This window comes from Bos indicus, chromosome 23 (genome assembly GCF_029378745.1).
Source record: "Bos indicus isolate NIAB-ARS_2022 breed Sahiwal x Tharparkar chromosome 23, NIAB-ARS_B.indTharparkar_mat_pri_1.0, whole genome shotgun sequence".
Taxonomy (NCBI): domain Eukaryota; kingdom Metazoa; phylum Chordata; class Mammalia; order Artiodactyla; family Bovidae; genus Bos; species Bos indicus.
Genome location: NC_091782.1, coordinates 13041009 through 14058552, shown reverse-complemented (window position 1 = coordinate 14058552; position 1017544 = coordinate 13041009). Strand labels below are relative to the sequence as shown.

At 42.3% G+C, this 1017544-nt stretch overlaps 4 protein-coding genes, 1 long non-coding RNA gene, 1 other non-coding gene and 1 pseudogene across 12 annotated transcripts; 5 read left to right on the top strand and 2 right to left on the bottom strand.

The window, feature by feature from the left end:
* The first annotated feature begins 38658 nt into the window (after positions 1-38658).
* Positions 38659-64467, top strand: GLO1 (glyoxalase I). Its single transcript, XM_019986041.2, has 6 exons — positions 38659-38837; positions 55117-55199; positions 57811-57951; positions 58776-58843; positions 59745-59834; positions 63010-64467. Exons 1-6 carry the CDS (start codon positions 38754-38756, stop codon positions 63096-63098), a joined length of 555 nt encoding a protein of 184 aa, XP_019841600.2. The 5' UTR covers positions 38659-38753; the 3' UTR covers positions 63099-64467.
* Positions 64468-76301: 11834 nt separating this feature from the next.
* Positions 76302-85628, bottom strand: LOC139178802 (uncharacterized). The gene is made up of 2 exons (XR_011563263.1): positions 85264-85628; positions 76302-79549 (listed from the first exon to the last, which is right to left on the bottom strand). It is a non-coding gene; the product is annotated as an uncharacterized lncRNA (long non-coding RNA).
* Positions 85629-85780: 152 nt separating this feature from the next.
* Positions 85781-500043, top strand: BTBD9 (BTB domain containing 9). Of its 5 annotated transcripts, XM_070777439.1 has the most exons (14): positions 85781-85919; positions 89785-89905; positions 122393-122604; positions 127036-127399; positions 129323-129587; positions 136432-136651; positions 142466-142585; positions 183426-183559; positions 187737-187839; positions 349476-349585; positions 395022-395211; positions 424346-424453; positions 477577-477655; positions 496424-500043. In XM_070777439.1, the coding sequence occupies exons 3-14, from the start codon at positions 122420-122422 to the stop codon at positions 496616-496618; spliced, it is 2073 nt and encodes a 690-aa protein (XP_070633540.1). In that variant the 5' UTR covers positions 85781-85919; positions 89785-89905; positions 122393-122419; the 3' UTR covers positions 496619-500043. The 5 variants fall into 5 exon arrangements, with proteins under 5 accessions (XP_070633540.1, XP_019841184.1, XP_070633539.1 ...); XM_019985625.2 differs by lacking the exon at positions 89785-89905 and having other exon boundaries at positions 85790-85919; XM_070777438.1 differs by lacking the exons at positions 85781-85919; positions 89785-89905 and adding an exon at positions 86127-86262.
* On the top strand, positions 136702-139854 carry LOC109576968 (SIN3-HDAC complex-associated factor pseudogene; annotated as a pseudogene).
* A 2662-nt stretch (positions 500044-502705) lies between the features above and the next one.
* On the bottom strand, positions 502706-830891 carry ZFAND3 (zinc finger AN1-type containing 3). Of its 2 annotated transcripts, XM_019985979.2 has the most exons (6): positions 830695-830887; positions 723689-723729; positions 582622-582804; positions 555948-556013; positions 530374-530541; positions 502706-504893 (listed from the first exon to the last, which is right to left on the bottom strand). In XM_019985979.2, exons 1-6 carry the CDS (start codon positions 830763-830765, stop codon positions 504739-504741), a joined length of 684 nt encoding a protein of 227 aa, XP_019841538.2. In that variant the 5' UTR covers positions 830766-830887; the 3' UTR covers positions 502706-504738. The 2 variants fall into 2 exon arrangements, with proteins under 2 accessions (XP_019841538.2, XP_070633542.1); XM_070777441.1 differs by lacking the exon at positions 555948-556013 and having other exon boundaries at positions 830695-830891.
* On the top strand, positions 799127-799208 carry TRNAL-CAA (transfer RNA leucine (anticodon CAA)). Its single transcript has one exon. It is a non-coding gene; the product is annotated as a tRNA-Leu (tRNA).
* A 118029-nt stretch (positions 830892-948920) lies between the features above and the next one.
* On the top strand, positions 948921-1014124 carry MDGA1 (MAM domain containing glycosylphosphatidylinositol anchor 1). 2 transcript variants are annotated; one of them, XM_019986373.2, is made up of 17 exons: positions 948922-949940; positions 983359-983498; positions 988373-988547; positions 989918-990114; positions 990867-990999; positions 991206-991475; positions 993457-993786; positions 996734-997030; positions 998062-998346; positions 999949-1000100; positions 1001120-1001297; positions 1001550-1001573; positions 1002574-1002726; positions 1006400-1006534; positions 1012486-1012616; positions 1012787-1012895; positions 1013768-1014124. In XM_019986373.2, the coding sequence occupies exons 1-17, from the start codon at positions 949874-949876 to the stop codon at positions 1013857-1013859; spliced, it is 2868 nt and encodes a 955-aa protein (XP_019841932.2). In that variant the 5' UTR covers positions 948922-949873; the 3' UTR covers positions 1013860-1014124. The 2 variants fall into 2 exon arrangements, with proteins under 2 accessions (XP_070634005.1, XP_019841932.2); XM_070777904.1 differs by lacking the exon at positions 1001550-1001573 and having other exon boundaries at positions 948921-949940.
* Positions 1014125-1017544: the final 3420 nt, after the last annotated feature.

The following is a 1017544-nucleotide window of genomic DNA, read 5'->3' as shown; positions in this document are numbered from 1 at the left end:
AGACACAGAGATTACCTATAACCTGCACTGACATCTGCCCTCTCCAGGTTTTCCAAAGCACCCATAAACAGCTGAAATTTTCTTTGATATACTACTTTGGTCTACTCCAGAACAGAAAGACACACACTGACCTTTCAGCTGCCAGCCAACCTGGTGACCCACCCACATCCAAGATGTACAAATTAGAACTCAAACTGTCTGAAGTTTTTGCTTAATTTTTTTCTCATCTCTCTCTCTCCTCTCCTATAATCCTGGTTTTTGTCTTTGATCTTTGGCCACAGTCTAAAGTCTGGGCTTCCCTGGTGGCCCAGACGGTAAAGAATTTGCTTGCAATGCAGGAGATCAGGGATCCATCCCTGGGTTAGGAAGACCCCCTGAAGAAGGGAATGGCAACCCACTCCAATATTCCTACCTGGGAAATCCTATGGAGAGAGGAGCCTGGTGGGCTACAGACCATGGGGTCGCAAAGAGTCTGACACAACTGAGTGACTAACATACACACACACACACACACACACACACACACACACACAATCTAAGGTCTAGCTTCTTCACACTAGAGGAAATTTGCTTAGGCAGTGACTATTTAGATGCCTGTGAATTACTATTGGACACAACAAAGATATACAATACCCAGGGGTTGTGTGTGCATTACAATCTTACACTTGAAACTGGCCTCTAGGAGTCAGCTGTGCTATCTATAATACGTCAAGATCAAGTATGATGATACATACTAGTGAAGACATATCAACTACCTGTCACTCTGCTCAAATTTATGCTTCTGAATTCTACAAAATAATTCATTTTACTTGGTAAGATACTCTCAAAGGGTATCAACAAGGTATTGTCTAGTTTCTGAAACCAAAGCAAAATTTAATTTCAATAAATGGTAAAGTCTGTGCACTGATTGAGTTCAGTGGGGCTGGAGAGCATCTCTATAGGTAATCAGTACTCTTTCTAGAGACACACAGTAATTTAAGCCAGTATAGAGATACCATTATGTAAGCCATGAAAGAAAGGCTAAAATTCAAATATATTTTGCTTTAAAAATCAAGGAAGGATTCAATAAATCTTGAGGTTCCCATCTAAAAATTACTACTATTTCTTAAGAGTTGGTACAGATTAAATTTTCAGAAAATTTTATTATTTAAATATTCCAGATAGTTAAGATTCATGACACATAATTTTAGAACTAGAAAATAAAGTTAGAAATCATCTAGTTTAATTTTCCCTTTTTAGTGATAATGAAACTAAGATCCAAATTTGTTTTTATATAAGTTTAAATAAGTTTTCCAAATTTGCTGGCATATTGAGTGCAGCACTTTCATAGCATCATCTTTCAGGATTTGAAATAGCTCAACTGGAATTCCATCACCTCCACTAGCTTTGTTCGTAGTGATGCTTTCTAAGGCCCACTTGACTTCACATTCCAGGATGTCTGGCTCTAGGTCAGTGATCACACCATCGTGATTATCTGGGATGTGAAGATCTTTTTTGTACAGTTCTTCTGTGTATTCTTGCCACCTCTTCTTGATATCTTCTGCTTCTGTTAGGTCCATACCATTTCTGTCCTTTATCGAGCCCATCTTTGCATGAAATATTCCCTTGGTGTCTCTAATTTTCTTGAAGAGATCTCTAGTCGTTCCCATTCTGTTGTTTTCCTCTATTTCTTTGCATTGATCGCTGAGGAAGGCTTTCTTATCTCTTCTTGCTATTATTTGGAACTCTGCATTCAGATGCTTACATCTTTCCTTTTCTCCTTTCCTTTTCGCTACTCTTCTTTTCACAGCTATTTGCAGCCGTGAAGAGATACCCCACGCCCAAGGTAAGAGAAACCCAAGTAAGACAGTAGGTGTTGCAAGAGGGCATCAGAGGGCAGACACACTGAAAGCATACTCACAGAAAACTAGTCAATCTAATCACACTAGGACCACAGCCTTGTCTAACTCAATGAAACTAAGCCATGCCCATGGGGCAACCCAAGACGGGCGGGTCATGGTGGAGAGATCTGATAGAATGTGGTCCACTGGAGAAGGGAATGGCAAAGCACTTCAGTATTCTTGCCTTGAGAACCCCATGAACAGTATGAAAAGGCAAAATGATAGGATACTGAAAGAGGAACTCCCCAGATCAGTAGGTGCCCAATATGCTACTGGAGATCAGTGGAGAAATAACTCCAGAAAGAATGAAGGGATGGAGCCAAAGCAAAAACAATACCCAGCTGTGGATGTGACTGGTGATAGAAGCAAGGCCCGATGCTGTAAAGAGCAATATCGCATAGGAACCTGGAATGTCAGGTCCATGAATCAAGGCAAATTAGAAGTGGTCAAACAAGAGATGGCAAGAGTGAATGTCGACATTCTAGGAATCAGCGAACTCAAATGGACTGGAATGGGTGAATTTAACTCAGATGACCATTATATCTACTACTGCGGGCAGGAATCCCTCAGAAGAAATGGAGTAGCCATCATGGTCAACAAAAGAGTCTGAAATGCAGTACTTGGATGCAATCTCAAAAACGACAGAATGATCTCTGTTTGTTTCCAAGGCAAAGCATTCAATATCGCACTAATCCAAGTTTATGCCCCAACCAGTAATGCTGAAGAAGCTGAAGTTGAACGGTGCTATGAAGATCTACAAGACCTTTTAGAACTAACACCCAGAAAAGATGTCCTTTTCATTATAGGGGACTGGAATGCAAAAGTAGGAAGTCAAGAAACACCTGGAGTAACAGGCAAATTTGGCCTTGGAATACGGAATGAAGCAGGGCAAAGACTAATAGAGTTTTGCCGAGAAAATGCACTGGTCATAACAAACACCCTCTTCCAACAACACATGAGAAGACTCTACACATCGACATCACCAGATGGTCAACAACGAAATCAGATTGATTATATTCTTTGCAGCCAAAGATGGAGAAGCTCTATACAGTCAACAAAAACAAGACCAGGAGCTGACTGTGGCTCAGATCATGAATTCCTTATTACCAAATTCAGACTTAAATTGAAGAAAGTAGGGAAAACCACTAGACCATTAAGTTATGACCTAAATCAAATCTCTTATGACTATACAGTGGAAGTGAGAAATAGATTTAAGGGCCTAGATCTGATAGATATAGTGCCTGAAGAACTATGGAATGAGGTTCATGACATGGTACAGGAGACAGGGATCAAGACCATCCCCATGGAAAAGAAATAATAATCATAATCTAGACATAAAAAATGGAGTTGGGCTGACATTGAGGACCTGGTCTCAGACACATCCCCGAACCACTGAGAACTTGAATTTTCTCTGACTTGTATAAAAGTGAAGGACACCCCCAACCATCTTCAAAACAGCACCTGCTGGCAGCTGCAACCTTATAGTCTCAAGGTTTCCTCTTGTACTTAACTATGCAACCATTTCAGATCCCAACAAATCCTTACTTAACAAGCACCCTTACTTCTTGCCAGTTTCAACTATTATTCTTGATAAACCATTCATGTAATTTAACTGTAAACTTGTGATTTTTGCCTTTTTAAGCCTCCTTCATTTTGGAGTCCTGCATAACACAATTCAAGTGCTTTTTGAATCTGTGTCTCTCAGGCTGCAGTCCTAACAAACCCCAAATAAACAACTTTTAATTTCAATCAGGCCTCTGTTTCTCAAATTTTGGTTAACATAGCATGTCTGTGCGTGCGTGCGTATGTGTGTGTGTGTGTGTGTGTGTCTACATACACATATGTAGTTCTATACTATGCATGCATGCATGCTAAGCAGCTTCAGTCATGTCCGACTATTTGCGACCCTATAGACCATAGCCTGCCAGGCTCCTCTGTCCATGGGATTCTCTGGCAAGAATACTGGAGTGGGTTGCCAGTGGGTTGCCATGCACTCCTCCAGGGGATCTTCTTGACCTACAGTTCAAACCCAAGTCTCTTGCATCTCCTGCATTGGCAGGTGAGTTCTTTACCACTAGCACCACCGGGGAAGCCCAATACATAGCACATGCATACATATTTTGAACATTTTTTCTAACACTAGTAAACTCAATTTATTTCAGTCTTTCAACACTTATTTTCTGCTAAGATGATAGGTTTAACTTCTTTTAAAAAGAAAATGACCAGGGAGAACAAGATGGCAGAGGACTAGGTGGACACGGAGTACATCTCTCTCCTCGGATACATCAGGAATACACCTCAGACACAAAAGTGCATGCAGAACACCAGCTGAGAGCGGACAGGAGTACCTGACCAGCAGAAAAGAACATATAGACCCACGCAAAACTCGGTAAGACAGAGGAACTAGGGGGAAAGACAGGAGTGTTAGTAGGACTGGACCTGCCCACAAAGGGTGGAGGAACTGAATCAGGGGTTCCATCCCCACACTGGGACAATTGTCTGAGTCAGAGTAGAAACACTTAAGGCTGAGACTGCAACAGCTGCTCTGTGGCAGCCTAAATGCAATGAGAATCAGACAGTCCTTGCTGCAGCCACACGTACCCCAGACAGGGATGTAGATCCCCTGGAAAGTGCAGCAGCTGGGAGCTGGAGTTTAGGGATTGTGGAGCAATCCCAAGGTGAGGGCTGCCGTTGATGGCTGAGAGACAGATCGAGGGGATGTGAGGGAGGAGATTGTGGTGGGAAGTGCCTATGGAGGAAAGCCAGGCAGCCAAGGAAGCAAGGCGATACTGCTGAGTCACGTATAGCGGGTGAAGCCATCGCCATAGCCTCTATCCCCCTACACGCCAGCATTGGCAGCTGAACAGTAGAGAGGCTGGCCCATCAAATGCCTGACACACTGAACTACAGACCCAGATCTCACCCAGGGTGCCCCTTTAAGTGCCTGATGGGCCAATCTACAGAGTAGGACCCCAGCCAGAAGGGCCCCTCAATGTGCCTGACATGTGGAACAACAGAGAAGGACCCCAGTCAAGGGAGCTTGCTAAGTGCCTGAAAGGGCAGAGCTACAAAGAAAGCTTGGCCAAAGAAGCCTTCTGATCACCAGCTACAAGAGGCTCGAAAAAAGACTCTGATAGGGCCATAACTCCTGCGGCGGAGGCAGTCCGTGTCCCTGCACACTTGGTGCCGCCAGGGTCCCCTCAAGCCAAGCAGCTGCGCCACCTTCAGGCTCAACTCTCACTGGGGCAGAGCTGCCACAGGCAAAAATAGTCTTGCGTCTATGCTCGCAGGGTTGCTTTGGTAGTGTCCAACTCTTTGTGACCCTGTAGACTGTAGCCAGGCACGCTTCTCTGGCAGGGAGGAGGGTTCTCCAGGCAAGAACACTGGAGCATATTAGCCAATACTAGTTGCCACACCCTTCTAGAGCACTATATTTCCTGCTGCCCTAGCCACCAACTACCCTGAGTACCCGGTGCTGCCAGAACCCCTGCGACCTGCTCCACCTCCACACCTGACCCTCACAGGGGCAAACCCAAGTCCTCCAGGGCAGCCTCAGGAGTAAACCCCAATGGACGACCCACACGCAGAGGTGGAAATAAAACCACAATTGAAACCCAGGAGCAGTGTGACTAAGGAAGAAGACCCCAAACCTTCCCATCAGCCACACAAGCTGCAGATTAAATCCACACGATCAACTAGGCAGACTCTGTGTCTATGGAATATATAAAAGGTCATGGAGAGCTCCCACAAAAGAAAATACACTAGTTCCGATAGCTGCGGACACTGGAGACAAGAACACTCAGGAGTAGAACCAGATTAGAATCTGAGCTGCCCCCACAGCAGGTCCGGAGATCAGCACAGTGCTGGAGGGCATCCTAGGGAGGCAAGGTGAATTGTGACTACCAGCAAGGGAAAGGACTCTGACAGCAGTGACTCAAGAAAAACATTTATTATTCTTATGTTTTGACTTGTTCTGTAGATTCTTTTGGATTTTTTTTTTTTTCCCATCTGTTGTAATTGTCAGTTTTACTGGCTCTATGAAGTCTAATTAAACTTTTGAGCTTTATTTCCTTTTATTCTCAGTCACATTTTTTTATTGTTGTCATAAACCCCTGCCTCTATGTTGGGCTTTTGCAATTCTAGGGAATTTTCCTTTTTTTTTAATTTTAATTTTTAATTTTTTAAACCTATTATTATTTTTTCTACATTTATTCCTTTGTTTGCTTTTCCTACTGTTCTTTTCCCCTTGCAGTTAATCTTTAATGTATATAAAACTGCATCTACCTCTGTTTAACTTTACATATCTATTCTTTCTTTCCTTTCCTCTCAGCATATTTGTTAGTTTTATTTTCATTGTTTTATTCTCCAGTTGGCACCTTACTTTAGTTTTGTTTTTCCAGTTTGTGCTATAGTTAGATTTGTTCTGATAGATATAATTTTTGGTTTCCTTTGTGTGCTGGATCAATCTATTGTACTTTATTTTCGTTGGACTGTTTGGATTTTGCTTATGGGTGTGTATGTATATGTGTATATTCAGTCACACTTTTTATTGTTGTTATAAACCTCTGCGTCTACGTTGGGCTTTTGCAGTTCTATGGAGTTTTTTGCCTTTTTTCTTTCTTCTTCTGCTTTTCTCTCTTCTCTTTTTTATAATTTTAACTTTTAATTTTTTAAAACCTATTATATTTTTTCTACATTTATTCCTTTGTTTGCCTTTCCTACTGTTCTTTTCTCCTTGCAGTTAATATTCAATGTATATAAACCTTCTTCATCTACTTCTATTTAACTTTGCATATCTATTCTTTCTTTCTTTCCTTTCTTTATTTTCCTCTCAACATATTTGTTAGTTTTGTTTTCAATGCTTTATTCCCCACTTGGCACCTTGCTTTAGTTATGTTTTCACTTTACGCTTTAGTTAGTTTTGTTCTTAACTGGTAAATATAATTTTTGATTTCCTTTGTTTGCTGGGTCAATCTATTGTACTTTACTTGTGTTGGACTGTTTTGACTTTGCTCATGGGTGTATATCTGTATATTCCATTATTTTAATTATTATCTGCTTGATTTTGTAACTGTCATTTGTCTGGGGTTCATCTTTGGTTTCTAGTTTTTGGATATTTGATTTAATCTCACTTAATGCCATAACAAACCACTTGTGAAGTCTTCATTCCTGACCAGAGATCAAGCCCTGAGCCTTTGGAGTGGGAGCATTGACTGCAAGACCCTAGACTACCAGAGAACTAACCCTAGGGAGTATCAAATAGTGAGAACTACACAAATGAAACCACTTGAATACAACACCAGGCATCACCCAACCAATAGTAGCACCCTGTGCAGGACGCCTCATCTAAACAAGAAACAAAACAAAAATACAAACCCAATCAGCAGCAGACAGGATTACCACCTCACTCAGCCTTGCCCATGAGAGGAGGAAAAACAAACAAACAAAATCTCAGCACAAATCTCACTCTATAAGCTTACACAAACCACTGGACCAACCTTAGGAGGGCAGAAACCAAATGGAAGAAATAACTCAACCTTGAAGCCTGGGAAAAGGAGACCTCAAACACAATAAGTTAAAAAAAAATAATGAAAAGGAAGAGAAATACTACACAAAAGAAGGAACAAACTAGAAACAGAGAAGTCCAAATAAATGAAGTGAAAATAGGCAAACTACCTGAAAAAGAATTCAAAATTATAATAGTAAAGATGATCAAAAACCTTGAAAACAAAATAAAGAAAATGCAAGAATCAATTAACAAAGACCTAGAAGAATTAAAGAATAAACACACAGAGATAAACAGCACAATTACTGAAATTAAAAATACTCTAGAAGGAATCAATAGCAGAATGTCTGAAGCAGAAGAATGAATCAGTGAGCTGGAAGATAAAATGGTGGAAATAACTTCCAAAGAGCAGGATAAAGTAAAAAGAATGAAAAGAACTGAGGATAGTCTCAGAGACCTCTGGGACAATACCAAATGCACCAACATTTTAATTATAGGGCTCCCAGAAAAAGAAGAGAAAAAGAAAGGGTTTGAGAAAATTTTTGAAGAGATTATAGTTGAAAATTTCCTCAACATGGAAAAGGAAATAGTCTATCAAGTCCAAGAGGCACAAAGAGTCCTATACAGGATAAACCCAAGGAGAAACACGCCAAGACACATACTACTCAAACTAACAAAGACTAAACACAAAGAAAGAATATTAAAAGCAGCAAGGGAGAAGCAACAAGTAACATACAAGGGAAACCCCATATGCTTAAGAGCTGATCTTTCACCAGAAACTCTGCAAGCAGAAGGGAATGGCAGGGTATATTTAAAGTACTGAAAGGGAAAAATCTACAACCAAGATTACCTGACAAGGGTCTCATTCAAAATTGATGGAGAAATAAAAAGCTTTCCAGACAAGCAAAAGTTAAGAGAATTCAGAACCACCAAACCCGCTTTACAACAAATGTTAAAGGGATTTATATAGTCAAGAAATACAAGAGAAGGAAAAAAGATCCGAAAAATCAACCCCAAACAATTAAGATAATGGCAATAGGAACATATATATCAATAATTACTTTAAATGTAAATGGATGAAATGCTGCAACAAAAGACACAGGCTGGCTGAATGGATACAAAAACAAGACCCATATATATGCTGTCTGCAAGAAACCCACTTCAGACCTAAAGGCACATATAGACTGAAAGTGAGAAGATGGAAAATATATTCCATGCAAATAGGAAGCAAAAGAAAGCTGGAGTAGCAATCCTCATATCAGACAAAATAGACCATAAAAATAAAGATCACAAGAGATAAGGAAGGACACTACATAATGATCAAGGGATCAATCCAAGAGGAAGATGTAACAATTGTAAATATCTATGATCCCAACATAGGAGCACCTCAATACATAAGATAAACACTAACAGACATAAAAGGAGAAACTGACAGTAAGACAATAATAGTAGGAGACTTTCACACCCCACTCATACCAATGGACAGATCATCAAAACAGAAAATTAATTCGGAAACACAAGTTTTAAATGATACATTAGATGAGATGGATCTCATTGATATCTTCAGGGCATTCTATCCAAACACAGAAGAATACAACTTCTTCTCAAGTGCACACGGAACATTCTCCAGGATAGACCACATCCTGGGTCACAAATCAAACCTCAGTAAATTTAAGAAAACTGAAATCATATCAGCATCTTCTCTGACCACAATGCTATGAGAATAGATATCAATTACAAGAAAAAAACTGTAAGAAACACAAACACATGGAGATTAAACATGTTTCTAAATAACCAACAGGTTACTGAAGAAATCAAAAGGAAAATCAAAAAATTTCTAGAAACAAATGACAATGAAAACACGACAACTCAAAACCTATGGGATGTAGCAAAAGCAGTTCTAAGAGGGAAGCGTATAGCAATACTATCCCAACTCAAGAAACAAGAAAAACATCAAATAGACAATCTAACTGGAAAAAGAAGAACCAAAAAAACCCAAAATTAGTAGAAGGAAATAAATCATAAAGATCTGAGCAGAAATAAGTGAAAAAGAAATGAAAGAAACAATAGTAAAGATTAATAAAGCTAAAAGCTGGTTGTTTGAGAAGATAAAATTGATAAACCCGTTAGCCTGACTCATCAAGAACAAAAGAGAGAAGAATCAAATCAACAAAATTAGAAATGAAAAAGGAGAGGTTACAACAGACAATGCAGAAATACAAAGGATTATAAGAGACTATTATGAACAACCTAATGCAATAAAATGGATACCCTGGAAGAAACGGATAGATTCTTAAATAAGTTCAATCTTCCAAGACTGAACCAGGAAGAAATAGAAATTATGAACAACCCAATTACAAGCACTGAAATTGAAGCTATTATCAAAAATCTGCCAAAAAACAAAAGCCCAGGACCAGATGGCTTCACAGGAGAATTCTAACAAACATTTAGAGAAGAGCTAATGCCTATCCTTCTAAAACTCTTTCAAAAAATTGCAGAGGAAGGAATATTTCCAATCTTATTCTATGAGGCCACCATCACCAATACCAAAATCAGATAAAGACAACACAAAAAAGAAAACTACAGGCCAATATCACTGATGAACATAGATGAAAAAATTCTCAACAAAATTTTAGCAAACAGAATTCAGCAACACATCAAAAAGCTCATACACCATGATCAAGTTCAGTTTATTCCAGGGAGCAAGCATTCTTCAATATATGCAAATCAATCAACTGTGATACACCATATCAATAAAACCATATGATCACCTCAATAAATGCAGAAAAAGCCTTTGACAAAACTCAGCACCCATTTATGATTAAAACTCTTCTGTACACAGAAAATTACAAGACAATGATGAAAGCAATCAAAGATGACATAAACAGATGGAGAGATATTCCATGTTCCTGGGTAGGAAGAATCAATATTGTGAAAATGACTATACTACCAAATACAATCTACAGATTCAATGTCATCCCTATCAAATTACCAATGGCATTTTTCACAGAACTAGAACAAAAAATTTCACAATTCATATGGAAACACAAAAGACCTCAAATAGCCAAAGCAGTCTTGAGAAAGAAGAATAGAGCTGGAGGAATCAACCTTCCTGACTTCAGATTATACTACAAAGCTACAGTCATCAAGACAGTATGGTACTGGCACAAAAACAGAAATACAGACCAATGGAACAAGATAGAAAGCCCAGAAATAAACCCATGCACTTATAGGTACCTTATTTTTTACAAAGGAGGCAAGAATATACAATGGCACAAAGACAGCCTCTTCAATAAATGATGTTGGGAAAACTGGACAGTTACATGTAAAAGAATGAAATTAAAACACTTCCTGACACCATACACAAAGATAAACTCAAAATGGATTAAATACCTAAATGTAAGACCAGAAACTATAAAACTCTTAGAGGAAAACATAGGCAGAACACTTGATGACATAAATCAAAGCAAGATCCTCTATGGCGTACCTTCTGGAGTAACAGAAATAAGAAAAAGTAAACAAGTGGGACCTGATTAAACTTAAAAGCTTTTGCACTGCAAAGGAAACCATAAGTGAGGTGAAAAGACAACCCTCAGAATGAGAGAAAATACTAGCAAATGAAACAACTGACAAAGGATTAATTTCCAAAATATACAATCAGCTCATACAACTCAATGCCAGAAAAACAAACAACCCAATCAAAAAGTGGGGAAAAGACCTAAACAGACATTTATCTAAAGAAGACATACAGATGACTAACGAACACATGAAAAGATGTTCAACATCGTTCGTTATTAGAATGAATTTTTAGAGCAAATCAAAACTACAATGAGATATCATCTCACACGGATCAGAATGGCCCTCATCAGAAAGTTTACAAACAATAAATGCTGGAATGGGTGTGGAGAAAAGGGAAAACTCTTGCACTGTTGGTGGGAATGTAAATTGATACAGCCACTGTGGAAGACAGTATGGAGATTCCTTAAAAAAAACTAGGAATAAAACCACCATATGATCCAGCAATCCCACTCCTAGGCATATACCCTGAGGAAACTGAAATTGAAAAAGACACATGTATCCCATTGTTCATTGCAGCACTGTTTACAATAGCTAGAACATGGAAGCAACCTAGATGTCCATCGACAGATGAATGGATAAAGAAGTTGTGGTACATACACACAATGAAATATTACTCAGCCATAAAAAGGAATGCATTTGAGTCAGTTCTAATGAGGTGGATAAACCTAGAACCTATTATACAGAGTGAAATGAGTCAGAAAGAGATAAATATTGTATTCTAACACACATATACAGAATCTAGAAAATGGCACTGAAGAATTTATTTACAGGGCAGCAGTGGAGAAACAGACATAGATAATAGATTTATGGACATGGGGAGAGGGGAGGAGAGGGTGAGGTGTATGAAAAGAGTAACATGGAAACTTATATTACCATATGTAAAATGGATAGCCAACAGGAATTTGCTGTATGGCTCAGGAAACTCAAATAGGGGCTCTGTATCAACCTAGAGGAGTGGGATGGGGAAGGGGATGGGAGGGTGGTTCAAAAGGGAGGGGATTTTGTATACCTATGGCTGATTCATGTTGAGGTTTGACAGAAAACAACAATATTCTGTAAAACAATTATCCTTCAATAAAAAAATAAATTAAAAAGGAAAAAATGAATTAAGACCTCATAATAGGAAAAGGTTAAAAATAAAAATAAATAAATGACAATTTCTGGTGGGAGTTTAAAACAGTACAACCGCCATGGAAAAAACAGTTTGGCAGTTCTTCAAAATCGAAATATAAAATTACCATATAACCGAGTAACTCCACTCCTCGGTGGAATTCTACTAGTAATTCTACCCAAGAGAATAACATATGTGCACACAAAAAACTGTACCCAAATGTTCACAGCAACATTATTCATAATAGCCAAAAAGTTAAAACAATCCAAATGTTTGATCAGATGATGAATGGATAAACAAAATGTGGTACAGTAACATACTAAAATATCATTCAGGAAAGAAAGAAAGGACTTTATATGCTGCAACGTAGATGAACCTTGAAAGCATCACACCAAGTGAAAGAAGCCAGGCCACATTTTGTTTGAGTCTATTTACATAAAATATAAGTAGAGAAGAATATCCAGAAAAGGCAAACCCATAGAGACTAAGTAGTTAAGCAGTTGCCAGGAGGTGAGGGAAAGAATTGAAACTAACTGCTAACAGGCATGAGATTTTTTTAATGGATGATAGAAATGTTCTGGAATTATATAGTGGCTATGGCAGCACAAATCAGTGAATATAATAGAAACTACTGAAGACTACATTTTAACCTAGTGAACTTTATCTTACATGAAGTATATCTCAATTTTAAAATGTTATTAATATTTTAAAAATAACACTAAACAGGATAAGCACTGCACTAAGAAAATGACCAATTTTTGTTGCCCGTTTATCAAGAGGTCTTAGTTTGTGAAAATCCTCCTCAAACCTACAAAGGGGGGAAAAAAGCATTTTGATACTAGATACTAGAGAAAGATAAAAATACTAGAGAAAGGTAGAAGAACCAGTATAGGTATTGAGGAACCACATCAACTGAAGGCACCAGCTTTGCCCCCTTGCTCACCTATTTGTAATCTTGCAATGAAAGGATATTAAACACTAAAAACACTTAAGTTAGTCCTGAACACACCACCAGTTAGGTTAAACAATATCTATAACTAAGGGTCAGGCTAAATCAATAGGCTTAGAGAAGGAAAACTGAAAGCAAATAAAAAGGAAAGAAAGCTGAGAGGAAGACAAATAGTGTGCAAAGAAAACAACAACAACAAAAAAACACCCCAAATTTTCTCTCTCCTTTTCTGTGCCACAGCTACAGCTGCCATTCAAAGTGGTATGAGTAACTCAACCATGTCCAGGGCTATGATATTCACTCTGGGACAGAAAACAAGACAAGACCCTTGTCCTCCAAAATTCACAATCTTATTGGGGAGATAAAGTAGTCTTTGCAAATTAACCAACAGTGTAAATTTGTGACATTCTACTGGAAAAAGAAATTAGAAAAGGAAAAAAATTATGGTGGAAAAAATAGACAAAAACGATGTCATGCAGGATTTGGACGTAAGTTGGCCTTGAAGGAGAAGGATTCAGTTAGAAGCAAAAAGAAAAAAATCTAGAGAAAGAAGTAGAATGATAAAGACCTAGAGGGCTGGGACAGGGGGTCTGTGGGAAGGAGGCTCAAGAGAAAGGGGACATATGTCTACATATAGGTGATTCACTTTGTTGAACAGCAAAAACTAACACAACATTGTAAAGCAATTATACTTTAATAATAAAAAAATTTAAGTTTAAAAAGACATAAATTCATGTTGATGTATGGCAGAAAGCATCACAATATTGTAATTATCCTCCATTTAATAATAAAATTTTAATTTTTTTAAAAAAGAAACTACCAAAACAAAATAGAAGTAAAAAGGTAAAGCCATGAAAAAAGTATGAAGAGGGGGTGAATCTAGTTGGGAAAAAATGCTTAGAATAATGCCATATTGTATTTATTCTCCCAAAAGATCACAAATTGCGAGGACTCAGAATCAGTTACATAAATAATAAAATGCGGGTTTTATACAAGCACTGATTCCTAATGTCAACAGTTTACGCAACAGGCTCAGTTCTACTCAGAGCTTTTTTCCTAGCACTCCTAGGTCATACTTGAAAATCTCCTAACTAAGAATTCCCCCAGCTTATCATAAAATACACTGGAAGAAGTCACCATGAGTTACTCTGATCCTATGGTAATCTAATAAACAATAGTCTGTAGCCTCAATTCAGGTAAACATTTAAATATAACATTTCCACCTCTGTGTGTCTCCTTACCTCAGTTTCCTCGGGATTTATGTGAAGCTGTTTAGGGAAGGGAAAAAATAGCATTTAAATTCTGAAACTTATTAGAATACTCCTCTCAGAATACATGTTTTATGTAAAGAGTTCAATTTGTTCTCTATGAATTGAGTGCTGGCATATATATTTCAAGTTAAGGACAGGATAAACTCTTATTTTGTGAACATAAAGAGTGTTTATGGCCAGTAGTTTGTACACATTGACAATCAGGAAAGTGATAACCAGGAATTAATCACTACTATGACTGAGAAACAAGTAAATTCTAAATAATTTGTTATAGTTTACATTTTTAAAGAAAATCATACATCTGAGACACTCAAAATAAATAAATAAATTACCAGTGCCATTTTGGGGAGATTTTGCTTAGGGAAGCTGTAGAATTCTTGCTCTAATGAAATCATTTGAGTTGCTTTTTCTATGTGGTTTCCAAATGTCAAATCATATATGGTGTGTAATGAACTCTAAATAAAAAATATCAGCTTTACCATTTCCAAAGACTGCTGCAGTTATTTCATTGTAACTAAGAAAATGTACAACTGTTTTATATAGAAATTCCTAAAAACTGCAGCAAAAATTTTAATAGATTACACAGTTAAAATAGAAAAAAATTTTAGTAAATATGTTAGCTTACTATATATACACATTCATATCTTTGTATGTATACAACATGTTTGCAAAAGTAAAAAGAAGCAAAAAAACAAACACACTTCTTGGAAACAACCAAAATGTTCCTTAATAAAAGGACCCATTAATTGTACTGTAATACTCTATTCAATAAAGTTTTAATTTGACATTAGCAATAAAATAGAGGTAAAGCTATATATATTTAGAAACATTTCAAATTCATTACATGGAAAAAATAAATTTTTTGAAGTATATGTATGCATATGCATAATAGTTCATCTATTCTAAGATGCTCACTTTAAGAAAGTTTAATTGGCAACCTTTTTTCCTTTCCTCACATTTTTTTCCTTTATGTTTTTACATATAGTATGGAATTTCCATTTATGTAATTGCATAAAATTATAATCAGTAGTAGTTTAGATTTGATAAAAATACATTAAAACTTTCTGGGAAAGACACAATGAATTATGAACGATTACCTTGAGTGAGAAAGGCTGGATGAAAGAAGTAGAGGAAGAGCTGTGCTTTTCAATTTGAGAACTTAATGGTTTTTTTGAAAATTATAATCATGTGTATATTTTACTTGTGTTCTATGTGTCTGTATCATATACTATAACACAAATAATTTTTCTCCTATATATCTTAAGACTTAAAATTTGGAACCTAAATTTCCTTCTAAATTTTAGGATTTAGCGCGACTACTTCTGCAGTGGAAGGGCAGGTCTTTACTCCAAGTAAAGATGCTTTGCTGGCTGTAAGAGCACAGAGGGAGTGCAGGATAAACACCTTTTCATCTTCTCCTGCTCGTCCTTCCTTGTCCTCCTCCCCAGACAACTTGATGCCACACGCAATCATTCGAAATTTCCACCACCCCTTCTCTTGAAGTTCAATCCTGGAGGTTCACTGAACCTCCACAAAGGCATCCCTGGTCATTTGCAGGAGCAAGTTGCCATTTCAACCACACCCCTTTCTCTTGTGCGCATCTCTGTAACCCTATCCCTTCCCCATTACCAAGGGTCTCGGCGTGCTTGGTCCCTATGGCTAAGTACACAACCGAGAGGCCCCTCCAAAGAAAAGTGCACAACGGAAGAGGTGTGGGGGAGATGACAGACTGCCAAAAACGCACAGGGTGGTCAGTACGTCAGGAAAAGCTGAATGAATAAGAGAACTGACACAGACTAGCAGGGAAACTTCTGGAAAAAAACCTGACAGAGATGACTTTGACTTGGGTCTCTAGAGCCGTCAGTAAAGGGTGGGAAAGAAAGTGAAAGGCTCTCAGTCGTGTCGGACTCTTTGTGACCCCATGGGCTGTAGCCCGCCAGGCTCCTCTGTCCATGGAATTCTCCATGCAAGAATACTGGAGTGGGTAGAAGTGTCAAATTTAGTGGTGAGATTTTCGTGGTGCAGAGGAGTGGGGAGGAGACGGGAGGAGAAGACAAGCCTGAAGGGATAGACATTTTGTTGGTCTTACTTTTGAATTCTTAAAAGCGGGAGTGTGCTGTGGAATCTCTCAGACGTCCAGCGGAAGATAACTGGGATCGGCCAGGGCATGGGGCTCAGCTGGGGGCTGTAGCGGGGTGGGAACCGGGGAGGCTGGGAGGTGGGCGCAGAGCGAGGCGAGTCGGCCGGGCCTCCGCCGGGCGGGGAACCGGGTCTCCACGCGTCCCTGAGGACGCCGCGCCGCTCAGCTCAGCTGCGCCAGGAGCTGCTCCAGCTCAGCCTCCGCGGCCACCGAGGCTCGGCCGTTGGGAGCCCGAGGCCTGCTCGCTCCCCGGCGCCCGCGCGCGGTTCTGCCGGCGTGGCTCCACGCGGGGCGCGGGGGGTCGTCCGGGCGGCGGGCGCAGGGAGAAGGGCTTCCCCACCCCACCCCCACGAGCTCACAGGCTGCGGGGGACACTCACCGCGCGAGCCCGGAACTTAAAACCTTGTTTAGGCGCTCTCCAGCCACGGAGAGCAGTTGCCTAGAGATGGAATGTTTGAAGGGTGTGGAATATTTGGGCGGATTCCAGGGGCTCTGAGGGGATTGACAGAAAGTTTTTCTGTGACATTTACGTTTTCTGAAGCTACTCCGTGTCTAACTGCTGCTGCTACTGCTAAGTCACTTCAGTCGTGTCCGACTCTGTGTGACCCCATAGACCCACCAGGCTTCCCCGTCCCTGGGATTCTCCAGGCAAGAACACTGGAGTGGGTTGCCATTTCCTTCTCCAATGCATGAAAGTGAAAAGTGAAAGTGAAGTCGCTCAGTCGTGTCCTACTCTGTGCGACCCCATGGACTGCCCCTACCAGGCTCCTCCGTCCATGGGATTTTCCAGGCAAGAGTACTGGAATGGGGTGCCATTGCCTTCTCCCCGTGTCTCACTGCTGCTGCTGCTGCTACTGCTGCTAAGTCGCTTCAGTCGTATCCAACTCTGTGCGACCCAATGGACGGCAGCCCACCAGGATTCCCCGTCCCTGGGATTCTCCAGGCAAGAACACTGGAGTGGGTTGCCATTTTCTTCTCCAATGCACGAAAGTGAAGAGTGAAAGTGAAGTCGCTCAGTCGTGTCCGACCCTCAGCGACCCCATGGACTGCAGCCTTCCAGGCTCCTCCGTCCATGCGATTTTCCAGGCAAGAGTACTGGAGTGGGGTGCCATTGTCTGAGAGCATTAAATGTTTTCTTTTGAATTTGTTTGCTCAAACACCTATAACTGGTAATACAGAGAGTAGGAAGACAAGAAAACGGACTAGTTTTCAAAGTTTACCATACCCCTCCTACCCACCCCACCTCCCCGCCCCACCGCCTTTTCTGGTTCATTTCTGCTTTTCCAGGTGAAGTGGCATAATGGGTATCCATTTTAATTAGGTGTTCAAGTCAATCTTTGAATGTAGAGCAGATGGAACTAAAATGAGGACTGGAAGATCCGTTAAATGAAACAAGTAAAATTAAATAAGCCATGGTCTATGCAAATGAAGAAATACTGCAGGAGAAATATAAAAGAGTTACAAAAGTTACTAGAATTTTCGTACCCAGAGAGTGTGAGTTTTAATAGACTGGCATATTTATTTCTAGTTTTATTTTCATCTACTTATGTGAAAATATTTTTGTGGGATCGTGTTCTCCATATAGTTTTGGGTCCTGCTTTTTATCTCTAAATTTTGACTTTCAAGGATTTTCATGTATTTTAACAGTCCTTTACCAGTCCTTAGGGCTTGCCTGGTAGCTCAGGTGGTAAAGAATCTGCCTGCAATTTTGGAGACCAGGGTTCGATCCCTGGGTTGGGAAGATTCCCTGGAGAAGAGAATGGCAACCCACTCCAGTATTCTTGCCTGGAGAATTCCATGGACAAAGGAGCCTGGCGGGCTACAGTCGGGGTTGCAGAGTCACTCAGACACAGCTGAGTGACTAACATACACCAGTCCTTAAGAATATAATTTTAATAGTCTGTCTAATATTTTATTGAATTGTTGCATCACAACTTTTTTCAATAAGTTCACTTACAATTAGCACACACACAAAAAAAAAGAAAGGAAAGGAATACTTCAGTCATCATACAGTATGAGGCAGTCCACATGGCCCACAGGGTGCCTGCCCACCTCGCTGGGAGAGCTAAACTGCAAGACCTAACTGTCCTTTGACCCTGAGCTGTTTCTTTAGCTAGTGTGTAGGCAATTAAGCAACCCATGCAGCAACCACGGTATGAGTGAGGAGCAACTGCTTACTTCCCTGGGGAGGGGTACTAGCTTGTTTACTGCTTGCCACAGAAGATGCTAAGCGTTTAGTTCTGGAGTCTTAGCTGTCTCACAGTCCACTGCCTGTGATCTCAGAGAGAATGCAGTAAGCAATCCTGAAGAGAGATCTTAGTTCTCTGCCCAAGAAGTGGACCTGGGTAGCTGGGGTGAAAACCAGGAATCCTCACCACTAGTCCACCAGGGCCTAGAGGCTAGAGACAAAGTACCCCTGGCTCTTACCTGCATTGAAAGCAAGAATGTTTTAAGGAGGTAAAATCTGTAAAAACAGGTAAAAAGTTTATTATTAACAGACACAGCATAACATTTGGGGGAGCACACAGAAAAACAGTTTGTTTATTTAAGACAGAAACAAGACAGAAATAAACACCTGGAGAGGAGTGTGGGCATCTTGATTGAGGAGTATAGAAGTCAGAAGTTAGGCATAAATATACACCCAGAAAGAAAGAGTATGGGTGTCCTCTCTAGTGAGGAGGAGCACAGTAAGGAGGTGATTTAAATCACTTATATAGGACAGTTCATCCAGCTCTGTGTTTATCTTTGGCCAATTATCCTGTTTCTTTTTTTACACCTGATCTGTCCTGTAATCCTCCCCAAGATGCCTGCAGAACTTTTGTTAATATAAATTCTACTGCAGAGGCCTGTGGGTGCATGTCCACACATATTATGGAGTGGCATCTTCTCCCTTTTTGACTCCCAAGGAGTCTTTCTACACACATGAAAACTGGGAAGTTTTTCTTGACCTCAGGCGTGGTTGTCTTCTCTCTTTATTCCAGCAGATTAAACTAACTTTGTCCTGGGAGTGTCTAGGTGAGAACAGAGCTTCAATTTTACTCCACTTGGCAAACACCAGCTGTCCAGCCCAGGGGCCCATCTATCTCCAACCTCACCTGCATCTGGGCTGATACTGTTACCCAGCACTGGCCTCCTGTGTGATGCTTCTATCATTTGTTGGGCCGTAATAAAGGGTCTCTCTCTGATCCATCCTCGCTTCATCATCTATTTTTGACACCTATGGAGTTATGGCAGATTTAATCCTTGCCATCTTCCCAGTCAGAGGTATAGCTATATTTGGATGTAGTCAGAAATAAGTTACAGAATACCATATTCTTTAAAGAACCTTAAATATATCTATCGGAGAAGGCAATGGCAACCCACTCCAGTACTCTTGCCTGGCAAATCCCATGGGCGGAGGAGCCTGGTAGGCTGCAGTCCATGGTGTCGCTAGGAGTCTGACACGACTGAGCGACTTCACTTTCACTTTTCACTTTCATGCATTGGAGAAGGAAATGGCAACCCACTCCAGTGTTCTTGCCTGGAGAATCCCAGGGACAGGGCAGCCTGGCGGGCTGCCGTCTATGGGGTCGCACAGAGTCGGACACGACTGAAGCGACTTAGCAGCAGCAGCAAATATATCTATATGCCTTAAACTACAAATTCCTCTTTTGAAAATATATTCTAAAGAAATAAAACTAAACATGGACAGAGTTTTTGTTCCAAAGATGTAGACTGCAGCATTAGGTTTGTTAGTATTGCAGTCCGTGCAAAAGTTTCATTAACTCTGGCAGAAAACTAGGTTCACAGAAAACTACCAAATGATAACATTCCTGAGGATGCCTGAGATATGGGGAAAGTATAGTTTCCATAGTTTTCTTTAGACTTAATAGAAAGAAAACACCATGTAGTACATATTAAAACATTGAATGGTTAGACTGCCGAAGACCCTGAGAATTAAACGTCCCTGAAAATACAAGGAGGGAATGTATACAAAAACACTTAGCACAGTAGTACACAGTAATGGCTTCATCAGTGCCAGTTCTTAGTGTTAGGATATGTAGTAAAGAAAAAAAATTACTGAACTGGAAATTTGAGGACCTGAATTTTAGGCCTGGGACTGTGCTACCCAATTACTCAACTAATTACTTCTGAAAGTCGGATTGTGAAATTGCTATAGTCCTGAGTGTCCTCATTTATAAAATGAAATGTGGGAGATGAGATGATCTCTAAGTTCCCTTCCTGTTCCAAAAAATCCTAAGTCCATGATGTTTGCTTTCACGCCTCCTCCTCCTCCTCCAGGGGATGATACTATTGACAGAAAGAAAAACATCAAGACAACCAACTGGAAATATCTAGATGTTGCAAGGAGCATGCAATTAAAGTACACAGCTTATCAATATTTGTTGTTAATAATTGTCCTACCACAGCCACTTGTTCTTATTATCAAATAATAATTTAGATAGTCAGTCATTCAAGTAAAATATCTTGAATATATATATCTCAAGTAATTATCCACAGTTCATTTGTAGAGCATTTCTTCCAGGATTATTGGTTTATGGCTGAAACAGCACACCTATATTCTGTTTAGTTGTCCATTTTATTTAATAAAAAGACAAAAAAAAAGAATTGCATTTGGAACTTAGGCAACAAGTAAAACAATGTTCATTAAGGACAATTAACTCTACCATAAAATTATTTTAAATATATACTCTGAGTAAATTTCCTAATCTTAATTTTACTAACAAAAACAACAAAAAAGTTATGTGTGCCTTGAAGTGGGTTGAATTATGTCCCCCTAAAGTATGTCCAGTAGTCATGTATGGATGTGAGAGTTTTTTCCAGTAGTCATATGTGGATATGAAAGTTGGACCATAAAGAAAGCTGAGCGCTGAAGAATTGATGCTTTTGAACTGTGGTGTTGGAGAAGACTCTTGAGAGTTCCTTGGACTGCAAGGAGATCCAACCAGTACATCCTATAGGAGATCAGTCCTTAATGTTCATTGGAAGGACTGATGCTGAAGTTGAAACTCTAATACTTTGGCCACCTCATGCAAAGAGCTGACTCATTGGAAAAGACCCTGATGGTGGGAAAGATTGAAGGCAGGAGGAGAAGGGGACATCAGAGGATGAGATGGTTGGATGGCATCACCGACTCAATGGACATAAGTTTGAGCAAGCTCCAGGAGATGGTGATGGACAAGGAAGCTTGGCATGCTACAGTCCATAGGGTCACAAAGGATCAGACACAACTGAGCGAGGAAGTGACTGAACTGAATACGTTATACCCTTGTGTGCATGCTCAGTCACTTCAGTCATGTCTGACTCTTTGTGAGCCTAGGCACTGTAACCTGTCAGGCTCCTCTGTCCATGGGGATTCTCCAGGAAGAATACTGGAGTGGGTTGCCATGCCCTCCTCCAGGGGATCTTTCTGACTCAGGGATCGAACCCAGGTCTCCTGCATTGCAGGCAGAATTTTTTATCATCCGGGCCACCAGGGAAGGCCCATTATATTCACACGGAGTTTAAAACTTGGCAAAAATTGTATTGGTCATGTGCATTCCTTTGCAACTTTTAATTATTTAATTTCTGTTTGTGAGATTTATCAGTGTTAGAATATGTTCCTCAGACATCTTCACTTATGTATATTATTCCATTGTATGAAAATAACACAATTTATTTTCTCACAGTTGGACATTTAGGTTTTATCAATCTTTTTTTCTATTCAAATCTTGTCCCTATACTTAGAGGGTAAGCACAATGATCTTCTGCATATATACTTAGTAGGACACACTGTCTTTACCTTCTTGTTTTTAGCCGCTAAGTTGTGTCTGATCCATTTGCGACTCCTTGAACTGTAGCCCACCAGGCTCCTCTGTCCGTGGGATTTCCCAGATAAGAATTCTGGAGGGGGTTGCCATTTCCTTCTCCAGGGAATCTTCCTGATCCAGGAATAGAACCTGTGTCTCCTGCTTGGCAGATAGATTCTTTACTAATGAGCCACCAGGAAAGCCCCTAATCTTACATACCTCAGTGGAAATGCTACCTCTCAGGGAAAACTTCACTGATTCCTTCAAGAAGATCCTGTCCTCTACTAAATATACTCATTCATTTCAGTCACTCAATCGTGTCCAACTCTTTGTGACCCCACTGACTGCAGCATGCCAGGCTTCCCTATCCATCACCAACTCCTAGAGCTTGCTCAAACTCATGTCCACTGAGGCAGTGATGTCATCCAACCATCTCATCCTCTGTCATCCCCTTCCCCTCCTGCCTTCAATCTTTCCCACCATCAAGGTCTTTTCCAATGAGTCAGCTCTTTGCATCAGGCGGCCAAAGTATTGGAGTTTCAGCTTCAACATCAGTCCTTCCAATGAATGTTGAGGACTAATTTCCTTTAGGATGGACTGTTTGTATCATTTTTCAGGCCAAGGGACTCTCAAGAGTCTTATCCAACACTTCAGTTCAAAAGCATCAATTCTTTGGTGCTCAGCTTTCTTTATGGTTCAACTCTCACATCCATACATGACTACTGGAAAAACCATAGCTTTGACTAGACAGATCTTTGTTAGTAAAGTAATGTCTCTGCTCTATAATAGGCTGTCTAGTTTTGTAGCACCCAATTTATATTAAATCATTCCTTGATCTAATTTCAATGAAAATTTATCATTTAATTAGAAATCTATCTTCAGTGTTTAAAAACTGTTAATATGAGAATTCAATAAAACCAAAAATAAACAAATGGGACCCTAATTAAACTTAAAAGCCTTTGCACAACGAAGGAAACTATAAGCAAGGTGAAAAGACAGCCTTCAGGATAGGAGAAAATAATAGCAAATTAAGCAACTGACAAAGAACTAATCTCCAAAATATACAAGCAGCTCATACAGCTCAATACCAGAAACATAAACAAACCAATCAAAAAATGGGCCAAAAAACTAAACAGATATTTCTCCAAAGAAGACATGCTGCTAAATTGCTTCAGTCATGTCCGACTCTGTGCGACCCCATAGACAGCAGCCCACCAGGCTCTGCCGTCCCTGGGATTCTCCAGGCAAGAACACTGGAGGGGGTTGCCATTTCCTTCTCCATTTCGTGAAAGTGAAAAATGAAAGTGAAGTCGCTCAGTCGCGACCGACTCATGGGGACCCCATGGACTGTAGCCCACCAGGCTCCTCCATCCATGGGATTTTCTAGGCAAGAGTACTGGAGTGGCTTGCCATTGCCTTCTCCAAAAGAAGACATACAGATGGCTAACAAACACTTGAAAAGATGCCCAACATCACTCATTATCAGAGAAACACAAAAAAAACCCACAGTGAGGTACCATCTAACACTGGTCAGAATGGCTGCTACAAAAAGTCTACAAATAGTAAATGCTGGAGTGGATATGGAGAAAAGGGAACCTTCTTACACCGTTAATGGGAATGCAAACTAGTACAGCCACTATGGAGAACAGTGTGGAGATTCCTTAAAAAACTGGAAATACAACTGCCATCAGTTCAGTTCAGTCACTCAGTCGTGTCCGACTCTTTGTGACCCCATGAATTGCAGCACGCCAGGCCTCCCTGTCCATCACCAACTCCCGGAATTCACTCAAACTCACGTCCATTGAGTCGGTGATGCCATCCAGCCATCTCATCCTCTGTCGTCCCCTTCTCCTCCTGCCCCCAATCCCTCCCAACATCAGAGTCTTTTCCAATGAGTCAACTTTTCCCATGAGGTGGCCAAAGTACTGGAGTTTCAGCTTTAGCATCATTCCTTCCAAAGAAAACCCAGGGCTGATCTCCTTCAGAATGGAGTGGTTGGATCTCCTTGCAGTCCAAGGGACTCTCAAGAGTCTTCTCCAACACCACAGTTCAAAAGCAGCAATTCTTCAGCACTCAGCCTTCTTCACAGTCCAACTCTCACATCCATACATGACCACAGGAAAAACCATAGCCTTGACTAGACGAACCTTTGTTGGCAAAGTAATGTCTCTGCTTTTGAATATGCTATCTAGGTTGCTCATAACTTTCCTTCCAAGGAGTAAGCATCTTTTAATTTCATGGCTGCAGTCACCATCTGCAGTGATTTTGGAGCCCAAAAAATAAAGTCTGACATTGTTTCCACTGTTTCCCCACCTATTTCCCATGAAGTGATGGGACCAGATGCCATGATCTTCGTTTTCTGAATGTTGAGCTTTAAGCCAACTTTTTCACTCTCCTCTTTCACTTTCATCATGAGGCTTTTTAGTTCCTTTTCACTTTCTGCCATATGGGTGGTGTCATCTGCGTATCTGAGGTTATTGATATTTCTCCCGGCAATCTTGATTCCAGCTTGTGTTTCTTCCAGTCCAGCGTTGCTCATGATGTACTCTGCATATAAGTTAAATAAGCAGGGTGACAATATACAGCCTTGATGTATTCCTTTTCCTATTTGGAACCAGTCTGTTGTTCCATGTCCAGTTCTAGCTATTGCTTCCTGACCTGCATATAGGTTTCTCAAGAGGCCATACAACACAGCAATCCCACTGCTGGGCTTAGGAAACCAGAATTGAAAGAGACACATGTACTCCAGTGTTCATTGCAACACTGTTTACAATAGCTAGGACATGGAAGCAACCTGGATATCCATCGGCAGATGAGTGGATAAGGAAGTTGTGGTATATATACACAATGTAATGTTATTCAGCTATTGAAAAGAACACATTTGAGTCAGTTCTAATGAGGTGGATGAAACTGGAGCCTATTATACAGCGTGAAGTCAGAAAGAAAACACCAATACAGTATATTAAAGATGGTATCAATGACCCTATATGCAAGATAGCAAAAGAGAACAGACTTTTGGACTCTGTGGGAAAAGGCAAGGGTGGGATGATTTGAGAGAACAGCACTGAAACATGTATATTACTCTACGTGAAATAGATGACCAGTCCAAGTTTGATGTATGAAACAGGGCACTCAAAGCTGATGCACTGGGACAACCCAGAAGGATGAGATGGGGAGGGAGGTGGGAGCGGGGTTCAGAAGGGGGGTTCGGGATGGAGGGACACATGTACACCCATGGCTGATTCTTGTCAGTGTATGGCAAAAGCCACCACAATATCGTAAAGTAATTAGCCTCCAATTAAAATAAATTAATCAATTTTTAAAAAAAGAATATGAGAATTCTGTTAGATGGCTGCTTGCAATATTACTATGCAAAAAATCATCAGTCTTCCTAGTCACAACCATAACCTATTTGAAATATGATAAAAGAATGTTTTACATTGCTATCACAAAACCGTAAACATCTTTTGTCTGCCCAGCCCTCCTTCCTTTGGGTTTGGGGAATTTCTCCTGTCCTGTGATTCTGGAGGACACTGGTCTCAGAGCCCTGCGGGGATATGCATGTGAAAACTAGATTAGCTAGACTCTCGGCAAGACTGTAAATCTTGAATGGAGACACACAAAGATAAAAGGGGATTTGAGCAAATCGGTCTACTGATGAATCCAGAGAAACTATCCTGAATCCATGGAAAGTCTTTATTCCTATTTCTCCCAAGACCTGATTGTTCAACTAGTTCTAAATTTTGTGAACTACCCAAATGTCTGAATGTTTTGTTCACTTTAGATACTGTCCAATTGTTTTCCAAATGTTTATAATAATTTTGGTTTCCACCAGCAAACATTGCTCCTCATTCACAACAACACTTGATACTGATAGACAACAAAATTTAAAATTTTTCTCAATCAGAAGAATATGAAAGAAACTTCATTTTTATATTTAATTGCATTTCCCTGTTTTCCAGCAAGTTAGAGCATTTTTTTATATGCTTATTAGCTATTTGTGTTTTGTCTTTTGTAAGGTGCTTATTTTTCTCTTTTGACAGTTTTTCTATTGAGTTACCTTTCTCTCATGATTTGTAAGGGTTTTTACATGTTATGGATACTGATCCTTTGTTGGCTATGTGTGTTTCCCCTACTTTCTCCCACTTTGTGGTTTGTCTTTTTCCTTTTTTAATGGTGTGCTTTAGTGAGAATATTTTTTCTTTTATATTTTGTGCTTTTACATCTCATTAAGAAATTCCTACCATGAATTTATAAAGCAGTTCTCTGATATCTTATTCTTTACATGTTTAAGTTTTGCCTTTTCACTTTTATATCTTTAATACAGTTGGACTTCTGTTTTTCTTTATGGTATGAAATGGAGAAAATTACTTTATTCATATGGATAAATGAGAGTGTTCCAGCACAGTTCATTGAAAAAGTCATCCTTTACCCACTGATCTGCAGTATTAGCTCTGATCTAAATCAAATTTTCATGTGCATGCATGTGTGTGTTAGCTGTGTATCACTGCATAACAAATTACTCCAAAACTTTAGCAGCTAATAAACAACAAAAATTTATTATCTCATAGTTTCTGTAGGTTAGGAATCTGGGAGTGGACTAACCAGGTAGTTCTGGCTCAAGATTTCTCACAAAATCAAAGTTAAGGAGTCACCTGGGGCAGCAGTCATCTCAAAGTTCCCTAGGAGAGAACTTCCAAGCTCACTTACATGGTTGTTGGCAAGTCTCAGGTCCTGACTGGCTATTCACGGGAACATCAATTCCTTGTTACCTGGGTGTCTCTATAATGCTGCTCGCAACGTGGCAGCTTAACTTACCCTCTTAGTAGAGATTGGAGAAAAAGAGAGAGAGAGAGAGATCCCAAGACAAGAATCACAGTTGTTACATAGTATAACTCGGAAGTTACAGCCCATCACTTCTGCCATATTCTCTTTCTTAGAAGTGAGTCACCAAACTTATATTCAAAGGGAGGGGCTAACTCAAGAGCATAAATACCAGGAGTTGGGGATTACTGGAGTTGTTTTAGAGCTGCTTGCCAGAGATTCCATTTATTGATCTATACCAGTGCCATCATCGTATTGTTTTCCTGTACATTTATTTATTTATTCATTTCCTTGGCTGCATCAGGTCTTGGTTGCAGCACTCAGAATCTTCACTGTGGCATGTGGGGTCTTCCGTTGCAGCTCCAGAGCTCCTCTAGCTGTGGTGTGCAAGCTCCAGGCCTCCTGGGCTCGGTAGTTGTGGCCTATGGGCTTAGTTGCCCCAATGCATGTGGGCTCTCAGTTCCTCGAACAGGGATCAAACCTGTGTCCCTGCGTTGGAAGGTGGATTCTTGACCACTGGACCACCAAGCAAGTCCCTTACTCTTGTTATCTAGATAGGTAGGTTTCCCTACTTTTTTTTTTTTTTTGGCCTTGCCAAATGGCTTGGGAAATCTCAGTTCCTCGGCCCAGGCCACAGCAGTGAAAGCGCTGAATCGTAACCACTAGGCCACTAGGATACTCCCCTTATTTATTCTTCAAATGTGTCTTGTCTATCTGGGGTTCTAAAATTAGAATCTACAATTGGCTTATTCAATTCATTGAAAAACCTATCAGGATTTTAATTGGAATTGAATTACATTAATGTATTAATTTATAAAGGAAAAAGCATTTAATGATATTGGGTCTTCCTATCCATTTATATGGTTTATCTCTCATATATTCTGGGAAATTCACCAGAGGGGTTAGAGGAAAAACAGTTTGGAATGTCTTTTCAATAAAATATTTCAGACAAATTTATTTCATCTGGATTTCCTATGCAAAAATTTACTGGTAATACACAGTGTGTTGAAGGTCTTGCCTCAATCCCTGGGTTTAGCAGCTTTAAGGTCTAAGTACTCCATGTCTAAGTACTGTAATTCTAGTACAATGAGTTTTTACTCAATATTCCCCGGTAAGTTAGTACCAAGTGTGAAGGAAAGCTACACGGCTCAAAATAGCCTGGAGTTAAAAGTCCCCTCCAGGTCCTCCCCACCATTCTATACAGAATAAAGAACTTTCTCTCCCAAAGAAAGGAATGAACATTAAGATTGATTATGTTCAGCTCCCAGCCAATCCCAGTCTCCAGCCAGTCTCAGGAATTCCTTGCCCCAGTTGTTGAAAGCTAACTAATCAAAATAATCTTGAGGAAAAACACACCCCCTCAAAACAATGTATCTCCGTATATATATGTTTTCTATATATACCTGTTCTTTTCTTGACCTAGCGCAGCAGTTCACAGTCTGACTGCTGCCCCTTCTCGCCTCATTAAAGGTGATCTGTTCCTGTAGAGTATCGGTCTTGTCCTTTCTCCAAACCTCACCTTCTCCAGTTCCTTTACCTTACAATTTTGGTGGCAAAACCCAGGAGGTTGAGGTTCCTTCTCATTCTCCACGGCCAGCTCTTTGGAGGGTGGAAACCTGCCAAGCTCACTTTCCCGCCTGGGCTTTCAAGATCTCCTCTAGAGGATGCCCTGTGCCTTCGTGAGCCATACAAGCCCTGTGTAAGGGCTTTATTGGTTTTCCACATACCCCAAGGAATATTGGCCTCTCTCTCTCCCTCTTCCTCTTTTCTCTACACTCTCTTTTTTGAGAGACTGACCAACTCCAGGACAGAGGCCTTTTGCCATTCAACCTCCCTCCATCCACCACGAATTCACGCCTGACCCAGTAGCCCAGGTAAGCTCAGATGGTATTCTAGGGCGCCATAGACTATCCTCCTTTCTGAGTTCCCGGGGAATCCTCCAGCCAAAAGGCCCTCTGGAGAGGGACTTGGGGGATGCCCTTCCCTCCTTCAGAGTCTCTCTCTCTTCCTTTGCCCAGTCGAAGGATTAGGTGATGAACTTTTCTCTCGACCGGACAGTTGCTAGCCATTTGCTATGGGGTCAAGCCAATCTGTCCCGCGGGACTCTCCCTTGGCCTGCGTAAAATGAAACCTCAAACCTCTACTCTTGACTAATCTCAAGGGTCATAAACTCAAGTCACTTTGTACTCAAATTTGGCCTCAGTACAAATTGGATAACCAAAACCGCTGGCCTGAGTTTGGGATTTTCTATTTTAATATTTTATCAGATATTACTAACTTCATCAAACAGAATGGCAAATGTTCAGAGGTCCCCTGTATTCAAGACTTCTGGAACCTTAGAAGCCGTCCTTCTCTCTGCAAGGACTGTTCTACCTATCAAACCTCCTGTTTTCTCTCCCCCTCCACTACAAAAGAATCCAAATCTAAAGACCTTAAAAGGCCCCCTAAACCCTCAGCTCCTGATTTCAACCCAGCGGTTGAGCCTCCTTCCTACCGCCCCGGAGATGAGGCTTCCAGAGACAAGACCTCACCCTCTAGCCCTTCTTCCTCCAAATTGGGAAGCAATGACCCCCCAAAACCCCAAAAGAGATTTCCACTCCCCCTCCATTGACCGGGTCCCGAAGCAAACACATGTTTCTACTCAGAGAAGAAGCAGGACCAGAGGGCCTACACGGGTTCATGTGCCTTTCTCAATTTCCGATATGAGCCAAACTGAAGAAAAATTGGGATCTTTTTCAGAAAATCCTACTAGATATAGAAAGGAATTCTTCTGCCTTACACAAGCATATCATTTAATCTGGAATGATCTTTATTACATCCTAAATGCCACTTTAACCCCTGATGAAAAGGAACAGATATGGCAGGCAGCCGGAACTCATGCTGATCAGCTCCATAACCAAGATAGGACTAATCCAGTGGCTGATGATGCACTTCCTTTAACTGAGCCACGGTGGACATATCAAGCTGGCAATGCCGGTGTCTGGTACCTACATCATACGATCACTTGTTTACTAAAAGGAATGCTAAAAACTCTCACATTCATGTGAACTACGATAAGATTAGAGAAGCTACTCAAGAAAAGGATGAAAACCCTGCCCTTTTTCTTTCACAGCTTACTGAAGCAGTCCAGACCCCCGCCGGACTCCTATACTTACACGTCCAGTTCATAAGTTAGTCAGCCCCTGATATTCACCAAAAACCCTGAACCCCCTCAGCAAGATCTCCTAGAAATAGCCTTTAAAGTTTTCAATAATAGAGAGGAAGAAGCGAAAAGGGAAAAAGAAAATGAAAGAAAGGCCAAATATGCTTTATTCGCTACAGCTAGCCAAGAAAAAAATTCAATCCCTTTGGCCCATCAACCTTGGCCCACCTGTATGGGACCTAACCCTCCAGGCCCCTGCTTCAGATGCAACCAAATGGGACACTGGGCTAAGTCCTGCCCAAACCCCCGGCCACCCACCAAACCCTGCCCCACCCGCAAAGAATGGGGCCAGTGGAAAATGGATTGTCCTTGGGCACTACCTACCAAATCTCGGGGTCCACCTCAGGCCCAACAACAATGGGCCGGGAACCAGACTCTGGGGGGCCCTGACACCCCAGACCATGGTTCATCAGATGAGCTGAGAGACGATCCAACTGTGCCTAAATTATTCCAGTGACAGAGCCCAAGCTCCAGACCCCAAGTGTGCCCCATATGGACAGACTCGGAGCTTCAGGTAATTGGCATAGTGACCAGACACGAAGTCTCGTTCATAATAGACACTGCAAGTGAAAGTGAAGTCGCTCAGTCATGTCCAACTCTTTGCGACCCCGTGGACTATAACCTACCAGGCTCCTCTCTCCATGGTCTCCAGGCAAAAATACTGGAGTGGGTTGCCATTTCCTTCTCCAGGGGATCTTCCCAACCCAGGGATCGAACCCTGGTCTCCCACATTGCAGACAGACGCTTTAACCTCTGAGTCACCAGGGAAGACCTGTAATAGACACTGGAGCGGCCTTTTCACTTTTAACCTCCTCTCAGGGCCCTCTCCAACCTTCAGAAGTGGCCATCAAAGGGGTCTCATGAAAAGGTCCTTTTTCATCCCAAAATAACCCCTCCTCTCCTTTGTTCTTTTGGCAAAACAACATTAACACATTCTTTTATAATAGTTCCTCAATGCCTAATGGCATTAATGGGATGTGATCTTCTCGATAAGCTGCAAACTTCTTTAAATCTCCCATTCTTAGATCTCACATCAATTCTTTGCATCCAAATGGCACCCGAACCTTTGGCCAGCCCTCACTCCCAAAACCTGCTCCCTGATCTTCCCCCAATAGATCCTCAGGTTTGGGACACCGAAGCCCCATCAGTAGCTCAGCACCATTCCCTGTACAGGTTTTTCTTAAGAATCCCTCTCAGGTCACAACCCAAACTCAGTATACCCTGACTACAGAACCCCGACAAGGACTTAAACCAATAATCTCCCGACTGCCCAAAGCCGGCCTTTTGTGGCCTATCTCTTCACCTCATAATACCCCCATGCTGCTGCTGCTGCTAAGTCGCTTCAGTTGTGTCCAACTCTGTGCGGCCCCATAGACGGCAGCACACCAGGCTCCCCTGTCCCTGGGATTCTCCAGGCAAGAACACTGTAGTGGGTTGCCATTTCCTTCTCCAATGCGTGAAAGTGAAATCGCTCAGTCGTGTCCGACTCCTAGCGACCCCATGGACTGCAGCCTACCAGGCTCCTCTGTCCATAGGATTTTCCAGGCAAGAGTACTGGAGTGGGGTGCCATTGCCTTCTCCGATAATACTCCCATACTGGCAGTCAAAAAGGTACCCCACTCCTGGTGTCTAGTCCAAGATCTTCGCAGGATCAATGAGGCCGTAATAGCCGTACACCCCGTGGTCACCAATCCCTACACCCTTCTCTCACATATTCCCCCGACACACTCTATTTCACAGTGTTAGACCTCAAAGGTGCTTTCTTTACTATACCTCTACACCTCTCCTCACAGCCCCTATCTGCCTTTACCTGGACGGATCCAACCACATATCAATCTCAACAATTAACTTGGACCGTTTTGCCACAAGGGTTTAGAGATAGCCCTCATTTTTTGGGTCAAGCCCTTCAAAGAGACCTACAAACTTTAGACCTAGGCTCTACTACCTTACTTCAATATGTAGACGATTTATTGTAATGTAGTTCCTCTCACCATAACTGCCTAGTCCACACTGCGATGGTATTAAATGCCCCAGCAACTGGGGCTACAGAGCCTGTCTCTCCAAGGCACAAATCGCTTCCACCACTGTCCTTTACATGGGATTGTGACATGGCCCTATCTCCTTTTATAATAATATAGCAGATCACGAAGCAAAGAGGCAGGCCGCCTCTGTTAGTCCTGTCTTTACTATAGCCCAAATTGACAAGCCTAACATCCGCACATTACTTTCATATTTACATTCCCTTTTCCACCCCTCTGCAAAAGTACTTAAGACTTTACTTTAGAACTTTATTGAGCTGACTAAAGATAATGTGGCTTATTTAAATAATCTCACCCAAACTTGTATCACTTGTCAGAGGACAAACCCTGATTCTAACATTCGCTCTCCCCCCTCCTTTCCCCACCCACCAAATTTGCGGGCATCTTCCTGCACAAGACTGGCAAGTAGATTTCACCTACATGCCACCCGCAAAAAGGATTAAATTCCTCCTAGTCTTTGTAGATACATTTTCTGGATAGATTGAAGCTTTCCCAGCTACTAACAAACAAGCCCCTACTGTGACTCACCTTATTCTTACTGAAATTCTCCCTAGGTTTGGAATGCCCTCCTCCCTCCTGTCTGACAACAGCCCGAGTTCACATCCCAAATCACCCAAAATATTGCACAAACCCTTCAAGTTCCTTAGAGGTTTCACATTCCTCATCATCCCCGGTCCTCAGGTAAGGTTGAGAGAGCCAATCAAATCTTAAAAGAAACTCTAACCAAATTAACAATTGAACTTCATCAAGATTGGACTAAACTCCTTCCTTTAGCCCTCTTAAAGGTCCGGGCCTTACCGAAAAAACCTCTAAATATCAGTCCATTCAAGGCCATGTATGGGAGGCTCATAGTACCTTTAGGATTCCCCTACTCCCATGACGGTCCCAAACTACCATCCCACCTTCCTTTTCCCTTACTTGCCCAGATACAAGATGCCCTTTGGCAACATATGGATAACCTACTCCCTTGACCACATCCCAATCTCCTGTACCCATCCCTCCAAATAGGAGAAAAGTCTATATGACAGTTCAGTTCCACTCAGATCTAACCCCAAAATGGCAAGGACCCTACAAGGTAATTCTGCTGACCCCTACTGCTGCAAAATTAAATGAAATCACCCTTTGGGTGCACATTACTTGACTAAAAAAGATTATGCAGCCCAATGATGAGAATGCTTATGACTAATACTAATACAAGTTCCTCACAGAGGCCCTACAGCTCTAAAGTTCTCCCAGCTTCCACTGGCCCCAACTGATGACGGATGAACCTATCGGTTTCACAGCTACAATTATTTCTGGAACACCTCCTGGCAGATATCTGGGTTGCGAGTCCTCAAGGATCCACGTTCAAACACGTTGAAGATTACATCTTCACCCTGTGGCTGCAGGAAACCTTTTATAACTTTTACCCTTTTGAAATCCAATTCTTCTCCACAGTAGTCTATCATATATTCACTTCCCCAAATGTTGCTTGACATCTTCTTTTTATCTTCTCTCTTTCCTCTGACCCAAGAACTCTTTCAAAATCCTCACCTCAACTATCTATTCCAGACCCTTAATTTAACCCATACTCTCCTCAATGCATCTAACCAACAATTGGCTAAAGACTGCTGGATATGTCTATCTATAACTCCTCTGGGAGATTCAGCCCTCTCCACATCCATCCTTGACTGGACCACTGATAACATATCCCTACACCACTCATACTGTGGAGAGCCTTTATATGTCTCAAATCTTAAATATCTTCACACTAATGATCAAATCTGAAATTCGGACAAACTTAGAATCTTTACTCACTGACCTTCCCTCCTACAATGGAAAACCTCCAATAGGAGGCCCTATCACCCAGAGAGTAACACTATTATGACCAGCTCCTTTTTGCATATCTAGAAATTCCAGAAATATCTCATATGACCAACCCGTGGGCATAATCCCTAAATCCATGTGTAATCATACCTCCACTTTACTCTTTGCCACTGGAAAAGCTATATATAATGTTTCTGGTCCTACAGGACACTCTTTAACCTTTACAGGACAGTTTCCCTCAGCATATTCCTCCACTTCTCCCATTGTTGGGGCCACCTTAGTGGGTTCCCTGACTGTTCTTGAACGAATGATCAAACCCCCACTACCTGACTCCTCTTCGCCATCAACTTCTGCTGTTGTATTGTCAAAGTCAAGTGAAGTTGCTCAGTCTGGTCCAACTCTTTGCGACCCCATGGACTTCAGCCTCCCAGGCTCCTCTGTCTATGGGATTTTTCCAGGCAAGAGTACTGGAGTGGGTTGCCGTTTCCTTCTTCGGGTTGTATTGTGACACCTGGCCGTTTTTCTTGTGTGGGGCGTCTGCATATCTCTGTTTACTACTAATTGGACTGGAACCTGCACCCTGGTATACTCCAGTCCAAACATTTTTATAGCCCCCAATGATCAATCCCTACCCATTCCTCTCATTCACAAACGAATGAAACGAACCATCATTTCATTCCTCTCTTAGTGGGACTAGGAATAGCAGCTAGAATTGGAACAAGAACTGCTGGCCTAACCACCTCCATCCAAAGCTACCATGCACTATCTAAAGACCTATCAGACAGCCTCCAGGAAATAGCCCAAGGTCTAATAACTATCCAGTTCAGTTCAGTTCAGTTCAGTTGCTCAGTCGTGTCTGACTCTTTGCGACCCCATGAATTGCAGCACGCCAGGCCTCCCTGTCCATCACCATCTCCCGGAGTTCACTCAGACTCACGTCCATCAAGTCAGTAATGCCATCCAGCCATCTCATCCTCTGTCTCCCCTTCTCCTCCTGCCCCCAATCCCCCCCAGCATCAGAGTCTTTTCCAATGAGTCAACTCTTCTCATGAGGTGGCCAAAGTACTGGAGTTTCAGCTTTAGCATCATTCCTTCCAAAGAACACCCAGAGCTGATCTCCTTCAGAATGGACTGGTTGGATCTCCTTGCAGTCCAAGGGACTCTCAAGAGTCTTCTCCAACACCACAGTTCAAAAGCAGCAATTCTTCCGTGCTCAGCTTTCTTCACAGTCCAACTCTCACATCCATACATGACCACAGGAAAAACCATAGCCTTGACTAGACGGACCTTTGTTGGCAAAGTAATGTCTCTGCTTTTGAATATGCTATCTAGGTTGCTCATAACTTTCCTTCCAAGGAGTAAGCATCTTTTAATTTCATGGCTGCAGTCACCATCTGCAGTGATTTTGGAGCCCAAAAAAATGAAGTCTGACACTGTTTCCACTGTTTCCCCATCTATTTCCCATGAAGTGATGGGACCAGATGCCATGATCTTCATTTTCTGAATGCTGAGCTTTAAGCCAACTTTTTCACTCTCCTCTTTCACCTTCATCAAGAGGGTTTTTAGTTCCTCTTCACTTTCTGCCATAAGGGTGGTGTCATCTGCATCTCTGAGGTTATTGATATTTCTCCTGGCAATCTTGATTCCAGCTTGTGCTTCTTCCAGCCCAGCATTTCTCATGATGTACTCTGCTGCTGCTAAGTTGCTTCAGTCGTGTCCGACTCTGTGCCACCCCAGAGACGGCAGCTCACCAGGCTCCCCCATCCCTGGGATTATCCAGGCAAGAACACTGGATTGGGTTGCCAGTGCCAGAAGGATTGGGTTCCTTCTCCAATGCATGAAAATGAAAAGTGAAAGTGAAGTCATTCAGTCATGTCTGACGCTTAACGACCCCATGGACTGAAGCCTACCAGGCTCCTCCATCCATGGGATTTTCCAGGCAAGAGTACTGGAGTAGGGTGCCATTGCCTTCTCCAGATGTACTCTGTATATAAGTTAAATAAGCTGGGTGACAATATACAGCCTTGACGTACTCCTTTTCCTATTTGGAACCAGTCTGTTGTTCCATGTCCAGTTCTAACTGTTGCTTCCTGACCTGCATACAGATTTCTCAAGAGGCAGGTCAGGTGGTCTGGTATTCCCATCTCTTTCAGGATTTTCCACAGTTTATTGTGATCCACACAGTCAAAGGCTTTGGTATAGTCAATAAAGCAGAAATAGATGTTTTTCTGGAACTCTCTTGCTTTTTCAATGATCCAGTGGATGTTGGCAATTTGATCTCTGGTTCCTCTGCCTTTTCTAAAACCATTCTGCCCCTTCTTGGACCATGCATATTCATTATGCTCCTATTCACATTTGGATCTTATTTGCTTAATCTTTTCAAGGGATTCCTCCAGGACCGAATCCGAGTCATTTCTCAAGATCAAGTCAAGACTGTTGCTTGACTGTCTGCTCGAGACCTTGGCAGCTAGAATAGAAAATCAACACTCAGGGCCTTAGACTTCCTTCCTCCCAGACCACAAACCCCCGACCCTTATTTACGAGCACGAAAAAGCCCTGAACATTAACAACATCCATCTCTCTTTCTCTTTTTATATATTCCTTAAGGGTCTGGAATGAAGGAAAGCTACATGGCTCAAAATAGCCTGGAGTTAAAACTCCCCTCCAGGTCCTCCCCACCATTCTATACAGAATAAAGAACTTTCTCCCCCGAAGAAAGAAATGAACATTAAGATTGATTACGTTCAGCTCCCAGTCAATCCCAGTCTCCAGCCAGTCTCAGGAATTCCTTGCCCCAGTTGTTGAAAGGTAACTAATCAAAATAATCTTGAGGAAAAACACACCCCCTCAAAAGAATGTATCTCTGCATATATATGTTTTCTATATATACCTGCTCTTTTCTTGACCTAGCGCAGCAGTTCACTGGTCTGACTGCTGCCCCTTCTCGCCTCATTAAAAGTGATCTGTTCTCATTAAAAGTGATTAAAAGACTTATAGAGTATCGGTCTCGTCCTTTCTCCAAACCTCGCCTTCTCTAATTCCTTTACCTTACGAGGTGTGCACAAAATTTATTTTGAAATTCTTATCCTGCCCGCCTTTTTGCAGTGGGCATCTATGCTTCAGTTTGCACAGGATGATAAAGAATCTGGCTGCAATGTGTGAGACCTGGGTTTAATCCCGGACTTGGGACAATCCTCTGGAGAAGGGAATGGCTACCCACTTCAGTATTCTTGCCTGGAGAATTCCATGGACAGAGGAGCCTGGTGGGCTACACTCTATGGGGCTGCAGAGAGTGGACATGACTGAGCAACTAACACTTTCACACTTTTCTTCCTATATGAGCAGCATCTCTTTCCTTTGGGAGAACTGCTTCACCCCCCAACTCCAACCTGTTGGTTCTAACCCAGGCTGTCAGTCACAGTGCCCTGACCATAGGAGTAAGTACAGGTCCTAATCTAGGCCAATCATAGGCTCCTCTCTGGATTTTATCAAAATCAGAATTCAGGGAAGAGGTTCCCTCTCTCTCTGGTGAGAGGCTGAGAGTTCCAGGTTTCTAGACTAGTGGAGCAGGTGTATGGAACAAAATGAAGCTGAGATGAGAAATGGAGACATCTTGGTGGTGGCCAGGTGCATGGTACTAGGTGCCTCCCTGCCCTGCTTGTTTGATTTGGTGAGTAAGTTAGTTTCTATTTTGCCCAACTCCCTGCAATCCAAATTCCTGACATCCATCTGTTATCTTTTTGCTAATTTAGAAAGACCCTGCTCTTCACTTAGAAACTCTTGTCAAATCTCATGCCTCATTCATTTATTAACATAAAGTCCTTTTCTAAATTATTTTTACACTGGTCATGATCATTTAGTCTTAACAACATGAAGTATTTATCAACAATCTATTATGTGCCAGTCACCAAAACACAGTGATGACTAAGTCGTCCAATGAACATAATTAAAATACATGCCTTAGCAAAATCAACATAAAAGACAATGAAAGTCATGGACATTTAGATAAGTAGTGAAACCGTAACTTAAATCGTATTTGATCCTCACCAAAATCCATCAAGGAAGCTCAGAGAAACGTCAGTAATTATTCCAGGCTCCTAGAACTAATAAATAGTGGAGCCAAAACTCGAAACCTAGGTTTTTCACTAAGTCAGAGTTGCTTTAATTATCCTCTGCTGGTTAAACTGAGAAAATCGTTTTGGGTCCTTATAATTTAAAAATTATAGCTCCCAATTCTCTTTTCATCAGATTCCTATCTCCTACCACGTGGCAGCCTTGAGGTATGGGTGATTATTAAACTTTAATAGTTAAATGGAAACAAAATTAGGTTATCAAGCGACATAGAGAAACCGCACTTTCTTCGGGCCGATTTGGGTTTGGTTTTTTTTTTTTTTTTTTAAGACCACACGCAGGCCTCCACCATACGCAAAGCACCTTGGGAATTGTAGTCTTGGGCGTAGAGCGCTGTGGGCGGAGGAACTGGGACCCAATCAGCAGAAAGCCAACTTCCTTTCCAGCAAGCGAGTGGCTGGAAGTCAGCGGCGCCCGCCCCTGGGCGCAGTCGCGCCGGCGCTGGTGAAAAGCGCTTAGGAGCCGGCGGAGTGTGGGTACGTCTTGCATTCCCGGGGACAGTCGTCCGTGATACAGCAGTGCGGCCATGGCAGAACCACAGCCCGCGTCCGGCGGCCTCACCGACGAGGCTGCCCTCAGCTGTTGCTCCGACCCGGACCCCAGCACCAAGGTGGGCACAGAACCTAATTTTCCCGAGTCGGGGCCCCCTCTGCGTGGCGCGGCTGGGGCCCCCAGAGGGAGCAGTTCCCGGGCTCAACGAGGCCCGGCTTGGGCTGGATGATTCGAACTCTGGACTTGAACCTCATCCGGCCACCGCTGCCCTTCCGCCCGCCTTGGACGGATCGGAGTGGGCTGTCCCAACAGGAGATCAGAGAAAGCATCCGTTTCTTTTAAGTTGTTTGAAAGACTGTGACCCTGCTTGCTCTACCTTGTTTGACTTGGGACAGTTACCTGAAACGTTGGCTCAGTCAGGATCAGAGTCCTTGTCTGTGGGTTGTGAGTGTTCCCCAGGTCAATAGCCCTGGCGGGTAAGAGCAGTTTCAGAACTCAAGTCTTGGTCGAAAGTTTCTACGTGCCGCCGGATCCTCCCAGCCTGGATGATTTTTCTTTATTTTTTCTTTTAAAAAAATTATTTATTTTTATCGATTTGCGGCGTGTCTTAGATGTGGCAGGCGAACTCCTAGTTGTGGCGTGTGGGATCTAGTTCTCTGACAAGGGATCCATTGGGAGCTTCTTATGTTGAGAGTGCAGAATCTTAGCCACTGGACCACCAGGGAAGACCCTGTCATTTTTCTGTAACTGCCCTGGCCCCGGGTTTAACTCCTCCAAACCAATCTGATGGCTCCTGACTTTAACCGCGCCCAGAATTTCGCTTTAGGTTGGCCTTTACAGTTGTTAACAGCTTTACTCCTCTGCTTGGGCTTAGTGCCCCATGGGAGGAATGTTAGAATCCTGGAGCTTAGGTCCAAAGAGAATCATGGAAATTCCTTCACTGATCCTCTTATTGCAGCTGAGACCCATTGAGAGGAATAACTGGTTGCATAGGAAGGCTTTTCAGCTTGCTTAACGTGTTTGTACTGAGAGTCAGTTGTAACTCACTCAGGTGTGGTGCCTACAGGCCTTATCAAGTTCAGACAGGGCAGCCACTCCGGGGTTTGCTCCAGCATACTCAACACTGTCTGCAAATGCCTTTGTATGCATTCATTTGACTGGATAAGCTCTAATTCCTTGAAGATTGAGTGTGTGCTTTGTACAGACCTTTAAGACCAGTTGCTGACTTTATTCCCTGCTTGCTTTTTACATTCAGGGTGAAGAGTCAAACACTTCTAATTGCTAAAGCCTTTGACTACCACCTGATAATACTTAGCTTAGGAAAAATGTTAGTCACTGCAAGACTAAGGGGGAAGAAATAAATATATACATTTCCTCTCACACTTATCTTATTTTTACACTCTTTAATGTTAAATACCTTGTTATTTCACATAATACCGATTGAGTTATTCAGTGTAAATTAATTTCCCAGATAATTGGACATTTTATATACTGGACTATTAAAAAAAAAAGATTCCAAAGAGAGCTTGATGAAATTGATTGAATACAATCCCTGTGATCTTAATTTATGCATTCTTAATTTAAGTAGATTTCTCTTGATTTGAAGGAATTATTTTTGGGAATTAGTCATTTTCGCTCTTGAGGTGCCATATGGGGGACATAAAATGGACTGTGTAATAGTACTAGTAGCTGGTATGTGTGGAGTTGTGCCAGACCCTGGTTTGTTAAGTGCGTGTGCTTAGTTGCTCAGTCCTGTCCAACTCTTTGAGACCCCATGGACTGTAGCCCACCAGACTCCTCTGTCCATGGGATTCTCAAGGCAAGAATACTGGAGTGGATTGCCATTCCTTCTCCATTGTTAAGTACATTACTTCATTTAATCCTCACAACTGTGCGAGGAAGCATACTCATTTCCATGTTACATATAAGTAGACAATGGCACAGTGGTGCTGAGTAATTTGCCTAGGGAGAGCCCACACTCTAGTCTCCACCCTGTTCTGCTTCTAGATACTGACTATAGTGTTTTGAAACTTGACTCAAAGAAGGCGTAAATTCAATGATCATTGATCATCTGATATATGTAAAGAGCATGATAGGTACCTTGGGGGATATTGAAATAAACAAAAAAGTGAAGTTCCTTCCTGCACCAAACATACACCAACTATAACATAAGGTGGAACTGGGATTATATATATTGGAATTATAAAGCACTGTGGGAGCACAGAAGATAGAGATTTTAAAGGGTGGCATCTCTTGTTGTTCAGTCACCAAGTCGTGTCTGACTCTTTCTGACCCCATGGACTACTGCACACCAGGCTTCCTTATCCTCTGCTATCTCCCAGAGTTTGCCCAAATTCATGTCCATTAAGTTGTTGATGCTATCTAGTTATCTTATCCTCTGCCACACACTTCTCCTTTGCATTCAGTCTTTCCCAGCATCAAGGTCTTTTCCAGAGTCAGCTCCTCCCATCACGTGGCCAAAGTATTGGAGCATGAGCTTCAGCATTAATCCTTCCAATGAATATTCAGGATTGGTTTCCTTTAGCACTGACTGATTTGATCTCCTTGCTGTCCAAGGAACTCTCATGTCTTCTCCAGCACCACAGTTTGAAAACATCAATTCTTCAACACTCAGCCTTCTTTATAGTCCAACTCTCACAGCCTTATGTGACTACTATGGAAAAACCACAGCTTTGACTATACAGAACTTTGTTGGCAAAGTGATGTCTCTGCTATTTAATATGATATCTAGGTTTGTGGCACTAGTGGCAAAGAACCCACCTGCCAGTGCAGGAATCATAAAAAGACACAGGTTCATTCCCTGGGTCGGGAAGGTGCCCTGCAGAAGGGCATGGCATCCCACTCCAGTATTCTTGCATGGAGAATCCCATGGACAGAGGAGCCTGGCGGGCTACTGTCCATAGGGTTGTAAAGAGTTGGACATGTTGAAGTGACTTAGCATGCATTAGGTTTGTCATAGCTTTCCTTCCAAGGAAATGTCTTAATTTCATGGCTGCAGTCACTGTCCAGAGTGATTTTGGAGCCCAAGAAAATAAAATCTGTCACTGCTTCCACTTTGTCACCTTCTATTTGCCGAGAAGTAAGAAAGCTGATTGCCGAAGATTTGATGCTTTTGAACTGTGGTATTGGACAAGACTCTTGAGAGTCCCTTGGACTGCAAGGAGATCCAACCAGTCCATTCTAAAGGAGATCAGCCCTGGGTGTTCTTTGGAAGGAATGATGCTAAAGCTGAAACTCCAGTACTTTGGCCACCTCATGCAGAGTTGACTCATTGGAAAAGACTCTGATGCTGGGAGGGATTGGGGGCAGGAGGAGAAGGGGACGACAGAGGATGAGATGGCTGGATGGCATCACCGACTCGATGGACGTGAGTCTGAGTGAACTCCGGGAGTTGGTGATGGACAGGGAGGTCTGGCGTGCTGTGATTCATGGGGTCACAAAGAGTCGGACACGACTGAGTGACTGAACTGAACTGAACTGATGGGACCAGATGCCATAATGTTAGTTTTTGAACGTTGAGTTTCAAGCCAGCTTTTTCACTCTCCTCTTTTTCATCCTCATCAAGAAGTTCTTTAGTTCTTTTTCACTTTCTGCCACTAGAATGGTATCATCTGCATATCTGAGTTTGTTAATATTTCTCCCAGCAATCTTGATTCCAACTTGGGATTCATCTATCCTGGCATTTGACATGATGTTCTGCATATAAGTTAACGAGGCAGAGTGACAACATACAGCCTTGTTGTACTCCTTTCCCAATTTGGAACCAGTCTGTTGTTCCATGTCCCATTCTAACTGTTGCTTCTTGACCCACACACGGGTTCCCCAGGAGTCAGGTAAGGTGGTCTGGTATTTCCATCTCTAAGAATTTTCCACAGATTTTTGTGATCCACATAGTGAAAGGCTTCAGTATAGTCAATGAAGCAGAAGTGGATGGATTTTTTTTTTTGAATTCTCTTGCTTTTTCCATGATCCAACGATTGTTGGCAATTTGATCTCTGGTTTCTCTGCCTTTTCTAAACCCAGCTGGTACATCTCAGAGTTCTTGGGGGTACTGCTTAATCCTATCTTGAAGGATTTTGAGCATAACTTTGCTAGCATGTGAAATGAGCGCAATTGTATGGTGGTTTGAACATTCTTTGGCATTGCCCTTCTTGGGGATTGGAATGAAAACTCACCTTTTCCAGTTCTGTGGCCACTGCTGAGTTTTCCAGATTTGCTGACATTTTGAGTGCATCATTTTAACAGCATCATCTTTTCGGATTTGTAATAGCTCAGCTAGAGTTCCACTGCTGCCACCTGCTTTGTTTGTTATATGCCTCCTAAGGCCCACTTGACTTCACACTCTGGGATGTCATGCTGCAGGTCAGTAGCGTCTATAGTATGATATGTAATCAGAGTATTTGGAGGCTGAAGACCTACGTTTGAATCCCTAATTCTATCATTGGCCATAATGATCTTAGCAGGACACTTGGGCCGAGTTTGTAAAAGCAGCTGCTATAAGGATAAAATGTATCTATGATCTCTAAACTATGAAAAGCAATACAATTCAAGGTTGTATTTTAACTGTGGATATCAGGGAGTGAGTCAAGAAGAAGGTGGGGGTGAGCCTAGACCTTGAAAGATAGATGGGATCCCAACATCACATAGGAGATGGTTGCATGGGAAGGCTTCTAGGTGGAGGAGACATCTGAGCAAAACTGTGGTGAGGTGGCAGAAAGATGCAGTGTGAAACGTGTTCTGGAGAAATGAGTTATGTGTTTTTGGTTCAAGTTATTTAAGCAGTGGTAGAGAAGACTGCAATGGTAGGTTGAAGCCAGATCTTGGAGAGAGCCTGGAGTGTCACTTCTAAGAAAATTGGATTTCATGTAGTTAATGGGGAACCACTGAGGGATTCAAATCATTTTATAGAATAGATTGGAGAGATCTAAGCCTAGAGATGATGAGGACACCTAAAAGGTGAGAAAAGTGATGAGGACCTGGTTTGGAAAGGAGAAAGTGGTAGAAGGTCAACTTGTTTGTTGATCATTTGCATCTTTGTCATAGAGGCAGATCAAAGAATATACAGCTACACCACATCCCGGGCAGACTTACTAACTTGCTTCAAAAAGCCAATGCTGCTATCCCCAAATAGTGATCTCCTGACATTCTGTTTACTGTCTCTGTCAGTCCTCTTTGATACAGTTACTTGATGTCCCTTCCCATCTGAGTGGTAGATGAGGAGGTCAGGGAATACTTTTAGTGTTGGTGACTCTTCAGTTTAGTTCAGTCGCTCAGTCATTTCCGACTCTTTGCGACCCCATAGACTGCAGCATGCCAGGCCTCCCTGTCCATCACCAACTCCCGAAGTTTACTCAAACTCATGTCCATTGAGTCAGTGATGCCATCCAACCATCTCATCCTCTGTCATTCCCTTGTTTTCCCGCCTTCAATCTTACCCAGCATCAGGGTCTTTTCCAATGAATCAGTTCTTTTTATCAGATGGCCAAAGTATTGGAGTTTCAGCTTCAACATCAGTCCTTCCAATGAATATTCAGGACTGATTTCCTTTAGGATGGACTGGTTGGATCTCCTTACAGTCCAAGGGACTCTCAAGAGTATACTCCAGCACCACAGTTAGAAAGCATCAGTTCTTCGGTGCTCCGCTTTCTATATAGTCCAACTCTCAAATCCATACATGACTAATGGAAAAACCATAGCTTTGACTAGACAGACCTTTGTTGGCAAAGTAATGGCTCTGCTTTTTACTATGCTGTCTAGGTTGGTCATAGCTTTTTTTCCAAGGAGCAAGCGTCTTTTAATTTCATGGCTGCAGTCACCATCTGCAGTGATTTTGGAGCCCCCCAAAATAAAGTCTCTCATTGTTTCCATTGTTTCCCCATCTATTTGCCATGAAGTGGTGGGACCGGATGCCGTGATCTTAGTTTCCTGAATGTTGAATTTTAAGCTAACTTTTTCACTCTCCTCTTTCACTTTCACCAAGAGGCTCTTTAGTTCTTCTTCACTTTCTGCCATAAGGGTGGTGTCATCCGTATACCTGAGGTTATTGATATTTCTCCTGGCAGTCTTGATTCCAGCTTGTGCTTTATCCAGCCCAGCATTTCTCATGATGTATTCTGCATATAAAGTTAAATAAGCAGGATGACAATATACAGCCTTGACGTACTCCTTTCCTGATTTGGAACCAGTCTGTTGTTCCATGTCCAGTTCTAACTGTTGCTTCCTGACCTGCATACAGATTTCTCAAGAGGCAGGTCAGGTGGTCTGGTATTCCTATCTCTTTAAGAGTTTTCCAGTTTGTTGTGATCCACACAGTCAAAGACTTTGGCATAGTCAATAAAGCAAAAGTAGATGTTTTTCTGGAACTCTTGTTGCTTTTTCGATGATCCAACGGATGTTGGCAATTTGATCTCTGGTTCCTCTGCCTTTTCTAAATCCAACTTGAACATCAGGAAGTTCACGGTTCATGTAGTGTTGAAGCCTGACTTGGAGAATTTTGAGCATTGCTTTACTAGCATGTGAGATGAGTGCAATTGTGCAGTAGTTTGAGCATTCTTTGGCATTGCCTTTCTTTTGGATTGGAATGAAAACTGACCTTTTCTAGTCCTGTGGCCACTGCTGAGTTTTCCAAATTTGCTGGCATATTGAGTGCAGCACTTTGACAGCATCATCTTTTAGGATTTGAAATAGCTCAAATGAAATTCCATCACCTCCACTAGCTTTGTTTGTAGTGATGCTTCCTAAGGCCCACTTGACTTTGCAATCCAGGATGTCTGGCTCTAGGTGAGTGATCATACCATCATGATTATCTGAGTCATGAAGATCTTTTTTGCATAGTTTGTATTCTTGCCACCTCTTCTTAATATCTTCTGCTTCTGTTAGGTCCATACCATTTCTGTTCTTTATTGAGCCCATCTTTGCATGAAATGTGTCCTTTGTATCTCTAATTCTCTTGAAGAGATCTCTAGTCTTTCCCACTCTATTGTTTTCCTCTGTTTCTTTGCATTGATCACTGAGGAAGGCTTGCTTATGTCTCCTTGCTATTCTTTAGAACTCAGCACTCAAATGGGTATATCTTTCCTTTTCTCCTTTGCCTTTTGCTTCTCTTCTTTTCACAGCTATTTGTAACACACCCTCAGACAGCCACTTTGCCTTTTTTGCTTTTCTTTTTCTTGGGGATGGTCTTTATCCCTGTCTCCTGTACAATGTCATGAACCTCCGTCCATAGTTCTTCAGGCACTCTGCCTATCAGATCTAATCCCTTGAATCTATTTGTCACTTCCACTGTATAATCTTAAGGGCTTTGATTTAGGTCATACCTGAATGGTCTAGTGGTTTTGCCTACTTTCTTTAAGTCTGAATTTTGCAATAAGGAGTTCATGATCTGAGCCACAGTCAGCTCCTGGTCTTGTTTTTGCTGACTGTATAGAGCTTCTCCATCTTTGGCTGCAAAGAATTTAATCAATCTGATTTCGGTATTGACCGTCTGGGGATGTCCATGTGTAGAGTCTTCTCTTGTGTTGTTGGAAGAGCGTGTTTGCTATGACCAGTGCTTTCTCTTGGCAAAACTTTATTAGCCTTTGCCCTGCTTCATTCTGTACTCCAAGGCCAAATTTGCCTGTTACTCCAGGTAGCTCTTGACTTCCTACTTTTTCATTCTAGTCCCCTAGTCCCCTATAATGAAAAGGATACCTTTTTTGGGTGTTAGTTCTAGAAGGTCTTGTAGGTCTTCATAGAACTGTTCAACTTCAGCTTCTTCAGCATTACTGGTCGGGGCATAAACTTGGATTACTGTGATATTAAATGGTTTGCTTTGGAAACGAACAGAGATCATTCTGTCATTTTTGAGATTGCATCCAAGTACTGCATTTCAGACTGTTTGTTGACTGTGATGGCTACTCCATTTCTTCTAAGGGATTCTTGCCCACATAATCTCCTGTTTGACCACTTCCAATTTACCATGTTTCATGGACCTAAAATTCCAGGTTCCTATGCGATATTGTTCTTTACAGCATTGGACTTTACTTCCATCACCAGTCATATCCTCAACTGGGTGTTGTGTTTGCTTTGGTTCTGTCTCTTCATTCTTTCTGGAGTTATTTCTCCCTTGATCTCCAGTGGCATATTGGGCACCTGCCAACCTGGAGAGTTCATCTTTCAGTGTCCGAACTTTTTGCTTTTTCTTACTGTTCATGGGGTTCTTTAGACAAGCATACTGGTGACATTTATGTTGGGTTTTACCGAATACAAAGGAGGTAGCTAGGTAGAATTGGGTGCAGGGATTGAGGGAAGAAAAATGGAAAGGAAAGAATAAGGACAGTGGCTAGATGGATGAATGACTTTTCTCAGCAGAGAGAACTGTAGTTTATATAAAAGCACAGTGAAAATAGAGAACCGATGCAGGGACTTGCAAGTATACAATGAGACTGAAGTTATAAGGCAGTGGAGTTAATGGTGAGGTACACAAAGCAGTCACTGGGATTCTCAGAGAAAATATGAACATTCCCACTTGGTTCGTTTTTCTCATCCTGCGAAGATTTTTGTTTGGCAAATACATTTTTAATATATTTGGTTTTTTTAGTATATTTCTGTGTATAATTTTAAAAAGATATATATATATATACACACACACACTTATGGTGGGTGCATGCTCTTTTTTTTTTTAAACTGCTAAGAGTATGAAATCAGAACCATTTAAGATGACCAGTTTAGTGGAGTAATGACAAAAGATGAAGTTAGAGAAGTATGCAACAACTGTATGCGCTTGCTTTGGGGATTTTCTTCTTAAAGCTGTAAGGCACCATTGAAATTCTGATCTTTAACCCAGAAATGACACAACTGGGTTTTTATTATAGAAAGCTCAGTCTGGTAGCGTTCTCAGAATTCTGGATTGCATCACTCTGGATTGCATTTGGGTTTGAACTGTGGTGTTGGAGAAGACTCTTGAGAGTCCCTTGGACTGCAAGGAGATCCCACCAGTCCATTCTGAAGGCGATCAACCCAGGGATTTCCTCGGAAGGACTGATGCTAAAGCTGAAACTCCAGTCCTTTGGCCACCTCATGCAAAGAATTGACTCATTGGAAAAGACTCTGATGCTGGGAGGGATTGGGGGCAGGAGGAGAAGGGGACGACAGAGGATGAGATGGCTGGATGGCATCACTGACTCAATGGACGTGAGTCTGAGTGAACTCCGGGAGTTGGTGATGGACAGGGAGGCCTGGCATGCTGCGATTCATGGGGTCGCAAAGAGTCGGACACGACTGAGCGACTGAACTGAACTGAAGCTCACAAGAAGCAGACAGACCTGGGAGGCTTCTTTTTTTTTTTTTTTTTTTTATGTGGATCACTTTCAAAGTCTATTGATTTTGTTACAATGTTGCTTCTGTGTTTATGTTTTGGTTCTTTTGGCGGCATGGCTTGTGGGGTCCTAGCTTCCCACCCAGGAATCAAACCGCACCACCTGCACTGGAAAGCCAGCTCCTGACCAACGTGACCAGCAGGGAAGCCCTCCAGGGAGGTTTGGACACTCGCTCAGGCAGGAAGTAGTGAAGACATGAGCAAGGTAGTAGTGATCATTGGAGAGGCAAGGACAAAGATTCCAGAGGGACTTGAGCAGTCAGGTTGATCCAATCCAACGCTTGGATTGGGTTACAGAAGGAGTGGCAGAAAGAAACTAGGAACTAGGAAGATTTGTCCATATGTCTGACTTGGGCTAACAAGGGATTCTAGAGACATTCCCTGAGGGGGATGTATTAATAGTAGGAGTGTTTATCTGGGCTGTGATTAATTTGATATTTGACTCAGGTGGAAATGAGTAGACAGATGGAGATGTAAATCCAGAGCTGAGGTTAGAGGTATGGGCTGGGGAATACAGACTTGGGAATCAAAAGCAATAGTTGGTAGTACAAATTCTGGGGTATATTTTATAATAATAACAACAAGAGCAATAGTAAGTAGAGTAACTTACTCTGAGACAGTACTCTGCTAAGCACTTACATGCATTTTCCCATTTATTTTCCAACTCAGCCCTAAGAGCTGAAAACCATTATTATTTCCATTCTAAACATGTGAAAACTGATGTTCAAGAAAAGTAATGATTTACTCAGGGTAACAGAGAGAGCCAGCATTTGAATCACATTGCCTCTGAAGAATTATTAATATTTCTTTCCTACTTGTGTATGTTTTTCTCCCTTTGCATGAGATTTGAAAGGCCTCATGATACTGAGGGCTTCCAGGATATTCCTGTTTCTTTTATTTGTTGTAAGAGTAGTCGGGTGCAGGTATGTTTACAAATACCATAGGTAATTTTTAAAATAAAACTAATTTCCTTTGTGTCTCCTACCTGTTTTTGTCTTCCTTATTTATAGGTCAAGTATACTTGCAGTATGTTGTTAGCTGTTGAGTGGGAAGAAGGAAAGAACCACATGAAATCGATTTAGATAGGACAATAAGTGTAGAGGAAGTGGCTGAATTATTTTCTGGAACAACTGTTATTCTCTGACATAGGTTGAATCAGAGAAGTAATAGTAGGAAAAAGATAGTAAAAAAAAAAATGTATCATAGCATAGTATATCAACCATGTGCTCCAGCTGTCACATAGTAAATAGTCTTCCCCTCAAATACACTTCTTTTTCCAAAATGAACTTTCACAGAAGGCAATTGCAATTTTTTTTTTAAGTCAGGAAAAAGCAAAACTTTATCCATTTCTAATTCATAGGAGATGTGACACCTAGGGGTTAAAAAGTTAGGCTTTTTTTCCTTGATAAGAATCTGACCTTTAGTTATCTCTAGCTCTCTTTCCTCGGAGAAGGCAATGGCACCCCACTCCAGTACTCTTGCCTGGAAAATCATATGGACGGAGGAGCCTGGTAGGCTCCAGTCCATGGGGTTGCTAAGAGTCGGAAATGACTAAGCGACTTCACTTTGACTTTTCACTTTTATGCATTGGAGAAGGAAATGGCAACCCACTCCAGTGTTCTTGCCTGGAGAATCCCAGGGACGGGGGAGCCTGGTGGGCTGCCATCTATGGGGTTGCACAGAGTCGGACATGACTGAAGCGACTTAGCAGCAGCAGCAGCAGCAGCAGCAGCTCTCTTTCCTACGAAAATGCTATTTGCTACTTGGCAATATTGCTTTCAGTAGAAATAACTTGACTGGAAGGTTGCATCTGCAAAGGGAGAATTATAAATATCTAATATAGCTTTGGGTATGCCTGAATTCAGTGACTCTTATCACTGTCCCATGTGAAAATTCTGAAAGCTGTGCCTGTGGAGTTGCTACTAGAGATAGTGGTACACAGGGCTTCGACACCAGGGTGATCCTGCCCTAACGTGGATCTTCTCCCTGCACCCGAGCTGTATAGATTCTTTTCCAAACTCTTGCTGAAGAGAGACACCTAACACCACTCTGTTGGTAAACTGTGTTTTCCTGACGGATAGCCTCCTAGCCTATAGTTGTCTTGTGACTCTGAATGCTTAGTTGAACCTGAAGAAGACCTTTTGCTGGGGGTAATGCATCACATTTGAAAATTCATTGGGAGAGAGAGTTGATAGGCTCCATGGAGAGTTGGCCTCACTGTTATTAAGACGAGAACACACAGTTCAGACAAGTATAAAAATTTCTGAAAGTTTAGCTAATGCAAGATTGAAACTTTTATCCTGAGGTTGCACCTATTCAGTCACATCTTCAGGATCCACTTCTAATTTTAGTTCTCTTGTTATTTCCACCACATCTGCAGTTATTTCCTCCACTGCAGCCTTGAACTTCTCAAAGTCATCCGTGAGGGTTGCAATCAGCTTCTTCCAAACTCCTATTAATGTTGATACTGTGACCTCTTCCCATGAATCATGAATGTTCCAAATGGCATCTAGAATGGTGAAGCCTTTCCAGAAGTTTTTCAATTTACTTTGCCCAAATTCATTAGCGGAATCATCATCTATGACAGCTATAGCCTTACAAAATATATTTCTTAAAGAATAAGTCTTGGGAATCAGAATTACTCCTTGATGTATGGACTGCAAGAATGGATATTGTGTTAGCAGGCATGGAAACAAAATTAATCTCATTGTTCACCTCCGTCAGAGCTCTTAGATGGCCAAGTGCATTTTGAATGAATGTATTAAAGGAATCTTATTTTTTTTCTGAGCAGTAAGTCTCAACTGTGGGCTTAAAATATTCAGTAAACGATGTTGTAAGCAGATACGCTATCATCCAGGCTTTATTGTTCATTTATAAAGACCACAGGCAGAGGAGATTCAGCATGATTCTTAACAACCCTAGGATTTTCAGAATGGTAATGAGCATTGGCTTCAACTTAAAGTGACTAGCTGTTTTTGCTCCTATAAGAGAATGAGCCTATCCTTTGAAGCTTCGAAGGCACTGACTTTTCTCCAATTGTGAACGTCCTAGATGGCATCTTCTTCCAATAGAAAGCTGTTTCATCTACATTGAAAGTCTGTTTAGTGCAGCCACCTTCGTTCATTATCTTAGTTAGATCTTCTGGATAACTCACTGCAGCTTCTACATCAGCACTTGCTACTTTACCTTGCACTTTTATGTTATGCAACTAGCTTCTTTACTTAAACTTCATTAACCAACCACTGATAGCTTCAGACTTTGCTTCTGTAGCTTCCTCACCTCTCTCTGCCCTCTAGAATGGGAGAGAGAGCCTTCTCTGGATGAGGCTTTGGCTTGAAGGAATGTTGACTGGTTTGATCTTCTATCCAGATCTCTAAAACTTTCTCCATATCAGGAATAAGGCTGTTTTACTTTCTTATCATTTGTGTATTCACCGGAGTGCACTATTAACTTCGTTAAAGAGCTTTTTCTTTGTCTTCACAACTTGGCTAACTTGGTGCAGGAGGCCTAGCTTTCAGTCTGTCTTAGGTTTTGAAACACCTTCCTCGCTCAGCTTAATCATTTCTAGCTTTTGATTTAAAATACGAGACATGGAATTCTTCCTTTCATTTGAACTCTTAGAGACCATTGCACAGTTATTAATTGATCTAATTTCAGTATTGTGTCTCAGGGAATAGGGAAGCCTGAGGATGGGGAGAGAGATGGGGCAGTGGTCTGTCAGTGGAGTAGTCAGAACACACACAATGTTTTTCAATTAAGTTTGTCATCTAATGTGGATGTGGTTCATGGCACCCCAAAACAATCACAATAATAGCATCAAAGATCATTGATCACAGATCATCATAACAAATGTAATGAAAAGTTTGAAGTATTGTGAGAATTACCAAAATGTGATCAGGGATACAAAGTGAGCAAATGCTGTTGGAAAAGTATCACTGATAGACTTGTTGGACACAGGATTGTTGCAGACCTTCAATTTGGGGGAAAAAAACAACCAGTATCTGTGAACTACAACAAAGTGATGTGCAATGAAACAAGATATGCTTATATAAAACAAAAATAGGAAGACTCTGCAAAGCAGAGAGAAGAAGGCAGACTGGGTAGGGACTTTGAAACCCTAGGAACCTCATGGCAGTAAGTTTCCTGGGTTTTCTCTCTGCCTCATATAGCCCAGACTTAGAGCTAAAGGCTTAGTGATCTGGAAATGCCAATGGATGCACACACAAAAAAGCCGAATGAATGCTTACTTTCTCTACCCACAGGACCAGGAAATACACAGTATTTCCTGATAAGTCAGAAAACTTTTAGACAACAAGTGCTCTACTACAACCAAATCCCATAGAGAAAACAGTGGCCTCAGCCACACCTGTGCCAGCAGAGGCTGAGTGGGGAGTTTAGTCTTCCAGCCAACTGGCTATAATAAGGTGCTCAACCTCCCCGTGCTACGGTAGCATCAGAGAAGACTAGGGAGCGATGATTTCGTCTTGCCAGGCAGTAACAGTCTTTCCCCTCGTGCTGTTATCAGTGGAGAAACACGGAAAACCTAGCATTCTGCCCCGGCCCAGCAGTGGAAATATTTTAAGACAGTTATAAATCAGAGAGAGGAAAGGGATATAAGGAGAGATAAGGTTTCTACACTTCACTCAAACCATTTTATGATGATGCCAAATGCTGTGTAAGTTACAACTGATATAGATCAGTGGAAAAGAGTAGAACCCAGAAATAAACTCACTAATAAAAACCCAACAAATTTTTCACAGAGATGCAAAAGTAATTCAGTGGAGAAAGGATAGATTTTTTGAACAAATAGTGCTGGAGCCATTGGACATTCGTAAAACGTGAAGCCCTACGTTCATGTCTTATACCAAAAAAAAAAAATCTTATACCTTGATCCTTTGGTTCATTCCCGGCTCTGCTTTTTATAGTTTTGTCAGGATTATATTGTAGGCACATAGTACATGTACTAGAAACATCCCTGATTGGACCTTTAACGTTTTTGCACAGTAGTTTTAAATTAATTAAATTTGGAAATTGCCCTCTCCCACTCCTGCAAAAGACTGATTATTTCTATTATTCTTTCTTTTTGTAAGGCAGAGGAGCAAATCTTTGTTGCTTAGCAGTTAACCGAGAAAGCCTGAAACTTTTTGAGCATAAAAGACATCTTTTACTGTTCTGAATTTAGAGCATAATAAGGGAAAGACATCCCTGGGGGCTCAGTTGTAAAGAATCCACCTGCAATGCAGGCAATGAGGATTCTATCCCCAAGTTGGGAAGATCCCCTGGAGAAGGAGATGGCAACCCACTCTAGTATTCTTGCCTGGGAAATCCCAAAGACAGAGGAGCCTGTCAGGCTGTAGTCCATGAGGCTGCAAAGGTTGGACACGACTTAGCAACTGAACACCCAAAGGGAGAGACAAAGTTAAAAACTGTCCCATGAGATAAGACATCAACTTTTAGGCACAAGTCTTTTTTTAGACACAAGATATATTTATTTCAAACAATATTTTAGAACAATAGTAATAAACAGTGATTTTTAGTAACTTTTAAAGAAACTTTTTTCCAAAATCATTTGAGTGTTTATCAGAAGTAACAGAGTGGTTTAACATTCTGTTACAGAGAGTTAACAGAATGTTTTGGTGATAAAAAGAAAACTGTTACCTGAGCATAGAATAACTAAATCATTTTATAAAAAGCAAACACTGCTTGTTTTTTTAAATACCATCCAAATAATACTTTGGCAGCAAAGGATTTATATGCCTTTACTTTTATGAATAAATCCATTAACATTGAATGTATTTGTTAATCTTTTTGCCATATATAGACTTTTTTTTAAGGTTAAATGATTTTGGAATTTATATTACTCTGTGTTTTCTTAGAAATAATGTATTTATCTTATTAAGTCTTCTCAATCAGAAAAGTGGTGTATCTTTCCATTTTCTAAACTGTTTTTGCCATCTTTATTGAGATAAAATTGACATATAACATGTATGTCATAATATCGTATGTATGTCCACATACTTCTAAAACAGCATTTTAAATGTCTTCATATATTCTATTATGCCTGTGTTAAAGCAGGAGATGCAGGTTCAATCCCTGGGTCGGGAAGATCCCCTAGAGAAGGAAATGGCAACCCACTCCAATATTTTTGCCTGGGAAAACCCATGGACAGAGTAGCCTGGTGGGCTACAGTCCATGGGATTGCAGAGAGTCTAACACGACTTCACTACTAAGCAACAACAACTAGTTTATCTAACTATTTCTTCATTGTTAGAGGCAGTTTAGCAAGGTGGTTGAAAGCAAGGACTTTGGAACCAAACTGTTTGGACTGAGGTTTTTTTTTTTCTCTGCCAGTTACTTTCTCAATAGTAAAATGGGGATGGTATAATATATACATTATATATATATATAATATATATATCATAAGGAGGGTTGTTATGAAGATCATATAAGTTAATTTCTGTAAATCATTTAGAACAGTATTTGGCACACAGTTACTTTGTAAATGCGGTGATGAATGTCTTTATACATAAATCTTTGTCAAAGTTTCTAATTATTTCCTTAGATAGATTTTTAGAAGGGCAATATCTTGATCAATGAGTATGAACTCTTTAGGATTCTTGAGATCCAGATTGCTGCTTAAAAAGATTTTAGGATAGAATAGAAATAGGGATAGGATAAACAGGGTTGTTGAACTTGTTTTACAGAACTTGGCACGAAATCTATAGAAAAAAAAATTTTTTAAACCCAACTCTTTGACCGAGCTACACAAATTTCAGCATAGCTTTTATGGACTGAACAGAAGCAATAATAAAGCCATGATGGACTAAGGGATTGCCATAGTGGGCTGTTGGTATCTTGTTACAGAAAGCAAAGCTAATGTTGGTAACAAGTAGTAAAAATTAAAGGTGTTTAATACATGGACAGGGAGGCCTGGCGTGCTGCAATTCATGGGGTCGCAAAGAGTCAGACACGACTGAGTGACTGAACTGAATTGAACTGAATACATACTGTTTCCCCTTAGGATTTTCTCTTGCAGCAGACCATGTTGCGAATTAAGGATCCTAAGAAGTCACTGGATTTTTATACGAGAATTCTTGGAATGACGTAAGTAAACTGTTGGTACCTGTGATGTTTAAATACATAGCTTTGCAAATATAGGCAATGTTTTCAGATCTATTTTAAAAATAGATTAAAGTTTGCTTCAAAGGTCACAAAAGTGCTTTTGGCCAGGAGTCTGGGACTAGGCTCCCAGCCAGGTTCACTGGGCAGCAAGACACCAGTGCTTGCATTTTCTCTAACTCCCTTTTCACTGAGAGCTGCCAGTTAAATCCTTAACGTGCCCAGACCATTTTGATGTTATGGCCACTCTTAGCCTCTTGTTTTCTTCAGAAAAGATATAGCTATAAAGACACATTATTTAGAAAATTTAGTGAGTTTACCTAAAGTTGACCATCTGTCCCATTTTATAGGATATGTTCTCTTTTTCCAAATAAGTAATATTCACTGATTTGATACCTTTAACATATTTGCTTTTCTTGATTTGTTTCCCTAAATAATATGAGGGTTTTTATTTATTTCTGGTAGTATAGAGAGTAAAATAATCTTTAATTTACTGCCTAGATAACCTTCATTGACATTAAGAGAAAACGTCAAGTAATACAGTATATGTCTATATTTAGAAAATCTGACTGCTTCCGAGAAATACAAAGTGAAAAATGACAGCCTCCCTCTCCTAGTTCTCTTCAAAGATAACGGCTGTTAACAGTTGCTTGTCATTCTTTCCAGAAAAAGTGGTTTTGCGCATAGCTCAGTCAGTAAAGATTCTGCCTGCAATGCAGGAGACCTGGGTTGGATTCCTGGGTTGGGAAGATCCCCTGGAGAAGGAAATGGCAACCCACTCCAGTGTACTTGCCTGGAGAATCCCATGGAAAGAGGAGCCTGGCAGTCTGCAGTTCATGGGGTCATAAGAGTCGGACACGACTTAGCTACTAACGCACCATGACATATTTAAAGGACGTAATGAAACAAATGTATTGAACGTCTGCTATTTGCCAGGCCCTTTATATGTTCTTTCATTCAGTCTTCACAAAAGGCTTATGAAATAGCTTATATTTCCATTTTACATGGAAAGGAAGAAACCAAAGCTTAAAGGCATTAACTTACGGCACCAAATCCCACAGTGGGAACATGGCAGAGCTGGAATTTGAATCCAGGTCCAAACAACTCCAGTGTTGACACTATTTTTAAAGAGCCCCAAATAGAGTACTCAGATGGTGAAGAATCTGCCTGCAATGCAGGAGACCTGGGTTCGATCCCTGGGTTGGGAAGATCCCCTGGAGAAGGAAATGGCAATCCATTCCAGTATTCTTTTTTTTTTTTTTTTTAAACGTATATCTTCATTTTATTTGCCTGGAGAATTTCATGGACAGAGGAGGCTGGTGGCTACAGTCCATGGGGTTGCAAAGAGTCCGACATGCCTGAGCGACTAACACAAGAGTACAGCTTGATGTTCTAGTGAAAGATAATGCTGTGCTGAGAAGAGCAGTGTAAAACACGTTCAAATGCTCCATTTGACTGGTCTGTAAGAGCTTAGGCAGTCTGCTTTGGTAGGTGCAGAGCGAGTTTTTTGTGATTGGAGTATTTGAATTGTATGACACTTCATCATAAACATGTTTGAGTAAGAGCTATTTGTGATGAGTCAGTGGGTAGATCTTAGTGGGCTAAGGCATATTACATAGCAGTAATAAGTAGAAGATTTGGAACAGAACTCTAGAAACTTTTTATTTGCTATGCTTCAGTCATTCCCTCTTATTGGTGTTGAATGAAGTCATTTTTGAGCATTTAATCCTCCGTAATCTAAAGAAAACTATACTGTGTGTATCCTCATTTCACCCTACTCCTTGCGAAATAACGTCACACTCTAAGTTCATTTTAGAAGCCACAGCTTTGTTGAATCTTCTTCAGAACCTCAGGATGCGGAATTCATGCACTTCCTCTCACAGTCTCTCCTTTTCCACTGCTCTTTTCAACCTACAAAAGAAACTTAAGTCTTCTCTATTGTAGGATAATTGTCGCTCTCTGCTCTCTTGCGGTCCATCCCATCATTAGGACTGTCTGTACAGATAGATCCCACTTGCTCACCTCCCATTCTCCAGCCTCTGCTGTGCGTGCTGGTGAAACTGCCCTCACAGGACCTTTCTGTATCTACTCACTTCTCCTCAAACTTAATCCTGTCTGACCTTTCTGCAGTATTTGGTACTGTCAACCACTTTATTATGGACATTCATGTCTTCTGTGCTGTTAATCTGCCCTCTCTTAACACCTGTCCTCACCTTATCTTCCTAGGAGTTTTGGCACAGTAACTGAATGCCATATATCCTAAAGGTGTGAGACATTATATTTTCCACTGAAAAACAAAATTTTCTTTTGAAGATATCTTTTGACACTTATCCAGGTATCATAAATCCAGCTAATTTTCATTGTATTTGAAGAACTGATGAATTACAAGTTTACATTTAATTTTTTTAAATTTCACTGATATTTACAGATAAGTTTTTTAATTAGACTTTTTTATTGATTTTTCCTTGCTTTTTCTATTAAAACAGCCTCACTGTGTACTGTTCTTATTCTCAGTAGAACTCGAATATCGTCATGTTGATTTTAGTATTAATCGACTTTTCTTGTAAGTTGAGTCAGGCTTGTTATTTAATTTCAGACTACTCCAGAAACTTGATTTCCCCACTATGAAATTTTCACTCTATTTCTTGGCTTATGAGGATAAAAATGACATCCCAAAAGATAAAGATGAAAAAGTAGCGTGGGTATTCTCCAGAAAAGCTACACTTGAACTGACACAGTAAGTATGAGTCTTTATTTTGTTTATATATTCTACATTTTTTGGAAGCTTTTTTTTTTTTTTTTAAACTTTTCCCCCTTACTTACCAGCTTAATTCAAACTGGGTCTTATCTAACCACTTTCCATTTGTAACAATATCTTTGAGTATTTTTTCATGGATCTTTATATTGTTCTTATGGTGCAAGTAGGGCAAATGAGATCATTTGCAGAGAATGTAATAATGAAATGGCAAGATGTTTGTCAAAATGTAGCTAATGAATGTTTGGATACTACAGCTGAGATTGTCATAGGCATTCTCCTTTCTGTTTTATTCTGTATGCTGTTTTTGTGCAGTCTTTAAAAATAAACAAAACAGATTTGTTTCAGGGTGTGCTATTTCATGTGTCTCCTGAATCAGAACAGCTCTGGAGTCAGACAGACCTGGCCTGAGTCTTGCCTCTGATGACAGCTCTGTGATCAAGTTATACCACCTCCCTAAGTGGCAGTCTCATTTGTAAAATGGAGATGCTCAGATCTAACCCATGCAGCTGTTTTGAGGGCTTCATGAAATATAAAGTCCATAGCACAATGAATGGTAGTTGCTATTATTATCATTTTTATTCTTATCCAGATGCCTAGTTTTATTGTCTCCTTAGTCTAGTTCATCATTCTTTGCCTGTTTGCTCTTTCTGTTGTTGAAAACTTAACGTGTACAGTAGCAGAGATTAGACCAAGTGTATTAAGTAGCATATATACATGGAAAGATTTCAAAGATTGTTGCAGCTTTCTTTTCAGAATTTCTATTCTCCAGGTCACTTAGAATTATGTTTTCTCTCCATCTGTAGCAATTGGGGCACGGAAGATGATGAGACCCAGAGTTACCACAGTGGCAATTCAGACCCTCGAGGATTTGGTATGTTTGCCTATTTGTGTGTAATACACTTTTATGGTTTTGTGATTTTGCATTGGGTACCTATTTATGATTGTAAGCAATCTAAAACATTAATTTTTAGATTTTTGTTAGTATGGCTATTTTTATTTCCACATGTAAGTTGTGTCCAACTCTTGGTGAAGCTATATACCCTGTGGAATTAGACAGAGGATTAATTCCTCTGTCTGTGGAATTCTCCAGGCAAGAATACTGGAGTGGGTAACCATTCCCTTCTCCAGGGCATCTTCCTAACCCAAGGATTGAACTTGTGTCTCCTGCATTACAGGTGGATTCTTTACCATCTGAGCCACCAGGGAATCCTAATTTTATTTAGGAATATAATTTCATCATGTCAATCTAAACTTTACACTTATTCTCTCACCATGGTTTCATTTTTCAGTCTCAGTACTGTATTTCCAGTAGACTTTTAAATTAAAGAACAAAACCAAAAATGATGGTTAATAATAATCCTAATTTCTGCTAGTATACACTTCTGCCTTAATCTAAAATCTCTCAATCAAATGCCAGGATTATCAGTTTAAATGGACTGGTATATAGTCATTATCAACAATTAGCTTATTAAGCATGAATAAATGGATATTGTTTTTTTAAGTAGGTTATTAACAGATTGAACTCTTTATGAGCAAATATTGGGCTTATGTCAAATAATTTATAATTTAGAGCAACTAATTATTATACCCAGCCACTTAGATTCTTGTTCTTTAATATTTTATAGGTTTTGAACCAACTTGATTCAGTCTGTTTACAGATGCCTTGTGTTTTGAAATTAACTAGTTTTGGAAGCCACTTGTGGCACATGGATACCCTGTTGTAATTTTTCCTTCTTTCTCTCTGCCTTGTTTTGGGGGCGGTTTTACCTAAGGTCACATTGGAATTGCTGTTCCTGATGTTCATGGTGCTTGTAAAAGATTTGAAGAACTGGGAATCAAATTTGTGAAGAAACCTGATGATGGTGAGTCTGCTACTTGTTTTCTTCAGGCCTCTCTTTAGTTCTGTGACATTTACTAAGCACTCACAGAGGGTCCTGTTGTAGTTAAACCTTTTGGTTGCAAGTGACTTTGAATCCTACTCCAACCAGCTTAAGGAAAGAGAAATGATTGGAAGCACACTGAGTTACCTTAGGAAACCGAAAGGCAAACTCGAGGGTGGCTTCACATGGGACTAATTGCAGGATCTGGAGAGCCGCCAAAGACCGAGGCCGCCTCTCCACCCCTCAACCCTGCCCATTTCTCAGTGACCACCAGCTTTTACTATCTCAGGTCTATCTAGCCACCCAAAAACTAAGTTCCTTAAAGTCTGTTTCTTCTGCTCTTAATGTAACTACAGCAAGTCTGTTCAGTTCATAATTATTTGGTTTTTCTTTTTCATCCTTTTACAACTTTGGCATGTCCTTATGATTTAGGTATGTCTCTTGACAATAGTATGTATCTGGATTTTGTTGGATTTACATGTATTATAATTATTTTATTTAGATCTATTTTTGCCATCCCATTTTATTTTTAAAATTTTTAATTTGGAATATTTCACTGTTTCATTTCCATCTTTTTTTTTTTTTTTTTTAAATTCCAATTAGGAGATTTGATATCCAAAAATCATCCTCCCCAGTAAAACAAGAACTTGCTCCCTTCTACCTCCATTATCTTACTATACCCAGGCTGGGATAGTATTGATTTATTTTTCTTTTTTCTTTGGCTTGTTTTTTTAAGATAATAAATATGTAAAGGTATATATTTTTTTCTCCATATATCTCTTGCTGTAACATCTTTTGGATTTTTCTGTCCCTTTATTAAGTACCTCAACCAAAACTGCTTTCAAAGGGTTTGTGAGGCAGAACTCTTGAGGCATTCCATATACCCCAGAACCTCACCTTTATATATATATAAATGACAGTTTTGTTGTCTATAAACCTTAGGTTTATTTTCCTTCAGTCTTGAAAATACAACTCTGTTGTCTTATTTTTCCCATCCAGTGTTGCTGCTGAAAAATCTGCTGATTTGTGTTCCTTTGTTTATTTTCTTCTGTTTTGTCCTAGAAGCTTTTTATATTTGTTTTCTTTGTCCTTGACTTCCTTCTGGGGATTTCTTCAAACTGGCATACTAATTAGCTAATTTTTCCTCAGATGTATCTGTTCTTATATTCGTCTTTTGTATTCTCATCTATTGTATTATTTCACCTATTATAATTTTGATTTCTAATTTTTGCTGACTTCCTTTTATATTGCGCAGCTGGTAAAGAATCCATCTGCAGTGCAGGAGACCCCAGTTCAATTCCTGGGTCTGGAAGATCCCATGGAGAACAGATAGGCTACCCGCTCCAGTATTCTTGGGCTCCGTTGGTGGCTCAGACAGTAAAGAATATGCCTGCAGTGCAGGAGACCTGGGTTCATTTCCTGAGTTGGGAAGATCCCCTGGAAAAGGGAATGGCTACCCAGTCCAATATTCTTGCCTGGAGAATTCCATGGACAGAGGAGCCTGGAAGGCTACAGTCCATGGGGTCACAAAAAGTCGGACACGACTGAGCAACTTTCACTTCACTTCATTATAATTTTGATTTCTAATTTTTGCTGACTTTCTTTAATATTTTCTTATTCTTATTTCATATTGGTTATATTTAATATTCCTCATTGTTTTTACATATTTCAATAGTTCTTGGTCTATCAATCTCATATTTGTTCTTCAGTTAGAATTTATAATCCATTGTTTGTTTTATAGTTATATTCCTCAAATTCTTATTATTTTGGTCTCAGAGATTTGGGTGGGTTTGTTTTTATTTTTTTACTGAAACTATTAGCTATTCCAACCATCAGTTCAGTTCAGTCGCTCAGTTGTTTCTGACTCTTTGTGACCCCATGAACCGCAGCACGCCAGGCCTCCCTGTCCATTACCAACTCCAGGAGTCCACCCAAACCCATGTCCATTGAGTCGGTGATGCCATCCAACCATCTCATCCTCTGTCATCCCCTTCTCCTCCTGCCATCAGGCAATGTGAGTGGGGGAAGACCAGACCTTGGTTCTTAAAATTCCAAGTGATATCAGGGACATGTGCAGGGCAGAGAGAGAAAATAAGAGTTAAGACAAATACTTCACATTCTGTAGTCATATCCTTTTCCCCCTTTGTCCCTGATGTAGTATTTGTAGGAGACGCTCCTGGCATTGTTTTTCCCTAACTCTGGTTGTGTGGCACGTGTAACCTCTGGGAGATGAGTTGCTCCCCACCTGTTTTTCTGCCCTTACCTACCCCCGAGGACATCTGAACCAGTCGTTCGAACCTCCCGCACTGTGGGAGTAGGTGCTGAGGCCCAAGGCACTGGGAGAAGCAAGAGCCAAACTAGTAAAACTCCTTGTTTATTCTCCCACAGCCACGATGGCCTGCCTTGTGGTCTGGCCACAAGTACCCCTTCCACACAAAGTGGGTTAAAATAGTCACCACCTCACCCCTACCATTTCTCTCCCCAACTGTCACATCAGAGGCATCATACTTTTCTCCCCCCCATTTTTTATCTGTGTTCCTCTGAGGCTGATCTTGAGGAGAGGAGCCAGAGATAAAAGTCAAACTAATTCAGCATCTTGGTACCAAAATAAATTTCTGAGGTCACACTTTTTCCATTTAGGCAAACAACTCTACTCCTAGACCTGTTACCCTCTCAGTCCCAGTCATGAGGTCCTGGGAGAAAGAATCTGATTGGCACAGCTTGGGTTACACAGAATAGTGTATGACCAAGCATCTGGGTCCCTTGGCTGGCTAGATGCGCCATGCTACCGGCTCTCTTGAGCATCTGCTGTCGTTTTCCTCTTTAAAATAAGGCAGTTTCTGTGACTACTCAACTAGCTGCATGAAGTTACATTGTGCAGGTGCAGTAGTTACCTGATACCTACAAGATACAGCCAGTCCCACTGTTTATTTCAGGAGAGTTGGTTTACAGCTATGTGTAGAAGATAAAATGTGTCATTCTGAAACTCGTGCATCTGGGCCACACCAATAGATTTTTTGAAGTTAAAACTATAAACGAAATAATGTAATTAACTAAAATGTAAAATAAAATTTGAATTAATAAACATTATTTTAAATTTATATATATATATATTTTTTTAGGTCTCTCAAATAATGAAAATTATTTTGTTTTACAGGTAAAATGAAAGGCCTGGCATTTATTCAAGATCCTGATGGTTACTGGATTGAAATTTTGAATCCCAACACAATGATAACTATTATTTAGTTCTGTGAGAATGCTGATTTGAAATTTCAGTGGAGACATTGTAGAAGGTAAAACAGGAAATCATGTGATTCAAGATATTCAGATAACAGAAGCATCCAGGACTGATGGATCCTTGTCCCAACTCAGATTATTCTTAAATCTCTCTCCCTTTACTCTTTCAGCTGTTTCCCCCTAACTGTTGTTCAGTCATCCTAGTTTTAATGTAGTGCCTTGTCTTATGTCCTTGAATCTAGTTGTATAACTTTACTTTTTTAGGCAATAATTAGAACAGTTCCCTTCAGAGGCTGCATTTGCCTTCCATCTCCTGAAGAGATACAAGTCTACAAGTCTGCCTTTGAACCATCATTTAAAATATAAAAAAACACTGAACATGTTTTTGTTATGGTTACCTTCTGGGGTTTCAGTTCCTCCGAAGTAACTTTTCACAATGAGAAGTTAAAAACCCTGAACAAAAATGAAGCTTCACGTATATTTCAAATAGTATAAAGTTTATTTTACAAAAGAGAAGTGACTCTCGGGAGAAATTTAGAATCATGCTGACACAGATGCAGATAGAAATACTAATTTCTTCTTTACAGAGTACTCTGAAAGTTCAAGGACTAGCCTCTTTGGGGATGGGGAGGAGGATGGGAATATTATATACTGGTTATGCAGACACAAACTAGACTGTCACATACTTTATCTCACTTAATCCTCCACAGTGTCCTGTGAGATAGAAAGCAGACTAACATGCAAAATCAGTGAATCCAAGGCAATATAAATAGGCTCAAGTACTCAAGATCTCATCATCGTCATCACTTTTAGTATTTAGCTGTACCTCACAACATCTCCTTCATTAGTCTTCTTTGTAAAAGCCTTCAGTGAGGTTGAGCATTGCCTTCTCGGCTTTGGAGGCTTGAGTACCATGGTGAGGAAGAAGCAGTGGAGGAAGTCAGGAGCACACAGCTGCTCTGGGAATGCCCGGCCATCCCTGTGCAAGTGGTGCTTGTGTTACTTATGAAAAGCCCCTACCCCAAGGTCTTCCGCATGGCAGCGATCATGTAGGATATGTTACGTTCAGTGATAACATAACTTAGTTATCAGAAGTCAGCTCAGTGATCTTCCTTGCCATGACTGATATTTGATGGGTTTTTAAAACCAAACTGATGTTGAGTATTTCTTACGGCACAGATAATAAGAACATCCAGTTTATGGCTTAACTCCATTTAGATTTTTTTTTTTTGCATGCGGACACTATTGGAAGACCTTTGGATAGGTCTTACGCTGTTAGAAGCATTTTATATTTCCTTTTTGGATGGAATGGGTTTATGTGAGCTATTTGAACAAGTGGCAATACTCAGACTGAAATAAAATTTTAGATAAGACTATGCTTAATTTGTACACTTCTATTCTGTACATTCTTTCTTAAAAAAAAAAAAGAAAAGAAAAACTGCCCTTGAGGAGTACTGCAAGGATTTGAAGGGGCTTGCAGACTCATCAAGAACTGGGAATAGTTTGTAATTCTCTACATCCAGCAAAGCACACAGTTTCTATGAATAATGAAGAGTGAGGAAGATGAGAAGAGGAAAGGAGATAAGGATGAAGGATTTTGATAGAAAAAGTGCAGAGAAGAAAGCCGAAATGTCAGAAGTGAGTTGTGGTTAAGCAATGCTAGTACATTTTGGGTTAATGGGTTATTAGATTCATAAATAAGCCTCCCCTAGTGGGAGGGTTATTAGATTCATAAATTTAATCATTTAAACCGTATTCCCACAGAAAGAAGCCTTCTCTGCCTGCTAAGTAAAACTTGCCAAAAAGATAGCCCTTGCTTATTCTCGAAGTTCATCCTTAGATGTGTTGAAAAATATGTGTTGTATCACCAGGCTTTGCTAGGGATTAGGACAGCTCACTTCTAGATTAATTTACCTGAGCAGTGGTGACATGAAAGGATGAATTCGAGCACAAGAAATGTTGCTTTCCATGATTGGACAGCAAGACTGTATAGCTCACTGTCAATGTAAAATAAATCAGTCTCTCAGGAACCCTCCACACCTAAGCCTGGGACTCAGTTATAACTCAGATGGTCTGAACAGGAGCTGCTGGCTGAGAGAAAATCACTTAGAGCTTTCCCATGTAGCATTCTCACCAGGATTGGGTACTGTGTGTATAACTATTCCTCAGCAACACAACTGCTTGTGAAGAGGTCTGTATCAGTAGACGTGCATACTGCTGACAATAAGAAAAGACCCAACTCTGTTGGATGTAACACACACTTTAGAGGTTCTGCAATGGGTTGAGAGAGGGTTCAGAAATAACAAGTATCGTGGTTTTCTCCTATCTTTCCCAGCAATTTGGGGAGGGGAGAATAATACTTGCGATAAAAAAAACCCCGACTATGATTCCAGGTGTCATTGTATAAACAATGTTCAGTGAAAGAAAATAACCTTTTCTTCTTGGAGTCTGTAACGAGTGTAAAACCTTTCTCAAAGCTCATCAACAGAATCCTCTTCATGTCTCAAAACTGGGATCAGGTCACTCGCCTGGCTCTGATGATCGGCAGAGGGAATGAGGCCATTCTGATTTGGACTGGTCATATTTATCTGAGTTACCTGCCTTAAGGTGGACACTGCATCAAAACTGGGACTTTCAGAATGCAGGAGCAAATGGGGGCTTCTGAAGAGGCAAACAGAAACTGCAATAGGGTGATATTAAATATTCAGAACTTGGTGCAAGGGTGCTCATAGAAATCATAAGGCATTTTCTGCCCTCGAAGAACTTGTTCTGAGATTACGGTTCTCAACTATATCAGACTTAGCAGATCCTCATTAAAACATGGGAACATTTATAACATCTATTACACCACTATCCTGAAACAAAATTCATATATAATGTAAACCTATATACACAATTTCAGAAAGGATTAAGCCAATGCCTTTATTGTAATAAAAAATAAGTCAATTTGTGATAAAATGTGCATTTCAGTATGTAAATGCCCATATACTACCACACTAAGAAACAATGGAGTAGTCAAGTGCTTTCTCTTACGTATACAAGTGTGTGTGTGCTCAGTTGCTCAGTCGTGTCCTCCTCTGCAGCCCCATGGACTATAGCCCACCAGCTCCTCTATCCATGAAATTTTCCAGGCGATAATACTGGAGTGGGTTACCATTTCCTACTCCAGGGGATCTTCCCAACCCAGGGATGGAACCCGTGTCTCTTGCATCTCCTGCATTGGCAGGTGGATTCTTTACCACTACTGTATAGAAGAAGTAAAATTGTTTAATAGTGCACTGGTAACTCTACTGGTACTTTAGAGGCTGAATTCATGACTCCTGTAGAGTTCTGTTACAACTTTTAAATGCATATTGATAACAGGTATGTTTTATTGGTCACTCAAATTGAGTGATGGTAACTGTTGGAAACATCATTTTCCAAAATGGTGATCAATTCTTGTGGAAGTTTTGAATAAAAGAATAATATTCCTTCTGTTTATGAGATAGTTTTGTCTCTAGTGAATATTAAGATTAGGTATACAAGTAAGTAGAAATTCTAGGCTCAGATGATAAAAGAAGGTGTTATAATTTTTTAGTTGACGTGTGTAAGTTTAAGGTGTGTAGTATGATTTGATATTTATGTTTGCAGTATTACCACCACAGGCTTAGCTGACACTTCTATTGTCACATAATTACCTCTTCTTTTTTGTGATGGGAATAATTAAGATCTAGCCTCTGCCTAAAAATAAACAAGGAAAAAAAAAAGCTGCAAGAAAACACAAACACTGAGGCTGAACAATATGCTACTCAATAACCAGTGAGTCACTAAAGAAATCAAAGAGGAAGACATTGGAGACAAGTGAAAATGGAAACAACGATCTAACAGCAAAAGCAGTTCTAAGAGGGAAGTTTATGGTGATACAAGCCAGCCCACCTCAGGAAACTAGAACTCTTGGTCTTAACCTTACACCTAGAAGAATTAGAAAAAAGAACAAGCAAAACCATCCTTGGCTAGCACTTCTGCTGGTATAGGTGGAAAACGGTGGAGTGACCCATACTGTCACCTCTGAGAGGTCTGGGCACCTGGACAACGTGTCCTTTTCAGACCAGCCAGGGTTGCTGCACTTGTCCATTTACCCTTAAACCTGGGCATGCGGATACCAACAGGCACCTAAGCGGGTCACAGGGATGCTAAGGAGCAGTACTCCGGCTGCTCCCATTGTGCAGCAGCAGCCCTACTTCGTAATGATAAGGGTCACTAACACCAGAATGCTGATGATGATTCTTGCCCGAAGTAACAGGGCATCAGCCACAACTTAAAATTAATGGGATTAATCCCAAAGCAATCTATAGATTCAATGAAAAACCTATCAAAATTTTAATGACTTTTTTTTTTCAGAAATAGAAAAATTCAAACTAAAATTCACATGGAATCTCAAGGGAACCCAAATAACCAAAACAGTCTTGAAAAAGAAGATTAAAATTGGAGGACTCACACATTGTGATTTCAAAACTTACCACAAAGCTTCAGTAATCAAAACAGCATGGTACTGGCATGAAGACAGACATACAGACCAATGGGTTTGTTCCTGGGCACTGAGCCTCACACATATGTTCAGATTTTTGATGAGGATACCAAGACCATTCAATGGGGAAAGGAAAATGTTTTCAACAAATATGCTGGTAAAACTGAGTATCCACACAAAAGAGGGAAGTGTAGTGTAGGTGGATCTTTATCTCACACCGTCTGTAAAAATTAACTCAAAATGAATCAAAGGTCTAAATGTAAAAGCTGGAAGTATAAAACTCATAGAAGAAAACATGAGAAAAGGCTGCATGACCTTGGATTTAGCAACAATGTCTTAGCTATGACACCAAGAAACACAGGCAACAAAAGGAAAAAAGTCAACAAATTGTACCTCACTAAAATTTAAAACATTTAAATTTAAAATTTAAAGGATGCTATCAACAGTGTAAAGGCAACCCACAGAATGGGAAAACATACTTGCAAATCATATGTCTGATATAACATTCAGAATATATAAAGAACTACATGCAACAATAACAAAAACAACCCAGTTTTTAAATGAGCAGAGAATTGCAAGTCAAAACGGCAGTGAGATACCATCCATACCCAGCCATACCATAAGATGCCTGTTGTTTACTGGCTAAGTTGTGTCTGACTCTTTCGATGCCATGGACTGTAGCCCGCCAGGCCCCTCTGTCCATGGAATTTCACAAGCAAGAATTCCTGAGTGAGTTGCCATTTCTTTCTCCAAGGGATCTTCCCAACCCAGGGATTGAACCTGAGTCTCCTGCATTGGCAGGTGAATTCTTTACCGCTGAGCCACCAGGGAAGTATGTAAAAACAAAAACAAAAAATAACAAATGTTTTAGGGAAAGCCTGAATATTTACATTTTGGATTAATACTTTTATTACAAGTAACTTCATTTGTACATGCAATTTATCCGAATAGGTCACTAGTTATCATATTTACATCCTATAAATGTTAACATTATGGATTAATATGAAGGTGAAAGTTGCTCAGTCATGTCCGATGCTTTGCAACCCCATGGACTAAACAATCCATGGAATTCTCCAGGCCAGGATACTGAGTGGGTGGCCTTTCCCTTCTTCAGTGGATCTTCCCAACCCGGGGATCAAACCCAGGTCTCCCGCATTGTAGGTGGATTCTTTACCAACAGAGCTATCAGGGAAGCCCCAATATAATATATCCTATAAGAATTTAGAAGCTTTTTTTCCCTACTAAATCAGAGTCAGGAATGAACACTGAGCTTTCAGGCTCTGCAGGTGATTTTTATGTGTCATTGAGTAAATAAAAATCAGTTTTAAAGATGTTTGGGAGTTCCCTGGTGGCCTTGTGGTTAGGATTCTGGCTTTCACGGCCACGGCCCAGGTATTGCTGGCGGGAATGTAAACCAGTGCAGCTGCTGTGGAAAACAGTAGGGCAGTTCTTCCAAAAATTAAACAACTACCATATGTTCAGCAATTCAACTTTTGGATATATACCCAAAAGATCTGAAAACAGAGACTCAAACTGATACTTGTACACCAAGGCTTGTTAGCAGCCTTATTCATGTAGCCAAAAAGTGGATGAGTTTGAGCAGACTCTAGGAGACAGTGAAGGACAGGGAAGCCTGGTATGCTTCAGTCCATGGGGTCGCAGAGTTGGACATGACTGAGCGATTGAACAACAAAAGGTAGAAACAACCCAAATGTCCACTGATGGATGAATAAGTAAAATGTGATATAGGCATACAATGGAATGTTATTCAGCCTTGAAAAGGAACGAAATTCTGAAACATGCTACAACATGGATGAACCTTGAAGACACTGGGCTAAGTCAGACAAAAAGATAAATACAGTATGATTCCACTTACATGAGATACCTGCTGCTGCTACTGCTGCTAAGTCGCTTCAGTCGTGTCCGACTCTGTGTGACCCCATAGACAGCAGCCCACGAGGCTCCGCTATCCCTGGGATTCTCCACGCAAGAGCACTGGAGTGGGTTGCCATTTCCTTCTCCAGTGCATGAAGGAGAAAAATGAAAGTGAAGTCACTCAGTCATGTTCGACTCTAGGAACCCCATGGACTGCAGCCTACCAGGCTCCTCTGTCCATGGGATTTTCCAGGCAAGAGTACTGGAGTGGGGTGCCATTGCCTTCTCCATATGAGATACCTAGATATGAGATACCTAGAATAGTTAAATTCACAGAGACTGAAAGAATGGTGGTTTCCAAGGACTGGTGGGTAGAACAAATGGGGAGTGATTGTTTAATAGATGGAGAGTTTGGGAAGAAGGAAAAGTTTTGGAGATGGATGATGGTGATGGTTTTACAACAATGGAAATGCACATAAAGCCATTGAACTGTATACTTTAAAAATGGTTAAAAGGAAAGACTTTGTTTTCATATATTTTACCACAATAAAAGAAATTAATGTGTGCTCTGGTGAAAGTGTCTCACTTTTTAGAAGAATGACCTCTAGACAAGCAGAACCTGGAGTTATCCAAGTGAATAACTGGGAGCAATGATGGTAAGGGGCTGCTCATATTTCCCCCCTTGGTTCCTGAACCCATATGATACCTATTGGGAATAGAGCACTGGTAATGATATTGACAGGGTATATCATGTGTCCTGGCAGTTGGCATCTCATCATTACAGGGTATCATCTCCAAGCTGGTACCTCAGCTGCACCTTCAGAAGACCATTTCATCACTCTCAGAGCAGCATCTTCTGATGGTGCAGCAGGTGACAGGTCCAGTGGACCCATGGTCATGTGCCTGCTGCCGCACTTGCTGTGCTCTAAAACGGGCCCCTTGGGCTGCCATCACCAGGAGAAGGACATGCTGCAGAGAACCATTGACCTTCCAGCAGGGATCTTAGGATGGGACAGTTAGAGCAGAGACAGTGTCATCCCAGGTGTTCCACAGCCTGAAGCAGAGTGATCTGCTTACACAGCTGATCTCTGTAAGCTAGAAATAAATCCTGATTGTATGCGACTGAGACTTTCTGCATGTGTGTTACACAGAATTTTGTGGCAAAAGCTGATTGACACACTTTTCTCTATCCTCCCTAAATTTCTTTATCTTTTTCTTTGTTCTAACTTCTTAACTGGAATGATTGGTTTGCTTATTGAAACTATTTTTAAAGCTCAAAGGTGCATTTTAAAATGTTATTTTTTCCCTCAGAATTGTTTTGGCAGCATGCCCCACAGTTTTTGCTATGTAGGCTCTCATTGTTATTACTTTGCTATCTTTTGATGTTGATTTTGTGTCCAGTGAATGTGAACTGTATTGTTCCTTTTTGAAATTTACTATAATTTGTGAAAAAGCATGTGCTTGATTTTGTGAATATTCCTTGGACAAGAACAGTATCTTCTGTTGTGGGATATTCAGTTCAGTTCAGTTCAGTCAGTCAGTCGTGTCCGACTCTGCGACCCCATGAACTGCAGCATGCCAGGCCTCCCTGTCCATCACCAACTCCCGAAGTCCACCCAAACCAATGTCCATTGAATCAGTGATGCCATCCAACCATCTTATCCTCCGTCGTCCCCTTCTCCTCCTGCCCTTAATCTTTCGCAGCATCAGGGTCTTTTCAAATGAGTCAGCTCTTCACATCAGGTGGCCGAAGTATTGGAGTTTCAGCTTCAACATCAGTCCTTCCAATGAACACCCAGGACTGATCTCCTTTAGGATGGACTGGTTGGATCTCCTTGCAGTCCAAGGGACTCTCAAGTCTTCTCCAACACCACAGTTCAAAAGCATCAATTCTTTGGCACTCAGCCTTCTTCACAGTCCAACTCTCACATCCATACATGACCACAGGAAAAACCATAGCCTTGACTAGATGGACTTTTGTTGACAAAGTAATGTCTCTGCTTTTGAATATGTTATCTAGGTTGGTCATAACTTTCCTTCCAAGGAGTAAGCATCTTTTAATTTCATGGCTGCAGTCACCATCTGCAGTGATTTTGGAGCCCAGAAAAATAAAGTCTGACACTGTTTCCACATCTATTTGCCATGAAGTGATGGGACCGGATGCCATGATCTTAGTTTTCTGAATGTTGAGCTTTAAGCCAACTTTAAAGTTCTGTTTAAAACTGTTGTGATCAAACTCAGTGAGTTTCAACTAAAAATCCTCCATAGCAGCTGTTGTCTGTTCCTCTTCTTCCCCTTCTTCTCCATCTTCTCCCCACTCCTACTCCCCCTTTCTGAATTCCATTATAGGAAAATTAATATTGCTACCTCTCCTTTCTGTTTGCATTTACCTGAAATTTTTGCTCTTCTCTGTTTTTTCCCCAAAATTTTCAATTTTATTATTTTTAGCAAGTCAAACAAAGTATATACAAAAACATCTCTTTCCCCAGCCACATCCATTTGAAAGAAACTTGTGTTAAAAAGTTGGTGATCCAAAAAAAACACAAACAAACAAACAAAAAAAAACAAAAACAACAAAAAAAGTTGGTGATATTTATCCTTCAACCTTAGTCTCTCTGAGTTCATAAATCTGTATAAATACGTTGTGGTAGGCCAAATAACGGCCCTCAACATGTCCAGATACTAATCTCTGGAGCCTGTGAATGTCACCTTATATGGGAAAAGGGTCACAGTACCGGTGATTCAGTTAGGAATCTTGAGATGAGGTTATCTTGGATTATCTGATGTGCCCTAAATGCAACCATATATGTCCTAAGAAGGAGACTGATAGAGATTTAATACAAAAGCAAGAAAGGTCATGTGAAAATGACTGTGGGGATTGGTGTGATGTGACTGTAAGCCAAGGAATGCTGTCTGCCACCAGAAGTGGAAAATATAAGGAACATTTTCCTCTAACTATTCAAGTGAGTGTGGCTCTACCCAGATGTTGATTTTAACTCAGCAACACTGATTTTGGACTTCTGGCCTCCAGAAGTCTAGAGAATTCAATAAACGTGTACTGTTTTAAGCCGTCTTTCTGCTGCTGTAATTTTTACAGCAGCTGCTGCTAAGTCACTTCAGTCATGTCTGACTCTGTGCGACCCCATAGTCGGCAGCCCACCAGGCTCCCCCATCCCTGGGATTCTCCAGGAATAACACTGGAGTGGGTTTTCACAGTAGCAATAGAATGCTAATATGTAAGTTTAAAATTTCCCCCTTTTTAATATTTTTTATAAATATAACATCATACTCTTATGGTGCTCTAGAACTTTCTATCCCTCTTAATAATAAATCAATTATATAAAAATAATGTATAATTATATCTTCAAAGGTCATTATCTATAGATGCCATTCTTTTTAATAACCAAGTAATAGTCCATAGTATGCTCAGTGGTAAAGAATCTGCCTGCCAATGCAGGAGACGTAGGTTCAATCCCTGGATTGGGGTGATCCCCTGGAGAAGGAAATAATAATCCTCTTCAGTATTTTTGCTTGGGAAATCCCATGGACAAAGGAACCTGGTGGGCTACAGTCTGTGAGGTCACAAAGGGTTGCATACAACTTAGCGATCAAAAAACAACAACAGTCCATAGTATAGATGTTTTATAATTCATTTAAACATTCTAGACTTTCTAGTTTCCAGTTTCCCATTGTAAATAGTGCTGCTGAGGGGAGAGGACAGTAGACTCCTATGAGGATCTATAGATAAGTATTAAATTTTAATAGAAGTCAACAGTTTTACTTCCCAGGAAGGTTGTAACACTTCCCATCTGATTTGAATTTTCCTTTTTATAAGTGACGATGACTGTTTTTTTCATATTTTTTGGCAATTTGTATTTCCTATTTTATGCAATGCTTGTTTAGTTCCTTTGCTTCTGTTTCCTTTGGATTATTTTCCTTAACTCATGTGTCATAAGTTTTAGAAATATTTCTTGTCTTTTGACTGAACTGTGATTTTTACTCCCCTTTCATGATATTGGGAGAGAATTCTCCCCATTCTTGCCCACTCACATCTAAAGAAGCCTGAGAACCTAAAATACTCTCCTCTCTATGCCTTAATCAAGAAATCACCTGTAAGTTCCTCTGGCATTTTAGAACATATATTTCTCCCTTATCTCTCATTCTAAATTTATCGTCTGCCTGATGGATCTCAACGGCTTCATCTGCATAGACACTGAAAGAATAAATATACTATCAGTTAGTATGGGTGAGGTTACACTGCAGAAACAAATGATCCCCCAAATCTCAGTAGCTTACAAGATTTATTTCTCCCTCACACTGCATATCCACTGATTCTCTCAGCCTCAGCTAATGATGCAGCTGCACAACAGGCAAGTCCTGGTGTCAGTGGAATAAATGCCTTCTCCAAGAGCTGCCTTTATTGAGAGATACACAAGGGGGCTTTCAGGCAACCACCAGACTGAACATTCTTCTCCCCGGATTCAGAAAGAGGCACGTTTCCTTCAAGGCCACTGGCTTCCTAGTCTTTCTCTGGCATGGTAACATCATACACAGATGTGTCTCTGTGTCTCTGTCATAATGCCCTACATTAGCCTCTAATGAAAGAATCTTAAGCCTCGGATAAGATCTGTTTCAGGAAGAAGAGAAGGATGTTTAATCCTCTCTGCAGGATCAAACATCCAAGTAATTAAGGATGTTCGTCCAGAAAACACTAACTCAGCATTCTGTTCTTGGTCATTTTACCTTGGCTTCTTTCTCCAAACCAAGGAATTTTCCCCCAAAGTTCATCCTAGTCCTTTATGTCTTTGCCATTCACCACCCTGCTGTGTGTTTCTGGAGGTCACACCTCGCTTGTAGTTTGATCACCGTGTTTCCTTTACCATCACGGGGTAATCATTAGTGCTGCTCACAAGTGTCTGGTTCTCCTCTCCTCTGGTCACATAGTAGGATGCATGTCCAGACTTCCTTAAGGTTTGGTTCTGTGACTAATTCTGGCATGAATTGTCAGTAGAAGTGGTGACTGTCACTGTGAGGGTAAAGAATTTAATTGCCAGTGTAAGCCTTATGTTTCGGGGTTATTTTTTGCTGTTGTATAGGATAGCGTATCTTGACTGAAACTACCACATACCTTTTTAGGTATTTAAAATATACATGACAAATTAGAGGCATTTAAAATAATACAAGTCTTCAGATACATAATGGGTAGAAAATGCTCCGTAAGTCAAGGTACAAGTGTGGTCCCAACACTCTTGTCGCTCTAACTCAAATTTAAATTGTTTCAAGCGCCCAGATGCCAATTAGGTAGGAAGTTCAGAATCACTCTGTTGAGCTATTCCCACTTACCCAGGTTGGTTTTTCTCAATGTAGTTTATACACCCTCTGTATCAAATCACCTGGGTTGTTTGTTAAAAATAGACTCCCACATTACCCGTCAAACCAGAATCTGGCAGGACTCAATGTGCCCCCAAGTCATTCTTTTTATTTATCGGTTGCACTGGGTCTTGGTTGCTGCATGCAGGCTTTCTCTAGTTGCAGCAAGAGGGGGCCACACTCTGATTGCAGTGCATGGGCTCCCCATGGTGGTGGCTTCTCTTGTTGCCGAGCGTGGGCTCACATGGGCTTCATCAGTTGTGGTGTGTGGGCTCAGTAGTTGGGGCGCATTGGCCTTAGTTGCCCTGTGGTATACAGGATGTTAGTTCCCGGACCAGGGATCAAGCCAGTGTTCCCTGCATTGGCAGGCCGATTCTTACCCACTGGACTACCAGGGAAGTCCCTCCAAGTCATTCTTATGCATACTTCACACATGATCTTTCTTAGGCTGAAATCACCTTGCTCTACCTCATGGTTCCCACACAACTTCTAGAGCAGCATTATCCAATAGGACCTTCTTCATTGAGAGAAATGTACTTTCCACGTACTGTCCAATATAGTAACCACTAGCCTCACTCAGCTCCTCAGGTGTGACTAGTATGACTGAGGAACTGATTTTTTAATTCAACTTAAATAGCCACACATAGCTAGAAGCTACCATATTAGACAGCACAGTTCTGGACTGTTAGCCCTTGAGAGCAGGAACTGTATCTTCAGTCTCTGCATCTTCTTTGTTCATGACACAGAATAACCCAGTAAAGAAAAACTGAAATACGGCTACACTACTCCCATTTATTTTTTGAGGTTCCTGGTATATTAAGAAAAGAAATGCCAAAACAGGATTACAGAAGTGTTTTCTGGACATTCTAAGTCTTTACTTACAAAGCAGCTTTATTGTCCTTTCTCAAGATAAACACAGGATTAAAATATTAAATCATAGACACATTGGTGTCTGAGAACAATACCTAATAGTCATGGGGGTACTCAATTACCTTTCTACCTTTGATTTAGCAAATATAAAAGATGTATTAAGACAATGATGAATCTTGCTTAGGATCTTTCCATGTACCTTCAGTTGAAGTGTATGTGTACAAATATGAACACCAGTGTATACAAACCAGATCACTAATACATTAGATAGAAAAGGGTTTAAAACAAAGAATATGCTTTAGATATAGGGCAGCTAGTTCTTTACCTCATGGCCTACTAGAACACCGTACTGAGAGAGGCTATGAGAAAAGTGTTTGGAGATTTTGGGACTTGAAGTATCTCATTTATGATTGTCAGTCATTAATCTATCTGTTAATACCTCCCTCAAAAGAACAAAAGCAGAGTTAAAAGTGACATTCTTTAGATTTACAATAATATTAAAACTTCTTTGAAAATAATTTATTGTTCTGGTTATTTAGTTAGTGTAAAACCCTGGACACGTTATAAATAAAATATTCTTATCAGCATGGAAGGGTTCATGGTTTTTATTTATTTTTTATTGGAGGGTGATTGCTTTACAATGGTCTATTGGTTTCTGCTAGACAACAACATGAATCAGCCATAAGTATACATACATCCCTTCCCTCTACAGGAAAGCTAAGCTTCCCTCTAGATGGGGGCTCCCCACCGCCCCCATCCCACCCCTCCAGGTTATCACAGAGACCAGGCTGAGCTCCCTTTGTTGTACAGCAGCTCCCCACTAGTTATCTGTTTTACACATGGTAGTACACATATGTCAATGCTCCTCTCTCAGTTAGTCCCACCCTCTCCTCCCCCTGCTGTGCCCACAAGTCCGTTCTCTATGTCTGCATCTCTATTCCTGCCCTGAAAACATGTTTATAAGCACCATTTTTCTAGATGCCATATATATGCGTTAATATATGATATTTGTTTTTCTATTTCTGACTTCCCTCTGTATAACAGGCTCTGAAAGTGAAAGTGAAGTCGCTCAGTTGTGTCCGACTCTTTGCAACCGGTGGACTGTAGCCTACCAGGCTCCTCTGTTTATGGGATTCTCCAGGCAAGAGTACTGGAGTGGGTTGCCATTTCCTTCTCCAGGGGATCTTCCCGACCCAGGGATTGAACCCTGGTTTCTCGCATTGCAGGCAGACGCTTTAACCTCTGAGCCACCAGAGAAGCCCCTAACAGGCTCTAGATTCTTCCTAATTCAAAAAGACACGTGTACCTCCGTGTTCACTGCAGCACTGTTTATAATAGCCAGGACATGGAAGCAACCTACATATCCATTGACAGATGAATGAATAAAGAAGATGTAGTGCATACATACAATGGAATATTACTCAGCATAAAAAGGAACAAATTTGGGTCCATAAGTTTTAACTCTTGTCTGAAGTAAGGATTCAGTTCAGTTCAGTCGCTCAGTCATGTCCGACTCTCGGTGACCCCATGGACTGCAGTACACCAGAGTTCCCTGTCCATCACCAACTCCCGGAGCTTACTCAAACTCATGTCCATTGAATCGGTGATGCCATCCAACCATCTAAAAGGTAGTCATTATTAAGCATAAGTATCACTCATTTCCCTAGCTTTTCCATGATCAACCTGAGTTGCCCAGTGCGATTATACACACAGTCCAGAAAATTACAGATAAATCTGAGTAAGAGAAAACCCAAATTTAAATAGAAGATAAGGACCAGGGAATAAATTAGAACACAGATGCGTAGGCCACAGTTCCTATGCAAGCACTAAAGCTGGGCTAAGAATGGACTTGGAGCTTCATGACAGCGAAAGTTATCTAGTTATCTAGTTACATTACCTGCTTGACTGTGAGGAAAACACATCACTTACTCAAGGGTAACCAGCATTTCCTGACACTTGGCTCTGAAAGAAAATTCTCCTGTGGGGTTTTCCATAAGGAACATAAATGACTGAGTGCACAATAGCTCTGCAGCAAATGCAACAGTGTGCTTTGTAGACCTGTTTCTTTTAGAATTCCTTAATGTGTGTAGAAGCCACAGTATTCAAAAGATAAGTCAATAAAACACTCCTGGTAAGGGGGTGAGAAATATTTCTGTGTGTATGAGCTCAGGACAACATGGTCAGGGATGCAGTTTTCCGATGGACCAGCATTTGACTAAAAGCAAATACATATTGTTCAGTAATCTGATCAGCAGATGGTGGGTGGGTGACAGCCTTTTGTGAACAGTGAGTCATCCCCTTGAGATTCTCACCTAAATAGGAACATTCCTCTCTTCATGGGGGTGGACAGAGGGAGCACCTGAAAACAGTCTAGAATTTTCTTTAAAAAACACACAAAAAATACAAACCCAGTTCTTCAAAATAAGAAGAATGAAGTATTCAAGTTTGTGAAGTTCCATCTAACAGGGCAGAGGGTCTGCAAACTCACAGACAAGTCATTTGTTTTTTAACCCATGTTCACATTAGTTACCACTATTAAGAGATGAATAAATTAAAAACCTGGCAACCCAAGATGTTCACATACCACTCAGCAACAATCTGCTGGCTGCGGGTAGAGCGTTTGCCCACTCTTTAGGCATCTGAACTGTTGGAGGATGAAGATTTGGGTTGAAAAATTTTCAAATAAGAAATTATCAGCTGCTCACTCTGGCTACAGAAAAATCTGAATAATACTCCCATGAACTGTATGGCTTTTAGCAAAGTATCAATAACTGGTCAGTAAATCTACCTGGAAGAATTCCTTGTAAAACACACCTTTAAGTAAAGAAATGAATCTGGAATTGAGTTACTGGATCTAAGTCAGTTAAATTGCAAGACATGTACCAAAATACCTATTTTCGTTTTAGAATAAGTGATCTTCATCCATTTCTGATAAATGCTAAACCACAAAATCAGCTATACATTAAAGTTAATTATAATAAAATATCAGCATTAAGGAAGACGACTGACTTCTTATCTCTAAAGCAAGGCAGAATATTTTCAAATAATCCAAAAGTGGTTTCAAGTTATTTAGATATGTTAAAAATAAGGAGGGTCACAACTTGCCTGTTTTATGCTACTTGAAATACTTTCTGATTTGTCTGAACACCAATTCTATTGATCTGGACTTTCGAGGTCACAGAAGTCCTGGTTTCATAGGGACTAGGATTCTACATGGAGAAGGCGATGGCACCCCACTCCAGCACTCTTGCCTGGAAAATCCCATGGACAGAGGAGCCTGGAAGGCTGAAGTCCATGGGGTTGCTGAGGGTCAGACACGACTGAGCGACTTCACTTTCACTTTTCACTTTCATGCACTGGAGAAGTAAATGGCAACCCACTCCAGTGTTCTTGCCTGGAGAATCCCAGGGACGGGGGAGGCTGGTGGGCTGCCGTCTATGGGGTCGCACAGAGTCGGACACGACTAAAGCAACTTAGCAGCAGCAGCAGCAGCAGCAGCAGCAGCAGGATTCAACACTGAATTCATGGAAGTTAATCTGAAACTACTTCTTGTCCACAGATTCAAAGTCTGAGAAAGCATGCCAAGATGCAACCTTTCTTTTAAAAACAAGGTTTACTTTTTCTAATTATAAAACAAATGTATAATATCAATAATCTAGAAAATGCAGAAGAATTTAGATTTCCCCTAGCTTTTAATTTTGAAAAATTTCAAACCAACAGAATGTAGACATGCAAGCCAAGAGTCCTTCCAGTTACTAATGCTGAGCCACAAATTTCTCAGAGCTTCTTGGCAGTCAGAGTGAAATGAGGAAACAGCCAGTTATGTAACACACATCACCTATAATCAGAAAACATATCAGTTACTCAAGGGTAGTCAACTCTTTCATGGCATTTGGCTGAGAGTGAAAAATTCTCTTATGGTCTTTTAATGAGGGATACACAGCAATATCACACACAATAAGCCAATAATTACTGCACTAGAGAGTTCTTTAAAGTATGTCTAGAACCTCTCAATGTTAGCAGAGGATGCATGGTATGAAGGAAGGCAGCAATCTAGGGGTTAAGAGCATGGACTCTAGAACCCAGCTATCTAAGTTTGCATCCGTCTCCATCACCATTGTGTTACCTTGAGTAAATTACTTAATCTTTCTATGCCTTAGTGTCCTGAATTATAAAGCACTGTGATTAATAATATCACCTGCCTCAAAGGGTTATTATGAAGCTTAAGTGAATTAATGCCCAGAACTACCTAAAACTGTACCTGGTCCATAGGAAGCCAGGTCATCAGTATTACAGTAAATGCTAAAATAAAGGAGTGCATAGTATGTAATAGTGTGCTTCCTGGTGGCTCAGTGGTGAAGAATCTGCCTGCCAATGCAGGAAATGTGGATTTGATCCCTGGGTCAGGAAGATCCCCTGGAATAGGAAATGGCAACGCACTCCAGTATTCTTGCCTGGGAAATCCCATGGACAGAGGAGCCTGGTGGGTTACAGTCCATGCGGTCACAAAGAGTCAGACACAACGCAACAACCAAACAACATCACCATGATGTAACAGTACAGAGAAAGGACACTTAGACTAAATAATGGCCGGAGGGAAGGTTTCCTAAAGAGAGGATGCCTGGTCTATTACATAACTGCTGTTAGCAAGACCTTGGCCCAGTTACTTAAACTTTGTATCCTTATCTGCTAAAACAGAGATATAATATCGGTTTTGATACAATAAGCTGAAGTTTGTGATATAAATGAGATAGTATAGAGGATTAGATGAGCAAATGGAACAGAGTGTGGCATGTATAACAGATAAATATTTTCACTTAAATCTGGTGGGAAAGTAAATAAATTACTCTTGCATTCAATTTTTACACATGTCCGTTTCTCCAATTAAATGGTATACTTAAGTTCAGAAGTAATTGTATATAAGTATTCATTCCAATCACAACAAAGCTATCTAGAAGTAATGTTAAATGATAAGTGGTGGATTAGCACAATTCCTCTTTCTTTTTTTTAAAATCACCATGGAAATGTCTTATGGTTCTGGTTATGTCATTTCTGAGGCACACTGTCCACCTGAGAGTAGGTAAATGTAACACCTTGATTTCCATTTGGCAAAAATGATTGCTCCCTCATCTGTATTACTTTATATATCCCTCATTTCACTTCATACAGAATTCTAATATAGTATGTAGTATACTGTGTCATGACCCAGATAATCACGATGGTGTGATCACTCACCTAGAGCCAGACACCCTGGAATGTGAAGTCAAGTGGGCCTTAGAAAGCATCACTACGAACAAAGCTAGTGGAGGTGATGGAATTCAAGTTGAGCTATTTCAAATCCTGAAAGATGATGCTGTGAAAGTGCTGCACTCAATATGCCAGCAAATTTGGGAAACTCAGCAGTGGCCACAGGACTGGAAAAGGTCAGTTTTCATTCCAATCCCAAAGAAAGGCAATGCCAAAGAATGCTCGAACTACCTCACAATTGCACTCATCTCACACGCTAGTAAAGTAATGCTTAAAATTCTCCAAGCCAGGCTTCAGCAATATGTGAGCCATGAACTTCCTGATGTTCAAGCTGGTTTTAGAAAAGGTAGAGGAACAAGAGATCAAATTGCCAACATCCGCTGGATCATGGAAAAAGCAAGAGAGTTCCAGAAAAACATCTATTTCTGCTTTATTGACTATACCAAAGCCTTTGACTGTGTGGATCACAATAAACTGTGGAAAATTCTGAAAGAGATAGGAATACCAGACCACTTGACCTGCCTCTTGAGAAACCTATATGCAGGTCAGGAAGCAACAGTTAGAACTGGACATGGAACAACAGACTGGTTCCAAACAGGAAAAGGAGTACGTCAAGGCTGTATATTGTCACCCTGCTTATTTAACTTATATGAAGAGTACATCACAAGAAACGCTGGGCTGGAGGCAGCACAAGCTGGAATCAAGATTGCCGGGAGAAATATCAATAACCTCAGATATGCAGATGACACCACCCTTATGGCAGAAAGTAAACAGGAACTAAAAAGCCTCTTGATGAAAGTGAAAGAGGAGAGTGAAAAAGTTGGCTTAAAGCTCAACATTCAGAAAACGAAGATCATGGCATCCGGTCCCATCACTTCATGATAAATAGATGGGGAAACAGTGGAAATAGCGTCAGACTTTATTTTGGGAGCTCCAAAATCACTGCAGATGGTGACTGCAGCCATGAAATTAAAAGACGCTTGCTCCTTGGAAGGAAAGTTATGACCAACCTAGATAGCATATTGAAAAGCAGAGACATTACTTTGCCAACAAAGGTCCATCTAGTCAAGGCTATGGTTTTTCCTGTGGTCATGTATGGATGTGAGAGTTGGACTGTGAAGAAAGCTGAGAACTGCAAGAATTGATGCTTTTGAACTGTAGTGTTGGAGAAGACTCTTGACAGTCCCTTGGACTGCAAGATCATCCAACCAGTCCATTCTAAAGGAGATCAGCCCTGGGTGTTCTTTGGAAGGACTGATGCTAAAGCTGAAACTCCAATACTTTGGCCACCTCATGCGAAGAGTTGACTCACTGGAAAAGACCCTGATGCTGGGAGTGATTGGGGGCAGGAGAAGGGGATGACAAAGGAGGAGATGGCTGGATGGCATCACCGACTTGATGCACCTGAGTTTGGGTGAACTCCGGGAGTTGGTGATGGACAGGGAGGCCTGGCATGCTGTGATTCATGGGGTCGCAAAGAGTCAGACACGACTGAGTGACTCAACTGAACTGAACTGACTGATACTGTGTTAGAGTCACAGTTCATTCAATTTATACCTTGATTTGTTTAAAAAAGAACTATGGCAATTAGTTACCTACTTTTATGTTTATCTTCCTTCCAAAACTGTGAGTTTCTTGAGTAACCGTATCATATCCATATCCATAGTTTCTGGCCATAAGCTGAAACATAACATACTGATTCTCACTGTGTGGTGAAATGAGGATTTGAAGTGTGCTGTTATAAGGAAATGAGTCTAATATAAAGTTAAGGGGACTGTGGGAATCTATATGAAGATCATAGACATCTCCTTTGGTAGATGGGAAACCAAAGTGTGGAAGAGTTAAGTGATTTGCCAAAGGTTACTTAGCTAGTTAGTGGCCAGAACCAAGATTGGAATCTCAAACTCCCATCAACTAGTCCAGATGGCAACCCACTCTACTGACCTGCCTTTCAGACCCCAACAATTTAGTACATATCTCTACTACCTCACTCAGCTGCAGTTGTTGCTCACCAATCACTCTTGTGTTGCTGATCCAGTCAGCGCTTTCCAGCCCTTCACATGTTTGCCCTATTTGTGGTCTCTGACTCTGCTGAGACCATCTTGCAATTCTTTCCCACCTGGGCTTCAGAGGCACTACTACACTCACCTAGTTCTTTTCTCTCTCTGGCCATTCTTCTTCAGACTTTGTGCGCTTCCGTTCATCTGCCACAGCCTTAGTGCTTCCCGGGGATCTGTCCTTGGTCCTCTTTATCGTTTCTTCTGTGTTTTGATTGATCTCATCCACACCCCGTACTCATATTACCAAATTATAAATTAACGTCCTCTAAATCTATTTTAACTCAACTTGTCTCCTCACTCACAAATCTGTGTAATTTGACTGTTGATTGGATGTTTATTTCCCTCTGGATGTGAAGGTTCCCTCCATTATGTCACAGTCACATTGCAGTCATCTCTGAAAGAACCTAATCAATTGCATTCTTTAAATGAAAGAGAATGTGGCAGGGGACCAGCTATCATCTTTATTATGGAATGTATTCATTTACTATTGCTGTTGTATCAAGTTACTACAGAGTTGGTGGCTTAAAACAACACAAATTTATTATCTTACAGTTCTGGATATCAGAAATCTAAAAATCAAGGCATTGGGAGGGCTCTGTTCTCTCTGAGGGCTCTGAGGAAGAATCTTTCCTGGCCTCTTCCAGCTTCCAGAGGTCGCCTGCATTCCTTGGCTCCATCTTAAAAGCCGGCAGTGCAGATTCTTATCATCCTTCTCTCTGACCTCTGCTTCCATCATCATCTCTCAATCTCTGACTCTGACCCTCCTGCCTCCAGTCCAGCCAGATAATCCAAGATGATCTCCCCATCACAAGATCCTTAATTTAACCCACCTGCAGGACTTCCCTGGGTGGTCCAGTGGTTAAGACTTCAAGCCCCCAGTGCAGGGGGAGCAGGTTTAATCCCTGGGAACTAAATCCTGTGCGATGTGTGGTGCAGCCAAAACAAACAAACAAACAAAAACCCAAACCAAAATAGCAAAACAAACAAAAACCAACTTAAAAAAAAAAAAAAAAAGCAAACAAAACCCTTCAAAGTCTCTTTTGGCACGAAAGGTAACATTCACAGGTTCTGGAGATAAGGGCATGAAAATCTTTCAGGACCTGTAATTCTGTATACTACAACTGAAAAAACTGATATTGAATATTACCTGTGGACAGAGAGCTTCCTAATGCTAAACTCTCGAATTACATAGGCTTATTAACTCTGCAGCTCTGGACCAAGCACCCTCAACCCACCCCCAGGCTCTACTCCTGATGGATCAGAGTAGAACACAAAGATAGTTCCCTGATGGATGCTTTCCTTTAACAGGGGGGTGAAAAATGGATGGGCTACACATATTCAGTTTCTCCTTTTAAATTCACCAATCAGGAAGTCACTGCTCCAGCGAGGAGTGAGCTAAGGCAGGTGCAGTGACATCTGTTAATAAAATATGTAATATGTGTATGAGTGTAGAATGTTTCCCCAACAAACATGCTCATTTTTTAATACCATCATTGTGCGTGCGTGCATGCTAAGTCACTTCAGTCGTGTCGGACTCTTTGTGACCCTATACACCATAGCCTGCTAGGCTCCTGGAGAATCCCACAAAATACATCATCATATCCCACAAATCTGATCTTCCTACTGGCGGTGTCATCAGCATTATATGATTTCCTGGATTACAAACTGGTGGATGACCCAGACTCAGTTTTCTTCGCTTCCTGTTAAATGTTTCCACTACCTACCCCAGACATTCTAGAAACTTGGCCTAGTCATTTATCCCTCAGTCAGTGCTGTCAATGCTACCACCTTAACAGTGCTCACATCTGTCCCTTCCTTTACATTCCCTCTGCCAAAGCTTTGGTTAAGGCTCTGATCACTTCTTATCTGGGGTACAGCAATGGCCTCATAACTGATCTCCCTGCCTCAAGTCTACTTTCACTTCCATACCTTTACTCAGGAAGCTTCCTTTGGCTGGAATTATGTCCTTTCTAGTCACTCTCTCCAAAGCCCCACACCCCGGACCTCCAGTAAGCCCAAGGGTTAAGCAGAACTGACAGTCCAACATTCCTGATCAGACTTGACACTACGTTTCCCTGACTCCACAGTCTATGCTCTTAACTGCTCTTGCTTGACTGCCTTCCTTATAACAAAGATACTTTAAAGTCTAGTGACCTTTATACTTTAAAACGCACTTTTGCATACATTATTTTGTTTTAGCTGCACAATTCTACAACGTAGGTAAGACAGGTATTGTTATCCTCACTTATAAAACGAAGAAACAAGAGTCGGAGGAATTCAAGGCCGGGTCCATCGCACGTTGCTGTGGAGTTAACGAGTGTCACTAGGCATTCTTTCACATTAACCTGCACTCAGCCCCAAAGGTCCCGGTTCCTGGAAAAGCCTTCCTGCACTTCGCAGAAGGAGCCGATGGGATCCGCTCCAGACGGGACAGCAGTCTGGAGACCCTGCCGTCTCCCCTACAGGCGCCCGGGCGATCACGACTGGGACCTCCCCGTGTGTAGTGACGCGATCGGTGACGCCATACAGTGACGTAAAGTGACGTAACTCACCGGGAGCCAGGTGCCGGCAGGGCAGCCACACCCTGGAGCCCTTTGATCCGGAGGGCAGCGTGTCGGGCGGCTGCGGGAAAACCGCAAAAGCCGCGGGACGCGACCTCCCGGCCCTGAACCGGTGTAACCTGCCGGCCCGCCGCCGATCGGTTGCTACGTGACGCAAGCGCGCAGAGGCGCGTGCGCGGCCACGGCGGTGTGCGTGAAAGCGGACGCGCGCCGCGGTGGCGGCGGCGGCGAGGACGGCGGCGACGGCAGCGGCCGAGGGGGCGGTGGTTACGAGGAGGGTGCGGAGCGGGCGGAAGAGGCGCCCGTGCGGGCCGTGAGGTCGCAGAGGAGCATCGTGGGGGTGAGTAGCCGGGGCCTCGCGGGGGAGGTGGGGCCCGGCCGCACCTGCTGCGCGGGCCCGGGGCGCGGGGACGCGCGCCCCTCCGCGCTCCTCAGCCGCCTACTCCGGGGGGCGGGGAGGGAGCGCCGACGGGGGCTGACGAGGGTCAGTTCCTGGGCGCCGGCGCTCCGGAAACCGGCCGCCTGCGGCCGGCGGAGACTTCAGTTCTGGAAGCGTCTGGGGCGTCTGGAGTTCCTCAGGGCGGCCCTGCCAGGCTCCCGGGCCGAGGAATCTGAAGCCCGAGAAGTCCGGCTCCCTGAGCAGCCTCACATCCTGCCTGAGACGAGGCTGCGCGAAACCGAAGGCGAGGAGGAACGGGGAACGCAGTGGTTGGGGCTCGGATAAGTTGGGCCCTGCTGGGGCCCCTCAACGCCCCTGCCCTGGCCGGGCTCCAAGGAGGAGCCGGTTGTTATGGAGAGTGTTGTGTGAATCAGTGCCCGCGCGCCGCGTCAGACACACCCACGACCGGGGGCAGGAGATCTGTCACTGTGGAGAGGGGGCGGGCAACTTGTTGCCTGGTGTTTCCAACTTCAGGAGTTGTGTGCACGTGTTTGATGCACGCTGAAAGCCTTGTCGGCGCTTAGCATTTTATCACGCTGTTGCTACAGATTTTGAGGCCAAGGGGTGGATAGACATCCTTAGTTCTTCCTCCAAATACTCAAATCAGCTGTTTTATTTCCCTAACCCATGTTGTACTTCTGTCATTATTAGGGCCAAGTAACTGTGGAGGCGCTGCCTTTTATTTTCTTTAAAAGAAGTACAGGCTTGGTATTTACTAGGCAGAAAACACAGATTCTGTTCAGCGTGTGGGCTGGAAATGTTGATGGTCGGATAAGCCTGATAGGGTACAGCTTAACATCAGCCCAGTGCTTTCTTAGTGCCTTGGACTCTCTCGCCTAGTGACCATGCTCAGGAGAAAGTATTGGAGGTAGGAAGTCAGTCTTTTCTGATCGTTGATGAAGGCAGTGCCTAGAAACGGTGGAAAGGTAGGCTGTACTGAAATTTAATCATGATTTGTGCAAGAAAATTGACAATAACTTGTAACTTCTCATTCAGTTCGAAAAGTCTATGATTCAGTTTCACAACTGAGGATCTGTAATGTTTATTACTTGAGGTTCTTATATCTTGGAGCCAGGGATAGATAACCTTGCTCTGTAGCACTTCAAGTACTGAGACTTCAATATTTCTTGTGCTCTGGACAGTAATAGCTTTTAGGACAGAATCACATTTGTTTGCTTCAGGGCCGTGTCTCCAGCACCTGCAAAAGTGCTTGCCACAGAGTAGACACAGTAGATATTTATTATATGCGACACTGTGGATAAGTCGTTTATCAGTGCTTAGCAAGCGTTTAGCTCAGTCCTTCAAGTAGTTAATACATATGCTGCCTGTGCCCAGTATTATGCTATATGTGGGAGGAGGATTGTGGGATTAACAAATGACATTGAAAGACCTGGCTTTTTCCCCTTAAGAGTGAAAACAGTATTGCTGGGAAAATAAAGCACATAGAAAATAATTATGAAACTAGATGAGGCAGTCTGTAAACAGGTGCTCTGTGAGGTACTATACTTTAAGTACAGTACAAACTTAGAAAAGATTGATTTCATCTTTGGAAAAAGTGGAAACTGTCTTTTAGAGATAAGTCATATGTTTGAGAAAATAGTGTGAATTTGGTCACTGGGGGAATATATTGCAGCGACTTACATGTCCCTTGATAGGGGATAATTGGAGAGAGAAGGTTTAGCAGGTTCAGGAGGGAAAGTGTTAAGACTCAGGCAGGCTTATCAGCATCCCACTGATAAACAGAGCCTGCTTCCTGGGAGGGATGGGAGTTGTGTTACTCAGAGTAGACTCTTAGACAAGAATAAGTGTTATCCTTATTTAAAATGCAAAGATATTATGGTTGAACCAAAAGCAGGTATACCTCTGATTTCAGTACTAATCTGAATAAATGCCTCACTACTGTGCGCTTATCTTATGTATTTAGTCAGCAGTGCATGCCCTCATTTCTAAAATCTGCCTGATGTGCTGGGGCCGTTGTATTGGAAATGTACTGAAATGATGTACCCAAAGCAATTATCCAGCTACTCTCCGTGATACAGTTTTCCTTGGGATTATCTCTTATAGCGGTCTGTGATGTTTGTAGTCCTGCTGATCCTGTAAAATATACAAATCATGTTAGCTGGGAAAGGAGTCTATTTGAAGGATACTCAAAAATATTGACAAAAAGATTTTGAGAAAATTGCAGATGCTGCTGCTAAATATTGAACCTTCACTCTTTATCTTTTGTTGTAATGTGAGCTTTCTTTTGAGTGTTGCATAAACCTGAACTTGAATTGCTAACCTGTGTAATGTTGCAACACCAAATGTTGCATTATTTAACAACTCAGCAAATATTTATTGGGTACTGGCTATGGCTGGGCACTGTGTTGGGTGCAGGGACAGTGAAGAAAGCACAGTATCCCTGAGATATCAAGTGTTCATCAGAGGAGACAGACACTAACCATGACATGTTACATAAGAGCTCACTATTTTTGGAATAAATAAAATGCTGAAGGAATAGATTACTTTGGCTGGGGAAATAAATCAATAGAGTCAGGGAAAACTTTAAAAATGATGGAACTTAGCCCTGAAGGTTAATTAGTATTTTGCCACACGGAAAAGGAAAAACAATCATTCCAGGCAGAGGGGAAAGTATAAGCAAAATTGCCAAAGATTAAAATTAAGTGGGAAAACTTTGAGTTCTTTTTTGTAGGCTTCTTGTATGGCAGAAGTGATGAGACAGGAAAGTTATGGTTGGAGCCAAATCATGAGGAAGTCTTTTATTCTAAAAAGCCTAGACCTGCCAGCACTACTCCTGTGTTGGCGATAAGAGAATGGTGGAAGGTAGAACAATCAGATCAGAAAGTTAAGTGGCAGTTCGTGTGCGGAGTTGCTTTAGAGTGGAGAGGCAGGGAAACCAATTAGGATGTAGGTGAGAGGTGCCCATATCTTGAAGAGGGACAGTGGGAATGGACAGCTTGTAAAGATATTTTAGATGTTAAAATCTCTGAATGTTATGGACAGCTAGAAGTGAGAGAGAGTGAGAAGTCAAAAGTGGCACTGATGATTATGAGGGCATTAGATTAGAAAACATAGGAGGAGGAACAGATTTACAATGGAGGGAAGAAATGATGGCATGTTAATTTTAAGGCCCCTGTGTGGAGTTTAGAGAGGTCCATTAGCTAACTGGAAGTTCTACTCCAGAGTTTATCAGACTTTAGAAGTAATTGTCATGTAACTGACGGACTCCAAGGCTACTATGTAGTAGCATTCTAGGACTTAATATAGTTAGTCTTTGGAGTTAGGAAAACCCAAAGTCAAATCTCTTATGCCTCTGTTGGTTAGATTGAGTAACCTTAGACAATTTATTTAGCATCTCTAAACCTATGGGGTTTTTTTTCCCCTGAAAAGTGGGGTTAATAATACTTAAAAGAATTGTTGTGGCAATTAAGATAATATGTACACAACAGGACAGTGCTTGGACGATAAATGCTTAATAAATGACAGCTGTTGCTGTTAGTTGTTGTAATAGTTACAGCTGCAGAGATAGTGGAAGAAGATAATCCTACCCAGAAAAGTTGAGAATGAGAACTGGAAAGAACATGGAGTGGAACTTCTGGATGGTTTCTCAAACTTGAGCATTCATCAGAAATACCTGGAGGCTTTGGTAAAATACAGATTTCTTAGTGTCCCACCTCCACAGTTTCTGATTCAGTAAGTCTGGCAGGGGCTCTTGAATTTGCATTTTGAATAAGTTCTCATGTGTTGCTAATGTTGTTATTCCCAGGACTGCACTTGGAGAACCACTGACTCAGAGGATTGGTGAAGGAAGAGAGGCCAGCTGAGAGGCTAACGAATAGATTGAGGTTGATGGAGAATTCAGAGAAAGTTTAGAGCAAAATAAGGAAGTAAGAGCCTGGAGAACCACCATTCTGCTTTCCAGTTCCATGAACTTCAACTCATTCTTATTTCTGTTTCATCCAGAATTTGGTATAATGCTTGGCACATAACATTGTTTGAACGAACCTTTGAAGCTTCTTAACAATGTCCTTATGGGTGATTGCAAGTACTAACGTTCCTTCATCCTCTTATATCTCTGCATGGTCACTGAGAAGATACTGTTTCTAATTTTATAGACACACATAAACACAATAACTGCAGAAAATTTCTTTCAGATAGCTGAGGCATAACTAGGTGCTTTTGACTCTGAATTAGATGCCCCCGCCCTCTTTTAAATGTCAGAGAGCCCAGTTAGCAAAATAATTGTCAATAACAAGTGCCAAGACTCTGCTCAATGTTACATGGCATCCTGGAGGGGAGGGGAGTTTGGGGGAGAATGGATACAAGATATGCACGGCTGAGCTCCCATCGCTGTTCACCTGAAACTGTCACAACATTGTTAATCAGCTATACCCCAATACAAAATAAAAATTTTATTTTAAAAAGTCTGAACATTCTGTCTTAAAAAAATGCCAGGATTACAATCTGTATCTTTTATTAGGTACTTTGAAGGTTTATAGAGTAAGAAAATAATATACTTTGTGTACCTGGGATGTTTACAAGAGGATGGGAAAAATGGGCAAAACTCAAAGGAAAGAAACAGAATGAGATAAAATCACAGAAATGTGGATGGAGGGGAGCAGGAACATAAGGACTTCTTTCTTCTCTGCTGATGTACTTTGGGTCTTACATGTCTCATATACTCATATAGCACAAATGTTAGTGCTAATATCATAGATGTTAGTCCTACATCTATGATAGGAAGTTATAAGGGAGTTCGTCTGTATTTGTTGTTGTCGTTCAGTTGCTCACTTGTGTCCAATTCTTTGGGACCCCATGAGCTATACTGTGCCAGGCTTCCCTGTCCTCCATCTCCCGGAGTTTGCTCAAACTCATGTCCATTGAGTTGGTGATGGTGTCTAGCCATCTCATCCTCTGTTGTCCCCTTCTCCTTCTGCCTGCAGTCTTTTCCAGCATCATGGTCTTTTCTAGTGACTCGGCTCTTCGCATCAGGTGGCCAAAGTATTGGAGCTTTAGCAGCAGTACTTCCAGTATTCAGGGTAGATTTCCTTTGATTGACTGGTTTGATCTCCTCGCTGTCCAAGGGACTCGCAAGAGTCTCCTCCAACACCACAATTCGAAAGCATCAATTCTTCAGTGCTTAGCCTTCTTTATGGTCCAACTCTCACATCCATACATGACTACTGGAAAAAATATAGCTTTGGCTATATGGAACTTTGTTGGCAAAATGATGTCTCTGCTTTTGAATATGTTGTCTAGGTTTGTTACAGCTTTTCTTCCAGGGTACAAGTGTCTTTTAATTTCATGGCTGCAGTCACCATTCATAGTGATTTTGGAGCCCAAGAAAATAAAGTCTGTCACTGTTTCCACTGTTTCCCCATCTATTTGCCATGAAGTGATGGGACCGGATACCATGATCTTCATTTTTTTAATATTGAGTTCCAAGCCAGCTTTTTCACTCTCCTCTTTCACTTTCATTAAGAATCTCTTTAGTTCCTCTTCACTTTCTGCCATTAGCATGGTGTCATCTGCATATCTGAGCTTATTGATATTTCTCCCGGCAATCTTGATTCCAGCTTGTGCTTCATCCAGCTTGGCATTTCGCATGATGTACTCTGCATGTAAGTTAAATAAGCAGGGTGACAATATACAGCCTTGATGTACTCCTTTCCCAATTTTGAACCAGTTCATTGTCCCACGTCTGGTTCTAACTGTTGCTTGACCTGCATACGGTTTCTCAGGAGGCAGGTAAGGTGGTCTGGTGTTCCCATCTGCATTCCAAGATATGCAGATGATACCACCCTAATGGCAGAAAGTGAAGAAGAACTAGAGCCTCTTGATGAGATGGTTGAATGGCATCACCGACTCAATGGAGATGAATTTGAGCAAACTCTGAGAGGTAGTGAAGGATAGGGAAGCCTGGCGTGCTGCAGTCCATGGGGTCACAAAGAGTCGGACATGACTGAGCGACTAAACAACAACAAATCTGCATGTCTGAAGTTGTTGATATTTCTCCTAACAATCTTGATTGCAACTTGTGATTCATCCAGCCCAGCATTTCGCCTGGTGTACTCTGCACAGAAGTTAAATATACAGGGTGACAGTATACAGCCTTGCTATACTACTTTCTTAATTTCGAACCAGTCAGTTGTTCCATGTGTGGTTCTAACTGTTGCTTCTTGATCTGCATACAGGTTTCTCAGGAAGCAGGTAAGGCGGTCTGGTATTTCCATCTCTTTAATAATTTTCTAAAGTTTACTGTGATCCACACAGTCAAAGGCTTTAACATAGTCAATGAAGCAGAAGTAGATGTTTTTCTGGAATGCTCTTGATTCTTCTATGATCCAACAGATGTTGGCAATTTGATCTCTGGTTCCTCTATGTTTTCTAAATCTATCTATACATCTGGAAGTTCTCAGTTCACGTACTATTGAACTCTAGCTTGAAGGATTTTGAGCATTACCTTGCTAGCATGTGAAATGAGTGCAATTGTATGGTAGTTTGAACGTTCTTTGACATTGCCCTTCTTTGGGATTGGAATGAAAACTGCTATATAAGGAAATCAGACAATAGTTGTGCAAAGATATAAACACATTGAAAAGAGATTTCAGGAGTTAAATTGTAGCTAGACCTGTTAGCTACTCAGCATGCTTCATTTGGCTCTTGTTCACTCAGTTTATTCTTTCTACTAACATTTGTTCATTAAGTATATACTATGTGCCAGAAACTGTGCAGAGTGCTGCTACTGCTGCTGCTAAGTCGCTTCAGTCGTGTCCGACTCTGTGCGACCCCATAGACAACAGCCCACCAGGCTCCCCCGTCCCTGGGATTCTCCAGGCAAGAACACTGGAGTGGGTTGCCACCTCCCTCTCCAATGCATGAAAGTGAAAAGTGAAAGTGAACTCCCTCAGTCATGTCTGACTCTTAGCAACCCCATGGACTGCAGTCCACCAGGCTCCTCCATCCATGAGATTTTCCAGGCAAGAGTACTGGAGTGGGGTGCCATTGCCTTCTACACATAGAGAAATGCTCATTGCTCTGGTTATCCAACACTGGCTTTAGTTAGGGATCTGGTGGCTCAACGGTAAAGAATCTGCCTGCAATGTGGGAGACTTGGGTTTGATCCCTTAGTTGGGAAGAACCCCTGGAGGAGGAAATGGCAACCCACTCCAGTATTCTTGCCTGGAGAATCCCATGGACAGAGGAGCCTGGCAGGCTACAGTCCACAGAGTCACAAAAAGTCCGACATGACTGAAGTGACTTGTCAGGGCATGATATACACCTTGTGATATACACCTTGTGATGCCTGAATTTTACAATCTTAAGACTATATTGTTATGAGTAGACATCAAGAATATTCATTGGAAGGACTGATGCTGAAGCAGAAACTCCAGTACTTTTGCTGCTGCTGCTGCTAAGTCGCTTCAGTCGTGTCCGACTCTGTGCGACCCCATAGATGGCAGCCCACCAGGCTCCCCCGTCCCTGGGATTCTCCAGGCAAGAACACTAAGATTGAGGGCAAGAGGAGAAGGGGCTGACAGAGGATGAGATGGTTGGATGGCATCACTGGGTCAATGGACATGAGTCTGAGCAAACTCCAGGAGATAGTGAAGGACAGGGAAGCCTGGCGAGCTGCAGTCCATGGGATTGCAAAGAGTTGGATGTGACTGAGTGACTGAACAACAGCAAATATTAATATGAGTAGACATTGAGGACTTGAAGATAAATTTTTTCAGCCCTATGTATGTATACTAGAGCCATGAGAGAGTATAGAGATATACAGAACATTTTTTAAAATTTGATTTATTTTTACTTTTGGCTGCACTGGGTTTCACTGCTTTGTGCGAGCTTTCTGTAGTTGCAGTGAATGGGACTACTGCTGTAGTGCGCCGGCTTTTCTGCGGTGGCCTCTCCCATTGTGGAGCATGGGCTCTGTGCACGGGCTTCAGTAGTTCCAGCACACGGGCTTAGTAGTTGCAGCGTGCAGGCTCTAGGGCATGCAGATGTCAGTGGTTTTGGCACAAGGTCTCATTAGTTGTGGCTCTTGGGCTCTTGAGTGCTGGCTCAGTAGTGTGGTGCTCGGGATTGGTTGCTCTGCGCCATGTGGAATTTTCCCAGAGCAGGGATTGAACGTGCGTTCCCTGCCTTGGCAGGCAGATTCTTATCCACTGTGCCACCCAGGAAGTCCAGAAATTTTTTTTAAGCAATCAAAGAATATATAATTTGGTAGAGGAGAAAAACATATTTCTCTCGGTTCATGAACTGAGAACTTCCAGATGTTCAAGCTAGATTTAGAAAAGGCAGAAGAACCAGAGATCAAATTGCTAACGTCTGTTGGATCATTGAAAATGCAAGAGAATACCAGAAAAACATCTGCTTCGTTGACTATGTTAAAGCCTTTGACTGTGTGGATTATAACAAACTGAAAAATTTTTAGAGATAGGACTACCAGACCACCTTACCTGCCTCCTGAGAAACCTGTATGCAGGTCAAGAAGGAACAGTTAGAACCAGACATGGAACAACAGACTGGTTCAAAATTGGGTAAGGAGTACGTCAAGGCTGTATATTGTCACCCTGCTTATTTAACTTATATGCAGAGTACATCATGCGAAATGCCAGGCTGGGTGAAGCACAAGCTGGAATCAAGATTGCTGGGAGAAATATCAATAAGCTCAGATATGCAGATGACACCATGCTAATGGCAGAAAGTGAAGAGGAACTAAAGAGATTCTTAATGAAAGTGAAAGAGGAGAGTGAAAAAGCTGGCTTGAAACTCAACATTCAAAAAATGACTAGTGGCATTCGGTCCCATCAAGTGAGTGAAAGTTGCTCAGTCGTGTCTGACTCTTTGCGACCACATGGACTATACAATCCATACAATTCTCTAGGTCAGAAAACTGGAGTGGGTAGCCTTTCCTTTCTCCAGGGGATCTTCCCAACCCAGGGATCGAACTCAGGTCTCCCGCATTGCGAGCGGATTCTTTACCAGTTGAGCCACAAGGGAAGTTGTCGGTCCTATCACTTCATGGCAAATAGATGGGGAAACAGTGGAAACACTGACAGACTTTATTTTCTTGGACTCCAAAATCACTGTAGATGGTGACTGTGGCCATGAAATTAAAAGGCATTCATTGGAAGAAAAACAATGACAAACCTAGACAGCATATTCAAAAGCAGAGACATTACTTTGTCAACAAAGGTCTGTCTAGTTTTTTCAGTTTTTCCAGTAGTCATGTATGGATGTGAGAGTTGGACCATAAAGAAGGCTGAGTGCCAAAGAATTGATGCTTTTGAACTGTGGTGTTGGAGAAGACTCTTAAGAGTCCCTTAGACTGCAAGGAGATCCAACCAGTCCACCCTAAAGAAGATCAGTCCTGGGTGTTCATTGGTAGGACTGATGTTGAAGCTGAAACTCCAATGCTTTGTCCACCTGATGGGAAGAACTGACTCATTGGAAAAGACCCTGATGTTGGGCAAGCTTGAAGACAGGAGGAGAAGGGGACGACAGAGCACGAGATGGTTGGATGGCATCACAGACTCAATAGACATGAGTTTAAGCAAGCTCCCTGTACCTCCCTGGTGGCTCAGATGGTAAAGTGTCTGCCTACAATGTGGGAGACCTGGGTTCAGTCCCTGGGTCGGGAAGATCTGGAGAAGGAAATGGTAATCCACTCCAGTATTCTTGCCTGGAAAATCCCATGGATGGAAGAGCCTGGTAGGCTACAGTCCATGGGGTTGCAAAGAGTCGGACACGACTAAGCGACTGAACAACAAAATAGAATATGATATGTTAAATAAATATTGGTCACAGTCTAGGTTCTCTAATATTTGAACACCTGAGTGTTCAGTTTCGATTTCAGCTTGTAAGCTTTTATAATATTCCAGAAATTATAGCGTGTCATAAATCCTCATTAATCTCCTGGGCTGCCTTTTGGGTCTTATGTGATACAGGAAATATTCTGGCAGTCTGTGTCCTCGTTTTCTTGGTTTGGAAATATAGTTGCTGCTGCTGCTGTTGCTGCTGCTGCTAAGTCACTTCAGTTGTGTCCGACTCTGTGCGACCCCATAGACAGCAGCCCACCAGGCTCCCCCGTTCCTGGGGTTCTCCAGGCAAGAACACTGGAGTGGGTTGCCATTTCCTTCTCCAATGCATGAAACTGAAAAGTGAAAGTGAAGTTGCTCAGTCATGTCCGACTCTTAGTGACCCCATGGACTGCAGCCCACCAGGCTCCTCTGTCCATGGGATTTTCCAGGCAAGAGTACTGGAGTGGGGTACCATTGCCTTCTCCGTTGGAAATATAATGCATATAAGCAAAAGCAGTTAGCCACTGTTTATCAAGTGGCTGCATTATGCTAGGCCTTTTCTACTCATAATAAAACCTTGTAAATTGGATATTATCCTCATTTTATTAATTAGGCAGCTGAGTTTCAGAATGGGGAGAACAGTTTGCCTGTGTTTGTGACCAGTGAGGTGCGACAAGTCTGCTGCCCCATGCTTGGTCTCCACAGCCGTGCTCTTCAGCACCATCAGCGTGGGGCCCTAGCATGGAAATATCTAGATGAAGAAATCCAATCTTGTGTCTGCTGATTTGGGAGAAGTTGTTTGAGAAGTAAGACTTTTAATAACTGCCTGAATGATTGAAGCAATTTGATAATATTGTTAAAAATGGAGAAGAAAAGGAGGTAGACAATTAAAGACCCCCATGCAGATTTTCCTGTGAAGACATGCTATATTTAACCCAAAAGTTTTTGGTTGACTGACAGGTTATTTTACATAAACATTCAGATTTCCCATTCTCTATGCATAGGTTCAGTCTTCTGGAGGAAGAGTTGTACTTTTCCAAGCTAATGACATTTAAAGTAAATTCAGAACTCCTTTTTTATCACTTAGTGAAAAATGTCTTGGTGCTTCACCCCAAATTGAAGTTTCTCAGCTAATCCTCTTTCTTTCCACACCACTTATTCCTTTCACCCACTCAAGTGTTTGTTTTTTAAATCTATTTACAAGTTAGATACTTGTGTATATATTCTACTTCTGGTTTGATGTTCTTACTCTGATACCTTTTGAGTCCAATTTTATACATTCCTGGGAATCGTGACTATAATTATCTTTGTAAAGCATAGTTGATTTCCACTAATTTCATAATAAACTTTTAAATAAAATTAAACTTATAAAAATGGACAAATATTAAACCCTGTATTTGTTATCTATTGTTATGTGACAAATTGGGGCTTCCCTGGTGGCTAAGCTGTAAAGAATCTGCCTGCAGTACAGGAGATGCAGGTTTGATCCCTGGGTCTGGAAGGCCCCGAGGAGGAGGAAATGGCAACACACGCCAGTATTTGTGCCTGAAAAATCCCAAGTATTCATGCCTGAAAAATTCCACGGAGAGAGGAGCCTGGGGTTGCAGAGTTGGACAGGACTGAAGCGACTAAACGTGGCATGACCTGTAACAAATTACCTCTAAATTTAGCAGCTTAAAAGGACAAATATTTCTTATCTAACAGTACCTTTGGGTGAGAAATTTAGCTGGGTGGATTCTGACTCAATTGTAGACATTCTGTGACAGGTCATCTAAAGACCTGAATGGGGCTGGAGGATCTGCCTCCATGATGGCTGCAGCCTCAGGTCTTTGTAGGGCTGCTTGATTATCCTCACAGCATGTCAGCTGACTTTACCCAGAGCAAGATGATACAAGAGGAAAGACATGCCTTATATACCCTATCTTGACGACACACTGCCACAAAATTCTCTTGAAGTGGGTCACTGAGTCCAACCCACATTCAAAGAAAGCCTTTTAGGCTCCACTGTTTTGGGGAGGATGTCAAAAAGTTTGTAGACATGTTTTGAAACAACCATGAATCTGTCATATGAAGTCGTTTTCTCAGCTGAAATTGATTACCTTTGTTGAAGCACATGCTATAGTCTTTCTGACTTGTGTATTCACAGTATTTTCTGGAAGGATGCTTTGGAGAAAAGGTAGTAGTTTTTGAAATGTGAAGCAAGGTTTTATAAATTAAGTTTCGTTGGTGATTTTTCTTGTTTTTTTCCTCAATTTCTTTTTTTTTAAGTTAATTTATTTATTTGACTGTGCTGCATCTTAGTTGTGGGCATGTGGAATCTAATTCCCTGACCAGGGGTTGAACCCAGGCCCCCTGCATTGGGAGCGTGGAGCCTTAGCACTGGACCACCAAGGAAGTCCCTACAGTAGCCATTGACTTTCAGAAGCCCTTCCTGGCCTTTCAGCTTAGGAATTGCCCTACGTGAAGCTGGGGGCTGCTGCTTGGGCAGACCCAGGCCTCATGGGCATAAGGAGTAGGCAGCAAGGTGACCCATCTGTATCATCCAGAACTGAGCTGGCACCATTGTGCCCCAGACCAGGACACTGTCCCCTGCCCACTGTTGGATATTTTTAAAAATTTTGCATCTTATTAGCTTTATTTCTAACATAGCTGGAATCTCTTCCAATTAAGAGGTTATTAATGGCTTTGATAAGAATGGTTTCAGTGGAGCAGTGGGCTGCTAATGAGACTTCAGTGGATTCAGGAGTGAAATTCAGGTTAGGAAGAGGTGACCACGGGTAAAGATAATCTTATGAAAAGTTTGAGTAAATACTGGAAAAGGAATTAGAAACTATGTGTAAAGTACTGTATTGAAAAACTGACGTAAGTCCCTGGTGGTGCCGCAGATGGGAATCCACCTGGCGGTGCAGTAGACGTGGGTTTGATCCCTGGTCTGGGGAGATTCCACATGCTGCGGGCAGCTAAAACCTGTGCACCACCACTACTGAAGCCCATACCCAGAGCCTGTGCTCCGCCCCAAGAGAGTGAGCAGTCTGTGCACCACGACTAGAGAGTAGCCTCTGCTCACGGCAACTAGAGAAAGCCCGTGTGCAGCAACAAAGACCCAGCGCAACCAAAAAAATAAACAGTTTTCAAAAAACTGGCCTATATGCTGTCCACCTTGGCTAAGCTGATACGGGCTCAGTCCAACAAGTTGAAAGTATTTTAAACCGTTGAGGGGTATAGGCTTAACACCTGAGGCTTGGAGTCAGCTGCTTCCTGTAGCCTCCTAGTGAGTACTTCTGTTCCTGAATGAAATAGTTTGCTCTAATTTGTATATCAATGCAGTATACCTGTCAGAAGATCATCACCAAATGTATATCATCCTAAATGATGTTTTGGTTAAAAAAAATAAAAAATGTGATAGGGGAAATTGGTGGAGGAAACCCAGGGCAAGAAAATGATAGTTATGGTATCACGTGTCAAGCATATACTGTGTCCTTCATGTATTTTATTATTTCACTGCATTTTCGTAACCACCCTATCAGGGCTGTGGTTATCCCCATTTTCTGACTGAGGAGATTTAGAACCCATAGCCTTATCTCCCCTTACCTTATCCTAGTTTCTGCCACTGATCGCTGTAAGCTTGGACAGGTTTCTCCGTTTCCTCATTTGTAAAAAACCATGGTTATGATCCTTAAGTCCTTTCTAGCTCTAGGTTCCTGGGATTCTGTAAATAGTTACTAAATAGTGTTGCTATTGTGTATGAAAAAAGGCTATTCAGGGTATTTCCCCCCTCAGTGAATTAATAACTTAGTGGTAACACGGTCCGGTTGTCCAGACTAAATAATTTATTTTCCCATCACACAGTGTGTACCCATTATGTATGTGGCCTTAGAAGGCTACTGTAAAATAAATCAAGTAAATGGGCTCGGTGACAGGTTCTCCATCAGTTGTTACTAGCCCTGGGCACAGAGGCACAGAGCTACCTGCGAGACTGTGTGATGATTTTAAAGTGTGTTATAGGTTAAGTACTAAGTATTTTTATTAATTTAGAAAGTACTTTGGCATGTGGCCTTTAAAAATTACATTATTATGTTATCATAAATCTTGATTAAGGCAACAAAATGTATTTACTATGGCCAGCTTCACAGCTGGGGTGAAATATTTTATAGTGTGTATAATGAGCCTCTAGATGATGGTGATTATCTGTTCACATGTAAAAAACGAGAGTTGGGAAATTAATTAGAAGCTTTAAAAGTCTATTTAAGTGTGAAAATTAATTTCGAGTAACAGTATCACGTGCCCAGTGAGTACTAAATAATTGAGGAGGAGGAGGGATAAAAGGAAATTATGAGGCTTTCAAACCTTCTTAAGTTCATTTTGGGAAAAGGTTAGAACAACGATATTATGCTATTGTGATTTTCAGAGACATCCTTTACAACATGATGTGTAAAGAAACAAAATTAGCAAGCAATAAGCATTTTAAGATTAAATATTCTAATTTTGAATCAGTGTGTTCTAGATACAGTGTCCTGGCAAGCAGAGGCTACGGTTATGGACTCTCTTCTCAGAAGGCATTATGAAAATTTATAGGGACAGTTTGGTTTTCTAATTTGGTTGAAATGCATATTATTTTATTATAAATTATTTAAAAATCTCTCCCTTATAGCTAATGTATTTTTTATAAGTAGTAGGTTCTCAGTCTATGAATTTTATTACAGAACAGTAGGCAATATAGCAAAATTTTTGTTATAAAAAGTGGGTGTGGAGTCTGATAGGGTTGATGGCCACTGCATTCGTTTTCTGTTGATGTGTCACACACTTACAGCTTGAAACTGCAGCCCCTCATGATAATTTCTGTAGGTCAGAAGTCCAGGCATGGGATAGCTATGTTCTCTGCTCTGGGTCTTACCAGGCTGAATTTGAGGGGACTGCAGGGGCTGTGGTCTCATCTGAGATTTGGGGTCCTCCACCAGGCTCTTTGGTTGTTAGCAGAATGACTGAGGTCCTCATTTTCTTACTGGGGGTCCCTCTCAGCTCCTAGAGGCCACTTTCAGGTCTAACTTCAGGGCCCTCTCACAACCTGACAACTTCTTCAAAGCCAGCAGGAGAACTCTCCAGTTGACTGAGTGTCTCATATAAGGTTGCCTGATTACAGGATTGGCTATAACTATGCCAAAGCCCTCTGGCCTGAGGGAGCTTATCATGTGCCAAGGAACATTAGGGAAATGACTGTGGAGTCAGAAGGGAGCCAGACTCCACAAGCCTCGAAGGCCTAGTTAAGTGTTTTTCCTTCTCTTATGTTAAGAGACTTGGGAAGCCACTGAAGGTATTTAAGTGGGGATGAGAGTCATGGAGGGGTTGAGGTAAAGAGTTCATAATCAGTTTTAGAATGTGACATTCAGTCTGGTTGCTGTATGGGGACAGTTTGGAGTAAAAACAGAGAGATGGGTTAGAAAGATAGTCTGAGTGAGAGACAGGGGTGGTGTGGACTAGAATGAAAGTTGCCAAGAAGTAAATGAGTTTGAGAGCTCATTTAGGAGGTAAAATTAAAAGGCTTGCTGATAAATTAGGTATGGGAGGTAAGGTTGAAGTAGATGTCATTCTGGTTTCCATAATTGGGTTCACAGAGCTGGGGAACATTGTAGGGCAGGTTTTTTAGTGGCAGAAAGATGTAGGGAGGACAAAGTGAATTTTGAAGTACTTTTGAGGTAACCAAGTAGAGAAACTAGGCAATGGGATGTTGAGATCTGGAATTCAGGGGAGAGAGCTGTTAATATCTATATGGCCTTTTTTGGTTAATTTTGAGGGCTTAAACATGCTAGAAACTGTATTAGCTACTGGGAATATAAAGAGGACTAAGACATTAATTCAGTATTTTTTGCATGAATTCACGTTATTACTCTCTGGAAGTTTGCTTACCAATAAGACAAATCACTAACGAGATCACTGGATGCTGTTGATGGGGCAGTGATGGAGGAAAACAAGCTGATATCAAAGCACATAAAAGAGACACCTGACGAAGATGGGCAGTATCAGTGGAGGCTGTTGCTGAAGGGTGTGAGGTCTGTTTCTGAACCTCGAAAGAGCAGGCGAATTTAGCCAGATGAGGAGAATATAAGAATTTCCAGTAGTAAAAGCTTGGTTGTATGAGAGAAGACAATGAAATCTCAGGAGATCCCTGGTTTTCACTATAGGCTGGACAAGTGGTGGTAAGGCAGTGTCTGTGCTTAAGTTCTAAAGGAGATCAGCCCTGGGTGTTCTTTGGAAGGAATGATGCTAAAACTGAAACTCCAGTACTTTGGCCACCTCATGCAAAGAGTTGACTCATTGGAAAAGACTCTGATGCTGGGAGGGATTGGGGGCAGGAGGAGAAGGGGACGACAGAGGATGAGATGGCTGGATGGCATCACTGACTCGATGGACGTGAGTCTGAGTGAACTCCGGGAGATGGTGATGGACAGGGAGGCCTGGCGTGCTGCGATTCATGGGGTTACAAAGAGTCGGACACAACTGAGTGACTAAACTGGACTTCTGATGTAGCTGGTTTTGCTCTGCAGCCATTTTGAAAAGAGAGAAGAGTGTTCAATAGTTGAAACAGACTTCAGAGAACTTTAATCCTTTCTTCTCATTTACGAGTGAGGTTACCAACTTTGCTGATACCAAACTGCTGCAGTAGTGGCCATGCCCTCTTAACTGTGTGTTTCCATGTCCTCTGACATACTCATGTGGAAGAAAGCGTACTGGAAATACTCAGATGCTGCCTCTGAGTAGTGTGGGTCTCCATGGGTGCTGTGTCTTTGGAAGAGAAACGCGAAATTCTCTCTGGACTGTCTGTGTTTGTGCCCTCTTTCCATTTTTTTATCCACTTGTCTCTCCTTTTCCCCCTCATGTATTAGTGAATAATAATAATAGTATAGTGGAGTGATAATAGTGGTTAATACTGAACATTTATTATGTGTCAGGCACCATAGTAATTGTTTTACCTTACTTAATTCTACCAGCAGTCCTGTAAGATACAGTACTTTGGTACCACCACATTTTATAGAAGAAAACATGGAGGCTTAGAAAAACAAGGCTTAGAAACCCACTGTGTCAAGGGTTATACAGTAATAAGTGGTGGTGCCAAGATTTGAATTCAGGCAGTGTGACTCTGGTTAGTTTTTACTGCCTTTTCTAATACAATTTATAAGGAGTTCTGCCAGAAGAAACATGATGGGAGCTACAGATGCAAGCTATGTTTGTAATTGAAACTTTTTAGTAGCCATGATGAAGGAAAGAAAAACAGGTCAAATTAATTTAGAGATACTTTTATTAAGCCCAGTATATCTAAAATATTGTCATTTCAACATCTCAGTGTGAAAAAATAAGGAAGATGTTTTCATAAGTCTTTGAAATACAGTGTTTATTTTATAGCATGTCTCAACTTGGACTCCATGAATTCAAGGAAGGGTTCAGTGATTAGCTACCATTTTGGCCAGTGTAACTCCAAGGGGGCAGGAGAGTGCATGAAAATTCTGTCATGCTGAGTGGAGCCAGAGAGAGAGAGAGCCTGCTGAAAAATCTGCAGATGAAACCAGTGAAGAAGGCAGAGTGGTAATTCCTGGGTCTTATCCAGCAAGCAGGGGCAAGTGGAGAAGAATTTTCTCTCCTATCGCCCTGAAGCTAAATGAGGTATCTTTTTTTTCTTCCCACATTGAGACTCAGCATTTTTGTATAGTGTTATGGGTAGTTTCCATAGTGGTCTGATCCTTAAGCACTTTTGGGAATAAAGATGCATTTGTGACTGGCCACAAGATATTGGAATGTTGTTTCTATGGGAAAGGTTTAAGAATTCTAAAACTTTTACATTACTTGTTTTTGGAATGTCATCTTCTGTTAATTGTGAAAGGGGTAAGATTGGAGAACAAACTGTGGTGATCACTGCTGTGTGATCGCTTTAAGTTACAGGTGTTACAGCACAGGAGAAAAGTAATTAGCTCTTCAAGTTTGTATTTATGGGTAATGCTCATCACCTGTTATTTTCTCGCCCATAGCTAGGCTATGCCCAATTGCTTGTTGAGTTGAATATTAGCTGAGAAGCAAATATACCTGGAACTGAGTTGTGTGAATCATTTCCTTTGTGAACTTTTCATTCTTAAACACTTGCTTTCCCTCAGTCCTTCCCCTTAGATCTAAATCAACACAGGCTTATCCCAACAAACTAAATAATATTGGCATGTAGAAAGAACAGCCCTATCCTTCCTCTGGAGAAGGCAGTGGCAACCCACTCCAGTACTCTTGCCTGGAAAATCCCATGGGCGGAGGAGCCTGGTAGGCTGCAGTCCATGGGGTCGAGAAGAGTCGGACACGACTGAGCGACTTCACTTTCACTTTTCACTTTCGTGCATTGGAGGAGGAAATGGCAACCCACTCCAGTGTTCTTGCCTGGAGAATCCCAGGGATGGGGGAGCCTGGTGGGCTGCTGTCTACGGGATCGCACAGAGTCGGACACGACTGAAGCGACTTAGCAGCAGCAGCAGCATCCTTCCTCTGTTCTGAGAATGCAGACCTGTGCACTAAAAAGCACGTCAGCCAGTGTTTTATGTTTTTGTGGATGGAAAAATAAAATAGTGATATAGCAAAGAATTTTTACCAGAATGTTAACTCTCAAGACTATACTGTTTGTTAATGCTTGTTTACATTCTTGAAGTATCTATAGAGTTCACAACTGAAAAACCATAAATCACAAGACACTTAGGAAGAGAACACCAAAAAAGGTGCTGCATAATAATTGTTTTAAGTTTTAAAATACTTGAAAAATATGAGAAACATCATGCAAAGTGTGATACAGGAATATAGCCTTGATTAGCAAAGTGGAAATTTGTAAACCAAATACCTGCTAAATATTAGAGGGAGGCAGAACGTCTTAATGAAAAGATTTGGTTGTAAACTGTTGAGAGAGATTTTTAAGATGAGCACATGTATTTTTATAATCAGTTCCTGAGAGCGACATGGAGTCCCAAATCTGTGTCTCCAACCTGTGCTTGGATCATTTCATTCCAGTGTGATATTTGTTTGTTGAATACTGTCCTTGTGGGATGCGACAAAGACCTCGTCACTGCCCTCCAGGATTTCGTTTTGGCTTATTTTAGCTATTAAAAATCTCTTATTTACTAAAAATCTGTTCCATCAATGTTTGCTCTTTTCTTCTCAAATTACCTCTCAGAAAAGTACAGCAGGTCAGAGATAATCTATATCAGTGTTTTCATCCTTTTGTTTGGTGGTGGAGGGTGGGGGGGAGGCTTCCTTTAGATAAACAGGTATTTCATCACTTTTTAAAGGTTCCACTTCTTAAAACTTTTTGAAATATTTAAATAAAAGATAAATCGATTCTTATTTTAAAAGAAGGAAATACCACAACAATGTAAAGCTGTTGTACTCCAATAATAAAAAAAAGGCTACTCTCCAGAAGTGCATTGAGTTTAAACATAAACCTTCCCATTTATTCCCTTCCATCCCCTAACTCCTACCCCCTCCTGCGAGGTTACTTACTGCTGTTAATAGTTGGTGTGTGGCCTTGCAGTTCTTTTTTCCATGTGTATTTAATTCATTCAGTAGATATTTCAGTGCCTTCTTAAATGTATACATACACTTACATATGTTTAGGTAGTTGAATCCTATTGAACTAAAGCCTGTCCTCTTTACTTACTGTGTTTTGGAGCTCTGGTCAGAGCTTTTGATCTCTTCCCTTCTTATTAATGGCTGTATTGTATGAATGCATTGCAATTTATCACCCTTCCCCTCACCTGTCTGCTATTGCAAGCAATGCTGAATTAAATATTCTAGAAGCACAGTTGCTGGATTATAGGAAATATATATTTAAAAATTTGACAGATTGTGCTAAGCTAACCTCTAAAAAGCTGAACCAGTTTATACTTCCAACAGTCACATGAGGTCACTGATCCTCCATATATGATTTAGTTATATAGAGATTTAGAACTTGAAGGGACAACAGAACGTGGCCTAACTCCAGCCACGCCTTTTCTAAGATAGAAGATGAATCTCAGAGACTTGAAATGATTTGCCCAGATCTTACCCCGCAGAACCGTGTCCCAGTCTCCGATCTGTGTTCCCCTGAAGGCCTCCTAGTTTAGATAGATTTCATAGTGCGAGATCTACCGTACTGTTTGTGTGTTTCTGTTTCTTTTCTGTTGGTACTCAAAGCACACTTCGTTTTCAGTGTCACATTTTCTGATAACACCCCGAGATTCTTGCCTTTGCCATCTTGTCTACATGGAACATCTTGTATTTAATATCCTTAAAAAGCTGCCTTCTTCCATTATTTAAATCCCTCCTCCTCCACAGGGTGTATGGGTTACTTTAGATTTACCCATAGGCATAGCACAGCACAGGAAGTATTTTACGAACGTTCCTTATCAGCAGCTGACGCCACCCTGTTAGCCAAGTAAAACATAAGCTTCTTTTATAAACTTGGAGGAGGAAATAGATTGCAGGCATTTGTGTACTGCAGGATTTCTGCTACATTTGATCATTTTATGTTTGTCAGATAATATGATGGCATTAAACTGAATGAACTGCATCTTAACATAAGTTTTATTAATTACTGTTTATTTTTTCTTTTAGAAATACCAATAAGAAAGTAGTCTATTTATATAAAGTATAACTGGCATCTCTTCCTCTTGTGTTAATATAGTTAGTTCTAATTACATTCCTAAACATGTCTGCATTGGAGGCTTGCTCTCTTGCAAAGGCATGGCCCTGGTAGCTTTTCTTGATGGGCTATGAAAATTTGTGTCAGTGACATCCCAAGTTGGTACTGTGGTTGAGCTGGTCACATACCAAGATTATGACTTTAGGTAAAGAATCAACTGATGGAATTCTAAGAAACAGAGAACAGCCTTGATGCATATTTTGATGACGATAAAAGAGGTAGAATTCAGTATTAAATGTGAATTAAATTTGGCCTGTGAATATTGTTCAGAACTGAGAATAGCAGTCTAATCATAAGCTCATCAATTATTCAGTAGCACCTTGGGGGTATTAGTGCACAGAATACAGAAGACCTATCCACTACCCTTTAGAGTTTTTGTTCTAAGACAGAAAGGGAGAAGCATGCGTTCTTTTTTAATGCACTTTATTCTTCCACAGTGCGGGTGAATTTTATATGTGCACATACAGGCAGGCCCCATGGTTGTATATTCACAGGGGTTTGTGGAAGATCTGGGGTGGGATTAAGTTTGGATCATGAAAAGATGACAGTTTTACAGGAAAAGTCCATTTTTTCTCTAATTGTAAGAGATGTGGATTTCTTGAACTCTTTGCCTAAAATTTTTGTTCCTAAAATGAGTCATTTTCTTGATACATGCTATTCATCCCCTTATTCTGTGTATACACTATAAATTTGGCTTTGGCTGTAGAAGGGCTTCCCTGGTGGCCCAGCTGGTAAAGAATCCGCCTGCAATGTGGGAGACCTGGGTTCAATCCCTGGGTTGGGAAGGTCTGCTGGAGAAGGGAATGGCTACCTACTCCAGTATTCTGGCCAGGAGAATTCCATGGACTGTATGGTCCATGGGGTCACAAAGAGTTGGACGGGACTGAGTGACTTTCACTTTCACTTGGCCTAAGCCATAGATTTGGGTCAGTGGGTCTTATTTTGGACAGTAACTACTAGACTACATGAGGATATTTGTCTCTGAGTTTTATTCTTTCTTTTCATTGCAGTAGAGAATGGTATGTTGGAGGAACAAAGACAATGCTCATAAAACCAAAGGGAAGGGATTATATGTAGTGGTGGGGGGCGGGGCGGCAAAAGGAAGACTAGTATAATTTGTGAACATGTCCTTTAGATTATGTGCTAGAATGGCAACAAATAAATTTGTAAATCAAGATTTTTAGTGGACTAATTTCTCAGTTGATTTTTTTTTTATTTCAGTTTTCTCAGAAGATAGCCAAGATAGCAGGGTTTAACAAACTGCATCAAAGTATGCACAGAAGAACATTTTTATAACATCTACAAATGAAAAGCCAATTTCCTTTACCCAGACAATAATCCAAATGTTCACAGTAGCTTCACTACAAGGAAATTAAATTGTTGCAATTGATGATTCCACTGCTTTAATGGGAGTTCATGCTATAATAACCTTTATTAATTAGGAAAATATCATATAATTTAAATCTGGGCCAGAATATTACAGACCCATAAGATGCCACTGAAGAAATTAAAGAGAAATGGCTGTCCTATATTTTCAAATATTATTACAACTAATAACCTCTGTACTCATCATGACTTTTTCATTGTTTTTTTTGGGCTCTTGGTGCATATATTTTTCTGTTCCTAGTGTACAGTTCATATAATTTTCAATAGACTTGAGATCAGTAAGGCTGATAACCCCCAAAAGGATAATTATATAAACTCTGAGATCTATAAATGATAGCCAGTTGCAGTCTGTGACTTGTCATTTCCATCTTACAGAGGGTTGTCTTACAGGGTGTTACACAGTGGCACAGACAAGAGCTGAGAGACTGAGGGTTAGGTTGGTGACTGAATAATGTAGGTCTTTGGGTAGTAGGTTAATGAAATCTGGTGGTGAGTTTCTGTACCTTTAATCCCTTTCTGAAGCATAAACTCAAGAAGGTACTCCGTAGGGAAGAAAGAAGAAACAAGCTTCAATATTTGGGGAAATATAATAATATTAATAGAATGAAACTCACTTGGGTCACTTGTTATTTTGTTTTAGGATACCTGATATGAATGCTTTTGTTTGAAGGTATTTGGGAAAGATTGTTTTAATTAGAGACTGGATTTAGAGAACTGAAGTACTAAGTAGAAAATAAAAATAATACTGCAAATTACTGTGTATATTGGGCCATATTTGCTTTGGGAGTCTCAGATATTTTGTGATTGAATAAAAGAGTAGCTTCTCGCAGCCACCCCAGAATTAGATGTCATTGCCAAACTGAGCCAGGAGCATTGCCCAGTCAAGGAAAATGCTTCTTAAAATATGGCCCAAGGTTACTGGTAGGCCTTGATGAGAAAATACTGGCAAATGTCAGGAGATCTCATAGTCTTTCATGTATATATCCTTTGGCGCCTTGTTAGTGACCATACAAGGGAAGCATTAAGAATATGCACAATGTGGCATTCATAAATCCATGTTAGCATAATACAGGAGTTCATAAAAGATTCTGATTTGGTGTTCTACTAAGAAGTCTAACTTAAGCAGTCTGTAGCAGCATTATTCGGAGAAGGCAATGGCACCCCACTCCAGCACTCTTGCCTGGAAAATCCCATGGACAGAGGAGCCTGGTAGGCTGCAGTCCATGGGGTTGTGAAGAGTTGGACACGACTGAGCGACTTCCCTTTCACTTTTCACTTTCATGCATTGGAGAAGGAAATGGCAACCCACTCCAGTGTTCTTGCCTGGAGAATCCCAGGGGCGGCGGAGCCTGGTGGGCTGCCGTCTCTGGGGTCGCACAGAGTCGGACACGACTGAAGTGACTTAGCAGCAGCAGCAGCAGCATTATAGAACTCCTATTCCACATGTGAACATGCATAAGTTAGAATTATTTTATATTTTTGTAAACATACATATCACTGTTATGTTGAGTTGGTTGTGTTTTTCAAGTTGTTTCTGTTCTTCCTTTATAAATTACTGTTTAATCTTGTCATTATCAGTTTAATTTGTTACAAGTTGTTTAGCTAGTTACCTACAGTGTATATTGATGCATATTTGTGTTAATAATATTCTTGATCTGTAATTTTTCAGTAGAGTTTTAAAACATTGTAGGTAAAAAAGTTGGATTGAAAAATGACACTGCCTTTTTTTTTTTTTTTTTTTTTTAAACACCATGGCATATTTTACCTGGTCTGAATAGAGTGTATTTAAAAAAAAAAAATTGAGAACTGCTGGTCTGAGGAGCTAATTAGCAGGTCTAGTAGTCAGTAGTCTGATTTCTTCAGTATTACTACAGCATAGCTCTAATAAGTTCAGAACTTTGACAGACTTTGGTTTAAAAATGCGATTTATTGTCTGTGTCCTTGGACTTGTTGTCTAATCTTGTTTGTCCTTCAATTTTTCCTGTCTGTTAAATAAAAGAACAGTATGTGCTTAATCCAGTTGTTTGAATACTGGGTAGGATGGTGTGTGTAAAATGCTAAGGACTCTGCCTAGCTTATACATAAGTCCTCAATAATAGTAACCATTATTATTTGTTATTGTGCTTGTTGTTCAGTCCTGTCCTACTTTTTTGTGACCACATTGACTGTAACCAGCCAGGCTCCTCTGTCCTTGGGATTTCCCCAGCAAGAATACTGGAGAGGTTGCCATTTCCTTTTCTAAGGGATCTTCCCCACCCAGGGATGGAACCTATATCTCCTGCATTGCAGGTAGATGTTTTTCTTTTTAACCACTGAGCTACCTGGTATAGATAACCATTATTATTAGGTAAGAAGTACTTTCTGTGTCTCTTGGAAGAAAAGTTATGACCAACCTAGATAGCATATTGAAAAGCAGAGACATTAGTTTGCCAACAGAGGTCCGTCTAGTCAAGGCTGTGGTTTTTCTAGTGGTCATGTACTGATGTGAGAGTTGGACTATGAAGAAAGCTGAGCGCCGAAGAATTGATGCTTTTGAACTGTGGTATTGGAGAAGACTCTTGAGAGTTCCTTGGACTGCAGGGAGATCCAACCAGTCCATTTTAAAGGAGATCAGCCCTGGGTGTTCTTTGGAAGGAATGATGCTAAAGCTGAAACTCCAGTACTTTGGCCACCGCATGCGAAGAGTTGACTCATTGGAAAAGACTCTGATGCTGGGAGGGATTGGGGGCAGGAGGAAAAGGGGACGACAGAGGATGAGATGGCTGGATGGCATCACTGACTCCATGGATGTGAGTTTGAGTGAACTCCAGGAGATGGTGATGGACAGGGAGGCCTGGCGTGCTGCGGTTCATGGGGTCGCAAAGAGTCGGACACGGCTGAGAGACTGAACTGAGCTGAGTGACTGAACTGAACTGAACTGATCTTGCTGTGTCCCTACTGCAAAATTTGTTACTATTTAATAGATTGTTACTTTGTTTTAAGTTTCTGCCTTTATAATATATACATATATCAGAGTATACTTGATTTACTATATGTTGTGTTAGTTTCAGGTGTACGCAAAGTGATTTAGCTGTATATTTACATATATTTATTATTTTTCAGATTCTTTACCCTATAGGTTATTACAGAATATGGAGTAGGGTTCCCTGTGCTATGCAATAGGTCCTTGTCGGTTATCTATTTTATGTATAGTAGTGTGTATATGTTAATCTCAAGTTCCTAATTTATCTCTTCTCCCTCACATTTCTGCTTTGATAACCATAAGTTTGTTTTCAAAATCTGTGAGTCTTTTTGTAAATAGGTTCATTTGTATCATTTTTAAAAATTAAATTCCACATGAATGATATCAGATGATATTTGTCTTTCTCTGACTTACTTCACTTAGTATGATAATCTCTAGGTCCACCCATGTTGCTGCAAATGGCATTATTTTGTTCTTTTTTATGGCTGAATAATACTCCCTTGTATATATATGTACCACATCTTCTTTATACATTCGTCTGTCAGTGGACATTTGGTTGCTTCCAGGTCTTGACTATTGAAAATAGTGCTTCAGTGAACTTTGGGATGCATGTATCTTTTTGAAGTATGGTTTTCTCCAGATATATGCCCAGTAGTGGGATTGCTGGATCATTTGGTAGTTCTGTTTTTAGTTTTTCCTTTATTTTTAAGGAACCTCTGTACTGTTCTCCCAGGTGGTTGTACCAATTTGCATTGCCACCAACAGTGTAGGAGGGTTCTCTTTTCTCTACCCACTCTCTAGCATTTATTGTTTGTAGACTTTTTGATGATGGTCATTCTGACTGATGTGAGGTTATGCCTCACTGTAGTTTTCATTTGCATTTCTCTAAAAATTAATGATGTTGAACATCTGTTCATATACTTGGGCCATCTGTATGTCTTTGGAGAAATGCCTATTTAGATCTTCTGTACTTTTTTTTAGATTGAGTTGTTTTTTGACAAAGAGCTGCATGAGCTGCTTATATAGTTTGGAGGTTAATCCCTTGTTGGTTGCTTCGTTTACAGATATGTTCTCCTAGTCTGTTGGTTGTCTTTTTTTTGTTTATGATTTCCTTTGCTCTGCAAAAGCTATAAAGTTTAATTAGGTCCCATTTGTTTATTTCTGTTTTCACTTTCATTACTCTGAAAGGTAAATCAAAAAAGATATTGCTACCATTTATGTCAAAGAGTGTTCTGCCTGTGTTTTCCTCTAAGAGTTGTGTAGTGTCCAGCCTTAACATTTAGGTCTTTGATCAATTTTGAGTATATTTTTGTGTATGATGTTAGAGAATTTGCTAATTTCATTCTTTTACGTGTAACTGTCCAGTTTTTCAAGCACTGCTTATCTTATTGAAGAGACCACCTTTTCTCCATTGTATATTCTTGCCTCTTTTGTCATAAATTAATTGACCTTAGGTGCATGGGTTTATTTCTGGGCTTTCTATGCTGTTTCATTGATCTATATTTCTGTTTTTACTCCAGTACTGTACTGTTTTGGTTACTGTAGCTTTGTAGTATAGTCTGAAGTCATTTTAATGCCTTTATTATGAAAATTTGTTGTTAATAATAGAATATGTTGCAAATGATCTCACCAATTTCAAAATTGAGGGTTACTTTTATTGAAATATATTTGACATCTAACTGTAAATTCAAGATGTACATGTTGATTTGCTACATTTATTTATTATAATATGATTGCCATGATACAATAATCAGGACCTCTATCATGTTACGTAATTATTTCTTTTTAGTGGTTAGAATAATTAAGCTTTCGTTTCTTAGCAAGTTTGACTATAATACAACGTTGCTGTCTATGTTCACTATGCTGTGTATTAGCTCTCTGGGACTTACTGGGGGACGAGTCACCTTATAAAATCTGACTACTAGGAGTAGAGTTGTCCTAATGGCTGTTTTCTTGTTGTCTGCTTGTGTTGGCAATGTTATATTATCTTCAACCAGTGGTTTCCTTGTAGGAACCTTTTAAAATTCACTTGTCATTTTGTAAGCAATAACTTAAACTATATAATTTTTGGTAAATTCAAGTAGCAGGCCCAGGCAAACCTGATATTTCCCTTGAACAAAGGAGGACAATTCCTTTTAGCTCATTTTTCTAGGTTAAAAATATATATCGTTAAAAGTGTTAAGAGGGGCTTCCCAGGTACCTTAGTGGATAAAGAATCCATCTGTAATGCAGGAGATGCAGGCAGATGTGAGTTCAGTCCCTGGGTCAGGAAGATCCCCTAGAAGAGGGTATGACACCCACTCTAGTATTCCTCCCTGGAGAATCCCGTGGACAGAGGAGCCTGGTGGACTACAGTCCATAGGGTTGCAAAGAGTGGGACATGACTCAAGTGACTGAGCACTCATGCAAGTGTTAAGATTTTTTCCCCCAAATTTCTATGATTTGTATTCTACTCTCCTAGGATGTGAATACCCCATTTTGAAAACAATTAGCTAATTATTTGAATATTAACTCTTATTCTGATACAAGAGTATAACAATTTTTTGTATATGTTTTGGTACAGTATCTATGGAAGACAACTGTCTTTGACTTTCTACAAATCATAAACTCATGGCTAGTTCTAGTGTTGACTTGACTTCTCATCTAGTCCTACTTTCCTCAGTGGACAGTGAGTTCTTCAAAGGTGCAACTTTCTTTTATTAATCTTTGTGTTTGTATCACCTAGCACTTGTAGCGGAGAAGGCAATGGCACCCCACTCCAGTACTCTTGCCTGGAAAATCCCATGGACGGAGGAGCCTGGTGGGCTGCAGTACATTTGGTCGCTAGCAGTCGGATACGACTGAGCAACTTCACTTTGACTTTTCACTTTCATGCATTGGAGGAGGAAACGGCAACCCACTCCAGTGTTCTTGCCTGGAGAATCCCAGGGACGGGGGAGCCTGGTGGGCTGCCGTCTATGGGGTCACACAGAGTCGGACACGACTGAAGCGGCTTAGCAGCAGCACTTGTAGTGAGAGATCAATAAATCTCTTGTGGAATGAATTATATATAGCTCCGGAAACTAGTTTGTCCTTTGACAAACAAGTGGTAAATACATGTGGTAATTGGTAAATGGAATTACATACACTCTCCATAAAATGATCTCATCAAATATTTTATGATACAGTTCCTTAGTGTTCCAAGCTGAGAGTATCTATAAATATTTATTTACACATATATAAAATCATAGAGTGACAAGAATTTGGAGCTGGACTGGATGTTAAAAATCATTTAATTTTTCCCAAAGAAAGACATTTCAGGAATCCCAAGACAAGAAAATGCCCATGAACTCCAGTCATATTTCTCACTGTAGCACTTTACTGCCTGATGATGCTGCTCTTCTGCAAGGTTTTAAAATGGATCTGCAGAATATCAGAATCAAGGTTACACCTACCGTATTGTCAGTCTACACCTGTTTATTCAAACTGTTGTATGACAAGGGTAGAGTATATATCAAAAGAAGTGGGGCATCCTTCCCATGAGAAAGTAGAATGTGATTTTTTGTGAGTGTTTTAAGATGCAGCAGGACATCATTTATCTCCCCAAGCGATATTAATTTAAAGTTTAAGGATTACTACTTCAAATTATACACCACATGGGTACTAAGTGCAGAAAGAAATTGCTAAACCATATGCTTGTAAATACCATCTCTTTCCTCAAGAGAAAAATCATTTATATTTTGCAATTAAAGAACAGGTCTCTTTTCTCATAAAGTTCTTTCAGTCAAGAAATACATGGGGCACAGAGGGCTTCCCAGGGGAGATTTATACAGCGGTTCAAGGACTCTGGTGTCTCCACCTGGAACTTTGGTCTTTGTCTATTTCCTGATTAGACTCTGGAGAGTAAACTTCAAGTTCAAAAATTATAGTAAACCCTTGTGAAAGAAAAGTTTGTAAACAGTTCTGTTGTAAGTGACTTGAAGTAACGAAGTTGATATTTAGGTCAGTTTGGTTTTTTCACAATTATAACATTACAGCATTGTGAACTACATATGGTGCTCTTGCCTTATTGATGGATGTTGTTTCCTGTTTCAGTGAGAACAAATGCATGTGGGTTTTTTATTGCATAATAAATGGTCAATAACCCTGAGAATTTTAATACTGCAGCTTTAGCAGTTTTTTTAAAAAAATTCTGATGTGTTTGAATCCAGGAAAGTTTAACCAACCACACACACAAAATTGGATAGTTTCTATACCACCACCCCTGGTAAATGAATTCATATGAAGTCTCAGAACTCTCAACTAGTAACTGATTATGATATCACGAATGGTACCATTTCCTCTCTTAGAGTAAGTCTCTGTTCCCCTTGCCTGCCTACTCGTCTCTTTCCTCTTACCTTGAAGGAACAGCTTGAATGAATAGATTACCCTTGCTCTATTCCTGTGAACGTCAGCAAGTTTAGACTCTGGGACTGTCAACTGGAGCAAATTTCAGACCACTTTGTTTACATCCAAGAAAATATGCTGTAAATTGAGAAAAGTCATACTGAAAATCTCTTAAGGTGAAGATGTTTATAGTAGGCTATGCTACCCAGGTATCTGATATTCATTACTTTTTGCCTGTCTTAGTGTAAATGAACTTTTTGTCCTTGACTTCAAATTGTTAATTATTTTTTACTTGTAGTGTAATATATAATCCCTCTGTTTACCATTCTGTCTTAATCACTAAGTCAGGTACTACTGGATGTGGCAAATTAAAGCACTTGCTGTCTTATACAAAAACCAGTTTAATTTGTGATTTTAGTGGCCAAAGTTATTGAAATATTTGTGTATAGTTTTATTACAATAGAACATGCTTGTTATAAAAATTTTAAACATTACAGAAATAGATATTATGCTGTGTAAATTTTTTCCCATAGCCCAGTGGTTAATCCATTGGGTTAACCCTTGTTAACAATTTGGTGTGTGCTTTTTATGTGTTTAACAAAATAAGGTTATATTATTGTTTTGCAGCTTGCCTTTTTGCATGTAAACATATATTTAAGATTTTTCAATGTCAATAAGGTATTTAACTTTATTTTTTAAAATCATTGTACAATATTCCATTGTATAGGCTTATCATTGTTTATCCAGTTCCCATTAAATGGGCATTTAAGGTTTTTTTTTTTACTGTTACAGAAAGTGCTGAAGTTAACATTCTTATGTAATTAGTTTTGTGCTCTTGTGTGAATATCCAGCTTATTTTTTCAAAATGGCTAGCCAACATTTTTTATTGAAAAAATTTATATTTTCTCCCACTGAATTGAGTTAGTGCATTTACACACACACACACACACGCACGCACGCACGCACGCACACTATACTGTGTCTGTTGTTGTTACCGTTCACTTGCTAAGCGGTGTCTGACTCTGCAACCCCGCAGACTGTAGCGTGTCAGGCTCCTCTGTCTTTCTGCTGTCTCCCTGAGTTTGCTCAAAGTCATGGCCATTGAGTCGGTGATCCTGTCTTAACCATCTCATCCTCTGCTTCCCCCTTCTCCTTTTGCCTTCAGTCTTTCCCAGCATACGGAATACCTGTGTATATTTGGGTTTATTTCTGGACTAATGTTTTAATGTTTAATTTTATGTTTAAATTTAATGTTTAATGTTTTAATGACGTTGCTTAATTGTTCTAATGAATGATTTGCTTTCTCATCCAGTACCCTGGCCTCCTTTTGTTGCTCTTCTTTTTTAGAGTATATGTGAAATCACATATTTATTCTTTCAGATAAACTTCTTTACCCAAATTTACTTTAAAAACTTAGTTGTGGTTCTGATCATTATTACTTTTAATTCCTGTATTAATTAGAACATTCTCTCAGCTTTAAAAATCTCTTGATAAATATAAAATTCTCATTTTTCCTTCTCAGTTTACTAATACGTATGCCCATTTGTCAAATTATTTTTAACTGTATCCCTACCAAGAACATTTTGGTGAATTTTGTTTTCTGCTGCTAAAGCTTTGTTTTTGTTAACAATATGAGGGACAATAAAATATCAAATATTCTTTTCTATAGGGTGATTTAGAGATGATTGGTATCTTTACAACATCTCCAAACACTGTATGTCTTTTCACTTATTTTTCTTAAATCCCTCAGAAGAGTTTTATAACTTCTTTACATGTTCTATGAGTTTATTCCTAGATATTGCAGTTATAGATTGCAGAGCTTTCCCTTCATATTTTCTATCTGGTTGTTTTGGACATGAAAGGAATACTGTATATTTTCATATACAGTCAACTACTGAACAATACAATGGTTGGGGTGCCTACCCTCCACACAGTTGAAAATTCAAATGTAATTAGCCTTCCATGTGTGAGGTTCCTCTGTATCCTCTGCTCCTATCCATCTGAGGATCCACAGTTGTGGCTCATGTAGTACTGTGGCATTTGCTATTGAAAAAATCCAAGTATAGATGGACTCATGCAGTTTAAACCCATGTTTAGGGGTCAACTATAATAATTTATGTGATCACCTTAGTGAACCTTGCTTATTTTCTCATTTTTTTTCAGTTAATTCTCATGGATTTTTTTCATGTAGGCAATGAGATTATCAGCAAATAATGATTACTTTGCTTGTTTGTTTCCTAATTCATTTACCTTTAACTTTCTTAATTGCATTGTCTTTTGCCTCTGAAAAATGTTAATAATGGTGAATAGATATCCTTGTCTTATTTCCAAACTTTCTAGGGATGTTTTTAGTGTTTTTATTATTAATAGTTTCTTATATCTATTATCCCTGGAGAAGGCAATGGCTACCCACTCCAGTATTCTAACCTGGAGAGTCCCATGGACAGAGGAGCCTGGCGGGCTACAGTCCATGGGGTCACAAAGAGTCAGACATGACTGAATGACTAAACACACATATCTATTATAGTTAGGATGTGTGTGTATAAAGTTAAGAAAGTATTCATTTATCCCTATTCAATGAAAACTTTTAAAAATAAACTTCTTAATGATTGTTTAAAAAGGGATTTTAGCTTTTATTGAGCTAATACATGATTTTTTCCCCTTTAATCTTTTGATGACAGTTATTTTTGCTAATATTCATATCTTTCTTGGAATTGGCCAACTTTGTCCTGGCTCCTTTTGCTTAATTCTGTTTTCCAATATTATACATAGGAATTTTTCATTTTTACTAATTTCTGAGTGTGTGATGTGATCACGTCTTCATGTCAGGGTTAAATTGGCTTATAAGAAGAAGTAGAAAACTCATGTGCACAGGAATAGTTTAAATAACACTGTAATCATCTGATCCTTAAAGTTTTGAAGAAACCTGTCCATGAAACGGTTTGGATCTAGCGTATGGAGGTCAGGGGTTAGGGATTCATTTAGGCAGATGGGGTAGGTTATTTACTTAGTATCCCTCTCTCCTATCCAAATCTAAGGTTAAATCAGTATATCAGATAGGTTTTTAGGCTCCTTATTTTCAGTGCTTATCTATATCAACATCTCTCATTTAGCGCCCTGAGTACTGAGTCTCTAGGAAGCTTCTCGGTGGGCAATGTGCTGTCACAACTTCCTGGGGGAATTTAGCACATTCAGTATAACTCCATTGGGAGAGGGGCCTTGAAAGTTTGCGTCTAGTTTCCCCCAGACTTTGCCATATGTACTTTTTCAAAACCTTTGCTGATTTTGCTTTTTTTTTTTTGCTGTAATAAATCACAGTCATGAGTCCATCCATATGCTGAGTCATGAGAGTCATTTCATATGACAGGACAAAACAGTGGTATTAAAATGTGGTGGCAGAGTTCTAAAATACAACTTTAAAAAAATGTACTATAACTTTGTCTTTACAGGTATGGAAATAATCTCATAGAAGTTAGAACACTTGTCAAAGACCACATATGTTGTTAGTAGCAGAATAAGTATTAGCATTAAAGTATAAGAAATATTTCAGTAAATAGTTTTACTCCATGAGCTTTAATTTTTTTTTCTTTATTTATCAAATTTAAATTGATGTTTTAAAAATGCTAACTTTATTGATATGTGGCTTTTAAAACATGTTTTTTTTTAATGGTAAGTGGGTGGCCCCAAGCTGTCACTTCATGGATAAGCTAGGGCATTGGGTGAAAATATTTTCTGCATACAAGCTATAGCACTGGTAACTGGGTTAGCATCATTTGCTTCTTTGCAGTAAGATTAAAAATGGGATCATTTCCTAAATAAATTTTCTTAGCAGAAAATTTGTTTGCAATTTATGTACCTGAGAAGGGATGTTAACCTAGAACAGTAGAGTCTAAATAAATGACTTTTCTAGGCTGAGCATTAGAATCACTTCAGAATAGTGGCCAACTGCATCAGAATTTCTAGTGGGTGGAGCCCAAGCATCTTTGTGTTTTAAGCTCCTCAGTGATTCCTGTTGTGGCAAGCTTCATTGAGAATCACTGGTCTAATTAAAATTATTTCTGTATGCCAATGAAAATTATTATTTTGTTAAAATTTCTTTACTAAGTCTGTTTCATATACACGACAATCTTTGCTTCATGCCTCCAGTTGGAAAAGCATAATTAGAATGTAAATTTAGTAAAAGGAAATTTTGCGTATTAAGTACAAATCTGGAGAACTTACTAAAATAGATATTTATATATGTAGTATTAAAGTTTATTATGTATCAGTTGAGGAATTATAAATTGACCTTTGAGCTAGTTAACCAAGAATCTATCATTGTCCATCAGGAGTCATTAGTTAATCATTTGAGTCTCACGGATAACCTAGATAAAATTTTAAGATAATATACCAGAGAACATATTCATTGGGTATGTACATGGCATCCTTTCTGGTAGAGAAAACATCTATTTTGTTTGGAGTCATGTTGACTATGCCAACATGTTGACTGTTGGATCACAATAAACTGTGGAAAATTCTGAAAGAGATGGGAATATCAGACCACCTGATCTGCCTCTTGAGAAATGTATATGCAGGTCAGGAAGCAACAGTTAGAACTGGACATGGAACAACAGACTGGTTCCAAATAGGAAAAAGAGTTCATCAAGGCTGTATATTGTCATCCAGTACTTTGGCCACCTGATGCGAAGAGTTGACTCATTGGAAAAGACTCATGCTGGGAGGGATTGGGGGCAGGAGGAGAAGGGGACGACAGAGGATGAGATGGCTGGATGGCATCACTGACTCGATGGACGTGAGTCTGAGTGAACTCCAGGAGTTGGTGATGGACAGGGAGGCCTGGTGTGCTGCGATTCATGGGGTCTCAAAGAGTCAGACACGACTGAGCAACTGATCTGATCTGATCATCATTGAACTATTGGATAGTGTTGTGACAGTTCTTGTTGAGGAGAATGGAATTTTGAAATCAGGTACCAGTGAGTTTTAGAATGTCATGACTGACATAGGAAATACTCGTGCTATTTATTTTGAACATTGCTTGGATAACCAAGCCAGAAATCAAAGCAAAGAACAAAAAGAATATGATCCTTTATGTAGAATATAGTCAGTCCTTGATCATTTCTTAGAGCAGGGATGGCAAACTATAATCTGAGGGTTAAATCCAGCCCTTCTCTGTAAATAATTTTATTGGAGCAAAGCCATGTTCATTCATTTACTTGCTGTCTATGGCTACTCATGATAGGGTTGAATGGTTGTGATAGAGGCTATATGGCGGGCAAAGCCTAAAGTACTCTCTGACCCTTTGCAAAAAGTTTGCCAACTTCTATGTTAGACTGTTGTATCACATATTAAGGGATTGAATTTCACATGTTCTGGGGACACTCCTAAATGGATCCTTTTAAGCCAAATTTGGTCCTAAAAACAGAGGTGACTGGAGATGATCCACTCTCTAAGGCTTTCAAATGCAGGTTGCGGTTGAGGGAGAGGGATTTGCCCTGAGAATGAGTATGCTGCTAGCCCTCTGATAGTCCTACCAGGGGCCAGGAGCTTCTTTTACTTCTCTGAAGGTGTTTCCTTGCCTAACTCAGCCTCCGTATTCCTCTACATCACATTCCTTGTTGCTGTCCCCTCGGTTGGGGGTGGGCATGGAGTAGCGGGTAACTGGGGAAACTGGACTGTGAGGGTATTCCACTACAGTCTCTGGAGATAAAGACAATTTTTTCACATAGCTTGTTTTATCTTTTAGTTTTAAAAATATTTTTATGTATTTTTGGCCGTGCTGGGTCTTCGATGCTGTGTGGGCTTTTTTCTAGCTGCAGTGAGTGGGGCTACTCTCCAGTTGTGCTCGGGCTTCTCATTGTGGTGGCTTCTCTTGGTGCAGGGCACAGGCTCTAGGGCACGTGTGCTTCAGGAGTTGTGGTGCTTGGGCTCTAGAGCACAGGCTCAGTAGTCGTGGGCACGGGCTCAAGTTGCCCTGTGGCAAGTGGGATCTTCCAGGACCAGGGATCGAATAAGCGTCTCCCACATTGGCAGGTGGATTCTTTACCTCTAAGCCACCAGGAAAGCATCACATACCGTGTTGACAATGAACCTCCATGTGGACGTGTGAAGGTTAGGAGTGGCTTAACCTTTAATCCTGGTGCAAGCAGAGAATTCAAGAAGGTGTGGAGAGGGTCTAGTGGAGACAGAATATCTGACTCAATTCTAGTTTCAGGTACAACACCTCTGAGCTGTCAACCACATCGTCACCTCAGACACCTGCACGCTAGTGAGGGCTTTCATCCACTTGCTGGGTTACTTACATCTGGGAAGTACTACCTGCAAGTACAGTAGATATTTAAGAATATAACCATTTTTAGCTTTCGAAGATAATTACTCCCCTTTCTAATATGTAAAGCTGTTAATCAAGTTTTAAGCTTTTGATTTTCAGTTGCATTTGTAGGAAAGAAAAGCAAGGAAGTGAGATTAAATGTAATGATGTTGTGATAAACACAGGCTACCTGCTTATCAGGGATAAAAGTTTGAACTGAAGTTACAGTCTTCAGAAAAGTACTGGAGTTTTTCTTTCTTAGAGGGAGATTAGGTGCTTACTACAAGCTTCCATTAATAAATGTCCATTTATTTTTGTGACTTCAGAAGATTACAATCTTTTAATAAAATACTTAAGATGGTTTCAGATCAAAACTTCTGTAATTAATTGAAATTGGATTTAGTTTATTCTTTTTGTGATTTAGGTCTAGATCTATGCCTGAATGAGTTTTCCACTGGGTCTAGCTAGTTATACCACCTTAGTAAATAAAGCTATGCTAAAAGAGGAACTCTTCTGGTTGTTGATTTTCTTTTTCCTGAGATACTGAGAAATAAGGGACCTAAACACAGTTTGAACACAGTTTTCTAGATTGTGATGGATCCAAGTGCTGTTAATGTTTGAAGATCCTGAGTTCTAGTGTGATAAGGTGGTGAGGATAGTGGAGTTAATGGAAATAGGCTGAACTACTTCCCAGAATAGATGGGTTAATAGAGATACCAATGATGATGATAAAATTGCTCTGTTTTGTGATTTTTTAGGAAATACATTTTTACCTGTCTGTGTTTATAGTATGTGGTTTTTGAAGTATACTCCCCGCCTCTCACTAACTCTCATCCCTTCTTTATATAATAGATCAACGACTATCACCTATTCTACAAGATGAGTAACAGCCACCCTCTTCGCCCCTTTACTGCAGTGGGGGAGATTGACCATGTGCACATTTTGTCTGAACATATTGGTGCCTTGTTGATTGGGGAAGAATATGGCGACGTCACATTCGTTGTGGAAAAGAAACGTTTTCCTGCCCACAGGGTAATTTTAGCAGCAAGGTGCCAATATTTTCGGTAAGTGTATATTACTTTTTGAAGATACAAGTCACTTGTAGAAAACACTGGTATTTTCCACTCTATGAAAAATATGTAACAAAACATAACAAATTCTAGCAGTCATTCAGTTGAACATCTATAAGCGTTTCATCTTTGTTGACTTTTTGTTATATTTTTGAAAATACCTTTTCCTTTCAGGAGTCATCATCATAGGGTTGAAAGGCTTCTCAGGCTGGACTGTACCCCATCAACCATTTTCCAGGTTCTCAACAATATTTCTCAGGCTGAGTCTTTTTTTCCCTTACCCTCTCCTCACAGTTTATGACTAATGGAACTTAAACTGATTTATTGGCCGACAGGCCTCTTGTTGTATAGGCAGAATGACCTTTGGACTTGCCAATGAACATGTATACCTCTTAGTTTAAGATGACTGAGGTCCAGGACCTGTATGTAACCAAACAGATCTATCTCTGAGACATGTAATTTGACAACCGCCAAGTAAAGGAAACTTAAATATTTACTCAGATCAAGTTTCATAGTTATATTAGCGCTAAAACTGAACAAAATGTTAATTTATGTAGAAAGCATACTTGTACTTATACGTAGCTATTGTATGTTACTTAGACCCCTAATTTCCAGGGTTATAAATATTAAACAGGTCTAATTACTCTCTGTGTTACCTACTGTTAGTTAATAGGGAATCATTACTGAATTATTGACTAATAATATATCCTTGAAAAAATCTGTAGAGTCCATATCCGTGAAATCATGGATTTGCCTGTGAAACTTGATATCTAAAAATTGAGATGTGGAAGGCATGAAGAAAATTTCACTTACCTTCTAGTGAAAACTACAGTCTGATATTATTATGATTATAATTAATTGAGAAGCAAAACCTACACCTGGAGTCACACACATTGTAGTAGACTATGTTTCTTGGGAATATTTACTATTTAGATAGAACTCTTACTATAGTGCTTTATAAACATGTTTAGAACATTCTATCTTGTACATATAAAATGCCAACATAGAGGCAGCCAGGAGCTTAGAGACAAGAGGAATTTGTTAAGAGTTCTACCTAACATCTCCTATTGAGGTGAGGCAGCTCGCCTTGGTCTGGTCATTATTTTTACCAGTCTGTCCTCTGTATACTTTTGTTTTCCCTTTTCTTTCTTCCATTTGTTACTGTTAAAGTGTCTTATGAGAGTCCAGTCTTTATTAAGTTAGAACTTTTCAGCCTTAGGTTTAGTATTTATTACTATTATATATCTTTCCTCTTTCAAAAGAATTTGAGACAACTGTATCTGGGTATCTTTTAGGTGATCAGTATATTCTTAAAAGAAATTCAAGTGTCCTTAGACATTTGAAGAGCATGTTGAATGAATGGAATATACTCCCCTCACTTACTGACCTTGTTCTTGCTGTCTCTTTGTGGGTATTGGACCTTTATAATATCTGGTGGCTCACTAGGCTAAACTCAGTCATTACCAATGCCAGTTTAGACTGATTCTCATTGCTGATACTGTTCTTGTGCAAAGGAAGGTTAACTGTTAGCCGTCTGGAGAGGCCTTATGAGTGTGGTCATCAGATCAGATCAGATCAGTCGCTCAGTCGTGTCTGACTCTGCGACCCCATGAATCGCAGCATGCCAGGCCTCCCTGTCCATCACCAGCTCCCGGAGTTCACTCAGACTCACGTCCATCGAGTCAGTGATGCCATCTAGCCATCTCATCCTCTGTCGTCCCCTTCTCCTCTTGCCCCCAGTCCCTCCCAGCATCAGAGTCTTTTCTAATGAGTCAACTCTTCGCATGAGGTGGCCAGAGTACTGGAGTTTCAGCTTCAGCATCATGCCTTCCAAAGAAATCCCAGGGCTGATCTCCTTCAGAATGGACTGGTTGGATCTCCTTGCAGTCCAAGGGACTCTCAAGAGTCTTCTCCAACACCACAGTTCAAAAGCATCAATTCTTCGGCGCTCAGCCTTCTTCACAGTCCAACTCTCACATCCATACATGACCACAGGAAAAACCATAGCCTTGACTAGCCGGACCTTTGTTGGCAAAGTAATGTCTCTGCTTTTGAATATGCTATCTAGGTTGGTCATAACTTTCCTTCCAAGGAGTAAGCATCTTTTAATTTCATGGCTGCAGTCACCATCTGCAGTGATTTTGGAGCCCAGAAAAATAAAGTCTGACATTGTTTCCACTGTTTCCCCATCTATTTCCCATGAAGTGATGGGACCGGATGCCATGATCTTAGTTTTCTGAATGTTGAGCTTTAAGCCAACTTTTTCACTCTCCACTTTCACTTTCATCAAGAGGCTTTTGAGTTCCTCTTCACTTTCTGCCATAAGGGTGGTGTCATCTGCATATCTGAGGTTATTGATATTTTTCCCGGCAATCTTGATTCCAGCTTGTGTTTCTTCCAGTCCAGCGTTTCTCATGATGGTACTCTGCATATAAGTTAAATAAACAGGGTGACAATATACAGCCTTGACGTACTCCTTTTCCTATTTGGAACCAGTCTGTTGTTCCATGTCCAGTTCTAACTGTTGCTTCCTGACCTGCATACAAATTTCTCAAGAGGCAGATCATAGAGCCTATCAATTTCCAGATAAGGACAAGCTAACTGTACCAGAGGGAACCTTCCACAATTTGGGGGTTCATATTTAAGACTTCCCAGGAGTCCTTGTCAAAACCACTTTTAAAGCATTGAGAGTTCAAGTAAGTACCATGGATCACACTGGAGTGAGAATAGGTCTTGGCAAGATCTCCCCAGGAAGGTGTTCTTCATTCTGGTAATAGTAACTTTAAGGTCATTGATTGGATGTACTCTGGATTAATGGAAACCTTCACAAGTGTTTTTAGGCAGAGTATAACCCAGTGAAGAAGTATGCTCAAAATGTTCATGAATCTTTTGGTGGGTAGTTTCAGCTGTTTCTTTGAGGCAAACAAGAATGTCCTGTCCTGCTTGTCCGGGGGAGGGTGGGAGGAGTTCTAGGCAAGTGTGAGGGGACACTTTGAAATGCTAATCCTGCCCTGAGAATCACAGGAGTTGAGGGGGTCTCTCTTTGCTCCTTATTCTCTTGCTCTCTCTTTTTCACATTTTCTTTCTCACCCATTTCATTACTCTTCCTTTTCTGCACTCTTTCTTTGTTCTTTGCTGATGGACTGGAAGCTTTAATTGGTTCATATTATTTCCCCTAGAGTAATAGAGGTAGAAGTTCAAATTTATTACCTGACTGGATTGTCTGCTTTTTTATTATTTAGATGAACAGATAAACAATAATGTGGGGATTTTGTTTTAATCTGAAAAATACTGAAAGACAAAATAGAAAAGTCAGATCATCTGTAATCCCATCATGAATTTCATTTTTAATTTATAAACTGACAAATGAAGACCCTTTCCTCCCAGACATCTTTTTCCATTCCCTAGAGACAACCACTGTTAACAGTTTAATATGTATTTCTTCTCAATATAAATAGATGTATCTATATATACCTTTGTGCATACAAATCTAAGTATGTGGTATACACTTTTTTCCTATGCTACACATAAGGATTGCAACCTGACTTACCGACTATATCTTTCCAAGACAGTATATATTATTCTCCCTTGATCTTTCTAATGGCTGCATAGAATGTATATATCATAGTTTTTTCCAACCATGTTCCACTTAATGGACATTTAAGATTTTTTCCATTGTTTCAAGATATCTTGTTATACATTTATCTTTATCTTGCTGTGTTATTGAATCCTAAAAGTGAGATTACTCAGCTAAAGGGTATGCACATTTTAGATTTGAATAGATATTACTTAAATTCTTTTCCAAAAAGGGGTCTTCATTTATACTCTTAAAATAGTGCACGAGAAAACCTCTTTCCCCCCTAGAGTAATAAAGGTAGAAATTCAAATTTATTACCTGACTGGATTGTCTGGTTTTTTTTTTATTATTTAGATGAACAGATAAGCAATAATGTGGGGATTTTGTTTTAATCTTAAAAATACTGAAAGTATTAACAGGTTTCTAATTTCTGCCAGTCTGACGGGAAGAATAGCGCCTGATTATATTTAATTGTTTTCATCTGATTATATCTTTTCCTATGGAGCTTTACTTTTTTAAACTACCTTCTTGACCTTTAACAGGTTTATATTGATTTCACTGTTCCTCTCAAAAGAGCACTTTCATTTTTCTAATTAATAAATGTTTATTTTATTTCTTGAGCTCTTAAGATTATTCATTAGTTGTGTATAGAATTAATTCAAAATAGTTTTAAAATTATTTCTCTTGCTTTAGAGCTCTATTTTAAGTGATTACTATGTATTTCTTCACCTGAATGTTTGTCACTAAACACATTTATGTTTTTTTATTATGTTGATAACCTTTATTTCATAATTTTGTAGCAAATCCTACTTGAAGTTTTCCTTATGCGTTTCTCCTCTGATGTGCAGAGCATTACTGTATGGTGGAATGCGAGAATCTCAGCCTGAAGCCGAAATCCCTCTTGAAGACACCACTGCAGAAGCATTCACAATGCTGCTTAAATACATCTACACTGGGCGGGCGACGCTGACAGATGAGAAGGAGGAGGTGCTGCTGGACTTTTTGAGCCTGGCTCATAAATACGGATTTCCGGAGCTGGAGGATTCCACCTCTGAGTACCTCTGCACCATACTTAACATTCAGAACGTCTGTATGACTTTTGATGTTGCCAGTCTCTACTCACTTCCCAAGTTAACTTGCATGTGCTGCATGTTTATGGACAGAAATGCTCAGGAGGTACTCTCAAGCGAAGGCTTCCTCTCCCTTTCTAAGGTGTGTCATTGTCTCCAAGTAATTTACAGGCAATATGCATTGTTTTATTTATATCTATAGAGAAGAAATATAGCAGTGAACTAAGAATAAAAAGAAAAGCTATTAGTGTGGAAGAGGTGGTCTGTCTAGCCATCTGCTTCTGACTGCTGAGACTCTAGATCACATAAGAGGGAGGCAGATCGCTGCTGCTTTCTTTTAAGGTTCTTCTGGTAAGTTCTGTGTGCAAGAGACTGCCGCTGGGTGGTGGTTCTCAGTGTAATGATGTCAAATTGACTATCTTTTGGTGTTGCATACTGTTTTTTGGTTTTGTATCAGTATTTCTCTGACAGAGAGTGCAACTGATGATTCCTTATTTATGAGGGGGGAAGTTCATAAAGGAGATAATGATGTATTGTTGTTCAGTTGCTGAGTCATGTCTGACTCTTTGTGACCCCATGAACTGCAGCACGCCAGGCTTACCTGTCCTTCACTGTCTCCTGCAATTTGCACAGACTCATGTCCATTGGGAGAAGGCAATGGCACCCCATTCCAGTACTCTTGCCTGGAAAATCCCATGGACGGAGGAGCCTGGTAGGCTGCAGTCCATGGGATCGCTAAGAGTCGGACACGACTGAGTGACTTCCCTTTCACTTTTCACTTTCCTGCATTGGAGAAGGAAATGGCAACCCACTCCAGTGTTCTTGCCTGGAGAATCCCAGGGATGGGGGAGGCTGGTGGGCCGCCGTCTATGGGGTCGCACGCAACCCACTCCAGTGTTCTTGCCTGGAGAATCCCAGGGATGGGGGAGGCTGGTGGGCTGCCGTCTATGGGGTCGCACAGAGTCGGACACGACTGAAGTGACTTAGCAGCATGTCCATTGACATGAGTGATGCCATCCAACCATGTTGTTTCCTTTTCCTCCTTCCCTTCATCTTTCTCAGTATCAGGGTCTTTTCTAATGAGTTGGCTCTTGGCATCACGTGGCCGAAGTATTGGAGGTTCAGCATCAGGCCTTCCAATGAATATTCAGGGTTGGTTTCCTTTAGGATTGACTGGTTTGATCTTGCAGTCCAAGGGACTCTCAAGAATCTTCTCTAGCACCACAGTTCAAAAGCATCAATTCTTTAGTGCTCAGCCTTCTTATGGTCTTTAAGTCACTGTTTTTTGTTTGTTTGTTTTCCTCTTTTGGCCCAGAATTCACTATTGTGCAATGTTTTATTTATTTATTTTTTAATTTTATTTTATTTTTAAACTTTACATAATTGTATTAGTTTTGCCAAATATCAAAATGAATCCGCCACAGGTATATATGTGCAATGTTTTATACCATATAATAGCTAGAGTAAAACTTTTTCCCCAGTCTTCCTTTGAACCCTGGTGGTTGTCTTTCCTTTCCCTTTCTGTGTCGCTCCTAGAACCTGAATATTTTGAATGGGAAAACCTATTTGGAAAGCTACGCGTCTTGTTCTGTGTGTAACTATGATTTTTACTTAGTTTTTAGAGGCAAGGATCATATAGAGTTACACCAGTGTTGCTGGAAGTCATTTTAGGAATATGAGAACCGAAAGTATGGTAGAGCAGTAATACTGTGGAACAAAAGATTTTGAATTTTAAATAGTTAGATGTATCTTACTGACTTAGAGAAGTAAATTCTGCTAAAGAATGTGTACAGAGCAACAGCTTCTCACATTGCCATTTTTCTTGTTATTTTATTAAAGATAGGTGCACATGTGTTGAGAAGACTAGGTACAAGATGCCTATAGCTGTTCACACAGCCATAATGGGCAAGAGTATATGGCACAAAGAATAAGGAAAGAAGATGGCCAAGAAGAGTTAATTGCTTAAATATAAGTGATACTTGCAGTTCAGTAAAGTTTTACTTATTGATCATACACATGGTTGAGCTCCATAATAACTGGAATTTTTCCTTTTTATCCTTTTCAGACAGCACTTTTAAACATCGTATTAAGAGATTCATTTGCAGCTCCTGAAAAAGATATTTTCCTAGCCTTGTTAAATTGGTGTAAGCATAATTCAAATGAGAATCATGCTGAAATCATGCAGGCTGTGCGTTTGCCTCTGATGAGCCTCACTGAACTTCTGAATGTCGTGAGGCCTTCGGGACTGTTGTCTCCTGATGCCATCCTGGATGCTATTAAAGTTCGATCAGAGAGCCGGGACATGGACCTCAATTATAGAGGCATGCTCAGTAAGTACCTGTTTATGCCAATCTCACCAAAAAGTTTTGTTTGTATCCTATGACAGTCTCAGCGACAAAACTCTAGCTACCAAATCGTAGTTCAGGTGTACATGTGTCAGTCTAAGAACATAGCGCTCTGCTTCCTGTGGATTGCCTTTCCTGTCCTTCTCCTGCTAACTCCTCCTAATATTGCTTAGCCTTTGTAGACCACAAAATATGTATTTCTTGCCATTTCTGGACAAACTTCTCTAGTGCTCCCTAGAATGTCAAAAATTTTATACTTTTTGTGAGAAGTTTCTTCTCATGTTAAGATCTTTCCTTCTTTCCTCCATCAAATCAGTACCGAATACATGCTATATACTTATTATTTCAGGTACCACAAACATGGAGATTCTAAATATTAATAACAGTAATAATGGCTAACATTTATATAGCATTTCCAATACTTACATGGTGTTTTTCTTAAAAATAATAGCAGTGAACACAACATTTAAAACAAACATTTCTCAACATTCAACACACTTGAGTAGTCTGTAGCAGATGCTTGATAAATTAATGCAAGAAGAACTAACTAGAAGCAGTGGAAACATATTACTGCTTTATGGAAGGCAGTCAAAGCTGGTGATAAAAGATTTGAAACTTGGGCTAGAGTATAGAGAAAGAAGTGAAAATCTAAAGTCTGAGACTTGGAGAAGACCTTTGGCCAGGGGTCCAAAGGTAGAGAAGGAAGAATTAAAGGTAGGAAGAAAACTGGGGTAGAGTTACAGAACAGAGAGCGTTTCTAGGGAGAAGGGTGGTCAGTGGTATCTGGTGGTGCTGGGAGGACAAGAAGAAGAAGAATTGAAAGAAAATTTTTGGATATCAATTGTGTGGATATAAATTGGTAGTAGTCTGGACAGAAGCTTAACTGTACAGAGAATTTACTATATTGAAAATATAGTAAATACCATGTATGACGGACCCGGTGTGTATGTTGGAGTAAAGGGAGTAGAGAAATAGTATGGTAGCTAGAGGGAACAGGCCAGGAAAGATCGCGTAAGAAATTAGAGGTGCTGGAAAATGGTACTGGTTAAGGGTCAGCCTTTGATAAAGGGTGGGAGGAGGGAGAGGGGAGAAGTAACAAGTGGAGTAATATAGTTTTAGCCTTTGTAAATCTTCGTTGTTGGATCCTTTCTTACATAAGCTCCTTTTTCCCCCTTCTTGTCCTAGTTTTGACTGAGGTGTTGATAGGACCCCAGGCCCAGTTTCATTATTGCCGCAGGTAGACTTGGGACATGGCTGCAGAAGTGAGGAGATGCTTTGGGCGTTTCATGTAGTTTCTGGAAGCCTGGAATTGACCAGCTGGTCAATATAGGTGTCAGACCTGGGTTACAACAGGCCCATGAAATTACCAAGAAAGGGGGTGATCAACCAGTTGAGGAGCGTTCAGTTTCAAAATGATATACTGCTTATAAATGTTAAATTCTTCATTTTGGAATAATTCAGTGGGAGCTCAAGGAGGAGATTATACAAAGGCTTAGGAATCTTCTAACTTATAAACTTGAAAAATGACTAAGTAGCAGACTTTTTTTCTGACTTTTTCATTATATGAATAGTAAAATTAATAATAGAAATACTGAGCATTTCACTTTCCTCTCAGACCCTAAAATATAGGATAGTTATTTTCTAAGTAAATGTTATTCAAACATTCATATTATTTTTTAAAAATCCAGTTTCTTCACTGTTTGGTGAAAAGAGGTCTAAAAATTCAGATTTGTTCCTGAGCTGATGGTCCAGAAAGACAGTTCTGCTTGTTTTGAAATCATTGTTGAGATTTGTTTGTTTCTTTGTTCTTCCCTGGGTATAGGTTTGGAGTCTTCGGGGACTTCCCATGAAACATTGAGAGGTTCTATCCTGGGACTAGGGAATTAGTATCTAGGGGCACAAATACTAACTCCTTTTTAGTTCATTAATATTGGTTACTGCATGGTTTAATGCTTACAGTTACATATCAAATTAAAGCAATTTCCACCCACCCCTTAAAAAAAAAGAGGATCCAAAGGATTTTTTTTTAACTTACCAGGGGTCTGTCTTTTTGAGAATGTGCTATAGATGTAGTTGTGTTCATATATAATGATGAGCATCAGTCTATATATCTGCAGAAAGGAAATTAACTTTCTAATTAATTTTTTTCCTTAGAATATTTAAACTACTTGTGCTCAGACCATTCCTTAAGTTTTGTCCTAGCTGTGGAACTGTTTCTTCCTCGAAAGTTAGTGCTTTTTCTCTTCCGACTGAGTTATACTTTGTGTATCTCAGGTTTTAGGCTTTGGGAAACAGAACAGTAATTTCTTGTTTCTTCATGCTTATAACACATAGCACATCACAACTTCTGTCCTTAAGATGTTTTTTATTGGCTAAAAGTCGATGTGCTTTCTTGGCCTGCTAATTTATAGTATAGGTTTATGTTTGGGTGTGTGTGTGTTTAAATCTGTGCTGTAGGTACGTGGTACCACACACCTATTCCCATAGTTTTGAATAACTAGACTGAGGGGGCTTGCTACTGTGAAACTAATTGCTGCTTTTCTTACCTACATTCTTACTCAGAGTGAGCTTCTTGAGGACTGTAATTATATTTTTCCTCCTGTCTTTTCCCAGCACCTAGCACAGTGTCTGAATCTAGACTTTTCCAAATTAATGAATGACTGAATCCATCAGTTGTTTCTAAACTAGAATTTAAAATTTGTCTCATCTATCACATAAAGACAGTAATAACAATGAAACGTTAATATTTTGAAAATTCTTTGACTCTGTTAGTATTGCCTTCCCAATTGTAGTTTTCAGTATCTTCGTCTGTAAACTAGGGGTTCACGAGTCATCTACTGAGGTTCCTCCACAGATGCATTTCATGTCTGATATGCAGTCTTGTCTCCAATAGATGGTGCGCTGCTGGAGGGCTGTGGGGCTGAGTCCAGCACAGTGAATAGCACACAGAAAGCAGCTTAGAAATTTATTTTTCCTTTAAATTAATTGGACTATGATTCCTTTCAGTTCTTGAGTGTTTTCATTCTGTGATCTTTGTAAGTAACTTGCCTAGAGTTAGAGGGAAATCATGCCTGAGCTAGAACCAAAGTGCTCATCTGACTCATGAGGCTAGTACTCGTTGACAGGCTCCTGCCTGGGTTATTTTCTGTTTCTGTTTTGTGGTGTGTTTGAATATAAGTACTGTTAGATGTGGAGACAGGCCTGCAGGAAGTGCAGATAATGAGGAAGGTTAAGGTAAGGAATGATCAGGAAAGTCATCTGTAATGCTTCGCTTGCTGGCAGGGAGGGTCCATACATTCTTCCAGGAAGTCAAGTTGGGGAGTAGAGTATGATTTAGGGGACAGAACTGGGTAAAGAGATTGCAGGGGGAAGAGAAGTAAATGTGGATCCAAATGATCCATCAAGGGTTAACAGCCATCTCAGCCTAGATGCAACAGAGAGTTCAATAAAGGATAGTTAAGAACATGAAGCAGTTAAAGAAAAACACACAAGATAATTAACCCAGCACCATTCAGATTTTGGCACTGTGTAGCTAGGGGCTGGTCCTGCTCCATTTCTTCTTAGTTTTTCTTTCTAATAATTGGCTTTTTTTCTGCCTAACTGTGGAACTTTAGAGTTTCATTTTCTTTCCTTAGTATTTGTAAAATGCATCAAAAATCAGAAATGTAAAGGTAACAATTATTGTTGTCTACTGTCTTATTTAATCTCTACCACCCTATTTTTTTGAGAGCTCTTTTATCTACTGATAGACAGATAATAGACAGTATTTGTGGCTTGAATTATTTTGTTATGACTTCAACTTTTTTTGGTGATCATTTTCCCTTTTAAATTCATCATTTAACCATGGATTCTGGGGAAAAAAATAATTGGAGTTGTATTTTTAATCCTGTGAGACACTTGGATTATAGTTACCATGAGAGAATTTCCATTTTTGTAAATGTTCCCAATTTTGAAGGGAAAGATACTCACAGGGAATCTATATCAAGAAAGTTAGATAAGTTCTCAAGTCCTCTTGAAATAAACTTCAAAAGAGAACTTAGAATTGTGGTCGAAATTTTATTTCCATTTTAGACATTCAGCTACGGTCACTCAAAACTCTTGTGCCTCATATGTTATTCTTTGCTTGATAAATTTTAGAAGTGAAAAAGCTTATGTTTAGAGAAAATCGAAGGATAGCAGCAGGCTCTACATCTGAAAGCTTGAGTGACCCTTCTTTGTCTTGGTCTTGACTAGTGGTGTCAGAGCTGGAGGATATGCTTCCAGTGGTCAGCCGCAGCAGACTTTGAACACCCACATTCTGTACCCAGCAGTAAGGGAACAAAAGTTTGTTTTTACCAAGTAATGACACATCACTGATAACCTGAAAATCACAAATTTGAAGCCTTTTTTTGCTTGCTTTATAAAATGCTTTATCTCAAGATTGGAGGCCTCAACTTCTCTCTGTTTGGTTCACTGAGGGACCCCCAGTGCCTCAATGGTACAGAATGGGTCCTTAGTAAATGTTTTTTGACTAATTAAATGCTTATATTTATGTAGTACCTTAGTATATATTTGCAGTATAATTTTTAGCTCTGTGGGTGGGTTGGGTAAAATTACTATTGGTTTTAGATGAGAAAACAGATTCAGAGAGACTAAGAGACCTCATCAAGGATAATAAGTGGTAGAGCCTGAGTCTCAAACTTAGATTTTCTCATTTTAAGTCCAACTTAAAAACAACAACAACAACAAAGTTTTATCAGACTGTTCTTTCTTTTGGGACTTAAGTAACCTTAGAAGGAGGAGCTAGTAAGGGGGGAAAATATGGTCTTCCCATGAGAAACCCTTTACGATGGTAGTAGCAGGGCAGGGGCCCTGGTAACAGACCACCTGTGTTCTAATAACACCTCTGCTCCTTGCTAACTGTATAGCCTTGGGCAACAAAGTCCACCTAACCCTTCTCTGTCTCCACTTCCCCATCTGCGAAATGAATGTAATAGGAGTCCTACACTCAAAGGATTACTATGAGAACTAGGTCAAAGGAATTGATAACATTTGTTAGATAACAAAAAATAAATGTGAACACTATGTGTGATTTCCATGAGCTAATAGAACGTTTTTGTTGTTCAGTCATTAAGTTGTGTCCAACTCTTTGTGACCCCATGGATTGCAGCATACCAGGCTCCTCTGTCCTCCACTAATAGAATTTAGTAAGTTATAAACTGAAACTGTCTCTTGGACAGGGAGATCAAACCAGTCAATACTAAGGGAGCTCAACCCTGAATATTCACTGGAAAGACTGATGCTGAAGCTCCAGTATTTTGGTCATCTGATGCAAACAGATGACTCCTTGGAACAGTCCCTGATGCTGGGAAAGATTGAGGACAGAAGGAGAAGAGGGCATTAGAGGATGAGATGGCTGGATGGCAGCACCGATGCAATGAACATGAACTTGGGCAAACTCATGGTGAGGGACAGGGAGGCCTGGCATGCTGCAGTCCATGGGGTCACAGAGAGTCAGACACGACTGGGCGACTGAACAACAACAAACTGAAACTGAGCACATAAGCCTCTGGTGGTAAGAAGTTGATCATGACTAGGTTTTATTTTCATTTGGTTTGGTTTCTGAGTTGCCTTAGTCTTTTGCAGGTTAACTAAATTTAACCCAAACCCTATTTTTCAGCTGCATTTTTTATCAGCTGGAGCCACTCTCTTGACCTGTCTTCATTTGAAAAAAAAAGTTTTTAAATCTGCATTTTCCTAGAAATCTGCAATGATAAATTGCTCCTTTTCCCTGAGAGCCTAATTATAGCTCATACTTTTACCTAGTCAGATATGTATATTCTGTGAGAATTCAGCATTTATTTATACCATCTGTAAACTTGGCCAGTGCTCTTATTGTGTGCTTTTTTACACATGTTTTGTAAAAATAATGGCAGTTTTGTAAAAATATTGGCAGATTTTTAAGTTTAGTCTGTGCTTTGCAAAGCTCTTTTCATTTAATTCTTAAACCAGAACACCTGTGGAATAGATGATGCCCTATTGAGAAACCGAAGTTCAGAGAATGTAACTTCCCCAAAGTGACACATGTGGTTAAAGGTGGCAGCATTATTTAAACCCTGACTTCAAAGCTCAAGATCTTAACATCTATTTTATGTTGCCTATTATGACTCCATGGAGAGAGTGTCAGTATTAGAATGTTAGTACCTGGAAGACAAGTTTCCAGATCTGTGAAGCAAAATTCGCATAGAGAACTTCAGAGTCTTAGGAACAATTGACTCTTAGTACATCTAGTGTTGGAGAGGGGAAGAGGAGGGTTAGTTATAATCATAATATTAATTTTGATGACAGACTGAATTTTTATTTTTACAAGTGTATCTTCTTTTAAACATATTCTTGTTTTTTAAATAATTGATTCAGCACGTCCTTGTATGACCAACAGCTCTGCTGTATTGGAAATTTTCTCTGTTTTGTCAGAAATTGGACCTATCTGCTTTTATATTTTGTGCTCAGCCCAGGTGGCAGGTATAGGTCATTTCACATGCTATTTTTGTCAAGTAGATATTAAAGCTTCTAATAGAATGAATTCAGAGCTGATTTGTTTGTCCTAGAACATAATTTTTCCTAGTATTTACCACTTTTTCTTAGTCATAACTAGTCCCAGGCACTTAGTGGCTACAGTGGTGTCATTAAATTTCAACTGTGATGGTATCTTACACCTCACAGACATTCCATATCTCCTCTCTCTCATTAAATGCATATACTCGAATCATCTAGAATTTTAATCTTTCCCCCCAAAAAAGGAAAATTTAATAAGTAACTGTTAACCTTGCTTTTTCTATTTTTCACTTAGTACCAGAAGAAAACATTGCAACTATGAAGTATGGAGCCCAGGTTGTGAAAGGGGAGCTGAAGTCTGCCTTATTAGATGGTGACACTCAGAATTATGATTTGGATCATGGATTTTCTAGGCACCCAATTGATGATGACTGTCGTTCTGGCATTGAGATTAAGCTAGGTCAGCCGTCCATTATCAATCATATACGGATCCTCCTGTGGGACCGAGATAGCCGGTAAGTCATTAGCATGACTTGGAGAGATACTGACATGTTTGACTGAGATGGCCTAATTTTGTGGTCATCAGCTTTGGTTTTACAAATTTGATGTTTTATATCCTTGTCATCATTTTACTGTTTCTCTTGAAGTTCAGTTTTAGGGAAAGAATTAAGTACATTTCTTTAAAACAACATTTTTTGTTTCTTTTCTGCATATGAAAGTAATGAACACGTGTTTATTGTGGAAAACATAGAAAATACAGAAAAGCACAAAGAAAATAAAAATTACTAGCAATCTCACTGCCTATTATTAATCTTTGTACTAGTCTAACTAGCATTTTTTTAATGCAGTGATATAAACACACATAAGCACAGACAAAACAGAAACCTGTAAAACCACACATAGTTTTATAAAATAAAGGTCAGATATACAAAAATTAACTTTGCTTTTTAATAAAAACATTGTGAATATTCTATGCTTTTAAAATGTTACTTAGATCCTTCTAGACAAGGCAGTTGAGGAGGAGGGAGCGATTGAAGGGAGGATTCACTTGGCGTGCACTGTGCCCCTCGGGAATGTTATTGCGCGTGGAACGGCTGCTTTTGGAAGGCTATTGCCCAGAAGAAAAGATGTTTGGTCTTCACAAGCCAAAGATGTACCGAAGTATAGAGGGCTGCTGTATTTGCAGAGCTAAATCCTCCAGTTCTCGATTCACTGACAGTAAACGCTATGAAAAGGATTTCCAGAGCTGTTTTGGGTTACATGAGACTCATTCAGGAGATATCTGTAATGCCTGTGTCCTGCTTGTGAAAAGATGGAAGAAATTGCCAGCAGGATCAAAAAAAAACTGGAATCATGTGGTAGATGCAAGGGCAGGACCCAGTCTAAAGACTACACTGAAACCAAAGAAAGTGAAAACTCTATCTGGAAACAGGATAAAAAGTAACCAGATCAGTAAACTGCAGAAGGAATTTAAGCGCCACAATTCTGATGCTCACAGTACAACCTCAAGTGCCTCTCCAGCTCAGTCTCCCTGTTACAGTAACCAGTCAGATGATGGCTCAGATACAGAGATGGCTTCTGGCTCCAACAGAACGCCAGTGTTTTCCTTTTTAGATCTCACATACTGGAAAAGACAGAAAATATGCTGTGGCATTATCTATAAAGGCCGCTTTGGGGAAGTCCTCATCGACACACATCTATTCAAGCCTTGCTGCAGCAATAAGAAAGCAGCTGCTGAGAAGCCGGAGGAGCAGGGGCCAGAGCCTCTGCCTATCTCCACTCAGGAGTGGTGACTAAGCTTTATGCAGAAGGGGAGCAAAAACGATTTAAATTTTGGAAAACAAAGCAACAAAATGACCCTCCTATTTTTAATTTGGATACCTGCTATTCTGCCAAAAGATGGATTTGTAGAATAGTTTCGAATGGGTTATTTTTCCTCCAGTTCCACAAACTCTGAAGCCAGTGAAGCTTACTACGAGATAAAAAAGAAGTGTACATAATATTTAAGATGCTGAGTATTTCATAGGAAAGCTGAATGCTGCTGTAAAGTGCTCTTTAAGTCTTTTTTAAAAATCCCCTTCTAATGAATGAAATTAGGGGAATTTTCAGGGGACAGAGATGGGATTTGTTGTATGATAAACGTATGTAGTTTTAGTCTTTCTATTTTGAGAAGCAGTGGTTGGGGCATTTTTTAAGATGGCTGGCTACACTTGTTTTCCTTCATTATAATAAATTTGTCATAACTCAGTAAACATGGACTTGCCCCTAGAGGTGGTGGTTAATAACTGAAATATTAAGGTCTTGCCAAGGTTCTGGTGATTCAAACCTGTACTACTGAATATTAAGCAGGACAGACAGCTCTCTGGTGTGAGTATCTTGAAGGAGTAATTTCTAATATGCAGAGGTAACTTGACTGTATTTGTTGCATCCTGTGTCACCTCCCTCCATATTGGTATTTGATACAGATTTTAATTTATATGAAACTTAAAAAGCAGAATCAAAACTTAAAGCAGAATCAAAGTTCCTCTTGGGGAAATGTCAAGTCTTTAGGATAAGCAATCCTACATGAATAGTACCAAAGCATTACCACTTGGTAGAGAACATTCTCTATTAAAAATGTTATATTATCTGAAAAATAACAATGTGCAAGTCTTTGGATGGCACATGAGAAAAACAAAGGTTAATGCTTCTTGGGGCACATTTCTTAGAGGGCTTGCAAGCGTGTAAATAATTTGTTTATGTTACGTGACTGGTGACTTCACTGAAAATCTGCACAATTCAGTTTTAGCTCTGGATTACTTCAGTTGACCTTTGTGAAGGTTTTATCTATGTAGAATGGTTGTTTGACTTGTTTTAACCTGTTAGGGTTTTGGGATTTTGGGTTTTTTTTTTTCATTCTATATTAAAGTAAAATTCTACTAAAAGAAAAGAGGTGTGTGTGAATGCTGAGTGGGTTGGTTTTGGTTTGGCTTCCTTTAGTCAGGCTTTCTGAACATTGAGGTATTAGATGATACATCCTAAATGTGGAGCTCTTCCATTCTGAAACCTTCATTAAAAGCCTTTTACTTGAACCCAAACCAAAGTACTATCTATTGCCTCTTTTCTAAAAGTACAGGAAAAATATATCACCTGTTTTCATAACGAGGAAGCATCGTTTGCCTCCCTGGTAAAACATGACTCAGTACTTATTTTTAAAACTGGATTTTAAAGATTGGATAGTATACATAACAAGAGAGTGAGCCACTTTTTATGGGCACCCTATAGTTTTATAGTTCTTAATCAAAACTTAAAGTTTTCTATTTCTTCCTTTGGGAAAAAACTACAAGCCACCATATGCACAGACTACACAGTGAGTTGGCTCAGTGCTCCCGCAGACTTTGAGGTGTATTACAAGAACCCCAGCCATTATCATCTTCCTCCTGAGTTATTTTGAAATTTTGTTTTGTACATTTTGGCTGCAGTATAGGTGGTAGAATATACTATAATATGGATCATCTCTACTTCTGTATTTATTTATTTATTACTAGACCTCAACCACAGTCTTCTTTCCCCCTTCCACCTCTCTTTGCCTGTAGGATGTACTGTATGTAGTCATGCACTTTGTATTAATATATTAGAAATCTACAAATCTGTTTTGTACTTTTTATACTGTTGGATACTTATAATCAAAACTTTTACTAGGGTATTGAATAAATTTAGTCTTATTAGAAAAAAAAAATGTTACTTAAAAAAAAATTTTTTTTAGGGACTTCCCTGGTTTTCCAGTGGCTAGGACTCTGAGCTCCCAATGCAGGGGACCTGGGTTCAATCTCTGGTCAGGGAACTAGATCCCACATGTTGCCACTATGAGTTGACATGTCACACTGAAGATCCTACATCCTGCAACAGAGATTGAAGACCCTGTTTGCTGCAGCTAAGATCCAGCGCAGCCAAAATAAATACAAAATTTTATTGAAGTATAGTTTATTTACAATATTGTTTTTAATTTCTGCTGTATAGCACAGTGATTCAGTTTTTTATATATATATACACACACACACACACACACACACACGTTTTTTTATATTCTTTTCCATTATGGTTTATCATAGGATATTGAATATAATTCCCTGTGCTATACAGTAGGTCCTTGTTTATCCATGTAAAATGTTACTTTTAATGATTGTTTGGTATTTTCTACCATTTGGGTTACCACTATTTATTTACTTGACTGATTACTTTTAGATATTATAAAAACTTTAAAAATCTATTTTATACTATGGATAAAAAAAAAATTGTCTTTTAGTGTGTATAAATATCATTATCAAAACAAAACTGTGAAAAAGATTTGGTGGGGTCCAGCCTAGAAACCCACCAGTTTCAAAAGTTGACCTTTCTTTCTAGCCACTCTGATTTTCACCCACTGTGGTGTCTGGGTTCAGCCATGATGGCAGAAATACCAGAGCAGTAGGGTGACTAAGAACTGAATGGTCTCCCTCATTACTGCTTACCTTTAACCTACACCCTACATACCTGGATACTGGTGTGCAGTCTCTGAGGCCCTGCTTGTGTTTTTTACGTCTAGGCAAGAAGGGCTTAATAGTAAGGATGATGAAACCCTGCAGATCTTGCTGGTTAATTCATTTTTCTTGTTAGCACCACTGACCACCACACTGGGCTTTCAGGCCATTTGAACCAAGTGTGAGGGAAGCTTTATGAAGGGAGAGCCAGCATTTCCCATGTGTGTGGATGTTGGAGGTTATCTCTTGGTTGTCTGTTCCCTTTATATTAAGAATATATTTCCTGATATGTATCTTATTGGATATAATATGTTTGTTTGGCAAAATGGAACACATTCATGTATTATTTCCATGAGTCTCTGATTAATAATAGTAGTAGGCAGTGTTCTAGAAGTTTTACATATATTCATTCATTTAACTAATGATGAAATTAGTATAAAAATAATAAAAAGGTTAGCACATTTGAAAGTAGTTACCATCATTTCCAAGATGTTAAATATTTATAGGCGACTTTGTTTTACTATGTGCGTTACATTCACAGGGGACTTAACTTTACCATGTACCAGTTGTTATCTCACAGAAGTTGTTATCATTCTAAGCAAAGGTGAAAAATTCAGAATCTTAAGCCAAAAAGATTCTGACATGTGTTGTAAAATTATATCCTACATTGCTGATAACCCAGAGAGGTTCAATAAAAGGTTATAACCAGTTTGAGACTGAGCGATAAAATGAATGGGAGTGAGGGGACAGCAGAAAATGAGGGGATGACACAAAATAAGCTGACCTTTTCTGGTCACAACTGTTGGTTGCAGGCTGACATTTATGGTCACCTAAATCTTCTGAGATTGTTCCTGTTGATATTACAGTACAAGTAATAACTGCATCTCAAATTTAAATTTGGCTTATGACAGGGGAATATAGATTTGTTCAGGATGGGACCAGCATGTAATGGTCCAGGGTAGCTGACCAGGGGAGGATGATAGGCTGTTTTCATTACTGGCAGATTATTAGCTGCCAAATTTTAAGTTGTATGGAAAAGAAACACGTAATATCTCTTCACCCATGTCATTTATTGTTCTTCAGGCTGCGTTTGTGTGTGGGAGGGATCAGGAGATAAGCTGGCCTCCGTGAGGAAATATTCAGAGTTGCCTTTCCTCCTGAGAGAGTAGGGCTGAGCACCCAGGCCGATGAAGGCAGAAGGAGAAAACACCCTTCTCTATTTTCTGTCCTCTCTCTGTCATGGCTTTAATAATCTGCTAATATGGTGTGTGCAGGGCATCCTGGTCCTGTTATGTCTTCTATACCTGATAACATGCCAAGCTCCATGCTAGACCCTGAATATATGCAGATAAATATGGCATGGTACATGTTCTTAAGCAACTTGAGACTTTCCCTCGTGGCTCAGCGATAGAGAATCTCCCTGCGATGCAGGAGACTCAGGTTCAGTCCCTTTGTCAGGAAGATCCTCTGAAGAGGGAAATGGCAACCCACTCCAGTATTCTTGCCTGGGAAATCCTATGGACAGAGGAGCCTGGTGAGCTACAGTCCATGAGTCACAAAAGAGTTGGGCATGACTTAGTGACTAAGCAACATGTTCTTAAGCAGCTTGAGACCTAATAAGGCAGACAGACATGCAAAGAGATAACTTCAATACATATTGTAAATGCTGTATTAGGGGGATCTATACAAATTTCATCATCAGGATTTGGTCGTCGTTCAGAAAACCTAATTCATGAGTAGTGTATTTTTTGTACCTTTTAACATTTTATTAAAATACCACTTGTTATTTTAATATCCTTTTTTTTCTGCCTTTTTCCTTTTGATTCATAGGTCTTATTCATACTTCATTGAAGTGTCAATGGATGAACTTGACTGGATCAGAGTGATTGATCATTCGCAGTATTTGTGTCGTTCCTGGCAAAAGTTATATTTTCCAGCCCGTGTCTGCAGGTAGTTCTCATGGCTTATAAATGATATTGACGTTTGTCTAAAGAGATACGAATGTTGAGAAACAGATTTTGTTTTCTGTCTCACAGAAGAAAAGTTTTTCAGGGTATCAGCTACCAAATGCATTCCAACTAAAACACTTAGGGAAACTGGAAAATTAAACATCTTAATATTTATAGTGTACTGTGAAACTGTTTTGTACCATGTTTATGTAGTAGACCTGTAAATGGATAAGAAGGGACACTGAGATGTGGAAATGCTTTTTAAATTCCGTTCTATACCTTGAAAGCAGAGCTATTGTTAGTGGGTGCATTCTTTCCACAAAAGCCAGGAGAGATATTTTTGGAGGCTTCCCTGGCAGTCCTCAGGGCCAGGAGATTTTTGGACACCATTGAGTATGTTCTGAATATCTTTGTTCTTTTTCTAGGTCAGTGAATATCAGTGGGATTTGACAGAGCAGGTGTTTCTAAGTGGGGTTGTGTTTGGGGCAAAGGAAGCTGAGCTGGTGGGGCTCTAGACTCACACCCTTCCTTCAACCAGAGCACCTTAAGTATTATTGTTGTTACATATTTTAGCTCCATGTAAGTTTGTTTTTTAAAAAGTATTGATAAACTATTCTAATGTTTCATATTCTTACTTTAGGTATAAGCCATCTTTAAAGCTTTCTTTCTGAAATTCTGTAAAACCAGGATGAATGATGAATTGAGGAGTTGGGAAAAGCGGTTAAAGACCCCTGAAATTCTGTTGTTGTTTTTTTCTGTTGTGCTTTTCCCCTTGGAAATCGCCCTTCATATATCACCCTAACTCAAGAGATCAAAGGCAGAAAGTGATTGGTTTGTTTGGTTAGGTGTGACAAGAGAAGGGAAGGGATATGGTGGGTATAAGCCAGGGAGCATGTGGAGCACGCCTCCTTACCCCCAACCCTAACTCCCCTCCACACCCTTACTCATGTTCCTGACTGACATCCAGTGTGGCTGAGTTGGGGCAGATGGGGCTGGCCCCACAGCATTTACTGTCTTGGTCAGAAGATACCCTTATACTTATTTAACGCATGATCTAACAGTATCAGGCTGAATTCTTATTCCCACCACAGGAACACCACCTTTCAGCCTCTGTTACTGTAACAAATGTTGCCTACATTTTTTTTTGGGTATGACCAGACACATTATTGTTACCCAGGAATCCTCTTGTGTGGAAATGAAGAAAATCAATTTCATTTCCCCAAAGAGGAAGTAAAGTGTCTCAGGTCTGGCAGTTGCTCTTTTATCAGAGGGGTTTTGAATGTATTAAAATGAGAAGGACAAGAAATTGAGTGAAGATTCTGTGTCTCAGAACTGCCTAGGGATACTTTGAGAGTGACGGAGGTGCCCCGAAGTGGAGAACGGAATTGAGTCTGCATCAACTCACATTATTATGGTTGTATCAGGTTAAAAAATAAGCAGTGTAACAACCAGAATGTCTGATGTGGTCCAAAGACTGTGTTTGTATTTAATTTGAAACCCTAGAAACATGACTTCCAGGATGAATTGTTGTGCCTGTGATACCAGCTATGACAAAGGCCACGTGCTTTACTCACCTGAAAACTCCTGCCTTGTGGAGGGAGACATGTGCCCTCAGTCATGATCTGCGGCTTTTAGAGAATGTAATTCTCTTGTTCACTAGTGGACATTATTTATACTCCCTTTTCCTTATTTTGTCTCTTCTGTGTGGCCTTGCCTTTGTTGTTGGTTTTGTGTGCTGTAGAGCCTGGCCGTATTCGTGATGCTAATTTTTGTCCTGTTACAGCCAGCTCCCAATGCTGGTAGAGAAAACCTGAGCAAAGGTGGTGTTAGAGATAGTGATAACAAGAAAAGGAGGGAGTCCTGTATGCATTTTAGTGAGAAAAATATTTTAATATTTATAACCACTTTAACTTATCATATATTTTAAAATATTTATTTATTTATTCATTTGGCTGTGCCGAGTCTTGGTTGCGGCATGTGGGATCTTCAGTTGCAGCATGTGGGATCCAAGTCCCTGAGCAGGGATCAAACCTGGGCCCCCTGCATTGGGAATGCAGCGTCTTAGCCGGTGAGCTACCAGGGAAGTCCTCTTACTTATCATATTACTAGATTCCGTCATAAGCTCTGCCTTTTGTGATAGTTTGGAATTTTGGTAGTATTTTAAAATGAACTTAGTGAGCCCCTATTGATTATCCAAAGATGCCTTGTGCTTGGTGTTTCTTATCTTCACAATCATTTATTGACTACCTAAGCAATGTTCTAAATACACTTCTTGCAGAGACTTTACTGGGCACATATACATTCTTTATTTCTTTAGCAGGTAAGTGTTCAGTTTGCATTATGTTAGTTAATTTGCACATTTGTATGTCACCTTTGTTCTTCAGCGTCCTTTACATGTTTGTCTTATTTCTGATACCAAATTATAAGCTCTTGGGAGTAAGGAGTATGGATTCTAATCTTTTAGTATTCTTGTATGGTATTCAGGCTATGTAGATATGCAGTAGGTACTCTTGTATGCTGTAGGTACTCTGTAAATGCTAGCACGAGTTTAGGGTCAAGGCACTGACCAGGTAACGACAAGAGATTAATTCAGTATTAATATGTATATATTTTCATTGGTGTTTTTTACCCATGTCTTTGTTAAAGTGTATATCTGTGCTGGAAAACTATGGATTGATAAACGCTGTGACAGCAGTGTAAGAAAGTGGTCTGCTCTTTCTTTCTGGGCCCTTTTCAGGAATGCATGGTTGGGTTAAGTGGACTGCTCAATGTAGCCAAAAGCTTAGACTAAGCACAGCCCCCCTAGCCCCCAGCTGGAGATGAAGAAAAGTGACTTGTCAGTTCTCCTACAGTTTTCCATATAGTTCAGTTCAGTTCAGTCACTGAGTTGTGTCTGCCTCTTTGTGACCCCATGGACTGCAGCACTCCAGACCTCCCTGTCTGTCACCAACCCTCAGAGCTTGCTCAAACTCACGTCCATCGAGTCGGTGATGCCATCCAACCATCTCATCCTCTGTCATCCCCTTCTCCTTCTGCCTTTCAATCTTGCCCAGCATCAGGGTCTTTTCAAATGATTCAGGTCTTTGCATCAGGTGGCCAAAGTATTGGAATTTCAGCTTCAACATCAGTCCTTCCAATGAACACTCAGGACTGGTCTCCTTTAGGATGAACAGGTTGGATCTTCTTGCAGTCCAAGGGACTCTCAAGAGTCTTCTCCAACACCACAGTTCAAAAGCATTAATTCTTTGGCACTCAGCCTTCTTTATAGTCCAACTCTCACATCCATACATGACTACTGGAAAAACCATAGCCTTGACTAGACAGACCTTTGTTGGCAAAGTAATGTCTCTGGTTTTTAATATGCTGTCTAGGTTTGTCATAGCTTTTCTTCCTAGGAGCAAGTATATTTTAATTTCATGGCTGCAGTCACCATCTGCATTGATTTTGGAGCCCCAAAAAAGTCAGTCACTGTTTCCATTGTTTCCCCATCTATTTCCCATGAAGTGATGGGGCCAGATGCCATGATCTTAGTTTTCTGAATGTTGTATTTTAAGCCAACTTTTTCACTCTCCTCTTTCATTTTCATCAAGAGGCTCTTTAGTTCCTCTTCACTTTCTGCCATAAGGGTGGTGGTATCATCTGCCTGTCTGAGGTTATTGATAGTTTTCCCGGCAATCTTGATTCTATCTTGTGCTTCATCCAGCCCAGCATTTTGCATGATGTACTCTGCATATAAGTTAAAAAAGCAGGGTGACAATATACAGCCCTGACGTACTCCTTTACCGATTTGGAACCAGTCCATTGTTCCCTGTCCGGTTCTAACTGTTGCTTCTTCACCTGCATACAGATTTCTCAGGAGGCAGGTAAGGTGGTCTGGTATTCCCATCTCTTTAAGAATTTTCCACAGTTTGTTGTGATCCACACGGTCAAAAGCTTTGGCATAGTCTATAAAGCAGAAGTAGATGTTTTTCTGGAATTCTCTTGCTTTTTCTATGATCCAGCAGATGTTGCCAATTTGGTGTCTGGCTCCTCTGCCTTTTCTAAATCCAGCTTGAACATCTGGAAGTTCTCGGTTCACGTACTATCATTACTTTGCTAGCATGTGAGATGAGTGCAATTGTGCGGTAGTTTGAGCATTCTTTGGCTCTGCCGTTCTTTGGGATTGAAATGAAAACTGACCTTTTGCAGTCCTGTGGCCACTGCTGAGTTTTCCAAATTTGCTGGCATATTGAGTGCAGCACTGTAACAGCATCATCTTTTAGGATTTGAACCAGCTCAGCTGGAATTCCATCACCTCCACTAGCTTTGTTCGCAGTGATGCTTCCTAAGGCCCACTTGACCGCTCACTCCAGGATGTCTGGTTCTAGGTGAGTGATCACACCATCGTGGTTATCTGGGTCAGGAAGGTCTTTTTTATACAGTTCTTCTGTGTACTTTTGCCACCTCTTCTTAATATTTTCTGCTTCTGTTAGGTCCATACCGTTTCTGTCTTTTATTGTGCCCACCTTTGCATGCAATTTTACCTGATATCTCTAATTTTCTTGAAGAGATCTCTAGTCTTTTCCATTCTATTGTTTTCCTCTGTTTCTTTGCACTGATTGCTGAGGAAGGCTTTCTTATCTCTCCTTGCTATTCACTGGAACTCTCCATTCAGATGGATATATCTTTCTTTTTCTCCTTTGCCTTTTGCTTCTCTTCTTTTCTCAGCTATTTGTAAGGCCTCCTCAGACAACCATTTTGCCTTTTTGCATTTTTTTTTTTCTTGGAGATGGTTATGATCACACCCTCCTGTACCATGTTATGAACCTCCGTCCATAGTTCTTCAGGCACTGTGTCTTATCTGTTTTATATGGTACTCAGAACCATCTTCTATCTTATCAGCTTTGTCTTTTTCAGGAAAAGACAATTTCTGCCATACCCATAAATTTCCCTGCCTTCACATTGTCTTCTTGGCTTTCTAGGAAACTCTTCAAGCCCTTGCTTAGAGTTTTTAAATGGTGGAGCCTGGAACTGAACAAAAAACACTAGTAAAAAGTGGAAATACTGAGTGCCCTGGAGATGCTTTAAAATTTTTTTTCTGGCTATTTCTCAACATGGTGCTAGTATGTTGGCAGCTGTGTAATGTTGCTGAAATATGAGAAGACTTGAAAACATGGATGTGAATGTGTGTAGCGGTAGCCTGCATATGGCTGGTAGCTAGAATTACTAGAGCCATCTTGGTGTAAAACCTGAGAGTTGAAGGAGAAGAATAGTTGGCTTGAAAGCCAAGTTCTTAACAATTTACCTGTTGAGAGAGGACAGGAAAGAATGGGTGGCAGATAGGTTTCCTGCTGGAGCTGATAAGAGAAGTGAGAGGAGAATGCAGAGGAGCCAGAAAGGGTATTGAACAGGGTGCAACCTGACAGTTCAGAACATGACACAGGAGGGTTGAACTCAGTTAACACTAAACTGGGCTTCTTTCTTCCTTTCCTTTTGTTTTTAATTATCAAAATGGAAATGTCATTTTATGACATTTTAATTATTAAATTGTAATATAGTGTTAGTTGCTCAGTTGTGTCTAATTCTTTGCAACCCCATTGACTGTAGCCCACTAGGCTCCTCGACCATGGAATTCTTCAGGCAAGAATACTGGAGTGGGTAGCCGTCCCCTTCTCTTTGACCTTCCCGACCCAGGGATCGAACCTGCATCTCTTGCAGGTGGATTCTTTACTGTCTGAGCCACTGGAGAAGCCCAAATTATAGTATAGTATACATTTCAAATACTGATAAAGCCTGCCCTCTGGTAAGGCTGTACTCAGTTTCTACCAATAGCACATAGAAATGCCCCTTCTCTGAACCCTCACCAATGCAGGCATTGTCAACATTTGCCAATGTGATTTAAGGTTTGTAAAAAAAATTGCCTTATTTTAATTTGGATTACCTTTCTCATCAGTAAAGTAGGATATCTTATAGTACTTGACATTGATTATTTCTCATTTATAAGAAGCCTGTTTTTGTCTTCTGTATATTTTTCTTCCAGTGTGATTATCTTTTTGTTTTTGGCTTGTGAGAACTTTATGTTGATATATGCATCTTGATATATATGTATAATATAATGTATATGTGTGGTATATATATTTATACTTATTTGTATATGTATGTTTTATATGATTATACTTTGGCTATCATGTATGGCACCCCACTCCAGTACTCTTGCCTGGAGAGTCCCATGGATGGAGGAGCCTGGTGGGCTGCAGTCCATGGGGTCGCTAGAGTCGAACACGACTGAGCGACCTCGCTTTCACTTTTCACTTTCATGCATTGAAGAAGGAAATGGCAACCCACTCCAGTGTTCTTGCCTGGAGAATCTCAGGGATGGGGGAGCCTGGTGGCTGCCGTCTGTGGGGTCACACAGAGTCGGACACGACTGAAGTGACTTAGCATAGCATCATGTATTGTATATTTTATTATTTTTTACTATTTTATTAGTACTTTTTATCACATGGAATTTTATGTTTAAAAAAAGTAATCAAATCTGTCCCATCTTTTTTATGGTTTCTGGTAATCTGATATTATGTTTAGAAGGGTGTTCCTCACTCCGGCATTAGAATGTTATATTTTTAGAAGTTTTTCTACTTGTTATTTTTATCCTTATATCTAAATATTTAGTCCAGCCAGAATATTTTTCATGTGTATTTTCAGATAGGGAAAGTCAGCTGACTAAGACCATTTATTCAATAATTGTTCTTACCTCACTGGTATGAACATCCATATTTGTCATGTGCTAAATTCTAACATATACTCTACTCTGTTCATTGATTTCTTTGACTGCTAATGAAAGTGTTTTAATCATTGTGGTTTTCCCTTCCTTCCTTTTTCTTCTTCTCTTAGAACTAGAGATAATAATGTGTCAAATGTGTCATGGAAAAAAGGGTGTCGCAGAGCATCTGCTGGCCTTGTCTCTTAGTCTCACTGGTCACAGTAGAGGTCACAAATGATGAAAAACATCTCACTAGAATGGTTCTGCTTTCACATACAAGAAGACATTTAGGTGTGTTTCACCAGCTAAAAAAATAGATTTTTCTTTATTTATTCTTCTGTATATTCAACCATTACTTACTCATTTCACAAATAACCTCCTACTTTGGGCTATGCATTGTATTAGGAACTGAGGCCATAACACTGAAGAAGACTGCCAAGGTTTCTACTCTCATACAATTTGGGAGGAACAGATATATACTGTAAGAAAACATCTGGTAATTTTAAGTGTTGTTAAAATGGTACTGTGATGGTGACCAGGGTCGAGGAAGTGAGTGGTTATTTAAAATAGGAGATCGTTGAAAGCCCGAGAGGGGAGCTGGGTGTTTCAAGCAGAGATTTAAGAGGATGATATTCTCTGGTCTTTGTTGTAGATATTTGGGCTTTCTTTGGTGTACACTGAATGTTATTCAGGAGTAACTGGTCTACTGTAGGAGGCCTCATTAGATGAATACTAAAACTGTGCTGCTTCTTGGTTTAGGGCACTTTAATCTCTTTTATTGCTACCATACATTCCGAGTCCCCTCTCATCCCTGCCATCATTAGATGCAGCGTAATTTTTTCTACCCATTTTCATTAGATTGTAGTACCTAACAGTGCTATAGATCTACAAGACATAAAACAAATTAGAAAATAAACATTGCTATTTATGGAAGCATCCTTTCCCTACCATACTAGCATTGTACAAAAGCATGTGCGTCTTCCATTTTTTCTCTCTTGTTCTCCCCCAACCTCATACCTGGCCACTGATGTATTTATTTACTTTTAAAGGCAGACACATTTACATTAATCAGTGGTTCTCATCAGGATGCTTTATAATCATACCTAGAATTATGCTGAGCCTTTATTTATATGATTCATGTCTTCAGAATTCAAGAAATGCCTTATCCAGATGTAAAGGAAGAAGGAACAGTTTTAGTTTTTACAAGTAATCATTTTAGTTCATACTTTAATAATACTTTAGTTTGAATTGTACCTCCACCTACAACTTTGATATCATAGTTGGACTAATACAGAGTGACCTGTAAGCAGAGGAATGTTCTAAGAGCGCAAAGCAGAATGTAGCCACATGGTGTCACTAAATCATAACAGTTTTACTTGGGGCTGAAGAGAGATTAAAATTGCTTTTTAAAAAAACCATATTTAAATATAAATTGTTCTGAAGTCTGTGATTTGTGAAATAACATGTGAAGCTATTTGTACTGTTTAAGTCTTTCTACTCATGTGGAGCATTAATTATGCCTGAAGTCCGCAGAGGTACGTTCAGGTGCTAGCCAGCCCTTGACTTGTCATCTGCCAAGTATAGCAGATATGTGGGCTTCTGTAGTACAGCTATTCAGTTTCATACAAATAAGTTCTTTTTTTATCTTCCTTTCAAATTTTGAAATAAATAGAAGAATAACTCAAAGGAAATAGATCCATTAAATATTTATAAGGAATCAGGGAGCACAAGAAAGGAGGAGTGAAGAAAAGAGAGAGAGGGTTACAAGACCTCAGAGGAGAGACAGGAGGAGAACAGTCTAACATTTATTGTGTGTCTGTTGTGGGCCAGACACATACTGCTCCTTTATATGATTCTCGTGATAGCTCGAGGAGAGGAACACCACTAACTACCTTAATTATACAAATGCGGAAACTGAGCCTCAAAAGAAGGTGCAGGCCTGTTGGATTACTGTTAGCATCACAGTCCAACATTACCTGTGGACTGAGGTGAAGAAGTGGCCCTGCTTAAGGGTAGGGGGAAACATGGAGCCCTGGACAAGCTCCTGCTGCCTCTTTGGCAGGAGCAGTGTCCGGGAGTGCTGGAATAGAGGGCCTGGGGTGGCCACACTCTGCTCATGCCGGCCATAGTCCCCGTCGTGACAAGGGTACTGAGGAGGAGGAGGAGGCAGAACAATTTCCTCTTTTAAAATGCCCCAAAGGGAGTGTGGCAATCCTTTATGTGTGTTTTGTCAGTTTTTCAATAGACCTTTGAATTTTCCTGCCCCTTAGTTCTCCATGAGATGATTTTAGGCTTTATTATTATGGAGTGCAGCTGACGTTCTTAACTCTTGATTTGTTTTGCTTCAGCTGTGTTTAGAAACAAGTTTTGTATATTACAGAATTTCTCTTCACAAGATCTTTTTACATCTTGAATTGCTTCTTTTTTAGTTGATGAATTTTATGTTATTTTCACTTAGGATCCTCTTATTAGGCCAAAAATATTTTCCACTGTGTTTTGTATTCAGTAAGACCTTTGAGACATGGCTATTTGTGCTTAAGTTTTTCAATTGAATCTAGGCTTTTTGTTTTTGTTTTATTTAGTTTAAAGGATAATAACATGTTGAGCTGCTTTTGTGTATAGTGGAGGAGTTGAAACATGAGAAAATAGAACAGGAAAATACAAAATTTTCCTTTGAATTTTATCTTATAATTTTAGAGTATATATTAGCATCTTTTGATAAGTGTGAGATGATGTTAATAACACCAATGACCTGTCATTACTGCCGCAAACAGCCATTGTCTGTTTTTTATTCTGGAAGGGCAAGAACTATATTTGGTAGTAGTACAGTTGCTTCCCAAGCAATTTCAGGATTAAGTTCAGATAGTACCTCCCTAGTTGATCATTAAACATCTTTTTTTCCCCTTGTTTTCCCTCTGCTTGTTGTACTGTGCTTAGTCGCTCAGTTGTGTCTGACTCTCTGCGACCCCATGGACTATAACAGCCCGCCAGGCTCCTCTGTCCATGGGGATTCTCCAGGCAAGAGTACTCGAGTGGGTTGCCATGCCCTCTTCCAGGGGATCATCCCAACCCAGGGATTGAACTCAGGTCTTCCACATTGCAGGTGGATTCTTTACCATGTGAGCCACCAGGGAAGTCATTCTCTTTCCTTAATTATACTCTGTTACTTATAGGACTTACTCATCAGACATTCATCCAAGGAACAGATATTTATTGAATGCCTGTTGTATTGCAGGCACTTAGTTTAGGTTCCAGCATAAAAGGATGAACAGGACACAGTTGCTGCTCTCACAAACTTCATGATATAATAAGAGTGACAACTTTCTAATGATGGATAAAGTAAAATGTCATTGGTACAATAATAGGTGTGTGTGTGTGTGTGTATATATATATATGTTATTCTAGAACATAGTCATGGGAGGTCCTACAGAAGAGAGAATATGGACAAAGGGATCAAGAGATTGAGCAGGAAAAAGTATGGGAGAAAGGATGCTCTTTGTTCTTTTGCCAAAGGCAGAGTCTGCAGTGGACTTGGTCAAATCTAAACTCTTCACCCATAGCTCTGCATCACAGGGCCCTTCTGCTTCTCTTGCTGCTTTTTGGTTCTTAGTATAAATTCCGATTTTGGTCTCACCAGTCAAAATCATCTATTTAATGGGAGTTCCTTGGCAGTCCAGTGGTTTGGACTCTGAACTTTCACTGTTGAGGGCCTGGGCTCAGTCCCTGGTTGGGGAACTAATATCCCACAAGTCATGCAGTAAGGCCAAAAAAAAAATTATGAATGTGCCATCTCCTTATGTGAATGTGCCATCTGCTTCTGCCTTCTACCTGTGTCCCTAAGCTCAGAGACTATACATGACTGACACTTCTCTTCTCATGTGACCCTGTATAACTGTTTCAGGTATCTGGGACTTTCATTTAGTTTTGTTTTGTTTTTAATTTCTTTCAACAATACTAGAAGATTCCCTATGAAGAACCATAAACTAGATTAATTTTCACAAAGAATATTCAGAGAATAGTAAAAATTCCCAAGAAGTAAAGGAAAAAGAATCCCTCTTTTGGAGCCAGGATTTGAGTCAGTGTGTCTTTTGCTTAGAAAAATAAGGCACTTTTGTAGGTACTTTGTGTTGGGTATATGCTGTCTATAAGGAAATTGACATGAGTATACCAGTTCTCCAATTCGAGATCTCCTTTTGGAATATACTGGGTTTGGCCAGAAAGTTCGTTTGTTTGTAAAAACCTGAACAAACCTTTTGGCCAGCCCAGTATTTTGGCACTGTACTTTCCCCGCACTTATTTATGGGACTTAGGAAATCCTGAATCAGGAACGCAGGTATTGAACTGTTGCACATGGGACTGGGGGTCTGTCAAGGAGAAAACAAGGAAGGAATAGAAGACAAAGTCATCTGGGACTTTAAGTCTCCTTTATATGAGCCAGGTGCCTCCTGCATAGGAAACAGAGGCAAAGGGGAGCTATAGAAATGAGAGCTGCTGCTGCTGCTAAGTCGCTTCAGTCGTGTCCGACTCTGTGCGATCCCAGAGACGGCAGCCCACCAGGCTCCCCCATCCCTGGGATTCTCCAGGCAAGAACACTGCAGTGGGTTGCCATTTCCTTCTCCAATGCATGAAAGTGAAAAGTCAAAGTGAAGTCGCTCAGTCGTGTCCGACTCTTAGCGACCCCATGGACTGCAGCCTACCAGGCTCCTCTGTCGGGATTTTCCAGGCAAGAGTACTGGAGTGGGGTGCCATTGCCTTCTCCGAGAAATGAGAGCAGAACCCCAGTAATTAATGGAAATGGTGGGGAAAGTGGTTCTAGGACCTCCATCCCAGTGTCTGGAGTGAATGAGGAAATAATGAACTTTCACTTACTTTTCTTTTTGAAGTTCAAGAAGAAGGAAGGACTGCTAGGCCTTAGAGGTTAAAAACAAACAAACATGGACATGAGCTTATTTGTGAATTACATAGTCATTTTCCAATCCTATTTACTTTGGAAATGGTAATCTAAAGAAGATACTGGTTAAGTAGTTAATAATTCTCTCAGTGGAGAATTAGCCCTATATATATTTAAATTTTACTCCACATTGCCTAGCATTGATTGCTCTGACCTTTCATAACATTTATAGCTTGAGTCACCCAATTTTGCCATTAATTACATAGTAGATCTTATATGCCCCTCTAATTTTTTTTTATGGTTCCTGGACCTCACTGTATATTCCTTTGGTAGTGTTTCCTTATCAGATATCTTGTTGAATCCCTTTAGCCCTCTAACATCCCTGAATTTAGGTGGGTGGAAAATAGTCCTTTTTTTTCTGGAGAAATCCTTTTAACATTTTTTCCCCAGTATTAGAAGGAGATACTAGGAAATGAAAATATTTTGTTCTTTTTGCAGAAAATATGCTTAAAGAGAACTGTATGTACATGTCCCATGGTTAATAAAATCATCAGAGCTTTTTCATTCGTCATCATAAATGGTACAGGTTCTCTGGATCAGGGTGCTTTCTGTGGATACAAGGTTAGCTCAAGGGACACTGGACCAGAAGTGAAACCAGATTGCTTGTCGGCTGCCAGAAATTCTGGGCAGAGTGCCAGACTTGGTTCACCTTTAAAAATTCATCTCCCAGTATGAAAATAGAGGGCTTGATCCCTGCAAGGAATAGTGGTAGCATGAATACTTGGACTTCCTTTGGCCCAAAGTACTTTCATTGATGCTAGGAAAGGTGGGGGGACTGATTGGTGTGGACCAGCAGCTTTGACCTCATTTAAGAGCTGCAATATTTTCTCTAGCAGCCTTACTTCATTATGTTTCAAATTATAATTTCATAAGTTAATAATTGTACTTCCAAATAATATGGGTCATATATACACATTGAATGTGTTCTGCCTGATAGGAAGCTGTAGGTTTAACTTCTAATAGTCATAGAAATTCTATGCACATTATGAAGCTATTAGGATGTAACAGCTGTTTTAGTTCATTTCACCCTGCAAAAGAAATGTGATGCAGGCTAAAATGATCAGTAATTATGTATTTTGAAAGCTAAACCTCCAGTTACAGAAAGAGCTAATTTACACATTAGATACTGATAAAACTACAGTAAGCTGTGAGTTTCAAAGTTAGTGTTATCTCCTGCCTAGGACTATGAAAGAGAATCTGTACCCAAAGACAGTTTTTTCCTCTTTGAAATGCTCTTTTACATTGCCTATTGTAATTTTGAAGTTGCAAATCAACTGTAATGAAGAACTGCTTGATATCTTTCTAAAGAAAAAAATTAGAGGAATGTTAGAGGGAGTAGGATTTAGAAGGATTTCATTTTATTTCTGTTGATCAGGGCCTACCATCTGCCTTCCATTTAATGTTGTAGAAGCATGCATGCGTTTCCCAGTTCTGAACAGATGATGTGCATGATTTGTTGAGATATATGTGTATTCTGGATGTGTGTGTGTATATATACCTACAGTGCTTAAAATCACACTTGAAGTGTAAAACAGATAATGAGTCTCCATTTTGGGCTAATTTGCATATTCATCTCTTATACACAAAACAAAAGTCTACAATGATACTGATTTTCTTTTCTACTTTAGAATCAGCACTAACCAGCTGTCAACAAATATTTTGATTGAACAGTCTTCTTTATTGGGGAATTTTGGGGCACGTTCTTTATATAAACACATTGTTTTCTTTGATATCAAGGGACTTATTTTCAGTATGATTCATAGATGCATCACACTGGTAAGCTGTCATGCACAAAAATATATTTTTCTCTGTAAACTTCCTTTTTACCATTGATTTCTCTAGGGCAAAAATATGGCTCAGAACAGAATATTCTACCTCAGGATATTTGCCTGTAATAAAGGTGGTAAATAAATGTATAGGCCTGCTTTAAGTAAACTGAAAAATTTAAAGTAAAAGCTTCACAAACTGGACTTTTCCAGGAGATTCCTAAAGATAACTTAATAGTTCCTGTTATACATCTAAGACGTGATTGGACTACAGAAATTTTGTTTGTATTTTGACATGTATTCTAGTCTTTCTTCTGTGTGTAACCATACATAAATGTTATTTATAAAAATGGTATCATGTAGCACATATTATTTTGAAACCTTGCACATATGTATATTCATTGTGGCTATTGTTCCATGTCCAGAGAAGGCAATGGCACCCACTGCAGTACTCTTGCCTGGAAAATCCCATGGACGGAGGAGCCTGGTAGGCTGCAGTCCATGGGGTCGCTAAGAGTCGGACACAACTGAGCGACTTCACTTTGACTTTTCACTTCCATGCATTGGAGAAGGAAATGGCAACCCACTCCAGTGTTCTTGCCTGGAGAATCCCAAGGACGGGGGAGCCTGGTGGGCTGCCGTCTCTGGAGTCGTACAGAGTCGGACACGACTGAAGTGACTTAGCATAGCATAGTATTGTTCCATGTCAGGACATAAATATCTGCTTTATTCTTTTTAACAATAGCACAGTATTCTAAAAATACTATTGTTTACCTAAGTAGTACACTATTGAGGGACTGTAAGAATTTTTTTGGTTTTACTATTATAGAATAATATAGTCTCTGCATGCATATTTGATTATGTCTTCACATAAGCAGAGTCAGAAGATATTACCATCTTAAAATATGACACATACTGTTAAATGCCATACAAAGCATTATACAAGTTTATTTTGACCAGTAGTTTGATAATACCTATTTCCCTACATCTTTGTCAACAACAAGTATTATTATTTTAAAGTTTTTTTTATCAAACTGACAAGTAAATGATAGTCTCACATTTATTTTAAACAACTGTGCATCTGTTTGACAAGTATACATATTTTCATAGAAAAGATGAGATTTGAGTTGATCTGAAAGTGAAGTCGCTCAGTCGTGTCTGACTCTTTGCGACTCCATGGACTGTCACCTACCAGGCTCCTCAGGCGACAGTCCCTGGAGTTTTTCAGGCATGAGTACTGGAATGGGTTGCCATTTTGTTCTCCAGGGGATCTTCCCGACCCAGGGATTGAACCTGGGTCTCCCGCATTGCAGGCAGATGCTTTACCATCTGAGCCACAGGGAAGCCTGAAAGGATGAGTTTTATTAATTTTTTTCCTCTGGCTGCAGTGAGCAGGGTCTACTGTTTTTTGTGATGCACGGGCTTCTCATTGTGGTGGCGTCTCTTGTTGCCGAGCACAGGCTCCAGGCATGCAGGCTCAGTAGTTGTGGAGCATGGGCTTACTTGCTCTGAGGCATGTGGAATCTTCCTGGACCAGGGATTGAGTCTATGTCCCTGCATTGGCAGGTGGATTCTTAAACACTCTGCCGCCAAGAAAGTCCCATGAGTTGAGTTTTGATTGGGTACTTTTAGAGGATTTTTCTCATGACATCATCTGGGAAAGTGATTCTCAGTCAGGGGTGATTTTTGTTCCTCAGAGGAACAAAAATTTGGTGATGTCTGGAGACATTTTTCTGGAATAAAAATGGAAATAGTGACAGAAACAGATCTTGGGCTCCACAATCACTGCAGATGGTGAGGACAGTCATGAAATTAAAAAGACACTTGCTCCTTGGAAGAAAAGCTATGACCAACCTAGACAGCATATTAAATAAAAAGCAGAGACATCACTTTGCCAACAAAGGTCTGTCTAGTCAAAGCTATGGTTTTTCCAGTGGTCATGTATGGTTGTGAGAGTTGGACCGTAAAGAAAGCTGAGCACTGAAGAACTGATGCTTTTGAACTGTGGTGTTGCAGAAGACTCTTGAGAGTCCCTTGGACTGCAAGGAGATCCATCCAGTCCATCTTAAAGAAAATCAGTCCTGAGTATTCATTGGTAGGACTGATGCTGAAGCTGAAGCTCCAATACTTTGGCCACCTGATGCAAAGAACTGACTCATTGGAAAAGACCCTGATGCTGGGCAAGATTGAAGGCAGGAGGAGAAGGGGACAACAGAGGATGAGATGGTTGGATGGCGTCACTGACTCAATGGACATGAGTTGGGGCAAGCTCTGAGGGTTCATGATGGACAGGGAAGCCTGGCGGGCTGCATGCAGTCCATGGGCTCACAAAGAGTTGGACACAACTGAGCGACTGAGCTGACTGACTGTCCAGTATTCTTGCCTGGAAAATCCTGTGGACAGAGGAACCTGGCGGACTCCAGTTCATAGGGTCTCAAAGAATTGGACGTTACTGAGCTGCTGCTGGCATTGATAGCCTGTCAGGGTCCTCTGTCCATGGTATTCTTCGGGCAAGAATACTGGAGTGTGTTGTCATTCCCCTCCCCAGGGGATCTTCCCAACCCAGGGATCAAACCTGGGTTTCCTGCATTGCAGGCAGATTCTTTACCATCTGAACCACCAGAGAAGCCCAGGATAAAGTCAAGGATGCTGCTAAACATCAGCCTCCTACAGCAAAGAGTTATCCAGCTGAAAATGTCAGTAGTGCCAAGGGTGAGAAACCCTGATTTAAGAGAAGGATGTAGTAATTTTATATGTGAAGAGGGCTTGAATTAGGTTGTTTTTGGTTAAAATGGAGAAAAAGAATCACTGTGAAAGACATTTAAAAGGAAAAACAGTCAAATTGATGCCTGATTGGATACAGAGAGGGAAAATAAGAAATTGAGTCACAAAGTTTAGAAGCTAGATGGCTGGGATGTGGGATGGCATTAGTGGAGAGAAGTTGTGAGAGAGCCAGTTTGAACTAGTTACAGAATTGTTACTTAAGAAGTAAATGGTGACACTCTGCTATTTCATCTATTTTGCTTTCATATAGTGAGATTTTTATTTTACACTTGGTGCCAGGATTGTTTTGGATTTTTGAATTAAAAAATCACTAACTAGTACCAAACATTTCGTTGCAAACAATTTCTTCTTTCTGGAATGTGCTTCTTTCATCTGTCCTACTATTTTGTCCTTTTCTAAAGTGCTATTTCCTCCAGGAAATCTTCTTTGATCTCTCCAAATGAAATAAAAATACTTTTTCTTTATTTATTCAAAAAATACTTACCAAGTGCCTGCTATGTGCTAGGTAGGCAATGTGCTAGGTATGGAACTGCAGTGGAAAGCTTTAAGCACATGTCCTCTTCCCTTATGGAGTTTAAAGCATAATAGGAGAGTCAGATATTAAAATAATTACAAGTAAAGGAAGAACCATAGGTTATAATATTAAAAAATGCAAAGAAGGAAAAATACAAGTGAGCATTAGTGCCAAAGCATAATAATACAGTTTCAACTGGATAGCCAGGGAAGATCTTTTAGGGAGGTGATGTTTAAGTAAAGATCGGAGCGATGACTAGGAATTAATCAGATAAAGGCTAGAGGGGGATGAGAGAAAAGTAATTGGAGCAGAGACAAATAGAAAACCATTGAGGAGAGAAATACCTTGGTCTGAATAAGGATATGAAAAGAAGTTCGTATGGCTGAAGAGCAGTGGTGAGATAGAGGGGAAGGTGGGTAATGACCAGATTGTTTAGGCCTGGAGGACCTTATTAAAGAGGTTGATCTCTGGGTTAAGGTGGATGGTACTAAAGGCAGGGAGATGAGTAGGAGGACTTTGTTATAGTTCAGGAGGTAAGGTGGTTACTTGTATAAGGATGGTGCCAGGAGAATTAGAGGAGTGGATGAATTTAAGATATGTTCTTCAGCTTGTGAGACTTCCAAGGAGTGATGTATAGATGCAGGCTTGGAACTAAAAAGGAGGTCTGGATTGGAAATAGAGACATGAGAGTTGTTTTAGAGGATGGTATTTGAAGTTGCGGGTGGAGTTGCTTACATTCAAATGAGATAGAATGTAGTTGTATGAAGAAGAAGAAAAGAGGACCTCGAACTGAGTTCAAGGTGCTCTTGAATTTGATCAAGTAGAAGTCAACAAAGTAAATGGGGAAGGAGCAGCCAGAAAGAGAAGGACAAGCAGGAAAGTGTGGTTTCAAGAAGGAGGGGACAGGTCAGTAATGCCAGATGTTGCTGCAAGACCAAGTGGATGAGGAATGGAAAGTATTGATTGGCCTTGGCAGCATGGAGTGCAGTGTTTACCTTAGAGATAGCAGTTTTACTGACATAGTATGATGCAGTAGGGGCAGAAACCAGATTAGTATTGTAATTTATAGTAAAATTGAAAATGCATATATGCGTTCTAGCAGCAATCATCTTTTTGGTAAAATTTATTCAGAGGAAGGGTGTACATAGGACACTTAGTGCAGAGTTGTCTGTAAATTTTAAAAGTTGTAAACTACTAAAATGTCCATCAAAAGGGGAGTTCAGTAAAATTAGAAATTAAAATCCTTCTATGAATTATCCTAGAAGGATTTCCATAAAAATTGTTAGATGAAAACGTGATTCAGATAATGCTTTTTTTTTTGTCAGTAAACTACTGTATATACATAGATATGTAAATATATAAATGTTTATATGAATTTGTATGAGTATAGAGAATGGTATGGAAGGATGCACATCAAACTTTAATATTGATTATTCAGGAAAATGAAGTTGGAGTAAGGAAAGTAGAAAGATACTGTTAAATTTTTATTTTTGTTATACTTGCTGTAACGCCATTTTTTTAAAATTAAAAAGAGGATTGAGGATTGAACTTTTTAAAGAAGAACTCCAGGACATGAGGAAATGGAGAAAGAATATTGAGTAACTTAAGAAACTTTGCTGGGAAGGTATATAAAGATACAGGATGGTGTGTTTAAGAATGAGAGGTGCTAAAGCTTGTTTAAATGTTGAGTAAAAGGATCCAGGAGAGAGAAATTGAAGAGGCAGAGAAGAAGATGGTCTGTGAAATGGGACACCTTAATTATGTGTGATGGGAGGAAAGAAAAAAGACTAATCTGGTTTCATACTGTGAGTGCTAGTGCGGTGGCTTCTGTTTTCTTTAGGATGAATGGAACAGAGTCTGAGAGTGAGAGGGAAGTTGAGAGTCTGAATAGAGTGGAGAAAAGTGGGAACTAGGTGTTTCAGCAGTGGTAGAGTAAGCTTTATAGGGAAATAGTGTGTCATGCGAGGTCTGCTTGACTGCTTGTTTGAGATTGGGCAGCATGATTCCATCTGCCTTGTTGTGTGGTTTTCTCTGGTCCAGTTCAGTTTCTTAGGTTCAGAGAAGTAAGTAGTCGAGGAGTAGGTGGGAGTTTGGCTAGTCCAGTGCATTGGAAGATGGGAGGGGCGGCAGGAAAGTGGAGAGGATTTGCAAAGACCTAAAAGAATAGTCTACAGGTAATTACCCCTGGGACACTAGTTATAATTGCCCACATCCAGGTACCGTTTTCTGTTTTTGTCTTATGTTGACTGCACTGCCTTGACCACCACTGCCTGGTGGGCTGTAGTTTGTAGGGTCGAAGAGAGCCAGATGTGACTGAACATGTGAGTGGGCACATACCCATGCATGTGCATGCGCGCGCGCACACACACTACCCCTCTTTTGCCGTGACGTTAACTATGAACAAGATGTAGCTATTTTCTAGTTTTCTTATGTCTCTTGAAAACAGATCCTGGGGCTTATCTTTAAATATAAAACTTATGTAAACCTGTGTGTGTGCCCAGAATCTGGAAAGAAAGCAAACTAAGAAAAAGCAGTAGGTTTAATTGAAGCTGAGAATGTGACCCAGATGGTTCCTGTTGCCAATGCCCACATCATACCTAGAAAGATGGTGTGTTTTTTTTGCAAACTTTTCTATAGATTGGTCAATTGAGAGATTATTTTGAACCTTGTCATTGGACAGTACTCTTTATTTGACTGTTATCTCATTGGTTTTTATCAGTTTGTTATTTATGTTGTCATTTTAGAGAAGACATGATCAATAGATGTGACATCTTAGGAACAGATCTCAGGAATGTGTTTTATGGCTATCATAACAAAAGAATCCCCTGCAGAATCTGAGTCTGAAGGACTCTGACTTACATATTGATCTTTGGAGGTTTGTAGTTTTTTTTTTCAAATACAAATTGTAGATGTCTTCTTTTTAAAATTACCTCAGAAGTGTTGGCGATCAGATGGCTGCCTTCTGAGTACTGAGTGCTTTTACATAAAATTTTTTATGTCCTTAAACAACTTAAAGAAAAAATTAAATTCTTAAAACATCTCTTGGAGATAGGTTTGATTATTCTCATTTTACAGAGCCTCAGAAAGGTTAAAACGTGCTTTTCCAAAGATCTCAAAACCAGAAAGGCCTAGAATTCTAGCTAGATATGTCTAGCTTTAAAAACAGTTATATCATATCATATAATGTCACTGAGAAAGAACTCATGCATGTATCTAAATAACGTCTTCCCTCTTACTTTGTAAGGCTTAGCAAATATGTGCTTGGGGCTGGGACCTCACTGTTTCTGAGAAGCCTTATTTATCATACTGCCTTTATCAAGTGTTTCTGACAAAGTCCACATGATGATACCCTAACCTTGTCTTTGTAGACAGCTAGAGCCTCGTCAGAGACTTTTTGGAGGCTATATACTGTCATGCTGTCAAATGCCTGGAAAAAGAAGGGAAGTTACTGTTTATTAGCTTAGATATGGTTTACAGCACAGATAATACCCACAGTTTTCCACACACTTTTAAATATTTCATTTGGTCTTATTTGGAAGCTAAGCATTTATTGCCCAGCTATTGTATTTCACAAATGAGGAAAGTGAGACTTGGATAGCGTAATGAACTTATAATTACACAACATCTGGGATTGAAGTCCAAGTCTGTTTGACTCTAAAGTTTTGTGCTTTTTTTAAAACACACAGTGCTCTATTTTCCATCTCTGCTTATCATCTTGTGGCATTATCTTTATTTTTTTGTGAGGTTTCAAAGATATTTAAAAATTGTTTTATTCTGGACTTCAGGATTCTGAAGTAATAGCTCTTACTGAAGGGTGATAAAAATACATACACATACACTTTATAGGATAAGGAAAATATTCATATGTTACATATTTTTTAATCTTATAAAAACACTTAGTACCCTCAGTACATCTAGATTCTGGCAGCTGCCAGATATACATTTGGATGCTTAAATTGATAAGTCAAGATTTTAATTTTGCTGCTATGGTTAGTGAATGGTGTCAGATTAAACATATTTCCAGAGAGTGAGATGCATCCTGGTATCATTTTATACAGTCTGTTTATGCTGTAAATACAGGGTATGCAGACAGGCAATATTAAAATGTTAGGATGTGCTTCTAGTCCCCTGAGAAACGTTTCTAGTTCCTAAAGACATTTCTGTGATGGCCGTGGCCCTTCATATATGGGATGCCCTTGTTATCTGAATATTTTTTATTTCATGCTGTGTAGTCACAAAGATTGCATAGGGAAACAGAAGTTACCATAATGTAAAAATATTTGCTGATTAATTGTCCACATGTAAATTTAGTTCCCACTCAAACACTCATCCTGGATAAATACTATCCCTTGCCCATCCTGTTAGTTATAATGTGTCACCGATTGTTGAAAAGATGTAAAATTATTGTATTCAACTGCAAAGTCAATGGCAGATTTTGCAAAAATTCTGGAGATAAAAATTTAATGAAACCAAGAAAAGTGATGTCAAAGAACTATTGCCAAACTTGCAGGCAGAGCCGGTGGCATTGCAGTTCTGACAGCATTAGCCAGTGAACAACTGAGGTAGAGAAAATCCACCAGAATAATGACTTGTTATTTCAAAAGAAGGATCTGATTATTAAAATTAGAGGAAATTTGATGATGTCCAGGTATTTTTGGAAGAATATCTCTCACTGTAATTGTGCTAGTGCTAATTAGATAAATAGTGTATCTGGTGTCAGATCAGTATTACTCATCTGCTACTGCTGCTGCTTTAGTATTACAATAGTTGCATTTATTATTCAAATATTATTAAATTGAAGATAAAATACACTAATATTTGATATTTCAATTTTTTACCTTAATGGAAACATTTTTCCCCCCACATTCACTATGAGACTTTGTTCCCTATTGTAAGTGAATAGATTAACAGTCCTTTTCAGATAATTGTTATCCTCACATAATGAGACCCTTCTGTGATGGTTATATACTTTATGTATTTGTATGTTGTTCCTTTTAGTTATGCTGTTAGTGAGCAGCAGTTACAAAAGCTGTTGTGGTGAGTTAGCTGTGGGATTGACTCATCCTGAGTAATATTGTCTTTTAACCAGTAATTCAAAGAAACAGAACTCAGGTGAGCAGTTGTCTCTTCTAGCAGAATGGCCAACAAGCAGGTTACATTTCTATCTTGGAGAAAGGATTTCAGGTCACTCATTGAATCGAAAAGCATTACATAAATAAAAACTTCCAGTTAGGAGTGGTTTAGGGGAATGCAGTAGTATTGTTTTTGAAGTCTTTTTTTTTTTTCTGTTCAGTAACATTGCCCATAGCTTTAATGTTCCTCAGATTTGAAGATGAATACATTTTGCAGCTTCCTAATCCATTTGAAAAGGAAAATGTGCTTGTAATAACTTTACCAGCCTTAATTTGGCCCACTGGTAAACTTGGCAGGTTCAGCTGCAACAGCCAGAATGGAATCTAATGTCCTCTCTGGCTGCTTTCACCACAGCCAAGGTTCTAGATGCCCATTATTTCTGGAGATGATGTTCCTTTTAATCTTGGAGTCTGTGGAATACCCCAAGGTAGTGTCAGTGTCAGAGAATTAAGTATTTTCTGGGTTCTGAAACATGTAAACAACATGTATTAGTTTAAATTATAATGCATAGTTGGTTTTCTGGTAACCTCTAACAACATGCAGAATCAGGTTGGTTTTTTTTTTTTTTTTTTTGAGACCTATAAAGTAATGATACCTTACAGCCATTCTTCAAATAGAGCTCATTCATTATGACCCCCATTTACATTCCTGCTTCCCTTGAACTTAGGCCAGAATATTTATCTGTGCAATTTAAGTAGCAACATGTTAGTTAAGTGTTTGATTTAAAGTAGCTGGCATTTCAATTTATTTTTCCTTTATTGGGAAATTTCTTCCCTTTGAAGAGGGGTTGAATTAGTCTTTGTGTGGTTTAGATAAGTTACTTGATCTGGGGACAAAACGTTGCAGGATTTGTGGAGTTGTCTATGGTACCTGTGTGAGAGACACGTCATGAATCTCTTAATAGTTGTGAAATTGCTTTTCGTGAAATGTCTGACGTGTGACTGGCTCCTTCTCCTCCTTTTTATGGCAAATCATGTAGCTCATATATCATGCCACCCATAAATCTCAATTCATATTTGTCCAAGGATTTTACTCTGAGATTCACCTTCTTAGAGCTGAAAAGGTTCAATACCAAATGGTTTCTTTTTATTAGTATGATTAAGAATGTATTTTCATCAAACTATACCATCTGTTACAAAGAGAAAACAGGTAGATACATTGATATATTCTCCTCATTTTTTTTCTTCTTAACCTCCATCCAGTTAGCTTATAAGTATAAATCTCTTAGATCGAGTTATTTAGAAAATAAAAAAATTTATGTATTGAAAGGCTGGCTCCTTCAAAGCAGAATTTAGCCTTCTTTTCGTCCCACATATAGTTCGTATTCTATCACATATATAGTAATGTTTCAGAAAATGTGTTGAAGTTATCTGTAACTACAATGTTATATGTAATATAAAATTACAGAAATATATTATCTGGTTGAAATTACATTTAGCAGACTGAATAATTGATGGTTTCTCATTCCGGGTCCAGTGCCTGGCCCAGAGTTGGCATTCAGTGACTGTTTGTTGACTTAGCTCATTAATTAATTGATTGATTCTTGGGGTAATTTAGTCTGATGACTAAATGAGATTTATGAACAGTCATGTAACCTTTATTATGATAATGTATTTTAATAATCCTGCAAGAACAGAATTTGAAGCACGTTTCTTTTGTAGTAAGTTTACAGTATTTATAAGGGTATGAAATATTTTTAAACACAATTTTAAAAACTACTATTTGTTTATTCTTAAGTATTTATTTACTTATTTGGCTGCACTGGGTCTTAGTTGCAGCATGTGAACTTTTAGTTGTGGCATGTGGGAAGTATTCCCTGACCAGGGATCAAACCCAGGTGCTCTGCATTGGGAGCACAGAGTCTTAGCCACTGGACCATCAGGAAAGCCCCTAAAATTTGCTATTTAAACTTCTATTAGTTTTGCTTTTTTTTTTTTTTTTTTCGTTCTTTCCAGTGAAGCTCATGGGTGATATTCTTCCTGCCTAGATCTCTTTGTTTTTAAGTGACCCTTCAAGTTTACGTATGTATAATCCAGGAGGTCTTTTGAAGTTCCTTCCGGTTCTTGCAGTTTAGGAAAGAGTGCTCAACCCGCACCACACCCCCACCCTCCCCGCCCCAGTTCTATGGTCTTGAAGAGTCCAAAACTTCTGTGCTATTTGGGAAATCTGAGTCCCAGGACTTAATTCTTTATAGCTCCTGTGCCTCTCATTTCTTTTCTTCTTATGTGCTAATTTTGTATTATATCATGGTGTTCCAGATATAAAACTCAAGACAGTTTCCAGTTCCTCCAGAAGAGTCCTTTCCAACAGGAGCTTTAGAGACTAATGTGGACTTCCAGGAGAGAGAACAAAGGGCTTAACATTATCCATCCCATTATCAATGCCTTAAAAAATCTGTATTGGACATTATTTTTCATTTATTCACTGACACATATGTAACAAGCCAGGCACTGGGTAGTCAGAGGTGAGTGAAAAATAGACAGGTTCTTGTTTTCATGGGCTGAAGATCCCCCAGAGAAGGAAGCGGCAACCCACTTGCCTGGAAAATTCCATGGACAGAGGAGCCTGGCAGGCTATAGTTCATGGGGTTGCAAAGAGTCGGACACAGCTGAGCAACAGAGTGCACGCATAGATCAGTAGGGGTGCCAGGTAATCACGCAGGCATACAAATTGATGTAGAATTCTAACTGTGATAAGTGCTATGTAAAAGAGGTACACAGTCCTGGAGAACATTTAATGGAGAGCTTTGACCTTTGGGGGGATGGGGGTGGGTGAAGATTAGAAGGAATCATGTGGCCAAGTAGGGTGTAGGAGTGAGGAGTGAGAGGCACAGGTGAGTTTCTAGAGTCTCTTCTCCACAGGGCTGCCATCTATATTTCCTTTTGGTCACTTCTGTCTCTAGGAGCCCAGTCTGGTTGGCTGTCTTCTCCTCCAGGATTTTCCCTTAGAACTTCCAAGTTCTTCTCCCTCTCTTAGGCAGAGAACTTCTGTTAATCTTCAGATCCTATTAAAAACTGGAATAATTTTTATACATTAACACTCCATGTTCCTGCCAAGATTTCACCTCTATCTAGATCAAGGGAACTATTCTTTTTTAAAAAATTTATTTTTTTTAATTGAAGGATAATTGCTTTACAGAATTTTGTTGGTTTCTGCTAACCATCAACATGAATCAACCAATCAACATATGCAACCAATACATACATACTGTCCCTCTTGAACCTCCCTCCCATCTCCCTCCTCATCCCACCACTCTAGGTTGTTATAGAGCCCCAGTTTGAGTTTAGATCGAGGGAACTGTTCTTAAACTATATGCTGGCAGCTTCATTATTCATTCATTTTTTCATTCATTCAGCAAATATTTACTGGACACCTGTCCTCTGAAAGCAAGAGAACTTTACCCCGCCTGACTGATGCTGGAGCATTGCCCTTCCCTTTGAAACTTTTCCAGACTAGTTTGAACAACCTGAGCATTGTAAGCATTGAGGATTCAGCAAAGTGCAGATTGCACAAAAATGTCTATCTTAATGGAGATAATGTTCTAATGGGGAGAGACAGACAATAAAATAAATAAAGCAGGGAGGAGGGACTAGGATATTTATGGGGTGGGATTTGCAAATTCAAACAGGCGAGGCCTCATTATACAGGTGACAGCTAAGTAATGACCTGAAGAAGATTAGGGAACGAACCAGTGTGGTTGGAGTGCTCATGGCTGAAGGAATGATAACTGACCCCGACATGGGGACATGCCTGGTGTGCTCCACAGATGGGAAAGAGGCCCCTCGAACTGTAGCAGAATGGAAAGTAGTCTGTGGATCTGATCCCACAGACTACTTGGAGTGAGCTTGGAGTGAGATGGGGGAGCCATTGGAGGGTGGTGAGCTGAGCAGTCCTGTGATCTGATTGATCTAACTGCTGGGTGGAGTGTAGGCTGAAGAGGCATGAGCATAGAAAACAGAATGGAGGCGAAAGGTGGTGGCAGTCTCTTGGGTGAGAGTGGAAGTGGTGAAGTGAGGGGAAATGCTGGAGGTTCTGATATATTTGAAGGGAGAGCTAATGGCATTGGCTGGAAGATATGCATGGGATAAGAAAGGAGTCACAGGTGGCACCAAGGTTTTTGGCCTGAAGAACTAAAAGGATGGAATTGCAGTGACTGAGATAGGAGGACTGTGCAAGATAGGTTTTAGAGTAGCTCTAAAACATTTTAGATATGAGATGCCTATTAGATGTCTTGAGTGGAAATGCTGAAGAGGCAGTTGAATATGTGTCTGAAGTCTAAGGTAGAAATCCTGGCCAGATATATAAAATTAGGAGTTACCAGCATGAGATGTGTCTCAAAGCTGTGAGACTGGATGAAAGCCCAGTGTTGAGGCTGAGGTTAGGAGAAGGGTCTGGTACCCCAGACCAAGGAGGAGCTGCCAGTGATGGGGGAGCAAAGTCAGGGGAAGGTGGTGACTCGGAAGCCAAGGAATAGAGTGACCCATTGTGTGGTGCTGCCAAGGGTTCATGTTTGATCAGGCCTGATAATTGACAGTTTAGCAACATGGAGATCGTGAATGCCCTTGTGGAGCAGTTTTAGATGAGTGGTGGGGTGGAAACCTGATTGGATTAGGTCAAGAGAGAAGGAAGAATTGGAAACAGGATATATCAACATTTTTGAGAAGCTTAGCTGTGAAAGAAAGAAGTAGGGCAGTGGTTGCCTACTTTCTGGAGGCTTCCCTACACAGTCACTTCTGGTATCTGTCTGGGGAAGTTACTTTTGCAGAAACCTACTTATTACCATTAAGGTTTTTTCCCTCCTGACAGCTGTCATTTTGAGTTGCTTTCCTTCTTTGCTCTGACAGTGCCTAAGTTAGGACGTACTAAAATCTTGCTTTCTTTCTGATCCTCAAATATGATGCAAAAATATTGAGCCAGCCTCTGTTTGAGAACACAGATACTGTCCTCCACAGCAGGTTAACAGGAGGGTGAGTTTGGAGACACAACATTTCCTAAGACTTGAGGCAGGCAATGCTGTGTGCACAAAGAAGGATAGCTCATATTTATTGAGTGCTTCCTCTGTGGCAGCACAGTCTGCGTGTTTTACATCATTATCCATTTAACTGTAATAGCTACTTGGGGTGATAGAGCTTCATAAAGAAAATCTTACAGGTAAATAACTGGGATTTGTGACAACCCTCTTAGTATTGTGTTTTATCTTACCACCTTTGATAGCTCATTGGAATATCCATGGATGTTTTATGAATGACTATGAAGTGCCAGGCACATTTATGGAACCAGGCATTAAAAGGAGTCACATTGTAGGTTGCTTTTAAAAAAATATTATGAACTTCCGGTTGAGAAGATAGCTTTTTTTTTTTTTTTCCTTAACTGAAAGGCTAGATTTTGGGAAAAACAGCCCAATCCAATGAAAATCCTCCAAAAGATCTTAATCCTTAGAATTTACACATCCCTTTCACACATGGGTTCTGTTGTCCTTTTCTGCAGTTATTGATTTTTCCTGGTGCCTTTTCTATAACGTCTGCCTGGCCATATCCATTCCTTATGGATTTATTGCTCATCTTTTTACCCTGCTCTCTTTAGAGGAATACTATGTCAAACTTTTATCCCTTCCATCAGATTACAACAATTTAAAGGTAGATTGTGCTCCTGGCCTAAACATGTTGACAATGACCCTTAACAATATTTGAATTATGGTTTGGTTTTCAGGTAAGCATTTTAGTTGACTGTTTTCCTTTTATGTGTGGACCTTGCTTCTTTTCTCATCTACATATCTCTAGGGAAAGATAAATGCCTGAATTGGGCAAAAAAGAAATTTTGCTTTGAAATTGCTCTTTTTTAAGATGTCATCTAGGAATGCACTATTTAAAAAATTTTGAACTTTATAGGCACATTTTCAAAGAAGAAGGAAAATACTTTAAAAAAATGTGTTGGCAAAACCTGAAAAGAAAGCTCTTAAAAAAGGACTCCAGCCTGACAAGAGGAAAGGAAGAAATGATTACTGATGATTTCAATTTCCAGTAAATTACAAAGCATACATAATAGGCTTCGAAGAGAGATGATTCCTGTGGCATACTTCATGATGCCTTTACAGATAAGTGTGTAAATGAAAGGGAAATTAATTGTTTCAGCCTGGCAAATCTATACCATTTTGGTGGAGTGAAAATGAATGAAATCACTTCTGTCACTCTTTACTAAAAATAACACATGTTTTGATGTGTTTCTAAAGCAGTGTACTTATAGATTTGCTACAAGGAAACTTAATACTGAATCAGAGGTAACTAAATAATTATCAGAAAGTAAGAGGGATAATAGTATTTCATATAATTTATACTACAAAATTTGGAAATTACCTGTGGCTAGGAATGATTTTTTAAACTCCTTAGAACTCCCCCCCCATAATATTATTAATAAAACAAAAAGTCCTTGTCATTAGGAGCTTATATTCTGGAGAAGGAGATTGATAATAAACAGTTACATAGATAATTGTATCATTTAAGTTGTCACATGGTAAGGGCAGTGAAGGAAAAGATATCTTACCTGAGGAAATAATGTTTAATTTGACCCTTGAGGAATGACAGGGGGTCTTGCCTGGAAAATCACATGGATGGAAGGGCCTGGTGGGCTGCAGTCCATGGGGTCGCTAAGAGTCGGACACGACTGAGCGACTGCACTTTCACTCTTCACTTTCATGCACTGGAGAAGGAAATGGCAACCCACTCCAGTGTTCTTGCCTGGAGAATCCCAGGGACAGGAGAGCCTTGTGGGCTGCCGTCTATGGGGTCGCACAGAGTCAGACATGACTGAAGCGACTTAGCAGCAGCAGCAAGCCAAGTATAGGGGAAGGGAGAAGCTTTCACAGAACTGAGAGAAGCAGAGAGTTGGGTGGTGTGGATGGAGCAAGTGAACAGGAGGAGTATAGAAGACAAAGTGAGGCTGGGTAGTGAGCTGAGGACAGGTCTCACAGGGCCTTGTAGGTCATGTTGTGGATTTTGAACTTCATTTGGAGAACAGGGAGACACCATTAAAGAATTTTTAGCAGGTTTGCATTTTCAGATCATCACCCTGGACAAAGGACTCAAATAGACGTCTTTCCAGACGTTATGTACAAATGGTCAGTAAGAGATGCTCAGCATCATTAGTCATTAGGGGAATCTGAGTGAAAATCACAGTGAGTTAACACTTCACATCCAAAAGGATGGCTGTTATAAAAACAAATGAATGAAAAAGGAAAACAGCAATTCTTGACAAGAACATGGAGAGATTGGAACCCTTGTGCATTGCTGGTGGGAATGTAAAATGGTGCAACTGCCACAGAAAACAGTCTGGCTGTTCCTCAAAAAGTGAAACATACTTAAACATATAAAGCTTTTTATTTGAAAAATTTGGTTTAAAAATATATATAAAAGTTAAACATAAAACCCAAAAAGTTAAACCATATGATCCTGCAGTTCTGCTGGATCGGTTCATTTGCTGGTGGACAGATAAACAAACTATGGTCTGTACATACAGTGGACTACTATTAAGCCTTAAAAAGGGATAAAATTCTGATACATGTTACAACATGGATGAACTTTAAAAACAATATGTTAAGTGAAATAAGCCAGATACAACAGGAAAATGTTATATTATTTCACTTATATGAATACCTGGAATAGGCAAATTCTTAGACATAAAAGCAGCATAGAGGTTTGAAGGTCTCAGTTGGTGGAGTATGAGGAGTTATTGTTTAATGGTTCACTATGTTAAGAATGGGTTACTATTAGTTAAGAATGCGTTTTAGTGCAAATCATAGGAAACCCTGTGAACTACAGCTTAAATAATTGGGGTGCTTATTCTCCTTAAATAGTGAATCTTGAGGTTGCCAGTCCTGTGTACAGTTCAGTAATGTCTTCTGGAGCCAGGCTGTTTCTTCCTTTCCATTCTGATATCCTTAGAATGTTGGCATCATCTTCATGCTCATCTCTGCCGGACACCAAGGCCCTTGTCTATATTCTAGGCAGGAAGGAGGAGGAGGATGAGCAGGAAGGAGTAGCATCTACATTACCTGTATCAGGAAAGTGCACTGGCTAGAGCCTTTGTGTCACCCTGCACTTCTTTTTCTTATATGCCACATCTAATCCATCACCAAATCCTTTTGGTCCTACCCTTAAAATATATCCAGAATTGGAACCACTTTTTGCCATATCTGCTGCATGTACCATGATCCAGGCTATCACCAGCTCCTAGATTGTTATACTGGTCAAATACCTCATCTCCCTGCCTCTGCTCTTGTAGTTCTATAATCTGTTCTCAGTCCCTGGAATGCCTTTTTTTTTTAAATGCATAATTCACATACCCCTAAATTTACCCTTTTACAGTATACAATTCAGTGATTTTTTAGTCCACAGCATCATGTAAGCCCAAAGAAATATTTACTTTTGAAATATAAGTCAAAATCTTATCAAAACCTTCTAATAAATGATCATCTCGTTCAGGATAAAAGTCAAAAGTTCTTGAGCAGTCTACAAGGCCCTGCATGATCTGGGTCCCTGTGCTTATCAGATCTAATCCCCTACAGCTCACTCCCCTCGTCGTTCTGCCTCACCCACATGGGCCTTCTTGCTCTTCCACACCAGACAAGCTCCTGCTTTGAGATGTGTGCGCTTGCTGTTCTCTCTGCCTGGAATGCTTCCTTTCTCACCTCTTTCTGCTCTTTCCTCAAATGTTACCCTTTCAGCAGGCCCTTTCCTGACTATTTTGTTTAACATTGCAGCTCACCTCTCTGTACACACACAGACACACTCACATACTTATTGACACACGTTCACCACATTCCTTATGTCCCTTTCCCACTATTTTTCTTTAGTCTTCATCGCCTTCTAATATAATGTATAATTTACTGACATATTTGTTTATTTTCTGTCTTTCCCTACTTAATTATAAACTCCTTGAGGGCAGGATTTTTTCCACTGTTTGATCTCAGCACCTTGAATAATTATAGTATATGTTTGTTGAATGACTGAACCATGATATATGGCACCCCAAGCTACAAAAGAAGCTAGCCTTTAGATTAGTAGAGGGTTGGGGATGGGTGTTGACTGAGCCCATTTGAAGTTGCAAGAGCTGTTATAGTATTATTTATTTGACGTATATTTACTACTAATGCTAAGCAGTGTGGTTACAGTGGCAAATAAGACATTTGTGGTTCCTGTTGTGATGGCATTTACATTCTAGAAGGGTGATATATAAATATATATATAAGGTAAATGAACAAGATAATATTAGAAAAAGCAGTGGTTGCTGTGAAGGAAATAAGACTGCCTTATAGAAAATGAAGGTGTGTTATGGGGAGACACTGCTTTATATTCTGTCATCAGAGAAGACTTTTTTAGAAGGTGACATTGAGCTGAAACCTGAATGACAAGGAGGAAGCAGCCAGGTAGATATCTGTGAGAAGCCTCTTCCAAGCTTGGGAATAGGAAAAGTGAAAGAGTGTACTATTGTACAGATGAAACCTGGTAAGTGAGGGGAGTGGCAGGAGATGAAATTGGACAAGTTAGACCATACAGGGCCTTTTAGGTAATGGTAAGCTTTTAGGTTTTTAAGTCAGTTGGAAGTCATTAGAAAGTTTAACCAGGCAAGAGATATGATCTGATTCACATTTTGAAAGGAAACATACTGGAATGGGTTCACATACTCATTTGCCTTCAGTGGGGTGGTATAAAAGTATATAGCAGACCCATATAAGCAATAATATTAAAGCTATGTTGATAAATGTCAGTTTTCCTTTGGCCTCAGTGTTGGGAGACCGTGAAGAGGGGACCAGCAAATAAACCAGGAGGCAGAGTTGTTTCTTTCCTGAGCCCACCTAATATAGACCAAGTGGAATTACGTACCTACCCAGTGTTGTTGCCAGATTTTTTAGTTTTCCAAGAGAAGCTAGGAATCCAAATTGTTTTGTTAAATATTTAAATTTATAAATGTTAACAGCTGATCCAAATAGCTTATGAAAATACAGCAAGCCAAACAGAGCAGTCTTGCAGGTAGGGTAGGATTCTGTAGAGGACAGTTGGCAGTCTCTAGATTAGAATGATGACAGTGGAGATCCTGAAGAGCAGGAGAGATTGAGATGTTTCGAAGGTAGTATCATTAAACATGATGATAGAGTGGGTGTGGAAGATACAGGAAAGAGGGAGGCCTCGTGTTAGCACTGTATTTCTACATGAATAGCTGGGTGAGTGGTGGTCCATTTACCAAGGTAGGGAAATCTGAGGAAAGGCAGATTGTGCATGCAGTTAAGACCAAACATTCAGTATTGAGTCTTTTCAGGTTTGAGATGCCTGTGAGTCATGCAAATGGAGATTTCCAGAAAAAGCTGGATGCAGAGGACTGGCACATGGAACTCAGATTTGGATTGGAGATAAATTGGTAATTACTGACACACAGAAGCTATGGGAGCCAACGAGCTCTGCTAGGGTGAAGGACTGAGACAGAGCAGAGCAGAGGGCATGTGTCCAGCCTTAGAGCCATAACTATTCTCTTGTTAACCATCGCTGTGCTCCCTTTCTGTATACGCTATATATAAACTTATGGGTTAAACATGTAGTTAAATTTATATGTTTCCCACTTGAGAAAATAAATTCTGCTTTTATCTTTTTTAGTGACAGTGATCCTAGGAACCTCAGGAATTCTAATTTACAAGGAGGAATTACTCATATACAACTAGAAGAAATGTCTGGTTTTATATTAAACTTGCTAGAAACAGAAAGAAAGCAGAGCTTTGGCTAGTTTCAAGTAGAGGTTTCAGGGTTGGGGTCAATCCCAGATGAAAATTTTACAGTTGGCCTTTCTGTCTATGCTCCACTTACAAAATTCTCCTTCTTGAGTTCTTCTTTCCTGTTCTTCCTCCCATCTTCCTCAGATATTTGAGCACCTACTATATGCAAAGCATTGTACAAGCATAGGTAATATAATAGTAAAAGCAAACCAAAAAACTGTGAAACTATCTAAGGTATGTTCAAGCATTCTATTATTCTGACATCCATTTTGTGACTTTTCCTGCTTTTTATATGGGAGGGGTAGTCTGGGAAGTCTGAAAATAAAAATCAGAATAAATATGAATAATTCACCACAGGCTACCAGAAACATTGTCATTAAGTTTCTCTTCACCATTTCACCTTTGCCCAACATTAAGACAGCTATTGTATCTTCGACTTGCCGTCCTTCCGATCCAGCGGTGAATGTACGTGAAAGAGAAGGGCCTGCTCAGTAAAGACCAGGTGAGGGCGATGCTGTGTGCAGAGTGTTGCCGCTCCAGCATTCAGCATCATCGATCACAGCAGGAGACACGTCACAGCTTTGCTTTGGAGTTAAATTCAGAGTAGTGAGTTTTATTTTTTAAAATTTGTGCTTTAATCCTTTAGGTATCTTAAAACTTGCTTCCAGTGAGGCACCACCAAAGATCTCTTGCTAGTTGGCCCAAGTCTTTGGTGTCCAGAGAGAGCAGTGTTTTCTTGAGATAGACTTTTTTATTTTATAAATCTTTATAAAGTTGGCCCTTTGGGTTGACCTTCAGGTATTAGACATATGGCTTTTGTTTAGTGCTTTAAAAAAGAACAAAAGCAAATCTGAACAGAGCCTGGCTTTTCTTCTTGTTAGAATTTTGTATCTGCTTTTATATCATATGAACGCCTGGAGGCATCTTAAGATGGACATGATTTTATAAATCTTAAATAAAAAATAAATGCTTTATAGGTTTGGGATTTGAAAGTGTGCAACACGCTGTAAGTCAGTGAATCTGTTGTAATACAATAAGGTTTATTGTAATACAAATCTATTTTTCAAAAATATGGCCCCTGGATTACTAGCATAATCCATAAAGTGGGCCCCACTGTGGAGCATTTCATGTTAATTTATTATGCCTCCACTGTGTGTCTTATTACTTAGCACTTATTAAATGCTAGAAATTTCTTAGGCATTGAACAAAATCAGAAGATGGAATTTGACCCAAGTCAAAAGGTTTCTAGACGCACAGGCCCAGGAGAGAAGCAGTGGAGGGAAAAGTCCTTCTTTTCCGTGCACCTCCTGTTTTGGTGCTGACGCCCCTGCTATACTAGTGACTTCTGAGGGATTTCAGATCCATTTTGAAATTTGGAGCATGTCTAGCAATGCACATGGTCCATGTGTCCTGGTCATTGTAGGTATTAATAACTTTTAAGAGTAAAGCACTTGTTGGCATGTCTCGTTGCTGGTGATGTTAATTTGATCTCTTGTATTGTACGCTGTCTGCCATGTTTCTTGCATTGTAAAGTTATTATTTTTCCTTACTAATTGATAAATATCGTGTACTGAAATACTTAAAAAAATAGAGCAAAGCACTAATAGTATTAACATCCCTGTCCTTCAGTGTGTGAGAAACCTTTAAGACTGGTAGTCCAACCACCAAGGGGTTTCTAGAAATATTTATTTCCCTGAGCTTGTGAACTCTAATATAGCACAGATTTTCTCTTTAGCTCTATCTCTATAAGTCTAATTCCATACAGAGCCTAATACAGAATCGTGTTTTAAAATATCTTATTTTTAATATCTGTAGTCAAGTCTCATTTATCTCTTATAATTGGTCTGCTTTCCATTTTATTTGTGGTGCGTTTTTATACCCACATTGAATTGGTCCAACCACCCGTTATGCTCCTGTCATTTGGCTCATACCCAGGGAATGTAAGTCATTTTTCGTATTATCCTGAGAAAAAGATAATCAAATAAATCTCTTAAAAAAAATTAATAGATATTTCAAAGCCAACTAGAAGTGATTTGCAGAATGTTTTTGATCATCTGTGCTTCTGCCTTCAGTTAACATAAATAATCAGAGTTGGCTGTGGCACAATATAATTTTTGAATGGAACAGTCATGTGGTTGTAAATTCTTTGAAGACCAGCCATCTGTCCTAAAGGAGTTTAGGCACCAGAGTCTCAGATTCTTTACTTAACTTCTACCCATCTTGGAAATTAGTGTTAACCCTGAGTTCATTTGGCTAGAGGAATAAATATATTTAAATAAGGATGATGTTGGTAATATTCAGTTAAGATATGAACAGTTAGAAGTACATTAGTTGTTGACATTAATAGTTGATATCTGTTAAATGTGATACAAGTGATTAGAGAGTTGGTAAACAAAAGGCCCTGAAGTTAGTAAATTTAGATTAAAAAGCGATGTAGCTAGTAATTATAGATATTAAAATTACTCCTGCTTATATATAAGAAATGTTAAAAAGAATGATGTAGATAATACTTGTCACTCCTAAAATGTACTTGGATTTCAGAGTTAAAATCAGAATGAATACTTTTATCATCTCTCCCACTCCTCCCACTCCCATTTGCTTTTTATATTAGCGTTGACAATACATGTGCTCCTCAGAAACCCCTTAATTTCCCCAAAGTATTTATAATTTTCTTGTCTTTTGAGTTTAATACTATGGACTCAATCATTGCTTTTTTTAATCTTAAGAAACCAATGAATTCCTCGGCATCAAATATGTAGGAATAGATACATACTGGGTGACATTCTCTGCTAAAGGTGTACCTAAGTGCTATGAATTTACATAGAGTGGTTATATAGTCTAATATGCAGTTCTGATGTTTAATTTTATCCATATCTCTATCAATAAGAATACAGATTAAGCTGTTTTGTCAGAGAGACCCAATGACTTTGATAAAATTTGTTTTGTCACTTAACAGTCCAGGCCTGATAGGCACTCTTCCTTATGACCTCGTGGGATGCAAGCTGGCAAAGTGGCTCTGCCAGCCTTTGCATGTGACTTCTGTGATTCCTCTGGTGAACTCCATGGTAGCAGAGGAGTGTACACCCAGTGCATAAAGACCAAAGCTTTGAAGTATAATTCATTGCTTTCATTCACATTCTGTTGGTGAGAACTTAGCTACTGATCATACCTACCAGCAATGGAAGCTGGAAAATGTAGTCTCAGTTAGGTTGCTGTGTATCAGCTAAAATTTGCTGAAGGATGAAGAACAAGTTTTGAAGGTCGACTGCTTTATTTTTTAAATTTATTTAAAAATTATATTTATTGACTGATTTCTGGCTGTTCTGGGTATTCATTGCTGCACAGGCTTTTCTCTAGTTGTAGTGAGTTGGGGCTATTCTCTAGTTGAGATGCACGGCTTCTCATTGTGGTAGCTTCTCATTGTGGAGCACAGGCTCTAGGTGCACCCAGGCTCAGTAGTTGGGGTACATGGGCTTAATTGCTCTGCAGCATCTGGGTTCTTTCCTGGCTAGGGATCAAACCCATGTCTCCTGAATTGGCAGGTGGATTCCTAACTACTGGGCCAACAGGAAAGTCCTGCCACTTCATTTTATATCTAATGTTTTCTTTGTTTATAACATAAAATTCAGTGTCAGTTCAAAGTGAAGCACTTTCCCCTGTCTCTCCCCAATTCCAACCTCTCAAAAAGAATAAAGAAAGAGATCTGCTTGCCCTTTTGTTGAAATGGAAGATTAACTTGATACATTAGATCTGCAAAATCAGAAGATATTGATAGAATCACTTTTTGCCTTGCAGAAGTCTTTGATAATATTTATATATTTTTAAAAATATGTCTATCAGAAGGCCTGTTGACCACTTGTGGAAGGATAATAAAAAGAAATTTACTGAGGTGAGCATATCTAAGCCCTTTTAGGTGAGTGGTTGTTTCTAGTGCCGGTAGTAAGACTGGTACAGTTTGATGCTATTGTTCATTTGAATCCTGCCTCTCTGTTTTGGAGCACAGACTCATTAAACACCTTTTTGATTTCCAGGCAGTTCTCCATACATAGAGAAAATGCACCAGTCATGCAGTCCGTAGATATTTCTGATTGCTATAAAAATGATTTCTCATGATTAAAAAAAGTAGTTGGAAATCATAGTGATATATTCCCTCCTTCTTTAGGAAATTAGTTTCTGATTATGATTTTGACTTATATTGAAGTGGCTTATCTACAGGGATGGGATGTGCTTATTGTGCCAGCATATGTTATTTCACCCGTGTGACAAAATACTTTTATTGTAAATGAGTAAATCATTCTGGGCTTCCCTGGTGGCTCAGGCAGCCTACAATGCAGGAGATCCAGGTTCAGTTCCTGGGTTGGGAAGGTCCCCTGGAGAAGGGAATAGCAAGCCACTCCAGGGTTCTGGCCTGGAGAATCCCATGGACAGAGCGACTCAGAAAGAGTCGCTCAGAAAGGACTGAGCGACTAACACACAAAAATCATTCTGGTGACTACTTCAGTCTTAATTTCACTAAGGATGAGTTGATTTCTAAGGACTTGATTTCCCGGACAGTGACAAGATGCCAGATTTAGCTGGCTTGCTCTTGTTTGATACCTACTGCCACTCCATATAGAGACAGAAAAGGAGGGATGAAGAAGAGAATTAATTGTTCTGATCTCTGTTGATTCATGTCTTATTATGAGTCTTGAAAATTTTAGCTAGAGGGCAGAAACTACCTCTTTGTGGTTTATTTTATCGTATATCAAGCAAAAGTGGCTTTAAGAAATAGCTGAAAAATTTGCCCAAATACTATCAAAATGAATATCAGCTTTGCCAAAACTAAAACTAGTTTCCAAATGGGTGGAACTTCTGAAAATGTGTACATTTTTCAGAAGACTCATGATGTTGGACTTACTGGAATGTAGCTCTGCATAAAAATTATGTTCTGTAGAAGACAACTTAGATAATTTTGTGATCAAGGTAGCTCATGCATTTATTAAATAAACATTGATTTAAGCATTGTTATGTGCTCACTATTCTAATAAGAATCCGTTTCTCTACTTTCAGGCAAGACTATATAATTTTTCCTAGGCATTTTTTATTCTTGGAAATCCTAAAGATGAGAAGTTCTTCATCCTGTCTTATAACATTTCATGATGTATAATCATTTAGAAGTTTTTTCCTGACATTCTATCTTTATGGTTTTGTTTTACCATAGGAAAATGAAAAAACCCCCAATAGCCAGTTTTAAAAAAAATAAACCTTCTATTCTTGGAAACAGTTTAAAGTTACTTCTCAGAATTTTAACATCTCGGCTAGATACTCTTATTTCTGTCCATTCTTGTATTTTTATTTAACAAATCTATAAGCTAATATTTATTGATAGTGATTAGTAACTGGAGAAACCTCAGTAGTGAAGGTTTACCTAAGTGATTAATCTAGCTGAAGGGAAAAGACTTAAATATGTCTTATCATTCTCCTCATAATTGAATAGATGTCTCAAAGTAGCTTATTAATAAATGAGCAGTACAGACAAAACTGCTAAAGAATTCCAGATAGGCAGCAGAACACAGACTTTGAAACCATGCAGCCTGGATGTAATTTGTGGGCCTGCCACTCACAAGCTGTAAGTCTAGACAATTGCCTAGTCTTCCTGTGCCCCGGTTTCCCCATATGTTAAATACAGATAATAATGGTATCCATCTTACAGCATTATTGTAAGATTTGGATTAATTAGTATATATAAAGTGTTTAGAACAGTGCCTGGTACATAGAAAGCATGATGTAATAATAATAGTGAAAAACACTGTATACCTAAATGCTGTTGGAAGATTGTGTGGTGGATTAAGCTAAGATTTGAGGCAGAGATGGAATTTGGATAATTTATAGGAGTGGAGGGGCTTGTGCAGGCAAGGTGGGAAAGTATGAGATGTGTAGCAGACACTGACCAGAATGGTTGTGAGCTCAGAGTCGTCTGAAACATAAGGATTTCAGTGCTGGGAAGAGAGGCAGTCTTAGGCCCGGCTCTCAGAGACTTTCAATGTTATTGTCAGGAATTTGGATTTAATCTTTGTAGGTGGTAGGTACATGAGTGGTAATAGGCATTTTTTAAATCTTTTTATGAAGTAGTTTGTTGGATTGGTGGAGGCAGATGGTGAGAGTGGTGGCAGGTGACACTGCAGCCAGTGCACAGGCCTGAAATGGGGTGGAAAAAGAAAAATGGTGAGAAAGAGATGTTTGTAAGAGACATCATTGTGGAAAATTGAAAGGTTTTGCCTGCCTTTATTTTTTGAGAAGTTTTCTCTTACCTAGGATGTATTCTCCCTTCATTTGTTATCTTTAACTACAGAGGGAAAATCAGATTAGGGAGTAGTCTATGGGTGAAATATCACATTTTTCGGGTGGCATGCTTAGATTGAAAGTCCAATTGGAAATGCATAACAGGCAGTTGGAAATGGACTGAAACTCAGGGGAGAAGTCAAAACTGGAGTTAGAAATACAACAGTCATCTCATTAGAGCTAGTGTTTGAGCAATGGGGAGAGTCAAGATCTTTGAGACAGAGAATAGGAAGAGCTGAATCTCCTGCTTGAGGAACATCTGCTTTAAGGGAACTTGATGGAACCGCCAAAGAACTGTGAGAAAACCACGATGGTGTTAACAACTTGCATTAAAGAAGAGAAGAGAGTTTGCAAGCTGACTGCATAGTCAGCAGTGTTAGAAGTAGCAGAACAAACAGAAGGAGGCCTAAAACAGTTATTGCATATGGCAGTAAGAAGGCCATTAGGAATCTTGGTAAGTAAAGTTTCAGTGGAGTTTAAGAAATCAGATTTTAGGACTTTTCTTTGAGAACTATGGATGTTAAAGGAAGAAGAAATATATGGTGACTCTACCCAGTGGCTCAGCTGGTAAAGAATAAAGAACCTGCCTGCCAGTCCAGGAGACACAAGAGACGGGAATTCAGTCCCCATGTTGGGAAGATCCCCTGGAGAAGGAAATGGCAACCCACTCCAATATTCTTGCCTGGAAAATTCCATGGACAGAATAGCCCATGGGGTTGCAAAGAGTCAGACCTGACTGAACGTGCACCACTACCACAAGTAGGTACTAATGAAGATTTTCAGGCAGAGCAAGAAACCAGTGGAGAGGTAAAGATTAAAGATTTGGGGGAAGAAGGTGGAGTGGACTGGTGGGGAGGTCGAATGAGCTGGCGAGGAGCTGGAGCCAGTGGGAGAGATCAGGTGGAGCCTGTGGCTTAACTTCAGAAAAGAGGAGGCCCACATTCTTGGGCAGTGGTATCTTGTGCCTGGGGCAGTGCTGGACACTTAGAAGGTATTTGGAAATATATATAAAGGTATGACTGAAAGGAAGAAGGCAGGCTAGGTATAAAAACACAGAGGCAGTGAAAACGGGTGAGTCTATAGTGCCTGATGAGTAAAATTCTGTTATTAAGGTAGGAAACAAGATCATCAGACAAGGTGTTGATGAGGATGATAACGATGGTTAACGTCTACCTGTGGTTCAAGCTCCATTTTAAGTGTTTTGCATGTGTTATCTCATTTATTTTCCAGATAAACCTGTATGTACTATTTCCCCACTTAGTAGATGGAGAAATTAAGACAAGAAAGATTAACTTGTCCAAAAACATACATTTTGTAAGGGCATTTGGGGATTAAACCAAGATCGCCTGACTTCATAGGTCATGATCTTAACTATTGGGCTCCTGCTTCCCAAGCCTTGAGGAATGAATAGAAGATTTCAGACATTCATGAGATTCAGAACATTTATGGTAGAAATGGTGCCTGGGAAGCAAGCCATAAGATATAGTTTAAAAAATCTTTTTTAATAGCAATGAATTTTTAAAAAATTACTTCTTTGTTGGTTGTTCTAAAAGTAACATATGCTAATTAAAACTTGGAAAATAAAGTATAATTTTGACATTAATAGTCCCAAACCCAGAGATAACCATTGTTGACGATTTTTAGTATTTTCTTGTAGCTTTTTTCTAAGATTATATTATGTATGTATGTATGTATTATATATGTATATTACTCTAACATATATATAATTTTGTGGGATTTTCATTTAAAATTTTTATTGAGTGTTATTTCATATTATCAAATATACCATAACTTTCACCATTTCTCTTTTGTTGATGATCAAGTCATTTCTGTATTTTGTTCTGGTTCTTCCTGCATGTTTGTTTTCTGAACAGTTTTCCTCCATGCCCTGGGAGATATGACCACAGATACCTCCTGAGGTATAGCTCACAGCATTGCCAGCACTGGGACTTTGGTTTTTCTCCCCCAGAAAAATTTTCAAAGTTTTTCAAACAAAAGGCTTTGCTATGTAAGTATGTTATTACATTTGCTTTATCACATATCTGTTTGTTTATCAATCCTGCTATGCAGCTTTTAAAAATCCATTTCAAAGTAAATTGCAGACATTAGTAGACTTCCCCCTAAATGCTTCAGCATGCTTATTATTAACTAAGAATTCACCATTTTAAAAAACATGTTTCCTTTTGATATAAAATCTACATTCAAAGAAATATACAAATCTTTAAGTTTACATTTGCTGACTTTTGATAAATCCATACACCTGGAATGCTCAACCTTTTATCACTTTTTATGATCTTAAGATTTAAAGAAATCCCAGGAAATTGCTCTGGCTAGCCCACCTTGGGTTTGACACTCTGACCTCACAAAATGAGGGGAGCAACATTTTGAACATATAAGAGAATGCTGGGCAGATAGAACTAAAGATACCTACTGGAGAGAGCTTCCTGAAAGTCGAATTACACTAATGGAATTTAGACAGCATGCCTTTATGCTGGGCAAAAAGCATGTAGGTTGGTTTTATTCCCTTTAGAATGTTGGCTCTAATGTCCCACAGTAATGATTTTTTGTTCTATGTACTTGTGCTTCATCATTTTTTTCTTTAATTGATGTATCACATGTTTTGCATGTCTTAAAAAAAACAGATCGTAAACTCTTGAGGGCAAAGACCACTTTTTTTTTTTCAAATCTCACTTCATTTCTTATATAGTGGCATTGATGGTAAATACTCAAATTCTCCAACCAGCTATGTCCTCTGTGCACCAGTGAAGGTGCTTTTAGCTGCAAGTAATAGTAACCTTCACTCAAAGAGGCTAAATAATCAGGAAGTATACTTTTGTATGTAAAACTAGGTCAGCTTCAGGGTTGGTTAATTTGTGGATTAATGACATTGTCAAGAACCTAGAATTTTTCTGTCTGGGCTCTGCATCATTTCTGTGTCAGTTTTGTCCTTAGACTATATTCTTTCACAATCCTAGGGTGACTGTTACATGTCCATGTCCAGGCATTAAATCTAAATGCAATAATAGTATTTCTTCCCTTCTGTCCCTCAAGAGTCAAGAAACCTTTCCCAAAAGCCCTCTAGTTGACCTCTGTATTTTACTGGCTAGAACTCATTGATGTTAACAAACTCAAATCAGTCACTTGTGAAGATAATGGAATCATGGTGACTTCTGATCAAAATTTACCCATTTATAGGTCATCTCTCCCCTTTCCACATGGGAGAGGAGTGGACACTGATGCAATCAGGACTCTTAGAAAGAAAGAAGGAAGGAAAAGAAAGAAGGTAGATTGATTGTGTAGGCAACAGGTAGCACCTATTACATAGCATTAATCAGTTCAGTTCAGTCGCTCAGTCGTGTCCGACTCTTTGTGACCCCATGAATCGCAGCACGCCAGGCCTCCCTGTCTGTCACCAACTCCCAGAGTTCACTCAGACTCACGTCCATTGAGTCAGTGATGCCATCCAGCCATCTCATCCTCTGTCGTCCCCTTCTCCTCCTGCCCCCAATCCCTCCCAGCATCAGAGTCTTTTCCAATGAGTCAACTCTTCGCATGAGGTGGCCAAAGTACTGGAGTTTCAGCTTTAGCATCATTCCCTCCAAAGAAATCTCAGAGCTGATCTCCTTCAGAATGGACTGGTTGGATCTCCTTGCAGTCCAAGGGACTCTCAAGAGTCTTCTCCAACACCACAGTTCAAAAGCAGCAATTCTTTGGCACTCAGCCTTCTTCACAGTCCAGCTGTCACATCCATACATGACCACAGGAAACACAGCATTATTACTTAATGAAAATGCCTGATCTTGTCCTCTGAAGTTGGTGGTCATTGGACACATTGAAAAAAATACCTGTATTTGATTCTCGTTGCTGTCTAAATGCTTTCTCTGTTGGTGACATTTTATACTATTTATTGACCCCAGTCTTTTACATTTTAGGCACTTGAATTTTTTTCCCACTTCTTCCTGGGATTTATCTGTCTTTGTCTCTTACTGTATTTTGAAAACGTGCGTTTTAACTGTTGCATCTTAATTTCATCTGACATTAGTTTCTGTAAGACTAATATCTAAGCCTGGGTTCTTTGACATACAGACCCTGAGACAAGGATTAAAGTGCAGATCAAATCTGAAAGCTGCAGGTCAGATCTTTTGCAGGGCAAAAGGAAAAGAAACAAGGAATGATGCAAAGAAATTGATTTGATACAGAACTATCTCTTGCTTCACAACAAGCTGTGAAAAGAAATAGCAGGTCTTTCAGCAGGTGTGTTCACTTGCCTACAGGATTTCTCTGAAAGGAAATGAAAATGGTTGCAGTGAGGAATTACATTTGAGTAGTCCTTGGCTTCCCTGGTGGCTCAGACAGTAAAGCGTCTGCCTGCAATGCAGGAGACCTGGGTTCGATTCCTGGGTCAGGAAGATCCTCTGGAGAAGGAAATGGTAATCCACTCCAGCACTCTTGCCTGGAAAATCGTGTGGACAGAGGAGCCTGATAGGCTACAGTCCATGGGGTTGCAGAGAGTCGGACACGACTGAGCGACTTCACTCACTCACTCACTCAGTCCTTGGAAAAGAGAAAGAAAAGGGTGGGGCAGGGGGGGGATTTATCTGCCTGGTTTCCTCCTGTCTCCTGTCCTAGCTGATCGAGATTTATCCCATGGGGAGCTAACTCCTCTGTACTCCCAAGCATCATCCAGACCCTTTGCAGCCACTCAGGATGCTAGATCCATGCCCTCAGTGTGTATTTCATCTAAGTCCAAAGTGACTTGGATGAGATACCAACAGAGAAAGAAAAAGACAGACACACATAGAGGTGGTTGCAGGTATCTGAGAAAGTATACAAGTTTGTGTCCCATTATACCTAAGACGGTTGAAATTTTTGTCATAACATTACTTTGGTATTTAGTTATTTGGAAACATTAGTTTCAGAAAATAAGCCAGAGACTGCTTTTACTATTCAAGGGGCTATAAAGCTTAAGATCATCACCTTATGAAATGTTTTACTTTTCTCTGGTCTTGGAATCTCTCATAGGAAGTGTTGGCAATGTTTCAAAGCCAACCATTTGGCTTCGAACACATGGTATTGGTTGTTGTGGATCTAGGTCAACATTGACTTCTCTGTAGTCATCTCAAAATATGATATGGCTGAGTGGAATGGCTCTGGGCACTCTTGGATTGTCCAGTCTTTCCAAGTTTATAGAGACTGATGGGTTCTTTGGATCTCCAGACACTTGGACATCCTCCGAGTATTGGCTTTGAGTTCTAGGTGTTCTTACCAGGCCAGCTTCTTTTCAAAGAGAGCAATTTTTGCTTTTTGTTCAGAGTGCAGAGAAAAAAAATCCTGTTGAATTGGTGGTGGAAGAGGCACAATCTGATGGGATGAAGGAAAGAGTATCTTTCCTGGGTTGCTTTGGTCTTTGCATTCTTCGTGTGTTTCTTTTGTTTTCTTGGGTTAAGATCTCTTTGCTTTTTCCCATTAATATGCTTTACTTAAATCACTATGATTGCTTAATAGAGTAATGGTAGCTGTTTTGGTGTGGGAGCTTACAGGATGAGTTTGTCAGAGATGAATGTTAATTGGATGCATCTAATAAGCCTGAGGATAGTTCTGCTTCTGTGTCGTCATAGGAACTGAGGCAAGCATTTGGCCATTCCCGCCATGTGAATGGCTCTGAGTGCTCTTGACCCATTCTGAATTGCCTAAAGTGAGTGGCACTGGCATGAAACTGTGGCACAGCAGAGCCCATTGAACTGCACTGAAAGCATGAGGATGTTTCACCAGTCTTTGGTTTGTGCTGAGGGCTTCCCAGGTGGCACTAGTGGTAAAGAGCCTGCCTGCCAATGCAGGAGATGTAGTAGATGTGGGTTCAGTCCCTGGGTTGGGAAGACACCCTGGAGGAGGGCATGGCAATCCACTCCCGTATTCTTGCCTGGAGAACCCCATGGACAGAGGAGCCTGGCAGGTTCCACAGGATTGAAAAGAGTTGGACACGACTGAGCAACTAACACTTTCATTCACCTTTTTTAAAGTGTTCTGAAAGGATCTGTGTTCTCTCATCAGACTTTAGTGTCTTGACTTAACCTAGGGACATAAGGTGACCTTAAAACACACAGCTCTACATATATCTAGTTAGTTGACCCTCTTCTTCCTGTTTTAAAAAATTAATGAAATGACTACCATGTGCTTTATTTAAGATAACCTGAAAATAAAAGCTCCGCACCCCTGCTCACCACCATTTTCTAGTCCAGAGAAGATGATGGTCTCTCTTCCATTCACCTCGGATACTTCTTACTTGCTGTGAGTTGTGAGGCTACTTGTAAGGCTGATGTAAGGTGGGATATTTTCTCCTTTTTGATGCTCTGCTTATGAGCTAGAGTCATAAAAATTCAAGAATTGTGCCAAATGTTCTTTTGTTGATGACTGTGATTTAGTCTGTTATGTAACTGTAATGTATAATTTACACATCCTGAAGATCATCAGTCTCTGTGCAGAGCGACTATATTTAACCCTCACTTCTTTGGAAAAAGAGAACATTACCAATTATCTTTGAAACTATATTTGTGAGACAATGCACATTGATCCACCCTCTGTCTCCATTTTTAATTTTTGGTGTGTTAAGTAGTACTTTATGGTTTATTCTGTGCTTTAATGTATAAAGGCTCAGAGGAGAAAGAGAGAACTTAGTGCTAGTGACTGTATCTTGAGACTTCCATGGCTTCTATTGTCTAAGACAACAGACAATAATATCCCTGTCATCTCTATTAATATGCAGGTCCAGAAAGGACAAAAGGGTACATTTCTTTCCACTATTATCTCTTTGTTGTAGAAGGGGAGTGGAAAGAGAGTATTTTGAAATATTTAATAGTGAATAGTTAGTAGTAAGAAAATAACACTTCCTTTTCCAATAATGTGATGCTAGTAGTGCTTGTATCATTTGAAGAGTTTTTGAGGAAGAAAATGGTTAATTTTGGTTTTCTTTTATCTTAACCTTTGTAAGTTAAGTCCAGTTTTAAGCTCAAATCCCGTAACAGTGTCTTTTAAATAAATTCGCGTATTTACCACCGAACATTTTGCCTCATTGCCCTGCCTCAGGCTCTGTTTATATGAAGTTGTCGATGTGAAAGGAAATGTTGACTGTGTTCACACAGGACTGTGTTCCCTTAAGAAAGAAAGCCTTGAATGAGAAAATGATGTTCTCATTAAATCAGCTCTTTAAGAGTAGGTGGGAGGAATTGCTATCGATCTAATGGATTTAATAGTTCATATACAAAGTCTGTGGAATAGAAGTAATATTCTGCAGCTGAGTAACTGTAGATTAATCCATCTTTAGACAGAATTCTGGAAGCATCTGTAAAACTGGAAAATTACATTTCTCTTCCCTTTTTCAGGCACAACTGGACTAAATGTATTTCCCAAATACTTTAGAATCAAATTATATCCACATAAGTAGGTCTACAGAAAATTATATGAAAAATTGAAATAAAATCATAAGATATAAATGTTAGATTCTTCTTGGCTACATTTATTTTGGTGCCAGTTTGTTTGGAAGGGCTGCAGTGTTGAAGGGTAACCAGAGGTCACTTGTAGAAATTCTTTCTTCCTTGGGTGATTCTCTAATAACTGGTGGTGGTCTATTTTAGTTCAGTTGGATGAAGTAACCCTTTTAAGAGGGGTGGTGAAGTCAGACATTTAAGCTTCTCTTCCCGCTCTCCCTTTGACCCTTTTAAAACCCCTTTCTTTTATTCTACTCACTGAAAACACATCACTGAGCCCTCCTCCTTTGTCAGAAAAGGCCAGTCCATCCTTTCCCCCTTCCTGCCCTAACCTTTAATGAGTAGTTTGTTCTGTGAAGATATGTGGGCTCCCAAGACATGTGAGAATTTTGATAGATATAAGTGACATTCTATGGATGGAAATGAGGAAGACTTTGTTCATGTTTCATTCTCATATGAACTACATATTCCTTTTATGTTTTACACCTACAAGATATTCAGTTTAGGTAGCATATACTGTTTGAAGGTTCTCGAGGAAATAAAAAGTAAATTAATAACAATAATCATAATAGTAACAACTACATCTCTGCTTATTAGCAGTGAAACAAATGCAGAAGGAATTGGAACTTTTAAGTAAATTTACAAGTAAAAGAAGAAGAGACTCATTATTAAGCATAACAGTAGTACCATGTGTTTCCGTAGAACATTGCCATTTACTCTTGACCTGAGTTTAGTATGACCTTATATGATAGCAGAGGAGTGGATTGCTTGGACTGCCATTGTTTCTTTAGCTTTAAGATCTCTGGGTCTAAGTCTTCACACCAGCAATTTTAATTAGCATTGTTGCTGTGCTGTATTATCAAACTGCTTGAGTAGTCAGATAGTCTATTAGTGGCAGCTGTTCTTCATGTTTAATCTTTTCCCTCTTCTGCTTCTTTCATCACTGTCAACTTTCCAGCTTGCAGACTAGAGCATATGTAGCCATCTTTATTTACTTTTGTTCCGTGCTAGCATTTGCCTTCCACTAAATGAGGTTGTCCTTTATGAGACAGCTGGTAATTTATTTCTACAGTCAAGGCTCATATACTGCATTTCAGAACTTGGGATATGTTAGTAAGGCTTCAAAAATGAAAATATCATCTGAATGAACATTGTACTGATGGTGAGCTACAGACAACACTCCCCCACCCCCGCTAAAAAAAAGCCAATATCTGAATGTCTAGTACTTGTGTTTGTCTGTCCCATTAATAGTAGACTGTGAGAATGGCTATAAATAGATATATATGTGTGTGTCTTCATATTAATCTCTTTCTCCAAAGCAGAATCATTCCTTAGGGTCATTTTTATGAGCAGTACTCCTAATTTGATTTTACATCAGTCCAAGGAGCATTTTTTCTCTTCCATTTACATCAGAGTTGTTGAAAGCATCATTGAACTTTTAAACCAAGTTAGGAGCACTGCTTAAAACATGCTTTTATTAAATCAACCTGATAAGAGAAATTCTATAAGCCAGACAAACTCTAAGGTTCCCAGGGCTCTAATGGGGTCCACAGTTAGCTACTAGGTTAAGGGTGGGGTAGTATGACTTCCTCAGAATTTATACTTGGACTGTACAATTCAACCTAGTCAGAAACCACTGCAGTTAATAATGTAGCTTTTTGACTGGCTCTTTGTTATATTTTTGTAATTTGGGGGTTTTAGACTATGCACACTTTAAAATCTTATCTTTATATGTATTATAATGCTAAACTTCAGCATTAGGGTACATGGAAATACTTAAAGTCTCAACCAAAAAATTCTATCAGTATAGTAGTTAATTAAATGTATTTGTATAAAGAATAGTTTACAATGTGGGTTCATTGTTAAAATCCACCCCTTCAGAATTAAAAATTTACTTCTTAAAGGTAATGAAGATGTTTCCTAACATTTATTGAATGGTTGATGATTGCCTCTAAAAGGGTTATGTTTGTTTCTGGCAAAGGGTCAGGTAACTCTCAACAGCACCTCTGATAGAGAATCTGGTGAAGATTTTGCAGAGCATATTACATGAAGCTGTTAAAGAAGGATTAATTTCAGTGTAGTAAGCAGACCTCCAGCTTTCGCTTTGCTCTGGAGGCAGTGGACAGGGAGCCTGCATCCCTCTTCTTCAACGGGCCACAGTGCTCTGGAAGAGTGAACTCCGTCTGCCCATCTCATTTGATGGCAGCTAACTGAGAGTCGCCATGTGGTGTTTGGTATGCACACATTCTGCAGACACTGCAATGAAAAGGGTGATGGGGTCCACATCATCCCTTGCCTTCTGTAAAACTTAGTGGTAGTTTTCCATTGCCCTGTGGATCAAGTGCCAAACGTCCACTCTGAGCTTTGAAAAGGACCTTAGACCATTTCCTTTACCTTTCCTCTTCATGCCCACGTTTAGGTTAATTTTTTTCCAGAATTGCACCTTATGCCCTTCCTGTTATCTATTCAGGTAAATCTTTACTCTTTACTCTTCCATGTGAAAATGTTCCAGATGTGAAAAGTGAATGGTTTCCCTTCATACTTTGAATTGTGCATAGTGAATATGTAATTAATCATCATCATTGAAATGGGATTCAAATACACTAAATGTATTTACAGAATAATATGGAAGAAGAACACAGGGAAGGAAATCCTTAATTCTGGGAAATTCACAGAATATTTTACAAAGAAGATAATGTGTATCTAGGTCTTCATGGATGAGTAGGAATTTTCCAGGTGTGTTTTGGACAGAAGGAGGAGAATACATGAAAAGTTATGACATCTTACATTTGCAGCAACATGGATGGACCCAGAGATGATCATACTAAGCAAAGTAAGAACGAAAAAGGTAACACCATATGGTACCACTTACATGTGACATCTAAAATACAACAGCAATGAACGTATTTATGAAACAGAAGCAGACTCACGGGCATGGAGAACAGCCTACGCTTGCCACAGGGTTGAGGAGGGAAGGATTGAGAGTTGGGGACTAGCCAACTGTCACACACATGGTGGATAAACAACGAGGTCCTAAGGTCCTACTCCATAGCAGAGGCAACCACATTCCATATTCTGTGATAAACCATAATGCAAAAGAATATGAAAAAGTCTATATGTATAACTGAGTCACTTTGCTGTACAGCAGAAATTAACATAACATTGTAAATCAACTACACTAAAATTTTAAAAAAAGAAAAAAAATTTATGGCCTCGTAAAGCAACATGGCATGTTTAGGACACATTGCTGGCCTCTACTGTATGCATGCTTGTTAGGTGCTGGTGCTGGGAGGCTGTATCTCTAATAGGATTTGTATGACAGGCTTTGAGCTGCAGAGGCCAAGCCCATATGGTTCTTTTAGAATGTGCTATACTAGCACATTACAAGCTGTTTTAGGCACTTGGTAAATATTTTTTCTAATGAAACATGAGGCTCAGAGTAGCTGGCTTTCTTTGATCAGGGAAGAAGAAAATGTGAGTAATTCCTTTAAGGGCCATATTCATTCATCATTCATCAGGCATTCATTCAACAAATATATATTGAGGCTGCTCCACTCAGAGCAACAAGGGAGATATAAAGATGTTTCTACCCTGTTTGTGCAGTGCTTCTTCTCCAAATTCAGGATTTTATTAGATTTTTCTTTTGAGAAGTGTTAATTCTATGCCATTTTATTATGTTTTATGCATACTTGCTACTAAAGCACTGTGTAGTTATTGCTTTCTCTGGAAGGTTCAGCATTATTTTAACCTGCTCCACTGCTATATTTCAGGAGTTCTCACTCTGCATTTTGAGGAAAGTGCAGGTGCTCAAATGGCTGGCATTTGTCTACATTTTTGTGCCTTTCTAGCCAATATTTATAAGGTCAAGAAGGCAGATCATGTGGTGTTACAGATGTGAAAGCTGATTTGTACAGAACTTTTTAGGTCTAATGTATCTTAGCTGCCATTCTTTACAGTTGATGCAAAGACGACATAGTTTAACTGTAGCGAAGTAAAACAGAATAAACCTGAAAGCAGAGTAGGAGCTTTACTCTTTCTTTTTCTTGGGCTGTATGGTTTGTGGGATCAAAGTTCCCTGACCAGATGTTAAACCTGGCCTACGGCAGTAAAAAGCGCGGAGTCTTAACCACTAGACTGCAGGGAATTCCTGAGACTTTGTTTTTAAAGATTACACTCTTGGTTATGTCATGTTTACTAGTGTGGGGAAGGTTCTTGAGGATTATTTTAAATTCATTCAGTCCTTCTCTTCCTTCCACCCACTGCCCTGTTCCTTTCTCTGCTTCATCGCATATTTGAGTAATTTCTTTGTGTCAGCAGTGTGCCGGGAATTACACACTAGTTTACAGCAGTATCCTGGGTACTGGTTTACAACAGTACACATTGTGTTCTGTTTCCTCAAGGAGAGCTATTGACAGCAGTCCTTCTCAACGCTGGCTGTACTTTAGCCGTACACGGAAGCCTTGAAGTATAGGGTCCCCAGGCTGGGGTCCCTGCCCTGGAGATTCTGATTCAGTGGTTCTCAATGAGTAGGTAGGATTGCAGACAGGTTAATACATACATATACATGCACACATACATACATATATGTATAGCATGTGTGCTCAGTCGTGTCCGACTCTATGACCCTATGTTCTAGAGCCTGCCAGGCTCCTCTGTCCATAGGATTCTCCAGGCAAGAATACTGGAGTGGGTTGCCATTTCCTCATCCATGGGATCTTCCTGACCCAGGAATCAAACCCATGTCTCCCATGTCTCCTGCATTGGAAAGTGAATTCTTTACTACTGAGCCACCTGAGAAGCCCCAGACAGATCAATAGAAAATTTCAATTCTCTGAAGTGGGGCTGTAGGATAGTTAGTACTAGGGAGCATCACCTAGTCTAGTCTAAGAAGATGAGGGTTGGTGGAGGAGTGAGGAGGTTGTGGATGCAGAGTGGAAGGTGAAAGCCTGTCTTAGGGTTTGGGGAATAACATGTATGAACTGCTGGAAGAGAAAGCATGGGAAATTGGTAGTTTACTGTGGTCCGAGCATAGAAGAGGAGGCATAGAGTATCCAGAAATGAGACTAGAGAGGCAAGCAGGGTCCAGATCATTCAGGGCTTTGTCAGCCAGGTTAAGAAATTTGAATTTTATCCTCAAGACAGTTGAAGCCATTGATATATTTTAAATAGTGGATATCATATTGAGTTTATTTTATACAGGCACTCCTGCTGCTCTCTGGAGAATGCCTTTGAGGGAGTTAAGAACAGAATTTGAAGACTTTTACAGCAGTCTGTGCAAGAAATGGCACGGCTTGAATCAAGGTTGTGGCAATGGAGATGCAGAGAAGTGGGCAATTTAAAGAAATGTTCAGTTGTTAGAATATTCTGACCTTAGTTTAAAGTAGATGTGTTGAGGGAGTGAGGTGAGAGACATCAATGTGTAAAGACTCTGTTCTTGGCTTAGAGTCGTGGATACCATTCACTAAGATGGGAATTCAGGAGAATGGGCAGATAGAGCAGGGAAAGATCATCAGTTTAGTTTAAATATACTGAGTTTGAGGTGCCAGTTGATATCTACTTGGGTATATCTAGGCATTTAGGCATAAATGGTCTGAAGCATGGGAGTAGGATCTGGGCTAAAGATACAGATTTGGAAGCCATTTACATTTGTAAGAAGGTAACTGAAATCATATGAGTGCATGAGATGATTCAGTGTTTGTAGAGAGGGTGGGGTGTCTGGGTTAGAACTCTTATGGACAGCAACATTTTAGGAAAGGGGGGGAAAGGGACGCCTTAGAAGGATATTGAAAACGCGTATATATGGTATCTAGAAAGACGGTAACGATAACCCTGTGTGCGAGACAGCAAAAAAGACACATGTATAGAACAGTCTTTTGGACTCTGTGGGAGAGGGCGAGGGTGGGATGATTGGGGAGAATGGCATTGAAACATGTATATTATCATATGTGAAACGAATTGCCAATCCAGGTTCGATGCATGATACGGGATGCTCAGGGCTAGTGCACTGGGACGACCCAGAGGGATGGGATGGGGAGGGAGGTGGGGGGGAGGGGTTAAGGATGGGGAACACATGTACACCCGTGGTGGATTCATGTCGATGCATGGCAAAACCAATACAATATTGTAAAGTAATTAGCCTCCAATTAAAATAAATAAATTTATATTTAAAAAGAAGAAGGATATTGAAAAGGAGTGGTAAAGGTAGAAGGAATAGCAAGAGGGTGAATTGTCATACAAGCCAAGAGAACTTTTTAAGAAGGAACGAGTGATCAACAAGGTTTAATGTCATAAGATCAATAAGAAATTTTTATTTGCTTTAACAGGATGTTCTGTCAGAAGGAAGAGCAGTCTCATGGCATGGAGAAAAGTGGGTTGAAGGGTGTGAGGTCAAAGAATCACAGGGAAAATAAAACCATGCTGCACACCTTAAACTAATACAGTGTTGTATGTCAGTTGTATCTCAATGAAACTAAAAAAAAAAAAAACAAAAAAACATGAGTTGACAGTTGTTTTCAGAAGTTTGAGACAATAGAGATAGGGTGGACTGGTGGTAACCAGGGGCACAGGGGTTGAAGGAGAATTGTTGAGACAGGAGAAATTTAATTATCCTGTTGATTCCCTCCTAGAGTGATCATTTATTAAAGACCCTCTGTGAGCCGAACTCTGCTCTATGCTGAGAATAGCTCTTAATTCTAGCGGAATAGCTACTTAATAATTGAATAACAAATAATAATGGGAAGCACTATGAAGGAAATAAGCAGGATAGTGTGGCTGAAAGTAACAGTGAGACCTATTTAAGATAGTGTGGTCAGGAAAGGCCTCTTTGAGGAGGTGTCATTTTAAATTTAAATCTTGGGCCTTAGAGACAAGATGATGGAGAAGGACTTGAGCTCACCCCCCCTCATGATATCACACAACTAGAATCACACAACTAACTGCTAAACAGCCATGGACAAAAAATTGAGATCTGAAGAATGAGGAGACTAGGGGTAAAGAGCCTAGGAAACAGTCTTTCATTCAGAGAGAGCATTATGTGTGTAGGTCCTAAGGTAGAAGCACCTTGGTGTGCTCTAGAAACCATCAGGGACAGAAGACTTGTGGCCACAGTGAGGTGAGCTGCAACAGTAGCATGAGTGTGGCCATGTATACGTGGTTCTAGTTTGTGTTTTATTCAAGAACAGCGGGTAGCCACTGGAAGATTTTAAGCAAAATAACACAATCTGATTTAAATTCTAAAAACTTCACAATGGTTGTTTTGTAGCTAATGGGTTACTAATGAGGGTGGGACAAGAACCGAAGCAGGGAAGTAACTTAGTGGCTACTTGGCTCAGGAGGGAGAGAGAACCCGGTAGCTAGTGAAATATAGTGTGAAGATAGAATCAACATGTTGTGGCTAATGATTGCTGAAAAGGTCGAGGGATGGTGAAGAGGGGCTACTTTGGTATCTGATTAATATCTGCATAAATGTAACACAGTTGACTCAGGTGGGAAAATGGAAAGGTCCCCAGATTTTCAGTGTGGGATGGAGCTGGGAGGACATGCAGAATCAACACCTCCTATTTTATACGTGCTTAAATTTGTTTGTTTGCATAAGAGATTTTAACTGAGCAACTGAATTAGATTATGTGGAGGTTAGAGGAGAGGTTTGGTCTAACATTTAAAATTATTTGGTGTATAGGTGTGTTTCAAGCCACGAGAGTGGACATATTCACCTGAGAGAGGATGTAGAGCCAAACTCTGAGCAATGACAGTATTTAGAAGTCAAAAAGAGGAAACAGAGCTTGCAAAGAGAATTGAGACAACAGCCAGTGAAGTAGGAACTTGGGAGAAGGTGGTATCATGGAGGCTAGGAAGGGTGTTTCAAGGAATGAAGGGAGTAAGCAACTCTGTTGAGTGGTTTGAATAAGGTCAGAAAAAGGGCTATGGCTTTGGCACCATCTAGATTAATGGTTATCACTGCAGGATCATGTTCAGTATTGTGGTAGGGTTAGAAGGTGAGTGAAAGCAAGTGAGGAAGTAGAACTATACTGATTGCACTGAATCTATTAGAATTTCTCTAATTCATTCTTTTAAGGGCTCTGTGATGGTCCATGGTATGTTCTATCATGATTTATTCAAGCTTTCACTATTGATGAGTATTTGCTTTGTTTTCTCTTTTGCCTTTGAAAATAGGCTATAATGAACATTCTATACTTCCCCAACCTACATGGTGTGTGTGTGTGTGTATCCATCTTTTGTTGTTTAGTAGCTAAGTTGTATCTGACTCTTTGCCAACTCCATAGATGGTAGCCTACTGCCAGGCTCCTCTGTCCATGAGATTTCCCAGGCAAGAATATTGGAGTGGGTTGTCATTTCCTTTTCCTGGGAATCTTCCCCACTCAGGGATAGAACTCATGTCTCCTACACTGGCAGGTGAATTCTTTACCACTGAGCCACCAGGGAAGCCGTATCCATCTTTATACGCTGGTATTTTATGTAATTTTTGCTGGTATTGCTAATTTCTCAAAAGACTGTAAAAATTCACATTTCACCTGTTCTTTCTGAGAGACTCATAATGCAGGGAAAGGGAAGATGCACAGTCCTTGACTAGGGAGGAGGTGGTGGGGTCTAAAGTACACGTAGAAGGACTGGGCTTTGATAAGGAAAGGAATACTGTTTCCACTGTAACAGGGAGGAAGGAGAAGATTACTTAGTTGTCCATAATTTTGTAGTTTTGGTGGTAATAACATGAGATATTCTATAGTCTCAGTGAAATAGGATATAAAATCATCAGTTGAAAGGAGGAACTTGGAAAGCTCAAAGTGTGAAATCAATCCTAGAAAGTCAAAAAGGGTGTAGGATTGCTGGGCCATGTTGAATTTAAAATACAGTCACAATGTGTGGTTTTTCTCTAGCTGTATACTGTGATGTTGGTTTGTACTCAGATAAAGTTGATACTTTGCATCACTAGGGCTAGAGTTTGCTAATAAGCAAGAGTGACTGGGCAGAGGGCAAAGGAAGTAAGAGAACTCTGCAAGGGAATGATTGTATTATACATAGACTGCAAATAAAGCTGAACAAAGAGGGACAGAAAGAGGCTATAGGATTGTGACAGAATCAGTAGGTTAGAAGGTTCAGTGAGGAGGAAGAATTTTAACAACAGAGATACTAAAACTAATGAACGGGAAGGATGGGGTGGGGTGTTGGAATGTGGGATGTGTGAATTTAGAATTTTGGCATGGGTAAGGGTTTCTGTTGACCAATTCAAGGAGCTGCCCATGGATTTGGATCACTGAGATACAGTGGAGAAGGGCTCATGAAAGAAGTTATCAAGGATCTGGGAGGCCAAGTTATGTTTGCATAGTGCACATTTTTGTTGACATATGATGACAGGAGTGGGAGTGGAAGGGAAGAGTCGGGAGTGCAGGTTTTCATTCGGGTGGAATGAGGGTGGAGACGATAGATGACGGTACAGCCAACAAGCAGGTGGGGCTTGAAAGCGGTCTGCAAGAACATAGAGATTTGGAGACGTGGGCAGAGTGCAAGAGGCCTGCTGGGAGGGTACTGGGGAGCAGACATAACTGCTTCCACTACTCCTGGCCTTGGAATTTGTGGGACAGGGGAATTGAGAGAAAAATAGTCACTTCTTGAGAGGGCTGCTGGGGAAGCATGTTTATATGCTGGTGTTAAGGGAGTGAGGGAGAGGTTGGGAAGGGAAAGACTGGCTAGCAGACCTTCCTGACAGGGGAGACTCGATCGGCTGTAGAGTCTTAGTGGAGAGTTACCCTTGGCTGCCTCGTAAAGGGAAGAAGGATGGCAGCCCAGCTAGAATTGGGTGGCCAGTCCTTCTCTCCTCTGCAGAAGGCAGCAAGAACAGCTGCTGAGGAGATGTAAGAGGAATGGAGAAGATTTCAAATAACAGCTGTGGAGAGAAGAAGTGACACGGAGAAGGGTCGTCAAGAGATGTTTGAGGGCTCAACTGGAGATGGAGATCGTTAGGCATAAACTTCTCCTTTCCTGCCTCTTCCATTGCATATGCAATATCTATTTTCTTTTATTCCCACCAGCCTGAATTCATTACTTTGTCATCTATGTTTCAGTAGTATTAAACGCCTACTTTGATATCTCTTAATCACAGTGTGTTACATTGCTTTACTTGTTTTACCTTTTAGAGCGTAAGTTCGTAGACTGTATCCTAGGTTAAGTCTCATTTATCTCCTCTTCATGTCACGTGGAGTAGTCACTGGAATATAATAGGTGCTCAGTTAATGTCGTTGAATTGAATCAAATTACATAAGTATGGTTATTTTATTTTCTAAAAGTTCTTTTTCATTGATATGACACTGAATATTCTAAACAACTGGCTGGTTTTTGTGGGTACAGTGTGCTCACTAAGGGTAAACCATCCTGTTTCCATTTCATGCAAGAGCAATACTTGTGCAGAAGATTATTGTATCCCACTCATCTCTACAGATTTGGCATGAACTTATTTGCCTTTGGAATTTCTGTCAGCAGAATCTTTGTTTGCCTCATTATTGACCTGACCACTTGGCTGGTAGGGTGTTCTTTGAGAATGTAGTGAATGGCCATATTCTTCTGAGTCAGTGGTGCTGTGCTAACATTCTTTCCCTTCAGAGTGAATGGTACTATGTTGTGTTACTTAAAAGCTGTGGCTTGATGTGGAGGAGAGAGCTTTTGTTATAAAAAGAACCCAATGAGCAAAATAAAAATGTCGCCTTACTTTCAAAATATTGGAAATACTGTACTGACATGAAGACTATACAACCATAGAAGTGAAGAAGTGAAGTCGCTCAGTTTTGTCCGACTCTTGGTGACCCCATGGACTGTAGCCTACAAAGCTCCTCTGTCCATGGAATTTTCCGGGTAAGAGTACTGGGGTGGGTTGCCATTTCCTTCTCCAGGGGATCTTCCCCACCCAGTGATCAAACCCGGGTCTCCTGCATTGCAGGCAGACCCTTTACTGTCTGAGCCACCAGGAAAAATATTAATTTGCCCATTAATGTGCTCATATTGTTTTGTGGGTAGGAAAATGAAGGTACATAAAGTATTATTCATATTCCATGTCAGTAGTCACATTTATGGAAGGAGGCTTCCTTAGGTTCCCTCTAAGATAGAATTATAGAATCTCATATTAGACAGTAACATGGAGAGCAGATGGTCCAGACACCCTGAACATTTGAATCCTCCTTCAATATCCTCAATGGTTAGATGTTGAGTGTCTGCTTGTATACCTGTAGGGATCAGCAGTTTTCCTGAGAGCAGAAACTAGGTTCTGCATTGACACCACAGCATTGCTATCTCTGTAACAGTAGTTCTCAAACTTTTCTTTCCAAGAGCCCTTTATACTCTTAAAAAGTATTAAGGATCTCAAAGAGCTTTTGCATGTGCATAGTATACATATCAGTGATTATTTACTATTTAAAAATTTAATATTGAATGCCTTACATGTCAATGTAAATGCTATTTTTATTGAAAAATAACTCTTTTCCAAAACAAAACAAATTTGATGAGGAAAGCGGCCTTGGAAATGTTCCTAATAGCTGCTACAGTAAATAAAAGACGGCTGGGGTTCTCATATATATCGTTCATTCAATCTGTTGTAATCTCACAGGTCATGTAGCCTCTGTACATACATGGGAGGCAAAAACTGCTTAGAATTAACAAGTTTTGACCTCACGGACCTCCTAAAAGGGCCTCAGGGACCACTACGAGTCTCCAGACCATACTTTGAGAACCAGTGCTGTCTTGTCCACCAAGAGATGGGACAGATCGATGAACTAAACTGCTAGAGACTGGAATGAAAGAAAAAAATACATACAAATGGGGCTAAGAAAATACCATCAAATGTTGAGTGCCTACCATGTGCCTGATTGTAAAACACTGAAAACTCTAACACTTCGATCAGTTGTTCCCTGTCTTTTTCAATGTGAAGATACTCTTTGACTTCAAAAAATATTTCAGGATTGTAAATTAGCCATTTTACTTATAGAATCCATCCTTTGAGAAAATGACAAAAAGCTACTTTGAATTTAGTTACCGTTTGTAAGTAAGAAATTCCTGTTTTCATCATCATACCAGTGTCTGGACATTTGAAAGCCAGTACTGTGTCTGTGTTCCTATACAGTTGATCCTCAGGTCCATGAGGATTTAAAAAGCCCTTGCAGGTAACTCTGTGCGTGGCCTATGTAGCTGCGCCCGCCACATATGATCCATGGGCTGGGAACCATGGTTCTGTGTGGTATTTTTCCCCCTGAGAAATCATTCATTAGTTCTTGTCACCAGTCTTAAAGACGTTGACTGATAGTTGTGTTGAAGCCACTAAGACTTGGTACTTCAGTTAAGATGACTGGGTGTCATTAAGAAAACAAAAACAAAAAGCCAAGAGAAACAGATGTGTGTGCTTCTGGGGCCTGCGGTTCTCTTCACCTGTACTTCTCTTGCCAAGAGCAATAGATGGGCAGTGGCAGTCTGAGTCCATCTCCCCTGCCCTGTAAGATGGTGCTGGGAGCTAGTGGAAGAGAATTGTGTTGAGAGAGTTAATACTGAGTTAGAGAGAAGTGGAAGAGTGGTAATGGTGCAATGGGAGGAGTGAGAAATTAAATGGTATCTTTTTAGAAGTCTGCCTTATTGCAGTCTGCATTGCTCCTTGGGGATTTTTCTACTGAGTACAAGAAAATCAGCAAGCACTTCCTGAAAAACCCAGATGAAATTACTGCCATAAATTTTTATTTTTTGTTCATGGCATAAAACCCTTAATTTAGATGGGGAGGGTTTATTGCCAGTGTTTTCTTGGCATGGCTAAGTTCAATTAATTTCAGATGACAAGCTTACCCCCGCCCTTTGCCTTTTTTCTGCACCCCGCCCCCCTTCATATGTGGAAAGTACAATTTGTTATTGGTTTGCCTTTGGCTCTGGAGACCTCATTAAGGGCCCGAGAAAGGGATTTTATCTCTCTCTCTTTGACACCTTTCTGTTTTCTGCAGGATTCAGACTATTTGCATTGTCACATGGAAAGTATGTATGGTGTATGTGTGAAGGGGAGGTTAGCGGATAAAACTGGCAGTGTTTATACCTTTTAAATATTGCAAGTTACGAAATTTGTTACCACAGTGTTCAACTAAGATAGGGACCTCAGCCTTAGATGAGGTCTCTGAAAGGAATGTGGGCACATTTAGACAGGAAAACTTCCTTAGCTGTCCTGACAGTTCATATGTAACATACCTGGCTGTTTGAAAGCAGGAACAAGATGTCAACAGAATACTGTATTTACTCACACTGCCTGCTGCACCTTCTTGTTCCTATCAGAATACTGTGAGCATATCTTGCAAACAAGGGAAATAATCTATGGTGTTCTGTTTTGCTTTTCTCTGCATGGTAATACAGAATCTATTGTAGTGTGAATAAAAGGAGTCACAGGAGATTCATTACTGTTTGTGAAGTGTACTGTCTGTGTCTTTTGGTGTGTGATTCTTTATTTTACTTACAAAGCAGATATAAAAATTAGAATTGAGGTGATAGAGAATATATCCTGCATAAATAATCAATTCAAACAAAAGTTTTACCATTATAACATAAATACCCTGCTTCAGAGGTTGGAGATTAGAATCCTGTTACATTAAATGCTCGACAATTAATTAGCTATTGTCTATAAAGTTCCCAGGATGACAAGTTACTTAAATACTATTATTAGGGAGTAGCTGGATTAGTAATAATAATGTTCAAGTGCCATTGGTAACAATGAGGAGAATTTAAAAATAAAGATAAATGCGTGTGATCATAGGCCAAGTGATCTGTGTGCTGAATGCAGAGCAGGCAGTCCCTGTGCGCAGTGTTTTCTGAGACTGCAGCGTGGAATGTGCAACACTTGGCACAGTGTTCTGAGGAGGGTGAGACAAAAGTGCTTAATTTGTTAATATTTTTTCTCTGCTTTTTGTGTATTGCTTAACCCCTTGTCAAAATAGTGTTCACTTAGGAAAATGAAAGAGAAGAAAGCTGACAGAAAAGAGGCTCGGCAGAAGGCCAAGTGTAAAAGATGAACCCCGAGTTGTTGCTGACAGGCATTGTTTAGATTCCAGATATGCTGGGTCATTCATTAGTGTGTGTGTGTGTGTGTTTCAAAATATGGTGTGTAATTGGTATGAGAAAAACGTGTGGGGACTTCACTTGCTTGTACAGGTTTTTGTTCTGTGGAGCTTATATCCTTAGGGTCCCATCCGTTTTGGATGTAATTTTGTGAGAAAATCAACATGGAACCAAGAACTGGCCCAAGCTAGTAATGGGAGAAAATTACCAAAGGTAGTAGCGATAGGCACGAATCCTTATTATGGAGAGTGAAGCTTACAAGAAGGAAAGGTGTGGGGCCTCTTGAATTTTGGAATCAAAGATTTAGAAAATCGGGTGGCGTGCAGGAGCAGTGGTGCTCGTCGGCTGTTTCCTGTGTCCCCTCCTGGTACTGGCCTCTGCTGCTGGCTCTGAGCAGAAGGGATGCGTGGCCCTTCCTGGCCAGTGCACTTGGTCCAACCTTTTGTGGGCTGCTTCCTTCTTGCTCTGTTGTTGTTTTTTGGTGCTTGGGGGGCAGGTGCTAGATAACAGAGCAAAATAGAAAGCATTTAAAAATATACGTGTACTTCTAAATAGTGACGAAATTCAGCTTATGTTCCACAGACCTGTTGAGCACGATCTGCTATTTAGAAGCATGTGTTGCATCCTCTTCTGCATGAATATGGAGTATGGATGACTGACTAGTTCTGGTGTTCTGACCAGTCCTTAATACCTCATATGAGTCCTGGGAAAACTTCACTGTGGGAGAAACTGGGATAGGTTGAATTTGGTTTTAGATATTATAGACAGGTGCCTTTGGCAGCCAGATTCATACAGATGACCAGATTTTGCTCTCTCATATTTAATACTTTGTTACTCCATTGTTGATCTTACTGAAGATTTTTATTAATTTGAAAGTAACTTTATAGTCGGTGTTTCTGTAAAGCCAACAAAATTTTGAGAAAAACAGTGTTAAGACTAAGGGACACCTCAGCCTTAAATCTGTTTGTTACCAGCATATCTGATGCGTGTTATCCTCGCTGGCTGCCTCTTCCTGTAAACCTGGCTGTTGCCACCTCGCTTGGTTGCTTACAGTTTGACTCTAGTCAAGCTTGTTTAATTAAGACTTGAAAAAACACCTCCTGTCCTGCTCAGACTTGGAAGAATAGCCAAGTCTGAAGCTTTTTCTTGCTGTCATGGTTGCTCAGCTAGTTGGTTGGAGCAACAAGGTTTGGAGATCCTCTAGTACATGATGATTTTCATTGTAATAGGTCTGATTGTAAGCAGTAGTCATAGTATTGACGATAGTTCTGTCCTACTGAATATCTCATTGTTTCCGCCCTCCCCTCCTCTCCCCATCCCTCTTTTTCTCTCCCTCCTCTTTTCTGAGAAACTTGAAGAAAGGAACCCCATGCTGTTGCCATGTGTGGCGTCCAGGAATCTGAATCATTTTGAAGAGCTAGCTAGTTCTAACACTATCCTTAGGAATTATCTTGCTGAATATAGCATCTTTTGTGATGGGTGAAATAATAAAAGAGGGAATGTAACTTGGGAAAAAAAAAACATTTTGGGGGCCTCCATTAGAGAATATAAATCTCAAACCACTATAAAGTTCAGATAATATTTCATCCAGAAATTGTGACAGCAATGGAAGGTGGGAAAAGTTCCCTCCTTGTGTCCGTTTTGAGAAAAACAGTGTTTTTAATTTGGTACAGTTGCATATTCATTTCTAACAGACTGCATCTTAAAAGAATTGGACTTTTATAGATTCTATGAATATTCAGAGAGTCACCAAAACCAATTCTGTCCTTTACCTTCAGCATCCAGACCCATCTGTCATTTGCTTGTTAGAGAGTCCTAGCTCTGCATTGTGAGATTTCCCATTTGAGAAAAAGATATTTCCCACGTGAATGGGAAGAACACACTGGTACCTTTACTGCCGTGATTGAAAGTTTCCACCCACAGGGTAGTTGTTGGAGTGTGTGTGTATCTGTATTGCCAGGCCCTGCCCACTCTGGGATCTGGCATCAACTCTCCTAAGCTTTTAGAAAGCATTGTTTAGGACATTGATGCGAAAGTGGAAGGCGTAATAGATGTTGCCACTAGTAAGTCATCAGGGTATTTGGCAAGCTGGCAAAAGCTAGAAGCCTTATCCATTTGCATTTTAATTGGCGTGACCAGTAGCCTAAAGCCTGAATTTAAAAAGTTGTCCCTTGGGCCCTTTCTCCCTTTCACCCTCTCATTTCCCTGAAGCTGATTTGCATCTTTAAAAAGAAAATCTCACCATTTAAAAACTCATGCCCTTTTTGATAAACTCAGAGCTCTTACACCTCTGTTACTGGTATTTTAAATATCCATTAAAAGGTAAGGATTTTAACAAAAGATCCGGGACAATGGCAGTCTTAGAAGGATGCCCCCCGCCTTTTTTTTTTACTGCAGTCATGTGAGATCAGTGTGAAAGTGGGGTCTGCTTGCTTGCCACAAGCATTTTTCCTATTCTTGCTAGTGACAGAGCACAGCACAGATCACTTTCACATCAGGCTTGTTCAACTGCTTTGTTTTCATGATCACAAAGGGCAAGAGAGCCTTCTTTGCAAATATAGTCTATTTTATTATAATTCTTTTTTTAATTATTATAATTCTGAAAGTGCATGATCAGACTACACATGGGCCCATCTTCCCTGGAAAAGATTTGGAATCACTCTCATACCATCTCCCACCACCTTACTGCTTTAAGTACTTAACTCTGAAGAGAGAAACAGATGAAAGTAATTAAGATGGGATAAGTAAGATATTCTTATTCATGAGCACATCCCCGTCTCTCAGCTACCAGCCCTGTGGGGGCTCTGTTATCGCTCCTCCTCTTTGCTGCCCTAACCACGCCCAGATCTGCCTGCATGGTCATCAGTGTGACTCCGCGTCTCCTAACCCTGGTTCTAGTCCTCCGGGACCTAAGGAAATGACCTAGGGAGAAAGGTCTTCCGTGTTCTTTCCGGGGTAGGAAGGGCATTCCTTGAGGATCTCTTAGAGTACTGGCACTGGGCTGACTATTCTACTTGCATCATGACACTGAATCCTCAGAAGGTCCCTGTGAGATGGAAACAATTATCCCCATTAGCAGATGAAGAAACTAAGGCACAGGGATGTTTGCCTGCACTGCTGCATGATGATGGAGTGAAAAATCCAGAACCCAAGGTCGGTTCTGTTTACATTGTACAGAGTTGCTTTCTTGGTTCCAATGAAATGAATGATCCTTTCAAAAAGATGTTCGAACTTTTCTGTTCTTTGGGTAGGCAGAAGAAGAAAAAAATTTAATTAGATAATCATTATCATTTTTTAAAATAACTGCCTTATTCCACCTAGTAACTATTAATATTTGCTATAGGATCTAAGGCAATGCTGTTGATAGAGGAGAAAACCAAGAAAATTATGATCATTTAACTCATATTTTCAGTTATTATAAATATAATTAACCCATTTCATATGAGAGATCAATGTTTTCAAGAATAGAAGTATTATAGATTGGCCTAAGGAAGCCTTTTTTGATAACCCTTAGGTTATCTTTCCCCACTTTTTCAGAATAGTATTTGGAGCCCTTAATTTTGGATTCTAATAGGAGTTGTAGTGATTTAAAAAAATTAGTTTATATATAGAGAATCTTTTATGCTGTTATTAAAAACAAAAGTGTTTACATGTAGAAAAAAAGAAATGTTAAAAGGCATTTCAAAATCGGCGAGTTCAAAGTTAAAATTTCCATATGTACTCATTGTATTGTGTAACAGGCAGAAAGAGAGTTCTATAATGTTTATAATGTCACTCCAGAGCTTAGATTGTAACATAAAAATTAATACTACTCTAGTGCTGACATTTCTGCCATTATTCTAGACTTACAGGAAACCATTTCGTTCATCACTGCAGCCATTTCTGTCACGTAAGGTTTTGCTTTGTTTTCCTTTATTTATTTATTTTTTAACTCTACAGAATGTTTCGTAGGAACAAATTAGATTAAAAAAACACTTTAAATTAGGTGAGGAGAATTGTCAATGGATAAATGGCTTGGTGTTGAAAATATGTTTAGATAAACAGTTGCGTTTAAAAGAAGAAGAAAGAACAAAGGTTATATTATCATTGTTCAAAATGAAAAGATTTGGTACTGAACTTTGGCCTTTGGAAATGGTATTCGAACCCTTGACCACTAGAGGGCGCTGTGCGACTGCAAACCACTTAATTTAAACCCAAAGTCATCAAATCTCTTCATTTGTTCCTCTCACTAAAAAGATAAAGGATTTATATTCTTGTAATGCCAAGTCAGTTCATACTTAACATTCAGCCTTTAGCTGTAGAAACTTGTTTGAATGACAGTAATGGCTTCATTTCAAGTTATTTAAATGTTTAATGCTGTGTAATTTACTCAAATGTGTATAATCCTTTATTTAACTAGATGAAAATAATATACTGTTAACATTGTTTTTAGCATTAATTAATGTGACTAATTGAAGTTAAAAACACTGAAACCGAGTTCCCTGTTTTGTTGCATGATCAGACTGTAGAGAGGCTTCCCTCTGGCCCAGGCTGATCTGGGTTCAGTGCTCTTCTCCCCTCAGCCCAACTCCTGGCCGCCCGCGTACTTCACCGTCTGCCTGCTGTTTCTGTAGTTCATCTGATGTTAGTATACTGACTGCTACAGTTGGTATAAAACTGATAGCAAAACTGATGAACTGTAGACTAGTTTCCCTCCAAAAACTTGTCATGCATTTTGATAGGAGCATTGTTTCCTTGTTCCAAAATGAATATAATAATGATTAAAATCACCAAATTTCTTAAAAGAAGGGGGAAAATGAAAGTACGTATTGTTGACATCACTAATCCTGGCATTAAGTGGGAAGTCATTTTTATCAGGAAATGGTGGAACCGCAGAATTCCTGCCTGAAGACCCCATCAGCATAGCTATTGTTGCCACTGACTCTCAGTAATAACGAAAAACAAAACCAAGAGCCCCTGCTGTTTTCAAAGCTTTAGTCTGGTCTCTGAAATCAGATGAGTATGAGTCAAAACCAGGTAACACCTTTCTGGCAGCTTGCTTATACTGCTGTGATGTGTTATATTAAAGCAGCCCATTACAGCTCTCTGTTTGTAGGCATAAATAATTCTTTCTCGTTAAACATTGCTCCTCCAGGGTGCCTGAGAAAGGAACAATTTCATCCATTGTAATTGTTGATACATGTCCTTTATTCAAAGTAATTGTTAGGTCACAGAATGCTTTGTTGTTACTTCTATACTCTGAAAGTTTTGTCTATAACCTGGGCAGTTTTTTAGGGTTAAAAATGCAGAAGTATTTCATTCTTTTTAGATTAAATTTTAGATGAGAATTGTTGCCTTGGGGGGAAAAATGTCTTGGTTTTAAAAACACGTCTATAAAAGAATTGTCAGCTCCTTCTCATAGTATTTATATCATCATGTAATGCTTCATATGCAGTGGCACTATTTTATTTTCTATATAAAATCTTAAATTGAAAGCTTAAATTTAATTTCATGAACAAAATGCAGTCATATTTAATTTCATGAGCAAAGTGCACATTGGCTCTGGTTTATTTGTTTACTAACAATTTTTAAAAGAATTTATATGTTTCTGAGATACCATAATTTTCCTTATCATAATTACATGTATGTAAATATCAATATATGTCTATATGTGTTTTAAATATTGTGTGTGTATTTGTATACACATGCATGATAGTTATCTTAGTTGGGCTAAACAAAATAATTGAAACAAAAATTATTCTTAAATATATGTTATATAGCAATTTTAGGAGATAAGCTTATGAAATCAATGAATAACAGTAATGTAAGTTTTTGAATTATTATTTTATTTGCATCATTCTTTCCTTAAATCCATGAGGGACTAGAACGTTCGGTACCTTATAAAGAACTCTTTACTTGATCCTTACAAACATTGTATTAGGGAGTGGAGGTAAATATCAGCCCCACTTTACATTGAAGGAAGTGGAGCCATCGGAACATTAAAGTTCCTTTCCCAAGATCACTGCAGTGGCATGGCCTAAAGTTCGGGCCGAGCTCAGTTTCTTGCTCTTTCCCTCCTCTACCCTTCATCTGAAGGTCACTATGAACCCTGAACAGAGAGACCTGTGCAGGAAGGCTGGCCTTGTTTCCCTGAGTGTTCTAGACTGGCTTAAGGCTGTTTTTGTGTGTCTATTTTCTCATCTCCAAAATGGAATCTAATTAGTCTTTTTTCAGTCTTGTTCAAGACAGGTTAAAGACTAATGGAGTTTTAATTTACTGAGAATTTTGAACCTGGGGGTTAAATGCTATTTACAGTGTAGTTTTTACCTTTCTGTGTTTTTAGAAGGGCGAAATGGCCCTTTTCCTTTACGGGAAAGACAACAGACAAGCTTGAAGAGCAAAAGGAAACAGATGGTGAGGCATCCCCCATCATTGAAACACAAGGAAGTATCTCTTAAATTATTCCTTTTTAATTTCTTATTTACCGCCAAAAGCATCTATCCTGAGTGTTAACTTTTTTTATTTTTGGAGGCCTTGTTTGTTTGTTTTAAAGTGGTTTTAAGTTTACAACAAAATTGACAAGGAGGTACAGAAATTCTCCTTCCCTCACATGCACAGCTCTTGTCAAGAGTGTGCACCTTTTTTTTTTTTTTTTAAACCAAGGATGAACTGCATGACATACCATAACCACCAAGGTCCCCGGTTCATCTTAGGGTTCACTTGAATGAAGTGAGTAGTGTTGCATGTTTGGTGGGTTTGGACAAAAGTATAATGACATGTATCTATAATTATAATGTCATTCAAAGTATCTTCACTGCTCATACAAACTTCTGTACTCTGTGTATTCATCTCCCCACAAACTCCTGGAAGTCGTTGATCTTTTTATTGTCTCCATAATTTTGCCTTTTCCAGAATGGTATATAGTTCGAATCTATTTTTCTTTTTTTTTTTTCTTTCTCCTTGAAAAGAGAGGTTCAAAGCCTTTATAATACCACTCATAGCCCACCCACGTATGGACCGGACAGGCTCTAGGTTGCACGCCCCACCCCACAAATAAATACTGTAGCTTTTCTTAATTATTCCTGATAAACCTTGTTGGGCTGGGTTCAGGACTTGGAATTTGTTTTTCTTCTTCACTGCCTCCTAGCTTTGCCATTTCTTCTCTTCCCACTTGAGGATGAGACTCTTCTTTTTTTTTTAATGTACTTATTGGTATATGATAATAGATAGGCTCATTTCTTTAAGAGATGCAGTGTTATCAGTGTTTGACTGCTAAGATTAAATTAAACCATAAATTAGGACATAGCATTTCCTAAAGACATTTTATGTTTTAATCAGTACTAAGATGAGAAAGATAAATAACTACCAAAGTAGCAATAAAGTAAAGAAGATGAACCAGTGTTATTACTTAATATTATGCAAGAAAAAAATAATTATCTGTTAGGTACATGTAAGTAAATACTAGTTACCAAAAGAAGGTAAGGACTTCATTGTGTCTTGTATGACGGACTCAGGACTTAGTTGGCGGCATCCACAATACTTCTCCTGTTATTTAACCAATCCTCTTCCTTTCCTGCCAGCATCACAACATTTCAGGGCATGTATTGTTTTTCACAGTATTGCATTTGCAGGAACTTCACAGAAACAGGAGACAATACGTTGATATCCACTATAGCCCTGCCCATGGGCTTCCCAGGTGGCTCAGTGGTAAAGAATCTGTCTGTAGTGCAAGAGATGCAGGTTCGATCCCTGGATCGGGAAGAACCCCTGAGGTAGGAAGTGGCAGCCCACTCCAGTACTCTTGCCTGGGAAATCCCATGGATGGAGCAGCCTTGTGGGCTACAGTCCATGGGGTCACCAAGAGTTGAAGATGACTTAGCAACTAAACAACAACAGCCCTGCTCTCATTGCTTGAGTTTCACACTCTTGTTCCTTCTCCTTTCTGTGATCCCATTCATGCCTGGCCTTGAAGAGCTCTCCCAGCATGACCTTTGTAACACCTTCTCCTTCACCTCGAAACTTTTGCCACCACTTTTTCTCATCCAAGTCCCTTTTAGGGTTTTGTCTTCTGGCTTTTCTGCTCACACCCAACATTTACAGTCCCCAGCTACCTCAGAGGAAGCGACAGTGAGGTCACTTGGTGCCTCCTCTGGGAAAGATCTGTGCACTAGTGGTCAGCCCTGAATTTTCAGCTTTGGTTCCCTCTACCTTTGACCCTGCAGATCATGCTGAATTCCTGAAAGAATTTCTGTAACCGACAGGACATGCCAACTATTAATATCTTTCACCTTTTCACTCTCCTCATGGACAGGTCTCTCTGGGCTGTGGCTCCTAACTAGCCCTCTGCACTAATGTATGTGTCAAATAAGCATGAACCTTAGAGCTGGTCTTCTGAAATTGTAGTGTCCTTTCATTTTGCGGGAGAGGTGCATGCTGCTCAGAGAGACTGTTTTGTCTAAGGACACAGCAGGTGTGGAGCAAACTCAGGCCTAGCATCCTGGCCTCCTGATTCTCAGTCCATCCTATAGTGTTTCCACTACATGTCCCTGCCTTTTGGCCGCCAAAAGGCAGAACCTCTGCTGGCTTACACTGGCTGCTTTTCAGAGACTAATTGATCACTAGCCAGCTCCAGGAGATCATCTCTTATATGACCCGGCTTTGGACTATCACTGATCTTTTACAAAATCACAAGAAAAGCGGGGGGGTTTATTAGATAGAAATGTTATATTTCTGAAATTAAAATGACAAAATTAAAAGGTAAATGGAAAAATTGAAAAAATACAAAATTTATATCAGGGAAAACGTTTAGAATCTTTGCTATTTGATTCTTAAAAGAATCAGATGAGCACCCCAGAAGAAAAGTGGGAATAGGATATATGACAGTGGGAATAGATGATTCACAAAAACTGGCAAAAAAAAAAAAAAAAAAAATCCTGGTGGAAAAAAGGTCAATCTCATTGTGAAGCAAAGAGAAACTACTTGTGCTTATCAAATGGGAAGGTATTTTGAATCATGCTCATGGTCATGTTGATGGAGGGTGAGGTTAAATATTCTCTCATACATGTTGGTTCTGAGAGGATTAATTAGTTACAGCAATACATACATACATATGTATAGTGGAATTGTACAATAATTAAAACCGTTTTAGGAGAATTTTATATGACACAAAAATGCTCACAAGTTGACTTGTAACAAGTTAAGTGGAAAAAAGGTACTCACTTCAGTTCAGTCGCTCAGTCGTGTCCGACTCTTTGCGACCCCATGAATCTCAACACACCAGGCCTCCCTGTCCATCGCCAACTCCCGGAGCTCACTCAGACTCACGTCCATCGAGTCAGTGATGCCATCCAGCCATCTCATCCTCTGTCGTCCCCTTCTCCTCCTGCCCCCAATCCCTCCCAGCATCAGAGTCCTTTCCAATGAGTCCACTCTTCGCATGAGGTGGCCAAAGTACTGGAGTTTCAGTTTTAGCATCATTCCTTCCAAAGAAATCCCAGGGCTGATCTCCTTCAGAATGGACTGGTTGGATCTCCTTGCAGTCCAAGGGACCCTCAAGAGTCTTCTCCAACACCACAGTTCAAAAGCATCAGTTCTTCGGCACTTAGCTTTCTTCACAGTCCAACTCTCACATCCATACATGACCACTGGAAAAACCATAGCCTTGACTAGATGGACCTTTGTTGGCAGAGTAATGTCTCTGCTTTTGAATATGCTATCTAGGTTGGTCATAACTTTTCTTCCAAGGAGTAAGCATCTTTTAATTTCATGGCTGTAGTCACCATCTGCAGTGATTTTGGAGCCCCCAAAAATACTACAATAAACTATATTCTAATTTTTAAGTGACATATATGTATATGCATTTTTTAAAAAGCTGTAAGAAAATACACCAAATGTTAAAAGTATTTATCATCAAATGGTTGGATTATGAATGATTATTCTTCAAGTTTTTTGCATGTTCTGTAATTAATGTGTACTATTTTTGAAATTAAAAAATTTTTTAATTAAAAAAGAAATTAAAAAAAATTTTTTAATTAAAAAAGAAATTTAAAAAAAGAAACATTTTTTGTAAGAGGAATGGGGACCTCACCTTCAGATCACACATTCTTTGCAGATCTCCTGGTTCTCATCTGACCTTTTAAAAAGCTGTCTCCAGCTCCTTGCGTTGCAAAGAATGTGTCTAGAGTGAAGTAAAGGCCACGTGGCATGGAAAGAATAGACCCAGCCTCGGAACCAGGACAAACCACTGTGTTGTGTATGCACCGCAGGGCCTGAGGAAGCCACTGCCCCATCTCTTCCCCTGGGGGCTTCTTCTTTTACAGGGTGAAGATATTGGCTCCTGGTATCTGTAAGACCCCATGCTGCTGTAAAATAGGATCATTCTTTAGCACTCTCCTTTCCTTCTTGTTATTGTTGTTTGGTCACTAAGTCATGTCCAACTCTTTGCGACCCCATGGACTGTAGCCTGCCAGACTCTTCTGTCCATGGGGGTTTCCCAGGCAAGAATACTGGAATGAGTTGCTGTCTCCTTCTCCAGTGGATCTTCCTTCTTAGTCCTCTTGTATCATTACATTGATCCTAGGCTGAGATGCCAGACCCACTTTATGATCTGACTCTGGGAAGTTTTATTATCTCTGGTAAAACAAACAAACAAGCAAACCCTCCAAAGATACTTTCTAAAACCTTTAGGTAGTTGGTTTTTCTTAGCAGATATTTTATTGTCTGTTACAGCTATTTCACACTTGTGCATCCATTTTTAGGCTCTGGACCAGTGGTCAGCAAGCATTTTGCTAAACGACCAGAGTACATATTTTAGGCTTTGTGGGCCACATAGTCTTTGTGACATGTTCTTCTTCTCCTTTTTTTTTCTTTTAAACAACCTTTTAAAAGATGTAAAATTCATTCTTTGCTTGCAGGCCATAATCTCCTGACCTCTGTTCATAATTGTAGAGGAACAAAAAATTATTTTGTCATACTTTGTCATACAAACATACTTGTAAACATTTTTCTCTTTTGATATTTCTAAGACAGTTCTTCAGACTATAAATAAAGTAATCCTTCAGGATGACAAAAGTGAATTTATGTGATGGGTAACCAAAAGCACATTATTTTGTCTAGTTCATCAAATGTTGATGTAACCAAAAGCTCTAAGATGGAATCTGCATTATAGGGCTGTTTTAAATTGTTCTTTATATTATTCCTGAAAATTTCTTCGCAATCCTCAATTTGGGTGAAGATTTTAAGAAAACCAATCCTCATGCTTTTAGCAGAACTGCATCCAGTACTTTAAACTCTCCCTTCTTAACATGGTGGTCAGTAGCACAGATTTTATAATCAAACCTGTGTTTGTTTCCAAATTGGTCCTTTATCAACTCTGTGGCCTTTTCAAGTTAGTTAGCTGTGCTCAGTCTCAGTGTGCTAATGGCTAGGAGGGCCGTAGTAGCCTGTTCCTCCTCACGGGTCTGCTCCAGTGTCAAAGGAGAGCACACTTACAGCACAGTCTGCACACAGCTCTTGGCACACGGGAGATACTCAACCAATACAAGATGATTATTACCCCTTTTTGTTTTAAAAGAATATTCAGTGTTCTTTGGGGGAACTCATTATAATCTTACATAGTAGTCAGTGTCAGGAAGTGTTTCCATAACCCATGTCTCATCTACTCTAGAACAGAAACCCAGTCTATGAACCTAAAGTTCTTTTCTTTTATTTAATCTTCATCCTTTGGGTCGCAAAGAGTCGGACATGACTGAGCGACTAACACACAGGCATTGGGAAAAGAAAATTTTCATTCTCCCTGGAGGATGAAAATAGAATGTTTCCTCATTAATTCTAGTTCTGTTAACCTTTTGCCATAAGTCTGATTTCCCTGTGCACTAGTAATTTTTATGTTTCAACTTTCCCCTTGCTGTGATTTTCTGTAGTTGAAGAGCTGGACACCATATCCTAACCAAGGACTGCCTCATCGTTTCACTCCTTCATTCAATAAATGTTTACAGAGTACCTGTCATGTGCTAAACACTGTGCCTGGAGCTAGACATGCAGCTTGAGGAAGACCAGGTCCTTGTCCTTGTCAAGCATAAGTTCTAGCAGGAGAGGTAAATAAATGAGATGTAAAGAAATAAATATGACACTTGCTGGTAGTATTTGAAGAAATTGGTAAGGAGTGGTGAGCTAGCAGGTGACTGAGTTGGTGAAGGGACATTTGGGTAGGAGGATCAGGGAAGGTCTCTCTGAGAAAGTCAGTTGAGCTGAGACTTGACATAACAGAAATTGACCATGTGGAGAGCTACGAGAAGAGTCCGCTAGGCTAATGAACAGCAATAGTAAATTCTATGAAGTGGGAGCTAGCTTGGCTGTTTGAGGAACAGAGGAAAAGGCAATATAAGTTTGAAATCTGGTGATGGGTAGTCTGAGAGTATTGGGAGAAGGTATGGCTATCCATGAGGGCAGAGAGGTAGATAGGAGCCAGAACCACAGACCCGGGTGATACAGAACTTATTCTAAGAATGATGGAAAGCCATTGAAGGGTTTAAGTCAGGGGGTGAAATAACCTGGATATATATATGTTCTGTGAGAATGGGCTATAGGGGGACAGGGATGAGGCAGGCAAGGAGAAGCAAACAAAGAAAACTGTGAAGGAGCTGCCAGTATAGCAGGAAGAAAACAAGGAGAGAGTTTCCATGGAAGTCTGAAGAAGACAGCCTCTCAGTACGGGCAGAGGGGAGATGAGATTGGGCAGTAGATGCTACGCAAGACAGATAAGAGCAGAAAAGTGACCAGTAGATCTGGCAAGATGGAGCTTACTGGTGACCTTACTGGGAGCCAGTTTGGTGGAGTAGTGGGAGGAGAGTATGGAGGGTGAGTTCATACGGATGGCAGTAAACGTACAAGATGAGAAGTGTGTCACTGGGGAAGGAGGCAGAGAAATGGCAAAAAGGCTAGAGGGGACTCAAGGTCAAGGGAGGATGATATTAAGGTATGTTTGCATGCACATTGGAATGACTCCACAGGAAAGGAGGATTTGATAATGCAGGAGAGTGGATCGTTACAGGACTGTGTTCCTGATGTGAGAGAGGGGCTGGGCCCTGGGACTCAAGTGGAAGGTTAGCTTTAAGTAGGAACGAGGTTACTTCTCTTCTTGCTGCAGAGTATGTAGACTGACTGAGACAAAATGGAAATATTACCTTCATGTTCACAGTCCTTGCATTTCATTTGATCTTTGTGGTATATTATGGCCCTCTAGTTCTTTTTGTGTTATTGTGCTGATTTATTTGTGCAATATATTTTTTCTCTCTCTCCGGGCCATGTTTCTCACATACAGATCTGTTTACATGTCTGTCTCTTCCACTAAACTGGCATCTCTTCAACGAGGGTGGTTATCTTTGTATCTCCAGACACAGCTCAGTGTTTGGCAAGAACTGAGCTGAAGGAATGACAGCTACATCAGTACAAAGGACTCGTGTAACAGCTACACAAACATGCGGTAGAAAGGAAGGTAATTTGAGAGCATGAATAAAATTAGATGTTTGCATTACTTAGAAGAATTAAGATGGGTTCTCTTATTTAAGTTGAATAGTTACTGATTACCAGAACTAAGGAGTAGCTAAGGGTAAAAAAAAGACCACCTCCCTACCACATGGAAGAAGGTAGGAATTTTAAAAAATTCTTTTTAGAATGTTTTTTAAAATTTTAAGTATAGTTGATTTACAATGTTGTGTTAATTTCTGCTGTACTTCAAAGTGAATCAGTTGTACATATGTATATGTATATACACACACACACATTCTCTTTTGTATTTGTTTCCATTATGGTTTATTATAAGCTGTTGAGTTATAGTTCCCTGCGCTATAGTGTAGGACCTTGTTGTTTATCCGTCCTATATATAATTGTTTGCATCTGCTAACCCCAGACTCCCAGCCCCTCCTCCCTCTACCCTTCCTCCCCCTGGCGACCCATTCTCTATGTCTGTCCTTCTGCTTCATACGTAAGTTCATTTGTGTCATACTTTAGATTCTCTATATAAATGGTTTCATATGATATTTGTCTTTCTGACTTCACTTAGTATGATAGTCTCTGGGTCCATCCATGTTGCTGCAAATGGCATTATTTCATTCTTTTCTGTGGCTCAGTAGTGTTTCATTCCATTGTACTGCATCAGGAAGGTGGTGTTTTAACAGCCCCTTTGAGCAGGGATGATGTAGTATCTGGCATGCTGTGGTAGAAAGCACAGTTCTAGCTTCAAGAGAAAGCGATATTCAGTATCATTTATGTGAGAAAGGCAAATTCCAGAATGGTCAGTGTTCTTGTGGGATGCCAGTAGCAGGGGATGTTTTGTGTTTAGAACAAGAGTAAATGTGCAAGAGGTGTGACCTAAGCAGATTTATGCTCAAATGAGTGGGAACAACCTTACAGAAAATTTCAGTTTAGCATGTGTACCTCTTTCCCAAATGCTTTCTACTTGGATTGGGGAAAAAGACACAACAAAACAACATAGTTAACTTTCCCCTTCAGCATTATACAGCACATCCTAAATGAAACATGACTTTCTGAGTTACAAGCTGCCCCTGGCAAAGAGGCTGGTTGTAAGAGCATAATCTCAATGTGTGCCCTGAAATTAATGTTGTGTGGGTGCTCCAGATTTGTGTGACGTACTGTAAGTTATATCCAACCCAACTGTTCTTCTCACTGCCTGCATTAAGTATTGGCCTGAAAGGAACCATCTGAATAAAGAAGCTTTTATGCCTTCGTAACTCCTTACTGCATGACCCCAGGTCCCCGCTGTTGGTATTAGGAGCTTTCTCTTCCACTTTTCACTCTCTTGTCTTTAATGGATGGACAGAATCCACATCAGGTGCTCTCGCTCACTCAGCTTCCAGGTGCTGCCATTTCCATTGTGCGGGGAGGAGGCAGGCACTGGCTTCTCCGTCATGTCTCTTCTCTTCCCAGGATGTCAACTGGAGAAAGGTCACAGTCAGAGCTGCCCACCTCACAGAGTTCATTTTCTCCAGATTCATTAAAATGCTGCCTTCATCTTTCACCTGGATTTTTACTTTTCAAAATGCTTTTTGTGGCGCAGCCTCATTTTATTTTATGTTGAGCTGACAACCTAACATCTCGACAAGTATCAGCTGGGAATACAGTTCTGCCCTCACTGTGCTGTGCCATCTTGCCAAGTTCTGTCTTTGTTACTCAGCTTTCATTCAAAAAGGAATTCATTTGAATGATACGACACTATAGTTGTCTCCTTAAAGAAAGCTAGATTCTTGCACACCTTGAAAAAGTATTTATCTGTGAATGGTGCCATTCCTATTCTGTCTTCTTTCCCTTTCACATGTCATCATGGGGTCATCTCATGTTAGAATTAAATCTTCCCAGTTTTGCCTCTCCCTACTCAATGGGATTTTACCCAAGGGGCCCTTGGCTTCTGTCTGTATTTCTTCTTACCTGAAAGAAGCTGATAGTTTTGAGTCTAAACATAAGGCTACTGATGTAAGAGAAGAGAATTTTTACACTGCAGAAGATGCTTAGTTGCTGGTTTACTTCTCCAGCGGGATTTTGAACAAGCGTGGATTCGGAAATGAAAGTTCTTTTCTGGGCTGTGTTGATGGAGCAGTCATGGTGGCATCAGTGGCCCCACTACACCCATGTGGTTCAGAAAAGGTGTTTCCTTTTATAGCAGTGATTCAAGTCTCAACTTGATTTTTTAAATGGTGGAAAGCTGAAGAAATGGGATTTTTTTCTCTCAAAGATTTTAATAGCTTTGCCACTGGACTTTCAGCTTAATCATTGCCTCACATTTGTCACATAAACAATTTAAGTTTTTACAAATATGAAGGACAGTATTTGTTTTATGTTTTCTGCCTTCTGTCCTTTTGATTTTTTTCCCATTATGTTGTGAATTATCAGATAAGCTTAAATAGGAAAGTCAATGCTAGGCTAACCATAGTTTGAGTAACCCTGAGTGTGTGGCGGGCTGGGGGTGGGGTGAGGTAGGACTGAATGGGTTGTGTGTCTGAAATGTGATTTTGTTGATGTGTTGCACACTGGCCCCCTGTCAGCCTCTGCTTACTTTTCATTGCACATTTGGAAACTGTCTTATAGCCAGAACAAAGCCCAAGGAAATCTCCACTCCTACAGTTTTGGTCATGTTCTTGTAGTTTCCATCTGATAACATGGTTTAGAGAGAACTTTTTGAGCTTCTTGAGAACTCCTGAGACTCTTGTTTTGTCTTCGCCTGCAGCCAAGATACTTGAAGCATTGTCAGTCTATTTCAGGGGCACAACTTCAGGTGGAATGTGATACTATTTGGGATGTTCAGATAGACCAAAGGGAACACAACTTGTAACTCTTCTTGCAGTGATAATTCTAGTTCTGTGTATGATGAAAAAATGAAATGGAATTTCAGCCCACGAGACATATACCAAGGCAACTTAGTTGTCAACAGTAGCAGCATCTCATAATTTCCAAAGTTTTCTCTGATTTTTAGTGTGTTGATTGTTCATTCCCTTCTTCAGGGAAATCAGGAAATCAGCCTTTCCCTGCAGTGGCTAAATAGATTCACACAGAGTTTGAAGGTGAATAAGGTAGATCTGAGCCCATCCAGAAGATAAGGACCCACATTTCTTCCCTCCTTTATTCTTCTGCTTTGTCTGCTTGTCCACATTTCTTCTCTGAAGAGACACCAGAGGTGGTCCTCTATGCAGAGTTTGGGAATAAACAGAGTCAGATTCAGTGATGCAGAAAGGGGAGAAAGTGGTTGTAAATCAAAGATGAGACTTGGCGCCATCCTCACTGCCAGCCATGTAATTTTCTTAAAAAAATGGGAGACAGGATAGAGAGCGTCAGATCATACTAATAGACTACTTATCAAGCATCCACATGCCCAGAGATGCCTAAAAGACCAGTAAATGGAGGTGTCAGATGATATATGTGGGTAAATTAATATGATATTCAAATCAATAAAGTAAACAGAAAATATTTTAGAGTGGTCAGCCTCACGAAAGCATAGCACTTACAGATACATAACCTTCCTCTGCACACAGCCCCTCTCTCACACATACACAGGCACAAGCAGAGGCTGGGTGTAAGTAAACTTTTTGAACTTCTGAGCTCTACTTAGCATTTGAGGGAACAGAGAGGAAACAGTATATTGAACACGTGGTACTTCCTGTTAGGCACTTGCATGCGCTTCTCATTTAATCCTCTGTAGTGTTCCTGTGCAACAAGGGTATTCTCGTTTTTAAAGATGAAGAAACTGAAGCTCAGAAAGATCACACCATTAAAAAAGAAAAAAAAAGAAATTGTGGGACGAGGTTTCCAAACCAGGTCTGTGTGACTCCAAAGACCTTGAGTGAATGGATTCTCTTTCCGCTAAACCAGGCTGCCTCATTGGAAAATTACTGATGTCTTTACTCCATGCATTTATATCGTCTTTGCTGGGTTTGAGTCAGGTTAGTGATTCTGAAATGACTCTGGGATGAGGACCTCCTGTTGAGGCTTTACAAAAAACCAAATATCCCCAGTTAGTATTGCTTTCATCCTCACTTTCTTAACTATAATCAGCATTGATTCTTTCTTATTCCCTGATAGTATTAAGTTATGATAACATTAAGGGGACAGAAAATAAAATCAGCAAATACAGATACTGCTTAGTAGATCAGTAAAATGTGACAGTTGGCAACAGTTAAAGAAGGTCTTATCTAAAAAGTATGGACATAAATACAAAGCACAAAGGATTAAAGGCATTTCAGATAAAGACAACTTTGTTTGCTAAACAAGCTTTTTTAGGTGTAAGTGAAAATACAGTCTTGCTTCTGAGCATCTTATAAGCATGATTCTGCCCTTGGCATGACTATCCAATTTTATTTAGACCTTACATCTAGCACCTAGTTGGTACTAGGTAAAGGTTATGTTTTGGACTGAATGTTGTGTCTTCGTAAAATTCATATGTTGAAGCCATGCCCCCTAATGTGCTGGTATTTGGAAATGGGACCTTTGGAGGTGATTAGGTTTAGATGAGGTCCTGAGGGTGGAATCAGTGTCCTTAAAGAAAAAGAGAAGAGATCAGCACCCCCTGACTCCTTACCCTGCAACTTGAGGACACCGTGAGCCAGGAAGAGGGCTCCAGCCAGGAACCAAATTGACTAGCACCTTGATCTTGGACTTCCCAGCCTCCAGAACTGAGAGAAATAAATACTTGTTCAAGCCACCCAGTCTATAAATTGTTATGGCAGCTGAGCTAAGACAGGCTAGATGAAATGAGTCCATCTCTGTCTCTACTAAAGAGACCTTTTGACGACTTCATTTTGCTTCTGTTCCTTTTTACCTCTGATTTGCTGTACTCTCCTCTAGTTTTGACTGTCATCCCCAGTGATTAGAGGACAAAAGCACAGATGAAGATTTCTCTTTCTTTTCCTTCCTCCAACTTCTGCCTCAGTGGAATTCATGCCATTTCGGGAACTCTTCCATTTTAGGAAAGACATGTGTCTTTGTGTCTATCCCTGGTCCTCAGCCCTTACTACTCTTCTGAATCCCACCCGTCCCAGGGGTCCTCTCACCTAAGCCTGGAGGACGTTGGCAGCACCCTTCATAGTGCTATTCCTGCCCTTCCCTCCCTGGGCATATTTTAAAAACCAGTTAACAAAAGTTCCCACTTAAAAGCTCCAAGGGAAAATTAGGTAGAGTAATAACATTTTCATATGATTATTTGCCATATTGGCATTGAGGTAGAGAAATCTGTTAGAAAAACTGCTTGCTCTTTTCCCATGTGTCCATATTGAATAATATAGAGCTAGATATGCTCTCTCTATTCTGAAGCTGTCATGAGCTGTAATAACTGGTTTGACACTTATTATCTTTTTTAATGCAAAGAGGAAATTGTCAGAGTTTGCAACAGTAAAATAGATCCTTTGTTATTTGTATTATTTTCACTTGAAAGTATTTTTTACTCTGTCTTGATAAAACTGAAGTTTATGTGGTAAAAGACGCTGGTATGACATGAAACGCCAGAATTTGGACAGTATCAGAGCAGAGCAGGAGTCAAATGAATCACTAATTGGTATTTTTTAGAACCAGTGTTTATAAGCAAAGCTGTCAGCTTAAATCACAGCCTAACCTCATAGGATCTTAGTGCTTCATCAGAATAATTATTCATCAGTGCCTTTAATATTTCTTTCTGGAATGGTTAAAAGCATCCTCTCCATGCTGGTTCATGAGCACATATCACACAGCCTGGTTTCATTTAGGCCTGTGTTCATTCATTGTAGGAGGAAAGATGTACACTGAATTATGCTTTTAATTTTATATCCCTGGGAGGAATTAATGATCAGATTATTCTGGCCTTTGTGCTATGCTGCCTTGAAAACAATTCTGAAGTGCCTAATGGTTAAGCTTAAAAGCTACCTTCATTTCCTTTCAATGAACCTTTGATATTTAACAGTTATATTAAACAGAGTGAAAAACACAATGGCAGTCCCAAATTCATTTTCTCTAGCCAGTCAAATGAACATTCAGGAACTCAGATGGACATTTCCAAACTTGTTTGCCAGTTTACATTCTTTGAAGAGTTAAAGGGCTCTTGATGGTCACTGCCCTAGGATGGTCTGGGGAGATGGCCACTGAACGTGAGCCATTGTATTGCCAGGCCTGACTCTGCCACTGCCCCTGCCTCTCCCACAGACCTGCAGATAGTCTCTTGGTACTTTTAGAAGTCATTTTTATCTTTTATTAACTTTGGTGGTTGAGTTAGAGCTTACTGTAGGTCTCTTCTCTGCCCTAGACATCTGTGATTTACAGGAGAAAGTATGGTGGCAGCTTTTGGCCAAGAAGCAGCAGGGACTCAGGAGAACACGGCCATACTGGTCTTCTGAGAGCCAAGTAATGAGCCAAGTAATGTATAGAATAACTTCATTCTGAGCAATCAGCAAATATGAAATGCCTCTGTTGATGATGCTGCACTTGGTGCTGGGGGAAGGACAGGGAAATGAAATCATAGTCAATTTGACAGGTAAGTGAGAGCTAAAGGCACAGAAAATAAATTGATGAGTCAAGGCAGCATACTTCATGTCGGTTGAGTGCCTTGTGTGGTAAGTGTGGAGAGCAGGAGTGGAAGTAGTCAGGGAGGTGCTCACAGCCTCAGCTGCAGAGCATAAGTGTGCTGTGTGTAGACCGCACGTGAGGACTGGATGGCAGCAGGGAGCTAGGCTGAAGTGTCTTCCTTTAAGTGTAGCCATTACTAGGAGATTTTTCTGAGAATAAAAGTAGTATTATGGGCTGGTGCACTGGGACGACCCAGAGGGATGGTATGGGGAGGGAGGAGGGTTCAGGATGGGGAACACATGTATACCTGTGGCAGATTCATTTTGATATATGGCAAAACCAATACAATATTGTAAAGTTAAATAAAATAAAATTTTAAAAAATAAATTGCAAAAGTTTGGTAATCTTAAAAAAAAAAAGTATTATTATTGTAGAGAATTTGGAAACTAGAAAAACATATTAAGATTACCCATAACCTCCCAATCCATAGATCACTACTTTGATCTTTGATCTATTTCTTTCCAGTCATGTGTGTTATTTCTTTTAAAAAATAAACTTCAGGTCATATTACACATGTTTTATATCCTGCTTTCTTTTTATGTTGTATTGCTTTCCCCCACATTATTAAGTATTCCTTGAAAACATTTTCAAGGCTGCATGTTATTTCATTACACAGATGTTCCATCATCTGAGGCATATGAGAATGTTTTGTTTTAATATTGTAAATAGTACTTTGATGAATACTTTTATATAAATTTTTGCTTGATCTTATGTATAAATTATCTGATTATTTGAGATTTCAAAAAGTTATATTTCAACTTTCATAGAATTTTCTGTGGCAGTTGAGGAGTTTGAACTTTAGATAGTATCCAGTTTTTTTTTTTATCATGATGTTGACTGAAAAATCTGACTCTAGAAAAGAAATGCAATTATATCCTAGAAAAAGACTGGAGGATGCCTCTGTCCTGGGACAGGTAGAAATACCATACAAGAAGACTATAAGAACTGGTGCTTATATCTGTTGATTGATTGATTCATTCATGTATACGAACAAGGAGCTTTGCCAGACTCCGGGAATGCGGACGGCTTGGACTAGTTTGAGTCACTCTTGGCTCTCTCTGGAACCACTGGAACCACTCTCTGGAACCTAGGCAACTAGGTAGTTGCCTAACTAGTTTCCCCATTTACATTTTTGTTCCTCTTTATTTCCCCACCCAGAAGCTACAGGGTTCTTTGCAAGACCATAAATCAGGTTATGTACATAACCCTGTACAGCTCCGATTATACCCAAGATAAAGTCCGACATCTTAATATGGCAGTTGTACTGCCCATTTATTACCTCCAGCCTTACCGGCATTTTTTGCATTTTCTAAAATGTGCTGAGCGGTGTCCTGTCCGAGGGTTTTGCCCCCGTTGTGCCTCTCTTCCCAGAGCGCTCTTACCCCGGTCTTCCCTTGCCTGCCTCAGACTTACACTTTAGTCTCACCTCAATTTTCACTGACTGAGACAGCCACTCACCCTTATCTTAACTAAGTCATCCACAGAACCCAGGTCTTTTTCTTTAAAGCACTTGTCACAATTTGTAATGAGACCTTTATTTGTGTATTTATTTCATGTATGACTTCACTGAACTGTAAGCTCCATAAGGGCAGGGAGCACAACTTTCTTGCTCACTTTTCCCCAGTACCTGTCACTGTCCTCGTCTTGTGGTAGAGGTGAAAGAATGAAAAGACAGACAGACATAGAGCTTATAATCTTTCTAAGCTTCTGTATTAGCTCTGCAGCTAAGAGAAGAGGAGGACACAGAAGTGATGCACGAGGACTTTGAATGGTCGGTAGGATAAAGATGTGATTAACAGAAATGGCTAGGCTAAGTCAAATTAGGAGAGAAATGATGAAGCCAGCATTGCTGCTGCTGCTGCTAAGTCACTTCAGTCATGTCCGACTCTGTGCGACCCCATAGATGGCAGCCCACCCGGCTCCACCATCCCTGGGATTCTCCAGGCAAGAACACTGGAGTGGGTTGCCATTTCCTTCTCCAATGCATGAAAGTAAAAAGTGAAAAGTGAAAGTGAAGTCGCTCGGTCGTGTCCGACTCTTCATGACCCCATGGACTGCAGCCTACCAGGCTCCTCCGTCAATGGTATTTTCCAGGCAAGAGTACTGGAGTGGGTGGCCATTGCTTTCTCCGAAGCCAGTGTTAGGGATGTGTAATTTAAGGATGAAAGTGGAATGTGTGAGGTAATCCACTGGAAAAATCCAGCAGGTCAGCACCAGTCTCGTGTCTTAATAAAGTAACGCCCTATTCCATACCCATTTTTTATTTTGAGATATTATTTGTGAATCAGCTAACTCTTTTCTTTTTATAATTTATGCCTTTAAAAAAAATTCTTCTAAATTGCAGAGGAAGAAATAGGTTAAAGCCATAATTTTGTCTTATTTGTGCCATCCCTGTTACTGAAGCCCTGACACTTCACCTGTTCTGTTTAGAGGAGAAAAAGAAGTTGGAACTTTACTCTTTGTTCCTTACACCAGCCATTACTATCAACTTCCACCTCAGTTATTTTGGAAAAAAGAAACCTAAATTACAAATTTGGGGAGCTTCAATATTGTTCACGTACTTACTGGGATCCAGCCATAGTATCAGGCTTGTAATGTTAGGTTTTGAATATAGTGTTTAAAGTCTTGGTATTTTGCAGAATTGCAAGATAAATTTAAGTTGGAAGCTGCTTTTTCTTAAGAAATAATAGACATATTCTTAGCCCTGTGAAATGTGAGTAATGCAAGAATGGGTTTGATTATGACTTGAGCAGGATTATAGATCTTGGAAAGCCAAACCTAGATGTAATCTCATTTGTTCACATTACAGATCTAGCATATTTTTAGAAAATAAAAACACAAACCAGACCCCATCTCGTATAGGTGCCTTTTGGTCTTGTGTCTATAGAGGTTGTAAAACTTGTTCTTGGGCTTGATGGTTATTTTTTGTTTTCAAGGTTGAAGCTACCCTTGAGATAATAGTCAGGTACAATCTTGAGGTCATACATAATTTTTTAAAAGTTGTTTAAAAGACCATGCACTGTCTTGCTGCTTGGGTGCCTCTCTATGATGGTGCCCAGCTCTCCTTTTCAGTAACCGACTCAGTCTGACACAATTGTACTGGCTGCTTAACGCTCTGTAAAATGTTATTTAAATATTTCTAACTTATTGTTTCATGCTGGGTTTTATGGAACATAAATTTCTATTTAGGCCACTAATTTACAGTAGAAGTTTGTTACTAATATCACTGCAGGCTCCATCCATCTAAAAATATTGCTCATAACCTACGCTAAAAATATGTTATATATTTGCACTGTATGTAAACAGTGTTGTGTTTTATTAGTGTGCAGAGCTTTGTCTGTGGAAATGTTGATATTGCAGCATATATTTAGAAGGGATAGGAACTCAAGTGCAGTAGAAAGAGTATAGAAAAGTGAAATCCCTGCAGGATGGGATTTATGGAATTTTCAGGGTGCTTTGCAGAATATCTGCATACACTACCTATGTTTTGTTTTGTTTTTTATAAGGCACCACCATCCTATATAATTGACTTTTTTATTAAGATTATAAATTTAAACAAGTAATCGGAATGGTTTTACCTGGTGATACACAGTTCAGTCTGTACAAAAATACAGGGAACTGAGGGAGAAGGGCCCAGAAAGGAAGGGTTGGCAACTTGTTTTGGAGTCTCAGTGGTGCTGAAGGCAGAGAACTAGAGGGGTTGCAGAAAAGTGCCACCTTTTTAAAGTAAAAGCCTTTAAATTAAACAAAATCTATTGAGCTAAATGCACAGGACGGGGTTCTCAGAGGCTCAAACAATGCTAGTTTCATGAAGAATAACCAAAGGCTGAACCAGGACAGTGCAACTTAGAAGCACACGCACAGACGCCACATCTGACCAGGAACTTCATGAAACATCTCCAGCCACGAGATCTACCTTTTCTACAAAGATAAAGTGAAATCTTGCAGAATGTTCTGGGAAGCTCTGTTTGTTTCATGTGTTCTCCATATTGCTAAGTGGTTTATAGAGGGTTGAAACTGCAAGTATATTCAGTTCCAGAGAGGCTTTAATGACCATGTTTTTACCTTCAAAAATATTTATTAAATGGATCAGAAATAATATAAGTTGGATCCTCTTTCTGGTAGTGGAGAAATGTAATTCCAAAGAATGACATTTTTGTTTTCTTAAGTGTCCTTGAGCTGGAGGAGATAATTTGGGGGATAAGAAGTTTAAGACTTCGGAAGAGTTCATTTGGATCATTTTGAGGAACCTTTAGTTCATACAAGTCCTGTAGAGTGGTTACCTGAAAGAATTCAGCCTGAGCTCTAATCCAGTTCTTCCCTAGAAATATTGAGGGAGAGAAGGTAGGTTCATTATGACTGAGTCCCAGTTAAACAAGTTAGTTTCGTTCCTGATATCCTGATGGGTCTGATTCTCCTGGTGAGACAGCCTGTGTGCTGTCTTCATTCATCTTCCTCCTTTTGATAGCAGCAGAGCAACTGGGCATCATCTGGGGAACCCAGAGTTGGCACGTGGTGTCCAGTTGAAAAGATGGTTGTGTCTCAAAACTAGACTGATGTAAGTGCCCACTAAGCCACTAGAGCTGAAGTTTTTTTTAATCATCTTTCAAGGGTATGTGAGATTTGATAACCAGGTTAATTATTGGGAAATATTACAACTTATTTAAAGTACATTTGCAGAAAACTAAGTCCATTGGTTTTGCCTCTAAAATAGTGTGGTGAGAAGTTTAGCATCGTGTACTTACATGGCTCCCCAGAGTGCCAAAAGCCATCATCTGTGATGGAGAATTTTTACAAACAACTCCCAAAGAGTTTTAATGTAGCAAATGAATCTTGGAAAACTGCTGTTTCTAATTTACTACCTTGTTCAGTGCATGTTAAAGAAGAAGCAGTGAATCATATAATTATATATGATTTTTAAGGCCTCTGAGGTGGCACTTACTAATTGATACTCACTGGCATTTTGCTTGGCCTGTTGGACTGAGGCAGGAGGTCTTCAAAAGCTCATCTCTTGTCTCTTATTAAGCAGAGGTGCTGTGTGAGCAGCTGGCTGCTCGCCATGCTTTCAGATGGCTCGGGTTGCCTTGCTGTCACCACTTGTCTCTACATGGACGCAGACTCCACCCATTCCCCTCCTGTTGATTGTGTTTTATTTAGAAACTTCAAAAATGTTCACATTAAAATGACAAAGCTTTTTTCAAAAACTGACCACTAGGTTATTAAGAAAAAATGAGATAGAATCTGAGTAATAAAAGTTTTTCAGAAAGGACCCTTTTCCTGAGTTCACAATAAAATGAACACTCCCTAACCAACATTTATATCCATAGACAAGGCATTGCCTGCAACTCCCTGAGCTATAATCCACCCCATCTTCAACCTGTGCTTTCATTTTCAAGACCAAGACATCCTTGGGTACATGGATTCTGTGGCCAGGACCATGGCTGCCCTCCCATCTAAGCTTAGGCCTGCGCTCGGCAGGTTGATAAATGTGAAAATTGAACTGCATTTCATGGCCAGGTTCTTCACTTTGTCATTTTCTTTCCGCCCCTGGTTATTTCTTCTGTTCTTATAGAAAGGAAAGCAAAGCCCATTTAACAACTGTAAAGCACACAGTCCATAGAGACCTTAAAGATTACTGGCAACAAAACATATTTATGTCTTTAATAAGGAATTGAAATTTACCACTGACTAGATAAATTTTCCCTTTCTGTTCTTTCTCTCGAAATCATTGGTATTGGGTGAAACAGTTTGGTTTCAGGCTATTACATTAATGTTTTTTGATTTCTGAGGTAATACTGCAGTGTTTCCTGCCAATAATAAAATTTGAGGTAATGCTAAGTTCTGGTGTACATGGACAGTTTTGAGTTAAATATTAAATTATTTTGTATGATTTCCAAGTGTCTGAAGACTAAAAGATGATGACATATGTATTGAATGTAACTGGGTATGAGAGTTTATTGAAAGGGCAAAGATGTGGCTGTAGCGAACAGGTGATATAGTTGAAGGTAAAAACTGAGTGATTATTTGTCGATTCTAAATTAAAATCACTGATGAAATGATCATGTTGCCTGGGTGATGGTCTTCTGGCAAAGTCTTTCTTAAAAGATGAGGTAGTTGTGATGCCACAAATCAGACAGGATATTTAGAGTGGGCTTTGTGATACCTCCTGATCACCCTTTTCCATAATCCTCAGGATACATGGTCAAGCAGGTCTCAGACCCTTTATTTGGAGATGAGAGATCATGAAGCACTGTTGACAGTTAGTGGCGCATGATGAGCTGCGCCATCCACTCCTTTGCCTTATACTTCCTGGCTACTCATCAAGCATTTCTGAATAAGCTTTTTTTTTTTTTTAATGCAACTTTGGTTTTCTAAAAGTATACAAGCAAGAATAGTAGTAAAAAATGATACTTTATTTTATCAAAAAGAATGATATTTTATTTCCTTATTAAGGGATGGGTTTTTTGGTTTTGTTTTGTTTTTTTGCTTTGATAATCTTCTGAGTCTCAAAATCATCCTTGGGATTTCTCCTGCAGAGTAAGACATAGTTAAATCTTTTGGATGGTTATAAGCTAGGAGATGAAGAATCTGCCTGAAATGCAGGAGACCTGGGTTCAGTCCCTGGGTCAGGAAGATCCCCTGGACAAGGGAATGGCAACCCACTCCAATATTCTTGCCTGGAGAGTTCCATGGATAGAGGAACCTGGTGGAATATAGTCCATAGGGTCACAAAGCACTGGACACTTTCACTTACTTACTCAAAGCAAGGAGAAGTTTTGCTTCTGAGAGACAGTCAAATAATCTTTGAAGAAGTATATAGAAACTACCTATAAACTCTTCTTACAAATGCTCTTTTATTAAAATTTTACATACAAAGGTGCTACTCATTCATTGGTCATTCTCCAAATGTTTGAGTACTTCTCTGGGCGTACAGTGGTATACTGCCTGTGGTACAGTATTCAATCTCTTTAAGACAAATTTAAAATACTATCCTAGGAAAACTGAGTTACAGAGGAGAATGAAACATGATTCCTGCCTTTAAGGGGCTTACAATTTGATAGGTACAAAATAACTCTAATAAAGGTAGTATGTGTTAAGTGAGAAACAAATATAGAATACTGTAGGAACCCAGTATTTGTAGGGATAATCAGAGAAGGCTTCCTAAAATATATTTATACTAGGTCTCTCTGTCTGAAAAGTCCTGGGTATCTTTAAAGGCCTAATATAAATATTAGGAAGCCTTCCCTTATTATCCCTGCACTTGCCCTTTTCTACCCATGTGAAACTCTCTAAATGGAAGATCATGGAGAGTGGATATATAGGAGTCAAAAATGATCAAGTTAAGCTTGGGAAATTTAGGAAAATTGTGAAGCCACACCAGAGAAGTCAAGAGAAGAGAGAATAAGGCTTTTCTGATGAGTTGCTGAATCTCTTGGATGTGCTGACGCTGAAGTACAAGCTATCAAAGTGGCTTTGTCCAGCAGGCAAGTGAGAGTGTGGAGTAGAATTTCATAGGGTAGATTAGGTTTTCAGTTGACCCTGCACAAGCTGTGGATGTGGATGGAAAAGATTGCCTGTCAAATTCCTCTGACCTTACAGTGTGTAAGTTAAACTGTCCCAAACATTCTTGACTAATGTCTGAGTTGGTGTTATGGCCTGATATTCTGTTGATAGGGTGGAGGTAATTTCTGTGATTTCTACCTTGGGTTTATAACTGGGGAGTTTGTATACAGAGATGCTAATTGGAGCTACATAAATTCAGAAACAGATAAATAGTTTTATGTTTGTTCTTGTGAAAAAGACAGGCATTTTCTTCCCTAGGTCTAGGGGGAGAAACTTTGAGATGTAAGAAGGGCCTGATGGTTTCTGGAAACCAAAGCTAAAACAGACAAAAATAAAATGAGATCCTTGTTTTCTGTAGCTTTCTTTCTTTGTGTGGTTTTGGGAAACTGTCTTAATAACTTTTTCTGACTCTGTAATCTTTCTTTTTTTCTTAATTCAAGACCACAAATAGGAAAACTGTTATTTGCATTTTGATTTAATTAGCCCTCTCATCAGCACATTCTAATGTAAGTGTTCCCTGATTTATTGACTGAAATTTACTGGATTCTGTATGTATGTTTGATTATGCATAGATTTGTTGCTGTTCTTGAATTTTGGTGTTTTTATTTATCAATAATACAGCTCATCTAGGTATTACGAGTGTTACAGATTTCAAGGATATTTTCATTTCTTTAAAATATGATTGACAGGAATTTCTTCCTATCTCTGTTCGTTCAGTGTGACCTTTCTTTTCGGTCTTAGTACTACCCTACCACACACCTTTGCCTTTGGCTTTTGGAGAGTGATTTTTGTGGTTTTAAAATACTAAGCCATTTATGAAGGAAGTATATACCCTCAATTAAAATACTTTATCCATTTTCATAATTGAATTATATCTATAGAAAAATATTTTGAAGTTATAATTCAGGATCATAAGCAACAAAAAGTAAAAAAATACTTAGCCTTATTCAAGAATGAAAAGCAAGTGTGGACTCAGAGTTTTAATCAACTTGAAAGAGGTTGACATTGCTATAGATTCCACAGATGTTAGAAGAATAAAAGCAGGGTATTATTTACAGTTTTGTGCTAAAAATTAGGCAATTTAGTTGAAATGGACAAATTTGTTGAAAGACAGAATCTACCTATATCTCTCAGGAAGAAATAAATAATCAGAATAGCCATTATCTATTAAAATTTACAGCTAAAAATCCTTCTCACAAAGAAATGCTAGGCCCAAATGGCTTTACTGGTGAATTCTACCACATTTTTTAAGGAAGAAATGATACAGATTCTACATAAACTTTTCTAAAAAAACTGGAACAAAAAGGAACATTTACCAATTCATTCTGTGAGGCCCAGTACCAAAATGGATGAAGATACTGCATAAACATAAGAAGAAAACTACAAACCAATATCTAGTTTTCCCATATAGAACACAGATAAAAAGTTCTTAACATTTTAGCAAATTCAGTCCAGCAATCCATTAGAAGAATAATATAACATAATCAAGTAAGGAATGCAAGCCTAGTGTAATATTCAAAAATCGATTAAATATAATTCACCATATTAACAAACTAAAATTGAAAAATCATCTGATCATTTCCATAGAGGCAGAAAAGATTTTGCAAAGTCTTAACATCCATTCCTAATACTACTGGGAATAGAAGAAAACTTTTTCAAACTGATAAAGGACTTCTATGGAAAGTCAAGAGCTAACATGATACTTAACGGTGAAAGATTGAATGCTTTCTCCTGACATCAGGAATAAGTCAGCGATATCCATTCTCATGATTCCCATTTAGCATTGTACTGGAAGTTCTACCTAGTACAATAAGGCAAAAAGAGAAACAAAAGGCATTCAGAATGGAAAGGAAGAAGTAAAACCATTTTTATTCTCAGACATCATCATCATCTATGTTGGCGTCATCTGGTACCACCAACTCAATGGACATGAGTTTGAGCCAACTCCAGGAGATAGTGAGGGACAAGGAAGCCTGACTTGCTGCATTCCATGGAGTTGCAAAGAGTCAGACAAGACTTAGCGACTGAACAACAACATGTGGGAAAATCCAATGAAATCTACAAAAGAAGTCACTAAAACTGATAAATGAGTTTAGCAAGGGTATAAGATACAATATCATTGTACAAAAGTCAACTGTATTTCTATATAATATCTACAAATAGAAAACTCTGTTTCTATATAATATCTATTTCTATAATTGGCAATGACAAATTTAAAACAATACCATTTACAATAGCATCAAAAATTTCAAATACTTAGGGGGGAAATGACAAAAGATGTATAAGATACTGAAAACTACAAAATATTGCTGAGAGAAATTAAAGACCTAAATAAATGGAGAGATATACTGTGTTTACAGGTCAGAAGATTCAATATTGTTAGGATGTCAGTTTTCAAATTGATCAGTAGACTCAAACACAATCCCAGTTAAAACCCCAGCAGGACTTTTGAAGAAATTCTAAAATTCACATGGAAATGTGAAGCTATATTAATCAAAACAGCTTTGAAAAAGTGCAAAATTGGAGACCTAACACTACCTGATTTGAAGACTTACTGTAAATTGAGAGAGTGTGATATTGGTGTAAAAACTGACAGACTAAGTCTGTCAAAAGAGAAAGTCTGGAAGTAGACCCATGTAGTTATGGATAGCTTATTTTCAACAGAGCTGCAAAAGCAATTCAGTGGAGAAGGGAAGGTCCTTTCAACAAATGATGTTGAAACAAATGGATATCCATATGCAAAAAAAAAGCCCCAACACTTCATTTCATACCTTGTATAACAGATAAAAATTGACTCAAAGGATCATTGATCTAACTAGAAAACTTCTAGAAGAAATCATAACCATTGTGATCTTGGCTCAGGCAAAGGTTTTTATTAATGAATTAGACTTTATTAAATGTAAAAACTTTGGCTCCTCTAAAGACACTATTTAGACAATGAAAAGATGAGCCATAAACTCAAAGTTGCAAATCATATATCTGATTTGCATTCAGAGTATATAAAAAATGCTTGTAACTCAATAACTGAGACAAACAAAAAACCTTAGAGGAAAAAGACAAAAGATTTCAATAGGTAGTTCACCAAGCAGGATTTGTGAATGGCAGATAAGCCCATGGAAAAAATGCTTACTATCATTAATCATTAGGAAAGTGCAAATTAAAACCAAAATGAGATTGAAAAGATTGATCATAACGAGTGCTGGTGAAAATGTGAAGGAACTGTAACTCTTACACTGTCCTACTCTGCTGGTAAGAGTATAAGTTGGTATAACTATAATGAAAAAGTTTGGCAATTCCTAAAGTGGCAGCTTTTAAAAGTGTTAACCATGCACCAACCATATGATTCAAACATTCCACAAATAGATATTTACCCAAGAAAAGTGAAAGCATATGTCCACACAAAGACTTACAAGTGAATTTTCATAGCGGCTTCATTTGTAATATCAAAGCCTGGAAACTACCCTAATGTTTATCAACAGATAAATGGAGAAATAAATTATAATGCATCTGTGCAGTGGGGTACTACTCAGTGATAAAAAAGAATGAACTGTTGTTACATGCAACAACATGGATGGACCTAAGAATAATTATGTTGCGTGTGTTAAAAGATAAACTGAGGTACATTAAAATTTGAAAAGTTATTTAAGCAAACATAGGGTGCAGTTGAGCAGTGTCAAACTGAAAGTGGTTAGGATTGCTCCACCAACAGGAACTGGGCAAGGTTTTTCTAGAGGATTCATGGAAGCAAAGCAAGGAAGTGATTTGATTGGCTCTAGCTTAAGTGGCTACATTGGAGAAGGAAATGGCAACCCACTCCAGTGTTCTTACCTGGAGAATCCCAGGGATGGGGGAGCCTGGTGGGCTGCTGTCTATGGGGTCGCACAGAGTTGGACATGACTGAAGCGACTTAGCAGCAGCAGCTCAAGTGTCTATATTTTCTGGGAAAGCCTAGTATGCTCTTTGTAATTGGTTGTTGTTCTTTGGGACATTAACAAGCAAAATAAGCCAAATAAAAGTACATATCGTATGATTCCACTTATATAAAATTTAGAAAATTCAAAATAATCGATGGTATCAAAAAGAAACATAGTTTGGGAACAGAACTATGAGGGGAGAAATGAACAGTAGGATTACAAAGGGGTCCAAGAAAACTTTGTGGGACAGTGTTCATTATCTTGATTATAGTGATGGTTTCATATGTCAAATTATCAATTTTACACTGCAGAAGTATGCAATTTGTTTCCATTAAACTTCAATCAAGCTGTTAAAAGTAAAACTATTTTCCTTTAAAAGGGGAATGGAATTATGAAGCTCAGAGTTTTTAACCAACCTGGAAGAGATTTTTAGGACTTGAGTGCGACTTCAGCTTGCCTGAGGTATTCCCAATGGAAACAATGAGATATGTGGCTATAAAACTTCCTGTGTTATTTCCTTCACTCCAGAAGGAGAACAGAGAGAGAGTGAAAGACCCAGTCAGGGTTAGGGAAGTGATTTACGAAAGCACCAGATTTAATTACTTTTATAGTTAGGTGACAGAAATGAAAGGTTTCATTCATTACTGATATCCAGCTTTAAAAAAAAAAAAAAAGCCCCAACTATGAAATAATTAGTAACTAATTCCAAGGATTGGCTCAGTGTCTATATGAGGAAGCAGTTCTTCTTGTTTATTATAAATTCACTAGCTATTAGTTTAAAGTGCCCCATTGTTTTTATATTACACTAGTAAATTCTTTTTCTTTTCTCTTGGAAGGAGAAATAAATACGCAACTGCAGTGTGCATAATGATATTCAGACTAATGTTGTTACCAACCAAAAAAACAAATAGCAATGTGTTGTCAGCTTCCAGGGCAGAAATGACATAAGGGGCAGACAGGTTTTATCATTTCTCAGATCCAACTGTTTGATGATAGCTGCGAGATTAGTAAGTTGGAAAGGAAGAAAACACAAAACTTAAATATATGGGGTAATGCCTGTAGAAATAAGATCATTTTCATTTTCTTGCTGTATAAAATTTAGATGCAGACCCTTGGAAGTTGAGTGTTTTAATGAGAAGTCTCTTAACTATGTTTTAAAAATGTAAGCAAACAGATCATCTCTCTGAAGATTATCTCTCTGACTATCTCTCTGAATCACGTTAGCATTCACTGTATTAAATAGGCTGTTTCGGTAGTTAGGACTTTTAGCCGATACCTATTATCATAAGCTAGCTTGAAATGATCTCCTAAAGATGATGAAACAAATGAGACCATGCAAAGCTATAACTCTGTCCATGGAGTGCTTCAAGCTGCAATAGGCAAAGCAACTCAGGAGGAAACAATAGCAAATAAAGTGGCTCTTTTAAGTTCAAAGACAACATGTGAACCTCTACTTTTAAAGAATTCATCTTTGCAAGTAACTATACTTTCAAATTAAATATACATCTGAACAATGTGAAATGGATTCTGTGACCAAAATTAGCCACTGAACTTACCTCCTCCAGATTGTCTATAATTTTAAATGTGATTTTCAACCATGAAGATATATTAATAAGGGTAGGCTAAGCTATGTGGTAACAATAAAATCAGTCTCAGTAACAGTACATATGGGGAAGCCTGGCATGCTGCAGTCCAGACCTTTTTTCAGGTCACAAAGATTTGGACATGACTGAGGAACTGAACTGAACTGTGCATCACAAATATCTGGTTTTTGTTGATGTTACACATCCACCATAGGTCAGATATTCTGTCTCACATAGCGTCTCCCTTGGTGGCTCAGATGGTCAAGAACCTGCCCACAATGTGGGTGACGTGGGTTCAATCCCTGGATTGGGAAGATCCCCTGAAGAAGGGAACGGCTACCTGCTCCGGTATTCTGGCCTGAAAAATTCCATGGACAGAGGAGCCTGGCGGGCTACAGTCCATGGGGTCGCAAAGAGTCAGACATGACTGAGCGACTTTTCCCTTTCACTTTAGTGTCTCCAGTATTGAGACTGATGGAAGCCCCACTGTTGTAACTGTACCAGCTGGAACACGTGGCCTCCTTGGTCATTGCAGAGGGAAGGGAGAGCTGGAGAGCCACACACGCTGGCCTTTTTTCAGCATAAAAGTGACATGCTCTTTCACTCACAGTACATTGACCAGAGCAGGGGTATGGCTCCATTTAACTGCACAGTAGTTGGAGAATTGGTGGGGAGTCCATGGATATTCAGTCAAATGTCCTTGCCTCAGAAGGATGATCAAATTTTTACATAACATGAGTTCCTCTTGGCCTGGCACCTTTGAAATAATACCCTAATAGAACATTTAATGTTAAATAATTAAAGTATCCAACTGATAAAGATGCTTATAAGAAGACTTTTTATGTCACATAAATTTTTAATAGATTCTCATTTGTTAATAAGGAAGGGGGAGAGAGAATCAATACATTCTTTCGTTTACCATTATTCATATAAATAGTAAATTGCCAGTTTCCACTTTCTGAATAATCAAAATGACCTTACTTCGGACCACAAAGTGAGATTGGGAATATATGGCTACAGTAAAAACTTGGAATGTATTTTGAAAACAGACGACAGAGGATGAGATGTGAGTCTGGGTGAACTCCAGGAGTTGGTGATGGACAGGGAGGCCTGGTGTGCTGCGATTCATGGGGTCGCAAAGAGTCAGACACGACTGAGTGACTGAAATGAACTGAACTGAACTGAGTGATTTCAGGTATCTTTAGTTAGGAATTTCTCCTGCTAGGGATCTCTCAGTCCCAGTTTTTGCTGAGTTGTAATGTGCCTTTGACTGTGTGGATCACAATAAACTGTGGAAAATTCTGAAAGAGATGGGAATACCAGACCACCTGACCTGCCTCTTGAGAAACCTGTATGCAGGTCAGGAAGCAACAGTTAGAATTGGACATGGAACAACAGACTGGTTCCAAATAGGAAAAGGAGTACGTCAAGGCTGTGTATTGTCACCCTGCTTATTTAACTTATATGGAGAGTACATCATGAGAAATGCTGGGCTGGAAGAAGCACAAGCTGGAATCAAGATTGCCAGGAGAAATATCAATAACCTCAGATACGCAGATGACACCACCCTTATGGCAGAAAGTGAAGAGGAACTAAAGAGCCTCTTGATGAAAGTGAAAGAGGAGAGTGAAAAAGTTGGCTTAAAGCTCAACATTCAGAAAATGAAGATCATGGCATCTGGTCCCATCACTTCATGGGAAATAGATGGAGAAACAGTGGAAACAGTGTCAGATTATTTTTCTGGGCTCCAAAATCACTGCAGATGGTGACTGCAGCCGTGAAATTAAAAGACGCTTACTCCTTGGAAGGAAAGTTATGACCAACCTAGACAGCATATTCAAAAGCAGAGACATTACTTTGTCAACAAAGGTCCATCTAGTCAAGGCTATGGTTTTTCCAGTGGTCATGTATGGATGCAAGAGTTGGACTGTGAAGAAAGCTGAGCACTGAAGAATTGACGCTTTTGAACTGTGGTGTTGGAGAAGACTCTTGAGAGTCCCTTGGACTGCGAGGAGATCCAACCAGTCCATTCTGAAGGAGATCAGCCCTGGGATTTCTTTGGAAGGAATGATGCTAAAGCTGAAACTCCAGTACTTTGGCCACCTCATGCGAAGAGTTGACTCATTGGAAAAGACTCTGATACTGGGAGGGATTGGGGGCAGGAGGAGAAGGGGAGGACAGAGGATGAGATGGCTGGATGGCATCACTGACTCGATGGACGTGAGTCTGAGTGAACTCCGGGAGTTGGTGATGGACAGGGAGGCCTGGCGTGCTGTGATTCATGGGTGCTACGATTCATGCAAAGAGTCGGACACGACTGAGCAACTGAACTGAACTGAACTGAATGTGCCTTTTACCTCCAATAAAGTTAAACCATTGAGGAAGATAATCTTTATCTTGATTAGAATTATCTTGAGCTTTTATTTAGGCTGTTCCCTGAGTCTTTTAAGGGGACAAATCAAATATGGGAGGAATCTAGGGTAGCAGCAACAGGTACTATTAGAGTCTCTTTGCATTCTTAGGAATGCCAAGAAGATTATTTATATTCAGGCCATCAAATCCAAAGATACTTAGTATCAGCCCAGTCACCTGACCTATTAACTTGTTAACTCAGAGGGAAAGAGCTCATTATTATTTTGCAGATAGGAAACCAAAAAAACAGTAGAAAAGAGAATCCTCACAAAAACTCCTATTAAAAATCAATATCTTTTACTTGAAAACAAGTATTTTAATCTGGTGTTCTGAAGAGCCTCTTTTTGCTTGAGATGCTGGTTGTCCATCATGTACACTGCAAAACCTGGTACTGGCAGCTTCCACTCTGGGACCACAGTCTCCTTGCTGCTTAGCTTCTTCAGTCATGTCTTTCTCTGTGTGACCCTCAGGACTGCAGCCGGCCAGGCTCTTCTGTCCATGGGATTCTCTAGGTAAGAGTACTAGAGTGGGTTGCCATGCCCTCCTCCAGGAGATCTTCCCAACCCAGGGATTAAACCCTGGTCTCCCACATTTGCAGGAGCCACGGGGGAATCTTCCACAATCTCCTTAGAGTTGCTCCTCTTGCCTACCCCAGTATACCTTAGACATCCTGATGTCATCTTCCCTCATATATTATGAGTTTCACAAACACTTGGTAAGCACTTGGTAAGTTTCAGGCAGCAGGATTTATTAAATATAGTTTTGAAGAAGACATGGCCTATGTACTTGAGGAACTTACAGACCAGTTAGGGGAGAGAGACAGGTAAACTGATATTTCAGTATGATGTGGGAGTACTTAAGGGCTTTATTCCAAATGTCCCTCTTTACCTACACTTTCCTTTCTCATACAAGTACATGCTCCTAACAAATTTATCACTGTGGTCTCTTTATTGTGCACCAGCTATTGACTTGAAGTCTCTACATACATATCTTTTAGACATCTCAACTTGGTATGTCCCACATAGAACTTCTGATTTTCACTCCTGTAATCAGTGCATCTCTCCCAGTAAATGGCACTATTATCCATCTATCATCTTATCTTGGATCTTAAGCCTTGGAGTCATCTTTGATTTGTCCCCTATTCTTATTCTTCATATCTCAGCCCATTGGAGAATCCTGTTGGTTTCAACTCTGAAATACATCTTGAATCTTATCTACTGTGGTCATTCTGCACTGCCACCACCCTAGTTGATGCCAACATCATTTCTTACCTGGACTGTAGTGACCTCTAACTGGTTTCCTCGTTATCCCTCCAATTAATTCTTCATGCAGTAGCCAGACAAATCTTAAAATGGAGGAAGATTGAATTACCTTCTTTGCTTAAAACCTTTCAGTGGTATCTCACCATAAAACTTGTCTGAGGCCTGTAAGACTTCATATGGTTTGGTCCCTGCCTCTGCTTCTTCATCTTCGTCTTATGCTCCATTCTGCCTCCCTCAAAGGGTTTTTAGCCATGATGGTCTACCTTCTTTTCCTTGAACTTGCCAAGCTCTTTCTCACCAAAGGATGTTGGCCTTGGTTTTCTCTCTGCCTGTCTGTTCTTTGCTTTGGCTTCTTATTTGGATCTCAGGTCAAATGTCACACATTCTCAGAAAGCCTTTCCTGATAACCCAGCTCTTTATCATATCACTTTATTTCCTTCAAAGTGATTATTATAATACCATGTCAGATAATTTAATGAAAGATTATGACAAACTGAATGAGGGGAATGATAAATTAAAAATCTGATATTGTTTTACACATCTGAGAAGATGTGTGAAAAAAAAACTGTACAGAGGGGAGAAAAAAATCTACAAGTCATGTATGTGGCACAGGACCTGTATCCAGAATATATAAAGAATTCTAAAAGCTCAACAATAAGAAAACAGACAACCCAATTAAAAAAAAAAAAACACTAAAATTTAAATAAGCACTTCATCAGAGAAAATATCCTGATGACAAGCACATGAAAAGATGCTCAGCATCATTAGTCATTAAGAAAATGCAATTTAACAAAAACCAAAATAAGACACCACTACACACCTATTAAAATGATTTTTTTTAAAGCAACAAATGAAAAAACTGGACACTAGGAAGCCCTGGAAAGGATGGGGAGCATCTGGAATTCTCATTCATTACTAGTTGGAAAGCAAAATGGCATGATCATTTTGGGAAAAGAGTTTGGCAGTTCCTTATAAAGTTAAATATACACTTACATATGACCCTGCCATTCCACACAAAAATCTGAATAAGAATTTTTATGCCAACTTTATTTTAATTTACAAAGCCTGTATATAACCCACATATCCCTTCAGTTGGTGAATGAATAGATAAATCAGGCTGCATCCATGTTACGGTCTACTATTTGGCAGTGAAAAAGGAACAGGTTAAAATAGACACAGCAGCCTGGATAAATCTCAGATGCATTTTGCTAAGTGAAAGAAACAAGATTCAGAAGGCTACTTACTGTGCGGTTGCATTCACATGTCATTCTATAGGCAGCAAAGCTAAACGGCATGGAAAACAGATCAGTGGTTGCCAGGGTTAGAGGTTGGGGAAGGGTTTCACTGCAGAGAGTCAGCACAAGGGCATGTGTTGGGGGTGAGAGAACTATTCTGTGATTGCTGTGGTGGCAGTTATTTTATTTTTATCTCAATTTTATTTACTTATTTTACTTTACAATATTGTATTGGTTTTGCCATACATTGACATGAATCTGCCATGGGTGTGCATGTGTTTCCCCATCCTGAACCCCCGTCCCACCTCCCTCCCCATCCCATCCCTCTGGGTCATCCCAGTGCACCAGCCCCAGCACCCTGTATCATGCATCGAACCTGGACTGGCGATTCATTTCACATATGATAATTTACATGTTTCAATGCCATTCTCCCATATCATCCCACTCTCGCCCTCTCCCACAGAGTCCAAAAGACTGTTCTATACATCTGTGTCTCTTTTGCTGTCTCGCATACAGGGTTATCGTTACCATCTTTCTAAATTCCATATATATGCGTTAGTATACTGTATTGATGTTTTTCTTTCTGGCTTACTTCACTAAATTCATAGAACAGCACACCAAAACCACTGAATTTTATTGTCTGTGAACTTCAAAATAAACTTAGAAAAGATCATGGACTTTACTCTGTAAGTACCGGGTAAACCCTGATTTTGGTTTTTTGTTTCATCATGCTGGTTCTTGTACTACCAGACCAACAATATTCAGTTTTATCTTTTTTTCCAGAAAAGAGGTATCTGGTTCCAGGAAGTGTTGGTTTCCCTCAGGCAGCCTGTTTGACAGTGACATTCTTTGAGCTGGTGGTGCTGTATTGATTTTTCTCATTTTCAATTAGTTTTTGTTAAATGAATGCGGTTTTTATTTTCTTACCATGAATTTGCATTATTTCCAGGATTTAATTTTTAATTTTATAGAAATGATGCTTTTTAAAACTACTTGTGGAAAGATATTGTTTACACTTATATTTTTCTAAGAGTGGCATGGTTTTCAGTGCTTTATGATAAACCCAGCATTCTGCATGTGAACTGTAAACTCTATAACCTCAAAAATAGATTAAGAAGGTACATAATATAGTGTTTTCCCCAATTTTTAACACTCTGTGCTCATCTCTAATAAAACAGCTGTGTCCACCAGAGTATAAGAGCATTGAGTTAACGTTTATCAGACCATGTTTTGTACGCTAACTTCATTATATTTTGTCACAATCCATTGTGTAAATGTTAGGTTAATTACTTGAAACCCAGACCTACTTGCTTGAAGAATTTCCATTTTGAAGTACATTGGAGTCATTAGTCACTGCACCTTTTGATCTCCTTTGAAAACTTCCCAGCATTTATTTTCCTATTATCTCCCTCAACAAAGGGAAACCACTTTTTGTCCTGCTGATGTGTGACGTAGTGTGTATAGCCCTGTTTCATGAGTCTGTAGAATACAGGGTTGAATTTGGAATGCATCCCCAACATTCCTGCACCATTTGAAACTTATTCCATTTTCTGATGTCTTCTCTTTTCCAAAAAGCAACTTGATTTATTTATGTAACAGTTACTGCAGTTGTAGCATTTTAATATCCTATCATCTTCTCTCTCCATTTGGGATGATATGCAATATGCAGGGGGACATTTGATGTTCCAGTGGATATCATAAGAGAATGTTGAAGAGCTAAGTAGTGAACATTCTTCATGTAGAACCTATTCATCTGACTGCCCTCAATCACAGGGTGGTACTGTAGCTACATCCTCATCTACATCATAGCATTTCTTTTAAAACTCGTCATTTAAAACCCATAAAACCAAATATTTAAAAGCACTCTGGATGTTTACTTTGCTGAGCCTTACTGTTGATTTTGTTGTTTTATGGAATGCTGTAGAGGAGTCCATTGTTAATCACGTCCTAACCCTATAAAATATGTAACAAGCTGCTGAACAGAATGATGACAGCAGACAGAGAAGAGAGTTTCATTTTAATTCATGCAAATGTAGAGGTTTCCCAGAAAGCCATTTTTAAAGTATGAGCCACATTTTTAAAATAAAACAAAGAATAACGCCTTGGAGTAGAAATCTGTAATGAAACCCATAATAGCTGAAAGGGTACAATAAATTCTGCAGGGAGAGCCTTCCATTTTCTGTTCCTTTTCAAATTCTAATACTAAACTCTATTAGCAGTCAGTATAAAATAATGAGACATGAAGCCCTGCTAGTGTAAAACTATTACTAATCTGTTACTTTGCATAAATTTTCCCTCAAATGATTGTCTGTGGTCGTCTTATGAAGGACCTGCTATAGGCTTTCCAGCTAAACAGATGAGACCTATTAACCATCTCCTTTGAATGAATGGTGTAGGAATTTGCAGGGATTGCACTTTTTACAAGTTGGGAAAAGAAAGGGATTACAAGCAAGGAACACAAGGGTATTTACTCCAATCAGAGATCAGTGTTCTTATGTGAATATGTTAATTGAAGTCCTTTTCATTAGTTTTAGTGCCACATTAAGGAAAAGCAGAAAGACCTTTTTACTCTTATTTTAAAGATCTGTACATTGTAAAGTGTTCACCTTCCTCTATCTCAGTCACATCATTGTTTACTTCTAATAATTACGAAAAGAAATTTATCATTTCCTCTCCCACAAACTCTGATCTTTCTCTGGTTTTTCCTGTTTCAGTTCATGTTGTTTCTTGGTCGGACAGACTTATAATTTAAATGAGCTTTGATTCTTTTTCTCTTACTTCACATGTTTAAACAGAGGCCAAGTTCTTTTGATTCATCTTTCATAATTTCTCTCATATCTGTCTCTCTTTCATTCCCACTGCTGGCATCCTAGTGCAGGCCATTATGGACTCATGACTAAATTATTACATCTTTAATTGGTTTCCCAACCTCTAGTTAATTCCCTTCCAATTCATCCTGCATGTTACCAGTAGATTTATCTTACTGGAATGTGGCTTTTCTTACTCTTATTAATTTGGAAGTTTAGAAGTGATTGTAAAAATAATTGAAATAATGTTATGAAGAGATGGCATAGTATAGGTATGTTGGCTTTGGAACCAAACAAACTTGGGTTGGAATCTCAAATTAATTCCTTAGCAGTGTATGACCTTAGAGATTTTTTTGGGTCTCAAGGTCTTCAACTAAAAATAGCGAAAATAGTATCATGGTTATTGATGTTATATGTGAAGTGCCTAGATTAGTGGGCTCACTTAGTGATAGTTATTCTTAGTAGTAGTATTGTTGTTATCTTTAGGACAAAATGGAGAAAGGGAACAGGGTTTGTAAGATGTGATGCTCCCGATTAGAAGGCATAAAGGGACAAGAGCCCTTTTACATTGGCAGATGCTTCTGAAAGTAAGAAAAATTAAAAATCTTTTATTTCTTAAAATGTTTACATTCTTAGATGTATTTAGATCTCCACTCCTTAAATAGACTACAGAATGTAAATTTTCAGATACATGAACTAAGACTTTACAAACCCAAGGATTGAAGGCCGTTGGTTTTCATGATTAAAAGCTTAATGCTCTCTTTCCAGATGGCAGCTTCATAGAGAGCAATCAGTGCCAAATGGGAACAAAAAAAGAGAGATAGATGTGAGGAAAATTATCAAAGATGAATCAAGAGAACTTTACAGCCAATGTCAGGAGTAAACTGTGACAGAAAAATGGAGACAGAGGGTAGTAGACCTTTTATCTAGTAAGTTTAGGCTGAGAGGAAGGAATGAAATAGGACTCTGGCCGTAGTGTCCCTGGCAACAGGGATAAGGGACGGCTTTTCCACCACAAGCTGGTGACATGAAGTGTTAAGAAGATAGAAGGGTCAATCCCATTCTCCATTGCAACAAAAAGAATTAAATATCTAGGAATAAACTTACCTAAGGAGACAAAAGAACTGTACACAGAAAAGTATAAGACATTAATGAAAGAAATCAAAGATGACATAAACAGATGGAGAGAGATTCCATGTTCCTGGGTAGGAAGAATTAGTGAAAATGACTATACTGCCAAACGCAGTCTACAGATTAAATGTGATCCCTATCAAATTACCAATGACATTTTTCACAGAATTAGAACAAAAAATTTCACAATTCATGTGGAAACACAAAAGACCCCAAATAGCACAAGCAGTCTTGAGAAAGAAGAATGGAGCTGGAGGAATCAAGCTTCCTGACTTCAGATTATACTACAAAGCTACAGTCATCAAGACAGTATGGTACTGGCACAAAAACAGAAATATAAACCAATGGAATGAACCAATAGACCCAGAAATAAACCCATGCACCTATGGGTACCTTACTTTTGACAGAGGAGACAAGAGTATACAGTGGGGCAAAGACAGCCTCTTCAGTAAACGGTGCTGGGAAAACTGGACAGCAACATGGAAAAGTATGCAATTAGAACACTTCCTAATACCATACACAAAGATAAACTCAAAATGGATTAAAGACCTAAATGTAAGACCAGAAACTATAAAACTCTTAGAGGAAAATATAGGCAATACACTCAGTGACATAAATCAAAGCAAGATCCTCTATGACCCACCTCCTAGAGTAACAGAAATAAAAACAAAAGTAAACAAGTGGGACCTGATTAAGCTTAAAAGCTTTTGAACAGCAAAGGAAACTATAACCAAGGTGAAAAGACAACCCTCAGAATGGGAGAAAATAATAGCAAATGAAACAACTGACAAAGGATGAATTTTCAAAATATACAAGCAGCTCATACAACTCACTACTAGAAAAACAACCCAATCAAAAAGTGGAGAAAAGACCTGAACAGACAGTTCTTCAAAGACAACATACAGATGGCTAACAAACACATGAAAAGATGCTCAACATTGCTGATTATTAAAGAAATGCAGATCAAAACTACAATGAGATATCACCTCACACCAGTCAGAATGGCCATCATTAAAAAGTCTACAAACAGTAAATGCTGGAGAGGGTGTGGGGAAAAAGAACGCTCTTGCACTGTTGGTGGGAATGTAAATTGATACAGCCACTCTGGAAGATAGTAGGGACATTCCTTAAAAAACTAGGAATAAAACCACCATATGACCCAGCAATCCCACTCCTAGGCATATACCCTGAGGAAATCAACATTGGAAAAGACACATGTATCCCAGTGTTCATTGCAGCACTATTTACAAGAGCTACAATATGGAAGCAACCTAGATGTCCATCGACAGATGAATGGATAAAGAAGTTGTGGTACATATATACAATGGAATATCACTCAACCATAGAAAGGAATGCATTTGAGTCAGTTCTAATGAGGTGGATGAATCTAGAACCTATTATACAGAGTGAAGTAAGTCAGAAGAGAAAGATAAATATTGTGTCCTAAGGCGTGTATATGGAATCTAGAAAAATGGTACTGAAGAATTTATCTACAGGGCAGCAGTGGAGAAACAGACATGGAGAATAGACTTATGGACATAGGGAGAGGAGGGGAGGAGAGGAGAGGGTGAGATGTATCGAAGGAGTAACATGGAAACTTATATTACCATATGTAATGTATCAACCTAGAGGGATAGGATGGGGAGGGAGGTTCAGAAGGGACGGGATATATATATAGCTATGGCTGATTCATGTTGAGGTTTGATAGAAAACAACAAAATTCTGTAAAGCAATGATCCTTCAATAAAAAAAGTAAATAAAAATAATGTCTCTATATATTCACCAAAAAAAAAAGAAGGGAACCAGTGTGGAGGATAAGTGTGGAAATAAGGACCTTCATGAGTTGGAAAGATTAATGAATACGTTGTTTTCTTGCATGACACTTGTGCTGCGTGGGGGCACTTCATGTGTGGTCATCACCCTTGTATCATACAAATGGAGCTAGCTTCTTCCTTTGCCTCTCTTCTGCATCTCTTTATTGTTGTCATCTTTGAGGAATCTCACAGTGCTTGCCACTTTCAAACATTTGGGAAAACACATTTTAAGGCCAGTAGGAGTTAAAAGAAATGGTAGCAGTTGCTAAATGAGACAATTTTTTTGTAATAATCCCTTGTTACTTAAACAGAAAGAAAATGGCTGAGACTCATCAATTAGTTTACTTCAAGGTTTACCAGACCTTCTGGTCTGGTTAAGCACTGGGCTAGGAAGGACCATGATCTCCAGGAACGTGTGTCTGCCTTCACAGAGCTTACACTTAAGTAAACACAATATACCCACAATACAAGACATTCTATCAGCAGATGTTTGTTAAATTTATGGTTATAACACTGTGTGCCAACTTCTGTGCTAGGTAATGAGGATAAAAGAGGGAATGAGACAGAGGCTGTGTTTATAGTGTTTCAGTTCAGTTCAGTCGCTCAGTCGTGTCCAGCTCTTTGCGACCCCATGAATTGCAGCATGCCAGGCCTCCCTGTCCATCACCAGCTCTTGGAGTTCACTGAGACTCACGTCCATCAAGTCAGTGATGCCATCCAGCCATCTCATCCTCTGTCGTCCCCTTCTCCTCCTGCCCTCAATCCCTCCCAGCATCAGAGTCTTTTCCAATGAGTTAACTCTTCGCATGAGGTGGCCGAAGTACTGGAGCTTCAGCTTTAGCATCATTCCTTCCAAAGAAATCCCAGGGCTGATCTATAGATCTATATTAACTCCAGTTTATAACAGGTTCCTTTGGTATAGTACAAAGCATCCATATAGTTTAGAGTTTTCAGGGATCACACATGTGGTTGGAAAATCAGAAAAGAAATAATTTATCATTTATTCAAGCTGGATCTTGAAAAGGTGGGTAGGCTTTTCAATAAAGTAAAAGAAGGAGTGAAACTTGAGTGAGATATTAACAAAAATAAATGATCAAAACAGGGAAACCATTTGCAGGCCCAAGTGTTATTAGAGAATAAGTGATGGATGAAGCTTCAGCAGTCACCTAGTTTAGTTCTCAGTCTTGAGTGCACCTCACAGTCATCTGGAGAACTTGGTAAAATGCAGATTCCCAGGCACTTCCCCCTCTGAGTCATGAAACCAAAACAGTGGTCCTAGAGAATGCATTGTTTCCTGAAATCCTATTATTTTCTGGTTAATAATTATCTCAGGTGGTTCTAATTCTGTTTATACTTGAAATACACTCAGAGAAACACTGACTTGGTCCTGAACATTCAATCACTGCTTAAACTCCTCTCTAAGCATCTAAGTGTTATCTACTCTTTGCATGAATTGGGACTCTGTCTTCTCACACTGCCTGCTCTGTCTTTGAATAGCCCAGCTAAGAAAGCTCTTGCCTTTTTTTTTTTTTTTTTAACCTTTTGATATTATTGAGCTGAAATTTCTTCATATGTTCTGTTGCTTTTAGCCCCTTCTGCATAAGGCCACAGAAAACAGTCATAGACATTTTCCTAAATGAGAGCCCTTCAACCATTGGAAGACTCTCTTCTGCAATCTGAACACATCCAGGTCCTCATTGGTTTGGTTTTGAGTCCTTTCTCGGTCCTGGATGCTTGCCTCTGAATGCATTCCAATTTCTCTGTGACCTTTGTAAAGTGTTGCGCCCAGAACTAAACATTATTACTGCATGGTCTCTGAGTTGTGAGTGAATAGTACCCAAATGAGCCATGTGGTTTTATCAATTATTTCCTCATATGGTCCTCATAAATATTGTAATGGAAACATGGAGACAAAGGGTTGATTGGAATAACCTTTATGAAGAGCTTATGTACCGCTGAGAAAAGGAAGGGACTGGAACTGCTGTGTGCTTGGTAGTTGATAGCTTCTAAATTAGGGGGCATAATAGAGTGAGGGAGAATACTGTTCTTGACCCTTTTATACTCCCGTGCTTAGTTTTACCCTCCACCTTGGCTTATAAAAATATGCATCTCTTATCTTCTTCTCTCTTATGTTTTTCTCTCTCCCCTTCTCTTTCCTTTTTTTTTTTTTTCCTTTCCTTTCCTTGTGTGTTAAAAATTTTGCATATGTCAGGTTAGAGAGTTTATCTGAGCATTTATTCCCTCCGGGTTTTTTTGGGTAGGGCAAATGCAATACAGTCCTGGAGAATCTGGGCAGCAGAGGAGGGACTTTGGCTGAGGGGCAGAGTAAAGTCAGCCGTTTCCACCCCTTGTCTTCCTCTTGTGGGGCCCTTGACACTCCTCTGGTTGCTACAGAACATTCTTAGGCTTGGGCTCTGGGGTTAAGTTAACCAGAGCTGAAGCTGAACAAGCTGAATTTAAATCATAAATCACCTTTTAGAGGGTTGTGTAAATGTAGGTCTCTGGGTCTCTCCTAAAGCTATTCAACAGGACTGAAGAGTGTTCATGTATCTTCCTGTGGGTTTCATTCTCCAGTGACTGCAGTTTTAACTTGATTTTTTTGAAAATCCACCAACTTCTTTGAGTTTACCCCCAGAAAAACTTAACTGTAATTTTTTTCAAGATAAGGCGTATTCCTAATATGACAAAGTATATCATATAGCCTTCTAATAAGGGGCTGGTGGGTGGGGCAAAGGGGAGGCGGAGATAGTGTTTTTGTCTTTTTCTGTAGGAAGTCTTGTAATAATTTTTCTTGTTTTGTAATCTTACTTATTCAGAAAAGACGTCTAGTCATTAGTTCCTTTGGGTCAAAGTTCAGTGTGTGACTGGGCAAGATCCATACATTGATGTCCTTAAACTTTTCCACTTTCTTGCCGTTTAACAACATGTGGAATTGTTGATGACCATTAGAGTACTTGTTTCTTCTCCTGCTGGTATTTTTCTTCTAGAATAAGGATGCCAGTGGGCTTTACATGAACCCATCCCACTTTCCAAATACTATGAGCGTTTTAGTTTCTTTTTGACTTTGCTGAATAATTTGCAACATCTTTTGTTTGTTGCTTGTTATACCAGATGATTGAAAAGTCCCCTGAGTCTCCTGTTTTTCTGATCCCAAAATTGACAGCTGAATCGTGACAAATGGCTATGTACACTGACCCAAATTCCTTGTCTCTAACTGATGGGTCATATATACTTCCACTAACAAAGCAGCAGGCCTTTTTGGAGTCTTTACTGCAGCATTTCCTCTTAGTGCTAATCGACTTTTATAGAGCTTGATATATTTTCATTTACTTAAAAAAAAAAAAAAACCAAAAAACTGCAGTTCTCTTGGCAAAAATTCGAGCAATGACAGTTCTTTTAATGAGTTGTAAAATTGCCATTAATAAAGAAGAAAAATATGAATTACATGGGGAAGAGTTATTGTTTTCTTTTTTTAACAAGGATTTTTTTTTTAAGGATAATTCAGGCTTTCTAATTGGCCTGGTGCTCAGGAATTTTTGCCGTCCCTATTTTAATTTGCGTAGATCGGTATGCAGGATTTGATCTACGACTTGTCAGAATGTGTTGGGGAGATTGATTCTACCCTGCCTAGCTATTTAGTATAGTGAACATTTGCTATGGCATCAAACAGATCTGGGTTCATATTCAGCTGTGTGACTTTGAGTACTACTCTGAGCCTCAGTTTCCTTGTCTAAAACAAAATGGCTAATACTAGGCCTGCCTCATAGAGTCCAGGATTAACTGAATTCATACATGGAAAGATGTGCTCTTTGCATGTATACAAGTGTACACTTGGCACTCAGTGAATGCAGGTGTCAGAGGTGAGCAAGAGTGGCCCATGAACAGAGTCCACTTCACCACTTGCTGAGAAGACAGCACATTCTTATAAGAGCAGTCATGAACTGCTGATTCCCTAAGCAGTGTGGGTGAAGAGTGGGGTGCATTTTTGAGGAGGATGTGTTTCTGTGGTCAGTCTCTGGTACAAGTTCACTGTGACTGAGCATGTTGTGTCTTCTGCTGGACAGACGATGCCCAGGTGCCTGATTCATGTGGGTGAGGTCCTCACCATTCAGGTGGCTTGCTTTTGTTTTGCTCTAATGTTTTACCCTTGGCTTCAGTGAGAACTTTGTTGGGAGGACCACTAAGTCCTCTGTCAGGTGGGAGAGGAATTTTATTACTGACATTTAAATATACTTTTTCAACTACTACCTAGATGTGTGCTTCTAGAAAAGTTTTATAATTTTTTTTCCTCTTCAGCAATACACATATATAAATGTGTGTGTATGTGTATATATATATACACATATATATATGTGTGTATACATATATATATGTATATATGTACACATACATACTCAATAAATTTTATTAGCTGAAAGGCAGTGCATGGTCTTTTGTCCCTCCTGATATATCCATCTCACCAGATTATATAGTAACTATTTCAATACAAATGTCTTCTGGAATTATAAATTCCATGCGTTCATTTCAGGATCTGCTGATGATAGAATTTATTTCAATATGTAGTCATTCAGTGTGCTTTTTCTGTTCAAGTGTGTATATTTAAAGAAAAAAAAAAAAAACATTGATGTGGATAACCCCAAAAGAAGATTTTTTTAAAATATCTATTTTAAGAAAGTTTTTTTAAATAGATAGACACATTCTCGCTCCTTCCACATAGATGCAAGACGAGCCTAGACTCAGCTAAAGTGTTTTATGTATTTGCTTTTCGGTTCATAGACGATATTTGTCTGTAATGTCAGGGTTTCAGTCTCTGTTGGTATTCCTCATGGAGACTTGAATCTATTTTTCTCTGATTAAGTCAGTATAGAAGTGTTGTCCAGTCTTGTTTGGGAAATTGTTTATGTCGCCCTCTGTGTCACAAGGTCCTATCACCACAATCCATTTGCCTGCTAAGTAAATATTTGCTTGACATACAAAGCAGAAATCAAGATGATTCTGTCTGGCTTGAGCTCCTTACAATGTTTTTTTTTTTTTTTGAAAGCCTTGCTGCTTCTGTTTCCACATCTCAGGTGAGACTGTTCTGTTACTCACTCCACCTTTCCTTCCTCGTGGGAAAGGTGCGTCTGTTGCTGAGCAGAGCAGATAAGGTGAAAATTCTGACAGCATCATATTAGCATGGGTATCTTTTCTCTAGGAACTCAGTACTTTTGTTTTTCTTTTATACATACAGCAAGACTCTTACTGTATGAGTTCAGGTCTATTACAGACTAAATCCTGCCCCAACAGAAAAATAGAGTCTAACAAAAAAAGCCTGCTCTCCAACCGGCATTATCAAAGGGCCATGGTTTTGTAATAAGTATATCTGTACATTCTAATACAGAGAAGCCATTCTTTCTTGCCATGATTTCGCCTGGGCCCTTAAAATAGGAACTTTGGCCTTCTCTGAGGAATTTTGTAGATGAAGCTTCATGCTTAAGGGAGTGTCTGGTTTACCTCTTAGCTATAATTTTGGGCTGTGTGATTGTATGTCTTATTTTAGTTCATGCCATATGTAAAATTGGACTGTTGATAACATCTACTTCCTAGGTTGTTGTCAGGAATAACAAGACACTACATGGAAATCACTCTGAATAGTATCTGGCATATAGTAAAAACTCAGTAAATGTTACCTATTGTTTTCTTCCCTGTATCCCCGAGGATGGACATGATAGGTTTTCCTCTTTGTAACTCTGTATAACATCTAAGATAGGATTCTCTGTTCAGAAGCCTCTTGCAACCACCTTTTCCCCTAAAAAAAATTGTGAGAATTGGTAAAGAAATGGGGAGAAGCTAGATACATCCAAAGGAACCATTAGCATCCAAGAAAAATGGAAACCAACCTCTAACCTGACTCCTTTAGAGCTGTGGGCGGTGCCACAGCACTTTGGGCCTAGGGTTGGATCACCGAGAGTAATGCTCCCCAAGAGGTTTTTCTTTTACTGTAGTGTTAGTTCTAAGTTCTGTAGAATAGTGGTTTCTAAGCCTCAGGGTTATAATTCTCTTTATTGCCTTCATAGGCAGTCACTAAGCTTCTCCACTTCTCCACAGGGTGTTTCTGGGGATCATACGATAAAAGGATTATAGTTTTCTATAGGAAAAATATATGTGTAAATTACTTTGCTAACTTAGACCAGCATCAAAAAAATTCTAGATTTGGTCAAAGCTATTGATGAATTAAAAAAGCAAAGCACATCAAATAAAACATTTTTAGGCTCTTGAAATTGCTTAAAGTCATGATTTTTAGGTTGTAGAAGGACTTATAAATGATCTAGTCTAACCCACTCATTTTATATTTAATAAAGAAGTCCAGAGATACTGATGGTTTTCAGAATTTATACAGCTAGTTAAGGGAAGAACCAGGAGTGAAACCCAGATCTCCTGGCTCCCTGATCAGTGTTCTGTTATATCACATTATCCTTTAAAAGTTTATAAAATATGCATAAATGTTTGATTAGTATGTGTGGTATGGAGACCCTGATGTACTATAAAGTAGACATTCTACACATTAAACATGTGTCTGCTATGCCATAAATTTGACATAACCTAACAGTGATATGTTAGCTATAATATTCAATAAACATATCATTAACACTAATGGTGCTTGTCTTTTTATAATTTAGAAGGGACTTGATGGGAGGAATTTAGATAGCTTGTTCAACAAAGTTTGTCACTTTACAGAAATATTAAGAAAGTTGTCCAGAAGTTTTCCTAGTCTCTTTTAAACTTCTTCCTCCTGTCATACTGCACCCCCAACCTGCCCTTGTCAAGATCACCGATTATGTCTACAATGCCGAGCCCAGCAGTCTGTTCTGAGTCCTTATCCGTGTCACCAGTTCCTCCTGTCTCCTTGACCTCTAAAATTGAAGTGCCCTGGACTCTGTCCATGACCCTCTGTTCTTCTCTGTTTTTCATACTCACACTCATCCATGCTTCAGGGCTGTAAACCATTTCTAGGCTCCTAAATTTATATATTGAGCCCAGACTTCTCTGTTGAACTCCAGACTCATAAATTCAACTGCTCACCTGACACCTTTACTTGACTGTCTAATAGACATCTGAAATGTAACATAAACAAAGTCACACTCCTGGGCTGGCTGCTAGAATCCCCCTTCTGCAGTCTTTCGTGTTTTAGTAGACAGCAAGTCCATCCTTTGGCTCAGGCCAAAAACCTTGACATCATCTAGTCCGTTAGTGAGTCCTGTTAGTTCTACATTCAGAGTAGTTCCTGAACTGATCTTTGCTCACTATTTAAACAGCCCTCACTCTGTAAAGTAGCCTCCAAGGCCCCACAGATATGGTGCTCATTACCTCTTGGGCTTTGTTTTTGTTTTGTTTTTTTTGGGGTGGGGTGCTTTGTTTTTTCCTACTCTTTTCCTTATTTTCTCTACTCCAGCCACACTGACCTCTCCTCTGTCTTTAAACACACAGGTGCTCTTTCCTCAGGACTTTTGAATTTGTTCTTCCCTCTGCTAGAAGCTTTTTCCTCCAGATATCTGCATGGCTCATTTCTTTACCCCAAGTCTTCACTCATATGCCATTTTTTCGGTTAGACCTTCTCTGACTACCCTATTTTGAAAATTGCCAAATGCCTGTGTACTTTACTGTTTTGTTTTTTTCCATAGCATTCATCCACATACTGTGTATATTTACTAGTTTATTTTGTCTTTTTCAAATTTGTTATGTTTCCCACTAAAATGAAGCTTCCCAAGATCTAAAACTCTACATGACACAGAGTAGGTGCTCAGTAAACACATTTGGACTATTCCTTTGTAGGTTTCAGAGGAAAGAATCTGTTTATCTAATTGAGGCTTAAATGACCCAAAGGCTTATTTCCTAGTAGTATTTCTACTTGAAAATATTGTCTTATTGGTGGTTTGTGGGAGATGTTTTGAGTAGTGCTTTTCACTTGCTCTGCTCTGAACTCGTGGTCTGTCATTCTCATAGCCCTGCTGAAGAATTGGAGTTATATACTTGCCCTCTTAGTTCTGAAAGGTTGTTAGCTGCCAGTGTGTACCTTACAGTGAGATGGTGGCCATCATCTCCCTACTTCAACCTTTTCTCTGTGAACACAGGTTTTATATGTACTAACTTGCTGTAGAGTGATGATACAGTAGCACTCGTGTGTGTGTGGCCATGCTTGCAGAATCTTAGATCCCCCACCAGAGACTGAACCTAGGCCCTGGTAGTGAAAACACCGAGTCCTTACACCGGACCTCCAGGGAATTCCCAGTGGTAGCATTCTTCAAGTCCTGTCTTTCTACAGTTTTAGAACGTCGGAATCAATGCTGTGGACCTAGGTGAAAATACCCTCCCTTCTCTGTCCCCAGAGACCACTGGGCGTTGGAGCTGGTGGGTTTTGTTTATACTAGAATTCCAGCTCTAGCACTCATCCAGCTGTGTGGCTTTGAAAAGATTTCTTAAAATCTGAGACTGGGTCTGACATATCACCCTTTAACATGGGTTGCTTCCCTTTGCCTTTTCTGCTTCCCTCTTTTCTTTGTATCCCTCTCCAGAGAAGAGACTCGATGGCTTGATTTTTCAAATCTTATATATAGAGATCCCTATTTGAAAACTCTCCCATGCTTTAAATTTGTATTCAGGGTTAATCTTGTACATTTCAGTATGATCTTTCTCCCTTAATTGTTATTAATGAAACCATCTTCTATACGTGAACTATGTACTGAACAAAAGCCTAGAATCTTCAGTTTACGAGCATTGCAAAGTAAGACAGATATGTCTTGGATATAAGATTAAAGATGACTGCATCAGAAAACATGTGGAAAGAGTAATACAGCTTTCATAGTCCTTCTCAAAATGTCTTTCTTTTTCAAAGAAATAACAGTAAACCCAGAAAAAGACAGATATTATTTTCACACTTCTTTTCAGTGACTAGTAGTAAAAATTAATAATAATGGGAAAAGAACATGAATCCAAATAAGATATTTGCATCTTTCTTTATTTCTTCTTCCTCAAGCTGTTGGGAGCTGACAAATACTACAGTTGATTAACCTCAGAGTCTCGAAACCAGGGGCACGATAACTGATTAGAACCCCCTTCCCTCTTGTAAGGAGTGACCAGTTGCTGTCACCCTCCCATGGCTACTCTAGGGCAGTGGGGCACATCCAGGGCACCTTGTCGTTAATGTCCTTGTTCTCCCTTTATCTTTGTGTCACCATGACCTTTCAGTCTTAAAACATACACAGCTTGTCATTACAGACTCTGCATTTATATACTCCTACTCCTTAGACCTTGGATTTATTGTAATTTGTTTTAACTGATACATTACTGTGGTATACATTATCAGCTGTATGATGTACTATCGTTTTTTAACATTTTAATTTATTTTGGGCTGTGCTTTGTCTTCGTTGCTGCTTGTACTTTTCTCTGTGGCGAGCATGGCTTACTCTTTGTTGAAGTGTGTAGGCTTCTCATTGTGGTGGCTTCTCTCGTTGCAGAGCACGGGCTCCAGGACACGTGGGTTTCAGAAGCTGTGGCACGTGGGCTCAGTAGTTGCAACTCCCCGGCTCTAGGGCACAGGCTTGATAGTTGTGGCACATGGACTTAGTTGCTTCATGGCATGTGGGAGCAAATCACTGATTAGGGATCGAACCCATGTCTCCCACATCGGTAGGTGAACTGTTTACCACTGAGCCACTAGGGCAGCTCGCATCAGCTGCTTTTGATACCATGTTTGATTCTGCATCTTTAGGAGGATAGAAGAAACTGGCATGCTTTACGTATCATAGGAAGTTAAGAGAAAAGCTGAATGCTTGAGGAGGGTGCCACATGTGTATTCCTATGACTGCAGCTATCGTTGTAGACGTGTAATTCATAGCACTTCCTGTTTACAGATACAGCAAGGGGTTCACTCTGTGACCTGAATAATGCCAACAGCTGACTCTGTCACAGAGTCACAGAGAGGTTCTAGTTCTTGCTGAGGGAAGAGTACAGGGCTAGGGAGCAAGGCATACTAAACTGTCTTGCTCGCTTTTCTTAAGTGAATACTCCATGAATGAAAATGTTGATGTTAAAATATACACAAATTAGAATTTGGATGGCTATTGCCTCATTAGTTTCATTTATAAGATTCTGTAGCCTTTCCTTGAAGTGTTGGACAGTAAAATATTAGGGGGGTGGGGGATGAGTGGGAGATTTGGATTTAAGGTGGAAAATTGGAGTTTGTCTTTTTGAATGTTCCTCACTCTGCTACTTCTGTTAGCTATAGCAGGAATCCTTAACTCTTAGCTTCATTTTTTTTAACCTTTTAATAAAATTGTGTCTCTTATTTATCTACTTTTTAATCTTATTTGTCAGTACTAGGGAGAGATTCTGTATAACTTTCAGGTTTAAGATATCTAAAAGATATATGGCATTAAATGATTTTGTTCCAAATTGTTAACTTTATAATTGGAATGTTAATATTGAAAGTTCTCTTAGATTTGTATTTTTAACAGAATACTCTTATGCCTCAATATATTATTAGAAAGATAGAGATCTCTGGGGTGCTTCTGTTCTAAAGGTCAGTTGTTTTTGTTTGTTAGAGTGTTCAAGATCTTTTTCTTTCTGTAAGATAAAATTTAGCAATCTTCTGTGTCTCATTCTTGTTAAAGGCTTAGAGGAAAACTGTGAACAACCTGAGTGTTTGTCTGGGCTCATAGGGAGCCAAAGGAACATATCTCTTGCATTGTGACAAAACAAGTCAGACCTGTATTAAGCATTATATGTATTCCTAGAACCTATGGGACACAGAATTAAAGCATATTTCCTATTCTCTGAGAGTTTTCTATGTAGATGTATAGATATTGTTTCTATGTGTTAGTCGCTCAGTCATGTCCAACTCGTATGACCCCATGGACTGTAGCCCACCAGGCTCCTCTGTCTATGGAACTCTCCAGACAAGAATACTGGAGTAGGTTGCCATTGCCTTCTCCAGAGGATCTTCTGACTCAATTATTGAACCCAGGTCTCCCACACTGCCTCTATATCCTTATCTTTTATCTATATATCTATCTGTATATACACACATATGCATATATACATCCATGAAACAACTGAAATGAAATTTGATGTGTAATCACACACTGACTCCATACAGACTATTACTAGAGAGAGTTCTTTGAATTTGGATGCACTCATTGAGCTTGAGTGCCAAGTACTCTCTATTCCAGTCACTGAGGATACACAGCAGTGAACCAACAGAGATGGTCCCCATTGTTGTGGAGCATATATTTTCTGGTGGAGGAAAGACGGACAATAGAAAAACAAGTAAATATGACAGTTTCATATATGAACACTGCAAAAAAATATTGGTAAAACATGGTAGAGAAGTGGGAAACTTTGAATTGGGTAGTCAGAGAAAATAAAATTTGAGCTGAGGCTTGAGTGACAGGAAGGAATCAATAAGTAAAAATCTCAGGGTGAGGCATTTCAGGCAGGAGTACCCTTGAAAAGTCACAGTGTTAGGATGAGCTTGGTGTGTTCAGAACCAGAAGGAAGGCCATGTGGCAAGAGGGAGGGTGGTAGTAGGTGAAGTTGGAGATATGGCAAGGTGCCCGCCCGATCATGAGGGTCCCGAGTGAGATGGGTTGCTATTAGAATATTTTAAAGACCCCTCCCCACCAAAGTGTTTTCTTTTGTTGTAGTGGACATAGAGACAGACAGGAGTAGAAGCAGAGAGACCATGGCCTGGAGGAGAAGTGATGGCAGTAGGGCCATGGGTGCTAGTCATGGAAATAGAATGCTATGACTGTCTGGTTCAAGATATATTCAGAATCCGTTAATAGAGTAGATACAGAGTAGGGAGGAGAGAAGTTTTTGGTTTGAGCTTCTCTTTGGAGGAGAGAAGTTTGGTTTCATGTGGATGAATGATGGTGAGGAGGAGCAGGTTTGAAGAATGGAAATCAGGAGGTTTTGTTTTAGCCAAGTTAATTTTGAAATATGTGGTTCTGACACTTTCTAGTTGTGATGGCTATTGAACAAATGGTTTCAGTGTCCTCATCTGTAAAATGGTGATGGTAACCAAACCTATGCCATATGACTGATGTAAAATTTTAATTAATTAATATCCCTGAGGCACTTAAAATAGGATTCAGTTCAGTTCGGTCACTCAGTCGTGTCTGACTCTTTCTGACCCCATGAACCACAGCATGCCAGTCCTCCCTGTCCATCACCAACTCCCAGAGTCCACTCAAACCCATGTCCATTGTGTCAGTGATGCCACCCAACCATCTCATCCTCTATCGTCCCCTTCTCCTCCTGCCCTCAATCCCTCCCAGCATCAGGGTCTTTTCAAATGAGTCAGCTCTTCGCATCAGGTGGCCAAAGTATTGGAGCTTCAGCTTCAACATCAGTCCCTCCAATGAACACCCAGGACTGATCTCCTTTAGGATGGACTGGTTGGATCTCTTGAAGTCCAAGGGACTCTCAAGAGTCTTCTCCAACACCACAGTTAAAAAGCATCAATTCTTCAGCACTCAGCTTTCTTTATAGTCCAACTCTCAAATCCATACATGACCTCTGGAAAAATCTTAGCCTTGATTAGACGGATCTTTGTTAACAAAGTAATGTTTCTGCTTTTGAATATGCTGTCTAGGTTGGTCATAGCTTGCCTTCCAAGGAGTAAGCGTCTTTTAATTTCACGGCTGCAGTCACCATCTGCAGTGATTTTGGAGCCCAGAAAAATAAAGTCTGACACTGTTTCCCCATCTATTTGCCATGAAGTGATGGGACCGGATGCCATGATCTTCATTTTCTGAATGTTGAGCTTTAAGCCAACTTTTTCACTCTCCACTTTCACCTTCATCAAGAGGCTTTTGAGTTCCTCTTCACTTTCTGCCATAAGGGTGGTGTCATCTGCATATCTGAGGTTATTGATATTTCTCCCAGCAATCTTGATTCCAGCTAGTGTTTCCTCCAGCCCAGCATTTCTCATGATGTACTCTGCATAGAAGTTAAATAAGCAGGGTGACAATATACAGCCTTGATGTACTCCTTTTCCTACTTGGAACCAGTCTGTTGTTCCATGTCCAGTTCTAACTGTTGCTTCCTGACCTGCATACAGGTTTCTCAAGAGGCAGGTCAGGTGGTCTGGTATTCCCATCACTTTCAGGATTGGATACACATCAATTTCTCAGTCAATGTTAGTTAGCTATTGCTACTGTTGCTGCTGCTGCTTAGTCACTTCAGCCATGTCCAACTCTATGTGACCCCATGGATTGTAGGCCGCCACGCTCCTCAGTCCATGGGATTCTCCAGCCAAGAATACTAGAATGGCCATTCCCTTCTCCAGGGATCTTCCCAACCGAGAAATCGAACCAGGGTCTTGCAGGCAGATTCTTTACCACTGAGCCATCAGGGAAGCTGCTATTAATATTATTATCAGTAATATTAGTAATAGTATCTATCCAAATGAGATGTTGAATAGGCAATGGGATATATAAGTCTGCAGCTTAGGATAGAAGCAAGGATTAGATATTAACTTTGGTAGTTACCAGCATATTGGTGGATATTTAAAACCATTGGACTAGATGGGGCTACTGATGGAGAGAGGGGAAAAGAAGGGTAGGAACTGAGGAATGGGCCCTCTGGTATTTAGAGGTCAAGAAGAGGCTGAGTCTGCAGAGAACAAAGAAGGAGCTGTTGAGACTGGAGAGAAACCTGAAGGGTGTGGCATCTTGGAAGCAAAGTATAGAAAACATTAAAAGAGAAACAGTTGACTATACCAAATGATGCTGAAAGTAAAATAGGAGTGAAAAGGAGGACAAACATGACCATTGGATTGGATAAAGGTAAATTGATGGTAACCTTGACAAGCCATTTCAGTGGAAAGGTGGGAATGAAGTCCCAGTTGGAGTGGTTAGAAAGAATGGGGAGGGAAGAAATGGGGCAGTAACCAGAGAGGGACAGGGGGTGGGGGATGTCTTGGGAAGGTTATTTTAATATGGGAGTATTAAGACACATTTGTATGCTAATTGGAATGATTCAGTAGAGAGGGAGAATTTTATGATATAAGAGAGAAGGGGAATAATTATAAGAACAAAGTCCTTGAATATTCAAAAAAGGGTATGATCCAACAGAGACACTGAAAGAGAGCAGAGATACTTCTTCCATTGTAAATGGACGCAAGTCAGAGTATGGACACAAAAGTCAGATGGCAGATTTGGGGATGGGGTGATGGTAATTTTTAATTTGCATACTTTGTAAAACAAAGAATAAGGTGAAGTCATTAGAGAATAAGATATGCAGGAGGACTTGATGCATTTATTCATAGTGAGTTGAAAAGTGAAAGTGAAAGTAGCTCAGTCTTTGCGACCCCATGAAATATACAGTTCATGGACTTCTCCAGGCCAGAATACTGGAGTGGGTAGCTGTTCCCTTCTCCAGGGGATCTTCCCAACCCAGGGATCAAACCTAGGTGAGAGGATCTAAACAAATGCTAAAGGCAACACAAATCGGTTTTAAAAAAATTCAGAACCACATTCTGAACCATAAGGAAGAGATAAGGAAGAGATAGTCAAAGAAGGTGTGACATAGCAAAGAAGGTATGACACTATTTGCTACTAGTGATAAAACAGAATTGTTAAACTTTTATCTTTAGTTTTATTTTAAACTCCTTCTTTGGTAAGGAGTTTGGCCTTTAAACAGGAAAGGGAAAAAAAAACAAACATTTTTGAGAAGAAATTGAAGCTCAGGGTGGGTAAGAGAGTCAAAGGAAAAGCAAGGATATAGCTACTGCTTTAAAATAGTTGTACAGTCAGGCTCTTGCTAAACTACATCCCTGGGAACTCGGAGGACTTTCAGATCTGATTTTGGAATTTTCACTCACCACGATTGCTAGCTTGATGCCTAATACTACAGGTGATTTTTCTTTTTCCTCCCAAAAGGAGCAACTATATACAAATGGCAATAGGCCTGATTTTTATCCCTGGCAAAACTCTAGAACTAGCAATTAACCTGATGGTTTATGAGCATTTAGGGAAAAATGCATAGTTCTAATAGCCAGTTTGAGTTGTCTAAAAATAAGTCATTACCAACTAAATGGATTTTCTTTTAGAGTTTTGTAAGAAAATCAGGGTAGGTTATAAAAAACAGTGTATATGGAGTTCGGCAAAATTTTGTGGTGTTTTTATGACATTTTTTAGATAAAACAAAGGATGAGCTAACATTTAAGACCGTATTTGTGCAAGGCACTTGATAAAAGGGTGCAATTACATTCAGAGTGCTGGCTTCTGAATCAGTGACCCCCCCCACTGGTTTCTGGTGACAGAAATACCACAGGATTCTGCTCTAAGCTCTATCCTTAATAAAGGTCTTCAGAATCCTAGATGGAAACACAGTGGACTTGTGGAGAGAACTCATGCAGTAGATGATAGAGTCAAAGGACTCTATCATCTATGACTAGATATGTTTAGTCACTAAGTCATGTCCAACTCTTTGTGTCCCCATGGACTATAGCCCGCCAGGCTCCCCTGTCCATGGGGTTCTCCAGGCAAGAGTGCGTTGCCATTTCCTTCTCCAGGGGATCTTCCCAACCCAAGGGTCAAACCCAGATCTCCTGCATTGCAGGCAGATTCTTTCCTGACTGAGCTACGAGGGATTTGTGTTATTTAAGTCATATAGTAAGCATTCGTAAATTCATTCATTTATTGGTAATTATTGAGATCTTTGTGTCAAATATTTCTCTTGGTGGTAGAAATACATAGGAAAGCAAAGAGAAATGAGTCATAGCTTTCAAAGAGCTTCAGTTCAGTTCAGTTGCTCAGTTCAGTGACTTGACTCTGCGACCCCATGGAATGTGCTTTAAATGTGTTAATAAAGCAGGTTTTAACACAGTGGAGCATACCGAGGTTTGGGGCCTAAGGGAGTGTCAATTCAACAAGGGGCTGTTCCAGGCTCTGTAGAAGAGCTGTCACTTCAAGTTCCTCCACCCCTTTTTAAAAGTCCTCTACAGAAGTACCTCTCGATAGTTAAATATCAGGAATATATCTCAGCAATTTTTGCAGCCCCATCTTTCCTTTTCTGCCCATCCTCACCCCCACTACCCTCAACAAAGCAACCCTTCCTAGAACCTCTAACCTTGAGAGTAACTGTGCTTTGTTCCTCATACCTTTGAAGGGACTTAGTTACCTCTTTTAATGTAAATATGGAAAAGTACCTTCACTTATGCAAATATTGAACATTAGCACTTCCTAGTGCCTAGAAGCAGCGTTCCCTCAAAGTTACATTCACTTTTCTGGAGTAACAAGCTATGAAGGTTAAGCGAACAGGAACAGTTTAATCTTGTAATAAAATAAAACTTACTCTAGTTAATGCAAAACACGCATTAGTCATAATAATAACATACCTTATCATTACTGTATTGCATTGTAATTAGTCAAATAGAGAGTGGTTGACCTAAGAGAATGCAATTAGCATTTCTTTTATACATAAAAGTAGATCTTTTTGGGGTTTCTTTTCTTTTTGTTAGTCTTCTATTACCTACAGTTATCTTTACTGTTGACAGTTTTTCTTGAGACCAATATAGTGTAACCTTTTTGTACACGCACACAAATACTTTGACACAGAGGTTAGAAAAACAAAGTTTTGGTGCTGCTAGCAGTCTAGAATTCCCTCTGCTCACTTCCAGAGAGTGTCCTTCTCTGCTTGGACAATCCGTGCATGTATGACTGTTCTTGCTTTCCTAATGTGCACTTTTCCCAACTCTGACTGTACACTGGAATAATTTAGGGAGCTTTTACAAAATTCTGATGTCTAGGTCTTACCGCCTCCCACCTCACTGAGAGTCTGACTAAATTGGCAGGGTGGGGGGGGCACCATCAGTATTTTTTTTCACAGTTCGTCAGGTAATTTTAATATGCAGCTTGAGCTGAGCATCAGCTGTGCATAATGGTACAGTGTTCCAGGAGCGTCACTGTGAACTTCATGGGGCTCCTGTAGAGAGGTCATGCTAGCCTGGAGGGTGTAGGAGGCAAAGAGGAGAGAGACTTCACCGGGCAATCTGAGGACACCAGGAACTGTGACATTAAGGGACTGCTGCCTCGTTCAGGCATTGTACCACATCTGACCTTTTTCATTATTTACTGCTACACCTGGGAATAGGCTTATAGCAGCTTCAGAAAACTCCTTCCAGAGGTCCATCCTGACCCTGCTTTTATAAAGGCACCATGAATAATAGTAGATACAGCTTCTGGTTTGGACTTGCCATTAAATACAATGTGATTGCAAGGAGCAGTCTGGAATTCCCTCTCCCATTCGCCAGCTTGGATATACCTTTCAAGTAGAATCTCAGAGCTTATAAGAAGCTTGAAGGGATGATAAGTCATCCTCATTTTTAGATGAAAGAGTGAAACCTCTAGAAATTTAGTGTACTGCCTAGTGTCATACTAATGCTGCGTTAGAATGAAAATGAAAACCCACTTCTCTTGGCTGCAAGTTCATTGCTTTTTCTATACATCATGCTGTCTTCTAGTATATTCCTTTGAATATTTCCAGTAGAAATATCTCTATATCTTAAAGATGGATTAACCTTTTGTAACTCATTCTGATTCAAGCCCAGTAGGATGGGAAACCTATCTAATACTTGTGGTGCATAATTGACAGAAAATTTACAATAAGCTGGAACTTTGTCATTGAACCAATTGTTGGGCAATATTACATTTTTTTCCTGTATTGCAGAGAATTTCTCAACTGCTTCAGAGTTTCTTGCTTATAAACTGAACAGTATGACCTTGTGGGATAAATTTTGAATGGACTATGCCATCTGCTTGCTGATGCCTGAAGTTCCTTTAAAGGAGACAAAGATTTTCATTCCACAATTAGAAATAAAAGCCTTAAAATGCAAATGCCTTTGAGACATAATCCATTGAAATTCATTCACTCATTCACAAGTCAATCAGTGAGTATAAAAATAATACTAATGGCCCTCTCTTATTTAGTTCCTCATAAGTGTCTAGCTCCTAGATGCTTTGCATACTCATCGTCAGTAATTTATACAAAAAGTTGTGTCAGTATTCTTCTATAAGGAAACCAAGCTTCTGAAAGATCAAGTAACTTGTCCAAGGTCATGCAGCCAGTAAATGCAAGTGCTGAACATGGCATAGACTCTGTCATGAACAATTTAAAAATATAATCATTTACTCACCTTAGATGTATAAGCCAACAGGTCTGGATTAAATTTTTAAGATTCCAAAAACATTCTTTTAACCCCTTTATTATCAGATTTATTATTTCTTATTATATGATTAAATACAAAATCCAAATACTAATTTTTATCCTTTGATTTCATGTATTCCAAGTCTTGTTAACCAGGTTGGCTTTAATTGCCAAAATAAACATGGGGAGTTAGTGTATGATGACTTGTTTGGCATTAGTGTGTGTGTGTCCTTTGGTCGTCTTCTGATAATTGACAAAAGAAATTATGGATTTTGATAAAATTACTTAAACCCCTAAAGGATATCAAGGCATATTTATGCCTAGAAAACCCTGTGTAAAATAATTAGGTGGGCAAGTCATGATGTCTTAGAAAGGTTTGCATATGAGTATGATCATCTTAAATGTATTTTTTTTTAACCGAAGCTCTAGTCCTAGAATATTGAATCCCTGTTCAACAAGGGAGAGTAGTGCCACATTCTTACTTCATATAGAACATTTGTTCTTAGCACTAAGAGGCACATTCACTTTTTGGAAGAAATATTTTGTAATGGCCCTTACCATCTTGAAATAAAATTTTTAGAAAACATAACCTACCCACATAAAAAAATTTTAACCCATATTAATATAAACCCAACTGTTTTTTTAGTGGAACTTAATAGGTTGATTCTAAAGTTTATAAAGAAGTATGAAGGGTCAAAAATAAGCAAGTCACCTATGAAGGAGATCAGGGTGGAAAAACTTGCTTTACTAACAGTCATATCACGAAGGGGCATATGAGTGGTTTCTGGGATGCTGGATAGGGGTTGTTTTACAGCTGTCTTCTGGAAGATAAAAGTACTCCCGCCAATTTCTAGAATGCCCCCTAGAGTGGTACCAACCCCTGCTGAAAACCTCTGATTTAGAAAATTAACTTGATGGGAGGTTTTACAGCTGTATTTTATAGCACTGGTGTTTTCTTTAACCCATTGAGTTGTTTCTTAATTAGTTATCCTAAGTCCCTCAGACCGCATTCTGAGACCATTGCCGCCGATCCCTAATAGAAACTGAGAGCAACCGATCATTATTTTCAGAGGCAAACATGCATATTTTGGGCCAACCTTTTCTGTATCTTAATATTTGTACTTTATTTCTTCTGCTTTATGGACATAACGTGTACCTGCTATAATGAACTTAGTCATTTATTCCATTGGGAATTTAGCTTTAGTCAGACCTTCTAGCATCTAGCTAATGCCATACTGTTTGGTGTCATCTCTGAATTCAGTGGAGTCTACTTGTCATCTATTTACCCGGTCATGGGTGCACATGTTGAACATGTGAAGTTTTATAACTGACCATATTACTATGAACCACTTGAATCCTTTGCCTCCATCCTGAGGCCAACATACAGAAGCAGACATCTTTGAGATGGACTGTCCTATCTATAATGCTGCCTAGGTGATACATATATATATATATATGTCTGTCTGTCTGTGTGTGTGTGTGTATTGTTAAAGAGATAACAATAAAGTTTAAAAACAAGATATATGTTCAAAACTGAGTGAATAAAATAATCTTGCAATCTAAATAATCCTGCCTTCTGAAACTGTAAATGTTTTGTAAAACATTATTATTAAATATACTTTATGACATAATAAAAGGAAATAAGAATCTTAAAACTTTCATTTGATCTTATCACTGCTTTACCATATTCAACAGTTATAAGATCTTTTTAAAATTTTGTGCTTTTCTCGTGTAACATTTCCTTAAACCTTTTCCTGTAGTGGTCGCTGGTACCAGTTCTAATGGTTGCATGATACTCCATCTTTTTGATAAAACCCTACTGTTGACCTCTTGGTAATTTTGGATTTAACAAGTCAGAAGCATCCACAAAGGTCTGTGATCCAGGAATCTTTCTGAGACTGAGTTTGGGTCACCACTAGTGTTGCTTCACAGGTGACCAGGGAGCTTCCTAGCTGGTGAGTGAGCAGAGTCCTCTGCCCAGCATTGCATTGGAGTGCCACCCGTCGTTTTCTTCTGATCGTCTTGTGCAGGGTTGCTCTTATAAAGTGATTAAAGAAAAAAGCCCTCAGAGAGTCATATAAGTTTCTGGATATTGTCAGCGTAGTATTGGTGTGGAATCATGTTCATCTTAGTGGCAAAACTGGTTGTATTAGTCTTAAAATAGTTATCTTCTACTTATAGAATAATTAAAAACTTAGAAAGATTAAATGTTTTTCCACATTTTGCCGGGGAAATGAGATGTTGTCAGTGGTTTTTCAGAATGTGTAAACTTATGAATATCTTGGGATGAAGCAGTTTTTACTATTTTGGTTCTAGTGTGATTTATTTATATTCCCTTATTGTTGGGTATTTAGTTTGTAGAGAAGGAAAATTGCTTTGAGCATCTTGAAAAGTATTAAAATGTTTTATCTTAATATTTTTTAAGCCAGTTTTTTGGAGTCTTCCAAAATGAGCATTTTCTCTTCTTTGCTGGACTAGATCATTCTCTTTATTATTTTAATCACCATTAATTTGAAATTTCAGACCAAGTAAAAGGGACTAATCGGGGGAGGGGGGGCTCATAAATGTGAAGCATTTCCCAATTATAAGCACTTCCGTTTTTGGTAACAGTTTTATTGAGATGTAATTCACATACCATACAACTCACCCATTTAAAGTGTACAATTCATTGATTTAAATAAATTCACAGAGTTGTGCAACCATCACCACAGTTAATTTTAGAACATTTTCATTGTCCCCCAAAGAACCATATGTTCTTTAGCTGTCGTCTTCCCCATTTCTGCATCCCTTCCGGCTTTAGGCACCACTAATTTTTCTGTCTCTAAAGCTTTGCCTATCCTGAATGTTGTATGTAAATGGAATCATAAAATACGTGGTATTTTGCGATTGACTTCTTTCACTTAGCATAACGTTTTCAAGGTTCATCCATATTGTACATGATACGTGTACGAATAGTACTTCATTCCTTTTTATGGTCAAAGAATATTCCATTATATAGTTAAATACATAGCCACATTTTGTCTACATATTCATCATTTGAAAGTGGAATTCTTCAAGAACTTGAAATCCCTGGAATTGACCAGTAATTACTTGGTAATAAGAATGGATATGGGAAGCTTTGTCCATAACAAGCCTCCAACAAGAGTAATCAATAAATGGAAAGGGTGTCCTGACCATTTTCTATAGCCCTTCTTGGAATAGAGATTGCAGGTAAAAATTAAATCTACTCAGAACCCCCACCAAACAGAATCCCTCTTGGTCCATCAGGATGGTGGGAGGGGGAGGAGAGAACATGGGGCTTTATCACGTTGGAACTCAACCAGGTATAATCTCAGTAGATCTTAAATAAAAGGCAGGGTCACCACCTAAAAATATTATGAAATACATATATTAAAAGGTAACAGTATTTTGTTGTTTAGTCACTATGTTGTGTCTGACTCTTTTGCAACCCTGTGGACTGTCTCGCCAGGCTCTTCTGTCCATGGGATTTTCCAGGCAAGAATACTGGAGTGGGTTGCCATTTCTTTCTCCAGGGGATCTTCCCGACCCGTGAATAGAACCCACGTGTCCTGCTTGGCAGGTGGATTCTTCTTTACCACTGAGCCACCAGGGAAGTCCTAACAGTGTTTTTAAATACATAAATGTCTATCTTCTTCCTCACTCCTTTCCCTACTCCTCTTTAGGGGTGGCAGTGGGAGGTGTTGGGAGTGATGGAGATGGAGAAAAGAAAAGGACCAAAATACACTTGGGAAGATAAGTCCAGACTGTCTGATTTATAAGTGGATAGTCTTATATACGATTAGGCCAATTTCTGCATCTGGGCCTTAACACATTTACATGGTAGTTGTGCAACCCTGAACATATTTCTCCTTATACTTAGAGTCAGAAAGAGTGATTTTGTGTAATTTATTTCCCTTGGAAGGCTCATCTCATACCAACACTTTTGTTTCATCAAGATCCTTTATATTTTTCCCTTAAATTTTCAGTGCAGTTAAATCTGACTCTTTATGGGCCATAAGCAAAGACATAAATGATAATAGAAAAAAACATCCTTCAATTATAGCAGGCAAGAGTTCTAGGGTACATTGTTTGGCTGCTTTCTCTTCCCATGGTAGAAAGCTGATAAATGACTTAAAAGGTTTTCCATTTTTTTCATCTTCCCCTGTGGGGGAAAACGTAAGCTGTGATGATCAGTTACCCAAAACAAATGTTACTCATATTGTGGGAAAATGAAAAAGTCAACTAAAACTAATATTTGCATACTTATTTATTCAACAAATGTTTGAATACCAGTTATTTGTCAATACCCTTCAGATGCTCAGGGACAAAGACAAAGTTTTACCCTCAAAGAGGTTCCATTCTCTGCAGAGGGTATAGATTAAAAACCAGTCTTTACATTTCAATGAGATACATGCAACAAGAGTGTCCCCGGCAGTGTGAGAGACCAGAGGGGACGCCTGACTCAGGGCGGTGAGGCTGACTCAGACACTGCCTTCGAGGAGCTGCCCTTATGTAGAGATGAGGTGCTTGATCAAAGGGCAGAACCTAGGTGTTACAGAGTGACAGGGGGTGAGAGAACATAGCTTCTAAGTCTTGGGCAGACCAGTTATTTGATACCGTTTCTAGAAATAAATTGTTTAATGGTACTTTAGAGATGCTGAGGGGTATGGAGGAAAAGGGCTTAGCTCTCTAGTGACTAGGTCCCAGGTTGCAGAGCCCCCCTCTCCGCCCTGCACCGCCCCCGCTGCCCAGCAACGTACTAAGTCCTGTAGTTAAAGGCACAGACCTTTCTTAAATGGCAGTTCAACACCTACCCATGCCACTTGGGAATCTTGACTATTATTTCTCCCCAGTCTCCCCACATCCCAGGGTTTTCCTTCCAACCTCATGTATTACTTGGTACTTTGGAATTCTGTTCAGCGTAGTTTCCTCCATCTCTTTACATTCCTAACAATGTTTTGTTGTGGTTCAGTTGTAAGTCGTGCCCAACTCTTTGTGACCCCATGAACTCCAGCACACCACACTTTCCTGTCCTTCGCTATCTGCCGGAGTTTGCTCAAACTCTTGTCCATTGAGTCAATGATGCCATCCAACCATTTTATCCTCTGTCACCCCTTCACCTCTTGCCTTCCATCTTTGTAGCAATGTTTAGCTTTCAGCAATGTTTCATATAGTCAATCTTGGGGCTTCCCAGGTGGCACAGTGGTAAAAAATCCACCTGCCGATGCAGGAGATGCAAGAGATGTGGGTTTGATCCCTGGATTGGGAAGATCCCCTAGAGGAGGAAATGGCAACCCACTCCAGTATTCTTGCTTGGAAAATTCCATGGACAGAGGAGCCTTGGGGGCTACAGTCCATGGGGTCTCAAAGAGTTGGACACGTTTGAGCGATAGAACACAGCACACACACAGTCAATCTCTGTTCTGATAGTGTTTTAGAGGCTTTGCTAGGGGTGTTTGAACTTGTTCCTGAAGTCATCGAGGAGAAATTTGAAGAAATATGATCAGGAGAGGTATGCTTTTTTTATTTTTATTTTTTGAGAACTCCACTGGTAGATAGCAAGTATCAATGGATAGGTATGAAGTTGATGAAGGTACCAAACTAAAAGCAGAAAAACCAGTGGACACTGTGATCATAGTCTAGATGAAATGGGATGAGTTTGTGGTAATGGGGATGAAAAAGATGAACGGAAAGTTGTTTAGGTGATAAATGCAGTAATACTTAGAGAATGATGGACTAGAAGTGGAGTGTAATTCTCCACCTCCTGCCTTGGGTGCTGGATCAGTTTCCTGTTGCTGCTATAGCAAGTTATCACAAATTTAGTGGCTCAAAAGCAGCACAGATTTATTGTCTTACAGTTTCAGAAGTTGGAAATCTGAAGTGGGTCTCACTGAGCTAAGTCACCACTACTGCATTCCTTCCTGGAGGCTCTACGGGAGAAAACCTTTGGGGTTTTTTTTTTTTTATCTTTTTCCAGATTCTAGACTGCCCACATTCCTTGACTCATGGTCTCCTTCAAGTTCAATGCCTGCAATGGCTGGTGGATTCTTTCTTATATTATTAATCTATCCCTCTGACTCCAGATCTCTGCTTTCCTCTTCCACACTGTGATTACTCTTATATATAAAGTAGGTAATCAACAGACCTACTGTATAGAGCAAGGAACTCTATTAAATACTTTGTAATAACCTGTGTGGGAAAAGAATCCGAAAAAGAATAGATATATGTATAACTAAATCACTTTGCTCTACACCTGAAACTAACACATTGTAAATCAGTTATAACCCAATATAAAAAATGAAAAAAAAAAAAAGTCTTGTAATTACATTGGTCCCACCCAGATAATCCTGAGTCATCGCCTCACCTCAAGGTCAGTTTTTTTTTAGCACCCTTAATTCCCCTTTGCCAGCGACGTTGTCTGTTTTCGGGTTCTGGGGATTAGGACAGGGACATCTTTGGGGCGGGGGGCTCTGCTCTCCTTACCATAGAGTCTATGAAGATAGTGGTGCCATTGCCATGTTGAAAAAAGGAAAAATTTGGAGTGGGAGCATTGAATTGATCATTTCTATCTTGGATGTTTGGATTTTAAAGTACCTATGGAACCTTCCAGGAGATATATCCGGTGGGCAGTTGGAAGTGTGGGTCTGAAACTTAGTAGTTACTTATTTCAATGTTGTTCATTTAAGGAAGCTAACTGAAGTAATGATTACAGATAAGATTGCCTGGGATCAGTACACAGAGTAAAAGCAAGAGAAGGCCAGGTGGGACTCTTGAGTAACACCTGTGTTTAAGGGACAAGATAAAGGAAAAGGATCATACAGAGAATGGAAAGGTACTTACAACAAAGTGGAGGAAGAAACAAGAAGAATAAAAGGAAAGCATGGTGTCACAGAAGAATGCACAGCAGTCAGCAGGACTAAAAAAAATATCTGAACAGATCTAATGGCATGGTGAGGGCAGCAGGCCATGGCAGCACACTGAGGAATAAATGGGGAGATGGGAAGTGGAGATTGATGTGAAGGGAAGGAAAGAGAAAGGGCAGTAGCCAGACAGAGGTTATACGCTTGAGAAAAGGTTTTTTTTTTAAAAAATAATAATAATAAATGGTTGGGGGAAAATGATGAGTTCAGATCAGCAGGGCCCTGTGACTTGTATCCTTTGTTATTCAAAGAATTAGTAAAATATATTGATAGAGCAACTATTACTTACTATTTTTGAGATGCCATGAAGCACACAAAAGACAGCTGTAGGAAACTAGAGAATAGCTTCTGGATGACCCTGGTAATTACAGATGTCTTCCTATTCCAGATAGCAAGGAAGATATTACAACATATCATCAAACAATCCACTTAAAATGAGCACCTAGACAAACACTAGGCTCTGAATAGCAATGACTCTGTTTTAGCAAATGGTAAATTTTGTCAGTTGTTAAGTCTCCTTTAGTGATAGACAGGCCATGAATAAAAAGAGGAGATAATAAATGTAACAGCTAAAGCTTGGTGAAACTTTGGGGGTTTTCTTAGCAGCTACATTGACAATATTAGTTTCTTTGTCTGGTAAGTTTGTCTATGAGACAGGCATTATGCAGAACACTACAGATATCAGATTGTTCAATCTTCACAACAGCCCCATCAAGTAAATACTGAAGCATTATTCCCATTTTATGAATGAGGAACTTCTAAAAGGTCACATAGTAAGTCAGTGGGACAGAAAGACTGAATCAGCCATCAAAGGAGCTGGCTTTTAATCTGAATTCTAATAAAAAATTCCAGTTCGAGAGCAAGTTCCAGAATAAGATGGTGTACTACTCTTTTTCTTTACTTTTTTTAAAAAAAGAATGAGACTCCAGAATGCTTATACAGGAAAATGACATGTAAAACTAAGATATCACACTATGCACCAATCACCATCACATTCTCAGAAAATTATGTCCCTTTGGATTGCTGTATTTTGACAAATGATGATCTAGAGAAGAACAAACCAGACCATTAGTTAGTTAAAAAAATAACCCCCACGGGGACTTCACTGGTGGTCCAGTGGTTCAAGGATCTGCCTTGTAGTGCTGGGGACACAGGGTTCGATCCCTGGTTGGGGAACAAAGTGCCGCAGAGCAACGAAGCTGTCACACTGTAACGAGAATCTGTGCAGTGCAATGAAAGATCCCTTACAATGCAGCAAAGATCCTGTGTGCTGCAACTAAGACCCAACGCAGCCAAGTAAATATTTTTTTTCTCTTTTAAAAAGCAACCCTCCTGAAAAATCCAGAATAGAGCTTACAAACTACAGGTCTAAACAGTGGAATTTTTGCTTGCCTGTACAGTAGAAAGAAATCTTCATTGGATTTCAGCTCTCAGAAATTGGAGAATTTCACATAAAAGTACAAATCATCAGCTACTCTTGAGAAACAGGAAGCCTTATTGACACCAGCTCCACATTTGCCCTTGGTTTAGTGGGTATAAGCGCACGGTCTCCAGTATGCCTTCGTCCTCCATGCATGCAACCCACGTGGAAATCTCAGTTTGCCATTCCTGCTTTAAGCCATGTGGCTGGAGAGGAGTCTATCTTTGAGGGGGAAAAAATGCTTTCTAAAAGAGGGATGATGATGTCCTCCTGGTGAGTTTAGTTAAGGAAAAAAAAAAGTAAGGGGAAGGTGAAGGGAAAGAGAGAGGATTGAGGAAGGAAGGAAGAAACTTAATTCAAATCAAAATAAGAGTTTGGAAGGAAGATATCATTTTGTTAGGGCTAGGATTAGCAGCAGGGCTATACATCAAACAGCTCTGATTTGTATAGCCCATGGGAAAGTTGCCGCTTGGGGTTGTACACACCCATCATATACAACTATATGCAGTGGGCTGGATTGGTGATTTCTAAGGCAACTCACAGAATTCCCAACTGAGAAATTTTTGATATAGCTGGTTTATATATATATGTATTTTTATATGACTCCTGAATCCATGATATACTGTCACATAGTAGGAAGTCCTCATGACTGCTGAATCCATGATATACTGTCACATAGTAGGAAGTCCTCATCCCCGCCATCAAATGACCCTTCAAATGCAATAGTTAACTGCAACACATGAGAGCCTGTTTCCCCACAACTGTGCCAGTTGAGTATGTTTTTCAAACTTTTGGAAATTTAGCTGATGAGAGATCTTTATTTTTCTTATTGTGGTGGAGGGGAAATTGAACATATTTTTCATGTTCTGGGGAGGCTTGGCAATTGTTTTTTTTTTGCAGACTCTGCTTAATTCTGTCTCCCAGTTTTCTACATGAGTTTTAGTCTTTATTTTTAGAACTTCTTTGAATATTAGGAATATTAACATCTGTGTGTAATAGGAGCTGTAGATATTTTTTCTCAGTTTGTTATTTGAACTTTTGGTTTGCTTATGGAATTTTTTTATTATGTAGAATTTTGTTTGCTTTTTATATAGTCAAATTTGCCAGTATTTTTCCTTTATACTTCTGGATTGTAGTTATATTTCTTCTCACCCAAATGTAGAGGCATTTATCTGTTTTTTCCCCCGGGTCTTCCTATCTTTTCATTTTTTTTATATTTAAATCTGATTCATTAGGATTTGTACTTGCATATGTTGTGAAGAATGTTAACTCAATGCCACTTACTAAAAAGTGAGTCTTTTCCAACTCCTCTTCTGTTAACTATACTGTATAATATACATATATTTTCATATACAAAATTTATTTTACATTTTGGATTTTCTACTCTGTTCCATTGAGCTATTTATTCATGTGCCCATATCATATTATTTTAGAGAGGCTTTATAATACATTTGAATATCTGCTCTTCTACTTCAAGATTTTCCTGGCTGTATTTTCTTGATTACCCTTCTAAATTCACCTAATAATCAACTTGTCTAACTTGAGGGGTGGGAAGAAGGTGAGAAGGGTTGAGATGTTGTTAAGAATTAGGAGTTTGCTTAGTTGCTCGGTTGTGTCAGACTTTTTACTACCCTCTGGACAGTAGCCCACCAGGCTCCTCTGTCCATGGGATTTTTCAGGCAAGAATACCGAATGGGTTGCCATTTCCTTCTCCAGGGGATCTTCTCCACCCAGGGGTTAAACCAGCATCTCTCCTGTGTCCCCTGCATTGCAGGTGGATTCCTTACCTGCTGAGCCATCGGGGAAGCCCAAGAATTCGGAGTAGTGATATCCTATAATTTTGAGTCTTCATCTCCAAAAATATAGTATGTCTTAACATTTGTTCAGGGGTTCCCAAGTGGCGCTAGTGGTAAAGAACCTGCCTGCCATTGCAGGAGACAGGAGACGCTGGTTGAATCCCTGGGTGGGGAATATCCCCTGGAGAAGGAAATGGCAACCCATTCCAGTATTCTTGCCTGGAAAATTACATGGACAGAGGAGTATGGCAGGCTACAGTCCATAGGGTTGCAAAAGAGAGTCAGACACGACTAAAGCAACTTAGCACACGCACATTTGTCTACATTAAAGTCTACTTTAATTCCATGTTCTTTCTCACACATGTTGTTCCTCCATTTGGGCCAGGCTGAATTTGAAGAGCTTAGCTGGCCAACAGTTAGGATGTAGGCAGAGAGAGGTTAACTGAAGAGCTCTGCTGGGAACCATATTCATTAATCATATATGACTTCATGAAATGACCTTTTCATCATTGATTACTATTGGATCTTTAAGTTAGTCAATCAAAGACATTTTCTGAAGAACTTCCACTTTGCAAACATTTAATTCAAAGTAGATATATGACCAGGTAACATTTTAATGTTTTCTTAGCAATGAAAAAATATTTTAGGACTATCTGTTTTTAAATCCTTTCTAGCACAACTTTTCATTTTCATGGAATACAGTGGTTCATTTTTGAGACTGTTTCACTGATTAAATTTTTATTTTTAATTCTAAGATAAGAATATCGTTGCTTTGGACTTTATCAAGAATACAAAAATATTAAAATAAAACCATTGTTTTTTTTTAACTCATCAGTTTCATAGAGCAAAGAAAGTAACAGTGTTTGTTAATAAAAACTCACTAATGTGCTATAGCCCAGAAAATATAATAGTTTAGCCTAAGAACTTAATAATTATGAAACTGGACTCGCTATAAGGAGATAAATAGATGAATTAACATGTTATGTCTTGCTTTGAGTTTTATTCTCAGGAAATCATGCATACATGTAACCACCTGTAATGTCATGTATTCTAGATATAGACTTTTCATGACATTCTTAATCAAAAAAAGTAAGCAGGATTTATGAGCATCTTTTTCTAAATTTAAGGGATGTTTTTTATATATATTTTTAAAAAGCCTGCTGACTATACTGTCTTATGCATTGTCTTTTTTTCAAAATTAGTTAATTCATATAAAACCTTTAGGGACAGTCTCAGGAAAGTGATGCCATAGTGTTCCACATTAAGCTTGCTTAAGGAATTAAGGTAATTCACTTTATACTATTTAGGCCACCAGCTCTTCTTCTATTGTATGGTTGTCTAGATATCTATTTTTCTTTAGTACCAGTACCTATAGTATTGAGAGTACCAGAAGGAATAGAATTTCATATCATTTTCCCTTTTTATACTGCTTTGGGCTCTGTGTGTGCTGAGAGTGAACTGCAGATAGTGGGTGGTGGTTCAGTGAGAGAGCGACAAAGACAAGTAATTTGGAAGTCCTATTGTCAGCAACACTTAGGAAATAAACCTGTTGCTTCGTTTCCACATATGTCTCTCTTTATGGATTCTACACAGAAGCTGTTTTCTTTGGAGTTTTTATAGCTTGTATGTTAAACGGTTTTTCAGAAATTTTTCTTGTTAACCCAATAGGAAGACATAATGGTCCTCCATGACTGTGTCTCTTAATACAGGGCAAAAATGTGAGTGCAGTTGTCTTAGAATTATTTCATCCAAGTGGAAGGAAAAAAAAAAAACTTTGGTGGGCTCATCTCCCTGTCTGTATTACAAAGCTTTGGATTCTTTAACCTTAAATGCATTGAACCTTTGAGCATTAGAATAAGTGGGCAAAAGTAATAAGAGGATGTTAGAACATTAAAAAAAAAAGTTTGAAAATGTATAGGATGTTGCATTGTCACTCAGATGACATCACTACCTTGACTAAACAGAATGCTTTAGAAGGAACAGCCTTCAGAGAGAGATGTTCCCTATTGGCAACAACATAGTTGACTCCTGTCTATGGGCTACCACAGGGAAGCACGTTCACTCACTATTGAGATGTCAGAATTTTAGATCATGGCCTTCAAGTGTGAATAAGTAAAAAAGGCTGACTTTTAGGTTATATATTAGCTTTTTTATTGGGACTCCTTTCCTGGGAGGGGAAAAATCTGTTGTCTCCAAAAAGAAAACAGAAAGCAGCTTTTCTTTGATTATGTATCTGAGTGAGCCCATTCAGGTGTTTGAATGCAAGGATTCTTGAATCAATACAGATGAATAGGTAAGTATCATGGAATTTGTTAGTCTTATAATTGAATCTAGTTTTGATAATTATTTGCATAGTTTTTTTTAATTTATTTTTTATTGAAAGATAATTGCTTTACAGAATTTTGTTGTTTTCTCTCAAACCTCAACATGAATCAGCCATCAGTTCAGTTCAGTTCAGTCACTCAGTCGTGTCCGACTCTTTGCGACCCCATGAATCGCAGCACACCAGGCCTCCCTGTCCATCACCAACTCCTGGAGTTCACTCAATCTAGTCGGTGATGCCAACCAGCCATCTCATCCTCTGTCCCCTTCTCCTCCTGCCCCGAATCCCTCCCAGCATCAGAGTCTTTTCCAGTGAGTCAACTCTTTGCATGAGATGGCCAAAGTACTGGAGTTTCAGCTTTAGCATCATTCCTTCCAAAGAACACCCAGAGCTGATCTCCTTTAGAATGGACTGGTTGGATCTCCTTGCAGTCCAAGGGACTCTCAAGAGTCTTCTCCAACACCACAGTTGAAAAGCATCAGTGCTTCGGCGATCAGCTTTCTTCACAGTCCAACTCTCACATCCATACATGAATCAGCCATAGGTATACATACATCCCCTCCCTTTTGAACCTCCCTCCCATCCCTCTCCCCATCCTACCCCTCTAGGTTGATACAGAGTACCTGTTTGAGTTTCCTGAGCCATAGATATGGCAAATTCTTATTGGCTATCTGTTTTACATACGGTAATGTAAGTTTCCATGTTACTCTTGCCATGCATCTCACCCTCTCCTCCCCTCCCCCCATGTCCGTAAGTCTATTTTCCATGTCTCTTTCTCCATTGCTGCCCTGTAAATAAATTCTTCAGTACCATTTTTCTAGATTCTGTATATATGCCTTAGAACACAATATTTATCTTTCTCTTCTGACTTACTTCACTCTGTATAATAGGTTCTAGGTTCATCCACCTCATCAGAACTGACTTAAATGCATTCCTTTTATGGCTGAATAATATTCCATTGTGTATATGTACCACAATTTCTTTATCCATTCATCTGTTGATGTACATCTAGGTTGCTTCCATATTCTAGCTCGTATAAATAATGCTGCAGTGAACATTGGGATACATATGTCTTTTTTAATGTTGGTGGGATTGCTGGGTCATATGGTGGTTTTATTCCTAGTTTTTTAGGGAATCTCCATACTATCTTCTATAGTGGCTGTATCAATTTACATTCCTATCAACAGCGCAAGAGCATTCCCTTTTCTCCACACTTTCTCCAGCATTTATTATTTGTAGACTTTTTGATGATGGCCATTCTGACTGGTGTGAAGTGATATCTCATTGCAGTTTTGATTTGCATTTCTCTAATACTGAACGATGTTGAACATTTTTCATGTGTTTGTTAGCCATTGGTATGTCTTCTTTGGAGAAATGTCTGTTTAGGTCTTTTCCCCATTTTTTGATTGGGTTGTTTGTTTTTCTGGCATTGAGTTGTATGAGCTGCTTCTATATTTTGGAAATTAATCCTTTGTCGATTGTTTCATTTGCTGTTATTTTCTCCCATTCTGAGGGTTGTCTTTTGACCTTGCTTATAGTTTCCTTTGCTGTACAAAAGCTTTTAAGCTTAATCAGGTCCCACTTGTTTACTTTTGTTTTTATTTCCATTACTCCAGGAGGTGGGTCATAGAGGATCTTGCTTTGATTTATGTCACTGAGTGTATTGCCTATATTTTCCTCTAAGAGTTTTATAGTTTCTGGTCTTACATTTAGGTCTTTAATCCATTTTGAGTTTATCTTTGTGTGTGGTGTTAGGAAGTGTTCTAATTTCATACTTTTTCATACTTTTACATTCTTTCTTCCTTTTGGTTTCTGCCCTCCTAAGGTTGGTCCAATGGGTTGTGTAAGCTTCATATATGGTGAGATTTGTGCTGAGCTTTTGTTTGTTTGTTTGTTTTTCCTCTGATGAGCAAGGCTGAGTGAGGTGGTAATCCTGTCTGCTGATGATTGGGTTTGTAATTTTGGTTTGTTTGTTTGTTGTTTAGGCATCCTGTACAGGGTGCTCCTGGTGGTTGGTTGATGCTGGGTCTTGTATTCAAGTGGTTTCGTTTGTGTGAGTTCTCACTATTTGATACTCTCTAGCGTTAGTTCTCTGGTAGTCTAGGGTCTTGGAGTCAGTGCACCCACTCCAAGGCTCAGGGATTGATCTCTGGTCAGGAACAAAGGTTCCACAAGTGGTTTGTTGTGGCACTAAGTGAGATTAAAACAAATATCCAAAAAGGAGAAATCCAAAGATGAACTCCAGACAAATGGCAGTTACAAAATCAAGCAAAATAATAATTAAAATAATGGAATATACAGATATACATATACATCCATGAGCAAAGTCAAAACAGTGCATCAAAAGTAAAGTACAGTGGATTGACCCGATGAACAAAGGAAATGAAAAATTATCTTTACCAGTTAAGAACAAAACTAAAGCACAGGCTGGAAAACAAAACTAAAGCAAGGTGCCAACTGGGGACTAAAGCAATGAAAATAAAACTAACAAATATGTTGAGAGGAAATGAGAGAAAGAAAAGAAAGAAAGAATAGCTATGCAAAGTTAAATACAGGAAGATAAAGAAGATTATGCTAAAGATTAACTGCAAGGGGAAAAGAACAGTAGGAAAAGCAAACAAAAGAATAAATGTAGAAAAAGTAATAATAGATTTAAAAAATAAAATTTAAAAAGAGAAAAGAAAAAAAAAAGGAAAACTCCACAGAACTGCAAAGGCCCAGCGCAGAGGCTGAGGTTTATAACAATAATAAAAAATGTGACTGAGGGGGAAAAAGAAAAGCTCAAAAGCTTAATTGGATTTCATAGTGCCAATAAAATCAACAATTACAACATAGGGGAAAAAAAGGAAAAAAAAATCCAGATGATTCTACAGAACAGATCAAAAAATAAGAATAATAAATGTTTTTCTTGAGTCATTGCTGTCAGAGTCCTTTCCCTTGATGGGAGTCACAGTCCACCTCACCTCCCTAGGATGCCCTTCAACACTGCTAATCTCTGGACCGGCTGTAGGGGCAGCTCAGATTCTAATCTGGTCCTACTCCTGTGTGTTCTTGCCTCCAGTGTCCACAGCTATCAAAACTGGTGCATTTTCTTTTGTGGGAACTCTCCATGACCTTTTATAAATTACATAGACAGAGTTCGTCTAGTTGATCGTGTGGATTTAATCTGCAGCTTGTACAGCTGGTGGGGGGTTTTGGGTCTTCTTCCTTAGCCACACTGCCCCTGGGTTTCAATTGTGGTTTTATTACCACCTCTGCGTGTGGGTCGTCCACTGGGGTTTACTCCTGAGGCTGCCCTGGAGGACTTGGGTTTGCCCCAGTGAGGGCCAGGTGTGGAGGTGGTACAGCTGCTTGGGTCACAGGGGTTCTGGCGGCACCGGGTACTCAGGGGAGTTGGCGGCTAGGGCAGCAGGAAATATAGTGCTCTAGAAGGGTGTGGCAACCAGCATTGGCCAGTACGCTCCAGTGTTCTTGCCTGGAGAACCCCGCTCCCTGCCAGAGAAGCCTGGCAGGCCACAGTCTACAGGGTAACAAAGAGTCAGACAGGACTGAAGGGACCCTGTGCGCATAGATGCAGGACTTGTTTTGCCTGTGGCAGTTCTGCCCCAGTGAGAGTCGAGTGTGAAGGTGGCACAGTTCCTTGGCTTATGGGGACCCTGGTGGTGCCAAGTATGTAGGGCCATGGACTGCCTCCGCCTCAGGAGTTATGGCCCTATCAGAGTCTTTTCGAGCCTCTCGTAGCTGGTGATCAGAAGGCCTCTTTGGCCAGTCTTTCTCCATAGCTCTGCCTGTTCAGGCGCTTAGAGGGGGTTCCCTTGCCTGGGGTCCTTCACTGTTCTATTTACATAGTTTTTTAAGGTTTCCTATTAATTATCTTTGTAACCATGAATATAGGAAAGCCTGTTTGTGCAGATATCCTGGGAAAATAAAACATTATTTTGCTTTTTGTTGAAAATACTCCTTTTACTGATTTCATCCTGCATATTTCCCCACATTTAGCCACCCAGCCAACCTCCCTATGTTTAAATTAGAACTGAAGTTGAGCACATTGAGAAAATGACTTTAAGTTCATGGCCAGAATTGTTCAAAACCTCCACCAGGTGACTCAAGGGACAGTGCAGATTGCACACAGAAAGAACTGAGGCTTGTCTGCTCCTTGTCCTGATTCATGCAGAGCCAGGCTGGTGCACTAGCATCAGAAAGGGTAAACATACCAGATAATTAATTGATCTTGAACACAAAATTTTGAAGAACTAGAATTCAGAATTGATCCCCCACCAAAAGGGCTTCTTCTCTTACTGCTCAGAAATTTTTTGGGCTCATTCTGAAAGCTGCCATTTGAATTGGACTGGGAACAAATGTGGAAATGTACTGAAAACAACTCATTGCCTAATCTCTAGCAATTTTATTTTATTATGTGATCAACAGATGTGTTGCAAGTTAGATTCAAAATGAAAATAAAAGTTTAAACAGTTAAAGTGTGGTCAGTAAATTATTTTCCAGACCTGTAGGAAAATAAAGTTAAAATCTGAGAAATATTCAGGTGCAACGTAAATTTTTTTCACTTTATTCCAATCAAATGGGTTTTATTTTTAAATTAATTTTTATTGGAGTATAGTTGCTTTACAATTTGTATTTTCTGCTGTATAGAAAAGTGGATCAGTGATATGTATATTTATATATATATGTATGTATATATATTTATCTCCTTTTTTAGTTTTTTTCCCATTTAGGTCACCACAGAGCACTGAGTAGAGTCCCTGTGCTATATAGTAGTTCTCATTATTAATAGTTATCTATTTTTTATACTAGTGTATATATGTCAATTCAAATATCTCAATTCATCCCAACCCTTTGTTCCCTCCTTGGTAACCATAAGTTTTTTCTCCACATCTGTTTCTCTGTTTCTGTTTTGCAAATAAGTTAATCTGTTTCATTTCTCTAAATTCCACATATAAGTGATATTATGCAATATTCGTTTTTCCTCTTTCTGGCTTACTTCATTCTGTATGACAGTCTCTAGGTCTATCCACATCTCTGCAAGTGACAGCATTTTGTTTCTTTTTATGGCCAAGTAATATTCCATTGTATGTATATGTGTGTGTATATATAGAGAGAGCACATCGTCTTTATCCCTTTCTCTGTTGATGGACATTTAGGTTGTTTCCATGTCCTGGCTATTGTCAGTAGTGCTGCAGGGAACGTTGGGGTGGATGTGTCTTTCTGAATTATGGTTTTATCTGGGCAATATAGGTTTTTATTCTGTTCTTTGTTCACTCTCATCTCTGTCCCCTCGGTTATCTTCTCATGGTTATTTACAAAAGTAGTCAGATAGCAGGAATAATACAGAGAATTTGGACTCTGAAGACTTTATTTCTGGATCTGGCTCTGCCATTTAACTAGTTGTGTGAATCTTTCTCAGATTGGTCCTTCAGCTTCCTTGGGCAAGGTGATAAAAGTACCTGTCCTGCCTCCCTGGCCAGGGCGATTATTATCTTCAGATGATACAATACATTTAGAAACTTTAACTTCCACCAGTGTCATTTCTTTTAATGAGATCACACATCCAGCATCAGCCCTTTAACCTTCTGACACTGTTTCTGAGGGTGAGTATATCAGAAAATTGTTTTCCCAGTCCTTCTTCTACCACTAAATTCTCTGGAATGGGTGTGCCAAGTCCTTACTGTAAGAAAACTTAATTCCCTGATCTAAGCAGCCTTTCCAAGTGCCAATTCTGACAAGAAATGGAATGGAGTGGTAATGTATATATATATTCCTGTACAGTGTGATGTAGGACTTGGTTACACTTGTTTGTAGCCAGTAGAGTTTGGAGATTATTTTAAAAATCAATTCTCAGACTGCAGATCAAAATTACAACTTGGCAAAGAATTTGCCTTTAGGCTGTGCCGATGCTCTTTACAGTTACTCTTTTCTGGGGCTCTAAAATGGTAGAGCTGTGTTGAAGCCAGTGATTTGTAAGAGGGTGCTACATCCCTCACCCACAGAGCTGCAAAGAATTTCTTTCCCTATCTTCCCAGCCCTTAACCTAAGGACCTGTGAACACACCCAATGCATGTAATTTCAGATTCTGGGTTAAGCAGCCTAAAATTTGGCCCACTTGACAGGTAGTTTACTAGTATTTCTGTCTGCTGGGCCCATAACCCTGTGGCATTCTTGCCACTATTATTGAACTATGAAACACCCACACTGCATCCCACTCCCCAAAACCTTTGCCAAGCTCTTAACTCCCCACAAGAGGCTTTAAAATTTTTTAATTTATAACTGTTGCACATATGTGGCATGTAAAATTAGTCTAAATGTTGAATTGCTTAGCAGGTTAAAAATCACTAAAATATTTATGATTAAAATGGAAACACAAGTAGGCTTTATGGCTACTTTTCCTGATATTGGCTTCTATTTATATGAAGATATTCAGCTTTTAGAAATTATAGACAAATCTTGATAAAATAATTGAAGTTGTCAAAACAATGTCTCATTCACACTGGAAATACAACCTATCTGTGTTTTCTTTCTTTTTTTAACAACAGAATCAGTAACATAATTGATGTGTTTTTATAGTTTACTTCTCATTATAGCTTCAATATTGGATCAGAGGTTAAGCTTCTGGATTTGAATCTGATTTTTCAGACTTCTGGCTTCTGGAAAGTTTTTATGTGCTGATGCAGGTTTGCTGTTTTTAGGTCATGGTGATTTGGCTTTTCTAGAAGCTATTCTTTTTCTAAGTGACTGACAGGAATCATTACTCTCTATGGCAAGAAACCAGAAGTTGGCAGGAGCCCTACACCGACTGTCCAGTTGGATTTATTTTTTTAACTATTGTGCCAATTTCCAAATTATCTTCAGTTATAGGGCATCTGTTTTCTTAAAAAGGTTCAAAGTGGGTGATACACATCTAGTGACAGCCCTGCCCAGGTCAGTTGAGAGGGGCTAAGCCCTTCTTCTGACAAAGACCTTCTTCTCTTTAGCACTCTGGACAAAAGCCAGAGATCACAGTACATTCCTAGAACTGCACAAGCCAAAGCCTCAACTATCAGGCAGTTTTGTATTTGTTCCTGAAACTCTCACATTATGACTTTGATTCCTCTTGATTGTTTAGAGGTATGAATCTGACAAGGATCACTTGGTAACGATGGACAGTAAGCACTCAAAGCCTCAGTGCTTATAGCCATGTTTCCTGCCTGAGCTGCTTCCCAGTATGAATTTTAAAATACTGAAAAGAAAAGGGTCAGGGCTTTAATCTGAAGGGATTTCTGAATTTGCCTCTTTTCTGAGAGAATTGATTGAGGTAGAAAGTGTCTCAAGTGAGGGCCACTCTGAAGCTGAGCTCTACCTTTTCACCTCTGTGGGGGACTTTAAAACCATCCCCCATCTCTCCCCTGCTTTGCTGGCCAGGGCCAATTTGATAATAGCTAGCCCAGAATGAAACACATCTGTTTATTTTCCCATATTGGCTGGTAACAACCAGAAATGCTTTTGCTTGTTTGAGCTTTGCCCTCCCCAGAATCTTGGTATTTGTTTTGAATTTGATTTTTGGCAGAATGAGATCCCATGCATGCCAGGCAGGCTCAGGAATGTGTGTTTAGTAGTGTAGGATTTTTTTTTTTTTTTTGACTTGCTTTGGGCTAAAGCTTTCTGTTTTTAAATATCTGACTCTTCTTCCATTGTCCTAGCTGTGCTGTAAGTAATGAATGCATCCTCTGCTTTGGAACTCTGCCGGAGAAGATGCAAATATGTCTATCCCGTTTCTTTATCTAGTGAGTTTACCCAACTGGGCCTACTGCTGCTTTGAAATATTCAGTTCAGTTTAGTCACTCAGTCGTGTCCGACTCTTTGCGACCCCATGAATCGCAGCACGCCAGGCCTCCCTGTCCATCACCAGCTCCCAGAGTTCACCCAAACTCATGTGCTTCGAGTCGGTGATGCCATCCAGCCATCTCATCCCCTGTTGTCCCCCTTCTCCTCCTGCCCCCAATCCCTCCCAGCATCAAGGTCTTTTCCAATGGGTCAACTCTGCATGAGATGGCCAAAGTACTGGAGTTTCAACTTCAGCATCAGTCCTTCCAATGAACACCCAGGACTGGTCTCCTTTAGGATGGACTGTTTGGATCGTTTTTCAGGCCAAGGGACTCTCAAGAGTCTTCTCCAACACCACAGTTCAAAGGCATCAATTCTTCGGCTCTTAGCTTTCTTCACAGTCCAACTGTCACATCCATATATGACCACTGGAAAAACCATAGCCTTGACTAGATGGACCTTTGTTGGCAAAGTAATGTCTCTGCTTTTAAATATGCTATCTAGGTTGGTCATAACTTTCCTTCCAAGGAGTACGGAGAAGGCAATGGCACCCCACTCTAGTACTCTTGCCTGGAAAACCCCATGGATGAAGGACCCTGGTAGGCTGCAGTCCATGGGATCACTGAGGGTCGGACACAACTGAGCAACTTCACTTTCACTTTCATGCATTGGAGAAGGAAATGGCAACCCACTCCAGTGTTCTTGCCTGGAGAATCCCAGGGACGGGGGAGCCTAGTGGGCTGCCATCTATGGGGTCGCACAGAGTTGGACACGACTGAAGTGACTTAGTAGCCAAGGAGTAAGTGTCTTTTAATTTCATGGCTGCAGTCACCATCTGCAGCGATTTTGGTGCCCAAAATGGTCACAGAGTTAGCAAATATTAGAGCCAGGATTTACATCCAGGCAGCTTAGCCCTTAGAGTCTGTGCTTTGTAAGACTATGCTACTTCTCACAAGGTGTAATACAAGGTAGCTTATGGCAAGAACCTCATTGATGAAAAGACCATGTAATTGCCTAAAGGATCCATACTTGGCTACAAACAACCCTGTCTAGAATTGGTTTCCTGTTGGAAGGATTTGGCTTGCTTGATGTTAGGGGGAGTCCATATTTGATGTTTATCAATGAAATGAAAATAAATCTTGTTGATGTTCATTTGGGCTTTGGCAAACTAACTTATTATTTCATTTAAGTGGGGTTCACTTTAGAAAATAAGCTGAATTCATCCTAAAGTCTTTAAAAAATAAAACACTTTGACTATTTCTTTTCACTCTTTCATTTAGTTAATTTCAGACAGGAAGCAAAGGTTTCTCAAGAGGCAAGTCAGGTGGTCTGGTATTCCCATCTTTTTCAGAATTTTCCACAGTTTATTGTGATCCACACAGTCAAAGGCTTTGGCATAGTCAATAAAGCAGAAATAGATGTTTTTCTGGAACTCTCTTGCTTTTTTGATGATCCAGCGGATGTTGTCAATTTGATCTCTGGTTCCTCTGCCTTTTCTAAAACCAGCTTGAACATTAGCTACCTTTTAAAAAAATATTTTGTTGTTGAGATATGATTCACGTACCATAAAGCTCATCATTTTCATAAGGTTGTGCAACCTTTACTACTGTCTAATGTAATGTTTTCATCACTCCCAAGACAAACCTCCCACCCATAAGCAGTCACTCCCTTTTACCCCTCCACCCAATCCCTGGCAACAACTAGACCACTTTAAATCTCTATGTATTTGTTTTTTCTAGACATTTCATACAAATGCAGTCATGTAATATATGGCTTTTGTGTCTGATTTCTTTGATTTAACGTAATGTGTTTGGGGTTTATCTGTGTTATATTATGTTTCAGTACTTTGTTCTTTTTTACATCTGAATAATGTTCCAATGTATAGATATACAGTATTTTATTTGTCCATTCATCAATTTTTGGATATCTGGGTTCTTTTCATCATTTAACTATTATAAATAATGCTGCTATCAGTATTTATGTACAACTTTTTGTGTGGACATATGAATTGCACAGTCATATGCTGACTCTGTGTTTAACTTTTTCAGGACCTTCCAGACTATTTTTCACCGCTGTACCATTTTGCATTTCTACCTTTGGTGTGTATTGGTTCTGATTTCTCAGCATTCATGGTTTTAGAATTTTTGATTTTAGATATCCTTGTAGGTGTGAAGTGGTATATTGTAGTTTGATTTGCAGTTATGATGTTGAGCATCTTTTCATATGCTTCTTGGGTACTTGTATATCTTCTTTGGAGAAGTATGTTATTTAGATCCTTTGCCAATTTTTTAATTGAGTTATTTGTTGTTTATCTGTCCATTGTTTAATTGGGTTATTTGTCTTTTATTATTTAATAAATAATTAAATGAGAGCTGTTTACATATTCTAGATACTAGGCCCTAATCTGAGAGATGATGTAGAAATATTTTCTTCCATTCTGTAGGTTGTCCCTTTTTTGATAATCTCCTTTGAAATACTAAAGTATATTTTGCTAAAGTCCAAATTATCAATTTTTTTTTGGTTGCTTGTGCTTCAGATTTCATATATAAGAAACTATTGCCTAATTCAAGGCCATGAATATACATACCTTGGTTTTCTTCCAAGACTTTTATAGTTATAGCTCTTATGTTTAGGCTTTTGATCTACTTTGAGTTAATTTTTTTACGTGGTGTGAGGTAGGAATCTAAATTCATTTTCCTGCATGTGGATATTAGTTGTCCCAGCATCATTTGTTGAAAAGATTATTCTTTCCTCCACTGAATTGTCTTGGTGCCCATGTCAAAAATCAATTGACTGTAGATGTATGGGTTTATTTTTGGATTGCATTCTACTACATTGGTATATTTGTCTATCCTTATGCCATAACCACACTATCTTGAGTACTGTGGTTTTATAGTAAGTTTTAAAATCAGGAAGTTGGAGTCCTCTACTCCACCCACCCCCTAAGATTCTTTTGGCTTTTTTGGATCCTTTCCATATGAATTTTAGAATGAGATTGTTAGTTTCTACAAAGAAGCCAGCTAGGATTTTTTTTTTTTTATTGTATTGGTTTTGCCATACAGCTAGGATTTTGAAAGTTTTGCACTGAATCTGTAAATCACTTTAGAGAATATTGTCATCAAAACAATATCAAATCATCTATTTCATGAACACAGGATATTTTTCCATTTATTTAGATCATCTTTAATTTCTTTAGGTAATATCTTGTGGTTTTCAGTGTATAAATCTTAAGATCAGTTTCAGTGGAGCAAGGGAGGAAAAGGGTAGATTAGAGAAGCTAAGTCTGAAATGAAGTGGAAAGAGTGTGTATGAACTGTGAATTCAAGAAAAATAAGGAGAGAGGGGATGATTGCTTACAAAGTGAATAGGGTAACAAGAGATGTGTGGTTTCAGGATCTGATCTGAGAGGAAGTGGTTTGTGGAGAGAGAGCTGTTAAAGATTGCTGTTGTTGTTGTGCAGTCACTTGTGTCGGGCTCTTTGCAACCCCGTGGACTGCAGCACACGAGGCTTCTCTTTCCTTCACCATTTCCTGGAGCTTGCTCAAACTCACATCTGTTGAGTCAGTGATGCCATCTAACCATCTCATCCTCTATCTTCCCCTTCTTCTCCTGCCTTCAGTCTTTCCAGCATCAGGGTCTTTACCAGTGGGTTGGCACTTTGCATAAGGTGACCAACATATTGAAGCTTCAGCATCAGTCCTTTCAATGAATATTCAAGATTGATTTCCTTTAGGATTGACTGGTTTTATCTCCTTGCAATCCAAGGGACTCTCGAGAGTCTTCTCCAACACCACATTCAAAAGCATCAATTCTTTGACACACAGCATTCTTTATGGTCCAACTTTCACATCCATACATGACTACTGGAAAAGCCATAGCTTTGATTAGACGGACTTTTGTTGTCTAAGTAATGTCTTTGCTTTTTAATACGCTGTCTAGGTTTATCATAGCTTTTCTTGCAAAGGAGCAAGTGTCTTTTAATTTCACGGCTACAGTCACCATCTTCAGTGATTTTGGAGCCCAGGAAAATAAAGTCTGTCACTGTTTCCATTGTTTCCCCATCTATTTGCCATGAAGTGATGGGACCATATGCCATGATCTAAAGATTCTAGAGAGAAGTAGTATCTGATAGGGCAGATGGAGAAAAGAATTGGTGAAGGAAGCAGGACAGTGTGGGAACAGGAACAGAAGTGGAAAGGTAGTCATTGAAAAGGAAAAGTGACAGGAATGGGGAAATACAGTGCAAAGGAGGAGAATTAGAAGACACACTGTCTGATGGCCCCCATGTGTCTCATAAAGTAGGAGGTAGAGTCACGTCTGAGAGTGAATCAGGCAAGGGTTGGGTAGAGTGCTTTAGGAGAGGGTTAAAGGGTTAGAATGGTCCCTATAATGGAGAAAAACCTAGAGGGAAGAGGAACTGCTGAATAACTCTAATGGCCTCAGTATAACTAAGAGGTATGGTAATATATTTTTTCTCACTTATATGCAATTAATCCACATGTGATATACTTTATAATTTACAGTGCTTTTACATATGCTGATTTATTCTGTCTTCCAGTAACTCTGTGAAACAGACAGATGCCTTAATGCATTGATTATCACACCTTCCTTTGTCTTTTCTTCTTTCTCCTTTTTCTTGCAGAGAAAGTTGTCAATCATTGTATGGGTATTTATTATCCACCATATGCCAGGCACTGTGGATTCAACAGTAGATGACACAGATGCAATGCTGCCCTCACCAAAATTAAAGTCTAGTTGGGGAAGCAGACAAGTAAAAAGCAATTACTGTACAAGTATGATAAGTATTAAAATGAGGGAAATGTAGGGTTTTATGAGATCGCATGGGAAGGGTACTGTATCAGCTAGAACTCAGTTGCATATAACAAAAAACCAAAAATGTTATGGGCTTAAGCACACCAGAGTCATGTCTGACTCTTTTGCGACCCCATGGACTGTAGCCCACCAGTCTTCTCTGTCCATGAGATCTTATAGGCACAAATGCTAGAATGGGTTACCATTTCCTTCTCCAGGGGATCTTCTCGATCCGGAGGATTGAACCTGTATCTCCTTTATTGGCACATGAATTTTTTACCACTGAGCCACCAGGGAAGCCCACACAAGAGTAATATCCTCATGTAAAAACAGGTTGAATATAGGACTGGGACTATATCATAGTCCCTGGGACTGCTATGGTAATTCCACGAAAATGTGAAAATTGGTTCCTTTTTTCTGTTCTGCCATCATTAATACTAGCTTCTGTTTTCAAGATTGCCTCCTTATCCAAGATGGCTGATGGGACTCCCAACTATCATGACAGAATTCCAGATAGCAGGAAGAAAGAAGGGAATGAGTGCAAAAGAGTGTATTTCTTAGCTGAGTCAGCAACTTTTAAGAAACCTTCTTGGGTGTCTTGCACAATCCTCCTTCCTTACGTCTCTTTGGTCAGAACATATTCAAATGGCTACTTCTTGCTACCTGCAAGAGAGTTTGGAAATTGTGTTTGTTTGTTTGTTTTTTTCCCAGGTAGGCAGCTATGTGCAAAGCTTAAAAAGTAAAATGAAGGTTATTTTACTAAGAAAAGAAAAATAGACTCTGGGGTGGGCAATTCAGTTTTTGCTGTAGGTAATCAAACCCATCCAGAGTGGTTGGTGAGCATATAATAGGGAATTAAAGTTATTTACTAGCTCACTAGTAACCTAACTTTACTAACAGGGGAACTGACACTCAGGAAGGTTAAGTATTAAGTTGGTGCAAAAGTAATTGCAGTTTCGGGTTTTGAATTTTAAAGCATTATAACTAGGCTCAAACGCATTTTTATCGATCAAAATAAGAACCATTACAATCAACACATTTTTGCCAACAAAAAATAAGTTTGTTTATTCCTGTAGCTTAAAAATCCATGCTTTGGGATTTGATGAACTCTTGGAAAGCATTTTCTGCATCGTGAGGGTTGTGGAGGTGTGTTCCTTGCAAATAGTTGTCGATGCTTGAAGAAGTGGTAGTCATTTGGCAAGAGGCCAGGTGAGCATGGCAGATGAGGCAAAACTTCGTAGCCAGACTCGTTTAACTTCTGAAACGTTGATTGTGCGACGTGTAGTCTGGCGTTGTCATGGAGAAGAATAGGGCCTTTCTGTTATCCAGTGCCAGCTGCAGGCATTGCAGTTCTTGGTACATCCCATCGATTTGTTGAGTATACCTCTCAGATTTAATGGTTTTGCCAAGATTCAGAAAGCTGTAGTGCATCAGATGGGCAACCATACCACCAAAAAGTGACCATGAGCTTTTTTTGGTGCAAATTAGGCTTTGGGAAGTGCTTTGGAGCTTCTTCTTGGTCCAGCCACTCAGCTGGTCATCACTTATTGTTGTATAAAATACACTTTTCTTTGCATATCACAGTCCAACTGAGAAATAGTTTCTTGTTGTTTCATAGAATAAGAGAAAACAAAATTTGAAAATGATGTCTGTTTTTTTTTTTTGTTTTCGGTCAGCTCATGAGACACACACTTACCAAGCTTTTTCACCTTTCCAATTTGCTTCAAATGCTGAACAACTACAAAATGGTTAATGATGAGTTCTTGGGCAACTTCTTGTGTAGTGGTAAGATGATCAGCTTCTATGATTGTTCGCAGTTGGTTGTTGTCAACTTCTGATGGCCAGCCACTATTATGCTCTTCATCTTCAAGGCTCTCGTTTTCATTGCAAAACTTTTTGAACCACTGCTGCACTCTGTATTCATTAGCAGTTCCTGGGCCAAATGTGTTGTTGATGTTGTGAGTTGTCTCCATGTTTTAGGACCCATTTTGAACTCAAATAAGGAAATCACTTGAATTTGCTTTTTGTCTTACATCATTTCCACAGTCCAAAATACATATAAAATAAACAAGTAGTAAGTCATTAGCAAGAATACATAAAGCAAGAAATGTGCGTTAAAATGATGTATAACATGACCACATTTATTAAGAATGTATTCCCAAAAAAAAAAAAAAAAAGAATGTATTCCAAAATCAAATGGCATATTTCAACAATACAAAAACTGCAATTACGTTTGCACCAACCTAATTGTACAGTCCACACAATGAGTTGGTAGCATAGCAAAACTTAAGTCTTCATAGTCTCATATCCAGCATTCTTTCTGTTGCACCACTGCTTTTCATTTTAATATATGCATATAGTATTTATAGTTCAACTAATAGGCGATTTTAAGATTTAGAGCTTTACTTCCAGATATTCTAAATATTCTGTATTTGGGTAGTATTACATTAAGTCCAGAAAGATTTAAGAAGTCAGTGGGATTTAGATATGGTCCATTGAAAAGTTTTTTATAATGGGTTTAATTTAGTTTTTATTCAGAAACTCATTTGGCTTTTGAAACATAGTCATTTCTCAGTGTTGCGCAAATGTTTACAAGTTTTTCCCACCTTAGGGCCTGCTATTGTATTATAAGGAACACTGGTGAAGGCTGTTGTTAGATACCGTTTATTTGAAAAGCAAACCTTTCCCTAGTGAAAACAAATGTTCTTCCATCTTAGCATTGTGAAATGTATTTCATCTTAGAAGATCTCAGTGGGATGAAAGTAATATGAGAACTAGGACTCTGAACTCAGAGGAGCAGGGAGTGTGTGACTCTGGGCAAGTCACTGTCCTAGCTGTAAAATAAAATACTTTTTAAAAAGTGGGTATGAGAATAAATTAGGAAAAAATAATAATTTCTTAGACTTGTATAGTTGAAATAAGCAGATTATTAAGCTGCCTTTCAACCATTAGATTGATTTTCTTCTCCTTCATTATCACAGCTAACTTGTTTTGTGGTTTCCTCCTTTTCCTGACATGTTTACCTATGAGGGAAGGATAGATGGGCAATGGAGTCATTAAGGGTTGAAGAGCAGTGCATGGAGGATGGTGAAAGGACCTGGAGGAGGCCTTTGCTGGATAATCAGCCTGTGACTTTCATTATCTCTGTTTAGTTTGAGTTGTTCAATGACAACAAGAGAGTATTCTTTTTCCTGGCATTTTGTCTGAATATGTGATATGCTGCTGCAAAATGAACAGTAATCGTTCCTTGGTATAGCCTCATATCCCTGGCATTCAGTCTTACCATGCTTATTATTTTCTGAGAGTGAGTGAATGAGAAAGGAGGATGGGGGAAGGAGAGGGAGGAGAAGACTTGTAAAACTGGCTCAACAACTTTAAACTTTTCTTACCTAATCTTTTACTATAGACTGTAGATCTTAAAGCCTAGAGAAGTCATCGAGTTCAGGGGTTTTCAGATTGTGCTCCATGGAACCCAGTGAAAATGTCAGGGCCAAGTGAATGAGGGCTCCTTTCAGTTAAGAGCATGTACCTTAAAGAATATTATAAAAATCAAATGTCACTCCCCTACCTAAAAATTTTCAGGACTCCTCTTTGCCCATGGAATAAAGTCCAAGGTCCTTAGCGTAAAACACAAAACTCTTCATGATCTGCCCACTCTATGCTCACGTGGTTGCTCCCATTCCGTTCCTCATCGTCTGTGTTCCAGGCTCCTGCTGTTTCCCTGAACTTGTCTGGCTGTTTCACAACTCGCTGCATTTGTACTTGGTATTTCTTCTCCACAGGATATACTTTCTCTGTCCTGCATTCTTCTTTGCTCCCATCTCAGTTACCCCCCAGGCTTGAATAGTCCCCCAACCCTATCCCATCACTCACTGTCCTTTGATCCTGCTCTGTTTTTGGTATAACACCAATCACAAGCTAGAACAATATTTTTAATGTATTTATTTGTGCTCTCTGTTTTTCTCACTCTGTGTACTCTCCCCTGGCAATCTCATGGGCTCAAGCGGCATCATTCGATAAAAGACTTCATCTCCTGCTTAGATCTTTCTCATGCACATCCCACAAGCACACTGGCCACTGCATAGCTTCCTCAGAGTAATATGTAGCAGCCCAGCTCACAACAAAATACGTAAAGCTGATTAACTTTACATTCCACCATGGCGGTCTTCCTGCATTCCCATCTTAGGAAAAGACTTATCAGTTGCCCTGTCCCAAAAGCTGGGCATCACCTTTCATTCCTCCCTCTTCCCCATCCAGCTGTTTCAATTATGGCAACTCTTCTTCATGAAATTCTTTTCTAAATCCATCCTCTTTTCTACATATCCATTGCAATAACTCACTGCTCTTTTCTTGACTAAATTATGTATTGTATTATTCTCGGTTCTCTAGAACAGTGCTATCCAATAGAAATATATTATTTTAAATTTTCTAGTAGCTACATTAAAAAAGGCAAAAAGAAACAAGTAAAATTAATTTTAGAAGTGTATTTTAGTTAAGCCATTATATTCAAAATATAATCAACTCAACATGTAATCAATATTTGAAACCATTTATTATATTTTAACACACATACAAAAACTCTACACATTTAATGTATACAACTTGATGAGTTTGGAAATAAATTTATATATGCCCATGAAGCCAAAAATCTATGCTATGAACCTATCCATCATTACAAAAGTTTTCTCCTGTACTCTTTATTTATTATTATTGTTGTTGTTTTTAACTGTTATGATGGTGATAATGATCAGAACACTTAACATAACTCTCTCTAGCAAATATTTATGTATAGCAATACAGTATTGTTAACTGTAGGCACCGTACTATGAGTAGATCTCTAGGTTTTATTTATCTTGTATAAACTTTGTACCCCTTGACTAATACTGCCTCATTTCCCCTCCCCTGGCAACTACTGTTTTACCCTCTCTGTCTTTGTGAGTTTGAATGTTTTAGATTCTTCATATAATTGATATGATGTAGTATTTGTCCCGGAGAAGGCAATGGCACCCCACTCCAGTACTCTTGCCTGGAAAATCCCATGGACGGAGGAGCCTGGTAGGCTGCAGTCCATGGGGTCACTAAGAGTCGGGCACGACTGAGCGACTTCACTTTCACTTTTCACTTTCATGCATTGGAGAAGGAAATGGCAACCCACTCCAGTGTTCTTGCCTGGAGAATCCCAGGGACAGAGGAGCCTAGTGGGCTGCCATCTATGGGGTCACACAGAGTCAGACACGACTGAAGCGACTCAGCAGCAGCAGCATTTGTCCTTCTTAGCATAGTGTCCTCTATGTTCATCTATGTTGTCACAAATAACAATATCAATTATTATCAAATAACAAGTTCAAAGATCAGTGTGAATTTTATACTTGCAGCATATCTCAATTTGGACTAGTCACATTTCTACCAGCTATGGCTACTGGCTACTATATTCAGCATCATAACTATAAAATACAGAATCTGAAGCAAGGATTAGAGTCCTGACATTGTCTTTGGTCGGTTCCAGCCCAGAATGGTGAGGGCAAAGGCCAGATAAGGGAAAATGATGATGTAGTGTATCATGCTGGCTGCTGTGTGCTGTGTGTGCTTAGTTGCTCAGTGGTGTCCGTCTTTTTGACTCCGTAGACTGTAGCCCACCAGATTTCTTTGTCCATGGGGATTCTCCAGGCAGGAATATTGGAGTGGGTTGTCATGCCCTCCTCCAGGGATCTTCCCTACCCAGGGATCGAACCCGAGGTTCCTGCATTGCAGGTGGATTCTTTACCATCAGAGCCACCAGAGAAGCCCAAGAATACTGGAGTGGGTAGCCTTATCTCTTCTTCAGGGGATCTTCCCAACCTAGGAATTGAACTGGGGTCTCCTTCATTGCAGGCAGATTCTTTACCAGCTGAGCTACCGGGGATGCCCACCATGCTGGCTCCCTCACCATCACTGTAGAGACACACGGCAGACTGTCCAGCAAACAGTTTCCTTCCCTCTTCTGTTCCCCATTAATCTGAGTTCACCCCATGGGGAGCTAGTTTCTCTGTGCTTCCTGTACCCCCTTGACAACTGTTCAGAAAGCAGTATGATGTTTTATCCAAATCCCATGCGCAATGCAGCATGGGTTAATGAGAAAGTTGAAGGACGTTGAGAGAATCCTAGAATCAATTCAATAAAAAATAAATTAATTTGTAAAAACAGAATTGTAGTAAAACGATGACAAAAAATAAATAAATTTGCATCAACATATGACTGAGCATTTTGACTCTGGTTTTATCTTCTCTTCAGTCCATTTTCCATTCTATAGCCATGTGTTCTTGTGAAATGCAAACCTGTCATTTTCCTATTTTAAAACCTCCAGTGACTCCTCATTGTTTCCAAGAGAAAGTCTAACACCCATCTTGTTGAAAGTTTTCCTTGATCTGGCCCTGCCTACCTGTCTAGCTTCTGGTCTCAAGGTCCTCCCTCCTGTCTTAAATACTGTGTGTGTTACTTACCTGCTGGATAACAAATTACCCAAACGTTGTGACTTAACAATAAACATTTATCACCTTACAGTTTTAATGGGTTAGGAATTTGAGAGTAACTTAGCTGGATGATTCAAGCTTGAGTTCTGTTACAGGATTGTAGTCAAGATGTCAGCCATGGCTGTAGTCATCCAAAGGCTTAACTAGGCTTCAGTGATTCACTTTTAAAAGCGGCCATTTACATGGTCGGCATGTTGACATTGACTCTTAGAGGTCTGAGTTTCTCTCCGTATTGGCTTCTCTAGAGGACTGCTGCAGTGGCCTCGTAGCATGGTGGCCGTCTTCCCCCACAGAAAGTGATCCAAGAGGGAGCAAAGCAGAAGCCACCATGTTTTCTTTTTTTTAACCTAGTCTCAGAAATATATATCATTGTTTTCATGATTCCTTATTGAAATGGGAGGGATCTACACAAAAACATGAATAGCAGAAGACAGCCATCAGAGGCCATGCTGGAGGCTGGGTACACACATATGTAGCATTTCCCTAAGTCATTCTAGCGTGCCCTACTGCATCTGGGCATTCCTACGTATTATTCTGTATTACCCCAAAGAGTTCCCTCTTCTGTTTCTCTTTTCCTTGTTTGCCTTTATAACTCTGCTGTCACTTACTGTGAGAAGTCCTTTTTTTTTTAACCCATAATATTCCGACCTTACCTGCCACCCATGGCTCCCTGCTATCAGACCACCTTGTCCTCCCACGAGCTGCGCATTTTCATCATAGTTGCCTGTTTCCTGGCTTGTTTCCTGCATTAGACTCTGAGTTCATGAGGACAGAGACCATGTCTTTCTGGTCCACTGATGTCTCTCCAGTGCCCAGCACAAGGCTTGGCAACACACTGTAGGTTCTCAGTAAATAGTTGTTGGTTGGGAAGATAAAGGAAGGGATGGGCGGATGATGGATGGACGATACAACAGACATCTTGTCTCTTCTACTAGACTCTGAACTCTTGCAGAGGAGTGCCCTGGTCTTTTCTTTTCTGAATCCCCAGGGCATGACAGAGCGCCCAGCAGATAATAGGCCCCTAATAAATGTCCTTTTCTCCTTCCTTCCTTTTTTCTCCTATTCTTTTTGATGGAATAAAGATTTTGAGAGGTTCAGCATCTCTACAGGTCTATTATTAGTGATAAATCTGATTATTTACAAACATTTACCTCTTGATTACTTCCTGTTTCAAATATTGCCAATATTCCTCTTTATGTCAACAATGCAGCAGCATTTCAGATAATTGATTTTTGTGTTTAGTAACTATAATAGTGTTTATTAAGGCTGAGTGGGTGCCTTGAACATGGAAGGTGTTTTGTAAATGTTAAATAAATTCAATATATTGATAAGTGCTTTTTTACTGAGTAACTACGGTAAAGCTTCAGATTATATGAAAAGTGAATAGTTTTACTTAGATCTTGATTCTGTTAACAAAAGGAATTACTAACATGTAAGTGCAAGTAATGTGAGAGTTGGACTGTGAAAAAAGGTGAGCGCCAAAGAATTGATGCTTTTGAACTGTGATGTTGGAGAAGACTCTTGAGAGTCCCTTGGACTGCAAGGAGATCCAACCAGTCCATCCTAAAGGAGATCAGCCCTGGGTGTTCTTTGGAAGGAATGATGCTAAAGCTGAAGCTCCAATACTTTGGCCACCTCATGCGAAGAGTTGACTCACTGGAAAAGGCTCTGATGCTGGGAGGGATTGAGGGCAGGAGGAGAAGGGGATGACAGAGGATGAGATGGCTGGATGGCATCACCGACTCGATGGACGTGAGTCTAAGTGAACTCCAGGAGTTGGTGATGGACAGGGAGGCCTGGTGTGCTGCGATTCATGGGGTCGCAAAGAGTCGGACACGACTGAGCAACTGAACTGAAGTGTAACTAAATTGATTCTGGGTTTGAAATTTAGGAGAAAATTGACCTTGATTGTGTTTAAGGCCTGTTCTCTTCAGCTACCCTGTTAGCTATATTGAAAGGCAGCAAATGAGAGGAAGCTTGCCAACAATGCTGACTCTGCTTCCTCCCCAAAGAATGTGAAGAACGGAGATTAGTTACCAAGAACCCACTGGGAGGAAGTACACAAACATGTGGTTACTTGTTCCTTTCACTCTTTTCATTTTCTTTAAAAAATATCGTATGTTTTTCTTTATTTTTATAATTTATAAGTTAATTCTGTTTTATAATTTTTATTTATTTTGGCTGTGCTGGCTCTTTCTCGCTGTGTGGGCTTTTCCTCTAGTTGTGGCAGACAGGGGCTACTCTCTCGTTGTGGTGCGCAGGCTTGTTGCCGTTGCTTCTCTTGGAGCACAGGCTCTAGGATACGCAGATGTCGGTAGGTAAGCTCCCAGGCTCTGGAGCAGAGGCTCAGTAGCTGTGGTGCACGTGCTAGGTTGTTCTGTGGCTGTGGGATCTTCCTGGACCAGGGATCGAATCCACGTGTCCCACATTGACAGGTGGATTCTTTACCACTGAGCCAACAGGGAAGCCCCATAAGTTAATTCTGTATTTACTTCTTTCATTTTCAAATTCCTTACTGGAGGTTCATTAAAAGGGCATGTACTTTGTGATTGAACAGAACTACATTCAGATTCTGACTGCCACTTATTACTGGCTGTGTGTCGTTGGACAAGTTACTTTATATTTCTGATTTTTTCTTTTTATTAGTGTGTGAAATGAGGATAGAAATGACTTTTTATAAGATTAGCATCCTGTTCAGTAAGATATCTTATGTAAAGTGCCAAGTGTGGAATTTGGCCTTCATGCTCAAATTCAAGTAATACCTCCCTCCCCTAGGCTGTTTTTCATAGATTGAAGCAGTGCTTAGCAGTATGTTATGTAATCAGTCACATGACCCCAGAAATAAGAGACTCATTGATTCTGGCAGAAAAGTAGTTTCCTAGACCATCTGACAAAACTGCCTACTTTCTTCCTTAAGTTTGCTTCCCAACCAACTGAAGTGGTACAGTATTAATGTATTGTGCTTTTCCTGTGTATGTTTTTTCCTCTTGTTTTTTTTCATTACCTTTCTCACCTTGTTTTCTTCTCCTTCCCTTTGGTGACAGTTGTTATTTTTAGATCCCTGCCTACTTCCACACTTACTGGTATCACTAAGACTAGTTCCTTCCTGTCTGCCTTTACCATGCTGTAGACTCTAGAGCCTCCCCCTGGGAGCCCTTTGCTCCTAAAACTCGTTGGTGGGATTAGTCACTCAAGGTTTTACTTGGTGCCCTGCCAGGTGGTGGGAGTTTGGATGATGTGCCCTTCTTTTTCTCCATGTGATCTCCAGAGAGGTCTGTATGGGGGGAGTGTGTCCACACAAACAAACAGTCTGGGGTGTCCAAATCTTGAGTTGAGTGGCCTGTTAAAACAGGTCTGTGTCAGGAGTGATAAATAGTTTTTGTGGATTTTGAGCAAGTTGCCGATCGATCAGCTACCGTTTAATGAGAGAGAGACACTGTAAGAGGAGCAGAAGCCCAGCTGCCTGTTCGAGAGCCACCTGCCTTTTCTCTTTACTTCATTTTCTTGCTAATGAAGGAACCAATTGGTTTAGAGCGATCAATGCTGACCTATTTGGATCAGACATTGTTTTGGCATTGCCAAGGCAATTAAATTCAGCAGGGTGAGGATTAGAGCGAGAAAGGCTATAAAAAAGAGAGAAACAAGAGACTTTTTATTCAGCAACAACCACTCTGGTGTTAGAGGTATAAAAAGGATTAGTTTAAAAAGAATTAATCATTAGAGCATTTTCTTTATTGGTAAAATAATCAGAAGGTTTGTTGACATTAGTTCTTAGATTTAGGAAGATAGGAAGCTCTGCTTTGCTGATCTCACTTAAGGTACAAACCTTTGTTATTGACCTCTTTCCTATTTAAAGCTGCGACTCATCCAGCAAGCCTTCTCTTAGAGACTGTCTACTGTAGTAGGTACTGTGACCTATATGTGGTAGATTTTCCAAAGCAGCTCTGATTTTAAATTGTCTGGCCCCTCACCATTCCATTTAGGTGATGTGATTCAGAAATTGTTCATTAGTCTGAACACTTGAAGACTTGATGGAGAGCATAGTATATAAAACCCTTGAGAGTAGGGTACATGAGCTAATCATCTTGGCACACACACCTCTCATTCTTTCAGCCAAGCATGGTGCCTTCCACTCAGATGCTCAATAAATATTTGAGTAAACTGACAGAGTGACTAACTCACTGCATAGGAAGTAGAGTCTTAAAAAATACATAGGATCTGAAAACTTGGTGTTCTAGGGTTAGGGACACAGTAGGAATAAGCATATAAATGCAGCAATGAATAGAGTGAGTTAGGGAGTGGAAGGCATAAACTAAAGTGAGAATTTCCAGACTTTGGGTTTCACCCAACTTGTGCAATTTCCAAAAGTAATTTTGCTAAGTAAAATGTCGACTGTCACCTTTGTCCCATAATACCAAAATATAGAGTGGATATACTTTTGGCCAAAAAAGGGCAATTCTTTTTTTTTTTTTATTTACTTTTTTTTTTTATTTTTTATTTTTTATTTTTTAAATTTTATTTTATTTTTAAACTTTACATAATTGTATTAGTTTTGACAAATATCAAAATGAATCCACCACAGGTATACATGTGTTCCCCATCCTGAACCCTCCTCCCTCCTCCCTCCTCCCTCCCCATACCATCCCTCTGGGTCGTCCAGTGCACTAGCCCCAAGCATCCAGTATCGTGGATCGAACCTGGACTGGCAACTCGTTTCTTACATGATATTTTACATGTTACAATGTCATTCTCCCAAATCTTCCCACCCTCTCCCTCTCCCACAGAGTCCATAAGACTGTTCTACACATCAGTGTCTCTTTTGCTGTCTCGTACACAGGGTTATTGTTACCATCTTTCTAAATTCCATATATATGCGTTAGAATACTGTATTTATGTTTTTCCTTCTGGTTTACTTCACTCTGTATAATAGGCTCCAGTTTCATCCACCTCATTAGAACTGATTCAAATGTATTCTTTTTAATGGCTGAGTAATACTCCATTGTGTATATGTACCACAGCTTCTTATCCATTCATCTGCTGATGGACATCTAGGTTGCTTCCATGTCTTGGCTATTATAAACAGTGCTGCGATGAACATTGGGGTACACGTGTCTCTTTCCCTTCTGGTTTCCTCAGTGTGTATGCCCAGCAGTGGGGTTGCTGGATCATAAGGCAGTTCTATTTCCAGTTTTTTAAGGAATCTCCACACTGTTCTCCATAGTGGCTGTACTAGTTTGCATTCCCACCAACAGTGTAAGAGGGTTCCCTTTTCTCCACACCCTCTCCAGCATTTATTATTTGTAGACTTTTGGATCGCAGCCATTCTGACTGGTGTGAAATGGTACCTCAGAGTGGTTTTGATTTGCATTTCTCTGATAATGAGTGATGTTGAACATCTTTTCATGTGTTTGTTAGCCATCTGTATGTCTTTTTTGGAGAAATGTCTATTTAGTTCTTTGGCCCATTTTTTGATTGGGTCGTTTATTTTTCTGGAGTTGAGCTGTAGGAGTTGCTTGTATATTTTTGAGATTAGTTGTTTGTCGGTTGCTTCATTTGCTATTATTTTCTCCCATTCTGAAGGCTGTCTTTTCACCTTGCTAATAGTTTCCTTTGATGTGCAGAAGCTTTTAAGGTTAATTAGGTCCCATTTGTTTATTTTTGTTTTTATTTCCAATATTCTGGGAGGTGGGTCATCTCAGAGTTATATAACTACCTTGATTTGGAGGAGGCATCTAAGTGTCGTCCACATCTGGTTGGTCTTTGATTCCCCTACTGGTTTCTCATGCTTTTGGACTTGGTTTATATGTCATCCACAGGGAGCTAAATGTCTTGAATAAGAGCTCATGTTTTTACTTCAGAATGTGGTCTGGGGCTTTCATTAGATAACTGCCTCTGAAATTGCCAGGGGACTTTATACCCCTTGCCTTGCAACTTCTTGCTGATGGCACACCATTAGTTAAAAAACAAAAAAATTGCACATCAAAAAATGATCAATATCATTAGTCATCAAGGTAATGCTATTAATAAAACTACAGTGAGATACCACTTTATGCCCAATAGGATAGCTAGGATCAAAAAGTCTGATAACAACAAGTGTTGGCAAGGATTTAGAGAAATTAGAACCCTCATAAACTGATGGTGGCAGTGTAAAAATGGTACGGCCACTTTGGAAAAGAGTCTGACAGTTCCTCAAAAACTTAAATGTGGAGTTACGTTATACTCAGCAATTCCACTTTTAGGTGTGTACCCAAGAGGAATGAAAACATGTGCATGTGAAAAATTGAACATAAATATTCAGAGCATTATTCACAGTAGCCAAAAGGTGAAAAAAACCCAGATGTCCATCAGCTGATGAATGGCTAAACAAAATATGGTATAGCTATGCAATGGAATGTTATTCAGCCATTAAAAGGAAGCAAATGCTGATGCATGTTACAACATAGATGAACCTTGAAAACATTATGCTAAGTGAAAGAAGCTAGTCACAAAAGATCACACATTATATGATTCCATTTATATGAAATGTCCAGAATAGGCAAATCTGTAAAGACAGAAAATAGTGACTGCTTAGGACTGAAGAGATGGGGAAGTAGGGAGTTTGATAGCTAAAATATATAAGCCTGCTCTCTCAGGTGATGAAAATGTTCTTATACTTTTTGTGATGATGATTGTACACCTCTGTGAATATACTATAAACCGTGGAATTGTATACCTTAAATGGGCAAATCATATCTTGCTAAAAAAGTATTTTTAAGTGGGCACTCTTGATATATGTATTTATAAATTTTATACATGTACTCCTCTAGTATTCTGTACACTGTGTGTGTGCGTGCTCAGTCACGTCAGTTATGTCCAACTCTTTGCTGTGTTGTGGACTGCCACCCACCAGACTCCTCCTCCAGACAAGAATATTGGAGTGGATTGCCATGCCCTCCTTCAGGGGATCTTCCCAACCCAGAGACTGAACCTACATCTCTTACATCTCCTGTGTTGGTAGGTGGGTTCTTCACTACTTGCACCACCTGGACAATTCAAAGTGAAAGTGAAAGTCTCTCAGTCTTTACGACCCCATGGACTGTAGAGTCCTTGGAGTTCTCCAGGCCAGAATACTGGAGTGGGTAGCCTTTCTCTTCTCCAGGGGATCTTCCCAACCCAGGGATCGAAGCCAGGTCTCCTACATTGCAGGCGGATTTTTTACCAACTGAGCCACAGGGGAAGCCCAAATTGAGTATACAGTAAAGGTATTAGTAATTTAAGTTCTAGTTATTTTCTTTTCTAACTAGTGAATCACCATCTTACAAGCCCCTGGAATGAATGTAGCTCACTTTGAAAACCACTCTTTTTGACCACATAATAGAGATTAACATGCGTGAGGTAAGCCTGTGTAGGAAGGACGGATTTCTCAAATCCCAAGAGCCTGACACGATTGGACTGTGAAGGTATCTGGAGGTCTCTGCCTTTCAGGGAGAATGAAAGCCTTCTGTGTGCTTTTATCCCAGAATACTCAAATATGTGATGGCACCAGCAGAAAGGTATTTCTGATCAATTCACTGTCCCATCAGAAAGAACTTTGAGTGGCATGTGATGACAATCAGTAGTGGCCCTGTAACCTCATATTTTGTAATTACTCCTAAAATATATTCAATATGTATGTGGGACCCTACAGAGAGAGAAAGGAAAATATTATATTCCCAACTGAGTGACATAAAGCTGTATTTTTATTAAGAGCTTTGACTGACGTTATAAATCATAAATCACTAACGTGAAGGTTGAAGCACCAGAAGCCAGAGAGAAAATAGAACCTGTAAAATGTGCCATTCTGGTAGAGTTTAATATTCATAGTGGCAAGGGTTTTAAAGCTATCATATATACTAAATTAAGGCATCTAATTTTTTATTTCAGTTTTCTTTTTTCAGGTGAGCTAGTCTTGACCTTTTGTGCCATTTCTTTATATATTAGCTGATAACAATCAATTTGGGTGTTTCTGTATTTGAGTGATTGGTTCTTGGGAAAGGTGGTGAATAATTACTGCATATTTTCATAAATCTTTGTATACTGTAAAGCATAGGCTGTTGTGAATGAATGTGAACACCCAACAACATCCAACATGGGGCTGTAAGTTTAGTGCAGGTGTTTAATACTTGTTTATTGGTGGTGATATTGATGTTAGAGAGTTGAAAAAGAGTATTTTGAAATTTCCTAGCTCTGTTTGAAGTGTACAGAGAACATGGTATTGCATTTGCTTGTTTTTTGGCGCAGTAATGTATCATTAATAATTTATTGTGGTGTATCAAGCCATGGAACAGACCACGTCTTAAGCATATTTCTCTGGCAGGCAGAGGTGCAGATTTTATGTATTGAGCTAAAGGAAATGAAATTTTCTCAGCGAGGATAAGCAGAAAGAAATTTGGTTAGATATATGTCTTTAAATGTGGAGAAAATAAGTTTAAAAGATTATTAAACCCTCACCTCTATTAATTAATCTCTATACTATAAATTATCACAGATTTCCTGCCAGTTAAAGACAGTGAAAAGACCAAATGGAGAATTTGGTACATTACATAACTCCTAAAAAATTATTATTACACTGTTGTCTTTTCCCCCTTTGTTTAAAAATCTTTTTAGCTAGTATACAAACCTGCGGTCTAACATAGCTCAGATTCCCTTTTTGAGAAATGATAAGACAATGCATCATAAAACACAATTTATGTAACCCTTTTAAAAATGTAGCTTTTATGATGACATTTTAATATTTTAGAAGTCATGAAAGTTTAACGTTAAGTTTCAGTTTAAATGATTCTCAGGTTTTAGATATTAGTATTTATTAGAAACAGAGTCATTTCAAGGGTAAAGATTAGAAACAGAATAAGTGTTTTCATACATATACAAAAAACTACTGGCCAAAGGATTGATGGGGACTGCTGTTTTCAACACACTTCATTTGAAAAGGACCGTATCCAATCTCTAAACACACTAAATTCTGTTAGTATGTTACTTTTCAGTCAGTGTGAACTCTAGTAGTACTGTGAAGAGACAGGAAAAAGCTAATATATCATGTGCAGAAAATACACAAAACTCACTATTCCAAAGCTCTTTGTTCTCTTTTCCTTGATGACAAACATAAAGCTGTAAAAGACATCATTAAAAAAGTATAAGTAGACTGCAGTCCTAACAGCTAATATAGGTACTAAGTTATGCCATCTTCCTTTTTTCTTTTCTTAAGATGCAAAACAAAACAACCCCTAATGTTGGAGAGGTGATACTGCTATTGTACAAGTTGAATAGAGGAGGGGCCCTAGTTACCAACAACATGATTGGGCTCCAGCCAATTAAGCTGTGAAACTCAAAGCTGTTCTCCTAAAGAAGACTTGTTGTCAGGGCATTTTTATTGGAAGCATTTTCTTGGCACAAAGTGCACATCTGAACATTTAAATCCAAATATGCTAACAGATGTCTCTTGAGCAAGAACATCATAAAACCAGATTTCACTTGAGTGAGGAAAATACTTTTTCCATCATTTCATGTTTTTCGCTTGGAGGTTGCATTTCGCTTAAGACGATGGCCCTGTGGACTCTGATTAGAAGGTAGAATTGGTACATCCTATCAGTGTGAGGTGAGCGCGTGCATTTCTAATCAAAGTGGTGCTACCTAGTTCTGAGAGCATAGAATACTAATGAAACGAACCACTATTTTTCTCTCTTGGTTTTCAGGCCTCTTTACCACAAATGTCTGACACTCTGTGAATTCACTCTCTCTTTTATGGTTCTGCATAAATGTATTTGGCATCTAGGCAAGTCCTTTTCCCAAGTATTTAGTGGAGTAGCTTATCTATTTGGATTTCTCTTCTGGGCACAGATAAAACAAAATGAATGATATATTTTTAGGAGTTTTCTCCCAAATCCATATGTTGTATCTTGTGGCCTTACATGTAATCAGTCACACTGACCAGATATCCACTACTGAATAATGTATGTTAGATATGTGATCCCATTATAAGCTTTTGTTTTATAATTCTAAGTTCAATAAAATCTCTCCCTACTACAAACAAATATGTAAAGATTTTCACCCCGAAACACTACAGTAGTTGAAAAAAAATGTGATTTGATTATTTAGTGTGAAGTTCCTAGTAAAGTGCATTCCAAGAGTAAATTCCTGAATGCCTCATTGTTCATTCCATTCTTTCTTATTACATGATATAGAATGTCACTTCAGAGGCACATCGGATACATAGTTTGACCAAATGGAAACTCAAGACCAAAATGATCAGCAACATAGAGTAGACTTTTAGCAAATGAGAATAACTCAGAAAATATATCCCAAATATATAATATTATACTTTTATTACATTTTAGTAGTCAGAATATTAAAATTTGACCTAATAATATCAGAACCAGAATTCTCAGCAATGTCCCCTGTGAACACTGTATCTATCACATGATATAGTGCATAGCAGCACAAAAATGCTACTAGGAACACTTTCAACTCCAGTCTGAGTTGCAACAGCTCATTTTTCTCTAATTCTATATTCTTCCTTCCTTTGATATTTATTCCATTTAAATGGAAGATAATTTATCACAGATGTCATCATATGTTATTTTGGAGTCTTTCCTCTTATGAAATTTTGAGGTGGCAAAGTTGACATCTACCTTAAATTTGTCCTTACATGACATGAAAATTTCTCAAATAGAATTGTTTCTTGAAACTCATATGTGGAACAGAACTAAAATAGATGGTTTTTGCTTAAGGTTATGAATGATAGCTTATCAAATAATATTATAAAGGTTAAAATTATGATATTATTTAATCTCTTAATAGTTGGCCTGCTATTTAAAAAAATTTTATGGGATATTTAGATTCAAAGCTTATAATGTTTTTCCTAAAGATATCTAGAAAATCTGTTCCTTTAAAATTTTTACACAATTTTTAAAGCTTAACTTCTATTTATAGTTATTACAAAATGTTGGTTATATTCCCAGTGTCTTACAATACCTGTTTAAGCCTGTGTCACACCCAGCAGTTTCTGCCTCCCACTCCCTATTCTGTAGCGCCTGTCTCCCGCTCCCATAGCCACTAGTCTGTTCTCTGTATCTGTGAGTCTGCAGCTTACGTGTTATTGTCACTAGTTTATTGTATTTGTTTGAATTCCACATGTAAGTCCTAGCATACAGAATTTCTCTTTCTCTTTCTGACTTATTTCACTTAGCATGATGCCCTTCAACTCCATCCATGTTGCTGTAAATAGCAAATTTTTGTTCTTTTCTTATGGCTGTTGTATTCTGTTGTGTGTGTATATATATACTGCAGTTTCTTCATCCGTCCATCTGTTGATGGACACTTAAGCTGTTTCCATGTCTTGGCAATTAATGCTGCTGTGAACATTGGGGTTGCATGAAAGTAAAGTTGCTCAGTCGTGTCCAACTCTTTGCGACCCCATGGACTGTAGCCTGTCAGGCTCCTCCATCCATGGGATTTTCCAGGCAAGAGTGCTGGAGTGGATTGCCATTTCCTTCTCCAGGGGATCTTCCTGACCCAGGACTCGAACCCGGGTCTCCCACATTGCAGGCAGACGTTTTACTCTCTGAGCAACCAGGGAAGCATGTATCTTTTCAAATTATTGTTTTTGTTTTATCAGATGTATACCTAGGAGTAGAATTGCTGGGTCATATGATAGTTCTATTTTCAGGTTGTTGAGAAACTTCTATACTATTTCCCACAATAGCTGCACCAGTCTACATTCCCACCAAGAGTGTACGAGGGTTCCCTTTTCTCCATGTCCTCACCAGCATTTGTTATTTGTAAGACTTTTTGATGGCAGCCATTCTGACAGCTGTGTGGTGATCTCTCACTGTGGCTTTGGTTTGCCTTCCCTGATGTTAATGATGTTGAGCACATTTTCATGTGCTTGTTGGCCATCTGCATTTCCTCTTTGGAAAAATGTCTATTCAGGTCTTCTGCCTATTTTTTAATCAGGTTGCTTGTCTTTTTGATGTTGAGTTGAATGAGCTGTTTATGTATGTTAGATATTAATCCCTTTTTGGTAATGTAATTTGCAAATATTTTCTTCCATGAAAAGGTTGTCTTTTCATTTTGTTGATGGTTTCCTTTGCTGTACAAAAGCTTTTAAGTTTAATTAGGTCTCATTTATTTATATTTGCTTTTGTTTCCTTACTTTAGGAGAGGGATCCAAAAAACACCGTTTCTTAATATTTGCAGTATTAATCTACTTCCCATTTATTTGACCATTCTGGTTTTTAGTAATTCATTTTGTATATGAAATCAATAATAAAATAATCATTATTATTGTAGTTTTTTACTCTTAAGATTTCAATATCAAAACTATAGAAGGAACTTTTCAAACCAAATTATATCCATCCAGCATGCTTACCTCTATTTGAGAGCAAACAGTCAGATATGAGCTGTAAGTCCAAACGGCCTATCTTGTTCATATTTCTTTGGTTGTTAGATTTTATAGGAATCTACATGACGTGTGATACTGATTGTGAATACATTCAGATGCCAAAAATGACACTGAAGCAGACCTTAGGCTTTTAACACCCTTCAAGCCTAAGGTTGAAGCCAAATAGCAGATAACTGAAGCCCTGAAGCTTCTAGGTTTTATATGGAACAAGTATATTTTTGTCAGTGTGTTTCATATAAGACCAAATTCCCCATGAAGCCTGGAAGCCTTCCTAGGAAGCCCTGTGAAACATCCTAGCATTGTTTTTCTATTGAATTGGCCACCACATTCAAGCATTATCTTCCTGTGACATTTGAAATCATTCAGGAGCTATTAAATGTACACAGTCAAACTGTTTCCCTGTCTTCTGGGGCTTGAAAACACTGATTTTCCTTATCACTTTATGTGACTCTTAGGAAATACTGGTTGCGAAGACCTGCTAATATGTATCTTTTGGAGATGGTTATTCCAGTTTGTAAATGCTAACTGGTCTAACTTCTGTGTGAGCTAAGCAGGCCTTTGCTGGTGAGATGCTTTTTGCAAATCCAAAAGAATATTTGCCAAAGACCTAGGCTCAGAGGAAAGATAAAAAGGAATTTATATCTGACAGCAATCTTTGTGTCTTTTAATACCATTTTATTGAATTCTTCATAAGGTGAAAACTACTCAGTGAGCCTAAAGATATACAAATTAGACCTGGAAAATCAAGCACATTTGATGTTATAGCACAGAAGCAGTAAAACTTTATATAATGCAATGTGCTTTATTTTTATATCACCTAATTCACAGTATCACAAGACACTTTACAGAAAGAGTCAATTGCAAGCTTAGAAGAAAAAGGAAAATTTTAAGGTGAGATTTAAGGACAGAATATACTCTAATTTTGCAACTGAGTCAGAGTCACTGTGACTTTTGTGCTGCCATTAAAATTATACTTGAGGTTTTTCCAATGGGATATTGTATGACCAAGGAGGGTGCTGGTCCCTGTGCTGCTCACCAGTCGTCCAGTACAAAAACATCGACTCTGCTACAGCTTAATCATTTACTCAAATTCCACGCTCCTATTTATCCTCCCAGTTATCAAGCCAGGCCTTCCACCAGACACCTGTTTATTTGTTTTTGCCTCTGTCTTCTGCTTTAGAGATTTTTATCATGTGATCTTCTAAGTAACCCTTGATTTTCTTCTTGCTATTAACAGTAAAAAACTAAAATCTGATTGAAGCTTTGAATATGTGTTTGAGTTTCACTGTAGGGCAGTGGTTCTTAACCATGGCTGAATGTAAGAATCTCCTAGGGAGCTTTTAAAAATCCCAGGGCACTCCTGGGTGCCCCTCCCTAAGGCGTTAAGTCAGACACTCTCAGTAGTGGAACACAGGCATCACTATTTTTTAAAGCTTCCAAGGTGATACCAATGAGCAGTCAATTTTGAGAACCATTGGTGAGTCATGTGTTATGGAATCCCAGATGCTAGTATTTTTAGGTGTTTTTCCTCCCCTTAGTCTAGTCAGATTCTTTGGAAAAGAAATACTTGCCTAGAGAATAAAGGTCTAGCTGCCATTGTTCTAGTTGATGAACAGCAAAAGAGGATTGGGTACCTCAGTATTCCTTAGTAAATATGGTCCATTAATCCCTTGATTTCAGTAATATACCTATGTATTCAACTGCCTAGGTCAACTTCTAGTCCAAAGACTCTTTTGTCTTCTCTGAAAGGTAAACCAAGTTTTCTGTTGGGGTAGGAGATGGAATCCGGAGAAGGCAATGGCACCCCACTCCAGTACTCTTGCCTGGAAAATCCCATGGACAGAGGAGCCTGGTAGGCTGCAGTCCATGGGGTCACTAAGAGTCGGACATGACTGAGCGACTTAACTTTCACTTTTCACTTTCATGCATTTGAGGAGGAAATGGCAACCCACTCCAGTGTTTTTGCCTGGAGAATCCCAGGGACGGAGGAGCCTAGTGGGCTGCCATCTATGGGGTCACACAGAGTCAGACACAACTGAAGCAACTTAGCAGCAGCAGCAGAAGCAGCAGGAGATGGGATCATCCATTGGATTGAGTGATAAGAAAGGAGTCTAGATACTTAACTGGTTAACATTATTAGCTTTCACCCCATCCACACCTATCTTTCAGTTCTAGTTACAGAGGCATCAAGTCTCAGAGGTTTCTGAGACTTTTCAGGACTCTACAGCCTAACAGATTTATTCTTATCCTCCCCACTGCTAATCAGGAATCAGCTGAGAACTGATCTGTTAAGACAGTTTCCAGCCTTCAAATTTTTATTTATCTTTTCTTCCTGTCCTTTGGCTTTGACTTTTTTTTTTTTTTTAATCTTTTTATTGAGGTTTTAAGTGATTTTAGTGGGACTGAACTTTTGGTCAATTCTTATTTTCCACAAAGCTGTTATTCCACTATCTTCCATTGTTACTGTCTGAAGTCAGCTGTCAGTCTTGTGATCTAGCAAGCCTGTGCATGCAATATGTCTGTTTTTTCTCTGGCTACTTTCCAGATCTACGTTTTGATTTTGATGTTCTTCTGTTTCACTGCAATGTATTTAGGTATGGATTTCTCTTTGCCCTGTTTGGGAGTTCATTGGGATTTATCTGAAGATTAGTGTCTTTCAGTAGTTTGGAAAATGGTTATCTTATACCTAAGTGAATATTGCCCCTCTCTCTTTCTTTATATTTCTTCTTTCTAGAGTCTTGATTAGATGTGTTTGGCTTCTTCACTCTGATCTTCATATTTCCTGATCTTCATTTCTTTTTGTCTCTATACAACTTTCTGTGTAATTTCTTTAGCTCTATCTTCCTTTTTTAAAATTAATTTTCTCCAACTGTCTTTGATCTTCTGGTTAACTTAAATTCTTTGGATTTTTTTTTTTTTTTTTTTACAGACTACATTTTTTAAAGTTTTTCTAAGAATTGTGAGTTTTCTTAAATATACTTTGTCAACTTTGATAGTCTTGTGTTTCCTTATCACACTTGCAGTCTCCTCTTTATTTAAACGTATTAAGCATGTTCATTTATATTGTCCACAGTATTAGGTTAGTAACATCAGACTGTTGTTTCTGCTGACTCTGACTCACTGATGCTTTTTCCTCATGTATTTAGTGATTCTTTTTATTAAGAGCTTGTGTTCCTTGGAATTTTTTGTGGGAATTATTTCAGAACCGCATGTAAGTATGTTTCTCCATGGATGAGTTGGTTAGCTTTTCTCTGGTACTGAAGGACAGTCTACCAACCAAACATCATTTATTTATTTATTTTTATTTTTTTAATTTTATTTTATTTTTAAACTTTACAATGTTGTATTAGTTTTGCCAAATATTGAAATGAATCCACAACAGGTATACCTGTGTTCCCCATCCTGAACCCTCCTCCCTACTCCCTCCCCATACCCTCCCTCTGGGTCGTCCCAGTGCACCAGCCCCAAGCATCCAGTATCGTGCATCGAACCTGGACTGGCGACTTGTTTCATACATGATATTATACATGTTTCCATGCCATTCTCCCAAATCTCCCCACCCTCTCCCTCTCCCACAGAGTCCATAAGACTGATCTATACATCAGTGTCTCTTTTGCTGTCTCGTACACAGGGTTATTGTTACCATCTTTCTAAATTCCATATATATGCGTTAGTATACTGCATTGGTGTTTTTCTTTCTGGCTTACTTCACTCTGTATAATAGGTTTCAGTTTCATCCACCTCATTAGAACTGATTCAAATGTATTCTTTTTAATGGCTGAGTAATACTCCATTGTGTATATGTACCACAGCTTTCTTATCCATTCATCTGCTGATGGGCATCTAGGTTGCTTCCATGTCCTGGCTATTATAAACAGTGCTGCGATGAACATTGGGGTACACGTGTCTCTTTCCCTTCTGGTTTCCTCAGTGTGTATGCCCAGCAGTGGGATTGCTGGATCATAAGGCAGTTCTGTTTCCAGTTTTTTAAGGAATCTCCACACTGTTCTCCATAGTGGCTGTACTAGCCAAATATCATTTAAAAGTTAACTTTTATTTTCAGATTTTTCAGGTTACCTTGATGGTATGAATTCTGGCCTGAAACCTGGATGAGAGTATACTTGTGCTTATGAATTTTTAAAGGCATTTTTTTCCTTTTTTATTTTCTTTTAATATGTATGTAAAGAAAAAGAGGAAAGAATAGTTTTTCTGTTCTACTAAGAATCAAGTTCCAATCAAGTTCCAGGTAAAAAAGACTTTCTCCTGTTGCAAGACAGTTCTTACTTCCTTTTTTCATTCTTTCTCTCTGTTCTTTCTTTTTTTTTCCCTTTCCTCCCTTCCCTCCCTTTTCTTTTCTTTATTTTTTTAAGTTAACCACTGAAAGTGTCACCCTTTGTGAGCTTGGGCTTTTGTTCAGGAGTCCCTGACTCAACAGCTCACCCCATTCAGACCCTAGGCTTTGTCTTCTTTCCCCATGTACGTGTGTGGCCTGCTAAAATCCAAACTGCTCCCAGCGATCAGCAAGTAACCCCAGGGTAGGGTGATCATGTATCCAGGATACCTGGAAAAGTATGAGTTTGTTATAGCTTAATTATTTCTACTTGAAAAATGTCCTGGTTTGGGTAATAAATTATATGGTCACCATACCACAGGGCAAGTATCTGCACAACAACTTGTTCATCCCTGGAAAGGATTCTTTTTTAAAGATTCTTGCCTCCAGTTATTTTCTGTACTTTACTGCCAGCTTAACCATACTTCTGAAAGAATTAAAAATATGTTTTATTCATTATTTTAGATATTCATCATGAGGAGGGATTTCTCCACACATACAGTCAGCTGTGTTGCTGGAAAGAGAAGTCGTGCCTCTATCTTTTAAAAGATCTTCTCTAAGACAGAATCTGAAGATTTCTTTTTTAATAAGAACTTACTGCATACTTTCCTTTTATCACCCTATTGATTATATAACATTCATAGATTAGAAAATTAGTAATTTTCTGTTAAAATTAGTAATTCTGTTAAAATGAAAAATGTACTGTGTAGTAAATTAATGATTTAGATAATATGATTATGAGGAAAGAGAGGAATATCTTAACAACCTTCTCAAATATTGTAACTAGAAATTCCCAGGAGGGTCTAGAATTATTAAAGGGAGTGAGAGATAGTTCTGGGTAAATCTAATGAAAGTGTGTATATATGTACATGCGCATGTTCTTAATTTGTATGAATCCAAAAATGAAATACAAAGTAAACTGAGAAACAAAAAACCAAAGTGGAGGTTAAATTTGTTCCTCATCTACAGATAATAGGTTGATTTGGCCTCATCTATAACAGTGGCATACTATCACTGGTTTCTGATATTCTGAAGAGGTGCCATAACAAATAATGTCTGTCCCTTCATCCCTAAATAGACAGGATATTTTCATTCTGTTACGAATAATTGTTTCCAATGGGAACACTAGTACTAACCCCAGAGTAGCTTCCTTGCTGTGTCTGGCATGGTTTCTTCTGAAAAGAATGTATTAGGCAGCAGTATATAGTTACATACTAAAATGGGTCTTCTATAAAGGAATAAGAAATTGTTATGTAAAGTGTTTACATTACATTTATTTACATCAAAACAGAGTTGCACACGTTCAACCAAAAATGTATATACTTTCTAAACAGAATAAGGTGGTTATAAAAATATATATATATTAGAGTCAATAACTGAACCTGATGAAATATTAGAGACCTCATACATCAACCCAAGAAATTGGTTTAGATAAACCTAACTTCCCTCAAGAAACGTATCCTCTGCCTTGGAGAGTGGCCTTTAGTAAGAGGCAGGGTTGGGGAGTGGGTGTCAATGAGCAGAATAATGCACTTAAAGAAAATTATGACACACAGTATATTCAGATGGCAGTCATTGTAATTCTAATTATCCAGTGCATTCAGGGTACTGGATAGCTTTTTATGATTATAACCATTCCAGGAAGGACAAATATAAGGTAATAAGCATATAGAGCTATCAAGTACCCAGAGTGCATAGTCTGGATAAAATGAATGGTATCAGAATACATCAGCTTGTCTCCAGTTTTCTTTGTACACAATTGCAGTAAAATTTGATTTGCATTGAAGGGTGTTAGGTTTCTTAGTGGTTAATGACTTACATAATGATTTTCTTTTTATCAGAGAGTTAACACAGTTCTTGTTTCTGGATTTACAATGATTTTGTTACAGCCTTCTTTTCATTTAACTTAAATGTCTATCTGCATATATCCCTTTATCATTTAGATGTGTACATTTAAAAAATTAACCTCTGAATATAGTAGTCGTATTATTTAAACTGTGGGAAGATTCTGGCATTCAGTATAAAATTTCCTCCTCTCAGTTTAATTCGTATTTCTCAATTTCTTGTTTCCTACCATACTAACAGATATTGCCAAAGAAAAAGATTCTTCATCCTAGGAATACCCTTTAATATTAATTTGTAGAGAACAGGTACCTATTTAGTCAGCCCCTGGCTAACTGCATGTGCTTAACTCTTGCAGTCTTTCTGCTTGAACTGTCCCTCTGAGCTTTTCTTCACATGCGTCATTGTTGTTTAGTTGCTCAGTCCTGTCTGACTCCTTTGTGACCCCATGGACTGTAGCTTGACAGGCTGCTCTGTCCCTGTGGTTTCCCAGGTAAAGAGTACTGGAGTGGGTTGCCATTTCCTTCTCCAGGGGATCTTTCCCACCCAGGGATCAAACCCACGTCTCCTGCATTGGCAGGTGAATTCTTGACCACTTAGCCATCAGTGTGTGTGCTCAGTCTTGTCCGACTCTTTTGCAACCCCACGGACTGTAGCCCACGAGGTTCCTCTGTCTATGGAATTTTCCAGGCAAGAATACTGCAGTGGGTTGCCACTTCCTTCTCCAGGGGATCTTCCCCACCCAGGGATTGAACCTGGGTCTCCAGTATTGCAGCAGATTCTTTACCACCTGAGTCACCAGGGACTCTACCTGCAGTGCAGGAGACTGCAGTTTGATCCCTGGGTTGGGGAGATCCCCTGGAGAAGGGAATGACTACCCACTCCAGTATTCTTGCCTGGAGATTCCATAGACAGAGAAGCCTGGAGGGCTGCAGTCCATGGGATCACAAGAGTTGGACATGACCGAGTGACTAACACTTCTTTACTTACTTCAGCCACCAGAGAAACCCATAAATTTTCTTCACTTTGCATAACATCTTACCTTTGTTTTTCAAAAAAAGGACTACTGCTTTGTGGATTCCCATGCTTGTTAAGCAGCAGAGGATAATTGGAGTTTGCCTTTTGCCCCCACATCCTGAGTCTGCTTTCTAGTTGTATTGAGCAAGACATATACGATTGCAGACTTGGTTTTAGTTTCCTTGCAGACTTTAGTTTTCTGTCATAGTTATTCCTACACAGTTTTTTGTTTGTTTGTTTGTTTTTTATTGGCTCAAGGTTAACTGTTTTGGGAAAGTAAGTCCACATTTACATTTTTAGTTGAGTAATAAACTGATGTTCAAAACAAAACTTACTACTTCTGTTTTAAAGGAACTGGAATTGCTCAGTGTGTGTGTGTGTGTGTCCATCCCTAGCAACTCAGGCATGCCTGAAATTTTCAGTTTGCCCTTTCCTACAGACCTTGTCTTCCTTGAAGAAGTCTGTTCGATAATTCAAATGGTTAAATTCCTCTGAGTAAGAAAAGGTCTGATATTGTGGCCAGAGTTCGATATCTGGTAACCCTTCATGTTATGGTTAGCAGTCTTAGACAACACTCTGGAAGACGTTGTTCTCAGCCTCAGCTCTCTGACTTAGGTGCTTGCCGACTTTCCATCCTCTGTTAACTTGATACAGTGATTAGCATGTGTTACTATTTGAGCTTGCCTAGAAGATTGTAAGCACTTTCAGGGCACACACTTTCTAACTTACACTGCTGCTGCTGCTGCCAAGTCGCTTCAGTCGTGTCTGACTCTGTGCGACCCCATAGACGGCAGTCCACCAGGCTTCCCCATCCCTGGGATTCTCCAGGCGAGAACACTGGAGTGGGTTGCCATTCCTTCTCCAATGCATGAAATTGAAAAGTGAAAGTGAAGTCGCTCAGTCGTGTCCGACTCTAGTGACTCTATAGACTGCAGCCTACCAGGCTCCTCCGTCCATGGGATCCTCCAGGCAAAAGTACTGGAGTGAGGTGCCATTGCCCTAAGACTTCTTAATGCCAGTCCTAGCACGATAGCATGCATCTTTACGTTTGCTCAGTAAATACTTGATGCTAATAAAAAGCAGGCTACAAGCAATTTAGTTGTCCAGATAAGCCTTTTCACAGTTCTGTTGAACATGATTTTAACCAAATTTATGTTTCATTATTATATCATCAGTGCTTTGCATTCTGAGAAAGAGCTCATGTGGACAACTCAACAGCATTTCTTCCATTGACTCTCCTGCTACTTATCTAGTCCTGGCACATCTCACCTCCTGACTACTCCTACAGTCCTGCTTTTGCCAAGAGACTTAGAATCCCATAGATAGAAAGAATATTGAGATGTGATTCAGTCCATAGCCTTATCTTAAAGACAAGAACATATAAAAGACAACTGTAAGCCTCTTTTCCCCCCTCAAATCTCCAGAGTGATGACTATCACGTCTCAGCCACTCCTGGAGACGGCCTTGTGTTTTTTGCACATTGTGTTCCAAAGATCACTAAAATGTCACTGCTAACTCTGAATTCCTTTTCTTGTCACTATAGTCAGGGGAGAAAAGCCAATGACTCTTTTCTAAGACTCAGTAGGTATATCCATAGGTCTATCAGTGCTTTCAGGGCCACATAAAAGGTATTGATTTCATGCTGATTTCTGTGAAGGGTTCTTTTTGTAGGTTTGTGTGAATGTGCATGTGTGTGTGTGTGTGTGTGTGTGTGTATTGGTGGTATTTGTGTGCATGCATGTATAATTAAAAAGTAATTTGTTTAAAATTGAAACATTTCACTAATTACTTTATTCATTCTGGTGATTATACTAAAACGAGAAGCCTCAGTAAGACAGTTCTCTTAATAGGGTACAGTAAATTTAAATAATTTATTAGATTTTCAAATGCTATTTATAATATTCTATACGAGGCCTAGTGTGCTGCGATTCATGGGGTCGCAAAGAGTCGGACACGACTGAGCAACTGAACTGAACTGAATGCACTTCTGAATATCAATAAATCTAGCTCTGAAGTTTACAGAACTTAACTTTTCTGTGCTTTCTTCTCTTGTCCTTGTGTAGCTTGAATGTTGATAAAAAGCTTATTTTTCAGAAAGATGCTAAGCACTGAAGCATAGAAGACACAACTTCTACTTACTTTGATGTCTATATATTTCTTTTCTAGTTTTGATTTTTAATATCAACTTTTTGGCCTGATTGTTAAACCAGTATTTAAAAGTTTGCTTGTACTGCTCAACACTAAATATAGTAGAATTCTTTCCTGGAGTGCATATTTTATGGTCTCATTAAAACAGAAACAATCACAATAAGTTTCCTTCAGCACAAATTGTGTTTTTAAGTAATGTACTAATAATGTGGCAAACACAATGATGACTTAATCGTGATTGCTCTATTAGGTGAACTTAAAACCTATTAATGTCCAAAGTTTAATCACACATTTTACTCTTAATCCCTTGTGGCTATTTAGCTTCTTGAGAAGAGTAGCCAGCAAGGACCAAAGGACCATGGTCCTTGTCAAATGGTCTCCACACAGATAGCCAATGACCCTAAGGCTCCGAAGGCTTATTGAAGGACCTAATTCTACCCCTCCCCAAAGATAAAGAAATGCACACACATACACATGCATTGCAAACCGTACAGAGAAACTAGAGGAGGTGGTGGAGAAACAAGGAACACAGGTAGAGAAGGAAGCCCAGCTTAGGGTTTTCATAGAATCTGACAGACCTTTGCTGTTGTTGTTTTATGATAGAGTAAGATGCTTTTGACTAGAGAACAAGGTGTTTGGATGTATCACAGATAGAAAGTGGTAGAAACCATGATAGGGTTGGGAAGATTATGGGAAGGAAGACTGGAAAGAGGCTCCTGTGGTCTGAGTGGAGGGTATGGAGAGAAAACCTGGGGTGGGGGGAGGGGAGTCTAAACAGCCCTTCTAGGACTTTCTGGCACCAGATGGTTATCCGTGGTCTCAACTCTGAGAGTGCCAAGAATGTATTCTCTTAAAAAAAAGGAAATAAACACAGAAAATGATAAATTTGTTTTTCTTGATAAAAAGGGGTTTTATCCTGTTCTGCTTCATACTTTAAAGTGTTTTTTCTTTCCTTGAAGGATCTGTAGATTGGTGGTGCGGGCTTTTCATCTAGTTGGTGTTGCCTATTTTGATTTGCAGAAAACGGGTTATGTCAGTCCACACCAGTCCACTAAAACCCCAGCTCTCCACTGCAGAAATAGCCTGAGGAAGTGACACATTACTGTACCTCATCATACAGTGATTAGGCTTAGTGTCTTTTAATAATGAGTGTGACTCCACGTGGGAAGAGAATAGACTGGCAGTTTATACAAAGATATAATTTCCTAGGGATTTTGGTGATATTTAAATTTTAATCACTTTAGATTTTGGGCTGTGAGTGAGCTGAAGATATATGGCTAAAGATTCTGTCACTCAAGGCTCAGAGATGCTTGTCTCTTTGTTGACACAAGTGACTGGATGGCCCAGGAGATGCTGAATTGTGTACATTGCATTTTCCTGTGGGATTCTCAGGGGAGAACATCTAATTGAACTTATTTCTTCCACACTGAGGTGTCGTGATTTGTTGTTGTTGTTAAGTCTGTGGATAAAACTGTCTTCTGTTTTTTTCAGGTCGTCCAAAACAATATACAAATCTCCCCTTCAGTTTCATAAAAATTAAAAATAGACATTGAAGCCATCGAAGGCACAAGGATTTTTAAATTTTATTAATTTTCCTGATTGTAATCACAGGTTAGATACTGATAATGACAGTTTGGAGACATGAAAGAAGATAAGCCCACATCGTGTTTATTGGAGTCACTGTGGGTGCATGCCTTATTTTGTGAGCTAACCTCGTTTACATTACTTTCAATGTGCTGGCGTGTAGATTACAGAAAGATTGGGAAGCCGAGAGATTTATTATTTACAGAAGGTGGACAGTAGAGTCTATTGCTTTAGGAAAACACACAGCTCAGAGCAGCAGCCGGTCTGACATTAATGAATCATGGCAATGGCAGTGACCTTGAGAAGTCATCCATCTCATTCACCCTGTGTTTTTGCACAGGTCTGCATCTCTCAAACATCCCTGGGCAGAACTAACGTCTGCCACATGTTGGTCGAGATCCCTGGAAGGAGGGTCTTCTCTGGTCCTCCTGGCCAGTGAAGATCTGGTGATCCTGCATGGTCTCAGCATCCCTCACAATCACACTGGGCTGGTTTTATTCATTGCTGACTGATGGAACACCCTTCAGAGCTTAAATTTTTCTGTCTTTTGGAGCGTAAGCCAAAGTTAAACTTTAGAAAATAAAAGATCTCATCTGTGCACAGTACACGAAATGGTAAATTGTCCCAGGCGGACTGGATCGCCTTTCAGTAAACTAATACTGCTGAGATCCATTAAAGCAGTAGGGGGCTGCCAAGTACTCACATCCTAGACTCATCAACTTGTTTTTCTGCTGACCAGTCAGTCAGTCAGCAAGAGCAATGTGATAAGTCCTAGATGATAAACATGGTTCTTTTTCAGAGACAGAATGGATCACAGCAGAGAAGAAAAAATGTTTCAGATGAAAAAAATAAATGCCAGAAGCAAGGTCCTTTTAGATGAGAGCAGGTCCTTTCAGATCCACGAGAGTCTCATATTCCATGTAGAAATTTGGGTGTGAGGGGATTTAAAAAACGCCCCACACCAGGCCCTTAGTCTCAGACACCTGCATGTCTTCAGAACATCTCAGGAAAAACCCTTAACTCTGTGGCATGTTAAGGGCAAATTTCAGTACTTGTTTAATAGAGACATTTGTTGCAATGAAATGTAGATCTGCTGTTAGTATGAATTTATTGTGCTGCTCTAGCATCTTTATTATTTCCTATAAAATACAATCTGATTTAAAAATAACTGGTCCTGTGACACTTACAAGGTTGAATCTGATGGAATGTCCATTGCAGATGAATAGCCCTGTAAATAATTTATGTCTTTTGTCTCTTATATGTGGATTCTCTTAGACCTACAGTAATTAGCAATAAGTTCTGGAGTAAACTAGTGAGTGAAAGTATCAGAAAGTCATGTAGGTTAGTGAGTTCTATTGATTCTTTAAAATAATTTTATAGTAATGACTATGGGAAAGAAGCCAGTGTTTTTCCAAGTCTGATTAATAGCTGATTTAATTCACAAGACTTAAAGCCCAAAGCAAAGATTCGTTTGTTTTCAATTCTGTTTTATGTTTTTTGGAGCATTGAAGCTTGCATAGTTTATTTAAATGAGGTATAATTATGATTTTTAATATGAGTGTCCTCCCATTTACACAGAAAGCAGTATATTATATTCAAAAAGGCAGGATGAGTGAGTAGTCCTGGCTTTGAAACAAACAAAGGCAGCCTGGATTCCATACTGGATGTCAGTTCTCTCCTAACACTGACATAATCAAGTCCCTTAGATTGCAAATAATAGAAATCTACTCAGACTGGCTAAAACAGACTGGGAATTTGCAATCAGGATACAGGGGTAGCTGATGGAACGAAGGAAAGAAATGTGGTCAGGCCTCACTAGAGACCAAAACAGGGACTCGAAAGCGGTTGTGAGCTGGTGTTATTTTTGTTGTCCTTCCAGGGATGTACAGTCCCCTGTCTCCCCACTACTTCTGTCTAGAGACTTTCTCTTCTTCCATGACAATATACCACCAATCATGGTTGCCTTCATTTCAGATTTATATTATTTCTGATTTCAAGAAATACCAACCACCTAGCTGGAGCAGTAATTCCTAATTCCAAATTCCCAGAAACAGACTCAGTTTAGCTCACCTTCTCAGGTGGCCAAAGAGCTGTGGCCAAGGGGACAAGGTAGTTCAGCACTGAAAGGGCACTAGGGAGAAAGTTCCAATTTTGCCTAAGATATTTCTTGTCATCCCTCTTCCCTTACCTGTCTCTCTACTTCTGTGAGTATTACAATACTCACATTTTTTAGAGCAGTTACTTCCAGAGTTGCAGAAGAGAAGATACTAAAGATGTTTCAGGCAGAGGAAGCTGCGGGAAGGAGAAGCTGCACAGTGAGTTGAGGGAAATGCATCCAGTCGATCCTCATCGAGTATCAAGGAAATGGCACAGAGGAAACTTGAGGAGCCAGTGATTTGGAGACTCTGCTGGGACTCTAGGACTTTATCTTGATGGCCATCTGTGTGTTTTGTTTGTCTTTTATCCTTCCAGAGAGTTAGTTGGTCATCAAAAAGTTTAATCAGAAACTGACAGATTTTGTATTTTCATAAGCTTACTTGGGCTGAAGTTTGAAGAATGGATTGGATAGGGAAGGGCAAGAATAGAGTCAGAGACATCATTTGAGTGTCTCAGGTGAGAGATGAGAGTCTGAACTCGGGCAGAGTGGTGAAAGGGAAGGGGACATATTTGAGAAATCTTGAGGAGGTACAGTGGGCAAGACATGTTGTTGAATGGCTGTGAAGGGAGAAGAAAGGAATCAAAAATAGTGAATCTAGAAGCAGGCTTGAGTAGAAGATAGTGAATTCAGAATTGGACAATTGAGTGTGAAGTGTCTGTGGGACATCTAAATAGATATTTCTAGCATCTGAGTCTGAAGTTTAATCAGGGCTCAAGGGATTAATTGGGATTCACAAATACTCAGATGTAGTTAGGAGGATGAGAATATATACAGTCACCCCAAGAGAGCATGCAGAGAAGGGGTGTTTAGGCAAGGACCCATTAACAGGCTGCAAAGGTTCTAATGAATGCTCTGATTGTGTATAAACTTTTATACAAATGTATTGGGAATGAGGATGAGGAAAGGGTCCACAGCTTTCGTCAGATTCTCGAAGAGGTCCATGAGTCATAAAGTGGTTAAGGAGCTTAACATGCATTCTGGAAGGGAGCAATACTTTCTCCCAAGGGAGTGAAAGCTGGTTTTTAGGGGCCAAAAAATCTTACTCTCTTTATGTATAAAATGTAGATATACATACACAACACAAGCATACACAGTATGCCTAGGTTATTAAAAATCATAGGGGCAATAAGAAAGAAAATGTCTTAAAAGACTCCTTAGGGAGGTGATAAAAAGGTGGGGATGAAAGGATGCAGAACAGTGGTGTGGCCTGAGAGGAGCAGTGGGTGTGGCCTGAGAGGAGCAGTGGGTGTGGCCTGAGGGGAGCAGTGGGTGTGGCCTGAGAGGAGCAGTGGGTGTGGCCTGAGAGGAGCTGTAGGTTTAAAGCCGAAGACAAAAAGAATCTATAGTTTTTATTGCTGTACCACCTCTTCCTCCTTTCTAGTATCACATCACCATGACCACGCATATACCCAGTACATACTTTATGAAAAATTATATTACACTGAGCTACGTTTACTCGGAGAAGGAAACAGCAACCCACTCCAGTACTCTTGCTTGGAAAATCCCATGGACGGAGGAGCCTGGTAGGCTGCAGTCCACGAGGTTGCAAAGAGTTGCAAAGAGTCAGACACTGAGCGACTTCACTTTCACTTTCATGTTTACTAAGTGTACAGGGAATAAAGAGAAAACATGACATTTTTCAGAAAGAGGTCTTTTTTTTTTGCCATATCTGCTGCAACATTTCTTCAAGACAATGTACATAATAACTGTTATGAATATCTAGAATTAAAGGCACATTTTAAAAACCAGTCTTTTACATTAATAGATGTACCTACTTACTCTGTTGGCTGACTGAGAAAGAAAGTACCATCTGTGGTCTGAGGCTGCTAGAAGCTTCCAAGAATTATTCTCCCTTGGGCCTTTTCTCCACCTCTTCTATAGCGGATAACTTCCTCCCCTGAAGGTATCTGTTGAGCCCTCACTGTGTATATGACACCAGATCTAAGTGTTGAGTAGCTTTGCAGAATTCAAAGAGTATCCAGTACCCTCTTTGAGTAGCTTGTCTCCCTCCCCCCTCCCCCCACGAAGGAAAAGCAGCAGTTCCTTTCAGAGGCAAGCCACTGCTGCAGTATAATGCCAGGAATCACTTTCTAAGTTCCTTTTCAAGGAAAGCTAGGTCGCTATAAAGTATCAAGAGACTGCCACTTTACTATGTAATGTATTATGTACATTTCTAGTCTTAATTCTTTTATGAATTGCTTATAAAAAAAGATGGTCAAATTAACCAGTTTTCACTAATCTTCCCATTCTTTTAATGTAAATTATTGGCCACCCTTGGGGCCAGAGCTGAGAGCAGCAACTTTTGGAAGGGGAAAGCAAGATCAGCAGGTTTCTGGCCACTGTGGTTCAAGTCAGAAATCGTTTATCTGCATTAACTCTTGTTCTAAAGTGTTCACATTTTAAAACACCTGTGGGTGAAGGTATTCATAGAGTAAATGTCTGCTTTGTACACCTCAAGAAAAACAACTTGACCCTGTGAACCTGTGTTCATCTGGAAGCCCTATTGCTGAAAATGGAGCTGTCATCAGGCCTCTACACTCAGGACATTGCAAGCATGCCACGTGTGCTTACCTAACCAAGGACCAAATGCAGCCAAGTTGCAATAGCAACAGCACAGGAATACTAGAAGAAACAGCATATATCACTGCAGGGAAAGATCATCCTTCTTTCCATTCCTGGTGAATGGTTTTAAAGCTGAAAGTCTGTTTTTTTTCCTTCTATTCTTTCAAAAGGCCCATAAAATAGATCACCATTACATTTATCATCCTTTTCTACTTTTTAAAATTTTTTTTCATAAAATCAATCACAGATGTGTGCTTAAACTATTTAGGAACATTTTGATGTTTCAGATCAGATCAAATCAGATCAGTCGCTCAATTCTGTCTGACTCTTTGCGACCCCATGAATTACAGCACACCAGGCCTCCCTGTCCATCACAAACTCCCAGAGTTCACTCAGACTAACGTCCATCGAGTCAGTGATGCCATCCAGCCATCTCATCCTCTGTCGTCCCCTTCTCCTCTTGCCCCCAATCCCTCCCAGCATCAGAGACTTTTCCAATGAGTCAACTCTTCGCATGAGGTAGCCAAAGTACTGGAGTTTCAGCATTAGCATCATTCCTTCCAAAGAAATCCCAGGGCTGATCTCCTTCAGAATGGACTGGTTTTATCTCCTTGCAGTCCAAGGGACTCTCAAGAGTCTTCTCCAACACCACAGTTCAAAAGCATCAATTCTTTGGCGCTCAACCTTCTTCACAGTCCAACTCTTACATCCATACATGACCACTGGAAAAACCATAGCCTTGACTAGACGAACCTTTGTTGGCAAAGTAATGTCTCTGCTTTTGAATATGCTATCTAGGTTGGTCATAACTTTCCTTCCAAGGAGTAAGCGTCTTTTAATTTCATGGCTGTAGTCACCATCTGCAGTGATTTTGGAACCCAGAAAAATAAAGTCTGACACTGTTTCCACTGTTTCCCCATCTATTTCCCATGAAGTGATGGGACCGGATGCCATGATCTTCGTTTTCTGAATGTTGAGCTTTAAGCCAACTTTTTCACTCTCCTCTTTCACTTTCATCAAGAGGCTTCTTAGTTCCTCTTCACTTTCTGCCATAAGGGTGGTGTCATCTGCCTATCTGAGGTTATTGATATTTCTCCCGGCAATCTTGATTCCAGCTTGTGCTTCTTCCAGTCCAGCGTTTCTCATGATGTACTCTGCATATAAGTTAAATAAACAGGGTGACAATATACAGCCTTGACGAACTCCTTTTCCTATTTGGAACCAGTCTGTTGTTCCATGTCCAGTTCTAACTGTTGCTTCCTGACCTGCATACAGATTTCTCAAGAGGCAGGTCAGGTGGTCTGGTATTCCCATCTCTTTCAGAATTTTCCACAGTTTATTGTGATCCACACAGTCAAAGGCTTTGGCATAGTCAATAAAGCAGAAATAGATGTTTTTCTGGAACTCTCTTGCTTTTTCCATGATCCAGCGGATGTTGGCAATTTGACCTCTGGTTCCTCTGCCTTTTCTAAAACCAGTTTGAACATCAGGAAGTTCATGGTTCACATATTGCTGAAGCTTGGCTTGGAGAATTTTGAGCATTACTTTACTAGCGTGTGAGATGAGTGCAATTGTGCGGTAGTTTGAGCATTCTTTGGCATTGCCTTTGGGATTGGAATGAAAACGGACCTTTTCCAGTCCTGTGGCCACTGCTGAGTTTTCCAAATTTGCTGGCATATTGAGTGCAGCACCTTCACAGCATCATCTTTCAGGATTTAGAATAGCTCAACTGGAATTCCATCACCTCCACTAGCTTTGTCCGTAGTGATGCTTTCTAAGGCCCACTTGACTTCACATTCCAGGATGTCTGGCTCTAGGTCCGTGATCACACCATCGTGATTATCTGGGTCGTGAAGATCTTTTTTGTACAGTTCTTCTGTGTATTCTTGCCATCTCTTCTTAACATCTTCTGCTTCTGTTAGGTCCATACCATTTCTGTCCTTTATCGAGCCCATCTTTGCATGAAATGTTCCTTTGGTATCTCTTGATTTTCTTGAAGAGATCCCTAGTCTTTCCCATTCTGTTGTTTTCCTCTATTTCTTTGCATTGATTGCTGAAGAAGGCTTTCTTATCTCTTCTTGCTATTCTTTGGAACTCTAATACTCGATTTTAAATACGTATTTTGTTCTCAGTTCATAAACCAATAATTCAGAGGCCAGGCCTCTGCTCTACATATACTCTTCAGTTCTGCCATGTAATGAAGTGTACAGTATATACATGCTTTGTGTGATATGCTTCGGGGACAGCTTTTCTATTCAGACCTTGCTTTTTGTGTCAGCTGACTGGCACCCGCAGTGCTAGGGAAATGAAGTGGTTCCTTGGTGACTCCCAATAACTGTCAAAATTAATCTGTAGACAGGAAAACATTTTCCTTGAAAATAAGCTGGAGGAAACTGCCAAGCAATGGCTGCACATCATTCTAAGGAGACACTTATTGCCATGATGGAGGCAAGGAATGGGGACACTTATTTTGCAAATTTAAATTGTAAGCCTCTTCTCAACAAGTGAAAAATCAAATTGAGTGGGTTTTTAAAAAATATTTCACTTGCAGATTTTTTTACATTTTGGTAAGTCAAGTCTATCCACTTATGAAGCAGGTCCTACTCTTTCAGTTCTGAAGAACTGAAGCTGGCATTTTTCTCAACCTTAGCCACTAGAGACCCAGATGCCTTACAGCAGCAAAGATGAGACCCAGGGTTCCCCCTAACCGCTTTCTTTTGAGTGAGAGATATCCAGTTGACATTGAGATGAAAATCTCTCTTTCCTGTTGTTTCTTCTGAACCTTGTTTCTGGAAACTAGCAGTTTTCTAATTTATAAGCAGTCTTTTCTTCCATTTTTTTAAAGCAGAAAATTAAAAAAATACTCTATCTACAAATCGTTCATTAAGGAGCATTCAAAAATTTTACATATGGGTTGAATTGGCCTTCAGGGATTGGTTCTTCAGTTGTGTGTATGTGCACTCAATCATGTCCGACTCTTTGTATCCCTGTGGACTGTAGCCCACTAGGCTCCTGTGTCTACAGAAGTTTCCAAACAAGAATACTGGAGTGAGTTGCCATTTCCCACTCCAGAAGAGCTTCCTTCCCCAGGCATTGAACCCATGTCTCTTGCGTCTTTTGCACTGGCAGGCAGATTCTTTACCACTGGTACCACCTGGGGAGCCCTGTAATAGTAGCATGAATGCCATGATTATAAATGAGTCAGATATTTGCTACTTGTTTTCCTTCAGTTCTCATAGCTATGCAGATTAGCCCCCAGGTCTATGGCCTGACTTATGGACAAATGCAAGTTTAAGTTAAAAAAAAAAAAAAGGAGGTGAGGATAACCTGTGGTTCAACAAGCCATCCCTGTCCCAGGTTGGGCAAGCCAGTTATATGATATACCGAAACATAGCCTTCGTGACATACCTCTTTATTTCCCAGTTTGTGAGCTTGAGCAAGTTAGTTAAACACTATGAGTGTTCCTCAGTTTACTCATCTCTAACATGGGGATAGTGGTAGTGCTTTACTTTATAAGTCATGAGGATTTGGTGAGTTAAAATGGGTTAAATGCTTAATACAGCGCCTGGCATATACTCAGTGTTCAATAAATGTTAACTACTTCCTTTTTTTCCTTGCTGTAATTATTATGTTAGTATCATTCAACATTAGCCTTGATGTTGTAAGTGTTAGACACAGTCCTGAAAACACCTTTGGAGTCTGGAAACTGCTCAGTCTTTCAATTTCTATCGTCAGAAGATTTCATTTTCTTAGGTCTTGATTCATTTACACCAAGCTGGTACCTTACTGAATGATTTTGAGGAATCTCTGGGAGAAGTCATAGAGCAGAGAGAATTCATCACCTCTCAAGATTCCCAGGGCCTTATCTTATTCATTAACCTATTTGGCTTACTTTTTCTCCAGTCTGTGGTACATCAGTATTTTCATTTTATCCTGTTAGGAGAACCGGGAAAAAAAATAAGGTTAAAGGATTTGGTCTAGGTTACCTGGGTTTGGTAACAGAACTAGTCACAAAAACCATTCTGACTGTTCTTCATGGATGTGGTTTATTACATAAAGTCCTTCCACAGCTAAGGTACCATATGTGCCATATCACATTAGCTACCAAGGTCAGCCAAGGAATATTGCAGTGTTTTTTTTTTTAATCTCATGAGTTGAATTCCTTAAATGTTAAATCTAAGTATTTTATCATAAATATTTAAAGCAAATAACCAATTTCCACTTAATCATAAAGCACAACTCTTGTTAGTCTGAAAGCATTTGCATGGAAAATTACACATCACGTTAATGTATTTTCTGTCTGCTTTTGTGTCCATATAAAAATAACAAGCCACAGATGCACAATGACATCATCATCACTGAACCAAAGAAGGAAGAAAAGGAAGTTACTTTGTGAGCTGCAGATGTAAACTGTTCCCTGTCAGGCTGTCAGTGCTTTGCTTAGTGTTTTTAGGAGGGAGTCCCTGTGTAGAGTCAGCCGCAAGATCAGGGACAGTTGACACTCACTCCTCCCGCAAAGTGAGTCCAGAATTTAAACACAGTGTCCTCCAAACGTCCCTTGGCATGAATGAATGTGATTTTTTTCCTTAATGCTACATTAAGTTCTCTAGTTCGTCCCACTCAGCTCCACTGCTTCTTCTCTAATGTTGTGTCCAATTTTAAATGATTTGAATGATGGGCCTTCCATCTTTTACCTGGCCAGTGTAACCCCAGAGTGCCTAAGATTCACATGGCCTTGTTACTCCCTGCAACAGTCATGATGCAGCAGACCTGAGAAAGAAGTGGCAGAGCTCACATGATTTTAATTGCTGCCTAATAGGCTATAGCAACCTGAGCATTTTATTAAGAGGGCATTTAAAATTAGCATTATTATTCTAGAAGATGCTTTCACACTGCAGTAAAAATCATGCTGAGAGAATGTCTGATGTGCAACCCAATTTTGCCATTTTCTTAATTTCTTCCCATTACTCCTAGTAATGTACCTCTCGAGCCATTTTATCCTCTTTGTACTTCTCTGATTACATAAATAATTTTATCTTCTCCCTTTCTGTTTTTCCCGGAGTATTCAGGATAAGCGTAATCATAATAATAGAATTGGGGATTATTACATGTAGACTTTTCAGAGTTAGAGTAACTTTTAAAAAAATAGATGTTGATGAATCCCATAGAAGTAAGCAATATGCACCTTCTCATAGCAATAAACAGGAGAGTTGTGTGTGTGTGTGTGTGTGTATGTGTGTTTTTTAACCTTTATCTTCTCTTAAATCATTCAGTTCTGTCATTTCCGGGCCACTCTCTCCTGTTACTGACACTCCCATGAGTGAAAGCCAGATTTCAATATCATCATCTTTCTAGAGAGGAATTTTTATCTCTCCTCTGTGATGATATTTGAGCAACTCTGCCGTCATACCATGGTTATTTAATTCTATTGTATTTATAAGCAATTCTCCAACCTGCTGACAGTTGTCACTTAGAAACCTTACTAGTGTTTTTCCTTTCTTCTCTATACTCATCAAATCCTGCCACTGGACACTGTCTGTGCACTGTCCCACCAGCATTTGGCTACCTTATAAACAGAAGTTAGAAAATAATATGCACTGTTTAATTGAGGTTTTTATATACCAAGACATAAGCATCTAGTTTCATACTCTGTAAAACACCCATGAAATATTCTTAGTCCTTTGCTATTTGGGAGTAACTTATACTCCTCTAAGAAGTAATTGCACATAAATATTATTTGCTTTGATGAACTTTAATAGTTTTTAAATTCTTGTATTCTTAAGTACAGTTCTTACAATGATTACCATTTGTTTATCCACGTTGATTCATTCATTTAGCTAACATTTGAGGACACTGTTGCATTCTACTGGGCACTATGCTGGGTGGTTTGAAAAAGAAAATAAGCAAGAAAAGGTCTCTGTTTTCAGGAATATCAGAGTTCAATAGGGGAAGCCAAAAAGCAAACACTTAACTAGTGTTTACTTAAACAAACACTTAATGTGTGTGTGTGTGCTCATCTGTGTCTGACATTTTGTGAACCTCATGGATTGTAGCCTGCCAGGCAAGAATACTGAAGTGGGTTGCCATTTCCTACTTCCAACCAGGGATCAAACCTGCATCTTTTGCATCTTCTGCATTGGCAGGCAAATTCTTTACCAGTGCACCCCCTGGGAATCATACAATGTGAGACATGCTCTAATAGAAGTTAGGTGAACAATGGTGAGGGAGGAATTACTGCTTCTTAAGATAAGTCAGTACTAATGGGAGACTACATGAAGCATGTGCCCTCTGAGTTGGGCTTTCCAGGAGAAGTTAAGAGAATAAGGGGAGAAAGGTATGCCCAGGAGCAGAAGCCACACTAGCAGGGCATAGAGACCTGATGTACATTGAGAAATAAACCATGAGTCCAACATAGGGCATCTGGTTGAAGTAGCTAGTGATGGAACCAGAAAAATGAGTGGCAGTACACTGAAGTGGAATGCAGTAATCTGCAGCAGTGTTAACCCCAAGGTAATTAACCCTTGCTCTTGAAACATGTGTTTTTATTTATGTATGACTATAGGTGTTTGTTATGATTTAGACTAATGGTTCCCACCCTTAGGTGTGTGTTAAAATCTCTGCCTCTTTCTGATTAGACTCTTTAAGGGTGGCATCCATATATTTTTAAGTTCCCTGGGTGATTCTGATGGGCAGCCAGGGTTGAGAACCATCAATTCAAACCCCCTCAGTGTTTAAACAGGTACCAAGAAGACCTTGTCTTACTGAAACTGGTAAGTGATACCCTTAAGTCAGAAACCATTCAACCCGTAGGTTGGTAGGAAGAGCAGCGTTTACCCCTCTCCACAGAGTTCTTTCCCCTGCTGCTGCTACTGCTGCTAAGTCGCTTCAGTCGTGTCCGACTCTATGCGACCCCATAGATGGCAGCCCACCAGGCTCCCCCGTCCCTGGGATTCTCCCATAGACAGCAGCCCACCAGGCTCCCCCGTCCCTGGGATTCTCCAGGCAAAAACACTGGAGTGGGTTGCCATTTCCTTCTCCAGTGCATGAAAGTGAAAGTGAAGTCGCTCAGTCGTGTCCGACCCTCAGCGACCCCCCGGACTGCAGCCTACCAGGCTCCTCCGTCTATGGGATTTTCCAGGCAAGAGTACCGGAGTGGGGTGCCACCCTACAACTTGTCTTTAAACATGTTCAGATAACTTCCACCTACTAATGGGTAAAACAGATCCTTGTAGCATCATCTTGTTTACTCTTCATAGCTAAGTCCCGTGCTTCCATTTTTAATTTCTGTTCTAGCCAAGTGCAGTCTAGACTCAGTTCTACTGCTTAGCCCACAGTCCTCCCAGACTTCCTGGGTGTTGCATTCCTGCATTTGCGCATGCTACTCTTCTCCCTGGATTTTTCTTCCATGCACATTTTTTCCTTGACATCCCCCACTCATATTTCAGCACTGAGCATCACATCTGAGGTCTCCTGCATGATAGGTGATTCTTTACTGACTGAGCCACCAGGGAAGCCCTCATGCCCAAGAAGCCTTCTCTGATCTTCCCAGTCTGGATTAGGTGGCCTTCCTTTGTGCTGTTATGCTATTTTGTGTAGTGCTTGTAAAATAGCATTTATTAATATATATTGTACTAACTTATCTGCATTAAAACAGTGGGCCTTTTAGGAATTGATTTATTCATATTTATTTCCATATCTAGTGGTTCACAGTGTTCAGCATATAATAGTTCCTCAGTTTAAAACATTGCTAAATTAGTGATGTCAGATATAGTCATAAAAGCGAGTAACTGCTATTCGCTAGCTTTTATGCCAATTACTGAGCACTTAGTATGTGCCTTGTCACGTACTGACCAAGCGCTTAATACATGTATCATTTAACTCCCCAAAGTTAGGTCATGTCACTTTGCCTTTTATGGATGAGGAAACTGAGGCTTTGAGAAGTTAACTTTGAAAACTGAATTGCTCTTTTTGGTGTCTTTCTCAAATTGGAATTTCACGTTTAACCTGAACTGAAGGACTTCTTTAATGTAGCCTGTAAAGTTTCTAAAATGTAATACATAATCATCCAATTATATTCATTTTGTAAATTGGCAGTATTACCAGTTGTCTCTGGTGTTTATCAAAGGACTTTTTTTTAAAGATGGGATCCTAAGTGGCTTAACTAGTATTTTTTTTTTCTTTTTGTCTAACGTTTATACTTTTGCTAGCTTTTTCAGTGAAAATAGAGGAGCAACCATTTGTTCTGTTTGGAAATTAAGAGAGACCAAATGATTAAAATCAATAGACTGTGCCATAGCCTCCAATTCCCCATCCTCTCTTCCTACCAAAGAATCTCTGGAGCCAATAGTTTGAACACCCTCCCTCAGAAACCTGCTCATAAATAGAAAAATCAGCTAGTTTGACTTTCCCCCTCTGCTCCTTTCTCCTCCTCCCTGCTAATGAGCAGTGAAATGGCCTAATGACTGGGACCAGAGGGAGGGGAGGGCAGAGAAGAAAGCCTGAGTAATCTGCACACTGAATTATCAGTCTCTGTGTAATTGAGTTTTCTTTGGCTTCCTTCATTTTGGAGTTTAGCATTTTAAAGACACTGAGGGATGCACTGTTTCTCCAGGCACTGAGATGAGCCATGTTTTCAGTTTCTGCCATGATCATTTTGATCTACCTCTGTGGCTAGAAGACTTGTGCTTCTGATGGAGACTCCAGAAAGGAGGACTCTGAATGAATGACAGGGTTCTCTTTTCCACTGAGAGTCAAACACACAATGGCCTTTTCATGTCCTTGTCTGTTTGACTGTGTGTGATAGAGGCTGGAGAACATGTATGTGGCAGAAGCGGCCCTGGAAGATAAGGAGAATGCTGAGCAGAAAATGAATGCAGCCCAGGTTCACACAAGTCCTGGAAGGGGAAATAGCTGTTGGTGGTGGAGGGTGAACATCGTCCTGGTTTGCCTGAGACTGAGCTGCTTCTTGGACTGTGAGACTTTCAGTAGTAAATCCAGCACAGTCCTGGGCAAACAGGGATGGTTGGGCATCCTGTGTGCTTAACTTTCCTTATCTTCACAAAAGGTTCACAGTCAGTTGGAAATTATTTCCTATTACCTTTAAATCCTAACTCACTGAATGAAAACAAACCAAACCTTGAGAATTTTCTTGAACTCCCTGGAATAAGCAGTAAATTGAATGGCGCCTTGTTGAAAGCTCTCCGCCTGTCACACCTGCGTCTTGTGCTCCAGTTGTCTGGTTTAGAACTCTTGGCTGCCCCACTCCCCACTCCTGTGAGGCATTGCTTTGTTCTTCCGCCCCTTCTTCTTTTGCTTCTGCTGCAGTAACTGCAAGGATTAAAGAGGATATACAGTATGTACTTTCTCTTACTTTGGCACTTGCGTCCCACAGCTCTGCTTCGATTCAGCTGGCTGGGCTGGGACTTTAGGGAGCCTCCCGGCGACCCACAGCTGAATCTATCAGGTCCCCTGCAGCAGCTGTTATCTGAACCAACTGGATCCTGTGACAGCAGCAGAGGAAGGGTGCAGCACGAATGTGCAGGAAGAGCACCAGACAAGCCTGTCTCTGCTCCAGAGAGTCTTAATCACCCCATCTGCATGTGGAGCATGGTGATTGTTCTGGAGAGAGTGGGAAGGGAGGAGATGGTGTTTTTCCACAGTTATTAAGATAAACAGAGCAGCCAATACTGTCTGTGCAGCTGTTTCAGCGTGAGGATGAACGGAATTATTTTATTTTTACTCAGTGGGAATTAACACCCCCCTCTTTTTGAGAGAGGGAGACTATGGCTAACACAATAACTCACTGATTTGAATCTTTCTGCAGAATGGTGATAATTTATGTGACTGTCTGGACATATCCCTGTTTGGACATTTAATTAGTGAAAAACCAGTTCAGAAGATAAAATAGCTAAATAATCTGAGGCAACCATTTGAAGATGTGGTAGAAAGAATAGGACAAGGAAGGGGAGGGGATGGAGGAGCAGCTACAAGGTGACAATGTTATTTCAAGACAAGAAAGAATAAGAATAAAGAGTTGTAGCCCTCAGGCTGAAGACAGGGAAGGAGATGAGGAAGAATGATTATTATCTCTTGTGTTATTGTCCTAAGTACCAGACCTATTTAAAGGTTTACCCTTGTGGCCATAGCAGGTTGGAAGACCCAAGGTCTCAGACTCAGTGAGTAAGTCCAGCAAAGATCCATGATTGAAACCTCTATCCTTATAGGAATAATTACAGGCATGGACACACTTTGGTGAAAAATATTATACTTAAGCTTTCAGATAATGATGGCAGAATGAACACACATTGATTCTCACATCCTTCAGAACAAGATTCTACTAGAATGAGAGTAAAGAAAATTTTTAAAGTATTAATCTACAAGGATAAAAAAAATGGGACGAGGAGATTAAAAACATGGAAGAAGCTGTAAAGCAGATAAATGATTGGTTAATGATTTAACAGGCTCAAGAAAACTGAGTCCAGGGCTTCCCTGGTGGCTCAGTAAAGAGTCTGCCTACCGGTGTAGGAGTCAGGGATTTTGATCTCCAGACTGGGAAGAGTCCATGTGCCGTGGAGCAGCTAAGCCTATGAGCCACAACTATTGAGCCTGTGCTCTGGAGCCAAGGAGCCACAACTGCTGAAGCCTCAGCATCCGGAGCCCATGGTCTGCAACAAGAGAAGCCACTGAAACGAGAAGCCCGTGCACCGCAACTGGCGAGTAGCCCCCACTCACCACAACTGGAGAAAACCCCGCACAGCCATAAATAAATAATGTAAATTAAAAAAGAAAACTGAATCCTAAACTACTAAAGCCTCAGAGGCTTAGAAATTAGGGGCACCAGGCACCTTTGAAGCTATGATGAAGGAGGTAGGTAGGAAGGGGCTAAAATGTGGAGAATTCGTTAACTGTGTGCTTATGGGACAATTAAGAGCTCTGGCTTCTCTTCCCCATTTCATTCAACTTTGACTGCTTCTCTCCCACTCTGATAGAAAACTGGAAGATTTATTTCTTCTCTTTTTTCCAATTCTGTTAAGATAAAACTGACATATAACTTTGTGTAGGCTAAACGTGATGATACATAACATGCTGATTTAAAAAAAACGTTTTATTTTACATTGTAGTATAGGGCTACATTAGGGCTTCCCTGGTGATTTAGTGGTAAAGAATCCGCCTGCCAAACAAGAGACGCAGGTTCAATCCCTGGGTTGGAAAGATCCCCTTGAGAAGGAAATGGGCCACCCACTCCAGTATTCTTGCCCGGGGAATCCCATGGACGGGGAAGCCTGATGGGGCTACAGTCCATGGGGTTGCAAAGAGTTGGACATGACTTAGCGGCTAAACAACAACAACATAGTTGGCTAACAATGTTGTGTTTGTTTCAGGTACACAGCAAAGTGATTCAGTTATACACATACATGGAATCTATTCTTCTTCAAGTTCTTTTCCCATTTAGGTCATAACATGGTGATTTGACATAGATATGTTGTGAAAGGATTACCATATGTTTATTTAACATTTCCATCACCTCAGAGAAGTATCTTTTTTTTTTTTTTTAATGGTGAGAACACTTAAGATCTAGTCTATTAGCAACTTTCAAGTATATAATACAGTTGTTAGCTGTAGTCTCCATGCTGTATATTAGATCCCCAGAACTTATAACTGGAAATTTGTACCAGTTGACCAACATCTCCCCTTTTCTCTCATTTCCCACCCCCTGGCAACTATCATTCTAATATATTTTTAAATAAGTTGAGATCATGTAGTATTGTCTTTCTCTTTCTGACTTTGGACATTTTTTCTTTGATGAAGATAAACAGAAGGTCTCTAAACTGGGAAACCGTACACAAGTGAGAAGGATCATACTGTCGGAGGCTGAGGTGCTCTGAGGCTTAGACTCCACCTCTCAGTGATACCTCCCCCGCCACACACACAGACAAGTATGTTTTCCTTTTTCATCACTCTGAAACTCTGGTAGTCAAGCCCATATCTTCCATGCATACGATTAGAAACATCTTTCTAGAATAACGATCAGTCCAAGAGAGAAGAACTAAAGAATCTGAAAGTGAAAGTGAGGTTTTACTGACTGTTGACCCATTCAGGCAACTAACTATATCTTCAGAATTTCCTTTTATATGTCTGGGTTCCTTTCTGACAACCTCCTTGACAACCAGACATTCGAGGAAACTAATAAGAAACATGAAGACTAAAACAAATAGGAAAAGCACTATACAGGGAGATGAAAACGTTTAAAAAATTATTGCTATCTTCAGAGAGATTAGAGTAAATCTATCAATCTTAGACCAAGAAGAAGCCATAAAAAAGGAGCATTTGAAAAATATGAAATACATTTGGAAATTTAAAATATTAAAGCAGAAATGGAAAGCTTGGTAGAGTGCACAAATGATAAAGCTGAGGAACTCTCCCATAAAGTAGAACAAAATTACAAAAAAAAAAAAAATGATAAAGACAGCCACCGTGTCCTGCTCACCTTCTGCTGCACACAGCGGGGTGTTGCTCCAGGACCTTGCTTCAGACACCTCCTGCCCTACTTTAAATGATTTAAAACCCTCCTGTGGTCACCTCCTCATGCTTCACAGAGAGCAGAGCTAGTGCACGTGGTCAGTTCTAAGAAAGGCTGCATTCAACAAGAGCACCAAGGGAACCAGTTCTTAGTGACTCCACGTCTACTAAACTCAATGACTGCAGAACTCAAACTGTATAGAGAGCACCTGGGATACTGCTTGGCCTCCGATCCACCTGGAGACAATGACAATACAAATGACTCTAGGAGGATTTTTCAGAAAGGATGGGCGAAGAAGCCTCTTTGGGCAGGAAGATCTTTGGTTCCCCACCCATCATAGCACATTGATAACTGCTGACCCCATCACTACCAGTGTTAACTGTGCCTGTTCTGAAATATTGACTGACTTCTTGATACAACCTGATTCTTACTATGTGAATTGCTATTCCTTTAATTTGGCCTGGGGTGGCTCAGATGGTAAAGTGTCTGCCTGCAATATGGGAGACCTGGGTTCAATCCCTGGGTCAGGAAGATCCCCTGGAGAAGGAAATGGCAACCCACTCCAGTACTCTTGCCTGGAAAATTCCATGGACGGAGGAGCCTGGTAGGCTACAGTCATAGGGTCTCAAAGAATTGGACACGACTGAGCAATTTCCCTTTCACGTTTTACTAATTTGACCTGAATGTTTTTCAGACCAGTAAAAGCACCCTTTTTCAATACATTGCACTCCTTCCCCTGATTCCTGGGTTTTGGCACCAATAAGAAACCATAAACTAATATGTTACTTGGTGGGATAAGCAACTCAGTTGATTAATGCACTAAAGTCCTCTAAATTTCAGTTTTAACCATAAAATGGAGGTATTAATTCCTGCCCTCCAAGTTAGGAATTTATATATAGTTTGTGTATGAAGGGGAGTTATTGATATAGAATATAAGTTTTGAGTGTCCAAAAATTGATTCACAATTTTTAAAAGTTATATTCCAACTATAGTTATTATAAAACACTGGCTGTATTCCCTGTGTTGTACAATATATCCTTGTAGCTTATTTATTTTATACATAGTTTGTACCACTTAATTCCCTACCTCTATCTTGCCCCTCACTCCCTCTCTCTTCCCGCTGGTAACTACTAGTTTGTTCTTGATACTGTGAGTCTCTTTCTGTTTCTTTAGATTGACTAGTTTATTGTTGCTTTTTAGATTCTACATGTAAGTGATATCATATAGTATTTGTCTTCCTCTGACTTCACTCAGCATAGTACCCTCCAACTCCATCCATGTTGTCACAAATAGGAAATTTACATTCTTTTTTGTGACTAAGTAGTATTCCATTTTATGATGTGTCTGTATATGTATCATGTTTTCGTTATTCACTCATCTGTTGATGGACACTTAGGTTGCTTCTGTGTCTTGGCAATTGTACGTGATGGTTCTGTGAACATTGGGGTGCATGTATCTTTTCAAATTAGTGTTTTCACTTTTTTCAAATATATACCCAGGAATGAAATGTTTACATTAGAACAAAAGGTAGACTTATATGGAGATTAAAAAATAATAAAAAAAAAAGATAAACAGAGGAAGTATAAAAGTACAGGTAAAGATAAGGAGGTCCAATATTCAAAACTAGGAGTTTCATAAAGAGAGATTTTAAAAAATTCAGGGGAAAAAGTCAATAATTTAAGAATATTTACCGAAACTGAAGTACATGGATTTCCAGATTGTGAAGGCCTTCTGAGTACCCGACCCAGTTGAAGATGATAGACCCATACTAAGGCATCATGAAATTTCATCATGTTAGGGAAGCAGAGAATATCTACAATTTTTTTATTTTGGCTGAGCTATTTCAATCCTAAAAGATGATGCTGTGAAAGTGCTGCACTCAGTATGCCAGCAAATTTGGAAGACTCAGCAGTGGCCACAGGACTGGAAAAGGTCAGTTTTCATTCCAATCCCAAAGAAAGGCAATGCCAAAGAATGTTCAAACTACTGCACAATTGCACACATCTCACATGCTAGCAAAGTAATGCTCAAAATTCTCCAAGCCAGGCTTCAACAGTGTGTGAACTGTGAACTTCCAGATGTACAAGCTGGATTTAGAAAAGGCAGAGGAACCAGAGATCAACTTGGCAACATCCTCTGGATCTTTGAAAAAGCACGAGAGTTCCAGAAAAACATCTACTTCTGCTTTATTAGACTACACCAAAGCCTTTGACTGTGTGGATCACAACTAACTATGGAAAATTCTTAAAGGGATGGGAATACCAGACCACCTGACCTGCCTCCTGATAAATCTGTATGCAGGTCAAAAAACAACAGAACTGAACATGGAACAACAGACTGGTTCCAAATTGGGAAAGGAGTATGTCAAGGCTGTATATTGTTACCCTGCTTATTTAGCTTATATGCAGAATACATCATGAGAAACACTGGGCTGGAAGAAGCACAAGCTGGAATCAAGATTGCCAGGAGAAATATCAATAACCTCAGATACGCAGATGACACCATCCTTATGGCAGAAAGCAAAGAAGAACTAAAGAGCCTCTTGATGAAAGTGAAAGAGGAGAGTGAAAAAGTTGGCTTGAAGCTCAACATTCAGAAAACTAAGATCATGGCATCTGGTCCCATCACTTCATGCTTTATTCTGGGGGGGCTCCAAAATCACTGCAGATGGTGACTGCAGCCATGAAATTAAAAGACATTTGCTCTTTGCAAGAAAAGCTCTGACCAACCTAGACAGCATATTAAAAAGCAGAGACATTACTCTGCCAACAAAGGTCTGTCTAGTCAAAGCTATGGTTTTTCCAGTAGTCATGTATGGATGTGAGAGTTGGAGTATAAAGAAAGCTGAGCGCAGAATTGATCCTTTTGAACTGTGGTGTTGGAGAAGACTCTTGGTGTTGGAGAAGTCCCTTGGACTGTAAGGAGATCCAACCCGTCCATCCTAAAGGAAATCAGTCCTGAATATTCATTGGAAGGACTGAAGCTGAAACTGCAATACTTTGGCCACCTGATGCGAAGAACTGAATCATTTGAAAAGACCCTGATGCTGGGAACGGTTGAAGGCAGGAGAAGAAGGAAACGACAGAGGATGAGATGGTTGGATGACATCACCAACTCAATGGACATGAGTTTGAGTAAGCTCTGGGAGTTGGTGATTGACAGGGAAGCTGGGCATGCTGTAGTCCATGGGATCGCAGAGTTGGACACAACTGAGTGACTGAACTGAACTGATGGGTAAAAATTTCTTTTAAAAATTGAAAAGAAACAGTTAAGCCAGTTTTGTTTTATTTTAATGAGAATTCCAAACACCACAGCAGTAGCAGTGACTTTAGTCATATAATAGAATCCTCTTGTCTGTTAAAAAATAAATCCTTTCTTACAAAGTGCACTTTTACCTTACGTGCATTTCACTCGTAAGTTTTTCTTTCCTTGAACTTCTGAGCCAAGTGTAAAGATTGACATTTTCTTTCTGATCATGGACTTAACACTAATGCTGTACCAGTAAATTCTAGGTCATGAATGGTTGAACTCTTAAGAAGCTTTGGGGAGGGAGAAAAAAAAATCCTTGCCAAACTACTCCGCTTCCCAACCTGCTTGCTAATCCAGTAGAAGTATGGTTTGGGACAGGCTTCAAAACTTCATCAGTGGATAGGACTCCTAACACAAAAGGCATGATGAGTACAGGAAAATGTCTTTTAAAATGACTGGGCAAATCATTAGCTTTGAAGGTGTCCCATGTCTGCCAGCCCCTATGACAGGCGGCAGGCTCTGCAGTTCACCAGTAGCACCACTTGGAGCATCTTGCTCTTTTGTTTTCTGTTCTGCTTGTGTTAAAGTTCTAACACGTTGCAGATTTTAACAACAAAAATCTCTTAGTGCTACCATTAGTATTCTTTCATGCTATTTGGAAGCTGGAGTGTACAGGCTTCTACAGTGTAATCAACCATACAGTTCTGGCTTTAACAAACCCTGAGACAACATACCACACCAGTTTTGGTGCCCAGGACAAGGGTGCTTCTCTGTCTCCTATTATTCGCTTTTCCTGTGCTGTTGGTGTGAGTGGTCTTTTCAAAGTTTTCTGTCATATTATTTTTGTTTACTTTGACTGCTCTGCTTCTGATTGTTAGCTTTGTATGTAGTTGTACTGATACCTGGATTATGTAAATCTGTGGATCTTTTTTTTTTTTCCTTTCCCTGATTGATTCTCTAGGTAAAGGTCCAGAATTTCCCAAAGGGCAAAGGAGGGTCCCTGAAATTTTCTGTGAGCATCGAAGCAGTGTGGGAATAGTAGGTGGCAAGTGTGTGGCTTTTCTGGGTTGAGCTTGTTTTCTCCAAATACATTTCAGTTAGTTCTCTGTTAATACCTGTTATTGCCTGGAACACAGGTTTCTTTGCATAGCTCATAAAGAATACAGAGGCTTTGATGCATGTGTGTTCTGTTGAGCTTTGAAACCTCCAGCCTGACTGTGTAAGTGTGTAGGGTATGAGTTTTCCGTGAATGGAAATAATGCATGCAAGGCCTAGCATATGGGATGAGTTCTGAAGCTGGCAACTTTTGCTCTAATTCCAGTGCTGGTTTCTCAGGGGTCTGGAGTGAAGATCTGTGCCTTCCTTACTCCCTGTGCTCTCTTTAATTATTCTCTTGACCTGGGGCTCAGTTTTTACTTCCATCATTCTGACTGTCTTAGGCAATTCCTGTCTTATTTCTTAGTATGTCAGATGTTTACATTCTTAGAAGGATTCTTAGATTTTTCCTCTGGGAAAAGTAAATTCTTTTTCTGTTTGCCTCTCGTCCTTCTGTATTTAATCTTCTACTCTAAAAGGAAAAAAAGAACAGGCTCCTCCAGCCCTTCAAATTATAAGTTACAGTAAGTGTAGTCCCCACCGTAGTCTTAGGTTTAAAAAAGAGAAACTTCCCTTACCCATCATGATCCTAAAGCAGGCTTGCTACAGGTCATAGCCACCAAATGAGTTCTTGCACATTCATAGGGAAACTAACAAATTTAATTTTCTTCTACTTTTTCTCTAGTGCACAATTCCATTAGACTCATTTGTCTACATTCATGGCAATGCACAGCCTACTGGATAAACTGAAAAAGATAATGCAGCCATTTTAAAGATAAAACTGGTGAAATTCTCTCTCCTGCTCCCAGCATCTTGGTCTAAGAGAAAAGTTAATGAAAAAATGCAAATATTGAACTTTTGGTAATTCGGTTCTATTTCTTAAAATATGCTTTGTATTGGTTTCAGATGTTTCATTGAGTAGTAAAATTGGTTAGCAGTATTCCCATATGAGAATTTGTTCACAGTGGCACATAGCAGAGACAGAGAAGGGGTTGGTTTATGCATATTCACGATCTTTCTCTCCCCTTGCCCTCCCTCCACTTGCTCCTCCCTTCACCCTTCTTTTCTCTTTCTCCCTTCTTCTTCCCTCCATACCTCTCTCTCTCATCCACTTTTTGTTTTATATCTTTCACTTGCCATCTTGTCTTTCTGTAATCCCTTGAAAATTTGCAGATCTAATTCTCTGGGGGGAAACAAAGCAATAAAAAGAAAACTAAGCCATGAAATAAGTAAGGCATTTCTTCCCATGGAATTCAAATCAGTTCCTCTTTCTAGTTCCTAAGAAATCTACTTAATTAGATGTTTGCCTATATCCTGCTAAATATGTACAATACACTCATTTACAGTATATCCATGTTCTCAGGCAGAGCTAGTCACACCTTCCCTTTTGACTCTTCTTTTATTCCTGGAGGGAAAGGTTTTTGTTAATATAACTGTTTATCCTTCCAGTTTAGCAAGTTTGTCTATGAAGTTGTATGCTCAATATCAATAGATCACTTACCAACCAGTGGCTAATTATTTGATTTTTTAAATTTGTTGTCTGTCTCCTGACCTGAAATGTAAATTCCATGGGGAATAGATTTTACCTGTAGTATCCAATCCCATATCCCAGCACCCAGCAGGAGTAGCTGACGCATGCTCGGTTAATATTGATATTTGTTGGCTAAGACAGTGGTTGTGTGTGTGGGTTGCGGGGAAGGGATTATTTCTCTTTTAGCTATGTTTGTTTTGTTTGCAGGGAGGACTTTTAGAGTTCATGCTGCTAAATTAGCTATTTTAAGATTAGGCTACCATGCGTGAATAGGTCAGCAGCTCTTATGTCTTTCTACTTACCATTGCTACCAATATGGAGCCTGAGACTGGGAGAAATTAAGGAACTTGCCTCCGATTTTCTTTCTAATGCATTGTGAAGCTAGTGACCTACTAGCAAGTAGGTCATTCTTTCGGCTTAATCCTGTCAAAAATCATACAGTTTGATGGGTCTTAGTCTTACCTTCTAAACTGTACTATGAACTTCTCCCGATGAAGGTTTATGTCCTGTCTTTCTGGTCCATTTCAAACAGTGTTTAGCAGAATTTCTTGTATCTAGTAAGTGTTTGTTAAATCTTGATCAATAGCAGATTTACCCAGTATACCTACAGGGGCTATTAACTGGTAAATGTGCAAGTAGAAACGAATTAAGCAAATTTACATATTATATCATTTTCATATGATTTATGTAAATAAATATTATAGTTCTTTTGTGATATTAATTTCAAGTATGTTTTCATAGATTGAAGGCATTATGGCAGGTTTTAGGTTCTACATATGCAGAGATGGGGAAAAAGCCTACTGTTCAAAGTGCACATTTCCCCCAAATGAAAAACAATGCTTAAATATTTATCTCTGATGTTGAAATGACTTTCTGTTTTGGGTTACACTGGGTTATGATGTGTTAGTAGTTATTTACCAGTCTTATCCGCTCTGCATGCTAGATTCTATAAAGCATCAATTTTCTCTGGAAACAAAATGACTTCTTGTTTTGTTTGCCCTTCAGGTTGAGTAGTGGAGTTGCTAGAACATAACTGCTCCCTCTGCAGGGCTAATGGTCAGACAGTTTCAGGGCTGTTCTCCAAGACAGTAGCCTCTGCTTAGGCTAACTCTGCAGAGTGCTTAACCTTTCAATAAGTCTTCCTCTCTCATATAAGCAAATGCTGCTGGGACCCTTTGCTGAAGTCAGTGGAGGAGAATCTATAGCTCCACAGATCAGCCAGAGGGCAGGTTTTCTAACAGTAGCAAATCTGTTCTGTTGCAACATGCTTTTCCTAGAAGCTTTTTGTCATTCTGGCAGTAAACTGTTTTCCACTTGCTGCCTTAGCAACAAGACCTGAAGTCACTTTCCCCTCCAATCTGGGTTTGATTAGAAGAGCGTTAACACTGTACCTAGAACTAGAAGAAAATATCATCCTGGGGAAACCCACAGATGTTACCAGCTTCTTGGGCTGGAGAATTATTTATATACATTCTTCATATCTCCTTGCAAGGAAAGGTCAAATGGGAAATTGTGGAAATGGTGAATTCCAAACCCACATGGTCCTGAGTCCCTAGAAAATGCTGTAGTTAAAGTTCTTGTCGTCTTTCTGGCCACAGCAAAGGACAGTCTTCTGCAGAATTCTCCATGGGCACCTCAGAGGAAGAGCCAAAATGTTAGGGGTTCCTTCTTGTGTTGTTAGGGATCCCAGCCTTAGGCTACCTCTAGTTTTCTCCAGAGTCTTTGTTTAACCCAAGAATATAAAGTTCAATTTGAGAAGAAAGTTTTGTTTACAAGAGAATAAAATTCTGATGGATTTTGGCTTTAGTTTATCCCTTGAGAGCTCATTTAAATATTTTTTGCTGAATTCAATCTTATCTTGTAGTAGAATCTGCTCAGTTCAGAAGTTAGGTGATCATGTAACTAGAGGCAAAGGTTAAGGATAAACTGTAACCACAAGTAGGCTAAAGACTAAAGAAACAAAGACTCGAGGATTCCAATGGGTTTAAAGTGAGGGGTGCAAGTTGCTGCTTTGTGTATTCAGTTTGTTAAAGATGTGTTGTTTGTGGCTTAGAAATGAAATATTGTAGCATCCTGACAAGAAATGATGGAAAGAAGATTAAGAATAGGAGTTTGTAGTACCTCCCCAAAACAGGCTGGGAATACAATGAAATCTCCAAGGGAAAAATTTTCTAGGTCACAGTATTATGGTGTCTCTTTGTAAGAAGTGCTATTTTTCTTGGTAAATTAAAACCCCAAACTTCCAGAGTTTGCACAAAAAAAGAAACTCTTCTGTAGGCACAGGTAGCTGGACCAAATATGGGCAAAAGATTCTTCCCTTGTTTCTTTATGCAGAGCTTACTTAGGTCAAGAACGTTTAAAAGAGACTTTTCTAAAGACTAGGGGCTTAAAGCAGGAAGTGACATAGAGGCAGGTAATCTGCATTTGGAATGCAGATTCTCGCCATGGACCATAACACCTATACTGTGGGGCCCTAAAGGGACGACTAGTCCTGGCCTGTGCTCTTGAGGTCCATCTTTGGGCCTGGATGCACCACTTTAACACCTGTAGTTAGGAATGCACTCCCAGACACCCAACAGTCTCTAAGTCCAAAAGAAATTCTGCTTCCAAGGATCTACTCTTTGCATTTCTGTTTAATGATACTGTACTCTGCCACACCCTGCACTAGATACTTTAACTACTTATCTCATTTAAATATCATATAAGATTTGTTTATTGATCCATTTTATAGAGAAGGAAACTGTGATTCAAAAGGTTTAAAGCTTTTTTTCCCATAGCGACACAGCTAATTAAGTGATGGAGCTGGGCGACAAACCTGGTTCTGTTAGACACTAAAGCTAGTACTTTAAAACTCTAGTGCTTCTCAGTTTTAGAGTGCTATCCATGGGGGGTTTAGGTTTAATTTTATCAAAGAAGAATCTCTTTTCACCCACAATATTATAGCTCCTAGAAACTTCTGCACTGAAACATCCTGTTTGGAACTGTTGAGGCCCCAGGCGTTGTGAGCAGGACTAGAAGACAGCTAACAGAGGGAAGAGAGGAGACCGTTGGAAACAGACTGTTGCACCAGAGTTCGTGTGGACGGCATTCATCTCCATCAGAAAGGGCCAATCTGTTGCATATCTGCCTTCCTCGTCCCTGTTTAAGTTTTAATTATCTTCCAACTGTCTGAGCTGCTGTTGAGGACCTCAGAGAGAACAAAGGATAGCTGTCGTATTTTTCAGCAGCTCTCCTTTCTGCACACTGATGAAGTCACTAGCTGCCACTGCCCTTATCATCAGGTTAGATCAGAGTCTGAGTATGCATTGGAGAGATGATGTTGAAAGAAGAAAATTAAGCTTAAGTTTTACCTTTTACTCAAAATCTTTTGTGACAAAGAAAATGTAGGATCTACTTCTTCTTGTTAGGTGTCATGACCCAGAAGCAAGTTTTGTTTTTAAAAAAAAAAAAAAAGGTAGAGAGGACTCTATCTCTCCCATCCCCAGCCCTTGGGTTTTCAATAGCTTGGATAGTGGTTACTGCTGCCTGCAGGATGTTCCATTGTGAGCCTCACTAAGAAAATCTGCTTGTGATCGAGGATGGTACCTTGATGGTGCTTCCTCCTTCTCCCTCTGGACATTGCTCCTGGATCAGGGCACGCTTTCCCCTGAGCTGGACAGGGCCCCTGAGTTCTTAATGGAGAGCTCCAGGATGCCCTACCAGTCACTGAAGTTGGGGGATTAGTTAAGCCTGTTTTCTATTTCTAGTCGAGATCTTCGGTGAAGGACAGAGTCCTTGGCTAAACGATTCTTTGCTGGAGAAAAGGAGCATGGCTTCTTTGCTGTGACTTTGTTACCATTTTTTAATGTGTATTTGAGTAAGGACTTTATGCCACTTTTGTAAATTAGGCTATAATTTTATGGAGACTTAGAGAGTATTGTAGAACTAGAATAATTAAACTTGTTAGGAGCATTACATATAACAGGCTAATCAAGAAGTGTGATGTACAGTGGTGAATTGCTAATTTGACCTCAGGATTATGCAGCAGAGATAACATTATCTTCATTTATACAGAACTTTTTTTATCTGGAGGCATCTCTCAATGCTTTTGCAATCATATATATTATCTTATTAGTTATCACAAACACTATCATTAAGGCTGTAAAATATATTCCAGTACAGTTTTTTATTTTCAGTTTCCTATAATCAGGGGATGAGAGAGGGGAAAGTTCTTTAATTTCTCCCATTCCTGATATTTACACCAGGGTAAAATTTGGGAAATGACTGTTACCTAAACTTGGAGGCTGATTCCATATAATGTTTTAAAAAGAAAGAGAGGGAGGGAACATTAGTGCATCCCCTTAGGTCAGCCTGAACTGTTAACCTTAAGAACTGCCACTGGGGGAAGGCCCTATTAGTCCCTCCCTTGCTCCTCTATCTCCTCAGTATTTGGAAAGCTATCTCTCCTTTGAAAGATTTGACCTAGAGAACAGGAAAATGATCTGATCAAATTCCACCAAACCACATTCCCTCCAAGGTTGCAAATAGCAGCACTCACTGTCACGACCATGTGCGGTTGAAAATGCTATGCTTGTTGAGTTCCTGTGGGTTTAAGGAAATGGATAAAATTAGATTCAGGCCAAGGTGCCAGGCTTAACACACCCCTTCCATTCCAGAAAGCCCAGAGAGATTGTTGCTGCCAGCAGTAAAGAACAACACAATCTGTTCTACTCAGACCATTTAGGACTTATTTTAAGTGAACCCCATCCACCTACCCAAACCCAGTAAAGTCAACACCTTCTGTCTGCCCTGAAGGCTGGAGAGAACAGATCATAGCCAACCTCCTGCTTACCCAGAGGGCGATGGTGAGCACAGCAGTTGCCCTGACTCTCCACACAGGAAGAATGGTGTCTCCCTGCAGCGGGGATGGGAACACAGAGCAGCCAGTCCAGGAGAGGGCATTACTATTGGTTATGAAGATGAGCGATCAGCTCATGTCAAGGAGCAGATGGCTAAATGAGGTGCACAGGGATTGCGGTGAGATTCAGGCTTGAAGAAACAGGAGAGAAAATAGCTCATGATACAGAACCCCCAAATATAGCCTCTATAATGTGAATTTTTTTAAAATTGCCATTTACATTATACAGTTAACTTGGAGGGATGAGAAATGTAAGGAAATTACCAAATTAGTGAATAGCGATTAACTCAGAAGTAAAATTACATCATCTAAATGGAAGGTTGTTTTACACAGCGGAGGGAAGATATTACTAAAACCTTGCCCAGTCTGTCATCTGCTAATTGAAATCTGTTCGTTTAATACGCTTAATACGCTGCATCCTTCAGAGCACATAGTTCATAATTTGGGAGAGCGTTATCAGTTCATCTGTTATTTTTTGCCTTGCTCTTCTTTAGAATTCCAGGATGTGTGTAGCACAATACGTTCCCCGTGGAATTGAGTGACACTCAGAAGAGTCCGTTTGTCTGTTCGTTAACCTGTGAACTGTCAGGTCCCTTTGGAGAATGAAAGGGGCAAGTTGCTCCAATATTAATGCTTGTTTGTCAAAGGTGAAGCCTCCAGGGAGATCCAGAGGGTGAATAGGCTGAGATGCTCAAGACCTGCCCCATGAAACTCTGCACTGTGTGCAGATGCCAGCTCCCTGCGGCCAGGAGGGAGGCTGCAGAGCAGGCTGGCTCACCTCCGCACATCACTTCCTCTGGCCCGGAGACGGCATCCTAGCAGTCAAGTTGGGGACTGGCGTAAAAATATAGGGTTCACATCCTAATGAGAATTTAGGAGCAACATTAAAATACAAGAAACTGTGAGTGGTTTTCAGTAGTGTCTATGGATTTTTTTTTTTTTTACTCTAAATGAGAAAGCAGTATTGATTTCATGCATTTCATCCAATGGGTGAAACCTTTCATTGAGTTGGAAAGTATTTGATTTTGTGTGTGTTCGTGCACCTGTGCACAGGCACGTTCCTAACCACGAGGTAAGGATAGAAGCTGTTATTCTCCAGTGTCAGTGTCTCATGGATGTATAATTGTGCTGACATTTGGGAGTTGAGCTGAACAGCCCCTGGTTTGATTTTCTAGGTAAACCATGTCTAAGTTCTACTTCATTCTCTGGAAAGTGGTACCTCCCTAATTCTGCTGTAATTTTTCTAGACTCAGTTGGAGCTAACCCCAAGGAGCAGGTACAGGGTCTGAAGCCTGTTCAGAGTCTCTCTCAGTCCGTGCTCTGGTAGACTGTATGTTTACGTAGTATATCTTTTTCTCTTATCCTTGGATTTGTTATGATGGAAGCTCATTTTCTTCAACAGATTTTCTCCTCTTTTTACCCCCAGGTATATTCGAATAGTTGGGACTCACAACACAGTGAATAAGATTTTTCACATTGTGGCTTTTGAATGTATGTTTACAAACAAAACCTTCACTCTGGAGAAGGGGCTGATAGGTAAGTGTTACAATTACATTTTTATGTATCACATAGCTATGTTATCTTCAAATATTTTGTTATTCCATTAACTCATCTTAATTCACCTGTTAATCAGCTTTGACTAAGAGCTCTGGTTAACTTAAATGCCTTCTGGCTGAGTGACATAGAAAGGGCTTATATTTTTAGAAGTAGTCAAAATAATAATTCTAGTAAACTTAAAAGAGTGTAAATATTATACTAGTAGTTCAGAATTGGAAATGTTCTAGTGATTCATTCAGATTTGCTCCGTGGGGAATGGTTGTGATAGTCGGGCACAGCCTCCTGTACCAAGAGGCTTTTCTATATTTAATGGTGGGTAAGATCAGGGAGGAAGTCAGTATAATATTGATCCAGTGCTCCTACTTTCCAAGGCTGTGCAGGTATTTTGGCCTTTGATTTGATATGAACAGTGTGCTCAGCTATGAGAATATCTCCTTTTCATAGACACAGCAGTCCCTATTTGCCCTTCTTTGTCAAGTTCACCTCAAGAAAATGACTGCATGTAATTAAAATAAGACCAAAGTAACTAAAGTACCGTAATGAAGATTATCTTGTGACCAGTTCAGCCTGGCTAATCTTTGGAAAGGACATTTTAAATTTCATTTAGTTGTTTGGTTGTTTTCTGTTGTGCTTTGTTTTTGCTTTTGTTTTAGGTCATGTTTAGTCTGGCTGTCTCAGCCCTTAACATTATGATACCGTGAGTGGCTTTTTCTGTGTAGGCTGATTATTCTTCTTTAATCCATGCCTACAGGTTTTTGCTCATTTCCTACCAAGATCATGTTTTGTAACTAACTAGATCCTTGAATCTGCACCTTTACTGCAGCTTTCTTGGAAAAGGAGCTCTCTTATGTTCAAGTGAAGGGATAAGATACCCATGCCTTGGTATACCTAAAGTAGTTCTTGACCTTTACAAAGGGACTCATTTCTCATCTCCTACCCAAGTCCTGTTCATGCTGGGACACAGAACATATTGACAATGTCCTAAAAACATGGTGAAAACTAGAATGAGAAAGATGAGGGTAGCTTAGAAATGTTTACTAATTCTATGAATGGTCAAAAGTCTAAATTTTCATAACACTTTTTGTTTACTAAACATAATCCTTTAGGGAAATTTGAGACAGTAATACTAATAAAGTAGCAAGAGTAGAAATTATTCCAGTGTATAGAAAAGTTTTAGAGCTCAACTAAAACAGTTTGGTTTTGACTTTGCAATGGGTGTAGTTTTTAGTATTAAATATAAATGTTGATAAGCCTTGTGACTTTTTTTTTGGAATTTTTAAAAATTTTAATTGGAGGCTAATTACTTTACAATATTGTGGTTTTTGCCATACATTCACATGAATCAGCCATGGGTATACATGTGTTCCCCATCCTGCCTCTTTGTGACTTTGAAACCATTTGAAAGTTAACAGTGGGCATTACCTGATATTATCAAGGCTTTTAATTCTGTGAGGGGGCATAGAATTGTGATGATGGAGTGTTTTGGAAAGGCTATTCCTTTTTACTTGCTGCCCATGTTGTTTTCTAGACCAGACCTGACTGTGCATGTGATTGTATAGTTAAGAGCATCCTTACTGAGAAGGATCTTATTAGGAACCAAACCACCTTTGCAACCATAGGAGGTGTAGAGCATCTGGCTACTCACTTCAGCCTGGTAGACTGCATTTTGAGCATGTTGTATATAAGGCCCCTTTCCCTTCTTAGTGGATGAAGAACAGGTTTGTAGGCACTGTAATTATCGAAGAAACAAATCTATCTGGCATGAAAGGCCACTGCAGGAATGAAACTCAGAATCATTTGTAGTGAGGGATGCTGCTGTTGGTCTCTCTGTTTTGTCCAAACTGAGTTAGTCAACATTATCAGAAGCCATAATAGTCTCAGACATGTCAAGGGATAAAAGAAGACTGTAGAGAGGCTACAAGTATTTCTGGTGTCTGGTCAGACACTTTTTTCAAGCCCTCTTCTAAGATGCTCACATTGACTGCCAAGAGCACTGCAGTCACTTGCCTGTCGTCCCTCCTCCAAATAGGAGCAGCGGTGCAGGCCGGCAGGTTGGTGTGTGTGCTTGTCGGCAGATGGCCTGCAGTGGGGTCCCCGCTGGCTCTGCTTTTACTGTCTTCATGGCTCTAAGTTGCCCCCGTGCTGGGCAGACAGGGAGCTGGTTTAAGTCATGAGAGCATGTAGGGTGATTTCATTATCCTTTTTCTGGCATGGCAGCTGTGCCAAATTTACAGGGGCATTTGAAACAGCAATGGCCAGCTTTCCATGTTGGTGATCAGGTGCGTTTTAGCTGCACACAGGTCTCAGCCACAGCCATTCTACAGGGACCTCCAAGAAAGAAGTGGTCCTTTAGTGAGGCCACAGTGTATGTAAGAATCACCTGGAATTATTTTTAAATTGTAGTTGCCTACTGCTCCTTCTATCCTATGAGATATGCTGTTCTCCCTTGAGAACCACTGATCCAATGCCAGGTTTTCATAGGGGAAAATATAAAACTACAATAATGTCATCATGAATAACTAGTGGTATCTAGGAGAAGGCAATGGCACCCCACTCTGGTACTCTTACCTGGAAAATCCCATGGACAAAGGAGCCTGGTGGGCTGCAGTCCATGGGGTTGCTAAGAGTGGGACACGACTGAGCGACTTCACTTTACTTTTCACTTTCATGCATTGGAGAAGGAAATGGCAACCCACTTCAGTGTTCTTGCCTGGAGAATCCCAGGGACAGGGGAGCCTGGTGGGCTGTCATCTATGGGGTCGCACAGAGTCAGACATGACTGAAGTGACTTAGCAGTAGCAGCTGTACCCTTACATTTCAAGATTCAGAATTTCTATCATATTTCCTGGCCTTTGTTTCATAGCTCAGGCTACTCTCATTAGAGTGGTATTCTCCTGCTGCTGAGTGTGCTCAGTCGTGTCTGACTGTTTGTGACACCATGGACTGTAGCCCACCAGGCTCCTCTGTCCATGGACTTTTCCAGTAAAGAATACTGGAGTGGGTTGCCACTTCCTTCTCAAGGGGATTTTCCTGACCCAGGGATAGAACCCATGTCTCTTGTGTCTCCTGCACTGGCAGTCAGATTTCTTTACCAACTAGCACTACCTGGGAAGTCCAATATTCTCCTAAATTACTTTAAAAAATACTTGTGTCAGAGACATTGCTTTGTCAACAAAGGTCCGTCTAGTCAAGGCTATAGTTTTTCCAGTAGTCATGTATGGATGTGAGAGTTGGACCATAACAAAAGCTGAGTGCAGAAGAATTGATGCTTTTGAACTGTGGTGTTGGAGAAGACTCTTGAGAGTCCCTTGGACTGCAAGGAGATCCAACCAGTCCATTTAGGAGATCAGTCCTGGGCGTTCATTGGAAGGACTGATGTTGAAGCTGAAACTCCAACACTTTGGCCACCTTATGCAAAGAGCTGACTCATTTGAAAAGACCCTGATGCTGGGAAAGATTGAGGGCAGGAGGAGAAGGGGACGACAGAGGATGAGATGTTTGGATGGCATCACTGACTCAATGGACATGGGTTTAGGTGGACTCCAGGAGTTGGGATGGACAGGGAGGCCTGGTATATTGCGGTTCATGGGGTCGCAAAGAGTCGGATATGACTAAGCGACTGAACTGAACTGTGTCTTTTAAAATTAGATTTAATGTTATTATTTAAAATGTATAATGATGTTAGGAGAAACATGAATAAAAATAACCATACCAGCTTTGTAAGATTTTAGTCTTCCTTTTCCACCAAAGGGTTTTTTTCACATTTTTGTTGATAGCATGTCACTCTTCATACTGCTTCATTTGCACAGACTCTTGGGGAGGCTTTGGAACCCTGTGGGTTCATGCATCCATGGGAATGGGCCCACCTTAAGTGCACCGACCAGACCTGGGCATCAGACTCACAGCTCTTCTCCCACCTTATCTGCTGCTGCCACCACAGCCCTTTCTTATTTGGTGGCTGCTTCTGGGTAGTGCTGGGATGTATTCTTGCCTGGGAGAGTCTTGCCTCTTTGTTAGGAGGCATTTGTAGGAAACTTAACCTCTTACTGCTGGTGCATAGAGGAAAGTTAGAATAGATATGACTGCTATAAATAGATATGAGTGCTATTTAAACATTAAACCTCCCAAAGAATGTATTTGCTTGCCTTGGCACTCCACTTTGTGATATGTCTGTGGCATATGCCAAATCCCTCTAGTTTTTCATAATACTTGCCAAAACTTCCTTTTCATTTAATCTTGTATTTAAATTCACTTCTTTGAATACCGTCTTAGTTGTTCAAGTAGAGGGAATGATACACACCACTAAGGTTAAAGAATTACTGACGCATAGACAACCTGGTCTTATCTGTATGCTGCCTACTTCCTCCCCAGAAGATTATTTTGAAGCCAATTCCAGACACTCTATCATCTTATCCATAAATACTTCAGTATACATCTCTAAAAGTAAAGCCTTCCTTTTTGTGGCCATAATCACAATATCATTATAACACCCCGAAATTGAATCATTATTACTTCTGAGTATTAAATACCCAGTCAGTGTTCAGATGATCATAATTGAATCAAAGTCTGGAGTGAGATTATGTGTTTTTATAGGTTGTTTAAATCAGAATTCAATTAAGGTCCATACTGTCAACAGGTAGCTCTTTTGACTCATAAATCTCTTAAAATCTGTAGCTTTCCTTACACATGTCTATCCCTGTCTTTTTCTTTTAGTTTTCCTCTCTAATTATAATGTGTTTGTTGAAGAAACTAACTTTTTGTCCTGCAGAGTTTTAAACAGCCTGGATTTTGATGATTAGATCCCCATAGTAATAGATCCTCTGTTGTATTTCTTGTGTTTAATAGTTTGATAGAGGCTAAATCTGATTCAGGATTTTTTTTGTTTTGTTTTCTGTTTGTTTGTTTATAAAATGCTCTATAGATGGTGGTATATGTCTATCAAGAAGCAGAGAGAAATCTTTGGTTGCCTCTCTCTCTTGGATAGTCACATCCACTCATGGTTATTAATATTTCCTAGATTCATTCTTTCATAATTTGGATGTATAAAATGATTCTATTCTAATCCTATCATTCCTCCTCTAGAAAAACTTTCCTGAACACTCATTTGATAACCCTAAAATGCAGTTTGCCCAGGAAAAGTAGGATAAATGTCATATTCTTTCTTCTTTTTTACCACTTTTCAAATTAAAAAGGTAGTTACCTAGCATCCTCCAAAGGTAACCAGTAAGATTTGTTTCTGGGGGTTTTGAGGGGGAGGAGGGAGGAAGGAGAATATCATTTTGAATTTATGAGATTAAACAAATTGGACATCTTTTAATCCCTTGGGTTATTTTTTATTGATATTCAGATTGTCCGTATCTTTAACTTCCTCATATTGGCTGTTGAGTCTTTCTAACATGATCTCAGTAGTCCGCAGTAGTTCCTTGATTTCTGTCATGACACAATGTACCAGCTTCATCTTGTACATTTATTGTCTCTGATCTGGAATCAGCCATTTCTGCAGGAAGCCCTGGTTCTGTGAAATGGGAAATGACATTTGGAAACCTCAGCCTAATCGATTCCTATTGGCTTGGTCACTATTCCTAGGCTTTCTCAGTAAACAGAAGTAGGAGATGAATACACATATGTTTATTTATTTATCATATATTCAACAGGTAAATAGTATCAAGAGTGCATGCTGATATTTCTAATTAAAATTCTATACACAAAGCAAGCTCTGGGAGTTGGTGATAAGCAGGGAAGCCTGGCATGCTGCAGTCCATGGGTCACAAAGAGTCAGACACAACTGAGCAACTGAACTGAACTTAACTGACACAAAGTTTTGTTTAACCTTTTGATCTTTCATCTCCTTTTTTCCATACTGAAAATCTTGGCCACTAGTATAAAGCACAATATAATTTATTTGCTTTGTCTTCAGTACATACAAAATAATTGCAGAATTACATTATAATACTACCTTAAACCACATGATTTCTGAAAATAGTTCAAGATTTTTGCAGTAACCTTTTGGGCCCTTAAGGTATATCCCATGAGAGATGTACAGTAAAATTATTGTGTTTTAAAGACACTTAGGATAATTCGTTGGATGGTCATATAGCTATTTCAGTGTACATATAGATTCATTTGTTCCGTTTTGCTTTCAGTATTCAGTGATTGCCTTGAAATTTTTTTGTTTTATAATTGTGTGAAATACATACATAGTTCTAAAATCAAATATACAAAGCTGTTGTGTGTATTTAGAGAAATTCAGTTTCTATTTCTGTCCCCTCTACTCCTGTAGGTAATCTCCTTTTCCCCTTTTTCTGGGGTTATCCTTTTTGGGGAAAAAAAAGGAAAATAAGTAAATATATATGTAACTTGTATTTTGTATCCTCCCCCGCATTCTTAAATAATTGATAGCATACTATATTCTATATATACTTTATTTTTTTACCTTGCCTTTTTTGTACTTAATGCTTTTCTAGAGCTAGCTGTATAGAAAGATACTATTTATTTCTTTTTAATAGCAGCATGGTCAAAGGGTAAATGCATGTATTTCTTTGTTAGATATTGCCAAATTCACCTCCATAGGGTGTATAACATTTTAAAATTCTCATTGGCGATATATGATAATGTCTTTCCCTCACAGCCTGCCAGTGGAGCATATTGTCAGACTTCTGGACTTTTGCCAGTTCGATAGGTGAGAAATGGTATCCCAGTACAGTTTTAACTACATTTCTCTTGCAAGAGAAATTGAGCATCTTTTTATATTTTTAGGGCCATTTGCGTATTTTTCTTTTTAAATAGCTCTTCTCTTCTTATAAGTCTTACAGATGAATGGAGAATATGCTTTTTAGTAAAACTTGAGAGAATAGTAAGTACTTAACACTGATACTAGAGTGTGGTGTTTAGCAGTGCATGAGTCTGGTTTCCCTTCTTAAGGTCTCCTGGTTCTCCTGGAAAGCATAAGCTCTCTAAGTCCCTTTCCTTCGCGCTACCTGTGCTTAAGAGATGGCAATCAGAACATAGAGCTGTAGGCTCAAAATTCAAGTCTTTTTTTTTTTTTTTTAACCCTTTCAGGGAGTAAGAAAAAGCTTCCGTTACCAACTTTAGGCCATTAAGTGGTATCTTTGTGTCTACCAGCATGGGTTCAAAAGACTGGTGGCTTTTTTATTCGACTTCTTGTTAGTAATTGAGGTGGGGCAACCAAACCAGGCAGCACAAGCGCAGGGTGTCTGTGTTGCTGGAGCTCTGGGAACGCTCACCGCTGCTGCCACCAGGAACTGTGCGGTCTGAACAGGAGCGCTGGAGCCCGTGTCCATCAGCCTCTGTGCTACCTACAGTACTACCAGGAGCATCCTCCCATCTTCCATTCTCACCAGCTTCTTCTACTGGTAGAGCTTCAGCAGAAACAAAGCTACAGGGAGAAACCCACACCAGGCTGGCAAGTTTGGGGAATGTAGTTTATGGAACTTCAGCCTCTGAGATACAGTGTAAAGCAAGGGAGTGAATGGAGCTGAAAGCAGATAGAGATATGATGAGTGCAAAGGCAGAAAGTGTGAAAGGGGCTTCAGTCATCAGGAAACTTCCCATCTGACTCACAGTAGCTGGATAAGCCCACTGGCAGGGCATAGAGACGTGGAGCAGAGAATGCCAGACAAAGACACAAGCAGAGTGTGGAGAAAGGTTCAGGGTTTAGGAGGCGTGTGAAGGAACCCAACGTATTTTCTTGCCTAGTAAGATAAGGTTTTATGAAGAATAGTATTTTGAGCTGGGCCTGGAGGAATTTAGTAAATAAAGCAGAGCAATACATATGTGCTGATTTACACAGCAACAAAATGGCTGCTGCTTGTTCCCAGCTGGAGGCAGGAAATAGAAAGTAGGTGGTCTGTACTTGCTACTGTCATCTCAAAATACTCTGAAGCAGTGTGTTTAGAATTCTCTGAGGTCCTGGGAAAGTAAACAATTGGAAGTCTGCTGTAACTGGCTTTTGCATCCACTGAACTGGGGATCTGACTTCCGCCCTTAAAATGTGTCCTCTGGAGCAGAAACAGAGATTTGGGAGTGAGGGAGTTCACCAGGGGGTGGAGGTGTTAGAATGTGGCAAAGAAGCAAACTTGTTGGAATAGCAGAGGGGTCCTTAATTCAGAGAGTTTTCTAAAAATGGCGCTATATAGCGTCTGGATTAGTCTACACCAAGAGGCTTTGCTTTTCCCAGCCTGTTTCTCTAATCAGATACTAAGGCTGGTTCTAATTGTCAGTGAAGCTTAACTTCTTTATCTACTGTAAATTACTTGGCATTAAGCAGACATTTATTAAGAGGCTGCCAAGTGTATCTGAGGCACTGGGGAGGGAAAGATGCGCAGGTGCAGTTTCTGCCTTGGAGGAGCGTTTGAGCTAATGAAGGAGAAAGACACTTAGACGGTGACCACACAGTAAAATAAGTCATCTCTGGGAAGGATTCAGCAGATGCTATAGGAACACTGGAACAGGAGTACCTAACCTGAGTTTGGAGATGGTATCAAGACCTACCTATAGAGGTGATGAAGCTCCTTAAATCTTCTTAAGGAAGAAGACAGAGTCGGGGGAGAGTCACATAAAATGACCCCTGTGTACAAAGGCCTATTTATGTCTGACCCACTTCAAAGCCAGTGCCCTTTCCAGTGGACCACTGTGCATCTGGTAGTGGAATAAGAAGTAAGAGTTATTTGTAGTCTCTCACCCTTTCTGTGGAGAAGATAAGCATTATTTTCTCACAAAGTCTTAGAGTTTTAGAAGAATTCAAATAAAATAAACACCCCACAATAATGCATGAAGAATGTAATACAGTTTGTTTGCCTCCCACCCAGAGAGCCCGGGTTCTCAAACAAGAATGGGCTACCATTTTTTATCTGGGGGAAAGAGTCAGGGACGATTAGAAAATGACCCTCTCACAGTCACTTAGGATTCTCAATTTGGTATGTGGTCCTTCGTGTACAATTAAGTTTCATTGTCTTTTAATACCTGTTGTTTTGTTGGTTTTTTGTTTGTTTGAGAATAAAGATTGCCTGAAAAAGTCTTTATTGCTCTTACTTTATAGAATTTACATGTACCTTTTATAGGATTAAATTTTTTGGGTCCTACTTGTTATAGAAGGAATATAGTAGTGTGTGTGTGTGCGCAGGGAAATGTAAATATGCACAACTTGTGTTTAAATGGGACATCATGGAGCTTGTATCCAATATTATGCAGCAGTATCACTTTCTCACAAACCACAGTTCTGCCTCACTGGCATTTTGAATAGCCAGGTTGTAAATAGGCAGATCATTCTCTGTTACTGACTGTGAAAGCTGTTCAAGCAGCTAAGGGGATGTAAAATCTAATTTTGTTGGTCTAGTTGCTTCCCTGGTAGCTCAGATGGTAAAGCGTCTGCCTACAATGCTGGAGACCTGGGTTCAGATCCCCTGGAGAAGGAAATGGCAACCCACTCCAGTATTCATGACTGGAAAATCCCATGGACCAAGGAGCCTGGTGGGCAACAGTCCATGGGGTCGCAAAGAGTCGGACACGACTGAGCGACTTCACTACAGTTGCTACCTTAGTACCCTAGTCCTCCACCCCAGAACCAGCTAGGTAATTTTTTAACTTAACATTTTAAGTAGGTAATACAAATATGTATTCTTATTTCCCAGTTTTGTTAAAAACATAGCACATATTCATATATGTATTTTTTAAATTAGCAATGTTTTTGGAGATCTTTCCTTACCAATACAAAAAAACTTTCTCATGCTTTATATTTTTTACATTTGTGCAGCATTGGCTAGAGGTGCTATAATTTAATTTATTTAACCTGTCCCCTTTGATAGATATGTAGGTGTTTCCAGTCTTTTATTATCAAAAACAATTCTGTAATGACCCATTTTATAAATAGTGAGGTTTAATCAGAGATGGTTCCAATAAAGCCTAAAACAGACCAAAAAAATCCATCATTACTCCCAGGGCCAGCTATTTAATCTGCAGGGCACTATGCAGAATGAAAATATGGAGCCCGTTGCTCCAAGTGCAGGAAACAAGTGCATTTAAAAGTATTTTAACAAAAAAAAAATACTTTCCCTTTCTTTTGCAATCTTCTGACCTGGCATATTGTTTTTATTTGCTGATTAATGTTCTAAGAAAAATAACTTTTAAATTGTCAGGATGAATTTTATCTTTCATCTTTATATTGTGTAATGGTGGTTTTAAATGCAAATCTAAGGGCATTATCTGCTATGCCAAATGACCAAAGTTACACAATTCATGTTTGATAGCTCATACATGTGTATGTATTACTTCTTACCCAGTACAATGGAAATTCTGCATAAAACTATATTGTTTTTGTTTCACTTCTTAATTCACACACATTTTACCAAAACTTTCTATCTTTCACTTACTCAGTAAGCTTCCTTAATAAGGAAGAATGGAAACTAATACAATATTGTAAATCAACTATACTTCAATTAAAAAATAAAAGAAGAAAGTACTAAAGGGCGAAGAATATACGAGTTGCCCTATTTTTCAGCATGTCATAATCTTTAACATAAGCATCTGGCTAGTATAGGGAAATAACAAGAGTGAAAAAAGGATATGATAGAGTTCTTTGGTTGGTAGTGCTTATTAAAAAGTTGACTTTTTTCCTGCATTGAGGCAAGTTCTGATTGGAAGAGAAAGTGGCCTCTCTGGACCACTTTACTCAGGCACAGTAAATTTACTCAGGCCCAGATTACTCAGGCACAGTCATGGCACCTTGACCTTGGCTTTGCTTTGAGTCTCGCTCAACCTCCACATGTTGTGAGTCCACTGGAATTCCGTACTTCTGGGGCTTGATAAACCTATTCACAAATTGGGCAGTGGCAAACTGTGGACACATGTATGTTGCGTATCTCCTCTGTTCAAGGGCTTGCTCCATTGTCCCCTTAGACTTTATTTTAAAAGTTCAAAGATAAGATTATGAGGGGGCCATGGAACATTAAACTAAATTTAGGTCCCTTCTGAGTGCAGGGCCTGTCTGAAAGAAAACGTTGCATGCCCATGAAGCTGCCCCTCATTACTATTTCTATTTAACATTGCTCTGTACTTTTGGGGGTGGGGAGAGGGGATAGAGGAGTAGGAGAAGAACAAGAAATATGTATGATAGACATTGGAGGAAAGGGACCAAATATCATTATTTATGATGTGATGTGATAACATACCCAAGGGAATGAACTGAAAAATTACTAAAACATAAGAACTCTAAGGAATGTAGTCAGATATAATAGTATATACAAAAATCAAGTTTTCTCAAATATCCACAGTAACCAATTAGTTTAATGGAAAATTTTTACTCATGATAGCCATAAAAACAATAAACACAGTAACAATTCAGGAGCCGTACTTTTCCTTTATACCTAGTCCATCCTTAGCCATGTTAACAGGGATCGTCTGTCCCTGAACCACCTGATGCCATTAGAGATGGGGTAAGGGTCAAGAACAAAGATGAGAGGCAGAAGATGATGTGAGCTCGGAAATGGGATGGGTGTGAGCTGAGCACGTTGGGGAAATCTGCTGGAAGTTGTTAACTTTTTTTCCCACAAACAATATATACCTACCTAGGAATAAGTTCTCATGTAAAGAAACTATAAATCTTTAAGAAACACTGAATAATGGAAAGCTATATTCCAGGATGGGAAACTTTAATATAGTGAACACATTGGTTCTTCCCATCTTAATCTACTAATTTAAGGCAAGATTATTTAGAATCTGTTAGGCTTTAAAAAAAAACAACAGCTTTGATTATGCTCTTTAAAATTTTCCCAAGAGAATAAATAAATGGAATTCCCTTTCCCCCCCCCAAAATGAAGGGATAAAGATGAAATGAGAAGCCTACTACCACTAGATATTAAAATTTGTACTGTGTACTGAGGTAGTATGGTGTTAATGCAAGAATAAACTGGTAGATTAAGCAATCATCCAAACTCTGGATTTGATCTGCGTATACATATGAATGTAGTGCAAGATTAAAGGTGACATTTCACATCCATGGAGAATGGAAAGGTAATGTGCAGATGGTGCTGAGACAGTTGACAATTGAAAACACATGAGATTTTCTTCATACTGTATACGAAACTAGTTTCCTGTTAAGATTCAGATTTTACATTACTCCAAGAGAACTGTTGAGAACTAATAATAAGTATTTATCTGGTCTCAAGGTAAAGAACTACTTCTTCAGCATAAAAGCAAAGGCAGAAACTGTAAACAGAATTCAAAGGCGTTTGACAAACTAGAAAAAATAATTGCAACTTATATGACAATGAGTAATTGTCTTTAGTATATATGAAGAACTTCCCAACTAAGTAAGAAAAAATGTGAATCCCCAATAGGAAATGTGTAACAAACAGTAATTTATTTAAAAGAAAGAAAAACCTAATAGTCAATAAACCGGAGAAAGTTTGGCTTCATAATAATCAAGGAAATGGCAAACTGAATTATGATACCATTTTTGGATTTTTATTGGCAAATATTTCTAATTAAAATTTTTTTATTTACATGAATAGTACAACTAAAATAAAATATTTCTATGTTTTAACTTGCATTAAAGTTTTTACTAAATGGGTATCTTTATGTTTCTTGGCTATTTGGTGTTTTTTTTTTTAATTAATTAACGTCTTCATACTCTTTGTCACCATTTTTGTTGCTTTGTTGCTTATTATTAATTTGCAGATTATGTATATTCATGTTTGTCTTTTATATATATTTTGAAAATATCTTCTCCCAGACTGTTAGTTACTTTTAAACTTGTTTATGGTGTCTGTGTTGTACAAAAGCTTTTTAATTTTGATTTGGCCTTATCTGTCAGTCATTTCTTATCTATCATCTGGATTTTGTGACTTGCTTAGAATCTTCGTCCTCAGTCCAAATTATAAAAATATGCTCCCCTGTAGCTGTGGTTGGTCATCATTTTCTTATATTGTTGTATGTGGGTTTTTAGCATTTAGCTCTTTAATTAATGTAAATTTTTATTCTGTGTATGGTCTGAGGTAGGAGTTTACCTGTAACAATATGTAAACAGTTGTTTTGAATTGAAATCCTTTATTGATTATTTCATTCTTTTCATCATTGTTTAATTTATGTATTTTAATTGGAGGATAATTACTTCACAGTCTTGTGATGGTTTTTGCCATACGTCAACATGAATTTGCCACAGGTATACATGTGTCCCCCCATGCTGAACCCCCCTCTCACCTCCCTCCTCACCCTGTCCCTCTGGGTTGTCCCAGGGCACCTACTTCGGGTATCCTGCTTCATGCATTGAACTTGCACTGGTCATCTATTTGATATATGGTGGTGGGTGCTTAGTCACTCTGTGTCCAACTCTTTTGACCCCATGGACTGTAGCCCACCAGGGTCCTCTGTCCAGGGAGATTCTCCAGGCTAGAATACTGGAGTGGGTTGCCATGCCCTTCTCCAGGGGATCTTCCCAACCCAGGGATTGAACTCAGATCTCCTGCATTGCAGATGGATTCTTTACCCTCTGAGCCACCAGGGAAGCCCTTACATATGGTATTGTACATGTTTCTATGCTATTTTCTTAAATCACCCCACCCTTGCCTTCTCCCACTGAGTTCAAAAGTCTGTTCTTTACATCTGTTTCTCCTTTGCTACCCTGCATATAGGGTTGTTGTTACCGTCTTTTTAAATTACACGTATATGTGTTAATATACAGTATTTGTCTTTCTCTTTCTGAGTTACTTCACTCTGTATAATAGGCTCCAGGTTCATCCACCTCATTAGAACTGATTCAGATGCGTTCCTGTTTATAGCTGAGTAATATTTCATTTCATGTATGTACCACAACTTCCTTATCCATTCATCTGCTGGTGGACAACTAGGTTGCTTCCATGTCCTAGCTATTGTAAATAGTGCTTCAGTGAACATTGGGGTACATGTGTCTCTTTCAGTTCTGGTTTCCTCAGGGTGTATGGCCAGCAGTGGGATTGCTAGGTCGTATGGCAGTTCTGTTCCCAGTTTTTTAAGAAATCTCCACACTCTTCTCCACAGTGACTATACCAGTTTGCATTCCCACCAACCGTATAAGAGGGTTTCCTTGTCTCGACACCCTCTCCAATGTTTATTGTTTGTAGACTTTTTGATGATGGTCATTCTGACCAGTGTGAGATGATACCTCCTTGTGGTTTTGATTTACTTTTCTCTAAGAATGAATGATGTTGAGCATCTTTTCATGTGTTTGTTAGTCATCTGTATGTCTTCTTTGGAGAAATGTCTGTTTAGGTCTTCTGCACACTTTGGGAAAAATAGCATGTAGCATGGATCTGTAAATCTCTTCTAGATTGTGTGTCACATCATTTAAAATACTACTGTAAATTCACATTCATAGCTATTCTTTTTCTCAATTTTCTGGGCTATTTTTTCAAATTTTCTTTTCCAGTGAACTTGAAAATCAGCTTGTCAAGTTTCATTTTAAAATCCTGTTGGCAAGGATGTTTTAAAAGAGAATACTTAGTATGAGTGAGGTTATCACAAAATGGACAGTGTCATATACTGCTGAGATTTGTTGTATAAGTTTTCTAGAAGGCAATTTGATGATATGTATTAAGTGTCTTCGGAGAAGGCAATGGCACCCCACTCCAGTACTCTTGCCTGGAGATCCCATGGACGGAGGAGCCTGGTAGGCTGCAGTCCATGAGGTCACTAAGAGTCGGACACGACTGAGCGACTTCACTTTCACTTTTCACTTTCATGCATTGGAGAAGGAAATGGCAACCCACTCCAGTATTCTTGCCTGGAGAATCCCAGGGACAGAGGAGCCTGGTAGGAGGCCGTCTCGGGTCCCACAGAGTCGGACACGACTGAAGCGACTTAGCAGCAGTAGCAGCAGCATTAAGTGTCTTAAAAATATCCCTTGATCTACTACTTCCACCTTTAGTTTATCATAAGAAAAGCTTCAGGAAGAGCATTTTTTTTTTTACATTAATGTTCAGCATGGTGTTACTTATGATAAGCAAAAAATGGGAAAGACTACAAATGTCCAACAATAGGAGCATGATTAAATAAATTCTAGCACATTAACATATCAAAATTCCTGTATAAGCATTCATAAAAAAGGAAATAGCCATAATATAAGGTAAAATAGAAATAGGATACCATGTTTATGGCCAGATAGATGCTAGTATTTTAAAATTAAAGATAATATCTGTATTTTTATATGTGCATATATTAATTTGCTAGGGCTGCCTTTAAAAAAAATGCTGTATACTGCGTCACTTAAACAACAGAAATTTATTTTGTCACAGTTCTACAACTTGGAAGTCTGAGATCAAAGTGTCAGCAAGTTTGGTTTCTCCTCAGACCTCTCTCCTCAGCTTGCAGATGGCCGTCTTCTCACTGAGCCCCACAGGGCTTTTTCTCCATGCACTCTCGTCCCTGATGTCTCTTCGTCTTGTAGTGACACCTGTCTTATTGGATCAGAGCCCCATCCTTATGACTTCCTTTAATTTTAATTACCTCTTTAAAGGCCCTGCCTCCAAATACAGTCGAATTCTAAGGTACTGGGGGTTAACATTTCAAAATATGAATTTGGGAGGGATATACTTCAGTCTATAACAATGCATTAAAAAAAGAACATAAGGAAGACTATCAAAATGTTAATAGAGGTTTTCTGGATGGTGGGATTCCAGGTAATTTTCATGTTTTTAATCATATTTTTCTGTATTTACATGTTTTCATCAGTGAATGTGTGTTACTTTTGTAGTCAGAAGAAAATGTTTCTATTTCAAAGGAGACTATTTCCACACTGCATATGAAGAGACAAGGCGGAGTGGGTGGAGCCAGTACCTAAGCCTTCCACGCACCCCAGGACTCACTTGCTCCCACGTGTAGCCACTAACTTCAGCAAAGTCCTGTTCCTGGGGTAGGTAGGGAGTGTAGTGATTCACCTGATGCTTCTATTGAGTAAACCAACAGTCCTGGAGAATCTAGAGAAAAGATGCCAAACCAAAAAGTATATGTATATATATTATATAGTCCCACTTATAAACAATTCTACATCTCAAAAACTTGTGTATAATGACAGGAAGCAGATCCACAGTTCTCTGGGGCTGGGGAGGAATTACAGAGTGGCATGAGGAGACTTCTGGGATTGAGGGAAAGGTTTGTTCTCTTGACTGTGTTAACAGTTTCATGAGTGTGTACAGACATCTAACACATATTGTATATCTCAAATATTGCAGTTTATTGTGTGTCAATTATATCCCAAGAAAGATGTTTAAAAATGGAAAGAAAGATTTCAGTAGCCTTTTGGACATTATGGTATTACTTATTTGTTAAACTAGTGATGTGAAGGCTGTGGTTTTGTGAATCAAATGAAATCTTTGATGTTTGGAGGCTGTTGAAGCAAACTACTGTATAAAATGTTTTGAGAGGGGGCCTCTAAATCCAATGGCCTATTCCTGCCCCATAATTCAGTGTAACAGGGTATGGATGTGTCACTAATTTGAGTAAAATTAAGAGATTGTATGATGTCAGGTGCCTGGTAGGTGAACCAGTCTGGTGCACAGTGATCTTTTTGAATTTATTGGTTCATTAATATTGTGAAGATATGGATATGTTTCTTTTATAGCTGCATTCGATACTTATCTTTTTAAGGACAGGAATCGGTTCAGTGCTACAAGAGAGAAATGTGCTTAAAAATCACAACATTACCTGTGGTAAAATTATCATAAAAACTCCCTGGTACTCCAGCAGGGGATTGCTTCAATTCTGCCCTCATAATGACAGGAAATGGTTGTGGGTAAAGTTGTTTTCCATGAAGCTGTGATGAAATCAACTAAAATGGTAATAAAGTGGAGTGTAAAAGTGAGGGTCTCAAGTGAGATGTAAAAGTGCAGAAGGTGTTAGAATGTTCAAATTAGGATCTTCAGGAAATGATTCTGTGAAATATTAAATATGAATTGATTGAGTTCTCAGCTCTGAACTGTCAGCAGTCAGGCAGCTGGCTATGGGAGTGGCTATGGGAGTGGACTTGCCTGCGTACCGCACCCCACCCGCATCCTGGCTGGGTGGCTTCCATTTCACTAACGACCAGAGAAGCCGGATAACAGAGAAACGGTCTTTGGTGGTGAATGGTAATTTAACAAAGGGTTTGGAGCCCCATTTTCCTTCCTTCTTGCTCAAAACCAAGGAACTTGTCACCCCAGGAGCATTATCGTATTTTTTCCAATGATCCTTTGATGAATTAATGTTCAGTAGGTGCCTGTTACAGACAATTGGAAGCACACTTCCGTAAAACCTCAGCGAGCTGTGGAAGCTCACTAAAATGTATATCATCAGAGATATTTTTTATATTATAGACATAACTTTATACTGAGACTATATTCCAAATGTCCCATCTGTTCCCTTCTTGCCACCACTGCTGCCACCACTCTCATGCACACCACCCCCTCTCCTGCACTGCTGTCTGTCGCGCCTGCCTGCTTTGCAGCGTCCCTGCATCTTCTCTAGTCCTTTCCGTTGCTCTCCACACGCCTCTCGGAACACTCCTTTGCTCACAGTCACTCACGGCCTCTCCGTTGCTCTTAGGATCTCCACCACGGCCCTCAAGGCCCTGTATAATCCGGTGCCTGTGTGTGCCTGTCATCTATGCCAGTCCCCCCTAGCCTTTTGTATTCACCATTCTCTCTGGAATGTCTCTTACCTTGTCCTCATTCTTACTCCCATCACACCCCACCCGCTTTGTCTCCTTAACCTCCTATTGATCCTTTAAATTTGTTTAAATGTCAGTTCTTAAGAAAAGTTTTGCCTGACCCTATACCCCAGTTTGGGTTAAAGTTCTTTGTATAATGCTAATAAATCAGGGTTTTTTTCTTCAGAGTTCTTAGCTTCATTTGTAATTCTTCACTTGTTCACATGGTTCCATAATAGAAGGGTCTGTTTTGTTCGCTGCTATATTCCCAGCATGTGAGATCTCGATATTCAATAAATATTTACTGAATAGATAGATAGACAGTCCGATGGAAGGAAGAAATGATGTGTTGCCTTCTGAAGACCAAACCAATGCAGATTCTGGTTCTCACTCTGCTGCTGATTCACTGTGCAATAAAGAAGTCACAGTCTCTCTGAACTTCCAATTTCTCACCTATAAAATGAAAAACTAACCTAATGATACGTTCTTTTGTTTTTAAAAAGGTATCCTTTTTGTGTAGATAACCGTGTTATTATATAATTTAGGTCATAATACATCATCCTTAGTGATCCAAGCAAGGCCTTCTCTTTTATTTATGTTTCCTCACCTTTGTTGAATCCCACTCCTGCTCCCCTCTCCTTATGACCATGTCTAATATGTTTCATTATGTCCTTAATGTGTATGTATATTTGGAAAAATCTGTAATGTTGGGGGAGGGAGGAGTATATATGTGTTTTAATCATCAATAATGTTTCATGCCATAAGTCTTATTCTTTTTCATACTTTTCTCACCTAGTATTGTGAGTACTATGTATCCTATAGTATACTATAGTATTATGAGTACTATGTGTAAGTACTATGTATCACCTAGTATTATGAGTACTATGAGCTGTACATCATTGTTTCTTAATGTTACTTAGTATTTCATCATAATAACTATATATATTATTAGTGAATTTATAAAGTTCTTACTGTTTGCCAGACACTGTTCTAAGCTCTTTACATATCATCGTCTAGCCTTCATGGCAGTCTTGTAAAGTAGGTGCTGTTACTATCTCACCCGTTCCATTCATTGCCCTGGTGGTGGTGACCTAGGTCACCTTCAGCTTCTTGCTCTCAAAAACAGTGCTGCAGGGAGTTCCCTTGTGTCTGTCTCCTTTGAACCTTTTTTCTGAGGCCTGTATTCTGTGTATGATCCCTGAGTACTCAAGCACGCACATCTTCAGCTTTGATGCATCCTGCCATGCTGCCTTCCTGCAAGGCAGATGCCAGTTTACACTCCCACCACCAGGAGTGCACGTCACAGAGCCTTTTCCTCCCCAAGTCCACACCCACACTTAATACATGTGTTCTACTCTTTGCCTTTATGATGGCCACAAAGTAGTATCTTGCTGTTATTTTAATTTGCATTTCTGTAATTCCTAGTGATTTGGGGGGCCATTGCTGCTGCTACCACCCTGGTGCAAGGCACCACCCCCCTCCTCACCACTGTGCTAGTCTTTCTACTCATGGGTCTCCCCACATCCTCTCTTGTCTTCTATGCTCCAGCCAGAGTAATATTTTTAGAAATAATTTTATTTATTTATTTATGGCTGTTCTGGGTCTTCACTCCTGCAAGGGCTTCTCTCTCGCCAGTAGTGAACGGGGGCTCCTCTTCATTAAGCACACGGTCTTCTCTTATTTTGGAGCTCGGGGTCGAGGGCACGCAGCTTTCAGCAGTTTCAGTCCCCAGGTTCTAGGGCACAGGCTCAGTAGTTGCAGTCCCCAGGCTTAGCTACTCGGCAGCATGTGGGATCTTCCCAGACTAGGGATTGAATTTGTGTCTCCTGCATAGGCAGGCAGATTCTTTACCACTGAGCCACCAGGGAAGCCTCAGCCAGAGCTATTTACTGGACCACTCCTTTGCTCACAATCTCTCTTTAACCCACTGAAATGACAGATGTTCTGATGATGACCCATACTTGTATTTCTAGGATAATTGCTTCTTAGACATGATGTATTTTCTAAATAATTATTGGATTTGTTGGCTAATATTTATTTTAGGGGTTTTACACCTATTTTCGTAGATAAAATGAGCCTATAAATTTCTTATCTTGTCTCTCAGTCATTTTATAACCAAAGTTATATTAAAATGACTTGAGAAGCTTTCTCTCTTTTTCTGTTTTCTGGATCAATATGTAATAAGATATAAATTACCTATGCTTTGAACTAAGTGGTCCTCAAGGTTCTTTGCTAACTATAAATTCGATGACTTGATGAGCTGTTGTAGCTGTGAGTTTTTACCAGTGCTTCACTGGTTGTATGGATTAGTCAAGTCAATTCATGCCTATTCAAGACCTCAGTGATGTCAGAAGGGCTTAACCTACTATGGGCACAGAATGGTATGTTTTCCATCATGTGCCCACGGAAATGAGCTGAAACAGGAGTTCCATAGTCAGCCTGTATCTATTTTTATTCATTTGTTTTATGAAACTTTAGCCCTAAGTATTTGGGTGTATAAATTCTATCATGGATTTCAAGGAACTCTCCTGGCCTCCCTCCCACCCCAGCTGATTTTCTAGCCTTTCCTTTCCTTCCTCATAGAAACATCCTGCTTTATTCCACTTCTCCTTTCTTTCCAGCTGTACTCTTCTCCTTCCTGTCTGATTTTTATGACTCTAGAGGAGAATTGGATTCTTTGAGCCTAAAGACCAAGAGATTGCCAGAAAGGTTGGTTTTGGTAAGATGGGAATACTGGGTTGCAGAGAGAAAGGGGATTTGATCTCTGCAAATTCGGCCGGTGATGGAAAAGAAACTCCCATGCTAGTGTGTAGTTTCATGGCGGAGAGGTTCTGGGTAGACACAGGCTCCAGGTGTCAGCACCCAGCGGCTTCAGAGAGCTTGGATGATGCGGCTTCGTCAGTTTAAACTGCTTTGATAAGCTTTACGTCATGATTCTCTGAATCTTGTTCTCAGAGTTAGGATGAAATCAGAATACGTGACATGGCTGTGCAGACGTCTCCCATTCTTCTTAGTACATATTACTTGAAACTATAATAGTAATTGTCATATCATTTTATTTTTCTTTCTCATTTGGCTGAGGATGCAGCGCATGCAGAGACTGTCAGACAGCGACTACCTGGCATCCACAGTCTATATAATGGCAGTTAAGCTGAGACCCCGAGACTGACAAACAAGCTATTAAATCTAAAAGGCAGGGTTTCTTATGGTAGATCAGTTACAATAATTTTATATCTCAGTATTTTACATATGTGACATTTTGTATAGTAAACAATTAATTGCCTGCTTTTAACATTTGAAAGTTAATGTGAAGGGAGTTATAGAACAGACACTGTGAACATCACCTCCCAAAGTGAAGTGGTAAATGGCTATCGGCCTCTGGGAGGATACAACCTAATTATTCCTCACAGTGCACTCTGTACCTTTTTACCACCAGTTTGGGTTTCATTGTCTTTGATAAACAAGATAATTGATATAAATGAATGTGATCCTGTAAAATTGTTCCCCAATTGCAGGTTTTCATGCCGGAGGTATAATTTTCCTTATGGCACATTACTGTTAATCTTTAAATGGGTAGGTTGGTAATCTACCTTTCAGAAGCAGACATTAGATGAGTCTTTCCTTAACAGAGCTGATAAAAACATTGGGTGTATCAGGTCACAGGGAAAAATGACTAATGGTCACATTAATGAGCAAGGGCACATGGAATTTTGAGCGGGAGGTTTAGAGTTGGGAAAGTAAGGGAACTATCTTGGAGGTAAAAGGAGATGCGGTCCTCCTCAGGAAGAGGACAGAGGCAGTGAAACATGCGCTGGAAAGGAAGGTCTGAAAAGGAAGGTCCACGCTCGGTGTTCCTCTTCTTCCCCAGCCCCGGCTCTGATCATGTCAAATGCTGACTTGGCCACCCTGGCTGACCTACAGGCTGAAGATCTCAAAGAAGCCCCAATGTGCTTTTCCCTCTTACTTAGAGGAAAAGCACTGGGGCTTTGCTAAACCGCCATTTTGTTCCTTAAATGAATACTCTGCCTTCTCAATTCTCTGTTGGAAGTCTGTCTGTAGGAAATGTCAAGGGCCGATCAGGCAACAGAAGCATGCATGTATGCACTCAGCAGGGAAGTCTGGGGCAAGCTCATTGGCAGTCTGCTTTGAGGAACCCATTTCTCTTTCTGTATAAAGTACAGCAAGGAAGAGTGAATGAAGAAAGTTAGCAGACGCATAGGAGAGAGTATAAAACGGCATGGCCGTAACTAATTTTGGGGGAATGTACAACTTAGCACACAGAGTCTTGGTGGTTTAAAAAAAGTTATAATTAATAATTATTGATTTGTCTAGGGCACCGAATATTTAGTTTTAAAAATGAATTTAAACTCACAGCAAGGGAAACCATGGTGAAATGAGATTTCTCCCCAGATAGTTCTCTTTGGCAGTATTATCACAGCTTTTCAAACATCCAGGCTTGCTAAGGGTAGCTTGCTGTCTAGTTCAATGTCGTCTCTTCTCTGAACTGGTGCACTGCCTCCCTCCCCCTCTCTCACTCTTGAAAGGTTAGCCTTTCTTCAGAATACTACAGGTTTTTCCAGCAACATCTGTCAACTTGGCAACGAGCACACCCTAAGGAAATTTTGGACATTTGAAGACCATCTAAATACTGTAGGGAACCTCTCTCTCCTCTCCCCCCGCTCCCCTCCTGCTTTCACCCAAGAAGAGGAGGGCACTCACAAGGCTTTTATCACTGTCCATATCACTGATAAACTATACACCTATTTGTGTCTGTCATTTTTTTTAATGCACTTTGATTTGTTCACTCAATTGTGATAACTCATCAAACCTCAAATTAGTGACTATCCTAGAAGGCAGGTTGTGGGCAGACCCTTTTGTTTAATGGAAAGAGACACCTAACCACTGTACTGTTAGCACAAAGATCCTTCTTTGCTCTAATAGCTCCCATGATCTTGATCTGATTCAGGAGGTCAGAATTGCTGTCCCCAGCAAATATCGACCAGAAGGAACTGCTTTCTTGGTTATTCTGAAACTGCCAGCTGCATATTACACTAGCAGGTGCTAATAGGTTTTTACTGGTCAGTAGAATTGTTACTGGTTCTCCCCTCCCCTGCCTCCTTTCCTTTTATGATTACAAGGTAGCTCATGAGAATGAAAGTCTCCCTTCTGTGAAATACCCAGATTTCTGAAATGCTTGTCCCACCTACCTGTACCATTTTGGGAAGAGCCTGACTCTTCATGACTAGTGAAGTACCAAGCCTGGATATTGTGATTCTTTGAAAATCTTGAGATGCTTTTATGAATATGATCTAATATATTTTTTCACTATTCATAAGAAGGCAGAGAGAAGATAGGATTCTTTTCTCTATGGGTAAAGAAATCAAATTACAGGGTGGTTAAACAGCCTCCTTGAGATTGCCTGGGAGACGGTTTACAGAACTGAGGTGAGCACTTCAGGTACCTGCTTTCCACTGGAGGTTCAAGCTGAAGGCAGGCAGGGTAGCACACATTTGCCCTCTCAGAATTAAAGTATGTAGGCATGATGCAAAGAGAGCTAGAATTCAGAAACAAGATACTTCCTAACTACCAGGTCCCAGAATATTCATAATAAAATTCCATTTAAAAATGCTCATACCCATTTTTCATTTTTGAAGCACCAAGTGTAAACCATTAAAAGAATAATTAATTGAGAGTAATAGCAGGAGGTGCTTTTTAAGCTTTCTTTTAGTGTATTTTCCCTTTTAATGTTATCTTCCCTGGTGGCTCAGACGGTAAAAGCATCTGCCTACAATGCAAGAGACTTGGATTCAATCCCTGGGTTGGGAAGATCCCCTGGAGAAGGAAATGGCAACCCACTCCAGTGTCCTTGTCTGGAAAATCCCATGGACAGAGAAGCCTGGTAGGCTACAGTCCATGGGGTCGCAAAGAGTCGGACATGACTGAGCAACTTCACTTTCTTTCTTTCTTTCTTAGTGTATTTTCATCAGACACTGTGGGCTTCCTGGAAAACACCGCATGATTCTTCAATCTAGATTAACTTTGGTCTCCTGAGGTAGTATAAATTGTCCTTTTTCCTGAGGTTTTTTTTTTTTCTTCCTCATAACTGCTTTACTTAGGAGTATGGGTAAAGTCATTCCAGGTCACTGGCAAGACTTTGATTGTCAGTCTTTGAAGCAAGGTAGACAGATTTCCCCAGGGACCCCCGGTTCACCTGTTGGGAAGCACAGCCTCAGTCTGACCCAGGGGATTGCTCAGCCCTGTGCTGGCCCCTCAGGCTAAGAGTAGGGGAGCCCAGGGAGCAAGTCTCCCTCAGGCATCCTGTAGGGTTTGATTACAGTCTCAGTTCTGAAAGCTCAGTATTCACAAGTTAAGATTCACCTTTACCCATATGTGTCTTCTAAATTCCAGTCTCGCTCCCTTGAGATTCTCAGAGATTCTTTCTTCTCACACAGCTCAATTCAGAATGGTTTATGGGAACTAAAACATGAGAATTTGGTATGGTCTCCCACATTTTTCTCTCTGCCTTCAAAATCTGTGGCGGGAAGTTTCTGCCAATGTGGAATTGTACTTGCCAGAGATCTGATTGGGACATTTTCTGTAAAATGTACAGAGTTCCCCATAATGTTTAAATGCCTCACCGCTGATAACTATTGTTAGTAAAAATGCAAATTTTAATAGTTATTGATACATTTTAAAAGACCATCATTCAAGATGTTAAGACTAGTTACCCATTATTTTAGAATCATTCTGACTTAAAGTTTGAACCAGATACATCCTCCAGCTTAGAATAGAAAGACGTTAACTACTACTTTGTTAAAATGATAGTTGAAAAAAACAAACATTTTCTTGCAAATCACAACTTCTTTTGAGGACCTTAAAAAAAAAAAAGATTTGCACATCCTATTTTCTGTGCTTAACATGAATGAGAAATATTCCTCCCAAACTGTGGTGACATCTCTGATCTTGAGTCACAAAACTGTTGTGGCATGATAAAACCTCAGCCAGTAGTGTGGAACAAAAATAACTGTTAATTTCAACATCTTTCAGGACATAAGAAAAAATAAATCCATGTAAAACTCTTATGATACTAGTCATAGAAAAAGATGCCCTTCACATTATAACTTTTAAATTGTTTTGAGAAAGAGTTTCCAAAACTTGCAAGACCAATTCCAATGACTCTTTGCATGTTAGGTATTTTTCCCCATGTCAGCATGAATAACTTGTCCTGATGTAGGGGACAGATGTAGAATCTTATTTCTCTGACAGATTATTTCCAGAGAAAAGGAAAAAATCACCCCATTGAGATATTGCCTATTAGTTCAAACACAGAGTTTGATGTTTGAAATCTATTTTTTCTGGCATCTGGAAATTCCTTTGTCCTAAATTTAAAGGCGTTGCCTACAGAATGAATCCCTCTCTGATATACTGCAGTGGTTACCTCTATTAAACATCCAATGCTTGATTCTTTTTTTTTAATTAAATAATTTATTTTAATTGGAGGATAATTACTTTACGATATTGTGGTGGCTTTTGCCATGCATCAACATGAATCAGCCACGGGTACACATGTGTTCCCCCATCCTGAACCCCTCCTCCTACTTCCCTCCCCACCCTATCGCTCTGAGTTGTCCCAGAGCACCAGCTTTGAGTGCCCTGCTTCATGCGATGCTTGATCCTTTAAGGTCTTTTTGAATTGAAGATTTTCACAGCTAAAACCTCCAGCACGAATGCTGGAGTTTGAAAACTACACATAAGAGGGTAAACCTCTTAAGCAGTTAGATCCGGAACATGCTTTCCCTCAAAGGCTTCAGTGTAAGAAGTCACTGGTCCTGGTGAGCCTGCACACTTGGGAACCACTAGCCCACTGCATCTCACCTTTGCCCCTGGGAACAGCCACCTCTGATTTCTCACCTCCGTTTTCTGGAAAACTGCCATGTTCTCAGAAATGTTCAGAGCTATAGCTTTCTAAAGTTAGAAAATTTGCATATTTTGGGAGGAAGGAGAGCCTTAAAGTTTGGAAGAGTGTTAACCTTTTCCTATCACTGGCTAAATAGGACCCAGCATGATTGTCAGAGTCTTTATAATCTCAAGATACGGTGTTATTTGGGCAACTTTTGGTGATGTCACAATTGGAACTGTAACAGGAATGATGAGAACACTGAGATTATACTAACTGAAACAGACAAAAATGAACAAAGAAAAAAAGAAAAGAGGTTGTGAGTAATGGGGTCTCCAGCATTCAAAAGGCATGGTCTGTTTTCTTCCCATGCTCTCCCCCTGTAGACGTGACTGAATCCTTTGGAACTGTGTTAGGAAGCAACCTTCCCACAGAGCTGGGAACGTGGAGATAATTTGGGAAAAGAAAAGTTTAAAGGCTTTTCTTCAGCAATGTGATACAATATACTATGTGATTGAAAAATGATTTTTTGATTAAAATATAATTGATTTACTTCAAGCTGGTTTTAGAAAAGGCAGAGGAACCAGAGATCAAATTGCCAACATCTACTGGATCATTGAAAAAGCAAGAGAGTTCTAGGAAAACATCTATTTCTGCTTTATTAACTATGTCAAAGCCTTTGACTATGTGGATCACAATAAACTGGAAAATTATGAAAGAAACGGTAATACCAGACCACCTGACCTGCCTCTTGAGAAATCTGTATGCAGGTCAGGAAGCAACAGTTAGAACTGGGCATGAAACAACAGACAGGTTCCAAATAGGAAAAGGAGTACGTCACAGCTGTATATTGTCACCCTGCTTATTTAACTTATATGCTGAGTACATCATGAGAAACGCTGGGCTGGAAGAAGCATAAGCTGGAATCAAGATTGCTGGGAGAAATATCAATAACTTCAGATATGCAGATAACACCACTCTTATGGCAGAAAATGAAGAGGAACTAAAAAGCCTCTTGATGAAAGTGAAAGAGGAGAGTGCAAAAGTTGGCTTAAAGCTCAACATTCAGAAAACGAAGATCATGGCATCCAGTCCCATCACTTCATGGCAAATAGTCAGGGAAACAGTGGAAACAGTGTCAGACTTTATTTTTTGGGGCTCCAAAATCACTGCAGATGGTGATTGCAGCCATGAAATTAAAAGACGCTTACTCCTTGGAAGGCAAGCTATGACCAACCTAGATAGCATATTAAAAAGCAGAGACATTACTTTGCCAACAAAGATCCGTCTAGTTGAGGCTATGATTTTTCCAGTAGTCGTGTATGGATGTGAGAGTTGGACTATAAAGAAAGTTGAGTGCCGAAGAATTGATGCTTTTGAACTGTAGTATTGGAGAAGACTCTTGAGAGTCCCTTGGACTGCAAGGAGATCCAACCAGTCCATCCTAAAGGAGATCAGTCCTGGGTGTTCATTGGAAGGACTGATGTTGAAGCTGAAACTGCAGTATTTTGGCCACCTATGCAAAGAGCTGACTCATTTGAAAAGACCGTGATGCTGGGAAAGATTGAGGGCAGGAGGAGAAGGGTACAACAGAGGATAAGATGGTTGGATGGCATCACTGACTCACTGGACATGGGTTTGGGTAGACTCCAGGAGTTAGTGATAGACAGGGAGGCCTGGCATGCTGCAGTTCATGGGGTTGCAAAGAGTCAGACACAACTGAGCGACTGAACTGAATTTCTGCTGTATAGCAAAATGATTTGGTTATACATACATACATACATACACACACACACACACACACACACACACACACACACTTTTAAAATATTCTTTTCCATTATGGTTATCACAAGATACTGAATATATTTCCCTGTGCTATATATTCAGTAGGACCTTGTTGTTTATCCATCTATATATAATAGCATACATATGCTAATGCAAACGCCTACTCCCTCCATCTCCCACCCTCCCGCCCACCTGGCAGCCACAAGTCTATTCTCTGTGTCTATGACTCTGTTTCTGTTTTATAAAAGTTCATGTGTCATATTTTGGATTCTACGTATAAGTGATATCATATGGTATTTGTCTTTCTCGTTCTGACTTACTTTACTTAGTATGATAATCTCTCGTTCCATCCGTGTTGCTGCATATATGGCATTATTTCCTTTCTTTTTATAGCGAAGTAGTATTCCATTGTGTGTATGGTGCCACATCTTTATCTGTTCATCTGTTGGTGGATGTTTAGGTTGTTTCCATTCTTGGCTGTTGTGAATGGTGCTGCTGTGAACATAGGGTGCATGTATCTTTTTAAATTATATTTTTGTCCAGATATATGCCCAGGAATGGGACTGCTGGATCATATGACAGCTTTGTTTTTAGTTTTTTGAGAAACCTCCATACTGTTTTCCATAGTCAACTGCACTAAGAAAAGTGATTTTTTTTTCACCTTGATAGATAAAACCAGGAATGAATGTAACTTAGTACCAGTGGTGAATACATTTTGGTAGCTTTTTGATAGTTTCTAAGAAAGATGGGCTTGTGCTCTAATTAGCTATTGTTCTTTTACAGCTGTTCAGACATAACAGCTGTGAATATTTTTTCCTTTAAAGTAAGTTGACAGAAGGTTGGGGAAAAAAAAAAAAGAAGGTTGGATTGCAGTTTGCTTGAAAGCTTGCTTGGTCAGCAACAGTTTCTATGTAGGCTTGGAGATAGGCCCCCTGTTGGGGGAGTCCCTGTAAAAAAATAAAACTGTACATCTGTAGTGGGGACTCTCTAGATGTGACCTTAAGTTGATAGTCCTAGTTGTTTTTTGAAGGAAATACTTTGTATCTCTGAAAGTCTTAGCAGCAGAGAAGAACCTAGCCTAAGACCATTAAGCCCTTGATGGCTGCATGAACCGCTGTGCTGTTAGAAAACAATTTATAATGAAAATAGCCAGGGAAACATTGAATGAAGCTCAACACAAGCACTATTTTTGAAGCTGACAATCCTCTGTAAGTGCCATTTCACTTTAAAAATCTGCTTCAAGTGGGTTTTTTTTTCCCCCTATCTCTCAAAGGTGATCCCTGGAGATAGTTAAATAACATGTCAGTCTTATCTTTAAATATTGCTGGTACAGGTGGCCCTCAGGTCATGTCCTAGTGAAGTAATACTGCCTTTTAAAAAATTTATTACTCCTGAATTAAATTTACAGGCCGGCGGTTGGCCACCCCTGGTGCTGCGTAACAACAGAGAACAGTAAAATTGTTTTCAGATCAGTTTTTCCCCAAGCCTGAGTCATCCCAATATTCAGACACTTGCAGGATGTATACACTTTGTTAACATGCAATTTTTGCATTCAGAAGCAGCAAATTAAATTTGTCTGAACAGAATTGCTGTGTGCACAGAGGGGGAAAAGTAATTTCTGCCTAGGCACTTCCCTTTTGCCTTTGCTCCTAGCACAGGCTACTGTAAGAGGTACACAGCTGAAGGATAGCAAAGGAAAACCGGCAAGAGACAGGCGAGACACTGGATTTTGGCAGTATGGTTTTGTAAACAAAGTGACACAAATTGGGGCAGAAATTCCAGTGGGACAAGGGAGGAAACTGGAAGACTGGAAATACAGCACAAAGCTGAATCCCATCCAGATGGTGTTTTTAATAAATTTATCAGACGCATGTGAAAGATGGTAATGAACACTCAGATGGGGAGTGGCCTGGCCCCTATGGGAGGGAAAACAGTATGGCACCTTCTGTGTGTTGCAGTCAGTTAGAATCAGTCTCTAATTTTTCCCAGGAAAATAGATCATGGACCTTATTCAGATCATTGAGTGATTATTAGGCAGTCCAACTAGGCAGGCTGAGGTTTGTGTTTCTGGGAAGAAGAATAAATAACCAAATTATTTCCTGCTGAAATGAAAGAAGTGGCCCATATTAGTAAACCCAGCAGTGACATTTAGGATATCTCTTCTGTAGGAACTCCTGTAGTGTGACTAGAGCAGACAGCAGTACCATCAGGCATAGAAGAGCTTCTGTAATCTTTAAAAGTCATGTTATTATATACATTTTTCCTCTTCCCCCTGTTTTCCCCCAAACCGTTTCCTATCAGAAAATAATTTAGTCTACCATGAGTGGCCAAACTTTCTATATGTGGGTTATACTTTCAGGGGAAGAGAAGTTGAAAGAGCTGGGGTATATATAGTGCTAATAAAGCGGCTCCTCTGCAGTGGGCATATTTGTTTTCTTTTTAATGTTAGGTCAAGACCCAGAGATTGATCATACTTTACTTTTCTAAGAAAACTTTCCCTGAGAAAGCATTTTTTCTGCTTTATTCAGGAACTTTTAGATTTTCTAGCTTTTGGTAAGGAGCTGTGTTAAGCAAGGTTAAGTGCCATAACCTACATAGGCATCCTTTTCCAGCTCTGATTCATTCATTCAGCAGATATTTATTTAATACCTCCTGTATGCTAGGCCCTCTTTTTTGTCAGTTGGGAATACAGAAGTGAAAAGAAAGAAAAGTTACTGCCCTTGTTAGACTCAGATGCTGAATCTGTTAGATCAGATTGAAGTACTGATTTGGATATTAAGAATGGACATAGCACTGAAACTGTGGTCTCATCCTGGTTATTTACAGAAAGTCGTTATCCATGGGCTTTGTGCCCAAGTCCCTACTCTCTCTTCTTTCCACCTGTTGGCATCATTTTGTCGTTATATTGTTAATTTGACTGATTATTTAAAAAATAGGAATAAGAATTAAGAAAAGTGGTGATCTTCAGATTTTCTACCTTGTGAAGTAAATACAGTTGCTCATCAAGTTGCTAGTAGAGTTCTCGCAAAAGCACTTTCTTGAAAGTAAATATGGGAGTTGGGATAGATTTCATAATACAGTTCATCTCAATGTATTATATGTTACATACTCTGTGTTGGGCACCCTTTGTAGACTCAGACTTTGACTGGAAGTATTAATGAATAATTATGTCAAGATCAAAGTAGAGGGACATCCCTCGTGGTCCAGTAGTTAAGACTCTGAGCTTCCAATGCGAGGGGTGCAGATTTAATTCTTTCTTGGTCAGGGGACCAAAATCCCACATGTACTGCTATGGTCAAAAATAAGTAAACTGAGTTTAACATTTAAAAAATATATATATCAAAGTGGAAACCATAGAATACTCTTCTCCAGCACACAGATGTAAGATATTTTGTTAAGAAGGCAAAGTTCTTTAATGTAGCATATATTAGACAACCTTAAGATTCCAGAGGGTCAAAGGGGGTGGTATTACTAGGGCAGTTTTGTTTAGAGAAATATTGAAGACTGAAAGAATCTTCTTTAGTAAATATTTATAAATATGTCTTTAGAAAAGGAGTTCTGAGTGCTTTTCCCAGTTTTGTTTCCCAAAGAGCTAGAACCATGTCATTAATGATTTTATGATTATCTCTGATGCTGCTGTACTAATTGACTACTGGTTAAAATCAGATCATCTAGGGATAAAACTGTGAAGCAGTAAGATAGCTTAGGAGGAAATTGACAGACTCGGGGAGAATCAACAAGGACAGCTATTAAGACCTAGTAGATACTATAGAGCACATCAGTATTCTAAAGCATTCTGAAAGGTTTACCCTTTCAAGCCCCCTGAATTGCTTTCCATTTTTCTGGTTTTCATAAAAAGTGTTAAAATATATGAAATTAAAGAAAAACACCAGTATTTCATGTTTGTGAAAGAACATAAAGAATATATCTGTAAAGTTTGGAGAGCAAGAACACTTGCATGCTCACCAGCTTGAGAAATAGAACATTACCAAATCTTTTTTTTTTTTTAATGTGAACCATTTTTAAAGTCAGTATTGAATTCATTATAATACTGCTCTGTTTTATATTTTGGTTTTTTGGCCGATAGGCTTATGGGATCTTAGCTCCCCAAGCAGGAGTCGAACCCATGCTTACTGGGCCACAAGGGAAGTCCCAGCAGTGGCAAACTTTCAAAGTCCTTTGTGTGTTCCTCCCCACTTGCATCCCTGCTGTCTTCCTATCCAGAGGTCACCATCCATCTGAATTTGTGTTTACTACTCTCTAGCTCTCCTTTCTAATCTTACCACATAGGTGAGATTCACTAGATATCTATCACTAAACAACAGAAGTAGAATAAATACCCTTTGTGTTTTTCTGACTTGCTTTTCTTAACCAACTTTCTTTGTAAGATTGACCCTTTCTGATATGTAGGGCTACAGTTCACTTATTTTCAATACTGGGTAGTTTTTGTTTGATAGTAAAATTTTACAGTGCACAGGTTGAATAGTAGATGGAACATACCTGGAGAAATGTAGTGAACACAAATAGTAATTTTAATAAATTTCCCAGAATGCTTCAAAAACAAGAGGGAAAAAATGAAAGGAAGGTTAAGAAACAGAATAGAATGGGAAGTCCCAACAGAGGTCTAATGGGAATTCTAGAAAAGGGAAAAATGGAAAATGAAGGAGAATCTGTACTCACAGAAACAATGGTTAAAAATGTTCCAGACTTAATAAAGCCATAAATGCTTATATTCAGTCCTGAGCAGGATAAATTTAGTCTACATATAGGTACAATGTGGGGCTTCCCAGGTGACTGAGAGGTAAAGAATCCTGCAGGAACCTCAGGAGACATGGGTTCAATCCCTGGATTGGGACTACCCCCTGGAGGAGGAAATGGCAACCCACTCTAGTATTCTTGCTAGGATAATCCCATGGACAGAGAAGTCTGGCAGGATACAATCCATGGGGTCGCAAAGAGTCAGATACAACTGAAGCGACAGAGCATGTATGCATGCATAACATAAATTGCAAAACACCAAGATCAAAAAGAAAACCTTAAAATTACCTGTAGAGAAAAAAAATCACAGCTGTTAGAGGGATAGCAGACTGTAACAGACATAACAGTAGAAGTGGAAGACTGTGCAAAAGTATCTTCAAAGTACTGAGGAAAAACAACTTTTCACTTAGGGTTCTATATCCAACTAAACTATTTCTCAAGAGTGGTGGCAAAATAGACTTTCGAACAAAGACTTTGCTGATGGATGTGTTTTAGAAGGAAGTTGAGCCAGGAAGAAAGGAGGGTTAGGATTGAATAAATTGATGAATGTGAATAAGTAAGTTTTGACTATATAAGATCATAATGACTGATTTTGAGAGTATAAAACAAGGTAGAAGTGAAATGTTAGGTAAGAATAACAAGCTAAGAGGCAGATGATTTGTATGAAAATGTGTTAGTATCTTTTATATTGTTCAGGAGAAGGGAACATGTGATTTTTAGTTTTAGTTATTTTTAAGTCTGGCATGCATATCTAAAATTTAGTAAAAGAACAGAGACAGAATGCAGCACTTGAACAGCACCATCTTATAGGATTTTTAAATAGCTCAGCTGGAATTGCATCCCTTCCACTAGCTTTGTTTGTAGTAATGCTTTCTGAGACCCACTTGACTTCACACTCCAGGGTGTCTGGCTCTATGTGAGTGACAGCACCATTGTGGTTACCTGGGTCATTAAGATCTTTTGTGTATAGTTGTTCTGTGTATTTTTGCCATGTCTTCTTAATCTTTTCTGCTTCTGTTAGGTCCTTACCGTTTCTTTCCTTTATCGTGCCCATCCTTGTATGAAATGTTCCCTTGATATTTCCAGTTTTCTTGAAGAGATCTCTTCTCTTTCCCATTCTCTTGTTTTCCTCTACTTATTTGCATTGTTTATTGAAGAAGGCCTTATCTCTCCTTGTTGTTCTCTGGAATTCCACATTTAGTTGGATATATCTTTCCCTTTTCGTCCCTTGCTTTTCGCTTCTCTTCTTTTCTCAGCTGTTTGTAAAGCCTCTTCAGACAACCACTTTGCCTTCTCCCATTTCGTTTTCTTGGGGATGGTTTTGGTCACTGCCTCCTGTACAGTGTTAGGAAGCTCTGTCCATAGTTCTTCAGGCAATGTGTCTACCAGGTCTAAGCCCTTGAATATATATGTCACTTAGTGTCTTAAAAAAACCACATAGAAATAGAATAAAGGAATTTCAATCCATTAGAAAATAGGAACAGAGTGGACAGAGAGGTTGGGGAAGCAGCAAAGGAAAAGTCTTGTTAAGTAGAAGTAAAAGTGAATTAGTATACACCTTGGTAATAGCAATTAATATAAGTCATATAAATCTGCCAGTTAAAAGACAAAGGACACTGAATTTTTCAAAAATCTAATTATATGTTATTCACAAGAGATCAGAAAGAGAGAATAGTGATGCTAAGGATATAGTAGCCAAAATGAAGGTGCTATATTTATTTGACATCAGACAATGTGGATTTTAGGGCAAAGGCATTACTCGAAATAAAGATGACAGTGCACCATGATGAAAGGTTCAGTCTACCAACTGGATATAATTCTAAAATGATATATGTGACGTGACGTGGCCTCAAAATATAGAAAGCAAAGATGGACAGAATTACAAGGAGAAATTGACAGATCGATAGTCATAGTGGAAAATTTAAATAAACCTCTCCCATTAATTAGTAAGCATATAAGTGATGTGAACAGCACAATAAGTTTGATATAGTAGATCTATATAGAACCATACATCTCCCAAATTAGAGAATTTGGAGCACATTCTCTTCAGGCACATGTAAAATATTAATAAGAATCATGTACTGGACCACAAAAAAGCACATTTCATCAAATTCTCCAATGACTCTGTATCATACAGAATATACTTTTTTTTATCCATATTGCAATGTAATTAATTTGAAAAGTTAAAAAAAACCTTCTTATGAATAATTTATAAATCAAAGAAAACTCCTAATGGAAATTAGAAAATACATAGATGCAATCAGCTTTTAAAACACTTTGTATCAGAAAACACCCAAATGGAGGGACATTCTACACCGTACCTGACTAATACTGTTCAAAACACTATATCAAAATTTAAAGATAAAGCAGGATTTAGAGGTAAAATATTAGCTTTAAATGCATTCATCAGAAAAAAAGAAAAAAATTAATTAGTTAAACATTTGCTTCAAATATTTGGAAAAAATAGAATAAATCCAAAGGAACTGAAGGAGGAAATAATAAAAAGAACTGATTTAGTGAAGTATGAAATAGTCAACAAAATAAAAAACTGATTTCTTGAAAACACTAATAACATGTATAGAACTGATCAAATAAGAAAGAAAAGGAACAAATAAAATACTTGGACATACTGTGAAAAGTTTTATGCTGCTATGTTTGAAAACTTAAACAAAGTGAAAAATTTTCCTGAAGGAACCAAGACTAACTGAGGTTAATTTTGAAGGAAATAAGAAGGGGAATAAGAAGTATTCATTTTGTCAGATTTTATGATACTGTAAAATTTTAGTCATTAAAACAGCATGGTAAAGGCACAAGGCTAGGCAAATTAAGGAAACAGAGTACAGACCTTAAGAAGAGATTCGGATATTATGAAAACCTTATATATGACTAAAGTAACATAAATTAGTGGGGGAAAGGACGAACTGTTCATTAAATGGTGCTGGGGAAATCGGCTAACCTTATGAATAAAAGATGAAAGTAGATACGTATTTCATAGCATACCAAAAATAAATCCTAAATAGATTAAAGAACCAACATGAAAAACAAAATTTGAAAACTTTTAGGAGAAAATATAGGAAGATATCTTTATAAATTTGGGGTAGGAAAGAATTTATAAACATGAAAGGGAAAGAACAAATCACGTAGAGGAAAAGATTAAATATTTCAACTCAATACATTAACCAAGAAAGGACTGACATCCTGCCAGTGAAGTGACTCAGAGCCACAAGCACAATTCTATTTGTGTGTGCGTGTAAATATATACATGTGTATGTCTTATGTATTCCTTGAAGAAACTCTTACCTATGTATACAAGAAGACACCTTTGTTTGTAATCACAAAGAAAACAATGGTAACAGTCTAAATGTTCCTTTGGTATATTTATACATTGAAATATTTTATATACTTTATACCGGTGAACTGGATTTATCTCTCTATTGAATGTTCCTGCATCCTGGTTTACTGTTTATGGTAGATGTCAATATTGTTGACCACACATTCCCTTTCTTCTCCTGCGCACATAGCAAGTTAGTTCTCTCCCACCTGCTCTGAAGTTAGGTAAGGCTCAGTGACTTGCCTTAGTCAACAAAATGATGTGTATTGCTTTGGGGGAGGAGTTTTAAGAACCACTGCCCAGTTCACTCTCTTCTCACTGCTGCTGTGATTGAAGAAGCACACAAAAAAAAATCAGTGCAAAGCTTCTGTCACTAGGTTCCCTGTGTAATGCAATGCTGAGGGCCACCTTGCTGATCATCACTGAATGCATATTGTGGGTGAAAAGAAAATGTATGCTGTTTAAGCAACTGGGAGAATGGAGGCTGTCTTGTTACTGCAGCCTGAGCTACCCACAGTGTGATTTTATGTCTCAGCTCAGTTTACTATGCATCTTGTGGCACTTCTTTAGTTCTCTCTTCCAAACCACAGAATACTTCTCTTTCTCTGTGAGGTGGAGGTATCCTTACTAAGTCTCTAAATATAGTCCTTTATTTCTTCTCCTTTCAAAGTCAGATGGGGGCTTTTCTCTAAGCCCCTCTCTGCTAGGAAGCCATCCTCACAGATTATTTCACCAGTGTTTTTGCTTGTTGCTTTAGAGTTAAGCTTCATACTCAAGGGATTCATGGCCAGAAAACCCATCCTCTGTCACTCCCTTCTTCCCTTTCTCTCTTCCTTATCTGTGGATGGCTGTCCCTCTCTCACTCCCTTCTTCCCTTTCTCTCTTCCTTATCTGTGGATGGCTGTCCTCATCTGTAGAGAGTACAGCAAGCAGTGAAGGTGTATGAGATGAGGGCTTGAGAACAGGCGTGCCCAACTTTGGAAAGTGTATGCATTGCTTAGAAGGGACATGGAAGATGATTTACTCCCCATCATTATGCAGTTAGAAATGTTTTGGCATGATAGTACTACTATTTACCCTGTCTCTTTGCATAGAGTATAATATACTAAAAAGTACAGTGTATATCTAATAAGCAATTCTCTTGTTTTTCAATCTACTTTAAAATGACATAAAGTAAGCTACATAGCTTGAATGCAAGTAGCTAAGGTTAATTGTAGATTTTGGTTAAATACATTAAATATATGAAGAAAATTCCAGCACTAATAAATGCACAAAAAAGGTTCCAGTGGACTTAAAAGATCCTTCATCTTTCACCGTTCTCTTCCCAATGTTTACAGAATCTACATCATTTTTGAACAGCTATCATTTAGTGGAAACCCTAGACTTTTATAAATGAACAGGTTGATGTAGACCTGAAGCATATATAGAGACATGAAATCAAAACAGAACTGATGTTTCAAAATGCAGCAGTTCTTGAACAAAGAGATGAGCACATGTGTTGAAATGCTCAGGATAGTAAACAAACAAGGGAAACACATCATGGCTGAAGACAACTGTGTATTCTGAAAAGGGATTGGTTCCATGTTCTGGATTGTTTTCCTACTTTATGAATTCTAAAATACTGAAAGAAAAAAATATATATATAATGCTTCTTTAAACAAATGTGCTACGTTTAAGTGAAATAAGCATATACATGTTCTAGGCCCCACTTCAGACTTCCCAACCTGGGGATCCGGCAAAGGGACTGGGAATCCCCAGGGAATCTGATGTTGAAGATTCCAATGGGATTTGATTACAGGACTTTTACAGAACTGGGGGAAACAGAGACTCTTGGACAGCACAGAGAAAACCTTGTGTGAACCAGGGCCCAGGGAAAGGAGCAGTGACCCCACAGGAGACGGAGCCACACCTGCCTGTGAATGTTTGAAAGTCTCCTATGGAGGTGTGGGTCTACAGTGGCCTGCTGTGGAGACAGGGCACTGGCAGCACAGGCCTGGGAGGTGCGTGCTGGCCTATGTCCCCTTGGAGGCCACCATTAGCCCTGCCTCAGTGCCAGGACTGGGTTGTCTCAGGCCAAACAACTAACAAGGAGGGAGCACAGCCCCACTCATCAGCAGACAGTTGGATTAAAGGTTTACTGAGCATGGCTGAATGTGGTCCACTGGAGAAGGGAATGGCAAACCACTTCAGTATTCTTGCCTTGAGAACCCCATGAACAGTATGAAAAGGCAAAATGATAGGATTCTGAAAGAGGAACTCCCCAGGTCAGTAGGTGCCCAATGTGCTACTGGAGATCAGTGGAGAAATAACTCCGGAAAGAATGAAGGGATGGAGCCAAAGCAAAAACAATACCCAGTTGTGGATGTGACTGGTAATAGAAGCAAGGTCCGATGCTGTAAAGAGTAATATTGCATAGGAACCTGGAACGACAGGTCCATGAATCAAGGCAAATTGGAAGTGGTCAAACAGGAGATGGCAAGAGTGAACATCGACATTCTAGGAATCCGCGAACTAAAATGGACTAGAATGGATGAATTTAACTCAGATGACCATTATATCTACTACTGCGGGCGGGAATCCCTCAGAAGAAATAGAGTAGCCATCATGGTCAACAAGAGTCTGAAATACAGTACTTGGATGCAGTCTCAAAAACGACAGAATGATCTCTGTTAGTTTCCAAGGCAAAGCATTCAATATCGCACTAATCCAAGTCTATGCCCCAACCAGTAACGTTGAAGAAGCTGAAGTTGAATGGTTCTATGAAGACCTACAAGACCTTTTAGAACTAACACCCAAAAAAGATGTCCTTTTCATTATAGGGGACTGGAATGCACAAGTAGGAAGTCAAGAAACACCTGGAGTAACAGGCAAATTTGGCCTTGGAATACAGAATGAAGCAGGGCAAAGACTAATAGAGTTTTGCCAAGAAAATGCACTGGTCATAGCAAACACCCTCTTCCAACAACACAAGAGAAGACTCTACACATGGACATCACCAGATGGTCAACACTGAAATCAGACTGATTATATTCTTTGCAGCCAAAGATGGAGAAGCTCTATACAGTCAACAAAAACAAGACCAGGAGCTGACTGTGGCTCAGATCATGAACTCCTTATTACCAAATTCAGACTTAAATTGAAGAAAGTAGGGAAAACCACTAGACCATTCAGGTATGACCTAAATCAAATCCCTTATGATTATACAGTGGAAGTGAGAAATAGATTTAAGGGCCTAGATCTGATAGATAGAGTGCCTGATGAACTATGGACTGAGGTTCGTGACATTGTACAGGAGATAGGGATCAAGACCATCCCTGTGGAAAAGAAATGCAAAAAAGCAAAATGGCTGTCCGGGGAGGGCTTACAAATAGCTGTGAAAAGAAGAGAAGAGAAAAGCAAAGGAGCAAAGGAAAGATAAGAGCATCTGAATGCAGAGTTCCAAAGAATAGCAAGAAGAGATAAGAAAGCCTTCCTCAGCGATCAATGCAAAGAAATAGAGGAAAACAACAGAATGGGAAAGACTAGGGATCTCTTCAAGAAAATTAGAGATACCAAGGGAACATTTCATGCAAAGATGGGCTCGATAAAGGACAGAAATGGTATGGACCTAACAGAAGCAGAAGATGTTAAGAAGAGATGGCAAGAATACACAGAAGAACTGTACAAAAAAGATCTTCACGACCCAGATAACATGATGGTGTGATCACTGACCTAGAGCCAGCCATCCTGGAATGTGAAGTCAAGTGGGCCTTAGAAAGCATCACTATGAACAAAGCTAGTGGAGGTGATGGAATTCCAGTTGAGCTCTTTCAAATCCTAAAAGATGATGCTGTGAAAGTGCTGCACTCAATATGCCAGCAAATTTGGAAAACTCAGCAGTGGCCACAGGACTGGAAAAGGTCAGTTTTCATTCCAATCCCAAAGAAAGGCAGTGCCAAAGAATGCTCAAACTACCACACAATTGCACTCATCTCACATGCTAGTAAAATAATGCTCAAAATTCTCCCAGCCAGGCTTCAGCAATATGTGAACCGTGAACTTCCTGATGTTCAAGCTGGTTTTAGAAAAGGCAGAGGAACCAGAGATCAAATTGCCAATATCCGCTGGATCATGGAAAAAGCAAGAGAGTTCCAGAAAAACATCTATTTCTGCTTTATTGACTATGCCAAAGCCTTTGACTGTGTGGATCACAATAAACTGTGGAAAAAATCTGAAAGAGATGGGAATACCAGACCACCTGACCTGCCTCTTGAGAAATCTGTATGCAGGTCAGGAAGCAACAGTTAGAACTGGACATGGAACAACAGACTGGTTCCAAATATACGTCAAGGCTGTATATTGTCACCCTGCTTATTTAACCTATATGCAGAGTACATCATGAGAAACTTTGGACTGGAAGAAACACAAGCTGGAATCAAGATTGCCGGGAGAAATATCAATAACCTCAGATATGCAGATGACACTACCCTTATGGCAGAAATTGAAGAGGAACTAAGAAGCCTCTTGATGAAAGTGAAAGAGGAGAGTGAAAAAGCTGGCTTAAAGCTCAACATTCAGAAAACGAAGATCATGGCATCTGGTCCCATCACTTCATGGGAAATAGATGGGGAAACAGTGGAAACAGTGTCAGACTTTATTTTGGGGGGCTCCAAAATCACTGCAGATGGTGACTACAGCCATGAAATTAGAAGACGCTTACTCCTTGGAAGGAAAGTTATGACCAACCTAGATAGCATATTCAAAAGCAGAGACATTACTTTGCCAACAAAGGTCCGTCTAGTCAAGGCTATGGTTTTTCCTGTGGTCATGTATGGATGTGAGAGTTGGACTGTGAAGAAAGCTGAGCGCCGAAGAATTGATGCTTTTGAACTGTGGTGTTAGAGAAGACTCCTGAGAGTCCCTTGGACTGCAAGGAGATCCAACCAGTCCATTCTGAAGGAGATCAGCCCTGGATGTTCTTTGGAAGGAATGATGCTAAAGCTGAAACTCCAGTACTTGGGCCACCTCATGCGAAGAGTTGACTCACTGGAAAAGTCTCTGATGCTGGGAGGGATTGGGGGCAGGAGGAGAAGGGGACGACAGAGGATGAGATGGCTGGATGGCATCACTGACTCGATGGACGTGAGTCTGAGTGAACTCCAGGAGTTGGTGATGGACAGGGAGGCCTGGCGTGCTGCGATTCATGGGGTCGCAAAGAGTCGGACATGACTGAGTGACTGAACTGAACTGAACTGAGCATGTCTCTGCCAGCCAGAGTCAGACCCAGTATTCCCCACAGCCAGCCCCTCCCATCAGGAAGCTTGCATTAGCCTCTTATCCTCATCCATCAGAGGGCATATAGACAAAGTAAGAACTACAGTCCCACAACCTCCAGAACAAAAACCACAATCACAGAAAGCTAACCAAAATGATCACATGGATCATAGCCTTGTCGTAGTGAAGGGGCTTGTGTAACTCAATGAAGCTGTAAGCCATGCTGTGCAGGGCCACCCAACACGGATGGGTCATGGTGGAGAGTTGTAACAAAAATGTGGTCCATTGGAGAAGGGAATGGCAAACCACTTCAGTATTCTTGCCTCAAGAATCCCATAAACGGTATGAAAAAACAAAAAGATACGACACTGGTAGATGAACCCCCTAAGTCGGAATGTGTCCAATATGCTACTGGGCAAAAGCAGAGAAATAGCTCCAGGAAGAGGGCTGGCCAAAACAGAAATGATGCCCAGTTGTGGATGTGCCTGGTGGTGAAAGTCTGGTGCTGTAAACAACAGTATTGCACAGAAACCTGGAATGTTAGATCATGAATCAAATTAGATGTAGTCATGCAGGAGATGGCAAGATTGAATGTAGATTCTTGCTGCTGCTGCTGCTAAGTTGCTTCAGTCGTGTCCAACTCTGTGCGACCCCATAGACGGAAGCCCACCAGGCTCCCCCATCCCTGGGATTCTCCAGGCAAGAACACTGGAGTGGGTTGCCATTGCCTTCTCCAAGACATCTTAGGAATCGGTGAATTAAAATGGATGAGAATGGGTGAATTTAATTCAGATGATCTACTGTGGGCAAGAATCCCTTAGAAGAAATGGAGTAGCTCTCATAGTCAGCAAAGGAGTCCAAAGTACTTGGGTGCAACCTCAAAAACAGCAGAATGATCTTGGTTCATTTCCAAGGTAAGCCATTCAACATCAGAGTAATCCAAGACTGTGTCCCAATCACTGATGCTGAAGAAGCTGAAGTTGACTGGGTCTATGAAGCCCTAAAAGACTTTTCTAGAACTAACACCAAAAAACAGATGTTCTTTTTATCATAGGGGATTGGAATGCAAAAGTAAGAAGTCAAGACATACCTGGCATGTAACAGGCAAGTTTGGCCTTAGAGTACAAAATGAAGCAGGGCAAAGGCTAACAGAGTTTTGTCAAGACAACACACTGGTCATAGCAAACACCCTTTTTCAATAACACAAGAGACCGCTCTACACAAGGACATCACCAAATGTTCAATACCAAAATCAGATTGATTATAATCTTTGCAGCTGAAGATGGAGAAGCTCTATACAGTCAGCAAAAACAAGACCTGGAGCTGACTGTGGCTCAGACCAGGAGCTCCTTATTGCAAAATTCAGGCTTAAATTGAAGAAAGTAGGGAAAACCACTAGGCCATTCAGCTATGACCTAAATCAAATCCCTGCTGATTATACAGTGGAGGTGAGGAATAGATTCAAGGGATTACATCTGGTAGATAGGGTGCCTAAAGAACTATGGACAGAGGTTCCTAACAGGAGGCAGTGACCAAAACCATCCCCAAGTAAAAGAAATATGAGAAGGCCAAAGTGGTTGTCTGAGGAGGCTTTACAAAATAGCTGAGGAAAGAAGAGAAGTGAAAGGCAAAGGAGAAAGGGAAAGATGTACCCGACTGAATGCAGAGTGCCAGAGAACAAGAAGAGATAAGAAGTCCTTCTTCAGTGAACAATGCAAAGAAATAAAAGAAAATAATGGAATGGCAAAGGCTAGACATCTCTTCAAGAAAATTGGAGGTTATCAAGGGAACATTTCACGCAAGGATGGGCAAGATAAAGAACAGAAATGGTAAGGACCTGACAAAAGCAGAAAAGATTAAGAAGAGATGGCAAGAATACACAGAAGAGTTGTGCAAAAAATCCAGATAACCACAATGTTGTGGTCACTTACCTAGAGCCAGACATACTGGAGGGTAAAGTCAAGTGGACCTTAGAAAGCATTATTGTGAACAAAGCTAGTGGAAGTGATGGAATTCCAGCTGAGCTATTTAAAATCCTAAAAGATGGTGTTGTTAAAGTGCTGCATTCAACATGTCGGCAAATTTTTTAAAAACTCAGCAGTGGTCACAGGACTGGAAAAGGTCGGTTTTCGTTCCAGTCCCTAAGAAAGGCAATGACAAACCATGTTCAAACTACTGTACGACTGTGCTCATTTCACATCCTAGCAAGGTAATGCTAGGCTAAAAATCCTTCACGCTAGGCTTCAGGATTACTTGAATCAAGAACTTCCAGATGTACAAGCTGGGTTCAGAAAAGGCAGAGGAACCAGAGATCACAACATCTGTTGGATCATAGAGAAAGCAAGGGAATTCCAGAGAAACATCTACTTCTGCTTCATTGATTACGCTACAGCCTTTGACTGGGTAGATCACAATAAACTGTGGAAAATTCTTAAAAAAATGGGAATACCAAACCACCTCACCTGTCTTCTGAGAAACCTGTATGCAGGTCAAGAAGCAACAGTTAGAACTGAACATGGAACAACAAACTGGTTGGGAAAATTGGAAACAAAGTACATCAAGGCTGTATACTGTCATTCTGCTTATTTAACTAATATGCAGAGTACATCATGCAAAATGCCAGGCTGAATGAATCACAAATGAGAGTCAAGATTGCCAGGAGAAATATCAACAACGTCAGATATGCAGATGATACCACTCTAATAGCAGAAAGTGAAGAGGAACTAAAGAGCCTCTTGATAAGGGTGAAGGAGGAGAGTGAAGAAGCTGGCTTAAAATTCAGCATTCAAAAAACTAATGTCATGGCATCCAGTCCCAACACTTCATGGCAAATAGATGGGGGGAAAATGGAAACATTGACAGACTATTTTCTTGGGCTCCAGAATCACTGTAGACGGTGATTGCAGTCATGTAAGTAAAAGATGCTTCTCCCTTGAAAGAAAAGCTATGACAAACCTAGACAGCATATTAAAAAGCAGAGACATCACTTTGCCACAGAGGTCCATATCAGTTCGGTTCAGTTCAGTCGCTCAGTTGTGTCTAACTCTTTGCAACCCTGTGGACTGTAGCACGCCAGGCCTCCCTGTCCATCACCAACTCCTGGAGTTTACCCAAACTCATGTCCATTGAGTCGGTGATGCCATCCAACCACCTCATCCTCTGTCATCCCCTTCTTTTCCTGCCTTCAATCTTTCGCAGCATCAGGGTCTTTTCAAATGAGTCAGCTCTTCGCATAGGTGGCCAAAGTATTAGAGCTTCAGCTTCAACATCAGTCCTTCCAATGAACACCCAGGACTGATCTCCTTTAGGACGGACTGGTTGGATCTCCTTGCAGTCCAAGGGACCCTCAAGAGTCTTCTCCAACACCGCAGTTCAAAAGCATCAATTCTTCAGCACTCAGCTTTCTTTATAGTCCAACTCTCACATCCATACATGACCACAGGAAAAAACCATAGCCTTGACTAGACGGACCTTTGTCGGCAAAGTAATGTCTCTGCTTTTCAATATGCTATCTAGGTTGGCCATAACTTTCCTTCCAAGGAGTAAGAGTCTTTTAATTTCCTGCCTGTAGTCACCATTTGGTCCGTATAGTCAAAGCTATGTTTTTTCCAGTAGTTATATATGGATGCGAGAACTGGACCAAGCTGAGCAACACAAAATTGATGCTTTCAAATTGTGATGCAAGGAGATCATACCAGTCAATCCTAAAGGAAATCAACCCTGAATATTCATTGGAAGGACTGATGCTGAAGCTGAAGCTCCAATATTTTGGCCTCCTAATGCGAATAGCCAGCTCACTGGAAAAGACCCTGATTTGGGGAAAGACTGAAGGCAGAAGGAGAAGGGGATGACAGAGGATGCGATGGTTGGATGGCATCACCAATTCAATGGGCATGAGTTTGAGCAAACTCTGGGATATACTGAAGGACAGGGAAGCCTGGCGTGCTGCAGTCCATAGCGTCGCAAAGAGTTGGACATGACTTAGCGACTGAACAACGACAACAATAAATATGAGTAGTTTAGAGAATATTAATAAAACAAGTGCCCGTGTACCTATTGCCTCACTTGAGAATAGAATAAGACCAAAAGTTGAAGCCCTTCCAGGATTTCATCTTGGAAATGAAATCAATTAATGTTTAGACACATTGGTAGGGGTCCCTCAAAGATTTCATATTCCTCTTTCACATACAAGTGAGCATAAATTTTGTGTAATAATTCCCTGGATTTCCTTTTTATCTTACATTTGTATATGTACCCCTAAACAAGTTGTATTTTTAGTTTTGCCATTTTAAAAAACTTTGTGTAAATGAAATCCTACACTGTGTTTTTCTGTGCCTTGCTTTTTTTCACTCAGCATTGCTTTTTGATTCATCCATTTGGATATGGCTGTGGTTTATTAATCTCAATCACTGTGTGGTTTCCCATTGTACTAATATTTTGTAGTGTTTGTATCCATTCTGTATTTTATAGGGTATCATGTTTCTTTATAATAAAATTCTTTAGTGTTAATTGTCGCATATGATTTGGTTTGTTTCAGCCTTAGGTTCAACTTTTTAAGAAACTGTTTCGTATGTGTTTTAAATGTGTTCATATCTCGAGGTAGTCAATATGCTGTAATTTTTGTTTTATCATTGATAGTAATTAATTAATTTTGTTTGTAGCAAACTACTGGGATATATTTGGCTTCTTGATGCTGAATCTTGTTTTGGATTCACAGTTCCCATGGAGAACGTTGCAACAATCGCCGATTGTGCCAGTGTGATTGAAGGAGTCAGTCGGAGCCGAAATGCCTTGCTGAATGGGGACACTAAGAACTATGACTGGGATTCTGGTTATACGTGTCATCAGCTAGGAAGCGGTGCGATTGTGGTTCAGCTGGCACAGCCCTACATGATCGGGTCAATACGGTAAGAAGATTCCCTGTCATTTATTACTTTTAAAATGGAAGATACATGTGCAAATTGTGTTTTGGTACATTGGAGATCCCAGTAACTTCAGTGAAGATCCTCCTCTGTTCTTGCCTCTAAATGTTGAGAGGAGGGGGTGGAAAGAAAGGGAGGGACAAAGTTATACAAGGTGTTTGTTTGGATTTTCTGATGATGAGATGCACCAAAATGACTAGATGCAATTTGTGGAGGGAAAGGACCAGGTCTCTCCCTGGATATGGCTTAACCTTCAACTCATGTCTCAGTTTGTTCTGGTTAGGGACTTACAGGATAATGTCCAAAGAGGCTATATGGAATCAAAACTCATTTTCAACTCTAGTAGATGACTTTATATATGAACCAAACATATCTGAGTATGAAACCTGGTACTAAAAGACCTTATTAATAGTCTTCATGTCTGGACTTTTGGTTGTTGTTTTCATTTTGTTTTGGTTTGCCTTAAGAAGGGAACTTGAATCCAGTATTGCTTGATTTGTAGGATCATGTTATTTTAAAATATAAGACTGGTGACATCCCCCAGAGGATATACTTTAGTTCAAGAGCCATCTGGATCTTGAATAGGCTTCCCGTTTTTTTTTTAAGTTCTAAGAGGTCTCTGAAAGATTAATGTGTGTGTGTGTGTATGTATATGCACACACACAATATTAATATGCATATTAATATATATATAAAACATAAGAATATTTTACACTGTGTCTTAACCTTCCAGAGGTGGAGGTGTTGGTGAGCCGTGACTGCCTCCCCCACATTGTTCTCCACCACAGTTGCCTTATGGTTTCCTGTTCTCATTTTAAAGTTAAAATTTGTAATGAAAGAAATAGCACAAAAAATAAGGTATTGTTGTTGTTCAGTCGCCCAGTCGTATCTGACTCTTTGTGACCCCATGGACTGCAGCACACCAAGGCTCCCTATCCCTCACATCTCTCAAAGTTTGCCCAAGCTCGTGTTCATCGCATCAGTGTTGCCATCCAGCCATCTCACCCTCTGACTCCCTCTTCTCCTTCTGTCCTCAATCTTTCCCAGCATCAGGGATTTTTCCAATGATTCAGCCATTCACATCAGATGACCTAAATACTAGAGCTTCAGCTTTACCATCAGTCCTTCCAGTGAGTATTCAGGGTTGATTTCCCTTAAGATTGACTGGTTTGATCTCCTTGCTGTCCAGGGGACTTTCAGGAGTCTTCTCCAACACCACAGTTCAAAGGGATTAATTCTTTGGCACTCTGCCTTCTTGACTGTCCAGTTCACACAACTGTACGTGGCCACTGGGAAGACCATAGCCTTGACTATACAGATCTTTGTCATCAGAGTAATGTCTCTGCTTTTCAACACACTGTCTAGGTTTGTCATAGCTTTCTTGCCATGAAGCAGTTGCCTTCTGATTTCGTGGCTGCAGTCACCATCCGCAGTGATTTCAGAGTCCAAGAAGAGGAAATCTGTCACTACTTCCACCTTTTCCCCTTCTATTTAGCATGAAGTAATGGGGCCAAATGCCCCCCCCCCTTTAATATTTAGTTTTAAGCCAGCTCTTTCACTCTCTACCTTTACCTTCATCAAGAGGCTCTTTAGTTCCTCTTTGCTTCCTGCCATTAGAGTTGTATCTGCATATCTGAGGTGTTTGATATTTCTCCTGCCCATCTTGATTCCAGCTTGTAACTCATCCAAGCCTGGCAGCAGACACCCCTGTTGTATTCCTTTTTCAACCTTGAACCAATCAGTTGTTCCATACAGGGTTCCAACTATTGCTTCTTGACCCACATACAGGTTTGTCAGGAGACAAGTAAGATGTTCTGGTATTCCCATCTCTTTAAGAGCATTCCACAGTTTCTTATGTTCCACACGGTCAGAGGCTTTAGCCTAGTTAGTCAAACAGAGGAAGATGTTTTCCTGGAATTCCCTTGCTTTCTCTATGATCCAGCAAATGTTGGCAATTTGATCTCTGGTTCTTCTTCCTTTTCTAAACCCAGCTTGGACATCTAGAAGTTCTTGATTTGCATAATACTGAAGCCAGGCATGCAAGATTTTAAGCATGACCTTACTAGCATGGGAAATGAGTGCAATTGTCCAATGGTTAGCACATTCTGTAGTACTACCCTTCTTGGGAATTGGGATGAGGATTGACCTTTCTCAGTCCTGTGTCCACTGCTGGGTCTTCCAGATTTGCTGACATAGTGAATGCAGCACGTTGATGGCATCATCCTTTAGGGTTTTGAATAGTTCTACTGGAATTCCATCATATCCACTAGCTTTATTAACAGCAGTGCTTCCTAAGGCCCACTTGACTTCACACTCCAGAATGTCTGGCTCTGGGTGACTGACCACAGCATCACAGTAATCTGTTTCATTAATATCCTTTTCGTACAGTTCTTCCATGTATTCTTTCCGTCTCTCCTTGACCTCTTCGGTGTCTACTAGGTCTCTACTGTTTCTGCCCCTTATTGTGCCCATCTTTGGGGGAAACGTTCCCAGGTGCCTTACTGTTTCCTGTTCTCATTTTAAAATTAGTATTTGTAAAGAAAGAAATAGCACAAAAAATAAGGTAGTAGGATTCTAATAGGCAAAGGTTTTGTGATGTTCAGGCTAATAGTACAGAAGTTAAGTCTGCTTATCAATTCCTGAGGTACACTGACAGTTGATGCTGAATTTCTTGGAGAATTCATTCTGTTAATTTCTTCATTTAAATTGTCAACCTCTTTACATAAAGGGTCACGTACAGGCTGAGTACTCTGGGCAACAAATCACAGATAGAGAAGCTGTGAATTTGTCCTGCAGGCCCGAGAGCTCACATTGTGCTTCAGAAGGGGAAGGAGACAAGCCACATTCAGTCTGGACAAAATAGAAGTACAAATAAACTTCTTTCAGCAAACAACACCCCCTCCTTCCTTTTTCTTAGCTGCATGCATTAACTAATCATGAGCCACCTATTTAATAAGTCATTCTAGAATCCTTGTCATAAACGGTGTGAAACTTATCTGCATATTTCCCATTACAATCTTTTACTCTGTACTTTAAAAATCTGGAAAACAGTTGTCCTTCTCTTGTTTTATAGTCTCCACAATTTCTTGAAGATTACCAATCGTGTCTCTGAGATTACAGCTGCAATTTCTTTCAGCAGGGTTGTTGTGTAACTCATCTGAGCAGGAGACTTGAAATCATTTAAATTGACTGGATACTCTCTTTCTTTCATTTCACTGTTTGGGGCTTCAATTTTCTCTTTATTATGTTTGTTCTGCCATTTCTAATTTGAAGACCCGTCTTCTTGCCAACGAAGATAGAAGCAAACTGGCTGCTTAGCAGCTCTGCCCATTCTCTTTTAACGTTTCCTGTATTCTGTCTGCTTACCTGGTACCACACATCTCCCTGCCACCTAACACTGGTCCATGTGCATCTGAAAGCAAATGTCAGAAATGGAGTCCCACCCTTCTCCTCTTTCCCTGTTCAGGTTGCCTCATACTGTGATTTTCTCATCTCATTTGGTATACCCCACCCAACCATCCATCCACTGAGTCAAAAACATCTTCCTGGATTCCTTCTTTTTCCTCACCTCCCCCACAGAACCGATCAGCTGTCAGTACCAGCTCCTATATATCTCACAGATCCTCCTGTCTTCCCCACGTCCACTGCCATCACTGTAGCTGCACCTTTGTAAGTTCTCTTCTCTGTCTAGCTCTCCTTTCCCTACCTGCAGCCACCTCCCACACTGTTAACACAAGTCTGATATGGTCCTGCCCCTTCCTCAGAGGATTCATGGCTATTATTTGCCTTCAGGAGAAAGTTCAGACAAAGGCATTAAGAACTTGTGGCTCCCTTCTGTCTGTGCAGCCTGTCTCCTGCCTCTCCTCCCACCCCCACACGTACTATCTCAGCCTATCCAGCTACTTGCAGTTCTGCACGTCACCCTCTCTTTCCCTTCAGTTCTTTGAACATGCTGTTCTCACTGCATGTGTATCTCACTGTCTTCTCATCAGTTCTTCTGACCTGGCTCTATGACCCCTTTAAGACTTCACTCCTTTGGGAATGCTTCCCTAACCTTCTGTCATCTCCTGGGCTGATTCAGACATCCCTAGTCAGTGTATTGTGTGTAATTCCTCCCAGGGCATTTGTCATGTTTGTATTATAATTGTTTACTTACTGCCTCCTCCCAGTCTCATCTGATATATAAAGCCTGTGGCAACTCAGAATAAGCGTTCCTTGACAAATTGAATGTGCAGATGAGGTAGTCTATCAATAAAAAAAGGGGGAATATAGCAGAGATATAGTGGGAGATCTAGAATTTTAGATCCAGCAGGGACTTCATGAGGTTGTTGCCACGGTGACGACTCAGAGAGAGACAAACAGGCTTTTTGTGTGGCAAGGCTACCTTGGCTTCTGGCTCTACTCAAAGAATCACAGATGTTGAATCTAACTCCAGAAAAAGGTGTCACTGGAACTTAAGAGAGACATGAGAGAACAGTCCCATTTGGTTTTCTTTAAAAGTGAAGTGAAAATGGTTCTCCCAAACAATTTTTCTTTTCCTGACTCAGAGAGGGTTGGTGAATGTGAGTACAACCGAAGGCAGAATTGTGTATCTCAGCACTGTGTGAAACCTCCATCATCCGTAAGCCTGGCTATTGCTTTTGCAGTGAGAAAATCCATGCAATTGAAGCCCCAAGTAACTGGCTGAACACGCAAAGAGACACGTCTCTAGGAAACTAACATTATGTTGTGAGGAACTGCATTTGCATCTTCTGTGACATGCTCAAGAAGAGGAAAGGGAGAAGGATTTCTCCACTGCCAATGCCTGTGGGCAACGGTGGATATCTTGGCAGGCCATGGTTAGCAGCAGCTGATGTGTCCAGATAGCTGCTTATTGACAAATAACAGGTTGATCAGTCAGTGACCTTTAACCCCCAGCTTCTGCTGTTGGTGATGACTCAGTTGCTCTCCTAGTCACTGTGTCCACAGAAGCCCAGTGATTCTGAATCAGCACCTAAAGGGAGAGCATTCCAGAGCTGGGTGACCAGCATTTTCTCCAGCCAAGAGGGAGGAGTCTGGCAGTCCTGGAACCTCTTCCTCTGGAGGTCCAATCACATGGTACGCTAACTGTAAAATTTCAGGTTTCTTTGTCGATGGTGAACACGGAGGCAAAGGTCTCAAACATGGATTATCTTGATCATTGCATTCTTTATTCCTAAGAAAGGACAGAGTTACTGCGTGGGTAAGATTTCTCTTGCTCGTGTGTTTTCACCCATGCCGTTTCTTTCTTGCCTGAGAGTTTCCCCTGTAGCTGGGTAGACAAGCAGAGCTTCTTGGCAGACAATGACCAAGGCTAACAACCATCTGTGAGACCCTAATCCTGCTAGTGCGTCTGCTACAATAAGTACCCTTGGGGGTCCTGAAAAGGCAGACCTGGAAACATGATCTCTGATCATCTCCTCCTGCCTCCATTTTCTTTCATTCACTCAACAAACATTTATTGAGCCTTGTACTAAGTGCCAGGCACTGTTTAAGCCCTGGGGATTCAGCACTGAGTACAGAAAACAAACATCAGTGCTCTCGCAGAACTGACAGTCTTATTGGGAGGAGGCAGGCAGTGGTGGATATCCAGTAAACAGCACTATTTGTAACGTGTCAGATATTTCAGAGATGGAACCATCAGGAGGGAGGACTTGGATGCGGAGATACTGCAGTTTTAGATTGGGTGGTCGGGGAGGCCTCACCTTGCAGAACCAGAAGGCTGGAAAGGGCAAGCCGCTTGGGGACCTGGGGGATGAGCCTCACAGGCAAAATGCCAGGGCCCTGCAACAAGCATGTGAGCGCAGAATAGGCGAGGCAAGTTCAGGAGCGGCAGAGAGGCCAGGGTGACTGGAGCACAGTGACGGAGGGAGAGCGACAGGCGAGAGGCGGAAGGGGGTGTTCAGGGCGACAGCCCTGAGATGTCTTGTTACTGTTTCTGTTAATGTGTTCAGTCACCAGCTCCCGGAACCATTCCACCGACCGCCGTATACCCATCGCGGTGTTTTGTTAGCTCTGTTAGAGGAGAGGCTTCTTTACTGAGGAGGGGAGGGCGGAGCTGGGGAGCCCGCATGCCTTTGGAAGCTACCTTCTTTGTTCCTGACCGCCTTTGTCCAACCAGCTCCCGGGAAAGAAGCAGGAGGCTAGGACGCCTTGAGTTTATATGAAACTTTCTCCCCATCCTTGGCATTTATTTCTCATCCCCAGGAGCCAGAGCAGGCAGTTTAACTTGGAAATAAAGGCGTTTGTCTTTGTTGTTGCTAGGTTTACAGGCACAATGGAAGTTATTCATTTTGAGAGGAAATGAGAGAAATTGCCTGGAATGTGCCTTAAAAGTGGGTAACTGAGTAGTAATTATATCATTTTCATGCCATTTTAAAAACATTAAGATTTAAATAACAGGAAATCTTCAGAGGCCTGACCACATAAAAATAACTAAGGTAGAGTCATAGTAACTAACCTAATCTACCTGATGTCTTATAGTCCCTCTGTTGCCTAAGGTTAAAACTTACTATCTTTCTGCTTGCTAATCATGATGTCCTTTTAAGTGTTTTGAGGTTAGTATGAGAAATCACATATGCTGCACATTAAGCATGCCTATCGCCCAATCTTTTTCAGCTAATAAATGACAGCACTTTGTTTGAAACCCTAATTATAAGATAGTCAATTAAATTAACAATTCTTACATTAGCTTGAAAATGATGGTTTTGTAATTGATATGAGCAATACTGTAAGTAAAATACCCATAATGCTTTAACTAACCTAATTGTGAGTAAGTAGGCTGTTGAAAGATTGAAACAGCACAGATAGATGAAGCTAAATAAACCCACAGCCTTCCTGGGTGTTATGAGGATTAAGGAGTTAATGACACAAAAATATTTTGAGTTCCTCAAATAACATTTCCTCAGTTGGAAAATATTATATGCATATAGTATGTTAGAACAAAATGAATCTATCCCAAAGTATGTTCTTGGTGGATATTCATAGTCTCCACCAAGTTTGTGGGGGTGACTTAGTTTGTGGGGATGACTTTGCAATAGGGGAAAAAAAAAACACAATTCTGCCAATGAAAAAGTTAATCTGCCACAGAACTTCTGAACCACAAATTAGTTTATGCCTTGCAGTTATTAAGCATGGATAAAACAAAACAATAGCAAGTTGATCCTTGAAAAAAACACCTAGATATGCCACTGTGGTCCTTATTCATCCCAACATATTTTTCCTTCCTTTTGAGCTTTTAAGTCCGTGCTCAGTTCAGCTGGCCTTTCACTGTTGTGTGACTGCAGTCATTCCGGGTTATCTATTCAGGCTATAAATTAGAAATCCAATTTTTTACTGCAGTTTTTTCCTTCTTACCTCTGCTGACCACCCCACCAAACTATTGCTCATCCACTTCCCTCCCACAGGACAGGCACAGAAAAAAAGAAGAACCACAAACCATACCATTTTTGCCCCATTCAGTAGCTCCAAATGAACGCCTAGTCCAATAAGGATGGGGAGAGAAATTGAGCCAATGACTCAAGTGATGCTTTATAGTTATATGAGTATTTGCTACATGTGTGCTGTCCTCAAGTTCTCATAGTCCCACAGATAATCTCAAGTTGAAGATAGTGATTGTAGTATTGAGATGAACTTGGGTCTTCGCAGCAATTTCCAAGTGCCTGGTACAGTTCTCCATGCTGTGAGTACTCAATAAACACTCATTGACTGAGCTGACAACATAGTATGTTAGTGCCACAAAAGGGAGTCCTATCTATCAACTAAATTGGACATCATATTTGCTCAGTGTGTCTGTTCTAAGCATATGTGAGGAAACTGCTAAAGATCTGGCATCTCCCACAAATGACTAAGATGAAGCTCTGGTGTTAGACACTGACATGAGCACAGGTAAGGACGGCTGCCTTGCGTTTCACGCTGCTTCCATTTCGTTCTGTCTGAGTGCTACGCAGGCAAGCATACTTTTATTTACATTAGGAAAACCTTCTTTGTGACCTAGAGAGCTAAAAATTTCCTTTTTGTAGTCTAAAGAATACAACAAATATCTAAAAATATGACTCTTCTGGCTTGGATTAAGATTGCATATAATTCTAGTCAAAATTGGAAAGATATTTTACACAATTTGCTCCATATCAGTCATGCTGAATGTCATCTGTCACAGCCTTGAACCAGAGAATTCTTCCTTGTCTTGCTGATCCATGATTTATTTACCAAGCGTAGTTTCTCTCACAGCCTATCTGCATTGCACTAAAGTCTTCTCTTATCACCCTCAGACCTCAGAACTCTGGTTCCCAGAACAATTGTTGAATAAAAAATTTTATCTGTGGTTCCCAGTAGATGCTAGAGTCTGAACCGTGTGAACACTAAGGGGACCAGAAATCCTGGAGCCTAGAAACGATAGCAGAGTTTGGGGGAACAGTAAATATGTCTCAGCTAGATTCATCCTAGAGGTATTTCAAGACCAGAAAATATTACTATGGCAACTCAGTTGCTTGTTAAAAATACAGGAAGGGGACTAGAATTCAGATATTCTTTGGAAAAACAGGAAAGGTTAAATCTTCCCCCCAAAAAAGTGTGTGTATGTGTGTGTGTTTGTTTATGTTTGATTTATCTCACATGTCAACCATTTATCTCCCTTGAGCGATTAGAGAACTTGACAACTAGTCATCATAAAATATAGCTGAATACATGAAAAGAAAAGTCCTTTCAGTTTTCAAAGATTAACCCATCAAGAAGACGTTTTTACAGAGGATATCAACCCCATTGGACCCAGTATTTTATGTGCAAATATATGTTTAGTAATTATTCAGAATTGTTATTTGAGACCCCTCTAAAACAAATACTTTACCAGTAGTGTTTTAAACAATCATTTTAATAAACTGGAACCATTTACCTTGGAAGATCAAAGGAAGGGAAAGCATCAACCTACTCCTGTGGTTTGAGTCTGGTGATGTTTTAAAGGCTGCTTCCTACAGGATTGGCCATGCTGTGTCACAGAAATGTGGCTGTTCTCATGAAGGCTAGCAGAAGTACAGGGCTTTCAGCAAACTGACCAAAGTTTCTACAAATTTAATACATCAAACTGCTCAAATCTATCTTTTGAGTATTAAGGAAATGAAGTTGTTTTGAAATCTGATGAAGGATCACCTTCATTTAAGAAATTACTCCTTGAATTAATACAACACAGTAATCTATCTTTTAAAACCTTCAGTCCTCAGGTACTCTCAAATCAGATTTCCCAGCCACCACCAGGAGCACACATTTGTCACCTTGTGAAGATGCTTTGGGTGATCTCGGTAGCACCTGGTGTCTGTCTGTCTCTACGCCTCTCTCTCTCTCTCTCTCGACTTTACGCTTGGTAACCTGGTAACCACAGAGGCACTGGACCATAACATCCTTGCATCTCTGGTGAAGGACAAGCAGAAGCGCAGAGATCAAGAACAACTGTTCCACCTCCCCTTCTTCTCCATCCATCCACCTCCATTGTGCATCCTTCTCTTAGAAAGAGTGATTATGATGACAGGCTGGTTGGTGCCCTTACAGGACTACTTTGAGCAACTTGCCTGGACACTCAGGGCCTTAGGTGGGGCTAAGAAATCTTTTTTTTTTTTTTCCTGTTGTGTTAAGGATTCAGGGGGTGGCAAAGAGTCAGACAGGACTGAGACTGAACTGAACTGAACCACCTCTTTCAACAATGTATCAGATTCAGTATAAGGGCTATTGGTTACATAGATAAATGCAGAGTGTGCTTTTCCTTCTGCCTGGATTTTCTTTCCTGTGCCCTTAAGAGCAAGTGGTAAGGTTCCTTTTTCTTCCTTTTACCTTATGATGTCTGAAACTATGTCCCTCAATGATTATGACATTACCAGCCTTGCTGCATTATCCTTTTACTGTAACCAAATACCAGTCAAGACTGTTTCGATTTTCCATACAATTTAATGGTCCTTTTAGTTGTTGTGTCTTTCAGTAGCTCTGGAGGTTTAGCTGCTTCAGTGTCTCCATTTAAAATGTGGAGAGACTGCAGTATAACTTGAGATCCTTTTCTTTTCTCCACCGTGAACATGGCAATTCCAATTTTTTTTCACAATCCTACAGAGCCTCTTATGGCCTTAAAAAGAAGGTGAGAGAAGGCATTGTATCTTCTGGTTCAACCCACCCTCATTTCCTGAGGTAAATTATAGAAATTTTTTCATTAAATGTTGTGGCTCAGACTTGACAACATTTATTTTTATTCCTAGCCCTCATGTGCTCCAAAGAAGCTTGCATTTGGCTTCAAATAACAAAGAAACTGATTAAGAAAGACTATTTATTTATTTATGGCTGCACCATGCTGCTTGTGGGATCTTAGTTGTTCCCCGACCACAGATTGAACCTGGGCCCTTAGCAGTGGAAGTGTGGAGTACTAACCACTGGACAACCAGGGAATTCCCAAGAAAGACTTTTTAAAAATGTTTGCTTTTTAAAAATTATTTGGTTTTGTTTTGCTTTTGTTTATCTGTTTGGTTCTCACATAAAAAGTATATGGGTGGGTGGCTGCTAAGTATTGGTTCTGCAGTTCAGTGAGCTTTTTGATTATCTTGGTCTTTTCCCCTTGTATTTTTGCCTCAGAAAAACAAGACAGCTGCTACAGCTTTAACTACCACGTCTGCATTTAGGCAGGAAGGAAAAGAACAAAGGGAAACACAAACTTTTAAGTGTGGAGAACCCTGACAGTCACGTCTGTCTCTTTTTATTAGGAAAATCCAAAGCTTTATTTGAAGCCCTACCTAGCCAACTTCCACTTAGTTACTAGGTAGAACTGTCATGCCATCAGCCCTAGCACGGCTGGCAAAGAAGTTGAGGGTCATAGCAAGGAGTTGGCTCATCCAGTCAACAACTCTGCTGCAGACCCTACCTCCTGCTTGACTTTTCACATCTGCTTTGGGATTTTTATAAATCTCCATATTTCATATGCTCGGTTTATTTTTAAAAAACAGCTTTATTGAGATATTCATATAATGTATAATTTGCCCTTTTAAAGTATATAATTCGGTATTTTTTTTTCCTATTTACTTTTTAAAATGCCCACAGCTTCTGGATGTATCTAAAATAGTAAATATGATCATTTTACTTTATATTATTCTCAGTTTCAGAAATGTCCTGTAAATAAAAAGCGTATATCTGCTTACTGGGTAATTCTTACCCAAAATGAGAAGCATTACTGCTTATCTATATTTGATTTCTTATTCATGAAATTTACCTCTTGGAAAAAACTAAGTTTCTGTTACAAACTATTACCAGCATTTAATTTACTGCAATTGGTCTTCATGTTTTACCAGCACAGTGAAAGTGGATGTACCTAATAAAATTTGGGAAGCAGGCAAGATCCTAAGTGCCCTCAAAAGGAAAATACATTTTATTTGGTGTGGTTTTATTCTAGCTAAGTGTATTTTAAACATTCCTGAATTTTTTTTCAAGTTGGCAGTCCATATGGAATCTGTTAACCAGACATATTTGATTAACCAAAATACCTGTTTACCTATAACTCAGGTTAGAGAGACTTGACTTTTTTTCTGTACATATAAAATTCTAATACCAGGACTTGACTGCATATCCATGTTATTTTGTAATGGTAGGTTAATTATGTCAAAAGTCCAGCTAGAGATAACATTTTCAGTTTTTAACATCTGGAGTTTAAACAGTCATGCCCATCAGCTCTAGGGTGAAAAGATACATTAAAAGACCTCTGACTTTCCAAGGGAATATTGGACAATAACTATCTTATCACATCCAGTCTTCTCCTAAGTTCTTAGAATGTGCTGTTTGTAAGATTACAGTGAATATTTCTGGTTTTTGGAACTTTTGAAATGAGAAGTACAGTAAGTAGAGAGTGGTTGTAGCAATACTACAATTCTGTCTTGGGAGAAAAAATTAAAATACCCTCTTCTTTCCCTACCATGGTTTCTTGTGCCTTCCCCATCCCCGTTTTACTTCTCCCCCAAATGGGGGTCTTGGTCAGAGCCTTCAGTCCTTTTCCAGGGGAGATACTGATCGGATGTGTGAGTCTGCAGGAGTGAGAGGGGCCACAGTTCAGTAAGCACTGCTTGTGTCTCTTGTCTTCCACTGGGTCCTAAGTGGCATGGCCGGGACTACTTCTGCTAATTCTTCTCTCCTCTCTGTTCCTACCTCTTCCCCATCTCTCTCTCCTCTCCTCTATCTTCACAACAAGCAGACACAATCTTTCTTCTCCTTGGACTTTCTTATTTCCTTTTTTATCTTTTAGGGTGGACAGGGTAAGGTTACTACCTCAGCCCAGGGTAGTTCAGGGCTAGGTAGGGGGGACCATGATCTGTGCTGTACCCACTCTGCCTCGGTGGTACTAGAAGGTGTATTAAGTTGATCCTTCCTCCATTTGGGAGTGGTAAGAAGCAAGTTTTGTGAGTGGAAGAAGGGACAGAACAGACCTCCTAACTTGCTTTGGGTGAAGCTATTTAAGCATAACCAACTTGAGTATGCCGTGCCGTGTCTTACGTCTCTTGCATTAGAGTTTGGGGACAAAATTCTACTAGCAATAAAGTGTCCCTTTGCTTCCCACTTTCTGAGACTTTCCTTGGTGGGTGCTTACCTCAAGAACCTTGTGGGAAGGGGTAGCTGTGGTCTAAGATAATAGATTTTGTTCCTAAGTCCCTTAGGCATATATCATTTAATTGTCCCCTGATGTCTAATGCAAGCCCTTGTCAACTTTTTTCTCAATATCTAACTTTCTGTAATCACTTCATCTGTGAGGATTAAAGTTGTGTTCCAGCTCTGACTATAGCCCGCCAGGCTCTTCTGTTCATGGAATTCTCCCAAGCCAGAATATTGGAGTGGGTAGCCATTCCTTTCTCCAGGGGATCTTCCTGACCCAAGGATCGAACTCAGGTTTGATCTGCATTTCAGGAAGCTTCTTTACCATCTGAGCCACCAGGGAAGCTGAATAATAAAGCATCTATAACCAAATTGTATACTTATTATGAAGTTCATAATAGTCCTGTTAGAAATAGATAAAGCATTATCTATAAAGAATTGTTTGAGAATTAGCAGTAACCCAGTGAATAATATCTTGTTGATAATAGCATTCTTGGTAGAAGGGTAAATTGCTTTGTCATGATTGTGTTTGCTGTAGTGGGATTTTAGCTGTGTATTTTAGTCTCAGAGAAAAAGGAAAGAATTTATGGATATTATTTGGAACTTTTGGGGAAGAACATTGAAATGGAGCCCATCCATTTAAAGAGTCCCTTGGACTATAAGGAGATCCAACCAGTCCATCCTAAAGGAAATCAGTCCTGAATATTCATTGGAAGAACTGATGCTGAAGCTGAAACTCCAGTACTTTGGCCACCTGATGGGAAGAACTGACTCATTGGAAAAGACCCTGATGCTGGGAAAGATTGAAGGCAGGAGGAGAAGGGGATGACAGTGGATGAGATGGTTGGATGGCATCACCGATTCAATGGCATGTCTGAGTAAGCTCCGGGAGTTTGTGGTGAACAGGGAAGCCTGGTGTGCTGCAGTCCATGGAGTCGCAAACAGTCGGACACGACTGAGTGACTGAAGTGAACTGATTTAAAATTATTTTCATTAAAGATTCCAAATGAGTAGCTGTGTTAAAACACTAAGCACTATAAGGTTTTTATTGTTCTGTGATCATACTGCCCTGGTCAGGTATCTTGTAAGATGCTTTTTATAACCCCAGTAGACAGCACTGGAGAGAGAGCAAGGGGATAGAACCTTACAGATTCATTGTCTCCTGGTGACTGATAAACAACCCTGTCTGTCTAATTGGTGTGGTTTAGTCTGTGGTGTCATCTTCCTGAGATAATAGTGTTTTACTGCTGTCATACTAACTGCCTTATCGTTGACCATATAACTTTTGTGTGTTACCTATTGACTTTAATGCTCAAAATCCTCCAAGCCAGCCTTCAACAGTACATGAACCATGAACTTCCAGATGTTCAAGCTAGATTTAGAAAAGGCAGAGGAACCAGAGATCAAATTGTCAATATCTGTTGGATCATCAAGAAAGTATGAGAGTTCCAAAAAAACATCTACATCTGCTTTATTGACTACGCCAAAGCCTTTGACTGTGTGGATCACAACAAACTATGGAAAATTCTTCAAGAGATGGGAATACCAGACCACCTGACCTGCCTCCTGAGAAATGTGTATGCAGGTCAAGAAGCAACAGTTAGAACAGGACATAGAACAACAAACTGGTTCCACATAAGGAAAGGAGTACGTCAAGGCTGTATATTGTCACCCTGCTTATTTAACTTATATGCAGAGTACATCATGTGAAATGCAGGGCTGGATGAAGCACAAACTGGAATCAAGATTGCCTGGAGAAATATCAATAACCTCATATATGCAGATTGACACCACCCTTATGGCAGAAAGTGAAGAAGAACTAAAGAGCCTCTTGATGAAAGTGAAGAGTAAAAGAGTTGGCTTAAAACTCAACATTCAGAAAACTAAGATCATGGCATCCAGTCCCATCACTTCATGGCAAATAGATGGGGAAACAATGGAAACAGTGAGAGGCTTTATTTTGGGGGGCTCCAAAATCACTGCAGATAGTGACTGCATCCATGAAATTAAAAGACACTTGCTCCTTGGAAGAAAAGCTCTGGCCAACCTAGACAGCATATTAAAAAGCAAAGACATTACTTTGCCAACAAAGTCTGTCTAGTCAAAGCTATGGTTTTTCCAGTAGTTGTGTATGGATGTTGAGAGTTGGGCTATAAAGAAAGCTGAGCGCCAAATAATTGATGCTTTTGAACTGTGGTGTTGGAGAAGACTCTTGAGAGTCCCTTGGACTGCGAGGAGATCCAACCAGTCCATCCTAAAGGAGGTCAGTCCTGGGTGTTCTTTGGAAGGACTGATGCTGAAGCTGAAACTCCCAATACTTTGGCCACCTGATGTGAAGAACTGACTTCTTGGAAAAGACCCTGATGCTGGGAAAGATTGAAGGCGGACGGAGAAGGGGACGACAGAAGATGAGATGGTTGGATGGCATCACCGACTCAGTGGACATGAGTTTGAGTAAGCTCCAGGAGTTGGTGATGGACAGGGAGGCCTGGTGTGCTGCATGCAGTCCACGGGTTGCAAAGAGTCGGACATGACTAAGCGACTGAACTGAACTGAACTATTGACTTTAAATGTCTCTATAACTTCTTCACCCTACTCTGCTGCCTCCGTGCTCTTGCATAGAGATCTGGAGGGTCTTGGTCAAGTGTCTGTTGTGCTTGCATGTATCTTCAGTTTGAGAATGTAGCGCCTAGGCCCTTCATCAGTTCAGGGAACAGATTTGGGAATGGTTTTCAGGTTTTCATTTTTAATTAGAATCTCCCTCCTTCCCTCCCTCTCTCCCTCTATTCCTTCTTTTCCTTCTTTCCTTCCTTTACTCTTAGCAGAAATACCAGAAATTTGGGGTGAAAAACAAGCCAACAATTGTCTGTACAGTTGTCACAGAAATAGTGGTGGGATTAGGACTAAGCAGAATCTAACAGCTCTATGTAGAATTTGCTACATGAAAATCTACTGAAAACTTTCAACAGAAGAAAGGGATTTTAGATGTTTCTGGACTAAACTCAGCCTTAAGCTATACCTTTATTTCTTGCTTTGGTGCCATAGCTCTTTATTGCTCCATATGAAGAGCTTTAGTTTTCTGTTCCTGGCACTAGCAAACTTTTTTTCATAAAGCACCAGATAGTAATTTTAGACTTTGTATACTATAGTCTCTGTCACAGCTGCTCCACTCTGGTGAGAGGGCACACTGTGTTCCAATAAAACTTTATTTACAAAAAGAGGCAGCCGCAGGCCATAGTTTACCAGTGCTCTTATCTATTCAACTCCATTTCTCACTAACAGCTCTAGTCCATACAGGTAAAAGTGAAGAATTAGGGAAGCCATTTGCCCTTCATGGTTTCAAAAAGTGTGAATAATAAGTTATTAATATAAGGCTGTTATTTAAAGATATGAGCATTAATATCAGCATTTAGTTTGGGGTCACAGTATACACCATGACCCAGTGATTTTTCCTACTGTGTTTTACGGGGGCTGAGCCTTGGCGACCGCAGGAGGAAGTCTGGCAGATGAGGCCCCACCGCGGACCTTGGTAGAGTGGTTCTGCTTTTACCTGTTATGAATATTGAGGTTCTTCTTCAGTTCAGTTCAGTTCAGTCACTCAGTCGTGTCCGACTCTTTGTGACCCCATGAATCGCAGCACGCCAGGCCTCCCTGTCCATCACCAAATCCCGGAGTTCACTCAGACTCACGTCCATCGAGTCAGTGATGCCATCCAGCCATCTCATCCTCTGTCGTCCCCTTCTCCTCCTACTCCCAGCATCAGAGTCTTTTCCAATGAGTCAACTCTTCGCATGAGGTGGCCAAAGTACTGGAGTTTCAGCTTTAGCATCATTCCTTCCAAAGAAATCCCAGAACTGATCTCCTTCAGAATGGACTGGTTGGATCTCCTTGCAGTCCAAGGGACTCTCAAGAGTCTTCTCCAACACCACAGTTCAAAAGCATCAATTGTTCAGTGCTCAGCCTTCTTCACAGTCCAACTCTCACATCCATACATGACCACTGGAAAAACCATAGGTTCTTAGATGTTTGTAAAAGGGGTTCTGCTACTATAGCATATTTTAAAAAATATTGGTTTACATTTTATATACACCTTTTTGTTATGGATACTTTATAAGAAGTACCAAAGGATTTATCATTGTGTTACTTTAGGAACCACAGATCATCCAAATTAGACTCTGTCTCCCTCTCTTCCCCTACCCTACACCTCGTTTAACAGATTATAAATCTGAGAAGATAAGGTTTCAAGATAGCTGCAGAGTTTGGCCTCTGGGCCCGTCTGCTGTGCCACTGCTACATTTTGCCTCGGATCGTCCTTGTGTCCATCAGAGGCTGCAGGAGAGCTGGTGGAGCCCTTTGTGGTCCAAATAGGCTGAGGGACAACTTGATCCAGAGTGTCGCAGAAGCTACCATTTCCTTCCTCCTTACTCATATTCCTTCTCTCTTTGACCTGATAGGATCACCCAACCTCCTGGATGCCCTAAACTATTAGAGTTTGAACTGTGCTTACAGCTAGAACAGTTCCAGTGCTAGCTCCTTCGAAATTACCCCCAGGAATGTCTCCCAGCCCCCGACACGTAAACATTGTCAGAAGAGCATTAGTTGTAACAGTTTCCTGTGTGACTTGGACAGGCTGCCTCACCAGGTCCCCTCTGCCCTCAGCATGAACCGCAGTGTTGAGTCCTGGGGATTCAGTCCCAGAGTCCTGAGGAGGGTCCTGAGAAGCCTGGGATCTCATCACCGTGACAGTTCCTTCCTTCCCTGGTTTGTGAGGTTCTTAATCTTTTCTGCCTCTATCTTTCTGAATGTGTCAGGGCAGTGAGGCAGAGTGGGGTGTTGTGTGTGTGCGCAGGGGTGTATACGCATGCCCGTATGGCTGCATTGGTGCCTGCGTGGTACCGTACCTGTGTTCTCAGGGTGCCTGGTACAGAAAGAAAGGAACAAGGGGTCCAATAGATAGGGCTTTGGGGCACAGGGGAGGTACATGTTTGTTTTTCTTAATGAGGAAAGATAAGCCAGATGAACAAAAGAAACAGTTTAATTCACATAGTATTCTAATGAAGCCTCATGCTGTGCTTGAGTCCAAGTGACAAGTCTAGCTGCCGAGGGCCTTAGACAGATGTGAGTGATTTATTCATCTCTGCCTCCTTCACTCAGATTTTCTCCTTTCAGCCATCCAATATCCATCACCGATTTCTGTACAGGAGTTTTACCCTGGTAGCTTGCCTGGAATACGTTTTGAAGGATTAGCGTACATGGCGTGGAGGCTGGCCCCTGTACCCAGCATACTCTGGTGAATATTCATGTCAGCACCTGGGAGGGTTATTTCTAAAAAGGCAGCTCGTGCAGAATACATTCCAAAGAGGGAGTGTTTTTCTCTTGTCTGACGATCCTTCAACCAAATAAACATGGGAGGGAGGGGGAAGCCACACTGCAGTTCCAGTGAGTGTTTATGAGACAGAAGCTGCACCCTCACATCCCTCCCCATTGGAGCCTTCACCCGGGGCCCCCCACTCTGGGGAAACAGCAGAGGTGATTCCAGAAAAGAAAATGACAACTGCCCATTTAGCCTTTTGTCCCGACACCCACACTAGTTTAATATAATTATGGCTGTTTAGCAGTTAGAAAAGTTAGAGTTATTAACGTTCAGTTGAAAGCATTTGAATCAAAACTTAAGATCTCAGCTTTGAAGACCTGGATCAAGAAAACTGTACTGAGTGGCCAGTGATCAAAAGAATTCCATTGAAAAACATAATTATCCATTTTTTCCCTCTAGCCGTTATGAAAGATTACATAAAATCTCACCTTTCTTCTTGCCTTTCGCCATTCTTCAAAAGATTTCTCACACAGTTACTTATTAAACTAATTGATTATCTTTTGTTTGTAAGTACTTATCATTGTTAGGATTCTCACTCTTACATATTTGTGAAGAAGATGTCATTATTCTCATTAATGTCTTTATTTTAATGATATGTCATGTATCCCAAAGAGGATTATGATTTGTGAGATACCTCAAACTTCAAATAGAATAATCTGCTTACTCTAAGTGTTTAAATTTTATAGTAGTTGTAACTTATTATAGTTTTATTTTTTTGTTTTAGAAGGTCTTTTTCATGTGAAAGCCTTTGCAGAGGAATTTTGTGATGGAAGTTCATTAGAGATGAGACCTAAATGAAGGAAATTTAGATAGAGTAAATATGAGGGAGAGCACAGGCAAGCACTTCATTGTGTAGGTGTAAATATGACAATAAATAGGAAATTTGGGGACACGACAGAAGGAAAGCAGCCACTTAGCAGAGAGAGGATGTGAAGGTGGAGTGACCTATGCAGGTGCTTCTGCAGAAGGATTGGACACACAGTGTTTTAAAATCATTTTCAGCAAGAGCTCAGGACTTTGTAGATTGTGCCCTGTGGGAAAGAGAAGAGGACTCAAAGCTGGGGCAAAGATTGAAACCCAGATCTGATTTGGGTGAAAGGTCAGGCTGATAAGAAAGAGAGACAGCGTGGGAAGACAGTGCTGGCAGTGTTCAGAGTGCCCAGAGAAGAGATTGGGGGAGAGCAAATGTAGAGATTACACGACTGGATGGGAAGAGTTCTGCCTTGTAATTCACCCCTGCTGGAATACTCTCTTGCCTGTAATATTCAGAGTTGAGCCTTCCCACCTTGTTTTGCCCTTCCATTCTCTCCCTTTATCACCAGGTTGAGAGAATACAAAGATCTGCCTGTAGCTAAACTGTGAGTTCGCCACAGACAGGAATTCCTATGAACACCTGACCCAAGGGACTGAAAAGGAGCTATGGAGCTTATTATTTCTCTTTGGCTCTGCTTCTTGGGGCTTCATAGGCTGTGCGCATGTGGGCACATATTAACATGTGGTCAGAGGAGGGGCAGAAGAGAGAGCTCAAAAGATGAAATCATAGTCAGAGTTGATACATTTCATAAATGACCTCTCAACCGAGACTCTCCGAAATGGTGTGGGGGTGGAGGACTGGCTGGCATATGTGCAGATTGAAATGTAACTCAGGCTACAGATCCCTGAAAGATGTTGTGCTGGTAACTCATCCTGTGAGAAAAGAGGTTTATCTGTAGTTCCATCTCCTTTCCATCATCCTGTCCTGTCCCCGTGTCCTCCTTCAGTTTAACTCAGTGGAGCTGACGATGTGTAAGGCACTGTGCTGGGAACCATGCACCATGCGTGGTCCTGGCTCTAGAAGCACAGTCAGGGCAGTTCCTGCTGACTGGACTTGGTCCTGAAAGCCAAAGGGAGTGTGGGATGGGGATTGGGTGGTGGTACGTGGGGCACCTGGAACTCAGTGACTTTGCTTTCCCGCCATACTGGGGCCACTTGATTACACTGGAGTCAGAAGTGTAAAGATCCAAGAAGGAAAATCCCCTACAACTCAACTGGTAGATTAGTGAGCTTGGAGCTCTAATTTAAGATACCCTTCTCTTCTCACCCTCCTAGTAATTTCACAGAAGTGCGAGTAGGGAAAGAAAAGCTCACACAAGTGCATACTGCCTTCAGCTGTTAAGGGAAGAAACTGATTCTTCTCTTTTGAAATCCCAACAGCCCCTCATGGCAAATGGAGCTGGGCTCGATCCCTAGGGAGCTAAGCCTGTGGTCAGGACAGGACCTCTCCATTTCTGCCTCTCCCACGTCCTTTTTGGATCCTGCTGGTGAACCAGATTGGGCCAATCTCACTGACTGTGTCTACACGTCATGATGAGGATGCTGCTGAGATCAAGGCAGCTGGCCTTGCTGCAGAGAGGGGAATTGATGATGCCAAATTTAAACATAGGGAAAGATCTGTAAAGGCCGCTTATCTGCTTAGCATGTCACTGCTTGAAAAGGTCTGCAACATAATGAGACTTCACCTTTTAAAATATAACAAAACCATTTGAAATGGTTCCCAGTATTTTTGATGCCAGCATCTTGCTTAAGAAGGGGGGCTATATTGAATAGAGTCACCTTGGAAAATAGAAGAAAACAGCTTTTCTTCTCTAGGGCTGTTTGGCCTGGAAAAATTTTTCTCATATATCCACATTGAAAGCATACAATGAAAGAATTTTCATCAAATTGGACTGTGTAGGATGAAATCTAAGCCTTGGCTAAAACTTACTTATTAATAAAGGGTTTGCCAAGTGATTGAATAATCTGTAAAAGATTGCTTGGGCAGTATTTAGCCCATGTTAAAAAAAATTAACCAAGTAAGTTAGAAAAATAGATTTGCATTGAAAGCAGGAAGTGTGCTGATTATAAATTGTTTTTTTCCCCAAAATGTGATAATATATGCAAAAACATTTTGAAGCCGTTGAGATCTGTGTGAATGTGAGGTGAGATTATGATTAGCTGTTCCCCATTCGTTCCACACTCAGTATTTATTAAACGTTGCAGCTGCAGCCATACTGTTTGGTAGTTTGCTGTTATCTTTTATGTCATCACCTAAAACTTGAAATTAAAAACTTAATCCCTCCAAGGAGTGAAATGATGGTCTAAATTAGCTGTTAACAGTTGGTAGTTTTGCATTGTGTCAAAGTTGTGTCCCATCCAGCTTTCTGTCTAGCTGTATCCTGCAGGTGTATTCTGCATTTCAGATCACTTCCCTGGATTATACTGAAGAGGATATAGCGTTTATCCGCTTTTATTTCCCGCTTTCTCAGTGAACTAACTTACATGGTGGAGCCCGAGTATATATGTGTCTCCTCACCTTTCCTCACCCCAGAGCTTCAGTGACTAAACACAGAAGCTGCCATGCCAGACAGCCAAGGGCTTATGCTTACCTTTTCCCACACCAACTGTGAGATAAGATTATGAGCCAGTGTCATTATTTCTTCCTCTCTTAGAGAAGTCACCCTCTTAAGACGTATGAGAGATTAAACAATGTCAGAAGGTACGTGCACGCTCTGATGTCCTCTGACTAGGGTATTTCCCAAGTTCCCCTTCCATCTGGCAAGCAGTCTGCATTTTCTTCTTTTCATGCCCCCTTGGCCCTGCGAGGTTGTGGCCCACGTAGAGGCGGGGACCCATGGTGGTTCCTCCCTGGGAGTTTCCGTGACTGGATCTGCAGGACAGCTACCTGGTCTGCTCCACGTGCTTTGGTAGGGTGCTGGCTCTTGGCTCCAGGCTCCCGCTGGGAATCTCATCTTGGCCAGCAGCTCTTCTCAGCTTGACCTCGCTCCTCACCTGAGGAAGAAGCTGCACAATTGAACTTTCTGACAGCTGGCAATAGGAGCCCTCTCATCTTGGGGAAAAATCCATTTCCCACCAGTAAAGTTGTTCCTCTGAAGCTGTACTCACTCCTTCTGGCAGCTGTGACAGGCCCTCTCCTGCCTCTCAGTAGCAGAGCTTAGAACAGAGCCTCTAACATGATGTTTATCTTTCTGCTCCTCATTCAGAAGAGTGACAGAAAGCACTGAATGAAATTGCCTCTTGTGACCAGAACTCCACCACACCTCTCTCCTTCACCCTTGTGTCCGTCACAAATTCTCTTCTGCCTCATGATCGAACCCGGGTCTCCTGCATTGCAGACGATTCTTTACTGTCTGAGCTACCAGGGAAGCCTGTCATGAGCTCCCATCCCCCTCCCTCTATTCTGGCAGGTGGTCAGCCCCCTCTGACTCCAGGTAACTCCTCAGCAGCCTCAAGTGGCAAACACTCGTACTGCACTTCACTGCCCTCATCCTGCACTGTCTCTGCCTTGTCACTGACACCCCTGCTTTCTCCCCTCCACCCTCTCAGTGCCACTGCTGGAGAGAGTTATAAACCACGCTGACTGTTCTGTCTTTGCAAGGCCACTCCCTGCAGCGCGGCAGGCCTCATGGAAACTATTCTGAAGCCCGTTCTGCTTTTTCACCCACACTGCAGTCCTCCCCCTCTTGGCTTCAACAGAGGCTCTGCTTTCATGTTTCAGTGAAAAGGTTGCTGTCCAGAGTGAGCCTCCTCACCATCCTGGTTCTTCACCTTGTCATCTCTCTGGTCCCATAGCCATCACGTTGTCATTGTCATCCTCATCATCAGAACGTCTGTTCGTTTCTGCCTCGTGCACTCCGCTAGGAGCTTATCTTAGGCCCTTTTGTTTCCAAGCTACAGAAACCAGATGAAGATGGCTTAAGCCTTAAATGGTGAGTTTATTAAAGTGGTTGGGAAATTTCTCATGGAACACCAAGGCAGGAACTCCAGTGGCCCCCACTAGGGCACTGGGGACTAAAATCAGATGTTGGTCATCCTGCAAGGAGGCCAGACAACCCTTCCTGGGCCATACCACCTGTCTTGTTTACTTCTCACTGCAGATGACTTTCTTTACTACTTTGAGCTTCTGATGAAAGAGGGTCCCTCCAGAATGTCTGCATTTTTATCATCATTTTAAATGAATAGCACCAATTATGGTAAAATCTTACATAATTGTAAATTTTTTGTATGAAATCTGATCGGCTCAGCAAGGGTCATATGCCTTCCTGCAACACAGCTGTGTCTACAGAACTCAGGAACCCACTACATATACCTTAAGGTTGGGCCAGAATCCATACTCAAAGAGGGGAGTTACTGGGACTTCCCTGGCTGTCCATTGTTTAAGACTCCGCACTTCCATTACAAGGGGGACAGGTTCAGTCCTTGGTCAGGGAACTATGATCCTGCATCCCACAGGGCATGGCCAATAAATAAATACAATTTTTTAAAAAAGGAAGAGTTACTATGTAATGGATAGGTATGCCAAAAAAAAACAACCCAAAAACCAAAAACCCAAACCCTGTTCTGCATAGACTGACGCAAAAAATTACAAAATGTTAGAACTGGAAGAGCCCTTAGAAACCATCAGATGTAGACCTTTCATTTTACAAGGGATGAAACTGAAACACAAGTTAAGTGACTTGCCTAGTGTCACTTAGTCAATAGTCAGCAAATATTTGTTGAATTGTTAATGGAAGACAGTTATTTCTGAGGAACTTTATTTCTGAAGATTTTAACAAAGAATAGTCTGTACACATTTTTGAGGTCAGAAGTACCTTTCATTTTGTCTGAGAGATTGGAAATGGATCTGATGATAAATTATTGTTATATGGCTAATACCATGGCAGTTGATCTTTGCTTAGTTGTCTGTTTTCGTCCAAATGGGAAAACTCGGCAAGAACAACTGTCTTGACCCCTGGCCTTCCAGTGGAGTCTCCCACAAATGATGGACAGTTAGAAGGAGGCAAAACAGATTCTTGCTGCTGATCCAAAAGACCAGTTCAGTGGAGAAGCTGTTGATCTCCACCGTTAAACCTCAGCCATTGTTCACAATCTGGCACAGAATTAATCCCTTAAGAAAGGGATGAAAAAAGTGCCGCTCAGCACAACATAGTTTGTCATCGCATGCATAATGCAGACTTTCCAATTAGAATGCTATAATTTGGAAACTTTCTTCACAGACTGATGAGAGAGCAATTATTTTAAAGAAGGGAAAATTCAGTCCACTGGGTTTGCCTCAAGTCACTTCTGACTCAAGCCGCAAAGACAAGAGTTTTGAAAACATATTTGCTATTGAATTTCGTATCAAAACACTAGCAAGGAGAGCAATTAGTTGCTGTAAACTGACCCCCAGTAATCAATGGTATGCAGCCAGCCAGAGCGTTTATGGAAGATGTAAGCGAAATCACACCTGCTAATCAATTTTTTAAAAAAGCCTAGCACTTCACTGCTTTTCAGGGAAATTCCACAATAAGAATAAGGAAGATGGAGGAGACAACATTTAATATCACCAGGCATTTCATGCTGTGCTCATTAGGTAGAGGGGTTTGTGGCCACAGCTTAAACACAAACTTGATCTGCAGCGATAGATCTTGGCCAGCAGCTGCCTTTATGCAGCTCCTTTTGAGAACAGCTTCTGATGTGTGGGCGGGGGCGTGCAGATGTCAGGGGTATGTTTAAGGAGCTGCTCTCAATTAGAGTCAGAGGGAGTGTGTCTGTCCTGGGCCAGCTCACCTGGCAGACCTTTTCTGGCAGATTACAAGTCGGGAATACTGCTGTGTTGTTGCAGGTGCCGAGATACAGGAACAGACTTTGCTGGCAGGGAAAGAAGTGAAGGGAGTTGGTGGGGTTTACCGTTGTGCCTTATTAGAACTAAAATTTCTCTCCATGGGAAAAAAAAAAGAGATGGAGCCAATTTCTCATTTAGAGTCTTTAAGCTGTGCTTGCTTTTTTTTTTTTTTTTTTTCCTCCCTTAGTTGAATCAACAGAGGGGTTTTCGTTCCTGGCTAAGCCTACCTTCTAAGCAAATATGCATCTGGGCACATAAAATAAATACCTCTTATATAGAGAACAAACTGGTGGCTGCCAGTGGGAGAATGGGGAGAGGGAGGGACAATACAGGGGGAGAGGATTTTTAAAAGGGTTATTTTGGGATTATATGAAATTGTGTGTGTGAACTTTTTGAAAATTGTAGAGCACTATAGAATTCGAGGGGCTTTCCAGGTAGCTCAGTGGTAAAGAATCTGCCTGCCAATTCAGGAGACACGGATTTGATCCCTGGATTAGGAAATGGCAACCCACTCCAGTATTCTTGCCTGGAAAATTCCATAGACAGAGGCGCCTGGTGGGCTATACAGTCCATGGGTCACAAAGAGTTGGAGGCGACTTAGCAGATAGACCCATAGAATTTAAAGAATCTTTTCATTCAGTTAAAAAAAGAAGAATCTCTCTTTAAAACTCCTAAGTGTAGGTGAAGACAACCTGAGATCCATCACTGTTCCTTTTCCATTCAGGAGTCACCCTGACCCCACATTTTTAGCCTCCAGGGACTCTTAATAGAGGACTAGTGAGGAGATGTCTCAACCAGTATGTGCACTTGGCTGCTGTTCAGAAAAAAGAATTTAGGCCAGGAGAAATTATTGAGGTAAAGATCGATAGAGTGGGCTAATAAAAATTAATATCATCAGCATGCAAACTGTGATAGGCACTGGATTAATATCCTTTAAATATAAAGGGCATCTTGTAAGTCATTAACAAACGAATAAATATAAGTAGAAAATGGGTAAAAATGCTCAAGTTCAATGGTAAGTAAAAAGCTGCAAATTAAAGTAATGAAATATATTTCATCTATCAAATTGGCAGTATTTTAAAAGATAATATACAATACTGGTGATGATGTACAGAAGCAAAGCATTTTTATACACTGCTGGTAGCATGAGTATAAATTGGTACAGCCTGTCATTGGGGGCGAGAGGACAGGTATCCAGCTATTTTATAATACATGTCAAGGTGTAATAAACCCTGTTGCAGGAGTTTTACTTATAGCAACTTTCAAAGACAATAATCATAGATCTAGTTTAAGAATGTTCATCACAGAGGTTTCATAACAGTACAATATTGTCAACTACCTAAATGTCCAACAATAAGAGGACTATTTAGATAAATTCTGGGGCATCCATACAGTAAAATTCTATGAAATCAGTACAAAAGATGAGGGAAAATATTTGATGATGCCAAAAAAAAGTTAGTAAAAAAAATATTCATAATAGATCATTAAGCAGAGAAGCAATTTTTACCATGAGTGTGTTTACAAAATTACTGGAATTATGGGTGATCTTCATGTTACCTTGAGAGAAATTAGAAGACTTCCCTAGTGGCTCAGCTGGTAAAGGATCCGCCTGCAATGCAGGAGACCTGGGTTCGATCCCTGGGTTAGGAAGGTCCCCTGGAGAAGGGAAAGGTTACCCACTCCAGTATTCTTTGGCTTTCCCTGTGGCTCAGCTCGTAAAGAATCTGCCTGCAATGTGGGAAACCTGGGTTCAATCCCTGGGTTGGGAAGATCCCCTGGAGAAGGGAAAGGCTACCCACTCCAGTATTCTGCCCTGGAGAATTCCATAGACTGTATCGTCCATGGGTCCACAAAGAGTCGGACATGAGTGAACAACTTTCACTTTCATAGAATAAGTTACTGTAAGACACGATATGCACAACTTTAAAATTCTTTTAATCTGCTGTTACTTTAAGAATCTCTACTACAGCATTTATGAAACTTACTCATAATTGGTTTTCCCTTTATCTTCTCTGTATCCTGTATCCTTGGGTCAATCTTTTTCTGTGAAATATTTCAAGATCTGGTTAGAGTCTAACCCAAAAGGGACTGATTATTTTCATTTGGATATACTGGTAGAAACACTAACTCACGATTATCCAGAAGGATATGGATTATGTTAAGCCTAGCTCTCCATAAATAACCAAAATTCCATTGGGAAAACAGCCTCAACAGCATCTCTCAAAAAGCTTGTGACCAGGGCTGTTAAATAAAGCAAATGTTAATTATTTTGAAGGTTTTTTTCCCCCCTGGTTTAATCTGCTCTGGCAGAGTTAGGAAGGATTTCAGCCCAGAACATATATGGAACATATGCTATATAAACAGATCCCACGTTTGGAGTAAAAGTTTTTTTAAAGAGAGAGATCAACCATCTTTCTAATAGGCTCGTATTCATCTTGAGAGCAGACAAACATAGAAGCAAAAAGTACATTTTTAAAAGTTACTCAATATAAATTATAATAACACAGACTAACTGCATGAAAGTACTGAGACACTAGAGTAATATTTGAGGAAATGACTAATGAGAGAAATGATTCACTTTCTTATCAAGCATGCTGGTTTAATCTACAAGTAGAATTATTGGACCCTAAAAACAATAGGGTAGATTCCAGTCTGATTGATTCAGAGTATTTTGAGAGATTAAATAACTCAGATGAGTTCAAGAGAATCGGTAGTATTTACAGTATTACACATCTGTTTATGCTTTCCAAAATCTTTTAACAGTTTTCTCTACTTAAAAGATGGATTCTATCATGTTAAATAATATGGATTTCATCATTGATAGCAAACAAAATCACAACTGAAAGCAAGGAACAAAGGGTAAGAGGAAAGGGGAACACAGAGGCATTTCTGATCTGCAGTAACAGCTTTATAGGTGACACTACAGGTGACGCTGAACTTGTGCAGAGGGTTTTCATTGATGGTAATTGCGGGATTAAGAGGAAGCAATACAAACTGCTTTTGTAGAGCGATAGGTTATCAGTTGTCAATTATGCCCCCCACACACAAACTGGGAGTAAAGAAAACATTTGACAGATTACAGAAGAGGGCTTTCATCCTGACACCAGGTTGGAACCATCACTGAGTTTAGACAAATTCCCGATCAGCTTTAAGCCTCACTTTCACCATATATCATTTGATGAGAACAATAATGCTTGCTAAGAGGATTTTTGCAAGGATGTAATGTTATGTAAAACATTTAATATAGGGCCTGGTACACAGTAAGCATTAAAGAAATGATAATGATCATTGTTGTAGTTGTTGCAAATAATGTATTTGCCTAGCAGATATTCATGGAGTGCAGGCACTGTGTGAGACGCTATGCCAGGTCCTGAGTGTGGAAAACTAGTAAGACATAGACGCTGTGTTTAGGGAGCTCACTCTGTTCTACCTAGTGGAGGAGACAAGTGTGCATACCCAGCTGTAAAACAGTAAGATAGGTATCTTGTATGGGAAGGACTTCTGAGGCTGAAATGATAGAAAACAGTGATCTCTCACCGTAGCAGCACTGTCGGAAGCAAAGTGTTGGACTGTACTCTAATGCCATATTATAATATTTAGATTCTTTTTTATTCTGTTGTTTTAAACTGAGGAATAACACACATATATTACACAAAACTTTTATAAATAGCTTGATGAATATGAATATTTGCATGTGTATATACCCATGTAGCTATCACTAGATCAAAATCACCCCATTTTCAGTATCCTAGAAGGCTCCTTCAGCCTTTCACAGTCATTCCTTCCCCAAGAGGGAGCTACCATTCTGACTCTTGTCATTGCAGATATATCTTGTTTCTTTTGAGTTTCTGGTAAATGGAATCACATAGTCAATGCTTTTGGTTCTTATCTGAGCCAAGAAGGGGTATAGGAACAGGACCAACATAATCTTTAAGAAACAAACATTTCCTGATGAACGTATGTTTGCCTGTATCTCCCAATCAGGTAATCTTACCAAAGCTATGCAGGAAGTCTGGAATGTGAAGGAATCTGAAACATAATTAAGGTCATTGGGACATGCTAGTAAGTACTGCTTAGAATACCCATTAGAAAGCACAGGTTTCCCCATAAACAGTGATTTCAAGAATGTTACCTTTGTTCAGCCAAGACAGCTAGAGGTGAGGGCTGAAAGAAGCACGAAGGAGGATCTGGGGACGTCTCCCTGATCAGCTCATGTGAAGATCTTTGCCTAATGGGGGACAGAGGCTGCCTGGTTGGGTGCCTTGTGAAATAAATCCCTAAAGAAACAAGCCTCTCCCTACAGACTGACTCTGCCTTTCATCATACTTTTGTTGGGGATTCACTTTCTTTCCTTGGTCCTGAAAGTGTGTGGGCAGAAGAGACCAATTAGAAGGACAGAGAAGACATGAATCCCCTCACGCCTCCAGCCTAAGGAAAGAGCCAGGCAGAGTGCTGACCATCTTCTGTGTCTTCCCTCTGCTCAGGTTATTGCTGTGGGACTGTGACGACCGGAGCTACAGCTACTATGTTGAGGTTTCCACCAACCAGCAGCAGTGGACCATGGTGGCCGACAGAACCAAAGTCTCCTGCAAGTAAGTGCCGCTCTTTCAGGAATATATGCTAATTTAAAAGACAGTCTTTCCACTAGACTCAGAAGTTCCAATGAAAAGTCAGATCTGGAATCATCAAATTATATTCTTGCTTGGAGGTAAAAGCATTCTAAATATCCTTTACTTCAGTTTTGACTATTAAATACTTGTATGAAAATTTATACGACCAAAGAAGTGGTCCTTATTTTGTGGTTTGAACTTGAATTTTTTAAATGGCACGTATCTAAGCAGGGACGAGAAAGATACTTTCCGCATGCAATTCTCTCTCAGTTCCTCCCCCCACATCCCACACTAGCCCTTTGGGACTTTTTTCTTCCTTAGAGATTTTTGCTGATGCTGTATACAATTAAGTAGGATTCTCGGACTCTCACCTCTTCCCCACCCTCATGTCTTTCTCAGGGTTACCTTTAAATATTTATCTCATCTCCATGTTAGTTACACTGTTACCTTAGGTCTCCGTGGGAAACAGACATTCATGCGTATGGCATCTGGGCTCTGTCTGACCTTACCTGGTTGCGGGGGATGCCAGGCAGAAGGGTTCTGAGCTCTGACCAGCCTAGAACCATGTAAATGTAACTACTACTCAGGTTGAGATTAGCATATTTGCAGCATCCTAGAAGGTTCCCTCATACCTTTTCCCAGTCATTACCTGAAAAGAACGTAGTGCCTTTTTGTGTGGAGACCAGTGCTCTTGGAGGCAAGATAAAGCCAGCAGCTGATATTTTTTCTTTTTTATTTTAATTGCGATATGATTCACATACCATAGACTTCACCCTTTAAAATTGTGCAATTCAGTGGTTTTCCGAGTGTTCAGGGTTGTGCCATCATCACTATGACTATCTTATGTTCCAAAACACTTTCATCACCCCAAAAAAGAAACCTCCTACCCACTAGCAGTCACCCCATTTCCCTCCACCTCCCACAGCCCCAGTACTTTTCTGTCACTATGGATCTGTATATTCTGGACATTTCATATAAATGGAGTCATATAGTGTGTGACCTTTTGTTCCAGGCTTCTCTCACTTAGTATAATGTTTTCAGGTTTCACTCATGTTATAGTATGTGTCAGTACTTCATTCCTTTTTATGACTGAATAGTATTCCATAGCATGGGAATATATAAATAACACATTTTGTTTATCCATTTATCAATTGGTGAACATTTGAATTGTTTCTATTTTTTGGCTATTATGAATATTGCTGCTATGAACATTCCTGTACAAGTTTTTGTGTGGACATGTGTTTTCAGCTGTCTTATGAATATACCTACAAGTAGAATTGTTGGATCTTACACTCCAGTACTCTTGCCTGGAAAATCCCATGGGCGGAGGAGCCTGGTGGGCTGCAGTCCATGGGGTCGCAAAGAGTCGGACACGACTGAGCGACTTCACTTTCACTTTTCACTTTCATGCTTTGGAGAAGGAAATGGCAACCCACTCCAGTGTTCTTGCCTGGAGAATCCCAGGGACAGGGGAGCCTGGTGGGCTGCCGTCTTCTTGGGTCACACAGAGTCACAGGACACGACTAAAGTGACTTAACAGTAACAGTAACATAGTAATTCTATGTTTAAGATTTTGAGGAACTGCTAAACTTTTCCACAACAGCTGCACCATTTTGCATTCCTACCAGCAGCGTATCAAGGTTTCAGTTTTTCCACAATCTTGCCAGTGCTTGATATTGTCTATTTTTTGTTCATAGCCATTCTGGGGTGGTATCTCCTTGAGGTTTTGATTTGCATTTTCCTAATGGCTGATGATGTTGAACATCTTTTCAAGATTTTATAATAGCATTAATGATGGCTTGTTTGCTGCAATGTCTGAGATCCTCACCATTATTGTATATTAATTATATAGAACACGTGTGCTGGTTAGAGTAACACTTGCTACTGTGACAAACAGTGTTTCAGTATGTCAGCAGCTTAACACAGTAGTGTACTTCTCAGTCAGGAGTGTTCCTGGCTGTCAAGTGACTCTTCACAGATGACTGAGGGACCCAGGTATCTTCCTTCTTGTGGTTCTGCCATCACCGAAGGCCTCATCGGCATCATCTGCTTCTGGCTGGCATGGGGAAAGAGCAGAGAGAAGGTAACCCTGGCTCTGAAAGCCTTGGCCTGGGTATGGTCCATTTCATCGGGGAGAGCTAGTCAGTTGCCACACTAGATGCTAGTGGGACTGGGGAAAGTAGTCAGCCCCTGGCTGAGCAGCCGCTTCTCAGGGGAGCACACATCTTGTGGCCATCTCTATGGTAGCATAAGAAAACTCACAGTTATTTAGCAACTAATATTTCTTCACTGCATGGATTTCACCTTATTTTGTCCTGAATATAAATCACCTTGTGTGGGATATTGTCCTGATTTTATAAAAGAGAAAAGGAAGATCTCTTTCACCTGGATCATGTTGCCTCCTTGAACCCAAAGCATTGCTAAACCAAGCTAGATGATGAAAACTGGGAACTGAAGTGATTCATTTATTTCCAAGCTCCAAGAACCCTTTTTGTACACCAGGAAGGCCTTCAAGGCCCGTGAACCACCACCAATATATCTTTCCAGAGTCATTGCTGTTGGGTATACAGCTCACAGGCCAGGCCCTCTGCTTCCGCATCTTTTACACATCTTCCTGGTTACAGTCACCCATCTCTTCAGTCATTTTATGTGTTACAAATTGGATTCCTCATCTCTTTTATGTCCCCCTTTTGAAGATGTTATACAGTTGGGTTTTCAACAAGAACTGGTTGACTAACTACTGACAAGGTACATATCATAATGATTTTGTATTTATTTAAATGGGTTTTCCTTGACTCACTCATTCGATTCTCTCCCAGTAGTCTTGCATTAAGTCATGAGCATCTATTTTTCCTCCTTTTAATTTTTTGTTTCCATTAGTTGGTGGAGTTCAATAATTTTAATGTTTTTTCCCTTGTATTTTAGCACTTAGATGCTATAGCAGTAAGTGTTTTAAAGACTAATAAATAAATAATATATTAGAAGAACAAGAGTAATAGCAGGAAGGTGCGTGCCTGTTAACCCTCTAGGAATCAGTGGAGCCAAAGGCTATGATTTCATGTTTAGAGACATAACCTGAGCCTGTTGTGCCTTCCATTTTTGAGTAAGGTCCTAAGAGATATAGTAGAAGATATACAGATGATAAAAGAAGAAACCGTTTCCTTTTGAACTAATGTACTCTAGAGCAGTCCTCAAGAGAGGATCCTATTAGCTTCAAAAATTATAGCCTGGGTGGTTTTTCTTTTTCTTTTGTTTTTAGTGAAATAAAGTATGTGAGTAACATAAATGAAATTCTGTAGGACCTTTAGATATCATAGCCCTGCCTCTTGATAGCATTCTGCCTAGTCAGGGAATCAGGGGACAGATTTTTGCTGTCCTCTGAAAAAGACTAGGGAATGAGATTCTCTGATGTCTCCTTGTAAGTTCCTGCTCCTGGGGGCAGGATAGTTTCTTTCTTTCTTTCTTTCTTTCTTTTTTTTTTTTTTTTGGTGTCCTTTCTGCTACAGTTGGAACTTTCACTATAAAGGCTTATTTTCTATCATAGATAGTCCTGGTGGGTTTTTTTGTTTTGTTTTTGTTTTGGCTGTTCCACATCTTTGTTGAGGCCTGTGGGATCTTTAGTTGTGGCATGCGGAATCTAGTTCCCTGACCAAGGATCGAAACCGGCCTCCCTGCACTGAGAGTGTGGAGTCTTAACTACTGGACCAGCAGGGAAATCCCAGTAATTCTGTTTTCATATTGACTGCTGTGGAGTTTTTCCCAGCTTTTTGAGATGTAATTGGTATATAACACTGTATAAGGTTAGGGTGTACAACACAATGATTTGGTATATGTATATGTTGTGAAACGGTTACCGCAATAAGATTACCATCCATCACCTCACCTAGTTACAATTTCATTTCTTATGGTGAGAACTGTTAAGATCTCTCATAGTGACTTTGAAATATACAATGCAGCAGTGTTCACTATAGTCATCATGCTGTACGTTACACCCCCAGAATTTATCTTATAACTGGACATTTGTACTGTTCAACTTATCTTCAGCCATTTCCCTCAGCACCCAGACACTGGCAACCATCAATCTGTTCTGTTTCTATGAATTTGTTTTTTTAGATTTCACATGTAAGTGAGGTCATAAAATATTTGTCTGTCCCTGTCTAAATTATTTCATTCAGCATAATACCCTCAAGGTTTATCCATGTTTTCACAAATGTATTGGCTGATTTTATAAAATTACTTTTTATTCTTTTTTCATATAACCTAATCCTGTACCTTTTAACCTTACTCCACTTTTTAATCATTGATTCCTTTTCTCTTTTGGCTTCTAAATTGCTGAACCCTAAATTTATGTCAGCATATTAAAAAGCAAATTAAAAAGCAGAGACATAACTTTGCCAAAAAAGGTTGGTCTAGTCAAGGCTATGGTTTTTCCAGTGGTCGTGTATGGATGTGAGAGTTGGACTATAAAGAAAGCTGAGCACAGAAGAATCAATGCTTTTGAACTGTGGTGTTGGAGAAGACTCTTGAGAGTCCCTTGGACTGCAAGGGGATCCAACCAGTCTATCCTAAAGGAGATCAGTCCTGGGTGTTCACTGGAAGGACTGATGTTGAAGCTGAAACTCTGATACTTTGGCCACCTCATGCAAAGAGCTGACTCATTTGAAAAGACCCTGATGCTGGGAAAGATTGAGGGCAGGAGGAGAAGGGGACGATAGAGGATGAGAAGGTTGGATGGCATCACTGACTCAATGGACATGGGTTTGGGTGGACTCCAGCAGTTGGTGATGGACAGGGAGGCCTGGCGTGCTGTGGCTCATGGAGTCGCAGAGAGTCGAACATGACTGAGCGACTGAACTGAACTGAACTGAAATTTGTGTCAGTACAGTAAAATACTAATATCAGGTTTTATTTTTCTATTATAAGTGTAAAACCTGCCCATGGAAAGTTACTTTCAACTATACGAAAAGATATAAGTGAAGAATAAATATTTACTCTCCCATCTTGTTTCATTTCTTAGGAGTAGCTACTTTTGACTATTATTTTTAGTCTTTATAACTTCTGAATTATAAGTAATACTTTTATATCTCTGCTTATTAGTTTAGCTACTTCACTGACTCCTTGGTATAAAAAAATGAATTTAGCTTACTTACCCACGCCTCATTTTTTGTTAGTTACGTTTTTCTTTTTTGTTCTCTTGTCGTTGTTCAGTCGCTAAGTCATGTCTGACTCTTTGAGACCCCATGGACTGCAGCACACCAGGCTTCCCTGTCCTTCGCTATCTCCCTGAGTTTGCTCAAACTCATGTCCATTGAGTCAGTGATGCCATCCAACCATCTGATCTCTGTCATCCCCTTGTCCTCTTGACCTCAATCTTTCCCAGCATTAGGATCTTTTCCAATGAGTCGGCTCTTTGCATCAGGTGGCCAAAGTATTGGAGCTTCAGCTTCAGTGTCAGTCCTTCGGATGAATATTGGAAGTGAGAACCCCACTACTGTTACTTCTTTTAAAATTAGACAAAATGGTTAAACCTCTATTTTTGACCCATCCATTGTAGATAGTATTTCTTGACTCCCTACTATTTAATGAAGAAATTACCATGACTATGTTTCCCTCTGTCTCTCCCCATCAATTAACTGTCCTAGCTCATTGAAACTGTGAGATTTATGGTATGATTTTCTGGTTTTTGACTTGTTTAAATCTTCCATGTGTTGGCTATAAACTGATTCTGAAAAGGGAAAACCACTCAGAACTCACTGTAACATTATGATTATATAAACATTGTTCACTATAGACCTAGTAATTCATTGGCTCTGTAGTAAAAGAAATGCTGTTCCGTGTCACTAAACTTGTGTCGCTCTTGGAAGAGTTATACTATGTTCAAATCACAGATTCAGCTTTACTACAAGTGCCCAGAATTATTCCATAAATGATAAATAAGTAGCTTTATGATAGCCTGCTTTTTGTTTTCCTAGAGTTCCTAATTGCTTCTTTTACCTGTTACCGAAGCTTCTGAAGCATATTTTCTTCATTATTTCATTATTTTCCTGTTTTTAAATTGAAATATAGTTGATGCACAATATTACATAAGTTACAGGTGTATAGTATAGTGATTGCCAGTTTTTAAAGGTTATACTCCATTTGCAATTATAAAATATTGGCTGTACTCCGAGCATTGTACAGTATATCCTTGTAGCTTATCTTGTACGGGATGGTTTGTACCTCTTAGTACCCTCCTCACACACTTGTCATGACTAGTTCTCTGTATCTGTGAATCTGGTTTTTTCCCTTTTATTAGTTTGTTGTATTTTTTAGATTCCACATGTAAGTGACACCATACAGTATTTGTCTTTCCCTGTCTGACTTATTTCATTTAGCATAATATCCTCAAGACTATCTGTGTTGTTGCAAATGGCAATATTTCTTTCTTTTATGACCCAGTATATTGTATGTGTATACACACACACACACACACACACACACACACACACACACTACAGCTTCTTTATCTATTCGTCTGTTGGTGGACACTTAGGCTGCTTCCGTATCTTCACAATAGTAAATAATGCTGCTATGAACATTGGGGTGCGTGTGTCTTTTCACATTAGTGGTTTTGTTTTTTTATATATATACTCCCAGGAATGAAATTGCTGGGTCGCGTGGTAGTTCTGTTTTTAGGTTTTTGAGACACTGCTGTAATGTTTCCAACAGTGGCCACACCTATTTACATTCCCATCATTGGTTAATTTTTGAACAGACTGCTTCTGAGGCCTACTCTACAACTGTGATAATATGTTTTTCTTTTTGTAGAATTTAGGTAAAGGAGTAATAAGACCCTTTATCCTTTGTAGGAGATACTGTCCTTTGGCCCAGTTACCTTTCTAGATCCTCTTCCCCTGAAAACCTGAGAGGAGTGGAATGTTGGCTGTGTTATCAGGCAGCATTGCTTATGAATAAAATCACCATTGATTGGTAAATTGCCTCTAGCCTGGGAGAACTCCCAGCTATGGTTTTTCCAATAGTCATATATGGATGTGAGAGTTGGACTATTAAGAAAGCTGAGTGCCGAAGAATTGATGCTTTTGAACTGTAGTGTTGAAGACTCTTGAGTGTCCCTTGGACTGCAAAGAGATCCAACCAGTCCATCCTAAAGGAAATCAGTCCTGAATATTCATTGAAAGGACTGATGTTGAAGCTGAAACGCCAATACTTTGGCCACCTGATGCAAAGAACTGACTCATTGGAAAAGACCCTGATTCTGGGAAAGCTTGCAAGCAGGAGGAGAAGGAGACAACAGAGGATGAGATGGTTGGATGGCATCACTGACTCAATGAACATGAGTTTGAGCAAGCTCCGGGAGTTGTTGACAGACAGGGAGGCCTGGCGTGCTGCGATTCATGGGGTCAAAAAGAGTCGGACACGACTGAGCGACTGAACTAAACTGGGAGAACTTTAAAATATCTGATTGGAAGTCATAGCTTTGTGTTTCCTGACTGTGATGAGTTGTGATTAGACGTGTCCCTTGTGAAAGTTCTGGGATCTGTGTTTATGGAGCTATTTCAAGAGAGATTCATTTCATTTTGAAATATGAGGCTTCTAGACCAGAGTGGCTTCACTCTCGCTCAATATAAGTTTTCTGTGCTCATCTGAGCTGTCACCTGCGTGCCAGCAGGAACGGCTCTTGTACAGTTGTGTGGCCTGCTGCAAAGACCCCCTGAGGAGAAATGCCTGCTGCTACCCTGAGTAGGAAACTCCTGTTCTTACTCCTAGGTGAATTTGAAGCCAAATATGAATTGATTGGGTCTTATTTAAGAAGATCCCTCATGAGCATTACACAGAGTAAATCTATAGGTACTTTTTTCAGAAACGATATGTGGAAAGCAAATTTTCAGAATGCTTGCATGCCTGAATCATAGTTTGACTGGGTGTAGAGTTCAATTCCTTCAGAATTTTGAAAGCTTGGATTTATTGCCATCTAGCATCTAATGTTACTGAAGAGAAAAATCTGATATAATCATATTCTTATTCTTTGTAGTAATTTGTTTTTCCCCATAGATACCTTTAGGATCTTCTCTTTATCTTTGAAGGTCTTAAATTCCACAATGGTATGTATGGCCCAGTGTGAATCATTTTTCTTCCATCCTGCTCAGTTGGCTGCTCTATGGAAGTCTGCCTAATTCCCCTCAGATTTACGAATAATATTTCATTCACCTACCATTTTCTAGAAATTCAACAAAATCTTGATTTGCTAATAGCCTTTCTTTCAGTTTGCAATACTATTATGAATGTATTCCCTTTGTATTTCTTTGATGTCCCCTCATTGGTTTCCAGGAAGGAAGCAAGGTAAATGTGCCTATAATGTCAGCTGTATTGAACTTGAATTCCCAAAAGCTCTACCACATGGGCTGCTGATATTCCCCAGAGACCTCTTTCCTTTCCTTTCCTTGCTTGTGCTTGGCTGCATTTCTCTCATCTAATGCAGCTGTCTTGCTTCCTGCAAAGCTTGAGCTCCTTTCATATTGACCTCATTTGTGTTCATTTTTTAACCATTTCTTCACTTTGTCATAGCCCCATTGACTAATAATTGTGTCTGCCAAAATATTAGTGATCTCTGCCATCATCTAAGACTATGCCTTTGGCAAACATTTTGGCAAATATAAAATATTAGATATAAAAAATTGAGTATTACTGAAAATTTTCCTTTTCTGCTTGAGAATTCTGTCATCCTAATCTGAAACTACCTAGCATCTCTAGAGTTTAGCCTCATTTTCTCATAAACTGTCTATGTGCCTGCCAGATATACTACCCATATTTCCTTTTGAATAAGTTTTCTTCCTCAGCTTAAGTGTTCATTAAAAATAATGTTGTGAAGAGTTTTTAGGGAATTCTCTGGTGGTCCAGTGGTTAGGACTCTGCACTCTCACTGTTGAGGGCCTGGGTTCGATCTCTAGTCAGGGAACCAAGATCCTGCATGGTGCAACCGAAAAGAAAAAAAAAAAAAAAAAAAGAGTTTTTAATAACTTAAGAAACTACTCAGTCAAGATTTTTAAAACAGGACTGAAAATTATAGAAATATTATCACAAGTAGGAAAAAAACTATGAACTAAGAAGAAAACCACAAGGAGACATGCTAAAACATTAATAAGGTTGACTTGGTATATTAGGCTTAGAGAAATTATTTCTGGTTCCCTACGTTTTTGATCAATTTACATGTACATCTCTTAAAATAAAAAAGAAAACTTTATTTTACAAGTATTTTTTCTAGCTACAGCCATTAATGTTTTTAGAGATGTATCCTTGCCGTTATTTGAGTAGCATATGCTGGCAGAGAAGCGTGATTTATTCACTGTCGACAGTAAATTAAAGAAACTAAACGAGCGCTGCACATAGCAATACCCTACTGGCCTTTCAGAACCTTGAAGCCACTTACGCCAGCACAAGTGTTTCCCTGAAAATGGCCCCTGAGCCCCCTCTTCCTTATGCTTCTCCCCTTGGTCCTCTCAGAGCCCCGCTCTCCAAGAGTACTTCTTCCTTTTGTCTTTCCTCGGTACTTTAGAAGCCCATGTCCACTTGAGTCTCCCCACTCAGGGGGGCCGGGCCTGCTTGGAGCACTGCCTGGGATCAGGCAATTTCTGTAGCATCCTAACTTTGAAGCAGTTCCTTCCCTGGGCCTTCCCTGAGGAGCACTGTGACTGTGCCACCTGCCAAGGCCTCTGTGGGGACAGCTGCTCTGCCCCCTGCATTTCAGCCTGACCGCATTCATGTCTGACAAGCAGCCTGTCCCCGTGCTGAATGTACTGTCATTTAGTGCTGGGGAGGGCCGACATTCTGTTCTGGGGTCTGTTCCTGTAACTGATGCTATTTGTTCACTAGGAATCTCAGGACCAAGAGTCATGTTTCTTCCTCTAAGTGCTGCAGTGGTTGAAGACAACGGGATAAATTAAAGGTGGAGAGTTACAGCCTCAGTAAACTCTGCCAAAGTGTAGCAAGATTGAAACACGGGACATTTAAACCTAGACTCTTTATTTATCTTGCCTGCATCTTCTTTGCCATTGTTAGTGATAAAGCTGAAAAAGCTTCCTTGCCGCCAGCTTTGTTTCTTAGGCTGACACTTCACAAAATGAAAATCTCAGGTTGATTCCAGGAGGGCACTGCTAACCATGTGACCTGGGGGCTGAGTGTCAAGGGCTTGGAGTCACTAATGTGATGCAATAGAAAGAAAGTAGGTTTTAACAGAGGAAATAACTTCACCATTGAGACTGCTGATGAGAAGTTCCTGGTTAGTGTCAAGTTTTAGTTTCCAGGATGGGATTGCAGCTCTTGGCTGTCCCGTAGATCCTGTGTTGAAATGTTACCATTTCTCGGGAGTCTGCTGGGGTAATGGGCCTACTGCCCTCCTCAGAGCCCCTCCCTGCGAGCTTGGAGGGCTGTGCTTGCTGCTCCTTCTTGAAGTGTGAGCCAATTAATGGGCTCTGGTTGTGTAATTGTCACTTCTAAATGTTCGACGGAGATTTTATTTTTCTCTTTTTGTACTTAATTCCATTTTTCTACACAGCATTTGACAGCAATGAGAAAAGCTAGTCGTGTTCTTTCCTGTGTTTTTTTTTAAAAGGGCAAACATTGCTGTTACTTTTGTCAAGAGTTTTAGAACTTGAATGATAGAGAAACATGTACCTGTAAAAGGAATGGCAAAAAAATGAGAAAACAATGGAATTCAGATAAAACACAGAGGACAAGTCTGGTTCGAGGCAGACCCCCGTGTCACGATAAGATATCAGAGCCTACCCCTAGAAGGCATCTACCTGTCACACCAGACTTGGAGACACTTGTTCATCAACCTTTCATTTGTGGGTTTATGAGTAGCAGGATTCGATGAGTATTTTGGAATGAAGAACATCAAAAGGGAGTCAGGCACTCCTCCCTGCACACCCAGAGAAGGGATTTACCTCTGTGTATTGCAGAAAGTTTTTAAGGAAAAACTTATTCCTTTGTTGGAAGCCATATGGAAAGTAGATTTCAATGCTCAGTGTGTGAACTGAGTTATAAGTTTAGAGCTGTCTGCAGCTTCTGTGGACTGCTAGTGGAGAGGCTCCATCCCACCCAGACCATCTGACAGGTGATGGCTCTGGAAAGAAATGCAGTCTCCTCAGATAACCAGTAATCAGCCGGGAGAAACTGAGAGCTCTCTTCCCTCTCCCTTGCTTACCCAGAAGCCATGTTATTCTGTGAGGATAATAATTTTTCCATGCCTTTTATAAAAAAAAAAAAAAGAACGTCAGTAAAACTTTATCAGTGAGCTGTGTGGACACACTTAAAATGCACATAATCAGAAAGATTTTTTGTTTTTTGGAAATTGCTTTCATATTAAATTTCTAATGACAAAGATCAGTCAAGACCACCTAGGCTAACTAGCATCCTCTCTCTCCTCTGTACTTTGCTCTGTTAACTGACCCACCCACCCCCGCCGACAGTCTCTCTGTACCCTTTCTTAAGTTGACCTCACTCACTGTAACCACAGTGGCATTTTCCAAGCACAACTCTTGTCCTATATCTGCTTAGAACCCTTCATTGGCTTCCCATTGCTCTCTGGACGGAGTCCATAGTTCTTCACGTGACCTTGAGGCCTTCACACCCTGGCCCCCTCCTGCCTCTCCAGACTTAGTCTTCATTCCCCTCCTTGTGTTCCCTCTGTTTGCATCATCCTCACTTCCTCTCATATTCCAGCTCGAGTCATGCTCTGTCCTCCCACAGGGCATTTGCAGGTGCCATGGCTTCTCTCTGGAACCCACTCCCCTGCTCTTTATCTGGTTAACCCTTATTATCCTTTTGTTCTCAGTTCAAGTCTGCTTTCTCAGAAACTGCCCTGACCACCTGTCACGACCATTGCTTTGCTCTTCCCTCTCATAGAACCCAGCTTTTTTCCTTCACAAGTGATAACTACAGTTTACACTGAAACTCTACTTAGCAAGCTTATTAAATTACTGTTGTTCTTTCCCCACTAGAGTGTAAGCTCCAGCAGAGCGGGGATTTGGTCAGTTTTACTTGCTCTAGCCATGGTCTCTTAACAAGGACCTAGCACTCGGACTGTAAACAGATGAATGGATGAGGGCCACCGCTCTGTCTCCAGTCATGCATACACGTTGGTTTCTTTTGCTCTGCTTCTGTCCAGAGCTCTTGTCATCATAGGGCTCAGTCAGGACCTGTGTCCATCCCAGCTCAAATGCTGTCACATAGAACTAGGAGGAGTTTGTGGGAAAGAATAGAAGTTGCTTGTTGCCCTGGTACTATAATCCTTGTGGACTAGAAATGTGTCTTCCCAGCTTCCCTTTATTAACCCATTATTGATCTATCATCCTTGATTCATTTATAGTCTTATTCCAGAGATTCAGCCATTGCCAGAGGTTTAGTTTTCTCTGGTCTCCACCATCTATCCTTGCCCCTCAAGTTAGTCACTATATCCCCCAGTAACAGTTTATCACTTTAGATTGGTTACTGGCTGGATGTTTATTTTTAAATACTCTTAGAGTAAAGTTTTTCTTTATGGAGGGGTTGAGTGCTTTAAAAACCGTTTGCCAGCTGTGCCCCTTTCACTTTGGAAATTGATTTGATTTAAAATCCCAAGTTTGTCAGGTTAATATGTTTCGGTTGTTTCTCTGGACTTTCAGAATAAAGGGTTAAAAAAGAAGGAAAAAAAAAAAAACTGGCATTATCTCTGGGGAGGAACTCGAAACCACTTGCCAGACCTTGTTTCTCCCAGCAGGGTAGAGTCTTCTACAGAACAGGTCTCACTCTGGAATCCTGGTACTCTGGATCCCTCCCAGAGTTTTAGGATGGCTTGCAGAGGGTCCAGAGAGGTGCTTGGGATACACCCCTTACCATGAGCAACCCTAGATTATTAACCCCTTCTCTCAGGTGCTGCTGCTGCTGCTAAGTCGCTCACATCGTGTCCGACTCTGTGCGACCCCATAGACAGCAGCCCACCAGGCTCCCCCGTCCCTGGGATTCTCCAGGCAAGAACACTGGAGCGGGTTGCCATTTCCTTCTCCATTCTCTCAGATAGGCGTTGCCAATAAAGCAGTGCAGTCTGCCCTCCTACCCTGGGCCTCTAGTCAGAGTCACATAACCCTGAGTAGGCAAGCAAACTCTGTACCCAGAGACACCAGAATAACGGTTGCTGCAGAAATCCATTCGTTAAAATGAATGGTCAGCATGTGATCTGCTAAAAAGGAAAGCCGAGCCTGTTTGTTGGTCAGTGAACAAAGGCAGCAGGAAGGAAAGTCAGTGTCGTTTTGACTATATCTTCTTAGAGTGACCTGCCTCAGTTTGTCCTGGGTCAGAATAAGAAGTGCTGTCATGATAATCATGCCCTGATTAACACTAACTCAGCTTAGTCCCAGGGTGCTAAGAGGCTGATGTTTTCTTCCTCGGTTAAAGAAAGAAAAGAGAGAGAAAGTATTCCTGTTAATTCAGGGGTCCAGCATGCACATAGAATTAATTTATAGAACTAAAAGGGCACTCTTCCTTGACTATCTGATTTATTCTCTTGCCTCAGGGGTCTTTTCCATTCATATTTTCTATTAAATGTTGGCCCTTTCTAGAATGGCTTCTCTAACTCAGTTTGTCGAAAACTAGGTTCATCTTCATCTTCCCCATAAAGCAGCTCCTCTCTTGCTGTCCCTGCTCGAATTGGTGGTGATACAACTTCTCCTGGGCACCTCTTACCCCTCTGACTCTTTTCCTCTCCTTTGCCTTCCACAGCCAGTCAGGCACCATGTCTTTTGTTTTATATAATTTCTTCTTTTATTTCTATTCCCTGTGTTCCATCTTAATTCAGACTCTCATACCTCTCTCCCAGAATATTATATTGGCCTCCAGTGGCGTTCCCTCAGTCTATACTCTGTTTGCATCTGTTGCTGTTCTGGTGTCTGGAATACTGTTGCTGGGTTATCCTGGCTGTGGTGTCTTATTTCCTCGTACAGGGACCTCCAGTGGTCAACTGAGAAACCCTCAGGTCCTTGCTTGGGTCATCGTCTATCTCCACATGACCAGCTCTCCCCAAACTGCTTGTTTTCAACTATCTGTCCTACTTTTAGACCTCACATCCAGATTTCAAGTATATAAATACTACATCTCTCTGACTCTCACCAAACTTTCTAATCTTTATCACTTTAATTCTCTCCTTACAGGTATCCTACTTTACTTTCAGTCTGGCCCAATTACTGTTGCCAAATGAGTCCATGTTTTAGATCAGCTAATTATCTGTATTTCTGCTGGCTAATCTTCAAGTCTCTGCCCGTCCTCTGTTCCCCTTAAGACCCAGCCAGAAATGCTGAGTTCTTCCTTGATCTTTCTCCTCCCAAATACAAGTAATTTGCTCTATTAACTGAATATTCACTGTAATCTGTTTACATCTAAGTTAATAACATTCACTTTTTCTTGGATCCATTTCAGAGAAGGAAGGAAATAAGGGGCTAGGCTGGGAGGAAGTTTGTTTTCTACCAATCCAGTCATTTTTCAAGGTGCTATGCTCCCCCACTCCCATGCTGCCTTGGAAGGACAAGCCAGATTTTTTTCAGAGTAGCCTCTGCTTAATAGATCTACAATCAAATACATAGCCCAACTGACTTTGATTGAGTCATACTTATTGAGTGACCCTAGTAGATAGAGGCAACATTGTGAAGGAAAATGCTGAGGAACCAGGAAGATGTTTCTCCTCTGAAGGAACTTACAGACTCTAAACAATTTCCAAACATTTAGGAACCATCATCACACACACACACACACACACACACACACAGTGTAAAATACAAAACAGGATCCTGGAGTTCTAAAATATTGTGACTCAGAGTACCTTGGAATTCATAGTCCAGACCTCTCAGTTTATTTATGCGGATCTGAGACAGAAGGCACAAGTACATTTCCAAGTCCTCATCTAATGAGAGAGTCCAGATTAGAACCTAGATCTTCTGATTCTGAATCCCCTTTTCCCTGGAATTTTGCATGGCCTATAAGACCACAGTAAAAAAAAAAAAAACAGAGAAGGGCTGTAAGCATATAGACATGATCAGAATGTGGCGTAGGATTAGGTAATTTTTCTGGAAAAAAGCATTTGAGCCTGGCCACCTACTATTGGTTGCATTGTAGCTGGGAAAACTGGTTATTTCCCAACCAAAGGGACCTGTGAGCTTCAGATTTTAAAATCAGACATACAGGTCAGAAATAGACTCTTTAAGAAGGTAGGATGAAGACTATAGATTACAAAGAAGTCCACTTATATTTCCACATAATTTCCTACCTTACTGTCACTATGACTTCCTCCACACAGTATTAATTTGACCAGCCTATTAGCTGTATCATAATTCATACTTTAAAACTTGGTTTTAAAATTACAGTCTCTAAACCAGATTACCTAGGGCTTCATTATCCAGGTTTAGAGTTATTAGCCTCTGTTTTTCTTCCCTTTCCTTCCTATTGCCTACTTAAAAAAATCATTACATTGTTCATTAGGCCATTTATTAGATTATTTCCTTCTACCAAAAGAGACTTGTATTTGTGTTTTTCCTCTGTTTTAAGCCAAGATCCATAAAGCATATTTTCCCCTCAGTTGACATTTTCTTTTCATGATCCCTTGAAATGGAATGTAAGTGAATTTCACCATGGTGGTTGTAAATTACATACTGAGTATCAGTAATAAACATTTCTTACAAAGTTTAAAGTGTAGTTTCAGAGTGGTGATCATCTGGAATTGCACACATTTACCAGATGTTTTGGAGGGAGTTAGTGAGTGCTTTTTGCTCATACACTTTTCACCTCTTGATCCAAATTTATGCAGTGGTTCACAGTCCACATTAAAACAAAAACCTAAAGTGAGCAAAAGAATGTTTGTGTTCTTGGTGATGTGGCTGCAGTTTTGAAGGGAAGGTGTGGTGAGTAGTCATCTTGTTCGTCCTTCTACCTCCAGGCAGGGTTGCACAGTAAACGTGTCCCAGAATCCTGGTGATTTTCCTCTCTTGAAAAACACTGGATAACAGCCCTTGCTTCCTCGCCTCTGGCTCTCAAAGCCTTCAGTGTACATTTCATGCGTGGGGGATGCTCAGGCAAAGGAGGGCAGCGCATGTCGGTGCCGCCACTGTCAGATGAAAGTAACTTGTTTATATTGTTCCTGTTTCCTTCCTGGTTCTCTAGGGAGTTCCCAAATTCTCTGTAGGATTTGGCAGTGGATATATAGGCTTAAAAGAAACTCAGACTGCTGGAGCTTTGAAATGTACGGTCTTTCCTCTAGGGTGTGCTGGGGAAGGGGAAGGAGGGGCTTGTGGAAACTTGGTTATTTGTTTCACATTTCTGAATCTTTTCCTTTTTCCTAAATTAAAATAAAAATCCAAACCTATACTAATCTAATGTTGAAACCCCAAGTTTAAACTCCCAAGAGGGTATGACCCCAAAGTTCATGTTCTCATGTTCTCAGAGCACCAGTGGGCCCCTGTGCCATAGCCTCTGCCTGTTCGTAGGGGCTTCTGAAGACCTCAGGTGCACAGCCACGTGGCTGGATTGCCCTGAGGGGACAGAGGGCCACAGTAAGAGTTAGGGACCAAGTTTTCAGTGAGGCGTGGCGCGTGCTGTGGTCCACAACCGCTGCTGCTGCCGCCAAGTCGCTTCAGTCGTGTCCGACTCTGTGACCCCATAGACGGCAGCCCACCAGGCTCCCCCGTCCCTGGGACTGTCCAGGCAAGAACACTGGAGTGGGCTGCCATTTCCTTCTCCACTGCATGAAAGTGAAAAGTGAAAGGGAAGTCGCTCAGTCGTGTCCTCCACAATTGCAAATGCCTTCAATTTGGGATCTCTAGTCTGGCTTTGAAATGTATACCTTCACATTGCATTAATATCATTGTCATACATTAATATTAATTAACTTTATAAATTTCTGAGGAGATGAGAAGGGAGGCCAGGGCACAGTCTCCTAAGTCATTCCTATTTGTGGATGGAACAACTGATAGTCTCAGGCACTATTTCCTTAAGTCACTTCCTTATCCAAAGTTATCCTTCAACTCGTATTGAATCATTGCCCTGCTAAACCATGCCCCCCAATTCATGGGGCATACGTCCGTGTTAACTCAAAAACATGGATTGATCCATCCATCACTTAGGAGACATATTTTTGCCACCGCTCTAGGTCAGGCGCTGTGCTGGGCGCTTCCCTTCCCTCATGGGCTTGTTAGCTCAGCTTTCCCAGTCGGCTCAGAACCAGTAGTAACTGAGGGGCCTGATCCAAATGTAAATAGAGGCATTTGTGGATTCTGACATACTTAGCTAGACCAACTCTTCTCTGAGTGAGTCAGTGGGGATGACATTTATGGGAGCAAGCAGTATGCTAAATCTGGAAACACGTACTACGTAGACGGGAGTGAGCTCGGCCTTGGTGGATAAGTACAGATCACTCCTCCTGCCTTCAGCATGCCAGAGGGAACTTCGAGTTGCCCTTGAGCAGAGCAGGTCTTCCTGGGGCTGGCACGATCGCAGCCTGCGCACTCAGCCCGTCCACTCCTTTGTTACCTTTGTGCTGGGACAGCAGCCTCAGCCACAGGGAGCCTGACGCGTGGAGCGTGTGTTGCTGCAGGCTGTGCCAGGGCTCCGGCTGCCCTCTCTGATGGGAAGTGTGATGTTCAGTTTGTAATGAGCACTTGCAGCTTCTGTAAACTGTGTAATACCATATAATAAGCAGTAATTTTCCACTTATCCTTAATAACAGGAGTTTTCTGCTTGGCTTTTAGTGATAGCCAAAATGTGGGTGGTTTTTTTCCCCCTTCGCCAGTATGATGAATTTCCAGGGTCATCTTTTTTTTTCACAAGATAGATTGACAAGTTGTTTTCCAAGTGTGTCCAAAATGTGTAATAGCTAATCTTGCCTTTAAAAAAGTCAAAGTCAAATAAAATGGTGCTGAAGTAGCCATTTATAATAAAATGGCTATATACATTCCTAAGCTCGTTTTAGCTGTCTTCTGGCTGTGCTCTTCCTCAGGGGATTAGTAGCTTGAAGCTTAGCCCAATAGCTTGGATGATAAAACTGCCAAGTCTCAAGTTATTGTTTTAAATTTCCTGTAAGAGATTGTATCTTAAGTATAAAGTGAACTTGCCCTAGATAACTTTGGTGTCCTTCCTGGAGAGAGGGGGATGGCTATTATGCTGTGTACTCTTCTTCCCCGAGTCACACAGTCAAGACTGGTGGGAGTTCTTGCTTTGTTGTTTTTTTTTTTTTTTTTTTAATCATTGGGAAATAATTCCAGAAAAGAAACAGACACAGCTTTACATTGTAAGCCTTCTTACCTCCATTTAAAATCATCCTTTGACTTTCCCTTGATGCTCGGAATGCCGTAAAATTCAGTGGGCTTTTTTTTTTTTTTTTTGTAATATATTAAGGTTGCTTTTTCATCAGACTGCCTTCTCCCTTTCTGAGATATAGCTGGCATTATCTATTCCTTCATTTATTTCTGTAGGCCTCTTGGTAACTGCTTACCCCTATCAGATGGCTTGAGCAAGACCAGCAGCTGTTGATTTTGTGATATCAGGGAAGTGTTATGAATCATGTTGATGGGAACCTTGATACTTCCATGATCACTGGGCACTGCCATTTATCTGTCACAGAGCTGGCCTTCCCGCAGATTTCTTACCTGAGACTTTGGTGTGTCTGACTGGCTAAAACTAAGATGTCAGTGAACGGTGGCAAGTAAGATGCAGAAGTTGCTTGAGCTGACCTCACCTTTAAAGGATGATTGTGCCTTTTTGGCACAAAAGGTTGAATTTGTTCATCAGAATGATAGATTGATCCTCTGTGTGCAGAACTCTGTGTGGAGTTATAAAGAAAAGAGAAGATGGACCACTTGCCTGAAGTCTAGTTCAGAAACAACATACATATCAAAAGACTCTCTTGTCAGCTGACTCCTACCAAGTGTTACCTAAAAAGCAAACTGAGGTTGAGTAACTGTTTGCTTCCCCATGTCTGCGTAAAACTTCATTTAAATCACAGAAGTAGTGTGCAATTTATGAAGAAAGTTTATTAGAACTTTCAGCAAGCAAGTCACACTTGTGCAAAGTTAGAATGAAGATCAGCGGGATTTTGGGTGATGTGTGCTCAGGCAGAGACCAGGCTTTCTGCAGATGCCAGCAAGTCCAGTGCTGCTCAGAAAAGTTGCTTCTTGCCCACTTGACACATCTGTACTCACAGCTCTTTGTTTCTCAGATGTGGGTCCAGATACGCCACCGCTGTTTCAGTGACTCTGGGGAACTATTGTTTTGCCTTCTTCCTCCCTCAGGGCCTTCCACTGAAAGGCTGTCCTGCAGGTAGAACTGAATTGACTCTGCACAAGAAGTGCCCTGACTCAGGTGGAAGCAGACTTTTAATCAAACACCAATAGAACAAACCATTTTCTAGTGAAATCTCTGGAGCCGTGGTATCACTGGTGCCCACATTCTCTAGTTGTTTACTGAGATTTGATATCTACCCCAGCAGGTTGTCTTTGGGGTTTACTTAAATCAGTGTAATTAAATTAGAATTTGTAGTCTTATGATACTTCTACTTAGGAATTTTACTTGGAGACCTGTCACTGCAGATCGAACATTGTGGGCTGGCAATCAGTCATGATCAGAATGAGGGTCTTGTCTTCAAATCAGAAGTGGTTTGCCCTACATTTGACTTGAATGTTATTGTTTAGCTTCTGTTAGGATGTTGAGTCTTTGGCTTTCAGGTTTGGGCATAGCTTCTCAAATTGTATGAAATGATGTCACAGACCAGTGTTCTCCTTTAGAAATGTGTACATCACATGATTTATGAATTTTAGTGCAATGAAAAGTAAAGTAATGGGGAAAAGCTATGGATTGAATTTTCAAGGAGGGAACCCAGCAATTGTACCAGTGTTGCCAATTCCTCATTTCTATGCTGTTTGGGCGGAGAAGGCAATGGCCTGGAGAATCCCAGGGGCAGGGGAGCCTGGTGGGCTGCCGTCTATGGGGTCGCACAGAGTCGGACACGACTGAAGCGACTTAACAGCAGCAGCAGCATGCTCTTTGGGAAGGGCACTGAGGGGGAAAAGCACATGACAGAGAGAGAATGGGGAAGAGGGTGTAGGGAAGGAATATAAAAGCTATCATCATAGTTATTACTTCTTAAATGAGGCGTTCCTTTCCTCTAAGAATATCTAACTTAAGTTCTTCTTGAGAGATGAGGAATCTGGCTACAGGAGTCCGGAATCTGAGGTTCCAGGCTCTGAAGTCTTATCCTGTGCAGTACCATTATGCCAAGTGCCCAGGCGATTGCCCCTTCCCCCTCTAGCCAGGGGTTTTTCAGTGTCATTTTGCTTGAGGGTTCTGTGGGCAGCACTGTGTATCAGTATCATTGGTTTCCTTGTGTGGTTTATTTTAGCATTTGAAAATATTCTGAGAAAGGATTCGTAGTTCACCAGACTGCCAGAGAGATCCATGGTGCAAAAAGGAAAGGTCTAAGTGTGAAATGAATACTTACATATTCACAACCTTCAGATGATGTGGAATTTCAAAAAACAGGAAGCATCTTTGTTACCGCATTTTTCTCTTACCTGATTTCTACTTGATCTCCTGTGACCTTGTCCATCTGGGGCACACTATTGGTCTGGGGCCGTTTGCTGCCAAGATGAGTGCTCATCTTTTGTCACTGACCTTCTCATCTTATACCTTGAAGTGTGGTGACCTCAGTTGTTACGCTTCAGCCAGGGGTGCTGGGAGCCAAAGAAGCTCTCTGCAGTGGAACCCTAGCCCTCCTCCCCTGGCTCAGATTTCAGCAGCACTTCTCTCTCTGAAGTAGCATTTACACAGAAATCCTGAAGGTTTGTTCTAGGATATCAAGGCTGGGGAAAGGTTGTAGCCCCAGGCTTCCCTTCAGCCCTTGCTCTGACCCTCCAGGCCCACCTGCCTTCTTTCAGGACTCATAGGCTATCTACCTGCTGGAAGCCTGTGCAGACCTTTATGTTTCTGAAGTGCAGCTCACTTTATGAAGTGCAGTTGGCCCTCAAACAGCATGGAGGTTGTAACTTATGGTCAGCCTTCTGTACCCACAGTTCCTACACATCCATGGATTCAACCCACTCCAGACCTTGTAGCACAGTGATTTTACTATGGAAAATGTCCACATATAGGTGGACTCTTGTAGTTTAAACCCCACATTGTTCAAAGGTCAGTTGTATCTACTATGAGGTTGGTGCTGTGCTAGACAAAAATCTACCAGACCACAAAGTTCAGGAGCCTGTGGGCATGGACTGATGTTTGCAGTGTGGCTGCCCTTGGTGACTGCCCCACCCCAAGGAGAGTTGACCCTGATGGAGGGCAAAACACAGCCATGGATGTGAAAGTCTGTTTTGGAATTGTTTGTTTTAAATGTAAAATGGTTTCAGGCTCAGCCTTTATCTTAGTGATTATGTTCTTAAACTATTATCAGTATCTTGCCAGAAAGAACAGTGTGCAGTATGGCAACATTAAGTGTACATGAATGAAGTAAAACAAGCAAAATAAAAACCCCTGGACTAGAAACCAGGAGACCTGGCTCTCAGCCTTGGTTCTGTCACCGAGGGCAGAGTGTCCTTCAGCAGGTCCTTCAGTTTCCCTGTATCGCTGCCTCCACAGCCGGGGAACACCATCCCTCAAACAGGGCTCAGTGCTGGATTCCCAGGGTGGCTTTTAATAAAATAGTACAGGTTATTGTTTTATTACCAGTAAAAGTGTGAAAGTTATGGAAAACATAAAATCTACCCTACTTTTCTAAAGCTCCTTCTGATATTTATGTTTGTGGTTCTAAAGTTCTCCTAGACATGGCTACTGGTTGGACAGGTATAGCGATACTGACATGCACGTGTGCTGTGCACACAAAACATGTGTGTGAGCTTCTGAGTCTTACTTATGAGGTAGAATCAACCCTGTAACTGCTTCTCTGCATTTCATTAGGCCTAGACTCTGGATTTATCACATATACCTGGGCCCAGGCAGCCGTAAGGACCCCCATCTCTAGAGAAAACCTTGCAACCTCATATAGTCTTATGGGGAAGTGGAAAAATAATATTAACAAGTTGAAATGTATTAAATACTTTTGAGCTTCCTGGAGATGGAGACTGTAATGTGTATAATTAAATTATATTTGAACTGTGGTCATGTGGAACAACAAACCAAGGTGCTGAAACCCAGGTCAGATGAGTTGGTGTTGAAAGAAGGGTCACCTTGTAGTCCTAAAATCACTGAGAACATATCTGCCTGGAAACCTTTTCCTAGAGAACTGTTAACATCCATTAAATGTTAAGTGTGCATTAAAAATGTCTTAATATTTGTATTTTTAGCATGGATACAGTGGTATCAGTTAAAATAATCAGCCCTTGCCGGTAATCTAAAAGTCTTATCTCTTTACTCTTACGTTTTTAGAAGGCAGATGTTTTAAAACTGATTTGAAAATCAAATTTGCCCTTCAGTGATTTCATTTGGAAGAAACATAGAAGTAAACATTATAAAGAAGGCTTTTCAGTACATTATGCATGCAAATGTGGCAGCCAAATTCAGGTTCACAAGTGAAGGTGGATGACTGTTCTGGTTGAGAAAGGTTGAGTTGTTTAAAAGAATACAAAGGTCATCGACCCTCAGATTGTGCTTTTTTGTCATTTAGTAGAAAGGCTATTGCCTCATGTTTAACTCCACCTGCCAAAAAGTAAGACTTGAAAGGCTGGGGCTGGCAGAGTGAGGCCCCATTGATTGTGCAGTGGCTGCTGAACCACTCATGGTGTGCCTGCTCTCTGCCTAGTGCTGTGCTGGATGCGACAGAATGGGGTTTAGGTGGGGTTGGGGTCTTCCCAGAATATACCTCATGACTGGTGTGGGAAATCTGGAGGCTGCAGTCATAGAAGTTAAATATATGCTGCAAGGACAATCTCTGATGTATTTATAGGTTTGTCTGAAACCCCTCAAGAGTCAGGGACTGTGTCTTTGAATCACCACAACAGGGGAGAGCCTGATATGGAGCAGGAGCTTAGAAATGATCCATATATAAATGAATGAATGAGTTTACGAATGAATGAGTAGTTAAACTTTGGGAGTTATATTATTGCTTAATGGAATTGTAACAGATTGTTAAGACTTATAGTGAATTAAATAAAGGTTATCATCGTGGTAGAGCAGAAAAAAGAGATTTGGAATAATCCAAACCAAATTCTTGCTGTCTGTCCTGAAGATCAAAAACTTGAACAGGCAGCATGGAGGTCTGCAGATCTGGAGAGAACAGGTCTCCCAGCTGTGGAAGTGTGACCACCCTGCTAAAAAATCTGCATTAAACCCCAGTTGGCCCAGCTCCGCAGTGGGCAGATAAAGGGAGAGGTTGGTTTCCCCACTGAGCAGAGCATCCCCTGGGAAGGGCTTGCTGGAGTGGGCAGGACTCAACCTGAGCTTTAGGAGGAAGCCATACCTTTTTACGGAATTCTAATCCAGGTTCCTGCAGAGAGACTTATTTTAAAAGGCCTCATTAAAGGAACTGCAGCCAGGAGAGTCCAGTGGCAGCCAGGACCCTTCTAGGAAGAGTTTTGTGCTGCACTACATCGGAGAAGGCAATGGCACCCTACTCCGGTGTTCTTGCCTGGAGAATCCCAGGGATGGTGGAGCCTGGCGGGCTGCCATCTATGGGGTCGCACAGGGTCGGACACAACTGAAGCGGCTTAGCAACAGCAGCAGCACATCTTTATTGTATCTTTTATCTCAGTTCTATTGAAGAATCTTTATTTATCTCGGGTTTCCTGGGGAATGGGCTGAAAACTTTTGGGGGCTGTTCTCCAGTTTCCCACCTCCTTCCCTGCTGGAAGCGTTCAGATTGGCAAGCGGCCGTGCTCTTCGTGGCCCCTTGCTGCTTGTCCCTGTAGCACTCTCCTCAGCCCGAGCAGGCAAGACTGTGGTTGCCTCTTGTTTTGAACTGCTCATGGCTCTCAGAATTTTTTCTAGGTGTATTCTGAATACATCTAGCTGAAGTTATTTATGTATCTATCTCTAATCATTAGAAAGTGTAAAAGGGCCTTCTTCCAACGAATACTTTGAATACCCACTGCAAGTGAGGCACAGAGTCGTTGTTACATTGCTACTCATCGTCCTGTTTCCAGGCTCAGGTTGAGAGCTCACTGAACTCTTTCCTGCATCCTGTAAAGTGGATTTCCTAGGTCATCGGCCTCCCTAGGAAGCCCGTGGGAGGCAAGACTCTCCACAGCCTCAACAGGCAAATGAGAAGATCAGCTTTCACAAAAACAGTAAGAGAGGTTCTCTGGCTTAAGCACTTTGTCATTGGGTGGATTTAAAGAAGGGTGTACATATACATAAAGGAATATTATTCAGCCATAAGAAAGGTTATTCTGTCAGTGGATAGATGTTGAGCACGTTATGCTGTGAGATAAGTTAGACAGAAAGACAAGCTCTGTGTGGTCCACCTAGATACGGAATCGAAAAAAGACAAACCTGTAAAACAGAGAGACAAAAAACCAGACAGTAAAATGGTGGTTACCAGGGGATTGAGGGTGGAGGAGAAGATAAATGGTGCTTAAGGGTATAAACTTTTAATGAACAGTAAATAAGCCATAGAGATCCAGTGTGCAGTATAATGAATATAAACAATAATATTGTACTTAATTATGTAATGTGATAAGTATTGCCATAAAGGCAGTCATATTACAATAAATAAATGCATCAAAGTAACATACTTTAAACTTACACAATGTTACGTGTCACATTTATTCAATTAAAAATATATTGTTAAAAGAAGAACTTTGACTCAGGAGAAAAAGGGAACGGGGTGGGAGATGTAGGGTATGGAAGGCTAATACAGGAAGGACTGCGCCAGCCCCTCTGCTGTGCCTTTGTCTCTCACTGTTGCGGGCTACGGCTTCTTCTCTGAACACGGTCTGTGCTTTCTCATCTTTGTGACATTTCCATATGGTGGGGCTGCTCCCTGGAATGCTAGTCTTTATTGTCCCTCCCCAACCCCTGCCCCTTCTCTGACTGGAGAAGAGTTCTAGGTCATTCTTTATGTCCAGCTCACTGTCATCTCTGAATGTTATCCTGAGCTCCTCAGACTAAACTCGGAACATGTAGAACTCAGGCTAAATGTGAGAAAGCCCCTCTGCCCTTCCTCAATCAGTGCTGAAACTGGACTCAACAGACGTGGCAAGGGAGGGGAGGATTCAGGCCTGGCGAGATGACAGAACCACTTAAGGGGATTTGAGAGAGACCATTTTAATTGCACACCTCTTCTTAGGGATGAGGGAGAAACTGAATCTCGTCTGTTCACTACTACATTCCTGCCACCTGGTTGAAGCTCAGTACATGGTAATGTGTTAACATGCATCTGGAAGGTCATCTGTTTCCTAATCTAGAACTTAAAAATCACGGTATTCAAGGGACTCATGGATAGCACAATCATAAGAAATTATAGGACCCAGAAACGCCACTCGCAGATATATCTACCCAAGAGAAATGAAAACATACGTCCACCTTGAAAACCTGTAAATGAGTGTTCACCTCTTTCTTATTCCTCAAGGCTCTCTCCTCACAGATCTGTGGCTGGACCAGGGTTTACTGCTTTAACACATTGTTAATTTACAAACAAATCCAGAGAGTTCGTTGTGGAGTTTTGAGGTGTGAGAAGAGCAAAGCCCAGACCAGAGGGCACTGCTATCAGACTGAAAGCACCGATCCCACCTTCCGCACGTGTAACTGGCCCATAGCAGCACCGGGGACATGGTGGGGAGTGGGGTAGGGTGGGAGGGGGAGCCAGTGCAGCTTCAGTGGCCCTTGATGGGCCTTCAGCCCCTTTTAGAGTTGGCTATATGTTTTGGCCACTAGGTCAACAGTAGAAGTCCCTACTGGAAATCAAATCTTACACCAGCATTGTAATAGGATTCTCAGTCAGTAAAATTCAGATATTGAAGTCAGAATGATCCTTGTCCCTAATGTTATACTGGAAAATATCTAATTATATATAAATGCAGGAGTTAGAGACATTTACATGAACTTGACCTGACTGAGCCACAACCCTGATGAATGGCTCTTTTGATAATGAAAGCAATCTAATCCTGTAACCACAAAGCTGCATATGAGATGTTGATTCTGTACCAACATCCAGAAGTCTCTCATAGTACATGGTTTTTGAATAGCATGTCTCTGTTATCCTACTTAATGCATTTTTACTACCAATTATTGTCTGACTTGACTCAGTGCTAGTAATTCAATTTGATTATTTGATGACATCATAAATATTAATTACAAAGTTGATTATAGTAATGGTGAAAGAATGGAACAAAGGACCATTTTTATTATGGCAAGTGAAGTCATAGCAAATATATTTGGCCTCTCCTGATTCTATAACTCATACCATTTTTCATTCATCCAAAAAATAAATTGAGTACCTACTAAGTGTTAGGCACTGAACAAGGCAGACAAGATCTCTCGTTTCGTCAAGTTTACGCTCTAGTTGGGGGAAACCAGCAGTAACAAGTAAGTTCTCCCTACTGATAAGTGCTGTGAAGAAAATGACACAAGGTAGGAGCTGGATAGTGATAAGTCTGTGATCTGCAAGAAGCAGCTACTTGAGCTCAGAACCGCCACTCTAAAAAAGTGACATCTGAGCTTAGTGATAAACAAGCCAGCTTTACAAAAGCTGGGGGGAAGAGAATTTAAGGTAGAGGTAAGGCTATAAGAATGGAATGGGCTTGGTGTGTGTACAGAACAGAAAGATGGCTGTGCTGCTGAAGCTTGGAGGAGGAATTAGAGATGGAGAGACTCGTGAATCTCAGATTGTATATGATCTTTAGGTTTTGTTAAGGAGGCTGAATTTGATTCTAAGACTAATGGGGAGCTGTTAGAGGGTTTTAAACAAGGGAATGATGTGAACTGATTTCTGCTTTTTCAAGATCACTCTGGTTGCTGTATGGAGAATGACTTGGAGGGAGGTAAATAACGGAGCGGGAAGACCAGTAAGGAGGCTGGTGCTATAACCCTGCTAAGAGAACACAGGGTCTTGGACTGGGATGGTGATGCTGGAGATGGTAAAAGTGGCTGGCTTTGGAAAACATACTGCTGATGGACTGGACTGGAGACCAGGGTGGGGATGGGGGAGGGGAGAGAAAGAGGCCTTGATGCAGAACTTCTGGCTCTGTCCTTGGTCCTGGACATTTTAGCACTTTACTTTTCCTATCAGTGCCCTGAAAGAAGACAGAAGGCCTTCTTCCTGGGTTTCTAAAGCTAGGAGGGATGACAACTGTGATAGATGACAAACGTGAGATTCAAAATGATCTCTCTAGCCTCTAATGTGGGACCAAACCAAGAGGATGGGACTTAATGGGGATAAATGTGATGTCCTCCACTTAGGCTCAGAAAATCAATTGTGTAAGTACAGTATGGGGGCAGTCAAGCTTGAGAGAAGTTCATGTGAAAAAGTGCTGTGGTTTTAATTGGCCACAAACTCAGTATGAGGTAATGATTAGGATGAGGCTGCTGCAGACCTTAGGCAGTCTTAATGTACCCTAACTGCATAGCGTCCACATGCCCACACACCTTCCTATCATGTCCCATGCTGGTCGGGGTGTGTTAATGCTTAAAGGAGTACACTGAAGGGGGACCAGGTGATAAGAGTTCGGGAAGCTGTTTCATGGGGGGAATCAACTGAAGGAACAAGGGGTAAAGTAAGACCAGGTAAGACAAGACTGAGGGAGTTGTGAGGTCATGATAAGTGTCTTGAAATATGTGCAGAGCTTTTTTGTGGGAAAGAAACCCTGATTCTATTAACCCCTGGAGGTGGGCACTTAACTATTTTATTCTTACAACAGTAAGTAGAGTGGTTTGGTAGTAAGAGAGACTAAAGACAGGAAAGCCCGGGAGCAGTGGTGAGAGATGAGAGAGGCCATGGGCGTCTGAGCAGAGCCATTGCAGTGGGGACGTGAAGTCTTGCGGCTGAGAACCTGAAGTGGGGTGGCCCCCTTGAGGGAAGACAGAAAAAACCCTGTAGCTCTGTGCCATGGTGCCTGGGCAGCCAGTCAGCAGGGTGGACAGCCGACGGCCAGAGGGTGAGGCAGAGGGACTTCTTCTAGGAGAAGTCCCACACATCATTCCTGAAGCACCGGTGGCAAAAGAACTCGCTCTTCTCAAGTCTGTCCGCCCATCAGACTCAAGGTGCCTGGGTTCTCAGCATGGGGAGACTGCCAGCTCCAGGCCACCTGCCCCCTTACACTGTCACCCCCAGCTCCGTCAGCAGGAGGAACTGCAAGCATGAAGGAATCACGCCCTCGTTTTTCATGGACACGGAGCTGTGAGCGTCTGCAGACATGTCTGTGGCCTCTTCTGAAGCTCTCCTACCGCCTCCTCAACCAGTAACTCAGCCGCCCCTGGGGCCCGCCAGCCCCGCTGCCCTGGCTGCCTTGTGCCTTGGATCGCTGTCCTTCACTCCTGCCCATCAGGGCAGAGGGAACAAGGACAGTGACTGGTGTGGAGCCGGGTGTCTGAGTGTTCGACCAGGCTTCATTGTGTGGCTCTCTATTCTTCATGTTTTTGAAAGGCTCATTGTTTAGGCCTCCAGGATCTTTGGATTCGACATCTGAAGGATATAAATGTGAACCACATAATAAATATGTGCTCTTGAAACAACATTAAGTGGCAGCACTAATGACTTCAGCCAGGACTTCAAAGCACAAGCCCCAGAAGTGGCTTCCTTTGGAGAGCAATCAGAATCCCAGAACTCTGGAAACTTGGAGAGAGGAAGCATCTGACCACCTCTCTAGACGCTGCTCTGCATCTCCTTGCACACAGCATTTGGTCTCCTTGGGAAGCGAGCCTGGGGCACCCCGCAGATGAGGAGGCCACTCTAGGACACCCTTGTTAAGTGGTGACACTCATACTGTCCGACCTCTGCTTGTTTCAGCCGTAAAATCCTGTGTCAGATTGTGGTTAGAGAGTCGATTGCTTGCAAAGCAACCCTGCCGTCTCTTGGTCTTTGTTTTATTCGGGGCTGCTCTGTCAGCTGTGGGCTCGCCTTTGATGGGGCACAGCGGTGTTTTTCATGTCTAACTAGTGTTTTAATGTTTGTGAGAGACTGTGGTTAATTGGATCCCCATGGTACCACAAATGGCTTTAGAAGCCTCTTGTGTCTGGGGGGCTAATTCTGGGACTGTGTGTGCATGCGTGCATACCCATGTGCCCTCACACCTGAGCAGGCACCATGAGAGTTATAAGTGTTCCTTGACCCACATCTCAGGTTTGAGAATTTTTAATACTTGTTTTTTCCAAATTCAAAAATCATGGCATCTCCCCTAGATTTGTAACCTTTCTCCTCTCACCCTTGTTTATTGCGTGTGTTGTTCTGGGGCCAGTTGAAGCAGCCCAGCCAGACTCATCTTGAGCATGTCTGATCCCCACGCGTGGGGATGTTACACATGTCCACTGTCTTGCGGGCCACTGTGTTCCTCCAGCCCCCGCTTGCTGACTTTCCTTTTGCAGGGTTGCAGCAGCAACAAGGTCCCCATGTGCTCCTTTCTGGTTTTCTGCTCAGTGGCTGTGAAAGCATCCAGGGGCCTGCCTGCTGCTCATCCAGAGAAGGGCAGCCACAGGCAGTTCCTTATGCACAGGCTGCCATTCTTTGGATCCTGCAGTCTGATCACCGAGGTGGGGATCAGCATCTTATCAGTTCTCCACAAGAGACAGGGTCTTGCACTCTCATGCCCTCTCCGACACCTGAGGTAAACCTCTTTCTCATAACCTGAACAAGCCTAACATTTATTTGCACAGAGCAGTGAGGGCACATTAAAGCAGATGCTTTTATAAGGGGAGCAGCGGGTACAGAGATAGTTCAGTATACCTCGGGGCAAGACAGTTCAGCTCAGTCACTCAGTCATGTCCGACCCTTTGCAACCCCATGGATTGCAGCACGCCAGGCTTCCCTGTCCTTCACCAGTTCCCAAAGCTTGCTCACACTCATGTCCATCAAGTCGGTGACGCCATCCAACCATCTCATCCTCTGTCAGGCAAGACAGGCTGTTAGGATCTGGGATGCCTAGGAAGTGGAGAAGTTAATCCATGTCTGACCTCTAGGCTCCTGCTCCTTCGTTGCCAATGGACTGTGCTCACTGATCGCAGGTGCATGTATCTTGTTAGTCTTCTCTTGTTATCTGTGTGTCCTATCTGCCTCAGGTGGATTGGTGTCCTGGGAGGTGGTAAAACTCTAAACAAAGATAAGATATCATTAGGAACTTCCCTGGTGGTCCAGTGGTTAAGATTCTGTGCTTCCACTACAGGGGGTGCAGGTTGGCCCTCTGGTCAGGAAACTAAGATCATGCACCTTAGATCTCTTCAACTAGAGCATAAACTTCTTGAAGCCAAGGTTGCATTCTCATAGAGTCCCTAACCTCTCTGCTCTTTGCCTGGCTGGTTAAATGACCATTTCCAGCCAAGCTCAAGTTGTTCTCTGCTATTCTCTCATAGCACTGTGTTCCATTTCTTCCTAACAAGCTGTCACAGCATATAATTCTATGTTATTTGTAATTAACTTTTTTATGTATCTTTTCCAGTAGACTTTAAGTTCTGTAACTGTAGGGGACCATGTCTGCTTTGTTCATATGTACATTTAGAGGTGGACACGACTGAGAGACTTCACTTTCACTTTTCACTTTCATGCATTGGAGGAGGAAATGGCAACCCACTCCAGTGTTCTTGCCTGGAGAATCCCGGGGACAGGGGAGCCTGGTGGGCTGCCATCTATGGGGTCGCACGGAGTCGGACACAACTGAAGCGACTTAGCAGCAGCAGCATCCATATGATGCCTGGTACATATTAATATTTTTTGAGTAACTAAAGGAATGGTTCCCCAAGAGGACATCAAGTTAAGGGCCAGAGAATGTCTCTGTTTTCGTAGATCTTACCAGCTGGGGCCGTCCTTGGCCTTCACCTTCATGTTCTGCTGGGCTAGCTTCCTAATGTACCCTGAGCATTCGGCCTCTCCCCATTACCTCTGAATGTGACTGCTAGTGACTTGACTCAGATGACTCTCAGAGACACTGGGGCCCAGCACTGGGCAAGAGATGGAAGCTACCTGAGCTATTTGTTCCTGTCCCATTTGTCTGTGGAAGGAGGGGTGGATGACTTTAGGGCTCCAGATGCAGAGAAGAAGGTAAGTGGACTTCTGACCAAGTGTGTAAGGACAAATGCAGAGGCCCCCCGGGGGCACGCAGAGGAAGCACCTGCTTTCATATCTTCTGTCCCTGGTGGTGATGTGCCTGTCTCTTAGGAGAGCCCATTAAGACAGTCACCATGAACAGTGGAAATTCCATCAGAAGTTAGTTACCTTAAACTAAATGTGACTTTCCGACCCACATTTATGGATTTACACTAATTAGATTGTGGGATTGCAGCATCACATTTCATTATTACCTTGAAATTACAATTTCATTCTAAATGAACAAGCCTTGTAAGCAGTGTAAGCACCACCTGACACTTATTCTGAAACAAGCCCCGTGTTAAGCTGCAAGTGTTTAGTGGGCAATATTTGAAGAACTCTGATTGAATATATAAATCATGAAAATCAGAAATGGAAAAAACAATGTTAGTTTTTCTTTGAACCATCTACACACTGGTCTCTGGCTCAGTGGCGACCATTCTCTCTCCTGCACATCTTCGTCTTACACAAGCTCTTTCTGTTACGTTCCTGGCATCCCCTTACCCCTGTTCACATCTTCTGGTGCAGAGTTTCTCCATTGCTACTGTTTACATATCATGTGTACTTTGGCTGGTAGTCTCTAAAAACCTTTGTGTTTCATCCAACATTGATTTCGCCCCAAAGCTCCTCTTTCCCCAGGCAGTGGTGCTGGTTTTGACAGTCCTTTTTTCCCTGTCTTTATGAGATGGCCCGCATCCAGAAGTGTGCTCATGGTCCTGTCCAAGATTAGGAATCCTTGGCCAGGGGCCTGCCAGCTGAGCCAGGCAGACAGATAAATTCCAGAAGAGGAATGACAACATAGAAAAGGAGGCTGTACAGCCATGAGACTCAAATAAATCTTATTACTGAATTATCCATACCTCAGAATTGCTAAGAAGTCTCATTGGAAGAAGTAAGACCAAGACAGGGATTTCCAGAGTAAGAAGAGAAATTGGGAAAATTTGGGGAAGATGTTGAAGCTGAGTGTAACACATTTTTTAAAAAAGGAAAAGAAGAAAGAAGAAAAACAAAGGGAATAAAGCGAATGTTTGGCTGAAATGGGTAAAAACGAGCTGGAGGGGTGTGACAAGGTGAGGGCGGACCTGTGGTTGGTGAGGAATTGGGTAGGAAGAAAGAGGACTGAGCATCTAAATTCATCTAATTCCCGTGTAGGCATATCTCCCCCTGCTTAGAAGAATGATGGCTTGGCGCTGTAGTGTGGTGGGGAAATTGTCATGACAATCTACAAATCATCCTCCAAACTCAGGGTTAGAACCTCATTTCTTTTGGCTTGCCCACATGAGATCTATTTAAAAAAAATAAAAAATAGAGAATATGTAAATAAAGCAGTGGGAGAAAAACTAGAATGGGAAGCGAGAAAGAACACCTGTGGCCACATGACCTGCTCGTGATATGTGTATGTGTAACACGTCTAGCTCTAATGTCTGTTCACATTTGCTGGGTGGGCTTTTCCTGTGAGAGACAGAGATTCTTCAACCAGAGCCTTTTCAGCTCATGGTACCCCTACAGGATTACATACTTGATCTCATTCTGTCCACAATTAAAATTAGAGTTCTTTTTCTTTTGTTAAATAGATAAACTGAATGAATTGTCTGTGCTAATTTAGCCTTTTCTCCCTTCATCAGTGTGATATTTACTTTTATTAATACTAATAAGTGTTGTATTTGAGTGGCTACCAGCCCCGTTTTTCAGACAAATCTTACAGTTCAGTGTCAAATGTATCTGATTCATGGTAAGTGCTTAGGCCTTCTCAGGGCTTCATTTCTTCGGAACAATGAGTAATTATTCCAGCTCCTCCCTGCCCTGTGGGGATATTTGGACAGTAAATGAGATCACGTCTCTGACAGCTGCCTACTCTTAGAGGAGATCTGCACTGTTGTTGTTAGGTGAACGCTGTTCTTTCCCAGAGTGCACCCCACCTAATACCTGCGGCGCCACCGTCTCTTGGGGCTTCCACCGGCGGGAAGATTGCAGTGGTGCTGCGCTCAGGTTCCTGTGGCATTCTGAGGGCAGGACTCTCTGGTGCTCCTGGCCTGTACGTCTGTGCACTGAGCTCCTGGGTGTCTGAGACTGAAGGGGAGAAGACGCCAGTGGCCTTCTGGGGGGAGGCTCTGGACTGGGGGCGGCTGGGTGATTACAGGAAGGCAGGTGCTGATTTACCTGTTTGCCAGTTTATTTTCTTTGGGGAGGCAGCGTTTCAATTTACTGCATTCCTTGGAGGTTTGACATATCAATTAGATGTTATCGACAGTAATAGAGGGGCAGTTGCTGTAAATGTGAAGTTTTTACTGGTAGGCCATGAAATGACACCCCAAGGGACTGTAACAGAGGGCGTGATAAATATCGTGTTACCTGCACACGGGCAGAGGGACTGATTAACAGGGGAGGGTGATTCTATCTCCTGCACTAAAATGTTATTTATTCATTTGCTGTCAATCAAACCTTCTGTTCTAATTGGCTGAAAGGTTAAATCATCAATATCTGCTCATAAACCAAGTTAAGGTAGGAAGAAAAGCGGTGTTAAATCATAATCAGTAGCTTGTTTATTTACTGCATTATCACATCTGCGTGACCTTGCAGAGCCTTTCTCTCCCCTCTGGTTACAGTAGCAACCCTGAGCTGGGACTTGCGCCTGGGCGGAGGTTGCAGGGAAGGGGGAGATGGCTGCTATGCCCAGTGGTATGCCTGGGATCTGAAGAAGGCCGCAGTGCTCCATGCAACACAGCTTGGGCGTAATTAGACCATGGCTGTTCTTCCCACTGCACCCTAATGTATGGCTCTCGTATTGCACGACACTTGTAAAAGGAAGAATTATTTGTCGAAAAGACAAATATATTTCCACACGAACAGTTTTATAAAGATGTCAGTGAATAAGTATAGGCATCATTAAATCACATTTTAAAGGCAGGTTTCTCGTTGTGATAAATCTACATTATCAAGTCTCATTTCTGAAATGAATAATACATTGTAAAACTTTATGAGAGTTGAGTAAAGGATCCCTTGTTGGCCAGTTCAAGTGTATATTGTCAAACCGTGCAGAAGGATAGCTTCAGACCCCAGTGAGAACGCTGATGGGGTTCCACCCCTTTCTTAGAAGCAGTATTTGAAGTGCAAGCTACTTTGGGCTGGTAAGGAGCTTTTCTCACTGCCAAAGCAGCTTAAGCAAAGAAAGCCAAGAGTATACTCCCTTTCAGAGGATCTTTCTCCTCAGCTTGGCGCTCAACACAGCTCGCTCTTCAGCAGGGCTGAAAAGCCCAGTCTCCCAGAACCACAGGGCCAAGCAAGGTGGGTGCCGCCCACCCCTGGGTACTACACCCAGCAGCACATGTGGGCGTCCCACCTCCTCCACCTGCCCAGAGCCAGACACTGCGGCCTTCAACGCAGACTGCTTTTCCTTCATCTAGATGTTTAATAAATTCACAATCGTGGTTGTCAATTTCAGTATTTCCAGCACAAAGAGCCATGCTAACTTGTGAATCTGACATACCATATTACCGTATTAAATACCATTGACATGCCATATTAAAAATAAATTAGCCAAAGAGGGTCTAATTGTCTACTCTTTGGAGAGCATCTCTGAGATGACAGGGATAGCAGAATGCCTTCCTCAGTTTGGGTATTATTTGTATTTATGAATGTATTTTAGGTTATCATGTTTGTGGAAAATATAACAAGTGTATAACAGTAGCTCTTATGGCAGAAACAGCCAACATTATCTGCTTTCTCATCTTGTGTGACTGCTGAGTTAATTTTCCCCTTAGTAACACTCGCCCATCTCAGAACCACCTGGTCTTACTTATTCTCAGTGAATAACACGACTTTGTGGCTATGTTGTTCTGCAGTCAGTTGCATGTGAGATGCATGACAGACTCCTAGATGGTCTGACAAAACTGAAACAGTTTCAAGGCAGAGAATTAATCAGAAAGACAGATGTTGAGAAGCTGGTCTTGGGTGGCTGATTTAGTAAGGAGGAAACATTTAGTCTAAGGAAGAGAAAGTAGTAAAAGAATGGCCTCCTTTTCCTTCTGAAGGAATAGACTCACCAGCACTTGGATGCGTGTTGCTTTTTACTAGACCTACACAAACAGCTGGTTAGTCATCAGTAACTGTTGGTATTGCCAGACCTGGTCACAGTCTAGATGGGCACTCACAAACAAACAAACAAATAAAAACCGTGACAGAGAGGTTCTGTCTAGAAAGCCAGACCCAACAAGGGGACGGTTTTTCCCCAATCAGACAAAATGCCATAGAGAACTATAAGAGAAATTACATTTTGTATACATACAATGCATATGCATTGTGATTTGAGAATAAAAAATCAGGATGGTGTGAAGATGACAGCAAGGATTTCCTTTGTAAAGTTGCTTAGTCGTAGCTAAGACAGGTGGCTGTCTTTTCTGTGAGCTTCTGTCCATACTCACCCTCAGTCTCAGGCTAGAGCCCAGGCAATTGCTGGCAGACATTCCAAACCAGGAGTTTTAGGACCTGAACATGGGCCCAGCCTACTTTGATGGAACAGACTATTTGGGAAGGTCTCTGTAACAGGACTGGGTGGAAATCGGCAGGTCCAGGGGCTTGTTCTAGACCAAAGGCAATCAGTACAGCTTAGGGAGTGTCCCAGGCAGGTGACAACAGGGACCCAGCCTTGGAAACTGGGATTCAGAAACAGACTGTGGCCCTAGGAGGGCTGGAAAGGTTATGGCGGGACCTTAGGGCTTTAGGGAGAGAAAGTTGTTGGGTATTAATAGGATAGGGGTTGGGGCCATATTCAGCACATAGCCTGTTTTTATATGGCCACTAAGCTAAGAATAGTTTTTACATTTTAAAAGGATTGTAAGAAATAAAGCCTATGTGACAAGGAGCTGTGTGGTCTAAAATATTGATATTTACTGTCTGACCTTTTACAGTAAAAGTTTGCTGACCCTGGAGGAGTTAGGCATAGACCAGAATGTAGAATAATTTCTGGAACCAGAGGTATGACATGCTTTTTGAATTACCAGGAATAAAGTTGAGGGCCAGATTCTAGTGCCCAGATACACAAGAGCAGGATCCAGAGCATGGCTTACCTAGCAGTTGAGTGATTTCCCGTGTTCCCCCTCACTGGGGTAAGATTGGGCTGGGGCCCAGGTAGAATCCACAGGTGAGAGAGGGTTGGGGGGCTGCTGCAGGAAATCGGTCATGGGCACAGCTGGTGGCAGCGGAGGGTACCTGACATTTCTAGTGATAGTTTACCAAGTGCTCTGCCAGCCTTTGCCTCGTTTAACTTTCCTGACTACCTGCAGGTTAGGTGTTCTCCAGGTGGGACAGCAAGGACTTCAGAGAGCAGGTGACTTGCCCAAGGCAGAACCCGAACCCAGACCCAAATACTGTGGCTCCTATATGGTGGGGTTCCTGCCTCACCCCAGCTCCTCTCCCTCGGTAACCCTTGGCCAGCAGACCCCTCCACCCAGCCAGGGTATCTGTGGAGCACTTTTGAAAGCTGTGTTTGGAACCTCCCTCTCACAATATCCCTGCCATTTCAACCCCCCATCCTCACTGACACTAAAATTACCTCCCAAGTCTTCCTGATTCCCTTATTCTAAAACCTTCCTAGATTTTTCCAGCTTGTGCTTCCTACCTAGTAGAACATAAGCTCATCCTCCTTGTTATAGAGCAGAATGGTGGGTCTCGAAGTGTGGTACCCAGGCGGTAAGCATCACCTGGGAACATGTTAGAAATACAAATTCTCAGGTCTCACCCCAGACCTCCTGAATCAGAAACTTGGGGAATCGGTGCTGGCTGGCTGTGCCAGCGTTCCCTCCAGGCGATGCTGGGGAGCTCAAGTTGGAGACCCAGGGAGAGTACATCACAACACACGGAAGAATCACCCTGGACACACAACTCTATGGACTGGAACATCGCCTCTGTTCTCTCCAGAAGGTAGTTGCTCTGTTTTTCACTGTGACGGTGCTAGAGACAGCGACAACACAGGTCATTGTGTTCTGGTTCTGTTACGCGGCCCAGAGAGAATTTCACTGCTGAGCACTCCCATACTGGGGGAAAATCATAAGAGTTTTGGAACATGTCACATAAACCTAATACTACCAGACTTGTGGGGGTCCCAACATCCAGGTCTTCAGAGGGAACCTGCATTTCCCAAATTCTGCATTTCTGTAGAATGCACACTAGTGTATCTAACCAGACTTATAATTTGCTATGAAAAGGGGTGCCAGCCAGGGGTTCTCAGAAACACTCTGCAGAGCCTGTACCAGTCTTCTGCGTCCCAGATCCACTGGCTAATGGCACATGATTCAAAACTGGGAGTCATGATCTTCCCAACAAACATTGTGAAACTGACAAGAAAATCATAAAAGCTAAGATGTATCTCCCAAAGGTACAGCCAGCACTCATCACGAGCACTGAGTCCACAGGTGGTACAGTGTCAGGTTCATGGTTAATTTAGTACAGGTCCCTCCCGTGATGTTTTGTCACATCCAGAAGAAATGGTTCCAAAAGGACATTTGTCATCTTCAGTTATAGATGAGTAACAGTCCTTCACGAGGAGCAAAGGGTGAAAATAAAGATACCCTGCCCAGAGCTTTAAAATCAATGCCCCTCAAGGGGTCTTCTTCCTGGAGCCGTCTCTAGGCAAGGGCTGGGATTGTTATTAGTGGTGGTGATACTGGAGTGGGGCGGGGGCGGGAGTGGTGGTGGTTGTGGTTCATCTCTAGTTTAAAGGCTTCTTGATACAGAGTTTCGGATCTAGAGTTCTGCTGACTTGATGGGGAGAAAAAAAAAACCAGCTGAATGACAGAACAGCTGAAATTTCATCCATTTCTGCATCTCACACACCACAGCCCTTCAGGACTGCCCAGCAGGACACCAGTGTGATCCTGATGGAGGCTGAGCCACAGCAAAGCGGGGAGATGAGTAAAAATCATCTAGCAACTTTAGGAAGATCTACTTTGGGCTTTCACACACTTGGTTGAACTTTTCAAAAATATTGAATAAACCACTTGCCAGCTGTGATTACCAACAGCTCTATTCGACAGTCCTTGACATAAAGCCAATGGGCATGTGCAACGTCATCAAGCTCTAACAGGGCCGTGGTTAGCAGCTGCTGGGGGCTGCGGGCGCTCCTGGGCCTGGCCCATGTTCCTGTCCCCGGGTGCTGTGCACTCGAGCGTTGCTAAACTGTTTGCCTAGCGAGCCCAGGGGCGGACATGAAGCCTGCCTGTACATCTCCATCACTCAGAGCGCTCTTTATGTTCCGATCTCCAGGAACACAAATAATATTCTTTCTAAGCCGCTCCAAAATACAAGTGATAGAAAATATCATGGAAAAGGTGAACTGCCAGACAGTAAGCCCTCATGACCAAGAGCTTATTCATAAAATGATGACAAATTTATTACATACACTCACGGCCGGCTTTCTGAGATTAATAGCTGATCTATCTGATTTTAAAGCCTGACAGTGGAATCAGAAAGAGTTACTGGTTAGTTTTCTCACCCATCTCCTTCACCCAGCAGCCTTCTTCCCCAAGAAATAATACAGAAAAATAAGCTGATTTAGCTTCAGCAACAGTTCTACAGTATTTTATGGCAGGAGATTTCCATGTGCCAAGGATAACTTTTAACCTTGTTGGATGCATTTTGACTTCTTGGCATCTGCCTTCAACTCTGCAAAACCCTTAGGGCAGGGGACTAGCATGGTGGATAACTAGGGGTAGATTGAAACACAACCTGAAAGGAAGCCATATTTTTGTGTGTCTCACGGCTGCCTGTTTAGTATGAAGTTGTAAAGAAGTCATTGTTTGATGTCTTAGCCTTGGAGGCATGAACGGAATTCAAAGCAGGTGTGAAGAAATACACTGCATCGAATCTTAGGCATGCAAACACACACACACACAGCCTAGGTTCAGAAAACAGGCGGAAATCTCTGAGGTTGCTGGTTGAAGGGGAGTCAGGATTTGCCACAAACAGCAAGGTACCTTCCATGCAGTTTCTTTCTCCCTGAGCCTAATTGAAAGGATCTAACTATAACCCCTGGCCTGCTGTACAGCTAGCCTCTCTCCTTGCCGAGCTGAATCCTCCTACCTGGCTTCGCATCTGATTGTTGTGTCAGAAATTTTCTAAATTATTCAGTGTATGCACTTATCACATGCCCTGCTTGTCTCCTGTCCTGTCTCCATGTCTACCACACTGAATTTTCTGGAGCTCGCAGCTGCCTCTTCCTATGGCACCAGCATAATGATGCCCAGTGGCCTGGCTGAAGGTGCTGAGATGGGTGGAGCAAGGTCACGGGAAAGTTCATTCTTGCCTGGGTCTAGGCCACTGTACAATAGGAATTTGGGAAGGGGTCAGAGACCCCTTTCAGATCAGATCAGATCAGTCGCTCAGTCGTGTCCGACTCTTTGCGACTCCATGAATCGCAACACGCCAGGCCTCCCTGTCTATCACCAACTCCCAGAGTTCACTGAGACTCACGTCCATCAAGTCAGTGATGCCATCCAGCCATCTCATCCTCTGTCGTCCCCTTCTCCTCCTGCCCCCAGTCCCTCCCAGCATCAGAGACTTTTCCAGTGAGTCAACTCTTTGCATGAGGTGGGCACAAAGTACTGGAGTTTCAGCTTTAGCATCATTCCTTCCAAAGAAATCCCAGGGCTGATCTCCTTCAGAATGGACTGGTTGGATGTCCTTGCAGTCCCCTTTGGGAAGGACTCAAAACCAGCCCTGGAGAGCAGGGTGCCTGCAAGGGAACACTCGCCTCTTCTAAGTCTTAAGAGAGGTCTAGGCCAGCAAAGGCTGGGCCTGAAAAGTTACTAACACCAAGTTGAAGGTGGCAGTGATTTTTTATTTTTTAATCAAGAAAGTGTTGGAAAAGAGGAAGAGATGATTTTTTTTTTTTAACTCAACTTTTTTACCCTCAGAAAATCTCCCTGAAGGAAGATTGTTATATGCACAAACTGCCTTACATTCATTCTGGTCATTCCCTGTCTTGCTTTAATTGTGTGGAATGTGGCAGCTTATGCAAGTTCCAGAAGAGACCTTTATGGGGCCAATCACGAATACTTGTCACCTTTTCATTATAGAACTCACATTCAGAGATTCCCAGTGATAAATGACTCTAGGCTAATCTTGGGCAGCTCCATGCTAGGAGCTATAGTTTTCATCAAAAAGAAACTTTATATATAATACTCTGGAGATTTTTTAAGCTCCCTTCCAGTGCTCCCAATTTCTTATCTGTTCAGTTACAAATATCAAGCCCTTAATGGCTGGAGAGGGAGAGTCTATTTTTAAGTTTTTACTGAATAATCTCCCCTCACTCCCTCCCAGTGTGAGGTGCTGCACGAATTTGGCATGTCATAAGATCTGGAAGCCCTAAGGGGCTTAGTGTAATTTTTATGTATGAAATTGGTCAGGTTTGATTCAGAGACTGTCTGGCGGTCCTTCTGGTGGGCTGCTGGCTTTCTTTGCTCTGTGTACTGTTGCGGGTTTTTGAGGTCAGGGCCAGGTTTCGTTCTGCACACACAGGCTTTTGGCATGAATTTCCATAAAAGCAGACTTTTTATTAAACCTAAAACTCAGGGGGCATTTAGCCCTCATTGTATTCTAAATCCCTTTGGTATTTAAAACACTAGGAAATGAAATTGCCAAATTCTTAACATTTGAAAATCGGCTCCTGCCCACGCCTGGTCCTTACGTTTCCAGCGCACACCTAGGGGCGGGTGCTGTGGTGGGACACGTGGAGGTGGCTGTGGTCAACCAGAGCCTGGAGGAGGCAGCACTGTCCTTGGAAGCAACAGGCCTCTTCAGAGTGATTCCAAGCTCCTTAGAGGCTGGAAGGAGCCACTGGCGTCATTAAATCAATACTTGTGCTGAGCATCGTGCTTGCCCGGGACAGGGAATCCTCTGGGGAACAGCGAGCTGGATCTGCCCTTCCCTCCAGCCCTCAGGGCTGCCTGCTGGCAGAAAGTGTGGTCAAGCCGCCAGCTCCTCCATCCTTTCAGGGGAGACCCAGACCCAGGTGGTGATTGTATTCCAGGCAAATTTCAGCAAAATTTCCAAACACCTGAGATGGGTACTGAGAGATCAAAAGTAGGAACATCCCTAATGAACAGCATGGAGCAAATCAAGGTACTGGAGCCAGTGCAGGGCCCCAAGGGAGGAGAGGCAAGTCCTCCCCACCCTACCACAGGCCCGGCCTAGCTTGGTCCAGTCCGTTCTGGAAAGGAGCAGCACAGCGTGTGGAACCCCTTGCTCCTCTGCTCTCCTCACCTCCAGGGCAGGGCCACACAGGTGTGTCTCTTTACCCCACCAAGGACAGGACCCCGCAGCCTCTCACCACGCCAACTGGCTTCTCATTTGCCTGTGGGCAGCTTGCTGACTTCCCTTCTGCCCATCAGCCACTCACAGTGGGCCTCAGCACCCCAGAGGTGCATTGGTGGACTCTGCCCAGGGACGGCAAAACCTTGGTCTCAACACTGCCTGGCTTCTGGAGTCTGCTCAAGTGTTTATTTCCAGGGACATCAGGGACACGTGGCCTCCCACTGTGGCAGCCAGAGTCCCCTTGTTAACTCAGAAACACAGCCCCATTCAGCCACCTCCTGCCAGTGCCCCCAGTGTAGGGACAATTTGCTGGCATTTATTCATCAGAGGGGGAAGAAAAAGATGTTTGTTTGTAATGTGGAATAATGAATTTTGTCTGAAGAAGATGAATAAGTGATCTTCAGTTAATGGCTAATTCTTCAATATCAGACAAACCTGAGCCACAGTGAATTTTTAATACAAAATTCTTATTACTGGAGCCTTCTAGAACTCCAGAGAAATGAATGGAACCTGGAGAATGTGTGGATGAGGACCTCCCAGTCTCCACACCGTGTCTTATGAATCGGTTTGTTGAACTTATTTCAGGCTCTAGATCTCTACATTCTGAGCAAGGTGATCTTGGGTAGTAAGCTATTTCTGAACCAATTTCTTATTCCCTTATTTGTTCATAAATCTCCTTAGAGATGTGAACCTTGCAGCATAAAATCTTTGGACCTAAAAAGCTCAGCTCTATTGGTCAGCTTCCTCAGAAAAACTCATGAACTAAGGCTGCTGAGGAACACCTTTCACCCTGAGAAGGGGGAGGGGAGGGGCGATTAGACCTGGACCCCGATGGCAGGTGACTCAGGCGTTCGGGAGGGTCGGTAGGGACTCCTGACTGTGCAGCCGTCAGCTGAAGTTACACTCTCCCTTGGAGAAGCCCAGCTGGCTCGCTCTTCTCCTGACGGTCTCCTAGAGGAGGCAGACAACAGGCAGGGGTAAAGGTCTTTAATTATATGATCCAAGTGTGACAGAAACCCTATTAGAAAGAACACATCTCTTCTAAAGACTTCCCAGACATTTAGAAATTTCAACAGAGTTTAAATTTGCGAGGGAAAGCATTAAACCTTGTAAGAAGGAAATGCCAGACCAAGAGGGTGCTTTGTAGACAGTAATTTGATTGACGAGGCCTCCCCTGTTTCTACACCACACAAAAGCTCTTGCCCAGATGCAGATGTATGTGTGCGCACACGCATAGAAACAGACAGCAACTCCCACCACCAGTTGTGTACAAACATGGATAAAGAGGCAGGAGGAAACATGCATTTTCTTTTTTTCTGCATGAGACTCAAAACCACCGCGTCTCTGGCACAGCTGCTTTGCAAGAGAGAGAGAAAAGCACTTGGCCCCAGAGTCTGTTTATATGTTTGAGCCGAGGAAGCGATTTTTGTTGCGAGGAGCTCTAAGTGAGACAGACAGAGTCAGAGAATAAGAGAGAGAGATAATTATCTAAATTATGTTCGTGCTATTATCGAAGACGAATATAGTTAAAATGTAATTAAATATGACGGGCTAGCAGGATGTAAGGCAAGCTTTGGAATGCTAATCATCAATTACTGCGTCCCCTTAGGGGAATCAAGGAGAGCTGCATAGCAGAGAGAGGGAGCGGGGAGCTTGGGGATGGGGGCTGAGCGAGATGTGCATGGAAACAGCCCCCCTCGTCTGTCTCCCCCACACTCTGGTTCAGACACTCCTCAGAGGTCCCAGGACACACACCTTTCTGTAGCTGCCACAGGGCTAGAAGGATTCCGCTCAACTCTTAGGAGGAGCTGACAGGAAGATCTCGACCTTCTCTTTGAGAGGAAACTTCTCTTAAAGGGAAAATTAGGCTCTGAGCAGGGATAGTGAAGCCAAGACCTGCTCAGGTTAAAGCATTAAATGCGAGTGCATTCACCAGAGAGACCTAAGACCTACCTTGGCCAGGAAGTGTAAAATGCCCACCTACCCACCCTCCACCCTGCCACCACCCCCCGCACCACTGCCCCCACCCCCCCCCGCCCACACCCGCCCACCCCCCCCCCACCCGCCCACCCCCCCCCCACCCGCCCACCCCCCCCCCACCCGCCCCTGCAGCGTACTCCTGGTCCAGAAGTCCCTGGGGCGGGAGGAAGCTAGGGGAAGGCTGCTCTGGACTGTAACTGGGACAGGTGACAGCCATCGTCCCAGCAAACTGCTCCCCACCAGACACCCCAGCCCGCGGAGGGGCTCCACCTCAGTTGAACACAGGCTCATGCAAGGCCCATCCCCGGAGAGTTTTAACTGGTCTCCGAAGCCCCATGGGTTACCCCAACATGTAGCCAGGATTGAGAACCCATTGGTCTCGCTGGAACCTGACTTCTGTTAATCTGGCCACAGAGGGCAGGCATCCAGCACTGGAGACCGTGTCAGCTGCAGGGTCTCTCCACGAACGCCACTCATACTGTGTTGAGGCCAAGAAGAGAACAGTGTAAGACAATAAATAGATTTTTTTTTTTAACAGAAACATAATTTGTGTATCACTTCGTTAGATTCCCCAAGAATTTTGAGGTTTCTAGGATTCCTGTATAAGAGTTCGAAATTGAGTTCCCTCTATTTAACACTCCCTGAGCTGTATATAAGGCTGGGGTAGAATGCTGGCGACCCCCTGGGCCGGGGGCAGGGTTGGGAGTGAGCGAGGTGGACCTGGCCAGGGCAGAGCCCCCAGGCATGAGGGTGACACCCCAGGGGAGCAGCCGAGGCCATCACGTCCACCTCGGCGCCAGCCAGTGTTGTCTCCACACAACCCCAGGACGCCAGTTCATCTGGTTTTCAAGAGGAACCAGAAGTTTTATTTTTTAAAAGTATCTATTTACCTGACTGCCCACAGGGTCTTAGTTGAGGCATGTGGGATCTAGATCCCTGACCAGAGATTGAACCTGGTACCCCCTGCATTGGGAGTGTGGAGTCCCAGCCACTGGGCCACTAGGGAAGTCTCCAGGAATTTGTATTTTTGTGTGACATCTTTTAATTTTTAAACGGCAACTAAAGTTTTAAAAACTACTCTGTAAACCAGCAAAGTGTGTCTGTGAGCCTCCCCTCTGTGACCTGACCAGCCTATGACCAAAGGGTCACAGGTCCCCAGGGGCTCCTGACAGGCTGTGTCCCTGCCCCCTCAGGGCTTTGGTTGGTTAGACAGCCTTGGCGCCGTTCTTCCTAAGCCTGGCACATAGAGGGCTGTGGATAAATAGGTGCTAAATGGAGGGACAGACAGAGTGAATGGCACAAGCCCAGAATCCCCTCTAGGTCGGGGCAGCAAGTCGGCCATAAAATCCAGTTAAACGTCCTGCTAGACAAAAGCATGTACTCTCAGGTGCCAGATGGGTCACTGAGGCCTGCACCGTGGAGGGCTTCAGTGTGGCCTGGCGCCGGAGATCTGGGCAAGAGGGGGGCGGCAGGCCGTGCCAGGCCGGGAGCCAGGGGGAATGCTCCAGGGCCCAGTCTCAAAGCGGTGACGATGCCAGGGTTCCCACCTCACCACGTCGTGGAAGACGCGCCCACCCTCACGTGCCCAGTCCATCTCCCTCACGGCGCGTGTTTAGATGTGGCTAAAGAAATGAGCATGGTCCTTGGCTCATGGCAGCCGGGTGGCAGACTAAGAACAGCACGCTCGGGGGGAAGAGGGTCGGCAGGTCAGCTCGAGAGGCGCACCCCACCCGGCAGAGGTCTTCAGGCCCCGTCCAGCACCCGGAGGCTCACCCACACCTTCAGCACCGCCCGGCCCTGTGCCCGCGGCTTGCGGGGGGTGTGCCACTGTGTATGCTCAGTTGACAGGGGGCAACTTCAGTATTTCCTTCCTTTTCGAGAATCTTTTCTGAAGGTTTACCTTTGCCTTCCAGCCCTGCTCGCGCAGGTTATAAATAAAATGCTCCCCACATACCCTTCCCACTCCTCACCACCACAGCCTTCTCTCCTGTTCTTGGCTTTGCTCTTTTTTTTTTTCACTTTTGAACCTTTACATTTTTTATCAAAGATATACATGTTCAGTTTTCAAAGTCAAGTAGGCGCACAAGGCTTATAACAAAAGAGCAATAATCCCCTGCTTCACTCTTTTCCAGCCCAGACCCTGTTCATTTTGAAAAAACAATACGTTCAAAGAAAGTATATTTAATATGGTTTAAAAATATAAAACTATAAACAGTGAAATGTCTCGTTCCCACCCACCTCTTTGTCCAGAGGTGACAGTTTATGTGTAAACATATAAAAATGTGTGTTTTTCCCATTTTTTTAAATACAGTTTTTCTGCACCTTGGAGATCGCTTGAATTTCTCGCTTCCCGTCTCTCCTGCTGCGCGGTCTCTGGTGGTAAGGGCAGAGACGCACCACAGTCTACCTAACCAGGCCTGAGTGATGCGCGTTTAAGCTGGTTCTGTTCTCCTGTGGGGCTAACAGTACTGCAGCGCCGGCTCTACGCCTGCCACACTCCTGTGCTGGGAGCACCCCTGAGTTAAAGCTTTTGAAAAATCTCATGTGGTTCTGGTTCCCACACCTTCCTCCCCTCCAGAAGCATTTAGATCTTCTGTTTCTCAGCAAGATGCTTTGCTTTCTCCTTCATTGTAGCGGCCACTCAGTGGCCTCTAACTTAGAAACATATGTCCTTCATATCTGGGAAAATTTCTTGTGCTATTCTTACATTTTATAACTTGTGTCTTTTCTGCTCTTTTTTTCTGAAACATTTGCTAATTGGATAGTGAACCTCTTGGTTTAATCATCTCATTCTCTTATCCTTTTTCTTCCATTTTCTCTTTGTCATTTTGATTGGTATTCTAGGAAATTTCCTCGACTTGAGTTTCTATTTTGTTGAATTACTTCTTTCAATTCATAATTTTAATTTGCAAGATCATTTTCTTATTTTCCAGGTATTTCTTTTTCACACTATTTTATTCTTATTTCAAGGGTGTGATAATGTTTTCTTTTCGCTTTCTAGGGGTAATATAAGTTTTTTTTCTGAAGTTTTACTCTGCTTTCTAAACTTTATCTATATCCTCTGAGTTATCTTTCTTTTCCATTTGTGTTTGGTCTCTTATCGTTCATGTCAGAGTCTTTGGTGATCTTCGGTTGTTTGCAGTGAAGCGTTAGGCACTGAGAAAGCTGTCAAAAAGCTTTTTCTGTGCGGGGGTTTGCGGACTTGATTCAGGGTTATCAGACCTGGCTCAGGCGTTTCACTGAGAGACCCCTGTCCGCTCATTCTGATCTAGCCTTCTGGGCACCGCCTGTTCCTTCTCACAGAAATGCTCTTCAGGTCCATTGTGTGGGTCTCAACCCACTTGTGACTTCACCAGAGAACTTCTTTAAAGATATTATCTAAAGCCATGTGCTCCTCTCCGTTTACTTACACTGCTTTTTTTTTCCATAGCCCTTCTTTAAACTCTTCTATTTCTTTATTTATTTTATTTGTCTCTCTCTCCCCCACTAGAAGCTAAGCTTCTTGAGGGCAGAGTTGAAAATAGGGCCTTCCTCATTAAGCTTTCAAGAAGTATTAACGGAAGCAAGCATAGAGGGACAGAGGGGAGCAAGGTAGGTGAGTATCTCTAGCTCTTTCCTCTTGGGCTGGTCAGAGTCTCAGAGGGGTCCTCCAGTCCCCTGCCTGTGGTTAAGCCTGAGTCACGGTGGCCTGAGAGCCACGAGGGGGGAGGGGGAGGGGGCTGGAAGTCGTGCCGTCTAAGGTGTTCACTCATGTGTATTCCTTGTGCTCAGTCCCTGAAGGGCCCACCCTCTGCTGTGCCTGGTGTCCCAGAATCTAGACCCGCTCTGTTAAAGGACTCTAGAGTGAAATCGCTATCTCCTGCTGAGGTGGAAAAGGGCTCATCTCCGCTGTGCAGGAAGAAGAAAAGGGGGGTTGGGGAGCCCACCTGCTCCTTTTACCTGTTTTCAGCCAGCCTCCTGCCTGCCCCCACCTTCAGCAGTGGCTGGTGACTCAGGACATGAGCCGTTCCGGGGCCTGCAGTGTGAATCCACTTGTTTCCTGGGTGTTTCTCTCTGAGGTGTTGGCAAAGAAAGATGGTGACGTCTTTCGTGCTTTCTTTGTGCTTGTTTTATGCTCGTGTGTGTATGTGTGTGTGTATTAGAACACATATATGCGATATGAAACATACATGGAATTTCCTAACTGCCCTTTGAGTGGAGGGAGCAAAGGTTAACCCACTTATTCAGTTTGCTGTGTTGAACTGCCATTCTGGCCCTGGCCAAACACTCCTGGCCCTCTCCCCGGTGTCCACCAGTTCTGCTATAGAAAAATTCTGACATTCTCTTTCTCCTTAGAGCACAAGTGGCAAAATCACGTAATTTTTCAGAGCTGAAAAGACCAGGCACCCTTGGCATAGAATCTGCAGGATCCCCAGAGAAGACAGGACAAGGCTGAGGATGCAAAGGCGGTCTCGGCCAAGCCCTTTGGGCCTGTGTGGTACCACCCCGCTCTCACCACTGACAACCACACCCTCCTCTCCCACCTGCCAGCTGCCTGTCCTCTGCTTGCTTTGGATAAAGACACAGCTATCCAGAGACCTGGCACACCCCCCGGAGGGACTGACTCCACTTTCCCCCTAATTTTTATATTTCCAGTTTAGTTAATTTCACCTCTGGCTAATTCTTTCTCTCATTAAACACAGACACCATTTTAATCCCTTCTTTCCTTCCTTCCTTGCTTTCTTTTCATTTCAAGAACTATTTAAAATGCAGAAAAGAATAAAAACTATTATAACATTCATTCACATACTCACCCCTGGAATTGACTGTAGTTAATGTTTTTCACATACACTTTGTCTTTTTATTTTCATCAAAGAAATGGAACATTGCAGTTGGTGTTGAAGTGTCCTTTGTTCCCCATCAGCAGAGCCCACTCCTCACCCTCTCCTGAGAGACAGCCGCTCTCATGAATTCAGCGTATCTCCTTCCCCAGAATAATCAGAGCACACTTTACAAGCATGTACGGTTTTCGTGAGTAACATGTGCACAGCGATCGTGAAGCCCCCTGTGGACCACACCGTGGTCTGCAGTCAGAAGAGCCTTTCAGGATGAGAGCTCTTGACCCGCTTTTTCACTCTCCTTGTTAACAGACCACCTACCATATTTCAGTGACAGCCCCAGGATTTCATATGTGTTGTAGTATTTAATCCTCATTCCTCAAGCAGCAGCTTTAAAGAGACTGTTTTAAATCACTTGTTTTTCTGGCTTGTTTAATTACTACTATGGCAACAACAACATTTTTTTCCTTCCTTTTTTAAACTTCATATACATAATATTTCAGCCTCATTATGGGTTAAAGTAAGTTTTATGGGTGGGTCTTGGAACTCAATCAAAATGTATGGCTTTATTTCTCTGAAAAAACTGCTTCCAAACTTTAAACAGCCAATTACCAGGGAGGTTTTGGAACACCACCAGGTTATGAGTTGGGACCATAGTACAGTTTGCATTGTCCTCTGATTATGGAAAGACCGCTGATCTCCCCAGAGAGATCGTAAACTTCATCAGGGCAGTGCTCCATCTTGCATGTTTCCCATAACACCTAGCAGGCACCAACCCCAAGAGTGCTTTCGCCAAATACTTGCTTAATTCCTTCAAAGCCCAGCTACCTTGTCTGCCTCCAAGTAATGGGTATAATGGGTGCTGATGGAGTGTGGTGGGAATCTCTGCAGTAGTCACTAAATCAACACCAGCAAACTCGGTGACTCACAGTGGGGTCCCTAGGAAACGGTGTGTCTTGTCCAGGTTTGTGTGGCTGGCAGGTGATTACAGTAGTAATAACAGTATCAGCTCTTTCTCTTAGAACCTAGCGTATGCCAGTGCTGTTCTAGGTGTTTTACATTTGTTAATGTATTTAATCTTTACGCACACAAAAAGTTAGATAGTTATGTCTGTTATCCTCATTTTACAGAGAGGAGACTGAAGCCCAGAAGGGTTAAGTAGCTGGTCTGAGGTCACAGAGCTGGCTAAAAGTTCAAACCCAGGAGCCTGGCTCCACAGCCCACGCTGTCAGCCACTTTGCCATCCTCCCTGTGGGTCACGAAAGGCCACGATTAAAACCTGCTGTCTTGACTGTCACCCAGCGAGTCTCTCAACTGGAAATATTTTACATAATAATCCAGTACTGGCGTTTTCTCTTGCTTCACATCACATGATCTGTGTTAAAGGCTTGGATAGCAGGCAAGCTAGAAACTTTTTTCTAATACACATTCTACCAAACTAAATAGTACAAAGAGTGCAGAAGTTTACAGCTAATGTCTCTTGAAGTTCTTCCACCCAAACAATATTTTGGCAAACATGCTTGTAGACCTCTCTCTTAGAATACATATGTGTATAGATATTTACAATTTAACATAATCGAGACCTCATTCTAGATGCATTTTTGTGATGGAGGGTGTGGTATTATTCCCATCAGCATTGGACAAATGAGGAAACTGCAGCTCAGCGAGGGCTTGTGATTTGTCTGCTGCAGAGCTGGCCAGTGCCGGGGTTGGGACGTCACTCCTGTGTGGGTTTTTCTGTTTGGGGTAAGTGCTCAGAGCAAAGGCTGTGCATATTTTTTGACACTGGTAGTTCCTGTTCAGACACGTCCTCCCAGCACCCCGCCTTGGCTCTGAACTGAGTGATGATGTTGCTCTGTTGTCTTCCTGGGAGTGTCACCTACTACAAAGGAGATGCAGAGTCGTGGACAAGTAGGGGTCTTCATACAGCTCTCTAGCTCAGTAAAAAAGGCACTGAGCTTCTGCATAGACCAAGCGGCGGTGGCGGCACCTGGCTCTGTGATGTGTGAGCCTCCTCGGGGTGGCGCCGTGACTATGCATGTGGCTCCGACACAACCATGACTGTCCCCCTGCCGCCTCGTCATTCCTTGCTGGGCATGCGGAGAGCCGTTTCGAAGACATTCGGGGGAAATGGAAGCCGGTACTTGGGAGGAAGAGATGCTCCTTACCTCATCTTGACTGGCTTCCCTTCCTGTTCATGCTTTGGTCTTAGGGCTGTCATCCAGTTTGCTGAAGATGAAATCATCTGTTCACCTCTTGGGCTGTGTTAGTGAAAATGAACTCTAATATGATTAGATATTAATGCAGTGCAATGGAGGATTGGTATTAAATTGAGGCCTTCTGATCTTGTTACTCCAGCAGTGCTCCCTCCTGCTCAGACTGTCGCCCTGCAGCTCCCCCCGCAGAGGGTGGGGGGCCAGGGCCTGAGCCCCCAGGAGGCGGGACGGGAGATGGAGCCAAGGGGGCGACAGCGGGACAATGAGTGGGGTTCAGGCCCAGCTCCCCCCAGGATGCCCCACAGTGAGCCCTCACTCCCTTCAGGGCCTCAGCCTCCACCCCACACGTAGGGCAGGGTGGGGGTGGGGTCGTCCAGGGGGCAGGAGCGCGATGCCAGGCCTGTCTGTGCTCTCAGAGCCCTGAGCATGTTGTTGAGGGTTGTGAGCTCACGAGAGTCAGGTCTTACCTGCCTGTCCAGAAGCACTGGACAATTTTTTTGGATAAGCACAGGACTTAAAAGCTAAGAAGAGTCTTCTCTGTCTCCTCCACTCCCAGCTCCCTCTCCATCCAAATCCCTTTTGTGAAACTGGCTGAACCTAATATCAGAGCTATGGTTTTCCCAGTGGTCATGTATGGATGTGAGAGTTAGACCATAACGAAAGCTGAGCACCGAAGAATTGATGCTTTTCAACTGTGGTGTTGGAGAAGACTCTTGAGAGTCCCTTGGACTGCAAGGCGATCAAACCAGTCCATCCTAAAGGGAATCAGTCCTGAATATTCATTGGAAGGACTGATGCTGAAGCTCCAATACTTTGGCCACCTGATACGAAGAACTGACTCATTGGAAAAGACCATGATGCTGGGAAAGATTGAAGGCAGGAGGAGAAGGGAATGACAGAGGATGAGACAGTTGAATGGCATCACCGACTCCATGGACATGAGTTTGAGCAAGCTCCGGGAGTCAGTGATGGACAGGGAGGCCTGGCGTGCTACAGTCCGTGGGATCGCAAAGAGTTGGACTCGCCTGGGCGACTGAAGTGAATGGTTGTCACTGGCTGAGTCACTTGCCCTAGCTCTGTTGCCCTGGCCTGGAGTAGGGGTCTGAGAAGTGCAGTGGAACAGCTCTGGTGTGTGCTGTCACTGCCACTGGCAGTGAGATGGGGTTCTGATTCCTGTGCTTTGTGAACCCCTAGCTTCCCCTACCTGCTGGAGAAAGAACGCAAGTCTGTGCTCAGCCCCCGTGCTTAGTGCAGAAATGACCCCCAGGCCTGTCGGAGCCCAGGTCCAGTGTTGAAGCCCCACGGGGCCTTCCTCACAGGCCCACCCTGGGCTTGGGCTTTCCAAGGGAGCTGTGTGGGTCTGCGAACAAAACACTGAGAAACTGGGCCAGGAATGCAGACCCTGGGGATGGTCAGGTGGCATCACCTTCATGTATGAATAGCCTTTCTACAGACAGAGTGATTTTTCTTATGCTGTTTCCAGAAAACTGCTTCCAGAGGCACAGACTTTGCACATAGGATGGTAATGACTTTTTAATGACCTCAAGGGGCCTGGTGTCCAGGCAGCAGTGAATCAGTCTCCGTGGGCGGCTCATGGTGAAAGGGAAGATGGAACACCTGAAAGCAGAGGGGGAGCAATAAGCCACAAATACGTGTATTTTCTTTGGTAGCATTACTCGGTAATTAGACAATTACAGGAAACAGCGTCCCAGCAGCTGGCGGCTCCGCCATGTGTGCGGAGGAGGGCTGCGGCAGCCGCGAGCGCCTCGCGCTGCTTCTGAAAGCATGAGCCGAGTTTGCAGCCGCGGGTGCCGAGCGCCTTGTGCCTTCCGACGAGCCGGGAGCGGTAAATCGGGAGCAGACCACTTCCTCTCGGGAGAGACTGGGGGCCTGCTCCACTGGCCCAGCCCCTGCCGATCCATGAGGAGGGGCGTTTAAAATCCTGGGGCTGCTTTTGAGCCCACCCATCCAAAGACTAAACTGTTTGGGGGATGCGTTGGGAACCAGAAAAAGAGGGCTGAAGGGAGGCCAGTGGAGAAACTTGCCTTTTCTTCCCCAGGGGCCTCCACCACTTGCATGAGGGGGGTCAGACATGGGAGCCCAGGGCTCTCACGGCAGTGAATGCCCCCTCCCAACCTGCAGTGCTGGGCCCAGCCGCCCTGCCCTTGGCCTGCCTGCCTGCTTCAGCTCCTCCTCCAGGACCCTCCCAGGAAGTCACTGTGCCCACCTGGGTGCAGCCATTAGGCCCACAGCCCTCTGAGGGCAGCACCATTGTGACCCTGTTACTTCATGAGCCCCGCCCGCCTTGATCCCTCCCCCGTGTGGCCACACTCGTCTCTACGTGCACGGGTCTGCATCTCATGCTTGCCTGTGTCGAGCCTTCACAGAAGGGCAGCACCTCCTTTGCTGAGATTGTGGGGCACCATGTACTCCTGTCCCCACTCCACGCAGTGGGTGGAGACCCCCGCCCCCTCCACATCCTGGGCTCCGCTGGGCCGAGCCATCAAAGGATCACAGGACGGTGTAACCAAGCAGTGCTTATGCTTCTCCTCACAGGTCCTGGCAGTCGGTAACTTTTGAAAGACGCCCAGCATCCTTCATCCGAATCGTTGGAACACACAACACAGCAAACGAGGTAAGGGCCCCCTTTGGTGAAAGACACAGCGGCACTTCCTGCTCTCTGGGCAATGCCTCGGCCCAAGTGAACTGCAGCTGTTGGTTCCGCCCATCAGTGGCCTGTTGTTCAGACAGCTTGCTTGGTACAGGAAGGAGGAGCCCTGCTCGCTCACAGGGGAACTGTTGTTACCGTTTCTGGGTGTCTGTTCACCACGAGCAGCAGGCAGGCCCTGCAGCTTCACTTCGTCCCCTGTGCAGAGACCTGGAGAGTCCTCTCCCCTCCCAGACGCCAGCCCTCTCAGTGTCCCTGGGCCCCTAAGTGTGGTGTGTGAGGAACCCCAGCTCCACGGGGCGGCCGGGACGCACAGTTGCAGGTTTTCTCTGTCTGTCTACCCAGTCCTATGCCGGCCTGCACATAGTGTTCGTGGGCGAGCCTCTTCCTCCCTGGCCTGTTCCTCTCCTGGGCCTGGGCCTTGTTTCTGGGCAGCAGCTGTGATTTGGGGCCATACTGTCTGGGTGTCCCTCCACCTGTGGAATTCATGAGGGAAGAGTGGGTGAGTTATTTTCTCAAGTTTGGGCTCCTGAGGCCAGGATGGCCGGCAGGTGAGGTTCCTGGGCCTCAAACGTGCTGTCTTCTCTGGCTGGAAATGGCTCTGGAGGACACAGTGGGTTCCTTCAGATGAGAGAGGGGTGGGCAGTGCCTGCAATGCCTTGAGGGCCCAAGGGAGGGCGCTGTGAGCGACAGCACAGGACCCGAGTGCAAACCAGGACCATGCCAGACCCCTGGGACTGCCTCCCCCAACAGCCTGCATCCCTCTGGGCTCCAAGAGCCACCCGGGGCCCACTCATACCACTTAAAGTGAGAAGAACGTCTGTTTCCATTTTGAGTGCAAAATAATCCATCTGTAAGTTAATTGCTTAGCCTCTGTTCCTCAGGTGGGCATAGAGTAAGCGCTGGCGGTGAGGGGTTGGAGTTGGCAGGTGGCCATGCCACAGGTCCATCTGCTCATCACGCTCTTGCTTTTACACAGTCAGATGTGCTTAGCACACACCCTGAAGGCCTGACCACTGGTTAAAGACCACAGTCGTAAGAAACAGTAAGGTTGAAGCTCAAGAGGTAAATGAAAGGCATAAAAATAGTAACCATCCTGCAGTTTCACCCCTGCGTAAACTTCTCAGGTCTGTACAGGACCAGTGTGCTGGGCGTGTGGCCAGGGCTGCTGCGTGGGGCTCCATACCCGGAAGGGGCTCTGTGCTTGGGGTTTAATGCTCTCCAGCATCCTCTTCAAATTCTTGGAAATCTTACCTTTGGATTTTCTTTTTAAGGGAAGAGCATCCACCAGGGGCTCCCTGCAGGCCAGCCTTCACCCCTTCTCCTTCCCTAGGACAGGTTCTCAGCCACCCACCCTGACCCCTGGTGCCTGGACCCACGCAGCCTCCTCAGCCTGCCCTGTGCCCACTGCCACTCCCAGTGGGACCCCCACACATTTGTGAGGAGAGCCAGGATCTGGTGTGGGTCCCCTGTGCTAATCACAGGTTGGGGCCCTGGGTGCCCTGAGGGTCTGCCCTGACCTGACGCTGTCCCCCGAGCTGGAGCGAGCATAGCATCAAAGAGCAAATGAAAACCCTGGGGCATATCAGGAGAGACCCTGGGAGAAAAGGAAAAGCTTTCTCTCTGCCTTTTGAAGGAGAGACACTACATTTCCATTTTTCACTGAGCCCCACACGTTACACAGTGGGCCCTGGATCGCGCATTATTTGTCAGATGAGAGTTCTCCAGGGCACATCAAGGTGCTTCTGGTTCTTCGAAAAGCATTTTAAGCAGTGAAAATATTGTGATAACGTATATTCATTTTGCCTTTGTATTTATTTAGAATAAAAATGATACACACCCACAATATATTTCTTGCAGAGAAGAGCTTAGAAACAGAAGCCTGAAACTTTTGCTTACCTTTTTATTTCAAAACAAACCTGAAAATTATAAAATAAGCCATTGATAGTTTTTAAAACACAAAATTAAAGAATTCTAAACATCAGGTCATAAAAACACTTTTTTATTCTTTGAAGATGTAACAGAAGTATAAATTTGAATCTGTATTTTAATAGATATTTGAGCCCCAAACAAAACATCATAGTTTTAAAATTTTACCAATAAGTCTCAATTTTTTTAACCACTTAAATTACATGTATATTACTAAATTAGAAAACAGTTCGAACGTATCTTTACTTAACAGTATATGAAGCTAAAATTAAATATTTTTATTTGCAATCCCTTGTTTCTTATGTAATGCATTTTTTTTTAAAGCCGTTTTATTTTCTTTAGTTCCTGAATGGGACTTTGTAATTGTCATTTAACAGTAGAAGGAATTCTTAAGTCAGAGAAGGCTGAGAAGCACTGGAGCAAGTCAGGTCAGGGTCTTCTTCCAGGTCTTGACCCCTAGGCCCTCACTTCAGTGACCAGAGGAATAATTTCCCCTTACAGAACTCAAAAGCTGGCATGCCAGATCTCTCCCCGATTAGTTTACAAAAATATCTGCAAGGAGCCCCAGCCACTTGGGACCTGCCAGTTTGGAGACTGGAGTCCCCAGTTTGAATGGGTTGACTTAGGTCACTAATTAACTGGTGACCCCGTCATATCTAGCTGATGAGCAACTTGCTCAGCTGCTTTATCGAGTGAGTTATTGATCAGGAAGAAAAACCTCAGTGTGGTGTTGCCAACCTGGGAACATCTCAAATCATAAAATAAACAATGACCGGGATCACAAGGCAAGATCCATAAGCTGTGTCATTCTCAGAGCAAACAAGAAGGCACAAGAGTTGATTTCATGGAGTATCGGGGATGTAGCACAGCCTCAAAGAGAACGTTCTTTATTGCACCATACCAGTTCTGGGCGTCATATCCCCCTTCTTGGAGATGGGCAGGAATGTGTGCAGAGTCAGAGGAGTGAGGGAAGGAGGGTGCCTGGGGTGGGTCAGTCAGGACTCCTGGGGGGACTGTGATGGCACAGCCAGCAAGGAAAGCAGGCAGGGGTCCAGGACAAGCCTGGTCCCGAGTCCCATGTAGCCAGAACCACGCCATGAGAAGATGGGTCAGGACGCCTCTTCCTTACAGTGGAGGACGGGGTGGAAGGCAGGCCAGGATTCTTCAGTCTGTCCTGGCTTATCTGCCAAGGGGCATCAGTACCCTGCATTGACTCAGAGCCAGGACCTGTTTCCCTTTAGATAGTGAATGTTACCAGCCCACAGACTGTGCTAATTTCAAGAAGTGTAGATGGAGTTGGTTTCTGTCATGAGAGGTAAGATGGTGTGTGCAGATAGGGAAAGAAGCGTGCCAGTTCTCCCAGGTAAGACTGTTTGCTGCAGGCGCTGCCCCATGCGGAGAGGGTGTCAGAGCAGAGCCAGGTGGGGAAGTGCAGCTTGGCACCCCTGTGAGTTGAAGAGCATTCAGCAGGAGGGCAGGCTGTCCGGGCAGAAGGTGGGAAGGTGGCGCGTGTACGTGGCTGTAACTGCTGGCAACTCTGGGGATGTGGCAACAGGAAGGGTCCAGAGCTAAAGTCCTTGGGGATTTCTTGCCCAATGTGGTCACATGTCTGTGTTGCTCTAGTCAACATCTGGCCTCAGGCTAATCCCCGCCCCCCTCCCCCTCCCCCAACCCCTCCACCAGGGCCAGCTCTTGGGTGATGACCACCAGGCAGGCTGCGGGCATTCAGATTTCTTGGTCACCTGTCCGGGCACGCTTCTGATTTCCTCGGCATTTCATGCCTCTCCTTTGGGAAGCGCGTGTCTGCTGTTGGCATCTGTCTCTTATCTTCCTCTGTGAGCACCAGGCAATGAATTCATTTAATTTTTTAGCTACATTTACGACTTCTATCAATAAATTCCCTTAATGTTTACCTGTCGAAGACAGCGCCACTTGGCTCCAGTGACCTCCTGCTCCTTGTCTGCTCAGCATTTCCTTGTCGTCTATCTCAACTTCTCAGAACGTTTTTCCTTTCATTGCCCACCAGGGAGCCTGTCATCCTGCCCCTCCTCCTTGGCTCTGCCCCTGGACGCGCCCCTCCCTCTGCCACTCGGAGGGGAGGCGGCTTTCCCATCCTCCTCTCTTGCTCAGCACTAGAGGGCAGGCACATGTCGGTTTGTCTGTCAGCGAGTCCCTCCCCCCAACCTGCTCTCCTTCAGTTATTTTCATTCATCTGATTTTCCCTGATGCCTAGAGCCGAAAAGGTCTCTCTGGCTTTTTCCTCCATCACTTTCTACTGGTCTAGTCGCCAGTGCAGCCGTGAGGTCCTTCCAGCCCACCTGCCTTGACTGCTGCCTGACCCTGAGCTACTTGGGAGGCAGACGTGGCTCTCCTGCCTGCAGGAGGTTAGAAACGGCCTTGTGGACAGGACCACAAACATCCTGGCGGATCTGAAGTTTCCACTCATACTCACGCAGCAGCTGTGCTGGTTCTGATGCGGTGTCTCTCACAAACCTTTCATTCGCGTTCAGCTAGTCACTGCAAAAGAGCAGCAAAGGCACGCTGCTTCGTCCTTAAGGAGGTGTCAGTCTGTCAGCCTGTTTCTTAAGCCTGTTTCGCTTATGCCCGTTTCTTATTTTGGCTTTGATGAAGCCTGGTTGGAGAGCAGGTTGTGGAGTGATTTTTCAGGAGGTAGAGACCTCAGGGACACAAGCAGTCCCACGGGCTAGAAAGGACTTACAGGAAAAGCTTCCTTTCCGCAATATGGAACGACCAAGTTCCTGCTCACAAGAACCCACAGGAAAGAAAGCCTTTGCCGAGTCAGTAACAGAGAGTGAGGATGGGGTGGACAGTCTGTAGGCAGCTCTCAGGGCTCCAGTTATGTGTTGAACTTATGTAGCTGAGGAAAGAGGCAGTGTGGTAATTTTTTGTCTTATGTCCTGGCCCTAACTTGGGCCCGGCACGTGTGCGCACAGAGTACCTGCTTCCTGAGTGAGCGGATGAATGATTCCGTCTGTCCGTCCATCGCTCCCTCTCCCCATCAGGTAGCCAAATAAAGGAAAAGGTTCAGTCAAACAACTTCTCATCCGCGCGGTCCTTGGGGATGAACATCACAGCGTGTCCAAAGATAGAAGCCAGCACAGAAGAATCCATGTAGTGGGGTTACATTCATACAAATGTCAGAAACTAAGCTATGACATCTAAGGATGTGCACACAGAAAAGAAGTGATTATCATTAAAGGCAGGCTGTGCTTTTAATAGTAGGGCGGGGGCTCAGATCAGGAAGGGACCATATGGTGCCAGCAGTGTTTCTGGTTCTTGACCTGCATGCGGTGTACGTAGCTGGAGTTCACTATATAGTTATTCAACAAGTTGTACATTTGTATTTTATGCACCTTTTAGTGCATAGTTTTCACAATAAAAAAATGTTCTGTTTTAAGCAAAAGGGATAAACTGATGAGGAAACCAAAGCTGAGCAATGTTAAGTGATTTGTAAGAGTTTCAATTCAGGCAGTTTGGCTCTTAACATCCAGGGTGCTCTATCTCCCAAAAAGGCATAATGTTGGGTTGGCCAAAAAAGTTCATTCAGCTTCCCCATGACTCTAGTAGTGCCTATTTGTCTTTAACTTCATTCGAAACAGTTTGGTTAGATATTATTGTGACAGCTGTCATATCACTGTGCATTTTAAAAAGTTTATCAAAATTGTGTAACCATTTTTGTGTAAGCATTTTATTTTATTTATTTTTTAATTTTATTTTATTTTTAAACTTTACAATATTGTATTAGTTTTCCCAAATATCGAAATGAATCCGCCACAGGTATACATGTGTTCCCCATCATGAACCCTCCTCCCTCCTCCCTCCCCATACCATCCCTCTGGGTCGTCCCAGTGCACTTTTTGTGTAAGCATTTTAATATTGAAGATGGAAGTAAAAAGCAACATTTTTGGCATGTTATGCTCTATTATTTCAAGAAAGGTAAAAAGACAACTGAGACACGAGAAAAGATTTGTGCAGAGTGTGGAGAAGGTGCTGTGACTGATCGAATGTGTCAGACGTGGTTTGTGAAGTTTCATGCTGGAGATTTCTTGCTGGATGGTGCTCCCTGGTCAAGTAGACCAGTTGAAGTTGATAGCAACTGAGACATTAACGGAGAACAATCAATGTTTTACCTCGAGAGATAGCTGGCATACTCAAAATATCCAAGTCAAGCGTTTAAAATCATCTGCACCAGTTTGGTTCCGTTCCTCGCTTTGATGTTTGGGTGCCACGCAAGTTAAGTGAAAAAACTGTCTTGACCTTATTTCCGCATGTGATTCTCTACTTTAATGTAATGAAAACATTTCTTTTTTAAAACAAATTGTGACAGGCAATGAAAAATGGATACTGTACAATAATGTGGAACAGAAGAGCTTGTGGGGCAAATGAAATGAACCACCACCAGCCAAAGGCCGGTCTTCATCCAAAGGTGGAGTTACGTATATGTTGGGATTGGAAGGGAGTCCTCTGTTATGAGCCCCTTCCGGAAAAGGAGCTCATAATTAAACAATTAATTCCAACAAATACTGCCCCAGTTAGACCAACTGAAACCAGCACTCGATGAAAGGCGTCCAGAATTAGTCAATAGGAAACACATTATCTTCCATCGGGACAATACAAACCACAAGTTTCTTTAATGAACAGGCAAAAACTCACCATTGACTGGGGCGTCCTTGGCTGGGACATCCACTGTACATACCAGATTTCTATTTATTTTGGCCTTTATAAAATTCTCTCAATGGAAAAAGTTTCAGTTCCCTAGAAGACTGTAAAAGATACCTGGAACAGTTCTTTGCTCAAAAAGATTAAATGTTTTGGGAAGGTGGAATTATGAAGTTGCCTGAAAAATGGCATAAGGCTGTGGAACAAAACAGTGAACATGTTGTTCACTAAAGTTCTTGGTGAAAATGCAAAATGTCTTTTTTTTTTTTTTTTTAAACAAAAAAACCTGAAGGAACTTTCTGGCCAACCCAATAAATAGTAAAGCCACAGAAAAGAGCCCAGCTCTGCCCTGGCTGGGTCATCAGATCAGATGTTGGTGAGCAGGTGGTTCCTGAGGGCAGGCTTTGTGCACCAGCCTGGGCTCAAACCAGGAGAGAAACCCAGGCAAGGGCCCTTCCCGAGAAGGGCTGTAGCTTCAGCGCCTGACAGAAGTCAACCCACAGGAAGAGCACCTGAGCCTGGCTGGGGACGGGGGTGACGTGAAGCACAGGAGCCCGAGCGAGGTTGCAGTGAGCGGAGGCAGTGGCGGCAGGTGGGCACGGCCCTGGATGGGCAGACAGCGCCCAGGCTGTGCAGTGGAGGCTTTGGGAGGGTGGAGGGTGCAAATTCCTCCCGGCTCCCGGGAACCGGCTGCAGGAGGGTCCGCACTGCCGACACCAGCAGGGTGGAGAGTCTGTAAGTGGCTGCTTGAGCTGCCCTCCAGGACCAGTCAGCGCCGAGCCTGGAGTGAGGCAGAATTTATTTACAGGCTCTGTCGGGCCCGTGAGTGGCTATGGGCTCCCAGTGCCATCCTCGTTCCCATAGCAACATGTGGCTCTAGTGAAGAAAAAAACAAAAAGAAGGAAACAGATTCTGGGTTTTTTTTTGTTTTTTTTTGTTTTTTAAAAAAAAGGTTCCCTCCTGGCCTGGTGACAATTCAGTTCAGTGGCTCAGTCGTGTCCAACTCTTTGTGACCCCATGGACTGCAGCATGCCAGGCTTCCCTGTCCATCATGAACTCCCGGAGCCTACTCAAACTCAAGTCCATCGAGTCAGTGGTGCCGGTGACAGTGGTGACAATTATTTCCCAGGGCCTGCCCCCTGGTTCTGGTCACTCCCTTGAGGATTCCCTCCCAGGCAGCATCCACCAAAGGATATCGTCTGAGAAACAGCCTCAACGCACAGGGCAGAGAGGGGGGATGAGCCCAGGAGGAGAGAGAAATAGGAAGGAAGGAACGGGGGGCCTTGTCCAGTGTGAACTAGGAGATCTCGGCCTTGGTGCCAGCCTTGCCCTCAACCAGCTTTATCCTCCCTGGCTCTCAGGACACCTCCCTGGCTCTCAGGACACTTGTCTTTAAAATAGGGAGAGTGGACTAGATTTTAAAGCTTCCTTCCCAGTGAGACAGAAAAAAAAAATCAGAAAAATATTTAATTTATAGTACAATTAATACAAGACCTTTTATAGACGTCTTTATATTTAAATGATTTTAGGAAAGATTTTATTGGGAAAACAAAGGGAAAGTGACACAACAGTGAGCACGTCACTGTTCCAGACGTTCCACGAGCCTTATGACTGTTGCAGTGGAGCAGTTCAGCTCCAAACGCCCCGCCTGGGAAGGTGCCCACAGCTTCTGAGCAGGTGGGGCCTGGGGGCCACTGGGCGGCGAGATGGACGAAGACCCCAGCTCGTGAGCGTGACGTCCAGCTGTGTCTTGCTGCGGAGCCAGTGGTGAGGAGTCAGGCCGAGATCTCCATGGAGCCGGTGCTCTTCAAGACCAAGCAGACACATCTGGATGAAGTGAACAGCTGCCTTGGGCGGTGGGGCCACTAGAGCAGCCTCTAGGGGAGAGTAGAGGGCGCCAGTAAGGCCGTGTCTACCAGTTCCCCCTGGGAACCAGAACATTTCTCCTTTTTTGCCTTAGTTTTCCAGATTAATTAAGAGAAAGAATCTCTCTTCTGGGAGCTCTGGAGTATGCACACAGGAAAACCGAGGTCAGGGATTCCAGGGCTGCCAGAGGTGACATGTTTTGGAAAGGCTTTTCTCCAGAACCTTCCAGGCAGTAGAGTTTCAGATACCTGTGAGTGCCCAGGCTTATGGGAAGATGGCAAAGTGACATTAGAAAGTTTAAAAAAAGCCATTGCCATATAGAGACATTGCCATTGCAGTGTCATCAAGAAGCTTACTCTCATGCCTAGTAGGAATAAATACTTGTGCAAAACTACTGGGGTATCCTATCACCCCAAAGCAATGCTAAAAAGTTGTTGCTCACAACCTGGAAATATCTTGCTATGAAATGGGAAAAATATAGCAAGAAATATCTTGCTGCTGCTGCTAAGTCGCTTCAGTCGTGTCCGACTCTATGTGACCCCACAGATGGCAGCCCACTAGGCTCCTCTGTCCCTGGGATTCTCCAGGCAAGAATACTAGAGTGGGTTGCCATTTCCTTCTCCAATGCATGAAAGTGAAAGTGAAGTTGCTCAGTCATGCCGGACTCTTAGCGACCCCATGGACTGCAGGCTACCAGGCTCCTCCATCCATGGGATTTTCCAGGCAAGAGTTATCTTGCTATAACTGGCCTAACTGAAAACCATGTTTTGGGCTGTTCAGATGTACATACATGATACTCTGATTTTAAAGTGCCATGTTTTATTGGAAATACTTGGTCTTCATTTTTAAGGGAACAAAGATAAAACATCTCTATACAGTCTAGACAGACTTGGAACTTCTGTTCCTGAGACAAGTGTAAGAAGATGTAATTGTCAGCATCACCAAGCTCAGTAGGGTTTGCTGAGCACTGAGTGTGTGCCATGCTGCCATACACACGTTGCGAAAGGAGAGAAGAAGTCTTCAGGGTGTGTAATTCAGAAGCCAAATCTCTGTGTCTGACTTACGGGCAGATATCATTGAGAGGTAGGTATCTATTTATAAAGATATGTCACCTCGTAAATGTAAGCTGAAAGCTTGGCTCAGAAATCCTATTTGTATTGGTTGGTATGAAAGAAATCTGTGAAAATTACTCACGAGAAGCCTGAAAAGCAAGGTAGAGTAATTGATCAACATTTATTAAATTTTCCTGATTTCTGCTACAGTTCACAGTGGGTTCTGCTACAGTTCACAAGTGGACTCATAGGCCAACTTGGGAAAATTAACAGAGGCCTCTCTCTCTGCTTTTAAAAACCTTGGGGACCTCTCCAGGGGAACAGTGGATAAGAATCCACCTGCCAGTTTAGGGGACAGAGGTTCAATCCCTGGTCCAGGAAGATTCCACCTGCTGCAGAGCATCTAAGCACGTGTGCCACAGCCACGAGCCCGCTCCCCACAGAAGAGAAGCCGCCAACTGCAGCCAGGAGCCCTGCTCGCCACAACTATGCAAAGTCTGTGCACAGCTCCAAAGACTCAGCACAGCCAAATAAATAATAAAATTTTTTAAAATGTCAGGGGAAATGGCATTAAAATGTCTCAAAAAAAAAAAAAACCACCTTGAAGACATGTTGAACAAAGAGTGCTTGGGGAATCACTCTAATGAAAGCCGCAAAGAGTGGCCAACAAAGGAATTCCCTGGTTCACCAAGGAGGGGCCGCACATACGTGTGCAGCCTCTCCAGGGCTCCCAGAGAAAAGAGGACCCCAGACTGTCTCCAGCAAGTCGAGCATTACAGCTCCCAGAGAGGAAAGGAAAGGGATAATAAACAGCAGCCACAAAAAAGGACACGCAGATGGTGACTCGGGCTGTGTCAGCCTCATACACACGACTACATTCCAGATTAACCAGCTTCTCCCGGGGGACGGATCCTCGAAGCTGGTTTAGCAAAGGTGCCCCTTCATGAGCAGCGGCCATCAAACTGCTAATGGGAGGCCTGACTGCTGAAGAGGGGAGGGAGGGTGACTCGGCGACGGGGGTAATGGTTCTGCATAAATCCGAGCACAGCTCTGCGCCTCATTCACTTTGTCACAACCTTTCCAAGGGCGGGGGTCGCAGTCTTGGGAAGATTTGGAGGAAAGAAATGGAATCACACAAGCTTCTGAGTGAAAAGAAACTCAGGACCTGGCTGTTCCTCCGAGAGGGAAGCCCCAGGTATGGCGGGACAGGCCCCTCGAGGCACTGACGACTCCTCCGGGCAACAGTGACCCTGCAGTGTCTGCATGAGGAGAGCACGGCGTCCCCACGTCCCCACCAGCACACCTCTGCTGCTGGTGCCCGGCGGCCTGGGGTCCTGACAGAAGAGCCCCAGCCTTGAGCCAGACGGTGGCGGCATCCAGGCCTGGCCTGGGTGTCGGCTTCCCACTGTTGCTGTGCGGGCTCAAGGCTGGTGGGTTGAATTATTGACTGAGACCGCTGAGCTGGCACATTGTACAGAGGGGGGCGGCGAGGCCCAGGCCTTCATCTGGACGTCCTCCCTGTGCCTTCTGCCCGGAGGCCACTCCCGCCCCGGCCATGAGGCTGGATTTCGAATACCTTCCTCCTGACCTTCAGGCAGGATCACACTCACAGGCTGTCTTCCTGCTCACTCGCTGTCCCTTCGTCTGAGTGAGGAGCTGTCCTGGCACCCAGAGGGCACAGGAGCGGGAGCGGCCCCACCCCGAGGTGCACCCCCTCCCGCTCCTGGGCTGTGTCCCTCTGTGTGGGGTCCTGACAGCGGGGCCTGCGTGGCCTGGCGCCTGGCCAGCGTTCATGCTCAGTGAGGTTGCTGAGGTTTGAAAAACAAGCCATGGAAGGAGGATCAGAGGCCGAGTCCAGGTCCAGTGCTCAGGAGCCTGGGGGCACCATGGTCCCCCAGCCTCTGTCCTCCTGGGGGTACCCCAGCCTCTGTCCTTCCAGGGGGGGATCCCAGCCTCTGTCCTCCCAGCAGGGACCCCAGCCTCTGTCCTCCCAGGGGACCCCAGCCTCTGTCCTCCTGGGGGGACCCTAGCCTGTGTCCTCCCAGGGGTCCCCAGCTCTGTCTTCTCAAGGGGATTCTCTGTCAGTCTTAGCAAGCCTGTTATCAGGTGGTGTAGTTTATCCTTTTAAAATGCTTCTTTGCTGCTTGTCCCACATTGCTGTGTTCTACCTCAGAGGATTTCAAGCTTAAGGGTTTGCTGTCATCTGCTTGCTTTCTTCAGACCCTTGTATTACTTGTCACCACAAACATATTCCTTTTGTGATATTTTTAATTGAAGCAACACTTGTGTTTAAGCGTCTCCTCTGTCCAGAGGCCCTGGCTGCCCGCCCGGGCCCAGGCCAGGCCCCAACCAAGCCCTCTGAGGCACAGCCTCTTGCTCCACGGTCCCTGCAGCTCCCTTCCTGTGCCATCACATGGGGCTGGGGTGCCCACAGAGGACCCCTCTGACCAGACCTGCCTCATCCTTCCAGGCCCAGCTCTGGAGGCGTGCCCCGCCCCACACCCTCCAGGCTCCCTGCATGGTCAGAGCCTGTCCTCACTCAGCGTGTGGTGCACCCTCCCAGGGGCCAGGACTCACTGGAGGGGTACAGGAAGTGCCTCATGTTTTGGGTGACCGCGTGCGTGCACTCGGACCTCCTGAGCCCCGTGGATCCCTCTCCTGTTCGGGTCCCAACCACCCCCAGTGTCCAGCACCCCCCTGCCCCCCAGCCTGACACCTGGGGATGCCGATCCTGCCCCACTCGCCGCCCTGAGCACGCTCGCTCCGTCCCCGCTGCACCCTCTATCTCTGCACCCTTCTTTCTGTTTGTAAAACATCCTCTGCACTTGGACTCTTCCCCATGCAGCTTGTGACTGGATAGCTGTTTCTTGTGTGTTGCCTATGAGTCGGCAGAGCCCGCTGGGTGATGGAGATGCTCAGGAACCCACATCAGAGTTAGTCGGTCCCTTGGTGACACCCTTGGGACTCCAGGGTCACAGCCTGAAGCGCAGCTTTGACCGGTTCCTCACCGTCACTGTGGAGGCTCCGCCGGCAGGCTTCAGGGGCTCCCAGTTCCCCCACTTGGGGCAGAGCCTACGCTGAGCTCCGCAGGGTCAGGGAGACGAGTGGGCCTGATTCCCGGGGATCCGCCACCCGACGCTGAAACGGCCCCAATGGGTGTCTTGGGAATAACAACCATTTGCATTGCTCCCTCAAAACAGGTAGGTGGGTGGGCTAGAGCCAGTCGCGCAGTTACGGTTTAGTCTCGCAGGTAGAGAGAGGCTCTAGACAGTCCTCCAGGCTTCTCGCGCCCAGCGCGGGCAGAAACCCCCGCCCCCGGCCAGCGCCGCCAACGGGCCCCTTCCTCTGGTGACGGCTAGTCAGTCAGCGGCCCCTGCGCTGCCGTCTTCTTTACTTTTCACTTCAGAGTTTTTACTGATTTGTTTATTCCTGTGTGAGGCCCTGAGCGGGAGAAAGGAGAGCCACACCTGAGTCCTTGAGTCGGAGGGGAACTGACAGCTCAGGGCGCGGGCGGGAGGAGGCGGCCCAGGAGCCGAGAGACGGAGGGGAGGCCGCGAGGGCGGCGACGGCGGGCAGCCTCGGGGTGCGTGAGGCAGACACAGCCGGCGGGGGAGCGGGCTGGGGCACGCGGGGCTCGCGTCAGAGCGGGGAAGGCTTCTAAAGCTGGTTCACTGATGGGGCAAGGGTGTTATGGAAGCAGAGGTGTGTTCTCGGGGGTCATCTCCATGGCTCCATCATGTCCTTGCTCATAAAGCAAGAGACTGTCGGTTACCCACCAGGAGATGGTTCTATCACTTCAGAAGCTTGAAGAATGTGGAGCTGATGGAGAGTAGATTAATAGTTGCTACTTAGAAGAGGATTTTCAGATTGACCCCAGGTAGCTCAGGTGAGAGCCAGTGGTCCTGTAGACAACTTTCAAATCCCCAGAAAAGGCCCTCCTATCAGGCTGCTGACAAGTAAGTACCTGCCAATGGGCCCAAGTGGGGAGATTTGCTCGGGAAAAAAAAGGGGGGAGAAAGAAAAAGAAAGGAAGGAGAGACCTGGGCGCTGATCCCGGGCAGCTAAGGCCATGGGGGTTCACAAGAGGCAGCGCCAGCCTGAGCTTTAGAGGGCGGGGGGGGGGGGGGGGGGGGGCTCACGGAGAGAAGCAGCAGGCTCTGCCGCACAGAGGGCCAGGCTCAGTCAGTCCCACGTTAGTCTGAAAGGCAGGATTTAAAACAGTGGTAGACAAGTGAAGTGGGGATATGGGAAATAGTGATGCAGGGAGGTAAGCACGGAGTTTATATTTTAAGTATGATTTCCCGGTTGATTTTACACTTGTCTTCTCCTCTGTGAACCTGATTCTGCAGAAGGAGGGTGCGTGTGCATGCGTGCATAGTGGATTATGCCCGTGTGTGTGGTGTGGGTGTGCGGGGTGCGAGTGTGCACAGTGCGTGTGCTTGAGCTGTGAGGTCATAGAGCTCCCAGGAGGAAGGGGCAGCCCCACCCCCAGCTCTCTGCACCCCTGAGCCCCCTGCAGTCTCCTCCGCCTGGTCCTTCCTCGGGGAGGGCGGCCCATGGCCAGCCTGGCCTGCTTCCCGCCCACTCCCAGAACTCCAGTGCCTTCTCCTCCACAGTCCAGCCTTTATCCAGGACTCAGGAAACGGGCAGATCCAAGTTCAGTGGCTCCTCTCTAGCCAGTAGGCCCCTCAGAAGGAAAGGGTGCGCCCGACCCAAGCAGAGTGAGGCTTGAGCTCTCCTGGGAGCACGGGGTGGCCAGGGCTGGGAGGCTGTGCCATCTCTCACAGCTGTCCACACAGGCCCAGGCACGCGGCAGTCCTTTCCAAGCAATCCCTGCAGGCTGGTTACATGCTTCTATAAATCAGTGACAGCTTTACTACGACTCACATCGTCTTATATCTAGGACCCTGGGCTGCTGTAGGAGAAGTCTGGAGACCCGAGGGAGGAAACCCGTGGGGTGCAGTAGCGTGGTGTGAGAACCAGGCCCTGCCAGGCGTTTGTCCAGGACGCTGTGGTTCTAGCAGCAGGTCTTCTGTCTCCTGATTCCCCAGCCATGGTGACCTCTGGCTCCCTCAGCCTCAGCTCCTGTCCTGTTATTGGCCCAGCGCACTGGTGTCTCCAAGGCTGTCTGGTGCCGTGAGGCCCCTCCGTAACTGGCACTCACCCCTAAATCCCACTCCATCTTTCTGCTCCAGAGCCTCACCCACCACCACTGACACCTCTCCTCACAGTTGGCCGCTTGGAACTTGTCAGACATCACTTGGCTGGCTGTCTCCTCCCCAGCGCCTTTACCCATGTTATTCCCCTTGCCCAGAACACGTCTAACCCTGTGATGTTCTTGCCTTCCCTCCAAGTCTGTTAACTTTATTTTGTTTTAATTTTATTGAGGTACAATTGATTTACAATGTTAATTTCTTATAAACAGCAGGATGACTCCAGTTATGTGTGTGTGTGTGTGTGTGTGTGTATATATATTCATTTTCTCATATCCTTTTCCACTGTGGTTTGTCAGATGTTGAACACAGCTCTGCGCTGTAGAGTAGCACCTTGCTGTGTGACCGCTCTGCAGTTTGCACCTGCTCACCCAGAACTCTCAGCCTTTCCCACCCCTGCCTCTCCTCTCCTCCCTAGGCAGCCACAGTGTGTTCTCTCTGAGTCTGGTTTTGTTTCATAGATATGTTGGTTTGTATATTTTGGATTCCACATATAAGGGATACCACATGGTATCTCTCTCTTCCTGGCTTACTTGTCTTAGGATGTTAATCTCTAGATCCATGTTGCTGCAGATCTGCCTATAGATTGTGGTGGGGTGAGAGGGGGCAGCCACATGGCTTGCAGGATCTTAGTTCCTTGACCAGGGATCAAACTTGCACCCTCAGCAGTGAAAGTGTAGAGTCCTAACCACTGGACTGCCAGGGAATTCCTGCTTGTTAACTTTTAAAAGGACTCTCTTGAGGGCTTAGTCTCCTAAGTTCTATGAGCAGTGACCTTCAAACAAGTTGTTTTTATTGTTGTTGCTCCGTTGTGTCCACTCTTTGCAACCCCATGGGCTGCAGCATGTCAGGCTTCCCCATCCTTCACTGTCTCCCAGAGTTTGCTCAAACTCTTGTCCATTGAGTGATGATGCCATCCAACCATCTCATCCTTTATTGCCCTCTTCTCCTCCTGCCCTCAGTCTTTCCCAGCATCATGGTCTTTTCCAGTGAGTCAGCTCTTCGTATCAAGTGGCCAAAGTGTTGGAGCATCAGCATCAGTCCTTCCAGTGAATGTTCAGGACTGATTTCCTTTTCAGTTGACTGGTTTGATCTCCTTGCTGTCCAAGGGACCCTCAAGAGTCTTCTCCAGCACCACAGTTTGAACGCATTAATTCTTTGGTGCGCAGCCTTCTTTATGGCCCAACTCTCACATCCATCCATACATGACTACTGGAGAAACCATAATTTTGACTATATGGACCTTTATTGGCAAAGTGATATCTCTGCTTTTTAATACACTAAGTTTGTTATAGCTTTTCTCACAAGGAGCAAGCATCTTTTAATTCCATGGTGGCAATCACTGTCCACAGTGATTTTGGAGTCCAAGAAAATAAAGTCTCTCATTGTTTCCATTTTTTCCCCTTCTGTTTGCCATGAAGTGATGGGACCAGATGCCATGATCTTAGTTTTTAATGTTGAGTTTTAAGCCAGCTTTTTCACTTTCCTCTTTCACCTTCCATCAAGAAGCTCTTTAGTTCTTCACTTTCTGCCCTAAGGGTGGTGTAGTTTGCATGTCTGAGGTTATTGATATTTCTCCCAGCAACCTGGATTCCAGCTTGTGATTCATCCAGCCCGGCATTTTGTAGGATGTATTCTGCATATAAGTTAAATAAGCAGGGTGACAATATACAGCCTTGATGTACTCCTTTCCCAATTTGGAATCAGTTCATTGTTCCACATCCAGTTCTGACTGTTGCTTCTTGATCGGCACACAGATTTCTCAGGAGGCAGGTAAGGTGGTCTGGTATTCCCATCTCTTGAAGAATTTCCCAGTTTATTGTGATCCACACAGTCAAAGGCTTTAGCATAGTCAGTAAAGCAGATGGTTTTCTGGAATTCCCTTGCTTTTTCCATGATCCAGCAGATGTTGGCAATTTGATCTCTGGCTCCTCTGCCTTTTCTCAGTCCAGCTTGTACATCTGGATGTTCTTGGTTCACGTATTGCTGAAGCCTGGCTTGAAGGATTTTGAGCATTACCTTGCTAGCTTGTGAAATGAGTGTAATTGTGCAGTACTTTGAACATTCTTTGGCATTGCCCTTCTTTCGGATTGGAATGAAAACTGACCTTTTCCAGTCGTGTGGCCACTGCTGAGTTTTCTGAATTTGCTGGCATATTGAGTGCAGGACTTTAACAGCATCATCTCTTTAAAATTTGAAATAGCTCAGCTGGAATTCCATCACCTCCACTAGCTTTGTTCCTAGTGATGCTTCCTAAGCCCTGCTTGACTTCACAATCCAGGATGTCTGGCCCTAGGTGAGTGACCACACCATCGTGGTTATTCCAGTCATTAAGACTTTCTTTGTACAGTTCTTCTGTCTGCATATCCCCTAAAAGGGCTTTGGGCAAAAAAGTATAATTTTTCGAACATTTTAAGTAAAACATTTGTTCGTAAGTTTAAATATAATTATTTGTGTTAATATGATACAGGAAAAAATAAACATTTTAAAAGATGGAAGCTGAGGACTAATTATTATGAATACATAATTGATGACATGATTTACTAAGATAGATTTTAACCAACTCGTTGAACTAAGGGACACCAAATCTGAAAATAATTGTGGAATCATTCATGGGTTTTAGCCAGTGTATTTTGAGAATGTCTTCATAATTCTGGAAAAATTCCAGTTACGTTTAGAAGAATTACGTGAGTCACATATACAGTTCAGTTCTGAATTCAGAACATCTCCCCCAGGCCACGCTTCCCCCACTTGGGGACCAGGAGCTGCCAGGGCCCTCACTCATGGGAGGGCGCATGCTCACCCTGGGCTTGGCGTGCCCCAGTGGCACCCAGCAGGGCATCTCAGGGCTGTGCTTTCCTCTCGGGATGTGGGCGAGGGTGTCAGGATTCAGTCACTTCGCAGGCAGTTTTGGAAAATACAGAATTTGAGGATTTGGAAACTGATTCCCTGAAGACTGCCAGCGTGCTTCTTGGAAAGAAGATGTGTGTTCCTCAGACTGCAGACCCCACTGTAGAGGGTGTGACTCTGCTCTGTGGAGAGCTCAGGACAGGGAGCAGGGACCCCAGGAGGATATGTCGTTACACACTGGAACAAGGACTTCCCGTGTGGGCCAGGGAGGGCTCCTCTGCAGACCCTGCTCTGACTGGGGCTGCCCCTACTGCCCCGGCTCACGCCCAGACGTCGCTCCTGCACTGGGCGTGAGGCTCCCGCCACCCCAGTCATGCTGCATTTGCTCAAGGTCGGGGCCAAGGCTCAGGCTTGCTCGCCGAGCTCTGTGCGGTACCCACCTGTCTGCTCAGTGGTGCTTCCTGAGTGAGTCACACGGGAGTCACCCAGCACCTCCTGGGGACTGTGGGAGGCCCGCTCCTCCACATGAGGGTGTCTGCTGCCGGTTGGCCCAAGTCCCGTCAGGTTGAAGTTCCCTCCCCAGAACTGCTGCCCAGAGGATGAATTCATACCAAGAACGTGTTTCTTCCTGAGGCCACGGCATGAGGTCAGCCGGCTCCTTGGTCCCTTGGAGATCCCCTGGGGTAGTGCCCTGCTGGCTTTTCTTTTTTTTAGAAAAGGACTTTATGGCAGTACAATTCCCATGTCATACAACTCACCTATTTAAAGCATACAATTCATTGGCTTCTAGTATTTTCAGAGTCTTGCAGCCATCGCCACCACCATCAACCCCACTAGCTTCTAACCCAACTGCCAGATGTAAGAATTAGTTAATTTAAAGAGAAAGAAAAGCTCGTGAGACCAAAGTAACCCAAATCAGAGAAGTTCGGTGGGAATGTTTTATAGGAATCCACACCACGCTGCCTGTAACTCTTAGACCATCAGCCCGCTTACTTTTACCCTGAAACATACCCAGCCTTCTAGTTGCTCCTGTCTGCGCCCGCAGCAGGGGGCAGAGGACTCTGACTCCCCTGGGGACCGTGACCCAACTCGTCACAGCCCGGGTTGGACGCCGGCCCGCACTCACCGCCTCTCCTCTCTCACAGGTGTTCCACTGCGTCCACTTTGAGTGTCCCGAGCAGCAGAGTGCCCAGAAGGACAGCAGCGACGAGCCTGGGACAGGGGGCGCCAGCGCGGCCGGGCAGCAGCTCGACCCCCACGCCCTGCAGGCCCCCAGCGGCAGCTCCCTGCCCTCCAGCCCTGGCTCCAACTCACGCTCACCCAACCGGCAGCACCAATAAAGGAGGCGCACGTGTGGAGTGACTCGGGTGGCCAGGTGGCGCGGGAGCCGTGTCCCCCGCCCGAGCAGGGATCCCTGTGGACTCCCCCCACACCCTCCCCCTGGAGGAGCAGGCCTGGCTGCAGAAAGGGACACAGAACGGGTTTCCTCCTAAGGACACAAAGGGGCTGCTCTATTCTCCTCAATTTGTTCAAATCAGGCTGGTCTCCAGAGGGAGAGAGTGGGTCTTCAATCTTCATCAAGTCCTCCATTAACACCCTACCTCTCTAACCTGCAAGGGGCACAGAAGGAAGTAGTAGGCAGGCCCGGGTCCGCATACAGAAACGGCACGCAGACACGGGCCGCGCGGGCGTGTCGGGCCTTCCCCCAGAGGCGCCCTGAGAAAGGAGACTTCAGTGTGTTTACTTTTATGGACATTGCCCTGGCAACTAAATGGTTTTTTATTTCTTTTAGTTACTCTCCATTTGCTGAATCATAGGTATTCCAGATCTTTTTGAAAGGCTCAAACCACAAATCACTTGTTTCAATCCCTTTTGATGCTGTAATTTTCCTTCTTTAGTTTTGAACGGTGGAGTGTGGGGTAGAGCGGAAAAATAGCGTGCACGTCTCCCTAGGGAGGGATGGAGGCAGGGCTTCGTGGTCTGACAAGGAAAATCCTTTGAGGAAGTTCAACAAAATACACAATGAACAAATCAATCTGCGGACACTGGAGTTAATAATCACTCAAAGTGCCAGGTTATTAACCTGTCATTCCTGAAATGTATCCCACCTTTAAGCTTGGGAGGCTGACAAGGAAACAGTGACTATGCCACCAGCTAATTGAACGCTCAGAAGTGTGCACAGATAAACCCGCCCCAGCTAATGTAAGGCTCACAAGTGTGCACAGATAAGCCTGCCCCAGCTTCTGGCTAGGCTGGGCCCGCCCTGTTTGCCACAGGTTAGTGGAGGTGTGTGGAGACGGCCATCCTGCTGGTCAGGGTCTGGAATACAAGAGGGGCCTCTCCCGCCCGCTGGTGATCAGTGGTTGCTGCTTTTCCCCCAGACCATAATACTCAGCTAGGGATTGGGGGGATGGGGGGGGACAGTTCTAAGCAGCTTTCCTCTTAATCCTCACCGAGACCATCTAATCTGACAGTTGTCACTTGATCTGGCCTGCGTGTCTGAGTGATGTCCGCCCAGCGCTAACCGCCCTCTGAGAACCCCTCCCCAGCTTCTCCCGGTGGCTGGCTGCGGCCATCAGGCCCTCCGCGCACCCTGCCTAAGGCAGGGTGGGCACTTTCTTTCTGTCTTAAGCACACATTGGTCATAGGTGTGCAAAGAGCCAGTGGGTCAGCTCTTTCCTCCCAGTGTTACATAGATGTGAGTGGCTTATCGGTCCCGGGGTAGTGTCGCTTCAAGCTGCATGAATAAACCAGATGGTTGTCTTTCTGCGGGTCCCCCTCAGTGCCCTTCACTCTGATCTCTGTCTGTATCCCCCCGTGTGGGGTGAGTGGAACCCCTGGGTTGAGGGGCAGCTTTTCACCGTAGGAGGAGGGCTCTGGTAACAAATGGAGCCTCTTGCTTGCTCACCGTGGGTGGGTGACCACCTCCCTCAGCGTCCAGCCCCCGGTTGCCAATTAGAGCCTGGCATTCTTGTCCACTCAGCACCTCCTCAGGCGGTGCATTCACTGCTGACAGGGAAACAGGAGGAGCAGGGGACTCGGGCTCGGGCAAGGTTCAAATCCTTTGCAGGTAGCACCGGTTCACGGGCTTAATCACGGAGTCACCTGTCCAGAGAGGCGTCCCAGCCTGGAGGCCGGCACTGCTGACCTGGGGAAGGTCCAGAGCCTTCCAAGCCGTGGCCCTGCAGCATCCCTCTGCGTCCAAGCACTGGGGACGAATGCCACCTGGCTACTCAGCTGCCAACAAGGAGGCACGAACCGTGCCTGGCTGGCCAGCGGCTCAGCCCTTCTCTCGTCCCCGGTGAATTCTCTCCACCCTGAAGTCTGTCTGGAGAACAGAACTGTCTCCCTGCTTCTGCAGCACTTCACTCGCCCTTGTTATCACGTAAAGGGAAGGAAGGGACGGTGATGCCACCCCTCCCCGGCAGCTGCCTCCCGGGCCCGATGGTCTGGAATCCTGTTCTGAATGCTGACAAAGCCCAGCAGGGCCACTCCAGTCTGTCTCCTGCTACGAGGCAGGGGCTCCGCCTTCCCTGATGAGCCTTCTGGTTTGGGGAATGGGGGGCAGTCAACAAGTCCGTAGGGGACTGATATCTCCAGAGCCCTGGCCAGTCCTACAGAGGAGTCCCCCCACCCCCGACCCCGCCGGGAACCACATGGACCAAAATGGCCCCCAAACTCCGAGAAACCAAAGGAGCCGAGAGGGAGTGCAGGGGCTGAGACCCGGCTCCAGGGAACCCCACCAGACCCCTCCGCCCAGCAGCGGGTAGAGGCCGAGTCCCTGGGGAGCTGTGGGCACCAGGCTGCGGGTTTGGCCAGGCTGGGAGGGGGGCAGCGGCAGAGGAGGGCCGGTGGCTCCCCACACCCCGTGAGGAGGCAGCTGCATGGAGGGGGGTTGAGGAGGTTGGGGCAGAGGGACAGAGGGGTGCTTACACCACCTTTGTAACCAGGTCACGAGATAGAACAAGCGGAGCCTTTTGCCCTTCACTTTAGATAAAGCTCTGTGCAGAGTAAGAGGCAGACTCCTTTGGGGGAAAGCGTTCAGTCACCTCCTGGAGCTCCTTGGAGGGCTGGCTCTGAGCACGGCGGGCGGGGCACGTGCCACATGAGCCCCATTCAAGGCCAGCTCAGGTAAGGCCGGGTGCCAGGCACTCAGAACTTGAAACACACACACTTGTCTTCCCGTATTCTGTTTTTTTCCGATGCTCTTCTGATTTTAGTTAGAGCCATGAGCCCGTGATGGATATGGGACTCTTCTCAATTGCTCTTTAAATTATCACTTTTTAAATCTTAGTAAATAAAGTGTGTTTATTCCTGACAAATACATTAAAAGTGTGTTATCCCTAGAAGAGTTAGGAAAAAGAGAATTATTTTCAGCGAGAGTGGGATGTGTTTGTTAGACGGCGTCCTTGGCCAAGAAGAAAGAGCTTCTGAATTGTGCAAAAACTGCTCAGGAGTTACGCTGTCACCCCAACTGTCAAACCACTGTGCAGACACTGCCGGCCCAGCCAGCTTCACTTTTTTTTTTTAATTTAGAAGATAACAAAATTGTAATCACTTATCCTTTTAGAGCCACGGGGAAAGGAAGGTCTTATCTGTGATAAGAAGCAGAGCATCCTGTGTGCGGAGGCCAGCTGGTAATAAAGAAAGGGAGCATTCCCATTCCCCAGTGCAGCTTCAATTAAGAACCTCCCTTCGGACAGAGAAGAAAAGGTGTCAAAGGAGGGAAACAAAATTAAATGTGTCTCCTAGGAGTTTTTCCTCATTAGTGGTTTGCTTTTTGTGTTTTTTCCTGGTGCGATTTCACGCCCATTTTCCACGTGGGTGGCCAGCTCCTCTGGGTGCGGCGGCCGGGCAGGTGGCCGTGGGCAGCAGTACAGGCCACGATCCGTTTATTTCTGTGGCTGCAGCCATGGATTCTACGTTGTCTGTCCTCACAGTGGCTCCAGCAGGAGTCCAGTGCTCATTAGCAGCCTGAGGGATGTAAAATGCAGTCCGTGGTTTTTATTGTAGCAGAAGTTGTCCTGGGCCTGGTGTCCACTCAGGAGTCACTGGAGGAGCTGGGGAAGGATGGACAGGGCAGCCGGGACTCACCTGTTTCTCCCCCTGGAAGCTGACCTGGTCACACCTGGGTGACTGGGCAGGATCCTGAGGCCCTGGCGTTTTGCAGAAAATGAATGAATGGTGAGGGGGACTTGCTGGAGGGTAAGCCAGTTTCTGGTACACCCCAGCCCTGCCCTGCATAGGGGTGAAGAGAGAGGAGAGGACGTGCTGATCCTGCTCGTGTCTGTGAGACAGGCCATACCTCAGCAGAGCCGAGGGCCTGCGCGCCCACCACATAGCCCGGGGCCCTGCTGTCAGGATCTGTTGAACGGGACGAACCGTACAGGTGCTGGGAGCTGCCCCCACTGCAGAGGTGAGCACAGGTGTGCACTGCTGAAAAATCACTCTTTTTAAAGTACTTTTTATTTTAAAAAAAATACTAAAGAATGCTCATGGAATAACCTAGCGGAGGGGTGGGGTGCCCTCCCTTTGGTCTGGCTCTGAGCTGGGCTGGTCACTCATGTCCTCTGCGACCAACTATCCAGACAGGCCCAGCCTTGTGTCCCTGCCCTCTGCCAGCTGGAAGGCAGACTCTGGAAGGGGCTCCCTGACCCCAGGTGACTTTCTGCATTTTTTAATTTAAAAAAAAAAAAACACCCCCCCAGAGGGCTCATGGCCTGAGGACTCCCTTCACCCCCCTCATCGAGACTGGGGCCTCGAGCGCTTACCATTTGCATCCTGCGTCTTTACAGTCCTGAGCCCAGGGGAGAGGATGAGGCTGCCGCCACCTGCCCCCACTACCGTCTCCCCTTGGCCTCCCTGCAGCTGGGACAGCTGAAGCTGCTGCCTGAGAGCCAGCTCCAGGAGGAGCCAAGGCCCGTCAGGTGGGAGCGGAACCCTGGGGCTTGGGTTCCCATGGACGCCCAGGAACACTGCTGACACGCTTACAGCCTGTCACCAGGTGAGCCTCCTCCTTGAGCAGCAATGGGGTGGACAGGACAGTTTCGGCCAGCCGGAGGTGGCCATGCTGCTCGTGGCAGGAGGTGGCCTCTGCTTTCTACCCCGTGTTCAGGTGGCAGGCTGTTCTTCCCGATGGCCGCTTCTAGCCCTGGCTACCTGGTTTACCCCCAGCAGCTACTGGAGTTTCCCAAGACCTGCCTGGGCCCTGACAGTAAAGAGGAGACGGTGTGGGCAGGGACCGCAGGGAGCTCTGAGCGCTGACCAGCTCGGGCCTCGGGCAGCTGCTCCCCAGGGCTCAGCGCCTGGCTTTCCCAGCTGCCTTCTGCGAAGGGCAGCGCCAGCTCCCAGAGGGACCTGGGAGGAAGCGCCAGGAATATGCCTTTGGCCTCTCCCATCTCTGAGGTCTTGAGCCTACACCCCCAACCCCCGCAGAGAAGCCGGTGGAGGGAGAGGTGAGGCACAGACTTGGCCTCTGGGCTGGGGTGTGGGCAGGGGGTTCAGCAGAGAACTCAGCCCTCCTTTGTCTTGGGTTTCTGGGTCTGTGAAGGTTGCTGAGGGCTTCTGGGGCCTCTGGGTGGGGAACTGCTTTTCTGAGTCATCTGTAAAGGAGGACTTGGTCCAGAAGCCCAGACGGTTCATTTGTGGGCAGAATGCAAGCTTCATTTTGCACAACAGCCTAGGTGAGCAAATATACAAGTGTGCATTCACAAGTCCTGATTTCACAGCTGTGAGACGTGACGTGGGCTCTCTTCAGAAACGATGCAGATTCCTGTGGGTTGTGGGCCCTCCCCCAGGGCTCCGTGCTGTCTTCGCCTCTGGGCAGACAGCATCTGGGCACGCCTGTCCCCTGTGAGCCAAGCGAGCCCACTGTGAGACTTCCCCAAGGACTGTGAGGAGGGGTGCAGGCCCCACCGCAGCTCTGAAGCGCCTTCCCAGAACGCCTCCAGGCTCCTGGGTGCTGCAGACATGGGTCACAGCCTCCACCCTGAGCCAGCCTAGTCCTGCTTAAGGCCTGTGAGGTGATCATCGATCCAGCACTTACAGATGATCAGATGCTGGTCGTCTCCAGGGCTGTCCCTACGGGAGGTTTGGGTCTCAGATGTGCCAGGACCCAGGCACACCCACCCCTACACCCCTGGGGGCCCTCGGGGCTGGCGCTCACTTCCTCCTGTCTCCCCCCAGGTATGTGCCCTTGGTGCCAGCAAAGGCCAGCTCAGCAGACGCACCTCCACCCCAGGGTCACCTGAGGCAGAGCCACCCGAGAGAACCCGGCGCAGCAGCTGCGGAGCCTGGACTCTGAGGGACGAGTGAGCACCCCACAGAGCCTCCACCTCGTTCACCCTCTGGCCCGGGGGGACCTTTTACTATTTTCCTGGTCATCCAGGTGGCACTTAGGAAAACCGGCGAAACAGAGAAATCCAGACTGTCATACGATTGGTTTAATTTTTTTTTTCAGCAGGAGAAAAAAGAATAAAGTTACAAGATTCTTTTAATATTTTCACAATGTTAAAACTAAAACTGGGCTCTAGGCTATGTGTGTAAGTAAATCTAGAACACAAAAGGGTTAAATAAGATTTTTCTCTTTTAAAGATACAAGAATTTAAGCTTTCCTTACATTTAACAAACTTCACAGAACAGATACTGCAGGGGAACAAGCCCTCCCCACCCCCCAGCTCTGCCATCAGGAAACGACCAGGGGCTGCGAGCCCTGTGCGCGGCCGGCTCTCCAGGGCCCGCGTCCCGGGGCCACCAGCGGCGGCGGCAGCAGCGGGGCCGGGAGGGCGCCTGGTGGCCGTTTCTGAGATCGGAGCTGGGCGGGGCGCCGAGGCGGGCCACATCACTGAGGACGGCCAGGTACTGGCCAGAGGGCCGTGGCTTGACAACAGTGGTAAACGTGGGCAGGCCTGGCCTCTCAGGCCTGGGCTGCCCAAGAGCAAGACCCTGGTCTCGGTCCTGAAGCAAGAATTAAGGCTGGAGATTTTGCAGCGGATTCCACTCTGGTTGGGAGGGGTGCCTTGGGGGCGGGGCGTTGGGGGGAAGAGCATGATTCCTTATTTCAGTTTTTGGACCAAAACATCTGTAGTTGCAGGTATTTACTGTTAGTTTGTGGACAGAGCTGAGTGACCATTTGTTGTGGTAAGAAAGGGTTAAGTTGCTGGGTTCAACTCTCCCAGAAGCCTGTGCATGGGCAGCTCCAAACGGCCTGGGTCCGAAGGGGCTCTGGGCGTCCAGGCCCCTGCTCAGGCTCTCAAGCGCCCCTCTTCCCTCCTACCCCCCCACCCACCTGACTGGTGAGCACTTCCTAACGGGCCAAACAGGCCCGTCCCCGCCTGGCCTCTACTCCACCCCTCTGCCCTCTGGAGAGGCGCAGGCTGAGCCACACGCCCTCCCTGCCCACCCACGAACCATGCTCTAGACAGACCCACCTCTGTCCCGGCGGCGGGCGCTGCCCCCTCAAACAAGCCTCTGTGTGGCAGAGCAGGCTGGCGGCCCGTGGACCGCGGGGCCACACGGACCTGAGGGGCGAGGCCGCTCCTGCTGCACAGGACGGAGCTGTGGGCAGCGTCCAGCACGGCCGTCGATTCCTGGTGGCTATGAAACATCTTTAAAAGAACCTAGCAGTAGAGGCCAGTCTGTCGGCCACAGCTGCTGTGCTGCAATTAGCCGTATTTGATCAGTGCCGGATCCCTGCACTCGGCGGATGGCAGGCCAGAGCTGTGGGGTCAGGGCGCCCAGTCGCTTCTTGTGACCGGGGAGGGGCCTGTGTAGAAAAGGTGGTTCTTGTTCGTGGGCTAGTCTTGAGTGGAGCTAATTTTCAAAGTGAGGTTATTGTTTCTCGTCCCGTGTGATGAGTTTTTTCATATTAATTCAGGTAAAAAAATTTAAGAACCTGCCCCCACCCCCATTTCCTGCTCAGTGGGAGAGTGAGGCCACCCCCAGCCCAGCCACGGGCTGATCTCAGCAGCTGCCTGCGGCCCAGGCACGTCTGGCCGTCAGGGGTCCTGGCTACCGGGACTAAGGACAGTGGAGAGGTGAAGGCCGGACGCTAACCAGAGCTTCCGGCAAAGCCACGTGCGTCGTGGGGACTTGAACACCAGCTTCTCCTCTAGTGACTCAGAGTCTCCGTCTGGAACGCTTTCCACTTAAGGCTTTTTTAAGTTTGACTCCAGCAGTGACAGGTATGTGTGGTTTTAAATCCACTAGCCATGCTCAAAAAAAATATTCTTCATGTTTTAATTTTATACAATGGCTAGCAGGCACCTTAGAAACCAGCCAGAAATCAATTTCAACCACCATCAACCCCTAAACTACAGTACCAGGATGGCTGGCTAAGGAAAGGAAACAGACTGGCTGTAGTCTGACGCGTGCCCAGTACAAGGTGTCTGGCTGACTTTGTCCTAAATAAGGCTAACATTAGTGAACTAAGAACAGCGTCACGTGGCGGCCAAGCCGGCCTTCAGGAGCACCCCTCCCCGATGCGCTGGCAGGAGCGCCCCACTTTCCGGTCCAGTTTCACCATTTTCATGATGGCTTCCTCTCGGCCACGGCCCATGTGGTCAAACGTACAGTCATGCTGCTCAGGGAGGCGATGCAACATACAGAACACGTAACCTGCAGCAGTGGGAGAAGCAGAGAAGACAGGGTTAGGGTGGCCCGTGGGCCCAGCTCCCGCTCACGTCTGGAGAGTGGACAGTGGTCACAGCGCGGGTTCCTGCTGTTATGACCCCCCAACAAGCGTGGCAGCACGTGCACGGGAGTCCAGGGGCTCCTGCTGCACTGAGGGTGGAACCCAAGGCGCCCGCGCAGTGCCTCCCTCGGACACGCGTGGCCGGCAGCCCCACGTGGGTGTCAGGGAGCACAGAGCTCGCTCCCAGCCGGAGCCAGCCTCAGTACCCAGCTCAGGACACCCACTGCTTCTAAAAGGTTGAGGGAAACCACACACACACACGAGTGGGGCTCTCCAGGAAAAACGGGTCATTTCAAGGGCTGGAGAAGGTACCGTATTTAAAGGTAAAGAACAGAAATGTTGAGTCCAGTTGGTGTCTCAGTGGAGCCGGATACTTTCAACCCCACCTGGGGGGCAGGAGGTGAGGCCCCCCCCGCCACTGCCCCGGGCCTGCCTCCTCCTGGGAGTGGGCAGGCCGCGGGCCAGGCTCTCTGCAACCGAGATGCTGCAGAAGGAAGAGCTGAGGAGAGGGCACAGGGGCATGGGCTGCGTCGGGCGGTGGACAGTCATCTGAGTTTCCTGGGTCTGTCTGGCCCTTTCTTTCAGGGAAGGTGCAGGAGATCTGGGCTGGCTCCCCCATCACCTCATCCCATCAGCTCTTAACTGGTCACACCTCCAGGTCCCAGAGGCCTGAGCTGCAGAGAATCGGAATCCTTTCCTGAACCTCCTCCTGGGGCCTGTACACCAGTGTGCGCCATACTGTTCCCCAGGCAAACAGCATCTCATCTCAGATCTCTCTCAAGCCCAGGCCCCCGCAGGCAGAACGAAGGGCAGCGCCCCGGGGTCCACTGCCCTCCCCATCCTCCATTCCCTTCAGAGAAAACAGGGCCGAGGCAGTGATCTCAGGACAGTGGGAACTGAAGCAAAGACTGGCTACGAAGGACAACAGCTGCTTTACCCAGAGACGATGCCTCAGGACACTCACAGTCCTGCTCTGATGTCCTGATCACACCCAGTGCAGACACATGCCCACGGCCTGAGCAAACAGGCCGAGCCCGAACAATCCATTGTATGAAAAAACACTATTAACTGCTTCCCAGGGAGAGCAGGGCAGTGTGTTTGAGTCTAAATCAGGACGAGGTTTGAGGGAAGGAACAGATGAAACTGCATCTCCCGAGAAGCTGAGCTCCCACTTGGCCCAAAAGCAAAGTGAAGATTAATGAGCCCGTGTGTTATATTTACTGATAAGTTCATTACTTGAAGATATTGGATACCAGTTGTCTTTCTCCTAAAGGATTTCGCAGCAGAAGCGTGGATGGCCTCAATATGCATCCTTCGTCTGACGAGCACAATCATCTTTTTGGAGCAAAGCCCACCCGGGCAGGGAGAAGCGACTGCCAGGTTGAGGCGGGGGTGGGGGCACTGGCCAGCCGCACAGCAGCCGGAAGTGAGTGGAGACATTTCTGTCGCCAAGGCTTAACGTGTTTCTACACCTTCAGCATCTCTAATAAGGGCGGGAGGCCCCCTGCTGCCCTTCCCTGCCTTCAAGATATTGGGGTGATGCAGAAGAGGGTCCCCAGGGCTCTCCTCTCCTCCTGATGGATGGTGCTGGCTGAATAAAAGTAGCAGGAAATGGATTAGCCCTGAAATTAACTCAGCCCTGGCTCAGTCTAACACCTCATTAGTCAAAGGCAGACTGCGAAGGAGGGGAGAAGCTCAGGTCTCACCACACCCCCTCACAGCTCCGCCGCAGCCCGCCTTCTGCCGACTCCAGGCGACCACCAACTCGATGGGTGGACCGGAGGGCCTGCGTTCTGTCTGGAAAAGGAAGCCAGGTACCACGACCACAGTAACCCTGGATATTCTCCCCACACCTGGGGATTCTCCTCAGCCAGGAACACCTTATTTCTCTGTGCAGGTTCTGTGTACCTCTCAGGCACACCTTGACACTTGGCTTTGATTTTTGAAATGTGGAAACTACTGAACAGGTAATTGTGGGAGTAGAGCTGGTTAAAAAAGAAAAAAAAATTAGATGGCATTCACTGGGGAGAAAGTCTGGGGGCAATATTGGAAGGCTCACTTCCCAAGGTTATGCACTGAGGTTAGTAGATGATATAAATTAAGCCCAATTCCCTCTCCTGTCAGGATCGCCCACCAAGTGGAAGATACATGCTAGAACTTCTCCCAAATGCTGAGTAGGTTATCATCTACCAACAACAGCCAATGGGCTCGGAAGTGTCAGTGGGTGGGGTGGACTGCTGGATACAGGAAAGGGGGCAGGGGACTGGTGGGTGGGTTGAATCTTTATCCTCTTTTCTCGGTACCCACAGACCTGTTTCCACTCAAGTGTCATGAATGTTCAATTACTCTCTGATGGAATTCCAGAGACCAAGCTGGGCACATGGAAAGATGCAAAATCAGGCTACTGGGGAACAAGATTATTACTTCAGTGAGGAGCAGTTTCATAGCACAGGGTGTTTACAGCCTCTGTCTTGGGTTGGTCAGACTCAAGCTTCCTCACTCCATTCATCAAAAACCAAGTGGGGCCTTTGCAGAGAGGGTCGGCCAGGGGGAGAGAAAGCAGAAAGGACACAGCTGATCAGCTGCGAAAGGGGCTTTGATACTACCTATCATTATCACTCTCACTCACATACATATATATTTTCATCTATAGGCTCCTTATGGCCCCACAGTTCAGCGTCAAGTAGTTTTAAAAACAACTTCAATACTCTACTCTTTTGCTTGTGATAGCTCTATATACAGTCCTTGGGAGGCATAAGCAGTAAAGAATATGATGATAAGAATGCCAACCCTCCAAAAGAGAGGAAAACAGCCAAGGTAGAAGTTTTTGAAAAACAAATGGTTCATAATGCTAAACATAGTTTAACCTCAACCGCTCCCCCCGACGTACCATACACACAAGCTGCCTGGCTCCTGGGAGCCCTGATCACTGCTTCCCACGAAATACTGGCCTAGGAGGAGGCCAAAGAGCTCTGTTAGGGCTCTGTTGGCTCCTCTGTTACCGGAGCTGTTCTTAGTAAATCTGCACAAAACTAGTAAATCTGCACAAAACACTCAAGAACGTGGGTTAGCGTTTGTTTGCCAGCATTGAAGAGCACTCGGGACGAGCCCTTGATGAAAAGGGGAGGGTGCAGAAGCAGCTAAGCCCCGTGTCCCATGGCCCCCACTCCAGGCCCCTCTCTCGATGCTGCCTGGCTCGGGCAGGCCATCCTGGGTGAGGGGGGAGGCCAGACCCGCACAGGTGGGGTCAGTCAGCCCAGCCCCCACCTCCCACCCCACCCCAAGCTGCCCTGCAAGGGGTCCAGCAGCTACACCCTCAGGGCTTGACAAAGAAAAGGCCTGCCCAGGTCACCACGGCGGCTGACGGGCATGGGCTCCTCATAAGGGACTGTGGCTGTGCACAGCAAGAGACAGGGCAGAGCAGAAAGTACAACCCACGCCCCAGCCAGACACCATCCTGGGTGAAGGACACATGGAGAGGCAGCTCGCGGGTGGAAATGGGTGCCGCATAAATGTGAAGGTGCCTCCAGCTGCAGAAAGTGGACCTGAGGTGCATTCTTCCAGGACTCACACAGGTCTGACATGCAGGTTTCTAAAAGCGCTCATCTGGTGGGAACCAAACTTCAGCTTTTAAAGCCAACATCCGAAAGTCATCCATTCCACTCAGACCCCTTCATCCACAGCTAAACCTCACCTCTGCTCCCAGAGAGACGGGTGTGGGTGTTGTGAGACCACCCACCAGGACTGAAACAGTTTTGACAGATGCCACCATTAAGCAAAGATGATACAAAACCAACACCTGACTGACTAGAAGTGCTATGAAAGTTGTAACAGTATTTCCTGTTTCACTCACTTGTTTACAAAAATCAGTGACAATAACTGCCCAAGAGAACACCCAAGGCAGAGGAGACAGGTCTCTCCCTCTGAGCACTGCTGGCAGCAGGGTGAGGGCCTGAGCCAGATTGCAGACCTGTCGGCCAGTCCTCCCCGCCCCTCCTCCCTGCCCGTCGGCCGGCCCTCCCCTCCTCCCCGCACCCCGCCCCGTTCCTGCTGTTGGGGGGACGGTGGGTGGAGGAGCTGGAGGACCAAGGGCCGAGCCAGCCTCCCACCTGCAGGCAGCACAGCCCCCACCCTTGACTGAGGCCGGGACCCCCAGCCTCTCTTCCCTCTGAACCTCAGGAACTGAGCGGGGGGTTGGAACTGTCTTTTTCTTCCATGGGATTTCCTAAAGCAGATAAAGCGATGCCAAAATTCACAAAGTCTGAGCTCCTGACATTTTTATTCAAACCCTGCCAGATAGAAATGTGGCTTATTGGCTTTATCTTGGAGTAAAAACCCCCACTTAGAGCTGGAGTCGGACTTCCCCGCGGTCCAGGGGTTAAGCCTCTGTGCGCCCAGCGCAGGCAGCGCAGGTTCGATCCCCGGTCGGGGAACCAGACGCCACACGCACAGCTAAGGCTGCAGTCCAACGCAGGCAGCGCAGGTTCGATCCCCGGTCAGGGAACCAGACGCCACACGCACAGCTAAGGCTGCGGCCCAGCGCAGGCAGCGCAGGTTCGATCCCCGGTCGGGGAACCAGACGCCACACGCACAGCTAAGGCTGCGTGCCCCGTGACGATCAAAGATCCCGCGGGCCACAACGGGAGGCCCGGCGCAGCCAAGTAAATGCTAAAAAAGACAATAAAGCTGGCGAAACTGCGCAGGTCTGGATACTTACGGACTTTAATTAAACATCTGTTTTCTGACAAACTTCCCCACTTGGGGGCTCTCCCAAGACGGCCATGTTAGGGAGGCCTCAGACCAGGGTGGGCCTCGGCTCCAGTGCTTCCGTGTTTTCACCCCACTCACAAGAAATGTTGCACACTTTCTTGCTCATTTGGATTTCAGATGTCAGAGGTTCCAGCAGACCCTAGAAACACTGGCATGCCTGGGGGAGCGCGGCGCTGCGAGGGCGTCTCGGGCGCGGCCCTGGGTGGTGCTGCGTGAGCGTGCTGCACTGACACGCCCGTCCCTGCACGCTTCCCACCAGTGACGAGCCCCAGGCAGCTGTGTCCCGGCAGGAGGACAATCAGACACCTGTTATTCAGACAGCAAACACAGCCCGCCCCAGACCTCCCAGAGCTCTCCGAGACACCTTGGTAACGGGCCCTCCAAATCTCAGCTCATCCGTAAGGACCATTTGCTCTCTGAATTGTCCATTTCAATGTAAACAACAATTATGCCTGACTCACATCTGAAATGACTGGGCAAGCTCGTTATAAAGAATCACACTTTTCCAACAACACAGAAGTTTCTTAAAATGCAGGACGGCTAACTGACCTCAGAGCTCGTTTAAAAGCGCGCGCTGGGAACAGCAGGTAGCTATAGGAACGCTTGTTGGAAAACATTAGCCACTTACACTCTCACCAGCAGTGATCCCTGGATTACACCGCCTCCACTGACCCAGTGCCCAAGGCAGAATTTGTAGCACAAAAATGCATTACAGGAGTTTAATGCATTTTATCAGGCACGGTACAGGCAAAGCAGATGCAGGTGTTTCGGGAACGGAATGCACCTGTTTCACACTCTCCTCCATCACCAGTTTCACACAGTGGAGGGAAGAGCAATCACACTCCAAGAAACAGAGCTGGACCCCTGCTCCCTGAGTGGCTGACACAGAGCTCGGCGGGGCTGGGGAGAGAACGGGTGGATGCAGTCAGCCACCCAGGGGGCTGGAACCAAAGCCACTGTAAATCACCAAGTGGGCATCAGTCTGTCTGTTTTCCAAGGGCAAGGAGAACCTGCAGTTCACAAGAGCCCAACGTACTCACCAGGCTTCCCGGGTGGCACTGCCAGTAAAGAACCTTCAGTTCACACGAGCCCAATGTACTCACCAGGCTTCCCGGGTGGCACTGCCAGTAAAGAACCTTCAGTTCACACGAGCCCAATGTACTCACCAGGCTTCCCGGGTGGCGCTGCCAGTAAAGAACCTGCCTGCCAATGCAGGAGACGTAAGAAATGTGGGTTCGACCCCTGGGTCGGGAAGATCCCCTGGAGGGCATGGCAACCCACTCCAGTACTCCTGCCTGGGGAATCCCATGGACAGAGGAGCCTGGCAGGCTACAAGTCTGCAGGGTCACAAAGAGTCGGACACGACTGAAGCGACTTGGCACACAAGCAGTGCACTCACCCGTTTAATGAAAACCAGTGACCACCACCAAGGCAGCGCTAAAACAGACACAAGTGTTTGTTTTCCTCCAAATCAATTAAAATATCAAGTTAAACACAAGCTAAATGCTACAACACAAAGCACTGTGACAGAAGGCCAAGGCACACGAGCCCGCGCAGAGCCGGGGCGCGGGCCCCGAGAGGCGCGTGCATCACAGCCCAGCGTGATGGAGCTCCCGGCACGGTGTGCACAGCTACAGACAACCCACCACCCTGGTCTCCTTTATCGTCGTCTCTTCAAACCTTCAAGCCTCATTCCTGCAAAAGCTCTGACCTCTTTCCTCCATGGGGAATGCCCGTCTACTTCTAGGAACATCTTCCATCACCCGACACCCAGGGAACAGGTCTTCCACCTCTCATTTCTGCCTGTTTTTCAACGGTGTGTGTGTGGGAGAGAAAGTGGGCCAGACCTGCGGCTGGGCACCTGCCCCAGGAAGGAACCCTTGCCTTCAGCTTGGACCTGTGAGAGCCACCTCCCCCCACCCCGATTTCCCTCTGTGAGCTCTTTAACCCCCCGGAGCAGGAGGAGAAGGGGGCTGGCTGCAGGCTCACATCACAACCAGGCTGTGTTATCTAGAGAGGAGCATGTATTTAAAAACTAAGAAAATGGCTCAAGGCAGTTTATGCCACAGGAATAATGACTTGCTCTTTTAAATATCATTTTATTTCAGTAGCTGAAAACACGTAGCATTACCCTCTTAGAACCCAGAGCAGTTTTCAAAATCCAAAAACCCTAGAAGATGCCAGCACTCCTGGCCAGCTCCCCCGCCCCCCTCCAGCCCCCACCCTGGGGGGCCTCGGGGGAGTCGTGAGGAACTGCTTTCCAGAGGAGACCTCATCCTTCTCTCCCAGGCTCCTGACTGGTTGGCCTTCTCCTTCAACAGTCTCCTGTCTGTAGAGTTGACCTTCTCAAACAGAGGGCTCCTAGAAAACCAACTCCAAACCTGCAGCAGAGACAACAGAAGGGTTGAACCTGTCCTACCCAAGAGTGGCCGAGGGCAAAGTGGGCAATCCAGCTGCCAGGCCTCCCTGAAGGCTACGCTGGCAAGAGCCAGTCCATCAAGTCACAGGGCATCTGAGTGGCAGGGCCGTCGGGACATGAGACTGCAGATGCTGCGTGCCTCTCCAGAACAGCGCTGGAGCGAGAGAGGAACGCCCGCCCCTTTTTCTCTGCCGGCCTTCCAGTCCACAGGCTGGGGTCAAGGGGGAGGACAAATACGACAGACCCTCCGGTTAGTGCCCCCTTGCTACGGCAGGTCCCTTATGGGGAAACTCAAGTTCTCTTTCTGAAGAATCCAGTAAGGAGCCCAAATGCTGGATTCCGTTCCAGCTGCACGGCCCCGACAGCCATGTGGCTGCTGCTGAGCCATCTAGCCTTTCAGACCGCAGGCGTGGCTCCGATAAATGGGGTTGTTACAGCCATTAAGGGCCAGAGCAGCTGAAGCCTGACTCGAGGAAGACCCGCTCACCCGTCGGGCTTCAAGGCTGGGCCCCCCGCTCTGCCCCCACCTGCAAGGCTTGCTCATCCTGTCACCTCCTCTGCCGCTCAGTCTACACTCTGCTCCTGTCTCCTATGACAAAGGAGAGACAACAAGGAAATCTTCCTGTGAGTGTGCGATGCACACGTCTCCTCTGTCCCTCTGCACAAACCCCTCTACATACTATAAATGCGCTGCCATAAGCTGACAAGCTCAATAAAGATTTTTGTTGAAGATATGCAAATTTTAGAAAAACCTGATTAAATATATGACGACTACACAGGGCAGCCTGGAAAGTAGTCAGTGGTTAGGGACCCCATGAAAGGGATGCGGAAACTCTCCAAGGACAGCAGGGAACAACTTCTTTGCTCCTGTGAAGGCTTCTCCCAGGAATGGCTGAGAAGTCTGCAAGCCTCTCTCCGAAGCAGAGGCAGACCATGTGTGTTTCCAAGTTTGGTCATGTACTGACTGCGTGCAGAAAAGCCCATGTCTACTTCCCGAGACTGCCAGGCTGGGAGCTGGTGAGAAAGGATGAGTGAGAAAGGAACGGGCTGGAGACGCTGCAGACACGACGCTTCACCTCTGCTGTGCCAGCGCCGCCGCACCCGTCCTGTGTGCTTCTCGAAGGGAGTCTCGTGCTTGTTGTCGCCACACAACTCAAAAAGGTCATTCTGAGGGCCTCAAGGGTACAAGCATGCTTTTCTCTATTTTCAGAAATTTGGGCTTTAAGGTCACAGGCCCCACAACATCTGCTGTGCGCATGTGTGTGGCAGGAGGGCGGGGTGGAGAGAAGAAGGCCAGAGAAGCGAGCTAAAGTTGGTTAAACACACCTCTCCTGGAGGGAAAGAGGCTTACTCTGCGGCAGAGAAATGTTTTAGCTGAAGAGATGAGCTCAAATTTGAAGTCCAACTATAAACTATATACACTTAGAAACTCCCACCGAATGGACAGCCCACTCCAGGATTTGGGAGACTTCCTGTCTAGATGTGAGGGAGGAGCTGACCTCATACCCAGCTCCTTCACCGAATAGTTCCAGTCTGGGTATTAAAGAACCCCATGAACAGAACCTGAACATTTCTCAATCCCAAGGGCCCTAGTTGGTTCTGACAGATCTGAACAGCCGACTCCCCATGGGCTCTGTGGTGCCCAGTTTTCCGTGTTGCCCTTCTCCTTCTCTGGTAGCACCTCATCTTCTGTCCTTTAAATATTAGAAGTATTCAGTGCTGGATCCCTTGTTCTCTCCCAAGGTTTAAATTCTAACTGCACATGCTGCCCCCTCTGAACTGTCTCTCTGCCCAGACCACTCTTCGGAGCTCCATGCCGCCGTATCCAATTAACTCCTTGCTATCTTGGCTACCTCAATTGTAAGATGTCCAAAATGGAACACACACCTCCTCCTTCAGTGTCCCCCAACCTAGGAGAACAGGGCCACCACGCAGACAATGGCTGTGACGTGACCCTGGAGCCATCACGGCATCCTCCCCAACGTTCACATTCAGTTAGCAAGTGCTGTGGATCCTGCTTCTAAAAACCAAATCCACTCTCTTCTTCCCATCCACACAGCAGCCACCTGGTCAGAACCACCAGTACCTCACGCCCAGGCCGCTGCCCAGCCTCCTCCAGCAGGCAGAGTGAGCCCACACACCCCGACCTGTGCAGCACACTCTCATTTAGCCTTGGTCATTAGCCGCCTCAGCACTTCTGCTCCTGGCAGCCTCCCGCTCTTCGCACCACCCACCCCTGTACTCCATGTTCAAGACAAAGGGACCTCACTGCGTTCTTGATTCTGAAGGTTTTGGCTTCAACGGCTCTTCCTCAGGAAGATCTTCCTGGAGCCTCAGATTAGGCTAGGGACCTATTATATGCTTTCATCTCCTGGACTTTTCCTTCAATCACTAGTCACAGTTATAATTTTCAGGTCATTTGTGTAGGTTTTTTTTTTTTTTCCATTTAACTTGTTTTCCTGACGAGATTTCATGAAAGCAAAAAGGCTGCCTCTATAACTGACCACAAGACATGCCTCCAATGGCTACAACGGTGTGCGGCTCACTCAAAGGTTAGATACAAACCATGGTTTCCACTGCTTTCAAAAGATTCATGCACCCCAATGGTCACAGCAGTACTATTTATAATAACCAAGACACTGAAACAACCTCCTGTGGCAGGAGCGAGCGCAGCACGCAGACGGAACAGCAAGGAGGCCCAGGCCCGGGGCGCGGGGAGCCAGGCCTCCGCCTCCGGCCTCGGGGCCGCCGACCGCCCACGGCGCGGCCCGCCACCTGTCTCCACGCCCTCCAAGCCTTCTCCCTCACTCTCAGACAGATTTCTTTTTTTTTTTTTAAGGCTAATTGAATTGACATGTACTTTTTTCACACTAGTTAATTAATTCCTCTTCTAATAGGTCATATGTGAATATAACAGAAATTCAGTTTGTATAAAATGATATTCAGCAAAAAGTCAGTCTCCCATCCCATTCTCTCAGTTACCAACCCAGAGGCAAAGCAACCACCAGCTCTGACACACCTTTGAGAGTCTGAGCATACACGTATGTTTGTGTTCAGGTCCCAGAGGGCTGTTTTAAACTCATAAATCCCATCATGAAATTCACTGTGTAAACCCCTCAGTGCCTGCCCACTACTTTTAGAATAAAATTCTGACACCTGCGAAGGCCTCCCGGCCCATCCGGCCCCCAACCCCTTCACACGTGTGCTCGGATTCTCAGATTCGGACGCCAAGCAGCTCCAGCCTCCAGGGCGGTTGGCTGCTCTTCCCCAGTGCTCTGGACGGCCGGCTCTCCCAGCTTCTGTGTCTCAGCCCCGCAGGCTCCACATCTGGTCCGTCTCGGCACGCACTCCTCTCAGAAGCTTCTCATTCACCTGCTCCCTCACAGACTGCATCTTTCCCCCAGAGAAGAAAGCACCACGAGGGCAGGGCCAGTGACAGTTCTGTTCTCTGTTCCTCCGGAGCTCAATAAAGATTCGCAGAATGAATAAATAATCCGAGTCAACATTTTACACAAAGAAAAGGACTTTCAGCAGTAAAAAGAACATTTAACCCTGGTGCCTGTGCCCCTCGGCCCCTCTCCCGGAGAAGGACCCTGAGCGCCGCGCGGCCTACCCCCGGCCCCTGGGGACCAGGAGGAGGCCCACGGAAGCCACGCGGCCGGCCCTTGGTCCCCTGGGGACCAGCTGGAGCAGGCACACTCTCAAGACGATCACTGCCTGGTCTCAGCTTCCGATGGATTCCTTGTTTTTCCCTCCAGTACCAAGTTTGCTTTCCTAATTATGCTTCTCTGTTGCCATTATTAATATGAGCCTATATTCACTGAGCTCACTCTGAGAGGCAACCCAGAAACGTCCAAGATGGCATTAGATGCTCTCCTGGAACTAACTCATGATCACAAACGAGCTGAGCACAGACAACGGAGAACCGGATATAACCATGTAGATTTCCCCTGACATTTCTCATTTTACCCTAGTATTTTGGCCAATTACTCCAGATTCTGAGGAAAATTAATCCTGGGGTAGCATCCAGTTCAAGGGAAGAGCAATGTAATTGATGCAGGAAAATTAACACAAAGCTGGGCCTTATCTGTACGTCTGGAACTTTCCCCCTCTGAACCTGTAACACTGTAGTGCATGGCTCTAGAGAACACAAGTCATCAAACGTACTAATCACAAGAATGCACAAACTCCATCGTGTGCTGACTCGCATTCCCATCTTCCACTGCAGAGCAGAGGCTGGCTGCTGCAGGGTGGGGGTCCTCACGGGCCAGGGAGGAAGAGCCCCGCTCCCCTCCTTGAGGGACAAGCGGGCCGCCACTGGACAAAGCCTCCCAGACCCATAGGACAGCAGCCGCAGCCTCTGCCCACCACCTCCCGCCCTTTGGCCTAACAACCCATTTCCGGCATCACAAGGAGCATCTTCACGGATACTTCGCAGAAACTCTGGCCAGAAAAGAGCATGTGACACATGCACGAAAACGCCCCGCCCGCCCCCCCGCAGCCCCAGAGAACTTGCTGGAATAAGGGGAGCGGGCCTGGCCATCTGCAATGGGAGGCAGCCCCAGGGGGAGGTGCCCACAGGCCAGGCACCCGTGCCCAGGCGTGCAGCAGGCACTGCACGCACGCGTTACCTGCACAGCAGTGGATGAGGCACCCAAAGCAAAGAGGGGCGTTTCTTGTCATCCAGCCAGGTCCCAGGCACTGTTCTGGGGCAGAGAGTACACTGAACGGTTGGAGTAGCCCTAGCACAACTCCACAGGTGACAAGAGAGGAAGACCGCAGCCTCCAAGCCCCTGGAGGGAAGCGGAGGGCCTCCCCAGTGCACACCACCCCGGGAGCCCGTGCCGGGGCCCCCGCCCCTTCCATGCTGCTCTCTCCCCGCTTCTTTGTGCCTCGGTAACCACGGTTGCCTTAACTCCGGACCCACAGCACAGGGTGTTCTCTGGATGGCAGCTCGAGGGCAGGTCAAGTCTGGAGGACTGAGCCTCCACACCAGGAGGGCTCTGCATTGCTGCCCCCGTCCCTCTCAGAGCACAGAAGAGGCCTTCATTCCCTACGGGGTTCCGCCTCGCTCCCAGCAGGGATGGGAATGACGTCTGGCCAACAAGGAGACACGGAGAGGTGGGAACTTCTAGAGAAGCCAGCTGATGCAGCTACTTTGGGCACTTCGATAATTTACATGACAGACTCCTCTCCCCTTTCAGTCTGGGGCCTCTGAACTCTGCTCCCGGATCTCACAGTCAGTCCTGACCACCCACATGTGCAGTGTGACAGCGTGTCTCCCGCCAGCTCCCAGCACTTCCTCCTCGCCTCACCGGCACTTGAGTCTCTGGGTCTCAGGCCCTTCGTGGCTCTGTCCCCAGGACCCAGCTCCCTGGTGGCGTGACTTGGAGTCTCAAAGGCGGAAGCGTTTGGGTGACACCAGGCAATGAATGAGAGCCAGCGACCCACCATCACAGCACCTGGGGCTCCGGTTAGGGCAGCCTTCTCACATCAGTCTTCCAAAAACGCCTCACTCCCCGAATGCAAGTTCTCGTTCAGTGACGCTGCAGAGCCCGTGTTGCTGTCTGGTCACGGTCTTATCGGGCTCACTGCCGGCAACAGGCAGCCAAACTTGAAGCAAGCGGCAAGGCTCTGCCTGGAGCCTGCCTCTCCAGGGCCCGAGAGTCAAGGTGTAAGGACTCTCACGTGATCATATCAGAACCTTGGTCTGCTTAGGTAAAAGCACTTTCCAGAAGCAGAAACCAACTTCATTGATATTGATCTCTTCAGAGGAAAGGTGCTATAGAAATCTCATCTAATAAATAAAGGATTCAAACTCCAGTGTTGGGCTGTCAGTCCAGGAAGGGAAAGGAGCTATCAGGCTCAAGGAGTCAAGAGTATTTATTGGTCATCTGTGCACTGTTTACAGAGCTCTATTCTAGGGGCTGGGTGGAAGAGAAGAAGGAAAAAAAAGTCACTAGTTCCTGCCTTTAAAGACAGCTAAAGATGCACAGAGAGGAAAATGCTGAAGGACACAAGAAGCAAAGCAAGAAATCAACTGCAAATAAAATCAATATGCTCCAGCTCCGTGTAATAAATCGGGGGCACTGAGGAGAGGTCACTGGCTAAGGTGTCCTGGAGGAGGTATTTTCAAGGAAAACAAGGACATGAATTAGCACTCAGGAGAAAATGGAATGAACACGTCAGTAAGAATTAAGTGCCGCTGTGTCTCACATTACCCAGGCACAGCGGGGGACACAGAGGTGGCAACGCCATGGCCTGTCCTCCAGAAGCGTCATATCCCAGTGAGTGACAAGGGGCACATGGGACAAGGGAACCCATTCAGAAGGCGACATAAACTGTCACCGGTCACTGGACTGCATCACTGAGGTGGGGAAGAGCTCAAGGAGCAGCTAAGACCCACACGGCTGGAAAGAGGGACAAGGCACCCTGCAGTCACACACTCGCTGTCTAGGGCACCCATGGCCCAGGGTGGGAACACGAGAAAGTGGTGGGAGCTCAACAGACCTGGGTTCTGTGCCAGCTGCTTCTTTAATATTTCTGAGTTGCTTGACTTCAAAGCTTGAGTTTTCCACCTCTGTAAAATGGACCATCTGTCCACCCATGCTAAGGGTCACACAATATAACATGGTTTCAGGCATCTAGTGCAAAGTAGGTGCTCAATAAAGCTGCTCTTCCTGCACCCAGAGGGTCACAGCTGCAGTGGTACAGGGCTCACCCATCCGCTCACCGAGGCAGCACCACACACCAGGTGCTATGGCAGGGCCAAGAGCGGCCGAAGAACACAGCATCAGCCTGTCCTCCAGGGCTCACGGTGTGGAGAAGGGCAGACAGACGGCCCGAGTGTGCTCTGAGAACTCCAGCAATGGGGCTAACCGGGGGCCCCACAGACGGCTTCTGAGCGGCCCCACGAGGAGATCAGCAGGGGAAAGGTTTCGTCACAGAGACACCCAGATTTTGTGAGGGCCCCTGATGGAGCAAACTGTGGAGACGAGCCCTGAGCCCAGCCTGGCCGTCCTGCCCCGCCTCGCCTCTGCACCCCCACACTGTTCTCCAGGCCCCATACATGGACTTGGGCCTGGAGGACCGGGGGTGCTGGGAAGCCAAAGCTACCGTGAGGAGATGGCTTGCAGGAGAGGAAGGTGATTTGTGACAGGTCTGTCCAGAGGGCAGAGAGCCGAGAAAGAAGGGCATGTTATACAGAGAGGGCAGTGTTTGTTAGTGCAGTGGAGGAAGCACCTAGTCAGTCTAAGCTGCCTGGCAATAAGACAGGCCTCACCCCTCCAGGCTGGACCTACACAGGGGCTGGACTACCGGCCAGGGCCCTGCTGATGCCGTTTCTGCAGTGTTGGGTCAGGAAGCTGGACAGGCACCAGATGAGTAACTTCTAGGTCATTTCAGTGCTTGGACTCTGAGTAAAGAGAGTGATGGGGTTGATAGGCAGCAATGGGAGACTGGTGTGGTTACACACAGTAGGTCTGTGACCTGCCAGTCTCTGTGACCTCCAAAGAGCCCATCTTGTCCATTTGGAAATGAATCACAGGTTTTACTTAGGCAAATACACCCATCTGCAAAGTAGAGTATTTAACTAAGCCAAAAGCGTATCACATAATTTTAATTAGACCAAGCAAGCAATGCTCCTCTGACAGCATGTATGTCTTGACTGATTCTCCCCCTCTACCAATAAAAATTCAAGGCAGATAAAGGTATGTAAAAATAAATAATGCTACGGTTTTCTATCTAAACCTTATTCTTTAAGCTAGTTATTCCCTTGGGGAAAGCTCAGGTTTTACATGTACGCTGGCATCAAGAGTCTCCATGGAGACCAGCCCCGACGTTCTCCTATGCACCTGCTCAGGCCTGCCTTCACACACAACCACAAAAGGACTTTTCCCCTAAAGAGAGCCCGGAGGTTCGCCAGAGCGCCACGCTTCTCTGACTTCTGACTTGTTCTTGCATGTTATCAGCCAATACTGGTGGGGTGCCCACCCAGGCCACATTAGCCAGGGCTGTGAGAGCCAGAGCAGCACGTGGCGCTGGCCTCTGGGGAGCTTAGGGTCTACAGGAGAGTGGAGAGCAGCGGAGGAGGGCGTGTGGCACACACGAAGACGACGCAAACCTCCAAGTGCGAGAGAAGGGAGTTGCCTAGATCTGATTTAAAACCTCTGATGTGGATGACCTCACTGGAAATTTCTAGTAACTCTCTTTTGTCTTAAATTATCTTTGCATTCCTATAAAAATGAGCTATGAAGCATGTAGGTAGTGTGTGAAACCCTGGGGTCTGTTAGAACTGCCTGGGCAGCTGCACTTGTGCTTTCTGAAGAAGTGCCCTCAGCTACTCAGGCACTCCGCAGTGCTGGTCTCAGGCCCGCGCTTCTTAGGAAGTTCTACTCCGGAGGGAATCAGAGAGATGAGGAGGAAGACGGAGGGTGTTTAGTAGCAGCAGCAGATTATCTACGTGCAATGTACCGAACACAATCTGTTATAACTACACACATAAAAGACATTAAAGAGGACATTTCTTCACCAATATTTTGTGAGCAATTTGTTATTATTTTAAAAGAAATAGTATTTCAATCCTATTATTTTGACTAAATACTATTTTTTACCACAACTACTCTAATTTGGTGACATTTTGCTGCAAATGATCCATATAAGAGTCCCAAGTCCTGAACCAGGTTCTGGAGTCTGAACTAAGAAGTTAAGAGAATAATGTGTATTAATTTGGGGGAAAGAAAGGCCAAGAAATCTTCTGGGTACTTCAGAGGAGATAAGAACAGAAGTCCAGCGGGGGACAGGCAAGGATACGAAATGAGAAGCTGCACTCAGTGGGGGCTGAAAGCCGTGCTGGGGGCAGGGAGTGGTGAGCAGTCTTTCGGTCAGAAACTCCTCAGCACTCCTTGAGTCTCAGATTAAAGCCCGCGTAAGCACACAGGTGTGATATGAGGCTGTGGCCATCTCTCTGGCCTTAGTTTCCTCCTTTACCCAAGGTGGGGGAGGTTGGACTGATGAATGATTGCTAAGGCCCCCTCTAATCCTGGTGCTATGTGATCCTATTACCTATTACCCACAATCTGTGTGTGTGATTTTGTATTGTGGTAAAAGCATTTAATTCAAACAAAGCATTTCAAAGCACTGCTCAGTGTGCCTTGCTTTCATTACCTCAAGTGAGAATAACCCAGAACAGTATCTTGGGTGTCTGCTATGATTTTGGCCTTCAGAAAAGAGGAGTGACCTCAGGTCACAGGTTTCCCCACTACAGCTAGACAGACACGTTATGACCATGAACAAAGAGCATGTGTTTCAACCGTTAAGCACAGGACAGAAAAACTCTTTAAAACACACCTTTGTTAGGCCACATGGTAGCTCACCAGAACTAGAGCAACCATCTGGGGAAAATGTATTTGAACATTTCCTGTGGTTTCCTAAAACGTATTTCACAGGTAACAACTTAAACTCTGTCAGGCCACCTATGAAAAATCTACAGCCGAATCACACATGAACGGTAAAAACAAAACAAAACTGAATGTTTTCTACATGAGATCAAAGAAATGGCAAGGAGGTTCATTCTAGCCAGTACAGTAACACAAGAAAAGAAGTTACAGGCATACAGATTGGAAAGGGCTTCCCTGGTGGCTCAGATGGTAAAGAATCTGCCTCTTATACAGGAGACCCAGATTCAATCCCTGGGTTGGGGAAGATCCCCTGGAGGAAAGAATGGCAACCCACTCCAATATTCTTGCCTGGAGAATTCCATGGACAGAGAAGCCTGGTGGGCTACAGTTCATGGGGTCACAAAGAACTGGAAACGACTGAGGGACTAACACTTCACTCTGGGTTTCCTGGTAGATCAGATGGTACAGAATCCGCCTGCAACTCAGGAGACCCTGGTTCGATTCCTGGGTTGGGAAGATCTGCTGGAGAAGGGGTAGGCTATCCACTACAGTATTCTTGGGCTTCCCTAGTGGCCTCAGCTGGTAAAGAATCCACCTGCAATGTGGGAGACCTGGGTTCGATCCCTGGACTGGGAAGATCCCCTGAAGAGGGGAACAGCTACCCACTCCAGTTTCTGGCCTGGTGAATTCTATGGACTGTATATAGTCCATGGGGTCGCTAAGAGTTGGACACAACTGAGCCACTTTCACTTTTAGAACTAACAAGTGAACTCAGTAAGGCTGCAAGATAAAAGATGATATACACAAGCTGGTTGCATTTCTGAGTGGCAGCAAAGAACAATCTAAAAATAAAAATATCTATTTATAACAGCATCAACAAACTAAAATACTTCATGGGTTAGACCACTGTTAAAATGGTAATTCTGTAAACCTTTCCAAATGGGCAAGATATCTGAAGTATAAACAGACTCTTCAGAAAACAAGATATATGAGTAGCCAAAAGGCATCTGAAAAGGATGCTTAACATCATGTCACTAGAGAAATGAAAATTAACATACAAGAGAGGGATGGTACCACACAACCATTAGAGTAGCTAAAGTTAAAAAGAATGACAAGATTAAATGCTGGCAAATTATGGAGAACTGGAACCTTAATACACTGTTGATGGGATTTTCTTTTAAAATGTTAATGACCTTTCAACCTGGCAATTCCACCTTCACCTATTTGCCCAAGAAACTAAAACCTATGCCCACACAAAGCCTTCTGAGTGAATACTGACAGCAGCTCTAATAATATCCCCAAACTGGCAACAACCCAAATGTATGTCAAATGGCAAATGGATAAACAAATACGGTACTACTGATACAATGAAATAATACTCAACATCAAAGAGGAATGACCTACTGATGTGTGACAACACGGATGAATCTCAGGAATAGCACACTACGTGGACACACAAGACTGCACATACGCAGCAAGAATCCACAGATGCTGAAATTCCAAAAAGGCAAAATTATACCAACAGAGGCAGATCAGTGGTTAACGCAACTGGGGTGGTGTAGGGGCTGACTGAAAATGGGGCACATGGGAACTCCGGAGGGTAACGGAAGTATTCTAAATTCTGAACTTGGTGAGGGCTGTACAACTTAGTTAATAAAACTCACTGAACTTTAAAACAGGTGAATGTTATGATTTATAAATTATATGTCAAAAAATCTATAAAACACACACACGTTACTAACTGGCAAAGAACTGAAATGATTTACTCGTAGAATTTTAAAAATTTACTTTAGTTTTGCAATAAAGCCATTTTTCCCTCTCCATAAAGAAATATTATCAACAGGGTAATTTTATCAAATAGTTTTATAAAATTATTATTGTGTTGCTATTGCTACGACTGAACTATAGAGATAGTTGCAAATTTGCTAACCAGATGGAAAATATTCACTTCAGGGGACAACGGTCCGCTGGTACACCTGTCAGTAAGGCACGAGTGGGGCTTCAGTAAATGTGAGCTGCGCATTCTGCATTTTAGAACCTGGTCGCTGATGCTCCTTTGTTGGGGAGGGGCTCTTCATGTCTCCACTCTCTCTCGTCCTGTTAAAGGGCATGTGGTGCGCTGGGTCTCTGGGACGCAGCAAACTAACGGGCTAAATACATGGAGCTGGTGTTCAGTCAAGGTTTGATTTGTTTTGCTCTAACACCTCAACTTGCAATTTACAAGAGCAGCAGAGGGACTAATCTGTTTGGTTTTAGACCAGAACTCTTATACATTAAAGATTAAACGGGGAATATGGACAAGCACACTCCTGCTTAAGTAAAAGGATAGTGAGAGTAAAAGGAAGAGAGTAGCAAAGGGAGAAACTTTTATTAGAATCTGCCTCAAAGTGTCAGCTCCTTTTTGCTCTCGTGCCTACCGCAGGCTGCATCAACAGTTTTCTATCGTCATTACCGCTGCTTCTGCTTTGGGGAGGGTGGGCAGCACCTCCTTCCCTTGAACCATAAGGTAAACACACACCCAGCTGCTGCCCCAGAACCGCTGGGACAACTTCAGCCTTTCACCGCCAGACTGGGGATAAAAAACAGGAGCCCCTACAGGGCTGGGATCTTGGTCACCGCACTCTCTACGTGCCACACAGAGTGTGTACTCGACACTGGACGGCAGTAACAAAAACACCTAACCAGCCAAACCAACACCTATCCAGTTTCCCCGGATAGGCTTTCTGACAGACCCCATCTAGAACTCTGTCCGTAGAATAAGGCCTTTTATAAGAACACACTGCCTTAGATTCTTTTGAGACACAGGACAGGATGCCAAACGTCCTGACAATTTTAAATCACACTTGAAAGAGAGTTAAAATAAAGGCCTAAGTGTGGGCTTATTTGTGGTGGTTTGTGATGCTGGTGACGCAGGTCACCTACAGGCTCCATAATCAATCACTGCAGCTTCTCGCCCCAGCCCAGACCCAAGGATGCCACCATCTGTTCAGCGTGCAGGCATCCCCGCCAGGATGGGGACGGCTGTGCTGCGAGCACATTCCTTTCCACTGTGTGCACCAGTTCACATCTTCCCTACATCAGTCCTCTAAAAGAACTCAATAGCCCCCTGTGCTTTTCTGTGTGCTTAACTGGAAAAAAAAAAAAAAAAATTAGATAGTATTGCCCACATTCAAAACCGCTGATTTTCACTGCAAACCGATGTCCACACTCTCCAGACTGGAATCTGGAATCTCTTCCCTCTCTTTTGAGCAGTTTCTCCTCACTCAACCCCAAAGCTCCAGCAGGCCGCACAGAGGTCACCTGCAGACCACCGCCCAGCTTGGCCCACGCAGTCCCTCCTTCTGCGCTTCTGAGTCCCACCCTTCCTCTTATGCCCCGACTGTGGAATCCTGTCCAGAGTCTGCCAGTTGGAATTAACCTCTCCCTCCCCAGATCCCTGTAACATACGGCGTGCACCATGATTAAAGCTCGTGGCAGGCTGGCCTGGATGCCGGTTACTTCGTGCATGTGACTGCCTTCCACTTGGGACCAGCAAATTTCCTACTTTGAGTGTATATTTAAATCACCTTGAGGATCCTTGGAAAACTAGCTGATGCCGGGACGAGGCAAAGGTTAAGTACAAGGTCACCCAGAACACACCAAGTTGTGCCAGCGAGCAGGAAACACTTTTCAAAGAAATGGAGGCGTGTCACAAAACATGGAATTCAGCTCAAAGGAATTTCACTGGCCAAACCTGAGACAATTTGAACAACAAAATAATTAAGTACAGCAGTGAATTATAAACCACTGAAAAAATATAAAACCCCATGAATTCATATCAACAAGAGATAAGTACGGGAGAAGGATGCAAATGCTGAATGCAGAGGACTAGAGTCAGAAGAGCATCCTTGCACAACCATCACAGTAGAGATGGGTTCAGGCAAGAAGCATCAGTGATGCTAAATCTAGGAGACAGTTTTGAGGAGGATTAGGACATTTATATAGTCAAAGGATTTCCCACAGATGCTTAACTAGTCAGAATGGCAAAAACACACTATTTTTAGAGACATCAGACAACACCCAGACAAGGTGAATGAATCAACATTAATGTATCAATAATGAGAGGCAGATAAATGTCCGTGCCTCCCAATGTAGGGGCTTTGCTGGTGTCTCAGGTGGTAAAGAATCTGCCTGCAATGCAGGAGACCCGGGTTCAGTCCCTGGGCCAGGATGATCCCCTGGAGGAGGACATAGCTACCCACTCCAGTATTCCTGCCTGGAGAATTCCATGGACAGAGGAGCCTGGCGGGCTACAGTCCATGGGTTGCAAAGAGTCAGACACGACTGAGTGACTATTACATCTCTCAGTGTAGAACCCTGAGGGGAATATATCATCGTCCACATAGTATTCTGGCTAGCAATATGTAATCTGAATCTAATCATGAAGAAACATCAGATGAACCCCAAATGAGGAGTGCTCTATTTAAAAAAAAAAAAAAAGAGGGGGTGGGAAGGGTAAGGAGAAGGGGGTAGAGAAATGTACTCTTTAAAAATGCCAGTGATCACTAAAAACAAAGAAAGGCAATGAAAACAACTTAAGAGTCTTCAAGAGACGTGACAACTAAATGCAATACTTGACCATGGACTGGATTCCATACCAGAGGGCGGAAAATGCTGTTACAAAGTACATTACAGGATCAGCTAGCAAAGCTAGAATATGGACGATAGGTCTGACAGAAGCATCAGTGTCAGTTTGCTAAAGCTGGTAACCGTGCTACAGTTATATAGAATAATTATCCTGAGGAAACACTCACTGGAGTTTACAGGGATAAAGGGCTACAGTGTTTTCAACTCACTCTCAAAGAGTCTAGGAAAGAGCTTTCAACTTTCGAAAAGTTAAAAAGCAATACCCGGTTACTCTTTCTGATTCGATGTTCAGTGTGAGGCCCAGCCAGTCTACATTTTAGAGGCTTCCCAGAGTGAGAAGTGCCCAGAGCAGGGACCCTCAGAGCAGCTGCACCAGCGTGACCGGGGGCCTGTCAGATGGGCACAGGCCCGCCAAGGCAGGAGCACTGGCCCAGTGGGCTGTGCGACTCTGATGCCCACTCTGAAATCACTGGCCTAAGCTATGAGCTCCTACACTCTGTGTTCTAGCTTCTACAGCCATCACAAACCTAGGAAATGCTTGATACAAAATCATACCTCAATAAATACTTGCTGAATTTACCTGACAGTGAAAAGGCAGAAATGACCACTGAGGCACTTGAAGTCGATAAACTAAAGGTCCCAGCTAAAGCATCACTCTTTGAGTTTCTAAAGTGAAAATAAAATTTATTTTGAAAGCAGTAAACGAAGTCCAGATTACTCAAGAGGTTAGTAAAAGCACTGCTGTCCCAAAAGGGGGGCTATCAGCTCACAGTTAAAGTCACTGTCAGTTGAAAATAAGCAACAACGTCCGCAAGCTCTTAGACTGGTATTTAAAAATGAATTCTGCGGCTTTGGGAGGCAATGCACAGCGATGTAAGCAGCATGCGGTGCGCGTCATGCAAGATCTGCTTAGAACACACAGCAGTCACGTGGCTGTGATGCAGCCCAGGTTTGAAGAGGATGGCCAGGTTTCAGAAGAACCCTCTCTAGGTGGCAATGGGAGAGACAAGGCCCCTGTAACGACAACGGGCTGATCAATCTGCCTACTGAGCTGAAAATGAAACAAATAAATCCATGTTTATGCAGTTGTTTTCCATCTTGAGAAGTTAAGGCGCTGAAGATACACTGGGATGCAGGGTATCGTTCCAGCCACACCACATGCCTTTTCTAATTGGCACCCAGAAAGATTTCACAGGAAGAGGGTGTTACTTTGGTATTGTTGACTTAAAGGTTATCTCGTCACAGCAAGGCAGATGAAAATTCATCTTCAAAATTCACCTCTTCGTTGAAAGACCATGGAATGTCTTGGCAATTAACAATTCCTATCACCTCTAGCTGTTCCCTATGTAAGAAGGCTCAGAACTCGCCTTACAAATTGCTCTTTTGAAGATCAAAGGGGAGCTGAATGTGTCTGTGTGCTCTCGATGAGACTGTGATTTAATGGAATTTTTAGAGGAGGCTTGCTGGCAGTGTTTGGATGACAGCCCCAGGCGGAGGATTCTGGGGAGCTCGGCCACTCTTCCCTTCGGAGCGTCCTCCCTGTCTTTAATTGGCACCTCATTAGAAATTAATGAAAATGACATCCTCTGTTCTTCCTGCTCTAGGCACCGAATGCTACAAAAAGGCCCATCACAATTCATAACACATTCAATTTATATAGCAATGGCTCTTGAGCATTATTTATGAGATGTGAATTTCTTGTCAGCAGTTAATAACCTGTACAGAGTGGAAGGGGAATGGAAAAAAAGATTGTGAATATATATATATATATAAAGGCTTTCTGCAGTGGAGAGGTGTTCTGTTTGAGTTTAAACTGCCTTCCCGAGTCTTCACTTTCAGGAGTAAATTACTGTTTCCCCTCCTCTAAAACCTTCCTGGGCAGTTCAATGTCTCTCCAGCACTCTGTGCAGCCTCAAGGAAGTAACTACACAACTCACCTTTCCCTGAGAGATCCAAGCAGACAGGAGGAGGAACACAAGCTACTCATCGGGGACAGTCCTAGAGGTGTGTGTTCCCATCGCTGTCCTTTGTCTTTTCAAGTGTGGCAGTTGACTCAGTCATCTCTCCGGGCACGTAAGTGTGATGCTCTCTGTGGGTCCAACTGAATGCTCAGCTCTCTCTAGGAAGGCTACATCTGGAGAGACTGCAGAAAGCTCAGGGCTTTGTCTCCAGCAGAAAAATCGAATCTCTATAAGCAGACCCTCAAAACGGGGCGCAAGCCAAGGGACATGTGTTACATCACCTGAAAAGAACGCACGTCTGTGGCAAACGGATCGGCACTTACTTAGAAGCCAGCCTCCTGCTGAGAGGTGGAGAGTGCGGCAGGGGAATCTGCGCTTACCAGACCGGCCAGCTGGCTTCACTCCAGGGACACATGAAGCCATCCAACATGCACTTCTAGATCCTTTCAGCTGGGTGCTTACGGCCTTGGGAAATGGGCGGTTTGCATCAAAGCTCAAGGACAAAGTGGGAGACTCGGCAACAACACCTCTGGGTCTCTCAGCGCTAATCTGTGAATTCTAACTGCTTACCTGAGGCGGAGAGGAGATATCAGCCACTGCCAGAGGCGAGGCGGTTCACGGGATGGACCAACTGCTTGACCCACTAGGGCAAATCCCGTGTAATACCCAGGATTCAGTTACTTTCAAGAAGGAAAGAAGAATGAAGGTACAGGAAAATCCCATGATTCTAATTTAGGAATCCCCAAAGGCCTGTGTTACAAAAGCAACAGGCAAACGGTCAGGGGAGCCTTACAACACTGGTAACAGACTGAACTGCTGAAGCCCGCGAAGGGCCACATAAGACCAGAGCAAGAATGTGCAGACAACAAAAGGTCAGACAGACCACTGTGGGCAAAGCTGGTTAGCCAGCAGATCCCAGAGTTTCCTCAGCTAACCACAGCATTCCTTCAGCACCTCGTCAAGAATTTTACGTTACAGCATGGCTGATCAAGATACAACCTAAGAGTAAGGTTCTGGGCTCACCTGCGCCACATTGAGGGAAAACAGGCGAGGCCTGAAAATTCTGCCCATGGCCTCCACTGACGTCTCATCCTGCCTCTCTCCCCACACTCTCACACAAACGCTGAATAGGACAAATCAATGTCAGGCCAAAGGGCCGCACCTCTCTGGTGACGCCCAGACTCCACATGCCAGTCCCCGTTCTACAGCTGAGCACGTTTCTGATATTGCCGAGTACCACACACCACAGTATGCAACAGATTTCTAGTCATGACAGGAAAGGAGTTCCTACTTTGTCTCCATGAGATGTTGGAACGCCCTCCTGTCCTCCTCAATTCCAACAGGGCAGGTAATTGAGGGACAAGGAGCAGCCAAGACCATCTCTTTGCAAGATGAAGGGCTTTGAGTGACTGACTGCCGGGAGAGCCACCTAGTCCTGAGTACTGGCAGCAGTGCTTACAGGAGATCTATGGCCACCCAGGCACAAGCTCACTCCTGAGCTTTGGAAAGGATACAGGGTTCTTAGAGGCCAGAGCCAGCGTGCCTGATGAGAACTCTGTCCCAAACCATACTTTCACAATACAGAAACACTGCAGTCAGCCTAAACACAGCTACACAATTCGTGATGCATGTGGTCAGAGGGAGAAGAAATGTTCTAAGTTTTGCTCCACTGTGGGCAGGCATGAAGTTTTTAACAAGGACACCCCTTTGCAGCAACTCTAAGAGTTGGTATTACACTGAATAACACCAAAGGAAAGGTTACTTTAATGCTATCTCAAGAGGTTAAATGACAATGAATTATGGTTCAAGGAAAATAATTTTCTAGTCAAACTTTAATTTATAAGGGATATGGGGGAGAAATCGTCCATTTATTACACATAGCAAGAAGCTCATTCAAAATTAATATATGAATTTTATGGTACATATCCCAGAGTTTCACTGGGTTTGGTTAACTTCCAAATAAGTCATCAATGAGAAGGAACCACGGGAATATGCAGTGGGGAGGAGCCGAGGGCAGTGACAGCGCAACGCTAATGAGCTATGTGTAAGAGTGGCCGTGGAGGCTTTAGCCTGTTTTGTTATGTCTGAAGGAAACGCGGGGTGTTTAGAAATAATACTCCTCTACTCCCGATTTCCTGAGCTCCAAACCTACAGCCTGCAGGGAGGTACTCAGGGGGAGAAGCCAGGAGCTCAGCCTCTCAGAAGCTAACACCCCCCGCTGGACGCTTACCGCAGCGGCACGATCCCAGTTCCTGCTGCACCAGCTCCAGCTTGGTTTGGCACTGGAAGCACCGACGTCGACTTTTCTGTTTGGACCGGCTGGCCTCCTCGGATCGTTCAGTGTTCTCCAGTAGTCGTGGCCGTTTCACTGGTGAAGCCTCATTCTCAGACTGTGAATCTGCACAAAACAACATATTTGGGCGTCAGGGTTAGTGCCTGGCCTGGCGAGCCAGAGCGGACTAATCTCCTGCCAGGCACGCTGCAGACCAGGCTACTGCCCTTATCCAAGCGCCGGACCTGTGTGAGCCAGAGCCAGTTCTGACTGTCACAAGCGTGCACCTTCAAAGCTGACCTCTCATGAGCCAGGCCTGAGCGAGGAGGGTGGGGTGGCTCAGCAAACATCAGTTCTATGTCATTTTTTATAACAGCCATGCTGACGAGGAGACCGTTCAAGCTGGAAACAGGACCCCTCTCTCTGTACCCCTCCTTTGGGTCCTCACTGTTCACTGCTTGTACCGGTTATCTCTTCTGGGATCTTTGTCCTCAAGTAAACTACAATTCACCAGAGAAGGGACTATGCCTACTATTTCTTTGTATCACCATACTTAGCACAATTCTGTACCTAAAATCAGTCTTTCATGGCAGATCCATATCTTTTCTAGTAAAAATACATTTCTATTCCTATGCACAACTAAATGCACAAGAAATCAGGCTCTAATATTGAAGACTATTCCCGTTTACTGAGAGGGAAGAAGTGTCCTTGCCTGTTCTCAAGCAAGCTGTTCCATGGCCTCCTTCATGGGGTGGGCAGAGACAGCGCCTGGTACTACAACCCCAGGGCTGGAGTCAAATTAGTGGGTGGGAGATGGCAGAGGTGGTGGGGGCTGGTGGTGTAGGGTGCAACAACTGTTTTGAATAACTTTAAAAAGTAAAATGAAATGAAGTTTGAAGTTATGTCACAGGCAGGCTGTAAATACCTTGCCTTCAAAACAAAAAAAGAGCCAGCTCTTGTGGGGCTCTACGCTCCTGGAATTACTGTCACGGAAATACTGACAATGCACCTCTCGCCAAGGCTCCATAGTGACCTGTGCTGAATCGCCTCTGAAAGAGAGTCTCCTAAACGATCTCCTTCAAAACAAACCCAGATCCCACACATTCTCACCCCACCACGACCACCACATTGCTCCAGGCCATCGCCATCTCTGCCAGCCTAGCGGAGTAGCTTCTTAACCCGTCTCCCTGCCCTCCCCTTGTCCCTATAGTCTATTCTCCATCAGGCAGCCAAGCAACCCTGCTAAAAATCTAGTTAGAATCACTTCACTCTCCTGATCAAAATCCTAACAGCTCCCTTTCTTGGAGGAGTTCTGATACTTCCTTCAGCACTCAGAAGGCCCGGCACGGCGGGCCCTCCTCTGGCCCTGTCCCCTGCTGCTCCTGCCCTCTGCTGCATCCACGCTGGCCTGCCAACTGTCTCCTACCCCAGAGCCTTTGCACCTTCTGTTCCCTTTGACTGGAATACTCTTTGCCCAGATCCACAGGGGATCTCACCTCTTAAGTCTTTTAAGCAATATTTTCAATGAGGTCTTCTTCCCTTAAAACCTTATGCAGACCACTCCTGCCCGCTCTTCCTGCCTTTTGTTCCTCCACAGCACTATCTTTTCACTTTATCCTCCAGGAGAACATAAGCTCCTGGAGGGCAGCAAGTTTCACCTGCTTTATTCACTAATGCGCCCTCTTTGCCTAAACTCATTATTTCTTTCATGAATGAATCTTCTCCTTAGGCAGTCCTGATTTTCTATATACTGTGGCTCCAGTGAGAACCAGAAGGCTGTCAGCTGCACTTCTTTTTTCTTTTGGCCGTACCATGAAGCATGCAGGATCCTAGCTCCCCAACCAGGGACTGAATCCGTGGCCCCTGCAGCGGAAGCACACTCGGAGTCTTACCCACCGGATCTGCAGGGAATTCTGGCGGTGTTTCAGTGAAGGCCACCTGGACCCCTCTCCCAGCCCTGCTCTGTGTGGAGTGGAGGCTGCATGTCGCCCTAGCACTTACTGGCCCCGATGGGGACAACTGTAATGGTTCCTCACGGCTGCCATCCCACTGCACCGCACACTGACTTTCAGAAGGCACGCACCATTCGCAGCAATTGTAAACTTCATTCCTCATTTCATTTAGTTCTTGCAGTCCTACATGACATTTTCCCCCAATACAAACCAACCAAACAAGGCCTTTGATGAAAACAATTGAAAGCCAAGTTCAGCCTATTTCCCAGCTCTGCTGAGCAAAGCTGTCCAAACCCAGCCGGTGTGAGCACTGAGGCAGCCAGACATACCAGACCCCTCCTCTTCCCCTACAAAAGCAACAAGCAACTATCTAAATGTAAATCATTACAAAGCAGCCTGCCAAAAGAAATATACCAGGCAGGGGCCACAATGCTCTCCAGGGGTCCTTTTTAAAAACCAACCAACCAACCAACCAAGGCATTATTTGTATTAATAACCCTATTTAGACTTTTTTCCATTGGGTGACAAAAACAGAAAATTCTAGAGTAAAAATCGAAACAGAAAAATGGAGTTTTTTATGAGAGAAGGTCCTACATTTGGAGCATCTATGTAAGAAATTATCCCCCAATTCTGGGCGGGGGCGGGTGGTGAGGAGAGAGATTAGGGTCCACACAAGAAGGGGAAGTGGCTGCAGCCTTTGCATTATTAAGCTGCTTAAAATCCAGAGGGCCATGACATGATGCCAGCACATCTTTAAGAAGGAAGGGACACTCGGATCTTCTTTCACTTGCACTGCGATCTGATACAACTGAGCTTGTGTCTGGAAATGCAATGTTCACATTCAAAGCTGTCTCCAAAGTGAGTCTGTTCCAAACTGTCAAATGTGATGTCTACCTATATAGCACCCATTTCCATTTCTAAAGCAAGCCTCTGCTACAAGAAAACAACTTACTTTCAATATGTCAATATGATCAATGGCTGACAATTTGCAAATAAGAGAGTAATCTGTGAAGATAGTGTTTTTTAATATATGATTTCTAAGATTGAGAAACAGAATTCGTATTTATATAATCATAATCATCATTGATCATCACCAAACAACCCAGTCGATGAAACCCCCAAATTAGGATACGCCTGTCCAAGCCTGATTTCTTTTTTTCTGATTCCCCATCTTGTCTGACCAGTGAACATTTAATAAAAAAAAAAAACAACTAAGGAGTAAGTCTGCATGGCCCCGTCCTGAACTTCTCCTTTACCTGCTCCACTTTACACATGAGGGCCACACCGCTATTTGCTCTGGAAGGCAGGGTGCAGGGGATGTTCCTGAAATAACAGGTAGGCAGGCAGGTCTTCAATGCTGCCAACAGCCTCTGGTGGCACTGCACTGGCCCTCCTAAGGGAACAGCACTCAGCGCTAGTCAGTCCTCTGAGAGGCAACGCTTGCATCGGTGCAAGCCTGAGTCACAACAAGCGGTCCTCAGCGAGTCTAAACTAAGATGAAAGGTTCACCAGAATGTGTCATTTTTCAGAACCAAGGAATCACTCCTAGACATTAAAAGAGTCACAACCTCAGCATTCTGTAATATACCAACGTACCCTGCACTCAGTCAGTGGTCTATTAAGTGGAGTGGAATCCTTGTGCCCTCTGATGCCCCCTACCACAAGGGACTGTTCACCACCCTCCACAAGCTGCCATCCAGGAAGGTGACTGTGTTATATGTAACTTCCTGGAGAAGCAAACCATTCCTTGGCATTTCCTCACAAGTCAACTTAGTGTTTTAATTAGAAGCTGATGAAATAAATAGCGGTCTACAGGATCATCATCATGTCTGCATAAGAAATTTACATCTCCTCTGCTAATTACTTAATGAAACCTGTGCCATGGGGAGAGATGCCCAAATAAGAGAAACAGATGTCCAGGACAGGAATTCTAATTACATAATAATGAACTAAATAATTCAACTACTCAATTATACATTTCATGACAATTTAAAAAGGACCATCAGAAAGAAAAGATCCAATTATGGTCAACACTAAAGGAACCCTCATCTACTGTCTGTATCTGAATAAATTAAACTTTGATTATTTACTTCTTGCTCAGAAACATCACTCTTGTTACCCTGAAGCATTTTCAACTCCTCAACTATGATGGAAAACACCTACCAGTCCATTTGCATAATCTGAACATGGGCAGTAAGGGTTAAATGCAGAGAGAAAGGCGAACAGAAATAACTCTCATACGCAGCTCTAACTGTCAGAAGAAACTCGTCCTTGCAAGGAGCATGCTCATTAGCAGCAGGAGGAGTGTGGCGGCAGGCTAGAAACTGTTCCCACCCCAGGAGTTAGGAGTGACTTCTAATTAAGGGCCTTCATAAAGGGCCAACAAAGCACATTTTCCCCAGTACGCTTTTCCTCGAGAACGTAATCTAGTCTGTGTGTACCCACATGAAAGCTGCCCACACGCCCACGCCAGGCTCACAGTTCTTGACATTCAGCAGACCCCCTCTTCTGCTGTCTACATTTATCGCCTGAGGAAGATACCACATCAGATCTTCTAGTCAAAGCAAAGTTCGATCAAGAATCACGGTGTGATGAAATTAGAAAGGAAAATCTTAAAGTATTTTACTTTCCTAAAGGTAATCGTTGCTTTGTGACAGAGAAACAAGTACCATGATTTTTAAAACATACAATCCTCTGAAGAGAAGAAGTCTTCTAATTGTACTTTCCCAGCCAATAGAAAATAGCGGAGGAAAGACTTTCAATTCAGGAACACAGTTTAACTGGAAAATTTGACTGGAAACAACAAACAGACCTCCTCTTTTAAAATTCTGTTTCGTCTCTGACAGAAATTCACATTTGTTCCTTACTGTCACTGTTCTTGTCTTTATTACTCATGTTCTCTCCTGAAGATTTCCAAATAAATTGTGTCAGGCCTGTCAAGAGTTGAATCCCAGTCTCTCTGAATCTCCCGTCGCTGTGCAGCTGGCAGCCCGCACACACCGACAGAGCTAACCTTGACCACGTCCCTCTGACACCTCGGGGCAGGGCCGGGCGGGCGGGGGATCCTGACCAGACGTCTGCACTGAGAGTTGAGGAGAGGAGAGTGGGTGCAGCGAAGTGGCCACAGAGAAAAGGAAGCGCCTTCTATTCGCTTCACCCACACCTTCCCTTACTTCTAAGAAAGAGAGATGAATCTGTTTAATCTCAGGCTCTGTGACAGCTTTTGAGGCGCTCAATCAGTTTTTTTAGAACCTATCACAGTCTCTTGACAGACTGACATTTATGATCCCAACAGCCTGTGCAAACATCGGTAAGAGCAATAATTAATGAACCCTCACACATCACTGCCATCTCTCCTTCGACCATTTAAAAGAAGGCTTAAGCTGCTAAAACCTCTGTCCATGAAAAACACCACATTCTCACTGGAAAAATGGATAAAAGACACTTCATAAAAATCTGTCTGAAAGGCACTTTCTCTGTTTCTTCTCATGCTGGCTTTCAGTGTGTGCAGGGATTAGCTTCCTCCTCTCCCAGCTTCTTAACTCTGTGTGTCATGAAAGACTTCAGGAGAGAAAACTCCCTCATTACCCATTAAAATTCTGTTTCCATTTTATCCGACTGGAATTGCCCCCTCCTTTCTTATCTTCCTCATGGTCCTAGAACTATTTTGGAATATCACATGTGTTAAAAAGCTGTTACACAGACAAAGAAGTTCGACTCTTTGGAAGAGGTCATTATAATTTTGTGGAGAATGCCTCCATTTTCATTTGAAATACAATACAAAGGTGAATTTAGCTTGATATACTCCTACGATGCCATGTCTTACACCACAAGCATTTTAAAAGTGTTCTCAAATTGCCAGACAGTGCTACTGTGGACCATGAATCCCTCTCCTTCCATCACCAGCCCCCTTCCTCCAGGTTATTCCCCCAAGATAACACTTGCTCCGTATCGTGAGGGTGGTGGTCTCCTCCATCACAGCCTCAAGACTGAAAGCAGACCTCCAACTCAACCCCAAGAAGCATGTAGTCAGCTTTCACCTTTTTATTTTGAACATTTTCAAAAATATAGAAAAATTCAAAGAATAGTACAATAAACACCTGTATACACTCCATTCAGATTCAACAAATAATCTGTCACACTGCTTTCTCTCTCTCCTCCATATGCTCACACAATACCCAACTATCTGAAAATAACCTGCAAACATCAAAATACCTCACATATACACATTTACTAATAAGGGCATTTCCTTACATGACCAAAATATCATAGCTAAGAAAATTAAGCATAATGCCCCCGTGTCCCCTAATATTTGGTCCATATCTGAATTGCCTCCACTGTTTTCAATGTTTATCTTCATTGTTTCAAAGGCATGTCCAATCAAGTTGCAGGCGTTACATTTGGATCTAGGTCTCTTTTAGTCTAGAACAGAATGCCCCTCAAACTGGTCGCCTGTTCATTTATTCAAATGACCTGGACTTCTGGACAGTCCTGGTTGGTCTTCCCGTGGAACATACCGTCATCCTGGACTGACTGACTGTTTCTCCATTTCATCTATCTCCCTATTTTAATGGCGTCATTTACTGGTAAGGAAGGAGATTTTTTTTTTTTTAACTGAACACTTCCTCTGTTTCATATTTGAGACCAGAAATTAAAACTTCTGACAAGTCCCTGCCAAACCCACATGGCTGGAGGGCTGGCACAAGTCAGGGCAGGTGAGGAAGGGCAGGCACTGGGTTGTCAGCCCAGTTCCCACTGCACCTTGGCTGTCGGAGGAGGGGGTGTTCTTCCTTGAACTTGCCCCACTGCACACCTGCCATATAGGACATCAGGCTAGAGTTCACCTGTGCCTTACCAAGGAATGGTGTACTTAGGTGAGTGCTGGGAGATGAGTTAGCTGTCGGTGTCTTAGCCCGTGATTTCTTAAAGTCTGATGGCACTGCCTATGACTAAAGTTGGTCCCAGAAGGCCACAAGTCGCCTCTCCCATTATCTCCTTTCCGATAGCTTCCTGATGGTTTTTGATTGCCCCGCCCCTCCTGATGAACTCCACACTGTTGCTAGCTGTTCCTAAGACATCTCTTCATTGCTGATCATTCAACTCTCTAAACTGAAGGAAAACTTTCACCAGAATAAAAAACAAAGCAAAAGCCCAGGAAGGTTCACTTGTAATAATAATCATAATCTCATTAAGTAAAATAACATTCTCCATTTATCTGATCTAACTTATGTGGTCTTCCAAAAGCCCAGACAACAGTACTTTATTAATTATTTATCACATGCCTAGCACTGGGGCAATGATCTCTCCCTTCAAGGAAGCCACATTCCAGAAAAGACACAAGTAAACTTACAGTACATTAATGTAAAAACAGACTACGGACATAAAATGTGGACATGATAAATTCTGTTGAGGGGGGTGATTAAGAAGCAGAAGAGGGAAAGGTCAAGAAGGTACCTCTTGAACCTACGAACTGTATTATATATATGTAGAAGGACGATCTGCAGCTCTCATTTATCACTCTCACATTTTCTGTTAGCCCTGCTTTTCAAAATACCATTTGTACAAAACCTGTTGCTCATCTAACTACTACCTCTTCTCTTTACCAAAAACCCTCTCAATCAGTAGACCCTTTCACAGTTTGAGGAGCAAAAGTACATGGAGAACACCTGATTGATATGTTTTCAGGGAGATAAAGCTGTTGTATCAGTATAGCTCCCCCTCTCTCTGACTCCAGCTGGTTTCATGGGGGGAGGGGGGTGGGGCTCGTGAACATCTCAGTAGCAATAGTCACCCTCTGCAGCTGTTACTGGCCTGGTAACAACGTTCCTTGTTTTAGTTTCTCCATCAGCAAGACCTGTCCGGCCTGCTCAACTAAACCATATTACTTTTCCCCATAGATTTTTCAGTTACTCATTGTAACTGACAAATTACCCTCAATAGATAATCTTTCCTTTTTATAACCTGCTTGGGTATTTTAGAGTTCAACAACATTACAATGCATTGATTTTTTAAAATATTACATTTATAGCATCAGCAGAGTACAGGATTCAGTTCAGTTCAGTTGCGTCCGACTCTTTGCGACCCCATGAATTGCAGCACCCCAGGCCTCCCTGTTCATCACCAACTTCCGGAGTTTACTCAAACTCATGTCCATCGAGTCGGTGATGCCATCCAGCCATCTCATCCTCTGCGGTCCCCTTCTCCTCCTGCCCCCAATCCCTCCCAGCATCAGGGTCTTTTCCAATGAGTCAACTCTTCACATGAGGTGGCCAAAGTACTGGAGGTTCAGCTTCAGCTGTTTCAGCTTTATTAAGGTAAGACAGAGAGAGAAAGCAAGAATTAAGAAACCCAAGAGAAATATGTACTTCTCATAGGCCTCACGCCTTCCTGTTCTGTGACCACAAGGTTTCTAAGACTTTTTCAGGGCTCAGACTAAGTCTTGAACTTCTGTTCTACTATCTTTTCCAATATTTCCAGAAAACTAAGATCAGCCACTGTTTATTTTCATTTATCCAAGGAAAAGGAAATTTGAGAGAATCCATAAAGTATCTACATACCCAGGTTTTTATTTTCATATGTCTGGGTCTAAGGCAGGTAATATTATTTTCATTTAGTTTCTTAGAATATTCATTCTTCAAATATAAGTCACCAGTAGGGAGAAGTGACTATAGTCACACATACTGCCCAGCTGCTCAAAACAGTTGTGTAATTTTATAAGGCATAATATGAAAAATTTGTTTCATGTAACTACAGAATAAGTAGATTTATTCCCTGTTCTTTAGTGTCCCTATTGATGCCTTATATTTGAAGAAGCCACGTGGGAAGGGACAGGCTAGACATCTTCAAATAATGTTGCACCCTCATATCTTGGTCTCCAAAGCTGATGACTTGCCTGAGGGTTAATGGGACTTGACCCCAGGTCTTCTGCCAGGAACACTGAAAAATAGATGTTCTTTACAGAAAAACACTTCAGGGTAGGGTAAGGACATGGGTAAAGAAGAATGAGGTATTAATTCAATTTTTCCAGCTTTTTGTTAAAAACATACAGACAAAAAGTCAAATATTCCCATGCAAATCATCCGTACCCTCTAACGCTTACAACTGTTTTCCCTGCCCTGACTTATAATGCAAGCCACTAGGGGCAGACGTAGAATTGGCTGAATTTAGTACTCCACTGGTACTAACAAAACAATAATTAATAGTGGGGAAAAAAAATCTATTAACAGAGGTCAAATTCCTAACGACAGTAACCTCGGCACTGAGAGGCTGTCACCCTGTGGGCTCGCTGCTCCAGGTTCAATGTGCAGGGAAAATGTTTGAGCGCTTATATTTTGCTATTTAAAAAAAAAAACAGCTTGAATGCATAACTAAGTAGATGCTAAAATTAAATAGCTGATTTGTTTTTAAACTATTTTTGTTTCTAATTTAGCATCAACTTAATTCAGTTCCTCTCTCTACCTATCACTTAGTTTCTTCCACCCAAGATTTAGTCTTTTGACTCATTACTCCCGGGGTAAATCCTTAAACTTATAAATAAACACATCTGTGCCTCATTTTAACTCTTTCCAACGTGAGGCTAAATGAACCTAAAGTTAGAACCTGACATGATGATAAAGCGTGCCCAGAGAAAGCCATGCCCCGGCCACTCCCACCGCCGACTGAGCAAACTCAGCATTCATCACTCAGGGTTGTATCAGGCTGATATAGGTACTACCAACACTGCAGGAGGCTGGAGAAAGCTGCCTTAAGAGAATGGTTTATGAAGGAAAGAGAACCCCCACTTGTAAAATGAGCTGCTGGAAAATCAGAGACAAGAAACTCTACATGGAATTTTTATGAAGATTATCTTTAGTTCATATTTGAAATACGAGAGGAACAAGTATCTAGCATTTTAACCCCCTCCCCTTCAACCAACTTTGCTCAATACTTCTCATTTTTAAAGAATTATTACTTATCAAGAAGATGTTCACACTATGAACAATCATACTAAAAAAATTATATATTTTATCAATGTTAACTTTCCAATTTTGAAAGTTGTACTGTGGCTATATAAGACAGTATCTTGATTTTAAGAATTACGCACTGAAGTTTTAGTACAACAAAGGTAACTACCGAAATGGTTATGGATGTAGATGTAACACACACACACACACACACACACACACACAGGAACAGTAGAGAAGAGAACAGAGAACAAAGCCACTGAGGTAAAATGTTAATATTTGGGTGATCTGAGGCAGGGAGGTTCCTGAGAACTGTCTTCTTATAAATTTTCTGTAAGTCTGAATCTATGTTTATAAAAAACAAAAGCAATGACAACTATATCCCAGAGTAGCCATACCTGGAGATGACTGGCTGGAGTGTCTACTGAATCCCTCTCAGAAATGCTGATACTGCTCAGGACTGATGGAAAGCGCACGACCAAACAGTGGTAGCAGGTGATCAACAGTAAGGTCAAAGCTCGCCCTTCTCCAGGCTTGTACTTACTTATTTCTAAGTACACTCTAACGATTAGTCACAGACTAGTACATGTCATTCTTTTAGTCTATAGTTCCTCCAACCCCAATAAGGACCCAATTTTAATTGCCATCAATTACTGCAGTGGCTGTTCCAGGAAGGATGATGACCCAAGACCTTAAGATGTGATTTTAATCCTTTAGAAATGGATTTACCAACAGGATGCCAAAGAAAAAAAGTAAATCTGAACCCTGGTGTTACAGGAACTATCAGTTAATGCCAAGCTGGAAAAGAGGTTCTGCTGCAGCTAACACCTCCCGTTCAGATTAGTACTACACAAACCCCCTCCCCCAGCCCAATTTTCTTTTAAAAGTCACCCTCCATATTTGAGCACATAATTCAAGCTATGACATAATATCATCTTTGGAGAAGAGTTGTTCAACTTTCTCTAGAAACAAAGAAGCAATGCCCAACATATTCCCCACCCCGCCCCAGGTAAATTTTGGCCTTTTTTCAAGATAAAAATCTTAAAGATTGTCTCATGTATTCTTCCTTTATCCCTTGCTGAAGTAACAGAAAAATCAACAATGTGAGTAAAGGACCCTGTTTCCTTGCTTATATATGTATACATTTTTTATAAGTTTTGAAAGGGTAGTTAGATGTGGGAAATGCATAGCTTGTAACTAATTCCCCTGTCCACTGAGCTAATAGAGATGTGGTTTATTTAAAATTCTGAGTTGTGGTTCTGCTATCTGGGAATGGCTTTCTGAAACTCTGTGGGTAGATGCTGGTAATGAAACAGAGAATTCAGAACGGCGGGGAGCATAAGGCCAAACAAGCTTTTATAGCAGAGTGTGTGTATGCACTAAAAATAATTATACACATGTAGTGGGAGGCTGGTTAACTGAGCCCACAGAGGCACTTGGCTAGTCAGATAACTAATCACAATATGAAGTCCCCCATGACAAGAATGCTTCCAAGGTTAAACTGTCTGATTTTTAATCATAAAGAAGTAAATTTATTGGCTCAAGTTCTCTCATGTTGGTTGGGATGCAACAGCTAGTCTTTTTATCAAGACTTTATAACCATGAGAAAAGTATCAACCCTCTGTGGCTCCTAAATGGTGATTTGCCTCAGAAAGAAGTTCTCAATTCTAAAAGTTCAGAAAAGAGCTCAGAAAATGAGAGTATTTATTGTTTCTTGTGGAAAGCAAACTTGTCAAATTTCTGTAGGAATTACTTTACACTAATACATATAGTAAAATTTTACTTTTAAAACAAAGCCTAGAAACAAAACAGAACAAAAAAGTCGGATTTCCCCATTCTGATACCCAATTTTCTTAAGAAAGGGTTTTCTCGGTGCCCTGTCATTCACAGCCCCCAATCTATTGAAACAAGGCCGCTAACTGCCCCTGACTCCGCTGACCTGCACTTGTCCCTTTCCAGGTCTTCACTCTCCAGTCTGACTTGGCCTCGGATTGTCACTTCCAGTTTCTGAGTCCACCTCTTTGCCCAACAGATGCTGTGAGTTATGTGAGTTCTTTCTCACTTTCCTCTACACTGCCTCAACTCCTCTTTACTCTGTCATCTGGCCATCAGGTCCCTCTGTCCACATCTCTCTTACCTATCGAGCATTTACCAGGCACTACATACTTCAGATTATTTCATTTCCCTCATAACAACTCCACAGCTGGGTCTGTTATTTTACAGGAAAGAAAATCAAGGCTCACAGAGAGGCCCAGTCATTCTTCCAGTTCTATGGTTGGTAAAGGGGGGCACTGGAATGTGAACCCAGGAAGCCTGCCTACTTTATCAATCTCCGACACCTGTACCTCCCTTCTTTTCAGGATTAGGGGCTTTACCTTGGGTACAATCCTATCCCCTTGATTTCCAAAGAACCACAATGTTCTACCGAGACTACCCTTTGCTTCCGTTCTTCCACCAGTAGTTAAATCAGAAAGCATAATCCTTAGCTTGTCCCAGGTAATTTTAGTTTAAGAGGATTAAACACATTTTCCTCTGATCCCTCCCCCCAGATCCAACTGAAATAAAAACACAAAGATAACAAGAATGAACCCACTGTCATAAATAGAACTCTGTGTGTTTTAACATAATCAGCAAGAGATTTTAAACAGACTTCTAGACATCTATGGGGTGGGAGTAGTTTAAGGCTGAAACCTCATCACTGCAGAGGTGGTAGCCACTGCGTGCAAAGGAAGTCTTAAGAGAAGCAAAACGAGAAGTAGGGTGGAAAGCAGGGGATGCACTGAAAGTGTACTTGTAACACAACTGTACTGACTCTGGGAGCAGGCCAGATCACCTGGCAACAATCTGGACAGCTCTAATCTAGAGAACTGAACAGCCTGTCCAGACAAACCTGTTTTCCATGGTTCCTCACAATCCAGTCCTCCTCCTCTATGAGTCTCTCAGTTTCCTCACAACAAATCCTGCCTATTAACACCTCATCCCCACTCCATTCCACAGAGCCCCAGTAAAAATGCCCATTCAAGAAACAGGCATGGTAGAAACCCTTCCCACTCATCTAGGCCTTGTATCTTAAAAGCTGACAAAAAAATAGGCTTCGTCAGGCAAATGAGGAGAACCTGAAGCATGAAGTAAACGACTAAGACAGACAGGAAAACTGGTATCAAGGTGAGTATCAGACAGCTCCAGGAAGGACGTCAGTCTTTAGATCTTAGGGCCTAGCAGGTATCCAGCATCTTCAACGGGGGAAGGAAAAGGATGACCACTAGGTACTTACTATAAATTCTAGAACACCAAGGATGAAAAGATGATCCTAAAGAGTTCCAGAGGTGGAAAAATCCTACATATACTACTTAGTATCAGTGTCATCTGACTTCTCAGCAGTAACATGAAATGTTAGAAGTCAAGGGAGCAATAATTCTCATCCAAGAATTCTACACCTAGTCAAACTTCCCATCAAGATGGAAGCAAAAAGAGACCTTTTGAGATATGCAAGAATTTCAACACTCTCTTAGGAACTTACTTGGGGGGCTGTATTCCAAATTAAAGGGAAGAAAAGAGAGAAGAGTAAAGGGAAACCGAGGCTTAAAGAACAGCTAGTCTAGTTGAGGTAGAAAGATAGTGGACTCCAGGAGGGAGGTCTCGGGTGAAAGGTGTAAATACAGGTTGGAAAAAGAGAAAGGAAAGTATAAGCACCAAGAAGAACAACCGTATCTAAAAAATTACAATCCAGATATAAAGCAAACTAAAATGTAGCATGACTTTTGAGCAACTGAGGGAACACAACCACCACCAGCACCGCCTGGTTTGGCTCTGATGTAAGATCAGTCTCCTTAAAGGTCCAGGCACTGTGACACTAGACTCACAGAAAACACAAATCTATTCCTAGCACATAACTTGGCCTCCTGGCAGGGAACAGCATTTGCAGAGCCGTAGTAATGGAAATGTCGCTTACTGGCTTTCAATTTTTAGAAACACGCCGTGGACATAACATGAAGACCTGCTGTGGTTACAGGCTGAAAGTAAACAGTTAAAGCTGTGACAATATAAGAGTCCATGTGTAGCCGACAGGAGGCATGATAAGGAAGTACCTCTAGTCAGAGGTACTAATCTCCTCATTAAGAGATGACGCTAAAAACTAATGGATCAAGAAAGAAAAGGACGAAAACAAGTAATACAAACCCCAAATGCTGGGAGGAAGAATCGTTGAGCTAAATCTTTGTGTTTCATACTACCTGACACCTCAGAAAGTAGGGATATAAACATTTTTTTCTTTCTTCTACAGTTAATAATAAAAAAAAAAGACTGAAAGCACTAAAATAGAAACTGTCGAGAGAGAGATGCTGCTCTGTCCCTAGATTATCTTTCTCTTATAAATTATTCTGGGTTATGATGTGCTACCATGTGTTACTTTCGTAAAAATGAAAACATAATTAAAAAAAAAAAAAAGAAATGAGAACCACTTAGGCTCTCTTTGCTCTTTTCTTCTGGGTTAATTATAACAGCCAGAGACAGTCTCATTTTGGTGGTGGTGGTACTGTAGTCACTAAATCATGTCCGTCTCTTTGTGACCCCATGGACTGTAGCCTGCCAGGCTCCTCTGTCCAAGAGATTTCCCAGGCAAGAATACTAGAGTGAGTTGCCATTTCCTCCTCCAGAGGATCTTCCCGAACCAGGTATTGAACCCTTGTCTCTGATGTCTCCTGCACTGGCATGTGGATTCTTTATTGCTGAGCCACCAGGAAAGCCCACTATAAATTTAAACTATTTAAGGACAATTTGGATTAGCTACTACTTGGAAATATTATTCTCCCCCTCAGTCCACAGTTCTTTGCTGCTCCTGATAGCTGTATTATTTATTCAGAAAATGATGACCTTCAAGGATGAACTCCCTAGTTCATTTTGTCTCAGCTGTCTATATATTAAAAGAGAAAACTTATTTATCTAGATCTCTTTTCTTATCTCTAGGAGGGAACTAATGCTTCTGGGTTTCTGCCTCTAAAGAATCCCGCTTGTGTTTCTTTTCTTGAAAGTGAAAGTCCTCAGTCATGTCCGACTCTTTGCGACCCCATGAACTGCAGCCCACCAGGCTCCTCTGTCCATGGGATTCTCCAGGCAAATATACTGGCTGCTGCTGCTAAGTCGCTTCAGTCGTGTCTGACTCTGTGCAACCCCAGAGACGGCAGCCCACCAGGCTCCCCCATCCCTGGGATTCTCCAAGCAAGAACACTGGAGTGGGTTGCCATTTCCTTCTCCAATGCATGAAAGTGAAAAGTGAAAGTGAAGTCCCTCAGTCGTGTCCTACTCTTAGCGACCACACGGACTGCAGCCTACCAGGCTCCTCGTCCCTGGGATTTTCCAGGCAAGAGTACCAGAGTGGAGTGCCATTACCTTCCCAACCCAGGGATCAAACCTGGGTCTCACACATCGCGGGCAGGTTCTTTACTGTCTGAGCTACCCCTCCTCTAATATTTTCCATTTCTTTCTCTTCCTCATATACTTTTCTTTTGTATCTTAACAAGAGCAAACTGTTTCCCTATCTTAACCGCCTCTGCACCAAGAAATGCTCAATCCCATGTCTCCCACCAACCACCATTATTTTATTGGTTCAACTATTTATTTTAATGGCTCAACTAACTCCTTAACTGAATGACTTGTCTGCTGCTTTTATTTCCGTGTTATCAAAAGTCTCTTTAATGACCTCCCCACCAGGCTCTGGTTTCCTACCATAAGACACTAACTTCTTTCAGGTTTTCCAGTGATCTGCTAGGCACAGGCAACAGCTTTTCTTGGTCCTCATACACCCTGGCCCCTCTTCTTGGGCATCTTTCATGATGCTGCATCAAGTTTTCTCCCTTCTTTAGCTTTCCTAACTGCCTGGCTCCTCTTCTCTTTCCCAGCTCCCTAAGTACAACCCTCGGCCCCTCCCTGTTCTTCTGGACACCTTGCCTCACCCACTTGCACACCTTTCATCACTGCCTCAAGATCGATGAGTTCCACACTAGGTCTATATTTAATAACTTCCTACAAGGACTATCTACAATAACCTATATTTTAACTTATCAAGAACTGAAAATAGTTACAACCAGTTTTTCTCTCCCTACCATCGGTGACATTGTTCTTTCTTCAGTTCCCTGAGTATATAACTTTGCATGCTTTCTTCAGCCAACTCTAATCAACCACTGCATCCTGTTTTTGTTATTTTAAAACATTTTTCTCAGCGTTATCTTTATTCCTCCATTCTGCTGGCCACTACCCATACACACAGCACTCTGAATGAATGGTTCTTTGGTTAAGTCAAATATTAATTTGCAAAAGAAAAAAAAAAAACTTATCCACACAACTCAGACATTTTGCATACTGAAGGAGACTCTGTAACACTGAGATGATCACATATCAGGCTTCTTTAAAATAACTTAAGGCATCAGAGAACTCCATAGAAAAACCACAATTTCTCTAACCGCAGGAAGCCTCCTGATAGGTCAGTTCTGAAGGTGCTGCATAAAGAGGCGTATCCACTTAGAGGCACAAGTGACAAGCACCTGAGCTCCAGATGCTCATAAGTCTTGGAGCAAACGGGCACAGCCTTCTCAGAGCGTTCCTCTGTGCTCCGCGAAGATTTTTTCTATCTCAAAGGTCTAATCCCTGTGGTCGAGTGAAGTTGAGTGATCCAAGTTGAACAGAGTTATATCTCAATTATCCCAAGTATTAAGTGCTTATCCGCTACTCAAAAGCATTGCCAGGTCGTATTTGCAGTTTTCTGTTCACCAGAAAACACAGTTCCCATTGCTAGACTTTCTCTCCACATTCCAGTAGCCCTTTAATCACTCGTGTTGACTCTAAGGCACTAAATTCTAAGTATAAAAAAACACATTTGTATTATATTTGTTCTTAATGATTAGCATAATTTATCCTCCCTGTCCTCACTTTTAAAAATAAACATTACATTTCTTGCTCTCTAAAGCTGGAATAAGTTCTATTTATGTTTCTGTACTTATTCTGTCTCTTTATGGTATAAGCTCCCAGGGGCAAGATGAATGCTTATCACTTCTTTTGCATGTTTCTACAGCATCTACTACAGGACTGTCACAGCAGTCCTTTAATAAAGTATTAGACTGGCTGGCTGACTACAGGGTCTCTGCTTGTCCTATATCCCATGTAAGCAACCACTTCGGAAGGTGTGATCTATAACCACGACAGCAGGCAATACAATAAGATCACGGCTTTAATCGGCCATGATTATGAAATATTTCTGAAACTCCTCGCGATGGGGGTGTCTCAGAAGCAGACACAGGTATGAGGAATAAGTGCCAGCCCACCTGCTGGCAGCAGAGGCAATGGGACTGCCTCTTCAGATAGATGAGCAAGCAGGAAAACGGATAACACAACTTGTCTGGGAAGCAAGCAGCACGATGAGGCAGTAAAAACCCATCAGCATACATCATCCTATCAGGGCCTGGTGTCATTCTCAGCCTCTATTAGCCCTCGCTGCATCAGCGCAAGTCCCAGACACTTTCTCCTGTTTATAATTGCTGATGAGCAGTAATAAGGGCTCCATGCCTCAGCTCTGTCCGTTCCACTTCGGCACCCACCTATTAGGTAATAACTTTTATTTACAGCCTTGCTTGATGCGCTGTTCTATTAGCACAGGCAGGAACTGAGGAGGGCAAAAAAAAAAAAAAAAAGTCTCCTTAATGGGCAGCATCAGTGCGAGGCTCAGATGATTTATAGTGCAGCTTTGCGGTGGTTCTTGCCCGCTCCTGGGAAGATGCTTCAGGAAAGCTGCGTTCCCAACACACTGTCCTCTAGCAGGCACACACGTGCTATGGAGCAGAATCTACTCGGCTGAAAGTCCAGTTTCAGAGGAGGAGAGGGGTGTTAAATTTAAATTCCCTTGGTATCCTTTATAAATAGTGTTGGCTCAGGCATTTTGCCCCAGTGGAGCGATAGAACAGCTAATTAATGGAAGTTTAGGGCTTTTCTCCTTGGTAAGAGTGCAAGCTGTGATAAAATAAATGACCATAATGGCAAAAAAAAAAAACAAAAACAAAAAACAGCTGTAACTGCATTCATGGATCCAAGCAACCTGAATTCACACAAAGCATGTGGACCACAAGCAGCTCACACCAAAGCCTAGGACAGACACACACACACATAAAATAGCAATAAACCTCATCACATTTCCTTTTTCTCTTTATACTGGAGTGCATTTTTATCCTTCAAGTGCAAAAATTCCTCTTGACAAGATTGGCACCCTGGCTTGATATTCACTTAAATCAGCCTTTTCTCAGAGGGGGAGCCAGTGCTTCTTGCAAGTAAAACCTAAACAAGGCCTCTGAAACAAGCCTCTGATTTCAAGTTCAGCAAACTTAAACACACTTGTCCAGCTGGTCTGTAACACAAACACAGCAACTGGCAGCAATGGAGCCTAACTCTCATTCAGGGTACAAGTGAAAACCAGTAAGCTTCCCTTAAACTTTTCTGAACTCTATACATTGTGTGAGGTGCTTTTAAACTCACCTGAGTTTATTCACATACTGAGTATCCAAACATCTCATTATAATGAGCCTTGCTACCTGAATTCTGTTCTTTAATATGTGCAACAAATCAAGCGAAATTTTACCCCCAACTCCCCCAAAAAATCCCCAGAAGAAAAAGCACTGAGCAGACATTTCCCTTTCCAGTTATCCACTCAATGGCCAAAACCACTGTCAGTAAACAGTCACGTGGATGCCATAATAACCTGTGGCTTTTTTCCTATGATAAAACATAGCAAGATGGTACCTTTCAGATTAGAGAAATTTCTGCAATCTTGCCAAATATTTGGTATTCGTTTTGTCCCCCACCCCAGGAGTCAAATGAATTCCTTCAGGACTCGAGATGATGCATGCACAAGGTAAAACATTTTTTTATACTTTTTCCCTTGCCATGACAGATTTACTGTTTTGATCTTTCTTCAATGGTTACATTAAATGCTAATAAAAAATGAAAGGTTTATATCTTCCCTAATATTCTCCTGATGGGAACTTGCATATTACATAAGTAGGTCAAATTTCTAATTTTCCATCTCAAATGCTGATACTGCAGACCGGAGGGGAAAAGCTATACCTGAAGGACCAAAAAAAGAAAGAAAGAATGCAAAAAGAACTGAACTACACAGTTGAACTCACACTCAAAAGCTACCTTCCCTCCTTTAAAGCTTCGAGAAGACCTTCCAAGAAGAGTTACCTACAGTGTGTGACATTGACCAATACAGTTTGTAGTCACTGGCTCAGCTCTCTGGGATTAAATGCGCTGGCTGAACTGTTCCCATGAATATTGACTCTACTAGGAGATAAAGTGCACAACCATAGGTATTTCTAAGATTTATAGGGCTGCCTCTGATTTAACACTACGACCCTTTAGCTTCTGGACCAATCTGAAAGATCTCACATAAACCTCTTGGTAATGTAAGGACAATCAAACATTTCCCTTTAACTGGCATCTGAACACTGAAGTGGAAAGTGCTGAGCACATCAATCTTAACACCCAGGTGAAAAGGAGTTTCTACTCTTGTCTTTGTAAGAACAAAAAATAATATCACGAGCAGCATGCCTGAGAGAAGTGAGTCAGAAAAGGTTTTTGTGGAAAAAAGGAAACAATGAACAATACTATGCTATCTAGTTCACATCACTGTTCATCACACCGAAGAAGATGACCCAAAAGCATAAACATCCTTGAAAAGAAAGGAGAAGAAGAGAGAAGAGAAGAGATGAGATCAGGCGAGGGACAGACCATTAAGATGAATTAGCATGCCTCTTAACAGAGTGGAAAGATGATACTTTCTGGAAACACTTCCCTTGATGTTTAACAGGACAGTTTCTAGTTCCATCTGCTTTCATCTCAGGCAATAATACAGCTCCCTTATGGTCCCACAAATGGTTATTTTACTTGCTATTCTACTAATTATAATCACATTTTTAATATACACACAGCATTTTAAAATTAAACCATCATTTTTTAAGTCTATCAGAAAGAATATTATTTACTCAGCATACTTGCTGGAAGAAGAGAAAAATGAATATAGATATAGTGGAGCAAAAGTCTGTTAACAGTACCACCTAGTCTGTAAACTTGTCTTTTAACTTTTTTCTAATTTTAACCTCAGACATAAAAAGAAATGAAATGAAAATGAAAAAAGTCACATAAGAGTGGTAAACTAGGGAAGGAGCCATTTCCCCTTTCTTATGTGCTACAAAGTCAACCTTGACAAACTCAATCGAGAGCCTAGAGGTAGAGCTGGTTAATGCCACACCTGGAAGGAGCAGAAGTTCTTGGGTGGGTCATAGGTATGGATCCTGCTGAGGAGAGACAAAATTCTCTCAGGTAATTTAAGACAAGGCATGGTTCCAGCTGCCTATTACAGCTTACACTTTAAGGTTAATCAACAGTGAGCACCGACAAATAAAATATAAAATAACATTTCTTTTGCTATAACTCTGCAAATTAAGTCTTAGTTAAAAAAAAAAAAGTTACACGTCTTTAAACAAGAGATCGTAAGAAAAGGCAACAAACCTCCCTCCTTCCCCACATGTATGCATGCTCAGTGGCTCAGCTGTGTCTGACTCTCTGTGACTGCATGGACTGTAGCCTGCCAGGCTCCTCTGTCCATGGAATTTTCCCAGCAAGAATACTGGAGTGGGTCGCCATTTCCTCTTCCAGAGGATCTTCCCAACCCAGGGATAAAACCCATGTCTCCTGCGCTGGCAGTTGGATTCTTTACTACTGAGCCACCTGGGAAGCCCTCCTTCCGCACAAGACACTTTAAACATAAAAATATGACCTCATGAAGATACTCACCTAAATATCCAAATACAGTCCCCAAAAAGTTGACTCAAGGAGATGACTATAGCTCAGATCACAAGTTTTGGTTTAAGGTATAACTTGAGAGAAAAGATGAGGACAAAGGGACTCTTCAGGTTGTGTGTTGCTAAGAAAAGCACACTCTCCTTCACAATATACTTGTTCTTGGCAGGAATGGTGTGAGAATTAACAAGGGAACATGTGCAAAACATTCTGAGCTCTTAAAAGCAATGTTAGCTCTCTCTAGGAATCTGAAGGTGTGATCTACTTTAACTCTCACATTCTAACCAAAAGCAACCTGGACTTGGCAGCACTTTTCAACTTTGCTGACTGCAGACATCCCAGAGTGCTTACAAAGTCGCACACACCTTCATTAATTTTTCTCTCTTAAATACCAAAACCATCATAGTGCCACTATTCTTTTCCACTTAAAGATTACTGAGTTGAACTGTCACTCGCGGTATGTGACTAAAAGCCAACATCTAAAGAAAACCCCTTCCCATCAAGTTCACAAACACGAACTGAACTTTCACTTGCTACAACTGCTGCCTTTTGCAATCTGCTTCTCAGGCTCACAGTTACCAGAGAACAATTTCTTCAAGGGTCCCCTAACCTCTCTCACTTGATGGCTATAAACCCACCACTCTGCACTGCCATCCACCCCTCTAAGTTGCAACACCCTCTGATCAAACAGTAGTCACCTGAGATACACTTATCAACCACTCACACTACATTCGGGCCTTGACTTATTAATGAGTGTAATGCTAATCTTTAGACTTAATTTTTGAAGTACGAAAAAGAAAATGATCTGTGTACTGAAGAAGTCACAAACCTTTTTAAAGTGCACATTACCATCTAAGATAGGGGTTTCCCCAGTGACTCAGTGGTAAAGAATCCTCCTGCAATGCAGGAGACACAAAACATGCGGGTTTGATCCCTGGGTTGGGAAGATCCCCTGGAGAAGGCAATGGCAACCCACTCCAGTGGGTTCTTGCCTGGAGAATCCCATGTTCAGAGGAGCCTAGTGGGCTGGTGGGCTACAGTCCATAAGGTTGCAGAGAGTCAGACACGACTGAAGTGACTGAGCACGCATGCACACCATCTAAGATACTTGGCCATGTATCTCTAATATATTTGTATGTGGGCTTCACAGGTGGGACTAGTGGTAAAGAACCCCTCTGCCAACACAGGAGACATAAGAAACGTGGGTTCGATCCCTGTGTCGGGAAGATCCCCTGGAGGAGGGCATGGCAACCCACTCCAGCATTCAGAGCCTGGAGCATCCCATGGACAGAGGAGCCTGATGGGCTACAGTCCATGGGGTCACCAAGAGTCAGACACGACTGAAGCAACTTAGCACACACACTTGTATGCATATCTGTTGGTTTTAAACTGTATATATGGGCTAACATATAATTATGAAACTAATCTGCAAAACAGAAATTTTAAAAGGCTGAGATAAAGAGATTTTATGATTTTCTACCCACACCCCACATACTGTACCTTATTTGCCCTTCTTCAGAGACCACTGACTTAAAGAGCTTTATTCTAGGGGACTTCTCCAGTAATCCAGTAGTTAAGAATCCATGAATCCACCATGCAATGCAGGAGATGCAGGTTCCATCCCTGGTTGGGGAACTAAAATCCCAAATGCCACAGGGCAACTGAGCCTGCACACCTCAAAGAACTTACATATATAAGTTTTGTGTATATATATATATATATACACACACACATACACACACACACATATATACACATATATATTCAATATATATTCTACATATATATATTCTATATATTCAATATATACATATATTTAATATATATATATATATTCAAAAAGAACTTCATAGCCAAGGATCCTTTTTCTAGCATACATCATTATTAAGGAGGCTGCTTTAGGGCAAACTTATATGGATAGCCTGGCTAGGAGGGGATCAGTAACATCTAATTCAGAGGGTTTACTCTATGGCTCCTAAGAAATGACACCACAATAATTATTTACTATCATCTGTGCCTGAAGCCCTGTGCTCTGGGAGCTGCAGTCACTTGTGCTGGAAGCACCAGAGCAAGTGTTAGAGGCATGGGTCCTATTCTTGAAGAATCCAGCCATTAAGAATACAAGAACATTCCAGCAATGTAACAGTAACAAGTATTGTATTTATAAGAAAATGCTCAGAATCCCCACTATGGTCAACCCGCTGATTCCAGGATAGACAAAAAGATGGAAACAAAGACAATTGGCCTGTGGTTCTCAAAGCAAATCATTTAATTTACTTCTGAAAATCAGAAAGCCCTGTCCTCTAGAGTCAGAGCCATTATTTCAGGCTGAGACAGCAGGCCAGCTTGAGGAGCCTGAGGGGGGCACAGACCAGCTACTTGAGAAGAACTACAGCAAGATGAACTTGATGACCGTTAATGTCTTCAGTCAGAAATCTCAACTTTCCTTCCGGCTTTTTAGGAGATGACCTGCACATTGCATTAATTTTCTTCCAAGCCAGAAATTCTCCATCTTTTTCTAGTTAACAGGGATGTGTTTACCTAAAGGAAGACTTTGGAAATGTGCGATTGAGGGCTCAGTGTCTCACTCTCCATTTCATGTAAGGAGATCTAAAAACATTACCTTCAGTTCCTACTGCAATACTGACAGGCAATAAGGAATTGATCAGTGTAAAATCAATTAATGATACTAGGTATGGCAGTGCATTCTGGTATTGATACTTCTAACTCCTTTCTGCCTAAAACACCTATTGATTGCTATCAACACTATACACATAATCTTTAATGGTTAAGACTAAAATACAAGAGCAGCCACCATTACTGAAGATCTACTATGCGAGCTTTATGTGTATCATTTCTTTTCTTTCTTCAACTTACGAGACTTATCACCTCATTTTACAAATGATAAACAAATTTTGAGAGGTTACTGAAAATCCCATTTTGAGAGAGCCAGGCCAGGATTTGCAACAAGATCTGCTCTAGAATTCTGTTTTAAAAACTATGTCACTACATGTTATAAGTTCCAAATCTATGTTTCTCTTTCTCCATATCATTCAATGATATGTTCTATACTGTCTAGTTAAGAGCATAATTACAATAAAATATGATAAGCAATAATATTTTTGTATTGAAAAGCAGGCTTCAGGATCTAAAGGATGTAGTCAAGTCCTAACTCTATTACTTACCAGCAATATTACCCCAGGAAATATATTTAAATTTCTGAGTGCCTGTCTTTGTTAACTGTAAAAGAGGAATAACTATCATGTAGAATTGTTATGAAGATTAAATATGCATGCATGTAAAGAATATTGAACGGTGCCTGGTAATGCATGCACTTAATGGTATTATTTTTAGATACACAAAATAGTACGACAACAGAAAGGATGAAACACATCTGCCAAGAAGATGAAGGACACGAGTCCATGACCTTCAGGAAGGGCTCCTAGTAGTTTGAATTTCTACGCTGAGCGTGCAGTCCCTTTCCTAAACCCTCAGGAAGACCCAACAGGCTCAAGACTCATTCCTGGATGTGACCTGAACACCTTGGTAGTGTGAACAGTAAGCCCTGGCCTGAGGACAAGACTGGAAGGAAAAAACAAGACCAGAGTAACTGTGTGAAACATTGGATCTGAAATCAAAGGGCTCTGTGTGTTTTTCAGGTTTCTGGCTGGGGTCAAGATGGTGCTCAACTGCCCACTGGCCAAAGCAGGACAGTTGCTCTCACCCCAGGGCAGTTCTATTCTGTCTCAATCAGGAACTACCCAGCGGAGCTTGGGGACTGGACACAGGAGGGATGGAGCAGGTCAGGACTATCTCACACAGCCCTGCTGCAAACTGGTCATTGGGAACAAGAGAATAAAATTAAGTTCTTCAGCATGCAATGCCTAGGCTGAACGCCTCTGAAACCAAGCACGGACAGGCCTGCCTGAGGTTTTAACATCAAAACCATGAGCATTTAAAGGGGCTGGGGTTTCAGGGTAAGTCTGTACACAGAGATGGTTTGTGCTATTTCCACCAGGGAGTTAAAAGGATTTTTAAAGTTATGAAAAATACTCTGACTTCGACCTTTAGAAAAACATGATTATTTTGACTCTTTCAAATATAATCCTTAAGATACTTTAAATAGCAAGCAGCATTACTTAAAAAGGCAAATACTGTTGAAAATAAATTAAGCTACAGGGTAAGGGAGCAACAGGCCTTTTGAGCCCTCTTTAGAGAGCTACAAGATTCATGACTTCATGCTTAATAAAAATGTCACAGATGCACAAAGATCTCTGGGATATTCCATGTATCTGAAAAGAATGATTTCAGTACACACCGTGGCTTTAACATGAATGAAAGGAAATAATTTTCTAAAACTAGTAGGATATTATACTAGTCAGTTAAGCTGATTACCTGTACTTCATTTACCCTTCAGTCACATTATTTAAGTAGTGTTTTTTTAGTGGGCCCACGACTTACACGAATTAGCCACAAGCTATATTAGGCATTGATTTGCATTTTCTGCATGCTTTAGACCTTAATAACATCCTTCAGACGTTAGGAAGTAGGTACATTTTGATGTCCACCTTCTTGGTTCTAGCTGCCAGCATTAACTCAGCCAATTTGACCTCCAAGAGCACTACTCTGACCTCGGCTCACACTCCATTCCCAAATCTAAGCACATAATACATCACTTCACAAATGATGGAAGAAATCAGACAGCACCCTGGCAAGGACACCACATTAAAACCAGCAGCTAATGCCTGTGAATAATTCCAGTAAGAATGAATCCAGGTAAGAATGATGTACGTACCTGTACCACAGGATCTTTTGGTTGGTGTGATTAACGAGACATGAGCTGTATCTGTGCATGGCCCACCTAGAAACAGAAAGGCAGGCACAAGAGTCAGTTCATATCCTCTGCATATCCAGAGGGGCTGTCCTGGATAAAGAGAAACCTAAAATGGAAGGGATCAGCCTGTAAGCATGCATAAAGAGGAGCAGTAGGAAAAGATGAAGATGGTGATGGTGGTGGTGGGTTAATTTTTAGTTCAGCAATTCAGTCTAACGGCCCATATTCTTTCTATATTGTAACATCATTTTCATTAAAAAAAAAAAAAAAACTGAATCTCACATAACATTAAGATATTAAAGAACAAAATTTTAACTAGAATTTTCATCTGGGTAAGAGTAAATTACCCATAAGTTTGGGGAGATGAATTTTCCACACAGCAATAAGCAGGAATTTCCTTCTTAGGTTTATCTCAGTGGTCACCCCACCTTTGAATTTACTGCAAAACTGGCCTTATTTAAAGTAGGCGGGGAACCTCCCTAAAGAACAAACTACTTATCAGAAAAAATAAGGATCATTTTAATATTTAAAGACAGCACTGCTAACCAAGAAAGAATATCTAGTTTCATTATAAAAATATGACACAAAGAGGGCCTTCATGGAATTTTCGTGGCCCAGGGAGCTGATGGATAGGTATAATTCAAGAGTATGAGAGACACAGTCAGTCAGTGGGTGAAGACTTGAAACGCAGTCATTTCATTCTACAGAATCAGGACCACAAACAAATTCTTAAGCTGATATTGATATATACTCCAACACCCTACCTTCTGAAACAGGAAGTTACCTTATAAACTTGAAGACCAGAAGTTTTTGACATGCACTGGGTGGGCCAATAGTGATGATCATTAAGGAATGGGACACACAAGCAAATGTTACATAGATATTTTGAAAAGTCTCTCCAGGTGACTAGAATGAAGAAAACATGATTATTTAGCATAACTGTTTATCACTACGGGGCTTCCCTGCTGGCACAGTGGTAACGAATCCAACTGCCAATGCAGGAGATGTGGGTTCAATCCCTGGGTCAGGAAGATCTCCTGGAGAAGGAAATGGCAACCCATTGCAGTATTCTTGCCTGGAAAATTCCATGGACAGAGGAGCCTGGCAGGCTACAGTTCTTGGGGTTGCAAAGAATCGGACATGACTTAGCGACTAAACAACAACAATATGTCATCTATGACCAGACTTCCTATCACTGAAGTTACTCATCAAAATAGGAGGAAATGAAAGAGCTCAGAGTTTGTGCCACCAAGATCCATGGATTTAGGACCCTAGATATCCCACCAAAGAAGTTCATCATTGCTCTACTCTTTCCTATACCAAGGCCCAAAACAGCAGCAAACTGTAGTGGGTGTAAGGAGACACAGAGAGAAAACAGTAAAAGGTGGGGAAATCAAGTAAGCATGTTGTTAAGGTCAAAGAGCACCTAGCGAGTATCTTGATGTGTCACCACAGGTGAGTCTCACGCTCGAGGGCTTATAATCTTATTAGAAAGACAAAATTTGTGCACTTATACAAAGAATAATACATGACAGCAATAAAGAGCTAGATGCAAAATGATCAAGTGCCAAAGAATATGGAACAAGTAATAAATGCTAACTGTAATCAGGAAGAAGGATTATTCATCATTGGCCAGCATTACCTGGAAATACTTCTCAAGGATTTGAAAATGAGGCAAGAATAAATTAAAAGTTACAAAGACCAAAAGAAGAGGGCAAGAAAAACTTACAAGTTTTCTACAAATGTCACATTCAGCAGAGAAAGCTTAACATACTAAAATCCCAGAGGTCCAAATGAGCACTGCTGCTGCTAAGTCACTTCAGTCGTGTCCAACTCTGTGCGACCCCACAGACGGCAGCCCACTAGGCTCCACCATCCCTGGGATTCTCCAGGCAAGAACACTGGAGTGGGTTGCCATTTCCTTCTCCAATGCATGAAAGTGAAAAGTGAAAGTGAAGTCGCTCAGTTGTCTCAGACTCTTGGCGACCGACCCCATGGACTACAGCCTACCAGGCTCCTCCATCCATCGGATTTTCCAGGCAAAAGTACTGGAGTGGGGTGCCACCAGTGATACGAAAATAAGCAACGTGGAGAGACACTGATTGCAAGGAAAACTAACACAGACCCCATATCCTCAAAACCCATCGGGCACTAGCTCTGTAGCTCCATAAAATGTTATAGCTTCTGTTCCCTTGTGTGATTTTTTCCGCTTTTGCTTTTGTTCTTTTGTTAAATGAATAATTCTTATTTCAGGGAAAAAAAGCAGTTAAGTCCTACAACTACTCTTTTTTTTTTGGTCAGCTGTTTATTTTTTAAAATAAATTTATTTTAATTGGAGGCTAATTACTTTACAATATTGTAGTGGTTTTGTCATACACTGACATGAATCCGCCACGGGTGTACACGTGTTCCCCATCCTGAAGCCCCCCCCCCCCCCACCTCCCTCCCCATCCCAACCTCTGGGTCATCCCAGTGCACCAGCCCCGAGCACCCTGTCTCATGCATCGAACCTGGACTGGCAGTCCGTTTCACATATGATATTATACATGTTTCAACACCATTCTCCCAAATCATCCCACCCTCGCCCTCTCCCACAGAGTCCAAAAAACTGTTCTATACATCTGTGTCTCTTTTGCTATCTCGCATATAGGATTATCATTACCATCTTTCTAAATTCCATATATATGTGTTAGTATACTGCTTTGGTATTTTCCTTTCTGGCTTACTTCACTCTGTATAATAGGCTCCAGTTTCACCCACCTCATTAGAACTGATTCAAATGTATTCTTTTTAATGGCTGAGTAATATTCCATTGTGTATGCGTGCCACAGCTTTCTTATCCACTCGTCTGCTGATGGACACCTAGGTTGCTTCCACGTCCTGGCTATTATAAACAGTGCTCTGATGAACATTGGGGTACACGTATCTCTTTCAATTCTGGTTTCCTCAGTGTGTATTCCCAGCAATGGCAGTTCTATTTCCAGTTTTTCAAGGAATCTCCACACTGTTCTCCACAGTGGCTGTACTAGTTTGCATTTGCACCAAGAGTATAAAAGGGTTAGATTTTCTCCACACCCTCTCAAGCATTTATTGTTTGTGGACTTTTCGATAGCAGCCATTCTGACCGGCGTGAAGTGGTACCTCATTGTGGTTTTGATGTGCATTTCTCTGATAATGAGTGATGTTGAGCATCTTTTCATGTGTTTGTTAGCTATCTTTATGTCTTCTTTGGAGAAATGTCTGTTTAGCTCTTTAGCCCATTTTTTGATTGGGTCATTTATTTTTCTGGAATTGAATAGATTAAATGTCAGTTGCTTCGTATGCTGTTATTTTCTCCCATTCTGAAGGCTGTCTTTTCACCTTGCTTATAGTTTCCTTCATTGTGCAAAAGCTTTAAAGTTTAATTAGGTCCTATTTATTTTTGCTTTTATTTCCATTACTTTGGGAGGTGGGTCATAGAGGATCCTGCTGTGATTTATGTCAGATTTATTTATGTTTTGCCTATGTTTTCCTCTAGGAGTTTTATAGTTTCTGGTCTTACATTTAGATCTTTAATCCATTTTGAGCTTATTTTTGTGTATGGTGTTAGAAAGTGTTCTAGTTTCATTCTTTTACAAGTGGTTGACCAGTTTTTCCAGCACCACTTGTTAATGAGATTGTCTTTTCTCCATTGTATACTCTTGCCTCCTTTGTCAAAGATAAGGTGTCCATAGGTACGTGGATTTATCTCTGGGCTTTCTATTTTGTTCCATTGATCTATATTTCTGTCTTTGTGCCAGTACCATACTGTCTTGATGACTGTAGCTTTGTAGTGTAGCCTGAAGTCAGACAGGTTGATTCCTCCAGTTCCATTCTTCTTTCTCAAGATTGCTTTGGCTATTTGAGGGTTTTTGTATTTCCATACAAATTGTGTAATTATTTGTTCTAGTTCTGTGAAAAATACCATTGGTAGCTTGATAGGGATTGCACTGAATCTATAGATTGCTTTGGGTAGTATACTCATTTTCACTATATTGATTCTTCCAGTCCATGAACATAGTATATTTCTCCATCTATTTGTGTTCTCTTTATCAGTGTTTTATAGTTTTCTATATATAGGTCTTTTGTTTCTTTAGGTAGATATATTCCTAAGTATTTTATTCTTTTTGTTGCAATGGTGAATGGAATTGTTTCCTTAATTTCTCTGTTTTCTCATTGTTAGTGTATAGGAATGAAAGGGATTTCTGTGTGTTGATTTTATATCCTGCAACTTTACTGTATTCATTGATTAGCTCTAGTAATTTTCTGGTGTAGTCTTTAGGGTTTTCTATGTAGAGGATAATGTCATCTGCAAACAGTGAGTGTTTTACTTCTTCTTTTCCAATCTGGATTCCTTTTATTTCTTTTTCTGCTCTGATTGCTGTGGCCAAAACTTCCAAAACTATGTTGAGTAACAGTGGTGAGAGTGGGCACTCTTGTCTTCTTCCTAACTTAGGGGAAATGCTTTCAATTTTTCACCATTGAGGATAATGTTTGCTGTGGGTTTGTCATATATAGCTTTTATTATATTGAGGTATGTTCCTTCTATTCCTGCTTTCTGGAGGGTTTTTATCATAAATGGATTTTGAATTCTGTCAAAGGCTTTCTCTGTATCTACTGAGATAATCATATGGTTTTATCTTTCAGTCTGTTAATGTGGTGTATTACATTGATTGATTTGCAGGTACTGAAGAATCCTTGCATCCCTGGGATAAAGCCTACTTGGTCATGATGTATGATCTTTTTAATATGTTGTTGGATTCTGTTTGCTAGAAGTTTGTTAAGGATTTTTGCATCTATGTTCATCAGTGATGTTGGCCTGTAGTTTTCTTTTTTTGTGGCATCTTTGTCTGGTTTTGGTATTCGGGTGATGGTGGCCTCACAGAATGAATTTGGAAGTTTACCTTCCTCTGTAGTTTTCTGGAAGAGTTTGAGTAGGATATGTGTTAACTCTTCTCTAAATTTTTGGTAGAATTCAGCTGTGAAGCCATCTGGTCCTGGGCTTTTGTTTGCTGGAAGATTTCTGATTACAGTTTCAATTTCTGTGCTTGTGATGAGTCTGTTAAGATTTTCTATTTCTTCCTGGTTCAGTTTTGGAAAGTTGTACTTTTCTAAGAATTTGTCCATTTTGTCCAAATTGTCCATTTTATTGGCATATAGTTGCTGATAGTAGTCTCTTATGATCCTTTGTATTTCTGTGTTGTCTGTTGTGATTTCTCCATTTTCATTTCTAATTTTGTTGATTTGATTCTTCTCCCTTTGTGTCTTGATGAGTCTGGCTTATGGTTTGTCAATTTTATTTATCTTCTCAAAGAACTAGCTTTTAGTTTTGTTGATTTTTGCTATGGTCTCTTTTGTTTCTTTTGCACTTATTTCTGCCCTAATTTTTAAGATTTCTTTCCTTCTACTAACCCTGGGGTTCTTCATTTCCTCCTTTTCTAGTTGCTTTAGGTGTAGAGTTAGGTTATTTATTTGACTTTTTTCTTGTTTCTTGAGCAAAGCCTATATTGCTATGAACCGTCCCCTTAGCACTGCTTTTATAGTGTCTCATAGGTTTTGGGCTGTCTACAACTAATCTTTACTTAGTAACCCCACATAAGTGATCCTTAGGGGTTTTTTTGACAAAAACATGGGGATAATAAAATTGCCTATAAACCATGAAGTCAATGAGATCATCTATATAAAAAAAGACTTCACAAACTATAAAGCTTTATGTTATATATCTTCACTGTCTCTGCCATGAGGTTTTATGAACCCAAGGGTCAAAACTCACTTTGTCATTTATTCTTGGGTCATGACTATATGGGAGAAGGCAATGGCACCCCACGCCAGTACTGTTGCCTGGAAAATCCCATGGATGGAGGAGGCTGGTAGGCTGCAGTCCATGGGGTCGCAAAGAGTCAGACACGACTGAGCGACTTCACTTTCACTTTCCACTTACATGCATTGGAGAAGGAAATGGCAACCTGCTCCAGTGTTCTTGCCTGGAGATCCCATGGACAGAGAAGCCTGGTAGGCTGCAGTCCATGGGGTCGCACAGAGTCGGACATGACTGAAGCAACTTAGGAGCAGCAGCATGACTATATCAGAGAAGGAAATAGTAACCCACTCCAGTATTCTTGCCTGGAGAATCCCATGGACAAAGGAGCCTGGTGGGCTACCATCCATGGGGCCACAAAGAGTCAGACACGACTGAAGTGACTTAGCAGCATGACTGTATGGACAAAGGGCACTTTAATAGTGTTCAGTAAGTGACCACTGCAAGCGACTTGATCAAATCAGGAAAGAAATATACATTTTTTAAAAACTTTTTTTAATTGAGGTTTAACATAAAGATAATGAAATACTAGAATGAAGTGTACAAATCTTAAGTATATACCTTAAAGGGTTTTAAACATATATACTTGTGTAACAACCACCAAATAAAAATACAGAAACATTTCTGGAATCCAGAAAGTTCAAGGGCAAATTTTAAAAATACAGATTCCCAGATCTTGATTCTGGAAATTTCGATGCTCGATGTATGGCCAAGATCATTGAGTTCATACAATACTGTGAGCCATACAAAACACAAGGGTCAATAACAGCTTAACTAGCAGAATATTTGTTTAAAAGGACATAAAATAATTCATTTACTAAAATTGTTAAGAACAGAGAGAAATTAGTTTAATCAAATCCCCTGAAGAAATTTGGCTGGGACTCATGAATTAACTCTCCCATGTTTACAAATGCAATCTTTACCTCATCTGAAGGTTGAAGGTTTATCCTTTTGAAAATTCCTAGTGAATGAATTTCTGTAGGTTTTGGCAAATCCGCAAATAACTTTAAGGCTACCTAGCATATCTCAACATGTATCATCATGAAAGTGTTCTCTAGAGAGCTTGTTAAACTAACAACCCAATCCAATGTATTCACTACATTACAGTAAAGCACAAACAGAACCATAGTTGAGTCAAAACAAATTGACAGCAAAAGTAACCGGCAGTGATAATACATCCCAGCTTTGATAATTGGACAATATTATAAACACAGAGCTTGGAATTAAGTTTGGTCTGGCAGACTATAACCTATGAAAGTCTTTAAAATCCAGAACAGATGCATATGAGCAATGCACATATATTCTACACTAATTGTGCTGTCATATAAAATTCCTATACTTTCAAATAAAAGGAGTAACCACAGGAGGTTACGATATCCACTCTTACACAATTAACTGCAAGTCAGTTGTGTTACACTGAATTCGGGAAATTAAGGGACAGTCAAAGGGACCCTTGCCAGGTTTTGGTTCACAACAATAAAAATACAGCATTAGTCTCGTGTGGGTATGGCAAACCAAGTAATTTTGAGAGTTGATGGTAAGGGTCAAATTCAGGGCATCTGTTCCATAAGGGAGTGGAGCTGGCTAATATCTGTGAGGGGGGCTGGCATATGGTCTCATAAATCACTTATAAATTCTGCTCCTATTTTTGGCCTCTTCCTTCCAAGCAGCAGGTTGGGCAAAGCTAATACTTGAAGAGCAAAATGAAGAAACCTTTTCAGGCCTGGGTTCTACAGGTAAATGTAGAGATGCTGTGTGTGTTGGGATCAAGAGTGGAAAGTTGGGAAAATTAATGCATTTCTAAGCACAGGACAATTCACACCATTACCCTCTATCCTATATTAATAGCAAGTGAGTTTGGAACAATGAGTTTGGGGTTGTTAAATATTAAAAATAAAATCACAGTTAAGGTTCCTTGCTTAATATGACACTCACTGGGAATTCTGAACCAGACAATATCAAGATTAACTCAGTTGAACTTTTTAGCCAATCACCATGAGTGTTTTCTGCTTTCTTTTGCTAAAGCAAAATTAAATATGTGAACTTTTTCAAGTTTCTTCATCATCTGAAGATACTTAATACTATCATTTTTCACTTGACATTATATTCAGAACTTTTTCCTAAGTTTCCACAATTCAGAGTCTGGAATTTGCATGTAAATAATGTCTGGTAGCTTGTGGCTTGTGACTTAAGTCTGAATACTCTATCTTGTCTTCTAGGGATGCTTCTATTCTTGTATCAAAGGTGTCATACATAATGCAGCACCATGGATCACATTTGCAATTCCACATGAGAGCTATGAAATGAAATTCTTCAACTGTATTCCCAAGAAGCAGAAATCTTTATAGCCTATGCAATAGGGCAGTGGATTTTCTTCAGGAGACTGTACTGATTTCAACGGTGTAAAGTAAAAGATGGGTCAAATCTGCATATTAACTTCATTTGTAACCTGCAAAACCAGAAGGACTGCATAAAGGTATCCTGTCAACTATCAACTTTCACATTTCAAGTGGAAGTGGCAGGAATCTTAAATTTTCTTTTTCAGCCTCCTGTAAAGTTACTTAGCATGTCAAAATACACTGAGCTTCCGATGTAGCAGTCAATCCAAATGACTGAATGGAGACTATGACTCAGGAAAAAGCCCAGAACACAAGCTGCTTTTATGCTGGCCCATCATCTTAGGCACTCAAAAATCTAAGGCTGAGTAAATACAGAAAAACAGTACTCTCCTTAACCTTGAATAGAAATCAACAATTTTCAAGAAAGGTCTTATTAAAACAGCTGTGATGAGTGGTTATTTTTGGCTCCTGATTCCACTAGTCCTCACTGGCTGCAGTTATACCCCAGCTAAACCACATCAATTAGGAAAAATGGTCTGTCAAGGAGTCAGTCAGCTAAAAATTGCCAGAAGCTCGATAATCAAATATTCTACTATCAGCTCTTTCATGGTAACTGCAAAACATTAAAACACAAAAATAGCCATTCTTTTTGTAGATTTATAACACTTCAATATTCCTGCTTAATTAACATGACATTTACATAACAGTATCTAATTAATTTCTAACTAAAGGCACTGTGAGCTAATTAGAAATGCATCATCCTTTTTTAACCAGCTTGTCAATTCCACTCTGTCATAATCTGGACATTGTTTACCTTTGCAACATCTCACTTTCCCAGGCTTGCTGTTCAAAAGGTGATTTCGGACAACAGATTTCAAGAGCTATAATTCTCTCCTCACTCTAGAGAGTCATATCTTATGGAGTGTTTCTTTGATGAGCCACTTAAAAAAAAAAATCTATGCAATGGAGATAGTGAAATAAACTCAACACTGTCTTCTGATGTGGCCATATTAAGAATTCAGAACTCTTTTAAAAAATGTACAAAGAATGTATATTCCTTCAGCAATAAAACATTTCTTCTATAAAAGCCTTCAAAATACACTTAAAAGAGTAAATGGTAAAGCATAAATATTAGGGATAGATAAAGATGCACAAGAAAATAAACCATCTCTTCAGAAAAGAAGACCCTATCCCACTTTGGTCAACAAAAGAGTCCGAAATGCAGTACTTGGATGCAATCTCAAAAATGACAGAATGATCTCTGTTCGTTTCCAAGGCAAACCATTCAATATCACACTAATCCAAGTCTATGCCCCAACCAGTACTGCTGAAGAAGCTGAAGTTGAACGGTTCTATGAAGACCTACAAGACCTTTTAGAACTAACATCCAAAAAAGATGTCCTTTTCATTATGGAGGACTGGAATGCAAAAGTAGGAAGTCAAGAAACACCTGGAGTAACAGGCAAATTTGGCCTTGGAATACGGAATGAAGCAGGGCAAAGACTAATAGAGTTTTGCCGAGAAAATGCACTGGTCATAGCAAACACCCTCTTCCAACAACACAAGAGAAGACTCTACACATGGACATCACCAGATGGTCAACACTGAAATCAGACTGATTATATTCTTTGCAGCCAAAGATGGAGAAGCTCTATACAGTCAGTAAAAACAAGACCAGGAGCTGACTGTGGCTCAGATCATGAACTCCTTATTGACAAATTCAGACTTAAATTGAAGAAAGTAGGGAAAACCACTAGACCATTCAGGTATGACCTAAATCAAATCCCTTATGATTATACAGTGGAAGTGAGAAATAGATTTAAGGGCCTAGATCTGATAGACAGAGTGCCTGATGAAATATGGACTGAGGTTCGTGACATTGTACAGGAGACAGGGATTGAGACCATTCCCATAGAAAAGAAATGCAAAAAAGCAAAATGGCTGTCTGGGGAGGCCTTACAAATAGCTGTGAAAAGAAGAGAAACGAAAAGCAAAGGAGAAAAGGAAAGATATAAACATCTGAATGCAGAGTTCCAAAGAATAGCATGAAGAGATAAGAAAGCCTTCTTCAGCGATCAATGCAAAGAAATAGAGGAAAACAACAGAATGGGAAAGACTAGGTCTCTCGTCAAGAAAATCAGAGATACCAAAGGAACATTTCATGCAAAGATGAGCTCAATAAAGGACAGAAATGGTATGGACCTAACAGAAGCAGAAGATATTAGGAAGAGATGGCAAGAATACACAAAACTGTACAAAAAAGATCTTCACGACCCAGATAATCACGATGGTGTGATCACTGACCTAGAGCCAAACATCCTGGAATGTGAAGTCAAGTGGGCCTTAGAAAGCATCACTATGAACAAATCTAGTGGAGGTGATAGAATTCCAGCTGAGCTATTCCAAATCCTGAACGATGATGCTGTGAAAGTGCTGCACTCAATATGCCAGCAAATTTGGAAAACTCAGCAGTGGCCACAGGACTGGAAAAGGTCCGTTTTCATTCCAATCCCAAAGAAAGGGAATGCTCAAACTACCGCACAATTGCACTCATCTCACACGCTAGTAAAGTAATGCTCAAAATTCTCCAAGCCAGGCTTCAGCAATATGTGAACCGTGAACTTCCTGATGTTCAAGCTGGTTTTAGAAAAGGCAGAGGAACCAGAGATCAAATTGCCAACATCCGCTGGATCATGGAAAAAGCAAGAGAGTTCCAGAAAAACATCTATTTCTGCTTTATTGACTATGCCAAAGCCTTTGACTGTGTGGATCACAATAAACTGTGGACAATTCTGAAAGAGATGGGAATACCAGACCACCTGATCTGCCTCTTGAGAAATTTATATGCAGGTCAGGAAGCAACAGTTAGAACTGGACATGGAACAATAGACTGGTTCCAAATAGGAAAAGGAGTTCATCAAGGCTGTATATTGTCACCCTGTTTATTTAACTTATATGCAGAGTACATCATGAGAAACGCTAGACTGGAAGAAACACAAGCTGGAATCAAGATTGCCGGGAGAAATATCAATAACCTCAGATATGCAGATGACACCACCTTTATGGCAGAAAGTGAAGAGGAACTCAAAAGCCTCTTGATGAAAGTGAAAGAGGAGAGTGAAAAAGTTGGCTTAAAGCTCAACATTCAGAAAACGAAGATCATGGCATCTGGTCCCGTCACTTCATGGGAAGTAGATGGGGAAACAGTGGAAACAGTGTCAGATTTTATTTTTCTGGGCTCCAAAATCACTACAGATGGTGACTGCAGCCATGAAATTAAAAGACGCTTACTCCTTGGAAGGAAAGTTATGACCAACCTAGATAGCATATTCAAAAGCAGAGACATTACTTTGCCAACAAAGGTCCATCTAGTCAAGGCTATGGTTTTTCCTGTGGTCATGTATGGATGTGAGAGTTGGACTGTGAAGAAGGCTGAGTGCCGAAGAATTGATGCTTTTGAGCTGTGGTGTTGGAGAAGACTCTTGAGAGTCCCTTGGACTGCAAGGAGATCCAACCAGTCCATTCTGAAGGAGATCAGCCCTGGGATTTCTTTGGAAGGAATGATGCTAAAGCTGAAACTCCAGTACTTTGGCCACCTCATGCGAAGAGTTGACTCATTGGAAAAGACACTGATGCTGGGAGGGATTGGGGGCAGGAGGAGAAGGGGACGACAGAGGATGAGATGGCTGGATGGCATCACTGACTCGATGGACGTGAGTCTAAGTGAACTCCGGGAGTTGGTGATGGACAGGGAGGCCTGGCATGCTGCGATTCATGGGGTCGCAAAGAGTCGGACACGACTGAGCGACTGATATGATCTGATCTGATCTGATCCCACTTTACTCTAAACCAGCAATTCTCGAACTGTTTTAATCAGAAAGGACACACCTAATCTGTCCACATAATTGAGTTTGAAAAGCACCATCGATTACAAACAAGGATACATAAAGATATAACAAGTGGGAATCTAAGTTTACAGAAAATCCTCAAGCCAGATAATAGCCCTCCCACTTCTCCAGATGAAATTTCCAAATTAAAACATTTACAAAACTTGTTATTCTAAGTGTTAATCTCTCAAAAGTTCTAACCCTAACTCACTGCATGATCTCTCATACCATTTGGATCTGAATTAGACATTCATGAGCACGGATTTTCAAAGTGGGTACAGAAGCTGCTATTGGTAGCTCCCTGTTCTGTTCATAAAAGGCCTCTCAACAAAATTTCATTATCATTCCACCCCCCACTCTCCTGAATAATTGTTGCTGGGCTGCTCTGCAAATATTGTGTGTATATGTGTGTGTGTAAGTGTGCTTGTTAGCCTATTTGCACAATAGAAATAAAATTTAAAATTCTCCCACATCACCTTCCCCAGGGAACACCACGACAAGCAAAATGAAATCAGGAATACTTTGCATTTGCACAGCATTCAAAAACACTCGTACAGGAGCATGCATGGACATCTTACGGGGTCAGTGGGATATGTTCTGGAAGAATGCTCTCTTGACCCCAGCAATGACCTTAATGGCATGAGCTTTTTTTTAGTGGCAAAGTTTTATGCATCTTGATACTCTAGCATATTAGCTGTTCAATATGTCTTTTACTACTGAATGCAAATGATTCAGGCCAAAATCAATTATCACACATACATAGCTATTCAGAAGGGAAATTGAACCATTAATAAACAGTTGACTTTCACCATATTTACATGCTTTAATCTAACATGTTAGTTCTCAAACATTTGCGTCTTAGGATCTTTTAACACTTAAAACATGAAAGACCTTTTGTTTATGTATGAGGTGATGAAGTGAAGTCACTCAGTTGTGTCCGACTCTTTGCGACCCCATGGACTGTAACCTTCCAGGCTCCTCAGTACATGGGATTTTCCAGGCAAGAGTACTGGAGTGGGTTGCCATTTTCTTCTCCAGGGGATCTTCCCGACCCAGGGGTCGAACCTGGGCCTCTAGCATTGTAGGCAGACACTTTACCATCTGAGCTACCAAGGAAGCCCTTTGTTTATGTAGGTTATAGCTATTGATGCTTACCTTATTTGAAATTAAAACTGAAAAAAAATTGTAAGTTTTCATTTAAAATTCACAAAATAATTACATGTCAACATAAAACATGTTTTTTATGAAAAATAACTACACATTTTTAAAAAAATGAAAGCAGCCTTGCTTAAAGGAAGAAACCTAGGTTTTCACATTTGCATTCAATCTGTTACAATGCATCACTCATCTGAAACATATGAAGAAACACCGCACTCACACAGATATATACTTGGAAAGGGGAGGGCCTGGTGGACCTCATTAATGGGTCCTGGGTACCTCTACAGGTCTTTGGACCACACTTTGAGAACCACTGGTATAGAATAAAACCGGTTAATATAATTTCCAAGTTCTCCACACTTTGTTCACATGCCAACTGACTTACTCTAGTCTTGCAAAGACCAATCAGTGCACTAGTACAAATAACAGTCAAAGGTTTGCCTATTCTCAACAAAGCATTAATATTTAAATAACATTAAATACTTTGGTGCTATATTGTCGAGTTATAAAACCACCAGCCCTGGAGGCTACTCTAGGTCCTTTGCATTTCTACAAAAATTTTAGCATCAGTTTGTCAATTTACCTACACACACACACAGAGAGGAAGTAGACTGCTGGGTTTATACTGAATCTTTATTTTGAAACAACATCTTAACAATACTGAGTCTCCTGACCCATGAATCCATGAAGGCAAGGAATAGTGGAATAAACTCTACAATTATAACTTCAACCCAGAACATTCTATTTCTGCTACTTATGTAAGAAGAGTAAAACCATGTTTCATGTAACTCAAAGGATTCTGAGCAGTTAAATCTGTTTGATTTCAGTTTTCAAATGTGATCTCTTACCTAGAGCCCTTATAACCAAGGAAGAGCATCCCATGTACTCACACACACTGACCACCAATACTCCAAACTGTGATAATGTCCAACAGAAATGAACACTGAAATTCTTAAGACACCACCATCTCGAGGTTCAAAACTAGAAAGAATCCTTTTTTGAGAGGTCAAAATATCACCTGGTGAATGAAGTCAGTTCTATTTTTAGACACTTTTGTTTCTGTCTGTGACAAAGCATACTTAATATGGATATGAAATCAGGAGCTGTCACTTCTCCAATTTAGACTTCAGTTCTGACTATTTACAGGCTTAAGTAAGGCCCAACTCAGATTTCTACATTTGCATTATACCATCAACATGAGCATGAATCTCATAACAACATTAATGAAGAAACCACTCAGCATTACAAGAGCTTTTATTTTTTTGACATAATTTAGCTACCAAGAGTGTTTTCATCAATCCTGTCCTGTGTCTACAAATCAAAGAATGCACTGCCATCCTCAGAAAAGTGACTTGTGCATGTTCTCCATAAGAGCGTCAGAAAAAATAGAAAAATACGTCTGTTTAGGCCACAGGTATCATCCCATGGGCATGTAAAAAGAATCTTGAACATAGGTACCCCTCTTCCCTGACTCGTGCTGAGTCTCTCCTATAAGTAGCTGTACCACAGCTGGCAAATGTGACAATGATCAAAGTGACAATGATCAAAAGGAACTGTAGTCAAACTCTTTGTTTTGTAGAAATAAACACTAGCAGGGCCTACTAACAGGACCTTTCTTTGCAAACAATAGTTGAAAATGTCATAATTTGAATTATGTAAAGAAGTGTTTATACTGGTATTCTGGAATTTTAAAAATTCCTTACCAACATGGCATCCTATTGTTTATTAAATCTAAAGAATTACCCTTTTGACAGATCAAAAAGTGAAATGTTTTATGAAGTAACATATGAACACAAAATGTAAAGTTATACGTAGCCTTTTTTTGGCATGGGCAACTCTGAATTTTCAGAGAGTTCACAAACACCACCAAAATATATTCACTTAAGTTTAAAATAACACACAGATAGATGCCCCTATAATAATATGGTATTTTTCCCTAGCCAAACATGCCTGTCATAATAAAACTTAGATTTAATTTAAAATCAGCACAGTGTCACATATTACCAGTATCTACACAAAATAAAAACAGTATGACAGCTGCAAAGGGCTAAAGTTATGTGAAGTGTGGTTGTTCACGGTGACCTTTACTTTCACAGCCAAGTATAGAGCATTTCATTTAATAAGAACATTAAAAAATCTGCATTTGCAAAGAGGGGGCAGAGATGATGCTACTTCAAAACCTAGTATGAATATCAATAACTGTATAATCTCATTAAGTGCCTGAGGAAACCTTTATGGGAAACTAACCTTTCAGATTTGTGGGCTTCTTAAGGAATCCTTGAAAAACGGGTGCTTAAAGTGTGCCAGTCTCTCTCGCAAAGGGGAAGTTTGAAGGGGGAAATACAGGTGATAAAAGAAATACCTATCGGCAAAACTTGCTGTTTCACAACAAGCAGGTGGCTATTTGCACAGTTAAAATAACAAAAACGACAAGTCTTGTTATTCTAAAAGCTCTGTTAAAAGAGATGACCTGTCACCACAACAAGACAACCAAATTTCAAAATTAGGGAGGAAAACTGCCTTTCTGAGTTAACTTCATCTTGAGGTTACTGAATGGCACAGAAAATAATAAAGAGTATTACACAGCTGCTCAAAATCCAGTTCAGGCAATGTGAAGCCCTTCTTCAGTGTATCAAAACACATGAGCACATGAATGTTCTCAAAAGTATAAAAAACTAATGAACTTTTCTAAATATCTAAATCATTTACTGAATATTGCCTAGCTGGCTATTATGGGGAAGAGCAAAGTAGAATAAAATCAAGTCTCTGCTAATTTTGAGTTTAGCCTCTAAACTGGTACAGAGATGACTCCTCATGTCCATGAGGGACCAACACAACGCATCATTAACATGTTCCGGGAGGAAGTCAGGACTCCTGGGGGGAGGCACGTGTGGACGAAAGGGTTCTGAGGTAGGCCTCCACAAGCACGAATAAAAACGGCAATATGTGCTGCCACGGTGTCTTTGGGGGACAACAAGAATCTGGTTTCAGTTCAGAGCTAAGTATCAGCGCTGGGAAAGGCAGGGAGGTCAAATACAATGAGGTTCCAGATTACATGGGGGAAGGATTTCTGATAAAAGATTAAGAATCTGGATGATCAAATTTAGGCAGTGATGAGTCAGTGAAATAATGCCCTTTTTTATTTAACACAGTATCAATGGGAGATTCATCTGACAAGTTTATGGACTAGGACAAGATTAGAAGCAAGAACAGTCTAAAGATTACGGCTAGGATTTCCCTGGTGGCCCATGGTTAAGACTCTGTGCTCCCAAAGCAGGGGCCCTGTGTTCAATCCCCGGTCAGAAAACTAGATCCCACATGGCTGCAATTAAGACCTGGTGCAACCAAAGAAAAAAATAAATATTTAAAAAAATAAAGACTCTGGCTGTAATCCTATGAAAACACAATGGTGGAAATGACAATTTCCAAGATCTTTAATATTTCTCTACTGAGCTAACACTAAAGGATCACAAAGACACATTAGGAAATATAAACAGCATGAGTGCAATTACGAAAAAGATTTAAATTGTGAATACCTAAAGTTAAGAGCACCTTTAATAGAAGAAATTTTAAAAATAAAAACAATGTATATAACTTCCTTCCAATAAATTTTAAAATGTAAAGGAAATAGGTATTTTTATAATAATACTACCAAAACTGACTTTTAAATGAGGTCGGAAATATAAATAGTCCAATATCACATATCAAGCCAATCAGTTTTATGAATAAGTTCTTTAAGTTTTCAAAGAATAGACACATAATGCCAGAACATAAGACAAAACGCTTGTGTTAGGGCACAGGAAAAGATGAAAAACTTTCTGTGAGATTAATGCAACTAATACCTAGATAAGAATAGCATGCCCACCATATATAAGCACACGCATACACAAAATTAACTCACTTATTAAAAAGGTACAAAATCTAAAATAAAATTAGCATTTTGAATTCATCAGTACTGAAAGATCTGAGAGAGCTTATCCAAGGAATGCAAAGGTGGTTTAACACTGGAAGTTTATTAAATTGAGGGATTACATATTAAAGGAGAAATCTATATGATCATCTTAATAGATTTGGAAAAAGCATTTTATAAAATTCAATATTTCTGAGTTAAAAAACTTAGCACACTACAAATAAGTTTCTTAACCTGATAAATAATATCTACAAGAAACCTTGCACCACCTGGTTTATAAGAGTAAAATATCAGAAATAGTCTTAAAAAAAAGAGGAAATAATAATAATAATAATAGAGAATACTACATAGCAGTTTGAAAAGAACTGGGCTGACCTGGAAAGATTTCTTATTATATTGTTAAGTAAGAAAGCAAGTTACAAAACAATATGTATAGTATGTTCTCATTTGTATAAAGAAAACCTTGTATTTATGTACACATGTATACAACTGCATATAAAAATAATATATAATCCAAAATAAATACACAGTGTAAATAAATATACTCTTCAAAGAGTGGGAATTTGAGGTGGGGAGAAGGGGTGAAGGTATTAAATGAGTATTTTTACCTTCTATTCTACATAAACCTGTCTTTGCTTTACTTGTATATTAAAAAAATGAAATTAAAACTTAAGAAGACAACAAAGTGGCCAGCAAATAAGCAATTTAAAAGTCCTGGTTTTGCTTTAATTCTGACTCTATTTTTAGACTACAAAAACAGCCAGATGACACTAAAGTGCCTGAACAAGTTCTGATCCAATTAACATTGTGGGATAGAAATAATTTCCATTAAGAAAACACTGCTAAACTGCTCAAGTCTTTCTGCATTTTGACCAGGATTCACTTAATGACCCCATACATTGATTCCTAGTGAATTACAACCGTTCAATTCAATACAGCATATAACTGTACATTATCAGACTGTACTGCAAAGTATCAATCTTTTTAGAACACAGCCCTAATAAAAACAGCATGTTTTATAGAATCAGCTTCAAGATAAATAAATGCACTGGAAAAAAATACCTTTAAATTAAAATCAAAAGAGACATTTAAATTTTCGGCATTCTTCATTATGGGAAAGAATTTCCCACTTTGAGACTATTATATATCAGAAAAGCTCCATCTGTTGTATAATTATCTCTGATAAATGGCCTGATGCTCCAAGCTTCATTAGAGAAAAGGGAAGGGAAAGACACATACAGAGAGAACTGTAAATAAATCTCCTCACCATATTTCACTTAAAACCAGCCCAGCAGGAAGTCATAAAATATTTTTTAATAGGTAATATTTTCTAAATGTTCTACTAGAATAAGTCAGCTGGTTTTGCACACTATCCAGTCTTCAAGTAGGCATAGTCTGAAAAGAGAAAACTAGCTTTACTTAGCAATAATTAGAAATTTAATTGGTAAAAACAGACAAAAGTTCAGCCACTCAGTGGCAGTGATATTAATTTTCCAAGGGACTGCTTTGTCAGACAGGAATCAAGACTAGCAGCCAATGAAGCCCTATGCACGTTCAAAGACCCAAAGGCAGTTTAGCAAGGAAATCTGTTAAAACGCACCACCATTTTATTTTTTAAATGCCTGGGGAAGCTGGCTATGACCAGGAACCAGTTTCCAAGGAAACAACAGAACTCTCTTTGTTTAACAAAATTAATTTAACCACAGATAAAGAATGCTCTCAAATTTCTATTTTGGGAATCACTGTTACATTAAAGGAAAATCTAGCCAGCACTCGGAAATGAGGCTTTATTCATTAGAAGTCTTCACTAACATTCCGGTTAGTACAGTTCTCACTTTTTCTGTATACTTTCTTTTGGTTACAACAAAATCATCTCTTGTGTTTATTAATATGTAGTAGAGAAAAACAGGGAAAAAATATTTCAGCACTGTGGATAATTTAAAAAGGCCCAGCGCTGACTTCAGCCCTGTCATGTGACTCAAGGCAGGTCACCATTCAAACCTTTTCCTCGTCTGGAGAATAAGGAAGAGACGATGTGCCCTGCCTATGTTGCACTGTCAGGACAGTCCCAGAAAAATGTGTGTCAAAGGGCTCTGTAAAACAGGGGTTGACGGACTTTCTCTGCAAGGGACCACTGGGTCTCTGCAGTAACTACCCAATTCTGCTGTTAAAACGCAGAAGCAGCAACAGGCAATACATAAATGAATGAGCGTGGCTGTGTTCCATTAAAAATGTATTTAAGAACATCGGAATTTGAATTTCATATAATTTTCACACGTTGTAAAATTACTGTTCTCTTGATCTTTTTCATTTAAAATCACTCGTAGCTCATGGAACATACAAAAACAGGGGATGGGCCAATTTGGCCTGTGGGTTATAGTTTGCCAACTTCTCTTATAAACTATCACTTTTTGCATGTATGGGTTGCTGTTTATCTCTTAGTATGAGCCTCTACAGAGTTCAGAAAGTGTTCTGTATGAGGAGGGCCCTCTCTGTTAGATTAGAACGTCAGAATATTTAAGAACAAGTCCATTTCTTGCCATTGCCCTTCCCTAGTAGCAGAGGTCAGTTCCCCTCCTCTCCTGCCTAGAAAGAAACAGACAAGCCAGCTCTCTACCAACACCTGAACTTCCATCCACTATGCAGTGGGACTGGCCAACCTCCCCTTCCCCCAAACAAAAACCCCGACAAACCCTAGCTAAATAGGTATGTACATCGTAAGGCCCCCCAACAGGTCACGAGTAGGGATGTCCAGGCCATTTAAGAGCATAACAACAGAAAACCTAATTTATAGGAGAAATAGAGAAAAATGTCTTCTAAAAAATCTTTTAAGTCCAATCTGTGAGACTCTCACTTGAGGTGACCAGTCAGCTGCCCATCTTGTTAAGGCTGTCAGGGCAGATGCATTGCAACTCAAGATAAGATAGTGAAAGTGACTGTCAAGTACAGTGAAGACCCAGGTGAGAGTAGACAGCCTGATCCATTAACACCTTCAACTGTGACCCACCTAGGAGAAGAACAGTGGAGGAAAAGGCAGCAGGGGCTTGCAGACATTAACAGAGAGCAGAACTCCCTACCATGCAACCACCCTGATGGCTTTAACAACTAGCTCCAATGTTCAACCCCACAGCCTGACATTATCTTCTCTTTCTTCAAAAGTTGGCTCAAGAAACAAAGTACAAACCACAATTCAGCACCTCAATGGAAAACCTGGAAATTGGCAGAAAAATACTTAGGTAGTAGCAAAAGCATTAAGAAATATATGTGATTTTATTCAAGTGTGCAACACTGTCCTCTGCAGTCCTTTCTACTACAAATCATCACACAGACAGGCAGCTACTCGGTGGCAGCTGGCAAGCCAGGCTGCTCTGGGATCTTGGGCGAGAGATACAGAATCATCCAGGGCCTCCATTTCCACATTTGCAAAATAGGTACGGTCACAGTACCCATCTTACAGGGTATTATGATCAGGAGGCAGGTTAATACAAACAAGTATCTGGAACAGTGCCTAATACTTGTAAATGCTCTGGTGATTCCTATTACCATTTTTATAGCGTTTAAATATTATGACAAGTCCTTTTGGTCACTGTTAGCATTTTGTTTACACTGTGTTTTGAAAATGTTCCTAGTGCCTAAAGGTCCGTGGAATCTTCTGCAGACACCATAAGATGGGAGAGGAAGAGACGCGTGTGCTCAGACAAAAATACCACTTGGAGGTTTTGGACACCTGTTTTGTTTGACCTTCAGTCAAGGAGTTTTAACAAATTCTTTTAACAAATTCAAAAATCTGCCCTGTTCTCTGCTTTATACACTCTTAACCAAGAGTTCTTATCTTATCTGCAGTCTTTTTAAAACCGTATTAACGCACCCAGACTCTTGCCACGTGTTATGTTCATTTAACAGTGAGAAGCAGAAAGTAGATGTAAGCAATACTCATGCTCTTGATTATCAGGAAAGAAGACACGGCACTTCTGGTCCTACACAGTAACAACAGATCCATAACTACTGTACAGCTTACAAATTAGGCTGTACTTGGATTTGGAATTCCAAACCCATTTTCCAACAACTCCCACACCTTACTTCTCCATAACTCTGTGGGGAAGCTAAGGGTCAACAGATGGAATTCTGATCTCTTAAGAATACTTAAAGATTAATATACGTAATCCCCTGATGCCTCTTCTTCCACCTAGGTACATCACAGTTGAAGAACTATGCAAAATGTCAATGGATCAGGCTATCTCCTCTCACCTGAGTCCTCACTGTACTTGAAAATCATTTTAATTATCTCCTGTTGACTTAAAATGCATCTGCCCTGAGAGCTTTCTTTTCTTATCCCCATAACCCCCATCCACAAACCAGGAACACATCTCCTCACTCTAGCATAGTTTTCAACCTAGGTGAGATGGCAAGACCCACGTGTGAAAGCTTTTGCAAATGACATGCTTCTTAACCACTATTTCTGCTACTGCCTCCCTTTTACTCTAAAATTCTTATGCACCTGTCTAGGAGAACAAGTCAGGATCTCAAGAAGAGGCGTACATATTTGAAACAGTGACCTCCTGGTGGACAGAGACGTTAATCTTACTCATTTCAGTACCCAGCACTTAACCAAGTGTCATTTAGCAAAGACTGTTAAATGAAACCACTGAAATAGTTTATTAAAGAGTTTATTAGATAACCAATCATACCATCACCAAACTGAGTATTTCTTGTCAATTTACAGCTTCCTGCAGCATTTTCGGGAGAAGGCAATGGCACCCCACTCCAGTACTGTTGCCCGGAGAGTCCCATGGATGGAGGAGCCTGGTAGGCTGCAGTCCATGGGGTCGCTAAGACTGGGACATGACTGAGTGACTTCACTTTCACTTTCCACTTTCATGCATTGGAGAGGGAAAGGGCAACCCACTCCAGTGTTCTTGCCTGGAGAATCCCATGGACAGAGAAGCCTGGTGGGCTGCAGTCCATGGGGTCGCACAGAGTCAGACACGACTGAAGCAACTTAGCAGCAGCAGCATTTTCACAATGTTGAGGCAATATGCTATGATTGTTGAAAGTGAGAGGGACAGAATAGGATAGTTACACAGGTAGCTGTAGGGGTCCCAGTAGGGGACTACAGCTAGAGAGGGAAACCTAGGGAGACCACTGTGAGTTAATGATTACTCAAGAAAGTTACCAGAAAGAACGTCATGGAACAAAGCAGGCTTGCTTAACTATAACGCTAAACATAAAAGCACGAGATATGCACCAGGTCACGAGGTAGAAGAAAAATGTTACAACTCCTATTGATCTGAGTAAGCATCATGATAATCCTAGTTTGACCTCACAGGGTCAGACATTCTCCTGCCCAATATGATGGAGGGGCAAGCAATATAAGACTGACTCTACTCAAAGAAGGCAGTCTTTTCCCCCTCCCTCACTTTCCCTTGACTATATTACTGTAGCCCACTTAACCTTCGAGGCAGAGCTCCCTCACCTGTCTGCCTGCATCTCTCTCACAAGCATCCTATATTAATAAATCTACTTCTTACGTATCACTTTGCCTCTTGCTGAATTCCTTCTGCACTGAGACACAAAGAACCTGAGCCTCAGTGAAGTCCAGACGCCAAGTGAGTGATTCTAATTAAAAGACCATGGGTTCAAATCCCAATCAGGGTTTTGGCTGGGTTCAAGTCCCAGCACATGTGTCCCAGTCTGAGGTGCACGGTTTCAAAGGCAGAGGCCTTGAAAGTTTCACAGGCTCTGGAGCCAAATCAGTGGGTTGGAGCATGAGCTACACCGGGAAGCAAGAGCTCTAAACTTCAGATAGAAGTTACTGAACCATTCTATGCAACTGCCTCATCTTTAAAAACAGGATTAATTAATAAAAGCACCTACCTTATAGGGTATTGTGAGAATTGTATGTAAAGAGCTCAGAAGATAGTCAAACACTTCATAAATACGAGTGAACATTTTCATTATTATTAACAAAGCCCATACCATACAATGAAATTTGTTCCTTGGCTTTTATGACCTGGAAAGTGAAAGTTAGTCGTGTCCGACTCTTTGCGACCCCATGAACTATACAGTCCATGGAATTCTCTAGGACAGAATACTGGAGTTGGTAACTTGCCCACTATTATTCACCCCCTCTCTGACTTCTTCAGTTGCTTACTCTGTTCTGGTTTCTGTCAAAGTTCTAGCATCACTGCTTTTCTTTCTTCTCCCTCTCGGCTATCTCACTGAACTCCTAAGGCTTCACCTATCATCTGCGTGGGGATGAAGCCAACCTTGATTTCTCTCTCCTGAGCTCTAATTCAGACTGCCTAGTTGAACACTTAAGTCATCACTGTATCTCAGATTAGCAAATCTCCTTTCTCTAGGTCTTTGAAAGGCCAAGATTTATAATAATGAGCCCAACAAGAACTGGGAAATGAGATTAGCTTCTGAGAGTTTCACTTAAACAGTTAAAGCAGTGATGTCTCCAGAAAGAGAATGGATCTGAAACTCGTTTTGGGTTGGCCAAAAGGTTCATTCATGTTTTTCCATAATATCTGACAAAAAAAACTAAACGAACTTTTTGGCCAACCTGACAGAGCCACACATCCTTAATCAGACTTAAAGTATTTATGTATATCAAAAGAAAAAAACATGGCAATCTACAGAAACCTAGAATGGCAAGTTATAGAAACACAGCAGGTGCTATGTCCCAGGGGCTCACAAGCTCAGGGCAGGTCCAAGCCCAGGGACAGGAGGGGGAAAAGGGTATGAAGATGGAATCTTGTGCTGAACACAAGACCTTCCCTGTACGTCCTTAGAGTCCCCTGATAATTAGGCTCACTCAATTAAAATTTCACTTCATTTAACCCCACTTGCTCTGAGTCCATACTTTGCTATTTGTTATGTAAATCCTTTTTATGGATCTGCTTCCCAAACAGATCTGACTCCAGAGAAAATGTTTTAGTCATATGGATATAGTATTTTTATTTCCAATCCCTGTTACAAGGATTTTTCATGGTGAATTAATCAAGTAACTTTTGGTTACCCCATTAAGTTTCCACATAACCTTAATTACAGAGAAAAGAGCTGATCTTACCAACATGTTGTTGTTTGATCACTAAGTCATGTCTGACTCTTTGCGACTTCATGAACTGCAGCACGCCAGGCTTGCCAACATGAATATTTCTATTCTCTATGGCAGTTACATTTCATATTATGAATAAACTGATTAAAAGCATGAGTTCTGAAGACAAATGCCTAACTTTGGATCCTGTTCTGGTTTCTACTAGTTTGTTTTGTGTGTGTGCTTAGTCACTCAATCATGCCCAACTCTTTGGGACCCTCTGGACTGTCGCCCTTCAGGCTCCTCCGTACATAGAACTTTTCAGACAAGAGTACTGGAGTGGGTCGCCATTTCCTCCTCCAGAGGTCTTCCCAACTCAAGGATCAAACCCATGTCTCCTGTGTCTCCTGCACTCCAGGCAGATTCTTTACCTGCTGAGACACTGGGACCCATGAGCAAATTACTTGATAATTTTGTGCTTGTTTCCTTATCTATAGAATGGGGATAATGAGTATTCACACCTCAACGAGCTGTCATGAGGAATAAAAGAGAAAATACACGAAACATATAGAACAAAGTCTTGCACATAAAAAGTGCTCAATTAAAAAAAGCTGTTGTTATCTCAGAGCACTCGGGCTGCTCAAGTTGTTTTGATCCTGGCCTGATCCTGATGTGTGGATCCAATCAAATGCTGTTCCATAAAATGAGATCCTGATCAGCTCCAACCTTGCCTTAGACAAGGAGTCCTTAACCTAAAGGTCAGAGTGAGCTTTAGAAAAAGTTTTATTCAAAACTGAGTATAAATGGATAGTGTGTATTTTTCTGAGACAAGGGGTCACAGCTTCTCAATAACCCCAAACAGATTTTTAAATATAAAACAAAGCCTACTATCTTAATATCATCACTACCACTTTCATCTATTCTTCTCTTCTTATGTAATTTCTACACCTTCTCCTAGGCCTCTTTCAACAGTTTACAACAATTTAAAAATTCTCTCTATGCAATATTATCTAGTATAATCCTTCCCTTTTCCAATACTGCCAGGTTACTTCTCAGAATAACTATGGCAATATTCCTTCCTTTGCTCAAAAACATGACTACTGTCTCAACACCCAAGCATCTTCACTGAGCATTCAAGCCGCTACGGCATGGCTATACTCTGTCCAGCCTTGTCCTCCATAAAAGGCCCTAAAGGAGTGAGCCACTTGACACTGCACACTCCATGCAACTTTCCTCCGTGTGTCTGTCTTCAAACAAGTAAACCAGTAAATCAACACCCTCCTTCAACAGTCCATGTCTTTAACACATGGAAAAGGACCATTAAAATGGGTGCACACAACTGTGTACCGGGGTTTCTCAACTTTGGCATTACTAACATGTCAGGTTGGATAATTCCTTGCTGTGGAGGGCACAGTGTCAGAGGTTTACAGCACTGGGGGGAGGGGGAGGAGCAAAATCACTCCTAGCTGAGAACTGCTAATTTATTATAAGAAATATATTTAATTTCCTCTGATAAACAATAAGTTCTTTGAGGACAGGGACTATGGCCTTTTTAACTTTTATATTCTCAATTTTACCTAGTATGACAGTTTATGATAGGTTTAGATAAATGTTTGTTCTCTGCTGAAGTTAGAAGACAAAATATTCTAACCTACCATATTCCAAGGATTTCTAGATATTCTGAAAATTTGAAACACCAAATTTCAACCTGTTATTTAAAGCTTTTAAAAGGTAAAAATGGCTGTCATTAACATCACTATAATTTTCAACAAACTCTGTCAATTACAGTTGTGCTCTAAAGGAAATGGCTATAGCACTATAAAGCTTAAGTGGACAATGGACTTCCACATCATATATGTGATAATAGTATTCTATCACTAAGGACTTATAGAAGAGTAACGGAAATTACTTCCTCCTCCCTTCAAATATCCTATGTATACAGGATATAGTGTTATCTCAGTTAACTGCCTAGAAACATTCAAAGCCTATTTAGTGAGAAAGGCAAGGCTTCAATGGAAGGTTGCTAAATCAGGGTAGTTCCCTAGACCAGTGGTTCCTCAATTCTTGCTGCATATTAAGAAGTCTCTGAAGAATTAAAAAGAACATATCACTGAGCCTCCCTCAAGACCAATTAAATTAGATTCAGGGAATGGTACTGAAGATTAAAATTGTTCTAAAAATCCCCAGTGCATTCTAATTTACAACCAAGGCTGAGAACTGCCCTAGACTGGTTCAAAATCTCATGTACCCTGACAGTTAACATAAAAGGCACTCTTTTTAGAAAAGTTTAAGCTCAATGGAAGGCTGAAACTTATTCTCTACCTTGCTGACTTGGGCCTGTACGTTAACACTTAATCTTGAATTAAAAGAGCTGCTAGTCTTTTCCTGGGAGAGGCATTACAAAGAAACTCATGATATGATTCTTAGGTGGCCTTCTCTACCACTTCACAGGATCTGGGCACTTACACTCCTCTTTACTTGGTGCAGTTACATTCAGCTCTGTCGGAAGCGGCTGCTGGCTAGGACTAAGAGTTGGCGTGGTTAGCGAGGTATTCTTGTTGTCACTGGTGGTCTCTTCGGAAAACAGATCTGATTGGCTGTTACTTGTACTTGGAGTGGAATCATCGTCTGGTTGTTTCTTTTGAAAATCTGAAGAGAAAGAGTGAAAAGAACAAATTTAAATAAGAAGTTCACAATTACCCTGGATATTAGAAAATAATGAAAGTGTAAAAATTAAAACTAATTTGAGTGATTAAAAAATGTAACTAACATACTGGTCAAAACCTTAGAAAATTGGTGGAGAGTCAATGAGTTAAAGATTCCCATGGTCCTTGTATTATTCAGGTAAGTGGTGGACATGCTGATTTTAATGTAAGACTCAGAAAAGCCAAATGCATGTTAAAATTTTAGGGGTAAACAAGGATAAAAGGAATAAACAAAAACTGTTCAAACCAATACTGGACAGATTAGAAAGTGAAAAACAGCCGAGGAAAAAAGCAGGGTAAACAAAAAACAAATAATAACGTGGTAGGAGTAAGTTCAGATATACCACTAGTGGTAATAAATGTAAACAGGCTAAACTTAGTAGTTAAAATACAGAAAATTAAAACTAAATAAACAAAATCCTGTTTGGAAAATTATGGTGTTTCCAAGAGACATACTGAAAATATTAACAAGAGAGAAAAATTTTAAAGTATAGAAACAAAACACCAGTAAATACAACTGATTAAAAAGCTAATCATAGCTATAAGCACTGTATGGAAATGTAAACTTTGAAGCAAAAGCGTTATGAGAGGTAAAGAAGATCATTATGCAACAGCAAAAAACAAAATTACCAGAAATATAAAACAACTCTTATTTAATATATATGCACCTGAAAACAAGGCCTCAAAATATGTAAAGCAAAAATAATTGGAAATCATTGGAATCTATGGGATTTGATGATTAGAATTTATGGGAAACCAACAATTAGATGAGGAATTATTTTCAAAGACACGTGGAATATTTATAAAAACTGCCTAAAACCTGGATAAATTCTGACCACACATTATGTTATAAAGCAAATGTCTCAAGAGATAACAAAGAATTAGTAAGAAAGAAGCATTATTAATTGACCAGAGAGCAATTAAGTTAAAAACTGGTAATAAAAATCTTATATATCTGCAAGTTTTTAAAATGCATTTTAAACTCAAGGGTCAAATGAGAAATTAGAAAATATGTATAATTAAATGATAATATAATTACTCCTTAGCAATATCCAGTGAAGACAAAGATGCACATACATTATCTATACCCTGTCATTCTATTAGTAGGTATATACCTCAGAGAAAATCAGCACAGAAGTACAAGGATGCTGATTATATACTGTTTGTAATACTAACAAGTCAGAAGCAACCTAAATGTCCATAAATCGTAATATATTTAAATAGTGGAATAATGTACACAGTGAAAATCAATGACTATTGCCACAACACATTAACATAAATAAACCTCAAAATTATGTTGAACAAAAGAAAGTCACTAAAATAATACAGTAAGATTGTACCACATAAACATTAAAAACATGCAAAACAAATCATATATTCTTTCAGAATATGTATCTCTAAGTCACTAAAAAATTAACACAGTTCAGGACAGCGGTTACCTCTGAGATTGGCAGTGAGCAGTGGGATGTGAAGTGAGAGCTATGCAGAAATATTCAAAATTATAGGTAATGTCCACTGGCAGAGAATAGATTAAAATGGTATATTCATTCATTTGATGAAATAATGTATGGTAGTTAAAATATTTATAAATGAACAGAGCTGTAAGTACAACAGAAAATCTCAAAACAATGTTGAGAGAGAAAAGCAAGCTACAGAAAGATACATATGTCTAACGTGCTATGTGTGTTTTGCTTAGTCATTTACTCCGTGGAAGGAAACTTATGACCAACCTAGACAGCACATTAAAAAGTACAGACATTACTTTGCCAACAAAGGTCCATCTCGTCAAGGCTATGGTTTTTCCAGTACTCATGTATGGATGTGAGAGTTGAACTATAAGGAAAGCTGAGTGCCGAAGAATTGATGCTTTTGAACTGTGATGTTGGAGAGACTCTTGAGAGTCCCTTGGACTGCAGGGAGATCCAGCAGTCCATTCTAAAGGAGATCAGCCCTGGGTGTTCTTTGGAAGGGCTGATGCTAAAGCTGAAACTCTAATACTTTGGCCACCTAATGTGAAGAACTTACTCATTGGAAAAGACCTTGATGCTGGGAAAGACGGAGGGCAGGAGGAGAAGGGGATGGACAACAGAGGATGAAATGGTTGGATGGCATCACCGACTCAATGCACATGAATTCCAATAAACTCCAGGAGTGGTGATGAACAGGGAGACCTGGCATGCTGCAGTCCATGCAGTCGCAAAGAGTTGGACACAGCTAAGCGACTGAACTGAATGCTCAGTTGAGTCCAACTCTGTGGCTCCACAGACTGCAACCTACCAGGCTGCTCTGTCTATGGAAGTCTCCAGACAGGAATACTGGAGTGGGTTGCCATTTCCACCTCCAGGGGATCCTCCCAACTCAGGGACTGAAACTTGCACTGTGTTTTCCCAAAGCTTTTCTAATTTTCTGTTGTCACTGAAGTCTTTACAGGGCATCTGAAAGCTTAGATCTGAACTGAACAAGGGTCTTCAATTCTATCTGTAATTTTTTTTATATCTTAAAGCCAGTGGTATGTATGTGACTGCTTAAAGTATTATGTTTAGTCTCTGTATGCTTCCTTATTAAAAAATCTTATGCTGGACTATGAAGGGGGCTTCCCTGGTGGCTCAGACGGTCTACAGATAATACTTTTCTGTATCAATTCAGAGAAGGAACACAAGACCCTGTACACTCCACATCACCTTATCTTTTGAACCAAAGAAGCTGTTGTTACGCTCAATAATCTCATCAGAGTCACTATCCTGACATATTCTGAGCATACGAACTGCTAGCATTTATGTTGCGTTTACCATGTACCAGGCACTGAACTAAATGTTTTATCTATTTAACTCATTTACTTTAATCCTCCAAACAACCCTACCAAGGGAGGTATACATTACCACCACTTCGTTGATGAACAAACTGAGGTTTGGAAATTTTAGGTTAATTTGTTGCAATAGCTAGTAAGCAGTAGAATCAGGATTTAAACATAGGTTTATCTGACATGAAAATTCATGGTCTTCAGTCTTAACCACAGGATGAAAAGACCTCCATGTCAAACCCCCACCCATTTATAGGACCAAAGGTGAATGCAATGGATTTAGCCAAAGAATCACTAATCTGCTGTGCCCATCAGTGATTTAAAGCCTCTACTATTTCTGTGTATTTATTTCTCCTAGCCACTTTCTTACTTTTCAGTGTTTTGACATTTTAAAATGGCTTATTATCCCAATGTTAGTTGTACAGCACTTTTAGAGAAAAGGGTACTACATAAGTGGAATAAAAATATTGCAGATAATGCTTTTTTAATATCATGTCATCTCATTAGCTCTATGTCAATAATCACTGTGTCCCTCCTATAGCCACTTCTTTAGCACTTAATTGGAAATAAGACCCTAGAAGAACTGAAATTGAGTCATCATTGTACCTTTTAACAGAATCCCCAACGCCTCAAGACAGACACACATAGAATCACTCACTGAGGCACGATAACTCTTTGAGGTTAAATCACATTGGTGTCCGAAGACAATTACCAGGTCCCACCTACACAATCTCCAGCCCGTGTTTACCGTTTCTTGATGTCGAGGTGCTCCTCTTTAAATAAGTTTTCTTTTGTGAATCTGCAGCTGACAGATTCTGACAGAATCTGCAGCTGTACCTTCTTTTACCCCATCTTCTCACTGATGTCTTTTATGTACCACCACAGGACGATGGTGTGAAAAAAATCACAGGGCTAACAGTATTCTTCACAAACCAAATTGGCTGCAAACAAGAGGACTAGTAGAAGCTTTATACACTCTCCATTTCAATTCAATAAAGAAATCAGAAATAACAGAATTTCACAATCAGAATTAACTTTAAAGATCCAGCCCGATCCTCTAACTTTACAGATAAAGAAAGTAAGAGCCAAGAAAGTTAATGCAACTCACCAGATGAAATTCAGTTAATTATAAGAGTTTTCTAACTCCCAGGCAAAAGTTAGCAGCCTATATGATACAAAAGCTTTAAAGTCAGATCTGGAATCAAATTCGGACTTTGCATATGACTAAAAGCAAACTGTTTATTCTTTGGGGGTCTTGTCTGTAAAACGAAGGGAATGAGTTATTTCTACCTCTCAGGATAGTGTGGATTAAACAAGATAATGTACATAAGCTATCCGCACATGTTCAGTTCAGTTCAGTGGCTCAGTCGTGTCCGACTCTTTGCAACCCCATGGACTGCAACATGCCAGGCCTCTGTGTCCATCACCAACTCCTGGAGTTTACCCAAACTAATGTCTATCGAGTCAGTGATGCCAGCCAACCATCTCATCCTCTGTTGTCCCCTTCTCCTCCTGCCTTCAATCTTTCCCAGCATCATGATCTTTTCAAATGAGTCAGCTCTGTGCATCAGATGGCCAAAGTATTGGAGTTTCAGCTTTAGCATCAGTCCTTTCAATGAATATTCAGGAATGATCTCCTTTAGGATGGACTGGTTGGATATCCTTGCAGTCCAAGGGACTCTCAAGAGTCTTCTCAACACCACAGTTCAAAAGCACAAATTCTTTGGTGCTCAGCTTTCTTCATAGTCCAACTCTCACATCCATACATGACCACTGGAAAAACCATAGCTTGACAAAATGGACCTTTGTCAGCAAAGTACTGTCTCTGCTTTTGAATATGCTATCTAGGTTGGTCATAACTTTCCTTTCAAGGAGTAAGTGTTTTTTAATTCCATGGCTGCAGTCACCATCTGCAGTGATTTTGGAGCCCAAAAAAATAAAGTTTGCCACTATTTCCACTGTATCCCCATATATGTGCCATGAAGTGATGGGACGAGATGCCATGATCTTAGTTTCCTGAATGTTGAGCTTTAAGCCAACTTTTTCACTCTCTTCTTTCACTTTCATCAAGAGGCTCTTTAGTTCTTCACTGTCTGCCATAAGGGCAGTGTCATCTGCATATATGAGGTTATTGATATTTCTCCCAGCAATGTTGATTCCAGCTTCTGCTTCTTCCAGCCCAGAGTTTCTCATGATGTACTCTGCATATAAGTTAAATAAGCAGGGTGACAATATACAGCCTTGACGTACTCCTTTTCCTATTTGGAAGCAGTCTGTTGTTCCATGTTCAGTTCTAACTGCTGCTTCCTGACCTGCATACAGATTTCTCAAGAGGCAGGTCAGGTGGTCTGGTATTTCCATCTCTTTCAGAATTTTCCACAGTTTATTAAGACCCACACAGTCAAAGGCTTTGGCATAGTCAATAAAGCAGAAATAGATGTTCTTCTGGAAGGAACTCTCTTGCCTTTTTGATGATCCAGCGGATGTTGGCAATTTAATCCCTGGTTCCTCTGCCTTTTCTAAAGCCAGCTTAAACATCTGGAAGTTCACGGTTCACGTATTACTGAAGCCTGGCTTGGAGAATTTTGAGCATTACTTTGCTAGCATGTAAGATGAGTGCAATTGTGAGGTAGTTTGAGCATTCTTTGGCAATGTCTTTCTTTGGGATTGGAATGAAAACTGACCTTTTCCAGTCCTGTGGCCACTGCAGAGTTTTCCCAATTTGCTGACGTATTGAGTGCAGCACTTTCACAGCATCATCTTTGAGGATCTGAAATAGCGCAACTGGAATTCCATCACCTCTGCTAGCTTTGTCCATAGTGATGCTTCCTATGGTCCACTTGACTTCACATTCCAGTATGTCTGGCTCTAGGTGAGTGATCTGCACATGGGCACTCAACAAATGATAGTCATTAAAAAGAAAAAAGTCTAAAAAGAAAAGAAAATGATAGTCTTTAAATAAAGAACTATATCTTCCTTTTAGCCCTGATGTTTGCATTATAGTTCTTAACCTCTTGTTCCTTTCTTTCTGTATCATTCAGCATCCAATTTATGACTAGAAACAGAAGTAAAAAAAAAAAAAAACAAAAAACCTCCAGAAGTCTATTCCAAGGACAGAGGGAGCAGATATATATCCCATGTAAAAAGTAAACAACAAAATAGGCAGACACTGCCTCCTGTTACTCTACTCCGGAAAGCAGTGCAAGAGAGGTCAGAAATAGTCACTCCATTTGATCCAGAAACAGAAAAGACTTGTTACTTGTTGGTTTACAGTTCTCATATAAATGGGAAAACTAGAGCTCTCCAAGCTTATCCATCTTTTTGAGGGGGGGGGGGAGGAATAATTATCTATTTTTGTAAATTGGTAGAGTTTATCCTATATACAAATGTATAAATTTGGCCTTGAATAAAGTTTCTCCAAAATAAACTGTTTGGAAAACCTAAGTTAAAACTTTTGAACTTTAAAGGGATTGCTGCTGAAAAGGGAACAGAAGCCAAGATCTTGGTAGCTTATCTTATTATCAACTAAGGGGAAAAATAATTTCTCAACAAACGTACTCTTAGAACCTGAGGTATCCAGAAATGGGATGGTTCCACAAGCTAAAAAAACTGACCTAATGCTACCAGCTGAGCCAAAATGACCAGTGAAGAAGTCCCTGGGGCTGGTTACAAACATACTCACTAGACGTATTTTTTTCCATGATTTTACTCACAGGTCAATCTTCTTACTGCAAAGTGCACCTCAAAAGACTGGGAGCACCAAGAAAGCACATTGTCCTTCCTGCTGACAAGCTCATTCACCTGGGCCGTCTCACTGGGACTATACCTTATCTAGTCATTACTCAAAACCTATATATATATATATATATATATGTATATATGTGTGTGTGTATATATAATTTATCTCTTAGATGAAACTACACAGATTTGGCAAGATGATTAGCTCACTTAAACTCCCACCCTGCTTCCAGATTATGATCATACCTATGTCTTTTTGAATGATTTGCCATTCTCTTCTCCAGAGGACCTCTGTGACTCAGGGATTGTACCCAGGCCTCCTGCATTGCAAGCAGATTCTTTACCATCTGAGCTACCAGGGAGGCCCTTTTTCAAGGCAGAGAATACATACAAGTGATTTGGAAAGGATTTTGCCAAACTTTTTCTTTAAAAATTAATTATTTTTTAAAAAACATTCCTTGGTAACCTTTTTCCTCTTCATAATATACCCTGATTAGTTTTCCTTTGTCACTTATAGATCTCTGTGATCACTGATAGGCACAAGGAATGCCCATTTATCATATAGAAACCAAGCCAATTCATTTTTGTTCAGTTCAGTTACTCAGTCGTGTCCTACTCTTTGCAACCCCATGGACTGCAGCACACGAGGCCTTCCTGTCCATCACCAACTCCCAGCGTTTACTCAAACTCATGACCATCAAGTCAGTGATGCCATCCAACCACCTCATCCTCTGTCGTCCCCTTCTCCTCCCAGCTTCAATCTTTCCCAGCATCAATCTTTCCCAGCATCAGGGTCTTTTCAAATGAGCCAGTTCTTCGCATCAGGTGGCCAAGGTATTGGAGTTTCAGCTTCAGCATCAGTCCTTCTAATGAATATTCAGGACTGATTTCCTTTAGGACAGACTGGTTGGACCTCCTTGCAGTCCAAGGGACTCTCAAGAGTCTTCTCCAACACCACAGTTCAAAAGCATCAATTCTTTGGCACTCAGCTTTCTTTATAGTCCAACTCTCACATCCATACACGACTACTGGAAAAAGCTATGACTACCATAGCTTTGACGAGACGGACCTTCTTCGACAAAGTAATGTCATTTTAGTGTTATACATTTGCAATCACCAATTTTTCACATTATAAGCAAGATTTCATCAAACTTCCTCAGGTTATATTGCTAGAAACACATCAACGAGGTAAAAGAGGATGCATATTTTTAAAGCATTTGGCACACGCTGTCAAGATTTTCTTGGCACGATTCCCTGTGATTCCCCATAGCACAAGACTTACTATGGTGTGTAAGAATCATCTGTTCACTTTTCAGTCTCCCACATTACACAGGCCCGGGACAAAAACAGTGCTTCATAAATGTTAACTGGATGAGTAAGTGGCCAAATGTTTTTCAGCAGAAAGCCTATCACTGAATTACATTTCAAATTATTTTATCAATTGTTATTTTAAACCCTTCAAAAACTATTGTGTGTGCCTCTAAGGGCAGTCCTAAGCATCATCTGGTTTAGCAATTCTAAAAGATGAAGTGCTATGAATTTCTATTTTCATAATCAATAAGGAGAGGTGAGAAATTCAACTGCATTTGTTCTAACTCATTCATTAAATCTATCTGGCCACTAATAATGCTTCTATAGGATTGTTAGAGACCACTAAATCTGGATATGGCTTAAACTGGAGGTGAAAGAGGAACTAAGAATTAAGTGCCTACTGTGACTAAGACACTCCGCCAGAGATCTTACATTCATTTTCTCATTTAATTCTCAAAATAAACTGGGTGGCAGATGTCATCTCCACATTTCAGCAGAGGATGAGGAGCGTGGCAAGTCTAGGCAAACTTCTCCCTCCTAAATATGCTGGAGCTAGGGTGTGAGACCCAATTTCGGGTAACTCTGGCATGGAAATTGCCACTACAGAATGCATCATCAAAGCAACCTTGGCCCAGCCTGTAGGGTGACTTTTCCAGTCTCCACTTTCCATTCCCAGGCTCCAACCCCCCATATGACTCTATATCACAGATGACAACTCCATGTTGCCACTGGGAGCTTTAATTTGGTATTTCACACCATAAAATGCTTCATGTTTCAAGTACCCAATTAAAGCAAAATTGAAATGTTGAAAATAAAAATTCAGTTCTGATATTTCCAAAGTCTGATTCATGCAAGGCATTGTATAATATAAAAAGCCTCCTCTAATGAAACAGGGTCCTTTCTCCTCTTTTCTTCATCCCTTCTCCTAGTTTATCTCCACAACAGGCTACAGCTTCCTCACATAAACACATCTCTAGGTTTTTTAAAGCTTCACATTCCCACCCCAACCACAAACCTTAGATATCAAATTTTAAAAAGCTACAAAGCCATTAGCAATAGCCAACCAATTCACAAGTCTGCATTCCATTCCAGCCTTCTAATTAAAATATTAAACTCTAAAATATTAAATTTAAATGTTAATCTGGGTTAATAGCCTCAGCAAAAAACAAACCGGTTTAATCAAGAATGACCAAGAAGCAAAGGACAAACTAACTCCCATTAAAATCTTAAAATGCAGTCACCTTCAGTTCAGTTCAGTTCAGTCACTCAGTCGTGTCCGACTCTTTGCGACCCCATGAATCGCAGCACACCAGGCCTCCCTGTCCATCACCAACTCCCGGAGTTCACTCAGACTCACGTCCATCGAGTCCGTGATCCCATCCAGCCATCTCATCCTCTGTCGTCCCCTTCTCCTCCTGCCCCCAATCCCTCCCAGCATCAGAGTCTTTTCCAATGAGTCAACTCTTCGCGTGAGGTGGCCAAAGTACTGGAGTTTCAGCTTTAGCATCATTCCTTCCAAAGAACACCCAGGACTGATCTCCTTCAGAATGGACTGGTTGGATCTCCTTGCAGTCCAAGGGACTCTCAAGAGTCTTCTCCAACACCAGTTCAAAAGCATCGATTCTTCGGCGCTCAGCTTTCTTCACAGTCCAACTCTCACATCTGTACATGACCACAGGAAAAACCATAGCCTTGACTAGACAGACCTTTGTTAGCAAAGTAATGTCTCTGCTTTTGAATATGCTATCTAGGTTGGTCATAACTTTCCTTTTGATCCTAGCTTCTAGGGAAAACTGTAATCTGCTCAATGTGGATGGCAACCCACTCCAGTATTCTTGCCTGGAGAATCCCAGGGATGGTGGAGCCTGGTGGGCTGCCATATGTGGGGTCGTACAGAGTCGGACACGACTGATGCGACTTAGCAGCAACATGGCTTGGTTCATTGTAACTTTCTTTCATGAACCCTCTCCTAGCTTCTTTCTTTCAAAACCAAACCAAAACCTGTAGCCTACCAGATTCTCTCTCACGATGATTCCTTCTCTTTAAAATCTGTACGTCTTCATTGACTGATACTGTTTTGATACTGCCTGATACTTTCAGTCAAGTTTTGAAAACATACATAATTATTTATATAGATGTATATATGTACACACCGTATACTCTCTTGTTGAAGATAAATGACTATTGTCCTGTGTTCCCTATTTATGTCCACAAATCTGTCCACTTTGAGGTATTACCTCAGAAATTAAAGTGGACCTTGTCTTCTGTCCTTTTTCCCTTCTCAGGGGGATGTGACCAACATTCTCCTAGAGGCTGAAGTCAGAAGCCTGGGAATTATCTCAGACTCCATGTGCTCCCTCTCTTAATTCTACATCTCAAAAATCACCACATCTACTCTTTACTACTCCTAAGATTTCTAGAATCCACCCACTTCTCCATTACCACTCTAGCCTGAGTCGTCATCATCTGTCAGATTCCTTCACTAGCGTCTTGCTTTCTTTACATCCTATCCTCTCTTTTCCCACACTCTAATCCATTCTATATAAAGCAATCAGAGTGATATTTAAAAAAGTCATTTTCCTCCCTAAACCCTTGACTGACCTTCCACTGCCTTAATAATCAGCTCCACATTCCTAAGCTTGCCTTCCAAGTTAGACATCTCTCCATGAACTGGCTTCTGGCTATCTCTTCAGTCCCATCTTAAGCCACTGCTCCTCTCTCCCCTCCCCTGGCTTCAGCCATTCTGGACAGCTTGGGCTCTTTTAACTTTTCATTTTCTCAACCTGGAGTCTTTTGATCAAGGCATGTGAGAGACTCTTTTTCTTTATCTTGCTATTCACACCTTGGTATCTCCTACTCATTTTGAACCTTAACATAAGCACTCTTTCCTCAGGGAAGCCCTTAAGATTACCCACAGAAGACACTGAATAAATACTTTTTGGACGAATGAATGAATGTCTTATTCACTGTGTATGCCAGTTCCTAGCAAAATGCTCACCACATAATATAGATTTGTTGAATTTAACTTATTTAGTACTGGTGATAACAAACTAAGTTTAAAAACATTTGTTCTCTTCGACATTAACAGACTTCAAATTGCTATAAAATTTATTTCTAGGAAACAACAATGTGTCTACAAACAGCAGAAATATTAAGCATCCCTGTCAATAAGCAGATGTGTGTATTTTACAAACTATCCCTGCACATATAAAATATTTCCTCCTTACTACTCACTACAGGTAACTGGTTCTGACAGAATTCAAAAAGGTCTGCTTACCAAAAAGCTGCAAGCTTTTATTTCAAAATACTAGAAACAGCACTTGACTCGCTCCCAAAAGTATGTCTTCCAATGCTTCTTGCAAAAGTAGCCAATAGATACTACACGACGGCATCAAACTTATGAGCAAAACTCTTGTCAGTAATTAAGCTTATTTTATAATCTGGTTTATCACTCAAATTATACAGTCTCTAGATTCTTCACACCTATAGCGCCTACTGCTCAAGTGTGAACTAGCAAAAAAAAAAAAAAGTTATTTAGAAGAAGGCTTGTTTCTTATACAGCACTTATTCTGCAGACTATACAGTTTTCCCAGCAATAGTGTCTCATATTCATTTACAGGGCATAAATTAACATGTTAACACTACGGCAGATATCTAACAATCCATTAGTACTACATAACACAGTGCACAAGAGACACATTTACCTCATTTTGGTCTATCAAAGTGTCAATTTTTTTTAAAAAGCTGAAAGCACAAGAAGTTTTCTGAATATTGTGACATTAATCTGGTTTCAACAAAATGAACATTTGATGATGTGTGTGCTTATATATAACATCCTATACAGCTCAACCATCAAAATAAACAACACAGTAGGCACAGTGTGTAAATATTAGGCAAAGCTGACAAAATAAAACATGCCAATTAGAACCAAAACAACGAAACAAAAAACCCTGACCTGTTTACAAGTGATCCTTCGTACCATCTAAGGACCTCCCCTCAATCAGTAGTCCTTCCTGTCATTCACGAACCACTCTGATGGCACAGGTGTGACATGAACATTGCTAGAGAGGCTGGAGCCTGGAAGATTCCCACCCCCCCCAGTTCAGATCCAAGGTTTCAAATGCCCCAGAAAGACTTTAATGACAACAGAACAGAAAATTAGAAAAGCTTTGGGAATACACAAGCAAAAGAAAACCCTCCTTTTTTAGATCCTTGATTGTTTTTACAATTATATTCATAGTTTTCATGCTACCAGCCCTTCATTTTACCATGTAGAAGTGATAGGAGAAAAAGACAAAGTCCCTCCTGCTGGGCACCCCCTTTTGGGAAAGCGGAAGGAGAGCAGTGTTTGTGCTCCTACCCACTGTTCCCCTCTCAACTGTCTCTGCTCCCCTCCAGGTGTGACAGCAGCTCGTACCGTTAATCATATTTTTCACTCAGTTCTCAGTCTTCCCATCTCACAACAGGGTCACATACTACCAAGCTTCAGTCCTATCACCAAGCTGAATACTTCAAAGTTTCAGGAAATTCAACTCAGGGTGATAGCGTTAACTCTTGAGACACACTCTCCCTCAAGATAAAACTTGTAAATGTTCAGCACAAATTATTATTTTTCAAACAATGTAAAATGGTGTATTTTGAGAATGGCAGTCTTTCTCAAAAAGTTACAGACCACACGTTGGTTCAAAGTGCTAAGAGAAATTTTTTTAAAGGATGAAGTGATAGGTTTGCTAACATTTTCTTATTACACCTATTAAAGCATACTAGGGGATTCTCAGTGAAGACTATGATTTTCACTAGATCCAAAGACCAGGGCCGACTAATGTTTATCCAATGAACTCAAGGTAGCAAAAGAATATAATGTCTGTATGATTCATAATCCCCAAAAGGCATCTGTCTAATCGTAGAAAGAGTATGAGTTCATAACTATGGATAGTTATGAAAAAGTTGCAGCATGAAAGAAGGCAAACTAGTTCTTCACATAAGGGTATCAAGTAATGACCTAAGAGATTTTTTTCACTCATGAGAAGAGCTGGTGCAGATACCTACAGACCTCCATCACAGTGTGAGGGCAAGCTATTCAATGTCTCCTGCTTCAGTTTTCCCCTTCTCTAAAATGGGAATAATCCTCATTATCTACTTCATAAGGTGATTAGGTGGATTATGTTCGATAATTAAACGTTAAAAGTTTTAGAACAATGCCCAGCTAGTAAATCTCAAATTAACTATGGACTTTTTATTACCTTCTGCCTTCTTGCACACAATTTAAAAATTTGCTAGTCTGAGACTGAAAAATAATTTATCTGGAGTGAAGGAATGACTAGAAGGGAATTATTCACCTACTTTGTCTTCATAACAATGTACATGAGATAAGTCAATCTGGGGTTATAAACTCAAGTTTACGGAGGCCAGGCAGATAAGTGTACAAAGTCAGCTGGCTAAAAATAGTAGCGAGTGATGGCTATTATTGCTAACTGGCAACTGTAAGCCTCACCTAAAGGTACCTGATTCCAAACTTAAAAACAAAAACCTCTGAAAACAACAAATCTGTGACCTGAAAGCCTGTAGTTTATAAGACTCTTTGCTGCTACTGCTGCTAAGTTGCTTCAGTCGTGTCCGACTCTGTGCGACCCCACAGACGGAGGCCCACTAGGCTCCCCCGTCCCTGGGATTCTCCAGGCAAGAACACTGGAGTGGGTTGCCATTTCCTTCTCCAATGCATGAAAGCGAAAAGTGAAAGTGAAGTCGCTCAGTCGTGTCCGACTCTTGGCAACCCCATGGACTGCAGCCTACCAGGCTCCTCTGTCCATGGGATTTTCCAGTCAAGAGTACTGGAGTGGGGTGCCATTGCCTTCTGTGATAAGACTCTTTATTTAAATAGAAACAGAGTATTTATGACATAGAAGGTTTGTACATTGCATTATTAATTCCACATATTGGTAAAGAAAGGATTCATCAGATATACATGGTTAGATATACAGAGCAAACAGGAAAATACAGAGATAAAATATATACAGAGAGAATCAGATCTGTGTTTAAATCCTGGCTAAGCTAGTCAGAAGCTGTATCACCTCAACAAAGTTATTGACCCTATTCATGATTGTTCTCATCTGCAAAAACATCTATCCAAAAAGATCTATCCTCTAAGACTGTTGTGAGAATGGGAGATAATGTGCGTGTCCCTCATGAAACAGAGGCACTGAATAAATTTCTGAAGGAGTAACAAATTTGAGTGTCATGTGGTCTGGAATAGATTCTTACCCTACGGTTCCTTGTATCAGTTTGGCCTAATGCAGCATGCATTAGATGTCTTAATGTGCATCAGACATGTTAAAAGATGTCTCATGGTCCAGTGTGATGATTTGGACAGGGAAATATAATCCTCTTACCAGAAGGGCCAGGAAATACCTGGGAACAGTAATACAACCTAGGGTTCATAACATAGGTGCACAGAAAATTTTGCATATAACTGTAGGTTAACCTTGCAAAATTATATGGGCCTGTGTATACACAGAGGCCTGTTTTTCTCTTCAGAAAATGGAACATAAATACTATAATTCTGAAAGATATTACAGATGGAAAGGGTCTAAAAGAAGTCAGATTGAGTTCGAAAGAAGACCTGTCTCAAATATATGGCCATTACTAGTGATTTTATAACACTAGATCAATACAATAGATCAATACAATAGACCTAATTCCGACTTTCCAAGTTGCTGATTACTGGACAGTGTGGGCTGAAGAAACGGTCTTAAGTTTCTACCAGGCTCTATTAAATTATATTATTGCCTTATGAAAAATCTGAATATTGCAGTAAACCTATATATGATGATACCAGTTTATTGAAAATAAAGCCTTACTTGAGAAAACTGTTTTTTCCAGACAACTGAAAACCCTGTTCTTTATAAAATACAAGATTGTTGTTGTTTAGTGGCTAAGCTGTGTCTGACTCTTTTGCAGCCCCATGGACTGTAGTCCACCGGGCTCCTCTGCCCATGGGATTTGGGGCAATACTGGAGTGGGTTGTCATTTCCTTCTCCAGGGGATCTGCCTGATCCAGAGATCAAACTTGCAGTTCCTGCATTGGCAGGCAGATTCTTTACCACTGAGCCACCAGGGAAGCCCAAAAGGCAAGATGCTCTGACACCAATTCAAAATGTGATTTGTTTTAAATTAATGAGGCCATGCTATGTTTACTTTATTTTGTTTCTCTTTTAATGACTGCAACTCAGGTTTGCTCCTGAGTCTCAGATGGATGGAGGCTACTAAGTTAATGTACTGAAATATTTATAGGTCCTTATCTAATGGGAAAAATAAGTTATTACAAAATTCTTCAGAACCAACTGCCTTATACTAACCAAATAATCCAATATGATTTTGTCTAAATTTCATTTAAGACAGGTGAAATTTGATATAACTCATTTTAAAATACTTTTTCCATTTGGGAATATGCTTTTATTTCACTTGCAAGTATGGGTAAATGCATTTTGAATGGGATGAGGAAGAGGAAGTTACTAATATCCACTTTAAAATTATCTTTGAAATACTTAATGATGTGATATAGGCAAATTCTTCAAGTTGTAAGGTCATATTAATACTGAACAAATTAAGTGACAATGTTATGTGTAGACACAGCTCTGAGTGCCCCTACTTTTATTCTAGGTAGCCCAATAAGTGGTTATGTAATTCAAATCCTTTATAACTTCTAATTTAGGTTAATTAAATTTGGGCTTAGATCTTACATTAAAGAGAATTTTCTTACTGTTAATTCTGATCAGTAAGAAAAGAACATGAGATACATTTCAACTGTCACCACTAGGACTCAGCCTTCATAGATAATGTCCTTGGCTTCTAACAGGAATGCTGTAAGAAAGAACCATGTAAAACATACTTTTTAAAAACAAATTGAAGTATAGTTGATTTACAATATTGTGTTAGTTTCAGGTATACAGCCAAGTGATTCAGTATTTTTGAAGATAATATTCCATTATAGGTTATTACAAGAACATGGGTATAACTCCCTATACTATACAGTATACTCGTATTGCTTATCTATTCCATAATAGTAGTTTGTTAATCCTATAGCCCTGATTTGTTCCTCCCCGCTTCCCTCTTCCCTTTGGTAACCACAAGTTTGTTTTTTGTATCTGTGAGTCTGAAACACACTACTCTTTGAAGGGCTGTAACTGAGACCATGGTTCACTACTCTTCTCACTATCTACTTCAGAGTTCACAGGATGCTGACCTGTATGCATTTCTGTTTTTTCTCTGACTCCTAGGAAGCTCAGATCTCAATCTGCACTCTGTCTTGAATGTATATACAAGACATTTATGGCATGAATTTCTGTGTTCAAATTCATGTTACTAATAAATCTGAATTTTCCCTTTATCTTGTTTTCTTCTTTTAAAAAGAGTATATTGTACTCTGTATGTTATTTTTTAACTAAACTACCATTTGTTTAGAAAACAGTGACAAATAAAAATAAATACCATAATCTCATTTTACATGGGGATTTCATAAAGATAAATACCTGTAAATACTAAATATTTAAGCCTGTATCTATGCTGAAATGAAGGCTACTAATAAAACCAAAAGGTACAAAATTATAGTAAGTCCCCTATGTACAAACCTTCAAGTTACAAAATTAAGATGTGAATGTGCATCTGGTTCCAGCAAGGAACCAGAACCTGTGCCATCAGCGTCAGGCATGACTGACATTGCAGCTTGCCCTCCGTCTCCCATGGCTGACAATCCTTCAGCTCTACCATCTCCCACCACCTCTCCTTCCTTCAGTCAGTAACTCTTCTTGCCTGTTCACTCAACACCAGTCCCTGGAAGCCAGCTGTTGTACTGTACTACTGTACTTTTCGAGGTACTGTACTGTGAAACTAAAAATGTTTCCTTTATTTTTTGTGTTTATTTCTTATGTATTATTTGTGTGAAAAAGTATTATAAACCTATTACAGTATGGTACTATATAGCTGATTTTGTTAGTTGAGTACCTAGGCTAACTATGTTGGACTTACAAACAAATTGGACCAACTCACTCTTGGAACTGAACTTGTTTGTATGTAGGGGACTTACTTTACTAGAAAATGTATGAATATGTCAAATTAGGAATAAAATTATACATTAACTGCATTAGAACTTCTGTATGAGGCTGCTGTTGCTGCTGCTAAGTCGTGTCAGTCGTGGACTCTGTGCGACCCCATGGACTGCAGCCTACCAGGCTCCTCCGTCCACAGGATTTTCCAGGCAAGAGTACTGGAGTGGGTCACCAGTGCCTTCTCCTTCTATGAGGAGACCTTTTCAAACTGTTCATGGGGTTCTCAAGGCAAGAATACTGAAGTGGTTTGCCATTCCCTTCTCCAGTTTTGTCAGACCACGTTTTGTCAGAGCTCTGCATCATGACCCGTCCATCTTCGTTGGCCCTACACGGCATGGTTCATGGTTTCACTGAGTTAGACAAGGCTGTGATCCACGTGATCAGTCTGGTTAGTTTTCTGTGATTGTGATTTTCACTCTGTCTGCCTTCTGATGGATAAGGATAAGAGGCTTGTGGGAGCTCCCTGGTGGAAGGGACCGGCTGTGGGGAATTTGGGTCTTGCTCTGATATGCAGGGCCATGCTCAGTAAATCTTTAATCCAATTTTCTGTTGGTGGGCAGGGCTGTGTTCCCCGCCTTTGGTCTGGCCTAAGGACAAACTATGGTAGGGGTAATGGTGATTAATAGCAAACTCCTTCAAAACAGTGTTGTATTCAGTGCCCCTTACTCCACAGCAACTGACAAAGGTCCGTCTAGTCAAAGCTATGGTTTTTCCAGTAGTCATCTATGGATGTGAGACCTGGACCATAAAGAAAGCTGTTCAGTTCAGTTGCTCAGTCGTGAGGCCGTCCATCACAAAGAAAGCTGAGCGCTGAAGAATTGTTATGTTTTTGAACTATAGTGTTTGAGAAGACTCTTGAGAGTCCCTTGGACTGCAAAGAAATCAAAGCAGTCAATCCTAAAGAAAATCAGTCCTGACTATTCACTGGAAGGACTGAAGCTGAAACTCCAATACTTTGGCCACCTGATGCGAAGAACTGACTCAACGAGAAAAGACCCTGATGCTGGGAAAGATCGAAGGCGGGAGAAGAGGACGACAAAGAGGAAGAGATGGTTGGATGGCATCACCGACTTGATGGTCATGAGTTTAAGCAAGCTCTGGGTGGTGGTGATGGACAGGGAGGCCTGGCGTGCTGCAGTCCACGGGGTCGCAAAGAGTCAGACATGACTGAGGGACTGAACTGATGAGGAGACCACAGTTATGGCTGTCGGGTTTTGGTTTTGTTTTTTTTCATTTTACCTTTCAGGGCCAAGAACACATGCAGAAAAAATATCAACTAAATATAACTGAACAAATTTTAAGGTAAGACGTGCCAAGTCTAAGTGATAGATTTAAAAATGTGAGGAGCTGAAAAGTAATGGACAAACAGAAATGAACAGAGGATGCTTAGGAGGCTAGGTATAACTTTGCCAAAGCAGTACAATTTTCCCTTGCAACTCACACTTCAACTCTCTCAGCACTACTCATGCAAACCTAAAAGGGATCTGCTCCATCACTTTTGCATCTTCACCGGTACTTTTTCAACAGCAAAAACATCTCACCAATACAACCAACCCCAAAGCTCCCATTTCATGAAAGTGATGTACCATTCCACTAGACTCTCTGTGTGAGTAACACTGTAGTGCAAACTCAAGGGAAAAGGCCAGCATGTCAAGAAAGGCTACACCACGTTCTGAGTTCCTCTTTTAATTTTGTGTTTATCAACCTGATTGATGTTAAGTTCCATTCATCTTTTTTTCTAAAAACTAAAACTGAGAATGACAAGGAAAATTTACATTCTTTCCAGCCACGTTCTTGCTGAGATATTAGAGATGCTGGCATGCCCAGTCAGGAATGAATAGTGGCTCTAGAAAGATAGCTAAAGGATGAGCTTTTGTTTCAGTTTTATTCATTTCAGATAGGAAAACATTACATTACAACCTTACTTGCACAGATAACAATGCTTCCCCAGAAATCATTTAAAAAGAGCACTGACGAGCCTGTCAACCAAGTTAAAATCCAGCAATACTTTTTTTAAAAAAATCAATCGTTTCCATTAACCATTTCATCATAGCCAGTAATAAATAACCCATAAGTAATATTTAATGTACTGCTATGGATAGATGGAAGGGAAGGAAGAAGGAAAGGGATGCAGGTTTAAAAGAAGAAAATTAGCAAAACTGACTTATACTAGGAGTAACTATAATTGTAGGGACATATTAAACACTATGGACTAGATTTTTATCGGACTGGTTTTTGCTGAATTGGCTACAAGTATCTACATAAGAGAAGTGATTCTTTGTGACTACTCTAGTGACAGACCTTGTCACAAAAATCTATATTATTTACCTTGTCATTTTAAAGTAATTTCAAAGAATATACTCACGTAATTTTGGAAACGAAAAGCTTTTAGAAATAATCTAGTACAAGGTTTTTGATCTAAAAACATCTTCAAAGGCATCACTAGCATTTTAAAGAAAGAGAATAGAAAAGGAAATATGAGAATGCACAGCAGATAGTAAGGTTACATTTTATTTTATAAAACTTGTGAGTTTGTCATACATATGTATTAATCACATACCTATGTGTATATTGATTCACAATGCAAAATGTATTTACCATAGGACATAGTAAAAAGTTGTAATAACAATGATCAAATACACCTTCATTCCACAAATGAGGAAACTAAGACACAGGGAAGGAAAGAAGTAGACTCGTTCTGGTCATCTTAAATCACGGAACCAAGAGCTCAAATCAGAAACACAAAAACGCCTGATTCTCCAAGTACCCTACTACAAACCCTAATCCATAACCTTCCCAAGATTTTTATACAGTACTGTTAACTGCTGATTCTTTAAAAAAAAGTCTGGTACAGCATTCAGACAGTTGTGAACTATCAGTCCTGAACAACTCCAAAAGAAAGATAAACCCTTCCTGATCTACTTTTCTTAAAGACGTTTCTTTGTAGCTGAAGGGATTCCTTGGTAGCTTAGTTGGTAAAGAATCCGCCTGCAATGCAGGTGACCCCAGTTCAATTCCTGGGTCGGGAAGATCCGCGGGAAAGGGGATGATAGGCTACCCACTCCAGTATTCTTGAGCTTCCCTTGCGGCTTGGCTGGTAAAGACTTCGTCTGCAGTGCAGGAGACCTGGGTTCAATCCCTGAGTTGGGAAGATTCCCTGGAGAAGAGAAAGGCTACCCACCCCAGTATTCTGGCCTGGAGAATTCCATGGACTATACAGTCCATGGAGTTGCAAACAGTCGGACACGACTGTTTACAAGTGACTTTCACTTTTCACTTTCTTTGTAGCTGAAAGCCAGGAATGACAAAAATGTTCTAATGCTTCTTAAAAAGCAACACAAAAAATACATATCAAAAGTTTAAATGAGCATACTTTTCCCTCCCCTCAAACCAACCACAAGGGTGAAATGTGCATGTTTTATAATCCAACATTTTCACTTTAAGAAAATTGTTTTAAGGACAACAAAGTAAGTACAAAAAGATGTGTGCACGCTCGCGTGCATGCGTTTTAATGGTGACATAGGAAAAGGACATAAAAATCAGCTTGAAAGAATCCACAGTGGCCAAAGCTAAACATTTTGAGCATTAAAAATGAAAAGGACAGTAATGGATTATAATGTACTGAACAAAACAGGAACTCATGAGTTCACACCGATATCATTTAAAAATCAGAAGAGAAAGCTCTTTGTTACAGTAGAAAGCAAACTAGTAATTACAAAAGAAATATGGTTAATAAAAACCATCAACGGATGCTAAAACCAGTGGGTAAAATTTTGCTGAGGAACAGGGTATTTCTACAGTCTCAAAGCATCTCCTCACAAACTCCTTAATAATTAGAAAGGAAAGAGCAATTTTATAGTGGAGAAACCTGGGGATTTCACCTTAATCACATGTCTTCTGATACAACACAATGAGGATACAACATCACTGTTGTAATATTCCCCCCAAAATGCGTAACTTGCATCTAATCATAAAGAAATTTCAGACAAACTCAACACTCTACAAAATAATTGACCCAAATTCCTCACTGATGTCAAGGTCAAGAAAAACAAACAAAAACAGGCCGAGGGACAATTTCAGACGAGATATGTCAATTTAATGTGATGGATTAAACTCTGATCCCAGGGGGTGAGAGAGACTAGTATAAAGGGGGTATTACGAGACAAATGATGAAATGTGAATACAGTCTGTGTACGCATGTAAGAGATTCGATAACAAAATGGTATCAGCATAGATTCCTTGACTTTGATCATTTTATTGTGGTGATTATGTAAAAGAATATCTTTGTTCTAAAGGAACTACACAGTGAAATACTAAGATTAAAAAGACACTGTGTCTCCAATTTATGCTCAAGTGGTTAAGGCGATGATGTGCACATGCACGTGTGTGTGTATCCACACGTACATATACAAAGAATGATAAAACAAATGTAAAAAACTGCTGAACTTGCATAAAGGATATATGCAAGTTTCTTGTATTCTTTTTTGCAGCTTTTCAAGCTGAAATTGTATCACATTTTTTAAGTTTTTAAAAGGTGTGTACATGGAAGCAACCCAAGTATCTCTTGGTGGATGAATTAATAAAACACCGTATGTGCATGAAATGGAATATTATTCAGCCTTAAAGAAGGCAATTTTGTCACAAGCAAAACATGGATGAACTCTGAAGACACTGTGTTAAATGAAATAAGCCAGTCACCAAAAGACAAGCAGCATATGGTTCCACTTACATGAGGTATCTAGAGTAGTTAAATTCACAGAGACCAAAAAGAATGGTGGTCACCAGAGGCTGGGGAAGAAGGGAGAGCTGCCGTTACACGGGTATGGAGTTTCAGTTTTACACGATGAAGAGAGTTCTTTCTGGAGGTTGTTTGCATAGGATGTGAATGTGCTTAACACTACCGAAATGTACACTTAAAAATGGTCAAAACGGTAAACGCTATGGTATGTGAATTTTACCACAATTTAGAAATATAAAAAATATGTAATAATTCTATAAAGAGATACATACAAAATTAGTCATCACAACCTTTTCTGTAACAGTGTTAACAACCAAAATGTCCTTTAAGAGGAGATGAGGCAGGACTCTATGTATAGACACAGTGGAAAGCGGTGGAAAATGGAGGCTTAAAAATACTGCATTATATATACACTATTTGTGCATAAAAATTAAATTGGGGTTTTTTTGGTTCTTTTCTCCCCCCAAAGTCTTAACAGTGATATACCGTAAGTTTAGGAATAGTAATATCCAGGTGGTAAAATTACGAAGGAAAATATTTTCTACACTTATGTCGTAAGTGGCTGTTTCAAACAGTCAGTATATGTGGGAGACCCGGGTTCAAGCCCTGGGTCAGGACGATCCCCTGGAGAAAGAAATGGCACCCCACTCCAGTACGTTTGCCTGGGAAATGCCATGGACAGAGGAACCTGGAGGGCTACAGTCCATGGGGTTGCAAGAGTTGGACATGACTCAGTGACTAAACCACCACCATGTATTTTTAAATACTGAAAACATAAAGAACATGACAGGTACCTGCATTCTCACCACCGAGGTTTAAGTAATTTTAATCTCTGAGTATGCACTACGTCTGTGTGTCACCAACATGTAAGAGGGCGGCACGGCTTTCTAACAGAGCTACATCTACCCTCAGCTTCCTCAATGGAGCAACGGCAGAGGAAAAGACAGGATAAGATGCATCAAGACCAGAGCACTCAGGCCAGCTGAGGGATCCCTGAAGCTCTGCTCGGATGGGCTGCAGAACAGCCCTGGAACCCCCGGCTCTGTATGTGGGTGCCCCTGAAGGAGCGGAGAAGGTCCCCCTTACTCTGTTCTTACTCTGCTCCCTGTGTCTTCTCTGGCACTTAGCATTAATTGGCATGTATCCTTCCAAACAACCCCCTCAGGGATTATGCACATTAAGACCATGTGAAGGAGAAGTTAGCCCCTACAAGATCAAAGACGTGTAGTTTGGGTAATTAATCTTTGATTCACCCGATTTTGCGGTGAACATTTAGTAATATGCTGGGTTTACCATCAGTCACTTACATTTGGTGAACAGGCAGTCACTTGGCTACTGTCCAGAAGAGCTGGGAGAGGACATGAGAGCACAACCTATACATCCCTCAAGAGAATGGCAAAGTTGAGTTTTTAAAGGGCCCAAAAAAGAGCCCACATCCTAATTAGGGAGTCTTGGCAGTGATTGGGTACCTTTGTGTGGATCCTCCCCAATGGGAGGTGCCACCACAGCCCCTGCTCTGGGCAGAGATAAGCTGTTTCCTTTATCTACATTAAAACACATACACCTTTCACCTAGCAGCTAATGCCTTTCAATTAATTGTATTATCAACATCAACTAATGCATGGGCAGCCTGGATTGCGGGAAAATTTTTATCAAGACGTGGTTATCTAAGCACTTACCTCTAAAATGGTGATAGGTTGGTGGTTATAACGCTTGTTAAATAAGCACCATCACACTTTGAGAAACAAAAGTCTGAACTGTGACATAGTCTAAATTCTTCCTGGAGATGAGTGAATACTGGGTCAACTTAAAGGAAAATGTAAGATGTTATACTGACTTAAGGATGAAAACTGTTGTTGTTGTTTAGTTGCTAAATCATGTCCGACTCTTTTGCAACTCCATAAACTACAGCCGCCAGGCTCCTCTGCCTATGGGATTTCCTAAACAAGAATATTGGAGTCGGTTGCCAATTCCTTCTCCAGGGGATCTTCCTGACCCAGGGATCCAACCTGCGTCTCCTGCATTGGCAGACTAATTCTTCACCACTGAGCCACTAAGAAAGCCCCTAATGATGAAAATGTTTGACACAATGTATGCATGAAAGCAAAACTCAGAGGGAGAAAGATTTTCAAGTCTTCTTTATAATGTATTCCTGCACTATGAACGTGCCTATCTTATTTAATTAATTAGCTGGAGTACCCCACCATGCTTATCCTGATCAGAATGTTACACTTTATGAATTGAAAAATCTGAGATGAAGTATATGGCAAAAAAACAGGGTTTACTGTTATCCCAGAAGGTGAACTGCACTCAACTGCCCTGGGCTTGAACTCCAGCTTGTATCAAACATCAGAAGACCACAACAGGAGGGCTACCCCAAGGGTTGGCTATCACTCAGATAATACTAAAAATATCCTCTACTCATTTCCTGATATTTTATGTTGTGTGTGCCTACCTACAACACTTACCAACTCTGTAAGAGGTTCTAAACTAGAAACGGTCATGGGGTTCCTATTCTCTGTTCCCTAAGTGACTCAGGACCTCAGAGAGGGAAAAAACAAAAACAAAAAACAGATTAGCAGACTAAGGTTGAGATTCTGCTCCTAAGGCAAAAACTACATTATGTTTTACATAAGCTCTGAAGCAACAAGCAGAATTAAATAGACAAGTGTTGTCTGTTCAAGTAAGAAAAGTATGTATTATATAGAAACTGCATTGTGATTTTATAAGTTTTTAGATACATCATTACATAGCTTAACTTTTAAAATATTGGGTTGGCCAAAATGTTCCTTTGGGATTTCCGGGACATCTTATGGAAAAACTCGAATATAAGGTTTTTTAGCCAACACTGGGCTTTTTTAACCAACTCACTATACTCAGATATTTAATATTATATGTTAAAATTTGCTTACAAAGCTCCTAAGTTTATATCTATTGGTCCACTGTTATAATTTGTTACCCTCTATTTGATGAATCATTGAAATCATACCTTCCTTGAAACATATTTATAATTACATAATTTTTAAATATTGGGTTGGCCAAAGATGTTATAAAAAAACTTAAATGAACTTTTTGGCCAACTCAATACATTATAATTTGAAATCTGTGCCTAAAGTCCAACATCTGGGCCCACTGAAAGCCGGTCCCTATTGCCTGCTTCTCACCCTCCCCGCCATGTATGGTCATACTTACCATTTTCTTTGCATGTCACTTTTTTTGTTGTTGACAATTGGACATTTTAGATAATATATTATACCAACTCTGTTCACTTACTCTTCCCCTGTTTGGTTAGTTAGTTGGTTATTTGTTTAGGGACTTGACTGTACTAATTCTGTGAAGTCTTTTTGACCCTGCAATGCGCAGCTCAGACTTTCCAAAGTCCCTCTTCAGAATTCTGCTTTGTTTTTATCTTTTAGCCAAGATTCCCATGGGTCACTGCTGGGTCCATATAAAGCACACGCTGATCAGAGGTTGTGCTTAAGTCTCCTTAGTCAGTTAGGTTTTCAACCTCTGAATGCATATGTGGCTTGGAGATTGCTTTCACTTTTCAAGGAATTTATGATTCTGTCCTGCATTAAGCCAGGGCTCTTTCTGGTCACTACTGAGCAGTACATCCTTGGGCATGCACACAGTCTTCCACTTGACTGGGGATCAATGTGTGGCATTCTGGGAATTCCCCTGGGGTCAGAAAAACTTACTGTTTAGTCAATACTTGTTCTTAGGTTGTGCTTAAGCATTTTGAACCGGTAAGATTTCCGCATTTTGCTCCTAGATCTGTGTTTGGCTTGAGGAATACTTGCAGGCCCACCCCACATCCAACTCAAATTGCTTCTGAGTGCCTACAGTCTAATGCACGCTCACAGCCTTCCACATCCCCCCAAATTAACGTGATCCCAGGAGGGTTTTAGTGTGAGTGGGTTTTTCTTCTTTTTTGTCTGTCGTTTCCCTTGGTTCTCTTAAATTTCTGGCTGGTTTACCTTTTTGCTTATTGCTACCAACATCACAGAGCATAGTCCCTCTCTTTCTTGCACCACCGTTTTCAACAACGACCTTAGGTGTGACTTCTTGTCAAGGCTTTGTTCCAAATAAAGTCAGTGTCTGCATATCCCCCATTCCCAACAATGCAGAAGCCTTACCAATACACAGACGCCGAGGGTGAGGACAGCAGTTCCCTTCTCACAGTGACACCCTAGCTCTTCCTGGCCTGCTCCTCCCTCTAAAGAATCCTTTGAGCAAGCTGAGGAAGGGCAATGAGGGGTTTGTGTCAGGGGTTAATGTTAGGGGTCAGGTACATCTGGGGCAGAGTCCTTGCCCACGGAGAAGAGAAGCTGGGTCAGGGAGGGCACCTGCAGCCTGTCGGTCATGCCTGTCCAGAACATCCTTCTGCAGTATAATACTGGAGGCAGATGAGGTGCTGGCTGCCTGCCTCTTCCAGGGTGAAACCATATCCCTGGACTTGGAGTGAGGAGGGAGAAACAGCTCGGTATTCTTGGCCACATCTTCTTGGAGCAGACCTTCTGTGACAGGGAGCAGGGAGAAGTAGTGGATGGGAGTAGGTTTTGACTCAAATGCCAAATGTTCTTGCCATTCCTACCAAGATTAGGTTTTTGTTGAATAAATGTTTCTCTACCTGCTGTGTGCCACTGAGACAATTCCCAGAATTTTTAAAATTTCTTTAGAAATAATTTTCATTAAATGGTTGTTTCACTGAGGGGAGGGGGTCCATCAACCTTCTTACACAGCCATTGTAGAAATTTCCACTCGAAACTACTTCTAGAAAATTAAAACATGCATATGAGATAATAGAATCTGCACCTTTCCTAGATTACTGATACATGCTTGCTCTGTTATTGAATGACTCAACACTGCTTATACAATAGTGTATATTTTAGAAAAAGAAAATGCAAAAATTTTTAAGAATTACATTAATGAGAAATTCCCAAGTACTGATTAAGCAATGTAAGTTTACTGTTTGGTGACTAAATATAAATACTAATGAAAACTCAGAATGTGAGTACATTAGAAAATGTACCACTTTCTTCCTTTGCAAGGATTATTTTTAAGGGTTCCACAGGTAAAATACACCATTACTTAAATGCTGGACATAGATGCCCAGCCATGTATCATCTTGGTTGCTTAGAAACCATGAGGCATGGCCTGAATAAGCAAAATTAAAGCAGCAGAAGGAAGGAAACCTTTTGTTAAAAAGAGGTTCAGAGGAAAATGTCTTGGCTGTAATTATGTATTTTGAAAACGAAACTGCAAAGTAAACAAACATAATGGAAGGTTTAGGATGTCACATATAAAGATGTCTTCTTAAGCAAAAAAGCACTTTAATTCTTACTGCTCTTGAGTTACATACTTCAACTCAGTTGCAGTACAGTAAGAGAAAAGAACAATTTTAATACATGCACGAAATTTCCATAACCCCATGCATCAAAGTGTCAAAAATCCACCAAGAAAGAAAAGCTGACCTATATTTATGAACCCCAAAGGTCAGTGTGAAATCAACTATACACTAGGCTCAGGAGGTGTAAAAATGTAATTTCCACTCAATTCTGACCATTAATAGAATGAATCAGATGTAAGGCAACCAGCAACAACTTTGCACATTTAACAAGAAATGTTGAACCTGACTTTATTAAAAACAATAAAAGAAGATCTGTAAAGAATGCAATGCCTCTAATCACACAGAGGAAATGTTTACATAGCTTGATCCCAGTTTATATTCTCTAGGAAATAACCAGCACAATTTATAGTTGGTTATATCTAAGCAGAAAGTGATCAGTAATAATTAAATGAACTTAAATTCTAATTGTTGGTACTCGTTCTGGATCATTATCCTCTCAGAAGATGTATGTGTCTGTAAGTTACATACTCAACTTCTTTTGAAATAAGGCAAAATTTTAAAAATAATAAACTGCAAGAGCAAGTGGCTAAAGCAAGAATATCTCAAGCAAGAATAAGATGTTCTGCTTTTTTCCTTTTTAGAAAGAGAAGAGTGGGATGATTTCTAAAGCTGACAATAGTTATAGTTCCTGTAGCAGACAGGAACATTACCTTAGCAACCAATAAGAAATAGCATATAAAATTCAAAAATCCTTGGGCACAGTCTCTCTCACAGGCTTTTATGGTTCATTTGTTTGTGGGCTACAAATCTTAGGAGACTTACACAATTTGCAAATGGTGTCCATCTTCCTGGCTGTACAGAGATCAAATAAAAGGAAAGTACTCAGCACTCACAAAGGGCCGTGGGCCCCTGTATGTTCCAAAGGTCAGCAGGGGACCCGTATGCTTCTTCATATTTCCTAACAGTATCGTCATCACACAACCTGATTTCCACTTAACATTTCTTGATCATTTCTTCAAACATGATGAACAATGTGAAACTCCTGAGAAAATGGACTATTTCCTATCCTCTTATATTCAACCTAATTCCAGGGCTAGAGAAGTTTTATTTAGTATCCAAACTGGCTTTCTGTTCAGTTAACACACACAAGGCACACAGGAAAGTACCTAGCATATAGAAAATCCAGTAAAGGGGAATTGCATCCTCAACCTCATCCTGCAGACAACCTCTCCAGCACAGAACTCACTGAGGGCTTTTACCTCATATCTAATGGCATTTATTTCCATTCTGCTTCAGCTAACCATTCTCAGACCTTTAGGACAATAACCTGACCCGTATTTTAAATTCCCTATCACATACTCTGACCGCAATCTACTGTACCTCCAGGGTCTGCACTCCTCTCCTTTATTCCTACTTTTCCTGCTTTTCTTTCCCAGTTCCTCTTAAGTGATCAGCGTCTTGTCACTCTTTCATTCTTATCTTGTTGTTCAGTCGCTCAGTCATGTCTGACTCTTTGCAGCCCCATGGACTGCAGCACGCCAGGCTTCCCTGTCCTTCACCATCTCCCAGAGTTTGCTCAAACTTATATCCATTGAGTTGGTGATGCCATCCAACCATCTCATCCTCTGTTGTCCCCTTCTCCTCCTGCCTTCAATCTTTCCCAGCATCAGGGTCTTTTTCAATGAGTCCTTATCTAGTCCAGTCCAATTCCTATGGTCCATTATTTGGCCTATTGTGACCAATGCCTAACTCCCTTGCAACCTTTGTCTTCTGTTCCATAGGCTCTAAAAGCAAACCTGCAAATCTGAATCAGTCCACCAGACCCACAGTTGTCTTCTAATCTAGACTACTGAACTCTGCTAGAAAGTTATGCAATGGGGCAGACTTAGGGCCACTTCAAAACAAATAGGCCATTCCAGCTCTCCCTATGGGCTAGTTCCTTACCTTCAGCATATAAACTAGTCATTATATGGTCCTATGGGACATGCAAGGCTCTCTTTTGATCCTTGACCCCATAGCTAACCACTGTCTCTAATCTGTATCTTATTTAAGATCCTCAAGATAGAAAATCTAATGATTTTAGGTTTAATGGGGACCATAACACCAAAAGAACAACTCATAAAGAAAAGACTGATAAACTGGATGTCATTAAAATTAATCTCTGCTCTGCTAAAGACACTGTCAAAAAGATGAGAAGATAAGCCAAGGACCAGAAGAAAATATTCCCAAAAGACATAAAGGATTGTTAGCCAAAACAGACAAAGAACTCTTAAAATTCAAGAATACCAACACAATACAACTATAAAACAAGCCAAGACTTTGACAGATGCCTCACCAAAGATGAACAGATAAGCACGTGAGCATATGAAAAGATGTTCCACATCACATGCCATCAGAGAAATGCAAATTAAAACAAGATACTATCACACACTGATTAGAATGGCCAAAATCCAAAACGCTAACAATACTAAATGCTGGTGAGGATGTGTAGCAACAGGAACTCTATCCATTGCTAGTGGGGATGCAAAATGGTGCAGCCACTGTGGAAAACAGTTTGGTGGTTTCTTACAAAATTAAACATATTCTCACCGTATGACCCAGCAATCAAGCTCACTGGTATTACCCAAAGGAACTGAAAACCTATGCCCACACAAAACCTTACAAACGTGTTTACAGAAGCTCTATCCGTAACTGCTAAAACATGAAAGCAACCAACATGTCCTTCAATAAGTGAATGTATGAATAAACTGTTGTACCTCCAGACAATGGATTATTATTCATGGCTAAAGAGAAATGAACAAAGAAACCATGAAAAGACATGGAGGAAACTGAAATGCATATTACTAAGTTAAAGATGCCAATTTGAAAAGGATAAATAATGTATGACTCCAACTATACAACATACTGGAAAAGGCAAAACTATGTAGACAGCAAAAAAGATCAGCAGTTGCCAAGGGTTACAAGGAGGGAAGGAAGAAATGGTAGAGCATAGAGGATTTCTACAGCAGAAAAACTACTCTGCATGATACTAAAACAGTGAGTATATATCATCATACATTTGTCTAAACCCATAGACTATACAATATCCTATGGACTTGGGGTGATAATGATGTATCAGCGTAGGTTTATCAATCCTAACAAACATACCACTCTGGTGGGGGATGTTGATATTGGGGGAGGCTGTGCATGGGGAAGAGGGGAGGGAATATATGGGAAATCTCTATACCGTCCACTCAATTTTGCTGTGGACTTAAAACTACCCTAAAAAATAATAATAAAGTCTATATATATATATATATATTTTTTTTTTTTTAAGATTTTCAAAACATATATTCTGGCTTGCTTTAGCCTTAAGAAGTGGGATGCACAGTCATAATACTGGGAGACGATACTGCCTACATAATAAGGATTAATAACTCAAATCAATGACTAACACTTGTTCACTGAGTAACTGATTACTGAGGGTCAAATACTGTAGCTAGTGACCTTACCCTACTTTAAGGAAATAGGGGCTTACAGAGATGAGGAAACTGAGGATCCAGAGAATAATTTGTCCTACGTCACAGAGCTAGGCAAAAAAAAAACAGAACACACCCCCAGAAAGCAAATATGCATTGAAAAAGTTAATATTAGGAAGTGGTTTCCTTAAAGCATTCATATGGTCTCAGGGGGATGAAGTTCCTCAATGTGAGGAATTGATTTGGCAATGCTGGTGAAAAGAGGTAAACCTTCTATCAATCATGCTTAAACTCTGAGATGTGATTTTAAATCAACCCAGAAAAAAAATATGAAACACTACTACTGCAGTTATTTTCTTTGAAGAAATCAGATTTGAAATTGTAATCTGCCTTGTTAATTTAATCTTTACACTATGATATAATTCCAAGATTAAATCTACATGTTGAATACAATTCATTATTGCCTAATTCTTTTTAAAAACTCTTTAGTGAGTAGAATTAAAATAATTGTATTTATCAAATTAAATGCTTGAACTGCAAAATACCATTCAATAAATAAAATCTTACTTCTCACTGGTTATTCAATTTAACTCTTTAAATAATGTCTAGGTCAACATTTTAAATGTCTGCTGAAGTCACTCTATTTTGAGAATCATTCTTTAAAACTGATGGTCTCAGTTTTAGACAGGCATACCTTGGAGATATTTGGTGTTTGGTTCCAGATCAACACAATAAAGCAAATCTGGTCGGAGCTGAGTGACTCATATGGATTTTCTGGTTTCCCACTGCATGTAAAAGTTACCTTCACACTATCCTGTAGTCTAGTAAGTGTGCAATAGCATTAAAGTCTAAAAAACATACATACCTTAATTTAAAAATACTTTTTTGCTTTAAAAAACGCTAACCATCATCTGACAACACAAGATTGTCACAAACCTTCAATATGTTAAAAAAAAAAAAAAAAACATACAGTATTCAGAAAGCACAGTAAGCAAAAAACAATAAAACGAACTACCTAAAGTCTCTATTTGGGTAGAAGACCCATCATCAGCTATCAATAGACAATCTTTTTTATTTTTTTCTACTGATTTTACTTAACTTCAGTTTTGTAAATGACACTGGAAATTGTATTTATTTTTACTTACTTTGGTCAAGGATCTTTAAAAAGATGCTGCATATTTTTCAAGACAACTCAGCAGATAAAAGATGTGCTCCCTCTGCTGGCTTTGCAGTAGTTCTTTACAGATGCTCCCTTACCACTTGTCTAGCCCCTTGAAGTTAGACAGCGTCACTGACTCAATGGACATGAATCTGAGCAAACTCTGGGAGACAGTGGTGGACAGAGGAGCCTGACATGCTAGTCCATGAGGTCGTGAAGAGTCAGATATGACTTGGTGACTGAACACCACCACCAACCCCTGGAAGTAGAAATACAAACTTTTTTTTCCCCCTAATTAAGTAACTTGAGAAGGCTGGTGCATCCCATTATAATGTACTGGGTGGCTTTTGGGCAAAGAAGATTGATCAAGGGTCTGTTTACAAATAGCTAAGGAAAGAAGAGAAGTGTAACAAAGGGTGAAACAGGAAGATATACCCAACTGAATGCAGAGTTTCAGAAAATAACAAGGAGGGATAAGGATGCCTTCTTCAATGAACAATGCAAAGAAGTAGAGGAAAACAACAGAATGGGAAAGACTAGAGAACTGGAGATATATCAAGGTAATATTTCGTGCAATGATGGGCATGATAAAGGACAGAAACAGTAAGGACCTAACAGAAGCAGAAGAGATTAAGAAGAGGTGGAAAGAATACAGAGAAGACCTATATGAAAAAGGTCTTAATGACCCAGATAACCATGATGGTATGGTCACTCACCCAGAGCCAGATGTCCTAAAGTGTGAAGTTAAGTGGGCCTTACGGTGCATTACTGCAAACAAAGCTAGTGGAGGTGATGGAATTCCAGCTGAGCTATTCAAAATCCTAAAAGATGAGGCTGTTAAAGTGTTGCGCTCAATATGTCAGCAAATTTGGAAAACTCAGCAGTGGTCACAGGACTGGAAAAGGTCAGTTTTCATTCCAATCCCAAAGAAGGGCAATGCCAAAGAATGTTGCAACTACTGGACAACTGCACTCATTTCACTTGCTAGCAAGGTAAGCTCAGAATCCTTCAAGCTAGGCTTCAGCAGTATGTGAACCAAGAACATCCAGATGAACAAGGTGGATTTAGAAAAGACACAGGAATCAGAAATCAAATTGCCAACATTCACTGGATCACACAGAAAGGGAATTACAGAAAAACACCTACTTCTGCCTCATTGACTACACAAAAGCTTTTGACTACATGGATCACAAAAGACTGTGGAAAATTTCTTAAAGAGATGAGAATACCAGACCACACTTTACCTGTCTCTTGAAAAACCTGTATGCAGGTCAAGAAGCAACAATGAGACCCTCACATGGAACAACTGACTGGTTCAAAATTCGGAAAGGCGTAAGACATGGCTGTATGCTGTTATCCTGCTTATTTAACTTTTATGCAGAATGCATGATGCAAGATGCTAGGCTGGTTGAATCTGCAGCTGGAATCAAGACAGAAGAAATATCAACAACCTCAGATACGCAGATGATACCACCTTAATGGCACACAGGGACAAGGAATTAGAGAGACTCCTGATGAAGGTGAAATGGGAGAATGAAAAAGCTGGTTTAAAACTCAACATTCAAAAAACTACAATGGTGGCATCCAGTCCCATCACTTCATGCCAAAGAAATGGGGGAATAAACGGAAACGGTTGACGATTTTATTCAGCTCCAAATCACTGCAGACAGTGACTGTAGCCACAAAATTGAAAGACACTTGCTCCCTGGAAGAAAAGCTATGACAAACCTAGACAGTGTATTAAAAAGCAGAGATGTCACTTTGGCAGATGAAGGTCTGTATAGTCAAAGCTATGGTTTTTCCAGTAGTCATGTATGGACGTGAGAGTTGAACCATAAAGAAGGCTGAACAGTAAACAATTAATGCATTTGAATCGTGGTGCTGGAGAAGACTCCTGGGAGTCTGCAAAGAGATCAAACCAGTCAATCCTAAAGGAAATCAACCCTGAATATTCACTGAAAGGACTGATGCTGAAACTTGAATATTCTGGCCACCTGATGTGAAGAGCTGACTCACTGGAAAAGACCTTGATGCTGGGAAAGACTGAAGGCAAAAGGAGAAGAAGGCAAAAGAAGATGAAATGGTTAGACAGTATCACCAACTCAATGGACATGAATTTGAGCAAACTCTGGGAGACAGTGAAGGACAGGGAAGCCTGGTGTGCTGCAGTCCACGGGGTCGTAAAGAGTTGGACACGACTGAGCAACTGAACAACAGACTAGTATCAATGGACTTTCCCCTTTCTTCTGGATTATTGTGCTTTAAAATCTCCACTTTTCATATGGGCTGGAGTGGAGAGAGAAAAGGAAAAAGTCTTACACAGAAAGAAAGGGGAGGTACTGGTATCTTTCACTAAATAAAAACATTCAAGCATGTCATCTGGCACATCTGAATTCACGTGAAGGCTGAAACTGAACATAAAATATAACTGGTAAATTCTAATTTGTTTTCAAAAGCTGAGGACGCATCAGCTTCAGTAAAAAGACCAATTTTGGATTAACACCTTTTCAGATCCAGAGAGGATGGAGGGGGATGGAAAATCAATGTAAATGCTAGAAAATATTCTTTCATTAGAAGTTAATTAATTTACAGAATTTTAATTGTTTGCAAAATAAAATTTATTTTGAAATAGTATATATCTAGAAGTATTTAAACAAAAGTTTTAATTTCACTTCCTTACACACCTAAAGCTATTAATTTTAATTGTTTTGCCAAGTACCATTAAATGAACATCATGAGAACTGTGAGATATCCTGTGAATGACTGACTGAACTATCCCTAAAAGGCTTCTTCTATGGAAAATGTGAAAATATGCCTTCTTCTAGACTATCAGTAAAAAGATGAAAGGACTTGTGATCAAGGCACAGTTGTTAATTGTGTATGGTACATTACCACAGAAAACTAAGACATGGATTGGCATGTAAAATTTGGCACAAATAGAGAAATGTGAATAAATGGAAGGGTAAATAATCCTTCCAAACAGAGCTGAATTACTACTTTAAACTACTGACTGTCACACACATGCTGTTCTAATTACGTAGTTAAAGCAGACTGCACACCATTCCTGCGAGCCTCCTGTAATCAACAAGCTTGGTCTCACACTTAGGTAAGGAAGGGAACATTGCAATAAATACAAGTTCTATTAATTTAGATCAAACAAGCAGCTGGCTCAATGACATCAACTCTAGCTAGAAAAACATTTCAATTTGATTTACACTCAGAAAGGCAAATGTTCCACCTTAAAAAAAAAAAGACCACGACTAGCAAAGATATTTCAAACTAAGATCGCAGGAACCTATCTCTTGGATAGGGATTTACTTGCAGCCATCTTGGCTAAAGTGTTTAAATTTTTCAGCTAGCAGGTCCCTATAATGTCTTTTCAGTAGGCTTCTAATTGAAAAGTCAAGTGTTAAGTCTCTCATTTGTGTCTGACTCTTTGCGACCCCAAAGACTGTAGCCCACCAGGCTCCTTTCTGTCTATGGAATTCTCCAGGCAAGATACTGGAGTGGGTAGCTATTTCTTTCTCCAGGGGATCTTCTCCACCCAGGGATCGAACCTAGGTCTCTTGCATTGCAGGTAGATCTGAGCCACCAAGGAAGCCCAAGCTTCTCGTTAGCTTTATACAAAAAGGATATATTTTTTTTTGCTAAGTTATTATAACTTAGCAATCTTTGTATTAGCATTCTGGGCAGACAATCAAGGCTTAGGACTTAAACAGAGTAGCAACATGAGCTCTGTATAGTAAATTCACAGTTACAAAATCAGGTCTGATTGTTACTTTCTATTTCCTAGATTTGAATAGATGATAATAAATGAATTTAGAACAAACCTTTCAAGTAAACAAAAGCTGATCATAAACAAAAGAATCTGCACAACTCTAACTCACCCTTGAACAACACTAGAGGTTTGGAGTGCTAAGGTTTTCCTCTATACAGTGGAAAATCCATATAACTTTACAGTTGGCTGTCAGTAACCTCAGTATCCAAGGTTTGTGCAGTACCATAGTATTTACTATTTTAAAAAAACTCATGTTTACTTACAAAACAGAAAAAGACTTAGAGAAAGAACTTATGGTTACAGGGGGCGGGGGGGGGGGAATGAGGGGAAAGGACAGTTAGGGAGTTTGGCATGGACATGTACACACTGCTATACTTAAAATGGATAACCAAAAAGGTCCTAGTGTACAGCACAGGGAGCTCTGCTCAGTGTTGTATGCAGCCTGGATGGGAGGGGAGAATGGATGTATGTATACATGTGTGGCCGAGTCCCTTCGCTGTTCACCTGAAACTAGCACAACATTGCTGACTGTACCCCAATACAAAATAAAAAGTTTTTTAAAAATAAAAGCTTCATGTAACATTTTCCCAGTTTTTAAAGCAGACAGTAAAGAATCTGTCCACAATATGAGAGACCCAAGTTGATCCCTGGGTTAAGATCCCTTGGAGAAGGAAATGGCAACCCACTCCTGTCTGGAGAATCCTGTGGACAGAGGCGCCCAGCGGGCTACAGTCCATGGGGTCGCAAAGAGTCAGACAGTTTTTTTTTTTTTTAAAAAAAAAAAACAACAACAACAAAAACCCCATGTTTAAGTGGACCCACAAAGGTCAAATCCAAGTTGCTGGATGTTTAGCTGTAAGATAAGACATGGGCCAACGATGCAGGTCCACTTGAGCTGAACGAAGTTCAAGGGCCCCTTTGGGCTCTCCTGAGTACCAGCCTCTTGCAGGGATAAGCAACTTATCTCAGTTGCCCTTAATTATACCTTCTGAAAACAATCCAGACTTTCACCTTCTCCAGCAATTCTTCAGTACATTTTATAGAAAGTGGGTGCTTACAGTTTTGTTCTCTTTTGAACAATGAGGTCCACGTCTCCCTGTAACCTGCTCTCTCACTTCTGGCCCTTCCTGCCATACTTCCATGAGCACTGCACAGGGCTCCAGTGACACTCCTAATACAGTAACATAACTGTCTCAAAGACCTGACAAAGATATTCTGCACAGGGCTATTTTTCTACTGGTGAAACTTTCACACAGAAGACATGCTCAATGAAAAAACTGATTAAAGTATAGCATATCCATATAGCTTGGATTATTATACCACCATTAAGAACACTGCCAAAGATTATCATCTTTGCTACATGATGGAACAGTTATTATCTTTATATTGATTAAACTGCAATATGTAACAGAATTATTAGCAATATCATTAACATGGATAAACGTTCAAAATACAGCAAAAAATGGAAGATGCAAAACTAAGCAGGCTTCCAATTATGCAAAATATATATCTTTAAGATATATATTTAATACACATTAAAATATATTAAAATGTCTAGGCAGGAACCTTACTGGGCAGTTAAGCATTAGCTCCATTAACTAACAAGCTTTTGAGGTAGTTATAATTATCTTCACTTACAGCTGGAGAAACTGAGGCTCAGAGAGACTAGTAAATTTATTCAGAGACACAGAATTAGACAGTGGCAGAGTCAGGATACAAGGATTCAAGTTTATTGGACTCTGAAGTCTGAGCACCTTCCTCTATGCACCAAGGAAGGCCTTTAGAACTATGACAGGTTTGTATCTAGACCTTGAACTGAGGTCAGGACTGAGCAAGCAAGGGGTAGTCTTCTGTTTCCAGAGGGCAAGACAAGAAAAGGCAAGGTTCAGCACAGTGGGATAATTAGAGATAAATACTTCTGAAGAGCAATAGTTAAATCGAAGATGAACCTGACACTGTGTTAAGTACTGAGGCAGATAGTCAGGAGGTGAAAGAAAGTTGTAGGAAAAAACCACCACAGGATTACAGGATACTATGTATGATTTTAAGGAAAAAAAACAAGGCACAAACATGAAGCAAATGCCTGACATAGTACCCAGAGTGGAAAAGAAACAAAAAACATGAGGCAGTGCAGAATGCAGCAACTTGCATATAGAAAGTCCTGAGTTCTTTCATGGCGACATGACCTTGAGCAAGACAGCTTTGTCCTTCAGTGGTATCCTTAATCTATCACATTCTTATTCAAATTATTGTTTTTAACCTTATTCCAGATACTAAGAACGTCAGCAGGTTTTTACTCCATTTATTGCCCTTCTTCCTTTTAGTTACTGTTGTCCATTTTGGTTCTACGTCTATTTTAAACTGCACAAGAACTGGATTTATTAGTTTTCACAGCCAACGTTCACTTAAATGACAAATTTATTTCATCCCCTGTTGTTCGTTTCTTCTAGCAGATTTTTCATCTGCCATCACACCCTTCCCTCCCTAAAGGTTTCCTTCCTTCTTTCCTTCTTTTTCTCTGTTTTTTATATATGTCTTAGAAAGCAGATCTGTGATTAACAGACCCCCTTGGTTTTTGTTTTCATGAAAGTGCCTTCTCATCTTTATTTTTGAAGGGTATTTTCACTGTGCTTAAATCATAATTTGAAAATTTTTTTCTTTCTGATTTTTTAAAGATGCCATCCTACTGACTTCCGGATTTCATTGTTTCTGTTGAACAGTCAGCTGATGGACTTAGTATTGCTTCTTTTAATGAAATGTGTCTTTTTCTCCAAATGCTTTTTACTTTAGTATCTTTACTAGGACAGTTACTCAATTCTCTGTGCTGCCTGTCAGTTTTACTATGATAAGCACTGCTGTGGATTTCTCAGTATGCAGTGTTTTGATGAGCTCAACAGAAATTAGCCAAACTGAATCACAAGGGAAAAAATAGCATGAAAAATAAAGAACAGAGTGTCAAGGGCAGTCAAACAAAATCTTACACATGTGTAACTGTGATACTAGAAGAATGAGAGAAAACAGGGCAAATATAATGTTGAAGAAATCACACCTGAAATTTTACAAAATTAATGACACCAAATCCCAGGATTTCAAGACACTCAGAAACCAGGGATCAATATAAACACCATGCACACATGCACGCGTGCACACATCTGCACACACACACAAACTGCATCTTCCATTCAAAGTGTTAAAAAACTAGGATAAAAATCAAATCTTAAAGATAACTGAAGGAAAGGAAGATACGCTTAACAGCAAGATAAGAATTACAGCAGATATTATACTCCAACAATGAAAGCCAGAAGAAAATGGAACAACACGTTCAAAACTGCTGAAAAGAGTCAACCCATAATTTTATACCCAGGGGAAATATATTTAGAAAAAATAATCATGAATAAAGACCTTCATCCCTGCACATACACAAAGGTGAAAGAATGTATTGCCAGCAGACCTGTCTAACAGGAAATGTTCAGTAAGTTCCTCGGGAAGAAGGAATCTGACATCAGACAGAAATCTGTATCTTCACAAAGAAATGAAGAACACTAAAAATAGAATAATTTAAGGTAAACATAAACAGTGCTTTCCTTAACTGGATTTGCTCCAGGAGATAGGTGACTGCTTAAAGCAAAAACAACAGTAATGCAATAAGTGTTTATATATAGCATATATAAAAGTAAACTATGACGAGGAACAAGACGGCAGAGGAGTAGGTGGACGTGGAGTACATCTTTCTCCATGGATACATCAGGAAGTGCAATGCAGAACACCAGCTGAGAATGGACAGGAGGACCTGACCAGCGGAAAAGAACACATAGAACCACATGAAACTTGGTAGGACGAAGGAACTAGGGGGAAACAGGAGTGCTTGTAGGACTGGACCTGCCCTCGGCGGGTAGGGGAACTGATCCCCACAGCAGGGCAATCATCTGAGGCAGAGGAGAAACACTTAAGGCTGAGACTGCAACAGCTGAACTGTGGCAGCCTAAATGGAACGAGAATCAGACAGTCCTTGCTGCAGCCACACGTACCCCGGACAGGGATGTAGATCCCCTGGAAGGTGCAGCAGCTGGGAGCTGGAGTTTAGGGATTGTGGAGCAATCCCAGGGCGAGGGCTGCTGTTGACTGCAAAGAGACAGATCAAGGGGATGTGAGGGAGGAGATTGTGGTGGGAAATGCCTGTGGAGGAAAGCCAGGCAGCCATGGAAGCAAGATGATACTGCTGAGTCACGTGTGGGGGGTGAAGCCATCACCATAGCCTCCTGTCCCCTACACACCAGCACTGGCAGCTGAACAATAGAGAGGCTGGGCCATCAAATGCCTGACACACTGAACTACAGAGTAGGACCTCACCCAGGGTGCCCCTTTAAGTGCCTGATGGGCCGATCTACAGAATAGGACCCTAGCCAGGGGGGCCCCTCTATGTGCCTGACACATGGAACAACAGAGAAGGACCCCAGGCAAGGGACCTTGCTAAGTGCCTGAAAGGGCAGAGCTACAGAGAAAGACTGGCCAAAGAGGCCTTCTGATCACCAGCTACAAGAGGCTCGAAAAAAGACTCTGATAGGCCCATAACTCCTGCAGCAGAGGCAGTCCATGTCCCTGCACACTTGGTGCTGCCAGGGTCCCCTCAAGCCAAGCAGCTGCGCCACCTTCACGCTCAACTCTCACTGGGGCAGAGCTGCCACAGGCAAAAAAAGTCTTGCATCTATGCACGCAGGGTTGCTTTGGTAGTGTCCAACTCTTTGTGACCCTGTAGACTGTAGCCTGGCAGGCTTCTCTGGCAGGGAGGGGGGTTCTCCAGGCAAGAACACTGGAGCATATTGGCCAATGGCTGGTTGCCACACCCTTCTACAGCACTATATTTCCTGCGGCCCTAGCCACCAACTCCCCTGAGTACCCGGAGCTGCCAGAACCCCTGTAACCCAAGCAGCTGCACCACCTCCACACCTGGCCCTCACAGGGACAAACCCAAGTCCTCCAGGGCAGCCTCAGGAGCAAACCCCAGTGGACAACCCACATGCAGAAGTGCAAAAAAAACCATAATTGAAACCCAGGGGTAGTATGGCTAAGGAAGAAGACCCAAAACCTCCCACCAGCTGTACAAGCTGCAGATTAAATCCACACAATCAAAGAGGCAGACTCTGTGTCTATGGAACATATAAAAGGACATTGAGAGCTCCTGCAAAAGAAAATGCACTGGTTCTGATAGCTGTGAACACTGGAGGCAAGAACACACAGGAGGACCAGATTGGAATCAAAGAGCTGCCCCCACAACAGGTCCACAGATCAGCACAGTGTTGGAGGGCATCCTACGGAGGTAAGGTGAATTCTGACTACCAGCAAGGGAAAGGACTCTGACAGCAATGACTTGAGAAAAACATTTATTATTATGCTTTCAATTGTTCTGTAGATTCTTTTTGATTTTTTTTTTCTTTTTTTCCTTCTTTCCGTCCTCTGTTGTAGTGGTCGATTTTATTGGCACTATGAAATCTAATTAAGCTTTTGAGCTTTTTAATTTTTTTCTCAAGTCACATTTTTTATTGTTGTTATAAACCTCTGCCTCTATGCTGGGCTTTTACAGTTCTCTAGAGTTTTCTTTTTTCTCTCTCTTTTTTAATTTTAATTTTTAAAATCTATTATTTTTTCTACATTTATTCCTTTGTTTGCTTTTCCTACTGTTCTTTTCCCCTTGCAGTTAATCTTTAATGTATATAAATCTTCTTTATCTGCCTCTATTTAACTTTGCATATCTCTTCTTTTCTTTCTTTCTTTCCTTTCATCTCAACATATTTGTTAGATTTATTTGCATTGCTTTATCCCCCAACTGGCACCTTGCTTTAGTTTTCCAGTTTGTGCTTTAGTTAGTTTTGTTCTGATAGATAATAATTTTTGGTTTCCTTTGTTTACTGAGTCAATGTATTGTACTCTATTTTTCTTCGACTGTTTTGATCTTACTTATAGGTGTATGAGTATATGTGTATATGCAGTCACACTTTTTATTATTGTTCTAAACCTCTGCCTCTACATTGGGCTTTTGCAGTTCTGTCGAGTTTTCTTTTTTTCCTTTTTGCTTTCTTCTTCAGTTTTTATTTTCTCTTTTTTATAATTTTAATTAATTTTTTAAAACCTATTGGAATTCACCTGCAATGCGGGAGGCCTGGGTTTGGAAAGATCCCCTGGAGAAGGGAAAAGCTACCCACTCCAGTATTCTGGCTTGGAGAATCCCATGGGCTGTATAGTCAGTCCATGGAGTCACAAAGAGTCAAACACGACTGAATGACTTTCACTTCAAACCTATTGTATTTTTTATACACTTATTCTTTTGTTTGCTTCTCTTACTGTTCTTTCCCCCTTACAATTAATCTTTAATGTATATAAATCTTCTTCATCTACCTCTATTTAACTCTGCATATCTATTCTTTCTTTCTTTCCTTTCCTCTCAACATATTTGTTAGTTTTATTCTCATCGCTTTATTCCCCACTTGGCACCTTGCTTTAGTTTTGTTTTCCACTTTGTGCTTTAGTTAGTAACTGGTAAATATAATTTTTGATTTCCTTTGTTCACCAGGTCAATCTACTTTACTGTACTTTTGTTGGACTGTTCTGACTTTGCTCATAGGTGTATATGTATATCTGTATATTCCATTATTTTAATTATTATTTTCTTGATTTTGTAACTGCCATTTGTCTGGGGTTCATCTTGGGTTTCTCGTTTTTCTTTTAATCTCACTTAATGCCATAACAAACCACTTGTGGAGACCAGAGATCAAACCCTGAGTCTTTGGAGTGGGAGTGCTGACTCCAAGACCCTAGACTACCAGAGAACTAACCCTAGGGAGTATCAAATAGTGCACACAAAGGAAACCACCAGAGAACTAACCCTAGGGAGTATCAAATAGTGCACACAAAGGAAACCACTTGAATACATTGGCATAACCCAACCACCAGTAGCACCCTATGCAGGACACCTCATCTAAACAGCAAACAAAACAAAAATACAAACCCAAACATCAGCAGACAGAATTACCACCTCACTCAGCCTTGCCCATCAGAAGGAAAAAGACAAACAGAAACTCACCCAATACAAACCTTACACAGACCACTGGACCAACCTTAGGAGGAGGGCAGAAACCAAAAGGAAGAAAGTATTCAACCTTGACATCTGGGAAAACAAGACCTCAAACACAGTAAGTTAAAAAAAATAATAATAATGAAAAAGCAGAGAAATACTACACAAATGAAGGAACAAACTAGAAACACAGAAGTCCAAATAAATGAACAGAAATTAGGCAAACTACCTGAAAAAGAATTCAGTAATGATAGTAAAGATGACCAAAAACCTTGAAAACAAAATGGAGAAAATGCAAGAATCAATTAACAAAGACCTAGAAGAATTAAAGGATAAATATACACAGACAAACAACACAATTACTGAAATTAAAAATAACTGCAGAAGGAATCAATAGCAGAATATCTGAAGCAGAAGAACGAATCAGTAAGCTGAAAGATAGAATGGTGGAAATAACTTCTGAAGAGCAGAATAAAGTAAAAAGAATGAAAAGAATTGAGGATAGTCTCAGAGACCTCTGGGACAATACCGAACACACCAACATTTGAATTATAGGGGTCCCAGAAGAGGAAGAGAAAAAGAAAGGGTATGAGAAATTTTTTGAAGAGATTACAGTTGAAAATTTCCTCAACATGGAAAAGGAAATAGTCAATCAAGTTCAAGAGGCACAGGATAAACCCAAGGAGAAACATGCTAAGACACATACTAATCAAACTAACAAAGACTAAACACAAAGAAAGAATATTAAAAGCAGCAAGGGAGAAGCAACAAGTAACATACAAAGGAAACCCCATATGTTTAACAGCTGATCTTTCAGCAGAAACTGCAGGCCAGAAGGGAATGGCAGGATATATTTAAAGTACTAAAAGGGAAAACTCTACAATCAAGAGTATTGTACAACCAAGAGTACTGTATTTGGCAAAGATACTCGTTCAGAATTGATAGAGAAATAAAAAGCATTTCAGACAAGCAAAAGTTAAGACAATTGATTACCACCAAACCAGCTTTACAACAAATATTAAAGGGACTTATATAGTCGAGAAATACAAGAAAAGAAAAAAGATCTACAAAATCCACCCCAAACAATTAAGAAAATGGCAATAGGAAGATATATATCAATAATTACTTTAAATGTAAATGGATTAAATGCCCCAACCAAAAGACACAGATTGGCCGAACGGATACAAAAACAAGACCCATATATACACTGTCTAAAAGAAACCCACTTCATACCTAAAGACATATATAGACTGAAAGTGAGAGGATGGAAAAATATATGCCATGCAAATGGGAAGCAAAAGAAAACTGGAGTAGCAATCCTCATATCAGACAAAACAGACTTTAAAGAATATTACAAGAGATAAGGAAGGACACTGCTGCTGCTGCTGCTAAGTCGCTTCAGTCGTGTCCGACTCTGTGTGACCCCACAGACGTCTGGCAGCCCACCAGGCTCCCCCGTCCCTGGGATTCTCCAGGCAAGAACACTGGAGTGGGTTGCCATTTCCTTCTCCAGTGCATGAAAGTGAAAAGTGAAAGTGAAGTCGCTCAGTCCTGTCCGACTCTCAGCGACCCCATGGACTGCAGCCTACCAGGCTCCTCCATCCATGGGATTTTCCAGGCAAGAGTACTGGAGTGGGATGCCATTGCCTTCTCTCAAGGAAGGACACTACATAATGATTAAGGGATCATTCCAAGAGGAAGACATAACAATTGTAAATATTCACGCACCCAATATAGGAGCACCTCAATACATAAGACAAACACTAAGAGACCTAAAAGGAGAAACTGACAGTAACACAATAACAACAGGAGACTTTAACACCCCACTCACACCAGTGGACAGATCAACAGAACAGAAAGTTAATAAGGAAACACAAGTCTTAATACATTAGATGAGATGGATCTCCTTGATATCTTCAGGACATTCCATCCAAATGCAGAAGAATATACCACCTTCTCAAGTGCACATGGAACATTTCCCAGGATAGACCACATCTTGGGTCATAAATCAAGCCTCAGTAAATTAAAGAAAATTGAAATCATATCAAGCATGTTCTCCAACCACAACGCTATGAGACTAGATATCAATTACAAGAAAATAACTGTAAGAAACACAAACTCATGGAGATTAAACAACATGTTTCTAAATAACCAACAGGTTACTGAAGAAAGCAAAAGGGAAAGCAAAAAATTTCTAGAAACAAATGACAATGAAAACACGACAACTCAAAACCTATGCAGCAAAAACCGTTTAAAGAGGGAAGTTTACAGCTATACAATCCTACTTCAAGAAACAAGAAAAACATTGAATAGACAACCTAACTTTACACCTAAACAACTGGAAAGAAAAGAACAAAAAAACCCCAGAATTAGTAGAAGGAAAGAAATCATAAGATCTGAGCAGAAATAAATGAACAAGAAATGAAAGAAACAATAATATAGGTTAATGAAACTAAAAGCTGGTTCTTTAAGAAGATAAACAAAATTGACAAACCTTTAGCCAGACTCATCAAGAAAAAAAGAAGAATCAAACCAACAAAATTAGAAATGAAAAAGGAGAGGTTACAACAGACAATGCAGAAATACAAAAGATTATGAGAAACTATTATGAACAACTATATGGCAATAAAATGGATAACCTGGAAGTAAAGGACAGATTCTTAGAAAAGTACAATATTCCAAGACTGAACCAGGAAGAAATAGAAATTATGAACAACCCAATTACAAGCACTGAAATTGAGGCTGTGATCAAAAATCTCCCAAAAAAACAAAGCCCAGGACCAGAAGGCCTCACAGGAGAATTCTATCAAACATTTAGAGTATAGCTAATGTCTATCCTTCTAAAACGGTTTCAAAAAATTTTCAGAGGAATTTTTTTCATGTTGTTTCTTCCAAACTCATTCTACAAGGCCATCACCCTGATCCCAAAACCAGACAAAGACAACACAAAAAAAGAAAACTACAGGATAACATCACTGATGAACACAGATGCAAAAATCCTCAACAAAATTTTAGCAAACAGAATTCAGCAACGTATCAAAAAGCTCATACACCATGATCAAGTTGGGTTTATTCCAGGAATGCAAGGAGTCTTCAATATACACAAATCAATCAATGTAATACACCATTTTAACAAACCGAAAGATATAAACTATGTAAGAATCTCAATAGATGCAGAAAAAGCCTTTGACAAAATTCAGCACCCATTTATGATTAAAACTCTTCAAAAAATGGGGCACAGAAGGAATCTACCTCAACATAGTAAAGGCCATATATGGTAAGCCTACAGCAAACATTATTCTCAATGGTCAAAAACTGAAAGCATCCCCCTAAGTTCAGGAACAAGACAAGGGTGTCCACTTGCACCACTATTATTCAACATAGTTCTGGAAGTCCTAGCTACAGCAATCAGAGAAGAAAAAGAAATAAAAGGAATCCAGACTGGACAAGAAGTAAAGCTCTCACAGTCTGCAGATGACATGATAATGTACACAGAAAACCCTGAAGATAGTATCAGAAAATTACTAGAGCTAATCAGTGAATTTAGCAAAGTTGCAGGATACAAAACCAAAACACAGAAATCACACTTGCATTTCTACATACTAACAATGAAAATATCAGAAAGAGAAATTAAGGAATCAATCCCATTCACCACTGCAACAAAAAGAAATATCTAGGAATAAACCTAAGGAGACAAAAGAACTGTACACAGAAAATTATAAAACACTGATGAAAGAAATCAAAGATGACATAAATGGAGAGATAGTCCATGTTCCTGGGTAGGAAGAATCAGTATTGTGAAAATGACTGTACTACCAAAAGCAATCTACAGATTCAATGCGATACCTATCAAATGACCAGACATTTTTCACAGAACTAGAACAAAAAATTTCACAATTCATACAGAAACACAAAAGACCCCAAACAGCCACAGCAGTCTTGAGAAAGAAGAATGGAGCTTGAGGAATCAACCTTCCTGACTTCAGATTATACTATGAAGCTAGTTAATACGACAGTGTGGTACTGGCACAAAAAACAGAAATAGAGACCAATGGAACAAGATAGAAAGCCCAGAAATAAACCCATGCACCTACGGGCACCTTATTTTTGACAAAGGAGGCAAGAATACATAATGGGGCCAAAACAGTCTCTTCAAATAAATGGTGCTGGGAAAACTGGACAGCTACATGTAAAAGAATGAAATTACAACACTTCCTAACACCATACACAAAGATAAACTCAAAGTGGATTACAGACCTAAATTTAAGACCAGAAACTATAAAACTCTTAGAGGAAAACAGAGGCAGAACACTCGATGACATAAATCAAAGCAAGATCCTCTATGACCCACCTCCTAGAGTGATGGAAATAAAAACAAAAGTAAACAAGTGGGACCTGATTACACTTAAAAGCTTTTGCACAGCAAAGGAAACTATAAGCAAGGTAAAAAGACAACCCTCAGAATGGGAGAAAATAATAGCAAATGAAACAACTGACAAAGGATTAATTTCCAAAATATACAAGCAGCTCATACAACTCAATGCCAGAAAAACAAACAACCCAATCAAAAAGTGGGGAAAAGACCTAAACAGACATTTCTCCAAAGAAGACATACCGATGGCTAACAAACACATGAAAAGATGCTCAACATTGCTCTTTATTAGAGAAATACAAATCAAAACTACAATGAGATATCACCTCACACGGATCAGAATGGCCCTCATCAGAAAGTCTACAAATAATAAATGCTGGAATGGGTGTGGAGAAAAGGGAACACTCTTCCACTGTTGGTGGGAATGTAAATTGATACAGCCACTATGGAAGACAGTATGGAGATTCCTTTAAAAACTAGGAATAAAACCACCATAGGACCCGGAAATCCCACTCTGAGGCATATACCCTGAGGAAATCAACATTGAAAAAGCCATATGTATCCCATTGTTCACTGCAGCACTATTTACAATAGCTAGAATATGGAAGAAACCTAGATGTCCATCAACAGATGAATAAATAAAGAAGTTGTGGTACATATACACAATGGAATATTACTCAGCCATAAAAAGGAATGCATTTGAGTCAGTTCTGATGAGGTGGATGAACCTAGAACCTATTATACAAAGTGAAGTGAGTCAGAAAGAAAGAGATAAATATCATATTCTAACTCATATATACGGAATCTAGAAGAATGGTACTGAAGAATTTATTTACAAGGCAACAATGGAGAAAGAGACATAGAGAATAGGCTTACAGACATGGGGAGAAGGGAGGAGAGGGTGAGATGTATGGAAAGAGTAACATGGAAACTTACATTATCATATGTAAAATAGATAGCCAATGGGAATTCACTGTATGGCTCAGGAAACTCAAACTCTGTATCAACCTAGAGGGGTGGGATGGGAAGGGAGACTGGAGGGAGGTTCAAAAGGGAGGGGATATAGGTATACCTATTCATGTTGAGGTTTGACAGAAAACAACAAAATTCTGTAAAGCAATTATCCTTCAATAAAAAGTAAAAAGAAGAAAAGGTAAAATGTATGACAATTTACCCTCCTACTGGAAATCCAAGAAAATTCCTATTCTTTACATCCTCACCAATACATCGTACTTTCTCTGTACTTCCCTAATGATTAAAAGTTCGAAGAATTCTTTTCATGTTTATTGCCTGTTGGAGATCCTCTTTTGTAAAGTGCCCGTTTTTTCTGCCTATTTATCTATAGAGTTTTTTTAAAGGGGGGTGGTCTTCTTTTTTAATTAATATATAGGTATTCCTTATGTATTCTGGATATGAGTTTTCACTTAAGTCACTGCCTGAGAGATGACAACCATTAAAACCACAAGTACTGTGTTGTTTCCGTATTATAGAGATCTGAATGAGAAAGGTAAAAAAGACTTAATTACACTCTTATGTAAAGCGTTTTGCTTGTTGATATTCAGTAACAGCAACAACAAAAACCCCAAATAAAGTAGAGGTAAAGGCAAATGGTAAAATCAGAACTGCTACCCTTCCTGAGATCAGGAGATTGAAAATTTGTACAGTTTATAGGATGACTGCTAGCCAGGGAAACCTTATATCAGCTATCAGAAAGAAGGCTATCCACCTGCAATAATTTGCCAGCGAGGGAAACCTTATATCAGCTATCAGAAAGAAGGCTATCCACCCGCAATAATTTGTAGATACATATTTCAAGAACTAGTTTTTATAACTATATTGATTAAGATGATTAAAGACGCCTGATAGAACATTAATGGCTTCTTCTATAAATCTTAATTTTTCAAGGTAAGAGTTCAGATAGAACTGAACTAGCTAGCAGGTCCAAGACTAAAGATTTGGGCTCTTACTAACTTGCCAGTCCTGCTCTATCTATTAAGTAAGGCTCAAATTAAGATGGTCAAGAGAAACAGCTATGTCCATGTTGAGCGTCAAGGTCAACCTCACTGAAAACACATCTAATTAAGGGTGATTAAAACAATTCCTTACAAGCAAACAACAGAGCTTCATTTAGAGTAGGCTGTTGTGCCTCATGCTTTCTTCCTAAAGACAGGCAAGTCATCTAGTTACACTCTACCATGGAATTGTAAATGGAATGTGTGAAATCTATCCATGATAAACAAGAAGCTAGGCCAAGATCTCACAGCCTCACATCGAGGCAATATGAAAGGCTGCAATTTGGAACTTACTCACTAGCACATTAACTTCTACCTTATTTTGCTGTCATACAGGACAGGTCAGTAAGTGACTTCCTTACTACCAAAGCACTTTAGGTCAGACAAGCTTTAGCTGCAATGGGACATCACCTTCTGAACCTAATCAAGCGGATCTGCAGTTTTCTGAGGAAACTAATGGGGGAAAAAAGACATCTTTACCAGACAATAAATACAAGTATAGAATATCAACAATTGTACATTCAGACTGCAGTTTGTGAAGGCTAACCAGAGATGAGTTTTCTTCAAAAAAAGAAAAATAAATAAGATAAAAAGACAGGAATATCTCTTCAAAAACTGTAACATAATATAGAAAATCTGGTGTAACATTTACCTAAAACTCTCTTAATTTACCACACAGACATTTAGGTCCTACAAACCCCACCCAAAATTTATAATGGAGGCTAGAGTCCTATGTTTTCTAATTTACATTGTTACCTTGTTTTGAAAAAAAGAAGTATGCCATCTAACTTTGCGCTCTTAACTCTAAATTTTATTTGGAGGTAAACAAAAAGGAAAGGAAGAAACTTAGCCTGCTCCTGGGCGTGGTGGTATTTCTGGAATATTGGCTTAAGGGAGGCTTACAAGACTCTACATAACAAGGACTGAAGACATTTCTCAAACATTTTGTTAGCAAATGTGCTCTCCTAAACAGAATGACAACTTGGGGAGAACAACTCCTTGGGGAATGTTAGTTAACCGGTTAAACCTTGGTAAAAGCAACGTATTCCTGGTTCCTACAAGAAGTCTGCATGAATTAGAGAGAAAACAAAAGCCAGACTCCATAGCAGGGGTGGCTCAGAGGAGATGGCTGTGTGCCTACCTGAGACTGTGGCTGAGGGCTCTGTTCTGCTGAGTCAGTGTCTTCCACTCACCTCACCCACCTCCCACCCTTCTAAGATATCCAGATTGGTTTCAAAGCCTCTGCCGAGAGCATCAGCCTTTTGTACAAATATTAATATTTTATGCCTACCAAGGCAGCCAGCCGTGAAGAACAGTTTTTCTTCAAAATTTCGCTTTGATTCCTTGCTACTCTCTCAGAGCTACTGAAAGCCAGATAAGTTACACACACACTGCTGGGTTTTTCAAGCCTTAGTATATTCATTAATATTTTATAGATTTAATTCCAAGGCAGCTAAACAATATATTCTATTAAAAATGCTCTATTAAAAGAAGAGGTTCCTTTAGAAGGGCAGGTTGCAGCCTAAAATATACTCCCAAAAGGAAAAGTTAACCTTAAGAAGAAAGGTATCTCCACGTGCTACTCCAGGTTCCTCTGTTCTTTGAGAAGGACCTTAAAGAGTCCATGGGGTTTCTGATAAGGACTGAATGAGAATGGACTACTTGTAAACAATGGAGCATTTTTAAAGCTTGCTGAATTTACAGTTAAGAAGTAATATTTAAAAAAAAGAGGCAGAGGAACATGAAAGAAAATTACTCTGATCTACACTAAATATCCTTTATCTTAAGGGACTGACAGATGTTAATATCCAGGAACACGGTTTTGCTGCTGCTCATTATTCATTTTTCATCACTAGTGTCCTGTCCTTACAGCCCCATAGGTTCCTGAAAGTCTCTCTTCCTGGACTGGAGATTTGAGAAAATATTTATGAAATGGGGCAGGAGTCCAATTCGTTCCAAAAGAAAAACGCCAGTAAATCCATTCCTTATATTATAAACACTAATCAATTTAAAAACTGAGATCTGGAATTTCAGAAAGAAAACAAGCCATTGTGCAGGCAGGAACTAAAACTAAATTTGCTGCCCAAAGAGAAGACCCACACTTTGAGAGTGATGTCTAAGCTTTATACTGTCCACATAAACAGAATATAAAAAGATATGATACCTTTCACACATGTAGATGGGAGATATCCATCTTGGGTGCTGCATGCTAAGTCGCTTAGTCATGTTCGAATCTGTGCAACCCTATGGACCGCAGCCTGCCAGGGTACTCTGTCCGTGGGATTTCCCAGGCAAGAATACTGGAGTGGGTTGCTGTGCCCTCCTCAGCGCATCTTCCCAACCCAGGGATTGAACCCATGTCTCTTATGTCTCCTGCATTCGCAGGCAGGTTCTGTACCACCAGCACCACCTGGGAAGCCCCAAAGTTCATCTAAAGAGAGATCCTGAAATAATACAGAAACTACATGCTTGCATAACGTGATGCAGAACTTCAAAGCTGAGTAAGTGTACTTATATTGCTATAAGCATTCCTAATGTTATCTGTGGGTAAACAAAGGCCCTGATCACAGTGCTGAAACACAGTGCAAGAGAAGTTGTTCAAGGACCTGAGACTGGAGAAATAGGATTCATAAAGAAAAACTGTAACAATGAGTCAAGTATAAAATGATCCAGTACAAGCTGAACAGACTGAGCGTTTATAGCACAGAGAGATTGGGGGCGGGGCGGGGTCCTTTAAGAACTGGATTTTGACGTCAAGCTGGAAAAGGATGTCAATTTATACTTTAAATTTTTCAATAGCTTTACGAAGATGTAATTCACATACTACAATTGTATGTAATTCAACAGTTCGAAGTACATTCCCAGAGTTGTGCAACCATCACCACAACCAATTTCAGAAATTTTCATCATCCCCCAAAAGAAACCCTTGCCCATTAGCAGTGACCTTCCCACCCCACACCACCCTCACCAGTTCTCTCCAAGCTCCCCTCCCAGGCCTAGGCAACCACCGATCTACTTTCTGTTCCTATAATTTGCCTATTCTGAACATTTCATATAAACAAAATCATACAATATATGGTCTATTATGACTGACTGCTTTCAGATTGCATTATTTTTTCAAAGTTTATCCCTTTTACAGTATGTATCAGTACCTTCCTTTCTATGGCTGAACAGCATTCCCTGTATGGCTGTGACTGGCTAAAAGATGAGCAAACAAGTTCTTTGTTGGATTCATCTTCTCTTTAAAGGCTTATGTTTTTATAGTCGTAAATACCACTAATTCGGCAGTACTAAATATTTCACATGGATTAAACAGACAAAAAAGAATGATGAGGAAAGAATGATGAGTTCAAAAGAATTATGCAAGATTTTCATGTGCACTTTTTAAAATAATCTGACTGCAATATTAATTCCATTTCAAAAAACAAAAGGATTCAGAGAAATTTTCTTTCTCATTTGATATGCATAACATGCCACTTTTCTTCCTTGACTTGGATACTTTATCCACTTAAGGGGAAAAAAATAAATCAGCACGTCTAGTTAAGAAGTGAAAGCATTGTTAAGTGATCATGAAAAACATATTGATGCAACCAAAGCAAGACCTTCACCTTTCTTAAGTGATACCCATTCCTAGAAGTATGCGGCTTGTGAATTCTTAAAGAGGGGAAACAAATGCTTTTAAATGCTGCCATGCTTACAGCAATTTAATTAACACCCTTAAGTTAGAAAATAAAACATTTCTAAAGTAAAAGAAATAAACGGGCCCAATATTAAAATGTACTGACCTCAACACTGAAATCTGGAAAGAACATCTCTCAGATGAGTATGTGACATATGAACATCACCAGATACACGAGAGAGTCAAACCAAAGGAGAAATAGTGAATAATATACGTGTACTTTTTATTGAGGTAAAATTCACATAACATAGAATTAACCATTTTAAAATGAACACTTCAATGCGGCACATTTATAATGCTGTGTGACTACCTCCTCTATTCAGGTCCAAGCCATTCTCACCAGCCCATAAGGAAACTGTCATGTTAAGTGGCTGCTCCCCATTTCCCCCTCCCTGTTGCCCCTTAACCACCAATCTGAGTTCTGGATCTATAGATCTACCTAGACTGTGCAATTCATATAAATAGAATGATACAATATGTGACCTTTCATGTCTGGTTTCTTTCTGTTGTTCAGTCACTAAGCTGTGTCTGATTCTTTGTGACAACATGAACTGCTGTCATGAAGCACGTCAGGCTTCCCTGTCCTTCACTATCTCCTAGAATTTGCTCAAACCATCTCATTCTCTGTTGCCCCCTTCTCCTCCTGCCCTCAATCTTTCCCAGCATCAGGGGCTTTTCCAATGAGTTGCTCTTCACGTGGCTAAAGTACTGGAGCTTCAGCATCAGTTGTTCCAGTGAATATTCAGGGTTGATTTCCTTTAGGGTTGACTGGTTTGATCTCCTCGCAGTCGAAGGGACTCTCAAGCTACTTTCTCAAGAGCATTCTCGAGCACCACAGTTTGAAAGCATCAATCCTTCAGCGCTCAGCCTTATTAATGGCCCAACTCTCACATCTCTTTACTTACAGTAAATGTTTTTAAAGTTAACCCATGTTTCCACATGGATCTGTACTTCATTCCTTTCTATGGCTGGATAATATTCCTCTGTACAGATGTACCACAATTTGTTTATCTATTAATCCAATGATAAGACATATGGGCAGTTTCTACATAGTGCTGCTGTAAATATGAATCTACGTGTACTTGTTTCAACACCTGTTTCAATTCTTTGGGCTATACATATCTAGTAAGAGAGTTGCTGGGTTGAGTAACAAATACATCCTTGAAGAAAGGAATATTGAATACAATTAGTGATTTCTACAACTGGCCTTTATACTAGCCTGATTTTCTTCCTAATAATGGAGAACTTTAAACACCAATATAAAGTATTTAAGACCAAACTGAGGAAGTAAATAAAAATACCAATTAAATTACCTGAAATCTTTTCAAAAGCTATTTTTTTAAACCTTTTATTTTGTATTGGAGTACAGCCAATTAACAATGTGGTGATAGTTTCAGGTGGACAGCAAAGGGGTTTCAGACACATATATACATGTATCCATTCTCCCCCAAACTACAAAAGCTATTCCTGATTCATTCTCTCATTTTCCAAAAAGTAATGACATTTTTCTTGTGGGTGTATAAAACTGCTCTTACATTTGGATTTCTCTCTCTCTTGCCAAAATGAAATATTTCCTCCTTGCCTGTGCCAAAAAGATTATAGGCAGTTTAGAGGCAGTGCATTACTGATTTTTCTTTAGAAGAATTAGTTTTCTTTTAAAATACAAAAACTTCCATGTTGTGATTAAAACATCTAATTGTTAGCAATTATACCTCAATCAGACCAACTAACATTCAATGAAAAGGTGAGAACATTTACACATACACACATACACACACAACCAGCTCCTTGCCAGAAAGGTTTATCAAGTAAATCAGAAAGACTAAACCTTCCTCAATTCAGAGTGTTTGGCTAGCTTAACCTAGGAAAGCCTCTTCTACCACTATAGACTTGTTGAAAGGTAATTAACCACTTTTTCGCCTAGTAAATTAGATGCTGAAAAATTTAAAAAAGGATGTAGATCTCAGTTGCAAATTTGATTTTACTTATTTGCAAAGAATATACAGATTCTTTAAACCACCACTACCCCCACACATATTCGTGGCTTCCAAGTTTTTAAGGGAAAACAAAAGCAAAAAAACTTGACGTTAGCAGAACTGTACTAGAATCTTGATCTCTTGAATTCCAGTCTAAGGCTATTTGTACCAGGCTGTATTGTGCGCTATAAAAATCAAAAGAATGGTAATCCTCAAGTCAAATATTCTGAATTAGTAAAAATTATTCAACTGCCTGCTCTAAGGTAAAATTTGACCAAATGGCAGAGGAAAACCACACTGGGAAAGGGCCACAAAATTTTAGTTCTGGACCTCAATACTTAGGTGATTTGTGACCTAACCAAGTCACATTAGAATTCTCTGGGCCTATTTCTTGAGTGGGCAGGGAGGTTATAAGGATTAAATCAGAGAACTCTGTAAACTTAGTATAGTGCCTGAAACATAGCAAACTCTTAATAAGTGGTAGCTGTTGTTATTAAAAGAGATGCATTAAAAAAAAAAAAAAAGAACTGATCTGCTCCTGTTGCAGAGATTAGGTAGAAATAACCGCATGTATAAATAGCATCTCCAGGAAGATACAGCAACAGTACGAAATAGCATGGCATTGTAATGACACTAAAATCATGATCAGGCTTCCTGTTGGTGAAATAAAAGGCATTTTCTTCCTAAAAACCTTTCTGACTACTTTGAACAAAAGGAAAAACATAAGCTGATGCTGAGTCTGGAAAAGCAGGCTAACTTTAATGGGCATTTTCTCAAACTTTAATGGGCATTCAAATGACTTGGAGATCTTGCTAAAATGCAGATTTGGATTTGGTAGATTTGGGGTAGGGTCTAAGATTTTACTTTTGTAACAAGCTCTAAAGTGGTGAGGATGCTGTTGGTCTGAAGATCACACTGTGAACAGTACAGGTTCACAGGATACCATATTCAAACAACCATAAAAGCCTAACCGTGGTCTGAACACCATATACTGGATTTCCAAATCACAGGATCAGAATGGTGCTAATACCATCCCAAATCCACAAAGATCTATGTTTAAGTGCTGATGGTTTCTTAAATATTCACCTAAGCCAGTTTTTCTCTTCCAGAGCACACACTGCCTCAAAATGATGCTGATGTCATTCTCTCTGCCTCACAAAACAGAAGCACCTGTGGCTGAACAGGGAAGCAGGGGCTGCCCTAGGCAGCCTTTCTGAGTCAGGGATTCCAAGGTTTTAACAGCAGCCCAACTCAATTTTATCTTTAATGACTCATGCAATGGGTAAAGATAAGAGGTATTATTTCTACCACCACTAATTTTTCACCCTTCACCTTTAGACATCCTCCCCAAGAGAAGAGATATGGTACCACAACTTATCCAGGAAAACGAGAAGAAGAAAACTACACCTATACCAATAGGAAGAAAGAAGTGAGAACTTTTACTGTTATTTAAAGAACCCGGTTTTTTCCTAACCCCTCCTCCTTCTAGGTTCCACCCTACTTTTCCAGTCAATGCAAAGTTCTAGTCCTTGGGGGTAAAACCGAAATTTAAAACTTCCTTGGTATAATCAATGGAGAGTTAGGGAATCACTAACGTATATCAAGAAGATAAGCATTTAGCTATGAAAAGTATGGTTCACCCTTCTACCCTGCCACTGCTCTCACCTCCACCTTTTAAAAAAGGGCACAGTAGCAGACATAATGCTCACTGGCTTTCAAAGAAAAATCATTAATCTTCTCCACATTACTTATCACTGCAGCTAGGATAATGTTTGCTCTAATCTAACAGATTTTCATTTCAAAACCAATTGTAAAGCTCAGCAGGGTGCTATATACAACTTTAATGAGAGCTTCTTACCCAAGACTCCTCCAATATATGCTTGTTCAAAATTGTTGAATTTTTACTGGTGGGGGTTGTTGAATGAAGCAATGGCAAGGTTAACCAAGATACAGAGTTTAAAAAATGAAACTCACTTCCTTCTGTACCTTCTCTATGCATGTAAGTATAAACATCAGTAAACTGGACCCAGCTGATGACAAGGTTTATGTTTACCTACAGAAGCCAGCATTTATGTTTACCTTGAAGCCAGCTTTATCTGACTCCTTTTTGGACCCTTTGCATTGCCTCCTGTGGCTGCCTACAATTAATGCAGACAAGGGAGCAGCCCTGTAAACCTGCTGACAGCTGTTTAATGGGAGAGGTCGAAAGTAGTGGACGTACCCTGGCAGTGCGCTTAATGGACACACAAACACCACAGTCATCAGCCTGAAGTGATTCTGGCAGAAAATTAACTCGGAGATACAAAACTCATTTGGTGAGAAGACCCACAGCAATCTGGACAACATCGGACTGTATAATGGAGAAAGGGGCAAAACAAGAAGATGTGTTTTCTAAACTCCTCTTTCTGGAAGAAGCATTAAAATTTTTTCTTTTTCACACACCACTGTGTAGCTTTCTCATTTTAACACACACACTTGCAACTGCCTTCTCTGTGGACATCAAATACTAGTATTTAACTGCTATTTAATCAAATAGTACTATTAAATAGCATTTCACTACTATTTAATTATGCAATGGACAGAGTATGTCAGAGATTTGTTACCACCAAAGTGTTGCTAAAGCACAGTATTTTATCAGATAACCCAGAAGATGTTTTTACATCATCTGAATCCTATCTTTTCAATCCCCTCCCCCCACTACCAACCCCTTCACTGTAACACTGGGGTCAGAAGAAGGAAGAAAACTAGTATGTACTGAATCATAAATTGTGACGCCCTCCCGTAAGAATGTAACTAACATATATTATCTTCCACTTTTCATAACTATTCTGCCGGTAGATATAAGCATCCTTAATTTACATATGAGACAACAGAGACTTAAGACTCATTTACCTGCCCAGTTCACAAAGCAGTAAAGTAATGGAGCTATGATTTGACTATTAATCCGCCTGAATATACACTCTATGCTATACAGGCCATCCTACAACTAAATAACAAAGGCTATTATTATAATAAAACCAAAATTGCTATTTTGATATTTATGTCTGATATGTCTTCTGTTGACAAAAATATTCAAGCATAAAAAGCAAAACCAAAAAAGTAGTAAAATAAAACAGGGATCTTTCGTTTTAATTTCAGGGAAGGGACAGCCTTTCAATCTGACATAAAACTCAGAAGTCACAAAAGTAAAACCTGATAACTTTATATAAAAATAAAAGCTTTCTGGACTTCCCTGGTGGTTCAGTAGTTAAGACATGGCACTTTCACTGCAGGGGGTGCAGGTCAGATCCCTGGTCAGGGAACTAAGATCCCACATGCCTCATGGACAAAAAAACTAAAAATAAAAACTTTCTGCCTTTCAACACATACCATAAATGGTTAAAATGGCAAATAACCGGGGGAAGTAACCAGCACACAGTACAGAAAAAGGCCTCATGTCCTTGATAAGGTTTCTCACAAATACAAAGGAGGAGGACAGAAAACCTAATAAAAAATGGACAAAGGACATAAACACAAATGCACAGAAATCTAAATCACTTTATATGCATGTGGAGAAATTTTCTACCTCAGGATATATGAATTGAAACAAAACTAAAATATTTTAAAATCTATCAGATTGGCCATGATCAAAAAGTGTGTCCTCTCCTGCCAAAAGAGGGGACTGAATGTACTCTCAAACACTGCTAATGCGAGTATGTCCTGCAACCTCTCTGGGGAGCAATTTGGCAATATCGATATTAAAAATGCACATACCCTTTGACCTATTCTATTTCTTGTAGTTCACCTGAGAAATATAATAACTTATGCAAAGTGTCCAATGCACACAGGTAATAATGCGACATTGTTTTAGTAAAAAACAGGGGTATCTAAATATCCAGCAACAGAGAACTGGTTAAATTTATAGTATAACTATATGGCCATTTTAAAATAAGAAGAAGAATCAACTTTAACACTATTTCTACTGATAGGAAATGACCTCCGGAATATAACTAATGGAAACAACAACATACAATTGATAAGAAAACCAAAATGAGTACACATACAGGTAGGCAGACTGGGTGGATACGGGACAGCAAGAGATTTACTTTTTGTGATGGACTCTCTTGTACCTTAAAAATTTTTTGCAGAATTTGTGTATATTTTCTGTGCAAAAGTAAATTGGCACTTATACTTTTTTAATTTAAACTATATTTTAAAAGATAGTGAAAAAAAGAAAAACATTATGAGATAAATTGTAACCATTTATGATGTGCTACAACATATCACTTCCAGTTTTATGCAGATAGAATTGATATACAACACTGTAAGTTCAAGCTGTACATCGTGTTGGCTTGGTACATTTATAAACTGCAAAATGAATACCCCCACAGCATTAGCTAACACCTCCCTCTTTGTCATATAATTACCACTGCTTTTGTGCATGTTTGATGAGATTTTTTAAGATCTTCTCTCTTGGCAACATTCAAGTATGTAACACAGTATTATTAGCTATAATCATCACAGTGTCCAGCAGGTCTCCAGAACTTACTAATCTTCTACCTGGAAGTCTGTACCCTTTGACCATATCTTCTCATTTTTCTCACTCCACAGCCCCTGGTAAGCACCACTCTAACTCTCTGTCTCTCTTGGGTTTGGTATTTTTAGATTACACAGAGGTGATATCATACATTACTTGTCTTTCTCCATCTGACTCATTTCACTCAGCAAAATATAGTATTTTAATGTGCTTTGTATTTTATTTCAAAGTGCAAACAACTAAAATATTTTCATTTAGTTATATGAGAAGATATTAAAAAAATATGTAATGTCAATAGATCCCTTTTATAACAAAGATTAGAGACGACAAGGCTAAAACCACGTTATAGACTGTTACACTGTGTTTTAATTATTTAGGAGACAAGTTAAAAGTGACGTTATCTAACCCACTTTATTTTGAAAGCCACATAAAAACATGCTAAATTCATAGTCTACTGGGATAACTGGCTCTCCAGCTGTGATAAATCCACCAAGGACTGTAAAAGAGAGCTGACCCTAAAAAGCCTGTGAAAGCTGGGGAAGTAAGAGAGGGGAAAAATAATTGTAATTATTTTTCAGGAAAACTAGGAATAGCACAGTTTTGAGAATAAAGGGAGACATGGGAGAACAGGCCAAAACCCAAACTCCAAGATCAAGAATGCGGACATGAATATTATTTTCTGTTGTTTAAGAAAATACTCAGTTAACACCTATTTCCGTAAAAGAAACAGCACAGATTTAGGGGGGAGTCGGGGGCGGGGGGGGTGCCCCGCAGGCGGGGAGTGAAACTGGAAAAAAAAAAAATCAACCAAAGAAACTACTTAGAAGACAGAATGTACATCTAGAAATGTTTGGTTCTTTTTCTATAAAAGAGGGGGCATCCGTGTGTGTGTGTGTGTGTGTGTGTGTGTGTGTGTGTGTGTTAGTCGCTCAGTCATGTCCAACTCCTTGCAACTCCACAGACGGGGTGTGTGTGTGTGTGTTAGTCGCTCAGTCATGTCCAACTCCTTGCAATACGGGTGTGTGTGTGTGTGTGTGTGTTAGTCGCTCAGTCATGTCCGACTCCTTGGAACTCCACAGATGGGGCATCCATGTGTGCGTGTGTGCATGTGTGTGTTAGTCGCTCAGTCATGTCCAACTCTTTGCAACTCCATAGAGGGGGCATCCGTGTGTGTGTGTGTGTGTGTGTGTGTGTGTGTGTGTGTGTGTGTGTGTTAGTCGCTCAGTCATGTCCAACTCTTTGCAACTCCACAGACTGTAGCCTGCCAGGCTTCTCTGTCCATGGAATTCTCCAGGCAGGAATACCGGAGTGGACTGCCATTCCCTTCTCCAGAGGAGTTTCCCAACTCCAGGCAGGAATACCGGAGTGGACTGCCATTCCCTTCTCCAGAGGAGTTTCCCAACCCAGGGATGAAACCCTGGTCTCCTGCATCGCAGGCAGATTCTTTACCGTTTGAGCTACAGGGAAGTGTATTCATTTATCTGGCTGCATCAGGACTTAGTCGTGTCATGCGGGCTCTCCAGCTGTGGCATGTGGGCTCAGTAGCCCAGAGACATGTGATCTGAGTTCCCCTACCAGGGATTGAACCTGTGCTCCCTACACTTCAAGGTGGATTCTTAAACACTGGGACCACCAGGGAAGTCCCCTATACCTCTCTGATAAGACACAAACACCATATCTTTGCCCCACCCCAACACCAGCTTTTCAAGTATCAAACACAGAAATTCTAAAATGCGTATTTACCATGACAGTATCGTGTACTTTGCAGTTTAGTATTCACAAAATGAAAAGACAGGCTCTGCTAAAGTGACTTCAGAAAAAAAATATGAACAGTGGTTGAGTGGAACTAAGCCGATCAGGCTTTCAGACTTTATTTTAAAAACACTGAGCTACCTCAGGAATGCATGGCTCACTGGGCACACTAATAACTAGCTTCCAATACCAGTTGAAGTCATTGTGGAATGCAAAGGCGGTCCTTCTAACTGAATGCCAAACAGTCCCTGCCCAGATATCCCACAGTGTCTCCTCCTCCTGTGCTATATCCCAAACCTTCCTGCCTCTCTGTGAATTGAAAGCTACCCTTGGGGTTGGTGTTTCTACAAGTGATCAATCATTGGGAAGAAGCTGGATGAGGAAGTTGATCCATTTTCCCAACATGGCTGGACTCATAAAACCATTCCCTCACTCCCCTTGGCTTTGGGCACCTGCCACACACCCTCAACTCTAAAATTTCTTATTATGCCTATAATCCTTTCACTAGGGGGTCATTTAAGACGATATCCTCTCAGATATGACAACACTCCCACCTACCTCTCAATTTGATGAGTTTGACAGGAAGGCAAGCAACCAGGCTAGGAAAATTCAAGACATTTTTTTAAAAAAGGATACTGTCACTTCTACACTGATCCTCTACCTAGGTTACAATGAGTCTGGTTTACAAGGTTAATAATGTAGAATAAAACGTTTCTAGAAGTCTCTAAAGTTAATTCTCAAAAGACAGATAAAACCATATATTAACATTCAGTTCAGTCACTCAGTCGCGTCCAACTCTTTGCGACGCCATGGACTGCAGCATACCACGCCTCCCTGTCCATCACCAATTCCCAGAGTTTACTCAAACTCATGTCCATTGAGTCGGTGATGTCATCCAAACATCTCATCCTCTGTCGTCCCCTTCTCCTCCCATCTTCAATCTTTCCCAGCATCAGGGTCTTTTCCAGTTGAGTCAGTTCTTCCCATCAGGTGGCTGAAGTATTGGAGTTTCAGCTTCAGCACCAGTCCTTCCAATGAATGTTCAGGACTGATCTCCTTTAGGACGGACTGGTTGGATCTCCTTGCTGTCCAAGGGACTCTCAAGAGTCTTCTCCAACACCACAGTTCAAAAGCTTCAATTCTTCAGCACTCAGCCTTCTATATGGTCCAACTCTCACATCCATACATGATTACTGGAAAAACCATAGTTTTGAGTAGACAGACCTTTGTTGGCAAAATATATTAACATTAATCCTATACTAAAAAAAAAATCACCAAAAATATCATCTTCACACAAATTTTTTTCAGCCCATGAAACACCATTTCATCTGCTGTGCTTTTTAAATGCAGCCATATGTGTTTTTATTCATAACTCTCATTAGAGAAATCCATTAAGAATAGAGATTTCAGTTGCTGAAAAATTACAAGTAATTGACCTATTTTTAAGGGTTTTTCTTTTAAAAAGCAAGGCTACACAAGAGGAAAGCACAATAACAAAGTTAACGTCAACGATCGTTACAACTAAGTTTGTAGGCAGAACTCAGTGTAGAAATAAAACTTTAACATGGTCTCTAGGTTTGGGCATGGATTTTGTATTTTAGAAACTCTTAATTACACCTACCATACAGAAAACAAGCAATACTGTGTATGTAACACTTTGTCTCTACATCACTGTTAATCTCTACTAAAGAACTGCTCCTTGAAATCAGAATGATTTAATCTAGGGGGTTAAAGACAAAGTGCAGCAGTCATACATTGCGTGCTTACTATCTGTCACAAATCTTTTATTCTTTTTCAAATCTCACAACCTACCCCTTAGAGGGTAAGTTTGACTGCTACTTCTCATACGAGCATACTGAAGCCCAAAGTCAAGACTGCTGAGTGCATAAAATGGGATTCTGATCCAGATATATTTGACTCCAAAACCTAAATTCTGAACCACTGCCTTCAAGTCTCGGGGTTATATGCAAAAAGTGGTCTGCCGTTCTATATCACTACTGATTACTGAATTTGTGGCACCTTATAAACACACTAATCTGAATGTAACTGATTATGCTTTACAAGTATGCAGAAAGTTATAGAGAATAACATGAACTGTTTTCTAGCTTTGCCCAATTTAACATTTCACTGTATTTGCTTCAGAGACGTTAACAAGAAAGAAAACATTGCAGGTTGAAGGTGCAGGTCTGATGTTGCTCCTTCTCCACTTTCATTCCCTTCTTTCTTTCCCAGAAGTAACCACTCTCCGAAATTTGGTTCAGAGCTTGCTTTTCTAAGGCATGTTTTTATACTATTTCTACAAACAAATATACATTAAAATGCATGATTTTTGCATGTTTTTAAACTTTGTGTAATGGTGACATATATGTGTATGTATGTATGTATGTATGTATGTATCACTCAGAAATTTCCTTTTCTACTCAGCTATGTTTTTGAGACCTATTTGACTGCCAGCTGCATAGTGTTCCACAATGTGAACAAACCACAATTAGTGTATTCATCTGATGCTGGACAGTTAGCTTGTACCTAATTTTTCTGCTAATACAAACACTTGTTGTACCGTCTCCTTTGTACAAGCATTACAGTGTATCCCGGGTTATAGACATAGAAGTAGAATTGCCAGTCCAAAGAATATGTTGCCTTTACCAAATATTGTCAGACTGTTCATGAAAGGGATATAACCTCACATCCTTGCCAACACTTTATGTTGCTAGACTTTTAAATTTCTGCCAATAAGAAAGGTATGAAATTATCTCATTACCATTTTAATCTGACTAGTAATGAGATTGAGCATGTTTGCATAATTACTAGCCACAATTTTTTCTAAAAAAGAAACAGCAGCACAGTTAATTAAGCAGCAAGGGCAAAGATGCGATGTAAAGGGGGATATATCATAAAAGTAGATATTCAATATTGGAATTCTAGATAACAAAGAGAAACAGTTTTACAAACACACACACAAAATGCACACATACACACACACACACACACACACACACACACACACACACTCTCCCCTTTCCCTGAGGCTTTAAAAAATGTTTTCATCTGTCCATCTTGTACTTATAAAAAGCAGAAGGCTAAATTAAATGGTCAAAGGTATTTTCCAATTAAAAATGTAATCCAAAATACAGTCAAAGCCTTTTACAGGAAAATCATATACCTCCATGTGTGAATGAATGAATGAGTCAACAACACAGTAACTAGCAAATTGGTTTGTGTTTAGAAAACCTAAATAATTATTTTCTGAATTTGAAGAACGGTACCTGTATCACCTTTAGGCACCCTTACAAGAAACAGTATTTTGTGCCAAAAGAGACAAAAAGAAGTGGGTTGATGCTTAACTAAATACCACCTTCTTGGGGGGCACAGAGGTCTCCCTTTAGAAAAAGGGCTTCGGGAGGAAGAGAATTTCAGATAAATGACAATGTGAGTGAAGACATGACTGAAGCTAAGATGCATTCTACCATCTGTGCTTTTTAAATTAAAAACAAAAATCTCTCAATATTTTACCAATTAGAGATCAAAATTAACAGACTTTTTTTAACCAAATTTTTTTTTTAAGGTAACAAAATATTCTCTGATGCTTAAAGTGCTTCATTTGTTAACCAAATTTTTAAACTAAACTTTTAAATAGTTTTATAAACTTTTACAGAAAACATGTAAGACTAATACAAAAGCTCCTATACACCCTTTACAAGACTCAACAGTGGTTTACATTTTGCCCAATTTGCCTTATCATTCATTTTCCTCTGAATATTTTTGGAACAATATGAGAGTAAATTGAAAAAATACACAAAATACAAAAAGAAAACAAAATCCTCTTTTAGCAGTAAATATCTGGATATTAAGACCTATAAATACTTAAGCAGCCAAAACACCTTACACCTGACTCGGGAAAAGATTTTCCTGTAAGAAGCAATGGTTTAAATGGCATGAGTTTAACTTCACCTACCCATTATAGGTTAAAAAGGGCAGTGTTTCATAAATCCTGCTTAGTGGAGATCTTTACAAAATACTGATGCCTGCTCCCATCCCAAACACTTTTACTTATTAATTGGTATGGGGGAGTGACTTAGGCACTGGGATTGTTAAAACTCCCTGGAGATTTTAAATGTGCAACAAAGTTCTGAAATCAGTTTTACAGACTGGGCATCTACACACTATTTGAAATACTGGTTCCAGGAAAATACAGTACAGTTCCAAGAAACTGGTGAAATAAACAAGGAAAATATAACCAAATTTCAAAGGGAGGCAGGCAGATGGTTTTAGGCAAACACTTCTAATTGTGTGCTTTGTACGTGCTGTTCGGAGCTGCAGGATGCAAAAAGGCACGGCAAAGGAGACAGGCAACACACACGACGAAGACAGCAGAAGGCGGCAAGCACCACACTAACCGCACCTTAAGACTAACAGGAACACAGACCACATTTACTTCAAAAGTGCACAGGCCTGGTGACTGGTCCAGAAAGAAAGTGATGTCTGAGATGGTCATTAAAGGATGGAGAGGAGTTCACTGAGAAGACTGAAGTAGAAGTGGAAGAACATTTTTGGAAACAGAATCAGCAAGAACTCTGTGCCACAGAAATGTTAGCAAATGATCAATGTTCCATTAAAACCCCAAAGGAGGTTGAGAATCCTGCACCTAGGAATCAAGGCATCTCAAATCTGTATTTTAAGGGTTAGGGATGATGTATTTAACAGTGCCTGGCACAAAGAAGTGATCGGTAAGGAGTTTTCTTGTCCCTGCACCTCCCTTTTTAGTTCTCTGGTTTGAAACACAAAAAGTTAACTGAATAAAATTCAGAATATACAGAAAGTATAATTATGAAAATAAAGCCATCCATAATCATACTACCCAGATCACCAATGTCATTTCAAGTAACTCCTTACTAAACTTGTTCATCGACCCAGATATTTTACTCTTCAATACAGAAAAGAATTCTACAAAAAACAGCGAGCCCCTCAGCCATCATCCTTTCTGGTGAACACTGAAAGAGGATCAGTTAAATTGCAGTATGGCCACAGCAGCCACTAGAGGGTGGCCAAGGCTGATGTATCTCACCCTCCCCTACTTTCTCAAAGGCCTTTAGTTGACATTCAGGTTAAGATTTCTGGACCCTATCGCCTCATTACATAAAGATTAAAAAGTCATTTCAAACAGAAAGAAGAGACTCCCTCAGGGCAATCAACAGTTCGGATATCAAATTTGGCTGCTCAGATATTTGACCAAATGCCTCCCCAACTTCGAACAAGATACAGTTTCTCCAGCAGGGATGAGAGTGCTGGCATCACCCAGCATGCAGCAGCGTTCCACCACTGCTTCTCCCAGCCCCACCCCGACTTAAAATGCATTATCAGGCTGAAAACCTTAATTCTGAACACTTTACAGAATTTCCCTCAAAGTCAAAACTCAGATGTCAAAACTGGGTATACCCATCTCTTTTTAAATTCTTGTATTACTGTTTTACCAAGAAAAAAAAAATAGTATTTATGAAATACAGCTATGTATCCTTTAGTTACCTGAGCAAATGGCTAAAATCATTTTGAAGATTTACATACTGTTTTATTTCTCCAGAATCCTAATTGATAAGGTACACTCACAAGGAATTACAGTATTAGATCATATTTTAAAAATAACAGATTTCCAGACAACCAGAAAATTAATTAATATAAAATAACTGTGCTGCTGATTGTGAAGAATTAATTTATATTCTGTGAACATAAAGATTACAAAGTAAAATGGTAAGAGAATCGGGACAAAATAAAAACACACAAAACGCCGTTCTGTTTGGTGCTTTAAACACAAGCACCACAAGGCACATATCTACCTCCTTTAAAAACAAACCTTGGGGAAATGCAAATTAAAACCAGACTGAGATATTACCACATACTCACTGGAATGGCTAAAATTTGAAATGATTGACAATACCAAGTGTTGACATGGATGTGGAGAAACTGGAACAGTCATACATTTTACTAATGGGAATATAAAGTGGTACAGCCACTTTGGAAGACAATTTACCACTTTCTTACACAGTTACCATACGCTTGCTGTACTTCATCATACATACAGAATAAAAAAGCAGAGAGATCATTTTGCCAACAAAGGTCTGTCTAGTCAAAGCTATGGTTTTTCCAGTAGTCATGTATGGATGTGAGAGTTGAACCATAAGGAAAGCTGAGGGCCAAAGAACTGATGCTTTTGAACTGTGGTGTTGGAGAAGACTCTTGAGAGTCCCTTGGACTGCAAGGAGATCCAACCAGTCCATCCTAAAGGAAATCAGTCCTGAATATTCATTGGAAGGACTGATGCTGAAGCTGAAACTCCAGTACTTTGGCCACCTGAAGTGAAGAGCTGACTCATTGGAAAAGACCCTGATGCTGGCAAAGATAGAGGGCAGGAGGAGAAGGGGATGGCAGAGGATGAGATGGTTGGATGGCATCACCAATTCGATAGACTTGAGTTTGAGCAGGCTCCGGGAGATGATGAAGGACAGGAAAGCCTGGCATGCTGCAGTCCATAGGGTTGCAAAGAGTCGGAGATGACTAAGCGACTGAACATACAAACAATCCACTCATTCCATGTCTTGGGCCTGCCCAGCAGCACAGCATGAGAAACACCAAAATGACCTGGCTCCTACATCCTTACCATGGTGCCTAAAACCTCCACTACTAGACTCACACTTTTTTTGAGTTACTAAAAGGTGTTCGAGAAGTCTGCAACCATTGTACAAAATATGCAGTTAAGGATCCATATTAAGTACGATCAAATCAATATAGATTATGGGTACTGAATTTCTTTTGAGGGAGATGAAAATATCCTAAAATTAGATTGTGGTGATGGCTGCACAACTCTCATGAATATACTAAACATGACTGAACTGTAAACTCTAAATGGGTGAATTTTATGGCATGTGAATTATATCTCAATAGTTATTTTTTTTTTAATCAACATAGTTTATCATGTTAGTTTAGAAATCCAACACTGGAAACAGAAAATTCTTAATGCAGCATGAAGGTATGGGTTGATGATGGGAAACAGACAGGTGTCAGAGGGGGAGCCTCAGCATCCCCTGGGAGAGGAACATGGATGGGCAGAGAGGAAAGCGCATGCAGCCGCTTGGCGAGGGGACAGTGAGCCTCAGGAAGGAAAGCGCAAAGACGCCTAAAGGCACTCAGGGCTGGCCCTGAACATCTGTCGCCCTTAATAGAAACTTGTTGTTTTTCTACAAACTTAACAGTAATGTTGGGTTTGTTGTGGGTTTTTTTTTTCCTCCTCTCCTTTCCAAATTCATGATTATCAAGCTTTTTTAAATCATCTACTGAAGTATTTTACCTAATTTACTTCTTCACCTTTACAACCACCCTAAAAAATTAGATGGATAATCACAGAATATTGAGACCTTTTAAGTTAAATAACACATTGCCTATTTTCCTATTTCTACATTAAGAGGAAATTTATGCACAGAAAAAGTGACTTACCCAAGGTTACCAAGCTAAAACTTAGAAAAAACAGACTTCTAATCCAATGCTGATTTTATATACCAGCATGCCTCACCTAGGTTAGAAGTGCACAAAAAGTCAGGACTTCCCGAGTGGTCCAGTGGCTAAGACTCCCTGTTCTCAGTGCAAGAGGCCAAGGTTTGTTCCCTGGTCAGGGAACTAGATCCTACATGCTGCAACAAAGAGCCTGTGTGCCACAACTAAGACCCTGAGCAGCCAAATAAATAAACAAGCATTTTTTTTTAAAAAAAGAAGTTCAGAAAGGGTATAACTGTTTCTTAAAAATCATATAATCATGTTCCTATGTACAAAATTCCTTATGCATATGAAAAATGGTTTTCTAATTACCCCAGTAAAAGTCACTCAGTCATGTCTGACTCTTTGCAACCCATGGACTATACAGTCCATGGAATTCTCCAGGCCAGAATACTGAAGTAGGTAGCCTTTCCCTTCTCCAGAGGATCTTCCCAATCCAGGGATCAAACCCAGGTCTCCCACATTGCAGGCAGATTCTTTACCAGCTGAGCTACACAGGAAGCCCAAGAATACTGGAGTGGGTAGCCTATCCCTTCTCCAGAGGATCTTCCCGACCCAGGAATTGAACCGGGGTTTCCTGCATTGCTGGAGAAGGCAATGGCACCCCACTCTAGTACTCTTGCCTGGAAAATCCCATGAATGGAGGAGCCTGGTGGGTTGCAATCCATGGGGTCGCTAAGAGTCAGACACGACTGAGCGACTTCACTTTGACTTTTCACTTTCATGCACTGGAAAAGGAAATGGCAACCCACTCCAGTGTTCTTGCCTGGAGAATCCCAGGGATGGGGGAGCCTGGTGGACTGCCATCTATGGGGTTGCAGAGTTGGACACGACTGAAGTGAATTAGCAGCAGCAGCAGCTCCTGCATTGCAGGTGGATTCTTTACCAACTGAGCTATCAAAGAACTATAAAAGAGCCAAGTACAATCATGTGGTGGTGGTTTAATTGCTAAGTCATGTCCAACTCTTGCGACCCCCATGAACTGTAGCCCACCAGGCTACTCTGTCCATGGGATTTTCCAGGCAAGAATATTAGAGTAGGTTGCCATTTCCTTCTCCAGAGTATCTTTCCAACCCAGGGACTGAACCTGAGTCTCCTGCAGGCAGATTCTTTACCAACTGAGCCACCAGGGAGGCCCTAAATATAATCAGAAGTACACCCAATACCGTGTCACACATACTCAATTCAACTGGTAAAGAAAGGCTCCGCTATCAAGTTGCAGATTTTAGCAGAATGCAGCAATGGAGTTGTTCATGTTCTTTTCAGGGTCCTGAGACAATCACAAACTATTAGATATGTAAAGCATAGCCCTATGGGAGTATCTATCTTCAAATGTGACTTTGCAATTAAGCATTTACCAGTATCTTTCATATTCCGCATACAAAGTATTTAAAGAAAAGTTCAGCTAAATTAACAAACTAAAACAGAAAAGTTAGAGCTCTTGACAATCTGTCATTACTACATTCCCACTGAAGCTCTAACAAAGGCTTGAAAAGACTAACAGCTGTAGATGAAAGTCAAAGGCATACCACTGAACCTGAATTAATCTAAACAAATGATGCTATCATATATGAACTTTAAAATCCTATACTGAGGCTTCAGGCTCCAAGGCAGCCTGGATCTCTCTGATGAGTTATCTGTCAGAAATTAAACAGAGTAAACATTTTTTCTCCACACATTCTTCTCAATATTCTCATTTCATCAGGCAGATAAAAATAAATGAGAAAATATAAACTTTCAATTTTAAAGAAGGTAATATTAACTGTAACCTATCGTTATTCTGGTGACTAATATCCATTCCCAACTTAAAAGTCAGTGCTAACTACCAGTTGTAACATCTGCTCCCTTAAAATGTGTCCAGATCAAAGCAAAGAGAGGTCTCTAATAGGGATGTGAATACAGTTGGAAAGAGAAGACCTAGTCTGGCCCAGAAATTTCTTGGGGAATCCTCTCCAAAAGTAGCTAAACCAAATCTACTTCCAAAACAAAATCTGGATGGTGGCTACACATTATTGGTTATGGCAGGGTGTCATAAAGAGTTCAGAATACAGCCTTGGCAGGCTCCTGCAAACTCACGGATGTATGAGAGCAAACGAATGGCAGGCTCTTCCACTAACATGTGGAGATGCTTTTATCTCTTCTGATATAACCATTTTCTGATATTTACCATTTTCTGAAGATTGAAGGATGGGAGATAAACACTGACTTTTACAACCTGACTTTCAGCAGTGTTCTGGAAGTTACTTGCTGCTGAGGGAGAAAAACAAGAAACCCATCTCCAAATGTGTAGGGTATGAGTGGAAAGTGAGGCCAAAAGCATTTTATCCTTTGTCAAAACGCCACCTAAACCTCATACTTTCTCCCTTTCCACACAATATCGTCTGGCATCAGAATCACATACACAAGAATTTTTTATCTAAAATTTTACTTTTTTATTTGATTAGTAATATATATGTATATATTATTCTACTACGACTTCCCTGGTGGCTCAGATGATAAAACGTCTGCCTACAATGCAGGAGACCCAGGTTCAATCCCTGGGTTGGGAAGATCTCCCGGAGAAGGAAATGGCAACCACTCCATTATTCTTGCCTAGAAAATCCCATGGATGGAGGAACCTGATAGGCTATAGTCTATGGGGTCGCAAAGAGTTGGACATGACTGAGCGACTTCACTTTCACTTTTTTTCATGTATGTATAGGGTTCAATATTCAAAAGACACAAAGAGGTTTAATGACCCCTTTCTGCCCAGATATTTCAGTAATTCAGCTCCTCCAGAGAAGGCAATTCAGGTACTTACTATTTACTAATAAGAGATATAAGTGAACCAATTCTAGTAAAGAAATAAGGGAACCAACCTTGGAACAACACTGCAGGGAGGATCCTAAAGGGAATTCTTAATTACAGGGACCTCTGAGCCTTGTACACAGCATTAAAAAAAAAAAAAAAATGATTATGGATTTAAATAGCTATTACTAGAAATTCCATTTTGATTCTCACAGATCATATCACACTCAACACTAAGCCTATGCCCTTCAGAAGAACAACTGAATTTATTTTTTTATTTATTATGTAAATACTAGACAAACTCCTCAAGAAGTTTAAGTACTGTCCTCAAGAATATTAAATTTAAGGTTAACAGTGAAATTATCTGTGGAATAGATAGGGAGAAAGAAAACAAAAGAAAGGGAGATGGAAAAACAAGGAGGTAGGCAGGATCTCCTGATGGCTGGCTACACATGTCCACACAGAGTGGAATCCTCATATTCAAAATATTTACTATAAACAGAGCCGTGAAACTGGCTGGGCTAGAGGGGCACAAGGTGAAGTAGATGACTTCTAATCCTAGCTCTGGAACACTTGTTAATGAGATGAGGCAAAGGCTATGTGAAAACGACCTAATTTAAAAACTCTAGCTTGTAGAAAGATCCCCTAAATGAGTATCTAACCCTGCTATGCATGTGAATCATCTGCGGATATTATCAGAATGCAGATTCTGATTCAGCAGGTCTGGGGGGTAGGGGCTGAGAATTTGCATTTCCAGCACCTCTCCAGTGATGCTAACATAGATTGTCCCTGGATTATACTTGGAGTATCAAGTTCCTGAATCATTCCTTCAAGAATTCAAGGTATCTATTCCACAATCTTATGAGAATTTTATTTGTGAATAATTCAGTATGGCAATGTATACCACCCACCTCTGTGAGTACCTACTAAAATTGATTTGGGTTGCTTTCTCAGTTGTGTTCAAATTTTCTATAAGTCTCTCTAGTTCTTAAACGTAAAATTAATTAAAAATACTATTCTGTAGCAGTGCTTACCATTTGGCAAGAACTTAGAGCTGTTACAGGATAACATCATAATTTCAAATTTTAAACTGTTACACTATTGTTCAAGTTAATTATGACCACTTGATTAGTAGTAATTCCTAAATCCTGGGCCACAGACCTGGTGATGAAATTTTTCACAGCTGAATAAGTGTAAGGACACAGTTTTTCAAAAGCTGCATCATTACCTATTATGTTTGTTATACTTTATGCCAACTCTATGTTGGTGATTTCTTTTTAAATGTACAACTAAATAAAATAAAAGTTGGCAATCCTATGTTGGTCGCTTCAGGTTGTGACTTTATTTACTAATGGAACGGTGCTGGCTCTCGCAGCTGAGTCTAAATTTGGGGTGGAGGTGTGGACAGTGGGTTAAGATATTATGCACACTAGGTGGGGCAATTCCTAAGGCCCTTGGAAGTTTGACAGCCTAAGATTTCATGGAATCTATACCTTTTGTTCCTCTCTCCTCTGTACAACCCAGAGCTGACAAAACTATCAGTTTAAAAAAAAAAAAAAACAGCTCACCCTGTGCTCTGAAGGCTGAGCTTATGTCCGTGTCAGGCAGAAGTTTGTTTTCTCCTGAGGAGAAACATGTGGATGAATCTGGTACCCTGAGCTATTTGTAAAGAAGCTATGTTTTAGCTGGGTGCAAGGTTATTTTGCATTAAAATACATTGCAGACTTCCTGAAGAAAGCCAAATTTATATTTAATTTGGAAAAGACAGCCTCTTAACTAGGCAAATTTCACAAGTTCTGTATAAAAAAGAAACAATTAGAATTATTTAGTGTGAAATAAAAATTAGTGTGAAATTTCTCACCATCCCACATTCTATTACATTAAACGCAGAGACAGCTGGTCAATTTAACTTACATCTTCTGTTATTAAATATCACCTCAGGACCATTAAACTCACTCTCTCCCCAAGTCCTTCCCATACAAAAGGTTACATATAATTATATACTGTGTGTCAAACTGGGAAGACGACCACGACCTTCTCTGAGGTATGATGAAAGCTGAACTGTCATCACAGGAAACTGATGCAAAAGTAACCTGTATTATGTATCTTCAATATGAGCCTCAGAACTATACTGTGCAGGGGGGAAGTGCTGAAGTAGCTGGCTCTAACTTCCAACTGTTCACTCAACACACCACGAGAAGACTATTCCGGGTCAATGATTTGATTACCTAATTAATAACTTTTTAAAGGGATGTCAAAGAACCAGAATTATAGGCTTAATAAATCCACCAAACCTCCATATATGTGCCCATGTCCCCTGAATTGTACATTCAGTTTAGTAGTATAGACTGATAACACCCAAGTAGTCCACCTCATACATAACAAAGAACTATAAACCTACAGTAATATTCTGAATCCCATCCTGCTCTAGGAACCTGATCAAATTTAAGACTTTTCAGCTATAATATTCTCTTGGCAAGTTGCACATTATTAACTATGCAGAATGTAATAACTGTATAGTAATTAAAAAGATTTTCTAAAAATCCATCATAGTAGAAAAATGATTATTTGATTTAATGTGTTCAGATTCTTGTGTAACACTGTATAAATGGAAAGCTATTTGTCATAACTAGCACAGGAAGCAAAATTACTGATTGTGATGGTGTTTTGAGAAAGTTTCTGTCAACACTATTTTCTACTTCTTACAATAAATAATTCTACTACATAAGCTGAAAATATACATGATCATGACTTACTAAGAATCAAGTTTAAAAACTCACAGTTCTTATTCCATTCTTTACATAACCGTTAAATGGTCCCAGCCTTAACAAACCTCCCTCATCAGAGGGAGGATCAGATTTAATCAAACTGGTGCTTGCCTGTTACAACCTAGAATCAGCAGTACCACCTTGTCCAGAGCTCCACTTTCCACAGTTCCAGTTACCTGTGGTCAACCCCAGTCTGCATAAACACTATATGCAAAATCCCAGAAATAAACAATTTCTAAGTTTTAAGCTACACACCATTCCAAGTAGCGTGATGAAATCTTATGCTGCCCAGCATCCCCCTACTTGGGTTGTTCTGTCCGTAAAGAATCCATCTGCAATGCAGGAGGCCTGGGTCCCATCTCTGGGTCAGGAGGATTCCCTGGAGAAGGAAATGGCAACCCACTCCAGTATTCCTGCCTGGGAAATCCCATGGACAGAGCCTGGCAGACTAGAGTCCATGGGGTCACAAAGAGTCGGACATGACTGAGTGACTAAATCACCAACCAACCACCAGTCCCTTAGTTTAGGAGAAAACATAGCATATGTATGGTTCAGTACTATCTGCAGTTTGAGGTATCTGCTGCGGATCTTGGAATATATTCCCTGCAGATAAGGGGAGACTACTGTATACTCTGACTTCAGTTCAGTCGCTCAGTCATGTCCGACTCTTTGCGACCCCATGAATTGCAGCACGCCAGGCCTCCCTGTCCATCACCAACACCTGGAGTTCACCCAGACTCACGTCCAGTCAGTGATGCCATCCAGCCATCTCATCCTCTGGCGTCCCCTTCTCCTGCCCCCAATCCCTCCCAGCATCAGAGTCTTTTCCAATGAGTCAACCCTTTGCATGAGGTAGCCAATGTACTGGAGTTTCAGCTTCAGCATCATTCCTTCCAAAGAAATCCCAGGGCTAATCTCCTTCAGAATGGACTGGTTGGATCTCCTTGACTTCAGTTACTTAGTTATAATTATCCTTCCAGAAATCCATCTTAAATATTTTGATCTAAAAAGGAAATAAAGGTACAAAACCAGTTTTTAACCCTTCTTTCCTCCTTTTTCTCCTCCTTTCTATATATCTCCTGCCCTTCCTCCTTCCCTCCCTCCCTCCCTCTCTCCTCCTCTCTTTTAAAAGAAACACCATGAGAAGTATGTAACTAAATTTGAGTCTAAGGAGAAAAAACATAGTCACTAGGGTATGCAGTCCTGAATCTGCAACTTACTAGTTATGTGAGACAGTATATGAAAACTAGTTCCATAAATAATTTTTAATTATTGAAAAATGTCCCTGTTCAATCAAAAAATTCACTTGTGACAGTACTGTGGTCATGAATTCTTTAAATATCATTTTCAAAATGCTAATATATATCATCATTTTTTTCTCACAAGAATTCTATGATAAAGATGGAATAAGTAAGTAACATTATCATTGCAAAAAGTAAGTAAGCTGTCTCTGAGAGTGGTTAAATGATTTGCCCAAGAGCCCAAAACTGAAGGACAGAGACTTGTCAATCTTGTTTAAGAACGTCTTCTACTACACTGCATGATTCTGATCTAGAAAAGCTAGATGCTATTAAAAGTTTATTTTTGGCAATGAACATTAGTTCTTATCGGCAATGCAACAATACATACATACCTATACTCATTTTATATATTGGCACTAAAAAGAAATTAAGGTTTGATTGCAAGGAATTATCCTTAGAAACCATCTATCAATGTCTGTATCTTCCGGTAAAGATATTAAATCCTATCTTTGATACTTCAGTGCTCTTTTACAAAAAATGTGTAGACAGATCTGTCCAGTGAGAGTAGATATATGGAATATGTCCATAACAGAGCTCAAAATAAAACTATCCTACATGGAGTTGCAGGGAGTTGAAACGGCACTAAAGAAATTTATCAGATTTTCTGCAAATGTGCTGAGCAGGCTCTCATTTTCAATCTCGCTCATAAAAAAACTTCAAAGCACTGCTCTTTCAGAAGCTGATTATCTCCTTGAAGGTTGTCCATCTCTTCTTGTTACAGGTTGAGCATTTCACTACCCACATATACTTTCACCAATTTTGTGATGCCAAGAAAATCGCCCACTTTCAGTTAAAAGGGATCATAATGATTTTCCAGTTCAAGCCCTGCTGATTACTGAACGAACCCCCAAAGAACTGTCACTCCGTTTTTCACTTTGGTATTCCTTCACCACATGCTGTTGATCTCTATACATCTAGACATTTAATGAAAGGGATGAAAAATTTAAATGGCTAAAGTTTGCAAGTATCTCTGGGTCTCAGTTTTCCACACCATTCGTACTCTACAATAACATGTGTTGGGCTAAAAAATCAAGTTTGAAGATTATACATTTATATGTTACCCACTCAATTATCAAAAATTCAGAAGTTACAGAATCAAAGGCACAAAAGAAAAATTTGTTGCATTTAGTATTGGCCACTTTCAACTTAAAGAACAGATTTTGTTTCTGTCTTTACAAGAGTACACTCACTGCCTTTTTCAGGACACTGTTCCAAAGTGGAAGGAAAGAAGGACCGACGGGAGGAGGAATGGAGAGGGGGAGGGAAGGAAACCCCACAGAAAAAGAACACTCGTCACATCTTCAAGGTGGACAGTACTGTAATGCTGAGAGCTGATGTCTTGAAAAGGATTCTTCCTTTGTCAAAATTCTACTAAATATGTACTATCAGAAATCAACTTCATAACAAAAGTTTTCTATAACCACAAGATTCCAAACTGAATATATCCAAGTTCTAGAACATTATTTTGAAGCCCCTACCATAGTCTCTCATCTTCTACACCCAACTCCATGCTAACAAAGTTTTAAAAATACAGTACTCAAAATTTCCTCCAAGGACCCACACTGTTCAACTAGAAAGCTGGCCCCAGGAAGCTGAATGACAAGCTTTGATCATCCTTCAGTCTGATATGAAATACAACAAAATTAAATAGGAAAGCTGACAGGAAGAAAGAGTGAGTTGACACTCAGTATTAGAGCCCTAAAGAAAAATAAATTATAGAGTTGTTTTCATTCAGAACACAGAAGATGATAGAGAACCACAGAATAAACAGTGACTGAGGGGTATCCAAAGGCAGAAGGTTTTTTAACATTACAAGTTCATTCACTTATATTTCATTAATTTCCATTTATAAGCAAATACTGTGTAATTTTTAATAATTATAAATTAAGTTGAAATACAGCAATCTAATTCAGAACTATACTCTAGGCTTCCTGTGGGTATCATCTTTGTACTCATAATGTCTTCAGAGAGATTGTCAACTGTTTATTATTGAACCATACCTAATTTATGAATACAAAGGCTTTTATAACAGAGAGACAAGGTACTATATTTTGTTATTTTTTAAATCACATGTCCAAAAATTTTTTTCTAAATAAGAAAAATCACATCTTCTCCGAGTACCCTATAATTCAGATTCTATTATGATCAAAGATTTTGGACACAAAAGAGGAAAAGGGTAAATTTTACTGAACAACCACTATTTATCACCTGCTAGGCATTGGGTCAGCTATTCCAGCATCTCACCTTCAAGATTATAAATATCTAGTTAATCATAAAAATATAACTATCTCCTTTTGATCACTGAGCAATTTGATCTTGGAATTAGTCTTGTTTGCAGTTTAATATGACAATGATTTCAATAGATAAAGAGAAATAACAAAAGTTTAGTAGAATTTTAGCCACCTGAAACCAAATCTAAACCAGAGTCAAAACTGACAGATCTTGAGCCCTAAAATTTCAGTGACTGAGAGCTATTCTTGTCTCTATTTCAAATAATGGGAAAACTAAAGCATAAATCAAGCATAAAGGTATCACATGACTATTAACACTGCATTCACTTAATAGAGCAATATTTAGACTTAAAAAAAAGGAGATGAAAAGAACTCAAGCCAACACAACTCACTTTTTTTATGCAGAACTCATTTTTATCCCCAGCGACAAAGAAGTTATCTTTAGTTCTGCGTCCCTGAAATTCTCTACAGGCCATGCTGCGAGCTGAGAATGTACAAATACATGTTCTGAAAATGGTTTTCCAAAACTGGATACATTAGACATCTCAGTATACCAATTACATCACACAAATTTAATATATTTATCTGTGATCACAGGCCAAATTAACAGTTTTTAAAAAGAACAAATGCTAACATCAAGCTTGCAATTTTGTGGCATAAAAAGTAATGCTACATTCTCTAAAATCTGGAGCTCTGGACATCTGGCCAAAAGCCAATGAAAAGATTAGATTCTAATACAGTTTGTGCTGCTCTGTGGAAAGATCCCAGGAACACAAAATAAACTGAGCAGAAAGAGCAGCAGGATGGAGATCATTTATAACAGAACGCAGACTATCCCACAAGATACATCTGCATCAGGCTTTTAGTTCTCTGCAGTTTCAGGGGCACTCTGTACCCTCCAAAAAATCGAACACTAGTAGAAATGGATTTGTGAAAGAGGGGAACTGTGAACCAGTTTAAGAAATATCTTAATAAACACTGTTTCTAGGGAATTAAGGTTATTATACAACTTGGAAGTTGGTACCATCCACTACGGGTCAAGTCTGCTGCTGCTGCTAAGTCGCTTCAGTCATGTCCAACTTTGTGCGACCCCACAGACGGCAGCCCACCAGGCTCCCCCGTCCCTGGGATTCTCCAGGCAAGAACACTGGAGTGGGTTGTCATTTTCTTCTCCAACAGGTCAAGTTTAAGCACAATGAATAAAGATGAATCCAAGTGCTTTCCACAGGAGGGCTCAGAATTTACTTTGGGATTTAAAAATTCTCCTTTGCAGAAGGATACACAGCATTCTTGCATTTCTAAATTACCCTACATTCTTCAACATGGTCTCCTTCGTGTGTAATTAGAGCAAACCCTGAGCTTTATCAGTGCACCAGAGAGTCAGTATCTATACTTTTTTCATTTATGGAAACACTTCCACTGACATATAAAGATAAGAGAATTAGTAAGCAAAGTAGAAGGTAAGCACAAAACCAATAATCAGGATCTATGGGCTTTTCACTATTTCAAAATTTTGTTTGGAGGGATGGGAAAGCCAGTTTCTAGAGTTTATAATTAATTAATAGACACTGGGTCTTTGCAAGTGATAAACATGAGAATCAAGATAGTTCTCATGTTGGATCCTCTAGGTTTATCACAGGAAACCTTTTGGTTTGTTTATCTGAATTTGCTTTCATATTTTAAAAAATCTTAAACTCCATCAGAGGATAATTATTAGCAATTCTGTGTGCCACTCAGAAGCGTTTTCTTAATAGTAAGTTTTATTTTTAGGACAGTTTTAGATTTACAGAAAAGTTGCTAAGGTGGTATAAAGAGTTCCTATATACTTGGAACCCAATTTCCCCTAACATTAACAATCATATTGTATGTTTACAATGTTAATTGTATGTTTGTTACAATTAATGAAACAATATTGACACATTACTGTTTCTACTTTGTTATATTCATTGTAATTTTTAGGTTCCACATATAAGTAGTAACATACAGTATTTGACTCTATCTGACTTATTTCACTAAGCATAATACCCTGCAGATTCATGTATGCTGTTGCAAAGGGCAAATTTTCATTCTTTGTTATGGCTGAGTGGTATTAAGCAACCGAACAGACAGACAGTAATCCATATATGTATCTTCTTTATCCATTTGTCCGTTGATGGACACTTATGCTGCTTCCCTATTTTGGCTATTATAAATAATGTTGCTATGGACCCTGGGGTACAGGTATCTTTTCAAATTAATGTTTTCATTTTCTTCAGATATATACCCAGGAGTGGAATTACTGGATCATATGGTAATTCTATTTTTAGTTTTTTATTGAGGACCCTCCAAACTGTTTTCCACAGTGGCTGCACCAATGTACATTCCCACCAACCGTATTTGAGGGTTCCCTTTATTCTACATCCTTGCCAACATCTGTTATTTCTGGTCTTTTTACTGAGAGACATTCTGCCAGGTGTGAGGCAACATCTCACTGCAGTTCTGATTTGTATTTTTCTGATGACTAGCAATGCTGAGCACCTTTTCATGTGCCTGTTAGCCATCCTTACATCTTCTTTGGAAAAATGTCCATGCCAGTTTTCTGCCCATTTTTCAATCAAGTTGTTAGATTTTTGATATTGAGTTGTATGAGCTATTTATACATGTTGAATCTCAACCCCTTAACAGTTGTGATATTTTCTCCCATTTAGTAGGCTGTCTTATTTTGTTGATGGTTTCCTTGCTGTGCAAATGTTTTTAACTTAAATCATGTCCCATTTTTTATTTTTGCTTTGGTTTCCTTTGTCTTTGAGATCAAAAAAAAAAAATACTGCTACAATTCATGTCAAAGTTCTGCCTATGCTTTCTTCTAGGAGTTTCATGGTTTCCAGACTTACAGTTAGGTGTTTGATCCATTTTTTCCTTTATTTTTGTATATGATGTGAGAAAACGCTTGTTTCTTTTTATTTTTACATGTAGTTGTCCAGTTTTCCCATCACCACTTACTGAAGAAACTGCTGCTTCTCCACTGCACATTCTTGCCTCCGCTGGCATAGATTAACTGACCACAAGTGCATGGGTTTATTTCTGGGCTCTCTATTCTATTCTCTCTGCTGATCTGTGTGTCTGCTTTTTGTTCAAGTTCCATGTTGTTCTAATTACTGTGGCTGTGCAGTAAAGCCTGAAGTAAGGAAGCACAATATCTCCCATACTATCCTTCTTTCTCAAGATTATGCTGGCTATTTAAGGACTTTTGTGTTTCCATAAAATTTTTTAAATATTATTCTAGTTCTGTGAAAAATGTCATTGGCATTTTGATTGGGACTGTGTTGAACTTGTAGATTACCACGGAGACCATGGTCATTTTAACAATATTAACCCTTCCAATCCATGAACACAGTGTATTGTTCCATCTGTTTATATCATTTCTCTAATTTCTTCCATCAGTGCCTTATGGTCCTTCAAGTACAGGTCTTTTACACTTCCTTAGTATTTTATCCTTTTTGATAAGACAATAAATCAAACTGTTTTCTTAATTCCTCTTGCTGATAGTTTGTTGTTAGTATATAGAGATGGAACAGACTCCTGTATGTTAATTTTGTCTCCTGTAAGTTTATCAGATTCACTGATGAGCTCTAATAACTTTTTAGATGGCATCTTCAGCATTTTCTATATACAGTACAATAATGATACATTAACTTTATTAAATTAAATGTGAAGTGTAAAACTCATTTATATTTCCTTTCAGTTCAGTAGCTCAGTCGTGTCCGACTCTGCAACCCCATGAATTGCAGCACGCCAAGCCTCCCTGTCCACCACCAACTACTGGAGTTCACTCAAACTCATGTCCATCGAATTGGTGATGCCATCTAGCCATCTCATCCTCTGTCGTCCCCTTTTCCTCCTGCCCCCAATCCCTCCCAGCATCAGAATCTTTTCCAATGAGTCAACTCTTCGCATGAGGTGGCCAAAGTACTGGAGTTTCAGCTTTAGCATCATTCCTTCCAAAGAACACCCAGGACTGATCTTCTTTAGGATGGACTGGTTGGATCTCCTTGCAGTCCAAGGGACTCTCAAGAGTCTTCTCCAACACCACAGTTCAAAAGCATCAATTCTTCAGCACTCAGCTTTCTTCACAGTCCAACTCTCACATCCATACATGACCACTGGAAAAACCATAGCCTTGACTAGACGGACCTTTGTTGGCAAAGTAATGTCTCTGCTTTTGAATATGCTATCTAGGTTGGTCATAACTTTCCTTCCAAGGAGTAAGCGTCTTTTAATTTCATGGCTGCAATCACCATCTGCAGTGATTTTGGAGCCCAGAAAAATAAAGTCTGACACTGTTTCCACTGTTTCCCCATCTATTTCCCATGAAGTGATGGGACCGGATGCCATGATCTTCGTTTTCTGAATGTTGAGCTTTAAGCCAACTTTTTCACTCTCCACTTTCACTTTCATCAAGAGGCTTTTGTGTTCTTCTTCACTTCCTGCCATAAGGGTGGTGTCATCTGCATATCTGAGGTTATTGATATTTCTCCCAGCAATCTTGATTCCAGCTTGTGCTTCTTCCAGTCCAGTGTTTCTCATGATGTACTCTGCATAGAAGTTAAATAAGCACAGTGACAATATACAGTCTTGATGTACTCCTTTTCCTGTTTGGAACCAGTCTGTTGTTCCATGTCCAGTTCTAACTGTTGCTTCCTGACCTGCATATAGGTTTCTCAAGAGGCTGGTCAGGTGGTCTGGTATTCCCATCTCTTTCAGAATTTTCCACAGTTTACTGTGATCCACACAGTCAAAGGCTTTGGCATAGTCAATAAAGCAGAAATAGATGTTTTTCTGGAACTCTTTTGCTTTTTCGAAGATCCAGCAGATGTGGGCAATTTGATCTCTGGTTCCTCTGCCTTTTCTAAAACCAGCTTAAACATCTGGAAGTTCACGGTTCATGTATTCCATTTTCTATTCCAGGATCCTATCCAGGACATCACACTACATTTAGTCATCATGTCACTTTAAGCTGCCTCTTAACTCTGACAGCTTCTCAGACTTTCCTTGTTTTTGATAACCTTAATAGTTATGAAGAGTACTCACCAGGTATTTTGTAGAACATCCATTGATATGGGTTTGCCTGATGTTTTTCTCACAGCTAAGACCAGGTTTTAAGAGCCTGGAGGATGAAGACTGTAGGGGTGAGTACCCTTCTCATCGCATCATACCAAGGGTATAATGCTATCAACATGGATTATCACTGTTGACGTTAATTTTGATCACCTGGCTGAGGTGGTGTTTGTCCGGTAAAGTTACTCTTCTCCCCCTTTCTATACTGCATTCTTTGGGGAAAAGTGACTGCTACAGCCCACATTTAAGGGGTGGAGACTTGGGCTCCCCCTTCTTGTGGGAGACAATCTGGAACTCTTTTTGCAGAGATTTTTGCACATTCCAAACAATCTGGAATTCTTTTTGGACAGCAAGTGGGTCTCACACTTTTATTTATTTAATCAACCACTAATTGTATCAGTATGGACTCATGAACATTTATCATATATGGTATAATCCACTTCTTTATTTATCTTATTGCTCCAACTGTTTCAATTCTGACTACTGGGAGCTGACAATGAAAACATTGGTTCCAACATTCCTTTGGCATGCTCCCATCATTGTGGGGTTTTTTAAACACTTCCTTTACTTTCTGACGTTACAATATGATCCATGCTCATCTTGTACATTTTTGGCCCCAGTCTTAGAACTGGCTGTTTCTCCAAGAACTTGTTTCTGTTTGAAGAACGATATTAAAAACCAATATTTGGGTGCTAGGTATGCTCATTCCTAATGGGATGTCATTGCTTTTAAGTCCTGTTAGCTGACAGAGCAAGGAAATACATATATGTAAACTAACCAGTGTGTACACATATTTATAAATATTTCTGTAGGCAATCCATTTATATCTATAATAAGCTAAACATAAATTCTTGCTGATGTTCCCAACTCTAGTCTATTACCATACAGACCACTTCTTTCTATTACTGAATAATATTCCATTGAATGGATGTACCTCAGTTTGTTTATTCATTCATCTATTGAAGGACATCCTGGTTAATCCCAGGTTTTAAAGGTCATTATGAAGCTACTAAAAATACTCATTTTTGCAGGCTTTTGTGTGGTTTTAAGTTTTCTAAGGGGGCTTCCGTACAGAAGTTAACATCATCTCTTCTTCCCAATCTTCCAATTCTGTTAATCATCCACTGAAGTCATCAAAATCTCTTCCCACCAACGCTGTGCATCTGCCCAAGCACCCTCAAGTTATCTAGTACAATTTTCACCACATGTCTGCTAACCACTCTTTTCAAAACTCACTCATGAATTTAATTCAACTGAATGGCCTATTATGTACCAGACACTGTACTGTACTAGGATTCAAAAGATGAATGAAACGGTAATGTTGGCCCTCAATAAATAAAGCACGCCACTTGACATGAAAAGCAGAGTGCTTCGCAGCACATGCAAGCTAGCCCCAACAGCTACTTCTCCCTACACAGGCTGTCTTCACCCAAAATAGGACCCAGCCTGGGGCTCCCCAAAGATATGACCCAGCTGTGCATTTTTATGTAAGTCTCTCTACTTCTGCCACTATGCATCTAAGCTGGCTAAATTCCTAGCTGTCTGGTACATGGGACGTAAAACTATTGTCATCACAGACAAATAGGTGTTCCTGAGCCTTACTCTCACCAAGGCAAAGCAACGCCTTTCTTCCCTTTATCCCTATCTCCTTTACAGGGCTTGGAATCACATACCAGTTACACTCCTGAAAATATAAAAACTAAAAGACCACACCAGAGAATACTAAAGCTGAAATGCTACAAGCTCTTCTAACTTAAAATTGCCTACATCTCTATAATACTTACTTTTCCCAATGGAAATAAGAAAATGGTATAAATAACTCAATTTCTATTTTTTATATGAAAAATGACTGGATAACGCAAAATAACTTTATAAGGAAAATAACACATTTTATTCTGCAAATTTACTTCTCCCTACCTAATTAACATAATAAAGACAGTGCTAGGCAAAAACTAACATATGAGCTTCAAGAGTATTATTTTGACCCACTTTTGGGAATTTATCCTATAAAAATAATTCAATAGAACAGTACTATTCCATGTAGGAAAGTGTTCATTATTTCATTATATATAATGATGAAAAACTGAAAACAACAAGAATAGTCCCTAAGTAGAGAAACAGACAGCAAATGTGGATAAATTAAGTCAATGGCATAATACACAACAATTCAAAATGTTTTTATAACAGAAATAAATATCTGATATAATGACAAAGAAATAGTAGAATAAAAATGAGAAATACATTTACACATCGCAAAAATATGTGTATTTATGTAGAAATTGACTTAGAAAATAAAATTAATGTTTTTTTCTTAAAATTTTCTACAATAGACGTTTGAAGAAAAAAAGTTACCTTTACTTTAGATTGAATTTTGCAAGTTCTTCCAAATCATATTGAAAAATCAGGTGGGGGGGGCGGGCAGTGGGCGGGGTATAGAATCTAGCTAGGAGGTGCAGGGGATGACAAGCCCAAGAAATAAAAGGAGTTAAAACATCGGACTTGCCTGATTTGAATCTAGGTCTGCCAGCTAAACTCTGTAACCGTGGGACAGTTACTAATCTCCAAGACTCCTCCATAAAATTTGCTCTTAAAGTCTTATAAATAAAAAACAATTCGTGTATAACATGTATATGATAAATGTAAGCAGTTATTACTCCATTGATAGACATGCTGATCAGATTACAGTGCTGAACAGAAATACTATGAAGACTGTCAATACAATCTTAAAGCAGCACGTATTTTGTGTTGACTATTTGGTGTTGGCAAGACTGCAGCTTTTGAAAATCTGCCTTAAAACTTTTTTTCTATAAAATAAGAGCCCACAAGTTTAAAATACTTTTAATTAGAATTATTTATTTGATAGTATCCTGTAAAAACTTACCTACTGACTTTTTAATATTTCAAACACATTTGTTTTGTTAGTTTTGTTTTACTTTGTGTACTCATTAAAAGGCTTTTTTAAAAATAAAATCTCTTTTTTATTAAGAAAAATGAGCTCTGCTTCACTCATCTTAAAATTTCTCCCAGCACAGTACCCAACATATATTGTCAACTTTCAATAAATATTTATAAACTGAATTCTTTAAACATTTTTATTCCCACTGAAAAATTAAATTATGCAACATTCGGCTAAGGAATAGCCATATCACTGTGCATTCCTAATGCAATTTCCAAAAGGGAATTCCTTTCTTATTAACAGAAACCCAGGAACAATGTGCACAAGAAACAGGGTAGAGTCATTTTGAATTCAGCTGCATTCATACGTTCTTTGGGTTGCTAAAGGTAACTAAGGTTGAGAATTTAGTGCTTGCAGTAAGTTCTCCTAAAACCCTTGTCCTTACAACTGTGGATGAGACTGACACCCAAGACAGAAATTTCCCTCACCTTAAGAAAGGTGAAGGAAATAAATTTCACCTAGGTAAATCACATAAAAAGGAGAGGAAAAAACTGGTTAAAAGGATCTGCTGCTACTGCTAAGTCACTTCAGTCGTGTCCGACTCTGTGTGACCCCATAGACGGCAACCCACCAGGCTCCCCCATCCCTGGGATTCTCCAGGCAAGAACACTGGAGTGGGTTGCCATTTCCTTCTCCAATGCATGAAAGTGAAAAGTGAAAGTGAAGTCGCTCAGTCGTGTCTGACCCTCAGCGACCCCATGCACTGCAGCCTACCAGGCTCCTCCAGCCATGGGATCTTCCAGGCAAGAGTACTGGAGTGGGATGCCATTGCCTTCTCTAAAAGGATCTGCCAGGAGTCAAAAGCTGCCTTTCTGTCCTTGACACAGCATACAGCATCAACAGAGCCAACATCCTCACACAGGTGCCTCCAGCATTATGTCACTTTTCCACTTCTACCCCTGTCTTTTACTCTCATTTATTCAAAGGAACTGTTCAACTGCCACCCCACTGCCAGCAACAAAGGCTGAATCAGCTAGAGACAACATTCTGGAATACTATCATTAGGATCACCCCTCCTCTCTGAGATAGGAAATTTTAGAGCTGACTGCTATTTATTGTACACCAGTCAGCCTGCACAATCTGCCTGAAGCGTAGCCACTAAAGGTGAACGCTAACCAAGCATTCAGAAGAGCACCAGCAAAAATCTGGCCCTACAGCTTGGTAAATCTTCATTGTTTCAAATTACCCTAGTGAGCCACAAGATGTAACAAACTGCTTAATCCAGCCTGATTTGTAACTAAGCAGCTGTGTTTTATTGATGGAAATTGGAACATAAAAGTCACAAATCATATATTTAATATTACAATGACAACTACACTGTATTTGATAAATACAGACACCCTGAAGAAGTAAAGAAGTACCCTACACCCTGCCAAGCACACAATGTCAAAACAGTGAGAAATGCTAAGACTCCAGCTCATAATTAGTCATTCCACTGCTAGGGAGGTGATGGCAGGCAATTTCTGTGGGAAAAGTAATGTCTGAGCTTGGAATAAGCAGTCTTTCTCTACCGAAGAAGTGGACACTTAAGAACTGCTTCAGCCTGCTCATAAATATTCCTGTTCACTCAGAGCCAGACACCAGGTGGTCTACCTAATCTAACTGATTCCTAGTAGAAGAAAATGCAAGAAAAAATCAAAGAAAGAATAAGTGTCTTCTCATTCCCCTGGTCCACCATGGGAAGTAAGCCACCTATCCTCTAAGACACTTTTAGGATTTTTTCTTCCAGGGACTTTAACCTCTTTGCTCCGTCTTTGGAATCATAACACCATATTCATTACATAACTATCATTTTTTCTAACAGAAGCCAACATACATACCATCAACTTGTTCTTTGAAACATAAACACACAGTTCTAGTAAGTAAATGTAAAATGCCAAAAGTTAGAAATCAAATTCTCTCACTGATTTCTATGGCATATCCTGTTTAAGTGGTAGTTCAATAATGACTTGTCTTTACTGGTGACATTCATTCTTTAAAGGAGGATTTCCAAAGCTTTACCCCCCTCAAAAAATAAAGAAAATATCACAAGCAGCCCCAAAAGAGTTCAGAATTACATGCTAGAGAGAAAGAAAGAAGAAAAGAGACAAAGCAGGGAGGAAGAGCGGAAAGAAAACGTCACTATATTGTGGTCTACAATGTATGTATTGCTATTTTTAAACCAATCATCACTATGGGACAATCTGGATTTGGTTAGGCTGAGTTCAGAAAACATCTTTAAAAAAAAACTTTAGGGTTGATTCTTGTGCTTTTAAAGAAAATGGATAATCTGTACCAGTACTTTATTGTTACTAATAATAGTAAACAGCCCATGTTGCCGATAATTTGAATAAAATAAGTCTCTTTAAAAATAAAATGATTTCTTAAAGATTAACAAAAACGAGCAATGGCTGTATTTTTAGCTCTGTGGTTTCATTGTAAGGCTGAGGATGTTATAACAAAGACAAAAAGTGTGTCTTGGGATAATAAATACCCAGATTCTTTTTCCAGATTGATAAAACACTTCCTGAGCACATTAAATGTAATCCAAAAGTAAGCTTAGACCCCAGAGATTGTCATTACAGATGAAAAAATATATGTGTATCATGAAGCAACCTAGCGGTCACCAACTTAAACAAGTGATCCAACTGGGCTACTAAGTACCAGAAGCAACACAACCTGACTTTGTAGAACACCTAAAGACCTTTATATGTCAACTATAAAGCAATTCTTGCAGAACAATATTTAAGCTGAATTTAATCATGAGGGAAGAACCAGTAAGAGAAATCTGGAATGCTGAACAATGTATAAAATTTACAATCTGATCAAGACTTAGAATCTTAAAAAAAGCTTTTTTCAAGTCAGTCACTTTTTTTTTTTTTTTAAGGAAAAACAAAGAAATAAACCAAAAAATGGCAGAGAAACCACTGTGAATTAAAATAAAATTGAGACATAATCAAATGCTTGAACCTTGACTGGATACTAGATTGAAAACAAAAATTTTTTTTTAAAGCTGAAAAAAAAAAAAACAGGGGGACAATTAGAGAAATCTGAATAGAGACTCTTTTTTAAAATGTTATGAAATTGTGGATTTTTTTCTTGGTAAGAAGTGGAAGTGCATGCTAAAGAATTCAGGGGTAAAGTGTCAGGATATCTACAAGCAGCAAGGTAGCAAACAAACCCAGGGGGAGAGAGGAAAAGCAAATATCATAAAATACTAATAACTGGTTGATCTAAATGAAGAATATACAAACACATAAATATTCATTGTTCTAGTCTTTTAACTATCCCATAGATTTGAATATTTTGGGGAAAAAGGAAGAACGGAAGCAGGGGGTTTTATCCAGGTGCTTTGCTTATATCCCCAAAGAACACCCAAATCATCATTTCTTTTCTCTCAGTAGCAAAAGATGATAAATTAAATGCTGATGTGTGATAAGCAGTACGGATATAAAATTCTTTCTTTTTCCAAGTACAGGAAATACTGCCTTAAAAAAAAATTCAGAAGAGACCTTCAAGGGTGAGTGAATTTTAAAAAGCCTAGTCAAAGGAACAACACAGTTCCCAAACCTTATTACATAAGTTAAAAGAAAAGCCCCAATCAATTTAAAGAAAGCCAGTCAGCAAGAGTAGTAAAATATTGTCAAAAAATGTAAATCATATTGCCCATTTATAAACTTAAAAAGCTTTATCAAACATGATTTATCACCATGGACAAGAAAATCTTAACATTTCATTTGTTTATCTTCAAATGAGTTAAGTGTGAAAAGAACGCTGAATATAAGAAGTTTAATAACCAGACATCTTTTTTCTAGTAGGATTTCATTATGTTGCTTTTAATATGTAAAAGCTAGATTAAGAACGATCTATGAAAAATATGAAATTCCAAAAGAGCGACTGTAAAGAATAAAAAAACTGAGCTGCACACAGTGGGAACTCAAATATTTGCTAAATACAGAAGACAAAAGTACAATCTATGCATTTAAAATGCACTACTGTGCCAACAATATAGAGGCATGTGAAAAAAAAAATCCTTAATTAAGATTGCAACATTGTAATTATCAGACATATATAGCATAGCCCAGCAAAATCCTAGCAAGAAAACTGGCACAGTGACTGTTTGAAGTAGTATATTTACTCTATCAAAAACTAATCACAATTCCTGAGGGGATTCTCCTTCACAAGAAAACCCTCCACAGACACACAGAAGGAAAACGCCTCTCCCATGAGCCAAGAGAAACCAATGATGAGAGATGCTTTAAGAATCGAGGCTATTCCTTATATCTCTGGAGGCTTCCAGAACCACTCTTCCAGTGAGAAATACTCAAGCCTGCAGAACTTACAGAGACCGTTCAGATGACACTGGGTTCTAATGCAGATAGATAGCCTTGGTGGAAACTGACTCCCAGGAATACACACTCTTGTCCCTGGTTCATCTCTTTAGAGACTAAAAAGTCTATACCCAGCTTAAGGACACTTCCCACGCCCAGAGTCATTCTTTCCACATCAACTGAAACAGTAAGCTTCACTTCCAAGTCTGTAACTAATTTAGACTAAGAATCAGTACTTGAAGGAAGACTAAATATAATGGAAGAGGCCAGGAAGACAGAGTGAAGAGTTATACTGGCACTGTCTAAAACAGTTGTTCCCTGTCACGTGTCACTGGGCACTTGGAATTTGTTCAATCTCAACTGAGATGTGCTGTAAGTATAAAATACACACCAAATTTCAAATTATGAAGAAATAAATGTACAATAAATACCTTATTGATAATTTCATGATGATATTTTGAAATATTTCATATACACTGGATTAAAATAATAGAAGTTAATTTCACTTTATTTTATTTATGTTTTACATATGACTACTAGAAATGTTTACATTACATGCTGCTCATATCATATTCTTATTGGACAGCACTGACACTATAACCAAAAAGAGAGCTCGATGAAAGCAGGAGCAACTTTATTAGGGGGCAGCTGTGCTGTGCTAACTGACTTGAGTTATGTCCAACTGTCACCCTGTTTATTTAACTTCTACGCAGAGTACATCATGAGAAACGCTGGACTGGAAGAAACACAAGCTGGAATCAAGATTGCTGGGAGAAATATAACAATAACCTCAGATATGCAGATGACACCACCCTTATGGCAGAAAGTGAAGAGGAACTCAAAAGCCTCTTGATGAAGGTGAAAGTGGAGAGTGAAAAAGTTGGCTTAAAGCTCAACATTCAGAAAACAAAGATCATGGCATCCGGTCCCATCACTTCATGGGAAATAGATGGGGAAACAGTGGAAACAGTGTCAGACTTTATTTTTCTGGGCTCCAAAATCACTACAGATGGTGACTGCAGCCATGAAATTAAAAGACGCTTACTCCTTGGAAGGAAAGTTATGACCAACCTAGATAGCATATTCAAAAGCAGAGACATTACTTTGCCAACAAAGGTTCGTCTAGTCAAGGCTATGGTTTTTCTTTTTTTTTTTTTCCTTTTTTTTTTTAATTTTTTTTTATTTTTAAACTTTACATAATTGTATTGGTTTTGCCAAATGGTTTTTCCTGTGGTCATGTATGGATGTGAGAGTTGGACTGTGAAGAAGGCTGAGCGCTGAAGAATTGATGCTTTTGAACTGTGGTGTTGGAGAAGACTCTTGAGAGTCCCTTGGACTGCACGGAGATCCAACCAGTCCATTCTGAAGGAGACCAGCCCTGGATTTCTTTGGAAGGACTGATGCTAATGCTGAAACTCCAGTGCTTTGGCCACCTCATGTGAAGAGTTGACTCATTGGAAAAGACTCTGATGCTGGGAGGGAGTGGGGGCAGGAGGAGAAGGGGACGACAGAGGATGAGATGGCTGGATGGCATCACTGACTCGATGGACGTGAGTCTGAGTGAACTCCGGGAGTTGGTGATGGACAGGGAGGCCTGGCGTGCTGCGATTCACGGGGTCGCAAAGAGTCGGACACGACTGAGCGACTGATCTGATCTGATCTTGTGACCCTATGAACTGTAGCAGCCAGGCTCCTCTGTCCATAGGACTCTCCAGACAAGAATACTGAAGTGGGTGGCCATGCCCGCCTCCAGGGGATCTTCCCAAGCCAGGGATCGAACTCAGATCTCTTACATCTCCTGCATTAGCAGGCAGGTTCTTTACCACTAACACCACCTGGGAAGCAGTTACCATGTTTCAAGTGGGTACTAACTACTTCAAATACGGTATCTTTTTTTAGCTCCCACAGCTTTAAGAAATACATACCCTGGTACAAGGAAATAAAAATCTGGCTTGAGGGGGAGGGAGAGGTTAGACAAGAAACAAACAAAACCCTACTCCATCTTTCACAGAGCTAGTAAATACCACAAGAGGGATTTGAACTCAAACCTTCTGGTTCCAGACCATAAGTCTACAACCCCTATGTCAAAATTTTGTCCTGGGACAAGAAGTATCACCTGAGAACTTGTTAGAAATGAAAATTCTCAGGCCACACACCAAACCTAGAGAATCAAACTCTGGAGGTGTCGCTCAGTAGTCTGTATTTTAACAAGCCCTCCAGATGATGCAGATTCAGTCCAAAAGCCTGAGAACTACTTCCCTGAGCAGGTAATAGCCAATCAAATCCTCCCAAAGGCTGCTAACTATGAGAATTATGAGAAAAGGCTAGTCCCTGTCATTGTGTCCTGTGCTGAAGCTCTTCTAGAGACTTGCTCTGTCTGGTAAGCACTGAGGCTCTGCACAGACATCCTGACTTCCCAGAGCATCCCTTCAACAAGCCCATCGTCCAGGACAGCATTTCACTGAACATCCAGATGGATTAGAGATTTAAATGCAAACAGAACAGCAGAAATACTACAAATATATATACATATATTTATAGTTGTTAATGTCATTAGACATATATATATATATATATATATATATACACGTTTCTAGTGACATTAGGGTGAAAGCCTAAGTATGACCCAAACTCTGACACTATAAAAGACTGATTAAGTGAATGATATCCCCCTCCCCCTCAAAAAAGATGCTGAACACCATGAGCAAGGTTTAAAAACAAAAACAACTGGGGCAGGGTGATTTCTGCAACAACTATCACAAAGAGCTAATTTCTTATTTATAAAAAGAATCCTAACAAATCAAAAGAAAAAGAACAACCCAAGAGACAATGCCTCTCCAAATTAGCTAATTAAAATAGATGAGTCACAATAAAATGCAAGTGCTCAGTTTCACTCAAAGTAAGAGAAATGAAAATTAAAATGGGAGTGACCGCCACTTTTCAGATTGGCAACAATCAAAAGGTTTGAAGTCATGTCTAAAGGTAAGCTTCGAATACTCTTGCCTCACCCCCATGCCTTCAGTTATTCAGTTTGTGATCATTTCATTCAGGAATTACTTAGGCCAAAAGCTTAATATCATACTTGATTTGATCTCTGGTCTCTCTCTCTTTCCCTTTCTCTCCTCACCCACATCTGATCGGCCAGCAATCCTGCCAACTCCACCTTGAAAATAAGATTCCAAATTCAACTACCTTTCATCATCCTTACTGTCATCACTCTGATCCAAGCCACAGTGAACTCTCCCCTGGATTACTGCAGCGACCTCCTCACTGCTCGTGTTCCTGTCCCCCAGTCACGTCAAAACACAAAAGAATCACTCTAGCTGCTAAAATGCAGAGCAGATTACATTACCACTGTGCTCAAAACCCTTCAATGGGTTTTCATCTCATTCCTTTAAAGTTAGTCTTCGTCATGATACACAAGCCCCTACATGACCTGAGCCCCTCACCCTTGACTTCATCTCCTACCACTCACCGTCTGCTCCCTCTGCTGCAGTCACACTGGCTCCCCACTGTTCTTAAACATCAAGAACACTGCTGCCTCTGGATCTCTGCACCTGTGTTCCCTCTGCCTAGGGTGCCCATCTCCTAGACAGCTACACGGCTACCTACCTCACATCCTTCAGATTTTTACTTAAATGGCATTCTCTGGTCACCCCATCTAAAACTTCACTCTTCACATACTCATACTTCATATATTGCTTTGAAGGTATCCTCTCACTGATTCATAAGCATCCAAAGATGCTAAGAAAGTCTGGCTATCTCATTCTTCTTAAGTAGGGAACCTGGTGTGAAATGTCTTTTGGCTGCATTTTTTTTTAATATGCTGAGTTAACAAAAGTTTATCTTGTATCAGGACTTAATTCATTTATCTTACTATCTGGTGTACTTATCTGGTTTGAAAACCTCAGTCTTTAACACTGGAAATTTTCTTTTATTATTACTTTGACCCTCCTCCCATTTTTCTCTGCTTTCTCATTTTGGAACTATTAGACAAAGTTTCTGAGGGAAAATAATTTTGAATTTAGACTCTTATACTCAGTCAAATGGCATTCATACCAAGAGCAAAACACTAACATGGCTCTCAAATTTACCACATGGATATTTCTGATAACAAAACCATAGCATACTCTTCAACAACAACAAAAAAAGTTTTCTCATCAGCAGGAAGACAGAGTTGCAAGCAAAAGGAAAAAAAAAAGTTAAACTTAAGGTTATATATATGGAGATCACTATTTTTGTTGTTTTTAACCAAGCAAACAGCTAATTCCAAAGAAACATGATTATCAAAAAACTTTTGGTGCCCTTATGCAATATAATAGTACCTTAAACTTAATCTGTCCAAAACTCAACTCATTTTCCCATCAAAAGTTCTTCTCTGGCAGTCTTCTTCATTTCAGTAAAAGGCATTTTTCCAGTTGCTTAAGCCAAATATCCTTGAGTCATCTTTAACTCTACCAAAAAAACCCTCTCAGATCTATCTTCAAAGTGTATCCAAAGCTACTAACAATTCCAACTCCACAGCCCTGATCCACACTATCATTATCTCAAAGCTGAATTACTGCAATAATCTCCTAAATAGTCTTTTTGCCTCCCCCTTTGCCCGTATAGCAGCCCAAGTAATCCTTTAAAAACTAAGTCTGATCACATCACTGCTCTGATATGACCAAACCCTACTCTACACTGACCTTCATCTCATCAAGAGTAAAAACCCTATTTCCGGCTCCAGCTTTTACTGGTCGCTTGCTCTTCACCAGCCAACAGTGGCGTCTCTGCTGGTCCTGGAACACATCTTGACCACCTTCCCTCCAGCCTCAGGGCCTTTGCACTTGCTGTCACCTTTGCCTGGATAACCATGCCCTATGTAACAGCATGACTAGGTCTCTACCTAATGACTTCCCCTACATAAAACAGGAAACCTACATATTCACACACCCTTTTCCCTAGCACCCCCTGTTTAGCAGTCCCTGTTCCTCTTCCTCTTTTCTTCCATAGCACTCATCACCATCTGACGTACTACATATTCATACATTGATCTCTCCTCCCATAAGAATATAAGGTCCCTGAAGGGCAGACACTTCACCAGCTTCATTTTCTGCTGTATTTCCAGTGCCGGGGTAGTGCCTAGTATACATTAGGTGTTCAGAGTCCCTGACATAGAGTATGAGTACTCAGTAAATGTTGGAGAAAGGATGAGAAGGGAAGAGCTAACAACCTACATTCAGGCCACGCCTTTAAATGAGCAAGAACAAGAAGAGCTGTTACAAGAAATACGAAAACAAGTCAGTGTCAAATATTTATCTCAGAATAAGGGCTGGCTTCAAAGGAGACATGGAGCTAATAAGAAAAGCATTTAGCAAGCAGTTATTTTAATTTTGCAAAACAAAAAGAAATCCAGTAAGCTTATAGTTAGAAACTAAATTGAGGGAACCTGAACAGCTTGAATTACATGGGGAGAAAATAATGCAAAATATGTCAGGAATGGAGAGACAAAAATGACAAAATAAATTTCAGAGCAGTGACATTTCTGGCAGGGGGTGGGGGGGACAGGAAAGAGTTTGCAACAGATGTAGCAAGATACCACAGCAAGGACAAATTTTGGCAGGAATAGAAAGTATAAAGGTCAAACTGGAGATACATATTGAGACCACATATTTACACAGCTTACTGGGAAAGCAGCACTAAAGTTCATACCCAGTGATACAGAAAGAATCCCATGTGCTTCTACAGTTATCAGGAAAAAGCATTAAACCACACCGTCCACTAGGGTAACAATACAGCTGTGTGAAGGCAAAGATAACGTTACTATGGGAATTTGGCTTCATCTTGCCACCTTTTTTTGCAAATTTGGTATTTTACTCCATATGTAGCATTTACAACTTCTACCAAAAAATCTAACTCACACAGTATTTCCTCTCAGCTCCAATAACCTTAACAGTTTCCAAAATATGTGCTATAAGAGCAAAGATATGCAAATAATTAGAACACTTTTAGATCTGCCTGAAAAACTCAGAATTTCTTCCAAGAAAATACTAACTCTTTCTGACCCCATGGACTATAGCTGGCCAGGCTCCGTCTATAGAATTCTCCAGGCAAGAATACTGGAGTTGGTTGCCATTTCCTCCTCCAACAAAGCTATTAGAAACCAATATTTTAAAGAGGATGTTTCATTTTGAAGGTATAGCCAACATTAATAATACTCCCTTTTAAAGGAAGTACATTTGAAATCAAGCAAATCATGACCTAGGGTCACTTAGAAGAGTCCCAGGGTCACCTAACCTATCTGGCTCTTACTGTTCTCCTCTCCTCTTAATCCTGATCCAACACATGTATGCAAATGGTCCTCAAAAGCTCTGCTCATCAGGACAGTGGTATCTACACAGGGAATAAGATTTAGATTCACTAAGTCTGAGGCAGGGCCAAAGTATTTAGAGCTTGCAAAAATCCGGCCGGTAACTCTGAACTACTGTTTAACAACAGACAATTACTGCATTGAGAACACTTGGGATGTTTTTAGGTTTTATAGGTTTAGATTTACAATCCCAGTGCCACATACTAGTACAGGTATCTTTCTTTTTCTCAGAAGAACGCACTCCAGGATCATATTTTAAACCTTTATAATGTGAATTCTGTTTTTCCTACTGACTTCCCATTTGAGCATTAACCTTTTGCCAATAAAGTTACCAATTAGAGGAATGCTAGATATTGTTACCGGGAAGACTTCGACAGCACATTCTCTGAATGACTGTTTCAAAACCTAGAAACTCCTCTGAACATCACCCCTGCAACCTCAGACTCCTCCTATATCACAGCACTGCATTCTTCTCATGCTCAGAGATCTTCTGGCTACTCACCTGAGTCCCCTCCTTTGTTCTGAGAGTTTACAGTATCTTCTAGATGGGAGTTAAATTTCAAACTTCGCCAGCAACTGCCATAATCCGATTCAAAGTAAAACTACTCCAATCTAAATACTTTTCATTTTTTCCAAGGCTATGAAGTCTCTGAGATTAATCATTGACTTACACTCAGAAGTAAGTTTTAAAACTGATAAATCATAGGCTATCTGAATGTTAATCATTTTTGTATTCCCCACAACTGGAACACTTAATAAGCTTTCTGAAATTTCTTTCACTGTTTGACTTAGGCTTCCTATAACATGCTGTGTATGAAACAAAGTTCCCTTTTAAACATATGATAAAGGAATAAATAACCAAAAAAAAAATCCTCCTTTCTGGTTACCTAAGAATGCTTAAATAGAACATTCCTTCTTTCTTCAGAGATTCATGTCTTGCTGTAATGATTAAACTTTCCTGGATAGAAAGATAAAAGTAAATGATTTGCCAAAATGCTTTTTTGCTTTTTTTTTTTTTTTTTTAAACTAGGCAAAAGTAAATCTGGACAGAGGATTCAGGGGGTTTCACTAATTAAATCACTTATTATTATCCACTAAACTAAGGATAAAAACCTAGAACTGGGGGCTGGCCACTGTATGTCATTTAAGGAAATTGGTTATTTCCAACTTCCCTTCATGGATCACAGCCTTATGGTGGCGAACGGGCTCATGTACCTCAATGAGGCTATGAGCCATACCGTGCAGAGCCACCCTAGACGGACAGGTCATAGTGAAGAGTTCTGACAAAACATGGTCTACTGGAAGAGGAAATGACAACCCACTCCAGTATTCTTGCCATGGACAGTATAAAAAGGCAAAAAGATATGACACCAGAAGATGAGCTCCCCAAGTCGAAAGGTGTCCAATATGCTACTGGGGAAGTGGAAGTGAAAGTTGCTCAGTTGTGTCCAATCCTTTGCAACCCCATGGAAAGAGCGGAGGGCAATCACTAATAGCTCCAGAAAGAATGAAGCGGCTGGGCCAAAGCAGAAATGATGGTCAGTTGTGGATGTGTCTGGTGGTGAAAGTAAAATCCAATGCTGTAAAGAACAATATCTCATATGAACCTGGAATGTTAGGTCCATGAATCAAGGTAAACTGGACATGGCCAAGCAGGAAATGGCGAGATTGAACACTGACATCATAGGAATCAGTGAACTAAAATGGACAGGAATGGGAGAATTTAATTCAGATGACCATTATATCTACTACTGTGGGGAAAAATCCCTTAGAAGAAATGGAGTAGCCCTCACAGTCAACAAGAGAGTCCGAAATGCAATACTTGGGTACAACCTCAGAAACAATAGAATGATCTCGGTTCATTTCCAAGGCTAACCATTCAACATCACAGTAATCCAAGTCTATGCCCTAACCACTGATGCCAAAGCAGCTGAAGTTGACTGGTTCCATGAAGATATAAAACATCTTCTAGAACCAACATGGCCCACCCCACCCCCCTGCAAAAAAAAAGATGTCCTTTTCATCAAAGAGGACTGGAGTACAAAATGAAGCAGGGAAAAGGCTAACAGTTCTGTCAAGAGAACGTTCTGGTCATAGCAAACACCCTTTTCCAAGAGACAACTATACACGTGGACATGACCACATAGTCAATACTGAAATCAGATTCATTATATTCTTTGCAGTTGAAAATGGAACAGCTCTATACAGTCAGCAAAAACAAGACCGGGAGCTGACTGTGGCTCAGGTCACAAGCTCCTTATTGCAACATTCAGGTTTAAATTGAAGGAAGCAGGGAAAACCACTAGGTCATTTAGGTATGACCTAAATCAAATCCTTTATGATTATACAGTGGAGGTGACAAATAGATTCAAGGGATTAGATCTGACAGACAGAATACCTGAAGAACCAGAGAGAGAAGTTCATAACATTGTAGGGGACAGTGATCAAAACCATACCAAACAAAAAGAAATGCAAGACAGCAAAGTGGTTGTCTGAGGAGGCTTTACAAATATCTGAGGAAAGAAGAGAAGTGAAAGGCAAGGGAGAAAGGGAAAGATATACCTAACTGAATGCAGAGTTCCAGAGAACAGCAAGGGGCGATAAGAAGGCCTTCTTAAATGAACAATGCAAAGAAATAGAGGAAATCAACTCTGAATATTCACTGGAAGGACTAATGCCGGAGCTCCAATACTCTGGCCACTTGATGTGGAGCTGACTCACTGGGAAGACCCTGATGCTGGGAAAAACTGAAGGCAAAAGGAGAAGGTGGCAGCTGAGGATCAGATGGTTAGATAGCAACACCAACTAATGGACATGAATGTGAGCAAACTCCAGCAGAGAGTGGGGGAGAGAAGAGCCTGGAGTGCTGCAGGCCATGGGGTCACAGAGAGTCAGCCATGACGTAGCAACTGAGGAACAACTTCTTCACTTCCCAAAGGAAATATTTATGTGCAGGTGGTACTGGTAGTAGCTTACAAAGCATAATTTTTGGTGCTTACTATGACATTCAACCACTGTCACCACCACTAAGTCTGCTTAAATCCTCTCTTAAGTAGTAGCTGATAAATGCCACCAGAGCTCAGTCACTTAAGGTCACATGTTAGAAACTCAAATATTTTACCTGAAGTAATGCAAGTGAGTAAAGTAAGCTGAATTCTAAACTACAGGCAGTGCCAGTCTGTGGCAAACTCAAGAAGGCCTGCCAGTCTGAAAGGGCGACATCTAATCAACTCCAAGAAACTGGAGCTACACGGGAATTAAAAGAGCAAAGAAAAATACTACATTTTGTATAGAGAATCCAAACATTCAAAACTTTGTGAAATCAGCCCTAGTTTAAAACACTGCAGGCCAAATCAAACACATGTGCAGACAATCTTGACTTTCCACTTCCTGTTAAAATATTAATACAAACGAAGAACTGGTTATCAATTTCAGTCTAAGGATATCTGCACAATGCCAAACACAGTGGAGACTTGTCAGAAGACTAACAAGTCTTAGAGACTTTTTAGAAGGGCGGCTAGATCTAAGATTAAAAGGTAACTTAGCTGTTGAAACAAACCAGAAGAATAAAAGGCAAATTTCACACTGATTCATGGTTTCACAGAGATGTGCCTCTCCTGTTTGCCTCCCCTCCTAAATACTCTTTTACCTGTTCCCCTTTTTCCTTCCACAACTGCTATACTTTGCTCTGCTGGTTTTGTACTAACAGCTTAAATGGTAACATCAATCTCAACTTTAGTGAATTTTTTACTTTGAAAGTTAAAATGTTAGAAATTAGGTGTTTATAAAAAGGTATTAAATTCTAAGATCTTCTTTGAGCCAAAATTATTATAGTCATGCATCTTCCAACTACCACTTTCCTATTCCTTGCCCCACCTAAGATCTTAATATTTAACTATTTGTTGAACTGAAAGTCATCTTCCCTCAAAGCTCAGTTGGTAAAGAATCCACCTGCGATGCAGGAAACCCTGGTTCAGTTCCTGGATCAGGAAGATCCACTGGAGAAGGGCTAGGCTACCTACTCCAGTATTCTTGGGCTTTCCCTCATGGCTCAATTGGTAAAAAATCTGCCTGCAATGTGGGAGACCTGGGTTCGATCCCTGGGATAGGAAGATCCCCTGGAGAAGAGAAAGGCTACCCACTCCAGTATTTCAGTCTGGAGAATTCCATGGACTATAAAGTAAATCCATGGGGTCACAAAGAGTCGGACACGACTGAGTGACCTTCACTAAAGAGAATGTACTTACAAGGAAATTTTTAAATCTTTATTTTACAAAAGGACTCCCTTAAATATTCCACTCCTCCAGTGCCTCACAAATGCCTGGTGCTCAGTAAATACTCGTTATGGATCTTTATTTACCAAGCTAGGAGAAGCTGAGGGAACCGAAATACTTGGAAGTCTTATACAATTGAACAATTACAAATGAAATATTCCTTTTAAATTTTTCCAGACAATTTCCACATTCAACTTGAGACTGTATTAAAAAGAAAAATACAACTGCTGCATCAGCCGCATGAATATATAACACATACAGCAATGTCCTCTCTGAAAATTAACAGACCAAGTCCTAGGCATTTCACATTCTCAAAAGGAAGATATGCTGACAGCATCTGTAACTGGCTCACTGTCTTGCACAGCTTAGCTGGACCTTGCCCTGACATCTGGAAGAGCAACTCACTCTCACAGTCATAGACTGGAGTGTGTAACACTGGATTCGGGGATGTGGAAGTCCATCCTGCTTCCAAAGAAGCTTTGAACAAATCATCCTTCCTTGAAGCCAAAGTTTATGCCAACTCACCATTAGCAGTGCTAGCAGGAGTAACACTGCTTTGTTCATATTAGGTAGTCAAATACAATTTAAAAGTTGCCAGAAAGTTAAATGTCTACACTCTACCATCAATTAAAGAGGAGCCTATAAGAAGTGACTGGTATTCAAATTTTTAGTTTGCTTTCTGACACCAACTGGGGGTACACAGCAGCTAAGATTACATATATCTGATCCACCATTCCAATCCATGGTTCTGCTACTTATAACCCACTTCCACCTCTCAAATGTACAATGGGGAGGCCCAGACAGCTTTACCTTAATAACCCTTAGTTCATCATACTCAATTGTAGTTTTCAGTTTCCTTTTCAGTAGTTCTAATTGTAAGGATTGGTATTTATTGACCTTTAATGTCACTGAAAGAAATCCTACACACTATCTTATAATTACCATATCAGTCCAGGAGATCCATTTTATAATTACATTATAGGAGCTTAGAGATCTTACTTCTCCTATATATTGAAACATTCTGCCATTTCATCATCCTGGAAAACTATGTTACTACTACTCGTCATTATTTATCAATTATATCAAACTATGCTTTAAAAGTGGAGAAAGCAATGGTAGCCCACTCCAGTATTCTTGCCTAGAAAATCCTGTGGACAGAGGAGCCTGGTGGGCTGCTGTCCATGTGGTCGCACAGAGTCAGATACGACTGAAGCGACTTAGCATGCATGCATGCATGCTTTAAAAGACTGTAATAATAAGAAAAAAGAAAAATGATGGAATTGTCTACACTGAAGGATGATGAGACAGAGAAGGAAATCGTATCCTCAGTTTCTCACCACATTGTGCAAGATACTCGTATCATCTTTCAAGAAGAAATAAAAGAAGACTAGAGACACCATCTTTATAAACTGAATGCAGTTGAGAATTCAGAACTTCTCATTTTCTGCCCATGATAGCAAAGACAAGACAATTAACAGACGATGGTTAAACAATTATTAAACAAATTAGATGAACAAAAAGAAACAGAAAGCAACACTCTTGACTCTAAGAATACATTTATAGAGATAAAAAGAAAATGACAGTCATCTATCACAAAGGACACTGGTCACACAGTATTTTGCAAAAAACAGACAGACTCCTATTCTGTTAAAAGTAAACGTGACAGCATTTTCACCTTTTATGAGGCCTGCATGCCAAAACTTATTTGATACAAAGAAGTTTACTACGTTTAAATTCTAACTAAAATTCCTAAGAGTTTTTCATCATCCCTTTATTCTTACTTCTGTACAGTATTCATAAAAATGACTTAAAATATAAAAATTATGAATACCCACCATACCTAGGTGGTAAATGGTTACAACCTACCAGAGATTCAGCATCAATTTTCCTCATTCCGTCATCTATATTCACTCTCTTGAACGTTGCTACACAGCTTACATCATTTATAAATACAAATATATATATATAATTGGTTCAATTTTTACTATACAATTCATGTTGACTTTCTACAAAGAAAAAATTTTAATTATCTTTGTATATGTTTATACTGAATAAACATAGTTTACAATAGTGAAATACTATATCTATTCCTCAGCTTCTTTCAGTAAAAAAAAAAATATTTTAAACTAAACTGAAATTTACCTTTTGGTTTAAATAATAATCCTACACTAACAGCTGGCATTCCATATTATCTACCTACCCATGCCCAAAATCCCCTGATATCTTATCTGCTCCCATATGGGTAAATGTTACCTTTAAAAAAATTCACAGAAAAGCATCATTCAGTCTTATTTTTGAAATAATGGTAACAGCTTCTGTTTATTCCTGAGTCCTGACTATGGCCCTATCCTGATTTATAAGTATCAACCTCAACGTGTGATTTTTTAAACTGCCCCTAAATTCTTGGAATAGAAGAAATATGTTATTCCTATGAACATAAGATAACAGGATTTAGTCAATCCAAATTCTTCTATCTATACATCTACATCACCAGCATTTCTATCAGCCTTTAGGCTGGAAGCATTCGCTGCGTGTGGCTCCCCCAGGCTCAGGACCCTGATTTTCTTAATTCTCTCTTTGGAAAGCTTCATGCAGTTTACATTTACCCACTTCCCTCACCATGTTATCCTTAGAAATATATTCCAATTGTACTTTTTGTGCACATGAACAAGTAGTAAGCACAGAAATAAATTCCTGGTATAATTTTTCCAGGAGAATTATACTTTACCAAGCAAAGTACTGCTTATCCTACAATTAATTTTAATATTGTAACATGGAAGGTTTTTTTCCTTTATGTTTTAATCTAGGGACAAGAACAAATCCAGTAATAGAACGTCAACATTAATTTGAGGGGAGATGAAAAATGACTTAATAACACTGCAGCAGGATTAATATTGTACGATAGATCATGGAGCCATAAAACTCTTGACAAATTCATTTTTGTATCACTGTATATTCTTGCTAATAGGGCAGGGCATATCTGAAAGGCTGCTAATACCTTACTGCACAAATGCCCATCAAACTGCACTGCAAGGGGATGTGTTTTGCAGCAGACGGGAGAAAACAGAACTGTCCTCTGCCGCCTGCGTTTAAATGCAACATGGAGAAGAATAAAGGCAGAATGATTTCAAGCAGGAAGCTAATGCTTGCCTGAAAGCAAGTGGTACAATTCAGAATATGAGTTGATGGTTGCCAGGAAATTGGCTTCCACTTCAAGATCCTCTAGCCAAGGAATTAAGAGTAGAAAACAGACAAAATGACAAAAGAGAGATTTTACCCCCAACAGTTATCAAAATCAAGTGCCAAGCCAACAGGCCAGACAGAATACTCGTTTGACACAAAAGAAGTCAGCAGGTCCTCAAAGAAAACACAAACAGAAAGAAGCTGCCACATCTTTACACTAAAAATAACTTCTGCTTTCAGTCAAGATGGACATAATAACTTGAGAGAACAGTTTTCAAAGACTCTGGACAAGTGGTAAAAAAGGACAGTGGTTCCCGAGATACAGGAAACAAAGGAGGCAAGCCCTAAGGCCGTCTAGCTTACCTCCTTGAAGAGAGTTTCCAGGCCACAGACGGGGAGTGAGGTGAAGCCCAGTGGCGGCACTGGCTTCAGGGGCCTGCACCTTGTGCGGCCGCAGCTCACAAGGAGCCTGTGTTTGCCTTAATGCTCTACTGGTGCCATCTTGAAATCCTAAATACTGTTGGGCAAAGGCCCACTGTTCATTTTACAGTAGGACCTGCAAATTGTATATCAGTTTCTGCCCAGCAGATGCCCTGAGCTGAAGAAATGAGATGAATCTGGTAAGTCTGATGCAGCTCGAGTTCACAGGACAGAATAATACAGATCATCACATGCTTACTTTAAAAAAAACAAACAAACTAAAGGCTGAGGAAATAATCATCCAAAGGATTAGGTGGTACCTGTCTTACACACTAGGTTGGGAACATTGCCTATTTCGAAAGGTCAGATGGAGAAAACTCATAATCCAGGGACAATGAGTAAAAGCAAATGAGGATTTGGCCTCAGAAGTGAAGAATTAGCCCCAGGCAGAGCACCCACTCAGGATTCACCTTAAAAAAAAAATCATAAAAGCACAACTTCGAAAGACCAAATTGCTTCCAAGTAGGTAAAGCTCACATATGTGGCTTCTAAACAGAAATTATCAGGTACACAAGTTAGGAAAACACAACCCATATTAAGAAGAATAATCAACCATTCCCAATCGCTAAAGTCTGAATGTGTGTATTCCCCTCAAATTCGTATATTGAAATCCTAACCCCAAAGGTGACAATATTAGTAGGAAGAGCCTTTGGGAGGCGATTAGGTCACGTGTGTAGAGCCCTCATGAATGGTATTAGTGTCCTTGTGAAAAAGATCCCACAGAGCTACACAGGCGCTTCCACCATCTGAGGATACAGTGAGAAGGCTGTGATACGGCAGAGTCCTCACTCAACCTCACCTGCACCCTCATCTTAGACTTCCAACCTTCGGAACAATGAAAAACAAATTCCTCTTGTTGATAATCTACCCAGTATTCTGTTACAGCAGTCTGAAGGAACTAAGGCAGCAACCCACCCAGAACTAACAAAGATGTACAAATCACCATATAAGGACACTAAACAACATTACCAGCAGAATCTGCAGGCTGCTACTAAAGCAGTACTTAGGTGGAATGGTATAGCATTATCCATCTTTTATTAGAAAAGAAGATCTTAAAGCAATAAACTCAGCTTCCACATTAAGAAATTGGAAGCTGAAGAACAAATTAAATGTAAACAGAAGAAAGAAAATCTAAAAGATCAGAGTGAAAAAAAAAATTTTTTTAATAGAAAAACAAGAGAGAAAAGAAATGAAACCAAAAGCTAGTTCTCTGATACAACCAAAAAACTGATAAACTTCCAGACAGACTGAACAGGAGGGAGGGAAGATAGATACAATTACCAATATCAGAAATGAGAGGGGTCATCCCTACAGTTTTACAGATATTAAAAACACAATGGAGTACTATGAACAAGTATGTCACAAATATGACAAGTCGCATGAAACAGACAAAATCACTGAAACACAAGCCACTAAGACTCACTCAAAAAGAAACAGATAACCCGAATAGCCTGTATCTTTAAAAGTAATTGTGTTTTTTTAAAAAAAAGGCTTCCCCAGTGATCCAATGGCTAAGACTCCAGCTCCCAGTATAGGGGGCCCGGATTTGATCCCTGGTCAGGGAAGTGACGCCCACATGCCATGGCTAAAATCCAGCACAGCCAAATATGTAAGAATTTTTTTTTTTAAGTAATCATGTTTACAGTTAAAACCCTCCCACAAAGAAAACTCCATGCACAGATAGCTTCATTGGTGAATTATACCAAACATTAAAGGAAGAAATAATGAAAATGCAAACCAAACTCTTATAGACTCCTGAAGTGGAGGGGATACTTACCAACTCATTCTGTGAGGTCAGAACTTACTCTGGTAACAAAATCAAATAAGGACATTACAAGAAAACTATAAACTAAATGATGAATACAGACACAAAGATGCTAAATAAAATTTTATCAAATTGAATCCATATTAACCATTAAAAGGATAATGCATCACAAAAGAAAGAAAGAAAGTGAACTCGCTCAGTCGTGTCCGACTCTTTGTGACCCCGTGGACTGTAGCCCGCCAGGCTCCTCTGTCCTTGGGATTCTCTAGGCAAGAATACTGGAGGGGGCTGCCATGCCCTTCTCCAAGGGATCTTCCCAACCCAGGGATCAAACCCGGGTCTCCTGCATTGCAGGCAGACGCTTTATCCTCTGAGCCACCAGGGAAGCCCCCAATGCATCATAAAGTGGGGCTTATTTCAAAACTGAAGGACTAGTTTAACATTTGAAAACTTATTGGTATCTCAATTTACTAGATTCACAAACTAAGAGAGAAAAGTTATATAATCATCTCAACTGACACAGAAAAAGCATTTTACAAAACCCAACATTCATTCTTGACAAAAACTCTGAGCAAATTAGGAATAAAAGAGAACTTCCTCATCCTATTAAAGAACATTTATTTTAAAACCCACAGCTAACCTCATAATGATGAAAGATGGAACACTTGTCCTCTTAGATAAGATGTCTGCTTTCACCACTTCTATTCAACATTGTACTTCAGGATCTGGCCAGTACACTCAGGCAAGAAAAAAGAAATGAAAGGCATCCAAACTTGAGAGAAAGAAGTAAATTCCCCTTATTCACAGAAAATATGATTGTAGAAAACCAAATGAAATCAACAATAAAGCTACTAGAACTAATATGTTAAGTCGTTTACCAAAGAGGATACAAAGTCAATACACAAATGACCAGAAATAGAAAATCTTTTAAATAATATTTATAATAAGAACAAAAATATTAAATGCTTAAGGATAAATCTGAAAAAGATGTGAAAGACCCATACAATAAAAACTATAACATACTGCCAAGAGAAATTAAAGACCTAAGCAAATGGAGAGAAAGATTCTGGATCATGGATCAAAGGACTTAAGATTGTTAAAACCTCAGTTCTCCCTGAGTTGATCTATATATTCACAGCAATCCCAATCACAAACTGATACCTTCTTCATAGAAATTGACAAACTAATTCTAAAACTCCTACTGCAACAAAAAAGAACCTCCAACAGCCAACACAACTCTTGAAAAAAAGGCTGAAGGGTTAACACCATCTGATCTAAAAAGTTATTATAAAGTTTCAGTAATCAGAAGTGTGGTACTGACATAAAGATAGACAAATAAATCAGTGCAAGTCCAGAAAAAAAAGAAAATCCACATGTAAACAGACAACTGATTTATGATAAAGGTCCAAAGGAAACACAGTGGTGAAAAACAGTAGCTTTTCCAACTACTGGTGTGGAAAAATAAATAATTAACATGGATCCCTGCCTCAGACTTCATATAAAAATTAACATAAATCACAGATCTAAATATAAAGCCTAAAATAATAAAACTCCTTGAGAAAATGGGAACACCTTCAAAAGCACAATTTTTTACTTGAAAAAAAAAAAAAAAAGAAAAAAAGTCTTCAAAAGCGTACCTATAGGAGAACAAATAAATGAACTGAACTTCATCAAAACTAAAACTTCTGCTCTTCAAAACTCACTGTTAAGGAGATGAAAGGCAAGGCACAGAGGAGGAAAAACAGTTACAAAGCATTATCTGAAAAAGACTTGTATCCACACTTAACAAAGAATTCTCAAAACTCAGTAATAATAAAATGAACAATCCAAACCGAACAAAAAATTGACAGTTCATGGAAGAAGATATAAGAACAATAAATAAGCCTACTGAGTACTGAGGAGATGCTCAATGTCATTAGAGACATACAAATGACAACCACAACAAGGTATCAGTACACATCTATCAGAAAATTAAGACTGATCGGACCAGTTGTTGGGGAAGCTATGGAGGGACCAGAATGCCCATACACAGCTGGTGGGAGTGTTAAACGGTGTGAGGTTGGTAATTTCTAAACAGTTAAACATACAACCTATCGTGATTTAGCTATTCCATTCCTAGAAATTTTCACAAAAGAAAAGCAATATATGTCCATATAAAAGACTTGTACTTGTACTTGAATATTTCCTGCAGCCTTATTTGTCATTGCCAATACCTGGAAGCAACTGATACGTCCATCAACATATAAAGGGACAAACAGCTTGTAATGTATCTACACAATAGAATGTACATGTGCTCAGTCGCTAAGTCATGTCCAACTCTGTGACCCCATGGACTATAGCCCACCAGGCTCCTCTGTCCATGGGACTTCCCAGGAAAGAATGCTAGTCTGGGTTGCCATCACTTTCTCCAGGGGATCTTCCGACCCAGGGATCGAATCCACGTCTCCGGCGTGGCAAATTACCACTGAACCACGTGGGAAGCCTTCAACGCAATAGAATACTACTTAACTATTGAAAGGAATGAATTACTGATACAGCCAACAGTATGGATGAATCTCAAAATAACCAGGTTGAAAGAAGGCAGACACCTCTCCCTCAGAGTATATATACCATGTGATTCTATTTATATAAAATCTACAAGTGCTAACTAATCTAAACTGACAGGAAACAGATCAGAGGGAACAGTAGGGAGAGATGTCTAAAGGAGCAAGAGAAAACTTTTGTGGATGACAAGTATGTTTACTACCTCAACGGTGGTGATGGTTTCACAGGCATAATACATATGCCAAATATATCTCAATAAATTTATCAAAACTAAAAATGTAAATGTTCAATAAAAATATTTCAAATACAAACCACATAAACTAATTCAGACCACTATCTTGCCTCCACTAATAATACTTTCTCCTTTCTTTTCTTCAGCATTTACAACACAACCAGTAAAAAGCACGTCTCAAACTGGAATACTGTCCTGCAAATTTTCCCTCAGATATTCTGCATTACAACTAAGGAATGCTTTTATACTTAATGAAATGTTTAAGTTCCTCCACCAAACTGATCTTCCTACAGCCTGTTTATCTCAACAGTGTATTATTCTGAATTATACATAAAGTATGATGTGAAGAGCTGACTCACTGGAAAAGACTCTGATCCTGAGAAAGATTGAGGGGAGGAGGAGACGGTGGCGACAGAGGATGAGATGGTTGGATGGCATCACCGACTCAATGGACATGAGTTTAAGGAAACTTGGGGAGATAGTGAAGGACAGGGAAACATGGCATGTTGCAGTTCATGGGGTCGCAAAGAGTCAGACACGACTGTGTGACTGAACAACAACATACACAGAGTTAGACTGCTCTGGGTGAGACCCTACTTGTAAAAAGGTCAAATCAGCCTTCACAGTGCCTCCTATGAATCATTATTTTTCATTCAGAAAATGAACTTGAGTGAAACAGCTATTTCTCATTATTTATATTAACTTCACAGAAATGGACTTCTTTCTGCTACAGTACAAGGAAGGAAACTGAGGCAGCTTAGAATGAAACTTGTAAATGGAAATGCAAGGAGACAGCTCACCAGTTCATGGCTAACTGACCAGTGATACTAGGGCAGTGATGCATCACTTCATCCAGTATGTGATCAAAATTACTTTTTTGTACACTGAATTCTACTTTCCCATTGGTTAACATAATTTCACTTCCAACTGACTTTCAACTGATGAACTGAATAACTTAAGGCTAACGACAACCTTAAAGGAGCTAGTTAGAGAAAACTGTAAAGACTACTGTGAAGAGCAAGAATACCTTTGTGATATGAAAAATTACTCCCAAATGTACCTGTATATGAAATCTTGAAAGCAAAAAATACTTTAAGGAGGAAATTTTTTCAAAGAAAGTAAGTCATGATGATAAGAGTGACAGGAATGAGAGGTACCCAAAAGAATTATCTGCTGTCAAAAGGCAAAAAGCTGCCGTTTACATTTTTAAGCCCAACAGTTTTGACTAAAGCAACAATTATCTTCCTACAGAGAGTACTCAAAATCTCAGGTTACTAAAACCATCTCTCTGACATAGAGAATTAATCTAGCCTATAACACAATATACTAGCTACTCTATTGCTCACTTAAGATGATAGTAAATGTTTTACTAAGCAGATGAGAAAGAACATTTCAGAAGTTCCCCCAATGTAAAAATAGGGAATAGTAGAAAATAGTTCTTAATTTATTCTATGGAGAAGTCAGAAATAACAACTCCAGGCAGTATTCAGGTTCTCATTTTCAAAAAAAACCCCAGTGGAATCACTTTCTTTCAGAACATCCAACTCAGACATTCTCAATATAGTGCTCCAGAACTGCGCTAATACAAAGTACATCAAAACAGAGCTGTGCTGTCGCATGTGGCTATTTAAGTTAAATAATGTGGAAAAGTCAGTTCCTCAGTCATGCTCGGCACATTTCAAGTGTTCAACAGCACATGTGACTAGTGGCTACTATACTGGACAGCACAGATGTAGACCAATCCCACCAGCATAGAAACCTGCATTGAAGAGCACGCGTCCCCAGTGATCAAACTTACAGTAAGATGGTGGCTCTCTTTCACAAATCCTTAGTCCTTTAGATAAATGAGATTTCATTTTAATGAAAATTACATTTGCATTAAAAGACAGTTTTGACCCAACCAAAAATGGGCATAAGATCTAAATAGATAGTTCTCCAAAAAAAACATACAGATAGCCAATAGGCACATCAACACTGCTAATTATTAGAGAAATGAAAATCAAAACTATAATGAGGTACCAACTTATACTGATTAAAATGGCTATCATTAAGTTCACAAATAACAAATGCTGGAGAGGGTGTGGAGAAAAAGGAACCTTCCTACACCATTGGTGGGAGTGTAAACTGGTACAGTCACTATAGAAAACAGTTTGGAGGTTCCTTAAAAAAACTAAAAATAGGGTTGCCATATGATCCAGCAATCCCACTTCCGGCATATACCTGGAGAAAACTATTTCAAAAAGATACATGTTCAAAGCAGCAATACTTACAAGAGCCAAGACTGGAAGCAACCTAAATGGCCATCAAGAGATGGATGGATGAAGATGTGGTATAAATACACAAATGGAATGCTGCTCAGCCATAAAAAAGAATGGAATAATGCCATTTGCAGCAACACGGACTGACCAGAGATTATCATACTAAAGTGAACTCAGAGAAAGACAATTACTACATGATATCACTTATAATGTGGAATCTAAAATATGAAATCATTTATGAAACAGAAACAGACTCAGAGATGTAGAAAACAAACTTATGGTACCAAAGGGGGAAAGAGAGTGGGGAGGCATAAACTAGGACTTGGGATCAGCCGACACGAATTACTACATATAAAACAGATAAACAATAAGGTCCTTTTGTACAACATAGGGAACTATATACAATATTCTGAATAAACCATAATGGAAAAAAAAAACACAGTCCTATGAATCGATGCTTTTTAAAGTCCAAGTACTGAGGCCACTCACAGAATGAAATTCAAGCTTTAGACACCATCAACACAGAATGCAGTACAGATTTTTTTTTTAATCCTATAATGTTCCCTTTACCTTGAGTGTATTTAACTACTTTCCAAAGAGCCATCAATAATCTCTTGCACTAAGGCTGTTCTACCCATTTGGAACATTTGAAAGCTGACAGAGAAGACAATCATGACAGCTTTACCGAATCAGCAACTCAGGAATTGAGACAAAGCAGTATAAAATTAAATTTAAAAAAAAAAAGCCATGGATACAGTTACAGAAGATCTAATTAATGGCTTTGACAAATGAACTCAAGGGAGTGAAGTGCCAACAAAGCTCACCAAGTGCAAAGGTTGTTCAAAATAAACTATCACCTTATTAATGGATATAAATACTGCTAAACTGCATGAATTCAGGTTCATTTTCATTTAGGTGGAATCTTCATTGAAACCATACATTACTGACTTCACAGCACCTGTCTTTCAGTTGACTGCCAAGAAAACCACTAAAATCCCAGTTTGCACCCAACAGTGTGCTGCTGCTGCTGCTGTTGCTAAGTCACTTCAGTCGTGTCCAACTGTGTGCGACCCCATAGACGACAGCCCACCAGGCTCTCCCATCCCTGGGATTCTCCAGGCAAGAACACTGGAGTGGGTTGCCATTTCCTTCTCCAATGCATGAAAGTGAAAAGTGAAAGTGAAGTCGCTCGGTCGTGTCAATTCTTAGCGACCCCATGGACTGCAGCCTTCCCGGCTCCTCCGCCCATGGGATTTTCCAGGCAAGAGCACTGGAGTGGGTGCCACTGCCTTCTCCAAGCCAACAGTGTATGTGAGTGTTACCTATCACTCACCTAACTCTTTCCCTTAAATCTCTTCAGTCAAAATAAAACATTTTCACAATGTCATATATAATTTAATAAGGCCAAAAACCTCATGAAGGAAAAGGAAGAACATAAAGTATAGCACCTTGTCCCAACTATCAATCCACTAAGAGCATAATCCCACTCAAATAAAATAACAGCTACCGTGAAACTAAGAGCTATCCTTCGATGATTTCAAAAATCATACTTTGGTTAAATCCTAACTCTTCACAGATCTTCAAAATGAGCACGTTCACAATACCATTTACCTGCAAAGGCCCCAAAAAGGCTAGGCAGCTACATCTGTTATTCGAACAACATATTTGATGCGCATCAGACATCTAGGGATGTATTTTCATCAACAGAAGAAACATCAATTATTTCTGAAGTCTTACAGAGGCAAGTATAGACTTTGAATGGCTGACAAAATGAAAAGACTTGTTTGATGAACTGATGCTACATGCTGAAACCAGTTTTATGTGACTCTTCTATGTGTAGCTCTAAGAGGTGCTGGTGCCTAAGTCAAACTTTAAAAAAAAAGAGCGGGGGGGGTGCAGGTACTGCAATGAGTGAGATGTAACAGCTGGGTCCTTCCAAGCCTGATAAATTGCAAACAGGTTAAAAACCAGGAGAGACGTTGTTTAACTTCAAGGAAGGAAGCAGGAGAAAAACTCAATACACACAACTAATTTTCATTTTTTTCTTCATTCCTATGTACCCAAAAAACAATCTGGGGAAACCACTATTTAGTAAGGACAAGAAATATCAAGTATAGGAATTCGATACAAACGCAATATGAAACCTTCGTTTCCGTTATTAAGCCAGAGGGGAAATAATGCAAATATGAAAAGCAAATGTTGTTGATGCTTAAGCAAACCTCAGAAATAAGTGTGAGACTGTGGACTAGAATGAATCAAGAATAGACTCAGTCATTTTAGAACTTAGCAACATGAAGAAGGGTGCCCCCAAAGTTTCTCCAGCAATCAGTAACAAATTTAGAATGTGTTCATCCTGTTAGACAAAAGGTAGTCAAATGAACAAGTATCAAAAGCAAAAATTTAATCTCAATTAGTGAGACAGTTGGCCAATCCAAAACCATTTCCTTCGCACAAAGAATAGCATCTCTTTCATTTACAAAACACACTTTAATGTACACAAGCACACAGCTGTGACTTTATTACAATTAAGCACCAGGAAACTAGATAGCTTAGAAAAAAGTCAACGTAACCTAAGGCCTAGACTATGAAATTCAACAATAACAAGAATTCCAAAAGTACTTTGCTCTGCATCAAGAATTTGATAGTGAGAGGAGCTAAAAAGTATAGTCAAATGAAAGATAAGATATATTCCTGAGGCAGGCTGGATGACATCATTTAGATCTCTTAGGGAAAAAAAAAAAAAAAAACACCTTTATCAAAACCACAAGCCACGTCACTGAATTTTTCTTTCAGATTGATAAAATAGGAAATTACTTTTAATTTTCTCTTTTCCTAATTCACTGTATCCATATTGCTCACTTAGCACACAGTATTTTATAATTAAAAATTAATTAACTATTTAATCATTACCATGACTTTAAAGACACAGTATTGATTTAGACATATTCTGTGACACAGTGCTTAGCTACTATATGCATGATAAACCTACTGCATTAATGAATAATTTCATGAATACTTGTGGATCATTACAGACTGAGGAAGAATGAATTAAGAGTCCTAGATAAAGGCATATTTAGGTTTTGTGTTTTGTTTTTTTTTTAATGACTAGGAGAGCTTCTATTCCACCTAGCCTGCCTGCTATTTGAGTCAAGACCCTTAAACCTACTGGATCCTGGTCCTCAATGATAGGGTACTACAGTAATTCTTGCTAAATAACCAAATTCTGTCAATATTCAGTTACTGGAATGGGCTCTTCTGGCCTCTGAGTACACCAGAAAAAAACTGGCTGGAACCTTAGGATGTACAAATTTTTGTGACTTAATTTTTACAAAATTCCAAACTTTCAAAAACTGCAAGAACAGTACAAAGAACTCTCATTTACCTTTTAGCCAGGTCCATCAAGTTTTCACACTTCTTGGCATGAAAAATCTGGTAGGTTTTGTTGTTTTTTTTTTAAATCTATGATCTATTTTTTTTCCCTTCTGGAAATGACTTTACATTATGACAAACCCTCTAATTTTTCTCACTTTAGTGATATTAAATCAAATAGGTAACCACAAGAGAACCTGACTGTTTCCTAGAGATAAACACGCAACAAGAATTTAGTAAGCAGGGTTCATTCTCATCAGAGAAATAGTTTCCCTAAGATATTCTGGAAGTAGGTAATTCCTAATTACTGAATTCAGGTAGGAGATGGACAGAAAAAGATTATGAATTGACTGCAACAAATTTCAGTAACTACTAAACCAATTTTCTCCAATATCTTAAGTTTTTCTGAGTAACTCATTACTCTGACCACTACTGGAACTTAATTCACCAATATACATTTCTCTTATTAAGAAAAAAAACAAACCTCCAAATAGTCTAGAGTTTTTTTGTTTTGTTGTTGTTTAGTTGCTAAGTCGTGTCTGACTCTTTGTGACCCTATGGACTGTAGCCCGCCAGGCTCCTTTGTCCATGGGATTTTTCCAGGCAAAGATACTGGAGTGCGTTACATTTCCTTAACTGTCCTGAATTACATCCTTAAGAACTTTGGGAGAGAATTTCATGATATCCCCAAATTACTGAATACATTCTGGGGTGTTTGAAAAACATAATAAATTTTCTTATCAGTTTGTTCTGATGAGCAAAGACAGAAAAGCAAGCATGCAGTCCTGGAAATAAGTACGCTCTAGGGCAGAGTGCCATCTTGCTCATTCACTGTCCCAGTTCTCACTGTTAAGAGATTGAAAACCTCCCTGTAACTGCCAGCCATCCTTCCTGCTTATTTTCCCTGCAGAATAGCACAGACCAAATGTCACCCTCCCCCTCACCCTCCCCCACTATATGAGCACTTAGCCTCTCGCCTCCTACTGGTCCTCTGTCAGATGTCTGCTCCTGCACCCTTCCAAAGAGGAGCCTCTGCATCTAGTTTGCCCCAACCTAAGTCTCCATCCTGTTTGGCCTTTTGAATGCATAATATCCTGCCAATAGTTAGACTTACCCCAATTAGTAGCTACAGAGAAGATCCTTTCTTTCCATCCATTCTAAGCCTTCTTGCCCACCCAGGATCTACGGCATTCTACATCCTCTGCACAACAGTAAAACTTGTTTTTCTTTTTAATCTCTAATGAGACTTCTAGAGACAGTCCATTAAGCCCCCATTTTTTGTCAAAGAAACAATTCTAGTTCTGTGATAATCTGCAGAATACAAATTAGTGACCCAGGCTGATCCTTGGAAGTTTTATTTTTCAGCTCTTTTTTCCCCAGCTTAAACATTTTAGTTGGTGCTCTCCTACCAACATGACAATTGTTTCTGAGAACTCTTAACATTGTGGTTTATATACAGCAGCAAAAACACCAGAATAAGAGGATTGAGATAACATATTACAGTCACTATGAAAATTCACATGAAAACCCAAGTTAGGAAAATGTGGCAATGTCTGGAATGGGGAGTCAGACACCAAGAAAGAAAAACAGAGCCTCCATGCAGGGGAGAAGTAGTGACAAGATAGAGACTGGTAACATGCAGGGAGACTGTAACTGTATTAATAGACTAAAGGACACTTAATAAGTATATTAAAGACGGTGGAAGCCAAGTTCCTCACTATGAAAGAATGGCATTACAAAAACAAGAAAGAAATTCTTGAAAGAAAACTAAAATGAATTCTGTGGTGTCAGGTTGCAATTGGAGTTAATATGAATTCGTGATTTTCAATATACTTAGATAAAGTTAAGTGAAGTCACTCAGTCATGTCTGACTTTTTGCGACCCCATGGACTGTAGCCTGCCAGGCTCCTCCATCTGTGGGATTTTCCAGGCAAGAATACTGGAGTAGGTTGCCATTTTCTTCTCTAATAATTGAATAAAGATATAGATAAATATAGAGGTTAAATATATATGTATCCACTGAGGGCCTGAAAGCAATACCACACCAATAGCAATAAGCACACTAATTACCCAGATCCTTGCTTCTGAACACTCTTTTCCTCTAAAAGGAACCAAAGTTCCTTGGAGAAATGAGTGCCTCCAGGACTGGGGCAGGGAAAGTACAAGGTGAGCCTAGAACATCATCTTGTGCTGAAAAACAAGAAAATGTTCAAGTATACTTTATCAATGGACATGTCAAAAAGACAGATATCAGCCTGAAAAGGGCTCTCACTGGGACAATCTGAACATCAAAATATATAATGGTATTAACAGATTATAAGTCACTGAATAAACAAGGAAATCATGAGTCCATACAGACACAAATAAATGGTGTCATGGAGGTGGAACTCTCTACTTACAAGGATTTTTCCACATAACACTTACTACTTAATAATAGCAAAAAGAGTAGCATCACCTAATGAAGCCTATCAGACAATACCTCAACAAAGCAGTCAAAGCAGTCCTCATTAGCAAGGGGTCAAACTGAAACTTGACCCTTGAGTGATATTCCAATAGTACGTAACTTGAATCATGAAGAAATAACAGATAAAAATCAAGAGACAGTCTACAAAATAACTGTCTTGTAATCTTCAAAAGTGCCAAAGTCACAAAGTCAAGAAAAGACTGAGGAACTATTCCAGAGGGAAACAAACACATCACGGGGACATATGATATAAAAGGCATCATTGGGATGGCTAGCAAATGGGAATGCCGGACGGCTGGATGGCACCACCGACCCGCACATGAATGTGAAGTGAACTCCGGGAGTTGGTGATGGACAGGGGGAGGCCTGGCGTGCTGCAATTCATGGGGTCGCAAAGAGTCGGACACGATTGAGTGACTGAAGTGAACTGAACTGAATAGCAATGTGCGTGCTAAGTTACTTCCATCATGTCCGACTATCTTCAACCCCATGAACTGTAGTCCGCCAGGCTCTTTGGGGATATCATATATCCCCATAATACAATTTCCTGATCTTAATCATTATACGTGTTACATAAGAAAATGTTTTTTGTTTATTTTAGAAAATACTAAAATATTTGGAAGTGATGGACCATCAGATCAGCAACTTACTCTCAAATCGTTCTAGAAGTTATGTGTGATTTGTTTCTTAAGGTGAAAAAAGAAAGAAAACCCATTTAGGAATGTGGCAAATCTAGTTTCAAAACCAGATTCAGGCACTTACAAAGTACAAGGCTTTAGAGAAGCTGCTTAATCTCTCTAAACCTTTTCTGCTCATTTAATAATGGGGATCAGTCTCATGATCCGGGGTGAGAATTAAGTGAGATGTGTTTATAAAACACCTTAGCACAATTCCTGGCACTTAGTTATGCTGGCAGTTATACCATCTTCTGAAGATAAAATTTGATAACACTTGGTTTCCCCTAAAATACTTGTAAGGGAGTACCCAATCCTGGCTGCATCTACCATCTTGCAGACTTCTGGTTGTCAACCACAGCTGCAATTTGCAATCCTATAACACAGATGCATGATCTGTCACTGCCTTTGTACAGAAGGAAAACATGAAATGAAACTGTCTATGGTTCTCCATTTGTCCACAGCCTGCAGTCTGGTTTGAGGTCATGCATTAAGAAATCTTTAAGTTAATTTTCTGGGCCACGCTGCCAGTGATGGCTTCACCTCAGCCCACAAGGCAGCATTACTCAGTATCCTACTCTCACTCAGCAGAACTAATTTGTCCAAGACAATGCATGCTTGTTGTGATTTCAGCAAGGAGGGTTTTCTCAACTGAAGAGCAACTAGGGAAGAACTGCATAGCTCAAAGGGGATAAAAAAAAAAAAAAAACAACTCCATTATCTGAAATGTGGAATAACAATCTTATAAACACATTAGGTCTCTGTTGCCAGCATGCACTCACATAATCCCCATCATGCTCTGTCCAGAGTGTGCAAGGTGTACACGGATATGTGCTGCCAACAAAGACCTGAAACATTTGTCACACTCAACATTTGGCTTTCAAGGATTTAACACTTGAGGTTTTCAAGGCTCACTATATGTAATCATTTTGCTAGGTATGAATTTAAATTCTGTTGCAGGACAGCTGTGCAGGCATGAGTTAGTGAACTGATCTGTAAGCCTAAGCAGACCAGGTCATTGTGGTTCTACAGTTTTTGTTTCACACAGGATCTTAAGTAATTTTCAGAACAATTATGGGAGGTATGGCATTTTCACCCACGTTTATACCTAAGAAAACTAAGAAAATGATATGCTTCACTGGTATCTTGAAGGTTTCAGAACATATCTCCCACAAATTTCAAGGGCATACTATACTGCTACTTCAGTTGTCATCCCTAAACTACCCAATTCAACATCTCTGAGAGTAGGTTCTATATATACATTTGTCCCTACAGTGTTCAATGTAAGCAATAAACATAGCAGATATTCAAGAAAATTATCTTCTGAACAAATACAATTTCTTTCCACATAGTACTTCTTTTTCAAGTTTCAGCAGTCCAGGTTACAAGTGTTTTCAGAAAGAAAGAAACAGTTTAAGTTTAAATCGGAAGCCTGAAGAACTTGCCTCCATTTGGTCTCAACTTAATTTTGGATCTGAAAGATAAAAGTTAACAAGAATAAGGTCTTCTAGTGAGGTCCTATTGAGTTCACATGAGATTCTCATATATTCAGTTATTTATATATTTGATGATTTACATGACATCATTACCACTTCTATCTACAATGTGCATCCATATTATTCAAACTGACATACTTTGACTGGTGAAACGACACAGATAAAACACCACCACAGTCAACAGAAAATACATGGTTAACTGCTTAAAACTGTAATCATTTAAGTAAAAAGAAAAATCTGTTTTTAACACTGTACATGATGTTAACAACAGTAGGCCAGATTTCAGATTTGAAGCCATTTTTATGAGTCCAATGCTAACATTTCTATCTTGATGAAGTCAGGCTAAAGGCATTTGCAGGAAACCATCACTACTGTGGAGAAACTACACTGGTAACACTGAAACAGCCTTTGCTGCCGCTGCACATTACTGTCACAGAGCTAGACCGAAGCTTGATTTATCCATCTTATAACTGAAAATTGTGCCCTTTGACCAATATCTCCCATTTCACCAATTCCTTAGCCCCTGGCAACCACCCTTCCACTCTCCGCCTGAGAGTCAGACTTTCAGATTCCAGGTATAACTGAGATGACACAGAGTTTGTTTCTTTGCTGGCTTATTTCACTTAGTATAATGTCCTCTAGGTTCATCCAGTTTGTTGCAAAAGGCAAATTTCCTTCTTTTTCATGGCTGAGTAACATTTCAGAGTGAGAGTGAGAGAGAGTGTGTGTGTGTGTGTGTGTGTGTGTCACAGTGAGTAACATTTCAGTGGGGGTGTGGGGTGTGTGACATTTTATCTGTTCACACACTGACGACACTATAGTGTGAGTAATGCTACAACAATGAAAATGGGAATGCAGGTATCTCTGAGATACTGATTTATTTCCTTTGGATATATACCCAGTAGCAGGACTGCTGGATCATATGGTAATTCTATCTTAATTTTTTGAGGAAGCTTACTATATTTTCCATAATGACTGTATGAATTTACATTTCCATCAACAGTATACAAAGGGTCTCTTTTCTCCATGCAGCTCACCAACACTTGTCATCTTTTGTCTTTTTGATAATAGACTTCCTCGTGTGAGGTAATACCTCACTGTGATTTTGATTTGTACTGACCTGTACTTTTTTTAGATTCCAGGTATAACTGAGATGACAGTGTTTGTGTCTCTGCCTGGCTCATTTCAGCTCTTTTTACTGTTCAGTCATGTGTATGCTTCTTTGGGGGAAAAAAGTCTACTCAGGTCCTTCACCCAGTTTTTAATCAGGTTACTTGGGAGGGGTTTGCTACTAAGTTGTATGAATTCCTTATATATTTTAGATATCAGACCCTCATCAAATACATGCCTTGCAAGTATTTTCTCCCCTTCCATATACTGCCTTTTCATTTTGTTGATGATTTCCTTTGCTGTGTAGAACTTTTTATTTAATGCAGTCATATTTATGCCAAGGTCAATAGCAAAGAGCTTTTTCTTTCCCTATGCTTTCTTCCAGAAGTTTTACAGTTTCAGGTCTTACAGTTAAGTGTTTCATCTGTTTTGAGTTCATTTTCATGAACATGACAGAAGGTGGCTGTCCAGTATTCTCAACACCATTTAATAAAAAGACTACTCTTTGTCCATTGTATATTCTCAGCAGCCTAGTCAAAGATTCAAAGTGAAAGTGAAAGTGAAGTCACTCAGTTGTGTCCAACTCTTTGCGACCCCGTGGACTGTAGCCTACCAGGCTTCTCCGTCCATGGGATTCTCCAGGAAGAATATTGGAGTGGGTTACCATTTCCTTCTCCAGGGGATCTTCCCAACCCAGGGATCAAACCCAGGTCTCCTGCATTGGAGGTAGACGCTTTAACCTCTGAGCCACCAGGGAAGCCCCAAGACCAGCTGACTGTATAAGCAGATATGCTTATATGTGGGCACTCGATGTCTCTCCAGGGGCCTGTGTCTCCTTTATGCCACTACCACAGTGTTTTGATTACTATGCCTTTGTAAACAGTTTGAAAGCAGTAACAACCAGCTTTAATTAACCAAGATCAACTTGGTTTTATTTGGAGTCTTTTGTGCTTCCATACAAAACTGAAGAAAATGTGAAAAATGCCATTAAGAATTTTATGCACTGAATCAATATGGAAATTGCTTTAAGTAGTTGAATATTTTAACAATACTCTTCAAACTAATCAAAACAAGACACTTCTCCATTTATTTGTGTCTTTAATTTCTTTCATCGGTGTCTTTCGAGTTTTCAGTTTATTTTAAATCTATGCACAATTATTCCACACCAGCATCTAGATACAAGAGCCAAATTTTCTCCTTGAATAAAAACAAATCTAGATATTAGAACTGCTCATCAGTAAGGTTTTATTACACTGCTTCTAAAGAGAAACCACTTACCTGCATGTATTAATAATTATAAACATAAACAGGTTAAAAGTAAAGAAGGGGAAAAGATATACCATGCTAACATTAATCCAAAGAAAGCTTGAGTAGCTAAACTTTAAAACAAATATTACCTAGAATAAAAGTAAGTTATTTCATAATAATGGATCAATTCCTAAAGATATATGAAAATCCTAAACATTTTTGAACCTAATAATAGAGTTTCAAAATACATGAAGCAAAATTTGACAGAACTGTAACGGGAAAAAATAGAAAAATACACATTTATAATCAGATATTTCAACACCTCTTTCCCAATAACTGATAAATACAAGGAGGCAAAAACAAAAAAACATATACACTTGAACAAACACTATCAACCAACCGAACCTAGTTGGCATTTACAGAACACACCACTCAACGACAGCAGACCGTACCTTCTTCTCAAGCACACATGAAACATTTACCAAGACATGACATACTGGGCTATAAAGTAAGTCGCAATAAAGTATTAAAAGAACTGAATTCACACAAAATATATTTTCTGAATACAAGAGAATTAAAATAAAAATAATATTAAAATATCTGGGAAATAAATACCCAGGAAAGGAAAACATAAAGGAAATATTATAGTATACTGAAATGCCCCATAGCTCATAATACTTATATACCCTTAATAATGTAAATACAGAAGAATTATTTAACTAAAAGTTGCACTGTAAACATATCTGGAGGGGAAGGGGATAGGGGAGCATGGTGTGAAAAAGCAAACATTTTATACATTGTAACAAAAAGCTTAAAATGCCTAAAAGTGATCAATCAAAATGTAGCAATATATGTACACTAATCATAAATACACGGAGTATAAATTTAGAAGAAAAAGAAGAACTGAAAGTAGCTGCATCTGGAAAAGCTGGAGAGAGTAGGGCAGGGTGGGGCATTTTGCCACATGTAATATTTTGGCTATTTCAACTATGTGCATGTAGTACTTTGACAAAATACATACTTTCTAAAGAGATTTCATCTACCTCATGTCATTTGATTCCTAGTGAGGGAGGTATAATGACCTCCATATTCCAAATAGTCTGCCCAAAATCAAAGCCACTACACTTTCTTGATAAATTATATTTACACAATACTTAAACACAGACAATTAAAGGAGGGTAAAAAATAGTTTTCTGTTCTCATTTTCATTTCTGTAAATACTTTGTTTCCACTCTCACTACTGAAGATTACTAGTTTATTGGTTGCATAGAATAAAAAGGAATATTGACAATTAATTTCCTATTGATAATGGATTTTTAAAAGAAACTGGAACAAAGATTGATTCTTGGCAAATGTGGAGAGCAAAATTATACTTAAAACCCAAGACTAAACAGCTTCTTTAATTATTATTTTTAATTGTGGTAAAATATACATAACATCAAATTTACCATCTCAACCATTTGAAGCGACAGTTTAGTGGCATTCTGTACAATCGCCTCTAGAATCACCCTTCCCTCCCTCTGCACTGACAGCCACCATTCTACTTCCTGTCCTGTCAATCTGACCACTCCAGCTAGGTGCCTCCTGTAAGCGGAATCGGTTATGTCCTGTTCTGACTGGCTTATCTCACTCGGCACTGTGTCCTCAAGTTTCACCCACGCAAAACTTTTAAAAACTAGTTTCCAAAGCAGTAAAAAAAAAATCAATTTCTTTGATAATGCTGTGAGAAATTAAATCACCAATGAATTGAAGAGATACTAGTTAACAAAAAGTAATGTTCCCTCTCCCTCAACCATGATTCTTTAGTGGGCACTAAAGAATAAGAAGAGTAAACCACCAAGAAAAGGTTTGTCGGTACTTTATAATGTGCATGAAGGAAGGGAAAATCCAGTTCTGCTTTTGAAAACTCAGGACAATTACTTTCCCTCTAAGGCTGTGCACCTGTGCGTTGTGCAGCAAAGGTCTGTAAGAAAGGGCTTCTGTAAACTCAGACTGAGTCTTTGTTTTCTCTCTTAAGGGTGAGGCCACACAAAGACAAGAGTGCTGACAATGTTAGGTGTTCACAAAATACCGAGTCACGGTACACATAAACCAGTAGCGAAACAGCCTCCATTCAGTCATACAGAGCACAAGCAGAAAATACATGAAATCTGACCTTTACAATATACTTTGAAAAGGTTCCCTTGGCTGCAGTGTTTTTTAAAAAAAAAACAGGCTTGTTGTGTGCCTTTCCATTCCCTTCCATTCTCTTATTCAGAATCTCTACCCTGAATACCCTGCATTTATTTCCATCTAAAACCCACACAGAGGTCCCAGACAGCCTTTCAATGCAGCCGCTAAACAGACAAAGGACGCCAGCCCTTTGAGATATCAAAAACACTACTCTGATATTGGGGTGCGCCGGTTCTCTGAATTCTGATTTATGCTGGAACTAGAGTCACCCACAGAATTTTAACAAGGACTGATAACCAGCAGTGCCTCAAGTGTCCAGGGGTCTGACAAGCACTTAAGCAAGAGCTATGCTTTTCACAGGTTCAAAATATTAATATCAAAAAAGTAAAACATCCGCTTAAAACAAAGTCAGATATTTTATATGATAACCATACATTTTTTAAAAGTGTTTTAGGCAAGACATTCATTTTTGTCTTATAAAGATTATACCATCTGGCATATACAAAAATAAATGAATACCACTGCGAAGATTATGTCAATGATATATACAAAAATAAGTGATTACCACTGCTAACTAATCTAAGACTATGTCGATGATGTTCCAACACAAAATTCCCACTGTCCAAAATCACCTGCTTCATTGTTATTCACTAAGCAGTTGGCCACAACCCCTCAAAAGACAAAGTGTTACATATACAACACCGTCATTACCTAAGTTCTTAAATGCTACAAAAGCTGTAAGTGACACCAGCTCCATGTGACACCCACCGTATGTCAAAAACAACACACCTCACTCATCCCAAAAGAAAACTGCATTTATTGCTTTTGACTTTCCTTTCAATGAAGACAAATTTTGGCCAGTAGGAAGCATACAAGTTTTTTTTCTCTTTTCTTTTTTAGGCTGCTTCTCCAGCAGTACTTTGAGAGTAGAATTTTGTCTGCTTTGTGATATCTCATAAAACCAGACCACCTGATAGAAGGACATCATAAAAAGGTCTATTCCCAGAGAGCACATATATCTTAGGACATGAAACACTTTATCTTAAGTTGGGGGCCAGGGGGAGGTGATGGGGTGGGGGTGTGTGTGTGTGTGTGTGTATTTATATATATATGTGTGTGTGTGTATATATATACATAAAGACTTGTGAAGTTTAGGGGCTTAAAGCACTAATGATACAAAAAACATTTTTAGGACATCTTAGTAATTCTTTAATTGCTATATGAGATAAATTTCATTTATAACACAAGTATGTTTAAGGAAAATTTTAAGATTAAAATAATTGTAATAAATATGTCTTAAAAGATATAATGTGCATGTAAAAACAAAGTTGTCAACTGTACCTACTGTACTGAACAAGAATAAACTTAAGTAACAAACATCAGCAAATGAATTAACAAATGGTAGAATAACACATATAATCCCTTATAAATATTCACAAATAAAAATGTTGTTGCCACTTTGTTACAGATTTCTTTCTGGTTCCATCTTCAAGATTACTAACACAGCACAGTCACAATGAAAGGAGAAAAGAAACTGAAGTTGGAAGATACATAAAAGATGAAAAACAAGCCAGTTTTTATCCCCATTACTTCAGTCTATTTTGAAACTCATTAATTTAATAGACATTAGGAATAAACCAGTGTTTTAGGTAGGAAAGACTGTAAGATTTCTTGCAATCAAATATTCCATGATCACCACTTCTTAATAACTCTTGATTAATGGAGGTTTAACATTTCTAGACTTCCTAAAAACAATGTTATAAAACACTTATGACATATACTGAGTAACCGAATGGGCACAGAAGAAATGAACAATCTAGGTTTCTGTTGCCATTAGAAGTACAGAATCTGTGTTAAAAGTATTTTAAGAGAAATTTCTTCTCACACTAATCTGTGCTTCAAGCATGGGAATAAATTTAACAGCGACTGGATCTTAAACCATATTAGCCAAAGAAAACACCATTGTCATCTTATGCAAAGCTAGCAAATTCAGTGATTTCTGAAGACACTGATAATATTTTTAAGTCATCTGTCTTGGCCTGTTAGTTCAGTCAACAGAACTATGTTAAGAAGGCAGGTAATTCTCTTTATTCAGAAAACTGTTCTACCTCTCAGACGGTAAAGCGTCTGTCTACGACGCGGGAGACCCGGGTTAGAGCCCTGGGCTGGGAAGATCCCCTGGAGGAGGAAATGGCAATCCACTCCAGTACTATTGCCTGGAAAATCCCATGGACAGAGGAGCCTGGTAGACTACAGTCTATGGAGTCGCAAAGAGTCAGACACCACTGAGCGACTTCACTTTCACTTTTTACTTTCACTATCATTCTGAGTGTTAGTCTTCAAAAACTGAGTACAGTGCCTTTAATAATATTGTTATAATGACTTTCTTTTAAAACCATCAATAGGGCTTTCAAGACATTATGACTGTTAGAAAGGTGTAGTTTAGTCTAGCTCAGTCCTATTAAACTAGCTTCTTCCAGTTCAGAGCTCACTTTTCCAGAAACATTTTCCTCCCAACAGGGTATACCTATATATTTTTTAATTATTTCATAGAAATGCATTCCTCTTGTTCTCTCTTGCGTGTATAGGTTAATAAACGTTAAAATCTTGTGTAAGCCCATTACCAGTCTTTATATGTGTAACTTTCCCCTTGGTATCTATATTTCAAAGCTTTTGATAAAGTTCTGTTTTTTCCTTCAAAACAAGTCCAATGGAAAATATTTAAAAAAAAACAAAAAGCAACTTCATTGCTTTCCTTATGCCAAGGTTAGATTCGAGAGCTTATCTGGTATATCAGCCAAAAACAGAACTCTATTATTTTTAAGTATAAATACAAATACAATATTTGAATCAACTTATGAGAGGTCTCCCTATGGAGCGAGTTAGTAAACTGTCAGCCTATAAAGACCTATTCAAAGACATCTGTGTTTTAAATATTTGATGAAAGTGTTGCTAAAATTCCAAATAGTCTTAAGTCACTGATAGCTCAAAATTCTATTTATCATGTAAAAATAAAGTAACATGCTCACAACTAAGAAAAAATCTTACATTTTCCTCATAATTTTCAAGTATCTTTGGGGGGGGGGGGGACTCTATTGCATTAAAAACTTGGTTTGATATATCAGAAAAATAAAGAGGCTAACACAGTTATGTTTTATAGACCTTCACCTTCCTAAACATGAATAATGCAAAATTCAGAAACTGCAGCAGAATTAAAGTCTGCAGAAATTTTTAAAATGTTGCTATCATGTCTTGATCATGGGAAAAAACAAGCGGATTTGAAATGACAAACTTTAAAAGTTACTAAGTCCATAAGGAAACTTACAAAACTATATTTTATGGAGGTAGTAACTATTTACCTTTCTTTCCCCCCTTTAAAAGTGCTGATCTTTAGTAATGGCTCTTCTTTGTGAGCCAAAGAGTTAAAACCATCTCTTTTACTCCCAAATGAGCATCAGTCCCACTCAAGAGGTGCCATGTTTTATTTAAAACATACTCTTTCTCAGTAACCACTTTGTTCTAATTGGCAAGGCAAAGCCATGTCCCTGAAGCACACAGCTCATTACATTCAGTTTGGATTACAAAAACACACAATGAAACAAACTGCATCGAAATGTACAAATTAACAGTGCAGGAGTATGGGACAGAGAGGTGGAACTAGACTGTAATATGGAACAAAATCCACAGGGAGGCTGGGGAACAAATCACTAGTGTCTCAATAAACCATACAAGGTTTCCAAATGAGCAAATACATAAGGCTGAGGACAGGTTCTTCCATAATTCAACCAAATTGCTTAAATATGGATACGGCAAAACCAGACTTTTTCCCAATACTATTATGCATACATGTGTATGAGGGAATAGGAATACCAACAAGAAGGTTTAACAAGTGAAACCTGCAGGTTGCACTGTCTAAATATGAAACTCATCTTTGCCTTCACACTGACAATGTGCAAAACAGCCCTGCAATTAAATCACACCTCATAATATTTTTGAAAAAAATCTTCTGAGAAGCAAAACACAGGAGACTAAATTAAAAATAGTGCATCACTATGCAGTACAGAGGGCAGGGTTAATGAGCTAAAAGTTATATGAACAAGAAGAAAGACATTAAGAAATGAAGATCTCACCACCAAAATAGAAAAAGGATTAGACGTAACACTCCCCCCACCACACATGCACATCTTTCCCCAAATCAGCTACTCTGTGAAGCTTCCAGCACTGTTTCTCCAGTTTTCCCTTGAGATCGAAAGACAAAATGCAACTGAACTAAAGGAAAAGAGAACAGGAAAAGTGTCTAACCTTAATCTAAAATGCAAAACAATCCAACAGCTACATTCTTGCAGAGTGTTCACAGTACAACCCTGTCTACACCAGCTGCCTTCACTGCTGACAACTCAAATAGTGGTGCAAGACAGGGACTGGTGTGTAAACACCTAAAATCAAATTTCAGTTCTCTGCTTTAAGATTTGTTTAATTTTTGGAACATTATTTAATCCATCAGAGCTGCCGTGTCTTTATCTGTAATATGGAGATACAAAATCGCCAAGGCTGTGAAGTTCAAATGGGATAATACTGTACAAGACGGCTTTGTAATATAAAAGGGCTGCAAAAATGTTAGCTATTACTACTGCAATTACTTCTTTTCGGGATTCTGCTGCCTTATTAAAAACAGACAAAGTTGTCCATGCACTGCCTCCATCTTATTTTACAAACAGTAATTCTTATTTCATTGCTATTTTAAGTATCCTTTTCTGGCATTCTCTTAAGATTATGTACCCTTGTTGGTTTTCTCCAAACCAGAAGTCTTAGCTGAATGTATTTTTTTTTCTCCTCTATAGCCAATATTTAGTTTAACAGTAAATTAAGAAATTTAAAACTTTGGTAATAGTTAAGACTGCTTCCCAGGTGGCTCAGTGGTAAAGAATCCACCTGCAATGCAAGAGACACAGGTTCAATCCCTGAGTCAAGAAGATGCCCTGGAAAAAGAAATGGCAACCCACTCTAGTATTCTTGCCTGGAAAATCCCATGGACAGAGGAGCCTGGAGGGCTACAGTCCACTGGGTTGCAAGAGAGTCACACATGACTTGGCGACTAATATTTAAGACTATTAACATATAGTCAGTTCTACTTGATACACTAAGAACCAGTTTGAGCAGTTGGGGTATTTTTAATGCTATAAAATTTTGTATCGTTAAAGATCATATTTTAGTTATACATTAATGGTCTGAAACTAATGCTCTATCTTGTTTCCCACCATGCCTTCTACGGACTAAGAATTAAGTATAACCAAGAAAAGATCAAAAAGCAACCTTATGATTACCCTCTAATTCAAGCACAAAGGAAACAACCAGACTCAGAACTACTCCAAGTGCCTGCAGCACATGGGGTTAAGACGAGCGAAGCACAGAAGTGTCACGGTGCTTTCTGAGTCTACCTGAGAGTTACCCATGTGCCCACCAAATCTAAAAGAAGCCCATAAAACTGAGTGATCATTTTTATTTAGTCTGCATTTGTCTGAAACCATGAAGCATTAGCACTGAATTCATCACTTTTCATGTCATAGAGGGCCGACTTTATTATATGAAAAGGAGTCAACCAGATCTAAGCAAAGCAGATCTCAGAACTGGGGGGTCTCCAAGCCTCTTTCACAAAGGTGCCCATCAGTACAGAATTTAAGTATACACCTCTTATAGGTCTTTTTGTTTTAAAAATAGTTATATACTCCTACAGTGGATTAAATGGTATGTGTACTCAGTTGGCTCAATCATGTCCAACTCTTTGCAACTCCATGGATTGTAGCCTACCAGGCTCCTCTGTCCATGGAATTCCCCAGGCAAGAATACTAGAGCAGGTTGCCATTTCCTACTCCAGGGGATCTTCTTGACCCAGGGATCGAACCCACACCTCTGGCATCTCCTGCACTGCAGGCAGATTCTTTACCACTGAGCCACACGGGAAGCCCCAGTTAAATGGTGTGCCCCCTTCACAATCCCCCTCCCCCTCCCAAAAAAAAAAGGTCCACCTGGAACCAGTGAATGTAATCTTATTTGGAAATAGGATCTTTGCAAACATAATTAAGGATTTTTTATATAAGATCATCCCAAGTAAGGGTGGGGCCCTAAATCCAATGACACTCATCCTCAGACAAGACAGACACACACTGGTGAGAAAGCCATCTGTAAATAAAGGCAGACTGGAGTAAGGCATCTAACAAGCCAAGGAGGGTTGGCAGCAACCGGAAGCTAGAAGAGGCAAGAAAGAGGTTCTCTCTCAGAGGCTCCAGCCCTGTGGCTGACATCTTGATTTCAGACTTCTGGCCTCCAAAACTCTGAGAGAACAAACTTCTGTTGTTTTAAGCCACCAAATGTGTAGTAATTATAGCAACTTTAGGAAACTGATACCAGTAAGAGTGTATACATTATAAAAACCAGCAATTTTTAAAGAACGATAAAAACAAATCTTAGTAGAAATTCCAACTACCTTGTGCAATATCACCATTAGAAACCACAGCTTTAGACTGATAACGTGGGCAGAACCAAGTTCAAGAAACGGAGCCAAACTATCTCAAAACACTCGGTGACTATTAAATTTCTTCCTCTTTATCTAAAACAATGACACACGCTCACAATTTTTCTACATAGGCCTAAAATAAGTTGTCTTTCTGCTACTTAAAGCACTGAGCATTTTGTTTCCCATTAGAAATGCAACAACTATTTTTGACATAATTTCCATAACAAGATCATCTTCAATTTATCTTGACTAGGTTAATAATTACCCCACTCCAGTACTCTTGCCTGGAAAATCCCATGGACGGAGGAGCCTGGTAGGCTGCAGTCCATGGGGTCGCTAAGAGTCGGACACGACTGAGCAACCTGACTTTCACTTTTCACTTTCCTGCATTGGAGAAGGAAATGGCAACCCCCTCCAGTGTTCTTGCCTGAAGAATCCCAGGGACAGGGGAGCCTGGTTGGCTGCTGTCTATGGGGTCGCACAGAGTCGGACACAACTGAAGCGACTTAGCAGCAGCAGCAGCAGCGTAATAATTAACCACACAATTTTAAAATGCTTATTAGTAAGACAGCAAACTGCTGTAGACTAAGAGGTGAGAAAAGGCTGCCAGGGTTTGGCCTTGCTAATCAGTTAAGGATCTGCTGCCTCTGCCTTGCTTTCAATTGAGAGCAAGGAAGCCACATCACAAAGATAGGGTTTCTAATACAGATACAGTGTTACACAGTCAAGCAAGTGTTAAAACAGAGAGAAAGCGAGAACATGAGGTCATGACAACCGTGGTATAAAAACAGTAGTTGAAAATCAACTTACATGTCTGTCCATCGGCAGAGGACTAGATAAACTGCAGCAGAGTTCAATGAAGGTGACCAATGATTTATCAACCAAACTGGGGCACGGTGAAGTACAAAGGGATAATACTAATTTCACTGATTAAAAAAATCATAAACTAAGACTGTTCCAGGAAATTAAGAAACAAAAATCATAAACTAAGACTGTTCCTGGAAACTAAGACTTTCATGATAATAGATTGTAACAGTTAACATGAACCAGAGCAACATGTGTCAAAATGATTACTTTGGAAAAGCGTTTTGAAAAATACAGGAACTTCCCTGGTGGTCCAGTAGTTAAGACACCATGCTTCCAAAGCCGGGAGTGAAGGTTCAATCCCTGGTCAGGGAACTAAGACCCCACATTCCACATGGCCAAGGATAATAATAAATGCAAGTTGCGGGGTAAGTAGTGTAACAAACCACTTTTACATATCAAAAACAGAATCACACATTGTTTATATAAATACCTATTCATAGTAAAAAGTATAAAGAATAACTATGGTAAAAGAAAACTGTAAGATTTTAGTTCCCTTGTAAGATATGTTATAAAGCAAAAAAAAAAAAACCTACAAAATGTTTACTAATTCTAGGTTAGCTTGTGGACGTTTATTACTACTTTACAATATTCTGAATTTCAGACATCCATACCAGACAGATACACACCAATGGACAGAAAATGATTCAGAGAATCTGATGAGCTAAACTGTCTCTCTCTAACAAATACAAAATGAAGCAGGCTAACAGACTTTTGCCAGGAGAATGCACTGGTCATAGCAAACACCCTCTTCCAACAACACAAGAGAAGACTCTACACATGGACATAACCAGATGGTCAACACTGAAATCAGACTGATTATATTCTTTGCAGCCAAAGATGGAGAAGTTCTATACAGTCAGCAAGAACAAGACCAGGAGCTGACTGTGGCTCAGATCATGAACCCTTCATTGCCAAATTCAGGCTTAAATCGAAGAAAGTAGGGAAAACCACTAGACCATTCAGGCATGACCTAAATCAAATCCCTTATGATTATACAGTGGAAGTGACAAATACATTCAAGGGATTAGATCTGACAGAGTGCCTGAAGAACGACGGACGGAGGTTCATGATATTGTACAGGAGGCAGTGATCAAGACCATCCTCAAAAAGAAATGCAAAAAGGCAAAATGGTTATCTGAGGAGGCCGTACAAACAGCTATGAAGAGAAGAGAAGCAAAAGGCAAAGGAGAAAAGGAAAGATAAACCCACTTGAATGCAGAGTTCCAAAGAACAGCAAGGAGAGGTAAAGCCTTCCTCAGCGATCAATACAAAGAAATAAGAGGAAAACAATAGAATGGGCAAGACTAGAGATCTCTTCAAGATTAATCAGAGATATCACGGGAACTTTTCATGCAAAGATGGGCTCAATAAAGGACAGAAATGGTATGGACCTAACAGAAGCAGAAGATGTTATAACAAGAGGTGGCAAGAATACAAAGAAGAACTATACAAAAAGATCTTCATGACCCAGATATCCATGATGGTGTGATCACCCTCCTAGAGCCAGACATCCTGGAATGTGAAGTCAAGTGGGCCTTGGAAGCATCACTACAAACAAAGCTAGTGGAGGTGATGGAATTCCAGTTGAGCTATTTCAAATCCTGAAAGATGATGCTGTGAAAGTGCTGCACTCAATATGCCAGCAAATTGGGAAAGCTCGCAGTGGTCATAGGACTGGAAAAGGTCAGTTTTCATTCCAATCCCAAAGAAAGGCAATGCCACAGAATGCCCAAACTACCACACAATTGCACTCATCTCACAGACTAGCAAAGTAATGCTCAAAATTCTTCAAGCCAGGCTTTAACAGTACATGAACCGTGAACTTCCAGATGTTCAAGCTGGATTTAGAAAAGGCAGAGGAACCAGAGATCAAACTGCCAACATCCCCTGGATCACTGAAAAAGCAAGAGAGTTCCAGAAAAACATCTACTTATGCTTTATTGACTACGCCAAAGCCTTTAACTATGTGGATCACCACAAACTGTGGAAAATTCTTCAAGAGATGAGAATACCAGACCACCTGACCTGCCTCCTGAGAAATCTGTATGCAGGTCAAGAAGCAACAGTTAGAACTGGACATGGAACAACACACTGGTTCCAAACAGGAAAAGGAGTACGTCAAGGCTGTATACTGGCACCCTGCTTATTTAACTTACATGCAGAGTTAATCATCAGAAAAGCTGGACTAGATGAAGCATAAGCTGGAATCAGGTTTGCCAGGAGAAATATCAATAACCTCAGATATGCAGATGACACTACCCTTACAGCAGAAAGCAAAGAAGAACTAAAGAGCTTCTTGATGAAAGAGAAAGAGGAGAGTGAAAAAGTTGGCTTAAAGCTCAACATTTAGAAAACTAAGATCATGGTATCTGGTCCCATCACTTCATGGCAAATAGATGGGGAAACAGTGACAGACTTTATTTTGGGAGGCTCTAAAATTGTTGCTGTGAAGAAAGCTGAGTGCCAAAGAATTGATGCTTTTGAACTGTGGTGTTGGAGAAGACTCTTGAGAGTCCCTTGGACTGCAAGGAGATCCATCCAGTCCATTCTGAAGGAGATCAGCCCTGGGATTTCTTTGGAAGGAATGATGCTAAAGCTGAAACTCCAGTACCTTGGCCACCTCATGCGAAGAGTTGACTCACTGGAAAAGACACTGATGCTGGGAGGGATTGGGGGCAGGAGGAGAAGGGGACGACAGAGGATGAGATGGCTGGATGGCATCACTGACTTGATGGACATGAGTTTGAGTAAACTCTGGGAGCTGGTGATAGACAGGGAGGCCTGGAGTGCTGCAGTCCATGGGGTCAAATAGAGTCAGACACGACTGAGCAACTGAACTGAACTAACAAATACATGACAATGTGTGTGTTATACTTGAGTAATCTTTCTTGGATTTTTGGCTTTAAAGAAATCAAAGAATAACCAAGTTAACAGTAACCAAGTTAACAGAATTACAAAAACATAAATACCCTATTCAAATGCTTCATTTTAAGAGCAGCAGTTGCCTCTCTTCTGGGAAAAGGTGATTTGAAAAATCGACCTATGACAAGCATACAGATTCTACTATCCTCCTCAAATTCCACCATCCTATAAAATACTCAGAGTGGGTGTTTTCTTTATTCTATTTTACTGATGGATACAGGGTTCCCACAATTTCTAAAAGGGAACATGCATTACAAGAAGTGCTTAAAATGTTCAGATTCACTAAGTTCCTCTTACTATACATCCTCAAAACTCAGCTGTAACCTACTGATACCATTCTTCCTTTCAAAAGTGACTAGAATCAGGCCACTTCTACTCTACACTTCTAACAGGAAATGGAAGCAGAAAAGAATTTAGAGTGTAACTCCAAAGCAGTAAGAGTCCCAGATTCATGAGGAAACTGTTTGCTTATTATTGCCCTGTTCTGAAAAGTTTCTTGAAATTCAAGTCACCTCAAGGAAAACTGCTTGCATTTGGCTTAACTACCACTCCCCATCTCATGCCCACCACTGCTGGATCATTTACCCTGGATGTCAACACTGAGATTCTCTCTGCTGCTGCTGCTGCTGCTAAGTTGCTTCAGTCATGTCCAACTCTGTGCGACCCCATAGACCGAAGCCCACCAGGCTTCCCTGTCCCTGGGATTCTCCAGGCAAGAATACTGGAGTAGGTTGCCATTTCCTTCTCCAATGCATGAAAGTAGAAAGTGAAAGTGAAGTCACTCAGTCGTGTCCAACTCTTAGCCACCCCATGGACTGCAGCCAACCAGGCTCCTCCATCCGTGGATTCTCCAGGCAAGAGTACTGGAGTGGGGTGCCATTGCCTTCTCCGCCCTCTGCTGCTAGCTACAGCCAACTTTATTTTGCTCATTCCAGAAAGAAACTAACCACTTCTGGAGTCTGTCGGACATAAGGAGAATGCACTTAACTTTTAAAAATTTCTAATTTTTGCAATTACTTAATAATAAAAGTCTCAACAAAGTCGAAATTAATTAAAACTCCCGCAAATACTTACTTTGAGACTACCAAAATTAAATTTTTCACATAACCTCCACTCAGCTTTATCCCATGCAACTAAATACATATATTTTAAAACAGTATACAACACATACTTCAATCAGCATTTAAATAATGTCCCTATGTTATTTTTAAAAGAGAAAAAAAAAACCACAAGCTAATGGCATGGTAAATTATGAAACTCTAATCACTTTGGATTTATACAGAAGATTAGACAGCAATGAACAAGCTTGGTAATTTTCAGACTGGATACAACTTATGCAGCAGTGAGGAAAAAGGAACCTTACTTTAATACTAGCTATTTCAATCCCTTAAAGCCTCTTTCCAAAGTCCACTTTAAATTTAAAACAATAAGTAAAACAATATCAAGAAATAAAGTGAATAGGATATTACGATGCTAAGTTAATAATTTTCTCCCAGCTGACAAAGACTACTAACAAATATATTCATTGATAATCACATTTTTCTCCAATGTTAAATACCATAACGCAACATCTATGCTTATTCATGTGAATAGGGACCTGAAAACAGATTCCTTTGAAATCAAGTCCAGTTATCTCTAGAGTCATAGTAGAACATGCTTCCTACATGACATGTATCATTTTCTTTCTTTATCACAATGTTCTTCACCACTAACAAGGCACAGACACAACTAATTACGAAGCAAAAGTATGCTTAACTATCTTTCCACTAAGAAATATATATCTGAAAATTACACTGAAACTAATTTTCAGAAAATTAAATTAACCATTACAAGTTGAGATGATTTATCTCCTTTAATCTTCAACTGACAAGACACGTGGAAACTGACGTAGTAATGCACTAAAAGTATTACTTTTTAAAGGAAATATTCTATAAAATGGGCTTCCCTAATGGCTCAGCAGTAAAGAATCTGCCTGTGATGCAGGAACAGGAGATATGATCACTGGGTCAAGAAGATCCCCTGGAGGAGGGCATGGCAACCCAAGCAAGTATTCTTGCCTGGAGAATGCCACGGACAGAGGAGACTGGCCAGATACAGTCCATGCAGTTGCAAAGAGTCGGATACAACTGAAGCAACTTAGCATATACACTCACAATTCTTAAAGGGTTAGAAAACAACTTCCCACACTGTGATTAATCATCCCTCCCTTATTTTTCCAATTTTATGTGAATCACGGAATAGCAAGTTTCTTAAAAGTTAGGCTTAAATGGAACAATATGTTCAAAATCATGTCTGCAGTTTAGAAGAACCCGCTTACTTTGATTTTGCAATGAAGTACTTTTGTCAGTCAATAAATAGACATATTAGGGTCCTTTTTCTTTTTTAAGAAATTGCTAAAAATTATTAAAAACCACATATATGCAATCTAAAGGTCTTTAAGAATAAACTGGTTCTTTTTACACTCAGCACTTGTTAAGTTTGTCTTCTGATAAGCATCTGTCATCAAAGAATCTACTGAAACAATTTCCCACCCCTTGGAAACTATCTTCAGGCTCACTCCCTTGTAACGTATAACGGTCCATGGATCACAGCTACTCTCTGGTTACCAGACTCCTCCGTCCCCCACAGCAAGCATTTCCGAGGATGGTAGAGATGAGTTACTTCAGTCAGGTCATTAAAATCTCTGCCTCCCCCACTTGTGATCATCCTGTTTGATATTTCTGACATACATATTTTTTTCAGCAAACTCATTATGTGAAAAGCATTGCTTTAATGATAGCTGAGCTTCAATACAGTAGTACGGGAGGTCGTTGTGAATTTGATACTAAATGTCCCTAAAAGTCTAGATCAGTTGGTATCTAAAACTCAAAAATTCATAAAATGAGTTTGCACTCAAACAGAAGTAACACCCCAGGCATTTCTATAGTTTTAAGAGGCAAGACCACCTTCTGTATACCCTAACACAGCTCAAGGAAATTGGGATCAGTTCATGCTTCCACATAGAAAATTACATAGTCCAAGTTAGTCAAGAGCTCAGAGCAAACCAAGATCATAAGAAATCAGCTGGTTAACACCTTGTCTAAAGATAGAAGGGAAATATGCCCTATTTTCCAAAGAGAATGAGATCTCCAGTAACTCAATGACTTTCCAATGAATTTCTGCAATTCAGTGGCTTTAAACTTTTTAAACCATACTCCATTGTAACATATATTTATATCACAACCCACTGCACATTATTTTCATTTATGTATCTCAGAAATTTCACAAATAATATCTTACCCTTGATATCTGTGATGCACCCAGACTGTTTTCCATTGTACTCAAATTTTAAATGCTAAATTGATTTCTATACCCACTAATGATCCACAATACAGTTTGAAAAACTGCATTAAAAAGTAGTGTTTCAACCAATAAAATGTTTATATCATCCTAATATAACTATCAGTAGCATGTCAAGAAATTTTTTGCTTTCTATTATAAATATTTACTGATTTGTTAAGTAAAGCCATACAAAAAGCCAATATGAAATGTTTAATGAAAAACAAGAGTATGGCAGGTAACATAAAGGGGGTAGAAAAAGTTAAAACTAGACAAGACTTTAAACATGTTTTTACTCATTTTATTCAATTTAATGCAAATATGTTGTAACAAACTCACTTTCCCACCATAGCTTTGAAAATGAATCTTGAAAAATCTCTTTAACTAACCTAATGGTACACAACAGCTATGTTTAAAGCAACTTTTCCACCTTTTAAAGTATATATACACTTTAAGATACACTTTATTTTTTTTTTAATTTACCAGAATACATTTATTCATAAAATAACATTTGTATGGCTTATGAAATTCATCTTATGAAATTCTTTGATATCATTTCACGTATTTCAACAAACTGAGGAGAAAGTTTTTTTTTTTTTTTTTTTTTCATGTTTCAATGCCATTCTCCCAAATCTTCCCACCCTCTCCCTCTCCCACAGAGTCCATAAGACTGTTCTATACATCAGTGTCTCTTTTGCTGTCTCGTATACAGGGTTATCGTTACCATCTTTCTAAATTCCATATATATGCGTTAGTATACTGTATTGGTGTTTTTCCTTCTGGCTTACTTCACTCTGTATAATAGGCTCCAGTAAGATACACTTTAAAAGACTACTTAAAATCACAGAGGCTTTTGGACAAAGTAATCTTCATGCTGTCTTGCACATTTCATGCCTTTGCTGCAATAATGCATTTCTATACTTTATCTTCATACACCAACAAAATCCACCACTTTATCTTTAAAGTTCAATGATCTTTTTTCTTCTGAATTTCAAAAAGAACACCAAATGCTGCTTCAGCAAGCAAGATGTTGTTTATGAGTCATTCCTTTCAAATGAGGTTGGGGAAATCAGGAGCAGAGGGGTAGAGATAAAGAAGAAAAGAGAGAATATTTTCATTACACACTTGAAAATATTCTCAATATTTTTAAAAGCAAAAATAACAAAGCTGTACAAAGTGTAAATGGACACAGACCACCAGAGATTCAAAAAATAATGACAACCATAGAAAATAAAACTGTAACAAATCCAAAGAAACATGGCTGAACTATTTTCACTGATAATCTTTAAATTTTATATTTATTTAGGGGCATGAGACAGTTCTTTGAGTACTGGACGTGAACCACCTGACTCAAGGTACCTGACTTTCCCCCCAGCTACACTTCACTGAATCACATGGGGGAACTAGTTTTACATGGAGAAAGACACACAACATACATGTTGTCTCACTGCTACTCTATCTTTACTACAAATGAAAACATGGAAGTGTTAGGTCTCTCAGTCATATCTCACTCTGTAACCCCATGGACTGCAGCTGGTCAGGCTCCTGTCCATGGAATTCCCCAGGCAAGAAGACTGGAGTGGGTAGCCATTCCCTTCTGAAGGGGATCTTCCCAACCCAAGGACTGAACCTGGGTCTCCTGCATTGCACGCCGATTATTTACCATCTGAGCCATAAACTCTCACCAGTGAGAAAGCATTTCTTCATATTTGTTATTGCAGATAAGCAGAGCAAGAAAAGCAGAACACATTCACTTACCATGGCAGAGATTCCGTTAAAAATTGAATAAAAGGTACCTTACCAGTACCTTTTCCTTTTAAAAACCTAAAGAATTTGACAAGTTCCAGACTTTTAACAGAAACAAACTGCCAACTTTCCCAACCTTCCCAACTCCATCCAACCTATCCCCTAGTTTAGGCATAATGGTCTAAAGATCACACTATGATTATTTCTTTGTCCAACAGCACAGTGAATAGAAGATGAATACTGACAAAGATTCTCTCCTCAACCAAATTCCAGCCAGGGTCTGTCCTCTCCTCAACCATGCTTCAACCTTGGCCCATAAAAACTAGAGTATCAACACAAATGATTTCATATACTCATATCCCCCTATGCTAATAGATGTAAATAACCACTAATACAGTTTTTAACAGCTCAAGGACCCATCCCGAGGATGGTCCTAGTCCCTCTTATTAAAGTGCCTCTCTGCGAAAGCTCAAAGCTGCCAAAACAATTTAAGATCTGTTCTAGCCAAAAGCTAACCATAGGCCCCTGACTACCCTATCCTACAGCATTTACTTAAAATGGCTTAAAATGTGAATGCTTCCTTCATCCCCCTTTGAGATGTATGTGCATCTACTAAAACTCAATCACTCAGTAGTGTCCTTCTCAAGGACATGAAAGCCATTTCTCTAACTGTACTCACTGGGAAGAATAGGGCTTCAATCTCTCACTTCCTCTCCGTAGGAGGATAAAATCCTCACTTCAATAACTGTCAACTAACACACACAGCCAGGCTAATCATCATTTATACTAACCAGCCCTTTGTGATTTTTCTACTCCCCTGATCATCCTGAGACAAGCTAGCAATCCCTCCCCTACTCCCTCATTCTCCCTTTAAAATGCCCAGTTCCCTCTAGACAAGTCCCCTCTTCCCTACTACAGCAGTGTGTTACTGATTAAAATCTGTCCTTAACCTAACTTGTGTGCTGGTTTGTCTTTGACAAAATAATAAAAGTAATTAAAAAGGTAATAATGAAAGGTAAACATATCCCAATTAATAAAGACTTACATAAGATCATTAGATGTGGAGTTCTTAAAAAACAAACAAACAATCTTAAAGTTTTAACTTCGTGAAAGTGAAAGTCACTCAGTCGTGTCCGATTCTGTGTGACCCTAAGGACTGACTAGTCCATGGAATTCTCTAGGCCAGAATACTGAAGTGGGTAGCTATTCCCTTCTCCAGGGGACCTTCCCAACCCAGGGATCAAACCCAGGTCTCCCGCACTGCAGGTGGATTCTTTATCAGTTGAGTCACCAGTGAAGCCCAAGAACAGTGGAGTGGGTAGCCTATCCCTTCTCCAACGGATCTTCCCAAACCAGGGTCTCCTACATTGCAGACAGATTCTTTACCAACTGTGCTAAGAGGGAAGCCCACTAACTTCATGAAGGAGTCATAAATCAAGGAGTCAATCAATCAGCATTTAGGGGGTGGAAACGGCCCTTGGCAAACATCAAGCCTAAGCCCTTCATGTTACAAATGATTAATCTAATGCCCAAAGAGGTTAAGTGACTTACCCAAGGTGATTTCGATGAGGGTCTGAATTTGAAAAGCCAATTCAGCATTATTCTCTTTCTGACTCCAACATGAAAATATTCTTTCTCTTGTATTCTCATTGGTAAAAGCAACCTTCACCATTAGTCATTCAAGTCAACATCAAAGATGAATATATACATATATATATATATATATGTATATATAAAACCCCTCTATAACATGAGTGTTTACAATCCCACTATAGCCCAACAACCGTAAACTGAGGAAAGTTTGTTTGAGACAAGTACACATAAGATTCCATTTCACTCAGGGAAGACTTTTTCAACAGTTCTAAACAAATATATAAAGCAACTTGGTGAAGAGAAACTACTTTCACACACAAGCAAAGAAAATAAAAACCCACGCATAAACCCAAAAGATAGACAGCCTTAAAATAATTTAGACCGTCTTGAAAACCGAAAGAAGAAAAATAAAAATAAATTGAAAACCCTTTTTCTGCACTTACCAGCAAAGCATTTGGAACAGAGGTTCATAGTCTTGCTGGACCTGGGGCAAAAAAAAAGAAAGAAAAGAAAGAAGAGCTAAAACTTCAGTTATCACTCTAATCAAAACATAAAGATGTTTGAAACCTAAGCCAAGATCTTCCTGGCCAAGGAACTAAACTAATAAACTAATGAGAAATCCCTAGCCAGCCAGCCACCCCTACCCCACAACAAAACAAAAACAAGACAAAAATAAAATAACAATATAAAGCACACCTTTGTAATCTATGAGTTAGCCAATATGTTATTTTTTGTGACTAGCAGCTTATATGGTGGCAAGTTCAGGAATACTGTAAAAGGCCCATAACATAATAAAAGAATGAATTTATCCCACAATTGCCACATTCCCTGTGTTTATAATGGAACACGTATCACAAACTCATCAAAAAAGGGAAAATTTTATCTGTAAAGAGGTAAAACTTGCTCCTGATGTACACACTTGATTACCTCTATAATATTACTTTTGTCTTCTTTCCCCTCATTCTAGTCCAATTTCAGATCCTGGTCACATTATGACCTTGTCATTTAAAATTCTTTTTACAGATGTTCCCAATCAAATTATTTTTCATGTCCTTTCATCTGTTAATAATAACTACACTTCACTGAATACTAAATTGGGATGGGCACTTAACATACACGATCTTATTAATCCTCCCAGCATCCCAAGACTGAGTATTACCACACTGCTTTGTTTCTAAAATGCACTTTTTTAAAAAGTCCCATTAACATTTCTACAACCAGGAAACATCACAGAACTGGCTACAAGTGATAAATAATTTAAAGAGGAAATGTTTCCACCATGTCCTCCAAGGAGTTATTAAACTGAATGGTCTTAGAAATCAAAGCCATACAGTCTCATCCCCATTTAAGAGGGGAGTAGCTTGCCCACGGGCACATCGCTGGGGAAATGACTGCAGAGGAAGCTTCTGACCTAGGGTCTGAGCTAACTCCAAAGGCCATACGAACTACAAAAACCTTCTAGAATACTCTTGGTTGAGTAAACTGACCTTCTACAGCCTCATTCCTCAGCAATTCCCCTTCCAATATCTGAGCCTTTATCCAGAGCCACTCATACACATGGAATATGGCAACCATCTTTTGCCCTCCTCAGTAAACTTTACAATTAATGAAAGCCTCCCTCAGGAAGTATTCCCTGATGATCATGACTGTCTTCTAATATACTGAGACCCAAGATCTGTCAGTAATTATCACAGAGTGATAAAATGAGGAGACGGGGCGTGAAAGGAGGCAGGAAGAGGTCACTAGAGTTCTCTATCCCAGAAGAGATGCTATGTAGACAGCGGTTAGGCACTCAGGTGTGTCCGACTCTCTGCAACCCCATGGAATAATATGAAGACATCAAAGGTGGTAAGAAAGTTTTCAGTATTGATAAAATGAATAAAAATTTTTTAAAAATGGACAAAGAGATTTGTTAACAGTGACATCTAACATTTATTACATGTCTACCACATGGTTAAGCATAACACCAAATTCCTTTAACCTTATTTTTATCAAAGAGCAAACTGAAGTGCCAAGAGGGTATATAACTTTCCTAGGTTTACAGCACTCTTAAGTAGATGAACCTGATCTAATTCCAAAGCCTGTGTTCTTTTCATCATGCTGAACTAGGGCCCCTGCCTCAGTACAGAAGCTAAGAGGAACATACTCTAGACATTGGGGAGAATGGTCCTACACCTGAAGATTTAATCTATGGTAATCAAGGCAGCACACGGAAAAAGTAAAGCCCTTAACCTGGAGGAAGCAAAACTTCTGCCCTCCTCTCCAAATACACATAAAATACACAGGAAAGCAACCCAAGGCTGCCAGTCATTTCTGTTCCAACCCAAGGAAGAACTGAGGATGAAGGAATTTCTTTGTTGACAGAACGATCCCCAGGAGGAAGGTCTCCTCCTGATGTGATCACTGTCTCTTGCCCCTCCGGTGCCACAGAGAGACAGAGGTAACTGTTCATCCTCTGCTGCTCCCCAGGATCCAGCAGGAAGCACGGAGAGCCTGAGAGAAGAAGTGAGGGCACCAGGAATCAAGGGTGCCAGTTTTCACGTCTGTGTTTCACCAGCTGGTAAGAAAAAATGGCAATGCAGCATTTTTTCCCTCTTGCCCTTATCTCTCTTCAGATACTTGATGCATTATATCCACTTCAGATGGCCGATGCATATATACCCACTATAGCCATATATTATATCCATTCTACTTTCTAAGTAGGAACTTTTCAGCAACACAGTTATCAATCAGGCTATGAAAGAAATAACACAGATACTGATATTATTAATCAAAACAGAGATGTCTAAAATCTGAAAAAAACCCAGATTTTGGCCACAGAATTAATACCTACTGGTAATGCCAACTTGGATCCCATATGTCAGCAACAGTGAACTTGAAAAAACTGGCAGAGGCTTCTGAGACTCTTGCTCCTTTTTCATGGTTGACACATTAAACTTGAAGCAAATCACACATATACAACTACCAAAAAACATAGTGTGATCATCCTGCACAGTCTTGGACAGACTACTACAAGTACTCTATGTGGCAGCAAGTATGAAAGAGAGATACTGGGCGGTGCAAGGGTAACTGCAGTTTTTGCATTGTTGAAATTTGCCATTTGATATTGGAGTACATTCTTAAACAAGTGTGGTTATGTCATAAATCATTTTAATGCACATTTCTCACTTGATTTTTTCTTTGCTAATAACAACAACACAAGAGAAGACTCTACACATGGACATCACCAGATGGTCAACACCGAAATCAGATTGATTATATTCTTTGCAGGCAAAGATGGAGAAGCTCTATACAGTCAGCAAAAACAAGACCGGGAGCTGACTGTGGCTCAGATCATGAACTCCTTATGGCCAAATTCAGACTTAAATTGAAGAAAGTAGGGAAAACCACTAGACCATTCAGGTATGACCTAAATCAAATCCCTTATGATTATACAGTGGAAGTGAGAAATACATTTAAGGGCCTAGATCTGATAGACAGAGTGCCTGATGAACTATGGACTGAGGTTCATGACACTGTACAGGAGACAGGGATCAAGACCATTCCCATGGAAAAGAAATGCAAAAAAGCAAAATGGCTGTCTGGGGAGGCCTTACAAATAGCTGTGAAAAGAAGAGAAGCGAAAAGCAAAGGGGGAAAGGAAAGATATAAGCATCTGAATGCAGAGTTCCAAAGAATAGCAAGGAGAGATAAGAAAGCTTTCCTCAGCAATCAATGCAAAGAAATAGAGGAAAACATCAGAATGGAAAAGACTAGGGATCTCTTCAAGAAAATCAGAGATACCAAAGGAACATTTCATGCAAAGATGGGCTCGAAAAAGGACAGAAATGGTATGGACCTAACAGAAGCAGAAGATATTAAGAAGACGTAGCAAGAATACACAGAAGAACTATACAAAATAGATCTTTACAACCCAGATAATCATGATGGTGTGATCACTCACCTAGAGCCAGACATCCTGGAATGTTAAGTCAAGTGGACCTTAGAAAGCATCACTACGATCAAAGCTAGTGGAGGTGATGGAATTCCAGTTGAGCTATTCCAAATCCTGAAACATGATGCTGTGAAAGTGCTGCACTCAATATGGCAGCAAATTTGGAAAACTCAGCAGTGGCCACACGACTGGAAAAGGTCCGTTTTCATTCCAATCCCAAAGAAAGGCAATGCCAAAGAATGCTCAAACTACCACACAATTGCACTCATCTCACACGCTAGTAAAATAATGCTCAAAATTCTCCAAGCCAGGCTTCAGCAGTACATGAACCGTGAACTTCCAGATGTTCAAGCTGGTTTTAGAAACGGCAGAGGAATCAGAGATCAAATTGCCAACATCTGCTGGATCATCGAAAAAGCAAGAGAGTTCCAGAAAAACATCTACTTCCGCTTTATTGACTATGCCAAAGCCTTTGACTGTGTGGATCACAATAAACTGTGGAAAATTCTGAAAGAGATGGGAATACCAGACCATCTGACCTGCCTCTTGAGAAACCTATATGCAGGTCAGGAAGCAACAGTTAGAACTGGACATGGAACAGACAGGTTCCAAGTAGGAAAAGGAGTACGTCAAGGCTGCATATTGTCACCCTGCTTATTCAACTTATATGCAGAGTACATCATGAGAAATGCTGGGCTGGAAGAAGCTCAAGCTGGAATCAAGATTGCTGGGAGAAATATCAATAACCTCAGACATGCAGATGACACCACCCTTAAGGCAGAAAGTGAAGAGGAACTAAAAAGCCTCTTGATGAAAGTGAAAGAAGAGAGTGAAAAAGTTGGCTTACAGCTCAACGTTCAGAAAACTAAGATCATGGCATCTGGTCCCGTCACTTCATGGGAAATAGATGTGGAAACAGTGTCAGACTTTATTTTGGGGAGCTCCAAAATCACTGCAGATGGTGACTGCAGCCATGAAATTAAAAGACGCTTACTCCTTGGAAGGAAAGTTATGACCAACCTAGATAGCATATTCAAAAGCAGAGACATTACTTTGCCAACAAAAGTCCACCTAGTCAAGGCTATGGTTTTTCCAGTGGTCATGTATGGATGTGAGAGTTGGACTGTGAAGAAAGCTGAGCGCCGAAGATGCTTTTGAACTGTGGTGTTAGAAAAGACTCTTTAGAGTCCCTTGGACTGCAAGGAGATCCAACCAGTCCGTTCTAAAAGAGATCAGCCCTGGGATTTCTTTGGAAGGAATGATGCTGAAGCTGAAACTCCAGTACTTTGGCCACCTCATGCGAAGAGTTGACTCATTGGAAAAGACTCTGATGCTGGGAGGGATTGGGGGCAGGAGGAGAAGGGGACGACAGAGGATGAGATGGCTGGATGGCATCACTGACTCGATGGACGTGAGTCTGAGTGATCTCCGGGAGTTGGTGATGGACAGGGAGGCCTGGCGTGCTGCGATTCATGGGGTCGCAAAGAGTCAGACATGACTGAGCGACTGAACTGAACTGAATGACATTAGTTGTTTATATTTAGAGTTTAGAAATGATGTTAGACAAAAAGCAAATTCAAGCTATTTTCCTGAGTTCAAAATGGGTTGTAAAGCAGTGGATACAACCCGTAACATCAACAGCATATCTGGCCCAGGAACTGCTAATGAACGTACAGTGCAGTGGTGGTTCAAGAAGTTTTGCAAAGGAGATGAGAATCTTGAAGACGAAGAGTGTAGTGGCAGCCATCGTAAGTTGACAAAGACCAACTGAGAGCCATCATCAAAGCTGATCCTCTTACAACTACATGAGAAGTTGTCAAGGAACTCAATGTTGACCATTCTATGGTCATTCAGCATTTGAAGCAAACTGGAAAGATGAAAAAGCTCAATAAGTGGGTGCCTCTTGAGCTGAACAAAAATTAAAAACATCATCGTTTTGAAGTGACCTCTTCTCTTTTTTATGCAACAATAACAAACCATTTCTTGGTTGGATTGTCATATGCAACAATAAGTGGATTCTATATGACAACCAGCAATAACCTACTCAGTGGCTGAACCAAGAAGCTTCAAAGCACTTCCCAAAGCCAAACTTGCACCCCAAAAAAGGTCATGGTCATTGTTTGATGGTCTGCTGCCCATCTGATCCACTACAGCTTTCTGAATCTTGGTGAAACCATTACATCTGAGAAGTATGCTCAGCAAATTGATGAGATGCACCAAAAACTGCAACATCTGCAGCTGGCATTGATCAACAAAAAGGGCCCAGTTATGTTTGTACCAATCTGATTCTTAAGTCTCCACTGCTCCAAAGAAACTGCTCTTACTGAGATATCCAATGGCTACCATGTTTCTAAAACCAAATTTGAAGATGTCAAATCTTAATCCCTGAAATTTACAATCCATGGAATTCATTTTATTGGGGAAAGGTCTTTGCACAAAAATTAAGCTAAAGATTTTGAGTTTACTCTGTATTATCGCAGTGGGCCCTGAATGAATGGATTAGAAATGCTTTTGTGACAGGCAAGAAAGTTTGGAAAAACACAGTGAGGAGAAGGCAAAGTGAAGATGGAGGCAGAGCCTGGAGGAATGTGGTCACAAAGCTAGGGATGCTGGAGCAGCCACTGGAAGTAGAAAGAGACAAGGAATGGGTTTTTCCCTAAAGCCGCCCAGAAGGCAGGCAGTTCTGCCAGATTTGGGGCTTACTAGGCTTCAGAAACTTAGGAGAACATATTTCTATTGTTTCAAGCCATCAGATTTGTGGTTAATTTGTTAGAGCAGCCCCAGAAAACTGATACACAGGGTTATGACCCTGACATCATCTTACTCCCTTCTCTCTCAGCATCATTAACCAAATCCATCCTTCTCGAAACTCTACTTTTGTCTTCTTGTCACTCAGGTCCCAGATCTAATCTACCCACTACCCGCCACCCCATTTCCCTCCCACATAACAGCTACCTCTCAGCCACCTTCACTGGCTCCTCCACTGTCAAGGCCTTTGTGTGGAGGTCCCAGGACTCAGTCCTACTTCCAACTTAGTGATCTCACATAGTCCCATGGCTTTAAATGCTATACACTGAAGACTCACAAATGTATACATTTGTCCCAAACCTCTTCACCTTCTTCCAAAGTCATACATCCAATTGCTTATGTGACATCTTTACATGTAGCTCAGACACAACATTTCAAACTAGAACATTCAACGTTCCCCCTAAATTTGCCTGTCCCTTTTTGTCCACCTTTATAAATGGCAACATCTTCTACCCAGTTGCTCAAGTCAAAAATCTAAACATCAACTTTGATTTCCCTCTTTTCTGCAGTCTCTCATACACAATACTGAGCAAGATCCACCAGCTCTATTTCCAAACAGACTTAAATTTGTCAACTTCTCTCCTTCACCAGTGCTTCCACCGTGACCACCACGCTCTCACCTAGCCACAGTAAATGACTTTCCAGTGGTCTCCCCAGGCCCATGCGTCACCCTTGACGATGATTTTCTACACAGCAGCCAAAGCAATCTTTTATTTAAAAGCTAAGTTGTGCTATTTTCTTTCTTAATTCCATCCAATAATTTCCTATTGCATTTAGTGTAAAATTCAAACTTCTTACGAAAGCCTTAGCCCCTCACGACCTGTCTCCGCCCACCTCTCCTCTTCCTTCCTTACATTTCGCTCGTCTCACCTACCACACTTCAGTTACACTCGCCTTTTTATCTGTTCCTAGAAATCAATGTAGAGCTCCTGCCCACGCTGTCCCCTCTACCCTTAATCACTGTAAGATTGCGTCTTTCTTCTTCACTCGGGTCCTAGTTCGAACCTCCTCAGTAGGTTTCAACTGACCACCCAATTTACATTAGTCAGCTTCTTGTTTTCTTCACAACACACCCTTCTTTGATACCTCATCACCGGTCTGTTGTGCACTGACTCTCCTTCAACACCAGAATGTAAGTGTCGTAAGAGCAAAGACCCTCTTGGGCACTCTTGTTTGGTACGTAACAGGCATCCAATAAATACTTGGTAAGTGGGGAAAAAATGAATCCTCTCTTGAAGGTATGAACCATAAAAAAATCTAAGAAAAATTTTAAATATATTTTGTAAAAGTCATAGAAGACCTCCTAGAAGGTCTGTAAAACCTCCTAGAAGACAGGGCATCCACAATTCCTACAGCTGTCAGCCTGTGGTCTCTCAGGAGTTGTCACACTGTAATGCCTATAAATGGTAGCTAATGCCACACTGTGTACCTGGCATGATCTGTCACTCATGAGGTTAACAGGTGGCAGACACTTTCAGAAGTTTTCTTCCCATGAGATAAAGTTGCAAAGAATCCAGCTTAAACTGTTTTCTTCTTTCAATAAATACTGTTTAGTGATATTTCTGGTTTTGAAAATACATATCTCTTGTACAAAATTTAGAAAGAGAACAGAAGCATTTAAGCAAAATGCCAAAGATCACTGATAATCCTTCCCCCAAACATAAGAGTAACATTCTGAAATCATTCCTTCTTATCTTTATGGATAGATATATGTAATAAGAACTTATATTTAACAGTATTGGTAAAGTTGTGTGGTATGCTCATATATGTTTTTATAACATATACACACTGCATATTTTATCTTGCATACATCAAATAATTCACAAAAAATATATAATACAATAAGCAAATTTCATTTTTTATTTCCATTCTTCAAAAACATTCTTGCTGCTCTGTAACAGTTCATTATATACTAATAGTATAATTTAGTCACTTTCTTACTGTTGAATATTTAATCTTTTTTCTAGATTTCTATTATAAATGTTGCTATAATGAGCATTTTTAGACATAAATCTTCCATCACAAGTCTTTGACTGAATAACTTTCTTAAAACTGACTCTGAGAAGGACATTACTGAGATGAAAAAGTATGATTTGGTAAATACTGCCAAATTACTTCCCAGATAAGTTCTACCAATTTATACTTTCATCAAAAGCATCTGAAAGTACATTTTTTCCCATGTACTCTTACCAACATTAAGTAATTAATTTCAAATCTTTGTTTGATGGGAGAAATGGTTATCTTGCTTTAATCATGTGTTTTCTTTTGAAATAAAAAAACCTAAATTTGAAAGATAGTAATTTTTTTTAATGAAAAATAAATGAACCTTCTAGCTAATTTGTCTCAAGGAATTAGAAGAACATTCCTAATAACTGAGAATTCTAAAAACATTTTATTTACAATACTGTTTTCTTGACATTCATACAACACCCTCTCTCACCAAGCAGGAACACACACACACCAGGCCCCCCTGAAATACTGCAACACAAATGTGGAAATAAAAGCAACCCTGACGCTGTGTCAGTGAGGAAGAAACTGAGGCACAATAAAAACAGAGACGAGTCAAAAGGAAACACAAAAGTATCAGCACGTAAATATGCCAAGCTGTTCCAGCCTAACATCTCTGTATTTCTCTAGGTTAGACATGGATCATAACATTTGTAAAAACTCTAGACGACAAAGGGATTTCTTTCTTAATGAAGAAAACCAATCTGCAAAAACCAACTAGTCACATTTCCTAATTCAATCTCTTTAATAATCCAAAGGAAGGAGGAGAAGACAGGGAAAGGAGGAGAGTTGGGCAAGGATGTGTGTATACATGCAAAGACGGAAAAAACAAACCACAATGCCTTCTCCACTCTAAACATCATTCCAGTCGCCTCAGAAGTAAGATTAGATGATTGAAGACTAGTAACAATCTGCATGCCACCTCATACACTTACAGCCAGAAAAGTCGTAATTTCCTACAACAGCTAGAAAGCAGCGAACAGCTCTACTAAAGCTATACTCTTTGCTCACCCCAGGCAAACAAGAAAAAGGCCAGTTCAATCAGATGACATCCTAGCAGAATGACAAACCAGGCTTTCAACAGTGCATCCAGCCTGTCTGAATTGTTATACATCACTCTAAATATCATTCAGACAATGCATGCAAAGTTTTCAAGGGGGTATTACAAAGGAAAAAATTTAGTTGTTACTACGTGGGATTCGTTCCCAGAATGTAGCAATATCAGTCATGCTACCTGGAGAAGGAAATGGCAACCCACACTCCAGTATTCTTTCCTGGGAAATCCCATGGACAGAGGAGCCTGGTTACAGTCCATGGGGTCACAAACAGTTGGACTGAACCGAGCAACTAAACAACAACAACTTTAAAAGCTAATTTCAATCTAATAATTTAGATTCCAGGTAGTATTGTAACGAACCGTGTCTTAATATTTTATACCCAGATTCAAGGACAAGAAGGACATATAGCATAGGTCTCTGTTTTCTGTGTTTGAACCCCTACACTAAAAAGATATACAGATGTAAAATAAGTAACATTATCATCTGTAACCCTGTACACATTACTAAAAGGTAAAACAAGATGAGGCATGCTTATCAATAAACTAGTAAGAAGAAGAATAAATATTAAAACATGTAAATAAACCCCTTGTGACTGCAGTCACAAAATTAAAAGCTGCTTACTCCTTGAAAGGAAGGCCATGACAAAGTTAGACGGCGTATTTGAAAGCAGATACATCACCTTGCTGACAAAGGTCCATATAGTCAACGTTATGGTTTTTCCAGTAGTCATGTATGAATGTAAGAGCTGGACATAAGCTGAGTGCTGAAGAATTGATGGTTTTGAATTGTGGTTCTTGAGAAGACTCTGGAGAGTCCCTTAGACAGCAAGGAGATCAAACAAGTCAATTCTAAATGAAATCAACTCTAACTATTCATTGGAAGGACTGATGCTGAAGCTGAAGCTCCAATACTTTGGCCACCTGATGTGAAGAGTGGACTCACTGGAAAAGACCCTGATGCTGGGAAGATTGAGGGCAGGACGAGAAGAGGGCAACAGAGGATGAGACGGTTGGATGGCATCATCGACTCAACGAGTTTAAGCAAACTGCAGAACATGATGAAAGACAGGGAAGCCTAGAGTGCTGTAGTCCATGGGGTCAGAGAGTCAGACATGACTTAGCAACTGAACAACAACAAACCCATGTACACGAGCAGGAGGAAAACGATACAATGAACTGAATACAAATGCCAAATAATTTTTCCACACAAGACACTATCAATTCTAACACTCACTGTATACAGTGGCTATAGCTGTCTTACCATATATGCCCATACAAACAGAAAGGTTTTCATTCCTAAAATTATCTTTCAAGAAACAGGAATTGCTTCAAAATTAAATCCTTACGTTTGAGGTTAGCACAAATAATTTTAAATTAAATACAAACAGGGTAGAAAGGGAAAAAAAGAAAAAGCTTCCCCAAAACCTGGAAGTGAAAACTCTAGGCATGCTAGTCATGCCCAGAGGAACGGCATTTGGGATTTCAAAACAGGAAGACCCTGCCAATGGAACCAAACTCCCAGCAATATCCATCCAGTCAGAGTCTGTGAAAAGGGCAAGTCAGTGAAGTTCTCATCTCTGAGTATAAACACTGAAGTCTGGAAAAATGTCACACAACACTATGCTGGATGCTTTGTCAAAGTTACTGCACCAAATAAGTTTCCAAAGGAAGTAAAACATAGTTTTAAACACAGAGTAAATACTTATTTCTGGATTGTGAGGTCATGATTACAAGAGGTAATCATTCAGCTATCACTGAAAAAGGCCTCTGAAAATCATTTAGAAAGTAATGCAATAAAAAAACTTTGGAAAGTTAGGAAGATCACAAATAACACCAAAATGATGGCAATTCTCCTAATGTTATATGGATGAATTCTTGTGGCTTCAGATACAACTTCCAGAGAGCAACATTTACAGTTTTTTTAATGCTCAACCTCAAACAACTTGTAAGGAAGTAAATAAGTGGGAAACTGTGGCCAATTAACCTTAAATATGTTTTTAGTGAATAAATATTAAAGACATTCATAGCTGTGAAGATGTGGAGCATTCATGTTTCATGAGCGTGGGAAAGTAGTATTTTAAATGTGTATTAGGAATATATTCAAATACCTATAATTTGTTAGTATAGCCTATTCTTAAATATGCATGTACAGTTACTACTGGTATAAACTGAGAGAAGAATATATGAGATCGTTATTTTATTTTTTAAAACTACATGTAAATCTAAATTTTCTGAAAATGAAAAAGTTAAAAGATTTTTAAATTATATATGTGAAATTAATTTTAATATTAATTATTTAATATTTTAATTATTTTATCTATGCTCCTAAAAATGCCAGTATTTATGGTGATCAAAGCTCCTATTGTTCTTATTAAGAAGATGGAGGAATGTCTTATATCTGGATCTCTTCATATGCAAATATATGTACTATTTTAGGAAATTCAAACTCTGTATTAGAATAAAACTAATGCTGTGCATCGGAGAAGGCAATGGCACCCCACTCCAGTACTCTTGCCTGGAAAACCCCATGGATGGAGGAGCCTGGTGGGCTGCAGTCCATGGGATCGAGAAGAGTTGGACATGACTGAGCAACTTCACTTTCACTCTTCACTTTCCTGCATTGGAGAAGGAAATGGCAGCCCACTCCAGTGTTCTTGCCTGGAGAATCCCAGGGACGGGGGAGCCTGGTGGGCTGCCATCCATGGGGTCACACAGAGTCGGACACGACTGAAGTGACTTAGCAGCAGCAGCAGCAGCAGCAATGCCGTGCATAATTCACTTTTGCAGTAAAGAAAATAGTGGGGGGGTGGGAAACTAAGTTCACTGTTATCCACTTACCTAAAGAAATTGCATACGAGTTGATTATTAAACATTTCTCTTAAGTAATTTACACCCATTTAAGTTTTTTACAATTGTACATCAATGGAGCATACTTTCTGGAGTGATGCAAATGTTCTGTATCTTGATCTAGGTGGTGACTATGTAAGTGTATACACTGGTCGAAATCCATTAGATTATACACATAAGACTGAGTTTTACTACAAATAAATTATAGTTCAATAAAGTATTACTGGTTAAAAGACGATTTTTTAATTCTACACTACATTATTACTACTGCTGGTTTATTGGGGCTTTCAAGGTGGCTCAGTGGTATAGAATCTGCCTGCCAATGCAGGAGACACAGGTTCAATCCCCTGGGTCAAGAAGATCTCCTGGAGAAGGAAATGGCAACCCACTCCCGTATTCTTGCCTGGGAAATCCCATGGACAGAGGAGCCTGGCGGACTACAGTCCATGGGGTTGCAAAGAGTCGGATACAATTTAGCGATGAAACAACAACTGGTTCATTACATAAGGAATTTCTTTGTGTTGCTTGGAAAACAATACAGGGATTTCCCAACCATTTGCTATAGAAAACAATACCTGAGAATTACTGAAAACAGACAACTTAAGAGAGAGAACAATGAGGTATCCCTTGCCCTTACCTTTTCTCCTGGCTAGCCATGCTGCTGCTGCAAATAGTTGAGGATTATGAGACACTACACTTAGAGAAGTCAGTGTCTTCACCTGAACAGTGATTAAAACAATTAACTGGCTATCAAACTTCTGTAATGGGTTAGAAATTTACTAAAGAACTACTTCCTCTAGAAAAAAAAAAAAAAAAAACTGACCCTTGCATTTTCTCTCATCTTTGCAATCACCATTATATAAAAACTATTAAAGAATTATTACCCAAGTAACAAACACTTCTGTTTCATCCTGGCTAAGTGTGCACTTATCTGCTCTTATTATTAAGATAATTTAGGCTTTTAACCAGAATATTCACTTATCCGTATTTATGGAAAATCAGATCAAACGTAGGGTAATTTTACTAAAAGATGGAAAGTAAACCTAACACGTCATTATTAGATCTTTCTTTGTCAGAAAATGAGTCATAAACGTGGGAGATGACAGCTACCAGCCAAGCCTCAAGGTGAAACAAGCTGGCACCAGCAGCTCTATGGTTAAGAAACAAAAACCTAAGGTGCTTCTAACCCTGGAAAACATCCAGGTGAAATGACGTCTACAAGATGAAACATTGTGGTTCATGTCATTCCTTTAAAACTCATGTTTAAAACTATTAAATATGGAGGAAGGGAAAGTAATATCCAGCAAAACACAAACACAAAAAATTAATATCCAGTTAATGTCACTGACATTAAAAAATAAATGTCATTTGTACTTGATTTGTTCAAATTCTAAACATCTCATATATTACATCAGTCTGCCAAGATATTTTCGGGGTGGGGTGGGGAAGCGGGGTAGATGAAAAGGTTGGGATCCCACCAACCACGAATGTAGGTGAGAAATGGATGAAAGGTGACAGCAAGAGAGAAACAGCTCTCGTGCTGAGCCCACTGCTCATGGAAAAGGAATAAATTTCAAAGTTTAAATTTCCATTCTTGGCGATTTTAGTCATTCACTGCAAAGACTGCCTAAATCCTGCAAAAGAAAATTCTCCATTTAATCACCCTGAGCAGTCATAATCTCCAGCAGAAAAAGAGAAAGAGCTAGAAGGAAACTCAAGAGTGTATCTTTTCTGCCTTGGCTTTAGTAAGACTTAAAGTATCCCTGTTCTATGACCACAAGAGATTTCATTTCTACTTTTTGTGTCATATTTCACTGCGGTCCAAACCTCAAAATCATTAATATCTAATGCCTTACTTCATAACTTTCCCACCATTGTAAATGCCTTAATAATCTTGTCATCAGGGTGAAAACACAGGCTGCCAAAGAGCTAAGTGCTAAGCGCAGTGACTGAGCGGAAAGGGCCTGTCTTGAATGTACGACCTCAGCTTTCTGTTTTCTCGTCCATTAAAACAAAACAGGCGTACTTTCCTGGTGGTCCAGTGGTTAAGAACCCAGCTTGCAATGCAAGGGACATGAGTTCCATCCCTGCTTTAGGGAACTAAGATACCCCATGACTCGGAGCATGTGGAGCACGCCACAACTAGAAAGTCCCCGTGCCACACAGAAAGATCTGTATAAGGGAACAGACATTCCCTGTGCTCCAACTAAGACCCGACACAGCCAAAAAAAAAAAGTGAAACTGGTTTCTGCCATTTTATGAATCTATGATCACACAATAATACAACCATATATAATCTAGTGGAGGTTCATTGGTAAAGATTCCGCCTGCAATGCAGGGGACTAGAATTTAACCCCTGGGTTGGGAAAATCCCCAGAGGAGAAAATGGCAAACCACTCCAGTGTTCTTGCCTGGAGAATCCCATGGACACGGGCCTGACAGGCTACAGTCCACGGAGTCAAAAAGAGTCAGACACGACTTAGCAACTAAACAACAGCAACAACAATATAATTTCATAAGAGAATTACTAAACTCTCCACTATTTCTAAGCTAAATACCTACTAAAACCTTCTGACAGGGACTATTTCCTAATTTTTCAGTTTTCTCACTCTGAAATATCTTCCCTAAGATCTTTCTTTAATGCACCATGACAGTCAAAGTGAAGAGGAACTAAAAAGCCTCTTGATGCAAGTGAAAGTGGAGAGTGAAAAAGTTGGCTTATCCCACTGCTGGGCATACACACTGAGGAAACCAGAAGGGAAAGAGACACGTGTACCCCAATGTTCATCGCAGCACTGTTTATACTAGCCAAGACATGGAAGCAACCTAGATGTCCATCAGCAGATGAATGGATAAGAAAGCTGTGGTACATATACACAATGGAGTATTACTCAACCATTAAAAAGAATACATTTGAATCAGTTCTAATGAGGTGGATGAAACTGGAGCCTATTATACAGAGTGAAGTAAGCCAGAAGGAAAAACATAAATACAGTATACTAACGCATATATATGGAATTTAGAAAGATGGTAACAATAACCCGGTGTACGAGACAGCAAAAGAGACACTGATGTATAGAACAGTCTTATGGACTCTGTGGGAGAGGGAGAGGGTGGGAAGATTTGGGAGAATGGCATTGAAACATGTAAAATATCATGTAGGAAACGAGTTGCCAGTCCAGGTTCGATGCACGATGCTGGATGCTTGGGGCTGGTGCACTGGGACGGCCCAGAGGGATGGTATGGGGAGGGAGGAGGGAGGAGGGAGGAGGGTTCGGGATGGGGAACACATGTATACCTGTGATGGATTCATTTTGATATTTGGCAAAACTAATACAATTATGTAAAGTTTAAAAATAAAATTAGAAAAAAAAGAAAAGAAAACAAAGATCATGGCATCCGGTCCCATCACTTCATGGGAAATAGATGGGGAAACAGTGGAAACAGTGTCAGACTTTATTTTTCTGGGCTCCAAAATCACAGCAGATGGTGACTGCAGCCATGAAATTAAAAGACGTGTACCCCTTGGAAGGAAAGTTATGACCAACCTAGACAGCATATTCAAAAGCAGAGGCATTACTTTGCCAACAAAGGTCCGTCTAGTCAAGGCTATGGTTTTTCCTGTGGTCATGTATGGATGTGAGAGTTGGACTGTGAAGAAGGCTGAGCGCCGAAGAATTGATGCTTTTGAACTGCGGTGTTGGAGAAGACTCTTGAGAGTCCCTTGGACTGCAAGGAGATCCAACCAGCCCATTCTGAAGGAGATCAGCCCTGGGATTTCTTTGGAAGGACTGATGCTAAAGCTGAAACTCCAGTACTTTGGCCACCTCATGCGAAGAGTTGACTCATTGGAAAAGACTCTGATGCTGGGAGGGATTGGGGGCAGGAGGAGAAGGGGACGACAGAGGATGAGATGGCTGGATGGCATCACTGACTCGATGGACATGAGTCTGAGTGAACTCCGGGAGTTGGTGTTGGACAGGGAGGCCTGGCGTGCTGCGATTCATGGGGTCGCAAAGAGTCGGACACGACTGAGCGACTGATCTGATCTGATCTAATCTGACAGTCAAATACTAAATATGGTGAAGGAAAGAACCTGTGATTTCTTTAAGCGCCATTCCAATTACATGACTTGTCATCAATGGTTTTAAATGCAAAGGTATCATTGACTCATATTTATTAACTGGTTTTCTTATCACCTTGGGACTGTTTTGTGCTACCACTGGTATAAACCCAATCCTACTTCCATACTGTATTTCCATAGCTGTTTACTTTCCTTAAGAAAATTATCTTGCCTTAATCCTCTTAAATGCCATATTATGCATATTCATCAACTTTTCAAAAATACCAGATATTCTGAATTTTAATCCAGTTGTCTACTGAATGACCTATCCCACCCAACTTGATGCCATTCACAAATTTAATGAGCATATTGTGCACCTCCACCTAAGACTCTGCTGGAAACATATGGAGCTCAAGATCCATCTGACAGAATTCAACTTAAGAGTACACAGCTTCCCTCCCAGGGCTGAGAACCTGTGCTGAGGCAGGGCTAAACTGTTCAAGAAGAACTTTGTAATCATGAGTCAGTCTATCTGCCTGGCCAGACAACTCTGCCACTTCTCACAAACAAAACGCTACCTAAACCACCACAAGAAAACCAAGATGAAAGGCTGTAACCTGGCAGAAAACAGGTAACAGAGGGCCTATAGTGGGTGCCCTACAACGGTGAGTCTGCAGCAGCACCATCTGCACTCAGTTGCGTGAAAGTCGCTCAGTCGTGTCCAACTCTTTGCGACCCCATGAACTGTAGTCTATGGAATTCTCCAGGCCAGAATACTGGAGTAGGTAGCCTTTCCCTTCTCCAGGGGATCTTCCCAACCCAGGGATTGAACCCAGGTCTCCCACACTGCAGGCAAATTCTTTACCAGCTGAGCCACTAGGGAAGCCCAAGAACACTGGTGGGTAGCCTATCCCTTCTCCAGTGGGTCTTCCCGACCCAGGAATCAAACCAGGATCTCCTGTATTGCAGGTGGATTCTTTACCAACTGAGCTATCAGGGAAGCCAAGACCATCCATAAGACAAACAAATATGCCCAATGTCAGTTGCCAAATGCTCTCTCAGCCAGTGGAGTTATTTTCCAATATAGAGGCTTATTTCCACTCCTATCATTTGAGCTGAATGTTAATGAAGAACCAGTTATTATTTCCCCAAATCTGTTTATGTCTTATGATTGATTACACCTTTTTGACCTGTTGCTGTGACCACATTATTTAGTTACTACCTAAATGAGTAAGTGCAACAAGAAACCATTATTTCTATAAATCTATGTTGAATACTTTAAATTGATTAAAAGACAGGTTGCTATTTTAAAAAGAAAGAAAGAAGGATGCTGCCAGATTAGGCATTAGCAAGACAACTCAAAGACTAAGGAACAAATCATACAAATCTAAAAGGTACTTTTAAATTGCTTCACAAATGTCTTTAGATTCTCACCCCATTAATAACATTAAGACTGGATGTTAATTAACTAGCAAACATTTATTTAGGCATTCATGTGCCAGTCACCCGCAAGATTAAATGACTTAACCATTTTATGCTAGCATATACTTTACAATTATTAACACATTGCTTTTATCGTTGGCATTTTTCACATGAGAAAACTGAGGCGCAGAGAAGTTGAGCAACCTGCTTAAGTGCACATGCTATAAAGACGCAGAGTGAGTGTTTCAGCCCAGGAGGCCAGTTCCAGAAGCAATAAGCCAAGCTATCGCAGACAGCACATTTATTATTTGTGTGGCAGACACAAGAAAACATGTATGGCTCTCAAATTAGTTGACTGATATGCAAAGAAAGTATCTTAAGCCTACCACCCAAACACACACATACACACATTTTAAATTGAACACATCTAAGCTTTTTTTCCAGAATTCTGTGCTTTAAAACATCTCCACTTACTCATCAATTTTATTAAAATAAGGGATTTCTGGTATACATTTTCCATGTTGTGGAGCCAGTCACAAAACGCAATGACAGAGTAAATGGCTTCATATTAACTACTGATATTATCAACATATCACATTTTCTTTTCCCAGGAAAAGAAAAATATTCACAGGATTATATGTAACGTTCTGAGATCTTACCCATGATTAATCAGTGCCATAACACAAGGAGTTTCAGGAATACAAAAGACAGAACTACAAAAATCTTAAAAAGAGAGAGAGAAGAGAAAGACATGAACTATAAATGAAATCTGAACATTCATAAATATTTAGATCTGTTTTCTGGATTTCATTAATTTCTCTACTATACTACTGAGTATTAAACTGCAATAAAATATCAAAAACAAAATTTTATGTTTATAAAATTCACCTCCATACCTTAGATACTAACACAGAAAATTGTTCTTTGAAACTGTAAGTATAAACAATATCACACGTCAAGCAGACATCTGGAATATGTTTATCCAAGCACAGAAATCTAAGGAAGGCAAAGCAAAATATTTTTCCATGATACAGCTAATGAAGGTATTTTTTTAAAGCATTCTATGCAATAGCCACCCCCCTCATCAATGTAATAACTACTTCAAGCAATGGGTGCTGAAGCCACTAGGTAAAAGGTTATTAAAAAACAAGTTGAACATTGTCTTGAAAGTTGAAGGACTCTGAACATGGTCTCAAAGTTTCATCCTACCAGTAACTCACTAAATGTAAAAAGTCATGCCTTTAGAATCTCAACCGTCAATACCTTAACCAAGTGACCAAATTTAGCTACACAAATAAGGAGATAGCCTGACATTGTTTTTCTTGATGCAATGTACACTTTCATTTTAGATTATATTAGGTGTTTTTATGATTCTCTACTTCAACTCACTTTATTTAATCACTGGTATATAAAAAAGTACACAACCTCACCTATTAGGAATCCTTGCCAAAAATGTTTAACTTAAATCATGAAAAAGCAATGAGAGAAAGTTAAAAGGTGGGATAACTGGTCTATATTCTTCTAAATCTCACTGACATGAAAAGCAAAGAGAGAAAGAGGAACTATTCTAGACTAAGAGACTAAAAAAAAAAGAGAGAGAAACAACTATCAAAACATCTAGAAAATCATTTTTGGATCCTAGATTAGGGGGAAAAAGAAAAAAGGAGGGGTTACATACGCTCTAAAGGGCATTTCTGGAACAACTGGGAAAACTTTAACATGTATATAAAATAGCTGATATTACAAAATTCTTACTAATTTTTTTCAGTCTAAAAATGACACTGCGGTTAGAATGTGTGCCCTCATCCCATAAGATCCATGTTGAAATATTTAAGAGGCGAACTGTCACAACATCTGCAAATGGTTTGAAAAGGTATATTTATAGAAAGAGGTAAAGATGATAGCGAATATTAAAAATTACTGAATCTAGGCAAAGAGTATATAGACATTCAGTATACCACTTATTTCAGCCTTTCTGTGGGGTTGGAATTTTTCAAAATAAAAAGTTGAAGAAGGATGTCTACACAAAGCCTTGTACATGAATCTTTGCTATCCGTGACAGCCAGAAACTAAACCAAGCCAAATCCCCAGCAATGAATGAACGGATGAACAAATGTGGTATTAACCACAGAACGGGCTACTATTCTACAAGAAGGAGGAACACACTATGGATACATGCTACAGCATGGATGAACCTTGAAAACAGTCATCTCAGTGGAAAAAAAGCTAGTGTTCTATATATTATGATGCCATTTATGTGAAATATAAGAAAAGTTACATCTACAGAAACACAAAACCAATCAGCTGCCTGGAAGCTGGCAAAGAAATTTACCACCAATAATCCTAAGGAAACTTTTCAGGGTGATGGAAATGTTCTAAAATTGTACTGTGGTAATAATGGTGGTAGAACTCTGTAAATTTACTAAAAATCATCAAACTGTACAATGGGTGAATTTCATGGTAGGTAAATTATACCTGATTTTTATTATTTTATTACTATATTAACAAAAAAGTTGAGAAAGAAACAATCTATAATCAAAAAAAAAAAAAAAAACAAGGTAAAACAATTAACAATGTGGAGATGAATAAATCCAGTTATCTGCTAGTGTAGACCGGAGGCAGGGAGCAAAACATCAAGCTAAGCTATATAATAAAACTAGTTACATTTCTATTAAAAATAAAACATTCAATAAAACGTTTAAAAGAACTCCAACCACTTACTGTTCCATTTCCAAATAAGGTCCCCAACCAAATGACAGTGTATAAATCAATTTTATAATCAAAAGACTCTGGCTTCAACAACAAAAAGACAAATAAACCAATTACAATACAGGCAAAGGAGGGAATTTCCTGGTGGTCCAGTGGTTGGGAGCCTGTACTTTCACTGCCGAAGGCCCAGGCTCAAACCCTGGTCAGGCAACTAGAATCCTACAATGCAGAGCACGGCCAAAAACAGAGGGGAGAGGAATAAAAAAAAGAGACATTTCTCCACAGAAGATAAAACAAATAACCAATAATCACACCGAAAAGATGCTTAATTTCACTTACTTGTTAGCAAAATGCAAACCAAAACCATGATACCAACAAATTTGACAACCTAAACAAATGCATAAATTCCAAGAAACACACAACCTATCAAGACTAAATCATGAGAAACAGAAGACATGAATACATTAATTACTAGGAATGAAGTTGACTCAGTCATCAAAACCCTCCCAACAAACAAAAGTACAGGACTAAACAGCTTCACTAGTGAGTTCTACCAAATACCAATCCTCCTCAGACCCTTAACAAAAAAATATTAAGAAAAGGGAATGCTTCCAAACTCATTTTAGAAGGCCAGCATTACTCTACTACCAAAGCAAACAAGGACACACCACAATAAAACAGAACTACAGGCCAGCTTCCCTTATGAACACAGATGCAAAAAGGCTCAACAAAATACTAGCAAACCAAATTCAACAATACATTAAAAGGATCATACACCATGACCAATTGGGATTTAGTCTATAATGCAAGGATGGTTTAAGATCTGCAACTCAACATGATACACAGTTTTAACAACACGAACTACAAACATCATATGATCATTTCAGCAGAGGCAGAAAAAGCACTTAACAAAATTCAGCAGCCACCAATGATAAAAATTCTCAACCAAGTGGGCAAAGTGGATATATTAGAAAAGACTTGCATGTAAGTACTGAAACCTTAAAATTCCTAGAACAAAACATAGGTAGGAATATAGATCTTGGCAATGATTTTCTGCAATCTGACACCAAACGCAACAAAGGAAGAATAAACAAGTGGGTTATATAAACAGCTCATTCATATAACTCATTATTTTATTAAAAATCTGATTTTAAAACAGGCAAAAGATCTGAATAGACATTTATCCAAGGAACACATACAGATGGAAATGGGTACATGGAAAAAATACTCCACATCACTAAACATCAAGGAAATGCAAATTAAACCACAATGAGTCACTATTTTATACTTGCTAGAATGGCTATTATCACAGAGACAACAAATAAGTATTTGTGAGGATGTGGAGAAACAGGAACTTTGTACAGTGTGGGCAGAAATATAAATTGGTTGCAACCACTACAGGTAACAGTGTGGAGTTTCCTCATAAAATTAAAAAACTGACCTACCATAGGACCCAGCAATTTCATTTCTGAAGTATTTATCTGAAGAAAACAGAAAGGCTAATTCAAAAAGATAAATGCATTCCCATGTTCACTGCAGCTATTTACAGAAGTCAACAACCTAAGCTTCCATCAATGGATGAATGAATAAAAAACGATGTCACACACACACACACACACACACACACACACACACACAAAATGGAATATATTACTCAGCCATAAAAAAGAATGAAACCATGCCATTTGCAACAATATGGATGGAAGGAACTTCGGGGTATGCTAAGTGAAATAAGTCAGAAAAAAAAAAAAAAGATAAATACCATATGATCTCACTTACACGTAGAATTTTTAAAAACCAAAAACTTGGGCTCATAGACACAGAGAACAGAATGGTGGTTGCCAGAGGTGAGGGACAAATAAGTGAAAGGGGCCCAAGGTAAAAACTTCCATTTAAGTCATGAGGATGTAATGAATCGCATGCCAACTATAGTTAACAATAATACATCACATATTTCAAAGTTGCCAACTGAGTAGATCTTAAAAGTTCTCACCACAAGAAAAAAAAATTTTTTTTTTTGCCAACTGTGTAAAGTGACAGATGTTAACTAGACTTGTGATGATCATTTTGCAATGTATACAAATCAAGTCATTGTTGTGCACCTAAAATTAATTTTTTTAAAAGTCTAACAACAACAACAAAATCATAATGGGACACACTTAATATCTATTAGGATGGTCATAATTTCTAAAAAGTTTTGACCAGGGTGTGGAAAAACTGAAAGCCTCATCCTCAAGCACTGCTAGTAAGATGTAAGCTGGTACAGCCACTGTGGAAAACAGGCTGGTGGTTCCTTAATTAAGACACGGAATTACCATATGAACCAGGAATTCTATTCATTAGCAAGTACCAAAAAGAACTGTGAAAAAGTGTTCAAACAAAACCTTGCACATGTATGTCTGTCTCAGCAGTAGTCACAACCACTAGAAGGTTCAGAACACAAATGTCCATCGGTTGATGAATGGATACACAAATGATGGTATATAACCACACAATAGACTATTATTCAGCTATAAAAAGAAATGAAGATGCATGCTGGAAGACAGATTACAAAGTGACTGTGGTGGATTCATGTTGATGTATGGCAAAACCAATACAATATTGTAAAGTAATTAGCTTCCAATTAAAATAAATAAATTTAAATTTAAAAAATAATAAAAATAAAAACATACAAAGTGAAAGAAGTAGAGACAAAGTGCCACAAATTGTATGATTCCAAATTCATATGAAGTTATATAAAATAGGCAAATCCACAGAGGCAGAAAGCATATTAATGATGGCCAGTGGCTGGGAAGAGGGGGAAATAGAGAGTGACCCCTTAATGGGAGCAGGTTTCCTTTTGGGATGATGATGAAAATGTTCTAGAAATAAAAAGTAACGATGACTGTACAACACTGTGAATGTACTAAATGCCACTAAATTATACACTTTTAAATGGTTAAAAAGATGAAGTTTGTGTTATATATATTTTACAATTATTTTACATTTTTTAATAACTGTGCTTATGGGTATACAGCATATTTTTGAATTTAGACTATCATAATTTTTCTACTTCTTTTGGCCTTTCTGTATACCACAGATCCCATACGGCTTCCCTGGTATCTCAGACAGTACAGAATCTGCCTCCAATGCAGGAGACACAGGTTCAATCTTTGGGTCAGGAAGATTCCCTGGAGAAGGAAATGGCAACCCACTTGTTATCTTGTCTGGGAAATCCCATGGACAGAGGAGCCTGGCGGGCTACAGTCCACGGGGTTGCAAAGAGTTGGACATGACTGAGCGAGTTACACAGATAGGTCATACAACAGGTATGCCATAAAATCTAACATTTGTTGATCGCTTACTAAAGGCAAGACACATGCTAGTAGGTATTTTTTATATATTTTAATCCTAAAAAACCTATAAAGTAGGTAAATATTATTACCCCCATTTTATATATAAGAAATGAAGGCTCAGAGAATGAGATAACAATGAATAACAGACAAAACTGGAATTCAAACTTTAACATTTATAAGGTTAACTCAAAGATAAAGGAAGGGAATAAAATGATCTCTAAAGCACAGAAGTAAGGTATTTCTGGTAATACATCTCTATGAATAATGCCACAGGAAAAAAAGAAAATCACATCCTTCCCCAAACTGTCCTGATGGTAGCTTTCTGGAAAAATATACAGACAGAAAGTCAACACTAATCCTAAACGATCTTCAATATGACATACGCTAGCATCTTTCCACCAGAATAGAACCAAGACTTTAATTACTGTGCTGGTTATTGTTTCCAGAGAACTCAAATGGTCCAAGAATTGTCACCACTCATTTTGAAGTTCACCATGAAGTGTTGTGGGAGGTCAGCTATATATAAGCATACAAGGAAAGGAAATTTCTTTATAATATATATTCCCAGTCTCTACCCAGACCCAGTGGATCAAAAATCTTTGAGCTAATACCTTAACATCCTTATGTTTTTGTAAAAGCCTACCCCAGCAGAAAGCCAAATTTCAGAACTGCCACAAACAAATGGGGAAAAAAAATATTTTTAGTCAAACAGAACAAAGCAAACAGGCATGGTCCAATCAGCACTGACTTTAGAGCACAGGAGCACCTGACATTTGTAATCTAGCTATGATATCAGATCTCTTTACTGTACACTTACATGTCAGGCAACATAATTCTGTCCAAATACACTTGAATCTTTGCATTAATTCATGGTACTGAACATATCAAAGTGTACCCAGAAATGCCTTTAAGAAATCTTTTATGGATTAATTCTAGCTGCACATATATGTATATGCATTATGTCTATTATGTATTTATATGTATACAAATGTACACATACATATATCATTAACCTTTATACCATTTAGCAAGGTGCCTGACGATCTAGCCTCAAGTAGCTTTCAAATAAACAAATACAAATAAATCTAATAAATATTTACTGACACCCACATTATAGGCCAAGTACTGTGCTTAGGTGCTTACAAATCTAGCCAAGAACAAGACAAATTCTTGTAACACTTATTATTAGCAGGGATATCAGTCATTAAGCAGGCTGCTATGGAAGTATCCATCCCTTTTCATCATTTTCCTTATTTTACTTTTAGATGTGAATATTCTGCTTCATCTTTCCCTGGGGCATTATAGGATTCTCACTTTGTCTTATCAATCCCTTTAAATTCCCATTTTCATTCTACATGGGGAAAATGTACATCCAAGCAGCCTCCGATATTATTTCAAAGCAATTGGAAAAATTCCAGAATCCACATTTCCATTGGGCTGAGACTTTCCAATATGCCAAATAATGATACTTTATGACCTAGAAGTTCCAATGAATTGGTAGTAAGAAAACATTGATCTGCTTCAGTGGCACTGTAATTGGAATGGTGATTAAATGCATCATGTTAAATTTACCCTGGGCCTTTTCCAGTGTGGCAAATATAAAATGAGCTATCAGCATGAGCAGAGCCTAAACCACTTTCTTTCTAAAATGGTACTTCTCCTGCATGTCAAAGGTGATATGTTTGAGCTTCTCCATTAATAATTAGACAGCATAAACGTAACAAACCACATACACCCACATACAGGTGTCCACAGGATGCACACTGCTCAGCATGGTTTACTGTACTGAGCACCTTGGGACAACCTTATGTATGTCAGAGCAGTGCATGCGCACCACTATAGTTAATGGTCTGTCAGCATTTCCATTATAAAGCAATTTTCAAAGGTTTATTGCTCTGCTGAAGAATTTGCTCTGAGCTGAAATTTGGCATTCCAGAAAAGCAAAAACCATAGCCCATAGTTGTTTATTCCCTTCCAAGTAGGCCAAGAGTTTGTTTTTGGTTTGTTTGGGCAGGGGGGGGTTGGGTTTTTTTGTTTTTTTTTTTTTTTCCTAGTTAACTTGCCCTTTATTTCAGAATTTTCTCATAAAGCCCTCTGGGACTATCCACAGAACAAAAACCACATACCTCACAAAGGGATTACTGTTTGGTAATAGCAGCTAGAAGGTAAAGAGCACAAATTCCAACTTATATGGAAAACTATTTCTAAAAAGCAAGCATATTTCTGATGAACAAATTGTAAGTTTTAAAACTTTATCAGTTCTACCTAGTTATACTATTCATGCTACCAGAGTATGCTGCCATTTATATTAAAATCAATGGATAGTTTTTAAATCCTCATCAATTGTTAAACTGTCTTTTATCTTTCCCACTCAAGAACCATAGCTACTACTGACCTAACGTGATTTTACCTACTCTCAACTCCCTCTGACCCTGCAAATTAAAGGGGAAAATTCTTTAAGTAAGAGGTAGGCATCAATACCAAGAAATGTTACACTGTATAGTAGATAGAAGTCTGAAGGCAATTTAATTCACAAGATGATCAGTCCCTGAATCAGAGAGTTCGCAGAAAACAATTTTGGTAATCGAGAAGATTGGTACATTAGTGAGAAACTAACAATTTCATCCAATCTCTGGAAACTGTTTTATTAGTCTGAAAGCCTGCCAGAATACTTCATGCTTCAAACAAGGAAAAAGACTGTTTTAGTATTTCAGTTGGTTTCTTGTTACTGAATCTAACTTGAAAGCTTAAATATTTACACTTTAAATTACAAGGTTTTTCAACTATATAGCTAATTATATTTCTGATACAACTCTATTCAATAAATATCAGACTTTTAAGAATGGTTTTCTAAAAAGTTCTCATTATGTACAAATAAAGACCCTCTAAAACTGGAGATCAGTGATCAAACCAACTTTTAAAAATGAACACTTTTTAGAGAAGCACTCATTCCAAATTACTACTGATACTGGTTAATATATTTTGCCAATTTTCCAACTTTACATTACTCTGAAGACAACTAGCTGTAATTAAAACCATCTATGATGAACAAATTGTAAGTTCATACTGTAACAACATGTTTAGTAAATGGGATCCAATTAATGATTATAGCTACCGGAAATACAAACACAAATGCATCAGACAAGGACATTAGAAGGGTCCAACAAATATTAAAAAACAAAATTTTGCTTTAGAATTTTTACTGATGTTGTTAAATTCTTTTAATAACATACCTCACATTAAGATTCCAAACTGATTCTACTTTTACCTTCAGCAGGGATTAACCTTACCTGCCAAATTTAGAAGTATAAATGCTAAAGTCAAAAAGTCAGATTTACCAAGGACAAAAAAACAAACTAATCAAGACAAACCTTCAACAGCATCAGTGTTACAAGTTAATTGGTTTGATGTATAGCATCACAGATTAAAGTCACTTTAATCTTCTGCAATTTTGTTAAAGGCCCTAGCTAGTAGGTCTGTCCAGTAACCAACCCAAGGACCTGTGAGTGCTTCAGATTTTTGTAAAAGAAACCCAAGACAGCCCTGCAGACCTTCTCTGAGGCACATCCTATTTTACAATATAACCCATGTGCCCCAAACCTCAGGAGTCTCTAGTCTGCCTACATGTTTTATTCTTCTCTCTAGTACTAATCACAATGGGTTTATCAGTATATACTCATTATTTACTACTGTACGTTTAATTACTTTATTCTTCTCTCACCACCACTTGCAACAAAAATAAAAGTTCTATGTAGAATTGTGTTTACCGCTGTATTTCCAAAGCATGGAATACTGCACGGAATAAGTCTGCTCAATGAGTTAATAATCCTATTATCACAGACACTACTAACAAACAGATTATCCAGTCCCTACAAAACACAAATGGAAAAAAAAAAAAAGCACAGGAATAGTATATATACTCTTCTTAGGGAGTTAAATCAATTTAAGAGTAAAACTGCAAACATTCAATACTGCCTATTATTTGAGATTATAAATTTTACATTGACTTTCTAGATAAAAGGATTTTACGTAAACTCTACTTGGAAGATTACTTTCCCCTGAGATTTTCCTGAAAACAGGTATCTTCTAAAAGCCTATCTAAGTGAGTAAAATTTTTAAATGGCAATTTGCATCTCAGAAGCACCAAAAAGGCAGTCAGCTATGCAATTTATTCAGAACAAAGTATAAATACATTTTAAGTATCAAGGATAAGCATGGGAAGAAATCTTCACACATTTTCAGTAAGAAATGAATTACAAGGTTTTCTGCAGCATTGTTTCAAGTAAATAAATGACTAAATAAATAGTTAAAATAAGACTGGAGGGGCCTTGTTCACCGAAACTTGGTCTCCCCATGTTGTTCTTGCTCTCACCTTCTGGCTGAATTTCCATCTGGAGTGTGGAGGCTCGTCAAGCCTACTAATTATGTCTGGGCTTCTAAGATCTGACCAGGGAGGCCTTAGTGTCTCCTCTCCTTCGGGAGAACGGGAGGACGCCTGCGGCCTATGTAGGTGACGCAAATTCCTTATTTTGGAATTTTATTAGCTTTCCACGTAAACCAAGTTATTCAGCCTCTTTTCTTCACTGAATTTCCTCACTGAGCTATCCTTATTTGATCACTCTTTATATCTTTAATTAACATTTAAATAAGCTATTGTTTCCTGATCCCGCTTTGAATTCCCTGGATCCACCGGGGCTGGACCCTGGCAAGTGGCACCCGGAACAGGCTAATTCGAAGGATTCTTCGGCAGAACATTCAGAAGCTCGCGACTGAGCTGCATCTGGCTGTTTTAAGAAATAAAAAAGGGGGAGATGCCGGGAGCCAGCATGAAGAACTCCGCCCATGGCAAAAGTCATGAGGAAGGAGGCTCGGCATACGCAGAGGCAGGATCGAGCCTCAGGAGTCCCCCTGGAAATTCTCGAGCATCTACCCTCAAAACCAGAGTCTGCCTACTTTACTGCTTTGTGCTCTCACCTATACCTCTGACTTTACGGGGGGTTGTCCCCCACCACCTCTCTCTGAAAAAGAGTTAACTTACAGCTCCAGTTAATAAAGTTCCTGGGCGTGCCAAGGGTGTTTCAACCTACAAACTCCTTTGGAAGTCCTCTAGCCTGCCTGAATAGGTTCTTCTGGCCACATGTGATTGTTCAGAGCCTCCCAACTGTGAGAGGCATGAGATGTTCTAAACTGTCTAAATACAGATCCCTTTGAGCAGTTAAAAGATTGATTAGAAATTGTATTGGTGAAGGGTTTTTCACTTGTTGGGCCATGTTTGCTGCTAAGTTTCCATATCCCTTACCTACTGTGTCCCTGAGAGTGTATTGATTAATATAATTGGTGTATAGGAAATAAATAGTAGCTTTAATGTTTGTAACCTTGGACCCTTGAGTTAATTCTTTTCTTGTTACAGCCCACCACACCTTTGCCCTATAGGAATGCAACTTTATCTAATGCTTTCGGAGGGTGGCGCCTGACTTTAGAACAATCATCTTTAGAGAAAAATAAGTTTTCTGAAAAAGGGATCTTAAAATGTTGACAGGCCTCTGGGCCAGAAGATGATGTAAATCACCTAAACTTTTGCATATGATAAGTTTGCAGGAAGAAAGCCTGGCTTACTGCTGACTCTACCCCTTCCCCCATTATCCTCTATGCATAATTTAAGGTATAAAAACTACTTTGGAAAATAAAGTGCGGGCCTTGTTCACCGAAAAAATAGTAATAATAATAAAAATAAGACTGGAAAAAAACCTGAATATCTATGAAGAAACTAAAGTGTACTGTATTTCTTGAGACTAATGTGGAACTATCCAAAAGAATGACATAATTCTATCCAGTGACATGGAACAACCTATAAGATGCACCACAGGAAGCAGCACACACCCAAACACGTACTGTGTAAATGTGCCACTGTCAGGCTCTACACAATACAGAAGGATGCCCACCCACCATCCAAAAAGGCTGATAAGAAGCTGCCATAGGATAAAGGAACTGAACAAGGGTAAAATGATTTACTTCTCACCGTAAATCATTTGAAACTGTCTGAATTTTTATGACGTGAATATTAGTTTTCTTTTTTTCAAACGGAGGGGGAAACCGCAGAATAAAATTAGAAAGAAACTTTATTCAAAATATGCAAAGATAATAGGCATTTCTATGTCCATCAGGCATAATGGTTAAGATTAGATCAATCTCATTTGACTCGCTTATTTCAAGTATTAATTTACATACTTTAAATTATGTAAACCCAGATACAGAGTCCACCTGCAATGTGGGAGACACAGCTTCAATCCCTGGGTCAGGAAGATCCCCTGGAGAAGGGAATGGCAAATCATTTCAGTATGCTTGCCTTGAGAACCCCATGAACAGTATGAAAAGGCAAAAGATATGACACTGAAAGATGAACTCCACAGGTCAGTAGGTCCCCAATATGCTACTGGAGAAGAGTGGAGACAAAACTCCAGAAAGAATGAAGAGGCTCAGCCAAAGTGAAAACACTACCCAGCTGTGGATGTGACTGGTGACGGAAGTAAAGTCCGATGCTGTAAACAGCAATATTGCTTAGGAACCTGGAATAGAACAGTCCACGAATCAAGGTAAATTGGAAGTGGTCAAACAGGAGATGGCAAAAGTGAACACTGACATTTTAGGAATCAGTAAACTAAAATGGACTGCAATAGGCGAATTTAATTCAGATGACCACTACATTTCTACTATGGGCAAAAATAAATTAGGAGAAATGCAGTAGCCCTCACAATCAACAGAAGAGTCCAAAATGCAGTGCTTGGGTGGAATCTCAGAAACGACATGATGATCTCTGTTTCCAAGGCAAACCATTCAGTATCACAGTAACCCAAGTCTATGCCCCAACCATTAATGCCGAAGAAGCTGAAGTTGAATGGTTCTATGAAGACCTACAAGACCTTCTAGAACTAAGACCCCAAAAATGTCTTTCATCATAGGGGACTGGAATGTGAAGTAGGAAGTCAAGAGTTAACTGTAGTAACAGGCAAGTTTGGCCTTGGAGTACAAAATGAAACAGGGCAAAGACTAACAGAGTTTTGCCAAGAGAATACCCTGGTCACAGCAAAAATCCTCTTCCAACAACACAAGAGACGACTCTACACATGGACATCACCAGATGTTCGATAACAAAATCAGACTGATTATATTCTTACCAGAAGCTCTATACAGTCAGCAAGAACAAGACCAGGAGCTGACTGTGGCTCAGATCATGAACTCCTTATTGCCAAATTCAGGCTTAAATTGAAGAAAGTGGAAAAGTCCTACTGGTCTAGTGGAAAACCACCAGACCATTCAGGGATGACCTAAATCAAATCCCTTACAACTATACAGTGGAAGTGACAAATAGATTCAAGGGATTAGATCTGATACAGTGCCTGAAGAACTGTGGATGGAGGTTCATGACATTGTACAGGAGGCAGTGTTCAAGACCATCCCCAAGAAACAGAAAGGCAAAAAGGTTGTCTGAGGAGGTCTAAAAATAGCTGAGAAAAGAAGACAAGCGAAAGGCAAAGGAGAATTCCAACAAGTAACAAGATAGCCTTCCTAAGTGATCAATGCAAAGAAATAGAGGAAAACAACAGAATGGGAAAGACTAGAAATCTCTTCAAGAAAATTAGAGATGCCAAGGGAACATTTCATGCAAAGATGGGCACAATAAAGGACAAAAATGGTATGGACCCAAGAGAAGCAGAAGATATTAAGAGGTGGCAAGAATACACAGAACTATACAAAAAAAGACCTTCATGACCCAGATAACCATGATGGTGTGATCACTCACCTAGAGCCAGATGTCCTGGAGTGTGAAATCAAGTGGGCCTTAGGAAGCATCACTACGAACAAAGCTAGTGGAGGTGATGGAATTCCAGTTGAGCTATTCCAAATCCTAAAAGATGATGCTGTTAAAATGCTGCACTCAATATGCCAATAAATTTGGAAAACGCAGCAGTGGCCACAGGACTGGAAAAGGTCAGTTTTCATTCCAATCCCAAAGAAAGGCAGTGCCAAAGAATGCACAAACTACCACACAATTGCACTCATCTCACACGCTAAAAGTAATGCTTAAAATTCTCCAACCCAGGCTTCAACAATACGTGAACTTCCAGATGTTCAAGCTGGATTTAGAAAAGGCAGAGGAACCATAGATCAAATTGCCAACACCCACTGGATCATCGAAAAAGCAAGAGAATTCCAGAAAAATGTCTACTTCTCTTTACTGACTACGCTAAAGCCTTTCACTGTATGGATCACAACAAACTGTGGAAAATTCTTCAAGAGATGGGAATACCAGACCACCTGACCTGCCTCCTAAGAAATCTGTATGCAGGTCAGGAAGCAACAGTTAGAACCAGACACAGAACAACAGACTGGTTCCAAATTGGAAAAGGAGTACATCAAAGCTGTATATGTCACAGCTTATTTAACTTATACACAGAGAACATAATGCAAAATGCCGGGTTGGACAAAGCACAAGCTGGAATCAAGATTGCCGGGAGAAATATCAATAACCTCAGATAAGCAGATGACACCACCCTTATGGCAGAAAGTGAAGAGGAACTAAACAGCCTCTTCATGAAGGTGAAAGAGGAGAGTGAAAAAGCTGGCTTAAAACTCAACATTCAAAAAAATAAGATCATGGCATCCAGTCCCATCACTCATGGCAAATAGATGAGGAAACAATAGAAACAGTGACAGACTTTATTTTCTTAGGCTCCAAAATCACTGCAGATGGTGACTGCAGCCATGAAATTAAAAGACACTTGCTCCTTGGAAGAAAAGCTATGACCAACCTAGACAGTATATTGAAAAGCAAAGACATTACTTTGCCAGCAAAGGTCCATCTAGTTAAAGCTATGGTTTTTCCAGTCGTCATGTATGGATATGAGAGTTAGACCATAAAGAAAGCTGGGTGCCAAAGAATTGAAGCTTTTGAACTGTGGTGTTGGAGAAGACTCTTGAGAGTCCCTTGGACTGCAAGGAGATCCAACCAGTCCTCCTAAAGGAAACAGTTCTGAATATTCATTGGAAGGACTGATGCTGAAGCTGAAACTCCAATCCTTTGGCCACCTGATGCGAAGAATGGACTCACTGGAAAAGACTGCTGGGAAAGACTGAAGACAGGAGGAGAAAGGGATGACAGAGGATGAGATCGTTGGATGGCATCACCAACTCAATGAACACTGAGTTTGAGCGAGCTCTGGGAGTTGGTGATGGACCAGGAAGCCTGGCGTGTTGCAGTCCATGGGGTCGCAAAAAGTCGGACTCAACTGAGTGACTGAACTGAAGAGATACACGTTAAATAAAATTGAATGCAAGTTGGTAACTGCTGGAGCTACATCATGGGTGTGTGCGTGTGCTGTCATGTCTGACTCTTTGCAACCCCACAGACTGTAGCCCACCAGGCTCCTCTGTCCATGGGATCCTCCAGGCAAGACTAATAGAGCAGGTTGCTATTTTCCTACTCCAGGAGATCTTCCTGATCCAAGGATCAAACCCACATCTCTCTCATCTCCTCTCTTGGTAGGCGGATTCTTAAACACTGTGCCACCTGGGAAACCCTACATCACAATTACAAAGGTGATTTATAATTCTATTCTTATTTTTTGCATTCTCCCATATTAAAATGCAAAAATATCAAAAAAAAAAATGAGATGAGCCATAGGTTGAAAGAAAATGTTTGCAAAAGACATATTAATAAACCTGATATTTAAGATATGTATTTCTATATCTGATAAAGAACTATTATTCAAAATACACAAAGAACATTATATGTAATTAGGGAAATGCAATTACAGTGACAGTAAGACCCCATTACCATATCCACTACAACGGCTAAAATCCAAAACACTGACACCACCAAATGCTGGCAAGCTGTGGAGCATCAGGGCTGGTGAGAATGTAACAAGGCACAGTCACTTTAGAAGACAGTGCGGCAGATTCTTGAAACACCTACCTCACTTCATACATAGAAATTAAATTCAGGTGGACTACAACTCAACTATAAAAGGCAAAACAGCATGGCTCCTAAATGGTTAGTCTAAGAAAAGTGTTTTCATGTGCTCTGAAGATTTCTCAGAATGCCCAAAGCACTAACCATACAGAATTACTCCACTGGTATACATCCAAGTTAAGAATATCTCATCACTGAAAGACCCAACCAAATAAAAAATTAAACTACAAATTAAGAAAACCTATCTGTAGCACACATAACTTAGTGCTAATATGCATAATGTATAAGAACTCCAACAAATCAATGAGCAAAAGACAAACCAAAAAAAAAGGGACAAGGGCCAAGAAAATATTTTTAAAATATGACAATGCAGTAATCAAGGAATTTTAAGTTAAAACTACAATAACATGAGAATATCAAGAGCATGGATAATTATTAAAAAGAACCACAATACGAAGTATTGGCAAGAATGTGAAACAATCAGAAACTCATCTGTACACTTCTGAAAAAGTCATCTATTAAAATAGACAAGTATAGAAATCTATGTCTTAAACACTCCAAGTTATATACCCAGGAGAAACACATGCTCAGGTACACTGTAGGATATGTACACAAATGTTCACAGTGAACAACCCAAAGGTCTATCAACAGCAGAATGGATGAATATATTGGCACACTCCTAGAATGGAATAAAATATAGTAATGAAAATGGATGAATTAAAACTACACCCAGCAATGTGCATACATCTGCCAATACTGACCGAAAGAAGTCAGACTTGAGGTACAAAGTGCCTCTAGGATGCAGAGGGATCCTATTTTGTGTTCTGGCCAGCGGGTACACAGGAATTCACTATGTGACAGTTCACTGAGATGTACCCGTCAGCGGTGTAAAATTTTACACATGTATGCTATGTACATTTAATTTCACACACAAAAAAATGAAAGCTGAAGATAAACAAAACACAGTATATCCATAAAATGGAATAGCTGGCCACAAAAATGCATGTCATTATACGGACAGACTCTGTGAACAGTGTATTAAGTGAAAGAAGCCAGTCACAAAAGCCCCTGCTTCATCTTATTTCATTTCTATGAACTATCCAGAAGAGGAAAATCTATAGAGGCAGAAAGCAGATTAGTGGTTGCTGAGGGCTGGGAGGGAAGGGGGAAGGCTGGGTTGCTAGGGAGGTGATAGCTAACACACACGCAGTCTGCTTTGCGGAGATGAAAATGTCTGCTTGGTTACTGTACCCTCTCTGGCTGCTCTCCAGATGCTGACAAAGGAAGCTCTGACAAGTTTCTGCTTGCTTTTCAGTGCTTCTGCAGAGGGACAAGCACTCAAAGCTGCCTGCTCTGCCATTTGACTAAAGTCACTCCTAGGTTTACATTTAAGGTATTACGGTGGTTACTTTTAAGGTTCTATGGTGGGAGGAACTATCAAAATAGTTTAAACTGTTTCAAAGAAAAAACTGAATTTAGAATAACTTCTGCTATTCTATATGGTGATGCTTATATTCTCGGATTATCAAGAACTCAAGAATACCATGACTATGCATATCTTAAACTGGTAAATGATACTGCTTTGCAAATTATCAAAAATTAATCTGATAGTGTTCCTTCGGCCATACTTCTGGTACTCTGGGTACCTTTTAACTATCTGATTACTCCATGAAATTCACTATTAATGATAATAATACATGTCAACTACATTTATGAAATCTTTTATTAGAGTATTCATAATCTAATCCATTCCACACAACAGGCCAATGAGAGAATGTAACAGAATAGATGTTACAGAAAAGGCAACCATCTCTCAAATAGGGAAATGCCTTCTTCACATCATGTAAGTGGGCTTCCCCGGTGGCTCAGTGGTAAAGAATCCACCTGTACTGCAGGAGACCAGGAGACACGTGTTCAATCCCTGAGTCGGAAAAATCCCCTCAAGGAGGGCATGGCAATCCACTCCAGTATTCGTGCCTGCAGGATCACATGGACAGACGAGCCTGGCAGGTTACAGTCCACAGGATCAAAAAGTCGGACACAAATGAAGCGACAGAGGATGCACATCATGTAAGTAGTCAACAACAGAGTCAGAAGGAGAACCAAGAGTTCCTGGCTCTTAGACTCACGGTCTTCAAAGGCAGAACATATTCATTAAACAGCTGTTAACTGGGAACATATGCATAACTCATATGCATAAATTTCTCACTCAAAATTATTAATTATTATGACTCTAGAAAAGCAAAGCTTGTATGTGTTTAGCTGGGATAGAATACAGAAGGAACTAAAGCGATTCTTGCTATTATGAGCAGCTACAGCTAGCAGGTACATGTTATTTTTTTAAATTCCTGTTTCTGTCTTATCTAAAAATAAGAATGAGTGCTAAATGCAAGCAGTAACATAACAAATTACAAAGCCTGGTTGTTCACATGAAGTATCATGAGAGGTATCCTAAAGATGATGAATGGAACATGTATTAACATGCCAAATCTTTTCACTTTTCTAACACAACTCCATAAGTAATCAGAAAAAAAAAATCATCAAAATAAATCACTGTTTAAAATATATACTGTGAAGCTTCTAAAAATGAAATATATACTTGAAAACAATAAAAATAATTATACAATAAAGGTTAGATCAACAAACAAAAATACATTTTCTATTATTTCAAGTCTTGTTGGTTACTGAATCATGCTCAAATCAAACACACTCTAGGCAGTAGGTAAGTATTTTACAGCAGCAATGCCCATAGCAAATTCCAGACTCACCAAGAGGGCCCCATAACCCAGTATCAAGGACACTGGGTCTCAGGGGCATTTATTACTTTCCTCTCACCTTCCTATGCCTTTGTTAACTATAACACAACAAGTAAGCTATTAAATTCAATGCCTGACTCTCAGGCTGACCTCTCTCTCCTCAGAATGGCAGATACTACTAGTAGCATACCCAATCATACCTCCTTCCTCCTAACTCACAAAATCTGCTTTTTTTTCCCTGTGGCCCCAGCCATAGCACCAGGGGAGAAATCAAGACTGGTTCAGGACTGTATGGCATCCATTGCTCCTCTCTGCCAACAAATGGTGTAGATGTGGCCATGTAACTCAGTTCTGGCAAATGAGACATAAAGGAAAGTTTCTGGAGGTGGGAGGTGGCAGAGAAGTTAACTTGGCAAAGCTTTATTCTCTAATTATATAAAAGACAGAGAAGAAGGAGAAATTCCTTCTCTTCCTCCTCCATTGCTTCTTCAAATGTCTCCATGTGAATGGGGATCCTTGCGGCTACAGTAGGCATTTTATAACCATAGTGGTTAGGACAAGCACACTGCAGAGCTGCTGACTCTACCCTGGAACCACTGACTCCAGACCGCTTAAGTGAAATAACAAATGTCTGTGCGTTTAAGCCCACTACTCAAAGGATGGTCCACAGATTACCATCAGACTACAAAGTGTGTGTTACTAGCCCACAATGAGAAAAGTACAGAAGTTGAGAGCAAGCTTTCAGAAACTTTTTAGCAATTTTAATTCTCCCAATTTTATGAAATATAGCTCTGCAATAAATTGAAATTTTGAAGAAAAAAAAAAAAAACTGGCCCATCACATAGTAGAAAAACATTTAAGTCATTTCTTTGGGGTATTTAAGTCACTAGGGGCCAAAAACATTGGGGGACTTAGCATTATCCAAGAGAAAGTAGTCTAGACAAGTCCTCTTATATTCTCACACATTTTAAAAGCAGTTCAGTTCAGTTCCTCAGTTGTGTCCAACTCTTTGCGACCCATGGACTGCAGCACAGCAGGGTTCCCTGTCCATCACCAACTCCCAGAGTTTACTCAAACTCATCTCCATTGAGTCGGTGATGCCATCCAACTATCTTCATCCTCTATCATCCCCTTCTTCTCCCGCCTTCAATTTTTCTCAGCATCAGGGTCTTTTCAAGTGAGTCAGTTCTTGCCATCAGGTGGCCAAAGTACTGGAGTTTCAACTTCAACATCAGTCCTTCCAATGAATATTCAGGACTGATCTCCTTTAGGATGGACTGGTTGGATCTCCTTGCAGTCCAAGGGACTCTCAAGAATCTTCTCCAGCACCACAGTTCAAAAGCATCAACTCTTCGGTGCTCAGCTTTCTTTATAGTCCAAATTTCACATCCATACATGACTACTTGAAAAAAACTTTGCTTTGACTAGATGGACCTTTGCTGGCAAAGTAATGTCTCTGCTTTTCAATATGCTGTCTAGGTTGGTCATAACTTTTCTTTCAAGGAGCAAGCATCTTTTAATTTCATGCCTGAAGTCACCATCTGCTGTGATTTTGGAGCCCAAAAAAATAAAGTCTGTCACTGTTTCCACTGTTTCGCCATCTATTTGCCATGAAGTGATGGGATGTGAAGTGATGCCATGAAGGAGTACGTCAAGGCTGTATATTATCACCCTGCTTATTTAACTTACATGCAGAGTACATCATGAGAAATGCTGGACTGGATGAAGCACAAGCTGGAATCAAGATCGCTGGGAGAAATCTCAATAACCTCAGATATGCAGATGACACCACACTCATGGCAGAAAGTAAAGAACTAAAGAGCCTCTTGATAAAAGTGAAAGAGGAGAGTGAAAAAGTTGGCTTAAAACTCAACATTCAGAAAACTAAGATCATGGCATCTGGTCCCATCATTTCATTTTAAAAGCAACCTTTCTGCAAATAAAACTTACCAAGTGAAATTAAACAAAAATAGAAATGAACATGATCTGGAGAATAGCACTTTGGTCTCTCATCTAATCATCATTTCTAAGAATCCTAGAGCACTGTGCAAAAGGGAAGTCATGTAAGAAAATTCAATGCACATACAATCCAAATGACATGAAAAAACTAATCTCTAAAAGAATAAAGCATAAATGATTGAATCATTATGCATTCCTGATGCCATAATTATGCAGCTACATTTCAGATGTTAATTCTCTTTAGAATATAATATTATCTGACTTCATTAAACTAGTCCAGAGCTCAGCTGAGCTGATCAATTACAGGTTCACAGACTGAGCTATGTGACATTCAAACTTGCCAGTCAGTCTTGTTTTAAAAAAAAGTTAATGCACAATGGAAAACTTTTTTTTACTCACCTATTACAACTTTTCCAAATCACAATCTACAAAAATTTTTAATCATACTCTGAGATAAAAAAGCTGCACATATGAAAAATTTATAGCTGGAGACTTAGGAAACTACTTATACCAGGAAGATGTAACACCATTAATAAAAAAAACTTATGGTTCCACCCTACAGTCTTTTTCCATTAAACAAACCAGGAAAACGGGTTTCCCAGGTGGCACTAGTGATAAAGAATCCACCTGCCAATGCAGGAGACACAAGAGATAGTTTGATCGCTGGTTCTGGAAGATCCCCTGGAGGAGGAAATGGCACCCGACTCCAGTATTCTTGCCTGGAAAATTCCGTGGACAGAGAAGCCTGGTGAGCTACATACAGTCCATGGGATTGCAAAAGAGCTGGACGTGACTGGGTGAATGAGCACACAATGCACACATTAGAAAACACACAGGAAGAAGAGTCTGTGAATGCCTCTTAGGAAAGTCAAAAATGATAAGAGAACATAAAAGTAGAAATCTAAGCCCAAAGAAAAGCCCAACTGTACATGAGATGGTATGACATTACGATGCTTTGTCAAGGCCATTTGTTTTTCAAAAGGCTATATGTTAATTTCTCAAAAAATATGCCAGATTCTGTAATCAATAGCTAATAGAGCTTGTCCTGAAATTATGTGTACATTAACAAACATCTTAACAGCCTTAGATTAACTCAATGATTAAATGCTTAATACTAAACAAGGCAACCATATTTTTGGCAAAAATCATGGAATCTGCACCCAGTACCAAACAGATAGCAATCTACACAGAAACAAAACTAAATAACAACTGTACATTCAAACTGCCTTGGACTTGAACTATCAACAAGATACTCTTTCCCACTCCAAGGGTGGGGGTGTAATCCACATCAGATCAGATCAGATCAGAAGCTCAGTCGTGTCCGACTCTTTGCGACCCCATGAATCGCAGCACACCAGGCCTCTGTCCATCACCAACTCCCAGAGTTCACCCAGACTCACGTCCATCAAGTCAGTGATGCCATCCAGCCATCTCATCCTCTGTCGTCCCCTTCTCCTCCTGCCCCCAATCCCTCCCAGCATCAGAGTCTTTTCCAATGAGTCAACTCTTCGCATGAGTTGGCCAAAGTACTGGAGTTTTAGCTTCAGCATCATTCCTTCCAAAGAAATCCCAGGGCTGATCTCCTTCAGAATGGACTGGTTGGATCTCCTTGCAGTCCAAGGGACTCTCAAGAGTCTTCTCCAACACCACAGTTCAAAAGCATCAATTCTTCGGCGCTCAGCTTTCTTCACAGTCCAACTCTCACATCCATACATGATCACAGGAAAAACCATAGCCTTGACTAGACGGACCTTTGTTGGCAAAGTAATGTCTCTGCTTTTGAATATGCTATCTAGGTTGGTCATAACTTTCCTTCCAAGGAGTAAGCATCTTTTAATTTCATGGCTGCAGTCACCATCTGTAGTGATTTTGGAGCCCAGAAAAATAAAGTCTGACACTGTTTACACTGTTTCCCCATCTATTTCCCATGAAGTGGTGGGACCGGATGCCATGATCTTCATTTTCTGAATGTTGAGCTTTAAGCCAACTTTTTCACTCTCCACTTTCACTTTCATCAAGAAGCTTTGAGTTCCTCTTCACCTTCTGCCATAAGGGTGGTGTCATCTGCATATGTGAGGTTATTCATATTTCTCCCGGCAATCTTCATTCTAGCTTGTGTTTCTTCCAGTCCAGCGTTTCTCATGATGTACTCTGCATATAAGTTAAATAAACAGGGTGACAATATACAACCTTGACGAACTCCTTTTCCTATTTGGAACCAGTCTGTTGTTCCATGTCTGGTTCTAACTGTTGCTTCCTGACCTGCATACACATTTCTCAAGAGGCAGATCAGGTGGTCTGGTATTCCCATCTCTTTCAGAATTTTCCACAGTTTATTGTGATCCACACAGTCAAAGGCTTTGGCATAGTCAATAAAGCAGAAATAGATGTTTTTCTGGAGCTCTCTTGCTTTTTCCACGATCCAGCGTATGTTGGCAATTTGATCTCTGCTTCCTCTGCCTTTTCTAAAACCAGCCTGAACATCAGGAAGTTCACAGTTCACATATTGCTGAAGCCTGGCTTGGAGAATTTTGAGCATTATTTTACTAGCATGTGAGATGAGTGCAATTGTGTGGTAGTTTGAGCATTCTTTGGCATAGCCTTTCTTTGGGATTGGAATGAAAACTGACCTTTTCCAGTCCTGTGGCCACTGCTGAGTTTTCCAAATTTGCTGGCATATTGAGTGCAGCACTTTCACAGCATCATCTTTTAGGATTTGGAATAGCTCAACTGGAATTCCATCACCTCCACTAGCTTTGTTCATAGTGATGCTTTCTAAGGCCCACTTGACTTCACATTCCAGGATGTCTGTCACATTCGAGGAGGTCAGTGATCATACCATCGTGATTATCTGGGTCGTAAAGATCTTTTTTGTACAGTTCTTCTGTGTATTCTTGCCATCTCTTCTTAATATCTTCTGCTTCTGTTAGGTCCATACCATTTCTGTCCTTTGTCGAGCTCATCTTTGCATGAAATATTCCTTTGGTATCTCTGATTTTCTTGAAGAGATCCCTAGTCTTTCCCATTCTGTTGTTTTCCTCTATTTCTTTGCACTGATCGCTGAAGAAGGCTTTCTTATCTCTTCATGCTATTCTTTGGAATGCACATAGAAGTGAATATTTATCTTGTAGAAAAAGGTTAGAATAAAGATCTCACACTCATCAGGCACATATGAAGCATATTACAGCAATGGCAGGAGCAGTGGGAAGATAAACACACACAGCTAGGAGCAACATATGAAGACTTTATAAAAGCAGAAACTGCAAAAATACTGTCAAAAGTCAGCTTTATACATGTTGTAATTGTGCATAAAACTGGCAAATCTAAGTTATTTACTAATATTTCAAAACACATAGAATAGCATGCACAGTTTTATTTAAGGCTTTTAATGTTATTAAATTGAGAGGGAGTCTAAACCACAGACAAGATTCTTTCATCAGAGAGTACAATTTAAGGGTTTTTTTTGTTTTTTTTTTTTTACCACAAGTTCATTCCCAACACCATACATTCCAATTTGGTTATGACTTTCTCATAATATACACTGAGGTTAACTTGTTTAAAAGATAGATTATTTCTTTTAATAATCCTGATATTCAGCAAATGCTTTAGTTGGTACAAAGTACTAATGATTTTTATTTTAAAGAAGAAAGTCATGATGATTACATATTTAATACAGATTAACACATGACAATAACAATAAATGCTTTTCTTTTAAACTATGAAGTAGCTCTGATGTACATTTTTTTCAAAAGAATTACTCCCATTACTCTGCAGTTTCACTGCTTTCAAATCCAAGAACAAAATCTATACTAAGAATGAAGCCTAAAAGAAAAATAAAAGGGGTTCATTTCACCAAATCACCACACTTTCTACTTCATTAAAACTTTCTTTATGCTTTATAATTTTCAATGTTAGAATAAATTACCAGATAAAAGAATAGAAGCATAATCTAAGGCCAATAGCTTCTTGATTATAACTGCTATAACAAGGAATTACTTGCAGCACATACGTGGATATTCATACAAACAAATACCAAGCCAAGGTAAACTCTTTAACTGAGCAAACGTTTGCTGAAGAGATCAGTGTGGAATGGTGGGTCCTTTCCATGCTATGAGTTCCTGGTGGCTCAGACAGTAAAGAATCCACCTGCAATGCCGAGACAAGGTTCAACCCCTAAGTCGGGACGATCCCCTGGAGAAGGGAATGGCAATCCACTCCAGTATTCCTGCCTAGAAAGTTCCACAGACAGAGAACCCTGGCGGGCTACAGTCCACGGGGTCACAAGGACTCGGACACGACTGGGCGACTGACACTTTCACTTTCATTCCATGCTATGATAATGAAAAGTTTCCTCCAATTTCAGCAATCACTAGTCCTGCCCAATATGAATTGTTTCAGGATTCAGCCTATCAAAGCAACTAGGCTTGTACTTAAACAGGTCAAGTCTAAATCTGACCTTAGACTTCCTTGTGGAAGGAAGGAAGAGAGGCCCAGAAATGCTTAAGGGACCTGTCTAATATCATATTACTCCTCAATTAAAACCCAGCATCAGTTTGTTGTCTAGTTTGGTTGTGGTACTCAAGGTTGAATTTCAGCATATTCTTTAGACTTGTAAGACATTTTTTCAACATCTCAAACAATCCAATTTTGTTCAGAAATAAAAAGAAATGAGTTATCATACCATGAAAAGACAGGGAGAAACCTTAAAGGAGTACTATGAAGTGAAAGGGGCTTCCCTGGTGGCTCAATCCAACCTGAAAAGACTCTAATTTGTATGATTCCAACTATATGACATTCTAGAAAACTCAAAACTATGGGACAGCAAAAGGATGGGGAGTTCCCAGGGGCTGAGGTAGAGAATGGGATAAAAAGGCAGAGCACATACAATTTTAGGGCAATGAAAATACTCTGTAAATTATAGTGATGAACAGATGTTGTTACATTTGTCCAAACCCACAGGAAGTACCACACCAAGAGTGAACGCTAACATAAACTATGGGTTTGGGGTATGTATGAGGTGTCAGCATAGGTTCATCAGCTGCAACAAACAGATTCAGTTGGGTGACGCTGAATCACCCATTATTTTTTGGGGCTCCAAAATCACTGCAGATGGTGACTGCAGCCATGAAGTTAAAAGACGCTTACTCCTTGGAAGGAAAGTTATGACCAACCTAGATAGCATATTCAAAAGCAGAGATATTACTTTGCCAACAAAGATCCGTCTAGTCAAGGCTATGGTTTTCCAGTGGTCATGTATGGATGTGAGAGTTGGAATGTGAAGAAACCTGAGTGCCGAAGAATTGATGCTTTTGAACTGTGGTGTTGGAGAAGACTCTTGAGAGTCCCTTGGACTGCAAGGAGATCCAACCTGTCCATCTTAAAGGAGACCAGTCGTGGGTGTTCACTGGAAGGACTGATGCTGAGGCTGAAACTCCAATACTTTGGCCACCTCATGCGAAGAGTTGACTCACTGGAAAAGACTCTGACACTGGGAGGGATTGGGGGCAGGAGGAGAAGGGGACAACAGAGGATGAGATGGGTGGATGGCATCACCAACTCGATGCACATGAGTTTGGGTGAACTCCGGGAATTGGTGATGGACAGGGAGGCCTGGCGTGCTGCAATTCATGGGGTCGCAAAGAGTCAGACACGACTGAGTGACTGAACTGAACTGAACCTTAACAAGTATTCCCTCCTTGGGCAAAGGGACAGGAATAGATTAAGAGGGCTGTATCAAGTATCTGATTTGATCACTGTCTCTCAGTGAACAGAATCTGAATAATCTATGGTTAAATGCTTAATCTGGCCATCCCATAACAACAGGAAACAAGAAACCACTGCCAGTACAAACAGCTTTTAACATTTTTAACTAATTCAGTGTTATTAACCTAAGTTCATGGTTGTTCCTTTCTATTGCAGAGGAAACACAAGGAGGAACACTTTTGTTAACACTGGCCCTACATCAAAATACCCACCTCCCAGCCCCATGTTCAGTGACCTAAACACACAACTGACTTACCGTTGAAAAGGACACTATCTTTGCACTAGCCATGCTTTAGAGAAGCTGGAAAATTAACACTGGGCACATTACTCCATCACCAGTGAAATTAAATTGGCTATTAGGAAGCAAAAAGAACAAAACTGTACTGACATACACCACTTGTACCCCAATGACCTGAAATGTTAATGTAATTTATCCAGGGACATTTTTTGAACTTATGTAACCATATACCAGCATCCAGAGGAATAATTTTTTTAAACTACATCTGTTGAAATTCTAAATACAGTCTTCAACCCCACTCCTGTCTTAACCCCCAGCCCTAAAGTCCTTGCTCTCTCAACACAGAATCTCTTCTTTCAAACCCCAAGAAACTAGGAACAAAATCTCAATGAAAATTCAAAAGACTTAAAATTCTTGTTTTTACCCCTTAGGGGTCATTGCTATGTTCAAAACCCTATATCGTGGGTACCTTTTGGCTAAGGAGACTGGACAACAGCAAAACCCCAGCAGCCCAGCTGTTTTCCTTTCATATTAGTGAACGGGGGAACCTGTGGAGGAGGAAAAGATCTAGCCTGCCCCAGAGCTAACAGCCTCCCTCCCGGTACCTGTTGCTGGCCTAAGCAGAAAGATACAACAAGCAACCAAATCTAGGTCTCTGGCATCACTTTACAGGACATTAATAATGACTCTGACAGTCTGGCCAGCCACCACCCAGCTCTGTAATAATTTAGCCCTCATAATCCCAGCCCACCCCTGCAGGCTACCTCTTATGACACACTAGCGCACAAAAGTAGGGGATCTAACAAGGAACTTTTAAAAGCATTTAAGATGAAACAGCAATTTATGATCTAAAACTATATACCTTTTTAAAAACACTTTCCATTAATGAATATATCTTTTATGACAGATGTTTGCAGAGCTTAAAACGTATCTGAAAAACTAAACTCTGAACAAATTATTTTCAGCAATTTTTTCTCAAAACTTTTAATACAGACGTTTTTAATTCCTTTAAAAATTTTAGTTCAGAGGAGTTATCTCATCCTGGAGGATTTTTCCAGCTTGATCTTCAGTTCCAAGTGGCTCATTCTAGCCAACTCTGGAACATCTCCAGTGAAAGATCCTCTCTGAACTCCCTCAGCAAGTTAGTCCATTGTCTGACTGACCTCTCTGTCAGGTAAAATTTTAGCAGCAGATTAGGACATTTTTCTTTTTCAGTTCCAGAACAAAGTTGTTTTCAGATCAAAAAGAACTGCTGCAGCATCCCTGCTGACACAATAGGATAAAGCAAAGAAGAAAAGCACTGGTTAATACCACTCAGCTACTGGGAAGTTTATATCCAAAGCTTGAATATAGTTTTGAAATACGAAGCTTAAAGTAACATGGACAGCCAGAGTGTGTGGTTTTGCTGCTACATTTTTTTAAATTAAATCCTTTAATAGCTATGTTGTCCATTCACCTTTCTGTTAATACCAAGAAAGGGGAGGAAAAAAACATTTCATGTTGGTAAATGCTTTATTGACCTAACTCTTACCCAATAAAAACGACCCATATCTCACAACCTCTAAAAGCTTCTGGGTTTTTTTTTAAGCCAAATATATAAAACATCACATGCAAAGGTTTGCTTTTAATCCTTATAATACAGTCAGGAGCTAGCACTAATGGTCTGTACCCATGCATGGCCGGTTATACAACACCCTCAAAAAATTCCAAATCAACATCTTTGAGGTATAGTTTAAAATTAGTTCAAAGAATTAAATCAAATATATCCGGTAACAAGTGTCATTTAGTTTTTCATACCCAAACTCAGATTCAAAAGGATCTATTATATACACAATATCGTCTACCAATAATGAATTTAGTACTATCCGCATTTAGACAAAAAGCATGTTTATTCATCCACTTCATTCAGTCAGCTAAATGCTGTTAAAATACTTGCTAAATACAGGCAAAACAAAGTTCCAGACCCACATATTTAACTACCTTTGATTATGCAGTTAATCCATTTAGTTGAGTGTTCTGATACAGGGAGATACGTACATATTTGCTAATTACAGACAGAAAAAGCTGTCCTGAATATCTACAAGAAATAATTAACTCTAGTATGCAAATCCATGAGGGTATCAAATAAAGATGGTTCCATTCAATCCTCCCCACTTTCTAAATTTCCATCTCCCATACAACCCCTAAAAAAATCACTTTTGCATCCGGAAATGAAAATTAAGAGGTAGAGCAGAAACGTGTTCTTGCTGGACCAAAGATCTGTGAAGCATCCTACCTCAAATAAAGATAATCTGAGCAAGATGGTCCCAACCCATTCTCTCTGTCATTCTATCCAATCCCCGCTCCAAGGCGCAGTTTGCTAGGAATATAAGGCCAGCAATTACACACATCATGAGGTTGAATGACGAACAGCATGTTTACTTAGGCTGATAGTCAACCACAAAAGGGTTGGATGTGAGGGGTTTCCCTTCCAAGTTCCTGACCCCAATTGTGACCAGCAAGGATGTCTGCTCCACTCACAATGTTAAATCAATACAATCAAACCTTGTTTGTAGGATTACTTCAATGGACTGAGAAACGGTTATTTGGAGCAGCTAGCTGTCCTGAAGCAAAAAGGAAACAGTACCCTAGCTGTTTAAGAACCTTATCAGGAACAATGGGGACTAAGTACTACTTATGCAGTGAATGAAGAAAATTCCTCTTTTTACTTCTCATTCCACCTCTGATTATCAAGTCTCTCTCCCTTGCCACTCCAAGAAATCTGACTAATCAGATCAGTACAAACACTTGTGAGAAACTCAACTAATTCTCCCAAACGTAACAGCTTGAAGTTGCTTCCTTTACTTCTCTCAGCTTCAAAAAAATATCTACACAACTAGAAACAAAGGAAATAATCAATTCCCGTGGCAATCTGGGACTCGTATTAAATATTAAATAAGAACATTACACTAAAGAATTTTTACCTCCACAAGCATGGGAAAAGCATCAATGAAGCAATGCTTCCAAATGAGAAGTGATATGATTTGTCCATGCTCAGGGTAAACAATAAAAATCATCACTGTATTTATTCCCATTGGAGAAAGGATGACATATTGTCAAGAATGTCATTAAAATATATATACCATTGAATACCTATACAAAACTCTCTACCTTCCTTCCACATGCATGAAGTGCTTGTATAAATATACAACATTAAAACCCAAGATCCATGTGTCACTCAAGGATATGATTGCTGCAGGCACAGAATTAATTAGTACATTTTGAGAGTTCCCACAATGAAGCAGGAATTTCTTCAAAGAAAAGGAATTTAATAAATATGCATAAATAACTAAATATCCACAGTAACCTACTTCAATAAGCCAATTTATATGTGTGTGCATTTTAATCTCAGAAACAAGTTCAAAAGATCATGCAACAACCATTCCAGGCCAAAGGAGATGGCACTCTACCACAATAATATTTTTGCATGAATTTGTGCATAAGAGGCTCATTTCTCTTTCTACTACACTCCAAAATGCCCTTTGCCTCTATCTTAAACAGGCACACATCAGGCACACATTGTAACTAACCACTGTTTTTTACAGACCTTTAGAGGTTAATATGGGAGAAGGAAATGGCACCCTACTCCAGTACTCTTGCCTAGAAAATCCCATGGATGGAGGAGCCTGGTAGGCTGCAGTCCATGGGGTCGCTAAGGGTCAGACACGACTGAGCGACTTCACTTTCCTGCATTGGAGAAGGAAATGGCAACCCACTCCAGTGTTCTTGCCTGGAGAATCCCAGGGACGGGGGAGCCTGGTGGGCTGACATCTGTGGGGTCACACAGAGTTGGACACGACTGAAGCGACTTAGCAGCAGCAGCAAAGGTTAATATGAGAGACTGACCAAAGATAAAATTAACTATCTACTTACCACCTCAAAAGAACCACACTGTTTTAATGTGCATTAAACAAATATAAGAACTGTTACAATAAGAACATATTCTAAAAATACAGTCTTTGACATACAACAGGGATAACACCCTTCCTTTTCTGTATTTTCTTCCATAGCTTATCATAACAGAGAAGTGTCTATTTTAAAACCTTTCCAGGTAACAACCTAGAGGGGTGGGAAGTGGTGGGAGGTGGGAGGGAGGTTCAAGAGGAAGGGGACATATGTTTACCTATGACTGATTCATGTTGATGTATAGCAGAAACCAAAGCAATATTGGAAAGCAATTATCCTTCAATTAAACATAAACTTTAAAAAATAAATAAAACCTTTCTAGGGCTTCCCTGGTGGTCCAGTGGTTAAGAATCCTCCTGCCAATGCAGGAAACATGGGTTCCATCCCCAGTCTGGGAAGATCCCACATGCCTCAAGGCAACTACGCGTCCAGAGCTCATGTTCCACCACCACGAGAAGCCCGCACACCCCAACGAAGAGTGGCCCCTGCTCGCTGCCACTGGAGAAGCCCGCATGCAGCAACAGAGACCCAGAGCAGCCAAACAAATAAATCTTTTAAAAAATAAAAATAATTTAAAAAACCTTTCTAGAGCTACCTGTTCTGCCGTAATACTGACAGAGATGCCTTCTCATACCACTAAGACATAGACAAGAAGTCCTTCACCTACTCGGGAGTTACTAGCAACTCTACTTAATAGCTTATACCAAGAAATAATAAAGAATGGTATTCTACTAAAGTTAAAGGAAGAAACAAATCAGCACCCAGAGGATTCTAAAAGCTGTCAGGGAAATGAAAACAAAATCTGGATAACTGATAACCTGAACTGATTTCGTTTCTGCTGTGCCTTCCCCATCTTTGTATTAACCCAATTTAAAATAATCAATTTCCTTTATCTTCCATCTCACCTTTTCCCATTAGGTTACACATGCTAAGCCGGCAAATTTCCAAATATTCAAGAAATAAAAAACTTCTTCAAATGACATTTTACAAAGAACATGAATATAAAACTGAAAAAAAAAGTCTTCTATAAAGGTAAAAATATTTTCTAAATTCAAATGTAAAGCCTTCATATACTATAAAGTTAACTACTGTAAAAAAAAAAAAAAAAAAAAACCCACAAACAATGAACATACACTGAAATCAAGGATTATAAGGATCATATACTGATATTAAAATACTATACAAACAAGACTATATAGACAGCAATCAAGAAAATACTGACCCAAACACTTAAATTGCTAATGATAACAGATCAGTTTTTATTTTAAACAGGTCACCTCAGAGCCCTGAAAGTGAAAGTCGCACAGTCATGTCCGACTCTTTGCGACCCCGTGGACTATACAGTCCATGGAATTCTCCAGGCCAGAATACTGGAGTGGGGAGCCTTTCCTTTCTCCAGGGGATCTTCCCAACCCAAGGATCGAACCCAGGTCTCCTACACTGCAGGCGGATTCTCTACCAGCTGAGCCATAAGGGATGTGCTTTAAACACAGATGACAAGATCCACTCAAAAATGACAACGTAAGTGCAACAATTAATGCATTCGTGGTAACTGACATATTAAAACTGAGTTTATGTTTAAAATAAAATTCTTACCAAATGTTTACAAAAGCCATTAAAAAGTACCTCCACAGAACACTAAGCAACTATTTCAAATGCTCTAAGCCACAGTCTACTACATAATAGCTCTGAACCACCTCACAGGAGCATCTCCAAAGGAGAAGCAGGGGACAGGGGCAGGGATGGGGGCAGGGACAGGATTTATTCCTTCTAAAATTAAAAATACTAAAATGATTATTTGACCCTGAACTCTAAATATGTGTAAGAAGATATAATCCCATACTCCAGTATATCCCTATAAACTGCTGTCCTTCATAGTCAAAGATGAAACTGATGACTGCTCCTCTAGTAGCCTGAGTTCACTAGATTAGCCATCTCACCCAAAGACGGGCTGGAAAATCCCACAGGTAAAACTCTGCCCCAAGCAGATAAGCCAAGGACCAACAGGGCAGCCAGTTGGCCAAGTTCAGCCCACCATTTATCTTTTGATGACCCACAACTAAGAATGATGTCATAAACTGAATTGTATCACCCCCCGCCTCAAGAAAAGACACACTGAAATCTTAACCTCCAATATCTCAGAATGTGATCTTATTTGGGTATAGGGCCTTCACAGAGGCAATGGAGTTAAAATGAGGTCATAAAGGTAGGCCCTAACACAGTGGACCTGGGAGGATGTGAAGTGGCACAGGGAGAGATAACCATCTACAAGCCAAGGAGACAGGCCAGAACAGATCCTCTCCTCCCTGAGACACCCAAGTTCTGTTGTCTAAGCCATCCAGTTTCTGGTGATTTGTTACAGCAGCCCTAGCAGACCAGTACAAATGGTTTGGTGTTTTTTTTTGTTTGTTTGTTTTTTTCATTTCAAGCATTTGGGGAGGGAGGGAAATCTAAGAATGTTATTCTGCAACATATGAAAATTATACAATGTCACATTTCAGTGTTTCACTGGAACACAGTCACACTTCTTCACTTAAACACTGCCTACAACTGCTTTTGCACTGCAATGGCAGAGCTGAGTATCTGCAACAGAGAGTATATAGACTAAAATACTCTCCAGCCCTTTCTAGGAAGTTTCCCAATCTGAGATAACTTTTGTGGCACAAAGCATCACATCGTACAGTGTAGATGCACCCAGGAAGATCAAGATGTTATCATTTTCCATCTTTCTCTCAGCTGCCCTTCACTTTCCTGTTTTTCCAAAAACTAGTTACATCACACCCACTTTTCAAGGCTACTATGCATAGATTAAGTGATGGATAAGTGTATGTACTTCTTTAAGCTGTAAAATAAACATATAAAGGTTATAAAATTTTACCACACACAAGTTGTAACAAACAATTTTAAGGGCAATAACTTACATATTCCTGTACCATGAACCTGAGAAATCCATCAATGTTAGCAGATTTATGTAACTAATAAGATTAGATAAATATGACTAAATAAAATAACCTCAATATGACTGTTAATAACAGACCCAAGAAGCATAACTACATAAATGATCCCACTAAAACTCAGTTAAGATTGAGCAAGCAAACAAGTGTTTTATATTAATTAAGGCTGTATCTGTCTTTTATTATCAAGCTACCAATTTATCGTTCAAATACTAGGGGGGCTAGCACATGGAAAGAATGATAAATTGTGTCTGCAGTTTAGTTTCAATTTCATAAAAGCTAAAACTCCCTAATATTAATTCATTCAAAAAAAATTAATTATGTACTACTGCTATAATCAACCAGAGAAGGCAATGGCACCCCACTCCAGTACTCTTGCCTGGAAAATCCCATGGACGGAGGAGCCTGGTGGGCTGCAGTCCATGGGGTCGCTAGGAGTCGGACACGACTGAGTGACTTCACTTTCACTTTTCACTTTCATGCATTGGAGAAGGAAATGGCAACCCACTCCACTGTTCTTGCCTGGAGAATCCCAGGGACGGGGGAGCCTGGTGGGCTGCCGTCTATGGGGTCGCACAGAGTCGGACACGACTGAATCGACTTAGCAGCAGCAGCTATAATCAACTGTTTGGCAGCATAGGATGAGATGATTAGATAGCATCAATGACTCAGTGGACATGAAGCTGAGCAAATTCCGGGAGACAGTGAAGGACAGGGGGAGCCTGGGGTGCTGCAGTCCATGGGGTCACAGAGTCAGACAGAACTTAAGCAACTGAACAACAACCTACCATAGTTGAACAAAAAGGTCACATACCCTATGATCCGATAATTCAATTACTTGCTACCATCTGTATACACATGTATACCAAAAGACATGTAAAAGAATCTTCAAGCATCACTTTTTTGAAATAGACCCAAAATGGAAATAATACAAATGCCCTTTTTTTTTTTATTTTAATTGGAGGCTAATTACTTTACAGTATTGTAGTGGTTTTTGCCATACATTGACATGAATCAGCCATGGGTGTACATGTGTTCCCCATCCTGAACTCCCCTCCCCCAAATGCCCATTAATAGTTGAAGGGATAAATGAATTATCATATTCACATACTGAAATACTTTGCAGCAGTGAGAATGAATTTACTCCTACACACAATATGGAATAAAATAACAAACATTATGACAAAAAGCAAGATATACAAATAACGACATTTTTTGCCTGTGCCATATAGCTTGCAAAATCTTAACTTCCCCAACAAGGGATCGAACCCAGGTTCCAGCAGTGAAAGTGCCAGTTCTAACTACTGAACAACCCAGGAATTCCCAGGAGTGGCTACTTAGGAGAGGCAGGTGGGAATGGTTGGGAAGAAAGGCATGAAAGGGACTTCAAAGGTGATGGGAATGCTCTATTTCGCTCCATTAAGTCATGTCCGATTTGTAAAGGCATACTGGGCTATAGAGTTATGACTGGTACACTGTGTTGTATGATATATCATACCTCAAGAAAATGGTTAACCAAAAACTTAGGTTCCAATTGAGAAGCTGCTTCCTAAGATTGCTGGAAGTAAACATGCTCCCACTGGACTAACTCTCCCAAAGACAACTATAAACTCTGGACAAAACATAAAAAGTGCTTCCAGTGCCTTCACTGGAATGAAGAACCAGAGGACAGAGCTCAGAGTGACCCCACCAGGTAGAAACTGAGGGTGAAATCAAGGAAAGGAGAAAAGCCACATAGGGAGAGGTCTGGAGTCTACATATAAACCTGGTTATATATGTTTATTATATAAACACATAATCTCTGACTGAACCCTGAAATATGTATGTATGGAACAGACTACAAACATCCCAGATAAGACTAGAAACTGGTGGGCTGCAGTCCATGGGGTCGCTAGGAGTCGGACACGACTGAGCAGTCAACCACAAGTGTGGATAATTTGTAGTTCAATGCCATTCTATTAAAGCAGAAGCAATATTCTTTGGAGGTACAAAAAGGATTCAGAATTTCTACAATGAATTGGTAATGTCCAGGATGCAATTCCAAATTACTACAATTCAAAGAGGGAAACACGCTCCACAGAAGACAACCAATGGAGACCAACATCAACATAACATGGATACTATAATTAGTAAAGAAGAATTGTTTAAACTACCTTTACCAACGTTTATAGTGTTAACATCTTACATAACTGTTATACAGTTATGTGCTGTGCTGTGCTGAGTCGCTCAGTCACGTCCAACTCTTCATGATCCCATGGACTGTAGCCCGCCAGGCTCCTCTGACAATGGGGATTCTCCAGGCAAGAACACTGGGATGAGTTGCCATGCCCTCCTCCAGGGGATCTTCCCCACCCAGGGACCAAACGCAGGTCTCCCACACTGCAGGAGGATTCTTTACCATCTGAGCCATCAGGGAAGCCCTTATCCAACTATAGCAAGCAGTAAATTAATGTGTGTGAGTTGATTAGTCCTGTCCAACTCTCTGCAACCTTGTGGACTATAGCTCATCAGGCTCCTCTGTCCATGGAATTCTCCAAGAAAGAATACTGGAGTGGATTGCCATTTCTTTCTCCAGGGGATCTGCCCGACCCAGGGATCAAACCCGGCCCTCCTGCATTGCAGGCATATTCTTAACCATCTGAGCTGCCACAAAACTATTCATTTACAAACCTATGTGCATTCTGTCAATCAATCCACTAATGTTCTTTTTTGGACCTAGCATCTAACCCAAGAACCCACAGGGCCTTTAATTGTCATGCACCGTTGGTCTACTCCAATCTGAGGTCATTTCCTTTATAGACAAGAATTTATTTTAATTAATTTATTTAATTGGAGGACAATTTCTCTACAATATTATGGTAGTTCTGCCATACACTGACATGAATCAGTCACAGGTGCACCTGTGTTCCCCAACCCATAGTCCAAAGGTCTGTTCTTTACATCTGTGTCTCTTTTGCTGTCTTGCATATAGGATTGTCATTACCATTCTTTTAAATTCCATATATACACATTAATATGCTGTACTGGTGTTTCTCTTTCTGACTTACTTCACTCTGTATAATAGGCTCCAGTTTCATCCACCTCATTAAAACTGACTCAAGTAAGTTCTTCTTTATAGCTGAGTAATATTCCATTGTATATATGTACCACAACCTCCTTATCCATGCATCTGCTGATGGAAATCTAGGCTGCTTCCATGCCATAGCTATTGTAAACAGTGCTGTGATAAACACTGGGGTAATGGCAACCCACTCCAGTATTCCTGCCTGGAGAATCCCATGGACAGAGGAGCCTGGCGGGCTTCGGTCTATGGGATTGCAGAGTTGGATAAGACTGAGCGACTAACATAACACTACACATTAGACAAGAATTTTAAAAGCAGCTACTGTGACCATAAATAAGAATTAAAGAGGAAGATATGCTCACAACAAATAGGAAACCTAAGTAGAGGTAGAAACTATTTCAAAAAATGTAAATTTTAAAATGAAAAATAAAATATCTGAAACAAAAATATTCATTGGATACAGACTAAAGACAGAATAGTCAGCACACTTCAGAATCAATAGCAATTACCCAATCTGAATAGAGAGGAAAAATCAAAAAAGAAAAGTGAACAGTTATCTATGCCACAGGTATAACTAGACTTCTGTAATCAGAAGAGAGAAAGAATGGACCAAAAAAAGTATCTGAAAACATAATGGCTGAAAATTTCCCAAATGGAGTATAAGATGGAAATCTATAGATTCTGGGAGTTCAATGAACCACATGCAGAGAGAATACAAAGAAAATATGTAAATATATCTGTCAGTAAGCAAAAATAAAACATTAAAATAGCCAAAGAAAAATGATAAATCACAAAAATATGAATTACTGCTGACAAAAAAAAAAAAAAGTGGAGGCCAAAAGACAGTGGAAGGATCTTTTAAATGCTAAAAGGATAAAATATCTGACAACCCAGAATTCTATATTCAGCAGAAATATCCTTCAGAATGAAGACAAAATAAAAATATTAGGGAAAAACAAAGAGAATGCATCACCAGCATACCAAGAACAAATGCTAAAGGAAGTTAGTTCACTTAGCAGAAGGCAAATGATACAAGACAGAATCTCTAATCTTCAAAAAGAAATGAAAAACACAGGAAATGGTAACTCTGTGGGTAAATGTAAGATTATTTTCTCTTAATGTCCTTAATCATATGTGACTTTTTAAAATATTAAGTAGCATACAGCTAATAACTAATGGGTCAAAGAATTAATGAAGGAAATTTAGAATATTTTTGAGAACAATGAAAATGAAAACCTAACATATTAAAGCTTCTGGGATACAGCTAGAGCAAATCCATAAGGAAACTGGTATCTGTAACTAACTACAACTTTTTTTTAAAATGTCAATTCTATAATCTAATTTTCATCTTAAACTCTAGAAAAAGAAACAAAATGAGGCCCAAAGCAAGTGAAAGGGAAAAAAAGTTAAGATCAGAGCAAAAACCAATGAAGAAGAAAAACAGCAGGAGGAAAAAAAAATGAAATAAAGGTGATACCTTGAAAATATTTTTTAATGTCTTTTCCTAAACTGACCAAGAAGAGAGAAAAATCAAATACTAAAATCAGGAATCAAAGGGAGACATCACTGCCCATCTTTCAGAAATAAAACCAATCATAAAGGAATAGTAACTTAGAAAAAACTATGCCAACAAGGTAGGTAATTTAGGTAAAATGAACAAATTCCTAGAAAGAAAGAAACTACCAAAACCATCTCAAGAAAAAACAGAAAATCTGAACAGATCTACAGGGAAAAGATTCAATTCTTTCCCAAAAAGAAAAGCCAGGTCCTGACTGCCTCACTGGTGAATTCTACAAAACATTTAAAGGAAAATTAAGACCAATTCTTCACAGACTTTTCTCCCAAAATGGAAGAGGGAACACAGTACAACTTACACTGAGGCAGCACTACCCTGAGACAAAATCAGATAAAGACATCACATACACACACACAAAAAAAACTACAGCCCAGTATTCCTATGACTACAAACATTGAAATCTTCAACAAAATGCAAACCAAATACACAAAAAAAGCATTCACACTCGGACAAACTGAGATTTATCCAAGGACAGCAAGTTTTAACACTTAAAATCAATGAATGTAATATACCATGTTAATACAATAAAAGACAAAAACCCATATGATCATCTCAATGAACAAAAAAAACACCACACACAAAACCCCCAAAAATTAATCACAGACCTAAATATGAATTAAAAATTTAATAATACTCTCAGAAGAAAACTTAGGTACAAATCCTATGACCATTGATTAAGCAATGGTTTCTTAAATATGACACCAAAAAGCACAAGCAAAAGATAAATTAGGTCCATCAAAACTTAAGACTTTTATGTTGCATACAATCAATATAGTGAAAAGACAACTCACATGATTAAAAAAAAACTTTTGGAAATCATATATCTGCAAAGGTACTTTTATCCAGAACATACAAGAAAGTCTTACAACTCAATAAGACAAATAATCCAATTTTAAAATGTGTAAAGAACAGACATTCCTCCAAAAAGATATACAAATGGCCAATAAACAAGTGAAAAGATGTTCAACATCATTAGCTATTAGAAAACAAAACACAATGAGATAGCTGCTATGATGGTTATAATCATCAAGGCAAATAATACCAAATGCTGATAACGATGCAGAAAAACTGGAACCATCACACACTGCTGCCTGAAATGAACAATGATATGGCCAGTTTAGAAAGGAATTTGGCAATTCCTCAAGAAGCCACACACATCCACACAAAACTTCTATTCAAACGTTCACAGAAGCATTACTTACTAACTGCCAAAAAAATAAACTGATCTATGATAAATAAAAAGTAGCATAAACCACATAATGGACAAAATTCTTCAACAAAAAGGAATGAGTACTAGTACACAGCATGGCTGAACCTTGCAAACATTCTGTTAAGGGAAAGCAGCCAGATGTAAAAGACCATATACTTTATAATTCCATTTATATGAAAAGGTAGGAATGGCAAAATCTACAGACAGAATTAAGATTAGCAGTTGCTTAGAGTGAGGGCAAGGGGTGGGTGGAAATAGGGAGCGACTGTTAACAAGTATATCATTTCTCCCAGGGGTAGCAAAACTGTCTTAGAATTAAATTGTGGTAACAGCTGTACAAACCTGTGAATATACTAAAAAAACAGTGCACTAAATACTTGAAATTGGTGATGTGTATTGTATTGCTATGTGAATTATACCTCCAGAAAATAAAGACATAGCAAACATGCCAATAAACTAAAATTCTAAAAATGTTCAAGAAACAGGGAAAAATAAAGAAAGGAACAAAAGAGTTGGAAGGAACAAAAGAGTTGGAACAAACAAATATTAAAACAGTAGACCTAAATCCAATCATATCAGCAATTACATTAAATGTTAATGGAATAAGCACTCTAGTTAAAAGGCAGATATTGAACAAATGCATTTTTAAAAACAAGAACTAAATGCATGCTGTCTACAAGAGACATACTTTAAATACTAAGGATCAAAAAAGTTGAAAGTAAAAGGACGCTAAAGAATAAGCCAAGTAAGTAAAACAACATAAGGCTCAAGTGGCTACATTCCTTTCAGAGGAAAGTGAACTTTATTACCAGAGAAAAGAGGGACATTTCATAAAGATAAAAAGGTCAATTCATCAGGGAAAAAGTGACAAGAATAAACAAATATGGGCCTAATACTAAGATTTCAAAATATATAAAGTAAAAACCTGCAGAATTTTAATAATAGAAAGACAAATCCACATAGTTGGAGATTTTAATACTCCTCTCAGCAACTGATAAACAAAACCAATAATACAAAAGGTCCAAAAACACTACCAATACCCTTGAACTGACTGACATTTACAGAATACTATACTCAACAACTACAAAATATATATTCACCCATCCCAACACACTTCTGAATAATCTATGGATTTAAAAAAAAACACACAAATGAAATTAGAAAATACTCTGACCCAACTCAAAATAAAAATACAATATACCAAAATTTGTGGCATTTTGCTAAAGCAGTACTGTGAGAAAAAGTTATACTTTTAAACGCCCAAATTTAAGAAACACTCCTAAGAAAGTAAAAAACAGCAAAGAAAACCTAAAGAAATAAAGGAAGGAGCAAAAACCAGCATAGCTGAAAAACAAAGAAAACAAAAGAAGATTAGATTTTTTTCAAAAAGATTAGCAAAACTGATAAACACCTATTTACCAATATCAGAAATGAAAGAGGCAATATCACTGTAGACTTTATATATATTAACTGAATAATAAGTACAATGAACAACTTTATACCAATAAATCAACTAAGATGAAAAGCACAAGTTCCGTGAGAAATACAACTTTTAAAAATGGACATAATGTAGACTAAAATATTCTAAAGCCCTCATTCTATCAAAGAAACTGAATTCCTTATCAAATGAATTCTCCAAAAGAAACCACAGGCCCAGATGGTTTTACTGGCTAATTCTCTAATACTGAAGGAGTAAGGCCAATGAACACAAACTCTTCTCAGAAAACAGAAGTAACATTTACCAACTCATTTTAAGGTCAACAAAACCAGATAAAGAAAACTATGGATAAATACTCTTCACGAGCATATTTGCAAAAATTATTACCAATATACTAACAGAATTCATCAATATATTAAAAATATGACACATTACCAAATGAGGTTTATCCCAGAAATGTTTTTTTTTTTTTAACATTAAACAAATAACTCATCATCATCCACAGTACTCAATGCAGAAGAGATCTCTTTATCACAAAAACCTAACAATGCCCCTCTAATTTTCTCAAAACTGTTTGGTGACTCCCCACACGCACATACAATACAGAAACTGTGACAGAATGGAAGCTTCGTAACACTGCCTCTGCACAGGAGCCTCATCTCCGGCTACCAACCTGAATAGGGATCTCACACTCCAGCTGCACTGGCCGCACCCTCTGCGAGGATGTGGCACTCCCCTCTCCTTCCTTTCCCTCTCAAATGCCAAACCTCCGCCCTTAGCGGAGTTCCTCTGAAAGCCTTCCTGACTTCATCAGGTTGCTTTCATTACTTCCCTCTCTACAATCCCACTGCATCCTTTGCAGTCCTCAATTGTCATAGATATTACCATTATTTCTTTGTCTGTCTCTCTATCCAACTATCACCTACAGTTAAGTCGCTTCAGTTGTGTCTTGACTCTTTGCAACCCCATGGACTATAGCTCACTAGGCTCCTCTGTCCACGGGATTCTCCAGACTAGAATACTGGAGTAGGTTGCCATGCCCTCCTCCAGCGGACCTTCCCGACCCCGAGACTGAACCCATCTCTCTTAAGTCTCCTGCATTTAGTAGACAGGATCTTACCACCAGCGCCACCTGGGAAAACCTCAGTCATCACAGCAGAAGCCAAATCTTTACACCACACTAACAGAATAAAGGAAAATCATATGATCATTTCAACAGATACAGAAAAATCATTTGACAAAAGTCAATACGCATGTGTGCAGAAAAAACTCACAGAAAATCAATAATTAAAGAAAATGGCAATAAAGGCATCCAAGACAAACTCACATACTTAACTTCCAAGAAGTGCTAACCTCAGTAGCAATATTCAACATTTATATATGCTTATTTATCTTCAATGGTCCTCCAAAAACCCTACTTTAAAAAAAAAAAAAATTCTTTTTTAAGTAGGGAGCTATTATCCTCCCAACTGGTATTAATAGCAACTCTGGATCCGAAAAGTTAAATCATATACCCAAGTAAGAAAGCCAGTACTAGAATCCAGTCTTTGACTAAAAGTACTTTTCAACTATAGTATGCCATCTTGTCTAGGTGATTACAGCAAAGAGTAACCTATTCAAACAGCCATTATAGTTCATTAGTTGATAAAACAGGGTAAGTAACACTAACATGGAACGAAAAAATGTTAAGCTCACAATAAAAAGAACCTAAAATTCCCTTTTCTCAAATGGCTGTGCCACAAAAAGAAAAGTACCCAATGAACTGTCTCTAGTATTTTTCTTTAAAAGGTCTAAAATGCAACAGATAAACTGGTTAATTCAAAGCCTTATCTGAATTTATATTTTTAATCCGCTACTTGTCCATGCCTTAACAGCTGTCAGCTGGAAGCTGAGGCCCACAGTTCCATAACAAAGAATCCAAAGTGACATGGCTACTTCTGAGTTTCTGTTTCAAATGAATTTTTCATGCAGGAAAATATGAATGCTGTCTTAACATCTTTCCATCTGTGAAACACCCACAGCCAGCAAGTTCCACAGTGAGGTTGGATTTGCTTCTTTACTGCACAACATGCACTTCACTTCAAAGTACACAGGGAAACTCAAGTGTCTTCAAATAACCTGTCCACAAAACTACCAAAGCAAAGACAGAACTACCACCCAGCTGCCTACAGACCAGTCATTGCTATGTATCTTCTTGTATTCCCTAAAGGTGAACATCTGACTTCAAGTCATCTGTCTAGGAAAAACATTAAACAATTAAGATAAAATAAGCCTTCTCCACAAATTAGCCTTCTCCTTCTCCACAGGAGTCCTCTTCTGTGTGAACACCCCAGGGCCTTATAAAAGAGCCCAAGTGTTTCATGGTAACACAGTGCCCTTTATACACAAGTTCCTAAAAGGTGCAGGTGAATTTCTTATCTGATCTTACTACTGTTGACAGTCAGTGACCATGAGGTATCTCTCACTGAGTTTATTGTGACTGAAATAAAAATAAAGACCCCTCTTCTCCAAGTAACAGAAAATTCAAAGGTCACCAGAAATGCACTACGAAGTGGACTACACCAGCATCTCAGACACGCCTGTACTCAAAATGTCTCCTTTAACAATCTTTGGGAGTGTCCTATAAAAACCAGTGGGTGACCTAAATTTTTAATCAAGAAATCAACAAAACAGCTTTGTCATGATTACTTTATGGATAAGCCAATAACTTCACACTTTAATTTCAACAAGAATTCAGAAATGTTCAAATACTGTCTTTAAAAATAAAAAGCTCTTTTAAAATATAATTTTTTCTTATTAATTATCTAAGAAAAAAGAAAGCAGAAGTTATCAAATTAATTTCAAACTCCCTCAAGTACCACTTGAATACTCATCGGAAGGATTGATGTTGAAGCTGAAGTTCCAATACTTTGGCCACGTGATGCAAAGTGCCGACTAACTAATTGATAAAAGACCTTAAATACTGGAAAAGATTGAGAGCAGGAGGAGAAAGGGGCGAAAGAGGATTAATAGTTGGATGGCATCACCAACTCAACAGACATGAGTGTAAGCAAACTCTGGGAGACACTAAAGGACAGGGAAGCCAGACCTGCCACAGTTCACAGGGCTGCAGAGGTGGACACAACTTAGCAACTGAACAACAAGTACAACATCATGTAACACCACTGAGCAAACTACAGGCTAATATTCCTATCTTCACAATATCACCCCCAAGTCTAATTTCAAGAAGAAATTTCAAATGTTCAAAGAATGATAACCCCAACCAATCACCTTCTAACAAACATTTTTTGTAAAGTTCACCTCTAGCTGAGTAATTCCAATCAACTGTCCCACTATCAGCATGGGGTTAGCAGAGCTGCTGCTGTCTCAAGGTGAAAGTTAAGAGCAGGTAGGAGCAGCCACTAGAGATTTTTGGCACTAAGGCACAGACCAGAAATTGAGTAAAGCAGTCAAAGATTCAGGAAGACTTAAGGATGAAAACCCAACTCCCAGTTTCATAGTCTGCACAGAGAAGACATTTTTGCACCCATTAAGTGAAGTCACTCGGTCGTGTCTGACTCTTTGCGACCCCATGGACTGTAGCCCACCAGGCTCCTCCATCCATGGAATTTTCCAGGCAAAAATACTGGAGTGGGTTGCCATTTCCTTCTCCAGGGAATCTTCCGGACCTAGGGATCAAACCTGGGTCTCCCGCATTGCAGGCAGATGCTTTACCATCTGAGCCACCCTCAAACACGATAAACCACATTATCTGTGAGCCATTCCTATTCAATCTTGCTTTCCATTCCCAATGTCAACTCCTGTCTCCTCAGAACCTTTAAATTCTGAACTGAATTATGAGGCCAATTTACTTTCTTCACTCAAACTGTTCAAACCACATCCCCAAGACATAAAGTTCCATTTCACTTAAAATCTGTAAAGATAAACCACTACAGGTATTTTAAAATTCATGTCAAACACCTAAGTTTCTAAATTTTCATCAAAAAGGGAAATTCTTCAGTTAAAAAAAAAACCCTAAGACAATCCTTATTTGCAATTACAGATATAGTTTTATTACCTGGATTTAAAAAACATAATTTCAACAGAGAAAAAAATTATATATATATATGAAAATGCTGAGAAGTCTTATTGTACATATGTGTGTTTTTAATTTTCTTGAATTGGTCTTCACACCAAAAAGGCTGTTCCACCAGTGTGCATCGTTGGTGCTAATGTGAACTGGTGCAGCCACTGTGCAAACAGTATGGAGGTGACTCAAAAAATCAAAAATTGAACTACCATGTGAAATGGCAATTCCACTTCTGGGTATCCATCTGAAGGAAATAAAATAACTATCTTACAAAGGTATCTGCACCCCCACATTCACTGCAGCATTATTAATAATTACCAGGACATGGAAACAACCTAAATCTGTATAAATGGATGAACAGATATAGGAAGGGTTTTATAAATACAATGGAATATTATTCAACCATGAGAAAGAAGGCACATCTGTTATTTGACACACCACGTATTGGCCTTAAGGGCATTATGCTAAGTGAAATACGTCAGAGAGAGAAAGATAAATACTTTATGACATCACTTATATGTGGAAACTTAAAAAAAAAAAAAAAAACTCAGATAGGAAGAAGAGACTAGTGGTTGCCAGAGGAGGGGGTGGGCAGCAGATGAAATAGGTGGTGAAGGTGGTTAAAAGGTATAAACTTCCAGTTTAAGATAAGTCCTGGGGATGTAATGTACAGCATGCAGACTACAGATAACTATACTGTACTGTATACTTCAAAAGCTGCTAAGAGAATAGATCTTGAAGATCTCATCACAAGGGGAAAAAAATTATTGTAACTATGTTTGCTAATGGATGGGGAGTTTACTGCAGTGATCATTTCACAACATAAACACATATTAAATCATTATATCAATTATATCTCAGGTTTTTTTTTTTAAAGGCTGTTCCACACAGATATAATACCCTTGACAATATGCTATATCCCTTCTCCTAACCATTCTTCATCACATCCCACAGGGAATAAGAATCCTGAAGGAAAATCTATAAACCTTCCCATGTAGAATCATGGTAACTATTTAACAGTTCTCATGTTTAATTAAGAAACTATCATATTGCTTCTCTTAGATCCCCAGATAAGTGTGCAATTATGGAGAAAGTTATCTGGTAAGAACATAGAGAAATTGCCTACATAAGTGAACGCAACCATTTGTATTCACTTTAGCAGCAGCAGCAGCATACAGGCAATTTCCCTTTATGTAGATAGAGTCAGGCCTCAAAGCAAAAGTCCCATTTAATTTTTTATTTAAATTCAAAAACAGCTTTAAAGTTGTCACTAATCTTAATTAATCATGGTATGCTTCATCAGCCATATAAACTTGATAAAACCTTTACCCTTAAATGACCTCTTGGGAAAGAATAAATGTCTCTAAGTCCTCAATGATACGAGAATGCCCCACACTCAAGCAGCTTAGTGTATGCTATCAACCCAATCCATCCACCCATTTTGGACAAAAACGATTTGACCTGATGGACGTCAACAAATGGTCCAAAGGCCACTTGTATGGAACTGTCTGGCTTGTCTTGCAAAATAGGTGGATGTCTAGCCTTAGAGTTAGGCAGTTTTTATAATCAAAGCCATGAGTAACCATTTGAAAATATGTTTGACAAATCAATTTGGTTAAACCAGATGGAAAAGCTGTGAAAACTAAAGCTTTTCAACAATAACACCAAACAGATCACTGTTAAAAAGACAAAGTATAACTTAAAGAATAAAATTTAACTCACAAAATTTTATGTCATTCCCTTCTTGAGTGCATTTTTAAAAAACAATACTGAGACCAGATCCAGACTAAACAGGAAGCAGTGCCATGTTTCAATTCTCCCATTTCTACCAACCCCCTGGCGGGGAAAGACCATGTGTGCAGAGCAGAACACACGGAACATATTTTCTGTCCCTACTACCAACAGGTCAAAATTTTAGCAAGCACTAAAAACAGTGAAATTTTAAAATAAAGCTCGTTACCCATACTTAATGCCTACTAAGAAGTATTTGTAAGTAAATTCTGGAATGTGAAAATCACACATAATACCTAGGCTCCATGACCCTTTTCCAGCTCTCTCTTTAGTTATAGCCAGAGGAGCACAGGTTTTTATCTGCACCCAGACATATGCAGAATAAAAACCTAGCACTTTCATGACTTGTAAATGGAGATGTTAACAATAGTTTTAACCCCTGTAAGTCTTTCTTACTTCTTTCTGTGAAATACAGAATCATACTACATCAGAGGATTAACCTAAGGATTAAATCAACTGAAAGTGTAAAGATGCTGGGGTGGTGCCTTCCACTGTACCCCAAATAAATCACGCTAACATCCTACTCAAGCCTCTTGTCATGGAAGGTCTGTCCTTCACATCCCCGCTTCTGCTATCTGAACTATATCCATTCTTCAGAATCTTTTAAGTCATTCTGATGCCTGCCTTATCTTTAACACAACAACAGCCTTCCTAATCTTTAATATTCAAATGTATTTAATACCTAGTAGCATTCATCATTCTATTTAATGAGACACTGCTCCAGATTTTAATATTTCAAAAGCATACAGTATAGATCTCAAGCAGAGAAAAAGCTCCAAGCTTTCATGGAGTATCATCTCATCTTATGTTCACCTCAACGCCTACTGGGGCTTTAACAGATACTAAGCAATATTCAGTAAATAAATGCCATATAAATAAACAACCAATTAAAGGCACATAAACCACAAGTCGTTCTGGTCAGAAAAGGTAGCTGAGTTGGCTTTTGAGAACACAAAAAAGAAAATTTACGACACATGCTATAACTAACATCTAGTCTACCTTTTTAGAAGAAATGCTAAATGAGTATCCCCCTGAGCATTAACACTAGAACAAGTTACAAACAAGGAAAGACATAATACAATCAATTCCTTACCCAAATGATACCTCTAACATTAGCCACTTCTACAAAGAGTATAAAATTTAACAGATATTCTCAGCTCAGAATTAGCATTCTGTTTTCCCCTAATTCATTGTATTTCTAAAGAGTCAGCCAGCAGGGGAAGAGGAAGCTCATTAACTAGTCAAATAATAAGGCTAACAAATTTTTAAACTGTGGAAAATCTAATTAAACTTCTGAATATTAATCACAAGAGTCACCAGTGCCCATGTATTTATAATATTTTATAATATTATTTTCACATCATATAAATGGAAATACTCCATCAAACTGTCACTACTCACCTCAACTTCTTTTGGGATATAGAGGTACATTCCAAACAAATAAAATGTAAACACACATCTTTTTGAAGCCAGAAAAATCAGTATTAATCAAAAGTCAAATGACAGTGGAGAAAAGTTGCTACTTTCTGAAACATGACCCAAACTGACTGAAGTACAAGGCCAGCCTCATAATCCCAGCAGTGAAAGTCGCTCAGTCGTGTCTGACTCTTTGCGACCCCGTGGACTGTACATAATCTCAGTGACCATTTATCAATTTAGTCTTCATCTGCTGTTCATCCCAAAGCTTCATCTTTTGGGACCCTCCCCAAAAGCAAACCTCATCTTTAGTCTGTGACCATAAAATTCATCAGAAAATAGCTAGGGCCCTAGATTATATATTTCTGAGATGCAGTTTAAGGAGCATCACAGTATCTGTTGACAATTAGACAAGCACAGTTACAAACGATATGGAGAAGAACTTACAACAAGAGGAAACACTGAAAGTTAAGTTCAAATTGCCAAACACAGACTACTCAGATAAAACCTGCTCTAGGCAAAAGTGAGTCATGATTGTCTTTATTAAAAAGGGCTGAGACAGGGCTTCCCTGGTGGCTCAGTGGTAAAGAATCCGTCTGCCAATGCAGGAGACATCCCTGATCGGGGAGGATCCCTCATGCCCCAGCGCAACTAAGCCCATGCACAACTACTGAGCCTGTGTTCAAGAGCCCAGGAGCTGAAACAACAGAGCCCACGCGCTCGAGGGTGCATGCTACACGACAAGAGAGCCCACCACAGTGAGAAGACCACACGCCGCAATGAGAGGAGTCTGTACAGCAACAAAGACCCCACACAGCCAAAAAAATTAACATAGAATATTTTTTTAATTTTTAAAAAAGGACTGAGACAGACAAAATGTAATACTGTAATGTAATACAATATTGTATTACAATACAATAATGTATACAAAATGTAATACCTAAATTTTCTTTGTCCTACTTAAAAAGTACTTCCATATATGTTATCATATTTGATCCCTAACACAACCTTTCTGAAATGCAGGAAACATGCTTACTTTACAATGAAAAAAATTAAGATGTAGAGAGAGTCTGTCTTACAAAGCTAACAAGTGGTGGGGAAAAGATGTAAACTTAGGACTTTCTCGTTCCAAAGGCGTAACTCTTTGCATCACAAAATGATGTCTTTCTAAAGCAAGGGCTAGAACATGGTATTGGAAATGTGATTAACCTGCTTCCATAGACACAAAAATATTTTTTAGTAATAGATACATGAACAATTATATGCCAACACACTGGGCAACTAGAAAAAATAAATTCTTAGACACACACAACCTAACAAAATGAGTCATGAAGACAGAAAAGGCTGAACAAACCAATTACTGGTAAAAAAAAAAAAAAACTATTCAGTTGCTCAGTTGCATCCAACTCTTTGCAACCCCATGGACTGCAGCATCAGTAATCAAAATCTTTCCAACAAACAAAAGTCCAGGCACAGATGGCTTCACTTGTGAATTCTACCAAACATTTTCAAAAGAATTAATACCAATCCTTCTCAAACCCTTCCAAAAAAAAAAGAAGTGGAGCGAATACTTATAAATTCTTTTTATAAAGCCAGCATCACCTGATAACAAAACCAGGCAAGAAGAGTACAAGAGAACTATAAACCAGTATCCCTAATGACATAGATGCAAAAATTCTTTAAAAAAAAAAATTAGCAAATCAAATTCAACACTATTATTAAAAGGATCATACACCACAATTAAGTGGGATTTAGTCCAAGGATGCAAGGATGTTTCAATATCCACTCATCAATCAGTGCGACACAAACAACAAAATGAAAGATTAAAAACCGTATGATCATATCAACAGGTGCAGAAAACCAACTCAAGATGGATTAACAACTCCCAACACAGAACTTGAAACCATATAACTCCAAGAAGAAAACAGTAGATAAGCTCCACGACATGAGCTTTGACAATGATGTGTTGGATCTGACACCAAAAGCAAAACATTAAACAAGTAGAAAGTAAATTAAAAAACATCTGCACAGCCAAAGAAATCAATAGACTGAAAAGGCAACCTACAAATGGGAGAAAACGTTTACAAATCATGTATCTAATAAGGGTTAATATCTAAAACATATAAAGAACTCATAACAGCAAAAAAGCAAACAATCCAACTAAAAAATGAGTAGAGGAACTGAGTACATTTTTCCAAACAAGACATATAGACAACAGGTATAAGAAAAAGTTGATATCAGAGAGGATCACCAAAAACTTGGAAGAAAGAATAAGCATTCACATCACAATCAAGATCCTAAATGCCTCACCAAAGAACTACTGTATCTCTCTTGTGAACCTCAAACTTCTAACCGCTTGCCTTCTCAACTGCTCTTATTCCTAAATGTATTGGTTTACCTTTTTTGGACCAAAACATATAGAACTGCAGAAGCTTCAGACCAGCACAAACCACCATAATTAATACAATTTTAAGCCAGCCCATTCTTCACAAGTGAAAAGGAGAAATAAGAAATAAAATTTTTTGCAATTTAATCTTAATCTATGAAGTCTCATTATTAATATTAGCAATACCTGTATTTTATACATGAGAACACAGACATTGCCCAAGATCAGTCAGGATTGTAATAGAAAAGTTGATTCCAGAATCCTCTATTAACTACTATATTAGGTTGGTACAAAAGTAACTGAGGTTTTGAATTGTTGAACTTTGCTGTTTGATACTGGAATACATTCTTAAATATGGTTATGTTATACATCATTTTAATGAGCATTTCTTGTTTTATTTTTTGTTACTGACTTATTACTTGCTGTTTATATTTATTTTAGTCTATGGAAATGATGTTAGACAAAAATCAAATTCCAGCAGTTTTTTTTAAATTCAAGTTCAAAATGGGTCATAAAGCAGCAGAGACAACTCGCTACAAAGACATGTTTGGCCCAGAAACTGCTAACGAAGGTACAGTACAGTGGTGGTTCAAGAAGTTCTGCCAAGGAGATGAGAGCCTTGAAGATGAGGAGTGTAGCGGCCGGCCATTAGAAGCTTGCAATGACTGATTGAGAGCAACTGTCAAAGCTGACCCTCTTAAAACTACACGAGAAGCTGCTGAAGAACTCAACGTAGACTATTCTACAGTCATTCGGCATTTGAAGCAAATTGGAAAGATGAAAAAGCTCAATACATGGATGCCTCATGCTACTGCTGCTGCTAAGTCACTTCAGTCGTGTCCGACTCTGTGTGACCCCACAGACAGAAGCCCACCAGGCTCCCCCGTCCCTGGGATTCTCCAGGCAAGAACACTGGAGTGGGTTGCCATTTCCTTCTCCAATGCAGGAAAGTGAAAAGTGAAAGTGAAGTCGCTCAGTTGTGCCCGACTCTTCGAGACTCCATGGACTGCAGCCCACCAGGCTCCTCCGCCCATGGGATTTTCGAGGCAAGAGTAATGGAGTGGGGTGCCATCACCTTCTCTGGGGTGCCTCATGAGCTGACCAAAAAATCAAAAAAATCATCATTCTTAAGTGTCATCTTCTCTAATTCTACACAACAATAATGAACCACTTCTTGATAGGATTGTGATGTATGATAAAAAGTTGACTTTATACAACTGGCAAAAACCAGCTCAGTGGTTGGACTGAGAAGCAGCTCCAAAGCACTTCCCAAAGCCAAACTTCCGCCAAAAAAAGGTCATGGTCACTGTTTAGTGGTCTGCTGCCTGTCTGATACACTACAGCTTTCTGAATCCTGACGCCACCATTACATCTGAGAAGTAGGCTCAGCAAATTGATGAGATGCACCAAAAACTGCAACACCTGCAGTCAGCAGTGGTCAACAGAACGGGCCCAAGTCTCCATGACAATGCTCGACTACACATCATACAACCAACACTGCCAAAGCTGAAAGGACGGGGCTACCAAGTTTTGCCTCATCCACCATATTCACCTGACCAACAGACTACCACTTCTTTAAGCATTTCAACAACTTTTGTAGGTAAAACGCTTCCACAACCAGCAGGAGGCAGAAAATGCTTTCCAAGAGTTCGGTGAATCTCAAAGCATGGATTTTTAGGCTACAGAATAAACAAACATTTCTCATTGGCAAAAAATGTGTTGATTGCAATGATTCCTATTTTGATGAATAAAGGTGTGTTTGAGCCTAGTCATAATGATTTAAAATTCACAGTCCAAAACCACAATTATGTTTGCACCAATCTAATATAATCATGCCCTAATATGTCCCTCCATTATATTTTTAAATTAAATCAATATATGCACTGTTTACCTGAACTTATGTCTCCCCTAAAGATGGCACATTCAGAAAAATATTTTGCATGTTGATTTCTCCCTGTCTGGTGGACTTATAGTGGGGTTAGGCCACCATAAATGGCAAAGCAAGATAAAAGCCTTATTTTTGTGTGCTTGAATTTTCTATCCTGAACATATATTACTTTTGTAATCAAAAATACAATAGGCGTTATAATATTTGTTTTTCCCCTCAATAATTTATTTTGGCAGGAATTTTTACGCAATCTACTTACTTATCCAAGTTTCTAACAGTACAGTTTAGAGTCTTAGAGGTTTTAGTATTTTCTTCCTACTTCTTGTATATATGACACTGCTCACAAGCAAAAACTTGGAAACAGAACAGACTTATAAAATGTACTGTTTAAGCAAATTTTATATACCATAAGTTCCCTTCCGGAGTACAAAACTAATGTTTGGAACTCAGAACTCCTCACTTTCCCTTAAAAGCAAAGTTGTAAGTATGGTTAAAGCTCCTAGATTATCCCAGAAAGATTATTTAACCATATTATTACTGAATTCTAGTAACAGATTGGAGAAGGCAATGGCACCCCACTCCAGTACTCTTGCCTAGAAAATCTCATGGGCGGAGGAGCCTGGTAGGCTGCAGTCCATGGGGTCACTAAGAGTCAGACATGACTGAGCAACTTCACTTTCACGCATTGGAGAAGGAAATGGCAACCCACTCCAGTGTTCTTGCCTGGAGAATCCCAGGGACGGGGGAGCCTGGTGGGCTTCCCTCTATGGGGTCGCACAGAGTCGGACACGACTGAAGCGACTTAGCAGCAGCAGCAGAAGCAGCAGTGATAGGATTACTGACCTAGGTATCAAAATCCAGGGTCAAGCTATACAATAGCAAGAAACAGAAGTTTTAAAAAATCCAGCTTCTTTTTGAAGCTCAGGAACACTCCTCGGCACATTTTTTAAACAGGCAGTTTGCCTTGTCATCTTCAGATGGCCCTTTAGTGTGTGCCCCCTCCCCATCCCTGCTCTCATGTGACCCCTGTGCCCACCTGTTATGGAACTCCACCTCAAGCCTGGTCTCCCATGATGCAACCTTACCCAGTGCCCTCTTCACACCGATCTTACCAATGTAAGCCTCACTTTCAGGTGTTAAATTTAGAGTGATATGAATGAACCAACTCACACTAAATCCCTTAATTCTAAGCTGGAGCATTTCTGATCACATAAAATGAAGTGAAATATTCAGACCACACCAAAACAGACATTATGACCTAGAAGTGCACCAATCACAATCAACTTCTCACAACTCTTCTACGCTTTTTTTTTCTAAGCCCACCAAGGTTTGAAAAGAACCAAATCATCAAAGATATCTACAGTGGAGAAAAGATTAAAAGCAGAGAGAGGACACCCTCTGAGAAACTTAAAAGTTTAGAAATACAGTACACAAAGAACATGTGAAATTAAAGAACTATGACTTAGTTTAAATTAACACCAAATGTTAAGGGAATACAAAAATTATATCTTTAGAGACGGTATACCTGCAGCTGACCCTGGAACAATATGGGGTCAGGGGCACTAACTCTTCATGCCATCAAAAATCTATATATAACTTATAGTCAGTCATCTGCATCTGCAGATTCAATCAACCAGAGTTTATATAATACTGTAGTATTTACTACTGAAAAAAAAATCCACATATAAACAGATCTGAGCAATTCAAACCCATGTTATTCATGGATCAACCTTATATGACAAGTAGGAGGCAGTAAGACATTCCAGGAAGAGAGAAAATGAGAAGGCAAGGAGTTTGGAAAGCAAGATAGGTCCGTGAGGTAATAAAGATACCACACTGGGTTAAAAAAGGAAAGGAGCGTGGTTTTGATCTGGAGGTATATGGGACCAATTTGAAAAGAAGATCTCAAGCAAACAGTACAGTACAGAACTGAACAGACTAAAACGGGACCACTTCCAGGCAATCCTTTGCTTTGCAGAGTGTCCTATATACTGTAGGATGTTTAGCAGTATTCTTGGCTTCTACCCACTTGATGTCATTAGCACCTCTTCTCCACTAAGTGATAACAACTAAAAATATCTCCAGACACTGTCACATGTCCTCCAGGGGACAAATTCAACCTCCCCACCACCCGTGAAGAACCACTTACCTAGTCTAAGCCCTTTTATGAGATAAGGAAACTGAGTCTCAGGGAAGTCACATAACTTGCTAAGATCACATAGCCTGATTCTGGTTTTGTCAAGAGCTAGAAGATAAGTCATGGAGAAGGCAATGGCATCCCACTCCAGCACTCTTGCCTGGAAAATCCCATGGACGGAGGAGCCTGGTGGGCCACAGTCCATGGGGTCGCTAAGAGTCAGACAAGACTCAGCGACTTCACTTTTCTTTTCACTTTCATACATTGGAGGAGGACATGGCAACCCACTCCAGTGTTCTTGCCTGGAGAATCCCAGGGAAGGGGGAGCCTGGTGGGCTGCCATCTATGGGGTCACACAGAGTCAGACACGACTGAAGCGACTTAGCAGCAGCAGAAGATAAGTTTAAGAAGCATGTTAAATTGGGCTTGCAATCTTCTTAAGGAATGCTTAGAAATATTTCTAATGATTCTTTAGAAATTATCACAAAATTATTTTTGATGCCTAAACTGGACATTTTAGATGTAACACATACTATATATGCTATAATCTTTTCTCTTGTTTCTGTACTGCTTTAAAGAATTCATGTTTAACCAACAAGTCCCAAACAAATCAAAAAATATATTAAGCTACAAAAGGAACCAAAGCAGGAACCGGGCAACTACGGTAAAACATTAACTGGTCAGATCCCTGAGTACCTGAGGAGTCTAAGAAGCCAATTTTTCCTAACAGCTGAAAACCTATCCTAAGTACCAAGTTGTGGTTCCCCATGCCCCCAGTTTTAACTGTCTTAGGCAGTTATCTTTATTTTATATACTGCCCTGCCCTCTTAAGCAAAAATATAAAAATACCACAAAATTTTAACTCTATTTTAAGATTCAGGGTTATTATAAAATCCATTTGTAATTATACTACAACGCTTTGAGATCAGAGATTATTATAAGGAAGGAACAATTAGTTTTATGTGGCTTATATAAAGTATGCTGCTGCTAAGTCGCTTCAGTCATGTCCGACTCTGTGTGACCCCATAGACAGCAGCCCACCAGGCTCCCCTGTCCCTGGGATTCTCCAAGCAAGTACACTGGAGTGGGTTGCCATTTCCTTCTCCAAAGCATGAAAGTGAAAAGTGAAAGTGAAGTCGCTCAGTCGTGTCTGACTCTTGGTGACCCCATGGACTGCAGCCTACCAGGCTCCTCTGTCCATGGGATTTTCCAGGCAAGAGTACTGGAGTGGGTGCCATTGCCTTCTCCTATGCAAAGTATATGTGGATAACATTAGGTGGTTAGGTAAAACAGTATAGTCTGAAGTCAGACTACAGAGTTTCTGAATTTCATTTCAAAGAGTAAGCATTCATCCTGTTCTTTTGGTGCGTAAATGACATTAACAGGTCTATTTTCCAAAGATCATAAATTAATGAAATGACAGAAAGCCCAGATCCCAGTAAGAAGTTCCATTTAAACACAACAGGCCAAACAGGAGGCAGAGGCTGCCTGACCTACTGTGGCAGTGATGGTAAAGAGGGAGAGAAAAATATAAGATATAGGCAGAAGATCAGTTTGGTGAATAATGGAGGAGGTATAAAGGTCAAAGATGACTCTGGCTTCTGGCTACATAGGTATAACTAAGACTGGGAAAACAGTAAAAGAACCTCATTTCCAAGGAAAAAGATAACAAGTAAGATTTGGTTTTTAAAGTCTAAACTCATTGAACTCAGTAACCTAGGTTTTATTTAAGCAAGTTAAATCTCTACTAAATTTCACCCTCAGTGAAAAGGGGAGAAATAAGACACATCCAATTTATTTGTGAAGACTGAATAACACGGTAATAGCACTTTGGAAAGAACCAGTCTAAGAAATGACTTTTTCTCTTTTTTTTTAATTCCTGGCAAAACTACCCCTAAGTACAATCTTCACTGGGTACCTTTATTTCCCTATCTAAAACCTTTCCAATCACCCTAAAATAATTCACATTCAGGCCACAAATGGCTTCTTCCTGGACGTTCTGGTCCATCGTGCTGGCTGTTTTATTTCAGCACTGTGTTTCACCTCTGCCGTGACAGTCTTTATAGCATGTGTTTTTTCAGGAAAATTACAAGGACATTAATTCTTAAAGTTTCTTTTCCATTAACACATTTTTCATCTCTTTGTGTTTCTTCTACTCTATCTTATCTACTTCCTACTACCCCAATCCTACTTCAGATCTGTACTACATACTTCAATAGCTTGAAAGTCTCCAACTTTTTCCAAAAAGTTTAAAAAAAATTCACCCCACTACCACCATTACCCACCCCCCAAAATCCTCCTGGCTGTGAAGTTCTGACTCTTCTGGACAAAAAGGGAGAAGTTAACATGTGTTTCTCTTTGTGTTAAACCTCAAGAGAGAAAAGGGTAAAAGCTGGAACATCACACACTCTCCCTTTCAAAAGAACTTCCAAAACTGACTCAGACTCTGTAAAGAAAACCACAAGTTTAACAAAGACTAAGAACGGACAGGTAGGAAAAAGGAGAAGAACAGATGACTGTAACACACAACCTGCCAGTTGGTCCTGTATTTCACTGGACACGGTTCACAGCCTGTATCTGCCATCGTGTCCTTCAAGAGTAACTGCCCTCCAGAAAAATTCCTGTTTAGGTGAAGGATGGATATCAGACACGGAATTAGACAACATTCATATGTTGTCAGAGGTGAATCAATTAGATAATCCCTCTAAGAACTTATTAAAGTTATCAAAGTGTGGTCCCCAGAGGAACATCAGCATGCACGTCACCAGGGAACTTGTCAGAAATGCAAATTCTTCGTCTGCATTTCAACAAGTCTTTCATGTGACTGATACAACCTACCATTAAGATCCTCAGCACCTCCTTGAATCTAGGTTTATTAGGTACACAATGGTGCTTGCTCTCTGATTAATGTTGAGATTTCCCTGTATTCTTGAATATCTAGAACAGTGCCTGACACAGACTATCTGACTCAATAAATGTTTACTGAATGAACTGAGTGAATGGCCTTAAAATAAACTTCCCCCTTACTAAAATCATGTTAATGGTTTAGTATTAACCAGTTATACAACCAACTCATATATATATAAGAACCAAAGTTCTTATAACCAAAGTAATCTTAATTAAGCAACGTGCACAGAGAGCTGTGATGGTCAAGTGGTTAAGGCCTTGGACTCAAGATCCCACGGGGTCTCCCCAAGCAGGTTCAAACCCTGTTCACAGCACTTCTCAGCGCTTTCCTGTTCAAGTCACAGAATGACTGGGCTCCCCTGGTAGCTCAGACGGCCAAGAATCTGCCTACAATGCAGGAAACCAGGGTCAGGAAGGGTCTGAGACACCCAAGGGTCTCCCTTGGGTCAGGAAGATCCCCTGGAGGAGGCCATGGCAACATCCTCCAGTATTCTTGCCTGGACAATCCCCACGGACAGAGAAGCCTGGAAGGCTACAGTCCATGAGGCTGCAAAGAGTCAGGCACGACTGAGCATCGAAGCGCAGCATAGCACCTGAATAATAAAACAGTATTCACTGATATGTTTTAAGATTTCTGTCAAACTTTGGAGTTGATTTTTTATTTAAAGATCTACTTCTACAGGAAAACATGACGTTGAAGAACCTCACTTGTCAAAATCAGATGTAAGTTAACGAAAGTTCCATACAAAATAGAAGTTTAAAGGAAGAATTCGATAGCTTTCTCCTCAATAGTCCTTATTAGCCCCGTCTATAACTGTCTTCAGCTTCATATAATTCAAAACCAATAATATTAATTTAAGCAGGAAACATATCCCTCCCCTATTTTTTCAAATAAGTCTTCATTGGCACCCTCTCCAGTTTAAAAGTTCCACAGCAAGTTCAAGTTATGACAACTCAAGCAGTTCTATTTCTGCATTTCCTAATTAAAAACTTACCAGAAAAATGATTTCTAACCAAAGCCAGAAAGAAGTTAGCAGAGAGTAGTTCATGATTAGGCTACAGAAACAAAGGGAACTCCACAGAGGCAAACTACCCGGTTTCCCCATTCAGTGCTGCAACTTCAGAAATCTAACAATCCTTCATTTACTCAAAAAATGAAAATGATAGGAAAATTCCCTAGTGTTGACAGCAGGTGATTTTTAACTTCACTGCTGCCTGACAGGCACCTACAGGCTTTACCTGGCCTCAATCTGTCCAGTTTGGAACTGCCAATTAGTAGCTTCTCAAAAGCAAATCTCAATGAAAGCCATTAAAAAAAGTGCTTTTCAAAGTGTCAAATACAATGGATAAGTCAAACTCAGCACGTTAGAACAAAATAAAACCTGGGTGCCCAATCCAGGCTGTAATTGTCAGAGCCAAGGGACAAAGGATATCACTCCAGTGCAAAAAAAGGATCAAATTCTCAAAACAGCTGTGATACACATACTCCTCCTCTTAAATACAAATACTCTTAAATACTGCAGCAGTCGAACAGGTGTCTTCATTCCTAAGCTCACCCTTTCTCAACTGAGGTTCCGCAAGACAGAATTAAGCACTAATGCCCTAAGGCACAGGCTGGCAAACCTTTTCTGTAAATATTTTAGGTCTGTCAGACCACATGGTCTCTGTCACAACTACCCAATTCTGCCAGTGGAGCTTGAAAACAGCTGTCAACAGTTAAGTAAATGAACGAGGGTGACTGTTCCAATGAAACTATTTATGGACACTGAAATTTGAATTTCATATAATATTCACAGAAATACTATTCTCTTTGCAATAAGCATAAAACATAAAATGATTCTTATAAAAGATTTTAGTTCTTTGGCTAGATGTAGCTGAGCAGCAGTTTGTCAACCTATTCCCTAAACCATCCTTTGTATATAAAAGATTAACATCTCTCTTATGCATGCAGAATGGTACTAATTACACACCATACTACAGAGAATTGAAAAAATGCCACTCAAATCATTTTTCATATGTCTACAGTGCTCTATGTAGTACAATAATACCCTGTCTAGTATGAAACTAACTGGTGAGATTTTGTTAGCAGTTGTTAACTTGGACAAATAACTTTAAGAAAAGTAACTTTTAAATTGTGCAAAGTCTCAAAATACAAGAAATATAAACAGCAACTTTCATATCCAGTATATGAAGTCACTCAGTCCTGTCCGACTCTTTACAACCACGCTCCTCCGTCCGTAGGATTCTCCAGGCCAAGAATACTGGAGTAGGTTGCCATTTCCTTCTCCAGGGGATCTTCCCGACCCAGGGACTGAAGCCGGGTCTATCTGCATTGCAGGCAGACGTTTTACCGTCTGAGCCACCAGGGAAGATCCATATTGCACTGGATAATATAAATCAAACTACTACAAATTAAATCTCTGGTTAATAGGGACTTCCTTGGAGGTCCAGTGGTTAAGACTCCACGCTTCCACTGCAGGGGTCACAGGGTCAATCCCTAGTCAGGGGACTAAGATTCCACATTCTGCACAGCATAGCCAGAAAGAAAAAAAAAGAAATCGCTGGTTAATATATTGCCAGAAATAGGAAAGCCCGGAATTCAATGATCTTTCAATATATTTTGTATCTTCAGATACTGTTTCTTCGGAAAGCAGAACCTACCTGATTTAAAATCACAAGCAAAAATTACAGGATTGCCTCAGACACTTACATAACGAGACTTGAGTTCTAGCTCCACCTCTTTCTAGAGGAGTGAGCCTGAGCAAGTTCCAGACTCCCTTTACTCATCTGTTAAGGAGAGGAAATATTTGCAACCCTCCTAGAGTCAAAAGTACATAACCACACTTAAGCGAAGAGTCTTGTGTACTACACAGTGCTACAGAAATACCAGTTGCCATTATTAGGTGCTCAATGGCTTTCTTCATATTCTCTCTTTCCACTTTTTTTTAAAACCACCCTCCAGTGCTAGTTTCTGCCAAGCCGCAGGTTTAGAGGAATACTGTGCATCTAGTTGTACTTCATTCAACACATTAAATTTAAGCAAGAGAGGCTCTGTGAGGGCAATAAAGATGACTGAGATGGTCTCGGCACTCAGTTTAGAATAAACTCAAACACGAAGACATGGTCAGTTAGTGCTCTAAGAGGAACAAATAAACCAACATGAATACTGTAAGATAAGAAAAAGTTTCACGGGTATATAATAAGGCCCCAGGTAGGTGATGGGAGAGAGACTGTACAGAGGGAACTGCAAAAGCACACGCAGAGGTAAGAGAACACTCCACACACTCAAGAAGGCAGGACAGTTCAAGTTCTAAAATTCCAAAAGGACAGTTTCATTTTTAAAATCTAATCGGAAGACAAAAATCCTCCCATTAAATCTCTGAAAAGCAAGTATCTTGAAGGATAAGCAAAGGGCTCATTTTAAGCTAAAGGGTTGGGAAAATTATAAACCATGCTAGCTAGCTTCAACCCACTTAATCACTTCCCAAAGCACTTTACAAACATGATCTAAGAGGATATGTGTATGGGGCACCAAGTTACAGGGAAGGGATGTCTCGTCTAGCAAATCTCTGAGGAGGTGGAGACTGGCATACCTGGCTCTCTTGATGACATGTGCATATTTGTGTTAAGTCACTTCAGTCGTGTCCAACTCTGCAACCCCATGGACTGTAGCCTGCCAGTCTCCTCCGTCCATCGGATTCTCCAGGCGCAAATACTGAAGTGGGCTGCCATTTCCTTCTCCAGGGGATCTTCCCAACCCAGGGATCAAACCTACATCGCTTACGTCTCCTGTATTCACAGGCAGGTTCTTTACTACTAGCACCACCTGGGAAGCCCCCTTGATGACACATTCAATGTCTTGATGACACATTCAATGTATCAATCTGCTTCAAAGACCATCTCCTTAAATTCTGCAAGCTACCAGAGTTCTCAGTAAGAAAAAGCAGTAAGGCAAGTTAACTCTTAAGAGTTTTGTGTGCTTCCTTGAGAGCAGGGGGGAGTGGGAAACCTTGCCTGCTCCCTCTGGAGTTCATCTTCTTTCTTACATCATTAAAAACCTTGCCTATAAACTAATTTCATTGATGTTTTCTTCTCCTTTACCAAGAACAATAAAATAAATTTACCTTGAAGCTATGCCTGAGCATGGCAAATTTTAACCCAGAAGGCTAGTGAGTGATGAAAACAATATTCTCTCATTGTCACCTCTCCCTCTCAAGACTGCCACTGCGTCAGTCACACCACTAGTGGAAGATTAAAGACTGCCCAACTTTCTGCTAGGCCTCTGACGGAGAAGGCCATTCCCCACCCCACTCCCTTGAACCTGGGCAGGCTCTGTAAAACTGCTTTGACCATTACAGAGGTAACAGAAGTGATGCTATGCCCCTTTCCAAGCTGAGCCTGTCAACTCCTAGAAATAATCATAAATTGTTTTTTAAGGCCCTAAGTTTTAGAGTAATTTGCTAAGATAACTGGGGCTTTCACCACACTGCAACCAAAATACTGCTTCACTTATAAAAGGAAATAAAGGAGTTACAACTTATCGGACAGGTTTCTAAAAGAATATCCTGTCAACTCTCAGAGCATAAAAAAGACAACCGAAGTGCCCTAATTCCTCCTAAGAAACCAGAATGACCTAGTGTCAGTCAAGTTACTTGAAAAGGTTATAAAAATCAAACTCCATGAGTATACCCAAGTGATGCATTGACTCTTTACACCAAAAAGAACCCTCTGGTCTGGAAGGTTGAGATACCAAGAAGAAGTCATCTCCCGAAAGTAGGATTTAGAAAGGAGGTCTGGAAGGTTGAGATACCAAGAAGAAGTCATCTCCCGAAAGTAGGATTTAGAAAGGAGGTGGGTAAGAGACCATTTTCACTTTATGCTATATACAATTCTGAATTGCTTCAAATAAGCAGATAATACTTTTAAATATTTAAAAAGATATTTCCTTTGAAGAAACGAAACCACTGTAGCCCTAACAACTTTTAAATGCCTTTTTGTTGCACTAAGATGATGGCAAATACCATTCTTAGCTAGGCTTTCACAGAATGAAAGATTGTGGCAGCCCCCAAATGGAAACCTATGCTTTCTCTGTGTCTCTCTCTCATCCCACCAGCCACATGTCTCTGAACAGCGTGGCACTACCATTTAGCACGGGCTTCCCAGGTGGCGCAGTGGTAAAGAATCTGCCTGCCAATGCAGGAGACACAAGACACAAGGGTTCAATCCCTGGATCTGGAAGATCCCCTGGAGAAGTAATCGGCATCCCACTCCGGTATTCTCGCCTTGAAAATCCCATGAACAGAGGAACCTGGCAGGCCACAGTACACGCAGGTGCATCGCTGGACACAAGTGAAGACTGCACACACGCACCAGCCAACACAGCGCTCAGCCAAGGGAGGGCTCAAGACTGGAGGCTGTTTTGACTTCCTTCTTTCAAGCTTTGAAGGGTACTAGGTAAAAAGACAACTGTTTCAGAACCTCCTCCCATGCCTCCAGCAACTGTGCTAGGCTTCCTTGCAAACCATTTTCCATAGTGTTCTCTTCCTGAGGCCTCTGCCACACTCCTCACCTGAAGAAAATTACCAAGATGGCTAAACACATGTGAAAAAGACTGGCAAAAAGTCAAATCAGAGAGATGAGGGGCTAACAAAAAAGGAAAATAATTCCTCCCTTGAATATCTAAGTTTTCATAAACTGTCCAGATCTCTAACCTATTCTCTTTAGACCAATTCCTTGCTTCTAAGAAACTCCATCAGGAAGCATATATAAGAAAGATGAAATTCAGAACATTTTGTTCTACTTCCAATTATTAATGTCATGTAAACAACCAAAGTGGGAAGGAAATCAACACAAGAAAAGCTACAAGCTTTCTAAATTATCACAGGGTTTTGCTAGGTTCTTCTCTGATGTATCATTAAGTGTTTAAGACTCACTGTTGTCTAGAAGACTTTCCAAGGGCCTGTCCCAACCCTCAGTTTATGGCAGATTCCCTTAAAGAACAGAACCAAAGGTTTAGCAAGTTCCAGCTACCAACTTTTTCTTCCAAAACATTATTTATTAGAGTCCTATGATCTCAGATTCAAGTTATTCCACTTACTAAACCCTAATACTACAAGTCAGTTTCCATCCCTCAGAGGAAATCACAGAATACATAAATCAAGATATAACATGAACTGATAAATAAGAGTTCTATAAAAACTTGATTAACAAAGAAAAATGTAAGTACAAGTTTGGCAAATTTAGATATTAAAAAAAGCTTAGTAAAAATGACCAAGGATCACCCATACTAAATACATTAATAATACAGAGCAAGTGGAAGAGCAAGAGATGGAGAAGAATCATGGAGCACTATTTTTCAAGTAGTATAATATATGCAAAGTTAAGAAATGATCTTCTATACCCAGCATTACTCATACATCTATTGACTTCTGAGATATGTTCCAATCCCTTTTTTTTTCCCCCTAAAAACTACAAGGTTCCACATAGATGGTAGAAAAATTATTAGAGTTCTGAAAATGTTAAAGAACCATGAGATGTCTGATTCAGAAAAGAAAAGGAAAAGGGGTCTCATTTACCAAAGATTGTTGGATATAGTAAAGGTTTTTTAATGAGGGAAATGTCAAGTAACTGAAAAAACAGGCTCAAATGTCAAGTCATTAGGCAAACATGGTCTCTGAACAGAAATACAGTGGGCCACAAAATTCCCAAAACAAAACTCTCATATTAGCTCTCAGTGTTGCCTTTGGCTTCGGGGAGACAGGCAAGATTTTACAAAACTGGACCATAAATGAAAACAGGCACACTTTTGTTTAAAAAGTAAATCACCTTAATAGTCAGTACACAGTGGGCTAAAGGCATTAAGATTTAAAAAATCATCCCCAAGTAGAAATCAATACATAACACATGAGATGGTTTGCAACTGGGGTGCTCAAAGGGCTAAGGTATCTCACGTACCATATCTAAAATCAAATCAAAGAAACTAGAAAACAAGGCTGAAATATAAAGCTATCTAAGAAAATCACAATCAATTGTTGTCCATTACCTGATGTTAGGTAAGAAGGCATGCTGATAAGCGACTTTTGTGTTATTGTTGTTAAAATTTAAAAAGCAAATTAGGGTATCTATAAACAGGAGAACAGAGGAACAAAACAGTGGTATACTCACACAATAGAAAATATTAAAAAGCACACAATAATAAAAGGAACAGACTACTGATGAATATCAAAACCACTATACTGAGTCAGGGAAGCCTTACAAAAAGAATACATATCACCCAAATCCGTTTATATGATCTCCAAATCAGGCAAAACTGATCTACAGTAGGAAAAAAATTTTCCCAGGGACAGAAGAGGGGGAGGAGAATGACTATAAATTCAAGTACCTTGAATTCACAAAAGTAATGCTCTGAACTGAGGCAAACTTATAAAAGCATTATAGTCACAGATGTAGTATAACCTCAAAAGATTGTAGTCAACTGGTTCTGTTTTATTAATGTAATTAATCTTCCTCTTATCTCTGATTTTTCTAATCAACTGGCTTCATGAGTTTGGTTAGCATAATTATGGCCCCCAAAGTCTTAGGAAACCTTCAATATAAGAGTTTCGTCCTTTGGAAGCAAAGGACCAGGCCACAGTTAGCAATATCTCAAAATTTTAACACCAGTCCTGTGAAGATAATCATGCCTGAAGCAGCCATCTGGTTTCTCAGCTGTAAAATTCAGGTTATTGTCCTGCCCACAACAGGCTTGTGAGGATAAATGAGGTAACATACATTAAAGTATTTTAAAAAGTTATTATGATTTCACAATGTCACTTACTGTTGGACAAATAAGGAAAGATTACTTCAACAGGAATAGGGTCACTTAAGAGAACTTTCCAGCACAAACACGTGACCCCCAGTAATTAGTGCTGACTCACAGATATCTGTATGAGTCAAGAACTACGAACTACTACCCCCGTACGACAGGTCCTTTTGTATCACCCACGTTCAAGTACACAAAGTAACAGGGGAGACACACTGTCATAAAATGGCTCAGTGGCACTCTCTCAGTCAGCGCTACCTCTGGCAAACCCAAGGTTCACAACACTACTAAGCAATTTAAAAGCCCTAATTCAAGCAGTTATCACCAAATAAATTATCTTGACCATTGCAGACAGATTCCCCATGAAGACCAGCAGCAGCACCTAAGGATTTAATCAAGACCTCACTGTGATTTTGAAAATTTCTCCTCAATCCCTACAGTTACTCAACAGATTCAGCAAAACTTTAAGATTATTCATTTCAGGCTATCATCAAAAAGTCTACAAATAATAAATGCTGGAGAGGATGTGGAGAAAAGGGAACTCTCATACACTGCTGGTGGGAATGTAGATCGGTGCAGTCATGGTGGAAAACAGTTCAGAGGTGCCTTAAAAACTACAAAGCACAGCTACCACATGATCCAGCAATCTCACTCCCAGGTATATTTTGGGGGGAAAAGAAAAGTTTAATTTTAGAAGACACATGCACCCCAATGTTCACAGCAGTACCATCTACAGTTGCCAAGACATGGATGCACCCCAAGTGCCCATCAATAGAAGACTAGTTTAAGAAGATACAACATAGGGGCCTCTCTGGTGGCACAGTGGGTAAGAACTCATCTGCCAAAGCAGGGGACATGGGTTCAATCCCCGCTCTGGGAGGACTCCAGGCTGCACAGCAACAAAGCCTGTGCGCCATCACTCCTGAGCTGATGCGCTAGCGCCCATGGGCCGCTAGGCCCACATGCTTATACTAAGTCCACCAAGCCCACATGCCGCAACTACTGAAGCCCACGTGCCCGGACTGTGCTCTATCTACATCGAGAGGAACCACCACAACGAGGAGCCCCAGGTCACCACAACTAGAGAAAGCCCACGTGCACCAGCGAAGACCCAGTGCAACCAAAAACAAATACATAAATATATATATATATGCAGATGTGTGGTGGAATCGTACTTGGCCATAAAAAAAAACCTGACATTTGCAGCAACATGGATGAACCTAGAGAATATAATGCTCAGTGAAATAAGTCAAATAAGTCAGACAGAAAAAGACAAATAAACGCTGTATATCACTTACATGTGGAATCTAAAAAAATAATACAAATGAATCAATATACAAAAGAGGTTCACAAGACACAGAAAACAACAAACAGGGAGAGGGACGGGGAGAAGAACAAATTAGGGATATGGGACTAACAAGTATTTTATACTTGAAATAGATAAGCATTAAGGATTTACTGGACAGTACAGGGAATTATAACAATATCTTATACTGGGTTGGCCAAAAAGTTTGTTTGGGTTTGTTTTTCCATAACATCTTACAGAAAAACCCAAATGAACTTTTTAGCCAACCCAATAATAAACCATAATGAATGTAATCTGCAAAAAAACAAACAAAAAAGATTACTCATTCTAATGAGAAACAGTACCATACTTGAAGACAGGGTCATCTGCAGAAAACTGAGATATACTTAAAAGTATAATTTCTCTCTTTTTTTAAAATAGTGATTGAAGGGAAAAAACTAAGTTTCATTTAAAAGTAGTTTAAGCCTAAAATTCTAGGCTCAAAGTTTATAATCACCACATGCCCTGTAGACAAAAGAAACAAAAAGAAAAAGGGGCTGATTACAGTTTATCCCAAGGCCTTCATCATTCGTTATTTACTGATTAGTTATAATGTGCTCAGCACCATTATAAATTACAAAAGATACAAAAATGTATCCTTTATACAACCATGTAATAACGGAAATCTGGGAAGAAGTACGAAATGCATACTAAATCCTTGAGCCAACTTTTCAAAGGGTCAACAAAGGCTCTTCTTTGTCCCAGAAGCAATTCAACTGTACAGAAAAAAAAAAGATGAAAATATTTAAACATTTGCTCTCCAGCACAGCAATGGCCCACCTAAAAGAAGACTTAAAACTGTGGACACAAGTTATCTTTCATACCAGAAGCAGCAGATAAATAGTTTTAAAATATCATTTAAAGCTACTTTTTTGATTCAGCAGAGCTACCACAAAACAAATATTTAAAAGCCAAGTCCAGCCAAAGTCCTTGCAACATGTGGGAGGGGAAGTCTGAATTTCAAATGTTTAAATGAAAGAAAGGGTGAGAACTCCTGTGTGAATAGAAGATGAGAAGTACTAAATACAGTCCAGCTACTTGCTACTGCCTATATATTATGAAAATATATCTAACCTTCTTTTTACAGGAATCATCACTATTTCCAAGCAGTTTAGAGTAGAAGTGTAGCATAATGAGAATACAAGCTCTGAAGAGAGTCAAGCCTCTGATTTGGTATGCAAAATCTTGGAAAACTAACCCAGCAATCCCACTACTGGGCATATACCCTAATAAAACCATAATTTCAAAATGACATGTACCACAGTGTTCACTGTAGTACTATTTACAATAGCCAGGACATGAAAGCAACCTAGAAAGCAACCTAGATGTCCATCGACAGATGAATACATTAAGAACTTGTGGTACATATACACAATAAAATATTACTCAGCCATAAAAAGGAACGAAATCTGAGTCAGTTCCAATGAGGTGGATGAACCTAGAGCTTGTGATATAGAATTAAATAAGTCAGGAAGAGAAAAAAAAAATATTGTATATTAACACATATATATGGAATCTAGAAAAATGGTACTGACAAACCGATCTGTAAGGCAGGAATAGAGAACAGACTTGGGAAGGAGAGGGTGGGGCACACTCAGAGAGAGCATAAAACATGCATGTCACCATACAGCTAGTGGGAGGCTGCTGTGTCACACAGGGGGCTCAGCATGGTGCTCTGGGACAGCCTGAGGGGTGGGGGGCGGGGGAGGCTCAAGAGGGAGCCGACGTAGGTACACTTTTGGCAGATTCATGCTGCTGAACAGCAGAAACCAACACAACATTGTAAAGCAATTATCCTCCAATTAAAAATAAATTTAAAAACAGGAAAAAAAAAAAAAAAAACCCTCGGTTAACTGACTAAACTTCAGTTTCCTTGTCTATAAAACAAGAAACCACCAGTATTTCACCAACGACACAATTCCTATGAGGATTAGGGAAATAATACATATAGAGTGACAGTTATCCTGTAAATGGCAGCAATTCTTAACTGCTTCCAGTATTAATGCATATTTGAGCTAATACCTAAAACAAAAAAAACTGAAATAAAAAGAAATTAGAAAATACTGAGATGAAAACAATATACAAAATTTATAGAATGCAGTTATGACAGTGCTAAGAGGGAAATTTATACCTGTCCATATCTGTATTAAAAAAGATCTCAAATCAAACTAACATTCCACTTTAAAACATGAGAAAAAGAGCAAACTAAATCTAAAGAAAGCAGAAAGTGAAAGTCACATCCGACTCTTTGCAACCCCATGGACTACAAAGTCCATGAAATTCTCCAGGCCAGAATACTGAAATGGGTACCTTTTCCCTTCTCCAGGGGATCATCCCAACCCAGGAATCGAACCCAGGTCTCCCACATTGCAGGCAGATTCTTTACCAGATAAGCCACAAGGGAAGCCCAAAGAAAGCAGAAGAAAATAATAAAGATAACCAGAAAATAATGCCATTTAAAAAAGAGAAAACAATAGAGAAAATAAATGAAATCAAAAGTTGGTTCTTTGAAAAGATCAACAAAACTGACAAACTTTTAGCTGGACTGACCAAAAAAAAACAGAGAAAAACCAAATTATTGGGCTTCCTGAGGGGCTCAATGGTAAAGAATTCACCTGCCAATGCAGGAGACATGGATTCGATCCCTGGGCCAGGAAGATCCCCTGGAAAAGGAAATGGCAACCCACTCCAGTATTCTTGCCTGGGAAATCCCATGGACAGAGGAGCCTGGCAGGCTACAGTCCACCAGGCCACAAAGAGTTACGCATGACTCAAGGACTAAAACAACACCAACGACAAATTTTAAAACTTTCCACAAAGAAAAGCCCAAGCACAAACACATTCACTGATGAATTTACCAAATATTTAAAGAATGAACACAAATTCTTCACTCTTCCCAGAAAAATGGAAGAGGAGGGACCACATCCCAACTCTATCTATGAGCCCAGTATTATCCTGATACCAGAACCAAAGATATCACAGCAAAAGAAAACTAGAGACCAAAAACTCATATAGTCACAAAAACCTTCAATAAAATTCTAGCAAACCAAATCCAGCAACAAATAAAAAGGATTATACACTAAGACCAAGTAGGATGAATTTTACAGTATGTGAATTACCTCAATATAAAAAAATTAAGCAAAAAAAAAATGATAAAGCAATTGAAACTTACTTTCTACATTTAATAATGTAATATTAAGGCCATATTCAAAAATTTTCAATCTCTTTCATAACCAGAAAATGCTAATCTCGAGGTTTTAGCTGAAACAAATAGCAGCAGCAGCACTTCATACATGCATCAAATTCTAAGCCAAGAGATCAAGCACCACCTTTCTAATCTTTCTGGGTTAAAACAGTGCGCAAGCCCACCTTGTCTGCAGATCCAGGCAATGACTGGACCTCCCTGTCAGTCTCCACGATGTAAAGCAGCAGGAAGTCAAAAGGGCTTCAGCCTGGTAATTCTAAAATGCAGCAACAAGTTGCCAATATACTTATGAGATTACTACACTATATCCACATAATTTTAAGGGCTTCCCTGGTAGCTCAGCTGGTTAAGAATCTGACTGCAATGCAGAAGACCCCGGTTCGATTCCTGGGTTGGGAAGATCTCCTGAAGAAGGGAAAGGCTTCACACTCCAGTATTCTGGCCTGGAGAATTGCATGGACTATATAGTCCATGGGGTCACAAAGAGTCAGACATGACCGAGCAACTTTCACTCACTCACATAATTTTAAATAAATTTAAAGTGTATCTTTGTGTATTTACCATTGACACATATTTAACATCAACATATTTACTTTTAATTCTCTTCCAGTAAATAATTAACAGGGCAGTATGCAATTTTATAAGAGCTCACCTAAAAATTCAATGACCCAACTGTCCTTGATCACAGAATTCAAGTGCTGAAATGCTTATAATTCCTCAAAATCATAATACAGCAGTCTTATAGCTAAATAAACAGAAGCCTTAATACCAAATAACATGCAGCAAAATCAGATTTTCATAATACCTGAAAAATGCAACTCAACCTTAATTCTAAATCACACTATGTATGGACTAATTCGTACTCTCTTCTGGGTCATACCAACCCATACAACCGTAACCATGAATAAAAGAGTATAAATCAGTATAAACCAAGAAGTACACCCCACACATTACTTCATATCTCACCTAATTTTTCCTAAATATATATACTGAACTTTATTTTTAAGAAACAAATTTTATCACCTCCCACACAGTTTCTTTCTACACCATCCCCACATATGGGATCCAGTGTCTTCAACAACACAGATGTACTTCAAAAATACAACATATAATTGGAACAACTTCAGAAAACATATCTGAGTATTTAAAGGGATGAAAGTGAAGACTAAATAGACCTTCTAGAAAAACCAAAGTTGAGTAAGGAGGATTAAAATCTATAAAATTAAGTAAAATATCAAGACAGATGAAATGAGTGCCATCTTGTCCACCAGAACCTAGAGACTACAAGGACAAATCAAAGTACCTCTTAAAGTCTAAGACGTTAGAAGTTCAAGCTTTGTTTTTTTTAAATATAACCTAAAAACAAATTATTACTGGAAGAGAATTAAAAGAAACCAAAATTATAAACAGATGCAAGAAAAGTTTCTTAATTCAGGATTACAGGCTTCTTGGATCATTAACAGAAGCTGTTAATTTTGGGTACACGTGGAACGTAATTACAGCAATTTTCCACAAAAAGTACCTTAGTACCACGCTGGGCAAGAATACTGCTGAGATGAACGATGTGACTAAAAAGGCATTACTTAAATTCTTCTAGCACTCTTAAGCAGCAGAGAAGTCCCAATCATCCTCTTACTGGACACTCTCTGCAGCATGACTCTCCTGCCACTTCCTCATTGCACCATCCCGTCTCTTGGTTTCAGAGAACCTATACTGACCTGACTTCTCTGTCCATCCATCCCCCTTCCCAAGCTCCACCTATTCTACTTGTGTATCTCAGGGTTCCATCCTCAGCTGTCGTCTCATTCTATACAATTGGATCTCAAAAGGAAAATGATACACAGGGTAACAATTCAGTTGCTCAGTCGTGTCTGACTCTTTGCGACCCCATGTCTGCTAAACCCCAGGCCTCCCTGTCCATCACCATCTCCCAGAGTTTACATTGAGTCGGTGATGTCATCCAACCGTCTCATCCTCTGTCGTCCCCTTCTCCATCTGCCTTCAATCTTTCCCAGCATCAGGGTCTTTTCAAATGAGTCAGTTCTTTGCATCAGGTGACCAAAGTATTGGGAGTTTCAGCTTCAGCATCAGTCCTTCCAATGAATATTCAGGACTGATTTCCTTTAGGATGGGGTAACAGTCAAGGGATAAGAAAAAAAGGCAAGAATGAATTGCACAAATCCCACCTTAGATCCACTAAACTGGAGCTGGGAGAAGCAGCAGTGATGTGATTTTTAGAAAAGACTCCCAGAACAATTCTGACAACCCCATTTGTACTTGAAGAACCACTGGTCTAACAGCACTTCCTGTGTGATCCTAATTGCTCTACCGGCTTTAGCTATGATCTATGCACTCATGTCACCCTAAATGGCGCAGCCCTAAATTTTGAACACCTAAGGCATTTCCACATTGGGATGGTCCATAAGTCCTAAAATTCAATATACCTGATACCATTTTTGTAGAGTGGCAGTAGGAGTAGTGGGAGAAGGCAATGGCACCCCACTCCAGTACTCTCGCCTGGAGAATCCCATGGACGGAGGAGCCTGGTGGGCTGACATCTATGGGGTCGCACAGAGTCAGACATGATTGAAGTGACTTAGTAGCAGCAGCAGTAGGAGTAGTAGTAACAGAAATAATAATAATACAAACCAAGAAGTGATTAGATAGCCTGGCTAAAAACAGACTCTATCCATCTACTGGAATACTCTGTTGCCATTTAAAGAAGCAATTTGAAATGCATATGCTGTTTTGGGGAGAACGCTAAGATATATTAAGTAAAAAAGGCAAGGTAAAGAATAGCATGCACTTCACTACTCTTATTAGTGGTAGGGGGAAAAAAGGGGGTAAATGTAGTGTATGCACAGGAAACTTCTGGAAGGATACTCAAGAAACTTAACCATGATTCTTGCCAGAAAGTGGGACTAAGAATATGGTGTAGGAAGGAGACAGCCCTTTCACTGCATATTCATCTCTGTTGTTCAAATTTTTTACTGTATGTACACATTCTTTTTCAAATTAAAAAAAAAAGCAATTAAAAGATACTATAAAACTATAGATATCTTTACATGCTATCTGAAAAAGGGCTTGTATCCAGAATACATAAAGAACCTCTATAAATGAAGAAGAAAAATTAGACAACACAATAAAAAAAAAAAAAAAAAAACGAACAAAAGGTCTGAATGGACACTTCATAACAAGTTTTAGCCAAATGGCCAACAAAGAAAGATACTCAATTTCATCAGTCATGAGGAAAATGCAAGTTAAAATCACATTGCTGCAACCCTACACAACTAAGTAGAAAGAGACAGTATTGATGTCTCTTTACAATATCAAGTATTGATGAAGACTGTATCAAAACAAAGTATTGATGAAGATGTGAAATAACCAAAATTCTCATCAGGTGACAGTAGTGTAAACTGACACAATCACTTCAGAAAACTGGCAGTACCTACTAATTTAAACAAACATCTTGTAACCCAACAACTCTACTTCTGGGTGAAAAAGCCAAAGAAACGCGTGCCTATATCCACCAAAAGATATGTGCAAGAATGTTCACAGCAGCATTATCCAGAGTACCCTACACCCACCAAAAAACTCTAAAAAGTACAACAGGTAAGTTACGTGAGCATACAATCGAGCACCACAAAGCAGTGAAAAATCACTGCCTCTCTTACACAAATGTAGATGAATTTCAGAGTTACAATGCTGAGGGAAAGAAGCCAAACACAAAAAAGTAAATTCCATATGATTCCACTTACATAACATTCAAACACAGACAAAACTAATCAAAGTTGGAGTTATCAACTAGGGTAGGACACAAGGAGACTCCTGCTGGGGTGCCAGCATGTGAGCCTATGTCAGTCTGGGCAGGCAGCGGTTATACAAAACCCAGGCATGAGACCCACACAGACACCTCACCAAAGAAGATTACAGATGAAAAGTAAGCATCTGAAAAGACGCTCAACATCATTTGTCACAAGGGAACTGCAAATTAGAACAAGATACCAAAATACACCTCTTAGAATGGCCAAAATCCAAAACAATGACATCAAATGCCAGGAAGGATATGTAGCAACAGAACCTCCTATTCACCCCTGATGGGAAAGCAAAATGGTACAACCACTTTGGAAAAACAGTTGGGCAGTTCCTTCCAAACTAAACATTCAAACTAAACATATTCTTATCAAACATTCCAGCAATCACACTCCTTGGCATTCACCAATTAGAAAACGTATGTCTACATAAAACCTTGCACACAAATGTTGATTAGCAGCTTTATTTATAAATGCCAAGACTTGGAAGCAATCAAGATGTCCTTCAGTGGATAAATGGATAAGTGGATAAAACTCATACATCAAACAATGGAATATCATTTTGCTAAAGAGAAATGAGCTTTCAAGCATATTCTTAAGTGAAAGAAGTCAATCTAAAAAGACTATTAACTGCATGATTCCAACTAGTACATGACATTTTGGAAAAAGTCAAACTATGGAGACAATAAAAAGACTAACAATTGCTAGAGGATAGAGAAATGAACAGGCATAACACGGAGGATTTTCTGGACAGTGAAACCGTCCTATACGCTACTATAAAGATGCATACATATCATCATACACCTGCCAAAACCCACAGAATGTAAAACCACCAGGAGAGAACCCTAACAGCAGCTGTGGACTTTGACAATGATTGTGTCAACGTACCTTCACTGACAGTGACCAGAAGACCACTAACGGGGATGCTGACAGTGAGAGAGGCCAAGCATGTGTGGGGACAAAGGAAATAGAGGAGCTCTCTGTATCTCCTGCTCAACTTTGCTTTGAATCTAAGCTGCTCTAAAAAATAACTTTTTTAATTCATCAAAGTGTACACTTAAAATGTGTGCCATAAACAAAGTTCGGCCTCAGTAAAAAGAAAAAAAAAAGTAGAAAAAGATTTAAGAATAAAAAAATTAATCTATAGCTTTAGAAGTCAGGATAGTGATTATCCCTGAGGAGGGGCAGTGACTGGAAGGGCAGAAGAAAGGCTTCTTAGGGGCAGGAATGCTATTTCTTGATACAAGCCCTGGTTACATTCACTTTGTGAATATCTGTGAATATTCACTTTGTGAAAATTCATTTCACTAGACACTTAAGACTTATGCATTTTTCACTATGAATGTTATACTTCAATAAAATATTTACACTTTAAAAAGGTATAAAAAAAGGAAAACATAAATAAGTGGGACTATCAAACTAAAAAGCCTCTTCTACATAGCAAAGGAAATCAGTAACAAAATGAAAAGGCACTTTACAAATGGGAGAAAATATTTGTAAATCATATATCTGATAAGAAGTTAACACCCAAAATATATAAAGGACTCATGACTCAATACCAAAAACACAATCCAATTAAAAAGATGTGAACATTTTTCCAAAGACGACATACAGATAGCCAACAGGAACATGAAAAGACGCTCTACATCACTAATCATCAGGGAAAAGCAAATCAAAACCACAGTGTGGTAGCGCGTCACACCACTCAGAACCGCTACTGTCACCAAGACAAGAACTATCAAATGCTGGCAAGGACACGGAGGAAAGGGAACCCTTGTACACTGTTGGTGAGAATGTAAATTGGTGTAACTGTTACGGAAAACAGTACAGGGCTTCCTCAAGAAATTAAAAAATTGATCTACCATATGATCTAGCATTCCCACTTCTAGGTATTTATCTAAAGAGAATGAAAACAGTAATTCAAAAAGATATGCACTCCATGTTCACTGCAGTATTACTTACAATAGCCAAGCCACAGAAACAACCTAAGTTGTCATACACACACACACATTTTCTTTGTTCACTCATCCACTGACGAATAAATACATGCACACGCATACAAAGAATGAAATCTTGCCACTTACAACAACATGGATGGACCCTGAGGGCATCATACTAAATGAAAATAAGTCAGATAGAAAAATACAAATAAATACTGTATGCTCTTACTTATATGTGGAATCTTTAGGGGTAAAAAAGGTAACATGTACAGAACAGATTGGCAGTTGGTGGTAGCAGGAGGTGAGAGGTGGCGAAATGAGCGAGGGGGTCAAAAGGTACAAACTTCCAGTTATAAAATGAATGTCATGGGTGACTACAGTTAGTAATATTGTATTATGTATTTATTTGAAATTTGTGTATTTATTTGCCAAAAGGTAGAGCTTAAAAGTTCTCATCACAAGAAAAATAATTTTGTAACTATGTATGGTGATGGGTATTAACTAGAGCTACTGTGGGATCATTCTGCAGTATCTACAAAGAGCAAATATAATGTTGTACACCTGAAACTAATGTGATATATCAACTATACCTCAATTTTTAAAATGTGATAAAAATATACTGACATGCTAATTCATCAAAACGCATACTCAACATTTCTAAAGTTAATCATGCCTTTCCCACAACCTGTTCATCATCTTTCAGATGGAATCACTTCAACTTAAGAAATTCCAAAGTATAAACTTTCTTCTACCAAACCAGACTTCACACACAACTGAGAGCTACCTTAGAGGCTGCTTCTACCATTTCACACTGGACTTACAAACAAATGGACTCACAAACGACCTTTCAAAAGCTAACGAGTGTGCAGGCAGAACTTCTATACCCACTGTATGTGACTGACCATCTTTTACCCAACTGCCCATGTCAGAAGTCTTGCTGCCTCTCTTTTCCTTTCCATGCCCCCCAACCAATCTGCCTCTGCTCTTACACTCAAGCCCTGCTCTTCAGTCCTCACTGCCCCAGTGCTATGGAGTGAAATGTTTGTGCCTCCCTAGCATTCACATGTTGAATCCTAATGTCCAGTGTGATGGTGTCTGGAGGTGAGGCCTTTGGGAAGCAACTGGATCATGAGGGCTCTGCTTAGATCATGGATCAATACCCTTTTAAAAGCAGCTGGAGAGAAGTCCCTCATCCCTTCCACCATGGAAGGTTATAATGAGAAGACAGCAATAATGAGGAAGCTGGCTCTCATCAGACACCAAATCCACCCATGCTGTGGTCTTGAACTCCCAGCTTCCAGGACTGCAAGAAATAAACTGTTGTTTACAAGCCACCCAGTCTATGGCATTTTGTTATCACAGCCCAAACACCCCGTTTTTGGCCCACATTCATTTGCAGCTCCGCTACTAGAGCATCCACTCCGAGTTACTTTATCTAGGGTTCACAGACTCTCTAGTCCACAGGTAGAAGTGCATTTAGATCTAACTGGTTTCCTTTGTGATCATCATGTTTTACTTTATGCTTTATCCCAAAAAGGGGTCTGCAGGCTCCACCAGATTGCCAAAGAGATCCACAGCCCAAAAAGGTTTAAGTGTTCTAACTAGATTCTGCTTCAATGCTTATACCCTCCAATTCTCCTCCACACTGTGGTCAGGGTAAATTTTTTGAAACATAAATATCATCTGCCATCCATACTTAAAATCCTTAAACATGGTACCAATGGCTTTCAGGATAGAATCTAAATCGAACAGCCCAACAATCAAGTAAGTTCCCGCGTGGCCCCTGCTCATCCCCTCAGCTTCATCTTGCCTTCCTCCATAGATGCAGCTAACATCCTGAACTGACTCAGCAATGCTCTGAGTTCAGTATGCTTTCTCACTCCTCCCTGTCTTTGCCTAAGCTGCTCCCCCTGCCTGGACAGCCCTTCCTCCCCTCTCCCTGTGGTTAACCCCTGCTCATCCTCCGCTGCCAGCTGAAGCACCACCTCCTCAGGGAAGCCCTCCTGGCCATGCCGCTCCCAGGCCTGGAAAGATGCCGTCAGTGTTCTCACGGCTCTGTGACCATCTCCACAGCACCTTCTGCAGGGTGTTTTGCTCATTTACCGTCTGCCACCCCTTCCACACTGTGAGCTTTCTTAGAGCGGAAGCCAGAACAGGGTATAACATGCCTAGCAGAGCTCAAGACACACAATAGAGTACTTAACAATGCTTGCTGAACAAGGCTCTGGAAAACGGCCAAACCAGCTTAAGCCCAGTCAGAAACCTCATCAACTAACGATGTGGAACTGGTCTGGAGATTACCATAAATGCAAACTGCCAGCTGAAGCAAGACAGTTCTGCATCTATTAATCTGCCACCAATGCTCCTTCATTCAAGGCTGAGAAGTTAGCCCTTAATAAATGTAACTACCCTGGTCGGGCACTGTGCCAAAGGGCTTGACAGGCATTAGTTCACTAAACATCAAAGCAACTCTGGGATATTCTTTTTTAAACAAAAAGAGGCAAAGAGGTAAACCACCCAAAATCAAGCAGAAAGTTATAAACTCAAATTTTCAAACCAGGTCTTTGATTTCAAAGCCATACCCAGCCACTGACCTCAGATGTTTTCTGAAGATAAGAGATCAGCATGCCCTTCATCTTTGGAGGCATTTTGGAAGGGCCTAGGTTGGATGAAGGCTTCCCCAGTGGCTAAGTGGTAAAACATCGCCTGCCAATGCAGGAGACACTGGTTTGACCCCTGGCACAGGAACATCCCCTGGAGAAGGAAATGGCAATGCACTCCAGTACTCTTGCCTAGGAAATTCCATGGACTGAGGAGCCTGGCGGGCTACAGTCCATGGGATAGCAAAAGTCAGACACGACTTAGTGACAAAACAACAAACAGGCTGGATGAGAGAGGAGCCCTTCCTTGGCCTCTTAGCAAATAAAAAATGTGTTATCCCCCAACCAACACTACAATTCTTTAAAATTTAATGTAATTTCCCCCATGTATATTCTTGAAAAATCTTTTCAAATAGAAGGGCTGTGATTTTCTTCCCCCAAGAACAGCAAATAAAGCAGGAGATGAGCAAAACATCGAACTCTCCTCATCAGGCTTGAGGTTGAAAAGGAAAAAGAAAAATACCTCCAAGGCATGAACTTGGTTGTGGCAACACCAATAATAAGAGAAAGCAGACTCTCGAAGGCCTGAGGCAGAGACACCACGAAGTACTCGCCTTTGAGAAGGTACTGTGAGGCTTCGCAGAAGATAGAGTTCTAACAGATGGAACACCAATCCTGCTGAAAGCGGCTGCCACTTCCACTAACTTTAGTTTGGAATTTGCACTACAGCTCTCATCCTATGATCTTTAGCACTTTCCTGTAAGACCCCTAGGGACTCACACCCTACACTTGAAGAAAAAACAGAATGTTTTCTTTAATCTCACCCACACCACCTGTTCACATTAGTTTCTCAACACCTTACAAATGTGGTCACCTCATATTTTGACTAGAAGTCGGTGACCACAAAGCATCTTCACTCCTGATTAACATATTCCCCATCCTCATCCCCTTGCAAGCCAGTCCCCCCGACCACTCTGTGTGTCCTTACTCTTCCAACCCACCTCCAAATCAGTGTCTGATACAGATCTGTCCAGTGAGTTTTCTGCATCCCAAAGTTAAACACAAAACCAGAACAATCCATTCTTCCTGTCCCTAACTCCAACCAAATACACATACAATATAAGTAATTTATCCACAATGAAAACTATTCGGGGAAACCTGGGGACCATTCAACTATGGAATCCTAAATATCTAGTCACCAGACAGTTTAAAACCAAAGAGGAAAAAAAATACAGCCTTTAAGGACACACTTCCACAGAAAAAATTTTCTGTGGCTATCATTTTCTAAATTAATACATACTGATATTATTCAGATTGCAAACCCCCAAAGAGACTCTTAGAGTACACCATGTAACACTCCACACTTTTATAAGACTGTATCTTTATCACTTTAAGTTACAGCAACTGTTCCATTAGATCCTGTCCCACATTTGGCAAAAACAAAGATTAGCTTTACAAATAAAATGCACAGTTTAAACACATCTTGAAAGTGCTACAGTACTGCGGGGTGGGAGAAGGAGCGACACGGACAACAGGTAAAGCTAATTAACAGTGATCTATACAGATCCAGGGAATATAGGCCTCAGAGAGTACATGACTATGTCCCCCCAATCAACAAAGGAATAAACCAAAAGGTCCTCTAAGCAAGGATCTGTGTGGATCAACATGCAAAAAAACACCTTTATTTTTAGAGGTGAGTAGCAGTTTTGTGTTATACTAAAAGGGAAAGGCAAAATAGATAAAAATGTATAACATGCAAAGTTTTATATGCAAACATAATGACTTGAAAAACCTGGTTTTCTGGATTTCAATGACATCTGAAGAAAAGGAATACAGTCCATCCATTGCTAGGACAGACACCAAAAAAATCTTAAATCTAAAAACATACACTGAAATACACCACACTTTTTCCCACCTCCAGTTTATTATTTCTTGCAGGTTAATACACACCTGCACAGTTAAGAATGATTATATTATTCCATCTATTTTGCCTCATTCATTATGCTGAAAAAAATTCAGGAGAACTTTGCCAGCACATCTATCTATATAAGATATTCCAAAAAGGGTTGAAATTGAAAAACAATGACCTGAAATAGGCAGAGACTGTCAAAGTATGGAAAGTGAAAGTGAAGTCGCTCAGTCTTGTCTGACTCTTTGCAACCCTATGGACTGTAGCCTACCAGGCTCCTCTGTCCATGGGATTTTCCAGGCGAGAGTACTGGAGTGGGGTGCCATTTAACTGATATGCAAAGCCCCCACCCAATTCATAGTCTCCAAAGTCCTGCCCCATTCTTCCCGTTAGGTATCCATTAATCTAGAGGAACCTTCCCACACTGTGTTCAGGAATGTTACCAGCACAAACATGTAAGAAAACCACGTCTGGCCCAAGAACTTGACTGCAGGAAGAGTATATGCGATACTTTTGAATGGTTAAAATACTTCTTCCAAAAGTGTGGCTAAAAGAGTGTGATTATTTATATAAATGCACTTCAACTTACCGGTGTGTGTGAGTCCAGGAGACAGATAAGACATGAATAACTGTTACTTCACATCACTCCACTTAAGCAGCAAGAAATTAGAACAGGTATTCCCCAAAAAGTCCCAAGTACACCACCACCAACCTCACTCTTTACCAGGACTTCAATGAGGCAGCAGTGAGGCTACACAGAGCCTGTCCACTGCCGAGGTTCTGCGGCGTGGTCTGCTCCTGCTTCCCTTCTCCCCACACCGGACTGGTCACAGTTGCGGTCCATGATCTTTCCCAGAACATTCTTCTGCCCTAGTAAAAAAACTGCACCTGTCTTCTGATACAGGACACTTGGTACAGTAGAATGAACAGATGCAGTTAGCTAGTACTACATCTTCTTCCTACTGCATTCTCCCTTCCTCTGGTGAACAGCTGCAGCCATAATTTCAGATGTCCAGCTCTGCCCCGGGCCTCAAGGGATGACATGACATTTTCATTCATCTTGTGCCATTTCCTCAGTCCACTGCGTGGGTTTGCCCAATGCTGCTGGATAATCCAATACACATTCCACCTTCCTCTGAATATAGAGACTTGAATTTATCAGAAAATCGAATGCATTTATCTCTGATCACATATCAAAAGCTATCATATGAGATTCACACTTGTGAATCTACAAAAGTCACAGTCCAAAGTGCATACCTTCAAAAATTCTCATTAAAGAGAAAAAAAAAAGATTCTCTATTAGTCCAACATCTCCCTGCATAGGCCTCTGAGGTTGCCAGTTTAATAAAGGTAAGAAAGGGGCAAAGATGACTGACCCAAAAGCTAACATGAAAAAAAAGTTCAAATTATAGACTAACTTATACTGAAATTTTAATTCCCAAAAATGATCAAAGGAGCACTTCCTTTGTTAATCTGAATTAACAATAGCAGTGCTTCTCCCTTTAGAAATAAAATATGTTAGAGCTGGAAAAAGAAAAAGAGCTAAATTAAACAAGCCTCACATTCTTAGAATATGAGAGAAAACACGGATCTAAAGAACTCACAAGTAAATACACTTGAAAGTCAAGTTTATCTTAATAAAGTTCTAGTTTTATCTTAATAAAACTAGAACAAAAGACAACAGGCTTGAAAATCCTGGCTGCCTCTCACGCCAACATTCTAGAAGAACATTATCCAACAGAACTTTTCAGGAGGATAAAGTGTTCCGTATTTGTGTTCCCCAATGGGGTAACCACCAGTTATTGAAAAATATTACTTAAAATACAGCTAGTATAACTGAAAATTGAATTTTTATTTAATTTTAATTAGTATGAATTTTAATAGCTATATGTAGCTAGTGGCTACCATCCTGGACACACAATTCTAAAATACAGTCTTAGATTCTGATTATTAAAAACTTCAAATGAAGCTCTTTAACTTCCCTTCTGCATTAAACACACAGAAAATTTCTTCCTTATTATCTCATTCAACAACATAATTTTGTTACCTAGGGACCCAGCCCAAAGCAGGATCAGCCTGTTTATCAAACCCCCTAGCAGAACAGAATGATATCAGTCATCCACCCAGGTGGAATGAAGGCTTTCTTTTGCAAACCACTCTGGCACAATGTCCCACAACAAGGCTGAATCTGAACAATTTAAGTGTCTCATTAAAATTATATTAATAAAAGTTTTGAGTTGTGACTGGCCAACTTCCTACATGTGGGTTTGTTTAGATACTGAACTTAACCTTTTTTCAAAAAGAAAAAGAATGTTTAACTTCAATCTTGATCATTAATTATTGTGGTAGCTCAAAACTTTGCATCAGTTTGCACAGACACAACCTCCTCATGACCTAATAAATTCAAATAATATTAGCTCTCACCCTCTTCATACTCTGCCCTCCATAAATATTTAATACACAGGGTTTTTTTTTTTTTAAAGAACTCTATATATTCAAAGAATTCTTAGCCCTCTGATTTTTCTAGTTTCTGGTTAATTTATGAAAGCTAATGTTAACTTTAATACCCAATTAAGGACTATGAAAGAGATTTTTAGTCAAAACTTTTCACCAGACAAAAAATTGGGTCTGCCTTTTTTTTTTGGGGGGGGGGGGGGGGAACGGGCGAAGTGAGAGTAGTGAATGGGGAGGAGAAAAGGATTATACCAAAAAAAGCATTATGTCCTATATTGTTAACTGGATCTAACTCTAAAAAGCCATTGACTCAAAACAATGTAAACAAAGACCATGGTTTCATTAAAAAAAAAAAAAAAAAATTATCTCCCTGTGATCCATCTATCACATCAAAGGGCAAATTTTGTATTTTCTGGATACCTTAAATGTATTCAGGAAAATGGGGCAAACAGATAGATAAACATACTGACAGTAAACGGGCTTCCGAAGTGGTGCAGTGGTAAAGAATTTGCTTGCCAATGTTGGAAACGCAAGAGACAAAGGTTCAATCCCTGGGTTGGGAAGATCTCCTAGAGGAGAAAATGGCAACCTACTCCAGTATTCAGGATTATTCAGGAAAATCCTATGAAGAGAGCCGCCTGGTGGACCACAGTCCACAGCATCACAAACAGTCAGACATAAATGAGCACATGTGAGCGCGCACACACACACACGATACTTCATTTAAATCATTTTCCATCTTCAGATGCACACAAAATTCAAAAGATGCAGAGTAAAACTGCGTGACTCCCTGACATTTACCCAAAGGAGCTGAAAACTGATGTCCACAAAAACCTGCACGCGGATACTGATAGCAGCTATATCTGTAATTGTCAACACTTAAAAGTAACCAAGATGTCCTTCAGTAGGTGAATGGATAAACTGATACCTCCAGACAATCGAACCTTTTAAGTGCTGTAAAAAAAAAAAAAAAGAGCTATCAAGCCACAAAAAGACATGAAGAACCTAAATACATATTTTAAGTGAAAGAAACCAACCTGAGAAGGCTACCTACTGCATGATTCCAACTATATGACATCTATAAAAGGCAAAACTACAGAGAAAGTAAAAAGATGAGTGGTTGACAGGGGATGGCAGGAGGGAGCAATGAACAGGTAGAGCACAGAGGATCCTTACAGTAGTGAAAACTACTCTATACACTATAATAGACACATGTCACTATACAGTCATCCAAACCCATAAACCGTACACCACCAAGAGTGAACTGTAGCATATACCATGGACTTTGGTGACAAAGACTTGTCGAAGTAGATTCATCACTGTTATAAGCACACCACTGTGGTGGAGACGCTGATAACAAGGGAGGCTGTGCATGGATGGAGCAAGGGGTATATGGGAAATCTCTGTACCTTACTCTCAGTTTTGCTCTGAACCTAGAACTGCTCTATAAACATAAAATCTTGTTTTAAGAAGTCTGTTGTTGTTTCTTAGTCGCTAAGTCATGTCTAACTCTTTTGTAATCCCATGGACCATAGCCCACCAGGTCTATGAGACTTCCCAGGCAAGAATACTGGAGTGGGTTGCCATTTCCTTCTCGAGGGGATCTTCCCGACCCACGGATCCAACCTGCATCTCCTGCAATGGCAGGCAGCTTCTCTACCACTGAGCCACCAGAGAAGCCCTAAAAAAATTTAAAATAAATAAAACTGCACAAATGAGCTGCTTTGTGTTTAAGAGAATGTTTAAAGAGGGGTTTTCTAATCAAATGGATAATTAGTGACATCACTGGAATGAACATTCTACTGATTAACTACTGAATCATGCTGTGTTCACATGGAATTTAAAAGCCCAGGTTAAGCTGGGTGAAGCGTGGCAACATGTTCCAAGTGGAAGACAAACTGAAAAATCAAAAATGAATGTGAGCGAGAGGGCCACACACTGCCAGGAGCAAGCATACTTGGCAGATAACTCACAGAGTGACAGAAGCAGAGTTCTATACCAACTCCCAAAGCCTGGTCTCAGAGACCATAAAAGAAATAATAAAAATAAGTAACCTCTGTTTAATCTAACTAGTCAGTGTCTTGGCTGAATCAACTTTCTACTAGTAACCAATTCAGCAACAGAATTTATTTTTTAAGATTACTCTTGATCTCTGCTCTAACCCCATCTTTATTTAAAATTCATCATTATTTAGCAGATTTAGTTGGTAAGTAAAATGCCTCTCAACAGAATAGATCACAAACATGAAACGCTAATAAAATCTATTTCCCTAAAGAAAATGTACCCATGTAATTTATGACATGATTCATTAGAAAATAAATCATGAATGTCTTTTTATCAAAACAATGAGACTCTTACCAAATAAATCCCGTATCTAAAACACTCCATTATTCCCTAAATATCTGACTGATCATTTATATCTACCATACTTTAAATTTCCTTACAAAAAAAAAAAAACCATACTTCTCAAAGCTGCCATTAAATAACACTGTGATTCAGACTGTCTCCAATTGTAAAGGCAGAATATCAATAGTTTTAATTAGATATTTATACTTAATAAGTAGAATTAGGGGAAAAAAGTCCACCTTTCCCCATCCTAATTAATTATCCTTTCTATTAACCTATAATACACTCAGTATCTTCTTTTCTTCCTTTTTTTTTTATATAATATTCTAGGTCTACTCTTTGAACAACTTTTGAAAATATTTGTGAAGACTCTATATCCCTCAGTACACTGTTTCAACAAATACCACTTATATCTATATAATTTAAAAGTGCTTTTACATATATCTGTATTTCAACTGAAGAAAATGCACCAATTGACTATTTCATTTCAGATTTGACAATCATAAACTAGCCTGATTTCTGCATGATTACTGAATGCCTAAAATAAGCCAAGAAAATGCTCATGCTTGTATTTCACTAAAAATTTTCAGGGAAAAAATTGTTTATGGTCATTAACTCTGAAAACATTTATGAGCTACACAAACATCTTCCAAATTTTATAAAGAGGTAAACCTTCAACAGTTTGCAAGGTAGCAAAGCTTCCCACCAGTCTCTCTGTAACACAGTAACTTAATTACCTCCACACAATTTCACAATACAAAACTAGAAACAGAATGTGTTCCAAGCACTAACATATTTGCACTGCTGCTCCTCCTGGCATTCTCCTTCCTAACTGCATTACCACAAGACCCACCTGAAAGCTCTATTTCAACCAACCCCACCTGACTGGTGTCCTGAGTGGATAATGCTGGGCAGCAAATCCTACACCCTAAGTCACTGGAGAGAAGAGCAGTCCTAAAGGAACTGCCTTAGTCAGTTAATGCCAGAACATTCTGCTAAGAGGCTCCTCTGCAAAGGGCTGGGTGTGGGCCCTGGCTAGCTGACTTTATAGACCTGTGGCTTCCAAAGAGTGCAATGCTGACTAAAGTTTTTACAACACCCTCACCTTCATGTTCATGAAGGGAAAAGCCAAGAGGCCTCCTCAGTGGCGTGTCTCCACTCTCCCTGGCTCACAGACACACCTTCTCCCCAGTCTTCTGTACCTCTGGACTTGGCAACACGCCACAAACACACAGACACCGCATTCTCTCTCTCACACACACAATCATACCCACATACCCAGGCAACTCTCAAGATCATCCAATCATCTTTCACATTAAAGAAGTCACCTCACAACCCACTCAAAGTTCTTCGACAGCTCCCCAGTGCACTCAGGACAAAAATCCAAAGTCTAAAGCATCACCTATGGAGCCCTGTGTCACTAACTGCTCTCATCACTTCAGCCACGTTTCCGGCTGACCTGTCTTCACAATCTACCAATCCTCTACAATGAACTTTCAGCTCCTCAAATTTGTAGTGCCCTAACATTCAGTCCTTCACCCATGCTATCCCCTCTACCTAAAAGAAATCACTCTTCTATTTCCATTCTCTCTTAATCTTCCTACAGGTCTAGGCTGGGCAACACCCTCCAGGCTAGCTTCCTCTATCTCTTCTTCAACTGTAGTAGGTGCCCCTTCCAATACACCCTCAGTTCAGTTGCTCAGTCTTGTCTGACTCTGCAACCCCATGGACTGTAGCACGCCAGGCTTCCCTGTCCATCACCAACTCCCGAAGCTTGCTTAAACTCATGTCCATTGAGTCGGTGATGCCATCCAACCATCTCATCCTCTGTAGTCCCCTTCCCCTCCTGCCTTCAATCTTTCCCAGCATCAGGGTCTTTTCCAATGTGTCTAATGCACCCTACACCAAGCCGAATACACTCACTGTAACTAGTGTTTCACTATTCTATGCCCCTTGCTCCCAGAGAACAGTGCCAGTGCTCCTCTTGTCTATTGTACCAGAGCCGCTCAAATATTTGCTAAATACATTCTAAGTTTACTTAATGAATGTAACTTAATATGAATGCAGCCCATAAATAAGGGAAACATGTCCCAAGTCAGTCATGATATAATGGAATCTAGGCAGCAATTTCCTTATACTTTCGTATAAAGTGCAAACTACAAATGCGTTTAGGAAAGGTTAAAACATTATACATTAAAAAGAACACCTTTCATCATAAATATATTAGTTTTTTTCCAACTCCTGTTAGTTCTTCCTTGGTGGTTCAGTAATAAAGAATCCATCTGCAAAGCAGGAAACTAGGGTTTGATTCCTGGGTCAGGAAGATCCCCTGGAAAAGGAAACAGCAACCCACTCCAGCATTCTTGCCTGGGAAATCCCATGGACAGAGGAGCCTGGCAGGCTACATACAGTCCATGGGGTTGCAAAAAAGTTGGACACAACTTAGTGACTTAACAACAAATAACAAATTCCTATTAGGCAAACTGTAGTTCATAAAAAGTATCATAATGAAAGTACCAAAAAAGCAGCTCTGGTTGCTTCTCGGACAAGTCTGGTATGAGTGTAACTAACTATTCCTCTCTACCACCAAACTCGCCTTGCATTACTCAGAACCTTGCTCAGTTTCTAAGTCCTGACATAGATCTTTTATTAAGGGTTCCACTTATAATAATGGTCCCAAGGACATAAACGTGTTGCCAGGAAATAGACCTGATACATCCTGGGCATTAGCTGCCACTGGCAGCTACTTTCTTTGAGCCACATGTCTTCTTATGAGTTACAATCTGAGGCTTGTGACACCAGATTTTTCCAGGGCAGCAGACTGATGTCATAAACGTGATGGTACTAAGCACTCTAAAGAGCTCACCAGCTCCACCCTGAAATCCCTGAATGCAAAAGGAAGCTTCCCATCTGTAAATAAAGCCTCAGTTTCCCCAGCTATATATAGAGAATGCTTCCCACTTAGGTTTTTGTGGGAATTAGACAGCCTATGAAAGTACTTAGCAGACAACACCATTATTATTTTCAAGTCAAAAAGACGGGGAGACTACAAAACCTAAGATATTTTCACATCTTCAGAACTTTTGGTAATACCATAACTTATTTTTCGCTAATATCCTTTCAGCAGGAAATTTCTGTGAAACAAAAGGCAGAAAGATGAGGAAATGAGAATCGATTTTTTTTTTTTTTTGGTCATAACCTTTGATTACAAACTCCACAGTAATCTACATTAAGATCCACTTTCTAATTTATCTCTGCACTCCCAAAAATCATAGCCTTAATTTCTACTTCAATCATCCCTAGGATCTGAAAGACAGTAAAGATATATCTTCAATACATCTTTCCAAAATGCTCTCACAAGAAATAATCATTTCCTTACTGCCTCTACGCACCTTCGAATATACTGAATCTTTGGAAAATAAAAAAGCTAAATCACAAAAGTTGGCTTTCAAGGTCTCCAGTTTCTTTCCAATAGACCTAGAGTCATGAGTTATAATGGAAGCACCTGTCGGGTAAAACGGGTGGCAATCCTTAAAACTCCAAGTGTAACAAGAACTTAAACTGTAATTACAGGTGGTAAAGTTGACTTCCCACCTCATACATTTTCACTCTAACACAGGATGGCCAAATAATAATATAAGCTGGCCAAGGTGAACATTTCTATCATTAAAAAAAGAAATGGAAGAGAATTTGAGCCAATTAAGCATACAGGCTCTCACGTTCCTAAGTCAAGCTGACTTGAGGTTTGTTGTTTTTTGTTTTTTGTTTTTGACAAGGAAATCTTACAGATCTTCTGAAACGTGTTTTGAATGAAGGTGAGAGACCTCAAGAGTCTTGTAACTTTACCCAAGCCTGGGTTCTGGGCTCAACTTTTTAAAATGGGTGACGTGTGAACAGCTTCCTAAAAGCAAATGGGACTAGGATATAATTTAGGAAGTGATGATGCAAGTCTCTGGGGGACAGGGAGGAGGGGAGGTGAAAAAGTCAGAGGAAATACCCTCCCGGTTCCTGGGGGCACCAACTCAAGACCAAGGAGGGAAGGAAGGACCGGCCTCCAAAAGCCGAGGAAAGGGGGCACCCCCAGCTCCAGCCGAAGGTGCCAATGCCGCCCCCTCACCCTTCCCGCGGCCCTGCCCCCCTCACCCGTGGCCCGGGAGGCCCCTTTCGGCCCGAGCCTCCAGCAGGCGAGTCCCCGAGGGTGGCAGCGCACCCCAGGCAGGGCCTTCTCGGCCCACCGCACCCCCCAGCTCTCCCGAACCTGGAGCCCCTCCCTGCAGGCCCGGCCTGGGCCCAGCCCGAGGGTTCCGGCCTCCCCGGGCCCCGAGGCCTGCCCTGGCAGCTCCGGCGCCCGCGCCCCGGCCCCCGCCCCCACCCGGCAGGGCACTCACCCCCAGAAGCCGCAGGGACAGCGAGGCGGCAGACTGGGCGCTTTGCTGCGCTCGCTCCCAGCGTCTCCCATGGTGCTCGGCGGCGGCGGCGGCGGCGGCGGCGGAGCTCGGCGGCGGCAGCGGTGGCAGCGGCTGGGCCTGGGCCCCGCTCGAAGGAGGCGGCGGCGGCGGCGTCGGGGGGCTCAGGGCGGGGGGAGGGGAAGGGAGCGGGCGGGCGCGAGTCCGGGGCTCCGAGCCGGGATTCCAGGCCGGTCAGCTGGAGGCGGGCCGCACCACTCGGCCTGCGGAGACAGGGGGTGGGGGTGGGGGGAGGCCGGGGAGGAGGCGCGGAGAGTAAGAGGGAGGGGAGCTGAGGAGGTGGGGCGTGCGGGTGAACCGAGGACCGCGGGGCGGGGAGGAGGGAAGACCCGGCGCCCTCGGCAGTTCCCACCGCCGCTCCCAGCCACAGCGATGTCCCGTGCGGCGGCGCTGGGAAGGACCTCAGGCCCCCCCCGCCGGCTCCGGCGTAGCAGCGGCCGCTGTGAAAGCCGCGGCCCCGCTCGCTCCGTAACACCCTCCCCTCCCCCGGAGGCTGCGCTGACCGGACAATGGCCGCTCCGCCCCCTCCCCGCCTTGAGCACCCCTCCCGAGGAGTCACACAATGGTCTCGCCCGGGGGGGTGAGGGGAGCCGCCGCCGGAGCCCGGCAGCTGATCAGCTGGGCGCCGGGCGTGCCACTTTGTTCAGCTCCTCAAAGGAAGAGGACGGGGCCGTGGGCAGAGCCGAGACCGCGGGGCTGTCACTCGACGACAGGCCTCGGTGGCTTTCGTATCTTTCGGGACTTTTAAGGTCTGAGGGAAACTTAACCTTCCCCCGCCCCGTGAAGAAGGGGAAAGCACGCTGCTGAGTACTCTGGGGCACGTTGCCTCCCGCGAAACGGGAGTGGTACGCCCCAAGCGAGGAGGGGGGAGGAGCAGACTAGTTGTTTAAGGGTAAGTTGGGCCGGTCCCGGAGCGGCGGCCGAGCATCGCGCATGCGCCCGGAGACCCCGTAAGCCGGACCGGGGAGGGGCTCGGAGGAGCGTTTCCAAACCCGGAAGTGGGGCTCGGTCTTCTTGGGGCCGTCGGGGTCTTCAGCTAGCCGAGAGGTGCATGGACCCTGCTCTCCTGCCCCTGGGAGATGTCGGGGGGCATTTCTCAGTGAACTGCTAACCCCTGAAAAAATCTCTCTTCCTAGATCTCCTACACCCAAGCTCACTCTTCCTGTTCCACCTGGAGAACTGGTCTCCCTTTGGCAGCGGTAAACTTTTGGGAATGTCCCTCCTCTCCTCCGCACCAGCAATGGAGAGGGAGCAAGAGGGTAGTGTCTGGGTCAGATTCCGTGCTCTTCTATGCCTATCGGTGTCCCCAGCCTTAGAGACACGAGTTCACTCCCTTTGCCGAAGCGAGGACAGCGTCTGTTCTTACTGGAGTGGACATTTTGGTTTTCGGAGGGGAACTATGGCCAAATCAGTGATGGAAATTTGGGAAGTGACCACAAAGTTTGAGCCACTAAAAAAACGAGTCCTTTAGCGCTCATTGTCTCTTAATCCTGAACCCATTCTAAGTTTCAGCCAGTCGTGAGCAGAAGGTAATTATTGATGACTAATTTCAACAAGGAGCAAATTTCCACCAGATCTGGAGAAATGACCCAAAGCTGAGGCCCTTATGGGCGAACTTCTCAGTCCCTGGGAGGCTTCCTGTCTTTTTTTTTTTTTTTCCCCTTGTTTTCTTTTCTCACAGTTCAGCATGTTCACAGGCGGACTTGAAGACCATTCACAGGGGCCTTGAACCCCTTTTCCTGGCACAGAGAGGAGGAGGGCTTGCCAGTTAACAACCACAAACCCTATTGTAAACAGACGTTGCTTGCTGTCCCCTCCTGCCCCTCACCAATTAAAGTTTTCTAAATAGTCACAATTATTTTAAGTTCAGTGCTGCTGCTGCTAAGTCGCTTCAGTCGTGTCTGACTCTGTGCGACCCCATAGACGGCAGCCCACCAGGCTCCCCTGTCCCTGGGATTCTCCAGGCAAGAACTGGAGTGGGTTGCCATTTCCTTCTCCAGTGCATGAAAGGAAGTTGCTCAGTCGTGTCCGACAGCACTGAGCTCCCTCGCTCACAGCACTGGTATGAAATGCCCGTTTTGTTTGTGCATGCTCTGTGGACTTATTAAGGTTCTTGTTGCGTCTTCTGACTTCTAATAATCTGGGAGAGACATCAGTGAGCGGGCCTGAAGAGAGATCTTAGGGGCCCACCTACCTCCTATCTCGTAAATAGCAAGGATCCCACTTGGTTTAGCATTCCTCCTAAACAGGCTCTTACTGATAAAAACAGTTATTGCAAAAATCAAACCACTTAAAGCCAAAGTACTCCCCAAATGAAATGGTGATTTATTTTGCTTAATATTTAGTTTCGACTTTGTGGATTTTCACAAGACTTCAATAAATATTTCTGTCAAAAGCCTATAGAGTGGATGAAGTCATTTGGCACATCTAGCTATCAGTGAGCTTGTGTTTCCTTAAATCTTCACTTAAACTGACATAAAATTGCCACATTCATGAAAGATTTACAGCCTTTGAGTTTAACAAACTGAGATTAAGTGGGACTCTTGCTGTTAGCATCTTGACAACTTTCTATTGTATGTGGGGGAAAAAAAACCTAAAAGCAAAAGGAAATTTTTATGTAAAACATGATTGTCATCTTACAAACTGCTTGTCTACCTGTATGTTTGCCAGTTATTCAATTTAACAAGCATTTATTAAGTACCCAGTATGTACCAGGCATTTCCTAAGGCTCTGTCCCTCCTACTCCCCTCTGCCCCTTCCTCTGTTACCCAGCACACTTCTATTGCCCCTTCATTTATTTATTACCTCTATGTCTCCCGTACTCTGATCAGGCAGAATTGGTCCCTCCTTCTTCTGCGCAGATAGTCCCCATTATAGGCCTAGGAAATTTATATGTCTGTGTGTTCTCACAAAACCTAGCTCCAAAAGGACTAGCTCTTAGAAATTGCTGTTAATGTACCGACAACCAAGTGGGGTATTACCTAGATTAATTTTATTACCAAATACTGTTGTTTTATTTCTATATATACCTTTCTGTTAGTGCATGTTCTGTAGACTTGTGGGCTCCACCAGTCTCGGTGGGACTGCAGCAAACTCAATCAGTGTTTGTTGAATGAAAGAGCTAATCTGATAAAAGTCACTCTTAGTCAAGGCTCTTTTGTCTGCCAGTACAGAAACCTACTGAAACTTCTTTGTGAAAGAAAAAAAAATTAAGGAAATAATCTTACAGAACCCAAAGGCACAGAGAGCAACAAGATCTCACGAAGGACTGGAACAATGATTTAACTTACCAGCATGAAGCCCAGTAGGTATTCCTTCATTATCTCTTTTTCTCCCTGGTCAAATGTTGTTCTCTCTACAGAGCTGCTGCTTCTTTGCAGACTTGCCTTCACTGCTTCTCTGGGAACATAGTAGAACGTGGCTGTCCACGTTTACATATCCTCGCTTCCAGAACATGGCTGTCCAAGCTTACGTATCGTCATTTCAAGAACTAACAGAGATTGGGACTTCCCCGGTGGTCCAGAGGCTAAGACTCTGTGTTCCGAATTCAGGGTCCCTGGGTTCGATCCCTAGGTCAGGAAACGAGATCCTGCATGCTGCAACTAAATAATCCGTATGCCTCAAAGATCACAGATCCTAAGTGCTGCAACTAAGACCCAATGCAGCCAAATATTTTTTAAAAAAGAAATTGGAAATAGCCAAGAATTTAGAACTTGCAGAGATTAATTAGTATCTATAAACCTCATTTCCCAGGAGAAAGAACTTTATTGATCTAAATCATGACAGATTGTCTATTCCTCGTACAGTCTCCTTTAGCCAGTGGAGCGTAATGTAGTCAGGGCTCTTTACTTTGTAATGCAAACATGGCTGCTAGAGGCCCACCCTTGTAGCCTACAGTTCTCAAAGAAGATCAGTGATATTCTTGGCAAAGATTCCAAAAGGTGTCTACCACAGACCAAAACAGGAATAAATGGGCAGCCTGAAATTGAAAAGCGTATAGAACAATGGACAAGTTCAAGAATTTTCCAACAAAGGAACTGCTATTTAAACTATTTCAGGCCTAAATTTAAATGGCACTCCCTCAAATAAGCCTTCACTAATACCCTGCACCAATTAAAATTATGTTACTCCATTTTTATCTTCTGTGGCACTCTCTTCCTTTGCAGCACTGTTCACAGTTTATAATTAAATATTTATTTGTCTCCTCTCCAAAGATCATGTCTGTTTACTGCTATATACATAATGCCCTGGGCATATTTGGTTGGCATTCAATAAATATTTGTTGAATGAATACAAAAGCACAATAATTTGTTCTATCAATGTGAGACTCATATATGAATTGGCATCCTAATCAGGCTATCCTGGGGAAACGTCTCCATCACCACTCAAATCACCTGAAGGCACTGAAGCTCACAGTGAACTTTTTTGTTACACAGCAGTTGTAAGAAATAAGACCCAGTGTTCATCTGCTTCCTCCTATTATCTTCCTGCTGCTGCTAAGTTGCTTCAGTCGTGTCCAACTCTGTGCGACCCCATAGATGGCAGCCCACCAGGCTCCCCCGTCCCTGGGATTCTCCAGGCAAGAACACTGGAGTGGGTTGCCATTTCCTTCTCCAATGCATGAAAGTGAAAAGTGAAAGGGAAGTCGCTCAGTCGTGTCCGACTCTTCGCAACCCCATGGACTGCAGCCCACCGGGCTCCTCCGTCCATAGGATTTTCCAGGCAAGAGTACTGGAGTGGGTTGCCATTGCCTTCTCTGTATTATCTTCCTAGCTGGCTGCTAACTCTTCATTTTTAGTTCCCAAAGTTTCTTTGTGAAGAACCCTTGAACCATTTCCTATAAAGTGCCCACTCAATTGGCCGAAAGCTCAGAGAAAACCTAAAAGTTCAGGACATCATCAAATTAGGGGACCAAAGTGTGGGGGGTAATTGGCAGAAGTGCTTTCGTCATAACTGTCTTGACTATTTTCTACTGTAGATTACATTCCAAATGAACCTATAGTGTGACTCTTTGGAGTAGTTTGCAATCACCATTGGCCCAAAAGGAGCCATCTACATGGCCCACAGGGTTTAGGAAAGGATAATATTAATGCTTCAGCTGCTCCTGAAGTACCAACCGAGGTTGTATATGAAAGATGTGATTCAAGGGCAGAGGCTCAGAAGGGCTTGTTGTTCAGTCACTAAGTCACATCCAGCTCTTTTTGACCCCGTGGACGGCAGCATACCATGCTTCCCTGTTCTTCAATATCAGAGGAGCTGCTTTCTTGGTAACACTGAGTCCAAAGACCTTGGCCCTGAAAGTCACAACCTAAAAGGAGGCACAAGTAGAGACCTGAGACAAAACAGATGGTCCTCCAACTCTGATTCTAATCATTACCCCATGACTCTTAACTCCCTTTCATCATTATCATTCATTCTTATTAGTGCTGATGTTCAATCCAAATTCTAGCCTCAGTCTTTATCCTCATCCTAATATTATCTGTAAAATTTAATCCTAGATTGTAAACCTAATCTCAACCCTAATACTCAGAGCTTAACAAGGCTCCTTGCCTTCCCACTGTCTTATTTTCCCTCGCTCTTCTGCTTGTATCCCTTGGCCCTGACCCACTCCAAGAAACAGAGAACTCTTTAATATCCTGAGCCACTGGGGAGATTGGGAACCAGTTTCATTAATCCTAAAAAAAGATCCTTGGGCTTTCAGGAAAGAGAAAGTGGATGAGTCTCTCACCTGCACAGGACACAGAAATCCTCCACAGTCACAACATGGCCTGTTGCCCAATTCAGGAGCTGCTTGGCCTCTGAAAGCCCGGGGGGGGGGGGGGGGGGGGGGGGGGCGGCGGCGGGGAGGACGCAATCCAAGTATAGACTCAGGAGCCTGTGGTACAGCTGGCCAAGAGCAGGAGATCTGACACCTTTCTGCAAAATGATCAGGTTAGATTAGAAGGGGGGATGGCAAACCATGTTCTCAGAGCAAGAATTCTGGTTTCTGCTCTCCTGCCTCACTTGAGTTTGGTTTTCCAAAGGGAAAAAAAAAAAAAACTTTTTCTTTTTTTTTTTTTTTTTTTAAGTTGCTAAGCCAGCCCCTCCCTGAGCTTCCTTCTGGCCCTCAAGTTTTCTGATGTGCAGTTGATTCTTTCAGTCACTTACGGTCCAGTTGGCATGGATAAACTCTCAGAGCCAAGGGAAAAGAAGAGCAACCAAGCATACCGTCTCCAGCTCTTCTCAGGAAACTAAAAATAAATAAAATGAAGAGTGTGATGGGGAGGAGAGGGGAGGAATGGAGAAAATGCTGCCATTTCACGTCCTCTGTTCTCTTGCTCATGAAGCAATTGCTGATTTCCCTGCTGCTCACACCCGTCTTGGTGTGAAATTTGATTTTTACTGACTTTGAAATTTCAAGAATGGGAATATTGTTTTTCCCAGAAATACTTGACCTTTGTGGAGAAAAAAAATTCAAATGATGAAAAAGTAAAAGTTCTTCCTAATACCACCCGCCTCCTCAGAGATATGCTTTGTTAACAGTTTGGTATATAGCTCTCCAGGCTTTTCATTTATATGTGAGTATATAAATGGGGTCATTCAACACATAGCATATTCTAGCTGATTATTTTTAACTTAGAAATATGTCTTGAACGTCTTCTATAATCTACGCATATAGCTTTGCAGTCTTGTCTTATAGCTAAATGTATTAGGGTTCTCCAGAGATATATGTGATATATATATATGTATATACATGTACATACATATATGAGTGTGTGCTCACTCAGTCGTGTCCGACTCTGCGGCCCCACGAAGTGTGTAGCCTGCTGGGGTCCTCTGTCCATGGAATTTTCCAGTCAAGAATACTGGAGCAGGTTGTCATTTCTACTCCGAGGGATCTTCCTGACCCACCTTCTATCTACTAATGGTTAATATAATATGAAATCATATATAAAAATATATATGATAGCCATATACGTGAGATTTTATTTATTATATCTATGAAGTATAATCATATATATTGTTATTTATTCATTTATTTATATTTACCATGTATGTAAAAAGAGATTTGTTATAAGGCGTTGGCTCATGCAATTACAGAGGCTGAGAAATCCCAGGATCTGTAGTCAAAAGACCTGAGAACCTGGAGAGCCAATCGCTTAAGTTCCAGTCTGAACCTGAAGACAGAAAACTCATGTCTCAGTTCAGAGACCATCAGGCAGAGAGTAAATTCCCTCTTGCTCAAATTTTGATCTATTCAGGCCTTTAACAGGTTGGATGAAGCCTCCCACATTGGGGAGGGCAATCTGCCTTACTCACTCTACTGATTCAAATGTTAATCTCATCCAGAAACATCCTCACAGACACACCCAGAATGTTTAACCAGATATCTGAGCAGTCCATGGCCAGGTCAGGTTGACACATAAAATTAAACATCACACTAAAATGACAGGCTCCAAAATCAAGTTGACTAAGTTGGAATCAGCCTCCTACCAACTATAAGATGAGCCTCTAAGGGAATTCCTTAGCCTGTCTGTGCCTCAGTTTCCTCATTTATTACTGGAGAGCTTTTCACATGCCTAATTTCTCTTTGATGGCCCTACTTTTCCTGATCCCAGGCCTTTTAAGAGATGCACACACAAACTAGGCTTTGTTAGGAAGCCCTAACCTCTGGCCATAGAAATTCAGATTAGCTCATGGAGAACCAGGGCCATCCCTGGCCTGACTTGCAGTCTTTGCCTTCTGATAGAAAGTGTCCTTGGGCCCATGTAAGCCCAGAGCTTGATAGGGACCCTCCGCTTGGAACCAGGCCACCAAAAACCAAGACAAACAAAAAAAAATATCTTGAAAGACAGCTAGGTCCAGCTTTCTACTTTTATAAAAAATTTTACAAGGAATCTTCCCCTATAATCCTATTAATGTCTTGGATAAATTTTTTAGAAAAAGAATTGCAATACTGTTTAACATTTGTTTGTTTTCAGTAGCTAGGTCGTGTCTGACTCTTTGCAAAGCCATGGACTGTAGCCCTCCAGGCTCCTCTGTCCATGGGATTTCCCAGGCAAGGACACTGGAGTGGGTTGCCATTTTCTTCTCCAGGGGATCTTCCTAGACCAGGGATCAAACCCATGGCCCCTGCATTGATAAGCAGATTCTTTACCACTGAGCCATCAGGGAAGACCAATTTCCCTCCAGAAAGGCTGAACCAATTTATATTCCCTCCAACAGTGAGTAAGAAGACAGATTTCCCAGCACCTCAGTAGCACTGGGATATCATTACTCTTTCTAATCATTGCCAAGGTCAAAGGTAAAAAATGAAAACCCAATGGATGTTTTAATTTGCACTTTTGGGTTATTAATGAGGACCAGATTTTTTTAATATCATATTTTTATATATGATATAAAAATAGTTGAATTTGAATCTGGATTTATTTTCGTGTGCATCATGTATTTATAGCCTTGGTCAATTTTTCTACAAGGATTTTTTTTCTTATTTAAAACATTTATGTTGGGACTCCCCTAGTGGATAAGAATCTGCCTGCCACTGCAGGAGATACAAGCTCTATCTCTGGTCAGGGAAGATCCCACATGCCATGGAGCAACTTAGTCCATGTGCCATAAATACTGAGCCAGTCCTCTAGGGCCCGTGAGCCACAACTACTTTGCCCCCACATTCTAGATAGAGTCCATGCTCCGCCACAAGAGAAGCCACTGCAAAAGAGTAGCCCCCACTCACTGCAACTAGAAAAAAGTCAGAGCAAAGCAACAAAGACCCACTGCATCCAAACACAAATTTTTTTAAAAAGACATTACTGTTGATATTGAGAATATTAACCTTTTATCATATGTACGACAAATTATTTCACTGCTATTTATTTCTTAACTGTATCTAGACTTTTGATTTTCAGGAGTCTAAAATTCAGAGGAACTCTGCAAATGAACTTTGGCTAATGTTTGAATTGCCAACACACAGACACTTCTTTCTTAAGGCCTCTAGTTTATAGGTTAAAAAGAAAAGGAATGAAAGGGAAAAATACAGGAAATTGGAGGAGATGGGGGCAAGCACTGAGGGAAACCCCATCCCCCCAGGCCCCCAAATCTAGCTCATCTCAGGCAGGCTCAGCTCTGCCTCCTTGGGTCAGCCTAGCTCCTTAGCGCTCAGGTGCCAGTCCTGAGCTCCCTGAGGTGACTCACCCAGGATCTGCCTCAGCCTTTCTGATTTCCTGTCTAGAGGTGGAAAAACAGCCAGAAGTAGTGGCAGCATAATTCTGTCAGTCCCTGGAGATTGGCCTGAAGTTCCCCATCAAGTCCCTCGCTCAAGTTCGCAGACAGTATCTAGGAGAGACGACCAATACATGCAACCAGGCTGGGCTCCACGACCCAGTGGGAAGAACCAAAGGTCTTTGAGGAAGGTGGAGTGGTTAGGGAAAAGGCTTAGAATTCATTGTTAGGTTGAAATTAGGGAGAAAGCCAGCATTGGAAGGACTAGGCTGGGGAGTCAGGAGAAGGAATTTAGAATAATACCAAGCAGAACTGGTGGCTTAGGTAAATGGTTATGATTGGGGAAGAGGCTTAGATGTTCAGGATGGGGTTGAAAGGCAAAGGTTGGTGTCTTAGACTGGATTCCTTTCCCCCTACAAAAGCTGGCCCTGAAACAAGGATTGGGAGATACAGAGAATACTAATAGGGGTGGTGAAGTGGCCAATAAAGGGTGTGTCATCAAGCAGCTATCACTGGGAGTGGCTAGAGTTCTCCCAGTGACTAGTGACTAGTCCTGCAAAAACTTGATAAAATCACACCTTGGTGGTATCCTATCACACCTTAATGGTATCCCATCACACCTTAATTGTATCCCATCATACCTTAATGGTATCCCATCTGAGGGAGGGGAAGCTGAGTATTTACATATAGCACTTCAGTCAGCCTTGTGCTGGCAGAGCACAAGAAACAGCTTTCAGAGAAAGCCTTCAGGCAAAGAGGTGCAGAGACTGGCCTGGCCTGCAGTAATGGGATCATTCTGAAATGGTCTGTCCCGAGGGATATAGATGGGACACCTGCAGTGTCTGCCATAGCTGGAACAGTGTGCGTGCGTGTGTGTGTGTGTGTGTGTGTGTGTAGTTGTGGGGGGGGGGTTGATATTTGGTAAAATTATCCAGGGGTTTCTTCCTAAGGTTATGATTAATCCAGTAAAGCTAGTTACCTTCTGATTAGGAGTTAGGGAGCAGAGATAAGGTTACAATAGGATTAGAGAATTAGGGTTTGTTAAGGGCACTCAGAGGCTACTCATCACATCCATCCAAAGTTACCCAGCTAGCAGGTGATGAGCTGGAGCAGGATTGTGGCCTGGTCTGTGTTACTCCAAAGCCCATTAAGAGGACAGAGTGCAGGCCGGCCTAGGGAAGGGGGGAGGTGCCCGCTGGACCCATGCTGCCCGGGCTTCTCCCCTGCAGCCAGGGAACGGGGCGAGGAGGAGGCTGTGCAGCTGCCATCTGTTCTCTTGGCTCCACTGCCTGGCAACTGCCCACCCATGTCTGCTCCCTGCTCTGGAGGAGGACCATTCCTCCACAGCCCATCAGGCAGGATGAGGAACGGTGGCCCAGCCAAGGCCACACCGCATGATGGATTCAATGATTATGACTTTCTGATGTGGGGGCTGTTCAGTGGTGCAGCAGACCCAGTCCCATCTGCTGTATCTTTCTTTAGAGAGCTGCTGGAAAGAAAAATCTGCATACTGCTCATGCTAGAATATGAGCGGGAGTGTGTTGTGTATATACACAGGCACAGGTGTGCACACAGGTGTGAACTTGGGTGTGTAGGGTGTGCATGTGCGCATGTGCACCCAGGTGTGGAGTTCAAAACCATCGCTGTTCTATTTCCTTCTCAGAGTTCATTTAGCAAATAAGTCATTGGTGAATAATAATGTGATCCTTTTTTTGGATAATTTCCACCTACAAGTAACTCTGGAAGGTGCTTTATGTACCTTGGTTATTGTGGTAAATATAAACCTTACAGCTACCATGCAAGAGAAATTTTATTTTCTTCATCCTGCAGATGAGGAGACTGAAGTATTGGGGGCTAAATTAGCTATCCAAAGACTTAATTTTTAAGTGGTAGAGTAAAGATCTGAGGGCTTCCCTCATAGCTCAGTTGGTAAAGAATCCACCTGCAATGCAGGAGACCCCAGTTCAATTCCTGGTCGGGAAGATGCAAGAGATAGGCTACCCACTCCAGTATTATTGGGCTTCCCTTGTGGCTCAGCTGGTAAAGAATCCACCTGCAATGTGGAAGACCTGGGTTCGATCTCTGGGTTGGGAAGACCCCCTGGAGAAGGAAAAGGCCACCCACTCCAGTATTCTGACCTAGAGGATTCATGGACTATATAGTCCATGGGGGTCGCAAAGAGTAGGACAGGACTGAGCGACTTTCACTTTCAGGACTCGAGACCGTGACTCTGATTCCACAGTGCATGATAACTAATTTCCATCTCCTCCCAGATCTTCTCAGAATGAGAGTGAACAAATTACTGCTACACATGACAACAGGAACCATTCATATTAAATTAATGTTGAGCAAAAGGAGTCAGACGTAAAATACTTGATTCCAAAATGCATAATTCCATTAATGTAAAGCTCAAAATCAGACATAACTAATCTATGCTGTACAGGGTTAGGAGAATGGTTACCCTTGCAGAGGGCAGGTGATTATTGGAAGAAGGCACTAAAGGGACTTCTAGGGGCTAGGAATAGGTAATATAGCATATCTTGACTTGGGTATTGGTTACAAGGATGCATTCGGTTTGTTCAGATTCGTTAATTACATATGTATGATTTATGTACTTTTCTGTGTGAATGTTTCACCTAAAAAAGAGCCCAAAATGAAAAAAAATATTTCCAGGGGTTTTGAGAGATTCAGAGAAAGAAAGCACCCCAAAACCTGCCTTTGTGATGGGGGCCTTAGGAAGCCCCTAGGCTATGGAATGGGAAGGAGGGTTAAGGTTAGTGGACTCCAAGCTGAGTGCTCCAGGGGGCTGGCAAAAAGGCATGATAAGGATCTAGGAAAATTAATGATAGTTCTGAGTATATAGACCAGGACACAACAGAAACTTTCAAAGGTGGTTGTTATGTAGTGGCCAAGAGAAGATTGTGGCCTTTTGACTGTGGCTCAACAGACCTAGGTGGATGTCCTGGCTCTATCCTCTACTGCCCAGTGAACTAGATAGAGCTGTTCATCCTCTGGGAGTTGGTTACCTCCCCTGCTCAATGGGTCACTGAGACCACAACCTGCTATGAGTATTAAATGATGCGATATAGTTAAAACACTGTCACGGAGCATGGTTCCTGGCAGGCATTCCGCAAAGGTGTGTTTCGAAGGTGGAGGAAAAGATGCTCTGGCATCTGAGAGCTCCCTTAAATATCAGGAGGTCTGGAAGGTGGAAGATGCCTCACATTCACTCTGGGTATCTGAAGCCAGAACAGAGTAATGGATCATCCATGAGTTAGGACCTGGTCTGTGATGGGAGGGAAGAAGTCAGATCTCAGCCGTGGCAGCTAGCACAAACTGATCCACTCGGCAGCGAAAGTCCTGCTGCAGAGATTCCAGGAAAGAGAGCCAGGAAAAGGATCCTGGCTTAGGGCAGCAGGGAGAGGTTTCTAGATTGGGAGCCTAGCCAGAGAGGAAGTTTGGGGGAGAACTATCTGATATAATGGAGGCTTATGAAACTGTGTGCTATAAGCTCTTCCTCTAGGAAAGTGTTTGGAGTCTACCCCTCAAATTTTTTCCACAATATACAGAGATTGGTAAAATGTGTCCTAAAAACTGGTGAAAGAGGACTTCCCTGGTAGTGCAGTGGCTACGATTCCGCATTCCCAGTGCGGGGGGTCCGGGCTCAGTCCTTGGTCAGGGGACTAGATCCCACATTCTGAGACCCACTGCCACCAAATAAACGAAACAATAAGCTGATGAAGGAACCAAGTTTAGCCACACTGAGACAGCAGGAACCCTCTGAAAACACAGCTGACAGATGAGGTATCTAAGGAAGAACTTTCTGACTCACCCCCTAACTCAACCGCCAGCTACCCCAAAAGGCTTCCTGCCTGGTGCCCCACTTAGAAATCTGCACTTTCTCTTTCATACTCCTGAGGCATACTCCACACACTGCCTATGGGCCTATGGGCCATGCTACCTGGAGAAGGGAAACAGGCTTGTGTTATTTTTCTGCTTATAACGTAAAACCCAAATAATAGTCTTAGACATGACAGCAATTTATTTCACCTTCATTTAAGAGAAGTCCAGAAAAACTTGTGCTTTAAAAAGTACCATCAGTGACTTCCCTGGCAGTCCAATAGTTGAGGCTTCGCCTTCCAATGCAGTGGGTGTGGGTTAGACCTCCGGTCAGGGAGCTAAGATTCCACATGCCTTGTGGCCAAAAACCAAAACATAAAACAGAAGCAATACTGTTCACAATTTCAATAAAGACTTTTTAAATGGTCCATATCAAAAAACCCTTTAAAAAAATAGATACCATCAGAAACATGAAAAGACAAGCCATTGACTGGGAGAAAATATTTGCAAATCATATATTTAATAAAGAGCTGGAATCTAGAATATATAAAGAATACTTGAAACTCAATAATAAAAAGACAAACAATCCAATTTAAAAATGGACAAAGGATTTGAACAGACATTTCACCAGCGGAGATATACATCTTAGTCATTCAGTTCAGTTCAGTCGCTCAGTTGTGTCCAACTGTTTGTGACCCCATGAATCGCAGCACGCCAGGCCTCTCTGTCCATCACCAACTCCCGGAGTTCACTCAGACTCACATCCATAGAGTCAGTGATGCCATCCAGCCATTTCATCCTCTGTCGTCCCCTTCTCCTCCTGCCCCAATCCCTCCCAACATCAGAGTCTTTTCCAATGAGTCAACTCTTCGCATGAGATGGCCAAAGTACTGGAGTTTCAGCTTTAGCATCATTCCTTCCAAAGAAATCCCAGGGCTGATCTCCTTCAGAATGGACTTGTTGGATATGGGGTAGCTGCCCGCACTAAATGCGCCGGTCGCAGCCACCCACACTGAATCTCTTAGTCATTAGAAAAATGCAAATCTAAAAAAGACTGGATATGTGTTTATGTATAACTGATTCACTTTGCTGTATAGCAGAAGCTAACACAACATTGTAACTCAACTATAGTGCAATAAAAAAATTCAAAAATTAAATAAGATGCAAAAATATATTGTACAGCACAAGGAATATAGCCAATATTTTATAATAATAATTTAGAAAAACACAATGACATACCACTCACAACCACTAGTATGCCTATAAGCAAAAAGCCAGACATTAACAGGTCCTGGAGCATATGCAGGAAAACTGGGACTCTCATAAATTGCGGAAAGGAAGGTAGAAAGGCTCAGCCACTTTGGAAAAGAGTTTGGCAGTTTCTTAATAGGCTAAACATTTGTTTACTATACAACGCAGCAATTCTACTCCTAGAATCTACCCACCAAGAAAATAAAAATATATGTCTGCACAGACTTGTAGAAAAATATTCAAATAGCCAAACAGTAGCCAAAAAGTGGAAATAACCCAAATATTCATTAATTGGTTAATGATATATCTCTCTATTAGAATATGATTCAGCAGCAAAAGGAAAAAAGCACTGATACCTCCTACAATGTGAGTGAATGTCCAAAACATTACGGTCAGGGAAAAATGCAGAAGTCTACATATTCATGATTCCATTAATATGAAATGCCCAGAAAAGGCAAATCCATAGAGGAAGAAAGTAGATTTGTGGTTGCCAGAGACTGGGTAGGAATGAAAGCCAATGGGCAGAAAGGCTGTATTGAGGATTGCACAACTCTGTAACTTGTTAGTCTGGTGGTCCTCTAGTGTTTGTTCATTTTTATTGAGGTGTAATGTACATATGAAAAAGTACACAAACCCTAAATGACCAGTTTGATTGACATCCCCTCACACACATGTATACCCTGGCATAACCACCATCCAGATCAAGTGAACATCTCCGGTACCCCAGAAGGCCCATCCTAGCCAGTCCCCCACAAAACCTAACACCACCACTAACAAAACCCCCTAACCGCCATTCTGACTTGTCACCGTAGAGGAGTGTTGCCTGTTCCTAGAAAAATACCACCTAGAGTGCACACTCCGTGGGTGTCACCCTCCATTTCTACTCTCATGTGGCCCTTAATGTTGACCCTGGGCTCCTCGGCCACTATCTTCTTATTGCAACACTCTGCTCCACACTGGACACCACCCGTCTTGTCTTTCTTCATCCCCTCGAAGTGCCACTAACACATCATGATGATGTTGATTTTTACTGAAGATTTGGAGTCAATTGGGAGAACTATAACACAGGATAGAAAACAACCTGAAGTTCCCTGGTAGGTGTCACGAGCCCTAGAAGTGCACTGGCCACCCTCTGTCATTGGGTGGGTTCTCCCAGGTCTCTTCATCATGTGATTGTCTGTCCCCTGCCCCATGTTGTTATGCAAAACAGTTTCCGTTAGCCTACAGGCCAGGCCGAGCACCCAGTCTTTCCTGCCAAAATCACCTATGGAGACTCATCAAAGTGTTTTCCTGAATGAAAGAACCTCCTATTCAGGAAGTAGAAGAGACTGTATCGGCTTTCTCTTAAATAGCGCTTTGGTTTTTCCTGCTTTAGTCTCATTTTAAAGATGAAGAAATTGAGACCCGCAGAGGATAAATAACTTGCCCTGATCAAAAAGCTCTTAATGGAAATAAAACTGGAAATTGAGCCCTGACTCCAACGTCCACAAGGTGACTTGTTCATCTCTGATCCCTAGAATTTAGCCAAGTGTCAGAGATCAATTAACGCTTGCTGTAGTTGAACTGAATTAAAGGATGGATTTGCGGGAGGAATGTACCCTAGGCCTTCGTAGGAGAGCTGGAGAGGAGAAAGGGCAAACTGTTTAAGGAGTTGGCTGAAGGCAGAAAAGGGGGAGGGGACAGGGTCCTCTGGCTTCCAGGGAGGGAGCTGCCCCCTCGCTGCTTGCTCCCATCTCCTGCCCAGCCTTCCAGGGGGGCCGTGCTCTGGGCAGAACCCGCTGCCATCATTCATCAAGGTCTGGCAGCCTGAGGAAGCTCAGGGCTTATCCTGTAGGACACTTTCAATCAACTTCAGTTCAGTATTCAGAGTCTAAATGACTCTGAAATGTAAATAAAATTAAATTAATGCTACTGTATTTGTCTCTGGTTAGGGTTGTAATGGGCTCCAGTAATGCCGCCCCTGAGATCAGCCGTGGGGAGAGAAGCCCAGACAACAGCAGTGCGACCAGCTTTGTGTCCCCCTTACCCAAGTCCCCCCTACATCCTCCCTGTTCTGGAAGGCCCCTCATCACCCTCTCTAACTTTTGGATCTTTGGAATAGAGTGGAATGGCTTTTTCTTTGCCCATCAAGCTAAGAGCCACAAATGGCCTCCTCACCAGGACTTGATCCCCGGGTCTACTCACCCCTCCACAGCCTGGGCCCTGTTGCTCTAGACTGGGGTTTCTTAACCTCAGCACTGTTGACATTCTAAGACCGATCATTCATTTGTGGGGGTTTGTCCTGTGTCTACCCACCAGATGCCAGCAGCTGCCACTCTCCCAGCTGTGATAATCAAAAATGTCTCAAGGAGGGGAGTGGGGGGACTAAAGGAAGGGGGAAGTGTGAGGGAGAGGGGCTACACAATTCTGTGATGTCGGGACTTCCCTGGTGGTCCAGTGGCTAAGACCCTCTAGCTCCCGAATTCGGGGACCTGGATTGGATCCCTGGTCAGGGAACTAGATCCCACTAAGAGTTCGAATGCTGCTATTAAAGATCCCAAGTGCTGCAAATAATAAGCCTAATAAGCAAAAAGAGCTTCATGACCCAGATAATCATGATGGTGTGATCACTCACCTAGAGCCAGACATCCTGGAATGTAAAGTCAAGTGGGCCTTAGGAAGCATCACTATGAACAAAGCTAGTGGAGGTGATGGAATTCCAGTTGAGCTATTTCAAATCCTGAAAGATGATGCTGTGAAACCGTTGAACTCAATATGCCAGCAAATTTGGAAAACTCAGCAGTGGCCACAGGACTGGAAAAGGTCAGTTTTCATTCCAATCCCAAAGAAAGGCAATGCCCAAGAATGCTCAAACTACTACACAATTGCACTCATCTCACACGCTGGAGAAGGAAATGGCAACCCCACTCCAGTATTCTTGCCTGGAGAATCCCATGGACGGAGGAGCTTGGTGGGCTACAGTCCGTGAGTCACAAAGAGTTGGACACGACTGAGCAACTTCACTTTCACACGCTAGTAAAGTAATACTCAAAATGCTCCAAGCCAGACTTCAGCAATACGTGAACTTCCAGATGTTCAAGCTGGTTTTAGAAAAGGAAGAGGAACCAGAGATCAAATTGCCAACCGCTGGATCATCGAAAAAGCAAGAGAGTCCCAGAAGAACATCTATTTCTGCTTTATTGACTATACCAAAGCCTTTGACTGTGTGGATCACAATAAACCTCAGAAAATTCTTCAAGAGATGGGAATACCAGACCACCTGATCTGCCTCTTGAGAAACCTATATGCAGGTCAGGAAGCAACAGTTAGAACTGGACATGGAACAACAGACTGCTTCCAAATAGGAAAAGGAGTACGTCAAGGCTGTATATTGTCACCCTGTTTATTTAACTTCTATGCAGAGTATATCATGAGAAACGCTGGGCTGGAAGAAGCACAAGCTGGAATCAAGATTGCTGGGAGAAATATCAATAACCTCAGATATGCAGATGATACCACCCTTATGGCAGAAAGTGAAGAGGAACTAAAAACCCTCTTGATGAAGGTGAAAGAGGAGAGTGAAAAAGTTGGCTTAAAGCTTAACATTCAGAAAACGAAGATCATGACATCTGGTCCCATCACTTTATGGGAAATGGATGTGGAAACAGTGTCAGACTTTATTTTTTGGGGGCTCCAAAATCACTGCAGATGGTGACTGCAGCCATGAAATTAAAAGACGCTTACTCCTTGGAAGGAAAGTTATGACCAACCTAGACAGCATATTAAAAAGCAGAGACATTACTTTGCCAACAAAGGTCCGTCTAGTCAAGGCTATGGTTTTTTCCTGTGGTCATGTATGGATGTGAGAGTTGGACTGTGAAGAAAGCTGAGTGCTGAAGAATTGATGCTTTTGAACTGTGGTGTTAGAGAAGACTCTTGAGAGTCCCTTGGACTGCAAGGAGATCCAACCAGTCTATCCTAAAGGAGATCAGTCCTGGGTGTTTTTTGGAAGGACTGATGCTAAAGCTGAAACTCCAGTACTTTGGCCACCTCATGCGAAGAGTTGACTCATTGGAAAAGACCCTGATGCTGGGAGGGATTGGGGGCAGGAGGAGAAGGGGACGACAGAGGATGAGACGGCTGGATGGCATCACCGACTCTATGGACATGAGTCTGAGTGAACTCCGGGAGTTGGTGATGGACAGGGAGGCCTGGCGTGCTGCGATTCACGGGGTCTCAAAGAGTCGGACACGACTGAGCAACTGAACTGAACTGAACTGAACTGAATAAGCAAAGAAATAAATAAAGTCATTTGTTCCTAAAAAAAAAAAAAAAGTCCTATGGAGTCTTTTCAGTCTCCACCGAGTTGATCTATCCTGCTTCCCCATTCAGTTTCTTAAAGCGTATTAACATTGTACTGGAAGTGGTAAATGACCTTCCAACCTTTGGACTAAACACCAGGAACCCTGACCTCGTCCATCCAGAAGCCTCTCTCCACGGCCTCACACTCCAGTCCCCAGTTTACCCAGCCCAGCCTCAAGGACTACCCACCAAGAAACCAACAAAGGGGTTTTCCTTGAGTACCAATTTCTCTCCAAAATTTCTCCATTGGTGGAGATGCCCCAAGTGAAGGACTTCTCAATAAATTTGGGATATCCCATGAAGGAAGCAATTTCTTACTGACAGGATTCCCAAACTCATAGAAACTCATAGAAATAAAGAACAAAATGTGGTTGCTAGAGGCTGGGGAGTGGGAGAAATGGGGAAATATTTATCAAAGGATATAAACTTCTACCTATAAAATGAACAAATTCTGGGAATCTAATGTGAAACATAGTGACAATAATTAATAATACTGTATTATATACTTGAAATTTGGTAAAAGAGTAGAACTTAAATTTTATCACCGTGAAAAATTCTCATTATTGAGGGGATAGAGGTGTTAACTAACACTATTGTGGAAACTTCCCTGGCGGCTCAGACAGGAAAGAATCTGCCTGCAATGCAGGGATCAGGTTCGATCCCTGGATCAGGAAGATCCCCTGGAGAAGGAAATGGAAACCCACTCCAGCATTCTTGCCTGGAGAATCCCATAGACAGAGGAGCCTGGTGGGCTACATAGTCCACGGAGTCACAAAGAGTCGGACCCGACTGAGTGACTAACACTTTCACTTTTCATTGTGGAAATCATTTCCCAATATTTTTACATTTCAAATCATCACATTGTACACTTTAAACTTGTATAGGTTATATGTCAATAATAGCACAATAAAGCTGGTAAAATGTGGGTGGGGGGGAGGATATTGTACTTTATACCCCAATAACCTAAAAAAAAAAACCAAAACAGAAAAAAGTAGGCCCCCAACACTTTTTAAAGACTGGACTGTTAGAATTCTTCAATTTCTTCCTAGTACTTAACTGCCCATGGGGTAAGGGGCCCAGGAGGGGGCAATTTGGGGGCTGGTGGAAAGCTCTCCCACCCCCACCAACACCCCCTCCCCCACACCCCCAAGTCATGCCATGCTCCGTGGGAGCTGGGAAGGGAGAGGAGCTTTAACCTCCAGGGTTCAGAAGTCCTAATAGCAAAGGCAATGGCAGTGAACATGCCTGGGGTGGGGAGCGGGCGGTTGGGGAGGAGGGACAAGTCCCGTCTACTCTGGTCCTGCCACCTCACTTAGCCAGCTGTGGGAAAACAATCTGGGATTTTTAACTCTATTTATAGATCTCTTAAAGCTTTCATGCGGTCCTAAAGAAGTCCTCCCAGAGCATTCCAGCTTACACAGAGGAAATCAAAGAAAATGAATTAGAATCACAGGACAAATCCTGAGCCCATAAGTCTGGAAGCCTGGAAGACTCCCCACTTCCTACTGTAGTTATTACCACAAAAAGAATTAAAATCCCATCCCCTACCCTTGGATTTCATCAAAATCTGATTTCTGCATACGTGTTTGCTACATTTCTACTTTGTGCCACAGTCTGTTCCTGTCAGAATTTCCAATCTTTGACAGTCAGTAAAAGGCACAGTTCAAAAGTACATTCCTTATCTGGAAGATGGCCACCAGCCAGCTTCATGTCTGTAGGATGTTTATTTCACCCATGGCTGCTGGACCCACTAATTTACCAAGGCCTGGGGATCTGGACCTGGTTGCATGTGTGCCAAGTCTTTGGGCTGATTTGAAGTTTTTCTCTAATTTGACCATGGTGTGTGTGTGTGTGTGTGTGTGTGTGTGTGTGTGTGTGTGTGTACGTGCACACTAAGTCACTTCCGTCGGGTCCAACTCTTTGTGACTCCGTGGACTGTAGCCCACCAGGCTCCTCTGTCCATGGGATTCTCCAGGCAAAAATACTAGAGTGGGTTGCCATGCCCTCCTCCAGGGGATCTTCCCAACCCAGGGATCGAACTCGAGTCTCTTACATCTCCTGCATTGGGAGGCGGGTTCTTTACCACTAGCACCACCTGGGAAGCCCTTGACTATTCTAGGAGACCCCAATGCAGATGATAAAAAAAATGCACTGACAAGACAGAAGGGTGAGCAACCCACACACCTTCACATCGGTCCATCAGCACAGCAGTGACTTCCAAGTACGGCCTCGGCTCTTCCAGGCGTATAGAAGAGCTATTTCGGTCACCCCGTCATTGATAGACACACACGCCCGGCCCTCCAGAAGACGGATGGAAAGGAGTGGGTCTAAAGTGCAGTGGGAAGCAATGAAGCCGCCCGCCCTCAGTGACTCCTCCAGCTCCCCCGTGGAATCTCTCTCTGTATCAGACTCAGGACTCCTCCAGCCTCTGCCTGCCTGCTCCCTCCTGCTGCAGCCCTGCTGGGCTGTCCCCACCTCCCAGCTCTCACCCTGAGAAGGCCTGGACCTGGAACTTGACGGACCCTGTGTCTCCCTGCCACAGTCAGGAAGACATCCAGAAACAGAGCTGGACTGTAAGGAATCCAGATCCAGATGGTTTTCCAGAACTTTCCTGGAGAGCTGAGGGTAAATCCACATCTCTTTCACACCAAAGCCCATTCAGGGCCAACAGGGTGAAGGAAGATCCCCTCGGCCCACCTGGACCCTGCCCTCCTACCCTGACCCTTCCAGCCCCAGGCATCTCTGTGCTTCCGGCAGGGTGAGGCATCAGCACGTTATCGATGGCGCAGAGCTTGGTCACAGCGCCTGTTTCCCTTTTAGTTTTTGATGGATGATGAATGATTGGAGCAGGAAGAGTGTGTACGAACGAAACAGATGAGGGGAGGGCCGGCACACAGACACAGAAAGAAGCCAGGAACAGGAGGAAGAGGGAGAGGCCCAGACAGCAATCGTTGACTGAGGAAGGACAGAAAGAGATGAGTTGGGAGAGGGGGAGAGTCAAATGGGGCTCTAACAGAGACCAGAGCTGATCGGAGGAGCCAGAGGAGTTGAATATATTACCCACATGGATCTCAGTTTCCTCATCTGTAAAATGACAATAGCAGCTTACTTGATAGTGTTATGGGGCGGATCAAATGCATCAATATACCTACATGCTCAGAACAGAGTCTGGATGTTTCACTGAATATAAACAGGAGCTCTCTTACTTTCATCATCATCATTATCATCATCATCACGTCTAGTTTCCAGCCTTGGAGTGCAGGACATGTGGAGAGAAAGATAAGCCTCCTTTGTCTCCACCTCCCCATCTTTCTCATAGCCCACGTTCTTCTCGCCAAGCCCACCCTCTGCCAACACTTCTCAGCACCACTCTCCATCTCTGGGGACACTTTTCCTCCAAAAACTCCCAAAGTTCTCTCTCTTCTGCACTTCCTTGCTACACTGGACAAGTAGTTCTGTTTATTTGAACTATGTATGTTTTAAAAATGGACACATTGGTTGTATGCGGTAGGAGATAAGGCTGAACAGATGGTTTGGATTCAGTGCTTTGAATGCTAGTGTTTGGGTGTTGTTCTGCAATAAATGGAGAGCTGTGGATGATGTTAGAGCAAGAGAGTGTGGTCCAGTCTAAGCATCCATAGGGCTGGCTTTTAAGGACTGTTCGGTATAGGGTGGTGTTTTACGCTCTTCTCAGTCACTTATGTGTTTGTGAGAATGAGTTGCAAATGCTTTCACGGGAAGAGTTCTGATAGCAGAGAGAAGAGAAAGCACGAAGGTTTGGGAAAATTTGGCCTGGGGACACTTGGCCCCAGTATAAGGGGGATATAGACCACAAGCAGCCAGAGTGAGGCATTTTATTCCAGGCACTTTGTGGGATGGGAGCCAAATAGAGAATGGTACACACCTAAGTGGTGCCGTGTGTGCACACACATGTGGGGAAGGGGCTCAAACACACACTTTGTGACACACAGTAGAATCTTCTGTGTTATAGGGATGAGAAGGTACACCACCATGATTACAAAAGCATAATCTGACACCATACTGCCAGGATGCAAATCCTTGCTTATAAATGTGCGGGCTTAAAAAAAGCTCTCTGCACCTCAGTGTCCTCATCTGTATAATGGGTGTGATGCTATATTTAAAATGGATTACCAACAAGACCTTCTGTATAGTACAGGGAACTCTGCTCAATGTTATGTGGCAGCCTGGATGGGAGGGGAGTTTTGGGGAGAATGGATACATGTATGTGTATGGCTGAGTCCATTTGCTATCCACCTGGAACAACCACAACATTGTTAATCAGCTATACTCCAATATAAAATAAAAAGTCTTTAAAAAATGGGCATGATGATAGCACCTACTGTTTTGAAGAATAAATGAATTAATATACTTTAAATGCTTAGAATAGCACCCAGCAACAGAATAAGTCTTCAGTATATCCTGGTTCCTATCCTTATCATTATTATTCTACTATTAGCAGCATTACTATGCCACAGAGTATCATTATACCATTATTATTTGTTGTAAGACATTGAATTGAGAATGAGGACGCCTTGAGCTCATCTTGGTCTCTGAGATTCCTCCTTCTCATCTCAACCACTCCTGTGGGGCTGTCCCCTCCTCCCTCTTGTCACAGGCAAGGTCTCCAGGGGCCAAGTTAGTTGACTATGGCCCTGTCCACTGACCCTTCAGATTGGATCAGGGATGGTAGCTGCCCTGAGCTCTGACAATCAGAGGCTCTGTCTGGGCATTTGAAATGAAGAAAAGGAGAGCTCTAGGGAGCCTGAGTCAGAACCAACTTGAGGCTGGTGCTGTAATCTAAGCTCCTTTGGGGCAGAGACCTCATTACGCTGGGGCCCAACTGTGATGGTAACAGTGGCTTCCACAAGATACGCCTCTGTCTCTATAATAATAAATCCCACCTTCCTTCCTTAAAGTAGTTTCTGTTGCTTATAACTAGAGTGCTAACACACACAGTCTCCTATACACGTATAATCTTATTTTGCGTGTGTGTGTGTTTACAGATATCCTCCCACTCCAACATACACACACTTCCAGTTTCAGTCTCCTGTCATTAATCAAGGTCATGCAGGTACTCGAGCCCCTGGGGCCAAAAGATAGACGCTTACAGCAGTCAAGGCCTTCCTCTCTTGCAGCTGCTTCCTCCCACTCAGGCTCCAGTCCTAATGACTTCCCGAAGTTCCATAAATATGACTCATGCAGCCACGCCTCCACGTTTGTGCACACTTGGCATCCTCTCCCAGAAGACCTTCCTTTGGGCTGATGACTCCTCCAGTTTTGAGGTTCAGCTCTAGGATCACCTCCTCCAGAAAGCCTCCCCCACCGGCCCCACCCCTTCTCCGTCTGCTCTCCTCCTCCATCCAATGCTTCTCCTCTGCACCTCGGTGACAATCCTACCAGCTGAGCACAGGCCACACTGTCTGTTAATCCATCTGACTTCTCATGACCTGGGAGTCCCCTGAGGGGACTGCAGCTTTCATTTCTGAATCTCCAGTGTCCAGAGCAGTGTCGGATACACAGGGGATGCTCAGACTGTACTGAGTAAGTACAGACATCGGAGTGGAGGGTGTGGAAGGACGTTTTAGTGTATTTTTACTATTATACTATGTATCCTACATATGCTATTTATACTGTATGTTTTATTAAATTAGTATTTCTATGCTATACTAGGCTCTTTTTCTGTATTACCCTCCTTGATCTTCCTCAGAGTAATCTTCAAGGTAGAAACTGTTATCTTCATTTACAGCTCAGGAAACTGAAACTTAGCAGGTATGTTAGTTAGGACTAGGTTACGTAACAAAGACCCCAAGAGAGAAGCTTTTTTTCCAGCTTATATGAAAGTCCATAAGTGAGCTGTCCAGGCTGGAATGGCAGCTCTTCTGCACACAGTCCTCAGGGTTTGCTTCTCCACCACTCCTAGTGTGGCCCTTGTTATCAGGGTACAAAATGGTGGCTAGAGCTCCAGCCATCACTTCTTTGTTCCAGCTAGAAGATGGACGAGGGAGAATGAAGAAGAGGGCAAACAAAGTTTGACTTTAAAGAAGGTTCCTCAAAGCTGTCACATGACACTTTTGTTTATTTCTCATTGGCCATAACTTAGTCATATGGTCACCTACGTGCATACAAAAAAGGCTGGGAAGTGTCATCTGGATGGCCATGTGCTGAACTAACAGTTGGAAGTTCTAGAGACGTCCCTGGTGGTCCAGTGGCTAAGACTCTGCATTCCCAATGCAGGGGGCCTGAGTTCAATCCCTGGTCAGGAAACTAGATCCCACATGCAGCAACTAAGAGTTTGCATGCCTCAACTAAAAAAAGATCCTGCGTGCCTGCCAAAACTAAGACCCAACCCTGTGCAGTCAAATAAATAAATATTTCAAAATAAAAAAATAAAAGCTGGAGATTTTGTGATTATGAATGAAGAGAGGTAACACCAGCAGTTTTGCAACACAAAGGTTAAGCAATCTACCCAGTGTCACACAGTGGAGAAGTTTCCAGGGCTGAAACTCAAGTCCATTTCTGTGAAACACCAGACGCAGGATTCCTTTTCGTGAACTGTGCTGCTTCTTACAATCAGAAGGACAGGGCAAGGTGTTCACCAAACTTTAAGGAGGGAGTAGAGCATGTGCCCGGAGAAATATCAATAACCTCAGATATGCAGATGACACCACCCTTATGGCAGAAAGTGAAGAGGAACTAAAAGCCTCTTGATGAAGGTGAAAGTGGAGAGTGAAAAAGTTGGCTTAAAACTCAACATTCAGAAAATGAAGATCATGATATCTGGTCCCATCACTTCATGGGAAATAGATGGGGAAACAATGGAAACAGTGACAGACTTTATTTTGGGGGGCTCCAAAATCACTGCAGATGGTGACTGCAGCCATGAAATTAGAAGATGCTTACTCCTTGGAAGAAAAGTTATGACCAACCTAGATAGCATATTCAAAAGCAGAGACATTACTTTGCCAACAAAGATCCGTCTAGTCAAGGCTATGGTTTTTCCAGTGGTCATGTATGGATGTGAGAGTTGGACTGTGAAGAAAGCTGAGCGCCGAAGAATTGATGCTTTTGAACTGTGGTGTTGGAGAAGACTCTTGAGAGCCCCTTGGACTGCAAGGAGATCCAACCAGTCCATTCTGAAGGAGATCAGCCCTGGGATTTCTTTGGAAGGAATGATGCTAAAGCTGAAACTCCAGTACTTTGGCCACCTCATGCAAAGAATTGACTCATTGAAAAAGACTCTGATGCTGGGAGGGATTGGGGGCAGGAGGAGAAGGGGACGACAGAGGATGAGATGGCTGGATGGCATCACTGACTCGATGGACGTGAGTCTGGGTGAACTCCGGGAGTTGGTGATGGACAGGGAGGCCTGGCGTGCTGCAATTCATGGGGTCGCAAAGAGTCAGACACGAATGAGCGACTGAACTGAACTGAACTGAGAGCATGTAAGGGATCAGAGATAAGGAGAATTCTGAGGTCAAGGTTAAAACAATATGTGCATTAAAATAAATTTCTGAGTCAGCCCCACAGGGACTTTCACAGGAGGGGCTTGCAAATATCAACAACAGTAGAGGCCGGAGCATCCTCTCAGATGCTCCTCTGGGCTGAGGCTCCCAGAAGGACTGGGGTCACTTCCTGAAGGGGCAGAGTTTGCAGCTCAAGCCCAGACAGGACCCCAGGGAGGATCTAGTAGGGGGCCGGTTTTCCTACTGACAGTCTGCAGCTTTCCAGGTGGAGAGAGATTACTAACCTCTAATAGGAAATTGCTGGATTTTGTTCCTGGAATGAAGCCTCAATCACTTCACAAGTAGAGGGTTTAGTCTTAAAGCTGTTTTGGATGAGACACGGTTCTGTTCTCCCAGGCAGACCCTCCAGGGAAGGTGAGGCACTCAGGAGCCAGTGGGGATGAGAAGGAGGGGTGAGCGAAGATGCGGCCTCTGTCAGTGGAGGCGAAGTTCTTCCCTTCCTGAAGCCGGCTGCCACTTCACGGGGAGGATGGGAGGAGGATGGGAACCTGCTGGACAGCGCTGAACGGTGTTGAAGTTGGGTTCTGGCATGCTCGCATTCTCTTTCAAGCTCTCCAAACACACTCTCCCTTCAAAAACATATACAGTGCTCTTTGCAGCTACTTGACTTTGAGCAAGTCACTTTACATTGCTGAGCCTCAGTATCCCCATCTAGGTAATGGGAACAAAATACTATTTTGCAATCAGAATAGAGGTTACCCGTAGGGATTATTGACGGATGGGATGGAGGAGGCTTCTGGGGCACTGCGAATGCCTGGATCTAGGTCTGGCTGACGGTTCCACAGGTGTACATACAGCTAAAGATTTGTTGAGCTGTATGTGCAGTTAAGGTGAGGGTGCTTTACTGCAGGTTAAGTTACCGCTTTTACAAAAGTAAAGCATCAGAGAAGACACCCCTCGTTCTCAAGTCCAGCGTGAAGGGCGGTTATGAGGATTCACAGAGAGGCTGAAAGCAAAGCATTTCACACAGTCTGCCTGGCACTGTGTGTTCTCTTATTCCCAATTTGCACCCCTGATGGATTTGTAAGACATAATCTCAAGGAAAGCAGTTCCTCTAAGTCTTTCTGGGGAACAAAGCTAGGAGTGTGATTAACTACATCAATCAGCTGGGAAAACTTCCCTGACTTATCAAACTTGAGGCATAAACACAAAGGACAAATGAGACAATCCAGGTTTCAGGCGAGAGGTCCCACCACGCCCGTTTTGGAGTTTGCTCAGGCACAGAGGGAGAAAGGGGCTTGCCCACGATGGCCAGCCTGCAGGAGGCCCAGGGAGGTCCCGCACCCAGCCCCCACCCAGACTCCCACTCCAGTGCTCTTCCCGGCCCAGGAATGGCCCAGATGGTCTGAACGCCAGGGACTGGCTCTCCCTCGCCCCCCTGTGGCCAGCCTGGGAACACTCGCGTTGCTAGGCTGCCAGCCCCGGCCGTGCACAGATGGACGAGGTGGCAGCTGCCCCTCCTCTCTGAAACCCTCGGACCTCATGACAAGTCAGCCACGAGTCATCCCAAAGGATAAATGAGTGGGAGAAGCAGCCCCACCTCCTTGAGGTGGAAGCAGGAATCCCAGTACAGCTTCCCTGCCTTGCTGCACATGCTTTGCAAAACTGGCTTGCCTGGCCCCTGCCTTTACAGGGTTGGGGTGGGGTGGCACAGAATGGCTGTGTTATCTCCCAGGGGCCTTGGCTGACCCCTTGACCAGCCAGCCAGCTCCGTGCGGAGCCCCCATATCTAACGTGGCCCCTGAGAGTCCCATTCATTGCCTATGTGGTTTGCCTACTGTTCTTAAGCACCTGCTCTCAGTGTCTCTTTCTCTACCTTCCCTTCTACCTGCTCCCTGACACATAGTCTCTAACCCAACCTCATTCAGCCAAAAATCCTTCCTGGCTGAGGTGAGAGCTCGCCAGGGACACCTGTCCACCCTGCAGACCACCCAGCCACTTTCTCCATCCCAATAAATCCCAGTGGGTCGCCCCTCCAAAAAAAGGCTTCAAAGCAATTTGGGTGTGGATGACTGGGTTTATTTGTTCCCTCCTCCACTCCGTCATCCAGTAGGCATTCATTGAGTGCTCACTGTATGCGGGGTATTATGCCGGATACGGAGAATGCGGAGATGCAAATGATGAGAATGCGGAGATGCAAATGATGGTCACAGTTCCTAATTTGGCACTCAAAAAATATTCCTTTTTACTCTTTCCCCTTCCCGTTAATAACTTTGGTTTTGATTTTTTTTTCCTGTTTATTAGCTGTGTGACCTTGAGAAGAAAATAAACAATAAAAAAAATCATTATTATAGATGCCAAGTACTGTGTTAGGTGATTTACATCTGTTATTTAATTCTCCTGACAGCCCCATTCCCACCTTCCCCAAGCCAGGTGAGGAAATGAAGGCTCAGAGAACTTAAAATTCACTAAAACCAAACAGCTGGCAGAGCCACAGTTTGAACCCAAGTTGCTCAACTTCTCCAAACCTCTGGTTCCTCATCTGTGATGCGGTATATGTATCATAAAGTCCATGCTCAACACAGTCAGGCATGTTTTAGAACCTGTTCTGTTTTTTCCTGCTTCGAGGTTCTGGGTACAGACCTTGGCCAGGGCCTCATCTAGTGGCATAAAGACCCAAGGCTGTAGTTAAAGGTTTCTGAGGTCTGTCCAGGGGGTCCTGAGGCTGCCTCTTCTCCTACTGACTCGTCCACTCTGCAGAGTTTGCAGCAATCTCATCCCAGCATGGCACAGCTCAGTGGGAGGAAGCGGAAAGTGTTATATTGTTGTTTATTTTAAAAGTCAAGTGTGTGTCTGAAAATAATGTTAATGGATTCATCAGAAGATGGTTCTGAGTAACTTCATTCATAATAGCCAACAACTGGAAACAACACAAATACCAACCAACAAGAACTTAAGTAAATAGTGATTGTATATGTGTATATATATACATTATATGTATTTACACACAATATATAGAATAATGCTGCTAATAGTATACAGTGAAACTACTCAATAATGAGAAAAAATTGCTATAACCACATGCAACACCATGCAGGAAGCTCACAGATATAATGCGGAGTGAAGGAAGCCAGGCACCAGTGGGAATTTGCTGTATGATGCAGGGAGCTCAAACTGGTGTCTGTGACAACTGGTCTGAATGATGGGATAGGGTGGGAGGCAGGTTCAAGAGGGAAGGGACATATGTATACCTATGGTTGATTCACGTTGATGTATGGCTGCTGCTGCTGCTGCTAAGTCGCTTCAGTCGTATCCGACTCTGTACAGCCCCATAGACGGCGGCCCACCAGGCTCCCCTGTCCCTGGGATTCTCCAGGCAAGAACACTGGAGTGGATTGCCATTTCCTTCTCCAATGCATGAAAGTGAAAAGTGAAAGTGAAGTCACTCAGTCGTGTCCGACTCTTAGCGACCCCATGGACTGTAGCCCACCAGGCTCCTCCATCCATGGGATTTTCCAGGCAAGAGTACTGGAGTGGGGTGCCGTTGCCTTCTCCGTGATGTATGGCAGAAACCAACAAAATATTGTAAAGCAGTTATCCTCCTGGTGGCTTCCCTGGTGGCTCAGTCAGTAAAGACTCCACCTGGAATGCAAGAGACCCAGGTTCAATCCCTCGGTCAGGAAGATCTCCTGGAAAAGGAAGTGGCAACCCACTCCAGTATTTTTGCCTGGGAAATCCCACGAAGAGAGGAGCTTGGCGGGCTATAGTCCATGGAAGCACAAAAAGTCAGACATGACTTAGCAACTAAACCACCAATTATCCTCAAATTAAAAATAGATAAATATAAAAAAAGAAAGAAAGTGAAAGTCACTCAGTCGTGTCCAACTCTTTGTGACCCCATGGACTCTACAGTCCATGGAATTCTCCAGGCCAGAATACTGGAGTGGGAAGCCTTTCCCTTCTCCAGGGGATCTTCCCAACCCAGGGATCAAACCCAGGTCACCCACATTGCAGGCAGATTCTTTACCAGCTGAGCCACAAGGGAAGCCAATAAAAAAGGAAGCCAGGCACCAAAAACATCTCATGCTGTATGATTCTATTAATATGAAGTGTGAGAAGGGGCAGGATTAATTTAAGCCAGTAGAAACTGTAATAATGACCCCCCCTTACAGGGGTGTTGGATGGGGAGAGGTCTGCACCTTCTGAGGTGCTGGGAATTAGACATGTTCTGCATCTTGATGGAGATGGTGGTTATATGAGTAAGTTATGACCAACCCAGACAGCATATTCAAAAGCAGAGACATTACTTTGCCAACAAAGTCTAGTCAAGGCTATGGTTTTTCCAGTGGTCATGTATGGATGTGAGAGTTGGACTGTGAAGAAAGCTGAGCGCCGAAGAATTGATGCTTTTGAACTGTGGTGTTGGAGAAGACTCTTGAGAGTCCCTTGGACTGCAAGGAGATCCAACCAGTCCATTCTGAAGGAGATCAGCCCTGGGTGTTCTTTGGAAGGAATGATGCTGAAGCTGAAACTCCTATACTTTGGCCACCTCATGCAAAGAGTTGATTCATTGGAAAAGACTCTGATGCTGGGAGGGATTGGGGGCAGGAGGAGAAGGGGACGACAGAGGATGAGATGGCTGGATGGCATCACTGACTCGATGCACGTGAGTTTGAGTGAACTCCGGGAGTTGGTGATAGACAGGGAGGCCTGGTGTGCTGCAATTCATGGGGTCGCAAAGAGTCAGACACGACTGAGCAACTGAACTGAACTGAACGTGCTAAGTTGCTTCAATCGTGTCCAACTCTTTGCGACCCTATGGACTGTAGCCCAGCAGACTCCTCTGTCCGTGGGATTCTCTAGGCAAGAATACTGAAGTGGGTTGCCATGCCCTCCTCCAGGGGTTCTTCCCGACCCAGGGATCGAACCCACGTCTTTTATGTCTCCTGCATTGGCAGGCGAGTTCTTTACTGCTAGAGCCATCTGGGAAGCGCTACAAGAGTATATCCATATGTAAAAATTAATTGAACTGTACACTTAAGGTTCATGCACTTTATACATATTAGAACTCAAATAATGTCAGGACTTCCCTGGCGGTCCAGTGGTTAAGACTCTGTGCTTCCAATGCAGGGGGAGCAGGTTGGATCCCTGGTCGGAGAACTAAGATCCCACATGCCACACAGTACAGCCAAAGAAAAAACAAAACCCAAACCACTTAGTTCACAGAAAATAATAACGTATCCCAGGGGGATACCCATACCCTGCCACTTCTCCAGATTCCCAAATGGATACATGAACACTTTGCCTAAGGGAGGGGCAGGAGTCTGGGCAGGTGAGGAGTTCTCTCAAGCGAGGAGACAGATGGGCACCCACTGTTCTCAGATGCCTGCCCATTGTTCTAGCAGCCTTTCCTTAATTGTCCCCTAAATCAACTTGAGGAGGTCTTGCCCTTGGTTTGTGGGGTTGCTCCCTGGGGTTCTCTCCTGACCCAATAAGCAAATTAAAGGAACAGTGCCGATAACCTGTAAATCCCGGTAAAGACCTGCTTCTTAGGTAGAGACAGTGTCCTAAGCCCTTGCAGATACTTTACCTCATTCAAACCTCTGGAGTTTACTGGATTTTACTGCTGAGAAGTGGAGCCTGAGAACTGAGGGCCTTGTTGCGGTTGAGTCTCCTGGTGAGTTAGTAGCGGGGAGCTGGGTGGGAGCCCCGTCTCTTCTCTCCTCACCGAGGGCTCCCTTTGGTTGGAGAAGGATGGGGAGTTGGGATGGGATCCCTGATCCTGGGGAGGGGGCGGTCTTTCGGAGAGAGGGCGGGGCTTGGTGAGAAAGCACAGGTCAGCCTGAGACCAGCCAATAGGAAGATGTGTGGAGACTGGGCTGGTTATGGGCGCGTCTGGGGTGCTTTGAAAGCTCAGTCTTGGGACTTCCCTGCTGATCCAGTGGCTAAGACTTCACTCTCCCAATGCAGGAGGCCTGGGTTCGACCCTTGGTGAGGGAACTAGATCCCACAGCTGAAAACGAAGATCCCCCACATTGCAACAAAGCTCAAAGATCCCATGTGCCACAATTAAGACCCGGTGCAGCCAAATAAATAAATACATTAGAAGGAAAAAAAAGTTCAGACTTTCCCTCCACCCGCACCCCCACCCCAGGGGAGAAGAGAGCTGAAGCCTCCCTGCTTTTCTGTGCTTTTCTTTTCCTCCTGCTCTCCTGCTGGGCCTCTCCTACCCTGGCTGGTGCCAAACCCTTTCAGGACAGTTCAGGGTGTGGCTTTTGCTTTAAGAGGATTTCCCGTGATGGAGGCTAAGGCCAGAGAAATGGGATGTGAAGCAGCTCTAGGCAGAGAGGAGGGGAGGGAGAGGGGCAGACTGCTCTCACCCTGATGCAGAACCATCCAGAATCAAGCCTGTTGATCCTAGTTCAAGGGAAAATACACCTGACTGGGAAAAAGATGAGTAGACACAAAGCCTGCCCTCCAGCCAGCCCCGAGGACTAAGGATGAGAGAACTAGCTCAGCCCTTTCCTTCTGGGAAGTTCTCTCTGCTGTCTAACTCTCATCCCTCCTGTTAGAGTTCTTCCTGGCCCATTCTTTCTTCCATCTTCAGTGGAAATGCAGAGGCCAAAGAAGGTGAGTAGAGCAGGGAGGCAAAGAGACGCTCACTCCAGGCCTTACCTCCTTGCCCTTCCCTCGAGCTCCTGGGCTCCTAAGAAATCTCTCCCAGACCCTCCTCATTCAGGGAAGACCCACCTGCTGGCCCTCTGCACCTTCCTTTCTGGATCCTTCTTTGGGTCTGGGGTGGTACCTGGCACAACCTGGGCACCCCCAGGGCACAACCAGGGAACAACTCAGGAAGAGTGGGTGGCAGCGGCAAGCTGCTCCAACCAACACATGCATCCCACGCCCCAGGGCTTCTGGGACACCTATTTAAATACCTAATACTTCTTAGTTTTAATTATGATTTTTTTTGTTTTTTACTGAATAGGTCCCAAATCCAAAAGCCGAGAACTCTGCACTTCTCTCCCCAGCCCCCATGTTCTTCTCAGGCGCAACCAACTTTGTCAGTTTCTTTGAGTTTCCTTCTGAAAATATTATGTACAGACCCATAAATACATGCATATTCTGTGTTCCTGTTTTATAGAAATACAGTGTTCAGCATTTCACAGGGGATCTTAGAGGTGATTCTATATGAGCACGTATCAAGCTTTCCTCACTTTTATACAGCTGCACTGCATTCCCGTGTATGGATGATACCATATATACAAAGCACCTGGTAAGTGCCAGGAACTGCATTAGGTAGTGGGGTTATAGAAACCCCCAAAAGTGCCTGCCCTCATGGGGTTTACAGTCAGGGGGAGACAAAGATAAGAACCTTTTCTGTGTATTTAATAATGGGAGAAATATGTTTTAAAATAGAAAGGCAAACAATTATTAGGAAAGGCTTAAGTGACATCTTATGACAGAGCAGGCATTAACCAGATGGGCATATGGGGAGGGGGATTTTAAGGGGAGGGAACATGTACAAGGAGTGGACACAAGACATACTGGGCACTTACTGATTCAGTACAGCGTGGTGGGGGGCGGGGGGTGCGGCGGGGATGGGGAAGGAGGCTGGAGAGGTCAGATGGGCCCCAGCGGGCTTGCCTTGTCAGCCACAGAGCAAGGCAGGGCTCCAGGCTTGTTCGGTTCAGTGGGGAACACGGAAGGGATTCAAGCGTGACTGACATGATCGGGCTGGTGTTTTGGAAAGATCCCGGTGGCTGCTGTGTGGAGGAAGATGGATGGGAGGAGAGACCACCCGAGCAGCAGGGACCCTGGCTGGGCACTCCATCCACCAGCCTGGAGGCCTCAACACCTCTCTGGCTCAGCAGGGTCATCACAGCCTTTTCTGGACACATTTCCTCTCCTCCCAAATGTAGGAGGGGGCACAGCAGTGGATTAAAAGAGCCTCCAGCTCTTGCCATGACTTCAGCCTCTTGCTGAGCAAACTGACTTCTGAGTTCCCCCCTAACTCCGCCCCGCTCCCTCTCTCCTCCCAGCATCTCTTCCTACCTGGATGCTTTAATGCAGACTGTGTGCTCTCTCTGCTACCAGACTCTGCTGGCCCTCACCGCTTTTCAAGTATGTCTGCTCAGCACCTGGAATCACTCAATTAGCTCCTTTTCAAGCGGGTGAAGGTGGTCAACAGTACGGTGATGATGTAACTAGACGTGTGGTGGAGAGCACTTTGCAGCACATACAGGTGTTGATTATAATGCTGTACACCTGAAACTTACGTAATTAAAAGAAAAAGAGCTCCTTTTCTACTTCCCTCCTCTAAACTTGCAGGAGGGTTCCCATTCTCCAGGGAACTGTCACTCTCTCCTGGCTGAGTTTTCAACCATTTCTTGGGTTCCCACTTCTGTTTGGGTTTCCCTGGCTCCCCAACTGATGTCTCAGCCAAAGGATGCCCAACTTGGTTACCTCCCCACTAGACAGGAATGGGTGCCGCTCCCATTAGGCCAGAATTGGGTTTCCGAGTCTGGGGGTGCTCCCTTCCTCTCCCCTCTAGTCCCCCCAGCCTCGGTTGAATCCAGTTGCCCCTTTCTCAGGAAGCCCCTGCAAAAACCTCCCATCCCAAACTCCCTCCTCTCTCTCCTTCCGTCCACTTGTGCTCTTCTCCACTTTGCTTTTATGACCTGGAAGACCGACCTCCAGATCTGTATCTTTTGGTCTGTTTGGCTCTCTGGCTTCTCGTTGAGCTTGGTTGATGGGAGGCACTAGTGATCGATCTGAGAGCAGCAGGAGAGAAAGGCCAGGGTATTTAGCACCTCTCTCTCCCTGCTGGGTTGCAGTTTGGGCCGGCTGTACTTCCCCACCAAGGCCATGGATTGCAGCACCTGCTGGGTGGGCTGCCAGCTCCAACAGCTACAGCCCCCTCCCTCTTCCCCTTCAAGCCTGGGATAGTAACCAGCCCGGTTGCTTCCTCACCTCTTATTAGTTTACCTTAAAGCTGCCCATACCTCTGTAAATAGTCCATTTATGTGCCTTGGAAGCCCGCCTTCCCGCCAGTACTGCTGGATGCATACCTTCCCTCCCCCACCCCATCACTATCCCTCCACCCTCCTGCAGGGGTCTTCCATGTTGGACAAGTTGCTTAAGCTCTCAGTAGTTTTCAGGTGGGTAAGTGGAATGACTGTCAGACTTCATTCCGAGGGCGGTTGTAAGGATTCAGTGGGAATTCCCGAGTCCTGGGTCTAGCACAGAGCCAGGGTCGGTAAGTGTTTCGTGCTTTTCCCTTCAGAAAGTGGCTTGCTTTCCAGATCCGCCTTCAGCTGACCTGGGAAGGTAAGAGCATCTCCTGGTTGGGGGCGGGTGCGGGGGTGCTGTGCATTGAAGAGAGGGGGTAGTTAGGGGCTGGAGGGAGTGCTCCTGATGAAAAATCCTGTCCCCAAACCATATGCGTGACGGTTCTGCTAGAGAGTGCTGCTCAGGGCTTCATTTGCCTTTTAAATAGAGAGTGGGATGGGCCTGGGGGTTGGGGGAGTGGGTGGGCGGTCTGCTTGTTACCGGAGGACCAGACGAGGCCGCTCCCCTCCCCAGGCCCACGCCGCCCGCCATTAGCGCAGCCCGGCCGGGCGCTACTCTCACTCCATTAACCTTCAGGAATAAAAAGAACGATTTCTTAAGTCAAGAATAATTAATTCAACCAGCTTTCCTCCTCAGCTTGCTGCTGCGCCGGCTGGACCGCTCGTGCGCTGGCTGACAAATTAATATCTATTATTTATATTGGGCTGGAGAGGAGCCACATGCCTAGGGACTAGGGGGCGGAAGCAGGGGGGCGCTGGGACGAGAGGTGGGAGGTAGAGAGACAGGGAAGTGGGGAGACAGCTCAGGGCCGGGGGCCGAGGAGGGGTAGGAAATGCAGAAACAGAAGAAAAGACAGCGGCTGGACGGAAAGCAGCAGAGGCGGCTGAAGGAGCTGAGGGAAGGCGGGCTGGGTGGGCTGCAGTCCGGGCCCCGGGGGCGGGGCCCTGGCTCGGCTCCCTGCACCTGCGGGGGTAGCCGGAGTCTGCCTGTCTAGGAATCTGCCAGCCAGCCGGCCTCCCGGCCCCATCTAGGACATGCACTGGCATATCACCCAGCACTCAGGGCGAAAGCTCTTTGAAGATGGGTCTTGAGACCCATCAGAATGCACAGAAACGTCTCCTCTCTCCCAGGCTCCTGCCAGCCCCAGGCCTGCTCCCTGGGTGGCTCAGAAGGTCTCCCTGAACTTCCTCTGCTGAGAGTCAGAACCACAGGAGGCTTGGAGGAAATGTGCCCTTCCCCACCTTCCCCTTTCTCCTTCCTGCCGTTTCCCCTCACTTTCTTCTCTTCCTACTTCTCATTCCCTCTTCCTCTCCCAGATGGAGTTGCGGGAGAGGGGCGGGCACTGGTCAGGCACCTTCCTCAGGGCGGGGGTCCTGGGGTGGGGGGGAACATAGGATGAAGGCACTCCTCCGTCTATGCAAAGACTCAGGACTTCTTCCACATCCCACTCCCTGCAGGATGCAAAGCCAGAATTTACTTGGTTACTCCATTCTTGACCTGGCATCTTTTTAAATGTGTCTCAGTGGTAAAGAATCCAGTTGCTGATGCAGGAGACTCAGGAGCTGTGGGTTGGGAAGACCCCCCTGGAGGAGGAAATGGCAGCCCACTCCTGTATTCTTGCCTGGAAAATTCCATGGACAGAGGAGCCTGGCCGGGTACAGTCCATGGGTTCTCAGAGTTGGACGTGACTGAGTAGGCGTACACATTACACGTTGAATTATCTACTTATTTATCCATTTTCTTCCTTGTTCAAATGGAGGACAATTTCAAGGATGCAGCTCGATGAGTTTTTATATAGGCACACACATCCCCTTATAACCACCAATCACGTGGATCAATCATTGTGGAGTGAAGGGGCTTCTGGGGTGCTGGAAAGATCGGAAACATTTCCAGCACCCCAGAAGCCCCTTCACTCCACAATCCCACTTCTGCTCTCTACCACTTTGAAGTAACTATTATTGTGACCTCTGTCACCACAGATTAGTTTTGCTTGTTAGTGAAGTTTATGTAAACAGAATGACCCGGTAGATACCCTTTTGTATCTGGCTTCTTTTGCTCCACATTACCTCCATGAGGTTCGTCATCTTTGTAGTAGTAGCTCATTATTTTTCGTTGGTGTGGAGCACTCCACTGTATGAATATATACCACAGTTCTCTCAACTGTTCCCTCTTGATGGATACCTGGATTGCTTTCAATTTGGGGCTATAAAAAATAAAACATTCTTGTATCTGTTGTGCTCTGCAGATTGAGAGCAGTGTAACCTTAGGCAATTGTGATGCTGTGATTTGTAAGAAATATGTATATTTTTTGCCTACAGTTCCTGGCTCACAGGTCTCAAAACCCTTGGAATTTCCTGAATGATGCGAGGCGTAAGAACATCTTTTGTTTTAGTATTTGCTCTTGTCCTCAGTTCCTTAAATCACTGCAGAGCCATTAAGGTGAAATGGGTGTCTTATTCATAACAAGCCCCTTTTCACCACACCTGTTGTTGCTGTTCAGTCACTAAGTCATGTCCAACTCTTTGTGTCCACATGAACTGCAGCATGCCAGGCTTCCCTGTCCTGCATTATCTCCCAGAGTTTGCTCAAACTCAAGTCGACTGAGTTGGTGATGTCATCCAACCATCTCATCCTCTGTTGCCCGCTTCTCCTCCCTCCTTCAATCTTTCTCAGCATCAGGGTCTTTTCCAGTGAGTTAGCTCTTCGAATCAGGTGGCCAAAGTATTGGAGCTTCAGTATCAGTCCTTCCAATGAGTATTCAGGGTTGATCAAGGTGAAATAGGTGCGTTATTCATAACAAGCCCTTTCCCACCACACCTGAATTTATGTTAATTCAGTGACTTTGGAAAGCCCCTGAGCACAGGGCTGGTTGCCAGAGGCGCCAACCGCATGAATCAAGTGTTGGAACTCTGCAGAATGGGGAGGGGCTGGAAGTTGAGTCAATGGCCAGTTATTTAGTCAATCATGCCTTGATAATGAATCCTCCATAAAACCCCCAGAATAATGGGGTTCAGAGAACTTCCAGGTTGGGAAACAGAAAGCTTCTTGGTGCCATTGCACTGGGCCCCGAACTCCATTAGGACATGAGTTCTTTGGTTCCGGACCTCACCCTGTGTATCACTTCATCTGGCTGTTGGCTTGTATCCTTTAATATCCTCTGTAATAAGCCAGTAGTCTAGTGGATAAACGGGTTTCCTGAGTCCTGTGAGCTGCTAGAGCAGACTTGTCAGACCTCCAATCTGTGGCCTGTTGGTCATAAGCACAGTTAACAACCGGGGTTGGTGACTGGCATCTGAAGCTGGGGGCAGCTTTGTGGGACTGAGCCCTTAGCCCCCGGGATCTGATGCTGTTTCTCAGTAGGTGGTGTCAGAACTGAGTTGGATTGTAGGACGCCGGCTGGTGTCACAGAGAGCTACCTAGTGGGACGTGGGATACCCCCTCTGCCCACCACTCTACCCACATATTGGAATTGAGGGTGCTGAATCTTTGAGCAAGTTACCTGACTTCTCTTAGCCCCAATTTCCTCATCTCTAAAATGAGAAGGAGGAAGGATTTTAACAATCCTATTAGAGATCATGAAGATTAAACAATATATGCAGAGTGTCCAATGCAGTGCCTGGCACACAGTAGGTGCTTAATAAATGCCATTTCCCCTATCTTGTAATCTGTTGGGATCTGGGAAGGGAGATTGCAGTGTATACTTCCCAGCCTGGGATCCTGAGGTCAGAAAGCTATCTCCATAGCAACCAGCATTACAGCAAATAATGACAACACCAATGACTATTTGCTGAGCACTCGTACAGCTGATGGTGTGCTGTCAGGACTTTTGCTGTCATTTCTACCATTATCTCTGGCTGCTCTGTGAGACCTAGTTCTCTGTGGCCTCTCAGTCTTCTCAAAGCACCAGGAATGATTCCCATTTTACAGACGGGGAAACTGAGTCTCAGAATAATTGAAAAGACTTGCTCCAAATCACTCATCCATCTGACCTGAGAGTAAAGACACGTCTCTTTCACTTTCTGTGCCTCTCGAAACTGGCAGAGGGTCTGGCTCAGGATGGGTGCTCCTGTTTGTGGAATAGACTGAGAAGGAAATCCCTCCTGTGCCCAACCCTTCCTCCCGGGCAGTCATTCTCTGGGGAATCATGACTGCCTCTCTGTGCATATGGTTCCTCCCCTAGAGAGAAACTTCTTGTGCCTTACACCACTATGCAATAGGACTTCGCCGGTGGTCCAGTGGTTAAAGAATCCACCTTGCAATGCAGGGGATGCGGGTTGGATAGCCTGTTTTGAAAGTGAACTGGGTCACCTCATTTACTCTTGCCCTGCATATGGAAGAACTCAGTGTTTGGGCTAAGAGACTCCCTGGGATCGTCACATTTGGCCTCTAGCCCAGGGATCGGTCCTAAGGAGGTCAATGATCTGCCTGCTCTCCAAAGCCCTTAGAGAACGGGCTGCCTTTCCTGATGATGGGGGAGGAAGCAGAGGAGAGAGACCCAAGGCTGGGGACACAGTGCTGGGAGGCTGGACGCCTGCCTCCAGCCGGTCCTGCCCCATGGCCTGTCTGGCCTTGGGCAAGCCTCATTTCCTCTCTGGACCTTGCTTACCTAGTCTAGGACAGGTCAGGATGAATGCAAATCTTTCTCAGCTGCAATGCGTTTTCTGGAAGAGAGGGAGGGGCAGTGTCACTGGATTTCAGAGAATTCGATGAGTGGGGGGCGGGGGTGGGGTAGTGGATGCTTCCGCAGTCCACTCAGGGCCTTGGGCCTTAGAGGTTCCATGGAGCTTTCTTCCCCTCCTGCAGCTAATCGGAGGAGGGGCTGCTAATTGCAGGGTGGAGGGCCGCTAATGAGCCCGCTAAGGACCTCGGAGGCGGCTCTGATGGTGCTAAAGGGCTTCCCTGAGTTTCCTTAAAAGCCCTGGTGGCAGTGAGGCCTCCATTAGCAAGAGGATTAATCACCAGGCAGGTCTCGGCCACCCCCTTCCAAGGTGCCCCCAGCTGCTCCCAGCCACCCCTGCGGTGCCCTGGGGCCTTAGAGATGCCCCCGCTCATGGCCTGTGCTAGCTGATCTCCGACAAGAGAGCAGGGCTGGGAGCCGGGAGTCTGAGGGGCTGGGCTTGGGGAACACGGGGGACACAGGGATGAGGGGAATGGAGACCCGAGAAACAGGGCCAGGGGCCTCTGGGAGCGATTGCAGGTTATGACAGACCCCTGGAGAATGCAAATGATATGCAAAATATGCAAACGATTAGTGATTAGTCGTGGGTCAACAGCTTGGCTCGTTTGAGGAAGAAGTTGACAACTCTCTGCTCTGAGCCTCTGATTGGGCCCAGGGGAGGGTCAGGCAGAGTGGCCTTGGTGGGCCTACCAGACCAGGACCTCTGACGCCTCAGTTCGCCAGCCCTCCTGGGCACGCTCCTGTGCCACCCCCTGGGGCAGGGAGGGGTTCATGCTGCCAGAGGCTCAGAAATCCCTGTTCACCCCGCAGACTGTCTACTCTCTCAGAGTCCAGGGCATCCCTTGCCATTCGCTTTCCAGGCCTGTGAGATGTGTGACGTGTGAACATCTCTTCTCCCCTGCCCCTCTGAGTTCGCACTGCCCTTTCCCCTGCAGCCTCTGAGTCTCTGTCTGCCCCCTCTCTGTGCCAGGTCCCTGGAGAGCTCCACCTCCTGCTTTCCTGGCCCACCTGTTACTTATTCCCAGTGACCGTCCCTCTGTGCTCTTGAAGGACAATCTGCTATGATGCCCTTGTGCCTCAATCACTTAATTTGTCCCTGGTTCTCATTTGATGGGTTCAGAGGGCCCAGCCAGTCCTGGGGTGGGGGTGGAGGTGGGGTGGAGGGAGGACCTGCTCCATCATCTCAGCTCATCAAAAAGAAAAAACAAACCCCGCAGTTGCCAGTCAGGCCATCCTTGAGAGCCACCCAGGGGAACCCCGAGAGGGCGCCCTGTCCGCCCCCTGCTCCCCTGTGCTGGCCAGCCTGAGCAGGGAGCTCCACCTCTGGGTCTTTCTTTGGGAAAGTGAGAGGCCCTGAATCCAGTGGGGAGAGAGGCCAGGGGTATAGAGGGGGGGCAACCAGCCCGACCTTCACCCCAGGGGTGGGGGCTACAGGGGCCTGAGATCAGTGACACTCGACCCCATAGTCTGACCCTTTTCAGTAGGTAGCAAGCAGGGACCAGGCAGTTCTGAGCAGAGGGCAGGAGGGGCTGGACCAACCCCCCCTGCCATCCCCACGGGGGTCTACCCCCATCCCCTGACATCCCCACGGGGCATCTCCCCCTCAACCTCCGCTGGCTCCTATGCCAGCTGCATTGAGTGCTGACTCCAGGAGGAGAGCTGGGGTTCACATCATCCTACATGGTAACATTAGGGGAAGGACACTGACTGAAACCGCCCATCCTGGCCAGGAACCATAGTAACCATTTGCGTGATGTATTTTATGACAGAAGGTCCTGGTAAGGAACACGGAACTAATAAGCCACCATCAACCAGAAGAGTTTGGGAAAGGTCAAAAGGAGATGACACATGTCCTTCCGCCACCCGGAATCCTTTTTGCTGGCATCTGTCCTGGCTGAGCAATGTGTGTGCCACCAGGAAGGACCCTGAGTCTTAATGATGGGCTAGAGACAACCTGCAAACTAATCCTATCCCCATGAAACCCAAGACTGCAAGCCATGTGGCAGAGCAGTTCTCCTGGGTTCTCTTACCCTCCTGCTCTCCGCCCAGGAGCCCTCCCCAGTAAAGTCTCTTGCTTTGTCAGCATGTGTCTCCTCGGACAACTCATTTCTGGGTGTTAGACAAGAGCCCACTCTTGGGCCCTGGAAGGGGTTCCCGCATCCTGTAACAGTAACACCTGGAGCCAGATGTGTTGCTGTTGGGGGTGACAGTGATGGCATCTGTCCCTCATCTGGCCCAGGGACCCCTTCTCGTTCCCCGCTTCCTCCATCACTCTCCCTTCCTTTCCCGGAAGAGAGCTCAGGGAGGTGATGAGGGGGGACCTGGGAGATCTGGGGTCTGAGCCACGTTGGCAGCTAGGACTCCCTGCATGGAGCTCCCTCACCTGCTAAATGGGGATTGTCTGGCCTGCCTCCTGGGGTTGTGGTGAGAACCAGAAGAGAATGTTGAAGGGCTCTGGGGACTTGAAAAATCTATGCAAGGGTAAGGTCTCCAGTGCACAGTCTCCCATGAGGACTGCTCTGCAGGCTCACGTAGTTGTAGAAGTTAGTGTGTGCTTGTTAAACCTGCCCTTTGCCTTCTGCACCCTGGACTCCCAATTCTGAGAACTCTCTTACACACACGTGCCTCCACTGTTGGCCACTCCCCTCTCCGCCCCCATCTTTGGGACAAAGACCCCCTTTCCTCAGTCTTTTTCTCTCTTCCCAACCCATCCTTCTCCAGAAGTGTCCTCTGTGACATTGTTAGGAGGCTGAGAATCAGACCCCCACCTCCCAAGGGCCTCTCCAGACGTGAGCAGCATCAGCTTTCTAGCGTCCCCACTCCCGCAGTGACATAGACACCGCTGGCCGCCCCTGACCTTGAGGTGGCACCAAGATCCTCTTTCAGCTCTCCTGTCTGCTCCCCCCGCCATCAACCCCCTCCCCCCCAGCCTCAATCCTCCCTGCCTGCTGGCGGGCTGGAAGGCTATCTCGGCAGCCCCGAGCGGGGGATCAGGTGTGTGGTGGTTAGGGCCCACCTCCTCCCTGGGGCCCAGGAGGAATCAAAGGACTTCTCTTTCCTTCTTCGACTCAGCAACCTGAGCCCCCATCTCTTAAAACTGGAGCTGAGAAATGCATCGCTGGGAAAGGACTTGCAGAACTTGGCTGGATTCTGGGCCACCCGAGGCCCAGGTTGCTTGGCTGGGCTGGGCCTGAGGCTGGGAGGGGTGGGCAAGAAGGAAAAAAGAGTGTTGGATTAGGTTGCCTACCTCAGCTCAGGCATAAAATTTAAGGAGCACCCCCAAATATTTTCACGCAATATATGAAAAAATCAGAATTAATGCAAAACAAAACATCATCGTGCTATGCAGAAGAACGTGCCCCACACTGCCCTCCCCTCCATGCCCCCACAGAGGTCTGTGTGCTAATTTTCAGAATCTGTAAATATGTCAAGTTATATGGCAAAGGGAAATTACATGGTTGCAAATAGAATTGTTAATCCGCTGACCTCAAGATAGGGAGAGTATCCTGCATTGTCCAGGTGGGACCGATGTAGTTACACGAGTCCTTAAAAGTGGAAAAGAGGCAGAAGAGCCAGAATCAGGGAAAGAAACGTAGTGACAGATGCAGGGTCAGACTGATGTGACATGATGTACTGTGATGTACTGAGATGTGATGAGGATTCTGCTGGCTTTGAAGACAGAATGGGGCTATGAGCCATGGAGTGCAGGCAGCCTCTAACACCTGGAAAAGGCAAGAAAACAGATCCTCCCCTGGAGCCTCCAGAAAAGAATGAAGTCTTGCTGACACCTTGGTGTTAGCTCAGTGAGGCTACTGTCAGACTCCGTCCTACAGAAATATAAAATAATAAATTTGCTGTTTTAAGCCACTAAGTTTTGTGGCATTCTGATACAGCAGCAATAGGCAGTCTATCAGGCTCCTCCACCCATGGGATTTTCCAGGCAAGAGTACTGGAGTGGGATGCCATTGCCTTCTCCGAGGAAACTAATACCATCAGCCAAATATCAATGTTTTAAGTAAAAGCAGGATCAGGAGACTCAAGGCTCCTGTTAGGGAATATAAAGATATATATATATATATATATATATATGTTGAAATCTTGCATGTCTAAAAAATGTCTTTATTCTACCCTCTCGTTGGTTGATAGTTTTGCTGGGCATGCAATTCTTTATAGAAAACCATGTCCCTCAGAATTTAGAATGCATCAATTCATTGTCTTCCAGCTTCTACTGGTAGGGTTGAAAATCTGAGTCCATCCTGATTCCTTTTTCTTTGCAAGTGACCTATTTTTTCTCTCTGGAAGCTCTTAGGATTTCTTTTTTAAGCACTAATGTTTTGACATTTCACAATGGGGTGTTTTTTTAGGGGTTTTTCTGGTCATTGCTCTGGATGATTTCAAGCATGTATTTTAGTTCTAAGAAAATTTCTTGCATTATATCTGGTTTCTTTTCCCCACTCCATACATTGTTTTTTCTTTTTCCAATACTCCTAAAAGTCATACATTGGATCTTCTAAGCTGATTGATGAATTTTCTTAAATTTTCTCTCCCATTTTCTCATTCTTTCTCTTTTTCTCTACTTTGTAGGAGATTTCCACAACTTCATTTAAAATTTTTATATTAAATTTAAGCAGTTATTCTTTAAAATTATTTTTTAATTTTTAAGACCACTTGTTTTCTGAATGATTCTTTTTATAGCATTTTATTTTTATTTCATGGATACAACATACTCTTATCTCTCTGCAATTGTTTTTATATATTTTTTAATTAAGTTTTCATCTGTTTCCTGGTTTCTGTTTCCTCAGATTTCTATTTCTCTGCTTTTCTGTTTGGTCTCTATCTTTTGGGTTAGAGACTTTTTGTACACATGTGCTGATCCCTGTGGTCTGTTCATATTTAATAGTGGGTTACTAGGAAATCATTTCGGAGAAGGCGATGGCACCCCACTCCAGTACTCTTGCCTAGAAAATCCCATGGACAGAGGAGCCTGGTAGGCTGCAGTCCATGGGGTCGCGAAGAGTCAGACACGACTGAGCGACTTCACTTTCACTTTTCACTTTCATGCATTGGAGAAGGAAATGGCAACCCACTCCAGTGTTCTTGCCTGGAGAATCCCAGGGGACAGGGGAGCCTGGTGGGCTGCCATCTATGGGGTCGCACAGAGTCGGACACGACTGAAGCGACGCAGCAGCAGCAGCAGGAAATCATTTGACAGGTCCATGGGAAAGCTATCAACTACTGGGCCTCCTGGAAGGGTGATCAGGTGGGGACCCAGCTGCTTCATAGATAGAAGCCCAGTGTCAGTATATTCTCTTGAGCTGGTGAATTTCTCTAGAAAAGATTTCCAATCTTCCCTCTGGAGGGAAGGATCCTGAGACCTGAATAGGGGAGCAAGAGTCCCCTTGTTCAGAATATAGACTTTCATTTATCATCTTTTCCAGCAAAATACCTGTAGTGAGTTATTTGATGGCTCCCCCAAAAGACGCCCGTGTTATAATTCCTGGAAACAGTTAATGTGAATATGTTTGGAAAGAAGGACTTCAGAGATGTAAGTAAGTTAAGAATCTTCAAATAAGGTCATCCTGGACTATTAAGGTGGGCTCTAAACCCACTGACAAGAGTCGTATAAGTGACATACAAAGGAGACACACCCAGAAGCCCTTGTGAAGATGGAAGAGATTGGACTGATGCAGCCACAAGCCAAGGAACACCTGGAGCCTCTAGAAGCTCAAAGAGGCAAGAAGGATTCTCCCCTAGAGCTTTGGGAGGGAACACAGTCCTGCTAACATCTTGATTTCATACTTATGGCCTACAGAGCCATGAGAGAATAAATTTCTATTGTTTGAAGACACCAAGTACTGTTTCTATTGTTTCTGGGAATTCATTATGGCAGCCCTAGGAAACTTACCCAGCACCTTACTTCCAGCTGGCCTGTTATCCCCAAAACCAGAGGCCTTGTCTTTCAACCTTTCCTGGGAATATGCTGCCAGTCTTCTGCTGGGGTGGAATCAGTATTAACTAAGGTCTGAGAGGAGACTTGAAGATCTAATTGCTCCTACTAGAGACTTTTCAAACTACTCTTCCAGTTTTCAGCCTCACTCCTTACCCCTACCTTCAGTGGTATTTGGCATCTTTAATGCTCAAACCTTGCTTAGGTTCTGTGGTGTGAATCATCTAGTTTCTTTTTTTTTAATTGGGGTATAGTTGCTTTGAGGGGCTTCCCAGGTGGCTCAGTGGTAAATTATCTGCCTGCCAATGCAGGAGATGTGGGTTCAATCCCTGGGTTGGGAAGATCCCCTAGAGAAGGAAATGGCAACCCACTGCAGTATTCTTGCCTGGGAAATCCCATGGACAGAGGAGCCTGGCGGGCTACAGTCCATGGGGTCCCAAAGAGCTGGACACGACTGAGCAACTACACAACAACAGAGTGGCTTTACATTGTTGTGTGAGTTTCTGTTGTACAACAAAGTGAATCAGTTATATGTATACATATATGCCTTCCCTCTGGGACCTCTCTCCCCCCATCCCACCCATTAGGTCACCACTGAGAGACCAAACTGAGCTCCCTGTGCTATACAACAAGTTTCTGCTAATTATCTATTTTACAACTCAATCAAAAAATGGGCAGAAGATCTAGATGGACATTTCTCCAAAGAAGACACACAGATGGCTAACCAGTCTCACTCACTTTCTTGCAACCAGTGAAGTTGCTCAGTCGTGTCCAACTCTTTGGGATCCCATGGACTGTAGCCTACCAGGCTCCTCCATCCATGGAATTTTCCAGGCAAGAGTACTAGAGTGGGTTGCCATTTCCTTCTCCAGGGGATCTTCCTGACCCAGGTCTCCCGCATTGCAGCCAGACACTTTACTGTCTGACCTACCAGGGAAGCCCCAAAACAGACAAGTGAAAGTCTCTCAGTTGTGTCCAACTCTTAGAGAGCCCATGGACTATATAGTACAGCACCTTATCGTTCCTCGCCCCTCCCCGTGAAAGTCGCTCAGTCATGTCCGACTCTTTGCAACCTCATGGACTATACAGTCCATGGAACTTTCCAGGACAGAATACTGGAGTGGGGAGCCTTCCCCTTCTCCAGGGGATCTTCCCAACTCAGGGATCAAACCCAGTTCTCCCACATTGCAGGCAGATTCTTTACCTGCTGAGCCACAAGGGAAGCCCAAGAATACTTGAATGGGTAGCCTATCCCTTTGCCAGTGGATCTTCCCGACCCAGGAATTGAACCAGGGTCTCCTGCATTGCAGGCAGATTCTTTACCAACTGAGCTATGAGGGAAGCCTTCACAGATGGCTAAGAGGCACATAAAAAGATGCTTAACATCACTAATTATTAGAGAAACGCAGATCAAAACTACAATAAGGTATCTCCTCTCACTGGTCATAAAGGCCATCATAAAAAAAGTCTACAAACAATAAAATTTGGAAAGGGTGTGGAGAAAAGGCAACCTTTTTGCACTGTGGGTGGGAATCTAAATTGATATAGTCACTATGGAGAACAATATGGAGGTTCCTTAAAAAACTAAAAATAGAACTACCATATGACCCAGCAATCCCACTACTGGGCATATACCTTGAGAATCATCTAGCTTCTTGTTGGCATGCTGCTGCTGCTAAGTCGCTTCAGTCGTGTCCGACTCTGTGCAACCCCATAGACAGCAGCCCACCAGGCTCTGCCGTCCATGGGATTCCCCAGGCAAGAGTACTGGAGTGGGCTGCAATTTCCTTCTCCAATGCATGAAAGTGAAAGTGAAAGTGAAGTTGCTCAGTCGTGTCCGACCCTTCGAGACCCACGGAGTGCAGCCCACCAGGCTCCTCCATCCATGGGATTCTCCAGGTAAGAGTACTGGAGTGGGGTGCCACCCCTTCCAATCTAGGGGCTTAAAATGCTGCTTTTACAGTAAAAGTCCATTACCACCCGTCTACCAGGCTTCCAACTTCCAAAATTTTAATGACATCTCTCATCTGCTATCAGTTCTTCTTCCTCCTTTTTCTTTGTATGGGTTTTGGCTTTAAAAATATCTTTAACTGTCATTTGGTGGTGTTTTAGGAAGAAACAGAGAAAAATGTGTTCCTTCAAGTACTTTGTTTAATCTAAAGGTTTATATAATTAACACGATCAGAAGATTCATATTCTTTAATTATTTTAGAGTTTGATTGCTATATGGAAATTCATGCACTCCAGTTTGCCACAGACCTCACCTCTCCCTGCAGTGCTACACTTAGTTTGATTGGTACGTTTATATTTCCCATCTGGCTTCTTCCTGTAGGCATTTACATCTGTTATCACTGATTTAGGTAACCTCCAGAGAGATCAGAACTCCAGAGGACCATGGTGAAGGGGGTGGTATTTGATGAGACAATCTCTGCTTAAGTTTCTCCATTTGAAAAATCACTTAAAATCTCTACTTAAAAAACAGGACAGAGGGACTTCCCTGGTGGTCCAATGGTTAAGAATCTGCCTTCTAGTGTAGGGGACACAGGTTTGATCCCTAGTCTGGGAATTAAGACCCCACATGCCTTGGAGTAACTGAGCCTGCCCTCTGCAACTAGAGTCCGTACACCACAAGGAAAGATCCCGCATAACACAACAAAAATCCTGCGTGCTGCAACTAACACAGTCAAAAAAAAAAAAAAAAACTGGACAGAAAAAGTAGAAAAAAATCAGTTGGAAAATTGCAGCAGGAGGGACTTCCCTGATAGTCCAGTGATTAAGACCTGGAGCTTCCCACTGCAGGGGGCACAGGTCCAATCCCGGGGCAGGGAACTAAGATCCCATATGCTGCCTGGTGTGGCCAAAAAAATTTGAGGCAAGAGAGGAAGGACTTAAGGCTGGCTCACCTTGGTTTGGTTGAATTTCTGAATCCTTGGTTGAATAATCCACTGACTCCTGCCTGGTGTTTATCCCTCTGCTTCAGTTTTTCAATTTGGCTAATAACCACATTCATCTGTGCCCAGTGGAATGAAGTTGGCATGGTGAGATAAGACATAAAAAAACCTCAACAGCCAGAAAAAAAGAATGAAATTCTACCATTTGCAGCAACATGGATAGACCTAGAGAATATTATCCTCAGTGAAATAAGTCAGAGAAAGACAAATGCTGTAAGATATCACTTGTGGAATCTAAAAAATAATACAAACGAATGTATATGAAAAACAGAAGCAGAGTCACAGATCTGGAAAACAAACTAGTGGTTACCCAAGGGGAAAAAGAAGGGGGAGCAGCAAATTAGGGGTAAAGGATTAAGAAATACAAGCCACTATGTATAAAATGGATAAGCAACAAGAATGTATTGCATAGCACAGGGAATCACAGCAATTATCTTGCAATAACTTTTAATAGAGTGTAATCTGTAAAAATACAGAATCGCTATGCTGTGCACCTGAAACTAATATAACATTGTAAATCAACCATACTTCAATTTAAAAACAAAGACAAAAAAACCTCAACAGAAGGAAAGCTGGGAGCTTTGCTATTTTCTTTTTATCTGCAGCTTTACAAGTTATCTTGATCAATATTGAATTGTATTGCACAGATACATCTGTTCCTCCTCATTGGAACTAACTGCCTGGACCCTACTGGCCTAGAACACTGTATTGAAAAGAGAAATCTTGATACTAAGAGCCAAAGGCCTAGGGGTCCTTGGCAGTCCATTGTTTAAGAATCCGAACTTCCAATGCTAGGAGTAGGGGCGGGTTTGATCCCTGTTAAGAGAACTAAGACCCCACACGCCATGTGGCCACAAAATAAATACATAAATACAGTTTAAAAAGATTGGTGTTTCCCAGCTGGAAGACGTGAATACCGCACTCTGGGTTCCTTAGCAATTCCCATACCCCTCTGCCTCCAGTAATGGAGGGTATAGGGATCTTTCAGCTACAGGAGAGACAGAAAAGCTTTAGGAAGGAGTCTGAGAGGAGCTAGAGATGCAAAAGTGGTAGAGGCCAGGGTCTTCACTGATGACTGGGGGGCTGAAGGAGATGCTGAGCAGGTGCTGTGTGGAGACGGGTAGGAAAAGGAGAGAGGAAGGTGGAACTGATTACCATCCTCCAGTGAGAGCCACTGAGCATTGGTGAATATCAACCTCTCCTCCTTCTCCTCCTCCCTCGAGCCCCAGGGGCTCCAGCCAGATCTTCATACAGCCCAGAGTTCTGTTCAGTGGAGGTCGTTGGTTGCACTGAGTGTAATGTGTGCATCCTGCATGCTCTGTGCTCCCAGGAGACGGACCCAGGGAAAGCGTGTCCAGTATTTCCCACCATAACTGTGCTCTCCAGATCAACCAGGAGCAGCCACCTCCTCACTACCCAGCAGAGCTGGTGTGCCCTGGTTCTGGTCCAGGCAAGGGGAACTGGAAAGCAAAATCTAGACAACCCCAGACCCCTCCAGCTCATCCTTTTCTTCCCCCTGCCCTGCCCTGCCCTCTGCCATCCCCTAGGAAGCAGCAGACACAATCAGCAACTTTTTTTCTTTTTTTTTTTTTAAATAAAAAGGCACTTTAGGGCTTTTATGGAGGAGGCTGAGGGCCATTAAGATACAAATTAAATCTTTGTGGGAATGGCCAGGAAGCAGATTCCCTGTGTGAGGACGGCCCCTCACTGGTCCAGCCTCCCTCAGCCCCAGGCTTCCACCTGGCCTTGGGCCCCATCTCCCTCCCTCCCACAGGCAGGATTCAAGTGCATTTTAGCAGTGGAAGGAAAATTAATCTGTCTTGGTGTTAAGTAGGTTACAGGGCAGGGCTGGAATGGGGTTGAGGGAGAGAGAAAGAAGCGGGCGGGGGAGGAGTGACGGGAGGGGGAGTGGAAGGGGAAGGGGACCCTGCCCGCCAGACTCTGCCTGTTCTATTTAACCCTCTCACCACGCGGAGGAGGGAACTGCTACTGCCACCCCCCGTTTTACAGATGGGGAAAACTGAGGTTCCTGAGAAGTAATATGCCCAAGGTCAGGCTGCTAGTGTCAGCTGGGATTTGACTCTCCTTCTAGAAGGTTGGAGAGAAGGAGAGAGAGGTGCACATGCAGTGTACCCTGCCCTCCATCCCTTCCATCCGGCCCCCCAAAGCATTTAATCCAGGAGCCAGGAACTCCTCCAGCTGCACTTTCCTGCGACCGGTCATTCTTGAGGGTCCCGCAGAGGGTTGTGATTTATTTGGGCCAGGGCACCAGAGCATGTAAATCATCCCATGTACGGGTGTGTGTGTGTGTGTGTGCTTTGGAGGGGTGTGGCCAGGGAGGGCCCATTAGAGCCAGTCTACCCAGTTAACTGTTGGGAGCCACGCAAGGCGTTTGTTAGTTTGGATTTGGACCGAGGGGCAGAGGCGGGGACAGAAGACGTCTTGGGCCACGCATGCCCCACCCGGGGGGAGTTGGGAACCTGGTGGGGAGACGGTGGGGGAGGGGCTGCCCTCGCGGCGCCGGGCGCCACGTGCCTCCAGACGCTGGTGCTGGGGGGCTGACCTGTCACTCATTCACTCACTCGGCAAATGTTTATTCCGCACCCGCCGCGCCGCTGGTGGGGGGCTAAGTGCTTCCGTTAGAGAGCAATAAGAATGAGAATAATGCGTATTTCATCTTCCTAAGAAGCACACTTTCCTCGCAGTTCTAACGTTTCTGAGACCAGGTTGCGTCTTACAAGCAGTGAAAGCTACAGTTATAGTCAGCAGTGTTTTAGTTTTCTCAGCAGTACATAAAGTCATGGTGTATTCAAACCATGGCAGCTCAGATTTGATGAGACTGGGTGACAGTCATGCTTGTACCTCCTCCCTGCCAGCCGCTCTTCTGACCCCTTTACACGTATTAACAGGTTAGTGCTTCCCAACCACCCTGAAGTAGGAATTATTTCTGTTGCCATTTTAGAGATAAGAAAACCGAAGCACAGGGAGGTGAATTTTCATCTCCACCCCCACCCCGTGGGCGGCCTTGTAAAGTCCAAGGCCAGGCTTGTAAGCACAGCAGAGCTGTGTGCAGGGTTAACAAAGGGACCTCAGAGCCCTCCCTGGAAACCTCCCACCCAGAGTGGGTGGGAGCCCTCCCCTCTCAGGGCCCCCAAACCTGCTCCCCTGTGTGTGGGGTACAGTGATCAACCACCGAAGCAGCTGCCATTCCTAACAACCCAACAGCTATGGGCTCAGTCCAGGCCTCTGGGTAAGTCTGGATAGAATGGCCATAGGAGGTGAGGGGCTAAGGGGGGCAGTGGGAAGCCACGGAGAAACTCAGAGCTGGAGGTACAGCACCTTATTCCTTGCCCCTCCCCGTGAAAGTCGTTCAGTCATGTCCGACTCTTTGCAACCTCATGGACTATACAGTCCATGTAATTTTCCAGGCTAGAATACTGGAGTGGGGAGCCTTTCCCTTCTCCAAGGGATCTTCCCAACCCAGGGATCGAACCTAGGTCTCCCACATTGCAGGCGGATTCTTTACCAGCTGAGCCACAAGGGAAGCCCAAGAATACTGGAGTGGGTAACCTATCCCTTCTCTATCCCTTCTCCCTGGGATCTTCCAGACCCAGGAATCAAACCGGGGTCTCCTGCATTGCAGGCAGATTCTTTACCAACTGAGCTATCAGGGAAGCCCCTCTCTGGAGTAGACATGGGCATGTCCTAGGATTTGCTTCTCTCTTTTTCCTGGTCTGTCTCAGGCTGGGACAGCACCTGCTGATGGGGAAGATTTAGAGTAAGAGGGAAGAAAGGGAGAGAATTTACTAGAAATCTGCCCCCTCCCCTTATCATCCACACTCCAAAGCAGGCCAAAAGCCACATTAGGAGACAGAGGGCCTGGGGTGCCACCCGCCCCCATCAAACCTGTGTCTCTCTAGGCCTCAGTTTCTCTAACTGGACAATGGGATTAATTCTCCTCAAGAGATCCTCCAGCGGTGGTGGTGCTAATAAATGCTGATCCCCGGGCTTTAACAAAGGCCGCTGTGTCCTCTCACTCCAGAGTATGCACCTGCACCCCAGTTCAGGCCTGTCCCTTCCCCAGCCTGCCCCTGCCAACTGGTGGAAATGAAGACCTCACCTGCCAGGAGGAGCCAGGAGGGGTGCTTGGAGCCCTGCCAGCAGCTCCGAGCTGGCGGCTGGCTGTGTTCTCTTCCCGGGGCTGGCAGTAATTAATCAATCAACCCATCCAGAGGCCCAAGGCTGCCCTTGGCAGCATCTCCCGGACACAACACGGTGAATGGAGACAGCAGCAACTCCAGCCTCGGCCACGTGGACCTGGTGTCCGGGTCTGAGAGGGGCCTAGAAGAAGCAGGGGGTCATCTTCTCCAGCCCGATGCGCCTCATACTTGTTCACTCATTCAACAAACGTTATTAAGCGCCTGCTATGTGTCTTGGGTCAGACAGACTCTCTGAAAGCAGAGCCTGAGACAGGGATTCAGAGACATATGGTTCTTTTGAGGGTGCTTGTCAGGAACCCTGTGTAGAGGAGGGAGCCGTCAGTCTGCTCGAGCTGCTATAACAGTAAGACAGGGTGGCTTAAAAACAAGGCATTTATCTCTCATGCTTGTGCAAGCTGGGAATCCAAGATCAAAGTGCCAAGCGCCTCAGTTTTTTTGTTTGTTTTTGATGTGAACCACTTTAAAAGACTTTATGGAGTTTGTTACAACATTGGTTTTATGTTTCGGTTTTTTGCCCCCAAGGCATGTGGGATCTTAGCTCCCAGACCAGGGATCAAACCCTTGCCCCCTGCATTGGAAGGTGAAGGGTTAGCCACTGGACTGCCAGGAAGTCCCTCGATTCAGTTTTGGTGAGGGCCATCCTCTTGGCTTGCAGACATCTGCCTTCTCACTGCGTGCTCTCACAGCCTTTCCTTGGTACATGCTCATGGAGACAGAGAAGGATTTCTTATAAGGGCATCAACCCCATTATGAGGGTCCCACTTTCATGACCTAATCTATACCTAATTACCTCCCAAAGGCCCACCTTCAAATACTCTCACACTGGGGATTGGGTCTTCAACATATGAGTTTGAAGGGGGGACACAGCTCTTCGGTCTGTAACAGGATTTAAAGACATGGTCTCAGCTTACGTCTCACCTTGGTCTGATCGGCAGGGAGCTCTGGAGTATAAATGGCACCGCAGAGTTACCTCTGGCTTTGAGAGGAGGGCCAGCCCTTTTCAGCCCCTTCTCAGACAGTCATTGGCGGTTAGCCACGGAGCTGGGTAACCTCCAGGACAAGGTGTTTCCTATCAGCCTAGGATGAGCCTCCAGTGAAGGGACAGCTGAGACGCATTAGCCGCCAAAGTTGATAGTAGCTGAAGGATGGTGCACCTGCCCGGGTGCAGCAGGTTCTACTACACCAGAGGGGCTCGACGTGTGGTCTCTGGACCAGCCGGCGTCTCAGCATCATCTGGGAAATAAAACTTGTCAAGTCTGGTTCCAAGACCCCAAAATAGAAACTCTGGGGATGGGGCCCAGTAAGCTGTGTTGTCAACAGCCCTCCTGACGATCCTGATGCCTACTTACTTTGGAGAACACTTAACTGAGGATATACAAAGAGCAATACAGTCACCATCTCAGTGTCGAGAGACTTAGAGTCCAATGTGTCCAGACCGGCAGGCTGCACACGGGTCTGCTTGTGGGTTTGTGCCCCCAGATCTGTGCCTGAGAGCTCAGCTCATTTGACTAGAATTTCCTGACAGTGGTGACACTTGCCACCAACTCCTCACAGACCTCTGTAGCCTAGGACCTCCTCCCCTCATTCCATCTCTTCTCTCATCCCCCACAGCAGCACCACTATAAGGGGAGGGCATCCATGTTCAACCAACACATACTGAGTCTCTTCTGGGCTCTCTCTCATAAGCTATTTTATTTGATCCCTCCCTACAGCATCCTGTGTTGTAGGTATTAGCATCTCTGTTTTATAGCTGAGGAAACTGTGGCTCAGAATAACTTGCCTTAAAGTGATACCGTTAATAAGGGGATGAGAACTTGCCCTTTCAATTCCAAGCTCAGTGTGTATTCTTCTATAAACAATTTTGGCAGAAGTCAGAAGAGCGGTTGCCTTGGGGTGGGGTTAGATATTAGATGGGATGCACAGGGGCCTTCTGTGTTACTGGAAAGGCCGTATTTTTCATTTGGGCGGTGGTGATACCCACATGTGTCTAAGATAAAAGTCACTGACCTTTATACTTGAGATTTATGCATTTTGTTGGATGTAAATTATACTTCATTTTAAAAAATACAAAAGTAAAAGTCCTGAACAGTCACAAAAAGATAAATATTATATGATTTCACTTATATGAGGTCAACGCTATATATTGTTGCCCTACTTATTTAACGTATATGCAGAGTACATCATGTGAAATGCCAGGCTGGATGAAGCACAAGCTGGAGTCAAGATTGCTGGGAGAAATATCAATATCCTCAGAATGCAGATGACACCGCCCTTATGGCAGAAAGCAAAGAGGAACTAAAGAGCCTCTTGATGAAGGTAAAAGAAGAGAGTGAAAAAGCTGACTTAAAATTCATTAAAAAAGCATTCATAAAACTAAGATCATGGCATCCGGTCCCATCACTTCATGACAAATAGACAGGGAAACAATGGAAACAGTGACAGACTTTATTTTCTTGGGCTCCAAAATCACTGCAGATGGTGACTGCAGCCATGAAATTAAAAGATGCTTGCTCCTTGGAAGAAAAGCTATGACAAACCTAGACAGCATATTAAAAAGCAGAGACATTACTTTGCTGACAAAGGTCTGTATAGTCAAAACTATGGGTTTTCCAGTGGTCATGTATGGATGTAAGTTGGACTACAAAGAAGGCTGACTGCCAAAGAATTCATGGTACTTTTGAACTGTGGTGTTGCAGAAGACTCTTGAAAGTCCCTTGGATGGCAAGGATATCCAACCAGTCAATCCTAAAGGAGATCAGTCCTGAGTATTCATTGGAAGGACTGATGCTGAAGCTGAAGCTCCAATACTTTGGCTACCTGATGTGAAGAGTCGACTCATTGGAAAAGACCCTGATGCTGGAAAAGATTGAAGATAGGAGGAGAAGGGGGCAACAGAAGATGAGATGGTTGGATGGCATCACTGAGTCAATGGACATGAGTTTGAATGAACTGTGGGAGATAGCGGAGGACAGGGAAGCCTGGCGTGCTGCAGTCCATGGGGTCATAAAGAGTTGGACACGGCTGCGCGACTGAGCAACAAGAAGACTAATTTAACTCATAGCAATGGAAAATAGGATGGTGGGTGCCAGGTGTTGAGGGGAGGGGACAGGAAAGATGTTGACGAATGGAGAAAAGAGTTTCAGTTTGGAAAGATGAAGAAATTCTGGAGATCAGTTGTACAATAACGTGAATATAGTTAACACTACTGAACTGTACACTTAAAAGTAGCTCAGATGGTAGGTTTTATATTATGTGTATTTTATCACCATTTCAAAAATATTAAAAATAAAGCTCTCAAAATTTGAGATGCTCTATGGGGTCAAGAGCCACTTGAGAATTAATGACGGGCCTTGAATAGTACCGGCCAGGGACTGGCCTCCAGAATAAATTGGCTCATACTTGGGAGTCTGGAAGTCAGAGAGGGCAAGACTTCCCATCTGATTCCTGAACTCCCTCCCACAGCGTCCCTGTAGATGGTTTCCAGCCTGTGCTTAAACAGCTTCTAGGCACAGGGTGTTGGTTCCACCTACACTTAAGACAAAAGTCATGCAAGCTAATGCTGGGTACAGAGAAGATGCAGACACAGAGAAGAATGTCTCTCCTCTTTTTGGAGCTCCGTTACAAAGTCTGTACATACATGTATGAAGCCTGCCCTCTGCCCTGTGGTCCCTGTTTGAGGTCCTAGGGCCAGGGAAGTGACTGTCAGCTTCAAAGGACCGCCCTGCAGGGTTTTGTTTTGGTTCGTTTTTTGGCTCCATATCTTTCTCACTTGATTTCTTCTCCACTCTCCTAATACTTCCAGGGCCAGACATCCAGGACACACTCAGATGGACCCGGCCCCTTTGTTGTTGCCAAACGAGTCAACACAGTGGGTGGCAGGACTATTCATCCTTGCCCCAGAACAGCTACCAGTAAAGCAACTCACATGGGAGTGACTGTGAATCAAAGAACTTGTACACTAAGCCCGATCACAGTGGGTGCCTCACTTAGCTTCCGTGGCGCTGGGTCTCACAAATGCCCACAGTACCAGTCAACACAAGGGATACTGTGATAAAGAGTGAAGTCTTAGAGGGAAGAGACAAGGCTCCTAACTGATGGGAGCTAAAATCTCTATGTTTGCAAATTTTACAAAGCCATGCGACCATGTGAACGCTTGCGAACTCCCCTTGGAGGATCTTGGAAGGGCCTGTTTTTAATTTTATTTATTTACTTTTGGCTGTGCTGGGTCTTTACTGCTGTGTGCAGGCTTTCTTTAGCTGCAGTGAGTGAGGGCTACTCTCTAGCTGAGATGTGCAGGCTCCTCATTGCAGTCGTTTCTCTTGAAAAGACTCAGGCGCTTGAGGTTCAGGAGTTGTGGCTCACTGGCTTAGTTGCCCCACCACATGTGGGACCTTCCCGGACCAGGGATTGAACCTGTGTCCCCTGCATTGGCAGGCAAATTCTTAACCACTGGACCACCAGGGGAAGTCCTGAAAGGGCTTAAGTGAAGGGCCCTGAAGCAGAAACTAAATCAGCTCCATTGAGAATTCACCTGTGAGCTGTGAGTCCCTAGGGGGCTGGGCATCCCTGTAGGGGTTTGAGGACCCTGACCATCCTCACTCCTGACCCCCATTGTTGCACCCCCAGATTTCTCTCTTGCGAGTTCAGCATGGCCAGTGCTCTCTATGGTTCCTCACAGAAAGGTCTCTGGTTTCTGTCTGACCTGGTAGCAGTTTGCCCACATTAATTTAAAAGGATCGAGAACTGAGTGGCATACTGTTCATTCCCTCCGGTGGCCTGGGGGGCAGCGTGTCACAACCAGGCGCCACCCCAGCCTTCATTCAAGGATTCATTTGGTGGCTCTTTTCTGAGCACTTTGAACCAGGCCCCAGGGTAGGCCTGGGGATCTGGAGAGAAAGCAGGAGGGTCCCTGCCCTCGGGGAGTCCAACCCTTCCACTTACAGAGCTGCGGCTGTAAAGTTACGACTCCCACCCCACCCTGTACCCATGAAGTTAGCTTTTGGTCCCCATAGCAGGAGGGCCTACCCACAGATGCTTGACTCATTCTATCTTATTATGTCTCCTCCACTCGGCCATGCTGCCAAAATCATTTTGGATCTTGCTTCTGTTGTGCCCCCGTCTCCCTCCCGGCTCCGTGTCATCTGTGACTGTGATAAGCCTGCCTGTTATGTCTTCATCGCAGTCCCTGATAAAAGTGCTGGGCCGCCGAGGACAAGGACAGAGCCTGGAGGCACTAGAAGTTTCCCTCCAGGTGGACACAGATTCCTTAATTAGCATCCTTTGGGGACAGCGGTTCAATCCACCCAACGACATGGTCACCCAGCCGTGTGTGTCCATCTTGTTCACAAGGACATCACAAGATGCCTTGTCACGCGCCTCAGCGACGTCCAGACACACCACGGCTGACACAGTTTCCTTTCTGTCAGGCTGCCAACCTTGTCGAGAAAAGAAGAGTGGAACTGTTCTCCAGTCACTGTTGCCACACTTAAAAAAAAAACTTTTTCCTGAAGCGTGTATTCAGAAAAGACCGCCAATCATAAGCGTACAGTTTGACACGTTTTCACAAGGGGCACGTGATGTCATCAGCACCCAGATGAAGGAATGGGAGGATGCCAGAGGCCTGAAGCCCCCGGCCCCTGTTTCTGTTTCTAGTTACTTCCCCCTAGGCGACCCCTTCCGGTATTCCTGGGCCTCCCTGGTGACTCAGCTAGTAAAGAATCCCCCTGCAATGAGGGAGACCTGGGTTCGATCCCTGAGTTGGGAAGATACCCTGGAGAAGGGAACAGCTACCCACTCCAGTATTCTGGCCTGGAGAATTCCATGGACAGAGGAGCCTGGCAGGCTGCAGTCCATAGCATTGCAAAGAGTCAAACACGCCTGAGCGACTTTCATTTTTCCCCCCTACTAAGAGTAATTATCTTGTGACTTCTAACACCATGGATTAGCTTCTCCCATTTTTGAACTTCATATTAGTGGAATCATATAAGATCTTTTCATCTGTACCTGGTTTCCTTTGCTCAACATTATCTGTGAGATTCTTCATATTATTCCTTTTTTTTTTTTTTTTTTGGCCACCCCTGCCTCACAGCTTGTGGGATCTTAGTTCCCGGACCAGAGATCAAACTGGGGCCTCCAGCAGTGGGAGTGCAGGGTCCTAACCACTGGACCACCAGGGAATTTCCTGTATTAATTTTGTGGATGCTTAACAAAGGTCCGTCTAGTCAAGGCTATGGTTTTTCCAGTGGTCATGTATGGATGTGAGAGTTGGACTGTGAAGAAAGCTGAGTGCCAAAGAATTGATGCTTTTGAACTGTGGTGTTGGAGAAGACTCTTGAGAGTCCCTTGGACTGCAAGGAGATCCAACCAGTCCATTCTGAAGGAGATCAGTCCTAGTTGTTCTTTGGAAGGACTGATGCTGAAGCTGAAACTCCAATACTTTGGCCACCTCATGTGAAGAGTTGACTCATTGGAAAAGACTGATGCTGGGAGGGATTGGGGGCAGGAGGAGAAGGGGACGACAGAGGATGAGATGGCTGGATGGCATCACTGACTCGATGAACATGAGTTTGAGTGAACTCCGGGAGCTGGTGATGGACAGGGAGGCCTGGCGTGCTGTGATTCATGGGGTCGCAAAGAATCGGACACGACTGAGTGACTGAACTAAACTGAACTGAACACTCCATTATACGAACATAGCACTGTTGATTTATCCATCCTACTGTTGATGATCAGAGTTGCCTCTAGTGGAGGCTATTGTGAGTAGCACTGCCACGGACACTCCACTGTTTAAAATTTGGTGCACATAAGTACTCATATTTTAATCTACCCCAAGGGGTGCAACCTCTGAGTCATGATGTATGCATTTTGTAGATTTTGCCAAATAGTTTAGGAAAGTAGTTGTACCACTAGAAATACACATGACTGAGGGACTAGAAATGGATGAACCTCCTCACCAACATTTGATATTGTCAGTCTTTTAAATTTTATCCCTTCCCTGGGGATGAAGCGCTATCTCACTGAATTTGCATTTCCCTGATGACTAATGGTGTGGAGCACCTTTTCATGGGCTTATTGGCCACTTGGATGGCTTCTTGTGAAGTGCCTGTCTAAATCTTTTTTTTTTTTCTGTTTAAATCTTTTCCTCATTTTTCTATTGGATTGTCCACCTTTTTCTTATTGATCTTCTGTAGTTTCTTTTTTGTATTCTAGATGTGCACTGACTCTGCTCTTAACTTCAGCCAATTATTTTTGCAAATGAGTGCATTTGATCCCAAGGGGGAAGGAGTGTCTCTTTAATGGGAAGCCACATCACAGAGGGGCTGGTGAGTCCACTTGTCATGTTCGTAATCAGGTTCCCTGTTGCTCTAGAAAAGTGGTCCAAGTGTCTGGGACCACCTGTTGAAGGAAACAGGGCAAAAGAGGGCAGGCCCAGTAGCCTGAGTAGGGGACTGTGAGTTTCCTTGTCAGAAATCCTGAACCTGGGCACTGGCCTTACCACTTCTGAACGTGTGATGTTGGAGAAGTCACTAAGCCTTCCTAAGCATTTATTCCCTTCTCAAGGAAATAAAGATAATAATACCCATTTCACAGGGTTTCCTGAGGTTAAATAAGAAAACAGTTTATTGAATATAATATTCTATGCAAATGTTGTTTATGTCTTAGAGCTGAGAGGACCTCATGAATCTGGCTTAATAAAATAGCTGCCCAATAAATATGCATTACTGGGTGCCTGATGTATACAAGGTAGGCAGTCTAGCAGTGAAGAGGCTCTGATGTCAGATTACCTAGTTCACAAACCAGTCCCACCACTACTAGCAGTATGTCATTAGGCAAGTTGATTAGCACCTCTGTGGTTCAGTTTCCTTATCTGTAAATGGGGATGTGTGTGTGTGCTTAGTCATGCCCAACTCTTCACAACTCCATGGACTGTAGCCTGCCAGGCTCCTCTGTCCATGGAATTTTCCAGGTAAGAATACCAGAGTGGGTTGCCATTTCCTCCTCCAGGAGTTAATAGGGATAGGATAGTACTAACCACACAGCATCCATACATGAATTAAATTAGATCATTTATATAAACACCTATACCACGCTCATAGAAAGCACATAAATGTTGACATGACATTTGTAATCAGGACCTTACCTATGTCCTCTCACATTTTCATCCAATGAAGCAAAGTGTGTATTATCATTTCTATGTTATAGATGAGAAGAGGGTAAATGAAATGCCAAAGTCACTTGACTGGTAAGTACTTGAGGTGGGATTTGAACTCAGGACTCTGTGGATATGTCACAGCCCAGTGCATCTAACTGGGCTGCCCTCCAGCTCATATTTGTCTACCCTATTTTCAGGGACATCAGGAAAGCCTTGTCAAATGCTTCCCTGGATTTTTCACAGTGGGGTAGGGGATAAGAGAAGCCTGAGCCCCTGGATGCCCCAAGAGGGTCTTGGGTGTGCTCAGACTGGTATGCTGAGAAGAGCTGAGAATGTGAAATTGGTGAGTCCAGGAGCCGAGCTGCAGAGCCACAGGAGACAGGATCACTGCATGGGGGCTCTCCCAAGTCCCAGCCCAGGCAACCTGGGATGGCCCCGGAGCTTTCTGTAATAAGCCTGCCACATGGCTGGACAGAGACTGATGACTTCTGGTGGCTGGGCGGCTTCCTCCGGCTTGTCCTCTCTGCTTATTTATCACATTTGTCCCTCTGGAGAGGCAGGGCCATTGCTTACACTGTCCAGAACAGGGAATGCAATAAAACTAGTTCTACAGGAGGCCCTGAGCTTGTCCCCTTCATGGAGAGCAGAGGGGCACTCTAGGATGAGGTGGGGGTGGGGCAAGGCACCTGCACCAATGCCAGCCTGAACCCATTTTCCAGGAGAGCTCCATCTCCAGCATCATGGCCAGGACCGCAGTGTGGAACATCACTTCCCCTGCCACAGCTAAGGTGGCTCTAATAGCATCTCTAACAGCATCCCAACACCTACTCCCACCACCTCAGGCACTGCCACCACCAGTAAAACTAACACTGTTGCTGGTGACATCACTGTCGGGCAGAGGCAGCCAGCATCCCTACCACCATCACCATCACCACCATCACCATCATCATCACTATCACCACCATCATCACCATCATGACCATCATCACCACCATCACCATCACTACCATCACCACCACCACCATCACCACCATCACCACCATCACCATCATCACCACCATCACCACCATCACCATCACCATCACCATCACCACCATCACCACCATCATCACCATCATCACCATCACCACCATCACCACCATCACCACCACCATCACCATCACCATCACCACCATCACCACCACCATCACCATCACCATCATCACCACCATCACCATCACCACCACCATCACCATCACCACCATCACCATCACCACCACCATCACCATCATCACCACCATCACCATCACCACCACCATCACCATCACCACCACCACCACCACCGTCACCATCACCACCACCACCACCACCACCACCACCACCATCACCACCACCACCACCATCACCATCACCATCACCACCATCATCACCACCATCACCATCACCACCATCACACCATCACCACCATCACCACCATCACTACCGCCACCATCACCACCATCACCGTCACCACCGTCACCGTCATCACCAGCACCACCATCACCATCACCACCATCACCACCGTCACCGTCACCACCGTCACCATCACCACCATCACCACCACCACCATCACCATCATCACCACCATCACCACCACCACCATCACCATCACCACTGCCATCACCATCACCACCATCACCATCACCACCACCACCATCACCACCATCACTATCACCATTACCACCATCAACATCACCACCATCATCACCAACAGGAAGGTAATAACCAGCTTGGCTTCACTACCTGCTTCAACTTGGCTCTAAAAACAAGGTTGTTAGAAATTTCTTAGCTCTTTCTATTTCCACTTTTGACTTCTGCCCCCTCTGGGACCTCCCTGGCTCCTAGAAGTCATGTCCTTCTTGTGTGGCTTCTCTGGTTCTATGGTCACAGTGTAGATGTGAGGGGAACTTGTCTCTAGACAGACCTGAACTCATCTGTGGCACATGACCAAATGAGAGGTATAGAGTCAGCCACTTGCTTCCCTGTTCCTCAGTAGCCTTGTTTGTATAGAGAGGAAAGTAAAATTCACCTTACTAGGTTATTGTAGGGCTAACAGTGAAATGTCTGGCACATATTAAATGCTCAATGGAGCTTCCTATGTGGTTCAGTGGTAAAGAATCCGCCTGTAAATGCAGGAGATGCAGAAGACGCAGGTTCGATCCCTGGGTCAGAAAGATCCCCTGGAGGAAGAAATGGCAACCCACTCCAGTATTCTTGCCTGAAAAAAAAAACCCCATGGACAGAGGAGCCTGGTGGGCTGCAGTCCATGAGGTTGCAAAGAGTTGGACATGACTGAGAGACTAAGCATGCATGCACAGTTGTTCAATATGTGACCTGTAAAATGATAATCACAGTTACATTATTCCTGGGACCTCGTGGTGGCCCAGTGGCTAAGACTCCACGCTCCCAATGCAGGGTTCCCGGGTTAGGGAACTAGATCCCGCATGCCACAACTAAGACTTCGGATGCTGCAACTGAGGATTCTGATCAACTGAAGATCCCAAATGCTGCAACTAGGACCCAGTGTAGCCAGATAAATGAAAAGAAATATTTTTTAAAAATCACATTATTCCTGGGTGAAACTGCTCTCCTAGATATCAAATTCCTAAAATGACAGCCTCTGTGCATCTTCCCAGAGAATCTCTCGCACCTCCCCTTCCTGGTCAACAGGCCCAGGACAGTGGCTTCTCTCTCCATCTCTCTCCTGACCCAGATTCGATGAAAACCCAAGTGTCTCACTGAGCGGAGATGGCAGTCACATCTCCAGGTCTCATCGCCCTATTAGGACAACATCAGTGTAAACATTAGTTATTCACAAACCCAATTACATTTTGATTGCTCTGACCTGAGTGAGATTGGGGTTACTCTCAATCCACATTTGTCTTTAGGCACAAGCTTCCTAAGGTGTGGGGAGAAGAAAACAGCCTCCTTCCTCCTCTATGGTACCCAAGCAAGAATCTTCTCCCGGGTTCCCAAATTTCTTCTTCTTCCTTTGCTCCAGAAGGCAACCGTACCTGGGCGCTCCACCCAGGAATGGGAAGCAGAAGTCCTGGGCTAGGGACAAAGCGAAGCCCAAACACCTTTGAAATTTCAGTTTGAGTAAAAGGAGCAGCTCCCCAGGGAAGGGGGTTGAAGAAGACAGGAGAGAAGCTGTCTGGATTTGGGGTGGGAGTGGCAAGCTGACCTCCCAACACCTGGGGCACATGTGCTCACATTCTAGACGGTCATGTTCCTCTTTGAGTCTTGGATCTTCCCTCCCAAACCTGCTTCTCCTGATGTCTTCCCATCTCAGTAAATCCTTCCACTTGCTCAGGCCAAAAACCTTGGAATGGTCCACACTTCCATTCTTCCAGCATCCAGTCCATCAGCAAACCCTGTTGGCTGTACTTTAACATCTACATCTAGACTGTGGCTGTTTCTCACCACTCCCACTGCTCCCATCCTGCTCTAAGCCACCATGGCCTCTTGCCTTAATATCATTATTATGGGCTGTTGACCATTACAGCCCCCTGAGTGGTCGGTCTCGCATTCCATTATGGTCTATTCTCAGGACAGCCACTAGAGTGACCCTTTGAAACCATCTGTCCGATCAAGTCACTTCACAGCTCTGAATGCTGGAAAGGCCCCTGTTTTGCTCAGAGTAAAAGCTGAAGTCCTTAAAATGTTGACCAAACTGTAGCTGACCTGGACCCCTGCCTCCCCTCTGACTTGTCTCTACGGCTCTCCCCCTTGCTCACTCTGCCCCAGCCACGGAGATGCCAAGCACAGTCCTGTCTCCGGCTGTTGCACTTGCTGTTCTTGTGCCTGGAAAAGTCTCCTCCCAGATATCCACATGGCGTGTTCCCTCGTCTCCTTCAGACCTCTGCTCAAATGTCACTTTGTCACTGAAACCACCTTTGTCCATCAGGTCCCAGAAGAAAACAGATGGCACACGCAAATTCAGATCTTTTAAGGAGAGTTTACAAAGAGGTGGGCAGGGTGTTCAGAAACCATGAAGGATAGTGCAGGATCCCTAGGCTCTTAACAGTGAGGGGCTGTGACATCCCGAGGACAGACAACAGGTGGTGAGGTCTTGTTGGTGGGAGGCAGCTGTTACATTGATAAATTCTAGGATGCAAAAAGGATTGAGTGGAAAGGCAACCTGCTAGGGGCTGAGATCCTTGGTGGAGGGATGAAGCCAGCCTGGGTACTCTCCCCTTCCCTCTTATCTGTGGGGCTCCCCATCAGCCAGACTTAACAGAAGCTAGAGAGCAGGGGGTCCAGGGGATGCAGAACCCAGTGGAGAAGTGTGGTGACCGAGTCTGGAGAGGCAAAGGGAAGGTGATCAGGTCATCACTCATGACTACACTATCTAAATATCACTTCCAGGGACTTCCTGGATGGTCCAGTGGCTAAGACTCCATGCTCCCAATACAGGGAGCCCGGGTTCCACCCCTGGTCAGGGAACTAGATCCCACATGGCGCAGCTAAGAGCTCGCATGGCAAAATGAAGAACGGAGATACTGTGCACTGCAAGTGGACCTGGTACAGCCAAACAGAATTTTAAAAGTATAAATACATATAGGCTTCCCCTGTGGTTCAGATGGTAAAGAATCTGCCGGCAATGCAGGAGACCTGGGTTCAATCCCTGGGTTGGGAGAAGGAAATGGCCACCCACTACAGTACTCTTGCCTGGACAATCCCATGGACAGAGGAGGCTGGTGGGCTACAGTCCATGGGGTCTCAAAGAGTTGGACACGACTTAGTGACTAATACTTTCATATATGATAAATATCCCTCCCAGCACTCCATACCTTGCCCCTGCTTATTTTTCTATATGCCATTTGTCACCTTCTAAAATACAGATTGTAAGCTCCATGAGGACAGGAATTTTGTCTGTTTTTTGTCCCCTGATGCAATCCTGCCATGTCATAAATGCTCAATGAATATGTAATGAACTGTGGTGCTGGAGAAGACTCTTGAGAGTCCCTTGCATTACAAGGAGATCCAACCAGTCAATCCTAAAGGAGATCAGTCCTGAATATTCATTGCAAGGACTGATGCTGAAGTTGAAGCTCCAATACATTGGCCACCTGATGTGAAGAACCGACTAATTGAAAAAGACCCTGATGCTGTGAAAGATTGAAGGCGGGAGGAGAAGGGGACGACAGAGGATGAGATGGTTGGATGGCATCACTGACTCAATGGATGAGTTTGAGCAAGCTCCGGGAGTTGGTGATGGACAGGGAGGCCTGGAGTGCTGCAGTCCATGGGGAAGCAAAGAGTCGGACATGACTGAGCGACTGAACTGAACTGAAATATGTAATGAAGGAGCAAATGGAAGATTAAAAGAGGGAAGCAGGGTGGGAAGGGCCAGGTCAGATCTAATGGGGCCTGAGCTCCCTAGATCTCACCCTGGGAATTGCCATCCGTAATGGAGAAAGAATGCATTCGTTGTTCGAGTAATTGGTAGTAACTGATGGTAATTTCGAGTAATTAAACACTAATTAATTCAATGAGTCAGTAATGTATTTATTTATGGTATCTGTGTTTGTTCCCTTATAAATATTGGTATTACTTTTGTCAGGCAATTAAAATTCTTTGAGGAAGTCACTGGGGTCCTCGGAGGTTACAGAAGGAGTGTGGGCCCCAAGCTGGGCAAAGGCTGAAGTTGGAGTGCATGGGTGTAGCAGTGGCTGGAGCAGGCATTGTGAGATGAGGGCTTCCCTGGATGTTTGGCTGATGTTGGTTTGGGGTTGGGAATTAAGAAACTCACTCACAAAACCCTTTCTGACTTTCTTACTTCCTCTTTCACGCTCCTCTCCCCCACATAACTATTCTTTCTAGACTGGGATATATGAGGTCCCGGCGGGGGGTGGTCACTACATATAGGAGGTTTTCCCCTCCCCTGATTTCTTTGCTAAGAGAACAGTAGTGTCCTGAGCTCCTGGACTTTGACCTGAGCCCTGATCTCCTAGGCATGAGCATAGCTAATTCTGGGCTGGATAGAAGGTGGAGGAGAGGAAAGGGGGACACCCCAGCCTATAGACCCTGAAGGACCCAGAGCAGGACCTGAAGGGCTGAGAGGAGTTGTATGGGGTGGAGAATGCAGAGTCCGAGGCCCTGGGAGTGAGGAGGGCGGATGTCTCAGTGACTGTGGGTCAGGCAGGTGCAGTCCTGGTCTCATGGCTGGACTTGCATGGAGGGACAGAGTGATGACCCCCAGAGAGGACACCTTTCTAGACTCCCAATCCGCTACCCCCAACACCCTCAATCGAGGGGTCTCAAGCCTTTCCTCCCCTACCATGCTTTGATTTTTAGATCCTCCATGGCCAACTGGCAAATTAAAGTTATTGTAAGTTAGGGGAAAAAAGTACCAAATGGACACAGAGAAAGCAGAGAAAAAAGTCAGTTCAGGGCTGGGTGTCTCAGAGGTCATAGTATGTAAGAGATCTCTCTCTTCATGAGCCTCCATAATGCCTGTCCCTTTCCCTGTGCTTCAAAGTGGCAGCAGGCCCTGGTGTCAGATGACACTTCTTTGACCTGTGATGTGTTGGGCAAGTTACTTAACATTGGTGAACCACAGTTTCCTCATCTGTGAAACAGGGATATTAACAGTACTTATCTTGTATGTGTTAATCTCTGTCATGTCCAACTCTTTCAGACTCCATGGACTATATATAGCCCACCAGGCTCCTCTGTCCATGGAATTCTCCAGGCAAGAATACTGGAGTGGGTTGCCATGCCCTCCTCCAGGGGATCTTTCCAACCCAGGGATCCAACCCAGGTCTCTTGCAATGTAGGCAGACTCTTTTCCATCTGAGCCACCAGGGAAGCCCAACTATCTCAGAGTTGTTATAATGTTTAAATGCACTTAGGTACATAAAGCCCATAGCCCGTGCACCCTGGCAGGCAGGAAGTGCTTCTTCTGCCTGAGTTATTACAATAACTAACGCAGGTGACCAGTCACCTGTGACTTAGTTTCTGCATTCCAATTTGGCCTCATCCCTAATCACAAAGAATCTCAGATCCCCTGTGGTTCTGACCAGCCCGAGGAATTCTCCCTCCAAGTCTCAAATGAAAGAGCGCTGTCCTTCTAGATCTACATCATCTTTGTTTAGTTCAGTTCAGTTCAGTTCAGTCGCTCAGTTGTGTCTGACTCTTTGCAACCCATGGACTGAAGCATGCCAGGCTTCCCTGTCCATCACCGACTCCAGAAGCTGGCTCAAACTCATGTCCATTGAGTTGGTGATGCCATCCAACCATCTCATCCTCTATTGTCCCCTTCTCCTCCCGCCTTCAATCTTTCCCAGCTTCAGAGTCTTTTCCAATGAGTCGGTTCTTCACATCAGGTGGCCAAAGTATTGGAGCTTCAACTTCAGCATCAGTCCTTCCAATGAATACTCAGGACTGATTTGCTTTAGGAGAGACTAGTTGGATCTCCTTGAAGTCCAAGGGACCCTCAAGAGCCTTCTCCGACACCACAGTTCAAAAGTATCAGTTCTTTGGTGCTCAGCTGAACATCATCTTCGTAGCAGCCCCCAACATCAGTCAAGGGGGACTTCCCTGGCGGTCCAGTGGTTAAGACTCAGTGCTTCCACAGCAGGGGGCACAGTTTCAATCCTTGGTTTGGGAACTAAGATCCCCCATATCACAACTTAAAAGATTCCACATGCTTCAACTAAGACCTGGCACAGCCAAATAAATAAATACATTTTCTTATAAAAAAGAATTGTCTTTGCTCTGCTTCGGCATCTCCCCTGCAGCCCGGCTCTGTAGTGGCCCCAGCAGCTGAGTGACCTCCAGCTTCAGGTTCCTCTCTGTCTGTAATTCACCACCACTGCAGTCTGCCTTTGTCTCCCTATCTCTGTCTCTGTTTCTGTCCTGCTGTCTCTGACCCCGTCCCTGTCTCTCATTTCTCCTCCTCCCTCCTCCTTTGTTCTCTATTTGTCTCCCTTAATTAGCCATATTTTGGAACCGAAGTGTTTTCATTATGTATTATTTATCGAATGGCCGAACATTTCCTGTTCTTAATTTAAAAGGCAGATCGATAAAATGCTTTATGTTCCTTGCTTAAAACAAAACAGAGCTAAGTTAAGTTGTTCTTGGTTCACGTGGCTCTTTCTTGCTTCTTTTTTCATTGGAAGGGAAAGTTCTTTATCCTCATTTGCTTAATTGACAAGAACACTTAATTCACTCACTACCTCATTCATTCAATTAATTATTCAGAAAACAGCTATTGAGTCCCACTTGTGTACCAGTTGTGAGTCTCAGGGAACACAAAGATAATACAAAGCAGTGTTCCTGTCCTCAAGAGGTTCCTATCTATCTGGAGAAACTTATCTGGGCGCTGATATATGGCAGAAAATGTTAGAGGTACTGTGTCAGTGGCTGAAAGTGTGGGATGAGGCCCAGGGAGGGAATGGGAAAGGCTTCCTGGGTGGAGAGCAAGTTGGGCTGAGAATCCAAGGATAAGTAGATATCTTGATATGAGCTTGCCCAGAAGCAGACCCTAAGGCAAGGAAAAGAGTATGCATGCACGCTTGCATGCTAAGTCGCTTCAGTCATGTCTGACTCTGGGTGACCCTATGGACAGCAGCCCACCAGGCTCCTCTGTCCACAGGATTCTCTAGGCAAGAACACTGGAGTGGGTTGCTATTAGGAAAGGCGTGAAAGGAGTTAATTTGGAAGGATCCCAGGGTGCACTGGGCTTCCCTGGTGGCTCAGTGGTAAAGAATCTGCCTGCCAATTCAGGAGCCACAAGTTTGATCCCCAGTCCAGGAAGATCCTCTGGAGAAGGAAATGGAAACCCACTCTGGTATTCTTGCCTAGAGAATTCCACGGACAAAGGAGCCTAGCGGACTACAGTCCACAGGTTGCAAAGAGTTGGACATGACTTAGTGACTAAACAATAATAACCAGATACACTAGTATGGGAGTGGGGAAGAGCGACCTGGAAGGAAGAGTCAATATAGGGGATATCAATGAGCAAGTTTTCGCTGTGGGCAACTGGGCTCAATTCCCATCAGCCATTGGTGAGAGCCACCCTGAGAGGCATTAATTCCTCAGCACTTCTGGCCTCCTGCCCAGTTGGCAAAGTGGACTCTGGTGACCAGAGACAGCCTTCAAGTGAAAAAAAAAAAAATGCAGGTTCTAGGGACTTCCCTGGTGGTCCCATGGCTAAGACTGCAGAGGGCCGGGGTTCAATCCCTGGTCTGGGAACCAGATCCTACAGGCCGCACTGAAAGATTTGTCATGCTACAAGGAAGATCAAAGATCCCAAGTGCTGTAATTAAGACCCAGCATAGCAAAAAAAAAAGAATGCAGGTTTTGGCCATTGGTAGTCAAGTTGTTATGCACTGAAGTGGTGAGGTGCTGTGGGGCCTGACATCATCTGCTACAGTAGGCATTGAGGGAGGGGAGAAGGGCAAGTCAGACAGCTGGAAATACGACCAGTGGCAAAGGGTGGGGGTGACCCCAGGAGCCCACATACAGTTTGGGATGGTTTCAAGATTCAAGTTGAGGAAGCCCGGCTTTGCATCCCCTGGGCCTCAGCTACAAAAAGGGGATGGAAATCCCTTCCCTACCCATCTGAGGCGATTTGCACAGAACACCCTCCCCCAACTTGGACCCTGTGGAGCAGAGCTCAGTTCAGCCCTTCCCCTGAATTTCCCCACCATGCCTCCTGCCAGCCTCCAAGGCCCTGGATATGCAAAGCTCTTTATGATGCCCTGTCGATATCTGTATTGGTGGAAGAGCGTGGCTGGGGACGGATGGAGCCAGGGGTCCTATCCATCAGTCACTTGGCTGCAATCTCTAAAGAGATTTTAATTGTGAGTTCAGATTTACGCCGGTCATCAGTAGCGCCCGCCCGCCTCTTTAACTGGCTGAGAGCAGGGCCTGGAGGCCTGCTGGGGTTTGCCAAGCGGACGTCTTGCAGCAATGCTGAGGAAATATTTGCTGCAATGAAACAATGAGCCTGGTAGAAAGCAATCGTCCTAAATCGTGTCCTGACAGCCCACCAGAGCTCTTCCCCGGGGGGAAAGTTAGGGGGCTCCCCTCTATTAAATGCGCAAGTTTCTTTCGAGAGCTGCACCCCTGCTACCTGTCTAGGGAACAAAGATGATGGCCTCAAACCTGAACTGGAGGGAAAATGAGGCTGGGAGCACCACCCTCTCTCTTCTGGGCCATATGGAAGAGAAGACAGTGCAAGAATAAGGTGGTGGCTGTGAAGGTGGCAGGGGGCAGGGAGCCCTGAGTTAGGAAGACGTGTACCAGGCCCACCCTGAACAAAGTGTACAGTAAATTTTAGCCCCATTTTCAGCTGAAGACCCATGCAGAGGCTAAGGGAAGTGGGAGGGTAGCCCAAGATCACTCAGCAAGTTATCTTTTTTTAATTAATTAATTAGGCTGCCCAGGGTCTTAGTTGTGGTGTGTGGTATCTAGTTCCCTACGTTGGGACCATGGAGTCTTAGCCACTGGACCACCAGGGGAGTCCCCCACACAGCAAGTTATGATGGAAGGGGCTGGAAACCTTGGGCTTTGGTATACTGGCTTTCTGCATAAGGTTTTATCTTTGGACTCCTCAGTATCCCTTCCTGAACTCCCTTTCCTGTATCTCAAGCCTTCTTCATTCCCTCTTTAGGGGACCATGGCCCCTTCACTTTCAGAATTTTCTCTGGGGAAATGACCTTGTTTCCAAGGGCTGGCACTTCTGAGTGAGTTTAAATGGTTTCCTCTCTGAGGTTCCTCTCTACCTATGGTGTAAAACTACTTATATCCTGATGAAAGGAGAACCTCGGGGAGAGGAGGAGGGGGTAAGGGGGGAGGAAAAGAAGAGATCCTTCCTACATTGGGAAGCCACCCAGTTAAGGCCTCTCATTCTGCCTTCAAGGCTCAGCACTCAGGAGCAGGTCTGGCCTCAGTTAGTTCAGTTCAGTCAGTTCAGTCGCTCAGTCGTGTTCAACTCTTTGCAGCTCCATGGACTGCAACACGCCAGGCCTCCCTGTCCATCACCAACTCCTGGAGTTTATCTGGGAGTTTACCCAAACTCATGTCCATCAAGTCGGTGATGCCATCCAGCCATCTCATCCTCTGTCGTCCCCTTCTCCTCCTGCCCCCAATCCCTCCCAGCATCAGAGTCTTTTCCAATGAGTCAACTCTTCGTATGAGGTGGTCAAAGTATTGGAGTTTCAGCTTCAGCATCAGTCCTTCCAATGAACACCCAGGACTGGTCTCCTTTAGGATGGACTGGTTGGATTTCCTTGCAGTCCAAGGCACTCTCAAGAGTCTTCTCCAACACCACAGTTCAAAAGCATCAATTCTTCGGTGCTCAGCTTTCTTCACAGTCCAACTCTCACATCCATACATGACCACTGGAAAAACCATAGCCTTGACTAGATGGACCTTTGTTGGCAAAGTAATGTCTCTGCTTTTCAATATGCTATCTAGGTTGGTCATAACTTTCCTTCCAAGGAGTATCTTTTAACTTCATGGCTGCAATCACCATCTGCAGTGATTTTGCAGCCCCCAAAATAAAGTCTGACACTGTTTCCACTGTTTCCCCATCTATTTCCCATGAAGTGATGGGACCAGATGCCATGATCTTAGTTTTCTGAATGTTGAGCTTTAAGCCAACTTTTTCACTCAACACTTTCACTTTCATCAAGAGGCTTTTTAGTTCCTCTTCACTTCCTGCCATAAGGGTGGTGTCATCTGCATATCTGAGGTTATTGATATTTCTCCCGGCAATCTTGATTCCAGCTTGTGCTTCTTCCAGCCTAGCGTTCCTCATGATGTACTCTGCATATAAGTTAAATAAGCAGGGTGACAATATGCAGCCTTGATGTACTCCTTTTCTTATTTAGAACCACTCTGTTGTTCCATGTCCAGTTCTAACTCTTGCTTCCTGACCTGCATATAGGTTTCTCAAAAGGCAGGTCAGGTGGTCTGGTATTCCCATCTCTTTTAGAATTTTCCACAGTTTATTGTGATCCACACAGTCAAAGGCTTTGGCATAGTCAATAAAGCAGAAATAGATATTTTTCTGGAACTCTCTTGCTTTTTCGATGATCCAGCGGATGTTGGCAATTTGATCTCTGGTTCCTCTGCCTTTTCTAAAACCAGCTTGAACATCAGGAAGTTCACAGTTCACGTATTGCTGAAGTCTGGCTTGGAGTCTTTTGAGCATTATTTTACTAACGTGTGAGGTGAGTGCAATTGTGCGGTAGTTTGAGCATTCTTTGGCATTGCCTTTCTTTGGGATTGGAATGAAAACTGACCTTTTCCAGTCCTGTGGCCACTGCTAAATTTTCCAAGTTTGCTGGCATATTGAGTGCAACATTTTCACAGCATCATCTTTCAGGATTTGAAATAGCTCAATTGGAATTCCATCACCTCCACTAGCTTTGTTCATAGTGATGCGTCCCACTTGACTTCACATTCCAGGATGTCTGGCTCTAGGCGAATGATCACACCATTGTGATTATCTGGGTCATGAAGATCTTTTTTGTACAGTTCTGTGTATTCTTGCCACCTCTTCTTAATATCTTCTGCTTCTGTTAGGTCCATGCCATGTCTGTCCTTTATTGAGCCCATCTTTGCATGAAATGTTCCCTTGGTATCTCTAATTTTCTTGAAGAGATGTCTGCTGCTGCTGTTGCTAAGTCGCCTCAGTTGTGTCTGACTCTGTGCAACCGCATAGATGACAGCCCACCAGGCTCCCCTGTCCCTGGGATTCTCCAGGCAAGAATACTGCAGTGGGTTGCCATTTTCTTCTTCAATGCAGGAAAGTGAAAAGTGAAAATGAAGTCGCTCAGTCGTGTCCCACTCTTAGCAACCCCATGGACTGTAGCCCACCAGGCTCCTCCATCCATGGGATTTTCCAGGCAAGAGTACTGGAGTGGGGTGCCATGGCCTTCTCCGGAAGAGATATCTAGTCTTTCCCATTCTGTTGTTTTCCTCTATTTCCTTGCATTGATCCTGAGGAAGACTTTCTTATCTCTCCTTGCTATTCCTTGGAACTCTGCATTCAGATACTTATATCTTTCCTTTTCTCCTTTGCTTTTCACTTCTCTTCTTTTCACACCTATTTGTAAGGCCTCCTCAGACAGCCATTTTGCTTTTTTGCATTTCTTTTCCATGGGGATGGCCTTGATCCCTGTCTCCTGTACAATGTCACAAACCTCTGTCCATAGTTCATCAGGCACTTTGTCTATCAGATCTAGTCCCTTAAATCTATTTCTCACTTCCACTGTATAATCATAAGGGATTTGATTTAGGTCATACCTGAATGGTCTAGTGGTTTTCCCTACTTTCTTCAATTTAAGTCTGAATTTGGCAATAAGGAGTTCATGATCTGAGCCATAGTCAGCTCCTGGTCTTGTTTTTGCTGACTGTATAGAGCTTCTCCATCTTTGGCTCAGTACACTTCCTCATTGGCTCAAGCCTATTTTTTAAATTTTTGAAGAATTTATCCAACAGAAACAAAACAAAATTGTAGCCCACAAGAATTTTATTCTTGATATCTACTGTGACATTGCTGATGATAGCAAAAACAAACAAACAAACAGGAACGCTGAATGTCTATTAATAGGAGAATCATTGGATACATTATGGTCCAGTTTTGGAATATCACACAACTGACAACTGTTAAGAAGGAGGTTGACCTAATTGTTGACTTAGAAAGTTGCACATGAGGGACTTCCCTGGTGTTCCAGAGGTTAAGAATCTGCCTTGCAATACAGGGGATGCAAGTTTGGTCCCTGGTTGGGGAACCAAGATCCTACATGCCAAGGAGTGACTAAGCCTGAGTGCCACAACTAGAGGGCCCATGTGCCACAGCTACTGAAGCCTGAACACTCTGGAGCTGTGTGTGCCGCAACGGCTAAGCCTAGGAACCACAGCTACAGAGTGTGTGTGCAGCAAGGAAAGATCCTCACAACTCAGTGACGATCTCCTGTGCTGAAACTAAGGCCCGATGCAGCCAAATGCAAAAATCAAAAAATAAGTTTTTTAAGTTGCTCAAGAGAAAATCAAGTTGCAGAGTGATATGTGCACTTGGGTACCATTTAAAAAAAATCTTTGTATGTTTATATTTTGGGGGGAGAAAAGGAAAAGCACATTGAGGGGTCAGACTAAGATTAGCTTCAATGACGTGTGACAGAAAAAGAGACCACAAATCAACAGTGTGTTAAACAGGATAGCTTCCTTCTGTCTCACTTAAAGCCCGGAGGCAAGTGGTTCAGGGCTTGTGTGGTGGTTCTACTCCATGAGGTCATCTAGGTTCCTTCTATCCACCATGATTAGTGTCCATTCCCGAGGTTACCTCATGTCCCAAGATGGCTGCTTTAGCTTCAACCATTATTTCAACGTCCTAACCGACAGGAAGGAGGAAGGCATCCAGAGTAGCATGCCCTCTTCCCTTAAAAGGTCATTTCCTCAAAGTCTCATTTAAATTTTGGTTACACCCCAGTTGCCAGAGTCTAGTTCCATAGCCACGCCTAGCTGCAAGGGGGGCTGGGAAATGTATTTTCTTCCCAGGTAGCCATGTGTCAGAAGACAATGGCACCCCACTCCAGTACTCTTGCCTGGAAAACCCCATGGACGGAGGAGCCTGGTAGGCTGCAGTCCATGGGGTAGCTGAGGGTCAGACATGACTGAGTGACTTCACTTTCACTTTCATGCATTGGAAGAAGGAAATGGCAACCCACTCCAGTGTTCTTGTCAGGAGAATCCCAGGGATGGGGGAGCCTTTGTGGGCTGCCGTCTATGGGGTCGCACAGAGTTGGACACGACTGATTCGACTTAGCAGGAGCAGCAGCAGCCATGTGTCCAGCTAGAAGTCTCTTAGGAAGAAGAGTATAGGTATGGGGACAACTAATTGACTCAGACGAGGGGAAGGAGACAAACTTTAAATTGATTACTTTAGAAAGGGAGTTTGGGAAGAGACATAGGCAGTAGTCAAATATTAATTTTTTACATCCTATGCTTACTACTTTATCTGTTTGAATTATTTTAAAATGAGTTAGGGAATTTCCTGGCAGTCCAGTGGTTAGGATGCCATACTTCCGCTGCAGGGGGTGTGAGTTCAATCTCTGGTCAGGAAATTAGATTGCACAAGCCACGAACTAAGATCCTGCAAGCCATTAAGTACAGACATACACAAAAAAAGTGACTTTGCTACTTTTGTAATAAAAAATCCCAATAACATATTTCTTAAAAACCTCTCTGATGGCTCTTGTAATTCTAGCATAAACTCTAAATCTTTTAGCATGGCATTCAGAGCCCTCTCACATCGCCTGGGCCACACTTAGCAGATTCCTTTCTCCTCCCTGCATGTTGCAACAGCCACACGGAATGTCCACTGCTCCCAAGCACTCCCCACATCTGTGACTTTGTGCATTCTGGTTCCTCTTCCTAAATGCCCTTCCTGCTCCTCGTTTCATCTCTACAGCTGCTACTCAAAAGTCATTTCCTAGAAACCTTCCCTCCTTGCCCTGGGTGGTCACCCCTCTCCCTGCGCCCTTGCTGCCTCCAGGCCTCTTTTACAGCAGGTGCTGTGCCTCTGGTGGTTTATCTCATCTGTATTCACTTTTCCCTTTAGACCAGGAGCTCCTCAGGGGCAGGACTGTCTCTCATTGGTTCGTGCCCTCCAGCACTCATGCTAACACCTGTTACATGGTAGGTACGTACATAGTAGGAATGTGCCAGATGCTCTCTATGAGCATTGTCTTATTTAATTCACATCAGCCTATCAACAGCCTCAGATATGCAAATGATACCACTCTAATGGCAGAAAGCGAAGAGGAACTAAAGAGTCTCTTGATGAGGGTGAAGGAGGAGAGTGAAAAAGCTGGCTTAAAACTCAACATTCAAAAAACTAAAATCATGACATCCAGTTCCCATTATGATGAATAGATGGGGGAAAAGTGAAAACAGTGACAGATCTTATTTTCCTGGGCTCCAAAATCACTACGGATGGTGACTGCAGCCACAAAATTGGAAGACGCTTGCTTCTTAGAAGAAAAGCTATGACAAACCTAGACAGCATATTAAAAAGCGGAGATATCACTTTGCTGACAAAGGTCTGTATAGTCAAAGCTATGGTTTTTCCAGCAGTCATGTATGGATGTGAGAACTGAACCATAAAGAAGGCTGAGCAATGAAGAATTGACGCTTTCAAACTGTGGTGTTGGAGAAGATTCTTGAGAGTCCCTTGGACAGCAAGGAGATCAAACCAGTCAATGCTAAAGGAAATCAATACTGCATATTCACTGGAAAGGCTGATGCTGAAGCTGAAGTTTCAATACTCTGGCCAACTGATGGAAAGAGCTGACTCATTGGAAAAGATCTTGATGCTGGGAAAGAATGAAAGCAGGAGGAGAAGAGGACGACAGAGGATGAGATGGTTGGATGGCATCACTGACTCAATGGACATGAGTTTGAGCAAACTCTGAGAGATAGTGGAGGACAGGGAAGCCTGGCATGCTGCAGTCCGTGGGGTCACAAAGAGTCAGATACAACTCAGTGACTGAACAACCCTGTCAGGTCAGTACCATCATTCCCCATTTTACAGGAGTGGGTGGAATGCTGTGTAGTGGTCATAGACCAGGAGCCTGCCTGGATGCAGGTAATAACACTGAAGCAAATTTCTTTTTTTCTTTTAAGAATGTATCTATTTGACTGTGCTGGGTCTCAGTTGCAGCACATGAGATTTTTGATCTTTGTTTCAGCACACAGGATCTTTAGTTGCAGCATGTGGGATCTAGTTCCCTGACCAGGGATTGAACCTGGGATCTCTGCCTTAGGAGTGCCATGTCTAAACCACTGAACCACCAGGAAACTCCTGCAAATTTCTCTCTAAAGCCTCAGTTCCACATTTGTAAATTGGAGTTCATGAAACCACTGAACCACCAGGAAACTCCCACAAGTTTCTCTCTAAAGCCTCAGTTCCACATTTGTAAATTGGAGTTCATGATACCTGGTGGCACTCAACAAATGGTGGTGATTATTGGCTGTCAGATGTCTGAGGCCACACTCTTTCCCTCCTCCCCTCTTCCTCTCTTTAGCCCTCCTCTAGTCGGGAGGAGTCATGCTGCTAACATCCTTTGCCCAGCCCTGCGACCAGGTCCAGGTCAGGTCAGGTCAGCCCCAGCCTAATCTCCCACAGCCCCGATGTGGAAGCTGGAGGAACAGGGGAGAAGGAGGAGGACAGAAGTGTGGTGTCCTTCGAGCGGTCTCAGCCTCCTCCGGCTCTTCTCAGAGCACAGCTCTCTGGGCAGAGCATCTTTGCTGCTGCCTTTGGTTCTCTTCCACCTCCGGGACCTTGAGTCACCCTCCTGGGGATGGGATGAGGCACAGGGGCACCTGCAGTTCTCCCGACCCTGAAGAAAACAGATATCCAAGACTCTTACCCTATGACCCCCAGTGCCAGCCAATGCCCACCTTGGCAGCTAACCCCTACAGCCTCTGACCTGGCTGCCCTCACCCCCATCCTTGGGCACCCATTCCCTGCTCTGCCACCCCAGGAAGAGAAATCACCTGAACTCCAGGGAAGGACTTCCATGGCTGCTCAGATGGTAAAGTGTCTGCCTACAATACAGGAGACCTGGGTTTGATCCCTGGGTTGGGAAGATCCTCTGGAGAAGGAAATGGCAACCCATTCCAGTATTGTTGCCTGGAAAATCCCATGGACAGAGGAGACTGGTAGGCTACAATCCATGGGGTTGCAAAGAGTTGGACATGACTGAGCGACTTCACTTTCACTTTCACTTTCTAGGGAAGGGACACACAGAGGCTTCCCATTGGTTGTTGTTCAGTTGCCAAGTCGTGTCTGACTCTTTGCAACCCCTTGGACTGCAGCACGCCAGGCCTCCCTGTCCCTCACCATCTCCTGGAGTTTGCCCAAGTTCATGTCCATTGAATCAGTGATGCCATCCAATCATCTCATCCTCTGTCACTTCCCATGCAGAGGAACAAGGTTCTAGTCTACTCCTGGGAACCCTGGGAATCCAGCCTGTAGATGACCCTAACTGAGCTTCACACACACACACACACACACACACACACACACATTTCAGCAGTGATGTCCCTGGGGACCCTACAGCTCCTCCACAGTGTCCCGTGATCAGAGGGCATCAAGCCTCTCACCCCCTCCCCGTAACTAGAAGCCTTGAGGAGAAAATGTCTGCCCCTCCTTGTCCTCTGGCTTCTGCTGTGTCTAGAATCAGCGTCTCATTCAGTGAGACCTTCTGGACTGAGTCAGGTGGCAGTTGGCAATCTGTTGAACCAGGCCCCAACTTTGGTCACCCCCCACGCCCACACCCACACCCTAAACCTGAGCGGAAGTGTTTGGGAGGCAGGAGGTCAGGGAGTGAGCGAAAGGGACTCTGGAAGGATTCTCCATGCATCTCCTCAGGTGCCTAGTGGGCTCTGAGGCTGAGTCCTGGGAGGGCAGGAGGGGGGTCCTTCTCCTCTCAGGGTTTTGGGAGGGGAGTCACTGGGCAGTGACCCTTTACCGGGCTGACCAGGACACTTCAGGGTTCTGTGTTCCAAAGCTCTTGCTGCCATGCGTCACCCCGCCCCCTTTTTTTTTTTTTTTTTGCTGCTCATTTCCCTGCTTCTGAGACTGCCTATTTTTTTTCTTTTTGGCCACACTGGGAGTCTTGTGGGATCTTAGTTCCCCGACCAGGAATTGAACCTGTGGCCCTTGCAGTGGAAGCACAAAGTCCTAACCAATGGACCTGCAGAGAAGTCTCCCTGAGACTGTGTGTTGGGGCCAGCTCCTGACTGTACTCTAGTCTCCTCCCTCAGACGGGCGGGGTGAGGTAGGTATAGAAACCTCAGCCTCTTTTACCAGAAAGGGGCCTCCTGAAGGCCAGAAGTGCATCCTCCAGCAGATGCGGAACTGGCAAAAGCTGGGAGAGGACCCGCCTCCTGCCACACGGGGGAGGGGGGCTGGGGGAGGTTGAACCCCAGCCTCAGGGGCGCTCAGCTGGGGAGGGGTGGCTGGCCAGAGGAGGCCGGCGGATCCCAGTGTCTCTGCCCTCTGCCCCCCTCCCCAAACTGCCTCCTTCACCTTTCCCAGGCTGTGTTTACCTTGGCCTCCTCCTCTGCCCTGTTCTCCCAGCCGATCTGATTGCTGTAATTAGTTAATCAGTAACTGGCATAATTTCCCCCTGATTAATGCAGGAATAATCACCCACCAGGGCTGCCAGCAATTTGCTTATCAGAGTCACTTTGAAACAGCTTTGAAAATGAACGATTGGCACCTTCCTTGGGGTTAAAATTAGAGCCAGAGGAGGCAGCCCTCAGCCTTGGGCGTCTGGGATGTTGGGAGGGGCCAGCAGGGGAGCTCCCACCCCGCTCCCTGTGTCCGGGCCTCCGACCGCCTGTAGAGCAGACTTGGGGTCCCCCAGGTCTCCTGGCCTCCCCCGACCCTGAGCAGTCACGGCTGCTTCTCAGGCTCAGGATGGCATTGGGCTCCGCCGCCCCCCAGGCGGCCCGCGGCCTCCGGAGCCGGCTGTGGGTTCCCACGGCGTCTGGCTCCACAAATGTTTGCTGAATGGATGAAGGAGAGATGCGGTTCCTGTCTCCTATGTACCGGCTACTCGGGGCTCCCGGGGACACCCGGAGACAGGGCACACGTACTCACGTCATTTACAGCCAGGCGGTCGTTTCAAGGGCGACGGCAGTGCTGAGGAACTCTCTGGGATGGAGCTCGTGTGTGGAAGCCAGGACTGGAATCCTGTCCAGAAGTGGGAGGCTGTGGATCAGGGCGGCAGGAGGGGCCTGCTCTAGGTAATAGTAATAATAGTAGCAATAGCAAACCATAGCCAGCCTGCCCTTTTCTAGAGCACAGGAATTGTACTAGGCTCTTTACATCCATTATCTCACTTAATCCTATGGGATAATAACAAACACTTAACACCTTTAATAAACATGCACTACGTGCCCTTTCTGCTTCTTTATAATTTTACTTTTAATTACGGCAATTTCCAAACAAACATAAAGAGGAGTTGCAATAATAAACTTTTCTGTACACAGTATCCAGGTTCTACAACTTACTGTTTTTCTAAATTCGCTCTATCTATTCTACCCTCCCTTCTTGTACTTGTCTGAGGATCTTAGAAGCAATCCCAGACGTTGTATCATTTCACCTGCAAAATGAGATGCAGATTGTAAGAGAATAATCCTCACAGGGTTGTTGAAGGATTTAAGGACATCATGGTCTTAGGACACATATCACTCTAGAGATATTGGTAATTATTATTACAGAAGTGGGAGATTTATTATTACAAATCTTGTCTAAATCTGCAGGGTCTAGAGGAGAAACAAAAGGCAGAGCTAGGGGTGTGAGAGCCTTCGGGTGCTGAGAAGGGGTCTCTCAGACAGGTTTTGGGGGTGTGGGGCAGGGGAGGCTGGAGTGATTGTTAATAACATTTCCCATGAGGGACTTTCCTGGCGGTCCACGCTCCCAATGCATAGGACCCAGGTTCCATCCTTGGTCAGGGAACTTGGTCTCACATGCCACAACTAAAGATCCCACATGCTGCATGTAAGACCAGGCACAGCCAAACAAATAAATTTAATTAATTAATATTAAAAACATTTCCCGTGAGTGTGAGTCCCCTATGGAGCTGTGACTGGGGACTGAGATCGTGAGGGATGCTGTGGCCTTATAGCTGAGCCAAGGTCCCTGCATGTTCCACTTGGCTCATCCGGTACACACTTCTCTCTCCAGCTCTCCTTTAGTGGCTGAAAGAGCTGAGGGAAAGAGGCAGGCAGGTAACCAGAGGCTCTGGAGGACCGGCTCTAACTGTCTCAGAGGTAAGCATCGTAGCATCCGGTCAGGGGAACTCCAAGGGGTCCCTTGAGGACCTCTGTGTGCTGGGGCTGTGGATGCTCTGTTTTGGATTTGCTCCCAGGTACACCACTGGGTAATGGGAAAGAGGTGGTGGACACCGCTGCCCCTGGCCACTAGGAGCCTGCAGGCTGGCTGGAGCACAGCGAGTTAAGCCATGATCTCTAACAAGACACACACTGCCACATGGTGGGGCATGATAGTCCAAATCGGTTCCCAGGCCTGGCCTCCTGGGGCCCTGACCCCGAGCACGGGGATGTCCCTGTGTGCACGCACTGGACTCACACTCCTGGCACGTAAACGCCCTGTCCCGCACACACACTGTCAAGGCACACCTGTCCCAGAAGCTTTTGTCAGTATGAGAAATAACATGTTCATTTAGAACAGTTCTCTACCAAATTGGTGAGACTGTATGATAAGTTGCATTAGGAAAACAATTTAAACTCCACAAAAGAATTCAAAAACGGGTTTTCTTTTTAAAGAACCAAGCTGTTTCCCATGCTAGGGTGGCTGACTTCAGCCAGTCTGCAGAGAGTGCAGGAAATAAGCTTGATGGATTACACATGGCAGGGGGTGTTTGTATTTCTCAAGGTGAGACTGCTCCCCTCCCCTTCCTCCCATTCCACAATGTCACCGTGGGTAGGTCCCACTTTCTGCCATCAGGGCTTCCTACTCCCTTTGTACAACATTGATGCTTGGTGTCCATCTATTTCCTTCTTTGAACTCTCTCTCCATTTTGCTGACACTGAACTCATTCATTTCTCCTCCTACTTCTTAGGCGGCTACTCCTTCTCCTCCACTCATCCTCCCTCTGTCTTCCCCTTAAGCACAAGCTGCTGCTCTGAGATGTCATCGCCAGTGGAGATCGCTTCTGGCACCACAATCCCCGGATCCTGCTCTGATCTCGTCAATCCTCTTGTCTTCGACTCTTTTATTGCCACCAACCAGACTCCCCAGTATATCCCTACCCCTCGTCCTGATATTTCTCCAAGGACGCCTGGCCGGCAGTTCCTCTTGTGTCCTGGACACTTCCACTAGATGCTCATTCTGGAACCTCAAATTCAATTTGTCTGTATCAATTTGTCAGAATCTTCGTCTGCAAATTAATTTATCCTTTGCAAATCTCAAACCTTCAACCGGCACTACAGCCCTTTTCAGTCCCTTTATCCAGAAACTTGGGAGCCACACCCAGACCATAACCATGTGGATCCAGGGGGTTCCACCCTGAATATCTCTTCCTTTTACCTTCTCCTCATCATCCCCACTGACCGCTCCTTGGGCTGAGCCTCCTCCCTCTCACAAGGGTCTCTTATCTTGCTCTATCTCCCACCCACCCTCCAAACCCTAACACAAGGGTCTCTTACCTTGCTCTATCTCCCACCCACCCTCCAAACCCTAACCAGAGTATAAAGATGGCTCAGGAAGGCATACGTGAGCTCTCCATGGTTGTTCCCAACCAACTTCTTCCCCTTCAACTCCCTGTGCTCACACTTCCCTTCCCTGAATGTTTCGTGTAAACATCACCCTGGGTGTGACAGCTTTCTCAGAAGATACCAGGCACTCGCATACATTTGTCCCTCACCCAGTAAGGCCCTTCCCTGCCCATTTCCGATTTTTACTAATTCTATTCCTATTCACTTTTCTTGTAGGATCTTAATTCCGTTCCTAGGGATTGAACCTATGTCCTTAGCAGTGAAAGCATTGAGTCCTAATCACTGGACCACCAGGGAATTCCCCTTACTTTATTGGTCAACATTGGGCTTAGCTTCAAATTACAGGTGTGTGTTCAGTCACTCCTGAAGTAATAATAGACTTAAACAAGATAGGTGTTATTTCTCTTTCCTGCAGAAGTTCAGGTGGAGCTCTGCTCCATAAAGTTCTCAGGGACCCCGACTCATTCCAGTTTTCTGATTTGTCAGAATCTTTGTCTGCAAGTTAGATTTTTGCTGTTTAGTTGCTCAGTCATGCCCAACTCTTTGCGATCCCATGGACTGCAGCACGCCAGGATTTCCTGTCCTCCACTATCTCCCAGAGTTTGCTCAAACTCATGTCCATTGAGTCGATGAAGCCACTTAACCATCTCATCCTCTGTCATCCCCTTCTCCTCCTGCCCTCAATCTTTCCCAGCATCAGGATCTTTTCCAATGAGTCGGTACTTCACATCAGGCGGCCAAAGTATTGGAGCTTCAACCACAGCATCAGTCCTTCCAATGAGTATTCAGGCTTTATTTCCTTTAGGATTTACTGGTTTGATCTCCTTGCTGTCCAGGGGACTCTCAAGAGTCTTCTCCAACACCACAGTTTGAAAGCATCAGTCCTTCGGCACTCAGACTTCTTTATGGTTGAACTCTTGCATCTGAACATGACTACTGGAAAAACCACAGCTTTGACTATGTGAAATCAGCAAAGGGATGTCTCTGCTTTATAATGCACTGTCAAGGTTTGTCATAGCCTTTCTTCCAAAGAACAAGCATCTTTTAATTTCATGGCGGCAATCAGCATATGCCATGATATTGGAGCCCAGGAAAATCTGAAGATCCTAAACCTTCAACCTGCACCACAGCTCCTTCAATCACTTTATCCAGAAACTTGGGAGCCACTGCCAACCCAAGACTGTAATCCCCATCCTCATGATCTAAGATGACAGCTAGAGCTCCAGCCATCACCTCTGTGTTCTAGGCAGCAAAGAGAGCAAAAGATATGTGTGACTGCTTCTAAGGAAGGCTTCTAGAGTGCATCTCCACTCATCTCCCATTGGCCAGCTGCAAGGGAGGATAGGAAATTTAGTCTTTATTTTGAATCATGTGCCTGGCTAAAAATCTAGTCTCGAAGAAAAAGAGAGGATATTGGAGAATAGCTAGAAGTCTCTGATGCCATCAGACAGAGGCCCATTTAAATGCCTCTCCCTTTAAGTGCCCTCTCAGAGCCCCAGATGGAATTAACCACTTTTTCCCTGGGCCCCTGACTATAGTACTTACCAGAAATTCCCTCTGCCATCTCTTAGTTAGTTCTGGAGTTATCTTCCCTCCCAGACTGTGAGCCCCTGGGGGCAGGGGCAGAGTGTTCTACATCCTTGAGCCTCCTTATGGCCAGTTTCAAGTAGGACAGAGAAGGTGCTTGGTGAGTATGTTTCAACCAAATTAAGCCCTTGAGCATCTCGGGTTCTTTCTCCCTGGGGACTCAGGCCTTTGGCGGTGCCTAGTCACTGTTGGGATCGCTGTCTACAGCTGGTGCACTTGCGGAACTACCTTGTGGCTGTGATGGGTTTGAAGGAAAGTTATGACCAACCTAGATAGCATATTCAAAAGCAGAGACATTACTTTGCCAACAAAGGTTCATCTAGTCAAGGCTATGGTTTTTCCTGTGGTCATGTATGGTCATGTATGGATGTGAGAGTTGGACTGTGAAGAAGGCTGAGCACCGAAGAATTGATGCTTTTGAACTGTGGTGTTGGAGAAGACTCTTGAGAGTCCCTTGGACTGCAAGGAGATCCAACCAGTCCATTCTGAAGGAGAGCAGCCCTGGGATTTCTTTGGAAGGAATGATGCTAAAGCTGAAACTCCAATACTTTGGCCACCTCATGCAAAGAGTTGACTCATTGGAAAAGACTCTGATGCTGGGAGGGACTGGGGGCAAGAGGAGAAGGGGACGACAGAGGATGAGATGGCTGGATGGAATTACTGACTCGATGGACGTGAGTCTGAGTGAACTCCGGGAGTTGGTGACGGACAGGGAGGCCTGGAGTGCTGCGATTCATGGGGTTGCAAAGAGTCGGACATGACTGAGCGACTGATCTGATCTGATCCGATCTGAACAGGGTTTTATTGAGGCCTATATATCCATATAGAGGTCTATATACCATTATTGAGGTATATATTCCATAAGTGCCCTAATCTTAAGTCTCAGTCAATAATTTCGAGTCTTGATGTATCACCACTCAGAGCAAGAGAGAGAATGTTAGTACATCTCCCTTTACCTCCTGTAAAGGGACCTTGGCTTATCCTGTAGTGTGGATATCCTTATCCTCTAATAATAGAGTTTCCCAAACTTTCTTTTATTAAAATTTATTCATTTTTTAATTGAAGGATAATTGCTTTACAGAATTGTGTTGGTTTCTGTCAAATATTGACATGAATCCCAAACTTTCTTGACTCATGGTATCCTTAAGGTCTTAATTTTTTTTCACAATTCCCCTAAATGAAAAGAAATGTTAACAGTTCCATTTATTAAGCAGTTATATCCAAACAACTTAATAAGCATCCATGTCCTAACAACTTAGCAGCTGTTAGAAGAAATAACACACATCCATTAGAAAAAAGAAAGATTTCACTTTACTCTTAACCACAATTTCTTACTTGTGGGATGTGTATACCTGTTGGGCACCACACAGCCTCCCAAACCTTGACATCAGATTGGACAACACCAGCCTCTTCCTCGGTTCCTGTTCCACACTGATTTTCACATGGAGGAAAACCTAGCTTCACAAAGATATGACATTGTAAAAAGAATTGCAGCACAATCTAGTGTTTAGTTGAATGAGAACTATTCAAACTAGTCGCTTGTATGTTACACAATAGATGTTGTGTTTTCTTTGAAATTTTTAAATATCCCACAGTGCTTCTGTGAATTCACTGAGGTATCCCAGGGCACCTTAACTCACAGTTTAGGAACCATGAGCCTGATACAGGGAAGGGACTCAACAAATAGTCATTAACTGAGTAACTGGCTGCTTGGGTGAATGAATGAACCGTGACGGGATGGGAAGTCCAGGAAGACCCCAGGGAGCTCTGAATGGAAAGGCCCCTTTCTTCTCCCCCAGGTCAGTGGCTCCAGAAGGCTATCAGAGTCCAAACAGGAAAGCAGAAGCCACTTTCAAACAGTAGGAACTCAATACAGGGGATTGGTTTTACAAGTGGAGCAAGAATAGAGAAGCTGAGCAAAAGATGGTGAGGTGACTCAGAGGTTAGTGAGAGCAAGATCTGCTATTATCCCTGGTTTGTAAAGATGACGGGAGGAAGTTATTCTCAGGCTTCAGGGGAAACACAGTTGCCCTGTTGAGCAGGACTTGCTGCCTGGAAAGAGATGTGAAAGCTGCTAAAGATGTCAACAGAGGCACAGAGAGAAGGGGCAAAAATTCCCTGGCGTTTCCCTTCTTCTTGCCTTCCAATCTCTCACCAATGCTTTCTGTAAGTCCCAAAGAGCAGGAAACTGGTTGGCCTAGAGCCTGATAAATATAGCCTGCAGGGTCAGTCCCTGCTATAGAAAAGAGTTGGGGGAAGGATGGGTTGAAAAACAGACCCAGGATATGCTCAAGACAGGTCAAAAGAATTGCTTACCTATGAAACAGAGACTGGGCTGGGAGGAGCGTCACTTCACCCAGGCCCTTACCCTGACTTGGGAACAAGCCAGAATGTCTAGGACTGGGCAAGTGGACATCCTGTGTTCCCCCAGACACTGGGGAGACTCTTCCTTATCAAACTGGAACTGAGACCAAGCCCATAGAGCTTTGGAGACAGACTGACAGCGATTTCCATCAGATCACTCAACCATTCTGAATTCTGGTCTCCTCACTGTAAAACAAGGGCTTGGGCAAGATGATCTATTGTTTTCCTCCTATTGTCAGCATCTTTCAATGAATGAGTAAGCTGGACTTTGAAGGGGGAAGATGTCCCAAAGGGCAGCCTGAAGATGGAGGAGTGGGTGGGCAAGAAGGTGGAGACAGATTCTATCCATTTATCAAGTAAAGCAGGGGCTGGAGACAGGTCACCAGCAGATTGCCTGCATCTGAACCTACTGGCAGGATCTGGGGAGTTGTCTTCTCCCTGGAGGCACTGCCCAGGCCCAGGAGTTTTCTTCAGAGGGAGAAGAGACTCAGAACAGTCTACACCTTGGCCTCACCTCTTAAAGGGTGGAGAGAGCTTGGCATCTGGGAGAAGGGATCATCTAACTCTGGAGGCATCTGCAGTGATCCCGGGGAGGGAAACAGAGTTTGCGAGAAAGATTTAAGGGAACCTGAAAAGCTGGAAAAGGGATGGGGAGGAGAGAACTGGACCCGAAGTTGTCAAATGGCTCATAGACCTGGAGAAGTTCAGAATTAGAATATACTTGACATATTATCTACTGCAGTCCTGTCACTTTACCAGTGAGGAAACTGAGGCCTGGAGAGAGAAAGTCATTTGCCCAAGACCTCCTCATGTGTTCCAGCCAGTCTTCCAAATCTCAGCCTGGTTCTTTTCTGAGCTACAGCCTTGTCACCAAGAACAAAACCGACTGGATCTGCGTCCCATTACCTAAGGGCTCTGCTCTGGGCTCTCTGTTGCTCCAGAAAGTGAACTGAGTGGTGAGTCTTTATTAAAACATGAGTCTAATATGTGGCCCTACTAGAATATCAGTACCCAAAGACAGAGATGTTATCTGCTTTGTTTCCCACTGCGTCCCCAGCACTTAGAACAGTGTCTGACAGTGAACACGTTTACACAATAGATGACTAATAAGAACCTACTGTCTAGCGCAGGGGACTCTACTCAACACTTAGTAATGGCCTATATGGGAAAAGGATCTCAAAGAGTGGATATATATACACATATATGTGATTCACTTTGTTAATCTTGAAACTAACACAATATTGTAAATCAACTACACTCCGAGAAAATTTTTAAAAAGAACAGTGTCTGGCATGTTATAGGAACTATTTTAACAATCCCACTCTGAAATTACAGTCTATTGGGGATGATATTCTAGGTACAAAGAGCCCCAAATGGTGGACTTTTCAGGCTTTGGTTGGGGGAGCTATATGAGATTTTTTTTCCCCCTGAATACCTGCCCCATTGGCCCCTGGGGAGACAGTTTTATCTTTCTGCAGTCCCCTCGCCCTCAATATTCCCATCTTAGGATTTCTCCCGTTGGATCTGCTCTATCACAGAGTCTCTCCCGTCTCTTTCACTTCCTTCTTCAAAACCTCTTGTGGAACTTCATGCAGGTTAGGAGGACAGCACATAAGACCCTCCCTCCCTCTTGGCCCCAGCCTGGAAGACGTCAGTTCCAAGCTCCAAGCCCACATTCTCAAACTCTCACTAGGCCTCTCCTCCTGGATGGTTGTTGTAGGTGGAATTGTGTTTCCTAAAAAGATATACTGGGGATACCCATGAATGTGATCTTATTCAGAAATAAGGTCTCTGCAGATGTGATCAATGCTAGTCCCTAAATCCAATAACTGGTATCCTTATAGAGGGAAATTTGGATGCAGACACAGAGAGAACACCATATGGGGAACCAGTAGCTATGCCTGGCCACCTGCTTTGATGGCCGATGAGTCCACATTTGTAGGGGCAAAGGATGCTGAGAATTTCCCATAAGGCATCTGGGAGCCAACTGGGATTGGTCTGTAGTCTTTCCAAAGGAATGGACCAGCAGATGCCCAGAGACTGATGGCAGATGAAATGGCAGCTGGAGAGTGCCACATGCACATCAGGGAACAATGACAGGTGAGAAAGCCCAGCAGTGAGCTAGCAGGGGGGTGTCTTTAAAGAACCTATGAAGGTCCCCTTGTGAGGAGGAGGCAGCTGAGCCCTAGGAGACCTCCACTAGAGTATAAGACAGTACCAGGCAAGTAACACTTTTCCTGCTCCCCTCATCCCCAGACTTTGGCGGGGCAGAGTGGCCTGGTGATTGGGGGAAGGAAGTGGGGCTCTCATGGGGAGAGACTAGAAGCAAGTGAAACACGTCCATCCCTTCTCACAGCAGGGGGCTGGCCACCTTGGGTGGGTGCCTAGGAAGAGCCTTCCAGTTTGTATGAATGTGCCTCTCTGGAAAGATGTAAACTGGACTTTAAAAAGACTTTATCATGGAAAAATTTAAACGCATCCTCAAGTGGAGAAAATTCTCTAATGGACTCCTATGGTCCATTGCTCAGCTTCAGCTGTTCTCAGCACATGGCCAGTTTTGTTTCATCTGCACTCCCGCCCCCTTTTTCCCCCTTAATGGACTGGACGTTTTAATTACCAAATGAGACACTTTTTGTTTCATAAGCAAAATGAGAACTTTTCACTGCCTAAGAGTTGTTTCTGCAAGGAGATCAAACGGGTCAATCCACAGGAAATCAGTCCTGAATATTCATTGGAAGGATTGAGGCTGAAGCTGAAGCTCCAATACTTTGGCCACCTGATGCAAAGAACTGACTTATTGGAAAAGACCCTGATGCTGGGAAAGATTGAAGGCAGGAAGAGAAGGGAATGACAGAGGATGAGATGGTTGGATGGTATCAACGACTCGATGGACATGAGTTTGAGCAAGCTCCGGGAGATGGTGATGGACAGGGAAGCCTGGCGTGCTGCAGTTCATGGGGTTACAAAGAGTTGGACATGACTGAGCGATTGAAATGAACTGAAGAATTGTTTTGGTACTGTTTAGGCTTGTGATTCAGAGAAGGCAATGGCAACCCACTCCAGTACTCTTGCCTGGGAAATCTCATGGACCGAGGAGCCTGGTAGTCTGCAGTCCATGGGTCGAGAAGAGTCGGACATGACTGATGAGATTTAGCAGTAGCAGCAGCAGGCTTGTAATTGACATCTCCCCTGTCTGTGCTGTAATTATTGCAAGGTCATGATCCCTGTCCTTCTGACCTCATGTAAGATGCTGAACCATGGAGGACTTCTGGGAATGATCACTGGGTGGATGGGAGATGGTGATGATGGCAATGAGGATGAGCAGGATCGGAAAGTAAGTGGATGGTAGGACTTCCCTGGTGGTCCATGGCCAAGACTCCGAGCTCCCAACGCAGGGGACCTGGGTTCCATCCCTGGTCAGGGAACTAGATTCTACATGCCCCAACTAAAAGATTCCACACGTTGCAACTAAAAGAACATGAGTGCTGCAACTAAGACCCAGTACAGCCAAGTAAATAAAATAAACATTAAAGAAAAAAAAGAAAGTAGATGGCATGCATGTGGTTGCAGTATGGGTGACATGCAATTGGCATGTGGTGGCATGTGGTGGTATGTGGGTGGAATGTGTGACGTGTGTTAGGGTGTGGTTGGCCTGTGCGTGGTACCTAGGTGGGAAATTGGGTGATGTGTGGTTGGCACATAGCCGGGGAGTGAGGTGTGTTTGCTGGTTCACTCTAGGCTCAGAGCGTGTAATGATTTATCTGATTCGCCCTCCCTTGTGCCTCCCCTCCTGGCGGCTGACTGCATCTCATACATACCAAGGTTCTTATCACATCAAGAATTCATAATCATCCCAAAATATTCAATGGGGATATGAAATATTTACACACAAGGCGCCAGACGATGAAATGAATTGAACCCATCCCCAGACCCCAGCAGAAACCTGTCTCCTGCAGGGACAGCAAAGGGGCTGAGAAGTGGGGGTGTCTCCATGGGTCCCATCCCGCCTTCCAGAGCTCTGGGGTCCCCAGGGCACATACTATGAGTCCTTGTTTGATGGGGGAGGAGCAGATCTCCAGACTCTTCCTTGCTGTCTGTTTAGGCACCCCTCCCCGACTCTCCCTAGGAAGGTAAGGGCCTTGTCCTATATTCTAGAAGCCCAAATCTTGAAAATGGAAACAATCACAGAATTCACTCATTCGTCTCTCCACCAGATGCAGCAGGAAACCTTACTTATCTGTTTGCTTAACTCCACCAACAGGGAGCTCATTACCCTTATTTAATAACGTGTGGTTAGAAAGCTCTTGTATTGAAACGCCTGCCAGTTCCACTCACCAGCTCTCTTCAGCCTAATGACCCTTCAGCTCCCTCTGAAGGTCACCTCATTCATCCCCTTGCAGTCTGGATCCTCAGTGTCTTGAGGCCCCCAGCCCTGCCAGCCACCCGGGGATACCCTGGAGCACAGATGGGCTCCTGAGCAGCCATAATGGCCTTGTCTGTTTAATTAGCATGCGATTAGCCTAATGCATATTTTAACATCACATCAGAACTGCTCATCAATCACCAGCATCTGGGGACAGACAGACAGTCAACCTGCAGAGCCAGGAGGAAGAAGGTCTTCTCAGTGAATTTTCAGGGACACAGCACCCCCAGAGGGTTACAGGGCAGCCTGGAGGGCTGTGTCATGTTAAAAGGCTCAAAGTCCTTCTCTCCAGCTTCCAGGGCAGGAAGATGATGCCCAGGCCTCAGTTTCCCCAGTTGCAGCTCTACCCCGACCTGGGCCAGCAGAATCGACTATGGCTTCCTGCTCATAATGTTGAGTCCTCAAGGACACTGTCTCCCCCATCAGGCTGGAAATCCTCTGAGGATGAGAATCCTTTCTTCTCTCTTCTTGCCTGTCTTCTCACTCCATCTGGAATTCCCAGACAAGAACTAGGATCTGGAACAGAAAGAGCCCAGGACTGGGACTCACTGAACGCACGTGTTGTGTTGCCCAAGTCGTGTCTTCTGTCACCATCTGTCTTCTGGCAGAGTCTGTTTTCATCCTGGTGGAGACGAGAGAACAGAGGCTTGCAAAGCAGATCAGTGTCACCTTTCAGCTCTGCCAGAGGCTAGCTGGGTGACCTCAGGAAAATGTCTTAAGCTCTCTGAGCCTCCGTTTCCTCAAATGCAAATGAACTGTAATAATACCTACCTTATGGTGTTGGTGGGAGAATTAAAAGAGTAAAAACAGAGCCGGCTAACACACAATGCCTTCTTCCCTCCACCCTCCCTCTGTCCCTCTTCTCTTCCATCTCAGACTGAATTCACAGCTCCCTCTGTGGACTGATAACTTTGCCAGTGGCGGGGTGATACAGCAGATCCCTGGGGGACAAAAGAAGCTTTAATGTCAGTGCTGGGTGGAGCCCTGAGTGTGGAGAGCTGCAGTTTGTGCTGAGCGGAGTGTAGCCCTGGGTCTATGAGGCAGGGCATTCCTGATTGACACATCTTCCATGAGGATAAACCAGAATGTGTCACTGTTACTGTCAGACCCTGAGCAGCAGAACACGGAGGAGCCTAAATATTTCATGGTCAAATTCATCAATAATGGAGACAGAGACTAAATTACATAACTGTCACCTTTCTGTTAAATAATATTTTCTGCGGGGGCCTGGGCGGGGCAGTGGAGGCCTTTATTACAAGTCATGAATGATTTAGGCCAGGAAATAAAAGGGATCAGGAAGAGAGGAAGGGAGAGGGATTTTCTAGGATCACCCAACTCACCATCAGGGATGGCTGGAGGGAATTGAAAAGCGTGAGGGTTTTGGGGGAGAGGGTGCTGGATGTACCTATGGGAAGGCTTTGCGGGCTGAGGCATGACTTTCACAGCAGGACAGGGTGATTAGCATGCTAACCTCAGCCTCACTGTCAAATTGTTCCTCTTATATGGAGAAGGACAGACAGAAGCTCAGACAGCAGGAAATCAGAAATTTGGAGCTATGTGTCCCCATCAAATAGAGAGGTACCCAGCGTGCAGGAGCTTGTCTCTCCCATCAGACCAAGGGCTTCCTGAGCGCAGCAACTGTGTCTCCCCATGAAACTGGGGGCTCCCAAGGCCAGGGCCTATGCCTTCCTCATCAGAGAAGTCCCCAGGGCAAGCACACTCCCTGTGCAACGGTCAGCGCTGTGCGGCTCAAACAGGCCCCCCGATGGCATGAGCGTGATGCAACGTCTGCCCTGATGTCAGAGCAGCAGTTCCTGGGGGGGCGGGACAGGCCTCGGTGCCCCCTAATCGGAGTGGGTCCCTGTAGGCAGGAACTATGTCTCTTCCATCAGCCTGGAGTCTTCCTGAGGTCTTGGCCTCTACCTTTTCCAGTGGACTTGGGAGCCCCTGAGGACGGAGGCTGTGTCTCTCCTCTCAGACTGGATGCTTCCTGAGGGGGGCGCCTGACTCCTTTTCCCACACCTTTCTTTGCTCGGTGGAGGAGGGAAGGGCTGAGTCCCAGCCGCCTTGGGGTGTCCTGGGGCCTCAGTAGCAGCAGGAGGGCCCTCCCCTCCCGGGGAGGGAGCCCCAGTGGGCATGTGTGCAAACTCACCCTGCACCGTCAGCCCCGCTGTGGGAAGGGCGAGGGCTGGGAGCGTGGTGCCGGCTAAGTGTATAATTACACACTACTTGGGGTAATTTTCCTCTTCCTCAAGAAGCGCACGTTGGCCCTGATTTTCCTATCTGCAGATTGTAAGCTCGTAATTAGCAGCAAATTACCCACACAAGTGACAAATTTTTGTGCTTTCAAGTAAACAGACAAAATACCCACGGTTCATAAATTGCCTCTCGGTGCAACAGGCACCTGGCTCCCGGGATGCCCAGCCTGCCCACACGTGGTGGGGAAAGGGGGCCAAGAGCGGCACGGGGCGGGGGCTGCAGTCACGGGATTCAGGATGGACTGGCTCGCCTTCAGAGTCAATCCCCCCCCCTCTCCCCGGCTGGCCCCACCAGGTCGGAATCCTTGGTCTGGGTCAGGTTTTCGATGCCTGACACAGACGTGGACCACTAGGGTGGCGTTACTGGACAAGAATTAGGTCCTCAACCCTCATCTGTCACCCAGGTGCTCATTATAACCAGTCTCGTGTCTTTTCTCAGCCAGTATCCCCTCTTTGGGTACCACACGCCAGCAGGGTGCCACTTCTTACTTGCCTTTTTTCATTTTTCGGTTGCACCCTGTAGCATGTGGAATTCTTGTTCACCGATCAGGGATTGAACCTGTGTCCCCTGGATTGGAAGCACGGAGTCCTAACCATTGGACCGCCAAAGAAGTCCCTCTTACTTATTTGCCTTTAAACAGGAGTTCTTAACCTTTTCTGGGCCATGGATCCTTAGGAGACAGGGCATTTAGGAGGTACTTAAGGTTGAATGAGGTCTGGGACTTCCCTGGTGGTCCAGTGGCTAAGACTCTGAGCTCCCAAAACAGGAGAGCCTGGGTTTGATCCCTGGTCAGGGAACTAGATCCCACTATGCCTCAACTAAATATCCTGCATGGAAACAGCTAAAAGATCCCACATGCTGCAATTAAGACCCAGTCAAATAAATAAACAGATACATTTTTTTAAAGATTACATGAGGTCATAAGGGTGGGGCCCTAATCTGATAGAACTGGTGTCCTAATAAGCAGGGGAAGAGACACCAGGTCTCTCTCTCTCTCTTTTTCCCTCTTTCCTCAAGTGCACAGAGGGAAGGCCGTGGGAGTCTACACTGTGAAGGCTGCTGTCTGCAAGCCAGGAAGAGAGGCCTCCTAACCAGAAACCAGCCCAGCTGATACCTTGATCCTAAACTTCAGCCTCCAGAATTGTGAGAAAATAAATTTTGGTGTTTTAACCACCCGGACTATGGAATTCTCCTAGGCAACCTGAGCAGATTAACACACCAGGCAGGTAACCCTCTGGGCCAATTTCCTCCTAGGTAAAATGGGGGTAACCATGGAGCCTCCCACATGGGATCAGGTATGAAATTCTTATCAGTGTCCCTTGCACATTGTAAGTGCTGGATGCCTGTGCTATAATATTTTAGGATTTCAGTGAATTACTCTCTTTGCCCTTCCTCTTCATGTTCATTCATGTCCTTTCCCATCACGTTTCCAGATTTGATGAATGCTCATTTAATAAGATTTGATTTCCTGTGCTCGCCAGTATTTTTTTTTTTTTTAATTTGGCTGTGCCAGGTCTTAGCTGAAGCACACAAGATCTTCATTGTGGCATTCGGGATTTAGTTCCCTGACCAGGGATCAAACCTGGGCCCTCAGTAGTGAGAATGTGGAGTCTTAACCACTGGACCACCAGGGAAGTCTCTCCCAATACTCTTGAACTCCACACTGCCAACCCCAAACCGCAATGCCTCTGCTGCTGCTGCTGCTAAGTCACTTCAGTCGTGTCCAACTCTGTGCAACCCCATAGACGGCAGCCTACTAGGCTTCCCCCGTCCCTGGGATTCTCCAGGCAAGAACACTGGAGTGGGTTGCCATTTCCTTCTCTAATGCATGAAAGTGAAAAGTGAAAGTGAAGTCGCTCAGTCGTGTCCGACTCTAGCGACCCCATGGACTGCAGCCTACCAGGCTCCTCCGTTCACGGGATTTTCCAGGCAAAAGTACTGCAATGCCTCTACCCTCCTGCAAAGGAGATGCCTCACTGTGGAGGCAAATAGGATCTGAAGTTACATACTCATATCACCCTCTCTGATCTCAGGGTCTTCACCTTTGAAGTGGGGTTAATAACACTTACCTCATCAAATTGAAAAAAGGTAATATGTGTAAGATGCTTGGCCCGAGCGTCTGTTACCCGTGGCCACAAGATAACAATAGCTGTCATCAGTATTATTGTCCCTTGTTATCTGTTACTGTGGTGGCTCCCAATGAAACACTCCTCCAGGAATCATGGCCTGTGTAGTCCCCTCCCACATTTGATTCTGGGCTGGCCAGATATGTGCTTTAATCAATAGAATACAGTAGAACTGATTTGGGTCAATTCCGGGCCTAAACCTTAAGAAGGCCTGATGGTCCTGATGTGCTGAAGCTGGCTCGTACCTGCTTGCAAGGGCTTATTGTTAAATTTTCAGGAATTTATGAACTGATTGACATCAAGTTGGTAGCCTGAAATTAATCTTGATGAAAATATTTGCCCTATAGAAATTGGCAAATCCTATATACAAATTAGGGGCCTTTCTTCTTTTCTTCTTTCCCCTCCCCTTCCTCCCTCCTTCCGCCTCCCCCTTCCCTCCCTCTCTCCATCCTTCTTGCCCCCTCCCCCCAACTTACTTGTCTCCTTTTTCTTTTTCCTCCTGCAGGGCCAGTTGCCAGCACCCAACTACTTGACGGCTTCCACTTTTGAACTTTCGTGAACCTAAACCACCACATACGAAGTTCAGCCAGTATATAAAGAATCCACCTGCAATGCAGGAGACACAGGAGATGCAGGTTCAATCTCTGGGTTGGGAAGATCCCCTGGAGGATGAAATGGCAACCCACTCCAGTATTCTTGCCTGAAAAATCCCTTGGACAGAGGAGCCTGGTGGGCTACAGTCCATAAGGGTCAAAAAGTGTCAAGCTCTGCTGAGTGACTAAGCATGCACACCTTTGAGGAAAGACTGTCCCTTGGAAAAGTCCCACAGGGAGAGAGAGCCCCTGGGATTACATTGAGAAAAACCAAGGAACTCAGATAAATGACCTGGTAGAGCTACTTCAAGCACCCCGCAGCCTTCTGAGCCCTGCTTGACCCGTGAGTGAAGAGGCCATGGACAGTCCAGCCCCAGGAGACACCATCACATGGGTCGGAGATGAGCTGTCCTGATGTAACCTGTCTGAATTCCTGACCCACAGAGCTGTGAACATTTGAAAGATGCGCTGTGTTAAACCATTAAATCTCAGGACTTCAGGATGCATCAATAGATAGAAGCGCTGTCCACCCTGAGGCAAAGGGCCAGACACTCTCATCGCTGTGTGCCTTTCATCCCCTTCTGCATTTCCTGGATCCCAGGAAGCTCAAAGGAGAGGTGCCCAGCTTGCCACACCGAATAGGGGAAGCCCTACTGGCCCCTGAAGCACCCTGATCTTCAAGGGATCCTAGGGGGTCATCCTGACTCACACCCCTCCCCCACCCCATATAAAGAGATGTCGGGGGAGGGACTCTGCTGGGCTTCTGATGTGGAGCTGAAATAGGAATGGGGCCCTCCCCTCCCCTGTTGACATTTAAAAAGGACAAAATCAGGAGGAAGGTAAATGTTACTTTTCTCTTCTCCTGGGGACCAGAGAAGAGACAGGCTGACCCAGGGTTCGCATCGTTTCAAGCTTAGTGAGGGCGCTGGAGTGCTGGGTGTGAGGTCACTGCAGGCTGAGGGGGTGGTCACTGCTGGTGGACTTGACATCCTGCCCTGGAGGTTACTCGGGACTGGTGTGGGGTTAAACTGCCCTCTCAGTCTTGCTCCAGAACCCCTGCGGCTGGGTAAATCCAGTGATCCCATCCAGGGGAGAGTCCACGGGTCTGCAGTATCCCCAAATTCCTGACAGCTACTAATTTGGTGGATTTGGAATTGGAATCCTGAGAATCCTTGGAAATTCCTGAAATCATGCTGTATTTTCTACTTCCTATAATACTATATTTGTGTGTTTTTTAAAAGTGAATGACCATAAATAATAAATGATGAATCATTTTTCTGTAATGGGGTTGTGTTAAAAGTTTCAGAGGTCTTTTATTAAAAACAGAAAAACAAAAAACAACGCTGGACTTCCCTGGTGCTCCAGTGGTTAAGACTCTACACTCCCCATACAGAGTGAAGTAAGTCAGGCAGAGAAGGAGAAATATCGTATGGTCCCTTATGTGTGGAGGCTAAAAAGAAATGACACAGGTGAACTCACAAAACAGAAAGAGACTCACAGACTTAGAAAGCGAAGTTATGGTTGCCAGAGGAAAGGGATAGTTAGGGAGTTTGGGATGGGATGTACACACTGCTATACTTAAAATGGATAACCAGCAAGGACCACTGGAACTCTGTTCCATGTTATGTGAGGGAATCTAGGGGAGGATGGATACATGTATATGTACAGTTGAGTCCCCTGCTGTTCACCCGAAACTACCGCAACATTGTTAATCGGCTATATCCCAACACAAAATTAAAAGTAAAAAACAAAAGACTCCACACTCCCACTGCAGGGGGCTCAGGTTTGATCCCTGGTCCCGGAAGACCCTGCATGCCATGTGGCACAGCCAAAAACATAAAATAAACACGTGGTTCACTGTTACTGTAACACTGTTACTGCACACCTTGTTTTATTGTGCTTTGCTTGGTTGGTTTGTCCTGTTCACAAATACTGATTTTTTTTTTTTACAAATTGAAGGAAGATCTGTGGCAAGCTTGTGTCGAGCAAGCCTATCAGTGATATTTTTACAACAGCATTTGTTCACTGCCTTTCTCTGTCACATTTTGGCAATTCTTGCAGTATTTCAAGCTTTTTCATCATTATTATACTTGTTATGGGGATCTGTGATCAGTGATCTTTTGATGATACTACTATGAATTGATGAAGCCTCAGAAGATGTTGGCATTTTTTAGCAATAAAGTATTTTAACTTAAGGTATATACATTGTTTTTAGACATTTAATATTTATTGCACATTTAATAGACTATGGCACAGTAAGAACATTACTTTCATATGCATTGGGGAATGCATATGCAAAAATAATTTGTGACTTGCTTTATTGCAATATTTGCTTAATTGTGGTGATTTGGAACCTGTAATACCTGTAATATCTCCAAGGTATTCCCATACTCTGAAACAACATATTTTGACAAGACTATGTATTTCAATAACATGTAAATTTGCTGCCTCCTAATGTAGATATTTGAAAGAGAAAATATTAACATAAAGGAGCATTAACACAAAATTAATGTCTAAAGTCATTAAAAATGGAAAGATACAGGTATTTAATATTTTAAAAATTTTATTCTTAAAATTTTTTAGGGACTTCCCTGGCAGTCCAGGGGTTGAAACTTCACCCTCCAATGCAGGGGGTGCGGGTTGGATCCCTGGTGGGGGAGCTAAGATCCCACATGCGTTGTGGCCAAAAAACCTAAACATAAAACAGAAACAATACTGTAACAAATTTAATACTCTTTACAAATGAATAAATAAAAATAAAAAAATTTAAACCCACAAGGCACCACTTGACCTGATCTTCATTTTGTAACAAAAATTCCAGACACAGGAAAAATAGAAACTCTTGTGCTGACATTGTTGGAATTGTCAAGCAAATGTCCAAAATTGCCTTCAATTTGATGGTTAGGACTCACATTGCTTCATCTAAGCTCATTTTTTGTTTAACAACAAAAATGCTTTGTCTGCTTTCCCTGATTTTCTTTTTGCCGGCAAAATTGATATTGCCTTTGCTCATACAGATTTTAGATCAGCTTCTGATTTGGGGTCTGGGAATTCTGCAACATTCTTATTTTCTTCTCTTTGCATTTCTCCCACAGCGAATATTCAAGCACTGGAAAATGTCAGTGATCGTGACTGGGTAGTACTTGAAGAATGTAACATTCAGATGCCAGCAAAGTTAACAGGACAACACATACCAAATTGCCAATTTAAGGGCTTATTTTGCTTCCAAAGCTTATTTCTTGGAATATCACTCAGAGGCTTTGTATAAGATATACTATACATATAAACTTATTAATATTTATTTTATCTGTAAGAATGACTCACCATTGGCAGCAGACAGGGCTCCCAACATACACTGACATAATAGCCACAGCTACAAGCAAGACTGACAGTTTAGACAGTAAAATTCCTACCTATGAGCTCTTGACCCAGTTCCCAGAGACACTGACCTTAACCTTCAACACCATGTATCAGGGTTTTCAGCTTTTGCTTTCAACTTGACATCTTCAGCTGATCCCTTCAAAGCAGTCACATCTCTATGTTGATTATGAAGCTTTAACTCTCACAACAGAATTACAATACTTTCTCCCATTTTTCAGTTTTCTTGACTGACTTTTCTTGAGACTTGGAATTTGAGAAAGAGAATTTCTAGAAATCCAGTGAAGACACTTGCACTGTAACACTAGGTCTACAGCATGGCTTGAGGGACATGGACTTTACCCAAGAAGCATGAACTCTTGACATGCCTGCCTTTGGATGGGATTTTGTTGCCCAAAAGTTCATTAAAAACAGAGCTGGACTCTCAGTAAAAAAAAACTCCCCACCTCGCTGGCTCCCCTGCTGAACTGGGGCTCCCCAGTTCTCTGTCTCCCCTGCTGAACTGGGGCAAGTTCCTCATGTCTCCAGACTTCACTGCTTCATTTATTTATTTTGGCTGTTCTGGGTCTTCATTGCTTTGCCCCGGCTTTCTCTAGATATAACGAGTGGGGACTGCTCTTCTTACGGGGCCGGGCTTCTCACTGCCGTGGCTTCTCTCGTTGTGGAGCACGGCCTCTAGAATGTGCAGGCTTCAGTAGTTGTGGCTCTGGGGCCCAAGAGTGCGTGAGCTGTGTAGTTGTGGGCACAGGCTTAGCTGACCCGTGGCATGTGGAATCTTCTCAGACCAGGGATCCAACCCATGTCCCCTGCATGGACAGGTGGATTCCTATCCACTGGACCATGAGAGAAGTCCCAGACTTCGCTACTTTAGAAGCAATAGGAGTATTTCTAGCAGGCGACAAAATGGTTTCATTGAACTGGAAGGTATGTTTTTCATCAGGCCCTTTTGGTTTCTCATGCTAAAAGGGGGATTATAGTGTTGACTGAGGTGCTTGACCTTAATAACCACTGGGGAAAAATGGGCAAGGAGGTATATGGGGTATCTCCTGGTAATTCTGGGTCAAGTCGTTAAAGTTAATGGAAGACCACAGTGACCCCAAACAGGCAACACCATCAAGAGCTCAGCCTTCTTCAGATGAAAAATTAAGACTGTTCCACTACATAAATGACCCTGACCAACTGAGGTGTTTGTGAAGGGCAAAAGGGACATGGGATGAAGTGGTAAATACCAACTATGGTCGTGTGATTAGATGCAGAAACAAGAACTATAGTTTTACCCATATTGCACCTCTTTGTGATGAATATATCGATTTATTTTAATAAAATTTCTTTTTTTAACTCCCATCCCCATTCCCTATTATATGTACATAGGGATTTTTTGATAGTTATACCTGCAATTTGTTCAATGGGTTATAGAATATCAACATGGGATAATGATGGAATTTGAAAGAGAATGGACATCCCAGATAGCCAGATATAATTACTGATATGAATTTGGACTGAACCCTGTTGGATAAAAGGGTAAGTTTTCGTTAGTGAGGAATAATGATACTGTTATCTAGAAGCAGGTTTTGGTGGTAGTCCTGGTCGTGGATGAGTTTAAGAAAGGAAGAAGAGTATATGTTGACCTCATGCAGCCAAGAGGTGGATTGTTGTAGATATTTGTTATTCTTCTGAGCTGCCTTTAAACTTTCTTTCTTTATTTGGGACTTCATATCTTATATGTCTGCCTTCTTCTTAGCTCATTTTCCCAGGATGCCTTGCATCCTGTATAGAGAATAGTTAACCATTTATTGAGAACTTGGGTTGTACCAGACCCTGTGCTAAACACTTTTCCTTCTATATTTCAGTTCCCACAACTACTTTACATGGTGGGTTAACTTCATATTGGAGCCAAGAAAGCTGAGAGTCAGAGAAGTTAAGTAACTTGTCCAAATCACACAGCTAATAAATGGTGGAGCTGAAATTAATCAGTAAGTGGTGAGTCTGGGGCCATCTGACCACAGGGATAATGCTAATTTTAACCATCTGCTCAAGGTGATATTTGTTTGTTGAACACACATATATAGTCATTATAATTTCAAGTATTAAAGGTATTACTTGAGGAGCATGAAGGAGAACTTAGTGGAGATCCAGGAAGACTACAGGGAAGAGATGTTGCCTGAGTCACTGGGATGTGGGGAACTCGTTAGACAAAGGAGGATGGGCAGGACACTCCAGACTGTGGTAACTGCAGGTGCAAAGGGCCAGAGGAATGAACTGGCATGAGCGGACGGGCCATGCTGCAGTATGTGGGGGAGCAGAGGGCGGGAAGTCAGACCCTGGTCCCTCAGAGAGCTGTGAGCTAAGCTCAAGGAGTCTGCACTCGATCCTGGGGTCTGTGGTGAGTCACAGAGGGATTTTAAGTGGATTTGCAATTCGAAAATCTCCGGCAGAGCAGGATGATGGTTTGCATGGTGCGTAGGCTGGAAGCAGGGAAGCCTTTGGCATAATCCAGGTGAGAAGCGAGCTGGCTCAAACTGCAGAAACAGTGGTGATGGTGATGGGAGGAGGAAGTGGATGCAGGGGATGGATAGAGAGATGTGGAGGAGGCAGAAGTTGCAGGACTTGAATGTGGATTTAAAGAGGGAAGGAGGCGAGAGGGTTTGGTCCCAGGGGTCTGTCTGGGTGATGTGGAAATGGAGAGCCATTGGCTGAAAGAAGAAATGCAGGAGGAAGAATGAGGTTGTCAGAGTTAAGCAGAGAGGTGGGCAGTCTCAGGGAGCCCGAGGCTGAAGATGCAGCTAATAACAGCTAACGATTACTAATCGCATGTAGCACACTGGGCCCGGGGCTAACAGCCAACGCCACAGGGGCATTCGGAGATTACGTGAGTTAACACATGGAAGAGGTTCAGAACAGTGCCTCTTGCAAAGTAAGCGTTCTGGAAGAAACTGCTATTATTATTACTATTACCAGCCTTGTTTTACAGACAGGGGGGTTGGGACTTAAAGTGGGTAAGGACAACCTTGCTTGTCCAAGGCCCACAGGCAAGAAGCTGCAGTCTGACTCCAGGGCAGTGCCCCTGACGTCATATCACCCTGTCTGTTGAGGAGGGGCATAGATGAAGTCCCACAGCGGTCACACAAACTCGATAAAGACGGAGCGGGGTCGGGGGGGCAAGAGCCCAGGGAGCACTGACAAACCTGTCCCAAAGTTCCCTTGCCAATTGCGTCCTCTGGGGGCCCCTCTGGTGCCCATGCTTTAATGCTCAGACTGCTCACCCTGGGAATGTTTTTCAACAATGCATTCCCAACACATCCCTGCGTCTTACCCAAGAATCTCTGCCTCAGTGATTGTAGAGGAGTCAAGGGTCCTGGGCCGACCTTGAGAGGACCTAGAGCTCACTGTGAATCCCTTCAGCACAGGAACGATGCCGAGGGCCCTCCACTGAAAGATGTGGGTAAATGTGGAACCTCCTCAAGGACTGTGGTGAAAGATGAGATAAGGGAGTTCATGTGCTCCAGGAAGTTTAGTTATTATTATTATTGACCATTGTTATTGTTATTGGTGCTCATTTTCTAAAATAATCGTATTTATTTGTTTTTGGTCATGCTGGGTCTTCATGCTGTGAGGGCTTTTCTCTATTGTGGCAGATGGGGACAACTCTCTAGTTGCCGCGCACAGGCTTCTCACTGGTGGCTTCTCTCGTTGTGGAGCACGGGCTCTAGGCACGTGGGCTCAGTGGCTGTGGCTCCCGGGCTCTAGAGCACAGGCTCAATAGTTGTGGCACATGGGCCTAGATGCTCCTCAGCATGTGGGATCTTCCCTGATCAGGGATTGAACCTGTGTCTCCTGCACTGGCAGGCAGATTCTTTACCACTAAACCATGAGGGAAGCCCCTGGTACTCATTTTTCAGTCTCCATGGGTTAGCACAGCGTCTAGGACTCAGCGAGCGCCTGTGGAATGAACGCCTGAATCAGAACACCTCAGGTCTCTTTCTACCTTCTCTTTGATAAATCACTTGGAGCCTCAGTTTCCTCACCTGCAGACTGGAGACACTCATCCCCACCTCCCAGGGTTCCCGCGATGAAATGAGAGAACATGAATCTGTGTTTTGAGGACTGTGGAGTGTTCTACAAACGCAGTGCACAGTCAAGCTCTGCTTCCCCTCCCAGAACGCAGTTGGCAGCAGACCAGGGACGATGAGCGGGAGGCTGCCTCGGACTGGTGGGAAGTTCAGTTCCTTGTCAGACAAGTGGGGCGAGGTCAGCAGGGTGGTCAGGAATTTGTGGGCCAGGTGTGGGCCGCCAACGGCTCTCTGGGTCCAGGGGGCATTGTTAAGGTTAATGGACTGGAGCCTCCTCCATGCCTGTCTAATGGTTTGGCATCAACAAAGGAAGCATACACAGCACACAGTATATTCAGTGTCCTGAATGTATACTTACTTCTGCACGTATGTGTGTGTACATAGCTGGGGGAGGCTCAGCTATCTCCCAGAGTAAGGAGGTGGCAAATGTCAAATCTTTGAGAAGCTTCCTCTTACGCACAATGCAGAGAGCTGGAGTACTGGGGACACTTGGCTTTGTTTGTGTATCCAGGCTGATGTCTATAAGCCAACCTTGTGCACGTGTGTCTGTCTGACGGGGCCAGTGGTAAAAGTGAGGCCAACCAAGGGGTTATAGACCACAGCGAACACAGGTGGTAACGTGGCGGTGGTGTTGAGGGTGGGCTGGTGGGGCCTCCTGGCTGCCGCTTCCACACACTGTACACATTTTTTCCTGTAGATCAGACCCTTCCTTAAGAAGGAATGGAGGGGGTAGGAGGAGGGGTGTCTTCATCCCTCAGTACCCAGTGTTCAACCAGCAGCCTCTCCCTGACAATTCAGTGCTTGCAATATCAATTTTCCCTTCCGGAAAGCAGTTCACTTTTGCTATGTGATTGGGAAGGTAATAGGTGGGAGCAACTCCCTGCCATGGCATTTTTATTTAAGTGGAGTGAACACATTCTGCCTGGCCCTTCCTCTGAACCTGTGCTCAGACTGCTCCCACCGTTCTGAACACCTTCATTCGAGCTGACATCTCACCTATCCCCAAAAGCTCAGCTCAAAGGCACCTTCTTTATTATACCTTCTTACCTCTCCTCTCGTGTGATAGAAATTAATTCTCTGTTCTAGGTACTCCGGGTTGCAAAAACTACCAGGTAGGCATCCGGTATGGCTCCGAGGCCAACAAATCTAAGGGGGCGTGTTACACTGGACGTTGGGTCAATGTCCTTCCCAGGTTTAGGCTGTACGGTCTTGGGGTTCAGCTCTGTGTGGCCCAAGATACTGAGGCCTGCTGCAGTGGTGGGTTAGTAAATGTTTAACAACCAGCTCTCTAGGAGAAAGACCCTGACTTGTACTACACGCCAATTTTTGTGATATAAATACTCCCACCGTGTCTGACAAAGCTATAGCAATGACACTAGGGAAGGAGCAGTTGAGAAGAGATGTGTACACTCAGCTGCGAGCTCGTGTGAGCTGGTTCCAGGACATGATTGCTGATTCATGACTATGCTCCAGAGATGTTGACATCAGCTAGTGTCTGGCACATAGTAGGCCCTTGGTGCATGTTTGAAAGAATGAATGAATCGATGAATACATAAATAAATAAATGGATGAAGAGTTGGATGAGTGGGTGGATGGGAATCAAGTTGCTCGGGCAGCAGTGATTCACAGTGGCTTTGGCAGGGGGAGGTGAGAAGAGAGAAGAGGTTGTTCTGTGCTGGGCAGGGCTGCTGGTGTCCAGCACCAGGCAAATCCAAAGTACCCCAGTTCCCCATCTGAAGGGACCTCCTGCCTTCCCCCTGCCCCGCCAGGCCTCCCCCAGTGCTGAAGCAGCTTTGCTTTCTCTCATAAATAACCCATAATGCCGTTGAACATGGTTTTCTTGTTGGGGCTTTTGTTTCTTCAGTCATGACAAAAGCCGCACTAATGAGTTATTGGAAAAACCAAGCCCTGCCAGAGGAGGCTGGGTGAGCACAGAGGGGGAGGTGCGGATCTGGCCAGCCCAGGAGGCCGAGCAATTCCCTGAAGAGAGCTTGCCAGCTCCTGAGAGGGGCCTTAAAAAGTCCTGATGGTTCATCTGTGTCCAGGGCTTTACACAGACCAACCACCTCAACCACAAGGAATCCTCCTCTGTGAGCCACTGGGCAGGTGTCATTAACATCCCCATGCTCCCAGCTGTTTCCACCGAAGGGCTTTGGTACCCACTGTTCCCTCTGCCTGGAACACCCTTGCAGCCGGATATCCCCACTCTGTTCACTCAGGTCCTTGATCTGAACGTTACCTCCACAGAGGGGCCATCCCTGACTACCCTGTCCAAAGAGACACCTCTCCTTGTTCTCCATCCCCTTGTCCCACTTGAATTTTGTTTTGCTAGCATCAATCATAATCTGATGTCTCGGACTGGATGGCAGAATGCAGATCCCAAGATAAGGATCTGAGGGCAAGTAGTATTCAATGACTCCAGGAAACACCCATGGGAGGATGGGGAAGTGACACAGGGGAGGGAAGACAGCCAATAAAAGCTGCAGTAATTATTAGCTGTGGGGACCTGTGCCCCAACCCCGACGGGGAACTCTGGGAGCCAATGCAGGACACACACCTTGGAGACATTCTGCCCGAAAGGGGGAGGGAGTCGCAGTGTTTATGCAACAGCCCGGTGAGTCGCTGGCGTAGGGCTGCTCCCACGGAGCTGAGAGTTTCTGGCTCTTCTGGCTGCTGTGGAGGCAGGCACAAAGGCCTTGGGCAAAGGCAATCAGAAGTCAGCCTGAGGGCAGTGAAGTTAGCACAGTAGGATATGGGCTGAGCACCCACAGGCTCTTCTAGACTTGATATGACATAACACTGTTATGTTGTCTTCCCAGCTAAACGAAAGGGAGGGACTTTGTTATGTTCACAGGTACAACCTCTGTGCCTGGAACACTGTCTGGTAATCATGACAAAGTTGTCGAATAAATGGATGCCCATTTTACTGATAAAGATGATGAGGCTCAGAGGCATGAAGGACTGTGCCCACACTGGACCTGTCCACAACAGGAAGTATTTACTGAGCACCCACTTTGGGTCTAGCACTTTAAGTCTCTCTGACTCCAGTTTCTGGGCTTCCCCCTAGTCATGTCCTCTCCCAGCCTGGGTCCCAGTGAGGGGGAGGTGTGACTTCCTGGACTCCATTTCACATCCCTGGCACATGAATGCTCCTCTATTCTCAGTCTGACCTGGTGACCTGGCAGGGACAGGTCAGCCAGGATCTACACTGAAATGTTATTTTGTTTTCCCATTTCGCTTGGAATAATGGCTGACAATTCCACCTCCTTCATCCCAAGAAAGGAACCAAGGTCAGAGACTGAGTCCAGGCTTTCTTGCCTCAAGGAGCTTTGGGTTTTGTTATCAATGCAGCAGGGCCACTCCCACCCAGTTAGGGTAGGAGGTGGAAGTCTCTTGAGGGGGAGCGAAGAGAGTGGACTAGATAAGGGATGAGGAAAAAGTGAGTGACCAGGAGGGAGAAGGGCCTCTCCAGCCCAGGAAGGAACAAAAATCTGGGGACTTTTGTTTGGGGCCTTGTGTCCCTCTGGCCTGCAGTGCCAGATGGGGATATTTGTGCAGGCTGGATGATAAGTGTGGAGGCCCTGAGGGTCTCCAGGGTCCTCTGTGGTCACTTAGAGGGCTGCTGTGGAGACCTCTCAGAGCACGTCTAGGGCAGCTGGCTGACTGAGGCCTGGCCTAGGGTTCAGGAGCCAAGGCAACAAGAGTCAATTACCATGGCAACCACAAGGCCTGAGGCCTCTTCCCTGGGTCCCGGATTCTTCTATGACCTTGGAGACTCCCCTCAAACATAACTAAAGCAGATTTTTCAACACTCTGGCAATTGGAGGCTTGGGAGCTGAATTTATTTGACTTGAAAAAATAAAACGATATGACATTTATTGCGTGTGGATGTTGCTGAGTAAATTCAAAGCCACTCCAGTGCAGAGGGACCTGTGGGCCTGTGGATGAAGGCGACTGAGCTGAGAGGCACACCACCAGCCTCCCGTCTGCTAGTGGATCTGGCCAGGCAAAGCCAACCCTTGGTCAGGCCTCCTGACTGCTTGGAGGGCACTGGAGACCATGGGGGAAACACTGGAGGAACTTAATTTTTTAAAAAGTATATGAAAATCACATTTGCTTATTTCTGATTATAAAAATAAACATACTGCTTGCAGAGATACAGGGATAATAGAAGCATACAAAGACAGAAATAAAAATCACTCATAATCCCATCACCTACAATAATCATTAAAATGAACTATCTGTTCTTCTCATCTTCAGTCTGTATAACAGCTTTTACATAATTGAGACCATATTAATGTTATTTATATAATTTATACTCTATCTATAGAATATAGATAGGTGGCAAAGGTCCCTGAGCTCTGAATGGAAAACAAATGAGAAACACAAACACACACTCACATGTCAACCTGCACAGACAGTGCAAAGTAGAGCAGGGGGCAGAATGCTGAAAAGTAATAAGTCCCCAGTCTGCTACTAAACAGCACCATGACCCTGAAGAAGCCACCTTACCCTCTCGTGCCTCAGTTTCTTAATCTGTAAAATGGGGTTGATGAAACCTCATTTAACTACCTCCCAGTATTTTGGAGAGCATCATATGTGAAAGTCCTCCATCTACTGTAGTGGTGTCATTAGGCCATGATAAAAGAACCAGGAGCTCTAGCTTTCGGCATTACATTTTCTGTGTGACTTTGAATCAATTCCTTCGTTTCTCTGGTTCTTAGTTGCCTACTTAGTTAAATGAAGGACTGGACTAGGATTCCTAAAAATAAAACTAATAATTTTTAGAATGCTCACCATGTGTCAGGCACAGTATGGAGCACTTCATATGCATTTTCTCATTTAATCCCCCTAATTTAGCAGTCCTATGAACTTGGCACTATTCTTATCACCATTTTTTGGACACAGAGAGGTTAAGCAACTTCCTCACATTTACTCAGACAGTAAGCAGTAGATATGGGGTGAAATTGGACTCCTGAGCATTGCTGTCAACAAAACTCCTACCACGATAGAAGAGTTCTATATCTGCATTGGGCAGAAGGGTAGCCACTGGCTCTGTGTGACTGTTGAGCACTTGAAACTTGGCTAGTGTGACTGAGAAACTGAATCTGAAATTTGACTTTATTTAAACTCAAATACTAGTATACATTGGCTATGTATTTGGCCAGCATAGCTCTATTATGTCAGCTTTTGGTCCCTCTTCTCTGTAAGAGCGGAGAAGGCAGTGGCACCCAACTCCAGTACTCTTGCCTGGAAAATTCCACTGACGGAGGAGCCTGGTAGGCTGCAGTCCATGGAGTCGCTAAGAGTCGGACACGACTGAGCGACTTCACTTTCACTTTTCACTTTCATGCATTGGAGAAGGAAATGGCAACCCACTCCAGTGTTCTTGCCTGGAGAATCCCAGGGACGGGGGAGCCTGGTGGGCTGCCATCTATGGGGTCGCACAGAGTCAGACACACGGCTGAAGCGACTTAGCAGCAATTTAGCAGCTCTGTAAGAGGGAGCGTCAAGTAGTGGAGAAGAGTATAGACTCTACAGTCTGTGGATCAAATTCTCTGATTGGAAAACCAGCTTTGCCACTTTTTAGCTGTGTGACCTTGGGGGAATGACTGAACCTCTCTGTTCCTCAAATCCCCCTAAAACCGGGCGGATGTGAGGGCAAATGGCATTTAGGCTGAGCATTTCATGGCTATGCTACTGTCTACATACTCCTTCAGAGAAGTCCTGGGTTAAAGGATGAACAGTGTGAGGTGGGGCTAGATTGACTTCAAAGGGCTGAGTGGGAGGGCCCCTTGGGGTCTTCTTTCCACGCTCGCTCAGGGGTCAGATGTGTCTCCTGAAGTCCCCCGGGACGGTGGGCGTGGGGGTTCTCCGAGGAGATCCAGAGTTAATCAAAGAGGCAGCGAGTCCCCAGGGCTTGTCGTGTATTTGGAACAAGGGGCATGTGGGACCAGTCCTGGGACTCCTCCCATCCCCTAGCGCATCGGAGTGGTGGGGGGCGGGGGGTGGTGGCTAAGCCTGGCGTGCTGGGGGTCAGAGGGGCTGCGGGCTGGGGTGGGATGGGAAGAGAAGGACGGGGAGCGGGGGACGGGGGGATGAAGTACAGAGTAGATGACATCAGCTTGTCCTGGGGTCGGGTCAGAGCAGATGGAGCTGCAAAGGGGCCACTACGTAGCACGCTGGGGGCGGGGGGCGGGGGTGGGCGCCGTTCCTGCCGTATTCTATGTGAATGGCGCCCCCTGGAGTTTATGCCACACAGCGGTCCTGTCTGTGTGGGTGCCTGCAATTGTTCCAGTCCAGATTTCCTGCTCCCCTCGCCCCCATCTCCCCCACCACTTTGCAGGGCTCAAAAAGAGGTGATGGTTAAAGGAGAAAGAATTTTGCTGGAGAACTTAAACTGCAAGGGACCTGGGAGAATCACGGGTCCAGTCCCCAGGCCCAGCCTTGGCCCCCTCTCCTCCCATAAGTTCCCTTCACCCCTCTCCTCCCTTTCCTCCTTTCCCCTCACATCCCAGCCTGTCTTTTCAAGCTTGAGAACATTTGATCCTGCTTCCGAGAAAGAGCTGTGCTGGAGAAGGTGAGAAAGAACCAGCTCAGTGAAATTTGACACGCCTTGCACTGGCGCCCTGGGGACAAAGGACGGAGAGCCACCCCCAGCCTGGCAGACCTCCCCACCCCCCTTTCAGGAAACTCACCTGACCCACACCTCCTCCCCTAGAGGGCATCCCGGAGTGAGGCAGCAGTGGAGGGTCACAGCACTTGTGTGCACAGTGATTTTCCCAGAATGCCCTGTCCCTCACTTGCCTACTTCCCTTCCCCAAGAATTCGCTTCCCCTCAGCCTCTCCATAACTCAAACATTTCTTCTTATATATTTGCTGTTTGTCTGGATCATTTGGGTCTCCCTTATCCTGGAGATTCAGGGCTTGTCCAGGGCTTACTTTTGTTCTGGGCAGTCAGGGTAACCAGAACTAGTTCATTGTGTTTATCTGGTTTTGGCTGCACTGAGCCTTCGTTGCTGTGTGTGGGCTTTTCTCTAGTTGCGGCGACCAGTGGCTACTCTCCAGTTGCGGTGCATGGACTTATTGTGGCTTCTCTTGTTGCGGAGCACAGGCTCTAGAGTGCGCCGGCTTCACACTGTGAAGCAGTAACTGGCATGCAGACTTAGTTGCCCCGCGGCATGTGGAATCTTCCAGGACCAGGAATCGAACCCATGTCCCCTGCATTGGCAAGTGGATTCTTAACCACTGGACCACCGGGGAAGTCCTCAGTTCATTTTAATGAGCAGACGAATGGCTGCCATCTGCTCAGTCCTGCACTGGGTGCTGTGAGTGATTCACACAGTATCAGGATACCCCATCCTGCCCTGGAGCTCACAGCACATGTGCCATTCTAAGCCTGGGGTGGGGGGTGACATCCATGAGACCGGAGTGCCAGATGGGGCCTTCCAGGGAGGAGCTGGTCTCCAGGTCCTCTGCAGCTGCCTGAGCCAGGTGTGTCTCCCTAGAGAGGCCACCGGAGTCAGGTGGGGATGGGACCTGGTCCCCAGAGAGACTGGGTTTTCCTTCCAGGGGGCATTGACTTGTGCATGCCAGCTTCACAGTTTCATCTTCAAACATGCCTGGTTCCCAGGAGCCCAGAGAGACATTTCTGTTGGGAGAAACACCCAAATAAAGCACCAAGCTGCTTCCTTTGCTCTGGGTTTAAACTCGGAAAGCTGCAGGCAACCAGGCTTAGACGCGTGTAACAATCTTGCAGTAGAGCCAGGAAGTCAGAGTAACCACGCCCAAGCTGTCCTTGTTCCCCATCCCATTCACACTTACCCTGTGTGGGTTCTTTATTGTGGTCAACAGTTATCTGTTGCTGTTTCTATGTCCTGGCTTCTTTTTTATACCAGAATCTATGAACCTGTAGCAGCAGTCTCCGCACTGCCTGTGAGGGGCCTGAGGGCAGGGCTGTGTCTCCCCTCAGACTGGGGATCCCTGAGTCAGGGCTGGGTCTCCCCTCAGATGGGGCTCTCTGAGGCAGGGCTGTGTCTCCCCTCACACTGGGGCTCCCTGAGGGTCTTTTCTTGTTGGACATCTCCACCAGGATGCTCAGTATGATGTAGGCACAATGCCTGACTTAATAAATATTTATTGAATTAATGAATATTCAAGAGAACCTGGCTTTTCCACCCCATTCACCTGCTTCCCAGACCCAGCAGCCAGCTGGGGAAGCAGAGCTGGGTAAATCAGTGCTCCTTACACCTCCTCAGAGTGGGAAGACCATGTGTTTTCAAACCAAATTACTTTTGATCCACTGAACTGTCAGCTCAAAAAAGTTAAACAAAAATGTCCCCTGTTCTAACGTTAGTGTGGACATAAGGAGCTTGGGACGACCCAGGTGACCCTCACTTGGGAAATGGTAGCATCCAGGTCTCAGACACAGCTCACAAGGCTCTAGAGTCAGGGCACATCAGCTCATCATGGAAATGAGAGAGGGATCATCTCACAGCGGGGCAGGGTGCAGTCATGACACAGTGGCCAGAAAGAAGGGAAGAGACTCCTGTCTCTTTTGCACCTCCCCACCCTGTCATTCTAGGACTGGTATTTTAGTAACACACTGTTAAGCCAGTCAGTAAATGGCTCTTTGCCTCAGTTTTCACATCTGTAAAATGGAGGGGGCCACAAGTCGTAACTCACCTCACATTTAAAGGACCAAGAAGGAGAGTGGATGTAGAATTTCTTGGACAATTAAAATATGAGGGCACCCTTATTAAAATAAGTAATTTACAAGAGAATCTGAATAAATTAGCCTTTCAAAAGTGATCACGGTTCCTAGTCTCACAGTCTAGCCTCATCAATTTTCATTGACCGGTTCATATGATAAGCACTTATTGAGCACCCAACCCACTCTAATATTCTTGCCTGGAGAATCCCATGGACGGAGGAGCTTGGTGGGCTACAGTCCACGGGTCGCAAAGAGTTGGACACGACTGAGCGATTTCACTTCACTTTCACTTTAAGTGCCAGGCACAGTGCCAGGTGCTAGGGATGCTGTGGAACCCTCCCCACTTCAATCAATTCCTCACACAGAGCCAGAACAAGCCTGATACACTACAGTCAAATCCTGCCCCTCCTTTGTTAATAACCCTGCCATAGCTCCCATCTTGCTCAGACTAAAATCCAACATCCCGCAATGAATGCAAAACTAGAATGATCTGTCCCCTTAAACCTCTCTGATCTCGCTCCTGCTACTCTCCCTTCACATACTCAGCTCCAACCAAATCCTCCCTGTCACCACACGGCCTTTGCACGTCTTCCCCCACCCCTCCCTGCAATGCCCTTCTGTCAGACACTGGCACGGCTTGATCCCTCTCCCCTTTAAGGTCTTCAGATGTCCGTGGGGTCTTCTGCGGACACTCTCGCTAACATTTCAGCTCTCACATTTCCTACTCCTCTTCCTAGCTTTAGTATCTCCCTTACTATCTAAATACTATCGGGACTTTTCTGGCAGTCCAGTGGTTAAGACTTTGCCTTCCATTGGTGTGTGGGCTTGATCGCTGGTTGCGGAGAAAGCAAAACATAAAACAGAAGCAATGCTGTAACAAATTCAATGAAGACTTAAAAAATGGCCCACATCAAAAAAATCTTTAAAAATTAGAATAAATACTATTGACAGACTATATCATCTGTCTCTTCACCAGAATGTTACTTCCAGGAGAGCAGGGGTTCTTGCCTGTTTTGTTCACGTTGAATCTGTAGTGCCTGCCACATAGCAAAAACCATTAAATATATCTTACATGAATGAACATGTGAACAGTGGACAGGGTCCCTGCTCTGAATCCTGCACTCCAAGAGCAGAGAGCCTGCTGGGGGTCTGGGGGAGGGGAGTAGAGGGGTCTACAGGACCTGGTGGGTGACCAAAGTCTCTATGGTCCCTCCTTTCCAAGGATGTCATTGCAGGATTGCAATAGTACTAGTCTCGAGCAGCACGATTTATAACAGGAGTTAACTGCTTACTAATTAGCAGCTGGAACCATTAATTGGCTATTTGTTAGAGCGGGAATTAATAAACTGGTCTTTCAGCAGGGTCATAACTCTCCTCATTCCTCGCCCCTCCCAGCCAGCCCTCTCCTACCTGACCAGAAAGTGGCTTGCCCCTAAGATTGAATCAATACCTCCCATTGCATGATTTTCCAAGACGGTTTCCCTTGCAAGGTGATGACGCTCTCTCCCTGCAAAGACTCTTGCGCTGTCTCTCCTGCTTTTTTCTTCCAGGCTCTGACTTGCTAGAAGCCAATGATCGAATGATCGAGAGGCAGGGGGAGATGGGGGAACTTTCTAGTAACGCACTCTCACAACAAAAGCCCCAAGTTGCGCTGCTTGACAGAGGTCTGGGGCTCCTGGTTGTCCAGCCTCTCACGCACGCCCTCAGTCAGCAGCTACTTAGTCTTCCAGGAGCCTATAGGCTGGGCTTTCTCTAGGGCAAAATGATGGAGTTTTTCTTAGAATGTCATGAGTGGAACCCAAGGGCTGGCAGTGGGTGTTGACCACCAGGCCTCCAGGTGGCTTCAGTCTCAACTCGTGCCCAGTGGCCTCCTTCACTGTTGCCTCGAGTCCAGTGGTCTAGCTTTCATGCCCCACCCCCAAGCGCCCGATCTGGGGCGCAGAAGGATTGTTCTCTATTCCAGAAGAGAATAGGAACACTTCTTGTGAAAATATTTACTAAATACCTAGGAAAGAGCAAGCCTGTAGAGTCCACTTCAGCCACTTAGCAGGTGCGTGAATCACTAGATCTCTCTGTGCCATTCTACGAGAATAACAGTCCTGTCTCACGTAGTTGTTGTGAGGATTAAACAGTTAATGCACATGAAGGGCTTAGAACGGTGCTTGGCATGTGGTGTCAGCCATTACTATTATTACTCGTTTCTCTCAACCACTCTGTGAAATGTGGATCCTACTCACTTTTCAGCTGGGGAAACTAAGGCCCAGAGAGGTTAGGACTGGAGCTCAGGACCCATGGCTCCCAAGCCAACTGTTCCTTTCCTTCTCCTATTTGCTTCTCATTGTCAGGCCCAGGACTTTGTCAGAGGCAGCAAAGACAGGCACACCTAGGGGAGGAGATGACTGAATTTATAGGCACAGACAAGCAGGCTGTCAAGGTATTTACACTGCACACAATTAGCTGCCGAGTATTCACAATGGATTAGCTACAGCAAATGTTCAATCCCAGCCGCGGTAGAATTTGGTCCTCTACTCTCCCCTCCTTTTTGTCCCTCCCCCGTCATGAGTCTTCTCTCTCCTCCAGGCCAGGGTAGGTGTTCAGAGACAGTAAACTCAAGAGATGGTTAGCTGAGTCAGTGGGGTTCCTTGTCCACCAATAATGCATCCCAAAGCCAAAAAGGAGCAATTAACTGCTATTTGGGGTTGGCTAACTGAAAAATAGTAAGGCAGTTTACCATGACATGGACAAGTGCCCATCCAATTTAAAATAGGCAAAGCCAAGGAGGGCAGGAATCACTGTGATCACTCATTGAGAGCTTCCTGGAGGAGATGACGATTTTCAAATAATGGGAAGAGGATGATAATAAAAGAAGGTACTTATCATCGCACCCTCAGTTGGTACCACTTCCTTTCAGACTTCGTGGGGAAGGTGGGTGGCAAGATACAGAACCTGATAACTCTGTATGTCTGTGGGGGCAGAAAATGGATTTTTCTCTTTGGTTGGGGATAGAGGGGAATAGAAAAGATGGCGGCATTGAGGGTATCCTAGGTCGGTGGTCTGTGGTCTATGATGGGAATCATTCACTGGTTCATTTAACAGATCTTCAGCTGGCATCTGCTGGGTGCCCAGCACTAAGTGGGTCTGGCTTCCCTTATTCAGCCATAGACCCACAGGAAAGCAAGGAGAGGAAAATAAGGAGAGGCCAAAGGAGGCTCAGTCAAGTGGAGGTGGGCTGCAGAATAAGATTCTTCCCATGAAAGATTATGAAAAAGAATATATGTGTAACTGAACCAGTTTGCTGTCCAGTAGAAATTAACACAACACTGTAAATCAACTGTATTTCAATAAAATACCGGGGGGGGGGGGGATTCTTCCGGTGGTCTCAGACTTCCTGAGATGGACAGAAGGAAACGCGGAGGTGGGCACAGCCGCCCCTCCCTTCCTAGGCTGCCTGGAATTTCCCCAGAGGCCTGAGTCCTGCCGTCACACCCCTGAAGTCAGGGGCAGGTACTCCAATGAGAGGCAGGAGAGGAGAGACCCAGCAGGAAATGGGTCTGGGAAAGAGGGTGACTTATCCTTTAATTATTTAAAAAAATTTTTTTTAAATTTACATGCTGAAAAATTAAGTCTTGTATATGTTCTTTCAGTTTTGACAAATGCGTCGAGTCATGGACCCCCATCACAGCCAAGATGTTAAACAGGTCCGGGGAGTCGGGGAAGAGAAAGGTTTGTAATCTCACCTCTTGCTAGTTGCGGTTTTCTGCGCTCCCACGGGTTGCCCTAACACAACCCTTGCGCACACGCCGAGATAAATAACGGCGACAGGTGGAGCAGGTGAGATTAGCCAGACCCGGGGAGGGGAAAGCGATCGGAGTGCGGGGGAGGCCGCCCGCTTCGCTTGCTCGCCTTTGCCTCTCCCTGCCCGCGTTTGGGAGGCGCGCTCTACCCACCCCTGCTCCCGGAGGGCGGGTTTGAGGTAGTGGAGTTCGGGAGTGCGGGGACCACGTAGCCGGAGCCGGCCCCTGGCTAGGCTGCCGGAAGAGAGGGCGCGCCTGGGGCGCTTGGGGGCGCCTGAGGTCCTGAGCGGAGGCAGGACGGGGAGAAGGACGAGCTGCGGAGAACGGGGGTAGCCTGGGGGAATTTCAGCTGCGGGGTCCTGCGGACAGACCTGTTGGCAACCTGTGGGCCGCGCGCGGCGAGGGCTGGAGCTCTGATCGCGCCCTGTTCGCCCCGGGGCTCAGCCAGCGGCTCCCGCGGCGGCCCCCGCGCCGGACGCGGGGAGAGGCAGCGGCTGCCTGGAAAGGGGCGGGGCTCGGCCGGGGGCGGAGGGACTCCAGGGCCACGCAGACAGCCCTGCAGACCCACACAGCGGGCGACCGGCTCGCGCGCCTGCAGGACCCTGAAAGCCGCGGGCGCCCTGGTTCTTCCCCTTCGATCCCCCGCTTCGGTCCCGCCCCCCAAAAGTGCAAAACATTTTACAAAGTGTGCAGTGCCCCGCGGGCTAGGTTAGAGTCCCCGGGGCGAACGGCCGTGCTTGTCCAGCGAGAGGACTGGGATCCGTGCACCCGGCTCGGTCTGGGTGTGCGAGAGCTGGCGGAGAGCGAGTGCAAGCGCGCTGCAGAGCCCGCGCCGAAACCCACGTCCCTTCGCCACTGTCCTCGGGATAGATGGATCCATTTCTGCTTTCTGACATTTTCCTGCTGGGGGGATGGGGGGGCGGAGAGAGGGAGAGAAGGGGGGAAGGGCAGAAAGGGGTGGGGGGAGAGAGAGGGAGAGAGGCAGAAAGGCAGTCCGCTTCCCCCAGCCTTGTTTTGTTTTCTCTAATTGGTCCTGGGGGAGGCGAGGAAATTGGACAGAGGCTGGGCCCGGCTAGCTGGGCTGCCTTTAATTGGCTCCTTTTTTTAACTGGAGGGGAATCAAACAGGAGAGCGAGCGACAAAGGGTGGGAGAGCGAGAGACCGAACGAGGAGCCGCGAGGAGGAGGGAGGAGGGGAGGGGGAGGAAGGAGGAGGTGGGGGCAGACCGGGGGAGGCGGGGGGTGGGGGGGGAGCGCGGAATGAAAAGCTCGGGGTGTGGGGGGAAGCAGTACAGCGAAGCCCAAGTTGCCGAGCTAGCCGAGAGCTCCCACGGCCCGGAGCCCCGCGGCCGCCGCGCCCGGGAGCCCGGCCCGGCCCGGCCCCGCCTGCTTTGGGCCCCCGCCGGCAGAGGCCGCCGGGCGGGGGCGGGGACGACCAACTTGGGGCGCGGCGCAGCCCCGCTCTCCCTAGAGCTCCGAGCCCGGGAGCGCCACCGCCGCGACCAGACGGCGGGAGCGGAGCGCGGCGAGCGGAGGCGGCGAGCGGCTCCAGCGCCGCAGCCCCGGCCTCGGCGAGAGCGCGAATATTTTTCAAACGACTCAAACTTTCCTTCTTTCCCCGCGTTCTGGGGCCTCTCTTGGATGGAATTGTTCTCTTCATTCCCGCGGGGCGCTGGGGCACGATTCCTCCCCGGGGTTCCTCCGCGGCTCGGCTAACTTCGCGGACCCGGGGACCCGTGGCTCTCGCCCCTCGGCTGAGCCCAGCCCGCGCGCTTCTCCCCGGCTCTGGAGGCCCAGAGTCCGGGCTTTTCGCCTCCGAGAGGACGCCTAGCCCGGCCCCCTTGGATCGGGCCATTGAGCCCCCAGCACCGGCCGCAGAACTGGAGATAGCGGATTAACCCGAGCCGAGCCCCGGCCTCCCCGCCCCCGCTCCACGGAGGGGCGTCCCCTGGGCGGGGAAACGACAAGTTTGTCAGTCGTCGGTGGCCTGTTGGATCCAAGCGCCTCCGCCTCCGCGGAGGGGTCCCTGGAACCCAGAACCCCGAGAGGACAGCCCTGGGGACCCGGAGAGGCTCGGCGGCCGGGCTCCTTGGGCCGGGGCGCTGGCTGCTGCGCCGGGCGCGCCGAGGCACCCGGGGCCAGGCCAGCGCCCCCTGCGTCCCCACGCGGGCAGCGGCCCCGCCGGAGGAGAAACCCGGATCGCTGCCGCCGCCGCCGCCGCCTCCTCAGTCTCCTGGTCTCCGCCGCCGCCCCCTCCGTCGCCTCTCGGGGAAGGGGAAGACGCAAGGGGCACCGAGGGGCCCCGGCGGATGCGCCCCCCACTGCCTCTCGGGCTGCGCCGCCTCGCGGGGATGAAGCACGGGCCGTGAAGATGGAGGTGACCTGCCTTCTACTTCTGGCGCTGATCCCCTTCCACTGCCGGGGACAAGGAGTCTACGGTAAGAGCCCGCGTCCGGCTGAAAGCCGGTTCAGCCCCGCGCGGAAACTTTGCAAGAGGCGCAAAGTGCGCGCTGCGCGGGTTTGGTGGGTACCCCGGCTCGGACTCTGGAGTGGATGCCCGGGTCCCCGCCCTTTTCCAGAGCGCGAGGAAATCGAGCTAGCTGCTTCAGCTCACGGAGGCAGGTCGTAGGGTCTGGCGTTAAGCCGGGGATGCCAGGGGGAGGTAGTATCCACTTTTCCAAACCCTGCCTGGGGCGGGAATGAATCGGAAGCCTTAAGAGCATCCAGTTGGCCTCGGAGACCCTGACAGACCGCACACTGGGGACTGAGAAAGCGACTTGCACCGAAATCTTGTCCCACCCTAACTCGGCCTCTGGAGTGGAAGCCAAGCGCTGCACGATCTGGAGTTGCGCGCGGCTTGCGGGCGAGCCTGGTTGCCAGCTCCGCGGCCCGGCGGCGGGCTCGCCTTCCCAGCTCTCTCGCTGGGCTTCGCTTCTTGACAGCCCAAGCGGATGCAGGCATCCCCTAGATCCGGCTCCCAAGATGCCAAGATCCCTTCTCGGACCTCTTCTGAGCCGGTTAGTTCTTCCCGTCCCCGGTTCTCAGCTACAAAACCCCAGCTCCACCTTCCTTTTCCCTGCGCGCACACAGACATTCAGCCACGGTCCCCGGGAAAGCAAACACTGCACGCGCCCGTCAGGTGACGTGTCCAAACTCTGCCTCCTGCCCACGCAGCTTTGCTCCCGCGTCCGCACGCCCGGCTCTCAGGCGCCAAGGGAACTCTGGTTACCCGCTTCTCCCTTCTCTCTCATGGGTTTTCCGGGGAAGATCCTGCGAGCCGGCATCATCCATTCAGTGTCCCAAGGGCTCATCCCTCTCAGGAACCCTCCGTCTGAGTTCTAACAGCCGGTAATGCCTTGACCCGCAGCACAAAAAGTCTTTGGGGCCCGGTGGCCTTACCGTGCCTTTTCCTGACTGCAGGGTGGTCTGTGTGGGTCAGTTTTTTAATGCGGTGTAGCTGGGGTGGGGATGATTCTCTTTCTTTAGGGTGGATCAGGAGAGGGTTTGAGCTGTTCTGGGGAGGGGGTGGTAGCTGAGGTATTGTCCCCTCAGTTGCTATCCTCAAGTGCAGATGCTAAATGGCTCTTTCTCGGGATGCCTGGCAAGAGGGAGGGGTATCCTGGGGGGGTGGGGCGGGTATCTGTGAGGTGACATCTTCCTGGCCCTACACAGCTAGCTAGCTTGGGTTTAATTCCCCAGGGAGGCTGGCTCAGGCATCTGGCCAAACTCTGCTTCTTAATTAGTTTGTGTGTTTCTTACTGCCTGGCCCTTTACATAGGCCAGAAAGGGAAAGAAGAGAGAAGAATGCAGCAGGGACTGAGAAAGGCTGGGCTGTGGAGAGGAGGCCACTGAGCGGGTTCCAGAGGCCTCGGCCTCCCCGGGGCAGGGGAAGATATCCGGGTGTACTGAGCGGGTCCTGTTTCTTTTTTTCTCCTCGAGATTTCCCTACAGCTTCACTGCCTCCTTAAGAGGTGACCTCAGGAGGCACCAGCCAAGGCCTCTGCCTTCTCACCACGCCCAGGGGCTCTGGAGAGTGATGGGGAGCCCTCCGCCTCTGCTGCTGTTCTCTGCGCTGCTCTTCCCTCTCCGTGCCCTTGGGCAGATCTGGCAGGCTCATCTCCTGGCCGTCCATCTCCTCCATCCCCTCTAGCTTCTTCACCCTTCTCCAGGGCTGCATGAGACCCATCTTGAAGAGGCTCTCGTGAGCCTAGCCTGGAAACCCCAGCCATGAGGGCAAGGGGTGGGGCAGTGGTCTCTGTGGACCCTCACTCATAGGACTCGGGGGCCAGGATTTAGCCATTGCCTTATAAGTCCCCCTTTCACTGTATTTTCTCCACTCCCTCGTGTGCCTGGGTTCTAGCTGCTCTCAGAGCAAATCAAGGTGGGCTTGGTGCACTGGGGCAAACCTGGAGCTCTTGGGTGACATTCTTTCCACTTGCCCTTTGAAAGTTTACCTCCAAGGAAGTCTGGAGCCTCTGGGGAATTGCAGGGTGGAAAGCCTTAATCGGGGTGGATGGAGAGAATGGAAGATCTAGTGTGAGGAGAAGGATGGCAAGAGGCTACGATGCTGGAAATTTGGCCAGCTCTAGCAGAAGGGACAACTACTCTATCACTGGGTCTGGGTTAAGAAACAGTATGGAGAGCTAGTTCTTCTGCGCCCCGCCCCCCACTCCAAAGCAGGTGAGAAAAGAGTAAGAGTGTGGGGGTGAGAGATGGTCACTCATGCCCATCCATCACTGTATGTAGGCACCCAGCATTGTGCCTGGCACGGGCAAATATTTGTTGTGTGAATGAAGGGCCATTGTTGGGAGGAAGTTGAGGAAATGCTTCTTGAAATTCTTTCTCCCCTAGAAGTCTGTCCAGGATGGTTTTTAGCAGGGTAGTGGGGGCTCTTTGAGAGTCTCTGCTTAGGGTGAGTCATGGAGTCCTAGGCTGGCAGCCAGAGGGCACCTTAGCTGCCATGGCAGTGAGCGGGGAGGCAGAAGCTTTTACTCAAGGCACAAAAGATAAAAGTGTGCCTGGACAAGGGAGTCCCTGCATCTTCACAGCCTGTGTGGCTAAGGGAGTGGCAGATTAACATGGAAGCTGAACTGAGAAGAGGGAGGAAGAACAGGACATGGAAGGTAAAGCCATCAGGATCTTGCCTGGGCTGTGGCTCTCTGCTGAGGCTGGTAGGAAGAAGGTGCCTGGAGCTCTATGCCCAGCTTCCCTCAGAGTGTCCACTTGTTGGCTCTGAGGTCCACTGTCCACAATAGGGTTGGGGAGGTGCTCTCAGTCTGGTCAGGTGGCTTTGCTCTTGGGAGCACAGATGCTACGGCAGCTGAGTACTGGAGCAGATGGTGCATTTGGAGCTGGTCTCCTCTTCCCTCCCGCCTCCCAATCTCCTGGGCCAGTTTGTTGTGCTCCGGGGTGTATCTTGTAATCTGCTTTCTGGCATGCTAGGGGGAGGTGGGCTGGCCACAGAGACCTCGTTCTGGGGCAAAGACAGTAGCCAGGTGATGGGGGAGAAGTGTCCTGTGTGTGGTTAGCATCAGAGAACACCCTCTCATCCACTCTGGCTTCCTCTCTTCCTCCCATAGCTGCTGGACTTCTAGCCAGCAGCAGGTCAGTGGGACTCCTCTCCCTTTCAAAAACACAACAAACCCCTGGATTATTTAATATGCAGGAGTGGGAATTGACATTATCCTTAAGACAGGTTGTTTGCAACTTACTGGTGGAAGTCAAAATATTTCACTAAAGGTGTCATCAGAAACTACTATCCTATGCTAATTTTTGTGGGAACATGAAGACAGATGTTGAATAATTTGACAAGAGCAACATAGCTTACAGAATTATCACCAAGTCAGGTTTTTCCCCTCCTCTGAGGGGTGTGGAAAGGGAATTTGAGGAGGTGTGTCTCCCAGTGCCATCTTCTGGGTGTTGATCTGGGTGTGGGCACCCGTGGGAGTTTTCACTGACATTTCTACCCCATGCCTTGAAACTGCCTGCCCGCTGGCGAAGGAAGTCATAGCATATGAAAACTCTGGCCTCCCAGGGCAAGCGGAAGGCTTGGGGTTTTCTAAGTATCCTTGAGAAGGTCCCTGCCTCTTGTCCCTTCTTCCTTCTCAATTGTGGAAACTACATGAGGGAGAAAGAGGACCTTGTGTTCACAAATCCAGGCTGTTTTGTTTGCTTCGTCAGCATTATCTGCACCCCCACCTCCCACCCTCCAAGTTTAAGTTGGCCCCTCAACTAGTCTGAGGGCTCCTAGGCCTCATTTCAGGCAGGAGAGTCCCCCCTTCAGGTCAAGATCCACACGACGTCCCACCCTATGCTGCAGGCTGCAAATCTGTGCTTCCTGCCTGGAAGGGGGCTCTGGGAAATGGGGGTGGTTAGAGAGGAGGAGTTTGTTTATTAGCTGGGAAAGCACCTCTTCGAGGGGCTGGCTGCGGACATGCTGAAGGCCTCCTTGTAATTGGCCAGACCTGACTGTGAGCTGCTGGGGCCAGGGTGGCAAAGCCTCATTTAGAGCCTGGTATTAGCTCTGCTTTGCTGAAACATGGAGGGACGGGGCGGGGGGCTCCACAGGGAGAATGGAGGGAGCTAATCACAGCCGCCAAGGCCGGCAAATGAATGATGCAGGAAATCAATACCTGGGGGCGGGAGTGGAAATCCGGGCAGTGGTAGCAGCCACTGCTTCTCCCCAGCTGCCCAGGAGGCACGGGCAGGACTGGGAGGAGTGAGACAGCCAGGAGTGTGAGGCCCTCCTCTCCCCCATATCCTCCCCGACCCTGCTCCCTTCCATCTTCCTCTCCCCTACTCTTACCTGTTATCTCCTGGTGGCTGGGTTCACGGAGGTTGGGCCAGGAATGCCCCATCAGGCAAAAACATGGAAACTGGGAGATGGGACCTTGGGTCTCTCATTCCTGGATGAGCCCTCCCCGACTCTGGCCTGCCTCTGGACTCTGGGGCCTGACAAGGGCCCAGGGGCCCCGGGACCCTGCCCTGTGCCACTGGCACTGCCGCTCCAGATGTGGCCAGCAGGGGGAGGGCTTGGCCATCACATTGCTTCTTGCCTTTCCTGGGCTCCCTTGGCCTCAAGCCTCCCAGTAGGATGAGAGTTATTCTAATTACTTAGCCTCTGGCCCATGGGGGCTCCGTAGGGCCTTCTGAAGCTCCAGACTGCCCCCACTAGCTCCGGTGTTCCCACCCTAGCATCCAGGGCATTTGCCTTTGGTCAGAGCCACACTTCCGACACCCTGGGTTGGAGGAGAGCTTCCTGGTGGGGCTTGGCTGGGTTGGTTCCTGACCCTTGGGGCTGTGTGCAGAGCAGGGGCTTATACTGTGGCAGAACTGCCTCTTTGAGAACCTGAGTATGGCCCCTCTTCTGCATCTTCCTCCCCACAGTCAGAAGACCCTGCTGGGCACTGGTACTGGGTGTTAAAGGGCCCCTGTTACATTTAGATGCTGATACGGAAGGCAAGAGCAATGCCTAACTCAAAGGAGTGAACCTTTTTTTCTTAATGCAATCTCCCTTTCCCCATGCCTATGAGTAACACGTGTTTTCTGCAAAAACAATCAGAGAAAACATAAAAGTATAAGGAAGAAAGTAAAACTCACTTGACATCTTGCACTGCATTCGATGATGATTCTTTCGGGCATCTTCTTGTGCAAAGAGGACTGCACTTTTTTTCCATTTAGCCTCATCAGGTCTTCGTCGTGGCACGTGGGATCTTCTGTTGTGGTGCGTGTGCTCAGTAGTTGCAGCGTTTGAGCTTAGTTGCTTCACGGCATGTGGGATCTTAGTTTCCTGGACAGGGATGGAACCTGTGTCCCCTGCATTGCAAGGCAGATTCTTAACCACTAGACTACCAGGGAAGTCCTAGGAATGAATATTTTAGGGAGAATTGTTGGTTATAACAACAACATCTTATAGGTGTGTAAGTGCCACGTGCATTAACAAGCATTTTCACACCTCTGCCTGCTTTGGTTCCATAACATTCTGAGAGGTCAGAACAGTGGGTCCTACGGTCCCCATTTAGTAGATGAGGGAACCAAGGTTGTAGGAATGTAAGGATTTGCTCAAGGTCATACAGCTGGTAGGAAGTGGCTTGGAGACTCAATCCCAGTGGGCCTTCTGATTTGGAAGTAGGAAAACATGGTGTCCATCTCCTGTGTGCTCAGTCGCTCAGTCGTGTCCAACTCTTTGTGACCCTGTGGACTGTAGCCTGCCAGGGTTCTCTGTCCATGGGGTTTCCGAGTAAGAACACTGGAGTGGGTTGCCATGCCCTCCTCCAGGGGATCTTCCCCACCCAGGGATCGAACCTGCATCTCTATCTCTCTCTCATCCATCAGCAGGTGGATTCTTAACCACTAGTGCCACCTGGAATGCCCGGTGTGCCTCTCACTATCCATTAAATTACTGAGTACCTCCCTGATTAAGGCCCTGTTCTGAGCATCGATAGGGCTACTGAGATAAATAAGATGCAGGCTCTGCCCTCAAAGAGAAGGAGAGATGAATCACATACAAGATGGTGGTTCCTGGAAGATCTTGATAAATGCCATGTGGCAAGGGCAGATAAAGGGCTGTGGGAATTCCAAGGGAGAGGAAATTACTTCCAAAGCGTTTTAGAGGAGGGGGCATTTGAGCTGGCTTTGACAAATAGAAGTAAGGAGCCAGAAGGGCATCCCAGGTGGACGGCTTATTATGGCAGAGGCAAGGAGGATGTGTATGTGTTGGGGGCGGAGGGGAGTAGTGAGTCATTCATTTGGGCTGGAACGTAAGTTGAAAGGGAGTCAGGGCAGTGAGAGTTGGAGCAGTAAAGGAAAAGTAATAAAAATTGCTAACATTAACTTCCCAGGATGAGATCAGGAATATGTATTGTCTGCTTTAATCCTTATTACAATCCCTTAAGAGAGAGTAATTCATCAGCCCATTTTATCAAAGAGTAAACTGAGGGATCAGAAGGGTGGGTTTACTTGTCCAAGTGTCAGAGCTGGGCTTGAACCCAGATTTGCTGATTATAAGACCTGTGCCTAGAGGCAGTAGGCTGGACTCTTGGGTTTGGGAGATAGTATCGGGAGGGTCTTGAGCAGGTGAATGGGGTAATATGACCAGGGAGCTCATATTAGGCTGGGTAGCCCTGCAGCTGTGTGTTTTGAGGAGGCTAAGCTTAAGAGGAGGAAGACTGGTCAGGAGATCTGGCAGTTGTCTGGCGAGGTTGTAATGAGAGCTTGATCCAGGGTTGGGACTGTGAGAATGGACAGGAAGGAGTCAGTATAAGAACTGCTGCCAGTTGACACACATTTGAGTTTGGCTCTTTGTGGAGCACCTGTGAATTTGGTGAAAGAAACACGCTCTTGTTGTCCTAGAGTTGAAGTTCAAGTTGAAGGGAGACAGGCAGTAAAGAAGTCAGTGAATAAGTATATAATGCATTCTCTGGTGATGAATTCTACACAAAAGGGCAAAGCAGCCAAGTTCAAGTTCATATACATTAATTAGGAGTAGGGGTGCTCCCGGAGTGGGTCTCCCCTCCCTGAGCAGAGACCTGAAAATGCCCGAAGGAGGAAGTCCCACAGACATCTGTAGGAAGTGTGATCCAGGCAGGAGAATAGCCAGTGCAAAGGCCCTGGGGTAGAAACATGCCTGGACTGTTTAGTGACAATGGGGAGTCCAGTGTGGCTGCAGTGGAGTGAGCCATGGGGAGTAGGAGGTGGGATTAGAGAGTTAATGGGGCCAGACTGTTTGCAGCCATGCAGGCTATAGAAGGTCTTTGGGTTTTATTCTGAGAGAAGTGGGAGCCCTGGGAGGATTTTGAACAGAGGAGGGACATGAATTGACACCTTTTTAATAGAATCTCTCTGGCCACCATGTAGAGACTAGACTGTAGGGGGTTGGGGATGGGGGTGGGGGATGGATCCGGTAGAGACTGTTACAAAAGGCGAGAAGTGAGACTGCCCATCACTAGGTCCTGACAGTGTTTCAGAGCTCGGACAAGGGATAGGAGCTGTTTGGAGTTGGGAAGCTTGGTACACAATGGCAATGAGATAGAACAAAGACCACAGGAAGTCAGACAGGTTTGGCGCAGTGGAGTAAAGTAGTTCAACAACGGGACTTCTGGTAAGGAATCCGGGTTTGAACCAGCTGCGGGAGCCTGAGAAATTACATCTGCTTTCAAAGCTGTGGCTTTACGGCTTGTCAGATGGGTTTGTGATAAGCATGTGATGAGCCATACCTGGGAAGCCCCAACTGTGCTGGGCACTTAGCAAATCCTCTGTGAATAGTTTCTTTTTTTTTTTTTTTTAAGTCTTCATTGAATTTGTTACAATATTGCTTCTGTTTTATGTTTTGGTGTTTTGGCCCCGAGGCATGTGGGATCTTAGCTTCCTTACCAGGGATGGAACCCGTACCCCCTGCACTGGAAGGTGGTCTTAACCACTGGATTTCCAGGGACGTCCCCTCAGGGAACAGCTTTATTTGAATGACGGTGTCGGTGCAGTTTTGAACTTCATGCGATTCTGGCACTGGGATGTCTGGGAGAGATGTTGATGGAGCAGGTGGACGTGGGTGGGGGGTGCTCGCTCAGGAGGGAGACATCTGTTCTGAGAGATGGACTCGCATATCTGGATTTATGTCCACACAACAATGTGGGCTGAGACCACGAGGTGGGAGGAAATTGCCAAGGAAGCGTCCAGCAGAAACTAACATAACACTGTAAAGCAACTACACTCCAGTAAACATTTTCTAAAAAATGGCCAACGAAGACAGGATAGACTGAGAGAGGAGACTGGGCTAAGACCAGTGCCCTGGAGGGCCGGGGAGGAGAAGGTGGAGACAGACCAGGTGGCCCCAGGGAGGTAGGAGGAGACTCGAGAGAGGACAGGAATCAGAAAGCCAGGGAAGGGATGGAGTCCAGGGGAGAAAGGGCCATTTGAGATGGGAGAGGAGCTGGAGTAAGGGCCATCTGGGGACTGGGAGGTTGGTGGGGAGGCGGCTGAAGCATAGAGTGGGGTGTTCGAGGGCCAGTGGGAGCCCCCCGGGGATTTCTGATTCGGTGGGTCCGAGGCTGAGCAGAGATAATGCATTTCCAACAAACTCCTGGGGAATGCCGGTGCGGCTGGCTCACGGGTTGCTGTTTGAGCAGCACGAGTAGGCAGGAGAGAGGAGTGGACTCAGGTGGGACGACTTGGGTTGGCAGGTCAGGGGGCAGCTCACTGAGGGCCCCTGACCCAGGCGTCTTGCCTTTCTGAGCTCAGCTTCCTTATCTGGAAGGCTGGTTCAGGCACACCCACCTCTTGGGATTGCAGAGGAGCCGAGAGGGATAGCACTTTGTAAACTCCGAGGCGCACTATGAGGACTCTGTTTCACGAGAGCAGAGGGCTGGTGGGCAGATGGTAGGGAGCCCCGGGTGTGGGCGGCGTATGGAAGCAGGAGGTGCAGGCCACAGGCCAGGGAGGGCTGGAACCCCAGTTTCCCTCACCAGGCTGGGCCTTCTGCCCATGAGAAGCTGGAGCTGCAGTGGAAGGGGGAGGTGACCTCTGTGGGGGAAAGGGTGACATGTGTGGGCTTGGAGTTGCTGCTGGGCTGGCCTCGGAGATTCCACCCCAGGCTCTTCTTGGTTCCTTTCCAGTCCCAGACACTCAGACGAGATTGACTTTGATAATCTGGAGGGTTGGAAGCTGTGCAGAGAAGTGGTTCTCAGCCCGGGCAGCCTGTCAGAACCACCTGGAGAGCTTTTTCAACAACAGATGCCTGGCTCCGCCCCCAGACCTGAATCAGAAACTCCGCAGGTGGCATCAAGGCAGCTGTGGTCGGAAGAGCCCTCCAGTTGATTCCTGGGCACAGCTGGTGTGGACAGCGCATCTGAATGCGTCAGGCCCAAGCAGATGCCTTCTCCCTTGAGTTTTCTGAGGGCATCTCTGCGTTTTCCAGGTCACCGTCCAAGCTTTGTTTCTACCATGATCATCTGGACACTCAGGTCTTAAAAAAAAAAAAAAAAAAAACCTCACTATTTTTTAAATGATGAACCACGGGACTTTCTAGTTTTGTGGTTCTAACTGGAGCATCCAGGTCAGGAGCCTAGGAGACTGGACTCTCTTGCCCTTCTCTGACCAGGGATTTTCCAGTCTCAAACCTAGAGAGACCCTAAGAAACTGCTCCAGGAATGTCATTTTCAGTGATTTTCAATAGGCAAATTATGTTACCTTTTGGAAATGTGGCCTTTTTGTTCATTGTCTTCTCATTTTAGAGAAAATGAAAATTTCAGAGCTGGACCACATTGCAGCAGTTCAATGTAAAGCAAGCGGATATTGAATGAGTATCTGCTGAGTATCTGGAGGGGCGGTCAGCGCTGTGGCTGCAGGAGTGAAGGACACCTGCCCTCAGGAGCTCACAGTGTAGCAGGAGAATGGAGTCTTTCCCAGCGTCCTCACCTTACAGTTGGAAAAGCTGAGGCTTAGCTCAAGGGACTTGCCCAAGGCCCAGCAGTTAGCAGGTAGTGGAGTCAGGATTTGAACTCAAGGCTGCCCAATGCCAAGTCTCATGCTTGCCTGAGTGTGACCTTCCTGAGGGCAAGAACTGACCATTGTTTTGTTCCCCAGATTGTACTGTGGGTGATGGGGTGCTGATGAGGACCCTCTGTCCTATTGTTGTTGTTGTTGAGTCACTCATTTGTGTCTGACTCTTTGCAGCCCCGTGGACTGCAGCATACCAGCTCCCAGAGCTTGCTCAAACTCATGTCCATTGAGTCGGTGATGCCATCCAGCCATTTCATCCTCTGTCATCTCCGTCTCCTCCTGCCCTCAATCTTTCCCAGCATCAGGGTCTTTTCCAATGAGTCAGCTCTTCTCATTCAGTGGCCAAAGTATTGGAGCTTCAGTTTCAGCAGCAGTCTTTCCAATGAATATTCAGGATTGATTTCTTTTAGGATTGACTAGTTTGATCTTCTTGCAGTCCAAGGGACTCTCAAGAGTCTTCTCTTGTCCTATACCAGTTAGGAATCACATTCTAAAGACTTCCCTGGCGGTCCAGTGGTTAAGACTCTGCCTTCCAGTACAGGAGGAGCGGGTTTGATACCTGGTTGGAGAACTAAGATCCCACATGCTGTGCTGTGAGGCCAAAAAAAAAAAAAAGGAGTCACATTTTGTTGCCAGAACCAAAGAACTGACTACAGAGTCTCAAACAAATTAAAGCGACTTTCTTAAGTCTAGAAGTAGGCTATGCACGGCTGTACTGGTGGCTCCTTGCTCACTAGAGATCCAGGTCCCTTTCATCCTGCTCTTCTGATCTCCTTACAGTGGTGCTTCTCAAACCTCCTGCATATTAGAATTACCTGGAAATGTTAAAAAAAAAAAAAAAAAAAAAGCGTTTAGGTCATATATCAAATAAATCAGAATGTCTGGGAGTGAGAACCAGGGATCAGCATTTAAAAAAAAATCCCCAGGTGATTCTGATGTGCAGCAAAGTTCGGGAACCCTTGCCTTAGAGCACTTTGCCTCAAAGTCACCAAAGGGCTGCTAGGGCTCAGCCGTCATGACACATTCCAGACAGGAAGAAGGAAGGAACACTTACAAGGGCGAGTCATTTACCCAGTCAGAAAAGTTGAGTCAGCTTTTCCAGGAGCCCCCTCCCAATGATGTCTGCTTACATCTTACTGGCCCTTCTAGGGGGAGGGAGGCTGAGAAATACAGCCTTTTAGATGGATTCTCACCTAAGAGAATGTCAGGGTTTATTTAGATAGAAGGGGAGAATGAAAGCTGGGTACGTAATGAGCAGTCTTTACCACAAATCCCCACCTCGGGATCAGCTGGTGTTTCTTGAAATGAGCAGATTTAGATGGATGTGAACATCTGTTCCTCTCCCCACCTCCCTGGACCCTGCCAGCCTAGTTCAGGTGGGTGGGCGGGTGGGGGGCTCTTGCTGCTCTGAGGATGCCCAAAAGGAACCTTAGAGAAGATGAAGCCAGGGCAAGGAGGAGGCTTGCTAGCGCCCCCCACCCGACATTCCTATGAGGCCCAGCTGCCCATCCGCTAGTGCTCATCTCCTCCTCCTCACCCCAATGCACTGTTCATTTATCCTTCTGTGAGGGTGTTCATTTCCCCTGGTTGGTACCTCTCTCCTCTAGCAGGTGGGTCCTCTCAGTCCCAGCTGCAGGAGAGCTCTGTGGACCCTTCTTATTCAAGGGGGCAAGAAACGGAGGGACTCTTCTAGAAGCTATGATCTACCGCATCTTTCTGCCTCTCAGTAGGCCCCACACCCACCTGAGCCAGGGCCACCCCACCACTGTTTGCTCAATGCCTGGTCCTTTGTAGGAAAGTTCTTCTGATTGTCTAACCTTCTTTCAACTTGCTGTAGTATAACATCTTATCAGAAAATTTCAGGTGACTTCCTTTGGTGGTCCAGTCCCTTGGGATTCCATGCTTCTAAGGCAGGGGGCCTGGTTTCGATCCCTGGTTAGGGAAGTAGATCCCACATGCTGCAATTAAAGATCTAGCACAGTCAAATAAATAAATATGAAAGATTCAGGAGCTGAGGTCTTTGAACTGAACTTGAATATCTCCTTGGCTCTGAGACTTTCCCTCTGTAATTCTTAAGAAACTCTAAATGAAGGTACTTCTCCCACCTCTGAGAGGGACATCGGGAGGGTAGAGGTGAGGAGGGAGTTCAATTCTGGTGGCTTCCTCTACCTGGGTTTGGCTCTGGTGTTCCAGTAAAATGCGGGGAGCCCTTGATCCCCTGGAGAAGAGAATGGCAACCCACTACAGTATTCTGGCCTGGAGAATTCCACGGACTGTATAGCCCATGGGGCCGCAAAGAGTTGGACACGACTGAGTGACTTTCACTTGGGGAGGCCAGTTTATCTCCAGCAAAAGACAGAAGCCATGGGGAACACATGTATACCTGTGGTGGATTCATTTTGATATTTGGCAAAACTAATACAATTATGTAAAGTTTAAAAAGAAAATAAAATTAATTAAAAAAATTAAAAAAAAAAAAAAGAAGGCAAGCTGAAGGTCTTTGCTGTTGCAAGACCTGGCTTTACTTGCCTTCCTGGAATAAGGGCACACAGTAGACACAGAGAAGGCCAGGAGATGGAGCTTGAGGGTGTGGCAAGAGCTCAGCTGCCAGCTAGTGGTCTTAAGTGACCCAGAGGCACTGGAATGTCAAAGATTCAGTGCAGGAAGAGACTGAGACCAGAGGAGGTGAGGTCAAGGTCACACAGCAACTAGGTGCCAAGACTGAAGGTAAAAGTCATGTCCAGGGACTTTCCAGCTGGGTCTTTCTTATTCTCTATTATTCTGTAGGCTCAGGAAAAGCCAGGACATGACTGCATGGCATTTATAAGCCCAGTTCATACCCACATCACTAATAAAGCTCCCCTCATCCCTGTAAACTACATGTCTTATTCCTGGGCCTCACTGCCTTGGGACTATAGGATCTGGGGCTCGCTCTGAGTCCAGGCCTCCTGTTTGGATGTTAGAGTCTTTAATGAGGTGTCAGGGAGGCCCTAGGAGGCCCCGCTCCTTGTGGGTGGAGGAGGCAGTCATCTTGGTAGATGAGCTGGAGGTTGCTACCAATCTCCACCAGGCCCCACATCTCTGTCACATGGCCTAAGTTCCATCTTAAAGTCATTATTCATGTTAGCTGATGGAAACACACTCACTGTTTCCAGAAGGTTGCCCTGAGAGTGCCAAGCATCTTTCAAGCCTTTTTCCAGTGATCCAGGTTGGTTGATCACATGAGTTAAATCTTGAAGCCTTGGGATTCAGGAAAGGAGGTTTCCAAGGAAGAGACAGGTGAGGTAAGGGAGCGTGGTAGGGTATTTGGTGTGTGTTCGTGTGTGTGTGTCTTAAGCAACATGAGAGCCTTAGGTACAGCCATGTGAGAGGTTTAATAGTGGACACCATGATGGTCATAATTGGTTTGGACTCATAGTCTTAGCTTCAGTTCCCCAGAAGCGATCCTGAGACAAGGAGCCAAGTGCGGGTGGTTTATTTGGAAGATGAGCCCAGGAATCTCTGATAGAGGAATGGGGATGAGAGACAGGGACATAAAGCAACCAATGGAAGGTGCCTTGTCAAGCCAGTCACCACCGTGTCCCTTTGGCGCCCTCTGGGACACTGTGTAAAACACACTTAAGAGTCATCCCACCGTGGGGATGTGGGAGCTGGGGCCTGAACACACTAATTTCCATCTGTCGTTGGGAGGGCTGCCCCAGGGGGTGTTAATTTCCTGGTACTTGGCCCACTGCGCATGCACACGCTGGCAGTGTGAGCTCTGAAGCTCACACTGAGAGGAGCAGGTGCTGGCCGTTGTGCGCTGCAATGGTCAGGGGAGGGAATACGGCAGAAGAGGGGATATGGGTGACAGAGGACGAGATGCTTGGATGGCATCACCGACTCAATGGACGTGAGTTTGAGCAAACTCTGAGAGATGGTGAAGGACAGGGAAGCCTGGTGTGCTGCAGTGCATGGGGTAGCAAAGTGTCAGACACAACTGAGAGACTGGACAACAGTTGGCAGGGGGCACCTACAGCCTGTACTGCCTCCTGGCTGAGCCATCAGTCTTGCTTTTTCAGATCCAGCCTGCTTTGCTGAACTCTTTGTTCTTAGAACTTGTCTTCTGTATGAATCGTCTCCAATTGCAGTCTGAAAACACTCTCCTGTGGCCATGAGCTCTGTGAGCTGCTCATTTGCTTTCTAGGATCCTGGGAACAGAACCTCCAGCACGTCGATTTCCCCAAGACCTTCCTGATAGAATCCAGACTCTCCCTAAAGGATTGAGGGGACCTTATAGCGGGGGAGGGCAGGGTGGAGGGTCACTGGGCAGCAACTCAAGAGTCTATAGGGCCTTTGGGCATGCTACCAGAGGCATGACCATTAGCTTCCCATCTGCTGAATTCAAGACTAAGAAAGAGATAGGAATGATCTCTGAGACTAGAAGACTGCCTCTTCTTTCTGCAGGCAGGATTCAGTGTGGGTAAGAAGGCTGATTGCATTCTGCCTACTCCCCTCTCCAGGCATCACACCTCGTCCCGTGGGCCAGGCTCACCTGCTTCCCTGGATGTCCTGGGGCCTGTGGGGCAGGATCAGAACAACACCTTTGTCCTGTTGTGAATTTCCCTCTGTCTTTCACTGCCAGTGGGGACCTGCGATTAACTAATTAATTAATCAGATGTTTACTGAGCACCTCCTGTGTGCCAGACACTGTTCTAGGTGCTAAGCACACAACACAAAGAGATGATCTAGAATCACAGCCCTGTAGAATCAGAGCCAGGAGGAAACTTAGAACATATGTCATCGTTTGTCAGGAAAGAAACCTGAGGCTGAGAGAGGGCAAGAGAAGTTCTCAAATCACACAGCAAACAGGCAGCCCAGCTTGAGAAATCGTGGAAAGTCAGAGGTAATGAATGTAGAGATCACCTAGCTGAACTGGTCAGCTTTTAGAGACTGAAACCAGTGGTCAGAGGTGAAAGGTCACTCCAAGTTCTCCCTGCCAGGGAATGCAGCCTTTTCTCCCACTTCTATCTCCCAAGTCAGGTTTGGGCTCTAGGTTACTGAGAGGAGTATGTATGTGTGTATCATAGCTTCACATGCCAAGGGCAGCAGGCAGGAGACATAAGAGACTTTCCCCAGATCAAGCCTCCCCACGTCCTTCTGGGGCATTCAGAGGCTGAAGCAAGTCCTCCCCTCCGCCCCTGCCTTTCCCCAGCTTCCTGTACAGCCGTGGCCCCTGGAGTTGCCCACTGGCACAGTGGCCTTGGGCGGTGCTGGGAGAGCTCAGCACTGAGGGAAGCTCTAAAGTGCCTGAAGCACCGACACCCTGTCTGGCTCATTGCCTCCCTCATTTTCTTGGGAGCTGAGAGCAGGGGCTGTGGGGCTGTCCAGGCGAGGGTGGGCTGCACCCCCTAGTCTCTTTCCGCTCATTCACTGGAGCTGGGACCAGTGAAGGCAGTAGCTCCTTTGGGCTCCCCTTGCAGAATTATAGAGCCAGGCTGAGGGGTGAAAGGAGTGATTGATGGAGAGCTGTGGTTGCTGGTAGAGATCAGTGTGTGTGTGTGTGTCTGTCTGTCTGTCCATCTGTGTATGGAAAACCATTGGCAGGAGGTAAACTGCTCTCACTGGAAACTTCAACAGGAGCTGGAATGCACTCCCCAAGTCCTCTCACCCCTGGGCATGTACACTTCATCAGTGTTTTTCATGCATATATAAATATACGTGGACATGCATGTGCTGAAGGTGTGCGTATGTGTGGCGATACACACAAGAACATGGGTTTATGTGCAGGGAGTCCTGTATGTATGTGTGTGGAAGGCACTGCAGACCTCTTTGGGGGATTCTCTGGATCTGCCTTTATCCCACTGTCCCCCCAGCAGCCCCTTGACTTGTCCCCCCTCGTCCTTGCCTTGACTCCTAGAGCCGTCAGCCCAGCACTCTGTCTGGCCTGCGTTATAACTGCCTGCCATCCCTTCTTAGGAGGCCTGGAGTGGGGGCAGGGACAGGCCGAGGCTGGCCCGAAGCTCCTGGCTAATTTTCCCGGCCTCCATCGATCCAGCAGCTTCTCCTGAGTCTATTAGCAGTCGGCGAGTGAAAATATCCCCCATCGCAAGCCCTGACCTGAGACAGGGAGGAATCCGTAGCAATTTGTTCAAACAGAGGGAAGCATTTCCCTCTGATTTGTATTTCAATTTATTCCAAGCAGGAGGGGCGTCAGGGTGGGGGCGGGGCAAGCCTTGGCATGGTGGCCAGAGTTGGGCCCCTGGGCCATCCCCCTTGGCACCCCTGTGGCAGCTGGGGTGGCAGCTGGTACTCCCCATGGTGCCAGGAGGTGGGGGCTGCAGAGGGGAGGGTGGCGCCCAGCAAGGGGGACGGGAAGAGAGACCCGCCAGCCTTCCCAGCAGGCCCTGCTCGGCTGGAGAGCTCAGTTGTGGATTCGATTTTCACAAAATACAAAGCCGCCAGCTTGGAGCCTCTCTCCCAGGCACTGGGCCCTGTGCCAGGCGTGCGCTCACCCGCTGTGCCTGTGCCAGGGTGGGGGCTGGGCTGGGCGCATGGACCCAGTGGCCCCAGCTGGGTTGAATGGTGGAGGGTGGGGTGGGGTGGGGACTCTTATTCTCCTAAAGCCCTCCCCAGCCATCCTCCTAGGAACAGAACTGCTCAGGCTCAGAAGGGAGCTGGCACCTTGGAGAGTTCCCTGGCAGGGCGGAGAGCCCCTCACTGTGGGAGCCCTGAGCAGTGTTCACGTTTCATTCCTGGACTGAGTAGACTGGAGCTCACTGGTCTACTTCCCAACCTAGGAAGTCTCTTTTGAGCACCTGTGATAACAATAGCTCTGGCTGACATTTATTAAGTACCAACTACTTGCTGGGCACTGGCAAGCACCCAGTTTTTGCAGGGTCCCAGCTTCCTCCTGCCCCTCATTCTCCTCAATCTTGCAGACTCTTCTGCCGCCTCCCTCACCCATCCCTGCTCAGCGTTTTCAGTTTCTCCTGGGAACGATGTCTCCTTTCCTCCTGAGGGTGGCCCTAATGACTGAGGGCCTCAGGACTGATGTCTCTGCAGCGCTCCCCCCCACTGCCCCCGCCCAGCTTTTCCATGGGACTCCACAAACAGGCTAGCTTTCTTTCTTCTGGATCACTTTCTTTCACTGCACCTTGCCTTCTCATCCCCACCAGGGTCCAGGCCTCTGCAGAGGTGGCTCCATGGCAACCAGAGAGGAGGATTCTGGGAAGGGTCAGCCAAGTGGTCCTGCAGTTCCCCGCCTCCCCCGCAACCCCTACCCTCCACTGTCTCTTTCCCTCATTCCTCAGTGCCCCAGGGAGGAGAGTAAGTGGAGAAGTTCTTCACACCGAGGTGTCAGTGACTCGCTGCTCTGAGGTCAGCTGTCGCACATGACTCGCCAGGCTTCCTGACACCACCAAGGTCTAATTTCAGAAGCATGCAACTAAATATATCAAAGTCGATGAGTAATCATCTCGCTCGCTCAGGTAGGAGTGTAGGGACGCAGTGTGGCATGAAGGCTTATAGCAGAGGGTTCTGCAGTAGAACTGGGTTCAAGTCCAGCCTCAACCACTCACTGGCTGTGTGGTCTTGGGCACAGCAGTTATACACAGCACCTCAGTTTCCCCCATGCACAAGCCAATGAGGATGATAGCATGCACCTCAGGGGGCTGCGGTGAAGAGGAAATGGGGAAAGGTGTGGAAAGCCACTCTGAGCCCAGTGCCTGGGCTGTTCAGAGGAGGCCCTGCAAAGTGAGTGACTGCAGCGTCCCAGCCTGCTCAGGCCTGCTTGGTGAGTCACGGATCTGCCACCAGGGAGGGGACACGTGCGGTTCTACATACAGGCACGTGACACAGCACTGAGGGAAAGAGGGAGCGAGACCCTGGCCCTGGAGAAAGAGTGGCAGGATTCCAGCCCTCCTCCCATCTCCCTCTCGGGGATGTTGACCAGCAAGGATGTTCTCTCTGAGCTACTCTGTGCCTTGGGAGACAGCTGTGTTTTGTACCTTTACCGCCACCCACATGGCTGCCCATTCCAGACCTTGCTTTCCTCCTAAAAGGCAGCTTCCCCCTCCCCCTGTCCTTAGCCCCTGCTGCTGCTGCTGCTAAGTCGCTTCAGTCGTGTCCAACTCTGTGCAACCCCATAGACGGCAGCCCACCAGGCTCCACCGTCCCTGGGATTCTCCAGGCAAGAACACTGGAGTGGGTTGCCATTGCCTTCTCCAATGCAAGAAAGTGAAAAGTGAAAGTGAAATCACTCAGTAGTGTCCGACTCTTTGCGACCCCATGGACTGCAACCTACCAGGCTCCTCCATCCATGGGATTTTCCAGGCAAGAGTACTGGAGTGGGTTGCCATTGCCTTCTCCGGTCCTTAGCCCCTAGGAGCCTCCTAATGGCAATGACTTTTCTGTTCCTGGCTGTGATTGAACTTGAGGCCAATTGGCCTCCCCCATCCACAGGTCCTTCACTTTCCCCCCACAACCAACTGGGTTTCAAGTCATTTATAAGTTGTTCAGAGGCTCAGCATTATAATCAGATCCTACGGTGCATGCCACTTATGTGGTTTCTAAAATTTTAGCCAAAAAAGGAGAGAAACCCTTCCATGATGAAAGAAAAAAAAAAAATCAGAATACTTAAGCATGGTGGGGGGGGAGGTATTATATTTCTTGATTTATAAATATACCTGATGTAAAGAAAATATGTTCCCAAACTTTATGCTTCTGGAATTGACTCCTGAAAAAAAAAAAACAAGATTATTCATCCCATTGTTAAAGCAGGAATTTAACCTGCTTTCCCTCCCAGGGGTGTTGTCCTTTGAAAGGGACACAAGAGAATGAACAGTGACTAATCTGCCAGTGTTGACGGGTCATATGAAGAACCCACAAAGCAGGGAAGGGGACCGAGAGTGATGGCGGTGGGGGCAGGAATACTGTCTTAAAAAGGGTGGTCAGGGTAGACCTCACTCAGAAAAGAGCGGAAGGAAGTGATGGGGTAGCTCTGGAAATCTAGGGAAGAGCAGTCCAGTAACAGCTGCAAGTGCAAAGGTCCTGAGGCACAAGTGGGCTTGGTCTGCTTGAAGAACAGCAAAGAGCAGTGTGACTGCAGTAGTGGGGAGTAAGATACAGGGGTGGGTGGGAGCAGACGTGGGGCATAGCAGGCTACTGAAAATGCTGTGGCTTTGACCTGAAGTGGAGTCCTGGTCGGGTTTGAGCAGAGGAGAGATGGGATCAGACTTAGTATAAAGAGATCTCTCTGGCTGCTTGTGGAGAACAGATGTACCAGGCAAGGAAGGAAGCAGAGTCAACCTCTCTGTTATAAAAATCCAGGCAGGGGATGGTGGTGGTGGCTCAGTCCAGGTTGGTATTTCAGGGGTTGGGTTCAGGATCAGTTCTGAAGACTGAGCTGGTGGCTTGGATGCAGGGTGTGGGAGGAGAGAAGTCAGGGATGACTCCCAGGTTTCTTCCTTTTTTTAAACTTTATTTATTTATTTTTTAAAATTTACCTATTTGGCTGTGCTGGGTCTTATTTGCAGCAGGCAGGACCTTCAGTCTTCACTGTGGCATGTGGGATCTTTAGTTGTGGCATGTGGGATCTAGCTCCTGACCAGGGATCAAACTGGGCCCCCTCCATTGGGAGCATAGAGTCTTGCCACCGGACCACCACGGTAGCCCTGAGTCTCAGGTTTCTGGCTGATGGTGTGTTTTCAAGATGGGGGTGAGGATTGGCTCCCAGGCCTTGGGGTTGCTGAGGGGCACTAAGTGCTGTCCCCTGATGTCATCGGATGTGGAGAGAGGCATAAAGTTGATCAGGCCCTTACATCTCTGCTCCGTGGTTTTTAAGCCTTTAGAGCTAATCCTCCTCCCTCCTCCTGAGCTGGGGTGAAGATCAAGCCCAGAGGAACTTTGCAAGGGCTGCATGAAGAGGTTTCAAGCTGTCAGGTTGTGACACCCATAATTTCACCCCAAAGCCGGGTAGGATGATGCCCAGGAACCCACAGTGGCCTGGGGTGGGTGGGTGGGGCTCAGAGTGCTACCCCCAGCAGAGTGGAGATGGTAAGCTGTCCAGAAACACTGTCTTTCCCTCCCTTGCCCTCCTGTCCTGGGGTCTAACGCCCCACCTGCTCTCGAGCTGCAAGATTGATTTTGTGTTCAGAGTTGTTACTGTTATTATTATCCACTTAAACAACTTCATAGGAAAAGAAAAGGAATCCAATGACTATCAAACATGAGCCATTCATTCTAAATTCCCTGCCCATTCCTGTCAATATATTTTTACATAGCAGTAAACAGTGGTCCACTCTGCACTCTTGGACGACTTTATCTCCTGCACACGTCTCCTGGTATTGACTGAGCCCTCAGACCTGTCAGCTTAATGGCCACAGGGCACCCCCTGCATCGATGTGCTGGAGTTTGGTCACTGTTTCTCCAGTGCTGGGTGTTTGGGCAGATGCCAATTTCTTCTTCTTCTAAAGAGCTCTGCCGTGAATATCCTTATGTGAATTACTTTTTCCTTTTAAATTATTTCCTTGGGGCCTATTCCCCAAAGTGAGATTGTCTAATAGGTCATAAGATAGGAACAGTTTTATGATTCTCCTTTTGCACTGCCAGGCTGTGTTACAAAAAGTTTGAGCCGGGCTTGTGCAGAGGCCAGCCATAGTGGATTTTATCATTTTAATTTATTTTCACTGGTGTCATAGGTGCCTTATGGCCTGCTTCTTTGGGCCTTTTCAACACCTAAAAATAATAAGACCTGATCTGCACAGAACTTTACAGTTTACCTGGCACTTTCTGATATGTCATCTCACTTAATAAGACGCGATGCATCTAATATCATTGGCTTCTGTTTTCTATGGTGAATTGGGGGGTTTAGTCACGCCAAGTGCTGGAGTGGAGCTTCCAGCCTGTTCTTGCAGGTTGTTTGGAAAGAACTTGTTTCCACTCGCCACCATCCCGTCCTTTCTGAGCTTCCAGGGCCTCAGATGCCAACTTCAGCCCCCGTCCACTGCCTCAAGCCCCCTTGTCTCCCTCGGCTTCCACAGCCAGGCCTGTGTCAGGCTGCAGGCCATGCCCTGTGCTTCAGACTTGGGTCTCAGCTCGCGGGGTGGGAAGAAGCCACTGGGCTTTTTGGGTCAGAGGGGGCTTTGGGGGTTCTTTGCTTTAGCAGAGCTGCCACTCCCTCCATACCCTGACCCAGGGGCAGCCCAGGCTCTGCGTTCTGGTTTGGGAGCCTGGATCTGGCAGTGCGTCTCTGGTCCCACCCAGGATGTGCTGGTCCAGAATGTGTCCCTAGTACTGGTCACAGGTATGCTGGAGCCCTGGTGACTGAGCCTCAGGCTCCAATGAACAGGGTCACTCAGGGGCCTGTCAGGCTCCACGACTGAAGCTGCAGCTCTCAGACTAGGGGGAACCTTCTGATGGTGGACACACTCAGAGGTGTGAGTTTGGTTTTATTCTGCTCCCTTCTCACTGTACATCTAGAGCATGTGCTGGCAACGTGCTGTGCTTGGTGGATTCCATTCTTATTGTATTTAATACTTCCAATAGGGAGGATTCTTATGCCCATTTTACAGGCAGGAAGCTGGGGCTGGAGACTACAGAGTTAAATGATTTGCCCCAGGTCACACAGCAATTATTGCAACAGCCTGAAGGAGAACCCCTGTGTCTACGCCAGCCCTGCCTCTCCCATGGAATCAGTTCAAGAGCTTTGTTTTGTCAGGTGGGAATGTGGTCATATCCAGAATTTGGCCCAGTGCCAGGACCCAAGGCCAAGTGAACTGCAGTGATGGGGTCTCCAGGACTGCAAACCTTGTGGTGTTGAATAGTGAGACCCCGGAAGAAACACCATGTCCACTGGTCCCATGTCCCTGGGCTAGTCAAGCTCAGGTCCTGAGGCCTGAAACCATCCTCTACCCTGTTGGGTAGTAGCCTCTCTTTCTCGCCATCCTCCTGGGGAGAGCCTTCCTCCCAGTGATCACCTCTTTCAGTCCATGTTTTTAAAATATAATTTTATTCATTTTTGGCTGCACTTGATCTTCGTTGCTTTGCATGGGTCTTCTCTAGGTGCGACGACCGTGGGCTGCTCTTGGTTGTGGTACATGGGCTTCTCATTCAGTGACTCCTCTTGTTGTGAAGCACAGGCTCTAGGCACACAGGCTCAGTAGCTGTGGTGTGCAGGCTTAGTTTCTCCTGGGCACGTAGAATCTTCCCAGACCAGGGATCGAACCCGTGTCCTCTGCAATGGCAGGCGGATTCTTATCCCCTGCACCACCAGGGAAGTCCTCAGTCCACATTGATATTCTGGTCTGTCAGGATTATGGCTCTTGGCATCCCCCCACTCTTCATTCAGTTTTACATTTTCCTCTTGCAGGCCCTTGGAACAGGGTCCCAGGCCCTATGATCAAATGGAAAGGGAACTGAAATTTATTGAGCAGTTACTAGATACCGGTGGTTATGCTCTGTATCCACATTGTCTTGTTTAATCCTCACAACCTAGAAGTTACTTCTGCCAGAGCTGAGATATAGTGTTATCCCCATATTTCAGATGAAGGGACTGAGGCTTCGAGAAGTTAAATAACTTGCCCAAGGCTGTGGGCAGCCCCTCAGACTTGCACTTACAGCCTTGGCTCAAGCAACGCCTGACTTGTAGTGTGGGCCTTTCTGCCTTCTCTTCCCCGAGTGTCCTGCCTACACTGGGTAGAATTGCCCTGTGTGCTGTGCCATGTTCACTCTCTTCAGTCGTGTCCAGCTCTGTGCGACCCCATGGACTATAGCCTGCCAGGCTCTTCTGTCCATGGGACTTCCCAGGCAACAATACTGGAGTGTGTTGCCATGCCCTCCTCCAGGGGATCTTCCTGATCCAGGGATCGAACCTACATCTCTTACATCTCCTGCATTGGCAGGCGGGTTCTTTACACCTGGGAAGCCCAGAACTGCCCTAGGGCACCTTGTTGTTGAGAATTGATCTCCCTGCCCACAGAGAGAACGTCTTTTTATAGTTCCCCCAGGGGATCTCAGAGCCCTCACTTAGAGGGCTTTCCCAGAGGCCTGTCCTGACATCCAGAGTTCATTAGTTTTGTGCAGACTAGACTTCCATTGATACTTGGTGAAGACTCTGAGCAGAGCCCGACACTCTCAAAACCTGTGTGCCTTCTGATGGAGCCAGGATGTAGGTGCAGTGGTGCCAGACCTTCCAAGGGATGGGGGTGTGGCTGGACTGCCCACCACTTTCAGCAGAGGAGTGTTGTCAGGAGCGCCTGGCTCTGCCAGAAGCAGCAAGCTCTGCAGACAGCATCAGGTCTTGAAAATAGATCCAGGCCTTATGCATCATAGCGGACTCTGCAAGCCATACCAGGCCCTGCCTCTGACTGTGAGAGCAGCGCTTGTCTTCACGCTCCGTCGTAGTGATAGGCTGGCAGCCTGGGCCCTGATCTTTCAGCTGTGGCTGCCTTTCTTCACTCAGTGATGGTGCTCTTGGACCCGGAGGTCAGAGATACATACAGTCGGGTTGGGGAGGGATTTTTGTAGCCAAAGGGGAGGTCGGCTGAACGTGGATTTGGTTTTGATAAGCAAAAAAGCCCAGTTGCTGAGAGCAGACTTTAATAGAGTCTGTAGCAAGCGGGGGGCAGAGGTTCTTTGGGGAGGGGGCCGTGCCTGATTGGCTCTACATCCCAGAGCTGAGGGCAGGACAGTAGGTGCTCAGGAAATGTTACAGAAGGGATCCAGGAATCAGTGCAGATGAACAGGCGATGTGTGTGTGTTTGAAGGGTTGGGAGGTCAGGGAGCAAGAAGGAAGATGGAGAGGAAAGCATCCTGGACTGATGTCTAATGCCCTGGGGGAGTGACCAGCAGTGGATAGGGCCGGGGAGATGATGCTTCCCTTCAAGATGACAGGCACTGAGGTGAGGCCAGAGGAGATGGTACTGCTTCAAACTGGTTTTCCCAGCATGGAATTGGAGCCTCCCCTAGACCCCAGCACTCCTGAGAAACCAGCTGGCCTGGCCCCAGGCCTGTGGCCCAGAGGCCAGGCTTTGGCCAGCTCTGCATACAGGTCTGTGCAGAGGGCAGGGTGAACCCTCAGTGTGGAGTGCACAGAAAGGTTAATTTCCCTGAGAGGTCCTTGTTCGATGGCCCGTGGTCCATGGGAGAGGTGCGTGGCATCACGTAGCATCACAAGGCCCAGGCGGAGCCAGCCAAGCGCCTACCCTGAGAGTCTCATTTCAGACCCCGGCCGCCATTCTCTGAGCAGCTAATTAAAAGGGAAAAGCCTGTTAATATTTCAGCACTGTTAACTCTGCTAAATTATTAAGTGTCCATTTGCATTATGTACAAAAAGGGATCGATAAACATGTGGGTACCAGGAGCTGGGAGGATGAAGGAGGAAGAGTTTCTAAGGATGCGCCCTGGGACAAGCCCACCCAGTGACATGGAGACTCTGTCCTCAGCTCTGTGTCAGGCACTTGGAAACTGGAGATGTGGAGGGCTTAGCACAAATGTCAGAGAGTCCGATGGACTCCAAACCAGCAGGATGCCCTTGGGCAAGTTACTTACCCTTGCTAAGGCTCAGCTTCCTCATCTGATTAATGGGAACAATAATAGGCTTGTTATGAGCAGTAAACAATTAGATATAAAACACTCAGTACAGTGCTGGCCCAGAGTAACTTATTATGTGTATGTTATGATGTTATTGTTATTTGATGGTGATGGGGGGACACCTGAGACATAGCCCCAGCCCACAGCAGTCCTTCCCTCCATGCTTCCTGTCTGCCTCTCAGCAGGCCTTTATCGCAGCTCTTCTTGACTGTCCACTTCCCCAGTTCAGGATTTGGGTGTTGGAGCTCTCGCCAGCACCCAGCTCAGCACCTCACACTTATGAGGGTTTGTTGAATGACGATCTGATAGAAGGCAGGACCAGAGCACAGATTCTGTTTCCATATCGCCTGGCCTGGAACACTCGGTGATGCATCTGAGAGGTGGTTAGGGTGGTGGTACTTGCCCTGCCAGCCAGTAACTGGGGCGGATGGAACCAGCTTCAGGTGGGGAAGTCTGTGGCTCCCACTTCTTTTCTCTCCTTGTCCTCCCCTCACTGTGCTCTGTTTGGAAGTTTCCTTCAGCCTGCAGACACACTCTCCATGAAAATCAGGAATAGGGAATAGGACACCAGCTCCCACTCGGTCATGATTAACCTTTTAAAATTTAGGATGGGTAAGTTCATTTGTATGTGTGTGTGTGTGTGTATATACATATATATATATATATATATATATTTAGATTCCACATATAAGGGATGTCATATGATATTTTTCCTTCTCTGAGTTACTCCACTCAGTAGAAAATGAACTTCTGGTTGCTGGGGGAAAAGGGATAGTTAGGGACTTTGGGAAGATCATGTACACACTGCTATATTTAAAATGGGTAAATATTTTTTATTTACACAGAGACCTATTGTATAGCACATGGAACTCTGCTCAACGTTATGTGCTAGCCTGGATGGGAGAGGGGTTTGGGGGAGAATGGATACATGTGTACGTATGGCTGAGTCCCTTCACTGTTCACCTGAAACTGTTAACACAGCACTGTTAATCGGCTGTGCTGCTGCTGCTGCTGCTGCTGCTAAGTCGCTTCAGTCGTGTCCGACTCTGTGCGACCCCATGGACTGCAGCCCACCAGGCTCCCCCGTCCCTGGGATTCTCCAGGCAAGAACACTGGAGTGGGTTGCCATTTCCTTCTACAATGCATGAAAGTGAAAAGTGAAAGTGAAGTCACTCAGTCGTGTCCAACTCTTCACGACCCCATGGACTGTAGCCCACCAGGCTCCTCCATCCATGGGATTTTCCAGGCAAGAGTACTGGAGTGGGTTGCCAGTGCCTTCTCCAGTTAATCGGCTATACCCCAATACAAAATAAACAGTTTAAAGTTTGGGAAGAATAAATAAATAAAACTTAGGATGGCGAGGAAAGCTGAAGGAAAGCGATGGATGGGGCTTTTAATCAAGGGGTTTCATTCCCACTGCTGTCTGTCAGCCTTGTTTGGCCCCCCATCCTGCTGTTGACTCCTCCTGCACTTGGCCAGCATCTGCCCACCTCCCCCCCAACCCCCGACCCCCTTGGCTAACATCCAGGGAGAAAATTCTCCCATGGGGGATGGGGATCTTTGATGAAATTCCCCTTCCAGGTTGCAGTGAGAATTCTCTTCAGGAGCCCAGGGGGCAAGTTGGAATTTGCCGTGAAATGAGTCCTTGAGAATTGGTGGCTTCCTCGCTGGGCCTCCTGGTGCTGTCAGTCCCTACCGCACCTGTGACTTGGGGTGATGCTTTTGGAGGAAGGAAGGAGTGAGCTGAAAGCACCTGCCAAGGACTTGCCATTTCTGCTCAGCGGTCCTCCTTACCACGTGGCCCCATTGGCGACAGCCTTCATGCTACTTGGCTCTTCTCAGCCAAGGGCCTGGGGAGGGGCATGTTCCTTGACTCCGTAGCCATTATACTCTGTGAAGAAAGGGCTTTATGGTCAAATGGAAAGCACTGGAATAAACCAAGTTATGTGGATGTGTTTGCATGTGTGCCTGTGTGCTCAGTCGCTTCAGTTGGGTCTGATTTGGCAACCCTGTGGACTGTAGCCTGCCAGCCTCCTCTGTCCATGGGATTCTCCAGGCAAGAATACTGGAATGGGTTGTTATGCCCTCCTCCGGGGGATCTTCCAGACCCAGGAATCGAACCCGCATCTTCTGCAGCCCCTGCGTTGCAGGCAGGTTCTTTATACCACTCAGCCACTGTGTTTACTGCAGGCCTTTTCAGAGCCTTTAAGAGTATGTGCTCTTTTGTGCTGCGACTCAGAGGGAGAGAGAAGGTACAGCATCCTTATCTGGCGATGGGCTCTGTGAGCCTCGTGTGGCACCCAGGTTGGGAGACAAGGTATTTTCTTTTCCTGGGGGGATTTGCTGATAAAACTTAGAAGAGTGAAATATTGTAGCAAAAGTCTCCTAGACCAAAAGCAGGGAAATGGTTCCAAAATCCTGTCCTAGTTTCTATCTACCAAAGTGGCCTCAGAGAGAAAACAAATCCAGCAGTACCTCTGAAATTCCCAGGGAGTTTGTTACAAATATGGACTCTGAAGAGTCAGGCTGATGGTTCTGCACAGGGCCTGGGAATCTGCATTGCAAAGGGCTCCCCACCAGTCCCCCACAGGGTGATACAAGGGGGGAGCAGGGGAGTCCATGGAGGGCAGCAAACTGAGTTCCAGGCTAGCAGACAGAAAGCCTGAGTTCGAGCCCCAGCTCTGCTAGTGCCTGTGTCCATGAGTGGGAAGAGGGCTCCCTTCTCCAGGCCTCAGTCTCCTTCTCTACCAAAGGAGGCTAAATAGGACTTTAGAAATAATGCCCTTTCTGGCTCTTAGAAATAAGGCCAGGAGCCTGCAAATATACAATGGACCCCAGGAATGTATCAGGCCTCACCATCTGTGGTAGATAAGACAACGTCCTTTCATGCAAAGCCCTTGCAGGCCCTGGGGAGATGGCGTTTTGTGAGGAGTGCAGATCACATACAGAATAATAACACTGGCTGGCATGCTTGGGGGCTTCTGTGAACCAAACAGTTTTAAACACTTCACCTACATTTACTTCCTTATTCCTTTCCACAACAACCCCATTTTACAAATGAGAAAAACTAAGGCTTGGATAACTTGCTGAAAGTCTTTCTGAAAGTTGAGTGTATAAAAGGGCTCCATTCCTCCCCTCTGGTTTTCTGACCTCTCTAAAGTCCTTCACAGCCCTCAACATGAATTTGGAACAAATTTGTGAGACATCCCTAACGGTTTAGTGTCTGCTTCGAGTCCCTCCACCCCTGGGATGTAGCGTGGGCCACAGAAGGTGGTCTCCTGTCCCCATCTCTTGGTCATGTTTAATCATCTCAAGACCTGTCACTTCTTGACAGAACATATACTGTTTGGGATTTCCCTGGTGGTCCAGTGGCTAAGGCTGTGCACTCCCAGTGCAGGGGCCCCAGGTTTGATCCCTGGTCAGGGAACTAGAAGTCACATGCCACTACCAAGAGTCCACATGCTCCAACTAAAGATCCCGGATGCCACAGCGAGGATGGAAGATCCTGAGTGCTGCAACTAAGACCAGTTGCACTAAAAAAAAAAAAGAAAGAAACACATACTGTTTGGTCAGGTATTTTACATACATTGTATTTAAGTCTCACACCAGCCCTGGGAGAAGGCATTATTGTTCCCATCTCTTGCTCCTGAGACTGAGGCTCAGAGAGGTGAAGTAACTTGCCCGGTGTCACCCAGCTAGAGGGTAGCAGAGCCAGAAATGAGCCCCAGATTGTCTGCTCTTTCCATGTCTCTCCAGCAGACCCCTCCTCCGCCCAGTTTCTCTTGTCACGACCCCCCCACCCCGCCCCCCACTTCAGGGTCATCCTAGCAATAACCACACTCTGAAACCATCCTGTTCATTTCTGTTTCCTTCTTTGCCGTCCGTCTCCCCAAGAGTGCTCTTTCAGAGCTGGTCCTTGTTTGCTTTTCATGACAGTCTCTTGAGCACCCAGCGCAGCGGCTAGCTGGAAGCATTTGTCGTTCGATAGACTGAATGAAGGGATTATGTCACAGTGCCTCTTGACTCAGGCCCTGGCCTGGTTGCCTTTGGAATGAGAAGATGCTGTTTGCTGGCAGTGCCTTCTGGGGGTGTGTGGAGTGAGAGGCTGAGACTCAGTGGGACACAACCCCTTTTGGGGGGGACTATAACTTGGTGGGATCTCTGTTGGTTTAGGGTCAGAAACATAGTTCTAGCCATCCTGGGGGTAAGAGGAGTTGGGGGGGGCTGACTCATGTTAATGAAACAGTGGGGGTGATGGGCAAATTGGAATGCCTAGGCCAAGGGGGCCTATGTGTGTGTGCATGTGCTAAGTCGCTTCAGCCGTGTCCTGTGCTTTGTGACCCCATAGACTACAGCCTGCCAGGTTCCTCTGCCCATGGGGTTCTCCAGGCAAGAATACTGGAGGGGGTTGTCATTTCCTCCTCCAGGGGATCTTCCTGACCCAGGGATGGAACCCGTGTCTCTGATGTCTCCTGCATTGGCATTTGGTTCTTTACCACTACGCCACCTGGGAAGCCCAAGAGTCCTGGGTGCCTTGCAACTAGCCAACACTTGCTCCAGAAGGAACATCTACACTGGGAAGAAGTCGGTCATGGGAAGCGGCTCATCAAGAAGGGCTTAGAATAAAGGGAGAGGGTGATTGAGGAAGCTGGATAACCTCAGTGGACAATGTCATCAAAGGGAGGTGGGTGGATGCTCTGTCTTTATCTAATAAAAGTGATACAGTAAAATCTTAAGCAAATACCTTGGTGCCTTTTTACATGTGCATCCACCCTTATAATAGCCACTCAGATTAGGACTATGGATATTTCCGTCTCATTCGATGGGATCCCATCTCCTCCCCAGAAGCTTCTCTTGTAACTTCTTAGTAAATAATCCCTCACCTCCACCCAAGGGCAACCATGGCTTAGACCTCTGTTACTCTAAGATTGTTTTTTTTTAGTTCTGAATTTCAAATAGATGAAACCATACACTGTTTCCTCTTTTATGTCTGAGTTCTTTTCACTCAAATTGTGCTGTGAGATTCAACAGCATTGTTGTGTCTACCCATAATTCTTTTTTCACTTCTGTGTAATATTCCATTGTATGAATATGTGAGAATTACTTTACCCTTGTTGCTCTTGATGGACATGGGGGTTGTTTCTTGTTTTTAGTTGTAATAAATAAAGCTGTTGTGAATATTCTTGGACCTATTTTTTGGTTGTCATAGGCACCAATTTCTATTGGGTACATACCCAGAAATGGGATTCCTGTGTCATGGGGTATATACTTGTTTAACCTGAGTTTTGTTTGTTCAGTTGCTCTGTTGTATCTGACTCATTGCAACACCATGAATGGCAGCACACCGGGCTTCCCTGTCCTTCACTATCTCCCAAAGCTGGCTCAGACTCATGTCACTGAGTTGGTGATGCCATCCAACCATCTCATCCTCTGTCACCCCCTTCTCCTCTCACCCTCAGTCTTTCCCAGCATGAGGGTCTTTTCCAATGAGTTGGCTCTTTGTATCAGGTGGCCAAAGTATTGGAGCTTCAGCTTCTGCAGCAGTCTTTAGCCTGTGTAGGTGCTGCCAAAATCTCTTCCAAAGAGGTTCTACCATTTGAGAGTTGGATAGTCTTAGTGGTTAATGTCATTAAAGGAAGTTGGGTAATCTTAATGATGTCATTATCCATGATGCCAACTCATAGCCCCGTGGCCAATGAGGAAGCGAACCTGTCAGGTAGTCAGAAGCCTTGGGTCTGCGGGTCAGGCCCCATCTTTCCCAACTTGTGCTGTCCAGGCCCTGAGAAAGTTCAGCTGTCTAACTCACTTTCAGAATTCCTTATCAGTCACCAAAGCATCTGTCATTACAACACTGCCTGGCAATGGGCAAGCCACGTTGTCCAAGATTACAGCTTATCTTCCACTGGAGCCTGTTAAATTGATGTCTTCCTTGTTGAGAGGCACCCCAAGCCGTTTGCAGACATTCAGGCAGCCTCTGGTCTTACCAGCAACTGGCACACACATCATACATTGGTGGGTTGTTTCCTGATGAGATTTCCTGAGGACCTTGGCCACAGATGGCTATCTCTTCTGATGCATTTCCATTTCAGGGGGTGACAGTTTCAGACTTGTTCCCCAGATTCCAGGGGGCACCTTACATGGGGACTACGTGCTATTGATAAAATTCATAGAAAGTGTGAATTGAAAAAAGATGTCAGAAGTTATCTAGTACACGCACCTCCTACAGGTGGGGAAACTGAGGTCCCTGAGGTCTGACTTGCCCCAGGTCACACAGCCTAGGTTCATTGCTCTGGGGCAGCCAGACTGGACACTCAGACCCTGGGTTGGTGGCAGCTGCCACTGTTTGCAGAACCTGCTGCTATTTGCAGAGACTCTCGTGGTTAAACCCAACCTACATCACTCCCAGTGGTTGCACCCCTCCCCTGCCCCCACCCTCTGCTAGCTACTTGACCTGTGGCCAGGCTGCCTCTGTGGACCTATCTCTGTCATTAGTTCATGACTGTCCTGTCACTGTTGGTTGGAGAGACTCTGTTAATTAAGGTACTACTTGTGACAACAGTAAAAACACATCAGAGTTCTACTAAGCACTTCTCATTTATCCTGTGTTATCATCACTCCTGAGGGCTTCCCAGGTGAAGCTGGTGGTAAAGAACCCACCTGCCAGTGCAGGAGATGTAAGAGATGTGGGTTTGATCCCTGGGTCAGGAAGACCCCCTGGAGGAGGGCATGGCAACCCGCTCCAGTATTCTTGCTTGGAGAATTCCATGGGCAGAAGAGCCTGGCTGCAGTCCACAGGGTCACAAAGAGTCGGACACGACTGAGGCAACTTAGCATGCACGTATCATCATTTCCACCCTTGTGAGTTGTCAGGGTTGGTAGCATTCTCTCATCTTAGAGATGAGAGAATGAAGGTCCAGAGGTCACTAGTGTTTTTCCCTGGATAATATGGAATATTAGACTGCCCTGTCAACCTGCAGGAAGTCCCCCTATTCCTTGAGGACTGGTTCAAAAGCTACCTCTTCCACAGTCTTCTGTGATTCTTCCTCCAGCAGTGATATCTTTCTCCCCTGACCTCCTAGGGATTTCTTTACCTCTTTTACAATGCTTAGCACCTTCACCGTGGAATATTCCTATACATTCATTCATTCAGTGTTCACTGAGTACCTGCTGTATTCAAGGCTGGGGATACCAATGTAAGCTCACGGTGGGGCAGGCAGAAAGATGAGAATCCTGAGTTTGATAGTCACACAGATTGATGCTTTGTTGCTGTGCTGGAAAAGTGATGGATGCAGAAGCGGGGAGGATGTAGGTCAATCATGGAATGCTTGCTGGAGGACGTTACACATTGTATGAACAGGTTTTATCTCCCTGCGCCTCTTTGGGGCAAGGGCTCAAGTTTTCACCCTATTGTGTTCCTCGAACCCTGGATTAGCTCTCCTACCTCCACCTCGTCCACCCTCGTCTGTGAGCAGACATGTTTGAACTTGAGGTCTTGCCCTCTTTCCCAGAGCCCAAGTACTGGTGGGCTGGGGGCTGGTTTGCTTTCAGGACAGTGGGGTTGAGACACCAAAGGAGGGCTGTGAACTTCTCCGGCCCCATCATTTTCCCTTTGGTCCCCAACCATATTCTAGCTTTGATCCCCCAGCCCTGGCCAGACCCCAGCCCCCAGGCATGGTGAGAGGGTCAAGGAGGACATGTAGTCTTAGGAGGACTTCCAGGTCCCCCAGTGAAGACTTCTATCCCTGGGAGAGGGGGCTGGCATAGGTTCCGCGAGCAATGAGGGAATGATAACAGGCCTTGGGTGAGGGGTGTGATGTGCAGTCTGTGGGGCTGGGGGATATCTTGGTCAGGTTCACTAAAACCTGACCTGAGCCTGGAGTGGTTGGTGGGAGTGAGTTCAGGCAAGTGATTTTCTGAGAAAGTGCTCCCAGGACAAATTGAAAGAGGACGAGAGAAACAGCTGGGTGACAATGAGGTTTTGTTGACTTAGTCTCAGCCAGTCCCCAGGGGTCGGGGCAGAAGGGCTCTGGAGCATGAACGGACCCATAGTCACCCCACTTGAGGCAACACAGCTGGGCCTTTGCATCATGTCCATCAGGCCACTGGTGTGTGTGTTGGGGGGGGGGGTGTTGGGCAAGGGGTGACCTCCTAGGCATGTTTGGTCCAGGCAGTGCTCACTGTCTGAAGGCAATTCCTTGGGGCAGGTGAGCTCTGCGTGCCTCGCAGCGGACACCAAAGCTGGGAATGGAGGCACCTGCCAGATGTGGAGAGCAGCCTCCACGACTGGGGTCTAAGACATGATGCTCATTGAGTGATAACCAATTTGCACAGCCTCCTCACAATCCTTGGCTCGTTGAAAAGCACCTCTCTCTCTCTTTTTTAAAATATTGTAATTTATTTGTTGACTGCGCCGGGTCTTAGTTGCAGCACACGGGATCTTCCATCTTTGTTGCAGCACGTGGACTCTTAGCTGCGGCATGGGGGATCAGTTTCCCGACCAGGGGTCAAACCCCAGTCCCCTGCATTGGGATCATAGAGTCTTAGCCACTGGACCACCAGGGAAGCCCCAAAGAGCACAGATCTCTTGCAAGAGCAGTGGGATGGGGAGGAATTGCCCCTTTCCTGAGTCCTTGACCCTTCTGGTTCTGGCCTAGGGGCCCCAGGAGGAGCTCAACGGGATGAGGCCTCTGAGGGATATGGTGGGGAGTTCTGGGTGACACACTCAGGAGGGAGCCTTAGACCTCCTCTGGCCTCCGAGTCTCCTACCTAAACCTCCCCGTCTCCCACCAGCTCCAGCCCAGGCTCAGATCATGCACGCGGGCCAGGCGTGTGTGGTGAAAGAGGACAACATCAGCGAGCGCGTCTACACCATCCGGGAGGGGGACACCCTCGTGCTGCAGTGCCTCGTCACTGGGCATCCTCGGCCCCAGGTAAGCCCCCGCCCTGGCTTGTGGGTGTCCCTGCCCTCGCCTCCTCACTCCCTGCCCCACTCCAGGATCAGAAGAGACAGTGGGACCTGAGATTGGAGGCAGATGGTAGCAGGTCAGCAGAAGACAGGAGCCTGGGGCTGGGGAAATGGCTGGAAAATAGACTCTGTGGGGAAGGGCTAGACCATGGGCTTACTCACCTGGAAACACTGACAACTGAATGTCAGCTTTTCCATCCCACTCCATTCCCTGTACCTGCTGAGCGAATGCTCCCGCAGGTAAACCTTCAGCCACTGTGTGAAGTCAGACTGTGTGCCAAGCACTGTGCTAGGTACTTTCTCCAGTGTTTCCTCCTTGAAACCTCACAGCCAGACTGTGAGGAAGGCATTAGGGCCTCCATTTTAAGATAAGGAAATCAAGGATCAGAGAGGTTGGGTAAACTCCCAAGGTCACCCAGCACTTGTGAGGGCGGAAGCAGAATTTGAACCCAGAACCAGTGTTCTCTATGGCTTAGCACTCTTTCTCTTTCAATTGAGGGGACCCAGGAGTTACCAACAACATATAACACAACTGCAAGCAAACAACAACAACAAGCAAACAAAAAACACATAATACAACCACTACTTCAGGAGGTTTCCAGTATGCAAACCCCACAGAAGATGGGTATCTGGAAAAGCCAGATGTGAATTTTGTCCCAGACCCACTGTATGCTTCAGGCAGGAAGTGTTGGCTGGTTATCACTGAAAGCTGACAGGAAGAGGTAGGAGGATGGGCTGAAGGGACGGTGGAATTTGCTAGTGAGCTGCTGTGACCTTTAAAAGCAGCAGAAAAGGTTTTGGTTGGCTCCTAGGAAGCACAGTGATTGCAAAGTTCTTTTTTGCGGGGGGGCGGGGGGCGGATAATATTGGGAACAGGGACAGCTTTAGTAGGTTTGACCTTAAGACAATCAGATGGACAAGAAATCCCCAAAGGTTTTAGTCTGAAACTATCATCATTGCTTGCTTCTTCTTAAGGATTTGTTTGGAAGTGAAAGCAATGCTGCCAGTCTTCAGGATGCTGCTCGTCTAGGTGTGACTTTAGGGGTGGTCCTCTCTAAAGCCTAACCCTAAGAGAGAGAAGGCAATGGCACCCCACTCCAGTTACTCTTGCCTGGAAAATCCCATGGAGGGAGGAGCCTGGTAGGCTGCAGCCCATGGGGTCGCTAAGAGTCAGGCACAACTGAACGACTTCACTTTGACTTTTCACTTTCATGCATTGGAGAAGGAAATGGCAACCCACTCCAGTGCTCTTGCCTGGAGGATCCCAGGGATGGGGGAGCCTGGTGGGCTGCTGTCTATGGGGTCGCACAGAGTCGGACATGACTGAAGCGACTTAGCAGCAGCAGCAGCAAGCTCTCCCTAAGGCTGCACCGACCACCTGTGGGTGTCCCCCTTGTGCATCGCGTGTAAGAGTCATTCATGGGTGTGACGGTGTGTCCATGCACCCGTTTTCTATTCCTGTTTATAGTTTCATTGTTCTTCCTGCTACCTAGGTTCAATCCCTTGGGCTCATATTTGACTCAGCCCCATATCAGTCTCCACCTGCAGCCAGGCTCTGAGGCCTATCTTTTTATGTCTCTTGAGTGGATCTCCTTCTATTCCTCATTACCCCTTGAGGTCAGACCTTCTGTGCTGTCCCTTGGACTATGGCGGTAGACTGACTGGCCTCCCATCCCCTCCCCCAACCCATTCCTGCACCCTGTTCCCAGAGTCACCACCCTCAGACCTGTTACCTCACATCACTCCCCTGCCCACCTGGATCCACATCACCTACCAGACCCAGTTCAGGCTCCTGAGGGTGGAATGGAAGACCTCCCACAGTCTAGCCCCCACCTACCTGTCCTGTCTGATCTCCCACCACCATCCTCCTCACACCCTGTCTTCGGTGAACCTGTCCAGAAATACCCTGTTCATTCTTGCTGTAGCCACTGCTCACCTTCTCTCTCTCTTTTTTTGAGTACCCCGTGTGGCATGTGGGATCTGAGTTCCCTGACCAGAGATGCAACCTGTGCCCCTGTACTGGAAGCATGGAGTCTTAACCACTAGGCTGCCAGGGAAGCCCCTAGCCGCTGCTCTTTACCTCTTCTGAAATGCCTTCCAGTGCCTTTTTTGCTCATTTCCTTGCAATAAATATTGAGCACCTGTTATGTGCCAGGAGAAGGCAATGGCAACCCACTCCAGTACTCTTGCTTGGAAAATCCCATGGGCGGAGGAGCCTGGTAGGCTGCAGTCCATGAGGTCGCTAAGAGTCAGACATGACTAAGCAACTTCACTTTCACTTTTCACTTTCATGCTTTGGAGAAGGAAATGGTAACCCACTCCAGCATTCTTGCCTGGAGAATCCCAGGGACAGGGGAGCCTGGTGGGCTGCCATCTATGGGGTTGCACAGAGTTGGACACGACTGAAGCGACTTAGCAGCAGCAGCAGCAGCTATGTGCCGAGTACTATGATGGGTCCTGAGGATACAGCTGCAGTTCCCATTGCCATGGAGCATCCACAGTCTCAGGGTGGAGCAAGTACCATCTTATGACCTGCTTTGTGGTCACATGGGGGAATGAGTGCTCCTGGAATTCCCTAATGCCAACTAACAGCAAGAGAGAGGGAATGTCTATGGCCAAAAGGAAGAAGAACTCTACAGCAACGGCAGTGAGCAAAAGCTGAAGAACCTGGTCCTTGGAGGGACATACTCACTTCAGAGACAGTAGTATTAATACACACAGGGGTGGTATGAGCTGAGGCCACAGGCTCATCTATAACTAGAGCTGGAGCTGGACCCTCTACCTAAAACTGGAAGCTTAATATGAGTGATACCACCTATGAATGGGGACCAGATCTCTGCCCCACAGCCCAGAGTCACAGCAGGGAGCAGACTTTTGCTTCAGGGTGTGGGTGCAGAGTCACCTTTGAGGGAATAACCCTAATCCAGTCTGTATCTTGCACTGTCCAAGTGGTAAGGCAATCTTAAGCTGCGAAACATATAAAAAATGGTTTGAACCTGTAAATCCATGTATCTTGAGTGTAGGCAGCCATACAGTTACACCCCAGACAGGCATGTCAGGGCCCAAGTGGGACTTTTGAAGTAATTCCTCCTGAATACAATCCCATGGGGTGAAATTTTAAAACATCTTAAAATGCAGTGCTGGGAGAGCCAGTCCACAGACCCCAAATAATTGAACAACTCACATCTGAGAAAACAGAGATCATAGAGCAGTCTGGAGGGAATCCTTAAAATAAATATGTTTAAAATGTTTAAAGAGATAATGGAAGGAATAGGATCCACAAGACAGGAGATTATAAACTGGTCAGTTAAGGATATGGAAAAAAGCGAACAGAAATCCTAGAAGTAAAAAATGATACAGTCTTTAGAAAAATTTGACCTCAAAGCCATAGAAGTAGCTAAAGAAGAAACTGGTGAATTGGACAATAGATCCAAATCAGCTACAGTGCAGTCTGGAGAAGACAGGGATGCCAAGTGTAAAAAGGAAGTTGGGAGAATGAGAAGCTATAACATAAATCAAGGCATTCTAGAAGGACTAGATAAAACTTAGAGGCAGCAATCTTTAAAGAGATAAAGGCTGAGAATTTTGTAGAACTGAAGAATGCTATAAATTCTTTGATGGATAAACCAGGCCCTAAGCAGTTTGTAAACAAACCCCATCTAGGTAAATCATGGTAAAACTGCAAAATGTCAAGTACAAAAAGAAAAAAATCTTTTTCATGGTCTTGTTCTTTCTCCAAAACACCCTCTGATCAACGTCTGAATGGCCTGAAGCTGCTGTTCAGTTCAGTCGCTCAGTCGTGTCCGACTCTTTGCGACCCCATGAATCGCAGCACACCAGGCCTCCCTGTCCATAACCAACTCCCAGAGTTCACTCAAACTCACGTCCATCGAGTCAGTGATGCCATCCAGCCATCTCATCCTCTGTCGTCCCCTTCTCCTCCTGCCCCCAATTCCTCCCAGCATCAGAGTCTTTTCCAATGAGTCAACTCTTCGCGTGAGGTGGCCAAAGTACTGGAGTTTCAGCTTCAGCATCATTCCTTCCAAAGAACACCCAGGGCTGATCTCCTTTAGAATGGACTGGTTAGATCTCCTTGCAGTCCAAGGGACTCTCAAGAGTCTTCTCCAACACCACAGTTCAAAAGCATCAATTCTTCAGCGCTCAGAAGCTGCTGTAGTCTTCCCCAAGTTCTGTAACCCCTGAGTCTATCAGGGTAGAGTAAGGGTGGTGAGATGAGAGTATCAGAGACACACCATCACCCCTGCCAAATTCTGTTGGTCACATGGACCATTCCTGGTACAAAATGGGAGAGAACTACAGAAAGGTGTGACTATCAGGAGGTGGAGACCACTGGGGGCCATCCAAGGTAGAGGCTGGCTACCACATAGACCTCTTTCATACATGAGAAGTCTGAAACTAGGAGATAAGTAAACTACCCATGCCACTAAGCTAAAAAAATGGGATAACAAAAATTTAATCAAAGTCTTACTCTTCCAGGCACTAACTATATACTCGTTTAGTTTTCCCAATAAGCCCAGGAAAGGAGTAATATTTCCATTTTAGAGATGCAGAAAGGAAGGCAGGAGAGGTTGGGTAACTTGCCCACAAATCGATTCTCTTAACAATTGCACATTCTAACTTTATAAAAACCTCCTCCATCTGCTCCTAGATTGCCCAGGCTCTTCACTGAGAGGTCCCACCTCCAGTGTGCATTTCTTCGAGGCTGTTTGGGTTAGCTTCCCAGGCCTGTGTATAGCCTGCATACACTTGTGGAAAAGTATGGGAGTGGGCGGGGAGCCCCCGCGCCGGGTCCGATTGTGTCCTGCCTGGCTGGCCCAGGTGCGTTGGACTAAGACAGCTGGGAGCGCTTCGGACAAGTTCCAGGAGACGTCAGTGTTCAATGAGACGCTTCGCATCGAGCGCATTGCGCGCACGCAGGGTGGCCGCTACTACTGCAAGGCTGAGAACGGCGTGGGCGTACCAGCCATCAAGTCCATCCGGGTGGACGTGCAGTGTGAGTCGGGTCCCCTCTCAGCCAGGGGCCTGCTCCTGGGGGCTCAGGCTGGGAAGAAGGAGTGGGGAGGAGGGTGGAGACGTGGCACCTCCATGGAAAACAATGGCAGAGACTCTCTGCCGGGTTACAGAAGGGCATTTTTGATGTTCTTTCGATTTGCACTACCCTGACCCATTCCCAGAGAAGGTAATGGCACCCCACTCCAGTACTCTTGCCTGGAGAATCCCATGGACAGAGGAGCCTGGTGGGCTGCAGTCCATGGGGTCGCTAAGAGTTGGACACGACTGAGCGACTTCACTTTCACTTTTCACTTTCATGCTTTGGAGAAGGAAATGGCAACCCACTCCAGCATTCTTGCCTGGAGAATCTCAGGGACCGGGGATCCTGGTGTGCTGCCGTTTATGGGGTCGCACAGAGTCGGACACGACTGAAGTGACTTAGCAGCAGCAGCAGCAGCAGACCCATTCCCATCATAATCAAATATGAACCTTAGAGCATCCCTGTAAAGTGGTCAGGGAGGCCAGGACAGGTTGGATTATACCCATTCCACAGATGAAGAAACTGAGACCAAAGGCTTGTGACTTGCTCACTGCCTAGGTCTCTTGACTATGGCCCAGTGCCCTTCCCACCACACCTCGTATCTCTGCTTTTGTCCCAGGGCAGCTCTAAAACTTCCCTAACCCAACATTTGCAGGACCAGGCACCCCTCAGTCCTCGCTGCTGGCTGAATGAGAAGCCTCCAATCCCTGCCTGCCCTCCATGGATTCCCTTTGACCCCAGGAGGCTATCTGCCTGCTTACCACCCACCTCTGTGCCCATTCAGGCTGACCTAGGTACCCAGAAGCTGTGGGGCCAGGCCCAACGATCTATCTGCCACCATCTTAGTACCTACAATCAACCTGCCTATTAAATACACCCCCTGCCCCCCAGATGGGACCTGATAGAGTGGTGAGCAATGAAACCCCAGGCCCTCTCTTTTATCCCCCATCAGCCACCCAGGAGTCTGCCAAGCCTTGGGGCCAAGGGTCATTTCTCAAGTTTTTGCAGCGGGAAGGAGCTGGCAGGCATGGCCTGATTTCCAGTCTCAGCTTATTCCTCTATCCCGTGATAGGAGGTGAAGACAGCCCCCCTGCCCCCACCGCCCCCCAGTGCAGGTCCCTGGGGAGGGATAGCTGAGACACCCACAAGTTCAGTCCCCTGTCTCTGACAGGTTGGTCAAACTTGCAGGGCTGGCAGAGCATGTAGTTCTCTGGAAGCATCCCATGAGGGTGGCTTAACTTTCCCTGAGGGCTGCCACGGGCTCAAGGCAACCCCCCCCCCCAACCTAGGGGTCATGCAGCTCTGACTCCACCGGGACTGTGCCCTTGCAGACCTGGATGAGCCCGTGCTGACGGTGCACCAGACAGTGAGTGATGTCAGAGGCAACTTCTACCAGGAGAAGACGGTGTTCCTGCGCTGTACGGTCAACTCCAACCCACCTGCCCGCTTCATCTGGAAGCGGGGCTCCGACACCCTGTCTCACAGCCAGGACAATGGGGTTGACATCTATGAGCCCCTCTACACCCAGGTCAGAATGGGCGGCAGCTGGCTTGCTCTCCTCATGGCTTACCCCACACTCTTCCTTCTGTACCTCCCAAAGGAGAGGTGCAGGGGGGCTGAGGCCTCACCACCTGGAGTTCCAGGGACTGCCCTGACTCCAACAATTTTCTTCTGACATCAGAAGCAAGCATTCTGATTGGGCTTCAGACAGCCTGGGGTAGACAGAACCAAGACAGAAAGGTCAGGGAGCCGTGATGACAGGAGAGCCCTTTAAGAACATCGCCAATTAGGAAAGCATCCCTGGGGGGCAGACAAGTCATCCCCACCTGTCGCTGGCTGGCAGGGTCTTGGGAACCCATGGCAGGCACAGGAGGGGTTGGGATAAAGATGACTCACTCCCCAAGGGTCTCCTGCCATCCCAGGAGATGGTGATGAAGCCATCCTTCAGGGGAGAGCTTTCAGAGGCAGCTTTCCTAGCTGTCAAGACTCCACATGTGGCCATGGCCTGCAGGGCCAGCCCTGTATTTGTATGGATTGTGAGACAGAGCGGGATTCCCGCCTTACCCTTCCATTTCCTCAAATGGGGAAACCGAGGCTGGGTCCTGGCCATTGTGTACCAGGACACCCTCGGACCCATGCAAGGCCAGGGTATGGGGAGTGTGGCATCCACTCCAGGCTCAGTCGTGAATAGGAATTTGCTTTAGCCTCTGGTGCTTGGTGAGTGTGTGTGAGAGCCCTGGAGACCCAAGCAGGCCCCTCACCCTAGTGGTCGCTGCCCAGGGGGAGACCAAGGTCCTGAAGCTGAAGAACCTACGGCCCCAGGACTATGCCAGCTACAGCTGCCAGGTATCTGTACGCAACGTGTGCGGCATCCCGGACAAGGCTGTCAGCTTCCAGCTCACCAACACCACGGGTACAGACCCCTCCCTGCCCCGCCCCTTGCCCGCCTGTGCTGTGTCCTCAGCCAGGACTCCAGGCACTTGACCACGAGTCTGTGCCCTCTCCCTCCTGCCTGCTTCCTCCTCCCCCCACCCCCCCAAGAGGCCTTCTCTCCTTGCCTCTGCTCCCCCACGTCTAGCTCTGCCTCAGTCCCCTGAGACCCCATTCTTGTCCTCCCAGCACCACCAGCCCTGAAGCTGTCTGTGAACGAAACTCTGGTGGTGAACCCTGGGGAGAATGTGACGGTACAGTGTCTGCTGACTGGTGGTGATCCCCTCCCCCAACTGCAGTGGTCCCATGGGCCAGGCCCGCTGCCCCTGGGTGCCCTGGCCCAGGGTGGCACCCTCAGCATCCCTTCAGTGCAGGCCCGAGACTCTGGCTACTACAACTGCACAGCTACCAACAATGTGGGCAACCCTGCCAAGAAGACTGTCAACCTCCTGGTGCGATGTACGTGGCTTTGGGGGTGGGGGGGCATGGGGGAGGGAACTTGGGAAGCAGACAGGGTTCCTGTTGCTCAGGAACTGGAAGGGGAAAGGGGCCTGTCTTCTTTTCCTTGGTAGGAGGGAGAGGCTGAGGAAGAAGGTTCCAGGCACTTTAGTTTCCCTGTAATTCAGGTGTCTGCCAGCAGATGGCAGGACTAAAATTTGTATAAAGTTTTTTTTTTTTTTAACTTTTTATTGGGGTATAGCCAATTAACAATATGATATATAGAGTTTTATTTACAGCTTACAGTCTACATTTTCAAATATAACCTCAGCAAGCCAAGATGTGGGAAGGGCTGCTGTTGATCACTTTGAATTTTTTTAGATTGGGAAACTGAGGTTGCCTAAGGCTAAATTTGGACATTCTAGTCTCAGAAATTTCCTGACTTCCTGCCTGTACAACTGTTTCTACAAGATTAATAGAATCAAAGTGAAAATAAAACACATTTTCACATGCTTCCTATGTAAATCTTTATTAGCAAAGCATTTCAGTAAGTATGAAGATGATTACTAAATGTAAAAATGATTAAAACTTGGAGCACAATCTAAAGAAGTACAGATACTTTCCTAACTAGATTTCAGCCTCAGTAATGATCATTAGCTGCTTGATAAGATCTTGATTTTACTGCTTTTCTTATAAGGAGAAACCTTTAAATTCTTCTGCTTGTACAGCTTTAGGTTACTGTTTTTAAATTTATTTTTAAAGTTTTTTTTTTTTTAAAGATCCAGGCTTGTTTCCAGCTTTTTAGCATTTGAAAGTAAAATACAGCTTTTGTCAAATTCAATTGAGAATCTTCTGATGAAATGAACACTCTTCTTTGTTCATCTCTCACTGACCAGTCTCTCCCTGATTCTCCTCACAAAAAAGAAGCTGGCACTCTATGACTTTTTACTTAATTCTGATTAAGTAGTGAGAAAGATAATAGTCAAACTGTGGTTATATAATGACTACTTTTCCCTTTGATGGTACTTCTCTCATCAGAAGATTGTTTTTCTCCACCTGATTCCATTTGACCTTTAAAATTAACCTGGCTTGATAAGATTGCGATTTACATCAAATACTTGTGGTCACCTCTTGGGGTGACATACAGCCTGTTTCACTCAGCCCAGTCCTGATTTATGGCTGTTATAGAGTCCTTGCCAATGAGCACCTAATATTAAGCATTCTGTCTCTTGGCATACATAAAACAATATTCAGATTTCTAAAAGAGGCCACACCATTTTCTTTCTAAACTCTGTATTTTTATGTAATTGCAATAAGATGATTGTATTAGTCTTTTTTTTTTTTAATGACACAAACTGTTGCAAAGAACTAAACAGCATAAAAGGGCAAGTTAGAAGTCTCCCCTCAGTCCCCTTCAGTCCCATTCTCTACATATAACCAGTAGTATATTCTAGTGCTTCCTTCCAAAATTTGAATTTTGTATATTCCAGGTTTAAAACAACAATAAATATAAAGCAGCATAGTAGCTAACAACATAGGCTCTGAGTGTGAATTCAGAGCACACTGAAGTGTGTGTAAATAAATTGGCTATTTACTTCTTTGAGCAAGTGGATTAAACTGTCTGAGCCTCAGTTCTCTCCTTTGTAAAGCAGGGACAATAAAATGCCTTCCTCACAGACTGTGGGGTGGGCTAAATGAAGAAACACATTTTAGGTGTTTAGAACAGGGTCTCTCATAGTGTATGGTCAACTGTGGCTGTATTGATTACTAAAACTGACTTTTCTACAGCCAGCTTTTTTTGAACTTTTGGAAACACATCTGAGCAAGCAGAACAATTTCCAAGCAGAAAACGTGATGGTTTCTCCTGGGAATGGGGTTGTAGACCCCGACCTCCAGGAAGGCCAGCTGGAGGCGAGGAGCCGCATCTGGATGGCGATGGTGAGACAGGGAACCCTGGCTTTGGGCCAGCCCCAGCCACCCTTTCCTCTCCTTCCACCCATAGCCATGAAGAATGCCACATTCCAGATCACTCCAGATGTGATCAAAGAGAGCGAGAACATACAGCTGGGCCAGGATCTGAAGCTGTCATGCCACGTGGACGCAGTGCCCCAGGAGAAGGTGACCTACCAGTGGTTCAAGAATGGCAAGCCAGCACGCATGTCCAAGAGGCTGCTGGTGACTCGCAATGACCCCGAGTTGCCTGCCGTCACCAGCAGCCTAGAGCTCATTGACCTGCACTTCAGTGACTACGGCACCTACCTGTGCGTGGCTTCCTTCCCGGGGGCACCTGTGCCCGACCTGAGTGTCGAGGTCAACATCTCCTCTGAGACAGGTGGGCAGCTGGAGGTGGGGCAACAGGGAGGATGGGAAGGGGCTGGAGAGCCCCACAGAGGGGAGGGGGCAGCAGCTTGAGAAAGGGAGGCTGCAGTGAGGAGGACACCATTTGTTCATGCTGCATGCATTTATTAAACATGCATTATATGCCAGGCACTGTGCTAGGCACTGCAGTAAAGTGGTAGGCAAAACAGGTTCTGCCCTCATTGGACTTACTAGCAAATGTGTTTCAGATCATCCCACAAATAAAGATATCACTGCAAACTGTGATGCATAAGAGTCAGGAAAGAGTTTCCTAAGATAGCTTTGATCTAGATCTGAGGGAGGGGCAGGATTTTAGTAGGCACAAGAGAGCAAGAGGGTGGAAGAAAAAGGCAGGCCAAGGAATCAGCATGTGCAAAGACACTGAGGCAGGAAAGTCCATGAACCATTTGGAGCCCTGAAAGAAGGAGAGTGTGGCTGGGAGAATGGAGTCAGATGAGAGTGGAGAGGTTGGCAGGGGCCAGATTTTGCAGAGAATTTGGGTCTTTATACCAATAATAAAAAAAATAATAATGAAATAATAGCCAACATTTAGTGAGTGTTCACTGTATGTTCTGATGATTTTGTATTTATCTCATTCACGTTCAAGATTTACTATGTGGGGTAGATGGTTCATCTTCAGGTTTTAGAGATGAAGAAACTTAGGCTCAGAGAGTTTAACACATCAACTGGAGGAGTGTTGGTGGTGGAGCTGGGATTCAAACCCAGGCAGCCTGACTTCAGATCTTGCTCTCAGCCACCCCTGAAAGGTTTACACTTGGAAAAAGAGTTTGGAGGGACTGACTCTGGACAAAGTCTCTGGAATCTCATCTCCAGCCCCCACTACCTTGCATTGAGTTGCTGGCTGACTTTGGCTAAACCTCTTTGACTCTCTGGGCCTCAGTCTCTCCTCTATGAGACACTGGACCAGGTGGCCTTGGAGGCCCTTCCCATCCTGATACTTGAACAGGGAGGAGCCAGAGGCTGGAGGCGTCAGGAAAGGCTTCCAGAAGGAGACAGACCTGAGCTGGGCTTAGGGAGTGAACTAGGCTCCACGGATTCCACAAATCCATTTCTTAAATCCTGAGCCATGTCCTGGGTGAGGAGCTGGGGAACCGAGCCATGAACCACAGCCTCATTCTCAGAGCTCACTGCCTAGCCAGAGAGATAGACCTGTTGTGGAGGGGTCAGGCAAGGTGCAGGAAAAGGAAGAACAAACCTTAGAGAAGACTCAGGAGCTAAACGTGGGGTCTGCATTGCATCCTGGGGACATGAGATGAGGACCAGGCTGCCTGGGGTCGTCAGGGGAGACAACTTCTTAGAGGAGCCAAGTTCCATGTGAGCATTTGCTAGGTGTAGGCAACAAGCCCAGGAGAGGAGGGACAGGGAGCCCCCAAGGTATAGGAGACTTGCTGTATCCAGGAAGTATGTTCCTTACAAGTGGATCCCACAGCTGGGACTCAGGATGGGAAAGGGAAGATGAAGCTGAGGGTTGACAGAGGTAAGGGCCTTGTTTCAGAGCCAAGGGGTTTGAGTTTTAACCTGAGGGCAGTATGGCCTCAAAAAGGGGGGACAGCCCTTTAGCTTGTGGGACATAACAGGGTTGAGAGCTGGGATGTTTTAGAAACAGGGAAATCAATGAGGGTACAGGGCCATTTCCTTCGTTTGGCTATAAGCTTGATGCCTAGGGCATGGAAGCTTTTAAAGAACGTATGGAAATGGAGTAGAATTGGAAAAATAAATTAATTGGCTCCAAAATGCAAAAAGAAAACTACAGAATTAAAGTCAATAGATGTATAAATGCTTACAGAGCATAAATTATGCCAACTAGATAACTGGACCTCAACTTGCCTTGTAGAGTTATTTACAATTTATATTTAATGAAGACATTTTAACTTTTTTGATGTGATATGAGATGGGACCCATGGAAGTCTTTTTTTTTTAAATTGGAGTATAATTGCTTTACAATGTTGTGTTAGTTTCTCCTGCACAGCAAAGTGAATACACAGTATATACACAGCTATATGTATACAAATATCCTCTCTCGGGAAGTCTTTAAAGACTCTTCATTTGGGCAACGTGTTGAGTTGGATTAGGTTTGGCTGTGAATGACAGAAAAAGCCTAAATAATAGTGGCTTTAAATGAGCTATATATGTATTTCTTCTTCTTCTTGTAAAAGTGAGCAGTCCAGGCTGGAATAGTAGTTCTGCTCCATCAAGTCCTCAGAGCCCCAGGCTCCATCTCATCTTGCTATTCTGTTCTCCTTAGCATGTGCCACTTTGTCCACAATGGCAGTGCCAGCTGCAGCCATTAGTCTGCATTCCAGCCTGCAGGAAGGAGGAAGAGAGGCACAGCCTCTCCTCACCACCTTGGCCAGAATTTAGTCACATGACCACAGCCAGCCATATGGCAGGCTGGGAAGTAGTCTTCATTCCGGCTGTGTGTCCTGCAAAAGCCCAGATAGTCTATCACTTTGGAAGGAAGGGTGAGGATGCTAGGGGACCGACTACGAATCTGTGATAACACTCCAGAAAGAGAAGATGGAAGCTTTCACTAGAGCAGGGCGGATGGGCTGGAGAGGGGATTAAGGGAGAAGCTATTCAGCAGAACTATTTAAAAAGTGGAACCCCTCCACCCCCCAAATAAATGAATAAAAAATGGAATCCCCCAAACTTAGTAATGTTGGGGTTAGGGGATAAAAGGAATCGGCCTGGACGACTTCAGTACTCTTTCTAGGTTGGGAGACCTTGAGAGGTAGAGGCCCAGGAAGTGGAGAGGGTTTGGGGGAGGGGAGTTCTACTTTGGAGAAACTGCAGGATCTGTGGGAGCTCTGGGATGGGAAAGGGAGGTTCGAACGCGGCGGGAGGGAAGGGGGTGGGGTCGGGGGAAGCTCTAACCTGGCTATCTCTCCCCTGCTCCGCAGTGCCACCCACGATCAGCGTGCCCAAGGGCAGGGCCGTGGTGACTGTGCGCGAGGGCTCGCCAGCTGAGCTGCAGTGCGAAGTGCGGGGCAAGCCTCGGCCGCCTGTGCTGTGGTCCCGCGTGGACAAGGAGGCCGCGTTGCTGCCATCGGGGCTGCCCCTGGAGGAAACCCCAGACGGGAAGCTGCGGCTGGAGCGCGTGAGCCGCGACATGAGTGGGACCTACCGCTGCCAGACCGCTCGCTATAATGGCTTCAACGTGCGCCAGCGCGAGGCCCAGGTGCAGCTGAACGTCCAGTGTGAGTCCCACCGCCCCACCCAGACTACCGCCGAGCTGTCCCTCCCGGTCTCCTTCACCCCTTCACCCCCACCCTCCGTGTCCGACCAAACCCCTCCACTTAACTGCTGGTACCCCAACCCCTCCTTGACTCCCGCGCTGTAGGACATGGAGGCCCATGACCCTTGCGGCACTTGTACCCCATCTTCATTCCCGGGGACACAGTGAGCAAAGAACTGATTTTGACAAGTGGAAATGAGAGTTTGAAGGAAGAAGGACCTTCAAGGGAACACACTGCCTCAGTGTGATGATGAGTTAACCTGTGCTGTGTGCTTAGTCGCTCAGTCTTGTCCGACTCTTTGCGACCCCATGGACTGTAGCCCGCCAGGCTCCTCTGTCCATAGGGATTCTCCAAGAAGGAATACTGGAGTGGGTTGCCACACCCTCCTCCAGGGGATCTTCCCAACCCAGGGATAGAACCCAGGTCTCCTGTATTGAAGGCGGATTCTTATTCTCCGAGCCACCAGGGAAGCCCGAGAGTTAACCTGCCATGTGTCAAGCACTGTTCTGAGTATCTTAATGCACTAACTCATCTAGTCTTTCACAGCTCTGTGTATAGATTCTATTATTCACCCATTTTTACAAATAGGGAAACTGGGTCACACAGACATTAAGAAACTTTCCTAAGATCTCACAGCTATTTAGAGGCAGAGCTGGGCTTTGAACCTAAGCCATCTTGCTCCGGGGATCATGCTCTAAACCCTGACGTTGTGTTGCTTTTCATCACACGGGGTGAGGGGACCCTTTGAGGCACGAATAGAGGCCCCGTCTGGGAAGCTCGGCTGGAAGTTAAGGCGGGGAGGAGAAGGCATCTGCAGGTCGGGAGGTGTGGCTGTTGAGTACGCCGTGTGTGTCTGCCCTGAGACCCTTCCAGGCTGGGGGGGTTGGGGAGGGGCGCGGGCGTAGGGGTGAATGCGTCGCCTCCCCGTGGGGCAGCTCTTCAGATCCTACCCGGTGGGGAGAGGCCCCGCTGACCGCCGCCCCCGCCCCCAGTCCCGCCGGAGGTGGAGCCCGGCTCCCAGGACGTGCGCCAGGCGCTGGGCCGGCCGGTGCTCCTGCGCTGCTCGCTGCTTCGAGGCAGCCCCCAGCGCATCGCCTCGGCTGTGTGGCGCTTCAAGGGGCAGCTGCTGCCTCCGCCGCCCGCCGTCCCCGTCGCCGCCGAAGCCCCCGACCACTCCGAGCTACGCCTCGACGCCGTCACCCGCGAGAGCAGTGGCAGCTACGAGTGCAGCGTCTCCAACGATGTGGGCTCGGCCGCCTGCCTCTTCCAGGTCTCCGGTGAGCGTCCCAGCAGCCCCGCCCACCCGGGCCCAGACCCCGCCCACTCGGGCCCAGACCCCGCCCACTTCCATCCCCGCCCACTCCCGGCCTGGAGCTCCGCCCCTTCCGCTCACGTGCACCCGGTGTGTGCACCGGGTTTAGGCCCCCTGCCTTGTCAGGGCCCGGCCATGCCAGGTGTAGCAGGCCTCTTGGATCTAACCCGGACCTCTTCTCGCAGCCCTCCCCACTCCGCACGTCCACTCTAGCCTTCCCGTTTCAAGGCCCATTCAGACCTGGCCTCTGACAGCCCCACTCCTGTTAAAGCCTTCACCAGGCCTAGGCTTTGCGCCTCCAGAGCCCTTGGGTACTAGCCCTTGCCGGTTCTCACCACGCTCACGCCCAGCCTGTATGAGGCATAGGCTTCGCCCCTTCCAGCTCTCTGCTTACACTTGTTCGGGTAGTACGCAGCGCGATCTTTCCAGCTGGGTCATCAATTAGGTTTAGACTCACCCGCTCAAGCCCTGGGTACTGCCCCATCTCAGCCATCACTCTTCAAGCCCCTCTTCCTTTGTCCTTGGCCCCCGAAGCTGCATATAGGGAATCTGTTCCTGACTGCAGGCCTGGTGTGAGGGGCCTGAGCCGTAGCTTGGGGGGATGGGAGAAGACGCCCCCGCTCGACAGCTTCTCTGGAACATGGAGGGTGGCGCTAGGCCAGCCAGCACACAGTTCCTGAACTGTCACTCTAGAGGTTCCGGCCTCTTGGCGCCCAAAAATCCCTTTCAGTCCCATGTCTTCAAGTCATTCGAGAGGGCACTTTGAGGCTGCAGCTGGGCAGAAAGGGCTGGAGGTCATGGTGAGAGCAGAGGGTAAAGGAAAGGAGCTGATGGGATTGCCGAATCACCCCATCTCCACCTCCTATGGGGAAAGCCAGCTCCCTGTCAGAAGTAGCGCCCCGAAGAGAGCCCAGATGTTCCTGTCCCCCATTTTACAGCACCCTGGCTCTCCCCACAGCCCCTGACTGGCCTGGTATCCCTTTAGCTCTTTTCTGGATCTCCTCACCCAACAGTGGGGGCTGGGACCACAGGTCACTGGCCACCTCCCCAGTCCTTCCCCACCCCACCCAGCCCTGCCAGCCAGAGGCCCCTGTGACATTTCCCACCTCCCCCCCTCTCTCCTGTTCTCCCACACTTTCCTTGTCTCCCCACCTCTTGGTCTCTATCTCTCTTCCCTTCCTTCTGCCTCAAAATCCTTGACCTTTCTTGGTGTCTTCTCCCCACTGCTCTTCCCCTGTGTCTTCTCTAACATCTCTTCTCTGTGTCTCTCCATATTTCTCTTTTCTGGCCTTTCCTTGGTCTTTCCACTCCATCCTCACCAACGCCACCTCTTGGATTCCCAATCTCCCTTTCCTCCTTCTTCCACCTTCCCTCCCACCCCATTCTCCCCAATCTCCTCTTCTCCCACCGCCTCCTCTCCTCACAATATTCCTTGTTTTTGTCTCCCTCCATCCTGCTCTCTGTTCTGCCCATCCTCTTCTGTCTCCCTCTCCTATACCTCCTCTCTCTGTGTCTCTCCCCACCACCCACCCTTCATGGCCCCGTGCCCCACTCCCCACCCTCTCAGCCAAAGCCTACAGCCCGGAGTTTTACTTCGACACCCCCAACCCCACCCGCAGCCACAAGCTGTCCAAGAACTACTCCTACGTGCTGCAGTGGACCCAGAGGGAGCCTGACGCTGTTGACCCCGTGCTCAACTACAGACTCAGTGTCCGCCAGGTGGGCCGAGGGGGACAGGGGCCCAGGTGCAGGCTGGCCCTGGGAGTGCTTGTCAAGCCAGGGGAAGGGGTTGAAGACACATTGACCCTCTTATAGAAGGCTCTTCTGAGCCAGAGCCACAGTATTCTGGACACAGCAGCAGGAGCTGGGAGGCTCTAGGGACTTATCCCCGCTGAACCAGTGCTCTGTGCATGGCCCTGGGAATTAGGCAGGAGTCTGCTGGGTTCATGTGGGGGAAGGGAGCAGAGCCATTTCTGCTCACAAAACACAGAGTCTCCTCTTACATCAGAAGCTTAAAGCAGGAGCTTAAGTCTCACCCACAGGATGTCTAGGATGCAGGGCCAGAGCCACCCTGCTGGTCTCGTGTCCAGTCTCGTTCCATGCGGTTCCACCCAGCTAAGGGGTAGTTGGGTGGAGGGTAAGAGTGTGACCCCGGGGCAGACTGCCTAAGCTAAACATCAGTTCTGTATTAATTTGGGCAGGCTACATCTGTTTGGCCTCAGTTTCTTCATTTGTAAAATGGGGGTAGCTATAATATTCCACCTGATAGGGCGGTTATCTTGAGGATTAAACAAGTTAATAATCACATCGCATTTGGAGCAGTGCCTAGCATACATTAATTGTTCAATACTTGTTCATGTGTGTGTGCTCAGTCGTGTCTGACTCTTGCGACCCCATGTACTGTAGTGCACCAGGCTCCTCTGTCCATGGGATTCTCCAGGCAAGAATACTAGAGTGGGTTGCCATTTCTTCCTCCCAACCCAGGGATTGAATATCTCTTATATCTCATGCACTGGCAGGTGAATTCTTTACCATTGCCCCAAGATAGCCTGGGAGGAGGGGCATGGAAGGGGTGACTGCTCTGTCTTACAGATGAGGAAACTGAGGGCCCGGCTTCCTAGTTAGACCTTTGCTCTTTCTGCTCCTCAATGCTGCCCCCACAGTCACACCAGGGTCTGGGCAGGTGCTCAGGTGGAGGGCATGGCCTGTTGGGCATCTGGGACTCCCTGTATCTACAGTTGAATCAGCACAACGCCCTGGTGAAGGCCATCCCGGTGCGGCGTGTGGAGAAGGGGCAGCTGCTGGAGTACATCCTGACCGACCTCCGAGTGCCCCACAGCTACGAGGTCCGCCTCACGCCCTACACCACTTTTGGGGCTGGAGATATGGCCTCCCGCATCATCCACTACACGGAGCGTAGGTGGTGGTGGCAGCGGTGGTGGTGGGATAGGTGGGCCCATCTCATGCTCAGGGGACCCCTCATATTTCCCGCATGGTTCCTGAGCTTGGGGTTCCCCAATCTCCAGTGTCCTACTCTGTTACTGCAGGCCAGGTGCCTCTGGCCCCCAGTCCTGCTCTGGGGACCCTGTTTCCTGGTCCTAAGCCCAGGCACCCTCTACACAGCCCCACACCTTGGTTCTGACTTGATTTTCCTGCTTGCTTTCTCAGCCATCAGCTCTCCAAATTTGTCAGGTGAGATACCCCTGCCTACTTCTCCTTACCTTTAGGGTCACAAAGCTTCCCCTGGAAGGGGGGAAGGGACCCCCAAGAGATACCCAGAGAGAAAATAGCGTGGAGGCCCGCCATTGGCAGGAGAAGCAGGAGGGAGCAGGGCTGGGCTTGGAGATATTTGCATCTGGGATTTATTTTGGGGCTTAAAGGCTTGAAGGGAGGGTGGAGTCAAGAGGACATCTCTAACTCAGGGTCTTTTGTCCTCACTTAGCACCATTCACTGTCCCCAGAAGAAAAATGGAAAGATCAGGTTAATCCACCTTCTCTGTTCCCTGGGGCAGGGGTCCTTAATCTGAGATCCCTGGACTGACTGCCCCCCAAATGATCAGGGTGGGCCCATGAAACTGCAACCTGGAAGGGCCTACAAGTACTTCTTTATTTTCCCTAACTTCTTTCAGAAATTTAACATCCCCTTCAATGATGCATGTAGGAATATGGTGTAATCATTACCTGATTGACTTTGTCACCAGTGGAAATCCAGTGTTTTTACATCGCCTAAAAGTTGTTACAGCTATCTGTAAACATCATTTCCATTCATTAGTATTTCAAAACTACAGTACTTAGACTTAACACTAGATCTTGTGATTTAGTTAGATAATAGAGAAGCCCACTTATTATTATATCATGCATTTGTTTTTTGATGACCGTATTTCAGCATAATATGATTTCCTTTGTAACCCTATGCTTTTCATTTTATGCACCTAAATAATCTGCAATGGGGTCCTTAACTTCATTAGACATCAGAAGGGTGTGTGGCACCAAAAAGGTTAAGAAGTCCTGTTCCGGGAACAGATGTGTCAGGGGCCCTGTTGCCTGGTTTCTGGAGCCTTGGGATCCTGGGCCCACTACTTGGATGTTTGGGAACTGCCTAGGGGTTACCAGGAAGTTAAATCTGGATGAGGGCACCTGAGCAGGCTGACCTTCTTTGTCTTACTCCCTCCCCACCCTGCCCTGACTGCAGACAACACCTGCCACTTTGAAGATGAGAAGATCTGTGGCTACACCCAGGACCTGACAGACAATTTTGACTGGACCCGGCAGAATGCTCTGACCCAGAACCCCAAGCGCTCCCCCAACACTGGTCCCCCCACTGACATAAGTGGTACTCCTGAGGGTGAGGAGATGGCCTGCTGCTCCAAATGGAGGGATGCTTCAGGGAGGGGTCTAGCGCCGGGGAGCCCCAGTCTGAGGAGAGACACAGCCCTGCCTCAGGGAGCGCCAGTCTTAGGGGAGACACAGCCCTGCCTCAGGGATCCCCAGTCTGAGGGGAGACACAGCCCTGCATCAGGGAGTGCCAGTCTTAGGGGAGACACAGCCCCTACTCAGGGAGCCCCAGTCTTAGGGGAGACACAGCCCTGCCTCACGGAGCCCCAATCTGAGGGGAGACACAGACCTGCCTCAGGGAGCACCAGTCTGAGGGGAGGCACAGCCCTGCCTCAGGGAGCCCCAGTCTGAGGGGAGACTCAGCCCTGCCTCAGGGAGCGCCAGTCTGAGGGGAGACGCAGCCCTGCCTCAGGGAGCCCCACTCTGAGGGGAGACACAGCCCCTCCTCAGGGAGCCCCAGTCTGAGGGGAGACGCAGCCCTGCCACAGGGAGCGCCAGTCTGAGGGGAGACACAGCCCTGGCCTACGGAGCAGCAGTCTGAGGGGAGACACAGCCCATACTCAAGGAGCTCCAGTCTGAGCGGAGACACAGCCTTGCCTCAGGGAGCGCCAGTCTGAGAGGAGACACAGCCCTGCCTCAGGGAGCCCCAGTCTGAGGGGAGACACAGCCCCTCCTCAGGGAGCCCCAGTCTGAGGGGAGACACAGCCCTGGCCTACGGAGCAGCAGTCTGAGGGGAGACACAGCCCATACTCAAGGAGCTCCAGTCTGAGGGGAGACACAGCCTTGCCTGAGGGAGCGTCAATCTGAGAGGAGACACAGCCCTGCCTCAGGGAGCCCCAGTCTGAGGGGAGACACAGCCCCTCCTCAGGGAGCCCCAGTCTGAGGGAGACACAGCCCTGGCCTACGGAGCAGCAGTCTGAGGGGAGACACAGCCCATACTCAAGGAGCTCCAGTCTGAGGGGAGACACAGCCTTGCCTCAGGGAGCGCCAGTCTGAGGGGAGACACAGCCCCTCCTCAGGGAGCCCCAGTCTGAGGGGAGACGCAGCCCTGCCTCAGGGAGCGCCAGTCTGAGGGGAGACACAGCCCCTCCTCAGGGAGCCCCAGTCTGAGGGGAGACACAGCCCCTCCTCAGGGAGCCCCAGTCTGAGGGAGACACAGTCCTGCCTCAGGGAGCGCCAGTCTGAGGGGAGACACAGCACTGACTCAGGGAGCCCCAGTCTGAGGGAGACACAGCCCTGGCCTATGGAGCAGCAGTCTGAGGGGAGACACAGCCCATACTCAAGGAGCTCCAGTCTGAGGGGAGACACAGCCTTGCCTCAGGGAGCGCCAGTCTGAGGGGAGACACAGCCCCTCCTCAGGGAGCCCCAGTCTGAGGGGAGACGCAGCCCTGCCACAGGGAGCGCCAGTCTGAGGGGAAACACAGCCCTGCCTCAGGGAGCCCCAGTCTGAGGGGAGACACAGCCCTGGCCTACGGAGCAGCAGTCTGAGGGGAGACACAGCCCATACTCAAGGAGCTCCAGTCTGAGGGGAGACACAGCCTTGCCTCAGGGAGCGTCAGTCTGAGAGGAGACACAGCCCTGCCTCAGGGAGCCCCAGTCTGAGGGGAGACACAGCACTGACTCAGGGAGCCCCAGTCTGAGGGAGACACAGCCCTGGCCTACGGAGCAGCAGTCTGAGGGGAGACACAGCCCATACTCAAGGAGCTCCAGTCTGAGGGGAGACACAGTCCTGCCTCAGGGAGCGCCAGTCTGAGGGGAGACACAGCCCTGCCTCAGGGAGCCCCAGTCTGAGGGGAGACACAGCCCTGGCCTACGGAGCAGCAGTCTGAGGGGAGACACAGCCCATACTCAAGGAGCTCCAGTCTGAGGGGAGACACAGCCTTGCCTCAGGGAGCTCCAGTCTGAGGGGAGACACAGCCCCTCCTCAGGGAGCGCCAGTCTGAGGGGAGACGCAGCCGCTACTCAGGGAGCCCCATTCTTAGGGGAGACAGAGCCCCTCCTCAGGAAGCCCCAGTCTGAGGGGAGACGCAGCCCTGCCTCAGGGAGCACCAGTCTTAGGGAAGATGCAGCCCCGCCTCAGGGAGCCCCACTCTGAGGGAAGACATAGCCCCTCCTCATGGAGCCCCAGTCTGAGGGGAGACGCAGCCCTGCCACAGGGAGCGCCAGTCTGAGGGGAGACTCAGCCCTGCCTCAGGGAGCCCCAGTCTGAGGGGAGACAGCCCTGCCTCAGGGAGCGCCAGTCTTAGGGGAGACACAGCCCTGCCTCGGGGAGACACAGACCTGCCTCAGGGAGCCCCAGTCTGAAGGGAGACAGACCTGCCTCAGGGAGCACCAGTCTGAGGGGAGACGCAGCCCTGCCTCAGGGAGCACCAGTCTTAGGGGAGACGCAGCCCTGACTCAGAGAGCGCCACTCTGAGGGGAGACGCAGCCGCTACTCAGGGAGCCCGATTCTGAGGGGAGACACAGCCCTGCCTCAGGGAGCGCCAGTCTGAGGGGAGACGCAGCCCTGCCTCAAGGAGCCCCAATCTGAGGGGAGGAGACACAGCCCCTCCTCAGGGAGCCCCAGTCTGAGGGGAGACTTAGTCCTGCCTCAGGGAGCCCCAATCTGAGGGGAGACACAGACCTGCCTCAGGGAGCGCCAGTCTTAGGAGAGACACAGCCCTGCCTCAGGGAGACCCACTCTGAGGGGAGACACAGCCCCTCCTTAGGGAGCCCCACTCTGAGGGGAGACGCAGCCCTGCCACAGGGAGTGCCAGTCTGAGGGGAGACACAGCCCTGCCTCAGGGAGTGCCAATCTGAGGGGAGACACAGCCCTGGCCTACGGAGCAGCAGTCTGTGGGGAGACACAACCCATACTCAAGGAGCTCCAGTCTGAGGGGAGACACAGCCTTGCCTCAGGGAGTGCCAGTCTGAGGGGATACGCAGTCCTGCCCACAGGGAGCGCCAGTCTGAGGGGAGACGCAGCCCTGCCTCAGGGAGCCCCACTCTGAGGGGAGACACAGCCCTGCCTCAGGGAGCCCCACTCTGAGGGGAGACACAGCCCTGCCTCAGGGAGCGCCAGTGGAGGGGAGACACAGCCTTACCTCTGAGAGCCCCACTCTGAGGGGAGACACAGCCTTGCCCTCAGGGAACCCCAGGCTGAGGGGAGACACAGGCCCGCCTCAGGGAGCGCCAGTCTGAGGTTAGACACAGCCCTGCCCTCAGGGAGCCCCAGTCTGAGGGGACACACAACCCTGCCTCTGGGAGCCCCAGTCTGAGGGGAGACACAGCCCTGCCTCAGGGAGCGCCAGTCTGAGGGGAGACACAGCCCTGCCCTCAGGGAGCCCCAGTCTGAGGGGACACACAACCCTGCCTCTGGGAGCCCCAGTCTGAGGGGAGAGACAGCCCTGCCTCAGGGAGCGCCAGTCTGAGGGGAGACACAGCCCTGCCCTCAGGGAGCCCCAGTCTGAGGGGAGACACGCTCCTAACCTACTAGACTGGGAAGAAGAGAAGCAGCCAGAAAGCTAAGAACTCACAAGTCCTGGCCCAGAGTCCTGTGCTGTGCTGAGGCAGGGAGGACAGATTGGGGTGGTGTGAGGCACCTGGGATTCAGATAGGTGATAGAAGGGCAGAAAGGAGTCAGGTGGAAAGGGGACTGGGAAGGCTGAGGAGGAGAGTGTTGGTACATCTCCCCTTCTCTGAAGGCTACTACATGTTCATTGAGACGTCAAGGCCCCGGGAGCTGGGGGACCGTGCGAGGTTGGTGAGTCCCCTGTACAACGCCAGCGCCAAGTTCTACTGTGTCTCCTTCTTCTATCACATGTATGGAAAGCACATCGGTGAGTTGAAGGACCAGGGAACCTGCCCGAGTGAGTGCTGCTGCTGGGAGGGGGCAGGGGTCCACCGGAAGCTGGGGACTGGTCTGCCTAAGGCCTGGGCTTCCCAACTCGGCCAGATCACAGGGAGTGTGATTGTAGAGAGTGTGAGCAGAATCTGGGCAAGAGGAAGGTCCAGAGAACCAGCTTGTCTGAGATAATCAAGATAAGACTTGAGATAATCAAGTCTTCCTGAGTCTGCAGAGAAAATGGCTTCAGCAGGATGAGGTGGAAGTCTTAGAGGGGATGGAGAAGTCAGCTAAGAGGCTGCATATATTGAGTGCCTGCCAGGTGACTTTCTGGATGCTCTGCATCTGTGGTCTCATTAACACTCACAGCCACTGAGTGAGTGAGGTATTACCATATAAACCAGAGAGGTTAAGCATATGCCCAAGATCACACAGCAGCCCAGTTCTGCTGACTCTCCCAAGCCCTAAACACAGGGTTGGAAGGGAGCTGATTTGTGAGCAGTGAGGGGAAGTCCTACTTCCTATGCACAACCGTGAACCCAAGAAGTGTGCCCTTCGGGAAGAGACGGCTCTGGTAGGAGCGTCACATTAGTCAGTGAACTTGTCCGTTCAACCGTCACCTCCAGGTGTCCTGCTCTGTGCCTGGCTTCGGGTACTTCAGAGAACAGAATGGACAGGTTCCTCATCCTCTTGGCACCTCCAGTCAAGTGGGAGAGACAGACATGAAATAACTCGTTGCGCCGGGTAGAATTTAGCGACCACTGTGATGTGTGTCTGCAACAGCAGGACGGGGGTCGATGCAGCTGATAACAGGGAGACTTGACTGACTCTAGGGACCTGATTATGGAAGACTGCTGAGGAAGTGACAATTTTAATTTTCTTTGTTTACATATTTACGGGAAAGGTAATGTCTTTTGCACAAGTCAAAAGGTACATAATGAGAGCCCCCTTCCCATCCCAGTCCTCCTGCCACCTAGAGTGCCTCTCCAGAGGCAATCAAGGTACTAGATTTGAGGGGGGGCGGCACACTTCCAGAAATGCTTTATGTGTATAGAAGCCAGTACACATGTATCCTTTTTCCCCACATTTTATATACTGCGTTCTGTGCCTCTTGACAATCATGCCCTAAGAGGTCACAGAAATCTTCACTGTTCTTCTTGGCTTCACAGCAGGGGAAGTGACTTTAACCAAGTGTAGACCTAAAGGCTCATTGTGAAGTGTCCACAGCTGAAGCAATGGGTCAGGCTAAACTGATGAACCAGAATAAGGGGGATGGGACCTTCTGCAGCCGCTGGAGCCCTCCAGGCTCTCTGCACAAGCCAGTTCATCCGTGACTGAGTCTGGACTTTGTGAGAAGCTTCCTGTGAGATAGGTGGGGGTGGGGATGAGCGGGACCACATTGCCCACCTAGAGTAACCAGTTCAAACCAATCCTGGTTTGCCCCAGCCTTTCCTACCTTTAGCACTAGAAGTCCCACATCCCAGGCAAACCAAGACAGGTGGTCATTTTGTCCTCAGCTCAGGAGAAGCACGGGGAACCCAGCTGGCAAGAAGAGCATGTTGGATACAGGAAGGCCCTGGGAGATTAAGCTTTAAGAGCTGGGGTGCCTGGGAGCAGAGAAAGCCCTGAGGGAGCTGTCTGTGTTCCAGAGCTTGCTAGGTGTCCCCCAGTAGGTGGGACAAACACCAATCATTGAAAACTCCTGGGAGGCAGACCTGAATTCCACCTGAGGAAGATGCTATAAGCACCAGATCTGCCCAGCAAAGGAGTCCGCTATTCTGTCCCTGGGTAGGAGGAGCGTCTAGCAGGGGTGCTGTGGAGGGGACCCCTGTGCCAGGTAATGTTACTCCCCCGCTCAGCCCTCTTCCCTCACTGTCTTCTCCAGGCCTCCCACACCTGGTCCGCCCCTGCCTGCTTCTCTGATCTCATTTTCTGCTGCTCTCCCGTGACTCCACTCAGCTCAAGCACACTGATCTCCTTGCTTTTCTTTTATATTTGAGGCAGGTTCCTTCGTGCCTTAGAGGCCTTTACTTGTGATGTTTTCCCTGACCTGAAATGTTCTTCCCCCATCATTCAGGTCTGCTTGGAGAGGTCCCTGACAGCCCCACGTAAAACACTTTTCCATCCCTTTCCTGTATTATATTCTTTATTGTGGTTTCCACCCAACGAGCATAAGCTCCAGGAAGCAGGGTTCTTTGTCTTATTCATGGATGTGTCCCTGGTGTCCAGAACAGAGCCTGCTCAATTAGGTGAATGAGTGAATGAAAGGGAGGTAGTGGAGCCTGGATTTGATGACCCCTGAGGTAACTTCTAACTCTGAGATGCTATGAAAGTCCCTTTTCAGTCCTGATGACAGTCATAGAAAGTTCTTCATTGAGCATTCAAATACTGAGAGCAGGTAGCAGTTTGATGGGAGCTTTCCCTGTGGAATCAAATGAGAGAAGATGAGAATCCCAGTAACTACCACTCCACAGAGTGGGGAGTGCTCTGGGCAAGGGGAGCTACAGTTTAAGGCCTCAGAATTCACAAGTAGCACAGAGGGCTCCCACCTCCAACCTGGGAAGAATTCCTGGAAGAGGTGGTGTTTCAGAAAGACCTTGAAGCACAAAAAGGATTTGGTCAGGGGAACATAGTAGGGGAGGGCATCTCAAGCAGTGGGAACAGACCCTGGCAAAACCCAGGGTCTGCAAAGCTGGACTATGTCCAGGCTGCAGACTGTAGCTCAGTTCAGCTCCGGAGGTGACAAAGAAGAACATAGTGAGCAGGCGCCCTTAGGGCTCTGGCTGAGCCTGTGAAAGGCTGTCAGGAAGAGGGGAGATCTTGGAGCTGGTGGAATGACCAGGGAAGGGGGCAGAACTTCAGTTTTGGTTTGAGCAGTGAAAAGGTGGGGTTCTCCCATTTGAGTCCTTGGAACAGGGTGGTGAAAGAGGAAGGAAAAGTTTGAAGATTGAGGCTAGACCCTGGGGATTCGGGGATTGGGATAGGAGAAAAATCTCCAAGAAGGGGGAAGAGAGGGAGTTCCCCTTGGGGGCTGGTGAGAAAACTAAAAGGCACTGGGGCTTGGGCCCTGCCTATGCCAGTGTGGCTCCTCCCAGCCCTCTGGGTGCTGGCTGCAGCCCTCTGAGGGCCCTGTCTGCTGGCAAGGGTCCCCACAGGCCTGGGATCTTTGGGGTGTTCCTCCCCCAGGCCCAGACCTGCTGCTGGGGTGGGGTGGGCATTTCCTGCTGTCCTGGTCCCTCCTTTCCCCACCCCTCCCACCCCACCTGGCAGCTCCAGGCACCAGATGTCCCCAGACCTTGTGTCTCGCTGACTCTCCTTGGTCCAAGCCAACTCCTTTGCTCTCAGGCAGGTAACATTTGGTGGCCCTCCCCCACCGGGGGTCTGTCTATCTGGTGTCACAGATGGTGTGGCATTGTCTGTGGTCAGTGCCATGGAAATGCCAGGCACCAGGTGCCACCTAAGATTGATTCCCCTTCCCTCTGAGCCAGGTCTTCATGTCACAGGGGGCTCGAGATAGGCTGGCAGCACCAGTGAAGGGGCACCCCCTTGTCTGGGTGCTCCTTGCCAAGGCTGGATCCACTCTTCCTTTTTCCAGTGCCTGTTAGCACCTCCACAATTCCAGGCCCCTGGGTCTGTGGGCAGAGGGGCTCAGCACCCCCTAGGTTAATACCTTCAAAATTTCACATTTTACCACAGCTATGTAGCACATACACTAATACTTTTCTTTAAGTCACCTCCTTTTTTCTTAGCTTTGTCCTAAGCATCAATATTAGAGAAGTTGTGGATTTGAAGCGCTCACTTTATTCACCTCTTAAAACATAAGTATTACATTTTTATTGAGGTATAATTGACATTATATTAGTTCCAGATGTACAACATTATGATTTGACATTTGTGTATATTGCAAAATAATTGCTACAATAAGTCTAGTTAATATTCCATCACCAGAATATTTTTTCCTTACGATGAGAACTTTTAAGATCTACTCTCTTGGCAACTTTCAAATATGCAATACAGTATTAGTAACTGTAGTCACCATTACATTACATCCCCAGGACTTATTTTATAATTGGAAGTTCAACCCTTTTTAGTTTCTTCACCCATTTCACCCACCTGCCACCCTTCAAGTGTTAAATTTTTAAACTTGGTTCCTGTACCATCAGGGGATTCACTGGTGGTGCTAGTGGTAAAGAACCCACCTTCCAATCCAGGAGACATAAGAGACGTGGGTTCGATTGATGTGTTGGGAAGATCCTCTGGAGAAGGTAATGGCAACCCATTCCAGTATTCTTGCCTGGAGAATCCCCACAGACAGAGGAGCCTGGCAGGCTACAGTCCATGGGGTTGCAGAGAGTCAGACATGACTGAAGCAACTCAGATCAGATCAGATCAGATCAGTCGCTCAGTCGTGTCCGACTCTTTGCGACCCTATGAATCGCAGCACACCAGGCCTCCCTATCCATCACCAACTCCCGGAGTTCACTCAGACTCATATCCATCGAGTCAGTGATGCCATCCAGCTATCTCATCCTCTGTCATCCCCTTCTCCTCCTGCCCCCAATCCCTCCCAGCATCAGAGTCTTTTCCAATGAGTCAACTCTTTGCATGAGGTGGCCAAAGTACTGGAGTTTCAGCTTTAGCATCATTCCTTCCAAAGAACACCCAGGGCTGATCTCCTTCAGAATGGACTGGTTGGATCTCTTTACGGTTCAAGGGACTCTCAAGAGTCTTCTCCAACACCACAGTTCAAAAGCATCAATTCTTCGGTGCTCAGCCTTCTTCACAGTCCAACTCTCACATCCACACATGACCACAGGAAAAACCATAGCCTTGACTAGATGAGCCTTTGTTGGCAAAGTAATGTCTCTGCTTTTGAATATGCTATCTAGGTTGGTCATAACTTTCCTTCCAAGGAGTAAGCGTCCTTTAATTTCATGGCTGCAGTCACCATCTGTAGTGATTTTGGAGCCCAGAAAAATAAAGTCTGACACTGTTTCCACTGTTTCCCCATCTATTTCCCATGAAGTGGTGGGACCGAATGCCATAATCTTCGTTTTCTGAATGTTGAGCTTTAAGCCAACTTTTTCACTCTCCACTTTCACTTTCATCAAGAGGCTTTTGAGTTCCTCTTCACTTCTGCCATAAGGGTGGTGTCATCTGCATATCTGAGGTTATTGATATTTCTCCCGGCAATCTTGATTCCAGCTTGTGTTTCTTCCAGTCCAGCGTTTCTCACGATGTACTCTGCATAGAAGTTAAATAAACAGGGTGACAATATACAGCCTTGACGAACTCCTTTTCCTATTTGGAACCAGTCTGTTGTTCCATGTCCAGTTCTAACTGTTGCTTCCTGACCTGCATACAGATTTCTCAAGAGGCAGGTCAGGTGGTCTGGTATTCCCATCTCTTTCAGAATTTTCCCCAGTTCTCAGCATAGCATAATGACTGGTATCTACCATTATATGGACAGAGGAGTCCTTGGGGTTGCAAAGAATCAGACACAACTGAAGCAACTTAGCACACACTTACCTCCAGAAATCAATGCAGGAGCATCATATACCACCAAGTGTGTGCACTGTGTGCTTTGGGAATCTTGCTTTGTGTTCAGACTTGGGCCCCAGTGTCCTAGGACAACTCTCCTGCCTAGAGGAGGAAGGGTGTGTGTGGGTGTGTTCCAGGGTGGGGGGGAATTACTGATTAGGAAGTAAGGGAAGTCATGAGAGAAACTTTGCCAATTGTCTTGATGAACGGAAGCCGTGCCGCTGTCCTCTCTCTGTCCCACGCTGAGGTCCCCTCTGGGATGACAGGATGCTCACCAGTCTGCAGTGGGGAGAAGGTCCCGTCCAGTGGGGGCAGTGCTGCAGGCCCTGGTAGGGAGTCGAGGGTGGTGAATGGGGAAAGCAGAGAGTGGCCACTCACTGCCACCTCTCCTCACGCCCAACACAGGCTCCCTCAACCTCCTGGTGCGGTCCCGGAGCAAAGGGGCCCTGGACACGCATGCTTGGTCCCTCAGCGGCAATAAGGGCAACGTGTGGCAGCAGGCGCATGTGCCCATCAACCCGAGCGGGCCCTTCCAGGTGAGTCACCCGGGCCTGCCTCTGCTTACAGCTCTCCCGGCCTGGGGCAGGCTCCCGGGAGCTGAGGAGGGAAGCATGCAGGGATGGGGGGACCTTCCTGGGAGACAGAGGGTAAAGGCTGGGAGCAGAACCTCCCTCACCACGCTCCCTGCTCTCTGATCCCACTCCAGATTATTTTTGAGGGTGTCCGAGGCTCAGGCTACCTGGGGGATATCGCCATAGATGACGTCACCCTGAAGAAGGGGGAGTGTCCCAGGAAGCAGATGGATCCCAATAAAGGTGCAGGGCAGAAAGTGGGTGGGGGGGCGCCTTTGTCAGGGGAGGTGTTGTTGGTGCCTGAATTGGGGTTCCAAGTGGCGGGGTGATGGGGTGCATGTGTTGGTAGCTGTGGAAACAGGTACTGGTGTGTTTGGTACCCACCTCGGGCCCCACCCTGGTTCAGGCTGTGGGCTGCGTGGACAGTGAGACGACCAGACCCTCCTGTGAACTAAGCTTACGGTAGCAGCATCTGTGTCTGGGAACGTCTCTCTGTATGTATATGTGTGTGTCCAAGTGTGAACCTGTACCCCTTCCCACACTGGGGCCCAAGTGTTTGCAATAATATCAGTTCGAGGTTACCAAGAAATTACTACATTCCAGGCGAGGTGCAGATACCTGTATATGTATGGTCTCATTCATTCCTCACCACAGTCCTCTGGGGTGGCTCTTCTACTCATTTTATTTTTATTTTATTTTTACTTTATTTATTTTTGTCATTCCCCATTTTCTTTTCTGTTTTTGGCCACACCACAAGGCATGTAGGATCCGTAGTTTCCCAACCAGGGATCGAACCCCTGCCTCCTGCGGTGGAAGCGTGGAGTCTGATCTGCTGGGTGACCGGGAAAGTTCCCTGTTAGACTCATTTTATAGATGAGGAAGCTGAGGTCCCTGAGGTCGAATGAATTGCTCTGTGTCTTCCTTAGTGAGCCACAGGCCAGGATTTGGACCCAGCAGGCAGAGTTAACCCCACCTCACATCTTGCAAGTGTGTCTATGTGTACAGAGCGGGGCAGAGGAACGACCCTCGCATGGCTTGCCTGCCCGCCTGCTCCTCCCTGGCCCTGCCGAGCTGACCAGAGCCCCGGCCTGTGTCCCTTCTCTCTCCCATCACAGTGGTGGTGATGCCAGGCAGTGGAGCCCCCCGCCAGCCCCTCCCACAGCTCTGGGGGCCTGTGGCCACCTTCCTCTTGGCGTTGCAGAGATGATGAGAGCTGCGTGGCCTGCCCCCACCCCGCCCCCCCGGCACACCAAAGTGTCCGCATCGTACCAAAGACTGACCCCATGCCAGCCGGGGTGCCCAGGGGCAGGGCCGCCTGCCCAGGAGGGGGCCGGCATCGGCCGTGAGGAGGAGCAGAGAACAAGGACAAAGGCCCAACACTGAGGCCCCGGAGACGGTTGTTCGACACACGCACACACCCACACACCCACACACACACACAGAGATATATTAAAGCACAAGTTTCTATCCAACCTGCCAGCACCTTCTTTACTGCAGAGACAGGGGACTCTCCTGAATGACGCCCGCCCCCCAGGGACCTCAGCGCCACGTGGTCCTTGTTGGGGCTGCAGCCGCAGCGTGTTTCTGCCCTTCGTCTGGCCCCGACTCCAGGCTCAGCTCAGCCCAGTGGCTTCCCCAGCAGGAGCCAGAAGGGGAGTGGGCATAGGAGCTCTGACCTGGGCGGGACTCTGGGACTCCCTGGGATGGAGGAGGCCAGGGTCGGAGGGGCCCTGAGGAACTCTGTGAGCTGTGTGGATGACACGAAAGATGAGGCACTAGCTGCATGGAACCCTGTTCCCAGAGTGAAGGCCAGATGCTGGAGAGACCAGGTCACCCCCAGCGCCTGGCCCATTCACTCCTGGGGTGTCATATCCACGCCCTCCCCCACCACCACCACTGTGCCCCCTTTGAAAGGAGCCAGTGCAGGGTCTTGGGCCTGGGCAGTCTGAGGACTGACCCCTCCCCACCTTCCCCTCCCACTGCACCCCCACCCCACAAGCAGCTGGCTTCCTGAGAGCACAGCCCCCACCCTGGTCATGGGCCTAACCTCAGCCTCCCCCCGCCAGCCCCCACTGCATCCCCAGGAGCCAGGGGAGGGGTGGTGGCCAAGCCATTTTCTGGGCTGAGGTTTGACTTTGAGAGGAGCAGGGAAGTCCCGCCTTTATGATTTCATGCCTGCATGTCGGGCGCTGATTTAGAGGTAGAGTGAATCTTCTCTGTTTCTTATATCCCTGCTGTGAACGGGTGCTCTGGGCGGGGTGTGTGGGGGGCTTCCCTGTCCTCCTCCACCGCAAAGCAGGGTCTGGCTGTCTCTTCCTTCTCTACCCAGGGTCAGTGAAGGAGCAGGGTTTGTCGATGGCCTGAGGGGACAGTTGCTGGTCACCATATTCCCTGGGAGTTGAGGCTCATGCCCCCAAACTGAAAAGAGGCTCCATGCCCTTGCTTGAGTTGGGGGGCTGAAACGGGCATGAGGGGACCTAGACCTCCCCCTCACCGTCACCCCTGAGCCCCCCTTCCAGCTGTCCATGGGACGGAAGAGGCCCAGCCCTTTTCAGGGTGGACTGTTACGCATGTGTGCGTGTGGCCGTGTGTGTGCGTGTGTGTGCACATGTGAGCACGTGTGGACCCATCTGTTGCCTGTGTATCACTGTGGTGGGTACATCTCTGGCAGGAGTGTGTGCAAATATACATCTGTGTGTGCAGTTATCTGTATGTGAGGCTGGGTCTCACCCCACTCTGTGAGTGCCTCCGGATGTCAGCACGTCCGTCATTATGAAGGAATGTTTCTGGAGCGTTGGCCAAGTATGCCACTTTAGCCCTATTGTGTAGTCTCGAGAGCCCTGCCGCCACCTGAAGTTCTACCTTTTATCCCCGACGGGAGACAAAACTTACAGATGACCCTGTGGAAATGAAGGCCACTTTGGTGGAGGAATCACGGGGCTCCTCCTGGAGCATTTGGTGGGAACAGCTGCAGATGAGAGGCAGCACTGCAATGCCAGGAGGCAGGCAGGAAACCAAAGCAAACGTGCCCATCTCTTCTCTGCCAGGCCTGAGTTATCATCATCACCAACAGCGGGTGGGTGGCCAGGCCAGGGCTGGAGTGGGGCCTCCTGATACCCAACCAGCAGGGCTGCCTTCCCGGCCCCACCAAGGCCTGTCCTAGATGAGTGTCTCCAGGTTTCCAGAGCATGCTTCCATCGCGTCTCTGGGTGTTGTTTAATGGTCCCATCTGTGCAGGGTCTGCTGCCCCAACTAGACTGTGAGCTCCTCCTCTGAGCCTTCCAGCCCTCCCCCGACCCATCCCCACCTCATACCCAGCACAGGTAGGCCTGTTACAGAAATCTCTCAGATTTGCCCAGCGGGATGGATTATAGAAATCGGTGGTTCCCGGCCTGGCTGCAGAATAGAGTCATCAGAGGGTCTTTTAGGAATCGCCAATGCTCAGGGCCCCCTCCAGAGTGCCAGTTTAATTGGACTGGAGTGCAGCCCGGCATCAGGAATGTTTAAAAGCTCCTCAGGAGAACCCGAGAGTGGGGACCACTGACCTATCCCCTGCCAGCTGCCTCCTCCGTGCCCTGGTGAGGTGGGTGCTGAACATTCAGAGCACTTGCTCCTTGGGGTTCCGTGGCGCCCCGTGTCTGCTGCCCTCGGATGACCTTTGAATACATCTGTCCCCGGCTCTGATTGCTCCGTGATGGGGAGCTGGTCCCCCTCCCTCACCTCCACATCTGTAGAGCTGAATACAGAAAAGGGACTTGGTGTATGTCAGCTGAGCTGAACCTCCCACTCATGGCCCCTGAGTTCAGGTCTGTTTGGAGAGAGGGAACATCTGGGTCACACGGACAGAGAGTGCAGCGGGGGTAGAAATGGGGAACCGCCAAAGGGAGATCGGGGTGGACCGTGGGAACCCTAACTGGAGGGTGGCTTGACCTGGGCTCACAGAGCGCCCGAGGGGGCCGCTGAGGTCCTTGGTCCTCACCTGTCTGCGTGTCCCAGCAGATCTGTAGGGGATGTGGGTGTTAGTGTGTGCTGATGTGAGCAGTGTGTGATGTGTGCACCTAGGGGTGTGGTAGCCTCTGTGCGTGTGCGTGTGTGTGCGTGTGTGTGTGTGCGTGTGTGTGTGTGCGTGTGTGTGCGTGCGTGCGTGCGTGTGTGTGTGTGCGTGTGTGTGTGTGCGTGTGTGTGTGCGTGTGTGTGCGTGCGTGCGTGCGTGTGTGTGTGCGTGTGTGTGTGTGCGTGTGTGTGTGCGTGTGTGTGCGTGCGTGCGTGCGTGTGTGTGTGTATGTGTATGAAGGGTCTGCAAGGAATAAGTATCAGCACGTGTCCCCGTGGAACTTGTGAGTCAGCACCTCTGTGCCAGCATCACCTGTGTCGTGTGTCTTTGTGTGCCAGTGAGTGTCAGCATCCGTGTGTTGGTAAGCGGCCCACGAGGACCCCCAGCCTGGGGGAGACCAGACTGGCTGGATCCAGTGCATCTCCCCAGTGGCAGTCTCGCCCTCTGGGTCAGGGTGGCTGAGGCATTTTGTGGCCTTAAAATGGGGGGTCCAGGATCTGTCCTCAGGGTGTTGGGGTCCTTCACCCCTGGCTCCTCCAGGTTGGTGTCTGGGGGATAGAGGGACTCCTGGGGCCAGGTGCGGTCTGGGCGGGAGAGAGGGAGTCTCAGCTTGGCTGGCCTGCCCTTGGGACCACAGACGGCCTCCCAGGGCGTGGAGCTAAGCCTGCTGACCAAGCCCCGTCCTGCTGGGACACGACATCCGCCTCTGCTCTCTCTGGGACGCCTGACTCCTCTTTCTCATTCACTTTCCCCTCTGTGCTCAGTGACAGCCCCAGGCTCAGGCCATCAGTGCTGGGAAGGGCCTCAGGGGCCCAAACTCCTCACGGGACAAATGACA

Coding starts and splice junctions, on each gene's coding strand:
- ZFAND3 (XM_019985979.2), bottom strand. CDS start 830,765: ATGGGAGACGCTGGGAGCGAGCGCAGCAAAGCGCCCAGTCTGCCGCCT. Junction 582,805..723,688: donor CTGTTCCAAATGCTTTGCTG/GTAAGTGCAGAA, acceptor CTTTCTCTTCAG/ATTTTCAAAAGAAACAACCA. Junction 530,542..555,947: donor CAAAAGATCCTGTGGTACAG/GTACGTACATCA, acceptor TGTTTTGTGCAG/ATTCACAGTCTGAGAATGAG.
- MDGA1 (XM_019986373.2), top strand. CDS start 949,874: ATGGAGGTGACCTGCCTTCTACTTCTGGCGCTGATCCCCTTCCACTGC. Junction 949,941..983,358: donor CCGGGGACAAGGAGTCTACG/GTAAGAGCCCGC, acceptor GTCTCCCACCAG/CTCCAGCCCAGGCTCAGATC. Junction 990,115..990,866: donor ATGAGCCCCTCTACACCCAG/GTCAGAATGGGC, acceptor GTCGCTGCCCAG/GGGGAGACCAAGGTCCTGAA.
- GLO1 (XM_019986041.2), top strand. CDS start 38,754: ATGGCAGAACCACAGCCCGCGTCCGGCGGCCTCACCGACGAGGCTGCC. Junction 58,844..59,744: donor TTCAGACCCTCGAGGATTTG/GTATGTTTGCCT, acceptor GTTTTACCTAAG/GTCACATTGGAATTGCTGTT. Junction 59,835..63,009: donor TGTGAAGAAACCTGATGATG/GTGAGTCTGCTA, acceptor TTTGTTTTACAG/GTAAAATGAAAGGCCTGGCA.
- BTBD9 (XM_070777437.1), top strand. CDS start 115,416: ATGTTTATAGTAGGCTATGCTACCCAG. Junction 127,400..129,322: donor GCTTCCTCTCCCTTTCTAAG/GTGTGTCATTGT, acceptor TATCCTTTTCAG/ACAGCACTTTTAAACATCGT. Junction 142,586..183,425: donor TTTCCAGCCCGTGTCTGCAG/GTAGTTCTCATG, acceptor TTTTCTGAACAG/TTTTCCTCCATGCCCTGGGA.